The 1036641-nt window shown below is 42.6% G+C and overlaps 12 protein-coding genes, 2 long non-coding RNA genes, 1 other non-coding gene and 3 pseudogenes across 38 annotated transcripts; 7 read left to right on the forward strand and 11 right to left on the reverse strand.

Moving 5' to 3' along the window:
- The first annotated feature begins 231 nt into the window (after positions 1–231).
- LOC110132780 (uncharacterized) lies at positions 232–11264 on the forward strand. Its single transcript, XR_011481893.1, has 4 exons — positions 232–270; positions 682–9137; positions 9254–9429; positions 10505–11264. It is a non-coding gene; the product is annotated as an uncharacterized lncRNA (long non-coding RNA).
- PLB1 (phospholipase B1) lies at positions 2010–129183 on the reverse strand. Its single transcript, XM_020886318.2, has 59 exons — positions 128793–129183; positions 121743–121928; positions 102732–102793; positions 101404–101485; positions 100177–100226; positions 96474–96514; positions 95857–95900; positions 92040–92130; positions 91633–91684; positions 91221–91307; positions 84501–84563; positions 83680–83759; positions 82676–82751; positions 81634–81738; positions 80521–80577; positions 75416–75487; positions 74563–74637; positions 72162–72225; positions 65711–65769; positions 64122–64195; positions 62415–62458; positions 58870–58978; positions 57544–57595; positions 57141–57221; positions 55904–55969; positions 55473–55573; positions 53397–53478; positions 50423–50527; positions 50214–50309; positions 49914–49985; positions 48811–48849; positions 48190–48250; positions 47311–47369; positions 46284–46357; positions 42226–42269; positions 41702–41810; positions 40122–40173; positions 39657–39737; positions 39046–39111; positions 37998–38098; positions 37000–37081; positions 36233–36337; positions 35142–35237; positions 34518–34589; positions 28214–28279; positions 24553–24613; positions 23950–24008; positions 22049–22116; positions 21759–21802; positions 21443–21542; positions 17297–17348; positions 16147–16227; positions 14557–14622; positions 13925–14019; positions 12645–12726; positions 11716–11814; positions 10975–11070; positions 3905–3979; positions 2010–2402 (listed from the first exon to the last, which is right to left on the reverse strand). The coding sequence occupies exons 2-59, from the start codon at positions 121795–121797 to the stop codon at positions 2199–2201; spliced, it is 4386 nt and encodes a 1461-aa protein (XP_020741977.2). The 5' UTR covers positions 121798–121928; positions 128793–129183; the 3' UTR covers positions 2010–2198.
- Positions 129184–207246: 78063 nt separating this feature from the next.
- Positions 207247–230342, reverse strand: FOSL2 (FOS like 2, AP-1 transcription factor subunit). 3 transcript variants are annotated; one of them, XM_020886218.2, is made up of 4 exons: positions 228668–230342; positions 218673–218924; positions 213684–213791; positions 207247–211327 (listed from the first exon to the last, which is right to left on the reverse strand). In XM_020886218.2, the coding sequence occupies exons 1-4, from the start codon at positions 228767–228769 to the stop codon at positions 210806–210808; spliced, it is 984 nt and encodes a 327-aa protein (XP_020741877.1). In that variant the 5' UTR covers positions 228770–230342; the 3' UTR covers positions 207247–210805. The 3 variants fall into 3 exon arrangements, with proteins under 3 accessions (XP_020741877.1, XP_020741876.1, XP_070306044.1); XM_020886217.2 differs by lacking the exon at positions 228668–230342 and adding an exon at positions 226686–227366; XM_070449943.1 differs by lacking the exons at positions 213684–213791; positions 228668–230342 and adding an exon at positions 226686–227492.
- Positions 230343–240799: 10457 nt separating this feature from the next.
- LOC139037166 (uncharacterized) lies at positions 240800–243315 on the reverse strand. Its single transcript, XR_011490003.1, has 2 exons — positions 243196–243315; positions 240800–241185 (listed from the first exon to the last, which is right to left on the reverse strand). It is a non-coding gene; the product is annotated as an uncharacterized lncRNA (long non-coding RNA).
- Positions 243316–252715: 9400 nt separating this feature from the next.
- LOC110132751 (large ribosomal subunit protein eL13 pseudogene) lies at positions 252716–254560 on the reverse strand (annotated as a pseudogene).
- A 27018-nt stretch (positions 254561–281578) lies between these two features.
- BABAM2 (BRISC and BRCA1 A complex member 2) lies at positions 281579–682982 on the reverse strand. 3 transcript variants are annotated; one of them, XM_070449954.1, is made up of 12 exons: positions 682959–682982; positions 679202–679353; positions 636859–636935; positions 599169–599263; positions 561790–561984; positions 544983–545057; positions 470517–470626; positions 380083–380182; positions 376102–376172; positions 371095–371177; positions 317968–318121; positions 281579–281924 (listed from the first exon to the last, which is right to left on the reverse strand). In XM_070449954.1, the coding sequence occupies exons 2-12, from the start codon at positions 679327–679329 to the stop codon at positions 281861–281863; spliced, it is 1152 nt and encodes a 383-aa protein (XP_070306055.1). In that variant the 5' UTR covers positions 679330–679353; positions 682959–682982; the 3' UTR covers positions 281579–281860. The 3 variants fall into 3 exon arrangements, with proteins under 3 accessions (XP_070306055.1, XP_020741943.1, XP_070306054.1); XM_020886284.2 differs by lacking the exon at positions 682959–682982 and adding an exon at positions 682711–682819; XM_070449953.1 differs by lacking the exon at positions 682959–682982 and adding an exon at positions 682266–682423.
- Positions 373217–375323, forward strand: LOC110132762 (claudin domain-containing protein 1 pseudogene; annotated as a pseudogene).
- Positions 485302–489654, reverse strand: LOC139037171 (BCL2/adenovirus E1B 19 kDa protein-interacting protein 3-like pseudogene; annotated as a pseudogene).
- LOC139031695 (small nucleolar RNA SNORA70) lies at positions 640189–640328 on the forward strand. Its single transcript, XR_011484185.1, has one exon. It is a non-coding gene; the product is annotated as a small nucleolar RNA SNORA70 (small nucleolar RNA).
- Positions 682983–683171: 189 nt separating the features above from the next.
- On the forward strand, positions 683172–814254 carry RBKS (ribokinase). Of its 4 annotated transcripts, XM_070449965.1 has the most exons (9): positions 683172–683307; positions 713171–713303; positions 725547–725610; positions 726553–726615; positions 729806–729970; positions 737527–737618; positions 742747–742935; positions 775130–775220; positions 778501–778594. In XM_070449965.1, exons 1-9 carry the CDS (start codon positions 683213–683215, stop codon positions 778509–778511), a joined length of 903 nt encoding a protein of 300 aa, XP_070306066.1. In that variant the 5' UTR covers positions 683172–683212; the 3' UTR covers positions 778512–778594. The 4 variants fall into 4 exon arrangements, with proteins under 4 accessions (XP_070306066.1, XP_070306072.1, XP_020741944.2 ...); XM_070449971.1 differs by lacking the exons at positions 775130–775220; positions 778501–778594 and adding an exon at positions 812240–814254 and having other exon boundaries at positions 683173–683307; XM_020886285.2 differs by lacking the exon at positions 775130–775220 and having other exon boundaries at positions 683176–683307; positions 778501–778802.
- On the reverse strand, positions 780919–789138 carry MRPL33 (mitochondrial ribosomal protein L33). 2 transcript variants are annotated; one of them, XM_020886279.2, is made up of 4 exons: positions 789041–789131; positions 788158–788176; positions 786368–786474; positions 780919–781222 (listed from the first exon to the last, which is right to left on the reverse strand). In XM_020886279.2, the coding sequence occupies exons 1-4, from the start codon at positions 789060–789062 to the stop codon at positions 781173–781175; spliced, it is 198 nt and encodes a 65-aa protein (XP_020741938.1). In that variant the 5' UTR covers positions 789063–789131; the 3' UTR covers positions 780919–781172. The 2 variants fall into 2 exon arrangements, with proteins under 2 accessions (XP_020741938.1, XP_070306096.1); XM_070449995.1 differs by lacking the exon at positions 780919–781222 and adding an exon at positions 781265–781396 and having other exon boundaries at positions 786372–786474; positions 789041–789138.
- A 41167-nt stretch (positions 814255–855421) lies between the features above and the next one.
- SLC4A1AP (solute carrier family 4 member 1 adaptor protein) lies at positions 855422–885130 on the reverse strand. Its single transcript, XM_020886291.2, has 14 exons — positions 884399–885130; positions 883972–884167; positions 882042–882164; positions 881138–881198; positions 880682–880821; positions 867478–867638; positions 866324–866393; positions 865765–865951; positions 862463–862574; positions 861545–861782; positions 859653–859739; positions 858913–858980; positions 857303–857372; positions 855422–855759 (listed from the first exon to the last, which is right to left on the reverse strand). Exons 1-14 carry the CDS (start codon positions 885056–885058, stop codon positions 855710–855712), a joined length of 2223 nt encoding a protein of 740 aa, XP_020741950.2. The 5' UTR covers positions 885059–885130; the 3' UTR covers positions 855422–855709.
- Positions 885131–885219: 89 nt separating this feature from the next.
- Positions 885220–896900, forward strand: SUPT7L (SPT7 like, STAGA complex subunit gamma). Of its 5 annotated transcripts, none has more exons than XM_070450070.1 (6): positions 885220–885596; positions 886416–887626; positions 887780–888397; positions 891940–892264; positions 893143–893380; positions 896135–896900. In XM_070450070.1, the coding sequence occupies exons 3-6, from the start codon at positions 887985–887987 to the stop codon at positions 896395–896397; spliced, it is 1239 nt and encodes a 412-aa protein (XP_070306171.1). In that variant the 5' UTR covers positions 885220–885596; positions 886416–887626; positions 887780–887984; the 3' UTR covers positions 896398–896900. The 5 variants fall into 5 exon arrangements, with proteins under 5 accessions (XP_070306171.1, XP_070306179.1, XP_070306188.1 ...); XM_070450078.1 differs by having other exon boundaries at positions 886416–886516; positions 887528–888397; XM_070450087.1 differs by having other exon boundaries at positions 887528–888397.
- A 1644-nt stretch (positions 896901–898544) lies between these two features.
- On the reverse strand, positions 898545–924370 carry GPN1 (GPN-loop GTPase 1). 3 transcript variants are annotated; one of them, XM_020886300.2, is made up of 14 exons: positions 924228–924370; positions 923460–923553; positions 915617–915656; positions 914729–914795; positions 913822–913859; positions 910589–910667; positions 910284–910378; positions 909308–909353; positions 908301–908447; positions 907448–907530; positions 906165–906204; positions 905169–905259; positions 901787–901894; positions 898545–899880 (listed from the first exon to the last, which is right to left on the reverse strand). In XM_020886300.2, exons 1-14 carry the CDS (start codon positions 924336–924338, stop codon positions 899795–899797), a joined length of 1125 nt encoding a protein of 374 aa, XP_020741959.1. In that variant the 5' UTR covers positions 924339–924370; the 3' UTR covers positions 898545–899794. The 3 variants fall into 3 exon arrangements, with proteins under 3 accessions (XP_020741959.1, XP_020741960.1, XP_020741961.1); XM_020886301.2 differs by lacking the exons at positions 914729–914795; positions 915617–915656 and having other exon boundaries at positions 924228–924318; XM_020886302.2 differs by lacking the exons at positions 914729–914795; positions 915617–915656; positions 924228–924370 and adding an exon at positions 923641–924131.
- Positions 924349–928511, forward strand: CCDC121 (coiled-coil domain containing 121). Of its 2 annotated transcripts, none has more exons than XM_020886292.2 (2): positions 924349–925067; positions 925878–928511. In XM_020886292.2, exons 1-2 carry the CDS (start codon positions 924415–924417, stop codon positions 926830–926832), a joined length of 1608 nt encoding a protein of 535 aa, XP_020741951.2. In that variant the 5' UTR covers positions 924349–924414; the 3' UTR covers positions 926833–928511. The 2 variants fall into 2 exon arrangements, with proteins under 2 accessions (XP_020741951.2, XP_020741953.1); XM_020886294.2 differs by having other exon boundaries at positions 924956–925071.
- Positions 928512–932001: 3490 nt separating this feature from the next.
- Positions 932002–960652, reverse strand: ZNF512 (zinc finger protein 512). 9 transcript variants are annotated; one of them, XR_011481911.1, is made up of 15 exons: positions 960495–960651; positions 959917–959975; positions 951426–951613; positions 950380–950475; positions 950006–950089; positions 949228–949352; positions 948644–948730; positions 948142–948240; positions 947384–947551; positions 944402–944596; positions 941124–941225; positions 940189–940251; positions 938622–938720; positions 937652–937763; positions 933874–933961 (listed from the first exon to the last, which is right to left on the reverse strand). XR_011481911.1 is itself a non-coding variant. In XM_070450022.1 (14 exons), the coding sequence occupies exons 1-14, from the start codon at positions 960522–960524 to the stop codon at positions 933653–933655; spliced, it is 1701 nt and encodes a 566-aa protein (XP_070306123.1). In that variant the 5' UTR covers positions 960525–960650; the 3' UTR covers positions 932002–933652. The 9 variants fall into 9 exon arrangements, 7 of the variants coding, with proteins under 7 accessions (XP_070306123.1, XP_020741884.1, XP_070306129.1 ...); XR_011481912.1 differs by lacking the exon at positions 933874–933961 and adding an exon at positions 933968–935308; XM_070450022.1 differs by lacking the exon at positions 937652–937763 and having other exon boundaries at positions 932002–933961; positions 951426–951610; positions 960495–960650.
- Positions 960653–960888: 236 nt separating this feature from the next.
- On the reverse strand, positions 960889–995412 carry SPATA31H1 (SPATA31 subfamily H member 1). Its single transcript, XM_020886251.2, has 5 exons — positions 995231–995412; positions 980205–980247; positions 979486–979540; positions 979178–979273; positions 960889–978799 (listed from the first exon to the last, which is right to left on the reverse strand). The coding sequence occupies exons 1-5, from the start codon at positions 995372–995374 to the stop codon at positions 961102–961104; spliced, it is 18036 nt and encodes a 6011-aa protein (XP_020741910.2). The 5' UTR covers positions 995375–995412; the 3' UTR covers positions 960889–961101.
- Positions 995413–1032508: 37096 nt separating this feature from the next.
- On the forward strand, positions 1032509–1035740 carry FNDC4 (fibronectin type III domain containing 4). Its single transcript, XM_020886270.2, has 7 exons — positions 1032509–1032953; positions 1033135–1033279; positions 1033366–1033481; positions 1033729–1033933; positions 1034408–1034497; positions 1034824–1034948; positions 1035127–1035740. The coding sequence occupies exons 2-7, from the start codon at positions 1033159–1033161 to the stop codon at positions 1035160–1035162; spliced, it is 693 nt and encodes a 230-aa protein (XP_020741929.1). The 5' UTR covers positions 1032509–1032953; positions 1033135–1033158; the 3' UTR covers positions 1035163–1035740.
- Positions 1035741–1036641: the final 901 nt, after the last annotated feature.

The raw sequence follows: 1036641 nt of genomic DNA on the forward strand, positions 1-1036641 counted from the left end.
TTCTTGCCTGGGAAATTCCATGGACCGAGGAGCCTGGCAGGCTTCAGTCCACAAGGTTGCAAGGAGTTAGACATGACTGAAGGACTAACGCTTTTTTTCCCATCTTTTTTGAATGAAAAAGTCTCTATGGAAAGTATCATGGAGTGTAGCTTTCTTAGGATTTGGTGACTTTGCTCCTGGTATGGCCATGGTTGTCTTCCTAACTAGACTGAACATTTTCCTGGGGGAGAAGGGCATGTTCCAGTGTATATATACTACCACTGGGTTCAAGTAAGTGTTCTCATGTATTTTTAAATTTTGGCTTTTTAGCATATGTTTGGTGGGAATGTGGGTGGGTTTGTAGCTGAGTCCCTCCAGAGGGGGTTTCCCTTTATTTCTCCAAAGTGTTCCTTGGTTCCCCGTGTGGGACCACATCTTTCATAAATTTTTCAGACTGGGGGCTCCTAGATTACTCAGGTAGTATAAATTTCAATCCCAATCCAAGTGAGGGTAGACTTGTGAGTTTCATGGTTCTTTGAAGTAGGAGCTACTGAAATGGAAACTTGGGAATTAAAAAAAAGTTGAATTCTTCAACCTCATGGGTTATCTTGGTTGTTATACTGTGTTAAGCCAAGAACACAAGCTGGGATGTGGTCATTCTGTAGGGTGTGTGATTATTTAGTCATTGTTTTTTGTCCACAGGAAGAAGTGAGGGAAGGTATACTGCTTCCTCTTGTTCAGAAGCAGAAATTGAAACTAGAAAACTGGGACTGGGAGGTCCTCTGGAGAGACTATTCATTTTTGCTAAAGAGAAACAAGATGAGGAACATCCATGAGTGGAAGGCAAGTAGTCTTCATCCACACATTACTCCCAAGTCCCCAAACCCATCTTCGAACCTCTAAGTCCCCAGTAATCTAGACCCTAACTCAACTCTTCATAGAAGAGAAAATGACCCACTTTCATGGGTGCAGTGTTTTAGAGGAACAGAGAACTTTTATACAGCTTCTGTTTGTTTTTAAAGCAAGACTGGGAGACAGGCAAAATACTCTTATTTCCATTTTTCCATTGTATAGATGAAATGTCTGAGAAACTGGGACTCAGGTTGGTAATGGGGTTTGGTGAAAGCCACACATTCAGATGATATATTCTTTGTCATCTCAGTCTTTGGGATCAGAAAGGTACATAGATCCTGATGATAATGGACTTTTGCTTGTTTTTTATGGAGGTGAAGTTCCCATGACATATCATTAGCCAGTTTAAAGTGAGCAATTCAGTGGCTTTTAGTACATTGACAATGTTGTGCAATCACTAGTTCTGTCTTCAGAGTTTTTCATTATGCCCTCCCTGGGTTTTTGTGCTGAATAAAAGAGCTTATCTGTGTATGAATTCAGCTGAGGGCCTTGCCCCTGGTAGGGGCTGAATGAAGGGAGGCTGTGTTAACAGACTGTCTACCTCTCTCATAAACTTGATAGTGTAGAAAGAGGGATTCTTTCCTAAATGTAGTACCTCGAGAAAATCAGGTTGAGGATATATGAAGTGTTCATGTCCCAATCCTTTTGTAAAATGACATTTCAAAATTGCTCTCTTCTGGGAAACCTTTCCCCAGGAACTCCTATTCTCAAGTGAAGACACATTTACCTACTGCTGCCCAGGACTGAATCACTCGGTCACAGAGCATCTTGTCTTTTGAAAAGAGTTCATCTCTGGGCCGGGCCGTGACATGCACAACGTTGGAGGTACTACAGTACTCTGCCTTGCCCTGAGTACAGAAATGTGCATAACAGATGTGTGTTGGATTGTACCCAGTGGTGGCCGGCAAGCCCCCACATTCCAGCCATGGTGACTGGCATTTTCCCCACATTTGAAATAGGGTTTTGGTGATGGAGAACGGGCTTGTAAGGTGATGGTCTAGGCTTGTTTGGCCGTCCCTTGGGCAGTTCTGGTTGAGACAGGACACGAAAGTTTCCAGCCCCAACACCTGCAGCACACAACAGGTGGAAGGTGAGCGCTCCAAGCAGGCAAACTCAAGAACAGAACAGCTTTGGCCTTTATTTAAATGCACCAATTCCAGGAGGATAGGTCCCAGGCCCCAGGAAGTCGTGACTATCCATTTGTCCTCCTGTGTCCTGGCGTTGGAGTGGCCTCTGAAGTGGGGAAAGGGGGACTGAGGTGGAGGGTTGGGGAGTTCAGAATGAGAGCCCACACAAGGCTGGCAGGCCTAGAAGCTCATGGTATTCAGACTTAGGGGAGAGTTTTCCTTCTGGCGACCTCTTAGGGCTCTCCAGGTCATCACTGCACCAACACCAACCACCAGGCCGCCTCCTGCCGCCACTGGCATGGCCCAGGAGAGCACTGGGGGTTCTGTGTCAGCCTGGTCTTGGAGCAGCTGACTGTTCTTCAGGGTGCGGAGATAGGGGTTCTCCTGTGGAGGAGGTGAGAGTTCTGGGTCAGGGACCGGAAAACCACCCATCTGAGGCTTGTGTGGTCCCCATCCCAGTGAGGGAGCAATGGCCTTGTTTCCACAGCCTATCTCTTGTTTGTAAAGCTCCTTCAGCCACACTGAGCCCAAGCCCCTTGAATGAGGAGGGGTATCCAAAGTGGATACCGTTTTGGTTTTGGTTTTTGGTTTCTCACCAGCATCTCCTTTCCTGTCAACTCAGTTTTGAATGATCAGGAACTGATAGGTGACCCATGGAAGGGAGACCTGGGCTTGCTGGCAGAGCCCCTACCTCTCTTTTCTCTAGGCCTCCACTGGAGAGCTACTTCCCTCCTCCCATCCCAGGGGTGCCTGTGAATGGGGAAGGTTGGTGTGGAAGGACAGCTGGTTCTGGAGTGGACTAAGCATCCCAAATGCAAACGGTCTGCCTCCCTGGATCCTTTCTGTTCCCCCGGTGAAGGCTGATGGCATGCTGGCATGTGTTGGGAGCTCAGAGAGTGCCTGAGGGTTGAGATGTGATGTTGTTTGTGGCCCATGTGGGGGACGAGAAGTGTTTAGAAATAATCACATCACCAAGGGGCCTGGGTCAGGGCTTGGGAGAGGCAGGCAGAGAAAAGACACCAACACTGGGGTGGGAGTATAGAGGAGATAGGGTGAACAACAGCAGAGAAGGGGCAACACCTGGGCCTTGTAGGATGTGAACATTTTCCAAAGGCGGAGATGAGGGATGAGCCTCCAGGGGAGCAGATGGCGGAAGTGGAAGCACAGATGGGGGCCATCATGGGTTTTGTTTGGGAAGCGGTTCCGTTTTCCAGGAGCGGAGTTGTGTGTCTAAAGTGATACAGGGAGGTGGGTCTCCAGTCTGGACTCTCTTCGGTGGGACATGGGGACCAGGGAAAGGTTTCAAGCAGTCTTGACAAGACTGGAATTTCTTCCAGGTATGCCACTCTGTGTCTGGCAAGATTACAGGATAGACAGAGAAGAGCCAGGGAAGGGGGGCTTTGTCAGTGGTCTGGTGAAGGGTGTCTGGGCCTGGACACTGGGAGTGCTGGCAAGCCAGAAAGATGATGCAGGCACCCAGCAGAGACATGGTGTCTTATTTCTCTGCCTTGCAGCCCCCAGTACCAGGAGCATGCCTGGTGTGGGAGGGCTCCTTGGTGCATGTTTAAGGCAGAGGATGCCTCAGACCCTCTGGGATCATGGTGGGTGATGAGGGTCTGGCCAGTGTTTGCTCATCTGCCTCCCTGGGGCCTCGTCCTGCTTCGGTGAGCCTGTGCTTTCTCCCTTGCCTCACTCCTGGCTGATCGCCTGAGGACCTGAGAAATGTCAGGGGCAGGCAGGGGAGGTGAGATTTGAGAAGGGTGGTCGTGAATGACCGTGTCCGATGGTAGAGCCTCCCAGGGGACTTTGGTGCCTCCAGGTGGCCAGGGCCCTCCTCCCCCAGCTCAGACACCTGCTGCATACCAGACAGAAGGGATCTTACTCACAGCAGAGGGGCACTTGAGCTTGGTTCGGCTGTAGGTGAAGTTGTTGGAGGTGGTCTTATGGCCCACGGGTTCTAGCTGAAGAGAGAAAAGGAAACCTTGATTTCCTCCCAGGCTGAGCACTCCCCCGCTGTTGGAGGGAGGAGTATCTCACACCAGGTTCCCGCTTTTGCTGAAACCAGCAAAGGGGCAAGACCCACGGCCGACATTCACCACCCTGAGGCCAGAGCTGGACCTGACTTCTGACTCAGAGATTGACAAATCAGAGGCCATCAGAGCAGAGGGACCCCGAGTTCGTATCTGGGATTTACTGCGGAGGACACTGAGACCCAGGGGAGTCTGAACCGTTCAGAGGCCTCAGCGAATGATGAGTCAGGGTAGGAGGAGGCAGGGCTCAGGACCTCCATCTCCTGCATCCCTGTGGGTGGCTGTGAATGCAGATACTCTGCATTTTCAACTTTACAAAATGGTGATGAGCATATTTCCCAACTTCTTGAAGTGTCTGGGGATAGTCAATTTCAGGAACACTTTGAAAATGCACTGGTTACCATGACATCATTACTACGCTTGACTTGTTGATCCTTAAGAAATTGGAGCTTTCTTGCTTGAGCTACTTTTGTGTGTTTTTTGTATAGATGAAAAGGTTTACTTGAAACCTCCTGGGGAGCAATTATGGTTCAGGTTTAGCTTAATGCGTTTGAACCTGGGACCTTCTGAGAATGAGTTGGAGGCTGCTGTAACCTCCTCCCCAGCATCTTTAGCCAATACCCTGCCCTGTGACACATGGCCTGCACCAAGGAGATGGATCCCTGGCACTCACCTATCCAGACTCCATCCTGAACATCTGACCTCCACCCATCCCATGATCTGCTCCCCGCCTGTTCCTGACCTCATCAGTTCCTGATACCCAGGTACTGCTCAAGAGGGAAGTGCAAGTCCACGATGCCAGCTAAGACCACACCTGGCCCAGGACCTTGCTTTTTGTTGTCTTAAAGCCTTTTTGTACCTGTTTGTTAGTAACAATTAGGGGAGGACAGGGTGCTCTGGTCCTGGGAGAGATGCTGCTGTGAGTGGACAGAGCACAGTGGGCTCATGGGCTGGGGTCCTGGCTCTGCTAATAATGCTGTGTGGGGCTAGGAGGACTCCAGAACTGCCCCAGGGTTAGGGGTGGGGCATTAAACTGTGACTGGACAGCTCCACATCTGGTGTCTGTAAGCATCAAATGAGAAGATGAAACACGTGTGAGCAGGAGGTGGTTTATATAGGTAACAAAGCATTATTTCTGTTGTAACAGAACCATCTAGAGACAGAACAGATGCTACAGATCAGGTTGGCTGACTCCCAGTGATATTCCAGGAACCTAGGAACTAACTGGCGTAGAGGAAGGTGATAATCATATGGTTTTGATGACTGCATCCATTTCTGTGTTTCTACTGGTTCTTTGGGCTTGGTACACAATCTACTGTATCCTCTGTCTCCCAGGTTGAATCCCCTGCCACCTCTCCACCAGCTGCCTTCAACTTTTTTTTTTTTTTTTTTTACTGCCTTCACTCTTATTCCCTATAGTTCTAGAAGGGTAGTTTTTAGCCCCTGTTGCACTTCCCAACAAAGGAACATCTAGTCAAAGCTTTGGTTTTTCCAGTAGTTATGTATGGATGTGAGAGTTGGACTATAAAGAAAGTTAAGCACTGAAGAATTGATGCTTTTGAACTGTGGTGTTGGAGAAGACTCTTGAGAGTCCCCTGGATAGCAAGAAGATCCAACCAGTCCATCCTAAAGGAAATCAGCCATGAATATTCATTGGAAGGACTGATGCTGAATTCCAATACTTTGGCCATCTGATGCGAAGAACTGACTCATTGAAAAAGACCTTGATACTGGGGATAATTGAAGGTGGGAGGAGAAGGGGATGACAGAGGATGAGATGGTTGGATGGCATCACCGACTCAATGGACATGAGTTTGAGTAAGCTCCAGGAGTTGGTGATGGACAGGGAAGCCTGGTGTGCTGCAGTCCATGGAGTCGCAAAGAGTCAGACATGACTGAGCGACTGAACTGAACTGCACTTCCCAATCTTCCATTCTATCTGTCTCTCTCACTTGACTCAAGTTCTGGTCAAGGTCACCAGTGATCTCTATATTGCTGGATTCAGTGCTCACTTTCTTTTTTGTCTTGCTTCACTTTTCAGCAGAATTTGTCAAAGTTGATGCTTCCTTTTCAAAACACTTCTCTTGGCTCCCAAGATACAGCACTGTTATTTCCTTCCCCCCTCCTCCTTCTGTCCTTCTCATCTGTTGCTAGACCGAAAGTTGGAAGAAAGCCCCAGGGTTTGGTGGTTTGCCCTATGCTTTTTTTCCCCTAATCTTTTTCTAGGAGCCTCTCAGTCAATTCTGTGGCCTTGAATGGCACTTTTAGGCTAATCATCCCCACATTCTCTCTCCCCTCCGCCAAAATCTCCATTGCTGACTCCCTGAACTCCAGAATCATACATTTAACACATTTCCTGATTCCTTCAGGTGGACTTCTGGAAGGCAGCTCACAGTGACCATGTCCAAAATAAGAACTTTTGATTTTCCCCTCCCACCTGTATTTCTCTCTATGCACCTCAACTGTCCACCCAGATTCCTTGATCCCAAACTGAAGAGTCATCCCTTATTCCTCTTCTACCACCAACCAGTCCAAACCACATCCCAGATCCAACGACTTCCCTTCTCCACTGCCATCCCGTGGTCTCCGCCACCTTCACCATCCTGGACTTTCAGCAGCTTCCTAATGGTCAAGTTCCTCTCTTGCTTCCCTCCTATCCATCTCTATGTAGCAGCCAGAGGGTAAACCAGGTCGCATGGCTCCCCTGGTGAAAGCCATCCAAGGAGCCAGCCCTTGCTCTTGTCCACCTCTGACCTTGCTTCCTTCCCTCCAGCCACACTGGCCTTTACGCTCCTCACACACTTCAAGCTCATTCCTGACTCCTGGCCCACACAGGTCCAGTTTCCTCTGCCTGGAACACCCTGGCCTGAGACCTCAGCGTGCCTGGCAGCCTCTTGACATTCAGTTCTCAGTTCACATGTCACTCTCCAGTGAGGCCTCCCTCTCCCCACCATTTCTCTTTGTCACAGCACCCTGCTTTAATTTTTTAAAAGCCCTGAATGTGGTCACAAATTACCTTGTTGATTATTTTTTTTCATCTCTTTTTCCCACTAGACTGGAAGCTCCCCAAGAGCAGGACATCTCTTTTCCCCAGCACCTGGGGCAGCCCCTCTGGCATCGTGGTGCTCAGGAAATAGTGGCCTAGTGGATGGATGGATGAACTGGAGTCACACAGACCTGGAGCCCACAGGAAAGGGAGTTGTATTTGCTAGAACCCACCTTTCCTAAGGACAGATATGGTGGCTACAACAATGTGGCAAATGACAGGACTGAAACAGGATGGGTACCAGGGGGCTCTAGCCTGCTCTGGGGACTTGGAGAAGGCTTCTTGTTGAAGCTGGCACCTGAGTGCCAGTGCCAGTGTTGAGGTGGGTCAAGGCTAGCGAGGGGAAGGAGGCAGAAAGGGCAGCCAGAGAGAACGGGATGAGCAAGGGCAAACACACAGAGGCAGGAGACAGCATGGGTGGTGCAGGAAACTTCACTCCTTGCTGGATTGCCAAGTGCAGATCACTTGGTAGAAGTGGCTGCTGGAGAGGTTAATTGGGGCCAAGACCCGGAAGGCGTGGTGTGCCTGGCCTTTCTTCCCCAGTGAGGGGCCAGCCTCGGACATTTGAGAGCAAGGGCGTGACTTGGTCATATTTCATTTATGGAGAGCATGTGGTTGCCCTGTGGAGAGGAGATCTAAGGCAGTAGTTCACAAACCCTATGCAATGATCACCTGGGGAGCATCTAAAAGGCATTGAATCTAGATGCTACCCCAGACAAAGTCAGAATTTCTGGGGATCAGGCCCAGGCACTGTTTTCTTTTTAACTGAAGCTAACATACATATAGAAACAAATATAGAAAATGAGTCACTGATAAATTATGACAAAATGAACATACTTACATAGTCAGCATCCAGGTAAGGAACAGAATACGATCAACACTCAAAAGCTCCCTCCTGCTCTCTTCTAGCACTATCCACGTCCCAATAAGACCATGTATATATCTGCTTGTTTTTGAAAGTTATATATATAGTTGTATGTTGTTAAAGTTTTAGTCTCATTGCTGTGAGGTTATTCTATTGCATGAATGTGCTGTTTGTTTACACATTCTGCTACTGGTAGACATTTGGGGGTCATGAATAGTGCTGCTATGAAAATTCTTGTCCATCTTTTGGTGAAATGTATGTATACCTTTCTGTTGGGGATATACATAGGAGTAGAATTGTTGGGTCATAGGGAATACGTGTGTTCAGCTTTAGTAGATATACAAAGTGGTTGTAGGTATTCATTATTTTTAAGAGCCCCCAAATAACTGTAATACACAGCCAGAGCTGTTTTAACAGCTATAAGCCTTGGAGATAGGGACGCCAATTAGGAGGCTAGCATTGTCTCCTGATTTGTGTTAGGGGAGATGCCCAGGGAGATGTCAATGTTAGAAGAGATTAAGATTTCCACAAAAGAGGGAGCAGGCAGCAGTGGAGGAATAGTTATCAGAAAAGAGGCAGCGAGACTGTTGGTAAGAAGAAAAAAGAAAAAGGAAGAGAAAAACATGCCCTAGTGCTGTTTTAGTTTCTGGCTTTGCAAAAGTCTCTGAAAAAGGAGGCAAAAACTGTTCCTAGAGGAGGGGCATGAGCTAGAACAGTTTCAAGAGCGTCTGTTGCCACAGTGGGGCACCCAGGGTATCAGCCAAAGCCTGCAGACACTATGTCATAGGACTCTAATTATGAGACATGAATTCACCGGTTACACATGTGCTTATCAGGCTGGTGCTGTAGCCAGGATGCTTGGTGATTAGACCTGAGTTCTAATCCTTGTTCTGCCACTTGCTGGCTGTTTAACCCTTCACAAATTGTTCCATGTCTCTGTATTTTAGTTACAGAGCATTCTGGCTTGATGACCTACCTCTAAGATCCTCTCCAGTTCTATTGGTTTGTCACTTATTTTATGTCACTCTAGGGGTGAAATTCCAGGAAGAAGATGACCTGAGAAGTTGGCACGATGCTGTAGGTTTATATCTGAGATGCTTTTGGAGGAAAATACTGGACTATGTAATTATTCCCACAAGTCATATAGCACAGGATAACATACTCGTAGATTGTTTTAGGTTTGTTTTGCTTTGTGTTTGCTGTTTTTTTAAATTTGGGGTATGGCTGGGGAGCTATGAACAGTCTTGTGGTAGTAATAATATGTCTCCATGCTGCATTTGCCTTTTGTTTTCAGATCTAAATCCCTTCCACTTGCTTTTATGAAACAGAAGCATGTAATGGGAAGACCTACTGAGCTGCTTTGGAAGAGAAAGGCCAGAACTACATTAAATCGTGCAGAATGAGACAGGTCCTGTAATGCTCAAGTCATCAATATGGCCATCGGTCCCAGGAGACTCCAAATACCCCCAGGTAGGAAAACCATACCCTGATGGGGACACTGGGAGGGAAAGGCCAAGGGCTTAGCATTCCCACTCCTCCTTGGAATCCATGGATTCCCCCAGGGTTGCAGGGGGAGAAAAGAAACCATGCAGAGAGATCCAGGCTTTACTGGGGCAGAGGTGCAGGGTGGTTAAAAGCATGAAGTTGAATGACTCAGTCACTGAAAGACAACTGGACTTCAAAGCAAAATATCATCAAGAGAAACACAACTGCTCCCAGGAATTATACTGTTTTAACTTTGATTTAAAAAATCCACTGTGGAAGTAGGGTTGGGAGAGAACTCAAAGTGTTCTAATTGCAATTCCCAGTCCTGGACGGACAGAGATGACGAAAGTTCCAGGAGTGGGCAGACTGTGATGTCAACAGGAGGAAAACACCAGGAAAACACAAGCAGAGGGAGGTTGAGCCTGCAATTAAGTAGGCCAAGGAGAAAACCTCCTTACATGCTGTTCTGAGAGGAGGAGGAGGAGGTGGTGTAGCTAAGGAGAAAGTCAATATTGTGAGTCAGCCGAGGAAGATACTGGCCACGCTGGCGGAGCTGACAGGTGTGGGAATGTTTGCATAGTGGTGCCTGGCAAAGTCACAGTGGGCCTGAAGCTGCAGGGAAAGGAGCAGGCGTGTGGATGGTTTAATCACTATGGGAGAAAGGAGAGAACATGCAGGTTGGGGTGGGGATTGGGTTACCCGCTGAGCCTAGATCAAAAGAAGCCAGTGGACTGGAAAGGCATTTCATTTGCTCTGCACAAGAGGATACAGTGCTCAGGGTTACTTGTCAAGCCTGCAAACATAGCTGACTTTCCAGTCATGAGTGGCCAGCTCTAAAGGGTAGAACAAGGCACAGGGCTGTGGCCCCTGGGCTGTACCTTCATTTCATTAGGTCCCCTTTTCCCCCCACCAGAAAGGACTAGGTGGCAGCCTGGGAAAACTGGCTGAGCGGCTCTTTTTAATGTTTAAAGAAATAACAGTAGGGAGTGTGGGGATTATTGTGCTGGATGCAGTACACACATTATCTCTAAGATCTGTGTCACTTTTGTTGTTTTTGTAGATACAGATACGGATGGCCAGTGTGTACATAGTCATTCAGTCATGTCCGACTCTTTGTGATCTCATGGACTGTAACCTGCCAAGCTCCTCTGTCCATGGAATTTTCTGAGCAAGAATACTGGACTGGGTTGCCATTTCCTCCTTCAGGGGATTTTCCTGACCCAGGGATCGAACCCTGCATTGGCAGGCAGATTCTTTACCACTCACACCACCTGGGAGGCCCACAAATGGCCAGAAGTGGGCTCAACAGCCCAAGATCACACAGTAAAGGGTTGATGCTGATATTTTCATCTAGTCTATCTGATGACAAAGTTATCCCCCAACAGCACTGAGAAATTACAGAAATACATGAGCTGCCCTATTGAACTCTGGGGAGAAAGGAGCCATATCAACCAATAGGTTTTTCTTTGTGGGAAAGAGTGTCCTCGGCTGTACCCGTGACCCAAGCCCACTCGACCCTTAGGTACTGACCATGTTATTCCAGAGAGCGATGGCCATCTCTGCATGCCCACGTTCTGAGAAGTGGAAACAGTCCTCGGAGAAGAAGGTGAGGTCAGCGTCCCCTCTCTGTGACCAAAGGAAGGGGGTTATCTTCTTGAGCTGAGAGCACTGCTACCTGCCCAACCCCTCTGCCCCAGGCAGTGGCACCCTGGGCATTCCACCTTCCATCCTTTCCTTTCTGCTGCCAGCTGGCTCAGATATTGATGGAGAAACTACCTAGTTTTGGAATTTTTATGTTTTAAAAATTTGTAGCAACCTAATTGTTGTGGCTAAGTTGTGTCTGACTCCTCTGGGACCCCATGGGTTGTAGCCCATCAGGCCCCTCTGTGCATGGGATTTCCCAGGCAAGAATACTGGAGTGGGTTGCCATTTCCTCCTTCAGGGGCTCTTTCTGACCCAGGGATTGAACCCAGGTCTCCTCCATCGGCAGGCGGATTCTTTGCCTCTGAGCCACCACGGAAGCCCATAGCCACCTACAGTCCATCATTTTTCCTTCAGCATCCCTGCCCTAATAGTTGAAAAGAATATTTTGGGGAAGCTTTCATTTTATTCCAACCTGGCAAATATCAGGGCCATACCTGGGGAGCTTGGTCACTATTAATTTTCACATTTTCTTTCCAACTACATCTAAGTTCAAGTAATACTCAAAACGGGGGGAAGGTACATTCCCCAAGACAATGGCCGCTATACACGTGCCCCCCAGCTGCTCACCTTGTTCAGGGGGACAAGGGTGTTTTGGAAGAAAGGTTGTACAACCACGGCGAAGTCCTCACGCTGCAGGTACTGGTAGGAGAGTGTGGACAGGGCACTCTAGGGATGGGGGGAGAGGTGTTCAGTCCCACAGCGAGGCTGGACAGACGGGCTGTCCCTGAGGCCTCGGGTGGGTCATGTCAGGGCCAGGAGACCCAGAGGAGCTGCTCTAGTGCACAAGCATCCACCTAGGCTGCACCAGGCATGGACACCACCCTGCTCTCACTGCATGAAGAAGTGGATTAGAACACGGGACTCCAGTCCCAATGGGGAACTTTTCAACACCAGCTCCTCAAAATGCCTTAGACCTTAGGATGAGTATCCACAGTCTTGGCATTGCTTAAGTGCTCAAAGGTGGACTGTAAAAGGGATAGACTAGCTGTGCTCACCCTCAAGGAGCTGGTCATCCATCTGTGAGATGTAAAAGTCAAAATCATGTATGGCATTAGGGTCAGTGAAGTGCTGACTGAAGTTGCCAGCAGGGAGCTTAGTCAAGGGATGCTTCTCAGAGAGGTAAGAAGACAAAATTCTGAGGTGAGATGGACGCGCTGCAGAAAGGCCCAGGCGGGCAGGTCCGGGGAGAGGACAGCAAGAGCAGAGACAGACATGAGAAAGTAAGGAGGGAGGGAGACCAAGGGCAGTGAACACAGCCCATCTCTCCTCGGCGGGGTGAAGGAGTGATGCCTCCTCTGAGAGTTGAGAGGAGGGGTTTCTCCCAGCTTCCCTTCTGATCTTCTTACTCCCCTCCCCTGATGTTGGTTTACCTGGACACACATTTCAGGGGCTGTGATCTCCCTTTAGGAAGTGGCCTTGCTCTCAGCAGGCCAATTTCCCAATCCTGCTTCAGGAGTAAAGAAGAGGGTGGGGAGGGAAAGGGGGGACAGGGTCACCTGGAAGTCCCAGTTCACTGTCTTCAATTCTTGCATCTCTGGCAAGTTCTCCTGGGAGCCTTGGAGGCAGGTGCAGTTGCTCCTGTGGGGTGAGGAGTCCTGAGGCTCAGGGACCCTGGGAGGCTGCCTCCACCCCCTCCATCCACACAGGTGCCCCCCCCCCCCCCAACACAGACTTGCTGCCTCTTGGGCCAGGGTCAGAGAAGCATGACTCAGGTCCATGAGATCCAGACGGTGCTTATATTAGGAGAGACGGCAGAAGGGCTGGCAACAGTGCCTGGGGCTCCTGTGGACAGGCCGTCCGTTTCCTTGGCCACCTGACTATTCCCTAGCCTGTGGCTCCTGGAGTTTCTCCAGGGGGGCTGGGGTTTTGGGAAGATTCCCAAAGTGGACCAGCCTTTCTTCCTCATGTTCCCGAGGCCTCCCTTCTCTACCTTCAGCTGCTGAGGACTCTCCTGTAGGAAGATGCTCTTGGGCAGCACTGGCTGCTCTATGCATGGACCAGGTTCCAGGCAAGATTGGAACCAGCTGGTCACCTTCCCAACAAATCCATTTGATCCCAGATAGGGCTTCTTAGCCACCCCATAGAATCTCCTCCCCCAAAACAACCGTCACAGGAACTCTGGGCAACCCTCTGGCCTTAAAGAGGGCAACTTCCTGTAGGGTCAGAGCTGAGCTTTAACAAATTCCAGCCCAACCGAGATTCTTGCATGATGTAACTTAGCTCTAAGCCTGGCTTTCAAGGCCAGTCCTAAGAAGCACATTATAGCTACTATTTCCTGAGTGCCTACCCAAGGGGGACCATGCACTTTACATGTGTTTCCCCTAGATGTCACCGCTACTTCCCCAGGAGATTTTTACATGTGAGGAGTAAGAGGCCCAGAGAGGTTGTGTGGTTTGTACAAGGTCCCACAGCTTCTAAATGGCAAAGCCAGGATGTGAGGCCCAGTAGAGCTGTCTCAAAAGCTCGTCGCCTCGTGCTGCCTCTAAAATGGAACAACTTGCTGAAGTTGGGGTTTGGCATCACAGAAATTCTGGAGCCCTCACAGATCATTTCCAGAAGGGCAAAGTAAGGTCCAGAGAAATGAAGCAACTTGCATACAGTAGGCATTCAATAAGGTAACAACACTTTAGAATGGTTTTTCAAGCCCCTGGCTAATTGCTGATGTTTGCCCCTTGGACAGGACTGTCTGGCTCTGCCTGTCTCAGTCTCACCCGCTGGCATCTGATCCCCATTCTCCCTAGATGCCCTCGCCTTGGGACCACGTCCATCTACTTACTGGGCTGCCAATGGCATGACACATTTTCCATCTTGACCCTGGTGCAGGTCAGCCAGCTCCATGACCTCTACCACGTTGATGAAAGTCCGTGGAAGCTGCGGAGAGTAGAGAGGATGGGCTTCAGTAGTCCCCAGGCACTTATTGGGGAGCAGAGCTTACTGCTGGAAGGAGGTTGAGGGATCATCTAAAGTCTACTTCCCCCTCCCCCAATTTTACCAATAAACTGAGGCCCAGAGAGGGAACGTGCCTTATATTATCTCATGGAATGGTCTTTATTGGCCCGACTTTATAGATTAGGAAACTGAGACCAAGTCAACTTGCCCAAAGTCACATGGCTAGGAAGCCACAGTGTCCAGCTATAAGTCAGGCCAACTGGCTCCAGAAGCAGGCTCTTTGCCACCCAACCAAGGCAGTCAGATCCAGTTAGATGCCACCCAACAGAGAAGCTTGGCAGCTGCCTCCCTCCCATCCCATCCGTCCGGGTGCCTGCTCCTGGGGGACTCTGTGCAGTGTGCATCTCACTGAACCCAAGTCCTCTAGCTGCGCTCAGGGAGCGACCCCCGGTGAGCCAGCAGGCAGCCTGGTTGCTGGCAGGAAACAGGACCCGGGAACGTGCCGCTGGGCCTCCCTACCTGCGTGTAGAGGATGTCCAGGGCCTGCCGGATGTACTTAACATACTCCTCAGCAGAGCGGGCCTCCTGTGAAGAAGGAAGGGGCTCTGCTCAGCTCCTGGGAGGAGGGGGAGGAGGTGGCCTGATGCCCAGCACAGGCGGGTCCTGCACCAGAGGGAAGCCCAACCCTCGTTGCTGATGGACACAGTCTCTGGTAAGAAGTCACTCCTTGGGAACTTCTCTGGTAGACAGTGGATGCCAATGCAGGGAATGTGGGTTTGATTCTTGGTTAGGGAACTAAGCCTACATGCTGCAACTAGCAAGAAACCAGTGCCCAGCAACTACGGAGCCTGCTTGCTGCAACCAGAGAAGCCTGCAATGAAGAGCCCACACCCCATGACAAGGACCCAGCAAGGCCAAAAAAGAGGAAAGGAAAAGATATCCCTTGATGCCTACTAGGTACCATCAACGGCCCCCACCCCACACTGCTCCATGGTATCTCTAACCCAGATCCTGATAGTGCTGGCCCCCCTGCCTGGGACCCTTTGCACTGCCTCCCCATCACTTCTACCCTTATAACTCAGCTTGAGGGTGTCCTCTTCTGGCCCCTCTCCCAACTGGAGGCTGATTTAGCCCCTTCCAAAAACATGGCCTGAATCCTGGTGGTGGCCCCAAGTCATTTCCACAAAACATTGCTCTCAGGAAGGTAAACCTGACTTCGCATGAAGACAGATCTTCTGGGGTCACTTCTGGCTTCCTGGACCCCATGGAGTGTAGGACACAATGACATTTAAAACCCCATGGGGTTGGATTACTTCTTCCTCTAGTCTGGGCAGAGAGGAAGAGAGGTCCCTGTGTGGGGGAGGCTGGTTCTCATCTAGAATTTGGGGACTGTCTCTCTGAGCCACAAGGAATGATAAATGTCTTCTCCCTGCTGCCTGTGACTGTCAAACATTCTAGCACAACCTCTGAGTTATGGCAGCTGCTTTTTTTTTTCCTGGCCAAATAAAATATAGCTCATCCTCAACTTAGAACAAGATGAATTCCAGAAGTTATTACTTCCCAAAGTTTGTAAGTCTGGATGTATTTCCCCATAGAAACAAGGTTAGGAGTGAGTTGGGTTCACAGGCTGGCTGAAGGCGGTTTACACATGGTGTCCCCGAAGGGCAGTGAGCCAGGGATCAGGATTGGTTCAACTGTATCAGCCATATTTATGACATTGTTTCAGCCTCCCCCTGCAACCTCCTCACCCTGAAGAAACACTGAAAAAATGGGCAGAGACTCCAAACAGGTGAGTGGGCTCCCTGGTTATATACTGGCTACCAGAGAACAGTAATTAAGGGTGTAAGAGAGACCACCTCAGCAGTGCCTGAGAGTGGGGACGTCCAGACACGTCTGGAATCAGGGAACCAACGCAGCAGACACGCAGCAGTGGGGACGGCTGGCCTGTCCTGGCCTGTGTGAGCCAGGCTGTCTGGGCAGACTCAGGTGCCTGGGAGAGCCGGCCAGGGTGCCTCCCACGAGGGACGTCCCAGCCTGGGTCCAGACAGTGACCTTGGCCAGCAGCTCCCTTCTCAGTTCCATCCCGCAGGGGGCTGGTCAGGGGCCTACCTGATTGTCACAGTAATGGCACAAGTCGTTGCTCCCAATGAAGAGCGTGATCAGCTTCCAGTCTTTCTGTAGGTTGATTTTCTGAGGGGACAGAAGAGCCCACTTAGGCCTTGGTGGGGGGGTGGGGGGCATATGCATGTGCTAGACACCCCTTCCCCCCAGTGCCTTTCATCCTCTGTCACAGTGGAGAGAAGATATCAAGTGGAGCTCCCTCGTCCTCACTTTGGTGCTGGTCAAGGACGTGTGTGTGTGTGTGTGTGTGTGTGTGTGTGTGTGCGCGCGTGTGCTCACTCAGTACAGAGAACTTTTTTCCCTTTGAGATCTTAAGAAAGCTGAAGTCCAGGAGGAGGTGGCTTGTATTAACATTTGAGGCTGGGTAAGATTGAGAGCATGAGGAGAAGGGGGCAACAGAGGAGGAGATTGTTGGATGGCATCACTGACTCAATGGACGTGAGTTTGAGCAAACTCAGGGAGACGGTGAAGGACAGGGAAGCCTCGTCGTGCTGCAGTCCATGGGGTTGCAAAGAGTCGGACACGACTTAGCAACAGAACAAAAAATGTGATCCAAAGGCCTTCCAAGGAGCCCAGGGCAAAAGACGCAACAAGAAGCAAAAGCCCAGAGCTGCCTGGGGCTAGGGAAGGGGACCGATTGAACAGAGAGGTGAGGAGGGGGCTGGAGAGGTTCTAGGGAGCCTGCTTTCCACTCAGCAGCCCCATAATAGGAGTGCTGCCAGGCAGTGAATTCCAAGGCATAAACCCAGAGCATTGGAAAAAGTGCTGGTGAGGAGGTTTAGAGGGGCCGAGTGAGCAGGAAGGAGGAAGGATTGGAATGAGAAGCCTATTTTTAGAAGCCAAAGTTTACATAATAGGTTTGGGAAGCCAGCTCTTGGGTGCAGTGGAAAGCTGCCAAAGGCCAAGGCCTGCCACCTCCACCAGCTCTCTGCTCATCACTCCGGCAGACGGCCTGGAGGGGAGGGTACCTAGGGAAGGAGTGCAGCAGAGATGGCGTCTTGGTGGCAAGACCTGCTCATCTGGTCCCTTGTAAAGACGAGCCAAGAGATTGAACTGCAGCAGCGCAAAGGGGGCTCATTCAGGGCCACTTGCACCCACCCCAGCTAAAGACAGAGGGTGGCCCGGGGCCTCTACTCACAGGGCTGGTTTTCATTCGCTCCACGAGGTCTCGGGCCTGGGCTGGCATGTCCCTGGGCAGGAGAAGAGAAGGCAACATTAGAGCTGGTTCACGAGCAAGGGCTCAAGCTGTAGGATTTGGGCCTGGCGAGGAGATGTTTCAGGAAAAAAAAAATGTTATATAAAGACCTATTCCTTCAGAAATATTGAAAGGCTTTCAATTCTCAAGAAATCTCAACCTATGAACAAAGATTTCCTGTGGGCGTTGGAGCCCCAGTTGATCCTGACTCTGCCATGGGGCTGACACGCACGTCACCACCCGCTTCTTCAGGCCTGGTCCTCTGAGGCCACTTCGGCAGCAGGAATGGTGGTGGGGGGCGGTGGCGGGTGGGCAGTGGGGATCTGCTCAACCTTCCCGTCAGGGACATTCCCTTATATTTCATCCAGCTCTTTTCATTGCAGGCTGAGCCTGTTCGGTTCTTATTTGGCTGCCTGTCTTAAAAATAACCTTTTGTATATTTGAAAAAAGCCATCACCCCAAATGATCCCTCAGCTTCCTCCTTTCCAGGCTTCATGACTCCTTCAACCCTTACCTCTAAGTCCCAGTCTCTCTTCTTTTAATCCTTCTGTTTTTCTTCTCTATCATTCCTTTGGATTTCCAAATCATTCCCCATCTCCTCACTTTCCCCGCTGGTAACAAAAACAGGATGAGGGAGACAAATACCGACAGGGCTAGTCCTCACTTCAACCGCTAGATGTGTGCCATGAATGCTTCCGGGTTAGAGAGAGGCATGCCAAAGGAACCCTACTCAGCAATCAAGGAGAATGAACTAGTGATACACATAACAACAGGGATGTATGTCAAAATAATTTTGCTGGGTGAAAGATGTTAGACAAGAAAAGAGTACATGGACTTCCCTGGTGATCCAGCGGCTAAGATTCTGTACTCCCAATGCAGGGGACCCGGGTTCGATCCCTGGTCAGGAAACTAGATCCTGCATGCCACAGCTAAGAGTTTGTATGCTGCAACTAATGATCCTGCCTGCTGCAATAAAGACCAAAGATCCCATGAGTCACAACTAAGACCTGGCGCAGCCAAATCAATAAATATTTTTTAAAAAAAGAGTACATCATCTATGGCTCTGTTTCTATAGAGTTCTAGAAAATTAAACCTAATCTATAGTGACAAGAAAGCAGGCCAGTGGTTACCTGGGTCCCAGGAAGTGAGTGGGGTAGAGACCAGAAGGGGCAGGAGGGAGGGATTGATTATAAAGCAGCATAGGGAAACTTTTGGAGGTGATGGATATATTCATCATCTTGATTGAGGTGATGGTTTCATAGGTATATGCATATAACAAACTGATCAGATTGCACCCTTTTAATATGTGCAGTGTGAAAGTGTTAGTCACTCAGTTGTGCCCCACTCTCTGTGACCCTGTGGACTGTAGCCCATTAGGCTCCTCCATCCATGGGATTTTCCAGGCAAGAATACTGGAGTGGGTTGCCATTTCCTTCTCCAGGGGATCTTCCTGACCTGGGATTGAACCCACGTCTCCTGCATTGCAGGCAGACTCTCTACCCTCTGAGCCACCGGGGAACTGGGGCAGTGTACTTATGTCAATTACACCTCAATAAGGCAATTATTTAAAACAGATGTGCATAACAGAAGGCATACAGCAAATGGAGGCTTCCATGGAAGGAGTCATAAAAGAAGAACTGGTACAGAATGGGCATTTTAAATATTTGCATGTCCACAATGAGCTGGGCATGTGGCCAAGCATACATGTATGTATATACCATTTCTGCCATGTTTCTCATTTATTCACTCAGGACCATATCTCATATGCTATTTCTATCATGGGTATGTCAGAAAGTCATAAAGCCTGGCTTGGTTAAAGGTGACCACAGAAGTCTCTGTAATCTTTTTACAGGTTCGAGATATGAACATGGGTATTTGTGGGTGATAAGCCCTCCAGAACACTAGCGGAAGCCAGGAATGCCCTCTTCTCCCCTCTCCCTAGCCAAGTTCTTCCCACGCTTCAAGCTCAGAGCAAGCCCTAGCTCCCCTAGGAGCCTTCTCTCTGGGTTTGTTTACCCACACCTCCTCCCTTTCCTTTTTCAGTCTTGGTGCACAGAGCCATGCTTTGGGAGCTATGGGACCAGGGATCCCCTTCCAGCTCTGCTACCAATTTGCTGTGGAGCTCACCCAAGTTACGGAACCCTGCTAACCTTGAATTTTTTCATCTTTATACAAAGAGGCAAGACTAGATGGTTTCTGGGGTCCCTTCTGGGTCTGTACCTGTCTGTAACTAGACTGCCCAGTTCACATTTTACATTTTTCTGTTTTCTGAGTACAAAATCATTTCAGTCTGCAACATTGCCAGAAACAATACTTCTTCCCCCCAAAATTATTTCCTATTGGTTTAGGCTCCTTAACTAGACAGCAAGCTCTTTGTGGGCAGACATTTAGTTCACTTTTTGATTCTTCTCTATCTTTTAGTAACAGCCATGGGGCTCAGTCCTTCCCAGGTGCTCAGTGAATTCTTGCTTATTGATTGATAGAAAGGAAGTTTGATCTTGAACGAAACTTTGAAACAAAATACCCTAATGACCACCAACTTTTTTTTTTTTTGGCATACATATTATAAACTAGGTGGGTTATTGGTCTCATTGAATCTTTGTGCCAGCCAAGGAAGTAGGTACTATTAGTATCTCCATTTATAGATGAGGAAACTCAGGTTCAGCGATACTAAGTGACTTGCCCAAGGTCACACAGCCAGCAAGGCTGGGGGCTGGACATAGATAATCTAACCACAGGTCTCATTATCCTGGTTGCTCTGCTGTGGGCATGCATCTCTCTCTTTAGGTGAACTCATCCTTTTCCACACCATGCCACGTGCCACAGTGCAGATAAGGAAGGCTCAAAGAACGGTGCTCCATCCTTGCTTACTTAAGCTGGCTAATGGCTTGCTGTCCTTTCCCCTAACACGGGACCTCTGAGAGCCTAACAAGAAGCTGCATGTGTCAGCCACTTCCCCTGCCACTCCATATTCTCACGGAGGCAGCAAGAAGCAGTGAAATAGAAAAGGCAGTTTAAGAGAAGTGAAGCAAGAAAGGGGAAGAGGGCTTGAACGTCAACAGACTAAAGAATCAATTCCTGGTTAATGAAGCCTGAGCTCTATAATGATATTAATAAAAGCATAATGATCATAATAATAATAATGGCAATATCAGCAACTAGATGTTGATATTTCAGCCCCAGGCAGCCCAATTTTTTCACAGAAAAATGAGTTCTTCCTGCTTATGACGCTGAGGAACTGACATCGCTTCCTGTGGCTCAGAGACTCAAACCTAGCGAGCGTGGGGCCCTCCTTACCGTGTCTGAAAGGAATGCTGCCTGTAAACAGAGTGAGTCAAGCCGGTTCTGTCTCCCTGGTGACGTGACTGCAGCAACCCTTCTACAAAGCAAAGACCCAGCACACTCCGTGCAGAAAATCAATGAACTCTGTCAGGCATTTCAACTTTAATTATCTGGATTGTTGTCAACCACAGAAATCCAAGTGAAAACAAACGACTGCCTCGGTGTTTTAGGGGCTCTACCACCTAACTCCCTAGTGTCAAATACAGCCTTTTTCGAGTCCAAGACTAGAGGCTCAGAGGTGAGAAGAGAGAGAAAGGAAGGGTGGCCCTCTGTGGGGCCCTGCTGTGCGTTACCGGGATGCTGAGAGTCACTCACACACATTCCACTCTGGCCTCCCCTGGGTGGGGAGGTCAGCTGAAGTCAGCAGGCTGCATCCTGGGCCCCGGCCGCCTGCCCGTCATCCAGCCACCCTCAAGTGCTTCCTCCCGCTGCCCTGAGAGGTGCTAACAGTGCAGCAGGCAGAGTGAAGGCTCTGATTCAGCCTGTTTGATCCTGGTTTCTCTGGGCACTTGCTCTTGATGACCCTGGGCTGTTCAGGAAACGGTTTATGCCTCTGGGTCCTCATGCTAACACCCATCTCAAAGTGGGCGAGGACCTCAGGAGGTAATCCATGTGAGGGGCAGCTTGGGGCTGGGTAGCAGAAGCACTCTGGGCACAGCCACTGCTGCTGCTCAGACACCACCCTTCTCCCCTCCCCATCTCTCAGCCTTGCTCTCCTCTGTCCCTCTGGTACCCACGTCTACTCACCGAGCCCTGGCCCCTTCTGTGGCTACGTTCAGTCCCGCCGTCTCCTCCCGGGTGCCGGTGGAGAAGCCGAGGATGTTGGGGTTGAACTTCTTCAGAATGTCTTTGAAGGGGGAGATGGAAGAGTGCACAGGTGAGTGGGAGATGGATGCACAATGTTGGGGCACAGGTGTGGACTGGATGCTCCTTGTCTTTTCAGGGTGGGCTGACTCCCCCTCCTTACAGATAACCTTCTCTTCCCTTGCTCAGGGGAGGGTCCTGGCCACAGCGAGGGGTTGTTATGGCCACAGTGATGGTGCTTCTCTGTGTTGCTACTTACTGGGCAGTGTGGTGTGGGTCCCTAAGTCGCCATCCCCTCCAATGCTGGGGAAGAGAAAGCACATTTGTTAAAATTACCGGTCGTCATGTTTCTGAGTCAGAACCAGAGAGGGTGCCCCAGGGCAGGATTCCCATCCCCCTTAGGACCAGCATGAGCATCAGGGCATCGCCTTGCATTCCAGTGCTAGGCCATGAGTACCTGGACTCATCTCTGGCGAGTGATGGGGAAATATACCACCCATGCCTCTATGGGGAGCATCATCAAAAGAGATGAGAGGAGAACAGCCTCACCTCCAGGAGAGTCCTCTCCAGGATGTGGGGAGGTCACTGGAGTTGCTGGGTCGGGCTCCTACTGCTGTCTGAAAAATGCAAAGAGAAGGCTATACAGCCGGGCTGGGTCAGGGGCAGGCTGGGGGCACTGGGGAGAGCCCCTCTGGCCCTGGTGTTGCAGCTGGGACCTGGATTTACCTTTTCTGAAAATGGTACCAGTTTTTCTCCAGGCTGCTTAATCTCTGAGTTGTCCTGACTCCCCAGCCTTCCACACACAACCAGTAACCGAGTCATGGAAGAAGCAAGATTCTTCCTCCCCAACTTCTCTGGCTTCCGACCCTTTCTTTGTGTTCCCTCTGCCATACTTGCCAGTGAGACTCTCATCTCCTCGCCGTGGACAGCTCTGGCCTCCATTTGACCCCAGCCCCCAATGTCTCTTCCCTTCTCACTTGGTTGCCCACCTGCTCTTCCAAGCACACTTGCTTCTTCACACTTCCCCTGACTCTGACCCTTCACCAACATTCTGAGCTCACCACGACTTGGTTTCCACTTTCCTTTCTTGTTCACTCCCTCCTTTCCTGTCCACACACCTTCAGGTCTAAACAAGTTGACCTGAAGCATGAGAACCTCAGGGCAACCTATTAACAGCCACTCCATCCCTTCCCAGAATGCTAAACTTCCTCCTTTCTAGCCCTTCAGTCTCCAGTTCATTCCCTAAGACTTTGGTCAGCTTCTACCTCCTCCATCAAGCTTTACCTAAAGGCCCTCAAAAAAGAGAAATTCCTCTTTGAAACTTACAAAAGTAAGTGAATCAGTGAAATAATACAAGGACTTTTTAGTTAATAATTTACCCCTACTTTTACTTCCCTGGTAGCTCAGACGGTAAAGCATCTTCCTACAATGTGGGAGACCTGGGTTCAATCCCTGAGTTGGTAAGATCTCCTGGAGAAGGAAATGGCAACTCACTCCAGTATTCTTGCCTGGAAAATCCCATGGACGGAGGAGCCTAGTAGTCTATAGTCCATGAGGTTGCAGAGTCGGACACGACTGAGCGACTTCACTTTTCTTAATAACCTTGCCTCCTGCCACAGGTTCTACATCCCTCCTCACCCCTTACCCACATATACATACCACCAGAGCTGATGAATGGTTAAGAGCCTGATGTGTATCCTTCCACAGCTTTCCCCATGTTCGTATGAAAATTAAGATGCACTCATACACATCTGGGGATGTGTAGAAAAACAACATCTGTTGTTTTTCTATAGAAATGAATACCTGATTTCAAGAGTCCTATTTGTCACCTATCTGGATACGTATCTCCTTCAGTGTAAGTTTTTTATTTCCCCAGCTGGACAAGTTTCAAGAGGGTTAAGACTACATCTCATACTTCTTTTCCCTCTGAAAAGCTAGCAGACTGTCTCACACATAGCAATAGCGAAATCTTTGGTTGGCCAATATAATTCCTTTAGTGAAACTATACTATGTGCAGGAATTGGGTCCCTTCTGCCCTGAAGAACACATTTTTGAATGGGGTGAAGGGGAGCTGGGCAGTATGTGGGTAGACCCACCACCTGAGGAGTGAGCGAGGGAGATGAGTGAGGGAGATAAGTTCCCTAGGAATGTCGGGCAGACTTGGGTAAGTGCCTTAGCACATACAGATGAAATGCCTGGGAACAGGGGGGAAGAAGGGATGGAATGGCTTTGATCTGGGGCTGGAGGGAAGCCTCATGGGAAGAGGTGGTGTTTGAGCAGGGCTGTGGAAGGGTGGAGGGCAGGGCTTCTAGATTGCCTGATGATGTCTCGTGGCTGCCTGACTGTGTTTCAGTGCCAGACACAGGTAGGTTCTCGACAGGGTTAGCTAGATGCTGAACACAGAGCCAGTGTGGAAGAAGAGTTGATTCCTGGCTCAACTTAGTACTCACAGTCAGCGAGTCACCCAGAGCAGCCACCACTTTGATATCCGCTGGTCGGAGCTTATGGACTAAGGAGACAGGCAAAGAGATGGATGGTTGGCAGAGGTCTTCCTTTTAAACTATTAACCTGACTAGAAGCCTGAGATTCCGTTCTCATCCCATCCATCCCCATTACACTTATTTCCAGCTTAAGGCTTTAGAAAATTTGTCTCTTCCATGCATCCAGAGCAACCAAGGCGCTGAAGGTAATGGGCTAGGTGGCTCTTAGCCATATGGGGAGGAGCCCAATTCATTCTTGAGGGGTCCAAGAAAGTTCCAGCTGTGGGGATCAGGAGCACAGGTAGAGAGGACCCCCATCCCTGACTGTACCTACCTCACTAGACAGGGAGGCCTGAGGAATAAGGAATTAGTTGAGATGAGAAGTGTGGTTTGTGGAGTACCTGGGAGCCCAGCAGTGCTGCAGGCCAGCTTGTCATGGGCTTCCCAGGATCAAAGTCTTGAGTGCACAGGAATCAGCGAGACCTGCTCAAGGCTCCAAGATGTACTTGTAGGTTCTCCCAGCAACCTAACACTTAGTCCTTGACTGAAGGGGATGATGACGTTTATACTCACCTGACGTGGGGACACTGTTGGAAGGATTCTGCTCCGTACACAGGAAGTCACTGCCCCAGTTCTGAATCAACAAAAGCAAACACACAACAGCAGACACTCACGGTGCAGGAAGGTTAGCCCAAGAGTTAGCTAAAGAATTCTTCCTCCGCACACAGTTGTTCCCTGAACATGGTGCCTTGATGAAAACCGGCAGAGGCAGCTGAGAGACACTGGCATCCAGGATATAGGTCATTGATTCTTTCATGTTAAATCCAGGGAAGATCCCCTGGAGAAGTGAATGACAACCCACTCCAGTATTCTTGCCTGGAGAAGCCCACAGACAGAGGAGCCTGGTGAGCTACAGTCCATGGGGTCGCAAAGAGTAGGACACTACTGGGCGACTAACACATTCACTTTCACTAATCTAGAATTTATCCTAAGATTCTGTACAGGCACCAACATAAACACAAATGCCTCCTCAACCTTCTTAGTTCCAGTCTCCACCAAGAATTCCTTAGCTATAACTATGTCACTGTAGAGGATCATGTGAGGCAAAGAGCTGTGGGTTGTAGATGGAGTGATAGGGGAATCAGAGAAGAGAAAAAGGGTGTTTGCCACCTCCCCATGCACCAAACAGTGCTTGGGTCTCGTCCCCAGGAATTCTGACTTTGTCTGGGGTGGCACCTGGATTCGACACCTTTTAGCTGCTCCCCAGGTGATCATTGCATGGAGTTTTCAAACTCCTGTCTTAGATCTCCTCGCCATAGGGCAACCACAGGGTTCCACATGGGTTTAGGTGGTGGTGTTTAATGTGAAACTAATGGACACTAATTGCAATGCTAGGACCAAAACATAATTACAATATTTTTAGGAAAGCAATATGAAATTTTTACAAATGCAAAGTTTCTAGTTTCTGCATATCATTTCCAAACGTGTGTATGTCTTTTTGTGTATTTAATAGCCAACCAGTTCCTTGCATATGTATAAATTAAAGTCTATAACTTGGATTTTTTTGTTTTGTGTTTTAATCACTAAGTCATTGTCAATTCTTTTCCAACCCATGGACTGTAGCCCACCAGGCTCTTCTGTCCATAGGATCTCCAAGGCAAGAATACTGGAGTGAGTTGCCATTTCTTTCTCCAGGGGATCTTCCCCACCCAGGGATCAAACCCACATCTCCTATATTGGCAGGCAGATTCTTTACCATGAAGCCACCAGGGAAGCCCATGACCTGTGTACTTTTAGTCACGTTCTCTTGACTCTAGAATACAGATCATACTTTCCAAGTGCTGGAGGAGGGGATGAGGTAGGAAGCAGATGGCACATAAGTTGAGAGAGAAACAGACATCCTTCCCTAGTGTCCCAGACAACTGCACATCCCCAGAGGAGCTTGAGGGACAAGCCCAGTGCTGAGTGCACAGTAGGGCCCCACTCATAGGTGTTGTCTGGTTGACCGAATCTCTAGGTGTGTGGTTGCCAAACCTTTGGAAGTTTGTCTCTTTCATCTGACCAGAGGCTGATGTAGACACACCTTGTTAAAACACTCCTCTCACAAGGGAGCAACAATGCAACTGCCTTTACATCTTATTTGCTTAATCTGATCTAAACGAGTTTATTCCAAGGAACTGCTCAATTAGTCATATTGAAGGAGTCCTCCTTCTGTGTGGAGGTTCTATTGAAATCAAGAACATGTTTGTGTGTAGATGACAAATATCCAGAGAAGATGCAATTTAAAATAATTCTACAGCCATGAGCACTTTAGAAACATCTCAGAGAACTGATGAGCCAGAGACAAGCCCATCCCCTGCAGACGAACAGACGCAGGTTGGAACTGGAGCACGTTCGTCTGTCCCAAGGGAAGAACTGCTTAGGGTGCATGGGCTGCACCCTATGCCAGGGCACCCAGATCGCCTGCAGGTCTTGGGAAATGCAGGTCCTGAGTCAGCAGGACTGAGGTGCCACCCAGGACTCTGCATTTCTAACAAGTTCTCAAGTAATGTTGACGTGGTCCGTCTGGCTAATTTAAATAGCAAAGTATTTTTTTAAAAAATCACTTTCTATGCCTGAGTTTTTCACTCTTCCAGCAACAGAAGCAAAGGCATGTGAGACTAAGATCCAAGACAATGGGCCAGAACCACTTTGTTCATCAGTGTATGTATATCTGGCACTTAGCACAGCACCTGCATCATTTAGGCATCCAATAAATACACACATTAGATAAATAAATAAATGCCTAACTGACAAGATGCAGCTGACATTTCAGTCCTAATGGATTTCAGTCCACGATTGGCCTGAAATAAGCTTTTGTTGGGCTAATGTGAGCCTGAGAGAATCCGGAGAGGGTGAATGGTGGCATTACTCCAGCCATGAAGCTGGTGTGGCCTGTATCCCAGAGCTGAGCATCTGACAGTTCTTCAATATTTTCATGTAAGTTAGTTTCAGTGCTTCAGCTGGCTTATAAATGGTCTTTCCTCAATCACTCCTGCTACTCCCCCATCCATTTTCCACACTAGTCAGTGAGCTCTTTTAAAAAGGTGAACCAGATTACATCACTTTCTCCTAAAACCTCCAACAGCTTCCCACAGCTCTCCACCAAAGTCCAACCTTCTTTCTCAGGGGTTCAGATTCTGTATGATTATGACCTTGATGACCCCACTTATCATGACCCCACTCTCCACTTCATTCACACGCCCATAGCCATGCTGACTTCTTTCTCCCCTCAAATACACCCAACTCAGCCCCAGTTCTGAGCCTCTGCAATCACTGGTCCTGGTCACAGCTCATCAGAATGTGCCTTCCTTATCCCATCATACTTTCTCAAGACTGTCCTTACTCTCTGACATGACTATGCTTCGATGTCTATTGGATGCCTCCTTCAGTAGACTGTAGGGTCTGTAAAAGGGATGGGCTCCATCTGTCGGCTCTATTGCTCCATCTTCTTGAAACAGTGCCTGACACACAGTAGGTGCCCAGTTTGGAATGACCTCTAACTCCCGAGGACAGAACTATGTCTGACACTGCTCTGAATCCCTTCTGGCCCCTAGCACAAAACTCAGCAAACCATAGGTGCTCAACTGACACTGGTGGTTGATTCCCTGTCCAGGAGGCCAACAGATGTAGCCTGGACCAAGCCTGTCCCACAAGGCCTGGTGTGGTTCAGGATCTTCCAGGCCATCTTTGCAGCAACTGTCCCTAAAGCCATGGGCCCTAAAGCCTCAGAGCTAGAATGATTGACCTGAATCAGACAAGCCCTAGAAACCCACCTGCATATACATCAGCTTCCTGGGGGCCCAGCCTCTGGAATTGAGGCTCTTCCTACTCAGCTCCCACCTTACAGGAAATCGATGTGCATTATACTCACTGCCTCCCCCTCATCCCTTCTTGAAAGGCTGAGCTGCCTGATCAGAAATGACGTCTGTGCAAAGGTCAAAGAAGACTGATCCACAGGCACTTCCTCTAGTTGGTTGCTGACGTCAGGTAAACACTTGAGAACAAGTTAGGACAATCCCGGGATTCTGTGGTTCAGGAGCCTTTGTTTCACATTCCAATTTCCAGTAGGTAAGAAGGGTATGTTTCTGCTTAAGCTACCTCTGAAATCTGCACCACTCCCTGAGTCGCTGGGGGCGGGGGGCGGAAATGGTTTGTCTCTGAGAGAGGCAGACATGTGTCAGGGGTTAGTTACCTCAATGGCTGGCGTGGTGGGGTATGTGTAGTTACTGTTCCGGGGGGTTCGCAGGAGGGGCTCAACCTAAGAGGAGAAAAGAAACCACAGGGAAAGGTTACCTGACAGCCTGGAAGATTGCTTAGGAAATATTAAGTACTAACAATCCTGTCCTCTAGGTTCATTTAACATGATTCTTCTGCATTTAAATAGAAAGAATCGTACAGACATAATTTCATTCATTCCCTAGAGGGTTTTACATAACAGCTTTGACAAGGGATGCACAATAAAAGGACTAAAAAGGGTTCCATCCACGTTCTTTTCAGGGTTCTGGATTTTTCTTTTCACCCTGACAATGGAACATCTCCCTAATCATCAGAATGACTTTCCCTCCTTTGTTGTTGCTCTGGCAAAAGATTGATATTACAGGGATCTTTTAGTCTCCAAAAAATGTTACGATCACCAGTGTATTTTAACATTGGTTGCTATGATTTTGCCTCCTCTGAGTTATGTCCCTTACCTGTTTTGGGTTGGTTTCACACACGCTGGTTGCATTTTTTTCTCATGAAATAGCCTCTTCATTCTCTGCTCACCTATCTATTTCACCATCGGTTTCATACATGCCCAGTCAAGAACTCAAGTCTATTCAGTTGTGGGTGATAAGTTAGTCAAAGAAGGAAGAAGGAAGTAGACAGAGGTAGCAGGGGAAAGCAAGTAATGAGAAAATGTGGAAATGATAGTGAAGCAAGAAAAAGTTTGTAAGACAGAGATCAGCCCAGATAGCCCAGGGCTGTCAACACCTTCACAAGTCATGCTCAGTGGAGTAGAAGGGTCATTGTCTGAAAATCTGGGAATAATATGGGAGTAAGTAGGAAGAACCAGAATGTTGGAGATGTCATTGGATATATGTTTCAGGGGTTGAAAGCCTATTGCCCATCTGCTTTATTTTGGCCTGAAAGGTGTTTAAAAAGGAGGAGAGAAGACGACAACTCTGAATGCTGCCACAAGAGGCGTGTACCCTTCAGTTCTGCCCTACCACTATTTCTTGTCCATCCCACCCACACAGTCTTGTTCCAGCCTGGCACTGCATCTGAGTTTTCAACCCTGAGTGATCCCGCTTTACAGATGAGGGGCCACTGAGGTGCAGGGTGGAGCATGGACCTGTCCCCGGTGGAGAGCAGCATTGAGGACAGAGGGGTGCCTGACCCATCAGGCCTCCCGACCAGCAATGCCCTCATTCCACTGCTCACACTGGGGTCAGGCCTGCAAAAGACCTGCTGGCCAGACAGAGGGATGAGGAGGTGGTCTCAGCGGTTAGCTTGGAGGATGAAATCTACATGCACAAAACCCAAACCCCCAGCCCTCGGCACAGACCTTGCCCCCGGGGCATGACACGCCTCTCCTTTGCTCTGAGTCCAGGTGCTCCTAGCTGAAACACGGGCCAGAGGAGCACTCAGGGCCAAGGGCAGGATGTGTGCCCTGGACCATCTGCTACAGTGCAAGGTGAGAGAGACCTTACAGTGGCACGTCACCATGGTTAACAAGACTTGTCTCCGGCCAATGCTATTCAGTGTCCCCCGTCCCCTGAGATTCTCTAGCAGCTGAGGGCATGTAGCATCCTATAAACAACTGACTCACCTTTGTAAAACCCCATGTGTTCAGAGCTCTGTTCTAGGTGCTGGATGAAGGGAGGATCAGAGGCATACAGTTCAGTCAGGCAGAAAACATGACAAGTATTGGGTAGCGAAGCATCAAAGAACAGTGTGTCCAATAAATGTAGTAATTGCTGAGGAAGGACTGCGAGATCTGGGGATGTGTGGTCCTTAAAGATGAGACTCAGTGGGAGGTAGGTCACTCCTCATTATTCTCCCCCCACTTCCCAGGACCCTGATTGAGCACAGGACCTGGGAGCCGGAGCTTTTCTCAGAGTAGCTCGCAGAAGAGGAACCGGAGGGCAGACTCCACCTGCCCTTCTGGATGTGCTGAAAGTCAAGCCAGGGAGTTTGTTTCATCACATGATCCAAGGGGAGAGGGAAGGGCCAGAGGGGAGAGACTGACCTAAGAGGTCAGAGGAAGGGAGACACTAGAATGTGGTGGGAAGTGAGGCCAGAGAAGAAACAATGAGAACAGGTCCAGGACAGGGCCAGGCAAGAGGCCCGAGTGCCTGGGGCCTGTTTTATTGATTGTCGGCTGCATTGTGCATACATGAGTCAGACTGGGTGAAAGGCATGGAGCTCAGCAGAGGGAAAAGGGAGTCCACTTAGTCTGCTGGCTCTCCTAGGCTAGGCTGGTAACACCAGTAAGCAGAAAGCTAAGCCCACTGAATGCCAGCACAAGGAACTATCCTCCTCGGTACAGCTGGGAAAAGACGGTGCAGCCTGCCCGGGGGCAGAGCCTGGTCAGCCACTGATGTGAGTCAGCGACATGAGTCAGTGGCTGCCAGAAAAGGGCATGTGCGTCCTGGCCGTGTTAAAAGGTGTAAACTTCCACAGTGAAGGAGAGCTGGTGGTCTTCTGTTCTGTGCTGCTCGGACCAAACCAGGTGTGTATAGTCAGGCCCAGGCACCGACATAAGTGGGGGTCACATTCCAAGGACTCATACCTACTATACGAGGCAGGGTTTGGAATACTTGTCTGCCATACATGGTTGAGGAAATTAGAGAAGATCCAGGGAAGGGTGGTAGTGGTAAAGAGGAGGAGGACATAGGAGTACCCACTGACATTTCTATCCCATCTCATCATCCCATCCCAAACATGACCTACTAGGCTGATTCCACAACCTGTTAATGGATAGTGACTTGGCTGTTAGTAATGCACTGCCTTGAGAGTGTGGAGGTTTAAGTAGAGACCATAAGCCTCTGCTTGCCTTGGGAGAATGTGGTACACACGTGCTAAGTCACTTCAGGTGTGTCCAACTGGGCGACCCTATGGACTGTAGCCCTCCAGGCTCCTCTGTCCATGGGATTCTCCTGGCAAGAATACTGGAGTGGGTTGCCATGCCCTCCTCCAGGGGATCTGCCCAACCCAGGGATTGAACCCACATCTCTCATGTCTCCTGCATTGGCAGGTGGGTTCTTTACCGCTAGTGCCACCTGGGAAGCCTGGCAGGATGTGGTAGAATAATTCAATTATATGAGAGATTGCATCAACAGGACTTTAAAGCCCTCCCCACTGAGATTCTAAGGTTATAAAATTCTCTGTTGCTTTATGATGGAAAGGAGCAGGTAACTTTTAACACACAAAGTGACGAGGACCTGAACTGGGTTGGTGGAAGTGGGAAGAGGAAGGACTAGGAAGGATTCTATCAGGTGAGGTGCCTGACGTTTCACGCCTGCAGGACTGTGACCACCACGACAATATGGACAGACAGAGGAAGTCTTCAGGATTAGGGAGTCTAGGAAGATATCGATTTCGGTCCTATTTTGACATTCTTACTTAAAAATTATTTTCTAAATGAAGGTTGAGTTTAAGATGATGGGGTCAGGGCAGATTTGGGAGATTTGGAAGTCCAAAGTATTCAAAGAGAATAGCCCCACATACATAATGCTAAAATAGAAATATCACTAAACAATAAAGTAAGTATAAGAGAATCCAACAAAGCTCAGTTTTTCTCAAGAGGAAAGACTGAATGATGAAGTATCACTTGAAATTCTTTGTTTGTCTTACTATGTCTTTCTATTTTGTTGGTACTCTGATAATATATTTAATCTGTCTTCTGGGTAAACTTTACATCCAAGGGAGAAAGACCTCTGAAGGGTTAGAAATATAGCTCAAGTTTGGAGAAAAAAATAAGAAATGAAGATATAGGTTGGGGGATCCTGGGCAAGGAAATTTAACAGGAAACCCTGGAAATGGACAAATCTCAGAGTGAGGATAGTGCAGAGAAAGAGGAAAGAGAAGAGGGCTGAGTTATGAAAGTTGGAGAATGTTCACATTTTTGAGGCTGGGAGAAGGGAGGAGGGGTCATTAAAGGAGATGGGAGGGGGCAGAAACTAGAAAAGCAAAGCAGTCAAGGTGGTTTTCCATCCACGAATGCGAGGAGGAATAAATTCATGGAGGAGGTGGTTAACTCTGACAAATGCTTTTCAAGGGCAAGAAAAATAAGAGCTGAAAAAGGACTCTGCTGGTCTTTGAGCCCATTTCTTCAAAGTCTGAGGAGGGGCCACAGGCAGCTGCCCTTGCTTAGGAAACGAGTGGGCAGAGAGGTGATGAGGGGCAGCAAGGGGACCACAGTCACAGTTCACAGAGCAAATAAGCTAAAGTTGGCCATAAATCATATGTCCAACCTGAAAGTCTAATGGAAATCCACAGAGCGCAGTTGAGCGCCTGACCTGGCTGGGCAGAATGCACTTGCCCTTGACTGAAGTTGGGGGAGGAGCAGGCAGGAAGTTGAGAAAGAAGCTCCCCGGTGCTTGCATCTGTCTCAGCCCCTCCTCCCCGCTGGGTCCTGCCTGTTGCCTCTATGTTTAGACTCAGCTAGGATTAAAATATGTGCTGCCTGGCCCCTGTCCGCTCACACTGAGATGCTGGTGGACTTTTATATAGCTCCATGGCACACTGCAGGGAGCAGATGGGACCTGAGGAGTGCAGGATTCCACAGTGCCTGGCGCCTTGAAGCTGGGCCGGCCAACAGATGGATCTTTTGGAATGGGCTCTGGGGTTGCCTGGCAACCGCTTCTCCCAGGCGGGGCTTTTACAGTTCCAGGAGGCTGGATTTGCTCTCCTCTGCTCACCAACGGCTCAGTCAGGCTAGTCCAGGAGCAGGAGCGGAGCCCACCTCAGGAGTGGCCTGAGATTCTGGCTGAGGCAGCAGCCTTTCGGGGCTCCTTGCCTGGTCTGGGACCTTGAGGCTGGTGGTGACAGGGCTCTACCTGACCCAGAGCCTAAGACTCCAACCTGGTACGTAGTAGATATTTGTGAGAAAGAAAGAGAGCACAGGATGGCTCCCTGGACTGGGTTGTTATTACTTTCACTATTAAATAGAAGGAGAATTGGCAGATTGGAGAGGGTTTCCCATGGCTGATGTTCAGTATGGCCATATGGTTGTTAAAATATTGAAATACCTGCCCCCCCCCATGTGGTTTATAGCCACCACTCTGAGTCCCCAAATGCCTCTACTACCCAGGTTGCCTGGCCCTACCCCTAGAATGCACTGGACAAGCTCAGGATCTAGCAATTTAAGCATTTACATGTGGTACAGAAGGGCCTTTAGGCCTCTGCCTCAGCCCTTCAGCCCGCATCTGACCATCTGGACTGGAGGCATCCACGCTGCACTGATTGTTACATCATTTGACCATCATCTTTGCCCCAAGCCCTGGACCTAGCAACTTGGCCCTCCTACGATCACTGCCTCTACTTCTGCATCCCTTCAACCCACCCTCCTGGTGAGGCTAACGGTACCCAAGGCTGAGCCTGGGATCGAGACTTGTGATGGTATCCAAGGCTGAGCCTGGGTCCGAGACTGGTGTGGGGGAGGCAGCAGACATGGAAGGGTGCCCACTGCCTCTAGACCCCTGGCAGAAACATGGGGGAGATGTAGGTCCTCTCCTGTTCAGTCGGGAGAGTGGGAGAGGGTGACGCAGTCAGACCCAGGCGGGAAACCCGGCCTCCCAGACTGGGTCAGGCTGTCCCCCTTTCATTGCTGTCAAGGGCTCTCTGGCCTCAACCTTATATGGTTAAAAAGCCCTAAGACAGGGGCTTGAAGAGGGAGCTGAAGGCAAAGGGCATGTGTACCTACCCCACTCCTACTCCTGAAATCAGGTCTAACAACCACTTACGGTATCTTCCTCCTTCAAATGAGCCCAGGCCAGCCTCACTCCAACTATCGCAAAGCCGGTCCTGCCTGTCCCTACCCCAGGTGGCTCTAGGGCTTTCCTCTTTGACCTATTTCCTGCCAGACACTCCCAATCCAGACTCCGTGACCACTAACTGCAACTTCTGAGCTCAGCTGGCTTCACACTAGGCCACCAACCTACCGGTGGACCTTCCCACTGGCCCCACGTGTCTCTGCTGAAATGCTCGGTCTGGCCACCTCTGGCTTCTTAACTCCCCTCCTGAAAAATCCATACATGTCCTGCTCCTCTCCTGTTGCTGGGCTCAGGCCTCCTCTCCCACCTGCTTCTCCCAAAGACAGAGGTGCTTCTGCACCCTCTTCTCCCCTCTCCACTCTCCTCCACTCCCCTCCAACCTAAAATCCATCTGCTCCCAGGCAAGGGGCAAGATGGGTGACAGAGAAATGCTGGTGCGAGGGGTGTGGGGGGCTGGGGTGGGGGTACAAAGGGAGATGGGCAGGGCCTGAGCTCTGGGTTTCCAGAGAGCAGCATTACCTGAGCAGGGCAGGAGAGGGGTATGTCTGCCGTCAGATCTAGGGTATCTGTTTTCCTTCCCAGTGGTTCAAGCTGATGAGGGAAGAAAAGAGAGCCGTGAGTGTACTAATTTGTCTCTGCTGAAGTGAACATTCCCTGGCAGGGCATCCTGCAGTGGGGGAACACTCAGAATTTGATTTCAGGGGGGTTGGCTTCTCCTCCTGGCTCTGCCAGTCACCAGCTGTGGGATACTGGGCAAGTCTCTTAGCTTCTGCAGGATTCAGCTTCCTTGTAAACTTATAAGTCTTGCAGGGCTGCTGAGAAGCTTAAATGAGATAAACATGGCTTAAACTGCCTAGCAGAGTTGTTGGCACATAGAAAATACTGAATAAACATGAGGGTTCTGCCTTATATTCATGTAGAGTCCTGCATCACAGTCCAAAGCCCGTCAGAGAGGATGCAGTTGATCCAGGAATCTTAAGGACTCTGTATTTTTCGTTCTACATTGGTTTCTACAGAGGCACCAGTCGCTTTCCTCCACACCTTGCTTGCAAAGGGAGGCCAAGAACAAGCTCCATTCTGGAGTGCCTGGTACTTTGCTCTAGACTAGAACCCCAGAGAACCAGGAAACCCCACTCATCTTACCATGTTGACCCAAAGGGCCCTGGAGAGCTGGGAGTGGAATTTCTGACTTGGATGGAGGCAGTCTGGGGCAAAGAAGGACACATCTGGGCGCCCATCCTGAAGGAGAGAAATAGACATCCTTAAGATCCTGTTGGTGCCGAGGGTGGAGAGTGGGCCTCACTGGCAGGCCTGCCCTCTGGAGTGGACCTCTCAACACCCTGCTCCTCTGGGGGGCTCTCCCAGCCTGCAGCTTCCTAAGAGAGCTCAGAGTGGTCCCACACATCAACAACCTTGAGTAACCCCAAACCCCCAACCTGCTTTCTGGATCTCACAATTCCCATTATTTAATTTAAAAAGTGCGATATATATTTTCAGGTGCATTTATGCAACCCATGCCATGGATGAGGGAATGAGATACTAGTCCCTGAGGAAGTCTTAGCCAGCCAGCTGGGAACAGCTGTTTCCCAATTCTTGACCAGTTGGTCCCAGTGAGCTTGGTAGGGAGAATAGGGCTTCAGGCCTGGGCAAAGTCTAGGTGCTTAAAGCTTCTTCCAGTAGAACAGGCCCTTGGGATGGAGGCCAGGGTAGACAGACCCAAGTCCCCACCCTGGCCCATTCACAGAGCCCTTCTGCTCAGAACGGAAGTCAGGTGGAGAGCAGAGCCAGGGAGAGAAACAACCACCACAGTGTTGGGTTTGGGGCCAAACGTGAACAGTCTGGAGTTGGACGTGTTCAAATCTCACCTCTGTCCCTTATTTCCTGCATGCTTTTAGGAAGGAGTCTTCATGTCTCTGAGCCTCTCTTATGCGGGGATGATAAAGCTCACCTCAAAAGGTAATTGTGAAGATTTTACATATGGTATGCACAGTGCCTGACATGTAGTAGCTACTCAGTAAAATGGAGGCTGCAATGAGCAGTCATGAGAACATCAAACATTGGGCTGCCTCTTGAATACAGCTCTGATGTTCAAGGAGGCTCCAGCCACCAGATCAGCAGCTAGAGAGCTGCCTGGATCCGCCCCATTTGTTCCCAGTCTATGGGAGCACTTGGAATTTCCACTTTGAATTTCCTCCCCTTTGTGGGAGCCCTGTCAGGGAGGGCAGGGAGCCTACCGCCAGGACAGGGAGCCGGATGTTGTAGAAGAAGGGCTGCAGAACCACAGAGAAGTCCTCCCTTGTGTCATACCGACCGGACTCCACCAGCTCGCGCATGCTGCTCTGTGGACATACGCATGGGCATCTTCAGCACAGGTCCAGGTGCTCCAGGTACCCATTAGGGCAAGGCTGGGGATGATGGGCAGTGACCTTGTCCCCATCTCCCTCAACAGGTGGGCTAACTCAGTTCTTCTCTTAAGAACACACACACACTTGATGACAAATCTCTTTCCAGAGAATTAGAAATGGGTTGTGCCTCCTTTTGGTTCTGGTTTTAAGTGGACCGCAAGTTCTGAAAGGCCAGCCAGAAGTCCCGAAAGGAGCAGAAACCTAGGAGAGACCTCCAGAGGGCCCCTAGGCTTGGGACCTGCAACACCCCCATTGGCTTGTGGCCTGCCTATTGGAGAGGTGGGGGGTTGGGGGGCAGCTGGGCATCTGGGGGGCAAGGGAGGGAATGGCAGTTCCATGGGGCACCCAGGGCTAGTCCCTTTGTCAGGCCAAGGGTTGGGGCTGAGCCAGCAAGACAGCTCAGCCATGAGGACTTTGTCACTTAGGTTCTTTTGTGAACCTGCCTGGAGTGCCTGAGATACCTCAGCCAGGAAGTGGCCTGGATGGTGATGTTGCCTCTCAAACTCTGAATAGCTCTTCCCTTCCCATGAGCCTCCCCAGGGGGGCTCTGGGCTGGCGTGCTGATTGAGGCGGAGGAGAGACCTTCTTGGTCTTACCTGGTAGGCTCGGGTGATGGACTCCAACTTGGCCAGCTCTTGGGAGCTCTCCCGCGGGGTCAGAACACAATTGCACAAAATGCTGCAAAAAGAGGGGAGACAGAAAGACCCAGAGCCAAAGCTGCTGTCAGGGTGGAGGTGGGGGAATGGCTCACTGGAGGCTCTGCTACACATGCTCAGGGGCAGGTTTCAGGCCTGACCCAGTGATGCACAAGGGGAGGATGTATGGATGGCACCCTCTCACATTAACACAGTACTAAGTGTTGGACCACAGGCCCTGGGCCTTCAACAAAATACACTGAACAAATGCATTTGGGCAATGAGAAACCCATGTTTAGTGTTTAAAAATAAGTACAAATGCACGCTTTGGTGAGCCTCTGTTGCTCAGGTCCCCAGACACCTCTGGAGTTCATACTAGTGCCCTGCTGTGCTCCCTTTTGTTTTGTGATGAGTTATTACACACTCACAAAATCTACTGGATGTTAAAAAAGATCTCTCTACTCAAAACAGAACCTGGTGCACAGTAAGACTTTAAAAGCATTTATTAAGTGAATAAATGGATGTGTAAGGCAAGAGGAACAATAAAACACACACCTGTGTACTTCTCACCCAACTTAAGAAACAAAACACTCCCAACTGGAAGTTCTGTGTGTCCCTCCCCAGGTCACTTCTTCCCCACAAAGGTAAGTGAGCTTTGTTTTTGTTATGGTTTCACCATGTGTGGACACACCTGTATGTCACTCCTTCTCACAGGCTGGGCTGCCCTGTCTCTCAAACACTAGTGTGTGTCCCAGTCCTGACCTCTGCCCGGCAACTTCCCCCATCACAGAGGTTCACTGGCACCCTGAGGTTAGGGAAGTGGGGGCCCTGACTTCGACCTCCCAGAAGGAGGTGATCCTGGCACAGACCCCTTTATAGATGCACACGCGGACAGATAAAGTCCCAGAGACCCTGAGGAGTCCCCACCATGTGAACCAGATCAGCAAGTACCCGCCTACCTGGCCTGATGCACAGGACACTTGTCGGGGTTCCCCAAGAACACCTGCCGCATGACACTGGGGCTCATGAAGTCTACAAGGTTGACCAGCGCCCGGGGTACCTATGTGCGAGGCTCTGGGTGAGAGAGGACCTGGGAAGCTTCTTTTACCAGGTGCCTTAGCACCTTGAGAAGTGGGACTGGGCTCTGGGGTCCCTGAGTGGAGTTCGGGGAGGTGTCAGCAAAAGGTGAGCACCTAGAGTCCTGCAGTCTGTGCCACCCACATGGGCAGCAGTGTGAATGGGCCTCCCAGAGTGGGCCAACATGGCAGTCTTGGGTCTAAATGCTGAGGGTTCAGCTCATAATGAATCTGCCTTCAATGCAGGAGACCTGGGTTTAACTCCTGGGTTGGGAAGATCCCCTGGAGAAGGAAATGGCAACCCACTCTAGCATTCTTACCTGGGAAATCCCATGGACAGAGGAGCCTGGCAGGCTACAGTCCATGGATCGCAAAACAATCAGATATGACTTAGCTCTGTTCAGCTATCAGTTAGCTTTCAATTTGGTGAGGTAGCCCCATTTGCTAGGACATAAGCCCTTAATGGGTTCCCTCCAGCCTGGCCTGGACTAACTCTGCTGAGCAGGCTCAGGGTTGTGGCAAAACCAGAGAAGCATCTGGCTGTCTGAGCGCCCCTCCCAGGCAGCCAGAAAATCTTGTCCATGCCAGGGGGTAGGGAGAGAACACGTTGGGTGCAGGACCAGAAGGGGGCCTGCTGTAGACACTCCTGCCACTCAGGGTGCAGTGCCCAGCCTGGGAGCCACCCAGCTGCCACCACCAGAGAATGTTGCCAGTACTGGTAAAGGGATGCTTGGTGCACACAATGCTTTCCCCTTCAAGCCTGAGACCCTTGGAGCTGGTCCCAAATAGCATGAGGCTTCCTTGGGAGTACCCCCAAACTATGGAAAGGGAAGGAGCCCATGTCCTTGTCCAGCTCCTTGGGAAGGGGTGTTTTACCCTCTTCTCCCCACCAGGCTTGAGCAGTATCCAGTTTGTGGGAGCCCCCACTCACCTCTCTATGTAGGATGTCCAAGGCATTGCGGAGATGGTAAAAAAAGTTGGCTGCAGAATAAAAATTCTGGAAGAGACAGGAGAGAGAAGAGATGCTGGTTAGGGAGAGAAGGCAGTGGGCAGAACTAGGTTCTCCCCCAGGCCCCCAAGGGCTTGTTCTCCCTTGGCCTCCAACTGTGACCAGCTCACGATGTCAGAATCTGAGATTAACAGTTGGGGACTCACTGGTCCAGACAGAAGACTGCAACCTTCAGTTGGAGCTTTACCTCAGGAGTAGGATGTGTCAAGCCCCACTTCTAACTGCTTGGGGTTTACGGTTTCTTCTCTTTCTTTCAGGAATTGTAAGAGAGGGGAACAGAAGCCCTGTATATCTGCCACCTGCTGACTCTCACTACCTGGGACAGGGAGGTGGGGCCAGAAATTTGAGGGGCTAGGGAAAGAAGTGTGTGTGTGTACATGTGCACGTGTATGAATTGCGTGTGCATTTACACACACACACAGGTATCCTTGGACAATCCTGAGGTTAATTCTAGGGATTGTTCTCAAAGAGGATCTCCAGGGCCCACAGGTCAAAGTCAAGAGCAATGAGTAGGTCTGACCAGCCCCCATTACCGAGTCTGTGCAGTAGTCACATAAATCACTGCCTCCAATCAACACTGTGATGACCTTCCAGTCCTCATGGAAATTTACTCTCTGTACAGAGGGAGGAAAATGCTTGATGATTTCCAATAAACCAAAAAACAACACAGCTCTAGGAAATCCATTCAAACCTCTAAAACTTCCTTGCCCTTTTGAAATAACAGGATCAGAACCTCAGAGCTGACAGCACTTCAGAGATTTATTTATAGACCACGGATTCTTAGCATCAGGAAGGACTTTCAGGGTCACTGTGATCAGCGACAAACCTCCCTCTGGTTGACGTAATCTCCTCCAGGCGGCCTTCGACAGGGGCTGCCCTCTGCCACTTGAATGCCTCTAGGGACTGGGGTCTCACTGTTTTCATGGCCAACAATTCCATTTGGGGATTTTACTGGGCTAGCAAGCTAGTATTTAAAGATAATCATAAATCTGACTTACATGGTCGGATTTCATCTTCTGTATCAGAGTCTGGACTTGGCTTACAAGTTCCCTGAGGAGGAGAGGAAATCAGTCCCATTGAGGAAGAGCCCCTGAATCTTTCATCCCTAAATGGCCTGAACTGGAGGCTTCCATGGCATTCACCCCACCCCTGACCCCCCACCCTCCAACATGAGCTGGCAGAGACCCTGAGGCTCAGGGACAAGAAGCTACTTGCCTCTTCTAGAGAAGTTATTACAACAAATAACCCTTCACAAAAATAGCTGTGTGTTTGTCCTAAGCCTCTATAGTCAAGGATACTGCCAATTATATTTGTTACGCATGGTCTCCTTTCTAGGACTCCATGTGCAAAGTGTCTTTAACAATTCCGTGCAGGAAACTGTTCATCTCCTTTAAAGGACTGGTATAGACTCTGAAATTAGATCTAGGAAAGTTTTAGCATGCTTCCTCTTTTACCTTGGCTGGCAGGAAGCTGAGCATTTGATGCTCAAGCACAATAGTTAAAAGTCTCATATTGACACAGCTGCTTCTTCCCCTCCTTCACCAACCAGTGGCTGCGATTTTTCTTAGGTATATGTTGTGTCATTTTTGGTAATGACACAACTTAGCTAAATGCTTTCTCTTAGAAAGAGGTCATAGCAACCCACTCCAATATTCTTGCCTGAAGAACCCCATGGACAGGGGAGCCTGGCGGGCTACAGTCCATAGGGTCGCAAAGAGTCGGAGGACATGACTGAAGTGACTGAGCACACATGCATAGAAAGAGGTGGGGCATTAAACATACACACTACACATGCCTGGGTTTATAATTCATGGAAAGACTATCCCTCAGGCACCCTCAGCTCCTCACTAGTTTGGCCCCTGTTTTAGTGTGAGATGGAGCCAGAGACCAGAGGTGGTCTGGCACCTGGAGGTGGGTCCATGTGTACCACCATCTTGGCTGTTTCTATTACCAAGAAGGGTCTTCCCAGGCTGGGCCAGGAGTGAGGAGACCCAGGTGGCTGAAACCTCTAGGAGTGGGGTGTGGGAGGAGGGGTCTCCTTGGAGGTCAACCTGCGGGGCTGAGTGGTTGGCTCCAGCTGCCTGTAGCTTCTCAACTGCGTTTCCTGCAGCCCCACAATGGGCATAAGGACAGGACGTGACTCGCCACTCCTCTAAGCAGCTGCTCTAAGCAGCCTCTAACGTGGAGACTCAGTATTGCCCATCCATTTGGTTGATACTCCCTGATCTATGGGGGGAACTGCCACTCATGAGGCACTGGAGAGAATGCCATTATGCCATGGTAAGTTTTAAAAACTGTATATGGTGGGTCAGGTAGTTGGAAGATTAGGACATGCTGCACAGGAAAGCAAGACCAAGTTCAGTCTCTAGGATCATCCTCTCTGTCCAAGATCCAGCCTTCCAGCCTCCCTGCAGTCACAGAGGCAGCCAGGAAAGAGAATGGCCAAGAGATTCTCAAAGCATTGCTGTAAATAAAGGTCCCCTGTGTACACAGAGGTCAGAATTATAGCCTTTTATTAAAGGGAATGATGTGCCTCCCACTCCCTACCCAACAGCTCCCTCCCCCCCAAAATGCATACTCAGCCTTAGCTCCAGGAACAGCTTGATTGAGGAATGCATTTGTCTCATTGGCATCTCCTGTGCCCACCGCATAGCCTGTGAGATTTCCATTGAACTTCCGAAGGATATCTGGAAGAGAAGGGGGGTGCACAGGACACAGAGAGCTTAGGATGGGAGGTGGAGTATGCCCCAGCAAGGAGCTGAGGCCTCAGACTTGATGACAGGCTGAGCCAAGGCGGCAAGAGCCTCTCAGCTTTTTTTTTCTTTCTTTATACTTGCAGCCATGGCTCATCTATCTCCATACCCTTTGGGCTGGGTGAAGAGATCTGAGGCTCAGGGTGTTTGGTAACTTGGGCCAGGTCACCTGGCTAGCGTACAGAAGGGCCAGGGCTTGAACCTAGTTTTTTCCATCCCCTTCAATGGCCTGTTCACAGGTCCCTAAGGAAGATGTCATTTCTCCCTTTCTTAGCTGAGAGGCACTTTCAGGAAGCCTGGGCATCAGATGGACCCAGTGGACAGACTAAAGACACTGGTGGTTACTTACTCGGTAAGGTGGTCACGTTCTCCAGGGAGCTGTCCCCTCCTGAGCTGTAGAAAGTGAGCAAGTCAGTGAGGGAGACTGAATCAATGTACAGGCTTTATAGAAAAGGGCCCCCATCTTTTAAAGACACCCACACCATCAGCATCTGTCAGATGCCCCAGAGCCACCTCTTTGTGTTTGAAGGATTCTGAAAAAATGTGAATTGCCCAAGAGGCTGGATCCTCCAAATCCAGGATTTGAAGGTGAAATCTGAGGGCTGTTTTTTCCTTCTGCAAGTCAGGAGGGTGCATACTTAGCTGATTCTATACCATGTACTCAGCCATGCTCTACATTAGTTATCTCATATCTCCAAACAAGCTTGGGATGTAGATGAATTATCTCCATTTTACAGAGTAGGAAGCTGAGGCACACAGGGGTTAATCAACTTTCTATGGAAACTTAAAACCAAAAGGTAACTAAAAACCAGCTTGAACTGGAAACCTTTAGAAAATGGATAAATTCTTCTCTGCCCAGTGGTCAGGTAAATTCCACTGGAAGGTTCAGGGGATGGCCGCTCACTGCCTTTCAACACCCAATCTAATTTCATATAATCTAGTTTTATGGCCCTCAATCTAACTTCCAGACACGGTCGAAGTTTCAGTTTCTTTCATGCATTTAAACTGAACACATGTGGGAGGCAAGGGGAGAAGTATTTATGTTTTAATGAAGTCCACTGTTCAGATGTACTATATTTACTGTTATTTTTCTTCTGTGACTCCCTCCTCCATCCCCGTATATTATTCCAGGCCAAGAGGTTTCAGAGAATACAGTGTTAGCATTCAGCCCACCAGTGTAGACTTCCAAAGGACAGGCCATGAATCAAAGTTATGGCTATTCTTCATTCAAGAGAAGGCTTGGAATGAAATTGATTATTTTACACTAGGGTGGGGTCAAGGGCTTAAGTCAAAGGGTCAAGATCCTCAAAAGGTGGAGAGAAAAAGCAGCCAGGTAAACTCTACCCTTCTGTTCTCACTCAGGTATCTCTCTCGCACCTTCCATCCAGTGTCTGAACTGAACATGGCCTTTGGTTGGACACTGCTTTTAAAGCTTCTGATCTTTTCCCAACTCTGCATGAAGCTACTACTTTAGCTGCTTCCTGAGCCTTCCTTCTTTGGACCAAAAGTACTTCATCATAACACTTTTCACTTGGCAGGAAATGACAAAGACTTATATCTCCTCCCATCACTGTCTTTTAACCCTGCCTCCTTTCCTCCTTCTAGAAACATATAAAAGCTAAAAAATTATAAACACAGAAACACATATAAATGCATACACATCAAGTATGTTCTACTGCAATTTCTTATCTAAAACTATCTTTGTTCTACAAGTGTGGTAGCTGATTAAGACAATAGGCTACAGAAACCTCTCAGAGCCCCTTTCCAGGAGAAAAGAGAGAATTATACAAATAAATACGGAGAAACAAAAATATGAAAACCCTCGTTTTGATCAGAACTATGGGAAACATGAAAGAAAACAGACCCACATGAAACAGCTAGTTTAGATAAGACCCTTCAGATGAATGGAGTTCATATTACACCATAAGCTCAAAGGATGGGCTTTGTTCCAGAGTCACTCACAGTATGCAGAGAAATGCAAAACTGATGCTTGATAACATTTATCAAAGGAGTTTCAATAACATGAGACTGAACTCCTAATTAATAAGACAAAGAAATGCTTTTTTTGATAAATAAATTTTATTTTGGTCCTTTGAATGAGTAATAAAGCCAACATTTCAAATGAAGGAAAGGCAATTCTCTAAAGACCTCCAGATTTGGCACACTAGTAAGCTAGCCAGAGCTGGGGCCTTTCACTGCTATGTGATTCTTACAGGCCAAGGGGCCTTGGAAATGTTCACAGCCTAACCTCTTCCTGCAAGGCCTGCTATAGCTACTCATCTACCAAGAACTCCCTAGTCTGACTCCGTGAGGTCCACTCCCTCCACTTTGTTTCCTTGGAGAAAGAGGCTCAAATTGCATTCTTAGTTTACCTAGAATCATTAATTTCCTATTCAGAAGCTTTAATGGCTTCAGAAAATTGCTTTTTCTTAGCTTGGTCTACTACATGAACATTTCCCAAGAGATGCTAACAGGTACTCTGAACAAACAAAGTGTTCTGGGATTAAGGGAAATATTGGATTAAACAGACAGAATTTAAATAGATTTCTTCATTTTCGGGCTTCTCAGAGCCTTTAATATGCTTATAGGCATGTGAATTTTCCAGAGGAAGTATATAGTAGGAAAAATTTCCCCCAAAACACAAAGATTGGGGCTAGAGTTCTATGGAACACACTTTGGGAAACATTACACATTTTATGAAGAGTCAAACTATCTCTTAGACTCTGACCAAGTACCTCTACTTTTAACACATGTGGGTTTTGGGGTAGGTCTTTGAAACACGTAGAATAAAGGGTTTAAAGCGACAGAAGCCATTGACTATATGAGGCCTTGAAAACGGAACCAGAAGATTAAAACATCAGGCCTTACTAGACCTCATTCATAGGAAGAAACATGAGTGGCTGGATTTTTTTCACTGTTGCAGAGAGAAACGTTCAGCGGAAGATGGCCTATCTGTATCTGAACCCTGGGAATCTGCACAGTAACTGTGAAGTTAGGTAGGTCACCTTGCTCCTCTGACTACACCAGGGGTAGCTCACCCGTCAACTGCTGGCTGGCTGTCAGTCTTATCTGTTTTCCCACACGAGAATGCGACAACACTGCCTCCTTCTTTAGCTCCAACCAAGTAAAGCTGCCCCTACCTGGTGTTTTTTCGACTATAATACCCTCCGCTTTCCTGCTCCTCCTTTTGGTTTGTCTTTCTCCTGCAGCCTCAGTAACACTTGGGACCCAGTGGGCAAGAGGCACCCTTGACTTTGCTCCTCAGAGACCCCCCACCTGAAAGTATGTGGGACCTCGCACTGGGAGGCCTTTCACTCAGCTCTCGCTAGGTGATGTCCCCGCACTACCCACACCTGCATCCTCTCTGTGGGTGACTCCTGGCTAAGTGAGGATGCCCCTCATCCAGGAAAAACTTTCTCTCTGGGACGGTCCTCAGGGCCGTCATCAGCCACACACTGTTCCCTCTAGCTTCCTTGAAAGAAACATTTCACATTTTCTCTCTGCAGGAAAGGGAGGGGCGGCACTGGGCTACCCCACTTTTCATCAGCGCTCTGCCCTCTCGTGGCAGAGTCCTGAGCTTGTCACCAATGACTTCGAAGGGCTCATAAACACGAACTTTATTAGGAAAGAAAGACACGAATACTCACATGCAACCACTCTCCTACTTCCTGTCTGGAATACTCTTCTCACCTACCAAACTGCTAACATGTCAAGGCATAACGGGGTACCACCTTCTCTGGGAAGCCCTCCTCTCCCAGCTGGCAGGGTTGAGCATCCCCTCTTCTATATTCCTGTAGCATCAGGCACTTGCCAACTGAGCATAAGGCTTAGCCTGTGCTTCCCATACCACCCTCTACCACTCCCCCCATTATGCAGGCACAAGTGAGGAGCCCTGGAATGCCTATTGGTTGGGGGTTTTGTCTTGGCTGATTCCACCTAAAGTGGGTGCCGCATTTCAGAACTTTCTGTACAGATGTATGTATATACATAAAGGCAGAGGTGTGGCTACACAACATGAACAAACACAGACAGATAGTAAACAAGAAACATAGGAACAACCACATGGGCACATATACATGCAAACAGGCAGGTGAAGACTCAGAGATCTGGTGCTTTTCTGGTGCATTTCATGTTGAATTTGTTGACCCAGAAGTCTGATAAGAACCTCGGTTTGCTTCTTCTGCACAATTAAAAGAAAAGAGTTATCAAAGAAAAATATCCTCTCCACTCATCAAATTGTTCCATTTTTCCAGAAATAAGATAGGTTTTCCTTCTGAAAGCCCCCTCCAGACCTGGTCCTTGCTCTTTGGTATTTATGCATTTTACAGTAGACACATCCCTGCTCCATCTCTTGAGGTGGGGGGAGCGGTGAGCATGGGGTGGGAGGGGGTCACGGGTTAACATTACCTATACGACAGCCCCCGGTACTGAGTGGTGACATCAGGAAGGTCATCTGGTTTGGAGCCAATTCCATTGCCAGCCTTTGAAAACATATCCAAATATCAAAATCCATGGGAAAATCAGCAAGTCAGAGAAAAGGGAGGCTGCGTACGTGCAGGGCTTCTCAAGGTGTTCCCTGTGCGTGCATTGCAGCTTGAGCAGAGCATCACCCCAGGGGGGGGCGGGGTCAGAATTCCTGGGCTTGCTGTTTTTCCAGCTGTGTGCCTTCCCCAGATCTCAGCTGCTTCCTTACAGATCTGAGCCCATGCCCTGCTTATCTCACAGGACTGTTTTTATGACCAAATTGGGTCATTGCAAAATCAGTTTTGAAGCCTTTAAAGTGCTTTACGAACGTGAGATTCAACACTAGTAGCAGCATTCTACTCCTAAGTTCTTGACGTGCATGAAGAAAGAGCCTACAGATCTGCAGTGGACAGATTTCTCATGCATTTCACAGTTCTCTTTCCCTTGGGGACATTCTGTAAGGCAATCTCATGGCTTCAGAAGTGCTGCCAGAAAGTGGTGCTCTGGGATGATACCATGGCCCTATTTCTTGGAACTTAAGAGCATAACTTACCATAACTACAGAGTCTTTCCTGCTTTGCGGCGGATGCAAAGAGGAAACAGATGTGAGGGTTGGAGCTGCTTATAAAGTATAATCCAAGGGGAAAGCACCCTCACGGAAGGTTTAGAAGATTTTTTGAGTCAAAAATGACATTATTTTTTACAGTTGTTCCAAAGGTGATGCTAAGTGTTCATAAGCTCTACTGCCTGAGGCAGTTCAGCTCACTCCTGAAGGCTTCCCGCTTGCACACCTGACTGAAAACACGACTGCAAAATCAAACCCTCGTCCTGCTCTCAGCCTGATGGAGTCAGGACAGAGGGGTGGGAGAGCGCAGAGGCCAGGAGCACAGGCCTTGGAACTAGGAGGACGGGGACTTGGAGCTGACACAGTCACACCCACCCTGCAAGTACGGGGCCCAAGAGTCCTTACGGTCAGAGTATCCCCCAGAGCGGCCACAACTTGGATGTCTGCAGGTCTCAGGGTGTGCACTGGAAAGACAGACAGACACACACTTGAGTCTGTGGGGAGGAAGCCACCATCAGAGTCCAGTGCTACTTGCTTTCAGCAAGACCAGGCACATGACCCGCATGTGTGTTTGGGCCGTGTAGGACTGAGCATCTGTGGTGCTGTGGAGGCAGAGGGCAGGGGAAAACAGCTTCCCCATCAGAGACACAGCCAATCAACTTGGACCTACCGGGAGGGAGAGGTGTTGAGAGAGGGTGGGAGGAGGAAGGAGAGGGCAGGATGCTTGGGCACCATGGGATCCCAGCACTTTGGTGCCAGCAGTCACATGGGATACCAGCTGTGACTGGAGTACCTGACCAGATGGGCACTGGCCCATAGAGAGGTGGTCACAGTCTGATGCACGGCCCCTTTAGAGCTGGGTTCTGGATTTCCAAGAGTCTGAGGAATAATCATATTGGGCTTCTTCCTGCCCCCAGGTGTCTTCTGAAGACTCCTGAGAACTTTCCAGGCGGTAGCAGTGACTGCAGAGCCTGGGGCCACAGAGGGACCCACAGAGCTGGCTCCCTGTGGTGACTCCCTGGTGGGCACCGTACACCCCGGTTCTGGGCCTTGGTGAGGTCACACCCCAGGCTGGGCCACTGAGGGCGGCTCTCCTGTGGCTCCCCGACATGTGCTCCTGTTAGCAGGAGGAATGGGGGGACCCTGCCTGCTCTGGGTTCTGCTGGATCAGACTCTGCTATGGATGAGGGGGACTTCTCTTAGGCAGCCACCCAGGCAGGAAGCAAGCATTAACTGAGTTCTCGTAGAGGGGCCCAGGGTCCTGGTGTGCCACCGGGAGCTCACCTGAGGTGGGTGGCGAAGCGGACGGGGCTCTGTCACTGCACAGCAGCTGGCTCCCCTGGTCCTAGGAATGCAGAATAGATCCCAGGGTTGCCAGGGGCCAGAGAAGCTGGCTGGGCATCAGACTCACCCAAGAGCTTTAACAAATGCAGATTCCTGGGCCCCACCCAGGGGAGGGCCTAGTGGGACATCTGAAGAAGGTGCCCCAGGTGATTCTGAGTGTCAGGCCAGGCTCCCTCTGTTAACCTAGTTCTCCCACACCACCCCTACCATCCAATGCCAAAATCGACATCAACAAGATAAGCCCAGCCCACTGCAAACACACCCTCCCCATCCCCCCAACTTCTGCAGCAGATTTATAAGGGAATGGTTCTCTTCACTTATGTCTAAAGAGGCTGAGAGTTGACCGGCTGGCCCCCTGTCTGAACTGTTACCAATAGTGGGTACTTTGCCCTCCCCACTGTCTGAAGGTATAGGTGAATGGACTTTATAGAAGAGTGTGAATACCCCCCAACTGTCCATCAGGAATGCTCACCACATTCCCATTGCCTCGCAGAACTGGCGCCTGCTAGGGGCTGCCCACTACACTGGCGGCTGAGCTGGAAGGAAGCAACGAGTCCATACCTGCACGAGGTTCTTGTAGGTGCTCAGAAATGGCCGGGCCTGTGAGAAGAGGGTGGCGAAGCACCGCAGCAAGTCAGCTGGCCTCCTGCTCTGCTCCCACGTGCAGAAATGCCTTCCGGGTTCCCGAGTCCCTGCCCTCCAGGGGGACCACTGGGCCCCCTCCCAGGGTGCACCCAGCCTTCTTTGCAACCGCCTTAACCAACCACAGTAAACCCTGCAGGGCTCCCAGGAACAAGCACCTCTGCACTTTGCCTCTTATCCAGCTGGCCAGGTTGGCTAGGTCACCTCTCTTTCTCCAGCCTGTCCCTTTCTGACAGAGTCCCACTGTCTACTAATACAAGCCCAGGTCCTGAACGCCTAGCCCGCTTTCCCATCCCTGCCACTCCTGCCCTGTAGTAGCCTAGGTGCCTCACATCCAGACAAGAAAAGCCAAGTGCTGTGAGGTTCCGTCCCCTGAATCCCCTACTCAGGTTCCTGTCCCAAACCTGGGACCCCTCAGGAAATCCAGAAGAAGGAACTGACAGACGTGAGGGAGCAGCTGCAAAGGTCCAAGAAGCTTTCTGACAATTTGTGAGTGAACAGGGAGATCTGCTTTGCCTTCCTGGTGAATGTCTGCTTTCTTATCTCTGGCTTCCAGTGGACCTCCCCACCCTCACCCCCACTTCCATCCTAGAAGATATTATTCCAGGTCTCAGCCCCTCACTCTTTCATCCTGCCATGGGGACTACATGGAGACGTCCCATCCTGCCCTTAATGTCCTCCCAGCCTCAGATTCAACATGAGGGCTGGATGGTACTACCACTCTCCTCCTCCCAGCTGGAAAGAGGCCTGGGTGCAGACTTGTGTGAGGGCTCGTGGGGACAGTGAGAGACAGAGGTGAGATCTAGGGCCTCCTGGCCACTGGCCGTCACCCCTCACAGTCCAATCAGATGGGGCATTGTGGATGGTTAACTGCAGTATGGATTGGGAGGGTAGGGGAACAGAGCTGGGGGTGTGGATGGGAACCTGGGATGAAAGGAACTGAGAAACCTGAATGAAAGTTTTTAAAGGATGCAAAAGAGGCTTTAGGTAGACCCCTGGCAAGGCTGTGCTCTTCACTCTACCTGGTCTGGACATGTGATATTGATCTTGTCTTCAAAATTATGCTGTCTTGTCTTCTGGCCGACAGGTTGCAACTAAACCAAGAAGCAGGAAGATGGGGAGTGATAAACAGGTGGCAAGACTGGAAAAGTCGGGAGGCAGGGCTGGGGAAGGGAGGGAGGGACAAAGGGGTTGGGGTTTATCATCAGTGCTGCGTGGGGAATCTCACAGCCTGAGTGATGGGTCTCTGAAGTCCTCTGAACACTTTCTGGAATCTTTTATGATCAGAGGAAGCATAATTTTCCCTGTCTCGGTCATCTTACCATGTTGTTCCACAGGGCACTGGCTGCATGGGCATGAGCCTTGCTACTGAAGTGGAAACAGTCAGGAGCAAAGTAAGAGTTGTCAGGCAGCCCCTCCTGGTCATAGGACAGAACAGAGTGGCCGTATCATAGGAACGTCAGGTAACACCAGTGGTGTTCAAAAAGAGCTGGGCACTACCTGTGGCTCCCACTTATCCATGAGGCTTTACCGGGGTCTTGGGCATGTCCACTTTTTCAAAGAACGGCTGCACGACCACTGTAAAATCTTCCCTGGTGTCATAACGCCCACTCTCGACCAGCTGGTGAGTCCCCTCCTGCAGGAGGAAGGGAGTCAGGGGTCAGGAGGCTCTCTGCACCTGTCTGGTCTTTGTGTGGACTCTTTCTCCACCAGAGAATTAAACACAATCTGACCTTTGAGTGAAATCAATCTGCAGCAAAATCCCTACTGATCAGGAGCCAGCTAGTTATGTTGCAGATCAGCCTTTATCTCACGCCCTGCCCCCAACCTCGGCTGCCATTGCATCTATTTGACGCAGGTTGGGAAAAACGAAAAACCTAAGTCCATCAGTTTGATCCTTTTTAAAGGTTCTGATTAAAGACTAGGGTGGTGGTGAAGTGAGTATGAATTTGATTTGATGACTTTGGGGGATTATCCTTACATTTATTTCTGTCCTACATTGGTTCAGAAAGTCAGAGGTGAATTAACAGCCACATGTAATGCCCATCTGTATCACTCATGCATGCAGTGTGTGTGAGCACGAGTGTTCCTCTCCATGCACCCTTGAAGTGCTCAGATCTACCTAGGAGGTAGCAGAGCTGTTACTCTCATAGCTTACACCTAGACTCAGTTCCAGAAGGACCAGTTACCCTAACTCTGGCTCCCATTTCTGCCACAGTCTGCCATTTCAGTGCTTGCTGCGTTTCCATCATTCGGAGCCAGGAACCGGTCTGGAAGGGGAAGTCAAGCTTTCACACCCGGAACATTAATGCAGTCACTTCAGAAGACACCAGGACACCTTCTGTTGTCCAGTCAGCCAGAGTCCCCAGGCTGGGACTATGTCAGCTCTGACCTCCAGGGGGAGACTCTTCCAGTTACAGACGGAGCCTTGAGGCAGGCAGAAGGTACGATACCACTAACTAGCTGTGTGACTTTCAGCAAGCTGCTTTCCCCCTCTGGACCTCTATTTCCTCATCTGTAAGCGGAGGATGTTCACTGAGGCCTGGACCATCCCTTAAATTCTTTTAAATGCTGCTAGGGCCTCTGTGAATCAGCCACAGTGGCTCACAGTGGAGGCGCCCCCGCCCCTGCCACCCCAACTTTTCAGAAATCGTGTAAATAGTGTGGAGAAGGCCTGGCAAATGGTGGTAATAATTAACAGCAATGATCATCTTCAAGGAGAGGGGAACAGGAAGTAGAGAGTCAGAGGATTCAGAGAGGGGACATGATGGCCTCATGGGGCCAAGCTGTGAGCTAGTCTGGGATGCTACAGCAGGATCTCAGTGGTCACCAAGAGCAGACCTGGGAATAGCTGGCTAATCTAGAGAGGCTGTGAAGGCCATTTAAGGGAACCGTTTTCCTTCTCTTTGGTTCTCTGAACCCACTCCACTATGTGAAGAAGAGCCAGCCTCACACTGTAGGTGAGAAGCCCAGATGCTATCTCTCCCAATGTCCCCCACACATGCCCATGGGTCCCCCAGTAGATGTGTGGCGGCTCCTGCCTCAGGCTTTGGTTTGGAAGCTAGAGATTGAAAGATGGAGGGACAGTACAGAGTCCATTTTGCTGAGGGTGCATCTAGTTTCTAGAAAGAGCAGTGATAGTGGTGTCTATGGTGACTCCATCAAACTAGTTGTTCGGCCTGATTTTATTCTTATGGCCCCAGAACTCCGTGACTCTTCCATTTCTGGTGGCTTGGCCTCGGACCTTAGCTCTTCCAGATAGTCTGCTTAAATAATCCATCTGGGGCTTCCCTGGTGACTCAGTGGTAAAGAATCCACCTGCCGATGCAGGAGACACGGGTTTCATCCCTGATCCAGGAAGATCCCACATGACGAGGGACAACTAAGCCCATGTGCCACAATTATTCAGCCACTGGTCTAGAGCCTGGGTACCACACAATTGAGCCCTTATGCCGCATCTACTGAAGCCCGAGTGCCTAGAGCCCAAGCTCCATAACAAAAGAAGCCACGGCAATGAGAAGCCAGAGCATCTCAACTAGACAGTAGTCCCCGCCCTCCGCAACTAGAGGAAATCCTGTGTAGCAACAAAGACCCTGCACAGCCAAAAATAAATCAAGTTATAGAAAATAACACATCTGATATAATAATAAACAAGAAACCAACCAGAATTACATAAGCGCTTATGCTCTGCACCCAAACCCCACCCGCAAAAGGTTTGCTTTCACAGCCATAAACTTGGCTGCCTTCCCTTGCCTGGTGAGGGCCATGACTCCCTCAGCAGACACAAAAGAACAGAGGGAAGTGCACTGAGGAGTCACCCAAGGGGCCGGGCGACGGCCTCTAAGAACGATACACAGGTCACTGCCCTGAGCCCAGACACCACTCATGGATAAGGCTGCTCTGAAAGAGGCTGCCAGGAGGGGTTCTGCTCCAAGGTGTCCATGGGCTTGAAGGATTGATCCACCCTGGAAGCTCTCTGCATCCCACCCACTCTGGAAGAGCTGGAAGGTGACCATTGTTCTCAAGTGATTGGATGATTATTTGGGACAAAACTCAAGAGAGTCTGCTGCTCTGGTCAAAGACTTGATGGAGAAAAGCCTCAAAGGGACAGCCCACAGGATGCTGGGAGAGCATCAGCTTTCTCCCTGTGCACCCCAGTAACACCTAATAACACCTGCTCCCCCTGGGCAGGGAGGGCAGAGGGAGTATGTGTTATGACACTGAATCCTCTAGATTCTACCTCATACCCATTCTCCATGGACAATTGGAAATACTTATTTTGGTATAAGGCCAGGAACTGAGATTTGGTCGTGCGTGTTGAGTGACTTGGCTCTGTAAAACTTGATTCAAATAAACTGAATCTGCTGCCTTGGGGGGGAGAGGGGCGGTCTTTGTACCTGCAAACTGGTCAGTGGTAATGTCACATGCAGTCGAGGTTGAAATAATCTAAGTGTCTGTTCCTTTTCTAACCAGAACCATGAACCACACAGCAATTCCCAGCTTACCTGATACTGCTTATTCACTTCGACGAGGGAGGCAAGTTCTGTCGCATTATCATCATACTTCAAGACACAGGGACACAGATTCCTGTAGACCAAACCATAGAGGTGCTCACCCACCAGCACCACCATCTGAGAGCATGACACAGGAACACTGGCTTGAGATTCAGAATATATTTAACTCAGAGGTACCAGATGCCTGTGCTGAGCAGGGGGCGGTGGGGGGAGCTCTGGCTGGCTAACCTGCCAACTGCACCAGCTGAAACCTAAGAAAATTTCCCAGACCTGGATTTGCTCATGAAAATGAAATAGTTATGTCTTCTGACACCTGCAGGAGTGACTTTTATGAAGCCAAGTTACCAGATTAATGTCTGAGAACAGTGTAGTAGAGATAAGGCATGCCTCCTTTTAAATAACAGTGACAACAATAATAATGATAACACATACTGAATGTTTACTGTGCTGACAGTTTTATTAACTTGCTGAATCCTCTTAGCTATTCTAGAAGCTGTCTTTTCATTGCCCCCATGTTATAGGTGAGTAAACTAAGGTTCTGCATGGTTTAGTAGTTTCTCAAGTTCATGTGGATGCTGAGTGTGGGAGCCAGGACTTGAACTCAAGTCTCTCTGGTCTAAACCTGAGCTCTCAACCCCTGTTTAAGCTGCTTCTGCCCTGACTAGCCATCTCACAAGTCTGAGCTTATGGTCCAAAGGCAGGAGGCAATAATAGTGAGGATGGCTCAGTGCAGACTCAGCACTACCAAGGAAAGCACAGCCACTGAGATAGGACAGCAGACAGGTGGCAGAATGAGGTGACCCTGAGCCTTCCTAATCCCGCCATCAGCAACTTGGCCATTCCAGGTCAGACAAATGCCAACTCTGAACCTTCAGCTTTAATCGTCTAGAAACCTTGTAGTGATGGGCAGCCAGAGACGTTTAGGTGAGGTGCTCTGAAATGGAATAAAAATGTTGAACTCTCTCCATCCCCTCCCCCGCCCCATGTGGCCCAGTGACTGGAGAAAGTGGGAGCCAGGGGATGAGTCAGCAGCCAAAAATAGCCCGCCTGACACCAGCTGCGCTAATAGGCATGTGTCACCCGGCAGCCGTCCTCCCACTGTTCACAGCATCCTCGGGCCTTCCCCAGGGGACCCATGCAGTCTAGGCCCCCCGGGGGTGCTTTGGCACGCATCCTCCGGGAACAGCCAAGATACCCCTTCATTTCCAAGAGCAGATCTGGCCCTTGTGAATTATTCATTCAGTCATTCAGCAAACAGCCACAAAGCCCTGACTCTGCTGGCAGTGACTCAGACAGAGTTCAGGGCTGAAGGGGGAGAGGCACTCAGGGTCATTACCAGGTGATGTGCTTAGGCCTACGGTGGAGGCCTGTATAGAGCTTGGGAGGGAAGAAGGGGTGGGGGGCACAGCCACCGTGATCTGGGCTAACAGGCCAGAGGAGACCTTGCAGGCAGGAATGGCTCACGCTTGGGGCAGAAGGATGTTTTACTCCCTAAGGTCACATGTAACATGGGCAGGGGAGCCATCTTCAGCTCTGGAGGCTGGGGATGAAGGTGGCCTCTCGGGGCAAGAGTTCTTTGTCCTCTACCATGCTGATTCTGACCTGCCCACCCTCTCTTCTAGAAAGTGACCACAGCCCTACCTTTGTGAATGTCCAGCCTGGGGCACCCATGCCAAACAGAGGCTCCTCTATCCGGGAGCTGGGCCCCTGGGAGGGAGCGGGGAGGTTCTGGACACTGAGAAAGACGTGGCCCTAGTGAGCCTGGCCCACAGAGGCTCGTTCATCCCTCATGCTTTACACTTCCCTGGAGGACTGAAGAGTGTCCTGAGCTGTCATGGCAAAAGAAGTACATTGGGTGGCAAATGCATGTCCTCTGAGGGTATATAGGAGCCTGGACTGGGGTCACAATGCCCTGGGGGGTCTCCTACAGGAGGCTTTGTCAGGTTTGACTAGGGGGTCTCAGCACTCCTCACACTCCTGCCCTTGGCTTTTCTCACCAGCCAGAGTCACTCTCTGCTAAGGGTCCCATGGGCCCTTTAGGGAACAGGTGGAGAACACCCAACTCACCGGAGGATGAGCCTCGGGCAGCTGACATTCTTATCCTGGTACAGCTGCCTCAGGTTGATGATCTCCAGCACCTTGACCAGATTCACAAAGGCCCGAGGCACCTGAGCAAAGGCAAGATCGTTCCCAAGAGGGTCAAGGCTGGGCAGCGCCAGCCTCTCCCCCAGGCCTGGGGCCCTTGCCTCCTGCTGGGTGTCAGGTCTGTGGCCTTTCACCTGGGCCCCCCCCCACATCCGTCATCCCTATCTCCTCCTTTCCGCTGCTCGCTGTTAACACATGTGTGTTCAGGCTGCTGGGCCCAGGACGGAGAGCATGGCCGGCGCTGGTCTCCAGGAGAAGGGGACCAAGTGGGAGGGTCTCAGCAGGAAGCCAGAGGCCCAGGGAGGAGGCCCGTGGCTGAGCGGCTCAGAGGACACGTGGTCCAGCCTTCGTACCTCAGCGTGGAGGATGTCTAGAGCCTGCCCAATGTTGTCCACGAAGTTCTGCGGAGAGTAGCGGACCTGTGGGGAGAGGCGACATCTTTAACCCCAGTTGCCACCCAGTCTCTCTATAACCAGGACCACGTCCTCTCCTGGGTCACCCCCTCCCTGCCTTTCAGTCTGAACGGTCAACACTGAAGCACAGGTTGTCTTTTGGGACCCCAGCCTCCACCCTAACCTCACAGTCCTCAAGGTTGTTCAGGCTGTGACCCTCAGGGAAACACCCTTTCTTCTGCTATGGAAAGCTCTGGACCCACTTCGTGTCAACTAGAGGTAGGGCCTTAGCTAAAGCACATCGCATCTTTGAGCTGGGATACTAGAGTAGGGGGCCTCTAAGATCTCCTGCAGCTTCAACATCCTAGTGGCTGATCACTTCTGCTGGAGCCTCCCGTGCCTGGGAACTCACAGCTCAACCATGTCATTTGAGATAAGGAGACAGGAAGAGGGTCCTGCCTCCCCCTCCCCAAGGGTAAAACATTTTAAGGGTGATTTCCCCTCATCTTGTGGTTATCAAACTTTTTTCTTAAAAAAAAAAGCAGTGGAACCCTTTTGCTGAATGAAATTTAGCCAAGAGCCCTGTTCTACCAAACGATCAAAGCTTCAGGGGAAGTGAGGGAGGAACCCATGGCCCCACCTCCTCATCTGCTCCACCCTGCAACCAGTGGCCCTCGGGCCCCACTGTGGGCGCTCCACAACACAGCTTGAAAATCCCAGACTCTGGTGACTTTGATGCCAGGAAAGCAGGCCTTGAGGAGTCTCTGGGGGCAGGGTAACCCCTGGGGGCAGGTGCTCTCAAGCCATAGCCAGACCCACCACTTTGCTCGGCTGGTCCCCTTTCTGCCTGACAATGCTTCTCGTGTTCACGACCCAGACTCTCCTGCTCTCTGTAAACCTCTGATGCCACCCCCAGCCCCAGCCCCAGGCCAAATCCCACGGCACTCCTGACCCCAGGCTTCTCTTCTGGGTACAGCTCCATCACACCTGAAGGTGAGCTGTCTGTGTCCCCCTGCCCTGGAGGTGTGAGCTCCCTATGGACAGAGCAGTGTTTCAGTGTCTACTTGGCCCCCAGTACATTGCCCAGGCTGGATCCATGCCTGACCACTAGCCAAGTCCCAACCCAGCTGCACTGGTCCAGTGACCCGGGGTGGAAATTCTTCCCGGGGGAATCTTGGGTTAGGGCCTGGAGACCTACCGGGTCATCACAGACATCACAGAGGTCATTGCCGCCTATAAACAGGGTTATTATCTTCCAGTCTTCCTGAAAATTTATATTCTGAAATGAATAGGAAACAAACAAGTAAATGTCTTGCCCCAGAGTCAAGTCTAGGAAAATACAAAGTGCTGAATGCTGCAGGGATGGGTATGGACACATTGGAGGTCTAATGGGGACACTAATAATTTCTTTTCTTTGGTTTGGGGGTACTGAGGTCACAGGTGCTAAATCATTTTTTTTTTAAGGTGGCCTCTTTGGATTCCTGTGTGTCCCCGTCCTCCCCCAGAGCCGAAACTCTCCATCTCCATAATTCCTCCCGCCTATTCCCTGCTCTGGTTATCCTACCTCAAGTAGGCCCAGATGCCACTTTCCCCAGATTTACCACATCATTCTTCATCAGGTCCACCAGCCTCCTGGCCTGAACAGGTAAATCCCTGAGGGCAGACGTAAGAAAAAAGTCATATGACCAGCAGAGCAGGCTAGGTATCAGACTACCGGGATGGACACTTTGCTCTTCAAACCTCAGTTTCCTTATCGATTGCTCTGAAATTACCAGGGCTGCTGCTCTTTCTATGGACCAGAGTGTTAGGATGATTACTTGGCCTCTCTGAGCCTCAGCAGCATCACCAAGGAAACATGGGCATCTGACCCTCTCTTCGATCTTACAGTTACTACACAGGATATATGAGAGATAACAAAGGTACTTTCTAAACTGCACACTGTTGTCTAGTAGGACAGGTTGTTATCGGAACTTGAGATAAAGCCTGTGAGGCACAAAGATGAGAGACCGTGTGGTCGAGATAATACGTTTGTTCAGGCCACTTCATCTCTTGGTACTACAGTGCCTTCATCTGTAATGACAATAATCTGGGATAATAATCCTTAACTCTCCCCGACAACATAGGACATGCTTGGATACATAGATTTCTCACATGGAAGAGCCCTGGGGCCTGGGGGAAAGCAGGGAAGAAATCCAGGGCCATATGAATCACACTCTGCTTTGGTTACTTCCATGCTTTCAACTCAGGCTTCATTCTTAGATGGCTTCCTGATCTACTCATTCTGAGAACTGCCTCTCTTCTTATACTACCAGTTGACATATACTGGAAAAAAGCAAGATTAAGGTAAGCCTCAAATTTTAAGCCATTAAGTGATAGCCTTTCACCCCTCCCCCATGAAAAGGAAAAGGAAGTCACAGAATTCATGATAAAGCCTATTAGGCTTTGTATGATCTCTGCTTTGGATAATCTGTCAGCTTTCCGGTCCTGAATAAATAATAGTTATTCAGGTGGGGGTGGGGATGGGGGCTCATGCTCAGGGTGGCCATGAGAGTTGAGAGAATGATATCAGGGGATCTAGGAACCGAAACATAGGAATCCCTAGAAACTACATGGTAAATAAAGTAAGGTTTGTGATTATTCTAGAAGAAATATGGATGAGGCAAAGTAATTTGCTCAAAGCATGTACCTGGCATCAGAACCAGTTGTGACTAGTTCCTGGGGGGTGTGGTTAGGGGTGGGCTAGTGGGTTTTTGTTCCCCAGAGCAAGGGACACCCCCCAAGAGAGCCCACCCAGTCGTCTTTGACCCTTAGATCCTTCCCCTGGACCAAACCCCCCAGTCTTCAGCCATACACCCTGGTCTAGGCCAAGGGCCCGACCAGGTCCCCAGGGGACCCTTGGGGTTCACCACTAAGATTCTCCTGCTTACTCAGCTCGGGCCCCCGCCACGGCCTGGTTTAGGTAGGCCCCAGCACTGCTTTCTCTTCCCTTGCCAACAGAGAAGCCCTTTAGGGAAGGGTTGAATTCCCGGAGCATGTCTGTGAATACAAGGAAGAGATGTCAGTACCCCAGAGCCATCTTCAAATTCCTTTGATAAGTGCCAGAGGGTGCTGGCGACAAAGCAGAGCCCACCCACCCTACAGCTCTCACCCTTACAGTTCACTCGGCCCCCAAAGAAAATGTCCAGGAGGGCGATGCTGAGCCACATGGACAGGACACACAGGGGCTCAATGAATTGGTGCTGAATAAGTGCCAGTCTGGCTCAGGTGCTGCTCTTGGGCACTTTGCTTTTTCTCTAATATATAATCACTTTGCTGAGATATAATTCACATAACATAAAATTCACCAAAGTACAATTCAATAGCTTTTAATACACTCATACAGTTGTGCAACCATACCCCTATAAACTTTAGAACGTTTTCATCACCCCAAAAAGAAACTTGGTATTCATAGCAGTCACTCCCCATTTCTTCCAGCCCCATCAGTTCATTTTAGTCACTCAGTCATGTCCAACTCTTTGCAACCCCATGGACTGCAGCAAGCCAGGCTTCCCTGTACTTAACCAACTCCTGGAGCTTGCTCAAACTCATTTCCATTGAGTCAGTGATGCCATCCAACCATCTCATCCTCTGTCATCCCCTTCTCCTCCCGCCTTCGATCTTTCCCAGCATCAGGGTCTTTTCTAATGAGTCTGTTCTTGGCATCAGGTGGCCAAAGTATTGGAGTTTCAAATTCAGCATCAGTCCTTCCCATGAATATTCAGGACTGATTTCCTTTAGGATTGACTGGTTTGATCTCCTTTCAGTCCAAGGGACCCTGAAGAATCTTTTCCAACACCACAGTTCAAAAGCATCAATTCCTTAGTGCTCAGCTTTCCAGCCCCATGGCAACCACTAATCTACTTTCTGTCTCTGTAGGTTTGCTTACTCTGGACACTCATAAGAATGAAACCATAGAATACAATGTCTTTTGTGATTGGCTCCTTTCACTTATTGGGTTATCAGTTTCCATCTATGTTATAGCATGTATTTGTACTTCATTACTTTTTATTGGCAAATAATATTCTATTGTATGGATATAATTTTTAAATATTCTCTCATAATCCTTTGTATTTCAGTAATAACGTCTCCTCTTCCATTCCTGACTTTCAGGCTCTATTCCCCCCCTCTACTCTGGTCAGTCTACCTGCTGCCAATTTTGTTCATCTTTTCAATCTCACTCATTCTAATGCCTTTTCCATGCTGGATCTACCCTTTTCACTTTGCATCCTGCACACAACTTGGCTGAGAACTCCTGCAAGCAGGGTCTGTATATACCCCAGAGCCTCGCACGTGCTCAATAAATGTTTATGGACTCAAGTAAGAATAACTCAAAGTTCAGAAAGGCTAGGAGAACTGTTAAAAGTCATACAGTTACTAAGAATAGAACCCTAAGCTAGAAACCTAGTCTTTCAGCTCTAACACAGGGTATGTTTTCCAGACCTACAATCTTCTCGGATGTGGGAAAGGAACAGGCTATGTATCAGTCCGGACTTTCAGGCACCATGCCATCCAGCAAGGTGCTCTCTGGAACCAAGCACTGCTGCAGGGCCTGTGCAACCCAGAAGGACTGAACTCATTCCCTGTGGCTCTGGGGACATTGTACGAATGGATGATAACTACTCTGACTTCTACTCAATAGAAGGAAGCATTGTGCAATCACTAGAGAGCTATCTGAAAATGGAAGGGATTGTCCTAGACTCCTCATTACTGGAAGAATCCATCTCTGGCTACCTAGGTATTAACCAGGAATGTCACAGAAAGGCACTAGTCATTGGACAGGGTGAGCACTTTCTGGGGCATGCAGTTACCTCTGCCAAGAACGTTCCATTCCCTTTCCTTATCTGATGAATTCCTGTTCTTAAAGCCTTCCTTTCAAAAGGCAAGGTTAACAACTTTCTTATTTATTTTCCCCTAAACTTTGTACATGGCAATAATGATTGGTACGCGGGTCTGTCTTTAGGGATACATGGCCCTAAACAGACATTAGTAATGTTATCAGGGCAGGGGCCTTGTCTAATTGTCCTGTTTCGCAAGCACCCAGTGCAGGAGTATTTGCTGGATTAAAATGAAGAGGGAGTTGAACTGAGCTTCTGCTCTGACCCTATGTTTTCATAAGGTTTCCAACACTTGGCTATAGGACTATTTCCACATTGATTATCTGGTCCCTGCCATTAACCTGTCTTCACAACTCTAGTAAGGAAGTCTGCATAGGCAATGTTCCACTGCTGAGTTAAGCGTGTCAGGGGCATTCATCTAAGGGGTGACTTTTTCTCAATTTTTCCACAAATCATTTTAGTGGAAGACCTTGAATAAGATGGTTTCCAGTCATTTTATTGACCACAACTGCATGGCAATCAGAGAGCCCAGCAAACCGTTGTGTATGCTAGCCCAGCTCACAGCCCAGTCAGTTACATTCACAAAAGCAACACCAACCATCTCCTAGCGATAGTGGAGTTTATTCAGAGCTCTTTTGTGTGGACCTAGAAATAAAGAAGACAAGGAGTACTTGTGCCACAGAACTGTACCTACTTACACTCAACAGGATTTGCAAATAGCAAGAACAGATAGCACATGAAGCCCAACCAGTTCTGCCTATGTAGCAATCAAGCCACCTTTATCATCAAAGTCTGGGTGACTTAGAGCTGAAACAATTTCTTAACTGCTAAAGATATATTACAAAGGGATAATTACAAGAAAAGCAAACGAGGAATGGGACCGATTAAATTTCTCTCTGGCAAAGTTGTTAGCCAGAAGATTTTAAGGGAAAATAACACACATTTTATGTGTGCTTTAAGAACAAGCACTGTGTATGCGCTAAGGAGAATGAAAAGATGAATAAGACCATTGAAAGAATGTAATCAGGCTTAAACAAATAATTCCAAACAGGTTGTTGATGAAGCAATTTAAGGAAAATGTTGCGCCCCAAATATGGCTGTGTTTGCATGGCCTGAACAAGGTAATTTCATCTCGCTGCCATAGCAGCTTTTCCTAAACTGGACACACAGGAATTCAACGCCTTTGTATGCAGTGGTGCCTAACGCAGTCCAAGCTTAAGTCAACGCCCCCCAGAAAGGTACTCTGATCAGAATAACAGGCAAAGCAGAGAGGGGTTTCCGTTCCTTCCTTCTTCAATAACTTCTTAATAATAACTTGCACTAAAAGCTGGATGGAACATTCTTTTTCTCCTACCCTCTTCCTTCCTCAGACAAATAGAATTTCTCTTTTTTTTTAAAGAAAAAAATCCGCAATGCTTTAATTACTCGCAAGAAGCAGAGCAAGGAGACTGTCTTGGGGAAGCAGCGCCCCCTGCCGAACACGGCTGTCTTCTGCAGCCCGGTTCTCTGCTAAGCCCGCGGCCACCGCCAGGGGGAGCTGCCGAAACGCGCAGGGCTGCGGCGGGCCCGCCGCGAGCCCCAGGGGAGCGCGTACTCACTGGGCAGGGTGATGACGCTGCTGAGGTTCTGGTCGCCGCCCACACTGCGTCGTCGTGGTGGGGACAAAAAAGAAAATGAAGGTTAAAACTGCCAGCGACGCTGAAACACCCTAGACACCACCAAGACACACCTTTCTCCTTCTGAGAAACACTCTGGGGGCTTGGGGCTTTCCCTTTCCTCATTATTTCTGTAGAAAAACTGAAAAAAACCAGAACACAGCAACTTCTCTCTACTTGCCCCACAAACCAGAATGTCCAAATAAAAAACTGGTTTAAACCGGTGGGGCTGATTTATTTGTTTTTTAAGTGTAAGCTTTAACCTCGAGGCAAGGGAATTAAGTGGGCCCCTTCATTAAAAAGGAAAAAAAAAAAAAGTTTGCCCTGGTTTTCTTCCTGTTTGGCTTGGGGAAAACCCGTCCTTAAAGGGTGTCTTCTAGAGAGCAACCCATCTTCCAAACCACTTCTAAAATTCCAAGGAAATCAAAGTTGGATGGGTTTCTAGGCATGAAAATACACAGCATTCCAGAGTTGATTGGATTCCCTGCTTTTCCATATCTCCTCCTTCTCTGCCAAGTATATCTGGGAACATTTCAAAGGTTCTCAAAACGTTTGGGGTTTAACTCTGCAGAGCATCATCAGAGAGGAGGCCAGAGACTCAGCACTCGGGTCCAAGCTGGTGCCAGAGATGATAGATTGCAGGCTGAGAAAACACCAAACCTGCCCTCTCGCGTTGGCATGAGCGAGGCTTTCAAAGGTGAAGCTGGAGTGCTGCTCACCACAGCCTGCGGTACCTGGATTTGATTACAGGCGGAGCAGGACCAGCATGCACAAGATATACATACGTGATAGGAGAGGTGCTGGATTAGGGGTCAGGAGCCATTTACCCTACTTTTTGCTCTTTTATTGTCTGACTGTGTGATCTTGGACAGGTTACTTGTCCTTTCTGAGCCATGCTTCCTCATCTGTTAAATGAAGGCCCTTCAATAATGATCCCAGCTACCATTTATACCTTCCTTTCTGTCAGGCACTGTGCTAGGCATTTAAATTCTAAGCCTCGTGATCTGGGCACTTGTGGTAAAGAAACTGCCTGCCAATGCAGGAGACTTAAGAAATGTGGTTTTGGTCCCTGGGTTGGGAGAGCCCCTGGAGAAGGGCCTGGCAACTCACTCCAGTATTCTTGCTTGGAGAATCCATGGACAGAGGAGCCTGGCGGGCTACAGTCCATGGGGTCGCACAAAGTCATACCTGACTGAGGCGACTTAGCATGCAAGTCTTGTGACAATGCTAAGTCAGTATTATTGTCTCTGCATCAAAGATGAGACCAGTTCAGAGAGGTTGAATAACTTGCCCAAGGTCACACAGAGCAGGCAGTTGGGACTCAGACACAACTGTGGTTCTGAAGGCTGCTGCCTCCTTCGGAGACGACTGCCCAGAGGAAGAAATGGAAGCCCAAACTTTTCCAACGCAAATGTTTGAGTAGGTTCTCCCCTAAACTCCTCCTGCTTAGGTCCAGACTTGTTTGGGGGAAAATAGTGGTTTGGCGAAGCTGATAAATACCTTTCTTAGATTAAACCTAGAAATTTCTCATGGAAATGTACCAGGTGACTCATCTCTCTGCTAGAGAACTTGTTTTCTACTTGCTCAGGGGGATCTTCCCCTGTCCTGTGACGGTGAGGCATCTCTGGACCTTGCCACAGCTGTACTCACCTCCAGGACAGACCTCGATACTGAGTCAAGACATCCAGGACATTTCCAGGCTTGGACCCGGCCCCGTTACCTGCCTGAAAAGAGAACAACATGGGGGTGATTTTCTTGCCTGCTCATCAGAGGCTCTGTGTTCTTGTCCTGGCCAGGCCAGAATGCCAAGCCCTTTAGAACCCAGAGTCTTGACAGCACCACGTCTTGTGAATCCTGCCTTGTCAGTAATGAGTGTAAGCTCCCAATAGGAATCCTGGAACCCACCCTGGGAAACCCTGCCCAGACCCCAGGCTGGCAAAAGTGCTCTGGAAATTAGACGGCAGTGTGGTTTTCCAAAGGACTCATTTCAGGGCCCCATTTTTCTAAAAGCTGTGAACTATATCATAAAAGGAAGTGTATTATAATCCTTTGATATGAATAGATCTCACATATGTACAATGTGAAAAATTAAAATGAAATGCCATGTACCTACTCGTCAGCTAAAGAAAGAGCAGAGTCTTTTAAAACCACCGCCTGACACACTGCAGGTCCATGTCCCTTGCCTGAAGCCTGTTATTTCTGAGACGAGCCATTTCAAGGTTGTGCTGAAGGCTAGCCTCCCTGGCAGTCAGTGGGGGAAGGCGGGCCTCCAGGAAAGGTGTCCCTGCCTTGGGGGTAAAGAGTCTGTGAGGGGTTATGGAGAAGAGGCTATGAGATTGGGACAGGATTCTGGCCTCAGAGTCAGGACCTGAGAGTTCTGTCCTCATCCTGCACTTACAGGCTCTGTGGCCATGGTACTGACTTTGACCAGCCAGCTTCACCTTTGTTGGTTTAAGTTTGAGTAGAGATATACATCACAGGATTTTGTTGAGGATACTGAGTGAGATCATATCAATGTGAACAAGCCACAGACATGAAAGGTGTCAGCTGGTAGTTGGAGGGGAAAATTCAGCTGGAGGCCCTTGACCTTACTGACCCAGGGAACAGAAGCTGGACCCCTCTGTAATGAGTTGCTGTGGACCAGAAGCAGGGACCCCCACGTCCCACCCCGGCTCTCTAAGGACTTAATTCTGCTTATTCTGGATCACTCTTTGTGGGGACTGGGAGGTTGCCACAGGGCCGTTTCAGCCACAGGCTGGGTCATCTTTAGTATTTCCATCTCTTCCACTGACCCTGGTTTTTCACCCCCTCCATTAGTACTAGTTCCTGTTGCATCATCACACGGCCCTTGGCATGATCCCTTAGCTTTCCTACATGGACAGAGCAAAGCATCTGGTATTTGAAGGGGCCCTACACCAGGTAGGAGACCTCATACTGTCCCACCCCACCACCGGCAGGCTGTGTGGTCTGGGCTGGGTCACTTCTATCTCAGGGGCTCCCTCTGGGCCCCCCACTTCCTGCTCTCTCTTTCAATCCAATGTTAGGAGAAGCAAGATGAGGTTAGAATGGCAGTGGAAAACTCGACGCCAGTAGGGAATGCTGGATTCCAGCGTGGGTAGGGAGGTGGAGAGGGACTGAGGTTGCACGGATGATGGCAGCTCTACGGGCTCGAAGTGAGATTCTCCTATTAACCAAGATCTTGTCCTCTCCTGCCCTTCCTTCCACCATCCGTAACTCACCGTGAGCGAGTCGCCCAGGGCTCCGATGACCTTGATGTCAGCCAGCTTCAGCCTGTGAACTGAATGCAAAGATGAACAGGAGATCAGCTTCCTGTCTGTTCTGAATCAGGGGAGAATGTTCTAGGAAGACTGACACAAAGTAGGGAAATTCTGTTTGGACAAAGATACTAAAAGCCCATCCTTGTCCTAAAGCCCAGGAGTAGCAGCTGTGGAGCCTGACTGCTAGTCTCCTCCTTGGGGCGCCTGGGCACAGCGCTGGGGAGCTGGAAGGTGGCCCCACTTTCAGAGGGGCATCTGCTGGTGTTGGGTGAACCTGACGCCACAGGCGGGCAGTTATCCTCAGGGCGTAAACAGTCCTTGATGACCTGATCTGGGAGTGAGGAGGGGGTTGTGGTGGAGGTGAAACCTATACTTCATCTATGCTAGGAGCTGTTGATATTTGGGATAAAATATATTTTATTTTATATTTATATTTTATTAGAAAAAATTCAGCTCAGTTTTTCTGAAGTGAAAAGGGAAATGCCTTTATACTATTGACTATTTAAAAAAAATCAAGGTGAAATTACATGACATAAAATTAACCACTTTAAAGTCAACAATTCTGTGGCCTTTAGTACATTCCCAGTGCTATGCAACCATGACCTCTATCTAGTTCCAAAACATTTTCATCACCCCCGAGGGAGACCTGTACCCACTAAGCCAGTCACTCTTCCCTCCCTCCAGCCTGTGACAGCCACTGTCTGCTTTCTGCCTATGGATTTACCTATTCTGGATATTTCATATAAATGGAATCATACAAAATGTGACCTGTGTGTCTGGCTTTCTCCACTTGGCATGATGTTTTCAAGGTTCCCCATGTTGTAGCAGGTGCAAGTACCCCGTTCTTTCTTATGGCTAATATCCTATTGTGTGGGTATACCACCTTTCGTCTATTCCTCCGTCAAATCACAAGCTCACCTCCTACTCCCCCTTATATCTCCCACCTCCCTGGAGTACCTCCTCCTGTAGTCACCCCGACTTTGACACAGCTCCATCTTTCCTCAGATGTGCCTACCATGGTCTCTAGCTGTGTGATGTTGCACTAACTGGTAAATTACCTTTCAGCCTTGGAAGAAGTCTAATGTAGTATTTATATCAGGGAGTGATCCACTACTCCAACAGGGAAAGAAATCTTTCATTTCAGTGAGACACTGCTTAAGATAAAGAAACTAAAATCTATCTTCCAGGAGGTTCTCTCAACAGCCCTTCTTTACCAAGTTACTCTATGATGAGGGTGGTGAAACACAGAGAAAAAGATGCTTTCAACACCACCTGACTACCTAGAGTCTACTTCACTCATCAGCATGTGGTATGATCACATCTGCATGGGAAGCTGTGTTCACACTCAGCAGAAACAATGTTCAAAGCAATCTCCAGGTCTTGCTCCCTGCATGGAGACATCTTGTCTACGCGATTTCTATGCTGTCCACCTATGGGGAACTGTTGCTCCCACTGAGAATTTGCTCTCATTGGAAAAGTAAAAGTCCCTGCTTCTTTCCTATGACAGCATGCAAACTAAAACATGCATAGCTGTGAATGTGTGTATGCAAAATATAGAGATTAGTGGTCTTCAAATTTGAGCATGCATCAGAATCATCTGAAGAGCTTGTTAAAACACAGATGGCTGGTCCTCACCCTCAGAGTTTCTGATTTAGTAGGTCTGGGGTGGGCCCAAGGCTCTGTGGTTAGAAGAACAATATCAAATCACAAAGCCAGCTGCAGACATTAGCACACATCCACGGGGCTGAGCCTGAGAACTCTGAAATGACCTCTTCTCAAAGAAATCAGGCTCTGGGTAAAAAAGGCAACAAAATGAAAAATAAGACCTCCTCTCCTCAACTCTAGAGGGTTTATTTTAGCTTCTGATGATGATGGCCAATCACCGTATTCTTGTTGCCATAATGTGTAATACAGTGAATTCTGGGAACACTAACTAGTGTGCAAAGGTTAGGGGAAATCTTTGCGGCTGGTAAAATGTGGAGGAGATGAGAGATTTGCTTTGAAAGCACATTACAGTATTCTAAAGGGGTGGCTGAAGCTGGCCATTTCTGCCTCAAATGTAGCAGGCAGAAAGGAAACACACACATACATGTGTGCTCATGTATGTCCACATCTGTGTGTGTACATACATGTATACAGCTTGATATGTATATTGGAAGGGGTGGCTTCCTGTTGGTCACTCTGTAAGAAATGACCTGTAAGAGATAATAAACCAAAAGAACCAAATAGAGATGGAAGAAGTTTGACTCATCTGGGATCTTATTAAAATAGAACCCCACACACATTTCATTGGTTTGTTATTCCGGAAGCCTCGATTTGAGTTTTGTTAATATCATCATATATCATAAAGACACAGCCTGGAACGACAGCAAAGCACTTTAGCAGTTGCTCTCCTTAGGGAGAGAACTCTTCAGAGATAAGATTAAATTTGTGTGGGCTGATTAGCCTAAACATTATCTGGTACAGATTGTCCATCACCTCAAAAGAAGTTGATAAACATATTGTTAACTCATCAAAATTTTTACAGAAGGGGCCTCTTATCAGAAGGCCATCTAAACTATGATAAAAGATCAGAATTACCAGAAAATGGTTGACTAGAGTACAGAATGGGGAAACTGCCCGCTGGACACAAAAAGGAATGGCAGGGAGAAGCTTTGACGTTTGGGAGTTCTTAAACTACCTGGGGCCATAATCTGAAAAACCAACTTTCTCTCAGTTGTCAGCTAGAGCTGCCCAACCCTTTGCTCTCAGGTTTTAGGGACTTAAATAAGGACTTTTGCAGTGGTGGTAAACTGCTGGCCCAGCTTAGTCAGTGTTTCTGTCTTTAAAGTGCTTTGGCGTGAGTTTATATGAAAAAAAATGTGAATGGCACATAGGAGCTCAAGAAATGTGTTCAGCTGAATTAAAGGCTAAAGAAGAGGCTCTGTATCAGAGACTTTACAGCTCTCAAAGCTCTAAATGATAGAAACTGCAGGGAAGGGAAATACATGCATCCAAATGTCTTGGGGTGAGTTTGAACTTGTTCAGTAGGTGGGTCCTGCCAAGGGAACAAAGTGAAGTCGCTCAGTAGTGTCCAACTCTTTGCTACCCTATGGACTGTAGCCTCCAGGCTTCTTTGTCCATGGGATTTTCCAGGCAGGAATACTGGAGTGGATTGCCATTTCCTTCTCCAGGGTGTCTTCCCGACCCAGGGATTGAACCCAGGTCTCCTGCATTGCAGGCAGATGCTTTAACCTCTGTGCCACCAGGGGACAGGCAGGCTATTATTCCTTGTGGGGCATCATGACTTCCTAGTCACAGACTAGTTAGGTCCCAAGACTCATGAGCATGTGGTGACTCTAGAAACAGCTTTAGGATATACACTGGATAGTATGTACACTGGACAGCTCACCACTGACTCACAATGAAGTGAAGCCCCTGGTGGTCACAGTGCTGTAACCTGGGCATTTTCAATATCAGCGTTGGAATCACTCATTTTAAATAAATGACATCAGGGACTTAGAAATGAGTTGTTCTAACTTATACTATTGGTGACAGAGGTATAGAATTAACTTTGTTCTATTTTCAAATGCTATGAATTTTCCCCCTTTGCATGGAATTAGCAGCTTGACTTCAAGATAGCCAGCTTCAATAGACAGCCAGTGCCCTCTCTGGCTCCTTATTGCCAGTATTCTGTTTACAAAATGCTATTCCTTTTCTCACTGGGAAAACCTTAAGTCATCCTCAAGGTCCATTGTATTTTTTTTTTTTAACTTATCACAGTGATATTATGGACAGGGCCATGAAGTAATATAAAATGATGTAAGTACTTATGAAGTTATAAAGCCCACAGGAGGTAGCATTCAATGCATTTTATGTGTGCACTGAAAACCATAGGGGCGCGAAGAGTCAGACATTACTGAGCATGAACACAAGCCACAGTCCACTGACCAGAAGGAAAAAACTAGAAGTGTGCATGCATGCATTCACTTATTCATGCTACCAAATAGCAACTGACAATAAAAATTACTTACATCAGCTCTACATATCTCATCCCAAACCCCACAGATCAACAGAAGAGGTTCATCACCTATGGGCTCTGGATGGAGTGATGTGAGGCACCCGGGCAGCCAGGGGTTGTGGCCTGTTGATGAAGGCAGCATCTTATTTTGAAATTACCACTTGTTCATTAGCTGGGTGTATTGGTGGATTGGTTTGAGAGAGACATTATAAAAGGGGACTACAAAGCTTTTTGAAAATAACTCTGAAGGTAAAATAGTTATTTGATAAGATAGTCTCAGTGAAAAATTGTCTTAATGGAAGGCTCTTTGGTGCAATGGGTTTTTAGGATCTTTTTCAACCCTGGGAATTTTTGATTTGCTGAAGTAGAAATACTCTGCAATAAAGATAAGTTCAACAATCACTTATCAGGCTCCCACCATGTGCTGAGTCACTGGTGATGTAAAGATAGATGATCTGCTCTTGTAAGTACGTATCAGATGCCTTCATCTCAATTAGAAATTGTAAACATGGGTCTCCAGAAGGGTGAATGACCTCACCAAAAATGTGACAATTATCGAGGGTGATAATAGCGTGACCCGGTGCTAAGTCTTTCTCCTGCCCTAACAGTCACAAGTATGATTAAAATGTCCAATCAGATATCAAATGCAGTAATGAAATGTGTTTTTCATTTTTGTCCAGTTAGCTGTGGCCATTTTGCAAAATGACGCATTTTAGGGGGGGTACTCAGAGGGGCCAACCCAGCATTAGCCCATGAGTACTGCCACCCAGCTGGCCAGTGCTGGTGTTTTGTTCCCAGGCCTACTTGGTTAGATCAAGGATGCCTGTATCTGTCCATCTGCTTATCCAAACAACTATCACCAGAGCATCTCATATCTCAAGGTCTTCTTGTGCTTACATCTTCAAGTGCCAATAAACAGGACCATCTCCAGGGTCAGGGGATAAAGGAGAGGTTCCTGTTTCATTTGGCTTTCAGATGTCCAGATATGCTTTAATGGATTGCTTGCTTATCACTGTTGTGATAGGAACATAATCTGGACAGATTGCAAAATCTTTACATACCATCCTTTTAGAATGATAAGATTAAAAGAGGATAGATATCATTTCACTGTAGAGAGTATGGCTATTAAAACAAACACCACCCTCCCTCTCCTTGTACAAACACACATATGTATAGACACGTGTGTATACATACATATACATATATGTATACACACATACATATGTAAAATACATATACACATACATCTTTGAGCTTTTGCTACTGGAGCGCCTACATATGAAGCTAATAATTTGTTTCTGTTACTAAAATTCTGCTAGCAAACTAACCAACAGGAAGAGGTTGTCACTAACATGGGGAAAAAGCATAAAGACACTGTGTGTGTAAGACTTTTATCACCTATTCCATTCTTCTGCAACTTAGTCAAGAGCCAGTTACATACCGAAGTGTTCCATGAGAAGATTTTTAACTTACTTGCCAGTCACTTGGCTTGATTAGAGTGTGTAGAGCTAAGACAGCCATGAAGGGCAAGCTGACACTTATCTGTTCTACTAATACTCAGCAAAAGGAGACAACCTGACCGCAAAGATTTGCATACTGTGACATCTCCAAACTTTGCTTTCTATCCTGGAAGGCACGTAGGAGGCTTTAAACAATCATCTAATAGACGAGTGAACAAGGGAACGAATCAATGAACACACAAGTCACTCCCCAGGATGCACGCGAACCCACTGCACGGTTGCAGAGATGCTCCTAGGCTGAGGTTCTGAGTCATGTGGGCCACCACATCCCCCCACCTGGGACCTTCCACGGTCCTGTGGATACAGCTATCACCCCCAGGCTGACTCATTTGGAGGAAAAGGTTCAGCCCTTAGGCATAAGCCCCTCTTAGGGAAGGTCTCTGCCTAGAATGTTCCGCGAGTCTCACTTTCATTACCCAGCAACAGTTATTTTGAAAATACCAAGAAGTAGTGAAAATGGCACGTGTGTAAGACTTTGTGCTTTCCTGTGCCGTGTGGTGTTTGAGTACACCCTGATACGGCTCTACTCAGAATGTGGACTTTTTGCTTCCTGCTTAAAGGTGGCTCTGCTTTTCACAGAACAATTCTGCCTCATCGAGGCTTCCCAGCGGGGACAATGACATCAGCTCACTCACCCGACGCTGGCCCTTTTTCGAGCATGGCCTAGCATGCGGTTAATTCTCAATAAATGCTTTCTGATAATGTTATCACATTTTTGTTAAAGAAAATCAAATACAGGCTTGAACTTACAAGTATACACACAGAACTGGATGGCCTTGAAAACCTCTCAGGTATATCTCAGATTGTGGGGGTTGACATCCTAAGGCTGCTCTTACTGTGATGGGTTTAGACCTCATATGAGTTTACAAAGCACTGGACTTAAGCTGTGTACCTGAGGTGGGAACCGTGTCAGAGGGATCCTTGTCAGAGCACCTGATTTCCGCTCCATCTCTCACCTGAAAGGAGACACATGGAGAAATAATAAGAAATGGTTCTTGCCACATAAGAAACTGGGTGAGAAATGTGCCTCTACTGGGGAGATACCACTTAATACAGAAACCTGGGCATCTTTTAGGAGTTGTCCCTCTCTTTCAACACTCACACTGAGTGTCCACAAAACCCCTTCCATCTGCTCCCAGGCCTGCCCCTCTTCTCTAGTCCCTCAGCCCTCAGCCTAATTTCAGGCTTCATCACTTCTTTCTAAAATATGGCTGTATTCTTCAGCATCATTGCTGCTGGCCTGTGGGCTTCCTCCTTAGCTTTCTGAATCCATTCAGAGGACTCTTTTTCTCTCAACATAAAAATCACTCCTTTGCCCAAATTCTCAGTGAAAGCAGGAATTTTTGTCTATTTTGATTATTGTGTTTCCGGAGCCTATAACACTGCATAGTAGAAGCTCAGCAAATGCTTGTTGGTTAAATAAGCATGTTCCTACTCTGGCCTAACAGCAGCATAAAGTCCATTGTCCTTGGCATGGCCTAGGAGGCCCTTGACATTCCAAACCATCCGCCTAGCTCTCTGTTCCCTCCATGTCTTTGCCCAAACACCTACCTCTGCTCTTTCTTTCCTCTTCCCTCTCCCTGTCCCCCTGCCTCCCACCTACCTGGCTGCACCTTAGTCACCCCCAAGGCTGAGGTCCTGGGAACCCCTTGGGGAAGGCTTCTTGACTCCCTCCTGTCGGTCATGTGTTCTGACCTGAGCTGTGTTCTCAGAATACCCATGGAAACCCCGCCGCACTTGGTACATTGTGCTGCCTCTGCTGGCTGACCCTGCTAGACTATTTGTATTTTCATCTCCTATGCCTGGTCTCTATCCACCCACTCATTCAGTTTCTCATCTAACAGTGATGAGATACCTGCCCTGAGCCCTTGCCCTCATGGAGCCTGCATCCTAGTGGTACACAACTGGTATTCAGTAAGTGTATCCTGAAGGGCCGTATTGCTCCCTCTTATATAAAACTCATAGCCCGGTAGATACTGTCAAATGTGCATTATACTTTTTTTTTTAATTCTCTTTTTTCTTATTTTCTTCTTTTTTTTTTTAAAAGAAAAAAAAAGAACCTCTAGACTCCGCAGTAGAATGCATTATACTTTATAAATTATTACCATTTAATACTTCTATGAGGTAGGATGATGACTCTCATCATTTCCCAGATTTGAAAAACCAAGGCACAGAGATGTTAAGTACTTTGCCTGCTGACACAGAGCCAGTGATAGGAAGAGACTAGATTTGAACCCAGAGCCTACTTGCTCAACTCACTGAGCCGTATTGCCTCTTAGATGTATCCTTTTTGCTGTGATATTAGTGAGAAAGTGTGGGGTAAGTTGATAAATCAAGTCTTTCACACCGTTCTCTCCCGGGTTTTGCAATGCAGGCCCGGTCCATCAGCTTTGTCTTCACCACCCAGAGCAAACTGCACCCTCTTTTATCAAGTAGGGAGGCAGGGGTGGTCCTAGGACTGAATTCATCTCAACCCACATTGGTCCCTGGTCCTCTGAGGAGGAGGATGACAACCTTCAAGTGTTTCTTGTGTCCTCAGAGGACTGTGGAGTGCCCTATCTAATCTCGACAGGAAGTATTAGAAAAAGACTCATGAGATAAGTCATAAGGAAGGCTCGAGTGAGTGTGAGGCGGCCCCTACAGGGTCCTCAGCTGACGGCTGAGGACTTCCACGTTGACTGCTTTCAGATTTCACCCTGTTTCTCTGTCTTGTCTTGACTTTCTCTTCAGATTAAGGGCTGGGATGAGTTTAAAAGGACTTGTCAGAGATTTGAGGAGGGCCTGAAGATTTTTAGGGCTTTCCAGGTGGTGCTAGTCCCTGGCTACCAATGCATGAGACATAAGAGACATGGGTTCGATCCCTGGATTGGGAAAATCCCCTGGAGGAGGAGATGGCAACCCACTCCTGTATTCTTGTCTAGGAAATCCCGTGGACAGAGCAGCCTGGTGGCTTATGGTCCATAGGGTCACAAAGAGTCGGACATGACTGAGCACAATCATATACAAAGATTCTTGCCTCACGTCAAAATAGACAGGGAGCAGGCAGCACTGAGCCCCCAGCATACCCAGTGAAGCCATGGGACGTTGGTTGCCAAGATCATTCTAAAGATGGAGCTGGAAGGCAGCCCTGCTTCAAGCACCTGGGGACACCCACACACGTGTTCCTTCATCATCTCCAGCCTGCCCCCGGGGGTCCAGGACATAAGGAAACCCTTGGAAGCTTCTGAAGACTCATCAAGTGGCTGGCCCTGGTTCATTTGCATGTTTGTCAATCACAGAACACCTCTCCGTACCTCAATCTTCACCTGGGGCTTTAGCATCCTGGGCAGATAGTTACTGTTCCTGTAGGTGAACAGATAGGGATTCTCCTGCAGAGAAAGATAATGTATTGTAACCATGATCCAGGAATCCATATCCTTGAATCATCAGGTCTTATCATCCAGCAATGCCTTTGGCCAATTTGAAACATTCATACCATCCTTTAAATGATGAGAAAACCATTCTCTGGCTTTTCTTCTCTGTACTGCCCACTAGTTCCCTGCAGGAGTTCATTAACACTTTGAAATTTCCCATTTGCCACAGTCAGCATCTCTTGCCTTCTACCTGAGGGCATGCCACAAGGTGCAGTAGGTATATTTCCATGAAAAGAGAACTTAAAGTTTCCTGAGAGCCAAGGCCAAGAGAAAAATAGGATGAATTGCATAGTTCTTACAGCCCAGTAACAAAAAAACTTACCAATTCATCAAGAAAGCCAAAAATTTGACCAGCATTATGTGATAAGAGGAATTCTACTCATTTATGTTGCCATTTTTAAAATTAATTTATTCATCAACATTACTAGGCACATATTTAAGACACCCTTCTTGGCATTTGGGGCCAGGTAAGCTGAGGCTTTGTTCCTATGCCCTGCATAGGTATGGAAGGGGCCTGAGTTCTATTAAAACAGTTCTCCTGACCCACAGGTATAAACCTTAGGTATGCCCAGGCCCAGAAGAACAGACCCATGACTCTAATGGGACTAATATCTCATCCAGGTAAGACCCACTTTCACAGCAAAGCCCACTTCTTTGTGACCCCACCATTCTTCCCAACTCAGTAGGAGATTCCCCCCCGCCCCCACCTCCATCCCCTCCAGTCCTTGCCTACCTGGGAGGGACATTTCAGAGGCCTTCTCTCTTTTGCACTGAATGGTTCATCTTTCTGTCCTGCTGGTTGCATCTGGAATAGAAGGTAATATTTAGAACAGCAAAGTCTTACACAGGTGGCAGCATCCTAGGGTACCACTGAGAGAGGCTCATTCTCCCTGTGTTTCTCAGAGTATGACCCTGGGTGGGCAGCATCAGCTGGGAACACATTAGAAATGCCAATTCCCAGCCCCCAGCCCTGGGGTGGGGCCCAGCTCCCTGTGTTTTATCATGTCCTCCAGGGATTCTGATGCCAGCTCAAGTTGAATTCCACTGCAGGAGAGGAACCACCAATGCCCAGCCCACTGCTCCTATTACAGAGAAACTCAACACCATTTAGTCAGAGCTATGGTTTTTCCAGTAGTCACGTATGGATGTGAGAGTTGAGCCATAAAGAAGGCAGAGCTCCAAAGAATTGATGATTTCAAACTATGATGCTAGAGAAGACTCTTGAGAGTCCCTTCGACAGCAAAGAGATCAAACCATTCAATCCTAAAGGAAATCAACCCTGAATACTCATTGGAAGGACTGATGCTGAAGCTCCAATACTTTGGCCACCTGATGCGAAGAGCTGACTTATCAGAAAAGACCCTGATGCTGGGAAAGAGTGAGGGAAAGAGGAGAAGGGGGTGACAGAGGATGAGATGGCTGGATGGCATCATCAACTCAATGGACATCAATCTGAGCAAACGCAGGGAGATAGTGAAGGACAGGGAAGCCTGGCATGCTGCAGTCCATGGGGTCGCAGAGTCGGACAAGACTAAGTGACTGAACAAGAACTTGAGTTCCATTGCAGGAGAGGAACCACCAATTCCCAGCCCACTGTTATGACAGGGAAACTGAACACCAGAGAGACTGGACTGATATGAGGACCTGGGTGTCCAGATCCAATCGAATCACTCTCATGCAGTTACCGGCTTCCTGACCTTCCAGCAGCCAGTTATTTATTCTGCTTGACTTCCTGTCCCCTGTCCTTGCTGTCCTGCTGCTGCCTGGCTCCCTGATTACATTTCCCTCTGAGAGGAGAATAGGAATAGGAAGGAAAATCAAATACATGGTGTAAACCAGCAAGGAATGAATGAAACCCTTGGTCACCTGGCAAGCCCCGTGTTTCTACCTGGAACACAGAGGCGCAGGGGCATGGGGCGCAGCACGGCCCCATGCTAACAACTAGAGAGAGTGTCTGCATTTCAGGAACAGTGATAGTGGTATCAGCGCTGATAGAGGCAGCTACTTAAATGATAACCGAAGCCTATCTAACAACATAGCAGAAAGTGACATAGCAAAAAGCGTGTGGTGTATCCACAGGGAGAGCAACGGAAGATCCACTCGGGGAAATTCATTGCAGAAAAGAAGAGAAAATGAAGGCAGTTGGAGAATTCAAAGGGGACAAATTTTAAGCTCCTTCTGTTATTTTTAAATGTTCAATATACATTTGTAAGGGACTTCCCAGGTGGCATGAGTGGCAAAGAACTCGCCTGCCAATGAAGGTAGATGTAAAAGACATGGCTTTGATTCCTGGGTCAGCAAGATCCCTGGGCCGGGAAGATTCTCTGAAAGAGGGTATGGCAACCCACTCCAGTATTCTTGCCTGGAGAATCCTATGGACAGAGAACCTGGCAGACTACAGTCCAAAGGGTTGCAAAGAGTCAGAAACGACTGAAGCAACTTAGAATGCACACACACACACATACATACATTTGTAAACACTTAAGAGAAAAACCCAGTGGCTTTGAGAGATCATAGATTTTCTCTTGCCCGCACTTCTACTATTTGGAAATCTCATGTTTGCTGCCATCGCTGCTGCCCCCAGGGGCTGGGGTCCTAGGGCACCCCATCTTGCTACCCCCTTCCCCTCCCAAGGACCCCAATAAGGGACACAAGAGACAGTAGACTATGGGACGGACCCCCTGTCTGGCTCAGTCATGGGCTCTGCCATCTCGCAAGAGCCTTTTAGACTCCTCAGCAGTATCTTATCCCAGCATCTGTGCCCAGTGAACAGGAAAGAACTTTACCCTTCTTGGGATTGGCTTGTCACCCAAACGGACTGGGTCAGATAAAAGGGTGTAATTAACCTTTTGGCAAAGGAGTGGCAACCTTTCGCTCAGGGGCTGGAGGAAAAACAGGGCTCCTCAGCTCCTTTCAGTTTTATTCTGATGGTGGACACTTCTAAGTAAGGGAGTCCCACCCATAAGGTTCAGGACTGCTCTGAAAGGAAGTGTTTAGTGGGCCTGGCTTGGTGGCCTGATGTAGAACTGGCCTGATTCCTCCAATCTTTCAAGAATTTAATCAATGATAGAATCTGGAAAGAAACATTGAGAAAACCACATCACGATTATTTTAGTCAAATGGATATCACAGAGCCTAATTTTTTTAAGGACTCCAAAGGAAGATTCATAGGTTTTTCCCAATAAACCCATTTGCGTGAATAATCTTATCCTAAATGTCTCTTTATCCATCACCTACATCCTTCCTGCTGCCATTAATTCCCTTTACACCTGCTCTGACCCTCCATCCTCAGGATGGAAAATGACTTGCTCCATCAAAAGGACACTCGTGTGTCCCTTCATCCACCACCCCACACTGCACACATGTGCACATATTCCGGGGACCCTGATGTGGGTCTTTGCTCTTGGTCTCCTTTCAGTACTTTCATTGCTTGCATCTCGTGTGCATGACTTCCCTGCCCCCAAGATGAACTGGAGTGTGGGAGGGGCAGGGGGATGACCTTAGACATGCTCTTGAGATTCCCACTCCACTGGGAGCCATTCCCAAACCTTCTTGCTCTGCCCTGAGATTCTAACACTAGCATAGGGCTTGGCATAAGGTGGGGGTCCTTGGCCACTGGATCTGGCAACTGACCCCCACAGGTGGGTCTCGTCAACGCTACTGTTGCATAAGAATTATCAGAAATTACTGGGGAGGCAGGAAGGACCTGGGAATGCATTACATCCCAAACACAAATCCTCCTCTGCTTTGTGTCGGGAGCTCAACTTCCATCTGAGTGGTTCATTCGGCGGAGATGGTGCTAGGTGTGTGGGGTTTTCCTTAACCAACTCTCAGAGCTCACACCCATCTCGAGCTCAGCCAGGGGAACAGACACTGTGTGGTTCACCCAGCCAGCCCCACTGCTGTGTCCTGGGGTGAGGCTGAGGAGAGAAGCGATAGAATCCGGGCCCCTGTGGTCACAGCAATTCTGCTGGCACCTCTCTGCTCCCCAAGCAAGAGGGTGGCCCTCTCTCGAGCCTCTGTGGGTCTGCAAACCTGGGCATGATGGACATAACTGGCTTTAACTCTGTGGTCTCAGTGGAGCCCAACACGGCAGAGACACACAGAGGTGGAGGCAGGGAGACTCGTGGTCGCCCCATGTCCTTGGGAGGACATAGGAGGGAGCCCAAGGGGAAATGCTCCTGTATTTTCCAAGGCCCTCTGAGGCTGGCCAGGAGAAAAAATGGGGCCCAGAAAGACCACGTGACGCACCTCAAGAAACAAACAAAACACAGCTGGACCTGAACCTAGGTTTTCTGGCTCGTCACCCAGTGCCCTTTCCTGAAACCCGTTACCGCCCTGATTTCTCATAAATTACCCTGGGCCTGCAGGAACTATCCATGTGTTCTGGCAGCTGTGCTTGCTCTGAGAGTGAGATAGTGGGATAGCCTGTCATTTCACCCGAGAGGAAGAAGGGTATAGGCCTTCCTGGTGACACAATTCTCTCCTAGCGACTGAGCTCCAGGAAGCGTGAGGACTCTTGCTGGGAAATGGCTGCCGTTTGGGGTGGGCGGCTAACTGCCCACCTAGGAAAGCCGCCTCCACCTCAAAGCCTCTGGGACACCATCTAGGTCCCAGTCTCTGGTCTTGAATGCGAGACCTTCTATTCCCCTCTGGGCTCCTGGGGAGGAGAGAGGTTTGGCTGAGCTTAAAGCATCAGCTCTCCTCCCCCAGAGAGAGGGTGGGGGACGGCAGCCTGTGCAGGGCCGGTCAGGCTCCTTTCCTCAGCCCTTCACAGGAGATCAGCAGCAAAGTGGATTTCTGGGGGAATATCTCGCCCAGGGGTCAGGCCCACTAACAAGGGTCCTCATCCAAAGAAATCAAATGCCTCTTCTGAAAGCTGGTGTGACTCCATGGACCTGGGCTGCCTGGGCCAGCCCTGCCCTCCCTGTCTCATCAGCTACCACACACCCAGCTGCAGCTGCTCATGGACTCAGCACAGCACCCCAGTAGAGGAGATGGAGAGAAAAAAATTTCTAATTCAAGAAAAAAGAAAACCAAGTTTCTGTCTTGGGGATTCTAAAAATAAGACAGCTTGGATGGGGAAAAAAGTAAATGGCAAAATCAGGTCTCTGTCTGGTGTCCTGGAGAGGCTCAGAGTCTTGACAGAACATCCCATCCACTGACGAATCCCAGACAGCCCTGGGGGAAACTTCAGAGTCTGGGGAAAGCCTGTCCCAGCCAGAGGAGGAAGGGTCACTGTGGTGAGTAATAGCCGTGGGCCGGGAGGGAGGGAGGGAGCCACACGCTCACCACGTGTCGGCTCAGGGGTTTTGCAGAAAGGGAGCTGAGACCCTAGGTTCACACAGCCTGTGAGAGTTTTGAACCCAGGTCTTTATCACTCTAGAGTCTACACTCACCCCAGGCACCACTCTGGGCACTGGAAATCACATGACTGCCCTCAAGTGTGAAGTGAGGGAAACTGGGACCCATTCCCTACGTGAGCCTGATCCCTAGTGCATGACTCCCAGTGAAGCCTCCCAGACAGACTCCAGGGAAGTGTCCCTGCCTCCAGGAAGAGCAGAACTGAGGCTTTCCAGGGAGCCCTGCTCACTGTCAGGGCTACAGCCCAGCTTCTGGGAAGAGGAGGGGAAACTCCCAGGGGTCCCAGCTGGGCCATCACTAGGTGTCGAGGGACCCCTGGTGGTCCAGAATCACTATCATCCTGGAGTCCTCCTGGTTTCTGCAGCCCCTCCAGCAGCAAGTGGGCAGGCCGGGTGCGACGGCAGAGTCCTGCCCCTCCTTCCACAGAACAAACCCCAGGTTATCAGTGCAGCCCCAGGACCCCCAGCCACTCACCATGCTGTTCCAGAGAGTCAATCCGAGAGCAGTGGGATCCTGGAATGGCCGCTCCCCCTGAAAGAGAACCAGATGGAGAGCCCTGTGTGCCCCGAGGGATGGGATAGCCCTGCCACATACTCTCGAAGCTCTCCTGGCAGAGATGGGGGGCCCTGATGTGCCTTGATCCTTCATGCTTCCCCATTAAGAATGGTGGGAACTTAGAGAACTGCTGTCTGGGGTCAGGGCTGGGAGGTGAGGGCCTGGGGGGGCGGGTTACACGCCTGGCTGCTACTTGTCATCGTGCGGTTGTATACACTGAACTAGACAGCAGAAGGAGCAGGTGGCTCGGAAGTGATTCAGGTGTGGTCTGAGTAGGAGGGGGATGGGAACTAATATTCCTCCTCCTCCTCTTTCTAAACCATTAGTTAAACATCACAGAAGTCCCGGAGGGACACGGTGACTCCGGGAAACAGAAACCAAGAGCCTAGAGGGAAAACTGCCCCAGATGCTCAGTGCTAAAGCCCCAGAGGTGTCAGAGGCCTTGCTGAGCTGAGCCTGCCTGGACCCACCACAGCGCTTGTGGTTGCAGGCCTCCTGCGGTGAGAGGCATTGGTCCAGTGACCTGGGTGAGGAAGCAACTCGAATCACCCTCCCTTGTAAGGATGGGTGTGGAGAAGCCTGCAGAGAGAGGAGTGTGGCGTGGTGCCTGGAAATTCCACCCTGAATGGTCACCATGGCTGAGAGATATGGAGGGCTTCCATACACCAGGCGCTGTTCTAAGTTCCTCACACGTATTTACTCATCCACCCTAAAGGAGGGACTACTAACAATGGCCCTCACATCCCAGGTGAGAAACCAAAGCACAAAGAGTTCAGACAACTTGCCCACAGTCACACAGCCAGCCCACTCCAGAGCTGGAGGCTGTCTGTGTGAAGTCCATGCTCTTTACCTCTGGGCTGCTCTGCCTCTCAGAACCCACCTCACCAGGGTGAGGCCAGTCCCACGGGGAAATGGGCCCCAGAGTATAAGAGAAAAACTGCAGCATTTCCCCTGAGATTGCACGTCCTGGGCTGGGGCTCCTGTGGAGGAGAGGGCAGGGGTGGGAGATGGTGTGGGCCGGGCCTCACTCACTGAGGGTGGTGGCAGGGCTCTCTCGTAGAAGAAAGGCTGGAAGATGACCGCGAAGGACTCCTGCTCGTTGTACTTGCTGGAGGCCAGGAGACGTTCCCAAGTTTCCTGAAGAAAGGAGCACTGTCAAGTCTCAGCCTGCCCCATCCTCCCGTCCTCCTAGCAAGGAGTTCCCAGCAACTCCCTCACCCCTGCCCCAGTCAGAATGACCCACCCGTGCTGGTCTGATTTGTATGCTGTTTGGAAGCTCCTCTCATATTATATTTTGGGGCCCTATGATTGACTAGATTGGGTTTTCATTTTCCTCTGAAGTGCTAGCATCAGGTAATAGCAGAGTTAGACCTGAAATATATTCTCTGAGAGTTCAAGAAGTATACAGTTGCCCAGCACATAGCTAGGGCCCCCACGCTCTCTTCAAGGGCTGAGTTCTGTGGAGGGGTATGCTATGACCCCGTCAGAAACTGTCCCTTCCCGAGTTAAGTGCCATACAGCTTCACAGGTATAAATTTCTTCTTAGATAAAAATCATCGCGGTAACGTGTTATCAGTGGGAGCTGTGCCTTGTGCTGTTTGCTGGTGGGGATGAAGGCTTCTGCCGAGCCATCCACACTGTCATGTAAGACGTGTAAGCTACATACATGTCTTCAGGGGCTATTGTCCCTGACTATAGTCTGGGGCACAAGCTTAATCTGGGCAAACTGGCTCAGCAGCCACAGTACAAGCGGTGATGATGACCAAATGATCTCGGAGTGATCTACAAAGTTCTTCAGCATCTTTAACCGTAGGTACCACCACCAGTCTCACACTTCCACCTACTCTCCTCCCACCAACCAGTACTGTAGTCCCCACTTTACATACAGGTAAGTCAAGTCACCACCCAGAAGTGACCCAGGAGGAGTTGCTGCCTTCCGTTCCTGACTCTTAGTCCTGACTTCAGCAGGTGGGGTCCCACCTCAGCAAGCTGGCACCCTAATTGTTCCTGGACCTCTGTTCTCATGACCACCCTCCCCTGTGAGCCAACAGCCAGTGTCCCAGCGTGAGCTCACCTGATAAGCCCATTGGGTCACAACACTGGACAGCCGCGAGGTCTCCCCCGAGCACGTGCAGGGCTGGGCCGTGGGGCTGCAGGTTAAAACAAGCCAGGAGTGAGTGTGGATGCAGTGCTGGGACCATCCAGGCAGCCCCTTGGGGAAAGATGGGGATGCAGGGACTGGGAGCTGCTTAGGGAGCAGGGAAGGGACAAGCTGGGGGTCTCAGAGGGTCCAGGAGAAAGAAGGAAGGAAAGAAAAAGGCAGGAAAGGAGGGACACGCTGGGGAGAAAAAGGGTACATTATAGAGACACTCATCCCTGAATCTCCTGATGCACCGCCTCCCTTCCTCCTCTCCCCCAGAAGCCCACCTCCTCTCCTTCCTTCCCCTACTCTGAGCCCCTCTCCCTTCTTCCTCTTCAAATGCCCCTTTCCTCTCCTTTCCATTGCCACCACATTCAGCCATCCCTGTCCTGACTTTATCCACGTGAACTTCTTTTCTGGGTTCAGTTCAGTCGCTCAGTCGTGTCTGACTCTTTGCGACTCCATGGACTGCAGCACTGCCCATCACCAAGGACATCACCAAGGATATCTTTTCTGGATACAAGGCCAGAAACCTCAAGATTTGGGTTCAAAAAGTTTGAATTCTCCGAAATGTCTCAGAAGTATATGGGGATCAAGTTGTGTGAAAATAAAATCCACTTAGGTTAAATTGTCTCTCCAGAGTCCTGAAGTAACACTTCTTGGCTTCTGGATGTTTTGCTCAAGCTGTTTTTTTAAATTCTCAAGTCATTCTGGTGGGGGTAGGGCACCACATCAACCAGAGTGAGTATTTCATTCTCTAACTCAGGCCCCTCCTGCAGCCCGGACTCTGCCCCCACTGGCTGTGTGATCAACACAGGTGCCCTAGCCTCTCTCCAGCTCCATCCCTTGGATCAGCTGATGCAGTGAAGTGTCTCACACAGCGCCTGGCACGTGGCACCAAGCCGCAAATGTTAGTCCCCCTTCACTTCCCTTTTTACCTAAGCAGAGTCTTCTGATGCCAGTGTGAACCTCTCAGAGCCTCGGAGAGATCTACCAGGTTCACAAATGCTTTGGGGACCTAGGGGGATACAAAGGAAAAGATGAACAGTTGCAAAGTCAGGGTCACGGCTCCCTGGCCTTTCTGGAACCTTTGGTTTGAGCCTAGTTTGGGATCCGGTTGAGCACGATGGGGCTCTCTTTGTTAAACAGGTAGGCCCTTTGGGAGGCGGTTGGTTGGGGTTGGCTCAAAGCTTTCAGCCCTGCCCCTGTGCCATTATCCCCCATGGTGGGCAGGGCGCCTCCCCACCAAAGTATGGTCAGGGCAGCAAGACCTGGTGGTAATAGTACTGTAGCCCCTCTTCTCCCCCCAGAGCTCCCCTGGGGTTTCCAAGACATGCAGTGCTCTCAATGGTCAGTTAGGGGAGCTTTGTGGGTTCTCAAGGCCCCTCCACGCCATCACCACCCTAGACGCAGTCAGAGCCAGTCCTCAGGAAACACAGAACACCAAAAACCCAGGGAAGAACTGGCCTATATCCTTCCTCCTCTCCAGAGGTCCCTCAGAAATTTCCTTTGCAAGAGTAAAGAGTTCTATATCTGACCTGTTTTTCATCAAAAGGGCAAGAAACCTGGTTCCTCCAATGCCTTCCCTTTCTCTGGGGTCTTGGTCTCCCTCCTGGAAGTCCATTTCCCCATCCCAGTGGAGGCCATTTAAAGGAAACCAGAACCCCACCAACCCACGAAGGGCAGTTTCTCTTGGCTGCTGTAGGCACCCGTGATGGGGTTCTGGGTGCCTGGGCCCACAGACCTAGGGGGGCCTCACCTCCTGGTGCAGGTAGTCCAGTATCCTAGTCAGCTGGTCCATGCTGCTCGTCACATGTCTTTGCTGTGGAAGGAGAAATGTGCTAAGTGTGGGTGGGGATGAGGGATATGGGCAAAGATGCCCAGGCTCACGCCGGCCTGTCTCTTCCTTTCCCCAGCCACTCCCACCCTCCTTGATGGACCTGATAGTGACAAAGGCCCTGTCTAGATCCCAGTTTCCCATAGACCATTCTCTGACTTCCCCAACCCATCACCCATCAGCAAAAAAGTAAACTTCCTCAAATGAAAGGTTTCATGTCAGGGAAGAGCAAACCCAAGATCAAGGCAATTATAAAGCTGACATGTGGGACAGATCAGACTTACTCCCAAAGGCTGATGGAATCACTTTGACCTGAAGAAAATCAGGTCCATTTAAGAACTTGGAAGGTACTCCAAACTTCTCCATGGCACTCTTAGCAGACCTCTCTCTGCCACATCCGCCCCAAGAAAAGGAGTCCTGTCATTGACTATTTAAAGACACCTTCTACCCACCCAATTCCTCTCATGTAATGAAAATAAACAAATGAGAGCACCTCAAAACAAAACAAAACAAAAAACCCCGGTTTACAGTTTTCAGTGTAAAAACAAAACAAAAATAAACTTTTCAACAGGGAAAAACTCCTCAGCTGCCTGCAAGCCGGGTGTCCCCCCAGGCAACGTGGCTCAGAGGAAGACAAAGCACACTCACAGGCATTAACTCTGGAGACAGCTGTCAATCACTCGGACTGGGGCTGCATGGAGGGCAGTCTCCCCACTCCTGTGTCTCTGCTTCCACACGAGGCTATCCCCTGGAAGCCACTCCTGCCCATGCTGCTGCCATAGCCAGCAGTAAAGCTTCCTGTCTCGTTTTTTCTCCCTGAGCATGACATTCAGCATCACACTTTTCCTTCTAAAGAGGCATGGGAAATCTGTCGAGAAAGGGTCTCACTGTCCCTCTGGACCATACTCAGGGCATCCTTCTTCCCTCCGGGAGTCCCTGCATGGTTCTCCACGGACTGCAAACCCTGCTTTAGAAAATTCTTGGTCAAGGTGCCTATTCATTGCTGCAGAGTGAGCTGGGGCCCACCCAGGCTTTCCAAGTACTGAATGGTTTGCCCTTGGGACACCAACTATCCCTGTTCTTTAGTGGAAAACATGATACTCCTATAAAATGTCCCTTGCCTATGAGGTCACATATGATAAACTCCTCCATAAGTTGAAATCAGGGAAAAGCTTATTTCTTCAAATGCACGTGTGCCAAGTCACTTCAGGTATGTCGGACTCCTTGCAACCCTAGGGACTGTAGCCCATTAGGCTCCTCTGTCTATGGGATTCTCCAAGCAAGGATACTGGATTGGATTGCCATGCCCTCCTCCAGGGGCTCTTCCTGACCCAGGGATCAAACCCCATATCTCTTATGTCTCCTGCATTGGCAGACGGGTTCTTTTCCACTAGCACCACTTGGGAAGCCCTATTTCTTCAAATGAACTTTCCTAGAATCAGAAGAATGCTCTATTATCAAACATGTGCCTGCAACCAGACAACTTTTTCTAACAAATTATTTCCCTGGGATTCGTTCCAAGAAGTAAGATTATTCAGCCAAAAGGCACAAACACTTTTAGATTTTTTGAGTCATACTGCCAGTGTGTGCCCTCCAAAATGTTGATATCCATTTCTAAAGGCATCTGCAAGAATAAACGAGTGTATTTTTGAAACCAAGGGTTGTTATCTATTAGATACATTAAATTATAACTTGCTTAATAAATAATGAACTGCAACCTGCCTTCACTGATCAAGCTCACTTTAATTGTTTTTACAATAACTTGTATGTCCTCCAAGCATGACATAGCATAAACAATGAAATGTTTGCTCAAGTTGTTTTTCAGGAATTTGGAGTCAGCTGTTCACTGGCTCGAGTTCCAACTGAACAAGAGTGGTTGAGACCTCCAATTGGGCATGTGTTGAGTGTTCCATTGGTGACCTTTTGATACCAGAAGACCCTGAATTCCACCTTCAGAACAGGCTGACACAGCCCTTTTCCAAACACATGTCCCATGAAGAAGCAGGTATTAACCGCTTGGTTACACCTGTGCAGAACTGATTCCCTCACCTTTTTCTTCTCTCTAGTCACCTTTCTCCCACACTCCCCACGTCTCAGATCACCCTGTCTCTTTATCCCATAAATGCTCCAAGGTGGATTTGAAAATTATTCTCCCATCTCCTCGTCTGGCTGCCTGGTGAATAAATCCGTTCTCTCTGCAAACCTCGGTGTCCCAGCATTTGGCCCGCTGTGCATGGGGCAAACAAACTGGATTCAGGAACAAATTCTTGCAGTGCCAGTCTTTGTCTTTTTCCTTTCTCCTCTCTCTTACTCTGATTTTTTTTCTTACACCCTACATCTAGACTTTAACTGGAGAGCAGTTAAGTAAGAGTCCAGACCCTAAAAGCATCCCTGTGTCACTGCTATGAGCCAGATTACCAGCTGCCTCTGAAGCACCTGTCTCTGAATAGCTGGACCCATCATGGCAGGCCTGAGGCAGCACTGTCACTGTCTAATGAATGACTCCTCATTGCCCTCTCTTACCACTCTAGTCTTAAGAAACCCCTAAAAAGCAAATGTGGACCAAGGCCCTTGTCTATTCCCCATGAAAGGAGCCCCAAGGCCTCTTATAGGAGGGAAATTCCAGGTCCTAAATAGGGCAGAAACATATGTTTACAATTTCTCCTTAACAGTAAAATACCTTTATTTCATATGAACTATTTCAGGGAACCTGATGGATGTATGCTGCTGGTAAAGGTAGAACTGCTTTGAGGCCAGGTGGAAGCCTGGAGCCCACACTCTCAGAGCACCTCCTGTAACTCCTGAGACTGCAGAACAGCCCCTCATAGAGAGGCTGTGCCTGTGATGCCCACTGGGGATGCAAACTGCTGTGTAAGAGCTTCTCAGATGGAGGTTCTGGGTTAGCTGTGGTCAGAGGCACCACCAGGAAGACTAGGATGTGAGGGGTGGGTCTGTGCTGCTGAGGCAAGACTGGAGGAGTGAAGAGAGGAAGCAGCCGACCCAGGCCAAGGAGACTGAGAGCCAGACCTATGAGCCTCGAGACCCCTCGGGGCAATGGTAGTGGAGGTAGGATTTATTCTAGGCGCCAAAGCCTTGGTGGTCTTTGTGCAAAACAAAAATCAAGATAGAAGAAAAAATGCAACGAACTGGGAATTTAAGTGAATGCTAGTAAACATTGCTACAGTGAGCTCACTTTACAGAGATTAAGTCACTGGTGTGTAGCCATTTAGAAATCAGAGGTGAGGCATGATTACTTTTGTCATATGTTTACAGTTAATTAAAAGTGTGAGGTTCTAAGTGTGAATAAACTTAATCCATAAGTATCAACATGACTAGATCTTGAGCGAATTTCACATACTGACAAAAAAAATCATTAGGTTTGATAACAGTGTTGGGAAGGTTGTAGAGAATGGGTGCACTCAGACATTGGTCAGAATATATGATATTGTGATTTATAATACAGAGTATATATTTGGTCTTTGTCCCTTTTTATGGCACATAGTTTATAAACCATTGGAATTTCCTAAGTGATGAGAGCATAAAAGTGTGTTTTGCTATGCTAATGAGGTAACTTTTGGACTACACCTAAGGACAGGGGCTGGTTGCCAGGAGAATCAACCCTGTGGCTAGAGAGTTGGAACTTAAGTTTCCTCCCCCACCCCACCCCCTACCTGGGGCTGAAAGTTGAATCAACTGCCATTGGTCAATGACTTAGTCAATCATTGTATTATATAATGAAGCTTCCATAAAAGCCCAAAAGGATAGGTTCAGAGAGCTTCCCAGTTGGTAACCACTGGATGTGCTAGGAGAGTGGCCTACCTGGAGAGGGCATGGAGGGTCCTGGCTCTTTCCCCATACCTTGCCAGGGTATCTCTTCCATCTGGCTGATCTTGAGTTATGTCCTTTTATAATAAGCCAATAACCTAATAAGTAAAATGTTTCCCTGGGTTCTGTGAGCCACTCAAGAAAACTAACTGAACTCAAGGAGGGGCTTGTTGGAATCTCCAATCTATAGCCAGTTGGGCAGAAGCTCAGATGACAACCTGGACTTGGGACTAGCATCTAAAATGTGGGGTGGGGGGCAGTCTTGGAGGACTGGGCCCTTAGCCTGTGGGATCTGATGCTATCCCCAGGTAGATCATGTCAGAATTGAGTTGAATTGTAGGACATCCAGCTGGTATCTGAGAACTGCTTAGTGGTATGGAAAAGTCCCTTACATGTTGGGATTGGTCCCAGGATATTAGACTATAAATGGATTTAGCTCCTTTGGAGGGCAATTAGGTAGTCCTTCAAGATTTAAAGTGTATGTATCTGATGACCAGCAATTCTCTGTTTAAGAATCTACTCAAGGCACTTCTCTTCAAGCTGCCTTGATCATGACCCATGGTGTGAGGTATATTTCACATCACAACTCAGTACATATAGATCGATATACAAATGAAACAAAAATAATCACAAGCCAACACTGACCTTTCTACATGCAATAAACTCTAGTATCTTATAGTTGATTCTATTCTATTTTTAATAATTTTTGGTTGTAATCTTGTAAACTGGTTTTTGACCTGTTAATATACTTCAATCTACAATTTGAAATATAATTACACTATAATTGAATACGATGAAATATAACCACTGTATTTAGAAAAACACTATGTTCAAGTAAATGAACAAGATTGTTTACAATAGTGAAAAACTAGAAACACCTAAATGGTCGCCAATATAGAAATAGCAAAATAAAATCTGGTAAATATACACTATGGGATATTATTTAGCAATTAAAGGAATAAATTTAATCTGTAAGTTTCAACATGACTATATCTCAAAAATATTTAGTGAAAAAGATTGTTCAATAGTACATACAATATAACAGTATTTATGTTAAACTTCTCTCATATACATACTCATAAAGGAATACTAGGAATTACAAATGTGCAAAATATTTAGGAGAAAAAAGTGAGAGGATCAGAGGTGTTGGCTAAAGAATATTTTAGCTTTAACTGTAATATTTCATTTTTAAAAGGAGAAAGCATCTGTGTACTGCTTGTGTAGTTATAAATTAACAAAAGTAAATAATATATAAATGGACACATGCACACAGGAATGTGTCATATACATATTTAAGAACCAATGTAATGTATTGAAGGAATAAATGCATGAAAGAATGAAAGAATTCACACAGCAATGCTTGAACCCAAGATAAAATGTATGGAAGAAATCATGAATGAGAAAAGTGTCAATGAATACATTCAAATATTAAAAAAGTCAAATGCTAGCATGAAAAATTCATCATAAATACCATAATATGTGCCTATATGCAAGAAGCAAGAATGAAGTTATGCATGAACAGATAACTGATGGATGGATAAATGGATGCATGAGTGGTTATACAGAGGAATACAGCAATGCCTAAATGCTTGTTTGAGCATTCAATGTGTGAATGTGTAAATTCATGAGTACATGCTGGTTTGTGTAATGGCTAAAGTGAAGGGGGTGGTGCCAAGAATTAACAGATAATGTAAATTTCACTTGCCTTGGGAGAAAACAGCAGAGAAGTAGAACAAGCTTCAAGATCTTCATGTCCAACATCACTAAAGGAAGTGGAGTTTTGATGGTAGGCGGGGAGTCATGGGGCATTTGGAGGAAGGCAAGAGCGTGTTTGCGAGAGGGGCACAGAAAATAAGAGGACAGCACCTTAAGAAACTTCACCCTTGCTTGTGCTATGGCCTGGTGGAGGCCCTGGAAGGTGGCTGAAAGGACAGTGGGCAAGTAATTGAACTGTCATAAGAGGTGGGCCATCTTGGAGGCAAGCAGGCTCCTGAAGAATCATCTGTGTGCCATTTATGTTACCATAGCCTAAGCCACCCTCTCACCTTCAACTGATCCTAACCTAGAGACTCTTCAATAAAGACATAAGTCACAGTCAGTCACCTACATAAAATATTTTAAAAGTCACATATTTCATATTCCATTCCTGGGAATGCCAAAGAGCCTTGATGATATAGTCAACCTATATGAACAACTGGACAACTTTCCTTTAAAACTGGAGTTCACAGTATACTAGTTAAGAGGCAATGCCAAAAGTATAGATCCCGATTTAACTCCTTATGTCAGCATTTAAATGAAATTGGAGCTGGAGCTACAAGAGGCAAAATGATCTTTTACCAGAAAGTGAATTTTCCTCAGTTGTAGAATGATCATTGGCTCAGTTTATCTATATCATGGTTTCCTTTTCCTGATAGGATGGTAAATTAAAAATTCCCCCATAGCTCAGTGGTAAAGAATCCTCTTGCAAGGCAGGAGATGTGGTTTTGATCCCTGGATTGGAAAGATTCCCCGGAGGAGGGCATGGCAACCACTCCAGTATTCTTGCCTGGAGAATCCCCATGGACAGAGGAGCCTGGCGGCCACAGTCTATGAGGTCGCAAAGAGTCGGACACGACTGAGTGACTAAGCATGCATATATGCATGTCCCTCAATATAGTTCCTTGACCCTTAGATATCTGTCTGTCTATCTGCCTGCCCTAACTTGGAAATATGTGTCATCAGGCCCAGCCTGCCAGGTGTAGATCAGTCAGGTTTAGTTCACTCACTCGGCACCCACCCCAGCATCTGCAATCCCTCTGCCTCCCGCCTGCGGTTTACCTGTTGGGTGGAGGAACACAGGTGACACTGACTAGCATTACTGAAGAACACATTGATGAGTTTCCAATCATTTTGAAAGTCAAGTTGCTGTAAAAAAAAAAAAAAGAAATAAAGGACAGTAGCATGAAAAAGAGATGGCAGGGAAACCTGGTGCCTAAAGACCTTCTTTCTTTGCAGGTATTTAGTTCATCTGCCGACTTTGGCAGGACCATACTAGGGATATGAGAAGAGGCCCTGTGTTCTACTGGCCTCCAGAGGATACCAGGGGCAGAGGTGTTCTTGGAGGGCCCAGGCCACACCGGTTGCCAAGCTCAGGGCATGATGGCTTAAGGGCCTCAGCTGCCTGGTGTCTTTGGTCTGATGGCCTCCTAGCAGACAGAACAGCCCCCAGCAGAGTCGGATGGATTCTTACCTGGTTTTCTTTCATGTTCCTCACCAGGTCTTTTGCCTGAATCCACAAGTCTCTGCAGAGGGAAGGGAGCCAAGAGAAAAGTCAGTTAACTACAACTTTGTCAGGGGCTGAAAGCTTGCTGCTTCCCCAGCCTACGCACAAGGCTCTGAGCAGGAGGCTGCACCGCACCCCTCCCGAGTCCTGGAAGGCAGACATTGACCTGATTTTTTTTATCAGGCCCATCAACAGACTAAAGTCAGCATGGGAGACACATTTTGGCTTTGACTTAACACAGATCTCTCTTTAAAAACCTCTTTGACTCTTCCAGCACCACTACCCTCCCCCCACCAAACCCATCAAATCCTCCCATCTGGATGCCCAGGACAACAGCGTGCCCAGCCCTGCAGAGAGCCAGAAAAAGAGCTTACTCAGTAGCATCACGGCGTACCACTCCCGTCCCAGGGGCACATATGGGCTTCAGAACAGACGGGCTAAAGTGTCTGATGACCTCTGAAAGGACTAAAGAGAGAGCTGGTTTGAGGCTGTGGTCCCGGCAGCCAGTGGTCACCTGTAAAGACTGACCCACTCTGGGGTGAGGGGCCAGGGTCACTGCCCCTGTCCCAAAGCATGATCTGCCTTGGGCTGTGAGGTCCACCTTGTAGCAGGCCCTTAGAAGTGAACGGAGTTGAGAAAAAGGAGCATCCATCAGGTGCTACGCCAGCCAAGTGCCAAGCCCTGAGGTGTGTGTGTAAAGGGGAGCCAAGGCTGGGGGAGGCTACACCAGCTGCCTGAGGTGGCTGGGATCTGAGCCTCAGCACTCAGATCCCACAGTTCTTCACTGTCCTGTGCTGCGTACTCGTTAGGGAAAGTGTGCTGGGATGGGGGACCCGGCAGGCTGCCTCCCTGCCCTCCCTTCTCCTGAGAGTGACAGCAGAACAGGAAGGCTCCAGGGAGCACATGGAAGACGCGTCCCAGAGCTGACAGCCGGAGGACCACTAAAAATAGTGCTGTCAGGAGCAGTTAGGCTGTGTCTGCTCCCGAGAGCGGAGACGGCCGACGGGGAGAGTGCCATGGCAGTGAAGTGGTGCCCCATCCCCGGCCCCTCTTTCTACTGTCTCCATCCACAAGTGCCTGGGGCTTTCTGGAGCAGAATCCAAAAGACAGCTTTAGAGGAGCTGCTGTTGAAGGAAGCTGACACTGTGCAGGTAGCAGGGAGAGAAGGGGCAGGAGAGCGGGAGTCGCCCACTGGGCTTTGTCCGCTTGGGCAGCCTCCTCAGTCACCTGGGGCCACAACATCTTCATCCTCAACCCAAAATCAGGAGCCTCCTTTATGGCGCCCTGACCAGCCCGTGGACGGAGCCCATCCCCCAGGCGTGGTGGGAACCCAGAGCTGAAGGTGACAGGGACAGTGTGGGCATGCGGGTGTGTCTGTGTGAGAGTGTGCATGTGCGAGTGGGTGGGCGATGGGGCACTTTCTCTTCCTCACATCAGGAGGGTCTGCGAGGAAGAATGACAGAACAGCCTGGTGTGACATCTTTGAAAGTGAAAGGCTCTCCAAGTTAGTGAGGGAGTGAAAGTCGCTCAGTCATGTCTGACTCTCTGCGACCCCATAGACTATACAGGCCATGGAATTCCCCAGGCCAGAATCCTGGAGTGGGTAGCCATTCCCTTCTCCAGGGGATCTTCCCAACCCAGGGATCGAACCCAGTTCTCCTGCATTGCAGGTGGATTCTTTACCAGCTGAACCACCAAGGAAGATCAAATTAAGGGCATTTGTAAAGCACTGCTTCTTTGTGATCAAACATGACCCTGGATCTTTTTGCATAAATCTGCCCATTATTTTGTTCGAGGGCTGCTGTGTACTTGCTCTGTCCTCGTTAGCTCTCTCTGGAGTCAGAACAAAGGACGCAGGCTGTGGGGCTGGGCCACCTGGGTTCCTAGGGACTCTGCCACATATTGACCATGTAACTTTGCGAAAGTCTGTTTACCTTCCTGAGACTCAGTTTTCCCATCTGTACAATGGCACAATGTCTGTGATGGGTGAGAGGACACAGCCAGACCGGAAGGGCTTTAAGGTTCTGGGGTTGAAGGACAGATGGACTGAGCTCGGGCCTGGATGCCCCTGTAGCACTTTCTCCTGGAAGACCAGTTGCTCCTCTGCTTGACTACCCAATATCGCCCCCCTCCCTGGCCCATCCCTCTTAGGTAGACTGGCTTCACTGTCAGCTCCAGGTGAGTCCTGTCCCTAGGGGCATGACTGCACCCTGCCCTCACCACCCTGCCTTCTGCTGCTCCTCTGGTCAGTGGGGCTCCTGGCCACGCTGTACTTAATGGGGGGCTAGTAGGACTTGTTACCAGGTGGGTCAGGGACCCCCAAAATGGAGACAGACTGAGAAATCAGGTAAAGCCATAGCTGTGCTTACGGTTTCAGGGTCTAAACTACATCCCATCTTCCTGCTGCTACTGCTGCTGCTAAGTTGCTTCACTCATGTCTAACTCTGTGAGACCCCATAGACGGCAGCCCACCAGCTTCCGCCACCCCTGGGATTCTCCAGGCAAGAACACTGGAGTGGGTTGCCATTTCCTTCTCCAATGCATGAAGGTGAAAAGTGAAAGTGAAGTCGTTCAGTCGTGTCTGACTCTTGGCAACCCCATGGACTGCAGCCTACCAGGCTCCTCCGTCCTTGGGATTTTCCCATCTTCCTGCTGCTGCTGCTAAGTTGCTTCAGTCGTGTCCAACTCTGTGTGACCCCATAGACCTCTGTGGGACCCCACCAGGCTCCCCTGTCCCTGGGATTCTCCAGGCAAGAATACTGGAGTGGGTTGCCATTTCCTTCTCCCATCTTCCTAGACTCCCCCAAATATACTACTTCATTTCTTCTTTCCTACCAGTTAAAGGTAAACAGGGCTAAACCTAGCCTGAGCTGAGACAGTTACCAAGTCACAGGGGCCCACTTCTTCTGAACCCTTGACCCTTTGCAAGAGGACCCCCCCTACCACTTTGGCCACCAGTGTCCCCTCACCTGTCAATCAGATCCTAGAGGGCTGGACACCAGGCCTCTGCCTCCCCGGATGGATGGCAAGGGCAAATGGCAGGACCAGTGTCTTATTTATCCCTCACTTTGCAGGAGCCTCATAATTCCCAGGTCTTTGGTGACATTCACAGGCTGAACTGACAGGGCACCAGTTACCTCACTTGTTATTATGCTCTGCTCGAGTGTCAGATCAGGAGGGCATTTGTATTGCCACCCGAGTCTTTTCACTCTAATTATGGAGTGAAAAGTGGTATTCTTGCTTTTGGCTTGTGAACACCAGCCATAGGTGACTCTATCCACCAGGCTAACTCAGCTGGCGTCAAGGCACTCAGGGGTTTCAGGATGACTTAATCAGGTTGCAAGGAAACTCTGATATTAAGTGGGGAAAAAAAAACATGCTACATATAACATATTCCTAAGCACGTTCACATATAAAAGGTCAAAATGTTAATACTGATTATCTGACTCCTTGCAAATCCATGGACTGTAGATGCCAGTCTCCTCTGTCCATGGAATTCTCCAGATAAGAATAATGGAGTAGGTTGCTATTTCCTCCTCCAGGGGATCTTCCTGACCCAGGGATCAAATCCAGATCTCCTGCAATGCAGGCAGATTCTTTACCATCTGAGCCACCAGGGAAGCCCAATGATTGTCTCTAGATGGAGGGATTACAGTTAGTTTTCATTCTTTTCATTTCACTTTGCTGAAGTCAATTGATGTATCTATTTTGTAAGTAAGGGAGTTACTACAAAATGAAATGAACTGATAATTGGAGCTGGGTCTTCTCCTGGGTGGGGCGGTGGGGGCAGTGATGGTCAACAGTTTCCCAGACAAAGTGCTGTTTGGGGTCCTGGGGGAGAAGAAGCCTTGGGATTTTGGCCCAGGCACCCCTGACCCCTCTCTTACATCCCTTAACCTTAACCCCATGTCTCTTGGAGTCTTCTCACTCAGGGACCCTCGGACACATCTCTCATGTCTTCCTTTCAAGGGACTCACTCAGGGACCCTCGGACACATCTCTCATGTCTTCCTTTCAAGGGACGTGACTCTTCACACCCTGGCTCCCTCTGTCCTCTCAGAATGCCTCCCCCTTTCCTCAGGCTCTGCCACAATGTGGCCAGTAGGGCACATCCTCTTCTTTCACCAAAGGGCTGCTGTGTTGGGGGGCACAGGGACAATCTGGATTCCAGCCATGAAAACACCAAACTCACCAGTCACCACTCCCATGCATGCTTGCGGCTCCTGCTTTTCAGTCCTGCAGACATACAAACGGCAGCCTGAGTTTGTTGCCTACCAATGCTTGCCCTCAACTGCTGTGGTCTCCTTCACAACAGGCATCAGCTCAGCATTGCTCCGATTCTGGATTTATCCTTTCTGGAGACAGAGGCACACCTCAGAGGGCAATGGAGTTGCCAAAATGTGGTGAGCAGCTCTGGACCCTCCTCCCTGCCCCTCTAGTCCGGTCCCAAGTTGGAAGGGGACACAGACCGCTACGTAGAATGAGCCTGACCCTGGTCCAACTCTGCTTGCATCCCCCGGAGCAGAGCACAGAGGCTGGAGGGAGAGAGCAAGAACCCCTCATTCAGCCCTTCCCGCTATTCCTCCCTTATTCACCCCAGGGAGCCGGGGGATTCCCGCACAGAACGCTGGATAAAGAGGCAGGCATTTGTGCTCTGGGCTCCACTCTTCTGCCTGCCCCTAAGGGAGCCTGAAGCCAGCATCTCCTCCCTGGCCCTCAGGTCTCCCCACCAATGAAGCAGGGAGACAAGAGTTGATCAACCTGGAGGCTCGGCTCAGCTCTCTGGCTCTGGGGTTCCCGAACAATTACCATTCTTGTTCCTCCAGGTCATCCGTCCCTGAGTCTGGAGGCTGGAAAAGATACGGGGTGTGAGCAGCCCACCCAGGGAAGGTGGTAGAGCCTGTCCTGGGGAGACTCCAGCTGCCTGCCATACACCCCCTCCCACCAACAAAAGGGAATCCCTGGATCCAGAAAATGGCCAGACCTGCCTGCATTCATTTTTCAGGTTAGATTTTCTCCAAGGTTTGCTGGTCCAAACTCAGGGAATAACAGGTGTAAAAGTTTTCTTCAGATTAGAAAACTGGGTGGCAGAGCTTAGACTTAAAAGTGTCTCTGTAGAATGTTAACATCCTTCATAGAAACACAATAGGTTGTTTTATTGTGACTTTCCATACTCTAAAATAATTAGATAATCTAATACACAATCTAAAATGTGTGTGATCTGTCTCCCTTGCCTAGAGTGTAAATTCCAGGAGGGCAGCAATTTGCCTCTGCTTTGTTCTTAATTATATTCCTCAGACCTAGAACAGCATCTGATGCATCATAAGTACTCAATAAGTACTCACTCAATACTATTTTTTGAATGAACAATGTAAGTGTTTGATTGTCCTTTTGGAAAAAGCTGAACCACACAGGACTAAGTTGGAGAGTTTCCCTGGTCATAGGGCTGAGGTGAGACCATGAGAATCTTGTCTTTTGTGAGGTCCCAGGGATGTTTGGGGGATTCCCAGATGGTGCTAGTGGTAAAGAACCCGCCTGCCAATGCAGGAGACATGAGAGACGCAGGTTCGATCCTTGGGTTGGGAAGATCCCCTGGAGGAGGAAATGGCAATCCATTCCAGTATTCTTGCCTGGAATATCCCATGGACAGAGGATCCTGGCTGGCACAGTCCATGAAGTCACACAGAGTTGGACACAACTGAGCGACTAAGCACAGGGATGCTTGGAATTGTGCCCAGAACACTGAAAATGCTCAGCACTTATTAGCTGTTGTCAATAGTAGTATTTTCACAGGTTCTGACACAAATTGTCTCTCTCAAAACTCCTAGAAGACAGTGTCTCCAGGTGTGGTGATGACAGGTGATGCTGTACCCTCACTACCTTACACCCAGCCTGCTGTTGCTTCCCTTTAAAGGGCCTGCCTGTCCTTAAGGACCCAGCTTCAAAGACAGCCAGTCAGTCTGTAAAAATGGGCCACACCTCTGGCTCCCTCTGGGGAAGGCAGGCTGACTCTCCTCTGACTGGGATGGAGTCCTTTCTTCTTTTCAACAAGAGGGAGCTTGAAAAAGTTTTCTGAGGGAAGGTAACACATTAAACAGAAAACCACACGCAAATACAAGTCAGGTGAAGTCCTGAGGGAGGCCTACCTCCCTCTGAGGCCTACCTACCTCAGACCTACCCCTCTGAGACAAAGGGGTCAGCCTGTGCCTGGCCAAAGTGGACCTGACTGACAGTAGAGGTTCTCCTCAGAAAAGCTGGATGGGGGTGCTGAGGGGAAGGAAGGGAGAGGATGAGAGGAACAGGTAGAGAGAGTATGGGAGAGCTGAGGGAGAGGTCACAGAGGGGAAGGTTGGGACAAACCCAGCAAACTCCTCTGCCGCCATTTTGCCAACTGCTGGCCATTTTCCCCCACGCTCTTCACTGGGTGCATGTTCTGTGGCCTGGCCCTAGAGACACACAACTGAGACACAAGCCCTAGCTTCAAGGAATTTGATAGAGTGGATTAAAGCCTCCCTGGCATGGCAAATGTCTGTGATTCTTAGTTAAGAGGGATAAAAGGTCACAGACAGCATATTGCAGTGTAACCCTATTTAGGTCATACACATTTTCTCTCTCTCACACACACATGCTATATATTGAAGTGTGTGTGTGTGTATGTATGTGGCTGTTGAGGCAAGACAATAGGAGATATGAATGAGATCTTCCATTTTTTAATACTATCTACATGTGTTTTCATTTTTTCCTTATAATGAATGTCTGTCACAAGTGTTAGTTTGAAAACAATTTTGACGACTCTGATCTTTAACATTCTGTGAGAAAAAAGGAAGTCCAGAGCAATTAAACAAACAAGTGCTAGCATTGGTCACAAGTAAGTGCTAGGCCTTGGAAGCTCCAGGAACTTGGAACAAAAGTACCAGCTTTCCACCTTCCTTCTTTTTCATTTCACTATCTTCCATTATCTTTCCCTATCCTGATGTCTTTCATAAACCAGGCTGAGTTCATGAGAGCTGACTCTTCAGGGCAGACAGAGGCAGGCAGCCTCCTAAGAACTGTGCTCCTGGGGCTTATCCTGAAGGTTGAGGTGCCGTCAGCTTGAGGATAATGATCGGGGGCTGGGAGACCATCATGGACTGAAAGCATCTCCCAGCACCCTGGGCTCCCAGGAGGAGAGAGGGTGAGCTGAGTGACAGCAGGAGCTGTGAGGCTGAATAATTCATGAGTCAAAGAACTCTCTCAGAGCCAGGACCAAAGAGTGGAAACCACTGATTGGTTTAACTTTAGAAACCTGGCTTGGAGTGGAGAGTTCCCTGCAGAGAATTTCCCTGCCTCAGGAAGGAGGATTCGCGAGTCCTCCAGCCAGTGTCACACACTCCTGGCTCTGCGATGTCACCATCAGCATGCAGGGACACATAGGCTCGGCAGCGGTAATGTGCTCCTCATGACAGAAAATCTCTCTTCTCATTATTCCCACCTCGCCTTTACATCCCTCCCCTGGGACACCTCTGCCTTCACCCTTATCCATGTGCACCCTCGCGCACACACACACACACACAGTCACTCACACACACACACACACACACACACACACACACACACACAGTCACACATGCAGGTTTAACCCCACCATCACAAATAGCGAAGAACAAGGGTGGGAGCCCTGGCTGCAGATTTCACTGGGCCCTGATCAGTTTTTCTAACGTGAAGTCTTCACCTAGGGCCGGTGCTGTGCGCAGGGTAATGGGATGGGTTTGCAGCAAGGAGGCAGCCCGGGCCAGGGGCAGGGGCTGAGGCTGCAGGGGTGCAGAGGGCAGCGGCGACAGAGGACATGGGGAAGGAAACAAGGTAGGCAGAGATGGGAGGAAGACATGGAAGGGGAGAGGCGACAATGTACTGGTTCAGGTGTGTGGGGTACCGGGCAGAGCTGAGAACACCTGATTAGTGGTGCATGCAGCTGGGACTGCTAGGACTTGTGGGGCAGCAGTGCTGAGACCAGGGAGTGGGCCTGCGGGAAGCCAGGACTGACCAGGAAATCACACTGGCTCTGCTCTCCAACCCTCCTCTCTTTCTGCTTATCCCTCTCTCCTCTTTCCATCCTTCCCTTATTGCTCCCTTTCTCAGTTCCTGATCACATAAAACCATACCACTTCAAACTTATTAGCAAAGATGGGTGTATTTTTAAAAATTTGCCAAGCAGGTAAGGACATTTTTCTTCTTTATCTCATAAGTAGAAAGTTTAAGAGATTGCTTTTAAAATTCTGTGTGATCTTTGGCTTATTTATCAGTAGGTTTGATTTACTCATGAGAAAGTTCAAAAGTTTCTTCATCCTAAAGAGAGTCAGTCACTCAATTTAAAACAACAACATCAACTCAGAACCCCAGATTTTAGGATTTTTCCAGTTCAGAAAATATTCTCTCTCCCCAAGTGAAACATTCTTCCTGGTTACTAGGAGCTCATTCAAAGAATGCCCATCCCAAACCCCGCCTCCCACCTCCATCTCCTTGCTATACTCACATTGCCAATGGCTGCCACAAATTTAATATCAGAAGGTCTCAGAGAGTGAACTGCAAAGACAAGAACCCATGTAAGAAGATCAGATCTACATTTCTCACAGTGTGGGTCCAGGATGCCAAGTGGGAGAAGCAGACCCAAGGCCCTCACCCCAAGGATGCCCCAAGGTTGGCCATGGGAGTGGGACTCTGAAGACTAAGAAGTCACTGGAAGCCCTAAACCTGCTCCAAAGAGGCTCAGTCCTCAGCTAGAGGCCACACTGCTGACTGGTCTCAGGATCTCCAAGTAGGTGGCGCATGGAAGATTAATCACGGATCACCTTTCCTTCTCATCTGGCGCTCTTTCTGCCTCTCACTTCCCTCTATCCCTTGACTCTGCATTTCTCGGCCACCATTAATAAGAGAGGAACACAGTAAAATGAAAACCATCTGGGTTCAAAAGGGATCATGTTGGCTTGGAGGCTTGCCAGAGAACAGGGCTGTGAACACTCATAAATATCAGACACAAGCTGCAGGAAGCCTCCACGATCTACCTGGGTCACCAGCATCCTTAAAATTAAATTTCCTTAGAAACCACTGATATATTCCTTGGTCATGTTATGGGGGCATTAAGGGTAAGCCTCCTAAAGAAGCCACTTGCTAAGAAGTACATCGATTTCTTTTTCCAACCACACTTCTTACATGATAGAATAGTAAGAATAGCATGTTTAACTGGAAATCCTGGTAAGCCAGTACAATGCAAACAAACAAAGCCATTAAACACAGTCCATAATGCAGCCATGCAACACGATAAAGCTGAAGAAGAGGATCAGTTCAACAGCAACATTCATAGCATCCAGGTATTAGACGAACTTAACCCATTATAGGAAAAAATATGTCTAGAGCAGCCACTGTGGCTACCTTACAGGATTGGGAAGGTACGTGTGTAGCACAGATCCATCCAACCCACAGCTCCTGTGACATGGTCCACCCACCTGGAGGTGAGCTCCCAGGGGTCGCCTTTACCCAGGTAAAACCACCATGGGGCCATGTTGGTTTTATCTCTTGAGCAGTGTGTTGGGCTGTGTCCCTCCATAGAAGTGACTGAGGATATCAAAAGAAGAGGGGCTGAGGACAGGGAAGAGGGAAGATGTGAATAGCCAAAGGTGCAAGTAAGTGGAGTTCAAGCCTCTGCCAGCCACGTCAGAGAGAAGATGCTGGCCTTCCTGGCTCATGGCTCAGGGTCACGTACCTGAGTTAGAAGACACAGTGGATCCTGGAGAAGGCACATTCTCTGAGTTGCAAAAGAATGAAAAACTCTTCAGGCTCTGCCCCTGAAACCAAATGTCAGAAATATCAGCTGCCTTGTAAGGAAACGTTACAGGTCTTAAAAGTTTGATGTAGAGATGACCATGTACTTATTCTATGAGGCTCAAAATCCAGAAGCAACAATTGTCCATAGTCATGTTCTATTAACCCTTTACCCAGTTCACTTAGTAAAAGGAGACTTATGCCTGTTGAGAATGATTTTAGAGGTGGCAAGTAAGGATGCCTCAGAACAGTGGGGGTGGAGAGAGAGGGAGGCAGGATAAAGAATAAAAACCAACTCTTGTGATAATGAGAAAGTTCTGGAGATAGGAAGTGGTGATAGGTACGCAACAATGTGAATATACTCAATGTCACTGAACTGTACACTCAAAAATGATCAATTTTATATTATGTATATTTTATCACAATAAAAAGGAAATCACTGAGACTCAATATATCTAGACTAAAAAAATTTAAATCTCTTCTATGATGTTATATTTTTTGTATTATCTACTTTCCTTCTTTAAATTTGATTGCTTAAAGTGGGTATATGGGGCATTATGTTATTTAAAGCTGGGAATTGGATAAAGTGGAAATTGAGAGACTCTTGTGTCCCCACTGGAACAGAATGTGTCCTAAGCCCAGAGGGGGCTGAAAGCAGGTGGGGGGCGGGGGGAGGGCTGGTCCTCGTGTCCACTTGGCTGCCTCAGATGCCCATGTACATCCAGAGCAACCTCCACTTCTGTGAATCAGGTGGAGGACTTTGGGAAAGGAGATCATATGTATTCTCCCCAGAACCGAGAGCAAAAGGGGAAACATTCCAATGGGGGAAAATGTGCAGTAAATTGGTTGCACATCTGTCACAAGGAGACACAAGTTAATTTCTCATGAATTACTGATTTCAGTAAGAGATAAAGCATTTACTCTCAACTCTTATCTTGTAGATGTTCTGGGAAAACCTCACCCAAATGACTTTGGATAACTCACAACATCTGCTTCAAGGTTCACAGAGATAACCAGGCTGTTTATAAGTCTTTCTGGGCACTTCTGGGAATCACCTGCTCAGTCTGAAGAGATTTTGAGCCCCAGATTCCAAGAGCTACAGTTATGCTGCCTCCACTCTGCCAGGTAACCTGCCTGTCCCTGGGGAAGCAGCTCACCCAGCCTATACCCTCCAAGGCCTCAGGGAAGGGCCTGTCAACTTGTATCAAGACTTGGACTCACCCTTCAGAAGGGAAGTCACTACCTCTCCCATGAGGACAAAACCCTTACCTCTGGCCATAGCTGTTCTTCCAATGTGTTCTCTCCAGGGGAGGTATGGGCCTGGGTCGGTCCTAAAAGAAAGCAAGAACTGTCCTGGTTATTTATCTGGAATTAACTCCCTGCTCTAGATTCATAGCTCTCATGCTTTTCCTCTCTGCCCTACCTATTTGCCCTGCTCATTAATGTCCCTTGTGTTAGGAAAGTCCAGGTTCCATCCCTCCAACTATCACCTTCATTGTTTGGGACCCTGTACATCCATTAACACAGCCTCTTAAGGCAGAATCCCTAGGTTGAGAAGCAAAAGTGTCATCTGGGAGGGGTTAGCAATAACCCTATATCTTGCATGGACACACTACCGCAGATCGCTTTGTGGGCTCCTTAGTGAAGGGCAGAACTCTAGGGGACAGTGATGTTGGACAAATAACTGCTGTTGTTTGGGGATTCAGGGCGAATCAGAGAAGGTGGAGGACTTTCTGAAACAGTCTGAAGGGTGATGTTAGCTTAAGACAAGAGCTAATAGTGGCATTCCCAATAGCCATGACTGTACATAGTGGCTGGACAAGGGCTGTCTTCAGATATCTTACTGAACATGAAATGAAGAAGAAGAAAAGGCAGGTGGAGAGACTGCTAAGACACTGTTCTCATCCCACCTTACTTCGTGCCAGTCTTTTAAAACTTAGTTTTTAAAAAATTTTATGTACAATGAGAGATTCACTTTATAAGCCAATGAGTTTCCCCATCAAACCTTTAGCTTTTTAAATACACAAATAAGGGTATAGCACAGTAACAGCACTCTAAATAAAGGAATAAAAACAATCACCCATGGTGACAGCACCCCATAGCCAAGAGTAATTTCATGTGCTCACACTCATGTCCACCATCAGGCTCCTGACCAGTCTCACTTTTCATTCAGTTGTAATCAGTGTGGATGTAATCTTGTATCCTACAAGCTCCTTTAATGCTGTATCTTGAGCATTCTTTTTCACACTGATATACAATCTTGATGCTTACTTCAACAGCATCAAGAAACATTTATGATACTGATATGTAATCAGAGGTCTGGCTCCCTTGCTCCCTCTGGCTTCTCTCCACCTAGTTCTCTCTCCAGGGTGCACATTCTTTGAATGGTCATGCCATGCAAGAACCCCCAGACAGCATCAGACAAGGCCAAAGGGAGGCCTGATTTGGGGAGAGGGGACTTGATTTCTTTTCCACTCCAGCCTTCTTCTGCAGTTTTTCTTCCTGAACCTGGAAAGAATTCATCTGGAGTTTCATGAGGGACAAGAGTGTATTTCCATTTCATGCCTACAGTGCAATCTGGCATTGATTTCCACGTAGGAAGTCGTAACAGAAATGTGGGTTGTATCCTGCCCCCAGATCTCAGTGACCCTTTGGAAATTCCCAGAAGAAATATTTCTGAGCAGAAAGAACCACAGGATGGGAAGGTGCTGAGATGTGGACAAACACAGAGTGCTTGAAAGGGCTGGAGCACAGGGATCATAACCGGAGGGCAAGGTAGATGAGGCTGCTCCGACAGATGGCAGCCGGGCTGTGAAGCTGTGAACACCAGGCTACTCCACAGGCAACAGGAATCTGTGACAGGTCTTTGAAGAGATGAGCATGAGGGTGTGTTTTAAGATGATCATCACTCTGGGAAGTAGTGGGGTAGATGAATTAGCAGGGGAGAGATTTGAGACCATTTTGGTAATATTCTTTTTAAGCCAGGATAAAAACAAGCATGGAAGTCAATATTTATATGCAGTTTCTAGGTACCCAGCCCTATTCTAAGCACTTACATGAAATAATTCATTTAATCTTCACAATGACTCTGTGAGATAAATGCTATCCTCCCCACCTTACAGGCCCAGAAAGGGTAAGTTACATTTTAAAGGTGGCACAATGAACAAATGGTGATGGAAGGATTTGAAAACGGGGAGTCTGGCCCCATGGGCCATGCTCAGAACCAAACTAAGTGTAAGTCACAGCCTAGGATCTAGACCAGGGCTCAATCAACTTCTGGTAAAGGGCCAGATTGTCAGTCTTTTAGATTTTGCTGACTATACAGTCTCTGCCACAAACACTCAGCTCTGATTGTATTGTGAAAGCTACAATAGATAATATGTAAACAAATTAACTTTATAGAGACAAATTTGAATTTCATATAATTTTCATGTACCATGAAATATCTTTTTTTCTTAACCATTGAAAAAATGTAAAAACCTTTCTGGGTATCAACAAACTGATTTTAAAGTTTACATGGAGAGGCAAAACACCCAGAATGGCCAACAGAATATTGAAGGAGAAGAACAAAGTCAGAGGACTGACGCTGCCCAACTTCAAAAGTTACCTATATGAAGCTTTAGGGTGATATAGAGCTTTATGAAGCTATAGGGTGATATTGGCAGAACAGACAAATAGATCCATGGAACAAGAGAGAGTTCCCAGACACAGACCCACAGAGAGTCAACTGCTCTCTGATAAGAGTGCAAAGGCAACACAAGGGAGAAAAGACAGCTTTTCAACAAATGCCGGAATAACCAGAAGTTCACATGGAAAAAAAAAATCAATCTAAAAATGTAAATATCATTCTTAACTCACAGATCATACAAAAAGAGGTAAAGGCTGGATTTGGCCCATGGGCTATTGTTATGAGAACAACATGAGAACCAGTGTCTGATCTAGACACTACTAAAAAGAGGCCAAAGTGAAATGGGAAGATGACATCTCTAGTGATCAGCAATAGCCCTGAGCCCCAGGCATCCCAGGTGGGAGCCTGGATCTACCTCTAGATTACCAGGCTGCTTGCTACTGCCACAGCTCCTCACTGGGCTTTGCCAGCACCTTCACGAGTAGAGGAATACAGGTGCTAGAGCAACTCTCCCCTGATCTTTGAGAAATGTCCCAGTCAGCACAACTCCTGGTCTTTCAGGCTTCATGCCTGAGGGGGTGTGGTATAAACTGCTCTTCAAAGAAAGCTTTTGGTCTCTGCTGTAAATAGAAGTCTTTAATTGAAAAAAAATTTTTTTATGACCAAGGATATTCTTGTACTCTATAGTTCATACATTTAAAAAATTGAATAATATAAGTAAAATATCTAGCCCAGTGTCTACTTCACTTCAACAATGAAGTAAAGTTTTATGGAGAAATGAAGGAGATTGTAAGGCATGAGGCACTGTTCTAAAAAGGAAGAGGTGAAGGACAATATACAAAGTGTATATTGAGATACATTAAATTTGCTGAGAAGTGTTTCATTATCAATCCAGAGACATAACCATACAAAATCTATGGGATACAGCAAAAACACTTCTTAGAGAGAGGTTCCCAGCTATATAGGCCTTCCTCAAAAACAAGAAAAATTTCGAACAACCTAATCTACCACTTAAAAGAGTTAGAAAAAGAATAACAGACAAAACCTAAAGTCTAGGCAAAAGGAAGGATATAATAAAGACCAGAGAGGAAATAAATAAAATAGAGATTTAAAAAATAGAAAAAAAAAATCAATAAAACCAAGAGCTGTTTCTTTAAAAGGGTAAACAAGATTGACAAACATCTGGCCAGGCTCACCAAGAAGAAAAGAGAACCCAGATAAACAAAATAAGAAATGAAAAAGGGGACATACAACCAATACTGCAGAGATACCAAAAACATAAGGAAACGTTACAATCATATGCCATCAGATTTGACAACCTAGAAGAAATGGACAAGTTTCTAGAAACAGACTGCCCACCAAAATTGAATCAATAGATAATTTGGAAAAAAAAAAAAAAAAGAAATAGGTAAATTGAAAGATCATTAGAGGTGAAATAAAATCTATAAAGAAAAAAACTCCCTGCAAACAAAAGTCCAGGACCAGATGGCTTCACAGGTGAATTCTACCAAACATACAATGAAGAACTTATACCAATATTTCTCAAACTCTTCCAAAAAATTGAAGAGGAGGGAGTATTCTCAAAGATATTCTATGAAGCCACCATTACCCTGGTACCAAAACCAGACAAAGACACCACCAAAAAAGAAATCTATAGGCCAGTATCTCTGATGAATATAGATGCAAAAATTCTAAACAAAATATTAGCAAATTGAATTCAACAACACATAAAAAAGATCATACACCACAACCAAATGGGATTTGTCCCAAGTTCACTAGCATGGTTTAATATATGCAAATCAATCAATTTGATATACCACATAAAAGACAAAAACCTCATGATCATCTCAATAGATGCAGAAGAAGCATTGACAAAATTCAATATCCATTCATGATAAAAACCCTTACCACAAGTGGGTATAAAGGAAATATATCTCAACATAATAAAAGCTATTTACAACAAACCCACAGTCAATATAATACTCAACAATGAAAAGCTGAAAGCCTTCCTGCTAAAATCTGGAACAAGACAAGGATGCCCACTCCCACCTTTTCTATTCAACATAGTGCTTGAAGTCCTCGCCACAAAGATCAAACAAGAAAAAGAAATAAAAGGTATTCAAATTGGAAGGGAAGAGGTAAAATTGTCATTAACTGCAGGTGACATGATTTTATTTATAGAAAACCCTAAAGACTCCACACAAAAACTACAAGACTGATAAATTCTCAAGGCAGTAGGATACAAGATTAACATATGAAAATCAGCTGCACTTCTTTACACTAATAATGAAATATCAGAGAGACCTGATATAAAAAAAAAAAAAAACCTTTTAATATTGCACTAAAAAACTTAGGGGTAAACTTGACCAAGAAGGTGAAGAAGGAAATGGCAACCCACTCCAGTATTCTTGCCCGGAGAATTCCATGGATGGAGGAGCCTGGCAGGCTACAGTTCATGGGGTCACAAAGAGTCAGACAAACATTGACCAAGGAGGTGAAAGACTTACATGCTGAGAACTATAAAGCATTAATAAAGGAAACTGAAAATTATTCAAGTAAATGGAAAGCTGTCCCATGCCCTTGGATTGGAAGAATTAATATTGTTAAAATGATGATACTACCCAAAACAGTCTACAGACTCAATGTGATCCCTATCAAATTACCCATGAAATTTTTCAAAAATAATCCTAAAATTGACATGGAACTGTAAAAGATCCAGAATTGCCACAGTAATCCTGAAGTAAAAGAATAAAGCAGGGGGCATAACCCTCCTTCAGAAAATACCATAAAGCTACAATAATCAAAATAACATGGTATCAGCACAAAAAACAGACATATAAATCAATGGAACAGAATAGGGAGCCCAAAAATATACCCAGACACATATAGTCAATTAATCCTTGACAAAGGAGGCAAGAATATATGATAGGAAAATTGTCTCTTTGGCAAGTGGTGTGGGATAAGTCGGACTGCTATATGTAAACTGATTTTACATATTTTCTGATGAAGTCAGAAAATATCCTTCTCACCATACACAAAAATAAACTCAAAATGGCTTAAAGATGTAAAGACATGACATAAAGATATCATAAGACATGACACCACAAAACTCCCAGAAAAGAGCATAGGAAAAACATTCTCTGACATGAATTATATCAATGTTTTCTTAGGTCAGTCTCCCAAGGCAGTACAGATAAAACTGAACAAAATGGGACCTGAATCAAATTTACAAGCTTTTGCACAGCAAGTTCAGTTCAGTCGCTCAGTCGTGTCCAACTCTTTGCAACCCCATGGACTGCAGTATGCCAGGCTTCCCTGTCCATCACCAACTCCCGGAGCTTACTCAAACTCATGTCCATAGAGTCGATGATGCCATCCAACCATCTCATCCTCTGTCATCCCCTTCTCCTCCCACCTTCAATCTTTCCCAGCATCAGGGTCTTTTCCAATGAGTCAGTTCTTCGAATCAGGTGACCAAAGTATTGGAGTTTCAGCTTCAGCATCAGTCCTTCCCATGAATATTCAGGACTGATTTCCTTTAGGATAGACTGGTTGGATCTCTTTGCTGTCCAAGCTGCACAACAAAGGAAACTATAAAACAAAAAACCAAAAAGGCAACCTACAGAATGGGACAAAATATTTGCAAAAGGGTGTGACCGGCAAGGGCTTAATTTCCAAAATATATGAACAACTTGTACAACTCATGTAAAATTTAAGTGAAAAGAAACTTAAGAATTGGCTGCAAATTTGTGTTCTTTCCCCACGCTACACACAGAACAATTAACAGAGCCTTAGAAACTCAAGGTCTTTGGCCACCACTATCTTTTTCAAAATCATTAACTATGCAAACCCAGGGTGATTCCTAGAATGCCAGGTTAAAAAAGAAAAGAAAAGAAAAAACTGAGCAAAGACATCTCTGTCTGTCCTCTGTGAGGGAAGCAGTTTAAGTCGAGGCAAGAAACTGAAAAATGAACCAACAATCCTCAGAAAAATAAAGCAGAATGCTAAATTTTATCAGACATGTCCAGTTTTCAATGAAAATTAGCCAATGAAAAACTAGTCCAGGAACCAATGAAAACTGGCTCTGAGTGGGCCCAGATGTTGAGTTTTGCCGGCAAGGTTTGCAAAGTAGCTATTATATACATGTTCAAAGAATTAAAGAAAAATTTCTTCTTTAAAGAAAAAAAAAAAAAAAAAGGTTAGAGACTCAACAAATAGAAGCTAAAAAAAAAGTCCAGAAGTGAAAAGTAAAATATTTGAAAAATTTACTAGATGGTTTCAGTAACAGACTTGAGATGGCAGAAGAAAAGAATCTGTAAACTTAAAGATAGACCAATAGAAAGTACCTTTCTGAAAAATAAAGAGGAAAAGAGATTGAAGAAAAATGAATAGAGCATCAGAAGTGTGTGGATATTGTCAAGCATATAAATAACCTGGTAATGAGTCCCAGAGAGGCAGAGAGAGGGAGGCAGAGAAAGATTAAGCGATAATGGCTGAAATGTTTTCATGTTTGATGAAGAACATTGAGCCACAGATCAAAGAAGCAGGGAAAAAACAAAAGCAAACAAAAAAAAACCACTTTAAGTAAGAAAAACACAATTTTCCCTGGATACATCAACTGTAATAACTGAGTGTCTAGATGTAGATTAAAGCCAAGGTAAACAAAACTCAACAGAAGAAAAACAACTTTTCATGTATAGGAGACCAACATTATGGTTACCAGCTGACTTATGGGAAATGGTGGAGGCCAGAAGGCAGAGGAATGATGTATTTAAAATGCTAAAAGGAAGATGATCCCATGTGGAAGCATGGTAATATAAAAAGAAATGAAGTACACAAAGAGTATATGAGGTAAATCCAAAATAAAATTGTCTGTATAAAACAGAAGTCAGCAAATTATGACCCATAAATCAAATCTGCCTACAGCTTATTTTTATATGGCTCACTAGACAAGAAGGTTATTTACATTTTAAAGGGGTATAGAACAAATAAGAACTTGTGGTAGAGACCATACATGATCCACAAAACCAAATGTTTACCATTTGACTCTTTACAGAAAAAAAAGTTTACCAAACTTGATATAAGAAAATTAAAAAGGGGACTTCTCTGGTGGTCCAGTGGCTAAGACTGTGCTCTCAATGCAGGGGGCCCAGGTTTGATCCCTGGTCAGGGAACTGCATCTCACATGCTTCAGCTAAGACCTGGTACAGTCAAATAAATAATTTTTTTTTAAAGTATACAGTGTAGAGTTCAAAATATATGTAACATGAGCAGATTTGAATGGAGCAAATGGAGCTGTACTTGTGTGAGGTTTTCCCTTTATCTGGGAAATGACTAAATATTAGCCGTTTAGTCGCATCAAACTCTGCATCCCCTGAGGACTTATGTAGCCCACCAGGCTCCTCTGTCTATGGAATTCTCCAGGCAAGAATATTTGAGGGGTTAGCCATTCCCTTCTCCCACATTGCAGGCAGATTTTTTACCATATGAACCACCAGGGAAGCCCATTCACTTATTTATATTAGACTTTCATAGGACAAGGATGCATGCTATAATCTAATGCCAAAATAACAAAACTGTATAGTCAGCAAGCTAACACTGAGCAGGATAGCATGGAGTAACTGAAACAACAGAAATATTTAATCTGAAGAAGACAAGAAAGAAGGAAAGAAGATCAAAGAACAGGTAGGACACATTGAAGAATAGTCAGATATTATTTTAAAACACACTTGGTAAGACTAGAAATGGGAAGCTTAGGGGGGATATATGAGAACTTCCTTCAGTATCTGAAAGGACTGGAAAACCAAGGGGGATGGTGTTGTTCCACATGACGCCTAAACCAGGATAACACCAGTGGAGACAGATCCCTTGGTAGAATAGCTTGGGCTACCTCAATAAGAATGGGCCACTCAGGGCATCTGGTCCAGGCAGAGGCTGAGGACCAAGGTGGGCATGTGGCACACACATCAGACAGGTGTTAGGAGCTTGGACACCCTTGGTCTGGTCAATCTCTCCAGACCTCCATTTTCTCACTTTTAAGGTAAGGTCAATAATAGTCGCCTCATGGAGTTGCTGTCAGGATTAAACACAGGTAAACACGAAGTGCAGCATCTGACACATGGTAAAGATTCAGTAACTGGTAGCTATGATTATTCAAATTTCAATATCAGAGAGATGACCAAGCATAGACCATTTGCAGGTCCTTCCAGTCTCTATGTTTTGGGATTTTCTCATATAACTAGAGAATTCACGTTTCAGTGAAGTTCAGTTGCTCAGTCATGTCCAACTCTTTGCGACCCCATGAACCGTAGCACACCAGGCCTCCCCGTCCATCACCAACTCCCGGAGTCCACCCAAACCCATGTCCGTTGACTCAGTGATGCCATCCAACAATCTCAACCTCTGTGTCTTCAATCTTTCCCAGCATCAGGGTCTTTTCAAATGAGTCAGCTCTTCACATCAGGTGGTCAAAGTATTGGAGTTTCAGCTTCAACATCAGTCCTTCCAGTGAACAGCCAGGACTTATCTCCTTTAGGGTGGACTGGTTGGATCTCCTTGCAGTCCAAGGGACTCTGAAGAGTCTTCTCCAACACCACAGTTCAAAGGTGTCAATTCTTCTGCACTCAGCTTTCTTTATAGTCCAACTCTCACATCCATACATGACTACTGCAAAAAACATAGCCTTAACTAGACAGACCTTTGTTGACAAAGTAACGTCTCTGTTTTTTAATATGCTGTCTAGTTTGGTCATAACTTTCCTTCCAAGGAGTAAGCATTTTTTAATTTCATGGTTGCAATCACCATCTGCAGTTTACCTTAGTGATTTAACTCATCCCTGAAAACTGCTCTAAGGCATCACAAAGAGGCTATTCCTGGAATTGAAGTGTCTAGACTTGAAGACCCAGATGGAAACTCAGGACCCCTCGGACCTATCCCCACTGACTCTTGGGCCTTCACCCCAGTTCTCTGTTTCCCACCAGGTAAATGGGATGGAAAATTCTTGCCTTTCTCACATCACCCTTAGGCCTTTAGGGAGAAATTGTCAAAGCACTTGTGAATTGCTTGAACACTAATCATGGAATCCCAAGGCAATTTTCCCATTTGGAAAGCTGCTTTATTCTCAAGCTCATGGATCTATGAAGGGCTTGGAGTTCCCTGAAAAACTACCTGCTTGTGTGAAGAAGGGAGCATTGCCTGAGGACCACTGCTTCTCCCTGAGATGCAGGAGTGTAAGAGGAAATGGCTGCCTAAGCCAGGAGGAAAGCAGGCCTTCCCAGAGCCCAGCAAACACCCTGCGGGGCATCTTTCTAGGAGCCAGGCCCACTGACTCACCAGTCTGTCGCCTCTTTCAGCTCGTGACCTTTTATGTCTGAAGCCAGCAGACTCATCCTGCCCAAAATACCACTTCCATTAGGCCACTCCCCTGCTGAAGAACACTGAATAGTTCTCACTTCCCAATACGGCAAATCCAAACCTTAGGCTTGTTACATGACCTTGAGCCAGTCACTTAACCTCTCTAAGGCTTAGTTTTTTGGGTTTTTAAATTTTAATTGAACTATAGTTGATTTACAATGTTATGTTAGCTTCTGGTGTACAGCTAAGTGATTCAGTTATATAAATAAATATATACATATACACTTTTTCCTATTCTTTCACATCATGGTTTATTACATGATTTTAATATAGTTTGCTAAGCTTCCTTGGCAGCTCAGACGGTAAAGAATCTGCCTGCAATTCAGGAGACCTGGGTTTGATCCCCGGGTTGGGAATATCCCCTGGAGGAGGAAATGGCAGTATTCTTGCTTGGAGAATTCCATGGACAGAGGAGCCCATGGCTAGAGTCCACGGGGTTGCAAAGAGTCAGACACTACTGAGTGACTAACTTTTTTACTTCATGGTATACCATAGGACCTTGTTATTTATCTATTTTACATATAGGGTTTAGTTTTTTAAAATGTAAAATAACAGGTTTGGATTAAATCATTTTAGAAGTCTCTAAGTTTTAAGACACTCTGATACTCTATTGTTCTCATCTAAGGATTTCAAATTTGAAATTTCATTTGAAAAGACCCTGATGCTGGGAAAGATTGAAGGTGGGAGGAGAAGGGTACAACAGAGGATGAGGTGGTTAGATGACATCACCGACTTGTTGGACATGAGTTTGAGTAAACTCCGGGAGTTGGTGATGGACAGGGAGTCCTGGCATGCTGCAGTCCATGGGGTCGCAAAGAGTCAGACATGACTGAGCGACTGAACTGAACTGAAGGATTTAAAAATCACACTTTACCTAACTCGTCACCTCCCCCGACACCAATCCTGTACTGCAGTCGGGCCAGCCAGCTCCCTGCTCCTCAAACCCAGCACGCTGAGCCCTGACTCTGCCTTTGGGTATGCTGTTTCCCCCACTTGGATGCCCTCTCTGTTCCTCTGCCTTTACGTTAATCCCACTCATCCCCAGCACTTAATTGAGTTTCAACTCCTACGTTAAACTTCTCCAGCCCACATTTATCTCTCAGTTCTCTGAATCCTGTTGCTTTTATTACATCTACTTGCACCTATTTTGGAGCTTAATTCTCCTCCAGTGATTTTATGCAGATCAGTTCTCTCCCCAGAGGCTTCCTCACATTTGGTTTTTTATTTCCCAACCAGGTTCAGCCCTACTTGGCTTCTTGAAGGGTGCTTAGACAGTTAACTGACAGTAGCAAAAATGCAACTAGATGAAAATGATGAGTGACAATAAAGTCTTCAATATCTACAAGGTGCAGATGACATTCCAGAAAAGTAGGACTCCTGAGCCCCAGAGAAAATCCCATACCTGTGCCTACTACTCAGAGCAGGAATTCAGAGGCAAGAGAGTTGAAGTGGGGGTGGGAATAGGGATTCAGGCATCTGATGTAGAAGAAACAGCTTGACACCAGAGCTCCAGGGATGGTTCCGCACCAGCTAGACAGGTGACCTGAGAAAGTCCCCCCACCCCCCACCCCACCCCATCAATAACAGGAAGGATCTGGGCCAACCAGAAGTCCTCCAAGGTTGCTTTCTGTTCATTGGAAAGAGACTATTTCTAGAGGACTGTGCTGGTAACCTCCAGGAAGGACTGCAGGCCCTTGTAAAACAAACATTGACTAACTTTATTTGTTCTAATACTAAAAGAGGCATTCCTTTCCTCACACAATGACTTCGCCCAGTTCCCATCTTTGGCTTTGCAGTGACAGGCCTGGCGTGGGTGTGCTACCAAGCCAAGAGCCTTCATTTACTAGTATGACAGTCTCCTGAAGAACTTCTGACCCCTGCCAGGAAAGTGAAATTCTAGAGAAAATTGTATTTTATTAGGCATAGGGCTTCCTTGCCAACTTGCTTTAGCAAATTGCAGTTTTGAGATAGGGATGTTTCAGTTTTCTAAATCAAAACTTTTCTAAATGGAAACTTTCAGAACAGGAATCTGTTTTCATATGGGTTTTGTTGAGTCCATTTTAAAGCTTGAACAAAAGCTCTGGTTTGGTTCTTTCCTCCGTTGGGCTCTATTGTGACACAGGAAGATGGTGAAAGGCCTTTTCTGTGGACTCAGACTCAGAACTGAATTCTGGCTTCGATCCTTATTAGCTGGATGAACTTGGGCAAGTTATTTAACTTCTGAGTCTCAGTTTTCTCATCTGTAAAACGAAGAGAATAGTACACCCCTCTTAAAGGGAAGTTGTTATATATGTATAGTGCTTAGCATGGGGCTTGGCTGTTCTACTTAACCTCACACCATGAATTTATTTTGAAGGGTATAATGGTAGTGCCCCAGGTGCCTGACAGATAATGTTCATAGTCTCTGAAGACAGGCATCATCATCCCAGGCCTCAACAAATCTTAGTTTTTCAAGGAGTTAAAGCATCACACACTCAAAAGTAACCAAGCACATAAACAAACAACGTATCCAGGAACAAGTATTAGCAGAAAAAACAAAGCAGAAAATGGATCAAAAACTTTGTAGACTGAAATTATAGACAAAAATTATAGAACTGCTGTTTTTAAAAATAAAAGACAAATTTGAGGATATTTACAAGAATACAAAATTATTTTTAAAAGTGACATTGCAAATTTGATAGAGCACTAAATGTAAACTAAATTTGAAAAATGAAACCAATTTTCAAAAATTTGAAAGGAAAAAGATGTTTCCATAGCTGCTGAAAAGACCTTCAACAGCTTTAACATTCATTTCTGATAAATATAAACATACTCAAGAAAACAGAAATTTGTGGATACTTCCTTAATGTGAACACACAAAACATAATTTATGTATATGTATGTATAATTCCCAAAGCCCATCATCTAACTGAACAAGGAAAATTTGTTTTCTACTAAAGTCAGGAACAAAGTGAGAATTCCCACTATCTCCCTTGTTATTTAGCACTGTATTGGAGCAACAGACAATGCAATCAGAAAAGTAAAGTCAGAAAAAGGAAAGCTATTTGTTGATAGTGTGAGAGTAACCTTGAAAACTCTAGAGAATCAGTGTTAAAACTATTTCAAACAATAAAATGATTTAGCAAGATATAAAGTATAAAATTAACATAAAAATTAAAAACCTTCATATACACCAGTATATGGCCTGGCTCAGCAAATATAATGGAAGACACTTATAATAACATAAAACACTTCTGAATAAGCCTATTTTCCTCTATTTACAAATTTAAGGCAATTTCAATAAAACAGCAATACCTTTCTTTTTTTTAAGGGTAGGTGAATTGATTCTAAGATTCATATAGAAAAATAAACATGCAAAAATACCTATGAAAATCCTGAAAAACAAGAGCAAGGAAGTAGGTAAAGCAGATTGCAAAACAATCACAAGTTCTTCCTATCCTTGAATGTATGTCACTTGGCAACATCACATTGCTGTTACTTCCAGAAAGAGGAGACGTTAAGTTCTCTACCCCTTAAACCCGGGGTTGGCTGTATGAATTGCTTTGGTCAAGGGGACATTACCAAACATGATGCAAGCATGAGACTTGAAAAGTGTTGATACTTTTGGAACTTACCCTTTCATTGCTTCTTGGCACCTGAAAATATATGATTTTTTTAAAAAACATCTTCCTTTGCAATCAGAGAATTTAACTGAAATACTACTTCTCATCTGTGACATTTCAAGAATTCTAAGGCCTGACAATATACTCTATTGTCAAGCTATGGAGAAGTAGGCATTTTCATATATATATATATATATATACACATATAGCCAGTGGGAATGTAAAATGGTACATCCCTATGACTGGGGGAAATTTTGGTAATATCTAACCATTTGTGTACTTATCCTTTGACCCAGAAATCCCAGTTTTAGGAATTTACCCTAAATTTAAGCTATACCTCCAAAAACAAAAAAAGACACATGTACGTGATTGTTCATGACACCATTACCTAAAATAGCAGTATATTGGAAACAACCCAATGCCCATGTTGGGAGACTGACTGAATACACGTGGTACATAATGAATATCCTACAGCTGGGAAAAAAGTTAAAAAGATGTCTGAACAGATATAATGTAATTTCAGGGTATGCTGTTAAATGAAAACAAACAAAAAAAAAAACCCAGGATGAAAAAGAAATTTATAATAGTTTATCTTTGTGCGAGAAGAAAAATAATATATATTTGCAAAGCATATACATAGAAGGATAGAAACATAGAAAGGATATGACAATAATTAAATCTGTTACCTATAAGGACAGGTAGAAATGGGATGGAAAGACTAGGGGTAGGAATGGAAATTCTGAGTATATCTTTTCACATAGCTTTGACTCTTGAACCATGTTAATGTTTTATATATTCAAAAAATAAAGTGAGGGGCTTCCCTGGTGGTCCAGTGGTTGAGATTTTGCCTTCCAGTGCAGGGGGTATGGGTTCAATCCCTGATCGGGAGGCTAAGATCCCATATGCCTCATGGCCAAAAAAAAGCAAAACAAAACATGAAACAGAATCGATATTGTAACAAATTCAATCAAGATTTTAAAAATAGTCCTCATCAAAAAAAAAAAAATCTTGGAAAAAAAAAGTAAAATCAACAAGAACAGGAGAAACCGTGTAATTGAATACAAACAGAAACAAAATTATATGTCAAATAGATAACTACACAGAGAGAAGAAAAGAGTTAATAAAAGTGATTTTGATCAAAATATTTTGATTACATACCCTGAGTGGAACAGGACAGTCTAAGGACAAAAAAACAAAGATTTTGAACTTCATTTGTTTGTGGTGTAGTATTGTGGTAATTCTAATATTGTATGTACTGTAGGATTTAACAAATGAATAAATGTATTGCATTTTTGTAAAGCTGGTTTGCACTGCGGGATAAGGAAAATACAAATCTGGAACAGGACAAGGAGATAAAACCCTAACCTAACTAAAAGTGGAGATATCTGTATAAACACATCTTTTTAAAAAGAAAACTATGTTTCTTGTCTCTGCCGCTGAGAAAACTTAGACATAATGACGCTCCAGCAGCAATGAATACCACTAGCACCTGGATCTAAATAAAACCCCCTGTCAATTAGCATCTTAAAGGCATTGCTAACTGCAAGGCTGAAATAGGGAAAATAGATTAGTCTGAATAACTTGTTCCATCAAGTTAAAAGTGCTTAAAAATTGATGAGGAAACAGAAGTCAGCTTGGAGAGGCTCTCACAGGCCAAAAACTTGAGCATCAAAATGAATAAGCACAAGGCTGGGTTATAACATACTGATTAAAAAAAAATCCGTAAGTCCATTTTATCTTTTACAAAAGATAAATCTTAAAAAATGGGGTATTTTTAGAAGAGAATTTTTTTAAAGAGGAATGCCAACTAACAATAGAAGAGGAAACAGATAGACATTTAAAAGTCACCATCTTACACTCATCATGATAATAATTCAGGCAAAAATTATCAATGGATGCTAAAACCATTAGTTATAAGAACAGTCACTTGGTATCTCCCTACAAATTATAAATCACATGGGTAGGTACCTTTACAAGGGAGAAATCTGGCAGATACCACCCTAACCAAATTGTCAAATTTAACACCAATGAAAATATTTGTTAATACCACATGTATCCCTAAATGTTACACATCCAGGACAAAACACAGTCTATGTTGTATTTCTACCTGAAGAGTTTAGTCTGACTGTAGCAGTAAAGAAACAATTTGGAAAAATTCAAACTGCAGTGCACAAAAAAAGCAAGCCTCAATTTTTCAAGAACACAAAAATATAAAATAAAAAAGAAAGCAGGAAAAAAAGCTAAAGAACTATTCTAGATTAAAAGGGATTAAAGAGGCAGAAAAATAAATGCAGTGTGTGGTCTTTGGTAAATCTAACAAGCAATGACTGAAAAAATGAACAAAATAATACAAAGCCAATTAACTTATTCACCATATTAGAGTAAATCATACAATCATCTCAATAAGTGCAAAAAATGCATAAGATAAAATTCAGCACCCACTCATGATTTTTTTTTAAACCTCTTAGTGAATTAGGAATAAAATAGAACTTTCTTAGTCTCTACCTACAGAAAAGCCCAACCATCACTGCTATGAAAAAATTGTAGTTGGAGGCACCAGCCAGCACAGTAAAGCTAAAGAAAGAAAAGGTACACAGGTTGAAAAAAGAGCAACCAAACTGTCCTCATTAGCAGGATTGCATCTACAGAAAATTCAAAAGAATTTACCAGATAACTTACTAAAATTTTTAAGTTTGTACATGTAAAGTCGCTCAGTTGCGTCTGATTCTTTGCAACTCCATGGATTATAGCCCGCCAGGCTTCTCGTCCATGGAATTTTCCAGGCAAGGATACTGGAGTGGGTTGCCATTTCCTTCTCCAGGGGATCTTCCCAACCCAGGGATCAAACCCGCAATGCAGGCAGACTCTTTACTGTCTGAACTACCAGGGAAGCCCAAGAGTTTAATTGGGTACAAAATGAAAATTTATTTCTATATATCAATAACATTTTCAAAATGATAATTCAACATTCCATTTATCATATACCAAAAAAAAAATCACATAACTAAGAAAAAAATTGAACAAGACACATGCAAGACCTCAAAGAAAACTATGAAGCATTGAGTGACATTAAAGAAGACTCAATATTGTAAAGATATTTATTTTCCCCTAAACTTGATTTATAGAATTAAAAGCAATTTCTATCAAAAGTCTGACAGGTTTTTTGGGGGGTAAAAATTGACAAATAGTAAAATTTATATGAAAGTTCAAAGCCAAGTCACTTCTAAAGAAGAAGAAAAAATAGATTTGTTTTTCCCAATAATAAAGCTTACTATAAACCTATAGAGTTAAGATAATGTGCTCCTGGCACAAAAATAGACAAAGCAGTCAATAAAGTAAAACAGATTTCAAACAGATGCAGGCACTTGTGAATCCTTTATATGTGAACAGAGGTGAGGACGCAGCCAACTGTTCAGTGGTGCTGAGACAATCAGATATTGTGTGAGAGGAAAAAAAACCCACTAGGGCTTCCCTGGTAGCTCAGCTGGCAAAGAATCCACCTGCAATGCAGGAGACTCTGGTTCAATTCCTGGGCTGGGAAGATCCCCTGGAGAAGGGAATGGCTACCCACTCCAGTATTCTGGCCTGGAGAATTCCATGAACTGTAGAGACCACGGGGTTAAAAAGAGTCAGAGTCGGACACGTCTGTGCCATTTAAAAAGGGGGGGGGGGGATGGTTCTCCTCTTACATTAGTCACAAAAATTAATCCCGGATGTCTTTGAAATGATCCATGGAAAAAAGCAAATTTATAAAATTTTTAGAAGGAAATATAGGATAATATCTTCTTGACCCAGAGACCAGAGAGAAGTTCTTAAAGACAACACAGAAAGCACAAACCAAAAAAGATTAAAAACCTTTAGAAATGGACAGGCAATATACAAACAGACAATGGCCAGACCATAGATGACTACAACTTTGACCCACACATCTGCAGTAGACAGGCAAGGAAGCCCCTCACCACCCCCGTAGCAGTCAGCCTAGAACGGTCAGGACCTGGTCCATGTCTATGTTACCCCTACTTTGGTCCCTGCCTCCAACACAGGATGAACCAGAGAAGCTGAGTATGTTTCCTAGGGCCTGCCTTCCAGTTAGCCACCTGCAGCTATTTTCCTTCTGGCAACTGCCGCCAATCAGAGCACCCCTGAAACCTTCTCCTTTTTGGTCATCAAGCTTTCCCACTCCTCTGCCTGCCTTGAAGCCATCTCTGCCCAACGCAAATGATAGCAGCTGCCTCCTGGCCATAGCAACTTTGGAGTAACACACTGATGTGCTCAGACTCTTTGTGACCCCACGGACTTTATCCTGCCAGGCTTCTCTGTCCAGGGGATTTTACAAGTAAGAATACTGGAGTGGGCTGCCATTTCCTTCACCAGGGGATCTTCCCAACCCAGAGATGGAACCCACGTTTCTCAGCGTCTCCTGCACTGGAAGACGAATTTTTTTTACCACTGTGCCACCTGGGAAGAACCTCAGAATAAATGCCTCCATTTGTTCTCATTTGGGTGGTCTCCCTCTGGGGTTTCCTGGTGAATTTACTTTCCCCTAAATTTAGAATTTTGCTCTCTTAAAGTCTCTACAAAGAGACTGGAAAAACAAGCGCCCAGAACAGAAGACATTTTTGGTTATACCAAATGAACAGCAAGTGCACAGCGCATATTAAAAACTAAAACAAAATAAAGTAGGGAAAAGGACAAATCTTTGGGGAAAAGATGGGAAACACACAAGAATAGGCACTTCACAAAAGAGGAATTCAAATGGTCAATAAAGATTCCTAGGCCTCAGGAGTAGTCAGGAAAATGCAGTCTTCCCATACAGGGAGCTAAGCAGTCACCATCTTCCACCACCATACCTACCTCCCACCCCAGAGACTGAGAAAGCAGTGACATGTCCTAGGTAATTAGTAGAAGCAGGGCTTGGAGGCCAGCGGGCCCTGGCCTCTACCCCCACCTCCTCTCTCCGTCAGGGGGCTCCAGGGCTTTCCCACTCTGGGCCCAGGCCTGTCATTTGGAGAGAGTAAAAAAGTCACTTTTAAGGCCGACTTCAGATTTAAGAGATTTTGCCTTTCTGGACAAAGGGAGAAAGGAAGAGCCAGGGGCCGGGAGAAGAGGGGCAGAGGCCCAGTCTTCTAACTATTATCTCTGAGGAGTCCAGAGCCCTGGCTGGGTGACCTCTTGTTTCAATCAGGGCCAGTATCCCTAAAAAGCATGGGGCCATCCCTTAGCATTTATCATCCTCAAATCTGCCTCCCTCTCCCCTTTCAGCAAACAAAAACAAAAACAAACCAAGCAAAGCCCATGCGATCATACAAATGGGCTTACCATCAGTGGTAGCAGAGGTATCAGTATCTCCATGTTAAGAATCAAGGTCCAGGGAGGTAGAACTTGCCCAAGACCACACGGCACAGAGAAGGAGCAGCCGGGGGCCTACCCCCACTGCTTGCTTCCCCACCACGGGGCTGCAGCCTGCCTGCACCTTCTCGCCTGTTCCAAGACCCGCCTCTTCCCCACAGCTGTAGGCACTCAAACTTCTGCCTTGCAACCTGCCCTGCTCCTCTCCCAAGCTCGGAGCAGAAGCGACGTGGGACACACCTGCAGGGCAGAGCCATTGGTTGCCCAATGAGCAAAAGGTGGACTTACCTTGCCCCAGAAGCAGTAGCAGTCCCAGGAGGAAAGCGCAGGGCAGCAGCCCCATGCCGGAACCTTCCAGATGTCTGCAGACTAATGGGCTCTCACTCTTCCTGCGGCTTTTATGCTCCTCTGTTGTCTGATAGAGCGCCGGTCATAAATTTTATTGTCTTCACCTTTGAGAGGGGCCGTGGCCAGCTATAAATGATAAATATTAACATTTAGGCAGAAGACTTCTCAAGGTAGATGGGTAAAAGATGGGTGGCACATTCTAGGCAAAGGCACCAGAAGACCAGGACCACACAGCCCCCTTCGAGCAGCCTTCCAGGATGGTGAGGGTTCAGAAATTGCTAGTGTCCAGGCACTGGAAATGGAAGGTGTTGGGCTAGAATCCCGGGTCAGAGCTTGGGGTCATCCCTTAGGTTAGCCCCAGTTTTTCTGCTGTAAGTTATGGAAATGAAAGCCATGAGAGGATTGAAAGTACCTTGTAACATTTGTAAACCAAACGGCCACCTCCAAACGTGAGGTCTTTGAGTGTGCAATGCGTTCCCACGGTGTCTCAGGAGTGCCAACGGGCTCTCTGGTTTGGTCGGTGCAGAGAGGTTTTCTCAGATCCCCCCACCCCCAGAGCCATGGGTGGTTGGGAGTGTGGGGCTGAGGTGCATGCCACACACTTACTGGCTGCATGTTGAATTGACAGATGTAAGCCAGGAGACAAGCCATGGAGCTCATTGGATAGAATCAGAAGCTTCCTTTGGGCAAACAAAGCCAGAATACTGCGCTGGGTCGAGGCTGAGCAGATGGAGCTGGAATTTAAAGTGTGGGTGACAAAATAGCCTTGAGTGTGAAGCTGAAATTTTTTCCGCAAGTATCAGGGAATGATGACCCATGGTTAATAAAACAGATGTATTTAAATCGTCCTTGCATTACGGCCACCCTAACAGCACCAAAGCCGAGAGCCTGGCTCCAGAGATCTAACCAGGAGACTGGATCTGGTTTCGATCATCCAGCTCAAGTCTTGATCTGCTGACATTTTTCTCAATTGCATAAAATCATAGTTGGGTTGTCTTACGTATAAAGTGAAGACCAAGTGGGTGGCCCCTTTGTTTCTGACTTCCAGATATTAAGACGTCTTCCTTTCTCACTTGCTCAGAATAGTGTGGCTTGTGGGTGACCACAGGTTTAGCCATGCCAAAGGCTCAGCCTCAGGGCGACACGAAGGTCTCACGTCACACCAGGGGTACGGAGGCAGTGACTCAACTTGACCAGCTGGCCATCCACTGGTCCTGGAGCCTGGCAGAGGGTGGCACACAGGCAGAGAAGGAAGAAGTAGTAAACCCAAGATGAGTCTGCAGGGGTCATTTGAGCATAGGTACTTCTGAGCATCTGACCCATGTTTTCTGTTTTATTCCTAACTTATTTTTAGTTTTTGGCCTCATCGCCCAGTATGGGGCATCTTAATTCCCAGACCAGGGATCAAACCCATGCTCTCTGTAGTGGAAGCATGGAGTTTTAACCACTGGACTGCCTGGGGAAGTCCGTGACACTTTTTATCTTCACCAATCTGCCCATAAGCTTAATGAGAGATCCAAAGCTCCCATTCTAAGATGATGTTAGGAGTCCAGGAGTCAGCTCCAAGCCACTAGCAGCTTTGAGGAGCACCCCTGAACCTGCTTGGACTGCATGAGTGTTCACAGGTCCCCACTCATGCTTAGGTCAGTTGCAGGTAGGGTTGCAAGCACAATGAGAAATGGACAGAAATAGCCCAGAGTCCATGTATCCCCTTCCATCTCTTACTGCTTCTCTGCATGACCATTATGGCCCAACTGGAGTGACATACGTACCAATCTCTCACCTCTTTCCCATTTAGAAAAACGGAGAAGTGATTTAAAAATCATCTTGAACCTTTGTGAAGCATTTTTGTATACTGAATTACCTCTTAGATAAAAAAATCTTTGAGTCCTGTCAGTGCATCAGGAATTCTCACCACCTGTGTGGTAGCAGGGGAATAACATTTCTTGGGCACCCTTGTCCCCCTCTGTGGGGTGCTCTTCACACGTCTTAGTCTAATTAGCACCAATGACCTTTGTGATCTGTTAGCAGCTGTGAAAACAAGGGAAAAAGGACTTGCCAAACTCCCAAAATTTATAAACTTGTTCTCTGATTTTTGCTACTAAAATATCGTATGAGGAGGACATGTAGACATCTAGAGATTAGAAGGTGCTCCATATCAGATTTTAGCAACATTCAGCAGATGTTCCTTTAGGGAAAGGCACAGCCCTAGGAATTAAAATCTTTCAGGGATGGCAGTCCATGCCTTGGTCAGAAGGCATTTTGGTGACTGAAAAAGCTCTGTGCTTGCTGTTAGTTCTTGGGGCTGAAAAAGCCAAGGGCTTCCCTTGTGGCTCAGTTGGTAAAGAATCCACCTGTAAGGTGGGAAACCTGGGTTTGATCCCTAGGTTGGGAAGATCCCTTGGAGAAGAGAAAGGATACCCACTCCAATATTCTGGCCTGGAGAATTCCATGGGGCGGAAAACAGTTGGGCAGGACTGAGCAACTTTCACTTTCACCTTGCTGTTGTCCAAGAATCCACAAGGGGGCGCTAGACCAAGGCTCGGCCACAGGGCCTGTGTGGATTAAAGGGGCACTGGCCTTAGAAGAGTATTTTCGAACTGAAGGGTTACAATTTATTATTATCCCACAAATTTTATTTGGTGGATGATAATCTCATTTAAAAAACTGAAAAAGATATAATGTAGTGGAGTGCATTTTATGTAGTAAGGATAAGTAATGTTCTAAGAAACTTTAATTTCAACTAAACCTGGTGATACAATACTACAATATGTATTTCTAAACATGGATCACAGTGAAAAAGAAAGAAAAAACCCCACTACCTCAGAGAGTAGTTGATCAGATCCACAAAGAAATCCCTAGACTTCACTAAAAAGAAAGCTGATTTGTTTTTCCCTTGGGGGAAGAATACAGCTACCCCAAATTCCCATGTGCCAGGAGCTAGAAGCCATTATGGAAAGTGAGTCAGTCGTTCAGTCGTGTGCAACTCTAGGACCCCATGGACTGTAGCCTGCCAGACTCCTCTGACCGTGGGATTCTCCAGGCAAGAATCCTGTACTGGGTTGCCATTTTCTTCTCCAGAGGATCTTCCCGACCCTGGGATCAAACCCATGTCGGTCACCTCTCCTACATTGGCAGGTGGGTTCTTTACCAATAGCACCACCTGGGAAGCCCACCATACTTGTGATTAGATCTGGGCCTTGGGAAGAAAGTACAAACCAAGCTTTTAGATGGTTGTGAGCAAGGAGCAAATAAAATTATTCTCTTCTTTCAACAAAGGAAAATCTAGTCTTTGGCTCTTAGGTGTGCTCTGGCAGTGAGGTAGAAGTGTATGCCTGTTATTTAGGACAAGTACCCATTGGGGCCTGTTCTAAAGAAGGTCCATAGCTGGAAGAGGAAGGGTACACGTCAGAACTGTGGGAGGGGTGGAACCAGGAGTGTCAGTTTCAGAATAATCTGCACAGATGACAGTCAGGCCCTGAGAAGTGTCTGCCACACATTTTGGCTTTTCTGAAGCACCTACTGGCCTTCACCATGACAGCCTTGTGTCACTCAGTTCTGCCTGAAAATAGTCCCATGATCCTGGTGGGTTTCCTGAGGGAGACGTTAGGGCTTTCTCTTCCTGCCATCTTAGCATTCCTAGAACCCCTCCCTGCAGAACACCTAGCTCGATGTCTTGCATGTACAAGGCCCTCATCAAATCTTCATTCATTGGTTGGATATTCTCCAAGAGCAAAGAGACAACTGGTCTAACCAAACCTATGTTCTCCTAGCCCTTCCTGGTCACAGAAGTAAAAGGAGGCTTAGATTAGGCATCTCCAGACCTGAATGTTACCCAGACATGTGTTCCTGTGGATACAAAACACATTCTATGTGAACACACACACCAGTAAAACACTGTCCAGTGTGAGTGACTGAGCAGATTTAGCTTGCCTGGGGCAGAGGACTTTCTTACAATCAATGTACTAAAGATAAGAGTTCAGTTAAGAAGTGAATCAGTAAGAGACAAAGTGAAGAAGGGACCAGCAATGGAGGTCTAGGGAAAAAAATATGATTTTCAAGTATCACAGCCTTATTAATAAAAAGAAAAAGAACAAGAGGATAAATCCCAGTAGAATGCACACTTCACTTCATGAGACCTGACCTCTTTGTCCTTTGCTATGTCCCCAGCCGCTGGCACATTGCCTGTTGTAGCAGGCATTCATTCAATGTTGGACAAATACATGAATGAATGAAATAATAAAAAGGAAAGAAACCAAGACTGCTATAAAAAGATCAGCTCAATAGTGCAGAACAGAAAAGATGAAGAGAATACACATTCTGTTTTAGAATAGAACATTGAGGAGAAAGAGGCATGATATTCCAATACCATGTCGCAGGATGGGAAAAATAATGGAGAAGCAATATTGAGGCACTCAGCCCATGGTCTTCCCCCAGGTCATACCATTATTCTCCCACCTTGTGGTTCTCAAGCCTGGCTGCACAATGGAATCACCTGGAGAGCTTTTTAAGAAAAATACCTGTGGGGGACTTCCCTGGTTGACCAGTGGTTAAGATCCCATTCTTCCAATGCAGGGAGAGTGGGTTCCATCCCCAGACAGGGAACTAAGATCCCACATGCTGAGCAGCCAAAAAAAGAAAGAAAGAAAATACCCTGGCCTTGGCTTTACCCTTGGACATTCTAAATTAAACAGGAACTTGGGCATCAAGTTCAATGATGGATTCTAGTGGAGCCAGGCCTGCCCAGTGCCCAGCACTGAGGGATGAGCAGGCTTCATCTCTGCTGTTCTGGATGAACCAAAGGTCCAGGGGATGCAGCTTGATGCCAGGACAGGCTATGGATGCTGATAAAGTCAGACTGACCTGGCAGCCTCTCCAGAGAGGAAACCCACATGAACGTATTGGGATTTCCCTCTGAGGTCAGGGAGTAGATGGGACAGGGCCAGATCCTGGTGTCGGGAGACGCCCAGTCCTTGAGTTCCAGGCTGTGTGGGCTCCAGTTCACCTGCAGGCCTTTTCTCTTCCTGGTTTCCTGATCTGTGAAACTGATGGCATGAATCCCATTCTTACATGCAATATAAAAAACAGGAGCCTGGCAACTGGGGAAGCGGTGAGGTGAGCTGCCTCCTTCAAGCATACAGGGTACCCACTCCCAAACAGCCCTTTGCACAGAGAAGGGCGTCGTCTGACTAGCATTTACAGATGGGGAGTGTGAGACACCCCCAGCATGAACCCTGACATCCTCAAGTCACACACTTGTTGTCCCTCTCTCCCCTCTCTTATCCACCACCTCCAAACACCGAGCCCCCCAGGACCCCCAGTTCTTCCCAACCTCTACGCTTCCCAGCACATGGAAGATGGAGCTACTTGCACAACACTGAGTGAGCAGAAGGGGCAATCTGCAGCCTGAAATGATCAGCCAGGACTGCTCCCACACTTCTTCCCCACCTCCCCCCTGCCACCTTTGCCACACCAAGCAGGGCTGGGCACGGGGGATCGTCAATGCCTTTGTATATCTGTACACCTTATGCACCTACACCCAGGTGAAGACTTGAACAGCATTTGCTAAACACCTACTAGGTGCCAGGCATCTTCTAATCCAACTCAAAAATGAATGTTATCTCATTTAATACCAGTTATATCCATGCAGGTTAAAAGCCACAACTAAAGTCACCCAACAGGTAAGTTGTAAACAGGAGGTTCTGACCCAAGGCTTCTACCTCCATGTCTGTTAGTTTCTTCTTGGCATGATTGAGAGATGAACCCACTGAAGCCCAGGAAGGTTCTTGATGGTGCGTTGATGGAGGGCAGCCTCTGGCCCATGCACCCAGTTTGGTGGGAGAGTCTGGCCATGTGACCATTCCCTCCTGGGTACTGAGTCTGAGCAGACCACCCAGCCTGACTGCCTCACAGGCCAGGCCTGGGGCACCCACTAACCTGTAGGGGAGATGCTGTCCTCCGTGGCTCCATCTCAGGAGGACCAGCGGACCAAAGAAGGATACCCTGCTCCATCTCTGCTAGTGACGTACTTTCCCCTCCCAGGGAGGATCCTACCCAGAGGCAGGAAAGCAGCAGGGATTAGGTCAGAACTGGTCAGAGAGGGCACATAAACCTTAGCAGCCATCTCGTCAGTCCCCTCCACCCCACTGTACAGTGGAGAAGAGTGACGCAAAGAAAGCAGCAGGGCCGGTCTGTGACTGTGAGCTAGGTCTTGTAGTCCCTGTTTCGAGTCCAGGGCTCTTTCCCACTCATCTTGCAGGGCTGGGTCACCCCAGAACACTTGCAACAATGGAAATTTTAGGCCAGTTTTACCGATAAGAAATGAAAACCCAAAGAGGATTAGGAACTTGCCCAGTTGCTCAGCTACTCAGGGTAGAACCCAGGGCACTTGCCCTCTCTACCACAGCCCAGGAATGGCCAAGTTCAAGTCAGAGAGACTAGGCACAGACCTCGCACTAGCAGATACCAACTAAAACCCTGGGCCCACACTTCTGGGCTTTCTGGGAAGGGGTTTTCTGTGGAGACAGGCTGGCCAACATAGCCAGTAGGCACTAGAACACAGGAGAAGCTCTTCTCGGGAGCTTCTAGAGCTGAGGTCCCCAGGGCAGGGGTCAGGGAATGCCCTGGGGGGAGAGAAGTGGTGGTGAGAGTACTTTGCCCACTGTGGGGTGGGCTGGGGGGACACATAGAATTGTGCTATGTGGTTAAGCTTTCTCTTATTTGATCCTTTTTGCATCCTTGGAGAGTTATGATCTGCCCTTCAAATCCAAAGGGTATATAACCAAAGTCTCCTGGTCTTTCCTGGGGATCTCATATGCTTAAGGCCATGCTAGGAGGCTCCTGGCTCCCGCAGCCCCAGTCATCATGGCCTGACCCCACTTGCCTCCCTGGCCTGTGTTCAGAGCAGACCTCCAGCTGGGAGGGTGTCTCCCGGACCACGGAGCCAAAGGAGGAAGAGAGCCTGTCTACCACCGAATCAGGGCAGCTTACCGGCTGTCAGTGTCTTTGATCCAGGCTGCTGATCCAGGAGGGGGCCTCTGGGCCTTTGGCTGTGGGATCGGGGATGGGTGCCGTCTGGCATCACCAGCTTGCTGTGGGGCTGGGCCGCCAGCCACCCCCACACACACCGTGTGCAGTGTTAATAGCTTCGGTAATGATGATGATACATGAGTGTGTCCGCTTGGCTGGCTCCCTGTTTACCTTTGATGAGCATCACCTGGGGTGAGGGCTGTACACGTGGCCCAGGAGGGGTGGGGTCCCTTCTGTCCCAGGGTGCTGATGCAGGGGGCCTGCTGGGCAGAACTGTGCTGAGTTCCAGCCACCAGGACAGACAGGCCTGGACCAGGCTTAGCTCTGAGGACCTTTGTCACCACAAACTCTGGTTTCCAGGGAGCACCTGTGTTCCCTGGAACACAGGTGTGTTCCTCACTGTTGATAGAGACAGGCCAGCCTGTTCTTATTTCTCTGATTCTAGAAGGACCTTGTTTATAACTGGAGGGTTTTATAATTGGTTCTAACCCAAAGAGAAAGTCTGAGAAAAAGGAATTTTCAAATTCCTGATTTTCTTCATTCTAAGCCTTATACATTTTCATACTGTAACGTATCAGAAAACAGACTCTGATAAACCACAGAAAGGTTTAGAAACCTGCCCAAGATCACATAGAATACAGGTGATGAGGCCCGATTTTTGATACTGATTCTTCTGCCACAAAGGCCTGTCCTCAAAACCCTAGACAGAGCACTGCCTTACTTTTGTTCATTCCAGTTTGCTCCTTCCCTGACTGCTACCCCTCTTCTCAGAAAATGACCCACATGCTTCTAGTTTCCTGGGTTCTTCTCTCCAGCTGTTCTTTTTCTGCTTCCTTTGCCGGCTTCTCAGGATGCTGGCCTGGGCCCTCCTCTGTCTATTTCCTTGTCTCCTAAGGTGATCTCATGTACACCCCCCACCCCAACTCATGGCTTCATTGAAAATCCATGCATCGGTAACTCCCACATTTCAATTCCCAGCCAGTCCTTTCTTCCAACCTTCAAATCCCATGAACTCATGGATTCATTGACTCAGTATCTCCACTGTGATGTTCCATAGGACCTCAAACTCAAGAAACTAAGAACTGAACGTATGGTTTTCCCACATTCATTTGCATTCCTACAGCAAATGGCAACAGTGGTTATAGACAGACCCAAGAATTATTCTTAAAAACTTCATCTCCTCAGTCCCAACATATCATTCATTGCTGAGTTCCATTAATTCTGGACCCTAAATCACCTCATGAGTCTCCAGTGTGTGCTAATGATTTAAGGAGAAAACAAGAACTGCCCACCTTGTGATCAAGAGGCTTATCCTTCCTCCCATCACATATTGCCAGGAAACAAAGCAATTCTTCCCCAAATTCAAGGCTAAGTCCCTTAGTCAGGATGCCTTTTCCCCTGTGGCCATCTCCTCCCTGGAGCTTGTACTCCAGGCCCTCTCTGCATCCCCTGTCCCCCAGCCCAGGTGCTCACACCTTACCCAGCACAGGATGGCACGCATCTGCCCATAGCTCGGTGAGCAAAACCCCGGCACATCATCCCTGAGAGAGGCCTAAGAGCCAACACATGCTTCCTGAGCTGCTTCTGTGTGCCCTGGGAGGCCCCTGACCTCATGGAGCTTAGATTCTAGGCAGCTACAGAGGGAAACATGAATTTGTTTTACAAATGCATGTAAGAGGAGGATATGGAAATGTGTGCCCAGGGGATCTTTCCTAGGCTCATTTCAAGACTCTGTGGTTAGCAGGATCCTGGGAAAAGCCAGGGTGACTGCAATGCGGAGAGAAGGGAGACGGAGGCAGGGGAGGTAGGAGGGGCTATTCAAGCCTCATAGGCCTCAGTCACACCTGGGCCTTTATCCCAAGAAAAACCAGGAACCAATGAAGGATCAAAATGGGAAAGTGACAGGATCTACCTGATGTTTTTAAAAGTGAACTGATGGCTGAGTGGACTAGGGACCATAGGGAGACCAGTCAGGAGGCTGTCAGCCTTTGGGCAGGAGGTGGAGGAGGTCTGAAGCACGCTGACAGTGGTGGGGATGTAGAGATGCTCAGGAAGTCAAACCTATGGATTATGCACAAGAGGGGAGGAAAACTATCTCCATTTCTGGCCTGGGCACTGACCCTGACAGTGGTTCACACACTAAGTAGGGACCACAGGGCAGGGAGGAAGGGTTTGGAAGAAGGCTGAGGGAAGACTTCAGAAGTCTTCAGAAGTGTCACTCTGGACACTCAGGAGATGCCAGAGGGGCAGCAGATGAATGGATCGAAAACTCTGCAGAGAATTCTGAACCAGAGTCTTGTGGGAGTCAGATGGCCGTTCCAGATGTGGGATGAGTTTGCCTAGGGAGAGAGGATGGAGGGAGAAGAGAGAAAACTCCAAGGACTGCATCCCAGTCCTAATCATTAGACTGCAAATTATTTAAAGATTAGCCAGAGAAAAACTGATGAAAGAAGTAGAAGGTTTGTGTCAGAGAGAAGCACGGGGATGTTGCTGAGAAGCCAAGGATCTGAGACCTGGGAAATTGGGTTTTAGCAGAGGGCATTGTTGCTGGTCTTCATGGTTTGCCTTGGAGCCTCAGCTCAGCTCTGTGCCCCTGGGAGCAACTATGCCCCCACCTGAGACTTCCATTTACCAGTCAGAGGAGGAAGAAGTTTGGATCATCAACAAGGTCCCTCCCAGCTGAGCATCATTCCAGAGAAACATCACGATGGAGGCATGCCTTGGCTCCTGCCTGGCCCTGCTCCCCACCTGCATCTTACTGCATCCTCTGGGTATGTTTTAGGGTTACATTCCTAAAGGTGCAAGACCTACATGTGGGTAGAAGGGAATTCCCATTCATCTGACATTCCGTGAGTGCTGGGCCTTCCACGAGCCAAGTGTGGGTATTATGTGGGAGACAGAAAAGATATAAGATGTAATCCCTACCCTCAATGATCTTATCTCCTCTTTGAGGAGATACAATGAACATATACAAAAATAAAGGCTAGAGACTGTGTAAGTTTGAGGAAAGAGTCTGTAGGTGGACATGGAACCTCTGAGCAGAAAATAAGGGCTGGGTCCATGTAGGAAAGCTGCTTGGAGTGGGCAAACCTTGACCCAGGTCTGGAAGAAGGGATATGTACTCATTGGCAGAACTTGGGCAAAGGCATGGAGTTGAGCCATGAGCAGACTGATAAAAGGTTGGCTGACAGGTCTGGCAGGGTGGGGATCCCCAGAGATGCGGACATGTGGGCATGGCTGCTTCCGTCTGGGTCCAGGGCACAGACCTTGCCCCAGGGCAGAGCCAGCACCATGGGTCAAATGCCTCATGGGACCTGTGAACGCAGGTATCACCCCATAGGGACCTGCTCCTCCAAGAGTGACTTCAGCCCTGACCAAGATACATGAACTCACAGATTCATGGCACGTCACAGCCAGGGCTGGGACTGTAGGAGAATATTTGAGAACTGACTGCGGCTCTCACCAGACCCCAGCCCTTTCTCATGCCCCCAACCCAGCCAACAGTGGGTTCCTTTCTCACCTTGACCAATCACAATCCCCTTCTCCTTCTGCTCACCTGCCTTGTGCCAGGCCTCTTGCTCTCCTCCCCAGGGTGGTGGGTGCTGCTAGGCTCCTCCCTGGGGTCTCCCCACTGCACCTTCAGCCCAAGACATCAGTGTTCTGGGCACTGTTCTCTGAGAAGTTACACTGCCCACACAAGGAAGGCGACTCCTTCCATTGTCCCCTCCCCTCCAGCCCACATGCCCAGCTGCCCTCCTTCCTCCTCAACAAAGGTTCTTAACAACCCTTCCTTGTTAAGGGTCTTCCCTGCTCAGCCAGGCCTATTCCTGCTCCAAGTCACTGTGTTGGAGGAACAGGAGGAACAGGGAGGTGGCAAAAAGTCCTCAACCTTCTCTGTCATCACTTCTCTCCATCACTGAGGCTCTTCCCTCCACTAGGCCTCCTCTGGCCCCTGGCCCAGGCCCTCAATATCCTCCATGATGAGTCGAAACCTTCCCTTCCTTCCTTGCCCTGAAAGACTCCGTTTGAGCAAACCACACATCACTGATACCAGGCTGCCTCCACACCTCTTATCAGGCTGTAACTTCAGCCTGAACTACCTTCCTCCTCTTTCCATCTAACAAGTTCTTTCCCCTCTGGATTCATCTTAAACCCCATCTGTCTCATCTGGCAGCCAAGCAAATGTACATGACTATGCACTTTGGAGCCAGAGACCTCTGACCTTAATCTCTGCTTGGCCACTTTGAAGCTCTTTGCCCCTGGGCAAGTCACTTCATGTCTCCTGAGCCTGTTTTCCAATCTATAAAAGCAAGGGCTGATCCATCCCTCAGTGAAGCAAGGATGAAAGGAGGCCAGGTGTACGAGGTGCTCAGGGCAGCACGTGGTTCCTGGCGGAGACTCAGGAAAGCTAACTACTGGGGCTTGTTTCCATTCCCCTCCTACCAGCTGTGATCTCACCCTGCTCTGAAGCTCTGGAACACCTGGGGTCTCACCCAATTTGGCCCTCTATCATAGGCGACAAACTTCCCTAAAACAGAAACTGCTTCTGTGCCCCTATGGGTCCTACACAGGAGGTATTTGTTGAATGGAAATGAGGATGGACCAGTAAGGGCCCAACCTGGGAAGGACAAAGACTTCCTGTGGTTGGAGATGCTCCCAAACCAACAGAGGCCAGCAGCTGCCTTTTCATCCCGAAATTACCTCCCCATCTGGTCTCACACCACATCCCAATGTACTGGACTACTTTTGCCACCTCCCTGTTTCTCCTGTCCCTCCAACACAGTGACCTTGGGCAGGAATAGGCCTAGTTGAGCAGAAAAGACCCCTAACAAGGGCCAAAGAAGAAGCTGTGCCCCAGGGGCTCCTGCCTCACCAGCTCGGCCACTCCACATGGCCTCGTGTCTTTCCACTGTGCCAGAGGAGCACCACACTCAGGGATTTCCTTCCCAAGGACCCTGGTGCTCTGTGCCACCAGGTGACCTCAGACAGAGTCACTTTCAGTAGAAATGTTAGTGTTGATGTTCCCCCCTCCGTGAGTAGGAAGCAGGCCCTCAAGACAGCTCACAGCTGCCCATCTCCTCCCAGCAGTCTTCAAGCTCTGCCTACGGAGAACTATGTGTGTAGGATGGGTCCACACTGTACCGTCACATCCTTCCTCACCCCCGGACAACAGGTGTCAACTTACAGACGTCCATATAATTCAAGGCAAAGAGAATCTGCTCAGCGTGGCAAAGCAGAGTCTTTCCTTGTTCAACCCCCTTTCTAAGAGCAGAGACATCACTTTGCTGACAAAGGTCCATATAGTCAAAGCTATCATTTTCCCAGTAGTCATATATGGATGTGAGAGTTGGATCATATAGGAGGCTGAGCACCAAAGAATTGATGCTTTCGAACTGTGGTGTTCAAGAAGGCTCTTGAGAGTCCCTTGGACAGCAAAATCAAACAAGTCAATCCTAAAGAAAATCAAACCTGAGTATTCATTGGAAGGACTGGTGCTAAAGTCGAAGCTCCAATACTTTGTCCCCCTGTTTCAAATAACTGGCTAATTGAAAAAGACCCTAAGGCTGGGAAAGACTGAGGGCAAGAGAAGAGGACAACAGAGGATGAGATGGTTGAATGGTATCACTGACTCAATGGACATGAATTTAAGCAAACTCAGGGAGATAGTGAAGGATAGGGAAGCCGGTGTGATGGACACGACTTAGCAACTGAACAACAACTGGGATAAGAGACCAAAATGATCAGATGGACCAGGGGTACCATCTGCACAAATAGACAGGGTGAGCTCTTGGCCTTAGGGACTGAACCGTAAAGTGGGGGAAGGGTTCATCAGCAGACTGGCAGCCCAACCCCCAGCCTAGCGGATTCCCTGGAGCCCCAAGATAAATTTCCATCTGTGCCCCTGAAAAACCACCTTGCCATCCCCTCTGCCTTCCTTGGTGTCCCTCCTCTGGCCAGGCCTGGTGGCATCCTGTGTCTCTCCTGGAACAGCACTTCACCCCTGTCTTTGACTGTCTCATCATAGACAAAGAGCTCCTGGAGGGATCTGCCTCTCTTTGGCCCCAATTGCCAGCACATGCTGGCACACCATAGCTGCTCAGTGAAAATGTATTGACATGAAATAAACCACAAATTAGGATGTAGATTAAGATCTAGAATTTAAACTTCTCCCACTGGTGCCAAGAAGTAAGATGAAGCCTCCTTCTGACACCACAAACTCTGTGAATCTCCATTCTCCCTGTCTTCCAGGTTCCAAACCTTCATCATCAGATTCCTTCCTCTTCTTGTCCTTACCACCATAAAGCCCTTCCTGACTACCCAGTTTCCAGAGACCATTCCCCAGGGCAACCCTCAAGCCCTGGTTGCCTGGCCCTTCACCTGCTATTTGATTTGTCCTATTTTTGGTTCCGAATTTGCAAGCATAATCTGTCTCTCTGTGCAGGATAGCAAATGCCAAAAAGGCAGCAAGGCTATGTTCTCCTTTTTTGCATCCCACAAAGAAGCAATACAGAGTATGGCCAAAAGTCAGCATTTTGTAAATTAATAAAATGACTGAGTGAATTGATAAATGGCTTCATTTCCAGGGGAGAAGATTTTCCACGTTATCACACAACTCCATACATACGTATGGGGCACAAGGACTCTCTCAAGTCCTCTCTGGAGCCCCCTTGCATGTGACACATGCGGGAGTGTTCCACACACTCCCCTCAGGGTGCACAGGACACTCTGGGTATCCCATGCCTTCTGAGTACCCTTTGCTCTCATTCCAAGTACATATGCTTCTTTCATGTCCCTGGTGCAGGAGAAAGAGCTCCTTTCTTTCCAGGGCTAAGAGGGGGAGCCCAATGTCACCTCAGCTTTGGTCTTGACTTGCTGGGAGGTCTGGCCCTATATGCCTCGCATTTCTGTGTCTATTCCCTTTTCTTAACTGTCCCTTTATTGTTACCATAAAACACATGTTTCAGCCTGGCAAATAGGAGCTCTCTACGGGTCTCTTTTGCTTTCCCTCATGGTTGCAAAATGGCTGCCACATCTCCAAGCTTGTCGTGTTTCCATAACAATGTCCAAAGGCAGAACAGAAACATGGCTCTTGTGGTGTATGTCTGGTTTTTGTCAGAGGAAGTTGTTCCCAGAGGCCTCCAGCTAACTCCTCCTCAGGGGCAGAACTGGATCAGTCATTGGCAAGGGAGATGGTATTACCATGTCTGGCCTAGAGCAAGCACGACTCATCTCTTAGGGTTGGTACCACCTTCTTTGAACATATTGTTGATCAATATCTAAGCGAAAGTGGGATTCTGCTCACGAGGTAGAAAGCAGGAATAGCTGTTGGGAAGGGAGCCAACAATGTCTCCTTCATCACCAAGAGCTCTCAGATCAGAGCAGGCTTCAACAGTCGGGAAAACAATAAAACCTGTTCAGCGGAGTACCAGGCACTTCATTTTATGTGAAACATGAATATTGGAAACCTGTACCTTTTAAGCTCATGCAAATTAAAACCACTTCTGACAGTGTCTGGTAGTAGTTTTTGTTTACTCACTGAAGCTGTAGCACCACGTGGGAGTAGTATTAACAGTTTATCATTCACTTGGCCTGCCATGTTTCAAATCATGCAGTCGGTGAACACATCCTTTCATGTGTTACATATAAATAAAGGCTTTGTTAATTATTTTACTAACTTTTAAAAATAAAATTGTATCATCAAATTTATATTTTATCCAAATTTTATACTCCACACAAGATATGATACTATGGCAACAGTGAGTTGACCAGGCCAGCTGTGAGTAGTGGGGTGGGGTGAGGGGAAACTGGGGTTCATTCTTTCAAAGCACAGGGTGGATGACGTGAAATTAAAGGAACTAGTGAACCAACAGCAAGACTTTAGGTAAATGACCCTCTGCCTTAGTTTATCCCATCTGGCCAGCTCACCAGTTGAAAGGCTCCCTTTTGTCCTAAAAATCTATGGTCCTGTGGATCCCGTAACGAATAAAAAATTTTAGGGAGACCGATTACATTTCAACCCTGTCTTGCATGCTTTATATCTGAAAACACAGATAAGCATTTTTATGTTCATTGCTTTGCAGTAACAAGGAAGGAGAGACGAGGTCACTCAGGAAGCCAGGGGCTGAGGAAAGCCCGATACTCATCCCCACGAGACAGGTAATGTTGACCAGGTGGTAGCGTTCCCACCTCTTGCAAGAGGAGGGGGTGAATTCCATCTAAAACCTTCCTCCACCCTGTATGGCAGGCTTAATTGCCCTCTCCACCTGCCCAGAAAACACTCGTGTGAGACTCAGGCAAGCTCCCTCGGGCTGCTCAGATAAGAGAGCTGTTTTTCCAGGTTTGGCCCTGGCTGCCACGTGGCTAGGAAACTGTCTGGAGAGAAAGCAAGAGGCGGGTGGCTCCAGCCTGGAAGTCAGCAGGCTCCACTGAGTCCCAGCCTCTCCCTCCAAGGCCCTCTGCTCTGCAGGTAGAGAACAGAAGTCCAACAGGAGAGCTGAGGTCACAGCATCTGGTCTAGCCTGGACATTCTTGCCTCACACCATATTTGGGGGGAAAAAATTGGAACTAGCTGACTTTTTCAAGTGGGATGATTCTATTTTAAAACTTCATATTTCTGGCTTTTTAGAAAAGGTGGGTGATCTTGAAACACGAGGGCCTACATTCCTGCATGGTGATAACTGGCTGGAGCAGGTTAAGTGCTTCCTCCCAAGATCATCACATCCCCACCACTCGGTCACACCGACTCCCTGGTGCGGCCACGGGATGTTTAATTCTTCTTGGATGGGCTCACTACATTCTTGCAGGCTTCATTCCTTCCAGGAGAGCAGCTGGTACATTTCCCCAAGGCCATGTGCTCTGGAGGGAGCAATGCCATCTCTCCTGCTCCTCCATTATTTGTGGGTGCAGGCTTCTCTCTGCTCTGATGTGGGCTATTAATTAATCCTGGGCAGCATAATTAGCCACCAAGCTCTCAGGTCACAGGAGGTGCAAGTCTCTGTTCTTTGCCCTGGTGCCCCACACAGGGAGTGTGTGTGTGTTCAGTTGTGTCCAACTCTGAGATCCCATGGACCACAGCCTGCCAGACTCCTCCGTCCATGGAATTTTCCAGGCAAGAATACTGTAGTGGGTTGCCATTTCCTCTCCCAGGGGATCTTTCCAACCCAGGAATCGAACCCACGTCTCCTACGTGTCTCCTGCACTGGCAGGCAGATTCTTAGCCACCGGGGAAGCCTGGGGTCAATTCTGGAGCCTGGTGTTTTCAGAGGAAGTATCAACATGTCAGAGAACCACCTGCATTAGGAGGACAGTGAACTGGATGGGAAAGGGCAGGAAAGCACACTACAGCAAGGACTGACGGAATTGTGGGTGTTTAGCAGAGAAAAGAGAAGACTCGGGCAATGTAATGCCTTCCTTTGAACACATGAAGAGCAGTTATGTGAGAAAAGGTTAGAGATTAGTTATTACTGTTTACCGCACTAACCAATCCCTGCTAGTTATGCTGTTGTTCAGTCATTTAGTCATGTCTGACTCTTCATGACCCAATGGACTGCCACACACCAGGTTTCTCTGTCTCTCACTGTCTCCCGGAGTTTGCCCAAGTTCATGTCTTCATCACTGTATCAGTGATGCCATCCAGCCATCTCAACTTCTGTCACCCTCTTCTTCTGCCTTCAATTTTTCCCAGCATCAGGGTCTTTTCCAATGAGTCGGCTGTTTGCATCAGGTGACCAAAGTATTGGAGCTTCGGCTTCAGCATCAGTCCTTCCAAAGAGTGTTTAGTGTTGATTTCCTTTGAGATGGACTGGTTTGATCTCTTTGCTGTCCAAGGGACTCTCAAGAGTCTTCTCCAGCACCACAGTTCGAAAGCATCAATTCTTCGGTGCTCTGCCTTCTTTATGGTCCAGCTCTCACAACCATACATGACTACCAGAAAAACCATAGCCTTGACTATACGGACATTTGTCGGCAAAGTGACGTCTTTCCTTTTAAGCACACTGTCTACGTTTGTCATACTAGTAACAAATATTTATCACTATGTGCCAGGCACTGTTTCAAGAAGAATAATTTTGACACAAAAAGTAATAAATGGAAGCATAGGAAAACAGATTTTGGTTTAACTAATTGTTCAAGGAGGGAAGGGGCTGTCCCTGGCAGTAGTGAGCTTGCTGTCCCTGGAGGAATGCAAGCAGAGACTGGAGACTACCAAGATGCATCAAAGATGTGGTTGTATTACATGATTCTCAAGGTCTCTTTCATCCTTGACATTCTGTGACTCAAATATTTTACCTTCCAGGACCTCCCATGGGGATTGAGCGGAATAGGCGGAGCGCTGGGTTCAAAGGACAGACGCAAGGAATAAAGAGGTTAACTCAGCACTGTGGCTTCGGTGTCAGGAAAGTGAGGCTATTTGAGGCTAGGTCAAGGAGGACAAAGTGTGCATTTACATAAGTGCACTCTGAAGTTTGTATATGCAAATTGTGGGGAATGGATAGATATGCTGAGATAATAGGTTGTGTAAGAGGCTCGGGATCTTTGTGTGGCTCCCCACCCTTGAGAACCAGAGAGACCCAGAACTGATTAGCTTATGTGGTTAGGGTGGTGTTTTCCAAACTACAAGTTAGAACCCATCTGTGGGTTATGAAATCAATTTGATTGGTTGTAACCAGCATTTAAAAAAAAAAAGAGTGCATCACAACTTAGTACAAACTATTTCTTTTAAAGTTTAGTTTCAATAATGGGTAAGTGCACATATCATATGTGTTCATGTGTTGATTTATAATGTGAAATTGGTGAATAAAAGCCAACCTCCTGGACCAAACTTTGATGGGCTCTGTTCTCAGTTGTTGGAGGACAGGGGGAACAAAAGTGCCCACCAAACTGATACGGCATCTGGAGACTGAAAATTGAGGCCAGCAGCTCCATATAATCCATGGATTAGTTTGTTGTAGGGTAACCTACTCACAGGGTGGGATCTGATCAGGCAGGCAATGATCTAGAATCACTTGCAGCTATACTCTGTGTTGCCAAAGCACCATTGGGACAACTTTATAGTTGACCTGGGGTGTGGGGGTTCAGTTCAGTTCAGTTGCTCAGTTGTGTCCAACTTCTTGCGACCCCATGAACTGCAGCACACCAGGCTTCCCTGTCTATCACCAACTCCCAGAGCCTACTTAAACTCATGTCCATCACGTCAGTGACATCATCCAACCATCTCATTGATTCTCTATTGTCCCCTTCTCCTCCTGCCTTCAATCTTTCCCAGCAACAGGGTCTTTTCCAATGAGTCAGCTCTTCACATCAGGTGGCCAAAGTATTGGAGCTTCAGTTTCAGCATCAGTCCTTCCAATGAATATTCAGGACTGATTTCCTTTAGGATGGACTGGTTGGATCCCTTTGCAGTCCAATGGAGATGCAAGGATGGCAAGAAGACTGTAAGCTGTGGGGGTAGGAGCTTGGAAATGGGACGCATGTTCCTATGATGGGTACCAAGTCACATGAGCACCAGGAATACGTCACCAAAGGTCTTTATCATTGTTTGGGGACTAACAGAGCACAGTGGCTACCCAGTCCTAATCATTATTAAGCAATATCTATTAACTACAAAGCCCTTGATGACAGAAGAGTGATTCACTGCACAGCACAGTCCTGGGTAGGGTCAGCCAAAGGACAGGAGAAACTGTAAGGGTCAAAGATGGCGTCAGTTATGCTAACAACTGTACACAAGTCAAGGAGGCAGCGGCAGATTGCACTGGCCGATCCCAGACTTCCGTCAGGAAGATGGTGTCAGTCTTCTCTGATGAAATTGTTCCCCTGAGTGTCCTGCCACTTGGAGAAGTACCTCTCCATGATGACAGCTACTGTCTTGGTAATTTCATTGATCACATGCCTGAATTCACCCTGGGATTAAGCCAGAAACTTCTACAGCTACTGAGCCTCTGGAGTCTGCCCCATGACCAGGTCTGTTCCTTTGACCCTTCCACCTCAGCTCCTTGATACCTTTCACCCCAGATTGCCTAAGTGCCCGAGTTACGGCAAGGAACTAGCTGCATAATACGTATCCCTTCCCCATTTCCTGAATTACGTAATCTGTTAAATACGTTCCTTTACTATTATCTGCAGACTGAAGGAACTGACCAAAGTGGGGGGGAAAAGCAGAAGCACAATGGTGTGGTCTATGCTGAGCTATTCTCCTTGCAGGAGCTGCCTCCTAGGAGCAGCTAGTCCTCAGTGACCTGCTGGAAGTCATCTGGCCATCAGAATTGGAGAACACATGTACCCTTTCGGGCTTACCTAAGGGCTGGAGCAGATTGTTCAGACACCATTTCACAAGAACTGGAGTTGGGGCAGAATTATACACTGCTTTTTGCCTTTCACACTGGAACTTCTGTAAATAATCCATTTCTACCCACCCTGATTTTTGATGTGTGCATGTGTTAGTCCAACACATGATTTTGATGTGTGCTTAGCTGTGTCCAACTCTTTGTGACCCCATGGGCTGTAGCCTGGCTGTCCATGGAATTCTCCAGGCAAGAACACTGGAGTGGGTTTCCCTTTCCTTCTCTAGGGGATCTTCCATACCCAGGGATCGAACCCTGGTCTCCCATACTGCAGGCAGCTGATTTGTGATGAGTGCCCTAAATGGGCATTAAAAACCAGGATGCTATGACTCAAGTAGCTTGATCCTAGGATGCTTTGTTCTGAAGTGGAATACCAATAATCAGAAAATGCTTCAAAGACTTACCTTTTCTATAACTTTTGTAATAGGTAATATATGAACATATGACAAAATTCAAAGGAATGAGACAATGTCAACTCTTCTCACTGAAAGTGAAATGCAAATCTGCCCCTGCTTTTCCACATGCAACCAGTCCCCACCCCCAGCTCTGCACACACCACTGAAACTATTGTCATAGTTTCTTAAGTATCTCTCCAAAGATATTGAGAACATTTTACATTCTACACACGTTATCTCAAATCATTCAGTAGTTTTCTCAAAGAAGGGAAGCAATGGTCCACAGTAGACACCAGTGTCTAAAGCCTGAATAATATTGATTAAAATAGGGAAACTCAGACCTTCAGTTTGCTATGGGAAAACCTGGGTCCATAATACATGGAGGTAGAGAGTTGCTCTTTGTGTAAATAGAATAGATTATATTCTGATCTATTACAAATGAATAAACACATAGATTTCAAGCATTATCTATGTGCTAAAAATAACCATGGCTAATGTTTATTGAACCCTTACCAAGCCCTCATACACATCATTTCACTTCATCCTCATGGTAACTCAGGAGGTGTGTGTACATTGGCTTCCTTATCCCCCACAGCATCCTCCTTCTGTGTACCTTCCTACTGCAGAGGCTGGAAAGGAGCTTGCAGCTGAGGCTCTGGATATGAAATAGTTTCCACCAATTAGGAGGAATTTTGGAATACAGAAGGAAGGCAGAAACTGTTTGTCTCCTTTTTTCTGCACTAAACTCTGATTGATATAAAATCTGTGAGGTGGGTATTATTATTATGTATGTTTACCCAGAAATTGAGGCAGAGTAGCTAAGTAACTTGCCTGAAGTCACATAGCTAGTACAATAGAGCCAGGATCTGAACTTGAGCAAGATGACTACTTTATTGCATGTTGCTAGGTGCTTTCATAAACTTTTCCTCTTTTAATCTTCTTGGGCTGAATATGAATCACAGCTATTTACAGATGGAGAAATTGGGGCCCCCGTGAGTTTATCATCCAAAGTTGCAGGGCTAATAAATGCAAGAGCCAAAACTGAGCCAGTAGCCTCTGACCCCTATTCTAGTTTGTATTTCACACTTTCAAACACTGCCTAAGTAGTTTCCTTGTGTGTGTGCTTAGTCACTCGGTCGTGTCTGACTCTTTGCGACCCTATGGACTGTAGCCCACCAGGTTCCTCTGTCCATGGGATTTCCAAGGCAAGAATATTGGAGTGAATTGCCATTTCCTCCTCTGGGTATCTTCCCGACCCAGGGATCAAACCTGGGTCTCCTGCATGGCAGGTGGATTCTTTACTGTCTGAGCTACCAGGGAAGACCAATAAGTAGTCTTCCTTGGGGAATTCAAAGTTTTCCCCCCAAAAATTAACAGTCCAAATGCTTACTGGTGACTTTGTTTTAGCTAAGGATGCAGTCTTGGGTTTATGGTTAAGACTGCAGAATAGGAAGACCCTGAGCTCCTCCTCTGACTGGCATACCAGAATTCCAACTGTTTACAGGGTGATGAGGATGACCGAGACTAGCAGAAAGGATTTTTCACAACCAAAGGTGTAAAGAAGAAACTACAAAAAACAGTTATGAAGGGAGAGGTATAGTGTAGTCAAGACCTATACTCCTGTGTAGGTGACCCACAAATGAGAGATAATCATGGTTGCAGAAATTCCTCCCAAAGAATGAGGGCTCTGAGCCATACATGGGGCTCCTCAATCCTAGGGGTCCTGCAATGGGAAGATGTATCCCCTGAACATCTGGTGTTGAAGGTCAGGGAGTTTTGCACACAGGAGAGTCAGAGGACTGTAAGAACCAGAGACTCTGCTTCTGTTTCTTACAAAATCTCAAAATCTCACCTGTTCTGAGATCAAGCACAGAGGCAGTAATCTGAAAGGAGCTTGGGGTCAAATCCACTTGCTGATCTTGGAGGGCCTCCCCAGAGAGGCAGAAGGAAATGGGACTCCCGCTGAAGACAAAGATGCTGGTGGCAGCATTTTGGGGAGCTCATTCTATCACAAATACACTGGTGCTGGCACATGCCATTTTGGAATCCACTCTCTAACCTATTAGCATCAGGGTCTTACCACTCACCAGTCATTTGGCACCAGTCCTGAGGCCACCCTCCAGGCAGCAGCCAGCAGCCTCTATACAAAGTAGGGCCTGACAGCCAACAGGGTTGGTGACTAGCCCCATCTACCAGTGCGCCATGGTAGTCAATATGCTACGACAGGAGGATCCATGCAGCACATAGGCACCCCTAGAGCATATAACTCTGGTGACCAAAAGGAAGTATGCTGGTGGATCCCAGAGGATGTTTCCTACATAAGGCCACTTATTCAAAATTGTGAAAGGTAACCAACTTACCTAGTACATACAAAGGAAAACAGAAAATCAACATGAGGTAACAGGGATATGTTCCAAATGAAGGAACAAGATAAAATCCCAGAAGAAGAACTAAGCAAAGTGTAGATAAGTAATCTACCTGATAAAGAGTTCAAGTTAATGATCATAAAGATGCTCCATGAATTCAGGAGAAGAATGGATGGACATAGTGTGAAGTTTAACAAAGAGTTACAAAATATATAGAAGAATCAATCAGAACTGAAGAATATAATGACTGAAAATACCACTGGCAAATGTAAATACATAGTAAAAGTAGTAGATCAACCACTTATAAAGCTAGAAGGAACATTAAAAGACAGATGTAGTAAAAAATCATCTGTATTCACAATAAGTAGTTAAGGGATATACAAAACAGAAAGATGAAAAATATGATATCAGAAACATTAAATGTGGCAAGGAGAATAAAAATGCAGGGTTGTTAGAATGTGTACAAATTTAAGAGACCATCAACTTAAAATAATAATGTATATATGTTATATGGCTTTTATACACAGTTAGAGCTATTATAAATCTCATGGCAAGCACAAACCAAAAGTCTATAATATATACATGCAAAAAAGAGAAAGAAATTAAAAACACTAAAGATAGTCATCAAATCTCAAGAGAAGAGAGCAAAGGAAGAAAAGAACAAGAACTATAAAAACAACAGAAAGCAATTAACAAAACAGTAATAAGGACCTAACTATCAATAATTACTTTAATGTAAATAAACAACATGTTTCAATCAAAACACATAGAGTGGCTGATGGAATTTTTAAAAAAAGACCTATATGTACATTGCCTGTAAAAGACTCACTTCAGATCTAAAGGTACACACAAGCTGAAAGTAAGAGGATGAAAAAAAGATATTCCATATAAATGGAAACAAAAAGAAAGTTGCAGTGTCAATACAATCATAAAAGATGGGACTTAAGACAAAGACTGTAATAAGACAAAGAAGGATATTACATAATGATCAAGTGATCAATCCAACAAAAAGGTATAGCAATTATAAATATATACACACCCAACCCTGGAGTATCTAAACACATAAAACAAATATCAAAAAACATAAAGGAAGTAACTAACAGTAAGACAGTAACAGTAGGGGACTTCAACATCCCACTGACATCAACAGACAAATCATTCAGACAGATAATCAAAGAAAACTTTGATCTTAAATGACACAGATCAGACATATTAAATATATATAGGACTTCTGATGTAAAACATTCATTCAAAAGCAGAAGAATACGTATTCTTTTCAAGTGCACATTGAATGTTCTCCAGGAAAGATCACCTATTAGGCCACAAAACAAGTCTCAATAAATTTAAGAAGACTGAAATCATATCAAGCATCTTTTCTGACCACGATGAAATGAGATTAGAAATAACTATAAGAAAGAAACTGCAAAAAAACACAAACATGTGGAGGTTAAACAACATGCTACTAAACAACCAATGGGTCACTGAAAATATCAAAAAGAAAATTAAAAAAAAAAAATCTGGAGACAAGTGGAAATGGAAGCACAATGATCCAAAATCTATGATAAGTAGGAAAAGCAATTCTAAGAGAGAAGCTTATAGTGATTCAGGCCTACAACAGCAAATAAAATCTCAAATAAACCATCTCACCTTACACCTAAAGAAATTAGAAAAACAAAGAATCCACCTGCCAATGAAGGAGACACAAGAGATGCGGGTTTGATCCCTGGGTTGGGAAGATCTCCTAGAGTAGGATCAGGTAAATTTGCCTGGAAAATTTCGTGGACAGAGAAGCCTGGTGGGCTACAGTACATGGGGTCACAAAGAGTCAGATATGACTGAACGCAGCACAGCATAAGAACCCCACCACTAATATCATACTCAGTGGTGAAAAGCTGAAAGCAGTATCCTCTAAGATCAAGAACAAAACAAGGATGTCCATTCTCACTACTTTTATTCAACATAGTATTGGAAGTCCCAGCCACAGTAACCAGATAGAAAAAGATATAAAATAATCAAAATTGAAAAGGAGGAAGTAAAACTGTCACTGTTTGCAAATGACATGATATCCTAAGTTCAGTTCATTTCAATCACTTAGTCGTGTCCAACTCTTTGCGACCCCATGGACTGCAGCACGCCAGTCCTCCCTGTCCTTCACCAACTCCCAGAGTTTACTCAAACTCATGCCTATTGAGACAGTGATGCCATCCACCCATCTCATCCTCTGTTGTCCCCTTCTCCTCCAGCCTTCAATCTTTCCCAGCATCAGGGTCTTTTCCAATGAGTCAGTTCTTTGTATCAGGTGACCAAAGTATTGGACTTTCAGCTTCAGCATCAGTCCTTCCAATGAATATTCAGGGTATCCTAAAGACACCACCAAAAAATTATTAGCTTAAATGAATAAATGAATTCAATAAATTTGCAGGATAAAAAATTAATATATATAAAGGTGTTGTGTTTCTATACTGTAACAATGAGGTATTAAAAAGAGAAATTAAGAAAGCAATCACATTTAACAATTCCATCAAAAAGAATAAAACACCTAGGAATAAATCTAACCAATGAGGTGAAAGAGCTGTATTCAGAAAAACTCTAAGACACTGATGAAAGAAATTGAAGATGACACTAACAAATAAAAAAATATACCATGCTCACAGATTGGAAGAATTAATATTGTGAAAATGACCATACCATCCAAGGTAATATACAGATTCAATGGAATCCTTATCAAAAGTCTAATGACATTTTTTACAAAATTAGAACAAATAATTCTAAAATATGTATGGAAACACAAAAGACCTCAAATAGCCATAACAGTCTTGAGAAAGAAGAAAAAGCTGGAGGTATCATTCTCCCTGATTTCAAACTATACTATGAAGTTATAGTAATCAGAACAGTATGGTACTGGTACAAAAACAGACACATAGATCTCTGGAGCAAAATAGAGAGCCCAGAAGTAAGCCCACACTTACATGATCAGTTAATCTAAGACAAAGGATGCAAGAATATATGATGGAGAAAAGATAGACTCTTCAGTAAATAATGTTTGGAAAACTAGACAGCTACATGCAAAAGAATCCTACTGGACTACTTTCTCACACCATATACAAAAATAAACTCAAAATGGATTAAAAACTTAAATGTAAGACCTGAAACTATAAAGCTCCTAGAAAAAAACATATTAAGTACACCCTTTGACATCAGTCACAGCAGGTAAGGGAAACAAAAGCAAAAATAAACAAATGGGACCATATCAAACTAACAGCTTTTGCACAGCAAAGGAAACCACCAACAAAACAAAAAGGATATCCAAAATATACAAAAAGCTCATACAACTCAAAAAACAAAACAATTGGATTAAAAGATGGGCAGAGGATCTGAATATGTAGATATTTCTTCAAAGAAGACTTACAGATGACCAACAGATATTTGCAAAGATGCTCAACATCACTAATCACTAGGCAAATGCAAATCAAAACCACAATGAGGTATCATCTCACATCTGTTAGAACGGTTATTATCAAAACCAAACAAACAAATAAAAATAACAAGTATTGGCAAAGATGCAGAGAAAATGGAACACTTGTGCACTGCTGGTAGGAATGTAAATTGGTACAGCCACTATGGAAAACTGTATGGAGGTTCCTCAAAAAATTAAAAATAGAACTACTATCAGTTCAGTTCAGTTCAGTTGCTCAGTCGTGTCCGACTCTTTGCAACCCCATGAATCGCACCATGCCAGGCCTCCCTGTCCATCACAAACTCCCAGAGTTTACTCAAACTCATGCCCATCGAGTTGGTGATGCCATCTAACCATCTCATCCTCTGTCGTCCCCTTCTCCTCCTGCCCCCAATCCTTCCCAGCATCAGGGTCTTTTCCAATGAGTCAACTCTTCGCATGAGGTGGCCAAAGTATCGGAGTTTCAGCTTCGGCATCAGTCCTTCCAATGATCACCCAGGACTGATCTCCTTTAGGATGGACTGGTTGGATCTCCTTGCAGTCCAAGGGACTCTCAAGAGTCTTCTCCAGCACCATAGTTCAAAAGCATCAATTTTTCGGCGCTCAGCTTTCTTTACAGTCCAACTCTCACATCCATACATGACCACTGGAAAAACCATAGCCTTGACCCGGCGGACCTTTGTTGGCAAAGTAATGTCTCTGCTTTTTAATATGCTATCTAGGTTGGTCATAACTTTCCTTCCAGGGAGTAAGCGTCTTTTAATTTCATGGCTGCAGTCACCATCTGCAGTGATGTTGGAGCCCAAAAAAATAAAATCTGACACCTTTTCCACTGTCTCCCCATCTATTTCCCATGAGGTGATGGGACCATATGCCATGATCTTAGTTTTCTGAATGTTAAGATTGAAGCCAACTTTTTCCAACAATTCCACTTGTAGGTATTTTTCCAAAGAAAACAAAGACCCTAGTTTGAAAAGTTATGTGTACCCAATGTTCATACTAGTATTATTTACAATAACCAAGATATGAAAGCAACCTAAGGGTCAGTTGATAGATGAATGGATAATGAAGATGTGGAGTATATACACAAGGGGATATTATTCAGGCACAAAAAATAAAATTTTGCCATTTGCAACAATGTGGATGGACCTGGAGGGTATTACGTTAAGTCAAATAAATCAGACATAGAAAGATATACACTGTATGAGTTCACTTATATGTAGAATCTAAAAACCAAACAAATGAATAGACAAAACAAGACTCATAGAGACAGAAAACAAACAGGTGGTTGCTAGAGCAGAGAGGAATAGGTGGGAATGGGTGAAACAGGTGAGGGTGATTAGAAGGTACAAACTTCCAGTTATAAAATAAATGAGTCATACAGATGAAATGAACAGCTCAGGGAATATAGTCAATAATATTGTAATATCTTTGAATGCTGACATATGGTAACTGGACCTACTGTTGTGATAATTAATATCAATCACAATATTGTACACCTGGTACTTACATTGCTGTATGTCAATTATATTTCTATAACAAAGGGAAGGAGGGGGCATGAGAATGAGAAAGGGGGTGAGGAAGAGAGGGAGAAAGTGAAAAAGTAAGAAAGATGCAGACTGTCTGTGAAAGATAAATGAGAAGAGGAGACCCTTCTGTGGCTCTCTTGCCTCACACACATCTGAGGATAATCCTGTCTCAAAGCAGAAAATTTAACTTCCTGCACATCAGAAATGAAGTCCACATTGGCTATTTTCCTTGCCATCAGCCATATGATGCCTGAAGAAAATAATCCACAGGGTTGAATGGTCAAAACCAAGAAGGATTTGAAATGACTTTTTTATTCCAAAAGGACAAGTTCTGGATAGTGACTTTTCTTTCCCATACTCAGGCTCCAGGTTGCACTGGACTTTCCATGGAACAAGTTTTGATCTAAAAAGGTATTTGCCAGGAACTCCTCTGGAGGTCCACTGATTAAGACTCTGCACTTCCAATGCAGGGTTAAGTGTGTGTGTGCTAAGTCACTTTGGTCGTGTCTAACTCTTTTCAACCCTATGGACTGTAGTCCACCAGGCTCCTCTGTCCATGGCAATTCTCCAGGCAAGAATACTGGAGTGGGTTGTCATTCCCTCCTCCAGGGGTTCTTCCCGGGATCACACCCACATCTGTTATGTCTCCTGCATTGACAGGCAGGGTTTTTTTTGTTTTTTTTGTTTTTTTTTTTTTTACCATTAGTGCCACCTGGGAAGGTCTCCAGTGCAGGGTGCACAGGTTCAACCCCTGGTCAGGGGACTAAGATCCTATATGCTGTGTGGTATGGCCAAAATTTTTTTAAAAAATTTAAAAATAAAAAGGTTTTTGCCAGACTCAACTCCAAATAGCTTATTATGTATATTTCCAACACCAAATCTACCAACAAAAGACCAAGTCTGTCATCTTTGAGAGTACTCAAAACATGTAACAGACTTTTAAAGGAATTCAAAACAGAATAGAGTCCAAAGATATTTTGAGGTGTGACATTCTTTGGAATTGGTTCCCAGAAGTAAATGAAAGCATGGTAAATACCCATTTGGACTCAGAACTTCTGATCTGTCCATTAATAAGAAAGTTTATTACTTTGTAGTCATTTCTTTATAGATGTAGATATATAGATATTTATTTGACTGTACCAGGTCTTAGTTGTAGCATGTAGGCTCTTCAGTTGCAGCATGTGAATTCTTAGTTGGAGCATGTGGGATCTAGTTTCCTGACCAGAAATCAAACTCAGGCCCCCTGCATTGGGAGTGTGGACTCTTAGCCACTAGACCAGTGGTGAAGTCCCTTGTGGTCATTTCTTATAAACGGTAACTTTCTGGTCTATGAAAATTTATTTTTGAAAGATTCATAAGAAGTATATTTATCATTTAGGATAATTTTGATCCTAAGCAACACAAAATCTGAAACAAACTGGTTTAAGAAGTGAAGGGGGTTTCTTTTTGGCATGCTGCCTCTTTCTACTTCTCCCTCTTCTGGGTCCTCTCATAATTGACCTTCCCACCCCCATCACATCCGACATCTAACAGCTTCCTTTCTTGCCTCCGGCTGCTCTAAAAGAGCTGCTCATGATTTTATCTAAGACCAACTCCCCACATGTGCACAGAAGCCTGTCCTCTCTCAACACACCAGTAATTTCCTCTCAACTACTTTCTACTTTAGCAAACTAAGATGGTCTAATTTTTCCTGATGTCAAAAAGCAAAGCAAAACTTCTTGATGTCACACAACCCCTTTCAGTTTCAATCACATCTTTCTTCCTTCTTTGATGGTAAAATTCCCTGATAGATTTCTCCTTTCTCCTACACTTCAATTCCTCACTTTATTTCAGTGAGTTCTGACTCCACAGTTTTTGAACTGTGGTGTTGGAGAAGACTCTTGAGAGTCCCTTGGCCTGGAAGGAGATCCAACCAGTTCATCCTAAAGGAAATCAGTCCTGAATATTCATTGGGAGGACTGATGTTGAAGCTGAAACTCCAATATCTTGGCCACCTGATGTGAAGAGCTGACTCATTTGAAAAGATTCTGTTGCTGGGAAAGATTGAAGGTGGGAGAAGGGGATGACAGAGGATGAGATGGTTGGATGGCATCACCAACTCAATGGACATGAGTTTGAGTAAGCTCCTGGAGTTGATGATGGACAGCGAGGCTTGGTGTGCTGCAGTCCATGGGGTCACAAAGACTCAGACACAACTGAGCAACTGAACTGAACCAAATTGACTCCATTTGAACAACACAATTATTTTAGGTTTACCAATGACCTTCCTGTTGCTAAATCCAGAAGTCAGTTTTTATTTATTTGTTTGGCCATACCGCACAGCATGCGAGATCTTAGTTTCCCGACCAGGGATCCAACCCACGTCCCTTGCATTGGGAATGTGGAGTCTTAACCACTGGACCACCAGGGAAGTCCCCCAGAAGTCAGTTTTTACTATTCATTTTAATCTATCAGCAGTATTGGATACATGTGACTGCCTGGCCTTTTTTTTTTTTTAAGAAATTTTTTGTTCACTTGGACTTCACGATAACACTGTCTTGGTTTTTCTCTTCCTTTTTGTCCACTCTTTCTTGATTTTCTTTGCTAATTCTTCCTCATCATACTGATTGTTAAGCCCTGGAATACAGTGGGGTTTGGTTCCCTCTTCTACAGGTACATTCACAACTTGGTTGATTTTCCTACACCTATAACTTTATACACCAGCTACATCCATTCAAATGTTGAATAATTTCTCTCCAGAAACTCCAGGTGCATTTCTAACTGGATAGTGAACACCTCCACTTGGATGTCTAATGGCCTTCTGCAACTTAATGTGTCCAAACCAAAAATGTTAGCAGTTCTGTTTCCAGGATAGTTCAGTTAAGCTCATAGGAGATAGACTCCTGCAGAGAGCAGCTATGAACTCTTAGAAACTACCAATTATCCTGTAGAGTGAACAAAAGCAAGCAGTTTCTGGAGAGGAATCAACATTTGGAAAAAGAGAACGCATAGGGCATGTTTCTTTTTGTTTGTTTATTTTTTAAATGGTTTTTAGCCTGAAGCAGGCCACAGTAGAGTCACACAGGGCAGCTAAAATAATAGAAAACCTGCAGTCCTTCTGGCCTGATAATTCAAAGGAGAGAATTTAAGGCAGCCATAGTCTATAGAAAATGAGGGGAGGAATTCAAGAAAACAGACCAAGAGATGAAAAACCATACATTTTTATGTATAAGCTCTGTCCAGATCTCTGGACAATTCCTGAAATGTAATACATGAGGCAGGCTTAAGAGGCTCAGATAAGAATAAAAGAACTGAGATTTGAACTGTGGCCTAAGAGACAGTTTGTAGTCTGATAATACAACCAAGTAGATTGCCTGCTAAAGCAAACAAACAGTCCAGCATTTTGGGGGAAGTTGTACAACAGAATTCAGAGTTGTATGACTTAATCACAAGTCCAGGATATCCCCAAATTACTCATTGCATGAGGAATGTGGAAAATGTGACCTATACTCAAAAGATAATCAGTAAAAACTGAGATGACCCACATGTTAGAATCAACAGATCATAATTTTAAAATAAACTGTTATAACTATACTTCATGAGGTAAGTGGTTATGTGTTTGTAACTAATGAAGAGATAGAAAACCTTGGGGGGAAAATAAACCCTATTTTTAAAAAGCTAAATGGGAACTCTAGAACTGAGAAAGGTAATATTTGAGATAAAAAATTCACTGTCTAAGCTTAACAACAGAATGGAGATAACAGAGGAAAAAGTCAATGACCTTGGTGTTAGATCAGTAGAAAGCATCCAATCTGAAGACGAGGAGGAAAAAAAAGTTGAAAAACATGAACAGCACCTCAAAGCATAAGATACACTATCAAAATGTTTAACACATGTAACTGGAATCACAGAAGAAAAGGGGAGAGACTACAGGACAGAAAAAAAAAGAACTAAGAATTAGCCAAAATTCCCTCAAAGTGAAAGATATACAATTACAAATTCAAGAAGCCCAGTATACCCCAAATAAGACAAATACAAAGAAAATTTCCCCAAGGCACATTGTAGTTAAATTGCTAAAAATCAAAGACAAAGAGAAAAATTTGAAAGTAACCAGAGGAAACAGATGTTTTACATATAGAAGGGAAAGAGAAAGTTGTGTCTAACTCTTTGTGACCTCATGGACTACACAGTCCATGGAATTCTCCAGGCCAGAATACTGGAGTGGATAGCCATTCCCTTCTCCAGGGGATCTTCCCAACTCAGGGATTGAACCCAGGTCTCCCACATTGCAGGCAGATTCTTTACCAGCTGAGCCACAAGGGAACCCCATATAGAGGGAAAAACAACTCAAATGACCCTGACTTCTCATCAGAAATAATGGACAACAATATTCAAAAAGGGGTTCATATCCAAAATATTTTTTAAAAAATTGTACAACTCAATAGCAAAAGACCATGTAACCCAATTTTAAAAATGAACAAATATTTTTGTGTATGGTGTTAGAAAGTGTTCTAGTTTCATTCTTTTACAAGTGGTTGACCAGTTTTCCCAGCACCACTTGATAAAGAGGTTGTCTTTTTTCCATTGTATATCCTTGCCTCCTCTGTCAAAGATAAGGTGTCCATAGGTACATGGATTTATCTCTGGGCTTTCTATTCTGTTTCATTGATCTATATTTCTGTCTTTGTGCCAGTACTATACTGTCTTGATGACTATAGCTTTGTAGTAGAGTCTGAAGTCAGGAAGGTTGATTCCTCCAGTTCCATTCTTCTTTCTCAAGACTGCTTTGGTTATTTGAAGCTTTTTGTATTCCCACACAAATTGTGAAATTATTTATTCTAGTTCTGTGAAAAATACCGCTTGTAGTTTGATAGGGATTGTGTTGAATTTATAGATTCCTTTGGGTAGTATACTCATTTTCATAATATTGATTCTTCCAATCCATGAACACAGTATATTTCTTCATCTATTTGTGGCCTCTTTGATTTCTTTCATCAGTGTTTTATAGTTTTCTATATATAGGTCTTTCGTTTCTTTAGGTAGATATACTCCATACACACTGAGGAAACCAGATCTGAAAGAGACACGTGCACCCCAATGTTCATTGCAGCACTGTTTATAATAGCCAGGACATGGAAGCAACCTAGATGCCCATCAGCAGACGAATGGATGAGGAAGCTATGGTACATATACACAATGGAATATTACTCAGCCATTAAAAAGAATTCATTTGAATCAGTTCTAATGAGATGGATGAAACTGGAGCCCATTATACAGAGTGAAGTAAGCCAGAGAGATAAACACCAATACAGTATACTGACGCATATATGTGGAATTTAAAAAGATGGTAATGATAACCCTATATGCAAAACAGAAAAAGAGACACAGATGTATAGAACAGATTTTTGGACTCTGTGGGAGAAGACAAGGGTGGGATGTTCTGAGAGAATAGCATTAAAACAAGTATACTATCAAGTGTGAAACAAATCGCCAGCCCAGGTTGGATGCATGAGACAAGTGCTCAGGGCTGGTGCACTGGAAGACCTAGAGGGATGAGATGGGGAGGGAGGTGGGAGGGGGGATCGGGATGGGAAACATATGTAAATCCATGGCTGATTCATGTCAATGTATGGCAAAAACCACTACAATATTGTAAAATAATTAGCCTCCAACTAATAAAAATAAATGAAAAAATAAAAATAAAAAAACAATAAAAAATAAATAAAAAATAAAATAAAATAAACAAAATGAACAAATAACCTGAATAGATATTTTTCCAAAGAAGATATGCAGATTGTCAACAGGTACATGCAAAGGTGCTCAGCATCACTAATCATCAGGGAAATTATGAGAAAAAAAAAAGAGAGAGAAGTTTGTGGTAAGGATGTATAGGAAGGGGAACCCTTGTACATTGTCGGTGGGAATGCATACTGGTACAGTCACTATAGTATGGAGGCTCCTCAAGAAAATAAAAACAGAACTACCATATGGTCCAGCAATCCCACTTCTTGTTATATATCCAAAGGAAGTAAAACCATTATCTCAAAGAGATATCTGTACCCCATGTTCATTGCAGCATTATTTACAATAGCCAAGGTATGGAAACAACTGAAATGCCTTTCAAAATATTAATTGATAAAGAAAATGTGGTACAACAGAATACTGTTAAGCCTTAAAAAAAAAAAAAAGGAAATCCTGTCATTTGCAACAACATGGATGAACCTGGAGGGAAATGTGCTAAGTGAAATAAGTCAGACAAAGACAAATACTTTATGGTATCACTTACACTTATATGTGGAATCTTAAATAAAGGGGACAGGAGTCAAACTCATAGAGACAGATCAGAAGAGTGGTTGCCAGGGGCTATAGGTCAGAGAAACAGGCAGAAGTTGGTAAAAGTATACAAACTTTCAGGTATAAAACAAATAAGGACTGATGGTCTACAGTATAACATGATGACTAAAGGTGACAACATTGTATTGTATAATTGAAATTTTCTAAGAGAGGAAAATTTAAATGTTCTCACCCCAGCCCCCCAACAAGATAAATATATGAGGTGATGGATGTCCTAATCAACTTAGATGGGGGCAACCTTTCACCATGGGTCATATATCAAATCACTGTTATGTACTTTAGATATCTTATCATTTTATCAGTTATACCTTAATAAATATCATATCAAATCAGTGTGTTATGTACTTAAGATATCTTATAATTTTATCAGCTCTACCCTAATGCCAAAGAATGTTCAAACTACCACACAATTGCACTCATCTCACATGCTAGCAAAGCAATGCTCAAAATTCTCCAAGCCAGGCTTCAACATTGTGTGAACCGTGAACTTCCAGATGTTCAAACTGGATTTAGAAAAGGCAGAGGAACCAGAGATCAAATTGCCAATATCCATTGGATCATCAAAAAAGCAAGAGAGTTCCGGAAAAACAACTACATTTGCTTTATTGGCTATGCCAAAGCCTTTGACTGTGTGGATCACAACAAACTGTGGAAAATTCTTAAAGAGGTGGGAATACCAGACCACCTGTCCTGCCTCCTGAGAAATCTGTATGCAGGTCAGGAAGCAACTGTTAGAACTGGACATGGAACAACAGACTGGTTCAAATAGAAAAGGAGTAGGTCAAGGCTGTATATTGTCACTCTGCTTATTTAACTTACATGCAGAGTACATCATGAGAAATGCTGGCCTGGATGAAGCATGAACTGGAATTAAGATTGCTGGGAGAAATATCAATAACCTCAGATTTGCAGATGACACCACCCTTATGGCAGAAAGTGAAGAAGAACTAAAGAGCCTCATGATGAAAGTGAAAGAGGAGAGTGAAAAAGTTGGCTTAAAGCTCAACATTCAGAAAACTAAGATCATGGCATCTGGTCCCATCAGTTCATGGCAAATAAATGGGGAAACAGTGGAAACATGTCAGACTTTATTTTTGGAGCTCCAAAATCACTGCAGATGGTGACTGCAGCCATGAAATTAAAAGACTCTTGTTCCTTGGAAGAAAAGCTATAACCAACCTAGATAGCATATTAAAAAGCAGAGACATTACTTTGCCAACAAATGTCCATCTAGTCAAAGCTATGGTTTCTCCAGTAGTTATGTAAGGATGTGAGAGTTGGACTATAAAAAAAGCTGAGCACTGAAGAATTGATGCTTTTGAAGTGTGGTGTTGGAGAAGGCTCGTGAGAGTCCCTTGGACTGCAAGGAGATCCAACTAGTCCATCCTAAATGAAATCAGTCCTGAATATTCATTGGAAGGACTGATGCTGAAGCTGAAACTCCAATACTTTAGCCACCTGATGTGAAGAACTGACTCATTTGAAAAGACCCTGCTGCTGGGAAAGATTGAAGGTGGGAGAAGGGGATGACAGAAGATGAGATGGTTGGATGGCACCAGTGACTCAATAGGCATGAGTTTGAGTAAACTCCGGAAGTTGGTGATGGACAGGGGAAGCCTGGCATGCTGCAGTCCATGGGATCACAAAGAGTTGGACATAACTGAGCAACTGAAATGAACTGAACTGGACTGACCTTAATAAAACTGAAAAAGGTAGTGGGGAGTGGAAACAATGGAGAAACATCTCTAAAGTACTGAAAGTAAACATTTTTGACCCAGAATTCTACCCCAGCAAAAATATTCTTCAAAACTGAAGTTAAAATAGATATCTCTAGTTAAAGATAAACTTAAAAATATCACCATTAGCAGATCTTCACTACAGAAAATGCTAAGTGAAGTTCTCAGGCTGAAGGAAAGTAATATAAGGAAATGTGGATTAGAAACAAATTAAGACTATGGCAAATAGTAATAACAGATGAATAGATGAATACAAAATCAAATTTGTAATTTCCACTTTGCCCTACCCAAATCTGCTTTTCCCTGTAGTTCCTTATTTTGATGATGAAAACTCCATCTTCACAGTTCCCCAGGCAAAAATACTAGGGTTAAGTCATTCTCTTACTCCCCAGAAAGTAATCTTGGCTCTCCTTTCAAATCAATATATATTCAGAATCTGACCATTCTTTCTACCTCCATTTGCCTTTCCGGTCCAAACCACTAGCATATCTTGCCTGGGTTACTGCACTAACCTGCCAATCAATCTCCCTATTTCTACTCTTGCTACCATGCAGTCAATGGCATAGGACATAGCAGTCAAGAATATTTTTTTAAGAATTTTTTTTATGTGGATCATTTTTAAAGTCTTGTTGAACTTGTTATAGTATTGTTTTATGCTTTGGTTTTTGGCCATGAAGTACTTGGGATCTTAGCTCCCCGACCAGGGATTGAATCTGTACCCCCTGCATTGGAAGGAGAAGTCTTAACTATTGGAATACCAGGGAAGTCCCCTCAAAGGGATCCTTTTAAAGCCTATGTCAGTTCTTTCACTCTTCTGCTCATCACTCTCTGCTGACTTCCTATCTCACCAGGGAACAAAGAGAGTCCTTGCCACAGTCTACAAAGACCTCACGTGATGTGGTCCTTGCTCCTCCTCCCTCCCTCTCTGGCTCACTCTGATCTGGCCACCTTGGCTTCCTTCAGTTCAGTCGCTGTCATGTCAGACTCTTTGCGGTCCCATGGACTGCAGCACACCAGGCCTCCCTGTCCATCACCAACTCCAGGAGCTTACTCAAACTCATGTCCATTGAGCTGGTGATGCCATCCAACCATCTCATCTTCTGTTGTCCCCTTCTCCTCCTGCCTTCAATCTTCAAACACACCAGCATGTTGCTGTCTCAGGGACTTTGCTCTTGCCCCAATCTCCTTCTCTGGTATTTTCAGGACCCACTCCCTCAATTTTCTGCCTAAATGATGCTTTATCAGTGAAGTCTTTCCTAACCAGCCTCCTTTGTTTTCACTTTTCTTCATAACACGTTTTGGCTTCATAATTATTTAAACATTTGTTGAATGAATGAATGACACAAATACCTACAACACAAGACTGAAAGTTCAGATAAAGAGTTATGAGAGTTTAAAGGAAGGAAACTATTATTAACTGAGCATTCTTCATATTCTATCACTATTGGTTATATAATTTAATCTTTATTACTAGCCTGTTAAATCATGTATTGCCACTAATTTACAGAGAGATATTGAAGCTCAGAAAGGTAGTTTGCCAAGGTCACATGTGTAGTAAGTGAAGGTGGCAGAATTCAACCTAGGTCTCTATTAATTTCATTGATACATTCATTGCCTCACACAGCTCCCCAACCCCCATCTGGCTCAGATAGGGGAGAGATCAGAAGCATCTGGAGAGACTTTCTGGAGGAAGTGGTATTCTGAATCCTGTGAGGTAAGAGGAAAAATATTTATGTGTTTCCCAGTTCCTGGCACAGAGTCTTAAAACCCTTATAATTCCCCACATGATAAGAGCACTAGGAGCATCTTTTGTTCTAATATTTGGTCTTTGACCCCGGTTTCTGACACAGAATGCCTAAATCCTTTGGAATTTCCTGGGTGGATAGCAATGCCTTTGCTGTAATAAGATGGCTCTTGGTAGGTTCTTGGGTGGGGGCTGGTCTCTGGAAAGACCAAGCCACAATCAGAAACTTGGGATTTTCAGCCCCACCTCACATTCTCCAGAGAGAGAAGAAGGGAAATGGAGTTGATGATCACCCAGCTGTGCTAGTGGTAAAGAATCCACCTGCCAACTCAGGAGACACCAGAAACTTGGGTTTGATCCCTGGGTCTGGAAGATCCCCTGGAGAAGGAAATGACAACCCATTCCAGTATTCTTGCCTGGAGAATTCCATGGACAGAGGAGCCTGGCAGGCTACAGTCCATGGAGTCACAAAGAGTCAGACATGACTGAACATGCATGCACAATAAACTAGTAAATATAAAGAAACTGTTCCTGAGGTCTATGAGCCACAGCAGCAAATTAGTCGAACCTCCTCCGATTTATAGTCAATCAGTCAGCAGCATAGGTGGCAACCTGGATTTGCAAACTGGCATCTAAAGTGAAGCGGGAGAGACTTCCCTGGTGGCTCAGTGCTAAAGAATCCACTTTCCAATGCAGGGGATGGTAAATGCAGGGGACGCAGGTTTGATCCCTGGCCCAGGAGGATCCCACATGCCGTGAGGCAGCTAAGCCCACGAGCCACAACTCCGGAGCCCACACGCTAGAGCCCCAGAGCTGCAACTACTGAAGCCTGAGCAGCCTAGAGCCTGTGGTCACAACTAAAGAAACCATTGCAACGAGAAGCCCCCATTTGCCGCAACTAGAGAAAGCCCACATGCAGCAATGGAGATCCAGCACAATCATAAGTACATCTTTTTTAAGTCTAAAAAAATAAAAAATTTAAAAAATATATAGTGAGGTAGAAGGAACTTCGCTGGAGGTCCAGTGGTTAAGACTCCATGTTTCCACAACAGAGGGCACGGGTTTGAATCCTGGTTAGGGAACAGATCCTGCATGCTGCTTGGAGAGAGAGAGAAAAAGAAAGAAAGAGAGAGAGAAGGGGAGAGAGAAGGGGGAGGGAGGGAGGAGGGAAAAAAGAAAGTGGGCTAGAAGGGGGCAACCTTGTGGGACTAAGCCCTAACCTTTGTCATCTGATGTTATCTCCAGGTAGACAGTGTCAGAACTGGATGAAATTCCATGTAGGACAACCAGTTGGTGTCACATATTTACTTGATGTCGGGTGGTGGGGCCGAGCCCCACACATCTGGTGTCAGGAGTGCTGTAAGTGTGACAGAAGTGTGAGAGCAAAGGAAACACACCAGAGAAGTGTGTTTCCCTTGCACGATTCTCAAGAGACAAGATATAGCCAGGAGGTTAGCATCGCTCACAGTATCAAGGGGTCGGGAGGGAAGACGAAGTTGTTAAATGGAGAGGGACATCCTAAGACATACATGAGAGGAGGGAGACAGCAAGAGCAACCTTTGCCTCTTCACAATTCTGTGTGACCTTTCCAACAATCAGAGATGTCCCCAAATGGAGCCAACGACCGAGGCAAGCAATAAGGATGATATTGCTAATGATTCCTTATCTGTTCAGAGGACTTCAGAGTTTACAAGTGCTTTCACATACGTAACCTCACTGATTCTGTGGCAGTTCTGTAATATAGGAAAGGGCAAGTATTCTTTCCCTATTTTATACCTGAGGCAGCAGGGACTCGGCCATTAGGTTCAACTCGGGTCCTTTCAGCTGAAGTTCAGGGTTCATTTGAGGCTCTGATAGCTCCATTCTTGAAGTGCTGGTTGAGAGCAGTAGGGCTCCATGTTGGATTGTCATGGAGGGGTGGGGGGGAGGGAATGTGAACCACGGTAGAAGAACATGATGGAATCTGTGCACATTATGATTTCATGATCTTGGTTCAATCTTTTTTTACAAAGCTTTTTTCTGGTAGTAAAATATATCTGATATAAAAGGCACCACTTTAACCATTTTTAAGTGTACAGTTCAGTGGCAATAAGTACACTCACAAGATAGTGCAGCCATCACCACCATCCACCTCCAGAACTTTTTTTTCATCATCCCAAACCGAAGCTCTGTCCCCCTCTCCAGCCTGTGGCAACCACCGTCCTACTTTCTATCTCTATGGATTTAACTATTCCAGGTACGTCATATAAGTGGTTCAGTTCAGCTCAGTTCAGTCACTCAGTCATGTCCAACTCTTTGCAACCCCATGGACTGCAGCATGCCAGACTTCTCTGTCCATCACCAACTCCCAGAGTTTACCGAAACCCGTGTCCATTGAGTCGGTAATGCCATTCAACCATCTCGTCCTCTGTCATCCCCTTCTCCTCCTGCCTTCAATCTTTCCCAGCATCAGGGTCTTTTCAAATATGCTGTCTAGGTTGGTCATAGCTTTTCTTGCAAGGAACAAGAGTCTTTTAATTTCATGGCTGCAGTCACCATCTGCAGTGATTTTGGAGTCCCCAAAAATAAAGTCTCTCACTGTTTCCCCATCTATTTGCTATGAAGTAATGGGACCAGACACCATGATCTTAGTTTTCCGAATGTTGACTTTTAAGCCAACTTTTTCACTCTCTTCTTTCATGTTCATCATGAGGCTCTTTAGTGCTTCACTTTCTGCCATAAGGGTGGTGTTATCTGCTTATCTGAGGTTATTGATATTTCTCCCAGCAATCTTGATTCCAGCTTCTGCTTCATCCAAGCCAGCATTTCTCATTATGTACTCTGCATATAAGTTAAATAAGCAGGGTAACAATATACAGCCTTGATGTACTCCTTTTCCTATTTGGAATGAAACAATATTTGTCCTTTGTTGTCTGGCTTGTTCCATGTGACAAAATGTTTTTAAGTTTCATTTGTATCATAACATTTATCAGAATTTCCTTCTTTTAGAAGGCTGAATAATATTTCACTGATGTATTGTGACTGTGGCTCAGATCATGAAATCCTTACTGCCAAATTCCTACTTAAATTGAAGAAAGGTGGAAAACCGCTAGACCATTCAGGTATGACCTAAGTCAAATCCCTTATGACTATACAGTGTAAGTGAGAAATAGATTTAAGGGACTAGATCTGATAGGCAGAGTGCCTAATGAACTATGGACAGAGGTTCATGACATTATACAGGAGACAGGGATCAAGCCCATCCCCAAGAAAGAAATGCAAAAAAGCAAAATGGCTGTCTGAGGAGGCCTTACAAATATCTATGAAAAGAAGAGAAGCAAAAAGCAAAGGAAAGAAGGAAAGATATACCCATTTCCATGTAAAGTTCCAAAGAATATCCAGGAGAGATAAGAAAGCCTTCCTCAGTGATCAATGTAAAGAAATAGAGGAAAATAACAGAATGGGAAAGACTTAGAGAGTCCTTCAAGATGATTAGAGATACCAAGGGAACATTTCATGCAAAGATGGGCACAATAAAGGACAGAAATGGTCCTAATAGAAGCAGAAGATATTAAGAACAGGTGACAAGAATATACAGAAGAATCATACCAAAAAGATCTTCATGACCCAGATAACCATGATGGTGTGATCACTCACCTACAGTCAGACATCATGGAACATGAAGTCAAGTGGGCCTTAGGAAGCATCACTATGAACAAAGCTAGTGGTGGTGATGGAATTCCAGTTGAGCTATTTCAAATCCTAAGATATGGTGCTGTGAAAGTGCTACACTCAATATGCCAGCAAATTTGGAAAACTCAGCAGTGGCCACAGGTCTGGAAAAGGTCAGTTTTCATTTCAATCCCAAAGAAAGGCAATGCCAAATAATGCTCAAACTACCACACTATTGCACTCATCTCACATGCTAGTAAAGTAATGTTCAAAATTGTGCAAGCCAGGATTCAGCAATATGTGAACCGTGAACTTTCAGAGGTTCACGGTTTTAGAAAAGGCAGGGAAACCAGAGATCAAATTGCCAACATCCGTTGGATCATCAAAAAAGCAAGAGAGTTCCAGAAAAACATCTATTTCTGCTTTATTGACTATGCCAAAGCCTTTGACTGTATGAATCACAATAAAATGTTGAAAATTCTGCAAGAGATGGGAATACCAGACCACCTGACCTGCCTCTTGAGAAACCTGTATGCAGGTCATGAAGCAACAGTTAGAACTGGACATGGAACAACAGACTGGTTCCAAATCAGGAAAAGAGTACATCAAAGCTGTATATTGTCACCCTGCTTATTTAACTTATATGCAGAGTACATCATGAGAAATGCTGGGCTGGATGAAGCACAAGCTGGAATCAAGATTGCTGGGAGAAATATCAATAACCTCAGATAGGTAGATGACACCACTCTTAAGGCAGAAAGTGAAGAAGAATTAAAGAGCCTCATGATGAAAGTGAAAGAGGAGAGTGAAAAAGTTGGCTTAAAGCTCAACATTCAGAAAACTAAGATCAGGGTGTCTGATCCCATCACTTCATGACAAATAGATGGAGAAACAGTGGAAACAGTGCCAGACTTTATTTTTTTGGGCTCCAAAATCACTGCAGATGGTGACTGCAGCTATGAAATTAAAAGACGTGTACTCCTTGGAAAGAAAATTATGACCAACCTAGACAGCATATTAACAGCAGTAAAGCAGAGACATTACTTTGCCAACAAATGTCCATCTAAGTCAAGGCTATGGTTTTTCCAGTAGTCATGAATGGATGTGAGAGTTGGACTCTAAAAAAAGCTGAGTGCTGAATAACTGATGCTTTTGAAGTGTTTTGTGTTGGAGAAGACTCTTGAGAGTCCCTTGGACTGCAAGAAGATCCAACCAGTCCATCCTAAAGGAAATCAGTCCTGAACATTCATTGGAAGGACTGATGTTGAAGCTGAAACTCCAATACTTTGGCCACTTGATGCGAACAGCTGACTCATTTGAAAAGACCCTGTTGCTGGGAAAGATTGAGGGCAGGAGTAGAAGGGGACAGCAGAGGATGAGCTGGTTGGATGGTATCACAGGGTCAATGGACATGAGTTTGGGTAAACTCCGGGAGCTGGTGATGTACAGGGAGGCCTGGCGTGCTGTGGTCCATGGGGTTGCAAAGAGTTGGACACCACTGAGCGACTGAACTGAACTGTATGTATTGGATACCACACTGTCTGTGTTCATTCTCAGTTGTTGTGGTTCAATCTTGCTGACAAAAAGAGTAGCCTGTTTTTCCAGAAATATTTCCACCTTTAGGCTGCCAGCTCCAAGGGCAGACTGTGCCAGCATCCTTGCTCTTTACCCCAGGGAAGCTCTCCCTATGCAATGGGGTTATTTGCACAGGGAATTACCACCTTGGAATCAGATCCCATTGTGGGAACAGTGGTAGTTTACAGTCTTCTACAAGACAGTATTGTGCCTTTCCTTGAAGAACAGGGATGGCAAAATGCTCCAGGTCCTCCTGCTGCTCCAAACCAAGAAATGTAGCTTGGTCACCTGAGTTGCCTGAGGAGAGGGAGAGAGAAGTGGCCAATGGGGAGAGCCACCACTTCTATCTTGCTCCCTCACGCAGTCTCCCAAGATGCCCTTGTCCTCAGTCATTGCCAGCTAGAAGCTGGTCGGGGCAGGGTGGTGTGGCCACCTGTTGGGAACCAGGGGTGGTGCAGCCTTGGGGCCCAGAGAGACACCCCATCCTTTCCAGCTAGACCTGCCACAAGCACCAGGCAGCAGCATGCCTGCTTCAACCTCACCACCAGGGAAGGAAAGGTTTGCAAGCTGAAACCACTGCAGGAAAAGCTAGATAAAAACCAAAACCAGAACAAAGGCAGCCCCTATACCCAGACAGAACTTCAGTCAGCATTAAGAAGAAATGAGGACTTCCCTGATGGGCCAGTGGTTAAGAACCTGCCTGCCAATGCCAGGGACACAGAATTGATCCCTGGTCTGGGAAGATTCCACCTGCCCCAGGGCAACGAAACCCAGGCACCCCAATGACTGAGACCACCTCTGCAACAAGAGGAGCCACCACAGTGAGAAGTCTGGGTACCGCAACTAGAGAAAGCCCACACAGCAGCAAAGACCCAGTGCAACCAAAAATAAAAATAAATTTCCAAAAAAAAAAAGAAGAAATGAGCTATCATGTCATGAAAAGACACAGAGGAATTTAAATGCAGATGACTAAGAGAAAGAAGCCAAGCTCAAAAGGCTACATACTATACAATTCCAACCCTATGACTTCCTGGATAAAGCAAAACGACAGAGATAGTAAAAAGCTCAGTGGTTGCCAGGAGTTAAGAAGGAGGGCAGGACAAATCCGTAGAGCCCAAGGTATTTTTAGGACAGTGCAGCTATTCTGTGTGCTGCTATTATGATGGATACAAGTGTCAAAACCCGTTGAGTGTACAACATCCAAAGTAAACCCTGAAAGGGAAACCTAAAAGGGACTCTGGGTGATAATGACATGTCAGTGCAGGTTCATGGATTGTGACAGATGGACCTCACTGGTGGGGAATATGGATGGTGGGAAGGCAGTGCGTGTGTGGGGTGGGGTTATATATGAGACCATGGGTATATGGGAATTCTATGTACTTTCTGCTCTATTTTGCTGTGAACCTCAAACTCTAAAAAAAATAAAGTCTATTAAAAAAAAAAAAAGCAGCTCCAGACACCCCGAGATCTGGGTACCAGAGAGGGCCACCACCTCGCTCCTCACACACAGTGACTCAGCTGTAGGCTCAGAGACACACGTTCACCAGCAGGACGGCTCATAGCCCCATCTTCTTTTCCGATGCCATTTCTTTTTCCCAGGGGCGGGGATGGAGAGGCGCTCCTTTGCCTTGGAAGTGTGGAGAGGGGATTCCTTCAAGCCCTCTACTTGATTCCTCAGGTTAAATATCACCCCTCACGAGACCTCCTCTGACCTCCCCAAACCCTAGTCACCCCACCTCCCTATCTGGAGGCCTGGTTTTCTGCCCAACCCTCCTTACCACCTGAAATTAGCTTATTTGCTTACACAGGCCAAAACTAAGGCAGAGCCTTGTCCCTGGTGCCTGGTGGATGGCACAGAGTGGGAGCTCAATAAACGTTTGTTGACTGATTGAGTAATCGGGTAACCAGCTGCATAACCCAGGGCAAGGCAGTTAAACTTTTCTGGACCCCAATTTCCTCAACTGTAAAATGGGCGATTAGACTTAATGATTGTGCTCTCTTCTTGCTACAATGCTCTGAATGTTCCAGCAAGTATCAGAATGACCTTGTTTTTCCACTCAAGGGCTTCTGTCAGGCTACTGGGTGACTGCGAGGTCTTTAGGAAGAGAGTTCCTAGAAGCCTGATCGATGTTTCCTGACTTCTCAGGCTAGCTCTGCAGATGCAGGAGATGGGTCAGAGGGTGAGCCGAACAGGGGAGTGTGGGGGAGTTCTTCCTTTACGATGTGAGCTCTAGGATGGTGAGCGCTCGTATCTGTTTATGCAGCCCATGTGCCTAGAACAGGGCTTGGCACACCGTAGGCTCACTAGACAGTGAGTAATGAGTCAAGGCACAGCCCTCAGCACGTGTTTCCAGTCTTGGATGAGTGTTCTGTTTGGGTCTCCTGTGTGGTATGAAAACAGTAATAATAATCCCTCCCGTGGGCGGAGCCCTTTGCACAGTGTTCATGCATCATGCATTTGAGCCTCATGACAGCCCCATGAGATAAGGACAATCAAGTGCTATTATCCCCCGTTTACAGAAGAGATGACTGAGGTTCAAAGAGTTTCTCTTACCCCAGGCCACATAGCTGGTAAATGGCAGAGTCTGATCTCACACCCTGGGTTTTTTGTTCCAGCCCCTATGTCTGTGTGTTGCTGGTCGTGCAGAGCCCTGCATGTGGCGGGAGAAGAAAGCCTTATGTTAGAGCCAGCACCCCAGGAGAGAAAAGGCAGCACAGAGAGCAGAGCCCGCTGGCTGGGGGGTGGGGTGGGGGAGGAGGGAGTGAGGAGCAGGAGGAGCACGGGCAGAGCCGGAGGCGCCCTCCCCTCCAGCAGTGGCCGCGACCCCTGGGGGAGAGGCTGGAGAGACCGCAGGCCTCAAGTAGGCGCTCTGCCCCTCAGGCCCAGACATGCAGGGCTGCGAACAGATCCTTCCCAGGGCTCAGATGCCAAGGATGTGGGCAGACTGGTTTGAGGAACACAAAAACCCAACTGAAAGCTTTCTTCCCTTTCCCACACAAGGCACCAGACCTGCCCTGTCATCCCTATGCCAAGGAATTCTCCAGAACGACACCTGCCCTGCCTCCAAAGCTGCCTGACTTCGCCAAAGTCACTCCTGAGTCTCTTCAAATCGTACACACACAGATTGCCACCCCAGAGCCCTCCTCCGGGGGTCCCCAGGCTGAGCCCAAGTCAGCACTGCGCCCCCCTGCCCCAGATTCATCTGTGGAAACCCCTCGCTCCCATCCCACCCCCCCCACCCCCCCCAGTCATGAGGCACCTCCTCTCCCCTGCTCTCCCAAGCCTGTTTTGGTCCTTCTGCCCAGGCTCTGTCCCCTGGGCTTCTCGGCTGGTTCCCCAGGGTAGGAGGCAGCCCCAATGCTGGGCCCCAATGGGTGCAGGGGTCACGGATGCCAGCCACCTTACATCAGCCCACATCAGGGAGCCCCAGGGAGTCAGCAGTTATCACCACCCTGAAGCCTTGTTCCAGAAGCCACGAGGCAATAACGAGGAAATGGAGGGGGATGACTGGGGCAGGGACAGGTGGCGGCCCACACACTGGCCTGTGTTCATCACTGAGGGCATGGAGCACACCCTGCAGAGATGTGGTCATGGTGAACACCACCCCAAAAGGGGTGGGCGGAGAGATGGAGGACCCACCTGAAAACTAGCCAGAAGAGATGCCATGTCAAAATGTCCTTCTCTTGGTGGAGGGGTGGTTTTCTCTCCAGATGCCCCAGCAAGACCCAAAATGGCGGGAGCGGGGATGTCTAAGTTACGCATAGGCCGAGGTTTTGGGCAGTCTGTCGGCTCCATGACCCACTGCCCTCCTGCTGTGCACTGGCCTCCAGAATCAGGCCCTCCTTCCCACGTCACATGGAGCTTCGGATGCAGCTTCCCTTGCCTCCCAGCTGGAACTGGGCAAGCTAGACCAATAGGTGATGACCACCACCCAGGCAGCTGGTACTTGTGTATTGATCACACGTTCCTTGATCACCTGCTCTCCCAGGCCTTGTGCTGATGAGGTTCTCATTTCCTTGATGGGATACCTCCCAGAGATGGTTCTGGTAGCCACAATGGGGGTGGGGGGGGGTGTTGCTTCTGACCTGGGTTGGAGGGGATCAGATGCCCTGTCTTGGGGACAGTCCCATTTTATGTCTGTTGTCCCAGCCTCGTTATCCTCAGAGCCCCCCTCTCACTCTCAGAGGTGTCCTGGTTTGGAAGACACATGATAAGTTTGGGGGGATTGCTGGGGGACAGGCTCAGGGGAGCTGTGTGTGATGTATGGTTTCCAAGAGGGGGCAACTGGGCCCAGAGAGGTGGACACTAGAGGGCGCCAGTTAGCTGTGCTTGGAGGGCAGTCTCCAGGATGGGCCAGACTGGCAGCCGGGGCCAAGACCTGTCTGCAGACAGTCTCAGGCAGAGACGTGCAGGTTGGGGCGAGTGCCGAGCAGAGCCCTAGTTGAACCCTTCCTGGCTTGCACCCAGCCTGGCCCACCCCTCTCACTGCCCCTGTCCACCCAGTGGAGTGCTGAGCCCTGCCCACTCTGCCTCCCCTCCTCCACTTCAGCCTGGCCAAGTCCCTGCTAGCCTCTCTCCCCAGGGTGTGGCATGGTCCACCCCAGCTGGAGGCCTCAGACCACTGGGCCTCCCCCAGTGGGCTGGGGCTGGGTTGCAGATGGCCATTCTGGAAAAATGGCCCGGCCAGGTCAAAGGAAACCCCACATCCCTGCAGGGGTGAAGTGGGCGAGGGGGCTGGCAGGAGGTAGGAGGGGCCTGCTTTGTCTTCCTTAACCCACCCTCCCCATCGTGCAGACTCAGACACAACACTTGGGTCTGGGCATCCTCTCCTGTGGAGAGCCTGGAAGGCATATAACTGCCAAGAGCCCACTGCTCACCATCCTGACCTGGCCACTGCCCCATCTAACCCACAACTGGACACAGGATCGGCCTCCAGGGAGGAAAACTCTCTATTCCTGTTCTTCCCTCCAGCCCCCAACCCCCATGGCCTCTCTCCTTGATGAACCAATATTACTGGGGCCCCAAGCAGGAGAGAGGCCACACAAAAGCAAGGTTGGGGACTGTTAAAACCACATGCTTTGACTTCCAACAGACTTGGGCCTGGGTTGCAGCTCTGATATTGGTTGATGTGTGACATTGGGCACATTAATTAACTTCTCTAAGCCTCAGTTGACTCACCTACCAAAGGTTATAAGAGCAGTTATTTCATAAGGGTGGTGGGAGGATTAAATGCAGTAAGAACACAGTGCACCTAGTTCAGTGCCTGCCATCTGAGGACGCAGTGCCCTTGGTGGAGGAGACTCTGGGAAGCACCAGCAGGGCTCCTCAGTTCCAGCCCAGCTTCTCTCTCTTTAGCCGGAGTCCTTGTCTGCAAGAGAAGAACAAAGATGGACCATAAAACATGTGATGGTACCTATGGTACATGCAGATGAATTTTCTATTTGACAGTGACATCAGGGTATGTAGGAAGCCATGGCTGCCTCAGTGCCAACAGCCTCAACCTTTTAAAGCATCATTTGTTCATTCATTCATTCATTCATTCATGCATTAGTCCCAGATTATAACTGTTGTCCTGACATAATGATTAATGGCCTCCTTTCACTCTTGAGGTGTCCTGCTTTGGATGATAGACTGTATGATCACCCTGCTTAGTGTGCCAGAACCTGTGCTAGGCCCTCAGGATTGAGAGAGAGGAATGCTACATAACGCCACTGGGCTTATAAAGCCTTATATAGGGCTCACCAGCTAGTGAGGAAACAGATGAGATGATTGGAGAAGTGTGGCCAACCAGTGCCCCTCTGCCCATTAAGACCCTACGCAGAAGCCTCCTTTGATTTCTCTCTCCTTGGGTTAATTTACTTATGTACAAACCAACTTTTTTAGGTCAGTTCATGCCATACATTTTCCACCAGGGACATGAAGTAGCACTCCTTTTATTCATTATAATATTATTTTTCGCCAGCCTCAGGAGCTGCCTTCCATTCAGACCGTGGGGCATTCTTTTCTAAGAATCGCAGATAGCCTGTCTGCTCCTTCGTGATCCTGTAAACATCAATGTTCCAGAAGCAGGGTGCTAATTTATTTTTTCATTCTCATGACAAAGTATACAACTGGAAAATGGCAGTGACCTAGAGGCACCCTCTGCAAGGCCAAGCCTCAAAACATGCCTGAAACACCTCCGTGAAATTTAATGAAGTTGAGGGGAGTCTTGGGGAAAAGAAGAGGAAATGAGAAGAAAGGGGCAGGGTGTCCCTTGGGTTTGGCTTGGGCTCATGTCCGGGGCAAAAACCTCTGGGCTCCTGCCTGATCATCTGAGTTGGGTCAGGGGAGGACGACTGCATCCCCAAGGGCCTGAAGGCTGCCAGACATGAGTGTTTGGGTGAGAGTGTTCCCCCCCGCCTCCCTGCCCCAGCCACCCAAACCAGAACCAGGAATTCCTTGGAAAATGGAGGCTTTAAGGCCCAAACCTGCCAGATTCCCTCACCCCGTGCTCATTCTTCTTGGTTCAGATCTCATCAGACATGCTCTTTCTTTCCCTACCCACGTCCTCCCAGGTTCCTACTCAGTTAACTTGATCACCAGGCCCCACATTTCCTGAAGGGTCTCTGGGTCATGCATCCCACCTTCTCACCCAGGAATCAAACTCATGGCTATCTTACAACTATCCCAGAGGGTAACTGGACGAAAGACATGATTGTACACAGCCGGCCCCAGGAAGAGCATCGCCTTATTTAGATGTGCTGCCCCCAGAGGAGGAAGGAAGGAAGAGGAGGGGGATGACAGGACCAAAAGGAGAAGAAAGAAGGCATGGGTGATTCTGAGAATTAAGGGTAACTAGTGATGTTATCATGGGGAGTGCTAAACCCAGGTCAGTGGGTGGGGGCAAGGCCCTGTGACTCATTCATAAGTCTGGCCCCCATACCCAGGAGAAGTCATTCATTTAGTAAGTCATTAAGTCTTTCAATACACATTGATGGAGCTGTTATCCTGTTTTAGACACTGCACTAGGCACCGGGGAGGGGGCGAGAACAGACAAGACACTGGGAGCTGGTGGCCTCAAAGGAAAGACGGTTCCACTGCAGAGCATAGGTGTGCAGGGGCAGAGGGAGATGGGGCCGGAGGGCAGGAGCCTGGCGGCATTGAGGGAGTGGCAGGAAAGACTGTCCCCCAGGAGGGAAGGGGAGGGTGGGGAGGAGACGTGGTGTGGGAGGAGTAGTGTCAGTCACCAGACAGACAGACAGAGGGGGAAGGGAGTTACAGGCAGAGGAAGGAGCACCGTGCTGGAAGGCACGGAGGTTGCAGGGTGGGGGAGGTTTGGGGAACTGTACGTAGTTCCTGAGAAGGGTGCAGGGGACGGTGCTGAGAATGAGTTTGAAGACCTAAGCACAGCCGATCCTGAAGGAGCTGAGATGCTCTTTCTAGGCACCAAGGTCCTTGGAAGGTGTAAATCCAGGAGAGCATGGATCAGGCCCCCTCTTGGGAGAGGAGACCCCACGTCTAATATGGGCAAGTGACTCTGATAGATGGGTGACCAGCTTGCTCAGAAGAGAGACTGGCCTCAGTAGGGTGCTCTCATGGGGTCAGGCCTGCATTGGAGGTTTCATCACACACCACCCCCTGCCACTCTCAGTGGCCCTCAGAGGTAGATCCAATTTCCCATGTGGATGGATATAAGGTCTGAGGTGCCACAGGTGTTGAAGCTTGCCCACATCCCACAGCCAATAAATGGCAGAACCAAAATCAGAAGCCAGGCCTTCTGAGCTCTTGCGTGCTAAATCATGCATGCTAAATCTCACTTTAAATCATGTCCAACTCTTTGCACCTCTATGGACTGCCACCCACTAGGCTTCTCTGCCCATGGGATTTCCCAGGCAAGAATACCAGAGTGGGTTGCCATTTCCCTCTCCAGGGGATCTTCCCAACCCAGGGATTGAACCCACGTCTCTTATGTCTCCTGCATTGGCTGGCAGGTTCTTTACCACTAGCGCCTCCTGGGAAGCCTGCCACTAGTCCCCAGGATGCTTAGAATTAAAAGGATCACTGCTTTGAGAAACTAGAAGCTTTCACTCGAGCCCCGCTTCCAAACCCGACTACCACGAGGCCTTCCTAGGACCTCCTGCTTGAACTCACTTTCCATGATTTTTCACAGCTCCTCCCCAGGTACGGAAGCTTCATAGGCTGCTTTTAACAACAGCCAGGCTTCACCATGATGTGTGGCCTTCCCTGCTTCAACCTTCTCACCCGTGCTCCTTCTGATCCCATCACAGGACCCAGAGCCCTGGCTCCCCAAGTCAGGGTCTGGGGGGCTCCTAGCTGTGAGGACCCCATACTGCCTCTCTGTCCCAAACCTCTACACCTCTGGGGAAGTTACCAGGACTCTCTCCCGGGGGAGCTGGAGCCAGGTTATCCTCTAGTCAGGGATCCCCAACCTCCAGAACCTAATATCTGTTGATCTGAGGTGGAGCCAATGTAATAATAATAGAAATAAGTAGGTGGTAGTTTAGTTGCTCAGTTGAGTCAAACCCTTGCAGCCCCATGGACCATAGCCCACCAGGTTCCTCTGTCCATGGGACTTCCCAGGCAAGAACACTGGAGTGGCTAGCCATTTCTTTCTCCAGGGGATCTTCCTGTCCCCGGGGATTGAACCATCGTCTCCTGTGTTGCAGGCGGTCTCCTGCACTGCAGGCAGATTCTTTACCAACTGAGCCACCAGGGAAGCCCGTAATAAAGTGCACAATAAATGCAATGGGCTTGAATCATCCCAAAACCATCCCTACCCGCCCCAACCATGGAAAAATTGTCTTCCATGAAATAAGTCCCTGGTGCCAAAAAGGTTAGGGACCACTGCTCTAGGCCACAGCCTAACAAGATGATGGGGCTTGCAGAAGGGACTCTTAACCTGGAATTTCCTTTTTCAAAAAGGAGACCTGGGTGAGCTCCACGAGGACAGGCCCTGGCATGAACAACAACATCAGCATCAGGCCTCGCCCGGGCCCATGGTGGCTTCTGTTCCGCACAGAAGGAAGGAAAGACCTTTTCCACCTGGCCTGGGGTGCCAACACTGCCCATATTTCCTGGCCGGCAACAAATTCCCAAACATATTTTTGTTTCTCCCTCTAACATTTAACCTTGAGTGTATTTCAAGGGAAATGCTACTCTGTCTGCTTCTGATTCATACCCACTGAGCTCATCAAAACCAGAATTATTTGGTAATCACTGCTGGGTTTACTGGATGCCCTCTGGGATCTGTAAAAATCTCTGTTCTTCAGAAACAGGAAGTTACAACAGAAGGATAGAGGCTGGTTGCAAAAGTCAAAATTTGAATTCTCTCTGCCTATTGGAGCGGCATTTCCTTTCCCCTGCCCATCGGCCAACATGGATGCTGTGCCTACTGTGTGCAGAGAACACAGAGGTGAATTTTAAAGGAGGTTCTGAATTAATTTACTGGGGCTGCCATAACCAAGTAGATGAAGCAGCTTAAACAGAAGTTTATTTTCCCACGATTCTCGAGGCAGGAAGTCTAAGACCAACGGGTCTGCAGGCTGGTTTCTTTTGAAGCCTCTCTCCTTGGCTTGCAGACAGCCACCTTCTCCCTATGACTTCACATGGTCTTCCCTATGTGTGTGTCTGTGTCCCGACCTCCTCTTTTTATAAAGACACTGGTCACATTGATGAAAGCCCACCCATATGACCTCATTTTAACTTACCTACCTATTTATAGATCCTGTCTCCAAATTCAATCGTATTAGGAGTTCAACATTTATGAATCTTGTTGTTGTTCAGTTGCTAAGTCGTGTCTGACTCTTTGTGACACCATGGACTGCAGCACGCCATACTTCCCTGTCCTTCACTATCTCCTGGAGTTATGAATTTGAGAGGAACACAATTCAGCTGATAAGAGGCTCTGGTCTTAAGAAGGAGTTCTCCTGTGACAACAGCTTTCTCTTTGATTGCCATCTGAGGTTAGCCCCTGAGACGAGGTGGTTTAGGATGTATTTCCTGTGCTGTTTTAGACTTTCTAAGGCAGGATGACTCTATGGAAGAGGCACTGAACTGTCAGATCAGAATTCAAATTTTGCCTCCCTCACTTACTAGTTGGGTGATGTAGCTCAAGCTACATAGGCTCTGATGCCTCTGCTTCTTCACAGTATAATGAGGATCATGCTGCCTGTCTCACAGGGAGTTTTTGTGAAGATCCAAAAAGATAATACATGTGAAACAGAGCGCAATGTCTGGGAACACAGTAAGTACTCACCAAGTACATGTGTGCTAAGTCGCTTCAGTCGTGTCTGACTCTTTGTAGCCCCATGGACTGTAGCTTGCCAGGCTCCTCTGTCCATGGGATTCTCCAGGCAAGAATACTGGAGGGGGTTTCCATGCCCTCCTCCAGGGATCTTCCCGACCCAGGGATTGAACCCTGGTTCTTTATGTCTTCTACATTTGCAGGCAGGTTCTTTACCACTAGTCCACCTGGGAAGCCCACTCACCTAGTGGGAGTTCCTTTTCCAGGTGTATCTCCTGCAGGATTTCCTCTTCCAGGGTATTAAGGTTGTACTTCATGTATTCCATCCATTCTCACTCCCGGGAGAGGACTGTGCCAGGAAACATAAGAAACTCAGATACGGGGTTAAGACGTCAGTTTCCTCAGCCAATCCATAGCCCAGATGCTTGACCACTGTACTTGACTTCTCAGGTTTGGGCCAGAAGGACCCTTCCTTGGGCACCTCTTACAGTCCAGGCTGACCAGCTCACCAGCTCTCTATCCCACAGGTAAACTCCTGACTTTTCCACTTGTTACTGCCTCAGGAGAGGTTCCACACTCTTCTGGAGCAGCCAGGCCCCAATGCAGGAAGAGGGAAAAACAATCTGGACTTGAACCTCATCAGCAGTACCCACTGCCAGGACCTCTGTGAGAGTGTGATGTAGGAAAGGGTGGAAACAGCCATCGGGTCCAGGCTGACCCAGCTATGGAAGCTGGTCAGGCAGAGAAAACAAGTCCAGGGGCTTGCATAGACCAGACCTCACAGTCCAGAGAGATGGGTACTGGACTAGTGTGGGGACCCAGGTTCTATTCCCAGCTCTGATAGCCTCCAGTGGTGGGCAATTCACGAGACTTCTCTGAGCTTACGTTCCCCTCAGAGAGACACATGGGATAATGTGTTAGAACAATGCAAGTTCATATTTTATCAATAAGTCCTAGAGGTATCCTACTGGCAATCCTCCTCTGGGCTACCACATTTTCTCAGCTTCCTAGGAATGAAGGGAGAAGTCCTTATTGCTTTGGGTTCCAATTTCCTTAAACTGTCAGCATTACACACACACACACACACACACACACACACACCACACTTTGCAGCAGATTAAGGATGCATTACTTTTCAAAACGAGTAACATTTCCAGCTTTGGATTAAGAGGGATGAGGGCTCATTCTGGGCCACGTTGCCTCTTCAACATCATCCCACCCCCACAATCGCAAGTCCTCTCCTTTCCCCCTCCCCCTCCCTCCCTGAATTACTCATACTCCTGGAAACATGACTGATGACTTCGGGATGAGTAAGAGGCCCATGCGCGTCATGGCCCCACTGCTGGGAGGGTGAATGAGTTCAATGCTCCCTTGAGCCGGGCTACTTAGACATGTGCCAGGAGTCCTGCTGGTGTAAGGGGCCACAAGACCCTAGATGGAAGCTAGAAAAGCCAGTCAGCAACAAGCTAGAAGTCCTTTCCAGCTTCCCCCAGGCTTTCTGCCAACCTTTGGGTGATGGTAGCCTTCTCAACATGGGTTGACAGCCCCCACCCCTTTCTGGGCAGTGGGTGCAGCGGTTCTCACTGGATTCCAAGACACTGTGTTTCTTTGACCCAAGCACCCCAGCCTCACCCCAGCACAGCCAGGCCCCAGGCAACCCTGAACTTGGCAACCTAGCCTTGGCTGCTTTGAAAGGACCTTAATCCAGGGCTCAACCTGCAGGGTGCGTACGTGGAGTGGGTGTGTGTGTTTACACTCTCCTTACACCCTAATCCACAATGCCAGTCAAGCAAATATTTTTGGTCTGTTTTCCATTATCTACATGTCCCATTTCTGGACATTTGGTGGAAATGGGATCTCAGCAAAGGGGAGGTATTAATGCAACGTGTTCTGAAATGTTTGCTTTACATTCTTGGAGTTAAAGTACAAGCTGAAAAGACTACTACAAGCAAAACAACATGCAAACTAGATTTCCTGCACTTAATAAATAGAGCTGAAGCATCAGTTTCCCCATTCCTAACATGGGCGCAGTCAACATGGACGGCGTGGACAACAGCACCAGGACTGTGAAGCATGAGACAGACCCACGTAGATGTTCTCTGCAGCCAGGACAAGATGGTATCCTCACTCTGAGCCTCGGTTCCCCAGGTGGTCCCTTCGTGTAGGAAATGGGACTCACCTCCAAGCTTTGCCCCACAAGGATCTTGAGATGTCACATGGGACCCACTCTGATGTCTTTTGAATTGCTCAAGACAAGATCAATGCATCAAGTAGAGGGATTTTAATAAGGCACTTCAGAACAGAGAAGGCACTAGATCTCAGAAGAACATAGGATGAGTTGTTTCACAACATCTTGAGATCCTAGATGTAGGAGCTAAAACATTAGTGAGGCAGGCAAATGGACTGACCAGTGTGCCTCTGAATCCTCTTTGCCAGTCCCTCTCCCAGCAGAAAGGAGGGCTCCGCTCCTCCACCTTCACTCTTTATTATCATTAGCCTCAGTTATTTAAATATGGATTGTTAGAAGTTCCATTTAAAGCAGGATAAACCTTAAGTAATAAACTCATGTGCTTCAGTATATTACTTGCTTTACTTCCTTATGACTCAGCTTAGACCCCTTGCTACTAGAGTGGCAGGACATTAATCACAGTTAATTCATGATTCCTTCTCCCATTTCTTAGGGTCAGGACAGACAGGGAACCAAGGCACTAGGGTAAATTTTCATCCCTCTGCTGGGATGGCCATTGTTCTGATCCATAGGCTGTTCAGGGCATAGCTCTTCCCCAGGGCCACAGTGAGGGTCCAGGATTCATTCTGCTTCCCTGGGCCATCAGAGACAGGAGGTGTTCTGCAAGGGTTCCCCTGCCTTCCTGAGATCCTAACCCCAATGTAGGGGTGCATGGTTGTTCTGATTCCTTCCACTAAGCCTAGGGTGGGTTCTCTCATCTTAGAAGAATTGTTAACTAGAAGTGGATGGATGAGCCACTTTTTATCACCCTGTGCTCCCCAAATGTTTTGTCTCTAGTCCTCAGAGGACTTGGGCTTTCAAAACCAAAGCCAGGAAGTCTCCCTTTTTTGACTGCTCTTAGGATTGTGCTTACTTCCCCTTGGCAATCAGCACAGAACTGTGGTGAAAAGGGCAGAGCATACATACTTGAGGGAATGGGTTCATATTTCAAAACTATGCTGCCCCATGGAGGATTCTTGCTACCTGGTTTAGGACTTGATTGATTACTAGAGCTGGTTTAAAGCTCTAGTAATCAAGATGGTGGGTCTTGGCATAAGAATAGACAACAGGATCAAAGGAACAGAGTTCAGAACTATATCCACACACATACAGTCAACTGATCATCAGCAAATCAGCAAAAAACCCCAAGGTAATTCAATGGGGAAGGAAAGTCTTTAATTTCACATGGTGGTAGAATAACTGGATGTTCATATATTTAATAATGAATATTGACCCTTACATCATATTCAAAAACTATACTAAGATGGATTATAGACCTAAACAGGCAACCTAAAACCATAAAACTTTCAAAAGAAAACAGAGCAGAAAATGTTCATGACCTTGCAGAAAGCAGTTTTATTAAACAGGTCATGAAAAGCACAAACCATTTTTTTTCAAGAAAGATTTATATATTAGACCTCTTCAAAATTTTCTTTAAAAATCAAAAGACATTGTCACAAAAATCAGCAAGCCAGTCTAACAAAGAAATATTCACCAAAAATATATCTGACAAAGTTTTGGTATCCAGAATATATACAGAATACCAACAGATCAATATCACTTCAGTCATGGCCCACTCTTTGCGACCCCATGAACTATAGCCCGACAGGCTTCTCTCTCCATGGGATTCTCCAGGCAAGAATATTGGAGTGGGTTGTCATGCCCTTCTCCAGAAGATCTTCCCAACCCAGGGATTGAACCCACACCTCCTACATCTTCTGTGTTGGCAGGCAGGTTCTTTACCAATAGTGCCACCTGGGAAGCTCCAATAAAAAGGAACTTCCCCTCAAATAGAGAAATATTAGATAAAAGAGAGCAGAAAACTTGACCAGACATGTCACAAAAGAAGATTGGCCAATAAACAATTAAAGATTGCTCAACATCATTGAGTTAATCAAGAGACGCAAATTAAACCACTGTACAATCACATTTTACACCTACTGAATAGCTACACCTAAAAAGACCAACAATACTAAATGTTGGCAAGGACATGGAGCAACTGGGACTCAGACATTGTTAGTGGGGCTGTAAAATGGTCTATTTTGGAAAACTGTTTGACAGTTTCCTATAAAGTTAAATATACATCTGCCCTATGATTCACCAATTCCATTCCCAAGCATATGCCCAAGAGAAATAAAAACATATAGTCACCAAACACTTGTCCAAAAGTGTTCACAGCAGTTTTACTCATAACAACAAGAACTGGAAATAGCCCAAATGTCCTTCCATATGTGGGTAAATACGCTAGCTGTGGTACCTCTGTACACTGAAATACTACTCAGCAATAGAAATGAATTAGCTATAGCCATGTGTCTTACTGCACTTCACTTTATTGTGTGTTACTCTACTGAGCTTTGAAGATACTGTCTTTTTTCTTTTTTTAAACAGACTGAAGGTTTGTGGCAACCTTGTATTGTCAGATGATGGGTAGCATTTTTTAGCAATGACGTATTCTCTAAAATATGTACATTGTTTTTTAAGACATAATGCTATTGCACACCTAATGAACTACAGTATAGCATAAATGTAACTTTATGCTATAAACCAAAAATTGTTTGTGAGAAACCAAAAATTGTTTGTGATTTGCTTTATTGAAATATTTGCTTTAGCACCAGGGCCTGTTACAACACTGTTAATTGGCTATATCCAATATAAAATAAAAAGTTTTTTTAAAGTCATTAAACTAACAAGATAAAGGAGTCTTTTTAAAAGATCATATCAGACAAAGAATTAAGTACAAAAATATTTGCTTTGTTGCAGAGGAATCGAACCTACAGTGTCTCTGGGGTGTGCCTATACTGATAGATATGACATAGGTGAATCTCAACAATATGATGCTGAAAGAAATGTCAGCACAAGAAAATGCATATAGTATAATGTCATTTACAAGAAGTTCTAGAACAAGCAAAACTGATCTATGATGATAGAAATCAGGTGGGGATTGACAGAAATGTGCTGGAGACCTAATGTACAACATGGTGATATGACTATAGTTAATAAAACTGTTTCTTAAAAGAAGGATTATATGAAGAATCTAAAAAAAAATTTTTTTTTAATTTAAAAACCATGCTAACAGATAAAGAGAACAGATTGGTGATTGCCAGAGGCAGGAAAGGGGGACAGCGGGGAGAAATAGATGAACTGTTTTTTTTTTTTTTTTTGGTTAGCTTTAGCTTTAATAAACTAAATTAAGAAAAAAAAGGAAAAGGAAAGGAAAATAAGGTCAGTTTGTGAGGTGATAAAAAGACGCTGCATCTTGTTTGGAGACGTGTTTACACATACACAGATATATCAAAATACATGGGTTTTACACATAAGTCTATTTATCTCACCATATCTAGTGTACCTCGATGAAAGAACAAGACAGCTGTCAGAGGCTTTGGAGAGGAGAAATGGGGGGAATGGGTTTAATCAGTTCAGTCGCTCAGTCATGTCTGACTCTTTATGACCTCTTGGACTGCTGCGCATCAGTCTTCCCTGTCCATCACCGACTCCCGGAGCTTATTCAAACTCATGTCCATTGTGTTGGTAATACTATCCAACCATCTCATCCTCTGTCGTCCCCTTCTCCTCCTGCCCCCAATCCCTCCCAGCATCAGGGTCTTTTCCAATGAGTCGACTCTTCACATGAGGTGGCCAAAGTATTGGAGTTTCAGCTTCAGCATCAATCCTTCCAGTGAACACCCAGGACTGATGGACTGGCTGGATCTCCTTGCAGTCCAAGAGACTCTCAAGAGTCTCCTCCAACACCACAGTTCAAAAGCATCAATTCTTCTGTGCCCAGCTTTCTTTATAGTCCAACTCTCACATCCATACATGACTACTGGAAAAACCATAGCCTTGACTAGATGGACCTTTGTTGGCAAAGTAATGTCTCTGCTTTTTAATATGCTATTTAGGTTGGTCATAACTTTTCTTCCAAGGAGTATGTGTCTTTTAATTTCATGGCTGTAGTCACCATGTGCAGTGATTTTGGAGCCCAAAAAATAGAGTGAGTAGTTTCCGTTGTTCCCCCATCTGTTTGCCATGAAGTGATGGGACCACATGCCATGATCTTAGTTTTCTGAATGTTGAGTTTTAAGCCAACTTTTTCACCCTCCTCTTTCACTTTCATCAAGAGGCTCTTTAGTTCTTCTTCACTTTCTGCCATAAGGGTAGAGTCATCTGTATATCTGAGGTTACTGATATTTCTCCTGGCAATCTTGATTCCAGCTTGTGCTTCATCCAGCCTGCATTTCTCATGATGTACTCTGTATATCAGCTAGATAAGCAGGGTAACAATATACAGCCTTGACGTACTCCTTTCCCTATTTGGAACCAGTCTGTTGTTCCATGTCCAGTTCTAACTGTTGCTTCCTGACCTACATACAGATTTCTCAGGACACAGGTCAGGTGGTCTGGTATTCCAATCTCTTTAAGAATTTTCCATAGTTTGTGATCCACACAAAAGGTTTGGTATAGTCAACAAAGCAGAAGCAGTTGTTTTTCTGGAACTCTCTTGCTTTTTCTATGATCCAATGGATGTTGGCAATTTGATTTCTGGTTCCTCTGCCTTTTCTAAAACCAGCTTGAACATCTGAAAATTCACGGTTCACGTACTGTGGAAGCCTGGCTTGGAGAATTTTGAACATTACTTTACTAGCGTGTGAGACGAGTGCAGTTGTGAGGTGCTTTGAACATTCTTTGGGATTGCCTTTCTTTGGGATTGGAATGAAAACTGACCTTTTCCAGTCCTGTGGCCACTGCTGAGTTTTCCAAATTTGCTGACCTATTGAGTGCAGCACTTTTACAACATCATCTTTTAGGATTTGAAATAGCCCAACTGGAATTCTATCACCTCCACTAGCTTTGTTCATAGTGATTCCTAAGGCCCACTTGACTTCACATTCCAGGATGTCTGGTCCTAGGTGAGTGATCATACCATCATGGTTATCTGGGTCATGAAGATCTGTTTTGTATAGTTCTTCTGTGTATTCTTGCCACCTCTTAATACCGTCTGCTTCTGTTAGGTCCATACCATTTCTATCCTTTATTGTTCCCATTTTGCATGAAATGTTCCACTAGTATCTCTAATTTTCTTAAAGAGATCTCTAGTCTTTCCCATTCTATTGTTTTTCTCTGTTTCTTTGCATTGATCACTGAGGAGGGCTTTCTTATCTTTCCTTGCTATTCTTTGAAACTCTGCATTCAAATGGGTATATCTTTCCTTTTCTCCTTTGCGTTTTGCGTCTTTTCTTTTCTTAGCTATTTGTAAGGCCTCCTCAGATGACCATTTTGCCTTTTTGCATTTCTTTTTCTTGGGGATGGTCTTGATCACTGCCTCCTATACAATGTCATAAACATCCATAGTTATTCAGGCTCTCTGTCTATCAGATCTAATCCCTGAGTGTCTTTGTCACTTCCACTGTATAATCATAAAGGATTTGATTCAGGTCATACCTGAATAGTCTAGTATTTTCCCTACTTTCTATAATTTAATAGGTCTAGAGTTTTAGTTCAATAGGTGTAGAATTTTAGTCTTGCAAAAAAAAAAAAAGGTCTGGAGATTCGTTGCAAACAATGTGAAAATCCTTACCACTACTGAAATGTACACCTAGAAATGATTACGATGGTATATTTGATATAAATGTACTGCACCACAATTTAAGGCTTCCCTGGTAGATCAGTGGTAAAGAATCTGTCTGCAATGCAGGAAACAGGAGACTTGGGTTTGGTCCCTGGGTCAGGAAGATTCCTGGAGGAGGACATAGCAACCCACTCCACTAGTCTTGCCTGGGAAATCCCCTGGACAGAGGAGCTTGGTGGGCTATGGTCCATGGGGTCACAAAGAGTCGGACACGACTGAAGCAACTGACCACAGCACAGCACAATTTTAAAAAACTAAATATTCTACCACATACAACCTAACAAATGTTACTCATGAGGAGTCAAACATAAGCAACTTAATTTCATAAAATTTATGTAGTCCTTGAAATAGAAGGCAAGGTAACTCAGGCGCATGGAAGGTGCTGCGGATGGCCGTGGACAAGTAAGTGGGCACTGAGAAGGATGTGAGTCCTCTCTGTCAGGCTGCCCTGCTCCAAACTGAGGAACATGGCAGACTCTTTAAAATTCCTAGGTCTCAGCCCATTTGGCACCCCAGAGGACAGAGACAGATGGAGCTGGAAAGTTCAGGAGACCTCTCTCATGAATGCATTTTCTGAGAACTGGACACTGCCAGTCCCCTAGAGGTCTGCATATACGAGAAGGGCAAGGCCCTGCCTCAGTTGTGTGTGCGGGGCTGAAGGAAGGAAGGAGGTTGAGGAGAGTAAGTTGAATTTCTGCACTGAGAGGCCTCAGTCCGCTAGCCTGAACTCCACCCATAACACCCTGTGCAGCTTCTCCCAAGTCTGTCATCTGTCACCTGTGTTGGAGGGACTCGCTCAAGGCCTCCTACACAAAGTTCCTCAGCACTGGCTGGGACTCCTCTCTGGCTCAGCTGGTCCAAGAACCAGACAGGGGCAGAGCCAGAGGCCCAGGGGACCAAGGAGAACAGACCCCACCTCCCTGACATGGCTGATGGGTGATGTGGATGGTGGAATTGGAGTGGCAACAGCTGTTGGGCTAAGGTGGGAGGAAGACAAACAGAAAGGGCATCGTTGAGAAGCAGCAAATCATGAATCATGCTGTTCATTAATGCAGGCTAATTAAGAGACCAGCATGACAGCCATGGTACTGGCAATGTCTTGATTCCCAGTTTTCAGAGTCCCTGTCACCCCTGCTGGTTGGTCCCTCTGCCTCCTCAATCTCCCAAGAGTGCCCTGGGGGATGTCAGTGCTCTGGGGGCACTTTCTAGACTCCCCTGGCCTTTGGAGCAGACTGCTGCCTTGTAAAAACGGGAAGGAGAGCTGGCATTTAGCAAGCATGGTCAGGTCTGTTAAAATGTTAAAACTCATAAGGGGTATATCATATATCCTGAGAGATGGAACTCATCATTCCCATTTTGTCAGTGGGGAAATGAAAGCTCAGAATGGGGAGTGGATTTGTTCAAGGTCTCCTACTAAATTAGTCTTTGCCCCTGCACCTCCTTACCTCAATCCCTCCATCACAACATAGAACCATCTTATTTGTAAGACTGAAGATACTTCTAGATGCTCTATTCTGACCTCCTCCCTCCCCAGTGGCTGTCATCTGCTTTAACAACTTCCAGTTCTTTCCAGTGACCCTCTTCCCTTGCTGGTGATAGAAACTCCCTCCACTGAGATAGAGTTTAATGGTTTGGCTGAAGAATGCTCCCCAGAAGAAGGGAGGTGGGATTTAAATTTTTCTGAAATTGATTGGAAAAACTGGAGAGAAGGATATAAGTTATAGTTTGTTGCAGAGGTGAATGGAAGAATGAGCTTAGCTCATCCCACCAGGCTGAAGGAGCCACTGTTTGGAACACAGGGACCTGGGGGGTGGGGAGGTGGGAGAGATGAGGTTTGCATTTTTTAATCTCCTGGGTGTTCCTAGCAGACACCATGGTGTTCGCCCTGCAGTCCTGTGAAGACTGAATGACTAGTGTCAGGTGGGCGGTCCACACAGTCTGCGGCTCAGCAGAGAGATCCAGGCTAGAGTGAGACAGAAGTTGGGCTGACTGGAGATCACCCCAGGCTCGCTCATCTCATGGTCTTCTCAGAGTCTGCCGTGGTGCACGACTAAACTGCTTGAGGACAGAAAGGGCTGACTGGTGGATTGTAGCAGATGTCCTCGCTGGGGCCCTAGTGCTTACGATCCTAGAAAGAAACTCTAGAGGAACGGCCTCTATTTTGAGCCCCATCCCACAGAAATTCTGGTGTCTCCAGGGTCTGCCCTGTTGCTAGACCCAGCAGCAGCAGCGGAAAGCTTCCAAAACACGTTGCTACCACCACCGTGTTCTTCTCAGGCCTGCCTGCCCTTGTCTTCCCCACAGCATTTCCCACTGAAACCTTGGATTCCACAGTCCCATTTCTAAGCTAGAAGCCTCCCAGACGACAGCAGGACCCAGGATGCAAGACTCCACACCACACACACACATACTTCAACATTGTCTCAACAGGCCCTCTCCCACGTACACAACAGACAGACTAACCTTTGCTGCCGGGCAGGAGACCTGCTTTGGAAAACAGAGAAACAGTCCCCTGAAGACACACAAACACTCAGCATTTTGAGTCCACTTCCACTTGGTTATTACTTGGAAGACTGATTTCATTACAAACTCCATGAGCTGCTGGAGGTCTAGGTAACAATTCTACCATGAAAACCAGGCAGGCCAGGAACCCACCCTCCTACCAGCAATTTTCATCCCAGGAAACGACAGCAGGCAGTTATGTTTGCCTACAGAGGACTGAGACCAGGAGACCCATCCTGACACAGGCGTGGATGATGGCCACGGTGTGAGGCCCACCTGCCCACAATTGCCTAGTGATTGCAGAAATCCTTTCCTTTTAAAACTGGTGGGGAAGGGGTAAGCTGAAGGAGATAATAACCCAGATACAGGTCTGGCGTTCTACCCTCTTTGTTGTTGTTCAGTCGCTAAGTCGTGCCTGACGCTTTGTGACCCCACGGACTGCAGCACGTCAGGCTTCTCTGTCTATCAGTATCTCCCAGAGTTTGTAGTTGGGAGCAATTTTATAAACTCGCATCAGCTTTCCTAATACAATAGATTTGGGGGTTTAAAAAGTGCTGGCATGATGTCCTTTAAATATTTAGAAACATTCTCCGCCCCCCCCCACCAAAGCTGAGTATTTGTTTTTTAAAAATAAACACTTGGCCAGGATGCCATGCGGTGCCCCCAGCCCAGGTGACTATTGTGCAAGCCAGCCCGCCCACCAGCCGAGGGCGGGGACCTGCCCACAGCTGTCACCCTGTTCCTAACAACTCCTCGGGGCACACCCTGCTCATTAGGCCCTGGCCACACCTGTCCGCCCAGACTCCTGGTGGAACCAGAATGCCAGGAGCGGGCGGCTCCTTGAACCCTGAACAATGGCCTGTGAGGAGTTAATCCAGTCCCAGAGCCAGGGGGCCCAGAAAGCTAGGGGCTGGGCACTAGCTCGGAGCTGCCTCTGCCACTGCCATGCCTAGGACGGGACTGAGGGCCTGCATACAGGCCCAGCTCCCTGTCTGTCTCCAGGGGGCCAGGCAGCAGCAGGGGCCCCCAGAAGGAGCCCGGCAGAGCTCTAGGCAGTAAAAATAGATTCGTGTTTAGAGGCTGCCTTCCTTGGTGGATGGCTGAGCTGTGCAGACATTATCTCACTCCAGTTCAATGTCCCCCCAGGCAGGTAAGGGATGGGACTTGTTCCTGCTTTATAGCAGGGGAGCCCAAGCTGAGTGGATAAGCAGGCAGAGAGGGGAGGCCACGGGCACAGCCCAGCATCTACCCTGTATCTGGAACCAACCAGGGGACTGGCCCTGCTCGCACTGCCCTCAGCCCCCTGGATGGACACTGCCATTGTGGGGCGGGGATGTGCCCCACTGAGACAAGTTGCCTGCCCCCCGCCCCCAACCAGACCCACATCATCTCACAGCCCCGAGATGATCCAGACCTAGCTCCCCTCCCCACACCCCCCACCCCCAACGTCTGTGGCATGTGACATGAGGCAGGACGGAGCCGCCCAGCCGGCCCCGCCTGGGGAGTCCGTCCCACAGGTGCTTCTGCTAACTCAGGATAAACCGGATTGGGGTTAGGCGGGTGGCGACATGCTGCTATTTGTGGAGGCTCCTGGCCTCCTGCTCCTGTGACATCAGCAGGGTGAGGGCAGCTGCCATCTCTGCCCCGTCACGGGGCTCAGGGCTGCCAGAAGCCAGCCTGGAGGCCCAGAGTCTGCAGACAGCCAGGAAAGCTGCCAGGAAAGAACCTGGGCTTGGGACGCACAGCAAACTAGCCCCCTCGTACTGGGCTGGGGCAGCCCTCCTCTCCCAGGGCCCCATCTGTCCAGTGAGGGGTGGGATTAGATGAGATCCCCTCACTTTATGCTCCTCCACTATCGTTAGGCGGGGCCCCACATGCACTCCTCGATTGCCTCCCTCAGTAAACCCTTCTATTGGGGAATGAGAATTAACCTGTGTCTATATTAAAGGCCGAGAAGGGCGTGGCAACCCACTCCAGTATTCTTGCCTGGAGAATCCCATGGACAGAGGAGCCTGGCAGGGTACAGTCCATACAGTTGGACACAACTGAAGTGACTGAGCATATTAAAGACTGGGCAGGGAGGGATGGTGGGCCATGATGGGCAGAGGCTGTGCATGTGTGGCTCTGGGCAGGCAGCCCTGGGGTCTCCCGAGAAGAGAGGAGAACCATCTGATAGCTGGGGGTGAGGGGGCCCTGCCTTGTTCCTCCCGCCTCGCCCCCACTCCAAACCCTGACTTGGTGAGGTTTACCTGCTTTCTCCAGGTCTCCAAAGCAGGGCTGAAGCACCTGGGCCAGAGTCTGCTCCTGAAGACACAGGCATGGAACTCTGTCATCTTGCTTCCCACAGGGAGGCCCTCAGGGTGCCAAAGGACCAGCCACAGGGCTTGAGGAGGAGTTTAAAGTCCTGTTTAAACCAACTCTGCTTCAGACATTCACCCTCCCAGGAAGGCCCAGACCAGAGAAATCTCCAAGCCCCACAAGCCCCTTTGCTAATGGCTAGAACTGGTTACTCATTGGCAGAGCCTGTTTTGGTTGATAAACCTTTTTCCCACATGTGATGTCACTTGATTCTCATAACAAAACAATATTTCCCCATTTTACAGAGGAGGAAACTAAAGTTCAGAGTTTAAGCTAGAAGCTTAAAGGATACCAACTAGAAAGCAGTAAATCCAGGACAGGGACCCAGGTGGTCAAATTCCAAAGTCATCATTGTCTCTGGGATGTCATGTCCCTCACTCCAGGCCCTAGGGACCCAGAAAAGCCCCACCGGAACTCAGACAGTGGGCTGAGGCCTTCCCAGCCAGCACGGCTGTGTATCTGTGGTCCAAAGGGCCTAGAGGCCCACCACGCTTCTGCCCTTGGCAGCAGTGCCGGTTCATCGAGAAGGCCAAAAACGTAAAGTCATTCCGTAGTGTGCCTGAGACTCAGGGCAAACCTTGCCTGAGGATTAACAAGGCTGAACCTCCTTCCTCCTGCTCAAACCCATGACGTTCTTTGAAGAACCGTGAGGAACGGGGAATGGCCATCTTCAGTGGGGACAATGGGTGGAAACAGCAGCAAGCAGATGGGACACAATGTAGGGAAGGATCAGTATGAAGATGAATGCTCCAGCCTAGTGGGGGGTGTGATCAGCTGCTTTACAAAGAGGTAAGCTCCCCATCGCTGAAGGAGTTCAAGCAAAGGCTGGGTAATCATTCTACACTGGGAATGTTATATAGGAAATTCAACTCTTGTCATGGTGAGTGGGAAGAATAAGGCTACATGATATTTACATTATTCTACACCAAGAGCCTAGGATGAAATGGGAGCCATATCAGCTTCTATTTGACCCTTTGGGCCTCAAATTCCTCTCTATGGGGCTTCCATGGTGGCTCAGTAAAGAATCTGCCTACAATGCGTGAGACCTGGGTTCAATCCCTGGATTGGGAAGATCCCCTGGAGAAAGGAATGGCTACCCACTCCAGTATTCTGGCCTAGAGAATTTCATGGACAGAGGAGCCTGGAAGGCCACAGTCCGTGGGGTCACAAAGAGTCAGACATGACTGAGTGACCCTCTATGAGTTCCGTATTGGATCATGATAAAGTTGTTACAGACTGTCTCTACCTCCTGCTGTTAGAGACTGGGATAGAATGGAGAGAAGGTGTCAAGAGCAGGGATGGTGGGCTGCGTGGTGGGCTGCATGGTGGGCTCTGGACCACAGCGAGCTGAGAGTCTGACTGGGGAAGGGTCTGCTGGAGCTCCATGTTCTGAGGGCTGAGCACTCCGAGGCCATTGTTCTCTGTAGTCCCAAGAGGTAACTGGGACATTCCCATTGATTTGGGTGACCAGCCAAAGACCGGCCTGGCCCTCAGGGGCAGCTGTCTCCTTTGCCACAGTGACCAAAATGAGCGGTCAGGCCAGGTCAAGGCAAGTCCAGCCTCAGCCCTGGGTGTTGGCCAGTCACCTGTGTCCAAGAGACAGCTGGCCGTTCCACTGTCCGTCCCTCCTTTGCAGCTGGCAGGGATTGTCCATATTGAAGAGGAGCTCTCTTGGAACATCCGAGTACCTGAAATCTGGAGTTAGATGTGGAGGGATTTGACACTAGCATCCCAGCACTGTCCATGGGATACCTCAAGCTACAAAACTGTCTGCCACAGCTCTTTGAGGATTAAGAGAAACCAGACCACTCCCTCACCCAGAAAACCTCTGAGGAGTGTGCTCATTTGGGGAATAGCGGGCAACCTTTCCTACCTCATCACCCCTCCTGGCCACCCACCTCCTGCTTGGTTTTTGGTTTTCCCCTGGAAGCACTCCCTGCCAACCTGTGGAAGTGGGGCACAAGCTGCCTTCAGGCTCAGCCCAGCCTGGCCTGTGTTCTTCTAGAAGTCGTGGGAGCGACTCCCACTCATTCCTTCATCAATCAATGTTTCCTTAGCCCCCGTGCACCTGCAAATCCCAAACGGCAGACATTTCTCTCATAGAAACAAACAGCAAAGGATATGAATTGATTATTCTCAGACCTGGCCTTGCTATTTATTTGCTGTGTAAATTTGAGGAAGCAGCTTAACCACTCTGAGCCTATTTCCTTATCTGTAAAATTATGACAATAAGGGTTCTAACACATGGGTTACTTGGGAATTGAATGAGATAATCCACATGTTATAAGTAGAATTGTGTTCCCCATTAAATTCACACATTGAAGCCCTAACCCTCCAGTACCTCAGAATTTATTTGGACCCTATAAGGGGTGATGACATTAAGATGAGGCCGTTAGGGTGGGGCCCTAATGCAATGTGACTGGTGTCCTTGTGGGAAGAAGAAAAGACAAAGAAATGGGCACACAGAGAAAAGACCAAGTGAAAAGATGGCAAAAGGAAAGAGGCCACAGGAGAAATAAACCCTGTGGGCACACTGATCTTGGACATCTATCCTCCAGAAACCTAGGAAAAGAAATGACTGTGGTATTTTGTTATGGCAACCCTAGCCCACTAATACACTATCCAGGAGAAGATATAATGTCTGTCATATTATATATGCAGAAGAATTTATTATATATTATATATATTATATATTATATAAGCAGAAGAATAATGTCTGGCATATTATATACACTCAATAAACACTAATTACTGCCGTGAGTGTTATTGCTTATCTCAGCTGTACACCCACCGTGTTAGTTTCCTACTGCTGCTGTAACTGGGCTTCCCTTATGGCTCAGACTATAAAGCGTCTGCCTGCAGTGCAGGAGACCTGGGTCTGATCCCTGGGTCGGGAAGATCCCCTGGAGAAGGAGAAAGTACTCCAGTACTCTTGCCTGGAAAATTCCATGGATGGAGGAGCCTGGTAGGCTATAATCCAATCCATGGGATCGCAAAGAGTCGGACATGACTGAGCAAATTCACAGTTCACTGGCTGCTGTAACAAATCATCTCAAATATTCTGGCTTAACACGTTATCCACTGGGGTATTTCTGCAGAAACAAATGCCTGTGGCCAGCGAATTGTTACGTAGGTGAATATCGAAACACTCTGGTCAATAATGTTCAGGTAACAAAAGACGTAAGAGGTGGCAAGAATACACAGAAGAACTATACAAAAAAGATCTTCATGACCCAGATAATCATGATGGTGTGATCACTCACATAGAGCCAGACATCCTGGAACGTGAAGTCAAGAGGGCCTTAGGAAGCATCACTATGAACAAAGCTAGTGGAGGTGATAGAATTCCAGTTGGGCTATTTCAAATTCTAAAAGATGATGCTGTGAAAGTGCTGCACTCAATAGGCCAGCAAATTTGGAAAACTCAGCAGTGGCCACAGGACTGAAAAAGGTCAGTTTTCATTCCAATCCCAAAGAAACGCAATCCCAAAGAATGTTCAAAGCACCTCACAACTGCACTCGTCTCACATGCTAGTAAAGTAATGTTCAAAATTTTCCAAGCCAGGCTTCCACAGTACATAAACCGTGAATTTTCATATGTTCAAGCTGGTTTTAGAAAAGGCAGAGGAACCAGAAATCAAATTGCCAACATCCGTTGGATCATAGAAAAAGCAAGAGAGTTCCAGAAAAACAACTACTGCTTTCTTGACTACACCAAACCCTTTGTGTGGATCACAATAAACTGTGGAAAATCCTGCAAGAGATGGGAATACCAGACCACCTGACCTGCCTCTTAAGAAACCTGTATGCAGGTCAAGAAGCAACAGTTAGAACTGGACATGGAACAACAGACTGGTTCCAAGTAGGGAAAGGAGTACGTCAAGGGTGTATATTGTCACCCTGCTTATTTAACTTATATGCAGAGTACATCATGAGAAACGCTGGGCTGGAAGAAGCACAAGCTGGAATCAAGATTGCTGGGAGAAATATCAATAACCTCAGATATGCAGATGATACCACCCTTATGGCAGAAAGTGAAGAGGAACTAAAAAGCCTCTTGATGAAAGTGAAAGAGGAGAGTGAAAAAGTTGGCTTAAAGCTCAACATTCAGAAAACTAAGATGATGGCATCTGGTCCCATCACTTCATGACAAATAGATGGGGAAACGGAAACAGTGGCAGATTTTATTTTTTGGGGGCTCCAAAGCCACTGCAGGTGGTGATTGCAGCCATGAAATTAAAAGACGCTTACTCCTGGGAAGGAAAGTTATGACCAACCTAGACAGCATATTAAAAAGCAGAGACATTACTTTGCCAACAAAGGTCCACCTAGTCAAGGCTATGGTTTTTCCAGTGGTCATGTATGGATACGAGAGTTGAACTGTGAAGAAAGCTGAGTGCTGAAAAATTGATGCTTTTAAACTGTAGTGTTGGAGAAGACTCTTGGGAGTCCCTTGGACTGCAAGGAGATCCAACCAGTCCATCCTAAAGGAGATCAGTCCTGGGTGTTCATTGGAAGGACTGACGGTGAAGCTGAAACTCCAATACTTTGGCCACCTCATGTGAAGAGTTGACTCACTGGAAAAGACCCTGATGCTGGAAGGGATTAGGGACAGGAGGAGAGGGGGACGACAGAGGATGAGATGGCTGGATGGCATCACCGACTCAATGGACATGAGTTTGAGTAAACTCCGGGAGTTGGTGATGGACAGGGAGGCCTGGCGTGCTGCAATTCATGGGGTCGCAAAGAGTCGGACACGACTGAGCAACTGAACTGAACTAAACTAGGCTGGTCATAGCTTTTCTTCCAAGAAATAAGAGTCTTTTACTTTCATGGCTGCAGTCACCATCTGCAGTGGTTTTGGAGCCCCCAAAAATAAAATCTGCCACTGTTTACACTGTTTCCCCATCTATTTGCCATGAAGTGATGGGACCAGATGCCATCATCTTAGTTTTCTGAATGTTGAGCTTTAAGCCAACTTTTTCACTCTCCTCTTTCACTTTCATCAAGAGGCTTTTTAGTTCCTCTTCACTTTCTGCCATAAGGGTGGTATCATCTGCATATCTGAGGTTATTGATATTTCTCCCAGCAATCTTGATTCCAGCTTGTGCTTCTTCCAGCCCAGCGTTTCTCATGATGTACTCTGCATATAAGTTAAATAAGCAGGGTGACAATATACACCCTTGACGTACTCCTTTCCCTACTTGGAACCAGTCTGTTGTTCCATGTCCCGTTCTAACTGTTGCTTCCTTACCTGCATATAGGTTTTCAAGAGGCAGGTCAGGTGGTCTGGTATTCCTATCTCTTACAGAATTTTCCACAGTTTATTGTGATTCACACAGTCAAAGGCTTTGGCATAGTGAATAAAGCAGAAATAGACGTTTTTCTGGAACTCTCTTGCTTTTTCTACAATCCAGCGGATGTTGGCAATTTGATCTCTGGTTCCTCTGCCTTTTCTAAAACCAGCTTGAACATCTGGAAGTTCATGGTTCACATATTGCTGAAGCCTGGCTTGGAGAATTTTGAGCATTACTTTACTAGCATGTGAGATGAGTGCAATTATGTGGTAGTTTGAGCATTCTTTGGGATTGCCTTTCTTTGGGATTGGAATGAACTTCAGTAATGCTGAGAAAGCTGAAGTTGAATGATTCTATGATGACCTACAAGACCTTTTAGAACTAACACCCAAAAAAAGATGTCCTTTTCATTATAGGGGACTGGAATGCAAAAGTAGGAAGTCAAGAAACACCTGGAGTAACAGGCAAATTTGACCTTGGAGTACAGAATGAAGCAGAGCAAAGGCTAATAGAGTTTTTCCAAGAGAACGCACTGGTCATAGCAAACACCCTTTTCCAAGAACACAAGAGAAGAATCTACACATGGACATCACCAGATGGTCAACACCAAAATCAGATTGATTATATTCTTTGCAGCCAAAGATGGAGAAGCTCTATACAGTCAGCAAAAACAAGACCAGGAGCTGACTGTGGCTCAGATCATGAACTCCTTATTGCCAAATTCAGACTTAAATTGAAGAATAGGGAAAACCACTAGACAATTCAGGTATGACCTAAGTCAAATCCCTTATGACTATACAGTGGAAGTGAGAAATAGATTTAAGGGACTAGATCTGATAGACAGAGTGCCTGATGAACTATGGATGGAGGTTCATGACGTTGTACAGGAAACAGGGATCAAGACCATCCCCATGGAAAAGAAATGCAAAAAGGCAAAATGGTTGTCTGAGGAGGCCTTACAAATGGCTGTGAAAAGAAGAGAAGTGAAAAGCAAAGGAGAAAGGGAAAGATATTCCCACTTGAATGCAGAGTTTCAAAGAATAGCAAGGAGAGATAAGAAAGCCTTCCTCAGCGATCAATGCAAAGAAATAGAGGAAAACAACAGAATGGGAAAGACTAGAGATCTCTTCAAGAAAATTAGAGATACCAAGGGAAGATTTCATGCAAAGATGGGTTCAATAAAGGACAGAAATAGTATGACCAACCTAGACAGCATATTAAAAAGCAGAGACATTACTTTGCCAACAAATGTCCATCTAGTCAAGGCCATGCTTTTTCCAGTAGTCATGTTTGGATATGAGAGTTGGACTTGAAAGAAAGCTGAGCGCTGAAAAATTGATGCTTTTGAAGTGTTTTGTGTTGGAGAAGACTCTTGAGAGTCCCTTGGACTGCAAGGAGATCCAACCAGTCCATCCTAAAGGAGATCAGTCCTGATGTTCATTGTAAGGACTGATGTTGAAGCTGAAACTCCAATACTTTGGCCACCTGATGCGAAGAGCTGACTCATTTGAAAAGACTCTGATGCTGGGAGGGATTGGGGGCAGGGGGAGAAGGGGATGACCGACTCAATGGACATGAGTTTGAGTAAACTCCGGGAGTTGGTGATGGACAGGGAGGCCTGGCGTGCTGCAGTTCATGGGGTCGCAAAGAGTCAGACATGACTGAGCAACTGAACTGAACTGAACAAAAGACATATTAATACAGCTCTGGTCAATAACATGTTATAATATGTTATAACACATATTTATTATCTTACTCTGTAGATCAGATATACCACTGGACGAAAATCAAGATTTCTACCGGAGGGTCCAGAAAAGAATCCATCTCCTTGTCTTTTCCATCTTCTAAAGGCTACCTGCGTTTCTTGGCCATGGCCCTAACCTGCTCACACCTGCTCCTCTAGCCCTTGTGGTCTGAGCAGCAGGGCTGGAGTGATGGCTTCTGAGACAGTAGTTATGGGGGCAGGAGCTCCGACATCGTTGGAGGAGGGGATGGGAGGGGTCCAGAGTAGCAGAGACTTCCATGGGGAGATGTGCCCAGGGCAGACACTGCTGGTCACCAAATGTCTGGCTTTGGGGGTGTCAGAGACAGCTTTATGGAGCTGGAACTCCTGCTTCTATTTCCCAACACGGACATGTCTTTCATTATCTCCAGGGCTGTTGTGAAATGTTCCAAAGAGAATAACGTACTTTCCATTCGTTTTAATTGTACAAAAGATCTGTATGTCAGGCAGCACTTTCAAGGAGGGGATAAGGTGTCCCAAAGTCAGGGAAATGCTGATGAGTCTGGGTCCACTCGGGAGGGGTGGGGGCATGGTGTCTGGCACTGGGTCTGGCTGCAGGATGGGCAGGCCAGGGGCTCTGGAGTGCTAACACAGCTCTTGCAGAGGGAGAGGTGTATGATCCTTGGAGCCCTGCTGTCTCCTACAGGGAGGCCGGCTCCATGAAGAGGGTGGAGCTCAACATAGAGGAACTCAAACAAACCATCCCAGTTTGCAAACTAGTGGCAGAGCTGGAAAAAAGTAGCAGCCTATGGTTTAGTAATTCCATTGTCTGATGGGCACAGGGGGCTGACGATGATGTGAAATGCAGGCTATCAATTCATCCTATCTGTTAGAGATTCTCAGAAAAGGCCCGACCAAGGCAGCGGGGGAAATAATTTCAGAGGAAGCTGCAGCCAGCCGTGAGCCAGCTGTGTAGCCGTGAACCAGCTGCTCCCGCTCTCTGGGTTGCACCTCCCTCGTGCTGTAAGAAGGAAGGATGGCGGCATGACAGTGGCGTAAACCATTATGCAGAGCTTACTGGGTCTGAGTCACCTTAAGTATGTTATATCACATAATCCTTCCAATAATCCTCTGGAGGGTTATCCTCATCTTGCAAATAAGAAAAGGGAAGTTCAGGAAGGTTAACTCATCCAAATTCACAAAGCAAATGAGCCACCCGATAGGACTTTAAAGCCTTGAATGCCTGCTAACCCCAATGCTAGATCCCTCAGGGTCAGCTCTTGGCTCCATCTTGAGTGTGAAAAATCCAGAAGGGCCACCCCGGTTCCTTTATGCTCCATCCCTGCTGTCTGAGGGCCGGACCCTGCGCTTGGTATGCACAGTGTGGGTGGGAATGACCCAGGTCACCACCAAGACTCCTGAGAACATGAAGAGGAAGTGAGAGCTCTGGCACCTCCACAACCCACACACCTGCTGCTGTTCCCACAAGTCCAAGAAAGGCCACTGCCCTTGGTTTAAAGCAAATCTTCTTTCCAAGAGCTTATTACACATACCCTTTACATAGCAAGTTCATCAAATAAAAGCACATCTTCTATGTCTACACAATACCCTGCACATGTCTTTTTGTGGCTGAGTCACTCATTTATTTCTACCACTGAATAATATCCCATTTTCTGAATGGAAACCAGAGTTTCTTTCTTCATCCACCTCCTGATGGGCATCTTGGTTGCTTCCAAGTTTTGGCAGTTATGAATAAAGCTGCTGTAAACATCCATGCGCAGGTTTTTGCATGGACATAACTTTTCAACTCACTTGGGAAAATACCTAGAAGCACCACTGTGGGTTCATAAAGAGTATGTTTAATGTAGGCCCTTGTTTTTTATCCAACCTGCCATTCTGTATTTTAATTGGAGTATTTAGTTCATTGACATTTAAGGTAACTATTGATAGATATGTATGTGTTGGAAACAACCAAAATGTCCATGGACATATGAATGGATAAAGAAGATGTGGGGGATGTGTGTGTGTGTGTGTGTATAATGGACTACTACTCAACCATAAAGAGAATGAAATAAAGCTGTTTGCAGCAACATGTATGGACCTGGAGATTATCATACTAAGTGACGTGAAAAAGACAAATATCATATGCTATTACTTATGTGGAATCTAAAATATGACATAAATGAACTTATCTATGAAACAGAAACAGACTCACAGATATAGAGAACAGACTTGTGGTTGCCAAAGCGGATGGAGTAAGGGGGGGCGGATGGAGTGGGAGTTTGGGATTACCAAATACAAACTATTATATATATATATAAAACTGGGGCACTTTGCTGTACACCAGAAACTAACACATCCTTGTAAATCAACGATACTTCAATAAAATAAGAAAAAAATTTTAAGAGTGTGCTTAGTTTTATAAGAAACTGCCAAACTGTCTTCCAAAGTGACTGTACCATTTCTCATTCCCTAGCAATGGCTGTGGCTTTCATTTTTATTCAGAAATAAAAAGTAACTTGCTTACGATCACATAGCCATTCATTGACAGAGGAAGGACTCGAAAGCGGTGCCCCTTTGGGTGGTTGTCCTTTGACCATGCTGCCCCTCAGCTGGACACGCTGATCACACACACTCACAAACACTTATTCACCGTTGGCTTTCAAGACCTAGTTCTTGGTGCACACGTGTGCCGAGCATTCTCTTCTGCATCCAGGAAGGCCTATTGTTCTAGTCCCTGCGTCTGAGAAGACTGTGATGCTCTTGCCAATGTCCGGGTGCATAAGGGCCAGTGTCCTGGTGTTCCAGGCTTGCCTGTACCTGGAGAAGAACCAGACACCCTAGGAGGCTCTCCTGTCAAAGCTGACCAAGCCCCAGAGTCCCAGGAGTGGCTGTGATTTCATCAGGGACTGGCAGGGGAAAGAAATTCTCTCTCCCCTCCTCCAGCTTCCAAATCTTTCCTTCCTTCCTCCCTTCTTTAGGCGAAATTCACATAATAAAATCAACCATTTATAAAGTGTAAGGAAGCTGTGGTACATATACACAATGGAATATTACTCAGCCATTAAAAAGAATTCACTTGAATCAGTTCTAATGAGATGGATGAAACTGGAGCCCATTATACAGAGAGAAGTAAGCCAGAAAGATAAGACCAATACAGTATACTAATGCATATATATGGAATTTAGAAAGATGGTAATGATAACCCTATATGCAAAACAGGAAAAGAGACACAGATGTACAGAACAGACTTTTGGACTCTGTGGCGGACAGCGAGGGTGGGATGTTCTGAGAGAACAGCATTGAAACATGTATATTATCAAGGGTGAAACAGATCACCAGCCCAGGTTGGATGCATGAGACAAGTGCTCGGGGCTGGTACACTGGGAAGACTCAGAGGGACGGGATGGGGAGGGAGGCGGGAGGGGGGATCGGGATGGGGAACACATGTAAATCCATGGCTGATTCATGTCAACGTATGGCAAAAACCACTACAATATTGTAAAATAATTAGCCTCCAACTAATAAAAAATAAATTAAAAAAAAGAAAACAATTCCATTAACAGTACCATCAAAAAATAAATAAAATAAAGTGTACGGTTCAGCGGCATTTATCACAGTTCACAGTGTCATGGCCCACCACCTCTCCCTGGTTCTAAAACGTTTTCCTGCCCCCAGAAGAAAACCCTGTACCCATCATTTCCCATCCTCTCTCTCCCCAGCCCCTGGCCACCACCAACCCATGTTCAGCCTCTCTGGGTATACCTATTCCAGTAATGGAAGAAACAGAATCATACAGTATGTGACCTTTTATGTCTGACTCCAAACACCTTTCTTGGACCACACTTTCTGTAACTCCCTAAGAAAGGAGGAAGTGCAAGGGCCATTTCTGTTTCCTTTGTGTCTATCCTTGCCCCATGGTCCGTGCTGCCCTGCACCCCTGCCCACAGTGTCTGTGACCCAGCTCATCTGTTCTATGCCATTTCCTATTTCTTGTAACTACCTGCAGAAGAGGACTGTGATGCTTCCTAGATTCATTCAAAAAATAGCTTCTGGGCTGGCAGGGGAGATAAACAGGTTGCAATCATTGCAGCAGTGTGATGAGGCACGGCTAGACGTTTTTCAGAGAGCCAGGGGAGCCCAGGGGAAAGACAGGTAAGAGCCTCAGGGTGAGGCTATCCAGGGCAGATAGACTGGGGATGCTGTCTGCCTTGTTCATGCTGTTTCCTTTGCACTTAGCGCCATTTCTGGCACCTAGAACAGGATGAATGACACGTTCATCCATCCATCAGTGCAGCTCTCTTAGCTAGGAGCCAAAGGATGAGAGTCATTTACACAAGGAATTAGGCATAACTTACCTGAAGACTTGTAGGCAAAAGTTCAGCCCCTACAATACCCTGAACAGTGTTTCAATCTAGATGAATGTGGAAGGGGAGAGGGAGACAAGTGAGAAAAAATGGGGCCAGCTCACACTCTGCATTGGAAGCTGCATAAAGGAGACTGACTTTAACCTGAGTGAAAAGAGAAGGAATTCAAGCAGATTTACATTTTAGAAACTCATTTTTCTAATGTAGATTAGAGATTATGATGACCTAATGATGTGCCAGGCAGACAGAAGAGAGGTCATTCTTGCCGCCCCCTGCAGCTGATTTCCAATGGGAAGCAGAGATACATCATATGTTATTCAAAATAATTAGTTAAATAGTCCCAAAGGTGCAAGGTACTCTAAGGGATGCCATGTCAGGGACCTTAAATTGAAACCTGAAGAATGAATGAACAGGAGATGGTCAGTGAGAGAGGCAAAGAGTTTTCCAGACTACACTAAAGCTGTTATGAAGGTTCTCAGCAATATGTGCTGAAGGAACTGAGAAAAGTCTAGTGTGGTTCTTGTGAAAATGTGAGGCTGGAAGTTTGACCAGATGAAGTTGGGGAGGTAGCAGGAATCAAACCCCATGGAACACTCTTACACATTTTGGACTTACCCTCAGTAAAACAGGAAGTCTTGAGTGATGAAAGCAGGATCCTATTTTGAAAAATAGGATCACTTACATTTCTCTTTTGCATTTCTGTGTATGTGACCTTCCTGGTCAGTGCATTGGTCTGCTTGCCTTGAAAGCAGTGTTAGAGTGATCAAAGAAAACAAATATTCAGAGAAGGGGATAAGGAGTATTGAGTTGCAGACATTCAAAATCAGATTCCTCAGCCAGACAATGGTCTTGAAAGACAGTCTTTATTAAGAAAAAGGATGTTCTGGATGTCTTTAACTTTCTCTGTAATATATCAAGAAGCTAGCAGGACAGAACTGACCTTAGAGCTTTATCTAAAGAGGAGAACAGATGGGAGAGCCCTGATCTCAGGTCTGGAGGCTGGAGGGGAGGAAGTGAGAGAGGAGGTAAGTGTGGAAGGAAGTCAGGTGTGTATTGTCATTGTCCATCCTCCAGTTGAAGTCCCAGACTGCAAAGGGAGGGAGGGGAGCTCTGGGAGGGGATGTCCTTACACATCACTCTAAAGGGCTTCACATCAAAGTAAACTGCAGTATAGTTAGGCACAGGGGAAGTTTGAATTTAGCTTTCTCAAGACCCCCTGGTTCCCCTGCAGTGTTAGAATGATGGCTGCACTAGGTCTGTAGTTGTGGATTTCATATAAGAAACTGATCAGAAGCAGATAGATTGAAAGCCTGCTAAGCTTTTTTTTTTTTTTTTTTAATGCACTGAACAAACAATAAAAAGTATTGACTATGACCGTTATTTCCTAATACAATCCCTGGGATCCACAATCTGCAGCAGCAGGAAGTGGAGGTGAACACTCTGAAGCTCCCAGGGGCCCTGCTCACCAATGCCTGTTTCAGGTGTAGCCGTGGGGGATAAGAGCCTCCCAGAAGGAAAAGCCCAGGGACATGGACAATGGACAAAGCTCCACTGCTGGGGTAGGCTGAGCTCCCTCCTCCAGCCCATGAGTATCTGATTGTTGTCAGGAACCAGTGCCAGATGTGTTCCCATGCTCCTTTTCTCTGAATGGGAGCCCTCACTGCAGTTATCCCGTTCCTATTCCACCTGCCATAGGCAGCATGGGAAGGAGTGTTTTCATTTCTATGTGCTCAGACCATGTGGAGCCCATGAAGAGGGTTGCACATAGCCTACTGATTCTTGATCTGCATGAGGCTTTGGGGTCATCTCTCCCGGGGAGGAGAGGAACGAATTTGATGTACGAGAAAGGGGGCATGTGAATTTTGGGGTGACTATGGCAGAAACTGCTCTTTCATTACTCCAGGGCCCATTCTTCCCTTTTTGCCTCAATAACACAACCTTCAGTTTTACACCCTAAGGCTGTATACCACTAAGGCTGTATTTAAGATTACATTTCTCAGACTCCCTTGCAGCTAGCTCTGACCATGTGTATATGTTCTAGCTAGCAAAATATAAGCAGAAATGTCAAAAGGACTTTCAGGAAAGTCTCTGTAAAATGAGAGTTGAAATAAAAGAAGGAAGGGGAAGCCCCTCTCCCATTCTGCCAGACTGTTTCTTGGAAAGCAAATATGATGGCTAGACTTTGCCAGAATGTAGATCATGGAAATTAGAGGCATATCTTGGGAACAGACAGGAAAGGGGATCCTGGCCCCTGACAACCTCCTGAAACCACCAGACCAGCCCTCAAGCTTCTGGCTCCAGACTTTTAAGGGAGAGAAAGAAGCTCTGTGTATTCACAGTTCTGCTTATTTGGGTTTTCTGTCACTGGCAGCTGAATGTAATCCTAATTGATATACCTCTAAGATGGGGGTCAAGTGGGAGACTTATATCTTCAGTTTAGTGATTGGGACCCAAAACCTGCAGACACAATGCTGATGTTCTGGCTGCAGGCGGGGATTGGAGGTGACTGGAGGTGCCTGGGTGAGGGGTGACGGAGGCTCATACATGGACGGTAACAGTAGAGCTGGATAGAACACTCAGATCTGAAACACACTTAGGAGGTAAGACAGGAGTTGGTGGTGGTGAGGGAGAGATGAGGACAGGAAGAAGGCAGTTAAAGAAAATGGTACTGCAAGGAAGGAGCAGTGAGCAAAGCCATCAGTGATGCTACAGTCAAGGAAGATGCAGGCTGAGACAAGTCTGTAGGATTTGGTCACAAGGAAGTAGCCTCAGGACAGTGGAGGTGGAGGCAGACTTGAGTGGGTTGAAGGAAGAGTGGGAGGTGAGGAAGTGGGCCCAGCACGTAGAAAACTTCTCTGGAGCTGACCTAGGGGTGGAGTCATGAAGGATTCTTATGTTTAAAATGGGCGAGACTTGACCCCATTTAAAGGAAAGGACCCTTAGAGAGGTAGAAGTTAGTGATGGAATAAGAAGAGGAAGAAGCTGCTTGAAGAGGATGCCTGAGAAGAAGGTGGGAGGAATGAGTTTTGGGGAGCAGGAGGATCCCTTCTCTGTTAAAGCAGGTGAAGGAGGGCAGACGGGAGACAGGCTGGCTCTCTCCTGGACTGTGGGCAGAGCCTTCTCAAGAGCTGCCAGCCCCTGGCCTCCCTCTGCCCCACCCCCACCCACCCTGCACATCTACCTTAATCTTCCTAGAGTGACTGTAGCCGCATCCACCGACCCTTCGTCTACAGCTCCCAATACCTCAAAACAAAGGTCTCATTTCTGCTGACTGTTGGAGTCTCAGCTTAAGTGGGGCTAGTTCTGGAAAAGCCCCCCAGATTAAGGAAAGTCCCAGTGATAACCTGCAGCCAAAATAGCTTATATGTCTTTGAGGCGCTCACTGACCTTGTAATTATGTGATCAGACCGCCCCATTAGACAATGGCTGGTGTGTGTGCGTGTGGGTGTGTGTGCATGTGGGTGTGTGTCCATGTGAGTACTTATCACCTGTGTGTGTGTGTGTGTGTGTGTGTGTGTGTGTGTGTATGCATGTGAGTGCTTATCACCTCTATCTCCAAAGCACAGAGTACAGCCTGGCAAAAACAGGCACTACATTGGGCTGAATGACCAACTGACAGCAAGACTCAAGCCTGTCATTGAGGCTCTTAAGATCTCAGGTTAAATTTCCAGCATCCCCCAAACCTGCCCATGCTCCAGATGCTGGGTACTCCTTCCTGGTTCCCAAGGCTGCCCCAAGCTTTCCTTGCGCACAGATCTTTGCTCAGACTGTTCCCTGCCCAGCATGCCCACCCTCTACTCTGTCCTGTACAGACCCCACTCCCCTCCCAGCCCAGGGAACCTTCCACTGCAGAATCTTCTCTGAAACCCCCACCAGCCACAAGCTGAGCCACTTAACATATTCTACTGTGAATATGTCTTTCCTGTCCCTGTCCTCCCATCACATTGCAACCTCCTTGAGGGAAACCTCTTCATAGTAGTTGTTATTTCAAATGAAAACACTTGACTGTGAGGCAAAGAGACACCTTATATAACATCTGTATAAATAGTCTTATACGACTTTATCCCCAGTGGTGTCTGCATGGTGTCATGGACTTGGTAGGGACACAAAAATAATTTTGAATGAATATTTTCTGCATCATACCTATAAGAATACGATGGTGACAGTCTCCATCTACATTAATTTTTAAGTTAATTTAAATGTGGTTTTCCTATGCTTACAACACAAAAAGAGGTGCCTGTTTTTATCCATGAACAAAATCTGTCTTTTCAGATTTTTTCCATCTTTCCTTGAGAAACAAATGCATGCCTCATGCAGTAGATCAAGGTGGTGACTGTATTTGCCAGCGTACCAGACACACCACTGCATAAGGGAAAAGGAATTTCTCCTGGAGCTGATAATTTCCAACGTGTTCAGCAACATTTGTCTCTTAGGCTTCTGAACAAGACCGGGTGTGTGTAAGCATATAAAATCTACAAAGCGCTAAAATAAGAAGGAAACTACATCACTATTCATAGCTATTATTTTCCATGCTAAGGTCTCACGATTGTTTTTTAGTTCAAAAAATAGAGTCATTGGGATTCTCAAAAGTTCTGCCTCAATATAAATCCATAGAGACAGTAGGCAGATGGGTGGTTGCCAGGGGCTGGAGGCAGCGGGGCGGGGAGTAACTGTGTAATGCGTCAGGGCTTCCTCTCACAGTAATGAAAATGTTTTAGACCTAGACAGAAATGGTCATTGCACAACACTGTGAAGGTACTAAATGTCACTGAATTGTTCACTTTTAAATGGTTAATTTTTAAAAGATTTTTTGATGTGGACCATTTTTTTTCTTAAGTCTAAATACTGGATTTGTTAAAAATACTGCTTCTGTTTTATGGGGTTTTTTTGGCCAGGAAGCATGTGGGATCCTAGCACCCTGACCAGGGATCCAAACTGCACCCCCTGCATTGGAAATTTCAACCACTGGACTGCCAGAGACGTTCATAAAATGGTTGGCTTTTATGGTTTTGTGGATTTTACCTCAATTAAAAAAAATTTGCATACCTAAACACTGAATCATCTCTAAATGTCCGGAAGGGCACAACAGTGCTATATTCTAGGGCAGCCCCAGAGTCAAGGTCCCATAACACCTTGTACTACACCTTTGGATCTGGACTGGAGTCCCCCCATGTATAAGCATGACCTCCAAGTGTCCTCAGAGACACTCAGCTGAGCACTATTACCAACCAGCTGAGTGTGTGTATTTTGGTTTGTTACTTCACTGGCTGAGTCCTTAACAAGGACTTCTGAAGGTGTTTAGTTTGATTAAGGATCTGATAGTTCCAGAGGTGGAGCCTAGAGCAGGTTTTATTTTTTCCTTTAAACCAGGGGGAACTTCCCAGAGACAACAGCTCACAGCCTGCGATGGTGCCCCAGATGCTCTCCTGGGCCATCTGTCTGTCCAGTGGGGCCCGTGGTGAGGAAGGAGGACAATCCCATCCCAGAGGGCAGAGTCGGGGGTCACAGTTTCTCTCCACTCCAGGCAGGGCCCGAAAAGGCGAAGACCAGTTGTGAAGAAGGGCGGGTGGACTTGTCCTAACAGCTCACAGCTTCTCAGGAAACAGTCCTTTTGTTGTGTCAGGGGAGGAACAGGCTCGAGAACAAGGGTAGGTGCGAGGCTGGTGGGGAGGGAAGGCTGTCAGCACTCCTCAGCCTTCAGGCCTGGTGGGCCCTGGGCCAGCAGGGTTGGGCTGCCCATGGACAAGTACCCATCCATCCTTTAAACACACAGGACCCAAGGGGAAATCACACCTTTTCATTTCAAACACAGCTCGGAGCCCCAAACCCAGGGGCTATGCTGTAATCAAGTTGCATCAGTCAACTTTATAACCAAGTCTCCTTTTTTTTTTTTCCCTTTTTTAGCACGTCATACCTTTCCTTGTGCCTTCACATATACAGTCTCATTCACTAGCGCAAGAAACAAACATTGCTGACAGCCTTGGAAAATAGCAACTCCAGGGGAAATTCCTGTTCCCTTACCCAGCGGCGGTCCAGTAAACAAAGAAAGCCCAGTGACAAGCATCCAGTTGGGAAACTCTAGGTCCAGCATAGGGGACGGTCCTGGGAGCTCCTCACCAAGACGTCTTTCCTGGGAGAGAACCCACTCAGTCCGAAGAACTCCAACTTTGTTAGAAAAGTAATCGACAGCATTTACCATCAACCCAGACCACTGAACCAGTTTGGACCAAGACAGCCTAGACTCAGGTGGAATTGCAGAATTCCCCAACAGACCCTGTTAAAACCCAGTGGAGGTGTCCCCTTATTGTTTTTCTCAATTAAAAAAAAAAAACTAAAAAGCTCTCTGCATGCTTTTAAGGCATTTACAGCTGCCCAGAGAAGCAGGACTACTTATGACTCCACTTAATAAGCACCTGGCAATCACCAACCTCTCTAATTGCCATGTGGGCGAAGAGGTGGGAATTCAAACAAACGAAGGAGATTTCGAAGTGTTACTGGAAGATGAAAAATGTGACAGAAGCACCTAGGCATGAGAGGCAAGCAGAAACACATGCTTCTCTCAGGACAGCGTAAACCGGAAAGCCGACTGAAGCCAATGTGAACATTCCCAGCATCTCCCTCCTCGACACTTACACCGAAAAGAGCCATATCAACTGCTCAGAAAAATGCAGGTACCACTGAGACACCCAGGGTACCAAGGCCTGTGTGTCTGCTGAGGCAGAATTTGTTGCTGGGAGGCCCAGTGCCAAGAACTTTGAATGTCCGGTTCCCTCACACCCCAGGCCTTCTCAAAATGGAAAGAAGATAAAACATGGGTTCCCACAGCACTATCATTACCCTCCCCCTTTACAGAGGAAACTCTGGCCCAGAGAGATTACGAGTAGAGGGGCAGGGCTAGGATTCAAAGTGCCCGTAACTCTCACAGTCCAGAGCTCTTGGGTCCTCCAAGGAATGAGGACTTCACTCTGGGCTCCTCTTCCGCAGATTAGGAGTGAGTGGTGTTAACTCAGCACCTAAAGCTCAGCTGCTGCCGACCATCCTGACTGCTGACCAGACACATGTGCCTCCCTAGCCTTTACACTGTAGGGGAAGAGCACCCAGGACAGACACTCCCATTTACCCCCGGCTTCCTGGGCAGCAGGGTCTGGCTGACACTTCTCAGTGTTCCACACCCACCAACCTGTGTCTATTTAAAAAGGACATCCAGAGATGTGATCGTCCCACTTATGTACATGCCTTGGTTGTTTCCAGAGGCCTGCGCATGACCTCATGCAACCACCTGGACCCTCTGAGCAATACCTTAAATTGGCTTTTTGAAGATTCTCAAGTCTCCAGAGTCGATTTTATTGAAACAAAATCCAAAGTGCCCCCAGGAAGGGACAGCCCTGTAAACTGTTAGTGGCTAGCACTTAGCAGTACTTGGCAGCTAGCTGAGAATCAGGCCCTAAGAAGTGGGAAATAGGACTGGGAGGGATTGGAGAGGGTAAAGAGAAAGAAGCATGAGAAAGGAGATGGGGAAGGTCTAAGCAGCCCCACCCCCAGCAGCTCACCTTCTAATTCTGCCGAAAGATATTCCCAGGGAGTTGTTCCCTGCTTCCCCATTCCCAAGAAAAAGACCAACTCTGCCCACGGAGCCAAAGGTAGAAAAGCCTAGAAGGAAAAAAGAGAAGTGACAGGAAAGATAGGAAGATAGAATAAAAACCATCAGAGGCTCTTCAATCTTAATTCATTTTATTCTACAAAAAGCTACTCAATGGAAAGTGAAAAAGCTAACAAAAAAAAAAAAAGGAAAAAAAGTTGTAATATGTTCTTTCTTCCATAGCAGCAAGCTTTTTCTAACAAGCTTTCTTTAGTGCAAATACTGTAGGCTTGTATTACAGTAAAATAACAAAACAGAACAACAAAACACCACCAGAGATGCTTCAGAGCTGAGCTACTCCTCAAATTTCAAAACTATACAAAGATTTTTGAGCTCATAGTCCTGCCTGGAGAGGCCTATTTAGAAGCCTTTCCAATGGGACCATTTCACCAATACTTTAAAAAAAAAAAAAGACAAGGTGCTCAGAAAGATAATTCCCCATCAAGCTGTAGGAATCTTGTACAACTTTTTTTTTTTTTACCTCCAGAATCTTAGAGCAGTCTTTATTCCACATCATCAACATACCTCAAATACAGATGCACAAAGCTTTTGATTTGCCACAATATACCAAAATACTATATATACATCTTTCACTTCAGAAAAGACACCCTGATACCTATTCTTTATACAAACGTGAAATTTTTTCTTCCTCGACATCAAGTAACCACAAACTAAAATAAATGGAATAAACTTTTAATCATACACAGAAAATAATTTTTGAGGAACAGAGCAGGATCTTTCCTTATGTTCTCTTTTAGAGTTCTTGGTGACCACTGTCCCCAGAGGGAATGACACACCATCTTTAAAAACAGAACCTTTTTTTATACAGTTTATACAGCACAAGTCACAAATCATTTTAGAAACAACAAAGCATCATTAGCCTAAATTAAAAAAAAATTATAAAGAAGAAAGACAGGGAGAGAGGAACTGAGCATTTTAATGCTATCTGTTTCTATTCAGGCTACAAAGATGTAAACATTTAAAATAAATAATAAAATAAATGTCAATTACTTCTCCCCCTTCCCTTCCCATGCCCTGCTCAAAATTTGACCCAGCTCCTCCTGAACATGTCAGCATTAGAAAATTAAAACCCTTTGTTGATGTATGACCAATATACTAGAAGCATGAGAAGATGTCAAATAGGTAGTGAGGTGACTGGGTTTCCTTTTTAAAAGGTGCAGGAGGACCATGGGCACACCTAGAAATGTATACACACACACACGCACGCACACACACATACACACAACCCGTCAATAAATAGTGAGATGCTGGCTTTTAAGATTGAATGCCAAGAAGACTCAACAAGCAGAAAGTAGCAAGACCACTTTACTTGAGTTTTTAAAAGAAAGTTACACACACCACATATCCTATTGGTCCACAAATTCTATCAGGACTCAGGTTAACCATCTAATGAGTGCAAAGGAGCACATCACAGGGGAAACAAATTCAGAGGGGGGAGGATACTGTAGGGGGTGGGTCTTTGAGAACAAACCTCAGACTGAAGGCAATCTTGCCTTGGATCTTTGGAGAAAGACGTTCTCACCTCCAAGTGTTTTTGTTGATCCATTAGTGGTGGGCCTTTAATAAGGGAAGTCCTCATCATGTAGTCTCACCCTAAAGAGAGTATATATATATATAAAAGTGCCTAACAGTGCCTGGCACATAGTAGGTGCTATTCTTTTCCTTCTTAAAGAGGCCACATGGATGTCTGATCAAGGGAGGAAATCAACCTAAAAGTTACAAGGTGAGATTGCAAGAAGTACTGTTGGTCCATCAAGGAAAGGGGAGAAAAGTCCCAATGCCTGTAAGTTGAGCTCAACCTTAAAATGGAGCCTAGTGGGAACAGAGAGATCCCTTCCCCAAAGCCTGAGAAAGGGAACCAGTAGCCTCTGATGGTTCCTGGCTTTGAGATGCTTGTGTGATGGGCCACAGTGAAGACACCTGGCCAGTCTCACAGGCAGAAAAATTATTTCTTCCTGAAAACTTCCCCAGTGAATTCTCTGCTTTGAGTTGGTTCTGGTAATTGCCTAAGCTTCACCTGGGATCGCCTCTCTGTCCTGTGTCAGCAGCTATCCCCATCCACTCGACAGGAAGAGGGCTGTTCCCAAGAGGCGGCCAGGTGGCCAAGGGGACTGTGTGTTTCACACCAGCCTGTCAAGGAGTGCCTACCCTATGCTGTCCCAGAGCTGCCTGCAGCCCAACTGGAGTCCACACCAGTTGCCTCACGGCTGGGGACACAGGGGGCACGGGGTTCCCTGCCCAAGTCCAAAGGCTCCCCCTGCCGCTGCTCCCGATGAGGAGGAGAAAGGAAGGAGGAGGAAGTAGCAGGCCTGGTGTCTGGCAGCAGCTTTAGAGAACCAGCCAGAAGGCAGTGACTGAGGATATGCCTATGAGTTAAGAGTGAATATTCAGCCTTCTCCAAATAACCTCTGGCTTTGGGGAAGCCAAACTATCTCCGAGAACAAAGTTAGAGGGTCCTGAATAGAAACACAGCTCAGAGGCCTCGAAGTCCTGCAAGTCGGCTGGGTTCTTGCTTTCTGCTGGTCTCAAAGCCAATGCAGTTTGAAATCTGAACTAAAGCCAGACTCCGTCTCAGGAATGTCCAGCCTGGCACCAAGTCACATGCCGGGGCCTGCCTTGGGATCAGGGCCGTGCAAAGTGGGGCACAAAGGGACTTTAGAAACAAAACACCAGAGAGCAGCTTCATTTAAGAAATATATAATACATATATTCAAAAAGAAGTAAATAGCTCCCAGTTGGCCACAAACACCACTTGAGATGATTAAGTCTTTCAGAGCTGAGTTCACCCCAGTTCTTTTTGCCTGTCTCCTGCTACTCCTAGCTGACTTCTGTGTCCTTGATTAATCTGAAGCCAGAAACCCAAAGGCCCCATCTTATTAGAAGCGCCCCTCCCAGATCCTCTGGGGAACTGGGGGGCAGCGTCACAGCCAAGGAATGTGGGAAATAACATATTTAAAGCATTTGGGGAAAAAAATCCTGTTTCTTTTAGTCTCCTCTCTTTGCAAGCCCTACCCCCTCCACACATCACTCCCAGTCATAGTGGGCTGTGTATTTTAGGCATTGGGCTGTTCCATTCTGTGTGTCTAGGGCATGGCAAATGAGTAATGAACATTAAATACCAGCCGGCGTGCCAGGCCTGGGTCCGTGAAGGGAACAGGTGAGCAACCATGTCATCGCTTTTTCTCTCTCCCGAGTCCAACTTTGAGATTTAACCCCCACTGGGTTGATTTAAATAATATCTATATAGTTTTAAATTATCATACAATGATCTCTAGAGCTGAATCACAATAGCGGGGCCTCCCTCATAGCACTAGTCCAGCAGAGGCCAAAGCTGGAAGACCAGCCTTGGGGAGAAAAAAAAGGCTCCAAGGGGTGGCAGGCAGGGACTCCACGGAGCTCTGCGGAGCTGTGCTCCCGGGGGACTGGAGGACCCCCTTTCCCCATCCCCCACCCCACGGGAAGGGGCAGCTCTCTTGCAGTGGGATTCATCTCTGATTTCAGCAGCCCCTGGGGAATGGCGCGTAAGCTGCAAGCCACAACAACAGCTCTGGGCCAGCTGTTCACAGCCGGCTGGTGGACCTGGGGAGCACACTGGGGGAGGAGGCAGGGGAGTGTAAGAGAAAAAGCGCGAGATCCATCAGGTAGCAGATGACCACAGAGGGTAGCACGGCCCAGCACCTCGGTGAGAGGCGAGAAGCAGGCGCTGGGGCTGCTGCGAGGCAAACGCCACTCTGACTGCCTCCCTCCTTCCTCCCCCGGCCTCTCCATCCACAGCAGAGGTGATTTTGAGGCTTGGGGAGGGCCCACGCTCATTAAACCTCCACGGGTGGCATCGCCCTGAGAGGCAGGCTGGGGGAGGGTGGAGCCGGCAGGGACTTGGAGTGATGTGTGGCTCCGAGGAAGGAAGGAGAGAAGGGTCCGGGGCAGAATGACGAGGCGGTAATCACAAGAGACGTCCTACTCAAGACACGGGTGAAGAGAGGCTGGCTGGGACACAACGTGTAGTTCGTTGGCACTATTCCTGGCCATTCCTGGCCTGGTAATTAGGCATTTGGCAAACCCAATCCGTGCCCCAGCTGTCTCACTCACACCCTGTCTTCTGGCCAAGCTGCTCCTCCAAAAGCCGTCTCCGAGGATGGGGAGGAAGGGTCCTCCAAATCTCCTAGTGATGGTGGCCTCTCCTGGAGAGCTCAAGGAGCCCTGCTGGCAGTTCCAGAGATGGTGGTGGACCAGAAGTGTCAGAGGAGGGAAGGTTCTGTATTGCACATGGACTGTCCCCTTCTGGACAAGTCAGCCCCAGCCAAAGAGTCACCCTGCTGCCCCCTCTTCAGAAATGAAGAGCTTCACTATTCAGACCACCCAGATGAAATGTCATGGCAAATTCGATAAAAAACTAAGAGGAAGTGAAATTGACACTGGGGGAAGGAAGGGGCAAACAGAGGGAAGGTGAAATCAAAAAGGCACTGAGCATGCTTGGTGGGGCGGGAAGGACGCCATCACTCCAGAGACACGTCGGAACCAAGGGACAGGAAAGGTCCACACCAGCTTCAAGCTCTTCAGAAGCCAGGGAGATGCCCGAGTCCACCAAACCAAGTTCTCCAATGTTTTTCAAGAAACAGGATTTGCTTCGCGAGACGGACGAGGGAGGAGGAGGTCCTGTGACATCCAAGAGCTCATCCAAGTCCTCTGGCGACTCACCACCAAATCCCACTTGGGTCTCCCCAGAGCCAGGAAGCTCTCTGGCAGGGTCCCCCTCTTCCCCTCATGGCCCTGGAGTGCTGGAAGGTGCTGGTCCCTGGGCAGGAGGCAGTGACGAGGACCCCCACCCCCGCCCCTGGGAGCTGGGTTACAGAGCCAGCAGAGTAGGGGAGTTCAAGGAGTCTGATGACTGGTCCCCACTGCTACTGCTTCGGCGGTGAGCCTTGGAGCAGGACTCAGAAGGCGATGCTGGCGACTCCTGTTCCAGCACGCTGGGGTAGGTGAAGACGAGGTTCGAGGTGCCCGGAGTGATGGCAGGAGTGGAGGTCACCACGATGGGGGTGTGCAGGGGCTCCTCGCCATAGAAGCCCCCAGCAATGCTGATGGGCTTGATCACGGAGCGCTGGGCCTTGTCCAGCCCCGCCGATGAGGACGAGGGGCTGTCCTCTTCCAGGGGCTCCTGTTTCACCACCACGGCACCGACCCCTCCACTGGCCCCGCCGCGCATGGACTGCAGCCCGGAGGCTGGCGGGGACCGGCGTTCCTCGGGACTGATCTTGCACACGGGCCCATGGGCCACCAGCATGAACTCTAGCTTCTCTTTCTCTTTCTGCAGCTCGGCAATCTCCTTCTGCAGGCCCGACTTCTCCTCCTCGAGCTCCTCCGTCTCCTGCAGGGGAAGAGGGGTCTGTGAGGGATGGTAGGGGATGGGCCGGGGGTGTCAAATCTGGGTGAGAGAGGGAAAACCAAACACGGTCCTCAGAGGGCTAACCATGAAGCTAGCGAGCTCACACCCGACTGCTTCTGGGACACCTGCATGTTCAGGATTCCTTCTGTTTCCACAACTCCAGATTGAGAGGAGAGGTAAGTCAGCTTGGAGGAAGGGCGAATCAACCCTTGTAGTGGCCATGACTACGTGCTGATATGAAACTGAGTTTCCAAGAGGTTTAATCATTTGCCCAATGGCACAGAGCAAGCAGATAGGGTAGCCTGGATCTGACTCCAATGTATCTGATTGCAGAGTCCACGTGCTAGTATGCTTTTCTGTTAAGACCGCCCCTGGTATCCCGAGGGGGTGAGTAATAGTGAGACCTGGCAGGGGAAGGGAGCAGAGCAGGCAGCTGCACCCCTCTCCCCTCATGCCTCCTCAAGACCCTCCGGCTCGCCATGGACATACCGACACTGAACTCTGAGCCACATGACTGGATATTTGCCTGCAAACACAAGCCTAGGAGTAGGTGGCTTGTAGGAAGCACTCAATCCATCCCACTGGATCTTTCCTGCCCCTCTTCCCTTATTTTGCTTTAAGTAGAAAGCCTATGCTTCTGGACTCACAGAACCCCAGGAGAACATTCAGTTCAGCCCCCACGCTTCAACAGATGAGACCCCTGCCAGCCTGAGTGGGCAAATAAGGCCAGCAGGGACCCTCTGCAAGGACCTCAGCCCCTCCTTTCACACAAAGCCAGAGAAGCAACAGATGCACGTGGTGGCAGGGGGTGGGGAGGTCGTCACGGAATTTATGGAGAGGTACGTGTCACCAGCCTCCTCCCCACTTTTCCCGAACACAGATTCCTGTTTGAGAACGAGATGACATGGGCCAGAGCTTCGCTAAGCAGAGTACAGCACATTCCGGAGTGAAAAAAACTTTCCATCTGTCTCAAGGGTCTGATGAACGTCATGAGCTTCTGAGAGGCTTCCTGTGCAGGATGTGGCTCAGGGGCCTGGGTGGCTGGGCCGTGGGGAGGCGGGGGCGTAGGGTGTGAGGCTTCAAGGGGAGAGAGGGGAGGAAAACCGAGGGGCCTCGGGGGGCAGGCTATTCTGGGGCTGGTGGCAGAAGCACCTGGGGGTAGACCCAGGGGGATATGGCTTCTCGAAAGGTTAGCAGTGGGGAGGGCTCTCCTGGGGTGTCTCCCGGGGAGTGCTGATCACTAATGGATCCGTCCCACCTGGCATCGGAGAGCTCCCACTTCTCCTGCCGCCTCTAACACCTCCACAGGACACTACTACGGGCATCACAGAATTCACCCGGTACACATTTAAGGCCCACGAACGAGGGCTCCGGGATGGACAAAGGGAAGTAGAAGCAAGGGAATGGTAGCCGGGAGGATTAAACAAAATAATAGGATGTGCAAGGCCATTGCAATTTCCAGAGCTTCAACCTAGCTGCTCAGTGCAAGGACCGCTGACACAGTCCACCTCATCTCCTTACTTGGAAAACATTCCACCCAGGAAGAGTCAGTCCTGGCTCTGGGTTTCCTCCACACGGCCCCTCCTGGAGGGAGTTACGTGATGTCGGTCAGGTCAAGGTTTGGGGAGGGAAGGGCGGGGCTGAGGGCCCCCAGGTGGGGGCAATTAGGCAGCGGGGGAGAATGACTCACAGGGCAGAATGAGGTACCAATGAGGTGACAGCTTCGGGCTCAGAGCAGAGGTGGGGAACCCTCCCGCCCACGGAGGATATGAGAAAACCCCAAGATAGTACAACTCAGCTGGCTATGATCCATCCCCATGAGACCCAGGGAGCGCCAAGACCCTGCAGAGGTGGAGAAGCCCAGAGAACCAGATGGCTGAAGCCAGGCTGGGCCCACTCCTGCCGGCGGCAGGCAGGCAGGCAGGCATGGGGGTGGCTGGAGCCTGGGAAGAAGAACCCTGGAGTGGGCAGGCCTGGGCCTGCCTGGTTCCTGGCCGGCAACGGCGACACCCTCTGCCATCCCTTGCCCAGGAGCCCCAGCAGGTCTCAGCACAGGATCCTTTGGGTGCTGAGGTTGACAGGGTGCCAGGCCCAAGAAGCTCGTCCAGTTCTCTCTGGGTCCAGGCTGGGTGATAAAGGCCAGCTCCCTTCTCCCCATCCCCCCTCCTTCAAATCAGGGCAGGGCTGACCCATGTGCTCAGAAGAAGGAATGCTTCTGCCCACACTAACCCTCCTGTCAGTCACTAGGGGTGAGGGAGGGCGGGGAGAGGTCCGGGAGCCCTGGGGTCCCAGCTTCAGCCCACCCAGGAGCGCGCCCACCCCACGCAGGGCTCCTCACCGCCTGCAGCTTCTCCGTCAGCTCCCGGCGGCGGTTCCGGCACTTGGCCGCAGCCAGCTTGTTCCTCTCCCTCCGAATTCGACGCTTCTCCTCCTCTTCAGGGGACAGCTAGAGGCCGGGGCCAAGGATCACGGTTAGGCTCGGGTGCGTGGCTCACCAAGGTTTTCCGTTTTTAACCGCATTGTAAGTAGGGGAAGAAGCCCTTCTGGGACCAGGCGGCAAAGGAGGAAGGCAAGAGGAACGTGGCTCAGGGGCCCCAGAACATGTACCTCACCCCAGTTTGGGTGCCTGGGGGTCGGGAGAGCACTCAGAACTAAACCCCAGCCCCCAGAAGGTGATGTCACATGTTTGAAGGGAGAGCAGGGTAGCCATGGGTCAGAGACTCACCAGCCCAGGCATGATGGCAGCATGTGTCATGTCGGCCCTGATTCAGTGCCAAGAGCCTAGAGAATGAGCGGGGACCGTTCCCCAGAGAGTCCCCTCGTGCCAGGCCTGGCCCCACCCACTTAAGCAGCTTCCTCCCAACTCGGCCTAATTACTCCTCCCCAACACTCTGCCTGCTCCACAAGCCTCATTATCCCCACTTGATTATGTAGCTGGGCCCAGAGTAAGAACCACCCGGGGTAGGGGGGTGGTCATGTTCTCTTGCCAGAGAGCGGGCGGGAGAGCCACCCCACTCCCAAATCCCTCTGCCAGCCCTCAAGTGCTGGCTGCTCGCAGTTCAACCCAGAGGACTCACCAGTGTGCCTGGCACAGTGCTGGATTGGGCAGGATGGGGAAAAAGGAGGCGGAGCCCTGGGGCAGGTTAAAACCCTGCTGCCCACCACATCTACTCATTTAACCAACCAGCCCTTCAACATGCCATGCATGGTTTGAGGGGTTAGAGATGTGTCAGCACACTGAATGAACAAAAATCCGCCTGCAGAGCTTATGACCTAGCTCCTCACCGGGAAGCTGGTTGGGGGCCTGCAGCTCAGGCCAGAGGGCAAGAACTCTGCTTCACCAACAGGGCTGATACTGTTTACAAAGAGCCCTTCCAGAGGTGATTTGAGGAGATGGCTGTGGGCCAAGGCAGGAAGGAATTCAAAAGGAAAGACCCCCTCCTTCAGTGATCCAGACCCTAACAGCACACCACCTAGGTGCCAAGTGAGGTACTGGTGGCTTAGAAGATTCTGGGGGCAGTAAGGCCCAAGTCCTCCCCTCAAGGGACATGTAGGGAAAAGGCCAAAGCCATTTTTGGAGGGGTTGAGAGAGAAGCCACCCCCACTGAGGGATGCTGTCTGGACCTCCAGCCAGCTCGCAAGTGAGGGAGCCTCTCCGTGGGCTGGGCCCAGGCCAGAGTCCCCAGGAAGCTGCCTGCAGAGCAGGGCATGGCATCACCGTGTCCCTCCCTAGCACCATCTGTCCTTGCAGCGGCCTCCACGTGGGGCGCACTGACCTGAGCCCATCCAGCTGGTAACATTACATTCCTGTTAGTCTTCAACCCTCTTACAAAGGCCTGGTCTTTGAGCCCACACTGGATCCTGGCTCCACTTCCCTCCTCAAGCCCCTGCTCCGCCTCCCCGGGAAAGCTGATGGCTCCATGGTCTCTCTCCTGAGAGGTGTCAGGTGGCTCAGGGCCAAATGCAGATGTGGCACTTCTGGGAAGACCCAGACAGATTACGACCCTCCGAGCCTCAGATCCTCATTTGGAAAGTGGGGTTAATAGGACCTACCCTGCCTCCCATGAAGTTTCTGCAGGGATCAGATGAGATGCAGTGTGAGAGTCCTCTCTAAACCAGAAAGTGCTGGAAAGACAACGACGCAGTCCAGAGGTCTCCTCTCTGATACCCTTGCTGCACTCACTGAGCAGCAAATCAATCAGACACCCAGAGAACACAGGCTGGGGCACCCTATTCTCTGTGGGATCCCAGAGGATCACAGGCTGAGGTCACAAAAGGCCACTTGGCCAAGGCCCTGAATACCTGCAGCTCCAAAATCCATCTCAGCCTGAGCCCGAGAGGGACCGAGAGAGCCCGATGGCCCTGTTGCAGCCCCAGGTTCAGGACTCAGCATCAAAAGGCTACCAGGGCTCCTGGAAGCACCCCACTAGCACCCCACTCCTTCACTGACGAGGGGCAGACAAGACAGAGAGCTGGTCCTGATCCACTTCTGCCTCCATCCCCCCTGGACAGGTTCTGGCCTCCCCAGTGCCTCAGAAGTTTCTCTCCTGTCTGGTGAGGTACAGGGCAACTTGTGGGAGCTCCTGGCATAGGAAGTGTTCAGGGGCGGTGACAATATGGTTACAGCATGAGTGTGTCACACCACCACGTAGCCACCCACAAGCCACACACACCCTCCCTTCCCCGCCACTGCTGGCCTCAGAGGGAGCCTCTGGGGCAGGCCCCGGAGGAGGGCAGTGAGGCACCAGGCCAGCGCCATAACAGCCTCTGCCCCCTGGGGGAGGCTGGGAAGGCGGAAGTGAGCCTCAGAGAAAAGACCCTAGAGCTAGGAACCCAAAGAGCCAAGTTCTAGGATGCTGCCTAGGCTTCCTCCAAGCTGCCGAATGATGGTCTGAACTAATTGACATGGGATAAAATGTTCCTGGCTCTCTCCTTCTCTCTCAAAAACGGAAGGAAAGTCTCCAAGGGCACGCCTGGGTGGTGTGACGGGAAAAATCACAAGGCTGAAGGTCAAAGGGAGTGGATTCCAGTCCTGGCTCTGCTGCCACTCACTGCTTGAGCCTGGGCAAGGCCCTTCTTTCTAGGCTTCAGTTTCCTCATCTGTAAAATGGGTGCAGAGGGAACTTTAGAAAAACCAGTCTCCAAAGTCTCTTCCTCTCTAATCTTGCAAATTTGGTGTGACCTGGGTCCAGACAAAGGACTTCCCTGGTAGCTCAAATGGTAAAGAATCTGTCTGCAAAGCAGGAGACCCGGGTTGGATCCCTGGGTTGGGAAGATCCCTTGGAGAATGGAATGGCTTACCCACACTAGTGTTCTTGCCTAGAGAATTCCATGGACACAGGAGCCTGGCAGGCCACAGTCCATGGGGTCGCAAAGAGTTGGACAAAAGAATGAAGAGTATTTAGCACATCTTGCTTGGCTGTCCCGCTAACCTGGGAGTCCCTCACAAGCCTAGCTTGTAAAGGATAAGGGGTCCTTTACACACCAGGAGAAACCAGATCACCAGTGAGTATAAAGCTTGGTACCCTGAGCTCCCTGAAGGAAGCACACTTATAGAGGACACTGGAATTGCTGCTACTGCATATTTATAACTACAAGTATGGAAGCAACAGTGTGGGGGGATATTGGCCACTTGCCCCAGGAGCAAAAGCCCAACAGGACCTGGGAACTGTCTGTTAGTATCTATTACACACACCTCCCCATGTTGCCCCTGCACAGGGTCCTGCCATTAAGAGAACAAGCCAACAAGTAGTGGATACAAGGCCCAGCTTTGTCCTCAGAGGAACAGGACTTGTGTGAAAGCATCTGGTTCCTCAAAGCAGTGATCCTTGTAATTCTAAGTGTCCTGGGGACTAGTGGTGGGCTTCTAAGGTGGCACTAGCGGTAAAGAACCTGCCGGCCAATGCAGGAAACATAAGAGACCTGGGTTCGATCCCTAGGTGGGGAAGATCTCCTGAAGAAGTGCATGGCAACCCACTCCAGTATTCTTGCCTAGAGAATTTCATGGACAGAGGAGCCTAGCGGGCTATAGTCCATAGGGTCACAAAGAATCAGACACAACTGAAGTGACTTAGCACACAGGCAAGGGGAGTAGTGACACTGGATCCACAGTTATCCACTGGGCACCACGTCTGAAAGGTCCTTGTATTGGAACACTGTGGGCCTGGGGATCCCAGAGTGGAGGGGGACAGTGGCTGAAATGGGAAGGGGTTCCAAAGCTGTAATCAAAGTAATTCTCCAGTCTAACATTTCAGTTGAAAAAGGGATTCTGCTACTAAAGAATTTCCCTTCCTTGGACTCACAGTGGCATGGTATTGTAGAAAGAGCACTGGAGAGGGGTGGAACCCCAGAGGCCTGGTTCTAGACCACACTTCCCCACTCACTGGCCAAGTAGCCCCAGATAGCTGTTTGGCTGTGTCATCTGTGAAGGGGGACAGGTGGGGCTCTTACAAGGCTCATCCCCTCCTTTCTAGAATTACGCATGACTCTGATTTCTCTTTTGGGAAGCGGGGGGCCATCACTGCCCCACTCTCTGTTAATACAGATGACGGGCCTTTGGAGTCTTGGGTAGATGCTATCTAGAGAGCAGAGGCCCCGCCCCTTTCTGGCATCCCTCCAAGCCAGGTTGGCTCCTGCTCAAAGCTAAGCCCCTTGAGGGGAAAAAAGGCTGCTGTTGCCTGACCCCCCCTGTTGCATGTCCCTGGAGCTTAAGGAGCTGAGCAGACTCCAAAGACCCCAGGGTCCCAGATGCACTTCCGGAACGTGTATCCCAGGCACTTGAAATAGGCTCCCGCCTCGAGTTGGAGGCCTGGGACATGGAGGGGCGATGGACACACCATGGGCAGTACTGGCCTGGAGGGGGGCCCCTCTAGGACAGCTGGGTTCTTGCCCATGTTAGGTACTAGGAGACACTTAAGGGAGAAGCCCACAAAAACTCCCAGCCAGGGTTCATCGGCTGCTTGTCCCACGGTCCCTCTGCCAAGGATCAGAGGATACTGCTGCAGGCAGGTCCTAACAGTCCTACCCATGCGCTGACACCTCATCATTCACCATGTGCTTTGCCACCATTATCTCATTCCAGTGGCAGCAAGTCCTGGCTGGCAAGACACCATCCCCATTTTGCAGCTGAGGAAACTGAGACTCAGAGATTCTAAGGACATGGGCAAGATGCCTGACTCTCAGGTGGCACGCTCTGCCTCCAAGGATGAGGGTCCTGAGTTCCTTCATCTCCCCAGTGCTCCCAGAACACACACCCTGCTCCTCACCAGTCTGCAGGAAACACTCTGCATTATAAAGCCACTGATGTGGCTCCCGAACGGAACTGTACCTGCTCATCTCTCCTCCTGCGGCCCACCGTGGTACCAATTGTCTTGATCACGCCGGGTCTCGGGAGGGCCATGTGCCCAGGGACAGAGGCCAGGCCTGGCAGCGGGCTGTAGGGGTGCGAGCGGGGGTATGGGCTGGACATGGAAGTGATCACCGTGGGCTGCACCATCCACTGCAGATCCTGACTGGTCGTGATGGCGTTGATGGTAGGGATGAAGGCGCTGCCTGAGCCAGGCATATCTACCCGGAATTTCTGAAATGAAGAGGAAGATAGGACTGAGCCAACAAATACTGCAAAACGGGCCAAGCCGAGATAGGAGGCCAAAACCAGCAAAAAGTAGGGTCAGTGCCTGGAGTGCCGAGGTCAGGATAACTGGGCGGGCTTCCTGCACATCCAAGAATCAAGGGGATCTTAACTCTTCCATGTCAGATCCACTCCCTGACTGAGGTCCTGGAAACTCCACCCCCAACGGGTCTGGAAAGATGTGGTCATATCCCCAGTGGCTGCCAGGACAGATGTGGTCCTCAGCAGCTCCCATCCCAGCAGGCCCTCTCTGAAACCCTCCAGGCCAGCTATGCCCCCATCTGCAGGAGAGCAGGCCTCCCATCTTGGCCACCTGAGCCTCTGGGTCACTTGCACTTATTCCCCAGGTACCAGCTAAGGACACTTTGAGGAGATTTGCAGACCAACTGCTCTACAGCAACAAAGATCACCAGGAAGCTTATCATGTCTGTTTCTATTACTTTCCAAACAGTTTCATCATGGGGCTGTGATCCCATCAGGGTCACATGAAACCAGGTCCATGAAAAGATGTCCCCTGACCCGTAAGACTGAAAGTGGTAGCCTTTGCTGCCAGACTTCCCCTTGCTGTCCTTGCCCTCCTTGACCTTCACCCGCATCTTGAGAGACACTGCGTCTCTCTCAACCCATTCATGTATCTATCTATCTGAGCTCACAGGCATGCCTGTGGGAAACTTTGGTGCTGCTAGATCTGAGTTTTCTCCCTGTCACTTAATTTATGCCCAGACCACGTTGCAGAGCCCTGTGGAACATGCTGCAGGAAGCAGTCTATTTAAAATATAACATGATGACAGAGTACCAAAGCTAAAATGGGCCATGCTCCTCAGCAGCTGGGCCTGACCTTCCTTCGGGGCAGCTACTAGAAAGCGAGGAGGAGGGAGAAGGGGAAGACCCCCCCCCCCCCAGCTTCCAGATTTTCAAAGGAGAGTCCCCCTCCTGGAATCCTAAGCCTCAGATGATTCCTGTTCCCACAAAAAGGTACTGCACATCCTTTCTTCCCTAACTTGGGGGATGAAATGATGACAACAGTAATAACTAACACTTACTGAGCACTTACTAAATGACAGGCGCCACAGTAGTGTTTAACCTAGATTATCCCATTAATTCTCCCTCTGAGGTAAGAACTACCATTATCTCCATTTTAGAGGCAGAAATTTAGGCTTAGAGAGATTAAGTAACTTATCCAAAGCCACGTTCTAATAAGCAGTGGGGTCAGGATTCAAACCCAGTTCGGTCTGACAGAGAGGCCAGGTCTCTCCCACACAATGCGACACATTGTAGAATTGTTTTTCCAGTCTTGAAATCCAGCCCCAAGTGCTGGTATCCACCCCCAATGCACCCGGACAGAGCATCAGGGTCATTCTAACCCAAGGTCCCTACAGACCTTCTCTCACCCAGGAGGCCCCACAGGTCTGTTTGAGCCCAGATGAAAGCCCACCAACATTAGCACGGATGCTATAGCATCCCTACTCTTGCAGCCTAACCAAGATTAGAAGTATCAGCAGCAGTGGCAGCTGACTCTGCCATGGTCTTTGCCCCTGGTGATGACATCTGTGTTCCTCTGTGTAAATAAAGTGAAGCTTAGAGTACTTCATTGCAGCTCAGGGAGCTGGGGACCCTTCCTTGCTCACTCCCCTGCCTGACCCCAATCTAGGTGGTGGGATGGAGCTGCCTCACCTTCCAGACTAACCTGGATGAAATGGATTCTGGGATTCTGTGAAGTTGCCAGCACAATGGATTCTGGGAGACAATGAGGAGAGCTGCCCAGTGCAATGAATGGATTCTGAGTCATCTCCCAAGGCAAAAACAACTGGGCTTTTTATCAGAAGCTGACTGAAAAGTAGCAGGTGTATCTGAGTATGTGTTGTGTGTGAAGGAGGGCTGGGTGCAGTGAACATGGAAGGATCCAAGTGGGAAATGATCTCCAAGGAGGAAAAACAGACAACCAGGGCTGGCCATAAGGAAGAGGGCATTGGGAACACATGAGCAGCTAAGCATGTGCAGAAGCACTAAAGCCCAGGTAGCTATGTCTCTCTTTGGATGCTGAATTGGGAGGGAGGCTAGGAGGTCATCTGAGTCAGGAGGCCTGGATGTGAGACCTTGGTGAATCACTGGGGACTCAAGTTTCCCTGTCTGGAAAGGGGAACAGTAACACCAAACTCTTTGCACTATCACAAGGATTAAATAAGGAGCTACTTGTAATCACAGGCTATGAAAGCACACCAGTGGTGCTCAACCCAGGCTGCCATATTAGAATATTCTGAGGAGCTTTTCAAAAATACCAATGCAGGAGCCAGCCTTACCATTAGAGTTCTAAAACCACTGTTTTGGGGTGGGGTTCTGATAAGGCGTTTTAAAAAAACAAAAGAAGACTAAGGAGGTTCTAATGTGCAGTCAGGGTTGAGAAATGATGCTCCAAATAAATGGAAGGTGCTATCATCATCATCACAACGATGATGACCATCAAGGCCACCATCACCATCACCACCACCACACGCATTGTCATTGGAAGTGTCTGTGGGAAGGAGTTGCTCCTGGGGGAACTGTCAGCTTCTCATTCCTGGGAAGCACCCAACATTTTTCTTGTTTCTCTCCCCAAGTCAGATTCTGGGTTTGAAAGACATCCAAGGCATTTAGTAGGACAGTTTAATGTCCTTCCTTGAAAGGGCGGGTGGCTGTCAGCTTTCCTCTCAGGAGAGCACCCAAGAAGTTGACTCCTCATTCCAACAAACAAAAGAGCTCCCATTTCAGGCGAGGGGAGGAAAGCCAAAAGCTTGAAGCAAAGCTGAAAAGACTAATTCTGCTTAGGACTAAGTGGCAGACTCTCAGCCCCTCTCAGAGGGTCCTCCGGTCCACTCTCTCTGTGATGGCAGGTCTACAGAAGGCCGTACCCGGCCATCAGCCAGATTCCTTGCAGCAGTAGCTTGGTCTAGACAAAACAAGACGCAATAAAAACAAGGCAGTAGGTAATGACTGCCTCTAAATGCATGTACAACTCGTTTCAGAGAGAGGAAAAGGCATCTGGGCAACACACTGCTTCTGAACTGCAAGGAAAACAATGTCCCAGCCCCAGAGGGGACTGAGGTTCTGCTAAAGAAGTCTTTTGTCTCCAGCAGAAGGCTCTCTGAGACACACATACAAGTTTTTAAGTGAGATCTGGCAGATTTGTGTTTTGTGTCAACTCTGAAAGTATTTTCCAGAAAGTGACACGGGTTGGAGAGAAGAGGTGAGCCTCAGAGTTTGTGGTCCCAGGAGTTAGCCTGGCATTTTTCTCTCCCAAGGACCCAAGAATCAGTCACATGTCATGTTGGGGAGAAATCACAGTTCTCTACCAATGGGTTAACACCAAACAGAAACCAAGATGGGGCTTCTCAGCTGTAGGTATAGGGTGGTTTGATCCCTGTTGTAGCACCAACCGGAATGTTGGTGTGCTGGGGGTGGGGAGCTACGGGAGGTAACCCAGGGCCCTCACTTGACCCCCCTGGGGCTCTCCACTCCTTTGAAAACTCCTCCCCTAAGGATAGCATGGAAGGTGCTGGATGGCTATGTGGTATTCCAGTCTGGCAGAGCCTCCAAATGCTTTATTTAACTGTGTCATCCTGTTGACTTCTGGGTGGGCAAGAATGCCTATAAAAGGACAAATTGCCCCCCTCCCCCCAACCTCCTTTGGCAGTTTGGCAAACTTTTGCTGTAAAAGGCCAGATAGTAAATATTTTAGACTCTGCAGGCCGTAAGGTCTCTGTTGCAGCTACTCAACTCGGGCACTGTAGCGTGAGTACAGCCGCAGACGAGATGTAAACAAACAGGCGTGCCTGTGCTCTCTTAAGCCTTATTTACAAAAATACTTGGGCCATAGTTTGGCGACCTCTGTCCTAGAAGATTATTCTCATCTCATAAGCTCAGGTTGAAGGGAAAAGAATTAAGAGAGGAAATGAGAAAGCAAAAAAGCAGAACCATTCTTCTAACCCAGGGAGTCAAACAATGGACTCTCACTAGACAGCGTGAATCTCCAGAACCTGAAGCCGAAAGTTGAGGTTAAAAGCCTTGATGTGGGTCTTTGGGCAGCAGAACCTCCTTATCCTGAAGCAACCTGAATTTAAGGGAGCCTTGGGGCCACTCAGTAAGTATGTGTATCCTCCTGCTGCCTATGAGGAAGCTCAGAATACGGGGCCTTTAGTGTTACCCAGCTTCATCAGATCAGAGAGGTCCCTACAGTCCAGAAGTTGCTAACTTGGGGAAATGACCTTTCTGAACTTTATAGGGCCTCAGGTTCAGAAAGATCTAGGAAGTAGGGTTTGCTTTCCTGCAGACATGGATGTGGCAGGGCCTATCCCAGAAACTCCTGGGGTGAGGGGCCCAGAAGTGGCATTTAAGATGGAATCAGAGTTGGTGTTCAGGATCCATTCCCTCAGCCAGGCATTTCTCCACCAGGTTGACTCTTGACTGGGCCACCAAGCACTCAAGTCATCAAAACCCTGAATACCTGGGACCTGCCTTGACAGGTAGAAATGATTATACATGTCTGAGAAGAGACTGGGTTCTCTCTCTTAAAAACCCCTTTTTTAGTTTCCCAGCACAGGAAAAGGAAAATTCCAACATCCCAGGAGACTTGCTTGGGAGAAGAGGAGAGGGCAGGGCGAATGCTGCCTCAAATGCCCCAGAGGTTCAGTTTGACTCAAATGCTCTGTACTTTTACTAAACGTGGGGTGTTCTCCAAAGGCTTCTCTGTGGAATTTGACTAATTTTCATAGATTTTATATGAGACATCACCTTGACCTTTGACCTTTCATTCCTGAGGTTCAGTACTAATGTCACCATGGAAATGGTCATCAATAACTCATAATTCCCCCCCGCCCATTTTCCAAGTGATCTGCCTCCTGCCAGTTTCACTTGAACGAATCACGTTATCCTCCTTCACCTAACTGCTAGGGTGAAGAACAGCAAAGAAAAGAAAAAAGCAAGGAAAAGAAGGTGACCAATACCGAGTTGTCTACCAGGTTCCCTGGTGTCTTTCCTTCCAGGGCCCTTTTGGACAGAAATTCCACTCCAAAGCAAGACGGAATTCCCTCTACCCTTCTGTAGATCCCACTCTGTACCCCCACAAATCCTAAGACAGCTTTGCACTCCTTGGGAAGGGCAGGCCATCTCATCCTCTCTACAACCACAGCAGGTGAGCACGGCCAAGTCATTGCCCCATGATGGGGGTGAGATGGCATTGGATAAGATGACTCTTACACATTCCCTCTCTGGCCCAGTGAGTCCAAGAGGGACAGAGTTACCAACTGGGGATGGGAATAGATTTATTTGCCTCCATCAGGGCAGCTGCTGTCATTTTGAAATGCTGTGGCCACAAAAGATGCCACACACAGCATGGAAGAGACATAGTCACAAAACACTAATTCTTTTTCTTTCTTTCAACGGATAAACGAGAAACCTAGCCTTCTGAATTCTCAAAATCAATGCCTTCATTCCTCTGTAATGGGCCGGGGGTGGGGGGGGCGGGAATCGAAAGGTCTGGGTGGCAGAGGTGCCTGCTTTGGTGTGCCTTGTCTTGGCGACTGCTCTCCCAGGAAGACTCTTGAGATGGAGACCAGCAGGATTTGGGGTCACATTCTGCTTCGGACCCTGCCAGATCACCCAGACCTCACACATCACCCTTGGTTCCTTCTATGCCAGATCTTTTGATAACTTCCAAATATTAAATTCTCCCTCAAAAGACAAAAATATGTTAGGAGGGAGGGTTTTCAAAAGAATTTGCTGAAGACAATTCTAAAGAGGGGTGTTGTAAAATCTTTCTGAGTCTGACTAATAGCCACAGCATCCAAATAAGAATTTAGTCTCCTAAAGGAATGATTATGAAGGGGACAACAGCTGATTTGGATGCGTAAGTTCTGGTGTGTTTGTATTAAGACAGGAAAGAAAAAAACAAAAGCTCCTAACTCTACACTCACCTTGAATAATGAGGCAGGTAGAAATAAAGCAATGGAAATGCACTCAGGGGTTTGGATAGGAAAATTCAACTGCTCCTCAGACAAGATGTGACTGCTGCTTCACCCCATTCACTTTGATGAACCAGTGACACTGACTTCCACCAGCAAGAATCAGCGGAACAGACAAATTCCTGGGATAACATTTTGTCTGATCCTAATCTACAACATCTGTGAGATCAAGGCAAAAAAATAAAAAGGGCACCAGACCCTTAATATACACCTCCCACCTTCCCACCAATTCTGAAGACCATCTCCTCAAACAATTTCCAGTGTCCTACTACAAACAATATCAAGAAAAGAAGCCTTCTGAATTTGAAGACATTGTGCTGGCAATGAACAGATATAAAAATAGAAAGAAAAAAGCACTCCTTTTTCAACCACGCTTTATTTAGAACAAAATAAAATTAGAAAAGAAACTGCATTTCGGAGTCAAGCAACTCCTAGTTAACCACTGTTAAATATATGGCATTTATTTGTCCTGAATTAAAAAGAAAAAAAAAAAGTCCTAAGAATTTGGAAAACTCACCAAGTTAACACTCTGGGGCTGGAAAAATACATTCCCCAGATAGTTCTTCTAAGAATGTCCCGTAGGGGGCACTAGAGAGGCATGATTGGGGCTGACTTGGGAATCACAGTCATTTCTGGTAAAAGTTCTTTGATGTGAGGAATGTCCCAGCCTGGTACAGTTGGCAAAAGTTCACTCTGGGGAATTTTGTGTGTGTGTGTGTGCATGTATGTGTGTCTGTCTGTCTCTTGGAAAAGAATGGTTGCCAAAGAAGAGAGTTAGTCTGGTATTCCTTGGTTCCAAAAAGGAACTGTCCCCTTTGATTTATTTTCACAAGTTATCTGAGAAACAGACAAATGGCAGCCTTGGAAAAGTTCTGGGTCTTGTTTTTGTTTTGTTTTTTCATTAAAAGGGGGCCAAGCTGATGAAAACAAGTTATGAAATGACCTATGTTTGTGTAACTGGCTGGATTGCGTAATGTTCAGGGCCTGAAACCGTGAGTAGAGCAGTCAGCCAGGGCATATATCTGGGAGGTGTTTTCCTAGGAAAGCTAGGAAAGAGAGAAAACAACAATAAAAAGAAAAAGCCGGGGGTGGGGGTGTGTGTGCAACTATTAGGGGCAAATCAAATCACCAGTGACCAACGTCTGAGATTAAAACTATAACTGGAACAGGAAATATTTTTCATGCTTCAAGTTCCTGCCACATACAAGAACAGAGGTTTTAACAAAGAGTTATCTGCCGCCCCCCTCAAGTCACTGAAACTCACGGCCATGTGTTAAGACCAAGCTTCATGAAGTGAGAAGAAAGTACTAGACTAAGTAAACAGCAACAAATTTCTAAGGAATAATAGACCCCACAAAAACAAAGAGAGGAGAAAAAAATAATATTCACTTGCCCAAGGTAAAACCAGAGCTCTTACACTGAGCTGCCACAAAAGGAGGAAGGCCCATCACCAACTGCCAGGAAAGTCTCTCCATAAAGGAAGCTAAGAGAAATAAAGTGATTACAGGTTTTATCTGGTATGCAATAAAGTTACCTTGAGCCCGGGTGGGGTCACAGACATGTGAAGTAACAAAAGCTTCTCACGTCAGCTCTTAGGACCACAGAACAGCTCTGCTCCCAGTTACAGGGATGATGGAAAAACCCTCTCCCGTCCTCCCACCACCTCCTCCCTCAGGAGTGGACAGGCTGAAAAACTTGCCCAAAGCGGCATTACCTTACCAATCCCTCTGGTTGAAAGGCGCCTTGCTTGAGCTGCTGAGCCGAATGGACAGGCACATACGCAAGAACCCCGTGCACCAGTTATTACTAATTGCAAAATCCTCATGTGTTACAGCACGCTAGGAATTAGCCAACAGCTGCTTTTTGCTTCGGTAATGAGGCCCCATTACACTCTGCTGGACTGAGTTCTCTTCCTTCTTCCTAGCTCTGGTTTCCTGTCTGATTTTCTTCCAAAACAGGGAATTGCCTCCACTCACATCCTGGGCTCAAAGCCCTAGTGACACAGATTATTCAGTCGGGGCACTGATGTCCGGTCTGACTTCCCATCCAGGCCCCAGGGTCTAAGCAAAGCCCGGCTGCAAGGTTGTAACATTTCAGTGATGACTGCCACAGAAACGGCAGCCAAAGGAGCGGATGAGAAATCAAAAGATTCCTTCCTGATTTGGAAAGGCAGAGAGGGACATTTTGGACTGCTGAACTGGAGAATGAGGGAATAGATTTCAAATGACTCCAACCCATTGCCTAATGATGGCTGGATTCAACAGAAACCACCAATGGGGCTGGAAAGCAAACAAAATCACTTTGGGACAAGATTTGAAACTCATCACCTTAGTGTTCATTATTAAGTGTGCATTCACTGACTGCACCCTCAATGCACTGACAAGTCTCTCTCCAGTGAGTGCTTATGGGGATACCAGGGCAGGTAGAGAGAAGACACGGAAAAGCCATTCTGAGGATCCACCAGGTATGGGGAACCACTTTGGAATAAGAGATCCGTCCTCAGTTACTAAAGAGAGCCACGTTTCCATTTTATTCTCCATCAGGGTCCCTCCTCCCTGGAAGCCCACCCCAGCCCTTCCTGGTTGGCTGGCTTATAGACGCCAAGGCCACCGCCTAACCAGAGCAACTCTTCCTGCAGTCAACTGGGCTAGAGACTCGGCAGATCCTGACCAAAACGGGCTTCAGGCTCTAGCTGCCTTGTTTGTTAAGTCAGCTCCCTCACAAGCCTCTGGGTGGGTGGGTGGGTGGGGTGGGGGGTTGCTGCTGCAGAGGGCAGGCACCCCACCAGCACCACCAACCTAGCAGCACCTTTCTGGTAGTTATAGACAGAGATGGCAGACACAACCCCACCAGTGCAAACCAGTCCGCCTGCTTTAGAAACAAGTTATTTCTCGGCTTCCAGAACCATTCAGGAGCCTAGAGGAGCTTCCCTTCCAGCTTCCCTTCTCTCTGCAGTCGTCCTGGCCCCAGGTACTCCCCAGATCCCAAGGTGCCCCTTTGGGTGGCAGTTTAGGCTCCTAGTCCGACCCTAACAGGAGGTGGATGGGCGCAGGGCACACAGGCACACGCAGCGGGAGCCAATCAAGCTGACCTCCTCCTTCCTGACCTTCGCACCTGATTCCCTGCGTGACAACTCTCGCCCTCACTCTGGATCACTTGAAGGAGTCCAACCAGTTTCCCAGTCCCCAACCTCTTTCCGAAATTAACTAAGATCAACGGCAGGAGAAGATGCGGGGTCGGGGTGGGGGAAGGAGAGGGCTTTTTCGCAGGAATAAGTTCCCTAGATGTCGGAAGGGGCCCGTGCGTGAAAAATTGGGGGGGGGGGGGTAGTCCACCACGGAGACAGAGGGGAATGGAGATGAATTCCTGGGACAGGAGGGAGGTACACGCTTCTGGGAACGGGACCTGCAATTCCAAGAGCTTGTCTGGATACGATGTAGTGTGAAGGACAGGGTTTGTAGGCTCTTTCAGCCCAATCGCCGCTCCAGTTTAAAAAAAAAAAAAAAAGTGTTGCCGAGGATAGAGGGGGTGAAAGGAGGTGTGGGCAGGAGATGAGAATTCAGAACTTATAATGGTGGCCCGTAGGAATTTTCTCGCCAAACCTAGAAAGGTCAAAGAAAGCAAAAGAGGCAGTGGCGGCGAAAGGAAGGCGGGGGTCCACCCGCGCCGCCAGGTGCACCCGGGGCTCGCACCTACCTGCTGGCCGCCGCCGCCGCTGGAGTAGGACTCGGCGTGCGCAGGAGAGCCGCTGCTGCCCCGGGACGAGGTGTCAAAGTTCCCGGGATAATCCTGGTACATGATCCGCGGTGGGGGCCCGAGAGGAAACAGGGTGTTTTTCTTCCCCCGCCCTCGCCGCGGCCGCGCACCGGCTGCTGTGCGCTGGCTCTCTGCTGGCCGCGCCTCGGGCTTGTCCCCCTCGGCGGAGGCACCCCGGGAACAGGGTCCCCTGAGCGCCGAGCGCTACACCACTTCTTTCCTGCTCTGCGAGAGCCGCGGGACCAGTTGTCCACCCAGTCCCTCCCTCTAAAAAGTCCGCGCGTCCCTCGGTCCCTCCCCTGCGCGCGCCCTCCCGCCCCCGCGCGCAATCGGAGCCCAGCCTGGACCGCCGGCTCAATCAAAAAATCGGTAATTAAAAAAGAATGGGAATCAACCCGGCGGGTCAAGCCTGCCAGGTCTGGGGACCCCCAATGTCAGGGCAGAAAAGAAAGAAAAGAAAAAAAAAAAAAAAAGGCAGAAAGAAAGGCAGCCCGCTTGGAGAAACTTCTATTTCCTCCTTTTAGAAAAGGAGCTGAGAATAAACTTCCTGTGGCCGACTCGCCGCCGGAGTTTGGAGCGGCTCGGACACTTGACTAGGAGAAGAAGGCAGCCTGCGCCCAGCCCGCGAGGATCCAGCTGAGCCGGCGTGGAGAGGGACGCGGTGCCGCGGCTCCGGCGCCCGGACCTGCACCCCTTCCCCGGCGCCCGCTCCCGGACGGGCCCGCCTCGCCCGTCCGCGCCTCTCTCTCTCCCTCTCTCGGTCCCCGCCGAGCACCGTTCGCTTGCTCGCTGGTTTGCTCGGAGCCCCAGCGCTCTGCCCGAGATGAGTCACTACAATGGCACGATTTCAACTCCACACTCTTTATTCTCCAGCCCCTGTACCTCACGTCAACCCGACTCCACCTTGCAGGGAGGAGCGCGCGGGGAGGCGGGGGGAGAAGGCCGAGGAGGAGGGGGAGGAGGAGGAAGACGCGCAGGAGGAGGCGGGCGCTGCGCTCCCCTATCTGCCCCGGCTCCTGGCCGCGCTGACGCCAGCCGCACACCCCGTGCGAGGAAGGAAGGCGGTGGCGGGGGTGGGAGCGGACCGCTGGCGCGGTTTGGGGGAGCCGAGGCAGCCTGGCCCATCCCCACCCCCCCGGGCCACGCGCCCTTGGTCTGTTCCACTGGCGCACGTTGCCAAAGATGGTCATTTGCGTTAGAGGACGCGAGTGCGGGTTTCCTCGCTTTCGGGTGACGTGGAGGGAGAGGGATTCCCTCGCCGGCTCCCGAGCGTGCCACGGGCTCCCCACCTTCTCCACCGCCCGGGGAAGGGGCGCGGGGCGGGGCCCCTGAGAGCCGCCGCGCGGGCCTCGGCGCCGGGTTTCAGAAAATAATCACAGTCCTGAAGAGCTAGACGGGCGGTTCAGTGCGGCGCCACCGCGAGGCCGGGAGCCGGGCGCGCAGAGCCGCTCGCAGGGAGGGCGCGGCCGTGCACGGTCGTCGGCGCCCTTCGCGGCGCCACCAGGAGCAGCGGGCGCCCTGGGCGCCCTGGGTATCCGCGCCTCCCTGCGGCCGGGCCTTGGCGGGGCGCAACGCCGCCGGGCGGGGCCGGCCTGCCTATTTTCCCTTCCGCGGCTGGCTGCCCACTGCTTCCCGCCCCCCTCCCTTTCTTTTCGGCCCTGCAATTAATTTGTTAGGAGTAGCCTTGAAGACGAAATTAACCAGTCAAGACATTCCGGCCGCCCTCTATGCTGGGCAATTAGGACGCATCTAATAGGAGTAATCGGGCATTATAAGCAACCTCGACTGTTACGAATTTGAAAGAAAAAAAAAAAAACAGGGAAGAGGGAGGCCCGAGAGAGGGCGTGCCCCAACGTTGTCTTCAGCTGTTTTGGAGCGAAGTTCAGGCAGTAGGTAGTCCGGATTCCTAGCTTCTCCCGCCTCGCTGGGCGGGGCGGGGCGAGGTGCGGGCTAAAGAGCACATGCCCTGGAGTGTGAACGCCAGGCTGTGCTGCTTACGAGCTGTGAGACTTTGGGCGAGTCCCTTAACCTCTCTGGGCTTCAGTTTCTTTCTGTAAAACGAAGGGATTGAGATATGACCTTCTAAGGCCCTTGTCAGTTCTGGAACTTCAGTCCTTCTGCAGAGTTGATGATCCGGAGGAGCACTGTACTAGGAGTCAAGGAAGTTGAATTCTGCTCCACGCTTTGCCTTAGTCTCGTACCCAGCTCTTAATGTACCAGCGGGAAGATGCGTGAAGGCTGTGAAGCGTTGTGCACTGTAACACATCACAGTTTCGGCCCTCAGTCTCCTTATCTGTAAAGTGGGGGTGTTGCTAGGAAAGAAAAATAGAACCCAGCCGGGAACTCAAAGCTTTCCCGTGGCTCTATATAAAGCGCTGGCGTTTCCGGGACGGCTGGCGGCATCTGGCCGCCCCAATGGCCCCAAGATACGGTAATCCTAAACAATACTCGGGGTCATTGTTTACAACTATAAAACACATTCTGTCCTCGGCTCCATCCCCAAGGACGCGCGTGGAGAGGCGAGGCTGGCTGAGCTCCTCGCACCTCCCTCGCTGCCTGCAGCGCAGCGTCCGCAACTCCGCGGGTCGGGGCGAGAAGTGGGAGGCAGATGGATGCGCGCACCTAGCGCGGGGCTTGGCGTTTTTGCCATCTCTCTCTCTCTCTTTTTAATCCTGCGTCCTGCCTGCCTGGGATGTGTTTACGCTCCTCTCCCAGCAGGACTGAGTAAATGCAGTCCTTTGACGCAAAACCGTTCAGCCCTTTCCCCAGCGGCAGCGGCAAAACCCAGAAAACTGGGGGTGGGGACAGTGTGGGGGGAGCGCAGGAGAAGAAATCGTGACACTTTCTGACTCGCCCCTCCGTCGCCTCCCGCACCGCACGGTCCTCGGCCGCCCTGGCGAGCTCCTAGGTGGGGCTGCAAAGTCAGGCGCGGTCCGGGCGTCCAGCGCCCTCCTGGGAGCAGCCGCGTGTCCAAGCGGCGCTCACAGACGCACTTTTAGTTTTTCTTTGAGCGGCAGCGGCTACCCGGCCCTCCCCCACCCTGCGCTTGAAAATCCGAGTGCTTCTGGGTCTCTCCCACACAGTCCTTCCAGTAATTCGGGGGGAAAGAAGGAGGGGGAAAGAGAGCCTATGCTTCCTCCGTGGCCTCCGCCGTCCCAGGCGCGTCCAGGCCGGGGCAGGCGCCGCCAGGAGCGCGCGGGCGGGCGAGCGCGCCCTCGCGTGCCCCCGCCCTGCCTGCTCCCCAGCCTTTTCCTTTCTTGTGGGTTCCCGTAAAGCCCAGCAGCCCCGAGACGTCTGCAGAGCATCACGGAATCTGTGCTGATGTAAGTCGCTAGCCTCCCTTTGGTGCGCCCCGGCCTGCCTCGAAGCGCTTTGATCCCGGCCTTCCCGGCTCCAGAATTTGCGCTGGCTCCCTCTGCCCGCCGGGAGGCCCGCGATCTGCAGCCGGCCTTCACCTCTCAGTCCCTGAGCGCCAGGCACAGAGCAGCGCCCTGATGCTGAGGGACCGACCAACTGGTGCAGCTGGTGCCTCCGACTAACTGAATGCCAAACCGAGAATTTAGCCTTCAAACCCAGTTCATGACCCCCTTTCTGGGGAATCATTCCAGGATCACCCAGTGACAAAAGATTCTCTGACTCTCTGCAATAAGATACTAAGAAGAATAGGGGCCAATCTTTATTGAACACTTACCAGGCAGAATACTTTAAGGGATTGTCTCATGCAATCCTCCCAACAAAAGTTTGAGGTGGGTATTATTCCCTGGTTGCAGATCAAGAAAATGAGATGAAGTAACTTGCCCAGGAGAATTAGTTAGAGGGTTAGTGACCCAGCTGGAAGTGCGGCTGATCCTCTATGACACCAGGCTCCTCCTCTCACACAGGACATGCATGACCTGCCTCCTACTGGAATGTCTTTGTTTCTCTCTTACTGGTCCCCAGAAAGCATGGACTTCATCTTGTGCGTGACTCTGTCTACACTTAGAGGTGCTCCTTAATTCTCCGCCCACCACTATCACTCAGGTTAAGGAAAGGTCATGTCAAGTGCCAGAAGAAATCATAAAATGAGATGGGGAGGAAAAGGTAACTTGGGCTGCCTTCTCATTGCCTCTTCAGGTCTGGGGACCTCCCTGCACTAAAGTGAGGTGTTTCCTCCTCTGTCCCTCCCAGTCTGATGTCTGACTCCTGACCAAAATGACTGCCTGGCTGGACTGTACTGGCCCTCCTGTCTGAGTGCTGGACAGTTCATGAAGCCCTTTCACATACATGGTCTCGTTTCTCCTCATACAACATCCCTTCCAGGGATGTGACAACAATCAGGGTCACTCTGGATTGGCAAAGAGGAGGCTGAGGAACAGAGTGGCAAGGCAACCTCCTCAAGATTTCCCAACCAGAGTCTGAACGCAAACCCTTCTCACCCGGCTTTACATTCAGTGCTCGCCTGTTACCTGTGCTCCCAGCCTTGTCAGGTCAGAAGCAAAGTCCATGACTTAATGATAAATGGTCCTCTATCCACCATGCCTGAGTGAATCTGCCATCTTTTCTCTATTGTAAACCATACATTTTGAACATTTCTGAAAGTCAGGTGCAAGCTATAATCAGTGACTAACCTGGAAGCATTTCTGTTTGTCCCAAGATCTCTGGATCAGTCAGGAGTCCATCAGGAAACAGACTTCAGCCCAGATGGTTCAAAGGAAGAGGCTTTAATAGAACATTTCCATAAAGAGGTGTGAGCAGGGCGAAGAGAGTGACATGAGATCTTGTTGCATCCCAGGCCTAGTAACAGGTGGTGGAAACTATTGACCACCCCCAGGGTTGAAAAGGGAAGAAAACAGAGTTATTAAGAGCCTTGTACACACTGGGACCATGGAAGAAGGCCATCCAGCAGGATAAAGAGAAGCACCCCTGCCAGAGAGAGCCCTGAAGAGGATGGCGACAAGATCCCAAGCCCATCTCTCCCACCCCTGTCAGCCTCCCAGGGTACAGAGAAGGGCAAGGAAGGGTGAACAGTAGATCTGGTTGGGGTGGGGAAGACACATTCAGCAAGTAAGGAAAAACCAGCACAGATGCTGTTAAAGCCAGATGTATCTTCTCACGGGTGGCATTTCAGGATGGGGGGACATACGGTCCATCAGTGACTCTCACATCTCACCCCAAGTCTGGGTAAACATCAGAATAACCCACACAGCTTTTCAAGCTGCACCTCCCCTCCCTTTAAACCTCAGGGATACACTCAGCCACTAATCCCAAGGGAATGTGTTGTATCCCTCAGGTGTGGGGGCAGAAAGAAAGGCTGGGAACCATGGATCAAAAGAGATCAGCATCTGGAAGAAAGAGCAGGGTGAATAAGCAGTTTGACTCCTCCCTGTGGTCTTACACAACTCCTTTACATTCCAAGAGGGGCCCACCCAGCTGAAGTATTCTGAGACGTGACACGTGCCCTTACCCACCATGAGTTCCATTTCACGTATGGGATGCATACCAAGGAGGAGATGTGAAAGCAAGGGAGTCCAAAAACTATTGCTCTAGAGGCCATCCTAACATTAATAAAACAGAATATTCTGCATCTGGGTGGTGGTTACATCTGCATACATGTGACAGACTCATCAAGCTCTGCCCTCAGCTTAGGGCCCTCTACTGTAGGTTACCTCCAATTTAAAGAACACAAACAACAGCAAATCCATTTGATTGACTTAGACCACATTTAGCATTATACTGAAGTTTGTGCAAGACTTCTCAGAAAGCATATGCAAATGAGGTCTTTCTGGTCCCAGCTCAGCTCGTGGCCCCTGAGAGACTCTGAGTAGTGACTGCCTTAGAAGACTAAGGCAGGAAGAAGGTACTTCCCCAGTTGTGTGTGTGTGTGTGTGCTTGTGTGTGTGTGTGTTTAAGCAGGATACATTCCAGAGATAAGGTGACCAGTGCGATTATTCAGAAATATCTTTATGAGTCAGAACAGAAGTGACCCCTGGTAGGAATGTTTGTTGGGTCTGGAGAGGAAGAACAGGACAGTTTCCTTTGCTTCCTCTTCTGGGTCCAAGATCTGCACAGGGAGAGGAGCTCAGATTGGGCTTTGAGTTGAGCAACAGCGGTCCAAGGCTGGCCCTGCTGTGGCTGGCTGTGTGACCTGGACCAAGTCCCCTGACATCTCCAGGCCTCTGCTTCCTCATCTGCCACCAAGAGGCTGGACTGAACGCAAGGCCTGTCACAGGGCAAGGGATACAGAGAAGCCCTAAAGGGGGAGACACTTTCCCCACCACTCCTCCATCCAAGACGAGTCTCCTGCCAGGCATCTTCAAGTCTCACACAGAAACACCTCTCCTCTCTTTCCTGAGGACCACAGAAACCCAGCGGGCTCTTCAGACTCCAGCACGAGCTTTCCCCCTCCTGCTCCACCCCAGGCCAGAGGCTCCAGGCAGGTTCCCTCCACTTCTAATGTGGTCAGAGTCCAAGACCTGCCGGGCTCTCATAGCTGTCCATCAGCCTGCCCCCAGGATTTGCTGAGCACTTCCTGAGGAAGGAGGAGTAGGAGAAGCCTGGAACCTAGATGGACCCTGCCCCCAGGCAGCTCACAATCTAGCTGAGAAAAATAGAGAGTAACACACACAATAATTTGGGCAGGAAGCAACAACAATAGTGACACCTATAAAAACCTTTTATAGGGCTTCCCCGTACCAGACAGTGTTTTAATTGTCATATATATTAACTGAGTTAATATTCACAACAACTCTATGAGTTAGTTACAATTATACCCATTCAACAGATGAGGAAAACTGAAGTCAAGAGAGGTAAACTCTCTCAAGATTCCAGAGCAAAAGAGAAACAGAGTTGGGATTTGAACATGAGCATTCAGGCCTGTCTAGCCATAGCTATGGTTTTTTCAGTAGTCATGTATGAATGTGAGAGTTGGACTATAAAGAAAGCTGAGCACCACAGAATTGATGTTTTTGAACTGTGGTATTGGAGAAGACTCTTGAGAGTCCTTTGGATAGCACGGGACTAGATCCAACCAGTCAATCCTAAAGAAAATCCATCCTGAATATTCATTGGAAGGACTGATGTTGAAGCTGAAACTCCAAAACTTTGGCTACCTGATGCAAAGAACTGACTCATTGGAAAAGACCCTGATTCTGGGAAATATTGAAGGTAGGAGGAGAAGGGGATGACAGAGGATGACATGGTTGGATAGCATCACCGACTCTATGGACATAAGTTTGAGTAAGTTCTGGGAGTTGGTGATGGACAGGGAAGCCTGGTGTGCTACAGTCCATGGGGTTGCAAACAGCTGGACATGACTGAGTGACTTAACTGAACTGACTTAGGCCCCAGACTCTTGTTATGGGAGGGGTTAATGAATCTTCCCCTAGCTCGAAATGGAATCATGACAAATCATCTCTGCCTACCTGGGTATGCAATAGCTAGGACCTGTGTTATTGGCCTATTTTCCAAACAGAGAAACTGAGGTTCAGGAAAGGTAAGCCATGGGCTCAAGGCCACACCTACCGTGCAGGCAGACCACAGTGTACCCAGGTCTTCAGACTCCCATGTGCCTGGCCTTTGCTTTTCTCCTCCACACACAGGGCCACAGGGGATACAAAAGGAGCTCATAGAACAACCAAGAGCAGGAGACCTCATTGCTTGTTGCAGGTCTCCTTCCAGTGCTCATGAATCTCTGTTGGGTGGCAGCCTAGCACCCACTTCCCTTTCTAGTAGGAGCACCCTGATTTTCCTTTGGGAGAACCTCCACTTCCCCATTGATCCTGACCCTTGGGCTCCAGGGATGGACACAAGGACACATGATGCAGTCCTAATCAAACAGAACAACCCATTTCCCTTGCCTCAGTTACCGACCAGTTCAGGGTTGTGTTCATGACACAAGACTTGCTTCTAAGAGGCAGACCTGAGGCTTTGGCTGAAACCTTTGGGAAAGACGTCCTCTCTTTTCAACAGAGAACAACAGGTTTCTGATGACTCTGTTGCACCTCCTGGACACTGGCAAGCTTAGAATGGTTGCTCCTAGACTTTCCATTTTACAAGAGATTCCCTTTTCTGTTGAAGTCAATTTGAGTTGAGTATCTGTCAGTTTCCATGGTGCTGGAAAAGACTTTTGAGAGTCCCTCAGACAGTAAGGAGATCATACCAGTCAAACATAAAGGAAATCAATCCTGAATATTCATCGGAAGGACTGATGCTGAAGCTGACGCTCCAATACTTTGGCCACCTGATGCGAAGAACTGACTCATTAGAAAAGACCCTGATGCTGGGAAAGATTGAAGACAGGAGGAGAAGGGGATGACAGAGGATGAGATGGTTAAATGGCATCACCAACTCAATGAATGTGAGTTTGAGATAGTGAAGGACAGGGAATCCTGGGGTGCTTCAGTCCACAGGATCGCAAAGAGTCAGACATGACTCAGCAACTGAACAACAACAAATCTGTCAGTTTCAAGTAAAAGAGTCCACCAGTGAGCACCTAAAGAGCACCTACTGTTAGCTCTTACTGTTTCTAGACATTTCAGAAATAAGCAATGTCAGGTAAGGAAGTGGCTGTCTTCAAAGTATCTGAAATCTGGTGAGGCATGAGAAAGATTCTCAAACAACTTTAAAACAAGTCAGAGCACAATGAACACCACAAGGCAACCACCAGGATTCTCTGGCTGATGCAGAGGGCGAGAACATATCAGGTGGAGCACCTTGGAAAAGGCTTTCTGAAGGCAGTGGCACTGACATTGGCCTCAAGAGTCTGATGAGATGCTTACAGGTGAAGGTGGGGGAGGTTGCAGAGTAGACAGTGTTAGGAAAAGCCCAAGTTCAGGGAAGTATGCATATGCAGGGTCAAGAATCAAGTGATGGGGTTGACTGAGACCAGGGGAACATTCCAAAATTTATAGCATGGGGAGTTGGTGAGGAGAGAATTATTTTGAGCGATTTCCAAATATCTGAAGGCATTCCCTGTGGGAAAAAAGCTAGGTCTATTTGGTATGTCTCCAAAGGATGAGGCTAGGGCCAAGGGTGGATGCTGGTATTGGGAGAGGCAGAGTTGACCTTAGCCTAAGGAAGGCAGCCCTACCAGTCAATATCATGAGAAGTTTGGGGAAGATGTTCAAAAAGAGGCCAGACTCTGATGAGTGTTATAAGGGGATTCAGAAAGCAGAAGGGAGTCTGAATTAGCTGACCGTCACCATTCTGTGAATACTGAGCCAGACTTGGAAATCTGGCTCATGCTGGAGGGATTTGGATTTCATTTCAAAGGCAGTGCTAATATTTTGCAACTTGAAGAGGGAGGAAAGGAAGCAGGCACAGTGATAGGGTCAGAGATATATCTGTATCTGTGACTTTCTTTTGTAAACACACAGTTTGGGAAATTTTAGTATGGATGGGATCAGAGGTGATGCCCAGAAATCTTTTTTGTTGTTAGATGGGATAATGGTATTCATTCACATAAGATAATAGCCATATTTTCTAGATGCATGCTGAAGAACATAGGGATCAAACAACATAATGTTTGCATCTTGATTTAGAATATTTAAGCAAGAAAAGATGTATTTTTTCCCATACACATACATGTGTATGTGTGGATAAACACAATTGTATGTATATGTGTGTGTGTGTATACTAGACACATATACAAAATTAGCAAATAAAATGTTGAACAAAAGATATCAGATAGAAAGTGATACTGATTGTGTTGTTCTATTATATAATTTTTAAAGGCAAAATGAATTTAGAAGTCATTGCAGGTCAGGCAAACTGTAGGGGCGTGAGGGCTGAGTCCTGTTTCTTGGCTACGTTAGGCTTACAAGTGTGTTGTGTGTTCACTTTGTAAAAACTCAGTGAATCTGCACACAATTTGTGTACTTGGCTGGATGTTTTTGTTTTCTGAGTATCATTCTATTGGTGATGACAATTGAACATTATTCGTAAAACACAACTCTTGAGTAATAATGATCAAAGATCATAATTGTACAATGTGAGGCAGTATAGAACAAAATACAGTTATTGAAGGACAACTGCTCTACAATATTGTGTTGGCCTCTGTTACACATCAACACGAATCAACCATGGTATACACATGTCCCCTCCCTCTGGATGTATGTTTCATACATCCATGAATTTACCCTAAAATGCTAACCCTACATATATGTGCATGCACACACGGGCATATAAGTGGGACAGAGACCAGAACTGTGACATACACGTGAGAGGGAGAGCGGTCTGAAGCACACACCACTCCTCCACTGATAATTTCTTAGAAGACACGGTGTGAACTGTGGCCTTAAGCCTGAGTTTTACAAACAAGTTTGAATGCTCCCCTCAGGGAGAAGTGTTGTTTGTGTTTGCATTACTCAGAGACACACATCATGGCTGCAGCCAGAAGACAAAAATCTAGCGTTAAGCCAGTCACCATGGTAGAGGGTGGGAGGGAGTGAGAAGAGCCCAGACTGGAGACCCAGAGGAGAGAAGTGGGGGGACCACAGAGGGCAAGGGCCTGGGAGAGCCACATCCGTGTTCAATGCTCAAGTCCCCAACACTCCAGTCGTCCAGGGTATGCTCACCTGGGGAGGGCAGCCATGTACAGTTTCAAGGGTACCCCAAGAATGACACACAGAGAGGGTGCAGGCGCTACCCCTACTGAGAGCCTCATGGGTGTCAGTACACCCCACCCAGCACCCCTGTGGATCAGCTGATGTGGGCCACGGAGCACATGGGCTGCCATGGGGACCCGCACCCCTGAAGCCACGCTGAGCCCAGGGGGTGGTGGCCCTGTTCTCTGCACAGTGAGCACATCACGTGATTCCCTGCCTCAGACAAGGAAGCACTTGAGAGATAAGAGATGTTCCGGGAAGGAAGGGAGGCAGAAAGGGAGGGAGGAAGGGACACCACTGGTTTTTCTTTGGAGGCAACTGAGATATTTTCAGAAACAACCCTCAGTTTGTAGGCAAAAGACAAGGCATGCATCCTGGTTCTGCTACTCGGAGCTGCAAACCCTTGACAAGATCACATCATCTCTAGACACCAAATTCACTTGTTTGCAAAGTTGGGTGGAGAAGGCTGATTTGTGCCTAGGTAGGTGCTCAGAAGGAGCTGTGGGCTTAGATCAGAGAGGTCTGGGTTCCAATCCTCGCTCTGCTGCCTGAGAGCCAAGGGACCCAGGGCAGTTACTGAACCCCTCCAAGCCTTACTTTCCTCCCTTGTAATGTGGTGACCATCATAACACCAAGACCTCAGGGTGTGGTGAGGATCACGCACATATGCATTCATCTAAATATCCACCCACCGTCTATTTACTTATATTCTGCTTATTCCCAAAAGGATTTCTGTAGCTATGGGGAAGATTTCTTGCAGCATCAAGGGAGGGGCCTGACACCTGGTTGGGCTGAAAGCACCGCATCCCTTTCTCTGCCAAACTCATGAGGTTGGGGTGAGGCTCAAATGGGATAATGTTTCTGAAAAATGCCTTGCAAACTGGGGGGGTTCCAGACCCATGACAGCTAGAGAAAGTGGGAAAGAAAAGGATTGAGGGAAGCTGAGGCAGGAATGGACATCCGGCCTCCTGACAGGGGAAGAGTTTGGGTTCTTGGAGCCCCAAGGGGCACCAGTTAGGGGCCCATATGCTTAATTCATAAAGCAGCTCTGGGAGAAACCATGGCTACAGGGTCCTGTAAAGTCAGAGCTAGAAGGAACATGAGAGATCATGTATTACTACTCTACCCCTACCCCATTTTACAGATGAGGAAACTGAGGCTCAGAGAAGGAACTAGGCTGGGCTCAGGTCACCACCCAGGGCAGCAGAGGCAGTGCTGGGACCAGACTCATTTCCTGATGCAAAGGGTAAGGCACTGTTTCCACTGTGAACCTGGCATGTTTCCCCTCACTCTGGCCTGGGGTGCCTGGAAGTAGGTCTGTAGGAACCTCATGTTGTGGGATGAATTCTGGTAGCTGAAGGCAGGAAGGTTTGCTCCCTCCCCTAGGAAGTACACCTGGAGCCCCACCCAGGATGATGTGCCCAGGGGCTCCTGAGCAGTGACTGTGGCCAATGAACATAACCCACAGCCGAGAACAAACAGAGTCTCATTGTTAGGGACATCGATTGCTGCACTGGGTTGGGCATTTATTTATTATCACATCTATTTCTTTTCATTAACAGAAGGCAAACATTCCCCACCCCAGTAACTGGGAGGCTACCACCTGTACCAAGGGATGGGTGATGTCTCTTGAGGCTGGGTTGGGAGCAGAACCGACCTACTGACATGGTCCTTCCATCTGATCCAATTCAGACGAGAGTAGGAGAGACTCGGGCCAGACCTACGGGAGAACTGCCCATACCATTGGGATCCAAGGGTGCATCACTCAGTACCATCAAAAGTTGTGGGGTGGTTTGGGAGCCAGAGCTGGTCTTATTCCTCGCTTCTCCTCTCGACTTTCGGCAAGATACTAAACCTCTGTCTTGGTCTGCTCATCTGTAAAATATTAGGGGTTGCAAGGATGAAATAGTATACACGTAAAAGCAGCTAGCATAGTCCCTGATATATTGGTGCTCAGTAAGTAACCCCGGAGCTGTGTCTGAGAGCATGGTGAACCTGTATCTGCAGATGAAACCGTCAGGCCACAGGGACTCCATACAATAAGAGGTGGATCTGAGCTGGGTTGCCCCTGCTGCGGGAGGGTAATAGCCTCGCTGTAATCTCACTTGGGGCAGAGAAATAAACCTGGTAGCCTTCTTAGTCAATTGTCATCTTCGGTTTAGCTGTCATTTCGATGTTTCCATCCTTCTCTTGGGCCCAGGGTAGGAGCCCCACACCCCCTCCATCCCATCCTCAGGTTCTCTCCCCTTTCTCCTTGGGACACACCTGCAGGCTCTTCTCTTCCCCCACCAACCCTGCCATTCCCTTGGGAGGTCTAGGTTTCTTCTTGCTCTCATTTCAAAAGATCCAGCTTCTCTGGGATATTCCAGCCAAGCCCTCCCCCCAGCAAATGTAAGAGGGATTTCACTGGGACCCTCAGCAGAAAGCTTGGGAAGAGCCAGGTTCAGAGGTGCGTGCTAAATGGCTTCAGTTGTGTCTGACTCTTTGCAACGCTCTGGACTGTAGCCCGCCATGCTCCTCAGTTCATGGGATTCTCCAGGCAAGAATACTGGAGTGGGTTGCAATGCCCTCCTCTAGGGGATCTTTCTGACTCAGAGATTGAACCCACATCTCTCAGGTCTCCTGCATTGGCAGGCAAGTTCTTTACCACTAGTGCCACCTGGAAAGCCTCCAGGCTCAGAGGTAGCTTTACCTAATGAAGGAGGATTGAGTAGGTGGAGTCTGAGGCAGAAGAGAAGTCTGGACCCCAGGGATGTGAAGAGGAGGTCCTGTGAGGGCAGAACAGCAGAAATGCTCCTTCCTTCCTGGCTTCCTCCCGCAGGGCAACCCCAGCAGGCCCACGGCCCCCGGGAGGAGGCCCCCACCCACATCCTCACCCAGGCTGTCTGTGGCTTGGGGGAGGGGCTTCTCATTTTCCAGATCCTTGACTCTCAGCTTGTAATGGTCCGTGTGTCACCTCCAGCAAAATGCCTGTCAACAACTCTAGGGATGGGAACCAAAGACAGTGAACTTGAACTCAACTATTTGGTTTGACCTTAATAGACTGTGAAAGCTGAAAAGGACACCCAGGCATCACAGAGACCGATTCTCCTTGCAAAGCAGCAAAGAAGTTCTGCAGGGTGATTTAAAAAAAGATGGTAGTCAATAAAATGACTCCATTTCCAAGTAAGTTTGGAAAAGACTGAATTCAGTGGGCTTCTCTAGTCAGGGCTTCTCAGAGGCTTTTGTAGGCCAGTACAAATTATGAATATCCAGGATGCATTTTCCAAAAGCATCCCCTGGGAAGAGTGATTCAACCAGCCTCTTGCATTATGGTGAGGAAACTGAGGCACAAGATTCTAGGGAGAGAACTTTCAGTGAGTTAAGGTCTCTTGACCCCAGGGTCTGTGCTCTGTCTCTGACTCCAGGATTAAGCTGGGTCATCTTTTTTGAATTTTGTTTTTGCATTGTAATCGAGGGCATGGGGCAGTGGGAATAGAGTTTATTTATTTAGGTATATTATATATGCTCTGAAGGACAGAACCAGGGCCAGTGGGTAGAGGTTCTTGTTGAGTGGAATTTCAGCTCCACCCAAGGAAGAACTTTAAAATAATTAGACCTGTCTAGGCATGAACTGAGCCAACCCATAAGGTAGCAAGCTTCCCATCATTGGAGGGGTCCAACTCATGCTAACTGACCACCGGGTGGGGTAACAGATGGCTCCCAGAAGGTAAGTCCATGTTCCAATCCCCAGAACCTAGGAGTGTGTTATTTGGAAAAAATAGTTTATGCAGGTGTCATGAAATTAAGGATTTCAGCAGGGGAAGTCATCCTAGATTATCTGGATGGACCCTAAATCCAGTGACAAATGTCTTTATAAGAATGAAGCTGAGGGAGGTCACATACCTTGTGGAGCTGCCCATGTGAAGACTGTGGAGACAGATGTGCTAAGGCTACAAAACACCACAGCCGCCAGGGGTTGAAAGAGGTCCTGTCCACCACACCTTGAGTTTAGGCATCCGGCCTCCAGAACTGTGGGAGAGTAAATTTCTGTCATTTTAGGCCAGCTTGTTTGTGGTAATTTGTCACAGCAGCCACAGGATAAGGGGCAGAGATGTTGTCAAGGGGAGATAAGCACAGATGGGTGAGAGAGGCTTCCTTGGATGAACCTCGGGGCCTCTCCTGACCCTCTGCCCAGCGGTCATCATACCTCCAAGACACCTGTGACTCAGTGACAGAAAGCCTGTGCCAGGATTTCCCCATCTGCCCTGGGACGGGGAAGCCATCAGGGCATCAGGCCCAAGTTAGGAATAGCCAATGGGGGCCGCTTAGTGGCTGAACCCTGGCTGGTGCTCCCTATGGCCCCGGCAAACACCCCCACTTTGGTGTCTTCAGCAGAGGGTCCCTTAAATCAAAGAACCTACAGCATCTCTGCTAACTGATCAGATGACCTGTCCAGGGCGTGGGCGTGGGGGGGCGGCTTCTGTGAGAGCAGCTTCTGTGTCAATCAAGTGGGGTCTGCCCTTGGGTTCCCTGTCACACACACAGGGAAGGGGGACCAGGGCACCCCCCGAGGACAGCCTGTTCCCTTGCTGCTCCACGCAGGCACGTCCACACGCACGCAGGGGCTCTGTCGCAACCGCCTCTCTGCCCCGGAGACAAGCGATAACACGCCCGGCGGCCCGTCTCTTTGCTTCAGTCCCTGGCAGAGTAAGACCCAACCCAGGTTGCAGGGCACAGCAGGATTAATTGCCAGGTAGAGGAGGAGGCTGTGGTTTGACTGTCTGAGCAACAACCTGGGGAGAGCTGGGGACAGGAGAGAGGGGAGGCTGAAGCCTCTGCTCCCCTCAAAGCTCCTGACTTCCCCCAAAGCCTGCAGCCATGGCAAAGCCAGTGTCAGCAGCTTTGTCCTCCAGATGGGAGCCCAGTCGTTCGGGCACCTGGCTGGCTGCTCCCTGCCTTCTTAGGGAGCAGAATGAGCTTTGCACACCTGGGTGAGCCAAGCGGGGTGCTGGGCAGGAGCCCCAGCCCTGGCACACCTGTGCGTGCGGTTGGCTGGGCTCACCCAGAGCCCAGCTGGCCTTGGGTGTGGGGAGGGCTCCCACTGGCCCACCTGCAGTCTCACAGGACCCCCCAGTGTCCCCCCACCCCTGCCCCCGGCACCCTCGCGTGTCCCTAGAGCCTTAGGATCTGCTCTCAGAGGTTGGCGTCACTTCACTTCCCTGCTCCTTCTCCCACTTTCCAAATCCTCCACAGACTTACCCCCAAACACAAGAGGAAACATGGCATTCTCCCCTCTCCAGGTCAGAGAGGCTTTGTAACCGCGCCCACAGGCTCTGTAAATGTTTGCTTGCAGGCTTGTTTGGCTCAGCTGGGCCAGAATTGGGTCGAAGCCCCCCCCCCCCCCCCCGCCCCCGCCACTGCCCGTCCTCGATTGCCTTCTCCCCCTCCCATCACCACCCTAATTTCAGGCTCAACTGTGCGCGTTTAGAGCTTAATTAAACTCTTGTCTTGCTTTCAGAAGAGACATTTTCTGCCCCAGGGAGTTGCTACCGAGCTTTGTGAGGAAGGCAGGTCTGAGCAGGCTCCCAGGGGAGGACCTGCTGGTGGGAGAGACAGCATCGTCTCCTAGAACCGGCCAAGCTGTAGTGAGGGGGAGCCAGCAGGCGGGAGGCACAGAGGCCCCAGTCTTGATGGTGAGGCCACCCTCAAGCACAGGGGGGCCTCCCTGCCTCCATCGCAGCCACTGCGTGCAGCTCTTAATTATCACAGGTCACACCGTCCAGGTCACACTGTTCCCGTGCCCGCCCTGCCCCACCCGGCCCAGCTAGCAGCAGCTTCCAGTGCCTCCCGCCCACTGCTGGCCGCACCCTGGACTCACCATCTGAGATTCCTCCCTCAGAGCCAGCACCCACCCCACCCAACCACCACCCCCAAGGAGCCTCAGGAGGAGGAAAAGGGCCCTGTGAGGGGACTCTGCCATCGAGGCCCTCAACCCAGGTCAAGGCTGCCTTGCACTCGTTCCAGAAGGGACCCTGTGGTATGGAACTTGCGAGAGAAGCATGTCTCAGGGACAGACTGGGGCTAGAAGCCTGGGTCTGCTCCTTACTACCTAGGTGTCCTTGAGATGACTTCATCTTTCTGAGCCTCAGTTTCCTCATCTGTAGATTGGGAGTGCTCATAGACCTCTCCCCCAGATGGGGAGGGCAATTGAAAGAGACAACAGGGGAGAAAGCGTTTTGTTAAGTTGGATGAAAGGATGCATAAATAAATATTAGGTAGAATTTCTATCAAGATTAAGCAGGCAGTGGGCAATACCACTGCTGGAGCTTCATTCCACCCCCTTCCAGCTGCCAAATATCACTCCAAGGCTCTTCCCACCCCGCCCCCGCTTCCAACCCATTTTACTCAGTTAGAATTGTGTCCCCTGCGTGCCCTGCCCTCCATGCTCCCACCCCAGACAGAGACTCATCTCACCATCTCTATTTCTTTCCTCCAGTTTCAAAGGCCCCTCAGGCATCCCCCACTGCTGTTTTAACCAACAGGGAAGCTGAGGCAAGGATCAGGAAAACCCTTGTCCAGACCACAAGGGTTTGTGGGGGGCCAGAGCCAGGTCTCCAGACACCCTCAGTTCAGTCGCTCAGTCGTGTCTGACTCTTTGTGACCCCATGGACTGCAACACGCCAGGCTTCCCTGTCCATCACCAACCCCCGAAGCTTGCTCAAACTCGTGTCCATTGAGTCGGTGATGCCATCCAACCATCTCATCCTCTTATCCCTTTCTCCTCCTGCCCTCAATCTTTCCCCAGACACCCTGCTCGGACGTAAAGCTTCCACCGCTGTCGCACTGGAGGAATCTGCTTGCTAACGAATTCTCTGGGTTCCTGTGGGGTAATCATTAACAAACAGGATTCTGGGGAGCATGGATCCAAGTTAGGGTGTCAGGGATCATCAGAGCCAGAAGCGACCTCAGAGGTCCTCTAGGTTAACTCCCTGGGAGACCAGGGCCCCAAAGAGGGGCAGGAACTGCCCGGTCACATGCCCTGGGCTCAGACTCTCCCTAGCCTGTTTCAGAGAGGAGGGACACCCTCAGCCCTCTGTCCCAGGAAACCCGGTCCTCCCCAGAGGATCCCCCAGGCATGACATGGGGGTACACTCTAGAGGTCTGGAGGGAAGCCCACGGGCCACTGTCCCCAGGTGATCCCTGGTCAGCCTCGTGACTGTGCCATTTCCATCTTCTGAGAGCTTTCCTGTGGGATGAGAAAGAACCCAGGGGAGGAGGCTTTTCATCTGCCCCTGGGAGGACCTGGGTGCTGCCTCAGAGCACTTCAAAGCCTTTCCTGCCATGATCTCACATAGCCTTGCCGGCCAGCTGGGGTTAAGAGGGAGTCAGGGCTGGGGGACTCTGAGGACTTGGGAGGGAGGGAGAGGTTGTGGAAGAACAGGACTTGTCCAAGGTCACACCCTTGAACGAGTCACTTTTCTTCTGGGTACCTCAGTTTCTCCATCTCTAAAATGATGCCTAATTATGCTTCATGCTACCCGGATGAGTTGTGGCCCATATGAGTGACAATGAAGGCACCACAAACACGTTGTTTGGTCCAACATGGGTGAGCATAAATGGTGGCCTCTTCAACAAGCCAGTTTTCTCACCTGTGATACAGGAACGATACGGGAACACTATGCCTATCACAGGTGGGATGTAACCAGATGACACAAGGGCCTTAAACAGGGGCTTGGCACACATGGGGCACCCTATCAATGTTAATTCTCTCCCCAAATCTTTAGACCAGCTAGCAAAACCCATGCCTATGGGCCTCCTCCTATTTGCCCAAATCCTCTGAGAGTTCAGTGGTGCAGACTCCCCTTGGCAGCCACTCCAGGGCTCTGGCAGGCAGGAGGCTCTGCTGCTGCTCCATCAGCCTTACTGCCAGGTTGGGCTGGAGCCACATCATGTGATCTCTCGCGGGGGTCAGGGGCTGTGAGTTCTAGCCCTCACAGGGCTGCAGACTTATTGTGTGGCCTCAAGCCAACCTCTGGGCTTCTCTCAGTTTCCCCACCAGTAAAAATCGGGCTAATGACCATCAGCCTCCTGCACTGGGATGTAGTGAGAATTAATTAAGGTTTGTAAAAGGCTTTGAGATCCATGGATGAAAGGCCCCAGAGAAGAGCAGAGTATTATTATCCATTATTAGTACTGTTATAGTCCATCCAAAGATCTCAAAGTCTCTTACAAATGGTAATTAGTACCTTGCAGGGATATTTTGAGGGTGATTAGTCCCATTTCACATTTGGGAAAACCAAGGCACAGAGAGAAGTGAAGTCAGAGCAGGGTAGGAAAGGGAAGAGCTGGCCCAGGGTTCCTAGAATCTGGTGCCACCCTGGCTCTTACATCCTCAGCCCCCAGGGTACACTTGAGCAGCTTCCTTTGGACCAGCCAGCCAGGGCCCACAGGGTAGGTGACGTACTTCCTCACCTGTTCCTCTAATTCTTCCCTCAGGGCAGCCCATCTCCAGTCTGGCTGGGTGGCAGAAGCTGGCACTTAGGGGACTGGAGGGAGGACCATGAAAGCAGAGAGCACAACGGGACCGGGAAAGTGGAGGCGAGACCCAGGGCAGCTCACTGCTTTGGGTGCTGGGCTCAGAAGCTCCCCAAATTCCTCTTGTCACCTGAAGGGTGGGATCATATCGAGTTCCAGTAAACCAATGTGAGTCCAACCTTCCAAGCGGTCTCTCCAAGGGCATTCAAGAAGGGGAAGAAGCATGAGGCTCTATGACTGATGTGGTGGGTGGTTCTGGGCTGTCAGTCTATCAAGGACTCATTGGACTAGAGAGCCCCACACCCATCTGCCTTTTCTGGGGTAAGCCCATTTGCTTCCTGGAAACAATCAGGAGCCCCTGGTGCTTGTGACTGGCTCCCTGGTGCCCTGCTATATGGATATGGTAATTTTTTTTTTTTTTTTAAGTATCCCAGAGCTGGTAGTTTAAAGACAGGTTGCACTAGTTTGCAGAAAGAGCCATGATTCCAAGTACATGGAATAAAATCAGTGCTTTAAGTTGGCATGCTAAAGAGGTATTCCACAGCAAACCCAGCCTCAGAGCATGAAGCCCCATCAGGGCTGCACAACTCCTGGTCCTTGTCTTGCTCCTCAGCTCCACTCCCTAGGAAGCAGAGCACTGAGTGAGCGATACTGATATTCAGAGACGTGTTCTAAATGTTTAATAACAACCTTTCAAAAAAACAAAGCCAAAAAAAAAAAAAGCAAAAAGATTGACATGTAGCGTTTGCCAATTTCAGTGGTGTAAATACCATCGCTGACTTCAAGCTACTGCTGTAACATCAGTCAGCTCACTCATCTCTCAAAACCCTGACAGTTGGTTCTCTTAAGCTGGTTCAAGCCAGTTCCTTCACACTACCATACCCTGAGACCATTTCCCCAAGGAGAGAGGGAGCTTACTGGTACCATAGAGAGGGAACCGGGAGGCCCTTCTCACCCAAAGTGGTTCCTTCACTGATTCTTCTGTCACCATAAATTCCTATGAAACCTTCAATTCCAGTAGAGCTCTGACATAGATGGAGAGGAGGCGGGCTGAGGCACCTACTCCCAGGGTTGTAAGACTCTTTCCCTGGGTGTCTTCTTGAGACGTGGCAGAAGGCTGCTAAGGAAATGGGCATAAGATGGGTGGGTTTTGTGAAGGGAAGGTATTAGAAGGGGTCCAGGTGACTGTCAAAGTGAAAGGCCTCAGGATAGAGGCTCTGGCTGGGAGCCTCAAGCACAGCATTCCTAGCCTTCTCTGCCTCCAACTAACCAGTCAGGGAGCAGAACAAGCCTCTTTAAAATAACCTATAGTATTCAAAGAAATGGGAGAAGCATCCATGAAATAAGAGCAAGGTGACAGTTTAAAAGGTGACACTGGAAAATTAATGAGGAGCTTTGAAATTAATGTGATAGAAAACCTTTTTTAAAAATCTAATAGAAAAAGCCAGAAGATAAAGTCAAGAAACTTTCCCAGAAAATTGAATAAATAGGCAAAATATTAGAAAAGGGGACAAGTACAAGATGGAGAATTAGAGAATGGATCCAAGAGTTTCAACATCTGCTTGTAAATAATCTCAGAAAAAGATAATGGAGAAGTTTGAGGGGAGAAACAATCAACAAAATGACATAGGTGACCAATATGAAAGGAGCTACCAAACGCCTAACACAATAGCTGAAAAAAGACCTACACCAAGGACCATCACTGTCAAGTTTCAGAATGGAGAGAAATAAAAGAATCTAAAAACTTCCAGGATGGAAAGAAAGCAGGTCACATGAAGAGGATCAGGAATCAGAATGAAATCAGATTTCTTAAGAGCAATTTTGAAAGAAAAAAAGACAAGGAAGCTGTATTTTTAAAATTATGAAGAAAAACAGTCTTTAATGAATACTTGGTTAAACTAAGTGTGAGGGTAGAAAAATATATACAAAAACTAGCTATGCACAATCTTCAGACATGGAAAATCTCAAAAAAGTTTACGTCCTGTGAATTCTTTCACTGGAAGCTGTTATTTGAGTTGCTTCCCTAACAAAGTGGAAAGGGGAAGAGCTAGGAACCCAGGAATGGAATGAGTGGTGAAGAGACATCTCAGGTGACAGCTGTGTGGCAGGCATGGAGGGCGGCCCATCCAGATCAGAGCCTGAGGGTGGAGGCCTCCGGGAGGGGTTTCTGTGGTTAATGAATCACACATCTGTGGGGGCTTTTATACTCTGTCTCAAGGTTATAATAAAATAAAATTTAAAAGTCGCTCAGTCATGTTCGACTCTTTGTGACCCCATGAACTGTAGTCCATGGAATTCTCCAGGCCAGAATACTGGGGTGGGCAGCCATTCCCTTCTCCAGGGGATCTTCCCTTCTCCAGGGGATCTTCCCCACCCAGGAATCAAACCGGGAACTTTTGCATTGCAGGCGGATTCTTTACCAACTGAACTATCAGGGAAACCCATCTCAAAGTTAGATGAACCATGTTGCAGTGTGTTGAGAATAAATAGGAAGGATAGATACCGAGATAAGGTTAGGGAAATTAGTACACTCTTCATGATGTCCTATAGTTTCTCTGAAAAATAAGTTATCTGACAAAATGGAAGGGACAGATATGGGCTTGAGTCACTGGCGAAAGTTTGGAGATTCTGTGTCAGGAATGAAAGGGGCAGTTAACTGGACACAAAAGTGCCCGAGTATCAAGTACCATACACTGCGGCAGCACCTGTCAGCAGAGCCACGTGAGAGCTGTGTGCCCCATGACCGGTGTTGAGATTTATTCACTGATCATTTATTACTACTTTGAAATAACTTCAAACCTATAGAAACTTTTCAAGAATAATGCAAAGAACTTCTATATCTCCTTCCCCCAGATCCTCTGATAAACACTGACCACAATAGTGCAATTCTATTTGTGTTTCTGTCTCTCTTCTGACGTACATATAGATCTGCCTTTTTTCCCTCCTGAGTCATTTGATAAAAACTTGTAGACAGGATGCCGCACGACCCCAAATACTCCAGTTTGTACTTCCCCCAAACAACACCCTCTGCTTGTTACTATCTTGTGTGTGCTCAGTTGCTTATTTGTGTCTGCCTCTGCAACACAGAGCTATAGCCCATGGACTGTAGCCTGCCAGGCTCCTCTGTCATGGAGTTTTCCAGGCAAGAATGCTGGAGTGGGTTGCCATTTCCTACTCCATGTTACTGTCATTCACCCCTCCAAATTAGGAAATCAAAATTAGTTTAATGCCATCCCTTAGTCCATGGACTTGGATGGATCTCTCCAACCGATCTAGCAATGCCTCATTAGCCTTTCTGGCCCAGGGTCCACGTCTGACTGGCATTTAGTTATCATGCCTCATTAGTTTCCTTCAATCTGAAGCAAGCTGATCTTTCTGTCTATCATGACCCTGATAGTCTTAAAGAGTACTGGCCATCCAGTCTATAGTATGTCCCCCAGGGCAGATCTGTCCTGTATTTCCTCATGTCCACCCTCAGGACATGCATTCTTGGCAAGAATCCCACAGAAATGATAATGTGCTCACCTCGGGACATCACGTTACTGACCTGGCCCACCAACAGTGATGCTAACCTTGATCACAGGTCAGGCTGGTGCCTGCCGTGTTTCTGCATAGTAAACTCATCATCTTTGTCTTTGATATGTATATGGTGGGGAGGTACTCCAAGACTACCCTAATATCCCGTTTCTCTTCAAATCTCCACCCACCTTTGATGACTCCAGCCTTGTTCAACCACAAGGCTGATGGTTGCCAAGTGGAGAAGATCTATTTCCATCACTCATTCTACACATATTAGTTGGCATTCTACTGTAAGGAAGAGTTTTTTTTTCTACACCATTTATTCATTTATATCATTAGAGGTGCATAGATTCTTATTTTAATCCAAAGGTTGTAATCTGTTACCATCACTGTTTATTTTGATGCTGATTGTTTACAATTTAGCCTTCAGGGAGATTCCGATGTCATCTTGACATGTCCCCATTATTTTTGGACTGTTTCCTTAGTTTCTGGCACAAAAAGATATTTTAAACTCATTTTGTATTTTTCCTGTTCTAGCCCTGGGATCGGGTATTAGCTCTGATTCCTTCTAGTGGAGAATGATATTTTAAAACTAAGAAGTGGGCTCTTGATGGCTTCTTGCTATCAGGGTATCACTGCCTCTAGGCAATTACCTCTAACCAATAGCATTGATTGTCTATTCCAGAATAATGTCAAAGAATGGAGGCAAATCTGGCACCCTCTTCTTATGCCTGCTTTAATAAGCGATATCCCTGATGCTTTAGCATCACACGTGGCTCTGTCTATTGGTATGACATGGATATTTTAAAACCACATTAAAGAAGTATCCTTCAATTTCAATTTTATTAGGAGTTTATTATTTTTTTTAAAAGCAGGTATGGGTATTGAGCTTTATTAAGTAGATTTTTTTGGCATTCATCTAAATGGCCAAGTTGTTTTTCCTCTTTTGATATATTAATATGAGTTATAGTATCAAATTTAGCAGTATTAAAACCACATCTCTTTCTCAGTGGTTAGAATAAAGTCTATTTGGTTGGGATGTGCTTTTTAGAATATAATGCTTGATTCAGTGTGTTAATATTTAGGAATTATGTATCCAATATTCATAAGTGAGAAGAGCCTGGTGTTCCCTTTCTTTTTTTTTTTTCAGATGAGAAAATAGTATTTTAATAGTAACGGGAACACACAGCAGCTCCTGGGCTGGAGGGTCCAGACAAGAACACTCACTAAGCACAAGCCTGCCAGGTACCAAAGCTGCTTCCCTCACAGCTCTGTTGTGACAAAAGTCAGACACACCTCAGGTGCCCCTCAAGGAGGTCCCCCCAGGCCCTGGCTCCTTACACAACGAAGGTCACATGGACACTGCAGGTTTATCATAAGTTGCCAACAGCACTTTATTTTTTCTTTTCAACATCCTGTTCTGCGGCTTCCTTGGCCCTTTTCGCCCGGATGCCAAAGAGCCGGCGTTGGCGCGGGCCATGCGGAGACTGGCAAATGCCTTAAAGTTCTTCTCCTCCTCTGTGATGGCTCTGGCTTTCTCCTTCTTATAGGCGTTCCGTGTGGGCATAACAGATCCGGTCAGCTGAGCGGCCAGTTTGAGCTCTTCAGCAGAGCTGTCTCCCTTCTTGGGGGCCGAGGGCTTCCTGGGGAACAGGATAAGCTTGGAACGGTACTCCTTGAGCCGCTGCACATTGGCCTGCAGGGACTTCAGTGCACTTGTTCTGGCGCCTCGGGTCCACCGAGATCCCAATGATCCGGGCCACCTTCTTGTGGATGCCTGCCACCCTAAGCTCCTCCAGGCTGAAGCCCCTGCCGGCGCGAACCTTCGCGTGGTACCTGACCGTCAGGCATCTCACCACCGGCCGGAGAGGACTGGACATGCGGCACCGGGCGATGCGGTGCACCTTGGCCTGCCGGGCCTTGCATCTATGGATCTTGCGAGCCGGCTGGTTGAACCATGTGGCCACGTGCCGCTGCTAGTCCTTGTGGAAGTGGGGCTTCAGGATCATGCCATTCCGGCTGGGCGCCATGGCTGCGGCCGAAAGGCCTCCTCCGAGGGCTCATGGCCGGGAAAGCCCCTTTCTTTCTTGTCTTGGTTAGATGTCCTGGTGGAGTGGAAACAGGATGCAGGTAGGGAGGAAAGGACAGAGGGCAAGTGAGAGAAAAGCGGGTGGAGGGGGTGCTCCCTGGAAGGCACAGGAGAGAGAAGCACAGAAAGCTGCAGAGAGTTCTAAAGCGGAATTTAAAGAATGGAGCCCTTCCCGGTGGAGTCAAGTCTCACATTTTGCCCAGGGGGTGACTTGCTGAAGAAAAGTTGTAAGTCATGGGGTTTGGAAAGGTCAAGAAACTGTGAGGCAAGGATCTGGACAGACTGCCCACTTGGCTGTCGAAATCTCCCCAAGTGGAGGCCAAGAAACTGGCAGAGTCAGTGTCCAGGCCAGTGGGGTCATGACCTGGAAGCTGGTGAGATTGCAACAGCGGGGAGGGGCAGGGGCCTGGCTTGCTGAGAAGACCCCCAAGGGGAAGGTGACTTCTTTTTCTTTCTAAAAAGGGTGAAATGGCTCAACACACACCATGCTGGAGGAGTACTGTCCTGTCCTCTCCTGGGCTCAGGTGGGGAGGTGAGAGAGCGGAGCTGACGGCCTGCTCTGTGAGACCTGGCATCAGAGCAGGCAGAAGCCAGAACTGTTGCCGAGGGAGGGGTGACATTTCTAATCTCAACGTGAGGATCAATTCAGTTCAATGAGTTAATAGTCTTGCCTGGCACAAAGAAAGCCCAACAGAACCGCTGCTCTTGTTATTGTTTGTACTAAGTAATTAAACATCTTCAAGTAGATGCTAAAAGGCTTTTGCAGATAGTGCCCACAAAACGTGATTGACATGTTCTACTTATAGGCAGAACTGGGTATTTTTCCCTACCGCTACTCCATCCTCCATTTCCCTTTCTCGTTTCCAGATCCTTCTGGCAGCTGTCAACATCAGCCGGTCCCTAGACTCAAATCCCAGCAGCTTGATGGCAAGTTCCATGGACCTGGGCAATCTTGGGTCTCATCTGGAAAATGGGCAATGATGCCTCCTGAAGTTGGGAGAGGGCACCAGTGCTACAACCACAGGCCACTGAATCTTGCTCTGCACCCAGGGCAGGAGCACCTCGCACTGCAGGTTTGGTGGTTGCTCAGAGGCTGAGCAGATCCTCAGGCAGAAAGGGGAAGAGAGAGGGCCCGGATTCCTGCAGTGCAGATGGAGGAAAGAGAGGTGGGGGGGGGGGGGGGGGCGGTATCGAGAGCAGGTTTTCCAGTCCAGACAGGTGCTAATCCATCAGGCCTAGGATCCAGGAACGGGATCCAGATGCAGGGAACTCTGTAGCAGGGGAGCACAGAGAGGCAGGGAAGGTAGAGGCCCTTGGCTTGTGGTTCAGTGGGTGGTCTCTGCAGTTCTCCATTTAAGCTGGGAACCAAGAGACTGGCCGCGACCACACGCCTCCACCCCGCCCATTTCCGACCACGCTCCTCATCCCAAAGGCCGCTCCTGGACTCTGTGTGGTCACAGGCCTTTCCCAGGGTCATGGCTAGGGACACCTCTCCCCTGGGTAGGACCCTCACTCCTCAAGGGACAGGACATGCCGGAAACACCAGGATGAACTTGGAGGCTTGTCTTTCTTGCAGAGCTGGGAGGGAGAAGAAAGGCGGTAGTGAGGATGGGACCCCCCTCAGCAGGATGAGCTTCTCCCCAGGGGAGGGCTTCCATCCCGGGCTCTGGCTGCTGAGTAATAGTGATGGTGATATTAATACTCATTCAGTATCTACTGCGTGCCTGAATCAGAGCCACCCTTGACAGATGAGGAAACTGAAACTCAGAAACCTAAAGCACCAGAGCTGGTGAGGTCAGAGCAGGATTTGGATCCCATCTATGGAGCCCGGGGCCTGAGCTTCAGTCCCCTCCATGTGCAGAGCATGAGTGTTTGGAGAGGTGGGGCGAGCTCAGCCATCGACCAGGGGTGTGGTCAGGTGGGGGTTACTGAACCTTTCTGGGCCCCAGGTGTCTCTGCTGGAAAATGGGCAGAACGTTACCACCCACAGAGAGGTGTGAAGAAGAACAAATCAAAAAATGCAGTTGTAACAGTCATCTGGGGTCTCCGCAGCCCCGGAGGTCTCCAAGAATCAGCAACAGACCCCACAGCAGGCTCTAAGGAGTCCAGGGCCCTCCCCAGGATGTCTGCAGATCACCCAGTGGGGTGAGACTGGGAGCACCTAGGTTCAGGGCCCCTCAGCCTCTGAGTTTCTGTGTGTGGCACCCTGTGACAGCCCAGGCAATCTGTCCCTTCCTCTCCATCAAAAGCCAGCTCTCCCACACCCAGAGCCAGAGGTCTTCACTGCGTAGTGGACTGGGAGGACAGAGAAGCAAAGAACTCCTAAATGCACACTGCACCCTCCAGCTCTTCAAATGCTCTTCAGTCACAAGACTTCCCGTCTGCCTCTCCCTGCAGGGTCCCAGAGTCCCAGGGTCAGCTTTTCCCGGGCTCTGCCCCTCTGTTCCATCCCCCCACCTTCCCCTCCCTATGTGCCCTCTCAGGTTTTCTTCCTCTGTCAGGCAGCCCAACTTCCCCATCCCCTCCTGCCTGACTCCTTCTAGACCATTCTCTGCACATCCAAGTCAGCCAGGTGCTCACAGAGCAAAATGCCCTTCCTCTAGTGTAGCTACCTTTCTTAGAGAGCAGCCTAGGTCACCTAAGCCAGGGAGGGCCCACAGGTGAAGGGGTTTGCCTTTCCCATCACCAACATCCTTCCCTGCTGGTGACCCACCCTTCAGGGGTGTTTGTTCCAGTTGGTGTATTATTGCATTGTTCTCTGTTAAGACCACTGGGAAATAAGATGAGCTGGCGCTAGTGGTAAAGAACTTGCCTGCCAATGCTGGAGACAGAAGAGACATGGATTCAGTCCCTGGGTCGGGAAGATCCCCTGGAGGAGGGCGTGGTAACCCACGCCAGTATTCTTGCCTGGAGAATCCCATGGACAGAGGAACATGGAGGGCTACAGTCAATAAAGTCGCAAAGAGTCGGACACAGCTGCAGCGACTTGGCACACAGCACAGAGTTAAGGGCTCTATGTAAACGTGGGGAGGTGAGTAACTATCAAGAAAACAGGACGACCACTGAGTTCAACCCCTTACTGTGTGGCCTCAGGAAGATCTTACCTCAAGACTTTCCATTCACCTGTGACAGGAGAAGGGGGCAGGGCAGGACAAGGTGGCCCGGGAGGGGGTTTTGGCTGCTCCCTGCTTCCTGGAGAAGCCCTGGGAGGCCGGACACCCTCTTGATCCTCAGCCTAGGCCCCGGGCTAACCTCCGTGGCACATGCAGCTGGCAGCCCCTGCCCCCGATCGCCAGGCCAAGGAGGCAGCCCTCTGCAAGGAGGAGCTGCAGGTAGAGGAGCTGGACGCTCCTTAGATGGAGGGCTGTGGCTAGAGCTGCGGTTTGCGCTGCGCACGAGGAAGGCCAAGCAGGGAGAAGTGGGTCCTGCTTCCTGACTCAACCACCGACTGTTACTTTGAACAAAAAGCTTCCTCTCTCTGACTCTTGATTTCTCATCTGATAAGGAGCGCCTGGCTTCTCAGGAGGGCCCGACCCCGCCAGCACGGATCCCAAGGCCCTGGGCCCGCGGAGCCCTTGCAGGAGGCCACCCTTGCGGGCTGAGATTGGGGAACACCCCAGCTATAAGAAGAGCTGCCTGTGGAGGCAGGAGAGACACAAGAAAGAAAACTTTAAAGACTTAGCAGGCCTCCAGACTCCACCCTAACATACAGAAATCAACACAGAAAAGGAAGCGGCATGTTACAGCCCCAGGAGCCTAAAGCTCTAAGCACGGGAAACGTTACCTCAGCACCCTGATCCCTCAGTACTCACTTGACCTACTTTGTGCCAGGCAAGGTCCTACCACCAATCCCAGTCACATCACCCTGACCACATCCTCGCCAGCTTCCTCATGGTGCTTCCATCAGACCCAACCACCACCAGGACCCCTCTGCCAAGGACTCCATGTCAGACCATCAGGACACCTGATTTTGCCCTGTCAGCCTTGGGTTTGAGTGAATGAAGGAATGTTTTCCACAACGATTAGTTACTGGTGCCAGGCTCCGAGTTACGCCCCAAGTGTGGTGGGCATCATGATGGCCCAGCTGGGTTCCCTTTGGTGAGGACTTGTTGCCCAGGTTCCCAAGGGGGCTGGCCAGCCATCTGGCCCTTCAGGCAAGGCCTCAGCTCCAGGGATCCGCCTCTCCCAAGAGCTGATGTTCCCAGGGCTGCACAGATTCATGCCAGATGCATTCGAGAGTATAAAGGACCCTTTGGAATGACTCTGGAGAGCAGCTCTGGTTCCAGAACCCCCACAGGGCTGGCTGAGGCTGCTTGGCTTCCCTCTGCCCAGTCCTGCTTGCTTGCCCTCTTGACCCCTTGGGGTTAATCCCAAGGCCCCTCCCTAAGAAACGTCCTGCTTGCTGACTGTCAGAGCCTGCTTCCGGGGAACCCGGCCAGTGACGCCGAGGAGAGATGTGACCCTTGCTCTAAAGAGAGCTCCATCTAGTCGGGAATAGAAACAACAACAGCAGTAAGAGTAACCACACAGAGCTTCCTATGGGCCAGGCACTGTGCTGTGCATTTTACCTCCACCATCTCTGTATTAGCCAGGCCTCTCTCGGTTGAACGACACACAAATTCAGCTGAAGCAGCTTTACGTAAAACAGGGAATGTATTGGCTCACATGACTGAAAAGTCCGGTAAACCTCTTGCTTCAGCCCCTGTTGGATGCGAGTGTGGTGCTGGCGCCAAGAGTGCGCGTTTGTGGCCCGTTTCTAGTGTTGGCTTCGGTCTCAGGCTCAGTCTCTCCTCTGGGCCTGTATTAGTTTCCTGTGGCTGCTGTAACAAATCACCACAAACTTGGGTGGCTTAACACACGGAAATGCATTCTCCCACAGCTGTGGAGGCCAGAATTCTGAAGCCACAGTGTTGGCGAGGTCTGTCCCTCCTGGAGGTGCTGAGAGGAAAACTGGCCCAGGCCTCTCTTCCAGCCGCGGGTGGCCACTGGCACGGCTTGGTGCTCCTTGGCTTGTAGCCGCATCACTCACATTGCTGTCTCTGTTGCCATGGGGTCTTCTCCCTGTATATCTCCACTTCTAAATCTCCCTCTTCTTATAAAGATACCAGGTTCCCTGGGAGCTCAGTGGTAAAGAATCCACTTGCCAATGCAGGAGACAGGTTCGATTCCTGGGTTGGGAAAATCCCCTGGAGAAGGAAATGGCAACCCATTCCAGTATTCTTGCCTGGAGAATCCCATGGACAGAGGAACCTGGTGGGCTACAGTCTATGGGGTTGCAAGGAGTCAGACACAGCTTAGTGACTAAACAACAACAACAATAATTAAGATACCAGTCATTAGATTAGAGTCTAACCTCATCCAGTATGGCTTTATCTTAACTTGCTTACACCTGCAAAGACCCTCTACCCAAACAGGATCACCTTTAGAGGCAGCTAGGACTTGAGCATATCTTTTTGAGGGACTCACTTCAACCCATAACAATGGCTAAGGGCTCCAGTTTTCCTTCTCTAAGCCTAGAACTTTGGTGGAAATGAAGTCTCAGTGATTCCAGCTAAATTTTCAAGTAGGATTCCCACTGGCCTGGGGTGAGTCACATGTCCATCCCTGGGAACCTATCTCTGTGGCCAGGGCATTGGACTATCCTCATTCTCATGTGTTCACATGGGAACCAGGAAGTAAGGTAAGCCCTACCTGGACCACACATCCAAGTGCAAGTCCATGATATCACCAAAAGAAAGAGGAATGGACCCTGGGAAGGCCAAAACAACAGATGCTTCTCAGCCTCTGTACTCCCAGGGTGGGCTTGTTCCCACTTACTGAGTGGGAGATGGAAACTTCCTACCAGTGAAAGAGAATGGAGCTTAGATGCTAACCCAGACCTTTCTGACTCCAAAACTGGGCTCTTTCCCAACAGGTGAATGCCAAGATTTCATAGGGTGTTTTCATCAGACAAAGCCTCCTGGAGGAGGTGGGGCTTGGGCTGTGCCTTGAGGGGAGGGAGTGGAGGCCCAGCCAGGAGAAGGAGAGGCTAGAGCCAGAAGAGACCAGAGGCCTTTGGTTGGGGCAGAGGGTTTTCCTAGGGAAGCGGGTGGGGGATGGTGGCTGCCATTCCCTTCTCCAGGGGATCTTTCCAACCCAGGGATCGAACCCAGGGCTCCTGCATTGCAGGTGGCTTCTTTTTTTTTTTGATTTATTTTTATTAGTTGGAGGCTAATTACTTTACAATATTGTAGTGGTTTTTGTCATACATTGACATGAATCAGCCATGGATTTACATGTGTTCCCCATCCCGATCCCCCCTTGGATTCTTTACCGACTGAGCCACCAGAGAAGCTCTTGAGCTCTGCCTCTTGATACCAGCTATAAACCATAGGAGGGGACCAAGGACCGGCTGGGACTTCCCTCACACTCATGTCTAGTGTTGGCTTTCAAAACCCCCTACAGACAAACTGTTTTCGTGACTGATGCATGGACAGACCTTGATGTGGGCAAATCATTACGTCCTGATGGTTACATCCTGGTCCCAAAGGCATTTCCCCAACCACTCCAGGAGGGAGAGCTGCCAGGCCAGCTGCTGGGCTGGCTTCCCTGCTCCCTACAGCTGGCTCAGGGGAACTGGAGGGGTGTCGGCTGCACTTGGGCCCCCAGGAGCTGGTATATTTTGTACTGGGCTCCAAAGGGCCCTCTGGGAGGAAAGCAAGCAGGGGGGATTCCTCCCACTGCACAGAGGCTCGCAGCTGAGTATGGAAGCCCATGAGATGCTAGGAAAACACCCCTGGGACCTGGCTTAGGAAGGGGGCACTCCTTCAGCTGAGAGGTGGGTGAGAGCTGGGGGCCCCACAAGTCTTTTGCAAAGGACTTTTGCACGGGACTGGAGAGCAGTTCCCATTGTCCCCATAATGTGTGTGTGTACATGTGGAGGGGCCAGACGGGGTGGGGGAGAGGGAGGCTTGGAAGGTTCCATCCCCTGGTGCTACCTAGCTCTGTGCAGGTGGTTTTGGGCCACACCCAGGACTGCACTCCCCATCAGGGGTCCTGGAGGAGATGCCATGAGACCCTTGCCCACTGGGTCTCCCAGTCTTTCCAGTGACTCAGTATGGAGCGCCCCGCTCACCTTCCCCTTGTCTCCTGGCATTTGAGAGAAGGGGAAGTGTGTGGGCAGCTCTGGGATTTCTTGGTGACCGTTCCCAGGCCCCCTTCCCCGGGGCACTGGCTGCTCCGGCTGCTGGGAAAGCGGCCCGTGGGAGGGGCCGCTCTGCCTCAGAGGGAAGGCCCTTCAGGTCTCACTGACTTGGCTTCTCTCAGAGCTGCTAGCTCTGCTCCTGAGACGGCCGAGGGCTTCGCTTTAGGGCAGCGGTCCTGGGCCCCTAGTTCCGCAGCTTTCGAAGGTGGGGAGTGGAATGGCATGAAGAGGAGCCCCGAGTTTCTCAGGGGTGGATTCAAAAAGTGGCGCGGGAAGGCCGGGGAGAATCTCTGTCCCAGACATTGCCATTTAAAACGTCGAACCAGAAAAATCTTATCTCCTGAAAAGCTGGTGTGCTTCCTTTTATCAGAAAAAGAGAGCCTGGCACCAAGAGCATCACCTTTACGACAAGCCAGCCTGAAAGCTAGGTTCTGAGGCCACAGCCCCTCAGCCGGCGGTTCTGGGACAGCTCTCTCTTCTTCTACCTCAGCCCTGGATTCCTTTAAACCAGACTTTAAAGGCCTTTTCTGCCTGTATTTTCCATTGTGAGTCATCTCTAACCTATTTGGAAACAGTCAGGACAGACTGAGTGAATGAATGAATGGATGGTAGCAGTCCCTGTGTAAATGCCAGGCCCTGTTCTAAGCACCTTATGGTATCGACTTATTTAAGCTTCCCAACAACCCTCTGAGAAGACATTTCTAGCATTCCCATTTCACAGTCAAGGGACTAAAGTGAGAATGAAAGCTGACTCCAGGTCAAGGTTGCCTGAATCTGCATCTTCCTTCCTACGGGCACTAGCCTGCCTCTGAGAATGAGCGAGAAGAGCACATGAGCACAGAGGTGGAGGAAGGGGAGCGGAATGGGGGAGGGGGGTGATGGTGCTGGAGGGTCAGAGCCCATGCTGGCAATGCTGGTGGAGGTGGTGCTGAAGGGAGGACTGCTAAGGAATCTGGCTACTTCCAGCTCTCCCATGAGAGGGTTCCTTCAGGTGCAAACACAAGGCAGCTGGTGCTTTGGGAAGCTGGTTCCTGGCTTGCTCGTGATCTTGGATAAGCTCCTTACCCTCTCTTGACCCCACTGTCTAGGAGACAGTGGGATTCAGGAATCTGAGACACACCGAGGCTCTTCCCACAGAGGAGCCAGCACAGGAGTGAGCTCCGAGAGTCGGTGGCCTGGCCCCAGGAAAACCCGGATGGCATGGGAGCAGGGCGGGAGGATGCCAAGCTCTGATAGCCTTGGGGCCCAGGCCTCAAGACCAAACTACCCTCTCCTCCCAGAGAACTGCTGGGTTCTCAGAGCTGGGAAGAAACCCAGAGACCATCTAATCCACCCTCTCATTGCACAGACAAACAAACTGATCCTGGAGAAGGGACGAGAACTCCATAGGCCCACCATTAAGCCCTGGCAGATGGAGGGCTGGACCCCAGTTGCCTGCCTCCTGGCCCACCTTCCACTGCCAGTGGTGCTTTTTCCTTAAAGCCCCAGCTGCCAAGTGAGGTGGCTGCAGGCAGGCGAGACCCCAGAGCATCTGGCTGGCCCAGCGGGATCTCTGGCTGGCCCTCATGTCGCCTCGGGCCGTGAGTCACAGAATCATCACTGTGACACCAACCCAGTGAACTATGACTTTTGAGGTGAAGCAGTTGCTTATGACTAATCCTCACACTTAAGGTGCTGAGTTGGCCCTGGGAAAATGGCAAGGGAGGCTAAGTCTGTTTCTGGCAAACTCCCCTGGGCCCTGGACCCCCCAGGACCATCCCCCAGTCCCACATCGTCATGCCAGAGCTCCTCAATCCCAAGCTTGCTCTCTGCACAAAGCTGGGGGTGCCTTGGAAAGAATCTGATGGGTATTTTATACTGGGATGGTGACACCTGTGCCAGGGAGGGAAAGTCCCTCGGCACGTAGCGGGCAGGGGGGTGGAACTGTGTTCTGGCTCCTAGGCTCTTGATAGCTAAGCGTGTGCTTGTGGAGAAATCCTGTCCCCTCTCTGCTCTCAGTTTTCTCCTCTATAAAAAGACAGCTCCTGCTGGGTGTCGCTACATCCTTACGCACTCTGACCTTTGAGGTTGATGAAGTGCTCTCTCTCCCATTGTGTATTTGCATTATAAGAAAAGGATCTGAAAAGGGTGAGCCTCAACCCAAACAGCTGTGAGTTCAGTGAAGACACCTGAAGACACCTTGGCTAACTCTGCACCGAGCCCTCTCATCTCCTGCCCCACACAGCGGCCCCTGCAGCTCTCAGAGTAGGTCAAAGCTGGAGCAACGGGCCCTCCCCGAGGTAGAGGGACTGGACCTGGGGCAGGTCAGTGCACGCCATAGGATCAAGGATCTCACCTACCCCTGAGGGCATCATACTTACCCCTACACTCCCACCCACACTCACCCAGATCCCACAAATTCCCTTTAGGCACTGCCTCCCCAACTCATACAGCCCTGGAGAGGGGGTGTGGAAGCCCCTTCTGGCCTCCCCAGACAGCTTTCTATCCTCACACAAGTTGTCCACGTTTCCCCCTACACAGAGGGTACCCCCCCTCCACCCCTGACTCACCAGCCCATCAGGACAGTGCCCGGGCCTACCCTTCAGAGTCAATTTCTCCAGAGAAAGCTGCTCAAAGGATAGAGAAAGGAATGGAATGAGACTGAAGAGTGGGGTTCATGTTAGGAAACCTCTTAGCTTATGAGGCAGGACATGGAACAAATGAACAAACTGAGCCTACAAGGGTAACCTAGTAACTAGGAGGGGGTTGGGGCTTGGACCTGGGAGCCTTCCACCCAGGCCTTGGAAAGGAAACAGACTTGTTGTTTTAAGGTTGGAAGCACACAGCAGAGGCCCACCAGCCCCTTTCCTTCATCTCTGCGTGGGGATCACACTGACCTCATGGGGTGCAGTCTCAGGGGATGCTGTTGAGGAGGTAACAGGGTCAGGGACCCACATAAATGGCCCTTACTGTCAATATTATTATCATTATTACTCTTTATATCCACCACAGTAAACATGATCCTTGGTGCCTCAGGTGCCAAGGAGACGCCCCACCCCGGGCCCCTGCCCGCAGCACCCCAGGAAGCCACTCTTCCTGGCCTCTGACGTCCATCCTGTCTGGGAGCCCTCTCCTTTTTTGTGGCTCCATGTTTGGAAATCTCCCTCTGTTTTCCCGGCTCTCCTCTGACCAGAATGGCCCAAGCTCTCTGTCCCTCTGTGCACATGAGTAACTTTTGCTAAAAAGCAAACATCACTGGGGCACCCAGCCTCGTGGTTTCAGGCTGTGCGGTTTACCTCATGACGTCATCTTCCTTCCTCCAGATAAACCAGAAGAGACTTTACTGCTCAAAATCTCGCTGGTCCTGGGAAATGGGGCCTTCACGGTCCTTTGAAGGTTCAGAGAGGGCAGCTGAAGGCATCCCCAGGCCAGGCGTCCCCAGGCTGACCTGGGATGGCCAAAGGGGGTTTTCTAGCACTGAGAACCTGGGTTGGTACAGGCTTGGACAGAGCTCTCTACATGTGGGAATCAGGCTCAGGGTAGGAGCTGGGGACCCTGAGGCTGGTCAGGAAGGGCTGGGACCTCCAGGGTCCCAGGTGACAGAACCAGGCCCCACAGATATGATCCACAGAGGACCCCTCCCCTTCCTCAAACCAGGCCACAAACCCCTCCCTGCCCCCTGCCAACCACACAAAGTCTGGACAATGCCAGGGCTGGGGGACAGGGAAGGAGCAGCTTACGTCTGTTGAACATCCACATTCTCCCAGGCTCTTGTGCTCTATTATCTCAGGTAATGTTCTAACCGCCCTTTGAAGTAGGTAGTTTATAGAGTGCTCAGTGACAGAAGACAGACTTAAAGCTCAGAGAGGTTTGAGACTTGCCCAAGGCCCCAGTGAGCCATGGGACTGGCACACAGTCAGTATTCAAGAATCTCTGCTGCATAGAAATGAGCCCTGATGGTAACTTCTAGAGAGGCAGAGGTCTCCAGGACTCCCAGCACAAGACCAGTTCCTTTCCAGGGGCACCTGTTCCCAAGGTGGGAGGGGTCCTGGCCGAGCAGGGACTCCTCAGAAAGAGCTTGGACTTCAGGCTGGGGCCGGGGGTGGCCAGAGCGACCCAGAGTCAGCTCAGTTCAGGCCTGTCCACTGCTGGAGAGTGTGATGGCCCTTCCACCTTCCCAGGGGGCCCTATTTCCTTCTACTTGACCCAAATCCTTACTGGGCCTCCACCCTGTGCCTGTCCCGCTCACTCCACAGGGTGCTGCAGGGAATGAAGGGAGGGGAGAGGACACAGAGACAAAAAGACCTGGTTCCCGTCCTCGGGGAACCTGCACTTTTTGCAGACATAATGACAGGGCATGAGTCAGCACTGCCACAGTGTTCATGATCACTGAGTGACTGTGGGCCTAGCCCCACACTCAGCATGTCACATGCTTGTCTCATTGACCCATGGTTTAAAAACAACCTGCAGGGGCTTCTCTGGTAGCTCAATGGTCAGGAATCCGCCTGCCAACACAGGAGACACAGGTTCGACCCCTGATCCGGGAAGATCCCACACGCCGCGGGAACAACTAAGCCTGTGAGCCACCAGTTCCTAAGCCTGTGGTCTAGAGCCCAGGAACTGCAACTACTGAGCTCTTGTGCTACAGATACTGAAGCCCACTCACCTTAGAGCCTGTGCTCTGCAACAGGAGAAGCCACCGCAATGAGAAGCCCGCGCATCGCAACTAGAGAGTAGCCCCAGCTCTTTGCAACTAGAGAAAAGGCCACATAGCAATGAAGACACAGTACAGCCAAAAATAAGTAAGTACATAAACTTTTTTTTAAAACACTGCAAAGTGGCTACTGCTTCCATTTTATAGATGAGGAAAATGAGCTTTAGTCTCTTGCTTCAGGTCACCCAGCTAGGAAATGGCAGAGCTGAGATTCAAATCTGGGACAGTCAAGACTATAGGACTGTGGTCCTGACCACAAAACTCCAATAACTTTGACCTGAAGCAGAAACCCCATTCCAGAAAGCTGGACTGAGTATGCCGAGGGAGGGATGAAAGGGAGCCAGGGGCCTGTGAAGGGAACAGAGGAGGCAAAGTGCACTTTCAAGAGGGCTGCAGCCTGAGTCAAGGTTCATGGTACAAATCGTCCCATTAAGACAGAACTTGGGCATGGGAAGGGGGTGCCTTTGGGGAGAGAGATGAAGGACTGAGCCGGCAGAGCAGATGCTAGGGGACAGACCCCACCCTGGTGCAGCCTAGGCTCTTCACAGAGGCTTGTGTCCTCAGGGTCAATGGCCAGTCCAGGCGGGAGCTTCTCCAGGGCTGGGCCACCCTCCTCAGCTCTGTGTCAACCTCCCGCCTTACTCCTTGTGGCCCAGATGCCTTCCTGGGTCAGCTGTTGGGACTAAGCTGTCCCCGAGCAAACGGAAAGCCTGAGCCACTCAGAGACTGCTGGGTCTGTGGGCTGAGCTGGAGATCTGGACAATGATGGGAGCAGATCGCACCCACGTGGGTGGTCCCCGGGAGAGCCTGAGAGGAAACCAGGAGGCGCGCCTCTGTCCTTGGCCTGGGCTCCCAGAGCTCAACTGGAGCAGGCAGGTCCACGCTGCAGGCTGGGTTGGCTGCAGGGCCTCCAGGCCCCTCGGAGTCTGTCCCCAGATCATTGCTGGTCATCACGAACCACTCCTAGGCAGCCATAACTGCCTGCCGGCCCACCCTGCTGGCAGATCCTGGTTGGGGCGGGGAGGGCTCTCCTGCACCCGAGGATGGGAGGGGGTGATAATTCTACAGCTACAGTCCTGGGCAGCTCCTCTCCGCTCTCTGCCCTCGGCCACCCTCTCCTCTCGTCAGCCCATCATCTGCTCCTCCATCAACAGGAGCTGCTCCTGGGGCCCCAGAGCAGGCAGGACCCTGGGCTGGTCTGCCGGGCCCAAGGGTGACTGGGAGGTAGGGATGGGGCAGGGCCAAGGGCAGCGAGCCCTGAGCGAAGGCACTGGGCCGGTGTCTGAGCCCAGCTCTCCCTGGCTCGCACTCCTGGCAGGAAGCCCAGGCTCAGAGCTGGCCTCACAGGCTGATTCGTGACTGAGAAGCTGCCTCCTGGGCCCTGCTCTGGGTGGGAGGGGCCTGGGAAAGTCAAGTTGTGGGGCCTGCGTGGCCCTGTGGGGCCGGCCCAGGCTGTGTGTGGGGGCCCGAGAAGCATAGAAAAGCCGTTTTCTTCATTAAGCATCTGGGTAAAGGTTGACGGACTCAGCAGGAAGGCTTTTCCAATTATCCAGACTTGGCCTGGCAGCCGGGCCCCGGAGGGGAGCAGGTTTGCCTCCTTTGGTCTTTAGAAGGCTCCTCGCTCTCCTTGCTGCCATGGTAATTAATGAGGGCCTGTTTGAGGGGGGGGCAGCATTTTTCCATACCAACCTGCCATCCAGCTGCCCTGCTGCAGCCCTGGCTCTGGAACTCAGGAGGAACAAGGATCCCAGGTCATGGCAGCCATCCCCAGAGTGAGCTGGGTGCCCACTTAAAGGCCAGCTTGGGTGACACAGGGACAGAGATGTGGCCACTACAGGCTCTCAGGCCACCTCGTATGTAGTGGCTGTGGTGGCCACAACGACCTCTGCAGGTGGCCAGGATGGTGAGGGTCAGACACCAGTGATCAGCCCCTCGATTTCTCTGGAAGTCATTGGCTAGAGTTCTGCTCTCAAAGAGCACTATGCCCGGGGGATCCCTGCGCCTAGGAACCTTCAGTTTTGAAGGTAGAGTAAGAAGGACTTCCCTGGTTGCTCAGATGGTAAAGAGTCTGCCTGCAATGCAGGAGACCTGGGTTCAATCCCTGGACCAGAAAGATACCTTGGAGAAGGAAATAGCAACTCACTCCAGTATTCTTGCCTGGAGAATTCCAAGGACAGAGGGGCCTAGAGGGCTATAGTCCATGGGGTTGCAAAAGAGTTGGAAATGACTGAGCGATGACACTTTTTCATTTTCAAGAAGGGCCAGTGCCTGGTTGGATGACGGATTAGAGAGAGTGGGGGTGATGTTTCTTGGCAACTTGGGGTGTCATCATCTGAGCCCAAGACCCCTCTGGGCCTATGTAGTCACCCTCTAGTTCCAAAGGATCCCCCATCCCATCTGCTTCCAAGGTGGGATGACTGAGGTCTTATCTGCCTGGCTCCAGTTGCTCTATGGGGTCAGTGCTCTAAAGACTCACAAACTTTCTCTCTACTCGTAACTAAAAATCATGAAAAAGTCCAAACACACTCAAAAGAAGGAAAAAGTATCGTGACCCACACCCCTACCCCCTCCATCAGTCCACCGTTCAGCTTCAATACCCATCAACATTTTCTAATCTCTCCTACTTCCCACTCCACTTTTAAAAAATATTCGGAAATAATCCTAGGCATCATGTTACCACCAATAAATACTTCCCGTCTCCTGGCAGGGGCCACGTGGAAGTGACCTGAGCAGTTTCCACATCAGTCTCCTTTGGGTCAGGGCCTGCCCTTGTCACCTCTGTAGTCCAGCTCCTAGCTCTGTTCTTCAGGGAGAGATCACTGAGCTGAGGTGACCCGTGATGTGACCTGTGTTCTGAATGACAATCTCCAGCTCTAATTTCTATGTCCGAGAAATCAGTCTGCTGCTCCTAGAAGGAGTATGACCTAGAGATTGTTGTGGAAACAGCTCAGGCTGCTTTCATGTGGCCACTGCCAGGAGACAAGCCTTCCTAGAATAGCTTGGCTCCAGGAAGACGTGACTTCTCCCTGCCTCAGGGCTCCTGGTCATCACCTCCTCTGAGAAGCCCTCCCTGACCAGCCTGGGGTTGCTCCAGTGCCCGCAGCCTCAACCCCCAGCCCTGTTAAGATGACTATTCAGGGTGTCTGGGGCTTTCTGAAGGGCAGCACTGTGTTCTGCTTCACATGAAGCCATCACACCAGGGAAGTCCTGTATGTTTGCAGCATGACAGAGGGTGTGCAAATAAAGGATTGAATTTGCAGGAGAACAAGTTGGTGGAGTAAAGAAATGACTGGAAGCATGTGGCAATGGGGAAATGCTCTTTGTTAGAGTCTCTGTCCATCTTCAGAAACTGGAAAACAGATGGAGCAGGTGAAAGTGTTAGGGACACTTCTCTGCTGGCAAGAGGGTCTCCTGCCCCTGCCCATCAGCCAGAGCTTGTCCTGTCCAGTGTCGTTGACCTCTCTGAAGCCCCAGGGCAGTTTCTCTCCCTGCCCTGGGCTGGGAACAGGCATGGGGCTCAGCGCAGGCCCAGACTCTGCGCCTGCTGATGGGGTCTGTTTGCACAGCATCATCTGGTTTCAATCCAGTGGAATCTTCCAACTTTCCACGGGAATGTCTTCTATTTTAAACTCTCCCGGATGGGCTGGGCAAACCCAGCCTGAGTAGCCTGTGAGCCCCTGAGCAACTGCTGGGGGACTCACCTCCCCCAACCAGCCAGCCCCCATCAGCAGGAGCAGGCACGGCTGTGGGGGTGGTGGGGCTCCAGCTCCACCCAGGACTCCCTGGATGACCTCAAGCCCATCCTTCTTCCTTCTGGACCACAATCTCCTCATCTTTACGGTGGAGGGTTAATAGCAGGATTCAAATCCTGGCACCACCCTCAGTTAACTATATGAATGTTACAGAGCTCCTCAGGCTTCAGTTTCTTCATCTGTAAAATGGAAATAAGTTGAGTTGTTAGGATTGTATGAGTGAAGTTCTCCGCACAGTGTCTGGGCAATGGCAAGGCCTACACTTTGTTGCTCAGTCACTCAGCCGTGTTCGACTCTTTGCGACCCCATGGACTGCAACATGCCAGGCTTCCCTGCCCTTCACCACCCTCCGGAGCTTGTTCAAACCAAGTGCTGGTTATTATGGATCCGGAATTTCTTATCTAGAACATTTGGTCATTTGTGTTTCAGAGTTTATACGTTATTGCATTTTTAGGAAGGTAATATAAATACCTCATCTAATGCAGCAAGGTTTGGGCAGCACCCCGTGATGAAACACACTGCTGTTTCTTCATTAACGCCCATGACTATTCACCCTAAGTGGGAAAAATTATAGGTAGTCTCATGTTTGATCAGACCAGATTCTTATGCCAAATAAGCTATAAAAAAAAACAAACTTGGGTTTTCAGTGCTTAGGGGAGTTGAGTGGCAGACGAAGGACTGAGGAAGGTGTATTGTTATTATGCTGGTCTCTTCAAGAGGAAATGCTGGAATGCTTTCCACTGCTCTGTGGTGGCTCCCTGGTGGCTCTGGGCCATGGTCAGGGTGGGCAACGTGTGGAGCCAAACATGAAGGGTGGCAGGGCACTCCCTCCTGCCCAACTGGACTGCCCACCATGGCCTGCCCTGGAGAGTGCCCAGTCAGGCGGGGCCTCCACCAGGCACTGGGCACCTCTGTGTGAATTTGAGTAAAGCACCCCTCCGTGCGGGGCTTCCCAGGCGGCTCGGTGGTAAAGAATCCACCTGCCGATACAAGAGACACGGGTTGGATCCCTGGCTTGGGAAGATCCCCTGGAGAAGGACATGGCAACCCACTCCGGTATTCTTGCCTGGGAAAGGCCATGGACAGGGGAGCCTGGCAGGTTCCAGTTCCAGGGGTTCACAAAGAGTTGGACATGACTTAGCGACTAAACAACAGCAATCCCCCTGTGCAGGCTCAGCACCCACGGGAGTGAGACACAGTAAACAGACCCCAAACTGTGAGCCGGGAATGCATCCTTTCCTCTGGGCAGGCCAGCAGCACGCCAGCAAACCACACAGCCCAATAGCGTGGCCCTGCCCCGACAGACACTGACAGACACCAGAGGGGCTGGCTTCACCCTCACGCTGTGGGCTCACCTATTGTCTAAGAGCTGTGAACCACAGGAGCTGCCTGGGCGCACAGCAGTGGAAGGAGCCCCGTCAGGTCAGGCCATCTATCTGGGGGCACCTGAGGCTGATTTCTGACACATCTCCCTCCCTCTCCTCACTGCCCTCTGCTCTGGTCACTTGGGCCCCGGGACACAGGCTCAGGGTGGTGTGGGGAGAAGGGAAAAAGCTCCTTTCATCTTAGAACAAGTGGGATTCTGGACTGACATCCTCACGGGATCATCTCAATCAACACCTATCCCAAAGAAGGGGTGCCCTGCCCTGGACGTTCGCCCAGAGTTGTAGCATTTACAGATCACTGTTATGGACTGCAACTCTATACTCACAGAGTCTCATTACCCCTGTTGTATATCTCAAAAAAACCAGGTTCAGTGGTGAAGTGACTGGCCCAAGGTCACACAGCACCGGCTGGTGGAGCTTAGGCTTCCTGCCTCCCCTTCCAGCGCTCTTTCCCACACGTCTTGGCCACTGGGGTCCCCACCTCACAGCTTGTCCAGCAGTGGCCTCACAGGGACACCTTCCCCACTGCCTAGACGGATCCTGAAGGCAGACACCCGGCCGAAGGCAGGTATCGGAGAAGGCGTTGCCCAGCAGCCGGGGTGGGACCTGGCCCCAGGGTCCCAGCCATGCTGGCCAGGAGGCGTCCTGTGCTTGCACCACCTTGGGCTTGGGGAATTCCCCCTTGCTGGCTGCCCAAGGGTTAAACACAACACGTCAGCTAACAATAAAATACACAGAGCAAACAAGACAACAGCCGGTGTGGATTAAGGAGATTAATGCTTATAAAAATGCTTTGAGCCCCTGGAAGAAAGGAGACGCCAAACACGAAGCTTCCTTCCCCAGACTTAGGTCACCGTCAGACGGCTCTGAGCCTCATAATGGAGACGAGGTGGGGTGGGGGGACAAGGTCCACCGCTCAGGGCATCCTGTGAGGAAGGGGGGTGGACACCAACAGCCGGACTCAAGGGGACAGTCTTGCCGACATCACGCAGACCACAAGGCAGAGGGAGGCCAGATCCCGCCCCGTGTGTGCGGCCTCGCCAGCCTCAGGGCTCCGGTCGGCATGGGTGGTCTCCAGGGTCTCAGAGTCAGGCCAGGCATCCTGAGGACTGGGCCCTGGCCTACCACAGTGGACGGGTGTGGCAGCCCCACCAGTGGGGTAAGGGTGGCTCTGGTGGGGCTCTAGGTGGGCCAAGGGCTAAGAAGAGACAGGAGCCTGAAGCAGATATGTCCAGCCTGGACGGGAATAGACACCATGTGAGGAAACAGTACCCAAAACAGACGCAGCATCGTGGCTCCCAGGCGGGACAGGAGGAAACAGGTGACCAGCCCAGGGCTGGGTCAGCATTCCAGCTACCACTGTCCCCTCTGGCCTCCCCCAGGCCCACGGGCTCTCCAACAGCGAGCTGCAGCTCCAGCCTCGGCTGGCCAGGGAGCCCTTCCAAAATAGGCCAGGTGACCTACATCAGGGCTGCAGGCAGTCTCTACAGGGTCTGAAGGCAAATTGGAAAAAGGTGCTTCTACTGGGCCACTGCCCCAGGGTCCGCCCTAGGATTTGCAGAGTAGCTGGGGGTGGGAAGGTGGGGCACTGTGGGGTCAGTGCTGCACTTTGACCTCCTCTGCCTTCCCGTTCAAGGTGGTCCTGACAGGGGAAGGCCCCCTGCAGATCACGACCTTCCCGCCTTCCTTCAGGTCATCTTCCTTCCCTCCTCATCCTCATGCTGGCCCCCTGATACTGGGGAAGAGCCTGCTTGGCCCCTGCCTCAGCTGAGTCCAAGAGGAAGGTGAAAAATCACGGGAGTCAAATTGGGCTTTAGCCTCATGCTGGGTCCCTGCTCCTCAGGTTGCCCACCTGTGTTAGCATTAGCCCCGATGATCTTGATGGCCCTCAGAAAACAGTAAAAGTTGCCTGTTGCCTGGTAGGGCCCGCTGCCACCTGCCTTTCCCATCGGGTGGCAGGAGTAGAGGCAGAGAGAGGGGCTGAGTGTGTGAGAATCACGGGAAGGGCTGGGCTCTGGGTCTCTCCTCACTGCCCAGACCTCCTGTGTCCCAGGGAGACTCAAGGGCTTCACTGCTCTTTGCCTGCCACCCCTGGATGTTCTGGGTTCCAGCACTGAATTTCTGGATGGGTTCCCAGGGGACCCGAGGCAAGTCCATACCAGGCCTCGGGGATGGGGCAAGTTCCGGGAAGGGAAGTCGGAGGGCCATGTCCTGCCCCTTTCGCTTTTCTCCTTTAGGTCTTGGATCAAATGTCACCTCCTCAGTGAGGCCTCCCCTGACCACCCTGGTTAAAAGCGCACTCCTACCCCTCCCTGCTTTATTTTCCTCCTCCCTTATCGTCTACCATGTGTACCATTTCCTCCGTATCCTGTTCGTGCTCTCTCCCCAGTGGAAGCTCCAAGAGGGCAGGGACTGTTACGCTCTATGCACTGCTGTTCTTGAACAGTGCCTGGGCAACAAATACATGCTCAAGCAATAACTGAATATGCATCCAAACTAAGCATCACGTGCTCCTTAGCCTCTTTGCAGAGCCTGCCAGGAGGATGGAACATCACCGTGAGGTAAAGGGATAAAGTATTGATGGGGCCAAGAGGCTGAATGTGTGCACAGCTGGCCCCTCTTCCAGGAAGCCCTCCCTGATGTGCATGGCCTGGACCTAAGCAGTGTGAATCTGCTTTCACCACACAGCTCATCACTGTCTCCCCTGTCAGCAGTGGGGGGTGAGGGGAGGAGTTGCTGCTGTTCAGTCACTCAGTCGTATCCAACTCTTTGCAACCCCATGGACTGCAGCACACCAAGCTCGCCTCTCCTTTACCATCTCCTGGAGCTTGTTCAAACTCATGTCCATCAAGTCAGTGATGCCATTCAACCATCTCATCCTCTGTTGTCCCCTTCTCCTCCTGCCTTCAGTCTTTCCCAGCATCAAGGTCTTTTCCAATGAGTCAGCTCCTCACGTCAGGTGGCCAAAGCATTGGAGCTTCAGCTTCAGCATCAGTCCTTCCAATGAATATTCAGGATTGATCTCCTTTAGGATTGACTAGTTTGAACTCTTTGCAGTCCAAGGGACTCTCAAGAGTCTTCTCCAAAACCACAGTTCAAAAGTATCAATTCTTCAGCGCTCAGCCTTCTTTATGGTCCAACTCTCACATCCATACGTGACTACTGGAAGAACCATAGCTTTGACTAGACTGACCTTTGGTACTTGCCTTATCCTCCTGGCTCTTCTGGGGCAGGGCTGGTTTTATCATCAGTACAGCCTCAGTGCCAGGATCAGGGGTGGGGTGCTGACAGACGGAATTCAATAACTACTTTCTGGGGAAGCAATTCCCACATCTGGGCCCATAGAAAGTACTCAATAAACAAGTGTGGAAGGGATGGAGGGCTACCTGGCTGGGCACTGATTTCTGTTCTATGTCACATCCGTTTATCCTAAACTGACAGCCTGGGATCACGTGTCCTGCTTGAACTCTCCGTCTTTCAGCTCCAGGATAGCCCTGGCATCTCTTCCTACAGCCTCTGCAGGGCTGGCCACCCTTCCATGGGTGTGGGACTCTCCTCAAGGTTTCTGGATGACGTTACCGTCTCCAGCCCCGGAAACCTGCTTTTCACTCTCTGGGCAGCCTGTCAAGACCCAGGTGGCTCACATGTGAGAGAGAGGAGAAGGAGGTCCTAGAGAGGGAGCTGTGATGGTTACACTGGATGTCCTTCTGTTTCTCCATTTAACCCCTGGGCCTGGCCCAGGCAGACCAGGCTTTCCAACTGGGGGTCCGAAAGGCAGGAAAGAGGTCCACCATCGACAAGATTTTAAGGAAAGCTAATACCTACTGCTTGTTTACCAGCAAGCAGGAACCCCAGCTAGTAAAGTGTTCTAGTTTTGACTGGAAACGTGCCCATTCAGTGAGGTAACTTCCAGTCTCCGGTGTTCACTGGAATGTAAGCAAGTGTGTAAGTCATTGGTTTCAAATGATTACTTAAGAAATGCAGTGGAATAAACAAAACTTTCTGAAATAAGGGGGTCTTAGGAGCTTGACAGAAGTGACAAGTTGGGGAGCCCAGGTTCACTCAGCACAGGTTTGCTGGGGACCCCAGGAGGGGAGGAGGCGGCTGTGGGCCCGTGGGACTGCAGGAGGCTGGCAGCATGGGTTCTCAGATGTTCTAGGAAGGAGCCGCATCTATGAGACTGGGCAGCAGGGGCAGAAAAGGATTTTTTTTTTTTTTGGTCAGGTGATGCTCAAGGGCAGGGATGTTAAAGGAAAGGAAGCAGTTAAGAAGAAGGCGAGGGACAGCCTGTGTCAGACCGAAAATTCGCTAACACCAAAGACAGCATTGTCTGGACATTGACTCTGCCAGCGCTGGTCTCACCGTCCCTCATGGCTGGATTCACCAAGTCCGCTGCCAGGCCCAGGATACAGGCAGTTGCCCCATTTCACAGGGTAGGAAACTGAGGTCAAAAGGCTTACTCAAGTCCACGCCTCCAGAAAGTGGTGGAGGCGGCCTTTGACTCAGGCCAGCTGGCTCCAGAGCCCACGGCCTCAACTCCAACAACAAGCCAATTAGCCCAGGGCTTGTTTCACCTACATGAGGCTCCAGCCTGGGGAAATTTCTGGAAGGGGTCGCTGCCTGGTGGCTGCTGGCTGCTGACCGGCCAACAGCTGGAGTGGGCGAGGTGGGGGGGGGTGTCACCCGCTCTGGGAGGCTAGGGTGACAGCAGGTGAGGCGACGGGGTGGCCTGGGGGCAGTTGGGGGTGTCAGTGCAGGTGGAAAGCAGGGAGATGGCTGGGTTGTGCAACCCGCTGGCCAGAACAGGCTGAGCACCATGGTGTGGAGTCGGGGTGAGGCGTCTGCCCCGACTTGGACCTACGCTGAGTCCCAGGAGTGACCACTGAGACAGGATAAGCAGGGTCAGGCCAGCTAAATCCCTGGCTGTGTGCATGTGTGGGTGTGCACATGCTTCCAGGTGAACTGCGTCTCCCCTCAGGGCAGTCTGACCTGTCAGCGACCCCTGCCCCAGTCCTCGTGCTCCCAGGCATGGCACGACACCAGCCTTCAGCTGGGCTATAAAATAAATCCAAGGGAAAACCCCTCCAAGAACCTACTTAACTCACGCACCCGCATGATCCGTGTCATTCAAAATTTCCCCTGGGGAGGTAGGAGACGCTGCCTTCCTCAAATGACCTTGACCTTCTCAGGAACTGCCAGCAGAGTCCTGACCCCTCCCTTTGACTCTCTCTGCAGCAGTGGCCTGTCCTAGTGCTTTGAAGGGCCAGAGGACCAAGAAGGCAATGGATGCGAAGGACCCAGAGCAAGGGCCTGGAATATCACTCATGGTGTCACTATTAAGAGCCACCCACCACCTTATTTCTAGAGGTACCTGGTACCCTCCTAGCTTCTACTCTGTTGGCACCTACCCAAACAGCCACAGGTCTCCAGGAGCTGGGGAGTTTCATTTTGTGGCAGAAATGTGGTCATGGAATCAAAAGGAATGAATTTTCTTGAGTGGCTTCTAAAGCGGTTCCAAGGGCATTTTCTAAGAGAACCTGGAATGAGGAGACCTTTGTAGAGGGACTCTGCCCTCTGGGGGCTTTAAAAAAGGGGGTGGTGGGCTGTGCTTTGGAGGAACAAGTGTGTCCCACACCATCTGGCTCATCCCAAGATGGTACCAAGGCAGCTGACCCAGGGCAGGGAGGGCCATCTGGCCACTCCTGGGGCCTGTGGGGCTACTTTTATTGCCATCATTAATCATAATTCATCGTGACCCCAACTATGACCTTGCAGGCTTGTAAAGTGTGGTTCTTCTCAGGGAATCGGAGAAGAATGAAGGAGCCAATGTGGGAACCCTGAGGAAGAAAACATGAGTTATGTTAGGAAATAACCCTTGGGGTTATTTCATATTTAACCTGGAGTCAGTCATGGATCCTGCTGTCTTTGGTAATACCTTGGTAATTTTCCTTAATGATTACAACGACTATTTTCATCTTGTTTTTCCCAGATATTAGGCCATTATTTCAACCAAGTGTGTGTTGGACTTTAACCTGAGAATAGGCACAAGCTTTGAAGTCAGACTTTCTTTTTTAAACTGTAGGCTGACCCTGGCTCAACCATCTGAAAATCAACTGGTATTTATATTTAGGTAGCCACATAGATAGATCCATCCATGTTTACAAAGACTGCTGCAGAGCATCTTACTCGGGGCACAGACACACAGAACCACTGTGTGAAGCCTGACCTTGGAACCAGCAGCCTTGGGCACCTGACCCTGACCAGTCCCAACTACCCAAGTCCCTCTTCCTCCTGGGAAAAATAGCAAAAACAGGTATATGAATGTCTTATACAGAGCTATGCACACAGTAGATGCTCAATAAATCTCTCTTCATTTGGGGAAGCAGGAAAAAGGAAGTAGAAACAGAGATCTGAGTTCACTTCCTTTGTGTAATCAGGAAGTGGATGGAGAGGGAGAGAATGAGCGTTAGGGAGGGAAAGTTAGAAACGATGGATGAATAAGGAAATGTACCAGTTTCCTGTCTGTGGGTAAGTTATTTAACTTCTTTGAGGCTTAGTTTCTCTATAAGATGGGGATCATAACAGCTACCTCGCTTAGTTGTTTCGAGGATTAGAAAAGCAGCTAGTGGGACGTCCCTGGTGGTCCAGTGGCTAAAACTCCGAGCTCCCAGTGCAGGCAGCCTGGGTTCCATTCCTGACTAGGGAACTAGATCCCACATGCCACAGCTAAAGATCCTGGATGCTACAACTAAGACCAAATATCCTATGTGTTGCAACTTAAGACCCAGAGCGGCCAAGTAAATAAATAAATATTTGTAAAAAAGAAAGAAAGAAAAGCAGCTAGTATGGAATTATCACTCATAGCTCCCTAAGGGCAGTGATCAGAGTGACCTCCACTCAGTACACTGTGACTATCACATACCTGGGTCTACTCTCTTGGCTTTTATTCTCCTGCCACTGCACATAAGCACCAAAGATACATAAAGGGGATGTTTCTTCTCTTGTTTTCATTTTTAAAAGCACCAGTGAATTAAGACGATGCCATTGAGAGAATTCGATGTCACCTTACCATTAGATGCTGTTTTAACATTCACATTAAGAACTGTGGGACAGGCCAGTCCCCTGTGAACTGGGGCAGAGTCTGGGCTCTTTCTATTTATAGGCCCAAGCAAGAGGCCAACCGAGTGTGGTCATTTCTCTGGCTAGGCTGTGACTCCAAAACAAGGACCTGTAGCTGTCAGGAACTGAAACTGAGTCAGAAGCAAAAGTCGCTTGTGCTGTTCTGATTCTCCTGCCCATTGGAGGTGGGGGCAAAAAAACTAGGTCACTGCGAGCACCTGAGGACCTGCTGAGTTAAAGCAAGGCTAGTGTGCGGGCGGGGGAGGAGGGAACGTTCATGGATACATCTAATCCCTCATTTATTAAAATCAGGATGACATCATCTTCTCTTCCCACTCTTCCAAAGGCCACATTCTTTGGCAAAACTTTTTTTTGGGTCTCCACACTCTACAGCATTCAGGATCTCAGTTCCCCCATCAGGGATCAAACCCATGCCTCCTGCAATGGAAGCATGGAGTCTTAACCACTGGACTGCCAGGCAAGTCCAAGCAGGACTTTCAAATAAGGGCATTCTGACTTATGAGGAAAAGGCCAAAGTCAACATCAAAAAATCCTTTTTCTGCTCTGTAACAGCCATGGTTCAGCAAACGTTTCTGTGTGCCAAGCTCCTTACTTGGTGCTTCATGTACTTTTCTTATTTAATTCTCACCACTCTGGGAGGCAGATGGTATTTATTCCCATTTTACAGATGAGAATAATAAAACTCAGCGAGATTTAAGATCCACACTGGAGCCTGCTCACTCCAACAGGCTTCCACCATGTGGCTCTCCATGTTTTCCCCAAGCCTGTGTCTAGTGACCTTATGCTGGGAGCTTGGAATCGGTCATTATGGGAGCATTCACACCATGAAAAGCAGAAAATGATACAAACGAGGCTCCTCCTCCCCCAACCCTCATCTTCTATCCTCATCTTCTTTTTTAAACTGCTGAAAAACAGCTTGTTATATATTTGCTAGTGACTCAGTGGGTGGAGCCAGGATTCAAATATGTCTCCTCCTAAAGCTCACCCACTTTCCAGTTCATCCTGAGGAGTAAATGGGCCCTGTCTCTCTTTCTCTAATGAAGCACCATCTCTGTTGGTGGTGGGTCCTCAGGAAGCTGAACGGCTAGGAGAAGGATGAACACTTGCTTCTCCAGTCTCTTGTGCCTTCTCCCCGGCACCCCAGGAGATGCTCTGATCCAGTTATTAGCAGCAAATACTCATAACACCTTTTCCTTGTCTGTGCGGAGCTTAAGGATGCAACTGAAATTACAAGGGCTGAGTAAGCTGGAGAGAGGATTTACGAGGTAATAATAATGTGCTCTCATATATGGCACTTTTCATCTTCAAAGCATTTTATAGCCATTTACTAATTACTCTGTGTGCAGATACAATGCAGTGACGGGCCAAACTAGCAAGAAGTATTTAAAAAACACAGAGGCGACTGTCGCCCATTTACAAGTGCCACTTGCTTCTGTTGCTGTTGGGGGTGGAGATAAAAATCTCACAAATACTGGTTCTGAGTCCCTGGCATTTGAACTATGAAGTGGCTGTTGTCACCTTCTGTAGTTTGGCTGCCCCTAAGAAAAGCAGCCCAAACCTTCCCTCTGTGCTACTGGGGCTGAAAGTCTTCTCAAAAGTCCTATCATCTCCACGCTCACAAAGCTACACATAGTACATCATCCTTCAGTGGGGGAAAAAACCTGTTTGTTTATTAGTGTGCATGTGTGTTTAGCTGCTCAGTCATGTCTGACTCTTTGCGACCCCATGGACTGTAGCCCACCAAGTTCCTCTGTCCATGGGATTTTCCAGGCAAGAATGCTGGAGTGGGTTGCCATTTCCTACTCCAGGGGATCTTCCCGACCCAGGGATTGAACCTGAGTCTCTTCTATCTCTTGCATTGCAGGCAGATCCTTTACCGCTGAACCACCAGGGAAGCCCTTGTTTCCTAGAGTTACGGACAAAAGTGAGAAGCAGCACTGGATCTGGAGCATGGGCTGAGTCCCGACTGGCACCGACTAGCTGGTGATCATGGGTAACTCAATTAACCTCTCTGATCTTGTTTCCTCACCTGTGGAACAAGGGCGACCCTCCTCACTTGCTTATTTCACAGGTCTACTGTAGAGATGTGCTGAGATAAAGCACAGATAGCACTTCTGGTTGGTCGGGCATGCTTCACAGATGTGTGGGCTACCATGGACGATCTGGCCAGCCTGAGCCGTCTGGACCCCTAGAGGTTGGCAAGGGCAGGAAGGCCACTCCTGAGTTGCACTGCCCAGGACTGGCTGCTGCCACTACTGACTGGCTATTTGAAATGCCAAGGGTCCAGGCCATGTGATTGCACCCATCTCATAACTGCCAACCAGCCCCTGCTAGAACTCGAGCTGGAAACCCCTACTGGGTCTGAAACAAAGTCTGACTCAGTCTACTCTTGGTTCCATGGGCATCGAGCCCAATCCATGCCCCTCCATCCTAAGTGACCGTGTCATGGAGCAGGAGAGTGGAGCTTGGCCCACAGCTGGCCTGATGAAGAGGAGGCAGGCAGCTGATCAGCAGAGACTCCAGTGTGGTCATGACCACTTGCTCAACAGAATCACCTGGGAGTTTTATCAAAATCCAGACACCCAAGCCTCAGCTAACAAGATGTGATTCAGCAGGCTGGCAGTGGGGCCCTGGGCAGTGGTTCTTTAAAAAGCTCCTGGGGTGGTTTTGACTACACAGAGAAGGGACTTACTCAGGGTCACACAGCTGGCTGACGGCAGAGCTGGGGTGCGGAAACGGGACGCCGGACTGTTCTCTGTCACAGAAATTCCCAAGGCTTCAAGGTGAAGTACTCACGTGGTGAAAGATCCCAGAGGCGGGCAGCCCTTCAGCTGGAAGCCAAGCTGAGAGGTCTCTTCTAGCAGTTTCCCTGCCTCCTGAGAACATTCTCGAGTGCTGGAGAACACCGGAAGGAGGGGTGTCTCTCATCGGCCCCCACAAGGGTCCTGAGCTGGCTCCCTTTCAGGTTGACATGGGCTCCAGGAGCCATAAGAGGAGCTGAGAGAACAGTGAGGGGCCGGGTTCTACCCGTGCAGGCCCTACAGCAGATGGGAGGCAGGTGAGTTGAAGAAAGGAGCCCAGGCCACACAGGTCAGCTTGTTTCTCTCGCCTCCATGCCAGGGTCCCACTTCCGGGGCTGAAAGCCCTCAGGGTAGAACCCCGCTAAACTAAACTAGACCTTGTCAAGTGGACAAGCTGGCTGTGGTCAGCCTGATGGCTGTGGTCAGCCTGAGTGTAAGCTGAGGGAAGCCATGTAAGGCTCCCAGCTCCCAGGTTTGTGCTAATTTACTGGGAGTATTCCTTTAGCTTGTGGGCCTTGGTTCTCACTTCTGACTTGAAAGGGAGTAGCAGGGGAGAGGGATTCGGTGGTGCAAACAGATGACTTCTGAAACCCCGCCCAGCTCTGCTAATCCACAAATTTAGGGAAGATGGAGCTTGCTCATGGTACCTTCCCCAGCCCCATTCCTGGGTGGCAGTGGAGCTGGCAGGCCTGATCCAGGGTTCGTCCATGGGACCCTACCTGTGTCTTCCAGGTATAATTCACACAGTGCTTCATAAGCCCAAACAACTCTCCCAATGGCATCGGGAGGGGCGGGAGAAGAGAGATAAATTTCTTGAGGCGTTCAATAAACTTTAATGACTTTAATGACTGCCTTCTGGGTCAGGATGGGCTTTGTACCTGGAGTACACACAAGGGCCTGGAAGCAAGGCTGGTGCTGGAACCTAGTTGTTCCTGAGCACCGGTCTTGGGCCCAGCTGGGAAGTGGCTGAAACCCTGCCAGCTGGTCAGACTCATTCAGGCAGCACCTTTACAAGTGGAGGACTGTCCAAAATGGGAAACACTGGGGTGTGAAACACACAGGCACTAGTTTCGGGGAAAAGAGAAAAGCAAAGGTGTGTTTAATCTGAAAACTTAAAAAGAGGTCTCAGAGACAAAGGCTTTGGAATCAGGGTGTGTGCATTTAGGATGTCTTACTTTCCCTGGAAAAATACGGCATCATGATTTGTGACTTTATTTCTTTCAACTAAGAAATATACTGCAGGAAACAAAGAGGGAGCCACCAGAGGCGGGGGACGGAGCGGGGGGGCGGGCTCTGGGATCCAGGTTCCCTCCAGCCAGCTCAAGTCTGGGTTCCAGTCGGGGAGCAAAGCTGCTGTGTGAGCGAAACGCTGCCATGAAGACATTCCAATGGCTTCCAGGAAGCAGTCATATGTGCTGACACGCATGTGGACAGAGAAGTCTGGCTGGCTACCTCTCAAGACTGGTGTTTCCTAGAGCTTTCCATTGGCAAACGCTGCCTCCTGGAACTGAGGGACAAAGGTTTTGAAATAAGCCCTGGTGGGAAAAGGGGAGAAAAAAAAAATTGTGGTTAGCACAAACAACTTGAAAAAAAAAAAAGTGCAACTCAGAGCTTTCAACCTAACTCAGAACAGTTGTTATTTATTGTTCATGCATCTTGGATTGGATTTTCCTTCTCTGCTGATGCAAAGCCTTCTGGATTTTTCCAAGAGAGGTCCATGCAGTTCACTGCTGTGCTCTCTCTCATGGATGCTTAAACGGTCTGTATTCAGAACTTCCTGGCTGCCAATTCCCATCAGACATCAGTACTCAGGTTTTCTCTGCCCTTTCCCAGGTCAAAACCAAGGGTCCAAGCTACAAGCCAGAGAATGACCAAGCCAAGCAACCAGTCATTTTCGTGATCTGAAATATCAACAGGGTTGTACTTTTCACTCAATTGGATCTTCAACTTCATACAAAGAAAAGGAAAAAGTGCTGGTCGCTCAGTTATGTCTGACTCCTTGTGACCCTGTAGACTGTATCCCACCAGGCTCCTCTATCCATGGGATTTCCCAAGCAAGAATACCACAGTGGGTTGTCATTTCCTTCCAGGGGATCTTCCCGACCCAGGGATCAAACCCAGGTCTCCTGCGTATAGATAAGCAAGGCCTAATATGATGAATTTCAAAGTGATCCATGGTCTCCATTTATTTGCAAATATACTCGTAGTTTGATCTACTGGAAAGAAAACCAGGCTGGGTGTCAGGAGAGCCTTCTCAGACCAGCGACAGGATCTGGGGCAGACCATTTGGTTCTTCCGGCACCCAGATTCGAACCTGTAGAAGCAGACTCTCCATTCAATAGCAGGAGGCTGTGCCCGGCACTGTCTGAGGTGCCAGGGGTTGGGAGATGCCCCAGACATGGCACCCCATGTGGGTGAGATCAGCTTCGAGGAGCAGCAGACACAGAAGAAATACCAACTGCTGTGGCGATGGCACTTACAGAGGTGCCATGAGGCACCAGCTTGGGGCAATCAACGGAGGAGGAGGTGAAGCAGGCATTTTACACATGTTCCAGGCGAAAGACGCAGCAGGAGCAGAGGCCTGGGGAGCATGGGACTGCTGCTCGTGAGCTGGGAACTAAACACTCTTCCATAAGAGAAAGGGCGTGGTGGGAAGTGGAAGACAACAAGACGGAGAGGTTGGGGTGGGTACCCTGTGGGCCTCCCGGTCCTCCCTCCCTAGCCCCCGGTGCTGGTGAGACTGGAGCAGCTGACTTATCCAGCAGTGGCTCACCCGGACCTGTGACATGAGCTAGATGACCTGTCACCATCAGTACCATAAAGGCCTCAGGCACCTTACCCAAGCCTATGTTATTAATATTTAGGATACAGTCCTAAATATTAAGCTTGGTGCTCCAGGCTCCCAGGAGATCAGAAACACACTAGGAGTCAGGGCGTTCACTTAAAGGTAGATGGCAGACGTGCTGAAGCTGTGAGAGGCAACGAGGTGACGTCCACCCGTGAGAAAAGAGCAGAGAACTGCTCAGGAGTCAAGAAGCTCAAACGGGTGGTTCGATGTCGGGCGAGGAGTCCCACAAACTCAGCAGCCCTGGGGTCACCATGAGGTAGCCACACAGAGCATCAGTGATGACACCTGCCTGATCCCCTCCCCGCAAAGCCAGGTCATGGGAAGCCCTCTTTCACATTTCAGGGATTTGCTTAGATTTTTCAGTCCTAGCCTCTGCAGCTTCTCTGCAGTGGTTCCTGCGTCTGGAAGCTACTGCCCGGACATTACACATCCAGACCTGCTCCCTCCCTTCTCTCCCTGCTCCTCCTCACCCCCAGGTGACATCTCTCCTTGGCCTCTTCCAGTCCTGCTCTCCACTCCCCTCGCTTCCTCTCAGGCTTGAAACACCCTCAGCAGAGAACACCTCCCCCTGCCCCTGGAATCTGGGTCTCCATCCTTCCCTCCCAAATGGCCAGTCTCACATTTCCAACCAGGACATCATGACCTGAACGTCTATCATTCATCCAAGCCAGTGCATGCCACATGGATGTGTTCATCGTTATTACGCATTTGGAAGTGCATCGGGCCCTGGTACTTCTGTAACAGAACCCTCACTTTCCACTTCTCCCTAAACCTCTGCAGCGAATTCATCCTGCAGCTTCTTCCTCTTCCTCCCTGGTGTCCCCACACCCTGGGCTCCCTGCCTTGTTACCTTTTACAACACTGCTGTTTCTTCCTGGGATGCAAGGCTTCACCTTCCTGTTGCAGGTAAATGAACTCTCTTTCAGTGTGGGTCTGTGTCCCTACCCCAAACAAGACCCTTCAACTGCCCAAACCCCCAGCCTGGGGTGCCATGATTGTCATCTGCACTTTTCCTCAGTCTCATTTTGGGATCATGCCCTGCCCTCCATCACTGAGAAGCTAAGAAAGCTGAAGATCCTCTCCCAGAAAACCTGCAGGTGAGTGTCCTCACTGTGATGTCACAGGAGATCAGAAGCACATTACGAGTCAGGGTGCTCACTTAAAGGCAGATGGCAGACATGCTGAAGCTGTGAGAGGCAATGAGGGGATGTCCATCCATGAGAAGAGAGCAATCGGGGGTGTCATAAGCTCCCTGAGGCCCAAGCACAGTCCGGACGCCAGCCTCCACTCCCACTTCCTCCCGTCTGGCCACCTGCTCTTCCTCACATGTGCCATTACCACCCCGGGCCTTTAGTCATGCTCAGGCCAAATGCCCTTGCCCCCATCAAGCCTTCCCTGGTCACCAGAAGGTTCTCTCCCTGAATGCACTCCCTGTGCTTCTTCTGGGCGGCACTGCTGCCCCGGAAAGGAGGGAGCGAGTCTCCTTCTCGGTGACCCCACAGGCCTGGCCTGTACAGAGTGCCCGGCGAGGACTTCATGGCTGTAATTAAGGTAACTGCTAACAACCACCGGTTTGCGAGAGCAGTTGAAGCAGGTCCCTTGCATGCTTTTCGGGGTGAAAGAGAGCAAGCCCAGAAAGCAGGCAGATGTGACATTTAGATTCTGAGGAAGAAAACTGCAAAAGTGTCGTCCGTTCTCAAACTTCAGCCTATGCCAACTGTCAGTGAGAAGGATCAATGCCCTCCATCATCCCTGTTCCAGACAATCCTCCACCTTTTCTGAGACACAGAACCTTGGAGCCCTTGCCCACAATTGTCCTTATGGGGAGGAGGACTGCAATGAGGCAGGAGCTGCCCTAGACCGAGAGCCAGGCGGACCAGTCAAGAGATGCCCTGAGTTTTGTTTCCCCAGGGTGAGAAGGGACGACAAGCCCTCCCTGATGTGACACTCTCACAGGACCACGTGTGGGAAGGAAGCTTGTTGACTGGCTGCCGCCACGGGTCGTGAGGGCCGTTCATTCCTTCCCAGTGTTTCACATGTTGCTATTTCCCCAGCAGGATTTGTGTTTGCTGGAGCGGGGCCTGGTGGCCCTTCTTCAGGGGGTCCGGCACCGATGGGCTGCTGCCAACCTCCGCTGCATTTGCCTTCCTGCCCAAAGGACATCTCGGAGTCTGAGCACCAGGTGGGGAGGCACCCCTGTCTTAGGTCCCAGGTGAGGACACTATGGGGAGAGGCGCCGGTTGGCCCCACAGTAGGTGCCCGACAAAGGATCCCAGGTGAGGACACTATGGGGAGAGGCGCCGGTTGGCCCCACAGTAGGTGCCCGACGAAGGAGTGGGACTGACTGCTGCTGAAACAGGGCCCTGGGCTCTCTCCTCATGCCTGGTGTCACACAGGATGAATCTGATGCAGCGAATCTCCTCAGCTCAGTTTTTTCCTTGGAAACTTCTGGTGGAAGGGGCCACACCAGTGCAAGCTCCTTTGATGGAAAGGTCTTGGCAAGAGGGAGCAAGCTTTACAGCAAGCTCTTTCCTTCTTCAGAAAATTCTAAAGTTTCCTGTTCTGTCCTGGGCTTTCCCTGCCAGGGCAAACTGTGTGACGCCAAGGGGAAGCAGTATGGAGCAGTGCTATTTAAAGGCATGATGCTACCAGCTGCTGTCAGTGAGCGCTTCTCAACGCAGAGCCGCACGAAGTCAGCTTGGGGAAGGGGGGAGGAAGGGGAAAATGACAACTGGCTCCCAGCCATTTATAGATTTTTTTTGAAGCACTGTTTTCATTTATTTCAGTTTTTTTATCAGAGAAAGTGGAGAGCTGCTCAGAATATATCACTTGCCAATGGCACTAGTCTGTCACCTTTAAAAAAACTCTTTGACCCAAAGACAAAGTAAATGGTAAGCTTTAAAAGTGTAAGCATGTTACAGGGGTAGTGAAGGGAAGGTCTTCTCATGTCCCCCTTCTCTGGTCAAAAGGGCCTGCAGGATAGAGGCCTTGAGTCAGTCAAGCTCCTCATTCTACTCACACTAGAAGGGAAATTATTTTTAGACCAGATTAGAGCTAAATATGCCTGAGGACAACATCAGGTTCTGACTGTTTTCACTGATCTCAGTCCCTTCACTCTGGATTTTATAAAATCACAACTTAGTCTAATCACAGAGTCTCAGATCAACACAATAAAACTTAAAGAACTGACTCCAGGCCGAGGTCTGGTAGGTTTTCCATGAATCAGAAGCAGGATTGGCTCCTGGCCTCAGCTCATAGGCACTGTCAGGAGGGCAGAGCAGACAGACCCCTGAGGTCAGGAATCAGGGCGCTGGGGGGCTCAATGGGTCTGCTTTTCTGGGCCTGGGGTCCAGGAGTAACTTCCCTCTGGGCACCAGATCCCTCATCTTCAGGGCAGGAAGCTGTGCTTGATGATCTCCAAGGCCCCACAGGCTGGAGGCTGTGCAGGACAGGCAGTGTGTGTTCTGGAGCCAGCCACGCCTGGGCTCAAGGCTTGGCCCTGCTCCTTACTGGCTGTCCCACCTGTGCAAGTGACTCACCTCTTCAGCTTTAATTTCTTTGACTATAAGAGGGGAGCCATAATGCCTACCTTAAAGAGTAATCCTCATGAGGATTAAATGAGATGCTCCAAGTAAGCACTTGGCCTGATGCCTGGCATACTACTTGATCCATAGATGTCAACTGTTACCATGGGGACCCAGTTGGGTCTGAGGGGGAAAGACTGAGTCCCTGGGACAGTCAGGGCATGTGTGGCTGCAAAAGAGAAAAAGAGAAAAAAACTGTGTGGATGGAGAGGTCCCAGATCATCCTTTCCTCTGGGCCTTCTTGGATCACTTTTCATAGATCATACACACACACAGTTGGAGGCACAGAGATGGTTGGTCTCAGGACTTGATAACCAGCCAAAGTTGTCAGGAAACTGTGAACCTCTTGAAATGCAGCCCAGAGCCACTGGAGGTGGACTCATGGTATCTAACGATGGGCTCTGCAGTGGGAGGCACCTGCGTCCCTGGCTGGCTTTTGCCCGAGTTCTGGGTGTGCTCTTGTGTGCAGCTCTGGTCAAGAGTGTGGTTGGGGGAAGGTGGGCTGTGGGCCTGACAGATGTTTAAGATAATCACATGGCTCTGGCTACCAGAAGTGGGGGTGTCACAGTTGGCCCAGTCCTCGAACAGACCTTTCTCTGTCCAGGACAACAAGTACTAAAAAGGAGAGACAGTGGGGTGAGCAGAAAGAGCCCTGAGCCACGAGGCAGAAGTCATGGGCTCTAGTCGAGGCCCGGCTCCTCACCTCCAAAAGGCAGATGGATACTTGGTCATCTCTAGGTGCCACCCAGTTATGGTTCTGAGAAATCCACATGACTTTGAGCAAGCCACTTAACCTCTTTGTGTCTTGACTCTTCACTGGTTAAATCAAGGCACCAGCCAAGCCCAGGCCTTGAGGCACTGGAAGGACTTGTGCTGCGGGGAGGCAGTGCTCATCATTATCTGGGATGCTTTTTTGCAAACATGGCAGAGCTCCGAACACATGTTCTGGGAATCACAGGCAGTGGTGAGAAGGAGGGAGGCTCGTTTCTCTCAGCCATGTCTGCCCTCCCACTGAGCAGAGGTCCAGAGTCAGGGAGCTCAAGCTAAGTCATCAGGGGTAACAATGCCTGGAAAATCCATCATCTAGGTGCTCTTGGGCAGGGGCTCTGGGGGCACTAAGGAGAGTGGGGACAGGGAAGCCGTGAGAGGAATCCTCAGAAGCCTTGAGATGAAGGCAATTAGGAGCCTTTCTCACCAAAAGGGGTTTTCCCTGCTGGTATTTATAAGCCTTGATTTATTCAATGGACCTTTTCAAAAGGACAAAAATCTGTGAAATCAACATCTAAACATTTGAATCAGTACCACTTTAAGAAAATGAAAACAAAAAACAGAGAATAAAAAGTCCCAAGAGGTTGGAGACTCCGGGGAAAGAGGAAGGAAGCCCAGAAAGCAGATGGAACATTGCGCAGGTGCTGCTCACGATACTGCCGCATGCGGCAGGAGTCATGGTCCTATTTTGCAGGTGAGAGAGGCTGAGTGAGTTCAGTCAAGAGAGCCTCTGACCCCAGTGCCACCAGAGCTCGTCTTCCCATGGGAGCCCGACCTGACGGAGTAGCCCCTGGGATCTTGTTGCCTTTAACTTCATTTACTTGGGACCTTTGATTCTGCAGAAGCCTAAACAGCTGCTCTCTTCCGAAACAGGACTCTGAGGTCTTTCTCTGGAATTCCCAAATGCTTTTCTTTGGGCAATCATAAGATGAGCCTTAAGATGTTTGCTTGAGTCAGGCCAGTTCGGGGGTGGGTGGGACAGGGTGGGAGAAGCGGTTTGGGGACATGAACCTCACTGTCAGGAAATCAAGGACACACAAATCAAGTCAGAATTCATTTTTGCAAATAGAGGCGAGTTCCTAAACATCTAAGGCTCCTTTCTTTTTTCCAGTTTTCTTCTGCAGCTGTGACTTCAACTGGCACATGTTTTTAATCAGTCATATGCAAGCTGACTGTGGTCTGAAAATCAAAGCGGTCCTGTAAATAGTGTAAGACAAGTCCCGCTAATCATCCTTGTGGTCTTGCCTTGTCCTCATTGTCCTGAATGGCCATGGTAAAGACTGACTCATCGGGGGTTACTCTCCCGTGGCAAAGGGGTCATCCTCATAATAGGATCTCCACAAAGAGACCTGGTTCTGCCTCAATGCCCATCACCCCAAGCCCTCCAAAAGCCCCTGTGAAGACGGCCCACCCGACTCTGGGCGCCCTGGTGAGCAAATGCCTGGCACGATGGGAGCTTATTCTGTAGCTGTGCCCTGCCAGGCCAGTCTGGATTGCTGGTATGGGCTTTAGGAACAAACAAGTGGTTATAACTGGTTCATGTACACAGTCTCCCTTGAGGTGCCAATCCTCGAGCAGGCCTGGTTTGTTTTTAAGGAATCTAAGCTCGCAAAACAAGGAAACTAACCCACGAGCTGCAAAAGGCTTGATATCACACTGAGAACACGCTCGCAGCCTCAGGCAGAGGTCCTTGCCCTCAGCTGGAATCAATCTCCCCTCTGCCGAGTTCCACGGCACACTGGCCTCCAACCTCAGGCCCAGTCATGGTCTGCCTTGAGTTTGAGATGTTTAGATTGGTGTCTAGACTCTGTCTTATACAGCTCGGGCTCCTCGCCCATGAGAAAGCTGGCTGTAGTCTCAGTATGTGTTGAATTAAATAAAATGCTGTTCTAGGAGGACAAACAACCAACTGGAATCCATTTCTAGACATCAAAGTATTGGGATGAAATCTGGCTCCTTCTAAATCATAGGGTATTTGTCAATGGGTACTGAAATGATCAAAATTACCTAGTGGTTCTCCCTCCATCTGAGACTCTCTGAGGAGGCCTTCTGGAGCCTAGCCAGTTCCTCTGGGGCTAAAGCAGCATGCAGCCAGCTTCTGCAACTGCAGGGCCAGTCCTTGCCCAGGAGTGGGGGTGGGGGTGGACTGTAGGCGCCTCTGCTCCCTCGGCATCCCCTGGTGCAGGGTCTGAGGAGGAGGCCATGAGACGGCCAGCTGGCAAGATGAGGGGGTTGGGCAGGGAAGTCCTCCTGGGCTCTCCCAGCCACAGGGCTGCTTTCCTCCCCTGGGCTCTAGCCCTGCCCACATCTGTCTATTCACCCTCCCACGTCTGACCAGAAGCTCCTTAACTGCAAGCCCCATTGCACATATTCATCCCTCTCTGCAGCCCAGCTTCGAGTCTAGTGCCGACACACTGCAGCTCAACAAACATTTCTCAAACGATGTAATAAACACGTGGTTTATTTAAAGATGTACTTTAGAATGATAAAATTTTATAACAGAAACCTCAGCGGCCGTATATTCCAACCGTTATGGGGAAGGGAAAACTAAGGACTGGAGAAGTTAATAGTCCCCTCTCACAAGGCTGAGCTCTTCTCTGAAGCCCCTTGAGGGCAGAATTGGGTGATGGTTCATCCTTAGTGCCCCATGGTCCATAGGCCTCACAAGGCAGGAATGAATGAATGAATGGCTGTCCCAAGGGGCTGCCCTGAGACTCCAGAGCTAGTAGGTAGAATCTGAGCCTGTCCTCTCTATCTCCTTACTCTCAGGCTGATGCTCTTTCCACTGTGAACCTGCCTGATGAGACACTGGGAGGAGCAGCCGACAGTGTGGCCACAGAGAAAGGCTGGCCCCCCTCTACCCTGGAGGTGGGGGCGGGTGGGCTGTGATGACCCAGTGCACCTGGCTGCACTAAGCTTAGGCCAGATAGTGGGCTAAGGAATGTGGTGCTTCCTGAGGCCTGGGACCCCAGAGCAGAGCTACTCTCTGTGTCCACCTTGTCACCCTATTTGCACCTACATCTGACATATCTCAGGTGGTAGGTGCCATGGCAATGGGCATCTCAACTTGTCTGCCTGGGGTTGTATGGGCAGGAGCCCAGCACTGGCCCTGTTGATGGCCAGGCAGATGCCTGTGGAGGGTGCTGGGATTGTCCACAGGCCCTGTTGGGAGGAGGGCTACTCATGCAGCTCACCTGTGCTGGACTGCTGAGGGGAAGCCAGCTGCCTGTCTGATGGCAGTGAGTCACCGTCAAGATCACAGACAACCCTCTCCCCCTTAGTCAGCAAGAGGGGAAAAACCAAAGAACTGCCCACAGAGAGGAAGTGCCCAGGGTCCTGGTGGAGCTGACCAGGAGAGTACTGGACCCCTGAAGGACAGAGAGCACGTAGGATATCAACTCCTTGGAGCATAAACTATTCTCCTCCTCTCCAGAGAGTCTCTCTGGGGCTTTTAAGTGTTGTTTGCCTGGTTGTAAATTTGGTTTCTCCCACCAGACTCTCAGCATCTAGAGGCCGAAGCTCTGTCTTCTATAGCTTCCCGGGCCCCTGTCTACTGGCTTTTGAATGAACCTCTTCGTCACTGGCCAACACTCTGGGTGTTTGCCCTCCTAGGTGGGTGCTCACAGATACCCCTTGAAGATCTGGGGGAGAGACAGCAAGGAGGGCTATGGTCCCTCTTCTTTTCAAGCTAATCCCCTGGCCCAGCAGCTAAAACGCTATCCCCAGACACCTGGGCCCACAGATAGAAAAGCAGCAATTCCAGAAAGTGAGCTCTGGTGGCTTGATGCTGAGATGAGAGCATGGTTCCTGGGGAATGGGGTTGGCGGTGCCACTCCGGCTGCTCAGGGTGTACGCTGCCTCTACAAGGGCTTGCCACAAAACAAACAGTGAAAGCTATTTTTGCCTTTAAAAAAAAAATAAAAGTGAAAATCCTCTTTGGATGTCTTTGGGTCACTGAAAACAGGCACTAATGTAGGCCTTTTGTAAAAGCGAAGTGGCATAACGTGAACTTTTCCAAAAGAGGGGGACGCCTATATCTTTATTTTTGCCAATGAGAAGTCTATGATTCAGAGAAGCCAAATAATTTTCTAAGATCATATCACTAACAGGTGGCAACGCTGCTTGACTCCAGAGTGCACATACTTTGCACACCGCCAGGATTTCCAGTGGAAAGAGTGCTGGTGGCTAAGCGCAGAGTCGAGGCCTCCACGTCCCCATCTGCTGTGTGACGCTGACTCACGACTCTGTTTCCTCATCCACACAATGAAGGCGTGGGTGAGATGATTTCTAAATTTCTTTGATTTGGTGATCCTCCCCTCCCAAACATCATTTTAGGACCTTTTATTCTCCTTCATTAAAACTCCATAATACTGGAATTGCCAATGGCCCAGTAATGAATGCCGAGGGCTATTTACTGGTAACTCCCATTACACCTATGTCTGTTTCTTCCATCCTGTAAGTCTGTTTGTCCGGAGGTGGTGAGTGGCATCCTTAGCTCTCATCTAGGAACTTGCATTGGGTGACTTTCCAGTAGAATTATGACTGTGATAACAAGGGACGGAAGGGAGGAACTGGACCTCTCACTCACTTGCCCATCTGGTTCCTGGAAATATCAACACATCCTATGGAGGAACGAGGCCTAGTCTGAGTGTCTGGAGGAGGAAGGGCACCTGCAATACCCATAAGGGCATGCAGGAGGCACCAGAAATGTTCTCCAAATAATGAGCCCCAGAAGAGCGAAGGTACCAGAAGATTCCTTTAACAGTAACATCTGTGGGCTTCTGAAAACTCTCCAGAGCTGTTCAGAAGTGATGTGTCTGTAAAATGCTATATACAGTGGGAGGGATTACTACCCTGACATAATTAAGCATGAGTTGTGATCCTGGCACTTGCTATGTGACCGTGGATGAGCCACTTCACTTCTCTGTGTCCCAGATGCCTCATCTGGAAAGTGAGGGGATAGCCTCTGCATTTACTTCCAGGTCTAATATACAGTCATCCCCTGGAACCTGGCACAGTAGGCTGGTTCCAGCACCCTCTCGGATACTAAAATTCAAGGATGCTCAAGTCCCTTATATAAAGTGGTATACTAGTTGGCCCTCCGTATCTTTGGATTCTGCAGCCTTGGATTCAACTAACTCTGGTTTCCTATCCTCCACTGGTTGAATATGTAGATATGGAATGTTACAAATGTGGAGATCTGACTGAATTTGCTTATAACTTATGGACATATTCCCATATACTTTAAATCACCTGTAGATTACTTAAATACCTAATACAATGTAAATACTAATATAAATGCTATGTACATAGTTGCGGGTGCTTGGCAAATTCAAACTTTGCTTTTTGAACTTTTTGGAGTTTTTTCCTCCAAATATTTTTGAAATATTTTCTGGATGTGGAACCCACAGATATGAAGGGCTGACTGTACTATTATCCATTATTATTATCATTGCTTTGGTATCAATCCAAGCACTTCAGCCAGAGACAGTTTCTTTAGTGGAAGCAGTAATTTAATAAATGACCTCTCCCTGGGCTTTGCTAAAGGGGTTCCCTCAAGAGCCTTAATAAGCACCATCAAAGGCATGACAAGAGGTTTCTATCTATCTCTCTTTTGTCTCCAGATCTGACTTAGGACTCCAAGAATGGAGGCCAGCATTCATCCGTCAGACTAGCAGACAACCAGACATTCACTCACTCATGGTGAGCTCTTGTACTCCACAAGGGCTGTTTCCTGCAGGGGGCAAGGGGAAGATCTGAGCAAGGCCTGACCCTCAGGAGACACACAGGCCTGGACTCCCAGACAGACTGCTGCCTGTTCAGCCTGGGTGGGAGTCGGGTGGTTTCACTTCACAGTCAGGGGCTGAGCCCTCCTCCGCCCACTGTTTCTTCCTGCTATTCCTCCGGAGCAACTAGAGCAAACTTGCTGCCTGGAATTGACTTTCTTTGCTGCTCAGAACTATGCCAGCGTATTATCCAGAAGGCCAGACGTCTGTCTAGCACTTTTAATGACAATAATAATAATTTGCATTTATACAAGGTCTTTCATCGGAGAATCTTAAAGTGTTTCACAAACAATAATTAATTCCCCTTGGCAATTCTGGGAGCCAGCTAAGTAGGAGTCCCTTTGCTTTGCAGGTGAAGGGTACTTTCCTGAACCATGCAACACTTTTTGAGGGCCTCCATATCTACTGAAAACGTAACCACCCTCAAGGCCTGGCATAAGCATCAGGCCCTCCGCAGAGCCTGCAGCACTGAACAGTTATGATGGTCTTCCTTCTCCTGAACTGGAATTTGTCCCCTGGGAACCCCCACCCACGGAGTCTACTTTCGCCTTCTGGAACAAAACAATTCCAACTAAATTGTCTGGGGTTGCTGGCTGCTGTCCCTTGTACACATGTCTACTTCTATAGTCACCCATGGGTGGAGCTTGGTGGCTCAGTGTTACCAAGGTTCAGGGAGGCCTTGTGAACTGAATGGTGGAGGTCAGTCGAGGCCTCCCCCATGTACTCTGAGTTCCAGGGCCAGGCTGACTTCCTGGGAAGGAATTCCCTGGATTTTTCTGGCTCTGGAGTTGTGTGTGCTAAGTTGTTAAGTGGTGTCCGACTCTATGCCACCCTATGAACTGTAGCCCGCCAGGCTCCTCTGTCCTTGGGATTCTCCCAGCAGGAATACTGGAGTGGGTTGTCACGCCCTCCTCCAGCTGGAGCCTTGGGTCAGTCCATCTTTAAACGCAGTTCTTTAGATGTTTCCCCCTATGGTGTAGACATGGGAGGCTTCTTGTGTTCATTTCTGGGGGCTGCACCTCACTGACCCAGAAATACCCTATACTTCTGTTGAATGACTGAATGACAATGAATGAATAATCTTCTTTCCTAAATCGATCATCTTAAATCTAGACAATATCTGGACTGGTTTTTGGAGACCAAGCCAGACAATGATCTCTTTAGTTCTTTTTTCTTTAAAATCCTTTTTCAGAATAAACACTCGGTGCTACACTTGAGAAAAGGATTCATCGACTGCTCAACTGAAAACCCACATAAGGACGACGAGCTCCATGACCCTCCTGCTCTCCCAGGACTTAGAGGCAAGAAAGGCGTCAGCACTGGGAGGCGGGGCAGAGGGGTGAATGGAATCCTTTGCTAAGTTGATTTCAAACAGCTAGATTTTCTGGGGAAACCTACAGCTCCCTGGGGTGACTTCTGGGTCCTTGCTGGTAGCTTTATGCCTGAAAAGACAGCCGCCCTCCCTTGGCGGCCAAGAGTGCATTGTTTGGGTGAGATTTTTCTCACAGTGGCTTGCCATGGAAGGAATTCCGAGCATGCATCGAAGGCCGTTGTTTTCCTAAAACCTGCGCCCTTGTGAACAGAGATTTGGCTTGTGGTGATAGAGCCTCAATTTGCCCTGATTTCACATGATCCCCACTTATACTGGCCTAGAATGTGGTGGGGGTGGTCGTTTTTGGCTTGGACTTGGCCTGGCTCATTGATCTGGGGGAAGCTTGGGAGGAGAAAAGTGGGCTAGAGAGGGGATCTGCTCGTGTCCTTCTGAGGCAAGAGAACATCTGGGATCACTGGGAACTGAATTCTAACGTGGGTCAGTCACTTGGTGGCTGTGTGTCTCGGAGACCTCTCTGAGTCTCTGTGTGTTTTTCTCTGATGACCCCAGAGAGAAACTTAAGCAACAGTGCCAGGCACACGGTCAGAACTCACACCCGAGTAGTTTCCTTTCCTCCCACCTTCCCCTCCCATCACCTAGATGAGGAACTCCCATTTCACTTGATTTTACCACACATGTGTTGAATACTTCATGTTTATGGGAGGGCCTGGAATACCTGGGGCATTGCCTGAAAGTGCCTGCTCCTAGTAGGCATTTAATAGTTACTGGAGAAGTAAATGAACTAACTCGATCCTTAGTATTTTACAGTTTATACTGTGCTTTTAAAAATAACCCCATTTTAATCCAAGCAACAGTCATGTGTATGAAATAGATAATTTTGCTCTGCTCCCACTGTACATATGAAGAGGCAGGCTGGGAGAGAGCAGATAACCTACCCAGGATCAGGTGCGTGGCAAAGGCAGAGTGAGGTTCAGACATGAGCCAGGGCCCTGTGGCAGCACACTGCCAGCTCCAGGGGCCCTCCGTGGCCACAGGCTTGGAGCGGGATAAGCATGGCTCTGGGGCACCCATGTTCCACTAGAAGGGCCCTGCTGAGTGCTGCTCCCCACCCCATCTCTGGTCATAACATCTGCAGCCAGAAGTGCTGGGCATCATCATGCATCCGGTGACTTGGAAAAGTAAAATTTTTAAATTGGGAACATTTCCTAACTGGGAGGTTTCTTTCTTTTCAACCCTGAGGCTCTGGTCCGAAACTAGGGTACAGGGCTATTCTCCAGTGTCAACTTCATGGGCTCCCATCATCTTCCCCATGGGGTGCAGCAGCACTAATGCCCACACTCCACCCATTTCCCCCTCCATTGTATCTTTCCAGTACACAGAGAGAAGTGCTCTGGTCCACAGGACTCTGTTCCTTAGCACAGCACTCCACACCGGCTAGGGGCTCAGAACAGCGACAAACTACATTTCTTCTTATTCCCAGGAGCCTTTTAAGAACCAAGAAAGGGGACCGGAAGTAGATATTGGGTCTTTGGCTACTCCGGGCTCCCAGGCTTTCTTCCCAATCCTCTGGCCTTGAACTATCTGCCGGGAACTGCTGACAGACGCAAAATGAAAAGGGTAGGTTAGGGATCTTTCAAAATTTGCCCACATGGCCAGCCCAATACAATTTCCAACGTGAGCTGAGAGGTGGAAACCAGATCTCACCGCAAAGTTGTCTCACCCACAAGGAGTGCATAACAGTCTTCTCAAACCACGCCAACAACACGCCCTGCAGAGGAGGGTGGCCTGGCGCAATGTCGTCACTGCGCACCCTGGGCTACATGTAACCCAGAGCCCAGGGGGTGAGGTCAGTTCTTACTGCCGTGAGCTCGTCTGTTCTGGCCCTCTTAGCACATTTCTTTGTGCTGCCAGCGTATTACCTCTGAGATGTAACTGTGGAAAATTGTGTGCATTCCTTGAGCTGAGCCAGTTTTAGGTCAGAAGTTGGAAAAGAAGAGCCAGGCTGTGGGCTCTCCAAAGTAAGCACCTTGACCAGATCGGGGTCCCCGGTACAGCTGTGGGGGGACCATGTCCCTGTGCTCCCAGACCTGAGGCTCTCGGCCACCCTGCTCCATAGCACTGCTGAGTGAGTGGGTATTAATGGACATGGAGGGGACCAGCCCATGCTGCTGTGGTCTCAAAAACCAAAGTCAAGCAGAGTTGACCTGTTTTTTTGGCCAGCAAGCCCCTGTGAGAGGAGCCCCCCCTACCCCCACCCCACCTAGACTTCAGAGATGCCAGCTGGCAGGAGTGGCTGCTGCATGAGGCAGTGCAGTGTCTGTCCTGCAAAAGAAATTTGGCCAAGGGAGCAAGTGGAGGCTGAAATCCAGCCCCTGCCCACTAGATAGTTTACCCAGGGCTAGATGCCAAGAGAAAGGGGCAAGGTTTTCTTACTCAAAGCTGTTAGCCAAGCCCGCACCAACCCAAAGGGGCACTTTTTTCTAGTTCGGACAAAAGTTCTTTATAGGCTAGGGTGGCCTGACAGGAGGACCATGCAGCTCTGTGCCTGGGATCCCCTGTTATGCACTGGGAATGTGGGTATGGAATGCATGTCACTGGGATGCAAATTTTGTGTTGGCCTCTTGTTTGGACTGGCACCAAGGGAAGAAGATTAAAAAGATTAGTTCTTCCCTAGTCTCTGCATTTTTCAAGGCTTCTTCCTGTTTTTCTAGCCATGGCCACCAACCTACCTCACCACTTTGAGCTATTCCTGCCCCCATCTCAGTGCTCAGACTCAGACAGGCAAACACAAACAGCAGGTGGGGTGGGTCTGGGCAGCCACACAGGTTCTCAAGGCAGCATTGGCTCCCTTTCCTGCCATAGTTATCAAGCAAACAAACCCTCATTTTCTTCCATGTGGGTACAGACGGGTGTCCCACCTTGAACCATGCCACTGGAGGCAATCAGACCTACCCAGCTTTGGTGTCTTTTTACCAAAATTGATGGACACCAAAGATGCCAAACCAATAAACAAATACAAACATACAGCAAAATAAACTAAAAACAGCAAAATAAGTCCCAACCTTTTGCATTGTAACTACTGCAGGGAAGAGAGAGGTCCCTTCTAGTTAGCCCCTTATTAGTTACTTCAGGAGTTCTTGCTATAAAAGAAAAAAAAAAACTGCTATGAGTTCAAAAGTCATAAAAAGTTGGATTAGACAACTCTAAAGGTCAACTAATCCAGGGATCAGCAAGTTTTTCTGTAAAGGGCCAGATAGCAAGTATTTTCAGCTTTGCTGACCATATATTCTGTCTTCAATTCAACTCTGCCCTTGGAGTGATAGCTGCCATGAGCAACATGAAGATAAATGGGTGGGGCTATGTTCCAATAAAACTTTATTTATGAAAACAAGCAGTTGGTAAAATTTGCCCTCTGGCTATTGTTTGTCAAGGGCTTCCCAGGTGGCTCAGTGGTAAAGAATCCGTCTGTCAATACAGAAGACTCGGGTTCAATCCTTGGGTCGAGAAGACCCCCTGGAGAAGGAAATGGCAATCCACTCCAGTATTTTTGCCTGGGAAATCCCATGGACAGAGGAGTCTGGCAGGCTATAGTTCATGGGGTCACAAAAGAAGACGGATATGACTTGGCGACTAAACAACAACAAATTGTTTGCCAATACTTTATCCAGTCCAACCCCTCTATTTGCAGAATAGAAGTGAAGTAGTTCCTTCCCACTCACAGGACCCACCCGAGACCATCTAAGACCAAAACCCCTGGGAGGAGAAGAGATGCTGCTGTCTCAGAGCCATCGATGCGGAAGCCCAAAGTAGCCACTGGGATAACTGGAGATTCTGACTCACATACTCAACTTCAGGAAAGAGGACAAAACCCAAGTGGAAAATCACAGGTTGAAATCTAATGGGACTAGGAAAGACAACCCACATTTCAAGCTCTGCTTGCAGAGATGTAACCATCGGTTAAATCCTCATAAGTTTATGTTGCTAATGTTCATTCATCACTTAAACTCAGGCGCTGTCTTAAAATCTCTTTGGTGAAGGGCTGGGGAATAAAACGGGAAACAAGGACCTGGCAAGCTGCCGGCCCTGGTCTGTGAACAATATGAGAAGAAAACAGCAACTTCATTTTTTCCAGTCAGCAGCCAGTCAAACATCAAACAGTACAGAAATGGTCAGAGAGGACAAACCCTCTCGTCCGGGGCTGAGAACAGGTTGTTTTGGCTGTCAAGCATTTTCAAAACAAGTTTTCTTGGTCTCATGACAGGTTGTGGCAAGAACAAGAAAATAAAAAGAGTGGAAGATCCCATGATCACAGCTCCGGGCTTCCACGTGGGCTGGCTCTGCCTGCACCGTCAGGTCCGCTTTCAGAGTGTGCAGATAAAGCTGGTCTTAGGGCTAATACCATCTCGCCAGTGACACCACTGAACAGAAGGCGTCCTCTAAGAACTCTCTGGAAGCCAGATCATCATTCAGGTCTTGGGGGGACAGGTCAAAGGCACTCTTAAGCCCAGGAGTGCTGTACTGCTCCAACCTACGTCCTGCTTTATTTTAATTTTCACCTCCTGTTATGTGGACAAATTACTTCTCTGAAACCGAGGTTAAAAGCCCTCTGCTTTGAGGTGGATTTTTCCATCTCAACCACAGAACAGTTGGTCAGGGTGGGGCAAAGGGATCAGCAAGGAGGCACTGTTGGGGCGGGCCAAGATCAAGCTGGTCTAGAAAGTGCCATGAGCTCTCTATCAGTAGTAATCTTGCTCTTAAGGGTGGCAAGCATGAAGCTGAGCATGGCAGTGCTGAAGGACACGCGATTGAGTTGACATCTGGAGATGAGAGTTATCAAGTCATCCAGAGAAAATGCTGCCAAAGTCCACCAAACAAGTGTGTGGGGAATTCTCAGACCCCCTGAATTATTACATAAGAACACAAGGCAGCAGACCCAGACTGAAGTTCAGATTCCAATTCTGGATAGCTGTGTGACCCTTGGCAAAGCACTTCCCTTCCCTGGGTCTTCTTTATTTCACCTGCAGTAAGGCAGCTGGATCGTCCTCCAAGCTCCAGTTCTGCAGTCCCTAGACTTCCCAGAGTAAGGAGCATCCAGTCAGTTACCATCACGCCTGCTCTGGCTGTTTCAAGTTACTCACATTACAGGAGCAGCTACAGTCCCCACTTTTAGCAATGTTCCTAGAAGAACCTTTGTGAAGAGGGCTTGCCCTTATTTCACGAGACAAGTTACTAGACCACAAAGGCTGTCTTTATTCTGCCAATTGTCTATGAGAATGTTCAGAAGAAAGAGGGCTGGGGAGATGTGAAGGCTGGTACAAGACATCCCACACCCCACCCCCCGCCTCTGCTCCCACCCCAAAGACACACAGCAGGATCTGTCAGCATTTACTGTCTCTACCCAGGAAATGATTTGAAGGCATGGCCAAAGTCTTGCTGAGCCTTTATTACCAGAGGGGGAGGATTAGAAAATGGGTGAGTCCTCCTCCCCAAGTCAGTGGACAGACTGTTCAATTGATTCTTGAGCTGTCCCTTCACATAGGATACCCAAATCAATTTAAATTTCAAGTACACTTCAAATAACGTTTTAGTATAAGTATATCCTAAATGTTGCAGGGGATATACTTATACTGTTATTTGTTGTTTCTATAGAATTCAAATTTACCCTGGGCAACTTGTATTTTCAATTGCTATAACTGGAGCCCCTAACTTGGAGAGTAAGACTGGGTCTTTGGGCATTGAGGTGGCAAAGGAAAGGTAAAAGGGCCCAAGACAAGGATTCCTTTATAGGAATGGACATGTGTGACCACAGATCTCAGTTTTTACTGCTTTCCTTATTATTTCCAAGGCAAGGAGGATCTATTGTGATCCTATGCCAAGGCAGGTCACCTTGTAATTTGCTGATTTAAGGAAAACCTTATTGCCTACAGAAAAGAGAATCAAGTGTTTTAGCATAGCAGTTAATAACAAGTTACCATTAATTGCACACAACAATAACCCAGACATTTTACAATCATTTTCCCATTTTATATCCACAGCGACTTCCCTGGTGGTCCAGTGATTGAGCATCCACTTGCCAGTGCAGGGGACACAGATTTAATCCCTGCTTTGGGAAGAGTCCACATGCCAGAGAGCAACTAAGCCCGCATGCTGCAAGTACTGAAGCCTACGTGCCAAGAGCATGTGCTCTGTCACCGCAATGAGAAGTCCATGCACCACAAAGAAGAGTAGCCCCTGTTCACCACAGCTAGAGAAAGCCCACACACAGCAATGAAGACCCAAAAATAAAACAAAAACCAAAAACCACCCACGGTCCCCTGTGAAACAGGACTGTCACCCTCCTATACAGATGAGAAAGCAGAACCAGGATTTGAATCCTGGTTGGGTGAGCCCAGAGCACACATTCTCTCCACTTTGCAGAACTCTGCTATCTGCCTCTCTTCTTTCTTTTTCTCCTGCCTCAGCTACTGCAGCCCTCCTCAAAGCAGACTGGCCTACCTGGAACCCCTGTGGTCCCCGGCCTCTGAGCATCTGGCACAAGCATCCTCTCTCCATCTCTGCACATCAGTTCCTGTCCAACCTCAGACCTCCAGTGCCAGCCACTTCAATCTCAGGAGACAGACACCATCTCCTTCCTCTGGACTCCCAACTGTGTTTCACCTGCACATTGCACAGGCTGCTGCCTGATAAGTCATTTATGTAGAACTTTCATTTCAGAAAGTTCATCCAGTGAAGGCAGACTGCATCCCAAGCATCACTTAACATAGTGCCTGACACCTACTTTGAATTCAATAAATGTTTGCTGAATGAATAAACAAATGGGAAGAGGGCTGGTTATCTGGACAGAACCTAACCTAAATGTCTGCCACTACAGATCCATACTATGGCTCACCAAACCTGAGCGAGCATCCGGAAGCTCTGCAGTTCCAAACAGACAGCTGAGCTCAGCTGTCTGGCAATTTGAGGATACCTCAGGCAATCAAGTTTGTGGAAGAGTGGCAGGGCGTTATAAGAGCAGAATATCAGTCTAAAAGTTGGGAAACCCAAACTATATCCTCAGATCCTACACTAAGTCACACTATGACCTAGTGGACAAGCCATTTCACTTTGTAGGGCCTCAGCTTTACCATGTATAAAATGGTGTAATGGCACCACCTGTCTCACAGGGTTGTGAGAGTCACAGTGTTAAAATATCAATACATAAGCTGTTAACAGCTGTGCTGGTGAACTTGAGGTATATTTATTATTACCATCATCTATAAGATGATCAGGACTGACTGAATGATCCATTATCACCTATTCTGACAAACAATATAATCTTGCCTTTACATATATGTTCCCATTAATTTCACTTTTTTTGGCAACTCAAATAATGACAGTTTAAGGGTTATTTGATCCCCCAAATGATCAATAATGGAAAATTTTGGTTTTCTAAATTTGAGTTTTAGAAGAGCTACAGAACCTCCTGTTTTGCAATTCTGACTTGTACTCAATATACTGAGGAATTAATGCCATGGATGCCCCATCTCTGGAATGGAATCTCACCCAGTGATGGACCATTCCAAAAATCAATCAGCAAGCTTTGTAGTTGGTTTTCTACACAACAGGTGGATGAGTTTCAGCACCTGGAGGGCAGCAACCTTGTGCAAGTGTGTGTGTGTGTGTGTGTGTGTGTTGTCCCCAGTACCTTGCACATATTCTGTATATACAGTTGACCCTTGAAGTATACAGGTTTAAACTGTGAGGGTTCACTTAACCATGGATATTTTTCAACTATAAATACTACAGTCTGTGGTTGGTTGAATCCATGGATGCAGAGAAACTCTGGATACAGAGAGTCGACTGTAACTTGACCTGTGCATTGTTTGAGGGTCAACTGTAGTGTATATAGCTCTTAACTGTTTACTGAATGACTTACTAGCAATATAAGCAATAACTTCACTGCAGAAGCCATTGTTGCATTTGATTCTTACAATCACAGTTGCTCTAAAGCCTGTTCTCTCCACACCATGGCATCTCTACCTGGCAACTTAGCCCTGATCATCCAGGGCACACAAGGAAGCAAACCATTTTTTCTCAGATGTGACTCTGGATTAAGGACTACCTGAGATCACTCCAGGCTCACTTCTGCTTTCTCGGCTTCCATTTTCCACTAGGCATGACTAAGTGCCAGAGGTTCTGTCTGGGAAGATAGGAGTCACTGGAATTTTTTGTCCTTTTCTCAATGTGCAGCCTTCCTGCTGGTTTGCAGGCAGCTGTGAAGCAGTGTCCTTCCTTTGGCCTGCTCTGCTACGATACCCCTTTTCTTCGTTGGCCCACTGGTTATAGTAATAAGTCAAGCCACAGGAATGTTCACCTTCCCTTAAAGGTACTCAGTGCCAGGTCTCCACACTCTCAGAAGAACTATTTCTGCTCAAGAATACCTTGGGCTGCCTCCACTGCCACAGAAGCCCTCAGCCTCCAAGGTGAGCCTCTAGGAAGAAGGTTCCCATGCCAGGTCACCCCATGGGAAGGTGACGGGCACATGAATACAGTCATGCTACCCTTCAGCCCCTGACTCCACTGTGCTGCTCCTGTGAGCAAGGGAGCAAGAAATGGGCAGAGAAAAGGGGGGAGGTTAGAGATGGCTTGGGCTGGCCCTGGACCAGTGATCAGGGACACAGGGTTCTAATCTCTGTACTGTATGGCCCTGAACAAGTTCTTCCAGAAAATGAAAATGAAGTGTAAAATCTATGCCAATCACCGTGCTGAGGGTTTAAAATATACCAATCACTCCATTTAATCTCCACCACAATGGCAAATGCTGACCACACTCAACCTTGGCTGTACTGGATGATCCCTGATGTCCCTTCCATGTTCCACAGCCTGAGACTGGCCACTACTGACAAACTCACCTTCCCAGATGCAATCCTGCTTGGGCACCTAACCCAGCTCTGTTACTGGCTGTGGATTTGGGAGGTCACTGGCATAGTGGTAACTACCCCAGTATCTGTGCCCTGTTTTTGCTCACCTCTATAAAACTGTGATTTTTAACAAGTCATGAATCTAGCTCATCTTCACAGGTGGCCCCTGTGCTGAGGAAGCTGACAACAAACAAGACAGAATCTCATTTCTGCAGAAAAAAGGCCTCTGCTTGTCACTAATGATGTGCAGATTGGATGGCTGTTCTTTGATGCTTCCCCCCTTTTCTAAAATTCATGCCTTAATGAGAAGTGATAGAACCGTGAGGCTTGGCCCTCTTGCCTTGGCTGGACTCCATATCACACGTGACAGCCCTGAGCAGCCCCAACAGCACCTGTCAGAAACCAACACGCACATCTGAACAGTCAAGCCTAATTTCCCAAGAAGCTGTTTTAACTTGACATCTGAAAAAGTATTACATCGAGAATTATTTTACTGGGTGTGTGTGTTCAGGGCATCTGTGTGCACGTTCCACAGCTGAAGTGTTCTATAAATATTAGATACGGGTTGTACAAAAAAGCATCACGTACGTAGTGTACTTAATTCCATTTAGCAGTGTTTTCAATTTGTGCCTGACCTCTGGCAACAGAGACGGAATTTTTTCAACAAGAATAAAAAAGTATGTAAAATTACCTTAAACATAATTTTCATTTACAATTCCAGAAATAAGTTGGAGCTTGGTGATCACTGGCTACTCACCCAATACTTTCAGATGAGGGTCCTGAGGCCCAGAAACGTGAAGTGTCCTTTCCAAGTTCACACAGGAAATTAATAATGGTGTCCAGATGAGACCCAGGTCTCCTAACTCCCAGGCCATTATTCTTTGCATTTTCGTTACTTACGGTTTTCCTTCCATCCATTCAAAGGCAACTTTAATTCCGTAAGTATGTGTTTCTACTTTGGTACACTATAAAAATCCCAAACCAACTCCCCGACTCTTTCCTTTCTGACTCTGTAAGACATCTGTCTATTTTTCCAAGAAAATGTAGGAGTATAACTCACAAACAAGGAAGTAGCTGTACTCGGTTATCATGAACGTTTTCCCATCTGGGAGGGATAATCAGAATCCAAGCCTGAGCTGATCAGTAGCTTTCACAACAGGACAACTAGGTGAATTCCTCCAATTAGACCTGCTGATCACTGTTACCCTCCCACCTGCAGCTTCTTGCGTGACTCAGGCTTGCATGACTGAGACCAGAGGGTAAAGCCTCACCCTGTTTTCCAATAAGAAAGCAGCCTGGACAGGGGGTTCAGTCCCAAAAACAGAGTGGCCAAAGAGTGGAATCCCAGGAAGCCAGGAACACAGATGGAGGACCTGGAAGAGATGGCCTGTGGGGTCGTGTGGAAGGAGTGGGGAGGCTGCTTGGGGCTGTGAACGCTCCGTGCCTGGTACAGCCTGGTCTGTGCAGGCTGGAAGAATGGTGAGCAGCCTACTCCAGGATGAGGACTGTATTAGCAGTAATTGATGGCCAGGCTTTTTAATGGAGCTTATCATTTCACAGCAACAGATGTCAGGTTCTAATAAATAACATGTTCTCTCTGACCTACGCAATTTGGAGAGGAGGCCTGGACGCCAGGCACATTTGGATTCCTCCCATCTCTGTTGCTCTCTCTTCTCAGAGGAAAAACAAACTGAGTCCCCTGAAGATGCTTTTCAAAATGAATCTCTATGCAAGTTCAAGGATGCAATAATTTCACACAGCTTCTGCAGGAGACCCAGGTTCGATTCCTGGGTTGGGAAGATCCCCTGGAGGAAGAAATGGCAACCACTCCAGTATTCTTCCCTGGGAAATCCCATGAAGAGAGGAGTCTGATGGGCTATATAGTCCATGGGGTTGCAAAGATTTGGACATGACTGAGCATGCATGCATATGCTCTCTATCTCTAAACCTGGGGGATGGTAAGCATGTGCATGCAGGAACCCAGGGCATGTTGGAGGAGAAGAAGGTTTGGGGCCCTTGACAAGTTCCTCTGTAGGCACCATCACTGATTCTTCTCTTGTCCTCAATGGGTGCTCTCATCGCCCAAGCTAGGCTAGCCTGGACCTGAAAAATTCCCTCTTCTCTCATGAGGGGAGTTCAGCTGAGATGAGGTTGGGAGTTTTTAAAGGGAACTATTCCTAGGAAACTCAAAGGAAAAAAAAAAGAAAACAGAAAACACATGAATCATAGCAGCAGTTGGGCTTGCAGGCTCTGCCACTGAGGTCTGAGCCCTGATGTGCCCCTGTGGCTAAGCTTCCTGGGAGCCTAAGCTTGGTTGCTTTTGCCCAGCACAGGGTTCTCCCTTCTGCCCAGGGAGCTTCGTGCCCAGAGTGGCTCAGTTCTGCAGCTACACCAACCCCTTCAGAAGGGCTGTGGGGGTATGCAATCATAGTGGCCGCAATTTTTACCTTCCTGGTCAACCCCTACCCTTGGATGCCAGATGGGAGTCCCAAAAATATAACCATAGATGGGAGAGGGGAGGGGCAGTGGTCCCAGGAGAGTGCTGTGAAGTCTCCATCAGGGTTTTCCCTAACATTGAGTGATGACTGGCTACCTGTGCCCCAAAGCTGGTTCAACCAGGACTCCCTGTGGTCAGCTGACCAAGCACAGGGACTGAGAGAGGCTTGATGCCACAACTAAATCTTATCAGAAGGCACAAGTGAGTAATTTCTGGAGAAACAAACAAATAAATAGGCTCACATTATAACCACTTATACTTCATGATCACCCCCTCCCCATCACCAGCCCTACCCTGGTCTCCAAGGAATTCTCAGGCCTCAGGGGTCCTGAAACCATACTGTGAAGAACCCTCTTGGGATTGGGTCTTCCATGCTGTGCTCTATGGCATCCCAGAGGGGCCCAGAGGCCACAGTAAGGGATGGGATGGGGGGTGCATCAGGTGAGGGGACATCTAGCCCCTTTCTCTTGAGGAGAGGAGATCTGTCTTTATCTGTTTGACATAGAAGACGAATGTGTAAGACTGGATTGAAGCATTTGGCCGCTAATGAGAAGTCTGAAGAAAACAGTGTCTTTGGGAATACTAAGGTATTAATGAAGAAAAATAACTGAAGTAGTCCAGAATGTACAATTTAAAAAATTCTTGAAAGAGAAAGTTATTCTGCAAGGACAACAGAATGACAAAGAACAGAAGTATGCATGGTGAAAAGCCACATATGGGGAAATATAGACTTCTTTGGATACATTTCTAAATAAGAAAATAACATCTCTTTCTGACCTGGAGGCAAGGGGAAAACAACAAGATGTTTTAGATGGTTCACAATGAATTACTCCCATGTGTTGACTGAGAAGTTATTTTTCAAAATATTCCATTTATATAATGGATTTAATGTGTGACAAGCCATTGCAGTAGGTGGTTTGGAGGTTAAATTCTATTCTAAGAACCTACTCAGACCTCTAGAATCAACTTAAGGTTTTATACAATGAAACTCAGGGAAAACTCATGCCATCTACTCATAGAAAGCAAGCTAGGAAGGATTATAAAAGTTACCTGGTTCATTCCTCTAGAAAGAACTAAAGCTATGTACAAGATACCAAGGAAGGCAACTAGTGGGTTCAACTTTCTTTCAGTGATTATTGGTTTTGTGTAGATTAAACAATTGAAGGCTGGAGTTTTTCCACTTTTCAAACCAGCTATACTGGCAACAAGAAGATACAACCACAGAGGGTAGCAACCATGAATGGGGCAGTTTAGAACTGAAGAACCTCTGGTGAAGTCACTGAGGTGAGGGACTGTTTTACACGGTCACATGTGTAGACAGCAATGCTGACTCTGCTACCTTCTAATCAAAAATCTCTATTTTTCCTCCAGGGATGATGACATTGATAGCTAACATCTACTGAATGCTCACAACATGCCATATCCTATGCTAGACAATTCACCTGTATTACCTGTGTAGTTGCAGAATTCTAAGATAGCTCCTATGTCCTCACTCCCTGGTGTATACTCTCTGTATAAGCCCCAGGACTGTGAAAATGATGGATTTCATTCTTGTCAGTGGGTTACTAATGCAGGAGATGCAAGAGATGTGGGTTTGATCCCAGGAAGATCCCCTGGAACAGGAAAGTGGCAACCTGCTCCAGTATTCTTGCCTAGAAAATTTCATGGACAGAGGAGTCTGGCTGGCTACAGTCCATGGGGTTGCAAAGAGTCAGACATGAATGAGCAACAGAGCAAACACACACACAAGTGGTTTATGTTACATGGAATGGATTGATGACTTGAAGGAAGGGGTATTAACTGGTAAGCCTGGACTAATCAAATAAACCCTTTAAATCTGAGTCTAGATGTCAGTGACACAGTCAGAAATTGGAAATATGGAGATTTCAGGTACCACTAAAAGCTTGACAATGGAGGGGCCCACATGACAGGGAACAGCCTCTAGCTGACAGTCAGCAAGAAAACAGGGACCTCAGTCCTACAACCACAAGGATATGAATTCTGCCAACAATCTGAATGAGTTTGGAAGAGGCCCTGAGCCTCAGATATGGTAACAGCCTGAGCCAACGCTTTGACTTTAATCTTTCGGGACCCTGAACAGAGAAGTGGGGAAGGCTGTGTTGGACTCCTGATCTACAGAAAGTATGAGATAACAATTTGTGCTGTTTTAAGATGTTAAATTTCTGCTGTTCATCAGCAATAGAAAATCACATACCCTACTTGAAATATCAATAGCCTCAGATATGCAGATGACACCACACTTATGGCAGAAAGCGAAGAAGAACTAAAGAGCCTCTAGATGAAAGTGAAAGGGGAGAGTGAAAAAGTTGGGCTTTAAACTCAACATTCAGAAAACTAAGATCATGGCATCTGGTCCCATCACTTCATGGCAAATAGGTGGGGAAACAATCACAGATTTTGGGGGGCTCCAAAATCACTGCAGATGGTAACTGCAGCCATGAAATTAAAAGATGTTTGCTCCTTGGAAGAAAAGTTATGACCAACCTAGACAGCATATTAAAAAGCAGAGACATGACTTTGCCAATAAGGTCAACCTAGTTAATGCTACGGTTTTTCCAGTGGTCGTGTATGGATGTGAGAGTAGGACTATAAAGAAAGCTGAGTGTTGAAGAATTGATGCTTTTGAACTGTGGTGTTAGAGAAGACTCTTGAGAGTCCCTTGGACTGCAAGGAGATCCAGTCAATCCATCCTAAAGGAGATCAGTCCTGGGTGTTCATTGGAAGGACTGATGTTGAACCTGGAACTCCAATACTTTGGCCACCTGATGGGAACAACTTACTCATTAGAAAAGACCCTGATGCTGAGAAAGATTGAAGGCAGGAGGAAAAGGGGATGACAGAGGATGAGATGGTTGGATGGCATCACCGACTCAATGGACATAAGTTTGGGTAAACTCCGGGAGTTGGTGATGGACGGGAAAGCCTGGTGTGCTGCAGTCCATGGGGTCGCAAAGAGTCAGACACGACTTAGTGACTAAACTGAACTGACTTGATATTCTAAACTAGCTTCCCTATTTTATAGATAAGGAGACAGACTCAGATTATGAATTTGCCTAAAGTCACACAGTAAGTAGCAGAGATAGGTTTACACCGAACTCTCTCGTGACTTTAGGGTCAGTGCTCTTAAAGGCCACATGTATTTCTTCTCTATATTTATGTTACTCAAATACCAGGCCTCTGGGAAATGAGGCTCAGAAGTGGTAAAGAGAATGGAAAACTTTATCTATCTGCCTAGGTGTGGATGTACAGAAAGTCAGAGGCCCTATGTTGAGTCCTGACTCCACTGGAAGCCACCTGTGTGCCCTTAAGAAAGTCACTGAGTCTCTCTGAGGCTCAGGTTTTTTATATGTATGAAGGATGGTGAGAATTTCTTTACTAAACTCCTCACAGGACTACAGTGATGATTTCAAGAAAGTATGTGAGGGTGCATGATAAATGGCAAAGTCCACAGGGCAGGCAGAGGTGCCTGGATGTCATGCAGGTGTATCTTTTCTTGGTGACTGAGAGTCTCAATGTCCTCTGCATATAGGCTGGACATGCCTCTCTGATGGCTTGTTCCAAAGAAGACATTTAAAAATAAGTGGGTTTTTTTTTCTTTTTGGAGGGGAAATATATTTTCCATTACCTTTATTTGGAAATTACCAAATAAAGTGGAGCATAACCTTTCTTTCTTTTCTAAAATTCTTTAAAAGTCAACTGACTATTTAAAGCCAAAGTAATAACAATATACTGTGGGATTCATGATATATGAAGACATATCAGAGGATAGCAGGAAGTATAAAGAGAATTATACTGTTTTAGGTTTCTACATTGGAGAAGGCAATGGCACCCCACTCCAGTACTCCTGCCTGGAAAATCCCATGGACGGAGGAGCCTAGAAGGCTGCAGTCCATGGGGTCGCTAAGAGTCGGGCACGACTGAGTGACTTCCCTTTCACTTTTCACTTTCTTGCATTGGAGAAGGAAATGGCAACCCACTCCAGTATTCTTGCCTGGAGAATCCCAGGGACAGAGGAGCCTAGTAGGCTGCCGTCTATGGGGTCACACAGAGTCGGACACAACTGAAGCGACTTAGCAGCAGCAGCAGCAGCAGGTTTCTACATTATACTTGAAATGTTATAGTATTAATTCATCATAGAGTGAGATGAATTAAGAATGTATTTTAGTGTGTTAAAAACTAAAATATGGTACATAGAGCTATAACTTAAAGACCAAGGAGAAGATAGACGGTATACTAAAAAATACTCAAATAAAACAAATTAAAGATTTGGAAGGGAACAACAAAGGAATAAAGAACAGGGGAAATTAAACAACAAATAGTAAGAAGGCAGACTTATATGCAAGCAGCTCATTAATAATATGAAATGTAAATGAATGAAATACTCCAATTAAAAGGCAGAGATTATCAAACTAGATTAAAAAAAACAACCTATAAAAGGTTTTCTTGACATATAAAGGCACACACAGGATGAAAGAACAAGGATGAAAAAAGATATACTGTGCAAAAAATAAGTACAAGAATGCTGGTGAAACTAGATTCATATTAGACATAGCAGAATTCAAGTGAAGGAGTATTATTAGAAACAGCATGAGTCATTTCATAATGATAGAAGGGTCAATTAATCAAGAAGATGTAACAATTCCAAATATGTATGTACGTAAATAACAAAACTTCAAAATGCAAAAAGCAAAAAAAATGACAAAACTAAAAGGAAAAATAAACGTATCCAGAATCATAGGTGGAATTTTAACGCCTCCTTTCAGTAACTGATATAATAATAAACACACAAAAAATAGGATATATAAGACTGAATAATACTAACAAGTAACTAATATGTATACAAAACACTATACTCAAAATTGCAGGACATACATTTTTTTCAAGTTCACACGAACTGTTTATCAAGATAGACTACATGTTGAGTCATAAAACAAATCTCAAAGATTTCAAAGGGTTCAGTTCAGTTCAAAGGATTAAGGCCATACATATTATAATTGACCAAAATAGAAATTAGATATCAGTAACAATAAAACATCTAGAAAAGTCCCCAAACACTTGAAATTCAAGCAGCACAATTATAAATAACTCATGGTTCAAAAAGAAATCACAAAGGAAATTTAAAAAATTTTCTAACAAAATGACTAAGAAAAACAACATATCAAAATTTGAGAGAGACAGCTAAAACAAACCTTAGGCAGAAATTTATAGCTTTAAAGGCTTATATTAAAAAAGAAGAAAGGATTAAAATCAATGATCTAAACTTCCATTTTGAGAAAACTGAAAAAGAAGAAATTAAACTGAAAATAAGTCAAAGGAAATAATAAAGATAAAAGCATAAATGAACAAAATGGGAAACAAACCATGGGAAACAAATCAACAAAGTAAAAGATTGCTTCTTTGAAAAGATTAGAAAAACTGATAAACCCCTAACTAGATTTTTTTTAAAGAAAAGCAGGGAAGAGGATAAAGATACAAATTTTCACTATAAGGAATAAAAGAAGTTATATCACTACATCCTACAGATATTAAAAGGAAAGTAAGACAATACCATAAACAATTTTATGCCAATCAATTCAACAACTTAAATATGATGGATAAATTTCTTTAAAAAATAACCCACAACTTGCTAAAACTAAAGCAAGAAGAAATTGTAAAAATCTGAATATCCCTATATGTAGTACAGACATTTAATTTTTTTCCACAAATAGACTCCACCAAACATTGAGGAAAAAAATACTGCAAAACCTACACAAACTCTTTCAGAAAACAGAGGAGGAAGGAAAACTTGTCAATTCATTTTATGTAGCCAGTTTAGTGCTACTATACATGTCTAATAAGGACAATACAAGAAGAGTAACTTCTGACCATTATGACTCAAGAACATAGATATAAAATTTTCAATACAATTTTAGCAAATTGAATTGAATAATATAAAAAAGGATAAAATTTCATGACTCAGAAGGGTTTGTTTATTGCTGGAATGCAAGGTTGGTTTAACAGTCAAAAACTAATGAATGTAATTCTCCATTTTAACAGAAAAAAGAAAAAACACAGGATCATGTCAATAGATACCAGAAAGCATTCTACAGAATTTAATACTCAGCCATGATAAAAATCTCTTAGCAAAGCAGGAATATAGGGGAATTTCTTTAATCTACTAAAGACATCTAAGTAAAACCTAATGCAAACATTAACCTTAAGGTGAAATATAAAGCCAAATGTCTGCTCACAGCACTCGTGTACAACAATGAACTGGAGGTCCCAGGCAGTACAGAAGGTTAAAAAAGAGAGAGAGAGAGAAACAAAAAACATACAGATTATAAACACTGGAAAGAAAGAAGTAAAGCTGTTAACAGATGATATGACTGGGTATGTAAAAAATCCTAAGAAATCTACAGAAAAGCTACTAGAACTTGGTAGGATTATAAATTTAGCAAAGTCAATATAGAAAAGTCATTTGTATTCCTACATACTTGCAATAACTGGAAAATGAAATCTGAAAAACTATCATTCACAATAAAAGCAAAACCACTAAAAATATACAAGAGTTCCACATGAAATCTTAAGACATATCTGAGATAAAATATAGAAGATCTAAACAAAAATCATGTTGTTGATTGGAAAACTCAGTATTGTTAAAATGTTAGTTCTCTGTTGAGCTACAGATTCAATGCCATCTCAATCAAAATCTCAGCAGGCCTTTTTTGAAGGTTGGGGTTGGAATTGGCAAACTGATTCTAAAATTTATACAGGAATACAAAGGACTTAAAACAGCCAAAACAATATTTAAAAAGAATAAAGTTGGAGAATTTACATTTCCTGACTTTAAGAACTATTGGTATATAAACAGAAAACTAGATAGAATAGAATATCCAGAAATATATCCACTCATATATGGTCTATTTATTTTGATAAAGGCATGAAGGTAATTCCATGGGGAAAATAAAAGTTTTTTCAACAACTTAAATACCTGGAGATCTATAAACAAAAAAAATTAACTTCAGCTTCTACCTCATACCATACCCCAAAATGAATTTGAGATGGATTCATTTGAATTTGACCTAAATGTCAAACCAAAACCAAAGCTTTAGAGAAAGACAGAGGAGAATCTCTTCATGCATTTGTGGAAGGCAAATAATTATGAGGATACAGAAATATTAACATAAAAACAAAACACTGATAAAATAGATTGCATTAAAAATTTTCTGCTCATCAAAAGATACTGTTAAGAAAATGAAAAAGCAAGCCACGGATTGGGAGAAAATATTTGTAACACATATTTCTGACAAATATATAAAGAACTCTTAAAACTTAAAAATAAACAAACAATCTGATTAAAAATACACAAAATTTGAACAAACACTTATACCAATAAGCACATGAAAATATGCTTATCAGTAGTCATTAGAATATCAAAATTAAAAGCTCAATGTGATATCCCTTCACTCCCTCTAGAATAGCTAAAATTAAAAAGACTGACAATACCAAGTGTTGGAGAGGATATGCAACAACTGGAACCTGACATACTAATGGTGGGAGTACAAACTGGTACAATGATTATGAAAAAGGTGGTTGGTTTCTTATAAAGTTAATCATACAAACATTCCCACTCCCAATTATCTACCCAGAGAATTGAAAGCATGCCTATTAAAAACTTATGTAAGAAAATTCATAGCAGCTGTATTCATAAAAATCCCCAAACTGGAAACAACCTAAACACACATATGCAGATGAATGGATTAGTACATTATAGTATATTCAGATAATAAAATATTACTCAGCAGGAAAAAGAAGGAATAATGTAACAGAAATAGCATTCCATAACAGATAAGTCTAAAACTAATTATGCTGAACACAAAAGACATGAAAGAGTACAATCTGTATTATTCCATTTATAAGAAGTATCTAGAAGAGGAAAAACTAAGACATGGTGATAGAAAAAAAGCATTGTTTCAGGGGTGAGAAGACTAACTGGAAAGGGATAGAAGGTAACTCTGTTAAAACTCCATCAAAAGTTACATTTGAATCTGTCTACTTCATGGCTCAAACAGTAAAAGCGTCTACCTACAATACGGGAGACCAGGGTCCAATCCCTGGATCGGAAAGATCCCCTGGAGAAGGAAATGGTAACCCACTCCAGTATTCTTGCCTGGAAAATCCCATGGACTGAGGAGCCTGGTAGGCTGCAGTCCATGGGGTCACAAAGAGTCGGACACGACTGAGCGACTTCACTTTCTTATGTAAACTATAAGTGTACCTAAATTATGCTACAGTAAATATGTTTAAGTGATAAAGATATCTTTAAAAGAAATATGCAAAACCCTTGCCTTCAAAGGACTCACTGGTTTATGAAAGAAATGAGATGTATACAAAGACGTGAAAAAGCAAAGAACAATACAAAAGAGATTTCAAAGCAGTCTATGACCAATAGTCAACCAAAATTGGAGAGAGGTGAAAGAACTGCCTGTAAGTTAATATGGATGGAAAACCATAAGGAAGACTGTGGAAGGAAGGGGAGGTTTGCAGGAGCAGAAAGAGAGCAGGAGGAAAGCAGCAGGCAAAGGCACCATAAGTCTAAGCAGAAGCTAAATCCAACCAAGGGTCCTTCCCATGTCCACCCCCTGACTGACCCTTCACCTCAAGCCTATCATAGGGAGGAGTACAGTATTGTTTTACAGGATGAAGTTTGGGAAGAATAACAGCCCTGCCCAAGGCGACAGAGCTTACAGATTAGAACGTGTGATGGGAACTGGGGTGCACATGACCCCAAAGCCTGTGCTCACCCAGCAGAAGGGATTCACTTGTGAGGACAGAATTTGCTGGACAGCCATGGGCAAGAAGTAAAAGTCACAGGAGAAGCCCTGGACAGTGCCAGAAGTGGCCTTTCTGAGTTCACATGTTTAGAATTTTGCTCTATGGGAGGGAATAAACAGCGGACTCCACTCCAAGGGCTGTAGTGCTGCTCATAAACCACGAGAGTGTTTATGTCCTGGGCAGAGCTCTTCAAGTGAATTACAGCCTTGTGCACACTGTGTGCATACAGTTTTCACAGGACAAGGAAGCAGGGAGTGTAAGGAATGCTGCAGTTGGCCTCTGTCTCTTTCGGTCCTGTCTCTTCACCTTCTCCCCCAATCTCTAGTCTGTACTGCAGGACAGTTCTCTGGTTGTGCTTATCCACTACCTGGACTTCTGACACAGCTCAGGGAAGTTACTTGGGTCAGTTTAAGAAGGGAGTTTTTAAACTACTTCTTTATAGCATGAGCTGCTGGCTTTCTCTTTTATTACACTTAAAATGGACCCATCTTCACTATAGTAGAAGGCAGATTTTTTTTTTAACATTACTTCAGATGTTTTCTTTAGGCTGGTGGTAACGTAAAGCAAATGTCTCTTGCAATTCTAAACCAATCTGTTAAGATAAACAGGCTTCACTTATGATATGCCTACACTGAAATCCTAGGCTTTGGTCTGTAACTCCTTAAAGACTCAATTCATACATGCTAAAATGTTTACTGAAAAAGCACGTGTGTCTATGGGCATACACATGCAGATGTGCATACATACACGCGGAAATAACTTTGCCATGGAAACCACAAAAACACGTTTAGTTTAGACTGCACAGCACATACCACAAATAACAGCCCATCTTTTAAGGGCAGATCCTGTGTAGACCCAGGGAAAGCCCAGAAAATTAAACTGCAATTCCTCAAACATAAAATTTATTTCACAATCCCCCTTTTCAAGTTTATTTCAAGATAAGTAAGTCTTACTCATCATCACTAGTTACCTTTGCGTATGTTTGCTTTTTCCTTAAATAGAATTTCAGACTTGGGCATCATGGACAAAAAGGAAAAACACAGTGAGCAAAAAGGAAAAACACAGTGAGGAAGGGCACACTGAAGGTTCAGATAACAATAGCTCTGGATTCCACATATGAATCTGAGGCAATCTGATTTTCTAGAGAAAGTTGTCCTGTCATTATTTAAAAGAGTCCCAACTCTGCTGTGAGTGAAAGCCTTGTACTACTGAAAGTACAGGAGATGCCAGGGGGCACTTGGGGACCAAAAGAGAAGCCACTGCTGCTGCTGAGTCGCTTCAGTCGTGTCCGACTCTTGCTACACCATAGACGGCAGCCCACCAGGCTTTCCCGTCCCTGGGATTCTCCAGGCAAGAACACTGGAGTGGGTTGCCATTTCCTTCTCCAATGCATGAAGGTGAAAAGTGAAAGTGAAGTCGCTCAGTCGTGTCTGACTCGTAGGGACCCCATGGACTGCAGCCCACCAGGCTCCTCCATCCATGGGATTTTCCAGGCAAGAGTACTGGAGTGGGGTGCCATTGCCTTCTCCACAGCAGGGAAGAAAAGAGCAAGAAGTCTTACCAAGCAAGAGTGTTTTAGGTCTGGAAAGACCAGGTTTTACTAGTAGACACTTTAAAAAACCATCACAAGTTTGATATAATAAAGGGTTTGATCTCTCCTGCTGGGCTATAAATTCCATGACAACATGGAAAATTTCTGATTTGTTTATCACTGTATCCCTAGCCTTGGGCACACTGCCTGGAACATGGGAGATGCTCAATAAATACTGGATGAACAATGAAGAGGATGCTGAATCGATATTCTTCATCTCTGTAATTCTTTGGATCTGATCATCCTTTAGCTGGAATCACAGGTGTGAGCATACAGCCGTATGATAAAATAATAACCACCTGCCACTCTATAATTTATTTTTGGAAACTATGACATTGACCCACTCACTGTTGCTTCATGGTTCATGAAGACTGGTGCTCCAGATACTAAAGTCTTACCTGTAAAAAACACTCTGCATTTATATTTACCTATTCCATATGACTGGGGAACACTTTCTACAGAGAGTTTCAAGTGCAATAGTTATATCTCTAAATTCCAAATTCCGGCTAACTTCAACCTCAAATTCCCAACTTATTTCCCTAAGGATATTAATAGTTCTAAGTTATTTGTATAGCCATTTATTCAAAGATGATGCAGGCCCTACTCTGGGCAATGGCTGCAGAGATGCAATGAGGAATATAACTCACTCTGTTCCTTCAAAGGCATTACAGTTCCATACGAAAAACTAGGTACTGGATCCACATGTTGACTAACAAGACCAGAATTCTATTTGTTTACTGAAATTTCCCATTTTAAAAAATGTGAAAGCAGCTGTCAATATTTTCACCATAGACACTATTTATCCATAACTCCAACTCCCATCTAGTAAATAGAATCTAATCTAAATAGAAAGGTAGATTTCAGAGATATCCTGTAACCCATTAAAAAAAAAAGGCAATCGACCTGATGAGGCTAGACAAGCAGTTGGCTAACTTTTTCTATAAAGTGCCAAATGGCAATTACTTTTGGCTTTCCAGGCCATATGTGGTCTGTTTCAACTACTCATCCTGCCGTTGTTGCATGAAAGCAGCCACAGAAGATAAGTTTAAAAACGAGGATGGCTATGTTTCAATAAAACTTTCTTTATAAAAACAGGCACGGTTAGCTTGCCAACTCCTGGACTAGATAAACAATGTGTTACCTATTTGCAAGAAATAACAATTGATTCAGGAGACTTCCCTGGTGGCCCAGGGGTTAAGAATCTGCATTGCAATGCAGGGGAAGAAGGTTCAAGCCCCTGTTGGGGAACTAGGATCCTACATGATGTGGAGCAACTAAGCCCAAGCGCCTTTGCAACTACTGAGCCTGCATGCCACAACTAGAGAATCCATACGCCGCAAGGGAAGATCCTGCAAGATGCAACGAAGATGCCTCGTGCTGCAACTAAGACCCAACACAGCCAAATAAAACAACAACAAAAACAGTGATTCACTTACTTTGCTCTTTTGGCCATTTCATTTCCATCCCATCGGGGGCTGTATGGGTAGTTCTTCTGGGCCTGGGAATAAAGCTGTCCACTGTTGGTAAAGTGATAGACAGATTGGAATGTGAGAGTTGGCTGATCTCGAGGAAAAAACAGGGGCAGGTCAACTGTAAAGACAGAAGAAAGGAAAAGAAAGTTAGGGCTTAAATGCATCTTAATACACATTTATGGCTAAATTCAAATGGTGGGTACAAGATTCTACTTAAACCATAAATACTGGTTGACGCTTAGGTAACAGGTATGGAGAGAGAACCCAAGAAATATTGGGTTGCCCAAAAAGTTCATTTGGGTTTCCCAAACTTTTTGGCCAATCCAAGACAAGGTATCTTCCCTGCCTTCAAGGAGTTTATGATTCAGGTAGAGAGGCAAATCACCCATAAATAAAAATTTAACCAATAGGAGGCATGATGTGTAAGTAGGTGCTGAAAAGAGTATTAGGAAATGGTCTCAGAAGCTGGGCAACCCCAGCTGCCTGAACTGCTGTGGCACTTATTACCCAGTCCAGTATTCACAGAGAAGTTGGCTGTATATCTCTTTTAAGTATCTATTATATCATAAACTTATCAAAGGCTGGGCAGTGTCTTTCTCGTCCAGAATTTGAAGAAGACTGTTCTTAAAGAATGGATTTGGAAAGGGGATCAAGAGGGCAAGTGATGATCTTTCTTTTTTACAGGAGATGGCAACTGGGCCACCAGAAAAAACAAAGTATATCACTGTATTTTCAATCTAGCAGTGAATTTTGATACTGAGCAGTCTTACGTTTTTCTGTATATGTTACCATATATATCTCCTCAATCAGTACAAGCTGCTTAATGGAATGCCACAGGGACTACATATGTCTACTGTTATAGTATATACTGATTTTAATATTTGCTATTTACAAATATTATGTGCTTTATGTTCATTTTGGGATCCTTTAACTCCATTTTTAAAAATAAAATGACTTCCTATTTTCAGTTCAGGCAAACTATCACTAAAAACACAGACTGTTTCGCTGTCAAATTCCTCAAGGCATATAATATGTATTTCTGTAAATGTTACTCACTCCAAGGACATAGAATAGGCACATAAGTTTAAAAAAATAATAACAAGAAAAATGTGTATAGACTTTTCTAGCTTTACAGAGTACTTTTGTATACTTTATCTAATTTGATACCTATAATTCCTTGAAGCAGACATTATTTTCACCAGCTGCATTTAATAAATGACATATTTGAGACTCCAAAAGGTTTATTAACTTGTTCATACCATAGTTACACAGAGGCAGGACTCAAATCTAGTCCTGTAATTTAAATCCTAAGCTTCTTCCACTGGCTCAGGTTGCCTTTTGCTCTTGGGTTTACTGCTCACTATGTCAAAATTACAACTTAGTAAGCTAAAGTCTCTACTGTGAAGGACGTACAGGGTTCATCCTTTTGGCTCCATGAGGCAAATACAGGAAAGAAAAAGACTACTAGATAGCTATACACGTATCACCAAGTCAGTTAGGGTGACCTTTGACTTGGAATAGGCCCACCAAGTACCCAAAATGATTTTTTGAAGGAAGTTAGGCTTGCAGCAAACTTAAAAAACAAAAAACTGTCCAGTTGGTAAGGCCTCTTAGACCTCTGAGTATATCTGACTCTGAGTCAGTGCTGTAGGGGGTTTCTACAGATGAATCACCCCACACCAAAGAAAAGTGGCAAGATTTTGAATGTCCACTCTTTAGTCACATTTTCCAAGTGCCTCAATGCAGTTTCAATACATGTTTGTTTGTGCCAAAGCAAAAATTTGGTAACATATAGCAATAATACAAAACATGAAAAACAGACTAATTCACATGATAAGCACTTGGATTCAGAAAACCCATTTGAATCCCTTCATCTTATAGAGTTTGATATGAAATATCTTCAGTCACTTGGAATAAATGTCATTTTCCAAAGCTGTTTATCTGTCTTCTGATTACTCATTTCATTTCCTCTGATTAATTTTAGAAAAAAATGCCTATTCACATATATTTTACTTTGACTTCAACTATGTTTATATTTTATATGTTTCATATATAAAATGAGATTCAGATTAATCTTCAAAGCAATAGCTATAGCATTGGTGCAAAGTATTTAACATGCAAGTTTCCCTTCAAAACAGCAGTAATTTTCAATAATAAAATTCAATGGCAATAATTTACCAATTCAAAGTAAGTACAGTCATCATTCAGTATCCAAGCAATATATATAATATCAGAAGCTTCATGACTCTTAAGTTACCAGCTTTCTGGGGCTTTGAAATGCATTTTATTTTTTGTTCCTGTTCTTTTGTTTTATAGAAAATGAGTCGCTGGTATTTTGATAGGCTAAAAAATGATTTTCCCACCTAGTCCTGAAACATCCACTCTAACCCCCAAAATGCCCAATTAAGACCAGGACCAATTCAAAATACAAACAAAATTTTATTTACCTAAATAAGTGAGTTATTCTGATTTTAAAAAACCTGTTAGTTGGTATGTACCAAGATCTCCCCAAAAGTATTTGATTACAAGATTATTTTGCCATGGAGGTTTTTCTTTAAAAGTGTAGCTGGAGTCAGTACTAAAATTTGAACACAGTAGCTACATCATTAGAAGGGGTAGGACTGGTCAGAGTCCTTCAAAGATAAAAACTGGTAATCCACACATTAATTCACATATGAGAAAATAAAATTAAAAAAATATAAATATCTTGTTCAGTTTAACAAGGGCGTATCCTGCCTGGATCAGTCAGTAGTCAGTAGAAGGATGACTTCTTTAAAAATGTTCTAAGAAGGAGTTAATAACTAAAATACCTATGAGAAATACTATGCATTTTTCTTATAATAATGATTTGAATGGTATGTTAGCTAGAATTAAAAAAAAACAAAACAAAATTTGTTTTCCTTATCCCCAAATGCTTCTGACACTTTACATTTTGCCTACAGGCTACGTCGTGATTTTTCTGACACATTAAAATAATGACTGCTGAGCCTTCAAACAGCTAAATTGCTTTAAGAAACTTCTAAGCTTCCAGGCAGTTTGGGCTCGTCATCTCAGCCATGTTAAATCTGAGCATCTGAACATCTGCTTCCTTAGAATCCAACTCCTCTACTAGCTCAGGTTTGATTCCCAGAGTAGAATCATTCCATTGGATTCAGTTACTCATTGTCAGCATTGTTTTCACAAGTGCTTCCTATTTCCTTCTTTCTGGATTCAGAGACTGAATTTTGCCCAGCTCTCGAGCCACAGAAGAAATGGTCCCCTCCTTGTTCAGTATAATTTTCAATAGCCATTTCCTAAGCATTATTTTCTTCAAGAACTTGTTGAAACGAGTCACACTCAAACACTGCTAATTCTGCTTAACCCGGACACTTCACAGGAGTTGCTCACAGGGCTTTGACGCCCTGGCAGAAAGCAGGAATAATTAAGTTCTGCACCAGCATGCCTCACGCTGGACAGTCACAGCAGTGACAGGTTCCACTGGTCACAGTCCCAGAGAACTGCCCGCCATGCAGCTTTTAGAGGCACCGAATGCACTGAGAAACTTTGCCGTCTCTCTCCAAACCATGCTGAAGTTCTGATGGTTTTATCTTCTTTAGTAAATATGCTTAACTGCTCCTAAGTGCTCATCCTTGCACCAGAAGAAGACTTCATTAGTTTTATCTAAGTTCACAAGACTCTCGAGAAACTTCACTTCTCAGCCTCAGACCTCAACAATGGAAAAATGACACTGAATGGCCAAAAGAAAAACTCCACATTGTGTATCTGATCCACAGGACAGCTGCCAGATACTCAACATTTCAGGCTTTGTTCTAACAAGTTTGATCATATGGTTTTTCCAGGAAAAAGAAAAAAAATCTAATTATGGCAAGATTAGAATAAGGGACATTAACAGCAAATAGTGATAACTAGCAGTCTGGCACAAAGCACCGAGAGAATAATAAATAAGAGCAGACTTAGGAAATCACAAAGCATCCCAGTGGGGGGGGGGGGGCGCGATTCAGTGTAGGAACAAAGAGCTTGATCGGGCCCTCAAGCTATTACCATACACAGTGATGTTCACTCCCAATCTTGGTAACGGGGCCAACACTCTTGGTTGCCTAACCAACAGCCATTCTCCATCTTTTTTGGTATGTTTAGACACCTCCTCCCATAGTCAGAGAGCATTCACTCCCTCAACCTTCTATAAAACCAAGGCAAAGAAATGTGACTCAGTTCTGCCAATGGGACCCGAGCGGAAGTCAGCCAGGGGTCTCTGAGAAATATTTTCCTAATTTAAGACACATCTGGAGAAGCCCCCATTTCATTTTTGCCTAGATCTTATCACGTGAGATCTTGAGGCTTGGAGCTGGCACTCATCTCGTGACCATGAGCGGAAAGTCAGCCTGACATCACTGAGCTGTCGAATTCATCTCATTCTGGTACCACCCACCTCTGGATTCCTTGTTATGTCAGACAATTACAAGACCTAACTATTTCAACCTCTTTTAATCAGGTCTTCTTGGACCTGCAGTGCAAGGAAACTAAAGGAAATGTTATTCCTTGCAGCTTCTGTTCAAGAAGGCAGGATAATTGTATAATCTATTTCAGAAATATTTCCATCAAGCATGGTTAAAAACATTCAAGGCGCATAAATAGGAAAGTTTTAGCTGTCTGGAAAATTCAGTTATGCGGGACAGTTCAACCCTTGAAAATGCCAGACAAATGAGGGGTTAACCATAATTGCTTCCCTGGGAGTCGCATCATCAAATATTTTCATCATTATTCACAAGTCAGCCATTATTTCATTCCTCCAAACCTTCCCAGCTCTATATTCTTGTGTGCTTGGGCTAGTAGGGAAGATGCTTCGTGGATTCACTATGTGGTGGCTATGGTTATGTTCTGATTTCCAGTCCTCTTAGGTCCCTCCAGTTCCTCGAAGCCTCAATAGGAGCTAGTTTTAATCCCATGCTGACTGGCTGTAAACTCCACTTCCAGTGATGATTCCATCTGAGGTCAATTCTTCTTAAGAGCAGTTTATACACGTCTCATTCTCAGGCTGCCCCCACAGTGGGCACACAACCAATTAGGGAAGTTGCCACTTATTGACTGACTACCCCTGATCTTACTAACTACACACTAAACCTCTGAGACACATGGATTCCAACCAATAGAAAGCTAAATACCACATATCCAAAATACTCACCTATAAGAAACAGAAAAGACAAGTTTCCCAATTCAGAAGTGTCCCTACTCAAGGCATTAAAAATCAAATGGAGTCTCTTTTTATCATCACTGCCTTACATTTAAGTGACCAAGGAGACCAAATATTAACCACATTTTAATACACTGGTTTTAATTTTTCACTTTTTTTTGTGATTTGATCATGTACACAGATGACCTTTGGGGTTGTAGTAATACTAACAAACTAAAGCCTGAAGTTTCTTGGATTTTGCTGTAAATGCTAAAAATCCAAGCATGCAAGGTGACCGACCGCATGATATGATGGAAAAGGTATACACAGCCTTTGGAGTCTGGTAAAAATGGGCTTCAATTCCAAGCCCTATTCATTTATTAGTGATGAGACCATAGGCAAAATATTTCATCTCTTTGAATCTTGACTTTTCTCACCTGAAAAATGAGGGTAGTAATTCTTACAGCATTGTTGAAAGAACTGAACAAAAACAGAACAGGTAGTAAATAAACATTCATTCTTTTCTCCGACTCATCCTTTTCTTTACTTTGTATTTTACTTTCAGTCTAGTTTTATATATTTCTATATATGTGAAATTTCTAACTATAGCATAAATTTTCACAGTGTTTAACTATTTTGATGGATCTCTTTCTAAACTTTGTACAGATCTTTACATCTCAGTAAAAATAACATACTGAAAAGAATTTAGCCTTTTCTTGATGACAAACAACACAGGAAAAGATCATTATACATGAGTCTCAAGTTTTAATAAGACTTCACCTTCTAAAAAGAAATGATACAAATGAATTTATTTACAAAACAGAAACAGATTCACAAACTTAGAGAACGAATTTATAGTTACAAGGGGGGGAAGGGATAGTTAGGGAATTGGGGATTGACCTGTACACACTGCTATATTTAAAATGAGTAACCAAATAAATAAATAAATAAATAAATAAAATGGGTTACCAGCAAAAACCCACTGCATAGACAGGGAACTCTGCTGAATATTATGTAACAACCAACACAGGAAAAGAATTTGAGAAAGAATAGATGTATGTATATGTACTGATATAACTGAATCACTTTGCTGTCCACCTGAGACTAACACAACATTGTTCATCAACTGTACTCCCACATAAAATAAAAAGTTAAAAAAGAGAAGACTTTACTTGCTCTTTCACAAATGCCTTCTACCACAAGCCAGACCCCCAAAACCATTCAGTTAAAGAGCTGACATGCCTTTGAGGTGGTGCTGAAGTTTCCCCAGTGCTACTGGCATGTATGTGCTGTTCGCCCCCTGACCACAAGCTTTATTTATTTCTCTGCCTTTCCCTAGCCAGCTCCTTTGCCACTTCTCACCACGGCCAGCCTGGCCTCAGTATGGTCTCTCTCTCTTGCCTCTTCTCTTTGCCTTTCGTCTACTCCATCCAGCCTGTGTCTCAGCTCCTGAAGAGTCAGCGTGCTTGATTCTCTATCCGTAGGCTGGGACCTGGTGTGGAGCAGGGGCTGTATGATGTGAAGTGATGCTGTGTGAGCTCTGGTTCAGTCACTGTTTGGAGTTCAGATACTATCTCCTCCTCCTCTTCCACCTGCTGTTGTTTGTTTCCTTCCAGGTAGGTGAAGTTATAGGAAATCTGGTTCCTGCTTACATTTTGTTTAGCATTTGCTTTTGAGGTACTTTCTAGAGACAAATTAATAATTCTGACCCCCAATGAGCCATTCACACAAAACTCCAGGAAGAATCTCACTGTGAAAGGGATGCCATAGTGTGGGCCCAGGAAGAGCCAGGTTCTCCCACCTGGCCCCATAAATGAACCCAGGCTGAACCATATCAGCTAAGCTTCTCCTGCCATGAGCTCACAGGGTCTCAACTAGAAGTCAGTGTCTTCATCACCAAGGAATTAATCTTTGGGCCCCATCTCAGACCTCTGGTTCCTGAAAGTGCACCTGAAGTGTCTCTGATATGCCTCCCTAGCTGGGAATTACTACAGAAGTTGAGTGCTTCCAGGGGTAGGGGTCATGAATTAGTTATTTTATATTCTTAGCACTTGGCACAAGGCTTGACATAACACAGGAGAGACACTCAATAAATGCTTGTTGAGCTAAAGAAGCATTTAAGGGAAATGCAAAATTATAAACCTCAAGGAGATTCCATTTCATATGTATTAGACTGGCAAAAATTAAAAACACCAACAATCCCCAAGTATTATCAAAGATGTGGAACACTGGAATTTCTCATCACTGACAATGAGAATATAAATTTCTATAACCTCCTGTACTGAAAAAGTGAAGTTGTATAGACTTCATAACTCAGCATTCCCACTCCTAAAATACTGCCACAGGTGCATAAGAAGGTAGGAGAAGGTTTGCTGTAGCACTGTTTGTGATAACAAAAATTGGAAACATCTTAAAGTGTCCATCAACAGGAGACTGTGGTACATTCCTCAATGGAATACCTTACAGCAGTTCAAACAAATGAGCTAGGGCTGCATGTACCAACACAGATGAACCTCAAGAACATAATGTTCAGTGGAAAAAGCAAGTTATAAATGAGCAGTGTTCAGTATATACTTACAAAGTCCAAAAACATGCATACATTATTACACACTGCTTATGAATGCCTATGTAGTAGAAGTATAAATACATGCACGGGAATGATAAACACCAGATTAAGGAAAGAAGTTCCCTCTGGGAGTAATGGGAAAGGAGAGAGGGATAGGAATGCATCATGGAGGGATACTCAGGGGGACGTAACCAAACTAGTAATGTGCTCTGTCTTTAAAAACAAAGTGAAAACAAAAGCAGAAGCAATTACAGCAAAATATTAAGATTTGGCTTATTGGAGAAGGAACTGGCAACCCACTCCAGTGTTCTTGCCTGGAGAATCCCAGGGACAGGGAAGCCTGGTGGGCTGCTGTCTATGGGGTCGCACAGAATCGGGCACGACTGAAGTGACTTAGCAGCAGCAGCAAGGTGGATACATGGTATTTGTTTTGGTACTTTTTATATACTCAAGTCAAACTTTATTTTTTTGGGCTCCAAAATCACTGCAGATGGTGACTGCAGCCATGAAATTAAAAGATGCTTGCTCCTTGGAAGGAAAGTTATGACCAGCCTAGATAGCATATTAAAAAGCAGAGACACTACTTTGCTAACAAAGGTCCGTCTAGTCAAGGCTATGGTTCTTCCAGTGGTCATGTATGGATGTGAGAGTCGGACTATAAAGAAAGCTGAGCACCAAAGAATTGATGCTTTTGAACTGTGGTGTTGGAGAAGACTCTTGAAAGTCCCTTGGACTGCAAGGAGATCCAACCAGTCCATCCTAAAGGATATCAGTCCTGGGTGTTCATTGGAGTTACTGATGTTGAAGCTGAAACTCCAATACTTTGGCCACCTCATGCGAAGAGTTGACTCATTGGAAAAGACCCTGATGCTGGGAGGGATTGGGGCAGGAGGAGAAGGGGATGACAGAGGATGAGATGGCTGGATAGCATCACCGACTCGATGGACATGAGTTTGAGTAAACTCCGGGAGTTTGTGATGGACAGGGAGGCCTGGCGTGCTGCGACTCATGGGGTTGCAAAGAGTTGGACAAGACTGAGTGACTGAACTGAAGCTTTAAATATTTATGATTTTTTAAAGTTTTTCAAAAAAGCAGACAGACATTGATATTCAGAGCAGCACAAAACAATCAATATGATTCCATTTGTATAAATTTCAAAAACAAGAAAAAATAATGACATATTGTTTATGGGTATATGTTACGTGATAGAAGTATCACGTAAACATAAAATTCAGGGGAGTGGTTACTTCTGAGGGGGACACGCTTAGGGCTTCTAAGATACTGGCACTGTGTTCTATTTCTGAAGTCGTTGGTGTTTTATTACTATGATCCTTATATATATATTCAAAGAAATATTATTTTTTTAAATGGGAGCATTTATAAAACTAAGAGGGTTTACAAAGTTGAATGGTCTTCAGGGAACAATAAGACACCAAAGTTGTAAAGAAAAATAAAATAACATAGAAGAAAATGGTGCGGAAAACCTGAAATACAGTTTACAGAGGCACTGGAGAAGAGGGACATTCTCTCATAAGAACACTGTCAGACTGGCACAGTCAGCTGGGCCACTGAGCCGCTCCTTTGCTCCCAGATTTGCTGAGTGGAAGGCGGAGTGTTGGGAAGAATGAAGGTGTCTGGGCCCTGAGCAGGCACAGGGGAAGAGGAGAAGTTCCCACAGCTCACGTGGGATGACAGCGGAGGTGCGGACATGGTGTCCATGCTGAGGGAGGGGAGACTGCTTGAGGTGGAAGCTTTGCAGAAGAGATGGATTTTGAGTTGGATCCAGAAGGTTAAGTGCTGATTCAGAACCAGAGTCTGGGGGATATTCCATAAAGAGGGAAGAAGTCAATAAAGCTTTGATGTTGTGCAGACGTAACAATTTTCTTTAAAAAAAAAAAAATTGCCAGGTCTTAGTTGCAGCATGTGAACTCTTAGTTGGGGCGTGCAGGATCTAGTTCCCTGCCCAGGGATCGAACTGGGTACCCCTGCATTGAGAGCATGGAGTCTTAACCTCTGGATCACCAGGGAAGTCATCAATTTTCCATTTTTATTTGACTCTTCTCATATTGCATACATTCAATTCAGAGAAGCTATAACCTGTCCTATTTCACTGATCCTTCTTTCTCCGCACTGCCCTTACCTTTGCACCCGTGGAGAGCAACAGGGGACGCAAAGATGAAGGAAGCTGATGCTGCCCTTGGAAGCTCACAGCCAAGCTGCTCTCCCTCCCTGGAGGAACCTCCTTCCTTCCCCAGGTTTTCCTCTCATCACGACTCAGTTTGTCGGAAATGCCTCTGTCCTAGAACTCTGCATGCTTTCAACTTGTACTCCCAAACAAGGACACATCAGGGCTGTCCTCCTCAGGAGAAAAGGAGAATACCAATGGCCAAGGCCAGGACCGAGGGGTTCCCCGCATGGGAAACCTTCCTTACCCCAGTATTTCTCTGCCTGCTTTTCCTAGTTCACCCATTCCCTCATCTAGCACACATGGAGTGAGCACATCCCATGTTGCAGGTCCCAGGCTAGACCTGAGGACCCACGCTTCCTGGAAATGAATGGTAGGTGTGACACTGTGCGCTTCCTGTGATGTCCTCTGGTTTCCGTGTCCCCCGAGGATGCGTCCCATTTGGATCCTGGCATTTCCTCAGGCTTAGCTTCTGGTTCAGTCCATATAAGCTGCTTTTGCTTCTGCGGCCTTCTTCCAGGAAGCCTCTCTTGCCCACTCTGTCACTAAGTGACGTGTCCCCATGATATAGTCTTGGCTGAACTGCTAACAATGAAGTGTTCCCGTTGTAATTCTATATTCTCCACATGTGAACACTGGGCTTGACACACAGCAGGTAGTTGATGTATGTCTAGGAACTCTGCCTGGCAGAGACCATAAAAGTGAGGAGAGGTCAACGGCACGAGATGTAAAAAAGGAAGCATGTTTTTAAGAGATGCAGAGAAAAGTCATAAATAGCATTTCAGTTCAGTTGCTCAGTCATGTCCGACTCTTTGTAACCCCATAAGCTGCAGCACGCCAGGCCTCCCTGTCCAACACCCAACTCCTGGAGCCTACCCAAACTCATGTCCATTGAGTCGGGGATGCCATCCAACCATCTCATCCTCTGTCGTCCCCTTCTCCTCCTGCCCTCAATCTTTCCCAGGATTAGGGTCTTTTCAAATGAGTCAGCTTTTCGCACCATGTGGCCAAAGTATTGGAGTTTCAGCTTCAATATCAGTCCCTCCAATGAACTCCCAGGACTGATCTCCTTTAAGATGGACTGGTTGGATTTCCTTGCAGTCCAAGGGACTCTCAAGAGTCTTCTCCAACACCATAGTTCAAAAGCATCAATTCTTTGGTGCTCAGCTTTCTTTATAGTTCAGCATAATTTAATACTGTTTAAACTTCTATCTTTAAAAGAATGTAGTCAGAGTAAATAAACTCCTGGCCTGGGAGGATTAAGACAGAAATCTGGCTAAATTAAGGAAGAATTTGATTAGAATAATCCTTAAATAAGTTAAAATATATTCAAATGCAAAATCCTTGGCATTTAAAAGCTGGGCAAAGTCTTTAAAGAGTCATAAGCTTCTAATTTCAAAAAATCATGGATGATTTACCAAAGACAGATGATTAGAAGGAATAGGACAAATTCTGAAAAGGAGGAGGACTGACACTGGTCAGTTTAAATTCCAGTCTTGAAAAATTAGAACATCCTGCCAGGCACAAATTTGCAAATAATGCAACTACTCCAAAGTGAAGGATGACTAACTAGGCTTTAAGAAGAAAAAAAATCTGAAACTAGTTATTTTTATTTTTAAAAGGGTCTGGTTATGAGCTTTATATGCTAGAGAAAACGGCAACAAGTTTCCAATTTAGAAGCATTCCCGGAGAATCTACTATGAGCTAGCTCTAGGGGGCCAAGTTGAGTAAAGCCTGGTCCTCCCCCGCCCCCAACCCCCGCCCATCACTCTTCTCAGGCAGGAAAATGACGATGGGTTATTAAATAGAGGTAGTAACTGCCTGAGTGTGGGGTGGAAAGATAATCCAAGGGCTTCGAGAAGGTTTGTTGGATAAGCAGGACCTTAAAAGACCACTAGGATTCATGTTGGAGAGTGTTTTGCCTATGTTCTCCTCTAGGAGTTTTATAGTTTCTGGTCTTACATTTAGATCTTTAATCCATTTTGAGTTTATTTTTGTGTATGGTGTTAGAAAGTGTTCTAGTTTCATTCTTTTACAAGTGGTTGACCAGTTTTCCCAGCACCACTTGTTAAAGAGGTTGTCTTTTTTCCATTGTATATCCTTGCCTCCTTTGTCGAAGATAAGGTGTCCATAGGTTCGTGGATTTATCTCTGGGCCTTCTATTCTGTTCCATTGATCTATATTTCTGTCTTTGTGCCAGTACCATACTGTCTTGATGACTGTGGCTTTGTAGTAGAGTCTGAAGTCAGGCAGGTTGATTCCTCCAGTTCCATTCTTCTTTCTCAAGATTACGTTGGCTATTTGAGGTTTTTTGTATTTCCATACAAATTGTGAAATGATTTGTTCTAGTTCTGTGAAAAATACCGTTGGTGGCTTGATAAGGATTGCATTGAATCTATAGATTGCTTTGGGCAGTATAGCCATTTTGACAATATTGATTCTTCCAATCCATGAACATGGTATGTTTCTCCATCTGTTTGTGTCCTCTTTGATTTCTTTCATCAGTGTTTTATAGTTTTCTATGTATAGGTCTTTTGTTTCTTTAGGTAGATATACTCCTAAGTATTTTATTCTTTTTGTTGCAATGGTGAATGGTATTGTTTCCTTAATTTCTCTTTCTGTTTTCTCATACAGCAGGATCCTCTCTGACCCACCTCCCAGAATATTGGAAATAAAAGCAAAAATAAACAAATGGGACCTAATGAAACTTAAAAGCTTTTGCATAACAAAGGAAACTATAAGTAAGGTGAAAAGACAGCCCTCAGATTGGGAGAAAATAATAGCAAAAGAAGCAACAGACAAAAGATTAATCTCAAAAATATACAAGCAATTCCTGAAGCTCAATTCCAGAAAAATAAATGACCCAATCAAAAAATGGGCCAAAGAACTAAACAGACATTTCTCCAAAGAAGACATACAGATGGCTAACAAACACATGAAAAGATGCTCAACATCACTCATAATCAGAGAAATGCAAATCAAAACCACAATGAGGTACCATTACACACCAGTCAGGATGGCTGCTATCCAAAAGTCTACAGGCAATAAATGCTGGAGAGGGTGTGGAGAAAAGGGAACCCTCTTACACTGTTGGTGGGAATGCAAACTAGTACAGCCACTATGGAGACTAGTGTGGCGATTTCTTAAAAAACTAGAAATAGAACTGCCATATGACCCAGCAATACCACTTCTGGGCATACACACTGAGGAAACCAGATCTGAAAGAGACACGTGCACCCCAATGTTCATCGCAGCACTGTTTATAATAGCCAGGACATGGAAGCAACCTAGATGCCCATCAGCAGACGAATGGATAATGAAGCTGTGGTACATATACACGATGGAATATTACTCAGCCGTTAAGAAGAATTTATTTGAATCAGTTCTAATGAGATGGATGAAACTGGAGCCCATTATACACAGTGAAGTAAGCCAGAAAGATAAAGAACATTACAGCATACTAACACATATATATGGAATTTAGAAAGAAGGTAATGATAACCCTATATGCAAAACAGAAAAAGAGACACAGATGTACAGCAGACTTTTGGACTCTGTGCGAGAAGGCGAGGGTGGGATGTTTCAAGAGAACAGCATGTATATTATCTATAGTGAAACAGATCACCAGCCCAGGTGGGATGCATGAGACAAGTGCTCGGGCCTGGTGCACTGGGAAGACCCAGAGGAATCGGGTGGAGAGGGAGGTGGGAGGGGGGATCGGGATGGGGAATACATGTAACTCCATGGCTGATTCATGTCAGTGTATGACAAAACCCACTGCAATGTTGTGAAGTAATTAGCCTCCAACTAATAAAAATAAATGGGAAAAAAAAAAAAAAAGACCACTAGGATTTGGGAAGGCAGTTGCAGTGGGAGGCTTACGACAGGGAAGGGAGGAAGAAAGGTGAGGGGATTCCAGGCAGATGGAACAGCATTGTGCAGTCAGAGCAGAGGAGGGTGAGGGGATGCGGGTGATCAGGGCAGAGGGAGCACTGGCCAGAGGATATAACGCTGGTGCAGGGGGACTTTGGACAAATACGCCAAACTGTGGAGAATCATGAGCACAAAGCAAAGCAGTGTGGACTTTCTTCCATGAGCAGCGAGATCCTTGAACATTTCTGGAGAAGATATCCCACACCACCCACTCTGGTCAGAAATTTTCCTGTAATTTAAATACCCTCAAATGGTAGAAATCTTCTAGAAAGGAGAACGTTTTAGAAGGTACACATGCACAGATCACAAATAATTTATTATTTATTATTAGAAGAGTGCAGTCATTCACTTCTCAGTTCGGGAACTGATTCCACTTTACAAAACATCTCTTTAAGACTTACCAGTGTGTCCCTTATGGTCAGAGGGAGGCTCTGAGTGGTAAGCTTGGCAATGGGCTGTCATCAGCTTATAGAAATCTTCTGTTTTCTCTCAAACAACTCTAACTTCCTATGAGGACAATTCTACAGCAGAGCCTGAGATTTGGGACTGGGTGTAAGACTGGGATGGGAAATAGTTTAGGTCAAATATGTGGCAGCGCTAGGAAACCAGAACCCTCAAGGGTGACTGTATGTTTCCTTACAGGAGAGTGTTAGAACCCTGGCCACCCTGTCATTCTCCTATGCAGAAAGCTGCAAGAACTTATTTTTTGTGTATTACACTTTCCAAGCATTCTCCACTCCAGATTTATACTGTGCTGGGGTATCAAAATTACAGGAAAATGCCTGACCCGCTAGATTAGGTGGTTGTGGAAATGTTCAGAGATAAGTCACTCCATTCTTTGGTTGCTTTAGGTTCAGCTCCGTCTGGTGAGATGAACAGGAAAGAGCTCATCTCGGTGAGGCTCAAGGGTCAGGTGAAGAATACATGGTGACCTAGGTTCCACTTAGTGATCATATAGCATTGGTAGATTCACTGACCTCTCTGAGCTTCTTCCTCATTGTAAAACTGGAAAAACTCTAACCTCCAGGTTGAAAATAAAGCATGTGGTGGTACAGCATCTGGTGCATAGAAAGTGCTCAATAAATAAAGGTTGGAGCCTAAGGGAATGTAAGAACAAGTAGGTATAGTGGAGAGAATATGATCTTAGGAATTTGGCAGATCCAGGCTTGATTCCTACTCGACCGGTTATGACCTGGGTGACCTTGGGCAGTTTGCTAAATTCTCTGAGTCTAGGTTTTCTCATCTTTAAAATGGGATAGTACCTACCATGCAAGGCTGCTGGGTGATTTATAAGACATAATGAATACATGTAGAAGAACACTTGGCATCTAGCAGATATTCATAATGATAACTATTATTACTCACTTTTCTCTTAGAAGAAATTAAAACAAACCCGAGTCTACCTAATTTCTTTCTCCAACCTGACTTTCAGCTGAGAAAATACAACCCATAGATTAAACTAGCCAGGTTCTTTCAATTAAGCTTCCAACTTAGTTCTGCCCATCACTTTATGTGGGGCAAATTCAGAGTCCTTGAGAACTCCCCATTTTTAATTCTACAATCTTCTTCCTTCAAATTAAAAGAAAAAAACCACAAAAAACACAGTTCTGGAGAATATAAGGTCAAATGAGGTTTTCCAGCAAGAGCTGACCAAAGACCATAAAACATGTGAACAGAGAGGAAGCCTGTTGAAAACTCAGACAGTTTTCCATTGTGCTTGGATTAAAAAAAGATCAGAAACGTAATCAATCTTTGTATATTTAAAGATTGCTATGTGGTCCATGAACTATCCAAGTTTTTGTTTAGTTGTTTCTTTGGCCATCTCCTTAGTTATTATTTCTTCTGTGAGAATGGGAGGGGGATACAGTAGGAAAAATCGAAACTAATTCATGTTCTTCCTTGATAGCAACTCCATTTAGAAATTTCATTTCAGATGAAAGTATGACAGCTGTCTAAAATGATGTTTTTAAACTGTCATATTCTCCTAACTTGAATTATAGAGAACACATGTATAAACACAAGGTGAGCATGTTGAGGCAAGCCTTTGACTTAAGTTAGCTGCTTGACTTGTACATTCAAACGTAAAGGAATAAAATCTTTTTCAAGCAAAGGTTTTCCTAAGAGGAGCAGACTTGTGCCCAATAACTGAGAGCTCTTTCTTGCAAGCTCCAAAACTCTTTTTCCCCTTTCTATTGCTTTTTATTGAAATCTTTCCAAAGCAGCCTACACATTTACTTCTTCCCTATCCCCCTTTAAATGACTTAAATCACAGTTATGAATATTAGCTCTCAGAGTGGGCCATACAGTCATGACAACCCGGGCCAAATGAGGTGTGTGTATCTAAATGTCTAGCATTCTGCTGTCTATAGTTTCTTAGCTCTCTCCACCCCCACCACCCAGCTCAGGCTATAGGTTAGGCTGTAGCTAGAGACCATAGACCTTCTCTGAGCAGTAAAGCTGCTAGAATATCAGGGAACTAGTGCACCAAGCTTAACAGCAGGTGTAAGAGTCAGGCCTGAGGTCCCTGTGAGTGACATACATAAACTTTGCAATACCTCTTTAGTCTACTCCCTTTCTTTCAGCTGTGTTTTTGACAGATGTGCTTTCGGGGAAGAGCTGAGCTACGGGCAGGTGAGGTGCTTAAAGATTTCCATGTCTTGTCACAACAGAGGACAAACTCATTAAACCACAGTTCAGAAAGAGGCCTTGGAAGTCATCTATCCATTTAACTGAAAAGCCTGTGGTGTAGAGCGGTGAGCTGCCTGGGCAGCTGACAGAGAACCCCAGTGTCCTGACCCCCGATCCAGCAAGCCTCTTGTGACTCAGCAAATCTCCCTACAGGAACAACGTAAACCACAGCTACCAAAGCTGCTTTTACAGTATGACTTTGCTGTTGCTGTTGTTTAGTCACTGAGTCCTGTCTGACTCTTTTTCGACCCCATGGACTGTAGTCCGCCAGGCTCCTCTGTCCATGGGATCTCCCAGGCAAGAATACTAGAGTGGGTTGCCATTTCCTTCTCCAGGGGATCTTCCCGATCCAGGGATTGAACCCGTGTCTCCTGCATTGGCAGGTGGATTCTTCACCACTGAGCTACTAGGGAAGTCCATAGTATGACTTTGGGTTCTCCCTTAACCCAAGTATGAAAAATCTCTTACTAGAGAAAAGTTAGGCATGGTGGTTATTTTTGTGTTCCGTTCTAATAAGTACTTTTTTTTTTTAATGCTAAGAAAAGGGAAGGAAACAAGCATTTGCTGAATACCTACAATGTGCTGGGTCCTTCCTGCCACATGGTTCTCTTGTCCCTTTTCACTAGGGAGGAAGCCCATGCCTTGTGGCAAGCCCAAGAACCTTCGTGCAGCCAGGAAGAAGAGATGGTGCCAGGATGAGCCCTGGCCCGTCTGGGTCTGGAGTCCGTGTTCTATCACAAGTGCTACAAATTAAACTTACTGCTTATTTCTGACATTCTGGAAGGAGTTTCTACTCAGGGACACTTTGGCTTGTCTGCCATCTCAGCCAGAGGTTGCTATGGGCAGGCACGTTCTCTGGCCGTGAATCAGAAAGTGCGACTGACTCTCACGGTCCTCACAGACCAAGAGGAAGAACAGAACGTGCCTGCCTTCCAGACCTCATGAGTTATTCCTCTGGGTTCAATGAGCTCAGGCTTTTAAGGATTTTTATTTTTGATGTTTCAATTTCCTTGTTTTCTTTCTTTTGGATTGGGAAAATATTTTACGGTCATATCTATGGGGTTTTAATGGCCTTAGACCCTGGTGCTCACTTCTGTTCTTCTCTCATAGTTTCCATGACACTGGATCAATCTGTACTTCCCTTCCTTTTAAAACAGTTACTGTTACCTTTCTCCATATGTGTAACAGCTCCCCACAAAGCTCAGGTGAGGGATAGTTAACCCTGAAGGGTTGGCCCTGAGCTTTCCTCCTTTTGAAAGTCTCAGAAAGCTCCATCTCACTACCCTCTGATGTCTTCAAAATCTCTGTATCCTTCTGACTGCTCACCTGTGCAATCTGATAATTCCAGACCAGAGGCCTGGCGAATGTTATAATATACACTTTCTGGCTTAAAAGTTTTCATATCTCATCTGCAATGTTCAAGGTAGCATATTATCCCATTTACAGGTAAGAACACTGAAACTCAGGAACAGAAAGAAGCTTGTTTAAAATTACAGTTATGTGACAGAGCTGGACCTTGGATTCAAATCTCCAGATTTTAAACCCATGGTTCTGACATCATCAGGATGTCCTACTATCAACAGGGGAAGAATCACACCACATGTATGAAATAAAAGCCATAAGCTTGCTCAACCACACAGGCTGGGTCTAATATTCAGCCAAGCTCAGGACCTTTGAGTCACCATTGACTCTTCATCCTGCTGTCTGCATCTCCGAAAGGCTCATTGTTGGCAGCACATCCTGGAGAGGACAGTCCACAAGGCCCTGTCCTACTTGGTAAGGTGGGAGGCCCATCTACTTCCATCATGATAAACAGAAGTGTGAATGGGTATTTTTAAAAATGCACTTTATGCAACTGAATATACTTTTGTTTATACCTAAGAACAACTTGGTTGTTGGCCTACTATGCCAACCGTTTTAGGTCAGCTCCAAATACTAATTAATTCACACCTGAAGTAATTCAATAAGCTTTCTCTGCCTCCAGGAACTGCTTCTCTCTCTGTCCTACACACTGGAGCCAGCTTGATTACCTTAATTTTCCCACCTTGTTTCAGCCAATAGGGACTAACCACTGTCTCCTGGATAAAAACATAACTCTTAAATGTTGGTGGAGCAGCTCAGGAAAGGCCTACACAGCTTGCCCTTCTTAAGAGGGTGTGTGTGGTACAGTCCATCAGGCTTCAGTTAAGACTACGGTTTGAATATAGAATTTGAAGTTCATATACACAAGAGCATTGAAGGACAGATGTAAAGAAACAGATTAAGAATAAAAAAGAGAGGGAAGATCCAAAGGGCTTTAAAATAAAGTACTTTAAACCAGGGCACACCTTAACAGAACCTGATCTGGGCTCAACAGCTAACCCCTTCTCGTTCAGCCTGCCTGCTGCTCTCACAGTAGCTATTCTATCCAGCCCCACCCTTTCTCTTACCCCTTATCAATGCTCTTGGTGACGGAATTCTCTTTGTTTCCATAAGCCAAAAGGTTAATATAATTTAGGTATATTATTAATTGGATGCATGGAAAAACAGGTTTGAGTCTTTCGATGTTCCACTTGCTAAGTCATCACTTACCCTTAGATTAAACTAGAGTCTGCAAAGGGGTGCCCTGAATAGGCACCAATATGGATCTATAGGAGAGGTGTGGGAACCCCAGGTTCAAAGGAATTCTTCACCAAGAGATGTCATCATCTTTTATATGTGTGTACACACACATATGGGTTTCCCTGGTGGCTCAGTGGCAAAGAATCCACCTGTAACGTAGGAGATGTAGGTTTGATCCCTGGGTCAGGAAGATCCCCTGGAGAAGGAAATGGCAACCCACTCCTGTATTCTTGCCTGGGAAATCCCAGGGACAGAGGAACCTGGTGGGCTTCAGTCTATGGGGTTGCAAAGAGTCGGGCATGACTGAGTAACCTAAACAACAACAACACACACACACACACGCATATCTAAGTACATGGAGGTATATATGTGCATGTATTTGGTTTAAAGAGCTCGAAAGTTTTAAGACTTGTACAAATGAGAAGACAGTTGCTTGTCTGAAACTCAAAGATAGTGGTCATGAGCATTCCTAACCATGGGATTCTTGACTGGTGAGAGTTGAGGCACCTTCTAGCACAGCACAGAAAGACCTATAGGGTTTTAACTATTTAAAAATCAGTTATGATTTGGTATGAGAGATGGATCATGTGCATAATGGCCTGCATTGGCAGGTGGATTCCCAGCCATTAGGCCACCAGTGACATCCTACTGTGTTTCGTTTTAAATTCCAATCTGTCATAGACTGATAAAATAAAACTGAATGACTAGAAAAACAATCATGCCCAGATGCCGTAGCAATGTCAAACAGCTATAAAAGTTTCTGTTTACTCACAATGTCTTCATGCCTCTTCATGGTCAAGTAATCAGCTGCAGACTGTACTTCAAGCCTCAGGTCAGAGAGGCCATGAGCCGTGCCTGACGTGTTTTTGGAGCAGGGACAGTCCAGGCCTCTGGAGGAGCTCTCCTAGAACACGTGTGCTTGTGGAGGTGACATCCTGGACCATCTGACCACCAACTAACTGTGGCCCTCTGAGGGTCTGCAGACTTGCAGACAGTGTCAAGTTCTCCACCACGACTTTCCCGGCTGCTCGGACTGCCTTGCAACCCACTGCCTCCCTAGCTAATTAGTCTCTCATTTACAGTGACGCTCATCTTTTGTTGGGAAAAAAAAAAATCCATCCTCCCATCTCTTCCTGATGTCCTCTGTCACTCTGGATCCTCTCAGGACAAATACCCACTGTATCACACCGTTACCTCTGCTCCGACTCTAAGATAAGCCTTCTCACTTTCTTCCTAGAATGTTCCTGCCACCTCTTTGTCCCAAGTGAAACCTAGCTTTCCCCCTTAGCCACTCCCTTGAGTAGAAGCCACTTGTTTTCCCAAACTTGCCTACACACTCAATCTTGCCTCTAAGAAAAGCAACCCTATTTGACGCTTCTATCATTTGGCTAGATCATTTCTGTTGATTCTCACTGTGTTATCTACTCAATCTCCTGGTTACACACTAACTTCTTGAGAAATGTCTACATTGGCCTCAAGTCCTCCTTTCCACTCGGGTTTCTGTAACCATCCAGTGTAACATCAGCATCTAACAAGGCAACCTACCCAGCACCCATTTCCCTGTGGCCACACCCCCAACCTTCTCATCATCTATTCATGCTGAGCCACAAAATAATAACTTCTAAAATACTACAACTTAAAAATTCACTGATTCAGAGAGATTTTTGAGTGCTGATATACTCCAGGAACTGCTGGGTGCTGGTGATAGAGGGATGAATTAACTCCAATATCTGTATCCTTTTCTATTGCCTCAGAGGTGGTAGAGTTCCTAGAGTTCCTTCTTGTCCATAGCTCTTTCCTTGACTCATGTTCCAGGTTCCATACTCTTAAATCACCTCTAGGATTTTCCTCTTTCAAAGATCTCTCTCTTTTCCCTCTAAATTACAATCTCTCCTCCACTGGTTCCTTCTCATCACGCTAAAGAACCTCCTCTTCCCGTAAGGACCCCTCGTGACCACCACCCCTACTAGCTACTTGCCATCTGCTCTTCTTTTCATTCTCTAAACCCCCATAAAGCAGACTGGTCCACCTTCTTCATTGTCAATTAATTTTGTAACCCATTCACACCTGGCTTCTGCCAACTCTAACGCATGGACGTTTCTTCCAGCTGCTTTTCCCACTCGGACACTGTCCATGTTAATTACCAAAGCGAGTGTTTTTCGCTACAACCTCATCTGCACCTCCTGCTTTCCTAGGGCCGCGCTCTCCTGGTTCTCATTTTACCCCACCACTGCTTCTTTGTCTCCACCTGAGTCTCCTGACTGCCACTCTGCTGCTGACTTCCCCACAGTTGTTTTCAGTCCTCTCCTGTTACAGGCTCGTCCTTTGGCCATTCCCCCTGTCCTGTGCTACATGGATCATAGATCTTTATCAACTAGGAGGGCTGTTCCCAAACTTCAGCCTTAGATTGCTGATTACTTATTGACTTCACCTCCTTACCACCTAAACACCTCAAACTCAACAAGTTCAAGCTCACAGTCTTTCCCCTCAACTCTGGGACCCTTCACTCTCTACTCAGCTTTCCCCACCATGAATCACACAGCCATCTGCCACTTCCCCTCACTTCCAAAGTCTTAGTGGTCACAAAGCCCTGCTGGAGAAGCAGTTCTACCATCTCTGAAGTAGTTCCAGAATCTGTCCTTTCTTCCCCCTCCCTAATGCCACTGTTTCGTGCTTTATATTGTCTTGCCTGGACTATTATCTCAAACGGTTTTCCTACCCCAGGTTTCTTCCCACTAGAACTCATATTCCACTCTGTCATCAGACCTGTGGCATAAGTGAGACAGATCACAGCACAGCTCTATTTAAAATTCTTCCTAGACTCTCCATCAGGAATAGGACATTCTTTGAATTCCTCATGTGCAAGGCTCTTCCTCATCAGGCACATTTCTTTCCTGCCTCATCTCCCAACACCCCCTTAACTCACACATTCTAAACACTCAAGTTTATGAATTACTCCCAGTCTTCTGAATGTACCACATCAGTCCACGAGCACGCTACTCTCCCTGGGGCATCCTCGCCTGATTCTCTCCACAGTATGTTTCTATTAAGCACTTAAAGACCCAGCTCTAGGATGCTTCTATAAAATCCCACAGAAGGGGTTTTATACACTTGTATTTTACAACTGTGTTATAGCATTTTTGCAACAGTGGTTGTATTCATGTATTTGCACATCTGCAAACTCCTACCCATTTCTGTGACCACCCCTCCTGACAGAGGGCTCAGTCCATAGGAGATCCCCAAATGTCTGCTGAGTTGACTTGAATGGACACAAGGCTTTTCTCTCTGACAACAGGACCCAGTTCGTAGCCTCTGCATGGCCTGATGCTCTTAGTAATAGTGCTACAGGCACAGCAGCTGAGGAATATGGTGGTTTCAGAAGTAACTGCCAGGTGACAGAAGTGGTTCACAGTGACTGTCCATGAGTGGTGTGAGGCAGAGTACTTTCACTTTTCACTGCATTTCTTTCTGGAGTATGTGCTTTTGTAACCATGTTCATGTTTCTTTTATAAAAGTAATAGGCATAATATTCTTTGTTGGTTATGAATAGTCTATTGATATGTCTATAAGCTGCAAAGGACCATTTTCTGTGTGTTTGAACAGAGGGTCAAGTTCTGAGGGCTTAACTCCAAAGGGGATGCATAAGGCACCTGTGCTGATGACCAGGGGGCGATCCTAGTGTGAGGCTGCACCTCGAGGCCAGCAGAGCCCTGTGCCTGAGAACAAAGCAGCAGCCCTGAAGAGAGAATAACGCATTCACTTCGGAAAGTCTGCTTACGTACACAGATGGTTCTTACTGATCTGTGACCACACATGTGGATGCGTAGGTTTGTGTATAAAAGTGAAGTCGCTCAGTCGTGTCTGACTCTTTGCAACCCCATGGACTGTAGCCTACCAGGTTCCTCCGTCCATGGGATTTTCCAGGCAAGAATACTGGAGTGGGTTGCCATTTCCTTCTCCAGGAGATCTTCCTGACCCAGGGATTGAACCCAGGTCTCCCACCTTGTAGGCAGACACTTTACCATCTGAGCCACCAGGGAAGCTCAGGTTTGTGTATACGGCTTTTTAAAAAACATACAAAAATACCCTAAGAAAATACCTTTTTATTTCTTCTACTCCCTGGCCTGGGCACAGTGTGGGGGAAGCAAGTCTTTGAAAGCTATTTCTCCCAGCTTAAGAAAACTAGAATTTCCATGTTAGGCCGAAGATCTTTCATATACACACACACACACACACATTTGGTTAAAGGAAGTGGGCCTGAATGCTGGACAGCTCAGTGCAGAAAGGGTGAGGATAGCTGTACCCTAGGGTCAGGTGGCACTGCTATGGAGAGCAACAGATAGAATGGGCAGATCACCCAGCACAAATCACAGTCTTTCAAAGGCCAGAGCTGAAGATAAATCAATCCTTGCTAAAAACATCCGATGGCTGCGTGCTAGAAAGGCATATTTTGCTTTGCTATGTAATTTCCTCAGTCCTTAACTACCAAAGTGTATCAGAATTGAATTCGAGTGCTCGTCCTAATGGGAGCTGAGTCACAGGTACCTTGGTGCTGTGTCTGCAATCTCAAGTGGGTGACTCATGTCTGTAAAATTCTGAGAGAAAGTACCAACCGACCCGTTGCTTAGTCATCTTTCACATGGATGCTGGGTTCATGAGCTCTGTAAACTATAATGAGCGATCTAGCCTTTTACCATCTCTTTATTCTTTTCTAAACAGTACAAATTACATCTCTAAAAATAACTTCATCTATGCAAGTGAGTCACTGTGACCTGACAAGCTTCCACAAGCTACCCAGCCAAACTGTAATGTTTACTTGTGAAGGTATAAATCTTACTGTCACATGAGCCCCCTTTGTTTTTGTATTTTTTTAAAGATCAAAATTTGGTAGACTTGGGGAAGGGAGTAGAATCTCATCAGATGGTTTACAGAAAATACGGTTTACTCCTAATCTTTGACATGGGCAGGGCTTTGGGATGCAGAATGTGGGAAGGACTCCTTTGAAAAATATTTCTAACAGCTTATGAAAACTAGATTTTTAATATTTCAAGTTGAAGATTAATCAAAGACTCTGAACTTTTAGTAAGGAGTGCTTATTGGCTTTTGAAGGAGAAATATCAATAATCTTGTTTATTCTAAGATCCTAAACTGTGAATGTATGACACATTGGACAAAATACCCAGCCACGCTAATAAATGCATGGATATTAAGCATTCATTTTTACTGTTCCAGTAGTCAATTTCTTTGCCACACCCTGGGTTCTTCAGCCACACAACTAAGCTTCAGTACTCCACCCACTTGCTGGATAGCTGTCCAGCCCTCAGGCCTGCCTGCTGGCCTCTCGGTTGCTTGCCTGCATCTGTGGGCCTGGCATTGCCAGCTCTCAGCTGCCCCACCCCACGCCTGTCCCACTTAGGCAATAAGTGCAAGGAATTCAACCTGGGGCAGGAGCATGTTACCTGCAAGGAGCTTATACCTTCATAAGTCAGGGAGCAATCTGGAAGTATCAAAGCACTGTTAAACTATACTCTGGCTGAAGCCAGAGAAGACTGGAAGGGTTTCTTTCTCATCAGTGTTTACTCAGGAATGGAAATACTGATGTCTCGAAACCTAGTAAGTTTCCACTGCTGTTTTAGCTTCTCCTTTAAGATATCAGACCACTTGGCCACAATTGGATAATTACACAGGGTACCACGGTGCTTTAGAATAGGAAGATGAAACCACTGGTCCATCTGAAAATCCCCCAGGAAATGACCTACAAAGCCCACTGCCTGGCTCCTACCTGGGCAGAGGCCGAGTCACATTAAACCCTTCCCATCTCCCGATCACTTGACCTGTCCCCAGGAGGCCAGCTGGGGTCACCCTGGCCTGACCTTCACCCCAGGGGAGCAGCTGCCCCCTACAGGGGCACCTACTGCAGCCTGTCAGGTTTGGTCCCTTCTGCTATGTCTCTTCGCTAATTCAGTCTCAGCCCTGGGCACCTGCTGTGGCCTGAGCACTACCTGCAGGAGCTGTCACTCACATCTGCACCCTACCATGGGCTCCAACCACTGTGGTTCTCTTCAGGACACAGAGTCCCCTTGCCTCCCTGTTTTTCCTGCAATTTTGATGTTACTTAACATTCCCAAGCCTCTCTTTCCTCACTTGTAAAATGGGGAGCATAACTATCTACCTCTCAGGGTGGTGAGATGAAAAGACACGTATAAAGGAAAGGGCTTTACAGACAGGTCAGTGTGCTCTGGCCACTGTGCTTCCCCCAGCCTGGGGCTGCTGGGCTCCTGCCAAGTGCCTATCACCGTGGGGGGCATTGCACATAAGAATAATATCATTTAAAAGATCAATCAGCCCTAGTAGTCTGGGACCTTGGCAAGCAAACTAACCAGAATAATGAAGCAAATACACACAACAATGAAAGAATCATTCAGTATAATATATGTTAAAGTCTCATAATTATGTTATTCAGATTGAGATGGAGGTGATCAGATTAGAAACTCTGGAGACAGGTTTTCAGAAACGATGCAAGAAATATATGGAGGTCAAGGACTGACAGCAAAGAGGCCAAAAGGTGGGAAAGAGAGAGAAAGCACAGTGGGAACAGGGAGCCTGTGTCCTGAGAGAGGCGATGCTGAGCAGAAGAGAAACACAATAGAAGTGGTGTTTCAAGAGGATTAACTTGGTGGCAGGGCGCAGGCACGACAAACCAACCAGCTAGCCCAGAAACAATCCAGGAGTGAGGTGACTGGCTGTAAACTGGGGTGGAGGCAGGGGTGGGGCAAACAGGGCTAAGGAGCACCTGCATTTCTAGAGCACAGGAGGGCTTCCAGTTGGCTATCATGTGATTTAATCCACACAAAACCCCTGTGAAGCAGGCAGGATAAGCAACAATACCATTTTATAGATGAGGAAACAGTCTCAGGGCCAGTGTATAGGTGAGGCTGGAAACGCAACCCAGGTTTCCTGACTGTGAGGTGAAGGTTCCGTCTACGATGTGTGTGGTTCTCAAGACCAGCTATGCCTCAGGCTTACCCATAAAGTTTTTAAAAAATATGTAAGTTCAGCATCTCACCCTCACCAATTCTGGATTCTGATTCAGTAACAAGGGGGGTGGGTGGGTGGGTTGAGGAGAGGACAGAGGCAAGGAGGTAGGTGTTCAGGTGTCAGACTCTTTCAAGACTTTGAGGGGTCCTGACGTAGGGTTGGGTCTGGAACCCTGTGCAGTCCAAGTGGATAAAGTGGGTAAGAGAAGAGGAGAAATTACCCTCCATTCCAAGGACTGGAGCCTCAGTTCATGGGAGTCTGGTCCTGCCATTAAATGCTGGGTGGGACAGAAACTGTTTAATCCAGGGAATCTGGTAAAAACTGTCTCCTAGCTGGGGATGCCGTCTATCAGCTGCATGTGCCTGTCTTAGCTCCTACCTTGTGTCTTCACCAGTCAGAGTAAAGGGTCCTGTGGATTCCAGAAGACTGGCCGGCAGCAGTGGCTGTGAAGACCACCTGTGTGTCAAGGGGCTTTGCACCCTCCCAGCTCTGAGTGAGCACGGGGGCCGCTGGGCCCCGGTCTCCCTATCTCCTATTGCTCATCCCTCCCTCTGCTATGTCAGCCCTGTCAGTTCCTAGTCCACACGGGGTCTTTGTGAAGCCTTCCCCAGCTTCTTCAGAACTTCCTTCAGTTCCACAGAACTCTGGAAATTCCTACCCTGCTGTGGGCTTTCTTGGTTTCACAGAGTTCCCTGCTAGACACGGAACCACTTGCTAGCAGGCACAGTCTGGAGCCATCTTGTTTCCTGACACAGGAGAGACTTGGGGACTATTGGTTTACTGTGTGTGTGTGTGTGTGCGCATGTGCTAAGTCACTTCAGTTGTGTCTGACTCTTTGCGACCCTATGGACTGTAGCCTGCCAGGCTCCTTTATACATGAGATTCTCCAGGCAGGAATAGTGGAGTGGATTGCTATGCCCTCCTCCAGGGGATCTCCCCAACCTATGTCTCCTGCATTGGTAGGCATGTTCTTTACCACTAGCGCCATCTGGGAAGCTCTTACTTTGTGCGACTACTGAATCTAAACCAAACTGAATAAACTTTTGTCCAATTCTCAGCTTTCTGCTTCACCCCTCACCCACCGCCCCCATCCTCTGGAGCAAACACAAACTCGTCATCAAACCACATCTTCCCTGGACTATTCTGCCTTTGTCCAAGGAACTGGTTGCCCCTTTTACTATATGGGGTTCATCCTACATTCTGTTTCCCTCCCTGAAGCTACAGGTTTTACGAGATTTTGCCTTAACAATGATTTTCCAATGAAACTGCCATATTTACTAGGCCAAACTGACAGAATTCCAAACCAAAGCAAAAAATTTAATATTTCATTTATCCATGATACAACTTTACCATGAGTTTTGATTTCTATTAGGCTTTCTGAATTACACCTCTGAACACAGTTGGGTCATAGACCTCCACTGATGCTTTTGTGAATAGTTAAACTGGTCTAAACACTAGAAAGAATCTCTTATCTTCTATTTACCATAGCCCACCTTCACAGTAGAAACTTAAGACCTCTGGGATGCTTTTCCAAAAGAATTCTCTCAATTCTCTACCAGCTAACCTAATTCTCCCTTCTCCTTTCCTCTTAAAGGGTAATTGTACCCATTCTATCTATACTTTCTGCAAACATGCCAACCAAAAGTTAATACCATTGAGAGTAGAAACCACCTCTAAAATCTACCATGTGCCTAGAATATGACTTCATGAATAATTTGAAATTAATAAATGTTACTAATTAGCATAAATTTCATAAGCTGAGGGCAATTACCAAGCTTAAGCACATATCTGTGAATCTAGAAAATCCATTCTAAACTTACCAATTTCAAAGGGATCAGCAGAGTCTTCTAATATTACATTGTACAGTTAAACTCCTTGGTTGGCCTTGTCCCTTTTAACTAATGACTCAATAAAGGATGAATATGGAGGTGATACATGCTTCTGTATGTATCTAAAATCTTACCCCATATTATGAGATTCCTTCACTCTCTATTTGTTAATGGAACACTTACTGTAAAATACATGGATATTTACCATACTCCCAAAGCAATCTACAGATACAATGCAATTTCTATCAAAATTCCAACGGTAAGTTTTACTATTTTAAAAATTCTAAAATTCATATGAAACCACAAAAGACCCCAAATAGCCAAAGCAATCTTGAGCAAGAAGAATAGACCCGGATGCATCATACTTCTTGATTACAATATATATCACACAACTATACTAATCAAAACAGTATGGTACTGACATTAAAAACAGACATTTGGACCAAAGAAGAAGAATAGAGAGCCCAGAAATAAATCTATTCAATTACAGTCAAGTTATCTTTGACAAGGTTACTAAGAACACACAATGGAGAAAGAATAGTCTTTTCAATGAATGGTGCTCAGAAAACTGGGCAGCCATATGCAGAGGAATGAAACTGGATACTTAGGTCACACCATATAAAAATCAACTCAAAATCGATTGAATACTTGAACATAAGATCCAAAGCTATAAAACCACTAGAAGAAAACATAGAGGAAAAAGCTTCTTGACATTTGTCTGGGTAAAAGCTTTTTTGGATATAATACCAAAGCACAGGTAACAAAAGGGATTGCATCAAACTAAAAAGTTATTGCACAGTAAAGGAAACAAACAACAGAGTGAAATGGCAACATATGGAATGGAAGAAGGTATTTGTACACCATTTATCTGATAAGTGGTTAATATCCAAAATATTTACAAAACTTATACTCAATAGCAAAAAACCCAAATAACCCAATAAAAATCAGGCAAAGGACCTGAAATGACATTGCTCAAGAGTAGACATACAAATAGCCAACTGGTGCTCAAGATTATAATCATCAGAACCACAATGAGCTATCACCTCACAGAAAGTAATGGCTCTTAGCAAAAAGACAAAAGATAACAAATGTTAGCAAGGATGTGGAGAAAAGGGAACTACTGATGGTAATGTAAACTGGTTCTGAAATTATGAAAAATAATATACAGATTTCTCAAAAAATAAAAAATAGAACTACCATATAATCCAGTGATCTCGCTTCCAGGTATATATCCAAGGAAATGAAATCAGTATCTTGAAGAGACATCTGTTCCTACAGTCATAGTAGTCACAACAGCCAAGATATGAAAACAACCTACATGTCCATCAACATGTAGACATACAAAAATACATCCTTTTGCTGAAAGGATCAGCAAAACATGGCTTACACAGGCACTGGAATATTATTCAGCCTTAAAAAGAAGGAAATCTTACTATCTGTGACAGAATGGGTAAACCTGGAGGACACTATGTTGAGTGAAATAAGTCAGACACAGAAAGACAAATACTGTATCACCTTACTTCTATGTGGAATCTGAAACAGTCAAATTCATAGAAACAGAGAGTAGAACGGTGGTCGCTAGAGGTTGAGGGGGAGAGGAGGAAATGGGGAGATGTTGTCCAAGGATACCAAGTTTCAGTTATACCAAATGAGTAAGTTCTGAAAATCTAATGTATAGCATAGTGACTATAGTTAACAACACTGTATTGTACATCTGAAATCTGCTAAAAGAGTAGATGTTAAATGTTATCACCACACACAAAAATAAGAAAAGGAAAAAAAAAAAGGTGACTATCTGAGGTTTTGGATATGTGAATTAACTTGATGGTGGCAATCATTTCACAGTATATACATATATCAAAACATCTAGTTGTGTACCTTAAATATATACAATTTTTATTTGTCAGATACACCTCAATTTTCACTTGTCAAATATACCTCATTAAAGAGTGGTGGAAGGGTGGCATGGATCTTGAAGAGCCTTGCTTCCTTCACAACACATTGACAGGTCACTCTCTCAGAATCTCTTTCTTTGAACGAGAACACCAGGAACTATTTGAAGACTGTAGCTGAGTCACATCACTGCAGCTGGAAGCACAGTCGTGCCCGTGAGGGCCCAAGTGGTGAGGAGGGGAGGTTACGTTGGTTCACTCCCCAGGTGGGTGAGACCTTGAAGGAACAATGTCCCTCCTGCAGCAGGAAGTGGCCCTGGTGGCTCTGGTCCAGTATGAGGCCCAACCAAATCAAACACAGCCAACCACCACGGCATTAACAAAAACCTCTTCTATTTGGATGAGAGGTGAAAAAGACTGGGTCTGTATTCTCCTGAAGAATTGCATACATGTGACACAGCTGCCTCCTTTTATCTTCAACACTGTTAGACGAGTAAAGCATTCCACTGAGCTTCAGCTGTATGTCTGCAGACGGCTATCTTCTATATCGGGAAACCCAAATAAGACACTCTGCATCCTTTTTTGTCTCCAAGGCTCTGGCATATACTCTGTATATGTCAACTTGGTGTTCATGTACCCACTGCATACCTGATGCCTGCATCCCATGGAAACAGGGCAACAGCATACAGCAATAATCAAGAAATAATAGCATTACATCATTGAGTGAGTAAGATAAGGCAAGGTAGAGCTGAAAGGGCTCAGAGTTTGAATTTAAACATCTGGAACCTGATCTAATCATTTTGCATTTACCACCCATGGGATCTTAGGTACGTTAGTAACCCTCTCTGCTTTCTACCTTTCCATTCGGGGAATGGCAATCATGAGTTTTATCTGGCAGGATTGTTGTAAGGATTAGGAGACAATGCACATAAACTATCTTGCACAGTGACTGTCTCATAACGAGTGGTCCATGACAACTATCCAGGTGATGTGGATTGAGGGTCCAGATACTTTCTCTTCCATAGAAACAGCAGGGTAGTTATCAGGAGACTGGAGAAAGAATTCGCCATCCAGGAGAGCAGGATTCGTGGTTCAGGAATGAGAAGATGAAGGTGGTTTCCAGCGTAGGTTCAATCAGATCCATGACCAACAGCAGCAGTAGCTGAAATGCTCTTCAAAGCACAAAGTCCGCAAATGGGTAACACAGGTGTCAGACATTAGCACTAAAAAGGCTTGTTCCTAGATCTGGTCCTTCCTTAAGAGACAATTCTCACATCATTTTCTGGAACAGTAGGATATGTTGGCGAATTTTTAATTCTAAGTTCCTTTGAGGAAAGGATCATATCTTATTTGTGTACTTGATACACTGCATGGTCCAAGATGGGGTCTCAAAAACTAATTTTTAATTGAATAGTGGGCTTAACCCCATTTTTCCAGGGCAGAGTAGAGGAAAATAGCACATGTGCTATAAACAGTGCCAAGGCAATATTCCTTCCAGCATTTTCATAATATGTATATTAGCCAAGTGCTGCTAAGTACTGTTAGTCAAGTACTGTTAGAGCCTCTGATGTGATCTTCAGTGGGAAAAAAAGAAGAAAATCCAAAATATCTCAAGATTATTTTTACTGAATAGCCTAGGTTTGTTTTTAATCTTTCTACAGCCCACGGTCATATCTGTGGCCTCCCCTTTATGGGCTCTGAAGCTATAAATCTTAAAGAAGACAGATAAGGTAGGCACCTTGTTAAACAAAATCCCCACCAACAGGACAAACATTCAAACAGGAGTGGCCTGTCTTTATCTCATCGCCACCCAGTTTTGACAGAGTCTGTTTCCCTTTTACAAAGGGCTTGCTGTCTGACAAGTGAACATTTTACCCAGGAGACCAAAAGTCACTCCCCAGGGAGGTATTTCCCAAAGGAGATGTACTGTCCGTTCCAGTGTGCAGGCAGCTGCTGGACTCACTCTCCAGGCTGCTGTAAATGCCTTGATTTTTATCTATGGTTAGAGGGATTGCATTTTTTGATAACCTCAGTCCATTTCCCTGAAAACGTGGGTATGTATCCATATGCTGACTCATTCTGGGTGCAGAGAGCAGAGTCCTCTACAGAAGGTGGAGCCTACAGAGGGTGGAGACAGCAGCGGCAGAAACTTGAAAGAAGGAAGAGAAGGGGGAAGGGAGAGGGGTGGAGAAAACAGGCACCCAGAGAGCTGGATTGATTATTTACAAGACAGTTTGCCAGCAGCTCGATAAGGGATGGATCCTGGCTGGCGACTGTTACCATGCTGCTTCTTCGGGTCTTTCACTTAACGATAAAGGAGATTTGACATGTTTATTAAGTCATTTGGTTGCCCTGGAAGTTGGGCCTTTACCTGTGGTGATAACTGTCTAGCGATGACTCCTGCTTGTTACAAGCCTCAGCTTTTGTTTGCTGAGATGAGGGATTCAGTTGCATCTTTGTAGGCAGGAGATATTTTTAAAGGGACAGTTTTTAGGAAATTTAGATACACAGAGCTTGCCTTTCATGGCAAAGGATCACAATACAGCTTTGCAGGGTTATCTCTGCAAGGAATAATTGCCACAGTACACATCAAGTGACGTGACATGCTGAGAGTGGGATGACGACTGAGGAACACAGGAGAACCAGCAAGGATTCTAACCAGGGCCCGGGGGCTGATCTCTGACCTGACCACAGGGCCAGCAACGTTCGTGATCTCAGGTGGACCCAGCCCCAAAGTGAGTTGCTTTCACTGCATAAGGAACACCAATTACTATGTCACCTTTTCAAGTGATGCGTCTGTTCCTTGTCACATTCTTAGAACTAATAAAGTTTTATTTGTATTGCTACTAAGGATAGTGTTTCAGTTCATTTTTAAACTTACTGTGTAATATCTGATACATATCAAATAATACTTGTAATGCACATACAACATATGGAAAAACAGAACATGCATGAATCCACATGCATGAATCCACACTCCCTCTCTGAACAAAGACACAACCTACAGCTGGAAGCCCTTTGTGTGCTCCCTCTCCACTCAACCCCCTGCCTCTGCCCAGAGATAACCACAGTCCACTGTCATTCCTTTCTAAAAAATATTTATATTTATTTATTTATTTGACTGTGCCAGGTCTTAGATGTGGCATGGCATGTGGGATATAGTTCCCTGATAAGGGATTGAACCTGGGACCCCTGCACTGGAAGCACAGACTCTTAGCCACCGGACCTCTAGGGAAGTCCCTCCTTTGTTTTTTAAAAACATGATTTTACTGCCTATTTCCCTATCCCTAAATAATATAGTGTGTGGTTCTGCTTATTTTTGAGCTTTTTATATATAAATTCTATCACCTCGGGCATCTCCTGTAACTGGCTTCTTTGAGTCAACATTGAGTTTCTAAGATTTCATCTTCATCGTGTGCAGATACAGTTTTGTCATTTCCACAACTGCGTAATATTCTGTGGGGTGAGTTTAACATTATTTATCCACTCCCCTATCAGTGACATTCACTCTCTCATTAGTTGATACGACAGCTAACAACGCCACGGAGACTACTCTTGTACACGTGTGCCTCAAACACTCTTCTTCCTGGGCAAAGCCAAACAAAATTTCCCGGCCTTTCTGCAATGAGGTGAAGCCACATGACTGAATCCTGACCTATGGACTGTGGACGGGAGGGATAAATGCCCCTTCTCAACCTGGCCCTACACCCCTGGACGTGCTGGCCTGAGGCAGAAGATGCAGTGGAGGCTGCTGGGGCCACAAGGGATGGTGGAGCTACCGAGTAGAAAGACCCAGGTCCTGGGATGCCTGCAAGCAGCAGAGCCCTCCCCAAACTGCCCAAATACCACGGGTGAAGTGATATCACAAAAAAGAAACCTTTACTGTTAGCCACAGAGACGGGGGTTGCTTGTTATATCTGTAAGGCTTTCCTGAATAATACAACCTCCATTAAAATAGATTAGAGTGTGTGTATGTGTGTCAGAAGGGGTCAGGTCAGGGCTAGGGGTGAGGACGGAATAAGGGAGGTATGCCTATAAAATGGCTCCAGGGATCCATGGGGTGATGGAGACTTTCTGTGTCTTGGTTGTGTCAATGTTAATATCCTGGTCGCTGCTAATGCACCACAGTTTTTCAAGGAGGAAACTGGGTGAAGGGAACCCGGGATCCCTCTGTGCTATGTGCTACGCTCATAGGTATTATATAATTATCTCAAAAGAAAAAGGTTTACAAAACTGTGAAAGACGGTATGGTAAATGTGGAGAAGTATTAAACAAAAGGAGGAAGGCAGTTTCTCCCTTGTTTTCAGAAAAGAACCAAATAAAATGGTGTTAGGTACAGAGGATGGCCCTTAGACCCAGGTGTGTGCCCCAGGGAACATCCTTTGCCCTTGGTTTCTTCACCTTAAAAACAAGGACAGTACCTGCCCTAAAACCTCATAAGGTTTTGGCAGATACAAATTACACAAGATGATAAATAGGAAAGTACTTTGAAACACTGAACAAGTTTTACACAGGATATTGAAGACTCATTTCTAGTAACAACTTGGCAATGACAAAGCATTATACAAATCCCATCTACATTTATAAGTGTTGGAAAGCTGTGGGCGCTGAGTCTTTGTGTTAACTTAGTGACCAGGACTGAGGGGCTGTTAAGGACTACACCTTTGTGGTAACAAGATAAAGGTCCTCCTTGTTCCAGGTGCAGACTGAGTGTGAGATACACTGCTTCTCATGTAATAAAGAAAAAAAATCAACAATATATACTCATTTTTACTTTATTCACATAAAGAAACTATGCAAGCCTGAATTTAAAAACTAATAAAAGTGACAAGACAATGAACAGGGTGGATTGAGGAGGGTGAGATTTTTCATAGTGTGCCTTTTTATAAAACTAGGTGAATATATATTGCCTAATCAAACAATAAAATACAAAATTTAAGGGACATTCTTAGAGAGGATCCCTATTTTGTGTGTTTGGGTGTGACAGTTACTTTTGTTTTTCTCAAAGCCTTAGTTCCAGAAGGATGAAGTCTGCTGAGTGTTATCACTGGGGTGTGTATTTGTGTATACCAGTATGTGTGTCCTAGTATAAGTATGCACATGCCAGAGAATTCTGGACGAGGTCTTACCTCCTTCCTGTCTCCCCAAATTGGAAATACCCAGGAATCATGGAGGTGGGGGGGAACCACTGGAACTGCTACCGCGTGCTTTTCAATTTTCTGCCCCTTAGCTTATTACAATGTTTCAGAACACTGACCGATTTAATTAAATGATCACTTTATATGGGGAAACTGAGGCTGACTTAACTCACTCAACCAGACAAAAGGAGATTAGAAATAGCAGCTGAGGTCTTTCCTCCCATATCTGCTCTATAACCACCAGTCAAGACTTCCTCTGGGTTTTAAGCAGTTTAAAACACAAATGCTCTCAGGGTACCAAAGTAAAACCTGGGTTGTCTCAAAGGACTTTCTAGTTGTTACAAGAATTAAATTTGAAAAGCTGAAATCAAGAAGCAGTTCTTTCTGATTGTGTTGGTTTTCTGCAGCTTCCACCATCTCGACAATAATGGAAACAGTGAATGATGTGGAATAAACCGTCTTTGAACCTTAGAGTGTATAGTCTCTTTTTGTTTACTCTCTGTGGAGTCCACTAAGCCTGCAATCTTGGGCTGTTCACCTCCCAGAAGAATGGGCCTTTTGAAGTATTGTGTCCTCTTGGTTGAAGGCCAAGTGTGCATGTTTTCATTTTCTTGTAAATACAGTGTTCCAGCACTGTCCCAGTCAAAATGGCTTCTAGCTTCTCATTGACTGACTGCGGTGGAACGGTGTGAACAGAAGGTTTGGTCCTTTCCATTCTCCCAACATAAAACAAAGTCTATGCCATTGGGAGATGCTTTGCTGAGACCACAGTTCATTTCTGAGGTCTCAACCAAACATGAACTGAAGCATAAACTTTGCAAATTCTTTTAATTTGTCTGACATGGGAGACAGTTTACAAAACACATGAGGTTTCCATGCTACAGCCAAATGGAAAAAGAAGAAATATTAGCATAGCCTAAGAGATTTTAAAAAAAGAAGAGTGTTCATTGGGAAAAGCCTCAGGGAATCTGAGTACAGCAGACTGTGAGTTCCTTTGGAAAATGAACATGTCCCCTTCAGCCCGCTATCTTTAGTATTCAGTATGGTGCCTGCCATGAAGAATATGCTTAAATGTTCACGGAGTTAAACGCAGCTGCCACCTGGGAGGACATAAAAAGACAAACTCCATTTCTACAAATGTTAGGGTCTATAAAGCTAAATAAGACCTAACCTGACAGACCAACTGGAAACAGGCACAGAACTAAATTTGTATCTTTATTGGGAAACAAACTGAGTCAGAGATTGCTGGGTGCATGGCATTTTAAATGTGAATGTAGTTGCTAATTCCCTGGCCTCATGGAGAGATTCATTTTTGTAATTATCTTCACTAAGATCCCCTATATGCAAAGTGCTGATCACTGGTGGGTACTATGGTCTCACTAGAGACAGGGAATTCTTAATCCACCTTTTCAACACTTGGGAGAGTTCAAAAGACTCACAGTACAAAGAGACAGATTCATAGTTGGGAGCACCAGAAGTAACGCAGGGATAAGTAACTCACTTACAGAAAAGAACTAAGACTCAGAATTCGAACCCTCGTGTACACTAGGGTAGGGACTCTTGATCACATACATAGAGTCTTTTGATTGTTATAGAAGAGGCAATATAGTATTATGTTGCATACATAGTGTTATATGGTTTATATACTGTGCTCCCCAACCTTGTTCATATGATAGCATGTACTTAGAAAGTTTGAATTTGGCAATAAGGAGTTCATTATCTGAGCCAGTCAGCTCCCGGTCTTGTTTTTGCTGACTGTACAGAGTTTCTCCATATTTGGTTGCAAAGAATATAATCAATCTTATTTCGGTGTTGGCCATCTAGTGATGTCCATGTGTAGAGTCTTCTCTTGTGTTCTTAGAAAAGGGCGTTTTCTATGACCAGTGCGTTATCTTGGCAAAACTCTATTAGCCTTTGCCCTGCTTCATTCTGTACTCCAAGGCCAAATTTACCTGTTACTCCAGGTGTTTCTTGACTTCCTACTTTCACATTCCAATTCCCTATAATGAAAAGAACATCTTTTCTGGGTGTTAGTTCTAAACAGTCTCGTAGGTCTTCATAGAACCATTCAACTTCAGCTTCTTCAGCATTACTGGTCACGGCATAGGCTTGGATTACCGTGATATTGAATGGTTTGCCTTGGAAACGGACAGAGATCATTCTGTCATTTTTGAGATTGCATCCAAGTACTGCATTTCGGACTCTTGTTGACTATGATGGCTACTCCATTTCTTCTAAGGGATTCTTGCCCACAATAGTAGATATAATGGTCATCTGAGTTAAATTCACCCATTCCAGTCCATTTTAGTTCGCTGATCCCTAGAATGTCGATGTTCACTCTTGCAATCTCCTGTTTGACCACTTCCAATATGCCTTGATTCATGGAACCTAACAATCCAGGTTCCTATGCGATATTGCTCTTTACAGCATCAGACCTTGCTTCTTCTATCACCAGTCACATCCACAACTGGGTGTTGTTTTTGCTTTGGCTCCATCCCTTTATTCTTTCTGGAGTTATTTCTCCACTGATCTCCAGTAGCATATTGGGCACCTAACGACCTGGGGAGTTCATCTTTTAGTGTCCTATCTTTTTGCCTTTTCATACTGTTCATGGGGTTCTCAGGGCAAGAATACTGAAGTAGTTTGTCATTCCATTCTCCAGTGGACCACATTGTGACAGAATGTGAACTTCCAGATGTTCAAACTGGTTTTAGAAAAGGCAGAGGAACCAGAGATCAAATTGCCAACACCCGCTGGATCATCAAAAAAGCAACAGAGCTCCAGAAAAACACCTATTTCTGCTTTGTTGACTATGCCAAAGCCTTTGACGGTGTGGATCACAATAAACTGTGGAAAATTCTTCAAGAAATGGGAATACCAGACCACCTGACCTGCCTCTTGAGAAACCCTTATGCAGGTAAGGAAGCAATAGTTAGAACATGGAACAACAGACTGGTTCCAAATAGGAAAAGGAGTATGTCAAGGCTGTATATTGTCACCCTGCTTATTTAACTTATATGCAGAGTACATCATGAGAAACGCTGGGCTGGAAGAAGCACAAGCTGGAATCAAGATTGCCGGGAGAAATATCAATAACCTCAAATATGCAGATGACACCACCCTTATGGCAGAAAGTGAAGCCGAACTAAAGAGCCTTTTGATGAAAGTGAAAGAGGAGAGTGAAAAAGTTGGCTTAAAGCTCAACATTCATAAAACTAAGATCATGGCATCCAGTCCCATCACTTCATGGAAAACAGATGGGGAAACAGTGGAAGCAGTGGCTGACTTTATTTTTTTGGGCTCCAAAATCACTGCAGATGGTGACTGCAGCCATGAAATTAAAAGATGCTTACTCCTTGGAAGGAAAGTTATGACCAACCTAGATAGCATATTAAAAAGCAGAGACATTATTCTGCCAACAAAGGTCTGTCTAGTCAAGGCTATGGTTTTTCCAGTGGTCATGTATGGATGTGAGAGTTGGACTATAAAGAAAGCTGAGCGTCAAAGAATTGATGCTTTTGAACTGTGGTGTTGGAGAAGACTCTTGAGAGTCCCTTGGACTGCAAGGAGATCCAACCAGTCCATCCTAAAGGATATCAGTCCTGGGTGTTCATTGGAAGGACTGATGCTGAAGCTGAAACTCCAATACTTCGGCCACCTGATGCAAAGAGCTGACTCACTGGAAAGACCCTGATGCTGGGAAAGATTGAGGGCAGGAGGAGAAGCAGACGACAGAGAATGAGATGGTTGGATGGCATCACCGACTCAATGGACATGAGTTTGGGTGAACTCCAGGAGCTGGTGATGGACAGGGAGGCCTGGCATGCTGCGGTACAAGGGGTCGCAAAGAGTCCGATACGACTGAGCGACTGAACTGAACTGAACTCAGAAAGTGCTGTGATTTTATGGCACAACAGGAAAAACATGTGAGGCAGGCAGAGATCACTAACTACAGAAGCCAGTCCTGAGCCGAGTTCTCATTTCCAAGGACTGAAATGATCAGCAGCCTACCTGAAGCTTGTCCCCACCCCAGGAGTGTGTCCCAGTATATGGGCTGGGAAGCTTTAGTGAACGTGGAGAGCAAGAGTTCTGGAAAGGTTCTAGTTCAAATGCTGTTCCCTTCAACTTCTAGCTATGTGACCCTGGCAAGTTACTTAATTTCTAGGTGCTTCAGTTTTCTTTACTGTAGAATGGGGATAAGTAGCCATCTTATAAGGCTATTGAGAGAATTACATGGAATTAGGAATGTTAAGTACATTTAAGTACATTTAAGGGCAAAGCACAGTACTTTGCCCTTAATGAGCATTCAATAATTGATATTATTTATGTATTAGTAAGACAATGGCATCATCATGATCACTATCATTATCACCTATCACCAGAAGGCACTTCTTATCATCTCAGTAACCTCTGAGAATGAATTGAAGAGAAAAAAATACCAGGTTGACTAAGGCTGAAGAAATGTGGCCAATAAGATGTCTACCTATTAATGAATTGGTTTTTTAAATTTCTTCATTTTTCAAATTGTGGTAAAACATAAAACTTACCATTTCAGCCATTTTTGAACGTATGGTTCAGTGGCTTTAAGTACACTGACAGTGCTGGGCAAACAGCACCACCATCCATCTCCAGGACTTTTCTCATCTTCCCAAACTGAACCTCTGTACCTGTTAAACAACAATTCCCTGCTCTCCGTCTCCCTCTTTCCTGGTAACTTCTATTCCGCTTTCGGTCTGTGACATTGACTACTGTAGGTACCTCATACAAGTAGAATCACACGGTATTTGTCCTTTTAATTGTGTCTTGACATTCACTTCACCTATCTGAACACAAGGGTTTAAATTTACCCAAAGGTCATTCTCAGTTCAGAAGTCACTCTCTAAAGCCTCCGACAATACATTCTACACCAGGCCATGTCAAGAATCTGGACCATGGGAGGAAAAGTTACCAACAAGGTTTCAAGTTTCAGACCAAAACTCTGTCAGTGACACATGACTGAATCCTCTTGTTAAGGGTTCAGTCAGGCCAAACAGTTCTGAATCGTCCAGACTGGGGATGACCAGGGGTTTAGAACTTGGGATGGACTCCAGGTGAAGCCCATGAGAATCTCCACCACACATTCATTTTATATAAACGTTCATTCATTGATTCTTCACCTGGATATCCAGTGGCTCATAAAACTCAACATATCCCAAACTGGGCTCAGCATTTCCAAATCTGCTCCTCCTCACCATAACCCCTGCTTCAAGTGATTGGCATCATCGGCTAACAGATGCTTATGGAAGAAAGCTGGGTATCATCCTACTTCTTCTCAGTCCTTCACTGGGATCAATTACTCAGTGTTGCCAGTTTTACTTCCAAAATATTTCTGGAAATATCTTCTTTCCCTTCATCTCTATCATGACTGTTCTAGTTCTGGTCTAATCATCTTTTGCCTAATCTATCTTTCCAATTTCCTGGTTCATGTCTCAAATCATCTTCTATATACGAGAATAATCTGTTTTTATAAAAAGCAAATATTTGTCTCTTCTCTACTAGGCATTCTTCGGTGACTTTTTTTTTTTTAAAGCTACATGACTTTAGAAAATATATTTATTTATTTGTCTTTGGTTTGGGGTCTTAGTCATGTCATGCAGGATCTTTCATTGCGGTGCTCAGACTCTCTCTAGTTCTGGCGCGCAGGCTCAGTTGGGCCATGGCCTGTGGGATCTCAACTCCCCAACCAGGGGTCAAAAGCACTGGAAGGCAGACTGGACCACCAGGGAAGTCCCTTCAGTAACTTCTTGCTATCCTCATGGTAAAATCTGCCTCACTGACTTATGAAAGTTGTACAGTTAGGAAGTATACAATATGTAAATGAAAAAGCCATTAAACCTCAAATCTGAACATTATATTCTGGCATTTTCCTTATGCTGAACATTATTTAGTTCTTCAGGCTGGTGTTAAGATATAAGCAGTACAATACTGAACACATACTGTTATAAAAGTGCTCACCTATCTTAGTATCTTAGAACTGAGCCATTCAAACATAGGGAAAACAATTGGATATAGGAAACCTGGTTTCTAGTCCCATTCCTCCCCTAACATCATGCATGGCCCCAAGTCAGTCACTGAGCCGCATCCTACTCCTGTAATACAGAAGGTTTTCAGATTCTTAATCTGAGGTCCATGAAACCCCCTTCTCTTCCTTCCCTTCCACAAAGGTCCTTGGATAAAATTCAGGGCATCTTGGAACTTGCATGGGAAAAATGTATATCTTTATATTCACTACTTTTAACTGAACTTTAGCATTTCTTCTAATTATGAATGCAGGCAACCATCTGTAGCAGTGTTAGCAGTACCCTGACTTTGGTATCAAGAAAAATCACAGGTATTTTTATATCACATTGTGGTTGTTGCTCACATTTTCAAAATAGTTTATGTTCGTCACTACTTCAAAATTGCAGTGATTATTAGATTTGCCATGGATATGGTTATTTAAGGTATTTAAAAAGAATTATATCTGTTATTATTTTTTAAAGGTGTGGTAACAGCATTTTAATTGGCTTCCTTGTAGTATACTATATACTTTATTTTATGCATTTTAAAACACTGAAGAATGAATCCATAGGGTTCACCAAAGGAGTCTTTGGCATTAAAAAAAAATTAAAAATCCCTAGGCAAGATGACCTCTAACCATTCATTCAAGTGCTAGGAATTCTATCCAAAACTGGCATAGAGATAGATAGCTCATATTGTAAACAAGATGATTAAAAGCACTTTTGAAACTGGAAGGTAGTAGACTAATGTGAGAAGCTGTCTTCTATGGGCCCATGGGTGAAGTGATGTCTTCAACGATTTCACTCCTTAGCTTTTTAAACTAAATTTAGGGCAAGGAAAATGGGTAGTGATAGCCATTATTTGGGCCCACACCTTTAAAGAAAGATTTTTCAAGATTTACGGGTCTTGACTTATTTGGATCCTGCTTTGAACAAAACAAACTGTAAAAAAAAGAACAAAAAACAAAAAAGAAACATGTCTGAGACAAATAGAAAAATTTGAACACAGACTGGCTATTTGATAATATAAAAGAATTATAGATGTAATGTTATTTTGGTTACATCTTTTTTGAAAAATTTCTTATCTGCTAGAGATACATGTTGAATTATAGGTGAGATCATATTTCACATATGCTTCAAAATATTTCAGAAAATTTTAAAAAAAGAAATAAGGTAGACAAAGTTGCGATATGGATGATGGGTACATGTGGGTTCATTATATTTTTCTCTCCTTTTTGTGTTTTGTTTGAATTTTTTTATAATAAAAAATATTAAAAAAAATTTTTTTTAAGTTTCATAGACTTTCAGGATAGATCAAGCCCACAGAAATGATTGTACTCTATATATTAAAAATTTTTTAAATCATGTAAAGGAGTCTGCAGCTTGCCACAGTTCCTACCACACCCTCTTGTCTTAGAACCTGGTTACTCCATCTATGTTGTCTATTTGGCTCACATAACATTTGACTTTGTAGGTTTGCATAGTCTTTATATAATGAACCATTATAACTGACCACATTCACTATGTCTAAAGAGCTTAAATCTATTTTTTAACAACTCAGTTCAGTTCAGTTCAGTCGCTCAGTTGTGTCCGACTCTTTGCGACCCCATGAATCGCAACACGCCAGGCCTCCCTGTCCATCACCAACTCCCGCAGTTTACTCAAATTCAGCCCGGGACTGGTAATTCATTTTTGTTCATTTTGGTTTGTTTTTTTCCCAATCTTTATTATTAAAAAATTAAACTATAGTTGATTTACAATATTGTATTAGTTTCAGGTATATAGCAAAGAGATTCAGATACACACACACACACACACATTCTTTTGACACTCTTCTCCATTATAAGTTATTACAAGATTTTGAATTCCCTGTGCTATACAGTAAAAACCCTTGTTTATCTATTTTATATATAATAGTGTGTCTCTATTAATCCCATACTCTTAATTTATCTCCCTCCCCCTTTCTGCTTCGATAACTGTAAGTTTGCTTTCTATGTGTGAGTTTCTGTTTCTAAATTTGTATTATTTTCTGTTTCACCACTTGTATTATTTTTTTAGATTTCACGAATAAGTGATATCATATAATATTTGTCTTTGTCTGACTTTACTTAGTTTGATCATCTCTATGTCTATCCATGTTGCTGCAAATGACAATATTTCATTCTATACTACGGCTGAGTAATATTCTATTGTGTATGTATACCATATCTTCTTTATCTACTCATCTGCTGATAGACACCTAGGTTGCCTCCCTGTCTTGGTTACTGTACATAGTATTGCTATGAACATTGGGGTGAATGTATTATATCTTTTGGAATTAGGAGGTTTTATCTTTTCTGGCTATATGCCCTGTAGGGGGATTACTGGATCATATGGTAATTTTATTTTTAGTTTTTTAAGGAACTTCCATGCTGCTTTTAATAGTGGCTGCAGGAGCTGGTAATTCCTTAATTAAACCACTTATTTTTCTCTTCCTATGGCCACAGAGTGAAACCCTTCTTGAGCCAATATATCTGTGCCACTCGACAGGGAATCAAAGCTGGACAAACTGTTACCACCACTGAGGAGCAACACCAGTTTCATACCCCACTGCTTACATATCAGTAACGTCATTGGTGAGATGTTCACCCATGTTCCTGGGAGATGAGACACTATATGCCTATCTCCCACTGCATGGATGGACACTGACCCTTTACTTTAGTTCCTGGGACTCACAGTTCTCTGTGAAACTCCAAAGGCTTGCAACATTCATCACATTCATGGGGACACTGCCAACTAATGACATGAAGCCATTGTAGAAATGCAGTTCATTTTCATATAAGCTCTGGAATCGGTTCATGGATTTAAATCCCAACTCTGTCACAGTGAAAATATTTATTCTTTCTGTGCCACAGATTTGTCATTTGTAAAATGGGGAACTACTAGTAATTATCCTCAGAAGGATGATGAGGAAGAATAACTATACACACACACACACACACACACACACATGCACAATCCTGAGAACAATGTCTGGAGCATGATATACAGTTAATATCTGCTACCTACTGTTAACATAACTATTATCTTCAACAATACCAAAAGTTTTACACCAAAATAATGCCCATATTTCAATAATACCTCAAAAGTAATTCTAAGGAAAGGTTACACTAAATGAGATTGATACTATAAAAGTTATTCTCCGTAAAAAGCATCCTTTCTTTCATTGAGTTAGGTGCCTTGTTGTGTTATAATTCGTTAATTTCAAAGCAGCTACAAACATTTTTAAGTTAAAAACACTGAGTTTTCATGACCATTCTTAAATCAGATAAACTCATTTTAGCAATTGCACTAATCCAATAATTACAGTTGAAAAGCAGAGACATTACTTTGCCAACAAAGGTCAGTCAAAGCTATGGTTTTTCCAGTCGTCATGTATGGATGTGAGAGTTGGACTATAAAGAAAGCTGAGTGCCGAAGAATTGATGCTTTTGAACTGTGGTGTTGGAGAAGACTCTTGAGAGCTCCTTGGACAGCAAGGAGATCCAACCAGTCCATCCTAAAGGAAATCCAGTCCTGAATATTCACTGGAAGGACTAATGTTGAAGCTGAAACTCCAATACTTTGGCCACCTGATGTGAAGAACTGACTTATTTGAAACGACCCTGATGCTGGGAAAGATTGAAGGCAGGAGAAGGGGATGACAGAGGATGAGATGGTTGTATGGCATCACTGACTCAATGGACATAAGTCTGAGTAAACTCCGCGAGTTGGTGATGGACAGGGGGCCTGATGTGCTGCAGTTCATGGGGTCGCAAAGAGTTGGACACGACTGAGTGACTGAACTGAACTGAACTGATCTGATATTCACAACCTCTTTCCTTACAAGAAGTCCTTTAAAGTCACTGAAAAAGTCTCACAAGGTATTAGATAGAAGAGAATATTCCTGATGAAAATTAATGAAATGAATTCTCAGATCAGTGTCAGAAATTACAAAAAAAGACTTTCTGGAAGTAGAGTCTCAACATGAAACAGAAGTTTCAATTTGAATCAAAATAGTGACAGTGGTTTCTAAAGGACTGGAGTTATTTGAGCTGTAAACCTTGAATAGGGTGTGTTTGTGTGTGTAATCAAAAGACGAAAACCACTTTGCCCAGCAGAGCTAACCACTTTCAAGGAAGTCCAGGATAAAAATTAACCCAAATGTTTAAAGTATCTAAAAGACCCATAGTTCTCTTAATCAAAGCAAAAAGGCATTTTGCATTAGAAAGTAGATTTTCTTTTATCTTTTTCTGTATTTTTAAATCATTTTGAACAGTACAGAGAACTGATTTGTTTCACCTTTTGTTCATAATCAATTTAAGTTCTTATTGCTTTGTTAGTAATTATTTCTACCAAAATGATAAAATTAAATCACAAAGTTTGATATATGCCTGATCTGAGCTAAGTATATTAATTCTTAAAATTATATTAGACTTTTCACAAATCTGGTTTGAAATGAATTCTCATGCATATCATTCCTAGTTTTAATCACTTTGTTGACTGATTTACTCTTCAAATCTGCTTATTTATATAAAAATGTGATCTGTATTAAAAAAGTAAGTAGGTTTGGGAAACCGCACAGTTGTGGTTTTACTAAATTATCTAGTAGCTATCTTGTTTGCTGCTGCTAAATATTCTACGAGACTTTGTTTCTGTGACAAAGAGATGAGTTCACACTACTTTGCTCAGGAGATGAGTAGCTGTCACTTTAATAGCTCTGCCTTGAGTGGTGAAAAGACAGTGATACATCAATGTAAATAATTTCCTTGGTTAGACCAGCAATCACACAGCCTGACACAATCAGAGCTTGGAAGGGGCATTTGCAACAATAAACAGAAGCCTCTGATTTTTACTTAAAATTTCAAAAGCTGTCCTGATTTCTAGCTTATTGGCCTTGATTACAGGCCTATGAGGAAAGAATTATTTAAATGACTAGCAAAATTAGTCTGCAGATGTCAATCTCTAGCTTTAAAAATAAAAAAAAAAACCTTACCAGAAACTAAGCTCTTTATAAAGTAAAATAACTGTTTTCTGAACAGTTAAAAGTAAACTTAAAAGTAATGAATGAATGGAAAGAGACAGATAAAAACAAATACCAAAAGTATATTAAGAAAACTGTGTTAACTTTTAATTATTTAAAATAAAGGAAAAAATCAGAGTAAAAACTCATCATCTGCTAGAGAAAATAAACCTTTCCACTTCCCTCTGCCTCCACTACAACTATGAAATGGAGTAACAAGGTCCTACTAAGACATACCTTAAATAATGGACAGAGCAAAATACAAAGAAAATTATTACCTTCTTTTAATTTCTTTTGAAAAATATACGATTATAGCAATAACACAAAAAGCTGTACTGTTTATTTACATAATGACATATCAATATAACATATATGACAATAAGAGCACAAAAAAGGGGGAGGCGGAGGGGCAAAATTGTTATATTTCACCAGAATCAAGTCATCATTAATCTTGAAGTAGACTGGGTCAGCTAAAGATGCATACTGTGATATCCAGAAAAGACTGCTAAGAAAATAACAACAGAACAGTAGCTAAAATATCAACAAAGAATCAAAACTGTACACTAAAAAATTCTGCTTGACACAAATGAGGCAGTAAAAGAGGAACAAAAAAAGAATGAGACAAACAGAAAGCATATCAAAATGGCAGACCCCAATCCAACCGTACCAACAATTACATAAAATGTCAATGGAGTAAGCTATCTTAATAAAACAGCAGAGTTTCTTTAAATGCATACAAAAGCAAAACCCAAACATATGCTATCTATGAGACACACTTTAGATTTGAAGGCATTTAGGAAAAAAAAAAAAAAAAAGGCTGAAAGCAGTGAGCTGGAAAAGGTATACCAAGCAAACAATAAACAAAATAGAGCTAGAACAGGTTATTAATATCTGATGAAATAGACTTTAAGTTCCGAACTATCACTAGAGACAAAGAGGAATTTTCCATAATGATAAAAAGGTCAAAATGTTGGGAGGATGAAACAATTATGAGTGGACATGTACCTAAGAACAAAACAGACAGAACTAAAAGTAGAAATAATCCTTCTTGCATTTGTTAGTAGTATCAACATTTCTCAATGAAAGGCCATCCCCAGTTCCTGCCAGAAAACCCTTTCCTAAAGCAACAACTATAGTTCTTTCCAGCTTCTGGTACCCACACTCTCCTCTCACCCCAGGGGTCCTAGGGAAGGTCATGACTCCCTGCTGCTGCTGCTAATCAGCCCTTTTGATTTCACTGAATTCTCCCTAGGTACCCCTGAGATGTAATGGAGCTTCTCTCATAGCTTGTCAGTAAAGAATCTGCCTGCAATGCAGGAGACCTGGGTTCAATTCCTGGGTTGGGAAGATCCCCTGGAGAAGGAAATGGCAACCCCCTCCAGTATTCTTGCCTGGAGAATCCCCATGGACAGATGACTTAGCAACTAAACCACCACCACCTGTGTGATGTGCCATCTGTCTTCTGATGGACATTTGACCATTATCCAAAGTCCCCTCCTTGGATTGAAAGAGACTAGCAGTTGCTTACTCAATGGTCATTCTCTTTCTCACTCAAGTTAAAAGAACTCTGATTTTTAGCTGGGCATTTGTTGCCCCAGAGAAAGAACGACATTTCCAGTCTGCCCGAGGACACATGCTGAGGCCATACGAACTAAGTCTCAGTAAACAAGAAGGTCTGCACCCTCTTTCCATCATTTATCTATTCTGTTACTTGGATAATGGATGTGACAGTTAGAGTTCCAACAGCTGTTTTGGACTTTAAGTGAGAAAACCACACCGAAGGATGATAGAGGATAAAGCCTGAAGGAATTTTGGTCCCATGTGTCCTTTGGATTTGTCATTCTGGCCCTGGACTGTTTATTCATACCCAAGAAAGAAATAAACTTCTATTTTGCTTAAACCATTGTTTTTCAAGCATCTGCCACTCAATCCTGATATATACAGCCTGTGAGGCACTCGTACCTGGCCCCGATTCTCTTTCTAACCTCTCTTGTATGACTTTCTCCTTGCTCACTGTGCTCCAGCCACTTGGGTGCATGCAGAACTCTTTACTGCCTTTTGTAGCTCTTTGTGGAAGGACATTCCCCGCCCCTGAAATCTCCCTGAATCTGAGTAACTGCTTATCAAGGTCTTGGTTGAATTGTCACCTCCTATGAGAAGACTTCCCTGACCATCCTAACAACAGCTCCCCTTTTAGGCTCTTTCAAAGCCCTCTGTTTTGCTTCATTATGGTATTTATCATCATTTGTAACATATATTTGTTAGTTTACTTCTTTATTGTCTCTTTCTCTCATTAGACTCCATTGGGGAGGGTGTCTTTCTAATTCTCTCATCTATAAAACACATGAAGTTTTCTCTGGGCTACATATCACTTTGTGCCTTGTATACAGTAAGCAAGCTCACAAAATATTTGCTTTTAAAAAATGCATATCAGTGTACTTCAGTGTACTTCACCTTTATCTCGTCTCATTAACTAGGTCAGGGGTTGGCAAAGTTTGTAAACAGTCAAAGGGTAAATATTCGAGACTTTATCATTTTTGTTGCATATTCTTCTCATCCCTCCTCAACAACCCTTTAAAAACATAAAAAGCATTCTCAGCTCGAGGGCCATATAAAAATAGACTGAGGGTGGAGTTTAGCCCATAGGCTGTAGGCAGTCAACCCTTGTGTAGACTCCAACTGTCTTAAGGTCAAGCCTGAGTTATTTACTTATATCCTCTGGGACGTTGCACACAGCAGGTTCTCCACAGACGCAGAACTCAGCTGCACTGGGCTAACCTAATTGGGTTGGGCATAGAGAAGAAACGAAATCCAACACCTCAAACAGTCAGATTTGGTCTAACAGGTATTTTGCCGAGGAAAGAAGGCCTGTGGTCCAAGCTGAATGATTCAAAGGGTCATTTACAGGGATTACAGGTAATGGGAAAAGACAGCTTCTCATTCTGTTACAATCTTAATACCCTCCGCTTCCAAGCAGCAACCCTGTGACCTTAGGCAGCTGCCCTCGGTCCAGTGTGGCTAACAGGGGCCCATGAAAGAGTCAATTTTCCCCAGTGGTTCTGCATTACTATGCCTCGGTCTCTGGTTCCCTTGTCACCCAGCATTCTGAAAAGCTGCTGGTTTAAAGGCAGCATCTACCTCCAGAGGTACAAACAACTTGACAAATACAGAATTACTTATTTAACCACTACAGATAATTTTTAGATGTTCACCAGGAAACCATTCTGAAAACAGTTTCTGAATGAGAGCAAGTACTTGCTCTTGCTGTGGTTCCAAATCTTGTGATATACTGATCTAGATGAAGGAAGGAAAGAAGGAATAAATGGATAAAAATACTCCCTGGCCATAATCATGGCCACAGCTCCCACTCCTGGAACCACCAGAATGCCAGGAAGTTGCAGTGTCTCCTGAGAGATCCCAGAGTGTGTACAATGTTTTCCCCTAGAGCATTTTTGCTTCCGCACTCTGGCAAAGGCTGAGGTCAGAGCCACTGGCCTCAAGAGAACAGTGCCTCTTTCCTGTAGCATCAAAAGGCTCAGAATTACTGCCAGCACCTATCCTCTCAAAAGTCTTCTTCTCAGGCCTGGGCAGAAGAGAGGGTGGGGGAGATCAGAGACATTATTTCGTGTCCTGCCAGCTCTTCAATCTCCATGGAGTAGTGAGCCAGCCACAGAAAACTGGCTCCATCTCTAGGCACTTCTTTCTTTTCATGTTCTTGGGGTCTCAGAATAATTCACTGCAATGTTCTATCATTAAGTCTCTGCCACTCCATATTCAACTCCCATCTTCACAGCAAGAACAAAAGCAACAAGTGGTCCCTTGTGGGTTATAACCTAGCAAGCAGGTGTTTCCCAAAGAAGGTAAGATTCAGATGCTTAACAGTATGACTGAATAAAATGCATTACCTAATCAAGCTTGGTGTGCTGCAGTCCATAGGGTCACAAAGAGTAGGACAGGACTTAGCGACTGAACAACCAAGTTTCACTCTGATGATGTAGCAAGTCCTACATTTTAGATATAAGAAGAAAAAGGGTGGAAATAATTTATTTAAAGACAGGTTGTGAGTTAATGATGGAGTAGTAAATAGCATCAAAGTCCCTTGATTCTGTCCCTTTTCTGCATAAGATCTTATCTGCCAAAGAGCCAAGAATGTGGCCATGATGCTAAGAGCAGGGAGCAAATGGGCTGGGAAAGAAAGGAGTAACAGCCTGAGGAAACACTTTGGAAAGAGTTAATTAAACAAACCTCGAGGTCCCTGTACCTGCTCTAATGAGTGTCTGGGGGTTCTATGTTCCTGAAGAAGTAATCAAAACTGAATGAAACTGTAACTTTGAAAATATGACTCTGGGACTTAATTCTGCACATCTGACAAAGGAAGGTAGAGAAGGAGCTGTAAGAAACTGGACACTGAACCATGCAGAAAATATTCTTTGGGGAACAGACCTTCCTAAGGAACAAGAATTGCTTAACAGTGAGCACACTGAGAAGACAGCTAACAGGAACTGAGAGGTGGACGCTCTTTTATCTCTGAACACCTCTCCTGCCAGCACCACCATAGCAGCCATCCTTGAGTCCCATGAGGAAAAAACAGTGAGAAAGATCAGTGCCAAGGGTTTATTTTTTCCATGTATCTGATATGACCTGACATCATCTTTTTTGATGATGCTCCTTGGAAGAAAAGCTATGACAAACCTAGATAGCGTGTTAAAAAGCAGAGACATCACTTTGTTGACAAGTCTGTATAGTTAAAGCTATGCTTTTTCCAGTAGTCATGTACAGATGTGAAAGTTGGACCATAAAGAAGGCTGAGTGCCAAAGAATTTATACTTTCGAACTTTGGTGCTGGAGAAGACTCTTCAGTGTCCCTTGGACTACAAGGAGATCAAATCAGTCAATCCTAAAGGAAATCAACCCTGAATATTCATTGAAAGGACTGATGCTGAAGCTAAAGCTCTAATACTTTGGTCACCTGATGGGAAGAGCTGACTTACTGGAAAAGACTGATGCTGGGAAAGAATGAAGGCAGGTGGAGAAGGAGGCAACAGAGGATAAGACGCTTGGATGGCATCAAAGACTCAGTGGACATGAGTCTGGGCAAACTTTGGGAGATTGTGAAGGACAGGGAAGCCTGGGTTGCAAAGAGCTGGATACATACAACTTAGCAACTGAACAACATCTTTTTTGAAAGTGGAATCATGGCCAGGAGACCAAAGTAAGTTTCCAGAAAGACTTGAGATTTCATGACACTTTGGAATGAAAAAACTGGTTGAAGCAGTCATCTAATTTACTGTTTCTAAATGTCTCTTCATGTGTCCTTCCTTCTGTGTCCTTCTCTCACAGCTCCTCTGAGAGGCCTCTGCCCACAGCCACCACCATTCGTGGCAGGTTACAGACCCCTCTTGCTGAGCCGGCCTAGAGGAAACACACCAGACTAATCTCCCAGGCAGCTGTCCAGGGTCATGAAAGACAAACCAAGCATACACTCAGGACCTGGGGTCAGATTACCAAGCTAGAAACAGAATCACAGAATCACAGGATCAAGATGGTGGGGCAAAGCGGACATGGCAAATAGGAAGTGAGATCTCAGAAAGGAATTAACACTCAGAACAGAAAACCAAAGCTGTGATACATAAGGTCAGAATCAAAAGTGAGAGCTGGAAGCACTAGTATACAGCTCAGCTGGATAGGGCCACAGAGATGGTGAGCAAAGAGAAGAGTGCCAGGAGGCCTTGACTGGGACTTCCTCTCCCACCTGGTCCTGTATTGCAGGATAAGCTCCGTCTGCTGATGTCTCTACAGGACTTAACAAACCCGATCCCCAGTGACATAAGAGGAGACTAAAGCAGGGGGAGGCTTGTCTCAGCAATCTGAACAAGGTCACATAATTAGTTGGAGGCAAACCCAAGATGAAAACCTTCACCTCTCCAACTCTGCTTTTCTGTGCATATAATTAATGTAGACAATATGTTTGCACTTTTCAGATGCATTTGAAATGATGCTCCCATGTAAGACTAGTTATATAGAGTAGGAGCTCCATATGAAGCACTGCCTGGCAAGGCAGTTATTATTGGGAAATACCTTAAGCCAGCAGTCCCCAACTTTTTTGGCACCAGGGGCCAGTTTCATAGAAGGCAATTTTTCCATGGACTGGGGACAGGGAGGACATGGTTTGGGGATGATTCAAGTGCATTACATTTATTGTGTGCTGTATTTCTAATCTAATGTCACCACTGATCTAACAGGAGGGATTGGTCCATGGATTGGAGGTTGGGAACCCCTGCCTTAAAAAGTAAGAATGATAACCAAATGATCAAGGCACTACACTGTGAGTAATCTTGAAAGTTTTGAGGTCTGAATCTGGAAAGGTACTTAGAAATCTCTTTAGGATGCATGCATGCTAAGTTGCTTCAGTCGTGTCTGATTCTTGCAACCCTATGGACTGTAGCCCACCAGGTTCAGGGCATTCTCCAGGCAAGAATACTGGAGTGTGTGGCCATGCCCTCCTCCAAGGGATCTTCCTGACCCAGGGATCGAACCTGCCTCTCTTAACGTCTCCTGCATTAACAGGCGGGTTCTTTACCACTAGCGCCACTGGGAAAGATCCCTCTCTAGGATAGGGTTTCTTAAATTCAGCACTACTGACACTGTGGACTCAATGACTTTTTGCTTTAGGGACCTGTCCTATGTACTGTAGGATGTTTAACAGCATCTCTGACCTCTACCCACTGATGCCAGTAACAACAAAGCCACCCCTGATCCCCTAACCATCATGACAAACAAAAATGTTTCCGGACATTACCAAACATCCCCCAAGTAGCAAATTATACCTGGTTGAGATCATGCAGTAAATACACTTATGCGAAAGTAAAACGAACCAAGTCAGGACACTAAAGGCTGTTATATTCATTATTACATGTGGTTTAGTGCATTCTAAAATGTATGTTGACATGCTAATAGCAAAAGTATACTCACTGTGTACAAGGAAACAAAAATCTTTCCACATCAGCAACAGAGTGAGTTTTGTAAAGCCTTCTGCATCATATTCCACGACACCCCTAAGTAATAAAAACACACACAGACAAAAAACTCTCATAAAAACAAGGTATCAAAGAGATGGAACCAAGTAAAGAATATATTCATAAAGCAAGGTTATTGAATCCGAGATACATTTAAGACAAATGAGTGTTACCACAGGAAGGATGTGGGATTTGGAATGAAAGCATCTAGGTTTGAGTTACAGCTTTACCATCTATTATGACCTCTGGCAAATCACTTAGCCTTTGGAGCCTCAGTTTCCTTATCTGTAAAACAAATATAATCACATGTGCAAATTTCATCACGGAGTTGTGAAAAACAAGTAAGGCCACCCATAAAATGGTTAGATGGTATCACTGACTCAGTGGACATGAGTTTGAGCAAACTCCAGGAGATGGTGAAGGACAGGGAAGCCTGGCATGCTACAGGTCATGGGGTTGCAGAGAGTTGGACATGACTTAGTGACAGAACAACAATAACAATCCACAAAATACTATGCAAATGTTAGTCACCAGTGATGAGCAAAAGGACAAATGAAGAAGTCAGGGCAGCAAAGACCCCAGGTCTATACAGTGACTGTCCAGTCTCACTTTCATTCAGGTACTGAACAGTCACAAGCAATGACAGTATGACTAAGTTCAGGATTATAGATGACTATCTTCCAAAGTACTTGGCATCCTTTCTCTTGTGTCCCCTGATCTTCCCCACTGGGCTCAAGACAAAGTAGCAACGTTAGCAGGGTGGACGTGGGGTTCAGATGGGAGATGCACCCCTCCTATGTCAAAGGAGAACAGTCCCCGAACACAGAAGGGCCTAGACTGAATTCTGATGGGCTCCTCTCCTCCATTTCCCTCTGGAGCTGAGTGTACAGGGGGTGACACCACCATAATGTACCAATATTAACCACACAGAGAGGACAAGTATAACTTTCTCTCTCATCCATACAAGGAGACCTTTGCTGTCCTTAGAAATGCGTTCTCCCTGGCTGAGTCAGGCTAAAGAGACCATTAATACTGATGGCCTCTAGGTTTAAGTAGGAAGCAACAGTTGACCCCACTGTGAAGGTAAAGGAACTGAGGCACCGAAGGTTGAATGATTTGCTCAAAGACTGTTGACACATCATTAAAGTCTGCTGACAAGTCAACAACTTTATTCATCAGTTTGTATTTCTTTTATGGATATGTAATTTACTCAATATTACAACACTGATATCTAAACTTTTTAGACCCTGCACCCCATAAGCAAAAACAAGCACTGACAGAATCCTTGTCATTATGTATACAGTACAGTATATAGTAGTATTTGTATATGATTTTGTAGTTGTAGACAACTACTACTATATTATATGTGTAATAAAACACAAAAATGTACACACATAGAATGAGATTTAAAAACAATTGTTAACAAGTGTAAATGCAATTTTTCACCCTTTTCTTGAATACCAATGAAGTGAGGGGAGGCACATGCCTCTGAGGTACACGCACCCTGCTTTGCAGGTCACTGAGCTAATACCTTCATTTCCAGTAACATACACAAAAAATAATCTTACTCAAAAATGAGAAGACTAACAGAGTTATTTATTAAGCACTGTTCATATCATAAGTACTTTCTCAAAATGCTCATAAAGAAAGCTGAAAAATACCTTAAGTGTTAAGAGACTCATGACTCATTAACAGTTATGCTGTTTAGATATTGTTACTCTATTTTGGCGATATGAGAAATTCCACAATGGATAATGAGAACATTTCTTAAAATTGTCTTGAGGAGTCAGAAATTTTCTTTTAATTATGCCACATTTGTAAAATTATATCCCAACCTTATTCTTGATTTCATCTTCTCATTCCTTTTATCTTAATTTCTTCAGTTACTGATTTAAAATTTTAATATACCCGCCTTCTCTGGAATGAGGTGGGAGGTAACGAGAGCACTAAAATGCTTAGTGCTTAGGCAGAGTGTGCTCCACCTTTTAAAGAGACTGTGAGGGGGGCCTGGCCCGGCCTGGGGTGGAGGCGGAGGCGGAGGCGAAGGAGTTATGGAGGGGGCGGGCTCTGCGGGGAAGTGCGTCAGAGGAGGCTCGGGGAGAGTAGGGTGCTGTGGTTTGAGCTTGAGGGTGAAGCTGGCGGAGCAGGAGTATGGGCGGTGATAGACTAGAGAACAAGACTTCTGTCTCCGTAGCATCCTGGAGCAGTCTGAATGCCAGAATGGATAACCGTTTTGCTACAGCGTTTGTCATTGCTTGTGTACTTAGCCTCATTTCTACCATCTACATGGCAGCCTCAATTGGCACAGACTTCTGGTATAAGTATCGAAGTCCAGTTCAAGAAAATTCCAGCAATTTGAACAAAAGCATCTGGAATGACTTTGCTAGTGATGAGGCAGATGAAAAGACTTACAGTGATGCACTTTTCCAATATAATGGCACAGTGGGATTGTGGAGACGGTGTATCACTATACCCCAAAACACATATTGGTATAGCCCACCAGAAAGGACAGAGTCATTTGATATGGTCACAAAATGCATGAGTTTCACCCTAAATGATCAGTTCATGGAGAAATTTGTTGAGCCTGGAAACCACAACAGTGGGATTGATCTGCTTCGGACCTATCTTTGGTGTTGCCAGTTCCTTTTACCTTTTGTTAGTCTAGGTTTGATGTGCTTTGGGGCTTTGATTGGACTCTGTGCTTGTATCTGCCGAAGCTTGTACCCCACCATCGCCACAGGCGTTCTCCATCTCCTTGCAGGTCTGTGTACCCTGGGCTCAGTGAGCTGTTACGTTGCCGGGACTGAACTCCTCCACTAGAAGCTGGAGCCGCCCGAGAATGTGTCTGGGGAATTCGGATAGTCCTTCTGCCTGGCTTGCGTCTCAGCTCCCTTGCAGTTCATGGCTTCCGCTCTCTTCATCTGGGCCGCTCACACCAACCGGAAGGAGTACACCTTGATGAAGGCGTATCGTGTGGCATGAGTGGGAAGCTGCCTGCTTTATAGTTGCCATTTTTATGATTTTTTTTTATATTAATATTGTCCCTTATCTCCCCCGAATTGTTTTTAATTTAACTTTTTTGTGTGTGTGGATATACCATTTTATCCTGAAAACCCATTTTATTTATTCAAGCAGACAGTTGTTTCTCAACACAACTAAAATTTAAATGGAACCTGGGTGATTCCATCTTTTAGTCAAACTAATCTAGGTTCAGAGTCCAGACAGAAGAAATCGGGTAGAGTCTTGGCACAAATTTGTGAGGAAAATTGGTAGTAGGAGGTTGACCCATAGCAAGTTCTGCTGATGTCTGTTAGACTTTTCAGTAATGTAACTGTCTGTTTAACTGGAACTTATAGTTTCTTTGGGAAACTTCTTATCATTGTCAAAACTTACATTCACCTTGCTACTTGAGCCAGCTAGTCAGCCAGAGATATTAGTGCTGTCTTCAAGGACTTAGGCTATCTAAAATAAGGAAATCATCTAAGATTTTTTTCCCTAAATACTGGCATATAGTTTCATCTGAAGTGAAATACTGCAGTTTTTTATCTCTACACTGTCAGTTTAAAAGAAAGGGAGTGTTTACGTGGAATTTTAACTTTGTTAACTACAAAAATTCCAGTTCAGCCAGTCAAGACGATTAACCTTATTTTACCTTTTTTAAAAATATCTTTAATATGTCAATAGGATTTCCAGTATCAGCTAACCTTTTTGGATTTTTGTTCCTTCCCTCCTCACACACCAGACTTATTACAAGAGTGCTTTCTTTTAAATAATACATTGAGGTCACAGAGTAAAATTTTCCAGTTGCTGTTTATTTCAGCTAAGTACCATAAAGAAGGTTCCACCGTAATGACCCTCCAGAGCTAGGAAAACTACCACAAGACCTAAAGCTTTGGCTGGTCATTAACTTCTGACTATGGTCTTTATCTCTTGTGGTGGAATGATGTGCCTTTCCTTGCCTAATGCCCTCCTGGTGTGTTGTCAGCATTATTTAATGTCTTCTAATTCAGTCATTTTTTTATAAATATGTCTATAAACATTGAACTTAAAAAAATCTTATTTATTTATTCCATTACTGTAGTACTTGACAAATTAAAAAAAAAATGTAACAGTAATTTCTTACAAAATCCTAAATTTGTCTTTTTTAAAAAATAAAAAATGAGAAGAGACTCAGAAAAAAAAAAAGAGAGAGACTGTGAGGAAAATGCAACCACCCACCACCCCCCAAGCTAAGCCCTGAGTGGGAGGTTGATAAGGGCTCTGCCACCATTAAGGAAACAGCTGCAGAGCAGCCAGCAGGGGCCACATGAAGGAAAGGGCCAGAGTACAGGGTGGGTGGCCAGAGGAGACGCCTACCCTGGAACTGCAGCTACACACTGCCCTCCTCCCTCGCAGGGCCTTCTTCCAACATACTAATCCCAAGTGTGAGTCATGGCGCTGGGGTCTAAAGTCAGATTTCCTTCCCGAATCTCTGTGGCCCTGTGGGGAGTGGGAGTTCTGTCAGGAGACCTGAGTTCTGAGGAACAGGGTTCTTGCCCCAGCTCTCTCTGAGAATTCCACAGGTGACTGAACTGGTCAAGTTTTATAGGCTTTCTTTCGTGGAATGTGCCAGGAATGCCCACCTGGCTCACCTCATGACCACTATGAGATGACGGAGGTGAAAGTGCTGTGTAGACTGTAAAGAGCACAAGAAGAAGCAGGTGTGACAACCACTTTTACTGTGGTGTTTGGGGCTAGTTACGTGGCTGCTCCAGGGAAGATATTTGACTCTATTTGCCAAACAATGCTGAAAAAAAATGTCTTTCTGGGAGTGTTAGTGTGAGTAACACACCAGGAAGAACCAAAATAGCACTGAAAGGTATCACATAGAAGAACTAAGTGCTATTTTCTTCATTGAGCCCTCCCCTTAGGGTCACCAGGATGTGAGGACATCACTGATTTAAGGTCTTAATGAAGAACTTACGTGCCAAAGTGGCTGAGGAAGGCAGCAATATACTCTCTTCTTTTGTGATAGCCTTGAATCACATACTGCACCTGGAATACAAACCCACAGCTGAGTACAGTAGGGAATTATTAAATGCTTTATCACGTAAAATATCCAAGATTCACAGAAGTAGAAAGAATAGTAAAATGAACACCCATATTCCCACACCTATCTTCAATAACTGTGAATATTTTGTCTAGTTGCTTTATCTAGCCATCTACCTATCTATCAACCTGTCAATCAATCTTGCTGAAATGTTTCAGAGGAAATTAAGAGACATCATGTCAGTGTGCCCCTGAACACTTCAGCATGCATCTCTGAAAAACAAGACAGTTTCCTACACAATCACAATACTGTGATCACACTCAACAAAATTTAGTAATTAATTCTCTGAATTTATTTAGTACCCTGACAATTTTCCAAACTTCCCCACTGTCCCCAAAATACATTTGAAAAAAAGCAAGGATATAAACAGGGGTCAGGCATTTAATCTAGAAAGTCTTTTACTATAGAATAATAGTACCTCCTGGGATGTGAGTGTGTGAGCCTAATACTGACTTTTCAGAGACTGGGCTGTCTTATCCTGCATTCTAGACTCTCCGATGGTTTCCTTCCTTTTTTCTCTACCTTCTGTATTTCCTATGAATTGGAAGTTAGAGCTAAAGGTGTGATTAGATCCAGGTTAAACACTTTTGGCAAGAAAACTTCCCAAGTGATACTGAGTTTGATCACTGGTTAAGGTGATGTCAGCCAGATCACAGTACTGTAAGGGAATGGTTCCCTTTTGCCAGAGTGAGTAATCCAGGGGTACACTCCTCGAAGCATGGGAAGATCAAATTCCTTAGTGGTTTTAGTATCTGTTTTAGTATCCTTGCCTGAATCAATTACTTCAACTGAGGCCTGAAAAATGGTATGTTTGTATTTTCTCATTCTATCTCATTTAACAGCTGGCATTCTCCATATAGAGTTTCCTCTCATCAAATGGGTCTATTTGGTTATCTTGAACTACAAGTCCTATTGAAAAGGACAGTAATGCTCAATTATTTCTTTTTAGGTTTGTAACATTCAGAATAAGGAGTGTTACAACAGGCAATTTTATTTTGCCTTTTTATATTTCCTTCTTAACACCAAGTGACAGTTTCTATTAAAAAAATCGTGAACTCATTAAGCTAGGCATCTGAAAGTTAGTCATTTACCCATCAGTTTCTAAGGCAGAAATACATTCCTTATAAAATGTCTTTATAATGGCTGAAAGAAACAGTGGGATAAAAAGACCCCCCAAATAGTTTATATTGGCTGTCACACTGAGTCTCCATGCATAACAAAAGCTCAAGATAAAGTGCTTGAAATAACCTTGACACAATTGGTACTGATAGCCATTTGTACCCTTTAAAAGTAAAACAATTCTATTTATATAATAGGGGTTTTATGTCAACTTATAAAAACAGTGCTTGCTTTGCAGGCTTAAGGCAGGATCAGAAATGTTATTTTGGGGAAAGAAAAACAGATGATAAGTTTGCTTAAGTGGCTTTGTTTAAAAAGGGGATGAAAACAGTTCTGTATACTTGATTTTAAAAACAGAAAACCATTTTAACAGAAACCCACAACAAAACTGGCTATAAAGATAGATTCCAATGCAATTATGGAAATTCATTTGAAGAGATTGTTTCTAAAAGCAGCCCATACTGTCCTCATTTGTAGCAAGCAGAAGAACATCAATTTCGAAACACAAGTGAAATTAATGAAAGGGAACCAGATAAGAAAAACTGACTGATTCTTGTATTTCTGGGAAAATGGTATTACAATTTTTTTTGAGGAGAATGTATGACTAGAAATTAATCTCAATTGGAGAGCTTTAAAAAGGCTTTTCTTCTCAGTTCTGGAAGACCAAATTTGGATTTTTCTCTATAATACTGGGACACAGATTTGAAGGCAGTGTAAAACCTACACTGTAAGTAAGAATGCTGTCCTCGGATCAGTTTTGTGGGAGGGCAGGGGCTGGGGGAATCTGGTCCAATGAACAGCAACCACGCCGTGAGAGTTAAATGCCCTAGAATCTGTGCCCAGCCCACAGACTGCAGAGTTGCCAGATTTTAGTTCCTTTGACATTTAAAAATAATACTGAAGACTTTGAAATATTATTATATTTCTAAAGTATTTTCTATACAGAGATGAGCTATCTTTTGAATGAAAGAGACAAACAAAAGATTTATTTTCCAAGCCATTGTGAACAAGTCAACAGAAGCAAAGAAAATAGGATTGTGGAATTAAGCAAACTAAGTCCATGTGGGAGAAGAAAGAAAGTCAGTATTGTCTGTGGACTAATAGCTCCAGTTTTTAGCTAAATAAACTGGCTGGACATTAACAAGTATATTCTATACTTGCAGAAATACCTGATAAGACCCAATAGTGTAAGCTTAGTTACTTGCCAGTGTAAAGGCTCACTAACGCAGCTAAGGGAAAGCTTTAGATAATCTGGCTATAATCTGGCTATAAGCCAAGCTAACCTGGAAATCCTGTCCCAACAAGCAGGACTTTGGCAAACTGTTCCTGGGCATGACAGGAAGAATCAGGAACCAACTATTAAAACATGCTGTACAGAAAAGCAGAAAGAGATGAGAGCTGCTCGACAGAATCACTGTGATATTAACTAGTGGCAAACACATACACACATAATAATTGGGAAATGAAAGAGTTCAAAATTTTTAAACCATAAGAAGGTTTAAACCATAAGAAGAAGCAAAAACTTAGGGCATAATGGAAATTCAAGAATGAGAAGATAAAAGTTTAAAAGATGAAGAACCTAAGCAGACAGTTCTCCAGAGAAGACATACAGATGGCCGATGAACACATTAAAAAATGCTCGACATCACTCATTATTAGAGAAATGCAAATCAAAACTACAATAAGGTATCACCTCACACCGGTTAGAATGGCCATCATCAAAAAAAAATCCACGAATAATAAATGCTGGAGAGGGTACAAAGAAAAGAGAACCCTTTTTGCACTGTTGGTGGGAATGTAAATTGATACTGCCACCATGGAGAACAGTATGGAGATTCCTTAAAAAACTAGGAATAAAATTACCATATGATCCAGCATCCCCACTAATGGGCAGATACCCCGAGAAAACCATAATTGAAAAAGACACATGTACCCCAATGTTCACTGCTATTTATAATAGCCAAGACATGGAAGCAACCTAGACGTCCATCAACAGCTGAATGGATAAAGAAGTTGTGGTATACATATACAATGGAATATTACTCAGCCATAAAAAGGATCACATTTGAGTCAGTTCTAGTAAAGTAGAAGAACCTAGAGCCTGTTATACAGAGTAAAGTAAGTCAGAAAAGCAAGTATTGCATATTAATGCATATATATGAAATCTAGAAAAATGGTACTGAGGCACCTATTTGCAGGGCAGGAATAGAGACACAGACATAGAGAACAGACTTGTGGACACAGTGAGAGGAGAGGGAGGCCAACTGAGAGAGTAGCATTGAAACACATGCATTACCACATGTAAACAGATAGCTAGTGGGAAACTGCTGTATAACACACGGAGCTTAACCCAGGGCCTATGACAACCCAGAGGAGTGAGTGAGCGGGGGAGCCAGGAGGGAGGTTCTTGAAGGAGGGGACATACATACACTTATGGCTGATTCCAGTTTTTGTATGGTAGAAAACAACATATTGTTAGGCAATTATCCTCCAATTAAAAAAAAAAGATGAAGATAAGACTGGAACAGGGAGGTCAGAATCCTTAGAAAAGGAAGGAGGGCAAACAAAGTGGGAGAGAAACTGATGAAATCTAATTCATAGCAGGAAAGGCCATGTCAGATGGAGGTTGAAACTAAGATGGGGTGGAGAGGATGGTGTCTTGCACCATGATGCTGGGGAAATGACACTGGATGAAGGAGCCTTACAAGGCTGGGGAGGCAGGGGACTTGCTTTTACCTTGTTGGTGAGCAGGTGGCACACTTGGGGAACATAATCAATGAGACAGCCTCCTCCTGGAAAAGCTGGGATGTGAAGAGCCGAGGAGCCGCCAAGAGCACTGAAAGGACAAGAGTATAGTGGATACATCTCTTAGGGCTCAAGCAACTTAGGAGACATTCCCAACACACTTGGTTTCTCTTGTCCAAGTCTGCCCACCAACTGCCTGAATCAATGATGGTGAAACTAGATGCTTCACTTTATGATTCCATTTCTATATTTTAATCCATTTTGTTACAGCAGCATGTTCACATTACACATAACTAACAACTAACGATAAATAACTCATGATTCTATCACAAAAGAACAGATAAGCAAATTTTGACTGGCACAGATAAATGTCTTACCAACACGAATGGGTTATACCTGTTACTGAAACACAGACTTTTATACTCTTAATTATGCCCAATTCATAATTGAGCCAAGCAAAGATATGTTGTTCATTAAATACTGAAGTGATGTGCCAGTGTTATAGAGAACCAAAGGGACTAGTTCTGCAGCTCACTGGCTTGGCTGCCTTGAGCAGCCTCTTTGGAATTTAGTTTTCTCATTCTTGTGAGTGAAGTGAGAAAAAGTCACTCAGTCGTGTCTCTTTTGCACCCCCATGGATTGTAGCCTGCCAGGCTCCTCTGGCCATGGGGTTTTCCAGGCAAGAATACTGGAGTGGGTTGCCATTTCCTTCTCCAGGGGATCTTCCCAACCAAGGGATAGAACTCACGTCTCCTGCATTACAGGTAGATTCTTTACCACTGAGCCATGTGAAGTAGGTATCGAGAGAAGGGGATGCAATCTCCTGGGGGTTAGGCAGCCCAGACAGGTTTTGTAAATGAGTGCAGAGAACCAGGTAGGGACTGGAGATTTTGCACACAGTGGGAAGGGCTCCCACTGCTCAGCCTCAGCTGGTTTCTAACATGAAGGAACACACACCTGGTCTTATCAGATCCTAATTTTTCAACTGAAGCCAGAAATCCAGATGATTTAAGCTCTCAATTTTTAAATGGTGTTAAGCAGTTAAGCATTTGCTGAAATACTGTTCTGGAGTCTGTGGGCCAATATGGGTAGAAAGTGTGTAACTAATCACAGTCAACACTGATATTCGATTCATCTAAACAAGAAGGGACAATAAAAAATCATCAATCCAAGCACTAAGACACACTGCTGATCTCGAAACAGTTTCCAGAACTTTCCTGGAGATTCTCTTTTCAGCTTAAATTAACTGGCATAGAATTATTAAGAAAATCATTCAGAACCTTATAGCATGCATTTTTTATATCATCCTTAATCTTGATTTCATCTTTTTTCCTACTCTTCTTTGGTCCTAATTTGTTTCTCTTACTTGAATTTTATTTTAATGTGTATATTTCTATAACCCCCTTAAACCATTTCTTTAAGACAAACAGGATATAAAAAGACCCTTCAATCCCTTAATGCTGTGATTATTCATTATCCAAGTCCCCACTGTAATGAGATTGTAAATGGAAACAAAACATTTCACAATAACAGTCTGGAAAATCATTCTCAAATAGTTTAGAGCAGAGAGACTCAGTCTAGAGTTTGTGGTCTTCCCTGGTGGCTCAGTGGTAAAGAATCAGTCTGCAGTGCAGGAGATGCGCGTTTGATATTTGGGTCAGGAAGAACCCTGGAGGAGGAAATGGGCAACCCACTCCAGCATTCTTGCCTGGAAAATCCCAAGGACAGAGGAGTCTGGCGGGCTACCATCCACAGGGTCATAAAGAGTCAGATACGACTGAAGTGACTGAGCGTGCGCGCAAGCGCGCGCGCGTGCGCGCGCACACACACACACACACACACACACACACACAGAGTCTGTGGTACAAGGAACAATTATCTGTAACTAGCCAAAGGACTCCAGGACTAGTCTGTCTCTCTGTTGACTACAGATTTCTGAAATTAATTTTTTTAGGTAAAAATGAATATTATGTTTATTTATGGGAATGAGAAATCCCAAGAAACAAAATTCCAGGTGATGCAAGTAACTCAATACAGAGTGGAAACATTCGCTGTTGACTTACCCTACTCAGAAGATAAGTAAAACGCACAACTCTGACAACTGAGAAGATTCTGAGACAGCGTTTGACTAAGTATGACATTAATGAATCACGTACACCCTGCAACTGCACAGAATTAGCAAGAACATCATTTCCATTTGCTACTCTCAGAGTAGACACTAGATGAGATTTAGCCTCAACTCAAGAAAGCTAGGAAAATTCCTGTGACTTTCTGTGAACTAGAGAAAGGCCTTCTGTTTCCTCTTATGTATGCAAAAGTACACAGAGGGTGCACATCTCACTCCAAGGGTCTAATGGTTCCATTAGGATGGAAAACTGATTAAGAAGAAAATTTTAAATTACAAGAACAACAAATCCAGTATCTATAGCCTGTGGTTTTTGGTGAAATATCTGCATAACAGAATACTAAGATCCAGGCTTCTCACAGGTTACTTAGAGACACAATCTTTAGCATAATAAACCGCTCCCCCCTCCCCCAAATGATTTGGACAGTTCCCTGGAATTGATAGCAATGGACTTTGACCTGTATAAAATACTACAGAATAAGTTTTAAATCATTCACTATATTGAATACAATGAGTAAAAACTGTGTGTGAAAAGTCAACTTGAATCTCTCTCTCTACTTCTGAGATACAGCCATTAAACAAAAATTACCTATAATAACAGCAAGAAGCAGAGGTCTGGAGAAACCCGAAGGCCGGCTGCTCGGCTGCCAGGGCCATCTCTCCGCACCCTGCTTCTGTGATTATCAAGAACTAACCCTGGTCACTAGGTGCTTTCCCATTATCTAATTGAACCCTCTCTACAACTCAATGAGGTGGAAATCATCCCTGTGATTTTACAAGTGAAGAAATTGAGGCTCAGGGAGCAGAAGAAACTTCCCTGCAGTCACACAACCGGGAAATGGTACAGCTAGGATATGAATTCAGGGAAGCCTGTTGCTACTGCGACTGCTGAATTATGCACCTCCCTGGGGAGGGAGTGTGTGTGCTAAGTCACTTCAGTTGTGTCTGACTCTTGGCCACCCCATGAACTGTAGCCTGCCAGGCTACTCTGTCTAGGAAATCCTAGGCAAGAATACTGGAGTGGGTTGCCCTGCCCTCCTCCAGTCGATCTTTCCGACCTAAGGATCAAACCCATGTCTCTTACATCTTCTGCATTAGCAGGTGGGTTCTTTACCACTATGGCACCCAAGCGGGGGTGCAAGAATGGAAAGACACACTGGGGATGACTACCAGTGAGCAGGGTCAGGATTTCAATGAGGTTATAGCTGCAGCAAAGGACTTCTAGAAGCACTCAGACCACCACGGAAGCACAGTGCTACACAGCTCATCTCCCTTTACAACTTCCACACGGCAGCAGGGCAAGCATTCCTCCTGACTGTCTTCACACCCAGATGGTCAAACAACCAGATTCACTGCATCTCGGATGTGATAGACCAACCACTGTCATGTTCAATTGTGAATGACTTAGCTGTGCAGGGGAAGGAAGCCTCAATGTGTGAAGCACTTCAGATACTACAAAGGATAGCTTTAAATGAGAGCTGATTTCTTAACGGACACTTGCCGCACTCTTTATTTAACTCAGTAGTTTTTCAGCCTGTGAGAGTTCTGAACCTGACTTCCAGCACTGCACGCTGATAAGTGCTGCTGATTCATGTATAAATATCCGCCTCATGGGTAAATATTTAACAGGCTTGCTATAGCCTGAATGCTGCCCTGATCGTGCTGAATAAACAAAGTCAAGTGCCATGAAATAAAAGAGCTATTATGTTTCCAAAGGGTGCAAGATGGAGGAGGTAAGGCCTTGTGATCTTAAGTCCTTTAATATTCATGAATCAAAAAATACCGCGCTGAGCGTGTACAAGAGAAAACTCTCTCTCTGCAGGCATGCCCAGGCTCACTCAGCTCTTCTCAGGAATGCAGGGCTGGCTGGCGAGAAGCCGGGCCTTGCTAACCCACTCCATGGCTGAGTAGGGGCTGGGGACGGGGTCACGGGGAGATGAAAGGGACCACTGGGGCTGTAGACTCTTCTGATCTCTGGAGTGGTTCAGGGAGAAAGCTGGGTTAAAAGATGGAGAAACTGAATTGGTGTGGCAGGGTCTCAGGATGAACCTGAGAGGAGAGGGTGAAAAGGGCTGCTTTGATGAGAAAGCATCTTCTATCTCCTTATGGGCTGCAATGAAACATGAAACTAGCTGATTATTCTTAGAACTGAAACTGAGTCCATGGATAGAAATGAGAAGCACAAGGCCAGAGCTGGAGAAACCTTTCCAGCGGTGGAGGTGAACAGACCCAAAGGTAGCCAGAAAAACAATTCCAAGTCTGTTCTCCTTGGGTTCTAAAAGTCAAATACAAGAACTGTCTATGTACTAATACTATTGTTTCCATGCAAATACAGCTAACTGAGCCTCTGTGGACCTTGCTCTGTCTGCAAATATTCAAAGCGTCTCTAATATTGAAGACTTGACTTGGCTACAGTTGATAGCATAAGGAAATATTTTGGGGCATTCTGACCTGGAAAAAGGCAGGCAATAAGCCTGCCTGCAAGCTTGACTTGGGATAATGGGTTTTTAACCCATTATGAAATAGTAACTCCCCCCTCTTCCTGTGGGGCCTTACCTTATTGGCCAAATAAAAATGAAGAAAACGTGATTTAGCACCGGAGAAAACCAGAAGGGCCACTGATTTTCAACTGCAGTTCTTGCTTCTATCAAATCTGCTCTCTTTGGTCCTTCTTCACTTTCCCCTGAGTACAGTGGGGATACGACTACTCTCAAAAAGACCTATCTCTCTCAAGGGTTAAAGTTAACAATTAGAGTTACACTAATATGAAAATAGCACCATACACTCCAAGAGAGATGTTGTGCTAGAATGCCTCTTATGTGAGTATTTCACGTCCAGGGTTATGTCAAGTCATGGTCAGGGATGCGTGAAGTGGTCTTGGTGTCTCATTTTTGCCTTTGAACCCGGTTCCGAGGGACAGGAAGTTGACCTGGTTGCCTCCTCCACAGTAAGGTTCAGGGGAGTGTGAGGGTGAAGCATGAAAATGAAGAACTTCAAGGATGATAGAAGGACCCAGCCGCCACTGGCCCCCAAGTTAAGAGAAATCCTAAAGAAAGGTGAGCCTTCAATTCAATCCAATAAACATGAACTATAGGCCTAAATCTGTTTCTGGACTGAGTTTTCCATTCTGAATACAAGACTCGGGCACCACTGTTAACTCCTTTCAAGGTAGAGAAATGCCAGGGACCTCAAGAATCTAGGGCACTCTATAATGAGAGAGTATGTTACCTGGTAGCCTGCCAGGAAAGCCATTACAATAAAAACAAAAGTCACTGTTATTTATTGAGTATCCACTTTTGCCAGGCACTCTACTAAATGTTTCATTAGCTCAAAACTGCCCAAGAATTCTGCCAGGTAGATCTAATTAGCCCAACTTACAGATCAGGAAACTGAGATTCTAAGAGTCTAAGTATCTTGTCCAAGATTATGCAGCAAGTAAGTTGCAGGGTTTGAATCCGAGTCTCTCTGGTTCCAAAGCCTGTGCCCTTCTTCTTTAGAAATTTTTTTCATAAGAAGGATGGTGTGGAATTTCTAAAACTCTAATCTCTACGAATCCCTACCTATATACTGAAACAGTAGTAGAAGTGGCTGAAATTATCCTTAGAAAACCTTTATCCATGAAATTCATCACCTTGTTATCCCACTTTTTCTTAAGATATCATGTCACAAGATATTAACTGGGTAGGATAAAGAAAAATCATATGTAGTTTCCAAAAGTACAAATACTACACTAAGCAAAGAGTCTGGGTTTTTGTTGTTGTTGTTGTTTTCCTAACTGGATTTTCTTTTTCTTAGTAAAGCATTTTCTACAGCTGTTGTTAGCCACTGTCTCATTTTATAGATTCAGCTTTGAATCTTACTTAAAGGCCCTTAGTTAAGAGCCTCTCCACCCCTCAGTTAAACAAAATCAGAGTTTAATTCAAAATACTGAAAATCTCAATGACTATAACAGGGAATAAAATAATATAACAGGAAAATAAAATAAAAGATCATAATGGCAAGTTAAGTTTATAAGTAGGAGAAAATCCAGGGAGTCACACTGGATGAGAGGTTCACTGAGACACGGATATGGGCCTGGCTGTATTCCATTTGTGTACCTGATCAAAAATTTCCACCAAACATACCTCATGGCATAAAATCAGGTCTTATTATTTCATTTGTTGCTTTCCATTTGTTGTTTCCCATTTTTTAAGGGACATATAAAAATGGAAATGTTCTGAGATAGGGTGAGTAGGATTAAACACTCAGAAAACATTCCTATTTGGAGCAAAGTCTAAAGAAGTTGAAATTGCTAAGTTAAATTACCTAGAAGGTTATGGAGTTATTAAATAGAGTAATTTTAAAAGGTGTAGGCATACTATAATGATCAAATTTGAATCAGGTAGTCTTTACTAGACCTGGGTTTGATTCCTGGGTTGGGAAGATCCCCTGGAGGAGGGCATGGAAACCCACTTCAGTATTCTTGCCTGGAGAATCCCCATTTACAGAGGAGCCTGACGGGCTATAGTCCATAGGGTCACAAAGAGTCAGACATGACAGAGCGAAAAAGCACATACACATTCTTTGCTTAGTCGCAGTATAAAAGAAGAGAATTTAAAAGGCAATATGGGGGGTTTAGTTGGTAAAATGAATTCTCCACAGAATGGAGTGGTTAATAACAGTTCCATTTATGAAGCTTTATGTGTAATATCAGGCACTATACTGAGTGCTTTACATGAATGATACCATTTCTTCTTCACATCAATCTACATGAGAGGTGTTGTCCTGTTTTACAGATGAGAAGGCTAGAGCTTAGAGAAGCCACATAACCCTCCTTGAAGTCACACAGGTGGTAAAATGGCAGTATGTGCATGCTAAGTTGCTTCAGTTTTGTCTGACTCCTTGTGACCCCAGGGACTGTAGCCCACCAGGCTCCTCTCCTCTGTCCATGGAATTTTCTAGGCAAGAATACTGGAGAGGGTGGCCATTTCGGCATCTAAATCTAGGTCTCTCTGACCTCAGTCTACCACTCTCAGGTCTTCACTGATCACTTCTGTGGCTACTGAATCCTGATCTGCAGGCCCGACATCCGGTTCCATGTGCGCCAGGTCTATCAGGCTCCTTCCGGCCTGGGTGTCTTCAGGCAGATGCCTGGGCTGACTGAGCCCTGAGCCAGTGCCAGCAACACTCATTAAACTTATGTAGGTACCTGAAGTTGAAGCGGTTAGGGATGTTTTCAACATAGGCAAATGAACTGTTAGAAACTCTGAAGGCCAGAAGACTTGATGGGCACTTCCCAGGAGAGAGGAGGGGAAATGCAAGCAGGGAAACTTTATACTTCAAGAAATACAAAAGATGAGAATATTTTAATTGCAAACACAGTCTGTCTAATGACATGAACACTAACCAAGTTTTTGTTCAGAAATGTGTTTAAGTTTGTTAACATCTCAGAAAAGCCTTTAAGGGACAATCTTAACAGATGTCCACCATCAGGATTTTGTTAGCATGTGGAAAAGCATTTAAAGTAAGCCCTGGAAAACAACAATGAACTTAGCAGATGTTCTATTAAGATCTGGTATGAACTACTTATAATGATGCCTGGCCACGCAAGACATGAACAGGCAAAGGGAAGGAAAAACTTTTTTCCCTCTTACTGAATCTTGATCCCTGGCCTGTTACCTGCAGTATGATTCCATCACAATTTCTCAAACCCTAGTTATTAGGAATGAGTGAATTTGTTATTTACAACGTTGAGACTCCAATGAATGACTTTACTGTTCTTCTACTACACAGGTAGAGGTTGTTCTTCCTATGAATTACTTTTGAAACATACTTACTGAGAAAAATCAATACATATCAAATATATCAAATCATTACATTGTACACTGTAAATATCTTACATTTTAATTTGTCAATTATACTTCAATAAAGCTGGAAAAAAATCAATGCATATAATAGTTACCCTAGACTAAACCCACAAGCATTTTTATAACTCTCTCCTCCTCACTGTACACAGGTTTTAATCATGGACAAAAGAAGAGGAAAAAACTACCATCTATCTGACCAGGGTAGAGAAATTTATCCACTTGATTCCTGTTTGTCGGTATTCACTGAAGGTTCAGGCCTATGAATGGGCCTCCCAGGTGGTTCAGATGGTAAAGAATCCACCTGCAATGCAGGAGACCCAGGTTGGACCCCTGGGTTGGGAAGATCCCCTGGAGGAGGAAATGGCAATCCACTCCAATATTCTTGCCTAGAGAATCCCCATGGTCGGAGGAGCCTGGTGGGCTACAGCCCAAAGTGCAAAAAGTTGGACATGACTGAATGACTAAGCACACATGCTATAAGCCTATAAACAGCATAAATGACTTCACACACACAGCACTGGTCTCTGCACTCCAAGAGCTAACCTGTTGGGAGCTGGAGCCTGGCTTTCACACACCAAGATTGAAGGGATACCAGAAGATGCAATTAGTCAGGCTACTAGTACACAGCACTTTATAATTTGTTTCCAAAGTGCTCCTCATTTAGGTTTTTACAACAGTCATACATAGTAGGTGGGGCTTCCCAGGTGGCGCTAGTGGTAAAGAACCCGCCTGCCAATGTAGGAGACGTAAGAGACACAGAGTCAATCCCTGGGTTGGGAAGATCCCCTGGAGTAAGAAATGGGAACCTGCTCCAGTATTCATGGCTGGAAAATTCCATGAACAGAAGAGCCTGGTGGGCTACAGTCCATGGGACTGTGAAAGAGTCGGACACGACCGAGTGAGCACTACATAGTAGGTTAACAAGTGTTAACTCACTGTAGAGATGATAAGACAGAGGCTTGAGATGGATAATTTGTCCAAGGTTTAAGGCTGGCAATAGTCAAAGTGGGTTTGGAATCTTTCCTCTGCACTCTTTTCATGATTGCATAAGAATGATCTAAGGAGCCTGTTAATAACTCAGACACCCAAGGCCCACCCACAGAGGTGACTGATTAAGCTGACCTGGTTCCCAGTGGATCGGGTGCAGGTGGTCCTCACACCCTGCCCTGTACCTCCTAAGTATGCACAACAGGGATGAGGATGGGAAGGCGTGTGGAAAAAGCAAATTTGCCTTCCATCCCCAAGGCATGAGGTCACTATTTGAAAGGCAGTGTGGACAAGAGGAGAAGAAGAACACATGGATGTGCTCTCAAGGACTCAAAGTCTAGAATGGGAGAGCAGACATTTATGGAAACAACTAGAAAGAGGTAATTACAGCTAAGTGCGTACATGGGCAAAATGAAGTCCAGTCACATGCAGGTAACCAAAAGGCAAAGCAAAGAGCTGTCAAATCAAGACTGCAGATGGAAGGAAGGAGGAAACAGAGTCTACACAAGGTAAGGCACGTGATCAGAGACTAGGAACTCTATGGACAGCAAGCAGGCTGTGGGGCCTTGGACCACACCAAGCAGTTTTTTGCCCCAATGAGAAAAGCCTGTTTCATTCTTCAGGCTGCCTGGGATATCCACTGATCAAAGGGCATCTGCCCGGAGAGGGGATAAGAAGCTCTGATGTCCATCCTGAGGCATGCCAATGTTGAACTTTGATGGAAAAGAAAATTCAAGGTTTAAAAAGTTCTGTGTAGTTTTACAGTGAGAGATGTCCTGAAGAGAAGGAAGAGTCTGGGGTTTGAGCCTGAATCTCAGCCAGCTTCACTGCTTAACATAGCTCTTTTATACCCACAACTTCTAAATTTATACCCTTGCTAGACCTTCACTGAACTCAGGACTCACAGAGCCAACTACCTACTCATCACCTCTACTTGGGTGTATAAAATGTACCTCAAACTTAACCTGTTCATCAGCAAACTGCCTGCAAAACCTACTGCTCCTGCTCTCCCATTCAGCACATGCCAGCTCTAACCGATCGGCTCCTCAGACTCAGTCCAATCTAGCATAGCTTCTCGTCTGGATTCTTGCCTCCATGGATATGCAAGTGTTGTTCCACCTCAGCACACATGGCTCAGTTCTTCCACTGTCCCCTCTGCCTTGCAGCTCTCTTCCCAGCTGTCTGCGGGGCTTCCTCACCTGTTTCAGGTCTTACTAAAACACTGCCTTCTCAGTAAAGTTTCCTCAACAACCTATTTAAAGCAATCCACCTCCTTTTCCAGTAACCCCTCTTCTTTGTTTTACTTTGTTTACAGCACAGAGCTCCATAAAACACTTTGCATATTGTATTTGTTTACCGTCTCCCCTCATTACCCTCCACTAGAATGTAAACTCCTCCAGAATGGGGATTATTTGTCTTGTTTACTGCTAAGACACCAGAAGTAAGAATAAGACCACATCCATTGTATGCACTCAATAAATATTTGTGGCATTAAGGTTGAAAGAATAAAGAATGACTAGAGTTTAATTTCTAAAATGGACATGAGAAGTCTGTAAATGTACCTATCTTTTCTGAAACAGTCACTGTGAAAAAGGAGGTTTTAAGGGTCAGCAATGGGACAGGTAGGAAATATCATTGGCCTTGCAGCCCTAAGATTTCTGTCAAAACTATTCAAGTCTGATGCTGTAGCAGGAAGAGAGTCAGACGAAATACGTAAATAAGTGTGTGCGGCTGTGTTCCCGTAAAATTTTATTTATGGATGCTTAAATGTGAATTTCACATAATTTTTACAAGTTACAAAATACTATTCTTTAAATGTTTTTCTAATCATTTAAAAAATGTACAAATCATTTGGAGCTCCCGGGACATACAAAAGAGGCTGCAGGCCAGATATGGCCAGGGCTGCTGTAGTTTGCTGACTCCTGAACTAGGATTAAAGGATCACTTGACAGTTCTACAGATGCTGAAGCTGAAGAAAATATCCAGGAAGAAATACAGGCCAAAAGACCTAGATTAGATCAGCCAAAATGAAAAGCAGATCCTTTGGTCAAACCTCTCAGAAACTATATTCGATCAGCAGGTAAACCACAAGCATTTTCAGAAACTATATTCAATCAGCAGGTAAACCACAAGCATTAGCCTTTTTCAGGCATGGGTGAGGTGAACATTAGGCAACTCGTGGACTGTGGGAGTTCTCATAATGATATTGGATTAGAACTGCAAGAGAGAGCTATTTATGTGATCTCAAATGACGCTTGAGGCATATTCTGGTGCTTTTACTTCTATGCTAGGTGAAAAAGCTGCCTACAAAAGCCTTCCTCCTACCCGAAATACTAGCTGTTCGTTGGTGACTGATCCTCAGAAATATTAAGATGAATCACAGATGCTCTTTTCACAGTGCAAAGAGAGATAATTTTAAAACTCAGAAAATGTCACTTTGGGAAGTCACAAACCACACAAGAGAAAGGCTGCCCAGCCTGAAAATTGTAAATAAATAAAATTCTGATTCTGCGTGGAAGCTTTTTCCTCATCTAGATTCTAATGCTGCCCGAGGATTGGCCTCTGAGGGTGGCTGGTGTTAAAACGTGTTGATTCCCATAATCTGCTGATGGGAGGCAACCTCTGGTCCCCACCCCTCTTCCCTGGGGCCCTCCCAGGTTAACCCCGCAGTTCTTGGTAACGCAGGCACAGCATGCTCAGCCTTGACTTTCTCAAGCTGATTCTTCTCACCTGCAGACAGCTCTTGGCCTCCCCGTCTACTGTGCCCGCCCGGGGTTGGCCTGAAAGGCGCCAGCTGACAGTGTCTCAGCCTTTCCCTGAGCACGGGGAAAGGACTCCTGTGTTTCTTTCTGCTTCCTGCTTGGAGAGACAGGTATTTCTGTCTTTGATCCCTAAGCTCTGTTTTCTTTCTCCTGTTACTAAATGGTTCACTCCCTATCTCCCCTACCCCCTGCCATCCCGCCCTTTTTGCAGCTTCATCATTTTTCCCATATTGCACCGTTTGGCACAGGAGGAGGAGGGAACCACATCAAATAAAGGAATGCAACCACAAAAGCTGCCTTGAGAAGCAAGGCCCCAGAGTCTTTTTTTCTTTTTCTCTCTCTCTCTTTTTTTTTTTTTTTTTTGCCAGTTTACCGTTTTTGGACTTGTTCTCCCATAATCAAATCCTCCCTGTCGTGTTAACAATGTGGTGGTGTGTCAATACATTGGAATTCTGCTTCAATCAGCGATCTGGAGCTTAGTAGGAAAATGAAGCAACAAAATGTTGGTCTTACTGTTAACCTTAGGCAAGGCCTGTACTTAGGATCGGGATGTTGGCTTCTTGATGGTATGTGGGCCAAACCTTCAAAGTTTTGTGAGAGCTCAGGGTTGTCAGCAGAGGCCTCAAGCATTATTCAGGCATCCTTCTGCCGTTACAAGGAGGGCAGCCACTCCAAATACCACTGGTTGGAGCACAAAGCACCCCAAATTTTAGCAAGCTGAGTAAAGTTCAGGTTGAATTTGCATGCAGACATTGAAAATTCACATTCAGCTTACAGGCAATAGCAATTCTCAGGTCAGGCTCTCATGATACCTGAACTTATCACAAAAGGCTTATGTAAAGTTAAAGTGGTTTTTAAAAAAAAATTAAAAACATGTGCCCAACATCCAAGCCATTTAGAGACAACAGTAAGGTGCCACAATCTCCAAACATTGGGAAGTCACTATTCCCTGTCCTCAGGATACATGTGTCATCACTGACGTTTAACCATAGCTGGCCAATAGTTGCATGCGATTCTGGTTAATGTTGGAAGTTCGTCTGTTCTTGAACATTATCTCTAGCATATTCGACATGAGCCATCCACAGACAAGCCACTAGGGAGTGACTGTCCACCTTCACATGCCCCACTATACCCAAGTGATGTGATACCCTACAGAGATTCTTCTGGGGAGAAGAGAAATCTCTACCCATCCCTGTTCTGGGCCTCCCTGGTGGCTCAGATGGTAAAGATCTGCCTGCAACTCAGGAGAGCCTGGTTCAATCCCTGGGTCGGGAAGATCCCCTGAAGAAGGAAATGGCAACCCACTCCAATATTCTTGCCTAGGAATTCCCATGGACAGAGGAGCCTGGGGGGCTACAGTCCATGGGGTCACAAAGAGCTGGACATGACTAAATGACTAACACAACTAACACATACATCCCTGTTGTAGAGTAGCATGTTAGAACCTTAGGAAAACATGTGATTTGAAAAAGCAAACCCTGTAGCTGGTTCTGATATTTATGTATAGGATAGGTTCTCAACCGCCCTCGCACCAGCGGAAGAATCACATGTCAAACATACAGAAGGAGGAGTCCTTTATCCTTAGGAGATAAAGATCTTCTTAGCTAACAGGTGAAACTGCCAGTCTTCCAATTTTGGCAATGTTCAGTCTGGCCCTAATTACCCCTTTAAGAGCCAAATCATCCATGCCATTCCAGCTGCCCACTGATCATCCTGCCCTTCTCCCAGCCCCGTGCCCTGCCACATACCCCTGGCTGCCCAATGGAACAGAGCGTGTGACTGATGCAAGGCAGCGAAGGGAAGGGGGCGCCACCGGCAGGTGCTGCTCAGCAGCCCCACCTCTGCTCCACACTGTGCTGCTGCCGCGGAGATGCCAGGCCCCATTGCCAGCTACTGCCCCAGAACATGCCTACAAACGTGAATGCAGGATGCTATCATCCTACTAAAACACGGCACAGATGTTGGATGGGAACACTGCTCCCTTCTACGGGACTCCCAGCCCTCCAGGCCCTGTACTCCAAAACGCACCCGGAAAGCCGGAGGACCCATTTTCTGGAGATACTAGGGAGAGGAAACTGAGGAAAAGATAACGAGAAAGTCCTTTCTCTTGGGAAAGTCCTTTCTTGGGAACTTAAAGAGGTGAGGGACTGAGGAGGCTATCGGCGTAGTCAGAACTTTAACAAAAACAAGTATTGAGTAGATTCCTGTCATTTAAAAACACATTTTATCTTACTAAATAAACTGTTTACTTACTAATGAAGGAAGTAGGAGTTCAGTTCTGTTAACACCCATCTGTGCAAAACTGGAGCCTGTTTCTGAATATCTTAATTTATTTACCTGCATCTTTTGCTTTAAAAATACCTCTGTTGGTTTAAATCCTATTTTTATCCAATTCTCTGCAATAGATAATTCAAATCAGCCACGACAATAAACACTGGTCTACACACTCCCAGACAAAGGCTGCAGGGCAGGCCTGAGGAGGAGCAGCAGGCAGCCTGGGAGAGCCCATGGTCCAGGCAGCTCAGGGAAATCTGTCTGGGGGGAATGTGATAACCCCAGAAGGATATGTGTTTGCTTTCTTTAACCCAGTGGCACAAGATGCAACAGAAGCAGAAAGGTTGTGTCAGGAAGGAAACCAGTTCTGGAAACGGTAGACAAGGATGATGCCAATTTAATTGGTCAAATATAATTGAAGTTGGCCTATTATTAACTTCTTTGCAATTCACTTTCTTGGTTGCTTCAGAATTTTTACTACTACTGTTCTCTTAAATCTTTAAAATCAAACATTCAAAATTTACTAACAGAGGAATATTAAAAGCATACAGGGGACTGTCAAAATGACTTACTTAACAAGCTGTATGGCTGAACCACAGCTATTGAATCCTGACCCTGCAGTAGTGAATGTGTCAATATTGCATGCGGGGCATCAGTGTCACCCAGAGTCACACAGAAGATGCCGAATGGACTGCTCCATGTAAGAATTCAGTTTAGGACATGATTTAATTCTCAGGAGGCCTAAGTACTCTCCAAGGATAATATCCCATAGAAATCTCTGTGGATATTTATAGTCTTCAAGGAGAAAGGCAGGGAGGGATCCACAGCTTCGGGGCCACCTGGCAAGTTCTGAGCACGCAGGGCTCAGCGGTCCATCTCAGAGCTTCCAGCCCCTTGTGAGGGGGCTGGGTTCCCAGCAGCACCTCTCTTTCCCAGTCAGACCGAGACTGCTTCTCAGTATTGGTGATGACAAATTCAGCACAACTGTCTCTTCTGAGTATTTTCTCCCTGAATGGGGTCAAGGTCATTTCAGAACCAGGGGAGCCCTTGCGCTCACTCACATCACATCCCCAAACTACTAAGCTGCAGCCATGCTTGCTGCCTGAGCAGCAAACACACCAACTGTCCTTCAGACTCAACACACGCAGTGGGCATATTCTGAGAGACTGGGGCCTCCTCAGAAGCAGGGAGTGGGGAAGGGAAGTGGGTGAGGGGGACTGAAGCCAACTCCTAGAGAAGAAATGACGGCTTCATATGGGTAGGACCGAATCACAGACGTAAACAACAAATTTCAAACAACCGAAGTTATCTGTCAACTGCAGAGTTGAATACATTAGAGTGAACTCTTCCGACGCAGTACCGTGCCTCCATGAGAAGGTCCTGAGTGAGAACATTGGCCATGATATGTTATTAGAGGAAAAAAAAGCAAGCTGCAGACCAGCCTGTAAGATGTCAAACCATCCACGTGACTAAAGCAACAGCTGCTGCTGCTTCTGCCGCTAAGTCGCTTCAGTCGTGTCCGACTCTGTGCGACCCCATAGACGGCAGCCCACCAGGCTCCCCCGTCCCTGGGATTCTCCAGGCAAGAACACTGGAGTGGGTTGCCATTTCCTTCTCCAATGCATGCATGCATGCTAAGTTGCTTCAGTCGTGTCTGACTCTGTGTGACCCCATGGACAGCAGCCCACCAGGCTTCTCTGTCCACGGGATTCTCCAGGCAAGAATACTGGAGTGGGTTGCCATTTCCTTCTCCAAAAGCAACAGCAATAACTACAAAAACCCCAAATGAACTAGCAGGGACAACACTGTGAAAACACGAAATCAACCTACTTTGCACTTCCCAGTAAATCTGTATTTCCCCTCCTTTCACTGAGGTGGAGACTTGAGGCTCATTGACTGTCCTAAGGAAGTGGGTGGTCCCGCCCAGGTCAGACGAGCCCCAAGTCCAGGGAAGAAGACGGCTAGAGCACATCCGCCAGCAAGGGAAGGAAGAGAAACAGAAGCAGAAGGGGGAGAGAATCAGAGAAAACAGGGCCTGCCTGGGTGTCTGAGAGACTGGCCTTGGACCTCCGTGTGTCTGTGTGGAGACAGACAGACAGACAGGGAAAAAGAAATAAGTGGAGGAAGTGGGTGGGGGAGAAGCAGGGTAGAGGTGGTAAGAGGTTAGAAGTTCCAGATCACCTGACGGAAATCCAAGTGGAGAGGGGTTTCTATTCCAATCTCCCCCTGGGGCTGAGGAGATGACGCTGCAGAACAACCTGCACACCAAGGGGGAGCTGCAGTAGGACACAGCTATGATATTTCACCCTGTATACTTGTTTCTTTGGTGCTACTGGAAAGTTACAATCATCATTTATTACCTGTGAGGGTAACGGGGACCAGGATATAAAAAGAAGTGAATGCAAAGAAGAGAAGGTACTAAACTTGGACAGGTAAGGGTGAAAAGGAAAAAGGCAGGGACCCAACGGGTGGAGCCCCTGAGGGGTGTGCAGAGTACTTCATTGTTTGGTTCTGGGGTTGCGAACCTAAAATTCCCAAGGACTTTGGGACTCCATATTATTGATCTGATTCCTACCACTATTTAGAAGAGCAGTTGTAATGCCTAACACATATTGAACACTTTCTGTGAGCCAGGCATTGTACTGAGAATTCTCATTTATTATGTTTATTTACTCCTTACAAAAGCCCTATAAGGTTGATATATTTTACAGATAAACAGTAAGGCTTGGCAGGTTAAGTAACTGACTCAATTAACTCATCCAGTAAATCACAGACACTGGATTGAGCTGGGCCATTTAATTCCTGAAGCCACACAATTTCACCACTGCCCGACACCCTACCTCCTACCATAGACCATCTGGTACTGAGGCCTTAGCAATCACTTAACTCTTCTACTGTCCAGTTTCCTTATATGCACAAGGATGAAGCCAACTCATTCTCAGATCTCTTTCGGTTCCATCATTCTACTCTGGGCTGATGTAGTGGTACAGACTGACAGGTAGATATTTGGATTAAAAAAGCTGGGAGAATCTCATTAAGGAAAGCTTTATAAGAAGTCCTATAACACCTGGAAGATCCAATCTTAATGCCCAAACTTTCCTGACACCAAATTATGAAACAGTGACTAGCTAAGGAAAGCACATCATTCATAAACAGATGGTCTAGATGCTATAAAGAGAGCAGGTCCTAAATCCAGGAAACAGAAACCCTGAGCCACAACTGTCCGATTGATTCTGCTCACCAGCCTGGGTGCACCTGAAGTCCCTGCAGCCAGCAGCATCATGACTTTATTGTGCAACAGGGTCACTTGGACACAAAGCCCCACATGCTCGCTTGGCTCCTCAATGGTCTGTCCAACCTTCCAAGCACTGTGGTTGAGGCCCTGTTGCTACTACATATTCTTCTCAGCTTCTACTTTTGACTATTACTACTACAAGTCTATTGTGCATGTGTGCATGCTCAGTCGCTTCAGTTGTGTCTGACTCTTGGCGACACTATGGACTGTAGCTCATCAAGCTCCTCTGTCCATGGGATTTCCCAAGTAAGAATACTTGAGTGAGTTACCATGCCCTCCTCCAGGGATCCTGCATCTCCTGCATTGCAGGCATTACTGCTGAGCCACCAGACTAGCCTACAAGCCTATACTTTTAACTAAAAGTTCAGTTAACAAAAGTTCAGACTTTGTTCAGTCTCTCATTGAACAGTTTATTTGCTTGCAAGCCTCTGCCTGATGTTTTATCTGATTAAACAGAAGCCTCCAGCATAAGCCTTGAATAAGAATAAGCATTTGTGGTGGGCAGAATAATGGCTCCACAAAGATGTTCAAGCCTTAACTGCCAGAACCTGCAAACACGTTACCTTACATGGCAAAAGAGACCCTGCAATGCAATAAAGGTTAAGGACTTCGATACAACTATCCTGGATTGCCTGAATGGGCCCAATCTGATCACAGGAGTTCTTAAAAGTGGAAGAGGCAACAAAAGAGTAGGTAAGAGAAATGTGACAACAGATGAAGAGACAGAAAAGATGTGACGTGTGAGAAGGACTGGATCTGCTGTTTCTGAGGACGGAGGAAGAAGGCCAGGAGCCAGTGGATGCAGGCAGCCCCGAAAAGCTGGAAGAGGCCCTCGGCTGACCTCCAGCAAGGACAGGATGTCAGTTCTATGACCGCAAGGCACTGGATTCCACCAACAATCCAAGGGAGCCAGGGAATAGGTTCTCCACTAGAGCCTTCAAAAAGGAATACAGACTGCCAACATCTTGATTTTAGCCCAGTGACAACTGTACTGGACTTGAGACCTACAGAACTATAATGTAATATATTTATGTTGTTTTAAGCTCCTAAAGTTGGAGCAATTTGTTATAGTAGCTGTAGAAATCTAATACAGAACTCCAAATACAACTTTTTTAAAGCGAATACAATGAGATGAATTTATCTTTCCTTATGCAACAAGATAATAATAGTGGTGCATATTCCACCGAATAAAAGAGAATGGCTAAGTCCTATACTGATAGATAAATAGATAAATAAATAGATAAGAAAAACTCGTCTTTTCAGTAGAAGGCCAACTAATAAATGTAAAAGGAAATACGAAGCTAGAAAAATCATCAGTCATCAACGGATGTTAAAACTAATGGGTTAAAGTCTGATGAGGACACTTACATAGTCTTTACACTGGTCTCTAGAAATTTCTTACTAGTCATAGAGAGAAAATTTGTAACATTACAGTAAAGAAATCTTGTAGACATTGCCTTAACCAAATGATCAAAGCTAACGTCACCAATCCTGAGACAAAATGACATCACGTGTGACATCACGTGCATCTCGGAATGATGTACTCAGGACACTTATTGTGTCTGTAGTCAAATGTCATAATCTGAATCCAATCATGAGGAAGTACCAAGTGGACCCAAACTGAGGAACAAACTATCTGGCCTCTACTCTTCAAAGCTGTCAAGGTCAAGGAAGATAAAGACAGACTGAGAAACCATTCCAGACTAAAGGAAAATAAAGAGACACAGCAACTAAAGGCAACATGTGATCCTGGACCATGGTAAAAAATAGCTAAAAGGGATATTATGGGAAACAACTGACAAAATTAGAACACGGGCTAGGGATTAGATAATAGTGCTGTGTTAGTGATACACTTCCTGACTTGATAACTGCACTGTGGCTATGAAAGAGAAGGCCCATGTTCTCAGGAAATGCCTTCGGAAGCGTTTAGGGTAATATCCATGTCCCCAACCTACTCTCAGATGGCTGTGTTAAAAGATAATCATAATACACAAATACAAATACACAGAATAGTAAGGCAAATGAGGCAAAATATAAACAATTGGTGAAAATGGGTAAATGGTATGAGGCAGTTCTTCACTCTAGTAACTTATTTTCACTTTTTAGATATCAACATAAAAAACTCTATTCCCAAACTATATAAACTATGCTTTCAATTCTTATGTTTATACTAAATATACTATTATACATACAAAGAGAATTTTTGAGGAGGAAAATATGAATTCAATGCACTTAACTTTCTCTGAAGTAATACAATATATAACTGGCTAGGTGATTTTTCAATGAATGTTAATATGTTATTTAATACAATGACTATAGTAGGCAAGCAGTATGTATCTGCAGGCTAAAAAGAAGTTATTTTTAGTAGGAAAGTTGGCACTCCAAATAAAAGCATGGAGACACATACATAATATGAAATAAAAACTTTTTAAAAAATTAGCTTCAAGTGTAAATGAGCCAGAAAAATGAGGAGGTTAAGAGTCCTTGATCTGAAACTGATGGGCTCTAGGATTTGAAATCCAATATCCATTTAGTATACGGACCTTAGGGCAAGTTGTTTAACATTTTCTAAGCCTCAGTTTTGGACTTCCCAGGTGGCTCAGTTAGGTAACGAATCCGCCTGCAATGCAGGAGTCGCGGGGGATGCAGGTTCGATTCCTGTATCGGGAAGGTCCCCTGGAGCAGGGCATGGCAACCCACTCCAGTGTTCTTGCCTGGAGAATCCCATGGACACTGGAGCCTGGAGAGCTACAGTCCATGAGGTTGCAAAGAGTCGGACATGACTGAAGCAGCTGAGCACGCATGCACACAAGCCTCAGTTTTGCTCATTTGTGAAATGAGTATAATAATAAAGCTCACAGGGTTACTGTGAAAAGTAAAGAATCTTGTGCCTCAGGCACAGGTTTAAATGTTATTTTTTACTGTCATTGAGTTCTACTACTTCTGTACTAGTTTAATTATTTCTTTCATAGGAAAGAGAATCAACATTCAAACCAAGCTAAAAAATAAAGTCATTTCGTGGGTATCCACTGTCAAATGTTTGAAAAATCATGCTTTTAATGAACTTTAAAACTCAGTTTATCCTGGAGGAAAGAGCAATTAAAGGTTCTTTGTAAACTTTCTAGGTCACTAGTCTCATTTGCCCCACCTCCCCTCTCCTCCGAGGCTGTACAACTTTAGACATGTTTCTTCAAATAGAGATTTGCTTAAACATGTAAGGCATTCTGCTTTTTCTACTATAGGTCTGCTGTTTATTTTCTTGAATCTGGAATGAGTCCCTGTGTTTTTAAGATCAAATCTGAACTACTTCCTTATTTCTGAATTTCATTGATCCAGCTTCCTTCACACTCACTCTCTAAGAGGTCCCTTCACCACAGTTGATCTGGACACTCAAAAATGCTCTTACCGAACAAATGATTTTTGACCTCCACACAGCACTTACTCATATGGATCATTCCTCACACATAAAATGCTTTCTGGCCACTATTTCTGCCCAATCATACTTATCACCTTTTCCGAAACAATTAAGGGCCAATCCACGGAGCCTTTCTTGACCCCCATGAAACTCCATCACCCTCCTCTTCATTCACTCATTCAACAAATATTAACACACATGGCAGGGAACACAACAAATACTGTTGTTTCTTTTACAGTGTTTACATTCTAATAAGAGACAAACAATACAATAATGATAACAGAGTAATTGAAAAGAACAGAAAGCACTAAGAAAGAAAATATCATAATGTTAAAGAGCATAACTATTTACATGGGGGGGCAACTTCAGTGTGATCAAGAAAAGGCTTTCTGAGGAAATAAATTTAAATTGACACTCAAACGGTAACATGGAGCCAAGCAAGTAAACCTCTGGGGGGGAAAGTCCCTTTGACAGAGGCAAGAGTAAGTGCAAAAGCTCAAACAGCAGGTAAGAAGACTGGCAGGCCTGAAGCAGAGAAAGAGGTCAACAAGTGAGGACAAAGTGGAGGGCACAGGGGTAGATGGGAGAAGGTCCAATGTGCCGGCAGAGGGCAGATTATGAAGGTGATGGTAAGATACTTGGATTTCATTCTATATCTGTGAGAGGGTTTTACACTGTTTCTTTCTCGTTATGCCAGATATTTCATGGGCTTATATAAACTCCCCATACAACAGGTGCTTAATAAATGCTTATTAGGGGCAAAAATTAGAAAAGCAGCTAGGAGAGAAATGGAGCCAATACTCTAAGATCATGAATGATGGTTTCTGTCACCATGATGTACCTTTGCTCCAACAACCTTGACCTCAGGTCAGTAAGTCTATTTTACCACATGAAAACAAGAGTTGTCATGGCAGTTCTAATTAGATGGGTTTCTTTCCAAGGAGGAAGAACCAAGTAATACACTTCCAGGCTGATTTGGTTTTCTACAATACTTGACAGAACTGCAATCCTCTACAAGTTGGAAGATTTAGTTCAGGGAGGGCCCAAATTACCAACAAAGTGGGTTCCTAAACTTGGCTTGTTTCTGAGGAGTTTGGGGAATGCATCTTCCTTCAGAAAGAATGTTATAAAAGAGGTTAGACTCAGGCCAATCCACTAAAGCTTTTTAAAATTCATAAAATAGCAGAAATACTGTAAATTTGCATTGAGAAAATAATAGAAGTGAATTCTTTTGAAATGTGGCAATTAAACAAAAATTAATTTGGAGCTTTTAATTTTTCTTCATACTGTCATTTGAGGGAAAGAAGGTTTAATTAGAAGAAAATGAGTACAGAAATGGAAAATGTAGAAGAGATTCTATTAAGGAATTCTGGGCACCACCAAGGCTTTTAGACATTAATGTCACTAATTTTATATTATTATTACTTTGGATTCAGGTGTCTCTCAGATGGCTTAGTCATGATCATGGTCGTTTTGGGCTCAGAAATAAAAGGGCAAACCATGAGGAGTGACTGTCCTGAGATTGCTGGGCCATCTAGATATTCTCTGAGGAAACAGAGATTAAAGAGAAAGCCTAAAATACAACTATGGGAACTATGAAAAACTGAAAAAATAAAATGAAGGAAGAGGAGAAGAGGAAATTCCCATGAGAGTGGAAGGGTAGAAATTGGCTCACCTAAAACAGTTTGTGTGTGTGCCTGCTAAGTACTGTTCGACTCTTTGTGACCCTATGGACCATAGCCTTCCCACAGCTTGCCAGGCTCCTCTGTCTGAGGGATTCTCCAGGCAAGAATACTGGAGTGAGTTGCCATTTCCTTCTCCAGGAGATTCCCAACCCAGGGATTGAGCCCTCATCTCCTGTATTAGCAGGCAGGGTCTTTATCACTAGTGCCACTTGGGAAGCTGGGCTGTGACCAAAAAAACAGGGAAATGAAGAGGAAGGAGAAAGGAAGAAAAAGAGGACAGGTACAAAGGAAAGGAGTGGAAGAGTAAGGACCAAACACTGACCAGTCTTGGATTGACAGAAGAGTAGACTGTTTATTCTTTTACTCAAATATATGGAATATTTGAAAATTAAATGGTACATTCTTATAAGAAAATCTACACTTAACTCTGTCACAAACTAAAGAGAGCTTAATAAATTACTGTTAAATATACAAACCACTGTAACAACAATATAACAACAACAGCCAACATTTACTAAATGTCTATTATCTGTTAAGCATTATATATATGTATGTATATCTATATACATATATAATCCTCATTTAATCCTCCCAACAACATGAGACAGTTATTAGCCCCATTTATAGGGAATGAGAATTAATTTTATTATTGAGCCAAGAAAAGTGTCACAGTAAACTTGGCAAACCAAATCATATAAACCACATTCTGAAAACAGATTTAAAATATCTGAATTGTCTTTACCTCTGTCTTCATTTGCATCAGAAATTAACAGTTAATGCTGAGATGAAATCACTTCATACCTCTGTTCCAAAATCTCTGTTGAGTGTTCTGTTTAAATGTTTTAAATGTTTTGTTTTAAAGAAATATAATCTTTTCAAGGGATCTGCTCTGAGGAAGTCCTTTTTTCTTTCCTTTTGGAGATCCATTTGCAAGGGGCTGGCCAAAAGTACTCATTGACTAAGCTCCGCTACTGTACTTCAGTTTCAAGGAACACCTAATCCAGGAGCACCTACTGGCACTAAGTATTAGGAGGAGGGACTCTCGACTGCCCTTGCTTTTCCTTTCTCTTGCATTTTATAACTCTCTCTTAAGGGAAAAACAAAATACTTCCTTTCTTCTTTGAAAACAAAAGTCACTGGAGCACATGCTATTGATATCTTTCTCTTTTCTTGAGCCTTGAAGGTGAAATACTATCTCCTGCTACCACCTTTGCCACTGGGCATGCTAAGACCCTCTTTAATACCCAGCTCAACCACTGTCATACCTTGGTGAAAGTCCCACTCCTTGGTCTTTCAGGACATCACCAGCACTCTCTCCTATTCTGGTAAACTTCATTCATAATGCAAACACAGCACTTTCTACTAGGGAAAGGGGATAAAGACTGGATTTGATCAGTCAATGCACCACAATCCTAGTTTGTGTGTGCCAGGCATCACAGATATTCAGCTTGTACACACCACAGCAACAGCACCAGCTGGCTCCATTCTGAGGATGGAGCTCCATGAATTCTGATTGATCAATGCCAGAGCTATATTGGTTGCTAAATATTTTGAGTAGCACCATAATGCCAAGTGCTATGGTAATTCTTTACATGCATTAAAAGTACTCTAAAATTAGGAGTTTGGGATTAAAATATATACACTATGATATATAAAATAGATAATCAGCAAGGACCTACCATACAGTATAGAGAACCATACTCAATATCTTCCAATATCCATACTCAAAATGGAAAAGAATCTAAAAAAGAATATATGTATATGTGTGTATATATATATACACATACATATATATGTATAACTGAAAAACTTTGCTGTGCACTTGAAACCAACACAACATTGTAAATCAGCTGTATTTCAATAAAAGTTAAAAGCAACAACAAAAAAGAACAATTTTAACAATAAAGTTTTTCTAACTAAAAAAATGTAAGTTAAAAAAACCACAAGTACATTCTATGGTATAGCATAATTTACTATTTCCTATGTTGTTCTTCCTCGCAGACTGTGAGCAGCTCAGGGATGGAAAACACATTTTATTTATCTTTAGAGCTGTAGGACATGGCTCCATCCTAGACACATGTGTATTAGTCATTCAGTCTTGTCCAACTCTTTGCGATCCCATTGACTGTAGCCCACCAGGCTCCTCTGTCCATGGAATTCTCCAGGCAAGAATACTGGAGTGGGTTGCCATTTCCTCCTCCCAAGGATGTTCCTGACCCAGGGATCGAACCCAGGTTTTCTGCATTGTGGGCAGAGGTACCAAATACCTTATAAACTAATAAAAGGCAGGACGCAGGGAGGAGAATCAGAGGAGAGGAGCTCCTCTAGCTCGGCTCCCCCTGCAGGCTTTTCTTTGTCAAGAGGCTAATAATGTTGTAGAGATGGAACAGCATTACTCAAACCCACAGAGCCAATGAGTCCAGGGATTTCTACATTTAAGAAAGGAGGTGCAAGAAAAGAATAAATAGTTCCTCTTCTAGATACCAGGGAAATGGAACCACAGGGTTAACAATTAGAGAAGTTAAAGGTATGTGAACAAAGTACATAATTATACTTAAGACTTCTGCTTTCTCTCCATAGCAATGACTCTAAAATATAGACATCAAGCCTTAAGAGTTTGCTGGTGTTGCTCAGTAGCTCAGCTGTGTCCAACTCTTTGCAACTCCATGGCCTGCAGCATGCCAGGCTTCCCTGTTCCTCACTATCTCCTGGAGTTTGCTCAAACTCGTGTCCATTGAATCGATGATGCCATCCAATCATCTCATCCTCTGTCACCCTCTTCTCCACCTGTCCTCAACCTTTCCCAGCATCAGGGTCTTTTCCAATGAGTACTCTCTTCACATCAAGTGGCCACAAAGTATTGGAGCTTCAGCAATGAATATTCAGGGTTGATTTCCTTTAGGATTGACTGGTTTGATCTCCTTGCTGTCCAAGGGACTCTTAAGAGTCTTTTCCAGCATCGCACTTTGAAAGCATCAATTTTTCAGTTTTTGTGGTCCAGCTGTCACATCCGTACATGACTACTGGAAAAATCATAGCTTTGTTGACAAAGTGAGTTTAAAGTTGCCTATTTTATGGAATAATTTTATTTCTAAAAAGGAAAATCATACTAGAATCCCTATCTCAAGTAAACTATGTCTAATATCTTAATTCCTGAGACTGGATTATGTAGTATAAAAAAAAATTCACTACTTCCTAATGGCAGGAAACCATAACTGCAGAGCAAATGTGTATAAGTAAAAACCATTCTCAGTACTGGCCCTTAGGACCAAAGAGAGCCCTCAGTGGCCAGACAAGTTCTGCCACATGGCTGTTCAGTGAATGTATGCTGAATGAATGAATGTTGAATGAATGAATGAATGATGTGACAACAATAACAACACGATTATAGCACACACATCATCTACTAATCTGGCAGGCTTTCCCTATTCTCAGTTGGCAATGCTCAAAAGTCAATGTGTAGAAACTTCAAAATCTTTTCTGTTCTTTATCAAGGTAACCCTTTTCCTCCAGGCCACACCTTTTATGGGGAATCTGAAGATCAGGTTAAAGTCCAAAGTTTCTGTTATTGGTCAAGTCCCCACCCCCAATTTGTGGCATGTCAATCCTAGGCAGATAGCTAATAGGTAATTAGAACCATCTCCACCCAATGCAGCCATGACAGGAAACACTGCCTCAGAGATAAACAAAGCAATCCTCACCCAACTCCACCTCCGATCTCAAGTGGAAGAACCCACAGAGTGAGCTGTTGATTCCTGCTATGGACACAGGCAGCCCGGGGGCCCATATTTATCCAGGAAAGGATCTCTGAGCTTTGGGAATGGGGCATGACAGCAACTATGACCAACTCAGCTAGCCAAGAATATCCTGAGTTATTATTGAAAATAACTTCTCATGGACCTTCAGATCTAATTTAGACTCCTTGTACATTTTAGGAAACTGAGACCCAGACACGTAAAAAGGCTTGCCTGAGATCACAGAGCCGGTGAAGGCAGCGTTATAACTAGAAGCACCTGTCTGTGCTTCCGACCTTCCATTAGAGAAAGGGGACCAAGAGAAAGGCAGGTGAAACCTATCATCAATCAGCCCACCTAACACTTTGTTAGAGATCACTATCACATCACCCCACTTGTTTCCTCCAGAGCCCCTGCTCACCTGGTAGATTTGTCAAATCCTATCTAAACAGAGGATAAAACTGTTAATAGTATAGGGCTGCTTCAGTCAGTCAGATTGGTCACTCAATTGTGTCTGACTCTTTGCGAGACCATGGACTGCAGCACACCAGGCTTTCCTGTCCATCACCAACTCCTGGAGCTTGCTCAAACTCATGTCCATTGAGTTGGTGATGTCACCCAACCATCTCATCCTCTGTCGACTGTTCTCCTGCCTTCAGTCTTTCCCAGCATCAAGGTCTTTTCCAGTGAATCAGTTCTTCACATCAGGTGGCCGAAGTATTGGAGTTTCAGCATCAGTCCTTCCAGTGAATATTCAGGACTGATTTCCTTTAGGATAGACTGGTTTGATCTCCTTGCTCCAAGGGACTGGGGCTGATTAGGAACTCCCATACTGGTCTGAAGAATAGAAGAGGGTGAACACTCAGGCAGGTATGCAAAGGAAAAGAAAAAAAAAGGGAAACCAAAATTGTGGGAAAGGTACAAAAAGAAGAATTTGTCTAGAAGGCAGTGCCTCAGGGGCCCCTTTTTGGACATACCAAAGACTGAGTAAACAGGGTTCCACCAGGCTGGGTCCTGATTCTAAGTTGTAAATATGGGGGTTGGAAAAGGAGGTATTTGTTAATTAAAAAAAAAAAAAGTTAAAATTTCAAAACCACTGTCCTACAGTACTTATAAACCAAACTCAACAAGTAAGCTTTTTTATTTTCAAATAGCAACACCCTGTTAGGAAATGTTCCATAAATATACACGGCCGGCTACAGACACAACATCTTGGACCGGGCTCCCTCTGTCCCACCCTGAGTCTGTTCTCATTGCAGCTGGGCAGTATGAACTCTGGAGAGGGGTACCTGGAGCTAACTACCTGCAGGCAGGAATCTTCTATCAGAGCTCAGTGAAATCTACTGCCGGTGGGCTGTTCCATTCATATAGGTGTGTACACATACACACACACACACACACACACACACACCCTTTAACACCTCCCCTCTCACAATGCTTAATGAATTGCTCAAGAAAAACGTATTCTCTTTGTTTGTTCCCTTTGTAAAGCAAAGAAACAAAACAGAAATGAAAACAATAACAGCGGAAACCAAGGACCTAAATCACAGAGAAGCCACCAGGATTTAGCAGTGAACTAGACATTTACTCATATTAAGGAAAAGGAGAATTAGACCTGATTAATAGGCAGCCTATACCACCAAACTTAAACTCTCTTGGAAATATCCCATATTCACCATCAGAGTTCTCACAATAATCTTTATCTATTTTTACTGTGTCCTCTACTTTAACCTGATATTTTTTTCCTCAAGTGTCAGCATTCAAGATGGTTGTGTGTATAAATTAAGTGAAACATTTATTGAGAGAGCACTGAACTAATGCTATCCCCCGGTCAAGTTTGTTGCTTTAAAAAATTTGTTGTTTGATTTCTAATAGTGCAGCAATTTTGTTTTCTGAGATACTTCATCCTTGAGTGTTCAGAGGAGCTACTACCATACTGGGCGAGCCCTCAGATTTGGAGTGAGAAAGATTGGCTTCAATTCCCATACTGCCAGTGAGATAGCTAGTGTCAGTACTCACCTCACAGGGAGACCATGAAGATAAAAGAAAATAATATGTGTACATCACTGAATGCTGTGTTTGGCATACGGCAAGCACTCAAGGACTATCAGATGCTACATTTCCTCTCTCCCCTAGTAACTGTAGTAGTAACAGGGGTAGTTGTTGTAACAGTAGTAAATTGTGACAAAGTCACCAAGGTTTGTAGTTAGGTAGGGCTGCAGTCAAATCATAGTACTGCCACTTAATCAGGGCTGCTGCAGTCATATAAGGAATCTTTATAGAGATTTTTAAAAAGATATACCCCTCCCCAAAAGATAAACGACAAAAAGATGCTCCTTCCTCTTAACTGAGAAACATGCCAAAGCACTGGTTTGGCAACAAGAGCAGCTGGGCAAGTGGAGCAGTGGTGGGATCTCAGACCCCGATCATCCTCTCATGGATCAGCATCATCTTCATCATCATCATTATCAAGAATCCAGATGAAAAATGAAGACTCAGGAAAGACGTCAGCAATTCTGGTTACTCTTCGTTGATGATCTTTCTAATAGTCCTTAATTCCATCTGTCTAATGGCGTCCTGGGCCTTCCCTGGTGGCTCAGCCAGCGGTGAAGAATCTACCTGAAATTCAGGAGACGCATATTCGATCTCTGAGTTGGGAAGATCCACTGGGGGAGAGCCTGGCAATCCACTCCACTATTCTTGCCAGGAAAGTCCCACAGACAGAGGAACCTGGCGGGCTACAGTCCATGGGTTCACAGGGTCAGATACAACTAAAGTGACTGAGCACGCAATGGAGTCCTGGTCTATAGCTTCCCTGTAAGTTCCCAGGGAATACATTCTGCACACTGCTTCTCATCCCAGAGATCAGGCTGCTTCTTGAATTCTCTAAGGTCATGGCCTAAACATCATAATTTTTATATCATTTATTGCCAATCTCTAGTTCAATGCAAATACAAAATTATACTTTTCCTGGAAAGCTATAAACATTTAAATACAATCAACAATGATATCCATTCAAAGATGGGCACAACAGAAAAAATGAACAGATAGGTAACATACAGAGAGAAGATAATGGCAAAAATTATAACAGGGATTAATAACTAAGATATGTAATGAACTCCAGTGAATCAATAAGAAATAATTAAAAATCGGCAAAAATATGAACAGGCAATTCACAGATGGGGAAACTTAAATGTGTAAGAGCAAACAAAGTGATGAACAGTCTACTAATAATCAGAGAAATTAAGATTAAAGCAAGATGCCATAAAGATTGGCAAAAACTATAAATTTGTATAATACAAAGTGTTGGTGAGGTTGTGGGACCACAAGCATCTCTGGGACTGCTGACGAGATTCTAACATGGCACAGCCCTAGAGGGAGAGCGACCTGGCCCTGTGAGAATGTTCACCGCACACAGCACACCGAGACAACTTAGCTGTTTGTCACTATGGGGATGACAAGGAAAATGTGATGGATGCCTGATATGGAACCCCACATGGCAATCAAGTTCAACAACCTAGATGTAAAGGAAAGATCTTAAAAGAATAAAGCCTAGCAAATGTAAGAAATAGAACATGAACTTTAGTAATCACCTATGTGAATGAAAAACATCACTTCTGTAAAGTCCACAAAACAACAGAATATATTTTTTACGGGTATATCAAGAACATTATTCGTGGGAATGAGAATTGAATGGAGATGAGGGTAAGAAGTAAACAGAGAAAATAAGTAACCCTTGAACAGACTGGTGGTCATGGTATGTGCTTATATTAAACTAGCAGTAGGACGAATTCAACTTTCCACCCCAAGGTTCCATATATACTCACGCTGCTGCTGCTGCTGCTAAGTCGCTTCAGTCGTGTCCGACTCTGTGCGACCCCATAGACAGCAGCCCACCGGGTTCCCCAGTCTCTGGGATTCTCCAGGCAAGAACACTGGAGTGGGTTGCCATTTCCTTCTCCAGTGCATGAAAGTGAAAAGTGAAAGTGAAGTCACTCAGTCGTGTCCGACTCTTAGCGACGCCATGGACCGCAGCCCACCAGGCTCCTCCATCCGCGGGATTTTCCAGGCAAGAGTACTGGAGTGGGGTGTCATTGCCTTCTCTGATAGATACTCACACCCACATACAAAAGTGGCTTCCCTCAGCTCAGTCGGTAAAGAATTTGCCTGCAACGAAGGACACCCGGATTCAATTCCTGGATCAGGAAGATCCTCTGGAGAAGGAAATGGCAATCCAATCCAGTATTTTTGCCTGGAGAATCACAGACAGAGGAGCCTGACAGGCTACAGTCCATAGGATCGCAAGAGTTGGACACAACTTGGTGACTACACCACCACCACCACCACACACAAAAAGCACTGGCAGAAGTTAGGTGATAATCATTTATGAAGTTCTTCCTAAAATTACTGATTGAAGTATGCAGACAAATAAAATGAAATGGGCTATGGAGTGATGGGGATCTGAATATAAAAGACTTTAAGCAAATGAAAAATACTGATGTTGTTACTTGCTTTTTAACAGCTACAGTAGACCAAGATTGTTTCACAGTAGCCTTTACAAGTAAGCCCCTTTCTTAATGATTTAACTGACAAATGTTGTAAAATGAGAAACCAAGATCCTAAAATAAAAGGCAGCCCTGGAGAAACAGTCACAGAGACAATCCCACTACTGGGCATATACCCTGAGAAAAACATAATTGAAAAAGACACATGTACCCCAGTGTTCACTGCAGCACTATTTACAACAGGTAGGACATGAAGCAACCTAGATGTCTATTGACAGGTGAACGGATAAAGAAGCTATGGTACATTCATACAATGGAATATTACTCAGTCATAAAAGGAACACATTTGAGTCCGTTCTAGTGAGGTGGATGAACCTAGAGCCTATTATACAGAGTGAAGTCAGAAAAATAAATATCATATATTAATGCATATATACGAGAACTAGAAAGATGGTACTGAGGAACCTATTTGCAGGGCAGCCGTAGAGATGCCAGACATAGACAACAGGTTTATGGACACAGGGTTGGGGTTAGGAAGGAGAGGGTGGGATGAACAGAGAGAGCAGCATGGAAACATAAACACTAACATATGTAAAATAGTCAGTGGGAATTTGCTGCATGACTCCGGGCACTCAAACCAGTGCTCTGTGACAATCTAGAGGAATGGGATGGGGTGGGAGGTGAAAGGGAGGCTCAAGAGGGAGGGGACATATGTATACCTATGGTTGATCCATGTTGATGTATGGTAGAAACCACAATATTGTAATTACCCTTCAATTAAAAATAAATTTAAAAAAAGTAAACCAAGTGTATTCATTACAAAGGTTCGAAGTACAACCTGCCACCTTAGCTCACTCTGGCACTTTATTTTGACTTTTCTAATTCTGGAATGGGTTAATTTTGAGACATGACTACCCATACACAAGGCAGGAGGTGTCCCACAAAGATTTAGCAGTAAGAGTGTATTCTTTCTCCAGAGGTTAAAGTACAAAATACCTGACAATGCTTTGCCATAATCAACGGTAGTAAAAGAAGAATCCCCACTCCCAGGTTTGAAGTGCTAAAAACACACACCTGTATTGTGTTTGCCTGTTGTGTTGTGTGTTTAGTCACTCAGTGTGTCCAACTCTTTGCGACACCATGGACTGCAACCTGCCAGGCTCCTCGGTCCATGGGGATTCTCCAGGCAAGAATACTGGAGTGGGTTGCCATGCCCTCCTCCCGGGGATCTTTCTGACCCAGGGATCGAACCCAGGTCTCCCGCATTGCAGGCGGATTCTTTACCATCTGAGCCACCTGGGAAGCCCTAAATTGTGTTTATAGGCTGTATTTTGTACTACTTACTGAAGATTTTTATTAAGTTTAAGTCTCTTCCTTTTTTTTTTTTGCTTGGATTTTCTCTTATTTCAAAAATTACCTCTAAAGAAAGGATGAGAGGTTTTTTTTGATGATTTGTACTCAAAGGTTCAATTTTTTTCTTTTGAACATTTGAAGATATTCTTTCGGACATGTGGACAAGTTAAATAATGCCATGTCTTCTCTTCTTTCCCTAGTTACATGTATTAAATTAACAAAAGCCTCCAGCTAACCTGTTCCCATCACATTAACCAGAACAATAACACTAAGCTCAGCTTTGTCAAGTCCAATTCACCTTGCTATTTCTGAAGCAACTAGATGCTGGAATTAAAGTAAAATTTTCTATCCTTCGAGGAACTTCTTAACACTGTAAGAATATAAGCAGTTCCTGATAAAGCTATTGAGAGAAGAGTTACTTCTTAAATCTGAGGAGAAAGAAGAGGGGATAAGGAGGGAGAAAGAAAGAGAGGAAGAGGGAGGGGAGGCAACAGGAAGCAGGGGACACATGGGTGGGTTAGGAGCCAAGGAGGGGGAGAGGAAGGTCAAAGTTGAGGACAACTAACAGAGCAGGGTTAAAGTAATCCAATATTGGGAACACAGTAAGCACCCTGGTCACAAGTTGTACTCCATTAAGCAGTATTTAACCAAACCTTTCTGATATCTTCTCTAAGATTTATTTTCCTTCTCTGACCCTGCAGTGCTTTTCCAAACAGTCGCACACTCCTTATCAGCATGGAGGAGTGAACTGCACCCAGAGACAGTCCTGAGACCCGGGAGCACCCTCAGTTCTAAAGCTTTTAAATTCCTCTGGCAAAGGATGCCCCTGGCCTGCTGTTCCCAATTGCTGGCCTGGCCAACCTTCCCGGTAGCTCACCCCACATGACTCCCCTGAGGGGGGAACAGCCCGTCTCTGCATGTATGCGGTGACCACGGTGATCTTTCACCACCCAGGCTTCATCTCCATTCTGCAGCCAGGCCTCCACCGCTCCCTCGTGTCTTGCCAGAGGCTTTGTCTTCATTTTGCAACCTGTTCCTGCTGATGCACTGCAGTTTCTGGCCAGCCCGGATCTTTGTGTGTCTCGAGACTTAAGAAATCCCTGGCAAGAAGCTGGAAAGGGTTAGATGAGGCTACAAAATGGAGATGAAATTCCTGGTAGGGCCAAATCTCGAGAGTTGGGTCATGGTGGTTTTTTTTCCTTCCTTCCCTTTATATTAAAAACCCACCTATACACAACAGAAGAACTTTTAAGCAAACTTTACAATGGTCTGTCCCTTGGTGACAATGAAAGCCACAAGCTGAAGGTTACTCCTTACGCATCCTGAGATTTAGAGCACCATGTAACACCCAGGCTGACACCACAGCCTCTCTGAGTGGGCACTGACTTCCTCCAAAGAATCATTTCTCTTGGCATCCTCAAAGCCTCATATATAAAAAATAAATATAAATGAAAATGTGTGTATAGAGCTGCAAACAAATGTCGAGAAGATTGGGTCCATATTAGCCATATGGTATTTTTGGGTAAAAACAATCATTATGTGATACTAGAACCAAGGAATATGAAATTCAGATTCATCTCTAAAATCTGGCATCTTGTTTATTTCTGCTATCCTCATCATATAATACTAGGATTCCTTTCCTTATAGTTAAATCCTTAATAACAACAACAAAAACCTTTTAAATATAGAATATTATACTGCCTTTTTAAAAAAATAGAACTCAGGACATAATTCTGTTTTTTTCTATTTTTTTCCTACTTAGAAAAAAAACTGTACTGCAGTTGAAATATTGTGTTAGTTTCAGTTGTCCAGCAAAGTGATTCAGTTACATATATATGTGTCTGTTTTCATATTCTTTTCCATCATGGTTTATCATGGGCTATTAAATATGGTTTCCTATGCTATAGTCCTTGTTATTTTATCTATTTTATATACAGTGGTGTGTATTGTTAATCCCACAATTAACAGGAATTAGATAAATTCCTAATTTATCTCTCTTCCCCCATCCCCCACGACCCCCTGTCTTTCCTCTTTGGTAACCATAGTTTGTTTTCTACACAGGCTACAACTCTTTGGTTATTAGTGAAATTTACCAGACCCCTACCCCATCAATAAACAAAATCCAAAAAACCTGATAAACTTATAAACAGCCTAGAGTCTTTTTTTTTTTTTAACTAGAGTATAGTGGATTTACAACACTGTATTATTTTCAAGTGTACAGCAAAGTGAACTAGTTACACATATACATATATCCACTCCTTTTTTCTCTTTTAAGATTCTTTTCCTATGTAGGCCATCACAGAGTACTGAATAGAGTTTTTAATAAAACAGTCAAACCTTGTAGTTCTAGTCTATTTTTGGAAAGGTCATTGATGATTTGATTTGAATGGCTGTTTCAGTCAAGTGAGCAAGAAGAGGAAGTTATTTAAACTATTATTTATAGATGACAAGTCCAATTAATTGCTTCGGCAAACTCCCAGCAGCCTACTAATATACACTTGACCCTTCTGGCCAACTGAGAGTGTGCAGAGTATGGTTACAAACGGATAGTTCATGGTCCTTTTTTCCACCTGCAATGATACACTGCTTTTATTAATAGGGAATGAAGAAGAGGGTTAATATATCTAGATTACTTTATATTTCATTCACTTCTTTAACAAATTAGCCTTTTTAGCCTTTCATTAGTAGACAGTAATAACATACAAAAAGATTCAGTGGAGAGACACTTGGGACTTAGTGAGAGGCAAACACTGAACGATGATCTGTGAAAAATGAACATAGAAGACTCATCAGTGGCTGATGAGAGAAAGGAATTTAGTGCAAAGACCACAATCTTTTGTCCTGCCTTTTCCTTTCAGTGCTATGCACTGTCAGTAGTCTAGCAGACAGGAAGGTTATTCAGAAAGTAGATTCTAAATCAACCATGAAGAAGATAAACAAGAAGAGAACGCATATTTCCCTAGAAGTCACATTTCACACATTTAGTAGAGAAGAGAGCAGTGCTAACTGTGATTAACAGTTCATTTTCATTAACATGCACAAAATGGAAAGGGGTTTCCTCATATTTACTTTACAAAATAACAGGATGTTGGGGACAGACCAGCTCTACCCATGCCCTGCTTTAATGTCAATTACAGAGCACTTACTTTGTCTTACTATCCAGGGTGTTTTGTTCTATGCCTCACCGTGGCTCCTAAATTATGGCCAGAAACACATTGTTAACCTTCCCAGAACCCAATCTGCTAATGTGACCCAGCACTCTAGCTGGTTCTCCACTCCTCATCTGCTTTACTGCCAACTAATGGGACAACACAACTCCTGAGTTCTTCTCCAATCCTGCCTTAGGTCACTCGCCCCTAATCTCCTTAGCTCATACCTAGTCTCCGTTTTATCCTCTGTACTTTAACTGCTGTCGACACAAAAATAAGAATTCATTCAGAGAATTTATTGAGTGCTCACTATTTGCCAAACACAATTCTAGAAGCTGGGTGTATAGGAGTGGACAAAATCATTTGTTAAACTTATACATTGAGAAATAAAGACTGCAATATGCTAGAAAAACCCACAGCTGCCCGAGCAGCAAATACAGGCTGGGAACAGGAAGAGCTGGGTGGCACCAACCTGTGCCAGCCTGGCCAAGAACACACACGTAAAACACACAACTTGCTACAAGCACGTAATCAAAGAGCAGAGGCTGTGCGTCGGCCAAGAAGTCAATTCAGCATGTAATGCAGCACATGCCACCTTGCTTCTGGGATTACACCAACTGGCACGATGCTTCCAAAATCAATTGTCTCTCCTCCATGCTGACCCAGCAAAGAGATTAGCACTGCATTATTATTTAAAAAAAAAAAAACGAATCCAAGAATCGCAAAGACAAGGCAGGCTCTAAAAAGATATGCTGGGTCGGAACCATGGGAACAGGTACACAAGCTAGACCCAGCAAACCCCAAATTCTAGTTTTTAATAATCCACCTAACCAGCAGGCACTCCTGAGCCTGCCTTTCCAGGCTGTTTAGTGGGAGTGGCCCTGGGGGACCTAAGGCCCAGCCACTCACTACCCTCCATTGGCTGCCTTAGGGGATCTTGCTACAGTCGAAGTCCTTCCCTCTCTGTCGTGCTGCCAAAATGACCACACTCTTAATCCACACCCCGTGGCTTCCTAAAGCCCACAAAGGGCCTGCTTTAGGGTTGCTTATTTTGGGGGATTTATTACAATCAGAAATGATTTTTAATACAGTTAAGGCATAAAAAAAAACTTTTCCTTTCTCTTTCCCCCTTCCCAGTTGCATCCTGCAGGTAAAGACCAAAGACTGTGGATATCACAGGGGGGTCTCTGCTTACCTAAAGGCCTGAGGTAAGACTGATGTTAATGACAAATACTGCAGCCAACTAAAAACTCCAATATCTGAAGGACAAAAGAAGACTCAGTCTCCCGGTATTTAGTCACTGGAGCTAAAGGCAAGAAGGTAAGGAGGGGCAGGTGCTTTGGATGTGGAGCAGGAAGGCAGCTTGGGTACTAACAACCAAATACTATGTTAAAGGAAAGGCTTTCACTAAAGACTTTCAGACCCTCTTGACAGTGTAAACGCAGGTGCAAACCTGCCTGAAGGGTGCCAGAAGTTGTAAATTCTCAGCAAAGAGCCCATGTTCCCTTCTACCCAATCCCAAGGTCATGGTAGACATGTTTCCTTGTTGTCCCCTTCTGTATTACAGATTTCTTTCTCATTTAGCCTTGTATGGAGGGTTTTGTACTTTGGGGCCCCAGTTTTGTTCAGGTCCCTTTTACTAGACTCCTCACCTTGGACAAAACCTTGGATTTGGCTCCTGTCCCTTACATCCAACAAGTTGTGTGTGTGTGTGTGTGCACATGCTCAGTCGTATCCGACTCTTTGCGAACCCATGGACTGTAGCCCGTCAGGCTCCTCTGTCCATGGGATTTTCCAGGCAAGAACACTGAAGCAGGTTGCCATTTTTCACTCCAGGGGATCTTCCCAACCCAGGGATCAAACCTGTGTCTCCTGCATTGGCAGGTGAATTCTTTACCACTGCGCCACCTGGGAAGCCCCACATCCAACAAGTTATCAGAACACAAGCCCAAGGGCATCACAGTTAAGCAGATGTCCCTGGACTGAAAGCTGGCTTGAGTGCTAACCTATTCCACTGGATTTCTGCTTAAACATTATTTCTGGCCTTTGAAGCTACGTAACTTCCTTTCAGTTTTTATTTTATTTCATTTCCAGAGTTTTTGGTCAGAGTTATTTAGGCACTTAATCTTGCATACCAGGAGAAACAGAAGCAGGGACGTGTATTTTGTGTCAGAAAGTTCCCCAAACGATTCAGATGTGGAATCAGGTGTGGTTACAAGAGCTCTCAACCATGGCTGCAGTAGACATAATTTCCTGATTCCTTCTAACAAAAATAGCAATTATCTAGCTAATCTCTTTTACCATCTTCATCTCCCATCTAGGTTAAAGAGTAGGACATGTAGATAACTGTAAAGAGGAAACATTCTAAGCATTCTAATATGCCATGCCCATTTTCCATTGCGAGTATCTGTGGGGCTTGTAAAAGGGAGGAAGGCACATTCTGAGCACTTGAAAAGCATAAAAGTCTTCTGATTTTTGATTTCACACACACTATTTCTTTGATTTTTTCTTTCAACCTAGTAAGTAAAGTATTATGAGATAAAGCAGTAACCTCAGAGAGGCTAAATAAACTGGTCAAGGACACACATGCATGAAGCTTTAAGCCAAGAGTCAGTGTGACTCAAAAGAATATGTTTTGCCTCTACCCATAATGTTGTTCCTGAGGAGCAGGAAATAAAGGCTCAAGTCCTCCTGGAGCTGACATTTTCATTGGTCAACCAGAGTGCTAATTCAGAGATGAAGGAACTGAGGTTAAAAAAAAGGTGAGGGACAGGCTCACAGACACAGTCCAAGTGAATGGCGGAGTAGGCACTGTTGCTGAGTCCCTGGTTGCAAACGCCAGGCTTAACTCAAAAAAAAAAAAAAAAACAACAACAACAACAACAACATGTAAAATTGTTTTTGTGGAAAAGTCTTTAACTTTGGATTAATTACACACAATTGTGAGAGGCACTCTGCTCACTATGGTGGAAGCTGATGCTTACTTCTAAAGTATGGTGGCTCACAGGGCAACACCTTCAAGCTTGTTGGCACTAGTTACAACTCCAGTGCCTCTGGGATGGGATTCTGTCTTTACTTGTTCAAGCTAATGTTTTATGTGTGTGTTAGACTTGCCCAAAGCTGCTTCTGTATTAAACAGACTTGAATTTTTAACTTCTTTGAGTGGAAAATGTGTTATTTTCACCTGGCACACTTGTTTCTGCTAGTAAGTTGACTAATGGTCTTTGTCAAATACACTGACTGAGACCTTATGTCCAATGGGAGCCACTGTTACACACACAGGCTGTTCACATACATGCACACACATGTAATGGAAACAGAAGACAACATTATTTTGTTCAATCAGGATACACTAGGGCACCTAGAGGCTCTGGCCTTCTAAGACACATCCCCCACCCCGTCGCCGACCAAAAAGGATGCATTTTGCTCAGTTGCTGCAGTTTGAATCCAAGAGTTTGCTTCATAAGGTCCATGCCCTCTGCCCTTTGGGATTCTTATGTCATGGATATAAAAATAAATAAACAACCCTGACAGCTAGGGAAAATTCTATAAAGGTTGTCTGTATTACTATCTGGAACATACTAAGGAATCTGAAAAGTAGAAAATAAACCTTGTCCAAACAAATATAAAATGATAAAGTAAAAAGATAAAGGGAAGACCAATGCAAGTACCAATAAGCAAAAACTGAAGATGCATTCTTAACAGCAAGCTGCAACTTGCAAAAGTTAGCATGCCTTTCTCCCAAGGTGTTTAAAAGTGCCAATGTGACATCTGTGAAAGGGGAAACAGAAACTAATTATTCTACTGTTAAAAAATAAACTCATTGCATTTAACTTCAGAGCTTTCCTTGTACTCAAATCTTTCTAGTTGGTCCTGCTAGAGCACAATTTTCTCTCTGGTATAGGATTCCCATTTAAAATGTCTATGTTGCAAACATATCACACGTTGTGAGGGAGACAATCAGAAGTATGGTTTTACTAACCAGCATAAGTGATAGTCACTGCTTACTTGCAGAAGTTTCTGTTTTCTTGACAGAAAAGAATGTAAACAAATGTAAACAAAGTCAGTTGGAAAAAAAAAAAGTCAGTTTGGTCACCATAAGTTTAGTTCCATCCAAGAAAATCTTGTCCAGCAACCTTCTTTATCTTGAGGACCACCAAGCAGGAGCCAGAGAGCGGGCAACTGACCCATGGCTCCCCTGCTCCTACCACGAACCCCAGAAAGCATCCTCATCTCACCCACCTGCCTTCCACTCTCATCTCCAGTTATACTAAGCTTCCTTCTATGCCTCTGCACATGCTGCTCCTTTTGAGGGGAACTCTCTCTCCCATTCTTCGCATGGCTGACCCTTACTTATCCTCAGGTCTCATTTTCCCCAGACACCCCAAGTCTGGGTTAGGGGGTCCTCTCAAGTGCTCCACAGTACCCCTTTCTTCCCCCTCATAATACATATCAAACTGCATACCCTCCACTCTCCCCCCACACACTAGAAGGGCAGTTTCTCAAAGGCACTGACTCATCTGTTTTCTTCCTTGTTTTATTTCTATTGCCTACAGGACCTGACACCTGGCAGGTGCTCAGAGATTATCTGCTGACTAAGTGAATGAAGCAAAATGAGGAAGCAGAGGAGGGAAGAGGAAAAAGGGAAGAGAGAGCACTGCTTCCGAAGGAGCAGGGTGGGGTGTCCATGGCAATCATGTCGTAAGTTTAGGCACATCATCTGTTTCTACACAGACATGATCATGACATAGCCTTCTCTTCCTTCTTGTAAACTGCAAGTGTGACATACCTTGGATTTTCCTGAGCAATGAATATGCCGACAATGAGATCCCAGGCGAGATACAACAGAAGTAGCAACAACCCCTTGCAGTTTTATGCTATTTTACAGTTTTTTTAAATGGTCACAGGATTCTCGTATCAATTCTGGGAGGCAGGCTGGACAGATATTATGACTCTTCTCATTTCACACATGAGGAAACAGACAGGAGATAGAGACCCACAAATTGAGATGCTTTAGCTTCTCTACCCAGCGTCACGTGTAATCTCCTGCCCCAACATCAGGAGGACACTTTGCTCCTGTCGGAAATATCTCTTCGACTGATGTCATCAGTTAGATGAAAATGATCATATTAAGCAATCAATATTTTTTTTCCTACAGCTTTGAGGAAAAACTGACATAAAATAAACTACACATTTTCAAAACATACAATGTTAAGAGACTTTTGACATAGGTATATACTACACCCAAGAAACTATCATCACCATCAAGATAATGAACACATTCATCATCCCTCAAAGCTTCCTCCTGCTTTTGTAATCTCTCCCTCCTGTAACTACATCACTCCTATCCCCAGGCAACCACTGATTACCTTTGTCACTGTTGACTTGTTTGTGTTCTCCAGATCTTTATATAAATGTAATCATACAATATGTACTCTTCTTTATCTAGTATTTTTTCCCCACTCAGAATGGTTGGATGTTTCAATAGTACATTCATTTTTTTTACTGCTGAGTAATATTCCACTGTATAGACATACCACAATATATATTTATCCAACCACCCATTGCATGGACACTTGAATTGTTTCCACCTATTAGCTACTGAAAATAAAGCTGCTATGAAAATTCATGTGCAAATATTTCTGTGGACATATGCTTTTGTTTCTTTTGCTAAGTACTGATAGTAGAATGAGTGGGTCATTTGGCAGGTGTATGCTTTACTTTGCAAGAAAGTACCAAACTGCTCTGCAAAGTAGATGTACTATTTTATATTCCCATGAAAGTTCCAATTTCTCTATATCTTGCCAACACTTGGTTTGGCTGGTGTTTTTAATTTCCATGGTTAAAGGGGCTGTATAGTGTTATCTCATTGTGGTTTTAATTCATCTTTCCCTAAAGGCTGTGTATGTGCTCAAATATGTTTTTGCCTATATTTTATTGAGCTGTTTGTCTTCTTCTTTTTAAATTCTAACAGTTCTTTGTATACATTGACAAAGTTCTTTGTCAGATACATGTTTTGAAAATTTTTTCTCTCCAGACTATTGGCTTGCCATTTTGTTTTTCTAATGGTGCCTTTGAAGAGCAAACATTATTATTTTGATGAAGTCCAACTTATTAATATTTTTTCTTTTTGTGAACCATCCTTAAGAAATCTCTTCTAAGCCCAAAGTTACTAAGATTTTTTTCCTGTGTTTTCTTCTAAATATTCTATAGTTTTAGCTCCTTCATGTAGGTCTGTAATCCACTTTGAGTTAATTCTGTATTTGATACGGGGAAAGGACTGAGGTTCATCATTTTGCTTATGGCTCCAATTGTTCTAGCATCATTTGTTGAATGATTATCCTTTCCCTGTTGAGTCACCTTGGCACCTCTGTCAAAAATCAATTGTTCATGTATATGTAGATCTAGTTCTGGACTCAATACTCTGTTGCATTTATCTACTTTTATGTCTTTATATCAGGGTCACTCTGCCTTGATAATTATAACATTATAGTCAGTCTTGAAATCAGGTAGTGTAAGTCTTTCTTCCAACTATGCTCTTTTTAAAAATTGTTATGACTACTCTTGATCCTTTGCATTTAAATATATATTTTAGGGTCAGGATGTCAATTCCTGTGAAAAAAAGTCTGCTGACATTTTTGCTTGAGAGTGCCTTGAATCTTAAAGATCAATTTGGGTAAGAACTGACATCTTAATACTGAACCTTATGACCCATGGATAATATATTTTTCACTTATTTATGTCTTCTTTAACTTTTCCTTTACAGTTTTCAGCATGTAGATTTTTAACCTTTTTTGTTGTTGTTAAATTTATCCCTGAGTACTTCCTATTTTTGATACTACTGTAAATAGTATGTAACAAAAACAGCTCCTTTTCAAAGAAAAGATTTTTTCTTTTTTTTTTTGTTCTGTTCTGCCTATCTCCAATCTTCTGTCCTTCCGTACAACCAATATTTTCTGTGCAATCCATGTGCCAGGATCTGAAGACTCTGGCCCATGCTGATCTCTTCCCTTTTGCTCTCACTGCCGATAATATCCAAACAGCACATTTATTCTAACTGCATCACACTACATTGTTATGTTTGCTGTTGTATTCTTTAATTGTTTCTTGTATATGTCTTATCTGCCCGACTAAATTGCAAGCCCCTTGGGAGTAAAACTATAATGTATACTTATTTATAAATCTGCAATGCTTAGAATATTGATAGGCAAATAGGAAATAAATCTGTTTTTTTAATGAAGGAACTCATAATTTCAGCAAACAAAACCTGTCTAAAACTCTAGCCTATCTGTATTCAGTACTACCTTACAGTTAAGCAGATAAAAAAACCAAATATTAAATATGTGTTTCTTATATTCAACCATAGCCTGGAGACTAAGGGGTTCAAGGAACTGTAGATTTGCTTTCTTGTCCTTTGGGAGCTCACAAGGAAGGAAAGCACTGAAGACAGCATCCCACTCCATACCTAGATGGCAGTTCTAAAAGGGCCCCAGGGCCTGCTGCCGGGGGAAGCCTAGTTGCATGGTGGCTTCTGTCCACTTTCCATTTCAGTCTCTGGTATGTACATTTTGACAAACAGCTGTTAGCATCTGATTGAGTCTGTTTACAAGACAGAGGCAGTTGTTTGTTTACAAGATACAGGTCAAACTCTACCCTCCAATATCCAGTAATTTATTTCAGTGTTTTCAGGCCTACTACTGAACTCTGGATTCTGGCCCTAACTATTTCTCAGCATAGTTTAAGGTTGTAACCAACTTGTTTTCAAGCCCTTGACCTCTAGGGTCCCCTCAACCCACATAATAAGTCAGTTTCAAACTTATTTGCCACAAAGAATACGGGACAGTTTAAGGAAGTCATCAATAGTGTTTTTTAAGTGGCAAGTCAGTTGAATGGCTGGCATGTTAGGCCACTGTCACACAGGTGAATGTGGAGGTAGGATGAAGAAAGTGATAGATGCCCAGAAAGGACAGTATGAAAATGTGGTGGTAGGCTAAGGGAGGAATTCACCACGGATTTGCAGACATGACAGAAATGTGTTAATTTGCATTCATGAGTCACTGTCTTTTAAAGAAGGAAGCCCTGGCTTCAGCTTTCTCTCTTTCATTCTTCTTTATCATTTCCCACACTAAATGCTACCTTTGGGTATACACCAATTTTTAAAGAAAGAAACCAGTGATATTTCACATCATACCAACTCATTTTGGAAGTACTTTAAACTGACTCAGACAGTAAAGAGTCTGCCTGCAATGTGAAAGACCCGGGTTTGATCCCTGGGTCTGGAAGATCCCCTGGAGAAGGAAATGGCATCCTACTCCAGTATTCTTGCCTGGAGAATCCCATGCATGGAGGAGCCTGGTGGACTATAGTCCATTGGGTCGCAAAGAGCTGGACACAACTGAGTGACTAACATATTTTTAAACTGTCACATTTAAAAATAAAGATGTATTTAAAAGGGTCAAAAATACTTTTAAGTATTTAAGATAAATACTGAAAATAAAAGAAAGGTGGTGATTCAGGTATTTTGCCTTACTTTCTAGGTAGTTTGTCCCACTCTCTTTAAGAGAGTCTGGAAATCCCTCATGCACTGACCCCTGCACTGGGGGTCACTTGTGGACCAATACACATTAAGACAAGAGTCTCAGGCAGAAGACTGGAACTTCAGACCCAATATATTTTCAATATAACTTGAGTTTAATATTACAGGAGTCTAAGCCAGTTCCAAAACTGTGCCCACTGCTGTTTCTGGCAGGTGTGTGTTCTGGACCATCCATGAAGTTATTTACAATTGCTTGACATGTAAGCACGACAGATTTTAAAGATCAAAACACAGGTGTGGATGTGTTGCACAATCCTGCGGTAAGGGCAGAACATGAGATCATTCTACCTAGAAACAAACCCAAACACAAACATCCACCTGGGGCTCAGGTGCATGGCTCTGTCTGCAGACAGATGAATTTATCTCTGGACTTTTGTTCTAATATAACTGTGTTCTGATAAGAAATGAGGTTTTGAGGCATTAACACTACTCCAAACTGGGCGAGTCTTCTCATTTGACAAGCATCTTCTACACCTGCCTTTATGTTCTTTTTAATCTATTCAAAGACCCATTTCTCAACATAAATGGGTTACAGATACCCATGATTTAAACAGCCTTACTTATTATTTTCAGTCTCAATAAACATAAGACAAGAGCACAAAGGTTTCAGGACAGTAGGGGCAGAAATATTTTCCATCTCATTATGAACCAAGAAAGAAAATTATCAAGATAAAGTCTTAAGAAAATAAGTGACTTAATTAAAACCACATCACAAAGTAGTGTGTGCATGCCATCCAATGATGCACTTAATATTAAATATGTCCTATATGTAAAGGCAGTGCACAGTAACTGTTTCATAAATTGTAAAACCACTTAGAGAGAAACAGAGAGAGAATTGAATAGAAGGCAGGGCAGATAATCCTTTTAAGTCATAGCCCTGAATCTTTGGTTAAGCTTCACAGATAGCCTGGAATTTACTTCACTTACAAAAGAAAGCTAACAACAGGAAAGGAGTTGGGGACCCAACTAAGCAAGTGCACACTTATCTCCTGTGTCCAAAAGCAAACTTTGTCATTCAACAGACTAGGAGTTAAGTTATGTATGAATAAGAGCACAGAGGGAAGCGTTATATATGTATCTCTGTGATCAAATAACTACTTTGTGGCCCTCTGATATGAAGGTATTCCGAGGGAAATAAGTCCCGTCTAAAAAAAAATAGGAAAAAGAAACACACACACACACAAACATAAACAGGAGACGCATTTTGTACACCACCACCATTTGGTTAACAGATGTTGGTGTCTGCTCTCAGCTTTCACAAACAGATCAGTGCACTTTATTTTTGTGCAGCACCTTCTCTCCAGAAGTGATGTCAAAAGCTGTGTGGCTGGTTTGACAGTATGTCTATGGAATCTGCCTAAGAATGATAAGGGAGCGAACACCTGTCAGGCTTACTTAGATGCTGTCTGCACTGGTGACTGGCTCCATGATAAGGTGGCTGCTGAGCTGCAGAAATGCCCCATCTTTTCTAAAGTGAACCCAGGCACCGTCACGTGTCATGCTGTGTTGCTGTGCTTGCTTACTTCATGCCTCATTATTATACAACCTTCACTTATATTGAGGAGAGAAGTACATTTTTGTAAACTGTACTGTGTGATTGTGTACTGAAGTGTAATTAGTGTAAGAAGTGTATTGTGTGATTCAAAGGGATGTTTTGGATTAACGGGAACCATATATGACCTACTAAAAAAATAATAACTCACTTTTGGAACCCAAGAACCAGGATCTAGTCCTTAGTTTCTTACTGACAATCTCCACTGCCCCAAGGCCGTCAGGTAACTCTTCTGGATCTCAGTGTCCCAGGCTGTAAGTTGAGCAGTTGGACTAGAAATGCGCTTCTCAAACTTTTCAGGCACCAGGGGCATTTTAACACATTAAAATCTCTCTCGGCCTAATCAAATGGCAGCAGTTATACTTCAAGAATCTGTGCAATTAGAAAGCAGTTACACTTCAAAAATCTGTTCAGTAGTAATGATAAAAAGAAACTCTCGATACAGTGACAATTGAAAATAAAATTCCAATTTATTAATCACAGCAGAGTCTGCATTCATTTTTAAAGGAATGGTATACAGATGTTAGACATTATTTATTTAGTCTACAAACAACAGTGAGTGTTCATATGTTTGCCATCTTTGCAATAATTTCACAGCAGACACACCCACCCCAACTTGGGTCCTCTGTTTAAAGGTTAAGAACCTGGAATTTCAACACAAACACTCCAAATCCTTTCTGACACTGACTCTCCACAGTTCTGCTCTCTTTAGATGGTTTTTAGGACTACTTACACATGTGTGACAATTCTTTGGAAATATACTTTTAATTCTGCCTCCTCAACCAGACAGCCAAACAATCAACCAACCAAGATAAATACACAAACAACCCAAATTAAAAAATGGGTCAAAGGCCTTAACAGACACCACACCAAAGAAGATAAGCAGATGGAAAATAAGCATATGAAAAGATGTTCCATGTCACATGTCATCAGGAAAAAAGACAACACTACACACCTATTAGAATGCCCCAATCTAAGAACATCAACATCATCAAATGCTAGTGAAGCAAGCAGGGCAATGGAAACTCCCATTCATTGCTAGCAGGAATGCAAAATGGTACAGCCACTTTGGGAGAGGCAGTTTGGCAGTTTCTTTAAACACCAAAAAAAAAGTTTTTGTTTAAAAAAACAAACAAAAGCAATTGTGCGCCTTAACATTTACCCAAAAGAGCTGAAAAGGTCTATACCAAAACCTACATGTGGATGTTTACAGTAAATTTATTCATATGCCAAAACTTGGAAGCAACCAAGATGTCCTTCAGTAGATGAATGGATAAATGAAATTGTGGTACATCCAGACAATAGAATATTATTCAGCACTAAAAAGAAATGATCATGCCATAATAAGACACAAAGGAACCTTAAACACATATTACTAACTGAACAGATTAATTACTATCAATGGTCAAAAAAGAGAACTCAGAGCCATGCATTTATGCCTTTGTCCTCAGACTATAAAATGTACATAGGTTACTTCAAATTGTAGAAATAACATTAAAAAGCAAAATCTAAAGAAAACTAACATCTTTTAAGACAGTTATCCCATGAACTGTATTGGGCAAAATATTTAACAACTTTTACCATCAAAATATTATTACTTATATACAGCCTAAATCTTTCTTGCTGCAAATTTGTCTCCTTCTCTGTAACTGACTTCTACTGATTATCCATCATCACATCATCAGTAATTTTTGTGTAATTCTCCTCATATAAGTGAATTAAAAAATAATAAGGCACAGAACTTAAAAGTAGTATCCTGAATTTAGGATTTCTCTTGACTGAATCAGGCCAGACTAATTTAACAGTAAAGTGTAATGTTAGATCCTGGCTCTATTACACAGTATGGCTATCTAATTAAAAGGGACTCCTGGAATAAAAGAAAGTCTCAGAGTCTAAGAAAGCATGAAAGAAAGAAGGGAAACTCCTGGCATAGAGACAAACACTGGGATGTGCAAATTATGGTCCATGGAGTAAATGCAGCCTGCTGCCTAGCTTTGTAAAGTTTTATTGAACACAGCATTGTTTCTTACTTTATACATTGTCTATGTTGCTTTTTCGATACACTGGCATAGCTGAACTGTTGGCCCACAAAGCATGAACTCTTGACTATATGGCCCTTTCCAGAAAAAAATCTGCTGACCTCTGACTTAGACTTTCACCTCTGCCCTGGGTTGGTTCATTCTGGAGCTCCAGGACTCAGATTAGGTCTTCTCTCCTCTATCTGCACTTATCCACAGTGCTTTTGATTTCAGTAAATGGCTATTTAATTTCTCAAATTAAACCAATAAAAACTAACCAACCAAACAAAAACCCTGAAATTACCCCTAATTCCAATAATCCCACTCTCACTCCACATCCAGTCTATCAGTGAACCCTAAACTGCCTCAATATATTCAGAAACCTGCCACTCATGATCACTTGTGTTGCTATCACTCCACTCAAACCTACCATCATCTCTCCCGTGGATTCTTGCAGGAGCCTCTTAATTGGTCTCCTGGCTTCTACCCTGATCCCTTTCATCCATTCACATGACAGCAGTCAGAGTGATCTGGATAAAATGACAGATCACATCATTCATCTTCCCCACTGCCAGGCTGTGCCCTGGCCACACTGGAATCCTGGCTGATCCTGGATCACTCTCAGCAGCCTCCCATCTCAGGCCTTCATGCTTGCTGACTCTTCTCCCCACAGTGTTCCTCACCCAGATCTATGCATGGCTCACTCTTGCATTTCCTTTTGCTCAAATGCTGCTTTCTCAGGAAGGCATTACCTGACCAACCTATCCAAAACAGCAATTTCATCTCTCACCCTTACCCCATCCACACACCCTGCCCCTTTTCCCGGTTTCATTTTTCTGCGTATTTCTTGTTTACTTTATTGTCTGTCTCTTCCAGGTACAGTGTACTCTCCATGAGGACAGGAACTTCATCTGTTCTGCTCACTGCTCTACCCACAAGTGCCTGGAACACTGTCAGTAAGTGTCCAATAAATATTTGTTTAATGAGTGAATGAATGGGTGAATAGGCCATCCCAAGTGTTTACAACACAGTCCTATACAAAATTATATTTCTGACTTCTATTATAAAGACTAATGGGAAAATCAAAACTTCTTAGTGAAAGGTGCTTCACAAATAAATTGGCTAGAAAGTGCCATTCTACTCTAAAGCAAGGGATTGTGGTTGTTTCGTAGCCAAGTCACGTGCGACTCTTTGCAGCCCCACAGACTGCAGTGCGCCAGGCTTCCCTGCTCTTCACTGTCTCCCGGATTTTGCTCAAACTCATGTTTATTGAGTCGGTAATGTCATCCAACCATCTCATTCTCTGTTGCCCCATTCTCAATCTTTCCCAGCATCAAGGTATTTTCCAATAAGTCCGCTCTTTGTTTCAGTGGGCCAAAGTACTGGAGCTTCAGCTTCAGCATCAGTCTTTTCAATGAATATTCAGAGTTGATTTCCTTTAGGATTGACTGGTTTGATCCCTGCATTCCTAGTTGCTTTTAATGACTTCAAGCAAGGTATTCTGCCCCTTAATTAATTTTTTTCTTACTCAAATTCCTATATACTAAAGGAGTTTATGGTTAATCTTTTTCTTCATTCTCCTAATTCTTTAAACTTTGGAAATTTGATTTCTCAATCTCATCTTCATTTTTTGTTTTCTCCTGGATTATATCCAAGGCTTGCAAAACCAAAGGTCATGTATCAACCTGTACCACAGAATGCTTTACGCTGCCAGAAATTTTCATTGGCAATACAGAACTGTCATTGATTTCTTGGCAGTACATTGTCAAGTGATGCATTGATAAATCAAAAAGAAATGACATCACGTTAATCCAACAACTAGATTTGACTGAGTTAAAAATCTAAAAACAGCAAGGCAAGATTAGGGACGCTGTGATCCTGGCATGAAGTCAGTCTGCACACATGAAAGCCACACTCAGTGTGATCCAAAGCCTCGCCCCTGTTGCACTCTACAATCTGGGAGCCAGATCACTGGAGCTGGCTTGGGTCACCGTAGTTGCTTTTAATGACTTAAAGCACATCCTCCTGGTGCTCTGAATCCTAGGACACCCCAGATAATTAACAATAACAAAAACCCTTCTTATGCCTTCCTGGGCCTGTGTGGACTTGAGGGATATGGGCAACCCACCTGGTCCTTGCCTGAAGTCTTATGAAGCCTAGAGGCTTGAATTCAAGCTGTGAATTGAACACACCAAAGTGGGGAAAGTAAAGAGTCACTTATTTATGTATTATTATTAGTTAGCTTTTGCTCAATTAGGGTCTTGTCAAAAGCGGATGGTGACCTGTGCCAGGGCACCCCACCCACCAAGGCTTCCTTAGGCGAGGACTGAAGGTCTGTGCACTCCTCAAAGTCATGTGCTGAAGCTCTCTCAGTGTGATGAGACCTGGAGATGGGGCCTTTGGGAGGTAATCAGATGAGAAGAAGTCATGAGGGTACAGCCCTGGACCAACGCGATCAACACACTTAGAAGAAGAGAGCAGAGGGCTTGCTCCTTGTGCCTTGTAAGGAAGGCAGTGAAAAGGCAGCTGTCTGCAGGCCAGGTACAGAGCCCTCACCAGAAGCCGAGCAGACTGGCACCCTGAACCTGGACTTCGTCTCCAGAACTGTGAGAAATAAAACTCTGTTGCTAAGGCACCCAGTCTATGGTGTTTTGTCACGGCAGCCTGAGCTGACTAATACATGAGGTTTTAGATCTTAACTGATACTACTGCTAAGTCACTTCAGTCGTGTCCGACTCTGTGCAACCCCATCCCTGGGATTCTCCAGGCAAAAACACTGGAGTGGGTTGCCATTTCCTTCTCCAATGCATAAAAGTTGCATTAAATTGCCAAGTCTCAGAAAGCATATTTGTATGCTTGTTGACAACATTCTAAATTTGATTTCTTCTATTCACAACAGGAGAATATGGGAATACTTTTGCCCATCCTCATCTCCCTGTCTCTCCCTCCCTCCCTCTTACACACACACACACACACACACACACACACACACACACACTACTCTGAGAGCAGCCACATCATGCCGAGACAAGTCTTCTTTGCAGGGAACCATAAACTGATGGAAAGAACAATTCCAGAATGTCCCGGTGAAAAAAAAAAGACATGTCAAGGCAGGGTCTCAGAGCCCTGGCCCCCACCCACTCCAGTGTTCTTCTTATCCAGAGAAGCCAGAAGCAGGACAGGGAAGAAATGCACAGAAGGTGGGCTGGGGCTAATGCATGCTGGGGCTAAACACAGAGGCGTGAAACACACAACTGCATCGTCCCTGTTCTGTAACCATTCAGAGGAGCTCCTCCAAACTCGCACAAGAATCTATTCTTGGCTTTTCGATGAGAAAAATTAACACAATGAATGTCCAAGTTAGGGATAGGGAGATAAACCCATGCATAGTATAGTCGATGTTGTTCTTCAAAGCCCTGAACAAACACACTTATCTGATCATACTATCAGATGCCAGAAAAAAAGGACTGGTCAATTCTATTAAGGATGGTATTCTGGACAATGCAAACACACACATGCACCCCTCAAAAGAAAAGAAAACACAGTAGAAGTAGGTAGCCTTCAGTACAGCTGCATTTCCTGAGTTCCTCTGACTTTATTGTTCCCTTTTGATCACATCTATGAACTAAACTCTAAGGAACATACAACATGTTAAGAAAGTCTTTTGTTCTAAAATTTACACACAAAGAAATCAAGTAGCCATTGTTTCCAAATTAGATAAAGAGAAGGAAAAGACATTAATTTTAAAATCTGAGGAAAATAAGGTCCCAATCTACAAACTTTGACATGTCTCCTACAAATCACTAAACATTTCAAGTGCTATACCTATTCTAGAAGAGTCAGCCCTGGTGTCAAAAGACATAATTTATTCATTAATATGGCATTAGGGCTTCCCTGATAGATAGCTCAGTTGGTAGAGAATCTGAGTGCAATGCAGGAAACCCCGACTCAATTCCCGGGTCTGGAAGATCCACTGGAGAAGGGATAGACTACCCACTCTAGTATTCTTGGGCTTCCCTCGTGGCTCAGCTGGTAAAGAACCCATCTGCAATGCGGGAGACCTGGGTTCAATCCTGGGTTGGGAAGATCCCCCGGAGAAGGGAAAAGCTACCCACTCCAGTATTCTGGCCCGGAGAATTCCATGGACTGTATAGTCCATAGCATCACAAAGAGTTGGACACAACTGAGCGACTTCCACTTTCACTTTCAATATGGAATTAAGAGGTGCCTCCAACAAGGGATAAATGAAATTCTCAGCCACAGTATTCCAATTAAAAATGAGCATAGGGCATGAAACATGAAAAACAATTAGAGGACAATGAGATTCCCCCTCCTTTGCCTTCAGTTGCTATCAGTAAGACAATACCAACTGTGGGGGCTGGGGGGGAAGCCTTTACTTTGGGAAGACCTATTAGACAGGAAAACATGAATGGACTGTTTCATTTCTTGACTCCTTAACCAGAGGGCACTCCCAACCATTAAATGAATGATCTCTCTCCATAGCAACCTTGGATGTACCTGATGGTGGCCCACTTCCAGCAGTGGAGAGCTAATCATTTCAGAAGGCAAACAAATGAAGCAAAGAAGATATACAGGAAAAGCCTTCAAAACTAGCAGTACTATGGGAATATGAGAATCCCACCATCATCTCTCAGTGATATATGTGATTGCTGGAACAGTATTCTACGAGGTATGTATAAAGATATTCAGTGTTAGGGACAGTAGCAAAAGGCTGAAAAATGAAAACAAAAACTGCTATGTTCATCAGCAAGGATTTGGTAAAATAAATTCTGTTACAAACATTCAATAGACCCACCTGGGTTAATACAGAATAATCTCCATGATATATTGTGAAGTTTAAAAAAAAAAAGAAGGTTGCAGCATACTTTGTATAGTATGATATACAAGTGACAGAAAAGATACTTTCATACTTTTATACTCATGAAGAACACAGTTTTATAACTGGCTACAGTGGGGAGAGAAACTTGAAGTCTAGGTAGTCTGGGAATGCAGAAAAGGTCTTTTGCATGGTATATCCTTTTATACCATTTTCTTTGCTTAAATTTTTTTAAATTTATATTTTATTTTATGGATATACTGCTTGATTTTTCTTTAAAAAATGTCTTAAAATGTGACAGAGAAATGAATTTCTTCTTGTAAAGTTAAATTCTTTTCCTTTGTAGCTTCTATTCATTAATCTTTGTATAATCTCTTAGAATCATTAAATACAAAACAATAATAACCAAAATGCCCTCTAATCTCCCACTTTCAGTTGTATGATTCTGTTGTAGTTCATTAACATCTAAAAATATCTTAAAATATGATACTTCCAATCAAACAAAAAGCTTTGGAACACAGTTTTTGGCTATTTTAGGGAGAAATCTTTCTTATAATTTATAGTTGTTCTTTATTTTCAGAATTAATAGCTAAGTTAATTACTTTAACGACAATTGGTGGATGGAGTTAATATTTCCTGGCTTTTTACATACAGTAACTATGACCTTTGGGTTTCAGGGAAGTCAAAATATTAGTTCTATTCTTTAAAGTATTTAAATAACATTTTTCTGAATAAAAAAGTAATGCATGCTCACTGTAGAAAACTTGAAAAATAGAGAAAAGCAAAAAGGAATATTAAAACAATTCATTATCCTACTACCCCAGAGAAAGTTGCTATTAGTTTTGATGTATAGCCTTCCTTTTCTATTTCCAATGCATTCAAGTATATATATTTTAAATACTTGGAATCGAGCTGCACTAATTGTTTTAAAAGTCTACTTTAATAAATTATCACTCCTACTTATTTTTTGTTTTATAATTTTTGTACTTAAGATTATAAAATATGCATTACTTGTAAAGTTTCAGATAAATTTTAATTTTCTGTTTTAGTCTCTTTGACAAATACTACCTGAAATAAAAAAAATTTAAATGACTCAAAATTCACAAAGTGAAACCAGGGTAAAAGAAATTTACATAATTAAACTTTCAAAGAATGCTTTTTGAAAATTTGAAGCATTTATACTTCTAAGGTTATTAAAGCTTAAAACTGAACTGAAGACTTTTGGAATGCTCTGTATTATAAATATATTTTCATGACATTAAATATTTTTCCAATGGATGACAGGATTCTTTACACTGATATGTCACAATATACTTGGCTAGTCCCTTATTACTGGATATTTAGATTATTTCTTTGAAGAGGTCACAAAGAACATAAAAATGACAGCTAAAAAGCCCTCATGTTAGATTAGACCCAGGTTAGAATTATATGAACATAGTGAAATCCTGAACAATTGATTATGAACCTTTTAAGTTTTCAACACATATTCTCAAGTTATCTTCCAGAAGGGGTAATAAGCAACAATGCCAACAACACTGGACATATTTAGAGCAAAATAAAAATGTCTTTTATCACACACATAAAATATATGTGATTTTTCTCCCTGAACCAAACACAGCTATAAGAACAGTTAAAGTAATAGGTTTCAAGTGTTGTTACCCCACCTTGAAATAAAATTCCAATACAGAGCTCAGAACTCCTCTTAAAAAATAACCCATAGTCCTTCCTGGGGTTTAAAAAGAAGCAAAGGTTTAAATAAATTCATACTAAAATTCAGTTATCAGGTCTTCAATGTGAGCAGGGAGATAATCAGAAGCTCACATATTGGAAGTAAGCTACATCTTTTATCAGTTTGCTCAGAAGCCCCACCACACTATGAGGGGAATAAAGCAGGGTATTAGAATCAAACCAATAGATGACTAAATAATAAGACTGAACCTTTACTCCTAGTGTCACTGTCTTTCTGGAAGTTTAGTTGAAGTAACCGCTCTGGGGAGAAGTGAGACTAACTATCTCACACCATGGAGGAAGTTAGCAGATCTGTGCCCACCCAGATAGAAGACAAAGGGAAAAAGTGTGAAGATTCTAATAATTTCTTGTCTGCATTTTCAGTCTGACTTGAAACCATTCAATTTTTAGGCAGGTCCTTCAAATCCATTTAAAAATCAAGTTTCAGAGATTACAATCTTGTTCAGAACTAATTTTCCTGTCCTATGAGAATTATAAACACGCTGATAACTTTCAACAATGCACTGGGCAAAAACAGTAAAAAGGGCCTTGGGTCATAAAATCAATCCATTTCAGTTTCTGCATAGTCCCACCTTTCAAAACCTAAAAGTGGGGTAGAATTTGGAATAAATGAAAGGAGAAAAATTCACGGCCACTAGGAGTGGTTATTACCGGTACAAAGCAGAACCAAACCCCCATGATACCAAACCAGGCCATGTGCAGACTTCTAGATGTAGTATGCCATGGCTCATAAAAGAATCAAACATACTCTGACAACAGTATGCAAAATATGAATAATGGTCTTCCAACAAAATCAGATTCTGGTTAAATTACTTAATTTAGTACAAAGGATAAAACTTTTATAATAGCCAAAGAGATAAAAGATGTATTTTTTTCAATCCACTCAATGCAGACAAGTCTGACCCTTTATAATAAAATGGTTCACCTCTGTGCTGGATCTTCTTTAAAAGTATCTTCCAAGTCTAGACCACAAGGACACCTTTTAGGTGAAAGTGCATTACATTGGGTTCCTTGAGTTCTTCTGTAACAAAAAGCTCTTGGATGGGATCCAAAAAAGTCTTTCCAAGTATAAATGAAAACTCCCATTTACTTAGATAGATAAAATAATTTAGTTCTGACATTTAATAGTGGTATGGTCTTGAAAAAATTACTAACTTCTCTAAGACTCAGTTTCATCATTAGTAATAAGAAAGCTATTAATGGCATCCACCTTATAGGGTAAAAATGCAGATTAAATAAGACAGCACAGTAAAAACACTCAATATGTGAACATTATTGTTATAGGTATGACAGGTTAATTACCTTGGAATATATAGAGTAACCAAATCTCAAGCAACAAAATGTTGTCTACCAAAGGGACTTACACTGCTTTAACAAACAGTGAAAATAACCTGTCATTAAGATCATGGCATCTGGTCCCATCACTTCATGGCAAATAGACGGGGAAACAGTGGAAACAGTGGCTAACTTTATTTTTCTGAACTCCAAAATCACTGCGGATGGTGACTGCAGCCATGAAATTAAAAGACACTTGCTCCTTGGAAGGAAAGTTATGACCAACCTAGATAGCATATTAAAAAGCAGAGACATTACTTTGTCAACAAAGGTCCATCTAGTCAAGGCTATGGTTTATCCAGTAGTCGTGTATGGATGTGAGAGTTGGACTATAAAGAAAGCTGAGCACCGAAGAATTGATGCTTTTGAAGTGTGGTGTTGGAGAAGACTCTTCAGAGTCCCTTGGACTGCAAGGAGATCCAACCAGTCCATCCTAAAGGAGATCAGTCTTGGGTGTTCATTGGAGGGACTGATGCTGAAGCTGAAACCCCAATACTTTGGGCACCTGATACAAAGAGCTGACTCATTTGAAAAGACTCTGATGCTGGGAAAGATTGAGGGCAGGAGGAGAAGGGGACAACAGAGGATGAGATGGCTGGATGGCATCACCAACACAATGGACATAGGTTTGGGTGGACTCCAGGAGTTGGTGATGGAGAGGAGACCTGGCGTGCTGCGGTTCACGGGGTCGCAAAGAGTCAGACACGACTGAGCGACGGAACTGGAACTGGAAACACACAGAGTATAGTTGTCCCCTAGCAATCGTCAGAAGTAGGTTCAAGGACCTCAGCAGATACCAAAATTTATGGCTGCTATAAAGTGGTGTGATATTTGTATAAAAGCTATGGCATAATCCTCCCCATACTTTAAATCATCTCTAGATTACATATAATACCTAATACCATGTAAATTTTATGTAAATAGTTTAAACATAGTGTAAATAGTTGCCTGAATACAACAGATTCATGTTTCGCTTTTCAGAACTTTCTGGAGATTTTTTCCCTGAGTATTTCAATCCCTGATTGGCCACATCCACAGATGCAGAACCATTGGATATGGAGGGCCAACTGTACTTTAAAATAAATATATATCTGAAGTAACCATTGGATATGGAGGGCCAACTGTACTTTAAAATAAATATATATCTGAAGTAACCATTGGATATGGAGGGCCAACTGTACTTTAAAATAAATATATATCTGAAGTCTTTAAGAAGTCTCAAAAATATTTTCCTATGCTAAGTTACTTAAATATTCTCTTCGAAAGTGTTTCACTAGTCATTGGTTTAAAAACCAGAACTTTATTTTCTCACAATTCTAGAGACTCAAAGTCCAGGGTCAAGATATTAGCAGGGTAGGGTTTTTTCTGAGGCTTGAGGGTTTTGTCTCAGGCTTGTAGATGGCCTACCTTCCCCTGTGTCTTCACACAGTCATCCCTCTGTGTGTATCTGTGCCCTAACTTCTTCTTTTTATAAAGACACCAGTCATACAGACTGGGGTTCACACTGATGACCTCGTTTTAACTTAATTACCTCTTTAAAAATCCTCTTTCCAAACATTCTGACATATGGGGTGGGGGGGTGGTTAGGGCTTCAATATATGAATTTGGAAAGAACACAATTCAGCCCATGGCAATGAGTATGTATTTTCTCTGCTTAAGAGCCTTTGCTGCTCCCTCCCCCCGTTTTCTATACAACATATTATAGATTTCTAAACGTGGCATGTAAAATGACCTTACCAACCTGGATGCCTATCTTACTTTTCCAGCTTCATCTCCTGTATCTCCTGGTTTTGCACCCTAGATACTGACCCCACTGAACCAATGTTCATTTTCCAAACATACTCCTTCATACCTCCTTGACTCTGAATATCTTGTTGTCTCTGTCTACAACACTCTCCCATATCAGGTACTCTCTGAAGTTATTTTGATGCCTGAGGCAGAGCCTATTACATTCTTCCCACTCCTCAAAGAACCCTGAACACCCTGCTATTACAGCATGTATCACCCTGAACTGCAATTAATTCTCTCCATGTCTTTTTCCACCACTACACTGGAAATTCCTTGAAGGCAAGGAGCAAGCCTGGTTTTCCTCATTACTGATTCTTCTGCACCCAGTGCAGACCTGGTGCACAGCAGGAACGAAAAAAAATATTTCTTGAACGAAGGAAATGAATAATGAAGTGAAGATACGAACAAATTAGTGACAGCGAAGTGTTTAATTTCTCTTTTAATACCCAGTATAGTGGTATGGTAATCACCAAACTTAGGATGTGCTTAATACATGATTGCTGAGTAAAATACTGACTGAACCATAGAAGAAAACCCAAAACAATGAGGGGCTCTGGATTAATTCACTTGAAGAGAAGTTATGAAAGCCGATCATCTTCGGAGTAAAAAGGAAATGGATTTTAAAAAGCCTATAAACTTCAGGGAAGAAGCGCCAAGACACATGTGACAAGGCAATCTGAGCTCCACTCCAATCCAAGAACAAAGGGTTCCTGGTTTAAGCTATGGAAGGGTCTGTTCCAGCAAGCAGCTGGGCAGATTTTCCTCACATGAATAGTTTTTAACGTATGGGAAAAAGAAAAGAGCAAAGCAAAACAAGCAAAGGCAGCAAAAGGGAATAATTAGTGTAAACTGTTTTGTTTTGCTTTTTTTTTTTTTTTTTTAATGCATTGGACAAACCCCAAGGAGAATGTTGTGGAATAAACATCTGTTCACTCGGAACACGATGGAGCCCCTTTGACAGGATCTGTGGCCTGTGTGTGTCCTTATGTGCCCGAGGTTTTTATTTGTGTTTTCTCTGTGCAGACAGCCCAGAGAGTGGCCTAGAAAGAGGCCTACTCCAGGCTAGGACATACTCCACTGTCTCCAGTCAGGGCTGGGGCTGGGGGCAGCTCTCCTTTAGCTGTGTTTGACATGGCAAAAAGCACACAGGAGGGAAGGGCAAACACCAGTCACAGGTATGTACAGAACTGCCTTGCTCTGTACGGGTTTCTCCCAACACTCCATTTTTACTGTTTCCATTAAAGTCACCAGACATGTCACATGCAGGGGGATCAGCATTTGTTTCCCATCCCTATGGTCCCTGGTACCAAGATACTCAGTACAATACGTTGAAAGCATCAGTTTCCTTGTGCCAGACGTGTCCCTTGCAATCAGTCACTGAGTCTGTGAGTTTCTGTTAAGGAGAGAGATCCTTGGGCAGATTCTTCTCCAGTCTCCAGGATCACCTGTGAGTTTCTGCCTCCCTAACAGAGTAGATGTGAGTAGCTGTGGGCCGAGAGGTAAAATTAGATGGGAACACTAGCAATTTTCAGTGGGCAGTGAGTTCCCTGAGGGAAACACCCCCAAGGAGAGTTGTGTGGCTTTAATTCCCATCCTCAAGACAGTAGATCACCTCACCTCAGTGTCTTGGGCCACGTGGGTCCACTTCTGCACCCTCTGACCCAGTCTGTCAGCCCAGCCCATCTTACACAAGTTTCACCCTGAACAGCACATCATGTCAAGATGTAGACAGACTTTGCCTCACCCTCCATCTTTCTTTCTGACTGTGGTCAAAACCTGTACTGACATTCAATTTACTTGCCTTTTCTCTTCCTAACACCTTGTGAGCACAGGTTTGTTTCTTTGTTTTTTTTAATGATTCTCTTTCATTATGGCATTAATGTCTAAATCTGGCATTTTATTAAGTACCAGGCAGGGGTGACGGCCTTATGCTTCTTCCCTTGACCTTTGTCCCTGGCTCTGTGCTATTTACACAAGGAGTTTAAGTCATGATAACCATGGTGCCTTGATTATCTAAGTCATGCGGATTTTTTTTCCCCAGATATCTTTTTGCTCTGACCTGCCTCAAGTCCAGAAAAAAAAAAAACTCTTTTTTTTTCTTTCTCTCCATAGGCATATAGCTCTCTATTATCTCTGAAGTCTCCTGGTAGAGCCAGCTACTGACTTATGCCATACAATATAAGAGGCTGCATTTAACAGAATCACTTTGAAAGTGGCCAGTTGGGGCTGTTAAGAAAACTAATTATAAAACTTACCAGAGTCCACCTACTGAGTTGGCTGGAACAAGTGCCAGCACTCAGAGCTTCATATTCAGAAGGTCATGGAGAAAGCAGAGTAGCTGAGGCTGGGAAGGCGTGTAGGGAACAGCAAGGATTTCACAGGGGTCGGGGGCATGCCAGAAGCCTGCCCTCAAACACAATTCCAACATCTTTTCTTTGGGACACCCCCTCTATCTGTCCACACACAATAAAAAATGCTCATGCATACATATGGTACCACTTTTGATTTTCTATATAACTGTGATTGAAAAACCAATTTATTCTAATGGAGTGGATGGTTACACCACAGTTTAATTTTATCTGAAGGGGGAAAAAAAACTGACATCTTAGCAGTTCAACAAGTCTTTGTCACCAGAGGCCTGTGACACAAATCTCGATATTTTATGGGAACATGTATAGCTTTTCTTCATTTGTGGCTATAATTGCTGCTGGAGACGCCCCAACATGTAAAGGTTGATGCTTCTGAATGTGCTGAAAGATGTTGGAACTAAACCATGCAGTGACAGCTATCAAAATGTCACCAATGCAGTGTCATATTCAGTCAAGATGCTTCGAAATGCAAATGTTCAGCTAACACTGTTCTAGCTGCAGAAGAAAGAGGATTACCTGGCTGGTTGGTGGGGAAAATGAAATGCATTAATGAGCGTAACAGTGCTTAGTTAGTAAAGAGGCTGGTAACAGAGGAGGTCACTCCAGGAAGAGGTCTCCTGCACGGTGCTTCCTGTGTGTGGTTGTGTATACCACACACTTTACATGCTTTATGTGTTTGAACTCAATCCTCACAACTGTCCTTATGCCCAGTTTACCGGGGACAAAACTGACTCATAGACAGGTTAAGGAACTAGTCCAGTATTACCAGCTAGTAAGCACCTAAGGTGGGATTCAAAGCCAGGTTCTTCTGACTCCGGAGTCCATACTCTAACCACTATGCAAGTTCTAGATTCTCATGTGTCCCTCTGCAGAAAGTGGTGTACATTTCAAGCGTCCTGCATCTTTACTGCCCAGGTATGAGCCCTGTACTCAGAGTCCAAAGGTGGTACCTTCTTCCATCTTGCCCTTACCACCTCCTAAAGGCAGCATGAAACAGTAAAAGTTCAACATTTCAAATTTCTAAATTTTATGCTTCAACAACTAACTGCCAATCACCTAACCACTTGAGTATAAATTCAAAAGGCTTTATTTGAAACCACTGGTATTCATTTTTTGATAGTATTTGATCTGAAGAGATGGTTACCATCACTCAGATTTAAACTTATGCTAATTAAGGTAAAGGAAACAGTATAACCTAGTGAATTATGTTTGAAATTGAAAGCAAGCAAAAGGATGTCCAAATGTTTGGTCCAAGATCCACCAGAGTCTATCTCTGGCTTTAGATTAAACAATTAACCATCTCATCCCTGTTTACCCAAAATGTAGAAAGGAAACAGTCCTTCACTCAACAGATGAGTGGTTAAATGAGCTGCAGCTGTGCCAGCCTGGCATTGAGTAACTTCTGCACAGGACTCTCTGACCACAAAAGAGCTGGAGGGGACAAGTGCCAGAAGGGACACACCCACTGTGTTCCCTGCTACATTATGAATGCAGGGCTCAGCATTGCTCAAGGGGCTTCAGGATAATATCCGGGACAGGTCTGCCACAGAGCTCTGGCTGATCCTTGCTTGAAAAGTGGAAGGAGGATCTGGGTTCTAAACAGTTTCAGAATAAAAGGAAGAAGGAGCTTTGAGACACTGGGAGGCTGGATCAAACCAGACACTCTTTGAAAATGGGGAAAATTAAAATTGGTATATTCTTATCTAATCTATATATAATTTCCACTTTCCACCTACTCTCAACCCAATTCTTGTCCTCATCCCCATGACAAACTCTGGGGTCATGTGCACTATTAAAACCTGCTCAAGTAGGCGAATCTTTGGCTTCCTCCATCACCAGCCCCAAGACTTAGAGTCAACCCAAGAGCCCTAGGGGTCACAGAATAGTCCTGGGGTTCAGGCAACTAAAGACAAGGAAGTGCCAACTAGTGTCCCTTCCCCCAGAAGGGTAATGGTTGGATATGTGCCCTCTGCCCCACAGCGCCATTTTTCAGATGCTTTATAGACCACTTGAAAAGAAAACTGCTTACCCATAATTCCTTGAAAATGTCTGGCTGGTTTAACTAATTCTTCAGTTATGAGCCTCTCCTCTAATGGGAATCTGTTGGAAAGCTAGCTCTTCACAATTGAAAACTGGGATCACCACAGTCATAAGCCATCATTAATAAATTCACAAAAAACCACACTAATAGTTTTAACTTTGTAGTAGTCTCCAGAAATTTGACTAAATAGCCTTAAATTAAAGGGGAAAAAAGCATGGATAGTAGAAATCTTTCATGTACCAGATTCTGACAACTCTTAGACCACAAGTTTCTATACTTTCCAAACTCTCCTATTCACCACTGTTACTAATAGCCACCAGATCACACCCTTTGCTCACTTGCCCACACTCACTATTCATTATGAAGTCCTTTGAAGTTGCAACTACCTCTGTTTTTATTTTTTTAAACAACTGTGTCCCTTCCCAGTTCACTTAATTCAGTTCTCTGGATAAATGTGTATGTGATATTTGCATGTGCTAAATGTAGTGCTTGTGCCAAAAAAGAAAAAGAAAAAAAAAGCCACCAAATATTTAGAAAGTACCTTCTGAGAGCTCAATTTTCTATTAGGAATAATAGGAATACAAAAAGCATATTTGTGTGACTGTGTGGGTGGTGCTTAAGCACGCAAGGGCACGTGTGTGGGCTCCTTTAAACTGTTGCTTCCACAGCTCAGGGCCCTGGCCAAGGGAATGGGGAAATGCTGGCAACATAACGTATGAAGACAGACACTAACCCAGCAGACTAGGGGGCTGAGGGACCTGGATGGGCACTGGCTCCAGCTGAACACATGGTAAGCTCTGTGCACACAGCCCAGAACAAAAGAATAATTTGGATTTTTTTCCTTTCTTTTCTTTTTTTTTTTTTTTGAGGATGTAGAATCCTTCTGGATCATTACCTTTTAGTTGGGAACATGTATTACCTAACCAAATTCTGGCACATGATTAAGCTACAGCCAGGAAGACACATGATTAAACATCCATGGTGATTCCCTGACAGTGTCTGAAAATGCCAGGCACATTCTCCCGCCTGGGCCTAGTTCACACATCCCTTCTGGCTGCCCTTCTCCTCCTGGAAAATTGTTATTCTTCCTGCAATGTCCACGACAGGAGCCACACCTTCTGTGAGTCCTTGGGCCTCCAGAAGACCAAGTGCACGGCTCTCCTGGCTGGGCTCCAGCGGTTTTGCGTGCCCACCTCCAGTACAGGACTAACCACACTGTTCCAGCTGGTTACTGCTGGGCTTGTCTCTACCAGGAGACTGTCATTCTTGAGGCAGTGACATCTTTATCCTTATTTCACAACTCCCTACCCTGACCCAAACAATGCTAGTCAAGTGCTTGGGATGGGCTACTGCTGTTTAGTCGCTAAGTCATGTCCAACTCTTTGCAACCCCATGGACTGTAGTCCATGAGGCTCCTCTGTCTATGAGATTTCCTAGGCAAGAATATTGGAGTGGGTTGCCGATTCCTCCTCCTGACCCAGGAATCGAACCTGAATATCCTGCTCAGCAGGTGGATTCTTTACTACTGAGCCACCAGGGAAGCCCACCTGGTATGTGACAGGCTCTTAGAAAACTGGTTGCGTGAACAAAGGGCTATTCTTATCATTTCTTCAAATAAACAAAAAAATCCTGAAATACTTTGACAGAAATCGATTCACTCAGAACATAGGAACTTCAGATCAAACAGAAGCTTTCTCTCTCACCCACTCAACTGAAAAGACAATTTTGTTGATGGCACTTAAAGCTCCAAAATATGCTTTCCATACCAATAAAATTTCCAGGCATGAACTAAAAGCAGAATTGAGGCTGCCAGATAGCTTAAACCACAGGTGATAACTTGAAACAGAGAAAGAAAGGACAAAGGCATTAATGAGATAAACAAAGATTTCCTACTCTGCCAACTTTAACTTCTTTCTATTCAAAAAACCTCCCACAATCCCTAGCTAAAGAGTCACCGTGTCAATCATGCAATAATAAATAATAATAATGCAGGCGAAGGCTGCCTTAGGCAAGCAGGATCAAGAGTAGGGTGGAAGTCTCAAGCTGAGTTCATCACCTCTTTTGTAATGATGAAAGAGTAAGAATTGGCTTCTAAATAATGAAGGAGACAGACCAGAAAGGTCTAAAAAATGGAAAATACAAATGTAAGTGTGACTATTCTAGTCCTAAGGGATAAACCCTCTTAGTGGGGTGAAACAGTAGTAGCACAGAGATACAGAATAGAGACAGGGAGTCCTTTACCAAAATTACCTTTGTTACCAATAGTGAGGCATGAAGTGGGAGCCACCTTATTAAGAAAACTGTGTGTATATCAGCATTTTTAAACTTTTCTGATGAACGCTATATAATATAAGCAGTCATTTTTGTTTTTCCTCTAGATCTGTGTCTTTTCTCCCTACGTGAGCTTCTTCATTTTGAGTTTGTTTGTATAGGTTTACTGTCCTGCAGACTTAAACCTGATGCAAGTATTGTGCTGTTTTTGTTTTGAGTTTCTGGATCATCAGGTGACAATGAACATGGTTTGATAGTTGTTAGTTGTCTTATTCCTCTCTTGTAAACTGAAGGGCATTATTCTTTATCTTTTTACAATGGGATCTTAAGTGTTCCTCTGATCATTTATACAGAAATGATGTCAATTATTGTTATATTTGTGACAGATAACTTTCCAATTTGTTTTTAAATTGTTTTCATGATATTCCTAACATAGAAGAAAAGTTCAGCTTGAATGGCTGGGTGAATGTATCTGAGATTAGAACCCAGGCTTGTCTGATCTCCCCACTCATGTCCTTAAATAATCTGCTGAACAGAATTAATTTTACACTATTAAACTCTATTGATGGTGTAGAGCCAACACTGGAGAAGTCAGTTGATATAATGTAATTTGGGTTTTGTTTTTTTTTTTCCTGCTCTCCTAAAGCTTTTATTTGCTACTGCTACCAAAAGTATACATAGATCAGCCTACCTACCTTCATGTATGCTGCTGCATATATGCTGTGGGTGTAAAAATAGGCTAACCAAGTTAGCCAGGTCAGTATATTAATAAAACAAAATCAGAGTTTGTCCTTAAAACAAGTTCTTCAACAACACTGTAAAGCAACTATACTCCAATAAAAATTAATTTAAAAATAAAACAGGCTCTTCAATACTCAGAATCACTCCCTTTCTCTGAGTCCAGGGAGCAAGGCTCTTTTCCTGGGGGTTGCCAGGAGTCTCACCTTTGGATAAATCATAGGGTTTTTCCAAGAGACTGTAATATGACCTTCCTATAGCAGTCACTTGATAAATGCTCATTTAAGATGATGAAATATTTTTCTTTAGAGTTCTAAACTGCCCAGGAGAAACTTCTCCAGTCAAGATAAGAGAAATGGAAATTTTCCATACACAGGGAAGTAACTGGGATGTTATTTCTATAAGAAAAAAAAGTCTTACAATTTTCTTTAAGTCAAAGAGCTTACTATTTTCATCCTTACAGAAATCTAAAAATTATACATCAATATATTTGTTTTCTAAATAGAAACACATAATTCACTTTAAAGAAAAGCTGGCTATGAAAAAGATTTCTATCAACTGAATTGAATGGAATGAATCACATTTTCCCATTAAGTTCCACTTAAAAATTTATAATATTGAATCAAATTTGGCCTACTACTCAAAGATGTCCCTGGACTACTTAAAATCATTTAAAGAAAATACTTATTTCTCTCTAATCAAAGTAATTTTAAAAATGCATTTCAAACAAGTCACAAAATGAAAATTCCATATAGGTCTAAAAATTTCATAAATCTGCTGCATTGGGAGCAAACTACAGGAAGAAAAGATAAACCATATATAGGGCCTGGTCTGTGAAGCTAATCCTATAACCTCTTCCCTTTTAGGATAAATACTACTTTCTAAAAGTATTCTAAAATCAATTATTTTTAAGATGACTCCTGATAGCTTATTTATAATTCTGGGAAATGCTCCATAACTAATATATAACACAATATCCTTTAAATAGTCTATGTAGAACTGTAATTCACAAATATTTAAAATTTACTTACTCTGTGACTGATACTCACCAGGTTTTGTATTTGGTTTTGTACATAGCAGTGGGAACAGAAATATAAATACTACATAGTCTCAAGGATCTTCCAACTAGTGACAGAGATAAACTGAAGAAATTTTAATTCAATGAGGTTTAAAAACCCTGATTGAGCATAAAAGCCATGCAGGACTATGAAAGCGAGCACTTAGCTCTGTTATACAGAACAGTGCCAAGAAAGGCTCTGGAGAGGAGATGACATTTAATCTGAAACTTGAAGGAAGACTAAAAACTAACTAGGATAGCAAGATTACAGGCAGAAAAGTAGGACATAAATTTTCTCATGCTGTCTCTTAAGTTTGGGTACATATACTTAGAAAAACCTGTTCAAACTTGTGCCCTCAAATAAATTTATAAGCTTCAGAAAAAGAGGAGTTAATAATAACTAGAATTATTATACAAACAAATCACATCAAATTACTCTCCTTTTTTTCTCAGGTACAGGAGGTAAAAACAGGAAAGTGATGTAGAAAATTCTGGTAAACACTGTGCCTAACACAGGGCCATGATATGAATTATCCGCATATATAACAAACTAGTTCACACTTCTTCCACCCCATTGCTTTCCCAATGGAAGCATGAGCAACTGAGCTGCCTATGGCTGACAGCCCCCTCTGGTGGTCAAGATGGGGAATTATGTGGTTAGTATTTCTGTCCGTTTTCCTTTCCCAGAGGGAAGAATAAATACTATGTTCCCTCACTGTTCCTACTTCTCTCCCTGTAGTTCAGTATCTCCAGCACCTGGACTTTAGTACACTAATATTTATTCTTTAGATTCCCAATAAATATTTACAAAGCTGAACTGCTTCAAATAAGAAGTTCCTAATTCAAGGCTTTTGTAAGGCCCTTTCCATTTTTCCCAAGTACTTTTACTGTGTACCTTTGCTCAGTCATCTGGGCATGAAGATGAAGAACTCTGTTGCATAAATCACCAGCATTCTCAGACTGCATTGAGATTTTTACACTGTACTCTAGCTATAAGGAGATGATCCCTCTCTATCAATCAATTATTTGATAAATAAATTTCCTATCTTTTCTTCAAATTCTTAATCTGTTATCTCAGGAATTGTTCTTCATTTTATTTGTAAGGCAAAAGTCGCCAGAAATCACCCATAAGAGGAATACTAGTTATGCATACACTTGTTGCTGAGCTAAAGAATGCTGAAGATTGAGATAATTAAGAATGATTTATTTCTACAGTTGCTAAAGTGTTTAAGGAAAAAAACCTCAAGTATTCCAGAAGTCTCTCAGTACCTTTTCTTTAATTAAGTCTGCCTTTTCTAAATGATAAAACATATTCAGGATTTTTAAAAAACTTAGTTTTATGTTTCTGGGATATTTAACTATTTAAGATGCAACAGTATTATTAGTTCACAAAAGCAGAAGAAAGAGAAGGGAGATGATGGGAAGAACACAGGAAAAGCAAATGGGAGAAAATGTAAAAGGTAGTAATAACAAGGAAATACCTCAGGCTCCACAGGTGAACTTAAAAAAAAGAACATTAAAGAAAGAAAAATGGTAAAAAAAAAAAAAGTGGTGATAACTACACAGGGACTCCGAAGGACCTGGACTAACTCCCAAGCCTATACTGTGTTCACTTAATGTATATTCCAGCTCATTTGAGAACAGAGATATAATAAAACACACAAATGTAAGAACTCTGGAAACAGAAGGAAAGTTGCTGGAGGTGGGGCATGAGGGAGAGGCTGGTAAAAGGATATAAACTTTTAGCTGTAAGATGAATAAAGTCTGAAGGTCTAATGTAAAACATGGTGAATATAGTTGAGAATGCTATAGTAGCGCACTACTGAGATTTGTTAAGACTATAGCATTTAAATGCTTGTATCTTTCATATCCAAACTATCTGGGCCATTTTGGGTGAGTCTTTTACTTAACCTTTCTAGTCTCAAGTATCTTGTCTTATAAAACAAAGGGGCCTGATGAATGATCTTTAAGGTCCTTTCTAGAAGGTTTTATTTATTTTTAATATTTTGACTTGTAAAAATGATTGAAAATAAAGACTCAGTAAAGGAAAGGCAGATGAAAGAGCCCAAAGGAACATGGGATTTATAAGATGCACAGAAATTCTAATAAAATGATGGTGTTTTCCAGGTAAACACCTCTAGTTATTAAAGGCATTAATTAGAGTAACCAAAAAATGTTTTCTCACTTAGGATATACTCTGGAACACCAAAATAGCCTACCACTACTGCTCCTCCAATCCCCCCCAAATCACAAACGTTTTCTTGGAAAGAGTCCCATTTCTCTATGCTGAATGTGTCATTATCCCAAAGAAGTGTCAAAGTGTCAAAGCTTAACTTTCTTATTCAGTTTCAGGTTCTGAATCTATAAAATGAGAAACTTAACACTGAGTTCTCTTGCCCGGGTGTTGCATACCATATTTAATACGGCACTTGAAGGCCTTCGGCTTAGAAACACTTGAGAAATACAAAGTATCATTATGTTAATTACTATTATTATAAGGCTCCAGAATTTAGACTAGCTATAGTCTAATGTCTAATGTGCTATGTGGCCCTCTGTGACCCAGGAGGGTGACTTTCCAAGCATCATGTGTAGGTGTGCTGCCCTTGTATGTATCAAAGCGTCATACAAACAAGAGGCCTAAGGGGTATGAAGACTTGGGTTTAGATAACACTGTTGGAGCCTGATTTTCTCTGTAATGCTACTGAATACCAGGGAAAGTATGACCCTACTCTTTCTGAGGAGTATGCTTCACAAAATTCAAATCAAAGAGAATCTGCAGAAAGAAAGTCCAAACCTAACTCAAGCATGTCCTGAGGACAATTAGGTAATAAATCCCAAATATAATATATAAATAAATGCTCAAGGCAGAACTTTCCAAACTTTGTGTGCACAGCACAACCTATGAAGCTTTTAAAAGCCTAAATTTCAGAGCCATCAAAAGTCTAATTTGGTAGTTCTGGGACGAGTTCAGGAAATCTATCCTACAGGAAATCTATCCTACACATGAACAGTCTTCTGGTCACACTTTTGAAAACCACTTCTTTGGGGTTCCAGAAAGCCATCTAATAAAACAGCAAAATTCTGATTCAACACATTCAACAAAGACTTGGAGGTCTCAGAGACAGCAAAACCAAGTGAAATGAATGAATTCCTTTTTTTTTAAACACAGCTTCAATTAAACAGCAATGTAAGTGGCTAAGATTTGGACTAGAATTTCTAAAATCTTGACCAAAAAGAAACTGAACTGAAAAGCTGTTCCAAAAACACAGCCTCAAGAAATACGCCCATATATGAACAGAATAAAGCAGAACAAAAGCCTTTAGATAGAAAAAGTGATTGCTACATGCTTTGCCTTTTCAAATATACCAACTAGCAACTCAGAGAACAGGTGTGACAAACAATGGGCCAATTTAATGCCCATTAAAGAAAAAGTATGAGAAAAAAAAAAAGCCATTTGTGAATAAGCCTCTGAAAAGAGGAGCATCCAAGAAACAGGATCCAAAATCCTAATGTGTCTTTGCATTCTTAAATGCTAAAGTCACGGGGGAGAAAAAAACAACTCTATGTGAAATGTTATGAGGTGTTAATGTATCAAAGTGTTACCCACTAAGAATAACACACAGAACTGCTCAAGTGATTACTGGAAGCTTTTATTACAAAGAGGAGAAGGGGTAGAAGAGATACAGCTGAATGAAAAGCAGAACTAAAGAACAGAAGAAGTATCTACACCATTCCCTCCTCTGCCCCCCAGCTAAATTACAGACTGAACTCCTGCAAGGAATAGCATGTAACTCAGTTGGGAAGATCCCCTGGAGAAGGGAATGGAAACCCACCCCAGTATTCTTGCATGGAGAAGTCCATGGACAGAGAAGCCTGGCAGGCTACGGTCCATGGGGTTGCAAAGAGCCAGACACAACAGAGCAACTAACACTATGTGAAACTCTTATTATCATCACCAGCCAAATCAACTGATCTTTTATTAGGGCTCAAGGCCTAGTAGTTGGTGACTGTCCTTTAAAGCTCGGCTCAAATCACACTTCTGTGAAGTTTTCTCTTCCTTATTCCAGCAAGGGAAATTTTACTAGTTTTGGTATTCTGGTATCATACTGTTTTTACAAATCAAAATACCGATATTTCTATTGGTACTCCAGCATGAATCCACAAGGGGCAGGCAGCATCATTCATCCTGGGTTCTTTCAATTGTTGGTTCTCCGCAATTCCTTCTGTCCAGTCCTGCCTCCCTAACCTCTCACCGCAGACACCTTTACGGTAGAGCAGGGAAGCCTCCCAGCTCCTCCTTGCTACTCAGCTCCTGCAACGTCCCCTCTCCTCACCAGGACCAATAAAAGGCCCATGCTAGATTCAAGGAAGAGGGAAGGTCCCCTGAAAGCTCTGGAAGTTCTCCTGTCTTTCTCCAAGAAAGGATTTGAACTGAATTTTCTATTTAGGGAAAGAAAGCCAGAGGCAGTTTAGACCACAAATGTTAAATTTTTTGTAGTTTATTAAGAGATCAAATTGGACCAAAGTATTTTTAACTATCTTGCTCTAAATTATAGTTTTTTTTCATAATTATTATATAAGTAATTAGCTATTAGCTTTAGCTATTTAAGAATTATTGTAGGAACACTCGACTGTCCGGTGAACAAGTATGCCATTACCTTCCTTTCTTTATGATTCCACACCTCCAGAGCAGCTGATCTGCCTGGAGCACGTGGGCATAAACAAGGGCATCACAAGTCATCTGGAGTCAGTGAGAAGAGCTGTAAACAGTGTCCAGGAGAAATTTCAAAGCCTGGGATATGTTTTCTTCAAAACCGACAGAGCAAAATCTCAAATCACAAGTATATTTGAAGACGTTAAACACTGTCCCCACTCACTGACTGATCAATAATCGTCTCACCCACAAGTCTGACTGCAGCACTGCCTCCCGTGGTACCCTATTTTCTGCAAAAGAGTCAGACCCCAGGGAGCTACTGACACCAGCTTCCCCACGAAAAACCATCATCGGCAAGGACACCAAGTATCAGGAAGTTTTCATCATTCTCTCAGTCTTGTTTTTTAAAGATTTTTCCTACAAATATGCTAAAGACAGGTTTATGATAATAAAACTGCAGTTGCTGGGAGGCCCATCGAGTTCAGTTCCCATGTTTCACAGGTAAGGGGACTGGGACCCAGCCGGGGGAGGCGACTTACTAACCTGGGGTCACACAACCACAACACGGCACTCCTGCCTTCCAGGCTGGCCCTCTGCTCCCCAGGTCTCACTGCCTTTCGAGGAGAGAAGCACCACTCTTTCCAAGCAGCTTTCTAACTGCTTGGCGTGGGTGATGTTTCTGAATGGGCCCTCCTTGAACAGCTCCTAAAACACTGACTCATTGCTCCTGATTACTTTGGAAGTGTTACTTGCTCAGTCATGTCCAACTCTTTGGGACCCCATGGACTGTAGCCCGCCAGGCTCCTCTGTCCACGGGATTCTCCAGGCAAGAATACTGGAGTGGGTAGCTGTCTCGTTGTATCCTGCCAACTATGCCAATTGCATCGCTGATCACTGAGCCCAGGGCAGGCAAGGAGCAAGTGGGGAAGCTGGAAGAAGATGTGAGGAGTCGTAGGAACTGCAAACATGTTTTATTCTCTCTTGGCTGCCACAGCAGCAAGGCAGACAAGCAGCAGACATGCTGTATTCTCTTGTGGTTGATCCAGTGGACACAGCCACAAGGGCTTTTCAGGTGGTGCTTATATAGGTCTACAAATGATCTCAGCAGTTGCATAACCATGCAAAGTCATTATTTACAAAACATGGGGCGAGAAGATGTGGTGCCAGAGAGCCATATTGGCTAATTTGCTCTTCCCCTACAGTAGCCATGCCCTCCTCCAGGGGATCTTCCCAACCCAGGGACTGAACCTGGGTCTCCTACACTGCAGGTGGACTCTTTACCATCTGGTTCAAGCTCAAACTTGAATCGGAACATCTGTCAACACATTCACGATCTCCAGAGGAAAAGGCAAGGAGTGAGTTCGCTCTTTCCTGGGAGTTATCAGGAAAAAGAAATAGCTGCCCTCCAGCTTACCTCCTTCCCCTCTGTGTTACCCAGTGTCCCAGGCACCTTTTTGGTTTGTTACTATAAGCCCTGCAAACTGAGCCCTTCGCCCAACAGGAAGGTATACAGGAGAGTAGACTGAACATGAGTTTCAGAACAGAGAAGGCCAGATTTCAATATTTCACCTACTTTTTCCCTGCAGTGTAAGTTACTTGGCTTGTCTGACCTACAGTTTCTTCACCTGTAAAATACTGGGTTGGCCAAAAAGTTCATTTGAGTTTTTCTACACCATCTTAGAGAAACATCACAGAACTTTTCCAAGGATGAAATGAAATCATATATTTAAAGTTCCAGTTCAACGTCTGTTTCACATGAGCTTCTCAAAGAAATGAGTTCCCTTTTCCCCTCTTCTGCTCTTATTATTAAGATTTTAGACAAGTAATTAACTAGTTAACCTCCCCTACATAATGGAAGATAATATATGCTTCTGATGAAAAGACACTATATAAAAACAAAATATTATCATTAACCATCAAGATGAATACCTGAAGGCATTAATTCACTTTATAAAATATGCAAAGGTATCAATTCACTAATAAATAAGTCATGGCAGGAGTCATGGCAGTCTGAGACTGCCAATTTGCTGAAGAGGTACACCAGGGCCAAAGCGCCAAGAACTGTCTAGAGCAGCTGGAGAAGGAAGTTTAGCTCTCTACCAGGGATGGTTAGCACGGAAGTAAAAATCCAAAGCAGGAAAACAGCAAGGGACAGGCTACCCACTCCAGTATTCATGGGCTTTCCTGGTGGCTCAGACGGTAAAGAATCCACCTGCAATGTGAGAGACCTGGGTTCAGTCCCTGGGTTGGGAATATCCCCTGCAGGAGGGCATGGCAACCCACTCCAGTACTCTTGCCTGGAGAATTCCATGGACAGAGGAGCCTGGCGGGCTACAGTCCATGAGGTCGCAAAGAGTCGGAGATGACTGAGCACCTAAGCAGGGCCGCAGGAAGCAGCGACACATAGGTGCACAGGGCGCCACGGTGGGAAGAGCCTGAGAAACCTGGGTCTCGGAAGCCCTGAGGTCCAGGTCCAGCTCCAGACCTGTCGGGAAAGGGGGTGAGAATTGGGCAAGGCCTTTAAGGTATCTGAGCCGTGACTTTAACTCTGGAAAATGGAGATGGCCATGCGTGTCCTATCTAGCCTGCAAAGGTAACTGTGGAGAATATACTTCTAAAGTCGGAAGTGCAATATATATGTAAAGTGAAAATATTTTGAGTAAGACAGCATACAAAGATGAGAAATAACAGACTATAAAATGAGGAAGGCCCAAAGGGTGATGACAAGACAGGGGGATGGCAGCCATTGCCCGGACCAGAGGACACTAAGTAGAGGCCAAAGAGTAACACGGAAGGGCTGAGCACTACACACTCACTGCTTGGCAGGGCGACCCTAACCCACCACGCCGGGGCAGGTGATAAACAGGCACTATAAACATTTAAGCCAAATTCAGCTTAATTTCAAAACAGGCAATAAAAACAGGACAGCACTAATACTCTCACCACCCCGTCTTCAGAAGAGTACAATGGGTCTAGAGGTCACTCGGTTCCTATCTTTACTGGAATAAGTGACAAATAACAGAGAAATGTGGTTAATACTCAAGAACCTAGATTGTGGGTTAATAAGCATTTGTGCACAGACTCCTGTCTGGTTTGAGCTGGCTGGCTTTGTTTGGGTGACAGAGGGCCCACATGGAGGCTCAGAAACAGTAATTTCTTGCAAGGACACTTGATAACATAAGGAAGTAAAAAAAGTACCCCATTCGCTCTGAGTTCATTCCAGCTCCAGTTGTCCTGGCTTTGGGATGCATAGGGGGTTTCACAAGGAATAAAGGAAAGGCGATTACCACTGTTTCAGAAAACAATCCAGGGCCAAGTGACAGTTCAGCTGTGGTTTGCCCTGTGTTTATACTTTATAGAGAGAAGATATGCCTGAGCTTTGTTTGCAGGCCTCTTGGTATATAGACTTTTTTAAAAATTAATTTATTTATTTTAATTGGAGGCTAATTACTTTACAATATTGTAGAGGTTTTTGCCATACATTGACATGAATCAGCCATGGGTGTACATGGGTTCCCCATCCTGAACCCTCCTACCACCTCCCTCCCCATCCCATCCCTCAGGGTCATCCCAGTGCATCAGCCCTGAGCACTCTGTCTCATGCATCAAACTTGGACTGGCGATCTGTTTCACATGTGATAATATACATGTTTCAATGCTATTCTCTCAAATCATCCCACCCTCACCTTCTCCCACAGAGTCCAAAAGTCTGTTCTTTACCTCTGTGTCTCTTTTGCTGTCTCATATACATGGTCATCATTACCATCTTTCTAAGTCAGAAAGAAAAACACCAATACAGTATATTAATACATATATATGGAATTTAGAAAGATGGTATATAGACTTGTACTGGCTGAACTGAGTCTGCCCAATATGCTGTGACTGGATCACTGTTGGCCCCCTGCCACCGCCCAGCAAGGCAAGCTGTACAAGTGACAGCCACAGATGAGGAATAAAAGGATTGGGCCCCATCCCTCTAAACGTGCTGCTCTACACGGCAGGCACTATGGCTTGAGTACATCTAGTTTCCTTGGTAACCTAACTATGTACTGAATGGTTTCCATGGCAAAGCATGTCCCAGAGTCCAAATAATCAACATACGCATACAACTTGAAATGTAACTTATTAGTAGGGGGCTGGTCACACTAGGAAAAATTAGTAATCTTAAAACGTCATGATACCTTTACTGCGGCCCCAAAGCAGATGTCTCCGTGCAGCCCAATTGAAGGGTGCCACAACATAGAAGGGTAAGGCCAAACCGGAAATGTGCCAGCCTGAGCTATGTGACACTATTTCTGTGGATGCTATGTCCCAAGAGGTGAGATCCTGGTCTGGAAGTAAGAGGCTTGACAACCACAGAGTAAGAGTAAAGTACTTCTGGGATTCCTAGAGATCTCTGCTAAGAATGGGACTAAGGTTCTCAAATAAACAATCTTAACAAAGTGCTCATTTTATAATCTGGAACTCAAAGGGAAAAGGTTATTACTTTCCCTCTCAACCGGGGTGACAGCATCCTCTTAGGGGGATATGGAAATGCATGGGGACATGCACCATGAAGTGGTCTCAATATCTGAGGGGTCATTCAAGCAGCAGGTGGGGCTAAGGATGCTAAATGCCCTGCCCTACACAGGACAGGACCACACGACAAAACAAAGAATAACATCCACATGAGATAATGTGTCATGTTACCAAAAGAAGTTCCTAATGAGAAAAATAATCAATTTTTAATGTACTTTTTTTTAAATTAAATTTTTTAAATGTACTTGTTACCACTTGTCTTTTCTCTTTAAAAAATGAAAGACAAAAAGGAAGGGGGCAAAAAAATCTAAATAATATTTTTAAAGTTCTTAATCTGTTGTAGGAGAGTGTTAAGCCCATGATGTAAAAGTTAAAAATGACTTGTTAAAATGAAGAAGGAAGCGACTTTAATTTCCAAGAAAGGACAGACAGGGCTCCAAAGAACTGGTGGTAGTAAAAGGATCCATGCCAGGCTTAACAGGGTAAAGCTGCCCTGAGGCCTACTGTAATCTTTGGGTTCAGAACTCATCAGTCCAAGGTCAGGGTCCAGATAGGTCCTCTTCACTCTGCAAGTAACTGAAACTTTCTAGTTGTCGTGTATGCAAGCAACAGTGATCATGCAGAGGAACAGGGATTATGTGCAAAAGCCTCTCAGATCTCCAGAAAGGCCCAAATGACAGGCAGATTCAGATCCCGCTTCATTCTGCAACCAGCCCAACTCAGGACCCAGACAATCTGGTCAACTCAGAAGAAGACTTCCTTAGTTCCAGGACTCTCTTTGGGAATCCTGAACACCTCTAAATCTGGACTGAACTGAAAAGCCCATGCTGACCTTTCTTAAAATTCCTAAAAATGCTGGAAATCTGATCCATGTAAGAGTTCTTAAGATTAAGACCCAAGCCAAAATCAGTATGGATTCACTAGAGCGCTGAAGACTTCCCAGACCTTCTTGTTCTGACTGAAAGCCCACTTCAGCCTGAAGATCTCAGAGGCTGAGCAATATCCAGATTTACTCAATAGGTCAAGCCTGTCAGCAGTCTAAGGTGGCCCACTGATGTTCAGAGTTGTCATAGTTACCATATTCTCATGTCTATTCCTGTATTTCCCCCACCAGCCTATCCTAAATGAATTCAGGGGACTGATAATACCTATGGTCCTGGTGGGAAGTATCTGCAGCGGAATTTTCAAAAATTGGGATCTCCAGGTATTTCAAGAGGAGGAAGAAGATGATGACATTGATTGAGATGACAGTCATAATAGAATAGCAACTTACTAGGTATCTGGGGTTTATAATATGCCAGGCACTATCTTAAAACAATTTACATACATTCTTTCATTCAATCTTAGCAAAATTCTATGAGGATTATAGATAAAGAAACTGAGTCACAGAGATGTAATTTACACTAGGTTTACAGAACCAGAAAATTACAGTTAGGCCATAAACTGCCATCTGTCTTACGGTCAAGCAGGGCTCTGCCTTGGTGTTTCACTGGAGACTTGCTCCTGATGGGAAAGATAGGTGGCCGGGAGAGAGGAGAAGTGGCTATTGAGAGCAGAGAGGAGGAGTCTGCCTTGGCTCAATTACATTTATCGAGAATTGAGAATTTGGGCAAAAGGGCAGAATCAGAACTTGGACCTGGTTAGTCTTCAAGCTATGTTAGCCTTTGGAACTAAAATAATGGGGATCCTTCCAAAAAAGTCTATAAAAATCAGCCCAGAAAAGTATACATGCAAAACTGCTCTGATCAACAAAGTGTGTAAGCAAACTGAAGACCGACTAGGAAATATTTGTCTGTACTGAGTATGGAGTGGAAAGTAGGAAAAAGATCAAAGCTACAAATGAAGAAACACTTTAAATAAGGTACCAAGTAAAAAGCTATGGGCTTTCTTCCTGAGATTATGGGAGGATAGGAGGCAGACAGGCAATGAACTGAAGAGACCCCTTCTGAATTTCAGCTTCATCATCTATAAGATGGGGCAACAGTAGTAACCAACTTTATAGGGCTGCTGTGAGGACTGAGTGAGTTAATGGGTACAGCATACTAAAAACATGTGACCCAAGTACTCATTAAGTATCAGCTACCATTAGTATCCAGTACACATATACACACCCACATACATACACACTCACTTGTAGAGAATATACACTATGATTTTGATTTTTAGTTTTTTTTAAACATAAAAACGTATGGTTCTGCTCATCTTTCTGATATTTGCTCTTTTTTTTTTAACTCAGAAAACTTTCCATGTCAGTAAACAGAAATCTACCTGGTTCTTTACTGCTTCATTCTATACCGAAGTATTTTTAGTCATTTTCCTACTGACAACCATTTCAGTTGTTTCTACCATCTGGACCTTCAATGTTAAATTCTCTACTGACCAAGAAAAAAACAGGGTTCCAAAGTTTATTTGTGTCCTTAAGAAAGTGTGTGCAAAAAGTAAATGAAGAATCACTAATAGAATAGAAATAACAGAAACCAATCACTAAAACAAATTATACCTACAAACAAATATTTTGAAGGGTTTTTTTAATTGTATGAACATAAGAATCTAAAATTTAAAAATAATAATACCCTCTATAATCTTTTTTTCCCAAGGAACCACATATATTGAATGTTTTTCCCAAGGAACCACATATACTCAATACATATTGAGTATAATGAATAAATCCTCAAAAGCTTTCAACATAGTTTTCTTTAGTATACATATTATACTGGTCATGTCAAACTCTGACAAAACTGAAGTTTGCACAAAAGCACCAGGTCAGAGGAGGAAATGGAAACATGGAAACATTACTGCCATTTGGTCACAAACTTTTCTCAGAGAAACAGGACTATAAAAACGTGTTTCAGGGTGAAAACTTGGCACAAAATAACCCAATCTTACATCATCCTTTTCAAAGATTGGGGTGGAGTAGGGATGGGAGGGATTAAAAAGCGGGAGAGCAAAGCTCTTTAGATGTAAGAGAAAAAAAGGTTGCTGGTAAAATAAATTTTCCACTGATGTATAAATTCTTCAAATTAATGTCTTGGTTTTAGCTTAAATTTGGCAAGGTAGCAGATTTTAGTCTTTTTCAGATATGACCTCTATTTTGTTGAAGCTGTCTATAAAGATAATGTTCACAGACAGGATGTCCATTCCCTATTATGGTCCTAGTTACAATATTATGTTAACTCATCATTTGTTTTGCTTTAAACTAAAGACTTCTCCATTCATTAAAGTCATTAGTGCTTCTAGTGAAAGACAGCATGTCTGAATTTTAACCAGTGTAGAAATCGTCCAATATAATTATTAACCCTGTATTATGAGACTCAAAATCAGACATACCAGGATCAAATTACATGTTCTTTAATAAAAGGTCACACAGTAAAATCTGACAACATTGGTGTTCAACCTTTCCTCCAACAACAGTATAGGGGTTCCACCTTATCCATTAATTTTACACATTAAGAGCTTTAGTCATTACCTACTCCTACCAAACACTTGTAATCAAGAACCATGCCATTACCTTTTGGTATTAATTACCCTTTGAAATCATGTTGTGGACATAACAAACCATATACATTTTTAGGAAGAAGATGAGGTAGAATGATTTTATTTTTAAAACCCAACTGACTCATCACGCTATGCACATCCACAAGCTATTATATTATTAATGTCATAGACCAATTTGGCTTCCCTGGTGGCTCAATGATAAGAATCTGCCTGCCAATGCAAGAGATGCAGGGTCTATCCCTGGATTGAGTTGATCCCCTGGAGAAGGAAATGGCAACCCACTCCGGTATTCTTGCCTGGGAAATCCTATGGACAGAGCTACATTCCCTGGGGTTGCAACGAATCAGACAAAATTTAGTGACTAAACAACAACAGACCAATTCACGGATCCTTGTGGAGATAGAAACATACTGAGAAAAATGAGAACCAATGGAATATCTGAGAGCTGGAAGCCCTGGGAAAGAAGTGCTGTGAACCATATGAGTTTCCTGGAAATCAAGGCCCAAACATCAGAGGAAAGCCCCAAAGTGTCAGGCCTCAGCCCCCTGGATCCTTGCTCCTGGAGCTCTTCTCTCTCTACTGTGAGCTAAACTCAGAAACCTAGGTGCTAGTGTTGGGCAGAGAGAAATGCAAGTGGCAGGGTCTTCATGAATCTGTCCTTCCACTGTGAGCCAAAACAATAAGGTTAAAAACTGCTTCCTAACATAGTTATTATGTTAGCTATTTTGAGAACAAGAAGGAAGTTAAAATGTGCTCTTACTGAAGCAAATATTGATAAGCATAAACACCATAATTCTTAGAAAAATGGTCATTCATTATACACCCCTTATAGCAAGCCTTTTCAATCGTTTGGCTTCAAGACACTATGCAACCTTAGATTTACAGGTTTACTAATTTACTGAACACTAAGCATCTGACTTCCAATTAAATGCTATGTAAATGTTGTGTGTGTGATATCACATATATAAAAATATGTATATGTATGTATATATACACAAATGTATATATACATATATATACTAAAAGATGCTTCCTCCTTGAAAGAAAACCTATGACCAAACTAGACAGAATTTTAAAAAGCAGAAAAATTATTTTGCTGATAAAGGTTCCTCTAGTCAAACTATGGTATTTCCAGTAGTCACGTATGGATGTGAGAATTGGACCATAAAGAAGGCTGAGTGCTGAAGAATTGATGCTTTTGAAGTGTGGTGTTGGAGAAGACTCTTGAGAGTCCCTTGGATAGCAAGGAGATCAAACCAGTCAATCCTAAAGGAAATCCACCCTGAATATTCATTCGAAGGACTGATGCTGAAGCTCAAGTTGTAATATTTCGGCCACCTGATGCGAAGAACTGACTCACTGGAAAAGACTGATGCTGAGAAAGATTGAAGGTGGGAGGAGAAGGGGACAACAGAGGATGAAATGGTTGGATGGCATCACCCACTCAACAGACATGAGTTTGAGCAAGCTCTGGGACTTGGTGAAGGACAGGGAAGCCTGGTGTGCTGCAGTCCATGGGGTCGCAGAGTCGGACATGACTGAGTGACTGAACTGAACTGATACATATATGCATACACATACCTATATATACATATTATCCACAAATATACAGCACAAACAAGTGTGTGTGTGTGTATATATATATCCATTTCCAATTATATATATAACCTATTTCTGATTAATAAAATGTAAGTTCACTGAAAAGGCATTTAATTCATCACTAATAATGTGAAATGCTAAAAAGTACTACTACTTTCTACACAGGTCTACGAAACGTTTTTAATTTTTTTTTTTACCCACAGTAAAATCCACTCTGTGTGACACACAGTTCCTTGAGTTTTGATAAAAGCATAGAGTTGTATATCTACTACCACTATCATGATGCAGAACAATTCCATCATACTAAAAAATTTTCTTCTGTTGGCTTTTTGTAGTCAACCTTGTGTAAAAAGTTTCAACATTAAAAACAGGTCCTCACACTTGAAAAGAATGAGGATGAGTGTCTCATAGCACTGATGATCAACTTTTTCATACCTTCATGCCACCTTTTTTACACATGGGTTTCTACTGTACTTCCACTCAGTTCTTGACCAAAAGGATTAAAGGGTAAGGTAGCTGAAACAATGGGATAAGAAGAAACAAACTTGGAGGAGTTCAGACTTCAAGACAGTATGAAGGAAAAAATGCTGGAACTTGAGCATAAAGTAGAATAGATGATTCTTTTTTAAAAAAGGAATATGCCTGGGAGATACAGGGAAAAGTAACGAGTTGGATAAAACTGGTGAGTGATTGCTTATGAGAAAAGAGAATGAACTTAGTTTTTAAGTTCAGGAAACAATGGCGGGAGGAAGGTCGAAAATAGGATGCCTAGGTTTCATGGATAAGGTCATTAAGTCATTACTAAAAATAAGAACATAGAAAAAAAGCCAGGTTTTGAGGAAGGGGAAATGGGTAATGTCAGATGATGATTTATACTCTAGATATTAAACTCGAAGCTTCAGTGATTGTTCCAGCATGAGGTACTGTAGAAGGCAATTAATAATGCAGAAATGAAACCAAGAACAAAGATCCTTAAACAAAGTTTATGAATTGATTTTAGGGGCAGGTGTGGTATTCTCAAAACTGCGTTTGAACTTCTTGCACCTGTATATTTCCCTGGATAAAGTCCATGGCTCTCCAAGATTTTCAATGAGGCCTGTGTCAGTCTGCTATTCCTTTACACATGATGTGTCGATTTCAGATACTTTACATCTTTGCTATTCAGATGATGTGTATGGGTGTCAATTTTTTTTAATTCAGGCTATTGAGATTCCTTGTATTTCCTCTACTTGGTGTTTTCCATCAGTTCTGGAACATTCTAGACCATTTTCTCTTCTGCTTTGTAATTTCTCTGCTCCTGCCTATAAAACCGCTTAATGTTTTCAAGAACCGCCCACTCTTTATCTCAGACCTTCCATTGAGGAATATTTTCCTCCATGTGAAACATAAATGAACACTGTCAGAGCTTCACTGTTGAGATATATACATTTAAATAGAAAATCATCAACTTCTCATTTTCATTACAGAAAAAACTCAGCACAAAATCTTTGACCTATTCAATGGAAAGGTGCTTGGCCTCAGCTCTTAAGTGAGGACACATTATATCTTATAGTTTAAAGATATCAAGCTAAGTTGTAAGAATGTAAGCTAATCATTACACTATAGAGAAGACAAAAGCATTTAAAAGAAACAAGGCAGAGAACTGCCCAAAGACACAAAACAAATCTAAGAGCTTAAAGGTCAAATGAGTTTAAGAACCATGTACCAGCGAGATTTAAGCTATCACAGATTTACATACATCTTCTTTCTGGAAGTCTACTGTTTGCCTGAAAAGAAAGCTAGATTAAAAACATTAATCTATCACTAACTTGGGTGGCTGGGGAGGTGGGAGTTCTGCACCAGAATGTTTCCAAAAATATGGTATTTGGGGACTGATTGATTTTTCTCCCAGAACTAAACTCTGTTCTGGTTCTTTTTTGTAATGTTTCAAAGTGCAGGCTGAGCTCTTGATCTTTTGGGAGGCATGGGCAAGACAAAAGGCCAAACTCGCTAATGAAAACTTGCTGAACTTACTCTTCAGAATTCCATTCTAAGTCACGAAGAACCCTTCTGGCCCTGCTCCCAGACTAGTAAAATGAACATCTCAAGTCCCCAGAGGCGAAGATAGCTTGCTCCACTAAAACCAAATATGCATCTCCTGACAGCTGGTTGTCTTAGCATACTCAGGACTATATATTTATCAAAGGCAAAAAAAAAAAAAAAAAATCTCCAGCAGCACAATATTTATTACAGGATTATCTCTGTGACTCAAGTAAACATAAGTAAGGCTAAATTAAACCATGTTTACTATGATGTTCTACTACTTAAATCCTGACACAGAATCACCCCAAGAGATTTGGGGTCCATTTCTTGAGACAACCGATGCAGTTTTAAAAGTTAAAGGGCAAGATTTCTTTTAAGTCTATTTGTGTTTAATTGCACGCCTCCTCAATTATTCTAAAAAATCTTTTTAGCATCTAAAATGAAAATTTCCCATCCTGTTAAGATGTTGCATTCAGTATCAAATTTAAATAAAATTCACAAAATACTGAATTAGCTCACTGCTTTTAACTTATTTTATCTGGTTTATCTGAATTTAATATCCACAATCTCATTGACTCTCACCCCTAATTCTAAGTATCAATATTCAGTTCTCCTCATCCCCTTTTTCTCTAGGCCGTTTGGTCAAATTTCAGTTTATCCCAGCCTTTGTGGATTACAGGCCAGCCAAATATTCCCAGTGATTATGTCTGTTGCTAAGCACACCATGGAGAAAAGACAGGGAAAGGGGAGGCTGGAGAGGCCACAGAATGAGGGGTTGACAGGTCATATGCGATCACATGGGCTTCCCTCATAGCTCAGATGGTAAAGAATCTGCCTGCAGTGCAGGAGACCTGGGTTCAATCCCTGGGTTGGGAAGATCCACTGGAGAAGGAAATGGCAATCCACTCCAGTATCCTTGCCTGGAAAAGCCCATGGACAGAGGAGCCTGGTGGGCTGCAGTCCATGGGGTCACAGAGTCGGGCAGGACTGAGAGACTAACACTTCATACTTTATATATTATATGCAATCACAAGCAAATGCACCACTTCCAGGGTTCAGCTGATAAGCCCCTCTACGAAATAAATTCCACCTCTCCAAACGAAGCCAGGGTCCACAAGAGGAACAAGCCTGCTGGCTGGTCACAAAGCACAGCAACAAGAAACAATGAAGGAAACCACTTGCATTCACAGGCACAGGATATAACGAGTTCAGAGCTTTCTGCCCCACCAGGGAGTCTAATCAGTGGGGATTGTGGTTGAGCTCACATGGGGACCAAGGGCAGGACCAGCTTGGCAGGAGGTGGGCTGTGGCTCACCAGGCCTCAACTGTTGGAAGAAGAAGCCCACCCATAAGGAGTTTAAAGTCCAGGAAAACAATATGACAACAGAGGCACAAAGAGGGGAGAGTACAGTCATGCTGGGGACACAGATGGTGGTGGTCACGAAAGCTCCACAGAGGAGGTGGTGAGGGAGAAGGTCTAAGAGGACAGACCCTACGGGAGAGGGAAATAAATTTAACTGTTCAAGTATAAGAAGTAGTCCAAGCAAAGGTATAACAATGAAAAAAATAAAAACTGTGTTCACAGGAAATCACACACAAAAAACCAGTTTGGCTGAACAATAGGAAATACATAGAGGCCAGATCAGGGTAGAAAGACCAGACGGGATTAAAAGAGAGAATACTCTGGACGATGAGAGAGATGTGCTTAATTCAGCTGGTAACAGGGAGACACTGGTGGTGTGGATGGAGCAAGGGAAGGACATGATATGACTAGAACTTACTTTAAGAAGACAGGAGAGTTTTCTGCTAAATAAACTGAAATAGCAGGGAAAGTTAAAAGGCTATCAGGCCACGTGGCAATTGAAGAACTGAACTAAAATGAAGGGAAGAATGACAAAAATAAAGACACTGTGGAGAGAGGGTTTCTAGTATAAAACAATGGGCTGGTTATTGATCTTGAGATGCAGCACTGGGCACTGAAGACCATGAGAGCGCTGTGAACACAAAGAAGGTTGCAAAGCAGAAACATCTACTTGAGGAATGATGAGTTTCATTTCAGACACTTTGAATTTGAGGTGTCAGCTGAACACACAGACACAAAATCTATCAAGTAGCTATAAAAGCAGACCTGTAGACAGGGAGAAAAGCTGGGATTTGAAATGAGGATTTGGGGGTCATCCACAAAGAGGTAAAACCATGAAAGAGGCCTAGGGTAAAATCATGGGAAACATAATTTAGCATAATTTAAAGGAGATCCAACCAGTCCATCCTGAAGGAGATAAGTTCTGGGTGTTCACTGGAAGAAATGATGCTGAAGCTGAAACTCCAATACTTTGGTCACCTCATGCGAAGAGCTGACTCATTGGAAAAGACCCTGATGCTTGGAGGGGTTGCGGGCAGGAGGAGAAGGGGACAACAGAGGATGAGATGGCTGGATGGCATCATCAACTCAATGGGCATGAGTCTGAGTAAACTCCGGGAGTTTGTGATGGACAGGGAGGCCTGGCATGCTGTGATTCATGGGGTCGCAAAGAGTCGGACACGACTGAACGACTGAACTGAACTGAATGTGTTGGGAAAGGAAGTAAAGACAGTGAAGGATACCAGGAAGGATCTAAGAAACCCAGCTTTTAGAGGTGAAAAGGTGTATTATGAAACTCATGCTAGACTATTCACAGTGGCCAAGACCTGTAAACAACCTAAATGTTCATCTACTGATGAGTGGATGAAGATGACGTGGTACATATATACAATGGAATACTATTCAGCTATAAAAAGAATGAAATAATGCCATTTGCAGCAACATGGCTGCAACTAGAGATTACCACACTAAGTGAAGTCAGAAAGAGAAAAACAAATATCATAAGATAACTCTTACATGTGGAATCTAAAATATGACACAAATGAAACTATCTATGAAACAGAACAGATTCATGGACATAGAGAACAGCCTTGTGGTCACCAAAGGGGAGGAGGTTTGGGGAAGGATGGAGTGAGAAGTTGGGGTTAGCAGATATAAGCTACTACATACAGAATGGATGAAAAATACAAGGTCCTACTATATAGCACAGGGAACTATATTTAATATCCTATGGTAAAACACAATAGAATACAAAAAAGAATATGTGTGTGTATATATATATAAAACTGTGTCTCTTTGCTGTACAGCAGAAATTAACACAACATTGCAAATCAATTATGCTTCAATTAAAAAAATGCAAGCCAAGAATATTACCATGAAGATCAGATGGGATGGTAAATTGTAAAGCAACTTGAACGTTTCAAAACACTAAACAAATACATTTTTATTGCTACAGTATTACCATATCTAATCTCTAGAAAAGCCATGTCATATTGGCAGAGCCATACTTTCCAAAGTTTTCCAAAGTCCCCTCCTCAACAAGTTGATTGGAACTGTCATCTCCTTCTCTTTCCCTGAAGTCTTTCAGTTGTTAATGTCTTTTCTTGGGTGTTTATATAATTCAAGAAGCATTAACAGAACATCAACCATGAGTCAAACACTATAGTGGGCACTTCCATACCCCCTTGGAGTGGATGAAACTGAAGCTTAAGATGTATCTCCCTTTACAGAAGATGAAATAAGGCTCAAAAAGGTTAAAGTATCTTGAGCAAGACTGCCAGTTAGCAAGTGGAGGAACAGAGGGCTTCTCATGCCGAGTCTTATTGTGCTATTTCTACACACAAGTTGGAACTTGCCATATTTGTTCTGATCTCCCTTACTGATCATACACAAACTAAGGGCATAAGCCATATCTCATTTTTCTTGATATTCTCTGAAGCATATAGCAAGAGACCTTATACTGGGTCACTTTTCAATGTGTTTTTGTTGCCTGAAAGAATGAATGTATGGATATTCACAGGCACACTGGCCTCAATAATGGCGAACGTCTGTGGGCTGGTAAGCTTTGAGTATTTATTTCCAAGGCGGGACTATAACTCAACAACGCAAAGTTCTAAAAACAAATTCTGTACTTGTGAAAGATGCCACCTGGTCCGCCTCAGGGGCTGAAGTCCTCTTTTTATGCACGGAGTGGGAACAGCACAGGGAGGGACGAGCTGGTTTTCTTCAAAGCACTCCCACTAACCGGCTGAGCCAAGGACAGGCCCACACCTTTGGGGGAGAGACTGTGCAGTCTCTGCTGCCATTTGACCTCTGGTGTCACCGCGGGAACTGCCGCAGTCCGGGGCGGAGGTGAAGGCAAGGAAGGATTCGTGCCAGCTCGGATGACATAACCCTATGATTCCAGCTTTCTTGCCAGGAAAAAAAGGCAACTGGTTTGGAATCTAGTTTTTCACCCCCCTTCTCCTGTTATTCAACCAAAATCTACTTTACATAGCTAACCATTAGCTTTTCTTGCATACCTTACCACTTTTTTTTTTTTAATTTAAATGAACATTACTTAGTGTCTAATTCAATTGATTGGCTTGGGTTCCTTTGAAAACAAATGAATGGACCCTGAAACATGCGCATTTTATAAAAGTCCCTTGTTGGAGAAGAACACAAAGTTCTCAGAACCTTTTACTCTGCAAGCCACGTATAGAACACAGCGAGAGACCAGGAAACAACAAGCATCTAAACACTATAGAGGCGTTCAGTCAGTCATGCATCCCGGTACTGCTAGAAACACCAGACAACTGTGCCAGGACAGATTTCTGAAGTTAGACCACATTGTAGAGCTTCATAAATTATAATACACTTGGGAGTTTTCTACCCAGTGTCTCTGACAGATGTTCTCTTTTGTGGGAGCCCCTAATTTGGGGGCATTTGGTATCCATAACCCTAGAAATCTTTAGAGTAAAATAAATTTATCCCTCTTCCTGTATGTGATGACAAGACCCCAGGGTAGCCTTTTCCTATTTTTGAGACTAGTTAATGTGAGCACAGTGCCCTTGCCTACTGCATGGACTAGCTAGGGCAGAGACATTACATCAGCCAGACTAAAACGGGTTATTTCCCAGGCTCAAGACAGCTTTCCATGCCATGTAAAGTCTTTTATCAATTTTTACCTACTGTGGATCAGGCTGTCAATCTCCAGGGCTTCTGCCTGTCAAATACAGTGCATGGGACTTGGGACTTCCTCGAAAGAGCCACAGCAGAAGCCAAAAAGCGTGCAAGCCTGAGCTAGGGCAAGCGTCTGGCATTGGCTTCGGGCGGGTCCACGTAGGATGCTTTTCCCATGACTCCTGAAAGAACTCTTCAAGTCTGACTCTATAATCAGTGCCTCAACAGTTAAAAGTTGACAGGATTGTATGAAACACAGAAACAAGAGCTTAACACAATATCAAAGATAGTAGCAACCTCTCTTCACTCAGTTCCTAAAATCTATCCTATGACCTTGACCTTAGTGAAATGACATTACTTCTTTCCTATGCTCTGAGCTCTATAAGAGTCAGGCAAAGATATGAATAACTTTAGCAACTATGTAAGGCCTTAGAAGATCATACCACAATTTGACCACTTTCCATTTTAACCTTTCACTAAAAGCTCATTTTTACAACTTTTACTCAAGGATATAAGAACGTTTAGTCATTTTCTTTGCTATTACACATGCAGTTCTATTAAGGGAACTTGTACCAAACAGTAAAAATGTACAATCTCTCAATGATGCATTTTCACATTTTCTTGTGAAAATTACTTACTTCCCTAGAACACTGTCAATTATTTACTATTATTTGATATTATTTACCCTGCACTGCATTTGTAAAAGCATTAAAGGAATGAAAAGACTTGCTCCTTGCATGTGAGTTGCTTGTGATATAAATAAAAGATTAAAAAAAAAAAAGCACAGCACTAACTAAATCTATGGTGTGCAGATTATAAGAATGATAGAAGTTTAGTGTTGTAAGAACTCAGAGGAAGGCTAGATTAATTTTGCTCAGGGAAAATGGGTGGTAGACGGCATCTGAAAAAAAGTCTTAGAAAATGTATAATATTTCAACACAAAGACAGCATTAGAGAGGGGCATTTTACATGGAGGTAACAATTTTAGTAAAGGCACAGAGGCAAGAGAGTATGTGTGAATGTAGAAAACTTCAAGGGAAGGAGTCCAGCTGAAGGACTGGATACATGGGGAGAAATGACAGGAAACTGATCTGGAAAAGCAAGCTGTGGCCAGTTCTTAATATAATAAGGGGCTGGGGGATGTAGAAAGCTAGATTTTAGAAATAGGAAATCACTTTTAAAACATTCCCTTTACTAATAATTTTTCCCACCATATCTTTGAGTGAGAAATATTTTACTAGCAAGTTTATTTGCAAACTACGAGCAGTCACTTCAAAGAACAATGAAGTAAATGCTGGCAAATTTGTGGCTGCAGCTTAAATGATAATATTCTTATTACCTATATCTTGTGATTGTTTTACAACTCTCTTTTCTCATCATCAAAATACCTTCTTAGTTTAATGCATTCTGTATGTACTGAGTGGCTACTCTGGAACTAGTATTTGCTCACATGTTTACTCATCCCCTCCTTTTCTGCCCCAATCTGTCCTACTAACCACTCACTCAGTCACTCATTCTTCTCCTGTAAACTATATCAACAATAATAACATTACTAGCTCCAACTTGCTATAGTGACAGGCATTGCAATTAATGCTTTATGAACAGTATTTAATATAATCCTCAAAACAAAACTATGAAAAAGGTATGATTACCCCTATTTTACAGATGAGGCAACAAATTCAGAGATGTTAACTATTTTGCCAGTTGCTAAGTGACAGAATCCAGGTTTAAATCACATATGCTTGATTCCAGAACCCTTGCCTGTTACCACTTCACTGTATCCTCTCCAATATCCTTTGGCCTCTTACAGCTATGGTTCAGTATTTTCAATTAAAAATTAAAGGATTCACTGAGTGACTGCTACTTTAAGATCCTGTTCCAGGTATTGTCAGAGGTATATAAATAGATGAGGATGCCTGTGGGTTATAAATGCTCATAATCATCCATATTTGAGTATAAAGAGCCATGCCTTTTATCAGTAAGACGGTATGTCCATGATTCATGAATTAGGAGCAACTAAGGAGAAGGAGGGTGAAAAGAGCTTGGTATATGAATGTGGATGGTGACCACATCTCAGACAGAAATCAGCCAACCCTGACTAGATGACTTACAGAGAATTTTAATAATACATTTCAAGCAGAGTCTGTAAAAACTCTCACTGCTGATGAAAAATCTGTCATGTCAGAAGTTCCCAACCAAATCTGCTTACAATCCATTTTCAATGAACCTCAACTTCCTTTGAAGTAGAATAAGCTACTAAAGCATTTTAGCCAACAATAAGCACATTGTGAGGCTAGTGCTTATAAGATTCATTACTGATGAACAAAGTTACTGAGTTAAAACACAAACGTAATATCAAACTACTGGTACCACATAGTCTGAATGTTGTGTAAAGTGATACAGAACTATTTAAATGCAAAAAAATAATTCAAACATGTCATCTTTTTAAGCTACCTGCTTCTAATATTCCCTTCACTAACTTCTGAATAAGTTAATACTGTCAGGATACTGGTTACATTTTTACAAACAATGAGAAAAGTTATGGATACACAAGAAATTGAGTAGGGTGCTGTTCAGCAGTCCTCTTTAAGGTAACCATACATGTTGTTGTTTAGTCGCTAAGTCATGTCTGACTCCTTTGTGATACCATGGACTATAGCATGCCAGGCTCCTCTGTCCATGGGATTCTCCAAGCAAGAATACTGGAGTGGGTTGCCAGTCCCTTCTCCAGGGGAGGTTCCGACCCAGGGATCGAGCCAGGGTCTCCTGCATTGCAGACAGATTCTTTACCAACTGAGCCACCAGGGAAGCCCTAGGGGACATCATTTCAGTTCAGTTGCTCAGTCGTGTCCGACTCTTTGCAACCCCATGGACTGCCAGGGGACATAGGGCTAACCTATTAGTTTGGCAAGCAGGGCCCCATCTTCAGAGTTGCTATCTGGAGGGGAGGCAGAGGGTTAACCCGCATGCATTAACTATTAGGGTGCACTCTGCTAGGGATGCAGGGGAGTGCTTCAGGAGCTCATAGGCGTGGCACCAGCCCCAGAGTTGGGATTTCTAGTCCCCAGAAGCCTCCCTGCTGCTGTCTGGAATGCTCTCCCCTGGCTGAAAGATCCGCCCCCACCATGTCTGCATGGCTCCCGCTCTCCACTAGTCAGTGCATGCGTGTCACGTCACTTCAGTTGTGTCTGTCTCTGCGACCCTATGGACTGTAGCCCACCAGGCTCCTCTGTCCACAGGATTCTCCAGGCAAGAATACTGGAGTGGGTTGCCATTCCCTTCCCCAGGGGATCTTCCCAACCCTACTTGGCAGGCAAATTCTTTACCACTGAGCCATCAGGGGAAGCCCAACCGCACATACCCAGGGACATTCGTAAGGAGTCACAATTTTGGACCCAGGCACAGTATTCACATCACAAACTGCACAGCTAAGTCTTATCCAAAGATCACTATGGCAAATACTGTCTGTATTTAATCTGGAATCTAAACACTGAATACAATTCATTTTAAGAAAACAAAAGTCAATAAAGAGAAACCATTTTAAGAATTTAAGACTGGCAAAAGAAGTAGCAATCACGTCTCATTAACAAGAGGAATCATGAGGCTACATAAAATTACGACACCAATACTTACTGTTCAATTCGGGGTGACAAGTACAGCTTAGGGTATACCTGAGTGGCTTCAGTGTCCTCAAAACTGACAGAAAGGAGGGCCACATCTTCTCCTGGGTCTTCATTCACATCCTTAAACAGTTAGTGAAAAACACAATGTCATTAGTACTTGCTCTCATAACATTTTTCTGGTGACCAGCTTACTGTCCGCCAGCAATGAGGCTGTGTGGGTCACCTGGATTCTAGTTTTGAGACTCCATACATGCTTTGCCACATATCTAGTCACTCTTTAATAGTGACAGCTTTCAAACATTCTGATCAAACTCCACCATAATAATAAAAAGATCTCCACCAATCTTTCAGTTGTTCCCACATTCCAAGAAGGAACAAGTGAATCTCGTGTTAAAATAAAGGATTAGACAAAAATGTAGTTAAGTTACAGTAAACATGCTGCTAGCAAGATATATAATGTCTTATAATTTATATAATACATACAAATGGCTTAAAATTTACTTTTCCTAGAAAGAAGATGCATTATAAACATGATTTATATCACCAGACAGTAAGAAAATCTTAAAATACCCTAGGAATTTTATTATATCTATCTTGATAATATACTGTAAGATATTTAAATAGTAAACATTGCCAAGAAATATATTACTATGAAGTGTGCCACTGCACATGCAAATGGCAGGGTGTTACACACATACCTGTTCAAACAAAATGATCATGGATGATTCATATGTGAACCACATGACATATGTATTTTAAAAGTCTAGTTATAAGAATATTATAAGACAAAAACAAAGAAACATTGAGAGGTTGAACTGATAATGATAAAGCTAAACTTATTGTAATTTATAATTAAAAAACAAGAATAGCAACAATCAAATGTCATAATCAACTCAAGCCAACACTGATGATATATTAAACTGTCCTGAATTAAAACTGTGGGACTTACCACTATGTGAATGTACTTTACAATCACTGCCAAGCACTGAGTATTTGGCAGACTTCTGAAACAAATCCGAATTAGAATAAATTCTCATAGCATGGTGATTTCAATTTGAGAATAGAAAATTTTAATAACCCTTAACAATTTATTTCTGATTGGTAAGTGGCTACAGAGGCTTCCCTGTTGGCTCAGGCAGTAAAGAATCTGCCTGCAATGTGGGAGACCCAGGTTCAATCAGGAAGATCCCTTGAAGAAGGGGATCCCACTCTAGTATTCTTGTCTGGAGAATCCCATGGATGGAGAATGTTGGACTACAGTCCATGGGGTTGCAAAAAGTCGAACATGACTGAGTGACTCTCTCTTTCTCTCTCTCTCACACACACACACACAAATGGCTCCAAGTCAAATACAAGTTTTTAAGAAACTTAATAGAATTGCACATTTTTCACACTAAGGCACTACTAAGAGCCAACCCACATTTCTAAATCAGATCACACGTTCTCAGCAGACATCCTAGGAGAGTCCCAACCCAGACTTTAAGAATCACTGCCTGTGATACTTGGGAATCTCAGACATGATGTCCTTCCTTTGGTCTAAAACAGGCCTCAGCCCAGCTTCTCCTGCATCTTTGGAAGCTGGTCCTCACACTCACCCGCTTATCTCTAGCATCTTTGGTCTCCCTGCTCTGCTTTCTACTGTGTCTACAGGATGCACAACTGTGGCAAGTATACATAGGGACAAGGAATGGAAGTCTCCCCTATCTTAAAATGTAAAAATTTTTAAAAGAAAGAAAAGAAATCATGCTGATTTCTGCTTAGTTCCCTGGGTTTTCTCTCACATCTCCCCTCCACTGCATAGACTGCTGCTGAAAGAGTGGTCCACACTCCCTGTCTCACTCCCTCCCCTCTTCTTAACCTCCCCTTAGCCTGCTCTAGTAGCCTTCTGACCCTACTTCCTACCAGGACAGCCACTAAAGACAACAAATGCCTCTCGGTCCCCATCTTACTTGATCTCTAAACAGTATTTGACACGGAATTCTCTCTCCTCTGAAAATACTCCTTCTTGCTCCGAAGAAGCTATATGTTCCTGGTCTTCTCTTGTCTCTTTGGCCACTTCCTCCTCTCTTATCTGCCTTTCTTTTTTAACTTCTCAATTGTTTTTTCATTTTACATTACAAAATTCAGGCTTGTTGTAACAAGTCAAATGATACTGAAGGTTTTTGTTGTTGTTGTTGTTGTTTTAAAAAGGCATTTCCAAAAATAAATAAATAAATAAAAAGGCATTTCCATCCTTGCTTTTCAAGGTAACCAATAGTAACTGTGTATGTGGCCTTAAACAGCTTTTCCTATGATCATAAAAACATACACACACTTGCATATAAATAACTCTTTAACTGTGTGTTCTGTTTTCCCTAATAAGAGTCCTATTATACACAGGACTCTACCACTGCTTTCTAAATAGTCACATAATATTTCACGTCATGGATTTATTTTGTATTTAACCATTCCCCTAGCAACAGACATTCAGGTTGCCTGTAGTTCTTAGCCACTTGATAGTGCTGCAATAAGTATCTTTGGATAAATACCCTTTAGTAGTGGGACTTCTATTTCTTAGGAGATAACTAAAACTCAGCTTGCTGAGTCAAAGGCTATAAACATTTTACATTTTAATAGACTGTTTTTCTAAAACTTCTGCAGCAATTCACATTTGGGCCCATGAATTTGCATCAGTATGAGAAAACCTCTTTCTGTTCATCCTGAGTAATTGGATGATACTGGCTATTTCTCTTTCATTTGACATTGGCAATCTGATAGCTGGAAAACTGTACCTCAATTTAGATTTAATGAATGAAGCTGGGCAATTTTTTTTACTTGTTTATAGATAATTTACATTTCTCCTATAAACTTTCCCATCAAATCTTTTGCCCATTTTGCTTAAAGGTTTTTGGACTTTTTTGTTGTTATTGTTATTGTTTATTACATTTACTAACCCTTGTTTATCCCATGTATTATAAATATTTTCTTTTTTTTCCATTTATTTTTATTAATTGGAGGCTAATTACTTTACAATATTGTAGTGGTTTTTGCCATACATTCACATGAATCAGCCATGGATTTACATGTGTTCCCCAGCCCGATCCCCCCTCCCACCTCCCTCTCCATCCCATCCCTCTGGATCTTCCCAGTGCACCAGCCCTGAGCACTTGTCTCATCACCAGCCCAGGCTGGATGCAAATATTTTCTTTTTGGCTTCTGACTTTGTCTGGGGGCTCTTCTGACATCAGAAGAAAATTGAGAATGCTATAGGGTTAAACCTGGCTAATAACTCAGAGGTTGTTTAACCATTTTCCTAGTTTTTCCTCTAACACTGTTACAATTTTATTTTTACATGTAGATTTTGCAATGCATGTATATCTGGACTATATCTTTAGGTGGAATGACAGAGGAAGTATGTAAAAGGAACAAGTAGTACAGTGCTTGGAACACAGAAACCACTCAATGTCTGCTGAATGCATAAATCAATAAACAATTTAATGTTAATTCCTAACCTTTTTCCTCCACACCTAGTGATTTTATAAAAGCTGCTGTCACCAGTGATGTCTGGGAACTAAGTACTGGTTCCTGGCTCCTGTCCTCTCCCCCACCTCCCCTCCCCAGTAAACCAAAGTCCCCAGAACTAGTGGTTTTAAAAGGAAAGCCAAGATTGGGAGTCTGAGTTTATCTATCACTTTTTACTCTTTTATAGATGAGAAAGAATCCAACTTTGTATGCTCCTTTCTGTAAAGTAAGGATGGAAAATTTTAAAAATACTTATAGCCTCAGCAAATAGAAACTATGTAATTATATGATTCTAAAACTCATAAAATATCTAAAATAAGGGTGAAGCTGAGCTTGAAAAAATTCACATTCAGAGAGACAAATTCATTTTATAATCTAAGTACAAAAGTAGTTCCCTTTGGAGTTAGGGCAGTCACCTTCAGAGAGACAGTAAAAGAAGAACTAACATTAAACTGACTTTCAGATACCTTTGCCCAACAACTGAGTTTCCTTGTTAAATGTCTCTGACTACAAGTCACAGAGCTCTGTTAAAATTTTAAAAAAACACTGAAAAAAACGGGGGCCACTAAAAATCCTTTTAATTAACAGCTTCATTCCATATGCCTATGAATAACTTATATTATTATTTCCCTTTCCTATTTTTTGAACTTCGCATTTCACTACTATTTAAGCAAAGAACAGAAATGCTCAGAGACAGTCCTCCAAACAACCGGAATGACCCTGGTTTATATAATCAACATTTATTATCTGGCATCCTGCAAAAAGTACATGAAACATTAGTCTGAGTATGAAAATAGCTGTTTCTAGAAGTTCCTTTTATGAACTTCTTTAATATGATTTATTCCCCTTGGTGTGTGTGGCACATGAGTTTTCCCCGAGTTGGTATTTGATATCTAATGGATACATAAGTTTGACTTTGAGAGCTTAAATAAGCCCAAAGAGTTCCAAAAATACAAATCTACACAGTGCTGCTTCCAGTTTCTGCAGCTCTAACAGGCCTGTACATGTGTTCCTTCCCATCTGGGAAATTATAAAAGAAGCTCTTGTACCATGGTTCTTAGAAGCTAACATTACAGATGATTATTGTAACCACTAATGGCAGCATTTGGAAAACTGGGGGTGGTAACAGTGTAGTAGGGGAAATTTTAAAATGTACAAGTATACATTTTCAGGGCTTCCTATCTGTGCCATTTGAAACTGCAGCAGACTAAAATGGGGTTGGGGGGCAATGCCGAATCTGCTAAAGCTGAAACAAAAATACTGCCTCACACCTTTACAAAAGCATGTCAGGCACTGATATGCATATGGCAAGGCAATCATGGCTGTGATATTTTGCTGAGAATTATCAGTGGATTTGGCATGGCACTTGGTTATAGCAGAAAGGGCTTCCTGTGGCTTGCAGTGAATAGTCACTAGATGGTGAGTTCCTTGCAGGATGGGAGTTTTTCCTGTTCATTTTTGTATCCCCAGTGTCTGGAACATAGTAAATATATAGCAAATTGGTTGGAAAAAAACTGAATTAGCACAGGAATGACTGTAAGAGTGAGTAAATGATGGAGTTAAACAGAAAATGCTTTCTGTTACAAAGATTCTCAATATTTATCTCTTCTTTGCCTTAAATCTACAACTAGTTCAGATTTTATCATAGAAAACTCAAATCTAAACCATACATAAGCGAAGGATATACTGACCAATAAAAGTTAACACTGCTTAGGTTATAATGGTTTATTTATACACCTTTTCTCCATTGGGGCTCATTGCAATATCAAAAGGGTATAAAAGAGAGAATAATTAGCCTTGGAAATGAAAGTAGACACAAGTACAACTTATCATTATGCTGTACCTTTTTGATATGCTAATTTTCCAAATGAGGAAAGCAGGCATTAAACAAGTCCCTATATGTTGATCCTATATGTAGGCTCAAACCATCAATTAACTAGTTGCTGATAGAAAATATTAGCTGGACAATATATATTACAAACCACATGTCACATAGGAAGACTGTAAAAAAAAATTGCATTTCTCAATTCAAAAAGTTTACAACAAAACTATAACCATTACTAGTAAAACCAGTTTGTGGACATAAAGACTATAAAGAAGCTATTATCCCGTCTGTCAAAAACAGAGTAAGAACTATTTTGAGTTGTATTTAAAATTATATTAAATAAGACCCAGGATTAATCATGATTCCTAGGGTGACTGAAAACTACATCTAAGTAAGTAACTCATATACAAAAGGTATGTGTTTTTTAAAAGATATAAGCAAATTAAAAATTTCCAAAACAGAACCTTATTTTAAAATATACTAAATAAAGTTTGTACTCTAGAGGCCCCAGAATTTTGACAGTATAGATTTGTCATCAGATTACATATATTTAGGTTTTTACAAGTCAAGTTTTTTCAAGAGAATGAGACTCTCATGATGCTATCATTCATTTAACAAGCATGGTACAAAGTAAGTAAAATATATAGTATGTTACAAATACTATGGAGGAAAATTAAAGCTGGAGAAAAGGATAAAGAGTGAGGAGGGAACAGAAGTTTCAAGAGTGGTCAAGACAGCTTATAGAGACTCAGCAGTGGCCTCTCATTACTTGAGACAGGAGATTTACAATAACATGTCCTCTAGACTCACTGTTACGTATCAGTATGAGCAGCCCCAGTTAAAATTTGAATTGGATTCTACTAGCATTAAGACATGACAACAAGGGACTTCCCTAGTGGTCCAGGAGTTAAGACTCTGTCTTCCAATGAAGGGGGTACAGGTTTAATCCCTGGTCAGGGAACTAAGATCCCATATGCTCCAGGGCAACTGAGCCCAGGGATTGCAACTAGAGAGTCTATGCACCTCAAATAGAGAGTTGATATAGAGCAACGAAAGATCATGTATGATGGAAGGAAGAGCCCGTCTGCCACAACTAAGATGCAATGCAGTCACATTAAGCAAAAGAAATATTGTCACCCTGCTTATTTAACTTATATGCAGAGTACATCATGTGAAATGCTGGGCTGGATGAAACACAAGCTGAAATCAAGATTGCCGGGGGGAAAATCAATAACCTCAGATATGCTGATGACACTACCCTTATGGCAGAAAGCAAAGAGCAACTAACAAGCCTCTTGATGAAGGTGAAAGAGGAGAGTGAAAAAGCTGGCTTAAAACTCAACATTGAAAAAATTAAGATCATGGCATCTGGTCCCATCATCTCATGGCAAATACATGGGGAAACAATGGAAACAGTGACAGACTTTATTTTCCTGGGCTCCAAAATCACTGCAGATGGTGACTGTAGCCATGAAATTAAAAGACGCTTGCTCCTTGGAAGAAAAGCTATGACCAACCTAGACAGCATATTAAAAAGCAGAGACGACTTCACTGATCAAGGTCCATATAGTTAAAACTATGGTTTTTCCAGTAGTCATGTACAGATGTGACAGTTTGGACCATAAAGAAGACTAAAAGCTGAAGAATTGATGTTTCTGAAATGTAGTGTTGGAGAAGACTATTGAGAGTCCCTTGGACTGCAAGGAGATCAAACCAGTCAATCCTAAAGGAAATCAATCCTGAATATTCATTGCAAGGACTGATGCTGAGGCTGAAGCTCCAATACTTTGGTCACCTGATGCAAAGAACTGACTCACTGGAAAAGACCCTGATGCTGGGAAAGATTGAAGGCAGGAGAAGGGGACAACAGAGGACAAGATGGTTGGATGGTATCATCGACTCAGTGGACATGAGTTTCAGCAAGCTCTGGGAGATGGTGAAGGACAGGGAAGCCTGGAGTGTGGCAGTCCATGGGGTTGCAAAGAGTCGGACATGACTGAGCAACTGAACAACAGCAAAAGAAATATGGAAGAATAAGAAAAACTATGTACCTAAGGGAAGACCACGCTTACTCCTTGGAAGGAAAGTTAGGACCAACCTAGACAGCATATTAAAAAGCAGAGACATTACTTTGTCAACAAAGGTCTGTCTAGTCAAGGCTATGGTTTTTCCAGTGGTCATGTATGGATGTGAGAGTTGGACTATAAAGAAAGCTGAGCACCGAAGAATTGATGCTTTTGAACTGTGGTGTTGGAGAAGACTCTTGAGAGTCCCTTGGACTGCAAGGAGATCCAACCAGTCCATCCTAAAGGAGATTAGTCCTGGGCGTTCATTGGAAGGACTGATGTTGAAGTTGAAATTCGAATACTTTCGCCACCTGATGCAAAGAGCTGACTCATTTGAAAAGACCCTGATGCTGGGAAATATTGAGGACAGGAGGAGAAAGGGACGACAGAGGATGAGATAGTTGGATGGCATCACCAACTCAATGGACATGGGTTTGGGTGGACTCTGGGAGTTGGTGATGGAGAGGGAGGCCTGGTGTGCTGTGGTTGGTTCATGGGGTCGCAAAGAGTTGGACCCGACTGAGCGACTGAACTGAAGGGAACACCTCAGTCTCATTGATAAGAAGTCTCTGTCCAATAATGACACTGCTCATTTTGGAAATCAGGTCATTTCCTCTTCATCAAAGTGCTGGGAAATACATAAGTGCAAGGAAAGGCAGTTCAGTCAGAAAGCAAAATGGATACAAGAGTAAGGAATCAATGGGTGCCACACTGGGCCCTTTGGCCTGCTAGTTGGCTCCCGGCCCCGGGCCCCTCTGTTCCATGCAGCAGGGCTTGCAGCACTGAGGTCGGGATTCTGAAAGCCTAGTTACAGCTTATCTCACCAGATACTGAGTTCTTGGCTAATAGTCACTTCAATGTATTGATACATCATGTGAAGATAGTTTTAAGAGAGTTACTTCGGATCTGGTTTCACCAAATGAAAATGAGAATAAAATGTTTCTCTCTGCTTAGTCCAGAAAAACTGGGCTATTTCTCATGTGTTTTCCTGACTAACGCTTTTGCACTTGCAAACAAAAGCATTTTCTCAGGACTTCCCTGGTCTAGTGGAGTTAAGACTCCACACTTCCAATCCAGAGGGCACAGGTTCAATTTCTGGTCGAGAAACTAAGATCCCACATGCCATGCCATGCAGCCAGAAAGAAAAAAAATAGTTCTTTCTCTTGTGATGGTTGGGAAGGGAGAATAGGTGAAGAGGATTAAGAGGTATGAAACTCCAGTTATAAAATAAGTAAGTCATAAGGATATAATATATAGAATAAGGAATATGGTCAATAATATCATAATAACTTAGTATGGGGACAGTGGTTACTAGCCCGATGATCATGGTGATCATTTCTTAATGTATGAAGATGTCAAATCACTATGCAGTACACCTGATGCTAACATAATATTGTATCTCAACTATATTTCAATAAAAAAATAAAGTATAATTTAAAAATGCTCTCTCTCTCCTTTCCTTAACTGGTGTGATTTTAAGTTAACTCTGTAAATTCACTTGCTTCATTAAGATTCCCTTCAATTGCATTGTGATCTATGTCTACTCTCGGTAGTTTTTACGTGTTGCCTTATGAATTCTTCGTGCTATTTAAGCAGTGTATAGTTTATATTCCAAATAGACTGTGAATTTCTTGAGGGCAGGGTAGAGATCTACTTCCTATTATGTCTAATAACCACAGCTGACATTTATTAAGTGTTTACTCAACAGTCACTTTGCTTAGTGCTTTATATGCATTCTCTCATATAATCGCCATGGCAACCTTATAAGGTAGGTACCATTATTACACATTCGAAGATGGAGAAACTGAGGCTGAAAGTGATTAAACTGTGAAAATGCATTTTGAAGTCATGAGAAGGGGACGACAGAGGATGAGATGGCTGGATGGCATCACCAACTCGATGGACATGAGTTTGAGTAAACTCTAGGAGTTGGTGATAGACAGGGAGGCCTGGCGTGCTGCGAATCATGGGGTCGCAAAGAGTCGGACACAACTGAGCAACTGAACTGAACTGAACTGATGTTGACTCAGAACCCAGACTCTTAGCCACAATGCTATACCCATTGGCATGCTGTTGGGCACAAAGAAGAAAGTATCAGCACTCAGAGGAAACTGTAAAAAATGTTGAAACCCACATGCAGAAAAGATAGCAGAGATCTACTGTACATGTACTCATCCTCCATTTAGTGTCTAAATCCTGTATGCTTCAAACAACCATGAGAAACTTAAGGAACCATTCCCTATTCTCTTTTTATCCCAAGAAGACTATCCTGACTGCATCAATGGGTATTCAAAGCAAATTGAAGAGAATATATGCTTTATGTGTTTTAATGTTTACTTTTAGAAACTGTGGAGCAAGAAATTTAAAATTCTAAGAGTACAAAGACTAAAAGCTATAAAGATCATCATGCCAAACAAAATGTATTTATCTGACATCTTTACACAGATTCATCGAAAGAAGAAGGATGGCTTCTCTGAGAATACCAATGAGGGCTGTGGAGTTCTAAGACATAATATCAACCTTCCTTCAATTATATGCACAATTAGGCACATTCTATGATTAACTAGGGCTTTCCTGGTGGCTCAGGCAGTCAAGAATCTACCTGCAATGTGGGAGACCTGGGTTCGGTCCCTGAGTTGGGATGATCCCCTGGAGGAGGGCATGGCAACTCGCTCCAGTATTCTTGCCTGGAGAACTCCCATGGACAGAGGAGCCTGACCAGTTACAGTCCATGGCATCACAAAGAGTCGGACACAACTGAGCAACTAAGCATATCACAGCACAGCACATGATTAACTAACTACACTCAGTGGAAATAAGAAGAGCTGATCATCAGGTCAGGAAAGGATAACTGCCATATTCCTGAAACAGCAGCTCTAAGAGGGGGGAGCCCGAGACACCAGGATGGAGCTGTTGTCACCCACCCGTGTTTTCTGAAAGTGACATCTTGAGTTCATTACTATGAGATGTCATGACATAGTATGGGGCTAGCATTTTTCTAATTTATATCTTGCTTATTATTTTCATAAACAGAAACCATTTCACTGCCCTCATTTATGCAGGAATCTGCTTGTGAAGCTGTACTTACCCCTAATATGTTGGTTATAGCTTCTGTTTATAAAACTAAATTGAAACATATGTTGTACAAATAACTTTGGGGAAAAAAGAATTCCTGGCTCTTTCAAAATAATCATAATCAAGATTCACTGGTCAACTACTGTCTCAACAGTTATTATACCTAACAGACATAGTCTTGAGAACACCAACGTTCTGACTAAATGGTATGTGAACTGGAGCCTTTTCTCTAGAAAGCTGGAGGCTAGGGGGACAGGAGAGCAGGTGGGGAGTTGCAATACAGACAGGGTCCTCATTAGAAGCACAGAATATTTCCTGGCTTCCACTACCTTCTCTCCTCACCGTTTTTAGAGAAAGAACCTGGAGGGGGGGGGGTTTCCCCTATTACTCTAACAATGTGTTCTTAATGAGTTTGATAAGAAGCTAAACTTATTTATATAAGCATCAGTTTCTGCAACTGTTTTACAAATCGTACCAAACCACATCCTCAGACATCTGAGTTGTGATTTTACACACACCTACTGATACAAACCTTGTGCCAGACTGTTCTCCAGGAGCCCAACAAAACAAGTTAAAACAATAGTGAGTTTTCCTTAAGCACATATGGAACAAATATGAACACCATTTACCACATCCTCAGTATGTCTCCAAGACTTAACAAAAAGGTAGATAAAGCTTTTACATAGGAGTTCATACAGCTCTTTGTAAAGGATAGAAAACACAGATTTGAAATGAAAGCTAATATAGTAGACATCTGTGATACTACTTGGCCGACACCTTCTCTTCTCCTGGGAAGCCCCTTTCTCATCTAGTCCCCACGCCTAGACCCCAATCCTTACAGTGCCTGGCAGAGATACCAGTCCCAACCCCCTGGGAAGAGCTGATGGGTCCCTAGAAGAGTGACCTAGTCCTCTTGTAGAGGCAAAAGAAACTGTCAGTAGCCATGCTCCCCATCCGCAAAAGAGGCCAGGCCATTGTGAGAGAACAAAGCCCTCACCCTAGAGAAGGCAAAAGAAGAGGGCAGCAGAGGATGACACAGTGGATGGCAACACCAACTCAACGGACATGAACCTGGGCAAACTCTGGGAGACTGTGAGGGACAGGGAGACTTGGCGTGCTGCAGTCCATGGGTCGGACATGGACTTAGTGACTGAACAGTAACAATGACAACCAAGAGAAGCAGAGCTGAGAGAGAAGAGAGTCCTGGCAGGACGCACACCCATGTGCTTGGTCCAGCTGTGTCCTCCTCCTCCTGTTGTTTGCCTTCAACCTTTTTCCGACTTTGGAAAGCCAATAAATTGCCTACGTGCTTCAGCTGGTTTGAGGTAGTTTTCCTTCATGTACAACCAACATTTTCTTCTCTTGTAAATGATTAAACTGACTCATACAGATGATAACCACGGCAAATGGAAATTTACAGAATTAAGTGCTAAAAAGAGACTTTCATCCCTGGGTTATCTAAATGCTTCTCACATACTATTAAATGCCAGGCTCTAATCAGAACCTGGAAAGGGCTTTTAAGACTGAGAGGCACGGCAAGTCTCTGCACGTGCCAGAAGAAAGCTTTACTGGAGCAATCTGCCTCAGCACCAGGCTGGGGCTGCAACGAGGCTATTTCCCTGCACTTACTGCTTCTCATCCGGGAAGATCTGAAACGGCAGAGTAACCCACTCCAAGCCTTGGATGGAACATCCTGCCCTCGCTGTTCTGTAGCCTCCCTAACCTCAACCAATGAAGGAAAATATATCAGAGGAGCCAACGCTAATGGCTATCAAACCGTAATGGCTGGCTATTTGAACACATACACTGCTTTGCAAGTTTATCACACAACTTAACAACTGGCACAAAAATGGTGATCTTTTAGCTACAGAAATAAAAATAAAAATTGCTAAGAGTTTGCAAGTGTTTGTATTTTCTCAGCAAGACATGCTAAGTGTGGGCATTACAGGAAGCAACAGGTTCTCATGGCTTTGGCAAAAGTGTATGAAAGTAGCCGAGCACAGAACCAGGCATGAAGAAGGGTCTCGTTAAACGCTGTTTCATTTCTCTTATTCCTTCCTCCCTGACTCCGGGTCTGAGATCATATCCATTACCATGCTATTCTTCCTACTGTTAAAGCTCCACCCTTTCCTCTCCTTGTTAGGTGGCTTTGAGTTATGGGGCTTAGAGATTCTTCCTGGGAGGTTCTGTGAGTGAGGACAGAAGGGAAAGGCATCCTAGAAGCGCATAACACCTTTGCACCCACCCACCCACCCAGCCAGTCTCTTACACAAACTGTTTGGTGCCCATGGCAACTAGGCAATTGGTTACTTCCACATGATTTCAGCCACCTGGTACTGCACCCTCATTAGTTGGCGACGATCAAAAACCAAAGGTGCTAGAACAGAAAATGGAACCTACTGGACACTCTCTCCTTAAAGTATTATAATGAGATCTTCTGGTTTGCATACTGATGTTATCTTCAGAAACTAAAGGGCAGCTAGGAGCTCTGAAAAAATCTAGTGACTTGGAGCCCTATCCCTCTGGAACTGGCTGGATGAATGATTTCAGAGTGGAAAAGAGCTCCGAGAAGTATATACTGCATCTTTCTCTCAGACTCAAAAGTGCCCCCTGGCATTCCAGCCTCTACAAGATATCTTTCCAACCTCATTTCCACACTATGTCACTGACACACCCTAACTACAGCAGCTGCCCACACTCCATCCTGCCACTCAATCCTGAATGCCTTCTTCCAACCCTGCATCCCTCAACCCCAAATCTCCCAATTCTATCTGCTCTCTAAAGTCACTGCCGTGTCCTCTCACAAGACTTCCTGGTCCTGCCCTCTGATGTAATGGTTTCTCCTCTGGGATCCTACAGATGTTTAGCTACACCCTTCATATGATAACATTTGATTGTTTTGTCTGTGTTTTAAAGTTACTTACATGTATGCTCTTATCATGTATCTGGCTAGTTCCTTAAGGGCAGTGTTGCACTCACTGTTGTATTCCCAGTGCCTAGTATGGTGCCTACCACAAAAATAGGCACCCAGTAAATATTTGATGAACAAATGTATGACTATGTATATGAAAAAAATGACTACATATGCTTGCCAGGAAACTACTAATCCAAAAATGGGTTCCACAAGCAGACTTCCCTTGCAGAAGCAGCAGAGGTCTATGCTTCTTATTAATTTGACCTTCCAATATAAATCAGTAGGTGTAACTTTGGGCAGAATGAGCCATTATCCTTGGATTCAGGTCATCCTCTAGAATAATAGGAAAATTCAAGTTCTAACACTTGACTGAGAGATCAAACCCTACAAGAAAAAAAAGGCAAGAGCAATCTTTTTGCCATTTCTAATCAACTTCCAAATAACACACCATGTGCTATCACTAAGTCAGTACTCATTTATGATTTACCTACCATGTGCAAGACATTTTGATGGAAACAATAAGGGAAAAAATGGCAAGAATACATCTCCCAACTTCATATGTAAAAACATGAAGATGAGAAGCTTTTTTTTTTCTTCCTTCTTCAATAAGAGATCCAGTAAGATAGGACATGATTAATCATTATAAGGTAAGGCTGAAAAACTCATCAGTTCTTCTATGTGTTAAGAGTGAATTCATCAGACTTTTTCTGACATTAGACTTTTATAAGGAGATAAAGCAGCAGTGTAATGAGCATCCTAAACGGAAAAATGCAAAACTTTTCCCAGTAGTAAAAGGCAGGAAAAGGAGCTCTGACTTTCCCAGCCTGCAAGATGCTAAACAGCAAGTCCTGGTGTTTTCCCAGGAAAACAGTTCTACCACTTCAGTATTCCAGGTTATCGCGTTCAAAGCACCTAGAGACAGAGAACCATTACCAGATCCCAAATGCAGGTGTGGCATTACCTTCCTGAAGAGCCAGCAGCTGAAGCCTATGTGGGTGGAGCCTCACTAATTAGACCAACAGCATCAGCTTCACCTTGGGGACACTTATAACAAAGGCCTAGATGATCTCTAGAACATTAAGTCTGAGAAGCACTGACTTAGAAAACTGACACTTAAGGAAGAGAAAACAGGTTCAAAAATAAAGAGAGAACTGAAAAGCAATGGACTGAGATATCCATCCTGTGACTGAACAGGAGAACACAGAGGAACTGTGATGTTGCATTGGGCTGTGGAAGAGTGTGGAAGGTATCTTCGACAAAGTTTAGGATTTAAAAATAAGTCTCTGTGGCATATTCCAAAAACTCAGAGTTAAATGGAGGAAAGAACTGTGGTAGAAGCTGAAAAGTACAATAAGATATTTCTCAAACATTCTTCTAACTGGCCACATCCATAAGCTATGGAGGAGCCAGAGAAAGGGGCCAGGTCAAGAGAGCTGGTATTGTGGCCACTATCCCCTTTGGGTCAATGATACTGGTAATGTGTCAAAGGTGAAAGGACACAAGTGAAGGGTAAATAAAATCAGAGAATGTTAAAAAAAAAAAACACAAACGAACACAGACCCTTTAGAGATCTGGGCCAGGGGTTGTTACCCTGTGCTCTGGGAAAAACTTGGGATCATGTGTACCTATGAGTAAGTGTCTTAAGAGCAACTACGACTGTGTTTTGTATACTGGGCACTGGGAGAAAGATTTCACTTGTAAGAAGGTTTCTATTATATTAAAAATAAAGTTTGTAGCCACTGATCCCAACACCCACACTTCATAGATTTATAGATGGAGAAACTGAGATAAGGGAAGTGATTTGTCTGATGTGCAGAGTTGATTAGTCACAGGGCTGAAACCAAAACTCATGACTGCAGATTCTTGCATCAATGCTTCTTTTCACTACATCTACTATATCCAAATCTGCTTCCAAAACTGTGCCACTTACTAAATGAGGTCTGTATGAATCAAAAAGAAAATGTTAAGACCCCAAAAGAGGAGGAAGTTATGAAGAGTGGAAATTTTCATATGAAGAACATATTATTATACTAAAAAGTTCCCAAAATGAAAAACTCAATGTTGTACTTAGCATAACTATTGAGTAGGTGGCTTTGTTATTTAGAACTTGACTAATTATAGAAGTGCTGATGACTAGATTTAGATCAACTAAAATTTGAGTTAGACTTTATCACTGGCTTGGGTTAGTGAAGAATACTTCATTTCTAAGCTAATAACAGGTTGAAGATAGACCAATTGATGAACATTTGCAGTTTTGTGCTTATGAAGAGAAATTGTGACATTTCACGATGCATAAATGATGATGAAAGTACTGAAGCATCCAAGCAAGTTGCAATTCTCCAGGGAAGCTATTAACAGCTTAACATTTCTGGTTCACATTGGAATGTGGAATAAACTTACTAAAAAAAAGTTTATATTAATATCAAATAAGCATGAAAGAATGTAATTAAGCAGATTAGGTTGAACCCTTTAAGTTCCAGGTTCTCTTGGGTCTGTTAATTATAGAATCAAATGTTGGTTAAGTGTACAAGAAAACCTGCATAATAATCCAAAACAGGTTTCATGAACTATGTTAAAAAACAAACAAGCAAACTATTTAAAAAAAAAATACAAGAGCAGACAGAACACCTTCCCAATGCCTCAGCAAACTAAACTGGGCTTCTCCCCAAGATAAACCATGACTGGACCTACTATAGCCTATGCACCATGGGCAAAATATATTGCAGATTTCTTTTATTTTCTTCTGCCTTCAATTAATTCCATTCTCCTTCTATACTGATTATACCTTTGATGCTGACCTCAAGACTCATTCATTCATTCACCCCTATAAACATGTTATTAATGCCCTACTATGTGTGAGGCACTACCCAGAAGGTGCTAGGAACACACACCCTCAAAATCTTCACAGACAAGTAGGAAAACTAAATAAACAATAAAAAAATAATAATCAACCATTTGATTAAAACTGTTAGAATAAAGGTATATTATAATACAAGTGTGAACCTCTGACAGAAAAAAGGAGAGGTGTTAAAGAAAGGGCAAAACTGGCTGTCACATGAAGCTTTTTCAGGAGATAATGTTGAGCTTCCCAGGTGACTCAGTGGTAAAGAATCCCCCTATCAAGCAGGAGACGCGGGTTTGATCCCTATGTCAGGAAGATCCTCTGGAAAAGGAAACTGCCACCCACTCCAGTATTCTTGCCTGGGAGATCCCACAGGCAGGGAAGCCTGGCTGACTATTGTTGCAAAAGAGTCAGACACGACTTAGCGACTAAACAACATCAAGGAGATAATGCTTTTAGTTGGAAGGAATCACAGTGCTCTGAAGGAATAGAAAGTACAAGGAAGTGAAAGAAAAAAGAAGAGCATGTGGAAGGATATGGGGGTACAGAGGCATATGGCACACCCAGGGTAGGGTTCAGAAAGGCTGAAACAATGGACACCAGTGAGGAGGGGTGACGGATGAAACTGAACAAGTCTATATATAAATATGTGGATGCACCAGGTTTCAGTTGCAGCATGTGGGATCTTTAGTTGTGTCATGTGAGATTTAGTTCCCTGACCAGGGATAGAACCTGGGCCCCCTGCATTGGGACTGTGGGGTCTTAGCCACTGGACCACTGGCCCACAGGAAAGCCCCGGGACAAGTTTAAGGGCCTGACTGTAAACAACTGCAATGCATTTCAGCCAAGGAGTTGGTTTTTTTTTTTTTAAATAACTTTATTGCCCAGGATATTTTTTTTCCTTGTGTCATATTTTGTCTGTTTTGTTTTTGTTTTCTTTTTTCATAACTATAAATTCAAGTTTAGGGAAGCTTGCCTTTGTCTTGAGAAACAAAACAACAAAGCTTTCATATTATTTGCAACCTGGTCTAGTTTGAAGAGACAGGTAGGAGTTATCTTGCAAGAGTAAGATTTATACCATGAAGGGTACAGTTCTAGGCCTGGTGGTACTGAACGGAGACAATGGCATTCTTGACAAAATTACCATCTGCTGGTGGCGTCTGTGGAAAAGAAGCCCTTGCAAATTTCTAAACAAGAGTAAACTCTTATTAGAAAATTCTAAAGTGTTTTAAGGCCAAAAAGGGAATGAGCTTAGTAAAATGCCTCAACAGAGTTGGAATAAAATACTGGATTTGAGAATTACTGGAACTTGGATATGTTAAAAGAGGGTGGAGGTTGGGTCATGCTTACAATGGTCTCAAGTTCAAATGAATTACTGTGACAAGACACCACTTCACAAGTCACATGCTGGCCTGGGGGCTCCTCTCTTCCCTCAGTAGGTGCTGGCAGAAGGTGTGCTCAGTCCTTTTCCAATGTAGATGCCTGGCCCCAAAGCCAAAACACGGGAGAGGAAGAGAGATGGAATGAACACCTTAAGAAATTCTGCAGAGAAGATCCCCCCTTTCTTCATGGCTCTGCTTTAACTCATGCTTAAGGAACCGGAATGTTTAGGGTGCCTGAAGTGGAACTCCTTGGGTAGAATGTTTTCAGGTCTACTGGACCAGTCGGACACCCAGTCTACACTTTTCTTCAGAGCATCCACTTCTTTCTTTCCTTCTGCAACTTCTTCTGACTGAGAGCTATGGTCCTTGCTGGTGTGCATTTCCACATCAAACATAACCTGCCCATCTTCTTGTGGGGAACGGCTGCTGCAGTGAAAACTGCCTCTGGAACTGCTCTGTCTGGATTCATGCTGTGCATCCAAAAGAATCTTTTCCATGTCCCCACTGTGACGAGGAGGATACGTGCTCCAGCCCCCCATTCTTCCCATTGCCATTATCATTGCCATTGCTGCTATTCATGGGGAGCTCCACCCAGGAACTGTTGAGGCTGGAAGGCAGTGGCAGAGACTGTTCACCTTTCTCACAGTTGTTGTGCAGGGGCAGTGGCTGTTCTACTAAATGAGACGACATTGTCAGGCAGCTGGAAGAGCTGCAGCCCCGAAGCAAGGACCTTCTCCAGTTCTCAGGCAGCAACACAACCAAGGAGTTTGTTTTTTTAAGGGCAAGGCAATAATGGATTACAAACAAAGTAATGACGTGATCAGACTGCTCTACAAAGAATATTCTAGCAGCTTGCAGGGCAAGAACAAATGTAGGCATGGGGAGCTCTACAGTGGGCCAGAGCAGAACAAGAAGGATGTCCGCAAAGAAAGGCAATTTGGTGCAGGATGTCTGAGCCCAAGCGGAGGGCAGAAGGTGCCCACATGATGGAGGGACAGCAGAAATACTGGAACATATGTAACCGATTGGTTACATATTGGTTACATATATAACCAATGTAATATAGCTATAATATATTATAGATAATGGGAAGTATATCCAAAATATATTATGGATAATGAGATTTATCGCTCTCAAAGAAGAAAGATACAAACATGTATAAACAAATTCAGCATATTAAATTGGAAATGGAGGTATCAGTATGAACATGGCTTGTTAATACACACAGATTAGATATAGAAACAATACTGAGCATCAGAATAAAAAACGACACTGACTGACTATATAGTCCATTAACTCAAACAGGAAATCATGGGTCCATGCTGTTGTAAAGAGAGTTAGATGAAAAACATATTTGTATAGTTTCAAAGGACCACCCCACAAAATACTTACTGATTACATTTTTAAAAAACAGCAACTCTGCTGTAGAGAGCCTTACAGACACCAATTTAAACAAGTCATCAAAGCGATTATATCAGTCAGTAAACAGATCAGATGTGCCACTTGAGGTGCAGTGAGAACACAGCACCACTTCCATGCTATTCCTGCCACAGATGCATACATGGAATCCAATCATGGCGGAACATTGGACAACCCATATTCATACATTTTAAAAAACTGGTCTATAATCTTCAAAAAGGTTGTGAATGGCAAGGAAAAACTGAGGAACTATTAAAAATTGAAGAGCCATAACAAAAGAATAGAATCCATGATTCTAAATGGAATTCTCTCCATTAGGAAATCAGTGGGACAAATGGCAAAATTTGAATAAGGTCTTACATTTGGATGGTAGTACTACAACAATGTTAATTTCCCAATTTTTATATCTATACTAGAATTGTGTAGGAAAGTGTACTTATTTATAAGAAATATGCTACAGTATATGAAGGTCAAGGGCATCACATTGCAACTTACTCTCAAATGGTTAAAAAAAAATGCTTTGTACGTTCTTACATTTCTAGTATGAATTTGATATTGTTCCAAATATAAAAAAGGAAAGAATTAATAGATGATAAAAATCCAGACCAGACCATACAAAGATACTGTTCTCTTAGGAAGAAAAAGGAGGAGAGGAGTTGGAATCTTAAATTAGAAACCCAAAGTACATGTTTATGCTTAACTGCATAATAAAATATATATAACTCTCAAATCACAACACAGTTTAACAATTTCTCCAAATACTGCCATTTTCCCCCAAATTAAGGAATTTCACCAGGTTTGGTTATAATTATCTACAGGGAATGGCTGACCTCCACCTGATCCTGGAGTCAAGATCTGACACCTAAAGTAGTCCCAGTTTCTTACAGAAAATAGTTTAATAAGGCTGATTTCTGTCTGGGTACCACACGTCATATCTAAACTTACACTGTCAACAACCTTCAAGATAGATATTGTCATCTCTATTTTGCAGATCTAAAAATTTCTCCAAGAGATTAAGCAAAATGTCCAAAATCTTCTACTAATAAATGGAGCATCAGAAAATAAATTCAGATTTCTCTCACTCATAGCCCATGCTTTTTCCACTACAATCCAGTAGCCTGCTACGTGCAAGGCATCATGTGACTCACCACGGGAAAGACAAGAGTAATAAGACATGTTCTCACGGAACTAACCACTTCTGCTTTCTCCCCTTTTTGTCACAGTCAGAATCGTCTTCCTCTTGCCTCCGGCTACGACTCTCCCACATCTCAGCTTTTATCAGTGGGTGAATTCAGGAACACTGTTTTCTTTACCTTTTCTGTCATTGAAGAAATGAGACAGCAATTCTAAAGATGTACAAATGTGCCTTAGAATATAAAGACCAAAAAAATAAGCACGTAACATACTGTGTTAAATGACGTTTCTGAGTATATAATGACCACTTAATCAGCTAAAAACAGAAAGAATAAAAGGAGTATAAAGAAAATAGTATTACTTCTAAATAATGTTATACTAGATAAGAAAAAAGCCAAACACCAACCCAGGAAATGTCAGGAGTTCTGGACAAGTGAACTGCTTCCTTCCAAATTTCTGTTGTTTCACTTGGTAGAAGAGGTCACCTAAGAAGCACTCAGAGGGACTTCGCTGATGGTCCAGAGGGTAAGATGCTGGTCGCTCATTACAGGGAGCTCAGGTGCAATTCCTGGTCAAGGAACTAGATACCACATGCATGCCGCAGCAAAGAAGTTTGCATGCCCAGCAACTAAGAAGCCCCCTTGTTGCAATGAAGATCCCATGAGCTGGAACTAAGACCAGTACAGCCAAAATAAATAAATAAATATTAAGGAAAAAAAAGAAGGAGCTCTCAGAAATCAGAGTCAAGCTCCTGACTAGAGCAATGGTGCTCTCGCTTGGACTGTCATTCTCTGAGGAAGCAATGGGATGTTGAATTCTTCATTTATCTCTGTGAAGATTATGGTATTCTGCTCATTTTGAAAGTGAAGTCGCTCAGTTGTGTCCAACTCTTTGCGACCCCGTGGACTGTAGACCACCAGGCTCCTCTGTCCATGGGATTCTCCAGGCAAGAATACTGGAGTGGGTTGCCATTTCCTTCGCTCATTTTAGTGATGGTTAAAAAGAAACTGACTGCTACATAAAAGAAGAGGGAGGACAATGAGATGCCAATTTACTCCAACAATAATGAATTCCCTCCATCAAGCTCATAATACAAAATGTGAAATGTTTAATATAATTTCTGTAATCTTTATTTATCCATATAAAACACTGGATATAGGTCTTGGCAGAATTTTGAGAAGCTAATATGTATGAGTAGATTTCCCCATAAAACAAATTCCTAAAATTCAAGATAACATGTAAGTAATCATATACTTACTTTCAAAGTTTCATGGAGAAAAAAATAAAAGGGAATCCTCCCTATAAGACAATAGGAAACTATAGGCCTGTTTATATATTATTCAAATCAGTATAATTTAGAAATGATTTTAATAGGGGAATATGTAAGAAGACTCAATGCTATTATGTTTCTCATCATTAGTATTATGTCAGGCAAGTCCGTGGCTTTGGTTTACCTCCAATGGTCTCCGTTACAAACACCAACTGAGTCTATTCCTGGAATTGCTCTTAACCTCCCCTAGTATTTCATCCATTCACACACAATAATGCACAGGGGGCAGTGGTAATATGTGAAATAAGCTCAAAGTTCCCAAAGTGGAAGACATTGTTTTCTTGCATCCTACCTACTGTAACTGAACACTGGGAATTTACTGGAATTGAGGATTTATTATGAGTCAGATGGCTGACAGTCTTTCCAACCAAAACATCTGCTCTACAAAGGCACAACTGCTACAATCCATTTCCTCTTGGATCTGGAGAATGACCAAGTTGTAGCTTAGCCCTTTCCTTAAAGACACAGGGATTTGAAATGAGAAATGAAATCAAAGCAGATCTCTATGTTACCTTCCAACCTCCACTACTATCTTTGATGGCATTAAAATGTAATAAAATATGAGAATTTACATAATTTTTGAACATTAAAACACTGCAATAAGAGTGGAATAACCAAGGACTTTATCAGATTACTTCAGTTCTTTCTTTGGTTCTTGAAGAAAGAGGGGACACACACTGACTCCAGTAGAGAGAGGGTCTCATTATTTACTCAACAAATATTTACTGCTGATCACTTCTATGTGTCAGGCACTGTCCTAGGAACAAGTGGGGAACAGGCTAGGTAATGGCCACCTCTTGGAGCTTACCTTTCCACAGGGGAAAACAAACAAAAAGTAAGCCTATTCATAAATACTCTTCAAAGCACTACAGGTTTCCAACTGTCTATTTGATACCATTGGCACTAAGATTTTTTCCCAGCAACTATAAGCAATAAGATAGTTTTCAGGAACCATATTCTAAAGCAGTGGTTCCAACCCTGGTCCTTATTTAAAAGCACACTATTGGACCCTACACCTGGCCATGATGATTCAGTATACATTATCTGGGCCAAGGAAACGTGGATTTTTTTTTTTTCAACTTATCAAGAGCTTGAACCGCTCATCAGGTTTGGGGTCTACTGCTCTAGAATACTGACTTCCAAACATTTAAAAGCATTAAGTTAAAAATGTCAATTTAAAATATTTGGTTTCCAGACATAAACCCACACACCTATAGTTAATTAACCTTTGAAAAAGGAGGCAAGACTACACAGTGGGAAAAGGACAGTCTCTTCAGCAAGTGATGCTGGGAAAGCTGGACAGCCACAGGTAAATCAAGTTAGAACACACCCTCTCATCATACACAAAATAAACTCAAAATAGTTTAAAGACTTAAACATAAGATGTGACAGCATAAAATTCCTATAAGAGAACATAAGCAAAACATTCTCTGACATAAATCATACCAATGTTTTCTTAGGTCAGTCTTCCAAGGCAATAGAAATAAAACCAAAAATAAACAAATTGGACCTAGTCAAATTTATAAGCTTTTGCACAGCAAATAAAACCAGAAACAAAATGAAAGACAACCTACAGAATGGAAGAAAACATTTGCAAATGATGTGACCAACAAGGGCTTAATTTCTAAAATTTACAAACATTTCATACAATTCAACAACAAAAAACAAATAACCCAATCAAAAAATGGGCAGAAGACCTAAAGACACAGTTCTCCAAAGAAGAAATACAGATGGTCAGTAGGCATGTGAAAAGATGCTCAACGCTGCTAATTACTTGAGAGATGCAAATCAAAACTACAATGAGGTACCACCTCACAAAGGTCAAAATGGACATCATTAAAGAGTCAACAAATGACAAATGTTGGAGAGGACATGAAGAAAAGGGAACCCTCCTATAATGCTGGTGGGAATGTAAGTTGGTGCAGCTACTATGGAAAATAGTATGAAGGTTCCTCAGAAAACTAAAAATAGAATTGCCATATGATTCAACAATTTCACTCCTGGGCATATATCCAGACAAAACTTTAATTTAAAAAGATATATGCACCCCGCAGGTTTATAACAGCACTATTCACAATAGCTAATACATGGAAACAACTTAAATGTCCATTTACAAACGAATGGCTAAAGATGTGGTACATATATACAATGGAATATTACTCAGCCATAAAAAAGAATGAAATAATGCCATTTGCAGTAACATGCAACCAGAGATTATCATACTAAGTGAAATAAATCAGAAAGAGAAAGACAAATATCAAAAGATGTCACTTATATGTGGGGTCTAAAATATGATACAAAGGAACTTATCTACAAAAAAGAAACAGACTCACAGACATAGAGAAAAGACTTGTGGCTCCCAAGCTGGGGGTGCGGTGGGCGGGAGGCATAGACTGGGAGTTTGCAATCAGCAGATACAAACTATTACATATAGAATAGATTAAAAACAATATATAGAACGGATAACCTGTATAGCCCAGGGAACTATATTCAACATCCTGTGATAAACCACAATGAAAAAGATTATGAAAAAGAGATGTGTGTATGTATATATGTGTATGTGTGTTAGTTGCTCAGTTGTGTCCAACTCTTTGCAACCCCACAGAGTGTAGCCCACCAGACTCTATCCACGGAATTTTCCAGGCAAGAATACTGGACTAGGAAGACATTCCCTTCTCCAGGGGATCTTCCCAACCCAGGGATCAAACCTGGGCCTTCTGCATTGCAGATAGATTCTTAACTGTCTGAGCTACCAAGGAAACCTCTGTGTATGTGTCTGTCTGTGTGTGTATAAACTGTCACTTTGCAGTACAGCAGTAGTTAACACAACATTGTAATCTATACTTTCATAAATTTTTTTTTTAAAGTTTGGGCTGAAGATCAAAGATCTTAAGATCAATGTCTCTTCTATGTATTTATTGATAAGCAATATACATGGACTGCTATGCTAATACATCATAAATATCATAAAACATGCACAAACAGTAGAAATTCTAGGAAGGTGAGACAAAAATAAATATAAACAAATATTTTCTCCCAACCCGGCTGGCTGCCTGCACAGGCTGCAACTTACAAAGTGGGGCAAACCAAGAGGCCTGCAGGTTCCTCACACACAAAGACTGGGAAGCAGGGCAACTGAAGGCAAAGCCCTTTCATTCACAGCCTGGGAAGACAGACTACCTCACCCTCACTCTGATCTGTAAACTTACACTTTCTCACTTATGGCACAGGGGAGAGAAGTAGGCAGAGGGCATTAGAACTGTAATCTCAGTGGCAGGAATTCAGAAGACCTTGCCTCACTCCACCTGCCAACATGTACCTGCCAGCTCTTGTTGACATACACTAAGTATGGAAAAACCACACTTGGAAAAACATATAAACTCCATTCTAGGTTCAGCAGCTGTAACCCTGTTGTGTCAGTTGTTTGAATCATGTGTGAATGTGTCTGTGCATGTTAGATTCCTGACCATGTGATAAAGGTAGAAAGAGTACAGGCTTCCAGATTAGACAAGCTAGTGAGAATCAGGCTCTCCCCTGGTTGCCCACTACGTCCACTTGGCTGAGTAAGTTATTTAAAACCTGGATAAGCCTCTGTTTCCTCAACTGTAAAATGGGAGTAGTTATATAAAACTACAGTATCAGTTACACCATGAATAAAGGGTGGCCATCACTGTGGCCACCATCATTGTCACTATTATCCCAGATCAACTTGGAACACCTGGCCCACCTGTTTCCTGCTCTCTGCACACACTGATCCTGGCTCATGCACCTGCAAATGATACCTGTCAGTTGCTTTCTCTTTGTATAAACTCTTTGTTGGCAAATTCTGGCCTGTCTGTGCAGCATCAGTTTCTAGTTTGGTCCCTTCTAACCATGATAAACGAATGGGCCCACAACTGATGACGTTAAAGCCACTTCCTGCTTGGCTTGGCCAAGGGGCAGCCCCTTGACTTTGAATTCAGGGTTACACCTTCGTGGACCAGCAGCCTTCATCTGCCCTTTCATCTGACAGCTCACTTCCCGGCTGTTTTCTCTCTGCGGCATTTAAAAAAAAAAAAAAAACACAGATAATATTTTCTCTTTTCCAGTTATAGCCTCCTCTCCAGTGCCTTCTTGTTTGTGCTTCCTATCTCTATTCAAATAAAAGGTAATAAAATCATTTGACTGTGAAGACTAAGAAGGCAATTCTCAAATGATTTACTAGTGGCTGCAGGAATGGCCCTACATGTATACCATAGAGCATTTCAATTCATAGAACTTTCAAAAGTCAGGTAGCCATCTTAAGGAAAATCAGGCCTCTTAAAAGATTTTCCAACTGTATAGATTGCCAAGGAAAGAAATAAAAACAAATAAGAACCTGTCTAAAAGAATTTAGGAAAAGAAAAAAGAATATCAAATTAAAGTCAGAAAAGGCAAAAATAAAACCAAGAGCAGAAAAAAACATAACAAGCAAACATAACATTAATCCAGAGAAAAATCATTTTATTAAATTAAGGCTACACATTAGAAAATAGTATTTTTTTAAATTGGGGCAATATAAATTTTAGTTATCTCCTAATAAATTTAGAGTTAAATAGAAATGGATAAAAATTCAAAATAACTGGAGAACAAAAAAGAAGTACTCGGAAACAGCAAACAGTAAAGAACAAGTTACAAAAAAAGAAATGTTATTAGGAACTACCATTTTAAAAATTGCCTCTGGCCAATCAGTTTAGTGTAGAATGCTTCTAAATTTCCCCAAAATAGACAAGAATGTTATGCTTTTCAATCTACTTCACAAAGCAAATATAATTTTTTAATTGATGTGTAACTAGCATATATTACATTTGTTTCATAATACAGTGATTCAACATTTATATAAATTATGAAATAAAAGCAAATATAGTTTTATTTCCCATAAACAGACAAGATAGTCACAATAGTTTTTTTTTATGAGTATGGCTCTAATAACTAAATAAAAATCTTAATAAATAAAATATAAGACAACACTAAAATAATTTTCCACTATGAACAAGCACAAGTTTACACTTGCATGACTGGACACAGAGAAAATATTAAAATTTGTCACATGAAAAGGAGAAATGGTAAGAATCACAGCATCACTGCAGCAAGTGCTCATAGAAGACTAAAATACTCATTCTCAGACTTTTGCCAATGCAAACAAAACAGCCAGGTTGTCAGGCTCTCTCCAAGAGACCTCAGGAGCACATTTACATTCTTTTTGGGCATTCTGAGCTCAGAAACTCAATTCTGTTTGCACACCAACTGCATGGCCATGGCCAAAGGGTAGTTGACATACAAACAGAATGCTAACTTGTTAGTTTACCATGGGAAATTAGGTACTAAAATATTCCAAGTTCACATGGTTAGTGTGTTCTTTCCCCATAATGCCAGTCCATCGCTTTGTAACGATAAATTGGTCAAGGGGAATGGAATATTTCAAGCCCCTTTATCACGGCATGCTCTTTGCATGAGGAAGACCATGTGGGCTGCCAGGCAACCCAGGTGAGTTAGAGGAACTGCATTTTAATAAAGCCTGATGCATCAAGCTCACCCTAGGAATAATCTTGTCAGTGGGGCCAATGGGATACTAGGAGTGCTTAGACTATGAGCAACATCCTCCTGCATCCAACTCTAAATGGGGTCTCTTCCAGTGCATTTTCTAGCTGTGACCCATGGCACATAGGTCTGTAGTAGTTTCAAACAGCTTTTTATCCTGCAACTTTCAGATTATTCAAAATTCACCCATTCCTATATCTTGGATAATACTGGAACAGTTACTACCAAATTGACTCTATAACAATCTTTTTTTCCTGTTCTTTCCTTAGTTTTCATTTGATATACTCTTTCTCCAGATACATGATCACATTCAAACAGGTGTAATATCACTCACCTGGGGGTCCATTTCACCTCCCAAAGAGAATATCTCACGTTAATATCTTCATCTGTTTATGTGCTAGCTACAGCTTTCACAGGGTAATTTGATTCCCCTATTTCCTAGTTCTTAGGGAAGCAAAGATATTAATAGTTACTTCACTGAATGAGCCATTAGGTATTAGGAAAACAATTCAAAAGTACAAACATAGAAAGGTAAGAAAAAATGTTTTATATATGACATAGTTCAACATCATGTTATGAAATTACATGATTATACAACTTACTAAAATCAATTTAAAATAACTAGTCATTTAAAATAAGCTGGGCCTTCCCTGGCAGCCCAGGGGTTAAGACTCCATGTTTCCAGTGCAGGTGGTTCAGGTTTGATCCCTGGTCAATTACCCACATGCTGTGTGGCACGGCCCACAAAAATCAGAACAAAAAAGCCCACAAAAATATTTAAAATTAAAAAAAAAAACTAAGTCATTATTTAAAGTAACGACTTCAGCAAAACTGCAGGATAAAAAGCCATTTGAAACTACTACGGGCCTAAGTGACAAGGGCCACAGCTAGAAAATGCAGTGGAAGAGACCCCATTCATAACAATGACAAAAAATTCAGTAAGTGGGTATTAATTTAAATCAGAAAATTAGAGACATCTTATTCAAAATGACATAAGGTCTGATAGCTGATTTAAAGAACGATGGATAAATGGAGAAATATAATTTGCTCCATGCTGGGAAAACTAAATATAGTAAAGATGACAACATTCCCCAAATTATTATGTAGATTAAATAAAATACTGATTTTACAGAATTTGATATTGGTACTAAAACACATCTGTCTGAAAAGTTGGAAAAACACCAAAAGAAAAACACTGAAGTTACGATAGTGGTTTCAAACTATTTAAATTGTTACAAAAGGAAAATTATTTCTTAAAGAAAGACAGGGTATTAGTTGAAGCAGAAAAAACTCAGAATAGAATTCATAAATAATGATCAGGCTAAAGCAATCCTATGAGAGGAAAAGGTGCTACTGAGCAACTGGGAAGTGAACCCAAATGCAAAGAACTAACTTAGAGCCTTAAGCTCATTCATATATGTAAGCTAAAGAGCGAAAATATATGCAAAAGAAACCAGAATAGCATGTTTATTCCAACTATGGACGAGAGAGAACTTTAAAACTGCTCCCCCAAAAGTAAAATATTATCACAGACAAGCTACTTTCCATGATAAAAATATCTACTCCCCTAAATATATCAAATATCAAAAATACCAATATAATGCAATATATTAGATATCTAAAAGACAGAGAGAGTAAACTGGTGAGATGTGATGCATGTGATGTAAGGTTACTACCCATAGCATATAAAGAAAAAGAGTCAATCAACAGAATTTAATTTAAAAAATGGTCCAAGAAAAATGAATCCTGGGAAGATATACAGCATATACAATGTATATAAGATATACGTTGCTTAATAAGGCAACGAAAGACCATTTTAAGGTATCACAACCATAACTACTAACTTAGTAGAATAAATTATGAAAATCCAATTAGGGCAGGGTTGGGTACAAAGCTTTGCCTCCTGTTCCCATCTCCCCACTGATCTCCCCAGCTAGTCCCAGGTTTTTTGGTGTATGATGTGGGTCCTGCCTGATTTCATGTGGTCAAGAAGAGGGAGGAAGGAGAGAAAATGAAAGTAGGAAGGAAGGAGGACCAAAGGACTGAACATGTTTCCACTCATCCATTCAACCAATATTTATTGAGTATCAACTCTGCATCAGGCTCTGTGCTGTGTTATGTATCAAAACTATAGTAATGAACATGTAGTCAGGAAGACAGGTAAATAAATCAACAATTACAGCCCATGTGACAAAGGCTTTGCTACGGAAGGTAAAAGGTATTATGGGAGCATGGAAGACATGCATCTGACCAAAACTTGGTCTAGAAAGATCTCCTGGAGAAATGGCCTCACTCTGTCACTCCTAATGGAGTGACTGCTATGGAGGAAACTCGCCATTGCCGACCAAAATAACAAATGCATTTATCTGTTGACCTGGCAATCCTACCTCTGGGAATTTGGCCTAAAAATATACCAGCAAACAAAGGAAATAACACAAATATAAAGTTATTCACCTGCAGCTTTATTTACAATAGCCAAAGTCTGAAAACAATTAGGTGTCTCCAGCGGATGATTAAAGAAGCCATGATACATTCACATGATAAACTACTAGGCATTTGTGAAAAACACAGAAACAGGGGGCTGTATGGCAGCATAAAAAGACTGCCAAAATACATTTGTTAAGGAAAAAAAAACCCTGAAAGGCAGAGTAGTGTATGTAGTATGACACCTTCTGTATGAGGAGGATAAATAAGACTGCATATATGCACATGCATGTACTAGTATAAAGACATCCTGGAAGGAAACATGTGTGTGTGCTGTGCTGTGCCAAGTCGCTTCAGTCGTGTACAACTCTTCTCGACTTTATGGACCATAGCCTACCAGGTTCCTCTTGTCCATGATATATAAGAATAAGTAATAAAAGTGATTATCTATAGAGAACTGGAAGGTGAATGGAACACACGAAAATGGGATGGCAGTGAGTTTTTTATCAATGTATACCTGTTTATATATTTCAATTTCTGAGTCATGTAAATGACTCAGAACCTATTTATTTACATTAATTTTAAAATTGGACTAGATGATTTCTAAAGCTCTTCTACTCTTAACATTCTGTAATTATATGACTTAACCTACATTTAACTTGTAACCAAATATTCATCAGATTCTTCATTTGTAAGAAACCTTAAAGCTTATTATTTTTTTAAAAATTGAATACTTACGTCAGACCAAGAGGAGTATCTTAAAACACTATATTATGTGACTAACACAATCTTCTCTTTCTACCTGTATTTAGATCTTCTTAATGCCTCTAAATTTATTGAAATTTAATGAAGATTTACTGAGCACCTACCTGGGCCAGGCATAGTTATGACCAAGACTAAAAATTAGGTCTCTGAATTAACAAAGCATTTACTGTACAGACCTTAAATTATCCTCATTACAGATCTTAACATTGAATTTAAATATAATGGTGTCATTTCTTTTTCTACGTAAAGATAGATATTTGTGTTGCTTTTAATTTTTTTTATAGAAAACTTTCTCAAATCTGATTTAAAACTTTTAAATTAAATTTGAGAAGGGACAACTCAATGTTCTGGTGATCTAACCTGGGCCTGCCCTGAACAGGCCAGAAAATAACTACTGGACATTTCAATGTGTTCCTCAACCTGGCTCAGGGCAGGTAAGAATATGGTTATCATATTCTTAAGTTATGGTTATCATATTTCGTAAGTTAGCCCTCCCACCCCCTGGTTTGCCATAGATTCATGCTGTCAATCTCTAATAGCAGTACTAATGTTTGATTCTCAGACTGGTTCAAATATTTCATAAGATAGTCTGCTTTTCTCTCTTAATGATTATAGTAATTGATTTCTATATCTGTTTCCCCACTAACTGTGAACACTTTGAGGGCTCAGCCCCAGTTTTATTCAACACCTGAAAAACACAGTAGATGGTCAATAAACATTTGCTGGATGGATAAAAGAATACAAGTAAACAAAGGAATGGTTAAATCACAAAAAAACTAAATCAAGGATACGTTAAATATTGAAAAGAAACCACAAGGAAATTAATGTTCTATATTTATTGTCATTACAGGTATACACAATAGCTGGCTCTTGGCCCCCAAAGCAAGGTATGGTTATGCAGAGAATAAAGGAAGCCAAGTGCTGACACCATGTTACTGACATGCTGTCTTCTTCAGAAGGGGCAAATGGCTCAACTAAGATGGTGGTGAGTGATATGGTGGAGTAAAGAAAAATGAATTTGAAATAAAAAGACATGAGTTCAGGGACTTTCCTGATGATTCAGTGGTTAAGACTCCATGCTTTCACTGCATGGGGCATGGGTTAGATCCCCGGTCAGGGAAGTTCCCCGTGCCTCTGCAGTGCAGTCAAAAATTATTTTAAAAAAAGAAATGGGTTCAGCCCTCCCAGCATTACTAGATACTAGCCACAAGACCCAGTGCAAGCTGCTTACCTTCTGGCTCAATTTCCTCCTGAGAGTGGGAAAAAAAAAAGAAAAACAGTATATGTCCTATCTACCACATGGAAATTGTTGGGATTAACACATAAAACACTCTTTATGAGAGCTTTGTGATGGTAAAGTATATACAGACAACGGATAGAAAGATTACTCTTCAAATCTGGATCAAAATAGCCCAAAGATTTGTTAATGATTAAAATTCAGTGAGACTAAATACAACAGGGACAAATCACATCTTAAACTAAATTCCTCAAAAACTGCCATTTTATACTTCAGTGGAAACCAAAAAGAATGGCCTGAAGATGACACCAGCAAAATGTATTTTGCACAGCTTACTCAGGGAACATGTGCCAGAGAGACTAAGCCCAATGTTGAAAATAAGAAGACAAAGAAGATATGATCCTATGATCTTGAACCTATAAGGGCTCATAGTCCACTGAGGGTGGCAGAAATAAGTACAAGTGATTAAGGTACGATAGTGTGTGTGTGTGTGAGGGTGTGTGTGTGTAAAAAAGGGAAGGAAGGAAGGAGGGAGGGACTGAGGGAGACTGCATATAGTGATTAAGATTGATTGCTTAGGTACAGAGTACTGTGGGAGTTTAAGGAACCCATTCTAACCTATTTTTCTCCCAGGCCCCCGTTTCAAGGCATCGTGGGGTATTTTCAAGATTCCTGGGCTCTACCTCATGTTTTATCTTTCCATTTATTTAGGTCTATAAGTTACCTCAGTAATATCCTATAGATGTCAGTGTAGAGATCTTCTACATTTTTAATTAAGCTAACTATTTTATGTTTTTGATGCTGCTTTAAATGATATTGTTAATTACATTTTCTAGCTCTTCTCTTAGTGTATTTAAATATAATAAATTATTTCTAATATTAACCTTGTATCTTATGCTCTTGCTAAATTCACCCTTTGTAAAGGTATTGCCTTTTTGTAGATTTTATTGGATTTTCTACACACACAATTCTAATGTCTGCAAATACATGTTTGCTTCTTCTTTTTCAGTCATTGTGCCTCTTATTTTTCTTGCCTTATCGCACAGATTAGCACATACAATATTGAATGCAAGTAGTGAAAGCAGACATACTTGTGTTTTTCTTGATCTTAGTATGTTCAACATTTCATCATTAAGTATGATGTTACTTATGGTTTTCCTATAGATGCCCTGAATCAGACTGAAGATGTTACCTTCTATTAATATTTATAGTTCACTAAGTTTTCCTTTTCTTTCATTATGAAGGGGTATTGAATTTTGTCAAATGTGTTTCCTGTTTCTACTGAAGTGATCATATGATTTTTATTATTTGTTAACATAGTTAATTACATTGCTTTTTGAAATTTAAATCAACCTTGTATTCCAGGGAAAAATTCTACTTGGTCATGATGTATTATTATCATTTTAAATATAATATTTAATTCTACTTGCTAATATTTCATTAAAGCTTTCTGTGTGCTCACACATGATAGATAACAGTTTATAATTTTCTATTCTTGCAGTATCCTAGTAGGTTTTGGTAGAGTTATTCTGGCCTCATAATAACCAGTTTTACTGAACTACACTGATGGGCTGAAATTTACAGCTGATTTTAGCAATGCATAGATTGAAAATGGCAAATTCAGAGAATGGTTGCTAAATTTTACGTGTAAGACAATTAGAGAAATTATTATATAAGCATATTGTACACCTTTATTGGGGCTTCAAGGGTAGCTTAGCTGGTAAAGAATCCACCTGCAATGCAGGAGACCCCAATTCGATTCCTGGGTCAGGAAGTCCCCCTGGAGAAGGGATCAGCTACCCACTCCAGTGCTCTTGGCTTTCCCTGGTGGCTCAGATGGTAAAGAATCCACCTGCAGTGCAGGAGACCAGGGTTCAATCCCTGGGTTGGGAAGATTCCCTGGAGGAGGACATGGCAACCCACTCCAGTACTGTGGCCTGGAGAATCGCCATGGACAGAGGAGCCTGGTGGGCCACGGTCCATGGAGTCACAAAGAGTCAGACATGACTGAGCGACTAAAGCTTTATTGACAAAATTATTTTCCCAAAGTAGCATAAGGAGAAAACTAAGCCATATTTCACTTTAACTCCATATTCCCTAATCCTAATAATTTATCTTTCAGAGACAAGGAGGCAATTCAGGATGATGTTAAACATCAGAGATTTGTATTTACTTACTGTTTGTATCTTTACACATGCTTCCCTGACTCTGAGAAACAAAACTGCTCCATTCACACCATAAACAGCAATGAAACTCTACTACTTCCCATCCCTACAATCATCCAAGGCACACTCTAGTCTCCCTGGCCCTACCCCAACCCCACCCCTACCAGGACAGGCACCCCTACTTTCCCAGGCAAGTTCAACAGAAAACACTGGAACTCTTGGCAAGTAACACCTAAGTATAATGTATCCATTTGATTAAAAAAAAAAAAAAAAACCCTATTAAAGAAAATAGCATTTTTTACACCATTTTTAATCAAAGCAAGGTTTTAACTGACATTTGGCTGCATTTTAATTGTTTTAGGACTGGAAAACAAGAAGTACTGATGGAGAGCAGAACTTCCGTGAAAACAAATTGACCACTTTCATATCTTTACGTGAAATTGAAAAACTAAAATTATAAAGGTAGTGTCAGGGGGAAAATATTTTATTAAGGCTCAAGAGTGAGGAAAATTACATGATCACCATGGTAGATTTTAAACAATGAAGTACATCATTTACATAGCACTTGGTAGTTAAGAATGTGTGTTTACACAAGTCTCACTTGATTCTCCCAAAACCCAGGAAACAGAAACAAATTGTACAATCCTAATCTTCATGTTCAGGTTCAGAAAGCTAAGCAATTTGCTCAAGGCTGCACTTACAGCAAATGGCAAGTCTGGGCTTTTACCCTTGCCCTCCAATTCCAGAAACAAAATCACTCTACTTGGCCATGGGTCCTTTGTTTGGCTATATGTATAACTTACACATGAATATCTTCCAGAGATAAACCAGAAGATACATCTATCTTAAAGAATAGAAATCTTAAAAGAAATACAACCCCCTTGGAGGCACCCTGAGCTAGAAGCATTTCTATCTATTTTAAGTCCAAAACTAAATATTCTGATAGGTGAAATCTTCGGGAAAGACAGTGACATGAAAACAACAGCCAGAATAGAAATTGGAAGAGGTAATTTACTTTTCCCAATGACCTAAGTTCTTTGTGCCAGATACAACCTCTCTGTCATTTGGCCATCTCTTGATTAGTACCTTTTAATCGTGTATTAGGAGTTAAGAAGTTGTAAGTATAATCCCTGTTAACAAAGACAGGTAAAAATTATTCCAAGATTATTTGAACACTGGAGACTGAAAAACCCTTCCTAAGTGTAATGAGTGGCTCTGCCAGCTCATCTGAAGGCACCTTCAAAAGGTCACATCTTCCTGTAAAATAATATTAACTCATTAAACGCACACACACATGTATGCACACATGTGCACAAAAACAACACAAAGCTTAACAGGGATAGCTTCTAGGTGATTTCAAAACAAATATTAATGGCATTGAAACTAATTTATTGTAACTAAATTTTTAACAGTATGTAACTTCATTGCACTAAGTACAAAATTAATCCAATCTGCCATAATGTAACAAGCAAAATACTAAGCTTCTTACTCTGAATATTTGAAGATACAGGAGGACCTAGATTGAAAGCCCAGCTGTCCTACTACTGGTTATGAACCTGGGCAAGTTACTCGAAGTACATTAAAAGTGTTTCTTCATCTTGGGCTTCCCTGGTGGCTCAGTGGTAAAGAATCTGCCTTCCAATGCAGGAGACACAGGTTCGATCCCTAATTCGGGAGGATCCCATATGCCTTGGAGCAACTAAGCCCATAGGCCACAACTACTGAGACTGTGCTCTAAGATCACAGGAACTTCAATTCCTAAAACCCACACACCTAGAGCCACTGCACCACAACAAGAAAAGTCACCAAAATGAGCAGCCTACTTATAGAGAGAGCAGCCCCCACGCCCCAGAACTAGAGAAAGCCCTCACAGAAATGAAGACCCAGCACAGTAAAAAATAAATAAAATAAAAAAATTTTTTAAGTGTTTCCTCATCTGTAAAATAAGGATAATAAAAATATCGACTTTTTTTCTCATCAGATTGTTAAATATAAACTACAAGTGCAATTACAGATTTCATCATCTATTATAAGAGCCAGAAATCCATTATTTGGGTTCTGGTCTAAAATCTGATTGTAAAAGAATGAAAACCAGGCCCTAAAGTTAAATTTTTAAATTACTGACCAACATCAGGGAATTTGTTAAACTCACCTCAGGGCCTCCTATAGTTAGAACAATGACTACAAGACAGGGATGGTCAAAACCCACATGTTAAATGGAAAAATGAATCTAGCTCACAGTGATTTTCACTTTTGTATTGAGATGTTTGTTATTTCTCTAAAGGTTTGGCTCTCTGAGTTTTAGTTCTTCTGAGGCACAGTGTCAAAGGTGTGTGTTTTATCACAGCCATCATTGCCCTGTGCAAACCATGGGTATTCAAAACACACATTACAGGAAAAGGAAAGGTCTTTCCTCACTGAATGCCACACAATCCAAGCTGGTACAGCCCTTAACAAGCAAGACTATGGAATGATGTTTTGACCAATTAACAGTCTTTGCCCCCTTTTAGTTAAAGAGAAAAAGCTGAATTCATTAATTTTATGAATATCTTTGATAACCTATTAGGACAGGGACTGTTCTAGACACTTCAGTTCAGTTCAGTCGCTCAGTCGTGTCCAATTCTTTGCAACCCTATGAACCGCAGCACACCAGGCCTCCCTCTCCATCACCAACTCCCAGAGTCCACCCAAACCCATGTCCATTGAGTCGGGGATGCCATCCAACCACCTTATCCTCTGTCATCCCCTTCTCCTCCTGCCCTCAATCTTTCCCAGCATCAAGGTCTTTTCAAATGAATCAGCTCTTCACACCAGGTGGCCAAAGTATTGGAATTTCAGTTTCAACATCAGTCCTTTCAAATGAACACCCAGGACTGATCTCCTTTAGGATGGACTGGTTGGATCTCCTTGCAATCAGTCTCCAAGGAACTCTCAAGAGTCTTCTCCAACACCACAGTTTAAAAATATCAATTCTTTGGCACTCAGCTTTCTTTATAGTCCAACTCTCACATCCATACATGACCACTGGAAAAACCATAGCCTTGACTAGGCGGACCTTTGTTGACAAAGCAATGTCTCTGCCTTTTAATATGCTGTCTAGGTTGGTCATAACTTTCCTTCCAAGGAGTAAGCGTCTTTTAATTTCATGGCTGCAATCACCATCTGCAGTGATTTTAGACACCTGGGATACAATAACAAAACAGAAGAGGCTGTCTTTCCTCTTACTACCTAATTTGTCACATTGAGGCAGACATACACACACAAACACACAATGAGTGTGGCCTGTCAGTCACAGGGTATAAAGAGGCACAGAATCCTACCAGGTGTGTACTGAGATACAGTCAGTCAAAGATTATTTTTCCAGGTTGTCTCTGAAGATACAGAGGGCTACTTAGAAATGAAAAGACTTAATTTGTCCTTCAGAGCAGAGACTTTGAAATCATCTGGAGAGTTTAAAAAACTATAGGTGTCTGGGACCTCTCCCCAGAGATTCTGATTTAATTGGTCTTGGGTGTGATCTAAACAATTAGGAGTTGTGAAAGCTCTTCAAATGTAGCCAGGGTTGAGCACCACTGTCATTTGAAGAGCATAGAATCTCTTGGGAATTCAATAGTCATCCTGCCCTGAAAAATGTCCTCACCTGGGAGAAAGAATAATTACAGGAGTTCACAGGCCATTTTCTTCCACATGTGCAGCTCCAGAGCAGTTCAACTTAAAGCCCTGGGGCTTGGGAGGGTCCCCTAAGAGAGCTTTAGGGCCATCACCGGGGTCCAGGTCCAGCTTGTCACCACTTTATGCACCCAAATGACAAGTTTCAGTAGAATACTAGCCATTTATGATCCTAAACGTCTAGATGAGAACAAGCTAAGAGAAAACACAAGGGGAGAATCTTCTAAGTATAAGATTGCAAAAGAGGAACATAGTCCTTTTATGGCTATGGGCCCCAGAAACATCAGGTTCTCAACAGCCTCGACTTCCAGCAATTCATCAAAAGTTCTAGTTCCATCGTCCTGCCACCATACGGTGACTTCTACCTCAGATAAGGGAATGCTTATGTTCTTATCTATTGAAGGACCCTGACTCTTTCCAGATTTGGGGGTGGTCATTTGTTTTGTGACCTTGGTTCTTTGAAAGGTTCACAAAACTCTGTCTGTCCAGCATTTTTCTTGTGGTAAGGATGGGTCTTAGGCTGTTCAAACTCTGACCAGAAATTCATTCCTAGAATGTCAGCAGTCAGATCTCTATGTTCTCACACCTCTCTGCTGTCTCCAGGCAGGAAACAAAATTTTACCCTCTAGAGAAGTTAAAAATTCCTCCAGAAGCACCTACTGTTACTGGCCATTGAGCATCTCCCAGTGAAAAAGAGTGCTCACTGCCTGATCTTTTCCACAGCTGAGCCCTCAATTAACAAGCATTCCCTACACACCCACAAACACAAAGTCAATCTCTCTTCTCCCCCCAACCCACTGCAACACACAGCTTCTGTTTAGACTTTTAATATCTCATTCTTGAGTATAAAAGAACTACCAGTTTTTCAAGGAAAGCTTCCAACATAAACAAGAAAGAACTCAGAGAAAAACTGAAATTAAAAAACACAGAATTAATATCCTAAAGATATGATAGCAAAGTTTAAAATATCAATGGAAAAACTGAAGATAAAGACAAAAAAAAAAAAAGAAAAAAAAAAAAACCCCAGAAAGTAGAATGAAAACAAGCAAAGAGAATCAGGAGATGCATAACCCAAAAAAGGAAAGAAATATAATCCAGAAGTCTAATTTCCAATAAACTGGAGTTCTAGAGAAAGAGAACAAAGAAAATGAAATGGAGTACATTTTCAAAGGAAAAATATAAGACAATTTCCTAGAAAGATAAGAGTCTCCAGGCCAAAAGGGTCCCAACTGCCTACACAGTCACCTTCTGTTTATCCACACTGAAGAAGGAAAAAATGAACAGGCAACTATACTATGATGAATTACATGAGTAAACTTTTTTGTTTTGTTTAAACAGCAGGGTTGCTTCTCTGCTAATTTGCAGAGAAGATCTGCTTAAACTGATATTAAAATTAATTTTGCATTCTTGAAACAAAAATACATCAAAAGGTTGCTGAAGTACGGTGGCAGAGCAGAAGAAAACCAAATCAACATTTGTTTTCTCCTAATTTGGAGAAGGAGGGGAAGGGGACAACAGAGGATCAGATAGTTGGATGGCATCATCAACTCAATGGACATGAGTATGAGCAAACTCCAGGAGATAGTGAAGGACAGGGAAGCCTGGCGTGCTGCAGTCCACTGGGCTGCAAGGAGCTGGACATGACTAAGCAACTGAACAACAACAATTTGGAGGGTAGGCTGACTACACAGATGTTTTGAAGATGTATCAAGCCATTAGAAACAATTCAAGAAACCATGTTGGAATCAAGGAAAATGCAATTTATTTGAGACTTACAGTTGCATTTTTGTGCTTGTCCTAAGAACTTTTTGAAATCATTCATTTGAAGAGGAGAAAAATACATCTCTGCCATAGTACTTGTTTTACTATTTCTAAGAAGTTTTACAGTAGTAAAATTATAAAATCACAGGACTAGAAAAACAGATAAAGCCCTTGAAAGCATATTTAAACATTGGCTTTCCTTCATGCAAGAAAAAAAAAAAAAACCTCAATCAATCACAAAAGGAACTTACATGCCATACTAAACTTTAAGAAAAAAACTGTTAACCCTGAAACAGGTGTCCACATATATTAAACAAGTATTCATTGATAAACCCTTCCAATGGTAAAGTAAAAATGTAAGCTCCTCAAAAATGGAGGCATGTTTACTCTGGGGTCCAAATTTACTCACAGTGGTTAATAAATAATTAAATTAATTTAGGAAGGGGGGGAACAAAAGAAAACTGTTTTATAAACTCAAAGCATATTTGTGTTTTAAAGCCCAAGTCAAGTTTTTCCTTGTACTGAGGGCTGTGTCAGTGTGTTAGAACACTGGGTCATACACAAACCAGCCTATTCTTGGATATGAGCTTCACACAGATATATCCAAAATTCTTTCTTCTATTTGTCTAAGTGCTAAATCATTTTTTTCTGCAGTTGGGCATATCCTATCTACAATTTACAGATGGACAAGCTCATTTGAAAACTGACTAATTAAAATATATTGATCATAAAATATGTACTGTTATCTTTTTTCCTTAACACATCCTAAAGCCAATCTTAGCTGAAAATGTATACGTACGTATCCTTGCACAGCATAAGACAAGAATATAATTCAATGAAACCTTTACAAAATGTCAGATCAATTACATTTTTTCAGTGCAGATGGATTTAAGGAAATCATCTCTGAAAACAGTACTTCATTTAAAGTAAAATAAAGACATAATTTTCCCTGATAAGTCAATGTGTAGGAGATGCCAAAATATTAAAACTGCCATATATTAAAGATACTATGGTATGAATTTTTAAAGTACATACAAGTAGTTTGTGATGATCCTGAGGCAAAGTCCCAAAAACACTAAGATTCTCTTCGGTTTGCCCAACAGGAAGGAAAGAATGATAATGTGATATATGAGAAATAAACTTTCAGTTATCGGGGCTAAAAAGCTCAAATTTTAGAGAGATCATTAATACATGACTCAAGTAATTCACTCATTTAACAAATACTTATTGAATATCAGCAATATGTAACTTTTCAACTACATCTATAATTCTGAAAGTGAAGCTGATATGAAGTTGATCACATAGGCAAATCTTACCTCTCCCTCAACACAGGTCAGCATGACATTTCTCTAAAAGACTTCTTTATGAGGTTTTGAAATTCAGTGCCATAAAAGTCAGATGCATAAATCACTTCTGAAGAATACATTCAACCCATGCATTGTGCAATGATTTCATGTTTTAGTAGACTTTAGAGATTTACTGTTACTTGAGTTAAACAGTAACAGACACAAAATATTTATCTCTTTGACCATTAAAGCTTAATATGCACCTTAGAGCAACTTATGTATTTGTTAACACAATACAAGTTATGTTCTATTCATCTACAACTGAAATGTGGTATTTAAAACATTCCTTATGTTATATCTGATTATAAATGACATTTAAGAGCAGTATTCAAGTTGGGAAATGCACAAAATGGAAAGGTTGAAAGTGTTATTTCTTGTAAAAATGGACTGAAAATGCCTTCCTTTTATTGGTCCTAGTACTATTTATTACTCTTCATTCTGTAAGAGCAACCTTCTCTTTCTTTTTTTAAACAAAAATAAAAAAGAGATTAGTCTGGTGTGCTTCTAACACTACATTAAGTAAAATGACACCAGCAATGCCTGAATACATATTCTATCTTTTAAAATAAATTACATAGGACTGGGAAAGTGTCAACAATGGGGACACTTAAAGTTAACCTTGGGTTTCTTTCTTTATCATGCTTTCCTAACAGACTATGAGAAGGAAGAAGGGATTCTTGGGCCTTGTTTTCATGGACCATGGCCCCTAAACTACCGGTCTAGACCAGCTGTCAGAGTCTACCACTTAGGCTTCCTGGATTCCTCCAATGGATCAAATCTCTAGGATTATTCTCCTCAGCAACAGACTAAAATGTCAACAGCACATGAAAAGGCATCAACACTCTCTCTTCAGGAAACCACCTGAAATGGAGATACCCAAGGTGCACAACCAAAATAAACATCCTCCCCTCCACATATCCTTTGGCTCCCTCAAGACCTAAAACTCTAGAAAGGAGGAAAGGAACTGCCTAGGTTATGGAGCCCTTCCAAGTTCTACTTTCAAATACAATTCAACACACCCACAAAAAAATGATGGGTACATTCTATGTATAAGCTTCTACAAGGGTTTATGTTTATGTTTATGTTGTCTGCTAGAGAAATGCCTATCTATGGGCATCTCTCAACAGAGTCGAGGCCTGCTCTCAAGCTGTTCCAGTCAAGAATGCCACTCACATCCCTGAGATGTCCTCTGCAAGACCATCTCATCAAATGACACATCTCTTTTCCAAGCCCAGCTCTGAGTTCCCTCTTAACACCCCTTCAGAGGCCTTTTCAGACCCTTATTCTAATCAATTTGGTAGTTCCTGTGACTTTTCTGTCTTTAGACCTTCTCTAAGTGTTAGCACAAGTATAAAAACTGCATGTTTTACTCTCTTTTTTTTTACCATCTCTTACTACCTAATATAGAACAGTGCACTCAATAAATACAGATTATCAAATTACTGAACACACATACACAAGGAAGAAAACATCATCTATGTCAAAGATGGCGACTTTCTAAAGCTAAGACAAAGGCAAGAGTTAGATACCTGGTTACTTAAAGATTCAGACAGACCTCAGAGACACAATGCTGCCAGGTAACATTTTGTTATGAGTTTTCCAGGGATCATGACCATACATGCATTAGTAGCAAGAAACATCAATAATCTCATGAAGTAACAGGTAAAATCATCTCCCAAGGGGAAGGATGGCTATTTAGAACTGGAAGCACAGAGAAAATGGAATATATATTTCTAGTCATTGCAGAAAATATGCTAAAGAATTGATAAGAAATTTTTGAGCCACAAAAAGGGCCCAAAGTGAAATTTGAATCACAAATTGGTAGTGGACCAAATCAGCATGGTTCTGGAAATTTCTCCTATAATATTCTACCATCAGATTGCCAAAAGGGGAAAAGCACACAGCAGACCAAGCACATGGCAAGGTGATAGTGAAGTGGTAGTGAAGCAGGAGGTGGTGGCAAAGCAGGTTTTAGGGGCCAGGAAGGGTAGGGGATTAGCAGCATCTAGGAGTGAGTGGGCTTCTCAGGTGGCTCAGTGGTAAAGAAACAGCCTGCCAAGCAGGAAACATGGGTTCAATCTCTGGGTCAAGAAGACCCCAAGGAAATGGCAACCCACTCACTGTTCTTGCCTGGGAAATTCCATGGACAGAGGAGACTGATGGGCTACCATCCATTGGGTTGCAAAAGAGTTGGATATGACTTAGCAACTAATCAACAACAACAGGGAGTGAATGGCTCAAGGCAAAGACCTGGATGGAAGAGGCAGTAGCTCAAGACTCTGCAAACAGAGGAGAGAACTTTAGAAGCAGAGAAGCAATGATGAGTATAGGGCATAGCAAAAAGGGGCAGTGGAAGCAGAGATGAAGGTGGAAAGACTCTAGCAGGGTGAAGAATGATGAGTGGATCACCATCTCACATCCAAAGTTGGTAAGGAGGAAGGCAGAGGATGGAGGAAAGACATGACCCAGGTACTGAGGTTGCCTAAAAAGGTAGAAATGAGTCCTAGGGGGACAGAGTCAGCATGATTACTTGAAGAGAATGGTACAGGTTGACAAAGGATTGCATTTTAATACTTCTTCAACAAGTCAACGTAAGGGGGGGGGGAAATGAGACCTCCACAGAAGAGGAAAGAATCAATTTTCACTTAGAATAGGAGGAGAGTGTTATTCACTCAGTTGTGCCCGACTCTTTGCAACCCCATGGACTGCAGCTCACCAGGCTCCTCTGTCCATGGTATTGTCCAGGCAAGGATACTGGAGTGAGTTGTCATTCCTTTCTCCAGAGGATCTTCCCGACTCAGGGATTGAACCTGGGTCTCCTGCACTGCAGAAAGATTCTTTATCACCTGAGCTATAAGAGAAGCTAAGAATAGGAGGGAAACTACATAAAGGAGTGAAGAAATGACTTAAGAATAATTTTCTGAGGAGTAACATGCAAGAGACTATAATGAAGTGGACATGAGTTATCTAACTTTATCCTTCAGTTCAGTTCAGCCACTCAGTCGTGTCTGACTCTTGCAACCCTATGAACCGCAGCACGCTAGGCCTCCCTGTCCATCACCAACTCCCAGAGTCCACCCAAACCCATGTCCATTGAGTCGATGATGCCATCCAACCATCTCATCCTCTGTTATCCCCTTCTCCTCCTGCCCTCAATCTTTCCCAGCATCAGGGTCTTTTCAAATGAGTCAGCTCTTTGCATCAGGTGCCCAAAGTATTGGGGTTTCAGCTTCAGCATCAGTCCCTCCAATGAACACCCAAGACTGATCTCCTTTAGGATGGACTGGTTGGATCTCCTTGCAGTCCAAGGGACTCTGAAGAGTCTTCTCCAACACCACACTTCAAAAGCATCAATTCTTCAGTGCTCAGCTTTCTTTATAGTCCAACTCTCACATCCATACATGACCACTGGAAAAACCATTGCCTTGACTAGAAGGTCCTTTGTTGACAAAGTAATGTCTCTGCTTTTTAATATGCTGTCTAGGTTGGTGCTAACTTTTCTTCCAAGGAGTAAGCGTCTTTTAATTTCATGGCTGCAAGCACCATCTGCAGTGATTTTGGAGCCCAGAAAAATAAAGTCAGCCACTGTTTCCACTGTTTCCCCGTCTATCTGCCATGAAGTGATGGGACCGGATGCCATGATCTTAGTTTTCTGAATGTGGAGCTTTAAGCCAACTTTTTCACTCTCCTCTTTCACTTTCATCAAAAGGCTCTTCAGTTCTTCTTCTCTTTCTGCCATAAGGGTGGTGTCATCTGCATATCAGAGGTTATTGATATTTCCGGCAATCTTGATTCCAGCTTGTGCTTCATCCAGCCCAGCGTTTCTCATGATATACTCTGCATATAAGTTAAATAAGCAGGGTGACAATATACAGCCTTGATGTACTCCTTTTCCTATTTGGAACCAGTCTGTTGTTCCTTACAACTGGACTATGAGATAAATATTACATTCATTTTAGAAAAGAGGATACAAATGCATAAATAAGTCAAATAACTTGCCCATGGTCAGAGTCAGTGATAAAGATGGGACTGGAACCCAGGGGTAACTGGGCCATTGCTGTTCTTAACCACTAACAGAATTAAGATGGTATAAAGTATTCCCTCTTCCCACATTTTTGCTCCTCATTCTTTTATCTTTAAAACATGTCTTTTAAAGCTATGCAATACCAATTCTCAACCACATCAGAGAATTCACACCACACAGTTGCACTGCACTAACAATGCATTGTAGTGTCTTCCCAGGGAATGCGACACTTCTAACCTAAAACAGAAAAATGCATTACGCTGAAGAACAGCTGCTCTCCACTTTCAAATCACTGGTATCAGAGTGAATGGCTTGGTTTTTATTTTCTCCTCCACAGTCATGTCCCAAGGACACATCACAGTCACACCAACGAAATGTTAGGCAGCTCTGTTTAGCCTCAAGATTCGTTTCCTCATCTCAGAAGAAAATAAATAATTTTAGATTATCTTCACTTTGTTACTATAACTCATTACTAAAAAAATACAGAACATATTTATTATTATTATATAAGAGAGGCTTCCCTGGTGGCTCGTGGTAAAGAACCTGTCAGCCAATGCAGGAGACATGGGTTTGATCCTTGGGTCAGGAAGATCCCCTGGAGAAGGAACTGACAACCCACTTCAGTATTCTTGCCTGGGAAATCCCAAGGACAGAAGGAGCCTAGCAGGCTACAGTCCATAGGGTCACAAGAGTTGGATACAACTTAGCAACTAAACAACAATAATATGTAAGAACATATATTAAGGTATTATTACCTTAATTCTTATACACAGTACAGAATTGTTTAAAAAAATCAACTGCACATAAACACATCTTTAGGAGAGTACCTGACAAAACTAATTCCTGTGCCTTTTCAGTAGCTGTATCATTTCCACACCTAGAGAAGGAAGCAGATTTGGTCTACCAAAAGGCGATGGGTCTGAAACAAACTCAGGAAGCCATTGGCCTCTTCTAATTTGGTGTAAATAGAGATTCACAGTCATTCTGATTCAGCAACCTAAGTTCTTTTAGGAATGAGATGAAGGAAATGGTAGTAAAAGAAACGTGAGCAGTATGTCATTAACAATGTGAGAAGGGCCCAGTGTGAATCAGTTTGGTGGAAAATGTATGTTCTTAAGATGTGCTGAGGTGTGATGACCACGTCAAGCTGTGCTCAAAAAACCCGCAGTTCAGGTGGACTGATGGTATTTTGTGGGGATGGTCTATGATGGTCAAGTTACCACTGGATACACTAAAAATGACATCTTCTGTACTAAGCAATCTGCATCATGGAAAACAACTTCTCAACACAAAGGACACTCCTCTGGTCTTAGCCACAGATTGGCAATTAGGGAAGTGTGGTTCTAGCCTGTCTTCATCAATTATCTGCACCACAGACTCTGACAAGTTCCTCTTCCAGACAGAGGAAGCTACGACTTATCCAACCCATCTTAAGAGGGCTGTGAGAAGAGGCACATTAAAGTAAAGTGCTGTGCAGGGAGGGAGAAGGGACCCTGGCTGGAATCAGCAGTTTCATGATCAGCCCTCGAGTCTGTATGGCTGTACTGTGTTTCCCTGCCTTTCTCTCCCCTTACTATTAATATATAAGATTGTTTTTTAGGCTCATTATTGCTTCACATACTCCTTGCTAGGAAGGAAATATTTCTATGCAATAAAAATTCTTTTGGTGTTTTTTACTCCCTTCTCATCCATGCAAAACAGGAAAGCATGACACATTGCCTTTTATGGTTACAAAAGATCCAGACTAAGGTTCTTAATGTTCTTAGACAATTGTACTCATAATATTACCACAACACTTTCCTAACTTAACACTGTTGGATGAGGAAAAGATGCCTTACATACTCCAAGCTTAGTATATCTCCAGGGAACACATATTCTGACAAATGTTTAATAAATCAAGTCACCAGCTAATCAACCAGGGAATTCACTGAAATAATGAAATTGATATGCTTGCTGAGGGCTACTAAAAATGAGAATGTCAAGGTAATTTTACAAGACTTTAAAAGCAATTTTCTTTTATTTGAACCATGCTCTAAACAATGTGGTCTACAGGGCACTGAAAATCAAGGGCATGGATTGGTCTCTCATAACAGGATCACTTGTTTTGTTTACTGTTATTCATAACCATTACCACAGAAAGTGCTGGAAAAATGGAATATCCACATGAAAAAGAATGAAGTTTCACCCTTATGTAACACCATATACAAAAATTAACTCAAAAAATTAAACTAAATGTAAACTCTTAGAAGAAAACCCAGGACAAAAGCTTCACATTAGCTTTGGTAATGGTTTCTTGAATACGATACCAAAAGCCCAGATAACAAAAAACAACAGGCAAATCTGATTCCATAAGGAATTTTTTAAACTGTGTGCATCAAAAGTAAGTATCAACTGAATAACAAGGCAACTCACAGAAAGGGAAGAAATGTTCACAAAGCATACATTTGATAAGGGATTAATGTCTAGAATATAGAGAGAATGTCTGAAACTCAACATCAAAAAAACAAAATAACCTCAAAATGGACTCAAAAATGGACAAAGGACTTACACAGACATTTCTCTAAAGAAGATATATGAAAGACCAATCAGCACATCAAAAGATGTCCAGTATCACTTATCATTACGGAAATTGCCAATCAAACAATAAGACACCACCTCACCCATATTAGGATGGCTACTCTCAAAAACACAGAGAACAAGTATTAGCAAGGATGTGGAGAAACTGAAACTCTGTGCACTGTTAGTAGGAACGTAAAATGGTAAAGCTGCTGTGGAAAACAGTATGACAGTTCCTCAAAAAATTAAACATAGAATTACTGAATGATCCAGCAATTTCACTTCTGGTATATACCCAAAAGAACTGAAAGCAAGGTCTTGAAGAGATATGTGTACACTTATTTTCACAGCAGCATTATTCACAATAGCTAAAATGTGGAAGCAACCAAAGTGTCCATTGACAGATGAACAGATAAGCAAAATATAGTGTATATACAAACACAGACACACACACACACACACACACACACACACACACACACACACACACGCTGGAATATTACTCAGCCTTTAAGAAGAACAAAATTCTGCATTATGCTACAACACAGATGAACTCTGAGGACATTAGGCTAAGCAAAATCAGCAAGTTAACAAAAGACAAACACTCTTATGATTCTATTTATATGAGATACTTAGAGTTGTCAAAATCATGGAGACAGAAAGCCTGACCATGATTTCCAGGGGCTGAAGGGAGGGGAGAATGGGAAGTTATTGTTTAGTGAGCATAGAGTGTCATTTTTACAACCTGAAAAGAGTTATGAAGATGGATAGCGGTGATAGCTGTACAACAATGCGAATGCATTTAAACCACTGAACTCTATACTACTTAAAAATGATTAAGATGGCAAATTTTGTCATATATATCTTACCATAATTTTTTAAAAAACCATCAGCTGATAGGTAGCTCATCTATAAGCAGTACCATCTCTTCCACTAGTTCTGGAGATTTTTTTTCCTCTTAGGCAAGGCAGGTAGTTTATGGATTTTTCTGCCTCATCCAAGTAGTCTGCCCAAGAGACAGACTATGTAACTGTCCACCTACATAACTGAGATCACACTCACTTTTCCCCCAATGTTCCAATATTGCTTTCATTTAAGAAGATACAGGCCCTTAATAATTTTTTAAATGCTGTATGACACAGTTATTTTTAAATGACCATCACAGAATTTTAAGCATGAACCTCAGAGATTATCTAGTCAAATTCTGGAATTAAAAATAAGAAGGTTGAAACTCAGAGAGGTTTCTTAACTTCCCCAGAAAACATGATTAATTAAGGACAAATAAGATACAGGGCATCCAATGTTAACTATTTTGAAAAATCCAACCTAAAAATTGGTACTTATAAAAAGTTACTCATTTTATAAAAGGACTGCTGAAGGGTTCCTTAAAAAATGAGTTCCTGTAGTTCCTTATTTAAGAACTTATTACGCAAATAAATGTTCAGTAAATCCATAGAAATATACCTCTAGTACATAGTTAACTATGAGCCCGGATTCATGACTGATCTTTGCGTAATATATTTGCAAAACAGTAGAAAATAATTTTTACTGTTTATGCCATTGTGAACAAAACATTAGGATAATTCTGCTTTCTTCAAAAGGGTCCATGTGAGAACAAAAAAGTAAAGCATTTTATCTTCTAATGTCTTTGACACTGTTTCAATCAATAAAATTAAATCCATCCACCTTTACTGCAAATTAAAGGGGGTGCTTACATTTACAGAGAATCATATTCCTTAATAAGCACTGTAAATCCAAATAATGTAATTAGACTCTGAATTTCCCATGAAAAGAATTATGAAGGAAAGATACTTGACCCAGGATCTAGAGCTCAAAATTTTATTTATAAAGATATACAATGGGAGTTACTCAGATTTCCTGGATCTCTCCCATGTACACATTATTAAACTTTTTTGTGGTTTTATCCTGTTAAAAATAACAAACAAATACATTGGTCATACTTATCAACAGTGAAATAATGTACTTACTATATAGAACAAAGTTTACATAAATAAAATTGTACTGCAATTCAATACATAATCATAAAACTTTTCTTTGGTAAGCTATATTTACTAATAAAGGAAGCAAAAAGCTTTTATTTACCTTTTTTTCTAATTCCTGCCTTATTTTTATGACAACAAAAAAGAAAATGAAGAAACACTGTCACTGAAGTCATCATCAAATTCTGAAGACTTTCTTTAGACATGTGTGTAAAAGTTTTTTCCCCCTTTAATGAAATAGTCCAGACAGATACAATTAACACCAGTTTATCAATTATGCAGATAAAGAAACACATAAAATACAAAAGAAGTGCCTGTGTATCCTCTACCCTTTTATATCCCTTCCCCTATCACCTTTCTCAATTATCCAGCACCACCCTGAAATATTTTGAGGCCACTTTGGCATGCCTGATGCCTTTTTGAGTAATGGTTTTTATTGTCATTTTCCCCTTCTATAAATTTCTATTACTTAGAAAGTATTGATAATTTGCTAGAGAAATTGCGATCAATATTCCCCAATTTATTTGAGAGTATATGTTAATTTGTATGTTTGATTGACACAAAAATAAGAGATGAAAAACTGGTTCAAGTTGCAAATATTAATAACTTTAAGATCTGAGTTGAAAATCATTTGTTTAATGAATAAAAAGTGAACAAATGAATGAATGAAGAACAAGCAATGTAGCCACCATATTTTAACATTATCTTTCTTCCAGTCAGTGCTCAGCAGCAATAGACACAGTTGACCGCACTTTCTTCTGGGCCATCTCCTCTCTCGGCTTCTACATTGCCACTCTCTCCTGGGTTTTCTACCATTTTATTAACCACCCTTGTCAGTCTCCTTTACTGATTGCTTCTCCTCTGCAAGACCTCTAAATAATCCTCAGGGCTTGGACTATTCAATCTCTGTACTTTCTCTTCAGATGACCCCAGGCATTCCAATGTGTCTAAGCAATGTCTCTGTGCTAAAAACTTGCAAGTTGTTTTATTTTTTCAAGTATCAAGAGATTTGGAAAGGAATTTTATTTTGACAATCCAAATTACCAATACATCTGAGCAATACTTCCAAGTTTACATTTCCACTTCAACCTCTCTTCCAAACTCCAGACTTAACTTACAGATCCGATCTACTGAATATCTCTACCTAAATGTCTATTGTGTGTGTGTGCTCGGTCATGCAGTCATGTCCAACTCTTTGCAACCCTCTGGACTGTAAGCCACCAGGCTCTTCTATTCATGGAATTTTCCAGGCAAGAATACTGGAGTGGGTTGCCATTTCCTACTGCAGGGGATCTTCCCAACTCAGGGATGGAAGCTGCATCTCTTGTGTCTACTGCACTGGCAGGATTGGTAGGTGGATTCTTTACCACTGCACCACTTGGGAAGCCCAAATGTCCACTAGGCAGCTCCAAATTAACATGTCAAAACTGGAATTCTTAGTCAACCCCTCAACCTCTTCACCCCGCCCCAAACTTGTACCCCTCTCCCTCCCCATCCTCCTCATCTATGTAAAAGGCACCGCTATCTACCCAGTTATCCAAGCCAGAAACCTAGTAGTCATCCTTGCTTTCTCTCTACTAGTATTGACATAATAATAGGAGGTCAAGAAGCAATAGTTGGAACTTGACATGGAACAATGGACTGGTTCCAAATTGGGAAAGGAGTACGTCAAGGTTGTACACTGTGACCTGCTTATTTAACTTACATGCAGAACCTCATATGAAATGCCAGGCTGGATGAAGCACAAGCTGGAATCAAGACTGCCAGGAGAAACATCAATAACCTCAGACGTGCAGATGACACCACATTTATGGCAGAAAGTGAAGAGGAACTAAAGAGCCTCTTATGGAAGTGAAACGGGAGAGTGAAAAAGCTGGCTTAAAACTCAACATTTAAAAAACTAAGATCATGGCATTCAGTCCCATCACTTCATGGCAAATAGATGGGGAAACAATGGAAACACTGACAGATTTTATTTTGGGGGGCTCCAAAATCACTGCAGATGGTGACTTAGAGCCATGAAATTAAAAGACGCTTGCTCCTTGGAAGAAAAGCTATCACAAACCTAGACAGCATATTCAAAAGCAGGGTCATTACTTTGCCGACAAAGGTCTGTATAGACAAAGCTATGGTTTTGCCAGTTGTTGTGTGTGGATGTGAGAGTTGGACTATAAAGAAAACTGAGCACCAAAGAATTCATGCTTTTGAACTGTGGTGTTGGAGAAGACTCGAGAGTCCCTTGGACAGCAAGGAGATCAAACCAGTCAATCCTAAAGGAAATCAATCCTTAATATTCATTGGAAAGACTGATGCTGAAGCTCCAACACTTTTGCCACTTGATGCAAAGAGCTGACTCATTGGAAAGACCCTGATGCTGGGAAAGATTGAAGGCAGGAGGAGAAGGGGACGGCAGAGGATGAGATGGTTGGATGGCATCACCAGCTCAATGGACATGAGTTTGAGCAAGCTCCGGAAGATGGTGAAGGACAGGGAAGCCTGGCGTGCTGCAGTCCATGGGCTCCGTGCAAAGAGTCAGACAAGACTGAGCAACTGAACAACAAATAATCTGATGAAAACTGCACTTAAGGCAGTCCTTCCTTCTCAAGATACTGAAACTCTAGTGAAGTAAAGAAAGGAAGTCTGACAATAGTATCTGGTGCCTTTGTTGTATTTCCTGAGCATCTTCTTCGGAGTGGGATTAAAGAAGGGGAGGGAGGTTAGGAAAAGTATTGAAGTGATATGATCAAATTAGACATTGGGAGCATTCTGGGTGTTCAGAACTATCTGTGCTAAAGAATATTTGTACTTCAAAACCAAAGACAGTTGTCCTTTTTTAAAATAAAGTTCATCTTTCTCTGAAATAATATTCATTTAGGTTTAAATTACCTGAAAAAGAAGAACTTTTATTCTTAGAATGTAAATTCTAGAATCTTATGTGAAAATGTTTGTGAGATAAACAGCTCTTCCATACACTACCTCATGTGAAGTCTGTAATCAAGGATAATTATACCACAGCATAAAAGCTAAAAGTTACTACAATACAATTTTAATAGCATCTTATATACTCTATAAAAGTATTTTAAATTCATAAAACATAGGAACAAAGAGCAGCAGTCTTCTCTTATGGATCTAGTCCTTAAAGAGCAAAAAGTTTACTTATATATGCTGTAAGAAGATATTCAAATACAGAAAGTTAAGCTTTGTTATTACAAACATTTTTGTACTTTTATAATTAACTAGTCTCTCCACCCCCATTAATTATATTTAATTCTATTGTCAGTAAGTAGATAAAACTCTGGGCAATTTTAGTGTTTGTCTCTAAAACCCAAAGGCTGAAAGGTTTGCTCAGGTTCAAAATGAAAGATGATAGTGTTTGAGAGAATACTTATAGATTTTCTCAGTCATTTACTCCCACTACCAATTTACAATTAATGAAAGAATATGTCGAGGTGAAAAACACTGCTGATCATCTAAATTAGGTACTGATGATACAAAGATAAATAAGGTACTGAATCTATCTTTTGCGAGCTCATGGTACAGATATACAGCATAAAAAATGAAGTGATAAGATTCCTTATTAAAAATGTTAAGTGGTCATCTAGGATTGAAATGACCTCCAAATAAACTGTATGTTAAATTACTAAAACAGGAGTTATCTCCATAAACATTTCAAACATAAAATTTTATAAAAAACAGGGATGAAATTTTCTACCTCAATATTTTAATTAAATGTAATAATCTATAATATGTAATTTATAAAATACACACAGCAAATGAGAAAAAATCCATGAGACAATATGGAAGTAGACAGTCTTATTCAAATGAAGGGAAAATAAAGATTTTATTAGTGTTATAGGAATCACAGGTCACAGAGCACTCTATTTGATTAGCTGCCTACTACAGTAACTGCAGTAACTGAACTACAACAGCAAATGCTGTATACAAACACTGCATTTGAACAAATAAAGTGATTTTCCATATCTATCAAAAACTGCAGAACACAAAGACTTGTAAACAAATGCAGTGATGTACCTGAGGAAAAAGCTGGGATGGTAGGTGCATACACACACACACACACATACATACTTAGTTTTTAAGGTAGCTCTAATTTGAAATGGTAATAAGATGCAATGCTTTTTCAAACTTAACCTTACAGTTGGCCCTTGTATCCAAGGGTTCTGGATCCACAGATTCAAACAACCACAAACCAAAAATATTTCGGGAAAAACAATTCTAGAAAGCTCTAAAATGCAAAACTTGAATTTGCCCTGCAGCTAATTTCATAGTGTTTACACTATATTACAATGATTTGCACAGAACTTACATTGAATTACGTATTAGAAGTAATCTACAGATGATTTAAAGTACACTAAAATGTGTGTACAGGTTGTATTTAAATACTGTGTCACTTTATACCAATATAAAGAATTTGAGCACCCAGGAATTAGGGTAACCTTGGGGGTCCTGAAACAAATCCCCCACAGATTCTGAGGGATGATTGTACTTTCATCCTTTCTTATGTAAGTATCAGTTGTCCTTGCCTAGAAGGGAATGCCATTATGAACTAGGGAGCCACTGCTTACTATAGAGATGGGGCCCCACGGTTATACAGCTCCCTCACTAACTTGTTAGGAGCCTGAAGGCCAAGTTAACCTGCATTTTTTTTTTTTTAAAGAAGAAATTAAAAAAACAGCCCTCTCAGCTTTTTTGGATGAGAGGTGTGGTCCAGTCCAGACAATTGTGTGTCCCAGAATACTCTACTAGATTCAAATAGTTTCCATTGTGATCAAGAAAAAAGCTTGCTTGTCAGAACTTGTATTAGCTGTACAGGGTGTACTTTGTATTAAAACTGGAAGGAGGCAAAGACAACAGCTGACTTCTTAACTAAGTAGTATAGAAAATCTTCAAAGTTCAACACAGATGTGGTCCTGATGGTCCATGAACTGGGAAAGTCTGTGACTACCTTAGGCATGCCCTATGGGAGCTTCTTAAAAAAAAAAAAAAGCCCTCCTATTCCTGGTCTGTAGCAATCCCCCCAATTCCCAAAGATTTCTGGCAGAAGCATGATCTCAAATAACTATTTAGGTTAAATGTACACTAACAGTATAAAGTTCACTATTCTCAAAGAAAGTCTACATTTCAAATAAGAGTTTGAAAATCCAGATTTATCTGAATCTATGGATTCAGATGTCTATGGATGATAAACAAGTGCCATCCACTGGTCCTCATGTGCTTGGATGACCACTCCCTCCAATAAATACTGCACACTTTTCATCTTCCCCTACCTGTACTAAAGCCATGGAGAACAGTAAAGAAGAGAGAATGTTAAAGTCCAGAGATAGCGAAATGGGTCTACTGAAGATTTACCAATAGTATAATGACACTCTTAGGAAGGGTGGAGGAAGTCAATATCCTGTTTTATTTATAGACACACACACAAATCTACAAAGCAAGCACAAAATTTTGCTTCTGCCTCATAAGCATTGGTCCTAGCCCCTTCTCTCAGAAATAAGGCACTCTGTAAATCTGTTGAATAAAGAAATATAAGTGATACCAATAGCATCTGATTTTCGACCAGAGATTAGAGAGAACTCGGTATGGCCCTAAGAGATGTTAAGCTGAACAACCAAAAAGTGTTCTGAACTTGAGCTTCACATTAATAGACAGTAACAAGGGGAGACATCAAAGCACAGCACACCATCAACTTTTCCTCACTGAGTCAAGGGAGAATCTGAAGGTCAAGTGGACATTTCACCCACTTCAAGCATCTTCCTAAATCCGTAACTAGCTCTTTATTAGGATACACTTTTGCAATCCTAAATCTTAGGTAGGAACTGAGTTCAGGGTCAGAGAAGGACTCTGTTGTCACGGCTCCTGTCACAAGAGCAAAGCTGTGGTAACAAATAATTCTTATTTCTTTACACACCACTTCAAACATTTTGAAAAGTAAAACTGACGAAACGCAGTCTGCTCTCTACCACATTCAAGATCTGGTCTCTATCAGCTCCACCAGCTTCAGCCCCAAAAGAAACACCACATATGCAACTTTCTAGCTGAAAGAAAATTCCAAGATTATGCTCTGAATTCATTTGTGGTTTAGTGGGTGGGGGAGTGTTACACTTCCAAGAGAAATCACGGCCAGATAAGAAGCAGCAAAGGGTTATCACCACTGAATAAAACTAGGGGGGCAGGTGGTCCTCAGATGCAATGAAGACAAAGCGAAGGTGACCGGCATGGCTGCTGGCTCCACAGAGAGCGACGTCAGACGCAACACAGTGGGACGACACCGCCAAGTTTACAGGGGGCGTCAGGGTTGAGAGTGAGCAAAATTGAATATTATAAATCACTGTGTTGCATAAATAAGTTTTCAACATAGTCCATTTCCCACAAATTGTCTTCAATGTTCAAGGAAAAGGCAAAAACACCTCTAGTTTTACCAAAGAAACTAAACCCAAGCTGTTTTCCCCTTCAAACTACTGTAACATATATGAGAAAATTTTAACTACTTTTTGGGAATTTAATCATTATGTAAATTGATATGAAGAGATTAAGAATTAAATTCAAAGAAACAGATTTGCATTATAGAAACAAAAATGGGGGGAGGGGTTAGGATTCAGTGGTTTTGGACCAGTCTTTCCCATATGAACTCAATCATTGGATAACCAAATCGAAGATGAGAGGAAGTATCTCCTTATTCAATTATTCCAGCTAATCCACAGAAAGACAATGATAAAATCACAGCATCACCATTTTGCACCTCCCTATGAATTAATGTATCTAAGCATTAAGCGCCAATGGTTGCTACCATCACAAAAAGAATGACATTTATGTACCTCTTGAGAAAAGAACACACCACCACCTATAGTTCTACCAAAGGAATTAAACCCAGATCTGATTAAGCCTTTTGATTTACCTGCCAATTTGAGGGAAATACATAGGAACACACTTCACAGACAATGAGTCTGCAATCAGCAAAATCTAGACTGTGGGAAACTCTAAATGTAAGTGACCTGTGTTGTGCAGGGGGGAAAAGATGAAAGGAAAGGAATTAAAGGAGGAACCCATAGACCAAAAAAAAAAAAAAAAGGAAGAAGAAGGCTTACTACTACTACTACTGCTGCTGCTGCTGCTGTCACTTCAGTTGCGTCTGACTCTGTGCGACCCCATCCCTGGGATTCTCCAGGCAAGAACACTGGAATGGGTTGCCATTTCCTTCTCCAATGCATCAAAGTGAAAAGTGAAAGTGAAGTTGCTCAGCCATGTCCGACTCTTCGAGACCCCATGCACTGCAGCCCACCAGGCTCCTCTGTCGGTGGGATTTTCCAGGCAAGAGTACTGGAGTACGGTGCCATTGCCTTCTCCGAGAAGAAGACTTGAAAGACATCAAATTTTTAAGTTAATTAATTTTTTTTAATTGGAGGCTAATTACTTTACAATTTTGTGGTGATTTTGCCATATATCGACATGAATACAGGTGTCCCCCCTACCATCCTGAACCCCCCCCACCTTCCTCCCCACCACATCCCTGTGTTTCCCAGAGCACCAGCTTTGAGTGCCCTTCTTCATGCATTGAACTTGTACCAGTCATCTATTTTACATATGGTAATATACATGTTTCAAGGCTATTCTCTCATATCTTCACATCCTCACCTTCTCCCACATAGTCCAAAAGTCTGTTCTTTGCATCTGTGTCTCTTTCACTGTCTTGAATATAGGGTCATCACTACCATCTTTCTAAATTCCATATATATGCGCTAATATATTATATTAGTGTTTCTCTTTCTGACTTACTTCATTCTGAATAATAGGCTCCAGTTTCATCCACCTCATTAGAACTGACTCAAATGCATTCTTTTTTTAGATGAGCAATATTCCATTTTGTATATGTACCACAACTTTCTTATCCATTCGTCTGCTGATGGAACATCTAGGTTGCTCCCATGTCCTAGTTATTGGAAATGTTGCTGCAATGAACACTGGGGTACATGAAGACACATCAAATTTAAAATAACAGATAAGACACAACTATAGTTGAAGGATGGGGCTTTCTTGGTAGCTCAGCAGGTAAAGAATCTACCCGAAATGCAGGAGACATCAGTTCAATTCCTAGATCGGGAAGATTCCCTGGATATGGGATAGGCTACCCACTTCAGCATTCTTGGGCTTCCCTGGTGGCTCAGGCGGTAAAGAATCAACCTACAATGCAGAAGGGAGACCTGGATTCAATACCTGAGTAGGGAAGATCCCCTGGAGAAGGGAATGGCTACCCATTCCAGTATTCTGGCCTGGAGAATCCGCATGGACAGAGGAGCCTGGCAGGCTACAGTCCATGGAGTCAAAGAGTCATACACCACTTAGCAACTTTCACTTTTCACTACATAGTTGAAGGCTACACACTTGGTTAATGAAACCATAAAGAATCTCAATGGTTTTTCCTAAAACTCAGAGTAGTGCTTATCCATGATGGGAGGAAGAAGGCTGTGACTGAGATGGGGCACAGAAAGTCGAGGGAGAGCTAACAGGTGACATTAGAGAGATGTCACCTGTTAGGGACAGATATTATTATTTTATAATTAAGGGAACCAAAGCTTAGTGGGTTTGAGCAACTCACCAAGGTAACATAGTAAGTGGTGGCTGTGTAGTTGTAGTTCACACACAGACTATCTGACTACAGGCTTGAGCTCTACAAACTTGGGCTCCTGCCCAGGATTTATCTGTAATTTAGCATCTTTTTTTTAAGGTTTAACTTACAAAAACTAAAGTGCATACACTTGGAGTATAACTTTTACTTGAGAGTAAAGCCCAATGAACTTTACATTTGAAACACTGCTTTCTTATGATGGTTTTAATATCCATTTAAAGAGAGAAATGCATAAACTCTTTAAGAAAATATGTTTGCCAGGGCAAACCCAAGTTGTTAACAATTTAAGATTAACAAGAAAAGTACTTCGGTGACCACAGCAGTAAGTGAGCTTTCCCTGGAACTGGGGGGGGGGGGGGGGGGTAAGACAGGACGATGCTTCCTATGTGATCTAGTGTTTCAGTTTTCTTTTTTCACTAACCAATTAATACTTCCCCGGGGATTTATGAAAAAAGCCAGGGTGTGGCTTCACGGGAAGTAAGAGATGACAAAGTACTTTCTCTCCACAGAAAAAAGAGACAGGCATGGGGTATTAGAATAGGGGCTACTGTGGACATAAACTTTTAGGTTAGCTAATAAAGGGGTAAGCTTTCTGCATCTCCAGAGCAGGCATAAAAAGACACCAGAAAGATTTGTGGGAATTAAAAGATTTTCTTAAAGCTATAAAGAAAACTAGAATGAAAAAGTACTTTGATTAGTTAGGTTTAATGAAACTATTTGAAACTGTACCTTAAAGTACGTCTAACTCTTGCATATATTTAATGTAACATCTAGCCTTGGATTTGTTTGTAAATCACAGTCATTAGTAAATATTTGCCCTGTTATTTTAAGAATTAGTTTTTATACCAGTCACAATAGGAGTAATGATAGTAAGTAACATTCCTAGAGGGCTCTGTGGTAGTTCTTGAACTAACCAGTTAACAGATATCAACTCATTTACTCTTCAGAGCCACTTCTGGAAGTAGGCTGCAACTCTCTATGTACCAAAGCACACAACTAGTAAGCAACAGACCTGGAACACTGAGACTTTTTGTGTGTCTTGCATGTTAATTTATGCACTGTTTTGCAGTTGCCTGGCAGTTAATCTGCAGCTGCTGCTGCTGCTAAATCGCTTCAGTCGTGTCCTACTCTGTGCGACCCCATAGACGGCAGCCCACCAGGCACCCCTATCCCTGGGATTCTCCAGGTGCCAATACTGCTTGCTCTAAATTAGCACCACAATCCCCATGGTAGTGGGACAACCTTAATGGAATGCAGAAGGAACTAAGAGTGCTCTAGAGGGAATAATCTGAGTCCATTCTATTTCAGGGAAGGAAATATCAGAGGTATACTTGATCTCTATGCTTAACTTACTGTAACTAACTCTTTGACTCATTATCAGACAGGATTTAGCCTATAGATTTCTCTATTACAGTGGTTGGCACACAGTAGGTACTCAATATTGAATGAAAGTGAAAACAAATACATGAGTCAACAATCACAAAACTTTGAGACACACTGTATAATCTTCATAGTTCCAAGGAAGTAAACCAATCATCTTTAGTGGCCCAGTTCTTTTTAAGTAGTTCAAAAGGCTGAACCAAAAAAGGGGTAAAACGCAGGATCCTTGGAAAAAAGAGTGGGAAAGAAAAAGACCAATGCAAGGAGTACATAGCTGAGAGAACCAATAGAGAGGATAATATGAGATGACTCAGTTTTTCTCACTAATGCCTAAATGTATATGGATATTTGTCTTTTATTTTCAGTTTGCTACGAGTCACTATTATCCTGAAAGGTGAAACTATAAGGAAGATGTACCACTCCATCATCTTCATATATTAACAGGGGAAGTGGTAGGGATAGATAGGGAGTTTGAGATTGACATGTACACATTGCTATATTTTAAACAGATAAACAACAAGGACCTACTGTATGGTACAGGAAACTCTGCTTAATACTCTAAAATAACCTAAGAAAAGAATTTGAAAAAGAATAGATACATGTATATGTATAACTGAATCACTCTGTTGTACACCTAACACAACACTGTTAATCAAATATACTCCAATATAAGATTTTAAAAAAAAATTTTAAGTCCTCTGAACTAAAAGTAAAGAAAAAAATCAGAGCATAATTTTTTTAAATTCATGCATTCTTTTTTTTTTTTTTGGTTTTTATCAACCCAGTTATTTTGGGTTGCTATTCACTAAAAGCTATAAGAATGTCAGTGTCGAGGCCATATGTTGAAAGTCAACAGGATTCTTTTTCTTCTAGCGTTCTCTCTTTTATTGGCAGGTTTTCCTAGTAAGATCTGTCATCTGGAAGAGCTCATTCTGCACAGTTGATGATTTTCCATAGGTTATGTTTTCAGGCTGAATCATAATCTTTTGTAGCCATAATCTGCTGAAATTCTCATCACATTCATAGAATATTTAAAACATTTCATTTTTTTTCAAACTGTAATATATGAGTTTTCCCCATCTTCACAATTAAACCAATATCAAAATGTCTTGGCAGAATTAATTATAGGGTGGGAAGGGTAATTAAATTTTAGGGCTTAAAACCCCAAATCTACTACAGAGTTGTAAACTTAGAATTTTATGTACTCTTAACAAAGGTTGTCTGCATCAGCCAAGCAAGTTCACAGATGTTACATTGCGTGACTCGATTCTGATTTATGGTTAAGATTGTCAGAACTTGTATTGTGCCCTTGTTACACATGTACATTGTAAATATTGCATAAGAAGACTGGAATGCAATAGCCATAAAAATAATTACAGGCTATTACATAATCAGAAGTCTGTTTCTATCCTTTATTATACTAGTCTCATCACACCAAGTAAAATATATAAACCAAATAAAAATAGAATGAGTTCTAGACTTATATATCCTTTTCCATATTTTCTTCAGATTTAAGATTTTAATTGCTATAATGAGGATAATGGTTTTTTTTTAAATCAGCAGAAAAAGCAGAGTTTACTAAAATAATAAAAGAAATCATCTACATTGTCATGTTGTCATCCTACAGATACTACATCAGTTCAGTTCAGTCACGTCCAACTCTTTGCAACCCCATGAACCGCAGCATGCCAGGCCTCCCTGTCCATCACCAACTCCCAGAGTTTACCCAAACTAATGTCCACTGAGTCACCGATGCCATCTAACCATCTCATCCTCTGTTGTCCCCTTCTCCTCCTGCCTTCAATCTTTTCCAGCATCAGGGTCTTTTCAAATGAGTCAGCTCTTCACATCAGGTGGCCAAAGTATTGGAGTTTCAGCTTCAACATCAGTCCTTCCAATGAACACCCAGGACTGATCTGCTTTAGAATGGACTGGTTGGATCTCCTTGCAGTCCAAGGGACTCTCAAGAGTCTTCTCCAACACCACACTTCAAAAGCATCAGTTCTTCAGCACTCAGTTTTCTTTATAGTCCAACTCTCACATCCTTACATGACTACTGGAAAAACCATAGCCTTGACTAAACAGACCTTTGTTGACAAAGCAATGTCTCTGCTTTTTAATATGCTGTCTAGGTTGGTCATAACTTTCCTTCCAAGGAGTAAGTGTCTTTTAATTTCATGGCTGCAGTCACCATCTGCAGTGATTTTGGAGCCCAAAAAAATAAAGTCAGCCACTGTTTCCACTGTTTCCCCATCTATTTCCCATGAAGTGATGGGACCAGATGCCATGATCTTAGTTTTCTGAATGTGGAGCTTTAAGCCAACTTTTTCACTCTCCTCTTTCACTTTCATCAAGAGGCTCTTTAGTTCTTCTTCACTTTCTGCCATAAGGGTGGTGTTATCTGCATGTCTGAGGTTACTGATATTTCTCCCGGCAATCTTGATTCCAGCTTGTACTTCATCCAGCCCAGCGTTTCTCATGATGTACTCTGCATAGAAGTTAAATAAGCAGGGTGATAATATACAGCCTTGATGTATTCCTTTTCCTATTTGGAACCAGTCTGTTGTTCCATGTCCAGTTCTAACTGTTTCTTCCTGACCTGCATACAGATTTCTCAAGAGGCAGGTCAGGTGGTCTGGTATTTCCATCTTTTTCAGAATCTTCCACAGTTTATTGTGATCCACACAGTCAAAGGCTTTGGCATAGTGAGTAAAGCAGAAATAGATGTTTTTCTGGAACTCTTTTGCTGTTTCAACAATCCAGCAGATGTTGGCAATTTGACCTCTGGTTTCTCTGCCTTTTCTAAAACCAGCTCGGACATCTGGAAGTTCACAGTTCATGTATTGCTGAAGCCTGGCTTTGAGAATTTTGAGCATTACCTTACTAGCGTGTGAGATATACACAAACACATACTTTTTTTAAAGCAAATTCTTCCTGAGTATATAATGTGTTCAGGATAGTACCCTAGAATGCAGGGAAATATAAAGAGAATACTAAATCTGCCATAAAGAGCTTAAGCTCACAAATATGATCCTTTCCTTCCTAGGTACCACTACTACTGTATCACATATCTAGACATTTGCTGTCTCCTCTAACCTATGCTTCTGGCCTCCATGTGCCATCTCCAATAAATCTTTTTAAAAATATATGTATTTATTTATTTGGCTGTGCCGGGTCTCAGTTGCAGCAAGGGGGATCTTTAGTTGCAGCATGCAAACTCTTAGTAGCGGCATGTGGGATCTAGTTCCCTGGCCAGGGATTGAACCTCAGGGCCCCTGCATCAGGGGTGCCAAGTCTTAGCTACTGTACTACCAGAAAGTCCTCTTTTTGTGGGCTGGACTTAAGCCACTTCTAGCAAAGTGAATGAAGGAGACACTGTGCGACTTTAGACACTGGGGTTGAAGCTTCCTTCTTACTCTCTCAGATTGCTTGCCCTGGAAAAAGTCTGGTGCCATGTTGTGAGGACACTCAAGCAGCCTATAAAGAAGCCCGTCTAAATGAGGAATTACGCTCTCCTGCCAGTCCTGTGAGTGAGCCATCTTGGAAATGGATGCTTCAGGTCGAGATAAAGCTTCAGATGACTACATCACTGCCAACATCCTGACAGCCACCATATGAAAGACTCTGAGCTGGAAACTCACAGCTAAGTCACTCCCAAATTCCTAACACAGGGGAACTATGACATAATGAATGTTCACTGTTTCAAAGCATTAAGTTTTGGAATAATTTATTATGCAATAGTAAATAACCATTATACTACCTATGGGATAAATGTCTACCAGGAAGAATTACTTCAGATATAAATATAAATCTTTATGACAATATTCCCAAACAGTATACCAAAGAATAAAGAGCCTCTTAACCTGTGGTATCACTGATACAATTAGAAAGCACAGTGAGGACACAGATCATATTTATTAAGGGTTCCCCCATACATATCCTCAGTATCAAGTATGGAGCCTAATACAGTAACAATTTAATGATATTTGTTGAATGGATGGACCCCTTTCTGAGAATGACTCTGAAGCAGATTTTCTTACAATATAATAGATTTTACAGCCCTGAGATTTCTTAGCAAAAGACAAGACTAGGCATGACAAATGGAGTTAGAATACAATTCCTTAAAACCCTCTACATTCAATTTTTTTGGTTTTGTTTTTTTTTTTTACTCTTCTTATTGAAAAATATAACTACAAGTACAGAAACTGACACGCAAAATTATCTATAGCTCAGTGAATTACTAAAAGACAAACACCCTCAAAAGAACCTCCCAGGTCAAAAAATAGAACTTTGTCAGCTATCCCAAGAACCCCTCCAAACAGAGCATGTGTGCAGATATAGTTTCCTTACATCTCATATCTAAGCAAGGGAAGAACCAGACTACTTAGGCTTAGAAAAGAGAGAGACGATTAAAGGAGAATCAGATCCAAGGGGTGACTCTCATCATGGCCAGGATCTCATGAGCAGAGTTCCCTCAGCATTAAGACCTGCCTGCCAACTATAAAACCTGTGGGTGAGAAGCAAGAGCTGTGTGACAGGATCATGAATGGGAAGATCCTTAATGTGAATCTATTATCTTTTTTTCCTTAAAATTTTCATACATAGCATAAAAGAGGCATGGATAGAATTTCTGAATGAGATGTAATGGTGGGAGCAGGTTCAGACCTCACATTGTAAATCAGATAGCACTCTTGCTTTGTAGATCTGAATTTTAGGGAGCTTTATGCCACATTATTCACTAAAATTAAACTGCCTTGAACTGTTGTGTTATTGTCTAATAATGAAACAGCTGATAGTGTGCTAACAAGGTAAATAAGGTGAATTTCAGGTATAAACTTTTTTTTTTACTGAGATTATGGATTGCCTGAATGTTCTAGCATAAAATCTCAGCTCAGCTCTGTGCCTGTTAATCCTCAGCATATGGGATTATGACAAATTTCCTAAAAGAGATCAATTGTCAACTAAACAGTAGAGTATTGTAATCATTCAAAATGACTGAAAAACTGAAAAAGAATAGCCTCATGTTGGTTTCCAATTTTTTTGCAACATCAGTTATGGAACCTAGAAAAGACTGAATCATTCTAAAATTACTGTGGGAACTTGCTTACCTATATTCAGGGTGGAAAACAAATTTTATGCAGCTTTAACAGGCTCGTAAGTCTCGCTCTTTAATGACGTAATTGTTTAGAGGTGCTAATAAAGTTTCCTGGACAGGCTATAATAGATTTCAAATGAAACAAGGCTAGATGACTCTACCAGTCTACAAAGCAGGACACATGTGACCACAGGATACGCAAGACTGAAGCAGGCTCCATTCACAGCCAAGTGACTTGCTAAAGTAACTTTTTAGAGAGGGGTGGAGGTGGAATGTATTTGCCCCAAAAAGTTCCTGTCAAAAATAGAAGTATTTTCATAATTCTACTATATCAGAGGCAAGACAGAACTATGTTGATCTACAAATATGTAACAATAAAGTTCCTCCCTTTTGTGCCTGTTCTACTATATCAGAAGCTAGACAGACCTATGTTGATCTATGAATGTGTAACAATAAAGTTCCTCCCCTTTGTGCCAAGAAACAGGCCTGCTCTACCACTAGCTTGCATGACAATCTCTCATACTGGAAAGAGCCTGGGTTTTCAAGTGAGACAAACCTGAACTGAAACCCTGTGCTCTGCCACATATAGATAAGGTAACCTGCATAACCCAGTTAACTTCTCTCAGCTTTAGTTTTAATATCAAACTATTCATTTTTAGGGGGAAAAAAGTGAAAGTGCTATAATTAATTTTTATATATTGATCCTGTATCTTGCAACATGACAAAATTCATGTATTAGTTCTAGAAACATTTTTGTAGATTCCTTAGGTTTTTCTACATAATAATCATATCCTCTGTGCATAAAAACAGTTGCTTTTTCCTTTCTACTCTGTGTGCCTTTTATTCCTTTTTCTTGCCTTATTGCACTGGCTAGAAACTCCAGTACTGAACAGTATTGGTGAAAGTAAACATGCTTGCCTTGCTATTAACCTTAGAGGAAAAACAGCGGTGTTTTCCACCATTAAGTATAATATTAACTACAGACTTTTCGGAGATACAAGTTACCAGTTGAGGAAGTCCCTTTGTAGTCCTGGGTTTTTATCTGGAGACTTTTATCAGGAATGGATGTTTGGTTCTACCAAATGTTCTTCCTGTGTCTATTAAGATGATCATTCAGTCTTTCTTTTTCAGTTTGGTAATACAGTGAATCACATTGTTTTTTAAAAATGTTTTTTTAAGCATGTTTTTTAAACATGCAGCCTATCTTGCACCCCTGGGATAAACTCCACTTGGTCATGATATATGTTACCTTTTTTTATAATTACTGTATTGAATTTCAATACAATACAAAATTTTATTTTGAATTTTACATCTATATTCATGAGAGACATTCATTTGTATTTTTCTTTTCTTGTAATATCTTTTTTTGATTTTTGTTATCAGGTAATGCTATCCTCACGAAATCAGTCATAAAGCATTCTCTCTTTTCCAATTTTCCAAAAGAATGTGAGAATTCATGTATTATTCTTCCATAAATAACTGATGAACCTTACCAGTGAAGGCATCATGAGCCTATACTTTCCTTTACAGGAAGGTATTTAACCATTTAACTATAACAGACATAAGACTATTCAAGCTATCCATTTCTTCTTGATTATGTTTTGGTAAACACCGAAAAATTTTTAAAATACAAGAACACATAAGGCAACATATCACTGCCCATCAGAGTGATGATTACATGTTACCACACCATGTAGCCTCTAGAAAACTTCACTACTCATAAATAAATTATTAATTTTATTTTGAACATAGTTTTTACTTCATGGACCCTCTAAAATGGTCTTGGTGACACCAGGGGTCCGGGGACCACACTTTTGCAGAGTACTAGGCTATGCAATAGAGACTACGGATACCATCACCATCAATATTCCAGGATTTTATGTTAAAGACTATTTTCATGAAGTAGCCACATACTGAACAAACATTCAAAGCAGTATAGACTACTTTTCCAGAGTTAGCACAAAGTTTGAAAAACCTAAATTATTGTCCATCCTGCTTCAAGGGAGCCAAAGCTTCTTATAAGCACCCTTGGAACAAAGAATGACACCAACCTTGTTTCTGGGTGTCACCCATTTCAACAATATGGTCATCATGTAAAAAAAAAACAAAAAAAAAAACCTGCAGTAAATAGATTCAAGAAAGGAATGGGATCTTCAAAAAAATAGTAGAAAGAGGGCAAATATCACTGAGACATTATTTGGTAATGAAACTAAGATCAAAATATAAGTGTGCTGTTAAAATTTGTTTTAAAATATTTTATAAAAGAAAAACACAAAATCCCTCTCCACCAGTTCTGTATTAGATGCCATCCTAATCAAGGGCTGAAGTTTCCTTTTCCTACTCCAAATCCTGGTGGTACATTTGTAAAGAAAAAAAGGAGACTGGAACATTGTCTAACAGTGAATACAACACCCAGCTCAGCAAAAAAGAACAAAACGGAAAACCCCCAAGGATACTTAAGAGATTGCTATGTCTCAGGATAAGGGAGGCAAGGGCAGCCAGGGTCCTAGAAGACAAGGTATGAGCCAGTACAGTACTTCTCAAAATATCTACGATGAAGGAGATGCTACTGTTTGTTTGTTTTTTTTCCCTAATCCTTCACAGATTGATGGCTTCATAAAAGACATTAAAAATGAGTTATTATAAAGAGAAAAAAAATTAAAACATCAAAACACAAACCCAATATTTTTATCATTACAGTCAACAGACATATGATTATTCTGTCAAATTGCTTTAAGTGCTTCTAAAGACTATCAATTCTGTACTTATTTCTTCATGAGTAAAAACATATACTTTGGATAGCATTGACTAGAAGGTTCCGACTATACAGTTTCCTCTCCTCCACTTTCTCAGGTTGATCATTGAGTTAGGTGAGTAAGCACACCATCTACATGTATGAAAACTTCATCAAGTCTGAAACATAGTCACCTTGAGCCTTAATATTCAGTTCCACATTCCTTGAACCCTGCCTACCAGCCTCATTTCCCTCTTCCTTCTCCCCAGTCATTTTATACACTGTTTCCTGGCAGATGTCTCTTCCTGAATACAATCCCAATCACAGTACTACTCAAAACAATCACTAAACTCTGTGGCTGAATATTTAAGACTCTATCTATATCATTATGTGTATCTAAAATGCCTTTCCTTTCTTATTTCTCACTAGTCTGTACACATGTTCTGTGATTTAAGCAAACTAAACTGTTCCACTATTCTCCAAATGTTCTTTCCTTGCCACCTAAAACCATGCTCAAACTTTCTCTATCAAAACAAGTCTTTCAGGCCCATCTCAAATATTACATCCTTGATAAAGGTCTTTTCTACCTAGATGTAATCTCTCACCAATCCACTGAAGAACTTTGTACTTCTCTTATGGCACTTAGTTTAGTATGACTTGCATTACTATTGTCTATGCAATCATCCTACACACCAAACCAGATTTTACTTTTATTTGAATTACACGTCCACTGATTGATGAAAACAGATTAACAGTAACAGATGACAGTGATAAACTGACACTACCCCTGGCAAGTGCCAGGCAGTAACTTTATGACGTGAGTAGGGGAAATGTCACCATCGAGAAAATAGGTCCAAGAAAAAAAAAAGGTCAACCTATAATGATCATATCCTACAATTCTTGCTACCCTCACTGAACTATCTGGTTCCAACCCACACTTTCCTTTCTGAATTATAGGTGGCAATACCTCCCCCATAAACGAGCTGGGGGATAAAAAAAGGGAATCAATATTAAGGGATTCATCTATACTTTGCCTTAAAAAACCAACTACATAAAATAGGATTAGTAAAACAAGGAGGTTTAGTTTTTATTCACAAGCTCAATAAATGCTAATTAATGGTGATGATCAGAGTTCTAATGAACATTGCCCTGATCAAACCTATCTGAAGCTTTGTGCATATTTCTGGGCACCACAGTTTAAGAGAGATGCCAGCAACCTGGAATACCTACTGAAGAGAAGTACAAGGATAGAGAAGGATTTAAAAACATATGACATATGAAGTAGAAAGGACAAAAGATGCCTAGCCTACAAAAGAACAGAATCTCTGGCTATTTGAATATAAGTGCTTCTGCTAGAAAGTTAAAAAATGCATTCCTTTAAAAAACTGTACTCTAATAAATCACACATTAAAAATAAGAGGCTTATGAGAAAACTATGGCAAGTCTCGACTTTACCTTACAGTTGCCTGTACAACTCTGTAACTATAGCATTAACAAAAACCAAAGTATATCCAGTGAAACTACTAATATACCTAAAATGACATGCTATAGTTGTAATAAACAAAGAATTATTACACTAAGTATAGGACTTTTAAAAAGCTGAAGATAACTTAATGAAAGAGGTGACAAGGAAAGCCTGAAACAGATGAGTTACAAGAAAGCATAGAGGGACATCACCATTAGAAGTTACAGCGGAGAAGCAGGTTTTGGACAAAATGTAATGATGCCAGAGAGAAAGAGCTCTGGCTTATTGTCTTATGTTTGTTTCTTTTCCACAAAGATGGGAAGAAGCTATGCAATAAATACTTAAAACAGAATGTACAGCAAAACTGAGCCAAGTAGAAGGAATGAAGTGAATGGACACTGTGTGCCATACAAGAACTCTTCACAGCTTGCTAAATTCATCTGCACTAGTGAACTTTCACTCAGCTGCTATCTGGTGGTCAACCTATTAACTATAAACCATGGCAACTTTTGCCTTATATTGATATACTTTCACTATTTATCAATCACGTATGAAATAATTCATGATACTAAAGCATTGTATGTAATAGAATACACTCTACTTGAAGAACTAACAAGATATATGGGGACAAGGCAACAAAGCTGGTCAACTAATAGTGATCTGAGACACAGCTCCACTATAAAATTATAATTTAGAGGAAAAAACAAGAGCATACCATAAAAAAATAAAAGCAAAAGAAAACAGTGAAACAATAAAACAAAACCAAAAGGAGAAATTTCACAGAAGCTGCCTGTGACTATTCTTCATTTTCTGTAGGGAAAAATACTATGTTCAGATTACCATAAATTAAATACAAAAATTTGGGGCAAGTGAAAATTTGGGTTTGGCAAGTGAAAATTTGGGTTTTGAATTCTAGATGGGGGGAAAACAGAAGAAAAAAGAAGCAGTAGCTATAACTCTATCTTAATTTCAATGAAGTACTTACTTTCTTCCTAGACCACAATAAATTCAATACTTAGAAATATAAATTAATTACTAAACAAAATCAAAACCATTTCTATTCTGCACTTACTCCAAGCTCAGAAGTGTATTAAGTACTACCATCTTCATCAGCTCACTGATATTCCCAACAACCCAATATGGTATGCAATAGCCTGACCACATTTTAACAGTTAGGGGAACTAAGACTTGGAAGAGAACTTAGTAAATTATATGCTGCTAACAGACTGTTTAAATGTAAGAGAGAAGGTGGAATAAAGGAAGGAAGAAAATAAGGAAGGAAAGGAAGAGAGGAAGAAGAAAAGAGGGAGGGAGACTACAACCAAGTTCAAGGTACTAGTTAAATAAAAACAAACAGACCACAGTATTAAAAAACAACTTGAACTCTGTGAACCAAATCTTTTTCTTTTCATCTTTCTATGATGATACTGTGAAACAATATTTCTCCCACTTTCCGTCCTATAATTTAGGAAAGGGGACTGGCAAACAACTGCCCACAGTCTAAAGCCAATCTAATGTCTGGTTTTTTATAAAGTTTTATTGGGACCCAGACATTATCATTCATTTAGATACTGTCATAGCTGCTTTCATGCTGTGACAACAGAGTCAAGTAGTGGTGATAGAGACCACAGGGCCCCCAAGCCTAAAATTCTACTATCGTGCCCTCTATAGTGCAGACATCTAGAGCCCCTGATCTACAGTATGCTTTTCTCTAAGCCCTGATTCTCTACAGAAGGGAGGTGGGACAAGGACAATGAACTAAAAGCAGTCATTTGTCTCCTACTTAATGAAGGAATAAGGGGAAATATCCTGCAGGCTATTTCTAGACCATCTCACTACTTTCCACATGATTAAGTCTCAAATGCAAATTTGGCTCAATTTTAGCAATGATAAATCAGACTTATTACTGGAATAAACAGCACCCTACTTTTATGGTACTTCCTTCCAGGTACACATTCCTACTTTTATAAAAGTATGCCCACTCCTATTTGATTAGACAGAAACTATTTCCTTTCAGATAAGATGAGGGTTTCCTGTGAATTCTTTATGATCTTTCAAGCACCAGACAACTGTTTTAAGACCAGATTTCACAGGAGTGAATTAAAGCAGTCTTTATTTATAAAAGCTGATTAAGTGTGACTTTATTGGATCCAAAAAATTTCATAAACTAAAATGTTTCAAACTTTGAAGCATCATCTAATGGATGGTTCAGAGAAAAAATTTTATAAGGATAAAATTTATTTTCACTAAATAAAAATTCATTGAACTTACATTCATTTACCAGGATCAGGGGACTTTTTAATATTTGCTATTTTAAGCTTTCTGAGAAACAACTATAATCAATATATTATATATCACCCTAACAAACTTGCTATATTTTTAAAAAGAAACTATTTAGGGGAAGTTATCAGTTTCCTTCCTAGCAAATATATAAAACTATATGGACTTTCAAACAATTCTGCATAATAAAGAACAAAGCAAGTATTCATCCATCCCCCCCAAAAAAAATGGAGGGAGAGTAATCAGCCTAATTCTCTTTTTTTGGCTGCACAGAATGCAAAATCCTCCCCTCTTCCTAAGGGAAGGTAAGAAGAGTGAGGAATTTTAAAACGAAACTTTACTAAAATTCAGTCTTTGATGACAAGTCACAAAATGTGACTGTCATACACACATTTTTTAAATGATCATGCTATTACCTCTTTCCCCCTACTATATAAAGGAATGATAGCATTCCACTCTTACCAACTTTATTCAACACAGTACTGGAAGTCCTAGTCATAGCAATCGGCTAAGAAAAAGAAATAAAAGGAATCCAAATTGGGAAGAAGTAAAACTGTCACTGTTTGCAGATGACATGATAATATACGTAAAAAATCCTAAAGATGCCAGAAAAAGATTACTAGAGCTCATCAATGAATTCACTAAAGATGAAGAACACAAAATTCATATGCAGAAATCCATTGCATTTCTACACACTAACAAAGAACTACCAGAAAAAGAAATTAAGAAAACAATTGCATTTATAATCACATCAAAAAAAATAAGATAACTCAGTATAAACTTACCTAAGGAAGTAAAACACCTTTATTCAGAAAACTATAAGTCGCTGATGAAAGACACTGAAGATGACACAACAGATGGAAAGATATAAAATGTTCATACGCTGGAAGAATTAATATCATAAATTCTTGATCATACAACACAAGGCAACCTACAGATTCACTACAACCCCCATCAAAATATCAATGGCATTTTCCCACATAACTAGAACAAAGAATTCTAAAATTTGTATGAAAACACAAAAGACCTCAAATAGCCAAAACAATCTTGAGGGACAAAGCTGGAGGGATCACATGCCCTGACTTCAGACTACACTACAAATCTACAGTAATCAAAACAGTATGGTACTGACACAAAAACAGACGCATAGATTAATGGAACAGAACAAAGTCCAGAAATAAACCCACATACTTATGGTCAATTAATCTATGACAAAAGAGGCAAGAATATACAATGAAGAAAAGACAGTCTCTTTAATAAACTGTGCTTGGAAAATTGGACAGCTACTTGTAAAAGAATGAAATATGAACATTTTCTCACATATACAAATATAAACTCAAAATGAATTAAAGACCTAAATGTAAGCTGTGAAATCATAAAAATCCTACAAGAAAACATAGGCAGAACACTCTTTAATATAAATCACAGCAATATTTTTTGGATCTGTCTCCTAAGGTGAAGAAAACGAAAGGAAAAATAAATCAACAGGACCTAATTCAATTTAAAAGCTTATGTACAGCAAAGGAAACCACTGATAAAATGAAAAGGTAATCGACTAAATGGGAGAAAATATTTTCAAATGATATAACCAATAAGGGGTTAATATCCAAAATATACAAATAGCTCATATAACCCAATATCAAAACAAAAACAAAACATACAAATAGCTCATACAACTCAATAAAAAAATAAAATAAAAAAGACCTAAATAGAAGGGACAGAAGATCTAAATAGACATTTCTCCAAAGAATACATACAGATGGCCAACAGGTACATGACAAGATGCTCAACACTGCTAACTATTAGAGAAATGCAAGTCAAAACTACAATAAGGTATCACCTCACAACAATCAGAATGGCCATCATCAAAAAGTCTACAAATAATAAATGCTGGAGAGGGTATGGCAAAACATGAAGCTGCCTACACTGATATTTTTTGTCCTGTTGTTTTATTCTCTTTGCAGGAACTAAAAGATCCAGAAAGACATTAGTGTTGCAAGATAGGCGTTTTACTTAAGAGTAGAAAAAGTACTTCATTGTACTTTGGGAGAGGAAAAAAAAAACACTTTCCAATTTTGCCAAATAGGTCCTACCTTTTTCCTATCTGACTGGCAAGGAAAGTAAGGGCATAACAATATAAAGATAGAATTCTTAGAACAGAAAATACAGAAATTTAATTTTGAAGAGGGAAAAAAATTACATAGATTATGATCCAAGAAGTGGTTTTTTTTTTGCCTTTGGCCTTCAAGAACATGAACAGAGGCAACACTAAGTTCAAATAAACAGGATAACCATTCAAACTGATAAGGCCCAACAGATCAAAACAAAGACACTGTAACTATAAATTATGGATTAAAGTGACTATGTGAATAATAATCCTCTCATATACTATTAAATTTTGTTTTAAATGAGCAGAAATAGAGTTTTAACCGAACATATGGAAGTCAGTGAGTCTGTTATGTAAGAGTCTCCAAGGAGACTTTGTTATTCTAATAGAGCACAGTAACTGTTGAAACCAAATTAATTATGCTTGGTAATTACAGGTCTAATATGTATATTTTCCACAACAGGAGTACTGAGAAACTAATATAAATTGCTAACTTTCATTCTCACTTGGATTTCACAACTCTTGGATACAGAGTGGGAAAACAGTCAACTAGAAATTAAAAATGAAAGTTTAATGAGGCACAAAAATCCCATGTTTTACTTAGGGGGAGAAAAGGTAATAAATCCCATGGGTAGAATGCTAAAAAAAAAAAAGCCCTAATCTTTCCTATGGTCTATAGTTTACATTCTGTCAGACTATACTTTAATTCCAATCACTATCAAGAATAATCTCATGTTATTTATGACTACAATAATACAAAGGAATACTTGCACGAGGATTTTGTCTTCTCTCTAGACTGTAATAAATACGATTAACTCTCTGAATAACATCAAATTTGGAAGGCAGAAGTTTTTCTTACATTACAGCAAAGTTATATCACCACAGGCTAAATATGGCTGAGGTCATACCCAAAACCACATCCACAATAAACTTAAGCCCCTGTCTCAAGGGTTCCTGTTCAGAACTTGCCAGTTCACTGGTCCATTTAGTTTCTTTTCACCTGACTTTCCTGCTGGCTCAGTGATAAAGAATCCACCTGCTAGTGCAGGAGACCCAAGTTGGATGCTTGGGTTGGGAAGATCCCCTGGAGAAAGAAATGGCAACCCACCCCAGTATTCTTGCCTGGAGAATCCCATGGACAGAGTAGCCTGGTGGGCTACAGTTCATGGTGTCGCAAAGAGTCGGACACGACTGAGCTACTAAACAACAACAATCACCGCCTGGTGTGGATTTGGGTTCCACCTCTCCTCTACAAAGCATTTTGCAGACCTCTTCCCAAAGTAGTGGCTCCCAAGCCACCCCCTGCCCTCATTGTATTTTAAAGTACCATATACACCGGCCTAATTCAATTCTGGATCTCTCCAGGGCAGTCCAACTTTGAAGATGCCTGAGATCAAGTGCTAACATAAATAAAGAAAATGAAATGCCCTGTAGTACAAAATAGTTAACATGCAATCCTACTTAAAGACAAAATTAATATTAAGGTAATTTTTAAGAGAGTCTCTCATCCCCAAAAGATCATTAACCAAAGGCAGTCTTTTTCCCAAGGTTTAATTTGTTTATACTAATTTCATCTTATAAGGAAAGTCCATTTTGAAATTATTTTTAGGGCTACGATTTTAGCTCTTAGGTAACTAACTCACTGGATCGTCATGTAATAAAATTTTTAATAGAATTCATCACCTAAACAAAATGCTGGCAAACTATACAAATATTAAAAGTTAAATAATGACTTAAAAAGTTTAACTGCATTCTCATAGTGATAATCATAAATTTTTACCTTGAGCAGGTACGTGGGAATATTGCTGAAATCCACTGGCAACTTCAAAAGGAAACGAGCTGAAAATTCACCAGTCTGTAAGAAATAAAAAAGGTTTAATAATAAGATTAAAATAAAAAATATATTATGAAGTGACAATTACAGCCAAGGCCACAAGTTCAACCTATTTGAACTGTAGGCATCTTCAATTTGGGTTTCCTAACATCAAGCAAGAAAAGAAAGTTGGAAAAGTAGGGGAAGATCAAAAAGCATTATTAAATTATTAGTTACTAAAAAATACAATTAGAATCTTTAATTTGCATTTTAAATGTGCACTAGAATTATAATGCAGTAATATTACCTTTCTGTTTTTTAACAGTATGAAAAGAATACATGAATGTGTGATTTTTTCTAATCCAAACAATAGGCACAGACCTGCCCATTCAATTCATCTGATTTTACTAAAGCATTCAGATCATTTCACTAATATTTATAACCCATGGGCTATTGACATAAATCACCATCCTTTATACTAAATCTGGAAGTAAGAACAAAGGTCAAACTTCTATCCACATATATAAAGGAGTATATCAGCAGGTATCCCAAATAAGACTCTAAACTCCTGATGATCTGTTAATATCATTATCATCAACTAAAATTTTTCAGCAATTCTATGAACTAGTCTCTATAGGAAAGATGTACAGAGGTTTTGTGATTTAAAACATTTAACCAAGTTAAATAAGAACTTCTATTTTTTTTTCTGAAACAGAAAACTCATGTAAAACAAAAAAGTTTCCCTCTCAATTTACAATGGCAAATCATAATTTATTGTATTTTTTATTATGGGAAAGACTAAGGAATGACATAAAAAAAAAAAAAGAAAAAGAACTCTGTCATGGTCTAGAAGGAGGGGTTTCTCCACCTGTGCTATGCAGACACCTCAGGGTTCTAAGAAACTTCTGCAAAGGCAACAAAGAGGGGTGTGAGCTAGTAAGGTTCTAGATCTTTCAGCCTCTCTGGCAGCAAAGCCTGCAGTGCAGCTTGGGATTTCCTTATGATACCATGGGTTTTCTTACGATGTGTTGTTTGAACAAAGAACCCTCGGGATGAGCTAGAACTACTCTAAAGAGTGGTCTCTGCCTTTTTCATATTATGACCATTAAAGAGCTCCCTGAATCTCTACCTCTTCCCTCCTGACAAAACAAACTCCCTAACACATCTTTAAATATAGCAAGCATTTATAAATATTTTTTATGGATGGGTGGATGAACACACTTAAGGATGTATGCACACCTCTTATATAAGATTTCACAAGAGTCACCACTCCTCTCTACAAACACCCAAGTGACTGGCTTCAAGGTCCTGGCCCTAACTGTGACCTAAAACCTTGAAAATGCAAACAGAAATATAAACCTTGAGCTCAAAAGATAAAAATGATAGCTACCATCCACATAGTTGTGTGTTGTTTGTTTTACTGCATGCAACATTTTTTAACTAACATCAATCTCTGGCTAAGGACAGAGTACTTCTTCAACCCCACAAGCCTAATCCCATGACAGAAAAGGCAGAAAACAGAGAACCAAATAGCCAGAATCAACGCTGGGGTCCCAGAAGTCATCATGCCACCAGGAATGCCAGTAGTAAGAAATGATGCTACTCCTTAGGGCTCAGCAGCTGTGCTCTTCCTTTGATATTTGTTCCTCTTTTCAGTAAATGCTAATTCCATTCTTCCAGTCTCTCAAGCCAGAAACCTCAGAATCATCTTTGACACAGTATGGAACCCCAATCACACAGGTTACTCACAACCAAACACTTAAGAGAACAGCTGAGAGCCACTTAAGGATCTATAAACAGCTCATCATGATGAACGGCAGGAGAAGGTCTGTGAAAGAGTCTAATAAACTTCTGTTATAGTCCCAGATTATTAGAAAGTGTGGTTTTAGTGTTCTCTGAAGCTGCTAGAGGACTAACATACCCTGTAAAGTGTGAGTACAAGAGGTCATACTTTGAAACGGGTATGTATGGGAGAAACAGAATTATATAGGAACTTACAAGAGGGAAATATGGGGCTTTCCTGCAGACTTAGAGGGTAAAGAGTCTGCCAGCAATGCAGGAGACCTGGGTTCCATCCCTGGGTTGGGAAGATCCCCTGGAGAAGGAAATGGCAACCCATTCCAGTATTCTTGCCTGTAGAATTCCATGGAGAGAGGAGCCTGGCAGGCTACAGTCCATGGTATTGCAGAATTGGACATGACGGAGCAACTAACACGTAAGAGCATAATCCAGCCCAGTGAGATTTTGGAAAGAACAGAAAAGTCTCCCTTGAGTGATGCATACAGTGCTCAAGAGGGAGGAAGACTCATCAAAGAATACAGGTTCCCAGCAATGGTCCCCATTTTCCATTTTCTGTAAACTCTATTTTTTCCTCTTTACCCACTCACTCCCATCAGCGTGCAAACATCATTTGACAGGTCTTTCTTGACTTCATACCCTCTTTAGGTCCCATCTCATTTCTCTGTTCTACTATACAAAATTATCTTCTCTAGAGATTAGTCTATATTTGAGGTCTACATTTTCTCTTTTATCTTTCTCTCCAAAAACCTCTTAAATCAGCCCTGCCACCACATCCCTCTCCCAAAACAGCTCACGAAGGTCACCAGTGACCACACCATTGCCAAATCTAATGTCCTTTCTCAGTCTTTATCTTCTTGCTGTTCTATCAGCAGCATTCCAGCATAGCTGATCACTCTTTTCCTGGAACCTTCTCTACTTGATTTCCAAGAGCCAGTCTATCTGAGCTTTTTATTTCACTGGCCCTCCCTCTGGTCTCCCCAACCTCTTACCACTGCTGTGTACCAGCGCTTCTCCCTAAGACCTCTTTTCTTTACACTTCCCAGATGACTCCATCCAGGTTCCTGACTTTATGCTGGGATGATTCTCAAATATTTTATCTCCATCTCAAATCTTTTTCTACTTCAAGTTTCATTTATCCAGCTATGACAACAAAAACTCAAATCTTGATTTTGTACTTTCCCTTTGATATTCATTCCTCATTTCAGAGAACGGCAATTTCATTCTTTCTATCTCTCAAGCCAAAAATCTTCAGCATCACCCTTGACTCTTATGTTTCTCTCTCTTCCACATTCCAAGTGGCAGCAAATCCTGCTGACTCTACTGTCAATTTATATCCTCAGTCTGGCCACATTCCACCACCTCCATAGCCATCTGACCCAAGCCATTGTTATCTCCAGCCTGGATGACTGCAACCACACCTAAACGCTTCAGCCATTGCTCATGTGCAACTGATTCCCATCACCACAGGAAGAGAGATCCTTTCAATGTTCATCAGATTACGTTTCTCCTTGGCTCAAAAGTCTTAGATGGTAGGGATTTAGCTTCTTCATAGAGGCATCTGACAAGATAATAACTGATCAAAGATGTGAAAGAGGTGAGAAAGTAAACCATATGAAACATGGGTGGAAATATCTCAGGTAAAGAGAACAAGCATAAAAAGGCTTGATGCAGGAGTCCACCTGGATGTTCAAGAAACAGCAACAAGGTCAGTGTCTCTGGCACAAATAAGCACTCACACTGATCTCAGGTCTCCTAGAAACTTCCCCAGTGTGCACCACTGCTAAACCCCTGGAGGTTGTGCAAGAATCACGCATAAAATGAGCGAACATTAAATGCCTACTAGATAAACTCCCTACCAATCAATAAATAGCCATTTCTACCTAGCCATTTCTAGCCTAAAAATGTCAACCTGTAGGTTAAAATGTTAAAGTTAACAAACTCCAACCTTTTAGTCTGTTAGACTCAATGGCTCTTATAGTATTTTTGAAAACAACAACAAAAGAAGTGAAATGTGCAATTTAAAAAATTAAAAACTCTCTACATATAAGGTAATCGGAAGATAGTCACATATTTAGCCCTTGGACTCATTTGAACTGCCAGTTATTTTAGTCCATGGGCTGCATTTTAGCTCTTTTGCCCTATTTTAGCTTGCACAATGTATTTTTATTCTACTGGCTATTTTTGACCAACATTCTTTTAAAAATGCTCAGACGATCCCTATTTTATCCCTTCTCAAAATGTTGATCCTAGAACTAATATAAATTTATGTTTGGTGGCAAAAGACTGACTTATACAGCTAAATTCATAATAAAAGAAACGTTAATCTCAGGATTAATATTAATTGGTTTATCAGAAATGGGCTGATTTAAATAACTAAATTAATAATAAAAAAGCTTAAGAGTGTGAAAAGAATTTGAACTTTTTGGAAACCATAAAAAGTGCTTTATGATCTCTAACTTTCAAGCCTACTATACATTCTTTATTTTGCCTTTGAGAGAACAAAGAAAATTTTGCACTTGTTTCTAATAGCGTTAGAAACGTTGGAGACTAAGATTCTAGAATTCAGTTTTCAGTTGCCACGGATTTTCCTTACAATCTGTAAGTGAACCCTTTTTTGTGAAGCTGAATAAACAGTGATTGAAAACATATCTTAATGTAAAATTTGAGCCCTAAACATTACATGAGGAGCATATCACAAGTGAAAACTCCTCCTCACATTCGACCTCAGACAGTGACTCTTCCTGTGTTTTTATATTTGAAGTTCCAACAGTTCTTCAAGCAATTTACAGCCACTCTGCGGCAACATCAAAGACTGCTTCCATAGCAATCTTTCCTGTAAGCCGAAATGGAGACATTTAGATGCAGCCAAGTCAACAGAATCATCTGATTTCCTTTCTGTCAATCCTTGGTCAAATCTTCTCTTTGATAGACGCAGAAGATGATCTGACCTACGACCGTTAAAATGTCAGCCGTTCTGCCAACTGCTTTAATGGCAATTTCCCCAGCATTAGCAATAAATACGCACATCCTCCCTTTTCTTCAAGTTATAGTACATTGGCAAGTAAGTTAAACTAACAATGCTGAGTTTTGGCAGTTTATTAGGTTTAAGCTTTTCTTCTGGTAACAGCAGCTGTGTCGTAGTTCTCTTTTCCTTTCAGAAGTGGCAGGTAGACATCTTGTGCAGAATGGATTCCAAAACATGGTTGCTCTGCAAAGTGAAATTGTACTTCCTTTCTTAGAGACAGTCTGCTGTCAACAAACAAGCTGTCATATGAAACTGACTGTCTTAATGCTTAGGTGGCTAAAAGCTAAGAAATAATCAAGAGTGACTAACTTCAGCTGGGTGACAGCTTGGTAAAGAGGAATCTTCAAATGGACTCAGAACCAACAGCCTAAATCTAGAGATTGTTCCTTGTTAAACACGTAATTATCTACCACAGGTGAGAAGGAAAGCCAAAGTTAGTCTAATTAGAACATCTCACACTTCACAAAACTGTTTTCTAAGATATATCATTTAATTATTCCCAAAGCCCAGTTCAGTAGGTATAATTCATTTACATCTACTTTAGAAATGAGAAAACTAAGGCTTAGAACAGTCAAGAAGCCTGCCTGAAGTCATTGAGAGTGTAACAGAGCGTCAAAACTCAACCTCAAGATTCAAAAGTTATTCATCCATTCATTACTGTGGATTAAGAGCCTCACATGTGCCAGGCCTTATATGAGGCACTGCAAATACAGTGAGTAAAAGAAATATGATCCCTGCCCTCCTGGAGCTTATATTCTAGTGAGTGAGTCAGTCATTAATCCAAAATAAAATAATACTCCTATAAATTAAAATCTCCAAAAAATAATATCCATAAAAGGGCAGAATGCTCTGAGAGCATATTCAGGAAGACCTGGCCTGAAGCCCCTGTTCAGGCTTTGGGGCTCATTACTTGAGGGAACTTTAAAAAGTTGAGTCAAAAGACCATGTGGAAAAATAAACAATCAATACCAGCCAGAACTGATAAATGTCTTCTATTCTGAAGAAAAGACAAAATACCAGCCAGGAAAACGGTGAAGAAGGAAAGCAATGAAAGGAGGCTAGCTATACCAAACAGCAAAGCATCATATAAACACACAGCAATTATAGCAAGATAGTCTGCTGTTACATCAGCAGACATACTAATGGAACAGGAAAACAGTCCAGAAGATTTAGTGCCTGGTTGATAATGTGGGATAACTGGGTAGCCATCTAGAAATAAATAAGACTTAGACCCATATTTCACATCATCTATAAGGAAAAACTCCAAGTGGACTAAGGATTTCAGTGTAAAAACTGAAACCATATAGAAGAAAACACTGACAAATGTCTTTATAAAACCTTGCAGCAGAGAATGACTTTATAATTCAAAAGCCACAAAAGAAAAGATAGACAAACTTGACTACCTGATCATAAAAATTGTTGGAATGATAAAAACCACCATCAGCAAAGTTAAAAGACAACTGGCAAATTGAGGGAAGTATATTTGCAACTCCATCGCCAACAGCAATGCTCTTAATGAAGAGATTACAAACCCAAGAGAACAAAAACAAAGGATAAACAGAAAAGAAATACAAGAGACTCTTAAGCATATGAAAAAATTCTTAACCTCATTCATATCTAAAGAAATACAAATTAAAACTAAATTGAGCATCATTTTTCACCAAACAGACTGGGAGAAATCTATCAGCACTTTAAAGATAGCACTGCGCTGTCTTCTGACCTCCACTGTTTTTAATGAAAAGTTAGTGGTGACATATAGGTAACTTTCACCTATATGTAAAGTGTTCCTTTCTGTGGTGGTTTAAGATTTTCTTTTTATGTCTGGTTTTCAGTATTCTGACTATGACGTGCCTTGTTTTTTCCCTGCATTTGTCTTGGTTGGGGTGTGTTGAGATTCTTAAGTCCGTAAATGCACGTCTTCCATTCTATCTGAAAATATCTGGGCATTATTTAACCAAATATTTTCCTGCTTTCTTTCACATATATTAGATGTTTAGATTTTATCCCATAAGCTCTGCTTTCCCTTCTAAGTATCAACCTCCCATCTAATATCTGCCTCCTTTTGATCACTCTCCAGTGCCTCAAGGCACATGGCTTTATATCTGTGGATGGGTTAGTCTAACAGGAGCTACCTGGCCATTAAGCAAAGTGAAACATGACAGAAATCTGCAAATATGTTTAATTTACGACTGGCAATGCTGTGGAGAAACAACCACTCTCATATGTTGCTGCTGGGTTAATAAATTGGTATAAACATTCTGAGGGCATTCTGGTGATAAAATTATAAACACATATAATCTTTATTCCAGCGATTCCATTTCTAGTTATTTATCTTGTAGACATACAGGAACACAGACAAAGTCACATGTACAAGATTATTTACCACAGTGTTATTCGTAACAGTGAAAGATTTAAAACTTTAATGCCCAACAATAAAATTCATACTAAATAAATTACAGTTCAATTATTCAGTGTAATAATATACAATCTTTTTTTTAAAGGAATGCTTATATGGATAAAAGATCTGAGCTATATAAAGTCAGAAGTTGCAAAACAGAGTATATATGTTACCTTTTGCATAAAAAGGGGGGACTATGTATGTATATAGGGGCTTCCCAGGTGGCAATAGTGGTAAAGAGCCCATCTGCCAATGCAGGAGACAGGAGAGATGCAAGTTTGATCCCTGGGTCGGGAAGATCCCCTGGAGGAAGGCAAAGTAACCCACTCCGGTATTCCTGCCTGGAGAATCCCACGGACACAGGAGCCTGGCAGGCTAGTCCACAGGGTCGCATAGAGTCAGACATGACTGAAGCAACTTAGCATGCACACATGCATATATGTATGTACATATGTGTATGTGTGTATGTGTGTATTTGTATTTGCTTGTATGTGCATAAAGAAACCCTGAAAAACTACACTAGATAAAAGGTACACCAGCGCTTTCTGGAGTAGGAGAAAGAAAGGAAGGAGGTTTGATTTGGGTGGACCCAAGACAATGATGGGAGGGAGACTTTTTACTATGTACATTTTGATTTCCGAACACTAGAATATATTACCCACTCAAAAAAATTTAAGAGATTTGAAAAATAAAGCTAGAAGTGTGTATAATGAGATGCTCATAATCATGCACTCATACATATATTCAACAAGCATTTATTGAGCACCCACCATGCCAAGTACCACGCTGGATAATAGAGATGTTAAGATCAACAAAATACAGTCTGTGTATTCACAGAGCTTAAAGTCTATCTTGACAGACAGACAAAATATTACAAAGGGATGCCTGGAGGGAGATATTTACAGGATGCATTGGAGGTAACTAAGTTAGGACTCTTATAGTTTCAGGTGAGAGAATTCTAATTCAAACTAAACTGGGCAAATAAAAGATAATTTATTTTAAAGACAGGTGGTATCTCAGGGAATCTAAGATTTTAAAAGCAGCCCAGCCTCAGTTCAAAGAACTCTAACGCCCCCAGGACCTTCTGTCTTTCATCTCTGCTCTCTGTGCTTCATCTTACTCTCTATTTACCACTTTCTGATTCTTTTGACTAGATAATGTTAGGGGAAGAAAGGTCCCAGATACACATGTTACAGACCAGCTACTCTTAACAAGACCAATCTTACTCTCACAACTAACTCCAAACTCCTAGACAAGAACTCTGCTTGACTCAGGTGCCTCCTGATCTAATCAACACTATTTCTACAGTTTTTACAATGAAAAAGATACTGTTACCACAAATTCATTGAAAAGCATTGAAAACCAGGCAACTCTTTGGGAGAGGTAGGGTACAGTTATACATACACTTCCCCAAAGCCCTAAAAAAGTATGAGGGCCTGTCTTACAGAACACTTCAAATACAAGATTCTTCATCTTTTTCCTTTTATATGTAGAGAGAAGCCTTTAAAAACTAGACTCAATCAGTCCTTTGAAAATACTCATACTTTCTCCTCACGCTGAGGAGGGGTGCCCCCAACAGCTAAGTACCACCAAAAATGCAGCAAAGCACCCAAGACTTCAGAACCAACAAGTGGCCTCACAAATACAGGTGAGGTGACCCAATCCCAGTCCTTCCTCATACGCTGCTCTGCGAGGTACAGGCAAAGATTTCCTCTGTGCTTCACGTTTCTGTAAAACCAGGTTTCTTCTACTTGATGGGCCCTGTTGCTAAAGGAAAGTTGGAATTTTCTACTGATACTTACATTAAAAATAACAATAATAATAAAGGTCCTTTTAAAGATCAGTAGTCACCTATCATATTCACTTTAAACATCTTGAGATATAAAGCAATTTAGGCCCAAACATATACACCCATACACACACACAAGTACTTTTAGTGAATAAAGTAAAAACCTGAGAAATAAACCGTTGTGACAAGATCCTAAGTACTCTTAGTGACATACAGGTCAAAATCCAATATAACAAATCCCATTACACAAACAATAAAAATGTGAGAGCCCCTGTCATTGGTTCTATTATTTTAAATAATGTTCAACTCCTAATAGTTCCATGCGGTTAAAAACAAAAACAAACAAACCTGGACAATTATAAGTGACTCTAATAGATTTCACTACCATGCTACACATTTTTCCAAAGGAGCAACCACAAGTTTATCCCTGCCACAGGTGAAATGCCTCAGACTTTAACTCCCAAGGGGCATAAATTAAACAGAGATGATGAGAAGCCCCCTGTATCCCCCGCTCCATGTGGCAGAATGGTGTCACCAGAATATCTACTCCATCATCGTGGCCGGCAGTGAAAGGGTCACCCTCTCCCAGACCCTCCAGCTATTCTGATCTTTCTATGCAATTTGACATTATTTAACATTTTCTAATAGCCATATTTAAAAAGGTTAAAAAAAAAGGTGAAATTAATTTCAATAATATACCCCAGTATATCCAGAATACTATCATTTCTGCATATAATCAACGTGAAAAATTATTAATGAGACCACTTTCTGTGCCAGTTTCCTGAACTCTGCTGTGTATTTCACATTTGCATACATCTCAGTTCAGACCAGCCACATTTCAAGTGCTCAGTAGCCACACGTATGTTATATGACTAGTATATGACACAGTTTGTTGTGATCCACAGAGTCAAAGGCTTTAGCATAGTCAATGAAGCAGAAGTAAGATGTTTTTCTGGAATTCTCCTGCTTTTTCCATGATCCAATGGAGTTGGCAATTTGATCTCTTGTTCCTCTGCCTTTTCTAAATCCAGCTTGAACATCTGGAAGGTCACTGTTCAAGTACTGTTGAAGCCTCTGCCCTAAAGGAGCTTACACTCGAACCACCCTGTTATAAAATTAATCAGACAAGGAGACCATAAGGATGAGATGACTCTAATGCCTTGGCAGCCAACTGAGGCAAATGGAAACCTAAGCCAGAATCAGTTCCTGTAAATGCCTTAAGATTAAGAAGAATAGCCAGTCACAAACAGCCAACTAGTCTTTCCCAAATAATGCAACCACTTCAAGCTCTAGCCAAACAACAGACTTGCTTTTCTTCCAAGTCCTCTCTGTAAATCCCTTGCCCATAGTAGAATGCTCCTAACCACCCTGCATCAACATTTGCTCAAATAAACTCTTAAAAATTTTAGTATGTCTCAGTTTATCTTTTAACACTGCTCATACACTTTCCTCCAAACATAATGTCACAGCAAGCTGGGATGACAAAAGCATGTCATTAATTCAGATGAGGAGCATCATGAAATGGCTCCTTTCTTCTCTGCATGGTATTTTTAAATGTTGCCAGAGTTTAATTTATAAGCCATAAATTCTTAAAATCTTACTGGGATTTGTGGCCAGGTACAGCAAAAAAAAGGGGGGGGGGGGAATTGTTTCAGTCTCCATCATATATTATTAAGAAAATTCCCACAAAAGGAAAAAAATCAGTTGCTAAAAAAAATGTTTTATCTCACAGATTACCCACTGGTGATCTTTAATATGTAAAATATGTGAAAATATGTGGTTTTAGAACATCTCAAAACATTCTTTTCATAGCAGGAAAGAAAAATGCCTTTGATCAAAATATTAGGGATGATAAACTAACTTTGAGCTCTGGGAATTGAAACAAAAACCAAAGAAAAATTCACAAATTTGCTTACTGTTACTATTGTTACTATTAACTGACATTGGTTCTTTAGATACTACTAACTCAAGCAGGAAAGCAGTTGATTATTTACAGTATAAAGTGAGACCTTAAATTTTGTCCATTGAGAAAACTTATAATGTACCTTTATGTTGATATATTGTATCAAAACAGTATATATAATTTTAGTATCTATAGCTTACATTGGGACATTTATCAAAATTAAAATTCTAATCTTAAAAATAACTGCTCACAGCAGGAGGGACGTCTTTGTGGTAATCTGTATCTTGACTACAGTGGTAGTTATAGGAAATTACTCATGTGATAAAATGGAATACACATACATTTTATCAATGTCAATTTCTTGGTTATATAAAACATAACCACTGGGGGAAACCAGGTGAAGGGTATACAAGACCTCTCTGTACTATTTTGCAACTTCTTGTGAATCTGTAACTATTTAATATATCTTCTTAAAATTACTCTGATCATGCAGGAATATTAGAACTGTTCATTCTGAACAGGTAACCTTGCATCCCAATGTATCTGTGTTTCTCTCGATTTAAAAAAAATTGGCATTTATTAAAAATTATAAAACCAACACAGACTAAGAAAACAGTGTTCAAAACTCTACTCATTAAAAACTCTACTCATTAAAGGAGATGGACAAAGCAATAAGAGAGATGGCTTCATAAAAAGACCATGGCAAAGAATTAATAAAGAGTTTGTGATTTTTTTTTTTTTTTTTTTTTTTTTTTTAGTGTTTACTTTCAAATGTGCACTTGCTGAAATCCTCTAGCTGGAAACTGAGGAGAAAAAAGAAGAGTGTCTGCAGTGACATGGAGAAGCACTGTATTTCAATTTAACATGCTTGTCAGAAGGCTGACAGGAGATAAGAGCCTTCGCTCTCTCTTCTACATGGTTTTTAAATTTTTCCTTTTGCCAACTGATGGTAAAACAGAAGAGGCATCTCAGGATTTTAAGAGCAGAAATGGAAGGTTAAGAACGTAAACATACGTTCTAGAAAGAAAACTTCAGTAATGGCAAAGGTGGAAACAGAAAGGGGAATAGAAAGCCACCATCCTCTCAAATGAACACAGGATGTTGTAATCCAAAGGTCTTCAGTCATTATGCACAGTCTTAGGTTCCTTACAGAAAGTATTTATCAGGTGGACTAGTAGGATCAGGAGAACCACAATACATGGATTCACATTCAGCCCAGGAAGAACATATTGATTCTTACTCTATTTTATTAAAAGAATATATTAGTTTTCATATTTTATTTCCTATATCAATTTATTTCATATTAAAATGTTTTCTTGCTACAATAAGACGTAATAGATGTGATTTACTGATCTGTTAACCAGTCATATGAATACTTATAATTCTTGTCTCCCACATATGCTATGCCCATAAGTTTTTCTTTCTTTTTTGGGGGCTGTACCACATGGTTTGCAGGATCTTAGTTCCCCAACCAGAGAGAATCTGGGCCCCCTGCAGTGGAAGTCCTAATCGCTGAACGCTGGGGAATTTCCCTCTTAAGTTTTTCTGCAACCATATAACCCACTGACCTCCTCCACCTACAGTGCTACTTATCTCCACCTTCCTTTAGGGCCTAGGTCAGTTCCGGTTCACCAGTGAAGGCTCCATAGTTACTTCATTTCTCAGTGATTGGGTCTTCTTCTGAATTCATATACAGGCTGTCCATTCCATTTGAGGCAATCTATTTAATGTTGCTATTTCATTTTTTACAAATATGTGCTGAGTCTTCTTAACTGGATTTTAACACCTTCAACAGCAAAAGCCAGGACTACTTTTTTTTAACTCGAATCATTAGCAGCATAGTAGACTTTCTATATCAGTTGTACACTGGCTTAGCCCTGTTGAATTATATCTTATGGGTATGGTGCAGCATTCCAGAGCATATAAATATAATTTAAAATACTGATTCTGTAGTCTTTCAAAATAATTGTCGTTCCAAGCTCTGTGTTATCAGAAAAACTGAAAAGCATGCCTTTCAATTACCTAATAAAAGAATGAACAAAATAGGATCAAAGGAGCAGCTCTGTGACATTTCACAAGACATCTGATGGCAAACTAGACGTACATCCAATCTCTTAGATGTAGCTCTTCCAGAGACTCAGACAACTAAGAAAGGAGCACAAAGTAGAATATTAAGAGAGAATGACTGAATGCTTTACTGAAAATGAGACAATCTAATAATATACACCTTCCTTAAAAGGATAAAATAAGTTTGCCAAAACTGTTTCTTACTTACCTAACTATTCTTCCAACTAACTATTGCATTCTTATTTAAATCATCCACTTAAAGACCTGAGTGCAATTTCTTTTAAAAATCTCCAGAATGTGTTTACTTTCTACAGCCCTGAGGATCTTTCTGCTTCTCCATTTCTCAAAGATAATACCTTTGAAGCACATCTGCCCATTTCTTTGGTTTCTTCAGCCCTGAAACAGAGACCCTAGAAGGAGTGCAGCCTGGTCAAGAACTTGATTTTAGCCCAGGGAGCCCCACCTTGGACTTCTGACCACCAGAACTATAAGGTAATATATCTGTGTTGTTTTAAGCTACCAAGGTCATGGTAATTTGTTACAGCAGCAGTAGGAAACTAATATAGCCTCTGATTCAAAAGATCTCACCTCAAAATCAAACTCCTTTCTTTCTGCTAGGGTCCCATGTTTGTCAACCAAATTCTTGGGGTATATTTGAATTCCAGTAGCAAGCTGTCCTTTAACATATTCCTAAAGCAGCACATCAAGCTCCAATGTTTCATCCTGCAAGACTCACCTTTATGTTCTGTTTTTGGACCAGGAACTAACTCATATACCCATATTTTTACTTCTAGTGTCTCAGCTCCTACTTCCGTTGATCTCCTCCTTGGGTTGGTTTGCTGTAAGCTTAACCTCTAATTGCCCACCTTGTCTTGTTACAAGGTTCTCAGTTTCTTTACTTCCCCTCAGTCCATAATCATTGCCCTGATGCTTACAAACCACTCAACAGCATATGAAAATAAACTGGGGGTAAACACAGCAGTAGTAGGTTTTATAAGTAAAGAATGGAGAATCAGTAACATTAAACTGAAAGTTTTAAATATACTATAAATTCAAACTATCTAACTATACTCCTACACTCAGAAGAACTACAACTCAAGTATTAGCTGGGCCAATGAACATAATTTCAAACATTCTTAGATCATAAATGGCACCATAAAACTGGATAAATTTAAAGTCAGCCTTAATATTAAAAGGGGGAATTAGGTAGGAAGGAAAATCCTAAAAACTAAAGACCAATTAGTTTGACAGTGATTCCTGTCTTTAAAGGAATCTATCAGTACTAAAGACAACACAAACAGGTTCATCAAGAAGTCATGCCAAATTAACCTAATAACTCTTTTGAAAGGACAACTAAATTGATTGTTTAATAAGAGAAATGCTTGGATTAGAGGATAAACTAAGTTCTGTGAAGTTTTCCTTACTATCCATATGAATAGATGAAAGTTTCAAAATAATAGTTTAAAACCTTGAACTCTGCACTACTTGTAGAAATATAAAATGGTGCAGCCACTATGGAAAACAGTACAGAGATTTCTCAAAAAAAAAAAAATTAAAAACAGAATTAGCAATATGATCCAGCAATCCTACTCTGGGGGATGTATTCAAAAGAATTCAAAGTAGTATCTTTATATATACTCAGGTGTAGTCAGCATTATTCACAATAGCCAGGAGGAGAAAGAAACACAAATGCTGACTGACGGATGAATGGATATACAAAATGTGGCATAAGTGTATACTGGAATAGCAAGCAGTCTTAAAAAGGAGAGAAATCCTGTCACATGCTACAACACCAATGAACCTCAAAGACAGTATGCTAAGCAAAATAAGCCAATCACAAAAAGACAAATGCTAGATGATTCCACTTATATGAGGTATCTAAAGGAGTCAAAATCATACAGACGGGAAGTAGAAAGGTAGCTGCCAAGGGCTGGAGGGAAATGGAGTTAGTGTTTAAATTGGTCCAGAGTTTCAGTTCTACAAGATGGAAAAGCTCCAGAGAGTGACTGCACAACAATGTGAACAAACTTAATACCACCGCACTATATACTTACAAATGGTTAAGATGACAAATTTAATTTTACGTGTCTTTTACCACAATAAAATAAACAAAATAAATTTACAAAATAACAGACAAACAACAAAAAAAAAACCTTGAACTGAACAAACAAGATGATTTGTAACAAGGATAAATTTTAGTCTCACTGATTCAAAGGCATTCATCACATGTAAGACCTTGGAAAACATGTCCTTTGAGAAAGAGCTGAAGAGCAAAATGGGAGAGGTATGTTTAACCTAAGAAAAGAAAGACTGAGAGAAATCTGAAAGGCTTAACAAAGAGAAGGGAACCTAAACTTACTCTGTGCTTAAATAAACTAGAGTTTACTCATTCATTCATTCATTCATTCACTCAGCAAATGTTTATGGAATGTAAACAATATGCCAGGCACTGTTCTAAGTATTTACGATATTTCCAGTGAACAAATATCTCTGCTTTTGTGGAATTTTACATTCCATTGGGGGGAAACAAACAACAAACATAGTAGTAAGTGTGGTAGGCGCCCAATGATCTCTGGTGGGATTCATACTCTTATGTAATGCCTCCCCTGTGTGTATGCTGGACTTAAGCAGAATATATCAAAAGTTTTTTATAGGCATAATGCTAGTGCACATTTAATAGACTACAGTGTAATGTAAACATAACTCATATGTGTATCAGGAAACCAAAAAATTCATGCAACTCACTTTATTTTGATATTTGCTTATTTGCAGTGGTCTGAAACTAAACCCACAGTATTTCCCAAGTATGCAAGTACATGAAATGTTCAGAAAAGAAAATCTATATAGACAGAAACTCGATTAGTGGTTGCCCAAAACTGGGGGTAGGAATAGAATTAACTATAAATGGGCATTGAGAGATATCACTGGGATGATGGAACCACTGGAAAACTGGATTGATGATGGTTGTTCAACTTACTTTACACTTAAAACAGGTGGATATATGATATCAAAATAATACCTCCAAAAAAGTTGTTTAAAAAAATTGGGGGTGTTAATACAGGCATTTCTAAGAAAGTCACATATGAGTAAAATCTTTGAGGAGGAAGGGCATTAGCTTTGTGATTATACAGGGGAAACAAGCCAGATGACAGGAAAGCTATGCACAGACCCAAGGGCAGGGGCATGTCTGGTGTGTCTGCAGCACACAGAGGCGCTAGTGTGGCTGAGATGATTATTTTTAGACAGGAAAGCAGGAGATGAAGAGAGAGCAGAACGATGGATGGAGGATAGTGGTGACGGGAATCAGGCTGAGCTCTTCTATACCCCTGGAAAGACGGTGGCTTTTACTGTGACAGAAAAAGAGAGGGATATGAAAGTTCTGGACAGAGGAGTGATACACTCTGGCTTGTGTCTTTAAAGGATCACACAATGTAAAAGAAATTATAAAAGGCTCCACATAAGCTAGTTACCTCCGGAGTTACTGACCTCTGTCGTCTGACTGAGATATCACATACTTTCTCATAATTCAGAGTTTTGAAGAGACCTTATTGTTTATGTGGTTTCTCAAAGATATCGCCTGGGAAGCCTGTAAAATTTGGAGACTCATATTCCCAGCTGCAGACACTCAGAAGTCAGGGGCTGCGGGTGTGAGACTGAGAGAATATCCGGGCATCCTCAATCATGTTTATCTAAGGAAATGGCCAGGGTTTATTATAAATGAATGTTGGAATTGATTATTTTATTCTATTACAGATAAAGTGACCTTTTTCTCCCTTTCTCGAAAAACCTTACCCAGTTGTTCTTTTTCCCGGCATAAATCTCCATGTTCCCTCCATACTGCGGCTCTTCCAGTAACGTCTGGTATTCGAACATGAGGCGGGAGCTCTCACGGAGGCGGCTGCACTGAAACTGGTGATACTGTTGCACAAGTTCCTTCACCACCAGTAAGAGACATTCAGGGTTTGACGGATTCCAGGAGGCAAGGTTCTGTAGAAGCCAAAAAGAAAAGCCCAGTAACAAATGAGTTTTCACACAAATCCAGTATCACATTGGCTCATCAATATAGAGGGAAAGACGGATGAAAATCTAAGAGAAATAGACTAGTTTTTTTAATTGAAGTATATTGATTTACAGTGTTTTGATAGTTTCTGGGGTACAGCAAAGTGATGCAATTATACACACAGATATATATGTGTGTATATATATATATATATATTCTTTTTCATATTGTGGTTTATTATAGGATAGTGAATACAGTTCCCTTGCTATAGAGTAGGATTTGGTTGCATCTCTATCTTATATAGAGTAGTTTGTATCTGCTAATCTCAAACTCCTAATTTCCCCTCCCCCACCCTTTCCCCTTAGCAGCCATGTTTGTTTTCTAAGTTTGCGAGTCTGCTTCTGTTTTGTAAATAAGCTCCTTTTTATCATCTTTTAGATTTCACATATAAGTGATATCATAGGGTATTTGTCTTTCTCTTTCTGATTTACTTCACTTAGTATGATAATCTCTAACCTCCAAGTAGCTGCAAATGGCATTATTTCCTTCTTTCTATGGCTGAGTAATATTCCATTGTATGTATGTACCACATCTTCTTTAGCATTCATCTGCAAATGGATACTTAGGTTGCTTCTATGTCTTGGCTATTACAAACAATGCTATTATGAACATTGGCGAGCATGTATCTTTTCCCATTAGAGTTTTTCTGGATATATGCCCAGGAGTGAGATTGCTGGGCATGTGGCAACTCTAGTTTTTGTTTTTTTAAGGAACCTCCATACTGTTTTCCATAGAAGCTGCACCAATTTATATTCCCACAAATAATCTAAAAGAGAAACAGATCTCTCTTAATTAGAGAGATCTCTTAATTAATCTAAATTATTAGATTAATAATAATCTAATTAAAAAACTATTCTTAATTAATGATAAGCTTGGAGCTGAAGTCAGAAGGGCCTCTTGAACTTGTTGATTTTTCCTGCTTTCTAAAAATGCTTGCAGACAATCAAGGAGAATTCCACTATGGGCAGGCAGAAACAGTAAAGTGTAAAGTAGCGTAGTAACAAAACAAGAAAACAAAACATCCTAAGATGACCATAATTTTAACGTTAAAGACTTGTTTCTTATTCTTTCATAATTTTAATTTCTTCCATCTGCACCTAAATTCAGCATTAAATGCTAATATCATTCAACTCAAATCCACAGACCATCTGCATCTATAATACCAGATATAAATGAATGCTCAGTAAACATTAGAGCCCCACAGACATGTAAGAACAAAGGTGGTGGTTCAGCCTGAAAAAGATAGGAATGGAGTAGAGATGACAGAAAATACAATTAGGAAATGCAAGGTCTGGAGAAAAAGCCTGACCAGGAAAGGAGATGGGAAAGATCTGACAAATATATAGCTGCTTTTAAGCTCACAGTCATTCATTCAACAAATACTTATCAAGTACCTATTCTGTATCAAGCATTGTTCCAGGCAGTGACAGGAATAAACCAAGTCCTTGCTAAAGGAGCTTACAGTTTCATTGGCCAAAATAAATAATCAACAAAATCAGATGGTAATAAATGCTACTGAGAAAACTGGTGAAGGAAGAGCTTCAAGAGAGAGAAGTGATCAGCTGTGCCAAATGGTGTTGCTGAGTAAGAGAAGGCCTAGGAACTGACGGCTGGGTGTGTTGACACACAGGTCAGTAGTGTACTCCACAAGGGCTAACTTGGTGAAGTAGAAGCTTGACTGTAAAGGCTTTAAGCGAGAATGAGTAGAAAGAAATTAGAAATGTGATACAGACAACACACACTGGTAACCAGAGGGGAAGAGAAAGTTTTGCTCAGATGTTTATAGTCTGAGGAAATATCGCCATAGAGAGGGGGGAACATGCTGCTGAAAAGGGAAGTGGGCACAGAACACCGTCAGGGAAGGTAACAATTAGGTAGGCAGAATGGGATCTCCAAGAGGGATGCCTTAGAAACGAGCACAGAGAATCCATCTGTAGGTACAAAAGAAAAGGCCAGTTTAGGATTACAAATGTAGGCAAGTTGTTCTATGTGGCGATAGAAGCTTGTGGTGGTTCTCTCCTAAGAGTTTACATTTTCTCCTTGAAACAAGGCCATCAGCTGAGAGTGAGGAAGAAGGAGGGGATACAGGAAGTTTGAGAAGAGAGTGTGCAATAGTCATTTAGAACAATAAACAATGAATGAACTGGGGAAATGGAGGAGGAATTCCAGACAGCACTAAAAGCCCCACTGAGCTTGAGGTATGATTTTTAAGTGAGACCAATCAGCATAAATTCCCTCACGTGGGTGCAATGTAGAGTGGGAGGAATTTAGATTTAACAAAGGTTGGGATTTTGCCAGGTAAGTACAATACAAAGAAAGAAGGGCAAGAGATCTTTGAGGGCCTGCAGAAGAATGATTATAATTATGGACATGGACACCCTAAGCCAGGAAAAAGCAAAGTAAGTTCATAAGAGAAGTAAGAGTTAGTGGAAAAATGACAGGACCAATGGTCCTGGTTAGCTGGAAGAATTGTTGCCGATGAAATTCTAAGAAGAATGAATTCTAAAAGACAGGAGGTGTGGTCAGAGAACGGGATGTTTGATCTGTAATGGGCACTGACAAGGCCTGGCTGAGCATGTGTCTGGCTGAGGGAGGTGGAGGGAGGACAAGATCCTGCAGGAAAGGAAGTCAGGGACTGCCCACATGTGGGAAGGAGCGTTTATGTGAATATTAAAGCATCTATGTGAATATTAAATCACCTGCAATCACAAAAAGAGCAATCAACAGTGCTGAGAAAATAACTGTGAGCCATGCGCTAAAATCTTCAAAGGATGTCTCTAGATAACAACAGGGAGGGAGGGGTGTGTTCTACTGTCTGATAGGCTAAGTTTCAAGGCTGGGGATGGGGTGTCAGGGAAAAGGGAATGATGATTTCCTTGGCAGCAGCATCAAGCAGGGAGAACACCCACCGCCCCTCCAAGTTCAGTGATACAAAAGATGAGAGAGAAATCAGCTGTGATAAATAAATTATTTGAGGGCATGGAGGGAAAGACAGAATCTCAGGGCAGAGGATTTGAATATTCAGGTTTCAAGAGTGAGAAATACTGTTTGGTCCCTATTCCCACCTCCAGGTTTTGGTTTAACTGAGTCAATCTGAAGTGTGTCTTGGGCACAGAGGGTCTGTTTGTTTAAGCATCCCAGGTGATTCTAAAATGCAGCAAAGGTTGAGAACCACTGACTTTGGTGGGGTTGGGGGGAGGGGTGGGGAATGGTGTAGAGAAGTTAAGGGTATCAGGGACTTTACTGATGATAGACCATGTTAATACCACAAAACACTGAATTTCCAGAAATTTAGAAACCTGGCATCTATAAAGGAAAACACCAATACATTACAAATGCTCAAAAGGTAATAATTATATAGCCTGATGAGTACTATATAAATTCTAAGAACTTTTCATATATTCAAATTAATCCTTAAGACAACCTACAAGTTACATTACTATAGCATTTTATTTAGATGAGAAACTGAGGCCAAAAGTAGTTTGGTATCTTGTCCAAGGTCACAGAGCTATTAAAAAATAAAGCTGAGTTTTGAACTTAAGCAATTTGGCTCCAAGTCCCTGCTTAAGCACTACAGCACAGGTTCTCATACATTCTGGTCTCAGGAACCTTTTACACTCTTAAAAAGTATGGGGGACCCCAAGGAGCTTCTACATATATGAATTATATGGACAAAATTTACTACAGTAAAAGTTAAAACAGAAAGTTTCAAATATTAATTCATTTAAAAATAACAATCCTACTACATGTTAACATAAAAACATTTTTAATGAAAAACTTTATTTTCCCAAAAAATCATGAGACGCATGGCATTGTTTCATATTCTTGCAAAATTCTTTAATGTCTGATTTAATTAAAGAGCTGGATTCTCAAATGTGCTTTTACATTCAATGTTGCAATATGTTGTTTTGGCTGAAGTATATGAAGAAAATCCAGCCTCATTCAAATATGTACTTCGAAAAAAGAAGAGTAGTTCCACAGCCTTTCCAAATAATTCTGGATGTTCTTCTTTGATACTACACCAAAGCTCAACAAGTGGTGGTTTCTTAAAGGTTAGTTGTAATGTGGAATCTAAAACTACTTTTTTTTTCTCTTCCATTATGGTTTATTACAGGATATTGAATGCAATTCCCTGTGTTAAACAGTAGGCTAAAATTATATTGATAAATATTTCACACTCTTACCCTAAATTCCATTTGTCTATCCTATACTTTAAATGAAACTTTTACTCATGTATGACTTTGCACCATCATTTAGGGGTCATTTAGAAAATAATGATTCACTGAGTTATGGAGATATTCCAAATGTTAACACATTTCATTTGTATAACACCAAAAAATCACATTCATTAATACCATGACCAATCTCACCAGAGAAGTCTTCCATCAAAAGAAAACAAACAGAAGCTAAAGAAATACATCCTTTAAAAGGATAATAATGATTTTGCCCCAAAGAGTGGGTTGACTTAGGGAATAAACGACAATGGAGAGGTCACTAAATGCTCTTTCACTTATAGGAAAGCTAGGTCTTTAGGGATATCCAAGTAAAGACTCCATGAACAGAGGGAAGAGCAGGAGCTTCAGCATTCTGCAGTGAGTCACAGAGAGTCCTTGCTACGAAGCAACTGAACAAAAAGAGCATAAACTGCTCACTGGCAAACCTCTGAATCTCAGGAGCCTGAGGTCCTTTCAAGGTACTCAAGACCACATTCAAAGTATCAACAGGATATAACAACACAGTATAAAACTCAAAATGATCATTATATAGCTGGCTATGCATTTCCTTCAGAAATCATCATTAAACACTGATATACAGAAAAAATACACAATCTTCCCTTTCTCAGTCAAGTATTCAAGTCCTCTTCCAATACAAAAAGAAAAAGCTTCAGTTGCCTCAGTTTAAACTCTTTATTTACCTTATTTATTTACTTATTTTTGGCTGCACTGGGTCTTAGTTCTTTGCGCACGAGCAATCTTTCTCTAGTTGTGGTGAGCAGGGGCTGCTCTCTGGTCGTGGTGCCACATGCTCTTGTTGCAACGGCTTCTCCTGTGGCTGAGCACGGGCTCTAGGCACTCAGGCTTCAGTAGCTGCAGCGTGTGGGCCCAGCAGCTGTAGCACACAGGCTTAGCTGCCCCGCGGCATGCGGAATCTTAGTTCAGGGATTAAACCAGTGTCCTCTGCACTAGAAGGGATTAAACCAGTGTCCCCTGCACTGGAAGGCAAATGCTTAACCACTGGACCACCAGGGAAGTCTCTCATTTTGAACTGTTAATTCTATCATTTCTCTTTAGCTATCTGGCAAGTAACAGCCTATATCTACAAAAATTTTTTAAATTATGAAAGCATATAAGCTGGCAAATACCTCTTACCAATTTGAATTCATTTCAAGTGATTCAATCTAATTATTAAATGCATAGTAATGACATGCCAAGAAGTCCCTTTCCATTAAATACAACCTCCCAATACATGGAAATGCATTTGACCTCTCTGGCCATTCAAAGTGCACTTCACTGGAAAACAACTTAGTTGAAAAACATTCCCATCAAGGGAAGCAGAGATATGTTCACTGGGATAAAAATTCCTCTACTGCTGCTGCATGACCACTTTTACATATGAAGTCATTTGTGCTCTGAATTACTTGGCCTAGAAGGGGAGAATATAGAAGATAAACAAGATTTTGGTTACTTTCTAAGACTAAAGCGCATTTTAAAAACAGGTCTAACAATGCAGGACATTGGGGTTTTCCACCCTCTTGAGAAGGAGATAGAGAAAAATGCCCAAAACTTCTTCAAGAAAAGGGTGAGGGAGCATAAATTAAGAAGTCTCTTTATGAAAAAGAGAAAAGTTTCTCTCTCTATGCACAAGGTTCTTATTTTACTTATTTTTGGTGATATATATTACTTGGCCTAGAAGGGGAGAATATAGAAGATAAACAAGATTTTGGTTACTTTCTAAGACTAAAGCATACTTTAAAAACAGGTCTAACAATGCAGGACATTGGGGGTTTCCACCCTCTTGAGAAGGAGATAGAGAAAAATGCCCAAAACTTCTTCAAGAAAAGAATGAGGGAGCATAAATTAAGAAGCCTCTTTATGAAAAAGAGAAAAGTTTCTCTCTCTATGCACAAGGTTCTTATTTTACTTATTTTTGGTGATATATGAAAGAGGAAATCTTAAAAGAGGATGGTCAAGAAGAGTAGGCATGGGACATGTAATATATCAACATACGAAGGAGTAAAAATGCATTAGGAGAAAGTGGTAAAAGTATAATAAGAGAAAACAGACAAAAGTGAAAAAATGAACCACTATCATGAAACTTTATTCCGTCTCACCAAACACATATGAAGCAATTCAGGGAAGATATCATGCCAGTGCTTTTTAAATGCTGGTTATCTAAAGAGGTTGAACAACTCTGATGATACTCAACTGTAGACAACTGAGAGTATAGAATGTAAACCTGCCAACCCTCAGTGACATGATATTCACTAAAATATCAGTTTCTAACCAAAGAATTGGCATCTGCCTCTTTGTAGTCACAACCTGTCCCATCTAGCAGTAATTCTGGATTCCCAACTCTGGCTCACTCTATAGGCTGCCTGACTTGAGGGATGCTCCTATTTGTGTGACCCTCAACCTTCCCAGGTCTCTCATCAATACACTCTACCACACATGTTATACTCCCAAACTGATGGCCCTGCAGACTTGAAAAAGCACAACCAATCCTCAGCTCCTTATGTGAGCTTCCTTATGTGAGAACACAGCAGATTATAATTCTTGCAAATGCCTAACTCACTTCACCCCCAAATCACATCTCACTTATTCAAAAGAAGGCTTCTCAGTCATACTAAAGAAAATTTATTCACAATGACACAAATATACAAAAAGAGTTAGGAAACAACATACTAGATTCACAGCACTGGGGAGATGAAGAAGAGAAATAAGCAAATTAGCAAATGAGCCCTGGGACCATCATTGACTAACAAGGAAGGAGAAAAAAATCTTATATAGGGGAAAAAATTTCTTTTAAAAAATGCTTATAATAAAAACTGTTAATTAATAAGAGGATAAAGTATAGATATAAATTAAAAACACTTCTGTAAATTTATCTGAAACATTACAAAATTATGTACAGCTATCTAGTACTGTACACAACATGTAACACTGTACTATATATTTGAAAGCTGCTAAGAGAGTAAATCTTAAAGGGTCTCATGACAAGAAAAAGAAATCTATAACTGTATGGTGATGAAAGTTAAATTTATTTTGGTATTCATTTCGCAATATATACACAAATCAACATGTTGTATACCTAAAACTAAATGTTGTATGTCAATTATATCTTAATAAAAAGTTAAAAAACAATGTGTAAAAAGTATATAACCTTACTAATTAGCAAATAAATGTGATTTTATTGATTTCTTCTTTTTCATAAACTAATGTTTCATTGAAACAGTAATATACATATGGTAAGAGAAATAGCATTTTTTCTGATAGCATAAGAGTATAAAGAATAAAAGGTAAGTCTTCCTCACAACCTATATTATCAGATCCCTCCATTCTCCAGAAAGACTATTCTTAGCCCCCAGATGGAGCCACACTGAGACCTCTACAATTTATACAGTACTCACAGAAATAAATATTGGTATGGCAAAAAATTAATTAGGGTAGTTGTATAATCCTCAATGGCTTTATTTTCAAATAGTCTAATAATTCTCTTCATTCTTGTAAGCAGAGCCTATTGAATCTGAGATTTGAGAATGTTGCCATGTTCTTTGAAATTGTTCTTAATTACAGTCTTGAAAACTCAGTGGGTTCTTGGAAGCACAGAAGCTAATTAGAAAGAGATGCAAATCTGTGACATCCAAATGAATAGCTAAGACGACGACCAACATACGGCCATTTTTGGGATTAATACGGGCTAGTAAAAAATATTCCTAGAAGTACAGTTAAGTTAAATTCTCACACTTGCTTAAGAACTAAGACTGAGAAGTAAACTGAAGTATTCTGGTCAAATGTGGCAATTTGCAGCCTGCGTTCAGTGGCTACTGCTGGAGCCAGGAGTAAATCTAGTAGAGGGCACCCCAGCCTCTCAACCTGCTTTAACCAGAACACCACTGTCATTCTGCTTTTGGTTTTGTTTGGTTGGTTGTTTTGGTTTGGTTTGAGTTTGGGTTGTGTTGAAGTTTTACCTAACATGTCATTTGAAAAAAAAAATTTATTTTTTGGGAAATGGATCTAGTCTAGTAAGTAGTAAACACTTCACTGAAATCTTATGCTTCTTTTATCCTTCCTATTTGTGACCATCTTCATCATGATACCGGAGGCCCTCCCAGGAGGAATCTGAAATTATACAATGGCCTGGAGGAGCTTCCAGATGTGCTGCAGAAAAGCATTTTCTCTGGTTTATAAGGCTGTAGCCCCATGTCATGAAATTATAGATTATATATATATATGTGTGTGTGTGTGTATATATATATATATATATATAGAGAGAGAGAGAGAGAGAGCTCATAGCTTGGGAGTAAAAGGGATTTATCTCCTTAAATCATACATATCTTAACAATAAACAAAGTGGAACTACAATCTTCTCAAAAAAACCTAGTCTGCTTGGGGCCAGCCATGGCAGCTTCCGCTGCATTCTGTCCCTGCTCTCTCTAGAGCTCTCCAAGGTTCTGACCTCCCTCTCAATCAACAACTAACTTCCCTGAATTTTTTGTGACCTAGGCTTTTCTAAAAGGTCTGATTTATTGCCTTGCAGGAAAAATAAAAAAGACAGCAGTCCATTCCCTGGCTTAAATCTTCTGGATACTAGTGGTAATGTGATACTAACCCTATGCCAATATAGAACATGACAGATAAACATCTTTGAGAAGGACAAAGGTAATGTGTTGGGCAAAATATACAAATATCTTGGTTTCTGAAAAATCACTCTCCCGCATGATTTAATGAAAGAACCAACAGGTTTGCAAATGAGAAAAGGAAAATAAATCCTAAATCTGAATTTTTTAAAATGCCATTCAGTGGGCAGCCTCACCAACAATTTGCTAGGTAAGCAAAACTTCCAAATAACAGAGGAGTTCTGGGGAATCTTCAAATATCTACCACCTACTGGTACATCACACCAGAATTTCTCTACCATCCCTGTTTTATGCTCAGCAGACTCACTGGAACTGACATACATGTTTGCTTTCTTCCACAGGCCAGCATGCTTTTACTCTAAAATATATAAAAGTATCTCAAAAATACAGGCTTCCCTCATGGCTCAGACAGTAAAGAATCTGCCTGCAATGCAGGAGACCTGGGTTCAATCCCCGGGATGGGAAGATCCCCTGGAGGAGGGCAAGGCAACCCACTCCAGTATTCTTCCCTGGAGAATCCCCATGGACAGAGGGGCCTGGCAGGCTATAGTTCATGGGGTCGCAGAGTTGGACATAACTGAGTGACTAAGCACAGCACAGCACATCTCAAAAATAGAGCTTTAGCTCCATTTAGAAAACTCAAAAAAAAAAAACAACCCTGTAATATCACTTCTTGCTCATGAGAAGTTGCTTACAAATGACCTTTCAGCTCCTCTAAAAAAGAAAGTGACCAGCATGCAACCCCAGGACACGCTGAACTGCCACTTCAAATCGGTCTCTAGGATCACCCAGCACATTTCTAAGTTCTGTTTCCTTGGAACTGGGATGGAGAGATGGGAGCAACCTAGGGTGGGAGAGAGCAGGGGGAGAAAGGAATCTCAAACCACATCTGTTGACCCAGCATTTCTTGTCTATCAAGAGGAAGAAAGTAAAGAGCAGCTTCTTTTCTATCTTGGAAACCCTGCTGCAAGTGGAACAAAGTTGAAAACAAAAGAGGCTCCCCAGAACCTTTCTAAGCCTTTCTTAACAGTACAACCACTTAGAGCACAGAACCAGCATCTTTTCCAAAATGAATATAAAAGAATTAAGACTGGAGACCCTAAAATCACTGACTGTTAAATTTAATAATGACCAAATCCACTCTTCTTCCCTAAGATATTGTCTCTACACACACAACTTTAAGGTGCTATCTTTCAAATACAAAATCAAATCTATTGGGGGCCAAAATGCTTAAGTTTTATACCTACTGTTTCTCGAACAAATTTTAAAAAGCATGAATAAATGATATTATTAAGTTCAATATTTGAACAAAATGTCAGTGTAGACTAAAATTTGACTAATGATCCCTAAACATTTAGAAATCCTTCTGTCTGGTCAGCAAAGTGCTTCAAAGAAATTTAAATTCCTCTAGGCTGTACATGTATCCAGTTCACCAAAACCCCAATTTAAAAAAAAAAAAAACCTTTTCATAACCCCAGATTGGCTGTGGCTCTGAAGTGAATGTTGCTATTCACCTGAGTCGCTAATGCCATACACCTTCTCAATCAAGCCTACTGGGACTCTGAGAATAAAAGGCAACATTGCCATGACAGAAAGGAAATTAGCAAATGTGATTTCCAACTTGACTCAAATTGTTTTTCCTGGGGATGCATTTAAATTGTCCAGGTTGCTCGAATATCATCCAGGGATGTGATTTTGAAGGAAACAGCTTGTTTCTGGTTTTCCTGGCTGTACTACAAGAAACAACAGTGTGAGCTTATTTTAAGTTAAAGTGTGCTTCTGTGTTTCTTTACAAGAAATTAACTGCAATCCATTTAGTTAAAGCAAACACTTTGTTAGGATTTCACTTTTCATCAGAAAAATGTCTTCAGGAGTCTTTTAAACTTAAAAGATGAAGAATCCCAATTTCTGCACAGAGATTTTAAACGTGGAGCAAATTATCTAAATAATGGAAGAAGATGATTCAAGCTTAGCATCCTTTGTTGGCACTGAGTGTTTCATAGCCACAGGTGAGTCACAACACCACAGGAATCCTATGCAGTCTCCCCTGTCAAGACAATAATCTCTTCTCCACTTAAGTCAGGATCAGACCTCAGGGTAGATTCTCATTTCTTTGCAACTATGATAATCACAAAGTGATCTACAGGAATGAGCCAAAAGGAACAAGACAAGAGAACAAACAGCTTCAACCAAGTTGTTATTTTTAACCAGACAAACACCTGCAAGCTCTGACACCTGGTTTCTGACCCCTGCCCTGTCAATGATTTCCTAGCTAGACTTGGCCCCTGGGCTACAATGATTTATACTATACAACTGCTTCTCCTCACCATAGCGAGCTCCCTGGACTTAATTCCAGACCGGCAGTATTTGACAGACCTTCATCCTCTTTGCCAAAATCTCAGTCTTGGGCCTTTCTGGCCAGCGGTCTTGAAGCAACCAAAGTCCGAGTAACACAGTTTGCATATAAATAATCAGGGGAAACGCCCACTGAAAAGAAGGCTCTTCTTCAAGCTCCTCCTGTTACACCAGCCACAGGCAACTACTACAAGAGCAAGGAAGAAAAAGAAGTGTAAAGTAGACCATCAACTAAAGGAAAAGACACCCAAAAAGTGTAACACAGGAGATAGTAAAGCATTCAATGTCTATCCTTCCCCCTAAAAACTCTACCTCAGCCCAGGTCCATATAAAGTCCTTGGCCTAAACCCACATCTAGTAGACATCTATTGTTTGATTTCCAACATCCATTTCCCTTCTTCTGGTTAAGACAAACCCAAATTTCCTTGGGAAACCACACCTCCTCACTCTCAGGCATGTGTTTTGAGTAAGAACTTCTACTTCAAGCTCCATGGTCCTGACTGCCTAAACTCAACATTTCCTATGCACTGAGGAAATTCAGCTATGTGCACACATCCGATCAAGTGCAATGAGAAAAATGAAGACATCAGCTGGGACTTCTGAGAAATAAAAGTATTCTTTCTTCCCATGATAGGAGAATACAAAGTTTGAACTGGAGTAACAATTTTATATTCACTAAGGAAGAGACCTGAGCTGCTGGGTCAAGTATGGAGAGTAAGAATAAAGTCAACACAGTGGAAGGCAGAGCAGAGAAGAAAAAAACTAGAAACTAGATCCTTAAATGACATTATTGTAGCTACTGGACCAAGCCTTATCTGAAGCCCACCTCTGGTTTTCTAATTTCTGTAAGTCAATGAACTCTCCCTTTATTGTTTAGGCTAATTTGAATCAGGTTTTCTGTTGGAAGAAAATGAGGGAGGAGGAGGAAAAGGAGAGGGAGAGAAGAAATAGAGTACTGATACACCACGTCACTATTTCACCTCACTAAGACAAAGAACAGAGGGAAACATTCATAAACTCTGATCATTATTTGAGAGCCCTTTAATCTAAAGTATACATCTGACAAGGGTCCTTATGTTTTCTGCCAGAGAAAAAAGAAAGCTTCCTACATTACTGCAGGAAAATCTACACAGAGGATTAATCTATTTCCACAAACCCAACAATGATTAAACTAACTTCCCTTAAGGAAAAAGTAAATTAAAAGGAAGGAAGGAAAGATGGAAGACTCTACCGCTATATATTATAGCTCATTCAATACATGTTAAGTTAAAAAGAATCTGAAATAGGTATCGGAGATGTTCCCCATCCCAGAGCTTTTCAAATACCAGTAAGGTATTTGATTCAGTGGGTAATAAAGTGAGATTTCTGAAAAATTCATAGCGCTGTTGAAGGTTGCAAGGGAGAAAAGTGAACAACTGTTTCAGACCAGATAAGAACATTTTGATTAGTGACATGTGTCTTGGGAATGTATACAACAAGCAGCAGCCCAGCTCTTCGTTAACATGAGCTCAGAGAGGCCTTTACTGGCTTCGCGGTCCTGTAAACAGGAGGTATTTTTACCTTTCCTCCACTTGAGTGAAACAATCAGCATGGACACACTGTACTAGGTGTCTTATGAATGCTGGTTCCATGCCAAGCTTGAAGTGTGCAGCTCTGACTAATAAGCCTTTACATCTTTTGCACAAATTCTCTCCAGAGAGATTGAAAATAGGCCCCCACAATAGCAGCCACAGTGAAGGCCCCAAGCCATTTGTCAACTCAGCAATACACAGTGACTATTACTCAGTTTCATCAATTTTTACTTCCTTAAACTCAACATCCCTCTCCAGTCCCCAAGGCCATTTTTCTAACCACTTCTTTCAAAACTGTGGTGCTCCTCACAGTCAACTAAAGAGAAGTATTTATCTCAAATTGTACCACCCAAACAACCTTCCCTGGGTCTCGGAGTAAATAATTACAAATACATACCCTGCCAACAATGTACCTCAAGAACCTTAACAATGCCCTTATAACCTGAGCCACCAATATCTATTACCATCAACACACTTTATCAGACAGAATGGGGTTCTTTCTATCAATAAACACCACTTTTTAAAAAATCTTCTTTAATAAAGGTCTGTCGGTATACAATCTTCATTGACCAAAGAAATCTGGTATTCTCAGCAATATATGAAACCTTTTCTACCTACAGCTGTAGTTCCCATCCTGTCTATCACCAGAAAAACTGTAGAAGTATCTATTAAAAAGACAGACTCTCAGATCCTGCACTCTGGAAAGCAGAGGATGAGATGGTTAAGTAACATCACCAACTCGACAGACATGAATTTGAGCAAACTGCAGGAAAGAGTGGAGGACAGAGGAGCCTAGCATGCTGCAGCCCATGGAGTCACAAAGAGTCAGACACAACTTAGTGACTGAAAAACAATAACACACTTAGGCACTGATTCAGTAAGCCTGGAGGGACACCCACTTCATGGCCCTAGAGAATCTGTTTTGTAATTTTTGGAGTCATGTTCAGGCATCCTGATAGCAAGGCAGAAACCCAGGAAGTTAGATCATCTTTCTGACAAATTTTCTTATTGTGCTCAAAGACCCAAATAATTTCATATAAACTCACTGATCCTTCACATAAGATCCACTGTTTAAATGATGGCTAAAGGCGCCATCCACTAGAACTTTCCATTCTAGTTCCCCTGAACATTTCCCAGGAATAACAGAATGTGTCTTCACACCTTTGACCTATTTTTAACAATAACTAACATTTGAAATCCAGGGCTATCCATATCCAGAAAGGAAAATCTCTTAACAATGGAGAACCAACATCACTCTTCTGAATTCCTACAAACTCTATCCCCCTCATCTGCCTAGATTTCTATCTTCCAGGCTCCTCCTGAGAACCCATCATCCCTAATTTAATGCCACCTGTGTGCTGTACTTATTCATATCTGACTCTTTGCGACCCCATGGATTGTAGCCCACCAGATGCCTCTGTCCGTGGGATCCTCCAAGCAAGAATACTGGAGTGTGTTGCCATGCCCTCCCCCAGTGGATCTTCCCAATCCAGGGATCGAACCCAGGTCTCCCACATTGCAGGTGCATTCTTTACCATCATCTATGCCCCAGAAGGGCATCAGAGGGCAGACACACTAAAACCATAATCAGAGAAAACTAGCCAATCTGATCACAGGACCACAGTCTTGTCTAACTCAATGAAACTAAGCCATGCCGTGTGGGACCATCCAAGATGGTTGGGTCATGGTGGAGAGCTCTGACAGAATGTGGTCCACTGGAGAAGGGAATGGCAAACCACTTCAGTATTCTTGCCTTGAGAACCCCATGAACAGTATGAGAAAGCAAAATGATAGGATACTGAAAGAGGAACTCCCCAGGTCGGTAGGTGCCTAATATGCTACTGGAGATCAGTGGAGAAATAACTCCAGAAAGAATGGAGGGATGGAGCCAAAGCAAAAACAATACCCAGTTGTGGATTGGACTGGTGATGGAAGCAAGGTCCAATGCTGTAAAGAGCAATATCACATAGGAACCTGGAATGTTAGGTCCATGAATCAAGGCAAATTGGAAGTGGTCAAACAGGAGATGGCAAGAGTGAATGTTGACATTCTAGGAATCAGTGAACTAAAATGGACAGGAATGGGTGAATTTAACTCAGATGACCATTATATCTACTACTGTGGGCAGGAATCCCTTAGAAGAAATGGAGTAGCCATCATAGTCAAAAAAAGAGTCCGAAATGCAGTACTTGGATGCAATCTCAAAAATGACAGAATGATCTCTGTTCATTTCCAAGGCAAACCATTCAATATCATGGTAATCCAAGCCTATGCCCCAACCAGTAATGCTGAAGAGGCTGAAGTTGAACGGTTCTATGAAGACCTACAAGACCTTTTAGAACTAATGCCCAAAAAAGATGTCCTTTTCATTAGAGGGGACTGGAATGCAAAAGTAGGAAGTCAAGAAACACCTGGAGTAACAGGCAAATTTGACCTTGGAGTACAGAATGAAGCAGGGCAAAGGCTAATAGAGTTTTGCCAAGAGAACGCACTGGTCATAGCAAACACACTCTTCCAACAACACAAGAGAAGACTTTACACATGGACATCACCAGATGGTTAACACTGAAATCAGATTGATTATATTCTTTGCAGCCAAAGATGGAGAAGCTCTATACAGTCAGCAAAAACAAGACCGGGAGCTGACTGTGGCTCAGATCATGAACTCCTTATTGACAAATTCAGACTTAAACTGAAGAAAGTAGGGAAAACCACTAGACCATTCAGGTACGATGTAAATCAAATCCTTTATGATTATACAGTGGAAGTGAGAAATAGATTTAAGGGACTAGATCTGATAGACAGAGAGCCTGATGAACAATGGATGGAGGTTTGCAACACTGTACAGGAGACAGGGATCAAGACCATCCCCATGGAAAAAAAATGCAAAAAGGCAAAATGGTTGTCTGAGGAGGCCTTACAAATAGCTGTGAAACAAAGAGAAGCGAAAAGCAAAGGAGAAAAAGAAAGATATTCCCATTTGAATGCAGAGTTCCAAAGAATAGCCAGGAGAGATAAGAAAGCCTTCCTCAGTGATCAATGCAAAGAAATAGAGGAAAACAATAGAATGGGAAAGACTGGAGATCTCTTCAAGAAAATTAGAGACACCAAGGGAACAGTTCATGCAAAGATGGGCTTGATAAAGGACAGAAATGGTATGGACCTAACAGAAGCAGATGATATTAAGAAGAGGTGGCAAGAATACACAGAAGAACTGTACAAAAAAGATCTTCACAACCCAGATAATCACGATGGTGTGATCACTCACCTAGAGCCAGACATCCTGGAATGTGAAGTCAAGTGGGCCTTAGAAAGCATCACTACGAACAAAGCTAGTGGATGTGATGGAATTCCAGTTAAGCTATTTCAAATCCTGAAAGATGATGCTGTGAAAGTGCTGCACTCAATAGGCCAGCATATTTGGAAAACTCAGCAGTGGCCACAGGACTGGAAAAGGTCAGTTTTCATTCCAATCCCTAAGAAAGGCAATCCCAAAGAATGCTCAAACTACCGCACAATTGCACTCATCTCACTAGTAAAGTAATGATCAAAATTTTCCAAGCCAGCTTCAGCAATACGTGAGCCGAGAACTTTCAGATGTTCAAGCTGGTTTTAGAAAAGCCAGAGGAACCAGAAATCAAATTGCCAATATCCTCTGGATCATCAAAAAAGCAAGAGAGTTCCAGAAAAACATCTATTTCTGCTTTATTGACTATGCCAAAGCCTTTGACTGTGTGGAGCACAATAAACTGTGGAAAATTCTGAAAGAGATGGGAATACCAGACCACCTGATCTGCCTCTTGAGAAACCTGTATGCAGGTCAGGAAGCAACAGTCAGACCTGGACATGGAACAACAGACTGGTTCCAAATAGGAAAAGGAGTACGTCAAGGCTGTATATTGTCACCCTGCTTATTTAACTTATATGCAGCGTACATCATGAGAAATGCTGGTCTGGAAGAAGCACAAGCTGGAATCAAGATTGCCGGGAGAAATATCAATAACCTCAGGTATGCAGATGACACCACCCTTACGGCAGAAAGTGAAGAGGAGAGTGGAAAAGTTAGCTTAAAGCTTAACATTCAGAAAACTAAGATCATGGCATCTGGTCCCATCACTTCATGGAAAATAGCTGGGTAAACAGTGGAAACAGTGTCAGACTTTATCGTTTTGGGCTCCAAAATCACTGCAGATGGTGACTGCAGCCATGAAATTAAAAGACGCTTACTCCTTGGAAGGAAAGTTATGACCAACCTAGACAGCATATTAAAAAGCAGAGACATTACTTTGCCAACAAAGGTCCGTCTGGTCAAGGCTATGGTTTTCCCAGTGGTCATGTATGGATGTGAGAGTTGGACTGTGAAGAAAGCTGAGCGCCGAAAAATTGATGCTTTTGAACTATGGTGTTGGAGAAGACTCTTGAGAGTCCCTTGGACTGCAAGGAGATCCAACCAGTCCATCCCACAGGAGATCAGTCCTGGGTGTTCATTGGAAGGACTGCTGAAGCTGAAACTCCAGTACTTTGGCCACCTCATGCAAAGAGTTGCCTCATTGGAAAAGACCCTGATGCTGGGAGGGATTGGGGGCAGGAGGAGAAGAGGATGACAGAGGATGAGATGGCTGGATGGCATCACCGACTCGATGGGCATGAGTTTGAGTAAACTCCGGGAGTTGGTGATGGACAGGGAGGCCTGGCGTGCTGCGATTCATGGGGTTGCAAAGAATTGGACACAACTGAGTGACTGAACTGATGCCCCAGAAAGAAAGCACCAAACAGCTTACTAAATGGTGCGATCATTCTTAAATTGGAAGTATTTATTTGTGGTTTTTTTTTTTTTTTTTTTTTTTGGCTACACCATGGCAAGTGGGATCTTAGTTCCCTGACCAGGGATCAAACCCTTATCCCCTGTAGAGAAAGTGAGAAGTCTTGACCTCTGGACTGCCAGGAAAATCCCTATTTGTGTTTAATTTTAAACCACATCTTTTCTCTCAAATGTTTTTATGGTTTCATTTTTATTAAGGAATTACAGAGGGACTGCAAATTTGCGGCTTCAGCCTGCAGACACGTTTTCTTTGACCTACACAAAATTTCTATTTGAAAATCTTTAGACAAAGCATACATATTTCTGCAGGACACAATCACCACCAATTACAACTGCTATATTCTGACCTTTCTCACTCATTTGCATTGCTTGGCTGGCTCCTCTAGGCATCTGAGTTTGCAACACCTAAATTCAGAGTCTAGGGAATTTACTAAGATTAATTTTTCGTTCCTTCCTTGGTCCCTTCACTTACAGTAGATACATAAGGTGTTTATTGGCATCACATAAGCAAAATGTAAAAGAAATGGCTAAAGTTTCTCAGACACTGAAAACTGAAGGTGAAAAGAAAGTTCTCCTATTCAGTGCACCCACTAATGTTCATGAAGAATGGGTGATACAGTTCTTTCATATTACCTTTCTTCCATAAGACCATAAACTACCCAAGAATAGAGACAGTATCTTACTCCTCTGTGTGCAAAAGGCATGCTAGACATCATGGGCTATTCAATGTGGGCACTCAAAATTATTTGTCAAATGTTCACCTACTATTCAATTCATTACAAACTAAGTTAAATATATTAAAGGATCTGAAAATTTTCCAGGGTCAATAGAGATACTGGCTCTTGGGAGCCAAGTTAATCTGTGGTTATGAGAGAAAGTAGACAAAAGGAAATGGGACAGCAATTCTGAAAATACAATATTGCAATATGACTAATTACAGTCATCAATCATTAAAAGTTTGAACAATCTGAAAAATACTATCTTAAAAGCATTTTTAAGACACAATTTCTCTCCAACAGCTAGCACACTTAAAATAAGTATAAAAAATTATTTTAAAAATCAAATTATCGTGGTTCAACAGACAAGGTCTAAGGGGTACAAAATAGCACATTAAATCAGTTCTCCGTTCAAAAAAACCTGCATGAGATGTTGATCTTCCTGTTTTTCATAAACCTTATAATTGTGCTTCCAGAAAACTACCAAGCATCTGCCTCTATGTAGCTAATTCTTATCATCTTGGAGCCCTCACAAGGAAACAGAGAGCGTACCGTGCCAGGATCACTCTTTCCTCCAGCCAAAATCATTATGCCTTGGAGCCAATTTCCTCTTGGTAAATTTTGATCAAATTCCTTCAATTTGCAATTTCCTCAGCACTGGTAATGGCTACACATGTCACAAGTCAGTATATATGCGTTATGTGTTTAACAATATAGATTTTAAATTTAAGAGTAATATGTACACATGTGCACATGTGTAAATATCTACATATGCAGCCATACATACAAATGCATGCACACTGGTTCCTGTAAGTCTCTCTACATGACTCTCTGTGAACACCACAGACGCAAAGCCCATTTGGGCTTTCTGAATCCAGTGATAATGCTCTGGTAATTAAAATTACTTTAGAAATCTGCATTAATCAACTCTACGATGCAGCTACAATATGACAATCAAGCTTAATAATAATTCTGATGCTATAAACAGTCTCTTAAAAGCTTCTGAATCATCAAAAAAAGATCAAATTATCTTTTACTTTAAGGGTAAAGAGTATTTTTATCAAAAATCAATTAGTTTAAAAGAACTGGTGATCTATATATAACGTCCACAGTAAATTTTTATGAGTATGAATATTTAATTAACCAATACACATACTTCCCAGTTATTCTTGATAAAGCAGAATTTCTGTAATTTTTATATATGACTCCTATCTTTGAAATGTACATATTTACATATATTATTAACAGGAATTGCAGATTAACCACAACACCATATTTTACAGCTATGGTAATTCTTCAGTCCTTTAAATGCCAAACTGTTGACTCTCTAGTTGTGGTTATTCTTTAAAATAAGCCATATTAAATATAATTCACCTTTCCTGATGAATCAAGGTCATTTCTATGAGAGCGTATTATACTGCCAGTTTGTTTTTAAAAAACAATGATATCATTAGAGGTTTTTAAGTGAATAGGCTGTCCTTAAAATGAATGCATCCAGGATACTTTACCTTAATAATCCTTCAGTTTCTTTTGATAGTTCTTTTCTATCTACTATACAAACATTTGTCTCATTTTGCTATATCCAGTGTCATTGTAAATTTTAATCTTCAGTCATACATTATACACAATTATCTAAATAAAAACTAAAGATGCTTCTATAGCTCATATATAAAATACAGCATGTAGTCCCTATCATAAAATTCAGAGCCTCTTTCTCTGGGAGGGTGGGGTTATTTTTGGTTTGTGACTATGTACCAGGTGGTTGAAGGTGCACAAAATCTGGGACATACTTCCACCTACCAATTCATAGGAAATGCAGAGGAACATGTTAAACTGCGCCATGGGAATATAATCAACAGAATCTAGTCTGTGGTAATTTTATAAGACAAATAGATCTGCTTCTTCAATCATAAACTGCAAATAGGGTGGAAAGATGGAGAAAACTGACAAGTTAGAAGATATTTTTAAAACGTAACAATTACAATGCATAGATTTTTATTCAGACAATTTGAAATTTGAACACTGGTTATTTCATGATGCTACAGAATTACTGTTATTTTTTTTAGACAAGATAATGATATTTTGGTTATGCATTTTAAAAGATTCCTTATCATTTTTAGTAACATACCAAAATATTCACAGATGAAATGATAAAATGTACAGAATTTGCTTCAATATAATATGTTAGGAAGTAAGTGGATGAGGGTACAGATAAAACAAGACTGATCATGAGCTGACCATTATTGAAGCTGGGTGACAAACCCATGAGGATTTACTACATAATACTTTCTACTTTTGTATATACCTGGAATTTTCCACAATAAAATTTTTGAAAATAAAGCACTTTTTAAAATAAAGCAATTCTATAGTTAGAAAGAATTTTGTTTTGCTTTGATTTCTAAAAATTATATCTAAGATTATGCTTTGATTTCTAAAAATCGCTAAAAATTCATACTAAAAGTTAAAGAAGCTTTTTCAGTAATCTTAAGTTTTTAATCCAGTTAAAAGAGTTTCTCAGTTTTCAAAATCTTCATTCATCCTTTACCTTAAATATTATTAACATTTTACATTGCATTACTGTCTTAGAAAAGAATTCTCACAGGACATGTTGCAAAACAGCACAAAATTTTATATCACAATTTTAATAGTCATAAATAAAAATGTACAAAAAAGTACCAACAAAAACTAAGAAATGTATCCTTGGCTCTCTTCAGGAAGTTAAAGTTACTAGGTTAATGGATATATTTCAACTGTTTATTTTTAGTCCCAAAAGTCTGAAAATTACTATTACAGACTTTCTGATTTGGTAAGAATATAATTAAGGGTGCCTATGATATATTCACTATGAAATTCAAAAGAAACATTTATAACATAAATCTACACCTAATACAAAAATTATTTCTAGTCAGTTCTATTCATATATCAAGACAAACATACAAACTTAAATGTTCCAAACAGTTTTTCATATTTTTCTGACCCTAAAATGCTTTAAATCTAATATGGGTAGATTTAGTGAATTTGGTTTTAGGAGCAGTATTACCTAGGTAGAGGTTGAAAGTAAAACAAATGGTTAACATACACTTTTCATATAACAACACAAAAATAATATACTAGTTTTTACATTAAATCAAACTTCATTAGGACAAATTTTTACATTTTTAAAATAATTCTCATAGAATCTGGCTGTGCTAAAAGTTCATGTTAATCTTGCAAACATCTCCAAAGTAATAAAAGAAATAAATCCTTTTAAAATGTACCTTTAAACATATAAACTATACACAAGGGTTATACTAACCACTATTCTTGCCAATTAATTTTTTCAAATCTTTAAAGAACTCCTTTGATTTAAAAATGTGACTGATCACTTCTGGTATGCTATATTTTAGATACTGTAAGTAATGAGCTGACCTTCTTTTAAAAATCTACTATAATCCAGACTTTCTACTTTTCAATCTGGCTTCTTCACAAATGTTCTTGAAACATATTCAAGAAGCTTCATTAAAAATGCTAAGTGTTTTACTTATGACAATACTGTGCTCCTATGGTATTTTCATAATCCCAACAACTTAAAAACATTTTAAAATGTATACAAGGTCTACTGAGTCATTGTCAATTCAAGGCTACAAATCATTCTATGGTTAAATGATTACATCAGACCAGTGTAAAGGTTGTGCTGGCACTTTACTTTGCAGCTTTAAATTATCTTGGCTCTTCCAAGCTTATGTGGGGGCTGCAGTTTGGCATAAAATTCTCAGCCGGATACAGATAATTTATCCAAAAAATGTTTTTAAATGGCTAAAGTTTTTTTTTTTCTTTTTAAAAATGTTGGAGAAAGCATACATTAGAATTAGTTTCAAATTTATAATACTATTTCCCTTTTTAATGTTCTCATTCCCACAGATAACCCAAGTATAGTAAAATAATCCCAAACCTAAAGACGTTCAATAAGTACAAAACCTCACTTCGATATGAATGAAAATGCAAACTCAAAGATCAGAATAAACTGCTTTGAGTTATATAGGGAAACCAGAGGGCTTCTCTGAAAACACAAACATCTGCTAAACCTTCTATAGTTAAGATTATACATTGCCCTTGGTCATTTTGGTTTCTACACCTCTATTTTAATTTCCATTTTTCCATTCAAATGTTACTTTCTTTATTCTTCACAACAGCCTTGTGAGATAGGTACTAATATTAGTAGTTTTACTAATAAATAAACACATAGATGTTAAGTACCCTGGTCAGTATAGTCCACATAGTAATAATCAACGAAGCTGAAACTAGAATTCAGATCTGTTTCAGTCATATTCATTTTCAGTAACCTTAGTTTTCAGCTCTGGTTGTACACAAATATGAGCTTTCTAAAACCACTGGTGCCCCGGCTCTAACATTGACTAAGGTAGACTCTTTAGGAGATAGGAGGCTCAGTATATTTCCAGTGGTCCCCATGAAAGAATCACAGTATTACACAAAGCAGCAACATAAGAACAAAAGAGTTAGCAAGAAGGATGGCAATATTAAGCCAACCACTTGTAAAGGCAAGCTTTAATACCATTTTTTTTCTCACCCTACATACATCTACGTCCTCATTCCCAAATTAGTAAATACCAAGAAAAACTCATTTAATTTTAATATTTGCCTGCATGAAGTGTGGAGAAGGAAATGGCAACCCACTCCAGTATTCTTGTCTGGAGAATTCCTTGGACAGAGGAGCCTCATGGGCCACAGTCCGTAGGGTTGCAAACAGTCGGACACAACTGAAGTGATTTAGCACGCACACATGAAGTCTATTGTGAACATAAGTCCTAACATCCACCAAAATTTAAAAGACAACTGCAGCTGAAATACCTTCTGGATGATGTGTAATTTTATACTCTTTTTACTGCTATCCCCCTTCATCATATTTTATTGCTCTTCATTCCTTTCTGAAGGAATATATCCTAATCTTCCTAATAAATCTCCAATCATCCAAATGAAACCTTTCTTCTCCCTGAAGAATTAGTAAAGGTTTGCTGATGATGAACTCTCTGTTTTTGTTACCTAAAAATGTAATTATTTCACTTAAATTCTTGAAGGATATATTTGCTAGCAACAAATTTTAAATGACTGTGGTTTTGTTTAACTGCATTAAAGATACTGCTTAACTGTCTTCTATCATCCATATTGCCATAAGAAGTCAGCTAACAGTCTTTTTTTTTTTCATTTATTTTTATTAGTTGGAGGCTAATTACTTTACAATATTGTAGTGGTTTTTGTCATACATTGACATGAATCAGCCATGGATTTACATGTATTCCCCATCCCGATCCCCCTTCCCACCTCCCTCTCTACCCGACCCCTGTGGGTCTTCCCAGTCACGCTTTTGTTTTCTCTAGCTATTCTTAGGTTTTTCTTATTGCCTAGTTATCTGTAATTTTGTCATCATGAATCTAGAAGTGTTTTTCTTTATATTACCTTCTTAGAATCAACTGGACTTTCTGAATCTGAGGAATTATGCTAATTTTTTGATGATGCATTCAATTTTTAATGGTTTATTATAAAACACATAGACAAGGTCACAAAACAAAAATGTATAACTCGATTAATAATCATAAAACCAGCACCTGTGAAAGGAATGGAACACATATACAAAGCTAAGCTGACCAGCACATTCTAGCCCCCAGAGCAACAATGTTCATGGATATGATGACCCAAGTGAGGCTAACCAAGACTAACAAGTCTCAATTCTAAGACTTTTGTTCATGATGTCATGATGTCAGATCTTCTCTTATTCTGGTATTGTGATGTTGACCTAGAGCTATAAGGAGATGCTATGAAGAACCTGAGAACAATGACAGAAGAGGAGGAGGTAGAACAAAGGAACAAAGCCCTGATGCTACTAAGTATTTGACCCTAAAATCAGTCATGTCCCCAGCTAGCTCTACCCCGGTCTTCTCTGTTATTTGATCCAATAAGTCCTCTTTTTACTTAAGCCAGTTAAGTTACATTTTCTGTCACTCGAATGCTACCAGAATCTTACTGATAAAATTCATCATGTGATTTCCCTTCTTGAAGCATTTCTCCATCTGAATTTTGTCATTATCTCGCTACCTTATATCATAATAATCTACAGCCAGATTTCTTCTGCTACTGAACTGTCAGCATCAAGCACAGGTGCTGACAAAAGAGGTACTGGATAAACATATACTGAAGAAACCGGGACTAAATCATCCATCTTTATATTCCTAATACTTAATATAAAGGCTTAAATATACTATAGACTCAATACATGCTTGTAGAAGAAATTAACTGACAAATAAGCAGCTGGAAATAGTATTTCAATAGAGCAGAGATCAGGACACACAAACGGTATCTTGAAATAACACTTTTCAGATACTAGAATGATCCATGCAGTAGTGAATTAAAGTTGAAGACATCAGTAATAAAATCATGTTTCACTTAATATAGATACAAATGGCTAATATATACAAACCATGCTTCACTTAATATAGATGCAAATGACTAATACATACATATATTTCAAGATATACATATTTCCTTGCTCTATAAGCTGAGAGGACCCAAAAGAGGACACCCCAGTAGCAACAAGCACTCTTAGCACTCAGATCTTGGTTTCCAATACCTTTCTCCAATAAAATAAAAAGAACTAGGCCTTTTATGGCCTATAAATGGTTCCCTAGGAACCATTTCCTAGGGAAATGGTTGATTCTAAGGCTAAAGCAGGAACTAGATTAAGTATCTTGCAGTCCTATAAAGCAAGAAAGTGCTCCATCAAACAAATCTAAAATAATGGGGGCATGTCAAAGGAAGATAGGAGCCAACTGAATAGCTTCCAATGGCCAAAGCTGGAGCAATTTTAACAACAAAATAAATAATAACAGTAGTGGATTGTAACCCAAAGTATAAAATAAATACCTATCAGCCCATACTGATATAAATAAGTGACATGGGAGAACACACAAATCACCCATGCAGAAGAATTACAAAAAATTTATGCAGGTATTCTGCCCTTGAAGAGGTACCATCTCTCTTAAATCTTTAAGTGTGGCCTATACACAGTAACTCCTTTCTAAGAAGGGCAATGCAGAAAGGATGAGAAAAGAGTAACTTTACAGTAAAGAAACCTGACAAACACTCTCTCAAGTCAAGTGATCAAGTTCAGTATCAACAGTGATAAGTCATATTGATAGTATGCAGACTTCCCTGGTGCCTCAGACAGTAAAGTGTCTGCCTACAATGCAGGAGACCTGGGTTCAGTCCCTGGGTTGGAAAGATCTCCTCGAGAAGGAAATGGTGACCCACTCCTGTATTCTTGCCTGGAAAATCCCATGGATGGAAGAGCCTGGTAGACTACAGTCCATGGGGTCTCAAAGAGTCAGACACGACTGAGTGACTTCCCTTTCTTTCACTTTCCTTCTTTCACCCTAAACATGATGTGATGAAAACAGCACTTTAGCTCTGAGGTCTTCCTACCAAAAGACCATAACTGTGGTCTAACCATGAGAAAAATATTAGACAAATCCCAGTTGAGAGACATTCTATAAAATATCTTGCCAGTACTGCTCAAAACTATCAAGGTCATCAAAAACAAGGGAAGTCTGAGGAACTATCCCAACTACAGGAATCTAAATAGACAAGAGAACTAAATGCAATGTGTTACCATGGATGAGATCCTAAACAGAAAAAGGGCATCAGGGGAAAACTAAGGAAATCTGAATAAAGTTTGGACTTCAGTTAATAGTGATGAATCAATATTGGTTCATAATTGTACAAATGTATCATAGTAATGTAACAAGTTAGTGATAGGCAAAACAATGAGGGGTACACCAGAACACTCTATCTTTTCAATAACTGTATAAATCTAAAACTAAAAGTTTATTAAAAAATAAATAGCCCTTCACCCATAAGGCCCTGTATACCAAAAGGACACAAAGTAAGTTAGTTGTAGACTAGCCTTTGAAACAAGTAGAAAATGTGAAATAATCAATTTAGAGATTCTGAGGGAACATAATCAATAATCGAGTGCACATTTTTCTTTAAAAATGTAGAATAAAATCTGACTCCTCTGAAAAACTAACATATGGATATTAATTTCATAACTATTTCCAGAAGTGTACCCCCCCAACAGGTAGCCAAAAAAGAAAAGCATCAAAAATGTGTGTAATTCTTAAGACCACAGGTGAAAAGATATCTTCAAATCATGAACATCTCAAAAATGTCTTGGTAAACCATATTTTTTTTTTAAAAAAAGGAAAACAAATTAAAACCTAAGGCTGCAGTAGTTGCTTAAAATCACACCCTAAATCTATAATGAATAATCTTTTGTATTCTAAACTCCTAACCATTTTGCCTCCACCTACTTCTATGATTTTCTACTCTACTTATGCAAATTCCACTCTGAGAAAACTGGTTTGAATACACACACAAAAAAGACAACATACTGAGTGGAAGAAAATATTTGCAAACAATGCACTGACAAGCAATTAATCTCCAGAATATACAAATAGCTCATAGAGTTTAATATTAAAAAAAAAACCCAATCAAGAAATGGGTAGACTGATATAGACATTCCTTCAAAGACATACAGATGGCCAATAAACACATGAGAAGATGCTCAATACTGCTAATTATTACAGAAACACATAACAAAACTACAATGAAGTATCATCTCACACCAGTCAGAATGGCCATCATTAAAAAGTCTATAAATAATAAATGCCAGAGAGGGTGTGAAGAAAAAGGAACCTCCTACTATGTCAGTGGGAAAGTAAACTGGTGCAGCCACTATGGAGAACAGTATGCAGACGCCTTTAAAATTGAGTTACCATAAGATTACTGAGCAAATAACTGGAGGAAACTCTAATTTGAAAAGATATAGGCACTCCAATATTTATCATAGCATTATTTACAATATTCAAGACATGGAAGCAGCCTAAAAGTCCATCAACAGTTGAATGAATAAAAAAGATATGGTACATATATTACAGTGGAACAATACTCAGCCATAAAAAAAAGAACAAAATAATGCCATTTGCAACATAAATGGACCTAGAGATTATCATACTAAGTGAAGTAAATCAGGCAGAGAAAGAAAATATCATATGATATCACTTATATGTGGAATCTGAAAAGTGATAGAAATGAACTTATTTATGAAACAGAAACAGTTTTACAGGCATAGAAAGCAAACATGGTTATCAATGAGGGCAGTGGCAGTGGGGGTGGGGAGGGGGATAAATTAGAAGTTTGGGATTACCAGACCATCTGACCTGCCTCTTGAGAAACCTGTATGCAGGTCAGGAAGCAACAGTTACAACTGGACATGGAACAACAGACTGGTTCTGAATAGGGAAAGGAGTACATCAAGGCTGTATATTGTCACCCTGCTTATTTAACTTATATGCAGAGTACATCATGAGAAATGCTGGGCTGGAAGAAGCACAATCTGGAATCAAGATTGCCGGGAGAAATATCAATAACCTCAGATATGCAGATGACACCACTGTTATGGCAGAAAGTGAAGAGGAACTAAAAAGCCTCTTGATGAAAGTCAAAGAGGAGAGTGAAAAAGTTGGCTTAAAGCCCAACATTCAAAAAACTAAGATCATGGCATCCGGTCCAATCACTTCATGGGAAATAGATGGGGAAACAGTAGAAACAGTGGCTGACTTTATTTTTTGGGGCTCCAAAATCACTGCAGATGGTGACTGCAGCCATGAAATTAAAAGATGCTTACTCCTTGGAAGGAAAGTTATGACCAACCTAGAGAGCATATTAAAAAGCAGAGATATTACTTTGCCAACAAATGTCCATCTAGTCAAAGCTATGGGTTTTCCAGTAGTCATGTAAGGATGTGAGAGTTGGACTATAAAGAAAGCTGAGTGCTGAAGAATTGAAGCTTTTGAACTGTGGTGTTGGAGAAGACCCTTCAGAGTCCCTTGGACTGCAAGGAAATCCAACCAGTCCATCCTAAAGGAGATCAGTCCTGGGTGTTCATTGGAAGGTCTGTTGTTGAAGCTGAAACTCCAACACTTTGGCCACCTCATGTGAAGAGTTGACTCACTGGAAAAGACCCTGATGCTGGGAGGGATTGGGGGCAGGAGGAGGAGGGGACGACAGAGGATGAGATGGCTGGATGGCATCACCGACTCAATGGACATGAGTTTGGGTAAACTCCCGGAGTTGGTGATGGAGAGGGAGGCCTGGCGTGCTGCGATTCATGGGGTCGCAAAGAGTCGGACACGACTGAGTGACTGAACTGAACTGAACGATAATATAAAGCAGATAAACAAGGACCTACTGTATAGTTATACAGCATAGGGAACTATACTGAATATCTTACGATCAAACTGAATCACTTTGATGTACACCTGAAATTAACAACACCATAAATTAACAACACTGTAAATTAACTATGCTCCAATTTAAAGGAAAATAGTTTAAAAAAGAAAAGAAAACTGTTTTGCTAAATGCTTCTAACATGCTATCCTTGGTTTGAGATACTTCTCTGTAGCTTTCTCTTCCTGACTATAGCGCCATCCCTTCATTTTCTAAACCTACCCCTATTTAAAGACCCAGGTAAAACCCTTCCTTTCCCCATAAAACCTCATACGACCATCAAGGCACAATAACCACTACTTCATCAGAACTCCTGCACCATTAATGTGGTACTTAACATATGCATTCATTTAAAAAAACAAGAACTTAGTAGTTTTAAAAAAAACAGTAGTGTGTACTTCAGCCTTCAAGGTGCTCTCAGAATGTCAGAGAAGACAAAAATGTAAACAAACAGCTACTAGACAAATAGTAGTGCTGCAGAAGTATACATAAAGTGTTAAGACAATGCACTGCAATATGCTACAATATTTCTCTTTTTATGCTTAAGCCCTGTTGCTCCAGTTAAACCAAAGTCCTCTTAAAAGGTGGAATTGTCCATCTCTACTCAATGCTGTATACAAACTAGCCAAAAACAATATGGATGTTACTTCACTAAAACCTCGATTTCACCTCTTTTTTTTTTTTAACCTTTATTTTCTTAAGAGGAATATGTGTGGAATCCCTGTTCACAGAAATTAGATTTATAATGATGAAGTAAAAAACTTTTTTAAGTTATTACCATCATCAACTATTAGGTTTTAAGAAATCAGATTATTCCCATTTCACTTAAGTGAAGCTCATTGTTTCTGATGAAAAACAAACTTAAAAATAAAGAAATAGGGCTGGTTTTAGATATACCTTTTTTTTTCCGGTTCCTGGCTGGGAAGATTCCCTGAAGAAAGGAAAAGCTAGCCACTCCAGGATTCTGGCCTGGAGAATTCCATGGACTATATAGTCCATGGGGTCGCAAAGAGTCAGACACGACTGAGTGACTTTCATGTTTATTTTCCTGGGGAGGCACTAACCATCAGGGAAGAAGAATAGAAGTCAATTTTAAAAGGTGTTTCAGATGAATTCATAACATCAAAGGAAAAATGCTTTCAGTAATATGTAAGGTAAAAAAATAACTGCTGAAAAGTTATTCATACAAAGGACATGTATGCATGTGACAGAGACAGATACTGGGAGTAAATACACTAAAATAATTAACATTTTAATACTCATCCCTTAACTGTGTGATTAAGGGTGTGTTTTCTTGGTACTTATCTGTATTCTATACAATCTACCATTAATAATAAAAAAATACATTATTTTAATTTAAAAATCCAATTCTTTGAGGAGAGTGCTGGAGAGAAAGAAAAGTGATAAGGAGAGGATGATGGAGCTTCCCTGGTGGCTCAGTGGTAAAGGATCTGCCTGCCAATGCAAGAAACACGGGTTTGATCCCTGATCTGGGAAGACTTCACATACCATGAGGCAACTTAGCTTGTGTGGCACAACTACTGTACCTGTCCTCTAGAGCCCGGGACCACAATTACTGAGCCCATGTGCCGCAGCTACTGAAGCTCATGCACCCTAGAGCCTGTGCTCCCCAAGAAGAGAAGCCATTGCAATGAGAAGACCATGCACTGCAGCTAGAAAACAGCTCCTGCTCAATGCAACTAGAGAAAAGCCCATTCAGCAGTGAGGATCCAGCACGGCCAAAAATTAAAAATAAATAAAATTATATATAAAAGAGTGAATTTAAAAAAAAGAGGATGATGAAGAGAGATGACCGACCAACCAAAGACAATGAATAATCTTCAAAACTGATCATTAAATAATCCTCTGAGTAAGCAATTTTTGAACGGAAATGCTTCATATTCAATTCAGTACCTCATTTTCCTAAAAGCATTTTTACAAATTCAATTGAGTAAATCAAAACTGGCAACATCTGCTAAATGTTATATTTGCCATTGGATTTCAAAAAATAACTTGGTTTGCCTTTTTTTCATTTGTCTTATGAGAGTGAACATTTTAAATGTACCTTGTTTGTACTTTCAAGATGTTCTGTTTTTCTACAACTGTGCTTTTAAAGCCTTGTTTATAACACATGCCTTCAAAACTGTGTGTGTATGCATATGTGTGTATATTAATATTCCTCTCTTTAATACACAATTGTTCTAGTAGCAACACCTTTGGAAAAAAATAGGTGAACTTATATAAACTGTCATTTTTAGACTGGGGACCTTTCTACTCTCTCCCCTTAGGAGGTACATTTTACAAAGAATAACAGTATCTTCCTACCTCATAAAATGCTTCCATGGCTGGTAAGTAAAAATAGATAATGGTGTAAATATAGAGTTTTTAACTCATCAGCATATAAACCAAGTTCGCACTGAAATTTCTAGTAATTTTCTCATATTCACTTGAAACCATACATTGATGTACCCTTTGAATCCAAGCTGAAGAACCCAAAAGAACCAGAGATGCCATTTCTATATAATGTTTACCCTTACTTCTTTCCACCTTTAGGAAAATCTATCGGAACTTAAAATCTAGGTTTTCATAAGAAACAAAAAAGTACATTGTTTTTAACATTTTACTAATTTTTTAATGTTACTGAAAATTTTATTTTTATTATGAATAATAATTTTTAAATTCTGTATTCTTACCAACAAAGTAAGGGGTATTTACAGTCCACTAAAGATTTTTAGTTTTGCTTTGAAAGTAAAGGACAAAATGATATGTAGGACAACTGTCTTTTGCTTCCAGATAGAATGGAATGACTTTGTATAAACCAGCATTCTCAACAAAAACAACCAGAAAGCCAGATATCTGAAGGTATTCAACATCTGCTAAAGCAATGAAAACTGGTGGGGCTGAGAATTCAGAGGAGAAAGCATTAGAGAAAGGTATCTCTGGGATATTAAAAATTCTGGGCACAGGAGGCAAGCTGATAAACCAAGTTTTGCACAGCACAAAGCTGCTGCTGGACTCCGAAAAATCATCAGAACAGAGTCCTAAGAGACCTCAAACATGCAGCCAGTTCCCCTCAAGATATCTGATAAGTTCTGGGCAGCCCAGGGCAAGAAGCTAAAACTTAAGCAACTACTTCTGAAAAGCAGAGCAGAATTATCAGCAGTCTTACAAAGCAAAATTTGGAATATGAGATCTGTCAGGACAAAGATCCATGCTGTGAGCATTTACAATAGCCAGTACGTTGAAGCAACCTAGATGTCCATCAACAGATGAATGGATAAAAAAGTTGTGGTACACAGAGACAATGGAATATTATTCAGTCAAAGAAAGGAACAAATTTGAGTCCCGTTCTAGTGAAGTGGATGAACCTAGAGCCTGTTTCCAGAGTGAAGTAAGTTAGAAAGAGAAAAGTAAGTATAGTATATTAACACATACATATGGAATCTAGAAAAATGGTACTGATAAACCTATTTGTAGGGCAGCAATAGAGACACAGACATAGAGAACACACTTATGGACACTGTGAGGGAAGGAGAGGGAAGGATGAACTGAGAGAGTAGCACTGAAACATATACTATCGTATGTAAAATAGATAGCCAGTGGGAATTTGCTGTAGGACACAGGGAGTTCAACCTGGTGCTGGGTGACAACCTAGAGGGTGGGAGGGAAGCTCAAGAGGGAGGGGACAGAGGTATACTTATGACTGACCCATGCTGATGTTTAGGAGAAGCCAACACAACATTTTAAAGCAATTATCCTCCAATTTAAATAAATTTAAGATCCATGCCATGTGGGTACTGGAATAATTTGATAATGGGTAGCCTTTCCCTTCTCCAAGGGATCTTCCCAACCCAGGGATCAAACCCAGGTCTCCCGCATTGCAGACAGATTCTTTACCCGCTGAGCCACAAGGGAAGCCCAAGAACACCAGAGTGGGTAGCTTATCCCTTCTCCAGCGGATCTCCCCAACCCAGAAATTGAACTGGGGTCTCCTGCATGACAGGCGGATTCCTTACCAACTGAGCGAGCTATCAGGGAAGTCCAAATAACACGTCAGTATATTTTAAAATATTTTATTGGCCCAAGCACTTTGAAGGGTCTAGGAATATTGACCATGCCAGATTCTCGGTTAAAAATCCTGAAGAGCTCTACCTCAAGAGCAATAGCAAACCAGAGGTAGACACATCCTGACAAGAGCCATAAGTCAGCCTCAACCCAGCAGATTAAGGTGATCCATTAACGCGTATATGCCTATGATACGATGAACCTTCTAGAAGGGAACGATGAACCTTCTAGAAGAAGAGAGCATAAACAACCAAATAATATGTTTTTAAGTCACCGACACTTAACTATCCATGGATCCGATAAACTTCTCCCCTACACGTCCCATAGCACCCTGTGCATACACCTCTATTCCTGTTCATATCACCCAAGGCTGCAATTCTGTTCATTTACTTGTCTTCAGCATTATGTCCAGCTTCAGGGTGAAAGATGACTCTTTTATAGGTCTCCAATGAAACATTAAACAGATATTTGAAAAATGCAGAGCATCCTATTTTATAATGCATTAGTGGCCATGGCAATGGACGTGTCCAGGAGTGGGAGCACCACACACCTGGATGGCATTTTTCAATAATAGGCCATGCAGTCCATCTCAGCTTAGTGCTTTCTTCACATGTATTTCAAATACTTTTTATGTACACCAGATATGGACTGTTTTGCATGGACACATTCAAAAGATGTCTTCCAGCACAGAGAAGAGCAGGGGAGGAGACACAAGATGCTAGTACAATATTCTTTATACACTCACATTTCACGTGAGCAGAACATCGAAGGAATTACACAAGTGCGAAGTCAGCAAAGGAATTACACAACAGTAGCTACTACCTGTGGTAGCATTAGGTTCCCTACCCTGAAGACGCTTGTCCCAAACACAAGATTGTCACCTTCTTTAAATTAGGAAGTCAGATATCAGTGGTTTCTAACACACGATAATTGCGACACATTCTTCTCATTTAAACGTACGATCCACCCTTCCTCCTTTATGCAATTTTATTTTAAATTAAAGTGAATTATCACTGTTACTTTGAGGGGAAAGAATTTCACAATACCTTCTGAGGCAGTTGAACACACCACAGGGTGTTGCAAAAGCAAGGCTGAAAAATCACTGCTTCAGAGTTTCTGTTAACTGATTTTTATCCCCCAAATTTCTCAAAACTGTAATTTTTCTTCTAGCTTGAATTTTTCATTTAAAGCATTTCAGTCTTGGAAACCAACAAGTCCCTTGAGGAATACAGAACCTTGAATGCAAACTCTTCTTCTAATCTCAATGCACCCGGCACTCTTGTAGATGCTAGGTTACAACAGGAAACAAAACAAACTCTATTCTCTCAAGAAGCTTCCGGTCCAGTGAATAAACATGGTGATCATGTATCCCAGTTCCCCCAGGACTGTCCCATCTTAACAGTGAACATAAAAATCCCAGAAAATCCCTCTCTCCTGAACAAGGGCATTCGGTCACCTGAGCAGAAACAGATACCTAACAAATAGCCCCAAATTTATCAAATGGTGAAAAAGTGCAATAAAAAGACAAATAACCCAACTTAAATATGGACAAAGGATTTGAATAGACATTTCTCCAAAGATATTTAAATATATATAACCACCTCATATATTTTTATTAACCTTCTGGGTATCCTATAAGCTACTTCAAAGTACTGTTTGGAAAGATACAGGGTACCCTCCAGAGCTGTGTAGACTTTACCCAACTAGCGAAGGTTGTATCCAGTTGTTTCTCTAGGCTTTCCCAGCTCACTCACTAGTCTATGAAGCAGCACTGGGTAGACTGCTTGAGGTCTGAGATCAACTATAGCTAAAGACAGGTGTTCCCCTAGATGTGTGATCTTTCTTTTAGACATAGTGCTTTGACTTTTTGGGCTGTTCTTCTGTAGCTAATTTCTCAAAAACATTTAATGGTAACTCCACTCAAAACTAAACATCAGATAAGTGAAGCTATAATATAAACTCCAACACAACAATATAAATCTAGGTCAATTTCCTGAATACTAAAATCAAAAAGTGGAATAAGATAAAACTTAAAGCCCTTTACAGCTTTTAAAGTCCACACTCTAGTCAAAACAAATAAATAAGTATATAAATAAATAAATAGAAAGATAAGGTCTAATACACTCACAATCCTTGCCAATATTGAAGATGTGCCTTGCAAATTTTAAAGGCAATTCCAAAAAATTAATTGTAAACATGTATTTCTTATCGTTTCCATCGGTTTCCTCTTGAATCATCTTAGCTTAAAGCCTCTTTCCCACCTCCACCTAGATCTCTACAACAGTTTTCCATTCTCTTCCTCAATTTCTTATCATCTACTATATTAACCACACTACTGTTAGACAATTCTCCATGCTTCATTTCCTTCAGTGATGCTTAACCTAGAATTCAACGCATTCCACAATCTCACCCTGTTTTATCTTTTTAACCTTTTCTAGCCCTTCCTTATATTAACTTACTCTTCAGCAAACCTGTCAAGCACCTTATTCTACAATATATTATACCTATCATTTGTTTATGTCATTCCCTCCCCTTGAAACACTCTCCACCATACTGCCCCCACTTTCACTGTATTCTGCAAATATTGATACAAATCTCACCTCCACAACAAAGCCTTTTCTGACAAGTATCCTTAAACTTCTGGAGCACTTAGCCTCTTATATAACTTTGGCATTTAGCATATGCTACCTTCCACCGGGCAGGTTTAATACAGGAGAGATTTATAAGGGTACTACTGCCTTATTTTCTTCAGGTAAGGCCTTCAGCTTCAACATGGGATGAATTTGTAATACAAAGCATTTAAAGGGAAGTGAAAGTCGCTCAGTCTTGACCGACTCTTTGCGACCCCATAGACTATACAGACCATGGATTTCTCCAGGCCAGAATACTGGAGTGGGTAGCCTTTCCCTTCTCCAGGGCATCTTCCCAACCCAGGGATCGAACCCAGGTCTCCCACATTGCAGGCAGATTCTTTACCAGCTGAGCTACAAGGGAAGCCCAAGAATACCCGAGTGGGTAGCCTATCCCTTCTCTAACAGATCTTCCCGACCCAAGAATGGAACCAGGGTCTCCTGAATTGCAGGCGGATTCTTTACCAACTGAGCTATCCAGGAAGCACTTAAAGGGTCCAAACTTAAACTAAATTCTTTTTTCAAAGCTTCAATTAAATTTTTTTTGGCATTTCTTTTCTCTTTTTTTCTTAAATTTTTTACTTTATACTGGAGTATAGCTAGTTAACAATGTGATGGTTGCTTCTGGTGGGCAGCAAAGGAACTCAGCCATGCATATACATGTATCCATTCTTCCCCAAACTTCTCTCCTATCCAGGCTGCCACATAACATTGAACAGATAAACTACAACTAAAAAAAAAAAATCACCTAAAGTAGCAGTTTATGTGTAAATATTAGAAATTTTGTAACAAATCCATTCTACTCTTGTCAACTGTATTTTTACAGTTGTGTTCCAAAATTTAACACAATTATTTAGGTTTGGGTTAATACTTCCTGTTTAATACTTCCCTTTTTAAAAAAGGGAGGGAGGACAAGATTTCAAAGCAAATTCTCAAACTTCTAATTACAAAACTTCAATGCGGCAAAAAGTTTTACAAAAAACTCAACTAAGAACAAAGTTTTTGAACAACAATAGAACTTCTTATGGTACAAGCATCATAGCAAAATCAAAACTTGGGAAAGGAAAGAAAGAGACATTTTGTCTGGTCAGACCTTTTAAACAAAATGGCATATGTTTTTCTCTACCAGCCATGAAAAGCACACTTTTTATACAAACCGCATGTGCTCTGACAAGTATCAATTCTACCACCCTTTTCTCTGCTTTAAATCCAGAAATATTTTACTTCAATTACAAAGTTTTTGGTCTTGCTTAATAAAGAACACTTAATCTGGTCTTTACCATTCTGATAATAAGACTGAGATAATGCACATACAAGTCCAAATTTGCCACTTTCACTTCTATGCAAAAAAAAGGCCTCATGAAAAGCCGAGAAACACTCCCCTAACAAGTCCTGTGATGAAGTGTTAGTAAACATTAGAAAAGTGATTGCAGGCATGAAATATTAAGTTAAAACAAAGAAAATGTTTTCAACATGTTTTCTTAAGCTGAAGCAACAATATTTTAACCAAAAGGCTAGAGGCTTTCTTTAATTCAAAATAGTCTTCAAGTAAAGCTGCAATGAAGAAAAACAAAAAAAATTTATTTAAACAATTTTGGCACAAAACGAGTTGTACTTATTTCACAGGACAGAGGGGAAAAAAGGGGTGGAAAAAAATCTATGTGTTCAGCAAATGTATCTGTTAAAGAATATGCAACTTTGTTTTCCTTTCAACAAATAAAGATCATCGGAACACAGAACACGCCTGTAGTACTCACATGCAGAGCCGAGGGGTCTGGCAGGAACTCAGCATCTTCTCCAAAGATAAAATCGGGAGGCAGCTCTGGGTACTGGGCATTGAAAATTATATCCCCTGTAATACAGAAAATGTCAGTTCTTATTTCCTTGCAAACGTATGAATGATTGGAGCAGTGCATCAGAAAAACTTCTAACAAAAATATTGAAAAGCACTTTCATTTAGAAACAAAAAGAACTGATACCTTCTTTTAAATTAACATTCACAACATGCAGTCAAAAGTGCTACCTCCTAATACACTATACTGGAGAGGGTTGGCACGCCCTCCTCTAGGAAGATCTTCCCAACCCTGGGATCGAACCTGCCTCTGTCTCCTGCATTGATCCCCAGGCAGGTTCTTTATCACTAGTGCCACCTGAGAAGCACATAAATATAAATACCAAGGTAGAAAAGTAGAAACAACTACATCCACAGTACACGCAGATTTTGTTAATAGCAAACATGACTGTCCAATCGCTGTCTGCTAATTAATAAGCCTTTATCAAGGACTGATTTTCTAAAGATAAAGTCCAGACCTTGAAGAAATTAAGCATACAAACCTTCGGTATAATGGAAAGAACCTTTGGCTCAGAATCCAAAAAGTCAGGTTTATATTCACAAGATTTCCTAATTATTTATTAGTTCAAGTCATTTGGGCAAGTTTTAACTTCTTCAGTATTCAGAGATTCCTCATCAGTTAAAAAGGAAATATAATAGTACTGACATCACAAGTTTGTTATGAGGGTAAAAAAGATAGCATGTCTAGCAGATGTCTAGCATACTGGAAGCACTCAACAAGTCATACAGGAGTACTACCACTGTTATTACTAGTATTATATTCAAGCATAAGACAAAAACTCCTTGGCAAATTTGTCCTATAAGTTCTACCTCTTTGTTCGTCCCCTTTTTCCTTCTTTAACTTCCTTTTCTTTCCCCTCTGCTCACACAAAGAATTAGTCCTCATCATTCCACTAACAGATAAGCATATCCGCACTCTGATACACATAATGGGTTCTAGTGTTTAAGACTGTATCTACTTGTATATATGCACACAACCGCTGCACCCAGGTACACACATAGTGTTATATCAGTCCAATCATTTTAACTGCTCAAACAATAATATCTTGGTAGCGACGTCTAAATTGAAACATTCAGACTTCAGTTTTCATTTGAGCCTAACTAATCCTGTGTACTATGGATTTCAATTCAAACTCAACCAAGTCTAAAAATACGTACATGACTGTCACTTTTCTCACTCCTCTCTTCCCCTCACTGACTTCCCTATTTCTGAGGATGGCACTGCTACTGCTTAATCACCCAGGCTGAAACTTCAATGTCATCTTTGACCTGACCCACATCCTTATACTCTTAGAAAACAAGTCATCTCAATTCTTCCCCCAAAGTGCTTCTCATATACTATTTCCTACTGCTAACTGCTCAACCCAGGCTGAGATGACTTAGTCCATATATTTGTGCATCCAAAGAACAAATATTTGAACTCTCATCTAGGCACTATGCTGAGCATGAAAAAGCAAATGAAGAACTCTGTTCTTAAAAAAGCAACAGACTAGAAGAATTATTACCACACCTCCGTAAGTGCTCTCCCAATACCTCCAACCCATAACACATGCTATCACAAAGCAAATCTTCTTAAAGTACTGCTGTGCCTCCAAAAATTTCAAATGGTTCTCTAACAGAGTAAGAGCAAACTTTTCAAAATGGAATTTAAGGCCTCCAAAACACAATGTTCCTTATTTATCCACCCTTTTCTTTAGATATCTAAAAGCCAATAGTAATTTTCTATTCCAACCAACATAATCTACTCACTGACCTCCAAACTATGACACCTAGTTGAAATGCTCTTTCTCTTTGCTCAGTTCTTATTCATCCTGTGTGAGCCCCTTTAATTACCTTCTCTTGTATGACGCCTTTCCTAATAAATCCAGGACATACTGATCCTTGTTATTTGTGAAATTCAACAATACTGATCAGTTACGCCATTGAGTGAGAATACTTGACTGGAGGCTTACACTTAAGTGGCTCCATTCATTTTACAAATTCATAATAAACACATGGTATATGTGAGGCATTATGATATACATCATGTCAATACAAAGATGGTTAACCTCAAGGAGCTCACATTTAGTAAGAGGGACAGAACACATACACTGAAGCACAAATACACAGCAGTACAAAGTAAGTACATATACTTGATCTTCCTACATATCTTACATGCAGTCAGAGAATAAACATGCTCATACTGACTTCATGTGTTTGACAGGGCAAAATATAATACATAGAGAATATATTCAAGAAATGTTCAATATATGAAAGAAATTCTATTTTCTGAATTGGATATCTAAGTACTGACAAAATCTACAGTAAGGAATAAAGTATAGAAGAGTTACTTTTACCACTTTCTGTAGTGAATAAATCTGAACAAGGAAATACACTCATTAGAAGCTGGGTGTAGAGTTAAATTATCAAAAGTAATAAAATCACTACACCTTTCCTTCACCCTCACTATCATCATCTCTGGTTTTTAACTATATCTATTACAAATTATAAACCTCCTTCAAATGTGCTAACTATAAAGTATTACCCTAAGCTAAGACTAAGAGGCAAAGATAATATAAATGTTCTAATTATTCATTCTTACTCAACTATACTCATAAGTTAATAAAACAGAGGCATTGAAGTTTTGGGGAAAGCCATGCTATAATCTATTGTGCCTTGATGCTCAAAAAATAAATAGCATGCTAAATTCCAATAGAAGAAATTTTGTTACTTTTGTTACTACAGGAGGACACAAAGCTGGATTTTCAAGTTCTCAAAGAAGCATTGTCAGTAATACATATTTCCAAACCACTAAACACTAGGAATCTGATCCAAGGATATCTACTCTTGCCAATTCTATTCAACACTGTACTGGAGGTTCTAGCCAGGGCAATTAGGCAAGAAAAAGAAATGAGTGGCATCTATATTGGAAAGAAAAAGCAAACTTATCTCTATCCACAGATGACATATCTTGCATAAAGAAAAGCCTAAGGAATTCACACATGCATACACACAATGAGAACTAATAAACAAGTTTTGCAAGGTTCCAAGAATACAAGACGGATGTATAAAATCAATTGCTTTTCTATACACTACCAACAAACAATCCAAACATGAAGTTAAGAATATTTACAACTATATCAAGAAGAATAAAATACTTAGGAATAAACTTAACAAAAGAAGTGTGAAGACTTGTACTCTGAAAACTATGAAACATTGTTGAAAGACTTTAAGAAAGCCTACATAGATGGGAGATGAACATCTCATGTACATGGATCAGAAGACAATATTGTTGAGATAGCAATACCACCTAAATTAAGGTACAGATTTAAAGCAATCCTGCTGGCTTTTTTCTCTCTGGGCATAAACTGATAAACCACTCCTAAAAATCACATGGAAACGTAAGGGATTCTGTATGAACAGAAAGTAATTCTGAAAAAGAGCAAAGTTGAAACACTCACACTTCCCAATTTCAAAACTGATTACAAATCCACAGTAATTAAGACAGTGTGGCAACAACATAAAGACAGACATACAGATAAATGGAACAGAACTCAGAGTCTAAAAATAAATCTTCTGTTTATAGTTAACTGATTTTTGGCAAGGGTGCCAGGACAACTCAATGTGGGTAAAAAGAGTTTTTCATAATTTGATACTCATAAGGTTGAGACTAAAGAAAAAAATGAGAGAGAAAGAAAGAGAATATAATAAGTGTTGGTGAGGTTGTGGAGAAATCAGAACCTTCATTTATTGATGGTGAGAATATAAAATGGCACCATCACTTTGGAAAATAGTTTGGCAAGTCCTCAGAATGCTAGAGTTATGTCATGGCTCCTCCTAAGTATATACCTAAGAAAAATGAAAATATATGCCCACACAAAAACTTTCACATGAATGTTTGTAGCAGTATTATTCACAAAAGCCAAAAAGCAGAAACAATCCAACACTCATCTGATAAATGAATAAACAAAATATGGTATATACACAGAATATTATTCAAGTATAAAAAAGATACTGATACATGCTACAATGTGGATAAACCCTGAAAACTTTATGCTAAGTGAAAACAGCCGGACACCAAAGACCATATATTATATTATTACTGTATTACTCCCCTTCTATGAAATGTCCAGAATATATAAATCCATAGAGACAGAAAGTAGATCCATGGTTTCCAGGGGTCTAAAAAGGACGGAATAGGGAGTTACTGCTAATGAGTTCAAAGTTTCTTTCTGTAGAGATGAAAATGTTCTGGAATTAGTGTTGATAATTGCACAACTTCATGAATGTATTAAAAACCACTAAACTATACACTCAAACAGTGAATTGCATGGCTTTATTTCAATAAAGCCACTATTGTTGTTTTTTACTCTGATGCAAAAATTCACCTCACTTTCTGAACTTAAACACAAATAAATTAGAAGATGTTTACTCAATGGTTATGAGTAAATTACTTTTTATAAATAAAATCATCTTGAAAATGCAATTGTAGAGTTCTCCATTTAAAAAAAAAAACAACTCTGCAATGAGTCCTTTTTAAAAGCAAATAATGTTTTTATAACATGAATACTTACAAAGATCTTTATTTTTCAAGAAGTTTCCCAATGGGTTTTTTTAAAGGAGAGTACTGGGTGGTGTTAATTTTTTTAATCTAAAAAAAAAATTTTAAGCTGCCAAAATTATTTAAATATACAAAAAAAAATTTTTAAGGAAACAATGTATACCAATGATTATATCCTCAACTGTAACAATCCTTTTAGAGAGAGAGACATTACCATACTACACAGAGTAAAAAATATTATACAAGTAATTTTCAAAACAAAAAATAAATTTAAAAGTCTTCCAGAATCTCACACTCTTAAACACTTCAGAATTTCTCAAACTCTTTACCTTCAACCTCAAAGAACTCCTAAAATACTTTAATACTGTATAGCCTCTTTGGAATAAAATGCAGCACTGTTTCCTTGCTAGGAAGAACAGTCAGTAAATCAGTCAAGAACATTTATTAAAAACCCACCATGCACAGATGCACATATTGGACACCTGGGGAGATATACAGGAAGTAGAAAGCACAGTCCCTGACCTCAAGGCGGAGATGGTGGAGAAAAGACCAACACAAATCACGGAGAAGAGCAATAACAACGTGTTTCCTTTATTTCACCCTGGACAAGATGATAGGAACTCAGAGGACAGATCCCTTGGATACTGCTTGCTCCAACTTTTCATAAAAAGGAAGAGCAGGCAAGAGAACAAAGGAATAAAAATAGAATCAGAGGCGATATAAGGTGAGGTTTAAAAAAAAAGTAAGTAAAGAAACAAATTCCTAGAATGGCTAGAAGTACAACAAACACCTAACAACAAAATGGGGCTGTTTGTAAGTCTTACTTTTCATGATTCCCTGAAAATTCACACACTACAACTGTAGGACCAATGGGGCAGAAATTCTTTTCTTTGAAAATACACGTCTACAATTCTTCATAAAAAGCACAATAGAAGCAAGAAAGTTTTTGTCTACATTCTTGTGTCTTAGCAGTTGACACTCTTTGGAACATACGAGCACCATCTCAGGAAGGCCCAGTCACCAGAGCTGCAGAGAAGGCCACTTGTCCTCCTCCCCAGTTACAGAAGGAATGCAGCTTGTCCCCAAGCTCCCTTCCTGATTTTCATCAATGAATAGTATCGTGCTACTTCGTCTACCTTAAAGCTGAAATAACTGCCAGGAAAACATCGTTTCAAAGAAACAATTCAAATGGCAAATGACTGGTGTCTAGGGAAGCCCACCAGTGATGGAAGAAATATTCTTTTCAGTGGCTACATAAAATGACTATTTACTGAAACTCTCAACTATAGGAAGTAAGGGTCAAACAAGAGTCTTGTGGAAATGCCAGGTTGAAGGAGATTTTCATTGGAAAGGTAGGTTTAGGCAATAGTTTTACCAAAGATTTTGGAGAAGTAATTCATTTCCAAGAGTTAGTTCTAACTCCTGATAAAGTGTTTCCTTCACTGAAATTTAACCTATCTTTCTCTGAAAATTTTATCTTTCTCTGAAAACTTCATCCACTGGTTCCTAGGAATTTATGGAACAAGTATAGGTTCACTTTAATATCACAGTCCTTCAATTATTTACAGGCAGTTCTTATGACCTCTCTTTCAACCCTACCAAGAGTCATCTCATAACCAGGCTAAATATCCCAGCTTCTTGCACTACTTTTCTTATGACTTGGTCTCCATTTCCTTTATTACCATTTCCTCTCTCTTCTCTGCATGTGTACCAGTTTGTCTACAGTCCTCTTTGAGGGTAATACCCAGAACCAAACACAAGATTTCAGGTGTGCTCTAAAGAACACAGATCAAGTAAAAAAAATAAACAAATAAAAATCCATGCCTTCATTTTAGATACTAAACTTGTACTAACAAATATGATTACATATTGAAGTAGCTTTTTTGGCAGCCATATCAATGTTAACTCATGTTATGCTTCCTGTCAACCAAAAAAGCCCCCAAACTTTCACATATACACTAATGCTAAGACTTGGTCTTAATTTGGACACCTGAATTTCAGAAGCCATTTTAGGATTTTAAATTTACCCCTATTCCACTTCAATCTTGTTAGATTTAGCCCTCTAGTTTACAGTCTATCATAATATTTTTAGGTTTATCATTAAGAGATTTTTAATTTTGTTCAAGCTTTTCTCTGTATCTATTGGTATGATCATATAGCTTATATTAGTCCGTAAACAATGGAAGTAACATTGATTTTCAAATGTTGAACCTGTTATCTATTTCTAGGATAAAACCCACCTGGTAGTGATCATTTTTTTCCCACTAGATCACTGACTCAATGGACATGAGTTTCAGCAAGCTCTGTGAGATGGTGAAGAACAGAGAAGCCTGGTATGTTGCGGTCCATGGGGTCGCAACATGGAGTCGGACATGACTGAGCAGCTGAACAGAACACAACAGATTCAAGGTGCTGGTAATTTTTTTTGAAGAGTTGCTTCTCTCTTCAAATGATGGATACTGGTTTATAGTATGCTTTATTTTTCCTGTACTTTCTCTGACTGGTTTTGCTATCAGGAAAATGTGGCCTTATAAAATCAGTTGGTAAACTGTGTCCATTTCAGTTTCTGAAAGAGACTGTGTAGAACTGGTGCTATTTCTTCCTTAAATGTTTAGTAGAATTCTCCTGAGACAATCTGGACCTGGAGTTTTACTTTTGAAATATTTCTTTTATAAACTATGAATTCAATTGTTTTAATAGATATCAGATTATTCAGATTATCTACCTCTTCCTGAGTGAATTTCAATAATTTAAGTCTTTTGAGGAATTTGTTCATTTAAGTTGTCAACTGAGTTGATAAAAAGTTAGGTTCAGGCTAAAAGTGCAAAACTACATTCTGTGGGCTGGATTCAAATGTCAGTATAGTTTTCAAAGCCTTTTAATGCTATCCTGGTTTTCCCCAAGTGTTTATTACCCAGAAACCAGTTGAGGACCTGGACAAGAGGCTACACTACAGTCCAGTTCTCAAAGACCTTGCCACATTGGTTTTGTCCAGTCCACACCCGGGCAGCCCGAGGATGAGCTTGAGATTCCACACACAAACTAAAGGGTGCTCTTCTCCAGCTCCCCCCGCTTTATGATTTCTCTCTAAACTCTCTGGCTCCCAGGGGTGCGTCTTCCTGGTGTTATGGTAGAAAAAAAGTAGGAATTATAGCCTCCCCGAGTGCATTTTCTAAGTCTATGTCCACCTAAAGATGAAAGAACAAAAGAAAAGAGTTATCCAGGCTGCTGCAGGAGTCCTAATTTTACCTGATTAGGGCCAGCAGTTTAAAAAAGCTCCATCCTAACCCCCACTCAATCCTTTTGATCTTCTGACCCAAGAGAAAGGGTTTTCCTTGAAACTTCTTCTGTCTACACCCTGCATGGTTCCAGGATCCAGGGAAAGGAAGAAAGATAGGATGGGAGGCAGGAAATGCACCTCTTACCTCTATATGGGCCATTCTTTAAGCTCTTATCTCTCCTCTTAGTATCTATTATTTACTTTTCTGAGTCCTCAAGTAGTTGCTATTTACATTCTTTAGGTATTCTAGACTTTTTAATTGCAACCACTGAGAGAGATAGGGTGGAATACATTTACGTCTTCTTATCTGTAATTGATCATTAATCTTAAGAAACAAATATTTAATAAATCATAAAATAATTAAATAAACTTAATTAATTTTAACATATTTATTTAGCCAACAGATACAAAATGGTATCATTTCAACGGATAACCAATATAAAGGTAATTAGTGAGATTTTTATATTATTTTATTAAGATTTCAGAGTCGGATGTGTCATATTTACATCAAACCTCAAATTCAGATTATTCATATTTCAAGTGCTCCACAGCCATATGTGGCTAGCAGTAACCACACTGAGCAGCACAGAGCTAGAGGAACAAATAAAAGGAAAGAAGAGAACAAAGGGAATGAAAGGAAAGAAAGAAGGGGAGGTCAACCTTCCATGGCCACTTCCAGGTAAAATGGGCTCACAACTTCATAAGCAGCATATTCTGTTGCTGGACAGTTATTAGTTGATGGATAGAGTACGTTCTTACATAGGAAAAATACATATGCCTGTATATCACTTTTACCTATTCATGGAAATCCTACCCTAAGCATTATTCTACATGGCAGTCCCTAAATCGTCTATCTGCAAATGACCTCTTCTTCAGATAAAATATGTCAGTTGTTTCAGTGGTTGGTGTACAATAAGAGACAGTCCTTAGGAAATTAAGCCTAAGCTACGTAATTCTTAGGTACATCAAAGGGAATTTGCTATGTTGCTGATTCTTAGAAACTTAGGCTAATTAGGGGTATAATGTCCCATCTTCAGATGCTATAATATGCTTTAAATGAACCTTTACCCTTGAATTTCTGTGTTCTTATTTCAGTACATAAAATAACAATATCTTGAGCCAAACGCTGTGAATTAGCATTACTTATTGAGTAATAAATATTCTACTGCAGACAATTTTAGTTGTAATAATTTTCTAATGCATATTCACAAAATGTTTCATTAATACAATTTATTACCAATTCTTTTTTAATGACTAGAATGTATCTGACACCATACAAAGAAAGTAAGCTTTCTCAACCTTTCTATGATTATTTTATAGTTTTTAAAAGTAGTTAGGAATCAAATATAATTTTTAAACAGTCAGTAATGATGACTGTCATGAAACAGTGAAAAATTGACATTAATTAATTTAGGTATAGCCTCTAAACTGCTATGCATTTACATTTTACTTTCTGTGAACTAAATATCATATTTGGGTGGATAAAAAGCTTAATCTAAAAGTACAGAGTAAGTAACTTTGCACTTACAGAGAATAAGAGACACTGTCATTTGGAGGACACTACAGAAAAAAGTCCTGAAATGTGAAGCAATACCAAACAAAACAGTACGTGATTATTCTATACTTGAAGAAGCTTAACAAAAAGAGTATGTAACCACTGAAGTAGTTACATACTGTAAAGATTTAGGTTGAACTAGCAAAATGAAAGAAGAATTTTTTTCTCATTTTCTAGAGAGATAATCTTGACTTACTAATTCACTCAATATCTCAAAAAATATTAAGCATATACAATACTCTGAGTCTTGTCAGTAACAGAAAAAAGAATCAAGAAATTCTATTTCAATAAAGCTTGCAATCTAGGAGATACGAAAATAACTATAAACACTGACAAATTATTGATTCAGTATAGGATTAGCCAATAGATACTAAAACCATTTTACAAAATCTTGTTGAGGAACCAGATAGTTTCGAACATCATCCCCACAGATACTAATAAACTACAATAGAAAAAAGGCTATCTTTATAACAGAGAAGCCTGGCAGATACTACCTTAATTTAACCATGTGGTCAAGCTTAGCAACACCAACAATGCAACAGGCAACATGGACCTTATGAAGACCGCACTGAGGAATAACCTCACTTGTTTAGAAAGTTTGACAAACATGTTTAAGCTAAATGCAGTCATGAAGAAAAGCAATCAGACAAACCCACAACCAGCCTAGAATCTTCAAAACCATAGATATCATGAGTGAAAAAAGAAAACAACAACAATGACAACAACAACAAAAAAAGGTTAGAGAACACTTCAAGATTAAAGAAAATGAGAGAGAGATGAGCAGTAAGGACAGTGATGATTCTTCCTTGGACCATAGATCAGCAGAAAAAAGCTTAAAGGACATCATCAGACAACTGAAAATATAAATATAAGCCACATATTAGATAATATCATTACATCAATATTCAATTTCTTGCGTGTGATAATGGCAGGAGATTCTGTAGAAGAAAAATGTCCTTTTTATCAGAGATATATACTGAAGTAGTACGTGTGAAGTATCAAAATGTCTGCAACTTTAAAATGATTCTACAAATAATGAAGACATAGAGATATAAATAAAATCTATAGCTTCATACATCTGCACATGTGTGTGAGTAAAGAGAGAAATAAATATGGTAAAATGTTGACAACTGACAAATTAGATACAGAGTTTACAGATATTCATCGTACAGTTCTTCCAAATTTTTATAGACATTATTTTTAAAAATAAAAATTTGACACAAAAAATGGTATAAGGTTAAAACAGATTAGTGTCACAGTAAACAGACAAATAACATGCCATGGAAATTCTGAAAATGGAGTAATTAGTAAGGAATGTAAGAGATGGCTTCATCAAAGAAGTGGCACTTGAGCTGTGTGTTAGATAACAAAAATGGCTCTAAAGGAAAAAAAAATCACAAAATACATTAATATATTCTCTTATAAAAAGTGAAATAACACAGAATATATACCAAAAAATTAAAGAGTGAAAAAGATTTAAAAATGAATTGATGAAGGGAACATCATGAGCAAAAAGCAGAGTCGCAGGAAACCCAAAGCACATGTAAAGAAATGTAGCAGACAACTCCAGGGCTCCCAACACACCCCCTGGCCCCCCCACCGCAGCTCTCACTGCAGCTCTGGATTCCACCTGAGCTTCTTAACCTCAGTCCCATTGACATCTGGGGCTCCATACTTTGCTGTCCAAGGCCACCCTATAAGAGGGATGTTTAGCAATATCCCTGGCCTCTACCCACTAAATACCAGCCAGCAGTGCTCTCCTCTGCCCTTGGCTGTGACCATCAAAAGTATCTCCAGATACTGCCAAATGGTCACTGGGGAGCAAACCAACCTCCCTGCCCCAGACCCCACTCCCATTCCCCTACCTCACCTCTTAATTCTGCTACACACCCCCTACACACACACACACACACACACACACACACTATAAACCAACAGCCACCCAGCTTAAGTAACCTCACCTATTTCCCTAAGGGCATTCTCTGGCCTAAAAGAGAACCTGGCCAAAAAACAAAACAAAAAACAAAAAGGCTACAAAAAGTGAAAGTGAATGACACTAAGACTAAAGGATGAGAATGGATATGTAAACATTCCTTGCCCTTTCCTTGGGACAGTATGGAAGAGTTCTACAGTTGGAACACTGGAAGTACGGTTTAACCCCATTTGCCCACAGCAATAACCCACTCATTTATACATCTTTTTTTGGCTTTCTGCCTCCCTTGTCTCTCTTCCCTACTCCCTATGTTTCCAGGGATCACCTTCCAAATAAACTATTTGTACCCAAATCCTGTTTCAGGCTCCGCTGTTCTAAGTATCCAAACTTAAGGCAGAACATGTGGCTGTTCAGAGAAGAAAGGTATGTTCCTCCTGGAAAAATGAAATGTTTAACCATGACTGGGCGGGAGTTTCCATAACCATTTCGCTGACAGTTTTTTGCTCAGGGCTCTGTCTGAGCCCCTACAGTTTAGTGTCATGAGACTGGGCTTCAGTCCTTCCACTTCTAATCCACAACCAGAAAAGGAATGTAGAATCCCTGTACCCAAAAGGCAAAAAATAGAACAGAAGGCTAAACAAACAAACCAAGCTACTTCAAATAGAGAAAAATGGTTCACACTATTAAAGCTACCTCTACCAACTTAATCAAACCAAAGTGTAGGTTGAGACCTGAGAGAATCTGGCTCATCAACTTACTAGAGACAGACACACAATTTTGCAAAGTGCAACAATTTCCTGCAAAAAACTCCTTTCCCAGTTGTTCCCTGGAAGGAGAGAAAGAGTGAAAAGGCTAGCTGGAGGCCCAGGGCAAAAAAAGTACAAGATGAGCCTGGAACATCTGGTCATGCCAGCAAGCAAGAAAGCTATCAAAGCTTTTGCAGTCATACTGAAAAGACACAGGAACATCACAAAGAAGCTCTCACTAGCCGAAGATGGGTCACTTCAAGCATCAACAACAATAAATGTATTGGGGTGAAACACATTAATAACCAACTAAGTCAGTCAGGCCCATGTGCTCAGTCGTGTCCGACTCTTTGCGACTCCACAGACTGTAACCTTCCAGGCTCCTCTGTCCATGGGATTTCCCAGGCAGAAACATGGAAGAGTTTGCCATTTCCTCCTCCAGGGGATCTTTCCGACCCAGAGATCACACCTGTGTCTCATGTATTGGCAGGCAGATTACCACTGTGCCATCTGGGAAACTCCAATAACCTGTTAACCATGATTTAACAATGAAACACTAAAACAATCAAGTTATCTTTGAAAAATGCAAAGGAAACTACTCATTTTGGTAACCAATATCATACAGGATACACAGCAGTGAAGGAACATGCTAAATCACATGGCTGAAATCATCAAAATTCAGATGGGGGAAAACTCTGTAGGACAAATGACCCAGTTTCTTCACAAATAGACTGAAAAAGAAAGAGAGAAAGAAAACTGAAGAAGGAGGAAGAGGAGAAAAGAGAACAGGACATAAAAAACCATGAAGAGAAAAAGGAAAAACAAGAGAAAGAAGGAAGGATAGGAGATGAGATGACTATAAATAACGCATCAGCCTATTATTGCAATGCATACACTCTCACTATCCAAACAAACTGTGAACACACAAACACATTTTGTTTACATATGTATGTGTGTGTCTGTGTGTATATATTGACTCAGGGAAAGCTGAATACTGCCTGGTAATGAAAGATTGTATTAGCCTCTTTAAACTTGTATTCTCCACAAGTTGAACATGTAAGTCCATATCGTTCATAAAAATCTTAAAACACAGTCAAAAATACAACCCTAGAGTAAGTCATTTAGAGACTTTTCAATGATTGTACATATTACTGAAAATCTCCTTAACCATTTTTTGGTTTATTAACATATGTATCCAGAAGGACATCACAGAGATATGGTCAGACTTTCTGCTGAAATGATTTCCTAGGTCAGCTGATGTATCAAAAATAAGAAATAAGTTAGTTTGGCCTAACTTGTTTCTAAGTAAACCTATGCCAGCTACTAAACATATAACATGTTTTAAATGCTCTCAAACCATTTGCTTAACAATCAGCTCAAAAATAAAAAAGTAAATAAAAAAACAATCAGTTCTTGAAGCTTAACCAGCATCAACACAAAAATTAATCTGTCATTTTAAGAATATATCTCTCTTTTTTGAACAGCATTGAAACATGTATATTATCTAGGGTGAAACAGATCACCAGCCCAGGTTGGGTACATGAGACAAGTGCTCGGGCCTGGTGCACTGGGAAGACCCAGAGGGATCGGGTGGAGAGGGAGGTGGGAGGGGGGACTGGGATGGGGAATACATGTAAATCCATGGCTAATTCATTTCAATGTATGACAAAAACTACTGTAATGATGTAAAGTAATTAGCCTCCAACTAATAAAAATAAATGGAAAAAAAAAAAAGAATATATCTCTCTTTTTTCTTTAAATACTGGGTCCATGATTTTTCTCATCTGTAGTCTGCTTACCCACCATTTCTCAACCCTAATAATTCTTTGGTAATTCTAGTAATTCCAGCAATTCCATTTTCCAAAAAAGATCACCACTATAAAAAGAATCTTGGTTTGGCTAATTAATTCAAACAAGAATTCCACTAAGCATTCCTTTTAGTACCATGAAACTGTCATACAGATGAGGAAATAAAGTTGTTCTGTCTCTGGGACAAAAATTATTTTTTGAAGAGCACTCTGCAATGCTGTCTTATGAATGATAAGATTCCCATTGATTACAGTAGCTATACATCCACTTACCAAAGAAATTGCTACAACTGGTAGTGGATTACATGACATCAAAGAGTCTACAGCTCTAAAAATAAAATTATTTTACTTCAGTTAATTATTAGGATGACATAAGTTCTAACAAATCAATGTGTCTCATAAGAGGAATTACAGCAAGACTAATAGGTTGAGGGTAGAATATTCTATTTTAATTAAATTTGCTTTTGATCATATCTAATTTCTGCAAGATTCCTTTTGTTTCATAAAATAAAACTGAGTATTTTATATTTAAAGATTATGCTAAGGTCAAAATCTTTTGATAATTTCATTCCTAAATAAACATTAAGTACATTTTTAAATGAAAAGCCAATTCTCTCATTCAAAAATACCCAAAGAGTTTGGCTCTACATAACTGATCCATTTTATTATCTTGACTTTAAGTTATCTTGACCTTTAAATTTTCTTCCCTCATCTTTCCCACATTAAAAAGAAACCATCCAAGTGATTTTGAAAAGTTGCTCAAAATTGATGTTTATGATCTGACTGCAAATTAAACAACAGATTTTATTGTATCACAAAGATAATTAAGACAATGAAAGATGTATTAGGCCAGATAATAGATCTGAATCATAAAGCTATGTTGCTAGGTCAAGGTCTATAAGATAAGTGAAGATCACAGGCTTAAAGACACACACAGTAAAATCAGCATTTCAGACTATTCTCTACATCTCGGGGGTGACATAGCCTTTATATCTCACAAACCTGATTAACTTCTCATTCTGTTTTCAGCAACTTCTGCTTGTAATTTCTGCCTTCAGAAACAAAACAAATACATCCAGCCATGAGCTACTACTCTTCAAGTGTCCAAGAGAGATCCACACAAAAGTGGAAGCATGTCAGTTAGTTTCCCAATCAGGTATTAGTCAAACTGACCACCACACCTTTCCCAGCTGATGTATGACAGAAGGCATGAGTGTTCGATGCTGTGTTTACTTCCTATTCAGCAATGCCACTGCTTGTCCTTATTTCCTGCATGACTTTCTCACCATGCTGATTTGCCTTTATCTGATCCTACTTGGAAAGCCAATTATGAGTGTATGGTAATAAGGACAGTAATTCTTTCCTAGCATGGTAACCGCAAGAAAAGCGTGAGGCTTGTACTCAGAAGTTTTGGATTTGGATCCCTGACTTCCCAATTATCTGACCTTGTTGCTTAGACTCTGTAAGCCTGCTCTTGTATGTGAAGAAGCAGAGCCACTGGCCCTCTGAGAGCTGTCGGGCAATGAGAGTGAGATCATTTAAGTATAAATACTTCAAAAAATATGGAATGCTATACAATTGCAAATACTTCTTTCTAATTCCTAGCTGAATTATACGAAGCAGAAAGCAGCCTTAAGGCTGATGTGGCCACAGCTTGACAAAGGCAAATAACACTTGCCAAAAAATCAGGAGAAATAACCACAGAATGCTAGATGGGGAGAAAAAAACCACACCAATCTTTCTTTCAATTCTGAGTTCACTGTTTAGCAATGTGTCTTCTGCTGACTGCACCCACTGGCATAAACCAGAGCACCAGCGGCAGAATCAAACAAGCATACAAAGAACAATTTCAGTCCGGGCCCCGTGCTTCAGCTCCCACAAAACAGGGCTTGGAAGATCGTGCAAAAGCCCACTCATAAACTTTCAGAAACTCTGTGAAAACCAAGGACTAGCCTGTGGAATTCATGAAAACAAAAAAAAAGAATAATACTTCTCACTGTCAAACAACTCTGAAATGCCCAGCAGCTGGACCAAAAAGATGCTAAAAATAAATAAATAAATAAATAGTGAAGGATCCTTTTGAGTTCACACACGACAAGAGTCAAACAAGCCTAACAATGAACAAAAGCAAGTTGTGTAATCCACGGACGCTAAAGTGGGGGTTAAATCTATCCAAATGAATGAAAATTTAGAATGCTGAACAATAAAGATGAACAGATTAAATAAAATTCTTCAAAAGTAGATAAAAGAAAATGCTTTACAGAAAGCAAGGAATGATGAAGTTCATAAAAATAAAACCACTACCAAAGAACAGTTAAAGCTCTAGCCAACATTCAAACAAAATACCCCCTGAAAAAAAAGAAAACTGAAAAATAAAGCAACAGAAAATGAACAGTTTTTTAAAAGCAATGGTATCATAACAGGTTTTCTGTTTGATAATTTAAATTCAAACTGATAATAACAAAGGATGGAGACAGTCAAGCACCAAACACGAAAATTTCGCAAATCAGAAAGAAACAGATCAAGCAGGATCTGTAAAATCAAGTCATTTACATGCCCCGCCATTTTCAGGGAAGGGTTGGAGAGGTACACAAAAACAAATCACATCTCAGAAGTGCCAAGGTCACTGCAACACAGTAGGGGGGCAGGGGGGGGGGGGTATAAGAAATAGTGAAATCCAAAAGCACCTAACAGAGACCAAGTGAAACACAGTAGAGTACCTTTATAACACAGGGGCAAATTCTATCCTGACAATAATACATGAAGCAAAGGATTGATACATCATGGTTACTTTGTCACAAAAGTAGCACTCTTTTATCCAGTAATAGTATTTCAATGAGGCTATAGCATCTCTCTCCTTACAACGGTAATTAAAAAATTCCAACTACGAATTAAATATTTTACTAAATGGAAAGCGATCTAAAACTTTCAGATTCCCAGACTCTTAAGAGTCCACTTAGACAGGGAGCATGTAATTCTTCACAGAAATAAACTAACTTGCATGTGGCTGGCGGCCAGACTGCTGGATGGATACAGAAAACAATTCTTTTATGAAAGCAATGCCAGCACTCAATTCATAACACGTGTTGAGTCTTCAATGTGGACAAAAGCCCTCTGAAGGTCCTTAACTAAAACTGGAGGTGTGTTCCCCTTTTCTCTCAAGAAAGCTGCTACTTAAAAACAATGTTCCCAGGCAAAGGTAGGATCCTTTTCATTCCCCAAAAACCACAGGCAGCTGTGTGTTATTGGAAATCCTGAAGAGCCATGCTGAGGTTCAGAACTCCCACACAGCCACGGAGGTCCAAGGCACCCCTCTGGGGAGGGTCTCCTGTACTTTTGAGGGTTCCAAGTACTTCACACCGACAGTATGCACTTGAGGAAAGCACGCCATAATGACTAAATACCAAGCTTCTGTCTTTCTTCACCAGAGTATCTGTCAAAGGCAAGACCCGATGGCAGGTTATCTGTACTGTCTTCAATACTCTCCATCAGGCAGCCAGGCCCTCTCCAGACCTTCTGCTTCTTGAAAGATGACCTCAACTCCAAACTCACCCAAACATGAAAATAAATAACATAATTCAAAGATATATTTAATATATATACATATATAATTAATAATAGATCATCGATGTGAATTCCCCACCTTTTTCCCTCAAAATTCACCCATTTCTATGTGGCTTAATACCATCAAAACAAACAACCCAACCAAACAATGGGCAGAAGACCTAAACAGACATTTCTCCAAAGAAGACATACAGATAGTGAAGAGGCATATGAAAAAATTTTCAACATCAGTAATTATCAGAGAAATATCAAATCAAAACTACAATGAGATATCACCTCACACCAGTCAGAACAGCTATCATCAAAAACTCCACAAACAGTAAACACTGGAAAGGGTGTGGAGAGAAGGGAATTCTCCTGCACTGTTGGTGGGAATGTAAACTGGTGGAGCCACTATGGAAAACAGGATACAGGTTCCTCAGAAAATGAAAGAGAGACACACCATATGATCCTGCAATCCCACTCCTGGGCACACATCTGGAGAAAAACATCCAAAAGGGTACAGGCACCCCAATGTTCACTGCAGCGCTGTTTAAAACAGCCAAGACATGGAAGTAACCTAAATGTCCATTCACAGAGGAATAGATGAAGAAGATGTGGTATATGTATACTGTGGAATATTATTCAGCCATTAAAAAGAAGGAAACAATGCCATTTGCAGCAACATGGGTAGACCCAGAGACTGTCATACCGACTGAAGTTAAGTCACTTATATCTTGTGATATTGCTTATATAAGGAATCTAAACAGAAATGATACAAATGAACCTATTTACAAAACAGAAACAGACTCACAGATTTAGAAAATGAATTTATGGTTGGGGGGAAGGGGAGAGAGAGAGTTAGGGAGTTTGGGATTGACGTGTACACACCGATATGTTTAAAACAGAGGGTCAACAAGGACCGATGTATAGCACAGGGAACTCTGCTCAGTATTAGGTAACAATTGAAATGAGAAAAGAATTCAAAAAAGAATAGAACTGAATCATTTTGATTCCGTCCACCTGAAACTATCACAACATTGTTAATCAACTATACTCCAATATAAAATGAGAAGTAATTTCCCATTTCTCTCCTAATCCTTTTGTCTTCTCCTCTTCCCTCTGCAGACCTCACCTCTAGTCTCTGCCCTGGGTCCCACCTCTGCCGCCCCCCTACAGGCTCTTAATCCACTCTTGTTCATCAGTGTCTGTATTCTAATTACTAAAGCTACCTAACAAACTGCCCCAAAACTCAGAGGCTTCAAACAACAACCTTCTTACTGTGCTCACAGACTCTGTGGGTTAGAAACCTGGGCAGAGGAAACGCCCTGGGAGTCCACTGATTAGGACTCCACACTCTCCCTGCCAAGGGCACGGGTTCAATCTCTGGTTGGGGAACTAAGATCCCACAAGCCACAAAGCACAGCCAAAACAGCAACAACGAGGGGAAAAAAAAAAATAGAGAGCGAGTGAATGCAGGTGAGTGATTCTTATACTCTTCACAGCATTGACTGATACCACTAAGTGGTACTCAGCTAGTGGACAGATTAGTTTGAAGGGTCCAATATCTGGGCTGGGATAATCCCAAGGCAAGAACAGCCAACTGCAGTGCCTACACGTGAACTCTCCAGGTGGCCTGGCTACCAGACAGCCGGCAACTTCAAGGCAGTCAGACTTCTCATGCAGCGGCTCAAAGCGCCAAGCACACGTGTCCCTGCTAACAAGACAAAAACTCAACTATCTTTGATGACCCAGCCTCAGAGGTCAAACACCATTATCTGCATCATACCCTACTGGTCAAAACAGTCACAAGCCCACACAGATTCAAGGGGAGGAAAATTACACTCCAACTCTCGAAGGAGAGGTGGCAAGGTCTCACTGAGCACAGAAGAGCAGGCAGAGCAGGGGACACTGCCATGGCCATCTACAGACAACCTGCCACAGCCTCCCGCTCCATTGCCTGCTTTGCTTCAGTTTAAAATCATGCTCAGTCTAATCAAATCTCTCTTAAAATGTCTGCTGAGGGCTGTCCATAGTAGGCTTCAATAAACAGGGAAATTTGACAAAGGTAAGAGAATGAGCGAAACTTGGGGGCAGAAAGCAAATTATGTGCCCAGGGGATAGCAAGTAGACTACACTGGTAAGAAAGAGATGTTCAGAAGGGAGAGGGCAGATAAAGAGATGAAAATGAAGGGTAGGGACAGATTGTTCAAGCAGTCTTGTTCAGAGTTAAAAAGTGGGCAAAGAGAGAATGTGAACAACATTACGATGGTGCCAAACAGCGGAGGCCCTCAAGTACTGGGCTTCAGAATTTGGACTGAGGAGGTGCTCAATAATGACTGGATGAGTGGATGGGTGGAAGTGCTTTGAGATTCATGGATCCTTACCTCTCCTTTCTACAGGAGATGGCCAACCCTGAGAAAGCAGGTAAACGCTCTGATATCTGAGGACGACTGCCTGGAACTTGTCTTACCAAACAGTAGTGAAATTATACTCAGAAAAATAGAAAAAGGAGAAACAGGAAAATAACAATAAAAAATTAGCCACAAAAGAAACCATTTTGCAATTTGCTCTACATTAGGATGACCAAATTGTCTGGTTTCAACAACAATGAGCATTCATTCTTCATCATGACAGGCTTTAGGCATACCGTCAAGCAAAGTATTTAATGTCTCACTAATCATTTCATGATCTGCTTCTCCAATCCATCCTGAAGATAGAATCAAAAGCGATGCTACCCTCAGGACAAATTCAATTAATTCTTTCCTTCCCAATATACTATACTTATCATTTTAAAATAAGAGATTCATTGATTAAGAGTTGTTCTTACAAAGTTAAGTCATTTAGTCCTGTTGTAGCCAAGTGTTGGCAAAACTGCCTTTGTGAGTCTTTTTCCTGTTTCTTTCTAAATATGCATGTCAACCTGGTAGATTTATATAAACTTTCAGAGCTCTCTTTCCCTGTCTTCAATGCAGAAACCATGATGCTCTTTCTCAAATATCTTTAGATAACCCACATCCTACTCAAAGTCCCTCTGAAATTTAATATCCTTCCAATTGAGACTTTCCACAAAAATAATTCTTTTAGTGCTCTGGTTTCATTTAATAAACACACACTTCTTTATCAGCTACTGTGTGGGGTATACAGACCTTAGAGATCTCAGGGATACCACCCCTGGAGTTTAACAGTGTATTATTTCAGGAACCACAGATTTGATTGGATATAAATAATCTGACTAACAAATTCCCCCATGTCTTGAAATCCGAATTTCTTCCTTCATGCTGTTCTTAGTGCATTAGTAGGATTCAGGCTCTTTATATGATGATACTGCCCAAGACATTTTATATAACATTATATAAATTATATAACATTTTGAAAGTTCACCTTTTTTCTGTAAAGAAGCACAATTTATCTTTCCTTTCCCCTCACCCATCTTAAGAAGCAGAACACAAAAGAAACCAAGAGCTACACTAGTGATGTTGAAACTTTACAGAAGATGGGGCTTTCATAAGATGAAAGGAAGAAGAGTCAGAAGTAGAAATGATGTGTGCCAAGACAGACTGAAGGATGCAACTTAAAATAACTCACCCATGGGTTTGTATTCCCTTATAAACAAGTTTTTTAGATGAACTGGGCTAAAGGTAACTCCTATTCTATGTGAATAAAATCAAGTTGCCCAAATGTGACCTCTGAGTCATGAGAAAGGAAGAAAACTATTCTAAGATCCACAATATAGTTCATGGTATGACATGAACTATGTCATGTTTGGCATGACAAATGCCAAACTATGGCATGACAAATCAGGACAACTACGATGACATTTGTCTTTACATTCAATAGTGAAGAAATATGCTTTAAATTATCACTTATTTCAAAGAGTGAAAATCCAATGCAAATACTGAAGTCATATCCAAGGTGAACAGTCTTTAATAAATGCTGGTAACAGGAATTGAAAATTCCCACTGTTAAGACACACAGAGAATAAATAACTGGGCAACAACACAGTCTAAGTCAAAAGGCCTAAGTCAAAAGAGCCTTGAATATCAAAGCCCAAAATAAAACAAAGCACTCTGATGTGACTCTGAAGACTTAAGCATGACTTCAATCACAATGCAGGGGAAACTTCCACTAATGCATATACGTGCATCAGGGACAAACCAGACAAGATTTACTAGTGATGTCAAAGATCACTAGTTTTTGCCCTAGACCAACAAAATGGAAAGGGTCATTTCAAACTGCTACCCAGCACTTTTAGGAATTGCCAAAGTTTGAAAGATTTTTGTTCTTTCAAAGGAAGAAAGCACCAATGGATAACAATAGTGTACTTCCTGGCCTGAGGAAGAGGGAGATGGGAGCTCCCTTGTTGCACTTCCTAGAGAAGGGTGCCAGCTGCCTTCTGCAGACTGAGATCAGATTGCCAAGAATTCACAGAATAGCAGTTATGACAGATGACCTAAAACACTGATCTGGGGCAAAGAGGATGTAGTGCAAACCACACAGGAACTGACAGGAAGTCAGCCCTCGGGCTGGCACTGACACATTTAAGAAGGCTAGGATTCCTAGACCTCTGACACCCAATTTCATCATCTTCCTTTGTAGGAAGAGTTCCATCAGATAGAATAGTCAGAAAGATCTTGGACAAAGCATCTTGAGGCCCATTCCTATTTAGTAACAGTAAGTGCCCCCTGCCTGAACCAGAGGTTTCCTCACATGTCAGAAGTCCATCAAAGATCCTATGGCACTTACTTGACCAAAAAATCACATGCTTGCTGGCACACACCTTCGTTTTCTCAGCCATGAGCCCACAGAATGCCATAAATGATTCACAGGCTGTGATGATGGTAAGAATAAAAACTAATATTTGGAGTTCACCAAATAATGAGTCATACTCCTGGAAGAAAAGAAATCCTTGTAACTGGCAGCCCTATAGGACGAAATTTTCAAAATTGTTTTTAACATTAATTCCATAAAAGTTGGCAAAAAGAAAACGATTGAGAAACGTGATATTTGGTTTGCTTACGCCTTATAAAAGTCCAGTTCATGCTCCAAGAAAAAGAATGAGTAGGATATCTATTACCTATTCCTAGACTTGCCTTCTGGACTCACTGCTGCCAAGTTACTCATTCTCCCACACAACACTTTCCATACTAATTTCGACCCTTAAAAATTAAAAAAGAAGCCTTGCCTTCTTTGCACCCAAATGCCAAAATGGAATCTTTTAGTATTTCACCTTTATAAAGGGAATGTTTGAAAACAGGCCTCTCTGGCTGTGACATCAGTGAGTTACTGAGGCCTCCAAGGGCCGGAGGAAACATTCCCAGTCCCTCGCAATGCTGCCTACTCCTACGGTACAATCTGGCAATGGCCAGGGACCAAGTCTTTAAAGCTGTTTTATGGTATTTAACATATGGTCATAAATTGCTCAGTGCTCTAAAGAGGGGCTAAATTTGCCACCCCTATTGATGAGAAATGTTCTTATTTATTTAAATTTAGTGGTAAATTGGCACTTCTCCAGATGAAGAGGTTTAGGCATAAGTACAAAGGAAGAACTAACTAGAGATGGAGTTGGAACTTTTCTATACACTGAATGCAGCCACATCAATTTAGGTTTACAGCACCACTAGCAAACAGGGTTTCTCATACAGAGTGACAGTAACAGGGAAAAGAGTCTAATTTCTAAGGCCCAGGGAAGGAGAAACTATAAATTTTATTCAGACTGCATGAAAACTTTTTTTAAATTCCTTCCTCTTTCTCCTCAAGCTAACTCTCTTCCTGTGTCCCTTCTCCTTCCCAAAAAGTAAGATGTATGTGGTCTTCACCTGAAATCCCATATCTGTAAAACGCTCTGGAACTTCCTGAATCCTTCTGCATCTACCTTCCTATTTTGCCATATTTTTGGTTAACTTGTTTATTTTTTTTTAATGGCTCTAATTCCCCATCACTAAAGACATGAGCATAATAAAACATTTTGTTCTCTTTTTTTTACAACCTCGCCTGTAGCCAAAAGCAGAAGAAAAACAAGAATTTTATTTATTTGTTTCTGGTGGGGTGGTTACTAATGATATTAACACGAATGGCATCAAAAGGGAAATGGGAAGGATAAAGTCACTGCTGGTTTTCTTTTTATATACTGATATAGAACCTGTAGAAGAATCAAAAGATTTTGCTTGATTCTGGAAATGTGAAGAAGGCTTTCAATAAATTTGACAGCAACCTGGGAAAAGTATTAAAAGGGCTGTTCTATGAAGAGTTAGGCTGCTTATATCAGACAGAAGTCTCACTTTTTAATTTCAGTAGAAACAGAAGAGTCATATCTACCACACAAAGAAGTATATAAACAGAGACTGATTATTAAGAACCAACACATACAAGTTAATGTTAATGATGTCACATACTAGGAAATTTAGACATGGTTCATATCCTTTGGGAGAATGGAAATGTCAGGTTGGTTTATTTCTCTGCCTTGGTTCTTGTCTTGTTGTAACAAAGATTTGGTATGGCAGAGGATCTAATTACAGTTCAACTAGGCAGGATTTCTAGGCTCTTGCAGAGGTAGCAAGGATTTGAAACAACAGACTAGTTACAATTCAGTTACAGCTCAAGTAGACAGAACTTTTATTAAACTAACAGAAGATAATACACTCCTGACATGGGAGCAGGTAAACCCCGACAGAGAAGCCAAGATCCCTCTTGGCTTCCCTTTTTATACTTCAACTCTTGGTTCTGGCCCTGTGCAAAATAGAGCCTGTACCTACCGCCAATCAGGAAAGGGAATACAAATAGCCGTATGCTCAATGCCAATCAGGGAAGGGGTGTGTCTGGACACATGCAAATTAGGGCTTTTACATATTCATCCAGGTGGGCCTGGACTGAGAGTTTTGATTGACAGTTGCAAGTTAATAACAATAGGTTCTACTGCATGTGCCTTTCCTGTAATTCAGTCTATTATAACCAGATGTATGTATGTATAGAATATTTATGAACCTTTAATGGACTCCAGGCTGCCTAAGGTTACTTGAGGATATAGCTGTACATCAAGGGCACATGTGACCAAGTTGGAGAAATCCCTAAGGTTAGTTTGTATCCACTGCATGCCTAGGGAGCAAGTGCAGGAGTTGCAAGTCTCTGTGGCTATTTTTGTAGCATATCTGTGAGCTCTCCTGGGTGTGTCTGGGGTGGGGTTTAGAAATCAGCTTGCATCCTTTCCAGCTAAGCCAACCCTTGTTGCTCATGTCTAACTTTCTACCTAACAGAAATATGAAATCTCAATTATTTCCTCTAAAATAGACTAATGACCCAATGAAAATCAATGGAGATCAGCAATCAGAAAATACCACCTAAGAGAGTCCATGGGGTCACAAAGAGTCGGACATGACTGAGTGACTAACACACAAATCCTGCCATGTAACCTACAGTGATCTGGAGTACCATCTGGAATGCTCATCAAATGTCCCAAAAGGTCTTATACTACCTTCTGCAGAAATATCCTAGAGGCGAGAGCAGTTGAATGTACTTAAGGACCAAAATGATGAAGAAAAAGGGCTAGTCCAAAACAAACAGAAGCACATCCAGGCCCTCCATACATTTTCATTAAGAATGTGACTTCTTGTTCAGTTGCTCAGTCATGTCTGACTCTGCAACCCCATGGACTGCAGCATGCCAGGCTTCCCTGTCCTTCCCTATCTCCTGGACTTTGCTCAAACTCATGTCCACTGAGTCAGTGATGCCATACAACCATCTCATCCTCTGTTGCCTCTTTCTCCTTCTGCCCTCAATCATTCCCAGCATCAGGGTCTTTTAGAATGAGCTGGCTCTTCACATCAGGTGGCCAAAGTACTGGAGCTTCAGTTTTAGCATCAGTCCTTCCAATGAATAGTCAGGGTTGATTTCCTTTAGGATTGACTGGTTTTACCTCTGTGCTGTCCAAGAGGCTCTCAAGAGTCTTCTCCTGCACCACAATTCGAAAGCATTAATTCTTCAGGGCTCAGTCTTCTTTTATGGTCCAACTCTCACATCCATACATGATTACTGGAAAAATCACAGCTTTGACTATATGGACCTTTGTCAGCAAAGTGATGCCTCTTCTTTTTTAATACACTGTCCAGATTTGTCATAGCTTTTCTTCCAAGGGGCAAGCATATTTTAATTTCATGATTGCAGTCAATGTCCACAGTGATTTTGGAGCCCAAGAAAATAAAATCTGCCACTGTTGTTCCAGGTAAGGTTCTAGCTGGCTTCCTTTAATTCCTAGGTCAGACCAGAATTTTAAAGTCTCTGCTTTATCTACTCTGAAAAGCTTCAAGTCTCTCTTTTCTGATATTAAGACACTATTGCCAGAGCCATAAGCTTGCCAAAAAGGGGAACGGGGGGTAAATTGTCCAAAGATAATTAAGGTAAGCATGTATTGAATTGACACCAACTTTGTACCCTCACAGGAACACTACACATTTACCTAGACAGTCCAAATCATAACCCATAAAACAAGTCACAACAATTTTAAAAGGATGTAAATCATACAAAGTATGTTCTCTGACCATAGTGGAACTAAATTCAAAATCACTAAAAGAAAGATATCTGAAAAATCAAGAAAATTCTGGAAACTAAATGATATGTTTCTAAATAACCCATGGGTCAAAAAAGAAATCAAAAAGGAAATAAGAAAATATGATGAACTAAAATGAAAATATAACATATCCAGATTTCTGAGACAAGGCTAAGGCAGTACTTAGGTAGTAATTTATAGCATTAAATATTGATAGTAGAAAAGAGAGACCTCAAATCAGTAACCTCAGCTTCTACTTAACAAACTAAAAAAAGAAGAGCAAGAAAACTCAAAGAGAAGAAAGAAATATTAAAGATCAGAATAGAAATCAATAAAATAGAAAACAGAAATATAACAGAGAAGATGAATGAAGTCAAAAGCTGCTTCTTTGAAAAGAGAAAATTAAAAAATCAGCCAGACTGGTAAAAAAAAAGAAGAAGAAGAAACAAGTCACCAACATCAGGACAAACAGATGTGACATCACTGCAGACTTTACATATTTTTAAAAAAAGAATATTATTTTAAAAATTATGTCAATACATTTATCAACTTGTTTGAAACAGACAAATTTCTTTAAAGATACAAACTACTGACACTTGAAAAGTAGTAGATGACCTAAGCCTATATCTATTAAGGAAATTTAATCTGTACTTGAAAGCAGTTTCACTGGAGGATTCCATCAAACATTTAAGGAAGAAATAATATTAATTCTTCAGAAACCATTCCCAAATACTGAGGAAAATGGTTCACAATTTTCCTTCATGATTCTTTCACAATTCATTCTATTCTGAAATCAGTTTTGCTATGATGCTAAAACCAGTAAAAAGTATAAAAGAAACTACAAACCAGTATCATCCATGAACATAAATGCAAAATTCTAAACAGTTTTAGCAAGTTGAATTAACATATTAAAAGGCTAATACATCATGACCAATTGGAGTTTATATCAGAGATGCAAGATAAGCTGAATATTCAAAAGTTAATCACCATGTTAGTAAAATTTTTTAAAATCACATGATAATCTCAAGAAGAAAGTATTTGCCAAAATACAATATCCATTTTTTATTTTAAAACAAAACAAAAACCTCTCAATTAATTAGAAATAGAAAGGAACTTCTCAAACTGATAAAGGGTATCTGTGAAAAATATATAGCCAACATTATACTTAAGGGTGAAAGACTTTACACTTTCCCCTAAAATCTGGACATGGCAAGAATATATGCTCTCATCACTTGAATCCAACAACTTGTACAAAATTTTAGTCAATGCACTAAAATAAGAAAAAGAAACATGGGGGGATTGTATTTTCAACAGATGAGCAATAAAGAGAAAAAGAAAGTTAAATATGTGTACTACAAATTAACATCAAAATATGAAATATTCAGAGATTTATTTAACAAAATTTGTGTAAGACCTGTTCACTAAAAACTATAAAATACTTAAAGAAATTAAAGAAGATCTAAATAAATGAAGAGGCTATCATTTTCATCCATTGGAACACTCGATGTTATTAAGGTCCAGAAATCGACCTCCAGATTCAATGCAGTCTCAGCAGGATTTCTATAGACACCTGACAAACTGCTTCTAAAATTTCTATGAAAACAGAAATAGTAGAAGTAGTAGGACTTCCTGTACCTGATTTAAAGATTTACTACAACGCTGTTACAATCAAGGCAGTGTTATAGTCACATAAGAACAGACATAGTAAGTGGGATACAATGTAAACTCCAAAAATGGGCCCACACTTGGTTAACACAGATGTGGTCAAAATTAACCCAAAATGGATCAAAATGTTAAAGATAAAGGTATCAAACCTCTAGGAGAAAATCTTTAGGAACCTCAGGTAGACAAAGACTGCTTAAACAAGAAGTTAAAAGCATAAACAATAAAAGAAAAAAAAACTGCTCTATTGGACTTCATCAAAGTTAAAAACTTTTGCTCTTAAAAAGATACCATTAAAAACAGTGTTGTCGTGATCTCTCGATTTTCATTTCTAATTTTGTTAATTTGGTTCTTCTCCCTTTGTTTCTTAATGAGTCTTGTTAATGGTTTGTCAATTTTGTTTATTTTTTCAAAAAACCAGCTTTTAAGCTTTGTTGATTTTTGCTATGGTCTCTTTAGTTTCTTCTGCATTTATTTCTGCCCTAACTTTTAAGATTTCTTTCCTTCTGCTAACCCTGGGGTTCTTCATTTCTTCCTTTTCTAGTTGCTTTAGGTGTAGAGTTAGGTTATTTATTTGATTTTTTTCTTGTTTCTTGAGGTAAGCCTGTAATGCTATGAACCTTCCCTTTAGCACTGCTTTTACAGTGTCCCATAGGTTTTGGGTTGTTGTGTTTTCATTTTCATTCATTTCTATGCATATTTTGATTTCTTTTTTGATTTCTTCTATGATTTGTTGGTTATTCAGAAGCGTGTTATTTAGCCTCCATATGTTTGAATTTTTAACAATTTTTTCCTGTAATTGAGATGAAAAGAGAAGCCACATACTATTAGAAAATATTGACAAGCTGACAAACAACTTCTTTTCAGACTATATAAAGAACATATAACTCAACAAAAAGACCAACAATCCAATCAAAACATTGAGCAAAACATTTAAACAGTTAAGAAAAGACATATGAACAGCCAATATGCACATGAGAATGCAAATCAAAACCACAATGAGACACTACTACACATCCACTAGAGTGGATATGATTTAAAAGACCAATAATATCAAATGTTGGTGTGACTATGAAATATTCTTGCAAATTGCTCATAACTAGAATGCAAAATAGTATAATCACTTTAGAAAACAGTTTAACCATTAACAGAGTTAACAATACAGCAATACCACTCCTAGATATTTACCCCCAAATATGAAAAAACATATCTCCACAAAAAGATGTGAACAAAAATTTAATAGCACCTTTATGAAAATTAGACAAAAACTAGAAATAACTCAAATAACCTTTAATTGATGAATAATTAAAAAAAACTGTGGTATATCCATACAATGTTCTATCATTTGGCAATAAAAGGAACAAAGTACTGATAGAAGGAATAATATGGATGAATCTCTAAAACATTAGGCTGAATAAAAGAAGCCACACACCAAAAACTACATAGTATATGATTCCATTTATATTAAATTCTAAATTAAGAAGAACTGTTTTACAATTTCAGAGAGAAGATAAAGATCATGGGTTGGGGGATGATGGTGAAAGGGACTGACTTAGGGAAGAAAGAAAATGTTCTATTATCTTTGGAGGATGAAAATCTTCTACACTTTGTAGTGTAGTTAAATAGCTATTTATAACTGCCAAAATGTATGGAATTGCACATTAAAATGGGTATTTTGTTTTATATAAATTATACCTCTATAAAGTTAATACAAAAATGTGGGATATAAATTTCTATCCCAAAGTTACTGTGTGATTAAATGAGAAGATGTATAAAAATAAGTCTAATACTCTATAAAATATATGTTCAATAAGTCACTTTCAACAATTATATCATTTTCAATAAATAATAATTAGCATCAAAACTGGATTTAAACATATACAGTTAGCTATAACTAAGTTCAATTTACAAAATTTTAACAATGTTAGTTGCTATTCTTAAAAATTCTTCTAACATTCCATGAATTCCAAGGAAAAAACATTCTGAAATACCAAGACAAAGGAATCCTCAAAGTTTAAGGGAGAGTTAATGTCTAATCCACAAAATTAGCACTTTTTACTTGCCTTTCAATGAGCATTTTTTAGAACAGTCACTAAATCAAAGGTGACCTGCCTCCCTAATTAGCCTCTAAAAATACCTTGAATGCTAGATAATAATAATCCTTAAGTAAATGAATCTTTTAAAAAGATAAAAATAAAGTAAAATGAACTATGCTACCAAGGAAAATTATAAAGCTTCTCAGCATGATGCCAAACTAAATCCCTGGACTGCACATCCAACTTTTTACTTAGAGCAGCTGTTATAAGTCCTAGTAAAACTGGTTCACTCCTCCTCTCCTTGCAGGTGATCCTGAAGACAAGAACAGTGCTGGCCAAGGAGCCTTGTAGAGAGGGCAGCCACTGGAGAGGCAGGCTGGTGAGCGCGAGTGAAGAACCAAATATGTCACAGAACTGTCAGGCCATTTTACTATTTCTTTGGTCCATCCTGAAAGTGAAAGGTGCCCAGTCATGTCCGACTTTTTGGGACCACATGGGCTATACAGTCCACGGAATTCTCCAGTCCAGAATACTGGAATGGGTAGCCTTTCCCTTCTCCAGGGGATCTTCCCAACCCAGGGATCGAACCCAGGTCTCCCACACTGCAGGCGGATTCTTTACCAGCTGAGCCACAAGGGAAGCCTATCTGGAGTGGGTAGTCTATCCCTTCTCCAGGGGATCTTGCCAACCCAGGAACTGAACCAGGGTTTTCTGCATTGCAGGCAGATTCTTTACCAACTGAGCTATCAGGGAAGCCCTACTGAAGACTAAAGGGCTTCCCTGGTGGCTTAAGACAGTAAAGAATCCACCTTCAATGCGGGAGACCTGGGTTTGAACCGTGAGTTGGAAAGATCCCCTAGAGGAGGGCATGGCAAGCCACTCCAGTGTTCTTGCCTGGAGAATCCCATGGACAGAGGAGCTTGGCAGGCTACAGTCCATGGGGTCGCAGAGGCGGACACAACAGGACAATTAAGTACAAGCACTGAAGACTGAACAGTGTGAACAAAAGCAGAAAGAGGACAGGCAGGATATCTGAGAAGGACAACAAGCAAATCATTTGTACAGGCTTTTAACTTGGACTGTCATCAGCTGAGGTCTACCAAGGGAGCCCACGGAGGGGCTGGAAGGGTAGATTGTGACAGCCTTGAATGTTAGGCTGTGGAATTCGGCTGCTAAAATATTGAAGGGAAGAGGGGAAAGATTACGTGGTTAACATTTCTCAAACAGATTATTTATTGTAAACAATACAAGAAATTTTTCACAAAATTAACACTCTCATCCCAACAAAACTGCCAACAGCTGTAGCCACAGCAGCCAACCTTTGGATGTACCAAAGTTCAAAATACAAGGTATGAGAACAAATCTAAGGAAAGTGCAAGATTCTTTTAGATATATCAATAGAACCTTAGTATCTTCTTCAGCTGATACAACAAACTTCTTCACAACACCACTGGGACCTTCTGATGCAACCAGTTTGGGGTTTAGTTTCTGTTAGATGGTCATCAGTATGAATACCTTGAGTGTCTCTACACAGTAAAGTCTTAGAGAACAAAGAGGAGAAAAAGAGTCTTCTGAGTTTACTATGCTGATTGGCTAAGACAAAGTAATATATAATAGACCTGAGATGAAAGAAGCACATATATACACACACATAAAGCAGCCAAACTACTTGAGACAGAATCAAAAATGAAGCTGAATTTCAAGATTCAGTAAAGCAGAAATTCTGGAACACTATTTGCAATTTGCCTATAAAAATTTTTGTATGTGTCTGACCATTGTTAAATTAAATGGTGCATTCTACTGAAATAGGAGCTATGAGATTGATTTCTTTTTGTTGTAATAATTCTAAAATAAAAAACTTAAATTTAGTGACGTAGTATCAAAGCTTTGGAAATGAACAGTAATTTTACACTGTTCCTCTGAAGACACGGAAGAGATAATAATATTCAAATCATTATCTTTTTTTTTTTTCCACTTCTTCCTGTGGAAAAAAAGCTTTTCCTCTGGGAAAGTCTTTCAACTTCAAAACCTTTGGAGATAATTTTTTTGGCATGACTTCTTGACTCTGTCACAAATGGCTTTGAAATATTCATCATTCCTCTCAGATGATAAACAATGGCATTGCTTCTGTTGCTCAAGACAAAGGAAAAATGTCTCTAGTTTCACTTGGAAGCTCTTTAGAAAGAACTCCTGAAACAGTGTGATAGATAGGTTCCTGGGTACCTGCCCAGCCCATGCTCACTTTGTGTTAAATTGGCCTCTAGTACCCAAGCCAAGACTTTAACCAGAACTCTTGACCATACGACTGAATCACAAGTGAACACCCAACCCAAGATGCCAATTAGACCCTCTCTCCCAGGAATTTAGACCATAGGCTGTCTCTGCTGGCCATGAGCTTAGTCACCATGTCCTAGGGGGGCACTGGAAGTCATTTCTACTCTCTGTGAGGAGAAACAAATTTGGTGGAAAAAGAGTAAAGTGGGGACATATGTATACCTATGGATGATTCATGTTGATGTATGGCAGAAACCAACACAACATTAGAAAGCAATTATCCTCCAGTTAAAAATAAATAAATTTTTCTAAAAAAGAATAAAGTGATTATGATGACAAGAAAATATGCTACAGGACAAAGACACTCAAGAACACAGATACTGACTGGTTACTATCATGCCCACCATCCTTCCAGTCCCTACAAGGCCTGGTTATACTTCCTGCCCTTGGGCACCATGGAATTTACTTAATTCCTTATAAAGACAAACAAACAAACTCCTTAGTTTATGTTTGTTCCAATGGGTTTCTTATAACCAAAGAGTCCCTGATTAAAACAAACTGTCAGTATGAAAAAATAGCAATTTTAAACCAAAAGATAATTTCATATTTGAAACCAATGTTAGGAAATCTTTTGATTTACTAGTCACAGATTTGCTTTATAAAACTTAAAATATTTCCGTTATCTCTCTTTATAGTTATAAAATAGCGCTGTTCAAAAAACCTGTAAAATTGAGAGTATTTCAGGATTCTGCCATTCCATCAAACCTCATCAGTGTTATATCCAAAGAATGAGCATGGTTCATTCATTTCACAAACATGTATTTAGCCCCTCTAAATGCCAGGTACAGACTGGAAATAAAATATGAGATACAGACTGGAAATAAAATGATCAAAACAGCCTCACTACTGCCCTATTTAAATAGGATGCACAAAAGTACAAACACAATAATTTCTTCAAGAGTTAAGTCTTATAGAACATGACAGTTATTACAAATATGAATACATAACTCTCATCTTCCTCTGTGAATTTTGCTATAACTTTTGAGTCATTTCAGTGGCACTATCTTAGACCTTAATATTTGTTTTATTTAAATCAATTTGATCACTGAAGAGTCACTTTTCCAATCCACTTTAAGTAAGTACTAGTTATTTCTTTTACAATCATGCAGTTCAAGGGACTTCTCTTCAATTTAGATATCCTTTGATATTTTCTATGAGAATCTTACACAAATTGGCACCTCTTTCAATGCCCAACAGTTTTCTCTTCACATTAAAAAGAGCTGAGGAAACATCATTCCTAGTGCACGATAACCTTCTGTGTCTCTTTTTCATGTCTGTTACTTCATTATACATATGGATAATTCTTAGGAATCAATTCATAAATTTACAGGTAGAAATATGCCCTCTCCTTGGTCTTTCATTTTCACTATTATTAACTGCAAAGCTTCCTTTATTCAGCTTCCTTTATTCCAGATGAAACATTTATAGAAAAACTATTTCCTAGTACATAAAACATTCCAAAACATAAAATTGAGTCACATATTATTTTCATTAATATGCTTTAAGAAGGCACAGTAAAATATATAAAGAAATGGAAACAGATTCCAAATCTGCAAAATACTGTATGTCCTTCCTGTTTTCTGAATTGTTAAGAGCAATGTTCCAATTACAAATTCCTTGTGTAATAAATAACTTCTAAAGATTGAATTTCTGTTGGCAAAAGGCTGATACAAGTAACAGAATGTCACATTCTTTACTACACTATACTTCAACCAACAAAAATCTGAACACTAAGATTCAAAAATTCATTCATGCATTCATCACATTCCTTCAATAAATATCTAACTGAGTATCTTTACAGTGCTAGGGACTGAAGATATAATTTAATAAAATAAACAAAAAGGTCTCCATCTCTAACTTCACTGAGTTTAAAGTTATGTAATAAATAAACTCCAAATACTTTGATTCAGCCTTAGTTAAAAGTATAGTTTAAAAAAAAAAAAGTATAGTTTAAATCACATACCACAAGTTTTCAATAAGAACTGTTAGATAAAGAAGTTGTTTACATTACCACTACCATTGATGCATCATGATTCAACAAACTCCGCTTAGAAACGTTTACTGTCAGCCCTCCATATTCAAGGATGTGAAACCCATGAGTATGGAGGACCGAATGTACCATGTCATTTTATCTAAGGGACTTGAGTATCCATGGATTTTGGTATCTGCAGGGGCTTCTGGAACCAATCTGGTCGATACCAAGGGATAAACTGTATAAAATACTGTAGAGAGATTTAATTTTGAAATAATTTAAATAAGTACAATTACAAAGAGAGAAACTTTAATTGCCATGGCCTAAAAGTTGCACAAATTAAGGAAAGCAAAATAACCTTGCTATACAATCACTGACATTAGGTGAGCAGAGTCACAAAACACCAGTCCAATAAGTTCGATGGATCTTTACTTGAATTTTAACTAGGTATTTGAAGGGTTTGTTCATCTGTTTTGATTTTATTTATATAAATTTTTCTAGTTCATACTATCAGAGAGCAGTAACTTGTTTCAAAATTTATGCAGTTGGTCTCATTTATTTTGATGACTATCATATTTTAATATCAACAGATATTAAAAAACAATTTCCATCTGGAAATCTAAAGAGGTTTTAGTTTGGCCTCCATATTGAAGCACTGAGGCACCCCAAAGGGTAACAATTTGAGAGTTTTTCAGGTAATTTTTTAAAGCAAGGTCAAACCCAAGAGAATAAAGGTGAATCCTACAGTGATAACTGCAGGAGCAGGTCTGTAAGGTAATCAGTCAAGCAATTTATAGACAAAGCACAGACGGCAATTACAGATTTAGAACAGACAATAAGTTATCAACTTTGACAATGCAAAAAGAAAATAATAGAAGACAAAAATTGGGAGGTGAAGGAGGACAGGGGTTATTATCATCATCTTACAAAGTCGGGAGCCAAAAGACACCGTCTCTGGCTGCTGCTGCTGCTGCTGCTGCTGCTAAGTCGCTTCAGTCGAGTCTGGCTCTGTGCGACCCCATAGACAGCAGCCCACCAGGCTCCTCTGTCCCTGGGATTCTCCAGGCAAGAATACTGGAGTGGGTGGCCAGTTCCTTCTCCAATGCACGCAAGCATGCTAAGTTGCTTCAGTCGTATCCGACTCTTCACGACCCTATGAACCGTAGCCCACCAGGCTCCTCTGTCCATGGGATTCTTTAGGCTAATGTGAAACTAAAGAAAAGCACACTAAGTGAGCATCATTATTGCACAGAAATTTTGCTTAAGAAACAACAGTGGTAACTGTGTGCCAGGCACTTACTAAGAATTTTTAGGAGCTGTTCACTTAACTATACAATACAATGCTTTAAATGAGTCTTTGAAAAAAAAAAAAAAAGGAACTTCCCTGGCAGTCCAATGGTTAGGACTTTGCCTTCCAATGCAGGGGGTAGGGGTTCCACCCATGGTCGGGGAACTAAGATCCCACATGCCTTGGGACCAAAAAATCAAAACATAAAAAAAGAGAAGCAAAACTGTAACAAATTCAATAAAGACTTTAAAAGTGGTCCACATCAAATAATCTTTAAAAAAAAAAAATTGAAGCTACAGGGTAACCAATCAGTTCAATTCAGTCTCTCAGTCGTGTCTGACTCTTTGCAGACCCCATGGATTGCAGTATGCCAGGCTTCCCTGTCCATCACCAACTCCCAGAGTTTACTCAAACTCATGTCTATTGAGTCAGTGATGCCATCTAACCATCACATCCTCTGTCGCCCTCTTCTCCTGCTTTCAGTCTTTCCCAGCATCAGGGTCATTTCCAATAGGTCAGTTCTTCACATGAGGTGGCCAAAGTATTGGAGTTTCAGCGTCAGTATCAGTCCTTCCAATGAATATTCAGGGCTGATTTCCTTTAGGATAGACTGGTTGGATCTCCTTGCAGTCCAAGGGACTCTCAAGAGTCTTCTCCAACACCACAGTTCAAACGCATCAATTCTTCGGTGAAAGCTTCCTTTATAGTCCAACTCTCACATCCATACATGACTACTAGAAAAACCACAGCTTTGACTAGACAGACTTTCATTTGCAAAGTAATGTCTCTGCTTTTTAATATGCTGTCTAGGTTGGTCACAGCTTTTCTTCCAAGGAGCAAGCGTCTTTTAATTTCATGGCTGCAGTCACCATCTGCAGTGATTTTGGAGCCCAAGAAAATAAAGTCTCTCACTGTTGCCTTGTTTCCCAATACAGGAACCAATACTGATGATATAATTACAACAATGTAACTTTATAAGATGAAGATGACAAGAGAGAGAGAAACGGTACAATGAAAACAGGCTGATACCTCATGCATCAGTGCAGGAAGTCAAAAGGCAGCAACGTCTAAAACTGGTAAGCCAAGAAAGAGAGGCATGAGCATATTGCTTAGGTATATGGAGGTCATCCCCAGGAGAACTGGACACTGAAACCATTTTTTTTTTAAGGTTTTAAGTGGTTCCTTTGAGATATAGGTCTACTAGGATGGGAGAGAAATGGCACAGAGGACCACTGCTTTCATATATTAAAAAATGTCTGAACTACTTACATTTTTCACCATGTGAATGATTTACTTTGACCATTTCTTTCAAATTTACTTAATAATATTTTTCCCCAAAAAAGTAGCAATCCGATATGTCCTACTATCTCAGTCAGGTGAAATTCTTTTCTATTTTAATGGTTTCCAGAGAATGACCTAACAATAAAAGGTTAACAGGTCAGCACGTCACAAATTTTTCAGTTCATGTTGCAATTGGTAAATTAATATAGAGTGATTCTACAAATATTAAGATGTGGCCTTTTCTGTCCTAAAATGGCAAAACACACAATCCATGGTCTGAAAGGTAATGCTTACCCACCTGTCCCACCTTCAATATCTTGGTTCTTTATTCCTCTTTGTAAGAAAAGTCAGACTTTCATACCCTGTTCAGTAGAATGGTTTCAAGGGAAAATTTCTGATGAGAGTACTGATACTAACCAACCAAAGCGATCATCATCTCCATCATCACAGGCTACAGCTTTAGTCCTGGTGATTACGGCAGAGAAGTGCTGATGCAACCTAGGCAAGTGCTGCAGATGGTGGACTAAATCCAACAGAAGGTCTTGCATATTATTCACCAAGGTCACAAACCAGAGTTTCAAGAGCTCAAGGCAGCCCATACACACATTTGGTGTGGCCTACATAATGCTGGCCCACACTGTAATTTTCAAGAAGTGGCCAATGTCTAAAACTGAGAGAATTCAAATAAAAATGCAGATTTCCACCTTTTCTCAATAAATCAGTAAGGGTAACCACTCAAAACTGGGTTGAGTGCTCCAATTTGCCACCCCTAGCCTACGTCCCTCATTCATGTTACCAGTATGGCCTTATAGTCATTTATATTTCTGATCTTTGCTATAGAAGATAAAACACGTGCATGTCCACTTGACCACAACTTACTGCCTGCCAACTGTCTTACTTTGACTAGAACTAGGACTGAAAGACAAATTTTCAAAAAGTGGTAAATCCATAAGATATCTGATTGATATCTTATGAGATAACACTTAAAAAGCCAGAAATAAAAACACTAAAGCACAAAGTCCAATAGCTAGCACTGTAATCTACATTTTCAGTAAAACAGTCATCATTTACTTACATTTTAATGTCTCTCCAGCATATGGTATATGCAACTTAAATCGGTCACAGTTGGGTCCAGGAGTCAATGACGTGCAGCTTTTTAAAAAAGAAAGAAAAGAAAAGCATTTCTCAAAACCCCACATATTTATATTTAATAAAGTTAATTAAAAATAATCCTTACAGACCGATGATTAAAACACTGACTTATAGACCAAAATAAAAGCGCTTAATGGTCATGGAGGCTAAGACAAAATAAGACCTGTGCTCAAAGAACTAATTCATTTATCTCACAATAAAACCTATATGCCTTCTAACATTAAATACCAACGTTGCTTCAGCTACTTCTCTCAAAGAAGTGTATCTCAACTTTGAAAACAGGTACATGATCCAAAACAGGTCTGTAGTCTTTGATGCCAAGAATTGTAAAAGAAGCGTAGTTTTATGGTCATATTTTATATATAGACTCTTAGTTTTCACTCAGTTAGTACTAAAAAGAGCCCACTTTTGGCCTTTTTCTGGTACCAGATGGTTTTCTCTCTTTCCCTGAAAACAAGGCGCTTCCTCTAGATTTGGCACCCCGTAACTTACATCTGTAGCAGAGCACAGTGCTCTGCACTCAGTTTCAGATAAAATGCAAATTTAAAGGGGGGGGGGGGGTGAGTTAGTCACCCAGGTCTCAACAGCTTGTTGTTTTTTTCTTAAATCTATTACTTCGTAAAGTTATACAATGTTCTTTGTTCTTTACACAGATTTACTTTGTAAGCTATCTCTCATGATCTTCTGAGTCATAACTTCAACTGTGTAACAGCAATATTGGCTTCATAAATTAATAAAATATTAACATGAAGTCAGTTGAGGAAGTTGTATGTCTTCATTTAGTCAAAAAAATAAGCAAAGCTTTTCATTGGTACAGTAAGAAGGCTAAATTTTTTCATAACTCCAAAACTGCCTATGAAACATTTTTGAAAAAGAACCTGCATAAGTGGTTTAAGGAAAGGAAGCACTGTTGGAACAAATGTACCACTTCCCTAGATGGCCACTGTGAAAGGCAACCGGCATTTGAAACTAAATTTGAGAAGTGCTGACTCTAAAAACACTAACTCTGAGCTCATATTAGATTTACTATTACTTTTTCCCAAAACTCTGTGAATGTGAAAGAGAAAAGTAGACAAATTTTAATGTATTTAGCATAAACCAGACTGAGTGACTGAGTGCGCACACCAGGTCGAGTATTCCTCTTTATCCTTAGGGGCCAATAAAAACATTAGTTTACAAATTAAACAACAAAGCTACACTAATAATTACAGAGTAACTTACTTTAATTTTTTTACAAGTTTTAAGATCACAGTCTCCTTTACCTTTCAACATAAAAAATTCTTTGGGGCACATTTTATTGAAGATATTAAAATATCTCTCTTATAGTATCTTTTCTAGCCTACAACATAGTAGTTCTTAGAAAACACTCATGGAAAACACTTAAACACTAACATAAAATATGAAGTATAATCTAATGACAGAAATGACTCTACAAGCAACACTAAGACTTTTTTCTCTTACATTATATTCAACAATGTTTTTAAATAATTTAACAAATAAGCATACAATCAAGTGTCTTTGGAGGCCTGAAGATCAAATCACCTACATCACTTAATGACTGAAGTTATTAATAGTACAGGAAATCCTCAAGATTAATCTGATTCTAATTTGAATAAACTCATCCTTCTACAATGTGAATTAAATTTTGAAATAATTACAGTCACTGTGGTGCCATACTTTATATTATTCACTTTATGCTTAAACCAGGACTAGGAAAGTGTCTTTGTGCTCTGCCCTTTCACCTTCCTCCCTTTCTACTTGAATGGCTGGTTCCAGCCACCTCAGGGCAGAAAAAATATATTTCTCCATCTGAGTGATTCACTCACTGATTCTTTTCACTTAGATAAGACTGACTGAACATTGTTGCATGTCTTAGGAATACAGGGTGGACAAGACAGACAAGAGCTACAGTCTCATGATACTTAAATTCTGGCAAGGGAAGGAGAAATGATAAAAAAAAAAAAGAGAGAGAGAGAGAGACAAATGTACAAAGATAGTTTAAGATTGCTAAATGTGATGAAGAAAACAAAACAGGGAGTTGCAATAAAACAGGAGCCACAGGATGCTGGAAGACTGGAAACGACCCTTGGAGGTGGTGAAATCCGAAACCTGAATAATGCAAAGGGGCCAACTATGCACAGTTCTGGTGAAGAGCATTCCAGGCAGAGGAAACAGCTGGTGCAAAGGCGTGAAGGCAGGAACAAGTTGGGTATTTCTGCGGGAAGGAATCTTGCTAAGTCTGGGCAGTGCAGCTAGAGCAGAGTGACTGCAGGAGATTAGAACAGCAAAAGATCAGGACAAGAGATACACAAGGGACAGACCACGCAGAGCCACGGAAGCAGTGGCGATTAATTCAGGCTTTATTCTGAGTACAAAGGAGGATTCTAGGAAGAGTAACTTATCTGAGTCTAAGTTTTTAAAAGATTATCCAGTACACTGTATGGAAAAGGGGACTGTGAAAAGGTAAAACAGAAACCAGGAAACCAGAGAAGAATCCGTTACAGGCAAGAAAGATGCTGGGCCCTTGGGCTGGGGAAACAGCAGGGGCGATGGAGATGAGAGGATTTACTCAACAGGGACAACTAGGAGAGAAGCAAGCTGAGGGAGAAGGGAAGTCAAGAGCTGAAACTGTCAGCTGACAGCCAATTCTTCCTGGAAACAGAGGCAGATCTGTGGGAGGGCCAGCCAATCTAAAAGAGCCACTAAAGGCTGCACACACACAAAAAAGAAGACAGAAGAAAAACTCATCAAAAAAGAGTCCTGTCTAATGTTGGAAAGATCACTTACTTGAAGTGGGGATGATAGCAGGGGTAACAGTCCTCAAGCAGGACTATGCATGGGTTACATCAGCTAGTCTCCAGTTAACTGCAGGGCTTCAGTCTGGCTGAGAAATATACACAAATTTGGGGCCAAGAACCAAGCTGTTCAAGGGAGCAGAGAAGAAAGGCTAAGCTGCCTCTCCCTCCTAGACAGCACTCAGCTCCTCCTCCAAGGAAATGTTGAGCAAATTACTTAAGATATCTTGTTATGCTGTCTTCCATATTTCTTAGGATAAACAGCTTGATGGGAAACAAGCCAATGTCATCTTACCTAATGGTTTGTTTAAGATTAAACTGTTTCCCCTTTTTAAATTACCTCAGTCTAAAACTGGTTTTGGTCATGTTATTTAATTTACTGTGAAATTTCAAATCATACTCAAGGAGGCCAATAGTTTTTCAATTAATAAAGAAAAAAAGGTTTGGGTTAAAAAATACTGAAAAACACAGATAAAAAGAAAGGTTCCACGTATGGAAAAGAAAGATCTGTGTGCAACGGCTGCAAACAGCAGCCTCCTTGGTAGTGTATGCAACCTGTTGCCTGTACAGGTAGCCCTAAGGGACCTTGGAGACAACTCTTCCTAGTGGGCATTCATGACTGGCCTGCTGTTTCTCAATCTCGACTCCAGACAGGTATGCGAGGTGCCTTTGGAAAGCCCCAGGGCACAGTGGCCAGGGTCCACATTGGCCAGGTCATAATGTCCATCCGCACCAAGCTGCAGAACAAGGAGCATGGCCCTCTGCCGGGCCAAGTTCAAGTTCCCTGGCCGTCAGAAGATTCACATCTCCAAGAAGTGGGGATTTACCAAGGTCAATGCAAATGAATTTGAGAACACGGTGGCAGAAAAGCGACTCATCCCGGATGGCTGTGGGGTCAAATACATCCCTAATCATGGTCCCCTGGACAAATGGCAGGACCTACACTCATGAGCATCAGCTCTGTTCCCTCCTTAATCACGCTCACCAATAAATGCTATTTCCTGTCAAAAAAAAAAAGAAAAGAAAGATCTAAGTGTGCTTATGTCTATGTACAAAAACAGATTTCAAAAAGAGCATCACCAAAATGTGGTAGGATTTAGGGTGATCCTTAGAACTTTCTTCAATGACCTTCTGCATTGTTTTGATTAATAATGAACATGAACTATTCTACAATTAAATATTTTAAAGCTAAACATATTCTTTTACATTTTGACTCAGGAAACTTGGTTATGATGGCTTGATTTATCTTTTTCTTCTAAAGTGCTTCACTCCTTTTCAAAAGGAAATAAGACAGGGTGATTTACTGATGAACAGTCTTCAAATGAGATGTATGAAACTCTTTATATTATGCTATCACAAAACATGACATTTCTAATATTTATTATCTCTCACAGTTGCTCACATGTCAGGGTTTAGGAATGGCTTGGCAGGGCAACTCTGGTGTAAGGTCTCCCCTGAAGTTGTGGTCAAACGCAGTAACAGAGAATGCAGTATTAGCACTTGTGTACTAATACAGTATACAAGTTCACTCTCCTAGAAAGGCATTTCCTTACCCAAGTATGAAAAAGCTAGTAAGTAAGAAGCTACTAACTTCATTAAAATTATATCTGCATAGTGGCAACTTGCCCTAACATAGTTAGATCTAAAATTTTTAAAGACCAATATCTTTTAATAATAAAGTAATTTTTGATGACTTAGAAATTGCTGACGATTCAAATGTAACTTCAAATTTGCCTTTCAACTGTATTTTTGTTTTCTTACTTTTTATTCATTTTTGGTCACACCAAGTGGAGGCTCGTGGGATCTTAGTTCTCTGACCAGGAATTGAACCCAGGCCCTCAGCAATGAAAGTATAGAGGCCTAACCACTGGACCATTGGGGGATTCCCTCTCAACTATATTTCTTGAGTGTTGACTACACATCAAGCAGTGCGCTAGATGCTGGGAATACAGCAATGACAAGAACAAAAAGATATCATCTTACCATTATAACATATAAAGGCTCTAAAAATGTACCTTCCAGTAAATTCTAATTACCTCATTATACTGGAGATTCACTATTTTAAAGTCTAACAGGTAAGAAAACAAAGGGTGTTGAGCTCCCTTTTAGAAAGATTGTGCATGTAGGAATTCCCAAGTGACACTTCAGTTCAGTTCAGTTTGGTCGCTCAGTCGTATCCAACTCTTTGCAACCCCATGGACTGCAGCACACCAGGCCTCCCTGTCCATCACCAACTCCCGGAGTTTACTCAAACTCACGTTCATTGAGTCAGTGATGCCATCTAACCATGTCATCCTCTGTCATCGCCTTCTCCTCCTGCCCTCAATCTTTCCCAGCATCAAGGTCTTTTCAAATGAGTCAGCTCTTCGCATGAGGTAGCCAAAGTATTGGAGCTTCAGCTTCAACATCAGTCCTTCCAATGAATATTCAGGATTGATTTCCTTTAGGATGGACTGGTTGGATCTCCTTGCAGTCCAAGGGACTCTCAAGAGTCTTCTCCAACACCACAGATCAAAAGCATAAATTCTTTGGCACTCAGCTTTCTCTATAATCCAACTCTCACATCCATACATGACTGCTGGAAAAATCACAGCCTTGCTTAGACGGACTTTTGTTGACAAAGCCAACATGTCTCTGCTTTTTAATATGCTATCTAGGTTGGTCATAACTTTCCCTCTAAGAAGCAAGTATCTTTTAATTTCATGGCTGCAGTCACCATCTGCAGTGATTTTGGAGCCCCCCAAAAATAAAGTCAGCCACTGTGTCCACTGTTTCCCCATCTATATGCTGTGAAGTGATGGGACTGGATGCCATGATCTTAGTTTTCTGAATGTTGAGCTTTAAGCCAACTGTTTCACTCTCTTCTTTCACTTTCATCAAGAGGCTCTTTAGTTCTTCACTTTCTGCCATAAGGGTGGTGTCATCTACATATCTAAGGTTAATGATATTTTTCCTGGCAATCTTGATTCCAGCTTGTGCTTCTTCCAGCCCAACGTTCCTCATGATGTACTCTGAGAAAGAGAAGGTTCCTCTCAAGTTAACATCAAGTAGGCAGTTTACTCTGGTACCTTATTAAGAACTTGGAGCTAACCACTGACATTATAAAATGCTAAGCATAATAACCTTCTCAAACTATCATCCCTACAATCTCCTATTTCCCATCTAATCACATGACTCTCAATATTATCTTCAATCTATTTTCTAATTGTAGTTTGTTTTTCCTACCAGTTCTAATATTCTTGGTGCCAAGAACTGCTTTACCATTTTCAAAATGTCTTAGTACAGCAATCCAGTACAGTGCTACAAACCCAGCACTGATGACTGAAATCATCAACTAAACTCAAAAATTGTCATTTTATAGACAACAACAGATTGGAAACCACTTCCAAGGCACCCTAGTCTATCTTAGTCTTCCTGACCTAATTATCTTTAAATCATCTCTAATCTTCAGAATCCAGCAGCACTTATGTCCAGGACATGGAGAGTCCAACAACTATGCACGGAGGTAAAGGTTTGCTGAATGAAAGTTTTGCATAAAACCTGATTCCCAGTCTAGTGCTTTTTTTCCTGCAAGAACTGATGATTTAACTGGAATTGGGAAGCCGTTCTCATCCTCACCTCTGAGAAAGTTAGAAGTGACTATTTGTGGAAGGTCCTCCCTTTGAAGAATTGTCCATGCAACTCAGAATTTAAAATCATAACCTAAAATTACTCTATTTTCAAAATAAATAATAAAAATAGCAGCTAACATTTATTGGGTGTTTACTGTGCAAAGGGCACTAAGTTCTTTAATTAAACTATTTAAGCCCACAGCAACCTTCAGTAATAGGTGCTATTATTGTCTCCATTTTACAGATGAGGAAACTGAGGCAAATAGAAGCTATGTAACTTGCTAGTAAGTGACAGAGCTGGGATCCAAGCCCAGGATGTCTAGCTCCAAGGCCCATTTTCTTTTCTTTTTTGAGGCCCATTTTCTTAACCACCAAACTAAATCATCTCTCAATAATTAAAGAGAAAACCATCAGAATTAGTGAAAAATGTGAATTGTAACTCTTCTCAACAAATGTATTTGATTAAATCTGTGCTGCAGTGTTGACACTCTTGATTTATTCAGCAAAGTCTTTAAATAATAGTGAAATGTAAATTTAGATTTGAATCCTTTTCAAATCATTACTTGAGTTCCTAATTACTGAGATCATACTCAAATTAGGAGAGTTTCACTATAAAGAAAAAAAGATAGGCAATTTCACAACACTTTACACGATCTGAGTAACAGCCAAGAATTAATCTTGATTTAACAAAGTTAAATGAAGATATTCTACAATCTTTAAGACATCAGCATTTTTAAGACAATGCAAAATATATGCTTTCCAGTTTAAAGCTAAACCTATTATTTGACATACTTTCTGGAAAAAAGTAATGACAAACCATTTCTATTCTTCAAGCCATCTAAAAAGAACAAAGCAGATGAGTCTAGGGTTCCTTCCCTGAGTAAACGTCAGTTTCCTTTACTCTATTAATTCACCATTTGGCATGTTCTCCTACATAGCTTCCTGTTTTCTTGATAATGACGTGTGTGCTTAACCAACAATATTTAACATCAGCTAAGAAGGAAGTCTTCAGCTTTGGCAACCTAAAATGCCAGGTGAGTATGAAGCAAAAACAGGCTCAAAGACCAATAACGGCATTTTACATAACTATTAAGTCATAAATTAGAGTGAATTATTGTGAGTTGATATTCAGCAGAGTTTCATTTTACAGAGTTAATTTTCTCTGAATTAACTCTAACATCAAAAATTCCACTCAGACCAAAGCACTTTCAAAATTATCATGGTTTCCAGACTGAAATTCAGCAGTAAAGAAGCTAGAAGTCTGAAGTAGGATATCTTAAAAGCTATCTAAATAATCTATAAAATGGGCATTTTATCTGTGGAGGTATCTGAACTTCTGATTCACAGAATCTTTCACCTTCAGTCTTGGAAGGAAATTATGGTGCAACTAGTTGACTACATCAAAACCCACTAGAGCAAGTCTTAGGCCTTTCTAAAAGAAGACTCGTGGATTAAAACTGGTAAAAGAAAGCAGCAAAATCACACTGAGGTAGATGTTTCAGATGATTATCCAGGTGACTGGAACTACCCACCTGATGACATATGATGTTCCTGATATACCAAGTACATCCTCTACATCTCTAAAGTCTAAAATCTATTTCTGAACCCTACTAGAAAGTGAGGGATTTAATTCATAGCATAGGAATCCAAAATGCCATTATCAAAATAAGTGACTCAGCCCAAAATGTTTTAAAAATTATAAAATTAAAATATTCAAAAACACATGTTTGCCAGTTCATGTGGCATCAACTGTTATTCTCAGTTTCTCCGCTATATCTCCATTTACAAATGAGAGGTTTCAACTCTACTTTAGAGTGGGAAATATTTTTAAGTTTTAATAGGTGTTCTATAGCAAAAACGTGGTTTACATTATAATATCGTTTCAGTAGGGATAATGGGCTCAAATACTTTTTAACAGTTAAGTAGGCAAGGGGAAATCCTTTAACTTTTTGAGATAGATGCTCAGCTCATTACTGTTCAACCTTTCTTCTTTTCTAATATATGCATTTAATTCACTCTGTTAACAGAAAAGAAAATTAAGAGGATTATCTCAATAAGTTCAGGATAAGTGCTTGATAAAATTAAATATCCATTCATGATTTTTTTCAGACTCTTTGAAAACAAGGATAAAAAAGAAACTTCCTTAATATGGTAAAGGCCATCTATAAAAAACTTACAGCAACATCACGCTAGTAACAAAATGTTATATTTTTCCCTTTGAGACAGAGAATGAAACAAGGATATCCTTTGTTACCACTTTTACTTAACATTGAAATTGAAATCCTGGCTAGTACAAAGTTTGAAGTATGAGGAAATAAGGGTGTAAACATTGGAAAGGAAGAAATAAAACTATATTCATTTGTAGGTAATATGACCTTATGTAGAAAGCATTTTAAAATCTCCACATATATCACTGGAAATGACATTCAAGTTTAGCAAAGCTGCTAGACAAAGAACACACACAAAATCAACTGTATACTGTATATGTATATCAATATACCATCAACAGTTAAAAAACAAAAACTTTTAGAAAGATGCCATTAAAAATATCAATCAAATATATAGAAATAAATGTCACAAAAGGTGCACAAGAGCACTATATAGAAAAGCTATTATTAAGAAGAAAATAAAACCAAAAAAAGAACATAGATACCATGTTCACAAATTAAAAAGAAACGCAATGAAAAGACAACAGTTCTTAAGTTGATCTGGAACCTGAATGGCAGAATCTAAAATGTAAATGGAATATTAAGAACTAAGAATAGACCAGATTCTCTTGATGAAGAAAAACTTGAAAGAGTTATTTATAATAGCCAAAAGGTGGAAACAATCCAAGGGTCCATCAACTGATGAATGGATAAACAAAATATAGTCTACACACATAATGGAATGTTATTCAGTAGCCTTAAGAAAGACATTTTGACACATGCTACAATATGGATTAACCTTGAAAATGCAACAATAAGTAAACAAGCCAGCCACAAAAGGTCAAATACTATATGATTCCACTTATATGTGGTACACAGAGTAGTCAAATTCAGAGACCAAAAAGAGAATGATGGTTCCCAGGGGCTTAGAGAAGAAGGGAAAGAGTGTTTACTGGGTACAGAGATGCAGTTTTGCTAGATCAAAAAGTTACAGAGATGGATGCTGACAATGACCACACAATAACATGACTATACTTAACGCTACTGAACGTAAACTTAAAATGATTAAAATGGTAAAGTTTGTGTGATATTTTACCACTATAAGAAAAAAACTCGTAGGAGAACCTGCTGTATTGGCTAACAAAAATTACTATAAAACATTAAAGTATTGATATTGGTACAAAGACAAAAAGAACAGAGAAACAGAAGAGAGAGGCCAGAGAAAGACCCTCACATACCTGAACACTTGATTTCTGACAAAGGTAGCTCTACACAGAAGTGAGAAAAGAAAACTGTTTTCAATAAATGATGCTGGGTCAGCTGGACATATTGATACTTATAGTGAAAAATATGAAACCCAATGCCTATCCTCATAACATTCCACAAAAATCAAGTCCAAGTGGATTGAAGCTCTGAATGTAAAAAAAAAAAGAAAAAAGAAAAATATTTTTAGAAGACAACCTGGGATGGAGGGGGATAATGGAAGAATATCTTCAAGAACTTGGGGTGAACAAACAAGGACCAACTCTAAAGCACAGGGAACTGTGCTCAATGTCATGTGGCAGCCTAGATAGGAGGGGAGTTTAGGGGAGAATGGATACATGTACATGCATGCCTGAGTTCCTTTGCTGTCCACCAGAAACTATTACAACATTGTTAATCAGCTATGTTCCAAAACAAAATCAAAACCTTTAAAAAAAGAACTTGGGGTGAACAAAAATTCCCCAAAAGCACTAACTATAAAGGAAAAGATAGGTAAATAGGATCACATTAATATTATTACAGATCTGTTCATCAAAAAATACCATTAAGGGAGTGAAGGTGGTATGAGTGATAAAGAACCTCCCTGCCAATGCAGGAGACATAAGAGATGTGGGTTCAATCCCTGGGTCTGGAAGAGGCCCTGGAGGAGGGCATGGCAACCCACTCCAGCATTTTTGCCTAGAGAATCCCATGGATAGAGGAGTCTGGTGGGCTACAGTCCATAAGGTCTCAAAGAGTTGGACATGACTGAAGCGACTTAGGACACACATAAGGCAGTGAAAGACAACCCTCAGAGTGGGAAATGATATCTACAACATACAAAATTGATTCAAGCTCATATTCAGAATAAATAAAGAACTCCTGTATAGTCAGTAAGAAAAAGGCAACTAAGTTAGCAGATCCAAAGGGGCACTTCATAAAAGGGGATCCAAATGGTCAATAAACATATAAAAATGTGCTTAACTGAATTAGTCACCAGGAAAATACAACTTAAACCCACAATAAGTTATCACAACACACCCATCAGGGTAGTTAAAATTAAAATCTCAACCAAGTACTGACAAGGATGAAGACAAACGAGAACTCTTATACTCTGCTGGCAAAAGTATAAATTGGTACAGACACTTTAAAAACCCACTGGACAGTATTTATTAAAGCTAAATATATATACAACCCTATGATCTAGCAATTTTACTCCTAAAATGATCCCAATTGATATATGTACATATACTTCACCAAAGAATTTGTTGTTCAGTCACTAAGTTGTGTCCAACTCTTTTGTGACACCATAGACTGTAGCCCACCAGGGTCCTCTGTCCATGGGATTTCCCAGGCAAGAATACTAAAGTGGGTTGCCATTTCCTTCTCCAGGGGATCTTCCCAACTCAAGGACTGAACCTATATCTCCTATACTGGAAGGTAGACTCTTTACCATTGAGTCACCAGGTAAGCCCTCACCAAAGAATATTATGTCAATAACAGCAGTAATCTTTGAAAATAGCCCCAAACTGAACAACTAAACTAGAATTTCAAACTGAACAGCCATATAGAAGCCTATTAGCTACAGGGTGTGCTTAGTCACTCAGTCATGTACAAGTCTTTATGACCCCATGTACTGTAGCTCACCAGGCTCCTCTGTCCATGGGATTCTCCAGGCAGGAATACTGGAGTGGGTAGCCTATCCCTTCTCCAGGGGAATCTTCCCGATCCAGGAATCGAACTAGGATTTCCTGCATTGCAGGCAGATTCTTTACCAGTTGAGCTAACAGGGAAGCTCAAGAAGCTAGGAAGATAAATTAGGATGTGATGATCAAAAGAAATTTTTTTTTCAAAAGAAATATTATATAGCAATAAAATAAATAAACCATACCTACATGCAACAAGGTGGATAAACCTCACATATTGCTTAAAGAGAGAATACATACTGTGTGTTTCCATTTATTTGAAATTCAAAATCAAAAGCTTTTAAATTTAATTAGGTCCCATTTGTTTATTTTTGCTTTTATTTCCAATATTCTGGGAGGTGGGTCATAGAGGATTCTGCTATGATTTATGTTGGAGAGTGTTTTGCCTATGTTCTCCTCTAGGAGTTTTATAGTTTCTGGTCTTACATTTAGATCTTTAATCCATTTTGAGTTTATTTTTGTGTATGGTGTTAGAAAGTGTTCAAGTTTCATTCTTTTACAAGCAGTTGACCAGTTTTCCCAGCACCACTTGTTAAAGAGGTTGTCTTTTTTCCATTGTATATTCTTGCCTCCTTTGTTCAAGATAAGGTGTCCATAGGTATGTGGATTTATCTCTGGGCTTCCTACTTTGTTCCATTGATCTATATTTCTGTCTTTGTGCCAGTACCATACTGTCTTGATGACTGTGGCTTTGTAGTAGAGCCTGAAGTCAGGCAGGTTGATTCCTCCAGTTCCATTCTTCTTTCTCAAGATAGCTTTGGCTATTTGAGGTTTTTTCTATTTCCATACAAATTGTGAAATTATTTGTTCTAGTTCTGTGAAGAATACCATTGGTAGCTTGATAGGGATTGCATTGAATCTATAGATTGCTAGCTTTTGCACAACAAAGGAAACTACAAGCAAGGTGAAAAGACAGTCTTCAGAATGGGAGAAACTAATAGCAAATGAAGAAACAGACAAAGGATTAATCTCAAATATATACAAACAACCCTTGCAGCTCAATTCCAGAAAAATAAATGACCCAATCAAAAAATGCGCCAAAGATCTAAACAGACATTTCTCTAAAGAAGACATACAGATGGCTAACAAACACATGAAAAGATGCTCAACATCACTCATTATCAGAGAAATGCAAATCAAAACCTCAATGAGGTACTCTTACACTGTTGGTGGGAATGCAAACTAGTACAGCCACTATGGAGAACAGTGTGGAGATTCCTTAAAAAAATGGAAATAGAACTGCCATATGACCCAGCAATCCCACTCCTGGGCATACACACCAAGGAAATCAGATCTGAAAGAGACACGTGTATCCCAATGTTCATCACAGCACTGTTTATAATAGCCAGGACATGGAAGCAACCTAGATGCCCATCAGCAGACGAATGGATAAGGAAGCTGTGGTACACATACACCATGGAATATTACTCAGCCATTAAAAAGAATTCATTTGAATCAGTTCTAATGAGATGGATGAAGCTGGAGCCCATTATACAGAGTGAAGTAAGCCAGAAAGATAAAGACCAATACAGTATACTAACGCATATATATGGAATTTAGAAAGATGGTAACGATAACCCTATATGGAAAACAGAAAAAGAGACACAGATGTATAGAACAGACTTTTGGACTCTATGGGAGAAGGTGAGGGTGGGATGATCTGAGAGAATAGCATTGAAACAAGTATACTATCAAGGGTGAAACAGATCACCAGCCCAGGTTGGATGCATGAGACAAGTGCTCAGGGCTAGTGCACTGGGAAGACCCAGAGGGATGGGATGGAGAGGGAGGCGGGAGGGGGGATCGGGATGGGGAACATATGTAAATCCATGGCTGATTCTTATCAATGTATGGCAAAAACCACTACAATATTGTAAAGTAATTAGCCTTCAACTAATAAAAATAAGTAAATATATTACTTTAAAAAAAAATGAAGTTCAAAATCAGAGAAAAAACTATAGTGTTTGTATACTGATAAAAATAGTACAAAGAAAGCGAAAGTGATGACTACAAAAGTCAGAACAGTGGTCTACAAATGAGGGAAGAATGGGGTGGTGACTGGGAAGAGGCACATAAGGAGTTTCTGGGGCATTGCCAAACATTTTATTTCTTGATCTGGGTAGTGGTAACTCAAGATGTTCATGTTTTAATATTCATTAAGTTGCAAGAATATGTTTTAAGCCATCTATGGTTTAACAAGCCCTCCAGGAGACTACAATGCACACTCAGTTTGACCACTGCTATGAATGTGTACCATGTCTAGGCTTATTACTGATCACAGTAACCTGAGCTGGATTTTCTATTGTCAGTGGATCACCACAGCCACCTGCATATGCAACTTCACATTTTCCTTTCCATGATACCAAATCATTTTGAAATAGTTTATGTTCATAATCTTCATCTCCTCCTTAACTGAATTTTTCTTAACTCTTATGGAGCCAGAAAGTTTTCTAAAAATTTGTAACTGGGAATACACATTTCTTTACTCCAAATCAAATTATAAGTATTTGTTGAACATGAATATAAAATGCTACACCCGGGACTTTCCTCTTGGTCCAGTGGTTAAGACTCCATGCTTCCGCTGCAAGGCGCAGGTTTGACCCCTAGTAGGGAAACAAAGATCCTGCCTTTTGCACAGCACAGGAAAAACAATTTTTCAATTATATAAATTATATTTACAGTAATACTTATTCCATTTTATATCATTTTTTAATTTTTACTTTATATTGGAGTAGAGTTGATTTACAGTGTATTGTTAGTTTCAGGTATTCTTTTTTAGATTCTTTCCCACAGAGGTTATTACAGAGTACAGAGTAGAGTTCCCTGTGCTATACAGCAGGTGTTGTTGATCATCTATTTTATATATAGTAGTGGATATATCATTCTTTTTTATTTGCTTTATAATATACAAGCATGCTTTATAATTAAATAAACTTGCATGTATTAGGGGTTCATAATCAAATTATTTGAGGTGCATGATTGAACAAGACCATTGCTGTAAGTTACAGAAAGGAGTCTCTCTCCTCAAGAACCCGAACTATAATCAGAAGACAAAAATCAAATCTGTGAAAGTCAAACAAGGCACAACTTAAATAACAACTCAAGACAACAATAGATACAAGTCACAAAGCAATTAACATGATTAATTGCCAAATTAGTGGTTAAAGAAAATAAACACAATAGAAGCTGAGGGAGCAGAGAAACCACGTTCAGCAGAAGTAATCAAAGAAGGTTCACTGGAATATAACTGGCCTCAAAGAATAAGTTGGGTCTGATCAAGACAGAGGAAGGAAAAATACCTACCAGCAAGTGTCCTTAAAAGGGCAAAACCAAAGACACAGTCTGCTAGAATAAAAGCTCTATAATGAACTAGAGTACATTAAACCTTTGATCCCTTAGTGCTCAGTAGCATACCTGACAACACACAGGAGGTACCTGATAACTACTACATATATAGTACAGGTGAGCAAGTGGAGCCAGAGATGACAAGCACACTCCAAGGTCATATCAAAGTCAAAATAAGTTACATAAACATCCTGAACAGATTCATATTCCAACTGTGGGAAAGCCGTTAATTCTTACACTAAAAAAAAAAGAAAATTGCATAAGAAATCCCCAGGGACAAGGCCAACTTACATACTACTCCTTTACATTTAATGTATTACACAACATAAATGTAGAAAAAGCAATTTTTACACTAAATACTTTTAATTTGTTCAATAAAAATATTCCTATAACAGTTTTATGCCACCATTTTCAATCCTTGACCCCAAACATGACCTAAATGCATGCATTCCCTATTCTCGGAACTCTGCTTTATATTCTATATCATTTATATCCTGTGTATCTAGATCTCAATCTCAATTCCTGCTCCTTACAAGAAAGGACTGGGGAGTGTTTATCTTGGCAGGCTCCAGTGGTTCAGATTCTCAAGGGAATGAACTAGCAGAGCCTTGATCTTTCTCTTACTGATTTTTCATGATACTCGTTTTATTTATGTTTGTATCTCCACAGTGCTTCACACTTACTAGCTGCTCAATATATGCTTTTCTAATAAAAAAATTAATAAATCTGAGTGAACATGAACAATACAAAGGGAAGGTACAGAAAAGAACAGATAGGAAACTGGCAAGGGACAGAGGAGAACAGAGAGAAAAAAAACAAGCAAAAAGTAGAAGAGTGAACTGCAGTGGAGACAGATAACAAGGTAGAGATAAAAATGGAGGACAGAATGGGAGAGCAGAGAAGAAGGGAAGCAGGAGAATTAATAGACTGCAGTGTCATTAAAGGATTCCCGCTACTGTTGGTGAGAGGTGCTTTCTAAAGATGAAAGAAAAAAAATTTTAATTCTCAAATTCTTCTAAGTGATTATGAAAAGATTTAGTAATATTAATATAAGTTTATCAAGAACTACAGCACAATGGGATAAACACACCATCCTTGTATTTTACATTGTTAGGTTGTTTTAGAGGACTTTTTCCTTAGATTGCCATCTGGGATATAACAGTTAAACACCATGAATTCTAAATCCTTGTGTGAGTTAAATAGTCTGTCTCTTCCTCAATTTCCTCATCTGTAAAATGGGGATGATAGTCACTCCATGGAGTTGTTATGAGGATCCATTGACATGATACAGATAAAGTACTTAGAACAGATTCTGGCACAGAATAAGTACTCACAGTTAGAAGTACTGCAAAACAGTTTTGCACAACTGCAAAATCAAAAATATGGAGAAGGAAAGACTATCTTAAACATTATTTTCACTAAAGCCTTAATTTCACTTGGGCAATAATTTTTAGAATTTAAAGCAACCACCAAAAAAACCTTCAGGGTACCCCCTCACCTCATTACTACGCCTTCTTTAATCTACAGACAAAAGTTATCAGAAGTAGTCCCACTGTGCAGAGACTGAATCAGAGCAGGGAAATTATTTCTCCAGGTGCCAATTCAAACAGAGCCCAGGATGCGCCTCGGGTTGCACAGCAGGTCCCATGGCAGAACACAGAGTATCAGCTGGAAGATCTAAGTGGTGGCAGAGCCAGAAGAGACGGGAAGCAGCCCTCAGAGAGAGGCAAGGAAGAAAGCCTCCAGTCAAGACCAGAGACACTGACACGTTTCTGACGCACAGTAAGAAACTTACATGTCACCACTTTATACCACCACCCAGTACACACACATGTGCTGAGTATTTATGTACACATACAAGTGTACACAAGAGTGTGTATGTGTCTACATAAATTGAAACTTTTTTTATAATACTTAGCTATAATACTACATGAAATGCACTGAAATTTTTTATTCAACTCTATCTTATTTGATATTTTTTAAAATGTGGACCGAGACCCACTAACATGATTTTATAACATACCAATGGATTACAACCTACCAAATGGTTTGCTACCAAAGCTCTGTCCAAAACAACCCCCAAGAATGTAACTTCCAGAAAAATGAAGACAACAGTACTATACTACACAACAGACAAAGCTATCCATCAAACAAGTCGCTCAGTTCTAGGTGTTACACTTTAAGAAGCAGAGAGATCAACTGGATCACTTTCAGAAAACCAACAAGAATGGTAAAAGGACACAAATCATATGGTATAACCAAAGGCTACATGCCAGTCTACAGAAGAGAAAAATACAAAACATGACAGCTACCTTCCTTTATTCAAAGTGCTGTCACATGGAGGACTGATTAAGTTTGTTCCTTACTGTGTCAATAAGCAGAAGTGACACAAAAGCACTTTCTAACAGCCCAGGTGCACAACGAGTAGCCTTGGGACTCAAGTTTCCCTGTGACTGGAGATACTCAGGCACAGCCTGAGTAGGTATTTAGCAAGGAAGCATCATGAGGGGCTAATAGATCACACGGAGGCTGTTAGGGTTTAACGCCTCCAATACTGAAATTCTGTAACTCCAGGCTAGATTAAGGTAATGTTAAACTATAATATGACTTCAAAAGCCAACACCAGTTCTTTATTAAGTTTTTTTTTTTTTTTGGCAGGGGGTGGGGGGAATATAGTTGCTTTACAACGTTATGTAAGTTTCTGCCGTACAACAAAGTGAATCAGCTACATGTATACATACAGCCCCTCCCTATTATATCTCCCTCCCTGCCCGCTATACCAACCATCACGGTCATTACAGAGCACAGCTCTGCTATAGCTCAGCTCCCTGTGCTCGACAGCGGGATCCCACCAGCCATCTGTTTCACACAGGGCAGTGCACATGCATCAACCCCAATCTCCCAGTTCATTTCCCTCTCCTCCCCTCTGTGTCCACCCGACCGCTTTCCACATCTGTGTCTCTATTTCTGCCCTGCAAATACTTTCATCTGTACCATTTTTCTAGATTCCACATATATGCATTAATATATGATATTTGTTTTTTTCTTTACAACTATATTAAGTTTTTATAAAGAAACGAATTCTACCATGAACTACATTAAACAAACTTGAAATGGCAAATGTTAACATTTTAACAAAAAACAGTATAATAAAAATTGACTAAATGTGCCTAGCCCTGTCAATAAAAACCTTCATCAGTTATAAGGAGAGAAAACCTGAATTACCACCCAAGTCAGTGGCATAGTGTTAAGATGTTTACCAACTTAGAAAATATAAATCTATACATAGCTTTAACAGGCAAAAAGCAAAAAACAAAAAAAAGTTATCTTTAAAATGTACAGGAATAAAGTAAGAAGGTCTCCCAAAAAAGAACTGTATTGTAAACATTCTCTCCTTACTCAAAAGTCATGCTTCTTTGGTCTATATGCAGAAAACATAAATAAAGTAAGGATGCTCTCAGTTTTCACTGACCCATTAATTGAAAACTTTAGTAATTTTGAGAGAAGTCTGCATTCTTACAACCTTCTACCATATTTTTCTACTGTATTTGTTTAAAAAGGAAAAAAATTATCTCAGATTATCCCATGTGTAGCTAGCAATTACTTATCACTAGTGTACTACCGTCTCACCACTCAGAATTCTGAAAAGGCCAGCTCTTAAACTGTTAGAATGCAGAAACCCCCTGAACAGTGATACTCAAAGTGAGGCCCATGCACCAGTACTAGACTATAAACCATTACTAATACATGATGAGACAAGAACAGATACTGAGAGTAAGAATTTGGAAATTTTATAGCAATTTAAAAGTGCAGTTTTAAGTCTGGTGAGTTTAACATTAAAAAAGCCAGGTCTTGCATTTCATGTGTCTTTTTTAATTTCATTTTTTGACTAATTCCTTTTTATTATATTTTATAAAAGTAGGACTTGGTGACAGACTAGAAGCTTTTTTAAAACTCTAGTCACCAAAGACAACTGAGAAACATTTAGCTAAATATCCTTTATTTAAATGCTGAAGGTCTTTGATTATAAAGATAAACTGCCTTACTTTGAAGTCCCCCAGTCCCTCCACTCACTTTGGTTTTCCCACTATAGTAACAAACACTATTAATTTATTCCTTGCCAAGTGTTCTTTTGATATCCCTGTTAAATTGCCAGTAATATCAATATAGCTCACTGCTTATAATTTATCATCAGATTATCTGACTGCTCAGAATTTGTAACACTACTTCGTTTGTATCCAGATGTAGTTCCAACATGTTCTTGGATTCATTCCTTTTAAAAAGATATTAAGTAATTTGAGATCCAGTTTGAAGGGGATCACCCAATCTTATAATATGACTGCTGGCAGAATCTGTGGCAGCAAGTCACGTTTTAGAAAGTCTAAAGAAAGTTATCACTCAAGTCTAAATCCTAGGCCTCCACACCTGAAGTAGTAGCCTGCTGCATCCTAAACTCATGATTAAAGATCTGATATCTCTGCAATTCTGTCCATCTACCTGGACTCTCAATTCTCGATTTGAACTATTTTGGTCCCCAGAACTCTTTTCTGACGTACATGTTCTTTTAGTTCTTACACAAGTAAGTACAAAGATGGATATAATATATATATAGCCTCTCTTAATGGAGAACGAAATGACAACCCACTCCAGTATTCTTGTCTGGGAAATCCCATTGACAGAGGAGCCTGGTGGGCTACAGTCCACGGAGTCACAAAAGAGTCAGCCATGACTTAGTGACTAAACAACAATAACAACAAGTCCCCCCTTAAATGCAGTTCCCCTTTCCAAGATTTCAGTTACCAATGGTCAAAGTCCAAAGGAATTAATGGGAAATTCCAAAAATATACAAGTCATAAGTTTTAAGTTTCATGTCCTTTCTGAGTAGCAGGATGAAATTTTCAGCCATCCCATAAGGAATCCCCAACCATCAATGCAGTCTGCTCCTGACATCCAGTCACTGACATCGTCGGGATTCAACGATCCAGGATCACCCAAAGCAGATGATCCTCCTTCTGACAAATAGTCAGGTCGTGAGTAGCTAACACCAAGTCACAATTCCCACGTCATTCACCTCAATTCACCTAAGTCATGCAGGCATTTTGTCATCTTACATCATCCTAAGAAAAAGGGTGGTCACAATAAATCCTGAGAGAGACACTGCAGTCACTTAACTTTCAGTTCAGTTCAGTTCAGTCACTCAGTCATGTCCGACTCTCTGCGACCCCATGGACTGCACTCCAGGCCTCCCTGTCCATCACCAACTCCAAGAGTTTACTCAAACTCATGTCCACTGAGCCAGGGATACCATCCAACCATCTCATCCTCTGTTGCCCTCTTCTCCTCCCGCCTTCAATCTTTCCCAGTATCAGCATCTTTTCAAATGAGTCAGTCCTTCACATCAGGTGGCAATAGTATTGAGAGCTTCAGCTTTAGCATCAGTCCTTCCAATGAATATTCAGGACCAATTTCCTTTAGGATGGACAGGTTGGATCTCCTTGCAGTCCAAGGAACTCTCAAGAGTCTTTCTCCAACACCACAGTTCAAAAGCATCAACTTTTTACAGTATATTTTATAATTGTGCATGTTTGTTAGTTGCTCAATCATGTCTGACTCTGTGAGTCCGTGGACTATAGGACCAGGCTCCTCTGTCCATGGAATTCTCCAGGAAAAAATACTGGAGTAGGCTGCCATGCCCTTCTACAGGGGATATTCCAGACCCAGGGATTCAACCCAGGTCTCCTGCATTGCAGGCAGATTCTTTACGGTTTCAGCTACCCAGGAAGCCCCATTGTTTAACTGGTCTATTTTATTATTGTTGTTAACCTCTTATTGTGACTAATTTATAAATTAAACTTTATCATAAATATGTGTGTAGAGAAAGAAAACCATATATGTAGAGTTCAGTACTATCTGTAGTTTCAGGCATCATTGGGGGTTTCTAGAACGTATCTCCCGTGGATAAAGTGAGGAAAGGAGGGGAACAGCTGTAGTTATAAAAACCTGCCAATAACAAACAACTCCCAAAGATATTTTTATTATAAAATATATGATCAATACTACTCTGAGGAAAAGTTGAATAAATACACAGGGCTGTACTATAAGAAATTATTCCAGAATGCCAATAATTACATACTTTTAGTTAAGATGTACAATATCACTTAAGCTTCCAACTGTTCAATAACCTGAATAATGGGAAAAAGCAAAAAAAAAAAAACTACAAAGGAGTCTGAGATTTAGGTCAAAGAATGAATCAGTGACAGTCTTAAAAAAAAAAACTACACATTTTTAATTTCTGCTCCAGTTACAACTATAAAATTGTATTCTCTCCCCACAGTCTTTTTGATTTGTAGACATCTACAAACTCTTGTCAAATTATCTAAAATGCTGAGAGCTAGCTCATTCATAGTAACTTATTGCCTAGAAAATGTTATTTCAGATAGCCTTTTCTAAATAACTTCAAATACTGACCTCTTCCTGATGTTTAAGTTTTAGTCTCAACTGTCTAACAATTTCTAAAATCTATCCAGTAAATGGGTTTGTTAGTGTCATATATAAAGATGTTTCACAAATGTAGATGGCCTAAACACCCATTCCACAGCATACTATATTAAAAAGTGATTCTTATCTTTTTCTGGCCAATGCTTTCCTGAAAAATAAATAACATCTGATAAAGAAGACCTGGGATCCAGTTCTATCCTCCACCACTTGTCAGCTAAGTAACACTGGATGAGTTGCTTAACCTCTCTGAGACTTATGTCCTCACATGTTTTTAAATATATATACACATAAATTTTAAGGGATGATTACAAAAACATTCCTCATGGATTTACTGAAGGCAAAGAAAGTCAATGAAACAAGAGCTTTATACTATTCACAAATGCTAAATACATTTATCACCCATTTCTTCATGGTAAAAGACAGACAGGCAGATATACAGAAAGATATTGTCTATTTAGAGCTCTGAATCCACTGTTCAATTCACAATAAAACAAATTTTATGTTCTTTCCAGGAATAGTATTCAAAGTTCTGTCATTATTACAATATAAAATATATACCCAGACAATGAATCCTGATGATAAACCTACACCAGGAAAAACACAAAGTGAACGCTTTTTCTAGAATTTCATTCTTCCTCGAGTTCCATTTCTTCTATCTTCTATCCCAATGTCTGTCTTTTCTCCTAATACTAAGACAAATACCTCCTGCTACTGTCTCATCCCACTGGGCTCCTACAGCAGAAACTGCTCTTAAGCCAAATCTACCTTTTTCAAAATAAACACAAGTAAAAATCTTTTACTATTAAAAAAAAACTACAATAATATGGAAATGAAAGTACCAAGAATCCCTTCACTGCTCACACTCCTTCCCTTTCCTAAGTTAAACACTGAAAAAAGTTTGTTTAATATGCTTCCAAATCTTCCTCTGTACACTTAGAAATTCAGAGGTATACATATGGGCTTCCCTGAGGGCTCAGCAGTAAAGAATCTGCCTGCAATGCAGGAGACCCAGGCATTGAACCTGGGTTCAAGATCCCCTGGAGAGGGCGTGGGTTCAAGAAGATCCCCTGGAGAGGGCATGGCAACCCATGCCAGTACACTCTTGCCTGGAGAATTGCATGGACCGAGGAACCTGGTGGACTACAGTCCATAGGGTCGAACAGAGTTGGACACAACTGGGCAACTTAGAGGACGCACACATGCATGCAAGTATACACAGTCATATAGTACCTGTTTACACACGCACGCAGGTATAACACAGTCATACAGTACCTGACACTTAACCTACTTGGCATTCGGTCCTGATCAACATTCCTCTAGTGGCACTTTGGCAGCACAGGCAATACTTCCCAGAGGTGAGCCACTGAGATGACTCCGCTCACAGCACAGTTTCTTAGAGCTTCAACAAGTATTTACCGAGTGCCTACTTTGTGCCATCTGCAGGGTTTTAAGTTTTGAACAAAACAGGCATGGTGCCTACCCTCATAGCGCTAAAAGTCTGGCAAGACACAGCATCAAATAATCAGCTGTGCACATAATTTCAAATGGCAGTAAGTGCTAAAATAACATGTTACAGAAGAACACAGTCAGGAGATCTAATTCAGATAGGGGCTGGGGGACTCCTCTGAAACTAAAAAAAGCTGTACTCAAGATAAATCTGAAGCATTACAAAAATCAGACAATTGGTAATGAGAAAGAATGATCCAGAAGAAGGAAGAAGGTGAGCAAAAGTCCCACCTAGAAAAGGGTCTGAGACCTTCTGGGAACAGAGAGGTCAGTGAAGCTCAGGGAAGGGAACAAGGAGGAAAGCAACACAAGACAAGGCAGAACAGGGGAGAGGCGCCCAACCACACGGCAAATCAATGAGCATTCGGAGATTTTATTCTAAGAGCAAAGGGAAGCTGTTCAATAATTCTGAATGAGTCACAGCATCTATTTTTTATTTTTAACTTAAAATAAATTGATGAGAATTACAGAGATGACCTAGAGCACTTATGAAGAGACTAGTTAGATAAGAGTTGATGCTGACAATGTAGATGGAGGGAAATGGGCAGACTGGAAATCAAAGAGCCTCTGAGAAGAGTTGATGGGACTAAAAAGATGCATTTCAAGAGGAAGGGGGCGTAAGTATACCTATGGCTGATTCATATTGATGTATGGCAAACCAACACAGTATTATAAACCAATTATCCTACAAATAAAAATAATTTAAAAAGCTTTTTTTTTAAATTTCCTTGAAAAAAATAAGAAGTAAAGTAACCTTGAAGTCCATACTCATGGTTGGGTCAGGGGTCTGTTTCAGTGGCTCCCCATACATAGAAGCCCTTCTCAGTGTCTGGATACTGGCCTCTGGCTTTCTTTACCCTTTCTTCTCTCTGATCTTTGCCTCTCCCAATTTTATCTCCCCATATTGTCCTCTGCCTCCTTTCCAGCCCTTCTTTTTTCCCTCCATAACCTCCTCCCTCATTTAGATACAATATGAAATGGAAATCATTTTTAAATATCTATTCTACTTATGAACAGTTCTTAATTTAAAATCTGGAGGATTCAAACATGTTCATACACATTCACCAAAAGACATATACCAGAATGTCTGAAAGTGAAGTTGCTCAGTCGTGTCTGACTCTTTGCGACCCCATGGACTGTAACCTACCAGGCTTCTCCGTCCATGGGATTTTCCTGGCAAGGGTATTGGGGTGGGTTGCTATTTTCGTCTCCAGGGGATCTTCCCGACCCAGGAATCGAGCCCGAGTTTCCCACATTGCAGGCAGACGCTTTACCCTCTGAGCTACCAGGGAAGCCCCAATGTCTACATCAGCACTATTCACAAAAGACAAAAACTAGGAGCTTCCCTGATGGCGTGGTGGTAAAGGATCCTCCTGCCAATGCAGGAGACACAGGAAAGATCCCACATGCAGTGGAGCAACTAAGCCTGAGCGCCACAACTACTGAACCTGTGCTCTGGAGACTGGGAGCCACAACTACTGAGGTCCACTAGGGCTAGAGCCTGTGCTCCACAACAGGAGAGGCCACTGCAAAGAGAAGCCCATACACAGCAACTAGAGAGCACCCCCAGTCACTGTAACTAGAGAAAAGTCCATGTCACAAGGAAAACCCAGAAGAGCCAAAAATTAAATAATCTTTTTTTAAAAAGACAGAAACCAGGAGCTACCCAAATATCCTCTAACAGTCAAAGAGATAACTGATGTGTTCAAATAATGGAATACTCCTTGCTCAGCCAGGAGAATCAATATATCCACCACGATGTAGAACCTTACAAACATAACATTGAACAAAAGAAACCAGACACAAAATGGTGCCTTGTGGAATATAAATCCTACTTATACCAAAAAAAATTTTTTTTTAAAAAGCAAAACTAATCTATGCTTTTAGAGGGCAGGATAGTAGTTGTGTGTGTGATGGGGAAGGAAGAACACCAGGAGGATGTATAATGAGCTGGTAACGTTCTGTTTCGGGGGGTGCTGATTACACAAATGTGTTCAGTTTGTGAAAATTCAGTTATATTCACATTTGATTAACTGTAGCCTTCTGAATGTATTCTATACTTCAATCAAAGTTTTTTAAATCAATGAGCTTAAAACTTTAATGTCCAGGGGAAGCGAGCAGTAGCAACAACTAGCCACTTTTTTGATCCATGATGCCCTCATGGATCATTAGAACCTCAAGGTCCTAATGACTTACTTTGTTTACCCCAGGAGACAACTGTGATATGGCTCTGAACCTGGAACCATGAACTCTACTCTCAGATTCCCAGCTTTATACTTAATGCTCCTCTGCTAGGCTGGGTCCTATTCTAGGCACTGAGGACATAGCTGTGATTCCAGATGAGAAGCCTGCCTTCTCTGAGGCAACAAATACATGTGTGTGTACATATATTTATTTCAAGTATATGTGAGTGTGAGTGTGAGTGTGTGCGTGTGTGTGTGTGTGTGTGTGTGTGTGTGTGTGTGTGCGCGCGCTTGAAATTCGCAAAAAGCGAATGGAGAAAAACAGGCAAGACCTGCTTTTGATGGTATCATCTAGCTAGATGACCCTGAACGAGTCACTTAACTTACTTGAATCTCAGTTACCTCATCTGCCTTAAGAGATTATTATAAGGATCAAATGTGACAGTATCTTTCAAAGCACTTACAATGACAGCATTATTAACGGTAACAGCTCTTATCATATTACTGTCCTTACTGTTCAGTATAAGAGGGCTTCCCTGGTGGCTCAGATGGTAAAGAATCTGCCTGTAATGCAGGAGCCCCGGGTTTGATCCCTGGGTGAGGAAGATCCCCTGGAGAAAAGAATGGCTACCCACTCTAGTATTCTTGCCTGGAGAATCCCATGGACAGAGGAGCCTAGTGGGCTATAGTCTATGAGGTGGCAGAGTCAGACATGACTGAGCAACTAACACTTTGGGGCTTCCTAGGTGGCGCTAGTGGCAAAGACCCACCTGTCACCACAGGAGACGCAAGACACGAGGATTCAATTCCTGGGTTGGGAAGATCCCCTGGAGAAGGAAACGGAAATCCATTCCAGTATTCTTGCCTGAGAAATTCCATGGACAGAGGAGCCTGGCGGGCTATAGTCCATAGGGCCACACAGAGTCAGACACAGCTGAAGGGATTTAGCATGCACATGCTCATTATAAACTTGATTGAGTTAACCAATGCCAGCCTGGTCTACACTAATACAGTAATAATAACAAGGAATGATAACAAGGAATTTTCTAGGTCACTAATTCTCAATTAAAAGGCTTCTATTCTAGGTAGAAGCAGGTGTATTGATAAATGGCTCTCCATTTCCTCTAAAGAGGAGCTGACACAAAGGCCTGACTCAATTTCAGCACAGCTTTCTCCAGCCTTTAAAGAGAAGCAAGCACAGACAGACAGAGCTAAGAAAGGAGAAGACTAGACAAGTGACATCACCTCGGAGTTCAAATTAACCAAGCAAAGAAAATATATGCAGTACCTTCATTTATTACCTGGTACTTTCTTGGGACCACAATGAATCAAGGTCCATACTTAAGATATGGTGTAATAGTCTTTATCTTTCTGGCTTACTTCACTCTGTATAATGGGCTCCAGTTTCATCCATTTCATTAGAACTGATTCAAATGAATTCTTTTTAATGGCTGAGTAATATTCCATGGTGTATATGTACCACAGCTTCCTTATCCATTCGTCTGCTAATGGGATGCATGAGACAAGTGCTCGGCCTGGTGCCCTGGGAAGACCCAGTGGTATCGGGTAGAGAGGGAGGTGGGAGGGGGGATCGGGATGGGGAATACATGTAACTCCATGGCTGATTCACATCAATGTATAACAAAAACCACTACAATATTGTAAAGTAATTAGCCTCCAACTAATAAAAATAAATGAAAAAAAAAAGATATGGTGGCAGAAAATCATATCTGATCAACAAAAACAAAAAATCAAACAAATAAAAAAAATCAAACAAAAACAATAAATTCAGGGGAAAGCAAAAGGGCTATGAAACCAGAGACTTAGTTTCAAATCCTGGTTCTGCCATGTAACAGCCTGAGACCCTCACCTTGACCTCTCAGGACTGCTTCCTCACCTGTAACAAGAGGATGCTAATATCTACACCTTATGCAGTGATGTGATGTTGCAGGAGGTTATATACTTAATTTGCCTAGCCAGGATTATTGCTACTATTGTTGCTACTATTGTTGTGACTATCTTATATACATAAGTCCACTAAAAGCCACTCTTATACAGCCCAAATTGTCATCACATTGATCTCCTCTATTTTTCCTGACTGTATCTCTCAGTCCTACACAAAACAGTATGTACTCAGACACATTTACACCATAAAGCTAAAAATACAGTGTGGACACAAATCTACATGCTTTCACAGAACGAAAAGGTAAAAAAAGCCTCTTTGAGTTTTAAGAACCTCAGCTGTTTGTAAAACTATGAGGGTGTTCCCCTTGCTATTATTCTGGCTAATAATAAATCCTGAGGCAGGCTCCTTTACAGAAGCTAGTTTCATAAGAATTTACAGTTCAAGAATAAGTTCACAGCTTCAGTACTGTTTTAGCTTTTCTCACAGTACTTAATTTAGTTTGCCTTCTCAGCCAAAGGCTTGAATCAAAGCATAAATTGAATGGGAAAAAAAAACAATGGTGAAAGACTGATAGCCTTTTCTCTAAGGTCAGGAATAAGACAAGGATGCCTGCTTTCACCACTGCTATTCAAAATAGTACTGGAAGTCCTGGCTAGAGCAGTTAGGCAAGAAAGAGAAATAAAAGCATCCATACTGAGAAAGAAGCAAACTACCTCTGTTTGCACATGACAAGGTCATACATTTAGAAAACCCTAAAGATTCCACCAGAAAAAAGCTGTTAGAACTCATAAATAAATTAATTAAAGTTGCAGAATACATAATTAACACAAAAAATTCAGTTACAGTTCCATATATTAACAATAAATCATCCAGAAAGGAAATTACAAAAACAATCCCATTTACAACAGTATCAAAAAGAATAAAATACTTAGGAATAAACTTAACCAAGGTGCAAAAGACTTAAATACTCAAAACTAAAAAACATTTCTGAGAGAGATTAAAGACACCGATAAATGGAAAGACATTCTATGTTCACTGAAGACTTACTATTGTTAAAATATTGATATTACCCAAAGCAATCTATAGATTCAATGCAATCTCTATCAAAATCTCAATGACATTTTTTGCAGAAATAGAAAATAAACTCAAGGGATTCACGAACACCCAACACAATCCTGAAAAAGGAGAACAAAGTTGAAGGTCTCATACTTTCCAACTTCAAAAGTTAATACAAAGCTATAATACTCAAGAGTGTGGTACTGGCATAAAGATAGACATACAGACCAACTAAATAGAATAAAGAGCCCAGAAATAATCCCTTGAATATATAATCAAATGATTTTCAACAATAGTACCAAAAGTATTTAATGGGGAAAAGATTGTCTTTTCAACAAACAGCACTGGGAAAACTGGGTATGCATGGGCAAAAAAAAAAAACATAAGTTGAACCCTAATCTTACACTATACCCTAAAATATTTAATTCAAAACTGAAAACGGATCAAAGACCTAATTACAAGAGCTAAGATGATAAAGCTCTTAGAAGAAAACACAGGGGGAATGCTTCATGACACTGGGAATGCTTCATGACACTGGATTCTGCAATAACTTCTTAGTTTAAAAGAGAAAAAAAAAATTTCCTGGATATTACACCAAAAGGACAGGCAACAAAAGAAAAATACAGATAAGGTCAACTTCAATAAAAGTAAAAACTTTATGCATCAAAGGATACTGTCAACCGAGTGAAAAGACAACCCATGGAGTGGGAGAAGGTAAGGAATTTGATATCTAGAATACATAAAAAACTCCTAGACAACATCAATGAAAAAATGTAAATAGGCAAAGGACTTGAACAGACATGTCTCCAAAGAAGATATATAAAATAGCCAATAAGCATATGAAAAGATACTCAACATCACTGGGGAGATGCAAATCAAAACCATAATGAGATACCACTTCATATACATTTGGATATTATTTAAAAACAATTTTTTTTAAAAACCAACAAGTATTGGTAAGGGTGTGGAAAAACTAGAATCCTGTGCATTGCTAGGGGCAATGTAAAAGACAGCAGCCACTGTGGAAAAGTCAGGTGACACTAGCGGTAAAGAATTCACCTGCCAATGCAGGAGACACAAGAAATGCCTGTTTGATCCCTGGGTCGGGAAGATCCTCTGGAGTAAAAAATGGCACCCCACTCCAATATTCTTTCCCTGGAAAATTCCATGGGCAGAGAAGCCTGGAAGGTTACAGTCCACAGGATCGCAAAGAGTCAGACACGACTGAGTGACTGAACAGAAAGCACACTATGGAAAACAGTATGGAGACAACATAAATTATCATACGATCCAGAACTTCCACTTCTGGGTGTATTCCCAAACTGAAAATAGAGACTCAAACAGATGTTTGTACTCCCATGTTTATAGCAGCATTACTCACAATAGCCAAAAGGTAGAAGCAACCTAAATGTCCATCTACGAAAGAGTGGATAAACAAAATGTGGCATATACATGCAATGAAATATTATTCAGTCTTAAAAATGAAGAAAATTTTGGGAATTCCCTGGTAAGGACTCTGCACTCTCACTGCTAAGGGCCCAGGTTCTATCCCTAACCACAGAACTAAGATCCTATAAGAACTAAGATCCTCAAGGTACAGCCAAAAAACAGAAAAAGAAAAATTTGACACATGCTATGACATGGATAAAATTTGAAGATATTATGCTAAGTGAGATAAGCCAGATACAAAAAGACAGATTCTTCCTGAGTTCACTGACATGAGGTACCTCAAATGCTAAGATTCAAAGACGAAAAATAAAATGGTGACTGCCAAGGCTGAGGGAAGGAAGGAATGGGGAGCTCTTGTTTAATGTAAAAGTATGTAATGACACTGAACTGTACACTTAAAAAGGGTGAAAATGGTAAATGTATGTTATGTATATTTCACCACATTAAAAACAAAGTATGTGCTAAGTCCCAAATTGAACCTTCATGTTAATACTTTACTGAAACAGAAAAATTTTTAAATAATCCTTTTTACCTGAAGAAGCATTAGTAGGCTACAAATGTGTCTACAGATGAAACAAGCAATTTTTCTGAGGGCAGTATATATACTTAATAGTAGAACATCAAAATGGTTCCCAAAACTTCCACTTGATTCAAGATCTCTTATCAATAAGTTGGCAAGAACAAAGGTTGAGATAAAAAATCTTTTCAGAAAACAAAAGGGATACATTTTTCAAAAAGTCAAGAGAAGCAAGGTCAATGGGAAAAACAACTTTCATAACATGCCATTAGAAAGATAACTAAAATGACTCAGGAAATGTGGCCCTGGAAAGGAAAATTACAAAATTATTTCTCAAGACCATGGCATCAAAAAGCAAGATAATTCAAACAACATGGAAGCTTAAAAGGGGGGCTGTGTTACATGGATATAAGGGGTCCTTTAATATGTAAGTGATAGCACAGGAACAGTTAATTGGAGCTCTGAAACAAACTGATGTGCCTATTAGCATGTATTGGAAGAGCCTCACTGTAAACAAGCAACTTCCAAATTTTTCATTTTAATGAAACAAAAACTAGTCAAAAAATACTACCTTAAAATTGCACAGAACAGAGAGGACAAAAATAAGGGTAGGAGTGATTTTTTTGTTCCCCTGAACAATGCAAAGTAGAGCCAGGAACTGACTAAATGAGTCTTCTGTTCTTTCCTTCACACATTAAACTGGCTACTTCCCTCTACTTACTCCCCTTCCCCAAATGAAGCCATCCTGAAATGAAGTCACTATAAGGCACGAAAAGCCCAAGACTGACAACCATCTAAAACTCCAGACTCAGATTCATCCTAGCACTCACCACCCCAGACTCTGTGGAAAGACTGTGGAATCCTAGCAAAAGTGATGACTAGTGATGGCAGAGTTCACTGGGTCAAAGACAATATCACCACTCTGACTTTTCCCCCAAAAATCCTAAGTACAAAATATAAAATAAATGACAGCCCTTTGAAACATTAAAAAGACCCATTAACTGTTTCATTAACATTATTTATATTACTGTATTATACTATTATAATCAGAAGAAGGCTGCTCAGGACAAAGATCTAAGACAAGTAAAGAGTATGGGGCTGGAGCAGAGGAGGATGAAGAACCTGTGCTTCCAATGGTTAAAAAAGCTCAAGGACTAATTCCTAGAGGATGACCTGAACATGGTGACAGCACTCAAAACATCAATACCATGCACTGTTCACTAGGTTTCTAGATGCTTCGGTACCTAGATAAGCACCCTGAACCCTAGCCAAAGATCTGCTCTGTAACATCCACAACCCCACCCACCCACTGCCCACACTAACTCTCCACCCTCCAACAGAGCTCCCTAATCTAGCCTGCACACCATCTTAGCAGGCCTTGCCAGGCAGGCTTATTAACCCTCTGCTAAAAACTGTTGCTGTCTCTGCTCAGGACAAGTAATGTTCAGTCTCCAATAGCTGTTTAAAACTGTTAGGTTCCATCTGCTTAAAAAAAGAAAGCTTGTATCTTCACACCCATTCATTCTTCAACATAATCAAATATTCCAAATGAACAATATACCGCCCTGCTGGGTCTCAGTTAGCCACTTTTTCCTCCCTCCATAGATCTCCAAAAAGCAATGAACAAGATAGAAAGTTATCTAGAAACAAAAGTCTCTGCCCTTCCTGTGCTTTTCTGCTCTATGATTTCTGATCTCTGTTATACATGTGTGAGTTCTTAGCTTGCTCGAATCACCTGGGTTTTATTAGACAGCTCCTTTATACCACTCACATGGACACTCACTCTTCACACAGTCCCTGATTCTGGAATGCCAATGTGACTCTACCAACTACCAAACAACAACAATACAGTGAAACAATAAATATATATAATATATAAACTGTGAAAATATTTACATATAAGCTGTGATAAAAATATATATATACTATATGTAATATAACAATAGTAATATAATAGTTGCTACCATTTATTGAGCACTATGACCAAGTTACTCTAGGTGCTTTACATAAGTTATCTCATTTCATCTCTATAATTACTTTTTATCTTTATGAGTAGTCTTTATCTCAAATAACTGTTAAAATACCATTAGGTCATTCCACAGGACAGGAACAAAGATAATTCCCTACAGAAACTTAGCAACCATGTACAGAACTTTACAGAAAACAACTCTGTAGCTGAAACCTGACTGCTGACCAGGGAACGGGGCTCTGAGGAGACTCTGCAGAGAAAGGACATCAGGCAAAGGAGGAAAGCTGTCCCTCTGGGCAAGTTCTTGTGACACTCACAGACTGGAGGCTCTGTTTTTAGAAGATTCGAGTGCAGCACAGAGGTTCTATGCGCCTTTCTGGCCACACCCCAAATTGAGGTGCCATTAGATCAATGTCACTCAAACTCCTGGCGAGCCACACTCCCACAGCAAAAAGTCCCAAACTGAGGATCAAGTTCTTCCACACAGCAGTCCTATCAGTGGCGAGGCAGTAGATGCCCTCAAGCCAATCACCCATGTAGTCTGGCATTTCAGGAGCTCCATTTGCCCAGCCAATAATGTTCACATTGGCTCCACTGGAACCCATAGCAGCACCTTCAGGCTCCACAAGGCTTCTCATAACTACATAATAAGATAATTATTACCATCATCCCTGTGTAAGAAAAAGCACACAAAGGGTATGTAAATTGCCAAAGGTCACAAGCTGCTAAGTGGTAAAGTCAGGATTCAAACTCAGACCTCACCAGCTGAAAAGTCTGCATACTCACCACTATATGATGCTGCTACCCAACACCTCTAAAAAGATGGCTCAGAGGGTTCCAGTCCCACCACACTGACTTCTGGCTTGTGCCCACCCAGCCCCACTCCCCAGATATGCTTCAGCTCTTCCAGTCATGGGTATGTTTCCTTTCTCCAAATTCTCCCTAAGCATTCTTCAGTATTCTGATAATAGATTTCTGAATTATTAAATTTTTCAATACATCTCCTGATTCTACTTTAACTTCTGTAATAGCTTTCATATATGCCAATAAACCACTAAGAATTTCTATCTGATAGCACACAAAGAATAAACAACCTAGGAATAAGTTAACAGTAAATATGCAGGAACAAAATGAAGAAAACACACACTTTTATTCACAGATACAAAAAACAGATGTGAAGAAGAGAAATTGACCATATTCCTGAAGAGGTATACTCAAAATTATATAACAGGAATACTCAGTATTGTAAAACTACGATCAAAGGGGCCAGCTCCCAACCTTGAGTGGGAACGAATAATCACCCTCCCTGAAGCAGGTTCAGGAACTGAGGACAGAGACCAAATATTATCCCATTGCTCTTATCATTCAGGAAATTCCAAGGAATTGGGGAGCTATGAGCCTCAAACTGTGGATGAAGACCAAATATATAGGAGATAAATATAAACCACAACACCACATTGCCTGGTAACACTGTAGTGAGGCTCAGCAGTTGACAAGCCCACCTATGCTCAAAGAGCTTCAGTTTCACATTTCAGAACCTCACTCTTTAATAGACACGGACAGCCAAGAATCATCAGTTTAAGGAGAGCCACCAAGATGAAAGAGAAAATACGGATACTACAAGGTAAAGAAGTGTTTTTTAAACATTTAGTTAATTATACCTCAACTGAACAAAAAAAAAACTACAATTACTATCCCTGCAGAAAAGAGAATACTCCATCCATAAAATTACAATATGTGTTAGAAGTCCCCAAGACTACAGATCAAGGCTCCCAAATTTCAAAGGGAATATAACTTGCAACCTACACTTTTGTACTTGTCCAAATTAAGTTTAAAGTAGAATAAAGACATTTCCAGACTTCCAAGAACTCAAAAGGAACTTCCTCTTCTCCCTTTCTTAGGATGCTACTGGAGTACTTGCTCCAACAAAGCTAGAGGGTAAAACAAGAAAGTAAGATATGAGATTCAACACAGGAAAGAGGTAAAGGGAATGATACATGATACAATGAGAGCTGCCTGGCAGACCTAGACAACAGTCAATCCAGATTACAGCAGTTCCTCCATCCATCTTCTCACCTCCCCATGTCAGCAGATGGCATGACCACCTACCTTACCCACTCAAGCTAACAAAGAAGTCATTCCTGACTCTCTCAAAACCCAAATTCAACATACTCTTGATTTTACCTTCTAAATAACATATATACATTGACTTCTTTCCATCTCCATTGGCACCACCATATTCCAAGACTCTATTATCTCTCACCTGATCTATTGTAATGGACAGCTAACTAGTCTACCTTATCCTGCACAAACCATTTTCCATATAACAACCAGTAATATTTTTAATATAAATAAAGCATGTCACTCTGCTTAAAATCACCTTCAATAGCTTCTCATTTCACCCAGAATAAAATCTAAGTTCCCAAATTTAGCCCACCAGACTCTGCATAATCTAGCCCCTGACTATCTTTAGAATCTCACGTTATTTCCCTCTCACACTCCCTCCCTATAGTCCAACCACAGTGGCCTTGCAGATCCTTGAACATGGAAGCTTTCTCCTGTCTCTGAACATGATATTCCCCTTTTACAACTTCCCCAGCTCTTCACATTGAATTATTCTCATCTTTCATGATTCACCTTATATGTCATTTCCTCAGAGAGAGCTTTCCTGATGGTCAATTCTCAATTAGCCCCTCACCAAGTCAGTTTCCTTTCCTTTCTCAGTGAGTCAAAAAGAAGGAGTTTTGTTCAATGAATTACGGTAGATCCTTAAAGAACAGTATGAAAGTAAAAAGTGAAAGTGAAAGTCGCTCAGTCATGTCTGACTCTTTGAGACCCCATGGACTGTAGCCTGTCAGGCTCCTCTGTTCATGGAATTCTCCAAACCAGAATATTGGAGTGGGTTGCCATTTTCTTCTCCAGGGGATCTTCCTGACCCAGGGATTGAACCCAGGTCTTCCACATTGCAGGCAGATTCCTTACATATGCAACCATTTCAACGAAGGACTTCCCTGGAGTTCCAGAGGTTAGGACCCAGTACTTTCACTGCCATGGCCCTGGGTTCAATCACTGATTGGGTTACTAAGATCCTGCAAACCACAAGGCATGGCCAAAAAACAAACAAACAAAATTAATGAGGTTATAAAAAAAAAAGTATTTAGGATATACGGTTAAGCAAGACAAGTTTTAAGAATCAGAACAGATGGATAACGAGAAATTTTCCTACCAGCTATCACAACATACTATAAAGTTGTAATAGTTAATATAGCACAAACTAGCACAAGGACAAGGAGGTTGACTGATCAGAACAGGAAGCCTAGAAATAGATCCATGTGCATTGTAAACTTGACAAAGTAAGAGACACAGCATTACAGAGCCACAAGGAAAGGATGAGCTTGTCAATAAACGATGCTGGGACAACCAATTATTCATTGGTGGAAAAAAACTATAGTCCTATCTTACAATGTATTTTATAGAAAAATAAATTCCTATTTAAAGACCCAAAAAGGAAAACTTTAAAATTCTGAGAGAAAGACATATAACTTTTGAGTAGGACAGAATTTCCTGAAATGGTTCTTTTCTCTCTCTTACAAATACATACACACACACAAAGAGAACAAATCTAAAAAGGAAAATGTTGATGAATGACTTCATTAAATTAAAACTGCTAGATATCAGGAGTACCAAATTAAGAACGTAAACCACAGACTAAATGGAGATTGTAATATATGTAACTGCTGAAAGATTAGTATCCAAACTACATAAACAACATTTTAAGATCTCTGTACACACACACACACACACACACACACACACACACACACTCACACTCTCTCACACACACATATAAACAATCCACTTAAAAGATGGGCAAGTGAAAGTCGCTCAGTCGTGTCTTACTCTTTGTGATCCCATGGACTGTAGCCTGTCAGGCTCCTCTGTCCATGGAATTCTCCAGGTCAGAATACTGGAGTGGGTAACCATTCCCTTCTCCAGGGGATCTTCTCAACCCAGGGATCGAACCCAGGTCTCCCAGACAGGCGAATTCTTTACCATCTGAACCACCAGGGAAGTCCAAAAGATGAGCAAAGGTATCCCCAAAAGAAGAAATCAAGGAAAAGATTCTTCACTACACTAGTAATCAGGGAAATACAAACTAAAAGCATAGTAAGATACCACTTCACATCCATCAGCTTCACAAAAAATTAAGTCTGACAGCACAGAGTATTGTGAAGGCTATAGAAAAACAAGAACTCTCATTCATTTCTGGTGGAAGGAAACTGATACAATCGGCAATATCTAATGGAATAAAATACCATATACCCTAAAAGTTGGCGATTCCATTTCTAGGAATATACCCTAAAGGGGTAGCTTTCAAACTTTTTTGATCATCACACACATTTTATACTGTGACCCAGTTCAAGCATACAACTCAAAGGAAAATTCACAAAAAGGAGCTTATTCTTATTAAGTGTGACACATTCTGATAGTTCCATTCTCTTCTCATTCAGTTTTCAAATGTTGGGGTGACTCATTCCACTGATTTTACAACCAAAAGTGGGTAAACATACCCAATTCAAAAACCTTTGCCCCAGAAAATAATCTCAAAATATCTTCTTGAGCAAAGGTGGGACAATGTTTGTGGCGGCTTGCTTTGTCAAAAGAAATTTAATATAACATACAAGTTAGTCAGCATGAGAGTGAATTTAAAAACGGGAGGCATAGAGAACAGCATCGAAACATGTATATTATCTAGGGTGAAACAGATCACCAGCCCAGGTTGGATGCATGAGACAGGTGCTCGGACCTGGTGCACTGGGAAGACCCAGAGGGATTGGGTGGAGAGGGAGGTGGGAGGGGGGATCGGGATGGGGAATACATGTAAATCCATGGCTAATTCATGTCAATGTATGACAAAAACCACTACAATACTGTAAAGTAATTAGCCTCCAACTAATAAAAATAAATGAAAAAAAGAAAAAAAATGGGAGGCATATTCAGATAATGGAATATGATACAGCAGTGCAATGAAAGAATGAGAACTGTTAAATATAATTATCAATAAATCTGATTAATTTAATACTAAGCAAAACAAGCAAGCTGCAGAAGAATACATCCAGTATGGTATCATTTGCATAAACTTTTTAAACATGTAAAACAATACTACATATTATTTAGGGATACACTTACACATGATGAATAAAGTATAAAAATATGCTCAGGGAAAAAGGAAAAAGATCACAGAAGAGTATGAAAAAGTAAAATGGATAGACCAAGTAAACAGCTAGATAGTTAAATCGTTAAAAGTTGCCCATCTTCAAAATTAAACTATTGCCTCTCAGGGAAGCTTCCCTGGTGGCTCAGATGGTAAAGAATCTGCCTGCAATGCAGGAGAACTGGGTTCAATCCCTGGGTTGGCAAGATCCCCTGGAGGAGGGAATGGCTACCCACTTCAGTATTCTTGCCTGGAGAATTCCATGAACAGAGGAACCTGGAGGTCGCAAAGAGTTAGACACGACTGAGCAACTAACACTTTCTCAGGGCAGCAACTCCCTTCTAGACACGAGGCTGAAGACAGAGGCTCAGCCTGCCAGCCAGAGACTAAAGCAGCCAATCTGAGATGAGTCTTCAAAGCCAACAGCACTCATCTTTCAAAACTGTTCCATTTAGTAATCAACTACACTGAGTATCTATTTTAACTAAGTAATGAAATTCAGAACATGGACCCAAAAAATGCAACAGGTAGTTGTGGGTGGATGAGATGTCATAGCAGATGCCCCAAACACAGCCATGTGCCAGTAAGGTTGAGTCACTGTGATGTGCTGAAAAAAGATATTAAGGCTCAGCTGCCACAGGTTGCAGTGAGTCCTCCCCTGCTTTCCTCTCAGGCATCATTCCAGGATGTGGAACACTTAGACATCTTTGAGATTAGTAAATCACTAAAAAAAGACGAAATATGGCATCTTACAAATAACACATGCTTGTGATCAAATTAACATAGGGTAGAGAGCTAATAAACGTTCAGTAGGCTCATGGAATAATTCCCTAACATTAAAAATTCAGCCCCTCCAGGTCTCAATATAAATTTCACCTAGAAGAGTAAGCCCAGTACTGTAACACACTTGACTGTAAGCTCTAAAACCAACTCATTTGTCAGGGAATGTCATTTAAAAGGATTATGCATAACAGAATTTAAGCGATCAACTCTCAGACCAACAAACATGCTCTGAATCCCAAGTCCAAACTACTCTGATCCCCAAACAGAGCAACTTCTCTGGGAAAACAGCTAATGCATTCATTCATTCAACCTTTACTTACTACATTAGAAAGACACCATGGTAGAACTTACAGAGGCATTCAGTTCAGTTCAGTTCAGTCGCTCAGTTGTGTCTGACTCTTTGCAACCCCACGAACTGCAGCACGTCAGGCCTCCCTGTCCATCACCAACTCCCGGAGTCCACCCAAACCCATGTCCATTGAGTCGGGGATGCCATCCAACCATCTCATCCTCTGTCGTCCCTTTCTCCTGCCCTCAATCTTTCCCAACATCAGGGTCTTTTCAAATGAGTCAGCTCTTCCCATCAGGTGGCCAAAGTATTGGAGTTTCAGCTGCAACATCAGTCCTTCCAATGAACACCCAGGACTGATCTCCTGTAGGATGGACTGGTTGGATCTCCTTGCAGTCCAAGGGACTCTCAAGAGTCTTCTCCAACACCACAGTTCAAAAGCATCAATTCTTCTGTGCTCAGCTTTGTTTATAGTCCAACTCTCACATCCACACATGACCACTGGAAAAACCATAGCCTTGAGTAGACGGACCTTTTTTGACAAAGTAATGTCTCTGCTTTTTAATATGCTGTCTAGGTTGGTCATAACTTTCCTTCCAAGTAGTAAGCGTGTTTTAATTTCATGCCTGCAATCACCATCTGCAGTGATTTTTGAAGCCCAGAAAAATAAAGTCTCTCATGGTTTCCACTGTTTCCCCATGTATTTGCCATGAAGTGATAGGACCAGATGCCATGATCTTAGTTTTCTGAATGTTGAGCTTTAAGCCAACTTTTTCACTCTCCTCCTTCACTTTCATCAAGAGGCTCTCTAGTTCTTCCTCACTTTCTGCCATAAGGGTGGTGTCATCTGCATATCTGAGGTTATTGATATTTTTCCCGGCAATCTTGATTCCAGCTTGTGCTTCTTCCAGCCCAGTGTTTCTCATGATGTACTCTGCATATAAGTTAAATAAGCAGGGTGACAATACACAGCCTTGACGTACTCCTTTTCCTATTTGGAACCAGTCTGTTGCTTCACGTCCAGTTCTAACTGTTGCTTCCTGATCTGCATACAGATTTCTCAAGGCATAAAAATATTTTTTGTTTTTATACAGAGGCATAAAAACATTTTAAACAAGAATCCTGTCCTTGATACTGACAGCCTAGCAATGGAGTTTGGAAACACACATAATCTTACATAAGTTAGAGAGATTTAGTTGCCATAAGAGAAATAAAAGTGAATTGCTATTTAAAAAAAACAACTTACTTTGCATAGGTTCTTGCCTATCTAGTCCTTCTGTGAGTCAGACCTAGAATACAGAAACCCTGGTACCTCATCTCTTCAAGGACAAGTAGCTATATATGGTAACAATACTGGCTCCTGTGATCTATAAAAATCAGTCTCCTCATTTTAAACATTTGAGTTAAGAGAAATTCCAAACATGGATCCCAATTCTCATAACGGACTAAAAAGTGAAAGTGTCTGTCACTCAGTCATGTCCGACTCTTTGTGACCCCATGGACTCTAGCCCTCCAGGCTCCTCTGTCTATGGAATTCTCCAGGCAAGAATACTGGAGGAAGCAGCCATCTTCTTTTCCGGGGGATCTTCCAGACACAAGGATTGAACCCAGATCGCCTGCATTGCAGGTAGATTCTTTACCATTTGTTTGAGCCACCAGATGGCTGCTGGTCTAAAAGAAAGGGAAAAGCCAAAAGCAACACACCAAAAAAAAAAAAATTATTTTCTCTAACTCTGTCATTGTTTTGCTATAGAAACTTCTGGAATTCATACTTTGGTTGAAACACTGAGGAAAGAATTGTTAATGAGCTTCAAAAGAACTTTCATGAATCTTTCAGTTAAATACTACACAAAAGGCATCAATAATGCTCTAGATTAATGAGGCTTTTCACATCATTTTATCTGTAGCGGGTTTGTTAATGTAGGTAGAGATAATTTTATTTCTTTTCTAAATCTAAAGTAAACTCCATAAATACTACAAGTCATTAAACACCCTTTCCAGTATTTTTCACAGAGTTAGTCCAGACAGGGCCAGGTCTAGTCGATTCATTTCAAATTAATCATCAGATCCACTATTTGCACCTGAACACTCAACTAAACATTCAGGAATTTGGGAGCACCCAAGAGGAAGTCTACAAAGAAGAAGTAAAGTGACTTTATCTGGATGAATCCAACTGTTCTCTCAGGATACCAACAAAAGTGTAAGAAGTTCAGGTTTATGTGTTTACATCATCTTACATAAACCAGTTCCCAGTCCTCTGCCATCAGTCCTATCACGTCTTCAATATCTCTGAGGAGAGTATTTGTGACAAACTGGAGAAGGAAGATATTTTTCCATGTCCTGTCCATTCAAGCCAGTAAATAACCTGGGTACACAGGTTTGTCTTTTTAGTGACAACTTTAATGAGAGAGAATTCACAAACCATAAAATTCACCTTTACAGGTGCACAAATCAGTCATTTTTAGTATATTTAGAGAGTCGTGTAACCATTACCACTAATTTTAGAACATTTTCATCACCTCAAAAAGAAACCCATACCCAATGATTACTTAAAAAGCATCCTACCATTCCAACGAAATGTCCAACTAACCTATTCTTCTCTATCTTACCAGTTTTATCCAGGTCTTCAGCTTAGTCAGAAAATAGCAAGATTTGTAGAAAGTAAAAATAAAAGAGCTTTTAAAAGAAGAACTAATCAAGAATGTAGTATCTCTAGAAAGAAAATGTTTGAAAAATGATAGGGATATGCTCAAAAGACAACTTGACAGAGCTCCCAATGATAAAGGCTAGAACAACTGAGCAAAAAAATAAAATGTGAACACAGTTCATTGAGGATTACAACTCAAATAAAATAAATTCCTCAAAATTCATAATGATATAAATAAACAAATAAATAATTGGCAGGGAAGGGGTAATGCTTCTTTATAGAAGAATTAAATGACTAAGTGTAGGAAGAAAAGGGAAATTAAAAATCACTCTTATCCAAGAACCACAGTAACAATTATTGTAGGCAAGAACCATTAATGGAGGTTGAAATTAATGGACAAAAGTAAGATGAGAAACAGAATATCTGCACAATGTCAAACACACTGCACAATGTACTTACTAATTACAAAGGGAAAATCAGTTTCACAGTGGCAAAACCTGATACACACAACCTTAATGATGTACTGAAAATCATACATCCCTTCTGTAACAACGAGGGCGGGTATCAGAGTGAGTAGTTCTCACTCTGATAAAGGAAAAATATTAGACAAACCCACATTGAGCAATATTTTACAAAGTAACTAACCAATGCTACCTTTAAAAGCTTCAAAACCATGGAAGACAATGAAAGACAAGAACTGTCACAGATTTGGAAGATAAGGAAGACATGACAACTAAATGCAATCTGTATCATGGATTGGATTCTGGACTAAAAAACGACATTAACAGGAAAACTGGTAAAATTCAAATAAGACTTATAGAACAATTATCAGCATGTAACAGCATTAATTTTCTGTAGCATTTTTGCACTTATTCTTTAAGTAAATCTATTTCAAAATAAAAAGTTGAGTTTTTTTAATGCAACATTTTTAGGCATGAAATATTACTGTTTCAACTTCATTGTGAAAAATGACTCATTTTGGGCTACCAATTATAATTTTCCTATTAGGAGAGACTATCTAATAATGTCAGATTCACAATCTCAAATCCCAACTCTTACAGTGCATACTGAATTGCAGAACACAGAACAAGAAAACAAGTCAATGATGAAAAACACACTAGCTAAAAACCACATAGCACACTGTTAACAAAGAGGTATGCCTTAATCATACACACACACACACACACACACACACACACACACACACACACCATTCTGATCATGAAGCAATGGCCCACAGCACAACTAAATAACCTAAAACATAAAATGTCAAGAACTGGACAAAACCAATTGAACACATGATAAGGGCATGACTTGATGAATTTCTGTGGTGTTCAACTTTTACAAGCCTGGTGAGAAAGGTCTGTTATGAGGAAATGGATGAATTGGTTCTGGTACATACCCCGATTTCAAGTCAGTTATCCTCAAACAGTTTGTAGCATCCAGTCCCACTTTCCCATTACGGACCACGCTAGATATGAACGGGGAGAGCATTGGAGAAATTCGGTTCAAGGCCACTTCTGGAGACATTTTAACTTGCCTTGCAAATTGCCCCTGAAAGAAGAAGGAAAGAATGATGATCAGAATATCCAAATCAGAATATCCAAATTGTTAGATATAACAATCTTCCTGGAAACTGGCACAGTACACAGAAGTGTCTCCTGCTTGATACCTCATCTCCTGTCTTATGGCAGCCTCTTGCAGTGACCCTCCAAAAGCCTATCTCACTATTGCTCACCTACTCAAGACACAGACTTTTCAGGAGGAGCAGCAACCCCTTGAAATCTAATTGCCTCCCCCTTTTCAAAGCCAGTTTCTATGCTGCCACACTCTACTTAAAAGCTGCCCTACTCTGTCTTACAACTGGCAGGTCCTTCCTTCTCAAGAAGGGTTTACTGACAATCTTCTCCCCCAACACACAAAACACACACACTGCTAGGTTAGGAGTCCCCCCCCCCCCCCACTCTGTGTCCCCACAAAGAGTAAGAACTTGACTGATAAAACTGCAAAATTTCAGAAGAAGCAAACCTACTTGCAATTATTACTTACAAGTTATTTACTTGTAGGTGTGTTTACTGGTACACCTCTTTCTTATTTCCCCTCCACAGTATAATTACCTGCTTACTGATCTCTTCCCTGCAGAACTGTCTTGACTCTCCAGTGTTTAACAGAAGTATCTAATACACCATAAGCACCAAGAAGCATCTTTTAATAAAGACGAATAAGGAGACAAGAACTAGAGAAATATTTGGGTATGAAGAAAAGATATTATGCCCTCAAAAAATCTGGTAGAAAATAGCATATCTGAGATGTAGCAAAAATCTATGTAACCATTAAATCATGAAAACACACACCTATCCAGATACTAAGCAGCGCAAACTATCATAGATCCAAAAGTTTTTGATTCTAAGGCACTAAGAAATTCTTAAACTTGAAAATACAAAAGTAAAACCAATAAATCATCTCTAAATTACTTGGAAACCCATGGGGCTGGAGGAGAGAATACATGAATTCCTCTTAATAGATTTCTAAATGAAAGCCTCCACTTTCAGAGGTGAATAAGTCAATTTAAATGATCATTTTCTTCCTCAATCTGAAAGGATAATCCCACATCAAAAGTAAATTAATTTCCTGCAAGTTACGGTTGCAAGTAAATGATGTGCTCATTCTGGTTTCCATATACTATGCCATATGAGGATTTACAGCTCCCTGCTAAATGCTGAAAACTAGTACCCATTTTAAACATTTCAGAGTAGTAATAAAGGGCAAAAAAATAAATAGCAATCATAAAAACAAATAATAACAAAAAAAAAAACCCACTGTGACCCTACATACTGCTGACACCCAAAAGTACCTCTGAAGTAGAAAAAGCTTGATACTTTAGTATTCAAATCATCTTTTCTACAAATATAAAACAAGGTCCTCTTCTAACCACTTAACAGATGGCTTCCCACCACCATTCCAACATGTCATCACAAAATAAGAATAAACATCTAATGCACTGTATTATCAGTCATAAAAATCAAGTACATTTATAATATTTTATCACTTATAAAGAGCTTCCATAAACATTAGTGCACTTGACCTCCACAATTCTGGATGGTAAGCCATATATTAGAATTCCCATTTTACAGATGACATAGATAACTTTTATAATTTGTCTTTGAACAGTATACTAGACCATATTATCACTTTGAAGTCTATTTTTTTCCTATTTCTGCAACATTTCCACTTTTATTTCTGCTCACTGATGTCACAGTTCTTGAAAGGATGCTTATCTAGATCATATGCAAAAGAGAAATACTCATTTTGGAAAAAAGCAAAAGGACCTTACCTACACTACAAAATTATTCTTCTATGTATTTTCCCACAATACCTATTATTATTTCATCTCTCATTTCTATGAAAAACGGAAACAGAACCAATACATTCTCAAAATCTACTGAATATCAGGCACTATATTACCCATCTCTAGCTTCAATTTCATTTACTTCTCAACAACTACCTCATCCTCTGTTTAATATTACTGTTCCCATTTCAAAGATAAGAAAACTAATGTTGAGCAAGACTAAGTAACTCACTCAAAGTCACAAACCTAGCAAGCAGAAGCATTGGAATTCAAATCCAGATCTCCCTCAAAGTCCACTATACCTATCTTCTTCTCAAATAAACACCAAAGAGAAAAGCATCAAAGTGAATTTGTTTTTTTTAAAGCATACATCTAGTAAAACGAACAAAACAGTCATGAATTTAGACTAACGGTTGCTTGACAACTAGAAACAAATTAGACTAATGTTGGCCTAATGCTGAAGCTGGCCTAAGTGATTCACTAAGTAAAATGCTAGGGGGAACAAACCTGCTCCAGAAACCAAACTATACTTAAGGTGACAACAACCCATCCAATTCAGCAACTGTCATGACCTTAGAATGACACCTGAAGGAATGAATTTGTCTTTGTTTCCTGAACAGCCATAATACAATCTTTTGACAGTGCAAGATTTTATGCAGCATTAAAATGTTACAAGCACAGCTGCTGTGATTTCTCTAGACAAGGGGTGGGGGGGGGGGGACCTGACTCCAAATTCGGAGGTCACCGAATAGCTAAAAATGACAGTTCTTTGGCTTCTGAGCGGGGTACACAGATGGGGGATGATCTCCCAGTAGTACTTTTTACACAAAAAAGCACAATAATCAATCCCAGATAGGCAAAAATTTACTGTGGCCCGTTTTCCCTTGAAAGCTAGTTGCGAAATTTCTATTTCCTGATTTTGACGTGTAATATACAGAAGGAAATGCAGAAATACAATTTACAGAGCTTTACAATTTACAGAGCTTTGCTGCCTCAAGATAGGGTCACATGAGGTACTTCGATGGGCAGTCTGGGGAATACAAACACGTCTAAAGCATCATCTACCTTCTCGCAATTAAGATGGGATGACAAACACGGAAACACGTGCCCAGCTTACGTCATGGAACGGAAAGGGGTGGCGTCCTGCTGCGTCACGTCGACGTCATACGGCGCACGAGGGAAGTACACAAGGGAAGTAATTTCTCCAAGGGGCAGCATTCAAGAAAAACAATCAGCTCGAACCCAAAGAATGACCACACCGCTCTAAAAGGGGACACCTTCTCCCAAACTGTATGATCCCCTAATCAGAAAGGAAAAAGCAAAGAGTCTTGAGCTTAATCAGGGACCGGGGGCGGGCTAGGTGTGGAGAGAGAGCAGCCTCTGGCCTTGGGGGCTTGTTCTTGAGGGGACCAGCGTGATGGGAATGAGTAGGGCATCTTTGGGACAGGGGCCTTCTCTATAGGAAGAGAAGGCGAGCCCTGGGCATATGTAAAACCACGGTCCTCAGCGCCACCTGTGCAACTCGGGATCCAACCTCCCCGCACCAGCCCCAGTCCAGGTACCTGGAACTTAAGTCGGATCGGTAACCGGCGACTACGTGGGGTACAGGTTACCCGAGCGCGCCCCCGACCGACGCACCAACCTGCGCGCGCACCGCGGGCCGGATGCGTGCGCGTCCCCGGACGTCCCGCCCCGCCCCGCCCCCTCGGCGGCCCTGGAGCCGGGCGGCGTGCGCGTCCCCGGCCGCGCCAGGCCGGGCTCTCGGAAGGGCGTCCCCCGAGTGCCTGAAAGTTCCTGCCTCCGCGCCTACCTCTTGGCGCGGCGAGCTGCGCGGAGTCTGGAACTCGTAGGATGCCTCTGCTGCGAGAGGCTGTGCAGGAAGACAATTCCTGGAGGAACTAGGGACAGTTGGTGAATGGGGTTATTTCGGGCATCCAGGTGGGCGACCCACCGGGCGTCCGGAAGGCCCACGTCGTTAGGGAACGTGGGAGCAGCGTCCCTGGCTACGGGGTGGGGCAAAGGTTAAAGGGCAGCCTCCAGTTTGGACACTGCCGACTCTGAGCAATGGCCGCGTCTGGGGACCCTGGGAGGCAGTGGCAGGAGAAGGTGGCGGAGGCGGCGGTGGTGGTGGTGGGCTCCTGCATGACCGACCTGGTCAGGTTAGTTCGGGACCAGCGTGCAGAGGCTGCGCCTCCAGCGAGGGGCGGACTGTGCTCTCTTCTCTCTGCCTTGGCCCTAGGGCTTTGGGGATGGAGTGTTGACTTTGGATGGGAGCTACTCAGTCTGTAAAGAATCTGCCCGCAGTGCGGGAGACCCGGATTCGATCCCTTGATCGGGAAGATCCCCAGGAGAAAGGAATGGCTACCCACTCCAGTATTCTTGCCTGGAGAATTGCATAGACAGAGGAGCCTGGCGAGCTACGGTCTATGGGGTCACAAAGACTCGGACACAACTGAGCGACTAACCCACAGATTTCCCCAGCCCGCTGCGCATGCCTCGATAGGGTAGAAGAGGCAGGTTTGAGTTTGTAGAGGTCATTGTCAGATGAGGGAACTTAAAAGCCAGCGTGTAGTGAAAGCTGTCCTTTAACTAGCAGCGCCTCCAAAGACCTGCTCCTGTTTTCTTGACTAGGATGCTAAACCTGTTCCCTGGCTAGCCGAGTGACTTTAGCCGAGTCATTTTACCTCTGAGAATGTGCCCACTTAACAGGGTTGTTTTCAACACTAAATGGAGGAAAATGTTTTGAGCTGTGAATGTGTAGAAAATGGGTGGAGCCGAGGCCAAAATTTTAGGCGGTCATCTTTCACCATATTGATTGTCAGCTTTCTTGCATTTCATATTTACAGCTTATTTTTCAGTGTTAGAGTAACCATAGGTTACCTATGGCAAACCAAATGTGAATCAAGTTAAAAACCCAGTATATACAACCATTTAAAAAAGTGATTGAATAAACAAAATATGCTAGATGAAAATAGTTGAGTTAGGGCAGTGAGATTGGATGGAGAGATCTTTCCAAGATATCTTTTCTTTTAAGTGAAATCGCCTTTTTTATTGTAAAAGTAATGTTTATTTATTTTAAAGGAAAAAAAAAACATGTTCCAAGAAAATCCTACCATTTAGATTGCTTGAGTTTAATTTTTTGGTGAGTGGCTTTTCAGATATACTGCTATTTTTATATTGTAAAAATAAAAAATGATCACACTACAGTAAGACCTTATCTGTCCTGCCACCTTGCCTTTTCAAAGGACAGCTGAGAACCTAAAAATAAATAAAAAGACCTCGGGACCAGCAAAATTAGTCACCAAATCCCTGCACTAAACCACCTGTGATCTACTTAAAAACTAGTTTTAGGGTCTTCACATAACTGACTAAATCTTCCATTGTTTATAATGTTTATAAACTAGGTTATCAAATTTCCAGACTGAGATTAGAAAGGGGGAGAGACTGCAAGGGGCAGGTAGAAATTACAAAAAATCCCTGAAAGTGAGGAGCGTGTAACAAGCAACAGAAGAATTTTAAATGCCAAGATCCTGGAGAATTCCCTGGCACTCCAGTGGACAGAACTCTTGCATTTTCACTGATGTGGGCCTGGGGTTGGAGTCCTTGTTCAGAAACTAAACATCCCACAAGTTGTGCAGCTCAGCCAAAAAAAGAGGAAAAAAAAACTGCCCAGAGCCTTTATTTTTCCACGAATACTTGAGCTACCTTGTGCCAAGATGAATGGGCTTTGTTTAGTGACATAACAAAGTTCAGTCTAGTTTTGGACATTTGATGAAGAGGCCTACACATCTTTCTCTAGAGCTGGAGTCAGCAAACCTTTCTGCAAAGAGGCAGATAATATTTATTTTAGACTTTTTGAGCCACATAGGGTCTAAGGTCACATAGCCAGCCCCCCACCCCACCTTATTTTTAACATGTACAGAATATAAAAAACTACACCTTACAAACAGCCTGCAGGCCATAGTTTGCCAACTGCTGTCTAGAGCATTGCTGTCCGACAGCTCACTCTAGTGATTGATGTTATTAGTCATGACTCTTCAAGAGAAGGGACTATGGTAATCATTAAATTGTATATAAAAATGGGGCATGAGTTTTACCTTAGGTAAAAGTAAAGAGTTCCATCAAATATATTTAAAATGTAGTTAGTACACAAAGGACTAAACCTTGAGACATCTGAAATAATTCATTCTTTAGAAAATCCATCTAGCTGAAATTTTACCATACTTCTATAGGGGAAGTAACAGAAGAGAAGGAAAGCTGAACAATTTCCCCATGCACTCAACCTGAGTAAGAATATCAGGGTTAAAATTCAGAGCCCCCTCCTTATTAAACTAAGTAGAGCTTTCTGTGAAGCTTGACTATTACACATTAAACATAATTATAGTTACTTTCTAAAATGAATAGTCTTCAAACTTTGGGGAGGGGAGGGTCTCAAATGCCCATGTTAGCATCTGTCAGGATTTAAAAGCTTATTTCAGAGCTAGAGAAATTTAGAGATTATTTATCCCAGTCCTTCACTGTACTTATAGGTGAACTCTTACATTGTGGAAAATCTTTGATCTCTCTTCTCATAACGTTTTCTTTTCTTTATAAGATACCCAGATTTCTAGTCTTCACATGAATCACTAGTAAATTTCCCAGGTGGTGCTGGTGGTAAAGAACCTGCCTTCCAGTGCAAGAGATGTAAGAGATGAGGGTTCAGCCCCTGGGTCAAGAAGATCCTCTGGAGGAGGGCATGGCAACCCAGTCCAGTATTCTTGCCTGGAGAAGCCCATGGATGGAGAAGCCCATGGACAGAGAAGCCTGCCGGCTATAGTCCATGGGGTCACAAAATGTCTGACACATAAGTCTCAAGTGACTTAGCGCGAGCATGCACATGCACATACACATACACTCTCCCACAATTTTTCTAACAAGCTTCCCATGGTTTCTGATTATTGCTACCTCTGAAGATCTTTACAGAATACCTCAGTATAGGATTTTTATTTAAAAGCCTGCATCTGTAATAAACTTGGGTCCAACTTTGCTTGTATTATTTTTCTATCCCTTCCATACAAATTACCAAAAACCTAATGACTTAAACAATACAAACTGAATACTGATAATTCTAAAAGTCCAGAAGTCTGATACAGGTCTAACTGGGCTAAAATCAAGTCTTTTGTAAAACTGCATTCCTTTATGGAGGCTCTAAGGGAAATCTGTTTTCTTGCCTTTTCTAGCTTCTAGAGGCTGCTCACATTCTGGCTTATGGCCTCTTCAATTCAGCGACTGGCTCAGTCACTCAGTCATGTCTGACTCTTTGCGACCCCATGGACTGCAGCACACCAGGCTTTCCTGCCCATTGCCAGCTCCCAAACCTTGTCCATTGAGTTGGTGATGCCATCCAGCCATCTCATCCTCTGTTGTCCCTTTCTCCTCCTGCCTTCAATCTTGCCCAGCATCAGGGTCTTTTCCAATGAGTTAGTTCTTCGCATCAGGTAGCCAAAGTATTGGAGTTTCAGCTTCAGCATCAGTCCTTCCAGTGAATATTCAGGACTGATTTCCTTTAGGATTAACTGGTTGGGTCTCCTTGAAGACTCTCAAGAGTCTTCTCCAACACTACACTTCAAAAGCATCAATTCTTCGGTGCTCAGCTTTCTTTATGTCCAGCTCTCACATCCATATAAGACTACTGGAAAAACCATTGCTTTGACCAGACGGACCTTTGTTGGCAAAGTAATGTCTCTGCTTTTTAATATGCTGTCTATGCTGGTGGTCATAGTTTTTCTTCCAAGGAGCAAGCGTCTCTTAATTTCATGGCTGCAATCACCATCTGCAGTGATTTTGGAGCCCCCCAAAATAAAAGTCTCTCACTGTTTCCATTGTTTCCCCATCCATGTCCAAATCGAGTGAAGTCCTTCTCACATAGCGTCACTCTCACACTCACTCTTCTGCCTCCATCTTCTGCATTTTAAGTACCCTTGTGATTTCATTGGGCCCAAATGGGTAATTCAGAATAATCTACTTATTTTAAGGTAGCTTATTAGCAGCCTTAATTCCCCCTTGCCATATAACATAACATATTCACAAGTCCTGGGGATTAGGATGTAGACATTCTTCAGGTGGGGGTGGGACATAGTTCTGCCTACCACAGTGGTTAAAGTCAAAAAATCTTATAATACTTAGAGCTTGGAGAACCACTGAAGCCTATCAGTCCATCCTCCACATTTTACAGATGAGGTAATTAAGAGAGGTTAGGTGACTCACCCCAAATCATAGAGCCCAGTGGGAACCCAGGTTTCTCAACCTTTATCTTTCCATTATATCATTGTATCACTAACTCTGGCACATATTTATTGCCCTTTTCATCTACAGTTCATTTAAGGGCTTATAATCTGTGCATTCATTAAGTGTTTACTTTGTAAGTTGGCAAGGAATAACAACTAAAGATTTATCATTTTCAGGTCTAAAGATAGGATCTCCATTACTGTTTCTGTCTAAGCTTAACCATAACCAACCTGGACACCCATGCCTATACTGTAGAATCACTTTAGAAATGAAACTACTTCAGTAACTAAGCCCTCTTGGATAGTATCCAAGTCTAACTCACTTTATATATTACATTACTGTGTGCCAGACACTGCTAATGCAATCATTGAGCAGCTTTTTTCATTTCTAATTTCAGTCCACTATGAATAGTAAGCTCTGTGTGCTAATAATTTTTAAAAATCATTAGCTCATCCAACATGGCAAACAATGAACATTATTTACTACCCACCTGTATTTATTTAATTATTCTCTTCCTTCTTGAACAATCATCTCTGAAGTTCCAAATTGCAAAGATAAGAGAAATCAAGTCTGTTCTTGTGGAAAATTAAGTCAGAGCTCCTCCAAAGACAGATTCCCATGAAAACCCAATAACAGATGAATTTTTTTAGACACTAGTTAATCATGCTTCACTAGTCTTTATTTCTTATGACATGTATCACCCATTTTTTTAAATTATTCACTCAGTGAATATTTATTGGTTTTATACCATGTGCCTCTGCACTTCCCTAAGGGCAGAGGATACAGAGATGAAAAACACAGCCAAAGGTCCCAGCCACTTGGAGCTTACATTCTAGTGGCAGAAACAAACAATATCGGTAGAAATATGTAAAATTCACATGCTAAGGAGGAAAATAAAGCATGAAACCGGAGTGGAAATAGTAATTTTAGATCATTAGCCATAGACAGCCTCAACGAGAAAGTGATTTGAGTAAAGGCCTACCGAAAGAAAGGAAGCAAGCCATACATATCACCAGAAGAGCATATGAAAAGGCCCAGAGGCAGGAGCACACTTCGTGGGATCAGTGAACTACCAGGAGTCCAGGGTAGCTGAAGAAGAAAATAAGGGAGAGGAGAAGATAATTGATGGTTAAAGGCCAGTGGTTCCTACCCTGGATGAAGCGAAAAGCCATTGGAGGGTTTGAGCAGACAAGTGACATGATATGACCCAAAAGAACAGAAACGGGGAGACCAGTTCAGAGTTAATTAACAATAGTCCAGGCAAGAAATGAGGGTAGTTTGAACAGTGCAAGTAGGGAGAAGTGAGCATCTTCTGATTATATTTTAAAGGTAGAGCTGGCAGGATTTGTGGAGGAATACGAGACAGGTCAAGGATTACCCCCGGTTCTATGCCCTCTGCAAGTGTAAGGGGAAACTGACATGTGCTGAGATGGTGATAGAGCAAATTGCATAGGGAGAGGGCAGTATTAGCAGCTCAGGCCCGATGTGTGAGACTTGAGGTGCCTGTCAGACATCCAGCTGAAGCGGTCAAGAAGACAGATATATGAGTTTGGAGTTCAGAGGAAAGATCGAGCTGGAGATATAAATTTGAGAGTCATCAGTGTATAGATGGTATTTAAAGCCATGAGACAAAATGAGATCACCCCGGTCTGTGCTCCTGGGGCACTCCAACATTCAGAGGATCTGTTTTACATAATTTATCTCCTGTCTCCCAGTCTCTCTGTACCCCTAAAACTTGCTTGGAGACAAGTTTAATACAAACCCATGTTTACATTTCCATGGTAATAGACTATGATGTCAACTAAAACCCTATGTTATCCTTTTACATGCTCCAATTAAAAGTGATGGCTGGAGAGATAAGGCTCATGTTCAACCAAGCATCTAAATTTAATCCTTGGCAAGTCAGGAAATGATTGCTTAATTCTCAAAAGATTTTAATTGGATGGTGGCAGAAGTGAATTTAGAAGCTTTTTAGATCCAAAGTGAATGAAATGCTGGACCTCAATTACAAAAAAAAAAAAAAGGCCAAAATTTTATATTATACCTAGAAAAGGTTATATGTGTTTGGCAAATTATAGTACCTTCTAACCTACCTTCCCACTCTAGTGTTCTTGCCTGGAGAATCCCAGGGACGGGGGAGCCTGGTGGGCTGCCACCTATGGGGTTGCACAGAGTCGTACACGACTGAAGCGACTTAGCAGCAGCAGCGGCGGCAGCAGCAACCTGCCTTCCACAAAAGCTTCTTTAGTTGTCGTATTTAGAACAGAAAGATCTCCCTAGCAGTCACATTTTCAGGAAAGTAAAAGCCAAAGTAATGCTGGTCCAAGAAGTGTCATGCGTTCCCAATATGAGAAAAATATCATCATTATTCTTTCTGCTCCTTAAATTGGCCTTGAAAGTTGCTTATCAGTTACAAATCAGTTTTTCAGTTAATATTTCATTGAACATGTTTCTGTCAACTGAATTCTGTAAATTCAAAAGCAATTATGCATGGGAAATTTGCGAATTTTGGTCCCTTCAAAGAAAATACATGTTAAAAGGTAAATTGCGTGTGACAAAGAAAGAGCACCTATTGCTTGGTATTATTATACTCTGGGATTTCCCTGGTAACTCAGTTGTTAAAGTTTTCCTGCAAGCTCATTGTTTGCAATGCAGGAGACCCTGGTTTGATTCCTGGGACGGGAAGATCCCAGGGAGAAGGGACAGGCTACCCACCTCAGTATTCTTGGGCTTCCCTTGTGGCTCAGCTGGTAAAGAATCCACCTACAATGCAGGAGACCTGGATTTGACCCCTGGGACGGGAAGATCCCCTGGAGAATGGAAAGGCTACCCACTCCAGTATTCTGGCCAAGAGAATTCCATGGACTGTATGGTCAGAATTCCTTGCGACCATGAGGTCGCAAAGAGTCGGACACGACTAGGCGACTTTCACTTGGCGATCCATTCCTTGGCCAGCTCTTCATGCCCTAGTGTCTGCATGGTGGGGAGAGCATGATGAGGTGGGCTTTGTGATGAATCTGCTCCAGTATTTTGATTACTTATATTTAATATTGAAATGGTGAGACTGTGCTAAGTGCTGGGGATACTGCAATTGGCGTAACATGGCCATAGTGTAACAAGTTCCTGAGGAACTTAAAGACCAAAGAAGTAGGCAGACACAGACGCAGATCATTGTAGTATGATATGCTCAGTACCTGCAGGTTCTGTGGGAGCACAAAGTAATGTTCCTGGATGAGATGCCTCCCCAGCCACCTCTTGAAAAGGGAGAACATCCTCGCCAGTTGGGATGATCATACAGGAGTGAAGTCATGGCTGTGGGTATGCATGGTTGTGCCAGGGACAGCAACCACTATCTGTTCACTGTACACTGAGCATCAGATAAAAGGTTTCAATGAAAGGCCCCATCAGCCATGCTGAGGTGCTTGGGTCTTATTTTGTAGGCTCTGAGAGCCAGGGAAGGATTCAAAATAGAAATGACATGGTCAGGTTTGCCTTTCACTTAGCTTGCTCAGTGCCACAGCTCTCAGTGCCAAAGGCAGATGTAAAAGAAGGCAATGTTTGGAAGTCATCAAAGATATTGTCCTTGAAGACAGACCCAAGGGAAATCAGTGATCTTCACAAAAGTTGATAGGGGCCTTAACTAAGACAGTAGTGAAAAGTAAAGAAGAGGAAAAAAGTTAAATATTTGGGGAGTTCAATTCAGTTCAGGTTAGTTCAGTCGCTCAGTTGTGTCCGACTCTTTGCAACCCCATGAATCACAGCATGCCAGGCCTCCCTGTCCATCACCAACTCCCAGAGCTTACTCAAACTCACGTCCATCGAGTCGGTGATGCCATCCAGCCATCTCATCCTGTGTCGTCCCCTTCTCCTCCTGCCCCCAATCCCTCCCACCATCAGGGTCTTTTCCAATGAGGCAACTCTTCGCATGAGGTGGCCAAAGTACTGGAGTTTCAGCTTCAGCATCAGTCTTCCTAATGAACACTCGGGACTGATTTCCTTTAGGATGGACTGGATGGATCTCCTTGCAGTCCAAGGGACTCTCAAGAGTCTTCTCCAACACCACAGTTCAAAAGCATCAATTTTTCAGCGCTCAGCTTTAGGGAGTAAAAGATTTCAAAACATCTATTAAGTAAAATGGGCATGAGTCAAGCTTCTGCGACAAGACCTGGAAAGTGGAGTTCTTAGAAATAATCACACTTTGTGGAAAGAAAGAATTCTATGTTTCATGCTTTTTAGCAGGGAAAAACATTCTACTCCTTAAAAAATCAAAATAAATGTTATCAAGTAACTATAAGGCAGTCAAATCCCCTGGTGGTGGGGAGTTGGGGGGAACGGGGTGGGGGGGTGGTGGTGAGAGGGAATGAATCCTAAATTTGGCTTTGAGATTTAAGAAAAAACACTGATGTGCTTTTATACTTATAATGGAGAAATTAATGACAAAGTTGGCTCAGGAAATTCACAACTGCTTATTGGAGATAATAAAACTAAGATAGTAAATATACCAATACTTTAACACAGAAACTATACAAACTCAACTACCCATGTAACAAAGATATCTGTAATGTAGCAAAAGTGTGGTTTGGAAACTTAAATACCATGAAACTAGAGACTTTGAGTCCAGTTCTTTTTTGTCTGCCACCCTGTTCATTTTAATTATTGGAAACAATTCGAACTTGGGAAGACTTCAGTGATCTGGCCCCAACCCGTAAAGGTTGGAGCCTGGATTAAAATTTACCTCTCTTGACTCTCAGATACTAACACATTATTGTGAAGGTTAGAGTAGCATTTCAGCAGTTTGACATATATTTGCAAGAGATAAGAAGGAATTCAAAATGCTACTAGGGAACAGTTTCCTTGCAAGGAAGAAAAAGCAAATAATGCAATTACCTGTATCAAAGGGCTTAATATTGTCCTTTAGAGGGTTTTTTTTCCTTCAGATTTTTTAAATTATGGTAAAATACCCTAGACATAAAATTATTTTAACCACTTTAAGTGTACAGTTCAGTGGTATCAAGTACATTCAGCCATCATCACCATCCATCTCCAGGACTTATTTTTTTAAGTTATAGAAAAATCACAATATTTTATTTCCTCTGGCCTACAGCAGTCTTTGTCATCCTAGCTGCAGCAGGGAAAATTTTAAAATGGTTTAAAAATCGACCCGCCCTACTTGGTCGATTTCCTCCAGCTAGACAGAGCATCCCCCTTGGGTTTTTTTGTATTACTTTCTGACAATTTTAATATGTATCAGGGTTGAGAACCACTCACTGAGAAGGTCCATAATTAAAAACTGTTCATCTTCCCAAACCTAAACTTTGACCTCATTTAAATAATAACTCCATCACCCCTCCCCGCCCAGCCCCTGGCAACCACCATCCTACTTTTCTTTATGAATTTGACGTTTCTGTGTACCTCATGTAAGTGGAATCATACAGTATTTGTCGTTTTGTGACTGACTTATTTCACTTAGTATTTCACTTAGCGTGATATCTTTAAGGTTTATCTACGTTTTAGCATGTATCAGAATTTCCTTCCTTTGTAAGGCTGAATACTATTCCAGTGTGTAGACACCACATTTTGTTTATCCATTCATCCATCGATGGACACTGCATTGCTTCCAGTTTTGCTACTGTAAATAATACTACTATGAAACATGGCTGTATAATATTTGTTCCAAGTCCTTGTTTTCAGTTCTTTTGGGTACGTATCTGGAAGTACTGGATCATATGGTAATTCTGTTTAATTTTTTGAGAAACCATCATATTATTTTCCGTAGCAATTGTACTTTTCCTTTCCTATCTTCCATTTCTTTTTAAACTGCCCACTTTTCATCTTACCTGTTTAAGCCTCCTTTTTCTATTCCAGTTTATAAAACCTGGGTAAGATTTTTTTCTTTTGTCTGTTATTTTTTAGCTCCTACATAGTTCAGTTCAGTTCAGTCTCTCAGTCGTGTCCAACTCTTTGCAACCCCATGAGCTGCAGCACTCCAGGCCTCCCTGTCCATCACCAACTCCCGGAGTTTACCCAAACTCATGTTCATTGAGTCAGTGATGCCATCCAACCATCTCATCCTCTGTCATCCCCTTTTCCTCCTGCCCTCAATCTTTCCCAGCATCAGGGTGTTTTCAGATGAGTCAGCTCTTCCCATCAGGTGGCCAAAGTATTGGAGTTTCAGCTTCAACATCAGTCCTTCCAGTGAACACTCGAGACTGATCTCCTTTAGGATGGACTGGTTGGATCTCCTTGCAGTCCAAGGGACTCTCAAGAGTCTTCTCCAACACCACAGTTCAAAAGCATCAATTCTTCAGCACTCAGCTTTCTTCATAGTCCAACTCTCACATCCATACATGAACACTGGAAAAACCATAGCCTTGACTAGACAGACCTTTGTTGACAAAGTAATGTCTCTGCTTTTTAATATGCTGTCTAGGTTGGCCATAACTTTCCTTCCAAGTAGCAAGCATCTTTTAATTTCATGGCTGCAATCACCATCTGCAGTGATTTTGGATCCCAGAAAAATAGAGTCAGCCACTGCTTCCACTATTTCCCCATCTATTTGCCATGAAGTGATGGGACCGGATGCCATGATCTTAGTTTTCTGAATGTTGAGCTTTAAGCCAACTTTTTCACTCTCCTCTTTCACTTTCTTCAAGAGGCTCTTCTTCACTTTCTCCCATAAAGGTGGTGTTATCTGCATATCTGAGGTTATTGATATTTTTCCCGGCAATCTTGATTCCAGCTTGTGCTTCATCCAGCCCAGCGTTTCTCATGACGTACTCTGCATACAAGTTAAATAAGCAGGGTGACAAGATACAGCCTTGACATACTCCTTTTCCTATTTGGAACCAGTCTGTTGTTCCATGTCCAGTTGTAACTGTTGCTTACTGACCTGTATACAGGTTTCTCAAGAGGCAGGTCCTGCCTAGTGATCCCTCTTATGCAATTATGTATCTCCCTTGTGCATGCATACATGTAATAAGTATATGCTTGGTGGGGGAGGGGGTGTCTGTGCAGAAGATGAGCTCAGTAAACCTCACACCTTCTCCACTAACCCCACGCTAAGCAACAGCATGGTTTCACCACTGTATTACTTGAAGATAGAGTGTCCTAAATTTATATCTGTAAGTTGATCTATTTGCTTTGATAAATTTCTTTGAACTCTTATCTTTTGGACTTGTTTCCTTTTCCTTAGGAAAATTCCTAGATATAGAATCTCTAGATCAAGGGAAATAACATTTTTGTATAATATATTGCCAATTTGCCTTCATAGAAAAGTGTTCTGAAATACACTCCCACCAGCAATGTGAGAAACACCTATTTCCTAGAAAACTAACCAACACACTGCTGGTTTGAAAGGTGATAAATGTTCTCTTGTTTTACTACTAGTGAGATTGAGTTTTTTCTCAGATGTTTGTTGACTTGTATTTCTTCTTTCGAGAATTGCCTGTCGATGTGTCTTTTGCCCATTATTCTGTTGCCCTCCCTTTGAGATTTTAAATGAGAGTGTTCAGAGGGAAAAAAAAAAGTTGTGAGGAGTCTAGTATGAAAGAGAGTTCTTTCTCTAGCAAAGGAACTAACAGAGTAAAAGTGAAAGTAGAGCTAAAAAATTGACATAAGTCAAATTGACTGGCACAAGACACTATGGAAATGAAGAAGAAAAAGGTCTCGACACTGGCTGCCCTTAGAATCAATTAAACTAGACTTCCAGGGATAGGGCCCAGTCATCAATATTTTTTTAAATAAATTCCTCCCATAGATTTTTTTTAATGTGATCAACAAAGATAGAGAAGTATTTAATAACTAAAGTATTCACCTTTACAATTATCTTTGTGACCCCATGGATTGTAGCCCACCAGGTTCCTCTGTCCATGGGGATTCTCCAGATAAGAATACTTGAGTGGGTTGCCATTTCCTTCTCCAGGGGGTCTTCCCGACCCAGGGATCGAACCCAGGTCTCCTGCATTGCAGGTGTATGCTTTACTGTCTGAGCTACTAGGAAAGCCCAGTTATCTTACTTTTTTTTTTTTTTTGCAGAGAGAAAACATATGTTTTTATTTTTTAATTGGAAGATAATTGCTTTACAATGTTGTGTTGGTTTCTGCTATACAACAACATGAATCAGCCATAATTATATATATGTCCCCTCCCTCTTCAGCCTCCCTTCTCCCTCCCATCCTACCACCATAGATTTTTAATGTGCCACCAAGGTAGAGATTAGCAATTAATCAATAAAATCAGGAACTGTGAAGTTGTGTGAATGTGGCAAAACAACTCAATTTTTTGGAGAAATTACCCTTTGAGAGAATGGGAGTAGAGTTATTCCTGACCCTGGGGAGTCATCCTTGGCACAGATGAGCACATCAGTTTTTAAGTGGCACCATACATGGTTATGGGAAATCTCATGGACAGAGGAGCCTGGCGTGCTGCAGTCCGTGGGGTCACAAAGAGTCAGACACAACCTAACAACTAAACAACAGCAAATACGTGGTTATACAGTCTCTCAGCTGTGATAATACAGAGTGTTAACTCCTGACACACTGTGTCACAGAACAGTGACAAAATGGATATCAGTTCTTGAATTACATGAGTTCTGCTCAGGATAGTCACCTCCTAGTTAAGTGGCTGGATCTTCCTCCATTGTGACAGTGAGCTTACAGTGTTAGCACTGGACTGTAAGCTCGGTGAGGACGGGGTGTGGATGTCCCCAGAACCTCCGGACAGAGCCTGGAATATAGTAACATAATTAATGTGTGCTGACAGTTGAACTGAGTATCCCACAGGTCTGAGATGATTCCAATGTATTTCTTCCATAGTTATGTGCAGTTGCTCAGTCATGTCCACCTCTTTTGTGACCCCATGGACTGTGGCCCGCCAACTTCTCTGTCCATGAGATTTCCCATGCAAGAATACTACCTCAAATCTGTCCATGAGATTTCCCACGCAAGAATACTACCTCAGAATCTGCCTCATTGAGTATAATTTTAATCACTTGTTAGTATTCTCCACATGGTGATGAGTTACCCTTTCGTTGTATAATAAGGTCATACAACAAAGGTCATGGGGAGGATTTCTTTGAATTGTGCAAAGTTCTTATGACAACTGATTATCTTCTTAAAATCTTCATGTGAGCACTTTAAATATCTCCATCTATCTTACTTTACTTTCTTCACAGTTTTTATAATACTAGCTTGACTTGGGGCATTTCTTGTATATCTGCAGAAGGCAGGCAAGTATAAATGATCTTTGTATGTATACGGTCGATTTGCTTTCTAAACAAAACTTGGCGGTTTTGTTTGGGGTTTGGGTGTTTTGGGGCTTGGAGGTGTTTTGTTTTGTTTTTAGTTTGTTTCCCAAATATATCACATTTTAGATACTGGCTTTTCCTCTGTGGCCAAAATTTTTTTCTAATGCAATTCTTCTATAATATTGCAGAAAGTAATTTGTGCAGCAGTTTTTAAAAACCTTTTACATATTATATTTTACATCTGGAGCTTTACCACTGGTTTAAAATGCTATATAATCCATAGACTGTGATAGCAATAATATTGATTTTTTCTGAATTAGGAATCTTCATTTTTCAAGTGAGAAATAACAAATCTAAATTTTCAGTTACCTGTTTGCAAATAAGTACAGTTGACTCTTGAATAATGCAGGGATTAAGTCACCGCCCCCCCCCCCCCATATCTATGGTTCCACATACGTGGATTCAACCAGCCACAGGTCATGTGGCACAATAGTGCGTATTTAGTGGAAAAAAATCTGACTATAAGTGGACCCACACAGTTCAAGCTAGTTGTCCAAGGGTCAACTGTACTCTGCCAAAACTCTTAAAGAAATTCAACTCTGAAGTCCTTCAGGCTTGATAAAGATTATAAGCAGTTCTTCAGTACAGGTATAACATCATTTTATTGTGCTTCACAGATATGTTTTTCACAAATGGAAATTTTATACCAACCTTGCATGGAGAGAGTCTGTCAATGCCGTTTTTTCAGCAGCATGTGCATACTTAATGTCTCTGTGTCACATTTTCGTAACTCTTACACTATTGTTGTATTTGTTACTGTGATCTGTGATCAGGGATCTTTGCTGTTGATATTGTAATTGTTTTGAGCTGCTGAATCATGTCATATAAGACTTCAAACTTGATAAATGTTTTGTGTGTTCTGACTGCTCCACTGACCGGCCATTCCCCCATCTCTCTCCCTCTCCTCACACCTCCCTGTTTCCTGAGACAACCAACAGTATTGAAATTAGGCCAATTAATAACCCTACAGTGGCCTCCAAATGTTCAAGTGAAAGGGTCGCACACCTCTCTCTCATATTTCATGCTCCAATCAAAAGCTGGAAATGATTAAGCTAAGTGAGGAAGGCATATCTAAAGCAGAGAGAGGTTGAAAGATGGTCCTCTTGTGTCAAAGAGTTACCCAAGTTTTGACTGCCAAGGAAGAGTTCTTGAAGGAAATTAAAAGTTCACTCTTGTAAACACATAAAATAGTAAGAAAGCAAAACAGTCTTATTGCTGATATGGAGAAAATTTTAGTGGTCTGGATGGAAGATCAAACCAATTACAATATTTCCTTAAACCAAAACCTAATCCAGAGCAAGGCCCTAATCTTTTCAATCCTGTGAAGGCTGAGAGAGGTGAGGAAGCTGCAGAAGGAACATTTGAAGCCAACAGAGAGGTTGGTTCATGATATTTAAGGAAAGAAGCCATCTCCATAACATCAAAGTGCAAGGTGAAGCAGCAAGTGCTGATGTAGAGGCTGCAGCAGGTTATCCAGAAGATCTAGCTAAGATCATAAGAAGGTGGCTACACTAAACAGAAGATTGTCAGAGCAGACAAAGGAGCTGCATATTAGAAGATAGATACCATCTAGCACTTGCATAGCTAGAGAGAAGTCAATGCCTGGCTTCAAAGGACAGGCTGACTTTCTTGTTAGGGGCTAATGCATCTGGCCACTCAAAGTTGAAGCCAGTGCTTATGTACCGTTCTGAAAATCCTAGGTCTTTTAAGAATTAGGCTAAATCTACTCTGCCTGTGCTCTGTAAATGGAACAACAAAGCCTGGATATCAGCACATCTGTCTGCAACATTTATTTAAGCTCACTATTGAGACCTACTGCTCAGGGGGAAAAAAAAAGAAAAAATCCTTTCAAAATATTAGTGTTCATTGACAGTGTACCTGGTCACCCAAGAGCTCTGATGAATATGTCCACTGAGGTTAATGTTGTTTACAATGAGATTAATGTTTTGAGATGCCGGCTAACACAGCATCCATTCTGCAGCCTGTGAATCAAGGAGTAATCTCAACTTTTACATCTGATTATTTAAGTAATACATTCCATGAGGCTAAACCTGCCAGAGTGACTCCTCTCATGAATTTGGGCAAAGTTAATTTAAAATCTTCTGGAAAGGATTCACCATTCTAGATGCTGTTAAGAACATTTGTGATTCATAGGAAGAGGTCAAAATATTAATATTAACAGGAGTTTGGAAGAAGTTGATTCCAAACCTAACGAATGACTTTGAGGGTTTAAGACTTCAATGGAGGAAGTAACTGCAGATGTGGTAGAAATAGAAAAAGAACTAGAATTAGAAATGGAGCCTGAAATATGACTGAATTGCTGCAATCTCATGACAGAATTTGAACAGATGAGGAGCTGCTGCTTGTGGATGAGCAAAGAAAGTGGTTTCATGAGATGGAATCTACTCCTGGTAAAGATGCTATGAAGATTGTTTAAACAATAACAAAGGGGTTAGAATATTATATAGACTTAGTTGGTAAAGTAGCAGCAGGGTTTGAAAGGATTGACTCAAAATTTGAGAGAAGTTCTGCTAAGGGTAAAATGCTATCAGACAGCACTGCACACTGTAAAGAGAAATCGTTCATGAAAGGAAGAGTCAATTGATGTGGCAAACTTTATTGTTGTCCTAGTTTAAGAAATTGCCACAGCTATCTCACCCTGATCAGTCAGCAGCCATCAACATCGAGACAGGACACTCTACCAGCTAAAAGCTTATGACTCGCTGAAGGCTCAGATGATGGTTAGCATTTTTTAGCAATGAAGTATTTTTAACTAGGGTAGGTATGTTGTTTTTTTTAGATGTAATGCTCTTGAGACTACAGTATAATATAAAGGTAACTTACATGCACTGGGAAATAAAAATTCATGTGACTCACTTTATTGAAATATTTGTTTTATTGTGCTGGTTGGGATCTGAATCAGAAATATCTCTGAGATATGCTTGTAACTTTTTGTTGTTGTTATAACTTAGTTTTCATCACTTCCTAAATATCACTGGATTTCTTCTTTGATCCATCAACTTAATTCTTTCTGAACTCCAAGGAAAAGAACACCATTATTTGGTTTTCCCACCTTACCGTCTTCGTTCAGCTTGCAAAATTCCAATGTTCTTTAAAAGTACAGCTACCAAAAATTATGTGAGAAATCATAAAAACATGAAATATAAATAATTCCAAGAGACATTGAATACATTTGTACATAATATCTTATATGGGTTTTGGAGTCAGACCAACCTTGGTTTGAATTCTGGCTCTGCCGTCTTTTACTGGGTGAACTTGGGTATGTTTTTTAATCTAATTCTCATACTTCTTATCTGTGAAATGGAGATGAAAATAATAACATTGTCTTGGGGTTATTGTAAGGATTAAGTGACTTAGCAGTCATAAGATGCTTAGTGCACTATTTGTCTTATAAGCACTCAAAGAATGGTATCTGAGGACTTCCCTGGTGGTCCAGTGGCTAAGACTCCATGCTGCCAGTTCAGGGGGCCCAGTTCCATCCCTGGTCAGGGAACAAAGATCCCACATACTGCAATTAAGATCAAAGACCCTGCATGCCACAACTAAGACCTAGCACAGCCAAATAAATAAATATTTTTTTAAAAGAACAAAAAATGGTATCTGGCACTATTGATGTACATATATTTTAACAGCTGTTTATTGGACATTTGGTGTGTATGGGCAAAGTCTTAGGCCAGGGTGATACAGAAGCAGATGGGATACAGTCTATGAGAGATAGCAGGCATAGACTGCTAGAGAGTGGAGGCAGGGCAGCTAACCCACACAGTTACATTCAGACTCCCAGAGGGAGTAGTAACTGAATTGAATTTTAAGGGACACATATAGACTGGCTCCAAAAAGAAGCAGGGGAAAGAAATTTCCAATCATAGGGAATAGGGTATGCAAAGAGATTCAAAATACAAGTTAAATTTTAAGAATGAACATTTATCAGGACTTCTCTGGTGATTCAGTGGTTAAGAATCTGCCCTGCAATGCAGGGGGTGCAGGTTCGATCCCTGGTTAGTTAGGGAGCTAGGCTTCCACATTCCATGAAGCAACTAAGCCTGCACACCGCAACTACTAAGCCCACGTTTCACAACTGGAGAGTCTGTGCAGCACAGCAAAGGTCCTGCAGCCTCATGAACACTTATCTATCATGATACTGTGTGGAGGCCACTGCTCTCCCGTGTAATATCACTTGGTGCCACAGTCAAAGGGAGCAGAGGGCTGCAATGAACTATAAGTCTTTTTGAATACAGAACTTGCTGTTTTCTATGTTCATAAAAATATTAAAAATATCTGTTATAGCTACTGAAGTTCCAGCATTATAGTCAAAATTGAGGAAAAATATCTAAAATATATAAAGAACTCACACAATTCAATAGCATATATATATATACACACACACACACATAACTAAAAAATGGGCAGAAGTTCTGAACAGATATTTTTCCAAAGACCTATAGATGATCCACAGGTACATGAAAAGATGCTCAGTCACTAATAATGATCACTAATTGTGAAGAAAATGCAAATCAAAAGCACAATATATTATCATCTTACACCTGTTAGAGTGGCCATTATCAAAAAGACAAGAAATAAGCATTGGAGAAAAGGGAACCATTGTGCACTGTTGGTGGGAATGTAAATTGGTGCAGCCACTCAGAAAAACAGAATGGAGGTTCCTCAAAAAATTAAAAATAGAACTAACAGCCTAAGGGCCCATTGATGTATGAACAGGTAAAGAAAATGTGGCTATACATATATACAATGGAATTATTATTCAGCCATAAGAAAAAAATTAAAATTTGCAACAATATAAATAGACCTGGATGCCATTATGCTAAGTGAAATAAGTCAGACAAATACCTTTTGATATCACTTATACGTGGGATCTTTAAAAAAAAATTTTCAATTTAAAAACTAAGCTCATAAATACAAAGAATTGACTATTGGTTGACAGAGGTGGGGTTCAGAGGTGAGAAAAATGGGTATGGGCTCAAAAGGAACAAACTTCCCATTATAAAAAAGTTGTAAGGATGTAGTGTAACAGGGTGACTATAGTAAATAATACTATATTGCTAACAGAGTAGTTTTTTTTAAGTTTTCATTTAAAAAAATTGAAAGTTGATGGTCAAAAAAAGTAGTATTGAGTGGTTTAAAGACCATGGCAGTGGATTTCTAAGTCTGGAATTATAATTTAGGCTCATCCACCTAACAGCTGGACTTCCCGGCTGGCACTTGTGGTAAAGAACCCACCTGCCAATGCAGGAGTCATAGGAGACGGTAAAGAATGGTGGCTTAGCAGTAAAGAACCTGCTTTCAATGCAGGAGCCCCAGGACACAGGGGTTCAATCCCTGGGTTGGGAAGATGCCCTGAAAAAGGAAATGGCAACCCACTCCAGTATTCTTGCTCGGAGAATCCCATGGACAGAAGAGCCTGGAGAGCCGCAGTCCATAGATGCACAAAGAGTCAGACATGAATGAAGTGACTTAGCATACACACCAGCAGATGGTAAGAAGTAGCCTACAGATAATTACAATGGTGGTGACAGAAGTCATTTTGAAATTTAAAATGTACTGTAATTAATTGGAAAAATAGGAAATAAAATAGTGATTTTATAGTTATTTGTCACTATCATACTTTGCTTGTCTTCTTCAAAGAATTAAAACATTTTCATCAGGAACTTTGATAAATGCTTTGGCCTCAGTAGTTCTTTCCTCATCCTACATACCTTTCTGCTATCCTGTCTTGTCCAGTCCCCCCTCACTGATCTCTCATATACACATATATGTATTTCTCCTGCCCTCTCCTCTTGCAACTTGTAGTTCAAAAATTAGCTCATTCTGCACCTACCAATCCAAGCTTTTCTTCTTTCTCCAGGACTTTTCTTAGCTGGGAGTAAAGAGGTATGAATGTATGTGTGTGTCTGTGTGTGTGTGCTCAGTCACATTAGTAGTGTCCGACTCTTTGTGACTCTGGACTGTAGCCCACCAGGCTCCTCTGTCCAAGGGGTTCTCCAGGCAACAGTACTGGAGTGGGTTGCCATCCCTTCCTCCAGGGATCTTCCTGACACAAGGATCAAGCCTGCATCTCTTATGTCTCCGGCATTCGCAGGCGGGTTCTTTACCACTAGTGCCACCTGGCAAGCCATATACATGTGTGTGTATATATATATATATATGTATATATATGTATGTACGTATGTATGTATGTGTGTATGTATATATGTATGTATATATATATTCAGAAGGAATAGTTGACATTAGCTGATACTTTAAAGTTTTTAATCTTTGACCTATGTGCCTCTCCTGGTGCTTTCTGTACTCAGTCCTCTACTGGAAGAGGACTCAGTTTACATTGGAAGAACTATCTAAGCAGCTTTTACGGTACAGACTATTCGTTCAAAAATACTTACTTCTGGCCGTATTAGAATAACTAGTACTAGACTTATCTTACACTATCAACCACTAGAAAATGGGACAGAACATATGAAGCAACTGTTTCTGATACTGGATGAACAGGAGTATTATCCAGAAGACTAAGGAAACAAACAGAGTGAGCCCTGGAAGCATGTTACCGACCACGGCACAAAGAGAAGGAGTTCAAGGAAAGCATGGTAGCATTTTCTCATGAGCTGAGAAAACCGAGTTTATAATTTAGGAAGACTACAGTGGCTAGAATTTATGGCAACACATACTGGGAAGGAGGAAACTAACCAGAGAAAGGTCCAGAAATCTGCATAGGAGTCCCTTTGATTCTATTACTAAATCCTCAATGGACATACATAGAAACTCCACAAAACTGGGGGCTGCCTTGGTGGTCCAGTGGCCAAGACACTGTACTCCCAATGCAGGGAGCCCAGGTTTGATCCCCAGTCAGGGAACTAGATCCCACATGTCCCAACTAAAGATGCTGTGTGCCACAACTAAAACCTGGCACATTTAAACATTTAAAGTAAATGTTTAAAAAAAAGGAACGCCACAAAACTGGGCTTCTACTGGAGAGCCCTAAACTGAACATGCCCCAGAGATTATATAGGAATGGGAGGTGTTGAGTTCTGTCCAGCCAGAGACGTTGTTGAGCCCCTGGAGCATTCAGTAGAGACCCAATAAGGACCATTCATTGGACTTAGGAAAAGGGGTAAACTTGTCCTGAAGTAAAGGCTACTCTATACTCGCTGTAACATCTCTTAAAAACAATCCTCAAAGGATCAAACAGACTCACAACTTAGCTGCCTGAAAAAACAAAGTTCAACCCTTTGGAAAAATACAACAAAATTAAGATACTCATTGACATAATAGTTGCAATGTCCATCATTCACTCAAAAGTTACTGTACATGCAAAAGATCAAGAAAATGTTATCAATAACCAAGAAACAAAAGTCAAAACCAACACAGAAACAACAAGGATAATGGAATTAGCAGAAAGGGATTTCAAAAGAGCCCTTATAAATATGCTCAGTGATTTAAAGAGGAACATGAATATAGTGAGGAGAAAAGTGGAAGATGTATAAAGGAAGCAAATGGAGGTTTAAGAAATGAAAGATGTAATATCTGAAATGAAAAATTCACTGGAGGGGTTTATGAACAGATCACTGTGCTCAAAGACAGAATAGAGATTATCTAAACTGAAGCATCTGCATATCTGAGGTTATTTATCTGCATCTCAGATATGCAGATGACACCACCCTTATGGCAGAAAGTGAAGAGGAACTAAAAAGCCTCTTGATGAAAGTGAAAGAGGAGAGTGAAAAAGTTGGCTTAAAGCTCAACATTCAGAAAACTAAGATCGTGGCATCTGGTCCCATCACTTCATGGGAAATACATGGGGAAACAGTGGAAACAGTGGCTGACTTTATTTTTCTGGGCTGCAAAATTACTGCAGATGGTGATTGCAGCCATGAAATTAAAAGACACTTACTCCTTGGAAGGAAAGTTATGACCAACCTAGATAGCATATTGAAAAGCAGAGACACTACTTTGCTAACAAAGGTCCGTCTAGTCAAGGCTATGGTTTTTCCAGTGGTCACATATGGATGTGAGAGTTGGACTGTGAAGAAAGCTGAGCGCGGAAGAATTTATGCTTTTGAACTGTGGTGTTGGAGAAGACTCTTGAGAGTCCCTTGGACTGCAAGGAGATCCAACCAGTCCATCCTAAAGGAGATCAGTCCTGGGTGTTCACTGAAAGGACTGACGTTGAAGCTGAAACTCCAATACTTTGGCCACCTCATGCAGAGTTGACTCACTGGAAAAGACCCTGAAGCTGGGAGGGATTGGGGGCAGGAGGAGAAGGGGACAACAGAGGATGAGATGGCTGGATGGCATCACCAACTCGATGGACATGAGTTTGAGTAAACTCCAGAAGTTGGTGATGGACAGGGAGGCCTGGAGTGCTGCTATTCATGGGGTTGCAAAGAGTCGGACACGACTGAGCGACTGAACTGAACTGAACTGAAACTGAAGCATAGAGGGAAAAAAATGACTGAGCAGAATGCACAAAGCTTCTATGATGTGAGACAAGCAGTGTATCATGTATGTAAATGGAATCTAAGAAGAAAAACAGTGGGAGAGGCACAAAAATATTTGAAGAAATAATGACTGAATTTTTTTCAAATGTTATAAAAAATATAAACACATAGATCTAAGAATTGCAATGAACCCCAAGAAGAATAAACAATATAAACCATAGCAAAGGACACTGTAATCAAATTTCTGCAAACCAATTATAAACAGAAACTCCTAAAAGTATCCAAAGGGAAAAATACACATTACATAACGGGAACAAAAATTGATTGCAGACTTCTTGTGGGAAACAATGCAAACCAGGGGGGGAAAAAACGAAATCTTTCAAGTACTGGAAAAATAAACTGTCAACATAAAATTCTATATCCTTCAAATATGATGGGGAAATAAATACAAAAACAATAGCCAAGAGAATTTCTTACTAGAAACCTGCACTACAGTGAATACTGAAGGAAGTTCTTTAGGGGAAACTAAAATAATAGTGGATGGAAATTCAGATGCACTCAAAGGCATGAAAAGCCCCAGAAGTGGTAAATCTTTGGGTAAGTGCAAAGAGTTCTTTTCTTCATTTCTTAATTTCTTTAAAAGGCAGTTGACAATTTAAATAAAAATAACACAATGTTGTAAGGTTTATATCATGTCAAAATAAAATGTATGCCAATAATAGCACAAAGGTTAAGAAGGGGAAATGGAAGAATACTACTGTAAATTACATATATAAGTAAAGTAGTAACATTGAGAAATAAACCAAGTTAAAGTGCATATTGTAAACCCTAGATCAGTCACTTTTTAAATAATAGAAAAAGAGAGTCAATAACACATCACTGTTACTCCCTCAATCATGTACGACTCTTTGTGACCCCATGGGCTGTAGCTCACCAGGCTCCTCTGTCCATGGAATCCTCCAGGCAAGAATACTGGAGTGGGTTGCCATTTCCTTCTCCAGAGTGTCTTCCCAGCCCAGGGACTGAACTCAGGTCTTCTGTGTCTCCTGCATTGGCACGCAGATTCTTTACCACTGAGCCACCAGGGAAGTATAGTGAAGAAGAAATAGAGTACAATTAATTCAGAAGAAACTAGGGCAAGAGGACAGAAGTGAGTGCTGTAATGTTGGGCAGTGGTGTTGCTATGAAGAAAATTGTTGGGAAGCAGTTCTCCATAAATGTTTTCACGTTGCTGTGCGATCAGGACTTTCTGAGAAAGTCTGTTGGCACTTGGATTAAAGAATGTTTTTGAATGCCAAACAAAGCCTAAAAGTCAGAGACCTCTGGAGATATTTAGACTTTTCCTTGGATACATTTATTTACATTCTAGGGGTTATAAACCTAGAGGCCTACCCCTCCTTTCCCCTAAGAGGATTGGTTTACACTGCAGAGCAAAGGTCAGTAGGTCATGTTCTTCCCCATCCCTCCCTCCCACCCTCCCTCTCTGCCCATCCCACCCTAGAGGGCAGGAGGAGCAGCAGCGGTGGCGGTTGTCCTGCATCAACTCCCAAAATTCATTATTTAAAGGTTTCTCTCATCACCTCACCCCAAGGGGGATTGGTACACAGAGAACTAACACAATTATGAGTAATTAAAAGCCTGGATCTGGTTCACATACGTAGTGCTTCTTATCAGAATGAATGAATGAATACTTCACAAAAATTCAGTTAGGTACAGGTATCTCACCTGTAAGGTGGTCTGGGAAGGCCTCTCCGAGGAGGTAACATTTGAGCAGAGTAGTGAATGAAATGCCATGGAAGACCATAACATGGAAGAAGACCATAACATGCTAAAGCTTTCCTGGCTCTTCCAGTGCCTACCTAGCATGCTTTTTCACACATAAGCAAAATTTAAATAAATAAGGGTCAAGTATATGACACGCTGAAAGGCTGGCCACTTCTGACCTGAATATTGTTTATCTGTTCTATAAATTCAAGAGTAGCTGTATCTTCAGACAAAATGACTGTTTAGCCACAGGCTTGTTTAGCCAGGAAAAGAGTTAGAAATGGAAATCAGTTAAGATGCATTTAAAACCTAATTCGTGTTTCATTTCTTTAAATAAATCTTAAGTGTATGTCTGCAAATGTAAGGTTAGGCTCCACAAAATGAAGTTTTAGTTTTAAGGCTAAGTTCTTTTTACAAGGGTAGAAATAGCTGTCACCAGCTTGGTTTGGGAATTATTCTTATGCTTGTAAATGTGACATACACAAATGCTGAGAAGAATAGATATGGGTGAAAAATACAGGCTGTAGGAATAATAAATGAGCATAATGAATGTTAACTGGGTAAAAACGAATGGTACAATCCCCTGTTACAGGGGTGTACCATGTATCAGAAGCTTGCAGCCTAAAAGAAAAAAGGATGGAATTCAAAAGCCAAAAAGCAACACATCCTTTGACTTTTGGCTGGAGTCAGTATCAGTGTGACCTCTTTGGTCAAAATGCTTCTCATCCCTGTTTCACCAGGTCATTCCTTCCTTCAGTATGAATCATCTGTGAGAATCTTTAACAGGGACGTCATTGTCAAGAAGTTAAAAGCAATTGATAAGTTGTTCTGATAATACCTGTCAGTGAAATAACTCAGAGTACAAAACCCAGGCATTTAAGGAGTTGACAAGTATTATTAAACCTGTTTTGCAAGAGAAGAATCTGGTTCAAAGAGGGAAAAGCTGTCAAAGGTAATGCAGTCTGTAAGGGGCTCAGGCCTGCCTTGTACAACTAAGCTCTAACTGCATGGCCTCTCATGGCCCAGGAGACTGGGGGGCCACCTCTAAACATTTATTGGTTGTTCCTTCTGTCCAACTTTGAAATATCATGACATTTTAAAGCTACAAATTTGTTTTAAATTCAAATATATTTCTTATAACTGGTTTTTTCCTTCATTCAGAAATTTATACCATTTAAAATTTTAAATGGTAGCAACAGGGTATTTCTGCCAGTGTGTGCTCAGTCGTGTCCAGCTGTGACTCTGTGGACTGTAGCCTGCCAGGCTGCTCTGCCCATGGAATTCTCTAGGCAAGAATACTGGAGTGGGTTGCCATTTCCTCCTCCAGAGAATGTTCCCCACCCAGGAATTGAACCCCAGTCTCCTACATTGGCAGGCAGATTATTTACCACTGAGCAACCTGGGATGCCCATATTTCTACCAGTACTACTTCCCTTTTTTTTTCTTTTCCTTTTAGTACTTATTTGAGTACAGTCTTTGACACCCTACTGAGAGGTCATGTTTGAATTGGGAAGAATCATGGTGATGCTTTCATACAGAGGACAGTACTTTGTGCAGGTTCTTTCATGAACCTGACCTTAATTTCATGGCTTTAATAAAAGAAAAAGATAGAAAAACCTAATTCAAAGTAAATTAGGATCTTTAATTCAGAAATTCTTCTGCCCATTTGTAATTAAGTTTCTAGTTGCTCTCCAGTCCACTTTCCACTCTTTAACTCATTCACTTTTTTAAAATAATAAATCAGCAATAAACTGCCTTAATCTGGGTTCAGCAGAAAGCAGATCGATAAGACAAAGGCTTGAGTGCATGTCCTCTATGTTGGACTATAATCCAGGAAGCAAGAGCCAGAGAAAGTGAAGCCAAGAAGCAGAAGCATCTATACCAAGATACTTGATGTATTTTAACAGATTTCTCTGTCCTGCAGGACAGCCCAGAACAGAAACAGAAACCCTGAAATGGTGAGAGGGTCGCCCAAGGCAAGGTTCTGTTAGGTTGCACCTGCAATAAGCCAGCTAGAGACAACTGGTGCTGGGATGCAGGGAGGCCAGATAAATCTGAAATAGTTACAAGTGGCTTCCCTTAAAACACAAAGATATTCTTGGTACATACATTTCTGTGTACTTTTGCTCCCCACTCCCGTCTTTCTCATGGATATCTGTCATTAACGTTTCATTTTCTATACATTTGCATATCATATGAGGATATATACATATTATCTTTTTCCTTTTAAGAAACATAAATCAGGTTATACTAATTCTGTAACATGTTTTTTTCACTCCTCTGTTATTTGCATCATGGTTAGATTTTATCTTGTCAGCAAGCTGATTTTGCCCTGTAGGAAGTTCATTGGAAAACATTGATTTAACATTTGTTGAATTAATGTCTGAATATAAGAATGATAGTTACAGTTCTTGCTTATATTAATAGAAAAGGAATGCTGCCAATATTGGGAATGCAATGGACAAGGTCTTGTAAAACATGAAATTGTTATTGCCAGACAATTGAACAGCCATCCCAGCCTCCTCTTCCCCGTTCATCAACACCTCCACATCTTCAAATAAGAAGAAACAAAGGATGCCATACAAGGGAGACATGGAAAAGAGATGTAGAGGAGGAAATACTCACTTCCCTCTACCTTTCTCAGTTCTTGACTAAGACCCCTGTAATGAAAGACAGACTAGCCAGAGGAAAACAGAAATTCAGTAACGTGTATCCCTCAGTTATACATGGGAGATATCCAGGGGAAGAAATGAATCTACAAGGTGATTTAGAATTTGGGATTAAATAACATCTTAATAGGGAAGGGAGAGGGGAGTGGTAGGTCTCTTCATTGTTTTTAGTCTCTACATCATGTCTGACTCTTTTGCGACCCCATGGACTGTAGCCCACCAGGCTCCTCTGTCCATGGAATTTTCCAGGCAAGAATGCTGAAGTGGGTTGCCATTTCCTCCTCCAGGGGATCTTCATAGACCAGGGATCAAACCCATGTCTCCTGCATTGACAGGTGTATTCTTTACCACTGAGTCACCTGGGAAGCCTGGTAGAACCCTTAGTGGAGAGTAAATGATTTTTAGGACAGACCGATGGCAGTCCTGGGTATTCACTGGAGAGACTGATGTCGAAGCTGAAACTCCAATACTTTGGCCACCTGATGCGAAGATATAACTCATCTGAAAAGACCCTGATGCTGGGAAAGATTGAAGGCAGGAGGAGAAGGGGATGACAGAGGATGAGATGGCTGGATGGCATCACCGACTCAGTGGACATGGGTTTGGGTGGACTCTGGGAGTTGGTGATGGACAGGGAGGCCTGGCGTACTGCGGTTCATGGGGTCACAAAGATTCGGACACAACTGAGCGACTGAACTGAAATGAACCGATGGTCCTTAGAAAAATAGATGGGAGGTGTGATAGTCTGTGAGAAAGGCTGTCTAGGCATGGTATTGACTTCTCTTCTCCTTTCCTGTGACAAGAGTCCATCCCGTCTGGTTGATCAAACTCCAGGAAGGGGATTGATGGCAGCTGAGTTCCTATAGGCAGATAAGGGAGTTCAGAGCAAACCTCTCCCTGCATCTGCTGGTTTTCAAGTGCCCACAACTCCAGATAATATGCCAAAGCAGCACATTTTGCAGTGGCATGTCCTCAACTCCTACAGTTGTATTTTGGGGTGGCATATTATGCTGCCCTTCAGAGACAAGAGGAGACTCTTACAAAGGTTCATCCAGTTAGCAAATGGGGATAAGATGGTACAGACATTGGTCCCTGTCCTCGTGCTGGAAAAGGCGACAACTGAGGGGAAAAAAAGATAAGAGTAGAACAGAGATGCAGACAGAAAAGAAAAATAGTAGCATTCCAAAGGAGTGAGAAATTTAAGTGATGGCTAAATCAGTACAGTGCTTGTGTTAGTATAAGTTGTTTAGAAATAAGTTTAAATCTCAGCCATCTGCTCCCACGTCAAACACATACACGCTGTACCCTTGACTTCACTCCTCCCCCACAAACACGTACATCCCAATAATAATCTGGTGATATGTTTTGCATGATTTCCCACAGTTGATAATAAAAAATACACTTAATTCAAACCAGTGAATTGTGACCCAGATCTAAGTATAAATATAGTGGAAGTCATAAGTTTCTTTAGTGACTGTCTTACTAATTAAGTTATTTTGGCCTGTTTTTAGCCACATTGGATACTTTTTTCTTCTTAAGGTTGTTATGAATGTTGTTTGTAGCAGCATCAATAAGCCAAGAATTCACACAGTTACTCAATCACACAGATTACTCATCATTGCCTGTTCATAACAGAATCCTAAAGTGCTTAAGATTTCTGATGCAAATCAAACTCTCATCATCACTTGTCATTGCTAAATTAAATGACAGGATAATAACATTACATTAAGAGCATTTTTCTCTTGATTGAGTACCTTTTTCAGAAGTGAACCTTGTAGATGTATATTTTTTCCATTGGTACTATAAATGCATTTAGAGTCCAAGATAAAAATAGAATTGAAAAGGGGAGGAGTAGAGTGGGATGTTTTCAAATTATTGATGAGTCTCTTTTGAATCTCAAATAACCATATTTGACAGGGGATTGCTAGGGAACCAAGCAATGTTTTAGCCCAATTTATTGAGACTTTTATAACTTCATGAGGGAGGTTCACAGGTCAAACTTGGTTTTTATTGACATGATCATGTGTTCCTGGCATCAGTCATATGTCATCCCATTGCAAATAGGCTGTTAGGGACCTGTAGGAACTGTACTGTTCTGTTACTCTAACACAGTAAGATACTGTCTTCTGTTAGATTGCAGCCTATGTGGGAAATGAATATAAATTTCTAACCTGCTAAAGCAGAGTAGGTTCTCAGTTGACTTATTGTGGACTTATCTGTTGGCCTTTCTTTCTTGTCTAAACCTAGTTAATGCCTGCTCTCTCTCCACTGGCTCCAGGCCCTAGTAGTAAAGGATCCACCTGCTAATGTAGGAGACCCAGGTTCAATCCCTGGGTTGGGGAGATCCCCTGGAAGAGAGCATGGCAACCCACTCCAATATTCTTGCCTGGAGAACCCCATGGACAAAGGAGCCTGGTGGGCTACGGTCTGTAGGGTCACAAAGAGTTGGACATGACTAAAGCGACCTAGCACACACGCACACAGCCCTTGGCCCACTTCTTTGTGGCCAGCTGAGCAGTCCTCATGCCACTGGAGTCCATCTTCTCTACTTGTCCCTATACCCAGAACTCTTTCTCCTTTTAAAGTTGTCTATTCTTCAAAGGTACTGTTTCCTCACATCTTACATCTTTAATGTTATCCTCGAGAAAGTCTTTTACTCTTTCTGCCTCACTTAATGCTATCCTCACTAGGCAGTAACATGTCAGTAAAAATCCTTAGCACTTGGAGACATCAGAGAAGGTACAAACTAAAAGAAGGTTGGCTTTGAGTTGACAATAATTGAATCTGGGTGACAGGTACATGGGGCTAGGGGAAGTCACTATAACATTTTCTATAGGTTTATGTTTGGAATTTTCTATAGTAAAAATTTTAAACTAAGATCTTTAGAATCCTTTTTTTTTTTTTTTTTTTGATTAATGCTCTTTTTGAGTCAGTGCATGAAATGGATGGTATACAAGATGGACTAGGACTAAAACCTAATCCTGCCATCTAAATACCATACTTCCACCCCACCCCCAAGGAAACAAGATTCTTCTGTGCCTGGATTTGCAACTTCCCTCTTCTCCTTAGGTCCTGCACATGGTTACCAGAATTGTAGCACGCTTCCTCCTTCTTGTAGGTGACTAGATAAACCTGTACAGAACACATTAATTTGGTCCCATTTATTAAGTCCCACTGTGAATAAAGTTCTGTGCTGGGCACTGGGAAGGGGGAATATGAAGTTACTTCCCTCTTAGAGTTCCACGAGAAGGAAAACAGAGGCACCCATAACAACCCTGATGCAGTACAGACTCTAAGAGTTGTGCTCTGAAGTAGAGCTACAGCAGTTTGAGAGCGAGGAATTTTGTCAAACAGATGACTTCTTGATAATGATACAAACTACTGAATATTATCTTCAAGGAAAAGAGAATCTTTCTTGCTCCTGTTTGCAGTTCTGGCTGCTAAGACCAGGGCTTCATCAGATAAACTTCCCTCTGTCTTCTGAAAAACTCAAATTGACTGCAGTTACCAATGTGCTTTCTCCCCCTCTTTTTCTCTTAAATTATAGCCTTACTTCTCGTCTGCCAAAAACTGGAGAAACCATCCATGGACATAAGTTTTTTATTGGCTTTGGAGGGAAAGGTGCCAACCAGTGTGTCCAAGCTGCTAGGCTTGGAGCAAAGACATCCATGGTATGCAAGGTAAGCATAAAGTACAGTGAAGAGGGTTCTAGAGGCAAGAACCTGGTTAAGACATGAGCTCGTTTTTTAAATAAACTATTTAAAATGAGCAATTCAGTGGCATTTAGTATATTCACAGTGTTATACAACCACCATATCTATCTAGTTCCAGAATATTTCCATCATTTCAAAGTAAAACTCCTTACCCATTAAGCAGTTTCTCCCCATCCCCCTCCCCTCAGCCCCTGGCAACCACCAGTCTGCCTTCTGTCTCTATGGATTTATCTATTCTGGATATTTCCTATAAATGGAATCATATGATATGTGACATTTTGTGTCTGGCTTCTTTTACTGAGCATAATGTTTTCAAGGTTCATCTACCTTATAACATGTATCAGTACTTTTATTCCTTTTGTGGCTGAATAATATTCCATTGTATATACCAGTTTGTTTATCCATGTATCTGTTGATGGGCTGTTCCCACCTTTTGGCTGTTGTGAACAGTGCTGCTATAAACAAGTACATGTACATGCATGTTTAAGTAGCTGTATGGGCCTTTGAGAGGCTCATTGTTTTTAAAGATTTAAATAGGAGAGAGTAATCTTCCTTGTCCTTTGTATTAGTTTCTACCTCACTGAATCCTCTGGGAAGTAGCAGTCCTCAAATAACTTAATGCTGCATTCCCTGAATTTAACAAGTTTATAACTGGAGTATGAGAAGTAAGGGGAATTAGCCTACTCTGTTGGGTTCCTGTGGTCCAGCTTCTAAACAACGGCATGAATCATCTTGTTTTTATCAAGTTTCACTCCAGCAGCATGGCTTTTGGAAACTTGGTCTAATAACTGGCGGTTTCCTCACCTCTAAGCTGTTTTCTTCTAATGCTATATCTCAGATCAGAACGGAATCTGGGCCTTAATGAACTGCACATACTGATCTTTAGTTCTGTTTTCAGGCATATTAAGAAAAGACATGTAAAATATGGAAATCCTGTTTCTAGCCATTCTACTGAAATTATTAAAAATAAAACAAAATTGGCTGCCAAAGTTTCCATTTTTGCATCTTTAATGAAATTTTAAGATGCTAGCATTATTGGTATAACAGGAAAAGTCATTTATTTGCTTTAGGAAAGCTAGCTAGGGTCTGCACAGTAGAAGATAAGAAAAACAGGAGAAATTTAAAAGAATAATCTCTCTCCTGTGAGCTGGGTAGATTTTACCAAAATTTCTCTGAAATGTCATTTCCCATTATATACAGAACTTTTCTCTCCACAGGAGTCTTTAAATGATGTATAAAGTATACAATTATCACTTCATCTGCTAAGGAACTGTATCTTTATTCTAATTGATGATATAATTCTTACCTGGCTATTTGGTCAGAAACATCACATGAAGCACAAAATTCAAATTAAGAGACCTTCACTTGCTAAGGCTGAGCTCTTTAATATTTTAAAAATATCAATTAGCAATTAATTATTGATGACCTATTATGTGCTAAGAATTATTGGACTGGGAGAAGGAGCTGATTAAAAGTATTAGGCCTGACCCATCCTATACCTGATTAGAAATAGGGGTTTGGGGAACAATCAGATGGTGCAGGCTTTAAGTGGGGCTTGGGAAGTGAAAAGAGGATGGTACCTTTTCCTGGCTGGGAAACCTGGACAGAGAATTAGTACTGGTATTGGAAGCAAGGTACCAAAAATGGGTGCCCTGGGCAGAGGGGAGTCCCCTAGAGTTGGAGATATGAAAGGAGAGTTTAGAGAACCCCCTGTTGGAAGCTTTGTAAAAGCTACTCCTGTAGCCCATTGAAGTCAAAAATGGATGTCCCCTGCAATCTCATCCAACTCAAAGATTTTGAGGTTGGTTTTATTTTAGGTATGTTGAACTTGAGGCAAAGAGAAATATAGAAATATTTGAATTGTGGAATGGAACTTTGGAAATGAATCATTAAACCATAGGAGTGGAGGTGGGCAGAATAGAAGACAAAGGGCTGTATTTTGGGAAATGCTCCAGTAAGAAGGTTGATTAAACAGTGGTACTGTTTGTTTTATTCTGGTCTGTGTGTGATGGTTATGTGAACACCTGTACAATTCTGAAAGTTCTTGATGTCTACAGTGCCTGATCTAGTCGTCTGTTGTTTAGCCCCACGGTGAAATTTACCCTGATTGTCTATACTGAAAGGACATGGAAACATGGCCTCATCTAAAACCTGTACAAGTTTACTTTGCTTAGATACCCTGAGGGACCTTTAGATGTAGATTTATTTAAGCTTAAACAAATTGCATCAAGTTCTTAGGCTTCTTAAAAATAAAAATAAAAAATCTTTTGTAATAAGAGTTATTTTTAACCATTAATCATAATATTTCATTCAATTGTGAGGTATATTTTTATGGAGCAAATTAACCTAACTGCCTTATAGCAGTTTCTTAAAGATAACAAATTCCAAGTAGAAAACCAAAATCATTGAATTACTCAAGATAAAAATGAACAGATGAAGCAAAAGAAAAACAGGTAGAAAATGTTCTATGGCTTTCTTAGCAACATTAACCTATCTACTACTGCCTTGCAACAAGCTCAGATTCGAGCTCTGATGAAGGAACACTGTTTGATGACACAGGTACAGCTTACACTGAACTCAGGAGAAATGTCTGTCAGTTGTGATGAGGGCTGCTAAACAAGAATCCATCAACATGGGTACAGTGATGCATGTGTAATGAAAGACTTCCACAAGTTAAGAGTTGTGCAGTCAGTACTCAACTGAGTCATGGGCCAAGGTCATGGTCCAAGGATAATTGGAGGTGATGTTTTGACATTAAAAATTCAGGCAGATATAGAAAATGAAGGTCTACTTGGCAGGGCAAAAAGCTTGTTAGGACACATTGCATCGGACCTCACCCGATTTAAGTATTTCCTCTTCCTCCATTCCACTGAAGCCAAATGTTAGAAGGAAGTTATTTCTAAACATCAAAAACCGGCAGCTCAGGAGGACCATGATAGGATAAACAGCTCAAGGTTCAATGACCCAGCATGAGCCCAGGGTTCTTGCTTCCCATGAGGGTAGAAAGCCATGAGCAGGAGTGGACCCTGACAACCCACACAGCAAATCAGCAAACAGGGAGGACCTTCACAAAACTACCTGGTCTCGCCTCCTTCACACAATGGGATAGTCTAAACTGTCATATAAGCAGTCGTCTATTTTCTCTTAAGGGTGGTCAGATTCATATGCACACTACTATATTTAAAATAGATAACCAACAAGGACCTACTTGCAGCACAGAGAACTCTGCTCAGTATTCTGTAATAACCTAAATGGGAAAAGAATTTGAATAGATACATGTATGCGTATACACTGAACCCTTTGATGTACACCTGAAACTAACCCAACATTTTTTAATCACTGTGCTCAAATATAAACGTTTTTTATTTTTTAAAGGCATAAAGGTCTGTGACAGAGGCAGTATGTTAGAGCAGTTCTACTCAAAATCTGGTCCTCAGGGCAACCTGTCACTGATCAGGACAGTACAGAAACTTGAGAGTAAGCAGTTAGGAGCATATTCAGCAATCTGAAGGTAGCTTTATAGCTATTGAATATAACAGTAATAAATTAGGCCTTGTATTTTGTATGACTTGTATTTTTATTTTACTGTTATATTTTAAAAATTATTAGTTCATAATGTATAGAAAATGAAAAAGAGGAAAAAAAAAAAAACCCAGAAACCTGATCCTTCACCATAAAAAACTTGAAAAGCAATGTATCCATCACGTTAGCCATAAAAGTACCCTAAATGTTAGATCATGTGCTAAGTTGCTTCAGTCATATCCAGCTCTTTGCGACCCTATGGACTGTAGCCCACCAGGCTCCTCTGTCCATGGGATTCTCTAGGCAAGAATACTGGAGTGGGTAGCCATGCCCTCCTCCAGGGGATCTTCTGACCCAGGGATCAAACCTAAGTCTCTTAAGTCTTCTGCATTGGCAGGCGGGTTCTTTACCACTAGTGCCACCTGAGAAGCCCTCTATGTTAGATTACTGTGGGACAATCCACTGATCGTGCACTGAGATTTTAATCTTCAAAGATCAAAACCTAGTCGCCAGGCCTTTATAGCTAATATACATAATGAAGTGAAATCTCTTTTCTGAACTCTGTTGAAAGATAACTGGCTAAAATTAGTTGTCTGTATTGATAGAAATGCATGTTCAAACACTAGGATCCTATGACCCTAACCAATATGCCTCATATAGGAAGAAAGGAAGAAACAGTTGAATTATCACAAACCCACCACCACTCTCAGATAAGCAGGCCTGATAATGGAGATTGAAACATTAACTTTGCATGTTAAAAGCCATCATTCAGTAAGGGTAAACACCCATTTATCTAGGATTTAAACAACCGGACAACATAAACTGGAATTTTATGTATTCTTCTTTCATCTTTTATGATAAAGCCACAAATGACAAGTTATAAAATTGCTATGAGGGTTTTCCTCCAAAAAAAAGCAACTGCTGAGTTTTGTTATGTGACAACAAATGCAGCTTATAGTCTCTTCAACATGCTGTTCATTGTGACCCTCAAGCACTGAAAAGCCACAAAATCTCTTGAATCACAAAGATTAAATTATGTTCAACTTAGATTTACTGTTAATTGTATCTTCATGTATTCTAACTTTGAAACTCAGGAACCTGTTTTAATACATGTGATCATTTCATGTGTCCCTGGGTATGCTATCTTGGTCCCCTGTTTCATTTACCTCAAGTATATGTTGATGGGTGCAATTACTAGATATTTTCTGCCATTCAAGGATTCCAAGCAGCCCATCATTCCTCACCCATTTGACAGTGTTGGTTATCATGACCGCACTAACTGCATTTACTCTCCTCAGCACTGGTCATAGTTCTGAACTGTGGAAGCTGCTAAGTGGCCCTCCCTCGATGTAGAGAGATAGTTCCAGTCCTCGGAGTAAACAAAGCACCTCAGTGCCCTCAGCATGAGGAACTGCTCTTGTTCCCAACACAATCCAGTCCTTTACTTTTCCATGATCCTAATTCACATCTCTCCACAGCCGCACTGTCCAATACACTAGCCACTGGCCACATGTGGCTATTTATATTTCAACATAATTTAAGTGAAATTAAAAATTGAGTTCTTCGCCAGAAAGAGAAAAATAAATATCATATATTAACACTTATATATGGAATCTAGAAAGATGGTACTGATGAACCTATTTGCAAGGCAGCAATGGAGATGCAAACATAAGAGAACAGACTTCTGGACACAGGGGGACAGAGGGTGGGAAGGAGGGGGTGGAACAAATGGAGGTAGCATGGAAGCATATACACTAACATTTGTAAAATAGATAGCCAGTGGGAATTGGCAGTATGACTCAGGGAACTCAGACCGGGCTCTGTGACAACCTAGCGGGGTGGGATAGGGAGGGAGGTAGCAGGGAGGCTCCAGAGGGTTGGGCATACGTATACCTATAGCTGATCCATTTGGATGTATGGCAGAAACCAACACAACATTGTAATTATCCTTCAATTAAAAATAAAGAAGAAAAATGAGTTCCTCAGTCATGCTGGCTGCATTTTCAAGTGTCTGTATTGGGCAGCACAGATATAGAACATTTCATGATTGCAAAAATTTCCATTCTACAATGTTCAGGTAGGGCTGAAACCTGGGATTTCCTGAAGAGCACCTGGGTTCCGTAAGTTACCTTGGCTTATGTGTGAGTGGTTGTCCCTAGTTGCTGCTGACTTGGCTTCTTTCACCTGCAACAGCCTGACACAAGCTACCTCAGACTATGTGGTTTTCCCAGAATCTTTCTTCCTGAAAGTATTTCACTGCTGCAACCAAAAGACTGTGAGGGTGCCTTCAAGAAGGCTGTTCAAAGAAAAACCTTGGCTAGAAGCTTCCTGTAGCCATAATCAGCATAGTCTGGATGCCTGTAAGTCATGTCCCTTTTAAGAATGATAAGCTAGATTCAAGGAAAATGAACAGACAAGCAATTAAGATGATCAAATACTTACAGAACACCTTTAGTGCACAGGACTGGGGGAGGGATAAATATATGCTAAGCTAGAGTCTCCTAGCTTTTAGGAAGTCTTACTAGCTTTTAGGAAGACTAGACTTTAAGACTGGGCAAAGATGATAAGATGGTATTCAATTAAGTGTTTAATTATATGGTATCCCTGAGGAATGCTGTAGGAGTTCTGGAAATGAATAACAGGGCTAGAATCGAGAAGGTAAGCCTTAAGTTGATGCTTGAAAAACAGGTGAGGTTTGATTAGGTAGAGGAGAGACGAAAGGACTTCTGAGTTCTTCTAAGTAGAAGGCAAGGAAATAGGCATAAATATATTGTACTCACAGCATGTTTTTAACACAAACACTGACCATTCAAGTTAGGAGTGCCTCTACTAACCACTCTGAAAAACAGAAATCCTACTATTTTGCCAACTATGAGTTTCGGAGAAATATAAGCAAGGGGAAGCAAGCCTGGGCCACGTCAAAATCAGTCTGGAGTCAGCAAACACAAGCCAAAGAAAGCTTTCGGATTTTATAGTACCTTGATGCCAGTGTTGGACCCTGATGGGCCCCTTGCCCCCAGCAGATTTTGCAGGTCCCTTCAGGCTCCCACTGAGCTGACTTCCCAATGGAAACCAGGCAGGACTATGCTCCCGCTCTTCATTTCCACTCAGACACAGCTTTCCGGACACTCTCCCAGCTCTAACAATGCAACCAGCAGCCTTGACTGGAGGCCACACATTGTAATCACCTGGGGACCTTGCAACTGTCCCACCGGCCACAGGGGCTGGTTTAATTGGTCTGGGGTATAACCTGGGCATCCTCAGGCTGAGAAATCTTGGTTTCCTACCTGCCTGAGATAACTCATACAAGTCCCACCCTACAACCTGGCTCAGGTGGAACAGTTTACAGCAAACTGTAAAGAATTTTAATTAGGATAATAGCAGAACTGAAATTGAGTTCCAGATGCACTGATTCTCACAAGTGCCATTTTGCCTCATGGCCACATTTAAAGTTTTCACACAGCCAAAGTATGAAGGGAAAATGGGAAAGCTTCCAACAATACCCATGAGGATTCCTTTGTAACTGTCATTATTCCAGGGGTCTTGCCCTTGTAGCATTCACGGTGGTTTTCAAGGTACTTTCACTTAGCTCTCAGTGGTGGGCAATGAATGACTCCTTTGAAAGTGAAAGTGAAGTCGCTCAGTCATGTCTGACTCTTTGCGACCCCATGGACTGTAGACTACCAGGATCCTCCGTCCATGTGATGATTTTCCAGGCAAGAATACTGGAGTGGGTTGCCATTTCCTTCTCCAGGTGATCTTCCCGACCCAGGGATCAAATCCAGGTCTCTCACATTGTAGGCAGACACTTTACTGTCTGAGCTACCAGAGTAGCCCGAATGACTCCTTTACTTGGCTTCTATTCCTCTGACTTCTGGTTCAGTTTAGTTCAGTTCAGTCACTCAGTCATGTTTGATTCTTTGTGACCCCGTGGACTGCAGCACACCAGGGTGTCCTGTTCATCACCAACTCCCAGAGTTTACTCAAACTCATGTCCATCCAGTCGGTGATGCCATCCAACCACCTCATCCTCTGTCATCCCCTTCTCCTCCTGCCTTTAATTTTTCCCAGGATAAGGGTCTTTTCCAATGAGTCAGTTCTTCACATCAGGTGGCCAAAGTATTGAAGCTTCAGCTTCAGCATCAGTCCTTCCAATGAATATTCAGGATTCATTTCCTTTAGGATTGACTAGTTTGATCTCCTTGCAGTCCAAGGGATGCCCAAGAGTCTTCTCCAACACCGCAGTTCAAAAGCATCAGTTCTTCAGGGCTCAGCTTTCTTCACCATCCAACTCTTACATCCATACATGACTACTGGAAAAACCATAGCTTTGACTAGACGGACTTTTGTGGGCAAAGTGATGTCTCTGCCTTTAAATATGCTGTCTAGGTTGGTCATAGTTTTTTTCCCAAGTAGCAAGAGTCCTTTAACTTCATGGCTGCAGTCATCATCTGCAGTGATTTTGGAGCCCCCCAAAATAAAGTCTGTCATTGTTTCCATTGTTTCCCCATCTATCTACCATGAAGTGATGGGACCAGATGCCATGATCTTAGTTTTCTGAATGTTGAGTTTTAAGCCAACTCTTTCACTTTCCTCTTTCACTTTCACCAAGAGGTTCTTCAGTTCTTCACTTTCTCCCATAAAGGTGGTGTCATCTGCATATCTGAGGTTATTCATATTTCTCCCAGCACTCTTGATTTCAGGTTGTACTTCATCCAGCCCAACATTTCACATGATCTACTGTGCACATAAGTTAAATAAGCAGGGTGACAATATACAGCCTTGATGTATTCCTTTCCCAATTTGGAACCAGTCTGTTGTTCCATGTCTGGGTCTAACTGTTTCTTCTTGAGCTGCATACAGATTTCTCAGGAAGCAGGTAAGGAGGTCTGGTATTCCCATCTCTTAAAGAATTTTCCACAGTTTGTTGTAATCCACACAATCAAAGGCTCTGGCATAGTCAATAAAGCAGAAATAGATGTTCTTCCGGAACTCTCTTGCTTTTTTTATGATCCAAAAGATGTTGGCAATTTGACCTCTGGTTCCTCTGCCTTTTCTAAATCCAGCTTGAACATCTGGAAGTTTGTGGTTCACATACTGTTGAAGCCTGGCTTGGAGAATTTTAAAGCATTAGTTTGCCTGAGTGTGAGATGAGTGCAATTGTGCAGTAGTTTGAACATTCTTTGGCATTGCCAAAATGACAAATGAAAACTGACCTTTTCCAGTCCTGTGGCCTCTGCTGAGTTTTCCAAATTTGCTGACATATTGAGTGCAGCACTTTAACACCATCACCTTTTAGGATTTGAAATAGCTCAACTGAAATTCCATAACCTCCACTAGCTTTGTTTGTAGTGATGCTTCCTAAGCCCCACTTGACTTCTCATTCCAGGATGTCTGGCTCTAGGTGAGTGATGACACCATCATGGTTATCTGGGTCATGAAGATCTTTTTTGTATAGTTCTTTGTGTATTCTTACCATTTCTTCTTAATATCTTCTGCTTCTATTAGGTCCATACCATTTCTGTCCTTTATTGTGCTCATCTTTGCATGAAATATTCCCTTGGTATCTCTAATTCTCTTGAAGAGATCTCTAGTCTTTCCCAGTCTATCGTTTTCCTCTATTTCTTTGCACTGATTACAGAGGAAGGCTTTCTTATATCTCCATGCTGTTCTTTGGAACTCTGCATTCAAATGGGTATATCTTTCCTTTTCTCCTTTGCCTTTAGCTTCTCCTCTTATCTCAGCTATTTTAAGGCTTCCTCAGACAACCATTTTGCCTTTTTGCATTTCTTTTCCTTGGGGATGGTCTTGATCACTGTCTCCTGTACAATGTCATGAACCTCTGTCCATAGTTCTTCAGGCATTCTGTCTATCAGATCTAATCCCTTGAATCTATTTGTCACTTCCACTGTATAATCGTAAGGGATTTGATTAAGGTCACACCTGAATAGTCTAGTGGTTTTCCCCACTTTCTTTAAGTTAAGTCTGAATTTGGCAATAAGGAGTTCATGATCTGAGCCACAGTCAGCTCCTGCTGTTGTTTCTCCTGACTGTATGGAGCTTCTCCATCTTCGGCTGCAAAGAATATAATTAATCTGATTCGGTATTGACCATCTGGTTATGTCCATGTGTAGAGTTCTCTCTTGTGTTGTTGGAAGAGGGTGTTTGCTATGACCAATGCGTTCTCTTGGCAAAACTCTGTTAGCCTTTGCCCTGCTTTAAATAAAGGTACTCCAAGGTCAAACTTGCCTGTTACTCCAGGTATCTCTTGACTTCCTGCTTTTGCATTCCAGTCCCCTATAATGAAAAGGGCATCTTTTTTGGGTGTTAGTTCTAGAAGGTCTTGTAGGTCTTCCTAGAACCGTTTAACTTCAACTCTTTCAGCATTACCAGTTGGGGCATAGACTTGGATTACTGTGATATTGGATGGTGTTTGCCTTGGAAATGAACAGAGATCATTCTATCGTATTGGGGGTTGCCCCCAAGTACTGCATTTCAGACTCTTTTGTTGACTATGAGGGCTACTCCATTTCTTCTAAGGGATTCTTGCCCACAATAGTAGATATAATGGTCATCTGAGTTAAATTCACTCATTCCAGTCCATTTTAGTTCACTGATTCCTAAAACGTTAATGTTCACTCTTGCCATCTCCTGTTTGACCATTTCCAATTTACCTTGATTCATGGACCTAACATTTCAGGTTCCTATGCAGTATTGTTCTTTACAGCATCTGACTTTACTTCCTTCACCAGTCACATCCACAACTGGGCATTGTTTTTGCTTTGGCTCCATCTCTTCATTCTTTCTGGAGTACTTCCTTCACCAGTCACATCCACAACTGGGCATTGTTTTTGCTTTGGCTCCATCTCTTCATTCTTTCTGGAGTCATTTCTTCACTCTTCTCCAGTAGTATATTGGGCACCTACCGACCTGGGGAGTTCATCTTTCAGTGTCATATCTTTTTGCCTTTTCGTACTGTTCATGGGGTTCTCAAGGCAAGAATACTGAAGTGGTTTGCCATTCCCTTCTCCAGTGGACCACATTTTGTCAGTGGTCTTATGGTTATCAACTTCCAGTTGCTGGGGAGGAGGCTTACATTTGAGTCAGAAGTAAACAAAGGAGATTGGAAGATGTTCATTTCTCTCATCCTTTTTTAAAGTAAATTCAGAAGAATAAATGAATGTGTAAGAGATTTTATGGGAGAGGAAATAGGGAAGATGGCATTCTTTTATGGCCATGATTCTTTTATGGCCTGATGCAAAGAGCTGACTCATTGGAAAAGACCTTCATGCTGGGAAAGACTGAAGGCAAAAGGAGAAGGGGGCAGCAGAGGATAAGATGGTTAGACAGCATCGCCAACTCAACAGACATGAATTTGGGCAAACTCTGGGAGATGGTGGAGGCCAAAGGCGCTTGGCATCTGCAGTCCATGGGGTCACAAAGAGTCAGACATGACTTAGCAACTGAACAACAACAACAAAACATTGCACAAGTCATCTGTGCGACTCTGCAGTGCAAAAATAAAAGGACTTTTTAAGTCCTTTTTAAATAGGACTCCGATCTCCGTTGCTTTTTGTCCACATTTCAATACAATAAACATTGGAACCTAGGCATAGATATGCTCCCAGTTGACTATATTGTTCTTATGAAAGGAATAAGATATATAGCTTTATATATATATTCTGATGCGAAGAGCAAGAGTGTACTCATTGGAAAAGACCCTGATGCTGGGAAAGCCTAAAGGCAAAAGGAGAAGAGGGTGGCAGAAGATGAGATGGTTAGATAGCATCACCGACTCTGTGGACATGAATTTGAACAAATTCCAGGAAATAGTGGAGGACGGAGGAGCCTGGTGTGATACAATCCATGGGGTTGCACAGAGCTGGACACAACTTAGTGACTGAACAACAACAAATTCTGTATGAGACTATAATGGTGGGTACATGTCATATACTTGTCAAAACCCAAAGACTGTAGAATACCCAAGTGGACCCGAATGTAAGCTGTGGAGTTAAAGTGATAATGATGTGTCAATACAGATTGACTAATTGTAACAAATAGGCCACCTTACTCATGTTGTCTATGACTGGAAGAGTCCAAAGGAAAAACAGAGGTATCATTACAAGAATGCATGCTAGGATGCTAAACAACAGAGTTCAACTGTACCAACTTAGCCAAGTTAGCTAGGGCTTTTTAAATTCCCTCCTCTTTGCCCCCCATGTCAGGATCAGAGGAGAAGATAAAGAAGATTCTAAAACACCAGGCAGGTCATTCCAAAGTTGTCTTCATGTATAGTGATTTATAGTATATCAGTATATACTATAGATAGTACAGATATATAATATGAATAACTGAGATTCTTCATAAATATTGAGGATTGTTGATGGTGGACAGCTCTGTCACAATGGGAATTTTCGTGTGAACAGATCAAAGTGAGAATGAAGCTATGGAACTTGTGACAGTCATTAAATGCTTCACATTTTAGGCAGGATATAAATGGAACATTAATATATAAAAATTCTTTGGGTTGAAATCAAGTCTAGCATCTTACATTAAGAAGATTAATTAGTTAATGTTTATAAAGTACCGTGCAGATATGCCCTTTTAAAATGCTAAGTATTCTAAAAACTACATTGTAGCATTTTACTAAGTGTAAAACATCTAATGTTCATCATTTCTTTGGTACAGGTTGGCAAAGATTCCTTTGGCAATGATTATATAGAAAACTTAAAACAGAATGATATTTCTACAGGTAAAATTTCATCTTTCTTAAAGTTAGTTTTTATAAGTTTCTTCTGGAATCTGGTTATAAGAAAAATCGAATGTAAAATAGAGTTATTAGATCCTCCCCTGGTGGCCAGAGAATTTTTATGCTCAGCTTTGTCTAGTCTTGCTTGACTACCCTTTGGTTACTTCCTTCATATACATTTCTCCAGATGGGAATAAAATGGTAGGAGGTTACAAACCTTCATCTCATAGAAATGTTTCAAAAGTAGGTGACAAGAGAAAACAGGTGCTGCATTCACAGAAGATAATTTAAGAAAAGTCATTGAATGTCATAGCTGGAAATGATCTGAGAAACCACTGATGCTGATACCATCATTTTACAAGAGAGAAAAACTGAAGGCCAGATTGGTTCTGAATGTGTCCAAGAGCACACAGCTAAGCTGGAGCCAGAGCTAGGACTAGAATGCAGGTCTTTGGCTCCAGTTCAGGGCTCTTTGCTGCTGCCAAAGGCTGCCTGATCAACATTTCCATTTACGCGCCAGACCATAATCCTTGATGAGATGCAAAGCTTATGAAAATGAAGAGAATCAAACAAGTTCATTTTATGAGTTTGACCTTTAGTCTTTCATCTCAAGTCTGTCATTTCTTTCACTGAAGAAAAGAAATATGGTGGTCTAGGAAAATGCACATGTACAAATGTGAATAATCTGAAGGAATTGGAAGCGGGGGTGGTTTGCTGGGCTGCCACTAATGTAGAAAAAAGGCACAACTAAGTGTGAAGACTTGTATGTTCCTCATTGTGTAGGTGATGGGTATAAATTAGCACTAATTACTTATTTCTTTTTTATCATTCCAGATGGTTAAAGGTTAAAAAGTTTTTCCAAGGATTAGTGTTGCATTGAAATTGTTAAAAAATAGATTATCCCTGCCAGGCTGTACATACGTGATGATTTCTTTTTTCTTTTAGAATTTACATATCAGACTAAAGATGCTGCGACAGGAGCTGCTTCTATCATTGTCGATAATGAAGGTATATGTTTTGCACATTGGAGTATCGTTTCCAGAACTAGAGCAGAAACATCCATTTTTTACTCTATTCCTGTGGATCTCTTACCATACCCACCACTCCAAGGCCTAATGTATGGTCTTTCCAATGTAAATATATATGTTTCCCTTTATTTATACTTCCTGAGTTGATCGCTCAAATATAAAACTGTCCATCCAATACAAATGAAGTGATATAGTTGCCTCAAAATTATACTTATATTCTGTAGCATCCCGTTACCCTTCATGTGAACCCAGAATTGATATTTGTCTCTAAAAGTAGTTAAGTATTCATCTGTCACTTCAGTTATTAAGTAAATACATGTAAATAGATAGGTGCAAAGGAAAGTTGATGAATCATATTTATAGAATATTTACTAAGCAAATGGCAGCAACCAATTGCTTATAACTTGTCGTTAGTGTTCAATTTTGTCTGCTCTTTAAACAGCAATCAAATCTCAAAAGTCTATATATACAATGATATCTGTCACAGGGCCTTGCAATAGCTGAAATGTGTCTTTTAAAAACAGTAACTTTCCAGACTTCCCTGATGGTCCAGTGGTTAAGAATCCATGCTTACACTGCAGAGGGTGCAGGTTCAATCCCTGGTTGGGGAACAAAGATCCCACATGCTGCAAGGTGCAGTCAAAAAAACCAGTAACTTCTCTTTACCCTCAAGGAAAGTTTTTAGAATTTCTGCCAACTATTTGAAGTATAAAAACACCTACATAAGATTTTTTTAAATCAGAGTTAATATTCAGAGGGCTTCCCACCACCCTCTGAATGGTGCTAGTGGTAAAGAATCCACCTGCCAATGCAGGAGACAAGGGTTCGATCCCTGGGTCGGGAAGATCTCCCAGAGTAGGAAATGGCGACCTACTCCAGTATTCTTGCCTGGAAAATTCCATGGACAGAGAAGCCTGGCAGGCTACAGTCCATGGGGTCACAAAGAGTCAGACATGACTGGGCACATACACACACACACAATATTCAGAAGGGCCAAGCATTTCATGGAGCTCCTAGGACAGAAGAACCTACTGCACTGTGAGGAGTCAGAGTATACTATATTTAAATTAGGATTTGACTGATCTGAACTGTCCCAATATGTCTTTTATTTATAATGCAGTTTCACAAAATCATTTATCACAGAAATTATGGTATTTTTAGTCTACTTTAGTGATCTCGAAGTTGCAGTAACAACCCCCCAAAAATATATTCCACTAAAAAACAGTAGACGAAAGTTTTCATTCTAACAACAGTCTGTATCCATTACTTTAAGCCATATCTTATGTAATTATCACTGCCAACAACAGCTCATTCCCTGTCTGAATCCTCTTTTTCAGTAGTGGGGGGGGCGGGGGCGGTTTCCAGGGATATCGTCAAGTTCTGTTTCTTCCTTATCTGGGTGACACAATACCACATTTTCCATGCAAAGATATAATTTAATATTGTGTATGGGCTGCCTATTACAGTAGACTTTGTCTGGTTTACAGCATATGGGATAAGAGCTAACACAGATACCCAGAGAGGCCACAAGCAGCATCTTTAAGTGGAGGGATGAGTAGTGGTTCTGACAGGTTAAATTTGAGGTATGAATGAGCTAGCCATATGACAGTATCCACCAGACAGCTGTAGGCTCGGGCTTTGTTGCACATCAGCCAAAGCCAGGCCAAACCGGTCAGCAACACAGAGCAGCAGTGGACTGTGGCCGAGAGAATGAAGCCACTGAAGGAGAAAGGAGAGGAGGTATGCTGTCTTCCAGGATGCAGGTACTTTGAATTTTTCCAGCACTGAGATTGGGTTTACCCTGAACCATCCCCATGTTATCAAGTCCTCCTTGGTCAACACACATACCTGTGGTAAGATGACAGACTAGCACGTGTTCTGTAGTCGGAAGAAATTTTAGGTCATGTCTATACACAATTAGCACAAACAGCCTAGAGCACAGAAGACTGCTGCAGCCCATCCCTCTGAGTCAGGCTGTCCTATAGACTATAATGCAAATGATATCCATTAATTTACATTTTCCTTTGTTGTTGTTTAGTCGCTAAGTCTGACTCTTTGTGACCCCATAGACTGTAGCCCGCCAGGTTCTTCTGTCCGTGGGATTTCCCAGGCAAGAATACTGGAGTGGGTTGACATTTCCTCCTCCCAGGGATCTTCCTGACCCAGGGATCGAAGCCACATCTTCTACATTGGCAGGCAGATTTTTTACCACTGAGCCACCTTTTTAGTCACATTTTAAAAAGTAAAAAGGACCAGGTAAAATTAATCTTAATATATTGACTTAATCCAAAATATTATCCTTTCAACATGCAATCAAAATGTTCTTTAAAATTAATGAGATATGTTACCTTCTTTTCTTACTACTCAGTCTTTGAAATCTGCTATGTATTATGCAACTGAAGCTCATCTCAGCTGGGACAAGCCACATTTCAAGGGCTCAGTCACCACATGTGGCTTGTACTCATGACTCCCCTAAGGGAAAGCACAGCTCTGGAGAGTTCACCTGACAGAGAAAATGTACCCCACCCCTCCCCGACTTGGGCTGGACTGTAGAGAGTGGCTCTAAGTGAGAGCATGCAAGATTCCTCAGTCCTGCTTCTGTTCGACCTAGTACAGTACAGGCCAGATATCACTGTCTCCCTACTTACCTAGTACAGACTTTATCTGTTCAGTATTACAAAATGTGTTTTGATTTACAGAAATCACTTTTCAGAATACCCTGAGCCATACATGTGAACTGACTGCATACTAGACAGCATTAGTTTTTAGCATTAAGCAAGCTTCTTCCTGTTTATACTCATCATTATGACATCTGTCATTTAAGATTCAGAATCTTTACCTATACATTGTATCAGCCATTTCCCATAAGAGAAACTATTTTAAGTATGTTATATATAATTTTTCAGCTAATATTCTGTGTCCATAAGAATACTGAAAGGGAAATCTTTTTTTTTTTTAGATTTTGCTCAAGATGATCAGAATAATATGATTCCTACAGAGATATAAAAGACTATCCATGGGGAATACAAAATTTAAACTGAATGTTTTAGAAATATTAAAATTCATACTTATAACACATTTTTGTATATAATGATTTTCTAAGGGTGAATGTAACACTGCAGGATGTTGTTGCTTGATTTTTAATATAAACGTCTAGAAATTCTTTATAGGCCAGAATATCATCGTTATAGTAGCTGGAGCAAATTTACTTTTGAATACAGAAGACCTGAGGGAAGCAGCCAGTGCCATTAGCAGAGCCAAAGTAATGATCTGCCAGCTAGAAGTAACTCCTGCAACTTCTTTGGAAGCCCTGAGAATAGCCCACAGCAATGGAGGTAATTTTACACATTTATCCTTTGTATAAAAGCTTTTATCACTGTCTCAGTGAAAGTTAACCTTTCAAGTTAAGCAATGCCATATTTTTCTGCAGTAAAATATTTTCTCCCATCTGAGATTCACTGTCTTTCTGTAATTCTCAATAATGTTAGAAAACCTTACAAATGGGGAGGGGGAAAATAACATGAGTAACATTTCTGATATTCTGAAATATAAATCTCCAGTCTAGTTAGCAGAAATAATTCAAGTAGTAACTGGAATCTCTGAAAGAGCCCCTTGTCCAAGATATACCCTAAGTAGTAGAATGAATTCCATTCTGAGAAGCAGAGTTTAGGCTGCAGGTCATGGATAATCACTGCCCAGGTACACTTGGATAAACATCTCAAGGACTGAAGATTAAATCTTCCTCCTTTTTGTAAAACTTTATCATCTTTTCTAAAAACAACAAAAGATTATTTATATGTAATATTTTCTATGTTTCAGTGTCCTTTAAGTAGCTCTTTTTGTTTTGTTTTATCTTACACTTTGGAAGTTTTCAAACACAAAAAAGCAGGCAGAATTCTATAAGGAAACTCATCATGCAGCTTCAACAGTTGTCAACTAGTGGTTAATCTTGATTCATCTGTTCTCTCACCCACTCCCCTTCTCTCACCCCCAACATATAACAAACTTGAAAATATCTAAAGAGTTTGTTTTCTTCTTCTTTTTTTTTTTATCACTGACTAATAGGAAATCATCTGAGTTAGAATCCCATTTCTGTTCCTTGTTAGCTTTATAGTCTTAGCAGAATTATCTGATTTTTTCGAGCCATATCTGTTAAATGCATATAGACATACTCCCCTACAGAATTGTTCTAAGAATGAAATAAAATAGGATGCCAAGTTTGGTGTAGTACTTCTCAGTAGACACCAATTTTCTTCCCTCTTTTACTTCTTTTTTTAAATTAAAATTAGGATAATATCCTGATCTCAGCAGCTTTTGGTGAAAAAAATCAAAATAAAAAGTAGCCACTTATCTAAGACAGTGGCTTCTTCTTGATATTGTGGCCATAGTCTTGTGACTTATACTAAGAAGAAAATAGGAAGAGAAGCACACTGACTTTTCCAGATCGAACTTTCTCATCAAGACAAAAAGAAGAAAAAGAAAAATGTGTGTGTGTATGTGTGTGTGTGTGTTTATAATAAGTGCTTTCTCTCAAAGTGTAAGTGTTCTACATAGCAATAAATGGGAAATAAGTTACCGAAATGATTTTGTGGAGAATTTTAAAATGTCTGTCCTGATTTAACAAATTTCCTCTTGGCGAGACAACATGATGTGGCAAATTCTCACTGACATTCAATGTATTTCTAATGGACTCAAAGCTGTCAGAAAGAATTTTAAGCCAAAACTCATTTGGTTACATTTTCTCAGGGTGTCACAGATAAAGTCCAAGGCTTATGGTGAGCATTCTCCACACTGCACTCATCGTAATCAGGTGATGTGAGTACAACGCGCCACTTCATTCAAGCTCCTGTCTTTCCTTGTATAGGTCAAAGCATGTTCTCATGTAACTTCTCTTTTTTCCCTGCTATCCCTTGCTTCTCAGAGATGACTCTTCCTTCTGTCCTAGTCTAATAGCCTGTTGCCTACCCAGCTTGTGGAGGAGAGAAAGGTACAGCAACCACAGCTGAAGAGCTAACCTTTCACAGGTGAGGCTAGAGTTATCTGGATGGGCAGGCAGCCTGACCTGGGCGGTCATTTGGTTGGGGTCCAGCCATGTTTCCTCTGTTATCTACCAGGCAATTTTTCTGTTGAGCTGGAGGACCTGGGGCATCAGGAATGGGTGGGAGTAGGTGATGGAGAGCTACAGCCCACCTAGTCTACTTCATATTTTTCCTGAGAGCCAGCATGCCTCAGGAAATTCTGCATGATCTTTCTTATGTTGTAATACTGGGACTAGTAATACCTGTACCTATATGTACTTTACAGTTTAGAAAGCACTTTCATACATATTTGATCCTCAGAAAAGCCTTATGACAAAGTAAGGCACACATTATTCTCCGAGATTAAAGAGGAGAAGATAGACTCGGAGAGGTTAAGTAATTAGCTCAACCAAGATCACTGTAGAAATCATAATTCCAGACTCCAAGACCCAAGTTCTGTGTCCTAGGGCAAACTTTTTTTTTTTTTTCATTTATTTTTATTAGTTGGAGGCTAATTACTTTACAAAATTGTAGTGGTTTTTGCCATACATTGACATGAATTAGCCATGGATTTACATGTGTTCCCCATCCTGAACCCCCCTCCCACCTCCCTCCCCATCCCATCCCTCTGGGTCATCCCAGTGCATCCAACCTGGACTGGCGATCTGTTTCACCTTTGATAATATACATGTTTCAATGTTGTTCTCTCAGATCATCCCACCCTCGCCTTCTCCCATAGAGTCCAAAAGTCTGTTCTATACATCTGTTTCTCTTTTTCTGTCTTGCATATAGGGTTATCGTTACCATCTTTCTAAATTCCATATATATGCATTAGTATACTGTATTGGTGTTTATCTTTCTGACTTACTTCACTCTGTATAATGGGCTCCAGTTTTATCCATCTCATTAGAACTGATTCATATGTATTCTTTTTAATGGCTGAGTAATATTCCATTGTGTATATGTAGCATAGCTTTCTTATCCATTCGTCTGCTGATGGGCATCTAGGTTGCTTCCATGTCCTGGCTATTATAGGGCAAACTTTAAATAAAGAAACTATTGCATCCCATTGATTTCAAGGAACTGAGCCTTTATGAAGAGTATCTCTAGAAAAGTGAAACCAATGAATTGTAATACTCTCCAACATGTAGCCTAAGCTTTCAGTGTTATTACTGCTTAAGTCACAGAGACGAGACCCTACAGTGTTCTCGGCAGTGTGTCCCCTACCTGCCCACATAAAACACATACACAAGCAACCGCGCACACATGTGCCTTTGTCTAGTATCCAGCTGGTCCCCATTTGGTACTTATCAGTCAGACATGGCTTAGAGTCTATACTATGAGTGGTGTGTGTGTGTGTGTGTTTGAATTTCATGTGTCTTCATTCTCACCTGAGAGGAGTGTATAGTGCAATAGAAGTAGCACTGGTTTGGGAGTCATGAAGTATGGCTCTGAATTCAGAATCAAATCACTTACCAAATGGTGGACCTCGTGCAAGTACTTCAGTCCCTCGCACTGGGCCTCAGCTTCTTCCGTGAAACATGGGAATCGGACTGAGAGCCCTCACATTCCTTTAATGTAATGTGAGGGTGGGCTGGTCACAGAGCAGAGCAGGCAGAGCCTGAAGGTCTGTTGAGCACTGAGTGTCCTGTCCATTGCCCAGGGCTGGCATAGGTGCTGATCAGCATTATTCCATCTACAAGAAAGATGGTAAAATCATTGTCGACATCCATTGACGACAGTAAACCCATTGCCATGGGTTTATTTCACGACTCCCTTATCTCTGTAAGCAGTGAGGTTTGACTTAAACACATTGTATAACTGGATTATATATCAGGTGTTAAAATACAGAGAAGAAAGTACCCCCTCCACCTTTGAATATACTGTCTCAGAATTTACCAAAATTAAAGAATTGGCTTTACGCAACACCTGCAATGTCAAAAACGACTTGAGATCCCTCCGCAGCCCTCTCCTGTCTAGGCCGCAGTGTTGTGAGGGAGGCCCACGGCAGAGCTGGTACTGCAGCTGCTTGTGATGAAATTATGCATGTTGGTTCTGGCCTTTATATCCATTTTAAAGCAAATGGAACATTACAGGAACAATTATAAATAATTGAAATTGTAAGATCGCCAAGAAATTAAATTCTAGGTAGGATACAAAATATCTTTTAATGCCACTTTAGTCCTTTTCCATTTAGCAAACCAGGCTTCTTGGCTGGCCGCCTTGACTCTGATGACATGGTTCAGCACATCACCCAAGCTTTGGGTGTTTTTGTTGCTCAAGTCACAGAGAAGACGCTCTAGAGTGAGAGACTGCCTAGCCAGTGTTTTGGGTAGCCCAACTCTCCCATGGTTTCTTTACTTAGAGTGATGTCTTCTCCTGTTTCCCTGAGCTCGCTCTTAGGGCCTTCTTAACTATCCAGCCTCTGCCTTTCATGCTGACATCATTAAGAGTCAGCTTCGTTTTCCTGTCTTTGCCTGTACAGTTGCCTCCCCGGGCCTCACCAGTTCCTCACTGATATTATTGTGCCAGCCATCGACAGGCTAAGACAATCGGGAGTTTAGTCCACTGTATGTGGTAATGAATAATAATTACTGTTGGGTACCGTCTGTCACCTCTGCAGCTCCAAGTTACTCCACGGCATTGCACATCCTGTGTTCTCTAGTTTCACATGGTTCCAGGATGACATCATTTTTTTTCCCATCTTGACTATTACAAATTTGCATTCTTCTTTGATGAGCACCATCTACTGATTCTTCATTTTTTTCATCATGGTGAAGTATCCATGCTTATTTATGGTAGCATGAGCCAAAAAGGATCCTTTCTTTATGGTATTTTCACTTTTCTCCTAAATTTAGTTATTAGTTGGACTCTAATCCTATGTATTCAATTTCTTTTGGTAAGAATGCTTCCCCTTAGTAAGATATAGGCAAATAAGATTTGACTGGTTTTTATATAGTATTTACAGTCAAATTAAATTGCAGAGTTTCTCAATCCAGCAATTATTGCTTAAAATTCAATGTAACTGATTCTTTAAAATTTGTTTTTTTATGGTGAAAAAGTTCAAATATATGTGAGTATATCATGGTAAACCCATATATACTAGCTTCAACAATTATCAACACTTGGCCAATCTAGTTTCACTTATACCCTTGGATTATTTTGAAATAAAGCCAAGACATTATATCATTTCACTCAGAGTGTACTTGTTTTTTGATGTGAGATATTATATATATTTTAAGAATTATGTCTTTGCATGGTATATATATATATTAGCTGCATGGCAGCTAATCTGTGGTCAGATTTATTCTCAGCCTTTTGTAACTAATCACTTATTAATTTAGTGAGTAATCTCTCAGACTTTTTTCTCTTCTATGTAGGTATATAAATATAAACACACATAGAGTTATATTTTATTTCTTTTGTTTAAAAAAAGAGGGGGATCTTCCCACAGACTTTACTATAATACTTTTTTTTAACTTATAAATAAATTATAGAAGTCTTTCTATGACAAAACAGAGATCTGCTTCATTTTTTTGAGTAGCAGCAGGGAGTATTTGTCATAATTTTTTATCTACTCTGATAGATACTTAGTTTCTTTTGTTTTTTTCTGTTACAAGCAGAGCTCAATGAACACTACCGTACCTTATCTTTGCAGGCCTGGGTATGTGTGTGTAGGACAGGTTTAGAAAAAGAATTGCTAGACCAAGGCTCTTTTGCAATAAAATGGAACTTTTATAAGAAAAATGACTCTGTTCAGTTGTTCCATCCTGACAGCTTGCTCTAACCTGCGCTCAAAGCTGCTGGGTGCAGAATTGAGGATCAGATAGGGTGAACAATGGTGTTTCAACTCTATGCCTGCAGAAAATAGGGAGCAACATATTTGTTTTGAAAACCTAAGAACTAAATGAGTGTTTTAGGATGCTGGGCAATGACAGCCTTTATGCATAACTGACATCTCTGAGACCTTGCTGAGGTGGGAAAACCAATGAGAGAGATTTTTGCCAGGATCCAAAGTCCAACAGAAGGCAGACAAGATGGGTGGACAGGCGGGGGTATGGGGCTATGGCTAAAAGACAGTATAATAACAGTAATAATCCTTTACTTTTGTACAACAATTTACAGTTTACACAGGGCTTTTACATCCATTTTCTAATTTAAGCTTCGCAATAGCCCTGTCCAAAAATATGAGCAGCCAAAAATATACCATAGAATTTCTGTGGGTGGACATTCTAGATTCTAAAATAATGAAAATGTGGGAATAGCGTTGGCCTACAAACCGCTGGTCAACATCCACCAACCAAACCAAAATGTTGAGTAAGACCAAAGAAGGTGCAGCCATACACCAGCTCGCTTCCCCAGGCAGGAGTGAACAGCTTTCACTAGCCACGTACGGATACACATCTTCCCCAGGAACGTGGATGGATCAGCACGAAACTAACCATGGGAGAGCTACTTGCAGAACTTGTTACTGTGCACACTCACTGACCTCACCCCTGGAGATTCTGATTCAGTGGGTTTGAGGTGGAGCCTAGAAATCGGGCATTTTATAAGCTCTCCCAGTGAGGCTGATATGCAGCCAAGTTTGTGAACCACTGTTCTAGAAGAGTCTCTGAGGACTGCAGCTAGAGTATTTTACTCTGCGGGTTTATAGTAAATTAGAGTTACTAAACACATAAGTCAGTGGACGTGGGTAAGGAAAAGACGACTAACCAAGAAACCAACATAACACTGTAAAGCAAGTATCCTCCAATTAAAAATAAGTTTAAAAAAAAGACCGACCAATCTAGTCAGGTATTCTGGTGTATACATAAGTGTTTTGACAGAAGGAGAACTTCCTGTGAATGTAATTTTTAAATACTTTTTTAAAATGTTTACAAAGTTCCACAACAAAGACTACTGTTAAATACTGCGCACTGGCATGGGGGGGCTTGTGTTGCTATGGACAGAGTCCTGTCCTAGAGAGACAACCACTTGAGAAATGACTAAACCCTAGACTTCAAACTAGAGGACGCTGGGTAGAGACCCTGCTTAACCATCTCCCAGTGTGTGTCCTCAGGCTGACCTCATCTCTGTGAGGCTCACTTTCCTCCTCTGAAAAATGTACTTCTTCTGACACTGTGATTGCTGTAATATTCTCATTTTTCCTCTTTCTGCTGTCCCCATCCATTCTCCTCTTGTAGTCTCCTATTCTGAGCTAGCTCTCAGCCTCTGATTGAATTTCTCCTCCTTTATCAATCTTTACCTTATGTTCCCAGATTGCCTGTAGAAGCTAAGATTGTAAGCTTTTGTGTGAATGTGTATGGTTGCATATGTGAAATATATTCATAAGGTATTTTAAAAAATAGGTGCTCAAAACATGCTTATGTACATGACCCTTCTACTTACTATCCTTACCAGGAAATTTTTGAGCTCTTCATTGTTTCCTTTCTATCATGTCTTTATTTTTTTCCTAGAAAATGGATTTACGAACTAGCCTTGCAACTAAGTGCTTAAAGTAATCTTCAAAAATGTTCAGCAGCCTGCATGTTCACATTTACACATGTCCTTTCATATCACATCATTCAAATTCTTCTTTAATGTTCTTCTTGCTCTTTGCCAAAACTTCGTTACCACCTTAGTTGTAAATACTGATGCTTGTCCTTGGGGCTGAAATGTTGTAAAGTAAAAAGCAGACCAAATGGACATAAGGAGGAATTGATACTAGGCTATCATGGAGACTGAGATTCCAAACTTTTCTACATCTATAACTAAGTTGATTTTTTAATCTGCTGGGGAAAATGGTTGTACGTGGGGGTTTCCCTTACTGAATGTTCACAAATGCACCATGTTAAAAACGATAACCACGGAACTCCCTTTTCATTCCTTTGTAGTGAAAACATTGTTCAATCCAGCGCCTGCCATTGCTGACCTGGATCCCGAATTCTACACCCTCTCGGATGTGTTCTGCTGCAATGAAAGTGAGGTAAGGATGGAAGGTTGTGCTCATTCCTTGAGAGACCAAAAGACTTTCATGTATGTGGATAAAGCAAAGAATCCAGGACTAACCACATGAAATTTATTGCATGTGAATTCTTGGACATAATGAGAACAGATTTTTTTTTGGTTGACTGGGACGTAGAAAAAAGGAAAGTAGTGAGTCCTAGAAGAAAAAGGATTCCCTGAGTCATACCCGTGTTCTGTTTTCTTATTTAATCATTCCATAATCTATGGACTAATTACCATTAGAACTGCCAGAGAGAGCAAACAAAAATGTGACACCCAGTTAAACTTGAATTTCAGACAAATAAGAAATAATATACTAAACATACTATAAAATTATCTGTTGTTTACCTGAAATTCAAGTTTAACTGAGAGTCCTATATTTTATCAAGCAGTGCTATTAATAATTAACATACAACCCTGGAGCATCTGCTACATTCTGTTGTAAAGACCCTGTAACTGCACTGGTAGACAGACATAGGTTCTCCATTGATGCCATGGGAAGCCCTTGGTGGCCACTCCATTGGGAAACCACCCTCTCAGTCTGTCTGAGGGTCATAATGTATATATCTGCATAAAATGTCTATATAGATTCATATCATACCACTCATTCTGAAGTATTTTAGGGAAAAAAGTTTCCATGTTTTCCCTTTTATCGACCAGACAGTGTTAGACCAGCACTCATCCCACCATTGCGAGGCAAGACGTATTATACAATGCAACATACAGAGAAAGACAGTTTACAATTAATAAACTATAAAAGTAGTTTTCCACTTGGTACAAAGGCCGAATGAAGGTTTTTAGGATTTCCTGATCTGCCTTTTGGTTAAGTTCATCTCTCAGAACACAAAGGAAACCAAGAAAGAGGACTGCCACAAGGAGAATAATTTTAAGAAGCCACAATAGGTTATGCAATATTTTTGAGCAACCATCACAGCCAAGCATTGTGCTGGGAGAAAGAAACTGTGGGAGATAGTGGCCATTTCACAATAAGATGTTAGACTACCCTCAACTGCCAAACTGGTTTAGATTTCCCTGTTATAGACACTTAGAGAGCATCACTGTTTATACTTCAAACACTCATCACAGCTTGGATTGCTTATTCAATACCTCCGTCTTCTCCTGGAAGGGCATGGACATCTCTTATTCACTGTTGTATCCCAATGGCTATCATTGCTGCATAATCAATTACCCCCAAATCCAGTGGCTTACAACAACAGTAACTATTTATGGTCCATCATGGTTTCTGTGCATCAAGAATTGAGACAGGACACAGCGTGGTTCGTTTCTCCTCTGCGATATCTGGGGGTCTCAGCTAGAAGACTCAAGGACTGAAGGCTGGAATCATCTAAAGCTTCTTTCACTCACATGCTGGCTGTTGGCCAGAACACTTACACATGGCTTCTCCTTGTGGCCTGGGCTTCCTCACAATATGGAAGTTAGGTTCCCACTAGATCCAATCTCCTAAGGAAAAATGAAGGAGAGAGCGTGAGAGCCTGGCAGAAGACATGGTAGCTTTTATGTGACTTTTGTAAGTCACACAGCGTCTCTTCTAGCCCATTCTAATGATTGACATAGGAAAGTACACCCTGGCACCCTCTCAATAGAAGACTGTCATTGTCACAGTGTGAAAAGAGCATGTACAATGTGGTAATATATTGATAGTTATCTTTGGAAATTATCACCTTTTATATTATATTTGGAACATAGTTGGCACCTAGTAAATCCTTATTGAATGAATGAACATGAATTGAACTCTGGTCTTTAAGGAAACTGACCTCAAAAACTTAATGAAATAAAAAAATAAACTTAACATTCTCATGGATGACTTCTAATCATGATAACAAGGTAAATTCATGCTCTAAGATATGCCTTGTGCACCACACACAAACCCACTGATTCATAAATATAAAAAGACAATGAAAACATACTTACAAGCTCAAAAACAAGATAAATAACTCTACAGATCAGAAATGGAATAGAATCACAAAGCATTTAGCCCTGGGCATGCTGTAGTCCAGCCCCAGAAGCTGGCATTGGTGGCTGGATGGGTAATGGGCACTGAAAGAGTGCCACTCATGGGAGCATGGAGCAGTGCCCATGGCTGGAAACCAGAAGGGCTGGGCTAAGGCTTCCCTGCTAAGGAAAAAGAGTGGTGGAAGATGCTATGCCGAGAACATATAGAAGGCTCCCAACATATGGAGATAGGAGAACAGAGACTGCCTCAGATTCAGAAAGAAAACCAAGCCAACTGATGACATAGAGACTAGACAGGTGGTACAGTATGGCTAAGAACCCCAGAAGAGGAACTCCCTGTTGTCGATGTAACATGTCGCTCTGGTTTAGAGACCCTTGGGGACCTAGTGAATGCAGCCATTAAACCACTAGAAAGGCAGGGATAAACCTGGTGGGAGTGAAATCTGCAGACTCTCCACCTCACTGAGAGCAGTGAGCCTGCAGATGAAGAAATGTACTGCTGCGAGAGATCCAGCAGAATCAACAGTCTGAAGAGGAATTTGCCCAAGATGAAATTCAAATAATAAAACAATAAAAAAAGACTTTAAAATAAGTATGATCAAGATTCTCATTCAATGGAGGAAAAAAAAGATTCTCATTCATTAAAAAAGGAGAACACAGGAAGCTCAACCTGGCTCTCTATGACAGCCTGGAAAGGTGGGATGGAAGGGAGATTCAAGAGGGAGGGAACATAATGTATATACTTAGAGCTGATTCACACTGTTGTTGGCAGAAAGCAGCACAGCACTGTAAAGCAATTATCCTCCAATTAAAAATTTTTTAAAAAGAAGAAATTGTGAAAGAAAAACAGAATTGAGCTGATGGTATGTGAATATGAAAACCAACCAATCAGAAGTCTTGAAAATGAAAAAATAGTCATTGAAAAAAATTTTTAAACACTCATAGAAAGATAAACATTAAACTGGGATGAAGAATTCGCAAACTAAAAGAAAATCTTGATCAGTTCACATGGAGAAAGAAAACTCAACTCTCCTATAAAATAGTACAGAAAGAAAAATAGTTAACTATTAAAGAGGAAATTAGAGAAATGAAGGACAGCTTGAGAGGCTTCAACATGTGTCAAACTGGACTGAAGGAAGATGAGAATGGAACTGAAGAGAAACTCTATTAGAGGAAAAACTGTAGGGTGTTTTCTAGAATTGAGAAAAGACATGCGCCCTTAAAACATCAAAAGTGTATTAACAGCACCATATAAAATAAATAAATATAACTTTCTACTAATGTACATTTTAGTGAAACTGTATAAAATCAAGGGGTTTAATAAAGATAAAAATATTTTTAAACAGAGGAAAAAAGATTGCATATAAATATCAAGAATATCTGATATGTCATTGCTTGTAAAGGGGGAAAATGGAAAAAAATCAAAGTGTCCATGAAAAAGAGAAGAGATTTTGTTTAAACTGTAGCATATTTGCAGTATGGAATACAGAGCAGTTTTTTTTTTAAGCTATACATATCAACACAAATTTTAAAATGTTAAGAGGAAACGTACATTGCTAAATAATATATGTGGAAGATATCATTTAACTTTTTTAAAGAAAAATATTAGAAGCAAATAAAGACAATAAAGTAAAATTTATTAAAGGTGGGTGGTAAGTACATGAGTGTTTATGCATTATTTTTCATGTTCAAGATTTTTCCATTAAAGAACAGCTGTTTAAAAGGTTTTTAAAAACCATAAGAAATCAATGTTTCTGAAAATGAACCATCCAGCTCAACATACATAAGTGATCCCAGTAATGAAGATCAATGCAAACCTTCTTTTATATAAAAAGAAAAAGGAAAGTGGTCTCACAGTATAACCGACTCAGACTGAAAGGGTCTATGGAAAAGATCAGGTTGCAGGGTACATGGTGAGTTTAGTGAAACCCATGCTCCTGGGAAAACTGACACCAAGAATGAGCAGACACGGAGATGACTTATAGGCAACAAGACGGGTTAATCTAGGCATGTTTGGAGCAAGTACAGGAAGGGACAAACCCACTCTTAAGATAGCATATGATTAAACTGTAACACAGAAAAGACAGAATCTGGTTATAAACTTTTAAAGTCAAAAAGCATCACATGATTCACCTAGTCCAGTGTATTTTCAGCTGCTTATCTCAAAACCATAAAGGTTCCCTGGAGATGCTGGCCGGGTACCTAGCAGGCAGGGAAGCAAGACTGCAGACCTTCACCCCTACTTCAGCTAGAGACTTGTTTATATTCTGCGAGAAACTACTGATCCTGTTTAAGCCCCACATTTTACAGATTTTTTGTGACTTGGAGAAGTTTCCAGAGTGAGTGAGCAGTGGAGGTCTCTGAAGGTCAGTGCATTGCTTTTTCTGCTATATATCAGAGCCTCTCCTGCTCTGCTTCCATCTTCTCAAGCAAAACAAACAGAAGAAATGAATGGTCTGCATACTAGTAATATGAAAAAGACATTATGGCCCAAGAGAGGACTAAAAGGATTTAGGTGTGAAAGTTATGGGTATGATTTACATAAAAAATCATTGGCAGTGGCCCCTTGCTTCTTTCTTTTCCTCCCTTCCCCCTTCCCTTCTTTCTTTTGTGAAATTCTCTTTGCTTCCCCTAACTATTATGAAAATCATCATAAATAAAGAAAAGCTGAATGGGCAATGAATACTCATATCCTCTCCACCTAAGCAGTTGTTATCGTTTTGCTGCATTGGCTTCCCCTCTCCCCTGTGTGTATTTATTTTTGTTTTGGTTGAATTATTTGAGAGTAAGCTGCAGACATGATCCCTCAACCCTGAACACTTCAGCTTACATCTCCTAAGAGGAACTGCAATACTATTATCACATCTAGGAAAATTATCAGTAATTCTATACTATCATCTAATACTCAGGCCACATTCCAGTTTTCCCAGTTGTCCCAGGAACATCTTTTATAGCTTTTTTGTTGTCACTGTTATTATTTCATTTATTTTCCTGAGCCAGTATCCACCAGTGTTTGCCATGGCCTTGGTTGTTATGAAAAAGAAGGGAGACATCTCCTAGAAAAACAGATCTAATCTAGAAGTGGACCCAGTCACTTATTCTCAACAGTTTATTTTCTCTTTTGTGTATTTCAGGCTGAGATTCTGACCGGCCTTGAGGTCGGCAGCCCCACAGATGCTGGGAAGGCTGCATTGGTGCTCCTGGAAAGGGGCTGCCAAGTCGTAATCATCACCTTAGGTGCTGAAGGATGTGTGATGCTGTCACAGACAGAACCTGTCCCAAAGCACATTCCCACGGAGAAAGTCAAGGCTGTGGATACTACGGTAGGTTTTTCAATTTCAGAATCCTTTTGGCCTTTGAAAATCATCATTTAGTAACTAAGATACTGCACCTGAATTTTTGGATCATGTGGTAGAGGCCCTAAGAGATAATATGTTGGAAGAGAATAACAATCAATCAGGCTGGAGAACTGTGTCTTAACCCTCTCTAGCCCACTGTGGGACTTTATACAAGTCCCCTTAGCCTCTCTGAATCAGTTTCCTCCATAAAATTGGAATCAGTAAAATTATACCCATATTACCTTTATTCATTCATTCATTAAATAAGCCTTGATTGAATGCCTGCTATATGCCAGTCATGTGTTAGGTGCATATGTATAGTGATGTACAAGAAAAAGTCTCTGCCCTCATGGGGCCAGATTTTTAAACAATAAGCACACTGCTGGATCTTACAAGCCTCTTGCCTAGAATGAAATAGCAAAGAGCACTAGTTACTATTGTATTATATATATATACTAGATAATATATATTTATTATATTATATATTGTATGTTTTATTATATTTATACAGTATGTTTGTTTATTTCATTGCTTAGGAAAGACTTTAAAATGTGGCTTATTTATCAAAAAAGAAGCCTATGGGCATTTGATAAAGTTTTAGATACAAATATGCATTGAAATACATAAGTGCAAGGAGTACTTCTTCTTACATAATATTACTTCTTACATAAAATTACATCCTGAATGCTTTTTAAAATGTGCTTTATCAGGAATTTGATAAACTATACTTGGCAGTGTTATTCTCATCATATTTACTTATTTCTGAAACCACTAGTTTTTCTGCTTTGTTGAGAAAGACAGTAACTTGCATTTGAAAGACTCCTTGTTAGTTCTGAACTCAGTCCTCCATTAGACTAAAACTATTCCAGGTCCTGAGCTAGAGCAGAAGAGTTTGTTCTCTTTTGCTGAAAATAAAACGAAGGGTCCTTGTGACCTTCAGACCTCTGTGGCTGCCGAGAAGTGGCTCAGCCTCTGCTTTCAACATCTGTGTCAGTCACAACTCCTTTTGCTCATAAGTACCAACCAGAAGCACAACCCAAATGACTTAACCCAGAACATGGGATGTATCTGGTGCACATAAGTAGAACGTTCGAAGGTACGAGAGAATGCAGAGACTAAACCATGTCCTCAGGACTCACTTGTTCACCCTCGCCCTGTCAGCTCTGCTTGCCTTGTGGTGGGCTTTGAGCTCAGACTGGCACCCTCTGGGTGGTAGCCCCTGGCAGCCCCCTTCCCACACTGTGTCTCACATCATGATCCCATCCCTGATGTCAAATAAAAATCAAAGAGCTCTTTTCAGAGGATGGGAAATGGATGTTGATCAGAGAAAGCCACCTGTGCCCACCACAGAACATTCATGTGGAAATGCACTGCTTGGGTATAGGACTGATTGGAGAAACTAGCCTTGGAAATGTTCAAATTGGAATCAATAGTGATAATGCTCAGTAATTTCACGTTGAAGGACTGGCTTTCACAGATCAGGATGGATTATAACTTTGAGCATCTTTTGTACAGCTGTGTGCACCAAGAAGGTTTTCACACTTCACTGATACTGTCTTGTGCCCTTTCATTTGGTTTCTGAGCTCCTGCAGTTAATTTTTAAGGTTCAGGAAAGGTGAGAGACAGTGATAGTTTAGAGAGAACGGATTACTTAATACTTGGAGGCAGGAGAGAGAAGATGGGATCGGGAAGATCAGGGTGCTAGATCAGGATTGACAAGTTTTTTCTGTGAAGGGCCAGATGGTAGAGTTTTAGGCTTTATATGCCATATGCACACATGCTGTGTTACAACCACTCAGCACTATCGTGGTAACATGAAAGTATCCATAAACAACTTTGTATGCTCTTAAAATTAAGTTAGTATTAATCTAAACTAGGTTAAGTTAAGGTGTTAACTGGAATCACCAACTGATTACAATTACTAAGAACAAAAAAAGAAAAACTCAAGATAGTTAAAATGGTACACTAGAAAATATCTATTAAACACAAAGGAAGACAGTAATGGAAGGACAGAGGAATAAAGATACTGAAAGATATGCTGTTGTAAACTGGATAAAACTAAGACCAAGGAAGATGTAGGATCCAGGAAACTGGTGATGCAACTTGGTACTGAAGAATTTATTTGCAGGGCAGCAATGGAGAAACAGACATAGAGAACAGACTTATGGACATGGGGAGAGGGGAGGAGAGGATGAGATGTATGAAGAGAGTAACATGGAAACTTACATTACCATATGTAAAATAGAGAGCCAACAGGAATTTGTGTATGCCTCAGAAAACTCAAACAGGGGCTCTGTATCAATCCAGAGGGGTGGGATGGAGAGGGAGATGGGAGGGAGGTTCAAAAGGGAGGGGATATACCTATGGCTGACTCATGTTGAGGTTTGACAGAAAACAACAAAATTCTGTAAAGCAATGGTCATTCAGTTAAAAAATAATCTAATTAAAAAGAGAGAGAGAGAAGTCAGTGACAATGAAGGAAAGTTCCAGGACAATAGCTATGCAGAAACCCCATCCTCAGTCAGTCCAGATTAGAGCGGGAACTTGGCGGGCTCTTCCATTCCGGAAGGAATGTCTTCCAGAAACAAAAAAGAAAAAGAAAGAAATAGTGGAATATCCAGCTATCCAGTGTGTTTGAATATGCCCAGAGATTTTTAGCTCTCTTGCAGAATTTGAGGGTGAAACAATAATTAATTAACCAAACATGGAGATTATAATCATATCATGAAAATGGAAAGATAAAGTGAGTGTGTATTTGCGTGCATATCAGGGAAGATAAGAGAACTAAATGCTCATCTTCCTTAGCTAGAATTCAACCAATAATATCTAAAACAGATTTAAAAAAAAAAAGTATAAACACTCCAAGAAATAGAAGATAAAAACAGAGGAAAGCAATAAAAGAATGAAAAGTATTTGCTTCATAGAAATGGGAGTGGAATGGAGCATTTACACTTTAAACTTTGTCTTTTAGTGTACCTCCACTATGTATATGGATGGCTTGGATTTTTTTTTTAATGGCGAAACACAATGAGGTACCATTTCACACTCACTAGGATGGCCATAATCAAAAACAGATAATAGCAACTGTGGACTAAGATGTGAGAAATCAAAAGCCTCAAACGTTGCTGACAGGAATGCAAGATGATGTAGCCACTTTGGAAACCGCTATGGAAGTGCTTCAGAAAGTTAAATTTAGAATTACAACAGACTCAGCAATTCTCCTTCCAGGTATATAGCCAAAATAGATAAAAATTTATATTACACAGAACCTTATCCACAAGTGTTCACACAGCATTATTCATAACAGACCAAAATTGGAAACAAACCAAATTTCATCAACTGATATAAATGGATAAACAAATTGTGGTAGACACATATGATAGGATATTATTCAGCCAAAGAAAGGAATCCTGATACATGCTATGGCATGGATAAACATCTGAAACATTATAGTAAGTGAAAGAAGGTAGGCATAATAGGCTACATATTGTAGCCTTCATATAAATTCACTTCAATTTATATGAGATATCCAGAGTACATATATCTAGTGAAACAGAAAGTGGATTGACAGTTACTAGAGGGTGGAGAAAGGAGAGAAAGGGGAGTGACTGCTATTGGGTATAGGGGTTCCTCTTGGGGGTGATAAAAATGTCCTGGAATTAGATAGTGCTGATGGTTGCACAACCATGTGGATATACTCAAAATCACTGAATTGTGCACTTTTTAAGGGTAAATTTTATGGTATGTGTATTTCTCTCTCAATTGAGAAAACAAAGAACAGACAAAAATAACAAAAAGCCACTTCACTAATGGATACTCTTGTAATAAAGAATCTTTAACTTAATTGCTCTACTAAATCTACTGAATGGGCACTCAACATCCCTCTCCCCAACCCTGAGCAATGGAGATACCACAGGAAACAAGGGTAGTTATTTTCTGGGCGTAGAATCTCCCTCAAGCTTTTGTACGCTGTCTTTCTCCTCTCATCCAGCACTCTCATTATTACAACTCTTGCTTGTTCTGCACTCAACTGTTGAGCTTCTTCCTAAGCCTCGTAAAGAGGAGCTAATTCACCTGGTGAGGTGAGGAACTCCTAGGGAGGCATTTTCTTCTGAACAAATGGGCTCCTTCACTTTCCTGTCAGGAGGGTATTACTGGCTCTCAGGTGGTTTATAACCTTCTCCCTTTTCTCCTCCTCCTCATCCATTACACCTTAGCAAAAAATCCTGCTGTGCAACCTAAATATAGCCACCTTTTTTATTTTCCAGTCATATCTCAGTAAAGCTTGGGGGGAATTCAGTACATCAGGAATGGCATGGATGGTGGAAACATCTTTAGTTAGTAGGCACGTTGTCCACTGGAGCCAGCCAGCCCTAGAAGGAGCCATTGCCCCCTCTACACCAGGCCTCTGCAGGTTGCTATGTTCGGTTTTGCCTCAGTGTTAATAGTTGGATGTATCGCTTCTATTTTTAATCCGTTTTTCCCATTGTACTAGAGTGAGAGGGTGGCAATAGCTGCAGATGTCCTCAGCTCAGTTTGGAAGACGTGACAGATGTGTCTCTTTTCCCATCTCTGGCACTCATGTCCTCGCTCAGCTCCTTCCAACCTGAAGGTCAGGGGCTTGCTTTCTTGTGTTCATGACGGCACTGAGCGTTCGCCCCACTGTCAGAGTTACACACAGATAAGCATGGTGATACTGTAGGATTATTGTCACCGTCTGTTGACTCTGTAAAATTCCTGATTTACAAGTTTCCATGTGTAAATGGTTAAGTCCTAGAAGCTACATTGACACTCTTAATTTCAAGAATTCAGCCCAAAGGCTAAATCTGTCCTCTCAATAATCACTCACTTTGTAATAAATCATAATTCAGAGTATATAAGTAAGCTGAGAAAAATCAGAAGCCAGTGAGATGAGGGATTCATCTTCCCTATTTTTTATTCCTCTTTCTTTCTATCCATTTGAGTCCTGTAGTATTCACGGTTGTTGATGAGGCATTAGACAGCATCAGCCCAACTAGGATATCCCCAAGGGACAATACAGGGCTGGAGAATCAGCTCCAAACTGGAGACTGTACCAGTAGGAAGTGGAATTGTTTCTGTTAAAGTTGATCTGGAAGCCAGCTCATGAGGGTAGGGAAACTGCTGGGGCTGGTGAGCTACCCACAGCTTTCTAAGGTAACCTCCTTGGTATATTGCCCTCACCCTGGGGTTCTGGCCTTCAGCCATCCAAGCACAGGCTTATTCAGCTCTCAAGCATAGGTTCCCATTGACTCACTTCTGAGATATCATCCAGAATGGTAGTTCAGTCTTTGAAAATCCAACAATGGAAAGATCATTATTTCCATCTTGGTGTGACCTTGCCCCCAACCTCCACCCACTTCCCATCCCAAGCCACCTGGCCATTTGTCAGATATAATTCAGTTTGGTTCAGTTGCTCATTCGTGTCCGACTCTTTGCGACCCCGTGAATCGCAGCATGCCAAGCCTCCCTGTCCATCACCAACTCCTGGAGTTTACTCAAACTCATGTCCATCAAGTTGGTGATGCCATCCAGCCATCTCATCCTCTGTCGTCCCCTTCTCCTCCTGCCCCCAATCCCTCCCAGCATCAGGGTCTTTTCCAATGAGTCAACTCTTCGCATGAGGTGGCCAGAGTATTGGAGTTTCAGCTTCAACATCAGTCCTTCCAATGAACACCCAGGACTGATCTCCTTTAGGATGGACTGGTTGGATCTCCTTGCAGTCCAAGAGACTCTCAAGAGTCTTCTCCAACACCATAGTTCAAAAGCATCAATTTTTCAGCACTCAGCTTTCTTCACAGTCCAAGTCTCACATCCATACATTAGGACTGCTGAATTTAGGTGCTCTCAAGAGGTGTTTCTCAACTCCAGCAGATTTAGGTACTGTTTCCTCCAGAGCCACAGTCTTCTTGAGAGGACTGGGGACTCACCAGGTCTCATGTGGCCCCGCCAGTGGTAGTTTTTGTGATGCTCCTTAAACTGTGTTTCCCTAGCAAACCTTTCTTTCTCCCACCTCTTTCTTTCTGATCAACATGTACATTCTTTGCACTTGTTAATAATTGGTAGAGTTTCTGAGGGGTCTTTGAAGCTTAGTAGCCATTTTGTCCTTCAATAGAGACTTTGTACATTTCTGTCCAGAAATTTCTGTTATAGCCAAAATGTTTGTGTGCCCCTCACTGTTGATTGCCAATACTTCAGAAAGGGTTGGGCCATAAAATACGGTAGGTAATGAATGAATGACATCCTGAATGACAGGATCTTGGGTGCTAAAGAGGTAACTATAAAATAATAAGGCTAACTTTAACTATCAATTTATTATTTAAGAAGTGACTGTTGTTTCTTTCAAATTTTGACCTTAGGAGAATTACATCTATGTTGATACTGCCAATACTCACAGTACCTTGGGAAATGCTCTTTTAGAATTGCCTTGAAAGTCTTCATCACCTTTACCCCCCCCGCCAGTCACACTATTTTTTTCCACTTTTTGAAATTAATACATGCTTAGTGTTCAAGAGGAGAAAAGAACAAACAACATAGAAAGGTATAAAAAAGAAAGTCTGATATTCATGCTCCTACCACTTAGATGTAACCACTGTTAACATTTTAGTATAAATCCATCCAGATATTTCTATGCATAATTTTGAATATCTGTTAACAGCAAATGTGAATGTGTTATTATGGGATGGCTCTACAACTCAAAAAAATCAAACATTTCTTTAGAATAATGTAAATAGGCAATTCACTGAAGAAGAAATACAAAAGATAAAGAAATTAGACACTGTTCAACCCCACAAGAAATCAGGAATATGCAAATCAAAATAACAGTGAGATTCCCTTCACTGCCCATTAGGTCACAAAAAATAAAAAATAGCTAATGTCAAAATCCAAATAAATTGGAAAACACATGCTCTCATGTAATTCTGGTGGGAGTATAAATTCACAGAATGTTTTTGGAAGGCAATTTGACAATAGCAATTTTTAAAACATGTTTTGCCTTTAACCCAGTATATTTCCTTCTAAGAATCTGTCCTACAGAATTGATCACATATATAAATATTTGTCCTAGAATGTTTATTTTAGCTTTGTTTGTTATAACCAAAAAATTGACTAGACAGGTCTACATAATCATCAGTAGAAGAAGGGCAAATGATATAGTATGGTGCCATTGATTTAAAAATAACTCTAGCTATCCATAAGTATAATTTAAAAGAAATATAAAAATAAAAAAGGTAAAACACCAAACTGTTTTCCATTGCTCATGGGAAAGGGAATAAACTGGAGGATAGGAAAGTGTTATAAACAAGGACTTCTATGTTCTGCTCTACATCCTTCTTACTTGTTTGCATTTTTCCATAAACCTGTATTTTTAATGTATTACTTTGGAATTTGGAGTAAATATGACTTTCAGACATAGCAAAAAAACTATCTGGAGCCACATCTAGCAAGTAAGATAGGTAATATTCTCAAAGCGCAAACTGGGCATTGTTCTCACAAAGGGACCACAGTTCACTCCGTCTCACAAGGAACCTCTCATGCATCCCTAAGTCTCTATATGTGTAGGTTGAGTAGCTGTTTGATTTAGGATGACCTCTGAATGGAGAGTCCTGATTGTATATGGACACGTCGACTTTCATGTCCTTCAGATCCATTGTACTTGAGCCTCCATAAATCTGGATATTTCACTACACACTTTTGACAGTTTTTTCCTTAGTCTTTCTAAAGAAACAATTTCCCTCAAAAACATGTTATTTTATAGTTTCCTTTGGAAATATCAGAATAAATGTCAGCGCTGCACTGTGTCTGTCACTCAAATGCACAGCAGATCTTCAGAGAAACTTCACTCATATTCAGGTTTTCTTTCTGAATGAGTCTGCTTATATATCTCAGTTTAACTCTTTAACCCTCATTCTCACAACTGATAGCAGAATGAATGATCCAGACTTTGGCTTTACCACATCTCTTGATCTTTGGCTAATGGATGACCTGGAGGAGCTGTGAAAGGGGCCAGGCCATAGGAGATGCCTTAGGTTGAGGTACTTACTAGTTCATGGACTTCACTGTTCATGTACCTCCTATTTGGAACAGACCTGAGGGACTTCCCTGGTGGTCCAGTGGTTAAGACTCCACACTTTCAGTGCAAGGGGCACGGGTTCAAACCTCTCGTTGGGAAACTAAGATCCCACATGCTGCCATGGTAGGGCAAAAAAAGAAAGAAAGAAAGAAACCAATCTAAATGGAAAGGTTCATGAGGGATGGAAGAGCACATGTAATACAAGCCTTTGGACTGAACTGTGCTCCCTCCAAAATTTCTATGTTGAAGCCCTTGCCCCCAAAGTGACTACATTTAGAGATAGAGCCTATAAGGAGTCAGTTAAGATTAAATGAGATTATAAGGGTGGAGCCCTGATCCCAGTAGGATTAGTGCCCTTGTAAGAAGAGACACCAGAGAGCTCACTCTCCTGTGTGTGCATTCACAGTGGTCATGTGAGCACATAGCAAGTGGCAGCCTCCTGCCAGCCAGGAAAAGAGGCCTCAGAATGAAACTTATCTCCTGGCACCTTGATCTTGGACTTCTAGCCTCCAGAACTGTGGGGAATACACTTCTGTTGTTTAAGCCACCTAGACTGTGATTTTATGTTATGGTGACCCATTGACTGTGTGGATCACAATAAACTGTGGAAAATTCTTCAAGAAATGGGAATACCAGACCACCTGACCTGCCTCTTGAGAAACCTGTATGCAGGTCAGGAAGCAACAATTAGAATTGGACATGGAACAACAGACTGGTTCCAAATAGGAAAAGGAGTACGTCAAGGCTGTCTATTGTCACCCTGCTTATTTAACTTAAATGCAGAGTACATCATGAGAAATGCTGGCTTGGATGAAGCACAAGCTAGAATCAAGATTGCTGGGAGAAATATCAGTAACCTCAGATATACAGATGACACCAACCTTATGGCAGAAAGTGAAGACGAACTAAAGAGCATCTTGATGAAAGTGCAAGAGGAGAGTGAAAAACTTGGCTTAAAGCTCCACATTCAGAGAACTAAGATCATGGCATCCAGTCCCATCACTTCATGGCAAATAGATGGGGAAACAGTGGCTGACTTTATTTTTGAGGGCTCCAAAATCACTACAGATGGTGATTGCAGCCATGAAATTAAAAGACGCATACTCCTTGGAAGGAAAGTTAATGATCAACCTAGACAGCATATTAAAAAGCAGAGACGTTACTTTGTCAACACAGGTCCGTCTAGTCAAGTCTATGGTTTTTCCAGTGGTCATGTATGGATGTGAGAGTTGGACTATAAAGAAAGCTGAGCATGGAAGAATTGATGCTTTTGAACTATGGTGTTGGAGAAGACTCTTGAGAGTCCCGTGGACTGCAGGGAGATCCAACCAGTCCATCCTAAAGGAAATAAGTCCTGGGTGTTCATTGGGAGGACTGATGTTGAAGCTGAAACTCCAATATTTTGGACACCTGATGCAAAGAGCTGACTCATTTGAAAAGACCCTAACGCTGGGAAAGATTGAAGGCAGGAGAAGGGGACAACAGAGGATGAGATGGTTGGATGACATCGCCGACTCAGTGGACATGAGTTTGGGTAAGCTCCAGGAGTTGCTGATGGACAGGGAGGCCTGACGTGCTGCAGTTCATGGGGTCGCAAAGAGTCGGACATGGCTGAGCGACTGAACTGAACTAAACTGAACTGACCCAAGTCAACTGGCACAAGAAACCAAATGAGCGTGCTTCAGAGGTAACCGAGAGTGAATCTCAAAAGGTCAGCTGTTCTGTGAGGAAAAAATAAGCTGAAGCAAACTAACTAACCCTAAATTTAGGGTCAGTGTAAAACACCTTTTTAATGAAATATCTCAAGAGGATTGCCTATGGGTTAACTGGAATCACTGATCCCAGCAGCTAGGGGCAGGTGACGTCTTGGGTTGTCATCCTTATTTAACCAGTAACTAGCAGACAGTTTGGGGAAATGACTCACTGTGTTTGGGGTTCAGGTGGTGCATCCAAACATGATGTGTTTGGAGTGGGCAATCTCTGAGGTGTCTTCAACCTTTGAAATTCCTTGGTTGTTACAGATTCTTGGGAACACAAGGATCCTTTGACTAATGAAAAGTGGAGTGCTACTTTAGGCCAGGCATTGTGCTGCACTCCTTGTGCATTTTCTCACATGTTGAGAACAACCCTGCAAGTGGGCTAATGCCTGTTTTAGAGAGGAGAAACTTATACTCTCGAAGGTAAACAACTTGCCCAGAGTCATCCAGCTTATAAGTTGAAAGAGTCAGGAATTGATTCTAGGTCTGCCTGCCCATCTGTCTGACTGTTAACATCCACATACTCTCTACCACACCCTCTTGATTTGGTAGCAGTCTACCTAGTGTCCAGTCTCTTCTGCTTGGCATTCCAGCATGGTCTCCTTGTATTTGTCATGATAGAGGCTTCTGAAAATTGCTCCATGTCTCTAGTTTTTCAGAAAGTTCCAGATCTTGCCAAAGCGCCACCTGCTTTGTGTGGAACAGTGCAGCCTCACTTAAATGCAATTACCCACATAGAGTCCTAAGAACAGGGCCTGGCTCATGTAAGAGCTCAGTACATCCTTAGTGCTTATTAGTAGGTCCCTCTGTGCCTAAATGTTCACTTTACCTGGATCTCTTTTTTTGTAGGGTGTGTGGGGGTGGGTAACCAGTAGCACATACCAGGAGCTTGCATTACTCGCCATTACACAGGGTAGTTATGACCTTGGCTCTGTACACTGTTGGAGAGAAACCCAGAAATGTTGGGAAAGTCAGAGGTCCCACTGCCATTCAACTCCAGCATCTTCCTGTACAGGACAAGAAGCTGGATTGTACAGGTAGCCGTGTGGCAGGATGATGCCAGGCCAGATATCCAAGCTTCAGGCCCAGATCACTTCATTCATTCTTGTCTTTGAATGATCAAGGAGGAAATGTGTACCACTCCTTGAGTCTGTAACCAAAACATCTTTCATCTTTTCTTTAAACTATTTTAAGTAACTTATTTAAGAACTGCTAACTAGCAAGGCTAAGGAAAATACAATTCTTCTTCTTTAATTTCCCCCCAAACTAGTCCTCCCGTTTAAGGAAAGAAAAAGCACTACTCCTTCCCTGCCTGGCAAACACCTACCCATCCCCAAGGTCCAGCTCAGAGAGTTCTTTTTGGACAACCCCAGTGCTTAATACAATGCTTGGTCCTCCTGAAATAAGGAAAGAGTTCCAGTTCCTACTGGGAAAGTAACTAGTAAGAGTCACTTAGCCTCACTGAGTGGCTTCCCAGGTGGCGCTCAAGGTAAAGAACCTGTCTGCCAAGGCAGGAGACATCAGAGATGTGAGTTTGATCCCTGGGTCAAGAAGACCCCCTGAAGGAGGGCATGGCAACCCATTCCAGTACTCTTGCCTGAGAATCCCTTAGACACAGGTCCCTGGTGGGCTATATAGCCCACAGGGTCGCAAAGGGTCAGACGTGACTGAAGCAACTCAGCATGCACATAGGCAGCCTTGCTGACCCCCCGTGTTCTCGGGGTACTAGAAGCTACAGGATGCCTTACAGTACTTCAGTGCTACATTAAGTATGCCAAGGGAGAGACTCAACCTCAGGTACAAATGTTCTTTTTTAATGATTTGCAGACAAAATAATTACCCCGTTTTCCATTTTAAAACATACCCTTTGATTGTTTTACCTTCAGTCATAGAAAGGCCAGGTCCCCCACAAAAAAAGTTACAGAGGCTAAATGACATCTCTGAAATCGGCATCATAGAAGAAAGAAAACCTACATCTAAATGAGCTCTGAGATAGCCATCTTCACCTTAGGAATGATACTAATAAATGGGCATGATGTCTGTGCAAACTCTGCTGACTCTGGCTGCCAGAAAAGATGAAGATTACAAAATGAAGTTCACTGACTTAAAAAAAAATGAAGAAAAAAAGGACAGAGGACAAGGTAATTGCTGAGGAGACTGATCGACAAGGCACAAGACATCTGTCATGCCAGGGAGCCTTATTAACTCTATTACATTATTTCCACATCAGCAGATCACCTCATTTACTAGCTAATCAGGCAGAATTAAACATTTTAAATTATCTTTTTTAATCCTACATGTGATCATTTGAAAACCCAGGGCTCTAAAAATCTAATTGTAACTGCTTACCAGAAATGTCATCTTCACTTTGAAGAATTGAACCAGGGCCAGATACAAGGCTGGTGGTTTTTTTTTTTTTGTTGTTGTTGTTGTTTTTGTTTGTTTGTTTGTTTTCCATTTTTCTAAAGTACCATCCCAAGGCCAGAACTGGACTTGCATGTATTGGTACATGTGCCTAGAGCTGGACATCTTAGGTGCTCCCAAGTGTCTCCCCTGGCCCTGCTTCAGAAGCCATAATGGCCAGAGACTAAAGAAGAGCAGTGGTAGGGGACAAGAGGGGCAAGGGTGTGGAAGTAGGACGTAGTGGGAAAAAAACTGTTATAGCCTTAGCAAAAGTCAGGAGAGCAAAATCTAAATCCTGTAGGCCCCTAACAGAAGGGACAGGAAACAGTCCCCCCTAAGAAAGGATAGGATGAGGTTGTGGGAGCTTGCTTACCCATCCATGATTAAGTCTTCTTAGCTTCCTATGCCTGCTTCTCCCTGCTCCTTCAGTGTCCTGGGCATCAGTGTGAGGGCACAGCAGTGACTGGCAGTCTGCTGTTTGCTCATCTTCCTAGGATGCTGCAGTAGTGTCCCCAGGACCAGAGCTCCCAGGACTGTACTGTAGGTCTCCTAAGAGGTTTCCATTGTGTGAGGACACTTCTTGGGTAGGCTTGGAATAAGGAGCTGAAAAACCCACTTGGAGCCAAACCACAGAGCCCAGTGAGTTGGAACCCATTGCCCTCAGTGCCCATGTTTGCTGACAGGGGGACACAGAAGTGAGAAAACAACTGTGTGGGGCACAGCTTGCTGAACATTTGTCTGCCCTTTGTGTATAAGTGTGTTATAAAGTGTAAGTGTGTTAGGTTAGTGGTATGCCTACTTTGTGTATTTTCAGTGTTGATGATGTGTGCTCCATGTGAATGATGAGTTGCATGAATGCCATGTGTGTGTGTGTGTGTGTGTGTGTGTGTGTGTGTGTGTGTGTGTGTTGGCAGGGGGGTGAGTAAATGTACTACAGTGGGACAGAGGTTAAAGTGGTAACTAGTCACTCTTGCTTTCCCCCTCCTACTTTCCTTTAAAATCTATAGCAACAGCTCATGAAAAGGCCCAGAAGCAAGAGAACAGGTCCTGCTTGTGCTTTTTCAAGTAGTTCTGATTGTGAAGAGGTCAAAGTACAAGAAGAGTGGGAAAGGATGAGATACAGCTGGAAGACAGGGCTTCCTAGATGGTGCAGGGGTAAAGAATCTGCCTGCTAATGCAGGAGACACAAGAGACATGGGTTTGATCCCTGGGTTGGAAAGATCCTCTGTAGGAGGAGATGGCAACTTGCTCCAGTATTCTTGCCTGGAGAATCCCGTGGACAGAGGAGTCTGGCAGGTTACAGTCCATGGGGTCACAAAGAGTTAGGCATGACTGAGCACACATGTACACATGCACATCTGGAACGGGGATGGGTCGTGAAGGGCTCGGTTTGCCATTCCTGGGAATTTGCACTTTCTCTGGCAGGCAGTGGGAGTCATTGAAAAGAGGTTAAGCAAGGGATAGATTTTATCAGATTTGTACTTTATAAAAAGACTAATGTGGCTGTTGAGTGAAGACTAAATTGGAGATTACAAGAGTGGAGGCAGGGAAAACCATCCAAAGAGTGTTGCATGATCTGAGAGATTATGGCAGCCTAGACTGGCAACAAGGCAAAGAGGGATATGGAGATGTGGGTTTGAGAGCTCTTAAGAATTCAGAGGACATAATGGTAGTTCATCTGCTTTTTTTTACAAATGGGGGTGGCAGGGTGGGGGGTATGAGAGATGCCTATTTCATCGTCAGAACAAATAGATCATTCTACTGATCTCTGGTTCTCAGCATTTTGTTCAGCCCAGACTCACCTAAGGCTCAGACCTCCTCCCATTAGAAATAGTTCATATCATCAGTGATTCTCTGCAAATTGCACAGGAAGACGCCTGTGTCATTTACAAAAAAAGAAAATGAAATTCTCTGTTGATTCCTCTGTGCCCTTCTATTGGGTATGCCTGGCTGCCTGCCACCATTTGAGGGAATCACTGGTCTATGAAACAGAGAAGCATTTGGAAGAGAAACTTATCTTTCATTTAAAGTAAACAACATTTGAAGGAAACTCTTTTGCAACAGAACGCTAGTTTACCTATCTCGCCCTACCACCGGTGCCCTAGACAATAGCTGACTCCTGATAAAGACACAGCCTTCATGAAACTACACAGTCTCCCTGCTGATGAAGTGACACATCAGCCAGTATGTGATGAATCTGGGTTGTGCAGACAAAAATACCAGGTATTCCAGCCAAGGCACACACAGTGCACTGTGAATCACCTACACCAGCTTTCAGCAGTTAGAGTCACAGAACAATTGCTCAGTTCCTTCACAGCATCGACCTGGCCCAAGACCCAAGAGTGAAGCAGTAACTGTAAGGAAGCAGAAACATTATAAATAACCCAGAGAACCCTTTTATAACAGCAACTGCCTGCTGATTTTGTGGCCTAACAGCTCAAGCAAAAAAAAAGGATATAAATACAATATTGTGCAATGACTAATTACTCAAAATGTTGTGCATCAGCAGAAGTGGGACCTGTGGTTGGTGCTAATATTATCAGATGCCTTTGCTGTTTAATAATCTGGTAGCTCTATATTATTTAGCATGCAGTTTTCACAGAGAACAATGATTTTATTTCAAGTAGCTTTCACCGAAATAAAAAAGCAGCTGTTAGAAGAGGAACATTTGGCAGAAAATATTGTAGAAGAATCTTCTCTGAGATACTAAATCATATTGGATTAACTGTTCTGTCTAGAATGGTGGAGTGACAAAGGAAAAAGATCACTGACCACAGAAGGCCAGGGCACTCTTTAGAACCCAGTGAATGATGAACAGACATTTTAGTTGTCAGTGCCATTTATTCATCAATATATAAAGTTATGTATATACAAAGCTTCCATTAATAGTGCCTGAAGAATGGGCCTTTTTTATTCCAGTTTTAGCTCATATTCAGGATTTTACTTCTCTCTTATTAATAGTGGAATTCTTTAAATTATAGCATAAATTAATACACCACAGACATTTGGGGCAGAATGGGGTTTTTAATCAATTTCAGTCTCCACAGGCCATTCTGTGTGGCTTAGCATGCTGGGCACGTGCCGGCCATGCCCCTGCCCCTGCCCCTGAATAGGCTAAGACTCTTAGTTGCAGCATGTGGGATCTAGTTCCCTGACCAGGGATTGAACCCAGGCCCCATGCATTGGGAGCATGGAGTCTTAGCCACTGGACCACCACAGAAGTCCCTGACTCAATTTTAGATCAGATCAAAGTGATGCAGTTATTATGATCACCCTACTCTTACAAATTATTATTAAATATTAGTAGGGTACCAATAAAGAAAGAATCTGGCAGTTCTGGGATGAAGGTTGGTAGAGTTTTTCTTATTCTCTAGTAGTTGAATTTTAATCAATATGTTGAAGGTTGAAAGACCAGAGTCATTTTTTAATACCACTTACAATCTTTGGGGAGAGTGAAATGCTGCCGTGAACATATCTGACCCCACCTTACATAGATTTTGCAGTCGACCCCCCATTGATCCCTCTCTTTTTTCATCCATCTAAATGAAAGAAGCCTTCAGCCCCATAAACCTCATTCCAGATGGAAATGCATAATTCAAGAGAAATACTGATGTCAAAGAAGAGAAGGCACACCAATTTGTGTCAGCAGTTGCTGTAAATTAAAGACGAGTACACGGAGAGTTTAATGTAATGTAGAATTGAAAATAAAATTAGAAGCAATATTTAGGCAGTTCTCCACCTCTTTCTTCCCTACTGTGACATGAAGGATTGACTCCCAGCTTAAGTACCTAATGCAGTTCATTTTTCTTTTCTGCTGGTATTTTTTTTTCCCCATAAAATGTTGCTTGTTTATCTTTGGCATCCAAAATTAGATCTTTTCACTTTTTCCATCCTAATCTCAACAGAAAAGTCAGGGTAGGAATACTCAATGTTTTCCTCCCCTCATCTTCCACACCCATCACATTTTCAGCACAGAAAGGACCCCACTCTACCAGTCTGACTAGTTCAGCTGCTGTAGATAGCTATTAATTCTTCCTTAATATGGATTCTTTCTAATGTGGGTATTACATCCATGGTTTCTTTTATTTTCCTAAAGCTGGAAAATAAAAGGTTGATAATGCACATTTCAGACATGTACGACTGCACAAGGTATTCCTGACACTTTGGAGAACTATTCTTTAGCATACATCCACTCATCCAATGAGTGGCCGTTATTCAGCACCTTTTGGAGCTCTCTATTCAGATTTCCCTTACAGCCAGTGTTATTCTTTACAGTTGCCCATTGTTTCTGGCCATTGGTGGAACTTCCTAGCTTGATCCCCCACCTTAATTGCTAGGCTTGATTCTAAATGATTTACTCTTTCCAGAAATAAATTCCTGAGGATAGTGATTCGCAAAGTGTGGCCCTGGACCAGTAACATTAGCATCACCTGGGAACTCATAAGAAACACATGCATGCATGCATGCATTTCAGTCATGTCTGACTTTTGGTGATCCTATAGACTGTAGCCCACCAGGCTTCTCTGTCCATGGGATTCTCCAGGTGAGAATACTGGAGTGGGTTGCCATTTCCTTCTCCAAGAAACACATATCCTGGGCCAACTATAATGGAACAGAAATCTTGGGGGTGGAGCTCAACAATCTGCATTTAGCAAGGCAATCCTAGTTTGAGAACCACTGACTTACAAGATGAACTATTGCCTTTACTGAGGATATTCAAAGATGTGCTACTGCTTTTTTAAGACTTTTCAAAGAACGGGTTTCAAAACCTTTCTGAGCAAAGCTGGAGTACATGTATGCCTTTCCAGGGGACTGCTTTAATAGAGACTGGTCTTCCACTGAAACATTCCAGGTCTGCCACCTAGCCATTTGACCTTGAGCAAGTTCTTTTTTTTTTTTTTTTTTCACATTTTTCAAAAGCATTTATTAAGAAAAGGGGGGTGGGTGGGAAAAAGGTATAAAGTAACACAAAGTAATGAAAGCGTTTACAACATAGCTTCTTCAGGCCAGTGGCAACTAAGAAATATTTGCTGGGCCGACACCAAGGGTATGGAGGCCCCAATTCCATTTTCAATCCCATTTCTCTTGGCTGCTAACCCAACCAGCTCAAAACACCCTCCGAAGAGAAGTCAGATTGCCTTCCAAAGCCTCCCCAAACTACTTCCCAGTTGCCTTTACGGCCCTTCTCTGCCTGGCCCGATTCCTTCCCTAGGCTTCGGGTGAGGTCAGCCAGACCCTGCTGAGCACTCTCTACTCTTCTAGTCACTGTGTGGTCCCTTCATCTATTTCTGTTCCCATTCGGATTCATTAAACTACATTCATGAACCAGTTGGGCTGGCTTGATCTGCTGCCTTGGGTCAAGTTGCCTGTTTTTCTAAGCCTACATCTGAACTTGCTCTTTCTCCTGTTGGGAACGACTTCTTGAGCAGTGTCTCTGGCAGCTCCCTGCCCCCATCAGTCCAAGGCTACTGTCTCCCCCAGACAGAACTCTGCACCCCCGTCCAACCGCCCACTTAACTTCCAGGTGGTTCCAGTTCTCAGCTAACCCGTCTAGGTGGTGGTTTAGTCACTAAGTTGTGTCTTGACTCCTGAGGCCTCATGGACTGTAGCCCACCAGGCTCCTCTGTCCATGGGATTCTCTGGGCAAGAACACTGGAGTGGGTTGCCATTGCCTTCTCCTTGAGCAAGTTCTTAACACTTGTTTTCTCATCTGGAAAATGAAAGGCCCACCCTACCTACTTCACAGGATTGTAATGAGATTCACAGTGAGTCACAACTACAAATATGTGCTGGAAACCAGAAAGTACTATGAAAATGCAAAAGTCACGTCATTTTGCAGACAGGATTCTGGTAGTCCTGGTGTTATGTCAGGGCAAAGAGTTGGGGAAAGGCCTGTAGTTATCATTCGCTTGGCCAGATCCACCGTTTTGTTCATATTATGACCGATTCATCACCTTGGTAGATATGTCTAAGATTCTGCCATTGCAACCCACCGATTTATTTGGTGTTAAGAGAGGGAAACTATTGCCTGACTAGTGGCTACAAGGGGCAAGGAAAATATATTCATTTTCAGACATGCTATTTTCTATGGAAAGCTCCGTGATGAGTGATGGTGAGTATGGATGGACGATGTATGTGGGCACTGCACGCTCATGCCAGAACGTGTCACACACTAGCAGTGAAAGGGTCTATGCTGAAACCACCCACATCAGCGCTGTGCAAGGGAATCATGACCTTCAAAAAGGAAGCTAAGTGTCCACTGCTATATCCTAGTCACTGCCAAGAGGGCCAAAGAGAAACTCCCTCCAGCAAACCAAATCTAGAGCAACCAAGATTTTAAAACAGACCCGTTAATGTGTCTGTGCTTGAGGAGAGTGTGGGCGGATTTTCCCTCAGAGGTTAGCACTTACAAACAGCTTCACCATAGGAATTCATAAACACCGAGCTCCTGGTGCGTTTATAACTTAACTTGAAAACTTTATAGACTCCTAAGGGACCATATCTGGGCAGGAAGAAAGCTAAATCTGTGGCCTTAGTGCTTACTGAGAATTCAGTTTTAGTGACACGGAACAATTCCCACTAAGCCAACATCAGCTTTACTTTTCACACACAGTGGCAGCTAAAGTCAAGAGATTCTATAGGAATCTAATTGGTTAATTATGATTAAATTATTGGTTAATTATGGGAAAATAAGCTGTTGGTTACTTATGAAATTAGAATAGGAAATGATTTTGCTCCAAATGTGTGCCTATTAAATAAATCTGTGGAGACAGAAAGTACATTAGTGGTTCCTAGGTCTGGGGGGAGTAGGGAGTGAAGAGTGACTGTTAATGAGTCCAAAGTTTCTTTTAGGGGGGATGAAATTTCCTAAAACTAGACTGTGCTAATGGTTGCTCAACCCTGTGAATATATTGAACACTGAACTGAATATTCAGAACACTGAACTGTATACTTTAAATGGACAGATTATTTGGAATATGAATTACATCGCAACCAAGCTTTTTTCTTTTTTTAAGTCAAATTGCTAATAAATGTGTGGAGCCAAGGAAAATGCTGTGTCTATTTAAGACAAATAAAAATCACATCAAAACTTTGCTGCATGTGGCTTCCTACTTGATAAATATGAAATAGTGATCATTTGAAATACATTAAGGCAGAAAATATTTGCTTTCTTTTAATCACACTATTTTAAAAGCTGACTATCTCAGCCAACTAACTGAAATTTAAATGTAATAAATTAAGGTGACTAGTAGTTGAAACCAAAGTCAAAAAACAGTTATGACAGAATAACTAGTCCATGTTCCCTAAGATTTATTTAGAATAAAAATCAGCAGTATTTACACAATAATAGTAAGAAAACTGGATTCTCACTGTCCATCATGATGCCCTAAGCTGATCTAGTTAGGGAAGGCTGGAAGGTGAAGTTGGAAAGGATGTGATCTCATCCTGATGATGGGAATATGTGTTGATAAGAGAAGACAGGAATACTCAGATTCAAGCTATGAAATGCAGCTCTTGTATAAGCAGTATCATATCTTGTGGTATGTTTATTGTCTCGGCTTCAGTTTTGTCTGCCCAGGAAAGAACATTTGCCCTTTTCCTGCCTTGGCAAGATAGGCCAGGCCACACTAGTTCTAATCTCCTTGTGAAAGTCCTCGCTCCAGGGTTTGGGGCTTGCCCTTGGCTCACTGGTGGCCATGGAGACTGTCAAATGAGGTAAACAGGAAAGGAACTGGCTGGGAGATGGAGGAATTTCTGGCTCAGTGGAAAGAAACCAGGGAGTTACCAACACCTGCCTAGCAAGCCTTGCAGTTTGGAGGCTGCTGGTTAGGGCTCCTTAATGCACCAGAAGCATATAACTGGCCACTGGCAGTTCTCTGCGGTAAGAGGCCCTACTTTGGTGTATCTCAAACATGTTTTTTTTTTTTTAATCATTAATCACCACCCACCACCCCACGGAGCCTAAGAGATTTTTTTCCCTAATTGTCATCTTCTCCCATGAAATTTTAACACCACAGACACTCATTCATATTTTTTCTCTCTCTGTGTATGCATATATATATATATATATATATATATAAATGTGTGTGTATATATGTGTATGTCTGTTTACATACTGTGGTTCTCCCACGCACACAAGAATGAACTTTCACCCTCCATGAAGAATGCATGCCCTGGAGGGAATGAAGAGTCTAACAGGGCCCCTCTCTTTCCGCTCACATTTGGAGTGGTAAGGTCAGTCACACAGAGAAGGTGGACCAGGTGACCCAGTGTCCATCACCAACCAGGAGAGGCCCTGACACCAGGTTCCAGCACAGCTCGAGGACTGTCCTCTTGAGTCACACTGTCCCCGCAACTACCCATGCAGCCTGCCTGCCAGCCTTGGGGCTCTGCCACCACTTCCTCTCACTGGCAGGAGCCCTCTGCCCAGTGACCGGCTGGCAGGGATGCAGGCGGTTCCTCCATCAGAGCAGCAGCGCAGGTGGAGATGCACAGATTTCTGTGCAGCAGCTCCCTCCGTCCCGGGCTGTCCTCCAGCCCCTCCCAGCTCTAGCCTCTCCCAGAACCCTTGCTCACTGTTCTCCCTGTTCCTTCATCCAAATGAAAGCAGGAGATTTACCAGGTTCCCCAGTCTTGCGCTGACCTCTCTGCTTCTCACTTTACATTCTTTAGTCTCTGCTCACAGACTCTTTAAAGGCCTCATAAAGATCTCCCTTGCCCCAACAGAGAAATGGATTTCAGAGACCCCAGCACACATGGATAGTCACTGCTAGAACTCTCTGGAGCCTGGCCTCCTTGTAATTAAAAGCTGCAGGACATGCTTCTGCCTCCTCTGCCTTCCCTGATTCTAGGAGCATTCCTGCAGGCCCTCTTCTGCTCGTAGCTGGGGACATTAATGCCAGGCACAGCAGAAACCCCCAGCCGTGGGATCCACAGGAACATGACCTTCTTTGTCCCTTCAAACCCTCCAACTTAGATCACAGGCTTTTATTTCCCAAAACGCTAGCAAGTTAAAGGGCCTCTGAGATGGAACCATCCAGTACCCCCCACCTTGGTGAGCACTTTCTGTGCTCCAGGCACCGTACCAAACCTTTTCACATACGTTACCCAGTTCAGTGTTTACAAGAGAGGTTGAGTCACTCGCCAAAGTGGTGAAATCAGGGCTTCAGGTCAGGTCTGTCTGACTCCACACCGTCTACCGCATTGTCCCACTTGAGAAAACATGTTTCCACTTGAGAAACACATTTTTCCCAGCTGTGTACAGAGGGACTTCACTGTAGGTTTACCATTCCCCAATGATGACAGAGGTAACATAGAGGGAAGAAGGTGGGGTTTAATCCTATGTGTGTGTTCCCTCTGTGTTCCTTCAAAGCCAAGACCAAAGTGCATGACACCGGGTCTCCTGCCCATCCATGAGTAGCCCTTTAAGGACAAAGGATGACGTTTCTTCTCCCAGGTCTAACCAGATGCTCATGCCTAAACCTCCAGCACACAGGAATGAGGCAGAAGCCCCATTCTTGGAACCTGGAGGCAAGAGCAAAGCAGGACTTGCCACCAAGCTAGCCTGAGGGTAAACCCCTCAGCGCCGCCTCAGCAGCCCTGCCTGCACAGGGGTGGAATGGAGCAGGGAACCTGGTGCGTTCCCACTGTCCTCTGTCCCTTTCCTGAGCCCCTTGCGATATTCTGTTTTTATGAAGAAGTAGCGCCTTGACTTGGGATTTAGTCATGCGTCATCCCATTTGCCTTTTCCCTGGCCTCAAAAACCACGAGCCTGGCTGAGGAATTCAGGTCCACAGTGTAGGCTTTGAATAGCTTTGTATAGGGAGAGGTTCTGAGAAGAAAGGAAAGTGGTATCTGCTTGTCCGATGGAATGTGTTAACACATTGGGCAGGAATGCAAGGACTTTAACTGTTAGGGTCCCTCTGCAGTTTGGGTGATGAATCATCCCGTGTGGGTACAGATTCCTAACAAATGAGCCCTCGTGATGACATCATTCTTGCAAGATCATCTAGGTTCTGCTGTAGGCGCCTGACAAGTTCTTACCTTGGGGATTTTCACCACATGGTTTTTTTTTTCCTAGCCACACTTAATACCCATCACACCTTACAACTCTTCCATTTTTCTATCAGCTGGAAGTTGGCAAACCAGGACTTTCACAGGTCTGTCTCAGTGTCATCCCTCCTACAGGGCAGTCTTGAGACAGCGCGAGCTCCTCACCTAATCACTCAGCACCCAGCCTCCTGACAGTCCTTGATTCAGCACATATTTCAGCAGTGAGCCTGGCCTTGCACTAGTCCGAGGGTATGGAAGTGATGAAGACCACAGAGGAGGGCGGGGGTGTCTAGGAGGGTACGTAACCCAAACTTGTGGGATCAGGGAAAATGCGGTGCTTTGAATATGGTACCAGTCAGTAAATATGTGATGACTAAGTTCATACCCGAGTTGAGTCTTAGAGGAGTTGGAGTTAGTGTAGGAATGAGGTCAAGCAGAGACATCTCCATGAATGAAGACCCAAGGTTACATGTGTGAGTAGGAAAAAGTAAGAGATGAAACTGGGGAGGTGGGCAGGGGGAGCCTCATGTGCCACGCTAAGGAGTTAAAGCATTATCCTAAGGAAGATGAGAAATGTTCAAAGGGGTTTAAGCTGGAAGTGAGGTGGCCCGATGTACAGCAGTATGGAGGATGGAGTGGAAAAGGCCAGATCAGAGACAAGGCGAATAGCTAAGGAAGTGAATGTGGTCCTCTGGTGGTTATGTGAGCCTGAGATAGGGATGGAGTAGGGATGAGATGAGGGGACAGATTGGAGAAATATTTAGAATTTAAACTTGGCAGCTGGTGACTATCTAGAAGACCCCCAAGATTTTCAGGGTGGACGTGCCACAAACTGAAAAGATAAGAAAAGGCTCATGTTTAGTTAGGGTTAGGAGTTCTATTCGGGCATGTGGAGTTAGAATCGACTGCCAGAGACATGAGGCTGGTTGAGCTGACTCACAGCTAGGTAAGATACACAAGCCTGAAGACAGAAGAGAATCTGGGCTAAATATAAAGACTGAGGACTCCTCAGATTCATAGCAGTTGAAACCATAACAGCACAGTATTTGACACACCCAGGATATTAGAGGGAAGAGAAAGGCAGTGGGTGAAGGACAGAACCTGAGAGAATACCAACAGCCATGGTGCAGGAGGGGGAAGACAGACCCAGGGCAGAGACAAAGGAGGGTCAGAGAGCCACAGGGCCCCAAGAGAGTGCCTTACTGCTCTGTGCTTCTCTGCCCCCTAAACCTCTGGCTGTCCTGTTCTTCATAAGTAAGCTCTTTCACATCCTTAACTCCCCACACAGCCCCTGTAGGTGAAAGCTGCTCCTGGTCCTAAGGCACATTCTTGCGGCTTCCAGCGGCCCCTTCTCTCCCCTCGTGTAAAGATTCCTGCATCTTCGAGGCTCATGCAATTCAGTTACAAAGCCTGGACCTCTTTTCCTGGTCATTCTCTTGTTTATCTAAGATGCTGGCATCCATATCACCACTCCTCTCTCCATCCCCCTCCCACCCCTGCAATGCTACCAACATAAGATGACTCCAGTACCATGAGGATGAACCATCACCAAGTCCCATAGTTCCTAGATGCCCTCACCTCCAGGGACTCTTCACCTCCACTCCAGCCTCCCACTCCCATGACGACTCCCAGGAAATGGTTAATACCTGGCACCGCTTCAGTTCTGTGGGAATAAACCTCACATCCCACAGCCAGCTCTCACCCTTCTTCTCCTACGCTAGTTCTCACATTCCGTAGTTACCTGTTTTCTTCTGACCTTTTGACCCCTCCTGACCTCTTCCTTCCTTACCCAGGCTAGACTGATTATTTATCTGGTTATTCTTTCCTGAAATCTCTGCTCCCTTTGGACCCACCCTCTTCCACCACACCTGCTCAGGTCAACTCTGATTCCCATTCTCTTCTCTGCTCCTGCTTCAAACATGCAGAGAGAAACAGGACCCCCTCCAGAGGGACCTCATTAAAGATTCATGGTCTTCACTCATCCCTGGCATTCTCCATCACTACAGAAAACATGTCCTTCCCCTGGGGAAACAGGAAAAATTGAGCAGTAGCCAGAAGCCTAATCTCACTCCCAAAATAGCTTATCCACCTGCTCTGCCGCTAGATTTCCACCCAGATGTCCTTGGTACAGTCTTTACTGCCATCTACCTCCTTTATTCCTACCGTGGGCAAGTTACTTAACCTCCTTAAATCCTAGTTTCCTCTATTTTAAAATAAGGATCCCCCAGGCTTGCTGCCAACCCCTGAGGCACTTTGTGCAAATCAGAAGGTGCCTCTGAATGGGCACGCTGAGTGCTGAGCATGGCCTGCAGACCCAGGGTCACCCTGTCACCTGGGCACCCTCATGCAGAACCGCCTTGTATCAGACCCTGCAGCCCCATCAATACCTGTGAGGTTTATCACTGTGTCTCTTGTCAGACAGCAGATCCCTGAGAGACTGAGCCGGTGAGCTCAGTGCAGGAACAGACCAGGGTCACAGTCAAGGACTCAGGCAGGCAAGGGGCAGTGGGAGGGAGTGGCGAGTGGGGGCAGGCGGACAGAGAGGATGGTCTGAAAGGGAGGAGAAGGGAAAAGAGCCACCAGCCTCCCCAGGGCCACATCACGTCCAGTCCTGGTGCCAGAGGCTGCCCCCTCCCCAAGCCACCTCTGGGTGCTGTCCTTAGGAGCACCCACCTCTCAGATTCTCCCCTTGGGGTTCCTGTCATCAGCTGCTCATGAGTGTCATCTCTACCCCACCAGCCCTGCAGAGTGCCTTGCCCTCCCACCCTCCACCCCACTGGAGGCCTCAGGTTCTCCACAGGCGTGTCTTGCTCCTTCCACTTCATGGATACTCCAGCTGTCTCCTAGGTCCCTCAGAGCAGCACCCCTCAGGATCCAGAGTGGCAGGCCCTCGGGAGAGCAGGACTTTCAGAATGCCACATCTGTTCTCTAAGGGTGGCTCTTAAGAGGAAGTTATTGTTGAGAAGGCAATGAATAGTAGCTACCTGGGTACTTTTATTGAAGATAGATGAATTATGCCATCACCCCTTTTGGCACAAAAATAATTTTCAGTAAAAGGTTAAAACCATCATGTTGTATCAATGAGAACTATTCCATTATTCCAAGAATGATTGATTGGAAAGAACGTTACTTACAGGAAAATCACAGTGATACAATACAGCTTCTACTTTTAAAGCACTTTCCATTAAAAAAAAATTATACCAATGTATAAAAATAGTTATACTGAAGATGTGAATCAACAGCCGAGTAATTTATTGGCACTTGAAAGCCTTGTGGTATAAATAGATTCAACAATGAGACTCAAGTAACTGGGCTGTGGCAACCTAACCTCGATACAACTACCGATACAAAACAAAGTCACACATAGTTCAGTGAGGGACATCTGGCCCCCTTGGAAGAAAGCACCAGGAGCAAAAAACACAGTGAAGCTAGGACCGAGAGTCAGGCCAGCTCACCCAGCCAGCACTGAGTGAGGAAGTCGAAGAGACAGAAGGGACGGAGATATGGTCTCTGCCCTCAAGGAGTTTTAAGTTGTCCCAGACTCTAGGCGTGTACACCAAATAGTCACTACAGTGTTTTAAGTGTTCTAAAGAAGAACAAACAAATACATCAGAAGGGAGGGAGGAACTTCTCTGGTGGTCCAGTGGCCAAGACTCCACACTCCCAGTGCAGAGGCAGAGGGTCCAGGTTCAATCCTTGGTTGGGGAACTAGAGGTGACATGTCACAACTAAAGATCCCGAGTGCCACACTAAGACCTGTGTGGCCAAATAAATATTCGAAAGGGAGGGAGACTCTTTTCAGCTTGGTTTGGAGTGTGTGGGGGGCGGAGAGGGGATGACATTGTAAGATGAAATGAGGTCAGTCTCATGTGTATGAAAGTACCCAGATTTGCTGCCTCCTGATGGATGCAGAGCAGACAATAGAAGTTCACTCCCTTCCTTTCCCTAACACTCTTCTACATAAGCAGTACTTTCCCACCCCTTCATGCTTAAATTTCAGAGTTTTTCCAGTTTGATGCAATGTGACTTCTAAGATAGTATTTACTGGCCTTCACGTCTTTGAGCTGATGGCCCCCTGTCAGCCAGGAACCTCCCTGCTTTCTTGTACTGTTTTTGGAATGAGGCCAGATGGCTGCCTTCTTTGTGAAGAAGAATGTAGTCCACCACCACCCTGGACACCCACCACCTCTTTTCTGGTGAGAAGGTGGATACCAGGGAGCTGAGAGTTGGCCCATCAGCAGTCATTAATTGAGCACATACTAGTTTTAAGGATTGTGTAACTTTGGGCAGTCAGCTGATAGGAAAGAACCAGAAGATTTCTGGCCTCTCAGAGTTTTGACACATGGAATTGCCTCAATCAAAGCTCCTGGATGAAAACCAGTTGTGTTACTGGCATGGAGCACTGGACACCATTACAATGCTACTGCTGACATCCCAGAATTCAGTTTCTCTGCAGTCAGTGTCACAGCCAGAAAATGTTCCTTCCAGTCCCCTGGACTTGCAAGAGGGTGTCACTGCCTAGTCCTCAGTTGCGAAGGAAATTGCCTAATGAGATGGGATATTCCCAACTGCAGGAAGGAGGTTTTCTCAATTCAGTTCGCCCCAGCTTGTCTCAGATGTCCACTTGATTGAATTTAGAAAAAGAGGGAAATCATTCAGAGGCTGAAATTGGACCATTTAAAAGTTCAAGAGTGACTGACATTGATTTTTTTAAACTTCTTTAGTAAAATTTCTTTTATTAAAAACTTCTCTTAACAAAAATTTTAATTTTTAAAAGAACAGAAAAATTGCAATACTCCCATATACTCTTCATGGTTTTACCAATTATTAACATTTTTACACTGCTAACAAATTTGCCAATTTGTTTTATTGCTGTCTCTCAAAATACATAAAGATGCTTTTTCTTTTGATGAACAGTTTGAGAGTAAGTTGCAGACATGGTGACCTTTACCTCTTAATACTTCAGGATATATCGCCTGAGAACAAGACCATAAAAAACTACAACGTAATTACTGAATTCAGGAAACTTAACACTGAGATAATCTTATCTTCCATGCACAGCGCAATAATGTTCTTTATAAATTTTTTGTTCAGGAGCCAGTCCAAGATTATGTATCTCACTGAATTGTCATGTTGCTTCAGTCTCCTTTACTATGAACCAGGTCCTTAGCCTTTGCCTTTCTTGATATTGATCTTTTTTGAAAAGCACAACCTCATTGTTTATAGAATTTTTCTCAGTTTAGGTTTGTCTGGTGCTTCCCCATAACCCAAGTTAGGTTATGCACTTGGGGCAGGAATACTACACAAGTGACCATATTTCCTTTTCAAGGCCCCACATCAGGGAACGTGTGATGTCAGTTTCTCTCTTTACTGGTACTTCAGTCACTTGGTCAAGGTGCTCCATGTAGTTACTCTTTTTCCCTTTTGTAATTAATAGGTAATCTGTGGGGAGATACTTTGAATCTTGTAAATATTCTGCCTTCATCAGACCTTTATTCAGCAGTTTCAATGTATCTATTGATGATTTTTCCCTGAATTAGTTGTTATTACTCTGGGTTCAAAATGGTGATTTTTCAGATTTCTGTATTTACTCACTGGCATTCTACTTTAAGGATGAGTTTTGTCCAGGATTTTTTCCCTTTATTTAATATCAGTCTAGACTTATGGATCATTAATAAATTTTTTATTTATTTATTCTTGGCTGTGCTGCGTCTTCACCACTGCACTCAGGCTTTCTCTAGTTGCAGCGAGCAGGGGCTACTCTTCCTTGTGGAGCACAGGCTCTAGGCTGCACAGGCTTCAGGAGTTGCAGCACGTGGGCTCAGCAGTTGCAGCGCACAGATTTACTTCTTCCATAGAGACATGTGGGATCTTCCTGGACCACAGGTCAAGCCCATGTCCCCTGTATTGGCAGATGGAGTCTTAACCACTGGACCACCAGGGAAGTCCTCCCTCAATAAATTTTAATGTAATTGTTAACAACTTATCTATGTTTGGAATCCACACCTTAGATAAATTACTTCTCCATTTTTTAGGTCAACCTACTTGCAAGCGGATCTCTTTTTTATGTGAACTTGAACATTTAGTCTACACCTCTATATCTGCAAAGGTGAACAGGAAGTAGAAAACGTTTATGGCACTTTTAAGCTTAAACACATAGGTGACTGAAGTGTTTTGAATACCTGTGGCAAAATGGGGTACTCTGGGAGGCCTTTTTGAAAAAGGAAGGAAAGGGGTTCCACAGACCGGTGAGAGAAGTCACAATCAATGTCTTTCAGACTAAACACAGAGAAAGGGGGATTCAGCAGAAATGTTGAGGATGGGGGAAGGGCAGGGAAAGAACCCAAAGTGGAATTAATATGCCCAGTCTGTGGGTAGAGTGTGCAGAAGCACAAGGAAGTAAGGTGGAAAGGTATGTGAAGTAGTTTAAGAGTTCTATTCGATGACTTTGGGTAAGAATACTGAGCAGCAGGGCATGACAGATTCCCAAAATCCCCATGAGGAAGATGCTAATAGTTTCATTTTAATTATAAGAAAACTAAGTCTCAGAGAATTTAATTTTCCCAATGTCCCCAAAATACTAAGTTTAAAGCCAAGATTTAAACACAAATCTATCTAACGTCAAAGCCCACGCTGTCAAAAGAAAGAGACACATCTGTAATGGAAGAACAGTGATAGAATTAGGGCTCTCAATATAAAAACAGATAGGTTCCTATGTGCCAGTCATAACATCTCAGTAATTATCCCAACCATGCACTTTAGAGTAAATCAATAGTAAGCCCAGTGTGCTTAAGAAAGTTAAGGTTTTCACAATTTATGACCCTGCATGTCTGAATGCCCCCACCCTATCCCAGTCTTTATTTTTAAAAAATCAGCTTTATGGAGATATCATTTTAGTATGTAATAAGATTTCACCCATTTTAAGTTTATGATTCAATGAGTTTTGACAAATGATATAATCATTTACCAATATGATCATTATATAGAACTTTATCACTCTAGGAAGCTCTCTGTGCAGTCCCTTTGCAGTTGATATTCTCCAGCTCCTGGCCTACTTTCTATCTCAATACTTAGGCCTTTTCTAGAATTTCATATCAATGAAATCATACAATAGGGTATGTAGTCTTTTGACTGGCTTCTTTCACTAAGCATAATACTTTTGAGATTCATTCATGATGTTGTATTAGCAGTTCATTTCCTTTCATTGCTAAGTAGTATTTTATTATATGGATATACTACAGTTTGTTTACCCATTCATCAGTTTCAAGGACATTTGTATTGTTTCCAGTTTGGTGCAATTATAAATAATGCTGCTATAAACAGCACATATAGGTCTCTATGGAGATATATGTTTTCACTTTTTTGGAGTAAATATCTAAGAGGAGAACTGCTGGGTTATATGGTAAGTGTATGTTACATAAGAAACTGCCAAACTATTTTCCAAAGTGTCTGTGTCATTTTGCATTCCCACAAATGATGAATGAGATTGTTCTACAGCAAAAGTCAGTATTTTAGTCTTTTTAATCTTTTCCTTTCTAATGAATATGTAGTATTATCTCATTGTTTTAAATTTGGATTTCCTTGGTGTCTAATAATGTCTAGAATTTTTATATATACTTTTTTTGCCATCTATATGTCTTCTTTGAAGACACCTCTGTTCAAATCTTTTGCTCATTTTTATTGGCTTGTCATATTGAGTTATGAGTTCTTTATCACATATGTTTGCAAATATTTTCCCCCAGTCTGTGGCTTGCCTTTTGATATTCTTGTGAAGGGCAAAAACTTTTAACTTTGACAAAGGTCAGTTTATCTTTTTTTTTTTTTTTAATATTTCATGCTTTTGGGGTCCTACGAAATCTGCCTATTACAAGGTTACAAAGATTTTCTCCTATATTTTCTTCTTCTGGATATTGTGTCATTTTAACTCTCACATTTAGGTCTCTGACTCATTTGAAGTTGGTTTTTGTGTATGGTGTGAGATAAAGTTTCATGTTTTGCAAATAGATTCCCATTTGTTCCAGCACCATTTGTTGAAAAGACTGTCCTTTCATCCATTGAATGACCTTGGCCAAAATAGGTTGACCATATATATCTGTGGGTCTATTTCTATATTCTCTTTTCTGTTCCACTGATCTACATGTCTATCCTTACATCAATATCTGTGATTACTATAACTTATGGTAACTCTTGAAATCAGATAGTTGACATCCTCCAACTTCGTTCTACTTTTTTCAAAATTGTTTTGTCTATTCTAGGTCCTTTGCACTTCCATGTAAATTTTAGACTCAGTTTGCCAGTTTCTAAAAATTGCAAGCTAGGGTTTTTATTGAAATGGCATTGAGTCTATAAATCAGTTTAGGGAGAACTGACAACATATTTTTTATGCTATTGCAAATGCTATTGCTTTGATAATTTTAATTTCTTATGATTATTATTAATAATTGCTGGTACATAGAAATAAAATTGATTAATATTGGTTACCTTGCTAAAGCCACTATTTCTAGTAACTTTTTTAGATTTCTTAGGATTTTCTACATAGGTGATTATGCCATCTGCATAGTAAGAGTTTTACTTCTTCCTTTCAAATCTGTATACCTTTTCCTGCTTTTCCTTTTTGATTGCACTGGCAAGGAAATCCAGTATGATGCTGAACAGAAACAGTGAGAACAAACCCTTGAATTGTTTTCAGTATTAGAGGAGGAAGCTCTCAGTCTCTCTCATTAAGAATGATGTTAACTATAGATTTTTCATAAATGTTCTTTAGCAAGAAGATCAAGTTATACCTTTATTCCAAACTGAATTTTTATCATGAATGAATGTAGAATTTTATCAAATGCTTTTTCTGCTTCTATTTTTTTTTTTTGAGTATAAGTAATATACAATGTTTTGAGGTTTTTAATATAGTGAATTCCTTTTTTTAAAATGTTAAACGAGTCTTGCATTCCTGGGATAAACCCTACTTGGTCATGATATATATTCAATTTGCTAAAATTTTTAAGGTTTATACACCTATATTCATGACAGAAACTGATCTGTTGTTTTGTTTTGCTTTTCCTTGTAATGTCATTGTCTGAATTTGGTACCACGGTAATGCTGGCCTTATAAAATGACTTGGGAAGTGTTCCCTTGTCTCTTCTATTTTCTGAAAGAATTTATGTAGAATTAGTATTGTTTCTTGCTTAAACACTTGCTAGAATTCTCCAGTGAAGTCATCTAGACTTCAGTTTTCTTTCATCTAGCCTACAGTTTTCTTTGCAAAAAAAAAAAAAATCCCTTTTTTTAATACAGAAAGGATTTGCCTTTGCTGTCTACCAACACACTGTATAGCACTGAGAATAAATGTAAATCAAGCTGTAAAAATCGTTGGTGCCGAAATAATGCTTCTGGCACACACAGTTCTACCAAGCACTGTGTTTCCATGACTTTGGCTATAGTGGGAAAATATTAAGTGATCTAGTAGAGTCTTTTCAGATATAGGTACAGTATTTTTTAAACTTTCTTAAAAATCTCCTTTGCAGTCAAATGCCCTATTAGCTGACAGGAGTATGTAAGACTAATGTCTTCATTGGTGCTAGAATGTTTCCTGTCAGCCCTGTGCCTCTGCTCTGGTTAGGCTGCAAGTTAAAAATGAGCAAGGCACAGAGGCATGACTTAACTTCTCATTAATATGCTTCTTGCCTTAAATTTTTTTGGAAAAGTATTACAAGCTTAAAACAGTAAGCTTAAATAACAAGGTTAAACAATAATATAAAAGTAGATAGGAAAAAGAAGAATTTGCCATTCTTTGCAGATAAGAAAAATAAATTTTAACAATTTGATACATACCCTTCTTGATTTTTTCTGTATTCTTTTTTAAAAAAATGCATACATACTCTAGGCACAGGTGTTTTTCTTTTTTCTCCCACCAACCCGCCATGGGATCATGATATTGAAATCTTTTTTGCCTCAAGTAGTGGACATTTCTCCAGGTATGTACATATACTGCTAACCTTTCCATATTAACAGCTGCATATTTTTTCTGTAATACAAAAGTATAAGTTTATTCATCCATTCTCCTATTTGATAGAAAATCACGTTATTTCTAGTATTTTGTCTTTAGAAACAATGCAGCAGTAAACATCTTTGAGCATATATCCCAATATATAAGAGCTTTCACTTCTGTAGATTTCCAGAAGCAAGACTACTGATCAAAAGACATACACATTTTTTAACAAATACTGTATTGCTCTTCTCCATTCCAACCAACAAATGTATTATATGAGAGTATCATTGTCCTCTCTATCTTCATCTTGCTGCTTTTGCTATCAATCTTATTCTTTTATCAGTCTGATGGGTAAAAACTATTGATTTGAATTTTCTTTAATAGCTGATAACATGGCATCTTTTCTTGTTTATTGGCAATTTACTTTTCCTTTTCTGAAGTTGCAAACCTGTATCTTTTGCCCATTTTTATCCTGGATTTGTCTTTTTCCCAGTAATTTGAAGGTGTTCTTTGAATATTAGGAACATATCATATATACTGGAATTTTCACCAAATTTTTGTACTTTTTCGTTTGGCTTTTTTTTTTTTTTGCCTGAGCAACGCAGCATGTGGGTTCTTGGTTCCCCTACCAGGGCTTGAACCTGGGTCCCCTGCAGAGGAAGCACAGAGTCTTAGTCACTGAACAACCAGGAAAGTCCCTCATTTAACTTTTATTTACAGTGTCTTTGGACATATATTTTTTTAATTTTTATAAATTAAATCTGTTCTTTTTTTTCATCATGGTTTTTGGGTTTAGTGACTTGCTTATGGTTTCCTTGCTTGGAATTATTCAAATATTCATCTAAATTTTCATATTATATTAGTTTTATTTTTTTACATTCAAGCCTTTAACCTACCAGGAGTTTAACTTTGTGTATGCTATAAGGAGGAATGAAGATGTGAAATCTTAAGTTTGCCAAAAAAAAGGGTTTGCCATCACTCTTCATATGTTGTAGTATTTCCCATGTTTTCATAATACACCCTGGACCTAGCTCATAATTTCTCTGCTTCAGGCCTGTCTATTGTCACACTGCTGTGCTCCAAACTCAGGGAGAGCATGTCTGTCTCTTTTTCCATTGTTTCCATTAGGAAACACTAATAAACAATTTTAAGGCACCTAGCACAGTGCTTGACATATTTTCGGTACTCAGAAAACATTTATGGGAGGAAGGAAAGTGTTGAATTCACACCTGTGTTACTATGACTCCTTGGCAAGTTTAATATTGACGGCTTATCTGTGTAAACAAGGGGAAATGTCATTCTCCTTAAAGCCATTCACTGTCTCATGAGCTCACTCAGTTCCTTCCGCCTCCTATATCTTTGTTCTAAGGCCTTCCTTCTCCCTATAAATCTGTCCCATTTCATAAGGACTCCCCTTAAGCAGGCTTTCCTCAAACCCTTCCTTGTAGTTCAACAGTATATGTAAAGTACTGCCATATTAGCATATAATCCACAATGGATTTTACTTTCTTTTCTTTTTTTTTTTTTTTTTTACTGTTTTTCAAATACCCATCACTGCTCTAGGCACATAGCTCATTAAATACTTAAACTGCAACTGAAACAGTACTGCATACCAAGGCTCTTTATAAAGGCTCGAGTAGAGCCTCAAGATTTGTTATGAAAGCCCTTGGGACTAAGGAAGCAACAAACTGGGGAAAACTGGACAGTGACCCTGAAAGCTGTTAAATACCAGAGTGATTTTCAAGTGAAATTGTGTCATCAGATTTATTTTAAACACGTTTGTTGGATGAACACATGACTAAGTATTGCCCAATCTGAAGGCGAGGTCAACAGACTTTCTTTGGTGGTTTTTGTTTCCATGAGTTCCTATATGGCCTGCACCAATGTAAGCCTTTGGAAATTCAGGGAAAATGGAATAAGCCTTATATGTCCCTACATTTAGTTTGAAAATAACATCTGAATGCCTTTCACCACTTCCTTGATGAATTTTTAATGGAGAAACAGCTAATTCGAGCGCTAGGGCAGAGCATATACAAGATGAGTGTGGAGCATCTTATAATGTCAGAGAATAAGGAAAGCACTCAAAAAACAAAATGATGAGAGTTTATCAGAAGGACACAAGTGCCAGATGAAAGAACTCCCAATGGTCAAAGCTGGAACAACTTGAGCAACAAAATAGTGTAGTGTTGGATTATAGCCCAAGGAATGAAATAAATATCCCTGAGTTCATACTGATATATAAATAAACAGTTAAATAAATGAGGGGAAAGAAACATATCTGCCATAGAGAAGAATTCCAAATAACTTATGGAGATACTCAACCCCCAAGAACGTAGAGCATAACTCCCCACCCCTTAAGTGTGGATTACACTTAGTGATGTGCTTCCAAAGAACACAGTGTGATAAGAGGGACCAAAGTAACTTTAGAGTGGAGACAGCTGACAGACTACCTTAGCCAAGCGACCGTGACCAACACAGTGCTAAGTCATGTCGACAGTATGTACCCTTGTTATGCTCTGATGAGAATGACACTTCACCTCTGTGGTCTTCCTCCCTACAACCATAAACACAGTCTAATCTTGAGAAAAACAGACACAAATCCCAATGGAGGTACATTCTACAAAATACTCAACCAGTCCTCAAAACTATCAAGGTCATCAAAAACAAAGAATGTCTAAGAAACTGTCACAACCTATAGGACTTTCAGGAGATATGACAGTGAAATGTAATTCAGGTATCCTGGATGAGATCTTGGAACAGAAAAAAGACACTAAGCAAAACTAATGAAATCCAAATGAAGTATGGCTGTGTATGTGTGTTCACTCAGTCGTGTCTGACTCTTTATGAGCCTTTGGGCTGTAGCCCACCAGGCTCCTCCGTCCATGAGATTTTTTCAGGCAAGGATTGGAGAAGATTAACATATCCTCCTCCAGGGAATCTTCCCCATCCAAGAATCAAACCCACATCTCTTCTATCTCCTGCATTTCAGGCAATTCTTTACCCACTGAGCCATCAGGGAAGCCAGAATGAAGAACGGAGTTTAGTTAATACTATTAACACTGTTATTTAATTAGTGGTGGCAAATGTACCCTAGTGATATAAGATGTTTACAGAATTGGCTGTGTGCTATGTGGAATCTCTACTATCCTTGTACCTTTTCTGTAAATCTAAAACTAAAGTTAAAAGTATATTTAAATATTTTGAAAACACAGACTGGGCGACAAATGACTGTATGCTTCTCTCTACAAATGTGCTTTGAATTACAGGGTGCTGGTGACAGTTTTGTGGGAGCTTTGGCCTTCTACCTGGCTTACTACTCAAATCTGTCCTTGGAAGAAATGCTCAAGAGATCTAATTTCATCGCAGCGGTCAGTGTCCAGGTCACAGGAACACAGTCATCTTATCCATACAAAAAAGACCTACCCCTTGATCTATTTTGATTGCTATTAACTCCAAAGTAAATATACCTGGAAATAAAATGTACTTAGGGATGGTCACTGTTAATTAGCCGCTTACTATAAAATGTCACCTCCTTTCTTTGCAAAGATTATGTTCATTTACCAAGTCATCCTCAAGCCTTCAATTATTTCTTTATAATGATTTCTTTGCTTTTCATGCAAAAGTCAACTAGACAGAATTAAGGATACTACAACAAAGACCTGTACAAACAACCCCACCATTCAGGAACCAGCAAACTCTACTGCCAACACATCATGAATACTGTTATGTACACCAAACAGCAGAATTTGCGAGCAACAGTGTCTAGAATCAGAGCAGAGAATGTTAAATAAGGGAAAGATGACTTGGGCCACACAAGCAGTTCCTAAGAAGGGCAGCTGATATTCAGCTTTGCCTTGAGTGTTGTCAGAGCTTCTGGTTCTGCAAGAGAAGCCAGAAGTTTACATGTTTATTGAAATCTTTCAACATTTAAGTATCAGCAACTGAGTTTTTTAACATTGTAAACACCACCTGTGGGCCACTTTTAGCCTATGTGCTAAATAGACAAAGTCATTTGCTAAGCCAGATTTTAAGTTGGGTTTTTTTTTTTGTTTTTTTTTTTGGCATGTCACAGCCCCTATACACTGGGTTTAGGTAGAATCAAGTGAAGGATTTTTCTTGTAACCCAATACCACAATGTAGAGTTTCAATATAAAAATAGCTAAGATCTCACCTATTATTGCTTTCAATTAGAGCTTTCACAAAAGATGCCAGAAAAATAGCTGACTGACTAATGCCATAAGCCTCTAAGACTCAACAACTGTCTAATTCCATTTCCAGAGAGGCGTGCTCACATTTCCTCAGGAGACAAGACTGGGCCACAGGGAGGGAACACCTGTTACTCAGGAACAGCACAAGTTTCTTTTTTTTTTCCCATGTATTTTTATTCATTGGAGGTTAATTACTTTACAATATTGTAGTGGTTTTTGCCATACACTGACATGAATCAGCAATGGATTTACATGTGTTTCCCATCCCAATCCCCCCTCCCGCCTCCCTCTCCATCCCATCCCTCTGGATCTTCCTAGTGCTCCAGCCCTGAGCACCTGTCTCATGCATCCAACCTGGGCTGGTGATGTGTTTCACCCTTGATAGTATACTTGTTTCAATGCTGTTCTCTGAACATCCCACCCTCGCCTTCTCCCAGAGTCTAAAAGCCTGTTCTGTACATCTGTGTCTCTTTTTCTGTTTTGCATATAGGGTTATTGTTACCATCTTTTTAAATTCCATATATATGCGTTAGTATACTGTATTTGTCTTTATCTTTCTGGCTTACTTCACTCTGTATAATGGGCTCCAGTTTCATCCATCTCATTAGAACGGATTCAAATGAATTCTTTTTAATGGCCAATATTCCATAGTGTATATGTACCACAGCTTTCTTATCCATTCGTCTGCTGATGGACATCTAGGTTGTTTCCATGCCCTGGCTATTATAAACAACAGCACAGGTGTTTTAATGTTTGTGATCATGGTGGACACTCCATCCTTCTCCCCTGTAAATGCGTTAAATGCTACAGGATACATACCAGCAGAGCTCAAAATATGAGCTGATCCTTACCTTCAACGAGAAATGTGACAGAGAGAGAAATGAGCAATTTTGAAAACTTGTGGTAAACAATAGCTTGGGTGGGAAAGCGTACAGATCTGGGTAGGGCAGGAGTCCTACCTGTACATTTGGGATAATCAGTGGAACTTCCAAGCTGGTTGGCTGTGTAGTACCACTGCCCCAGGAGCTGAGCCATGAGCTTTATGGAAATACACTATAGCACCTCTTAATTTAAAAAAAAAATTCTAGAAGTAGTCCAAACTGTTCCTAGAAAATCCTAGATACTGCTTTGGTGACCTGAGTTTGAGAGTATGGACCAATGGCATTTTTCTAATTATATAAGCACAGATCAAAAACAGAAGTTCTCTTGGTTTTTTCTGTGTTAACAGGCGGGCTTCCTCCTTTCATTCCTGCTCCCTTTGCCATCCGTGCTATCGCACAGGAGTTCTTTCAAGATCTCTCTGGACCATGACCCTGCCTTTTCTATGAAGTACAAGTGAGGGCAGACTGGAAACTCTTGCACAAATCTCACTATGGAAAATTTTCTTTTCTTATATGAAACAATGGTTATTTTTTAGTACTGTAGTTTTTAAATTTCAAATAGTGGGGGAAAACATCACCAAGAGACAATAGCACAGGCTATTTTAACATATTTTATTAAGGGCTATAAAAATATCCAGAAAGATAAATAAATGTGATGCAATGGTATATGTCCTAATATGAAGAACTTGTTTTCACTGCATTGTTTTCCTTCACAATGGCCTTCAAATCACAGGAGGCAGTGATTCCGTGCTATTTCCTCTTCTTTTATTACACGCTGCAGAATTTCTGAATCAGTATCCCACCCTCGATCTTCTCATTTATAAATCAAATTCATTTTCAATCCATTGTTTAAAGGGAGCGTATTTTTTTCTGTTCCACAAAGAGGACTTTTTTTTTCACTGTAGAAGGAGAGAAAAGGATTGTAGCAGAACACTAAAAAGTATCATCAGCATTTTTTAATAAAAATACACATCAGACATGAGCCCTCTCCTTTCTCTTCTTTTACTTTCCTTTGTCATGAGGATGAAGCTGACTTGCAAACTCAGTTCACTGATCCCAGAGACCAGACAGGACTGGAAAAAAATGGTAAGAAAAACAGGGAAGGCCCATCAGCCAACCTGTGGCATCCCTGATACCCCACAAAGTCACATTTAACCAATGTGAAATATTCAAATTTAAAAAAGACAATTACAGGCAAAAAAATGTCTTCACTCAGCTAATGCCCACTCTTATATGAGGTAAAGCAAGGACAGATTGTAGGAAAAAGCTGGACTCCAGGAAAAGAATGGCAAAACTGAGCAGACCACAGAAGAAAAGGAAGCCTGGCTGAAAGAGTAAATACACATTAAACCTTGTACTTTCCAGAAATGGTTTCATATACCCAAGTACAGATTTACTATTATAACCCAAATCTTATTATTATGAATATCATAACAGAGTACAGTTCTCTGAAACACACCAAACAAAAGTGCTCACTGCCTGGATGAAAGATTAGAGACTAGATGCTAGGCAGTAAGGTTTTGGTAGTTCCTGTAATGCCCTATATAGCTTTCCACTAACATCACACACCTCTCTCTCTTTCTCTCTCTCTCTCTCACACACACACAACCACCCCACCTGAATTCTTCTTTGCACCAAGGAAGATCCAGGAACTCCAAAGACTATGTATGACATGACAGCAACTCACTTGTCCCTACCACACAAGAAATTTTAGCTTTGTTTTTTGTTATTCTTTGATAATTAATATGGATACCCTGTGTGTGAGATCCCCAAACAGTCTATTATCAACACTTAGCTAGGGAGCTTATTTAAATACATTCCTACTTTTACCTCCATCTCTACCCTAATTCTATTTCTGTAGAACTAGAGTGGGACTGCAAGTCTGTATATTTTAAAACTCTTAGGATGATTCTGATGGCAGCTAAAATAACCATTAACCAGTCAACAGAAACTTATCTGTAAATTTAATAATGTATTTTATTACTTTGTACATAGGAATATTTTTAATATATTTCAAAAGATCTAGTATTAAACATAAGTAGGACTAGTGCTCCTTCAAATTCCAAGGAAGACTACAAAGCATTGTAAGACAGTAGTAAAGAACCCAAACAACTTTCCATCAATGTTATTCACTGCCAGAAGTATTTCCATGTTTTTCCACATGGAACTAAAAAATGGATTAAAAAAATAACTTGTCTCATGGATAACTGGTCAGGAGATTATTCAAGTGACCCTGGATAGGAATAACTGATAAAGACTATTCATGAAAATTTGATATACTTGCTGCATTCATTCCCTTAATTCAAAAGTTCATAGAACTGTGCTAGGCAATGTGGAATTTATGAAAGTGTAAGAAGAGTCCCTGATTTAGTACCAATATACCATGAGGTACCTGTAGGAACATCCAGTAAGCCCCACAGGAACCTAAAGACTAAAAGGGACTGGAATGGTGAGGCAAGCATCTCACAAAGAGGGTCAAGTTTAGGCTCTCAAGCATTTGGATGAACTAACAGGGAAGAGCATCTAGTTTAGACAAATGGTGGCAGGAGGTAAGAACAACAGTACTGATCGCAGGGGAAGGTCCTGATTAAAAAAGGAAAAAAACAGACTAAATTGGCTCCATGTAATAGGAAAAATAGGGGGCCTGGAGTCAGAAAGACTGGGTTCAAGCCTTGCCTCCACCATTTATCTACTGTAAGTTCTTGGGCAAATTTCTCAAAATACTCTTCCTTCAGTTTTCTTCCCCATGAGAGGGATAACTCCATCTCCCTCACAGGGCTGCCAGAGAGCAAACACTCCCTATGTGTTAGCTGAGTTCAAATGACACGCTGCTATCCACAGTCATAAACATAAATTAATTTTCTGTCAAAATATTTGCTGCTTAATTCATAGAAGAATGAATCTGTCAAGTTCTTGCCCTACATCTAACCTAAATCTATTCTGCTTCAATTAAAGCCTATACTGTCTTGTTTAGTCATCCAAGGAATTAAAACTGACAAGTTTTCATTTTCTTTATAATAAACCTTCATATATTTAACAAAGTTTAATACACTTATGCCTCAACCTTTAATCCTTCCTCCTGGGAAATTTGCATCTAGTTTCATAAGAGGAAAAGAAGTGTGAAAGGACACAGGCTGGTTCTAGCCATAAAGTATACCATGAAGTACTCACACAGTTGGGAATTTTTCCATGTTTCCTTGCCTGATTTTCTTTGTAAAATAGACAAGCAAAACATTACCCTTAAACCAAACCCTTAAACCATTTTCTCACTGCAGTAAAACATGCTAGGATAACTGCCAAGCTTTTTGGTACCCTGGGCAATGGGGCAGGCCACAAGGCAAACATCATGCAAGCCCACAGGGCATTCAGTAGGTGGGCAGAAAGCCAAGCAGTCAGCTATCCCGGAACATTCTTTTCTTCAGAAGAGACAAAGTTGTGTTGTCAAGGAACCAACGATCCCTTCTCAGAAAAGCTTTAATCGTCTGTCTGAAATCTATATATGAATATTTTCTTCCACTTTCAACTCATGGTTAGAACTGTTTATGGTTTTATCCTTTCCCAATCTCAAAATGTAAAATCAATCTGACAGAAAGTTTCTAATACCTCCATACTAAGACTGAAAATTCCAGTACATTTTCACTTAAAATCTCACAGAAGGTTATTCAATCAACATTTATTAACGTTGTACAAGTTCCTTAAAAAGCTCTAAAAGAGCTAAAATGCTAGAAAACCACTTTATTATAAAGTTCATCACTCTGGGTTTTCACCAGCTGATACAAAGAAATCAGAGAGAGAAAACCACCACATCAATCTAATATCATATTGCTATTGGTCTGAAAGTTTGTGAACCCCCAAAATTATGTTGAAATCCTAACCCGAAAAGATGATGGTATTAGGAGGTGGGGCCTTGAGGAGGTGCTTTGGTCACGAGGGTGGAGCCTTTGTGAATAGGATGAATCCTCATAAAAGATACCCCACAGAGGTTGCCTGCCCCTCCGCCATGTCAGAACACAGCAAGAACCCCCCCTATAAACCAGGAAGAGGGCCCTCACCGGAAAGTCACCATGCTGGCACCTTGATCTTGCATTTTCCAGGTCCCAAAACTGAGAAATAAAACTGTGTTGTTTATAAGTCATCTAGTCTGTGGTACTTCGTTATATCAACCCAGACTAAGACATATACCTTATCATTCTAATAATTTTTCATCATTTGAGATATATCATCCTGAAATTCAGACTCCTAATCATCAGGGACAAACCTGGAACTCCCTTTTTATTAAAGAATGACCAGAAAGTTTCACATCATAAAAACAGCAGGGAATTTTACTTCTGTTAAAGAATGGAACGCATACCAATTTTTTTTTTTTTTTTTTTTGCCACATGGCATGCAGGATCTCAGTTCCCAACTAGGAATTAAACCCATGCTAGCCACTCCAGTATTCTTGGGTTTCCATTGTGGCTCAGCTGGTAAAGAATCCACCTGCAATGCGGGAGACCTGGGTTCAACCGCTAGTTGAGAAGATCCCCTGAAGAAGGGAAAGAAAGGCTACCTACTCTAGTATTCTGGCCTGGAGAATTCCATGGACTGTATAGTACATGGGGTTGCAGAGTCAGACACAACTTAGCGACTCTCACTTTCACTTTCACTCCTGCAGTGGAAGCACAGTCTTAACCTCTGGACTACCAGGGAAATCCCTCTCAGAGCCCTCTTTAAATGCCTCCTTACACTGGTACAGCCCTGATTTTTTTGAAGGTGATATTATTTTTTATTTTGATGAATTCAGCATAATGAACAGTTTGTAAGATCTTTACAAATTCTGAAAGCAGTTATTAAGGTGGCTGTCAGCCAGATTCGTACTAGTGCCCAATCAGAGCTCACACACTAATAAGTGAGTTTTAGCCTCCTCTCTCCATAAGAGGATCATATACAGAGTGACCTCACGGCCTAGGTTTTGGAGTCAGACGGTCCTAAATTCAAATCTTTATTCTGTCACATATTTTAGTTACGTGTCCTTAACTAAAATCCTTGGCATCAAGCTCATCATCTATAAAATGGGGTTCAGATTACCTGGAGAGTATGGGTGCTTGTGTTGCAATGCATTCATGTATCTGAAGACTTAGGCAAGTAAACAAAGAAGAAAGAATTTTCCATTTTGTCTGGTTATTCACAAGTACTCGTTTCCTTTCTCTCAAGGGTCACTGCCTTCTGTTGCCTATATTGTCCTTCTGTTGTTGTTGTTTCAGGAGGGAAGGTAAATTTGGTCCCATTGCTCCATCTTGGCCAGAAGTGAGTCTATCAGGCCTTGTTCTTAAGTAACGAAATAACTGATTATGACACCGCATGCATGCTAAGACACTTCAGTCATGTCTGACTCTTTGCGACCCCATGGACTGAAGCCTGCCAGGCTCCTCTGTCCATGGGATTCTCCAGGCAAGAGTACTGGAGTGGGTTGCCATTTCCTCCCTGAGGGGTGGCGATGTTAACTGCCTATATTTCATTATGTAATGGATTAATTTGAAGAAATAAGATTCTGGCACCAATTCCAACTCTAATCAACAACCAAGTGTCTTATAATTCAACTCAACCTTGACATACTTCTCTTTCTGTTTCCCAAACAGTATTGCCTATTATATTTACATATCTGGTTTTTCACCTTCAAATCTTCGGTTATCTCTTACTGGAGAGACATTCTCTGAACTATCCTACCTAAAGAATAAAGATGGGATCTACCTCCTTGCAACTCTATCCTGTATCTCAGCATCCTGCTTGTTTCCTCGCATGGCACTGAGCATTAATTGTCGTCTTCCTTCCTCTCCCTTCCAAAACCAGACTTTGATCGCCAAGACTGAAGGCAGTGAGTCTATCTTATGTCCATGACTATCTCAGCACCTGGGATAGTAACTAGCACCAAAGTAAACTTTCAATATACACTAGGAATGAATGCTATAGTGACAAAGGGGCCACAAAACTGCCTTTGTTCAATGTCATCTGAAAAGGGCAACAGGCCTTGAATTTATTATGGAGCAATTTTTCTGGAATCTTACCTACTGGATCATAATGCAGTAGAGTCAGTTTCTCCCATAGTCGGCTTCTCTTAGTGTTGAAGGAAAAACCTGTTCCAGCTTGGCTCACCATTTTCACCAGAATTGTTCTAAGATTTAAAAGCAAGTTGTTACAAGCTAAGGAAATAGACTAAAATCAGTCGTAGGGGGGATGGCGCATTCTGAGAACACTATACAGTAGTATTACTTGTGGGAACATCAATTAAACCTTAAGTTCAGTTCTAAGACAGTCTATGTCTTAGAATGGTTCTGATTCCCAGGATTTGTTCCATTACAAAGAGTGCCTTGGAAATGACCTAACCAAAGCAAGAAGACTAATCAAACTGCATTGTGGGAATAGACTCAGACCCCCACATTTCAGGAGAAATCAGGACAAGGAAAATACACAAGTACTGGTAACCCTAGTAGGCCAGTCAGGAAGATAGTTGTCCCCAAAGAGCTTTATCTTTCACGTATGAGCAGTAAGAATGAAATCAAGAAGCAACATAATAAAGGGATTGGAACTTTCACACTGACAATGTGTAAAACCTTGTTCCCTTTCATAGTTTAAGTTACAATCATCCAAAGCACAAAGTTCATGTTTTGTTCCACTGGACCATTTAATACCTCATACTATTTGTTACTTTTTCAGGTGTCTTATCTTCCTGTGTAGATCATGCTATTTGATTTCTCATCTAATTCCAAAAAGAATTTGAAGCACCTAAGATATATTACACATCTTTGCATCCCTTTCAATGTTCAGCATAGTGCTTCATGCATTAGAGTGATACAATATTAAGTACTTGCTCTATTGAAAGCACTATATGCAAGGCCCTCTAAGTCTACATCTGCACCCTGGAGAAGTAACACTAACAATATGGAAGGTGAGTTGTGTACACAAGGTCTGTAAGGCAAGACATATGTGATAAATGGCACCAGAAGGACACAAAGAACATGAGAGGTAGGGCGCACCTCTAAAGAAACTGAAGACACAGCAGATTTCCCCAGAATGTGAAGAAGAAAAATAAATAACTGGATTATGTGAAAAGATATATATAAAGCAATAAAAGATATTGAGGGAAGAATACTAACATACATGTTTTTCATTAACTTTAATCCAGAAAACCTAGCTTTAAGGATTTATTATGTGTCTTGGGTTGTAAACAAATGCTGCCTATTTTAGAATTTTTCTATTTTTAACATAGAAAATCTTACTTCAGTTATTGTCTACAAAATTTATTTTTTAAATAAATTGGTATTAATTTATTAATAATTAATTAATAATTATTAATTAAATTTGGTATTAATAGTCTCTCTGGTACAGCATGGAATCTTTAGCCTTTGCCATTTTTGAAATGCTTGTACCATGAATGCAAAAGATTAAAAAACTCAAAACTGGCTCTGTGGATAGTCACATCACAGCTTTTTTTTGCTATATTCCTGTAGTGAGCTCCAGACAAATGGCCCCTGATCCTCAATTTGAGGAAACAGAACTGCAGTCATAGTCCAAAAAGCATGGGGACCCTGATGATTTCTTTAGGAACAAGACAACAAAAGCAACTTTTAAGTAAATTAACTGAGACCTCACTTAAGTAGATCAGTTGGGAGGGAGGGAAAATATTTTCGAAAACAGTTCATAGGGCCAAAACAATTCACTGAGTGTAATCCTCAAATCAGACTTTAGAAAACTGAAGCCAAATGCTTAATTTAACATAAGAATTCATTGAGAGTAGCTGAACTAATGAATCTAACATAAACAAGCTTTAAAAAAAAAAAGAAAAACTGCTACTTACTTTGACTTGCTCTTGGCAACTTTTTCACAGGCAGGAAAAGTCGGATAGAAAAGAAAAAAACCAATTATCTTGTTTATGCAAAATTCAAATAAAGCTCAAATTTTAAGATTATAATAAAAATATTTAAGCCATGAAATATGTCATAAGTTGTCACTCAAGTAACTACTCCCAAGCTACTGGGGATCCTGTTAGGATTTTATAGAAGCCTCTCAAAAATCCAATCGGACCACCACAATTCTGAATGGAATGCTCTACACAATCTCTTTCAGTTGAACTGACTACCTTTTAAATCTTCCCAAAGTAAGATCTGCTCCTCTTCTAAGGTGCATATATTTGCACTATAACAAGCCTTTTCTCTGGTAAATTAACCTATGCAAACTTCAACAACCATCACATCAGGTGGAGAAAGGAAATTAAATCCATCCGGGAAGTCAGCCTGGTGCACCGCAGAACAGTCTTGGGAGCCAGTGGGCTTCTTTACCAGCCCGCTGTACGACCTAGGATCAATCACTGTTATCTCACCTGGAGAACTCGAAATGAGTGAATTAAAAATTCTGAAGTTTTCTCAGTTAGAACGTCCAGCGATTCTGCTGACACACCGCCACTGAGAGCGAGGGAGAGCCCCACTTCTGCCGGCCAGACTCTACCGTCCGAATGAGCCGCAACGAACCCGAAATCTGCGCCGAAGACCCTCCAAGACCCATTCACCCCGCAGGGAGCGCGCCGCGGGGCATGCCGGGTGCTGTAGTCCTGAAGGCCTGGGAAGTCGCAGCGGCAGCTTCCCCACCGGAGCGCGCACTCCACCCTGCAATGCCCCAGGGCCCGCCTGTCACCACCTCCCGTCCGCGCTGCAGGCCCTGCCGCCGCCTCCAGCCCCACTTACACGTAACCGCCGACAGGAACATGGCGACAGTACCCCCTGAAGACTCGGTAACAGGCCCAAAGGTCCGGCAACAAACAACTGCTTCCGGGGCACAGGCCTGTTCCGGAAAAGGATGTCCGGAAGTTCTCCGCAGCCACGCCCCCTACATAACCCTCAGGGCTGAGCCCGCCTCCTATTTGTGGTCTCTACCAGTGCAGGTATCTCTTATGTGGTGCTGGGGTGTGGAGTCCTTTTCATTTTTGGAGAAGACCTTTGTTATCGCTCGGGGTTCGCGCCCCAGACCCTAACTCCTACTTCTGGGTCAGAGTTAGATGTTTTCCATACATGTTTCACTAAATAATCGCAGTCGACTACATTAAAGTTAGAGGAACTCTGCATGTTCCTCACCCACTCCAGGCTATCAGGCTTCTGCATTATTTCCTTAAATTGTTGCCTTCGTTTTCCTCCTCCAGCCCAACTATATCTCCATCTGGTTAACATCTACTCTCAGTCCCTCCAGAATTAAGAACTCCACCTGAATATCCCTATTCCTTGATTATGTGTTGGATTTCTAGGAGGGCTGGGCCCTGAGCATCTTAACTGCTGTATCTAAGCACCTACCTGGCAATAGGGGGCAAATAACTGAGATTGAGAGCAGTCACATAGTTTGCTTAATGTCACAAAACTAGTGAATGGCAAAGTCAGAATCTGAACCCAGAGTTTGTCTGACTGCAAAGACTCATGCCTTTCCCACTAGACATTGGGACCTAACCACTTTACCATCTTCCAATCTTCATCTCTCTGCAAGAAACCTGCAAGTACCTGCAACACCAGGTACTTCAGCCAAAACCTCATTTCCCAACTAATAATCAGGATTTTAGGATTTGTTTTTCCTAATCTGTGGTTTTATCTACATATTAAATATTACAAACAAGCGAAAGACTTATCTCATGGATTATCCTCACTGAAGGTAATAAAATTATTAAAAAGAGAAAATGTTATCCAATACAGCTCAATTTTTAAAATTAGGACTGTCCTTGCCCTGGGTACCTCTGATGGTTTTTTTCCCATAACTAGATTCCAACAAATGAGCACCCTCTAGGTGGCCAAATCCTTCCTTACCTTGTGTCGTTCAGCTGCTGACAAACAAGAGCTTCAGGTGTTCAAGAGGATAATTTTTTTTATTTAGGAAATTCCTTTTGCAGATTTATAAGAAAAAACACAAGACTGGAAGCCAAGGAACGTGAATTCTAGTGTTTATTCTGTCCCTTGGAAAGTCATTTCAACTCTCCAGACCTCAGTTTCAGGCTCAATGTGGGTACTGAATCAGTGATTCTCATTCTTGAGAGTGTATCAGTCATCTTGGGTCTTTTAAAAGGCCTGGATGCCAGAGGTAAGGCCCAGAGTCTATACAGTATTTCTTCCCCTTCCCCAATTTTCTATGAGGAAGCATTTTGAATATATCAAAAAGTAGAAAAGATAGTATAATGAACAAACTGTATACCCAATTCAGTAAATGTTAAGATTCTGCTATGTATATTGAATTTTTAATATGCTATATAACATATATAGGTGTTATATATGTCATAGATTGTGTCTATATATGTTATATATATGTACATATATGTGTTTTATATATATATATATATATATTATTTGGTTAGTTTTTGTCTAGCTGTGTAAAAGCAAATTGGAGACATCACAACCTTTCCCTCCTTTTCATTGTAAAAGTAGATTTTGTTTCTCTTTGCAGTTTTCTGTATGGTGATACTTCAGCATATGAAAATAGCTTGCTCCCCATCAACCTTTCCTCAATGGTTTTAGCATTCATTGATGATCTTTTTTTTTACTCAAGAATTATGTTTTGGGGTACACAGTGGTAATTTTTCTAACATTTCATTCCTTATTCATTTGTTAGTTGTCTTCTGTAAAGAAAAGCTTTCTATAATCAATTAAGGCAGAATTATAATTCTTCCTAAAAAGGCAAGATAAATGCTAGTTGTTCTTTCTTTAATTACTAATATTCAAGTAAGATATTAGCGTGAGAATCACTTCCAATGGTGACAAAGATGTTTTCCCCTTTGTGTACTTTTCTTTAAACTTTTAGTATAACTATAATGGATTTTTATTCCTTGTTTTATAATCAAACATGGTCATTATTATTTTTGATGTTCAAAGTTTCCCAAACGAGGTCATTAGGAGTTCCTTCAAGCTGGTCCAGTGTTTTTCAATGCATTTCCTTCCTTGCTTTCTGTCACCAGCTATCTCAGGTTAACCTTGTACTTTTCCTGGCCCAAACATGGAATCAGCCATTTCTTCAAGGTACTCTGGTTCTTTTGGAAGGAAGTGATATACAGGAGTCACCATTTGATGCACAGCACTGGACTAGATTTTAGGGGATTTCAAGTTTTATTTTAAGCCATAGAATTTTCATTTAAATGAAATCTATCTCAGAGCTCACAGTGTAAAATGAAGCATCATCTCTTGAGGGATGTCCTCAGAATCTTGGACTCCACAAGTCATGAAAACTCTGGATTATGGAAATGGCCACATTCTCTTCCAGTGTGATTGCTCTGGATTCCAGTTTGAGGTTTCAAATCCCACCCACAGGCCCTGCAGTCTTTTGTCATACTTCCATTGTCTTCCTTCCCAAACTGTCTGACCATGCAGAAGCCTGGTCCAGGGAGGAGAGAGCTTTATGGGCACATTGGCAGCAGCAGGAACAGCATGGAGCAGAAGACCACTCAAAACTTACACCTCCTCAGAGATAGGAAAGAGCACTTCAGAATCAATTCAGGACCACAGTTATAGAGTATCTGCCAAAGACTGAATGTTTGTGTATCCCCTCGCCTGCACCAAATTCATATGTTGAAACCTAATCCCCAACATGATGGTTGCAAGTGGGGCTTTTGGGAGGTGATGAGGTCATGAGGGCAGATCCAGTTCTTGGATCTCTTCTCTGTCCACACTCATTCCCTTGATGGTCACATCTAGCTTATGTTTTTGAAAATCTACAAGCTGGGACCTAGCGGTCCAGTGGTTAAGAATCTACCTTGCCATTCAGGGGACATGGGTATGATCCCTGGTCAGGGAACTAAGATCCCACATGCCGTGGAGTAACTAAGCCTGTGTACTGCAACTACTGAGCTCACACACCACAGCTAGAGAGTCTGTGGACCATAATGAAAGATTCCACATGATTCAACAAAGATCCTGCATACTGCAACTAAGACCCAACACATTTTTTTTTAATTTAAAAAAAAATTTTTTTAAAAATCTACAAGCGGAAGACTTTCAGATTTATGTCTCCTGTCCCAATCTTTTCTCCAAATTTCAGATTGGTGCATTTAATTGCCTCCTTGACATCACACATCCAAAATCAAATTCCCAAAATTGCACTGCACCCCAACAGGCTTTCTCTATGTCAGTATGTGGCAATTTCACTTTTCCAGTTGCTAAAATGGAAACCCTGGCGGCCAACTTGATACCTCTTTCTATTACACCCTATATCCAACCCATCAACAAGTCCTGTCACTCAAATGTCACCTAATCTGTGAGGCCTCTGTGCCCACTCTATATAAAAAAGCAATGGGCAAGCACATGCACACACAGGCACACACTCCCTATTCACTCTACCCCACTTTTATATTTTCTGATAGTTCTTATTATCATTTAATATTACTTGTGTACTGGTTAATTTCCTTATTGTCTATCTTTGTTCACCAGAATGTAAATATCTTAAGGTCAGGAATTTTGTCTTCTTTACTCACTTCTGTATCCTGGTGCCTGGAACAATGCTTGCTGCCTCTATTAAATATCTGTGGAATGAATGAATAAATGAATGAATGAATGACTCTGGAATGAGATACACCATACAAATGTTAATTAATACTTACATTTAAATGGTAAACAATGATAAGAATTTGTATACTGTTGATTGTTTCAGGCTTCAGGCAAACTTATAAGCTTACTTTTAAAAACAGCATGTACAGTTTGTTAAAATTCTTGTATGGAGTAGAGAGAAGCAGTGGCTTTCTAGTCTTATTACTTCACCCTACATCCACCTGTTATTTACACCTAACACTTTGTTGGCAGTTGGTAAGTGTTAATTAAAATGTTTATTAATATAGATGTAATTTATGATGTGGGGTGTATGTGTATATTTGTCTGAATTTACATAATAAGCCCTCTGTGCCTTATTAAAGTGCAGAACAATTAGAGCATCCTGGCAGCCCAGATGGAAAGGGTATAATCCTTAGGGGAGGGGCACTCATCCTCTTTTGGCACCTGGGAGAAGGTAGAGCTGTTTAACTTAAATTCTCAGTCCGAAAAATAGATGGAGGGAAACAATAACATCTATTGAATATCTGCTCTTGCAGGGCCTTAGCCAGTGTCTGCATTGTGGTGGTCAACCCCACACTGCTTAGCACTGGGATTCGGCCGTGAGGACCTAGGATCACAGCTGTTCCCCTCTCTGCTGTGCTGAGAGGTCCCTAACTGCCTATTTGTTCAGCCCACTGTCCTACCTACATCCTGCCTGACTTCCAGTTGGGAAGTACAGCCACTGTTCTTGTCTACAGGGTCAGTAATCCTGGCTCCCTGGCTGTCGCAGGGGCCTGGGCACATGGGCATCTGAGGGAGGGAGACTGCAGGACAAGGTGTGAATAGTTTCTACCTTCACCAACTCAATCCTTCCCAGCATCGGGGTCTTTTCCAGTGAGTCAGCTCTTCACATCAGGTGGCCAAAGTATTGGAGCTTCAGCTTCAGCATCAGTCCTTCCAATGAATATTCTGGGTTGATTTCCTTTAGGATTGACTGGTTTGATCTCCTTGTAGTCCAAGGGGCTCTCAAGAGGCTTCTCCAACACCAGTTTTAAAGCATCAGTTCTTCTGCACTCAACCTTCTTTATGGTCCAGCTCTCACATCTGTAGGGACTCCCCTAGTGACTCAGACGGTAAAGAATCCATCTGCAATGTGGGAGACTGGGGTTCGATCCCTAGGTTGGGAAGATTCCCTGGAGAAGGGAATGGTTACCCACTCCAGTATTCTTGCCTGGAAAATCCCAAGGACAGAGGAGCCTGGCAGGCTACAGTCCCTGGGGTAGCAGAGAGTGAGTGACTTTCACTTCACCAACTCAGGCACCTCCTGGCAGATTGGACAGTTTCAAAATTGGGTCCTCCACCTCAACAACTTAGTATTACAGCAAAAACTTCTTGAGGGAGAAAGACTAAAGGCTGGCAAGACCTAGGGGCACCAACCAGGTTCAATCTGTGTGCAGAGAGTATCCTCAAGTTGGCATTCAGTGCCTTCTATAGTCTGCCCTCACCCTCCTAATTCAGCCCCATCTCTCTTCCATGGAGCCTGCCCTTCCTGGAAGAGTAACAGTTACTCTTTGAAGGAAGTCTCTCCTGACCCTCCATTTCCCATCCTACCTTCCACAGGTTCCCCTAAGAGCACTTGTTATGTTTCCTGCCCTCCTTGGATCACTGGTCTGCCTCCCTGCTGGCATCTAAGTCCCTTGAGAGCCAGAGCTTCCGAGTCTCTGTATATCTTCCCAATCCCACACTTGTGCCACCCTCCACTCCTTGCCAGCAGGAGCTCTTAACACAAAGTGGTGCCCCACTAACTCTGACAAGTATGAACTGAGCATCTTCTGTACTAGGGAACCCTGCCTTCAGCCATTCTCTGTCTCTTCAATCCTACCTCCCCTCCCAGGTCCACTTGAGACAGGGAGAGTGGGAGGAACCAGGAGAAGAATAGAAGCAAAGGCACAGGCTTGTCCAAAAAATAAATAAATAAAATAAGCAGTGCACATCCTTCTGGGGCTAGAGTGTGTGAAGAAATGAGCACGGTGACTAGAAAGGATCCCTGGGGCTAGGTAACCAGGAAGGAAGTAGCCAAGATGATGTAGTGGGGGCACGGCCTTGGTTCTGTGGGCAGCAGGGGAGTTAAGTGATGTGATCAGATCTCTGTAGTGGTAGCATCTGAAATCACACCTTTTTCCTGTTAACTGGGAGAGAGGCAGGGACCAACCCATCTCACCAAACACAACATTGCCGAGCCCCCTTCACTTCGTGAAGCAACAATAGGCACTTTCTCTGCCCTACATGTTAATACTTGCTTATTTAGTTAACACATGTATTTGGTGTTTCTGTAATAACTGGTAAGCTCTTCCTGCTTGTTATCTTAGACCAGTCAACTCACCTTTTTTGAAAAGGGGAGAAAGGGAAGTAGAAGAGTGTCATTGGAGCCTTTAAGAATCTGCTAAAAGCTGTGGCTTAGTTTTTCCACCAAGTGAACATATACTTGTCCAGAAACAATTTTACCTGGACTTTCCAGTAGTTCTCAACCTTGGTTCCACACTAGAAAGGCCTGGGGAGATTTATGAGCAACTGATGCCTGCCTCCCACCCCCAGAGTTTTTAATTTAATTGATCTCAGTGCAGTCTGGATTTTTAAACTCCCTAGGAGATTTTAAAGGAGATCAGTCCTGGGTGTTCATTGGAAGGACTGATGCTGAAGCTGAAACTCCAATATTTTGGCTACCTCATGCGAAGAGTTGACTCATTGGAAAAGAGCCTGATGCTGGGAGGGATTGGGGGCAGGAGGAGAAGGGGGTGACAGAGGATGAGATGGCTGGATGGCATCACCGACTCGATGGGCATAAGTTTGAGTGAACTCCGGGAGTTGGTGATGGACAGGGAGGCCTAGCGTGCTGCGATTCATGGGGTCGCAAAGAGTTGGACATGACAGCAACTGAACTGAACTGAATTGAGGAGATTTTAGTGTACACTCAAAATTTTAAAGTATTGGGCTAGGGATTTGTGGACTCCAAGTGAAGGCCCCTAGCATAGACCATAAAGTCCATGTGTGTCCATTTAACTTTGACGGTGAGCAGCACCTACCTGTGTAGGCAGGGGAGGGGAGAATATAGCCTGCTTGAAAGAATGAGGAAGTCTTGGGGCTGTCAGTAGAGAGAGGAGGTGCTCACCTGCATTCCAGAAGGTTGCAGAATACTTAGCGAAAAAGGCGCTGGAACTGAAGACAAAGAGCAGGAAGCTTAATTGCCTTCCTGAGAGATGGATGGAAGGCCCGCAGACAACACCCTTCCCACCCACACACTGCACCTCCCCAAGAAGAGCTGCAACATTATCAAAGGGCTGGCAGAATCAGCCTTTGGGGAAAGTCAACCAGTTAAATACGTTGTTGGTGACACAGGTGGGGAGAGGGTGGCAACTGTGTGTGCTGACATAAAGCGGGTGTGAGGGTGTGGAGGTAATGGGCTGCCACTCTTGGCGGGAGGAAAGGAAGATTTGGGGCGTGGTCAAGGAGAAGCAATCTGGTGGGGGGGTGGTGGGAGCTGTTTTGCATCACAGCAGCAGGAGAGGCAGCTGCGGTGGAAGGAGAACTTGGTGTAAGGCCTGACCCCACCGTGTACCAGCCAGGGGCCCTGCTCGAGGACATGGCCTCAGTTCCTTACCTGGAACTTGTGTGACAGTAACTTCAGAGGAGACCACAATCTCAGATGATTATCCTCAGGTCATCTCTAAGGCTTTTTTTGCTGTGAGGTCCCATGAGCCTAGGAAAGTGCCCTCCGAAAATGCTCTTTGAGGTTTTCAAACCTACTATCCATCAGAGACATGTGGGGTGTTCAACACCAAATAATACAACTCAGTGGGGGGTGGGGGCCTGCGGGTGGTCTGTAACTCTCACCTGGTGCTTCTGAAGTTTCATGTGGTTTGGGAATCACTGTTTTAGACCGTGGGGAGAAACTCCTGGGGATCTTGTCAAAAGGCAGATTCTCAGCCATGAGGTCCAGAGTTAAGGCTTGAGGTGTTTGTTTTTTTTTGTAAGATTCTGTGTTTCTGAAAGACTCACCGATGGTGCATCAATGCCACTCATAGCGTAATCCAGGCAACACCCCCAGCAGCTGTAGCAGCATCATTTGGGAGCTTGTGAGGAATTCAGAATCTCAGGCCCCACCCTAGACCCACTGAATCAGAATCTGCAACTCAAAGTGATTCATAAGCACCTTGAGGTTCGAGAAAGATTGTTCTAGAAGAAGTGACTAACTGATCAGGGAATCAAAGTTGAAAGAGGAATGGGAAGACAAGGCTCGGCTCCTTAAAACAGAGTCTAAGTTAGCGAAGGGCAGAGATTTTCACCTCTTTTAGTTACTGCCATATTTGTGAGCCTGGCACATCATAAGAGCTCAATAAATATTTGTCAAGTGAGTGGATGAGCTAAGAGTCCAGTCTCTGGGGCCAGGTATGAGGCTAGAGTGGGGCCAGTAATCACCATGACTAGATGCCAACTTTTAGGGTCCAAGTCTTTCTAGCCCTCTGTCCAGACAAGATTGGTCCTGATGCTGGCACAGAGCAGAATTCATGGCCATGTGAGGCAGGAATGTATTTAGTTGTATCATCTGTGAAAATGAAAAGGCTATACGAAATTGCAGCCAAAAAATACACTGGTCTTCTCAAGTAGGTCCGCTATAAGAACCAGGGGCTGAGCCAACTAGTGGGGTATGGGTGGCCAAAGGAGCCCCAGCTCCAGAAATAACTCTTCTGGTCTGGAGGAGGGAATCCATGAAGCTGCCTCCAACATGTTTATAGCGGGTAGAATTCAATTACACTCAGCAACAATTCTAGTATACCTCCTCTTCCCTCTGTTTAAAATGGATGTCAGTAAGACCTACCCCAGAGTCAAAGGCAACCAGTATGGCTTTTGTGGGTTGGGGAAATAGTAGATCCTACAAAGGACAAATATGTTTGTTTTTAACTAGCTTAGAGGAACAGACCAATAATTCATATTTGATGTAGTCTTCAAGGGTGTCTAGAAGAGAAAATATTTCTCTTTGTTTTTCCTATGTGTACTATTATCCAAAATTTCTGCATCATCCTAACAATACAAGCTAGGATTCCAGCCAAAGGAAATCCATTCTCAACCTGCCCTAGGAACAAATTGGGTTGAAGATTTCTGACAGATTCTTCAAAACACCATGACCTTTTTCTTAATGATTAAATATACCGTGAACATGAGAGAATGCCTTCTAAAGCAATGTCATTTTTATCATCAATTTCATTTGCTTGATTCCTGCAAATGAATTGAGTAAATAGTAACTGTGCATTCCCTAGGGCTCATGTACCTCTGTCTTGAACTGGGGTCCATGTTTAAGGTAAAGTAAAATGACTATGATAATGGCCATACTAGTCATGGCAAAGTTTCCATGAATAACTATTTTCCTTTCTTTAAAAAAAAAGTTTATTTATTTATTTTGTTTCACTGGGTCTTAGTTGCAGCATGTGGGATCTAGTTCCCTGACCAGGGATCGAGCCCAGGCCCCCCTGCATTGGGAACATGGAGTCTTAGCCATTGGACCACCAGGGAAGTCCCCATGAATAACTGTTTTCAAAAGAATAATAATTTTCCATCATGACTTCCACCCTTTCAACCCAATCCTCAACATAATTTCTAAGTGTTCCAGAGAGGCGGGTCCCACAGAGGGAAACAATCCTCTGAATGTCTTGGCATCTCCTGGCAGGATGGTCCCTGCCTAGCACCCAATCCCCCAAGTTGCCAGGTGCATATAAGGAGGGATCATGAACTCTGACACTACTCATTGGCTGCCAGAAAAGTGATTTAAACTCCTGTACTCCACTGTCCTTGTGTGAATGTATCATTGCACCTTTCTTGCCTTGTGAAAAGAATGGCTAATTAACTTTTCATGTTGTTTAGGAATAGCATTCAATGGTGAGTTGCCATAGTCATGCAAATTCTCAGTCTTTTAGGGCCATTTTGAATGGGTCTGTGTTTCTTTTTTGTTGATCGAGAGAGACAGCGAGTTGTCATGTTCACAAGGATGACCTAACTTGAGCTTCTGTGGTTTGGGATCCTGCCTGCCTGTGTTTCACCCTGTTTTGCCTCCAAGGCAGAAGCCTGTGTCTCTAGCCAGGAGATTGTGGTTAGTTTCCTGGCCTCTGACCGAGGTGGGGACACACCTGCACCCCTGAGGGAGGGAGAGCCTGCGGAGGGTCCATGAGGCCAGGGCTGAGTCACTCAGCTGGGAGACATGTCAAATGGCATTAGAACATCAGTTTGGCACTTAAGGAACAAGGGCCCACACAAAAAGTTATCTGTATGTTAACAATCTAGTCCATTTTCAAACTGAATCAAGAATAGAGATTCACTTGTTATCACCTATTCCAGCATTGGAGTTTATTCTTCATGTGAAATCCTCCTAGGAGAAACCTCAGCTTCACACACAGATCCAAGGCTCCCCACCTGATAATATGTCATCACAGGTCACTCTCTATTACTCCTACAACTCACAGTCCTGTTCCAGGACCAGGCAAATTCAGAAAACCCCACTGCAAGTCAGCATCTTAGATAAATCACTTTCCTTTCTTAAAAAAAATTATTTGAAATGTAACTTGAATAAACCTGAGTCTCCTTCCTTCCTTATGTAGTTCCATCTTCACATGGTATACTATTCAAAAGAAACATAAGTTGAACTCCAAATGCCTTAAAAATCATGGAAACCTTTGAGAAGTTTCCTGAGAAGTGACCATTTTTCTCACCCAAAGTCCCATTCAACAGCCATACCTAGCCCATTCTCTCTCCAGAGAATGGCTTTCCCCTTTATCTTGTAGATTAATTTAGCCTCTTTGATGTCTACCATCCTTTATCCTAGCAACCATCTAATTCAGCCATAAGAAAAGGGAGGGGGTGGGCAGGGAGGACTTGCCAAGCAGCCCAGAGTCCTCCCATAGAAAGCCAGAAGGGAAGAAAGTCTGTAACTACCTGTGCATCGGGATCTTGGTCCAGAGGTAAGAAAAGGGAAAGAATGAAAAGGATGCCCATAGTACTCTTAGGACCCAAGGGACCTTCTGCATCCTGAAGATGGCAGCCTCCTGAACAGGGCTGGGTCCCCACATGGCTGCCCTGAACGCAGGCAGTGAGATCCTTAGGCCCCTCCACAGGGTCCTGGGACTACTTAACCCAAACAGAAGTAATCACAGCAATCTGCATATGTCTGTCTCTCTGTGAGGCAAGAGATTTGATGGATTCAGACAGTTTTGATGTAACGTGATGTGCAGCCAAAAGGGAAAATTGGGATCCACATCCACCTTGATTTTCATGGCAGTAAGCCATTCCAAATGAAGGGGGCAAAACTTTTCAAAAGATGTCTTCTGTGATTCAGAATAACTGAGTCCAGTTTAATCTGGTGCATGGTGAAGTTAAAGAGCTACAGGAGTGCTTCAAGTGTGTTTTGCAGTTTTCAGAGTTACTAATTAGCTCCATGACATTAAGGTTAATGAGGTAAAACATCTATAAATTAAGATGACGGCCAAATCAAGAAGAAAGCCCCCAACTCCTGCTCTACCATGAAAACACTCCAATTTCACTCTTTCAGGCTGTCCATTTGATTAAATTTGATTATGTGTGAATATGTACAAATGTATAATTATACAATTCATACTTAAATTAGAACTACCTTGCCCGAAGCTCCTTTCTAAATGTATTCAGTGCCAATAAGACAGCAAGTCAGTAGTTAACTATTAACAGAATGAACTGATTTGATGAAAGTCTAGGAGTGACACTTCCCAAAGAGCAAAAGTCTGTGTGTTAGATTTAAAAAAATGTTCCTAGACTCTCCTGGTGGTACAGTAGATAACAATCTGCCTGCCAATGCAGGGAACATGGATTCGATCCCCGGTCTGGGAAGATTCCACATGCTGCAGAGCAATTAAACCTGTGTACCACAACTACCAAGCCTGCACTCTAGGACCTGGGAGCCACGACTAGAGAAGCCACTGCAATGAGAAGCCTGCACACCCCAATTAGAGAGTAGCCCCCACTTGCCGCAACTAGAGAAAAGCCTGTGCAGCAACAAAGATCCAGCATAAACAAAAATAACTTTTTAAAAAAGAAAAAAATACATTCCTAAAAATTTGGAACAAACTTTCCAAAAAAATAAAACAAACTCTGGAAAATAAAATTATGAACTTTATTGACTATAGAGGAATTTGCGATTTAGAGAACATTCTGACAAATCCTTTTGTAATCTGAAGGATTCTATGCCACTTAAACTCTCTATTTTTACATGTGAGTTTTTCAGACTGTTATGAGCCTAGGCCCTGGAGTCAGGAGAATCAGGTTAACACCTTGACTCTACCACTTACTAGCCCTGTGTCCTTGGGCAAGTTACTTAAACTTCTGTGCCTCAGTTTCTGCATCTGTAAAATGGGGATTATAGTAGCCTATCTCATAGGGTTTTTGTGAGAATGAAATGTGATAATTCACATAAATCATTTAGCATAGGACCTGAAACACAGCAAGTACAAAGTAAATTATGATAATTACAAGGGACGTAGAGCCCAACTGGACTTCAACTTTTCTTCTTGAGCCTTTTGCAAGGAATACAGAGCCTTGAAGCATGGGTTTAGTAAGACAAAGTTCCTTGGAATTTATGATGGAGGCATAGTTGCTCATTATCAAGCTAGTTTGAGTGGAATATTTAGCTGTTTTCCTTTTGTTGAGAACTTGATGCACTTCCTTTCTTTTCCCTCTCACTAACTTAAAAGATTAGTTATTATGTTCTGGGCATCCAGATCCCTGGGAATGGAAAGTAGCCCAGAGACTCATTTATATTTGATAGATGGGCCTTGAATAGAAATGGCATCCCTTGGGGCATATTTGGAGGCTTTGGCTTTACAGAGGAAATTTCCCCATCTTCTGATGCTCTCTGATCCTTTTGACTGGATCCACTTCCTCCTGGAAGAGATGGTGGGAAGCATGGTCTGGTGGGAGCAGATTCTCAAAACAGCTATCCTACTTCTGGAGAACCCCATTGTGTGTGTGTGCACACGCATATTCATGCATGTCCTCGCATTGTATATGTGTGTGTGTATACTCACACATGTCCCCACACTGTGTGTGTGTCCTTACACTGTGTATGTATACTCATGCATGTCCCCATTCCTAGCAAGGAAGGATATTCTCTTAAGCTATAAGATTAAAGAGCTCCACGAGTAAACATATAATACAAAATGTCAATTACTGGTTCTGGTGACCAGAGAATGAACCCCATTTCAATTACAGGAAGAGAAGAGGAAACTGAAACCCTGCAAAGAGTAGGGCCCTGAAGCTGTTGCCCAGGTCGGCCCAGCCCAGCCAGCCGACTTTTGCTTAGTTAGTCGTCGAAGAACACAGGCTTGAGCCTGCCTATTGCATCAGTTGCTCCCCAGCTGCCCTTCCCCACCCCACCCTGGAAAGTGGTAGGGAGAGCTACGTAACAGCCTGTGAGGCAACCACTCAGGCAGAGGGACGTCTGGAAGAGACTGTCTCACTCCTTCCAGCCAGGCCCCACCCAACAGGCACTCCTGATCCAAGTCCGTGAAGGGAAAGCACATTTCGGGCCCCGAGTCCTCCCAGCTGTCCTAACACTACACGCAGCCCTTTCTACCTCCACCTGGACATCATGCGGTGATGGACAGGACTTCTGAGCCTTCTCTTTCGGTCAAAGTGGGATCTAGAATCTCAGAATGTTAGGGCCAGAAGACCTCAGAGGGCACCTGAACCAACATTCCCATTTTACAGATGATAAAATTGAGGCCCAATGGGGATGGGGGAGGCTATGCTGGAAAAGTTGGCTGTTTGGGGCTATTATTCCCTTGCTACCACTTCAGGGCTTCTCTCTGCCCTGCTCGCACTTCTGGGGAGGCTGATGCTGGTTGGTTAACAGGTGGAAGCCCATGATAGCAGTAGCCATCACCTGAGCCCCAGGTTTAAAAGACACACATGGACTTGTACACACGTAGGGGTTTGGAAATATGAGTTGGCTGGTCAACTTGAGCATGTTACTGACAAGGGGGTATTGGGGTTATTTTCCGGTGGGACTAGCATGTCACTAAAGCAGGCCTTTTGATAATATTAAAAAAAAGATTTTTTTTTTTTAAAGCAAAACAGAATTTTAGATTTTAATCCTATTTGTAGGGTTTCTAAGTCTTTGTTTTACAGAATTGCTTGTTTGCCTCAGCTGTCTCCTCCCGGTCTCTGCTCTGGAGGAGATGGGACAAGTCTGGAGTCCAAACAGTTGTAATTTTGTATCTTGGTGTCTGAGTGTGAAATTATTCCCTTCCTTTGTTAAGATTCCTGAGGAGTTACTATTTTTTTTTTCTTTTATAATAAAAACAAACCCCACTTTTGTCCTTACAAAAAAAAAAAAAAAAAAAAATTGAGGCCCAGAGAAGCAAAATGACTTGCCAAAGAGCCCACAGCTAGAGTGAATCAGCTTGCTCAATCTATAGCTCACATCTCCCCTCTCTCCTTGCACAACCTCAGAAACAAAGGACCAAAGTATTTGGACTTGAGAAATATTTGAATGGAAGACACCAGAAATGAGTGCTCTGAGATCTGTAAAGTCATTTAAGATGGAGAGTAGGATGCTTAGGAGATTCTAATGAGTGAGGCTGAAATCCATTCTGAACCTGTGCAGGAGAATCCCTTAATCCAAGTCTTGCAGGAGAGCAGGCCAATTTTAGACTGAGCTGGACAGGAGCAGACTGGGGAAGGGAGGGACCCATTCTGGAGCAGTCCCAGAAAGCCTAACCAATGCCTGGCTCTTCCCCCAGCCTTCAAGTCCCCGGAATACTGGGAAATCTCAGGTCCACTAAGGCAGGTCGTCAGTTTCCAGGTTGAACTCAACTACCAGGCCCACTGTGGGGGACCAGGATGCACAAAGAAAGCATCCATCAGCTGAAGTTACGAACATGGGACTCCAGGGCACTGAGTGGAGATCAATAACTACTGACAATGTATGCTGATTTAAAGGGTATATTGAGATTTGGACCATAAAACTGAGCACTGGAAAATTGATGCTTTTGAACTGTGGTGCTAGAGAAGACTCTTGAGAGTCCCTTGGACAGAAAGGTGATCAAACCAGTCAATCCTAAAGGAAATTAACCCTGAATATTCATTGGAAGGACTGACACTGACGCTGAAGCTCCAATACTTTGGCCATCTGATGCGAAGAGTCGAAAAAACCCTAGAAGAATCGGAAAAAACCTAGAAGAGTTGAAAAAAACATTTGAAAAAGCCCTAATGTTGGGAAAGATTGAAGGCAGGAGGAGAAGGGGGTGACAGATGAGATGGTTGGATGGCATCATTGACTCAATGGACATGAGTTTGAGCAAACTCTGGGAGACAGTGAAGGATAGGGAAGCCTGGAGTTTTGCAGTCCATGGGGTGGCAGAGTCGGACAAGGCTAAGTGACGGAACAACAACAGAAGCTAGAGCTACACACAAATCCACATACATATTCTTTTTAAAAAATCATTTTATTGAGGTATGACTGACACACAAAAAGCTGAAGGTACTTAATGTACACAATTTGATGAGTTTGGAATACACACATGTTCTTTATTTACATGTAGTTCCACCGAAGCTCAGTCCAAGAGGAGTCCAGCTTCCTGGGTCACTTGCAGCTGAGAAGGGCAGCCTCACTGAGCTTTAGCTGATGAAGGATCAACATCGACTCCTGCTCTCTCTGGGACCTTGTTTAAGAACCACCTTTTTTGGTTTTTAACCCAAAGTCTTCCAGCAACAAGTGATGTCCTGCAGTTTTTAGGCTTTTCCTGGACTCTGGAAACCTCATGCTGAGTCTCTCTCTGAGCCTGACACTGATTTAACAGACACCTATGCTATTTATCTGGCACCTGTGACTTTGCTGAAGGCAATATCTTCTTTAATTGACTTCTAGAATGGCCCACATTCTCACAGCCCCTTAGGACTTGAGAGCTCAGCCATGTTCTCCTGCTGACACCCAGGTCCTAAGAGATTAAAATTCTTCAATCCACCTTTCTGATTCAGGGGGGCTCTACTTTTTTTTTTGGTTGCCTTGGGTCTTAGTTGCAGTGTGTGGGCTTAGTTGCCCTGAGGCATGTGGGACCGGGGCATCCTCGACCGAAGCCGTGTCCCTTGCGTTGGATGGCAGATTCTTAACCACTGGACCACCAGGGAAGTCCCTTAGGGCTCTACTCTTACTATGCAATTATTCACCTTGAATTTCTTACCATTATCTCAAAGGGGCAAGAGGCATTTTTCCTTCTTTTCAGCCTGCTGCACACAGATTTTCCAGCTGCCGGTTAAATGCTGGGCCCCAGCAGGTACCAATGAACACAACACCATCCACTATCAGGTGTGCTCCTCGGAGAGCCATGGGGTCCACATGAAAACCGGAGGACAGGGCTTCACTGTGTTCATGGGGCTCCCCCATTTGGTCACCAAGCCCCTCGCTGGTGCACCTAGGAAGCCACCCTGACACATCACCCTTCACCCCTCCTCAGAAGGATGGGCACTTATCAAGAGCCTGTGAATCAGGCAACCCCACAGAGAGGGGCAGGGGACACAGGAGCTCACAGTGGGGACAGGGACAGGGGACAGTCCTGTGAGCAAGAGCATCTGGCACAGTTAGAGTGAGGAAGCAGGCAACAGGAGAGGAACCAGGGGAGAGGCTTAGATGATGAGCCTCAGGCAACCGGAGGGGGTCCAATCCAACATTATTAAACAGCTTTCTATCTTTTGCCTAATTAAGTTTCATAAGTCAACTCAAATGTTTGCCCCCATTTTCTGCCCCCAAAGAAGAAGATAAGAGGATAGCTGGCCCAAGGATCTGGAATTTGGAAATGATCAATTTCCAAGTACGGGGAAAATTCATGAAAAATGAGCACACATATTCCATCTTCATCCCAGTCCTGCCATGGACAGCACAGTCCAAAGGAGAGCTGAATAACAGAGCGTAAAGGGAAATTAGAGATGAGATCATTTAGTCAACATCCTCATTTTACAGATGTGAAAACTGAGACCCAGGGAGGTGCTCAAAATCACCGTCAATAACTGCAGAACCTGTAGGACTAGAACTCTGGCTCCTAACTCCCAGTCGATGTGTTTTCTTCCATTTTACCCAGGGGCTAGGTTTCTATCGCAGAAGCCATGACTATTCAGGGGTAAAAGTTTGCCTTGGAGCGCCCTCCTCTGGCTATGGGCAGCCACTGGAGTAGCTCTGAGGATGTAGGCCTGGTTTCTTGGAGTTGAGTGTGGAACAGAATCACCTGCAGGTGATTAAAGCATTGCTGAGCCCACCCTAAAAGTTTCTGATTCTGTAGGTCTGGGGTGGGGCCCAGTGATAGGCATGTCTAACCAGTTCCCAGGTGATGCTGATACAAAGATTATTGAGACTCTCTGGTGTAGGCAGAGATCTTGCAGTAAGAATACCCGGGTTCAAGTTCCAGCTTTGCCATACACGGACTGTAACATTGAACATGACGCTACTTAATCTCTTGGCATCTCAGTCTCTTCATCTTATGACGGTAACTATAATAACCACCCATCAGGTAAATGCATAAAATAAATAAATCAGATATAAAATTACCTGAAGAGTGCTGTTACTGATGCTATGTGAATACATAGACTCACAGATATATGACCTCTGTCTGGAGAAATAGCATTGTGGGCCAAGAAATGGCCATGGTAACAGAATTGTTCTCTTGCTCTCTCTCTCTTTTTTTTTAATGTTTATTTAATTTGGCTGCACCGGATCTTAGTTGCGACATGTAGGATCTGGTTCCCTGACCAGGAATTGAACCTATGCCCCCTGCATTGGAAGGACAGAGTCCCAGCCACTGGACCATGAGGAAAGTCCCCAGAAGCATTCTCTTAATGCTACTCAAAATACCATGAATCTAGCAGAAATGGTGTTCATTCTAACACAAATGTTGCCTGAAGAATTATTAGCCTGGCACTGGTTTACCAAAGTAAATGACACGGTCCCTGCCCTAGAGGAGCCACTAGGAGGAAGATAAACATGCAAATCCCAATAATTACCCTACTGGGTGATGAGCCAGGAAAGGAACCCTATCCCTTGGGAGCACAGAGCAATCAACCCTGTGTAAGGAGTCAGGTAAGGCTTTGAAGAGGCAACGAGTGGGGTCTTGAAGGGTGAATAGGAGTTCTTTGAGAAGTGTCAGTGGGCACTTCAGACAGAGGAAACAATATGCAAAGTAGCCACAGAGATGTGAACATGCATGTGTCCAGGGAAATAATGTAGTTCTATGTTGCTAGAGCTCAGTGGGTCTGGGAAAAATAACAGAAGAGGGGTTTGGCCAGGAAGGCTGAGGCAAGATTTTGCAGAAGCCTGATGCCAGGCTGAGGAGTTGGGACCTGATCCTGAGTCTGATGGGAACCCATTAGAAGACACCCACCTCCACCCTGGAAGAGTCCTTGGAAAAAATCCCTAATGAATCCCCAAGATGAAGATTTATGAGCCAAGGGCCTTCACCACCCTCCTCAGTTCCCCCAGTGCCTGCAAACCTCCTCGGCCAGGAAGCCAAGCCCAGAAACGCCTCCTGAGCTGGGTGGGGGCCCTTGGGAACCTGGAAGGCACGAGAAGCAATGGGGCAGCCTCCCACCTCTTACCTTCATCAGATAGGCCCCACTCTCCCCAAGGTTTCCTCATCCCCTTCTCCCCATGGGCGTGGAGACACTGAGAGGACAAAAGGCTGTTATCTCAAGCTAAGAAGTCTGGGAGGTGTAGGCGCCCTTGGAATCGGGAGAATGAGTGCTCTCTGGCAGGTGGGCAGGCAGCCTCTGACTGCAATCCAGGAAAAGGTCTGTACCGACCTACACATGGGTAGCAAGCCCCTTACCTCACTGACCTGGCTGAGGTCCAGAGAGCTCGGGAGCTGAAAGGAGCCTGAGAGGTCATCTATCCCAGGTGCCTCCTTTAAAGACGAAATAAACACTCAGTGGTCAGGTCAACTGCCCGTGATGGCTGTCTATCTCTCTTTCCCTACTTCTGACGCCAAGATATAAAATCCGAGCCAAAGGGAAACTGGCGCTTTCTGTGTCCTGACCTCCCTCCCTCCTCCTAAAGTCAATCCCAGAGCACACACCTCACCCCTTTATCCACACTCCCCGCCCACACCCACCCTGCCCCCCAGCCAAGCCCCCGACCCTTGTTAGACCCAGGCTTTTGTTTCCAAATGGGTAGATACTGAAATGTGTAGAAGAAAGTGGTCTCTACTATTTTTGAAAACTGCAGTGGTGAGAAAAGGGAACAAAGTGCTAGTCTAAACTGTGTGGGTTTGGGTTTTCATCCCAGTTCCTCTATCTCCTGTGGAGGGGAAAGCAAACTGCTCTTGTGGGAATAATCCCTTTTGTTTTTAGGCAAATATTTTAATAGGATTTTGGGTTATGCAGGGATAAAACGTAAACCTATTCTGGAAAAGAGACAATGCAATTCAGAACAATGTGAAACTACAGGCTCTGCATCATAATTATAAAAGGTGGTTTTCTTATGGAGTGAGTGGCATCTCGTCAGGGTTTATGGGAAGTTTTCTGAGTGTTGCCGAGTGGCCTTAGTTGTGCTTTGGGGACTTGAGAGTGGGGCCTGCGTCTACAGTGGGAGAGAGCTGGACTGAGTGGCTGATGGGCAGGGAGGGCAGGTCTATGTACAATTCCCAGATTTCTCACAAACCTGGAGGAGGGAACCCCAGCAAGATCATGGCCACTGGCGCTGCTTCTCTTTTGTTTGGGGCTTGTGATTTGTTCCTCCCTCTGGCAGGGCTACATAAAAAAAACCTGAACTTCTTCTAAAATGACTACAAAACCAAGTGAAACTGACCCATCCACCCCTGGCACCCCTGCCACTGTCAGCTTGGAGCAGGAGCACCTCCCTGACACCAGAACCTCACCCACCTTTACACTCTGCTCTTTGATGAAGCCTAGTGTCTGATGCGGAGAAGGCAATGGCAACCCACTCCAGTACTCTTGCTTGGAAAATCCCATGGACGGAGGAGCCTGGTAGGCTGCAGTCCATGGGGTCGCTAAGAGTCGGACACGACTGAGCGACTTCACTTTCACGCACTGGAGAAGGAAATGGCAACCCACTCCGGTGTTCTTGCCTGGAGAACCCCAGGGACGGGGGAGCCTGGTGGGCTGCCGTCTATGGGTCACACAGAGTTGGACACGACTGAAGCGACTTAGCAGCAGCAGCAGCAGCAATGTCTGATGGAATGTGGCCAAAACCGACAGAACCTCTCAGTTCCTAAATATTCTTATTTTGAAAAACCTTTTTCACAAATACTTTACTTTGAAAAGGTAAAAAACTTTATTTTGAAAAAGTTATTCTAGGGAACTGGATCATCCTGGGATTAAGGGTGCGTGTCCTATCAGGCATAGGAACTGGGCTTGAGTCAGTAACCAAGGGAAGGAATCAATGGACATCAAGAGGTTACAGGGGACTTCCCTAGTAGCCCAGTGGTTAAGAATTTGCCTTGCAATGCAGGGGACACGGCTTCGATCCCAAGTCTGGGAACTAACATCCCACATTCCACAGTGCAACAGAGCAATTAAACCTGCCTATGCACCACAACTATAGAGCCCATGTGCCACAACAAAGATCCCACGTGCTACAACTATAAGACTGGATGCAGCCAAATAAACATTTTAAAAAATAAAGTAACAGCTATGAAGGTGCAAAATGATTCTTAAAAAATGGGGGTAAAGGAATTCTGTCTTACATTAGTATAAAAATTACTCTATTAATAAGAAAACATAAATATATATATTTATATTTTAACATACATATAGTATAAAATTTAAAATAATTTACAACAGAAAAATTTATGATAATATAAAGTAATATGCTACTTTATAGAAAACATAAATAATACGTGAACATGTAAAAACCATAAATATCACCAATTACCTAACCCCCTCAAAATGAATCGATGTCAACATTTGGGATACTATCTTCAGATATTCCTCTATGCATATAAACAAATAAATAAACAGATAACTAGATATATTGAACACCCACCCATGCTTATTTTATAATTCCAATGAAAAGAGAACATGTTATTTTCCAATAGTTCTATTAATAGCAACAGTCCCAGAACTCTCATTGGCCCAGCTTGGATTCCAGGCTCAAGGAACTCTGAATTCAGAACCCACAAAAGTCACTTTAACCTATAAGATAGCTTAAAATGAACTAAATATTTACTTTCTCGAGTTGTTACACTTAATTAAATAAATGAGACCATGCATGTGGAAGATTTCTGCAAATATCAGTGATTACTAAAATCATTAATTACATGTATTATTAATATCATCACCACCCTTGCCACATCATCCTTCTTCCTCCCCTCTTCTTGCTTTATGTAGTTTTCTGCTTTTTCCTCTTCCTACCAAGTCTCCATCATGTCTGGGTTAACCCGGCTGTGGCTGACTGGTAAGGAGACCACGTGCTATTTATAGCAGTGTTTCCTCAGGCAGTGTGGTGTGTGGTGATGTGGGAACACACCATTTAAGGGATACTTCTATCTCTCACTGCAGCCCAACTGGCTTCTGAGAACTTTGTCTACAGTGAGGAAGAATGTAGAGAACGTACTCCTCTCCTCACAGCAGAGCAAGCTCTGCCTTTTATACCACCTGGTCAACCATTTAGGCATAGATCTGGTAGAATACAAGTTGTTATTCAGGCAGTGTCTGAAATGATGCATTCCTGTCAGCAGACCTACAGAAGGACATTTCAGCTGGAGAGAGACTAGAAAAAACTCAGTCATCCCAAGCCTAGAGAGGACATTGGTGTGAGAATTGGCATTTTAGTTTGGCAAACTGAAGATTGGCAGCAGATCAGGGACTACAAGGACTGAGTGCATAAAGTCCTTTATGGAATCTTGGACATGTTACATAAGTAGTTTGGGAATAATTAAATTCCTAACTTAAAAAGCAGGTGGTTGACAACACCTGTACACTGGAATTGAATAATTAAGTAAATGAATGGCAGGTGGTGAGAGCCAGGTTTCTTATTGTTGGAGTAGGTGTTTACAGACAGACAGGAGAAGGGTAGAATGATCCATGTGGTAATGACTTAGAGACATAAGTGGGAAATCATGTATAACTTGATATAATACAGATGGTTACATATGGAAATATTTACAGATATATGTACACATATATGGGTTAGTATACACACATCTATTTCCTTGCTGTGTCAGCCTAGAGGATCGAGAAGCAATGACATCCCAGTAGCAACAAGCACACCTACTGCCAGAACTTGGTTTCTAATACCATTTTTCAATAAAAGGACTAGGTCACCTTGAAGAAATGGTTGATCTAGAACTGGGGCAGGAAATAAACAGAATGATCCAGGAGCATCTTACAAAGCTCAAAACTCCACAGTGATGGGGTTTGGAGTGGGTAGAGAACACAAAGGAATACAGAAGCCAATTGAAACAGCTCCTAAGGGCTAAAGCTGTAACAATTTGAACAAGAAAATAAAGTGTTATTGTATTATAACCCAAAGTATAAAATGAATATTCATGAGTACATACTAATACAAATAAAAAATTGAATAATTAGATAAATGAGGGAGAAAAGGTGAACCTCCATATAGAAGAATTCCAAATAACTTGTGTATTACAGATACTCTGCCTTCAAGGAGATGGAGAAGTCATGTTGACATATATGTTCTTGATATGATGACAGTGGTCTTCCTCTCCCCAAAATCCACACCCCAGTCAGATCATGAGAAAAACATTAGACAAATCCCAATTGAATGACATTCTATAAAATACCTGACTGTCAATCTGTTAAAGTCATCAAAAACAAGAAAATTCCAAGAAACTGTCATAGTCGAGAGGAGCCTCAGGAGACACGACAACTAGATAACATAGTATCCCGGATGTGATCCTACAACAGAAAAGGGAAATTGGAGGAAAAACTACAGAAAACTGAATTAAGATTGGACTCTGTCATTCATGGGGTCACAAAGAGTCAGACACGGCTGAGAGACTGAATAACAATAATGGTGTACCAACACTGATTCATTAATCATGACAAATGTGCCATACTGATGTAGGATGTTAATAATAGAGGGAATTGGGTGAGGAGTATATGAGAACTCTGTACCATCATTGTAATTTTTCTGTAAATCTAAAACTATTTTAAAACAAAAAGTTTATTTTAAAAAAATGTACCATACACCAAAATGTTAATATTGATTATTTCTGGATGGTAGGATCATACAAGTTTGCTTCAAATTTTCTACCAAGTATGTACTATTTATATATCTGAAACCATTTTTTAAAGTAGGTATGAACTTCCACTTAGAGATAACAAACTGATCATGTATCTTTATCTCCTCTTCCTCCACAGACTCCACAAAATTCTTTTTAAAGTAAAGACTCATGAGAATACAGAGGGTGGAAATGAGGACATCAATGGACAAGACTGAGTTCAGTAATTTGGGCTGGAAAGGACTTCCCTGCTGGTCCAGTGGCTAGGACTCTGCTCTTCCAATGCAGGAGGGCTCAGGTTTGATCCCTGGTCAGGGAATTAGATCCCATATGCCCTAACTAAAGACCTTGCAGCCGCAACGAAGATAGAATATCCTGTGTGCCACATGACAGCCAAATAAATAAATAATTTTTAGAAGAAAAAAAGTGGCTGGGAGAATGGTAACAGAGTCGCCAGAATAGAGGAAACTAAGACTTAAAGGACCTGGAGAGGAACTGATGGTGATGAGTGAGCAGACTCTCCCCACAGAGCCCAGAGAGGCAGGGGTCTTAGAGGCAGCAGGTTCTGCAAGAAGTGAGTGTGAAGCATGGGATTAGACTCTAGGGAACTGGCTAGAAGAGATCTATAAAGAAATTACAACTCTAGATACCCTTCCATAACATGATCAGGAACCATGCCCCTACCAGAGAGTGGAGGTTTCTCTAGAGAAATTGAATCAGAGCATCCCCAAATTCCGGGATTCCAGCAAGAAAAAGGGCAGATGTCGGATTAAGTGTCAGTTCACATGATAATAGTGGGGCCCTCCACCAGACTCCTTCCCAGAAAGGAACTTTCAGGCATATGTCCCTGGGGATAGAAGATTCACTGGAAAAAAATTTACCTGCCCCCGAGAGAAATCCTCAAAATGTTGGCTTTTCATGGTTCCCCAATGAAATGGCCTGAGGATGAAGCCCACCAGTCTAATCCTTGCCCACACACACAGCTGTCAATCACACTGACACTCACTGTTACATAGGACTGGACAGCCTGAAATCACCAGAAATCTACAGGAAGTATCCCACATGAAAGAGAGAGACTAAAGCAAACAAACATTAAAATAAAAAAGGAACTCAGAAGAAATAGAGATAATTTAAGAAAATGATTTTTGAATTTTAAAAGTTTATGTATATATTTAGTCACCTCAGAGAGCTAAAAGAAGATACACATCCATGAAAAAGAATTGTTGAGTTGTTCAGTTGTGGCCGACTCTTTTGCAACCCCATGAACTGTAGCCTGCCAGGCTCCTCTGTCCATGGGATTTTCCAGGCAAAAATACTGGAATCAGTTGCCATTTCCTCCTCCAGGGGATCTTCCCCTCCAAGGGATCAAACCCAAGTCTCCAGGTCTCCTGCACTGCAGACAGATCCTTTAACACCGAGCCACTGGGGAAGCCATGGTGTAAAAAAAGGAATAATCAGAGAATGAGCAAGAGCAATTAGGAATTTTAAACAGATAGTTAAAACTAAAAATTAAACAAAAGAGTAGGAAAATAAACTTGAAGATATCTCCTAGAAAGTAGAATAGAAAGACAGATGAAAATGAGGAGAGAAAGAGTATTAGAGGATTATTCAAGTTCTGACATCTGTATGCAGTTTCAGGAAAGAGAAAGCAAAGAATAGTAAGTTATTTTAAAAATAATAACAATGTAAGAAAATTTCCCATTAGTGAAAGAGATAAACATCCAAACTGAAAACACCCACTGAATGTCCAGTAGAATATAGGGAAAATACCAAGGCAATAACTTGAATTTCAGAATGCCCAGATAAAAGAAAGAAATCATAACGTCTAGAGAGAAAAATCACATCGTATGTGAAGGAGTAAAAAGCTGGGGCATCAGATACCTCAACAGTGGTACAAGATACTGGAGGATAGTAGTGTTGGGAACCCAAAGTTCTGAGTGAAAACTATTTTAATCCTAGAATTCTATACTTATCCAAATAAAGGCTATGTGTAAGTGTGGAACAAGGATATTTTCAGATATGTAAGAACTCGAAAATTTTACCTCCCACATACCTTTTCTTAGGAAGATAGTGAAGGGTGTGATTCAGTGAGATGCAAGACTAAGCCAAGAAGGAGGAACAAAGAAATTCCAGAAAACAGAAGAACAATTCAAAGGAGAAGACTGATAAAAGGAAGTCCTAAGATGACACCTGAGCCCCAGGTACAGAGAAAAACCCATTCAAACTGAAGCAGGAAAACAGAGGATTTGAGGGGTGGGACAGTGGAGAGAGAATAGTGATAGATTATTTGATACATTTATTTATTTGAGGGGAAAAACATTGTTAGATATTTAACAGATACATAAAGAACATTTTTTTCATACTGTTCATGGGGTTCTCAAGGCAAGAATACTGAAGTGGTTTGCTATTCCCTTCTCCAGTGGACAGTATGAAAAGGCAAAAAGATAGGACACTGAGAGATGAACTCCCCAGGTTGATAGATGCCCAATATGCTACTGGAGATCAGTGGAGAAATAACTCCAGAAAGAATGAAGAGATGGAGCCAAAGCAAAAACAATGCCCAGTTGTAGATGTCACGGGTGATGGAAGTAAAGTCTGATGCTGTAAGAGCAATATTACATAGGAACCTGGAATGTTAGGTACATGAATCAAGGCAAATTGGAAGTGGTCAAACAGGAGATGGCAAGAGTGAACATCGACATTTTAGGAATCAGTGAACTAAAATGGACTGGAATGGGCGAATTTAACTCAGATGACCATTATATCTACTACTGTGGGCAAGAATCCCTTAGAAGAAATGGAGTAGCCATCATAGTCAACAAAAGAGTCTGAAATGCAGTACTTGGATGCAATCTCAAAAACGACAGAATGATCTCTGTTCACTTCCAAGGCAAACCATTCAATATCACAGTAAACCAAGTCTATGCCCTGACCAGTAATGCTGAAGAAGCTGAAGTTGAACAGTTCTATGAAGACCTACAAGACCTTCTAGAACTAACACCCAAAAAAGATGTCCTTTTCATTATAGGGGACTGTAATGCAAAAGTAGGAAGTCAAGAAATACCTGGGGTAATGGGCAAACTTGGCCTTGGCATACAGAATGAAGCAGGGCAAAGGTTAATAGAGTTTTGTCAAGAGAACGCATTGGTCACAGCAAACACCCTCTTCCAACAACACAAGAGAAGACTCTACACATGGGCATCACCTCAGTACTGAATCAGACTGATTATATTCTTTGCAGCCAAAGATAGAGAAGCCCTATACAGTCAGCAAAAACAAGACTGGGAGCTGACTGTGGCTCAGATCATGAACTCCTTATTGCCAAATTCAGACTTAAATTGAAGAAAGTTGGGAAAACCACTAGACCATTCAGGTATGACCTAAATCAAATTGCTTATGATTATACAGTGGAAATGACAAATAGATACAAGGGATTAGATCTGATAACGTGCCTGAAGAACTATGGATTGAGGTTCGTGACATTGTACAGGAGGCAGGGATCAAGACAATCCCCAAGAAAAAGAAATGCAAAAAGGCAAAATGGTTGTCTGAGGACACCTTATAATAGCTGAAATAAGAGGAGAAGCTAAAGGCAAAGGAGGAAAGGAATGATATACCCATTTGAATGCAAAGTTCCAAAGAACAGCATGGAGATATAAGAAAGCCTTCCTCAGTAATCAATGCAAAGAAATAGAGGAAAACAATAGCCTGGGAAAGACTAGAGATCTCTTCAAGAAAATTAGAGATACCAAGAGAACATTTCATGCAAAGATGAGCACAATAAAGGACAGAAATGGTATGGACCTAATAGAAGCAGAAGATATTAAGAAGAGATGGCAAGAATACACAAAAGAACTATACAAAAAAGATCTTCATGACCCAGATAACCATGATGGTGTCATCACTCACCTAGAGCCAGACATCCTGGAATGAGAAGTCAAGTGGGGCTTAGCTACTTACTTACAAACAAAGCTAGTGGAGGTGAGGGAATTTCAGTTGAGTTATTTCAAATCCTAAAAGATGATGCTGTGAAAATACTGCACTCAATATACCAGCAAATTTGGAAAACTCAGCAGTGGCCACAGGACTGGAAAAGATCAGTTTTCACTTCAATGCCAAAGAAAGGCAATGCCAAAGAATGCTCAAACTAGCACATAATTGCATTCATCTCACATGCTAGCAAAGTAATGCTCAAAATTCTACAAGCCAGGCTTCAACAGTATGTGAACTGTGAACTTCCAGATGTTCAGCTAGATTTAGTAAAGGCAGAGGAACCAGAGTACATCATGAGAAACTCTGGGCTGGATGAAGCACAAGCTGGAATCAAGATTGCTGGAAGAAATATCAATGACCTCAGATATGCAGACGACACCACCCTTATGGCAGAAAGTGAAGAGGAACTAAAAAGCCTCTTGATGAAAGTGAAGGAGGAAAGTGAAAAAGTTGGCTTAACGCTCAACATTCAGAAAACTAAGGTCACGGCATCTGGTCCTATCACTTCATGGGAAATACATGGGGAAACAGTGGAAACAATGTCAGACTTTATTTTTGGGGGCTCCAAAATCACTGCAGATGGTGATTGCAGCCATGAAATTAAAAGACGCATACTCCTTGGAAGGAAAGTTATGACCAACCTAGACAGCATATTAAAAAGCAGAGACATTACTTTGCCAACAAAGGTCCATCTAGTCAAGGCTATGGTTTTTCCAGTAGTCATGTGTGGATGTGAAAGTTGGATGGTGAAGAAAGCTGAGCGCCAAAGAATTTATGCTTTTGAACTGTGGTGTTGGAGAAGACTCTTGAGAAGCCCTTGGACTGCAGGGAGATCCAACCAGTCCATCCTAAAGGAAATCAGTCCCTAGTGTTCATTGGAAGGACTGACGTTGAAGCTGAAACTCCAATACTTTGGCCACCTCATGTGAAGAGTTAACTCATTGGAAAAGACCCTAACGCTGGGAAGGATTGGGGGCAGGAGGAGAAGGGGACAACAGAGGATAAGATGGCCGGATGCCATCACTGACTCAATGGACATGGGTTTGGGTAGACTCCGGGAGTTGGTGGTGGACAGGGAGGCCTGGCGTGCTGCGATTCATGGGGTCGCAAAGAGTCAGACATGACTGAGTGACTGAACTGAACTGAACTGAACTGAGGAGCCAGAGATCAAATTGCCAACATCCACTGGATCATCAAAAAAGCAAGAGAATTCCAGAAAAACATCTACTTCTGCTTAATGACTATGCCAAATCCTTTGACTGTGGATCACAACAAACTGTGGAAAATTCTTCAAGAGATCAGAATAGCAGACCATCTGACCTGCCTCCTGAGAAATCTGTATGCAGGTCAGGAAGCAACAGTTAGAACTGGACATGGAACAACTGACTGGTTCCAAATTAGGAAAGGAGTAGGTCAAGGCTGTATATCGTCACCCTGTTTATTAAACTTATATGCAGAGTACATCATGAGAAACCCTGGGCTGGAGGAAGCACAAGCTGGAATCAAGACTGCCAGGAGAAATATCAATAACCTCAGATATGCAGATGACATCACCCTTATGGCAGAAAGGGAAGAACTAAAGATCTTCTTGATGAAAGTGAAAGAGGAGAGTAAAAAAGTTGGTTTAAAATTCAACATTCAGGAAACTAAGATCATGGCATCTGGTCCCATCACTTCATGGCAAATAGGTGGGGAAACAATGGAAACAGTGATAGACTTTATTTCTTGGGCTCCAAAATCACTGCAGATGGTGACTGCAGCTATGAAATTAAAAGACGCTTGCTCCTTGGAAGGAAAGTTATGGCCAACCTAGACAGCACATTAAAAAGCAGAGACATTACTTTGCCAACAAAGGTCCGTCTAGTCAAAGCTATGGTTTTTCCAGTAGTCATGTATGGATGTAAGAGTTAGACTCTAAAAAAGTTGAGCACCGAAGAATTGATGCTTTTGAACTGTGGTGTTGGAGAAGACTCTTGAGAGTCCCTTGGATAGCAAGGAGATCCAACCAGTCCATCCTAAAGGAAATCAGTCCTGAATATTCATTGGAAGGACTGATGCTGAAAGCTGAAACTCCAATACTTTGGCCACCTGATGGGAAGAATTGAGTCATTTGAAAGACCCTGATGCTGGGAAAGATTGAAGGTGGGAGGAGAAGGGTCTGACAGAGGATGAGATGGTTGGATGGCCTCACCGACTCACTGGACATGAGTTTGAGCAAGCTCCAGGAGTTGGTGATGGGCAGGGAGGCCTGGCGTGCTGCAGTGTTTGGGGTCACAAAGAGTCGGACATGACTGAGTGACTGAACTGAACTGAAATGAAAGAACATTTTGAACATAAGCAATAGCTATTATAAAGAAACTAAGCAAAATAAAAACTGCGACAAGTGTTAACTGCAAGAAAATCACAAAGTCAGAGGGAATATACTTATATAATACTATTTTTAAGCAGTAAATGATATTTACAAAATCATAAAATAAGCATTTGCAACAGGGATGAAGGAGGCTCTGCTGTGTCCCAGGATGTGGGTCAAGTCCCAGGGTTGTATGGTTGTATGGTTTCACATTTGACTACTAATTTTTAAAATCACGTCTACACTTATATGGGAATATGAGAAAGGGGAAATGTAAGAGATGTAACACCTCAATTATCATGGAGAAAATCAACAGATGGTATCTGTCAAGTCCATGCATACAAGGCAAAGCAAAGTCAAGACCTAACTGATTTAACCAGTAAAGATGTAATTAGCCACCTTGAGACTCAGACAATGTTTTACTCACATAGACAGCAAAGGAAGAAGCCAAAGATGCCAGTTCCCTGTGCTCCTGGTCCCATACACCAGTCAGACAAACTGAAACAAAGGGGGTTAGATGACTGAAACATGAACTGTGGGATGCACATTAACTGTGGGCCATTTCTAGATTGTGGCTAAGCAGTTTTATACTCTGTAGCTCTATTCTGAGGTGTGACACTTCAGTGATTTAGAAAACAGAAGTAAGTAAGGACTGTTTTCTAGATCATAACCAGAAACATCAAAGAGATAAAAAGATGGGATAAGAAAGAAGTGGCAAGAGTCCAATAGTAAGAATTCTGGAAGAAAGTGAAGAGAATGACAAAAAAGTAATTTTTTTCAAAGAATATGTGAGAATTTTCCAGAAATGAGATAACATCAAAAACATTATCAAGAGAATATGAAGAATAAATTTTCAAGTTTTGAAGTCAAGAGACAAAAAGAACTGATTACCTAAAGCCTGGGCATGTGGAGGCAAGAATACTGGAGTGGATAGCCATTCCCTTTTCCAGGGGATCTTCCCAATCCAGGGATCAAACCTGCAGACAGATTCTTTACCATCTGAGCCATGAGGGAAGCCCATTATGAGATGGCCCCTAGTAAATCCTTTCAGTTGGATTAAAAAAGGGAGTATGGACAGCATTCCACAGGAGCAGATTAACTCAAATCATCTGCAACAAAGCCTAGAAAGAGAGGCAAGTCTCCAAAAGAATTATGGGTACAATGTTGGACACACAGAGTTGACTGAAATCAAACAGTTCTTTTAAAAAAAAAAAAAAGGCAAAGTTTTCAAGAAAATTGCATCATCAAAAGAACTACCAACCTGTACAAAAAGAAACTGTGACAGTTTAGGATATAAAATGTCCTTTGAGTACACACCAGAGAGTGAGTGCCTCCCTAAATTTTGTTAATGAGATTTAAAGAATTGTTAGCACAGAAAAGCTGACTAATACATTATGGAAATGTTTTAACGTAAGCAAAATAAAGAAAATAGTATAATGATGCTCCCGATACCCATTATAGAAGCTTCAATAATCAGCAGCATGTAAGTAATGTTATTTCAGCTCTAGCCCCACTCACTCCTCCGTCTTTGTCTTAGATTATTTTGAAGCAAGTCCAAGATTCCTTATTATTTACACTGTGAATATTTCAGTACACGTCCAGAACAGCTAAAGACTCTCTTTAAAAATAACCAGTGTCGTTATCACACATTTCTTTTTTGCCTTGAACCTATTCTTTTTTAAAATGGTGGTTAAAAAAAATACATAACATAAAATTTACTATCTTAGTCATTTTTAAGCATACATTTCAGTAGCGTCAAGTATTTTCACCTTATTATAAACAGATTTCCAGAACTTTTTCATCTCACAAAACTGAAATTCTATATCCGTGAAACAACAGCTAATCCCTGGTAACCACCAGTTTACTTACTGTCTCTATGGATTTGACTATTTTGATTACTTCATATAAGTGGAGTCATACAGTATTTGTCCATTTGTGACTGGCTTACTTCACTTAGCTTAATGTCGTCAAGGTTTATCCATGCTGTGGCACTGCATATTCCACTCTGTGTATATACCACATTTTGTTTATTCATTCATCAGTCAGTGGATATTAGGGTTGCTTCCACTTCTTGGCTATTGTATCACACTGAAAATGTTTTTATCAAGTTTTTTCAAGTTGTATTTGTTCTATATATCTTTTAAGTCTCTTTTAATTTGTAAGGTTCTTCCTTTTTTATTCTTCATATATACTTACATTATGTATATTAAATATTATATTTATTAGATGTTAAATACATTTAAAATTCTATTTCTCTATTATATCTATTGAATTGTATCTTTTTTGTAGAATTTCTGGATTTTGGTCTGGATTTTTCTGATTGCCTTTTTGTATATTCTTTACATCTTTTTGGTACCCTGTACTTCCTGTCAATCAGTAACAGAATTTTTTTTTTTTTTTTTTTTGAGATACAGAATTTTTATATGATTCAGGTTCAGCTTTTGGCCAGAATGCTTAATAGACAGTGTTGTAGACTTTCATCAGGAGGCATGTTATATCTGAATGCCTCTCTCTGTGATTTTATTAGCCATAGATATACCATGATTGATTCAATGACTCTCTTACTAACAGACAAAACAGAATAGAATTTAAGGTAAAAAGCATTATAAGGATAAAAGTGGGACATGTCATACTGATAAAAGGAACAATTTACCAAGAAGATGTAATAACTGGGAATCTGAATGTTTTCAACAACACAGTCTTGAAATATACAAAGCAAAATTCAAAAGAGTTACAGAGAGAATTTTACAAATCCATAAAGATATTTTCTCGATATGTATCATAAAATATGGTTAGCAATATCTCACCCAGGGTCTCAGAATGCTTTGAAGATGCAGCCATTGCAGACTGACTTCCTACTTCTAGTCTTATCCATCCAATCCATTCTCCACACTGCAGCCAGAGTGATTTCTCCAGAGCACACACTGGACCATGCTTAGAACCCCGCAATGACTCCACAAAGTGCTAAAAGGCCTTTGTTGCTCTGGCTCCACATTTGTCCTAGCCACCTTCCTCACCACTCCTGCTTTCCCCGTCTTCCCACCAGTCATGCTGCACTGGTGTGCAGATCCTCAGAATGAACCACGGTTTCTCCTGCCTTGGGCTTTTGCATATGCTATTTCCTCTACCTGAACACTGCTCATCTATCCTCTTCTCCTCCTCCCCTTTTTTTTCCTCTTCTTCAGGACAACTCCTTCTAATCATTCAGGGCTCAGCTCAGGCATGACCTTGTCCAGTGGTCTTTCCTGGTTCCTCCAGATGGGGTCTTCACTTAGCCACCACTGTTCCCTAACACAGAATGTATCAGCCTGCTGGCCTCAGGCCTTTCCTTTCTTTACTCTAGACTGGAAGTTAATCCTGAAAGGCCAGGATTGTGGAGGTTTTTGGTTATTGTGTTCTCAATCCCTAGCACATGCCTGATATACAGAGAAGCTCAATAACTGTTTACTAAATAAATGAATAGTGGGCAGAGGGAAGGATTATATCACCAGGGAAGAACAGAAGTCTTAAGATGGTCAAGAAACAATTCAGAATCAGATGGAGGAAAACTTCTTAAAGTCTGGCCTCTTAACCAGAGCTCTGGCCCCAAGGTCTCATGGAACCATAAAGAGCTGCCTAAAACAGAGCTGCCCATGTCTCTCACCTGCAAAGGAAAAAAAAGAAAAAAATAGATGATCTTTGGGAGTCTTATAAGCAAAGCAGTGCAAATGGGAGCTTCGTGGAGTTCTTCATCTAGGAGAGTCAGTGAGCTGGGTGGTCAAAAGCATGTAGGATGGTGGGAGGTAAGCGTGTTCCTAACACTAGCCCTGCCCTCCTGGGCTTCTTCCTCTCAAAATCCGCACTTAGTATGTGCTCAGGTGACCCTGGAAAGGGGCCTTCCTTCCCCACCCCTCTCCACTGTGCCCTACAGGGTGAAAGCGGGTTTTCTGGATCGGAAAACTCCATCCTGGGATGGGGGAGGATACTGGGGGGGCGGGGACAGTGCAGAAGGGCAGGGGGATAACAGATGAGGCTAAATTAATTTTGGAAACCATTAAATCTTTGAAATGAGAGCGTGTTTTCAGCAGGGACAGTGAATCACTGTGATTTGCAGAAACAGGCACAAAGCAATTAGCCATCTGGATGCTGTGGCTTCCAGTCCCCCCAGCGGAAACTTCAAGTGAGCGGAAGGCTGGTCATTACCCAGTCCAGACCCAGCTCTCCAGTCCCCACAGATAAGTCTGTGCCTCGAGCCAGCTCGGAGCCCAGAGGCCTAGGACAAAGGGCAACTTGGCAAGAGTCACAGAAAAAATGGGCAGGAAATGCAACACCAGCCACAGGGAGCCAGCACTACTTCCTTCTTCCTGTGAGCTCCCCTCAAAATCCATTCTGATGGAGTAAATTAGTTCATCCACTCAACACGCATTTGTTAGTCACCTACTATCTCCCAGGCTTTGTGCTAGCACATAGATTACATCACGACACACACATGAGGCGTTCCATGGGTGGCACAATTTCAAGGGGATCCATAGTAGTCCATGTGAACAATACTCCCGGAAGTTATAAAGCAGAGGAGCCTTGCTGGGAGAGATTATCACCTTTTTTAATTAAACAAAACAAAAAACCACCCCTTATAAAGAAACTGTTATCTTTTTTAGTCAATGAGGAAATAAAAGCTGAAAGAGAAGGCATAAACTTGCTCAAGGTAAGTTATATGATTAAGAATGGAACTCAGAATCCCGTGCCCTTTCCTAGATGAGCCTTATTTGCCAATTGTTACTCTATCTGGCTCACCAAGTTGTGAGAACCAAACACTACACAAGGATGTGAATAGATTTATAAAGTGCCATACACAGTGGGGCTATTTTTATAAGGCAGTTACACTTCCACCTCCGATGCCCTGCTGTCCTCAGGCACTGCTCCTCCATTCATTCCTAAAAACTGCCAGGGAACACTGGACAAACCGTTCCAGGAAAAGGGTCAGCAAGCTTCTCCAGAAGGAAGGAGCATATACAACTGACCAGAGAGAGGGCTTCCACTCAAGGAAGCCTTACTGGTCTGAACTGTGCTGTGATTCGCAACCAGCAATGGTTCTGGCCTGCACCATATGTGGCAAAAAGGCTAAATGGAGCAAGATCCTGCCATAGGACCCAGCTTCCAGCAAAGGGAGAGAAGCCAGGAAGGGAGACACCACCTAGACCGACCAGAAGTGCCTAGGTTCTCTCGCCTGTCCGTGGAGGTGGGACCGATGACCAGCCACTTCCTGCTCCGTGTGTGGGTAAAGAGTTGCCTCTCCAGTGCCTCAGCTAAGTGCTGCTTCACCTAGCTCAGGACTCTGCTGAGGTTTAGGAGGCCCCAGATCTGGAAAGTCAGAGGGTTTTCATTTGCTGTCTGCATCTGCAGTCTCCCCAGCTGCTGCTAGGAGTACCAGCTCTCTGACCAGGGAAAAGCTGAGGGGCATGCAGAGAGCCCAGACCTGGAAAGGATTACCTGGATGAGAAGCCCAGCTCTGCCTCTCCCTGGCCAGGACTCGGGTGAGGCTACCGACATCTCACCTCGCTTTCTTCATGTTTAAAATGGAGTTAATGCTTCTGGCCTCACCAGGATGGTGGTAAGGCCCGAATGAGATCACAGGTGCCCTTGGGGAACAAGCAGGTAATGGGACTAGTGAAGAGAGTTTCTGCAATCAAGTTTCCTGATTTACCATGGCTGCCACGCAGAAGGCAGGCTCAGGGTTGTCAGATCTTTCTATTTGTCAAGAAAAATCAGAAGTCTGGATTTTTTACATGAACTTGTTCACCTGTCAACAGCTGGTGAGGGCAGAACAGAACATACCTGCTGGTGATCAATGCATGAACTCAGGTGATGTCCACTTGCCTGCTGGCCTCTGGGCTCACTCTGTATTAGTTTCCTTCCTCCTCTCCCTGCTCTGCTTCTGGTTGGCTCTCTAAGGCACCGCCCTCCCCAGGTGGTTACTGTTACCACACTGTAAACTGAGCTGAGGTTGGCTCAGCCCTGGCTGTGGCCTGAACCCAAGGCCCTGTAGCTGAGCGAGGACCTGTGTTCTCAACAGAAGCAGGCCCGGTCCCAGACAGCCACCTGGAAGGCCCACCAAGCTTCTTCCCCAGGAGGGTGAGGTCAGGATGAGGAACATGGATCTTCAGCCACAAAATGAAGGAATGAATGAAGGAACAAACAAGCCACTACTGCCTGAGGCAGAACTTTTCTGGGCAGCTGAGGGGCAGGATCAAAGACTCTGCTCCCCTCAGTCCTGTTGACGGAGCTCCTAGAAGGCCTTTTGCAAAGGTGGGCAGGGCCTTGCGCTGGGAGTCCTTGAAGAACACACAGGCTCGGGGCCAAGCGAAGCCAGCCGCCTTCCATCCTCCCATCTCCACTTCCAGCCTCTGATTAGAATCAGGCTGCAGCCTCCTCCCCCAGAGCCTTCCAGAGAACCGGGCTGGGACGGCCGGAAGCAGGAGTGCAGGGCGCGGGGGAGGGAGGGGTGAAGGGGTGGGCTCTTGCATCAAAGTCCTTCCCAGAAAGGGGCAGCTCCTTCCTAGCACTGGGCCTGCTGGTCTCCCCCCTCCCGCCCTTTCCCGGACATCCCGACGTCTCTCTCTGCTGCCTTTCCCAGGCGGGGCCGGGCTGGTCGAGGCCTCGGGAACCCTCACTGAAGCCACAACGGGAAGCACTTGGCCTCGAGACACACCCTCGCGTTCTCTCTTGGCTGTTCCTGGGAAAGAGTGACGGAGAAGCCCCCACAGAGCCTCTGTCGTTCTCGGGGCACTTCCCAGTAAATCCGCCAAGTGAGGAATCTAGCAGCCCAGGTTCCTCCTCCAGCTTCCCCTGAGCCCCTCTCCGGAGGTTGTGCTCAGCCCGGGCTCCTCCCCTCTGCAGCTGCGGGACCGACCTCAGTGCCCAGCAAACGGACCATGCAAGCTCAGCCAGCCAGACATCAGATAAACCTGAACTGAGGGGCATTTCACAAAGCCACTAAAGGGTAAACAAGGGCTGAGAAACTATTCCAAGCTGGAAGAGAACATGACAACTAAATGCAATGCGTGCAAGGTACTTGACCTCTCTGAACTCTGATTTCTCATACAGACAATGGATCCTTGTGAGGATTAAATGAATTTACAGCCCATGTAACATGCTTAGAGGAATGTCTGACAGAGTAAACACTAAGTATTTATTATTATTTTTCACCTGTCATCACGTCAACCCTCTCTTTTAGCAAGGGAACCTCCAGTTATTTAACTCCAATAATAATATAGGGCTTCCCAGGTGGTGCAGTGGTAAAGAGTCCACCTGCCAATGCAGGAGACACAGGAGACTCAAGAGACGTGGGTTCGATCCCTGGGCTGGGAAGATCCCCTGGAGGAGGAAAGATCCATATTCTTGCCTGGGAAATCTCATGGACAGAAGAGCCTGGTGGGTTACAGTCCATGGGGTCACAAACAGTCGGCCACAATTTACCGACTAAACAACAACAACAAATACAGAGCCAGGTGGGATGCCCAGTGCTCCAGGGATCACAGAAGCAGGCTGATTGCCAGAGCTGGAGCCATGAGCCCCTTCCAGCCAAGCCCTGGGAGTGGGAAGAAGTCAAATAAAGGCGCCTCCTTACTTCCGGGAGTCCTCACTAATGTCTGATTCCCTTCTATCAGGAAGTCATCCCCCGGGGGCCTGGGGCTGTGCCCATACAGCTGTCTCCTCCCTTGAAGGGAAAGCTGTGATGGGAACACTTTTCTCTAGGGAGGAAATGGGCAGGGACTGACATTTGTGTCCCACCAGTATGCAAATCATCTTGTGAGACAAGTGATTTTACAGGAAAACACATCCTGTTCCCTCTATCACATTTCCCTTGACGTCTGGGGGAACCTGTTGGGGTGGTCAGGGTTAGAGAGACTGTTCTGGGAGCTCCTGATCACCAGCCCGTATACCCCAGGAGTCAGAGGGCTGGTGAAGGCCAGAGGCTGTCGGCTGGACACCCTGGTCTTGGCAGCTGAAAAGGGAACTGGCCTAGGTCCCCTCTCCAGCCTGGTTCCTCCAGCCAACAGGAAAGACAGAGGAGCCCAGTGGAGCAGTGTCTGGGGAGCCAGTCACCTGGCTTCCAGGGCTGACTCAGCCCATAATCCACTATGGACAAGTCATTTCTGTCTCTAGGTCTTAGTTTCCTGATCTATAAAATGAGACAGTTAAATTAGATCAATTGTTTGCAACTTGGGGAACATAGATCTTTAAATGATAAATGGGCCTCAGGAGGTTGGTGCTGCCCACAGTTGCATGCACATATCTATGCATGTGCGTATTTTTCTGGGGAAGTGTGCAAAGCTGTCATCAGTTCATGGTGAGGGGAGAAGTCTGATAATCAAACAAAAGGTTTGGTGATCTCTGTGGTCCCTTGAGCTGACTGCTGGGTAGATGGAAGCTTCTTGAGGACAAGGGTGTGATTTATAACAACAGCATAACATGATATCTGACACCAAGGAGATGCTCGTTAAATATTTCCAATGAATGAATGAAATGCTGGGTAAAGATGACAGCAAAGGATGGAGGTGTTCACCAGGGTAGAATCCCAGCTGTGTGAGTTGAGGTGGCCAGTGATGACGAGGCTGGGGAGGGGACAAGGTGGTGGGAAATGAAAGAAATGTATCTGAAAACCCACCCTGGAATGTGCACAGTCCGTGGGCTATCTGGCTTGGGTTTCTCATCTCTACCAGACAATACACAGCTCTAGCTCCTCTTGGTTCCTTAGAGAATACTGAGCCAAGCTAGACTCAGCCCAACATACAACAACTAAATTGGTTTGGTTGCCACAATTAAAATTCTCAAGTTTCTCCAACCAGAAAAATTCATAGAACCTAAAGAGTGTAGACTCCCTGCCTGATCTCTGAGGGTCACTAGAGCACCTGCAGGAGTGAGAGTAAAGCAGTGAGTAAGTGATAAGTCACTTCAGTTGGGTCCAACTCTTTGTGACTCTGTGGACTATAGCCTACCAGGCTTCTCTGTTCATGGCATTCTCCAGGCAAGAATACTGGAGGGGGTTGCCATCATTCCTTTCTTCAGAGGGTCTTCCCAACCCTGGGATAAAACTTGGGTCAGCAAACTTGGGGGCAAGACAACTCCTAATCCTGGACACCACCAGCCTTGCCACTTCAGCCTCCACCCTCGTGGCCCCACTGGGACCCCTGGCTGAACTCCTTCACTTTGTAGCATCTTTGTGCTTTCTTTCTCCACTCACACCTTCTCCTTTGCCTATAACTATACACTCATTTCTACGTTGGCCTCTCCTGGCCTTAATTAAAATGCCTTCACAAGTTTTTTTATGGCCTGGTAAGATGCTTGTGATTTGGTGTTATGTGAGAAAAAAAGAGAGAGATATACAAATTGTGTATCTATAGTAAAGCCTCAACCCCCTAAAATAAACTAATATTAATAGGAATATGGGTGCATATACATTACAATGTTATATGATTTATATATTACATATTTATGTATATGTCTAATATTATAATACTTCAGTGCTGTGTCTTAAGACCATATTATTTCTCCCCTATTTCTCCATTCAGGAAGTGTGCTTAAGTGAGAGGCATGCTGGGAACTCAACAGCATGCCTGGCAGGGGAGACTGTAAACAGGAAAACCACAGGGTCTGTAACACCGAGGTTCTGGGCAGGCATGCTCTGGAGCTGGGTAAAGGAAGCTCATTCTGCCATCATGCTCTTGGGAGGCCAAGCCTGGGAAGAGAGGTTCCAGCTGGTTGGGCCCTTCCAGGGAGGACCTCAGCCCACAGGGAGTAGAGAGGTGGGATGGGCGCAGGACCCAGCAGGATCCAGTTATTTTGCAGAGGGGATGACAATGGCCAGAGTCAGGTCTGGGGCTCAGGATTGAGGCTTCCATGCCTATAGACCAGGGGCAGAACAGTTGTTCTCTGGGGCAGAGGCCAGCACCCAGCAACAAGATAGGAAGGAGGAAGGGATCCCCAGTTGTCCTGGGGCTCACCTCATAAGCTAGATACAGCTGGGAAAGTTCTCAAGGAAGAATTGGACGTCATCTTCCTCTTTCTCCTCTGCAGGCTGACTTCTAGCCTTACCTGTTTCCTGGGACCATTCCTTCCAGAGCCCCATAGGCCTCCTTCCAACAGCACCAGTGTTAACACTGCAGGGGTGGGGGAGGGCCTTCCTAGAAGCTTCTGTACCCTTGGTTTTCTTGACCTCCAGCTGTCAGTCATTGTTCCCTTGAGACCACTCCTTCTTTTCCTTGGTACCCTTTACAAACCTGCTGGGTGTACCCACCAGGGTTCAATCCTTGGGACTCTGCTCTTCTTTCTTCAGGGGGGCTCTCTTCGAAAACCACACCCTCATCATGGTTGTGGCTGATGTCTCCATGTTTGCAATGGATAGTGAAGGGGTCTCTCCGGGGTCACGGAGAGACTTTATGAGATCCTCCTCACTTTGCAGAGGAGGAAAGGATCTAGATGAGTTAGGTGACTCCCACACCAAAGGTCTCCCATCCTGGGTGACCTGGGCCTTTTTGCCACCTTCTCTTCCACTGTGTCTCCATCTCCCATAGCTGAACTGTGAGGTATTACACCGGCTAAAGCAGCATTTACAAACTCTCAGTAGCCTGGAAAGAAATCGCCACTTAGTCATGAGTGGGTGTGAGCAACTGGGTTGAAGACATTCCCCCGGCACAACCCCACACCTAGTCCACATCATCGTCAAACTGTCCCAGCCTGTGTCACAGCAACTCCCTGGCCTTGGGAGGAGTCCCGAGCTGGTGGTTTGTCTTCCTTTTCCTTTGTTCTTCTACCCTTGCTGAGAGCACTGGGAGGAGCTGCCATTGCAGCTGTCCATTTGTAGATTGCTATGAAAATAACAGACTATAGTAGTGTTGTCTCCATTCTACTAATATCTATTATACCAAGCAATGCTTTGGCCACCTGATACGAAGAGCCAACTTATTGGAAAAGACCCTGATGCTGGGAAAGATTGAAGGCAGGAGAAGGGAGCAACAGAGGATAAGATGGTTGGATGGCATCATCGACTCAATGAACATGAGTTTGAGCAAATTCCAGGAGATAATGAAGGACGGGGAAGCCTGGCATGCTGCAGTTCATGGGGTCGCAAAGAGTCAGACACAACTAAGCAACTGAACAACAACTGTATTCCCAGAACTTCCATGGGTGAACTTCCAGTGAGCAGAACAAATCCTTATCCTGTATTGTCATAGAAATATACTGGACGAAGTATTTCAGCCTTGGATGCTGCTGCTGCTGCTGCTGCTGCTAAGTCACTTCGGTCGTGTCCGACTCTGTGAGATCCCATAGACAGCAGCCCACCAGGCTCCCCTGTCCCTGGGATTCTCCAGGCAAGAACACTGGAGTGGGTTGCCATTTCCTTCTCCAATGCATGAAAGTGAAAAGTGAAAGTGAAGTCACTCAGTCGTGTCCAACTCTTAGTGACCCCATGGACTGCAGCCCACCAGGCTCCCCCGTCTATCAGATTCTCCAGGCAAGAATACTGGAGTGGGTGCCATTGCCTTCTCCGTCAGCCTTGGATGGCACTTACATAAACCCACAACAACAATGCTGGCTCAAAAGCTTTCACTATAGGGACTTATCATGTTGCCTGTCTAGAACACCACCGCCCTCCTTTACGGGAACTCCTCTTTCACCATTCCAACATCTAATTATGGAAAGAGCTGCCAATCAAATGTGTTGCTCCCAGGTTCACAGAGGTGAGTGTGTAACCCAGTTGGGGCTAGTAATAGAACCCTAGGGGCTCCCTGGCTACAGTGCTTGGTCTAGAAATAGTCACATGACCAAAGTTAAACTAATCAGAATGCCTCCATAGCTTTTTCATTTAAGTTTTAAAAATTAAGTCTAAATACATAATTTGTTATCACTGAAAAAATTCAAGCCTGACAGTCTCCTATGGCCCCCCCACCCCTAATCTTAGTCCCTCACCAGAACTTTCTCTATGCATTTGGGCACATTTAGAAATATATATTATAAACATACACACAAACATACCTATTATTACTTCAAACTTTTGTTTTTGTTTATACTTTAGTGACACCATATTGTATGTATCATTCTGCAAATTACTTTCTTCATTTACCAAGATATCTTAGGGGTTTATGTCAGTGTATATTTCATTCTTTTTAAATTTCCATGTTTTCAGAGTATAAAAGATACAATAGTTTAAAGATGGACTTTTAAGTTATTCCTAATTTTGTGCTACATACAACACTTCAAATAACACCCTTGCCTATATTTCCTTATGTACACGTGTGAGAGTTACTGGTCAGGATTTTGAGAAGTGGCATCATCAGAGTAATAATATTCACTTTTTTTTTTTATAGTTTGCAAATTGTTTTTCTTTTTTTTTTTCCTTTGGCTGCAGTGGTAGCTCTGCTGGTAAAGAATCTGCCTGCAAAGCAGGAGACCTCGGTTCAGTTCCTGGGTCAGGAAGATCCCCTGGAGAAGGGAAGGGCTACCCACTCCAGTATTCTGGCCTGGAAAATTCCACAGACAGAGAAGCCTGGCAGGCCCCAGTCCATAGGGTTGCAAAGATTCGGACTTGGACTCGACTGAGGAACTTTCACTTTCAAGGCATGCGAACGTCCCCAACCAGGAACTGAACCCACGCCCCCTGCAGTGGAAGCAGAGTCTTAACCACTGGACCACCAGGGAAGCCCTTTAAAATCACAGCAGAGGGAGTTCCTTGGTGTTCCAGTGGTTAAGACTCTGCACTACATAAAAAGAAAAAAAAGAAAAAAAAAAAGACTCTGCACTTTCACTGCCCGCCACCGCGCCACCCGGGGTATGGGTTTGATCCCTGGTCAGGGAACTAATATCCCGCAAGTCACAGAGCAAGGCCAAAAAAAAAAAAAAAAGAGAGAATAAATAGGGTCAACTGTCCCTCTAAGGTGGCTGGGACAAGTTACATCCCCTCCAGCAGTATATCAGAGCGTTAGCATCTCTATTTTCCCCGTTCTTCACTGATAGTTGAGAGTATCAGAGTTGAACATTTTTGAAATCTGACGACTGAAAAGTGGTATGTTGCCGTTTGCCAAGATGTCTCAGGGGTTTGTGTCAGTGCTGGCACTGGTGGGAGGGGCTCTCTCTACCCTGGCATAGCCCTGAGAGCTTCGGGGAACCAACACCCAAAAGAGGAGGGTGATTCCCGAGGGCGTCCATGAACCCAATTTTTCTCTCTCCACAGTCAGCTTAAGTGAACTAATGCCTCCTCCTTTGGGGCCCAAGCTAATTACAGCTGTGTTTCTATTACTTTCAGCCAAAAGATCAAACTTCTCATTAAAAGGTATAGATGGCCATCATGTCTGTCATTCTTGTCACTGAGTTCACAAAGCTTACACTAATTCTCTTGTCTCTCTCAATGTTCCTTTTTTCTCTTCTCTTCTTTTCCGTTCCTTTCCTCTCTCCTTGCTCTCCGCATTCACACATCTCTTGCCCTAGGCACCATATTCAGGTGTCCAGATCTCACAGGAAGGTCCTTTCCAGGGAGGGTAGTGTAGAGCAGCTAAGAAAGCCCCTGGGAACAGCGGACGGAAAGAGTATTTGCCTGACTCTGGTTGGAATCTTTGCAGAGTGAAAACAGACATGCTCAGAACCTAATTTCTCTGCTTTGGTCTTGTCAGAGATGGCTAAAATCAACATTAATGGAAGGGCCAACACCTCTGTTTTAAGGGAGAAAGAAAAAAAGAAGAAAGAAAGAAAAGGAAGAGAAAGAACAAGAAAGAAAGACACAGTAAAAAGAACGGCTCTCCCTCTTTGGTATAATTAACATAGCCCCCAACAGTGAGTGAAAACTCACTGTTTTTGTTAAAAAACCTACATAGTGGTTACATTAGAGACAGACACAACATAAACACATAAACACAGGCTGTCAATGTTCTTTTGATGGTAGTGTGTGTTTATTGTTTTATTTTATTAACAAAAGTGTGAGAATAAGATGCTGAATCACATCCGATTCAGACTAGAGGGGCTCAGCTCACGCTTTCCTCCTGTAAACACACTGGGCTTGCTCTTCCGCTGGCTGACCTAACACTGAGAGCAAGTCACTGTCAAGTGTGTTTCTCGTTGACATGACCTATGGCGCTGGAGGGTTCTGAGAATTCTTTTCAGATACAAGGTCATTTCACCCTGGAATAATTCTGAGAAGCAGAAATGGAATAGGGACAGCATCCCCATGTCAGAAAGTAGGGACCTTGCAGAAAGAAACTGTGTCCTTTAAGACCAAACAGTGACAGCAGAATGACTCAAAAGACTTCCCTCCCAAGAGTGGACGTCTAAGAGAAAACTGCCGGAGAAAGCCTGACTAGGCTGGGATATCAAGGTGGGAGGCAGAGCAGAGGGAGGGAGGTGCACCCCCAGGATGGCTGCAGGGCCAAAACGGGGACTTGGGAGAAGGGTCTCCTACACTGAGGATTAATTCAGAGTGAGAGCCTGTGGGGGGGTGACAGCCTCTCATCATGGCCCCATAAATCTTTAGTACAATACCCCCACCCCATACACACATGCCCTACCCCACCCCCTTTTCTGGAGGAAAAAGTTTTTTTCTAGAAACTGGTAAAGGGGCTGAATTTTACATTCTGTTAGCTGGGGTCAAGATAGCTCACAAGCAAGAGAGGGCAATCTGTGAGGCATCAGTGTATGCATATTTGTTCTATCCTTAAGCATCCCCAGGGCTTTCTTGGTAAAGAAATGGCAAAGAATCTACCTGCAATGTGAGAGACCTGGGCTCGATCCCTGGGTTGGGAAGATCCCTTGGAGATCCTTCTCCAGGGGCAACCCACTTCAGTATTCTTGCCTGGGAAATCCCATGGACAGAGGAGCCTAGCAGGCTACAGTCCATGGGGTTGCAAAGAGTTAGACCCAATTGAGTGACTTTCACTAAGCATCTCCAATATCTAGAATGGTGATTGGCACACAGTGGATACTCAGAAAATATTTGTGGAGTAGATATATACAGTTCCTCATGTACACACTCTTCACTGTGACCTCCTCCTTCAAAGTCTGTTCAGCATTCAATAAGACTCTGCTGTGACTGAGTCAGATCCTCACTCAGGGCACTCCGCACCCAGCCCTGCTGTCCCAGGAAAGTCCTCACCAAGATCTCGGTTCCCCTCTCCTGTCGGAGAAGCAGGGAGATAAGATGTATCCTGAGGAAGCTCTCCAAGTTCTGCCAGTGAGAGCAGGGCAGGGTGTGGGGTGGGGAGGCCTGCCTTTTTTGCTTACGGCCAGGGCAGGGCAGCGGACTTGTCCACCTGGTCCACCTGCTTCTCAATGCAAGGCCTCAGGTCTGCCCCCTACTGTGGGAACGAAGGAACTTCGCCCAGAGCACCAACTCACCAACTCCTCTGAGCTAACACTTTGCTCTGTGCTAGGGTGAAGCAGCCACTCTCGCGTGTGTTAGGATAGGTGACTCTGGGCAAAGACCTAACCACTCTCAGCCCCAGGTCACTCATCCATAAAGGAGGAGGCAGCTCCCTCTCTGCTCCCCTGACTGTGACTTGATGAGGGTCAAATGAGCTCAGACATGGGAAAGCACCTTGAACTCTGTAAAGCCAGGCCAGGTGTGGTCATGCTGTTTTCTAACGTAGGCCTCTGAACAAACACACACTACACTACCCCAAGTGCAGAGCTTACACCTTTGTTTTCCTCCATTCCTCAGCCCAGGCCCCACTGTGCAAGCTGCTGGTGGCGGGGAGCGGCAGGCTCCTGGGGCCACCAACTGGGCCTGGATGCGACCAACACCTTGGGGGATGCTGATGGCCAGAGGAGAGCCCTGGTCCCCTCACTAGTTAGGCCTCACAAGCAGAGGCAGCAAGCTGTCCATCCAGGTGCGGAGCCACGGATACGTGGAAGGTCACAGTAGCTTGGGTTCAATGCTAGTTAACCAGAAGGGGGAGGCCATCAGGGCAGGCAGGTCTCCCCACGCAACCCTGAGCCCCACATGAAGTCCCAGGGCAGGCTGAGGGATGCAGAGGCTGGGTCTTCTAGTGACCTCAGACAAAGGAAAATCCCTGAGGCCCTGGTAGGCATGGGGCAGTGAAGCACCCCTATAGATGTCTGTCCTGTATTTAGCAAATAAAAATATAGGACAGATACTCAGTCAGACCTGAATTTCAGATACACATCAAATACTTTAAAAATATAAGTATATCTCATGTTTGGGATATACTTATGCTAAAAAAATTTTGTTGTTGTTGTTGTTGATCTGAAATGCAAATTTAACTGGACATTCCCTATTTTATCTGGAAACCCTGTCACCTCCACCAATGCCCGAGGGTAAAAGGGCTCAGGAAGCCCAGTCCCTTCCCAGAGTCTGGAGCCACAGCTCACTGGAGGTTCCGGGAACTCTCCCAAGAGGCCACTTGCTGGGTGCCTGCCAAGACTGTGTCCTCAGTTGGTGACCCACGTAGCCCAGCACTGGGTAGAAGAGGAGAAGGACCATGACAGAAGGGGGAGCAAGGGGTTCCCTCAGGTGTTCATACTTGCTTCTGTGAGGTGACAGTAGCCCGTCTCCTTCACAGGGTCTTGTCCACATGGATGGAGGTCATGGTGGGCACTGCTTTCACTTATCACGAGCCCTCTTCCAGAGAGGTTGTTGTCGCAGGGGCCACACATGCCTTTGTTCAGGTAAGGAGGGTAAAGCACTCCTTCCTTGGCTCAGCTCTTAAGTGTGGTGTCCCCCGTGTCCCTCCCTCTTCCCCCAGCCATCTTACCCTCTGCTTGGCTCCAGTCACCACCTACAGAGAGCTCCAGGCCTTTTTACAGGAATAAATTACAATTTTTTCAGGGTTGACATCATCCCAGGAGCCACTGCTCACAGGTAGGTCATCCACTCTCATCTGAACCATGGAAATAGCCTTCTGGCTCCTTGGCATTCCACCCTCAGGCCCCCCACTTAAAACCTCTCACTGGAACCTCTCATTGGTCCTGGGATAAAGTCAAAACACCTCACCCATCTGCTCTCAGGCAGGCACATTTCTTGTCATGTCACATAGTGGCCAGTACTGTCCCTCTTCCCCAGCCCACTGTCCAGTCAAAAGCCTTGCAGTTGCTCTAACAGCTCTGCCCTTTCCCGGCAAGCCTCTTGCATCACAGACCTCAATGCTCTTCATGAATTCCTTTAAATATTTCCTTCATTTCTGTGACCTTCCATGTCCTTCCCTGTAGAATGGTGATATTTACTGCCCTGCCAGGCTTCTTAGGGTCTCAGAGAATCAAATAAGAAAAGGGATGTAAAACTATTTTGTAAGCTGGGAAGTTGCGAGATGCAAAGAACAGAATGACAAGCAATCCGGAGAGGCTTACAAGCCTCCCTATAAGCTGATCTCAGATGCCCACAGGAAGGACAGGGGACAACTAGGAAAAGGGACCAAGGAAATGATGGTATGGGAGCAGGTATGTGAATGGGTGGGTGGGTTGAGCCTCAATGGGGGCTGCTAGTGGAGCAGCCATAACGTACACATGGGGTTTGGGCCTGCATGGGAACCCCTGGGGAGGCAGGGTGGTGATGAGGGGTAGGAGAGGGGGCTGTGGCCCCTTCCTTCCAGCTCAGCAGGATGAGTCATCCAGAGCTGCCAGCCCAGATCTCACCTTCCTCCACTGGAGGCTGGGCTGAAATGGTCTAGAGGATGGAGCATGGAGACGGCAGTACAGAGGGTGAGTCACAGAGCTGAGTCAGAGCCCACTCAGCCCTTTTCAGGGCTCTGACGAAGGCTGTGCCAGCAGAGTGGCATTCTTCCAGCCTTGTCCCTTCACACACACACACACACACACACACACATTTCTCCAGATCAACTTGATTTCTCCAGCTCAATTCAACATGCCTCCCCTGACTGCTAGCCTTACTTATTTCCCATTGTTTACCAGGGTCAGTGAAATCCTACTGGGTCTCCAATGTAACAGACTAATAGCAGGGGGAATGAGGGAGAGAGCAAGTCTAAGACACAGCCCCTCAACACTGGGACAATCTGGGCAGTCACTGCTCAAACACCCCATGTCCTGGGCGGAAACACTGAGCCTAAAGATGTATCTATGAAGATTTTACCAACATTCTGTTTTCTTCTTCAAATTCATAAGGAGGCTTTGACACATGTAAGCATAACCTGAGCTCATGGTCACAAAATAGGTTCCAGTGTGATCTGTCCACTTTCAGTATGAAGACTGACTTTTGGCTTTGAATCTGTAACAGAAAGAACCACTTGCTTGTATCAGAGAATATACAATAACAGGACTGGGATGACTTAGAAGTCATCAACTTCAATCTAACTGCTTCATTAATAGAGATAAGAACTCAAATCCATAGAAGAAAAAGGAAGCAAAGTCTTTTGATAATTTCCAACAATTCTGCAGTTTTTAACAAATATAACATTTACTACAAAAATAAACCATATTACAAAAAGAATGAAAAAGAAAAACCGTATTAATCCTAACACTCTAATATACCAAAGATAACATTTTGCTACTATTTCTTTACTGTTTCTTTTTGTACAACTGTAACCATGAAATGAATGAAAGTTGCTCAGTCACATCCAACTCTTTGCAACCCCATGGTCTGTCCATGGAATTCTCCAAGCAAGAATACCAGAGTGGGTTGCCATTCCCTTTTCCAGGGGAACTTCCTGACCCAGGGATCAAACCCAGGTCTCCTATATTGCAGGCAGATTCTTTAACAACTGAGCTACAGGGGGTTTCCAACTATAACCATACATGCATATAATTTTGTATATTACTTTTTCACTTGACTTTACTTTCTCAGCATTTCCACCATGTTATGAGAGTCTTCAAAACCATTGTTTTTAATGACTATATAGTATTCCAGCATGGAGATGGTCATAATTCTTTTCAAGACTTGTTTAACCATTCCTTTATTGAAGGACATTTAAGTCATACCCAAATTTTGCCTATCATTAGGCTAACTATTACTTTTTCACTTATTTCTTTGAGTTCAATAGACTCCCATAAGTTGCTCTAAAGTAAAAAGTGTGAACATTTTTAAGTCTCTAAACATATGTTAACAAATTTCTTTAAGATTGTACTACTTAGGGACTTCCCTGGTGGTCCAGCAGCTAAGACTCCATGCTCCCAACAAGGGGGCCTTATTTCAATCCCTGGTCAGGGAACTAGACCCAACATGCTACAACTAAGAGTCTGCATGCCACAACAAAGATCAAAGATCCCACGTGTGGCCAAGACCTGGCGCAATCAAATAAATAAATAAACAAAATTTCTTTAAAAAGAAAGATTGTACTAGTTAAACTATTGCCAGCAGAACAAAGGCCTATTTTCACTGCTTCTTTACCCTCCATTTAATACCATGGCTTAAAATAAAATACTTCATCCATTTCAACAAGTGACCAAAATGTAAATGCTTCTACCCTCTGACTCACCAATTCCCCTGCTAGAATTAAGGAAATCATCTAGTGTGTACTGACTGTGCAAAGTTGTCCACTGTGGAGTATAATGGTGGGATACCAGGTATCTTAAAATGGATAAGTGCATTAAAAGTCTACACAGAGGGGCATTATTGGGGAAAACTTCAATGTTTTACTTTATATACTTCTGTGTTGTTTTAATTCTTCCATGAGCATGTATTACTTTTTTAAAAAATTTTCTTGGCTGAGCCACATGGCATGTGGGATGTTAGTTCCCCAACAGGAATTAAATCCCTGCCCTTTGCATTGGAAGCACAGAGTCTTAACCACTGGACTGCCAGGGAAGTCCTGAGCATGTATTACTTTTATAATTAGCAGATGACAAAGATATTTCCATATCAAGAGGAAAAAAAAACCTTGCAGAAACCAGCAAGTTTTCATGGCAGTAAGTGCTGGTTCAGTACATCAGAACCTCTGCCCTTAAGCCTTATATGACCTCAAATTTTCTGTCAAATGGTCATGATACTACTAATGTCACAGGGTTATTGTGTCACTTAAATGAGATCATTCCTGTAAAATGTTTAGCACAAAGCCTTGCATTTAGTAAGTATGAATAAATGTTAACTACATTATTATTTCCTTCTGACATTTTTTTTAGTCCCCTACCCACAACCTTAGCCACTGTTTCTTACCATGATTCCAATTACTCCCAGCCTCCAGAGAACAAAGCCTGCGTGAAGCCACGTTAGCCACATACCTTCCCTGAGAATTCTGTTTGGCAAATCATCAGCCATTAACCCCAGAACAACACAAAGACGTGATTCGGGAGGGAGCAAGTGGTGCACGTATGTGTGTGGGCAGTGCACTTGAGCACGAGTGAATGCCCCTTCATTCCAGATGGTGATGAGGACGCTCAGCACTTGAGACTGGCAAAAATGAGAACACTTGTTTTCAGAAGAGCAACAGCTGGGGGGAAAAACAACCCAGAGAAGTAAAAATAAAACTATCTGATTTTTTTAAAAATTGAAATTTCCAAGCACTCATTATGCTTAGAATTTCAAATACCTTATGCTTATTTTCAGAAAAAAAAAAAACAAAAAACAAAATAAAACAAAATCTACTTTTTTAGAAAAAAGAACTGCATAGAACAGCACTAAGCTGAGAGGCAATGGTGTGTGAAATTCAGTTAGGACCTGCAGTCAGACCCCTTGGGCCCAAAGCCTGACACTTCCCCTGACTAGCTCTGTGAATATGGCCAAGTTAATTCATCATTTTCTGTTTTACATAATTAAAAAAATTTTTTTTCTTTGGCTATTCCTCAAAGCATGTAGAACTTCTCTGACCAGGGATCAAACCCAAGCCCCCTGCAGTGGAAGGAAAGAGTCTTAACATCAGTTTCATCATCCGTAAAATGGGAACGATAAAAATACCTACTTCATGGAGTTGTGAGGATTAAGTGAGTTAATATGTACACATAAATGCTCTATAAGTAGTGGCCATTACTGTTTTTGTTCCTGGCTATTTGCTCTGAGCAGGCATGAGCTGGGAGAACCAACAGTCAGGGAACAGTTCTGAGAGTCCTCTCTATAGACGTGGACATGGAAGGAGGGACAGCCCAGGTCTGCAGGCAAAGGTTTTGTGTGGTCTCAGTCCTTCCTGAGACAAGAGTCCAGGTGAAGGACCCCTGCCTTTCCCAAGGCACCAGGCCCTGGCAGTCTCATAGAGGAGGGGAAGGGGCTGGGCTGGGCGTGGTGGAGGGGTTACTACAGTCAGGCAGAGGGAGGCTGACCTTGAGCGCTGCTGCTCCTAGAATGACCTCTGATTACATGGCCCAGGAAGGCAGAGAGGGCCGCTGGGCAGCTTTCTGTCTGGAGACCAAGGCCTTGCAGTCCAGAGGCTTGGAGCAGTGGGGCAGGGCCAATGGGAGGGGGTGGAAGTGGAGGCGCTGCTGTGGGTGACAAACCTTGATGGGACTTCGGCGGAAGGACAGAGGGTACTGGAAAGGTGGGGCGGAGGGGAGGGGGGGTGGCCAGGCTGAGGCCGTGGGCAAGGTGAGAGACGGAAGGTGGGGGAAGGAAGAGGAAGGGGAGAGGGGGCTTTGTGGCGGGGTGGAGGTGAGAAGGAAGAGGGAGATTAGGGGGACGGAGGTGTGTGTGTGGGGGTCGGGGAGATGACCAGGACAGCAGGGCCCCTTCTGCTCCTTAGACTATGGCTGTTTTCCGAGCCTCCTTCCCTTCTCCCCAGTAGAAACGCGGCCGCGGCCTCGGCCTTTCTGGCCTTTTCTGGCCCCATTGCTCATCCGCACGCCTCCTCCTCCGACGCGCTTGTCAGGCAGCCGCTAGGGAGGACGCGGCGGGAGCCTCAAATGCCACCTACTCCCGGCCTCTCTCCCAGTTGATGCTTCTATTTTAGGCACCACGTTATTTCCTGCTGTGATTTTTTCAGCCTTCTAATTCGGGCTCTGAGGTAAGCCGTGACATCCGCTCTGGCTCCCCGCAGCCTCCCCCTCCCGTCCCCTGAAAGCTGCGCCTCCTCGACCCTCTCGGCTGCACCCCAGGGGCTTCGGGGACTCACGCAGCCACGCCCAACCCAAAAAGGGGCCTTTAATGAGGGACATTCCCCCTGTTCCGGGTGAGAGGGGCCAGCTAGAATATACTTCTAAGCAAGGATCTGGGGGGAAAAAATGACAGGGAACCAGGATAAATGATACCACTGTGTTCCAGGTCCACCAGGGGGACTGCAGGGGCTTCCATTTCAGTGGTTTTCAACTTTGCCAGGGAGACAAGTCCCCTTTGAGAATCTAATGCAAGTTATGCGCGCGCGCGCGCACACACACACACACACACACACACACACACACACACACTTCAGTTCTGCCTCTAAGGACAGGGCTATACATGAGACCCTAGGTGTCCCAAGACACACACACACACACACACACACACACACACACTCTTCAGTTCTGCCTCTAAGGACAGGGCTATACATGAGACCCTAGGTGTCCCAAGACACACACACACACACTCTTCAGTTCTGCCTCTAAGGACAGAGCTATACATGAGACCCTAGGTGTCCCAAGACACACACACACACACACACACACACACACACACACACTTCAGTTCTGCCTCTAAGGACAGGGCTATACATGAGACCCTAGGTGTCCCAAGACCCCAGATTAAAAGCTCCGGCACAGAAATCCTGAGTACTCATCTCTTCCCGCCAGTTTCCTCCCAACCATGCTCACCACTCCCTTCTGCTGTTCCCCTCCCCTATGGTAGGCCTCCTTATATTTAATCAGTACATCTGTATGTTTAAGGATTTCACTTTTGTAAAGTGCTTATTGGAGGTTGGGGGCATGCTCTGGGTCTACATTCTGATTCCTCACCTGGACCTACCTGACCCTGTTATCACCTCAAACTCAACATGTCTAGAAATAAATTCGTCATCATTTCCCACCCAGCTTTTCCTCCCAGCTCCACTTCTCTGTTTGGGGCATGACCTCCTCCTGGTCACCCAGGCACAAAGGATCCACCAGCGTTGACTGTTCTCTTTCCCTCTCCTCCATGCATGCATCCGATACTGTCCATCCCCGCTGGTGTCTCTCTGGCGTCCACCTCTTCTCCCTCTCTGTCTCCACTCACCTAACCATGGCTCTTGGCTCTGATGGCTGAAATAGCTTCCTGGCTAGTTGTTCTGCCCACAGTGTCTCCATTCTTTAAAATAAGTCAACTTCTGAGTCAGGATCCACCTCCACTAGAACTTCCTTGACCATCTGAACTACTCTAGCACATCTTTCCTGTTCCACTCACTTTACCAGTACATATTATCTTGCCAGGTGCTTTATCTCCTTTTACTGTTTATTTCTTTATATATATATATATATATTTGTGGGGGGTGTGTGCTGAGTCTCAGTTGTGGCACACAGGATCTTCTATCTTCATTGTAGTGTGCAAAACCTTTAGTTACAGCATGCAAACTCCTTTGCGGCATATGGGACCTAGTTCCTCAACCAGAGATTGAACCTGGGCCCCCTGCATTGGGAGGCACAGAGTCTTAGCCACTGGACCCTGAAGGAAGTCCCTCCTATTGCTGTTGAGCTTTTTACCTTCTTCACCTAAATGAGAAGCTCTTGGAGCTCTTTCTAGCCCCTGATCTGAGCTTGCCTGGGACCAGCTCCATGCCTGGCACTGCACCCTGGCATGTAACACGAGTGTTTCTGATTTCTCATTGTCTCCCCTATTTTTCAGTCTGGCCACTCCAGCCCTCTTTTATTTATTTATTTATTTAAATTAACTAAGGAGTGCCTTCCACCAGAAAGCAGAGAACCCAAATCCCAATGCCCAGAGGGACCAGCAGGTCATGAAATGTCAGCTTACCCAGGTGTGAGCTGATAGGGTATGGAGCAATGTAGATCCCATGACCCCACTGCAGAGGGCTTGTTGCAGCTCAGCCCCACTTCATTGCCATTGGGCTCAGTGTGGCTAGATTGTCCAGCTCTTCCAAAGAAACACCAAATTTGGATTTTTACAGGAAACTTCCCAACTTTTAAAACACTGTGCAGGACAAAAAAAAGGACACAGCTACAAGATAAATTCAGCCTGCAGGTATCCCTAGACATAAAGGTTTCCTGCCTTGTAATTATTTTTGATGTGTCAGAAAGCACTTTGGATATGAGGTTCCTAGTTAATAGTTATGTCAATAATAAACCGTGTGACCTTGGGTAAGTTGTAGTCATCTCTGGGCCTCAGTTTCCTCATCTGAACAATAAAAAAAATCCTATTCAATGATCCCTAAAACCTTTCAACATGGTTATTCTCTGGTTCTGTGGCTTATACCAAACAGTAATTTTAGGATTTCCCTAAAGAGGGAAATCCTGTTTAATTGAATCGTCTGGTAAATGAGATTTACCCTAAATACACAATGAACATAGATAACCACATTTCAAAGAACTAGAACACAATAAGTCATTGGTTAGCTGAAATTCTCCAGGGTTAACTGGAAAATCCCCTTTTAATCAAGCTTATTGTTAAAAGACTTTCTAAAATACCGGAGTTCGGCTTCCTGCCTTTCTAAGCACGGGAGATGCAGCTGTGCTGGGCAGGCGAGGTGAACTGTTGAGTCAATGTCTGGATGGCCCTGCCACCTGGGCCGCAGGGGCAGCAGCAGAGCTGAGGGAGGTCCTCTCAGGACACTGCAGCCAGGGGCCTGCTGGGGGTCAAGGACCAGCTGGCTGGGGCCAGATCACCGCACTGGGACCTCATCAGCCTCTTTGCAGGACTCCAGGGCTTAACATCCACGTGGGGAGTGGGAATTACCTCACTCCTAAGCTGGGAATTCATTGAAAACTGGCACTGGCGGGATGTGTGTTGAGGCTGAAAGTCATGACATGACCCCAAGCTCCTTCCCTCTAAAAAGAGTAAGAGTGTGGAGCCCAACGGATCTTAGTCAGAATCCACACTCTTCCACTCCTAGATGTGTAACTTTAGGCAAACACCTCCTCCCTTCTGATCTCAGTTTCTTCAACTATAAATTGGAGATTACAGTACTCTTAAGAAGAATGGTTACGAGCACTAAAATATTGTATCTGCTAAATGGCTGGTGTGGTGTTTGGGACTTAGTGCTAGATAAGGGGAAATTCTTATTCCATTAGGAAGTAAAAGCTTTTATTGCTTAAAACCCAGTCTGATTTTGCAGGTCGTTTTTTTCCTTTTCTTTTTTTTAAAATTAATTTTTATAAGAATATAGTTGCTTTGTAATGCTGTGTTACTTTCTGCTGTAGAGCGAAGTGAATCAACCGTACGTCCACATACACCCCCTCGCTTCTGGACTTCCCTCCCATTCCAGTCACCAGAGACCATTAAGTAGAGTTCCCTGCACTATACAGTAGATTCTCATTAGTTATCTATTTTATACATAGTATTAATAGTGATCATGTATTGATCCTAAGCTCCCAATCCTCCACCCCCTCAGTTTTTTTCTTAATAGGGTTAGAAAGTCACTATCAGTCACCTTCCATGTTCCAGGACAGAAATCTCAGAAACAGTTTACAGAGTCAGATGTTGTCTCTTGCTTCCTCCTCCCTTCCATCCTATGCTATCATTCTGAAATACAGACAGGCAGCCTTAAAATCAGAGCCAGGATCTTGATTTTACAACTAATTCTTGATTCAGTCAACAATCATCAATAGGTGGAAAAGTTCAGGGCTTCCTTGGTGGCTCAGTGGGAAGAAATCCATCTGCCAATACAGGAGACATGGGTGTGCTCCTTGGTCTGGGAAGATCCCACATGCCGTGGAGCAACTAAGGCCCTGTGCCACTACTGTGTTTGTGCTTTAGAGCCAGGGAGCTGGAGCTACTGAGCCCACACGCCACAATACTGAAGCCCGAGCTCCCTAAAGCCTCTGCTCTGCAACACAAAAAGCCACAGCAATGAGAAGCCCTCACACAGCAACTAGAGGGCAGCCACTGCTCGCCACATCTAGAGAAAAGCCCGAGTAGCAACAAAGACCCAGCACAGCCAAAATCAAATAACTAACTAACCAAGTAAATAGAAAATAGATGGAAAATTTTGATGAGGGCAGAGTATTCACAGGCTTAAAGTATCTCTTCTTAAATTACTTACTAATTACAAAGCGAAAAATAGTAACTTTACCACAGAGAAACCTAGCCAACACCTCCCGGCCCAAATGACGGAAGTTAACATCACCAGTCCCGGGACACACAGATAGCACGTTGGCTCCTGGTATGATGCACTGAGATGCACAGTAGCACTTCTGTGAGATTCCAGGCAACAAATGCCTACCTTTAATCCAATCACTAACAAACATCAGAATAACCCAAGCAAAAGGACATTCTACAAAATGACTGAGGGATTTCCCTGGTGGTCCAGTGGTTAAGACTTTTGCCTTCTTAGGGTGTGAGTTCAATCCCTGCTCAGGGAGCTAAGATCCCATGTGCCTCAAGGCCAAAAACCAAAACATAAAAAAGAAGCAATATTGTGAAAAATTCAAGAAAGAGTTTAAAAATGTTCCACATCAAAAAAAAAGTCTTAAAATGTATATCATAAAAAAACTAAAGAGATATAACAATTAAATAGAATTAAAATTAAAAGACGAGGTCCAAACTCAGCCCTGCCAAATGCAAGATACTTAACATCCTCTGGACATCTGTCTCTTCACTCCAAAATAGAGAATAGCAATGCCTCTCCCCTAGGGCTATCTAGAGGACTAAATAATGTAGTCCATGTAAAAAAATCCAGCCCATGCCAAATTCTACAAGTATATGCTGCTAAGTGTCCAGAAGTGAAAAATGCAAACAGAATTCTTGCCCTCAGGTAGCTCATACTCAAGTCAAAAAGGTGAAAAAAATCAATGACTAAATGAAGGGCAGACATGCAATTACAAACTGCCATAGATTCTATGAGGGTGATGCAGTGTGGCCAGAGAGACAGGGAGAAATGGGGAAGCCCTACCACTTGGAGGGTAGGCAGTGGAAATGCCATTGAAGCTGAGCCTGGAGAAGGAGGAAGGAGGGGTTGGTGGTCTAGGCGATGGGAACAGCAGGAGCAAAGGCCCTGAGGTGGTGGGAACTAGTTACACACAAGAACTGTGACCCTGTCTCCTCAGCTGGAGCATTTATAACTCCTTGTATGTTCCTGGAGGGAAGGGGCAGCACAGCACCCAGCAGATTGGACACTTATTAGTGTTTGATGAATGAATGAGTGAATGGATGTCCTTTGGTTTCAATATTTGCCATGAGGTAATCTCCCCTCTCTCTGCCCTTAGCTGCACTGGGTAGTGAGAAGAAAGGAGGCTTCTTTTGAACTGGCAGCTCTGGAGTTTTCCTCTCTGTGGGCAACTTGCTTATATCACAGAGCTAGGAGGGACCCCTCAAACTGCCAGGCTCCTACCTCTCATGGTTGAAGGAAGAAGCTGAGGCCCAGGCTTGGGACAGACTTACCGGAACCCATGGGTCTGGTTGGGGGCCCACGTCTGGTGCTTTCCCAGCCCCACAGCCTGCCTTGTTTATTTGTTCAACAGGTTTGTTCAACCATGGCACAGCCTGTTCTGACTCTGGAACATTTAAGAGATGAGCCAAAAAATCACAGAAAAATGGTTTGCTCTGGGAGTTAAGGGGCGGGGCAGCCAGGGTGGGAGACGGGGTTCCGGCCAGCTCTGGGGCAGAGTTTTGGCTTGGCCTCTGCTGTCTTTTTCCTTCCTGCCCTTGGGAACCAAAGGGACTCCTGCCTAGGAAAACTGCCAGGAAATCCTACCGAGGATTTCCTGCCTCGGTTTCTCCAGGACCATCACATGAGTAGACTCAACTGTAAGATCCCTGGTTCTCATCTCCACCCTCATCAGCTCCATCCTAAACTGCAGCTTCCCCCCACTGAGTTCAAGCCACAGCTTGATCCCCTTGACCAGCCCAGGGATGGAGCTGCTGGGCCCAGCACCCAGATCACTCTGTGCCCTCTGCCTGCAGGGACCTCTTTCTTCCTTCTTGTGAAAGCTTGCTTATTTTTCTAAACCCAGCTGAGATGTCACTGCCTCAAAAACCTTGAACTGATTCCCCAGGTGGACTGTCAGCTACCTTTCAAGTTTTAAAAAGCCAAACCAGGATAAACAGGATAGCAAAAATGCTGAATTTCTTTGCTTTTGTGTGACTAGATACTCGGTGTCATAATGTTATCTTGTGTTGATCAGAAGCACTTATTTGCAGTTACATAAATGTTTGATTACAAAAAATTTGGAAATAAACACCTTACAAATGCAGTTTGTTTGGCTGACAAGATAATTCATTTAAATATTAATTAAGTTCAGGATAGCAGAAGAGATGGGGGTGTATGTGTGTTAGTCACTCAGTTGTGTCTGATTGTTTTCGGCCCCATGGACTATAGCCCACCAGTCTCCTCCGTTGTGGAATTCTCCAGGCGAAAATACTGGAGTGAGTTGCCTTTCCCTTCTCCAGGAGGTCTTCCTGATGCAGGGATCGAACCCGGGTCTCCTACATTGCAGGCAGATTGTTTACTGTCTGAGCCACCAAAGATGGTAAGAACAGCAGCAATCTCCATGGTAAGAAGGCGAGTCTAAGGTCCCATGTAGCCTTTTGATGCACAGGGCTGTTTCATTTCCCCAAAAGGCCTGGTACACAGTAGATGCTCAGAAAGTATTCACTGGATACTGTACGTGAAGGTGCAGGGTATATGAGGATGATGACACTGGGGTCACGGAAGCCTCTGTCAACTCTAGTGGCTGCCCCTTCGAGACCAGATGAATAACCAGTCCAGGAGCTGTCCTAGCCTCAGGGACAGCTAACTGCAAATCCTTAGAGTTCACCCAAGTAGCGCTGAGATTGCTCAGAACCCGAGGACAAGGCTGTGTATTCTTGAGCCCTCCGGGGAGCAGGGGCAACAGCCGGGATTCCGATGCCCATCACAGCCACCTCTGCCCCTCTGCTCCAGGCAGCTCCCAAGAAGCAGAGTCTGGCCAGTTACGGGAGGTGCTGTTCTCCTTCGCTTCCAGCATTAGCTCAGACCTTAAAAATCACAGCCTGGCGCCTACTCTTCTCATAACAAGGAAAACAGGAGATGTCAGAAGCCTCCTTAGGTATCTGGGAGAGAACAGTTCCTTCTGCTCCCTCCCTTCCTTGTATGAGGTCATTGAATCAGGATGACAAAGCAAACAGTGACGTGTTGGGACTTGTTCCCCCGATTGATTCCAGGGTTTCTCCATCTCCTCCTTCCTCCTCCTCCTCAGAATGGCAGGCCCAGGTGTGAACAACAAGCAGAACTGGACTCGGTCCTTGGGATCTGGGAAGCTGATGCTAGTTGAGGGGCCCCCTCTGTGGTGGTAAAGAGGAGGTCCCAGGGAGAGCTGGGTGGAAGCGGGAATCGTGACTTTTCCAGACTTCACTGTGTTCTCATTTGTTCTCATTTAAGTTAAGGAGGGCAATAATTCTTCTCTGACTTTACAGATGAGAAAACCAAGACTTGTTTAAGGTCAGCAACTTAGGGCTTCATGGCTTAAGGGTCACAGAGCCAAATATGAAATAATTTCATGATTACAGCATCTTCCCACCTCATCACAGTCCCTTTTTTAAAAGTGTATTTATTTATTTGGCTGCGCCAGGTCTTAGTTGCAGCATGTGGGATCTTCAGTCTTCATTGCAGCAGGCAGAATCTTTTAGCTGCAGCATATGGGATCTTAGTTGTAGTCTGGATTCCCTGACTGGGGATCAAACCTGGACCCCCTGCACTGGAAGCGCAGTCTTAGCTACTGGACCACCAGGTAGTCCCACCACAGTTCCCTGAACTTCACTCATTGGTATACCTGTTTCATTCCACCATACTGTTACTTACTTAATGTCCTTCTTTAAATAAACTCACCTTAAAAGTTGACCTCATTCTATGCAACATTACATATGTGTGTGTACGTATAAGTAATAATGCATGTATTTATATTCACAACTGCTAAAATTAAACATGTTCATTCTCCTCCCCCAAAGTCAACTTTCATAATGCCAGTGATGCTGGTGCACACTTTGAGAAACTGTCCAACTGTCCTCCGCCCTCCTTGCATTACTAATGATGGATTGTCACAGGCTGGCAGCCAAGTGGCTGCCCTTGTTGAAATGTTCAGCCAGTAGGATCACTCAGGGCCACCACTGTCGTTGTTAGGGCTGTGCCTCCAAATCACAGAATTACTAAAACAGAGAGGATAAGAGAGGTCATGGAATCCAACTCCTAAGGGACAGAGTCTTATACAGCACACCCATTCACAGTCCTAAAGGTTAAGGGAGCAGCATGCAGAGACAAAAAGACAAATGGGCTGTAGTCTTTGCTTGAGAAACTCACAAACCTTACAAACATAAACAACTGAAAACTAGAAGGAATGAGCAAAGAATCTGGAATTATGGTTCCACCATGAACTTGGCATGCCTTTGAGCAAGTCGCTTCATTTTCTGAGCCTCAGTTTCCTTAGACAAAAGGTGATAATATCTCCTCTTTTTACCTTTAAGACTGATAGCAGCAGCAGCAAGCTCCTCCATAGAATATTTGCATTAAGACTGGAGGATGACTTTCTCCACGTGAAACGAAGCACCAGAAACAACAGGCTGGGAAGAGATTTGGGGAACTTGTCAATGTTCCTAATTTGCTGCTTCCGGGTCTTAGGCCTGGGAAGACTGGTGACCTGAACCAGCTTGCTGCCCTGAAGTCTTTCAGAATCCTGATTGTGAGAGTTCAGGATCTTCTTTCTTCTGCTTAGAAACGTTAGTCTTCTGGCATCCAACTCCTGTACAGTGATGGAACTTTACTGCCCTCTTGTGGTCACTCCCTGACATAGCTGCATTGACTTTTGAAGGGCTGTGCGTGACAGCTGGAGGAAACCAGAGCCAACCCTCCAGATCAAGATTTTCCAGGGCCAGCAGAGGACTTAGAGCCCAAATTAAAGCCAGCTGTTGTAACCCGGAGCTCTTTGATGGGAAGGGGTAGTTCTGCCTGATTTTGCCCCAAGTAGGACAGGAATCCAGGCCTCTGCCTACGTTAACGGTGCTAAAATGGTAGGTGCTGATTATCCAGCTTGTCTGGAAAAGTTCTGGAAACCGAGAGCTCTAAGGCCCCTTCTGTGCCTGAAAAACCCAATGGTAGGAAGGGCCAGGCCTTGAACTTGCCCTCCACCCCTCAGTCATGTAAAGCAAGTTAGCTGAGCACCTATTTTGTGACCTGGTAAGTTCCATGAGGTGCAGATGGGGTACAAAATAAGATAGATTCTGTCCTCAACTTGTAACGCTTAGAAAGGTAAATGAAAACTAGAAGGAGTGAGCAAAGAATGCCCAAGCACACACATAATTAACAGCTGTCAGGCCATCCAAGCAAGAGCCATCACAGAAGCAGAAATAAAGTGCTGTAGGGCTGCTGGGGAGAGGGCGGTTTAGTGACAACCAAGATGATCAAGGTTTCCTGAAGACAGTGAGACTCAGGCTGAACTTCTGAAAAATGAGCAGGACTTTACCCAGTAGACATAAGCCAGGAGGACCACGCATGCTGCATGCCCAGTTGCTTCAGTCGTGTCCAACTCTTTGTGACCCCGTGGACTATAGCCCACCAGGCTCCTCTGTCCATGGGCTTCTCCAGGCAGGAATACTGGAGTGGGGTGCCATGTCCTCCTCCAAGGGATCTTTCTGACCCAGGGATGGAACCCCAGTCTCTAGCATCCCCTGCACTGGCAGGCGGGTTTTTACCACTAGCGCCACCTGGAAAGCCCAAGAGGACCACATTTTGGGGAGCTGATTATGTATCAAGATTGGCTAAAGTTTTCATAGACAGCTCAGTTATTTAATCTCCACAACAATACTCTGAGGTAGCTCATATTTTCTCTACTTAATAAACAAGGAAACTGAGGCTAAAGGCCATGTATAGCAGGCTTGATGGACAATATGGTAAGAAGTAAAAGGAAAAGTTCTGTTCAGGGCAAATCTATTGTTAAGAGTATAGGGTACAGGTGGTTGGGTGGCAGAAAGGAAAGGGACAAGAGCATATGGGAATGAGTTATGAGAAAAAAAAATTACAGGAACCCTATGATACAGATTCTAAAGCCTCAAATGAATTTGGATAATGGAGAGGCTTTTGAGGTTTCAGAGACAAGAATTCTGCTCAGTGATATACTGCCCAAGAAGTTCTTTGGGGTTTTTCTCTCTTTAGGAGAGCTTGGAGGTGTGGCCAAGAGCTGGATGAGGCACAGACTAAAGGAAGGGAAATCTGGGAGGAATCATGAGGGGAGTGAAGCTTGGGTCAGGGCAGTGGGCGATACAGAGGAATGAATCCTAAAACCCCTACATGGAGAAATTTTTAAGATTGACTTGGGGGAAAAAAAAGATTGACTTGGGGTCCATCTTTTCTTAATGCTAAAAGGGAAAAAAAAGAAGGTACTTTAAATGGCTGAGCAAAACAAAATCACAGTATTTGGTTTCAGACAAAGACCTCAAGAGATATATGTTTCATGTTATACTACCTTCTACTACAAACGTTGAGACACAATGGTTATAGAATCCTTTTCCACTAAAGGCTTACGAAGCCTGCAGAAATGCTTCCTCAAGAGATATAAGATATACACATTGATTTATAAGATGCTCTTTCATGGGTTAGATGGCAAGAAAAATTGTCCTCTGCAGGAAGTAAATAGACTCTTTTAAGGATAAATGAGGACTCTAAATGCTACACTTAAAATTCCAGATCAAATTGGCAATTAGTACAGTCAGAACCAAGGATGTGGACTAAGTTTAAAAGGAGTTATTCTTAAATCTTTTCACATTTTCCAAATAGAAATCTGTTCAAAGTCATACCATCAATTTTATTGATATCTCATTAAAATGAGTAACAAATTCTATGAAGACTTTATGAAATAAAGATTGATTTGGGGGACGAAGAAGGTGGAGTTACACTCAGTGGGAACCACTGTTCCCATCACATGCTGAGCTCTCAAACCTGTCATCCATGCTGGGTTCTCTTTGGGGGTAAAAACTTCTGGTCTACCCTATAATAAAAGTCTCTCTCAGTCCCATCCTGGACTGTGCTTGTGCCAAACCTCTAAAACAAAGCAATGCAAAGTCCTCTCAGATTGCTGAGAAGAAATCTTGAAAAATGGTTCTCAATGCCCACATCAAGTGAGGAATCTCAGGATCAAAGAGCAGCCTGTCACGAGAAGACGCCATACCAGCTGGATGCTGTGACCCACCCTCCAAAAAGGTCAAGGAGAGTTTTACATCATTTCCCAGCAGTTCATCAAACCTGCTGGGTCCAAACAGGGGTGGACCGAACCTTGCATGGGAACTCAGCCTCAACAGGGGTTTGGGTTCCTGCTTTTGATTGCCACAGGGCTGGCAGGCTTCCCCCTGGCTCCCATTCTCAGGAAGCCGTCCACAGCTGCTGGTCACTTGTCACACCCTATCTGGGAGGTGGCAGCATTTCAATGGTAAAACAACAGATCCCCAGGCTGTGGTGATGACTTCAAAGTTCAATAGATAGGAATTGTGTCATTATTTCCCACATAGTTAACCCCTTCCAGTTCCAGTGAAGCAGAAATGGGTAAAGGCTTATAATGGGCTACAGGGAAATAATGGGACTTCATACTTCCTATCCTAGATTGGGACAATTCCAGGGAAAATTTTGAGAGCAGGCACTCAACAAAAATTTATTGCATATACCAGGTACTGTGCAAAATCCTTAAAAATGTCTGAAAGCAGACAGAGATTCTGTTTAAATTCACGCCACTAACCTTTTCTTTCCAGAATGCTGCTCACTGTAGCACTTACTTTTTCCCCAAATAAATGAGCACCTGTAGCCAAGAAAAACTGTTCCCAGTACCAAAGATTTGGAGACCAGTTGTCCAAGACGAGTCTGCCTGCAAAATTTCTGCCTGCCACCTGGTCTGAATCTTAGGCTCAGCTGGTGAAGACTGAAATTGTTCTCAAGCCCTCTTCTGAGATCCAGACCTCTTTATCCAGCTGCTTTCTCGACATCTTTACTTAGATGTCTTAAAGGGACATCAAGTTCAACTTGTCCAGATGATATCTATGATATCCTCCACCTAAAGCAGGTCCTCCTCCAGTGTCCCCTCATCTCAGCAAACAGCATCAGCCATTCAAATGTACAAGCCAGTGACTGAGGAATTACCCTCCAGCCTCCTTCCCCTTCACTCCCAGATAATCCACCACTCAGTCTCAGCCATCTTACTTGTTAAATTGTTGCAAGGACCCCTTTCTGTCTCTGCATTTTTTTTTTCCATTTATCTGTCTCTGCATCTTGATCTCCACTTAATTCAAGTTGCCATCGTCTTTCAGCTGGATCTCTGCAGCAGACTCCTGAGTGGTCTTCCTGTATTCTCTTTCCTCTTCCATCCTTCCTCCAACCGGTAGCTTGAGTGTTCTTTTAAAGACCCAAATCTGACCATTTCACTATCACTGACACCCCAGTGGCTTCCCATTGTTCTTTAAATTCAGAGGCAGATATGATGCAGAATTCCTCAGGAGGCCAGGAGAGTAGACCAGGGACACCCTGCTCACAGACAACCTGTTGAATTCTTGGTGTTAACAATATTTTCTGTAATGTCTAATAACCTTGCTCTGCATTTCTGTGAAAAGGACACTGGATCACTTTGATTTCTGGTAACCAAAAAACTACAACCCATACAGTACAGGAGCGGGTAATTAGCCTTTTGATTAGAAACTTTTCAAAGATCCTAAAGAAGTTGTAAGGAACATCTTCAATATGATGAGACCCTGAAAAGTGATTAGCCCAGAGCTGAGGTTGGGCCAAGCCTGGCCTGCCACCTGTATTTATGAGTAAATATTTATTGGAACACAGTCACACTCATTCATTGTATACTGTCTATGCCATTTGCACTTCAACAGCAGAGCTGAGTAGTCACAACAGATTGTATGGCGTGCAAGTCTAAAATACCTGGCCATTAATTAAAAGAAAGAAAAGGTCTGCCAACTCTGCTTCAGAGGTTCTCCACTATGGTTGCACATTAAAATCACCTGGACTGCTTTTAAAAGGGATTGACCCAGAGATTCTGATTTATTTATTTGTGGCCACACCACACAGCAGGTGGGATCTCAGTTCCCGATCGAACTAGTGTCCCCTGCAGCAGAAGTACAGTGGCCTAACCACTGGACAACCTGAGAAGCCCAAAGATTCTGATTAGATTGATCTGACATGGGATCCAAGTATTGGAATCAAAAACTTTTAAAATATCCCTGCTGCTGCTGCTAAGTCACTTCAGTCATGTCTGACTCTGTGATCCCACAGACGGCAGCCCATCAGGCTCCCCTGTTCCTGGGATTCTCCAGGCAAGAACACTGGAGTGGGTTGCCATTTCCTTCTCCAATGTGTGAAAGTGAAAAGTGAAGTGAAGTCGCTCAGTCCTGTCAGACTCTTAGCAACCCCATGGACCGCAGCCTACCAGGCTCCTCCATCCATGGGATTTTCCAGGCAAGAGTACTGGAGTGGGGTAAAATATCCCTAGGTAATTCTAATATACAACTACAGTGGTGAATCACTGATATGACCCAGTCTCTCACAGATAAGTCAGCCCAGATGTTATGATCTTTTTTGTGGTGAATAACAGCTACTAGTATCTTCAAAACTGTGTAAAGCACATCTGTCTACATGGTCTCATTTGATCCTAGAATAAACCCGAATATCCAAAGAGCTAAAAGCATTACTGTCCCGGCTTCAAACATGACAGAACTGAGGCTTAAGGCATATAAGTCATGTCCCCAAAGCCTCCTATTTGGTAAAAAGAAGCTAAGATCCATGTGCAGGTCTTTTGAACACTGATGTTAACTGTCGAAGTTACATGTTTATATTTTATTTTGGCCAATGGAGTCCTACTTGCTCTCATGTTCTCCAGACACAGGACCGTGCCTACCATTCCCAGAACATTTAGAAATCTGCCTTCCTAAAGCAGACTGTGCTCTGTGCAGCACCTAGGATTCCTCAAGGTCACTGCGAGAGTACAGTGAGGAGGGGAAGACAGGCATACAGGTGTGTGTATGTGTGTACATCCAATCCTGATGCCTTCAACTCAACCAGAGTTAGGTATATTTTCACCTGTTCAAGTATTAGGATTTCACATGCAATTTTGTTTAAATAGTTTTACCTTTGAAGATCAGTGATCCGGATCAGTCCACTGTTTACATCTACAGTGGCATGGCCACTCTGCCCCTAAATTCCAGTCACTCCTTACATCAAGTTATTATCTGTTGGTCTAAATGAAGTCCAAAATAGTAGTTTCTCTTAATGCCAATATTGGTATTGTTTTCTGAGAAGTCAGACTTATTTTTAGCAGGCCAGACATCTGTCAGGGTAACTGAAGTTTCTCATTACCACTTCCTGCCCACCTCATCATCCCGTAGAATCCACTCCCTCTCGCTGGGCCACAGCCTTTCTCCTGCCTGCTTACTATGTCTGCCTCCAGCCTAATCCACAGGTTTTCCACCTTGCTTCCACTCTTAGGCTTTCCTTTCCTGTGGAAAAGAGGCACTAGTGATGGGAAGTGGGAGTGGAAATAGACATAGTCCTGCATTTCTTCATGTTTCCAGAGAGGAAGGAACTTTGATTCCCTCATTACAGAGGTGAGAAGCCCCACAGTGGGCAGAAGATATCCAGCTTTTCATTCTGTGACCTTATTTGCACCTTTCCACAGGAGGAGAGACTAACCCGATTGGTCAGAATCCAGGATATTCAAAGGGCTGAGTTTCTATCAGCATTGGTGCCTGAGTGCATGAGGTGTGCTATATGTTCCTGAACTGTGTCCTGGTAGGCCAGGTTTTGTCCTCAAACTTGGCAGGAAGCTTACAGTGGGAGGGAGTAGGAAACCCCCACTGTTTATCTATTCTTAGTTCCAAGAATGACAGAGAACTCAGGGTTATGCCCTGGCATGACCTCCTATTTCAGCACTTACTTGAGGCAATTATCAGTGAATCGTAGAGCCCATCTGACAAAAGCACCCTATTGCTCAGTAAAACCATAGTCCCTAAAGCTTAAGAAAGACGTTGTGGCCTTAAATAAACATGAGACATTTTCAGCTTCTTACTTTAATAGACTCATGTCTCTCACTTTACCAATTCTCAAAATATATGGTTCCTTTTTACATACATACACAAACACTTTTAAACATAAATATTAAATTCAAGAGAAGCAGATAGGTAGGTAAATTTAGGAAGCTAGGAGTACAGAAGAAAATGCCAGTCACCAGATTTTACAAATGAGCATCTGAATTCCTTCTCCGGACATTCAACTTGATATATTATCCTAAATATCCCATGTCACATGGTCCACAAGGTCTTCCTTTAAGATTCAGAAGCAATCAATACCCATACTTGTCATTAAGATGGGTCCTGCCATCTCCACTTTGGCCTATATCAGCATAAAAAGAAACAAAGAAAAATAGATATTCACATTTCCAAGTCAGGAGGGAAAAGATATCCAGTCATCAATGGGCCAAAAAGTAAAACAAATATGACCTTTTGTATATAATTTCAAACTACAGTCTTTTCACCACTACTCTAACATTTACTAGCAAATAAAAAGCAAGCATTTTAGTACCTACATTTCTATTAATTGCTAACATATTAGAAACCCAATCCACAGAAAAAGCAATTTGTGGTAAGTACATGCAGAAACAAGTATCTCATATATTGCCTTAAGTGAAAGTCACTGAGTCGTGTCCAACTGTTTGGGACCCCATGGACTATATAGTCCATGGAATTCTCCAGGCCAGAATAGTTGAATGGGTAGCCTTTACCTTCTCCAAGGGATCTTCCCAACCCAGGGATCGAATCCAGGTCTCCCACATTGCAGGCGGATTCTTTACCAGCTAAGCCACAGGGAAGTCCAAGAATACTGGAGTGGGTAGCCTATCCCTTCTCCAGAGGATCTTCCCAACCCAGGAATCAAACCAGGGTCTCCTTTATTGCAGGATTCTTTACCAACTAAGCTATCAGGGAAGCCCTATATTGCCTTAAGGGTGTATGTATGAACATAAACTAGTACAATCCCTACAGAATGCAATTTATACTATCTTAAAAATGTTCATAGCCTCTGCTCCAATATGTTGACTTTTATGAATTTGTTTTCTACAAGTGCACATCTACACTTGCAAAATTATACTTATTAGAAGTTACTTATTGTAGACTTGTTTGTAATGGCACAAGACTGGAAAGACAGCAAATATATATTGAGAGAACTGGTTAAATATGTAAAGATATGTCCATACCATAAAAAAGAACTATGTTACCATAAAAAAAAGAAAAGAAATCTGTAAACAGCTATGGAAGGATTTCCATATACTATTAAGTGCAAAACAGTAAGGTACAGGATATACTTATATTTATGTAAAAAAAAAAGTGATGAAATTTTATTGCTTTCAAAGGCATTTTATATAATGCATATAAGTGATAAGAAACTGATATTTGGTTGTTTTTAAAGGAAAAAAACTGCATAGCTAAAGCACAGCTAGAAAACTTTTTTTTTTGCGCCACTTTACAGAAAATTTAAAACATACGTAAAAGAGAAAAATATAATGAACCTCCATGTACCCAGAACTCAGCTTCAACAATTATCAGTATGTGGCATCCTGCTTTATCTATTGCCCCTCCTGTATCTTCCCTCATCCTCCACCACAGGATTATTTTAAGCAAGTCCCAGCTATCATTTCATCTGCAAACACTTCTATATAATATTCCTGGAAGATACGGACTTTCTCTAAAAAAAAAACTCAATATCACTCATACTTCCAAAAAAATTAACAATAATTCCCTCGTATCATCAAATATCTACCTATTCCTCCAGAAGGGAGACTTTTCTACTATATACTCTTGTAAAGTTTATACTTCAGTACATATTACCTATGTGAAACCTAAATAAATCTTACAGTAAAAGAAAAGTAAAAACCATCTACCTTCAGGTGGGACCCACACACAGTAATCTGGGTCATCTTCTGGATATTTGGAGGAAATTATCAGTGGAACCTGCAAAGAAAAGATGTTATTTTATTCAAGAGAATTTTAACTCTAAGAACCACTGTCCCTATCTTTGCTAGCAAACAAAAATTGAGAGAACAGTTTCCACTAATGATCTTGACATAAGTAACCAAAAATGGGGGATCACTCTCTCTCTGAATCTTGATTTTTTTTTTCCCATAAAGCTTCAACAAGCTTATTTTCAGCCAGTGACAGTGGCGTTTTTTTTTTTTAAAAGAGGCAGTCATTGCAGGTGTGAGTTCTAAATGACATAACCCCAGAGAGGAAAATTTGACATCTGCCTCTTGATCCAGGTGCAAAAAAGTTAACAAAGCAACCTAACTGTCACCCTTTGAAGGGCCTGTGTGAAAGACTTGTTGGCTGGCATCTGGGAACTTGGATTTCAGGAGGGTTCCCACTACCCTAACCTGACAAATGTGGCCCACTGAGCCAAAACTAGAAAAACAATGTGGTTTATGCTGAACACCTGCTTTCCTTCTAGGACAATGGAATTTGGGTAGATGCCAAGTAGGATTGCTATGTGATTAGTCCCCAGTACTAATCCCGGGGACTGAGTCTCTATTGAGCCTCTCTGGTTTCACAAGTTGTCACTTGTTGTGAAGGGAAGCAAGCACAGCCTATGTGGCTGCACTGGAAAAGGACCCTGAGGAGTTTGTACCTGGTTCCCAGACTACATTCCACATGCCTTTTCTCTTTGCTGGTTGTGCTTAGGATCCATGTGAATGATGTAATACATCACAGTTCTAAGTTCCATCACATGCTGGGTCCTGTGAGGCCTCTTGTGAAATCACCCAGCCTGAGGGTGGACCTCCTGACACAACCTAGCAATTCCACTTCTGGGAACTTACATTATCCTAACACAATTATATATACATTAAGGTTATTCACTATAGCACTGTTATAATAAAAGACTAGAAAGAACCCAAGTGTCCATCAGTAGAGAACTGGTTCAATAGAGTACACCCACACAGTAGGAGGGCTTCCCTGATAGCACAGTTGGTAAAGAATCTACCCACAATGCAGGAGACCCTGGTTCAATTCCTGGGTCGGGAAGATCCCCTGGAGAAGGGATAGGCTACCCACTCCAGTGTTCTTGGGTTTCCCTTGTGGCTCAGCTGGTAAAGGATCCACCTGCAATGTGGGAGACCTGGATTCGATCCCTGGGTTGGTAAGATCCCCTGCAGAAGGGAAATGCTTTCAACTCCAGTATTCTGGCCTGGAGAAGTCCACAGACAATCCATGGGGTCACAAAGAGTCGGATATGACTGAGCAACTTTTATTTCACTTCACTTCACATGTTAGGAAGCTCTCAGTGCACTGAATATATTAATACAAAGATTTCCACCACAGGTTAAAAAAATAAAAATTCAAAAATAAAAATAAAAGAGCCCAGGTTTCTAGAAGAGAGAGTAGCAGACATCTGGGAATTCTGCTAAGATAGCCCCTGAATTCACTCTTCTGGATATGGTTCATGACAAAGGGATTCATTTCTACTTTCAGAAGTGAAGATTATGACTAAAATACTTACTTTGCCTGGACCAGGAGCTTTCTTTTTCTTAAATTCATCTCTGCTTTTCTCATTCTCATTCTTTGATGCTAATTTATGAAAAAGAAAAAAAAAAAAAGAGGCAATGGCTATTTCAGAAAAATAAAAAAGAAAAATTCCTCCTTAAACAGTATTATATTATTGAAGAAAACATCACAATCTAATTCTCAAAATCTCTGACTACTGTAAAGACTATATAAAGAGAGAACTGTCCCTTCATTAATAACCTTAGTTTTCAAATCCTAAGCTTGAATTTAATCACACCTTTTGCAAAGGTAAAGGAAAATGGGGTAACTTTACTATTTTACAATTTAATCATTATAGTTAAAGTAGTAAAAAAAAAAAAAAAAAAACCAGTCCTTTTAATAGGCCAATCTTTCAACCAATTTAATAATGTTGGAATTACCCTCACGACAGGCACATACTCAACTCTGGGAGAGGTAAAATTGTAGAGGGCTCTGCAGAGCCAGAGGAAAACGAAGGTATTAGGGTGCTTTGGAGGTTGTGGGGGGACCTCCTGGGGGACCCGCAGGAGGCAGAGGAGGAAAAGAAGGACAAATGAGATGGCACCAAACAGACACCTCTCATATATTCCGACTCTGTCCCTGGCCCTGGCAGCAGCATTGACCCCCGGTCTGCGCCCCGCAGCTCAGCTCCCATCCCCTCTGACACCGGCTGGCTGCCTGTGTGAGAAGCGGCAGAGGAGTCACCGCTCTACTTGCCTGAGGGCTCCTCACACGATGCAGCTGCTTCACTCATCTCTTGGCAATCTTTATTCTGTTCCACTTGGCTGAGTTGAGACATGTTTTCTATTGAATGCAGAACCAAAGCATACTGTATTAACTTAATTTGCAGTGGAGACCCAAGAAAACAAAAGCAAGAAAAGCTAAGTACATATGTAATCATCCAGTTTTACTATCATTAGCTTCAATAAGTTTAATTAGGTTTTCAATAAATGTGCCTCCAGATGTCTAACAGAACCACCAATTTTCTACTTGAAAAACTGGCCATCTCTGAAGTAAAACTTTTTAGCAATACTTACTGAAAGCCTGAAAAAAGGACATATTCCGTAACCAAAAATTCTACTTCAAGGAATATATTCAAAGAAAATAATCAAAGATGACAACCAAGGTTTATTACATACAAGCATGTTTATAATAGCAAAAATTAATAAAAATATACATGCATAATAAAATAGAGTTGATTAAATGAATTATGGCACATTCATGTGATAGACCACTTTGCCCTTTATTAAAACCACACTTAAAAGAATACTTTTTTTAAGACATAGGAAAAAACAGATTATAAAATAGCATGTATAATATGATCCCAATGTTGTTTTATAAATAAGTAAATGAAAAAATAAATGAAAAAAAAAATAAATGAATGACTGGAGTAACCCCTAATCAGCTCCATTTACTAATTAATGTATGTTATAAACCAAATTTTTAAATCAGCTATTTTTAGACATACATATTTGCTTTGGGCCCTTAGACAAACAATCAAACAAAAAAATACAATACTTACTGATCCCCTAATATGCTGTTTATGTATCATCCTTATAATGAATGAATCAAAGACTAGATGCTAAAAAAGTATGTATAACTGCCTTTTTTGAAAAGGCCAAGCACTGTGCCAATAACAACGAAAAATTCCAGAACAAAAGATTTACTTCTCATAGATGAGGAAACAGTAACTTTTCTGTGCCTAAAACAGCTGAAAGTAACTTAAAAATACCTGCAGGCTTCATGTCTTTTCACATGGACATGCCTGGTTTGTTTTGGAAGTCCGTATGCACACATTTCCACACATGCTTACTGCCGATGTTTTTTGTTTTTCCTAATGTTCCCTATTTTCTCTGCAGTCTTAATCTTGCAAAGCAGTTCGACAAACCAGCAGGAAAATAACCCCTGCAGTTGACAAGGGTTAAGCGGCTACTAAAAAGATAATAATATCTAGGGCTGGCAGATTCCTCTTTTCTTCTTTGGACTTTAATGTATGATCCAAAGTTTCTAAAATGAACATATATTCCTTTTATAAGCAGAAGAAATCATACTTAATATTTAAAAACCAATCAATTTCCTTTTTTACATTTTTCATTAGCCCTTTGCTGAGGTAGGTGAAAACTACATGCCAGGTTCTCAGCCAGGTACTGTGGCAAAAAGATGAATGAGGTATGATGCTTCCTAAGAAGTACAAGCTGCAGATACAATTATGTTTAGCCTCTGTGGGGGAAAAATGACTAAGTGAAGGCTTTCCCTGAGACCACCTAGTTAGGCCCCGTCATCCACCCTGTTCCACCGGCCTCCAGTCACAGAGAGGCAGCAGCTCAGGACTGTTCCACAGCTGTTGAGGTTTCAGATTCCACAGTTTTCAACTTTCAGTAATTCTGGAACACACTGGAAATACTTGCCCTTATTGTGCAGTGAGAATAAATAATAACTGGCAATCAAAGAAAGACCAGGAAGGTATGTTTGAGTCAGTTGTATCACATTATCACAAAGTGTCACAAAGTCAAAGTGAATAAGCAAGAACTGGCTTTGCTTTTTCAAACCTATGCATGATGAATGCAAATGCGCACTGCACAGCATAGGAAGGAGAGAGAAGACATTACCATGGTTTTTTGTTTCTTTAGAACATGTGAAGTCTATGGGAGGACTCGTCTCCTGTGCTGCTTCTTCCAGCTCTGTCTCCTGCTGCAGCCTACTGCTCCCAGCTTCCGTTTTCTTTTCATGCTCCTCCTTTTCTTTCTCCTCTTCCTCTTCCTCCTCTTCTTCCTCCTCCTCTACTTCGGGCTCATCCTTCATTCTCATTAGAGTTGGAGGGAGTTCTGGACGCTTGGGGGGTAACTTCTATGCGGGGGGGGGGATCCATGAACAAGCAGCTTTACAGTATGACCAGGATCTAACTCATGTCTCCCACATTAGCAGGGGATCCTCTACCATCTGAGCCACCAGGGAAGGTCTCATAAAGTCATGGAAGGAATAAATGAAGGAAGAAAAACCATATGGCAGAACCAGGTGTATAGATTATGTTACTAACAAGTGTTAGCTGAGTCTGAATATTATAACCTCTATACACCAGGAAAAAACAACAACAAAAAACAAAACACCACAGGAGACCCTTTCTTAAATGCAACACTGATCACAAATTAATAAACTGGTATTATAATTCATAAATTGGTTACATGCAAACTGGCATGAATCAATTCATCAATTCTTTTTTCTTTTCAGCTGAGCGGCATGTAGGATATTAGATCACAACCAGGGATCGAACCCACACCCCCTGCACTGGAAGCGCAGAGTCTTAACCACTGGACCACCAGGGAATTCTCGATTCATCAATTCTTGATAACTCTAGGCTGAAGAGAAAAATCCAAGAACCACATCCTAGAAAAGATGTGATTGTATGAAGTCCACAGCCTCTTTTCACATTACTGTGCAATGAGTCACTGAGTTTTGAAAAGAAAAGAGAAAAATTCGCTCAGGATAACTCAAGAGCTAAAAGTTTAAGACCTTGACCTACAACTTACCCCTACTGTTCCTGTTTTTAATTTGAATTTGCTTCCTCCTTTCATGGCACCAAAGAGAGGCAATGTGAGCTTTTTAGCTTTGTTTTCTCCATCTGTAGCCTGACTTTCAGTTCTAGGAAGAAAGAATAATTATACATATATATATCCCAGTGAGGCCAAGGTTTTATCTAAAAATACCATGAGAAAGAAACTTGGCAAATCAAAACTCCATAAAGTAAACACTTACACATACACCAGTGAAAAGGGATTCAGGCCAGCAGAGTTTGAATGGACAACACAGACACAGAGCTATTAAGGGTCAGATGAGGCTACTACTGCAGTCCAGTAATTTACAAGGTGCTTAATTTACAACAGGCCATCTGACTTCACATCCATAAAACGATACGTACAGTATACAGGTACTGACAAAGGACACTGACCTGGGTACTGCCTGTATGTTGCTTATTCATAACATGACAGGACACATAGACATGACCCATTCCCACTAAGTGGCAGGAGATGGATCCATGGTGTAAAGCCCTACTTTCCACCAACCTCTGAACAGGACTCAATACCTTACTTACCTGGAGGCCACACTTATCATAACCACACACAACAGCTCTGAGCACAGAAGTTTAAAAAAAAAAAAAGTATGTGTGTAGGGGGTGGGAGGCAGGATATCCTGACAAAGACTTAATGAGAGACCCCACAGCTGGTGAGCTGTCAATGTTATCACTGGCTGAATATAGTTTTAAAAGCTAAGCACCTGAGGGTAAAGCTAAGGAAGAGCAAAAAGAGACTGTAAAAATTAGAAAAGATGCAAGGAAAAAAAGAACAAAGCAAAACAAAAAGGATAGCAGTTGAGTAGACAAGACACTCAGAGTAGGCAGAAATGACAAGGAAAAGATAGCATGAGGAGACAGAGGGAAGAAAGCCCTATGCTTTCTTTGCATGACGAGAGGACAACCCTGCATTCTGGAACATAAGGACAGCACTGGAGCTCTTGATTCACAGGGACTCATACAAGAAACTGATTACTCTGCTCGACTGAAGCCCCAGTTCCAATCCTGCCTTCTTTTACCTAGTCTTCCCCGCTCAGAGGTGCTCTCCCCCTTTCTCTACTGAGACAGACCCACTGCCTTGAGAAGGCCACCGGAGGAAATCCTGCCTGCCTGCCCTTAAAGATGCTTTGTCAAACATCCCTCACATCCCCTCCCCACAAGTGTCAAGAAGCACAGGAAAGCAAAGGCAAGAGCAACACAGATATTTCTCAGCTCCATTAAACAGCCTGGCTGGCCTGGAGGACACACAAAGACTCCCAAAGGAGATGAAAATGTAGAAGATGGGATCACAATCAAGAGTTGCTTGTGGGTGGAGGAGGAATGGAATTAGGTAGGAAGTTTAGAAGTTCAACCCTCAAGTGAGAATACGGGGGAGAAGATACACAGCATCTGAAGGCCAGATGCTTTCTAAAGCAGTTTTTTCTTACTTTACTTTCTAAAGTAAGAAAGGGAGGAGAAACTCTGAAGACACACAGACAGCAGGAGGGGAGGTTCTGGAGGAAGCTGATGTGTGTCTTCTAGCTTGGACTACTTCACAGAGCTGATTTAGCAGATTAAAGGATTACAGAATTGGAATTGAAACTCACTGTTAATTTGTTTGCTCTGGACTATGGCTCCTGAGTTTTTACCTTTGTTCCACAAAAACAATTCCACAAATAGTTGCTAAGTATATCAGTGACAGTAAAAATTATGACAAGATGACAATATATATATACCAGCACATTGCTAAGTGCTTTTCAGTTAATCTTTGAAACATCATTTCTTCTAATTTACAGAAGAGGAAAGTAAAGATCAAAAAAGTTATATAACTTGCCTTAAAATTCCCAAAAAGTATACTGTAAAGCAATTATCCTCCAAATAAAAAAGAGTTTAAAAAAAAGAACATTTATGTACAATTTATGACCGACTATCAAGCTAAACTCCTGATAGACTCCAAATCTACTTTATAAACAAAATGAAGCTTTGTATAAAAAAAAAAATTCCCCAAAAGTAACTGACAGAGTTGAGAATGAAACCTAGAAAGTTTAACTCTAGTGCTAATCTACCACCTATCAATAATGTAATTCAAATAACACTTGTGTCCAATAATTGCCCTGAAATTATTAAAGTTAACGATAAAATCAACTTCAGGGGATTATGCTTTTTCCCATCTTTAAAGGGACAGATTCCATTTTTTAAAAGTATTTAAATATACTAAAGAGTTATCAATGTGTTCTTGAGAATGACAGATACAGGCATTAAAATGATAATTACGCATATCTTTTCATCTCTGGTTTTAAAATCATAGATAAGAATGGTAATACATTGCAGTGTTTGTATTTTTCTTACTATAAGTATAGTAATTGTATTTCTCTTTTTATATAGTTAAGAGTTATTTGTATTTCCTTTTCAATGGACTTTCAGTTGATACCCCTTGCCCATTTGTCTCTTTGGTGGATAGGTCCTTATATATTATGGAAATTAGCCTTTTGTGCATGTTGTTTTTTAAAGAAATTTCAGTTCAGTTCAGTCGCTCAGTCGTGTCCGACTCTGCGACCCCATGAACTGCAGCACACCAGGCCTCCCTGTCCATCACCAACTCCCGGAGTCTACCCAAACCCATGTCCATTCAGTCAGAGATGCCATCCAACCATCTCATCCTCTGTCGTCCCCTTCTCTTCCTGCCCTCAATCTTTCCCAGCATCAGGGTCTTTTCAAATGAGTCAGATCTTTGCATCAGGTGGCCAAAGTATTGGAGTTTCAGCTTCAGCATCAGTCCTTCCAATGAACACCCAGGACTGATCTCCTGCAGGATGGACTGGTTGGATCTCCTTGCAGTCCAAGGGACTCTCAAGAGTCTTCTCCAACACCACAGTTCAAAGGCATCAATTCTTCTGTGCTCAGTTTTCTTTACAGTCCAACTCTTACATCCATACATGACTACTGGAAAAACCATAGCCTTGACTAGATGGACCTTTGTTGGAAAAGTAATGTCTCTGCTTTTTAAAGAAGTTTACTCTGCACTAAAAGATTAAAAATTTAGAGCCCTCCGATGAAACAGAAATCAATACAGTTTTCTTTAAAAATCTTGTAGCAGTTTTTATTTCACAAATGAAATTTTTTTTTACCCATTTCAAAACCACTGCCTTTTGTGCTTTAAAGAGTTTCTTATATTCTATTTCTAGTCCAAAGTGATTAGCTAAGAAACAAAGATATAATTCAGAATGGTATCTATGTAAACATGCTTATTTAAACTTACAAGTATAACTAGGACTTACTTACTTTTTTAGTTCTGGAATCTCTGCTGGCTTTACAATCTTTATCAACCCTTTAAGTCTCTGCTGTTCTTTTCTCAGTTCAAAAGTTCTCAGGTGAAGTTTCTTCCGGGACACACCATCTAATGCACTCCCTGACTTCATTTCTGACATGAATGCATCTAAAGAGTCCTGAGACGGTGACTCTGACAGAGCTGTCCAAGAAAGGGATAATACGTGTTCAGAAAGATGGCTGAAAATATTTTAAAATTCGGCCCAAGTTTCCATAGAAAAGTCACTAACTTGAAGCTGGACAGAGGACGATACTGATATTAGGAATAAGGAAACTGGTTGTACCAGATCTTAGAATGTCACTGTATCTCAACGGGCTTCATTCTCCTCATCTATTAAATAAAAAGGTTGAAACAAATAATTTATAATGTTCTTTGTAGTTCTAAAATTATATGTTGCTCCTTAGAAAGGCTCCATATTTGTTATATCTTACTAACCAATACAGCCTTAGTACCTAGCAAAGTGCACTACACACAGTAGACACTTAATATTTGTTTAAAGAGTCATTCCCTTACCTTTGCTGGAGGCTTTCAGTCTCTCAGAAATTTCAGAGAGTTCCTTTTCAGCATCATTTAACTTTGCAACCTATAACACCAAATTAACAGGGTTAGCATATGTTTTATATCTTTCAAAATATGGTAGCTTTCCTTTTTTCTTCCTCTTATTTTCATTATTGTGACCAATTTTAAGAGGATTAAGTCAGAAGTGCACTTAAATCTGCTCCTCATGGAGTTTACATTATTTATTTAATTCTAATTGAATTTATTTCTGAATTAAAGAACCAAGAATTAAATATAAGGAATGTACAAAACACAGACTTTATTTTACTCAAAAGAACCCAAGGCATTTGTTTTCATTGATGAATCAAAAAGCTAGACATTGAGTAATGTTTTAAACTCTGAATACTAATTAATACAGTGAAAATGCAGGCCATCTTATGATAATTTCATGAAGGACACACTGTTTAAGACTATAGGCATAGCTCATTTTATGGAGCTTCACTTTACTTGCAACTTCCAGATATTGTAAATTAGAGATTTGTCACAACTCTGAATTGATAGAATGATGGTTAGCATTTTTTAGCAATAAAGTATTTTTTAAATATATATATATTTTTTAGAGACAGTACTACTGCACACTTAAGAGACTACAGTATAGTGTGAATATACCTTTTATATGCACCAGGAAACCAAAAAATTCATGTGACTCACTTTATTACAATATTCACTTTATTGCAGTGGTCTGGAATTGAACCCACAATGTCTTTGAGGTGTGTCTATATTACCAGAACTATACTCCTCAAAAATTCCTTTCACAATTCTTGACTACCAAAAGCCAAGGTCAATTGCACCTCAGAATGTCGCAATTTGGAATTTTTCCTTTTCTTTTTCAAAAGATCATATCCAAAGATATGGTAAGATCATATCCAAAGAATGTTCATTAATGGATCACTACCCACCTAGAGGTAGATGCAGCTTCTAGCAACAAGCAAAACTTTTTTCCAACTTGGATAAGACTAGATGGTTGTTTATTACCATCAAACTTACAGATCACAAAAATTATACTTCACTACCAGATATCAATGCTTCTGCTTTAAAAATTAAAAAACAAACATAAATAATACATTATTTATAATACTACCACAGCTACTTCTATAACTAAAACTTGCCAGCGATTCAAAGGTCTCTGGCTTCTCGTCAATCTTCCCAGCCTTCTTCATTCGATTCAGACGCTTCTTTTCAACCAGGCCAGTTCGATCAAGAAATGTGTCATCATCACTGTCATAAAAGTCTTCATCTTCCCAGTTCTTGGCTTTCCTTTTCCGAGATACTAGAGGTAGATAAAATAAACAATAAAATTAGAAAAATAAAATAAAAAGAAAGAAGGCAAGTAGGCAAGCAGCTTAAAATACCACCACCAATTATTAAAAGAGAGGACTCAACAAGCTGCCAAAATACATATAAAAACAAAGGGCAGTATTCATGCTCAGAAAATCCCATGGACAGAGAAGCCTAGAGGGCTACAGTCCATGGGGGTCTCAAAAGATCCAACACGACTTAGCGACTAAATGAGAAAACCTTGGAGACATTATTAAAAACGAGATGAACCAGACACAAAAGGGCATGTATTGCATGATTCCACTTACACGAGGTACCTAAACTAGTCAAATTCATAAAGACAAAGTGGAACACTGGTTACCAGGTGCTGGAGGGAGGAAGAATAGGAAGTTACTATTTAATGGGCACAAGGTTTCAGTATGAGATGAAGAAAAAGTTCTGTGATGGATAGTAGTGATGGTTACACAACATGAATGCATTTAATGCCACCGAACTGTATACATAAAAATGCTTACAAAGGTAAATTTTAGGATATGTATGTTTTACTACAATAAAAAAAGTTAAATCAAAGGAAGAGCTAAGGGAGGAGCCAAGATGGTGGAGGAATAGGACGGGGAGACCACTTTCTCCCCTACAAATTCATCGAAAGAACATTTGAACGCTGAGCAAATTTCACAAGACAACTTCTGATCGCTAGCAGAGGACATCAGGCGCCCAGAAAAGCAGCCCATTGTCTTCGAAGGGAGGTAGGACAAAATATAAAAGATAAAAAGGGACTCAAAAGAGCTACGGATGGAGACCCGTCCCAGGAAGGGAGTCTTAACAGAGGAAGTTTCCAATCACCAGGAAATCCTCGCACTGGCAGGACTGGGACTAGTTTTCGGCAATCTAACTGGGAGGAAAAATTAAACAAGGCCCACAGATTACGTGCCTAAAAGCAAATCCCAGCCGAAAAGTACCCCAGACGCCCGCACCCGCCAGCAACAAGTGGGGGCGGAACGGAGAGGAGCGGGCGGCATTGCTTAGGGTAAGGACCGCCCGAAGACCCTGAGAGCAATCGGAGGGAGCTTTTTTAAACTGTGGGATAGCAAGGGTCAAAATTAACCGGCCCGAACACACTGCCAGCGGTTCGCAAAACAAAGGGACTGAGAAACTCCAGAGAAGAGCCGGCCCATCCCCGCTGGAGGTAGGAGGCAGGGGGTAGGGGGAAAGGGCAAACTCAGCCCCTGAGATGCCACCCCCTCCCACACTGCAAACAGGCCCCCGGTTCCTATCTAAAGACTTCCTGAGACCCGACTGGCGGCGCGCGCTGGGGCCGCGGAGGGAAAGAGCGCGCCGTACCTGGGGAGAGTGTGCCCAAGCCTCTGGCTGCCTGAGCCGCTCGCCGCGGAGGGAAAAGGCGTGCCGCATCTGGGGAGAGTGCGCCCAAGCCTCTGGCTGCCTGGGCCGCTCGACACGGAGGGAAAAGGCGCGCTGCACCCGGGGAGAGTACGTCCAAGCCCCTGGCTGCCTGAACCGCTCAGGCCGGGGAAGGCACAAAACGCAGGAGCAACCGAATCCGCGCTTTTGTGGAGTACCCGAAAACTGGAACCGCACTCAATGCAGGGCCCGCTCCATATAGAGCTGCCAGGAGCCTGAGCAGTGTAGACAGGGAAAGCACTGACACCCGTGAGCGGGGCAAACCCAGTGTGGCCGGAACACGGCGAGTGCTATCCACACAGAGGGTATCTGTCTGCAGCGCCCCGCCCTCCCCGGAGCAGGACTGAACTGAACTAGGGAACCTAAATAAGAGATCACCTCTGCCCGCCTGTGTCAGGGCGGAAATTAGACACCGAAGAGACGCAAATAGAAGCCAAATAAACAAAGGGAACCGCTTCAGAAAGGACCGGTGCAACAGATTAAAATCCCAGAAGGTAACACTGACTACACAGGAAGGGGCCTATAGATATTGAGAAGTGTAAGCTGGAAAGAGGAGCTATCTGAAATTGAACTGAACTACACTGACTGCAACAACTCCAGAGAAATTCCTAGATATATATGTATATATTTTTTTTAATTAAAAAAAAAATTTTTTTTTCTTTCCTTTTTTTTAAAATTTTTTCTTTTATTTTCTTTTAAAATTCCCTATCACTCTCCCATTACTCCTCAACTTTCATTTTCATATATTTTTACGATTTTTTTAATTAGGGAAAAAAAATTTTTTTGTTTTCTTTTTTCTTTTTCTTGTTTTTCTCTCCTATTTCCTTTTAAAGTCCTCTAATACTCCTCTATTATTCCTTAATTTTCATTTTCATTTCACTATAACCTTGCCAAAAAAAAAAAAGAGAGAGAAAAACCCTATTTTTAAACCGAACTTCATATACATTTCTAAATTTTTTGTGTTTTTTTGTTTTTAAATATTGTATTTCAAAGAGTCTAACCTCTACACTAGATTTTTAATCTTTGTTTTTCAGTATGTGATATAAATTTTTGACATTTAAGAATCCAATATTCAGTTCCCATTTCTATTCAGGAGTGTGGTGATTACTCTCCCACTTTTGACTCTCTGTTTTCTACCTCAGAACACCTCTATTTCCTCCTTTCCCCTTCTCTTCCCAATCCAATTCTGTGAATCTTTGTTGGTGTCTGGGCTACAGAGAACACTTTGGGAACAGATAACTTCGTAGATCTGTCTCTCTCCTCTTGAGTCCCCTTTTTCTCCTCCTGCTCACCTCTATCTCCTTCCTCCCTCTCCTATTCTTCATGTAACTCTGTGAACCTCTCTGGTTGTCTCTCACGGTGGAGAATCTTTTCACCATTAACCCAGAAGTTTTACTATCAGTGCTGTATAGTTGGAGAAGTCTTGAGACTATTGGAAGAATAAAACTGAAATCCAGAGGCAGGAGACTTAAGCCCAAAACCTGAGAAAACCAGAAAACTCCTGACTACACGGAACATTAAGGAATAAGAGACCATCCAAAAGCCTCCATACCTACACCAAAACCAACCACCACCCAAGAGCCAATAAGCTCCAGTACAAGACATACCACGCAAATTCTTTAGCAACGCAGGAACATAGGCCTGAGTGTCAACATACAGGCTGTCCAAAGTCACACCTAACACATAGACCCATTGCAAAACTCATTACTGGACACTCCATTGCACTCCAGAGAGAAGAAATCCAATTCCACGCACCAGAACGCTGACACAAGCTTCCCTAACCAGGAAACCTTGACAAACCAATCGTCCAACCCCACCCACTGGGTGAAACCTCCACAATAAAAAGGAACCACAGACCACAAGAATACAGAAAGCCCACTCCAGACACAGCAATCTAAACAAGATGAAAAGGCAGAGAAATACCCAACAGGTAAAGGAACATGAAAAAAGCCCACCAAGTCAAACAAAAGAGGAGGAAATAGGGAATCTACCTGAAAAAGAATTTAGAATAATGATAACAAAAATGATCCAAAATCTTGAAAACAAAATGGAGTTACAAATAAATAGCCTGGAGACAAAGATTGAGAAGATGCAAGAAATGTTTAACAAGGACCTAGAAGAAATAAAAAAAAGTCAATTAAAAATTAATAATGAAATAAATGAGATCAAAAACACTCTGGAGGGAACCATGAGTAGAATAACAGAGACAGAAGATAGGATAAGTGAGTTAGAAGATAAAATGGTGGAAATAAATGAAGCAGAGAGGAAAAAAGAAAAAAGAATCAAAAGAAATGAGGACAACCTCAGGGACCTCTGGGACAATGTGAAATGCCCCAACATTCGAATCATAGGAGTCCCAGAAGAAGAAGACAAAAAGAAAGGCCATGAGAAGTTACTCGAGGAGATAATAGCTGAAAACTTCCCTAAAATGGGGAAGGAAATAGCCACCCAAGTACAAGAAACCCAGAGAGTCCCAAACAGGATAAACCCAAGGCGAAACACCGCAAGACACATTTTAATCAAATTAACAAAGATCAAACACAAAGAACAAATATTAAAAGCAGCAAGGGAGAAACAACAAATAACACACAAAGGGATTCCCATAAGGATAACAGCTGATCTATCAATAGAAACCCTTCAGTCCAGAAGGGAATGGCAGGACATACTTAAAGTAATGAAAGAGAATAACCTACAACCTAGATTACTCTACCCAGCAAGGATCTCATTCAGATATGAAGGAGAACTCAAAAGCTTTACAGACAAGCAAAAGCTGAGAGAATTCAGCACCACCAAACCAGCTCTTCAACAAATACTAAAGGATCTTCTCTAGACAGGAAACACAGAAAGGTGGTATAAACGTGAACCCCAAACAACAAAATAAATGGCAACGGGACCATACCTATCAATAATTATCTTAAATGTAAATAGGTTGAATGCCCCAACCAAAAGACAAAGGCTGGCTGAATGGATACAAAAGCAAGACCCCTATATATGCTGTCTACAAGAGACCCACCTCAAAACAAGGGACACGTACAGACTAAAAGTGAAGGGCTGGAAAAAAATATTCCACGCAAACGGAGACCAAAAGAAAGCAGGAGTCACAATACTCATATCAGATAAAATAGACTTTCAAATAAAGGCTGTGAAAAGAGACAAAGATGGACACTACATAATGATCAAAGGATCAATCCAAGAAGAAGATATAACAATTATAAATATATATGCACCCAACATAGGAGCACCACAATATGTAAGGCAAGCGCTAACGAGTATGAAAGAGGAAATTAATAGTAACACAATAATAGTAGGAGACTTTAATACCCCACTCACAACTATGGATAGATCAACTAAACAGAAAATGAACAAGGAAACACAAACTTTAAAGGACACAATGGACCAGCTAGACCTAATTGACATCTATAGGACGTTTCACCCCAAAACAATCAACTTCACCTTTTTCTCAAGTGCACACGGAAGCTTCTCCAGAATAGATCACATCCTGGGCCATAAATCTAGTCTTGGTAAATTCAAAAAAACTGAAATCATTCCAGTCATCTTTTCTGACCACAGTGCAGTAAGATTAGATCTCAATTACAGGAAAAAAATTATTAAAAATTCAAACATATGGAGGCTAAACAACACGCTTCTGAATAACCAACAAATCATAGAAGAAATCAAAAAAGAAATCAAAATATGCATAGAAATGAATGAAAATGAAAACACAACAACCCAAAACCTCTGGGACACTGTAAAAGCAGTGCTAAGGGGAAGATTCATAGCATTACAGGCCTACCTCAAGAAACAAGAAAAAAGTCAAATAAATAACCTAACTCTACACCTAAAGCAACTAGAGAAGGAAGAAATGAAGAACCCCAGGGTTAGTAGAAGGAAGGAAATCTTAAAAATTAGGGCAGAAATAAATGCAAAAGAAACTAAAGAGACCATAGCAAAAATCAACAAAGCTAAAAGCTGGTTTTTTGAAAAAAATAAACAAAATTCACAAACCATTAGCAAGACTCATTAAGAAACAAAGGGAGAAGAACCAAATTAACAAAATTAGAGATGAAAATGGAGAGATCACAACAGACAACACTGAAATACAAAGGATCATAAGAGACTACTACCAGCAGCTCTATGCCAATAAAATGGACAACTTGGAAGAAATGGAAAAGTTCTTAGAGAAGTATAACTTTCCAAAACTGAACCAGGAAGAAATAGAAGATCTTAACAAACCCATCACAACCAAGGAAATCAAAACTGTAATCAGAAATCTTCCAGCAAACAAAAGCCCAGGACCAGATGGCTTCACAGCTGAATTCTACCAAAAATTTAGAGAAGAGCTAACACCTATCTTACTCAAACTCTCCCAGAAAATTGCAGAAGAAGGTAAACTTCCAAACTCATTCTATAAGGCCACCATCACCCTAATTCCAAAACCAGACAAAGATGCCACAAAAAAAGAAAACTACAGGCCAATATCACTGATGAACATAGATGCAAAAATCCTTAACAAAATTCTAGCAAACAGAAACCAACAACATATTAAAAAAATCATACACCATGACCAAGTGGGCTTTATCCCAGGAATGCAAGGATTCTTTAATATCTGCAAATCAATCAATGTAATACACCACATTAACAAATTGAAAGATAAAAACCATATGATTATCTCAATAAATGCAGAAAAAGCCTTTGACAAAATTCAACATCCATTTATGATTAAAACTCTCCAGAAAGCAGGAATAGAAGGAACATACCTCAACATAATAAAAGCTATATATGACAAACCCACAGCAAGCATCACCTTCAATGGTGAAAAATTGAAAGCATTTCCCCTGAAATCAGGAACAAGACAAGGGTGCCCACTCTCACCACTACTATTCAACATAGTTTTGGAAGTGTTGGCCACAGCAATCAGGGCAGAAAAAGAAGTAAAAGGAATCCAGATAGGAAAAGAAGAAGTGAAACTCTCTCTGTTTGCAGATGACATGATCCTCTACATAGAAAACCCTAAAGACTCTACCAGAAAATTACTAGAGCTAATCAACGAATACAGTAAAGTTGCAGGATATAAAATTAACACACAGAAATCTCTTGCATTCCTATACACTAACAATGAGAAAACAGAAAGAGAAATTAAGGAAACGATACCATTCACCATTGCAACAAAAAGAATAAAATACTTAGGAGTATATCTACCTAAAGAAACAAAAGACCTATACATAGAAAACTATAAAACACTGATGAAAGAAATCAAAGAGGACACAAACAGATGGAGAAATATACCGTGTTCATGGATTGGAAGAATCAATATTGTCAAAATGGCTATACTACCCAAAGCAATCTATAGATTCAATGCAATCCCTATCAAACTACCAACGGTATTTTTCACAAAACTAGAACAAATAATTTCACAATTTGTATGGAAATACAAAAAAACCTCGAATAGCCAAAGTAACCTTGAGAAAGAAGAATGGAACTGGAGGAATCAACCTGCCTGACTTCAGACTATACTACAAAGCCACAGTCATCAAGATAGTATGGTACTGGCACAAAGTCAGAAATATTGATCAATGGAACAGAATAGAAAGCCCAGAGATAAATCCACGAACCTATGGTCACCTTATCTTCGACAAAGGAGGCAAGGATATACAATGGAAAAAAGACAACCTCTTTAACAAGTGGTGCTGGGAAAACTGGTCAACCACCTGTAAAAGAATGAAACTAGAACACTTTCTAACACCATACACAAAAATAAACTCAAAATGGATTAAAGATCTAAATGTAAGACCAGAAACTATCAAACTCCTAGAGGAGAACATAGGCAAAACACTCTCCGACATAAATCACAGCAGGCTCCTCTATGACCCACATCCCAGAATTTTAGAAACAAAAGCAAAAATAAACAAATGGGACCTAATTAAACTTAAAAGCTTTTGCACAACAAAGGAAACTATAAGCAAGGTGAAAGGACAGCCCTCAGATTGGGAGAAAATAATAGCAAACGAAGCAACAGACAAAGGATTAATCTCAAAAATATACAAGCAACTCCTCCAGCTCAACTCCAGAAAAATAAATGACCTAATCAAAAAATGGGCCAAAGAACTAAACAGACATTTCTCCAAGGAAGACATACAGATGGCAAAAAAACACATGAAAAGATGCTCAACATCACTCATTATCAGAGAAATGCAAATCAAAACCACAATGAGGTACCATTACACGCCAGTCAGGATGGCTGCTATCCAAAAGTCTACAAGCAATAAATGCTGGAGAGGGTGTGGAGAAAAGGGAACCCTCTTACACTGTTGGTGGGAATGCAAATTAGTACAGCCACTATGGAAAACAGTGTGGAGATTTCTTAAAAAGCTGGAAATAGAACTGCCATATGACCCAGCAATCCCACTTCTGGGCATACACACCGAGGAAACCAGATCTGAAAGAGACACGTGCACCCCAGTGTTCATCGCAGCACTGTTTATAATAGCCAGGACATAGAAGCAACCTAGATGCCCATCAGCAGACGAATGGATGAGGAAGCTGTGGTACATATACACCATGGAATATTACTCAGCCATTAAAAAGAATTCATTTGAATCAGTTCTAATGAGATGGATGAAACTGGAGCCCATTATACAGAGTGAAGTAAGCCAGAAAGATAAAGACCATTACAGTATACTAACACATATATATGGAATTTAGAAAGATGGTAACGATAACCCTATATGCAAAACAGAAAAAGAGACTCAGATGTATAGAACAGATTTGTGGACTCTGTGGGAGAAGGCGAGGGTGGGATGTTTCAAGAGAACAGCATAAAAAAACATGTATATTATCTAGGGTGAAACAGATCACCAGCCCAGGTTGGATGCATGAGACAAGTGCTCAGGCCTGGTGCACTAGGAAGACCCAGAGGGATCGGGTGGAGAGGGAGGTGGGAGGGGGGACAGGGATGGGGAATACATGTAAATCCATGGCTAATTCATTTCAATGTATGACAAAAACCACTGCAATGTTGTAAGGTAATTAGCCTCCAACTAATATAAATAAATAAATAAAGGAAGAGCTAATTTATTTAATGAGCAGAAGCTCTCAAAAATCAATCCGTGAAAAAGGAAAAAAATAAATGAGGAAAGGGCCAATAATCGAAAAGAAAATCTTGAAAATAATCAAAGCAGTTCACAGAAAAGCAATACAAATGGCCAACAAACATTTAAAAAGATGTCAAACATTTTTTAACAATTAAAAAACACCAACTAAAATAATGAGATACCACTTCATATATATTAGACTGAAAGTGAAAGTCACTCAGTCGTGTCCAACTCTTCACAAGCCCATGGACTATATAGTCCATGGAATTCTCCAGGCCACAACACTGGAGTGGGTAGCCTTCTCCAAGGGATCTTCCCAACCCAGGAATTGAACCCAAATCTCCCACATTGCAGGCGGACTCTTGACCAGCTGAGCCACAAGGGAAGCATATATTAGACTACAAAGAACATAAAAAGAATAATAATGTCTATTCGGCAACCTGCTCCAGTATTCCTGCCTGGAAAATCCCATGGACAGAGGAGCCTGGTGGGCTACAGTCCATGAGGTCACAAATAGTCAAACACAACTAAGTGACTAACACTTTCACTCGGTAAGGATATGGGGAAACAGACTCTCAAATAGTTGGTGGGAATGCACACTGACACAATGTTTTTGATGGTCAATCTTACAACATCCATCAACATTAAAGATGCAAATAATCCAGCAATTTATTTATAAGGAATTTATACCATATTTATCAATGCAACATTGTAACAATGAAAATCTAGAAAGTCCATCAGCAGGGAACTATGGTAGCCATTATGTTTCTATCTATCCTATGTCATCTTACTCCCCTGGATGTGATAAAAATGCCCTTTTCTCTAGAAAATTCTTCTCCCATTCCATCTAGATTAGGTATAGTCATGTGACCACACCAGATTCATGAGAATCTTTCCCCCAGAGTTATATTTAGATATAGGAGAAAAAGAGGCTCTCTTTCCAATGAGGTTATTACAGACAGGCTGTAAGCATCCAGCTTTTCCTTATGGAATTATAATCTCTCTGCAAAATAAAACCATGCATCATGAGACAGAAATATAGATACACATATACAGGTTGCATACGTCCTCATGATACCGAGTTCTGGTTTCACAGCACTAAGTTTTGCTTCCAGAACTTGCAGTCCTGGTTCATGCAGTTCTTTCTTCAATCCTGTGAGCTAGTCTTTCCAGCTTCTGCAGCCAATAACCTTTTCCCCATGTGAGTTTTCATTAGGTTTCTATTATTTGCAAACAAAACAGTCCTTATTAATAATAAACCTGGTAATTTCCAAGTTGAGATGGTATACTGAACACACATATCTAACTTCCTTCTCTCCCCATACCCCACTAAGACTGCACCAAAGAGATCTTTTTTTTAAAGACACTAATCTACAAGACAGGAAGAATAGGAATGGGGACAGCAACACCACCAAATTTTTGGAAATTAGAAAGCAGACAGATGAGTGGAAACTAACTTAGCAAAATTTAAAAAAAAAAAAAAAAAAGGATCCTAACCCAACAGGGGGGAAAAACAGAACTGATCTGATTACACAACAGAATCATCAAAAGGCTCTAGGACTGGGGCTGGATAGCAGTGACAAAATAAAGAAGCCTGAGTGAAAGCTGACAGAGAAACAGATCATCCACCCCATCTACTCATCTCCTTCCCATCCCCAGGAAAAACCCAGAATTTAAGATAGAAAGTCTTTGAACTATGGATTGACTAGTATAGTTGAGGGCATGGGTACTGTGTTCAAAAACTAGCACTGTCCTGAAAATGGCTAAATGTTGAGAACATGCTCAGCTATCTCTACCACATAGGTCCAGGAATGCTGGCAGCCAGTCCTCTCCCTTCATGCAGGAGACTGAGGAGTACTCTTTGGGGAATCTTGCCAGCAGAAAAAGGAAAATCTAAAGATACTTATATGAGGAGTTCCCCTGCAAAACGCCCACCCACATCCTTCTATAGTGTTCCTCAAACTTAAATAGCCCCATCTATATATTCCAAGCTGCTCATCATCTTTTTTGTCCCAAGTAGTTTTTATAACTAAGAACTACATGACACCTGAGAAAGACCTCTACCATGCAGGATAGACATCAAATAAACAGAAAAAACAACCTGGAGAAAAGAGATTAGCAGAGAGATGAGATGTTAATAATCCATGAACAACAATGGCATATTACGTTTTAAAAATGAATATCCAAAGAACAAAATGAGCTTTGGAAATTGAAATCTTGATAGCAAAATACAAAAAGAAAGTTGTAGAAATATCCCAGAAAGAACAAAAGAGACACAGAAACAGGACAGAGAAGGGAAAAAAGAAACATAGACAACCAGCCCAAGAGGTTCACTATCTAACAAACAAAATTCCAGAGAACAGAGAAAACAGAAAGATAAAATGAGGGAATGGCACAATTCCCAAAATGTTCCTGAACTGTCCAGATTTCCAGGTCAAACAGATCCAACAAGTACTCAGGGAAATGGACAAAAATAAACCCACAGAAAGGTACATCATAGTTAAGTTTCAGAACCTTAAGAACAAAGGGAAACTCCTACAAACCTCTAGTGAGAGGAGGGGAAAAAAGATAACATGTGATAGATCAGTAACCTGAATAGTTTAGGACTTCAATAGCAGTGCTGGATGTCATATAAGAGCAATACCCTCCAAGTTGTGAAGGAAAATTACTTCCAATTTAGAGTTCTATTCCCAGTCAAACTATTAACCAAAAGTAAAGTCAGAATAATTTTATGTTCAGAGTGGAGAGTTTAATAAAGTTGACTTGCTATCTATCCTTTCCTAGGAATCTACTAGAGGATGTCCACCAAAACAAGAATAGAGCAAGAAAAATGAAAGATGTGAACTCCACTGAAGATTATTACCACCCATGCCCTTATTGTTGGTACCAGCTTCCTAACCTGCCAAAACTACAGAAATATGTGCTTCACTAAAACAAAGAAACAAACCAAGAATTATGAGAATCATGAAACAGAAAATCCAACCCTAGAGAAAAAAGAAGGAAATCTCAAAGAAGATAGCAAATGAAGCCCTAGATTACTGTTCTGCAGCAGGGGTCTCCTTAAAAGAAGAGTGCTCTTCAGGAGAAATGTCTCCCAAAAAATCAGGACTGATAAATTATTTAATGTAATTGACCATATGGAAAAACACACTAGAAGGTTATTGAAATGTGTGGGAAGAATGAGAAAGAGGTACCAAAAAAATCAAACACATGACACACAAACACAATTATTAACTCTAGGAAAAACAACAAAACAAAACTGCTCAGTTGTGATTAATATTTGCATAAACATAACCTTATAAACATTAAATACTTGTTACAATGTTTACATGACTAAAAATATAATAGCATGCTCATGTTTTTTAGAAATATGAAATTTTTTAAACATTTTTTTATTGAAGTATAGCTGATTTATAATACTGCATTAGTTTTAGGTATACAGCATAGTAATTCATTTTTATTTTGCAGGTTATATTCCCTTACAGGTTATTATAAGATATTGGATTAGACATATGGATATATTTAAATGCCAGAAGAAATAATTCAAAGAGTTAAAGACCTTCTAGAGTCGAAGACTGGAGAGGGGCAGGACAAGAACAGGTATATTCTGTTGTAAGACCTTGGTAGTTTTAAAGTATATGTAATTTACTTTGCAATAATAAAAAGTAACTTCAGAATAAAAATAATTACATACCCAGTTTTTAAAAAAATAAGGTAAATTTAATGCAATGATATAAAAATTACCAAACTAAGGTAAATTTAACACAACAATATAAAAACTATTCATGATACATTCTTATGTTAGAAAGTCACAAAAGGGGCTTCCCTGGGGGTCCAGTGGTTAGGAATCCACCTTGCAATGCAGGGTACACCGGTTTGATCCCTGGTTCTGGAAGATCCCACATGCCATGGAACAACTAAGCCCATGTGCCACAACTACTGAGCCAGCGGTCTACAGCCGGTGCTCCGCAGAAAAGAGAAGTCACCACAATGAGATGCCCGCACACTGTAACCAGAGAGTAGCCCCTACTCTCTGCAACTAGAGAAAGCCCACACATAGCAACAAAGGCCCAGTGCAGCCAAAAATAAATTTTTTTTAAAAGTCACAAAAGAGCATAAATATAAATGCATTTGCTATAAGTGTTTGTATTTTGTTAAAGGTTTTAGTTCTGAACATATGTCTATAGATAATGTCTAGGAGAATATAAATAAATAAATATTGCTGCTGCTGCTGCTAAGTTGCTTCACTCGTGTCCGACTCTGTGCAACCCCCTAGACAGCAGCCCACCAGGCTCCTCTATCCACGGAATTCTCCAGGCAAGAGTACTGGAGTGGGTTGCCACTTCCTTCTCCAAAACAAAGGTTAACTTTGGTTAAAGAGATAGAGAATGTTTTTCTTCTCATTTCATAGAATTCTGTACAATTTATATTTTTCCCCTAAAAAGAGGTTTTATTACTTTATGTGTTAAATTTTCCTTCTGTCCATCTTTTTTTTAAAAGGGAAAAAGAGTCCCCGCATACTCACCCGCCTCCTGCCGCAGCAATCCCAAAGTATCGAGGATTCGACAAGCTTCCAGGGAGCACTGAATCATTGCTTCTTTTTTCTTTCCTGAGTGAATGGCCTCTGCCACTAGCTGTTTTCCAGTTGAATCATCCACAGGTAATCTGCATTGGTATGGGAGGGATTTAAGCACAGAACTAAGCTTCAAGTCTCATGAAAAACATTAATATTTTATGATAACAGTCATGTTTTTGAGATAGCTTTTTAATCTCAGTTCATTTTGTTCTATCTTGCCAAGGCTGGATTTCAATTTTTTTCCTTACACCTTTTACCCATCCCTCTATAACCCCAATCAATCCCCAAATTCATGAATAGTCTCAAAAAGACTAAAATTGCCCTTTGGGTTGTTGTCTGTAACCATAAATTAAACTTGAAATTAGCCACTTTCCAGAAATGGATGTTACTGAGAAAAGAACATACCTCACCCTGCAGAGCCAAGTGCTATGACCCTGTTCATCAAATTCATATTCTAATTCTTCTCCTGTGGGAGGAAGAAAGGCAAAACAATTTTAATAGCATCTGAAAATTACCAGTGATACAAAGGGGAAAGAGAGCAGAGGCTGAATAAGAATACAAAGTCTCAAACCACATTGAACACTAAATTTCAAAGCATTTCACTTCCTATTCCTAGGAATTATTATCTGATAATAAAATTAGGACGAGCTTGAGACAGAGAACTACAAACTCAAAACAATCAAGTCTCTACACACAGGTTTGTCCACTAAATAGAAGCTCTCACACTTATAAGTTGTAGACTTGATGTTAATTTGTCACAGTTGCTTAGTTTTTAGAAGTGTAACTATTAAGTGAATGCAAACAGTTCATATGTATATATTTATATTCATACACACACATACATATAAATGTTCTCTAAAAGCATATCCACTGAAACAATTCTCTGCAGAAATGTTCTTTTTGTAATTATTATCTCAAAGGCTTTATTCCAGTTTTAATTACTTTTTTAATGGAAACATTCTTTAAATCACATAAAGTGGAAATCCATGTTAAGAATGACAAAAGATCAGGGGAATCAGAAACAAAGAAATTGTAACAAATGGGTCAGTCTCCCAACCACCCCTATCCTGCATCTTCTCAGAAGGAGGAGGTGAGTTGGAAAAAAGTACTTCCTTTTTCCAAGATGTGAAAAAAGACTAACAGAATTTTTACAATTTCCAAAACAAACCTGGAGCAACTGACCACACAGGCAAGAACTGAACCAGGAGGACATTAGATAAAATAAAGCATTTCTAAGTACTTGAAGATCTAGAAAAGCACCCTCTTGTGGATACATTTTTACCAGCTGGGTCAGAATCTGTATACATACCTTCTCGGTCAAAAAAACCTTGGAGAGCCTTTTTTGGATCCTTTATATAAAAAGCCTCTCTTTCCTGTTGAAACTCTAAGACAATGGGGTTCTCTTCAGCCTCATCCTCGACAGCATCTTCTCCTACAGGATACAGGAAAGAAAGCAATGCCAATCAGACATAAGAGACTATTTGAATGGCACTCACTATCCTCTTAGGCTGCACAAAGATACAGTTAACAGCGATGAAAAGAAAGGTGGGGGTGGGGAAGAACAAGCACAAAACCATCAGTCTGAACATCTTCAGGTTTCTACATTGTATGACAAGTTAAAACTTGTTTTCATGGCACCTTACTTTTTTCTCCATTACTATATGTATTTTAAAAGCAAGACCGCCTACCACATTCTCTATGTAAAAAAAGAAAAATCTAAACTCCTCAGTCCCGCATTCTCATTCTCTCACAGCCATGTCTTATACTTTGTCTTCAATATAATTTCCTAATACTTATCATGTCCACCAACAGACTGATCTACTCAGTACTTCCTTAAAAATCATCAATCCCTGCCCTGGACACCATCCCAATGCTGTTTCCTAAGGGCTTCTTTTCCTTTCCTTCAAGTTCCAGCTTAAAACCCTTCTGTTTATAAACTTATACACTGTCCCAAAGTTCTGTCAGTGCTGCCCAACAGGCATTATAATGAAAGCCATATGCAATCTTACATTTTCTAGTAGCCGTATTAAAAATGTAAGATAAACAGGTGAAATTACCATGTAATCAAAATAAAATTATTATGAATATTTTACATTCTTTTTTCACACTAAGTCTTTGAAACCCAGTGTGTATTTTACCTTTACGGCACATGTGAGTTTGGACTAGCCACCCCGTAAGTGTGGCTGATGATGACCATACTGGATAGTGCAGGTCTAGGTACTCAGGGGCTGCTCCTTTCTCTGAACCCTCACTCCAGCATACTAGTGGTTTCCAGCTTTTGTTTGGCACTTACCACAAGTAATTTCATAAGATTTATCTGTCTTCCCCACAACACAGTTAAGGTCATCCAGCTTTTCAGACTCCACTCCTGAACACCTATCCGCCAAAATGTCTGGTGTTACGGAAAATTCAATTTATCCCTCTGATTAGATATTTCACAATTCAGGGTGTTTACACAAAGTACAAAAAATTTGACAGAACTCCTATATTAGATAACATTCCATTTTATTTAATTGTAGTTTCACTCCCTCTAGCGATAGTCAGTACTTAATGAAATAAATTTTAATTGTTAAACTATATGCTAAGACTTTTTTCAAAGTATAAAATAATTTATTACAGCTTATATAGGTTGGCATTATTTTACAGTGAATTCTTTTCTCTCAACAATTATGAATCTAAATATTAACTTAGTGTGAAGGAAAACAATTTTAATTAGAACAGTTTCTCTAAATAAAATCTCTTTTGAATTTATATTTGTCTTAAAAGGAAGTATTAATGTTACAGACATATGGTTCTGAAAAAAACATATTCAATGATGCCACTACTGTTTTCTGCACACAATAGAACAAAAGCTGCTGCTGCTGCTGCTTCTGCTGCTGCTAAGTTACTTCATTCGTGTCGGACTCTGTGCGACCCCATAGACGGCAGCCCACCAGGCTCCCCCGTTCCTGGGATTCTCCAGGCAAGAACATTGGAGTGGGTTGCCATTTCCTTCTCCATACGCTAAGACTTTTGAACAAGGGAGTGCATTGTAAAACACAAGAAGATAAATCAACTGGATCCACAATTCAGTTTTTTGGCATCAGAAAAGTTAATAAATCTAAGTTTTGGTAACCTATGTGCAAACTGTATTTGCCCTATCTTTCTCAAAGGGTCACGAAAGCTGCATGATTTTTAAAAATTAACTGTACCAACAGAAACGAATTTATTAACCTCAGGCAGCAGTTTTAATGCCTTACCCATTCCCCAGGTGCAGCCCATTTCATCGTCCTGACTATTAGTATTTCTCTTTCTTTCAGCGGTATCCATTTCCACTTCTTCATCTGAGTCTTCTCCCAGCATCTTCTTTTCCAACATCATTTGTTGCTGCTTGCGCAATTCCTTCAGTTGCGTTACTGTCAACTCGGATTCTGCCTCTCGATCCTCCTCTGGTCCCTGATGAATCAAGCGAAAGAATTCTTTTAGAGTTTAGGATGGCTAAAGTCACTTTCAGAAACAAGGCAATGCGTCCAGACGTCTGGAGATGAGGACCCAGATTCCCGCACTTTCATAAAGGACAATCTCCTTTCTCAGGAAAAACAAGAAGCTCAGGAACGCAGCCGGGTGATTTCAGTTGTAGGGTTTTTTTCAATTCTAGAGATTTCAATTCTAGGGTTTTCTACTTACCTGAAGAAGAAAGAGCCGGGTGCTGCCTCCAAACCGAAGAACATGTCCGACGTGGACCCGACAATAGGTGCGGGGTGGGATGCGGGTTTTGTTAAGGAAAGTGCCGTGGGTGCTTCCCAAATCGTAGAGATAGAAGCCAGGCCCGTGGCCGTCGCTTTCTGCATCGAGGCCGGACACCCTGTGCTGCAGCACGGCGTGGTAGCGAGACACCGAAGGATGCTCCAGGCACACGTCACAGCTAGGCAGCCTCCCGAAAAGGCAGCAACTCAGTCCTTTCAAGTTCCGGGTGCCCAGGATGGTGCCTCCTTTTAGTGTCTCGAGGCTGTAGGGGGCCGTGGTGGGGCCGCCCCACGGCGGCTCTCGGTAAGGGGGCGCCCGGGCCGGGCCGCCAGGGGAAGGAGCCGCCGTGTGGGGCCGAGGCTGCTCCTCCGCTGGAACGCTAGTCTCCCCGCTGTCCGGCAGGGCCGGCGGGACATCAGGCTCCCCGGAATCAGAGTCCGGCAGCGCCGTGGGCCTTTCCTTCACCTCCTCCGGGTTTGGAGGATTGTTGGCCGGGGCCTTACTCTGCGCCGCCGAGGGCACCGGCAGGGCTGGCTTCTTGAAGTCGTCATTGAGTTCCGGCGAAGCCAGCTGCTCGGACTGAGAGGGACTATCAGCCATCCTCAATCGGGAGCAGCCTCAAAATCTGTCCCTGGGAAACCTCACCCTCCTCGGGTCTCTACATTCCTCTCCACGTCTCTCTCTCTCTCTCTCTCTCTCTCTCTCTCCAGCCCCCCAGCCGCTTCTCTAGCAGCGATAGTGGAGTTGATCCTTTACGACCCAGAGCTTTATAAAGAAGCGAGTTATCCCTGGAAGTTGTAGTAAGAGGAAAACAGAAAAAGGCGGTCCGGGTACTGTCAGAATGGGGACATCTTTAGAGGTTGCAACCAGGTCGTAATGACTTCCTGCAGCAGAACCTGATTGAGAAGAAGCGCTTCCGGCAGCCTTGAACCGCCGGTTAACACACCAGCCTTCCGGACCTGATACGAACCTTATCTCAGGCCTCTTGGAGCCGATGAGCCGCCAAGTCCAATACCTGCGAAGTGGCAGTCTATAGTGGAGCCTCCTTGCCTCTGTCCGGGTCCAGATCTCCCTGTGTCTGGGCTGCCCCAGCATTAAACGACCCCAGGACACTGACTGGCGCCCGAGTCTGCTGATGGTGAGAGAGGAGCCCTGGTAGGGATGTGGGCACTGCTTGTGCTTGATGCCTGTCCTTCGTGCTCCTTTGGGTCAATTTAGGGGAGAGGGCGATTTTTGTTGTCAGTTGGTTCATTCATGTATTCGTTCGTTCTTTTATTCTTTCAAAACCAATTGAGGCAGCATAGTGTAGTTGTTAAGAGTGCAGACCCTGGAGCCTGACCATCTCCATCTTCCCTCTCAGCTGTTTCTGATATTAGGCAAGACAGAAGGTCTCAGCTTCCGTGTCTGAAGTGTGGGGTAATAATAGTATCTACTTTTTTTAAAAAAATGATATCTACTTATAGAAAGGTTGGAAGAATTGAATTAACAGTAGAGGCAAAGCCTGGCATGTATAGTAGGCACTCAAATCTTAGACTCCAAGATCACAGCTGTGAGAGACAGATGGAAGAATAAAATTGAAACAAGTACTAGTTTAAATACAGGGATAAATGCTGTGATGGAGACATACGAAGTGCTGTGAGACGTTTTAACAATGGGAGATGTGTTGGGGAGGTGATAGAAGGTGGTGACTTAAATCATACTTAAGGATGAACACAAGTTTGCCAGGGATGTGGCGGGTAGCAAGGCATTGCCTGCAGAGACCACGTCATTAAGCTGCGGAAATGTATGGCATTTGCAACCAGAGAATTCTGATACTGTTGAAACTAAGGTGGCCACTTTCTTGAGGAAGTTCCTCCTTTGTGTTTTCTCGCTGAACTTGGTCTGTGTCTCTAGAACAGCACTGACCACACACTTTAATGTTGAAACATTCTTTTCATGTTTTTCTCCCTCACCTCAGGGTAAGAACCTTGAATTAGTCTTTATCTCCTCACATGACACTTGGCATTTGATAAATATTTATTGAATTTGAAGAGACATATGGGCAATGAATCTGGAAAGGTGAGTTGAAGCTGGACTGTAACTGGTGTTAAATGGAAAAATCAAAAAATTTTGACTGACGTTTTTCCAGTAGGCAATGGGAAGTCATTAGGTCTAAGTCTAAAATATTAAGTCTAGCCTCACTATAGAGACTTCCCTGGTAGCTCAGCTGTGGTAAAGAATCTGTCTGCAGTGCAGGAGACAAGGGTTCAATTCCTAGGTTGGGAAGATCCCCTGGCCAAGGGGATAGGGTACTCCAGTATTCTTGGGCTTCCCTGGTGACTCAGTTGGTAAAGAATTTGCCTGCAATGCGGGAGATCTGGGTTCGATCCCTGGGTTGGGAAGAGCCGGTGGAGGAGGGCATGGCAACCCACTCCAGTATTCTTGCCTGGAGAATCCCAAGGACAGAGGAGCCTGGCAGGCTGCAGTCCATGGGGTCACAAAGAATTGGACACGACTGAGCATTTAAGCACAGCACAGCATCACTGTAGGGAGTAGATTTGATACAAGGAAAGACTAAAGGAAGGGATATTATTTAAGAGAGAGCAGATATCTGAGATTCTCCCCTATGAGTGTCAGAAGTTGAATGCATAAGACTGTTTAGGATAGTGGTTCATGAATTTTCCCACCAGGGTTAGTTAGAGGTTCCCATGCTTGGCATATATGCATGCTAAGTCACTTCAGTGGTGTCTGACTCTTTGCGACCCTTTGGATGGTAGTCCCTCAGGCTCTTCTGTCCATGGGACTCTCCAGGCAAGAATACTGGAGTGGGTTGCCATTTCCTTCTCCAGGGGATCTTCCTGACCCAGGAATTGAGCCCATGTCTCTTACTCCTGCATTGGCAGGCAGGTTCTTTATCACTAGTCCACCTGGGAAGCATTCACAGATTGATAACCACCTCAGGAGTGCCCTGGCAGTCCAGTGGTTAGGGCTTGGCACTAATATCCCACAGGCTGCATGGCATGGCAAAAGAAGAAAAAGAAGAAGAAGAACCTTTTCCTATCTTTAACTCTACTCCTTTTTCTCCTGCAGATCTAGGAGAGATGTGTCAAGATACTCTGAGAAATATTCCAGGTCTCATCTAAGTGTCTTGCCTTGCAAATCATTCAGGATTGGTAATAAGTTAGTGGGGTGAGTTGGAAAATATGGACACTATAACCTTATATACTCTTGCAGCTATTAGTCTACTAAAGACCCAGACTCTACCTTGTGGTTCAGTCCAGTAGGAATTGTCACAGTGTATGACTGTGATATTAACAGTTATATTTCTCTTAATTTCTTCAGGAAGAACGTCCTTGGTCCAACAGTGTTGCTGACACTGACTTTTTCTAAGTGGTCTTGAACTGCCTAGTTTTTATGTCAATACCTGGCTAGACCTCGTATTCTTCACTACAGAAGCCCTTAACCTGCAGTTGCTAGAGATTTTAAAACACTGCCTTTAGGATACCATCCACATTTAACTTGGGAGCTCTTCCTTTGTAATTCCAAAATGTTGAGATACTGGGGAGAGATACCAATCTCATCAAGCCAGACCAACAGAAGTTCTTTTGACTTGCTCCCTCGGGAGTTCCGACTGGTAGAAGTCCATGACCCGCCTCTGCACCAACCCTCAGCCAACAAGCCCAAGCCCCCCACTATGCTGGACATCCCCTCAGAGCCCTGCAGCCTCACCATCCACACCATTCAGCTGATCCAGCACAACCGACGTCTGCGTAACCTCATTGCCACAGCACAGGCCCAGAATCAGCAACAGACAGAAGGTGTAAAGACTGAAGAGAGTGAACCTCTTCCTTCCTGCCCTGGGTCACCTCCTCTTCCTGATGATCTCCTTCCTTTAGATTGTAAGAATCCCAATGCACCATTCCAGGTCCGGCACAGTGACCCAGAGAGTGACTTTTATCGGTAAGGCAAGGCTTTGCTCTATGTTACTTTTCTCAAAAAATCTTCCCAACAGCCCTGTTAAGCATGTCACCACATTTCCAGGAGACTGAAGATGAGAGTAAATGACTGGGCCAGAGTTGCTCAGGTAATTAGTGGAAAGTCTAAGAGTTGAACCATGTTCTTCCAATTCCAGAGTCTGTATTTTTTTATTTTCTGATGCAACAAATATTTATTGAGTCCCTAATATATGCCAAGCACTTTACCAGGAGCAAAGTACTACACTGGTTTGTAAAATAGGCCGTGGTCTCATAGTCCTCCAAATCTAGTTTTTCTTGTTAATTAAAAGACATACTGTGGGTTTAGCTGATTGTCCTCAAGATGAGGTTTATGGACTTATTCTCTTACTATTAGGAATCCACGAGTTCTATACAAGAATTTTTTAATGGTGTATTTTCATTTTGATAACACAATTCAAGAAATAATAGTATAACAATGTTCCTGATCCTTGCTGCTCAAAATCATAACAATGTTCCTGATCCTTGCTGCTCAAAATCTGATCTGAGATCAGCAACATCAACACCACCTGGGAGGTTGTTAGAAATGCAGAGTCTCAGACTCACCCAGACCTCCTGAGTCAGAATTTGCATTTTAACAAGATCTCCAGAGATTCATACATAATTTCAATTGAGAAGGCCTGCTCCAGATCCGCCGAGTGATTGCCTTAAAAGCTAGTGCTACTCCTGGATTTCAGTATGAAGGTTTGCATTTGATGCCAAATAAGTACTTTTTTCTTTTCATTTTGAAATTCGTCAGACCTACAGAGAAGTTTAAATAATAGAATGACAAAAACCCAAATACCCTTCACCTGAATGCAACAATTGTTATTATTTTACTACATTTACTTTCTATCACATATGTATAAGTGTGTATACACACATTTACTCACAAATATACAAACATTTATGTATACATATACACATACAGTTTTTTTTTGCCAAATCTTTTAGAGTTGTAGATATCACAGTATTTCACCCCTAAATTCTTCACCTTAGCCTAAAAATAAATTTTCTACATAATCCCAATAACCAGTATCACATCAAAGTGAACACAACTTAAGTACTATCATTTAATACATCTGTATTCAGATTTTTCCAGTTGTCCCAGAAATATCTTTTATTAGGTATGTTTTTCCCTAGTCTTGGACCTAATACAGACCATGTATTCCATTTCATTGTTATACCTCTTTAGTGTCTTTTTTTTTTGAGGTATAGTTGATTTACAATATTAGTTTCAGGTGTACAACACTAATTCAATATTTCTACAGATTATACTCCTTTTAAAGTTATTATAAAATATTGGGTATATTTCCTGTGCTATATCCTTGTAGCTTATTTATTTTATACATAGTAGTTTGTACCTTTTAATCTACCCCATCTTGCCCCATCCTTCCTTCTCCTCACTGTTAACCACTAGTGTGTTCTCAATATCTGTGAGTCTACTTATTTTTTGTTGTGTTCACTAGTTTGTTTTAGATTCTATGTGTAAATGATATCATACAGTATTTGTTTTTCTCTGCCTCTTTAGTGTCTTTTAAGCTAGAATAACTTCCCCCTTTTATAATACATGATATTAATCTTTTTTAAGAGTTCAGGTCATTTGTCTGTTCCAAATAAGACTGGATTTGCTGATTATTTTCTCAAGATAAGATTCAGATTAAATGTTTGGTAAAAATGCTTCATAACTAATTGTGTTGTGCATCACTTATTGCATCTGCTTGTTGATGATGATAGTTGCTACTATTTTAATTGTCCCAAACTAATGAAAAAAGAAGAAAAATAGACTTATTATGTAAGGTTTGCAGTTGGGCCATATTAAGGTGAGATGATGTCATGGTGCGTTGTCTAATTGGAAGTTTTGAAGATATTGGAATAGTGAAAAAGGGATGAGAAATGCATCATTACATGCTTGGCACATATTGGTATAGATGTGCCCAGCTTCAGAACACTTACTCTGTAGCAATCAGTACCAACTTTACATTTTGAGAGCAACTTAGCTTTAACAAAATAATACTGTCCCTCATATTAAATTGATGCTGTTATTTAGAATTTGTAGTTTTGTGTCAGTTTTCTAATTTTAATTAGGAAGATTCTGTGACCATCAGAGCTTTACACATAGTTTACTTTATATGTATTTAAGAGACTGTAACAAAAATAATTTGCATCAGTTATGGGGCTGCAGGAAGAATTATTTTCCTTTGAAATGGGTCCACGTATTAAGTAAAACAGAATTGATTTAGCTCTGTTTATTAGGCACATCTGAAGTCTTTAGCTTTTTATCCAGAGAGACTGGCCATGGGAAATGATGATATAAACAGTAAATGAAAAATTACTTGACAGTTGCTTTTCTTATTTTCCAGTTATTAGGTGAATTGCAGTAGTTGCTAATGAGCAGATCATAGCAGCATGGGTGAATAGTTCCTCAGGCACTCTGTACAGCAAGCACGGGGTGACAAATGCAAAGTGTGGACAGGGAAGAGTCATCTTCTGTACCCTATTTTATTTTTATTTATTTACTTCCTTTGTCAGGGGAAGGCAGAAGATAGGAAATTTCAGGAGACCAGGTAAATTACTAGGAGCTCATTAAAAGTTACTTTTAGGAAATCAGACAGCTTTTGAAGTTTTTTTGTTTTGTTTTAGAAAGATAGGATTTTTGCCACAATGATTAGGTGGAAAACAGAGTATTGTGAAGAACACAGGATCTAGAGTCAGAAGCTCTGTTACTTTATATTTGGCAAACCACCCCCTCTGAACTTCAATTTCTTCACCTGCCAAATAGGAATAATAATAGGGACCCCTACAAATTTCACAGCATAAAGTAGGATAAAAATGCTTTGTAAGCGATTGTTATTCAGTCTGTCAGTCATGTCTGACTTTGCGACCCATGCTACAGTAAGCCATGCTTCCCTGTCCTTCACTATCTCCCGGAGTTTGCTCAAACTTATGTCCATTGAGTCGGTAATGCCATCCAACCATCTCATCCTCTGTCACTTGTAAGCAATATATGTTTGTTTTTTTTTTGCAATATATGTTTTAAACTGCTTTTATAAAATTGAATTGCTTTCCTATTTTACAAACGGTTTGTTGTAGTTAAATTCTAGAGGTCCATATATTGCCCAGCATGTGAAGAACCTATACTATGCTGAAAATGTGCACCATTGAGCTATGCTCTTAAAATTAATCAAATCCTAAAAGTGATCAAAATCAGCAGTTGATACAAGAAGATGGGAACTTACTTTTCAGTAGATACCCTTTTATACTGTTTACTATAAACACATATAACCTATGCAAGCTTTATGTAATTGGAACCACTCAGGGATATGACTGTGGGTTGTTGAGACATGCCCTGAAATGGCAGCAAGGTAAAACTAGGCTATGTAACCTGCCTAAAATTCTCCTGGAAAACTGAGCCAGGTGTTTAATTAGGATTGTAAACCACCTAGGAAGACAGGACAGGTCACCCCTTTGCAAGAGAACCAATGACACTCATCATGTCTCCACTTTCAGGGGGAAAGGGGAGCCTGTGACTGAACTCAGCTGGCACTCCTGTCGACAGCTCCTCTACCAGGCAGTGGCCACAATCCTGGCCCACGCGGGCTTTGAGTGTGCTAATGAGAGCGTCCTGGAGACCCTGACTGATGTGGCACACGAGTACTGCCTGAAGTTCACCAAGCTGCTGCGCTTTGCTGTGGATCAGGAAGCCCGGCTGGGGCAGACTCCCTTCCCCGACGTGATGGAGCAGGTGTTCCATGAAGTGGGCATCGGCAGCGTGCTCTCCCTCCAGAAATTCTGGCAGCACCGCATCAAGGACTATCACAGTTACATGCTGCAGGTGAGAGGATCCTGAGGAGGGATGCACAAGGATGTGTGATCTGGGGATGTTCAGGCGGGATCCCTAACACTTGCCCTAGGGTGCAGAGAGCGGGTCCTGGAAGAGAGTGAGCTTACCTTGGCTTTCCTCTTGGACCCGGCTATGACCCACACTGACCTGACCAGACCCAGGGTTCTTCTTCAGGCAGTGAAATTATAGCATGTGGCTAGCCTGCTTTTATTCAACACATATTTGTGGAGTGCCTATTGTGGAATTCAGCAGTTGAATAGGACAAGTTTCTTGAGCTTGCATTCTTGTTGAGAGAGAGACAAAAGCAGGTAAACAATGATCAGAATCATTTCAGATGGCATTAAGTGTTATGAACCAGGAGCAAAACAGTGAGATGACACTGCCCTCAAAGGTAGAGTGTGGTGGGGGAGACACCGTTTTTTGTTAAAACCAGAACTATCTAATCTCTCCCTCCCTTGTGGCCTTAAGCATTTTGTTTACTGTTTTGGTTTCCCCAAATCTGAAATATAAGGAATTGATAACACCCAATCAGCTTTGCTAAGTGATCCAGATGTCCTACAGTGCTCATTAGCCACCCGTTGTATTTATGTCAAATGTTAGTTTTTATAGCCAAAAATGTCACCTTTCGTCCCAGTTCTGATATAATACATCTAAATATTTTACCTTTATGTACCTTTTAATTAATCACATACACGTTCTCTGCCAAACAAATTTTCTTTACATGTCCCTGTCATTTATAAACTTCAACTCAAATTCCTCCCATTAGCAGTGATGCTTTATTTGTATTCATATTCTGTTTCCATTGGATGCCACAAGCTGACTATCCAATTTAATATTCCTTTGGAAAATTGACTCTTGGTTGCCAACAGATTAGTAAGCAGCTCTCTGAAGAGTATGAGAGGATCGTCAATCCTGAGAAGGCCACAGAGGACACGAAGCCTGTCAAGATCAAGGAGGAACCTGTGAGCGACATCACCTTTCCTGTCAGTGAAGAACTGGAGGCCGACCTTGCTTCTGGAGACCAGTCGCTGCCCATGGGAGTCCTCGGGGCTCAGAGCGAGCGCTTCCCATCTAACCTGGAGGTCGAGGCTTCACCACAGGCTTCAAGTAAGAGAGAACAACCTACCCATCTTGATTCTGAGAGATGTGCCAGCCTCAGTACTTCTTGCATTTTAGACTCAAAGTCTGGAGATAGAAGAGCAAAAGTAGGGATGGGCAGGGGAATGGAAAGTCTAAAAAGAAATATAGCTTCACTGATCTGGAGATACCAACATTCTCTTCCTAATTGGTGAAGAGGGAACTAGCACAGCTTTACAGATATTCTTTGAAATTATTCCTAGTTAGGATGTAGATGCAATGTTACTCTCTTCAGTTTAGTCACTCAGTTGTGTCCAACTCTCTGCACCTCATGGACTGCAGCACGCCAGGCTTCCCTGTATCACCAACTCCCGGAGGTTGCTTAGACTCACGTCCATTGAGTCAGTGAGGCCATCCAACCATCTCATCCTCTGTCAGCCCCTTCTCCTCCTGCCTTCGATCTTTTGCAGCATCAGGGTCTTTTCCAGTGAGTCCATTCTTCACATCAGGTGGCCAAAGTATTGGAGTTTCAGCTTCAGCATCAGTCCTTCCAGTGAATATTCAGGACTGATTTCTTTTAGGATGGACTGGTTGGATCTCCTTGCAGTCCAAGGGACTCTCAAGAGCCTTCTCCAGTACCACAGTTCAAAAGCATCAATTCTTCAGCACTCAGCTTTCTTTATAGTCCAACTCTCACATCCATACATGACTACTGGAAAAACCATAGCTTTGACTAGATGGACCTTTGTCAGCAAAGTAATGTCTCTGCTTTTTAATATGCTGTCTAGGTTGGTCATAACTTTCCTTCCAAGGAGCAAGTGTCTTTTAATTTCATGACTGCAGTCACCATCTGCAGTGATTTTGGGGCCCAAAAAAATAAAGTCAGCCACTATTTCCACTGTTTCCCCATCTATTTGCCATGAAGTGATGGGACCAGATGCCATGATCTTAGTTTTCTGAATGTTGAGTTTTAAGCCAACTTTTTCACTGTGTTTCACTTTCATCAAGAGGCTGTTTAGTTCTTCTTCGCTTTCTGCCATAAGGGTGGTGTCATCTGTGTATTTGAGGTAATTGATATTTCTCCTGGCAGTCTTGATTCCAGCTTGTGCTTCCTCCAGCCCAGCATTTCTCATGATATACTCTGCATGTAAGTTAAATAAGCAGGGTGACAGTATACAACCCTGACATACTCCTTTCCCAATTTGGAACCAGTCTGTTGTTCTATGTTCAGTTCTAACTGTTGCTTCCTGACTGGCATACAGATTTCTCAGGAGACAGGTCAGGTAATCTGGTATTCCCATCTCTAAGAATTTTCCACAGTTTGTTGTGATCCACACAGTCAAAGGCTTTGGTGTAGTCAATAAAGCAGAAGTAGATGTTTTTCTAGAACTCTCTTGTTTTTTCAGTGATCCAATGAATGTTGGCAGTTTGATCTCTGGTTCCTTTGTCTTTTCTAAATCTAGCTTGAACATCTGGAAGTTCATGGTTCACGTACTGTTGAAGCCTGGCTTGGAGATTTTTGAGCATTACTTTGCTAGCATGTAAGATAAGTGCAATTGTGCAGCAGTTTGAACATTCTTTGGCATTGCCTTTCTTTGGGATTGGGATGAAAACTGACCTTTTCCAGTCTTGTGGCTACTGCTGAGTTTCCCAAATTTGCTGTTACTCTCTTGATGACAGTTAATTCAGCCGACCCAGCTAGGTGGACAGATGGCCTCCTGTTCTCTGTATTCTGGTCTTTCCCAATGTTTGTGCTGGGTTAATTAAGGCAACTTCCAGACAGGTGGAATAATGTTAATTGCTCAAGGATGTTTGAATAGTTGGGGTTCCTTGGCCACAGTAGTACCAACAAGTTGAACCTGAAAGGATTAAAATAGGGCAACTCAATTATAGGCAGCTGGCTGCTTCTTCCAGATAGACTCTGATTCCCTTCAGAACCAGATGGCTCAATGATCCCTAAGTCAAAAAGGCTGCAAATAACTCTAGAGGCTTAGTTCTTTACAATATATTTATTTATTTATTGGCTGCACCACACAGCATGTGGGATTTTAGTTCCCCGATCAGGAGCAAACCTGAGCCCCCTGCAGTGGAAGTCTTAACCACTGGACTTCTAGGGAAGTCCCAGTTCTTTAGAAATATAAATTATGTCATCAGTGAACTAATGATGCAAACAGCCAGTCCTCCAGTGTGGTCTAAACAGAATTAGGGCACATTTTCAAAGTACTGGGCAGAGAGCCTTTCACTATGGAAGACGTAATAACCACAGAACAGCTTTGCTAGAAGACACAGAGGCAGGAGAGCCAGAAAGAAATTCTTTCAGATATCGGGGTCATGTCTCTTTTCAGCAGTCTGGGAACTGCTGCCACCGTTTTGTAGTGATCACTAACTTCATAATGTGAGAGAGAACCAGGGAGCCAAACACAAGGCAGAAAAACAAGACAGCCCCAATAAAAGGACAGGCAAATGTAACACCGCCCAGGAACCCATGGTTGTGCCTGCCTTTGAACCGTGACTATTTCTACCAGCATAGCTTTACTTTCCCTGGTTTAGGGGAAATGGAGATGGATGAGGTGAGGTAAAGGAAGGGGAGGAAGTGGAAAAGAAGATATTTTAAGTTGGTAACTTTTTGAGCATAGAATAACCACCATATTCTCTAGGCAAGTAGAGAATCAGAATGGAAAACTGAGTTCAAAGGCCATCAGCCAGCCCTGGGTGATGTATGCCACCTGCTTTGTTCCAGCCTTTCTTGCTGCTAGTTAGTTCTGTGTTCTTTTCCATCCCCAGGTACAGAGGTAAATGCTTCCCCTTTTTGGAACTTGGCCCACGTGAAAATGGAGCCTCAAGAAAGTGAAGAAGGCAACGTCTCTGGGCATGGCGTGCTGGGCAGCGATGTGTTTGAGGAGCCGATGTCAGGCATGAGTGAAGCTGGGATCCCCCAAAGCCCTGATGACTCAGACAGCAGCTATGGCTCCCACTCCACTGACAGCCTCATGGGCTCCTCCCCTGTTTTCAACCAACGCTGCAAAAAGAGGATGAGGAAAATATAAAAGGCAAAGAGGGAGACCTCTCCAGACTTAGAAGACCTAACAGAAACTCTGGTGAATTCTTATTTGTTTCCACAAATAGTGATTGAACTCTTAAACACAATGGGTTTTCCTGATATCAGTGGAGCTGGATTTAACCAAATAAGTTTACTTTTACCTTTTGCATCCAGTTTTTGTTGTTTTCCACAACCAAGCCACCTTTCACAGATATCATACTGGGATGGTGATCCAGAGACCAAAACAGTGTCCCTGACTTGTCTTTACCATGTGTCAAGTGACTTAGCTTCTCTCAAGCTGTTTCTCTTGCACAACTAAGAATCACATTGGGTCTGGCCTACACTGCAGGGATATTATGAAGATGAAGATGTTATTAAGCTTCACAGCTGTGCTTGAACAGACTCACATATATGCTGGTATCAGATGTCAATTTTTTTCTTTTAACTTGCTTCATTTTTGGTTCAAGTCATTGGGAATTCAATGGAAATAACTCAACATTGCACAGCTTATCTATCAGTAGTCTTTTTTTTGAACTGTTTCTGCTACCCACAGAATCTCCTATGAAATCAGAGCAGTCTATGAACAGCATTTTTGCTTATCCAAATAGCCCTCTCCTATCTCAACCATATATTTTTCTTCTTCCGTCTCTAGACTTAGTCCAGGTATTCCAGTCCTCTTTATTTCCAGTCAGATTTTTAACATTGGGTTGGCCAAAAAAGTTCATTCAGGCTTTTCCATATTCTATACAAAAACCCAAACAAGGGCAACCCAGTATTTTCAGCATGTACATTTTTCAGTTGCTCCTTTCATTTTCTCCTCTTTGAATGATGAAACTAACTGATGGCTCATCAGTCTGCCTGCAATGCAGGAGACCTGGATTCAATCACTGGGTCAGGAAGATCCCCTGGAGAAGGAAATGGCAACCCACTCCAGTATTTCTTGCCTGGAAAATTCCATGGACAGAGGAGACTGGCAGGCTATAGTCCATGGGGTTGCAAAGAGTTGGGACATGACTGAGGGACTAACACTTTCACTTTGTGAATGAAGCAAACAGGACCTGTCCATAGACAGACTTGTGCCTATTTCATTTGTTGCATCTGCTTGGCCATCAGAGGACAGTGGTCCATTCCTTTACCAGAATTCTACATTTGCACATTGTGCTTCTACTGGATGGGCAGCCTCTAAAAGGCTAACAGTATACACCTTTCTGCTTTACATCATGTCCTGAACAACTTGACTGCTGTTACTCATCCATCGCAGTATCTGCCCTACTTGGCATCTGATAGTGTCAATCATTATTTATTAAGTACTTGATGTAGCACTGGAATAATCAGGAGTAATTAGCAAATGTGTGCAAGTTAAGTACTGCTGAAGTTTGGTTCGGGGGTGCAGAATACAAGTCTTGTGAAATTTAGAACACTCTTAGTAGACTAGAAATCAAGGCCTATATCACTGAGTGCCTTAAATGTCTCAGGTACTGGGAATAAATATGAATGCAACAGCAACAAAATAAGGTTATGATTTAAACTGTTGCCAAAGCATTTATAAGTCTGCTAATTGGACATCCTTGGCATGTTTAAACCTTTCCTGTTCCAGGTTTAGCTTCATTTCCCCTTATTTGCTTCCTTTGTGGCTCAGCTGGTAAAGAATCTGCCTGCAATGCAGGAGACCTGGGTTCAATCCCTGGGTTGGGAGGATTCCCTGGAGAAGGGAAAGGCTACCCACTCCAGTATTCTGACCTGGAGAGCTCCATGGACTGTAGTCCATGGGGTTGCAAAGACTCAGACAGGACTGAACAACTTTCCCTTCACTTCACTTCCCCTTATTTACTGATGAAAGTACACATCTGGTGGTCAGTTTTCAGAAAGTAGCCATTTAGTATTTAGTTGGTTCACTTAGCAAACATTTATTGAGTACCCATTATATACTGGGTCCTTTGCAAAGAATACACAGATGAGTAAGACTGTCTCTGCCATTATGGAGCTTATAGCTTAGGCCAGATGATTTCCTCTTTAATGAAAAAGTATTCAAAGGCACTAGGGAGAAAAACAGGTATGCACAGGTTTGCTGTGCAAGTGGTTCCCTCTTAAAAGAACAAGTTCAAGTTTTTAGACCAGTGGTTCCCATTAGTTACACAGTATTGAAATTAATACTTCATGTAAAACAAAATATTTTTATTTTTAGATGGTTTAAATTGGAGAATAGGCACTAGATGGCCAAGGTTCGGGTACTCTGATAAAGCAGGTCATAGGAGCATTGATACCTGAGATTCACCTGGTCTGGAATTATGCCATAGGCTGTTGAGTTAGAGCACTGTTCTGAACTTAGCATGCATCAGAATCCCCTGGAGGCCTTTTTAAAACAGATTGCTAAGCCCCACGCCCCACCCCCAGTTTCTGATTTTGGTCTTGAATGTCCCGTTTCTGGTAACCTCCCAGATGGTGCTGATGCTTCTGTTCCAGAGACCACACTTTGAGAACCACTGAACTGAAATACAGGTTAGGCAGGAATAAAATTTCTTAAGAGAAATAATGTTTTAAGATACTGTGAAGAATGTGGAGGCGAAGCAAACACTTACCAGGGCTATTATGCATGGAATATGCACCTGACCCAAACCCATGTCCTTTGAGTAAATCACTAAGGAAGGACACACTTCATTAAAGTACAATACAAACAGGGCCTGGCTTCATACCTCGTTATTAGGTGTGGTGTGTACATAGAACTTTAATAAACATCATGTGGCTTAAAATCTCTCTTCTGAACTGAAGTGACTATTTGTGATGATTTTCTTACTTAAAATGATGACAAGCAGGCTTACAACAAAGTGAAAATTAAAAACTCTTTATCCAAGCCAGCATCTAAAGTAGAATTCTTAATAACTACATGTTGCCCACTTTCTTCAGTGAACCTGATGCTCTATAATGAGCTCCCCAGTGGGAGGCACATTTCATACCAACATTGACTGGTTGCCAAGGAGACTCCACTGTTATTCTGGACAAACTCCTGTTTCCTCTCGCCCTTTCTGCTAAAAAGGAAGGGAACTCATGGTGCAAGTTCAAAGGCAAATGCTTGGGAAGTAGAGGCTAGAGATCCAGCCTACTAAGTTCTCTGTTTCATCCATCAGTAGCAAAAGTATGTGAGCTCAAATGATAACAACTTACGGTTTTAGGCTCAAAGGGATATCAGTGTCCAAAAACAGAATATGCTTCCTTGCATAAATCCAAGGGGAAGGCCAATGGTAATCAGGTCCAAATAATCTATTCCTGGCTTCATCGGAGTCAGAAAGTTTCACTAGTAAGACAAACTGCTATTCTGAACAAAACCATCCTTTATAGATTGTAGCCCCCAGTCAGAGATAAAGATAGTCCTTCACACAGAGTTCTAAAATTTTGAACTTTAGAAACTATTTGGTGTTTTTCTTCCAGTACTGTGCCATTGATTCTTGCATAAAGTTCTGGAATGCTGGCTCTTCGCGGCTTTCCTCTGTAACTATAAGGAAAAAAGAAGTTGAGTTATTTTCAAACTCTCCCCATTAGACAGGTGGATTAGAGCCACTGTCTCCCATCCATAAGAAATAGTACATGTAACCTTGAACAGCATGGGCTTGAACTGGGTGAGTCGCCTTACACACTAACTTTTTTCAGTAGTAAATACAACATACAGTTTTATATAATCCACAGTTGATGAAATCCACAAATGCAGAACCACAGAATCAGAGGGCCAACTCTAAGTTGGTTATATGAGGACTGTTAAAACTGTACCAAGGGGGAAAAAAAAACTGTACCAAGGATAATAGGTACCCCAGTCCCTGAGTTGTTCAAGAGTCAACTGTATGCTTTCTAAGACACTACATGTTCACTTCTCCCAATAAGTATTTCCTAAAAACAGGTTCTATTTATCATGTTGCCCAAAATGTACAATTTCTTTGACCAATAGGTGGGGAGATGCTTCCCTCATGAAGTAACTAAAATGAGGTCCCACTCCTACATATTTTTAACTGAGAGAAATGAAAACTGTCCACATAAAAACCTATTAACCAATCTTTATAGCAATTTATTTACCACAGCTTAAACCTGGCAACAACCCAAATGTCAACTGGCTTGTGAATGGATAAACAAAGGCACATTCACATAATGGAATATTACTAAGCAATTTTAAAAACACATATTACACATGCAATAACATGGAAGGATCACAAAAGCATTACACTATGAAAAAAGTCAAGTTAAATATGTGATTCCACTTACATGACATTCTGGAAAAGGCAAAATCATAGGCACAAAAATCAGATAAGTGGTTGCCAGGAACTGGTGTAGGGGAAGGGACTAAATAAAAATGGGCATGAGCAAAATTTTAGGGTGATGGAAGTGTTCTGTTTCTTGCTTATGATGGTAATTACTACAAGACTATATGTATTAAAATTCATCTAACTATATACTTGTGGTGTTAGAGAAGACTCTTGAGAGTCCCTTGGACTGCAAGGAGATCCAACCAGTCAATCCTTTTTCTTTTTTCAACCAGTCAATGCTAAAGGAAATCAACCCTGAATATTCATTGGAAGGACAGATGCTGAAGCTGAAGCTCCAATACTTTGGCCATCTGATACGAAGAATGGACTCACTGGAAAAGACCCTGATGCAGCGAAAGACTGAAGGCAGGAGGAGAAGGGGACAACAGAGGATGAGATGGTTGGATGGCATCACTGACTCAGTGGACATGAGTTTGAGCAAGCTCCGGCAGTGATGAACAGGGAAGCCCGGTGTGCTGCAGTCCATGGGGTTGCAAAGAGTTGGACACAACTGAATGACTGAACTGAAATGAACTGAACTATACACTTTAAAGGGGTGGGATTTATTGTTTGTGAATTATACCTCAATAAATATTATTAAATGAGGCAATTTACATGTTAGCATCCAGCACACTGAAATAGAGGTTTACCCTTGAGCACAGCAAGGACCTAAAAGGGTTGTTTCAAGAAATAGATTCTGTCCACAATCCATAAAACTATGCCATATAAAACCCTTTAGGGTTTCCAAAGCCATTCTCTCCTCAATGTTACATTCCCTTCTGATTAGTTTAGGTTCACTAAGGCCTCCTGTATTCTTAATTATAATAAACAATCCTGGGTTCCTCAAAATTGAGTTAGGACCTAAAGATGAGAAGACACAAGACTAAGAAAAGGCCATAATCAAGCTCAGTACTAACCATTCTTGTGGAAGGCCAGGAACTCTCAATGTATGGAACTCCTTCCTGGTGCTATATCCTTTACCATTTCCTCTCCCCGCTATTACTGGCTGCATGGTTAAAGTCTCTCAATAACAGAAAGCTCCCAGGCAAACAATGAGAGGATAAGCAGTTGTTCTGTTAATCATGAGTCACCTCAGCCACCTCTCACCTCTGTGGTCAATATCATCAGTATCACTGTCTGCTTCCTCATCCTCTTCATCCAAGGTTCCCCGAGTCAGGATCAAATCAGAAGGGTCCAGCACAGGAGATGAGCTCCCTGCATGTAAAATACTATCAGCAGCATATCAGGAACACAGGCCTCTTCAAAAGGGTAATTTTGAATCAGTAAGTAACTATGATTAAAAATTGGCAGGATGAAAGTGATCATGATAAAATGCAGGATCTTCTCTCTTTTAAATGTACTATTCATACCATTAAACATTTCTACACTAGTTTATTTCACAAAGTGCCAGTAACCCAAGAGGTCTCATTTTTAAGTTGAGGAAAAACTCAACTCTCAAGAAGTTTGTCTTAGTAGTAATGTCATTTGTTTTTACTAGCTCTCAGCTTGAAAGCAGCTATGGTTTTTCCTATGAAGGCTAAAGACATGTGAGTAGACCCAGTGTGCTGGTAAGTCCAGCATAAAAGTGTGGAGTGATCAGGAAACTTCCTGATGGAAATTTAAGTTCAGAGATGGTCTGAAGAGAACAGAAGGTGAAATGACAGAGGAGCTGAGTATTTTTCAAGAAAAGGAGAATTTATGATAAAACCCCTCCAGAAAGCAGGCATAGAAGGAACATACCTCAGCATAATAAAAGCCATATATGAATGATAAACCCACAGCAAACATTATCCTCAATGGTTAAAAATTGAAAGCATTTCCCCTAAAGTCAGGAACAAGACAAAGGTGCCCACTCTCACCACTACTATTTAACATAGTTTTGGAAGTTTTAGCCACAGCAATCAGAGAGGAAAAAGAAATAAAAGGAATCCAGATTGGAAAAGAAGAAGTAAAACTCTCACTGTTTCCAGATGACATGATCCTCTACATAGAAAACCCTAAAGACTCCACCAAAAGATTACTAGAGCTAATCAATGAATATAGTAAAGTTGCAGGATATTAAATTAACATACAGAAATCCCTTGCATTCCTATACATTAACAATGAGAAAACAGAGAAATTAAGGAAACAACTCCAATCACCATTGCAACAAAAGGAATAAAATACTTAGGAATAAATCTACCTAAAGAAACAAAAGACCTATACATAGAAAACTATAAAACACTGATGAAAGAAATCAAAGATGACACAAATAGATGGAGAAATATACCATGTTCACAGATCGGAAGAATCAATATAGTGAAAATGAGTATACTACCCAAAGCAATCTATAGATTCAATGCAATCTCTATCAAGCTACCAATGGTATTTTTCATAGAACTAGAACAAATAATTTCACAATTTGTAATGGAAATTAAAAAAGCCTCGAATAGCCAAAGCAATCTTGAGAAAGAAGAATGGAACTGGAGGAATCAACCTGCCTGACTTCAGACTATACTACAAAGCTAAAGTCATCAAGACAGTATGGTACTGGCACAAAGTCAGAAATAGAGATCAGTGGGACAAAATAGAAAGCCCAGAGATAAATCCAAACACCTATGGACACCTTATCTTTGACAAAGGAGGCAAGAATATACAATGGAGAAAAGACAATCTCTTTAACAAGTGGTGCTGGGGAAACTGGTCAACCACTTGAAAAAGAATGAAAATAGAACACTTTCTAACACCATACACAAAAATAAACTCAAAATGGATTAAAAATCTAAACGTAAGACCATAAATCTATAAAACTTCTAGAGGAAAACATAGGCAAAACACTCTTTGACATAAATCACACATAAATCACACATAAATCTATGACCCACCTCCCAGAGTAATGGAAATAAAAGCAAAGAAAAACAAACGGGACCTAATTAAACTTAAAAGCTTTTGCACAACGAAGGAAACTATAAGCAAGGTAAAAAGACAGCCTTCAAAATGGGAGAAAATAATAGCAAATGAAGCAACTGATAAAGAATTAATCTCAAAAATATACAAGCAGCTCCTGCAGCTCAATTCCAGAAAAATAAACGACCCAATCAAAAAATGGGCCAAAGAACTAAACAGACATTTCTCCAAAGAAGACATACAGATGGCTAACAAACACATGAAAAGATGCTCAACATCACTCATTATCAGAGAAATGCAAATCAAAACCACAGTGAGGTACCATCTCACGCCAGTCAGGATGGCTGCTATCAAAAAGTCTACAAGCAATAAATGCTGGAGAGGGTGTGGAGAAATAGGAACCCTCTTACACTGTTGGTGGGAAAGCAAACTAGTACAGCCAACTACAGAGAACAGTATGGAGATTCCTTAAAAAACTGGAAATAGAACTGCCATATGACCCAGCAATCCCACTTCTGGGTATACACACCAAGGAAACCAGAATTAAAAGAGACACGTGTACTCCAATGTTCATCGCAGCACTGTTTACAATAGCCAGGACATGGAAGCAACCTAGATGTACATCAGCACATGAATGGATAACAAAGCTGTGGTACATATACATGATGGAATATTACTCAGCCATTAAAAAGAATGCATTTGAATCAGTTCTAATGAGGTGGATGAAACTGCGGCCTACTATACAGAGTGAAGTAAGTCAGAAAGAAAAACACAAACACTGTATACTAACGCATATATATGGAGTTTAGAAAGATGGTAATGATGACCCTATATGTGAGACAGCAAAAGAGACACAGGAGTAAAGAACAGTCTTTTGGACTCTGGGAGAAGAGGATGGGATGATTTGAGAGAGTAGGGTTGAAACATGTATATTATCATATGTGAAGTGGATCACTGGACCAGGTTCGATGTATGAGACAGGGTGCTCAGGGCTGGTGCACTGGGATGACCCTGGGGGATGGAACGGGGAAGGAAGTGGGAGGGGGGTTCTGGATGGGGAACACATGTTTCCCACTGTTCCACGGCTGATTCGTGTTAATGTATGGCAAAAACCACTACAATATTATAAAGTAATTATCCTCCAATTAAATTAATTAATTTTAAAAGAAAAATAGGAGGAAAAAATGTAAAACTGAATATACTAATAGAAGTAAGCTCCCTACACAGAGAAACTAAGTAAGGGCTGAGCTCCAATAATCAGGAGAAAGTCTAATCAAGTGGGTTTGAGTCCTGAGCAGAGGATTCAGCTTGTTAGGGAATGGTCTCTAGGAGAACCTAACATCAAGCCATGTAACCTAAGGCCATGGGATGTCATGACCACTCCCTCTTCAGGAGCCTAAAAGGTTAAAAAAGCTCAGTTGGGAAACATGGGTGGCCAATTACTTGTTGGATCTAGGATTTACCTAAATTGATTGACAGATATGAAATACCACATTTACTTTATCCTTTTCTCTTTCTCTCCCTTAAATCCAAACACCTAACTACTAAGTGGAGATAACTGTACCCTTCTTTTAGTTCCTAACACCAGAAGACCCTCCAGTACCTGCGGCAATTCCTGTGTCCAAGGCTACAGAGCCCATATCTTTCTGGAGGCGTTCCAGTTGTTCTTTCTGCTGCTGGCTCTGTGCACTGGCCTATTATACACAGAAAAATATGTCATTATATTAAAAAAGAAGGCCCAAGTTAGATGCCAGACTTCTAATGGAAATGACAAATTATACAAATACTAGAGGCTACTTAAACAATGAGGGAAATAAGGGATGAATGATGACAGAAACACTAAGCAGTGTGGGCCCATATTAGCATAAATTCATTCCAAAGGGCTCTGCAGACTGTATGAGAGGTTTCAGAAACTGGACACAGAATCTTCAAAAGAACCCTCAAGTATACATAGCAGGAAGGCTGAATGATAAGATGTCCAATGGAGCCAATGGGGACAGGACACCTGATCATTTGGGGTAAGAGTTATGAACTACCTCTCTGTTCTTAAACAAAATTCTACAACAGCCTTTAAATTGACCTTGGAGTCAGGGTAGAGGTGTAGCACTAGAAGGGCTCAGCACATATAACAGGATAAACCTAATTTTTATTACTTCAAATTTAGAGAAGAAAAAAAGGTCTTTCTGCATCCAGACAGCATACATACAAATTTACAGATCAAATTAACAAGTATCTAAAAGATACATTATATCTAAAAGATCCATGTATCCTTCACAAGTATCTAAGTGAAAGTGAAAGTCGCTCAGTCGCGTCTGATTCTTTGCAACCCCATGGACTATACAGTCCATGGAATTCTCCAGGCCACAACACTGGAGTGGGTAGCCTTTCCCTTCTCCAGGGGATCTTCCCAACCCAGAGATCGAACCCAAGTCTCCTGCGGATTCTTGTAGGCGGATTCCTTACCAGCTGAGCTACAAGGAAAGCCGTTACAAGTATCTAAAGGATAAACCAAAACAAAATCACTTAGGATAGAAGGATTAGGACATAGTTTGAGACTGTTTTTTAGTAGCCCTAAAACACAAACAGCCTCTTATCTTACCAGTGATTTCTTCAGACGTTCATATTCAGGACGATACTCTCTGGAAAGAGAAACACTCTAAATCCCTTTGATTAATAATTTATCATGTTACCTCTATTTTCCTAGTATTTTGATGATAACAAAAGATCTTATGTCACCAAACATCAGATGTAACAAATCTTAAGTCACTAAGACTCTATCCTTAAGGAATTAAAAGCAAGGTGCATGCCCCCCACCCTGAAACCAGCAGAGACAAAAGACTGACTGCTGAGCTGGGAAGATCCAACTCTGGAGAGACCATGACTGATGAGTTCATCATACACTTGGATGAACATGAATAAAAGATGTTTAAATGATGAGTAAAAGAAGCTAGGCCTACTCAGGAAGCCCAGTATATAAATTATGTCATTCATCTGGGCAACAATGAAAGGATACAGAAAAGAGTCTATCCTGAGGCTTTGATAACACTTGCAAAAAAAAAAAAAACCCACAACCCTTGTCTGATGAACAAAAAATAATGTCTGAAAATATTAATGTGGCTACTAGGATCGTACTAAGTATGAAGCTTGCTAGAAAGCAGCCAGTTATCAGACCTAAGGGAAGTGTATAGGTGCTCTGACTCCACTTTCCTTTAGATAAATGGAACTCCAGTATTAACCACAACAACAGTTATAACAATCATTTATAAAGAAACATGCTTTCATTGTGTCGGCAATTATGCTAGGTGCTTTAGGTCTATCATCTCAAATAATCTCAAATAATCCTCACAATGACCAACCTTAACAATAAATGCTACAGTTACTCACTTATTAAACGAAGGAAAAAGAAGTCTAACTCATGTCTATCTGACTCCAAAGTCTATGTTCTTAATCGGGGGTCAACAAATGTGGCAAACAGGCCAAATCCAGCCCACTGTCTATTTTTATAAATAAAGTCTTATTGGAACACAGCCACACCCAATTGTTTAGGAATTGTCTATAGGTGCTTTTGCACTACAATGATAGAGTTATTACAGTCCACAAAGCAAAAAATATTTAATATCTGACTTTTACAATACCTGATGACTCCTGTTCTTCATCATTCAATAAAGTGAAGATTTTATATTATTGTGGGGGTTTTTTTTGTTTTTTTTTTTAAACTAATGGGTACTTGTTAACCCTAAATGTGATGACACCCGGTACACATCTACATGGAAAATATAATACAAACATGAAAACTGAAACATTTTGTCTGAAAAAACTGCTGTCATATCAGAATTGTGAGTAACTAAGAATGCCATCAATAAAATGTTCTTTTATCCTCACCTTTCATATTCTTCTGTGGCACTGGAAACTTGCACGAAGAGTTCTTCTAATCCTGTACCCAGAACAGCAGACACACCCACCACCTGCCAAAAGCATCATTAATGCCACTGAGGAAACAACTGCATATTTTTAAACAGTGTACATTATTTGGTTCAAATTTCATAAAATCTTCATAGAAGAAGTTTGGAAGTTAAGAAGTCCCTGGCAAAGAATGATGCTAAAACAATACAGAACAGCATGCTTACTCAAAAGTCATGGAAATAAAAATTTTTTAATTTTTTAAGTTTAAAAGTCATGGTAATAAGTCCATGGAAAGTAGAGAAGTGAAAAAAGAAAATGAGGACCAAACAAGCAGCAGTTCTTTTCATCTGTTCCCTATCACATCAAACCACAGTCTGTTCTCTATAAAAATTAGTATCTCAATGTTTTTGCTTGGACAGTGAACATACTCCTTGCTACCCACACCCTCTTTTCCTTATACAAATCTTACCCTTCCTTCAAAGCACACCTATATGTGCTATATCCTCCAAAATCCCTCATTTCAAAAGTGATCTACCACCTAACCACTATCAGGCCAACTTTTAATCTTTCCTAATATATCACAATATAAGTTACATTACATTGTATTTCAACTCTGTGTTTAGCCTTCTTTCCTAACTAGACCATAAACTCTCTGAAAGTAGGGTCTCTATCATATTTATCTTTTAAATCTCCAGTTTTTAATAAGCAATGCCTTATAAATTACTTTTCATAAAGTAATGAACTTCCTCTCCAAAGATATGTTCAAAGCCAGCCCTTTGGATTAATAGATTAACTGGAGAGATGGACAGCATAAGCAAGAGAGAAAGTTTACCCTGAGTGAGCTGTAAAACTCATCTAACACCAGGCTCATTGAACGAGTCAGGTTACTGACGTATGTAGTCTCTTGATTCAAGGCATCTTGGAAAGCCTCAAAATCCTGCATCCATTCCACAGCAAAGCTGTGGTCAATGATGTCAGTCTGTACCAGAGAGAAGACAGTTATCAGCAACCAGAGATGAGGTCAGACCCCAAACAATGGGAATTTTTATTTTTTAAAACTAATTTTTTAATTAAAATTTTTATTTACTTATTTTTAATTTAAAAAATTTTAAAACTTTTGGCCACATTCCACAGCATGTTCCTGTGTCTTAGTTCCCTGACCAGGGACTGAACCCATGACCCCTGCAGTGGAAGTGTGGAGTCTTAACCACTGGACCATCAGGGAAGTTCCTCCTCCCAATTTCTTTTAATTAAGTGGTAACAACAAAGAGCAATCATTCATATATTTTCCTTCTCTGCTTCCCCCATTTCCTCCTCCACTGAAACAAGCCACAAAGAGCCAAGACTGCTGTGCAGTATAAATAATTAAATGAAGATCTGTATATTCCAGGTTAAAACAGACCCTTCACTATCCACTGCCAAGTGACCATGGCCACAGTGGAGGCCAGCATTTTCCAGGCTCCAAAGTCAAGTACACAGTCTCTTGCATTCTGGCCAACAACCAACCACAGAGAAGTTTTGGTTTTGTTTTAATTGCCACTCTCCATAGACTGGCAGGCCCTCCACCATTTACACAGTCCTGATCTTGAGAGATAACCCATATGCTGTGGACCAGGAGCTACTCTATTTAGCCTAAATTAACCTTGGAGAAGAATCAGTGACATATATTCATTCAATTTAATTGAGTCCATTTCTGAGAAGTGCTCACAACTTTGCTTTCAGTTAGCTTAAATCTGCTCTCTAGCATCTGAAATCATCCTTCTCACCTAACCAAACTTCTAACACAAGGTTCTGATGAAAAGAAATATTCAGGCAAGACAGGAAGAAGACTCCACTTACTTTATTCATGACCACAATAAAAGGCAGCTTGGTTTTGTATAAGATGCTGAAAATCAAATATGAAGGCATTATTAGTAAAAGCACTTAAGCTCCTGCTTGCGTTATTAATCCAATGGAACTGAGTAATTAAAAGGGAGAGGAGTTCAGACTCTAAATACAGGTATCCATTTTCACACAGCACTCACGTGTGTTCCCATCCCAAGCAGTAAACCACTACCACTAAGCAAATAACACACATACACACTCTCCTATTCTTGGAGTAATAATGCTTTGGTACTGATCCTGGGTATGTTTATGTGTGTGTGTGTGTGTGTGTTTTCACCAAATTAACTGTTTAATAAACAGTTACTATGAAGACAAAATCATGCTATCAAACATCAGATTTCTATTTGGACCAGGATTTCTTGTGTTTAACAGGAAGGAACATCCCTGGTCACATTAGAAGAGACAAACTGGAGTGCTTGCTTTTTGCAAATGCCTAAAATTAAACTCAGTGTTAATAATGGCCCACCTTGCTCCTAGGTCTAACACACTAATAGCCTAGTAGGAGATGCCCTTCCTCTCCTAATAGCACCACACTTGAGAAAATATGTGCATGCAGAGTCACAGATGAATCTTTAATTCAGTCTCTCCTCATGTTATAATCTCATTTTTCCTAGCACAAAAAAAAAAGAAAAAGCATTTAGACCAGAGCCTCTATTCTATTCAGAATTGGATTTCATTCAACTGGGGCAATGCATTTACCAGAAGGTGCATTTTCATTCATCACCTATTCTGTAATAAGCAAAGGGGAAAGATGACCAGGGGCTGATGCCAAGGCATATGCGCTTTTCTTCCCTCACCAACCCAGAGCCACTAAAGAGGGTGTGGGCAGCACAAACTGAGAGGGAAGCACTCAGGACTCAAAAATGAAGGAAAAGAACAAGTGGAGACTTCACTTCTTGACACAATACTATGCTCAACAATAATGCATTACCTGCAGGCATAGAGCATATTGGACATGAAGGTCACTGGGTTGGTACTTCGAGATGTGTCCATTACATAAATGACAATCGTTGGAAACGAGGATGCCTAAAGCCACAGAATAATCACAGCTTTAGTCAAAAGGTCCTTGACCTGTCCCCAAACTCTTCTCCTACCCTCTGTGGAGAGGAAGAACCACTTTAGGAGGGTGTGCAGAGCTCTATGACTCTATCCCACATAAGTTCCCAGGCAGAAAGATGAAGTTTTTCTTGTCTGGCTCTCTACTTAACCCTCAGTAACAAGTCCTAGAATACTTACCAGGGCCTCAGTGATAATTGTCCCAGAAGCTGACCATGTGAATACCTCAATCTGTCCAGGTGTGTCAATTAAGACATACCTGTGTCAAAAAAGATCATAAAAGAAGTTTTTATTTGTGCACTCTGAAAGATATTCCAGACCACAAAACATTAACATCTGGGCATTTAAGACAAGAAATAACCTCCCATGCCAAGTCTCACGTCTTCCCATTGCCATTAAAGTGAAGACCACATTCCCCCAGGCTTTGGTCAGGGTCCAGTATTCAGGTTCATTGGCAGGAGCAGCAATACATCAGTGCTGCAGTCACAGAGGAAACTGGCAGTTTTAGAAACACACTGCATTAAAAATGAGAGATAACCAAAACCAGTATGTAAATCTCTTGGGAAACCTGTATACTTAGCAGTGGGGTTGGAGGAAAATGGAGGGAAAGGAGAAAGAGAAAAAGAAGAAGGTGGTAACTAAAGAAGAGGGTCTCCGCTTGAGGGGATGCAATGTTCTAAACTTGTGGTGATGGCTGTACAATTCTATAACTACCATAAAAGCCACAGAATTGCACAATTAAAATGGGTAAAGTGTATGGCACATGAACTATAACTCAATAAAGCTGTTTGTGAAAAAGAACAAAGATTCACTCATACATGGACAATTAACTGACAACAAAGGAGCCAAGAACATACAATGGAGAAAGGGAAGTCTCTTCAAGAAATGGTGTTAGGAAAATCAGTCATATGCAAGAGAATGAAACCAGACCACTCCACACACAAAAATGAACTCAAAATGGATGAAAGACTTGAATGTAACACCTGAAAGAAAACAGAGGCAGTAGCCTCAATGTCATCTGTCTTTGTGAAGTTTTTGGGGATCAGACACCAAAAGCAAGGAAATCAAAAGCAAAAATAAAAGATGAGACTACATCAAATGAAAAAGCTTCTGCACAGCAAAGGAAAACATCATCGAAACTAAAAGGTGGGAATTCCCTGGTGGTCCAGTGGTTAGGACTTGGCGCTTTCACTGCGGTGGCCCAGGGTTCAATACCTGGCTGGGGAACTAAGATCCCACAAGTCACTGGGCATGGCTAAAACAAAACCCAAAGACAACCTACTGAACAGCAGAAAATGTTTGCAAATCACGTCTGATTAGGGATTGGTATCCAAAATACATAAAGAACACACACAATTCACAAACAACATGATTTATAAATGAGAGAGGATCTAATATGTAGACATTTCTCCAAAGAAGATACACAGATGGTCAATAGGCACATGAAAAGATGTTCAACATCACTAATTACTAAGGAAATGCAAATCAAAACCACAGTGAAATGTCACCTCACACTTGTTAGAATGGCTCTTATCGAATACATAACAAAGAACAAGTGTTGAAGCAGATGTACAGAAAAAGAAACACTCGTACACTGTTAGTGGGAGTATAAACTGGTACAGCCCCTATGAAAAACAGTAGGAAGATTCCTCAAAAACTGAAGGGTAGAGCTACCATATATGATTCAGTGATTCCACTTCTGGGTATTTATCCAAAGAATATAAAAACACTAATTAGAAAAAATATACACACCCATACGTTCATTGCAGCACTATGTACTACACCCAAGACCCAGAAGCAACTTAACTGTTCACCGATGGATGGATGGATAAAGAAGACATGGTATACTCATAGTAGAAAACTATTTAGCCATACAAAAAGAATGAAATCTTGCCATTTGTGACAACATGGATGACACTAAGTAAAACAAATCAGAAGCAAAAAGACAACTATTGTACAATTTCACTCATAGGTGGAAAAAAGAGAGAGAATGAAACAAAGAGAAAAGAAAACCAACCAAAAGCAAGTTCACAGATACAGAGAACAAATCAGTGGTTACCAGATGGGAAAGGGGTTGTGGGTGGGTCACAGAGGTGAAAGGGATCAACTGTATGGTGAGAGATGATAGCTGGCCTTTGGGGGTGATCACTCTGTAGTGTACACAGATGTTAAATTATAATGTGTACTGGAAACTTATTTTAAAAAAAAAAAAAGCAAAAAATTCAAATAGACATTTCTCCAAATATATACCAATAGCTAAGAAGTACACTAAAAGGTGCTCAACATCATTAATCATTTAGGAAATATATATCATAACACAAGGTGACACCACTTAATACCCATTAAGATGGCTCTAATCGAAAACAGTAATAAGTACTGATAAGTATGTATAGAAAATGGAACCCTCAATGCATGTATGTTATAAAATGGTGCCTGCAGCCACCAGGAGCTTGGAGGAACAGGGAATAGAATGAACGCTAATGAGAATGGGGTTCTTTTGGAGATGAAAATGTTCTGAAATCAGGTGATTATGATCAATGCACAACTCTGTGAATATACCAAAAACCACTAAACTGTATACTTTTAAAGAGTGCACTTTATGGTCTGTGAATTCATACTGTAACAAAGCTGTTACTTTAAAAAAACTACTAAAAAAAAGTAAATAAAATAAAAATAAAAAAATTAAAAAACTACTCCTATATGATCCTTTTTTTGTAAAAACACCTTATCCAGCCATCCTTCTATCTATGTACATATAAATAGAAACACCTGGGATGAGAAATCACTGCTACTATATCCTCATAGTAGCAATAATGATAATAATGATTGTTATTTCTAATGATAAGAAGGATGATAGCTTCCTATTTTAAATCTATGCATGGTAGGAAATATTCACAGTAATGTCTATACTCTTTTTACAAAAACAATAAATTATCTTCCTTTCTTTTAAAAAAGCAAACCTATTAAAAATTTAACAACAGTTAATCATAGACAATGATAATAAGAATATTACTCTATTTTATGTTTTAATACTTTTTAAATTAAGAAATAGTCTCTCTGAATCATGTGAATTATATTACTTTAAATAAGGATTAGAAAGGTATCTCAGAGCCTTTAATGCTAATAAGTAAGAGAAGGCAACTGAACAAGTGAGTTGACTCAAATTCTAAAGATACCTCCTAAGAAGCCAGAACCATATTCCAAAGTGATTGGGGGTGCGATTCTATTAAACCGAGCTCCACAATGTGGAGCATCTCAATGACTTGTCTTCTTGCCCACAATTTTTTCACTTGTCATGGTTTCATCTCAAACTTCACTCTTTCAAAACTTGATAGTATCCCAAAATCTTTCAAAACACCTAGAAACACGTCTACTACAGAGTAATAAATAGGCATTAGACTGAAATCACTTACTTAGACATGTTCTGAGCCTTCTCAATAAATTTCATCACCTAAAAGGGAAAGATGTCAATTACAACAGGATCCGGGTTCAACAAAAAAAATTGCAGGGCCCTGTCCAGAGTGGCCCACCTCACAGGCACCATTCAAAACTGAATCTCTATGTTCTCCATCTGAGGACACCAGCTAACATGCTCATGGAACTACAGAAGCAAAGCCACACCTGCAGCAGCACAACACCCTGGAGCACAGGGCAAGGGCCTGAGCAGCTGAAGACTTGATCTGTCGCTCCTAAGTCTCTTTCTTGGTGCTTTGGTAAAATGTTAACAGCTTGACTCATTGGGTGAAACCAGGGTTAAAAAAAAATAGTGATGCAAAACTCTTAAGGAAGTGGAATATGACAGAGAAAACCTCATAGATGACAACTATCTACTGCAAGTGAAAAGCCCCATAATCATTCCATTCTCTGCCTGGCAGACCTTCCCACTCCCCAACCCTCCAACCCACCCTCGGGGTAAAACTGCATGCCAACAACAGATCAAGAATAGAACCCGGGGGGATTCCATGGCAGTCCAGTGGTTAGGACTCTCGTGTTTTCAATGCCAAAGACCCAGGATTCAACCCCTGGTTGGGGAATTAAGATCCTGCAAGACACATGGCCAAAAAAAAAAGAGAGAGAGAGCAAGAGAATTCAAGTCTCTTAGGTGTCTGCTGTGTTGGCTGCCACAAACATTCAGTGTGAAGTCTCTCGCCATGTTGATCATCCTCACATTGCCTACTTCTGTGTCTACCAAAATGCCTCCTTATGTTCTATATGGACATCCAGATAGATTGCCCTTCTTTCCTGATGTGATCAAGCCAAGGCATTTAAGAGTTACAAGTTTTAACACAGCCATGTCTATGTAAATAGAGACAGATATACCTGATCAAATCTGGTAGCAAAGAGATTGAGTGAGGTCACTATGCCACCATTAGGTCCAAGTCCATACCTAGACATTAAGTTAAGGATTTAAATTGCTTATAGATCAATTTAGATGATAAAGTTTATTATCTTGACAATCCCTCACACACACACACAAAAACCCAGCATAACATTAGTGTTCCATTGACTACAATGTACCACACAATCTTAACCTCATAGGGAAACATTCATTATTTATGTCTACCTCATTCATTTATTGTTTAAAAACAGCCACATAAAATGGGGCCAAATGGAATGGACAGATATTTCAGGCATTCACAGCCTGAGAGCATTAGCCATGACGATCATCTATGTACCACTCCTTGCTCTGATTCTCACTCATCAAGTCACCTGAGGATTGGAGTCAGTCTTCCTACTCAGGACCTAAAGGGAAAGTACACATTTTATGGGCAATGTACTAAGAGCTGACCAACCCAAAACTTAGAGTTGATCTTACTAACCTTTGAGTTTCCCAGTCTAAAGAGATGGTGACCAATAGCTTTATCCACCAAGGCAATAAATACTACCTTGTGGACCCAGGCACACCACCAGCTAGCCTCTCATCCTCCGTGCTAATCACAACATCCTGTGTGCTAATCACAACATCCTGCAGTTTGGGACAAAGGCAGAAAATGGAACTCACAAGCTGAAATAGGATGTCTAATCACCTACAATGCCTCTCCTCACATTCATCATCCTCCTCTTTATAAAGTCACTTGAAAGCTATTAAATGCTTTTGCTAGTATAATTCACAAGGAAAGGCACAGATATTTTTTCAAAGCTACACAATACACAGACAGTAACTAACCAGGGATGAGCCAACAACAAAGTAGACGTGGAAAAGGATACTGTTTCATGACTTCTTTATACTTCACAGTGTCACGAATGTCTGCGGGGTGGGGGGGGTGGGGGGGAGAAATGGAATTTAACACATAAGAAACAATACAATTTCAGACTCTCTCTAATATCTAAGCCAATTGACCTCTCAAGTCATCTCTGCTTCCTCTGAGGAAAGAAATCAATTTCTTAGCATCCAAGTCACTTTTCAAATCTGTTTCATAAATTTTCAAGCTAAGATCACTGAACTGTGATAGCAAAAGAAGCAAGTTCAGGAACAGACTAGGAGGAGAAAAGGTACCCTGGAAGTATCTTCCCTCCCGACAAGAAACTGAAACCAGCTTTTGAAGCTTCTACGCTCAGCACTGTCTGTTAGTAATTTCTCCAGTTTCACACTGGTTTACTTCCTTATGGCCAAGGATAACTGCCAAGTAACCCAAGAAGGAGGTTAGGCTAGGAGTTCTCCAGTTACAGTAGGGATGGTCTGAGATGAAAAGAAAAGTTCTATACAACTTAAATACTTTCTCAGCGACCATATATATAGAAAAAGGGAGTTAAATCAAGAAAAAAGGCTTATTTCTTACTCCTCACTTACTAGTAACTAAGTTAAAGCCGATAACACTTATAAAGGCATTAACTTGGGGAGCGGATGTCAGGGAGATAAATAAGTGATGGAGATTAAAAGGTACAAACTTTCAATTACAAAACAAATGAGTCATGGGGGTGAAATGTACAGTGTGGGGAATATAGTCAATAATAATATAATACTGTTGTATGGTGACAGATATTAACTAGATTTGTCATAGCGGTCATTTTGAAATGTTTACAGATATTTCAAATTAGTATGTTGTGTACCAGGAACTAATGATAATACTTTGGCAGGTCACTTACACTGCAAGACAAATAAACACACAGAAAAAGTAGACTGGATCTGTAGTTACCAGAAGTGGGTGCGGAGGGAGGGAACAAGTGGACGAAGGTAGGCAAAAGGTACTAACTTCCAATGCTAACACCAATAAATACTAGGGATGTAATACACAATATTATAATCGTAACGAGCACTGCTATATGTTACATATGAAAGCTATTAAGAGTTCTCATAACAAGGGAAAAAAGATTTTGCATTCCTTTAATTTTATATCTATATGAGACGATAGATGTTCACTACCCTGATGCTGGGAAAGACTGAGGACAGGAGAAGGATACGACAAAGGATGAGATGGCTGGATGGCATCACTGACTCAATGGACATGATTTTGGGTAGCCTCCGGGAATTGGTGATGGACAGGGAGGCCTGGCGTGCTGCAGTTTATGTGGTCGCAAAGAGTTGGACACAACTGAACAACTGAACTGAACTGAAACTTACTATGATAATCACTTCCTGAGTTTCTAAATCAAACCATTATGTTATACAACTTAATCATATACAATGATGTATGTCAATTATATCTCAACAGAACTAGAAAAAAATGTATTTGGATGGAATTCAAAATAAAAAGGAAATTGATCTATCCAGTAATATCTAACTAAACCTATGCAGCAGTTGGTAGACCTACCCCATCAACTACTGCTCCTTGGAAGAAAAGCTATGACCAACCTAGAGAGCATATTAAAAAGCAGAGACATTACTTTGCCAACAAGGTCCATCTAGTCAAAGCTATGGTTTTCCCAATAGTCATGTATGGATGTGAGAGTTGGACCATAAGGAAAGCTGAGTGCCAAAGATTGATGCTTTTGAACTGTGGTATTGGAGAAAATTCTTGAGAGTCCCTTGGACTGCAAGGAAATCCAACCAGTCCATCCTAAAGGAAATCAGTCCTGAATATTCATTGCAAGGACTGATGCTGAAGCTGAAACTCCAATACTTTGGCCACCTGATGGGAAGAGCCAACTCACTGGAAAAGACCCTGATGCTGGGAAAGATTGAAGGCAGGAGGAGAAGGGGACAACAGAGGATGAGATGGCTGGATGGCATCACTGACTCAATGGACATGAGTTTGAGCAAACTCGGGGAGTTGGTGACGGACAGGGAAGCCTGGCAAGCTGCAGTCCATGGGGTTGCAAAGAGTTGGACACGACTGAGCGAGTGAACTGAACTGAGCCTTTAAGTGAAAAGATGGAAATATTTTTTCTCCAAAATTGTTCCCATAATGATTTCTGCTTCTTAATACCAGGTCTTCCTTAATTAGTATGTTTGGAGTACAATCTTAATAAGATTAAAAAGAGACCAGGGGAGAAAAGACTAACACCAAGGAATAGTCTAAAAATCAGGAGGCCTACATCCTATCAAGTATCAGGACACTGGCTCTCACCCATTCTTAATCTTTTTTAACCTCACAGAGTGTGATGAGGGAGGGAAACTCTTACCATGACAATGCACACTAGCATACACACACACATTTTCCCATGTAACTTTGCAAGATGGCTACAGATCAGTAAGCAGACTATGCACCAAACCCTCATGCTCTAAACTTGAAGACAAGAAACTACATAAACAAGGTTTATGTATCAGAGCCTGCAGAAGGGTTTATGGCTTAGAAGACAGAGGACTGACTTTCTGTCACTTCATTTTTCCAAACAGCCATACTCTGACACCCTCGGGTCAAAAAGAGGTAGAGAGAATAGTAGTGGGTAAGGAAAAAAGGAAATCAATAGCCCTGCCATAGAGTCAAATAATTACAATGGTGTGATCACTCACCTAGAGCCAGACATCCTGGAATGTGAAGTCAAGTGAGCCTTAGAAAGCATCACTACGAACAAAGTTAGTGGATGTGATGGAATTCCAGTTGAGCTATTTCAAATCCTGAAAGATGATGCTGTGAAAGTGCTGCACTCAGTATGCCAGCAAATTTGGAAAACTCAGCAGTGGCCACAGGACTGGAAAAGGTCAGTTTTCATTCCAGTCCCAAAGAAAGGCAATCCCAAAGAATGCTCAAACTACTGCACAATTGCACTCATCTCACGCTAGTAAAGTAATGCTCAAAATTCTCCAAGCCAGGCTTCAGCAATACGTGAACCGAGAACTTCCAGATGTTCAAGCTGGTTTTAGAAAAGGCAGAGGAACCAGAGATCAAATTGCCAATATCCGCTGGATCATCGAAAAAGCAAGAGAGTTCCAGAAAAACATCTATTTCTGCTTTATTGACTACGCCAAAGCCTTCAACTGTGTGGATCACAATAAACTGTGGGAAATTCTGAAAGAGATGGGAATACAAGACCGCTTGACCTGCCTCTTGAGAAACCTGTATGCAGGTCAGAAAGCAACAGTTAGAACTGGACATGGAACAGACTGGTTCCAAATAGGAAAAGGAGTACATCAAGGCTGTATATTGTCACCCTGCTTATTTAATTTATATGCAGAGTACATCATGAGAAACGTTGGGCTGGAAGAAGCACAAGCTGGAATCAAGATTGCCAGGAGAAATATCAATAACCTCAGATACGCAGATGACACCATCCTTATGGCAGAAAGCAAAGAACTAAACAGCCTCTTGATGAAACTGAAAGAGGAGAGTGAAAAAGTTGGCCTAAAGCTTAACATTCAGAAAACTAAGATCATGGCATCTGGTCCCATTACCTCATGGGAAATAGATGGGGAGACAGTGGAAACAGTGTCAGACTTTATTTTGGGGGGCTCCAAAATCACTGCAGATGGTGATTGCAGCCATGAAATTAAAAGACGCTTACTCCTTGGAAGGAAAGCTATGACCAACCTAGATAGCATATTAAAAAGCAGAGACATTACTTTGCCAACAAAGGTCCGTCTAGTCAAGGCTATGGTTTTTCCAGTGGTCATGTACAGATGTGAGAGTTGGACTGTGAAGAAAGATGAGCGCTGAAAAATTGATGCTTTTGAACTATGGTGTTGGAGAAGACTCTTGAGAGTCCCTTGGACTGCAAGGAGATCCAACCAGTCCATCCTAAAGGAGATCAGTCCTGGGTGTTCATTGGAAGGACTGATGCTGAAGCTGAAACTCTAATACTTTGGCCACCTCATGCGAAGAGTTGACTCACTGGAAAAGACCCTGATGCTGGGAGGGATTGGGGACAGGAGGAGAAGGGGACGACAGAGGATGAGATGGCTGGATGGCATCACCGACTCAATGGGCATGAGTTTGAGTAAACTCCGGGAGTTTGTGATGGACAGGGAGGCCTGGCGTGCTGCGATTCATGGGGTCACAAAGAGTTGGACACGACTGAGTGACTGAACTGAACTGAACCATAGAGTCTAAGATTGGGCTGCCTCAGGCCAAACTACAGGGAAGGAGCACAGACCCATCCATCAGCAGAAAATTGGATTCAAGATTTATTGAGCATGGCCTTGCCCACCAGAGCAAGACCCAGTTTTCCCCACAGCCAGTTCCTCCCATCAGGAAGCTTACACAAGCCTCTTATACTCATCCATCAGAGGGCAGACAGAATGAAAACCACAGTCACAGAAAACTAACCAAAATGATCACACGGGCCACAGCCTTCTCTAACTCAATGAAACTATCAGTCATGCCATGTAGGGTCACCCAAGATGGACGGGTCATGGTGGAAAGGTCTGACAAATCACGGTCCACTGGACAAGAATGGCAAACCACTTCAGCATTCTTGCCTTGAGAACCCCATGAACAATGTGAAAAGGCAAAAAGATATGATACTGAAAGATGAACTTCCCAGGTCAGATGAACTTCCAACATGCTACTGGAAAAGAGTCGAGAAACAGCTCTAGAAGGAATGAAGAGGCTGAGTCAAAGAGGAAACGAAACCCAGCTATGGATATGTCTGGTGGTCAAAGTAAAGTCCGATGCTGTAAAGAACAATATTGCACAGGAACCTGGAATGTTAGATCCATGAATCAAGGTAAATAGTAAGTGGTCAAACATAAGATGGCAAAAATGAACATCAATATTTTAGGAATCAGTTAACTAAAATGGACCGGAATGGGCGAATTTAATTCAGATGACCATTATATCTACTACTGTGGGCAAGAATCCCTTAAAGAAGTGGAGTAGCCCTCATAGTCAACCAAAGAGTACAAAATGCAGTACTTGGATATATTCTCAAAAATGACAGAATGATCTCTGTTCATTTCCAAGGCAAACCATTCAATATCACAGTAATCTAAGTCTATGCCCCAACCACTAATGTTGAAGAAGTCGAAGTTGAACGGTTCTGTGAAGACACACAAGACTTTCCAGAACTAACACACACACACACACACATACACACACACACACACACACACACACACAAATGTCCTTTTCATTATAGGGGACTGGAATGCAAAAGCAGGAAGTCAAGAGATACCTGGAGTATCAAGCAAATTTGACCTTGGAGTACAAAATGAAGCAGGGCAAAGGCTAACAGAGTTTTGCCAAGAGAACGCACTGGTCATAGCAAACACACTCTTCCAACAACAAAAGAGACAACTGTAAACACGGACATCACCAGATGGTCAATACCAAAATCAGATTGATTATGTTCTTCACAAACATAATGGCAAAGATGGAGAAGTTCTGTACAGTCAATAAAAACAAGACCAGGAGCCAACTGTGGCTCAGATCCTGAACTCCTTATTGCAAAATTCAGACTTAGAGAAAGTAGGGAAAAGCACTAGGCCATTCAGGTATGACCTAAATCAAATCCCTTACACTCATACAGTGGAAGTGACAAATAGATTCAAGGGATTAGATCTGATAGAGTGCCAGAAGAACTATGGACAGAGGTTTGTGACATTGTACAGGAGGCAGTGATCAAAACCATCCCCAAGAAATATAAAAACTCAAAATGGTTGTCTGAGGAGGCCTTATAAATAGCTGAGAAAAGAAGAGACACAAAAGGCAAAGGAGAAAAGGAAAGATATGCCCATCTGAATGGGCAAGTTCCAAATAATAACAAGGAGAGATAAGAAAACCTTCCTAAGTGAACAATGCAAAGAAATAGAAGAAAACAATAGAATGGGAAAGACTGGAGATCTCTTCAAGAAAATCAGAGATACCAAAGGAACATTTCAGGCAAAGATGGGCACAATAAAGGACAGAAACGGCATGGTCCTAACAGAAGCAGAAGATATTAAGAAGAGGTGGCAAGAATACACAGAAGAACTGTACAAAAAAGTCTTGACCTGGATAACCACAATGGTGTAATCACTCACCTAGAGGCAGATATCCTGGAATGTGAAGTCAAGTGGGTCTTAGGAAGTATTACTACAAACAAAGCTGGTGGAGGTGATGGAATTCCAGCTGAGCTACTGAAAACCCTAAAAGATGTTGCTGTTAAAGTGCTGCACTCAATATGCCAGCAAATTTGGAAAATTCAGCAGTGGCCACAGGACTGGAAAAGGTCAGTTTTCATTCTAATCCCAAATAGAAGGGCAATGCCAAAGAATGTTCAAACTACCACACAATTGCACTGATTTCACATGCGAGCAAGGCTTCAAGCTAGGCTTCAACAGTATGTGAACAAAGAACTTCAAGATGTACAAGCTAGATTTAGAAAAGGCAGAGGAACCAGAATCAAATTGCCAACATCCACTGGATCATAGCAAAAGTAAGGGAACTCCAGAAAAACACCTACTTCTGCTTCATTGACTATGCTAAAACCTTTGACTGTGTGGATCACAACCAACTGGAAAATTCTTAAAGAGATGGGTATACCAAACCACTTTACCTGCCTCCTGAGAAACCTGTATGCAGGTCAAGAAGCAACAGTTAGCACTGAACATGGGACAACAGACTGGTTCCAAATTGGGAAAGGAGTACATCAAGGCTGTATATTGTCACTCTGCTTATTAACTTATATGCAGAGTACATCATGAGAAATGCTGGGCTGGATGAAGCTGAAGCTGGAATCAAGATTGCTGGAAGAAATATTAATAACCTCAGATATGCAGATAACACCACTCTAATGGCAGAAAGCAAAGAGGAACTAAAGAGTCTCTTGATGAAGGTGAAAGAGGACAATGAAAAGGCTGGCTTAAAACTCAACATTCAAAAACTAATGGCATCTGGTCCCATCACTTCACAGCAAATACATGGGGAAACAATGGAAACAGTGACAAACTTTATTTTCTTGGGCTCCAAAATCACAGCAGATGATGATTGCAGTCATGAAATTAAAAGACACTTGCTCCCTGGAAGAAAAGCCATGATAAACCTAGACAACATATTAAAAAGCAGAGGCATTACTTTGCAGACAAAGGTCCATATAGTCAAAGCTATGATTTTTCCAGTAGTCATGTACGGATGTGAAAGTTGGACCACAGAGAAGGCTAAGCACCAAAGAATTGATGCTTTCAAACCTGGTGCTGGAGAAGATTCTTGAGAGTCCCTTGGACAGAAAGGAGATCAAACCAGTCAACCCTAGAGGGAAATCAACCCTGAATATTCACTGGAAGGACTGATGCTGAAGCTCAAACTCCAATACTTTGGCCACCTGATGGGAAGAGCCAACTCATTTCAGAAGACCCTGATGCTGGGAAAGATTGAAGGCAGGAGGAGAAGGGGACAACAGAGGGTGAGATGGTTGGATGGCATCACTGATTCAACGGAAATGAATCTGAGCAAACTCCAGTAGACGGTGAAAGACAGGAAAGCCTGGCGTGCTGCAGTCTATGGAGTCTAAAAGAGTTGGACATGACTGAGCAACTGAAGGACTGAACAACAATAACAAGGAAGGGGAGGGAGTAAACAAAGAAAAAAATGGGAAATAGGAAGAAGGCTGTTTCAGGATACTAGCAAATCTAAGGGAAATGAAATCAGGCAGTTTAGAAAACATTAAAAATGAAAGTATTAAAGACGGGTAGGATAGGTTGACAGCTTCCCATTCTCTAAGAAACTTTACACAAGTTCTGGCAGAGTTTACTCACCAATATTGGCAGGAAAGGGAACTTCATGCACAGCTGGGTCCAAGTTGATCACATAAGGTGGACACCCTTGACTATGCAGGTATCCTGTAAGCCTCTGCAGTGACATGGAGAGAGGGATGGACTGAGACCAAGAGCAGGACACAGGGACAAGAGTGAACTTCCTCCCCTTTATCCAACTTACCAGAAGAATTGTACTTCCATTTCCCTCTACCTTATTCGTCTCTGATCTCCACCTACAACATTCACTCTCAGCTGAAATGCTACCTTTCTTCGTCGCACATCCAAGAGTCTCCTCTACTCTCCATCACTTAACTTGGCGCGGGGGCGGGGTTTCTATCTCCCCGCCAAAATATTAGCTCCACCTAACCGGGAACTTCGTCATTTCTCCTGTATCCCCAGTGCCTGAAACATGGCAGGCATCCCAGAAAGAATTCTTTAGAAATCTACACTTCAGAAACCTAGCACTCAATTAACCTCCAGAATTCCTTTAAGCCTCTGCCTTGTGGAGTTGGCAACATGACAATTTCTATACCAACTACGGTCGTACCAAACCGGCACTGATGGTGCGTAGAAGAGTCTAAAGGAACCCAGGTTAGGATCTGAGAAGGCTTCGCGGAGAAAGGAACCGGAGTTTCCGGTATGTCCCTGAAACAGGCGCCCGTTCCCTCCAACTCCCCCAGAGAGACCTCCTCACTTTTTCCCCTGGCCTTACTCCCACCACAGACAACTTGTCGCGCGCCCCGACTACGCCCGCGCCATGTAGGTCACCTGTACAAAGGTGGTTTTCCCAGACCCCGCCATTCCCAACACCAACAGACACGCTGGGGGCTGGGGACCCCCTGAAGCTTGAGATTCCGTGGCAGCTGCGGGCGCGGCCATCTTGCTCCTGGCTCCGCCCACTAGACCATAGAGATGCTACTTGCCAGAGAGACACCCGCGACGTTCCGGATTCTGAATGAGACTAGAACCAAACAAAACCAAATCGAATCCAACCCAACCGGCCAGAAAGGGCAGGGCCAAGGGGCGAGGCGTGCCCCTTTTTCTGTCCGTCATGATCCGGATGGGGCCCCAACTAGGGACCCCGTCGGGGAAGTGGAGGCACTGGGAGGACGGCTGGAAAAGGCCAACCAAAGAGCTGCTCACGGTCGTCGGGCAGGGCCTGGGAAGGTCAAAGCTCTGGATCCCGAGCGGGCAGGACGATCAGCGACCCCAGGGTCCACCAGGGACAGCGGGGACCCCAGGAACCCCAGGGACGACCAGGGATTCCCGCGCTACGTTAGTGAAGAGAGTGCGTTTTCCTGTCAGCCCCCGGGGAGCGGGGAACCGAGCCTCTGGAGAACCGGCCGTCAGAGCTGTTCCGTCAGCCGAGGATGTTACGCGGCTTAGGACTGCACGACAGGGAACCCTGACAAGATGCGAGCCCCAGAGTTGCTGGGCCACGCCGAGATCCGCAGAGCCTAGTTCGGAGAAACTGGGGATAACCCCCGTAATGACACGCTATTTCCGCGTGTTGCCGGCCCCCAAAAGTAGCTCTCGATTCCTGGTGGTCTCCCGAAAGGGGCAGAACCGTGACATCGGGGAAAAACAGTTGGCTGACGAGTTTGTCAAGTAGGTACTGAAGGGGCACCTCCCTCCACCTTAGCGCCCTTGGCACCCGGAAAGCTGAATCTAAGAGCTGAGGCATGTGCTCCTCCCAATCACCCGGTTGGCTCCAATGGCCCTTTGGAGTGGCTCTAGTGTTCAGTAAGCTGTGAGATGTGGGTTTTACACCCAGGCTCTGTTGTACATTGTACATTCCTGGAGTTAACTTAAGTCAGGAGGAGAAGGGGAAGAGAGAGGTTGGATGGCATCACCGACCCAATCGACCTGAGTTTCAGTAAACTCCCGGAGTTGGTGATGGACAGGGAGGCCTGGTGTGCTGCAGTCCATGGGGTCGCAAAGAGTCCGACACGACTGAGCGACTGAATTGAACTGAACTGAACTGAGGGTTGGCCATCAGCTGAGGACGTTAAGCGGCTTAGACTGCAGGACACCGGACCCTGGAAGGATCCAAGCCCCAGAGTTGCTGGGCCGCCCCGACATACATAAGAGCCTAGTTTGGAGAAACTAGGAATTTCTGGGGGTGTACATTGTGGTGAAGTCACTTCAATTCTCTGAACCTGTTTTCTCCTCCTTAAGCTCGAGATACTACCTCTCAGGGTTGCAGCGAAGACATGTCAGTTGTAAATTAGACTCCCTTGTCTTTACCCCTAGTTCTACCACTCTCCCCCCACCACTCCTATCCCCTTACCTTGTGTGAGGGACATTGATTTGTCCTCCCATACTTGATATATAAATTACAGTAGAAGTGTGCATTTTTAAAATTATTTTCTAATTTCTCATGAAAAACATGAGCAAATGTCTCACTTGTTCTTTCAGGTTGGCTGAGGACACCAGTAATTCCCTTCAACCAGATGTTAATTTCATACATACTTTTCTCAAGCCAGAGAAACTAACAAAGGTCGAGAAAAGGTTTAAGGGAAGAGCAGTAATGGAAATGATGAAGCTGGACAAGGAAATCAAAGAAACTCAAATTCGGCTAGAGCCCTTAGTGGTGGAAACCCGGCAGCTACTGGAGGAAAAAGATCACATAGAGAAGGAAAACCAGTTCTTTCAGGAATACCTGACCAAGCAAACGGAGGAGTCTAGACAGAGAACCGAGAAGCTGTGGAACTACTATCTACAACAAAGCATGAAGATTGAACAAAGAAAACAAGAATTAACCTCCAAATTTGCGAACAAAAATTCAGCGCTTAAAAGAGAGCTCTTGGAGAAGGAAAACACCCTATCCAATTTGAATAAGCAGTTGGAGGCAATGAGGGACATTTCAGTGATAAAGGAAAAACAGGACAGAGAAATTGAGAAACTTCAGCAGGAGATAAAGAAGACCCACGTTGAGACAGCTGCAAAGAAACAGGCGATGCTTGTCCAGTTCTTCCAGGACAAAGCATTACTGGAGGCACAGCTGAGTGAGCTAGAGGCAAGGGAGTCGGGAAAGAAGTTAACAAAGGAGCTGAAAAGCAAGAACCAGGCCTTGGAGAAGGCAGCAAAGCAGCACGTTTCCGAGTTCCACAGTAACATCAACAGACAGCACCAACAGTTACAGAAGGAACTGCCAGAGTTAGTTCAGAAATGCCATCAGTTGGAGGATATTCACAGCCAATTAAAAAAGAAGAAGCAGCTGCTGCAACAGGAGCACTGGTATGTGGAGTGCTTAAGGCGAGGGAGGCAACAGCTGCAAGAAAGGCGTAATCGGTGCCCAAATGGACAGGGTTCTCCGAAGACCACAAGGAACCCTGCCCTAGGCACCAAATCAAAGGTGCGCCCAAAGTAATTTCTAAAATAACACTAAGTCAAGACTGGAGCAAGGGTTCTTAGGTGCTATATAACATAACCCTGGTTAGGAAGGCTTTGAGATCTCAGATTGCTATGATAAAATACCCATTATAATGTGTTAATGTGAAGGATTAGGTGTTTTTCTCAACCAGTACTGCTAGATTATTGGTAGCACTGGCTTCCCATTAAGTTAGGTGTTTTGTTTTTTTTTTTAATTAGCTCCTGGTAATAACTGGGCTGTTCTCATACCTCCAGATAACCCAGTACCATTTGCCAAAAATTCACCTGTGAAACCACCTCAAGAAAACACCTTGAGAAAGTGACAAAAAAACAGTTGTGTGGTGTGTTCCACCTAGCTAAGTTAGGTTTCTTTACAGAAAAAGAAACCCCTGAGGAATAGCATTTCAGATTGTTAGATTCTGCTTTGTGCTCTATAAACAACCAATGTCCATGTATCTTCTTTGGCCACCTTAGCACACACATGCAGTGTTTTCAAACTTCTTTATAAAGTCTGTGCTGGTGATCAAGTAGCTGCTTCTGTAGTTTTCTCATGATTGAAAGATTAGTAACAGCAAGTGTAAACAGGATGACCTGCTGTCTGATGCTCAGCCCATACAATTTTGAGTAAACGGTGTGATGTTAGTTGCTCAGTCGTGGCTGACACTTTGTGACCCCATGGACTGTGGCCCACCAGGCTCCTCTGTCCATGAAATTCTCCAGGCAAGGATTGGGTAGCCATTCCCTTCTCCAGGGTATCTTCCTGACCCAGGGATTGAACCTGGGTCTCCTCCATTGCAAGCAGATTCTTTACAAAGGTGGTTCAGATGGTAAAGAATCTGCCTGCAATGCGGGAGACCCGGGTTCAATTTCTGGGTTGGGAAGATCCCCTGGAGAAGGGCATAGCAACCCACTCCAGTTTTCTTGCCTGGAGTATTCCATGGACAGAGGAGCCTGGCAGGCTACAATCCATGGAGTCACAATGAGTCAGACACGACTAAGCGACTAACACTTTCACTTACACTTTCAAACTCTGTGAAGGAAGGGTAGAAGGCACAGTATAGCTAGTCAGTTTTCTGTGGAGAAATACCACTAACCTGAGTGAGATGACTGAATGCTTCTGCCTGTTTTAGAAAAATGTATCAAAAGAAAGTGATCATATATTTGGAGAACTTTTTGAAGATCTTTTGCCATCTTGTTCCCTAGCAACATCCTCAAATTCTAATATTACAAAGATGACTGAAGTTTCAATAGAAAGAGCACTTTAGCTTTAGGTCATGTGTATCCTACATCTACGCCCCTTCAATTGAACTAGGAATAGTATTTTAAATTAGTCTAGACTTTTAGGATAGTTACATTTTTGGCACTTAGGACATCCTAATGATCAAATCAGGGATTTCTTTGAATGCTGAATCCTGGTACAGAAATATAGCTTCATATTTTAATATCACTCCCTGATGAAAAAATAGAATCAGCTTTATGTTTTTAAGAAACTGAGTGATGAAACACTTCAAATGATTTTCCCAGTTTTGTTTCATTCATATATAAAATGAATTCTTGTACTTAAGATTCACCTCCATGTGCCTTTACTTCTAGCTTTAACAACTTACTGTTAAATGTGTAATGTCTTGGTTCCTAACTTTTTATTGAAAATAAAAAATTAAAGATTATAATACCCAGTGATTTCATTATTGTTCCAATGTAATATACCTTCTACTTCATATCTTTTCTCACTTCTTACCAACTCTGAATGTCTTCCTCATACTAGTGTATATAAAAATGCAGTTTTAGTGTACAAATTGTGTAGCACACAGAAACCTAAAGAGTTTGTCAGTGGAGCTGAAAATAGAGCTTGTTTTAAAATGTGGTATCCAAAACACATTTGAAACCTTTATTCTCTATGGATGCAAAAACAAGAGAAAAATATATAACTAAGGATAATGAGTTGGAATGCAGGAGGGATGGAGAATCTTATTATTCTGTTAATTCCCCCTCCTGCCAGTGCTATCCTGATGATCTAATTCAGGAGTGAATAATTTCCATCCTGTCTCAGTTTATTTTGAATTTCTCTTATCCCAGATAACGAGATCTGGTCTGGTGTAGTACTTCTGGCTTTCTCTGTTGGGAGTAAGGCCTCTGAGGACTTGAAGACTTTCAAGGGGTGGGTCATCTGATAAAAGCCCTTGGAAATTCTTAGCAGCAAGCCCAGCAGTAGGTTGGCCAACTAGGATTTCAGTCTACTTTTTGTCTGCTTCCCTATGCTGGAAAGAAAAGAGGATGATGTTACAAAAAGTGTGTTAAGACAGAAAAGACCTTAGAGGTGATATTTAGGTTAAGACTTAAGTGATAAAATGAAGCCTGCAGTACAATAATTAGGGAAAAAAACATTCTAGACAGTGGGAACAGAGAATGCAAAGGTCCCAAGATGGGAAGGAGTTTGGGAGCATTAAGGAACGAAAGTCAATGTGGCTTAGTTGGGGACAGGACAAAAAAAGGGTGGAGCAGAGACCAAGGAGGTTAAAAAGGTTAACAGTGAGAGCAAGGAGGCCTTGTAGGACAAAGGGGGATGAATTTTATTCTAAGTGCACTGGGAAATCATTAGGCTTTGGGCAAGTGAATGAAGTCTGATTTATAGTATAAAAAACTCAGCACAGTTGTATGTGGAGTATACCAAGGCAGTGAAAAGAAGGAATCCGGTAAGGAAGCTCTTGAAAAGGCAAGAGGTGAGGACTGTTCAGAATGGAAAGGCAAACATGGGAGTGAACAGAGGCATAGGGGAGAACTGACTCTTAGTGGGAGGGGACAGATAGGTTATACAGGAGACTAGGCCCACTAACAGACCAAAGACTGCATCATGTCTCAAAGAACATTTATTTTTTTACCCATCTGAGATCATCCTGAAAGGCAAATAGTCTTTCTTGAGGTGATTCAGGGAATCAAACATCTTTCATGTTGTGCTCTAGCAGGCCCTAGAGATGCCTTATCATACGCAACTACCAGAAGGGGAAAGTAAGCATGGAAACACACTAACCCTCTTAAAAGTTCTGGCACAGAATTGACACATTTCTACTCACATTCCACTGGAGAGAAGTTAGCTGGTTACTCCATCACTATAGGGGGATTGGGTGGAGACCTGGGAAGTGTAGTCCTTGTCCTATAACTCTGTAATTCTGCAACCCTGTCCAATTTTGCTGGACAGTTAGTAGTCTGGTACAAGGATGCTTCCAATATAAATTGGGAATCAGATTGCAGTATCATTATTTTTAGACTGAAATATCATTCTTGTAGATGTCTACTGGAACCCCTGAGCAGGAGGAATCTATATAGCCCTAGGGTGTGCTGAGTTGCAGGGCAGATCTTCAAGTTTAAGAAATCTTGCCAATTTGTTTATAAATTAATTGTACCAATGCCTGTTCCCAAGTGCAGGGAGTTCACACTGCTCCAAAATCTAGCTGGGCCTGATACGGTCCAACTTCAGGAAATGTATTCTAATGAATTTGGTTTAAAAACTTAAAACACTCAGTAATATGATTAGAATCCTCTCTAATGTGTCCTGTTGATCCCTGGCTCAGACAGCAAAAATAAAAGGATCCCCTGTGAGGGCCTTGGATGAGACTGGACAAGTTTAATCTCAAACCAGTTACAGGCACACATCTATTATTGGGGGCTTGGGTGCACACTACTGCAATGTGAAATTCACAATAAAGCAAGTCACATGAATCTTCCAGTTTCCCAGTGCCTATCGAAAAAGCAAGAGAGTTCCAGAAAAACATCTATTTCTGCTTTATTGACTAGGCCAAAGCCTTTGACTGTGTGGATCACAATAAACTGTGGAAAATTCTGAAACAGATGGGAATACCAGACCACCTGACCTGCCTCCTGAGAAACCTGTATGCAGGTCAGGGAGCAACACTTAAGAGCTGGACATGGAAAAACAGACTGGTTCCAAATAGGAAAAGGAGTATGTCAAGGCTGTACATTGTCACCCTATTTATTTAACTCATATACAGAGTACATCATGAGAAATGCTGGGCTGGAGGAAGCACAAGTTGGAATCAAGATTGCAGGGAGAAATATCAATAACCTCAGATGTGCAGATGACACCACCCTTATGGCAGAAAGTGAAGAAGAACCAAAGAGCCTCTTGATGAAAGTGAAAGAGAGTGAAAAAGTTGGCTTAAAGCTCCACATTCAGAAAACTAAGATCATGGCATCTGGTCCCACCACTTCATGGCAAATAGAAGGGGAAACAGTGGAAACAGTGGCTGACTTTATTTTTCTGGGCTCCAAAATCACCACAGATGATTGCAGCCATGAAATTAAAAGATGCTTACTCCTTGGAAGGAAAGTTATGACCAACCTAGACAGCATATTAAAAAGCAGAGACATTACTTTGCCAACAAAGGTCTGTCTAGTCAAGACTATGGTTTTTCCAGTGGTCATGTACAGATGTGAGAGTTGGACTATAAAGAAGGCTGAATGCAGAATTGATGCTTTTGAACTGTGCTGTTGGAGAAGACTCTTGAGAGTCCCTTGGACTGCGACGAGATCCAATCAGTCCATCCTACAGGAGATCAGCCCTGGGTGTTCATTGGAAGGACTGATTTTGAAGCTGAAACTCCAATACTTTGGACACCTGATGGGAAGAGCTGACTCACTGGAAAACACCCTGATGCTGGGAAAGATTGAGGGCAGGAGGAGAAGGGGACGACAGAGGATGAGATGGTTGGATGGCATCCCCGACTCAATGGACATGGGTTTGGGTGGACTCAGAATCAGTGATGGACAGGGAGGCCTGCCGTGTTGCGGTTCATAGGGTCGCAAAGAGTTGGACACTACTGAGCAACTGAACTAAACAGTGCATATAAAAGGTATACAATGTAGACTACACTACATTGTAGTTGATTTAAAGTGTGCAATATCACTGTGTCTAAAGCAACAACTCATACTTCAATCAAAATCAGTATCTCTAAAGGGAAGAGCAATAAAGCAAGGTCTGAGTAGATTCATTTGAACCAGCATAATTTTGGACCTAAGCAACTACTGAGACAACTGTATGTTACTTCTTCAAAACTCATTCCCATCTCTAGTCATCATTTCCCTCCCTTCACACACACAGTGTCAGCAAAGAGACAGGTAGCACATTGGAGTCAATGAACAATGGAAAACATCATTCTAACACAGTCATTTATTTTTCTTGCCATTGCCAAACATTCCCCAAATCTTACTCACCAGAAATTAACAGAGCTTCTCCATTTTCCTCCCTGACAATCCTCATGAATGGAAAGGGCTTTAAGAGAGCAACTGCCAATGACAATGTCGAGTGAATAGACAATGTCCTTCGTTTCAAAACTACCTGTTCTGGCAGTATCCCAACCAGGTTTCAATGCTCCTATGTGTCAAAGTGGTCTTCACAAAAGCCCACATTTTAAGGCTATATGGAGGAGCACAGAGAACAGTTAATAGTGGTAACAGCCTTTGGATTTTGAAAAGGCAGTATTGGTCCACATCAGGGTTAAGGGTCTCTGGCTTTTTATGTGGCATAAGCCACAAAAACTGGCAAGAATATAGAAGACCAATATTTATGGAAAAGGGGAAGAGAATTCAGAAATACAATAACAGAGCTGCTCTAATCAATGCTCCAGGGAAAGCCAGCCTCAAGGAGAAACAGCCTAACAGATACTATCGGCTAGGCATGAGTATCAGAAAAAGAACTTTTCTTTCCAACTCCAGATAAGTATCTACACCTGGTGTCAAAGTCTCAGGTTATAAAGAGGACAGAACACAACATCTAAAAAAGGGTAGAGAACAACATTCTCAGAAAATTCAGAGACAGACTTTGGCTAAAGGGAGATACGAGGACTTAACAGTGCAGACTAACCATCAGGTCAAGTCCAGGGGAGAAGGAATGTGCACCCTGGCTACCAATCTTCATGGCAGTACCAGCAATATTAGGGTTCTGTGTCAAATATCAGAGGCAAAAGGGTATTACTTCTCAATCCTCAAAACTGCAGGAACAAAATAAACTGCAGGAAAGTTGATTTGAGGTGGTATTTATTTCTGCTGCCTTCTTCTTTCCAGTCATTTTATGTGAGACATATTCCTCCTAAGGTTGCATATCATGCCTGTGCATCTGGTTACTTACTGCCACCTGGGACAAAGTATTTCCCAGGAAAACCTGCATCCAGAGGGTCTAGTTTTATTATTCTAAGTATTTTCTCACTTTCAATCCTAAAACCATAATGAGACAACAAACAGCCTCCATATATTCTGTCACCCAAGCAGACAGGGGACCCTTATTAAAGGAGTGACAACAGTTCTAGATTCTAGGCTTGTTATATCACAAATACAAAATCATCAATCAGTATGGTTTTAAAAAGTTAGTTTGGAATCATTTTATAAGATAGATGATGGAGTAACTACGAAATCAATGGCGCTTCCAAGAACATTCTATACCCCAGTATGGAAAGAATAATCAAACAGGTTTCTTAGTCTTGTACAGGGCAAGAGGGCCTACAGTGGACCTTAAGGGGGAGCTCTTTGGGCACGATGAGAGAAGAACAGGGGGACTCCAATGAGAAGAGCAGGAAAATCTACCAAAAAGGAGATGGGGTGGGGGTGGTGGAGGGTTCACAAGAATCAGTAGGGAAAACAGTGAAATTTACACAGGAGGAAGGAGCTGAGAGTGTCACAGCATTACACAAACAGCTGAAAGAGTAAATTTCTCTTCACTCAGCCCCTGTGACTCAGGCCTCTCCACACAGGTCCCTGTGACCACAGCCTCCCATCCACTCTCCCAGGAGTGCTTTCACACTGCCTGCCTATTTCTTTCCTCGTTTATGATTTGTCTTTGGGGACTTGACTTTCTGAAACTGTGATGGCACTGGCTCCTGCTCTGATTCTTTACGGGATGTCGCCACTAGCAGTTCCTCATGATTCCTCCTCTGATCCTTCCCTACTCTAAGACTTGGCTCTGTCTCAGGAAGCTCAATGCCAGGCTGCTGCCGCCGCCTTAGAGACCGTCGGCTCCTATGCTGCTGCCTCCGCTTCTCTTCTTCTTGCTGTCGCTGCTTTATCTTCATCAGCTTCTCAAAGCTTTTGGTTGTTGTCGGATTGACAACAAACCAGTCCTACAGAGGCAAAACAGAAACACCATCCAGTCAAAATACAGTGCCCGAGGAAGCAGTATGGAAGACTTTTTTTTTTAAGGTAGGATTAGGGCAGAACACAGTAAGGAGGAAACAGACATGAAACCAGAGCTTAGAACTGTGTCTTATAAACTGGAGAAATTCAATACAAAGCAGTCATTACAAGCATTTCTTGTTTAAGACATGACTTCAGGTACTACTGTAAGGGATCTACAAAGTCTGATTACTTAGCATCATCCCACCCATTCCTCTCCTTTTGAAGATCTCCTCATGAAACATAAAGCATTTGGCCATGGGAGATTTTTATTTCAATTTTTAATTTTGCAGTCAGGCCACCGAAGTATAAATCTCAGCTCTGTTTCGAACCATGTGACCATCAGAAAACTACTTAACCTCTCTGAGTCTCAGTTTAAAAAATTAAGGGCTGGAGGAACTGGAACCCAATGAAGAAGTATTCCTGCAAAAGAAAAAACCAAAACAAAACACAGAAATACATTCAATAAAAAAATGTCAACCTAAATCAAGAAATCTGCTCAGTCTTCTAGCTCTAACTACCAATTTATAGGAAATAGCAGAATAGAGAATCACTGCTATAGGAATGCAAAGAGCCAAGTCCAGAATGTGAGTAAACATAAGTGACCAAGGGCCTGGTTTCTTAAATAATAGGGGAAAAGAAACATCTGCATTGCCTGATGAGATTGTCACCAGCCATGTGTCATTAGTAAGCTCTTAAAATGTGCTTAATCCAAATTGAGATATGCTTCTATGTAAAACACACAGTAAATTTCAAAGACTTTCTGTGAAAAAAAATGTAAAAAAAAAGAAAAAGAAAAAAAATGTGAAGTATCTCATTAATAATTCCGTATTGACTACCATGTTAAAAAGACAGTATTTTAGATATATTGTATTTAAATAAAATACAGTATTAAAGTCAATTTCACTAGTTTTCTTTATACTTTTTAAAAATGCAGTTAGTAGAAAACTTGGGGTTACACATGTGGCTCACATTATATTTCTATTAGATAGCACTACTCTAGATTAAAACAGACAAACAGAAGGATTTCCCTAGCAGTACAGTGGTTAAGACTCGGCACTCAAAATGCAAGGGGCACTGGTTCCCTGTTAGGAGAACTGAGATTCCCCATGCCATGTGGTGAGGCAAAAAAACAAAATCTAAAACAAAGGTCCATACACTGCATTTGTCTGTTTTATTTTAATTCATTCATTCATTTACTTCCTTTTTCTTCCTCCTGCAGTGGAAGCACAGAGTCTTAACCACTGGACCACCAGGGAAGTCCGGTTTTAGATGTTGATTGTAATAAACCAAATCTGAAATAAAATGATGAGACAGGGAAGTATAAATATTGAGTACATGTATGATGATATTAAGGAACATTTGTTAAGTTTTAATGTGTGATGATGGTTGCAGTTATGTATTTTTAAAAGTCCTCATATTTCTAGACACAGGTTGAAAGAAGTATTGATAGCTAATATGTAATGTGGAATTTGCTTTAAAATAAGCCTTAAAAGGACAAGGAAAGTGGATGCAATTATCAGTGACACAAGATGGGCCACAGAGAGGACTGTGAAAGCTGTTCATTACACTACTCTGTCCACTTACACTGTTTCTGAACATGTTTAAAAAAAGGTAGCCTAAGAAAGTGAGACAAAATGGTAGGAACAAGGTAAACACGTTTACCACAGTACAGAGTTCATAAATACCATCATAAATCATTGAACAAATGCTTGGGAGCAAGTCCAAGACTAAGTGAAATCTGTTGGTTCCAACTTTTGAGGAATAAACTGGAGAAACAAGTGAACTACACAAAACCATATTTTGTTAAGAGATAATTATCTTTCAAACACTTCCTGTAGCATAAAAAGTTATAGTATTATTAAAAAAGAAAATAAGGACTGGCCTTCCTGAAGAAATCTCAGATGAGGAAAGGGATTCCCAAAGCTTCAACCGGTAAAGCAACAGGAACCACAACAGATAACACTAACAGAAGCCCAGAAAAACATCTATTTCTGCTTTATTGACTAGGCCAAAGCCTTTGACTGTGTGGATCACAATAAACTGAAGAAAATTCTGAAACAGATGGGAATACCAGACCACCTGACCTGCCTCCTGAGAAACCTGTATGCAGGTCAGGAAACAACAGTTAGAACTGGACATGGAACAACAGACTGGTTCCAAATAGGAAAAGGAGTACGTCAAGGCTGTATATTGTCACCCTGCTTATTTAACTTATATGCAATAGTACATCATGAGAAATGCTGGGCTGGAGGAAGCACAAGTTGGAATCAAGACTGCTGGGAGAAACATCAATAACCTCAGATATGCAGAATACACCACCCTTATGGCAGAAAGTGAAGAACTAAAGAACCTCTTGATGAAAGTGAAAGAGGAGAGTGTAAAGTTGGCTTGAAGCTCCACATTCAGGAAACTAAGATCATGGCATCCGGTTCCATCACTTCATGGCAAATAGATGGGGAAACAGTGAAAACAGTGGCTGACTTTATTTTTCTGGGCTCCAAAATCACTGCAGATGATAACTGCAGCCATGAAACTAAAAGACACTTACTCCTTGGAAGGAAAGTTATGACCAACCTAGACAGCATATTAAAAAGCAGAGACATTACTTTGCCAACAAAGGTCTGTCTAGTCAAGGCTATGGTTTTTCCAGTGGTCATGTATGGATATGAGAGTCGGACTATAAAGAAAGCTGAGTGCAGAAGACTTGATGCTTTTGAACTGTGCTGTTGGAGAAGACTCTTGAGAGTCCCTTGGACTGCGATGAGATCCAATCAGTCCATCCTACAGGAGATCAGCCCTGGGTGTTCATTGGAAGGACTGATTTTGAAGCTGAAACTCCAATATTTTGGACACCTGATGGGAAGAGCTGACTCATTTGAAAAGACCCTGATGCCGGGAAAGATTGAGGGCAGAAAGAGAAGGGGACCACAGAGGATGAGATGGTTGGATGGCATCCCCGACTCAATGGACATGGGTTTGGGTGGACTCTGGCAGTTGGTGATGGACAAGGAGGCCTGGCATGCTGTGGTTCGTGGGGTCACACAAAGAGTCGGACACGACTGAGAGACTGAACTGAACTGAACTGAAGCTCACATGGCTAAGAACTATTACATCTGAGGGCAGAGAACTACTGCAGGGGCTTGCTATTTTTCCCCAGCAGGCAACAATACCTTCTGCAGTAAAATATGCCAAGAGAACACACACTCTACTCCCTGAGCTTTTGCAATAAGGGATTTAATTCTACAGCAGACAAATTCTCTGTTCATCTGGACTCCTAAAAACCTTCCCCAAGAGAAAACTCTTGATCTTCTGAACTTAAAGCATTTTCAACTTTTAATATTTTAATTTTGAAAATTTACAGACTTTCCACAAAAGTTACAATAGTTCAATGAACACTGAGACTGACCTCTGTTAATCTCTCTTCCCTTCCTTCCCTCCCTCCAACTTTCCCTTTGTTTCTTCCTTTGAACCATCTTCAGTTTAGTTACCGACATGATACTTTATTCCTAAAAACGTCATGTATCTGCCTAAGAACAAGGGCATTCCCTGCATAACTACAATACAGTTATCACATTTTGGAATATTAACATTGACTTATTACTATCACTATGTAGTACAGTTAGTGTTCAAATTACCTCAGTTCTCTCAATAACATCTTTTACATTGTTTCTATGCAGTATTTCAACAATATTCAAAACAGGTTGCTCAAAGATGTTGGAATACCAGAAAACAGGAGTATAGACATTGCTGTGAAACAAGAATTCCAAAGGTGTAAATGCAGCCTGGTTGTCAAATGCCTAGTTTAACTAGACTTCAGGAAATCAGAGGGCTTCCCAGGTGGCTCAGTGGTAAAACAGGAGACACAGGAGACGTGGGTTCAATCCCTGTGTTGGATAGATCCCCTGGAGAAGGAAATGGCAACCCACTCCAGTATTCTTGCCTGGGAAATCCCATGGTCAGAGGAGCCTGGTAGGCCTCACTCCATGAGCTCACAACAGAGTCAGACATGACTGAGCCCGTGCATACAAGTTAATTAGAAGAATCAGGGATGCTCATAGCCACAGTTATTTCAAATGCTTTCATGAATGAGTGGGTAAAAGTCACTCAGTCGTGTCCAACTCTTGGTGACCACATGGAGTATAACGTGCCAGGCTCCTCTGTCCATGAAATTCTCCAGGCTAGAATACTGGAGTCAGTAGCCATTCCCTTCTCCAAGGGATCTTTCCAACCCAGGGATCAAACCCAGGTCTCCCACATTGCAAACAGATACTTTACTGTCTGAGCCACCAGGGAAGCCCAAAAATACTGGAACGGGTTGCCACTCCCTTGTCCAGATCTTCCTGACCCAGGAATTGAACCAGGGTCTCCTGCATTGCAGGCAGATTCTTTACCAGCTGAGCTACCAAGGAAGCTCAAATGCTTTCACAGAAAAATACTAGTCTACATCTGATTTAAGGAAGTCTTTTAACTCTAATGAGTCCAGTAGACCCTTTAGTTTTTCTTGACAGTCCCAGCCCATAGTAAGAAGCACAAAACCCATGTGCCCTTGTGGCACAGTCACGGGGTCCACAAGATTATGAAGTTGTGGGAAAGAAGGAACCTCACCTCAGCATGGACAGAGTTGATGTGATACTTGACACCACTCTCTGACACAAATTCTTTCTGACAGAGAAGACACTTGTATTTTCCAGCCACAAACGTTCCCTATTTTCAAGAAAGAAAAAAAGCATGACTGGTCAATTTAGGAGCAAATTTAGGAAAATCTCAAACAGTAATGTATGTATCTATGTTATCTATGCTTGTGAGTGTGTGTATACACACCCATATATACATACATATATTTACAATACTGAAAAAATACAATTTATTGTTTGAACGCAAATCACCACCCAGCACTTTAAGCCTATCCTAAGTTACACCCACAAATAATGGTTACAGCACAAGTAAACTGCTAATTCAGCAGATAAGTAAGTTAGTGCTAGCAGAGACCCTCCCTTCCTCAAAGTACGGAGAAGACAACATGCCAGGTAAAAATTAAAGTGCACCATTACATGTTAAATAGTTAATGCTACCCTTCCAACAAGCCACATGTGCTACCTGGGCAATGGTTAGGGACTATTAGAGATGAAAAGAGGAAATATGACTTCAGCAAAGTGAAGCACAGCAATATACTTAGGAAAACTCATTTGGGTATATTAGCACCATAATACATCTATTCTAATGTAATTCTACACCAAACACTGCCCCCACTAAGCCCCCAACACAATCTGAAGTTCCCCAATTTTATTATGTAACATGTCACATTGTTCTATCTTCCCTATGTCTTCCACTTCCTTCCAGGCTTCCCCCCCTAAATGATCAAACTCCTTAAGTTCAATGAGGAACCAACATGTAATTCTTCTCACTAGAATCATCCACTGCTGTAAAGAATGCCTTGGGAATTCAGAATTAGAAGATCACCCTCAGTAAGACCTAGCTGAATGACTCAAACTAGGATCAAGATGACAAACCCCTAAGCATTCCTGCACAGGTCTGGTTTGGGAGCCTACCACTCCCTTGTTGCCTTGAATTAAGACTTCTCTCCCCTCCTGAAGCTTCAGGTTTCTATGGTGCTCATTTTGTGCGAGCAGATACTGAACAGGAATGGAAAGTGGCAGCAATCCCAGGGCTGGTGGGCTATAGGGCCCCTGGGTCAACATGGAAAAGATTCAGTGAGGTGAATGGCTATGAACCTGACATCCAGGAATCCCATCTCCCATGCCTGGAAGACAGTATAGTTCAGATGGCTCTGGAGATCATCACCAATCTAGATAAACACATGTTATGTTGACTCTAGGAAGCTGAAGGTCCAGTAAAGCAGGACAGGCCCAGTGTAGCATAGGCTCAGGTGGAAAAAGTTAAATCCCTGATAGGCACTGAGAACTATGTATTTTTCTCCAAATTTTTTCATTGATATGACTTATGGCTATTTTGGGCTATTCTGCATCTTTGGCATGCCTTGGTATCCCACCTAGTAACAGACCAAGAATTTTGGGGACACACAAAAAAACTAAACAAGTCTTTGAAGGTAACAGACAACAGGATAAGTAGCTGTTCACCGAATCTGAATTCTCTTCCATGTCAGACTACTTTAGAGGTCATGTTCAGATAAATAGTTCAGAATGTTACAAACCAATGTACAAGAGCCCAGGTGAGCTTTAAGACCAGATACACTACTGTAGACAGCCTCACAACCCTGTAAAAGAGAAGAAAGCATATGAAGATGATACCAAATAGCATCGTTTTCTTAGCAATCTGGCCATTCACATTAACCCACTCTGCCCCCAGGGAAAGAGGTCAAATAAACTGCACCACAACCACACAGAAACATATGCAAGCCAGAGAACAAGAGGTAAAAGAAAAAGAGATAAGCAAGCTGCTTAATAAAGCTTAAAACATTCTCTTTCCTGTGCTTTTCTGATACTTAGAAAAACACAAAAAATTGTATGCTCAGGTTTTGCAAAAATCAACTTTCTCTAGTATAAATGTCTCTTGTATATCTACTCCTCCCCAAAGCAATGCATATACAATTGCAGTTGATTGATGATGGTGGGAAAGTCTATGCCACTTTTCCAATCAGGAAATGAGTCATACACTCTCCCTTTGAAACTGGGTAAGTCCTGTGATTCCTTTGACAAACAGCATGCTATGAAAATGATGCTGAACAAATTCTGAAGCTAGGCCTAAGAGATCTGAGTTTTTGCTTTATGTTCTTAGAATATTCTTGAGAATTCAGTCACCATGTATCCTGCTGGTAATCCAACTACAATGCAAGATAGAGAGTGCATATGGGCAGCCAATATCCCAACTGAAGTGGCTGCTTAGAAGCCATTCAACACTCAGGACTTCCAGCTGAAAGCAACCCATAAATGATTCCAGCCGATGCCATGTATTAATACAACTGCCCTTTGAGTGTGGATAGAGTTGGTGATTTACAGAACTCTTAATAAAGTAATCAGTGTTTTAACTCTTTAAGATTCACGTGCTTTGTCACAAAGGAATAAATAACTGAAACAACAGTAGATACTTGATCAACATTTAATGACTAGATGAATGAGAAAGAACCACCTGGTTAGGACACTGGATGCGATGATACTTCTTGATATCTGACTTCCATTTGTGTAGTACTTCTTGGCTGAAGGTCGGGAGCCCAGGACGAGTATATTTTAACTATAAGACAGAAAACATTTTATTGGAGGAACTTACCTTTCAACCAAAATATCCCATAAGTAAGAGAATTATGTGAACTCTTCAGGTCATGTAATTCTGGATTTACAGAAGTATATTTTCATACACAAAAAACATGTAAGATCCTTTTAAGTTCCTGAAACATATTATGCTTGTTTCAAAACAATGCCTACTGTTTTGTCTTAAAACAGTTTGACTTTTAACAGACGACAGGAGACTTTCAGATATAACATTTCAGCTAAAGTTGAAAATAAAAAAGCTAGTGACAGAGCATTACACAGTAAAAATATTTGTTACAAAAGAGAGAGAAAGCAATACAGATATGTCCTCTCTCTATATATGTACACTTTATACTCAAGAAATATTATATATAAATATTATATATTTATACATATATATCAATATATATAAATATAATATATAAATATATATTTAATAGAAATATATGTATATAGGTCAAAAGATAGAAATCAAAATGTTAACAGCAGTATTCTCTGGGTGCTGGAATTTTGAGTGGTTTTCATTTTATTCCTGCTTATCTGCATTTATCATTTTTCTTCAATGAAATCATGTTAATTTTTGATATTCAAAAAATTCTAACACCAAAAAATTAAGGTTCAATCTGAAAGAATGTGAGAAGACTCAGAGAACAGAACGCCTATTATTTCCTTATACTACAAAATTAGAATTAGTCCCAGAACTTTCTTTCCCACATTTTGACACCAGTTGGTCTCTTCTTACAACTGTAATTAGTTTCCAGTGACTTTTTTTTTTGGCCATGCTTTGGGCCATGCGGAATCTTATTTCCCCAACTAGGGATCGAACTCAAACCCCCTGTATTGGGAACACAGTTTTAACCCATGGACCACCAGAGAAGTCCTGTTAACTAGTTTCCAGAAAAAAGTTTTAACATCTGCAGAGATAGTTCTTACAAAGTTCACCATTGGTAACAGTTATTTCTGGTGAGTAAAGAATCCTCCTACTTGAAAAATGAAAGTATCTGAAAGGAAGCTAATTCTCTGAGATAGAAAGACAGAACCAAGTCTGGAGAGGTAATGGGGGAAGTAAGGAAGGTAAACTAAAGAACCTTTGATAAATCAGAGTACAGAACTGGTTGTTAATATTTGCTTTATGTATTTAACAAACAAAAATGGAGAACAGTAACACAGTATCAGCACGGGACTTTAACACCCCATTTACATCAACAGACAGATCATCCAGACAGAAAATCAATAAGGAAAACTCGCCTTAAATGACACATTATACCACATGGACTTTATATATTAAATATATATATTCCATCCAAAAGCAACATAAGACACATTATTTTTACATTTCGTGTGTTTAATAGGTTTCCCCGCTGGGTCAGTGGATAAAGGATCTGCCTGCAATGCAGGAGACGCAGGTTCGATCCCTGGGTCAGGAAGATCCCCTGGAGGAGGAACGGCAATCCACTACAGTATTCCTGCCTGGAAAATCCCATGGACAGAGGAGCATGGTGGGCTATAGTCCAAAGGGTTGCAAAGAGTCGGATACAACCAAACATGAGCACCCTGAGTGAATATATATTTGAGATTGTTATGTCTTCTTGTTGGATTGATTCCTTTATCATTATGTCATGTACTTTGTTTCTTGTTATAGTCTTTAAGTTCTATTTTGTCTGATTTAAGTATTGAACAACTTTCTGTTTCCATTTGCATGGAATACCTTTTTTCATCCCCTCACTTTCAGCCAGTCAGATGTGAAATGAGTCTCTTTTAGACAGCATATATACAGATCTAATTTTCATATCCATTCAGTCACCTTGTCTTTTGATTGGAATATTTAGTCCATTTATATCTAAAGTAATTATTGACAGATATGTGCTTACTGTGTTTAGCTAACTGTTCTCAGGTTATCTATTCTTCTTTGTTCCTTCTTCCTCTTTTCCTCTCTTCCCTTGTGATTTGATGACTATCTTTAGTGACAGTTTTGGATTCATTTCTCTTTTTTTCATGTTTATCTATTGCAGATTTTTGGTTTGTGGTTACCAAGAGGTTTACATACAGCAACCCTTGGAAGTGAAAGTGTGAGTTGCTCAGTCGTGTCTGACTCTTGGGACCCCATCGACTATAGCATGCCAGGATCCTCTGTTCATGGAATTCTCCAGGAAAGAATACTGGAGTGTGTAGCCATTCTGTTCTCCAGGGGCTATTCCCAACCCAGGGATCAAGCCCAGGTCTCCTGCACTCAAGGCAGATTCTTTACCATCTGAGCCACCAGAGAAAACCCAACAGCAAGCCACATATTATACATATATACTTGCTGTTCTCCTAAGTATGAAGGCTTTCTAACAACCCTGCATTTTTATTCTACCCCCATCAAATGTTTTAGACATATTCTATATCTTTTTGTTTTATATATCCATTAAGTCCCTTTAACATTTCTTATAAAGCTGATTTAGGGGTGCTGAACTCCTGTAGCTTTTACTCGTCTTATAAAATCTTTTCTCTATCCTTCAAAGCTGAATGACAGCCTTGCTGGGTAGGGTACTTGGTTGTAGGTTTTTTCATGGTTTTAAATATATTATGTCACCCCCTTCTGGCCTGCAAAGTTTCTGCTGAAAAGTCAACTGATAGTCCTGTGGGAGTTCTCTTGTACATATCCAGTTGCTTTGCTGCTTTTAAGATTTTTTTTCTTTCAGTTTTGGGCTCACTACCCCCAGTCAGTGCAACTCCCTTTTTAGTATGTAAAATGGTGTTTTGCATAAGCTTTTATTTGGGAAAAGAAAGAAGGTGGGAAGAGGAAGTCTACTGCTATAAAAACTAATTGATATAAATAAGAGGAGTTCTTACCTAAACTAAATATTAAACTACTACATATGAACTAACAAAGTAAAAACACACTGGGCAAAGACCAAACAAAATTCTGGGAATTCAGGTTCCCCTGGAAGTAGTCTAAAATTAAGAGAGCTCCTTAAAGAACTTCTGAAAAAGACTGTCACTCTAGGACCTACATGAATTCAAACACTGAAGCTGGATCATATGTACTCCATCTCCGAAGATAAAGGAGAAAAATACTATTTGTCATGTAATTACTCAAATGTGTTTACCTTTCTGCATGTAGTAAGCACAATATCAGACCTAACGGTTCAAAATTAATACAAGTTTCTGCCTCACCTTCCGATCATCGGGTACCAGATCCTGAAGCACCTTTCTCTTAGGCCATTCCTTAGCCAGTTCAGCAGAGGCCAGTTCCTGCAGGTGGTATACAGCTATCTTGGCAGAACGTCTTTGAACTCGGCCTCCACTCTTCGACTCCAAGCTCATGTCCTTCAAGCACTCTGGCTGTCCTGACTCTGGAAAGAAGGATATCTGCAAGAATAAGACATAGTAAAACACAGGCCTGAGAAATGGTTTCCATTAGAGCCAGTGATTAAAGGCTGTCCTTCCTGCCCTAAAAATCAAAATAGCTCTTTACTAGCTTGCTAACCACTAGTATCAAGCTCCACCATATTACTGCATATTTTACTGGTAAAAAAGCTTCTTAGCAGGATAAAATCTGTTGTATTGTAACAAGTGGTTAAAAGTCAAGACATACCCATATAAAAAGAAATAAACATGCATCATAGCCCTAGATATAAACCATAAAAAGTATAAAAATTCTAGGAGAAACCTAGGGAGAACATTCTTATGATCCCGGGCATGATGGGTTCTGATGTGTCCACTTTGTTAGGCTACTGTCATCAGTTAGTCAATCAAACATTAACCTAGGTTTAATTTTAAGGTAAATCTAATTTGTGTCCACAGTCAGCTGACTTTAAGTAAGACAGGTGTGACAGAAAAAAAGAGACAGGAAAGATTCCCAAGGTGAGAGAGACTCAATACTCTTGCTGACTCAAACACGAATGCGTCCATGAGCCAAAGGTTGCAGGTGGCCTTCAGAAGCTGAGCACATCTCCCAGCAAGCAAAGAAATAAGGTCTTATACCTGCATGGAACTGAATTCTTGATTGAGCTTAACGATCCTGCAAACAGATCCGCCCCTCAAACCTCCATAAAGGAACAGTCCTACTAACACTTTGAGCCCAGTCTGATGAGGTTCTACGCAGGAGAACCAGCTGAGCCTGAACTTCTGGCCTAATAAACTGTGAGATAATACATTTATGTTGTTTAAGCCATTAATTTTATGATGATTGTTTTAATGCAGCAAAAGAAAATTATACATCATACTGAACAAAAATATCTTAGCTATAAAAACAAAAGCATTATCCATGAAGGGAGAAAAAAGACAAACTGAACTTTATGAAAATTAAGAATTCTTCCCTTTGAAAAACACTATAAAAAATGCAAAGACAAACTAAGACCAGAAGAAAATATTTGTAAAACATGTATCTGCTTAAAGACTTGTGTCCAGAATATATTTTAAAAAATTCAAAATATTATTTAAAACTTAATGAAAGTGACTCAATTTTGTTTGACTCTTTGTGACCCCATGGACTATACAGTCCATGTAATTCTCCAGGGCAGAATACTGGAGTGGGAAGCTGTTCTCTTCTCCAGGGGCTCTTCCCAACCCAGGGATTGAACCCAGGTCAGGTCTCCCCCACTGCAGGTGGATTCTTTACCAGCTGAGCCACAAGGGAAGCCCAAGAATACTGGAGTGGGTAGCCTATCCCTTCTCCAGCAGATCTTCCTGACCCAGGAATCAAACTGGGGTCTCCTGCATTGCAGGTGCATTCTTTACCAACTGAGCTATCAGGGAAGCCATGCAAGAACACTGGAGTGGGTTGCCATGCCCTCCTCTAGGGGATCTTCCCAACACAGGGATCAAACACAGGACTCCCACATTGTAGGTGCACTCTTTACCTTCTGAGCCACCAGGGAAGCCCTAAAACTTATTAGTAAAACAACAAATACTCCAACAATAAAATGAACAAAGGATTTCAATAGACTCTTCACTAAAGAAGAAATTTCACTAAAGACTGACATTCCCAATAAGCACATGAAAAGACAGTCAACATCACTAGTCATTAGGGAAGTGCAAATTTAAAACAGCAGTAAAATACTGCTATATATTTATTAGAATGGATTTCAAAAATGAACCTGACAATAGCCAAGAGTTGATAAACATGCAAAGCAACTAAAATTCTCATACTCTGCTGGTGAGAAAATGGCTCAGCTGCTTTGGAAAAGTTTGGCTGTTTCTTAAAAAGGTAAACCATACATTTATCACATGACCTAGCAATCCCATTCCTAAGTATTTATTTACCCAAGAGAAATTAAAACTTATTTTCATGCAAAAACCTTTATGTAAACATTTACAGCAGCTTATTCCTGATTGCCAAAAACTAGAAACAACTCAAATGCTCTTCAACTGGTGAATGGATAAACAACTTGTGAAACATCCTAGACAGAATGGAATCCTAGACAGAAACAAAAAGGAATAAACTAATGATACATGTAAGACATGGACAAGTTTCAAATGTATTATGCTTAGTGGAAGAAGTCAGACTCAAAAAGGTATTTACTGTACAACTTCATTTATATAACATTCCAAAAAAGGCAAAACTATAAGGACATGAAATATATCAGTGGTGAGCCAGCTGGGAGTGGGAAGAACAACTGACTACAAAGTGACACAAAAGAATTTGGGGGAACTGATTAAATTGTCCTATATCTTGATTGTGGTAGTAGTTATATATGTTTTTCTCAAACTCTTATAATGTGCACTAAAAAGGGTGAATATTAATGACCATATCTAAACTATACCTTGAAACTTAGTGCTAAAAAGAAACATGAGGTAGGAGAGCCTAGAAATGTAATGAGGAAAAGAAAAAGTCAGGACAAGAAAACTGGAATAGAGGGACTGAACCAGCTGGATAGAGTCCCATAAAATTTCTAGCTAAGGGAGAATGCCTTATGCTTTAAAAATACAGTATTGAGTTTACTTCGACCCAGACTACACAATAAACTTTGATTTCTCTAACCTAATAGTGATCAAACAGCAGAAAGAGCACAGAAACAAGGAAAAAGAGAACAAAAACATTCAGAATAAAAGGAACTACAAATGAGGAACCAAGGATGTACAGAAGATGTAGCCGCAAAGCAGTCACCACAGAATAGACCCCCAAACAGGGTCTGGAAAGTAATCAGTACTCACAGGACCATGCTCTGACCTCAGGTGATACGCAAGTCCAGCCTTCGATCTATACGGCTTTCCACAGTGGTGACATTTCAGGGTCATCTTCTCCAGCTCAGCAGCCCCTTTGCCACATTTTCTCACATGGTACAGATATCCCATAATGCTGGTGAAGCTACTAGAGCAACTCTGAACACAGGAGAAAGGCCTATATTTTAATCTTACATATTTTGATATGACCTCTAATTTCTAAAGAGCCATATCACACAACTAGACGCTCTGATATTACTAGACCCTCTTCAACATTTCCCATTGGCACAACCCTTCCTTTTCCCTGGCCCAAGTACTATCCTTTCTACCACCAAGCATGAAATTCAACCAGTTTAGTCAGCATTCAACAACCTAGAACTGTATACCTCCTCTGTGTCAGAGCTTCCTCCTTGATCTATGAACCAGCTCCATTCCAACACCAAATACCCAGCAATACCAAAGTTCCTCAATATGAGGGTACTATGATCCTCTTTATCACACAAAAGAAAGGATGACAAAGAAACTCCTTCAAACAAAGGGAAAAGGGAGAAGCACACATTTCTGGAGATGAGAAAGAAAATAAAGAACTGTTAATGAGTTCAGGAGACCTTGAAAATCAGAAGTTACTCTGATGCTGGAAGATGACACAAAACCAGTTCTGTAAGGGAGAAGGAGAGATGGGAGCAAGTAACAGAAAGACACTGACCTGAGGCTCCAGGCAAATGGAGTTTCTGTCTTTGGGCTCTTACCTCACGCATGCATCTCAGCTTTCCCAGTCTCTTCAGAACTGTTCGGAGACGTTCCCTCTCACTTGGTTCATCTATTTCATCTCCAGCCTTTAAAATGGGCTTGAAAACAAGAGAAACAAACAGGCAGATGATTCACAGAAAAAAATTCCATGAGAATCAAGGACTGGACTAGAACCTAAGCTAATGATCACGAAATCTAAGTTATCTGACTCCTGGCTTTCTTTATCTTCTCCTGAACAGTAAAGTGAATGTAAAGGAACTAAGAGTTCAAAGTCTCTACCTCTCAGGATATGAACCTTTGGGCTAACCTAAACCCACAAATACCTCAAATACTTCCGTATCCACATTTTATTGTGTGTAACTCTTCTATCAAAATGATCTCTTCTTCCTTACATCCCTATGAAGTCCCAGAGCTTTAGCCATCTCCACTGAGGTTTCTACACTCATCCAAGTAAAGACATTCAAATATCACACGCTCATGAGGGACAGAAGATGCTCTTACCAAGCTATTATGATTTGCCATGACGTGATACTTCATCCCTGCTAATGAACGAAGCTGTTTCCCACAATGATGACAAGTAAACATTTCCTACAAGGGAAAAATGCTGCTCAGTGCCAAACTGTTCAACAAAGAAACAGGATGTCACAAAGTCCTATGCAAATGCTCTCATCTGTATCTTCATTTCCCAAATTATACAATAATAATGAATCTCAAAATCCCCCAAATTCACTGTCATGTCCTCAAGGGCAAAGAGGTAAAGGCTACGCATTTTTAAAATAATAAGAACTACCATTTACTGAGTGCCAGTATTTGTCAAGAAATGGGACAGGCACTTTTTTATCCTCATGGGTTACACAGGAAGTAATAATTGCTACTTTATAAATGTGAAAATTGAGGTCCACAAATGAAAAACTAAATGACCCAACAAGTAAGTGGCTGAATAACAATTCAAACCCAAGTCTGTCAGACTCTCTATGACACAATGCTGCCTCTTCTCCACAATAATCAGCATATCCAACGCAGCGCCGGAGGTTTCAAGTTTGGGTAAAAATTCATGAGTTATGAAATGCCACAAATTATCTAACCTGTTTGCAGTTTTCCATGTGTTTCTTTAAGCCCTCTATGGTCTTTCTCCCCACTGCCTGGCAGGTAGGACAGGAGACACTGCCTTTATCCACAATTTCTAAGTACCACTGCTCCTCTAAACTGCCTACAAAGGAGAGAAAGGAACACTTACAATTTGCGGTATTCTCCAGATACAAAAAGCACAATCTCAGACTTTAGGAAAAGTATCATAAAGTGGCTTTTTCTCTTCCTGGGGGAAAAACTCTTGCTGTATATAACTTCTAGAAATAAATTTTTTCAGACAGTGAAGAGTTTCAGAAACTCCTACTCAATTCCCATGACAAAAACCATTGAAGAACTACTCCCAAGCCCAGTGGCTCATAGAAATGGACAATAACTTTTTCCCCAGTTTTACTGACCTATAAGTGACAATGAGTAACATTTTTCATAGCAGCATGTAAGAATGGGATACGTAACTGAGATATGTAACAACCAGTTTGCTAAGTGTTCATATGTGCCAGAGATTGGTGAATGCTTTTATCCCATTTAATTTTCACAACAATTCTGACAGCTTTATTATTCCTATTTAGAGACTAGGAAACTGAAGTTTGCAGAAATTAAGAGGCAGGTCAAAGAATTAACAAAGAGCCAAAACTTGAACAAACATGACTTATCTTCAAACCTATGTCCCTAACAAGTGCCTCCTAAAGAAATGCTTTGGTACATCATTCCTTTACCAACAGCAACAACAAAGACAGAATGAGAGAACTAGATCTCACAAAGCTTCTGAAAGCATACCTGCTGCATAAGCTGGTGGTTCCTTCCGAATACGGCGAGTCTGGGCTTTGGGATTAGGCTGAGCTTTAGGCCGCTGCTTCCTCCCTGACGCAAAACAGAAACTTGAAGCCTGACATATCACCTCTGCTGATCCTGCGCTACCACCAAAATCTGTTCCCTCCTCAACACGCTGTGCCCCACTCCCTCAACCGACTGACTCCCTTAAGTCAAGAGAGAAGAAAAGGGTAAAAAATAAGGCAGGTTGGAGGCCATTCCTTGCCAAAAAATTCAAAGGGCTCAAAAATGCTTAAGGCCAAAACCTAAGGTTCCTTTCACCTTCAAAAAACAAAACCTAGGCACCCAGGGAAAAAGAATTAGCGAAGTTACTCCCTTACCATAAAGCTTATGCTTCTTCTGAGGAAATTCTCGATAGTCTTCATCTTCTTCCTGCCTCGGTTTCCTTTTTCCTTTGGTTGATACTCCACCTGACCCTGAAATAACACAAGAAAACAAAACAAAATCTTAGTATGGTTTATATATGAACATCTAGGCCTGCCTCTAAATTATCTATCACAAGATCATGAAAGGAAAAAAAGATCATCAGCAAGCGAGGCCTCATGAAGTGTTCATAAGTTTTTTAGGGAAGTTGATATAACCTTCTATTAATTGACTCAACCTCCCCTTTTCCTTCTGTATTGTTCTCCATTCCAAATGATTAACTGTTCCCTGTGACTATTAAGGTCCTTTAGGCAGTGTGATTTGTTTGATCCTGATTTGAGGCTAACTGTCCAAGATAAAGGGCTCCCAAGAACCCCTCAGGCTATAACCACTAAGAAAATTCTACTTAGAACAGCCCTTTTACCGCCAGTCCCTAAACCTTCAACAGAGGATCAAACTAGAACAATGGAAATAAAAGTTCAATTCATGTGAAAAGGAAAGGTGATACCAGTATAGCCTAGAGAAATAAGATCTGCAGACTTTCACTCAGTAAAATAGAGGAACAGTTCATGAAACTAATAGTGTGTGACAGCCTAACACCTTAAAAAATTTCAAGGGAGTTCCCTGGCTGTCCAGTGGTTAGGACTCTGCTTTCACTGCTGAGTTCCAGGTTTAATCCCATGCTGGGGAACTAAGATTCCACAAGCTGCACAGCACAGCCAAAAAAAAAAAAAAAAATTCAATCACTAATAAGAAACACATAAGTGGTACTTAATACTTTAAAAGTCATTTACAATAGCTACCTCAAAATACTGGAGAAAGAAATGGCAATCCACTCCAGTATTCTTGCCTGGGAAATCCCATGGACAGAGGAGTCTGGTCTACAATCCATAGGGTCACAAAGAGTCAGACATGACTTAGCGACTAAACCACCACCTCAAAATATTAAGTAGAGAGTTCTCTGTCTTTGGAATAAGATAGAATAAAATAATAATACTGATACCTTCTACATGGGAAGCAGCAGCTGACTTGATCCTTCTCATTTTCATCCAGTAGGTAGATTTTCGGAAAGACGCTGGAAAATCACTCACTGGCTCACATGAAGAAGCAGATGATGAGCCGCTTAAGGAGTCATCGTGAGGGATAGTGTACTGGAAACTATTATCCTTTATGGAGCATTGGGTCCTGCTACTAACATGACACAAAGAGAAACACCACAAAGAAGGGTCTGGGATAAAGTTCCGATTAACTATATTACATCCTAAGAAGATAACCAAGTTGGTTACCTGTACAAAAAAACTAAGAAGCCTGATAATAAAAACAATTTAGATTGTAGTTTTCTAACAATTAAAATAGTTGACCCGATACAATACATAAAATTGTTATTACACTCTGCTATAATCAGAAAAAATAAGCACTCTCCATAAATCATCACTTTATAGCCAAAATAGGTATTCTTTCCTAAATTCATCAAAGAAAAGAAAGTAGTAAAAGTAACAGGGTGTTTGATGACCCTTCAGAAGATCTCCTGATCTTTAAGAAGGTATATCCAGGCTTCTCTATTTCTCTGGCAGAGGGACAGTAACCAAATAGTACCCCTAAGAATAAAGAAGGAAAAGAACAGTTTGTAAACTCTAGTCTGATCCATCTTCCTTTTCCCTTAGCCTCAGCCCTAAACCTTGATGTCAGGACACCCTGTCTTACTTAAGCAACATGATACTTAAGATTTCATAGCTAAAGGAAGGGTGCTATCTTATCTGAGTTACACTGGCCAGAAATCTGGTATACAGCTACATCCAAATTTCCAAATCTAAGACCAGTCACTTATGCAATTAACAAACATTACTGAGTAGCAACATAGTATCTTCTAGGTGTCTCAAAGTGTGGTAGAGTAGCAGTTCTCAAACTGCTTAGTCCAGGATCTCTGAGACATCCCCTTTCCAACCAACTGTGTGAGACCTACCTTAGATGTGTGATTTAGAAAGGCCACTCTGGATGCTGTACAAAAAATGACCCACAGAGGATGAGTGAATGAAAAGAGAAGAGTTAGCAGTTTGTTGCAACAGTATGGGTAAGAGATGACAAAAGCTTAAGCTTGAACTAAAGTTTCGCAGTAGAGATGACAAAACAAAAAACTCAAGACAATACTTTAGAGGCAGAGTTGGTAAGAATTACACATAGAGGTTTGTGGTAGCAGGGAGTTAGAAGTAACACTGGTGACCATTCTTAGGGGGAAAAAAGTAAAATGTGATACATGCTTACTACAGAATACTATGTAGTTGTTAGAAGCAATAAACCATCTCTACACATCTATGAACATAACTAAAAAGCATATTGTGGAATAAAAACAAGAAACAGAACAGATCTATAGTACAATGTCAACTCAGTAAATTAACAAATACACAAATAACACTAGCTATTTTACAAGGACTCAACTATTTAAGGACAAATACCAAACTTGTTAGTATGGCTGTCTCTGGGAGGAAGGGGACAGACATGGGGATTGGAAAAACAGAAAAATAACAGAGGCTTACAATGTCAGTATGCTACAAAAAGGGAAAAATGATTCTCAGCTCTCTGTACATGAGGTTCAATATTACAGCTTTAATATAGAAATGTCCCGCTTTTGCATAGTGGCATATGCCCACTATAGCCCATTCTTCCTGCTGATTACAACGAAAAACTCTGGACCTCAAAAAGTAAACAAAAGCAGGTGGATTGTGCAGAAGAGTTAAAACTGGTAGAACTGAGTTACACAGGGTATGCTTTCTAGTTTCTTTCCCCCTCTCACAAGTGGCTTTGCAACATGATGGGCTCCACCTGCAGACCAGCAAGGACACCTTAAATTCCAGTAGAAACTTTTTGGCCTTAGAATCCATGAAAAGGGGTGTCTATATATTAGAGAACATGAGTGAATCACAGAGCAGAGGCAGGCAAAGAAGGTAATCTCCTAATTCTGTGTACAAATCCACACAAATCACTGCTTAACCTGAGTTATGCATGTATGGAACATAGTCAAACCAGCTTAGCAAAGGCTTTGAAAAATGTAATAAGATTTGAACAAAGCACACAAGTCTCAGACTAACCCCTAAGTTATCAGTATGAAACAGATCCAAACCAATGTATTAGAAGATTGGAAAACTGAAAACAGGATTTGAAAAACCTGAAAACGTCTAAAACTAACCCCTAAGCTCTAAACCATCATAAATAAGACTCAAAGAAAGGAACTAAGACTGAACCAATACCTTCAGAAAGCAGAACAGAATTTATGGTCTGAACCTAAACAGAAATAAAAGCAGCAACGATCCCCAGAAGATTCTAAAAAGACTCACAATCTACACAAATAACATTCACAATCTTGAGAATAAAAATCCAAAATTATGCAGTATACAAAGAACCAGTAAAATGCAAGCAATTCTTAAAGGACAAATAAACAGATGTCAATTCCATGATGATGCAGATGATGGAACTATCAAAGTCTTTAAAGCAGCTATTATAACTACACTTCATGAAAGGAAAACACACTTGAAATAAAGGAAAATGCAGGAATCATCAGCAAAAAAATAAAAATCATAAAGAACCAAATGAAATTTAAGAACTGAAAAATAACAAATAAAATAAAAAACTCACTGGATGGACTAGTAACAAAAGGGAGATGACAGAGGAAAGAATCTATGAACTTAAGACAGATCAGGAGAAATTAACCAATCTGAAGAACAAAGAGGGAAAAAGACTGAAGAACAGTCCACAGAGCCTCAACAATCTGTGGATCAATATCAAAAGATCTAACCTAGATATAGTTGTAATCACAGAAGAGGAAAGAGAGGCAGAGACTAAGAAAAAATATTTTTAAAAAGGTAACGGTGGAAAAATCCCCCAAGTTTAATGAAAGACTTAAAATTCACAGATTCACGGAGCTGTAAATTAAACACTCAATAGGATAAATTCAAAGAAAAACACACCTAGATATATCTTAATGAAACTGTTTAAAACTGAAGATTTAAAAAATCCAGAAAGCAGCTAGAAAAAAAATGACATATTACATACAGAGAACAATGATTCAAATGATGATTTTCTCAACAGAAACCAAGGACAGAAGACAGCACAACATCATCTTTAAGATCCTGAGAGAAAAGATTTATCAACCTGAAATTCCACATTCAGTGAAAAATACCCTTAAGATGAACAAAAACTAAGAAAATTTGTCACCAGCAGAACTGCTCTGTGAAAAATGCAAAGGGAAATAATTTCAACTGAAGGAAAAAATGACACTAGAGGGAAATCTGGATTTTTAATAATGAAGAAAGAGTAAGAGAAATGGTAAATAGGTTGACAAATATTAAAAACTGTTTAAAGCAAAATTTTAACATTATCTAGTAAGGTAAATGTACATATAACATATACAACAGCTATAATTTAATAGTCAGCAATAGGCAGTTAAAGCAATTTATATGGTTAAGGCTTCTACATTTAAGCAAAGTGGCTGGATATTAACTTTAAGTAGATGATGAAACGATAGGTATGTATATTGTAATTCTGAAAGCAACCATTACCAAATCTCTCCCCCACCAAAAAAAAAGGCAGGGGGGAGGGACAGTAAAAATTAAATAAAATAAAATGGAACACTAAACATTTAAGTAATCCAAAAGAAGGTATATAGGAATAAAAAAACAAGGTAGAGAGAATGAATAATTAAATGGCAAACTTAAATCCAATCATGTCAATAATTAATTTAAACATTTATGGCCTAATTACTCCAGGTGAAAGTCAGACATTGAGAGAGTAAATAAAAAAAGTATTTTAATATAGGCTGTCCACAAGAGGCACACTTTAAACATAAACGACATATGTGGATTGGAAGTAAAGGTATAAAACAATCATACTATGCCATCAGCAAACATAATAAGGATGGAGTAGCTATTTTACTATCAGATAAAATAGACTTCAAGACATAGAGTATTACCAGATATAAAAAGAAACACTTCATAATAAAAATAACATCATCAGGAAGACATAATTACTCATTGCACATGTCTAACAACAGAGGCTCAGAGTATACAAAATAAAACTGACAGAAAAAGAAAAGCAGACAATTCTACACATCTTAGCCAACTGATGAGGAACTGACTCATTTGAAAAGACCCTGACACTGGGAAAGACTGAAGGCAGGAGAAGGGGACAACAGAGGATGAGATGGTTGGATGGCATCACCAACTCAATGGACATGAGTTTGAATAAACTCCAGGAGTTGGTGATGGACAGGGAGGCCTGGTGCGCTACATTCCATGAGGTCACAAAGAGTCTTGACATGACTGAGCAACTGAACTGATTTGCAGGGTTTTTTTAACAGATTTTTCGCAGTTTGTTTATAAAGACAATCTAAGGAAATACATGAAATAATTACTAGAATTAAAAATGAATTTAGCAAGTGGCAGGATTCAAGGTTAAATTACAAAAGTTCAATTGTATTTGTAGCTACTGGCAACAAGCAACTAGAAAACAGACTTATAAAAATAATAGCACTGACAATAACAAAAAACACAGGAATCTAGGAACAAATCTAGGAACCTAAAAACAAATCTAACAAAAGCCATCCAAGACCACCACAATATTATAATTAGCCTCGAATTAAAATTTTTAAAAAAGCCATCCAAGACTTTTACAATGAACTACAACACAATGGCAAGAAAAAATGAAGACCAAAACAAATGGAAAATATGCTTATAAATCAGAAAATGTTAAAAATGGCAATTCTCCCTAAATCTACCTACAGATTCAATATATGTACCAATCAATACTCCAGTATGCTTCCTTTTTATTTTTATTTTAGCTTCTTTTTATAGAGATGACAAACTGCAGAATTTATATTAAAAAACAAAGAAAACATAACAGCTGAAACAATCTTGAAAAAACAAAGTACACGACAACTGATTTCAAGACTTACTGTAATGCTACAGTGTCAAGATAGTTCAGTATTACCAAAAAGACAAACATATACATCAATGGAATAGGATAACAGGAGTTCAGAAACAGACCCACACCTATATGTGTTGTTTAGTCACTAAGTCATGTCCGGCTCTTTTTGTGACCCCATGGACTGCAGCCCATGAGGAAACTCTGCCCATGGTGTTTTACAGCCAAGAATACTGTAATGGGTTGACATTTCCTTCTCCAGGGGATCTTCCTGACTTAGGGATCGAATTCATGTCTCCTGCATTGGCAGGTGGATTCTTTACCACTGAGCCACCAAGGAAACCCACACCTACGTACATTTAACTGATTTTGGACAAAGGTGCAAAGGCAATTGAATAGGGAAAGGAAAGTCTTTTCAACAACTAGATATATAAGGAATTAATACTGATCTTTATAACACACCATGCATAAAAATTAACTCTAAATGAGCCACAGACCTGAATGCAAAACCTATAAAACATCTGGAAGAAAATGCAGGAAAAAAATCTTTGCAATCAGAGATGGCAAAGTTTCCTTAAATAAAACACAAAAAACACAAAACATAAAAGGAAAAAAATGATAAAATTCTTTTTATTTTTAATGATAAATTTAAAACTTTTGCTCTTCAAAAGATACCATTAGGAAAATGAAATGCAAACCACTGACTTGAGGAAATAGTCAAGATATATGTAACAAAGGAAATGTATTCAAAAAAATTTTTAATTAAATAGTACAATTTAATAGTGAGACAGAACTTTTTTTTTTTGGTGGCAAATGACATGAACACACACACACACACACACACAAAGACATGAACACACATTTGACAAAAGAAGATATATGAATGACCAATAAAACACATAAACAGATGTTTTACATCATTATTCATCAGGAAAATGCTAATTAAAACCAAAATGAAACACCACTACACACCATTAAAGCTGCTAAAATTGAGACTTACTTTCATACACTGCTGGTAGGAATGTAAAATCATATCACCAACTTGCAAAATAATTTCTTAAAAACTTAAACATACTCCTGACATATGAGCTCATCAATCTAAGATGGTAAGTACCATCTTATAAATATATATTGTGTTAAGTATTTATCAAGAGAACAAAAATATTTTTCCACACAGATACTTGCACATAATGTTCATGGCAGTTTTATTCTAACACCCTCATACTGAAAATAATGCAAACATCTCTCAGGTAGATGGCTAAACAAACTATGGTATATCCATAATGGAATTCTTTTTAGCAATAAAAACTATTTTTCACTCAAAATCATTATTCTGAGTGAAAGAAAGAATGCAGAAAGAGGACATAGTGTCTGATTTCATTTATATAAAATCCTAGAACATGCAAACCACTGTACAGTGACAGAAAACAGGTCAGTGGGTGTCTGGCAACAGGCGTGAAGGGAGGAATGAATTGCAAAGGGACATGAGAAAACTTATGGGAGACAAGGAAACTTATCTTGATTGTGGTGACAGTTTCATGGGTACTTACATTATGTCAAAGCTGAAGGTACCCTATACTTTCAACATATGAAGCCAACTGCACTTCAATTATACCTCAGTGAAGGTATAAAAATAATTTAATGGGAATAGGTAGTCCTCTCGGGCCAAAACCCACCATACCAAACAATGGGAATAATCTCTACCAGAAAAACCTGATAGTATCAACAGGCTATAAAGAGTCAAGTCCCATATGACTCCTCTTAGGAAACATCCTCATAGGAATTTCTATACAGTCAATGTTGGACTCAGACATACCCAGCTCCCTGCTCATGAATAAGCATGTGTATAGTGAAAAATCAACTAGTTTATATGTCAGCATGATTAACTTGAGGATTAAGTCATTGTGGACAGGGAATTCTCTCTCCAGGTTTCTTATTTTTAAAGCACTCAACAAAAACAATTCTCAAGTATTTTACAGTACCTATCAACTCAGGGTTTATTTATTTTTTTATTATTTATTAAAAACCAGATTAATATCAAACTTCTTTATACTGGGGCTTCTGTGGTGGCTCAGTCAGTAAACAATTTGTCTACAATGCAGGAGACCCGGGTTTGATCCTGGGTCAGGAAGATCCCCTGGAGAAGGAAATGGCAATCCAGGCCAGTCCAGTGTTCTTGCATGAAGAATTCCATGGACAGAGGAGTCTGGTAGGCTACTGTCCATGGGGTCTCAAAGAGTCGGACACAACTGAGCGACTTTCACTCACTCACTCACTCACTCACTCTCTTTCTTTCCATAAATATGACAAGAAATAGCTTTTGGCTCCAACAATGACTATCATAACGGTAGTGACTTTAAAATAATTTGTTGTTTAGTCTTGGCTTCTTATCATGAAGATGAAAAGTTTAACCTATTTTCAACTCCTTTCTGATCTACCAAGAACTTTTAAGAGCCCCTAGTTCATTCTCTAGGTGAAAATAGTTATATTTTATTAGAAAAATATTTTAAGTTCATCTCAGTATCATCTGCAGCCTTTTTTTATTCTACCCAAACCTTAAACACTGATCTTTTCCACGTTTTCATCCTTTACTCTTCTAGTCTCAATTCTCATCAGTGATTCTCAAACTCCACAATATCCTAGGCTAGTCAAAAATAGGGATTCTGATGCCCAATGATTCTGATTATCAATGGATGAGAGCCCATAAGCCTTTACATTTCCTAACAATTACCCATTTGCTATTCCATTAAAACCTTTTACAAATTCACATTGTTATTTCTTCTGAAAAACAAACAAAAAAATCCTTTTCCTTATGGTTAAATGCATTATTCCTTGACTTTCAAGTCTGTTTAGGAGTGATTTGCACCAGCAACCCTTCCCTTCCAAACATCACTCACCTTCCCAAAGACTATATATAATTCTTGAAATAAAAATATTTCATTACACAGTATTGTGTTGATCTCCTTGTGTTTTTCATGTCTGTATATCTAACCTAACACGCAACTGACATAAAGCAGATATTTAGTAAATGTTATATGAAGGAATTAATCCTTTCTGAGTATCTCCTGAACAAGAATTTTTTTGTATTAACGAATATGGAAAACCTTAGCGCATTCAGTATACAATATAATAAGCCAGCCTTGAAGCCAAGTAGTTTGAAAATATAAGTACTTCTTAGTCATTTTCATCAGTACTTCCCAAGTTCATCAATGTATTCATGAGTACATATATAATGTCTAAAGAAATGCAGGGCTACACAGTCACACATTCCATTTTTATTATAATCCGTACTTTTTTTTTGCAAGGGGTGTTTTCCTCCCCCACACCAAGATTAGACCTGCACCGTCTAATCAGATGGCCACTAGCCACAGGTGGCTATTTAAATTTAAGTTAATCAACATACCATTTAAAATTCAGTTCCTCACTGCTACTATCCACATTTCCAGCGCTCAAAAATGATACGTGGCTAGTGGCTAACACACTTGACAGTGTGGATGTAGAATATTTTTATCATCACAGGACGTTCTACTGGACAACACTGGTGACATAATTATAAATGGACTGCAGAAAACCTCACTTACTTCTTAGCTCCCACGATCCTCGTGCTCCTCTGCTGCTTAAAGGGTGTGGGTCCCGGGGTCTAGCAAATGGTAAGCACATGAGTGAGTGTATGCTAGGGACCTCTGAAACTTGACCACAAAAAGATGAATCCCCCTGCGCCAAGAACTGAAGCTCTCCCAGGGCTACTACTGCACACTGAACAAGGCAAGACTTTTTAGGGAAAGTGCGCCACCCTACCTACGGGGTCAAGGCAGGTGACACCACCAGAGCCTTCATCTCTTCCATTCTCAAAGCCCTGGTCCAAGAAAGACTCTAAACGGGAGACGGAAAGACAGGACAAAGGATATGGGAGACATCAGGGATGTAAAAGGAATAGAGACTAACGGTAATCTGATGAGGAATTTAGTCCAAGGGGGTGGGGAACGGGCAGCAGAAAGTGGGGGTAAATACGGGGGCTCATAGATCTGACCTAGAAGGGTGGGGCCTACGCTGAGCTCTGAGAAAACCGACTCTGAGCAGGGGACAAAAGCGAGGCACCGCGTGTGGCGCGCTCGACAGCGCTACCCCTAAAGCGTAACGGTCAAACCGAGAAACTCACAGCGGGCACTGCACCGAGTCTGGAAGACATCACTCCCTCTCCACGCCTAACAAATTCACCCAAGGGCTCCGGCCAGACCAACGCCACTTCCGCTCTCCTCTCCGCTCCCGGATGTAGAGTCGGGTCCGCGAGCCCGGTGGCGAACGTCTACTTCCGCCTAGCAGCTTCCGAGGGGGCTGCGGCAGGGGCGAGTCACGTGACTAGCCCCCCTTTCCTCTGAGACCCCGCCCCGGCAGTGCGCGGTGGGACCCGGGAAACTGGGGGTGGGGTTTGGAGCGTCAACTTTGGCCTGAGAGCCCCTCCCTTTCGTTCCCTCGGTTTGCACAACCTCTCCTGCCCTTCCGGCGCCCCCAGGCTCCACCCCGCGAGAAGAGTGGTCTTTCTTGATGCACAGGAAGGTCAATTATTGCCCCTTTATTTATCTTAGGGAAATGACAGACCCATTCCCGCTCTCCCTCCCCCCAGGTAGAGAGACGTAGAAGCTCTTTCATTGCTGAGGGCTTAGGAAGTGGAGGCCTTGGCCGAGTAGGAAAGAAGCCAGGGCCGCTCAGGGGAGACTTGAGCTAGGAAATGAATAACGGGGGCGGGTCTCTTCCATCTACTAGCGTCAGGCCTCCAAACTTGCCCTCCTTTGGGGATTTTTGGTGTGGTCTCTAGGAGACGTGTTAGAATTACTCTTGAAATCTTTACTCAAACCATGTCTGGGCCTCTCCCTAGGGGAGCTGTGTTTGAGTCTCTCCTTGAGGGGATTGTTGTGGCTCCTCTCAGAGGGACTTTGTCCTCTCCCCTCAGTGGGCTTGTGCTGTCTTCTCTCAGAAGCACTGTGTTCTCTCCTCTCAGAGGAGCTGCGACGAATTTTCTCAAAGAGACTGCGATTGCTTCTCTCAGAGGGACTGCGACACCTTCTCTCAGAGGGACTGCGACATCTCCTCTCAGAGGGACTGCGACATCTCCTCTCAGAGGGACTGCGACATCTCCTCTCAGGGGGACCTCGATAGCTCCTCTCAGAGAGACTGTGATGGCTCCTCTCAGAGGCGCTGCGATGGCTCCTCTCAGAGGCTCTGCGATGGCTCCTCTCTGAGGCGCTTCGATGGCTTCTCTCAGAGGCACTGTGATGGCTTCTCTCAGAGGCACTGTGATGGCTTCTCTCAGAGGCATTTTGATGGCTCCTCTGAGAAGGACTTTGATGGCTCCTCTCAGAGGCACTTCGATGGCTTCTCCCAGAGGCACTTCGGTGGCTCCTTTCAGAGGCACTGCGGTGGCTTCTCTCAGAGGCACTTCGATGGCTCCTCTCAGAGGTACTGTGCTGGCCCCTCTCAGAGGAACTGTATTGGCTCCTTCCAGAAGAATAACATGGGATTCTTTCCCTACTGAAGCCGAAGCTCTGGTGGTTTCGTTCCTTGTGTGTGGGTTTCCCTTTAAGGTGATTGTGTGAGGTCCTCTTCATAAGAGAACCAGGTTTTAAGAGTCTCCCTCCAGCATGAACTCTGATTCCTGGTTTGAAGTTCTTGGACTCTTGGTTAGAGATTTCATTTCTGTTAAAGTTTTTCTTAGCTCTGCTACTACTGTCATTTTGAACAGGACCCAAACACTGGCTAGCTGAGGTGTTTTTGAGAGTGGTACTTCTTTGGGAAACTGTGGGCTTGGGTAATTGCTTAGGTCTGAGTTGGAAAGAGCTATCCCGTTTTGGTTGTTGAGCTGGTCTGAATTGGTCTGTTTCTTCCCACCGTGTGCTCTCCTGCTTGGTGACTGACTCTGATTGCCTTAGCTTGAGAGTTGGCATCCTGTGTCTTTTGCTGTCTCTTGTCAAGCAATAGTCTCTGGCTTTTTGTTTTGGAAGGTAGGTTTTGCTTGACCAGAAATAGTCTGACCTTGCTGTGTCCTCAGGCTTCTGCCTAGCCAAAGCCATAATTCTGTGTGCTGTTTGAATTGCCTGCTTTAGGCCCTGAAAAAGCAGTTGAATAAATTTTGGTTGGGAGGATTTCTTAGGTTGTCTTTTCAAAGAGGTGGTCGTTGTCTGAGATGCTCCACTCCTCTTCCTTCTTAACTGGTTTGGTAATTCCCTAGAGGAACTCTGTATTATAGCTCTACCATTTGTGTAGAACTTTGTATTTTGTGATCTAACTCCTTTGGGGGTTCTTTTCATTGGATATTTTGAATCATGGGTCTTTTTGGTTCTCGCTTTAGCCCATTTTTCATCCTGATTGCTTTCAGAGTCAGTCTCTGATAGAGAGTGAACTTGAGTGAACTCATAGTGTCCAGGCTCTCTAATTTCTGTCTTTTCTATTAGGCTAGAGCTGTCATATTGCCTTCGCCTGATGTGGACTTCTATAGGAGAAGGAGACTGGGAAGACCCAGACCGGAAATCTATTGTAGAAGTAGGACTCTTGGAAGCACATGTGTAACCTTTTGCTTTCCTTAATGATGTTGATCTGAGGCTCCTTGGCGTGACTGGTCTGTCTCTTCTGTGATACTTTGGGAGCTGGGGTCTTTTACCAGTTCGCAACCTAAAGCCAAGATGTAACCTAATCTCTCCATGGCCTTCAGGAGTGCTTACAAGGTGAAGCTGTGGATAGATAAGAAGGTGAGGCCCAAAAGCAGCCTGTAATTTATGACAGCAATTAAATCCTGAACATCGGCCACACTGTAGGCAGATAGGATATTTTAGGACCAGACCTGAAGCTAAAGGTGGAGGTACATTGGGGGGTATTTGACTATTCAACAGTTTTGCTGCTATTTTTAGCTGTAAATCTTCTAACAGCTGGAACTGTTCTGAGAAGTCAGTCTTGGCCTGGGAAAGATAACTTGGCTTGAGGGAATATTGGGACTCAAAAATCCTTGTCTGTGAATCACTCTGTGAGTTCTCAGTCTCTTCCATTGGAACAGAATCTCTCCTGGCAAAAAATATGTTGAGGGAAGACTCTGACTTTGCTTGGGCAGGAGGCTGACTCCCTGTGCATGAAACAGGCATGTACTGAATGACTTCCCGGGATATATTGCAGGGTTTTGAGTTTGTTTTCTTTATTCTCGTTCTACTCCCAGAGTAGTGCTGTATTATGGAGGGCATGGAAGTACGTGTCCACATCCTTAAGTGTGTTTTTTTTTCATGACCATGGCATGAAGTGTGTCTCTGAATGTAGTTTTTGACCACTGAAGGCTGAGAAATAGTACCTTGACCCTTTTCAAATAATCTCTCAGAAGATGTCATCAATTCAGCTGGAACCCCAAATAAATTCTGAATAGATTGACAGGTATCTTCAGTGGCTCTTTCTGTTAAAGATGTTGGAGAAGAAAGCTTCCTTTCCATAGTGGTCCCCAAGACATTCCCCAGCATTAGCATATTGGAGAGATATTTTCTAGGTAGTCGTGGCCTCGAGGAGCGACTCTCCCAGACATTCCGTTGCCTGCCCAGGACAGGCCAGGAAAGGGCTCTTTGAGCCCTTGACTCTGCCTGGGAAAACCTAGGTGGTGACATCCAGTCTTGTGGTGAATGTTGTGAGGGTCTCTGGAGTGAGCTCTCTGACTCCTCCACATGTTTCCTCTTAGTCTTTTCATTAGGTATGACATCCACTCCTGGCATCTCAGAATTTGAGTTTTTTACAGAAATAACTGTCTCATCAGGGGATTGGTTATGAAGGGATAAGGAAAAAGTTGAAGATTGTATCATATCAAGGTCTATAAAAGACTCCTCAGGTTGCAAAATATCTGTCACAAGGTTTTTTATATCCAATACACTTGATACTTGCAGCATCTTAGAATCCCAAAGATCTAATTCAGATGTTCTGACAGAACTTGAGATGAGTGAGTCTGAAGAGTTGTGTAGAAACCTAGAGAAATAATTCCCTGTTTGTAACTCTTCTTCTGATGATCCCTCCTCAAAGTCCTTATTCTGACACACCTCATTTAGATTCAAATCCTCAGATTCCATGACTTGAGGCGGTCCTGTTTTTACCCCTGTAGATTTCACAGCCTGAAACCCTTGTTTATGATTTAACACTGTAGGTGCCTCGAGTGTATATGTTGGCTGTGTGGTTAATTCTGCAGATTTCACTTCAGTATTTGGCCTTGGAGTTAATTCTACAGATTCTACTGGTTCTTGAAGATGTAGCCTTGGGAATAAATCCAAGTAATTTGTTGCCTTAAGCCCCACTCCTATTGGTTCTGCAATCTGGGGAATTGGCCCTGGTGCTAATTCCTCAGATTTTACAATTTGAAGTGGTGGTCCCACAGTCTTTACAATTTGAAACCCTGTCGAATCCATTCTTTTCAAAGTTTGGTACTTTGGTTCTGTGCTTAATTTCTTAAATTTTGCATTTTGCAACCTTAGGCTTGAGGTTGAAGGTCTCACATCTTGTGGTTTTGAAGTCAACTCAACACAGTCTACCGTTTGAGAGTTTGGCCATGATGTTAACGTTACAGACTTCACAACTTGATATGGTGGCCCAGGAGTCACTCTCACAGGTGTAGCAACTCTGATGGGAGCTACTGGCTTTACCCCTATTGCTTGAGCAACTTGAAGCTGTGTCTTTGTAGAGTTTGTGACTTGTTCTAATGGCTTTGGACTAATCCTCGTGAATTCTGTAATTTGACCCAGTAGTCCTGGGGCTGTTTCTGAGTATTTCATACTTTGATTCTGTGACTGGGTTAGCTTCATTTTTCCCTCCCCTTGTTGCCATGTCTCAGTGGTGACCTCTGCAGATTCTGTGTGTCCTGCAACTTGACCTATTTGCTTTGCCTTTAGGAATCGCTTACAGGTCAAACCCATAGACCCAGGAACTTGATATCGTATCCCTTCTGTCATCTCTGAAGATTCTGGGACATCTTGAAATGCCTTTGTAATCAATGCTATAGACTCTCCCCTTGGCAGTTTTTGCTCGGAGATCACCTCCACAGATTCCTGGGCTTGAGGGTAGGGCCTTGAATATCTCTCTGCATCAGTGGTTTTACTTATTGGTTTTGGACTCCTTCCAAGAAATTCCTCCCCTTGCAGCTTTGTCTTGAAGGTCAACCCCATAGTTTCTGTAATGTGATTCTTGGGTCCTGAAGTCATCCCTTCAGATTCCACAACTTGCTGCAGCTGCCCTGTATGTAACTCCTTAACTTGGGACCCTGACTGAGAGAGCAACTCCAGAGTTTCCAGGATTTGGTGGCTTTTCTTTGGTGTTAATTCTAAGGATTTTAAACCTTGATTCCTTAGCACTGGAGTCAGATCAGCAAATTCTGGTACTTGAAGATTTCGTTTCAGAGGCATTCCTGAAGATTTCATGGCTTTTCCTTTTGGTTTTTGGGTCAACTTCACAGATTTCTCTACAGTTTCTGTGTCTTGATGTGCCAAACTTTGTGCCATTTTTGAAGAATCTGTAGCTTGATAAATTGGTATTGAAGTCAAACTAACAGATTTAGGGACTCGATGCATTGGCTTTGGAATCATCTCTGCATGTTCTACAAACTGATGCCCTGGCCTAGGGATGATTTCAGAGGAGCCTGTCATTTGAGAGCTTGTTCTTGGAGTTAGATCCTCAGATTTTGGTCTTTGAAACAGTGACTCTGATGCTAACTCCACAGATTGTATAGCTTGTTGCAGAGACATTGAAGATGATTTTGCATGCCTCGTGCTTTGCAACTTTGGTTCTGGAGTAAACTCCAAATGTTTCACACCTTGTTGCTGTGATTCTGGAGACAAATTTGAAAATTTGATACTAGTCAACATTGGTCCTGGTATGAAGTTCTTAGTTGACTCTGGTGCCGAGATTCCTGATTTGACACCTTGCAATCCTGAAGTCAGCTCCTGGCAATTCATGCCTTGCTCTTGAGACCCTGGTGTCAACTCTACAGATTTCATATTTTGAAGACATGGTTCTGGTGCAGAGATCTCAGATTTAACACATTGTGACCTGAGACATGATGATGATCCTAAAAAGTTCATACTTTGAGATTGGGGCAGTAGGTTTGACTTCATAGATTTCACATCTTGAGAACATGGCACTGATACAGATACTACAGACTTCTGCCTGAAGCAAGAAATCAATTTATTAGAATTCACATCTTGAGGTTGTATCTCTGGTTTCAACTCCAGAGGCTTCCTATCTTGAAAACATGGCTCTGGTGCAAACACCACAGATCTTATACTATGCTGCCTGAGGTGTGAGGGCAACTCCTCACAATTCATACCTTGAGGATGTGGCCCTGAGTTTAACTCCATAGATTTCACTTTTTGAAAGCATGGCTCTAGAGCAAACACATTCCATTTCAAATTCTGCAGCTCAGAGTCTGAAATCAGTTTTGTAGAATTGGTACCACAAAGTAGTGGCTCTTTGTTCATCTTCATAGATTTTATGTCTTCAAACAGTTGCTCTGGTAAAAATAACATAGGTTTCATAACATTTAACTGAGGGCCCAAAGTGAACACAGACTGCACAACTTGTTGCTCTGACCCAGCATGGTTAACCAAAAATTGGACTTCTGGAAACTTTGTCCCTGAAGTTAACTCAGGAGATTTTGCTTCTTGCAAGTGTGATTCCAGGTTGAACAACATAGATTTTGTACCATGAGATTCTGGCCCAGGGATCATTTCAGAGGGTTTCATACCATGCATCTGTGGCCCTGGATTAGACTTTACAGAACTTAAGTATTGAAGTTCTAACCCTGAATTCAACCCAGGAGAATGCACACCTTGCTGCTGTGGGTCAGAGTTGAACTTTGTTGAGGTTCTACCTTGAGACTTTGTCCCTGGAGTAAATTCAAATTTTATGTCTTGTAAATTGTGCACAGGGTTGAACATAACAGATTTTGTACCTTGAAGTTCTGGCCCCGGATTAAAATCAGAAGATTTCCTACCTTTACATTTTGTCCCTGAAGTTAACTCAGGAGATTTTATACCTTGCAAATGTGGCTCACATTTGCACTTCATAGAATCTACACATTGTAATTTTGGCTCTGGATTCAGCTCAGAAGAATTTTCACACTGTGTCTGTGGGCCAGGGTTGCATTCTGTGGGTGTTACACTTAGAAACTTTGACCCTGAAATCAGTTCAGGTTTCAGACCTTGGCAGTGTGGCCCAGGGTTGAACACCGTAGATGTCTCACATTGATTCCCTATACATGGCTTCACTTCAGATCCCATATTTTGACATTTTTTCCATGAAGCTGACTCAAGGGATTCTATACCTTGCAAAGATGCCCCACTTTTGCAACCCATAGAATTTAAACATTGTGATTTTGGCTCTGGATTCAACTTAGAAGACTTTACACACTTCATCTGTGGCTCAGTGTTGCATTCTGTGGGTGTTACACTTAGAAACTTTGACTCTGGACTCAATTTAGATTTCAAACCTTGGCAGTGTGGTCCAGGATTGAACACCATAGATGTCTCACATTGATTCCCTGTACATGGTTTCACTTCAGACCCGATATTTTGACGGTTTTCCCCTGAAGTCGACTCAAGGGATTTTATACCTTGCAAGAGTGGCCCACATTTGCAACCCATAGAATTTAAACATTGTAATTTTGGTTCTGGATTCAATTCAAAAGACTTTGCACACTGCATCCATGGCCCAGGGTTGCATTCTGTGGGTGCTACACTGAGAAACTTTGACTCTGGACTCAATTCAGATTTCAGACCTTGGCAGTGTGGTCCGGGATTGAACCCCATAGATGTCTCACATTGATTCTCTGTGCCTGGATTCACTTCAGTTCCCATATATTGACATTTTTCCCCTGAAGTCAACTCAAGGGATTTTATATCTTGCAAGGGTGGCCCACATTTGCAACCCATAGAATTTAAACATTGTGATTTTGGCTCTGAATTCAACTTAGAAGACTTTGCACACTGCATCTGTAGCCCAAGGTTGCATTCTGTGGGTGTTACACTTAGAAACTTTGATTCTGGCCTCAATTCAGATTTCAAACCTTGGCAGTGTGGTCCAGGGTTGAACACCATAGATGTCTCACACTGATTCTCTGTGCTTAGTCTCACCTCGGATCCCATATGTTGACATTTTTTCCCTGAAGTCAACTTAGATGATTTTGCTCCTTTCAGACCTTGGCAATGTGGTCCAGGGTTGAACACCATAGATGCCTCACTTTGAAGCTCTGTCCCTGAATTTAACTTAGAAGACTCCATACCTTGAAATTTTGAAACTGAAGTTAATTCAGAAGAGCTTGTACCTTGCAAGTGTGACCCAGGCTGGCATCCAGGTGGATTTACACACTTAAGTTTTAGTTCTGAAATGAATGCAGAAGAATTCACACCTTGCAAATCTGGCCCAACACAGAGCACCTTAGATTTTCTACCTTGAAGCGCCGTACTGGGATTCAACTCTGAAGATTTTGTATCTTGCACTTGTGACCCAGTGTTGAATGGTGTATAATTCACACATTGAAGTTGTGGCCCTGGCTTCAGTTCAGAGCATTTCCCAACTTGTAATTTAGGCTCATGGTTAAATTCCAGCAATTTCTCATCTGGAAGCTTCATTTCTGTGCTCAACTCAGATGTTACCACTTGCAGCTGTGGTCCAGGATTGAACTCTAAAGATTGAATACCTTGGTGACTTGTTCCCAGACTCAAATCAGAAGATTTCATATCTTGCAGTTGTTGGTCAGGATTGAATTCCAAAGACTTCACATTTTGAAACTTTGTCCCTTTGCATGATTCTGAAGATTTCATATGTTGTGAATGTGTCCTAGGACTGAACACCATGACTTTTACACTTTGAAGCTCTTGCCATGGATTCAACTTACACGATTTCTCATCTTGCTTTTGCTTTCTAGCATTGCTCTTAGACGATATCCCACTGTGAATCTTTGATTCCAAGGCCAACATACAAGATTTTGCAACCTGAAATTCTAGGCCAGGATTGACTTCTGTAGAGTCCATCAATTGAAGCTTTATAGGCCCAGAAGATTTTACACTTTGCAACTCTGCCACAGGGTTGAATTCCATAGATTTCACACCTTGAAGGTATGCCTTTGATGTCAGCATAGATAATTTTCTATCTTGTAACTGTGGAGCTAAGTTGAACCCCAAAGATTTCACATCTTGTACCTTTGTACCAAGAGTCAATTCAAAAGGTTTCATATCTTGCCTCATTGGCCTGGTGATGAATTCCATAGATTCTCCACTTTGAGGCTTTGTCTTTGATGTTAACTCTGAGGATGTCACACCTTGCAGAGGTGGAACAACAGATTTCAAATCTTGAAGCCTCCACCCTAGCCTCAAATCAGATTTCTCACCCTGTCTCTGTGGTTGAGGGTTGAACTCCACTGATTTCACACCTTGAAGTTCCCTCTTCTGGGTTAAATCAGACTTCCCACATTGTAACTCCAGTCCATGATTGAACTCTAAGGATTTTTCATCTTGAAGCTTTGTCCCTTGAGTCAGTTCAGAACATTTTTTACTTTGTATCTGTGGTTCAGAGTTGAACATCGATTTCGCTTCCTGAAGCGTTGTCCCTAAGACCGCTTCAGAAGATTTCATACCTTGAAAGTGTGGTCTAGAACTTAACCCTTTAGATTTTACATGTTGAAGCTTTATACCCATGATCAGTTCAGAACATTTCATATCTTGTAAGTGTTGGCCTGAGTCTGACTCTACTGATCTCACAACTGGAATCTTCCTTGTCAAATCAGATTTTGCACCTTGTAACTTTGGACTAGGTTTCAGGTCTACAGACTTCACACCTTGAAGCTTCTCCCTTGGGATATCTTCAGACAATTTCACACCTTGCAAGTTTGATCCAGACCTGAAATTCATAGATTTTACACCTTGAAGCTTTACGCCCGTGATCAACTTGGAAGATTTTACATCTTGCAACTGTGGACCTGACTTGAATTCCACTGATTTCACTTTTTGAAGCTTTGACCCCAGTGTCAACTCAGATTTCACACCTTGCAATGGTGGCCCAGATTTGGACTTTGCAGATTCCACATCTTGTAACTTTGAGTCTGAGATTAATTGAGAAGATTTCTCTCCTTGAAATTGTGACTCAGAGTTGACCACCAATTTCACATTTTGAAGCTTTGATGCCAGGATCAGTTCAGAAGATTTCAGAACTTGCAACTGGGGACAGGGGCTAAATTCTTTATGTTTTACATCTTGAAGTTCGGCCTTTGAGGTCCACCCAGAAGAGTTTATACCTTTTAACAGTGACCCAGGGTCAAAATCTGTATATTGGACACCTTGAGTCTTTGTCCCCACAGTCAATTTAGAAAACATTGTATCTTGCAACTGTAAGCCAGGGATTAGTTCAGTAACTTTCTTATCTTGGGACTTTGTCTCAAACGGTGGCTTAGAAGATTTTAGACCTTGCCATTGTGGCACAATGTTGAAATCCTCAGATTTCACACCCTGAAGCTTTGGCTGAAGAGTCAACTCAGATGACTTCATACTTTTCAAGTGTAGTGGGGAGTTCAACTCTATAGTTTTATCACTTTGTAATTGTGACCCTTGGCTTAATACCTCAGATTTCACCTCAGGAAACTGTGGCTCTTGTGTAAGCAGTGGAGACTTCACACCTTGAAGCTGTGTTCCTGGGGCTGACTGTAATGGTTTCACTTCTTGAAGGCATAGTCCTGGGGTCAACAAAGGAGATTTGCCATCTTGCAAGTTAAGCCTAGATTTGAACATCATAGATTTTATATCACAGAGCTTTGACTTGGGAGTCAGGTCACATGATTTCATACTGCTAAACTGTAGACAGGCTTTCACATTGAGACCTTGAGCCTGAGACTCTTGGAGTGATGTCAAAGATTGTACATCTTGAAGCTTTGGCCTTGGGGTCAATACAGATGACTTCATATCTCTCAACTGTATCAATTCTGTTGGTTTGACACACTGAGGTTGCAACTCAAGATTTAGCAGAGATTTCACACCTTGAAACACTGGTGCAGGCATCCATTGAACAGTTTTCGTACTTCCAAACTGTGGCTTTTGGTTTAACTCCACAATTTTCATACCTTGAAACTGTGGCTCTGAGGTTGATGCCAAAACTTTTCCTTCTTGCAACTGTGGTCCTGGGCACAACTCAGGAGTTTTCACCCTCCTCAACTGTGGCCCAAGGTCGAACTTCATATATGCTGTACCTTGAATTTTTGGCCCCAGATGCAATTCAGATGACTTTGCATCTCTTAACTGTGTTGAAGATTTCAACTCTACAAATTTGCCTCCTTGAGGTTGTGACTTAAGACTTGACCCTGCAGATTTCACATCTTGGAACTCACATCCTGGTATCCACTGAATATGTTTCATACTCTCAGGTTGTGGCTCTTGTTTAAACTTAGCAGTTTTCACATCTTGAAGCTGTGGCCCTGAAGTTGACTTTGAGGATTTTACTTGGTGTAACTGTGGTCCTGGGGTCAGCTTGGAAGACTTCATACTTTGCAACTGTGGTTCAAGTTTTAACTTTTTAGATTTTACACCTTGAATATTTGATTCTGGAGTCAATTCGGATGATTCCCTACCTTTCAACTGTAATTCAAAGTTGAGATCTACTAATTTTCCATCTTTTAATTTTAGCTCTGGAATTAACTCCCAAGACATCCCATCTTCTGACTTAGACCCTTGCTTCAGTGACTCTGAATTCACACATTGCTGCTCTGGTGAGATTACAGATATCTCACTAACCTGTTTTGGCCCAGGAGTTAAGTTCACAAGTGTCGTCTCTTGAAACTGTTGCTTTGGGGCTAAATCCACAGATTTTACTCCTTGAAACTTTTGTCTTCTGCTCGCGTTCACAGATTTTACTACCTGCTTCTTTAGCCTTGGGGTCAACTTCATAGGTTTTGCAAATTGCAGCTCTTGATCTGGAGTCTCCTCTACAGGTTTTAAACTTTGAAGCTTGGGACATGGAGTTAGCTGCAAAATTTTCACATCTTGCATTTGGGGCTTTGCAGTCAATTCCCGAGGTTTCATACCTTGCAGTTGAGGCCCTTGGAGCAATGACCATGGTGCCAAAAACACAGAATTCTCATCTTGCATCCTTGGCCCAAGTTTCAATTCCACAGCTTTCACATCTTGCAGTTGCTTTCTTGGGATGAATGTCACAGTTTTTAATCCTTGATTTCTTAAGGACAGTGCCAACACATCAGATTTCACACCTTGAAGCTTGGAATCTGAGGTGAGTTTCACAGATTTGACATCTTCTCTCAGTGGTCCTGAGGTTATCTCCACAGATTTTTTACCTTCCAGCTGTGGACTTGGGGTTAGCAATGTAGATTTCATACCTCTTGGATGTTGTCCTGGAGTTAAGACTGCAGAGTTCACATCTTTCAACTCCAACTCTGAGGACAGCAACTCAGATATTAAACCGTGAAGTTTTGAGCCTGGGGTCACCTCTACCGGTTTCACATCTTCCCCCTCTGACCCAGGGGTTAACACCATAGATTTAACATTTCCCAGTTGTGGCTTTGATGTTAACTGAATAGATTTCATACTTCCTAAATGTGGTCCTGGGGTTAACTTCACAGATTTTGTATCTTCCAGCTGTGGCTCTGGCATTAGTACCTCAGATTGTAAACCTTCAACCTTTGAGATTGGGGTCCTCACTGCAGGTTTTACATCTTGCATCTGTGGTCTTTGGGTTAATCCAGAAGATTTCATAACTTGTAACGGTGGTCTTCTGGTCAACTCAGAATAGTTTACACTTGGCAACTGGAGTCTAGGAGACACCTCCATAGATTTTACATCTGGTCTCTGTGGCTCTGAAACTAATTTATAAGAAATGTCACCTTCAAAGCTTGACATTTGGTCTGCTGCTTCACATTTTATGCCTTGAAACAGTGGCTTTGGTCCTAACATCTCAGGCTTAACCCCTTGCTGTTCAGGTCCTGAGGCCAACTTCATAGATCTTTCTCCTTGCACCTTTGGTTCTGGAGTTAACTCAAAAATCTTCACATATTGTAGTTGTGGCCCTGAGTTTAACTCAGAGGATTTCACACCTTGAAACTGAACTCCTGATTTTAGATCACAAAATTTGACATCTTGTAGCCATGGCCCCACCTGTTTCACACCTTGAAGTCCTGGAGACATCTTTGCTGATTTAGAATCTTGAAGCCCTAACTCTAGAGTTGTCTCCATGGAAGTCACACTATGAAACGGTGATTCCAGGATTTGCTTCCCAAATTTGACACCTTGAAGCTTTGGTCCTGAGGTCAATTCAGAAAATTTGACATCTTGCTGCCTTGACCCTAGGTTCAGTTCCTCAGATTTCATATCTTGAAATTGTAGTTCTGAGGTCAGTTTCACTGATTTCATGCTGTGAAACTGTGACCCATCAATAGACAGAATAGATTTCATATTTTCAACCGGGAGCCCTTGACTTAACTGCAAAGATGACTCTGTTACAAATCCTACAGGCTTTGTATCTTGAAGCTGTGTTCCTGGCATTAACTGCACGTGTTCAAAACCTTGATGCTGTGGGTCTGGAGTCAAATCAGAAAATCTGACACCTTGTAAGCATGGTCCTGAGCTTAGTTCCGTGAATTTTGTACTTTGAGTTTGTGGTTTTGCCATCAACTGTATAGATACAACACTTTGATGCTTTGGTCCTGGGATACAATCTGACAATTTTATTTCTTGCATTGGGGAACCTGGGGTCAATTCATCAGATGTCACACTGTGATGTGGAGACCCTGAGATTAAATCTAAAAGTCTTTCTCCTTGAAGTGGTGGCTCGGGAGATAACTCTGAAAATCTTACACTATGCAACTCTGGTCCCAGGGACACACGTTGGAGCTGTACCTCCTGAGTCAGTTCCTCTGGTATCATACTTTGTAGCACTGGCTCTTGTATTGGCTTCTCTGATTCTACCATTTTGGTAGTAGTTGACTGTTGAATTAAATTAACATATTTCATGTCTTGTAGTTTTGGCTCTGACTCCAACTGCCTGAACGTTACTTCCTGGAACTGTGGCTCTGGAGTCAACTCGGTAACTTGTGGTTTTGGTCCTGTAACAAACTGTTTAGATTCCACCACTAATGGGGATGACTCAGAGGTTAACTTCACATATTTCAAATTTTGCAGCAGTGGCTCTGCTATCTCATATTGCATCCTTGGTTCTAAAATCAACTCCAGAGATTCTTTTTCTGAATGTGGTTGTACTGGTATTACCTCCTGGATGTTTTCAACTGGAAATGTTGCTAACCCCACATTTTCTGTGTTTGCATATTCTGACCTTAGGGATATCTGTGATGATTCTGTATCTTGAAGATGTGGCCTTAGAGGAGTCATTCTTGCAGATTCTATAACTTGATCTGTTGGTTTTTGCATTAATTGGGGCAAATTAACTTGGGGCAAAGCCTCAGAAATCAGTCTTACAGTTTCTGTGTCTTCACGATCTTGACCTGGGGTCAACTCTGAAGATTTCTGAAAATGCGGCCTGGGCATCACACCACCAGGTTTCAAGACTACAGATTCCTCCTCTTGTGGCCAGATCTCAGCAGCTAGCTCTGTAAGTGCTATGTCTTGATGCCTTGGTCTGGAAGTTAGACCCACAGATTTCAGTTCTTGTAAATGCAGTTCCGCAGTCACTTTCCTTGATTCAACATGTTTTAACTGTGACTCAGGAATTAACCTACTAGATTCTTCAAGTGGTATATGTAAATCCACAAAATCATCATCATGCCTTAATGGCCCTAGAGTCAACTCCTCGGGTTTTATACTTGTGGACTGTGGTTCTGAGGTCAATGACACAGATTTCACATTTTGAAATCGTGGTTCTGAGATCAGCTCCTCATAGTTCATAACCTCTGAATATGGTTCTAGATTCAGATGAACAAACTTCGTATCTTGAGGCTCTGGGGTCAACATCTTTGATTTCATACCTTGCATCTCTGATCCTGGTACCAACTCCAGATATTCTTGTGTAGTGTGCTCTGACACTGGAGTTTCATCCATGGCTCTCACACTTTGGAACATTGGCTCAAGAGTGCCCCTGAATGATATGGAGTTCATCTGCATAGATGCTTGGCTCAATGACCTGGGGGTACTTCCTAAAGATGATTGTATCAACCCCATAGACTCTTTCGCATGGTGACCAGTGTCAGAGGTTAGCTTTGCTTCTGTTTCTGAATATCCTGGTTCTGAGATCATCCCTAAAGATTCTGAAGCTTGATACCATGAGATCAGTCCTTCAGGTTCTGTGACTTGATGATTTGGTCTGGAGTCTACCTCTACAGAGTTTACTGCTTGAATGTGTGCTCTTGGGATCAGTTCCTCATATTTCATACTTTCTACCTGTGTCTTAGGAGTCAGTCTTGTACTTTCTACCATTTGAGGAGTTTTTACATCTTCAAGCAATGGTATTGGGGCTGTCTCCTCAGATCTTATATCTTGTGACCATGACTTTGGGGCCAACTCCATAGGTTTCATATCTTTTTGTACTATTCTTGGAGACAATTCCACAGTTTTTATACCTGGAAACTCTGATGGTAGAGCCAAATGACCATATTCTATACATCGCGACTGTGAACTGGGGACCAAATCTATAGATTTCCTACTTTGCAACTGTGGTGCTGGAACTAACCCAGTAGATTTTTTACTTTGTTGTTGGGGTCCCAGCATCAGTTGGATAGATTTCGCACCATGAAGCTGAGCCCCTGGGGCTGACTGCACAGATTTCTCATTTTGCCCCTGTGGTGTTTTGGCCAACTCCTCAGGTTTTACACTCTGCTGTTGTGGTTCTGTGGCCAATTCTATAGAGTTCACAGTTGAGACTGGCTGTCTGTAATTTCCCAGTTCTGGGAATGAACCTGTAGTTATGTCTACAGATTTTATATTTTGTGACTCTGGTGCTAAAACCAGTTTCCCAGACTTCAAATTTTGCAATCTTGGGGATAATGTCATAGAACCCATAGCCTTAAGTTGTGGGATTGATTTCATCTCTCTATAGTTCACATCTTGAACTGATGTAGTGGACATTTCTGCAGATTCTGTGACTTGAAGCAGTGGCTTTTGGCTCATTCCCATAGATTTTGTACCTCTACCCAGTGACCTTGGGATTGTCCCTAAAGATTCCATCATTTGATGATGTGAATGTGTCAGCTCTGCTGATTTCTCCATTTTTAGCCAGGAGTCAGAGGTCAACTCCATAGTTTCTATGACATGATGACTTTGCCTTGGACTCATCTCAGAATACTGCAGAATTTGATGCCATGGGGTCAACCTCGAAGACTCCGTGACTTGATGAGATGGCCCTGGTATTAATGCCATAGATTCTGTGCCTTCATAATACAGTTCTGGAGTCATTCCCTCAAAGTCTGGCATTTGAATACATGACCCAGGAGTCAATTCCAGACTCCTGGAGTTGGCTTGAGATATTGGGATCACTCCTCCTGATACCGTGACTTTATGTGGTGGCTTTGGAGGTAAGCCCACAGATTCTACCACTCCAAGTGTACCAATAGTAGTAAGAGAGCTCGAAGTCAAACCATCTGATTGAATTGCCCTTGGGGTTAAATTTGCAATTTGAGACTGTGTATCTGGGATCAAAACCCTAGATTCTATAACATGTGACTTTGTTGGTGGAATTATCCCCATAAAGTCCATAGCTTGTAATAGTGCTACTGGAGTCACTTTTATATAATCCATCACTTGATGCAGTGGCCTGGGGATCATTTCAAGTGATTGCATATTTTGACATACTGGCCCTGGGGTAATCTTCAGTGATTCTGTGACTTGACTTTGTGGCCTTGATGTTACATCAACTGATTGCATAACTTTATGTGGCCCTGGGGTTATTTCCACAGTTTCTATGACTGAATGTCGTAGTCCTGGACTCATCTTTCCTGGTTGTATGACTTGATGGTCCAACAATGTACTCCTTTTTACTGACCCCACAACTTGATATCGCATTGTTGGGGTCATTCCCATTGACTGTATGATAGGTGGATGTGATTTTTTAATCATCCCCATAGAATCCATGACTTGAAGCAATGCTATCGGAGTTACCTTCACATTATCTATGACTTGATTCAGCCGTCTTGAAGTTATCTTTCTTGATTCCATAACCTGCTGCTGAAGTCTTGGGGTTACCTCCACTGATTTAATGACTTGATATGATGGTTTTTGGCTTATATGCACTGTTTCCATGGCTTCCATTGGTTTTACAACTTCATTTGATGGCCATTGGAACAAACCCACAGATTCTATCACTTCTGAATGTGAATCTGGAATCATCCCCATTGAATCCATGACTTGAAGTAATGCCAGTGGAGTAACTTTTACACTATCTGTGACTTGGCATGGTAGCTGTGGGGTCAGCTCCATATTAGGCACCTGGGTCTGTTGCTGCTGTATCCTTTTTTCTGGAAGACCTAAGACCCTCTGCTTTATATTAAGCTCTAGCACATGTTTTGGGTCCTTCTTCAGTAAAGTCATTTCCTCTTGAGTGATGTCAGCTCCTAAGCTTTTGGGAGGTAGAATATCTATTGATGTCATTAATGGCCTGGATGCAAGGATTTGTGGGCCATATCCAGGTTGTGACTGCTTACCTGGGATAAGAGTCTGAGAAATTCTTGTTTCTGTTCTATTTAATCCAGATTCCACTTCAGTGTTCCCCTGGAACTGAGGAGATGGAAGGTCAGGGGATTCATTGTTGATATTTTGCTCAGTGCTTTGATGAATGGGCATAGATAGCTGGATTTGGGGTTTCTCTGGTTCAGGGACTCCTCCTTGCACCTCAATTAAATAATTCAGCATTGCCCATGATTCCCTCACAGGCAGAGGCACTGTTTGTTCCCGCAGAGTACAAACCTTCCAAGCCATATGTCCCTCTAACTCCCACCTAGCCAAAGGAGAGAGCTGGATTGGAGTTGACCCTGACAATAGTGGTCTCTCTTTGAAGATAATATTTGGCTTATGATCTGATGTCAAATCACTCTTGCTCCTTCTCTTATCCTTTGTTTTTTCTCCTTGTCTGTGGAGATCTGGGGATTCAGAAAGAGAGTTGATAAAAGTGCTTTGATGGCTTAAGGATGAAAGAGTTTCCAAATTCTGAAAAAATTCTGATTTCCCAAGCTCTGAAAGCCTAAAAGAAGGCAGAGATCTGCCTTGGTTCCTGAACACAGGAGGTTGATTTTGGGGTAAAATAGGTAAACTGCGGCTCCGGAATTGCCAAGTTGTTTCTTCAGAAAAGACAGGAAGGTGAGACAGGCTCGAGCTGTAGGATGATCCAGAGGAGATACTACTGTCAGTAGAATGTTCTGCATTCTTACAGTCACAACAGGGTAGAACAGGCTCCTGAGCCACAGAGGAGGTGGAAGAAGAAATCATATCCTGTGGTTCAGGCAAACCCAATTCCATAAGACTTGATCTAAGAAATAAAGAGAAAAGTTCCCATTTGTTTTGAAACAGGAAAAAGTAGGAAAATGGAAAGAGAATGGCCATTTTGAATGCAAAATATTTTGGACTGAGGGAAAACAAAAGAGGTTGCTTTCCCCAACATTAATTGCTTATTTATGGAAAGAATTCCTCCACCAGGAAAAAGGGAGGCATTTGTCCCCATTCCAATCAGAAATGATTCACAGACTTCTTAAACTTTGCCCCACTACGAAAACTAACTAACCATCTTTTTTCTCCCTCCCCCTCTCTTTTCCTCCTTCCCTCTCTCCCTCCCTCCTTCCTTCACTGCCTTCCTTCCTCCCTCTTAAAAGCTCTACCACTTTCAACCTCCACTCAGAAACCACCTGACCTTGTACTTTCCAGGTGTTGGAAGATCTGTTGAAGACTCCTGTCCATTGACCAGAGTACATATTCCTGGGTCCATCCCACAGGGAGTTCTGAAAAACTGGGTGCAGCAGAGTGTGTTAGTGTAATTGAAGTGATATTAATGTACTGGTAAGAGAACAATGAAAAAAGAGACTTAGAAAGGAGACAGCTATCATAGTGAGGGAAGTGAAACAAAATCCCAGGTATCTTACTCCTGACTTTCACAGGATTTATCAGTAGGGTAAGCTGAAGAGAGAAAAAATAGACACAGAGAAGATTGATTTTACTCACTGTTTCAGGTTAGCTTCAATGCAACTCATCCTGAGATTTTTTTCCAACTGTGGATCTGGGAGTAGAGGTGAAGAATCTATTAGAATTATGACTCTTGGCCTTACCTTAGTTCAATCCCCTCATTTTGCAAATAAGGAAACAAAGACAAAACCATGCCTAAGATCAAAAGGCTAATTAGTGGAAGAGCTCAGATTTAACCAGTGTCTCATTTTGTTTGTTTCTCTTTTAAGCTACAGTGTGCTGTCTTCACCATGTAGTCAATGTAAGCCATTGGAAGCAGCAGGAATAATCATGGTAGGGAGAAGTGAGGAAAACAGAGAAATACATATCTTTGGAGGAAAAGATATGTATTATCCAGTCTCTATGGTAGAGAAAAAAGGTATCAAAACTTCCTACACCAAACTCTTCACAGTTAGCCCCTCTCACAGAGTTTCTTTCCTGATATTTTAAATAAGCTTTGCACAAAAGGAGATTAGGAAAGGAAGTATGAGGATAGAAATGAAAGAATTCATGATTCTTTTCATTCATGAAAAGAATTATGAAGCCATTTACATTTCTTCAGAAGTGTAGTTGCTAGAAAGAGTAGGCATATTTCTTCCAATAACACAATCTTTTCAACCTTCCTCCTTCTACCTGCTATTACAGGTTAAAGTCTTAAAGCAGACCCTGCAGTTGATTTGTCATTAGTCTTGAACCGAAAAATAAAAGGTCTTTCTGACCTGTGAATTTCTGGATCTTTTTCAATATATGCTGCTTTGAAGTCTAGAAAGGCACAAAAAGAACAAATAAAATCAAGTAATGCTCTAGGTTAGAGACTTTATTGATAGACATAAATATAAACAGTTGGCATTCATAAAGACAGCAACAGTTACTTCATTCATTTAAGACTGAATCATTTATTGAGTACTATGTTCAATGTGATGTGTGGGGTGCTGGAACTGTAGAGATAAATATGATTCCTGTGTTCTAGGAACTTATGCTAGTAGGGAAAAGAGAAGTCTAAACAGGTAAGTTACAATACCATGTGGTAAGTGCTGTAACACAAATAGAAATGTGAGGGCATAAAAGGGATAGTGATTAACTGCCTGGGAGAGAAAGGAAGAATTACTCAAAGATGTTACCATTTGTACTGGAGTTTGAAGAATCAACAGAAGGTTTTTAGGTGAAGAAAGAGCCTTCCAGGCAAGCAGGACTATCACTGAGCATCACAATTGTCAGGTACTTTTTTTTAATAAATTAATTTTCAGCTGTGGTGGGTGTTTGTTGCTGTGCTCAGGCCTTCTCTAGTTGTGAAGAGTGGGGTCTACCCTCTCTCTCTAGTTGTGGCTCGTTGGCTCTAGAGCAGGAGCTCAGTAGTTGTGGCACATGTGCTTAGTTGCCCCACGGCATATCGTATCTTCCCTGACCAGAGATCGGACCTGTGTTCCCTGCATTGGCAGGCAGATTCTTAATTCCTGGACCACCAGGGAAGTCCCTTTCAGATGCATCTTTGCTAAGTAGTGAAAGATGAAGCTGAAAAAGTAAGTGGGAAGCCAGTTTATATGGGATTTTCATTTCATCCTGCAGGTCAGAATTTCCCATCCAGTAGGTAATAAACTCCTAGTGTTTCTGCAAGGGTGTTCCAGGTGCTTTTGAAGGCAGAAGTGACATTGTTACAATTTCAACTAAACATTTTTTTTTCTTCTCTTTAAATTAGGTTATCAGTCTCTGAAAGTGTATTAAAAGAGCCTATGACAATTAGTTGGGAATTCATAAATATGCTGATAATGAAGAAACTCAGTTTATTACTCAGTAGAATAGTCCTAGATGCAGTGATAGTTTTGACTTTTAGACAGTTTAAAATTGATTTTATACTTCATGATACATTATTTACATCCATAATGGACTTTTGATTAAAAACATAAGCAAAAGGAAAATTAATGTTGAAATACAAGTTGATATATTTACATATAACCTTTCTCTATTTTTATCTCAAAATGATCTCTATGTATTATAGACCTAAAATAATCTCCCATTATAAAACACTTGGTAATGCTGAATAAAATACAACAAACATCTTTTTAAATGCAGAATGTAGCTCCTTACAAGAAAGTAAGGGAAACCTCCAGGCCAAAAATCAGGAGAAAACTGAGAAACAAGAATGGAAACTTGTTAATACTTAAATGCTCTTGGTCATTTGCAGTGTCAGCCACTGAAGGAACAGCAAGGTGGGGACAAAGACAAGACCTGTGTGAAGTGGTATTTAAATGAGACCCCAGGGGAAAAAAGCCAGGATTCACAAATTACTACACACTTGGTAAAAAGGTAGCTAGAAAAAAATACCACCAGGGCTTCCCTGGTGGTCCAGTGGTTAAGGATCTGCCTTGCAATTCAGGGAAGTCCTTCCTCAAAAAATGCAGTTCAGTCCTTGGTAAGGGAAGATGCCACATGCCTCAGGGAAACTAGGCCCAAGAGCCACGACTGCTGAAGCCCGTATGCTTAGAACTCCATCTCCCCCAACAAGAGAAGGCACCACATTGAGAAGCCATTGCACCACAATTAGAGAGTAGCCCCCACTCACTGCAAGTAGAGAAAACCCAAGCAGCAACAGAAACACAGTACAGACAAAAAAAGAAAATTAAAAAAAAAAAAATATTGCCAGACAAGGAAGCTTGAACTCTGGGTGGGGAAAAAGCCTTCTTTAAAATTTTTAACCAAAAATCTACCCTCATACTGATTTGAAATTCTAATTTATACACCCTGTGTAGTCAGGAGCCCTCAAACTGAAAATAAAAGTGGTCCTGGGCAAAAGGCAAAAGTAAATATAAAGCTCCTTGAAAATTGAAGTAGAAAAAGAGAGAAAAGAAAAATAATTTGAATAACTGTAATAATAAATGTGAAATACATAGTGAAATGGTTAACTTCTTAGAAAAAATATAACATCAAAATTGGGGAAAAAATAGATCGAGTAGAACAGTAAGCATGAAAGCAATTGAAATGATAATCAAAGACATTCTCCATCAGAGCTAATGAAAGCTCACCAAGGTTTCTGAATACAAGCACAGCTTATAAATGTCTTATAAATGCATTTCTCTACTGTAGCAAAAAATCTAGACAAATGTAATTTTAAATAATGAGAGATATTTTTCACAATAGCAATAAAATGACCAATACCAAGATATTAACTAAAAAGACAGAACAGCATCATGTAAAAGACTATTAGAGCTCTATTAAAGGACATAGAGCACAATCTGAATAAATGAAGAGACATTCTAGGCTCTGGCTGGAATAATTTAAGATTATAAAGATGTCAGTACTCCCCCAATTAAATTATATTTAATACATTCCCAATTCAAATTTCAGTTGGACTATTTCAAGGACTTGTAAAAAATATCTATAATTTGTATGGCCAAATAAAGGTCTGTTTACAGCTAAATCAACCTTAAAAAGAAGAGCAAATAAAGGACTTGCTATACCAAAAGCTAAGACACACTACAATCTATGGTAATAGAAACAAGAACAAGTAAGCCGATAGAACAGAATAGAGAACTCAAAAGGGACTCCTATATATATGGCTACTTAATATGAAAAAAAGGAATTCTACAAATGAATGGGGAAAAGATTCTTTAGCAGATAGTGATGAGAAAATTGTCTCAATATAAAGAGAAAAATAAAATTGGATCACTTTCTAATACTGCATATAGAGATATACTCTTAATGTATTAAAAACTAAAATGTGAAAGGTAGACTAGAAAATTAAAAAAAAAATATGTTGGAGAAAACCATTGTGACCTAGGGCACAGAATAACATCTTAAAGAAAACTTCAAAAATACCAGAATTGGAGGGGGGGGGGTGGGAAATCCATAGAAGACTACCATATCCAAACTGGGACAACAAAATGACAGATCTGCCACTTCTAACCTCAGAGGCCTGAAGGGAAAGTTGCCTTGACACTGAGAAGTTAAGAGGACTGGAAGGAAGTATCTGAGAAGTTGTAACTACAGGTTGTTCAGTTCAGTTCAGTTGCTCAGTCATGTCCGACTCTTTGCAACCCCGTGAATCGCAGCACGCCAGGCCTCACTGTCCATCACCAACTCCCGGAGTCTACCCAAACCCATGTCCATTGAGTCGGTGGTGCCATCCAGCCATCTCATCCTCTGTCATGAACTTTTGTGTAATTTGCAGCTCAAGTTCACATCATCTGCATGGTCCCCAAACCATGATTTTGAAGTCATCCTGGATTGATGGCGCCATAGTCTAAAACAGATGAGATACTCTCTGAGAAAGATCTTCATCCTAAGCTTCAAACAACTACCATGACTATTGTTGTTGTTGTTATCGAGTCACTCAGTCATGTCCAACTCTTTGCGACCCCATAGACTGCAGCATGCCAGGCTTCCCTGTCCTTTACCAACTCACCATTTCCATTGAATTGGTGGTGCTATCCAACCATCTTGTTCTCTGTCATCCCCTTCTCCTTCTGCCTTCAATCTTTTCCAGCATCAGAGTCTTTTCTAATAAGTCAGCTTTTTGCATCAGGTGGCCAGTATTGGAGCTTCAGCTTCAGCATCAGTCCTTCCAATGAATATTCAGGACTGATTTCCTTTAGGATGGACCAATTTGATCTCTTTGCATTCCAAGGGATTCTCAAGAGTCTTCTCCAACACCGCAGTTCAAGAGCATCAGTTCTTCGGTGCTGAGCCTTCTTTATGGTCCAACTCTCATATCCATACATGACTACTGAAAAAACCATAGCTTTGACTAGATAGACATTTGTTGGCAAAGTAATGTGTCTGCTTTTTAATACGCTGTTTAGGTTTGTCATAGCTTTTCTTCCAAGGAGCAAGTGTCTCTTAATTTCATGGCTGCAGTCAGCATCTGCAGTGATTTTGGAGCCCAAGAAAATAAAGTCTATCACTGTTTCTATTGTTTCCCCATCTATTTGCCATGAAGTGATGGGACCAGATGCCATGATATTAGTTTTTTACTATCGAGTTTTAAACCAGCTTTTTTACTCTCCTCTTTCACCTTCATCAAGAGGCTCTTTAGTTCCTCTTTGCTTTCTGCCATAAGGGTGGAGTCATCTGCATATCTGAGGTTATTGGTATTTCTCCCCACAGTCATGATTTCAGCATGTGCTTCATGCAGCCTGGCATTTCACATGATAAACTTACTCTGCATATAGGTTAAATAAGCAAGGTGACAAAATACATCCTTGAAATACACCTTTCCCAATTTGGAACCAGTCCGTTTTCCATGTTCAGTTCTAACTCTTACTTCTTGACCTGCATACAGGTTTCTCAGGAGGCAGGTAAGGTGATGTGGTATTCCCATCTCTTGAATAATTTCCCACAGTTTCTTGTGATCCACATAGTCAAAGGCTTTAGCATAGTCAATGAAGCAGAAGTAGATTTCTGGAACTCTCTTGCTTTTTTGATGATCCAACAGATGGCAATTTGATCTCTGGTTCCTCTGCCTTTTCTAAATCCAGCTTGTACACCTTGAAGTTCTCAGTTCACATACTGTTGAAGCCTAGCTTGGAGAATTTTGAGCATTACTTTACTAGCATGAGAAATGAGCATTGTGCAGTAGTTTGAACATTCTTTGGCTTTGCCCTTCTTTAGGATTGGAATGAAAACTGACCTTTTCCAGTCTTGTGACCTTGGCTGAGTTTTCCAAATTTGCTTGCATATTGAGTGCAGCACTCTAAAACCATCACCTTTTAGGATTTCCAATAGTTCAGCTGGAATTCCATCACCTCCACTAGGTTTGTTTCCAGTGCTGCTTCCTAAGGCCCACTTGACTTTGCACTCTAAGATGTCTGGCTGGAGGTGTGTGATCACACCATCGTGGTTATCTGGGTCATGAAGATCTTTTTTTTATATAGTTCTGTGTATTCTTGCACGTCTTCTTAATATCTTATGCTTCTGTTAGGTCCATACCATTTTTGCACTTTATTGTGTCCATCTTTGCATGAAATATTCCCTTGGTATCTCTGATTTTTTTGAAGAGATATCTAATCTTTCCCATTCTATTGTTTTCCTGTTTCTTTGTATTGTTCACTTAAGAAGGCTTTCTTATCTCTCCCTGTTATTATTTGAAACTCTGCATTCAGATGGGCATATCTTTCCTTTTCTCCTTTGCTTTTAGCTTCTCTTCTTTTCTTAGCTATTTGTAAGCCCTCCTCAGATAACCATTTTGCCTTTTTGCATTTCTTTTTCTTGGGGATTGTTTTGATTACCACCTCCTGTACAATGTTACACACCTCTGTCCATGGTTCTTCTGCCACTCTATCGGATCTAATTCCTTGAATCTATTTGTCACTTCCACTGTGTAAGTGTAAGGGATTTGATTTAGGTCATACCTGAATGGCCTAGTGCTTTCCCCTACTTTCTTCAATTTAAGTTTGAATTTTGCAATAATGAGTTCATGATCTGAATCACAGTCAGCTCCTGGTCTTATTTTTATTGACCATATAGAGCTTCTCCATCTTTGGTTGTAAAGAATATAATCAGTCTGATTTCCGTATTGACCATCTGGTGATGTCCATATTTAGAGTTGTCTCTTTTGTTGTTGGAAGAGTGTGTTTGCTATGACCAGTGTGTTCTCTTGGCAAAACTCTGTTAGCCTTTGCCCTGCTTCATTTTGTACTCTAAGGCCAAACTTGCCTGTTACTCCAGGTATCTCTTGACTTCCTACTTTTGCATTCCAGTCCCCTATGATGAAAAGGATATCTTTTTTTGGTGTTAGTTCTAGAAGGTCTTGTAGGTCTTCATAGAACCATTCAACTTTGGCTTCTTTGGCATTAGTGGTTGGGGCATAGACTTGGATTACTGTGATATTGAATGGTTTGCCTGGGAAACGAACTGAGATCATTCTGTCATTTTTGAGATTGCACCCAAGTACTGCATTTCAGACTCTTTGACTATGAGAGCTACTCCATTTCTTTTAAGGAATTCTTGCCCACAGTAGTAGATATAGTGGTCATCTGAATTAAATTCACCCATTCCAGTCCATTTTAGTTCACTGATTCCTAAAATGTTGATGTTCACTCTAAGCAAGGGCTTCCCTGGTGGCTCAGTGGTAAAGAATCCACCTGTCAATACAAGAGATACAGGTTTGATCCCTGTTCTGGGAAGAATCCACAAACCACAGAGCAACTAAACTCATGGGCCACAACTATTGAGCCTGTGCTCTAGAGCCCAGGAGCCACAACTACTGAGCCCATGTGCCACAACTATGAAGCTGAAGTGCCCTAGAGCCCATACTCTGTCTGCAATAAGAGAAGCCACGGCAACGAGAAGCCCTTGCACTGCAACTAGAGAGTAGCCCCTACTCACCACCACTACAGAAAAGCCCATGCAGCAACAAAGATCCAGCACAACCAAAATAAATAAATAAAATTATTTTTTAAATTATGTATAAAAATCTAAGCAGAACATTCAGTAGTTTTATATGGCTAATGGACAAAAACTGACATCAGGGACCAAGAAGGAGGGGCCTAATAGAAATTCCAGGCTTTTAGTTGGTATCTCCAAATGGCCATATCTTGATAATAAACCTGAAATAAACTAGTCTCTAAAACTGAAGCCCAGCCTTCAATGAGTCTAACCCTTGATTGGATTAAGATCATCTTTCCTTACTCTAGATGACTTCCAGAAGCAAAAATAATTCTACTGTTTAGAGGAAAGTAAATTTATCCAGAGCTTTGAATTATCTCTTAAATTTTATTTTTAAAATATCTATTATTCAACTAAAAATTGCTATGTATACTTGAAGATAAGACTGAATGATTAAAAACTAAGAGACAAACACAAGCACTGCAAACAAATTCTCAGGCAATCCAGATGTTAAAAAGGCATGGCGTTTAAAATACACATGCTTTATGTCTTCACGAAATTAAGTGACAAGATGGAGAATCTTAACCAAGAACTAGAATCTATTTTAATAAATCTGATGGAAATTCTAGAACAATAAAGAACTTAAAATGGGTGTAACAGCAGATTAGACACAACTAACTGAAGAGAAGGCTGAAGGCAACATTCATACTGAAGCATGGTGAGGAAAAAAAGAAAAAAGATATAAGAACCAAGAAATGTGAAGGACAAAGTGATAGGCATTCCAGAAGAGAAAGAGAGAGAATAGAAAAATATTTGAGAAATTTAATAGTGTAGTGGATATATGGGGATTCTCTGTACTTACTGCTCAGTTTTGCTGTGAACCTAAAAACTGCTCTAAAAACTAAAGCATATATTAGGGGGAAAGTTTATCCCTGGGAACTTTCCAAAACTGAGAAAGCCTGAAATTCAAGCTATAAATGCAAGAAGTGTTATGAGCAATGTAAAGACAAAGAAAAGCCAAACTTAAGTACATTAGAAAGTGCTGAAAACCAAAGTTGCTGAATTAAAAGAGCCAAAGATGGACTCATAACATTCAAAGGAGCAATAAGATTAACAGTTTATATCTTTTTAGAAATAATGGAATCCAGAAAACAGTGGAATGACATCCTCAGTATGCTAAAAGAAAATAACTACTCAGACCTTTGTACGTGAAACTATCCATTTGGCAGAAAACAACAAAATTCTGTAAAGCATTATCCTTCAAATAAAAAAATAAATAAAATTTTAAAAATTAAAGATGAAAAAGACATTCTCAAACTAACACAACATTGTAAATCAGTTATAATTCAATGAAAAAAAGGATGCCCACTTTCACTACTTCTTCATAACATTGTATTGGAAGTTCTAACCAGAGCAATTAGGTAAGAAAGAGAAATAAAAGACACCCAAATTGGAAAGGAAAAAGTAAAATTATCTCTGTCCACAGATGATATAACCTTACTTACAGAATATCTTAAAGAACACATATACACAAAAAATTATTAGAGCTAACAAATAAATTTACCTCTAAAAGTTAAAAGATACAACACTGACACACAACAATAAGTTGTATTTCTACATACAGTGAACAATGTGGAAAGAAAATGAAGAATATAATTCCATTTTTAGTATCATAAAGAATAAAAGTTTTTTAATTAAAAAATAAAATATTTATTTTTTTTTACTAGAGTATAGTTGATTTGCAATATAATATTAGTTTCTGGTGTACAGCATATAGTGATTCAGTATTTTTATAGATTATATGCCATTAAAAGTTATTATAAGATAATGGTTATAATTCCTTATGCACAATGTATATATTCTATACATATGATATATATATCTATCTATCTTATTCTATACATAGTAATTTGTATTTCTTAATCCCATACCCCTAATTTGCTCTTCCCCCTTCCCTCTCCCCTTTGGTAATGACTGTTTTTTTCTATATCTGTGACACTGTTTTATATATACATTTGTTTGTGTTATTTTTTAGATTCCACGTAAATGATATCATACAGTATTTGTCTATGTAGAAATAAATTTAATCAAGGGGATGTAAGTCTTACATACTGAAAACTACAAAGCATTGTTGAAGACATTAAAGAAGACTTAAATGGAAAGTTCAGTTCAGTCACTCAGTCGTGTCTGACTCTTTGCAACCCCATGAACCACAGCACGACAGGCCTCCCTGTCCATCACCAACTCCAGGAGTTCACCCAAACCCATGTCCATCCAGTCAGTGATGCCATCCAAACATCTCATCCTCTGTTGTCCCCTTCTCCTCCTGCCCTCAGTCTTTCCCAGCATCAGGGTCTTTTCAAATGAGTCAGCTCTTCACATCAGGTGGCCAAAGTATTGGAGTTTCAGCTTCAACATCAGTCCTTCCAGTGAACAACCAGGACTAATCTCCTTTAGGATGGACTGGTTGGATCTCCTTGCAGTCCAACCTTAATAATGGATGGGAAGATTTAATTTTGTTAAGATGGCAATACTCCTAAGCAATTTACAGATTCAGTATAATCCTATCAAAATCCCAGTTACTTTTTCCTTTCCAATTTGGATGCCTCTTATTTCTCATTTTGGCAGAAATGGTGAAGCTGATCCTAAAATCCATATGAAATTACAAGGGACCCTAAATAGCCAAAACAATCCTGAAAAAGAAAAACAAGTTGAACTACTCTCACTTCCTGACTTTAAAACTTTCAACAAAGCTACAGTAGTAAAAAACAGTTTGGTACTAATATAAGGATGGATATATAGATTAATGGACTAGAACTGAGAGTCTAGAAATAAACTCTCATATTTGCAACCAATTGATTTTCTATAAGGATACCAAGACCATTCAATAGGGAATGACCAGTCTTTCAACAAATGGTGCTGGGACATCTGAATAAACATAGAAAAGAATCAAGTTGTGGGGGTGGGTGGAGCGTCCCTGGTGGCTTAGTGGTAAAGAATCTGGCTGCCATTGCAGAAGGCACAAGTTCAATCCTTGATCTGGGAGGATCCCACATAGCGTGGAGCAACTAAGCCCATGTACCACAACTATTGAGCCTGTGCTCTCGAGCCTGGGAACCACAACTCTGAACCTACATGCCCTAAAGCCTGGCTCTGCAACAAGAGAAACCACTACAATGAGAAGTCCACACATCACAACTAGAGAGTAGCCTCTGCTCACTGCATCTAGAGAAAAGACCACACAGCAAGGAAGATCCAGCACAGCCAAAAATAAAAAGAATGAAGTTGAACCCTTTATGCTATTTACAAAAATTAACTAAAAATGTATCAAAGACTTAGATCGCAGAGCCAAAACTATAACATTCTTCGAAGAAAAAAAGGTTGTGATGATTAGTTTTATGTTAATTTTATGTCGTGATGGTTAATTTTATATGCTAGGCAATGGTGCCCCTGGTTATAACCAAACACTAGTCTAGATGTTGCTGTAGAAGTATTTTTAAGATATGATTACCATCTAAAATCAGTAGACTTTAAGTAAAAGAAATTACCCTACATAATGTAGGTGGGCATCATCCAATTAGTTGATGGCCTTAGAGCAGAGAATGAGGTATGTTTCCTGAAGAGGAAGGAATTCTGCCTTAAGATTGAAAAATAGAAACCCTGAGTTTTCAACCTGCCTTAAGAATGTATGATTATGTAAGCCGATTCTCTCTTGTGCTCTCACATATGTGTTCAGGTGTGCATGTGTTGTGTGTGGCTCAGATGGTAAAGAATCTGCCTGCAATCCCTGGGTTGGGAAGATGCCCTGAAGGAGGGTATGGCAACCCACTCCAGTATACTTGCCTGGAAGATCCCCATGGACAGAAGAGCCTGGTGGGCTACAGTCCATGGGATCGCAAAGAGTCAGACATGACTAAGCAACTAAGCGCAGCACACAGCAGTGTCGTGTGTAATAATAAAGAATATATTTGGTGTTTGTCTTGGGTTCCTGGCCCAAAGGTCCAAAAACCCTTGGAATTTCCCGAGTGATAGAAATGCTTTGGCTATGTTAATGAGAAAGAAAAAGGGATTACTTCTCCCTTTATTTTAGGAGCCTAGAATAACCTTGATTCTAAAATCCGATAAAGATAGTACTAGAAAGGAAAATTACAGGTCAATCATTTTCATCATTACAAGTGCAAAAAAATGCAAATGTTTTCTAAGATACCTTTAAAAATACAGATGTAAAAACTCTAAACGACATATCAGCAAACTATTAATACATAAAAAAGATCATGAACAACATCACAAACATGTCATATTTATTCCAGGAATTCACAGGTAGTTTAATGTTTTAGACATTAATTGTAATGCAGCACATTAGTAGAGTAAACAAGAAAAGGCATATGAGCATCTCCATAGAGGCAGAAAAAGCCCTGATAAAATTCAATACCCATTCATGCTAAAATTCTTAGCAAACTAGAAATAAAAGGAAGCTTTCTTAATCTAGTGAAGAACATTTACAAAAATCACATAGCAAACAATATACATGAAGGATGAGGTAAGGAAAACCTCCTTTTGTATTAAAAACAAAAAAGAAGGGACTTCCCTGGTGCTCCAGTGATTAAAAATTTGCCTTGCAATTTGGGGGATGAGTTTTAGGCATAAAGGAACCTGTGTACCTGAATAAAAAGTAGGATTGTTGAAAAAAATAGCTTCTTCTTACATAGCTATGTAGTGAGAATTTTTTTTTATGTAGAAGAGCAGCATGGAATAAGTTATACTCCACTTTGTGTTTATTGCTGCATTCTTCTGTTGAGAGAAACTAATGTTTCCCCTCACCAAAAAAGGTAGCCAGGATTGTGTTCTTACCGTCTTGTTTCTCCTAATCCAGAGTAGGGAGCTAGTTTTTGGGTGCTGAAAAGATTGGTTGGAACTTCCAGTGTATGATATAGCTCAATATGTGAGATAACCCTCATATAAAACTAGGCCTGTGGAGGATTTTAAGTTGAATTGTGCCAGAGGTCTAGTGTTTGGTGCTTCTGGAGTTAAGAAGAGATGAGCTGACTCACTGAAACTGGGAAACAACAGGGACACTACAGGTTTGCTGGGCAGTGAGGCCCTCAGCCTGATGCAATTTATTCCTCCTGCTCTTAAGAGCTCAGATATAGTGGACTGGGGGCTTTGGCAAAGGTCTCTGTGATCAAGCTTGGCACACAACTGCAATTTTTGCCTTCAGGTGGCAAAGAAGAAAAGCAACATCTGTTTCCATAGCTAAGGACCTGCCCTCTGCTATTTTGGATAAATTGCACCCACTCCAAGGTTCTCATATGGCACACAGATTGGGGAAGAAAAACAGATACTAGACTTTGTGCCAACCTAGGTGATAGGAAGTTTAAGCTGGATTATATTTGATGTAGACAAAGAAATACATTTGCCATTTTTCATACCTAAAGGTGGGGGGGTTCATATCTGTTAAGTTAAAGTCAATTAAATGTCATGAATCACTTGTTACATGAGAAAAGGTGAACATTTATCTATAACAGATGATATTAAAATGAACTTTGCAATTTTAAGAAAACACGGTGTTGTAAAATGAAATATTATTTATCCCAAATCACTTAAATATTATGAAAAAGTGATGAAACAATTTTTAAATTCTTAAGGTGATTGACAAATTTTGGCAAAGAAGTTTGAAAGTAAAAATGTTTAAGAAATGCTGCTGCAGGCAGTGGGATGCTGAGAAATTTTTGTTAGTTTCTTTTTGTTTGTTTGTTTTTGGCCATGCCAGGAGACATGTGGGATCTTAGCTTCCCAACCAGGGATCAAATGTGTACCCTTGCACTGGAAGTGCACAGTCTTAACCTCCGGACTGCCAGGGAAGTCCCTATCAGTTTCTTGAGTTACTTTTAGTGGAGTGGCACAATCAGCTTTGGGAGGTTTTGTGTGTGCTCTCGTGTTGTTTTGTAGAGCCAGGGTCTATGCTCTTAGGCTGGAAAACATTTGTAGGAGACCACTTACAGACTGAAAACAGTTCAAGAGGAATTGTAGTTAAAACATCAACACTGAATCTGGATTGCCACACTTGAGAAATGTTTTTGAGAAAAAAAATTAAAAGGACTTTGTGGCCAAATACATAGACGGCCACTATCTATCTCCAAGATTTAAAGTCTAGGTTAGTGCCACCCAACGGAATATTCTATGATGATGGAAATCATCCTATCTGAACGCTTGAATGTAGGTAGTGCAATTAAGGAACCAAATTTTAAATTTTATTTAATTTTGGTTAATTTAAATTTAAATGGCCACATGTAGCCAACAGACATTAGACTGGATAGCCCAAGTCTAGACTATTAATTTGAGAAGCTTGATTAATATCTCCACATTACATACATTTTCTGTCTCCTGCTACACTTGTAACTTTTGTCGGATGTTTCCTGTCTTGTTTAAAATGCCATCTTTTCAATCATTCAGGGTTAAAACTGAGAAGCCATTCTTTCCTTTCGCAAACCTATGTGGAGTGCTTACTATGTGAAAGGTAGTATAGCAGGCATAGAGGATACAAAGATGAATATAGTCCTCGTAGGAAAATGATGATAATGTTTATAGTCAACTGCTCGTATTTAAGGTTCAATCAGGAAAAAAGACTCGGTCTCTTCGCTTTCTTTCTTTGTCCTTATTTTGGTCACATAGTGTGACAGGATCTTAGTTCTTCCACCAGGGCTCAAATTCATGCTCCCTTCAGTGGAAGCTCAGAGTTCTAACCATTGGAATTTCCCCCTTCACTCTTTCTGCCTTGCTTCCTACATCCACATTTTCACCCGAGGCCCTTATCCTTTTACAGCCCAGAGGGCAGATTTTCGTTCCTTCCATTTTGTTCCTTCCATTAACTTCATCCGTGGTTCCCAGAGGAATGCCTTGTACATGGTGTTGGTGGCAGGTGATAAACGCTGGGGGAGTGAATCAAGGTCCTGTTTCCCATCTTGCTACTCTGATTCACTTCCTTTTCTCTCCTCACTACATTTTTAACGTAGCCTCCTATTGGTTTAACCAAGCCAGAGAACTACCGTAGACACTCACTGGGCTGTGCTGTGCTAAGTCACTTCAGTCGTGTCCAACTCTTTGAGACCCCACGGACTGTAACCCACCAGGCTCCCCTGTCCCTAGAATTCTCCAGGCAATTCTATTGGAGCGGGTAGCCATTCCCTTCTCCAGGGGATCTTCCCAACCCAGGGATCGAACCCACGTCTCCCGCATTGCAGGTGGATTCTTTACCAGCTGAGGCACTAGGGAAGCACTCCCTGGAGGTATGTAAGGCCTCACATCCAAAGTATGGTACTTGGGACTTCTCTGGCAGTCCAGTGGTTAGGACTCGGTGCCACGGCACAGGGTTCAATCCATGCTCATGGAACTAAGATTTCTGCCAGGCAACGTGGCCAAAAACCAAAACAAAACAAAACACCAAACAAGTACAAATACAAACAAAAAACCCAACGTATGGTGCTCAGTTTAACAGCAGTAGCATCACCTGGGAGCTCCTTAGAATTGCAGACTCTCAATCCCTTCCCCTGACTACTGAATCAGAATCTGCTTTTTAATTAGACTCCCAGGTGATAAGTTTGAGGGAAAAAGCTTAAATTTTTTTAAGTTTAAATTCTGTTTAGATAGCACAGATCTTTAGATGGCACAGATCTAAGCACACTTTCACCTGGCTTTAAAATCTTTAATATCTTTCAATTGCAGACAGAGTAGTATTTATGCCAACTATTCAGTCTGGCATTTGAATCCCTCTACAAGGGGACTTCTAACCTCTTTCCTCTTTCTAACCTCTTTTCCTCTCAGTTTCCCCCAAACCATTCTCTACACTTCTACACTCCATTCAGGTAGGTGTCTTCACCTCTCTTCAAAACACTCCTAACACTCTTCTGCTTCCCTTGCTTTCCCCCAATCAATTCCTTCTGTCCAGAAAGTCATCCATTACCCTCCTCCCCCCATCCTATCCACTTTTAAAATCCTATCCTTCCTCTGAAACACAACTCAAATCCTAAGCTGCCCCCAAAGATATTTTATAGATCTTACAATACTCTTTACCTCTCATCTCTTTAGCAATATTTATACATCTATTAACTCATCCCTTTCTCTTTCCTTGGGCTATATGTATATCTGTCTGACTGTCTCCCCCGCTACACCTTGAAAAGGTGGAGATGGTGTTTTATTCTTCTTCAATGCCCAGTATGCTGCCATATATAATAGGTGCTCAAGGTTTGTTGAAATGAATTGAAAGGAAAAGGACTGAGAGTGACTTATAGGAAGACATCCATAGGCACTATCTCAACTCCCCTCTTTCCACTGTCATTTCCTCCCACAGGCCAAGATTAGGAATTTCTATGTCTCCAGGAGCAGAGGCAAGGAGCAGATAGTTTCAAGAGATTGCGGCATCACATACCTCCGAGCATGTCTTGGCTGCCACATGTTCCCTATTCTGTTTCCCAGAAAGCAGCATCCAAAGTCCCCAGACAAGGGAACCAAATAATAGTAGAAGGCTGACATATGGTGGCAGTGGGATGGTGAGCCCCCAAATCGGAGCCATTACTCAACCCCATGCCCGTATGAGCCAAACAGTTTTATCCTTCAAGGCTGTAACTCCATATGACGTCACAATGGGCATCCCAAGAGTCCAGCCAATGTGCTTGCTGCTTGAGTCTCTTCTCTGAGTCATACATCTGCTGCCCTTTTCTGCAGCTGCCTTTGTGCCCTGCTCTGACAGCCAGTGCTCAAGGAAGCTCCTTTATGATTCTTCTAGAATTGGACTGCACCATTTGTTATAGACCAGACAATATGTGGCAAGGTTTCAAAAGAGCAAGCCTTCCAAATGGCATGCCCTTCCCTGTAAGTGTCTTCTCTGGAGCCAGTTACTCCCTAGAGGTCCAGGTATGGTGCTATATGCTTCAAACCAGATGTTAGAATACAAGGTCAAGCACATTTAAGAAAGCTAGAATACTTTAAGTAGGTACTCTCAGAAAATGTGTGATATATGGTTTCCTAATCCGATGCTTGACACATTTCCTAGTTGTTATTGCATTGAAACAGAGAAAAGATATCACATAGAGAAATTAAATGAACTTAGAAGATCACTCTAAGTCTGTAACATTTTCCAAGTCTATAACTTTCATTTTGTCATCACATCCAGAACTGACTGGATTTTCTAGAGCTAATTCACTGAAAACAAAATTTACAAGGAATCAACCCATGCTATTCAGTTCAGTTCAGTTCAGTTCAGTCGCTCAGTCGTGTCCGACTCTTTGCAACCCTGTGAACTGCAGCACTCCAGGTCTCCCTGTCCATCACCAACTCCTGGTGTTTACCCAAACTCATGTCCATTGAGTCGGTGATGCCATCTAACCATCTCATGCTCTGTCATCCCCTTCTTCTCCTGCTCTCAATCTTTCCCAGCATCAGGGTCTTTTCAAATGAGTCAGATCTTTGCATCAGGTGGCCAAAGTATTGGAGTTTCACCTTCAACATCAGTCCTTCCAATGAACACCCAGCACTGATCTCCTGTAGGATGGACTGGTTGGATCTCCTTGCAGTCCAAGGGACTCTCAAGAGTCTTCTCCAACACCACAGTTCAAAAGCATCGATTCTTCAGTGCTTAGCTTTCTTTATAATACAACTCTCAAATCCATACATGACCCCTGGAAAAACCATAGCCTTGACTAGGTGGACCTTTGTTGACAAAGTAATGTTTCTGCTTTTTAATATGCTGTCTAGGTTGGTCATAACTTTCCTTCCAAAGAGTAAGTGTCTTTTAATTTCATGGCTGCAGTCATCATCTGCAGTGATTTTGGAGCCCAGAAAGATAAAGTCAGCCACTGTTTCCACTGTTTCCCCATCCATTTGCCATGAAGTGAAGGGACCGGATGCCATGATCTTAGTTTTCTGAATGTGGAGCTTTAAGCCAACTTTTTCACTCTCCTCTGTCACTTTTATCAAGAGGCTCTTTAGTTCTTCTTGACTTTCTGCTATAAGGGTGGTGTCATCTGCATATCTGAAGTTATTGATATTTCTCCCAGCAGTCTTGATTCCAGCTTGTGCTTCCTCCAGCCCAGTGTTTCTCATGATGTACTCTGCATATAAGTTAAATAAGCAGGGTGACAATATACAACCTTGATGTACTCCTTTTCCTATTTGGAACCAGTTTGCTGTTCCATGTCCAATTTTAATTGTTGCTTCCTGACCTGCATACAGGTTTCTCAAGAGGCAGGTCAGGTGGTCTGGTATCCCCATCTCTTTCAGAATTTTCCACAGTTTATTGTGATCCACATAGTCAAAGGCTTTGGCATAGTCAATAAAGCAGAAATAGATGTTCTTCTGGAACTCCGTTGCTTTTTCGATGATCCAGCAGATGTTAGCAATTTGATCTCTGGTTCCTCTGCCTTTTCTAAATCCAGCTTGAACATCTGGAAGTTCACAGTTCATGTATTGCTGAAGCCTGGCTTGGAGAATTTTGAGCATTACTTTACTAGCATGTGAGATGAGTTCAATCGTGCAGTAGTTTGAGCATTCTTTGGCATTGTCTTTCTTTGGGATTTGAATGAAAACTGACCTTTTCCAGTCCTGTGGCCACTGCTGAGTTTTCCAAATTTGCTGACATATTGAGTGCAGCACTTTCACAGCATCATCTTTTAGGATTTGAAATAGCTCAACAGGAATTCCATTACCTCCACTAGCTTTGTTCCTAGTGATGCTTCCTAAGGCCCACTTGACTTCACACTCCAGGATGTCTGGCTCTAGGTGGGTGATCACACCATCATGATTATCTGGGTCATGAAGATCTGTTTTGTGTAGTTCTGTGTATTCTTGCCACCTTGTCTTAATATCTTCTGCTTCTGTTAGGTCCATACCATGTCTGTCCTTTATTGAACCCATCTTTGCATGAAATGTTCCCTTAGTATCTCTAATTTTCTTGAAGAGATCTCCAGTCTTTCCCATTCTATTGTTTTCCTCTATTTCTTTGCATTGATCGCTGAGGAAGACTTTCTTATCTCTCCTTGCTATTCTTTGGAACTCTGCATTGAAATGGGTATACCTTTCCTTTTTTACTTTGCTTTTTGCTTCTCTTCTTTTCACAGCTATTTATAAGGCCTCCTCAGACAGACATTTTACTTTTCTGCATTTCTTTTTCTTGGGGATGGTCTTGATCCCTGTATCCTGTACAATGTCACGAACCTCCATCCAAAGTTCATCAGGCACTCTGTCTATCAGATCTAGTCACTTTAATCTATTTCTCACTTCCACTGTATAATCATAAGGGACTTGATTTAGGTCATACCTGAATGGTCTAGTAGATAACAAAGATAAATAAAACTGGCCAGGGCATTTTTTTTCTTATAGGAAAATTCATTTGGAAAAACAATGCAATAACTGTTGAATAGTAGGCCTTGTCTTAAAAGAAGACAGACATGGTCTCTCACCTCATAGAACTTTCAGTCTATTGAGGCAGCCAAAATAATATTCTTGAAAAGCCCATCAACAAGGACCTGGTTAAGTAAATGTGATATATCCGTATTACGAAATACTCTGCAATCACCATAAAGATTATAAGGAATGAAGCCTGTCATAAGAGCACACATTATGTGACAAGTACTGCATTTCTAAAAAAAAAGATTAGGGGTGGAGGTAGTTTCGGGGTCTTAACACATGTGTATATCTCAACAAGAACTTTTTCTATATAAATATATTTCTATAAAAATATATTTTTGTGTCTTAAATATTCACTCACCATTTTGAGTCATTCATGCTATTTTGTAAAGCTGAGATTCATTCACATTATTATTGCATTGCATTATATAGCTAATATATGTAGCAGTATATAGCTATTCCATAATTTTTTAATCCATTTTAATGTTGATGGAGATTTGGCTTGTTTTCCATTTTGGCCATTATCAACAATGCTATTAAAAACATCCTTGTCCATGTGTCTTGCTGCTGCTGCTGCTGCTAAGTCGCTTCAGTCATGTCCAACTCTGTGCGACCCCACAGACGGCAGCCCACCAGGCTCCCCCACCCCTGGGATTTTCCAGGCAAGAACACTGGAGTGGGTTGCCATTTCCTTCTCCAGTGCATGAAAGTGAAAAGTGAAAGTGAAGTTGCTCAGTCGTGTCCGACTCTTAGGGACCCCATGGACTGCAGCCTACCAGGCTCCTCTGTCCGTGGGATTTTCCAGGCAAGAGTACTGGAGTGGGTTGCCATTGCCTTCTTCGGTCCATGTGTCTTAATGAACATATATTCCTATTTCTCTATGGCAGTGGTTTAACATGTATCAGAGTCATCTGGAGGGCTTGTTAAACCACAGATTGCAGGACACTGATTGCTGATTAAGTTGGACTGGAGCCCAGGAATTTGGCATTTCTAATAAGTTTCCAGGTGATACTGATGATGTTGGTCCAAGAACTATACTTTGAGGATCTCTGATCAAAGTATCGATCTAGTAATGATATTGCTAGGTTATAGTGTAGGTATAACTCAACCTTGAAGACAGTGCCAAACTGTCTTTCCTAAGTGGTTATATAAATTAATAGTTCCACCAGTGGTGAGTGGCAGTTCTTCTTGCTTTCTTTTTCATGACAACATGTGGTATTGTCAGGCTGTTTTTGTTTTGTTTTGTCTCCTGCTCAATCATGTTCAACTCTTTGTGATACTGTGGACTGTAGCCCACCAGGCTTTCTGTCCATGGGATTGTCAGTCAGGCTGTTTCAGCTCAGTTCAGTTGCTCAGTCGTGTCTGACTCTTTGTGACTGTCAGGCTGTTTAGTTTGGGCCATTTAGGGATATATGGTAATGATATTTCATAGTGGTTGTAACTTAAATTTTTCTGATTACTAATAATTACTAACTTGTGAACACATCTTCATAAATAAATTGAGAATTGTCGTTAAATGTACTGCTACATTCCAATTGAATTTGTTTAGGATTTTTGTGACCTATTTACTAGGATGAGACCAGCCTGTGATTTTCTTCTCTTGTTCTGTCTTTGTCAGGCTTTCGATATCAAGGTTATGCTTATGTTTCCTTTTTCTTTACACTCTAAAAGAGTTTGTATGAGATGGAACTATTTGATACTTCAGTGATTGTACAACTAGGCAGCAAAACCATACAAGCCTGGAGTTTTCTGTAAGTGAGGATTTTTGACTACAGATTCAATTTATTTGAAGGTTATAATACAACTGAGAATTTGTTTGGGGATTTTTTTTTTCTTTTGGACTGAGCTGTGGAGAGCTGTTCAGTTCAGTTTAGTTGCTCAGTCGTGTCCGACTCTTTGCGACCCCATGGACTTCAGCATGCCAGGCTTCCCTGTTCATCACCAACTCCTGGAAGCCACTCAAACTCATGTCCATCGTGTCGGAGATACCATCCAACCATCTCATCTTCTGTCATCCCCTTCTCTTCCCGCCTTCAATCTTTCCCAGCGTCAAGCTCTTTTCCAATGAGTTAGTTCTTCACATCAGGTGACCAAAGTATTGGAGTTTCAGCTTCAGCATCAGTCCTTCCAGTGAATATTCAGGACTGATTTTCTTTAGGACTGACAGGTTGGATCTCCTTGTAGTCCAAGGGGCTCTCAAGAGGCTTCTCCAACACCACAGTTCAAAAGCATCAATTATCTGGTGCTCAGCTTTCTTTATGTCCAACTCTCACATCCATACATGACTACTGGAAAAACCATAGCTATATTTTCTAGCAAATTTTCTATTTAATTTACTCTTTAAAATGTATTGACATACAGCTATTCAAATATAGTACTGTTTCTTTTGTGTTTCTGATATTGGTTATTTGTACCTTCTGTCTCTCCCCCTCTTCCTTTTCCTGTATCTATCTTGCTAGAAATTTGTCAAGTAATCTCTTCAAAGAACCAACTCTTCTGAATGTTTGTATTCTATTTCAGTATTTTGTGCTTTTGTCATTATTATTTCCTTACTTCTACTTTCTGCCGCCCCCCCCCCAGCCTTATTAAGATATAACTGACATAATTACTTCTTTGTTCCTTGAATTTATCTTGCTGGATTTTTTTTTCTAACTTGCTTCTTAAGATAAATGACTCGATCATTCACTTTCAGCCCCTTTCCTCTAATTGCGCATTTGAAGATATAAATTTCCTCCTACTTAACTACTTTAGCTTCATACCACAAGTTATGATATATAGAATTTTTATTATCATCCTGTTCTAACTATTTTCTAATTTCCATCATGATTTCTTATTTCATCCATGGACTATTTAGTAGTTCATTTAAACATTTCTAAACAAAGGGGAATTTTCTGGTTATCTAACAGTTTCATTGTGGTCAGAATATGCACTTTAATTGCAATCCTTTGAAATGTTTTAAGACTTTATTCCCAGTTTATGGTCAATTTAAAAAATTCTATGTGTGCTGAAAGATAAGATATATTCTGCAAGTGTTAAAAATAGTGTCTCTTTAGAGCTTCCTCTTCTGCATATGGGACAAGGCCGGGGGTGGGAGGTGGTGAGGACAGTGTCCCTCTATGTCCTTTTGGTCAATTCTGCTAATCTTAATGTTCAAATCCATATTATTCCTAAGCTTTTGGCTGCTATTTTCCACCACCTACTGAAACAAGGGGCTTCCCTCGTGGCTTAGGGGTAAAAATCACCCCGCCAGTGCAGGAGACGTGGGTTTAGTCTCTGGGTCATGAAGATCCCCTGGAGAAGGGAATGGCAGCCCACTCTAGTATTCTTGCCTGAGAAATCTCATGGACAGAGGAGCCTGGCAGGCTATAGTCTATGGGGTCACAAAGGGTCAGACACGACTTAGTTAGTGAATAACAACTGAGACAAATGTGTGCGATTTCTCGTTATGACTGTGAATCTATTTTTCCTTTGAGTACTGTTCAGTTCAGTCACTCAGTCATGTTTGACTCTTTGTGGCCCCATGGACTGCAGCACACCAGGTTTCCCTGTCCATCACCAACTCCTGGAGCTTGCTCAAACTCGTCCATTGAGTCAGTGATGTCATCCAACTATCTCATCCTCTGTTGTACTGTACTTTTTTGGAGTACTGTACTTTTTTTGAGTACTATGGTTTTTGCTTTAAGTATTTTTTAATTGTTATTTAAAATCATGACTTATTCATGGTGAATTATTTTACCACTATGAAGGCCCTCTACTTCTAGTAACGCTTTTTGCCTTAAGTTATTGAGTCTGGTAATAATATTGCTATAGTAATTTTATTTTGGTTGATATTTGCATGGTATATCTTCATCCACTCTTTTACTTTCAACCTTTCTATATCCCAGTGTTGTAATATTGGATATAAAATAAATCAAAATCTGAATATGTTACTTGTTACTTCATTTACATGTGGCATCTATTAATAAAATATGATACAAATGGACTTTCTATGAAACAGAAACAGACTTGCAGGTATAGAGAACAGACTTGTGGTTTCTGGGGGAGGGAGAACAGGAGGGATAGAGTGGGAGTTTGGGATTGATAGGTATACACCCCCTGCTATATTTAAAACATATAAGCAACACAGAAAAGAATAATAATATATTACAAATAATTTTATGACAATAAATTTGACCTTAAAAGAAAAAACACTTTATTTTGGAAACTTTAAATTTACAGAAAAGTTGCAAAGATAGCACAGTGAGTTCTTATATGGCATTTATCCAGTTTCATTGAATGTTAACATCTCATCGAACTTTGGTACATTAAAAAAATCTATGTGATTTGGTACATTCACTAATAACTAAACTCCAAACATCATTTGAATTTCATAAGTTTTTCTACTAATGCCCCTTTTCTGCCCAGGATACAACCAAGGCATTATATTGTATTAACTTGTCGTGTCCCCTTTATCTCTTCTGGCCTTGTGATGGACTTTATTTTTTCTGATAGTTTACATTCTTGTTTCTTTTTAAAAAATTTTGTTTTATTGAGGTATAGTTGATTTAAAATATGTTAAGCATGAGTTCTATTTTTAAATATATTAAATATGAAGTATATGCAATGTCCAGATATATTTTGCCTCTTCACCTCTCACTTTTGATCTAGCAAATGGATGTAGCAGGAAATTGTTTCTATCATCTTCCACAACCCAACCCAGTCTTCTGGGATAGACTTTTTTAGTCATTTCAGGATAAATTACTGCCTTGTGTTATTATAGATTACTCTCCAGCTGTTCATGACCTCAGATATTTGCTTTTTCTAAATATAGTGGTAAAAATTATCATCTTATCTTTTGTTTCTGGATAGTTCTAAGAAAGATCTTTGAATCTCTTTAGCTCTTCCTAGAACTTAGGTTCCACTGACAATGACCTGACTTTCTGATGCTGGATCCACACACCCATGCAAGTCTCCAGACATTCCTAGGTTTTCTCTGAATGTTCCCTCACCCCACCCCAATCTTCTTTCAAAATTGTCCCTGACTCTTGGCCTACTCTGTAATCTCCCAGAATAATTCTGGCAGTTCTCTGTACCTAGCCTGGTATTCTAATCCACTTCAGTGATCTCTTTCCTATACTGGACTTGCTCATACATGCTTGTGAGTTCCTATAGGGTAGGGATCAGATCTTAGTCATCTTTGTCTGCTCTACAATGCCAGAGCATAGCCAAGCCACTAAAGTTTCCCAAGCTGAGTTGTAGTCACCTTGTTCATAACACGTGTCACATGCAAGTGCACATGTAATGAATTCACTTGCTGTCTCTGCACCATCCAAGTACTTGGCAAGTAAACTAAAAACACAAAAAGGAAAACTTTCTGGACTTCCAGAGTAGTCCTGCATTCAGCCTTGGGGAAATCTGACCCTGCACTCTATCCATTCCACATGTGGGAGGAGACCTACTGCACATGTTGGCTTTGCCTCCTCCAGTCCTGGGAAGCTGGGTATCGTCTCTGACCTGACCCTGCTCATGAGGCCAAGAGGAGAGAAGTGTTTACCCAGCATGGGAAATCTGTGGGTAAAGAGAAACTGAAAGCCTTTGCAGGGCCTTTTCCTGACTTTACCCATCTTGACTTGTAGGGTTAGGAAGAGGTGTTTGTGGAGGATAAAAGCCAAATGGACGACCATCAGAAGGCCCTATAGGAATGATGTTGAGGAAGGGGACTTTGGTTAGAGACCTGAGGTAGCCACATAAATGTAGAGCAAGAAAAGGAGTTCAAATAGAGGCTGGAGGCCCACAGGTATACAGCAGGCCCTTATGGCTGTCTTTAAAGGGTTGAATACTCTATTCTCATAAAACTGAAATGTATTTGGCTCCTTAGCATTCACCCTTGTACCAAGAGTTTCAAGTGAGCTTCAGAGAAGTTTTGTCCCCTGAGAGTTCCTGGGTATCTAGCACCAAGGTACTCTCTGGCCACAAGGAGGCGCCAGCTCTCTATTACAGGGATCATACCTCATAGGCACTGAAGATCTGGCAGGGATCTGGGATGGGCCAGGCTGCCTCTGGTTTGTCAAAACAGGTGATAGTTGAGGTCTAAAATGTACTGGGGTTTCTAGTGTGTGTTGGGTCCACCATCGAAAGGTGTTCAGCACTGCCAGAGTTTCCTACATTCCTTTGCAAACACTGGCTAGGAGATGCAACGCTCACTTCATGCTAAAATGTGTGGATGTAGCATTCATTCTAGTGATGAGGATCCTGTCATGCCTAACTGGGATTATTTTCTGGATGTCCTCTGTTGGGGATACAATTTCCTCTCTCTTTCCTACTGCTCCTTCCTTGTGTGATCCTGTGTAGGAGTGAAATTGTGTGTGTGTGTGTGTGTGTGTGTGTGTACGTGCACATTTGTACCTACACGCTGGAGATGGGGGGGATATAAAGAAGCTGGAATAAGATCTGGGTCAGTGGCCACTGAAAATGGAATTGGAAGGTAGGTGGAGAAGAACAGAAACAAGCCTGTTGTTGGGACCAACACATGCCATTCTTCCTGTTCCCCTCTGATCTATTGACTCTGATCAACTGAGAGTGGAAAGTTAACTTTTCAGAAGAAGACATTTAGCTTTACTTCTGAAATCGGAATGTGCCAGGGGAAGTGGAGACCACTGGCTCCAGAACAAGCTCTCCCCAAAGGAGAGAAACCATCTCCCCACCCTGGATAGCTGGTGCTTCTGAAAAATGGGCCTCTCCTCCCACCACACTTGCTGCTGGCCCAGCAAGTCTCCAAGGGGTGGGCTGGGCTGGGCTGGGCCCCCTTCACACGCCCAGAAACACCAATTCAAGGCAGGGCAGGTTTTAGGCTCTCCAGAGGGTCCGCCTTGCGCTTCCGACTTGGCCCAGAGAGGGCGCTCCTGACAGCCCCACAGACGAAGCTGCAGCCAGATGTGCCTAGGTCTCGGGGATGGAGCACTGGAGCACTGAAGAGGAGGCTCAGCAAGGCTATGGGGATCACCCGTAGAGAAGAGGCAGGGAGAACTGAAGCCTGGGAAGACGAGGTCATCTGAGGAAGAACCCTGGAGGAGCTTGCGTATTCAGTGTGGGAGTCAGAAGCTACCAAGTTGGATATTCAGTGTGGGAGTCAGAAGCTACCAGGTTGGATGAAAGAATAGAAGGGAGTTTCCAAAGACTAGAAATTAGAATGAGGTGGGTCAAGAGCAGAGAGAAGCCTTCATCCTGATCCAGAAAACTCCTATTAATCCAGGCCTGGTTCATGACCCAGTTCAAAGACCCCTTCTCCCTCTCTTTCCTAACTCCCCTCCAGGCAAAACTGAAGACTCGTTTTCTGCACTCCTGTAGTACCTGTTTCACACTTCTGTGATACTTGTTACAACCCACGTTGCCTCCATGAACAGGGAACTCCTGGCAGAGTGTCACTGAGCTTTGTAAATTCAGTGCCAAGTCAAGTTCCTGACACACCATAAGTACTCAGAGAAATGAAAATGAAGTCACTCAGTCATGTCCAGCTCTTTGCGACCCCGTGGACTGTAGCCCGCCAGATTCCTCTGCCCATGGGATTCTCCAGGCAAGAATTCTGGAGTGGGTTGCCACTGGTGTTTCCTAAATGACTAGCAGTTGACGAGTTACATGTTCCTTCTTGTGTGCAACCTGGACATGGAAGATGGGAGCTTCCTGCATATCATCCAACAGTGGCTGAGGGAAGCGGATCACCTAAAGGAGGCTCTCAAACCATCATGCTTGGGCTGCCTGGAGAACCACTGTGGAAGAAGCGGTAAGGTCAATGTTGGGCTAGAAGGCCAGGGGAGCTGAAAATGGGGTCAAGGAAGGAAAAGCAACCAGGAGATGGGGAGGATGGGACCTCGAAGACCAGTCATAGAGTATTCATTCCTGTAAGCAATCCCAAACTCAAATCCCCAGATATAAAGGAAAATTGGGCTAAAAGCATTGGTGGTGGGTCTTCATTGGCTGGGTTAAACTGGAGAATTAATAGCAAATTGAGCACATTTTTGGCCATGTCCCACCAACCCCAAAGGCTGATCATCTTAAACTGAACTCATTCCCTCTGGTTTCCTCCCAAACCACTCCATCTTTTATGGTGCTGTAAGACTGTTTATCTGCAAACTTTGCTTCTATTTTTTTCCCACCACCCTTCTCCTTTCCATGTAGTTCAGCTCTGTTCAATAGGAATAAAATGTGAGTCTCATATGTAATTTAAAATTTTCTAGTACTGCATTAAAAAAGGAACAGGTGAAATCAATTTTGGTCATTTTATTTCATCCAATATATCCAAAATATAATTTCAACATGTAAACAGTATTAAAAATTAACTATGAGTGAGATGTACCATGTCTTTGAAATTCAGTTTTCATTTTACAATCACAGCACATTTCAGTTCAGGTGCTATATTTCAATGCAAAAGTGAAATATAGTCCTACCAAAAGAATAAAGTTGTATTTCATAAAAAAAATTACACTGTTTCACTTTTTAAACAAAATGTAGAGTTCAGTTCAATTCAAGGGCTCCAGTAGTCATATATGACCAGTGGCTGCCATCTTGTACAGCCCAGATCTAGCTACATTTGGCAAGTCTAAATTCCTCTCTGGTTTTTAATCTTCTGCAATTGATCACCTTCCTGCTCCCGCATCACCCCTCACCACTCTGTGAAAATGACTCCAGATCTGTTTCTCCCACATATCATGCCTAATCCCCATTCTGGGCCTTGACTAATGTTTCTTCTCACAAGAATGCCCTTCTGCCTTTCACTTCTCCAGAGCTATAACCTGTAGGCCTAGCTCAAACATCGCTTCTTCTGTGAAGCCTTCTGCTTTGCTATAGTGCCTAGATTCTACTTTCTTTGACATTCTATTGGACTTCAGTAAGGATCATGCAATTTGACACTTAATTGTTCTCTGTTTCAAGTACTGGCTTTGTCTCTCCTCCATTAGCTGGGCGATACTGGGGTGGCAAGGATTGGATCATATATACTCTGGCTCCCCTGACCTGCCCCAACTTTGGAAACGAGAAAAGCATGAAGGATTTTTTTTTTTCCCAGTTGACTGGTTGGCTTTACTCATTTTAAAAAGTTGTTTTGGGGCCCTGGTGGTTGCTCACTAAATGACCATTTATTGATTCCTTTCATGTAGAGTTACCAGATTTAGAAAATTAAAATGTTGGATATCCAGCTAAATGGAATTTCAGATGGATAATAAATAAATAAATAATATATATATATATATATATATATATATATAGAGAGAGAGAGAGAGAGAGAGAGTAAGTATGTCTCAAATATTGCATGGAATATACTTACACTAAAAATTATTCTTTATCTGAAATTCAAATTTAACCAGTGTCCTGTACTTTTCTTTGCTATATCTAGCAACCCTACTTTCAGGACCATCTGTTGTGCTATCTGCTCAGCATCCGTTTCTCCTCCTCCTGGCATCAGCACCTTGATTTTCCTCTGGGGAATTATTGTTCCCCCATTCTCATAGCCATGTGTGACCTATGTTTGATTGACGCTCACTTCCTGCCCCTTCCTCCATTGGAACACATGACCCAGGCCTGGGCAGAGGGCTGCTTTCCCCTAAAGAACAGTGATTGGCTAAGGGATAGGCATGTGAGCCAAGACAAGTCAATGAGAACCCTCCCCCAGGTATTTGCAGGAATCACAGGGACAGATAAACTCTCCTTCCACCAGGGTTGCTGGACTGGTAGGATGTTAGGCTGGCACTGCTGGTGGCCAGTTTGCCACCTAGTGGAGAACACCTGCCTAAGAGTAAGAGTGACCCAGAGGAAAGCAAGCTAAGGGCTGACAGTTCTAGAGCACATCATTTTGCGTATCTGGATCTAGCTACCTTGGGACTCTTGCCTAATAGTTATAATTTCACAAACATGCATCCATGTGTGCACGTAGACTTCTTAGAGAGGACGATGGACTTGATAGGAGGAGGAGGAGAGGCACAGAAGAAAAGTCAGCCCTCACATCTGCACATCTCCATACTTCTGAAACATGCTTCCTATGGCAGCCTAGGCACTGAGGCCAGGCCCCAACCAGCCCCACCCCATCACATCCTACCTGCAGTATGGCCAGGGCTCACCAGAAGAGCTTGAAGTTATGAACGAGGAGGTCCAACATGTGGTTTTGGAGGATCTGCCTGAAAAGCACATGGGCCCCTGTACTCATTGTATTCAGTACCCACATGGTGCTTAGCTCATTCTAGAACTTCTAAATAGGGCAGCTATATGGGGATATAAAAAATGAGGGATCAGTAGAGCAGCAGAATAAACAGGGCCCTAGTATAAGACAGGAATCCAAGGATCAAAAGTGCAGACAAAATTTGCTTTGGTAATGGCTGATACATGGTTACTGATCAATACCATGGTTACTGTGATGTTTATTGAAAAATTAATTCAATTCTTAAAACAATCCTATTAAATAGATTTTTTTCTATACCCATTTCTACATACATGGAAACTAGAAGTCAGAAGTAAAATAACTTAATAGTGAAACATAGAATCAGGACCTAAATCCAGGTCTTCTGATTCAGTGATGAGCCACAATCATTTCCTGGATATGAAATCACAATGAAAATTGAAAAATTATACAAATACATGGGGCTGTATTAGTTATCGCCTGTCCCTGGCCCTCATATCTTGCATTTATAACATCTTTGAGGGTACCAGGAGTCCAGTAAAGGAACTGAGGGGATTAGGTACTTGGTTCTAACCAGGCTGAGGAAACAGGCTACTACTGCCACTACTACCTCCTTATTCTGCAGCTCAATAGCTGGTCACACAACCCCCTGGCAAGGCCTGCATTGAAAATACTTAACAAGTGATCAACAAACACTCTTGAGTTTAAGAAAAGAAATCTGACCAATCAGAATAAAGCTGGCCAGTATGCAGTACTGATGCTATCGGCTACATGTCAGACTATGCAGCTGGGGAGATGTCAATCAAATCTAAGTTATATCACTAACCATTTGGAATAGGAAATTGCAACCTACTCTAGTATTCTTGCCTGGGAAATTCCATGGACGGAGGAGCACGGTGGGCTACAGTCCATGGGGTCGCAAAAAGTATGACAGGACTGAGCACACACAAATAAACATTAAAAATATTCTAAGTTTACATATTTGAACCTAGACAGGTTCATTTTAAAGTTCATGTAGAGGGCTTCCCTGTAGGTCCAGTGGTTAAGAATCTGCCTTGCAATGCAAGGGACGCTAGTTTGATCCCTGGTTCAGGAAGATCCCACATACTTCAGATCAGCTAAGTCCATGTGCCACAACTACTAAGCCTCTGCTCTAAAGCCCATGCTGTGCAACAAGAGAAACCACCATTAATGAGAAGCCTTGGGCACTGCAACAAAGAGTAGCCCCAGCTCACCGCAACTAGGGAAAGCCTGCATATAGCAACAAAGACCCACCATAGCCAAAAAATAATAAAGATAAATAAATCTTACAAAAAATTAAGTTCATGTGGAAAAAGGGCAGTAGTTATACAGAAGAGTATTGAAGAAAGGACTAGCCCTTATCAGACATTAAATATACCATAAAGTATCTATATTTAAACAGTATGATATCAGCACATCAATAGACAGACACAAATTTCCAGAAATAAACCACTGCACCTGGGAACTGAGTGTTTGATACAGGTAGCATCTCAAATCACTTAGGAAAAGATTAACTTTAAAAATATATACTGGGACAATTGGAGAGTCATTCAGAAAAATATAAAATTGAGTCCATACCTCACCCTTTACATAAGAATAAACTCCTAATGATAGTTTGGGATTAACATTTAAGCATGTCTATATATAAAGCAGATAAACAACAGGGACCTACTGTATAGCACAGGAAACTACATTTAATATCTTATAATGATATATAATGGAAAAGAATCTGAAAAAGAATTATATATACTATATAATTCAATCACTTTGTTGTATACCCAAAACTAACAGAACATTGTAAAATAAACAGACTTCCACTTAAAAAATGGTTTTGATAAAAGAGAGCAAGAGAAAGACCATTTTTACTAGAAGAAAACACATACTAAAAGAAAACACAGTTGGAGTTCCTTTCCAGTCTGGGGGTGGGGGTAGGGTGAGGGGTGCTTTCTGTTCCTCAAGATACAGATTCAATAAAAGATAGACTGATAAGTTTTACCCCAGAAATACTAAAGCAAAGACTTTTGTATTGTTAAAACTCATAGAAAATATAATATATAGAGCCCCTTGAACAACATGGGTTTGAACTGCGAGGGGCCGCTTATACACGGATTGTTTCAATGGTAAATACACAGTACTACAATGTTCCTATCCCAGGAATGTGGATAAGGAGAAATCATGGATACACAGAGTTGACTATAAGTTATACCATTTTCCACTGTACAGAGGGTCAGTGCCCCTAACCACTGCCTTGTTCAATTGTTAACTGTATATCAGAAGTAAAGGACTAATATCTCTAATTTATAAAGAATTCACAATCAAGGGATCATCAAGACCACTAAATCATTAGAAAATGAGTGTATTTCATATATTTACAGAGCTTCCCAGGTGGCATTAGTGGTAAAGAACCTGTCTGCCAATGCAGGAGACAAAAGAGACTCCCTGGGTGGGGAAATCCCCTGGATTTCCCTGGAGGGAAGTCCCCTGGAGGAGAGCATAGCAACCCACTCCAGTATTCTTGCCTGGAGAATCCCATGGACAGAGGAGCCTGGCAGGCTACAGTCCATAGGGTAGCAAAGAGTCAGACAGGACTAAAGCAACCCAGCAGCAGCACCATGTATATACATAAACACACAGTTCAAGCGCCCTGCAGAAGAGACTACCTAAATAACCTTGCACATGTAGAGCACACCTGAATATGAAAAATAATGAGGAAGAGTTCTATAGGAACTTCCTTGGGAGTCCAGTAGTTAGGACCCCATGCTTTTCACTGCTAAGGGCCCAGGTTCAGTCTCTGGTCTAAGAACTAACATCCCACAAGCGGTACAGCATGGCCAAAATAGTTAAAAAATAAATTTATAAATAAACCACTTTCTTTTAAAAAATAAAAATAGAGATTTTTTCAAAAAAGAGTTCTATAAACCAAAGTGCAGTTATTTTCAGTATGCCTCACAAAAGCACAGAAGAGTATATATAGTAAGCTGCCTCCTGTGTAAGAAAGAAGTGCAAAGCATACACGCACACGCACACTTTTTTGGTAAAAAAAAAAACACAGGAGGAGAAGTCAGTCACAAATGAAATTATTACTTGCAGGGATGAGTGGGAATGGGAGGGAAGGAATAGAAAAGAAGACAACTTTTTAAGTTCTGACTTTTAAATCATGTTATATTTCCCTCGTGGCTCAGCTGGTAAAGAATCTGCCTGCAATGCAGGAGACCTGGGCTCAATCCCTGGGTTGGGAAGATCCCCTGGAAAAGGGAAAGGCTATTCACTCCAGTATTCTGGCCTGGAGAATTCCATGGACTGTATAGTCCATGTGGTCGCAAAGAGTCAGACACAACTGAGTGACTTTTACTTTCACATTTTACATATTCAAAAGACAAAATTAGATCAAACACTGAAAAAAAATCTGAAATTGAAAACAAATAAAAACAAATGAACCTAACTGTATCTCACATTAATAACATAACCACAAAGAAAAAAATTAATACAAGTGACTTTTGAACATTTTATCTATCTTGAGTGGGATGTGACCAAAGGACAAAAAGAACTGCAAAAATTTTGACCACTTCTTGGTAAGTGTGTTGATGACAGTGGTATGAGGGTAGCAGTTCCAAAACTGGTATTCACTGCAGGACTGAACAGATGCATAAATATACTGATGAAGTTGGAGCAGAGTACATGTATATATATGTGTCTTTGAAAACATATGTCTTTATATATTTCCTTTTCTTTCTACTGAAAGGGCTTGGAGGCAAAACAAGCCAGGAGCAGTGAGCATACCAAGTACCTAGCTCTCTAAATATCAATTTCTACTAACAATCAGGGTTCCTTGGAAAATGATTGATTCCACGGCTGGAATCAGGGAAAGTATAAGGTGAACTTGGGCCAACATTTTTGTGCCCCGACATCTTGTGCTCCTACATGTGGAGAGGGGCTTTCCTGGTTGTTCACTGATAAAGAATCTGCCTGCTAATGCAGGAGATATGGGTTTGATCCCTGGGTCGGGAAGATCCCCCGGAGAAGGAAATGGCAACCCACTCCAGCATTCTTGCTTGGCAAATCCTATGGACAGAGGAGTCTGGCGGGCTACAGTCCATAGGATCACAAAAGAGTCGGACATGACTGAGTGACTAACAACAACATGTAGATAGGGAGAAACCATGGATACAGAGAGTCAACTGTAAGTTATACTATTCTCCCCTGGGTACATAAACACACACACACACACACAAATGTAAATAATGAAGAAGAGATTTATAAACTGGAGAGATTTTCAGTATATCTTGTTAAGCAAAAATACAAGGCATAAAAGAGTATGTATGTTGCATAAGAGAACAGGAAAAAATTTTTTTTTGCAAAAAGCAGCACAGTAGAGTGTTTAAATGCTAATGTGGATAGATATGTCACAAGAACACAAGGGCCAGCTTGAATGAGCTCACATTTTGAGCATTAAAATGAGTAATAACAGGAATAGATTAAAACACACTGAGCAACAAAAATTCATGAGTTTACATCAATACTAAATAAATGTAGATAAGATGGGGAGAGGAGAGAGATTTTTCTTCACAGAAGAATGCCAACCAATAAATGTAGACAAAAGGGTAGAAATAGAAAAATCACCATTTGAAAACTGTCATAGTAATAATTGATTCAACAAAGAATCATCAGTGGATGCTAAAATCATGGGTGAAAGATGCTGAGGAATAACATAAAAAGAAGCCTGACAGACACCACCTTGACCAAATGATCAAACATAGCACCACCAAACAAAGGGACAGACTGATATCAGGAACCTCCCCATGTGATACACTGATAAAGGAGCAGCCACATCTATGCAGGATTCCTGCCCCCAAATTTAAGGTGAATATAATGAAAAAACAATCAGGCAAATCCAAAGTGAGGCACATACTGGGAAACAATTGGTCTAGACTTCTAAAACATCACTGTTTTGATGAAAAACATAAAAAACGACTGAGGGACTCAGCCAGATTAAAGGAAACTAAAGAAACATAATGAAATGCAATGCAACACATTGTTCTTGATCAGATCCTGGATCCGGAAGATAAAAACAATACAAGAATAATTGGGGGAATCTGAATATAGTCTGTATATGAGATAATCATGTTGTATTAATTGTCATTTTCTCGAGCAATAATTATGTGGTAATTATGGAGACAAATGCCCTTTGTTCTTAGGGAACACAGTAATTTGTGTCAAGTTTCATATCTCCAATTACATTTCAAATGATTCAGGGGAAAAAAGAGATGAAGCAGATGTGGCAAAATGTTAATGACTGGTAATCTAGCGAAAAGCATATGGGGGTTCATTGTACTATTCTTGCAATTTTTCTGCAGATTTGAACGTTTTCAAAATAAAAGTGTGGGCAGATTTTACATCAAAAATATTTCTACAACTAAAGATTTATAAGCTTTAAAAGAAGTCTCTTTATTTTAAACAATGTCGGTACATGTAAAAGATAAAAAACCAGAATCAAGCAAAAGACAAAAACCACACAAACACATACAAAAAAACTGATAGATCTGACTATGTAAAAAAGTGTAAATAAAATGTCTCTACATCAGAAACATAGAAATTAAAAATAATAAACCAGGGGAAAATATAGAATGGGAAAAAAGGGCTACCATCCTTGCTATAAATACTCCCTCTTATAAATTAGTAACAAAAAAATACCCTAAAAAAGAATGGGTGAATATGCCCAAAAGATGTGAAGAAGCAATACAAAAAGATAAAAATATTCAGGAAGCAATAAAAATTGCTTCTAATGCAGGGGGGCGTAGGTTCAATCCTGGGTATGGGAACTAAAATCCCACATGCTACAGAGTGCAGTAAAAAAAATATATATATATATATACACATATTCAAAGGCGACCAGATATCTTCAAGCAGCCATAGTAATGAAATATAAATTCACACTTCAATGCCTCTTGTTTTTTCCTTTGCTGATTACTGAAGATTATAAAGAACAATGTTACCCAGTATTTTAAGGGTATGGGGGAACAACCAATTTTACCCTCTGTTTACGAACCTTTTTGGAGATACCAATATGCATCAAAAAGTCTTAAAATTTTAGACATACTTTAACCCAGTGATTCCACTTTTGGAGGTTTATACTAATGAGAGTGTCAAATGTGTGTATAAGGATATTCTGTGCAGCATTTTAAGAAAAGCCATAATGTTGAAACTATGACATCTGATGACTAGGGTTAGAATAAAAAAATGATGGTCCATTCATTCCAAGGAATACTATACTGACATTAAAAATGATGAAGCAGAGAGCTTCCCTGGTGGCTCAGTGGTAAAAAATCCACCTGCAAATGCAGGAGACATGGGTATGATCCCTGGTCCAGGAAGAGTCCATGTCCCTCGGAGCAACTAAGCCCGTGGGCCATAACTACTGAGCCTGTGCTCTAGAGCCCAGAGCCGAAACTACTGCACCCACGTCCCACAATGACTGAAGCCTGAGTGCCCTAGAGCTGGTGCTCTGCAACGAGAGAAGCCACCTCAATGAGAAGCCTGCACACAGCAAAGACGACCCAGCACAGCCATAAATAACTAAATAAGTAAATAAATAAAAGTTTAAATGATGAGGTAGGGACTTTCTTGGTGGTGCAGCGGATGAGAATCCGCCTGCCAATGCAGGGGACACAGGTTCTACCCCTGGTCCAGGAAGATTCAATATGCCGTGGATGCAACTGGGCCCGTGGGCCACAACTACTGAGCCTGTGCTCTATAATCTGTGTTCCGCAAAAGGAGAGGCCACCAGAGTGAGAGGCTCACGCACCACAACAAACAGTGGCTCCCATTCGCCGCAACGAGAGAAAACTCATGCAAAGGAACCAAGACCCAGCACAGTCATAAATAAATAAATAAAATTATGAGGTAAATGACATAATTTTAAATTAAGAGAAGCAAGTTAAAAACAGCATGTCGAGTATGATAACGGTTTTTATATAACTATTTTACAAATGCACTAAAAAATAGAGGGATATTCTCTAAAATTTGTCTGAGGGGTTTTCCTGGAAAAAGATGGATTATGGGTGTTTTTTTTTCCTCTTTGATTTCTGTATTTCTGAAAGTTTTGACAATAAAAAAATATATTGCTATCATAGTTACAATTTTCTTTAAAAATACAGTTCCTTAAAATATCACAGATTGTCATTCTCCACCCCTGGGATAGTACCTGACATGTGACCTGAAAGTTTTGACAATAAAAAAATATATTGCTATCATAGTTACAATTTTCTTTAAAAATACAGTTCTTTAAAATATCACAGATTGTCATTCTCCACCCCTGGGATAGTACCTCTAAAACTATTTGCTGAATGAATAAATAAAAGAATCTCACACAACTCATGAACATGGTTGAAATTTATACCATATGGTGAAATAAACCACGGATTTATTTATTTATTTATTTATTTATTTATTTTTTTAAACCACGGATTTAGAGTCACAAAACCTGGATTCAAACTGGGTTCAAATCCTGACTCCTGGACTTCCTTGATGGTGCAGTGGATAAGAATCCACCTGCCAATGTAGGGGACATGGGTTCAATCCCTGGTCCAGGAAGATTCCACATGCTGTGGAGCTTCTAAGCCCTCACACCACGACTACTGAGCCTGCACTCTAGAGCCCACACGCTGCAACTACCGAGGCCTACACGCCCAGATCCTGTGCTACACAACAAGAGAAGCCACAGCAATGAGAAAGCTGTATATCGCAATGAAGGGTAGGCCCCACTCGTCACAACTAGAGAAAGCCCACCTGCAGCAATGAAGACCCAGTGCAGCAAAAAATAATAATAATTTTTTAAAAGCCCGATTCCTGTCTTAGTTGTGTAGTCATGATTACAACCGCTTGTCTTCATTTCAGCTTTCTCATTTGGGAAATGGGGACATTAAACACAATCCTTAGGAGACTGTTAAGAGGACTGAGAACAATGGAAAAGACATTTCTGTACAACTCTGTTTCATCCCTTCATTTTCTCAAATAAAGTTCTTCTCATACCTAAAAAAAAAAAAAAGAGAAAGAACTGAGATAACATACGTGAAATATTTTGTAAAGTGCAAAGGTCTCTGTGTATGAGGTATTATGACTATGCAATGGAACCTATAAGTGTGAAGAAGTATATAATGTAAAAGGAAGGGGTCTAGACAAGGTGGGCGTAATTGGAAAAGACTTCTGAGAGATGTGAGAGCTCAAAAGCAGCAGTGAATGTGGAAAGCATGCCAAGAGAAATAGGGATATGATGAATGAACGCCATTTAGAAGGAAAGACAAAGATACACTTTGAAAGGAGTGTGGATTCCCTGCTCAGAGAGGGACCTCCTTTGAGTTCTGAGGGCAGGTAAGGAGCACGCCAGCTGTTGTCTGGTCAAGTTGGGAAGCTTCCTGGAGGAAGTGGTTTGAATAATGGATGAGACCACATCTCTCCAGCACCACCACCACCCTTCAGGGGCCTTGTTCTGCCCCTTGGAGGATAAGGGATGTTGTCTGCGAAAACTGAGGACCAGAGACGTGTAAAACTGCTTTTTCTTTTGGGCCACAAAGCAGAGCTGAAGTGACATCCAGACATCCTGGCGCTCACTCCAAACTCTAAACTGCAAAGTGCACCCAAAGTGATTACTATTTCTACAGTTATTACCAGTGCTTGTACTGATCATAATTTCATTAGTGAGCAGGAACTGTATCAGTGTTCTGTTATCTGCAGTGAACTCATAGGACAACTTGCAAAAAAAATATGCCTCATCCATGGCTAATTCATTTCAATGTATAACAAAAACTACTGTAATGATGTAAAGTAATTAGCCTCCAACTAATAAAAATAAATGGAAAAAAAAAATATGCCTCAAAGGCTTCTGCATAGTGTAGATGACTGCGGTATTGATAATTAACATGTGAAAAAGGATAAAAGAGTATCTGTCAGCTGACTGGTGGCCCATCCTGTATTTTTGCATTTTTCTCAAGAGAACTGAATGCAGCAGCCCATTGACTTGAAAACTCTGATTAGTGACCTGGTAACACAAGAACTTGCCCAGCTGGCTTTATGGAAGTCAAACAACCCTTTCTACCCTCCAGCCCTGGGTTTTCCTTGTTTTTTTTGTTTTTTGGAGGGTTTTTTTGGCCATTCCACACAGCATAAGTAATAAGTGTTAATGGTTCAGTCATGTCTGACTCTTTGCAAGCCCATGAACTATGTAGCCCACTAGGCTCTCCTGTCCATGGGATTCTCCAGGCAAGCATACTGGAGTGGATTTCCATGTCCTTCCCCAGAGGATCTGCCTAACCCAGAGGTCAAACCCACATATCTTACATCTCCTATATTGGCAGGTGGGTTCTTTACCACTAGCACCACCTACACGGCATGTGGGATCTTAATTCCTCAACCAGGGATTGAACCTGTGCTCTGCAGTAGAAGAGCAGAGTCTTAACCACTGGACCGCCAGGGAAGTCCCAGCGCTGGGTTTTCTAATTCCTGGGATCCCTCCTTTTCTGTGCCCCTCACTGTAGACGTTACCTCCTCATCCCTCATACCTGGATGAAGTTCCCTTGATATTCGAAGAAAAGCAGTGGCCATGTGATGCTGATGATGGAGGGGAAGAGCTTCTTCAGAGGGATCTGGAGAGAAAGAGAGGAGCAGGAGTAGCATCTCCAGGAAGACCTGGCTGTCACTGCTCCCCGGGGTCCCCTCCTCAATGCTGGCCCCTCACTGACAGGGACTGCCCCACAGTGCTGTGTGCCAAGGCCTGGACGTTGGAGGTTGGAGGTCTTCTCTTTCACCTGCTCCACCAGTGTCTGCACCTCTGTGAGGTTGTCTAAGGAGAGGGAGAGGCCATCAGAGTGGAAGGGCTGGCTCTTTGGCAGTTCCTCCTCCTCCCCTGGGGCCCAATCAGGATACATACTGCTGCCCCCACCTCTGAGCAGGCACCCTAAGACCTGGACAAATGATAGTTCCTCTGAGTCACTCTGCTGACTCTGTCCCCTCACCCCACCATTCCCACCTTCCCTCTCACCATCCAGGGTGAAAATGAAGAGCACAGTGTCAGTTTCTGTGAGGGACGGCAGGATGGGAGTCAGGAAGTCTTCCTGGGAGAAGGAGAAATGGGGACCCTGGAGCAGAAAAAGAGGAGAGAATGCCTCCCATGAAAAACTCTGACACACAGACTTGGAGACCAAAGAGGCCCTTAGAGGACATTGAGTCCAGAGCTTTTATTTACAGATATACAATAAAAAACCAAGACTCAAAGAAGTAAAAAGTGTTTTGTTCAAGATGACACAGCTGATGGAAGAGCTCTGGACTACAGCCAAGTTGCTGCTACTGCTGCTAGGTCACTTCAGTCATGTCCGACTCTTCGCGACCTCATGGACTGCAGCCTACCAGGCTCCTCTGTCCATGGGATTTTCCAGGCAAGAGTACTGGAGTGGGGTGCCATTGCCTTCTCCGTTAGAGCCAGGTTAGAGGGGTGAATTCAGAGCTTCCCACACTTTCCCTATGCTGCCCCAAGCCTCACGACCTTTAACCCATTTCCCCTTCTCTAGAAAGGAATCCCATAGTATTCCCCTATCTGTTTCTAACTTCCTCTTTTCTCCCACCCTCTGCACACTAGTTATCTTCCCAACTTCCCCACATCCCATCATCTTTCCACCTGGTTGATAAGCTCAGCCTCCTGGTTAAATATGCCGCTGCGATCAGCAGTGAGAAATCCATGGACATCCCGGAAATCTAGGAAATCAGGGAGAGAGGAGTGAGAGGCTTCATAGAACAGGAAGGCTCTAGGCTTGGGAAGGTGTCAGTGGGACTGGGAGGAAAGTGGCAAGTAGGGTGCGGGGTGTGGAGTAACACACATGGGAGGCCATAGCTAAGCAAGGGATCAAGGACTGAGTTCAAAAGAAGGAGCATTTGACTGAATACCTACCTAGATAGAGCAGGATGAAAACTGGATAAGGAGCCCCGCCATGGGTTGGAGTAGGAAAGAATTTGGATAGCAGACCAATTGGTTTGGATCAGGAAGAATCAGGAGGAAAGTCTGGACAAGAGTCCCATCGGCACCAAAGGCATGCGTGCACTCTACTCCATCCATGATGGCAATGATGCCCAGGGTCTGCCAGTCAACCAGGTACACTCGGCCTTTCTCGCCAGGCTGAGGGTGGGTCAGAGGTCAGGATGTGAGAGGAGAGATCACGGTGAAAAAAGTCCAGAGATCAGAGAAAAATACACATGGAAGAGCATAGGAATAAATGAACCAAAAGCCTATTCTGAGCCTCCAACACACAGGCCCCCATCCCCAGACCTTCCCATATTAACATATCCCATAGATTCTCCCCTGCTCTCAGAACATTCTCTGCCCAGGCCACTTCCTCCCTCCAAATATACATCTACACACCTGGTGCTGGCCTGTTTCATCAGGGTGGTGATCTTGGGGCTTTGACCATAGGTCACCTGATAAGCCTGCTCAAAAGTCTGCAGGATTTCCAAAAGGCACCTGGGAGAAAGGTGACCATCTCCCAGGGCAGGCCCAGTGCACCCTTCAGAAAACCAAGGTCCCTCCTACCCAATTCAAGGGATGGCACAATTCCCTTGAAACTAAGTTTTGCTGGTCCCTGGTGGAGGTGCAGGAAGAAGGGCCAGGTTGCATTCAAGAAGGGCAGAAAGGGCTTTGGTGGGAAGAAGACTAAAGAGCAGAGAGTGGGAGAGAGCATCCAGAGTGCTGAGAGGAGGATGGGATCAGAGAGTTGACAAGGAGGTAAGTGAACCTCGTGGAAGCCAGGCAAGAGACCCCGGGGAGGGGAGCAGGCACACAGCATTATCACCTCTACCCCACATGGCCTGGACCATCCCCACAGCAAAGACTCTCAGAAGCCATGTTAGCTCTGGATGTCCCAGGTGGGCACAGGGATCGGGTCCACTGGGAACAAGCCAGGTGCCGTGACTGTGTCATGGGACCACCAGTGTCCCCAGCCAGCTCCCTTCTCAGGGAAGGACCAGCAGGGCCTCCGTCTTGCTGCTAAGCCCAGTCTCCAGGTCTGGATCTGCCATTGCTCTACCTGCACTGTCCCCCCAACTGCCCGACTCTGATCTCTCTCTGGTCCAGATCCTCCCTACCTTGGAGATGCTGCAATGCCCCATCTACAATGGTCCAATGGTCCTGATGCTACAATGGTCCACAGTCTTGTGGGCTGCTGGCAACAGGGCTTCCAGAAGGATGTTGGTGGTGCTTCGACCTTTCATCCAGAAGGAGTCACTGAGGCCCTCAGGTTGGGGAGTGATGATGACACCCAAGAGAATCTGGGAGTGGAAAGAGGGTCCTAGAGTTTATTAGTTAGTGACCACTGTGCATGCAGTCTGGTTACAGTGGCTCTTGGACAGGTGCTCTGGTTAGTGGCCACTGCATAGGTACTCATAGGACTAGTGGCCCCCAGTGTGCTGTGAGGAGGAATGCTGGGTTGAGAGATTAACTGAGAGAAGAGAAGAGAGAAAGAGCCCGGCTTTGGTCATTTCTATGGTACATTCAGGACTTTGGAGACAAAGACAGAATAATGGGTCTTCCGTTACTTGGGGATAAGGGTTGTTTTTTTTTTTTATTTTTTTTTATTTTTATTTTTTTTAGTTTTTATTAGTTGGAGGCTAATTACTTTACATCATTACAGTAGTTTTTGTTATACATTGATATGAATTAGCCATGGCTTTACATGTATTCCCCATCCCAGTCCCCCCTCCCACCTCCCTCTCCACCCGATCCCTCTGGGTCTTCCCAGTGCACCAGGCCCGAGCACGGAAGCTGTGGTACATATACACCATGGAATACTACTCAGCCATTAAAAAGAATTCATTTGAATCAGTTCTAATGAGATGGATGAAACTGGAGCCCATTATACAGAGCGAAGTAAGCCAGAAAGATAAAGACCATTACAGTATACTAACACATATATATGGACTTTAGAAAGATGGTAACGATAACCCTATATGCAAAACAGAAAAAGGGGATAAGGGTTTTAAGAGAGAGTTTTTCTTTTTCCCAAGAACTTTCTCCCTCCTACATCCTCCCCTTTTTAAATAGCAGTTTACTAATCCACATTTACTAACACACATTTACTAACCATTAGCATTTACTAACCACATTTCCTGTTCTTTGGACAGACCGATGAAGCAGCCATAACATGATATGTAATATGACACACCAAACAGATAAAGAGTTGACAGCAAAGAGAATGATAAAAAGCAGTGTTTGAGAATAGAAGATTAAAAGTAAATAATTGCAGAGATGAGGAAAGATGAGTCCCTGGGAGATGAAAGATACAGAACTTGTGGGTGATATGGAATTCCTGCCTTCCAATCTCACAGAAGGAAGGTCAAGGAAATGTCACAGATGTGCCCATCCCTGGCAGAGAGGATCAGGGATTTGGTTAAGATACTTTGTAAGGTGAAGAGAAGATGATGCTAGTGAGATGCAGTCACAATCCAGAGACAAAAGGAACAGGAGCACAGGAGCCTTAGAAAGCCCAAGTCAATTTTGGAGACTTTTAGAAAGGCAGATGAATGAAACTGCATCTCATTATTTTTTAAATCCCATATTTGAAATTTAAACACATAAAAGAGACATAAAGCAGTTCACCACTCTACTTGATACTTTCTATATGGTAAGATCCCCTGGAGAAGGAAATGGCCACTCAGTCTGGTATTTCTGTCGGGAGAATACCCACAGACAGAGGAACCTGGCAGGCTACAACCACAGGGTTGCAAAGAGTTGGACATGACTGAAGGAACTTAGCAAAACACACACAGACATACACACACACACACACACACACACACACACACACACACAGATGCAAAAGAATGTCTTTAAATAGAAACTTCCCCTAGACCATTTAGGTATTTAACAATTACTGATTTAAGTGACAGGGCCACAATGGAAATAACACATCTTAAGATGAAAAACAAAATGAGAAAATAGGATGTGATTTACAACATTTCAGTAGACACACAATGCCAGGAATTCAGACAAGATGTAACAGAAACTAAAATCAGAGGCCCTCAATGGCAAACCATCCTGAGTTGGGGGCAAGGGGTAGGGGCAGTGGCAGATCTCACCCCAATTGCAGGATTGAGCACAAAAGCTTCCTGTTTCTCTTGCAGTTTCTGCATCTGCTCCACTATTTGTCAGAATGTTGAACTCTAATCTTCAATAGGATCATTTCTAGGGCCCAAAGAGAGACAGATGGGGGATTGTCTGTAAGAATCTAAAGGAAGGACCTTAGATGGGAGTTGAGATCAAAGACCACATTGGGATTGGGGTCAGAGATCTACAATTTCCTAGAGAGATGTGCTTTGATGCCCACAGGAGCACTGTGTCCCTGAACCTCAAGGATGAGGGTTAATAAAACATTCAGCAATTGAAGCCCAGAGCAAAACTGACACTCAAATGTAAAGTTCCAGCCTGAGACCAGAACTTCCTCATGACCTGGTCCTTGAACAGGTCTCGTTGCCATGACCACACTAGCTACACCCTCTGCAGGTACCTGAGGAAATGCCTATCAACCAAATGTCAAAATCACCACCTATTCAGTTTTAGGGTCCGTCAGAAGCTTTTCGCATTCCTGGAAATATATTCTGGAAATTCTCCAAATAGTGAACCCCTCACTAGCTGAAGTTCCTACTGAGAGAACCAAGCTACAAGGTCTGAAGTGTAGCACCTAACAGTTGGGAACCTCCCTTGAATAAGTTAATCAGGAACATGACAAAGTGTGGATGAGGAAAGCAACAGGTTTGTTATCTGCTTAGGTGCAACCACGGAATCTCAAAGAATGGGGATCTTCTGTGGTTGGCTCTCCAGGCTTTGAAAGGGGATAATTTGGGAATTACTCACCATGGCAAGAACTCAAAAAGTTATTTCTGTCTATGGTTTCCCTAACTTCCTCTTATCATGGCATTCCTACAAAAGTTCCATCCCTTCTTGAAATATTTTAATATGTTTTTCATCTGCATTACTTCTGAGTCAAACAAGTTTTATATGTTACATACCTACTGGGTAAAGTGTTTTCTATAACTTGTCCTCAAACTACTTCTGAAACTTTCTAGAGACCTCAGACAGAGGAGACCTAGGCAGAGAGAGCAGACAGTGTTTACTGTGTGGTTGAAAACTGAGATTCCCAGACTTGGCTGGTCATCAAAATCACCTGGGGAGCTTTGTTGTTGTTGTTGTTGTTTTTTAATAATTACCCATTTCTGGGTTCCATGCCCACTCTGAGAATCTGCTTCAGAAGTTCTGGAGTGGAGCCCCCAAATCTGTATTTTTAAAAAGCTTCCCAGACGATGCTGAAGATCAGCCAAGTTTGGGAGCCACTGATTTAAGGAACAACTGGAAGATCTCCACGCCTACATTGTTTGAAATCCTTCATTTCACTTAGTCACAGTGCCTGAAATTAGCATCCACTGCAGCAGAAACATTTTTGGTAAAGGAAGGTCCTCCATTAAAAGAGATCATTTATACCTCATATTAATTACACCACATGCCTGGAATCTGAGAGTTGAAAAAGTCTCTGAAAGAACTCAGCTGTCCCTCTCCCCAAGACCACCACTAGATACACAAAGCAGCTGTTGAGTAATCAACAAGCCTTTGCTGAAATACCTCCAGTGACAGGAAACCCTCCGCTTCTTCAAGAGGCCCACTCCAATGGTTTATTTAGCAGAGTTTCCCCAGTCTGGCTGTACATCAGAATCTCCAAAGATGCTTCCAAAATTTGGATATTTCAGGACCTTACCTCAAGCCTACATCAGACCTCTCCTACAAAAATCTTTCTTACGTTTTTTTAATACTCTCAAGGCAGTGCATCCACAGAATTACAATTAGCATTATTGGTTTAATACGCTGACCTTCTTGAGCTCAAAGTGGCCATTTAGACAGAGAATAAGAGGGAGGTCATCTGGAGGCACAGGGATCTCAGGAAAGGGAAACAGGATGGGAATGTGAGTGGCCAGAGAGAGACCAAAGGGGCTCGTGGAATGAAGGAGAAAGGGCTCTAAAATAAGAAAAATAGGCAAAGGAGAGAGAGTAGGAGGCCAGTCAGCACTCACTACTTCTTCTTTGAAAAGGGGCTTGGGGCCCACAGCAGATGAAAGCACTGGTCTTTGTGGGATCATTTTCCTGAGCTCATTCTGTCCTCTGACCTGTGTTTTTCTTGCCTCTTCCCTCTGCTTTCAATGTGTGCTTTTGTATATTTTATCTATCCTTTGCAAGCTGCCTTCAATCCTTTCTGAAATAAGAGAACAAACCAACCAACCAACCAAAAGCTTTCTAAGCTGGAAACACCCTTTATTTACTTTTTTATTCTGAGATTTGGTGAACGAGGCTATATTCGCCCTGCCCTCTCTTTTGTGATCGTCCTGTAATTTTTATAGGTTCCCTCCCAACCTCCCCCGGGGCTCTGGACATGACTTTTCACTACAGAAGGCTCACCTGGCCATGCTCAATGGGTTGAAACCAACCAGGACTGGCAAAAAAGACGTCTGGGTTATCCATGCAGTAGTCCATCTGGCCTGCCACAAAGGGAGCCTAGAGAGGGAGGAGGGCACAATAAGGGGGTTACTCTAGTGCTGCCCAGGGCCCATGTGCATCAGAATACCCCCAAATGCTTATTTAAAGGCAATTTCCTGGGCCCATTTAAAATCTACTGTATCTGAATTTGAAGGGGAGAACCCCATGAACCTACATTTTTTTGTCTTATTTTTATTTTGGCTGTACTATGTAGCTTGCAGAATCTTAGTTTCCCAACCAAGGATTGAACTGTGGCCCCCAGCAGTGGAAGCACTGAGTCCTAACCACTGGACCACCAGGGAATGCCTGGGACCTACGTTTTTTAAATTTTCTTTTTCTTTTAAATTTTACTTATTTATTTTTGGCTGTGCTGGGTCTTTGTTGTGAGGGCTTTTCTCGAGCTGCAGCAAGCAGGGGCTACTCTTTAGTGGTGTGCAGGCCCCTTACCATGGTGGCCCCTTCCATTGGGGAGCATGGGCTCCAGGGCTCGCTGGCCTCAGTAATTGCAGCACATGAGTTCAGCAGCTGCGGCTCCCGGGCTCCAGAGCACAGGCTCAACAGTTGTGGTGCACAAGCCCAGACTCTCCGCTGCACGTGGGATCCTCCCTGATCAGGGATCAAACCCATGTCTCCTGCATTGGTAGGCAGATTCTTCACCACTGAGCCACCAGGGAAGCCCTGGACTTAACATTTTTAACAAATTCCCCTGAGAAATCTGGAGGAAAGTCTGAAAATACTGAACTGAAAGCTCCATGAGGTCAGTGTCCTGCTCTCCTCACATGCCTCATTTCACATCCAGCCCTTGCTGGGGCCCAGGCTCTGCTGAGTGAATGCTGAGTCAGAGTCAAAGCTGTGGAGCTGAGAGGAAACTCGGGGTCCTCTAGCCCACTGCTTCTCAAACTACCTGGGAATCTTGTTAAAATGTCGATTCAGGCTCAGGAAATCCCAGGTGGGGAGGATTGATATTCTGCATTTCTAACAAACCCCAGGTAATACTGATGCTGCTGGTGTAAGAACCACACTTTAAGTAGCAAGGGACTAATCCTGGGTCAGCTTTTTCTGTAAAGAGCCAGAAGGCAAATTTTTTAGGCTTTCTGGGCCCTATGACCTCTGTTGCACAACTCAGTCTTTAAAGCATGAGAGTGGCCATGGACAATATGTAAACATAAATGGCTGTTTCAATAAAACTTTATTTACAAAAACAGGCAGCAGTTGGACTGACCTACCAACATAGTTGGCTGACCCCTGGACTTCTCTGTTTTGGTTGTGAAATGGATTGGTACACAGTTATTCTAAGATAGGATCCCTTTCCCTTGATCCACATTCATACAACTGGATCCTAATTAATCATAAAATCAAACTTCCTTACGCAAATCCTTTCTGTTTTCGAGCTAAATCTACATAAGTCTTGTCAGTATCTCTTCCATGCTATTCCACTCCTATGCCTGCATTCCTGTAAAATTTATCCATATAACCCATTTTCATATTCACAGAGTCCCACCAAAACGCCAATGACAATCACCCTCTTCTTCCCAGCAGCCACCTAGGAGGGGAGGACACCAAGAGGATTCCAGATACAAACCTACTGTAAGGATGTCAGGGCAGGGATTTGGGTGGGGGAGGGGTGGCGGGGTGGGGGGGGGTGGGCTTTGGCTGGATGCTGGGGCTTTGATGTCCCCATGAGAAGGAAGGGACAGAGGTCTCTGGCTGAGTGTCAGTGGAAAACACAGACCTTCTTCAGTTCCTCAATCCTGTCCAGGGTACTATCTTCTGTCCCTAGAGGCCATCACAGACCTAAAAGGACACATGCAAGGTCAGTGGCACTGCTTGGGAAGCAGAAGCCTATGGTTTTTTTTTATTAAGGTTGCTCCTGAGAGGAGGAAATGAAGGGAAAACTATCACTGAGGAGCACCTACTATTTGTTGGGCACCATGATAAACACTCGGTAGGGTTGAAAAACTTGAAATACCTATGAGGGTTAGTCAGGCAACATAAGAATACAAAGTGGAAAGCAAACTGACACAATCTCCACCTAAAAGCATTCAAATTCAATTTCTAAAAGAAGTTATTCAGGTCAAGCACAGTAGTCATAGGCCAACTTAGCTACCTGTCACCACCAGCAATGAGGTAGGTTTCTGTCCTAGACCTTTCATCAGCTGGTTAAAGGAGACCTGCCAAGGGGGAGAGAACATGAAGTAGTAAAGACAGGGAAGGAACAATTATCTTGGATTTTCAATACCTGGAAAGGAGAGGTTGTATAATGATTCTCTTAGGTTAGCCAGTTCAGCCAGTACTGCTTGGAATCTGACACTTAAAGACACTGCTTGGAGATGACTGACTGGGGGTGTGTGGGCCATAGAGACACTGGCAATAGACTGGTGGGGCTCAGATGGGCTTGGAAGAAATGGGGCTCCATAGTAAGATCTAGCTTTCAGAGAAGAGAGAGAGTCAGAGCTGGAGGGGGTCTGTCTGGGAGCTGATCCATGATGAGTTTTATGGTCCTGAAGTTCACCCCAAGAAGGCAGAGAGAGCAAAACCAGGGACTGAAATACTCACAGACATGAGGAATGCCATCCTGCCAGAGGTGCCCCCTCCACTCAGCACCACTCAGCCTCCCACCCCACCCCAGGCTCCTGAGAAAAGAAAAATGCGTAGGTCTCCAGGCCCCAGCCCACTGGGGAAAGTATGCTTTCTTCTTTGTTGATAAGAGAACTCTCCCATTATCACAAAAGTGAACAGAACACAGAGAGTGCAGTGCAGTAGAAAGAACCTTGGATTTGAGAAAATTAATTTTGACCCAAAACTCTCTCTTAGCTACTTATTCAAACCCTTACTTAATCCAAAAAAGGACTGAAAGCAGCTTTGTCCTAGATAGGTAGATAGATAGAAGTGCATTATCCAGCAATTATTAGTTGGGTGTATTTGGGCAAGCTACTATGGGCTTCCCTGGTAGCTCAGTTGGTAAAGAATCTGCCTGCAGTGCAGGAAACCTGGGTTCAATCCCTGGGTCAGGAAGATTCACCTGGAGAAGGAAATGGCAACCCACTCCAGTATTCTTGCTTGGAAAACCCTATGGACAGAATCCTACGGACAGAGGAGCCTGGTAAGCTACAGTCCAAGGGGTCAAAAGAGTTGGACATGACTTAGAGGCTAAACCACCACCACTATGATTATCTTAAGTCTTCGTTTTCCCATCTGAAAAAAAAAAAAATGGAGACAATAACACCCATTTCACAGGTTTTTGTGAAGGTAATAGATGTGAAAGTGCATGGTCAATCATAAAGTAGTATGCAATAATATTTATTATAATTACTATTGATTGATAAGATGACAATAAGGATCCAAGAGGGAGGACTGGAAGAAAGGAGGACTAAAGTCTATAAAAGTGAAACATAGAGACCAAGAAAAGAGAAATGTAGAGGGAAACACAGATTTAAGCAGGGAGGAGATGGAGAGCTGGTACCTTCAGCACTTTCTGAACTTTTTCAGCCACTTGTTCCATGGTGGTCAGAGTTGACTCATTGTAGAGTCACTGGAGGCAACAGGTGGGCATCAGTAGCCAAGGGAAGGACAGTGGATTAGGGGTGGAGTGGAGAGGCTCTCAGGGTTTCAAAAATAAGGAACCATGGCCTGAGAGGGCAGAGGCTGAGGTGGGGTTGGAGTTGGTGTCTTTATTTGCAGTGTCCAGGGGATGGGTCTCGGTCACATGGTATGTGGGCTATGACTTGCCCCTCCTCCTGGAAGATCTCAGCATCACATTGCCCCAGCAATTGAACAATTTGCTCAGCATCAGCTTTGTTCATATCCTGGGTCAATGGTTTGACTTCGCTGTGATTGGCAGGGCTGCCTCATACCCAGACAAGGAGAGGGAAGCGGGGACAAGGATAAGGGCAGGGAGCCAAAGCTTCATTCACGCCTGCTGAACTAGAAGTGGGAGTGGCTGCAGGCACAGTGTTGAGACAAACATACACACATGCGCACACACACTCACACACGCACACAGCATTTAGCTTGCAGTTGGTACTCTGGGCCTATCCACGAAAGAAAATCAGGAAGGAAGATAGGAAGGAGGGCAGGAACAGCAGAAACTCAGGGGGAAGGGAAGCCGAGAACAGACAGGATTCTAGGAATCAGCACAGAAGGCCAACATGGAGAAAGTGTCTCACCTCCCACTTGCCAGGCTCCGGGGTCTTAGTCACAAGTTGAAACTGTTTTGTGCCTGGCATGGTCTGATGCTGTGGACACACGGTCTTGCGTGCCTTTTCAGCCACACAACCCCTTGTGTCACACTGACTGTGCTTCCAGTTGGCAGGGCCTTACCTGAGGCACAGTCAGTTAAGTCACTCAGTGGAGTCCAGCTCTTTGTGACCGCATGGACTGCAGCATGCCAGGCTTCCCTGTCCATCACCAACTCCCGGAGCTTGCTCAAACTCAGGTCCATTGAGTCGGTGATGCCATCTGACCATCACATCAGGCACAGTGTTAATGAAGCACAGTGATGATTAACCCAAGTACCCTGGCCTCTCTGAGCACCACCCACTCTGAACACCTCTGCCAGCACCCTTTCCTGATCACTAGGCCCCCAGCCCTCTGGTCACCCCCAGGGACCTCTCCAGGTCCCTCTCTAGATGCATCCAGAATCCCCAGCCTCTGCTTTGCTCCTGAAGAGGAAGACCCAAGGTTCATTACTCTTGCCCTTCCGACAATGGTCTCTTCTCTGGGAGGGCCTGGAGCCTGGAAGGACAATACTCAGGCCCAGGGCAGACATAATCCCTGGGCATGAGTGCTCCGGACCTAGGATGCATCAGGAAGCCAGAGATCAGGGTCCTCAGGGTCAGCAAAGGTCAGAAGACCAGGTCACACAGTCTTCCCTGATCACACAGTCCTCCCTGCCCCACATACCCCATTTCACTCTCCTCTCAGAAGGAAGGCAACAGAAGCTTCAGAGCCCCAGGGGTGCAAACACTGAACTGGATATTACAGGGGAAAGGGCCACAGAAATAGAAATACTGCAGTGAGACTTAGAAACCAAAGTATCTGCCCTATATACAAGTTTAGCCAACATTTATTTACACTGAACAATGTACTTTTCACATACAGTATCTCCTTTGATGCATTAGAAGATGATATTAAAAAGGATGAAATAATGCCATTTGCATCTAGAGATTATCTTACTAAGTGAAGTAAGTCAGACAAAGACAGATATCATTAGATATCACTTATATGTGGAATCTAAAAAGAAAATGATACAAATGAACTTACAAAATGGAGAAAGACTCACTTTATAGAAAACAAATTTATGGTTACCAAAGGGTAAAGGAGGGGAGGGGCAAATTAGGAGTTTGGGATTAACAGACACATACTACTGTGTATAAAATAGATAAACAATAAAGACCTACTATATAGCACAGGGAACTATATTCAATATCTTGTGATAACCTAGAAAGGAATATATATTAATGTGACACACACAGTAATGTGATACACACAGTGAAGTTGCTCAGTCATGTGCGACTCTTTGTGACCCCATGGACTGTAGGCTGTCAGGCTCCTCTCTCCATGGAATTTTCCAGGCAAGAGTACTGGAGTGGGTTGCGTTTCCTTCTCCTGGCAACCCACTCCAATATTCTTGCTTGGGACAATTCCATGGAGAGAGGAGCCTGACAGGCTATAGTCCACAGGATCACAAAGAGTTGGATATGACTGGACTGAGTGACTGAGCACACTGGCACATATACATATGAATCACTTTGTTGTACACCTGAAACTAACACATTGTAAGTCAACTATAATTCAATTTTAAAAAATGATGATTTTATTATATTTCAAGGCTGTATATTGTCACCCTGCTTATTTAAATTATATGCAAGTACATCATGTGAAATGCTGGGCTGGATGAAGCACAAGCTGGAATCAAGATTGCTGGGAGAAATATCAATAACCTCAGATATGCAGACATCACCACCCTCATGGCAGAAAGTGAAGAACTAATGAGCCTCTTGACAAAGGTGAAGGAGGAGAGTGAAAAAGTTGGCTTAAAACTCAACGTTCAGAAAACTAAGATCATGGCATCTGGTCCCATCACTTCATGGCAGATAGATGAGGAAACAGTGACAGACTTTATTTTTAGGGGCTCCAATATCACTGCAGATGATGACTGCAGCTATGAAATCAAGAAACACTTGCTCTTTGAAAGAAAAGCTATGACCAACCTAGACAGCATATTAAAAAGCAGAGACATTACTTTGCCAACAAAGGTCCATCCAGTCAAAGCTATGGATTTTCCAGTAGTCATGTATAGATGTGAGAGTTGAACTATAAAGAAAGCTGAGCACCAAAGAATTGATGCTTTTGAACTGTGGTATTGGAGAAGACTCTTGAGAGTTCCTTGGACTTTGAGGAGATCCAACCAGTCCATCCTAAAGGAAATCAGGCCTGAATATTCATTGAAAAACTGTTGAAGCTGAAACTCCAATATTTTGGCCACCAGATGCAAAGAACTGACTCATTGGAAAAGACCCTGCTACTGGGAAAGATTGAAGGCACTGGAGAAGGGGATGACAGAGGATGAGATGGGTGGATGGCATCACCGGCTAGACAGACAGGAGTTTCAGCAAACTCCAGGAGTTGGTGATGGACAGGGAAGCCTGGCGTGCTGCAGTCCATGGGGTTGAAAAGGGTAGGATACGACTCAGCAATTGAACTGAACTGATAATTCAATTTTTAAAAAAGGTGATATTGACACGCTCATTTTTAAGTTGATGAAACTGAAGCTCAGAGAGGTTAAGTTAGTTGCTAAAGATTACACAGCTGAGAGAACTCGGACTCACACCCAGGTTTTCACTCCAGGCCTCATGCTCAACCAAATCATGAAATAACTTAAGGATTTACATGTTTATTGAATAAATGAAGTAACTAACAAACTGGTGCAAATTAAGAATAATCTCTCTTCACACAGTGTTATGAGATTTTTAAAGATCGTTCCCCAATATTGTGTCATTCGGTCCTCACAGCAGCCCTGTGAGGTTTTGCATGCTCTGATTTACAGGTGGGAAACCTGAAACTTAGATTAACCTATTTGCCTAAGGCCACACAGTAAGTCACAGAGCTGAGACAGGTCGTCACTCTTTAAATTTCCCCTATAAACCCAGAACCCTTAATAATCGCTGTATCTCCAGCTATTAACATGCCAGACACACAGAGAAAGCTCTATAAATATTTGCCTAATAAGTGGAAGAATGAATGAGAGAAGGAAGGGAATGAATATCAGATCATGAATGGGGAACAGAGTTAAAAGCTGACGCAGTCTACAAGTAGGAGACTGTCAAAATAATTATTATCTCCATGACTCTGTCCCCTCGCGCACCGGAGGTGGAATTCCTCTTCCCAACTTGGCTAATTCCATCTGGGGAGGAGGGGCCTCCCAGATCCCGAGACCCTCGCACCTGCGCCTCTCCGGACGTCCCCTCCCCCCACCCCCCCTGCGGGGGCTCAGCAGACAGGAGCCGGGATCAGGAGGGATGGGGGGCCCTGGAGGCCGCCAATGAGAGGGTCGTGGGAGGAGCCCCGAAAGAACCGGGTTGGGGGGGCGGTGATGACGGCGGCGAGAACCCCAGCGGGGCGGGGCGGGCCCGCACGTCCCGGCCGGGCTGCGGCTGAGCGACCGAGGCCAGCTCTGCAGAAGGCGGCGGCTGGCGCGCCGGGACGGTCACATCGCGCTGCAGGGACCGGCGGGGGCAGCCGCACTGCCTCGCGCCCCAGGGACCCAGGCCAGCCGCCGGGCCGCGCGGGCACCGCCCCCTGCTCCTGGACGGACTGCGCGGCCGGTCCGAGCTCTGGGGGCTCCGGGGCCCCGCGGCCCGCACCCGCTACGCCTCCACTCTCTGCCCGCAGCTCGGTCCCGCGCTGCCCGCCTGGCCGGGCCCGCGCCGGGATGGGGTAGGGACAGCGCCACGGAGTCGGCGATGGGCCGCCCCCTGGGCACCGAGCAGCCCCCCGAGGCCTGACCCACCGCGAGGACCGGTGGAGGTGGGTGTGGGCAGAGCAGAGGCGCGAACTGAGGGCGCGGGGTGCTGCGGGGGTGGGCAAGGCAAGGGGAAAGGGGGGTTCTGGGGCTGCTGTGAGCTGTGGGAAGCAGAGAGAGCGGCTGCCTGCTTGTGCTTTCTGGCAAGTCCTTGACCCCCCCTTCCCCAACTCCTGCCACCTCCAGGAGCCCCGCCTGGATGTCAAACGGATGCCCCGGTGCCTCCCAGCGGACTCGGTGGGGACCATGGCTTCGCTAATGCCCCTCTCCCCATATCTAAGCCCCACAGTCCTTCTGCTGGTCAGTTGTGACCTGGGCTTTGTGCGAGCAGGTGAGTAAAAGGGGAGCGGGTGAAGAGTCACCAGAGCTAGTCTGGGGGTGAACCCTGGTAACCTGTTCACACACTGGCCCCCGCAGACCGGCCTCCGTCTCCTGTGAATGTGACAGTCACTCACCTCAGAGCCAACTCGGCCACTGTGTCCTGGGACGTCCCAGAAGGCAACATCGTCATTGGCTACTCCATTTCCCAGCAAGTATGAATCACCCTTCTGCTGCCCCAACCTGTGTCCTTGGATCTCTGAACATTCCCTCTGGTAGCCGCCCCCCACCCCCACCAGCTCCCTTCCCTGCCCTGGGAGACAGGGAGCTGGGGTTCCCTGGCTCAAGCTACCCTTTCCACCCCAGTCCTCCGGCGTGCTTGGGTGTTCAAGAATCCTGGGCTAAGCCTTGTGGCCTAGGACCAGGGTGAGGCTGTCTTCCTCTCTCATCATCTCCCTGCAGCGACAGAATGGCCCTGGGCAACGTGTGATCCGAGAGGTGAACACCACGACTCGGGCCTGTGCTCTCTGGGGCCTGGCTGAAGACAGTGACTACACAGTGCAGGTCAGGAGCATTGGCCTCCGGGGAGAAAGCCCCCCAGGGCCGCGGGTGCACTTCCGAACTCTCAAGGGGTCTGACCGGCTACCCTCCAACAGCTCAAGCCCAGGTGAGAGTCTCGATTATTCCTCAACCCCTAAAGCTTTGGATTTTCTGTTTACCTGGTCTTTGGCCTCCTGTTTACTTCCTGAAAGCAAGCAGCAGTCTAGCTTAGATGAGTAGAAGGATGATATAATTCATTGTACTGCCAGGAAAGGAAGGAAAGCAGGTTGGCAGGAGACTGAGTATAGACAGGCTGGTAAGGAATTGTTTGGGGGGAAGGGCTTTAAAGCTTTCTTTTACCCAGCCTCAGTTCATAGCAGCTGCAGCCTGCATGAGTGGGCACCTGACCTGCAGCCCTCCTGCTGTTTGGTCTCTAACCACCTGTCCACCAATAGCTTCCCAGAGAGGGGCTACCAGCAACAGTGCTGAGACAGGTCTACACTGGCTTTAGTCCCCAGCATCTCCATCCTGAACTGTCTGCACAGGCATAGCTCTCTAGTTGCTCCCCAGAACCTGGGGTCTGTCTTCTTTTCCTTCTCAGGTGACATCACAGTGGAGGGTCTGGATGGAGAGCGACCACTGCAGACGGGGGAGGTGGTCATCATTGTGGTGGTGTTGCTCATGTGGGCTGGTGAGTAAGCAGCTGGACAGGGGACCGTGGATTGAGTAGTGCTGAGTGAAGGTAGGAGTTGGTGAAGGTTGTCGGGAGAAAACAGGGTGAGAGCAATGGTGTGGGGAGATGTTCAGTTGTAGGAGATAAGCAGGAAAAGTTTGAAGAAAGGGAAAGGAGGCTGTTGGGAGCCCAGAGAGGATGATGAAGAATGTAATGTGCATGGGAAACAGGAATTCAAAGAGTTGCTTCTTTGATTTTCTAGAGACAGCGGGTATCTCACTGCCCTTCAGGGCTATGAGTGGGGAGGTCAGGATCAAGGCTCAGATTGTATGATTGTGTTTCAGCTGTAATCGGGCTATTCTGCCGTCAGTATGACATCATCAAGGACAATGACTCCAACAACAACCCCAAGGAGAAGGGGAAGGGACCGGAACAGAGTCCTCAGGGAAGGCCAGTGGGGACAAGACAGGTAATGTGGGGCCAGTGAGGGCAGGAAGGTGTGTAGGGGGGCACGGCTTGTGTCTAGAAGCATCAAGGGAAAGGGAGAAGGGTCACAGAGGGGCAGGAGAAGAGGGAGAATGGAAATTTGGGATGGAGGAAACTATCACTTTCCTGAAATTAGAGACACAGGCCATCTTCTTTCACAGAAAAAGTCACCATCCATCAATACTATTGACGTATGAGTGAAGAAGCAGAACCAGAAGACGGATGCCCTAATAATCTGGGGCTGGGGCTGGGGTCAGGGAGAGCCCAAGATGGTGATCTGCCCAAGACTGAAGGATCCCACAGTCTCCCAAAGGGTAATGGCACTCCCACAATCTCAGGCCTGGTATCCATCCTCTTTCCACTGTGAGCAGGGCCAGAAGGTAGGTCTGTTAGGCTCTGAGCCCCTGGACCTGGGGAGTGGATATCAGATGGGATATATCCTTCCACCCCCCAGGTCCAGAAGAGGGTCACTTGTTCAACCCTATCCCATTAGGTCCCAAATGGGGCCCCCATTTCACCTGCATCAGGACCCTTGGCATCCCCCGCTGCCCCCACATCTTGCCTCCGGGTCTCAGAGAGCAGTATTTCTGTGGGTACTCCCCCTCCCCCAGAAAATAAAAGGAACTGTCTGGGTCTGGAGGCAGACGCTGCACTGCACTACTCCAACGTCTTCCATGGAGCCTCAGGTGCTCCCCCTCTCACAGGCAGCCCCTCCAGCTGCTGGTGGTCTCACCCCTTGGACATTTTTCCAATAAAGGTTCTTGGACAAACTGCAGCTGACTGTATGCAATACTGTCTAGTATGCTGAAGACACTTCTCCACTGCCTCTCCCCTGACCACAAGGGCCTCTCACACCACCACTACCAACTTGACAGGAGCAGACTCTTATTTGAAGGTGTTTGCTTTGATTCTTCATCTAGAATGGGTGGAGAGGGGCCAGAAAGGAGCATAGAAAACTAGGGCCCTTGATTCTTTTGTTCGGTAAAAAGGAGGAGCAGGGGGAAAAAATGGAGGATATAAATTCTTTGTGCACCAGTGGAAAATAAAGTTATGTTACATGAGAGGGCCAGGAGCCTTTTTATCTTCACTGCCCACATTGGCAGCCCAACTTTTCATCATTTATTCCACTGACTTCATCAACCCTGAGCTAGTGATCAGTAAAGGATTGAACATGGTTTTGGAACAAATGAAAGATTAATGGATCCCTCGGGGGAGGGGGGCAAGTGTTCCTCTCCTGTGCATTTCTGTGCCTATTCTTCCCTGTCCTTGCTTTCCCTTTTGTCTGTATGTATGTATCTCTGTTCATTCAGTCAAAGCCAATAATAATTATAAAGAATAAATGAGTTTACATTTACTTTCTGCCATTATATCCAGAGGAGCATTCTAGAAATAAAACTAGGGTTGGGACTTGCCTGTCAAAAGAATTATAATTTGGCCTCTGGGGCCTACTTGTTTCCTGTGAAAATAGGGACTGTCCTCCGCTTTTCCCCAAGTTCCAAGGGGAGGTTGATGCCAGTGAAAGAAATACCTGTTGACATCTGTAACCACTAGGGGGGAAAGACTTCAGAACCCAGAATCTTTCTGGACAGCACAAGCTACACTGTCTGGAAGGTAACAGTTTTAGTGTGATCAGTCAATGTATGACCCTCCCAGTGGAGGCTTATGAATAACTTCCC

The sequence above is a fragment of the Odocoileus virginianus genome, chromosome 2 (genome assembly GCF_023699985.2).
Source record: "Odocoileus virginianus isolate 20LAN1187 ecotype Illinois chromosome 2, Ovbor_1.2, whole genome shotgun sequence".
Taxonomy (NCBI): domain Eukaryota; kingdom Metazoa; phylum Chordata; class Mammalia; order Artiodactyla; family Cervidae; genus Odocoileus; species Odocoileus virginianus.

Bases quoted from the DNA above. Each gene is read 5' to 3' on its own strand.
- PLB1 (XM_020886318.2), bottom strand. From the start codon at position 121,797: ATGGGGCTGCTGCCCTGCGCTTTCCTCCTGGGACTGCTACTGCTTCTG. The intron at 64,196-65,710 runs GTGAGTTACGGA...TTCTCTTTTCAG, and splicing joins CCCTGGGCGACTCGCTCACG to GCAGGTAACGGGGCCGGGTC. The intron at 62,459-64,121 runs GTGAGTACAGCT...ACGACGACGCAG, and splicing joins TATCGAGGTCTGTCCTGGAG to TGTGGGCGGCGACCAGAACC.
- FOSL2 (XM_020886217.2), bottom strand. From the start codon at position 226,796: ATGAGGATTTTGCAATTAGTAATAACTGGTGCACGGGGTTCTTGCGTA. The intron at 218,925-226,685 runs GTAATGCCGCTT...TCTTCATTTCAG, and splicing joins CAACCAGAGGGATTGGTAAG to AAATTCCGGGTAGATATGCC. The intron at 211,328-213,683 runs GTGAGGAGCCCT...CTTCCCCTGCAG, and splicing joins TGACGGAGAAGCTGCAGGCG to GAGACGGAGGAGCTCGAGGA.
- BABAM2 (XM_070449954.1), bottom strand. From the start codon at position 679,329: ATGTCTCCAGAAGTGGCCTTGAACCGAATTTCTCCAATGCTCTCCCCG. The intron at 545,058-561,789 runs GTAAGGTTTTTC...TATTTCTTACAG, and splicing joins CCGGGAAAAAGAACAACTGG to ACTGGTGAATTTTCAGCTCG. The intron at 318,122-371,094 runs GTGAGTATACTT...CTGTCTTTACAG, and splicing joins TTTTTGTTTCCTTGTACACA to TTGACCTGCCCCTGTTTTTT.
- RBKS (XM_020886285.2), top strand. From the start codon at position 683,213: ATGGCCGCGTCTGGGGACCCTGGGAGGCAGTGGCAGGAGAAGGTGGCG. The intron at 726,616-729,805 runs GTATATGTTTTG...AATTCTTTATAG, and splicing joins TATCATTGTCGATAATGAAG to GCCAGAATATCATCGTTATA. The intron at 737,619-742,746 runs GTAAGGATGGAA...TGTGTATTTCAG, and splicing joins TCTGCTGCAATGAAAGTGAG to GCTGAGATTCTGACCGGCCT.
- MRPL33 (XM_070449995.1), bottom strand. From the start codon at position 789,062: ATGTTCCTGTCGGCGGTTACGT. The intron at 781,397-786,371 runs GTAGGTAAGATT...ATTTTTTTCCAG, and splicing joins CTCTACTGCATTATGATCCA to TCCTGTCTGGTCTCTGGGAT.
- SLC4A1AP (XM_020886291.2), bottom strand. From the start codon at position 885,058: ATGGCTGATAGTCCCTCTCAGTCCGAGCAGCTGGCTTCGCCGGAACTC. The intron at 882,165-883,971 runs GTAAGGCATTAA...TGTATCCTGTAG, and splicing joins GGGCTGCACCTGGGGAATGG to GAGAAGATGCTGTCGAGGAT. The intron at 857,373-858,912 runs GTAAGTATTTTA...TTTTCTTTGCAG, and splicing joins AAGCTCCTGGTCCAGGCAAA to GTTCCACTGATAATTTCCTC.
- SUPT7L (XM_070450070.1), top strand. From the start codon at position 887,985: ATGTTGAGATACTGGGGAGAGATACCAATCTCATCAAGCCAGACCAAC. The intron at 888,398-891,939 runs GTAAGGCAAGGC...CTCCACTTTCAG, and splicing joins CCAGAGAGTGACTTTTATCG to GGGGAAAGGGGAGCCTGTGA. The intron at 893,381-896,134 runs GTAAGAGAGAAC...TTCCATCCCCAG, and splicing joins GGCTTCACCACAGGCTTCAA to GTACAGAGGTAAATGCTTCC.
- GPN1 (XM_020886300.2), bottom strand. From the start codon at position 924,338: ATGGCCGCGCCCGCAGCTGCCACGGAATCTCAAGCTTCAGGGGGTCCC. The intron at 923,554-924,227 runs GTGACCTACATG...ATGTCACTGCAG, and splicing joins GGAAAACCACCTTTGTACAG to AGGCTTACAGGATACCTGCA. The intron at 910,379-910,588 runs GTAAGTATTCTA...CTGTGGCTTTAG, and splicing joins CAATTATCACTGAGGCCCTG to GCATCCTCGTTTCCAACGAT.
- CCDC121 (XM_020886292.2), top strand. From the start codon at position 924,415: ATGAGACTAGAACCAAACAAAACCAAATCGAATCCAACCCAACCGGCC. The intron at 925,068-925,877 runs GTAGGTACTGAA...TTGTTCTTTCAG, and splicing joins TTGGCTGACGAGTTTGTCAA to GTTGGCTGAGGACACCAGTA.
- ZNF512 (XM_020886225.2), bottom strand. From the start codon at position 960,524: ATGTCTTCCAGACTCGGTGCAGTGCCCGCT. The intron at 949,353-950,005 runs GTATGCTTTCAG...TCTCCTTTGTAG, and splicing joins ACCACCAGCTTATGCAGCAG to GCAGTTTAGAGGAGCAGTGG. The intron at 947,552-948,141 runs GTAAGAGCCCAA...TCCTGTGTTCAG, and splicing joins AGCTGAGATGCATGCGTGAG to AGTTGCTCTAGTAGCTTCAC.
- SPATA31H1 (XM_020886251.2), bottom strand. From the start codon at position 995,374: ATGGCTCCGATTTGGGGGCTCACCATCCCACTGCCACCATATGTCAGC. The intron at 980,248-995,230 runs GTATGTGATGCC...GTGCCTTTCTAG, and splicing joins CAGCCAAGACATGCTCGGAG to ACTTCAAAGCAGCATATATT. The intron at 979,541-980,204 runs GTCAGAAAGACC...CTCTACTCCCAG, and splicing joins AAAGATCCAGAAATTCACAG to ATCCACAGTTGGAAAAAAAT.
- FNDC4 (XM_020886270.2), top strand. From the start codon at position 1,033,159: ATGCCCCGGTGCCTCCCAGCGGACTCGGTGGGGACCATGGCTTCGCTA. The intron at 1,033,482-1,033,728 runs GTATGAATCACC...ATCTCCCTGCAG, and splicing joins GCTACTCCATTTCCCAGCAA to CGACAGAATGGCCCTGGGCA. The intron at 1,034,949-1,035,126 runs GTAATGTGGGGC...CTTCTTTCACAG, and splicing joins GGCCAGTGGGGACAAGACAG to AAAAAGTCACCATCCATCAA.